The sequence below is a fragment of the Lissotriton vulgaris genome, chromosome 3_1 (assembly GCF_964263255.1).
Source record: "Lissotriton vulgaris chromosome 3_1, aLisVul1.2, whole genome shotgun sequence".
NCBI classification, from domain to species: domain Eukaryota; kingdom Metazoa; phylum Chordata; class Amphibia; order Caudata; family Salamandridae; genus Lissotriton; species Lissotriton vulgaris.
Genome location: NC_141689.1, coordinates 475281242 through 476264569, shown reverse-complemented (window position 1 = coordinate 476264569; position 983328 = coordinate 475281242). Strand labels below are relative to the sequence as shown.

General features: G+C 45.6%; 1 protein-coding gene across 1 annotated transcript; it reads right to left on the bottom strand.

Annotated features, from left to right (window-relative positions):
* Positions 1–8580: 8580 nt before the first annotated feature.
* On the bottom strand, positions 8581–718762 carry ERBIN (erbb2 interacting protein). The gene is made up of 20 exons (XM_086963488.1): positions 718142–718762; positions 557618–557716; positions 446657–446710; positions 353954–354151; positions 318990–319107; positions 267329–267407; positions 261316–261405; positions 184044–184100; positions 140019–140082; positions 132329–132403; positions 98399–98543; positions 90797–90869; positions 59320–59449; positions 54452–54567; positions 44729–44798; positions 44290–44389; positions 33168–33289; positions 26168–26341; positions 8933–9112; positions 8581–8595 (listed from the first exon to the last, which is right to left on the bottom strand). The coding sequence occupies exons 4-20, from the start codon at positions 354140–354142 to the stop codon at positions 8581–8583; spliced, it is 1797 nt and encodes a 598-aa protein (XP_086819614.1). The 5' UTR covers positions 354143–354151; positions 446657–446710; positions 557618–557716; positions 718142–718762.
* Between the last annotated feature and the right edge of the window lie 264566 nt (positions 718763–983328).

The window sequence follows — 983328 nt, the reverse complement described above, 5'->3', positions numbered from 1 at the left end:
CCTTCTCTTCCCTCTATTCCCCATTCTAACATTTTCCCACTCAATCCCTCCCCCGACCCCTCCCCTTAACCATTTTTTTACCTCCCCGCTCTTATGTTTTTCCCCATCCCCTTACCTCCCCATTACCCTCAATTCTCTCTTCTGCCTCTCTTATATATTAACTAGCAGCCCGTCCCGACGTTGTCCGGGTGTTGAAAATGAATGTTATCATTTTTGTGTGAGTCCCTCTGAGTCTTAATGATTGTGCTGCGTGAATGTGCGTTTTCGAGGGGGTCTTTCCGTATGCCTGTGCATTGTCGTTGTATTGATTATCGAAGGTTTGGTTTGAGTGCCTGCCCGTGTATTTAGTTCCTTCGTTGTGTGTGTGTGATGAATTTTTATATTTGTGTGGCGTCAATGTGTGTTAGCGAGTGCTTGTTTCTGTTCCTCTGCGTTGCCCGTCTACTTACTTCCTTCGTTGTGTGTGCGTGCGGATTTTGAATGTTTTTCCGGCGTGACTGTGCATGCGTGATGATGTTGAATATTTGTCCTGCGTGAAAGTGCGTTTGCTTGTGCTGGTTTGAATGGTAGCGTTTTTCCAATTTTTCTTTTGTACATGCCTGGCTCGGTGTAGCCGTGTGACGGAGCCGTTTGGAGTAATTTGCAAAGTGGCCAAAAGAGTTAAAGTTTCACGTCATGGCAGAACGTCAATGTTTAGGAAGCCGCGCTTTTTTTTTTTACTTCCTTGTATTGCAACCCCCTCTGACAACGCGACGCGTCCAATCATGAGAAAGGTATGTTGTCGCGTGATTGCTGTTGGTAGCCGCGCTTCTTTTCATGCTAATCAATATTTTGGGATTGCATATTTTTGTTAGTACTTGGCGATTTACAGGGCCATATGATTAGCATGCATGATTTGGGGCTTGCATATTGTTGTTTGTAAGCGGATATTTACACGTCCCTATGTCGAAAGTTGCGGCGCTTCACTTGTAGTTTGCGGCCATTTACACGCCCATATGATTGACGCCCACGATACGCCCACATGATTGATTGTAGTACGTGGCCATTTACTATAGCATAACGCCCCACAACCACGCCCACTGGAGTGAAGGTGGCGAACTTGGAGCTTGATGAGACGCCACGCCCCGGATCACGCCCACTGGAGTTTAACATGCCCACGACAACGCCCACAATGGACTACTTTACCCCCCTATGTTCTTTGACCTTTCTAATGTATATGGTGGCCAGATGTATAGCCTATGTCCATCTGCTGAAACTACTAGCTGCCCTCCCCCAGAGCACCCACTACTACCACTCAGGTTGGATTTGGGAATCAGACCCATTACAGAGGAGCTAGGACTAAAACCCCTAAAATTCTGGAGGCGTTTGTGGTCTAGCCCAGATCTCGCAAGCTATAGAGAAGAACTACAAGAATTCCTGGAACTACGGAGCATAAAGAGGATTCCTTGGTTGACTTACGTCAAGGGAAGGTGCGAGGAAATGGGATTCCCGGAACTATGACAGACCCTCTTAATTCCTGTACCAAGATCCCAAAAAAGGCACTCGCGAATACCTACTACGCCATGATGCTTAACAGAGCCTCTAATGATACTCGTGAGGGGTCTCTGACAAATTTATTCTTGAAAATAAAAGATACCTATTCCATTGAAAAATACTCTAGATGAGATTTCCCCTGCATTAACCAGGAAACTGTTTTTACAATGGCGTTATGGATGCCTCCCTCTAGCTTCGTTCACAGCATCTTGGTCAGCCTGCTCCACTACATCAATTTGCCCAATGTGTGCACACCCGAAGGAGGACGACATGCATGCGGTCCTTTTCTGCAAGGGCTACGAGCGGAGCAGGAAATATTGGCTTGTTCCGATGCTCAGGAACTTGGGTTTTAGATCTCACCAAACCGCTTATAGAGTCCTAAAATCTGATCTCTCCCCTCCTATCGTTTTTGCACAGTCAAAATTTTTAACTTCACTGTGGTTCACCCGTAGCCGAATGATGAAAAGTCTGGTATAAATGGACATGACCAGCGGCTTTCCACAAATGTCTTATCTACATTTTTACTACCTCTTATAAATTTGGATCACATTATGTTTAATAAGTTTTTAAATGTATGTATTGTTTCTGCATCTTTTATGATCTGTGATCGAAATAAAGATTAATGAAATGAAAAATGAAACTACCCTTTACAATGGTGTATTGGGTGTTGTGATTGGTGCTGTACTTCTTGAGTTTACCCACATCAAAGGTTTCCAGTTCTCTCTTTACAATAGTAGTATAGATTATATTGCACACGTCACTTTAATATTTGGAGATAGATTAGGAACAGACTTTGCTCTATCGATAGGGCCGATGGTGGTTAGGGTAATGTATAAGATGAATTGTGCACCCTTTCAGGGCGTGATTTGGGTCACTGATAAATGAGATGACTTCTCTGTTGGGAGACATGAATTGTCCGAGATTTCCCACATGTGGTTTGATGTAATCGGGGTACTAAGATGTAGAATTGATGGCAATAACAATGGATGAATTTATTGCTTAATAAAGTTGAGGTAATAGCTGGCATGACATTTGTGGGTAAAATGAAAAGACGTACGGAAATACAGAATATAGTACACATGTAATCTCCTTGACCACTCCAAGATGGCCGCAATGTTTCAGATGCAATATTAATAGTATGCAAGTCCGTCCTCACTGTTGGGGTCAGGGTAAAGGATATGATGTGTATATAAGTTTTAAATATTGGTTGTTATGCTGACATAGACAAAGGCCATCATGGCCAAAACGCGTTTGTTAGCTACTGGGCAAGAACAATAAAGCAACTTAAAACAACGAACTCGAGTGTGCGCCACAACTTTGTGTGAAGAGAGGTTCTGGTGAACAATTGTTGCAGTGCACCGCTGCTTTGTGGCAGCACCCACCCGAAAGTCCGGCGGCGGTTCTGGTGAGGACTATTGGAGGAATATATAAATATAAATATAAATATATATATATATATATATTGATTTATATATATATCCAAATGAGTTTGTCGCAGAGTTCCAAGCCTCTTAGCTGCGGCGAGCACATGGCAGGGAAGCCAACCCCTACTAAATTTCATCAATTGGACCATCTTCACAGCGCATCATGCACGACCGATATTTACTGATATAAAACCATTGAAATTCCCACGTTATAGTTAGATGGACTCACTATAACTTGCGCGTGCAATGCACTGCTGATGATGTCACATATTACATCACTCATGACATGGTCAGTGACATCACTCATGACATCACTGATGACACCATCCAGTGAATGTGTGTCTTTCTGAAAAATAAATATATTTTATATATGTATATGTAAAAGTTGATGGAAGAATAAATGTTTAAATAAGTGTCTAAATGGATGGTTTTTAAAAATTGATTGGTTAACTGGCATAATAAGACATCATCAGCAGTGCATTGCACGCGCAAGTTATAGTGAGTCCATCTAACTATAACGTGGGAATTTCAATGGTTTTATATCAGTAAAATTTCCAGCTAACTATAACTGGTGTGAAACCTATGGTTTTTTCAGTGAATTTAATAGGTTTTTTAAATGCTAATTCCTAACTATAACTGGTGTGAAACCTATGGTTTTTTCAGTGAATTTCATAGGTTTTTTAAATGCTAATTCCTTTGTATATCGAGTTTCTAACCTTTTTTTTTTTTTTACAATTTGCTGTTTTTTTTAAAGTATTCATGTTTTTTTATATAATTTTTTTCTTTTGCGCTCTGGGTGCGCGCTCCAGGAAGCTTTCAGCTAAGCTCTCCGGTAAGCTTTTCCGTGAGCTCATCTGAAAGCGCACCCAGAGCGCAACTGTCGTTCGTGAAAAAAAATATGAATGAAAAGTTAATAATAATGCAAAACATTTCGTACCATACAAATAAAATTAGTTTTTTTTAATAAGGAAAATGATTATGCATTTCTGTAAAAGTTTGATGACGTCACTTCGGCGCGCAACGTAAGTGCCCTTTGGAAGCGCCTACGTACGCGGCGCATAAACGCACGCAAAAGCGCCTACGATCGCGCCACGTTTGCGCCCCGGAAGCGCCTACGATCGCGCTGCGTAAACGCACCGGAAGTGCACCGGAGCGCGCAGCGTAAACGCGTCGGGTCATGTGACCCTAAAATAACACTTTTCATTGGTTGCTAACAGTTTTATTTTACAATGAATGAAATCCCCACCCATTTCCTTCACTTCTTCTTTCACTTTTGTGACTGAAAGACCTGCCTTTTTTGCTGTTCCATATTTCTTGATTAATCATGGCTGTCAGACCATCCAGCAGTGAAGATGACTCCAATGATTTCATTGATGAAGAGCCTCCTCAGCCGAAGGTCAAAGAGCATTTCATCTGGAAATTTTTTAAGTTTCCAGCAGACCAGAAGAAGGTGAATGCACCAAAAGTAGAGTGCAGGATCTGCAAACAGGTCCTGTCACGGGGTAACCCCCCAAAAAAATACTCTTTTGGCAACTTCACCATGATTCGCCATGTGGAGAGGAGGCACCCCCAGAATTTTGCCCGGGAAAGTGTCAGGGCTCTGGCACAAGAGGTTCCCAGAGATGGGGCCTCTACATCAACAGGAGGAGCAACTTCTTCTGGGAGAGAACAATCGCAGGAGCAGGTGGCAAACATACAACCTGCATTTAACCATGGGGTCGTCAAATGCAGATACTGCAATCAACTCCTCACCTATGGGGAGCAAAGTGTCCTGCTCATGGTTCGAGCATTGGAGAACCATCGCTGCCCTTCCCACCCCTAATTTTTTTCTTTTCTTTTTGCTCCTGTTGAGCAGTTTCCATTCCCTGTTTTTGTTCCTGTTCAGTTAAAAGAAGAAAACCAAAAGTTCTTTTCAGAACTACCTCCAATTCTCATCAAAGAGCTATATTCTTAAAAAAATGAAGAGTAAGTGAAATATAGTGCATTGATAATTGAAAGGAGAATGAGTAAGAAAGAACAGAAAGGTATGAGAGGTGAAAGGAAGTGAAGTAGGAGGAATGAAAGAAGGTGAGTGTTAGAAAAGAAAGTTATGACACAGTGAATAAACTGGAGGCCTCATTTCTGAAAAGTGACGCATCGCTACGTGAAAACACCGATGCGTCACTTTTCTAGACGCACTCCTTATGACATTCCAGATATGTCATATTTAATATATGACTAATCAATTCGCAAAGAGTTACAGATATGTCAGTATTTCTGACATATCTGTAAACACAAAAGTAACGCATTGCTGGAGTGCGTCACAAAAGTGACGCAACTCCAGTAATGTGTCCTTTCACATGGAAAAAGCACCATGTGAAAGGTTTGCTGTGAAGCAGGCGCAAGATTTTGGCGCAACAGCATCCTAAAAAAGACGCACTGCGTCATTATTACCAAGCTTTTTGCAGGGGAACACCCCCTCTGCATGCATTATACCTGACACTATTTTTAAAAAGTGACGCATCTAGGTACATGGGTCACTTTTTAAAACTCTGCGCCACATTATATCTGCGTCAGGTATAATGTATGCAGAGGGGGCAATCCCTCGCAAAAAGCTTGGTAATAACGACGTACTGAAATCTATGAGATTTCTCTGCGTCACTTTTAGGATGCTGTTGCGTCAAAATCTTGCGCCTGCCTCGCGTCACTTTCATGTTTACAGATATGTGAGAAATACTGACGTATCTGTAACTCCTTGCAACATGATTCGTCATACATTAAATATGACACATCTGGAATGTCATAAGGAGTGCGCACAGAAAAGTGACGCATCACACCAGCAGTGTAATAAAATGTGCCTCGTTGCACTATATTTAAAGGATGCAACAGCATCCTAAAAGTGACGCAGTGAAATCTCAAACATTTCACTGCGTTGCTATTACAAAGCTTTTTGCGGGGAAACACCCCCTCTGCATGCATTATACCTCACGCAGATATAATGTGGCGCTTGATTTTAAAAAGTGACCCATCTACCTAGATACGTCACTTTTTAAATATAACGCAACGAGGCACATTTTTTTACACCACTGGTGCGATGCGTCACTTTTCTGTGCGCACTCCTTATGACATTCCAAGTAACGCATTGCTGGAGTGCGTCACAAAAGTGATGCAACTCCAGTAATGTGTCCTTTCACATGGAAAAAGCACCATGTGAAAGGGCTTGCGTCAGTCTAACACCTGTTGTAAAGCAGGCACAAGATTTTGACGCAACAGCATCCTAAAGGTGACGCAGTGAAATCTCAAAGATTTCACTGCGTCGCTATTACAAAGCTTCTTGCGGGAGAACACCCCCTCTGCATGCATTATACCTGACGCTATTTTTAAAAAGTGACGCATCTAGGTACATGGGTCACTTTTTAAAACTCTGCGCCACATTATATCTGCGTCAGGTATAATGTATGCAAAGGGGGCATTCCCCCGCAAAAAGCTTGGTAATAACGACGTACTGAAATCTATAAGATTTCTCTGCGTCACTTTTAGGATGCTGTTGCGTCAAAATCTTGCGCCTGCCTCGCGTCACTTTCATGTTTACAGATATGTGAGAAATACTGACGTATCTGTAACTCCTTGCAACATGATTTGTCATACATTAAATATGACACATCTGGAATGTCATAAGGAGTGCTCACAGAAAAGTGACGCATCACACCAGCAGTGTAATAAAATGTGCCTCGTTGCACTATATTTAAAGGATGCAACAGCATCCTAAAAGTGACGCAGTGAAATCTCAAACATTTCACTGCGTCGCTATTACAAAGCTTTTTGCGGGGGAACACCCCCTCTGCATGCATTATACCTCACGCAGATATAATGTGGCGCTTGATTTTAAAAAGTGACCCATCTACCTAGATACGTCACTTTTTAAATATAACGCAACGAGGCACATTTTTTTACACCACTGGTGCGATGCGTCACTTTTCTGTGCGCACTCCTTATGACATTCCAAGTAACGCATTGCTGGAGTGCGTCACAAAAGTGATGCAACTCCAGTAATGTGTCCTTTCACATGGAAAAAGCACCATGTGAAAGGGCTTGCGTCAGTCTAACACCTGCTGTAAAGCAGGCACAAGATTTTGACGCAACAGCATCCTAAAAGTGACGCAGTGAAATCTCAAAGATTTCACTGCGTCGCTATTACAAAGCTTCTTGCGGGAGAACACCCCCTCTGCATGCATTATACCTGACGCTATTTTTAAAAAGTGACGCATCTAGGTACATGGGTCACTTTTTAAAACTCTGCGCCACATTATATCTGCGTCAGGTATAATGTATGCAAAGGGGGCATTCCCCCGCAAAAAGCTTGGTAATAACGACGTACTGAAATCTATAAGATTTCTCTGCGTCACTTTTAGGATGCTGTTGCGTCAAAATCTTGCACCTGCCTCGCATCACTTTTATGTTTACAGATATGTCAGAAATACTGATGTATCTGTAACTCCTTGCAACATGATTCGTCATACATTAAATATGACACATCTGGAATGTCATAAGGAGTGCGCACAGAAAAGTGACGCATCACAACAGCAGTGTTAAAAAATGTGCCTCGTTGCACTATATTTAAAAAGTGACGCATCTAGATAGATGCGTCACTTTTTAAATTTTGCATAACAATGCGCATTTTTTTACACCGCTGGTGCGTCACAAAAATTGACGCACAGGAGGCGCAAAACTAGCAGCGCAAGGCCTTCATAAATATGGTCCTGGAATTTCCCCGTGCTTCGCCGGTGCGCGTACCATGCGCTTCCCCCGCGCAAAACGAAAAAAAAAATAAAAAATGTAATGCCCTGCAGGACCCTATTTTAGCCCCTACATCAAACCTAGAGGGTCAGAGGGGGTCTACTCTTCCCCCTTATGGTCATTTGCCCCTTTTTTTTTCAAACCCCTTGTGTCTCGATTTTACCGAGACACAAGATGGCGGCCGCTCCAGACTGTTTAGAATGTTTACAGACACCCAAGAGCCAATCAGCTTCCTGCGCGCAAGTCGCGTGTCGCGCCTGGAGCGCACTCCGGTGCGCGCACCGGTGAGCGCCTATAGATATGAACCTAAATTACTCAAAATCCACTGCAGCACATATCTTGAGACATAGCAAAGGCACATCGGGCTACCAGTCCCTTCAATTTTGCCAAGTTTGCTGGAAATCCATTCAGCCGTTCGGGCTAAAAGTGAAATCGACCGCCCTATGGAAAGTACATGGGGAAAACGCGTTTTGGGACCCCCCTTTTATCTCGGCCCCCGCTTGACGTATCCCCCCCAAACTTTCAAGAAGGACCCGAGCTCGACGAGGCCATTTTCAGGAAATTTTCAGGCAGATTCGTCAACCGGTGCCAAAGTTATTCCAAATAGAATTTTGAGATTTAACATTGAAAAAAATCCTAACTATAACTACCTACTGGCGACCGCCAGTAGGTAATATATATATATATATATATATATATATATATATATATATATATATATATATATATATATATTTCAGCCACTAGGCTTAATCAGAAAATTACTCCATTGCCATTCCCTGGTGTAGGTATACAAGGTTCTTGCATTCAAGAACAGACCTAAGTTCATGTAAAACATTTATCACAATCAGTGTTTCAACATCTGATCAAGAGAGAGAAATAGATACTGGGAATCAGTGGAAAAATATAACTAAATAAATCGCTTTGTTTTACTTCTAATCTGAAAACATGATTATAGGTGTGCACTGTCCAAACCAATTTAGACATTTTGCCTTTCCTCACCGATTTAAAATATAATAACTCTGTGTTAACTAAAAGCAAGAGGCATACATTTAAGCCCTGAAGAACTGGCAAAGCTATTTGTTGGGCTTTCTTCATGAGAGTCAATAACACATTTCCTGCAGTTTTTCAGGATACCAAATACAACTGAACAATAAATAATCTCCTCGGTTCCCCCAGAGCTTGTCCCCATGACATACCTCAAGTGCATCTTCGTGATTGACAACAGTTTTTGTGTTTTCGAAGTTTCTAACAAGGGCAGTCATCTGCAACCCTCCAGCGTTGTTTTCATATTCTGGTTCACTGGGTTTCAGCAAGCAGTTCCCTATTTGCTTTTCTTTCTCTTCAGTAACGTTCTTTACGGGTATATTTTCGGATGTCTACAAAATGACAAAGACATGTGCTCGTTGCATCACTCACTTTTGGTTTGCATAATTCAACCGTGCATACAAGGATTTGTGTGCACTGAGCAGAGCCCATCACTTATACAAAGCAGAGAAAGCATTCACAATTGCAAGTGAATGTAACCAGTACAACATTGTAAGGTATAGTACATCTTATTATCCTTGCCTATCAGCACTCGGAATAGAACCATCTTTAAAAAAAATGCACGAATTAGTTTATACTGGTGAAAAACACCTGAAAACAAGTGAGGCCACTTTTGCTCAGGCCCCCTGCCCTCGCTCAATATGCATATAGTAATGGGCAGGCCCAGCGAGAGAAAGGGAGTGACACCTCTGCCCATTGATAAAGGGGAGGTAATGGACGCCCAATCTACCGCAAGAAAGGCCTCTCAGGTGGCCGCTGGCGGCATCGAACAATGCAGAAACCGCCCAAATCGCCCCCCCAGGCTGCTCAAAAATGCAGTATACAGCTGGAATTCAGATGCCGGCCTCTCGGGCATTGCCCGAGTGCCCCCGTTACCAATCCGAAGCAGACTGCAGAGACATAGCTGGACCACCCACAGGGTATGTATGAGAACTCGGAGGCTGGAGAGGCACACAGAATGAACATGCCGCTGATTAACAACATGCCATGGCAGAAAGACAGCATAGCTGGCAAGGTTTCAGATTGCTGTGTGTGACATTTCCATAATTTCAGAGTAATTATGAGTGATATTTCAACGACAAAGAGTTACACTTTTTCGTGAGCAAAATCAAGCAATGAAGACGAGGGAAACATTAAAATACTAGACATTATATCTGTTTGAGCAACGAGAAATTCTAAAACCTTACAACTGCTGAAAAGCACCAGAAAATGAAGGGCACTAATTTAGGGCCCTTGTAAACTGCTTTTACTGTTAAACAAATGTATATAATCATGATACAGACTGGCAAACAGTGACTGCAATTAATGCAGACGAGCTGTAACTTTACTTATAGTACATGCTGATTGATGACACGCTGGCCTCTTCCAAAACAAAACATAACAAGCATTTACAATGCAATAGGTCTCGCAGCATTAAAGTTTGAGTTATTGGCATTGTGTACGACAATGCGTTGCATAAATTTTTTAGCAAACTTTGAATTGGTGAGAGTGTGTGCAAGAGTATGCTGTTGCTCACAGCGGTTATTATTCACATAGCTCTGATGATGCACCTCACGCACGGGGCTGACGCAGTTATTATTCACACAGCTCTGATGATGCACCTCAGGCACGGCTCACAGCTGTTATTATTCACACAGCTCTGATGATGCACCTCAGCATGGGGCTGACGCAGTTATTATTCACACAGCTCTGATGATGCACCTCAGCCACGGGCTCACAGCTGTTATTATTCACACAGCTCTGATGATGCACCTCAGCATGGGGCTGACGCAGTTATTATTCACACAGCTCTGATGATGCACCTCAGCACGGGGCTGACGCAGTTATTATTCATACAGCTCTGATAATGCACCTCAGCACCGGGCTGCCGGCAGTTATTATTCACACAGCTTTGATGATGCACCTCAGGCAAATAGTGCCTCTAGTACGAACATAAGGTCATTTAAGATCTTGGTTTGTTTGTATAGCCTGCATTGTAAAAATTAAAATTTGAATAGCAATAATCACGAAAGCATGTATTAATATTTTACAATCTGACACTTGTGTAGTCGATGTCGTCGTCAGTGCTTGTGTAGAAAATGTATCAGTCAATGGTCAATACAAAAAGACTGCCTTAATACATCAGGACACAAAAAGAAATATTTGGAAAGAGGAAGACAGTAGTAAAATTCTCAGTCCTATTGCGTCCATAGTAGCTACTTTACCGGACAGTCACTTGAGCCAGGGAACCAAGCTATCACTGCCCCACGCAACCAAGACACTCTCTCTGGATCAGCACTCACCCACAACAGGATCAGCAGGCAGCCCAGTATAAGCCTCTGGAGGCGCAACACTCCCTCCATTGCTACAGCCTCCGCTCCTCAATGTGCTGCGCGGGGCCGACAGGCTGTCTGGGTTAGCTCCTCGAAACTCCACAGCAGGTACGTTTCTGCCATCACTGCAGACCAAAGTGTGCTGTCTGCCGCTTCCGGCAGGAGGCCTAGCATGTGACGTCACCTAAATCCCCGCCTAACCTCCCGCCCTTTCCAATGACCGTTTCAGGCGTCAAAACGAAAGAAGGACTACGTGGACGACCTCTTGTGTCCAATTTCTTATACACAAAAAAACGAAACGGCCATATTAAGAAGACGAGCGGTGCACGTCCCCGAGGCCCTGTTTAATGCCCAGCAATGCTCCTCGCCCTGCCCCCTCCCTCCTCGCCCCTTTACCTCCAGTCGAATATTTTACTCTTGGTCCCTGGGTTTCTCCTGAAGCCACCTCCCTGATGCGCCCCCTCTCTGCTGTGTCACTTGTGGGGTGTACACTAAACTTTAGCATTGTCCGGATATTATTCTCGGCGTACAGCGTGTGGGGCAGGACTTCCGTCTTCAGAAGCACACGCACGCGCCCACGGAGTGCCTGAGAGTGGGGCTCCCATGCCCGAGGGAGAGCTCCGCGGAGGCTGCAGAATTCCAGAATGGCGGTAAGTGGGGCTTAGTTGTAGGGGGGAGGGGGGTGCGCTTGTGTGTGTGTGTAGGTGTGCGGCGGCGGGGGGGCGGGGGTCTCTGTATGTGTCTGTGCGTGCATGTGTTAAGGTGCGCTGGTCTGTGTGTGTCTCTGTGTGTGCGGCGGCTGGGGGTCTCTGTATGTGTGTGTGTGTGTATGTGCGCTCGTGTGTGTGTCTCTGTGTGTGAGCATGCGTGCAGGGGGAGGTGTGGCTGTGTGTGTGGTGGAGCTTTCCAGGAGACAGGAGATGGCCACAGCGTGCGCGTTCGCACAGCCCGCTCCAATCGCCGATTTTCGGATGCGCCTGGCCAGCTCCTTTCTCCTGGAAAGCTGTGTTGCTGACAAAAGGTCTCTGGCGAGACCGTGCTTACGCGCGGTTAATCGCCACGAGACCTAAAAAAGCAATGTAAATAAAGTTATTCAGTCATATAAGGATTATAACCCACAAGTGCATATCATTTCAAATAATGCACAATAGGGTGTGTGCCTTTTATTTTGCAATCCAATATTATTGGAGAATGCTTGCCTGATGTAGTTCGCTAAAGGTGATGGCGTCCATTGTATTATGAAAAAGTATACATGATAATGTGTCCAATTATAAACTGATTCCTGCTAAGTAAATCAGTGTTATTCTCATCTTTGCTGCTCTCTGGCTCTTTCCTGGCCCTTTTCATCTTGCACAGTTTGTCTCTTTCCAGTTGTTAGCGTTGTGCCTACTTCTCCTCGTTTGTCCCATATATTTCAGTGCCTGTTTCTCCCCTTGCCATTGTCTCTTCATCATTCCTGCACAGCACCTGCTTTCCCTTGCTCTATCTTCTCTACCAAGTCTCACCATTTTCACTCAGCTTCACCCTTTCCCCGATTACTCTGCAACTTCATCGTACTCCACTGCCTTATTATACAATGTTCCTATTCCTTTCTTGACTAGTCTCCCCCTCCGCTTCTCTCTGTCTTAGTGTGTTGTCACAACCTCCTGAAAAAATGAGGTAGGGGACATTGTTCCCTCATCCATCCTGTTGTGCTCTGTGACATGAAACTCTCTGCTTTCATGAAACACTGGTCTGAATGCCATAGTATTGAAAAAAGGTGGGATGTCCCCAGAGACCTACGACTCTCTAGCACGATCTTACACACATCCAGTGCGGTCAGACCAGACAGCAGCATGTGTCTCATGTCTAGTGTGGTTTGTCCTTTACTTCAAAGAGAACACATTGCTACCTTCTTTCTACTTTTGGTGCAGTCACAAGCAGGGCCTACTGAGGCTGCAGCTACAACAAAAAATAAAACATCAGAATTTAACGTGCGTGGCACACACTGTAAAAAAGAAGTCACTATTGACCCAATATGCAGGAGCTGCACAGAGGGCCGGCACTGCAGAATTGACAGGACTGTGGGGGGTAAGGCAATGGGAGGCTTTGGGTACAAAAGGCCCATTGGCACGTTCTATTCCGTGGAGAATACCTCACCAGGCCACAAGGCAAATGCACCTGTCTGAACCGCATGGTAATTTTCCTATTTCCGTTCTAACTGGCAACTCCAGCCATTATGAATCCTGCTCTGTATTACAACAGCTATTTCAGAAACGCTGCTTTCTTACGTTTAACGATGTGTCAGTCTAAAAAGTGCCAAAGCTAGGATTGTGCAAACAAAACAGGTGATGGACAGAATGTGGATCAATGTCACACATTCACCCCAGTCCAAGGATCTGGGCCCATATCCATCGTTTGTTTGCACTCCACACCACCCTGGGTTAGACAATGGCGATATGCAAATCAGCTCTGACCCTGTGCCCCATGGGAACAGTCCAGTCCGAACTACAAAAGCCATGTCCTTCCCAGAACGGAATCAAGCATCCGAGGACCGGACCGGTTTCGAGGTAACACCTCTCATCAGCCCGGCTAGCTTGACTCCAGTGGTGTGGAGTGCCTGGGACCCACGTCTGAGCATCCCCAGCGCACTTATGGCGGAATTTGCAAACAAAACAGGTGATGGACAGAATGTGGATCAATGTCACACATTCACCCCAGTCCAAGGATCTGGGCCCATATCCATCGTTTTTTTGCACTCCACACCACCCTGGGTTTGACAATGGCGATATGCAAATCAGCTCTGACCCTGTGCCCCATGGGAACAGTCCAGTCCGAACTACAAAAGCCATGTCCTTCCCAGAACGGAATCAAGCATCCGAGGACCGGACCGGTTTCGAGGTAACACCTCTCATCAGCCTAGGATTGTGGCAGTGTAGTGGCAGCATCTTTTCAGAAGTGAGCAGTAGGCACACAAATACTCTGACACTTTCGGCTCACGAATGTGTAAAAGGCCACCTGAGGCAGACTGCCATGCATATGTTTATAGGTTACACTCAAACGCAAATACATTGTGACTGGCATGGAACTCTTAATTGTTTACATACCTAGGGACCAGGTTGCAGTACTACGGCACTAGGCCACAACTCCAGAGGCAGCCACCCGGGGGTTGGTAGCCTTGTAATAAGTGTTCATTACCAGGCTGGGAGCCCCGGCGGCAGCGCAGCAAAATGCGGTCGGAGCTGCAGCAGAGGCGGGCTCGATTCCCGGCTGCGTGCGCTGGCGTCCAAAGTTTAAACTATGCCACGCCCTCGCTCTCCCACAGCCTATAGGTGTGCAGGATTCACAGTGTTTCTTGGCAGGATGACTCAACATTATTGATTGGGTATAACTTACTCAACTCACAAAGACTTTCAGAGCGATTAAAATATGCTGCAGCTCCGGGGTCAAGTGACCCGGGAATGTTTTACAGTCAGTGTAGCCAGCCCCCAAGCCTGCCGCAAGCAGCGCAGGGACACCTGCTGCCTGCTAAGTAAAGTACTCTGTCAGTGTGTGTTGTAACTAGTGCTGGGCTCGGCTTACTAAGGAGGCGCATGAATGTGTGACAATGCATTTCAGTGCGGTGATGCGGACCACCGCACTGAAATGCGTTAGAGTCACACATGATGTGTGATACTTGGCTGGACTGACACAGCATAATTGGCTTGAGTAGGACACTGTCTTGCATACTATTTTCTGGAAGGTTGTGTGCTTTATTAAAAGGAGACCAGCTGTAGTTCTTTCCTGGTGCAGAATAGATATGATTATGAAGTAAGGGAAGAGTTCTATCCAACCTAACTCGCTCAGTAATTAGCCGCCACATGTATCCTCTCAAGGTTCATGACTTGATAGCCCTGTCACATAATGTAAACAGGGAATCATTGAATGCCACCCCACAAGCTTAAGTCCAGGTAAGGGAGTCTTTTTTTATAGTTTTTCAGTCATATAAATTAAATACCAGTGCACCTGACTAGACACTGGGCCAATCTATCACATTCTAGAAGTTGATTCTTTACGTTAGCTGGCACCCTAATTATTATTAATTATTGCATGTGGGTATTGCCAAGTCCAGGAACTATGTATTGGAAAATTGATAAGCAGTACTTATAACATAACTGTCGAGTACGACCCTAATCGACAAATGCTGGTGACATCGCTTGGCAGGTCTAAATTTTAAATTTTTTCTTTTTAGGTCGAGCTGGTGAAAGCAGCACGAAGCGCTGCTGCCCAGCGAAGCCTCTATTGTTAGCAACTTGCTCTGGAAGTGGGACTGGGGATGGGCACGCGCGCAGAGCTCTCTATGATTTCAGGATGTGTGCGCACACGTACAGCCAGGTGCTGTGCTCATCTCCTGTCCTGATTCCAAGGCAAGTCAGCCTCCTGCAATCAATCACACACGCACACACACACACAGACACACGCACACACACACACGCACGCACGCGAACACATTCACGCACACACACACACGCGCACACACCCACGCGCACACACACACAGACACACACAGACACACACACCCCCACCACCCCACCCCACTCACCTGGCTCTTTCCTCGCTGCGCTGCTACAGGCTCTGTCACTCCGCCGCTTCTCCTGGCACACGCGGGGCTTCCCTCACTCATGGGAGCCCCGCACTTGCATCGGCGGCCTCAGCCGCCACTTCTGCTCCTTCTGATCGTCTCCTGGCACACGCGGGGCTCTCCCTCAGGCATGGGAGCCCCGCGTCACCACTGCTCCTCTAGGCCAGCCACTCCGTGGGAGCAGGCTTCCCGCAGAAGGCGGATATCTCGCCCCACGAGGCGTGATGTTCCCGAACTTCCGGTTTTCGGCCGGCGGCCAAACATTAACTGCTCTTGTTTGTTTTGCTAATAACTTGGGAGCCTTATGAAGAATCCTCTCGAAATATTCAAAACTAGTTTGCACATACACGTATATACACAAATACATTTGAGTGTGCAGACAAGTTAAAAGTATGTTAAACGCTTCTAATATGATGGTGATCTGATGATCACGTTACAAACTCACCTGAAGCTTGCAGCCTCTTGAACTCTACCATAGCACACACGTTGCAACACAGATAAACAAAAATAAAACAGCCTACGAACAAATAAATAAGAATCAAACTTTGGACCGCTGTGTCATGTAATACGTTTTCCGTGGATACTAAAAACCGGTTGTGTGACCAGAAGAAATGCCCTTCGAAAACAATCATATTTTGAATTCAATTAATTTAGTTTTAAATGGGGCAACCACTTTAGTTACTGTTCTCTCGTAATTAAGCTCTCAGTATTTGCCTCAAGCAACATACCACGTACCGGAGAACAAACAGGTCTGTCTGTGGTGCCCGACAAGTAAGAACGGTGATGGATTAAACCCAGATCTTTTGACTGGTTGTGAGTGTTTGATTGATTCAGATGCTCCGTCCATCACCACCCCCTTTTGTACCGCCCGACAAGTAAGACACAGAGGACGGCTCTCGTGGTTAGACTTCCGCTCGGAAGGATGAGGGTGTTTTCATAGGGCAGGTTGACTCATCTGTGCAAAGTGAGTTCATTGTTTTCGTAGCCCGCGCATTAATGGCATATTGCTTTATTGCACGTTGGGCTCGCATTCACCATGACCGAGTTCTTTATCTTCTTGTCGGTCTTAAACCTGGAAAAAAAACACAGTCAGTTCAGTGCCCAAGATTTCAAAAGCAGCACAACACCACCGAGTTCCGGAGTTTCCGAATACCAAGGCTGCCTTTTCTTGATTCCACCAAATGCCTGTTTCTTCCATCATCCGGCACTGCCTGTCTCTTTATCTCTCTTGCAGGTCCGTTTTAATCTCTGCTTTCTCCCTTTGTCAATCTTTTCCTATTTTGTCTTCTTTTTGTTCTGCCTTTCTCCCGCATTGGGTCAGAATCTGATGATGAGAAACAAGTTCTAGTCCTCTCCCCCTAAAAAGAGTGCAGGTGTCAAATATCCTCCACAGATTAAGCACTTGTTCTGTGAATTGTCATAAAGATCATTCAATTATGCAAAGAAATTAATTTTGCATATGAATCTTGACCACATGATTTGGGGAGGTGAGGACAGAACTTAGCGCCTCGGAGGTGTACGGGGTCTGTAATTTAAGACTCGAACCAACTAAACATTTGAAAATTAGAAAAGAGAAAAAGGCAGGAAAAGAATATTTAGATAATTAGGCATGCAACACTAGCTCGAAAATGGCTTTTTTAAATGGTTTGTTGTGTTTTGGGAATAGCAGCTGTAGGTGGCATCTGAGGGGTTATTTTTTCAGATGCAAGTCCCGGTATCTGTAAAAACTCTGCCACTTTCGAAAGTCTTTCAGCGAGTGTGAGCCTTCCAAAATCATCTGCCAGTTGATTGTAGGGCTGTAGTGCGACCGTACTGGACGCTGTTGTGAAATAGCTCATTCAACGTAAGGCTCTGTGGCAACAGAGGAGAGGAGTAGCAAAGGTACCTCGAGACTCACGCAAAACTTGTTAGTTTTACAATTATGGATGGTGATGCAGTTTCTCTTATGCTGGGGCTGTTATTGTAATGGTGTAGAGACAGCGCCATAGCAGCACCTCCTGCTATGTAATTGAAAGGAATATTATTGTTTTTGCCTTCCTTGGCTCATTGATCTACAACAACTAATCGACGTGAGAGAAACTATTAGTATCTTAGGAGTCGTATGTTTCTGGTACAGGCATTACATAGCTGCTGTAAAGACGATGAAGTGTAAGTTTGTTATGGTGCCATAGAAGAGTTGACAGACTACTTCCAGTGCGTTGTGGCATGACACCCGACCCTCTTTTGAATGTTTATGCTATAAACCTACCTCTTGCTCTAAGACAGCAGGAGATGTTCCTCACTAGCCCATGTTTCATGGATTATATCATCAAGCATTGGTGTTTTAAGGGAGCGACAGGAAATTGGTCACATCAACATTTCGAACCATCAATTGATAATCTTAGTGTAGTGGTAAAAACAAGGTTGCTTTTCCTTAGGGGAGGGTAGCAATGAGGCAGAAAACAGAAGGGGAAAGAAGAAGCAAAGTCATAGAATGTAGCAAGTGATGACAACTTATGAGAGGTAGTATTCAGCATTATTTGGCAGACAAAACAACAAATAATTGTATACCTATAACACTTTCCAGCTCCCTAAAAAGCCACTAGTTACTAATTCTAGGTGCTCGTGATCGCTGCTTGCTTAAAATATAAAAAAGTAAAACTGTTTTCTTCTGATTTACTCAACTATAACTGCACCTTCAATGAACCCATAAATGTGAAAAGAGTTTTATGCAGTATTATGACAGCAGTTGCATATTAATGTTGATCAATTTGACCTCCAGCATCTCAATTAATGATTGAAATCACCCTTGGCACACAACCACACACAACCACAGGCACACACACAACCACAACCACACACAATCACAACCACACATACAACCACACACACACAACCACAGCCACACACACAACCACAGGCACACACACAACCACAGGTACACACACACAACCACACACACACACAGCCAACCACATACAAAACCACACACACACACACAGCCAACCACATACAGAACCACACACACACTCAACGACAACCACACACACAACCACAGCCACACGCACAACAACACACACAGCGCCACACACACACAGACACCATCAGTCGTCAGTGCGCGCTTTCATTGGGCACAAACACCACCTGCCGTCAGTGCATGCTTCCACCCAGCACACACACACACGACCATCCGTCAGTGCATGCTTTCACCAGGCTCACACACACCACCACCGCATGCTTTCACCAGGCACACACACACCACCAGCCGACAGTGCAGGCTTCCACCAGGCCCACACACTACCAGCCGGCAGTGCACACTTCCACCAGGCACACACACCACCAGCCATCAGTGCATAATTTCTACAGGCACACACCACCAGCCATCAGTGCACACATCAATTGTTAACGCATCCACAATTAACTATTGTAGCAATTGCAGTATGGCGCACTTTACTTTTAAAACATATTCATCTAAAGCGCAGCAAGCCATCATTGCTACATAAATAAATACACTTTTTTTGGACCTACAATTTATAGACTTTTGTTGCAATTGGTGTTGCAATATTTAGCAATGCCAATAGCTCAAACTTAATTAATGTGAGACCGACTGCATTGCAAATGATTGTTTACATTCTCATTAGAAGTATAGTAAGCTCACATTGCCAAAATTTTCTTTTTCATTTGAGGACACAGTAACAAACCCAAACCTACGGAGGAGCCACAGAGTTTGAACGGGACCAGGCAATGCCTGACCCCCGAGGGAGGGGCTACACATGTGATGCTTACGTCCGCTCCTTGGCCCCGCCCCTGCCACCCACGCCTCGAAACAGGCATCTGCCTGTTCTGCAGACGGCCCTTCTACGGGATTCTGGATGCAGGCGTGTTCGAAAGGCGGCTTCACCTTCCTATTTCCAAGTAAAGCCAGGTAATCAGGCACATCAACAGAGTAGTGCTTATAGGGACACCGGATCCCACAAGTGTGCAAGTAATTACGGCATTTTGGTTACCACTTAGCCAATTTGGGACACTATATAAACCCCGCTAACTCCCAGCTCATTTATCAACGGGGAGGAGAGACGGACACAGATAGGTGCCACAGCGGAGGTGCACCTTGATAGAGTAAGAGTGTGAATGAGATGTATGGTGTGAATGTAGATGCGCTAACAAAAGGAAATAGACTTTGCAAATTCTGTGTTTTTCAACATGACAACTTCAGTTGGTTTTGTCTTTAGCCCTCAGAGTGTGACTAAAGGGGCCTTCCCTCCATTCCTCCTTCCATGGAGCAAATAGGTTAAGAATCTTGGGTACGATGTGAGAGAGGACTTCTCTCATTTTTAACTGTGTGCACATATGACTGACATGCCACGCACTTTTTACCACACGCGTTAAATACCATGGTTTCGAATGAGTTTATTGTAAGTGACCAAGGAAATCTCTCAATTTCCTTCTGTGCTTTTTCTATTTTTCCCACAGGCTGACTTGGAGCCTTTTTCGACGCCTGGAGTGACAAAGGTCACCCCACCGAGTGGTTTTCCCTTATAACATGGTTGGGTAGGAACAGAGCCAGCTTTAGTGGAGAAGTGTGGCTCAGGGGTTAGAGGCGGCAGACCCAGAAGCTGAGATCGGCCCTGGACCAGGGTTCGATTCCCCGCCTCGACGGGGGTTGGGCTCAATAATTCCATGGACTCGATAATTCTCGCTCTGGTGCCTACTCGACTCACGGGTTCACACTCTGCGACTCTGGGCAATAGCTTGCTTAATCTCCACAACGGCCTCTCGCGGCGGGATGCCTGGCTTTCACCTTGTGGATACCCTGCCGGGGTTATCTCACAGGGGAATACCAGGACGGGTTCCCTAAGCAAGCGCATAGATGCCTGGGATGTGGGCGATTTGCGCTATATAAATACATGTACATACATACATAGAACAGGTCCTGAAGAATGCTGTGTACCCTTTTGGGACTCCAGGCAGAAACATGTTGACCCTACACATCACGGTGAGGGGACAATAATTTCCCCAGGTCACCATTCACTTTTTTTAATACCATACAGTTGCCCACCTTATTAAAATTAATTCGACAACTGTAATGGTTTTTAAATCACACTCACTATTTCACGGGCCCCCACTTAGTTTAGAAGTGCATCCCTGTCGTCAGGTGTATGCCTGCCCTCTATCAAACCAAGTTTTTAGAGGGCGAGGACTGCCGATGATCAAGCATGACACCAGATTATGTGTGAGGCCCGTTCTACACTTTTGGTGAGCTGTCAACACTCATGATTTAATTTTGAGCACCACTGGTCACTTTTCTGGGAGCAGCTCCACTTGTGTTTAACACGGTATGTTGAAGCCTGGCTCGCTCCTGGCGCCCCCTGCCTCTAGTTCCCTCCTTCGGTTAACAGCTGAGGTTAGTGTGGTTTATATCCTTATTATTCCTACAACAAGAGTGCCATTAGCGGCTGCCCTTGGACTGTGCACTAGATGAGCACTAAATAGCGGTCTTCATGAGTTGGTTGATCTAGTAGTCTGAGAAACGGTTTCCTTAAGGAAACCTTGGATAGTTTTTCTTTGCTTGAACAACGGCAACAGCCAAGGCTGAGAAACAATGGTAGACTCTGCCATCAACACAAATGAGTAAAACCAGACATCACCTTGTCAGAAAATATGACTTTACCAAGAGCAATCAGTTGGTGAAAATGCCACTTGAAATAAAAATATGATCTAAGAGGCAAGAGACAGAAATTCTGAAGAGGGTACAAGCAAAATAAATAAATAAATAAAGAATACCACTATAAAAAAAGAAATTTAACTTAATGACGACCACACCAAATATTCGCACGCGTCATGAATCGGATAACAGAACAGAAGTGGATATGGAAATGTAGCGCACAGAGACTTTGTCTCCCCGCTCAAGTAAAACAAATATGCAGAATAGCAAGAGAGACCCAACAATGAATGCTCGGAGACTGAACTTACACCAGAACAAACTCCTACAACTATTAAGTTGTCGAATATCCAACAAGAACTAACTAGCTTCAGTCCACATAAGGGCTACTTCATCCTGACACAAGAAACCATCCTTTAAATGACTGTTCATACAAATTCAACAAACAAAAAAGTCTAATGGATGGCAGTCATGCTTGTCAAATCTGCAAGCTTATCATAATGAAGGGAAAGTCCAATTACTTTACCGTGAATATGAATAGGCTAGAATCTTTTCACCTCGAAGAAAGTGACATAATTAAGTTAGACATCTTCCAGTCCATGCCTGCTTTTAATGAGTGCTCCAAACGTTGCAATAGTAATAAACCAATCTTACATGCTCATCCTCTGTATAAAAAAGTAGGAGAGGATCTATAGTTCATGGTACAGTTTGTGATGTCACTTAACAAATCTTTTTGTTAACTGCTTCTAATCAAAAACGTTATTTGTTTTATTGATGCGAATGACTGGCAGCCAGGATAAAAGCTACAAAAAAATGGCTTTCTTTAATTTCAGTCAGTTCAAATGGCTATGTTCACTTACGCAATATATATATTTTTTTAAGGATACTTATAGGTGCTGGAGAATGAAGTTAACAGTGTAAAGTAAAGTTTTTTAACATCTCGACTGCTAGGTCTCCCCCACCCACCTTTCAGTGCTAAGCCCCCTCCCCCCTTTTTTTTTTAGATGTTTGGGGTAGCTCACGCTTAAACCTATATAAAAAAAATTCACAAACATCTTGGGGATTCTAAATGTACTCGGTTTGTACACTCCCTCTGAGAGAATAGCAAAAATAAAGCTACATTTTGGTTTTTGTGGGGAAAAAAGATGTGCAAGAATGTGTATATTTTTTCTCAAAAAAACTGGGTTCATGAGAGGTTTGCTATGATATGATAATTATCGTCCCAGCTTTCAGGTACAAGCAGAGTTTTATAAAAACAAAAAAAAAATTTTAACCACCAATTTTATATTTATCTAAGTAGTAGTCCACTGTTCTTAATGTTTGTGGTTTCAACCAACTTGTTATTTGTGGTCAAAATAGGTGTGAAACCTATGGGTGATGCCGGAAAGCTATACATTTCTGAAAAGTAGATAACATTCTGAATTCATCAAGGGGTCACTTATGAATATTTCTCAAGGTTTTCCCAAAGAAACAAACTTGCGAATTAAAAAATAAGAAGGAATAAGCAATAATTTGTGACAAAGTTTTATCTATAATTTCTCAATGGTGGATTTACAAAAGCAATATACGATTACTTCCAATAAACCATTCCAAATGCAGGGATATACAGGGATTGTAATTTCTCCAAAAACACACAATACCATTAGCCAACAACTGAGCTGCACTTTACAATCAATTTTCATTGTGTACCGACTATACAGCAATTTATATGGTAAAATAAAAATAATGAAAAATGGCTATGAAGGAAACCTATGTATTTCTGAAATGTATACAAGAATTTGAAAGCAGTTGTTTGTACAGCTCTGAAGTTGTGGTTACCCATACTATAATGACTCAGAGGGCATTTTGCAAAATGTCTTCTTTCTTGCACACTGACATATTTGAAAGCCATAAATGCAGAGGAATCCAGTTGGTAATAACAAATATTCTACGTGTGTATGTTCCCATACCTCTCCTGATACTAATGGTACCTCACCTGTGTGAGTAGGCCTAGTGCCTCCAACACAAAGTGTCCCAAAACAAAACCTGGTGACATCACATTTCACCAATGCTAATATTGATGTCATTGTATGCAATGATACATCTATGCATAAAAACGAAACTGAAGCACTGTTGTCGAAATCTCCCGATATTTGATTTGATTTAGGATTTTAAAAGCGCGTAGCTACCCTCGGGCATCCCAGGGCTAACGTAAAAGCTTGACAGTACTCCTGGGGATGGATTATGGGGGGAACAACCAGGTTTTCTGCAGTCTGCGGAATGAGAGAAGATTGTTTTCTTTGCGGATGTTGACGGGGAGGCTGTTCCAAAGCTTGGGAGCGTTATAAGAAAAGCGGCGGCCGCCAGTGCGAGCTTTCCTTACTCTGGGTACGCTCGCCAGAAACAGGGTATCCGACCTGAGCTGTCGGGTTGATTTGTGTGGCTTGATGAGAGGTCTCAGTATTGGTGGACCCTTGCCTTGTAAGATTTTATGGGAGATGCACAAGGCTTTGAAGGAGATGCGTTCTTGGATGTGATATGGGATATGACCTCGCCATCAACTCAGAGTCAGAACTATGTGGTCAGGCAGACCCGCGACCTAGGCCGGAGGCTACTGATTGGCAGATTACAGGTGGGGTAGCACATAACCAGCAGGACAAATACGCGAACAGGAAAAATCCAGATTAGTTCCACAGATAGGCAGCAACACCACAATGTTGGGAGATTGTCCCAAATAAAAAGCACAAGACTGGAGGGGGGGCGTTCCCAAAACACCATAATGTTAATATGCCACATGCAGTCAGGGACACTCAGCCAATCAGGACATAGCACACACAGCAATCACAAGCTCCACAAGCTGGACATCTTGTCCACATGCCGGATATCTGGACACATTACCCACAGACCATCATTGTGTTATGTTATGTTATGTTAATAACATTTATTAGGCGCAACAGCTGCCCCAGCGAAGGGGCGTCCTGGCGCCTGATCATATGCAGCAACATAACAGATCAAAGCTGAACAAGGGGGATATTTAACTGACAGAGGTAAACAGGTGAGTTTTGATGGCCCGTCTAAAAAGGGTCAGGCTGTTAAGGGCGCGAATTTGAACAGGAAGAGAATTCCATAAATCCGCCGCCATCACACGGAAGGAGCGCCCTCCCATCCTGCTAAGCCTGAACCTAGGCTTATTCGCCAGATACTGGGCTTCGGATCTGAGGGATCGCGTAGGGACATACGAAGAAATAAGGCCTGTCAAGGCCGGGGGAGAAGACAGTCGAGACACACCTGCATTTGTCGTCGGCTGGACGTCATTTTTGGCTCCATGACCAGGCCTGCATTCCTCGCCCTAAACAGGGTCTATGAATTGTTTTATGATTCTTCAAGAAATATATAAAAAGTCGCTCAAAACAATTGCACTTCAAGTCAGTACTCAGACCCGTTCCTATAAACAGTACTACCGGCCACAGTGTTTAATAAAACTAGCTATTCCTATTTCAAGGTAAATTCATATTCGAGCAACAACCAGCAAAAATTAACACTTTTTTACAATGTGAGTAACTGTAGAATTTGGACCCTAACTCAGCTGCCACCCAGGGAAACCTACCATACCAAGAAATGAATAAACACTTAACACAAATGTTCTGAGGGAGGGTTCCAAAATCTGCAGAGATCCACAAATTGCCTACCACCCAGTGTTCCCACAAGTCTCCAGATAATTTTTTTTTAAAAAAGGAGTACCCCATTTGTGTGGATGGACCTAGCGTTGCAACAGAAAAGGCCCAAATACACAATGTGGACCAATACATTATTCTCTATAAAAAAATTACCTGATTTGGCAATAAGGTAGCAACTGTATTTAGACCCTAGCTGAATGGCCCCCCTGGGAAACCTACTAAACTAAGACATTTGTGAAAAATAGACTATTGGGAGATATCTAGGTGGTGTGCCTCATGTCGATCCCTCAACATTTTCTTGCCCCCAATGTATGCATTTTCTTTGCATCTCTGTGAAGTAAACTTCCAGAAACTGCAGGAATCCACACAATTCCTAGTGGCCATGACAGGAACAGATAAAACTATTGGCAATGCAAGTCCTACCTGAGGATACCGTTATGATGATAATGGTACCTCCAGATTTGCACATTATATTCAACAGACAGTTGATGCTTTATATATGCACACAAATCTGTAATTAACAGTCGTAAATCACTGTGAGACTCTACATAATTTATAGACTAAGTGAATGCACGGAATAAACAATCAAAGTAAAATAATTGACTTTGCAGTGTTACAAAATTAGAAGTGCATCTTGACTTATTTATTTATTTATTTAATGAACTTGTAAGGCGCAACAGCTACCCAAATAGGGTTTCCCGGCGCCAAAGACACAGCAAAAACATAGAGAGTGGAACGTCATAGGTCATTCAGAATTATTGGTCGAACAACCAGGTTTTTATTTCTTTCCTGAACTTAGAATAGCTCTCTTCTTTGCGTATGTGAATGGGTAAGGTGTTCCACATAGAAGGACCCTGATGACTTATCTTTTTCATTAGTTCATTTCATGAACTGACTGAGTATCTTTTGAGAGCAGACAACCCCAACAAGCAGCGACCTTTTTCTGAACATTGTTTTTTAAAATTTATTTTTTACTTACCAAAAGACATCTGGGGTCCTGGGTCCCTTAAGTTGTCTTATAAATATACTGAAAATAATTGTATAGCTGTGCACTGGGATTCTATGACAGGATAGTGCACCAACACTGTTGTTTGCAAAGAGGCTCAAGAATATGGGATCACTATCACAAAATACCACTGGTTTATCATCTTCAAAAATTAGTAGACACTGATTCTTACCTTCATGCCTGCATCCTTCACTGCAACCTGCTGAACTTCATTTTGTTTTGAATCTTTGGCATGATCTGCAGTCGCTTCCTCATCTTTTAATCTGTGCACAATTGTTTGCACCGTTTTGACCATGTTCTTCAGTTCATCTGGATATGGGGTTGGGTATCGCTTCAGATTTCCCTCCTGCACAAATATAACAGGCATGACATGATTTGGTCAGTGCCAAGCAAATCATATAAGCATTACCAGATAAAAAATGAAAAGTCAATCATAAATAATGCTGATCAATAATTATCCAAACATAAATTAAGGCTGATGGTGGTATGAACTGTAAATCAAGTCAGATTGGAGCCTTTAAATGGGAACTCCAGTCTTAATACTGATTTCCCCAATCACAAATATCTCTTGGTAAAAAAGGTTTATAGTTTTGTCAGGTGATCATACTTGGGAAATAGCCTGGTACCAGCTCAATTACCCTTCCATATAATAAACAGATATTTAAAAAAATATAGAAACATTCAACTTCCAGGCAGAACTGATACTCTGCTAGCATTGTTTTAATCGTGATCCTCTTAGACCTTGCTCGAGTGGCAACCTCACCATCATCTACATGCAAGTAAAGAGAGGAGGTTTGAGAGGGGATGCAGACAGCTTTCATTCAGATCATTTTATCAGTAAAGCTAAGGTCCAAAGTGGGAGACGTCACTTTTCTAATGTCATCCTTAGAACCTTAGGTGTACTGCAACAGCAGCCAGAGATCACTTATCAAACATCAGATAAAGCATCGCTCACCTCCCATTTAATACTACAAGAACAGCAATATTTCTATAGACATGGGTAGGCTGGATTATTTCAACAACCTACCGGTACAGCTCTTAAAATACATTTTCATACCTTTAGATAAAATTAATAACTTGACTGTCACTGGAATCCCACATCCACTAATGGGAGAGAGGCTGAGTGGCTATCGGTTTGCAGTAGAGATAGTCTGAAGGGAAATAAAGCCCATCATAGACTATTTTCTCCGCCCTCGACTAAGATCGTCATTCTGTCTACTTGCTTCTCTTCCATGGAAGGCACTTCTCTTGCATATCAAGAGTTCAAAATCTCTCTGAAGACACATTTGGTACACTGAATTTGAGTTTAATGGACTACATCGTCAGGCGTGTCTACACATATTTAATTGTAAACGTAATTTTCACATGGAATACAAATCTATTGTAGAGTTTTTATATAGATTGAGCAACTCCTCGTTACCCTATTTGTCTGCCCTTCCTCGCCATCCTGTGAAGCAACATCCCCTAACCATGGATGGTTTAGATAAATCCACTGAAAAGCCACTGGTGTGCCTAACTAAGGATACTTACGTACAAGCATTTCTGAGATTAAAAATACACATGCAGGCCTGGAAGAAATGAGTCATACGTTCATAGTTGTATGACATTTCAGAGTAAAGGAGAACATGAGAAACCACTACTTAACTCCTTCGCTGCGGGGGATATTCCCCCGCTGTGCTGGGGGCGAGGGGGGTGCGCACAGCGCTCACATGCTCATGACGAGCTGAGCTCGTCATGAGGCACGGCGCTCCTGTGCTCATGACGGGCTCAGCTCGTCACGGCCACACCCGTTCCTGTGGAACGCTCAGCATAGCAAGGGAATTATCCCCGCATGTGAGCGTTCCACGGCTCATGACGAGCTGAGCTCGTCATGAGCACCGGAGCGCCTTGGCTCATGACGAGCTCAGCTCGTCATGAGCATTCAAGGGGTTCACACCAGAGAAGAAAATTGTTCATAGAAACATAGATATTTCAGGACAGTGTAATGATAGTGTGTGTTAACAGGTAATAGAGGCTAGCTCGTCGGTAGGAGTCTTCTTGCCTCTGGCCAATTTAAAGCCCAAATAGAAGGCTTTTTTGTACTCATAATGTAATATGACACTTCTAAGGACAACCATGTTGGGCCTGGAGGCCAGACACAGCTGTATTCACTTGCTGCTTCCCCGACTCCATCCAAGCGTCCCAACACACAAACGTTACAGTAAGAAACTGGCTAATGGAGATTTAATGTCAATTGGTGGGGGGGAAGGAGTGCAATGGGCGAGCTCATATTTGAAAAAGACCAGTATCACCCTGATAAACTTCCTATAAAAATGTGTCGGTTTGGTAGACAAGATCCTGGCTTCACCTCCGAGCAGTAAAATTAGGGTCACATGTGAATCAGACTTCCTAAAGTTTTTGTTTATCTTAACTCACGATATCTGGCCCTTTTATGTAAAAATATTGTTTTATTTGAAAAACCGAATAAATAACGTTAGCATACTCAATACCCACGTTGATTGTAGTGTATATGTATTATTGGGTGGAAATGCAAAAGTGACTTTTTTTTTTAAGCTAGACAATTGATGATTTTATTTCCTTATATTATCGACCTTGAGATCTAAGGTCAGGCTGCCATCTAAGGGAACCCCCCTACTCTTAACTTTGCAAGTGTGATTTATTGGCCAAATAAATTAATAGTGGGGAAACTAAGTACATTTTTAGAAGCTGGAATTTTGACTCAGACTAGGAGCTATGTTCGGCCTGCCTTCAGGATCAACCAACTTTGACACATCGAGTCTGTAAACTTCAGTGAGTCAAAGACAGCGTTTTCAGCAGTAATAGCAACTGTTATGCCTGGTAGCTATCTGCGTTATCGACCTCTTGCTTACCAGTGCCATCTACACCTCTCCAAGCCTCTTTGCTTCCTGTCTGTGCGCCCAGAGACACATGCACCAAAGATGCAGCGGGGGATATACACTGATGTTTTACGACACACTATTTTCTTTAGAAAACAGGTCCATAGACTATCAAATTTATAGGCGGACATGTAACCTGTGGTGTAAACTGGGTGCTGTCAGCATATGACAGAGACAAATTATTCTTAACTGGCAACATGTGCCAGGGTTTTAATGTAAACATATTGCATGGAAGCCTCCAATAACTGCATAACATAAAACACACAAGACTGCAACCCACCTATACAAAATATGCATCTACTGTCTTTATTGCAACAAGGCAGAACACCTAAACTTATGAAAATCTTAGATTTACTAATTTACCTCTAAACCATTTTTTATTTTTTTGCTGATTTTTTTTCTGTCGTAATTTGCACCTTGTTAGAACTGGCTATTTCTGGTAAGCTAAGGCTGACGCCAAAGCCAGGCAGAAACCACCATTCTAGTTAGGGCAAGGAAGTCACACGCCAAGATAACCCCTGCTCACCCCCTTGGTAGCTTGGCACAAGCAGTAAGGCTAAACTCGGAGGCAATGTGTAAAGCATTTGCGCCAGCACACAACAGCAACAACATCCTAGGCACACCACAAAAGGGACTCCACACAAGGCTATTATAAAAATAACTTTTGTATTGTAAAAACACATCAGATAAAATCACACATATACATTGTGCCAACTGGCACGGGCAATATTCACATGGGATTATTTACAAGACAGGGCCACATGGGCCACTGTCATAATCAGAAATAGTATTTTTAGAACTTAGAATAAGTAAAGCACCAGATAATAGTTATAAAATACATCCAGTAACTACTGGGAACAGGTACCAGGACCTCACTAGGACCACCTGTACTAAAAGAACAACCACCTAAGTTTCATACAGCACCTAGGGGTATAAACAAGAACACATTACCCATGATGCATGAAACATATTCAGAGGAGTAATAAAGAGAAACACATGATGCATAAACCTACACATTCAGAGGTGTTCAGAACAAGGCACATGATGCATCACAAACACATTCAGAGGTGCAGCGCAAGAAGACACATGATGCCTAAAACATTCAGAGGTGCAGGAATAACACATGATGCAAGAAATCACATTCAGAGGTGCAATAACCATACAATTGCGCAAAAACTCACATAAGCCACCACCTGTGGCAGTGTTTAGGCCAACTGGCCTTGTTGGGGCTAGGACGCCCTGAGTCTCAATGTCAGGGTGCGCTGCCATGCAGCGCCAGTCCAAGCACAAGCATAAACGTAGCAGGTGCCCACTACTTGCTGGGCACCTGTGAATATCCCAAGACCTAAACGGTGCAGCTGCCCCACTAATTGCTGGGCAGCTGGGAACCAGAACTGCGGCAGGGCTCTCACTAGCCCTCAGGAGCAAACTGCACCCACTGCTGCCGCCAAACATGCCCACCGTTGGAGCTCTCAGGCTCTGGCACAAAACATGCCCTCAGGGAGCCTCTCGGGGCTCTGGACTGCGTTGGGGCGACCCGCTGCCAACTGGGGCTGCCCTAATTGCACCACCAATCACTGGACCCCACGGGGCTCTCAAAACACGTTGGGGCGACCCACTGCCAACCGGGGCCGCCCTTGAAGCCCTCACGCCTTAGGATCATCAAGCGCTGAAAGCGCGCCTCACCGCCTGGCCCAGGGTCACTCCAGGGCCGACCTGCACCGCTGATAAATTCAGCGCCTATGCGCCAGCGCTCTCTGCTTCCTCCCTGCCCCGAACGGTCCCGGCAGCCCTCCGCCCGCTCTCAGGTCCTCGGGGAGCTGACTCGGCGCTCCAGCGCGGGGACTCAGGCCAGGGGGGCAGAGATCTTTCACGCAGGATCCCTCGGCAGGGTCAGCTCACTCTCTCCTCGCCGAGGTGCACTTCCATCCCGGCTCTCGGCGGCTCCTCCGGAGGTCCCGATGGACCAGCCAATCACGTCGCGGCACTTGCGACGAGCCTCCTTGTTCACCCGGGAGTCAGCCAATGGCAGTGCGGCTCCCGGGTCAGGCCTACGATGACGCTCCGCTCTTCAGCCAATCACGGCACGACAACGGCAATGACGCTGCGCCGCACGGGCCTATCCAGTCGCGGCGTTGGTGAGGGGGCTCGGCTCTCTCAGCCAATGGGAGCGCAGCGGCTCGATCTTCACCGCGGCAGCCTCCGTTTACGAACGGCAACTTCTGGGGGTATTCCTTGCCCCGCGGAGTGGCGGTGATTATGCGGCAGATGACTTTTGAGGGCGCAGGTCACGGACAGACCTCCCTCTTGGCCTCACAATCGCTCTGGAGCAAGATACACGAGGGGAGGCGCCACAGACCTCCGACCCTCGTTGGGAATGTGCCGATGAGCACACCGATCCCTACCCACGCTCCGCAGTTGAGCACCACACGCTCCAGGTTCAAAACAGCACAATCTGCACAGCGTTCTGGCAAAGCTTTAGGAATAAAAGAGGGAGCAGCCTAGCCCCCAGCAGGAAAATCCTCCAGCATCCAGGGAAAAGTCCACCAGGCGTCCAGGGGCTGGGCAGGGCCCAGGGATTCCCCTGAGCCCCAGCAGCAGCATTCCCCTGGCAGATTCAAGTTAGAAACAAGAACATTTTGGAAGGGGGCACAGCCCCTTCTTATACACAGAAAAGTCTTTGAAGTCTTTGTGTAGGCAGTGTGAGAACCAGCTAGAACTGGTTATAGGGAAGTCCTGTCAGTATCAGGGACAGAGGTAAGAGTCGCCCAGCGGGGGGTGGAGCCAGCATTGTGGTTTGGCAGGCACAGCCCTTCACTATCAGATGCCATCTCCTCCCACTTCCCTAGCAGCAGATGCTGCCTTTCATCAATGGGCTGACTCAGTCAACCTCCTGGGCTCTCCAGCCCGTGTCACCCTCAAATCAGACAGTCAATCCACAAGCAGGCCCAGGCACTCCTGACCCAGGCTCACCAGCCAATCACACGCGAGACACAAATTACACAAATATACCAACTTCTAAAAGTGGCACTTCTAGACTAGACACAGTCATGCCGCATATACCATTTCGCAGCATTCAGTCTCACGAGTTCTCTCATACCAAACTCGCCCCTGCACTCCCCACACATCAGGAACTACCATGGGCATACATATTCCCCATTCTTTCCTATGGGAGGGCAGGTCACTCACCACACATACAAAGAGAGCTCAAGCACTTTACACTGTACCACAGTGAAAAAGTGCGCAGAGGCCTAAAATCACCACCACCAGGTTCCAGAAACAGGCTAGGAAAAAGCAAAAAGTCTTGGGATGAACCTGCCTAAAGGGCCGGGTCCAACACACCTTAACATTTTTCTTTCTGCAGAAATGTTTTTTTCTCAGGTGGAGCAATCTGTTGCCCCACAAACATGGGTTTTTATAGTGTCTCACCGACTCCCATTAGTACAGCCATAAGCCAACCCCAAACTCTAAACTTTGTGCAACAGATAATCCACTATACTTGCAAAAATGTGTGTTTGTAATATTCCAGTGATTCTTTGAATCAAGATGCGGTACTAAGCACATAAATGCATTTTAGGGGGCCTTGTCTAAACTTAGAAGTGATGAAAGATTTGTAAATCATTCCCTAGGTGAGCTCTTGCATCATTTAACAGGTGAGGAGAAACTTTACTGGTTTGGGGAAAAAAGCAAGTTTGTTGACTGACGCAAAATAAAGAAACAAATAGAGGTAATTCCCACTATCATTTTAATCCTAAAGTCGCAGCAACGCCACAGCAATTAACAAAAATACCGAAAGTGTCAGGAAAGGAAAACCCATGCATACATCTCATTATTATAGAATTGTATGTCAACAGAAAAAACATGTTAAGTTCTCTGCGAGCAGTCTCGCTCTTGCCTTAAATGGCCAATTGTTATTTTCTCACGACAAAAAAAACCTTGCATGTGTCTCACCATCTTAAGTAGAACGAATGTTTAATGCCAGTCATCTGTCCTCTGCTCTTAGACTGATTGAGAATTTCACATTTTCCAAAAATAGAAAGGTGAACACTTTAGTGTCTTAAATTATGTAGTGCATTATTTTAAAGGATTAGTTTTGGAAGGGGGTAGAGATGGTCCATTTGAGACCACATTCAAGATGTTGCTCCTTTCAGGTGAACTTAACACAAATAGACTTATGCTCATGGTTTGAGCACAGTAGATGTTAGAAAAACTTCCAGTTACAGAACAATTATTTGAGTAATGCAGAGAAAGGAGAATGCAGAGTTGGACACTAACCCTGGGTGGCACTTCTCTCTCATCCTTGTCTTCATCGCACTCAAATGCCACCTGTGCACGCTGCTTCCTCTGCTCTTCCCACAAGGATGGATTGAAACTCTCGTTATCTGAGACAAACAAAACTGAAGAAACAAAAATTGGAAAAAGTGTTAATAGGTACAATGAAAATGACACAAACTACATCTCAATCAATGTCACACATTAAAAATGGGCCATGCACTTGTTTCCTAAGCTCACAAAGTGTTCCTCTGAAAGGAGTCATAGGTAGCATTTGGGATGGCTGTAACATACGACAAGCACAAAGGAACAGCGAGCCAGTCAAACTCCCTTCACCGGCTTCTCTAAACCACAGGAGGAAAACCCCTTTGAGTCTTTTTATGAATGTCACCATTCAGCTTTACAGCCTTTCGTTTACCAGATCTCAATACACAAAACACCATGAAACTATCTTATTACTACGAAGAGATACTTGTATATTAAATTCCGGATGCCTTTCTTCGTCTTCAGATACTGCTCCACCAATGGATATTTACATCCACATAACACAACACCTCCGACAACTCCACTGGCTTCCAATCAACAAGAGAATCACCTTCAAGCTCCTCACTCATGCCTACAAAGCTCTCCACATCACAGGACCAGAATATCTGAACAACCGCCTCGCATTCCACATATCTGCCAGACAACTCCGCTCCGCCCAACTCGCCCATGCCTCCATCCTACGGATCCACAGACGAGAACTGGTGGAAGGTCCTTCTCCTACCCCGCTGCCAAGACTTAGACACCCTGCCCCTCCACCTCAGGCAATCCGCTGCATTGACCCAATTCAGGAAGGACCTCAAGACCTGGCTCTTTGACTGAACCCCACAACCAGATGGATTAACCCCCCTCTCCCCCTCAGCGCCTTGAGACCCTCACGGGTGAGTAGCCACGCTCTACAAACCACTGATTGATTGACCCTTGAGCATATGGGGGAGTACAATGAGAAAACTGATGCCCTTAGTGGTCAGAGTCTGTTAGACATATTCACGTCCTTACATTAGAGGGCACATTGAGGAGCACAGCGTGAGGTGGCAGGGTATGGGTCTCCTGCGTCTCAAGGCCTTAGTGGCTCATTTGGACAGAGAAAAAAGAAGGACACGGTGAAAGAAGAATATAAAAGGGGTAAACTCTTTGCACTTCTGTTTAAAAACTTGCAGCCTCTGTATAGAAGGTAGGGATGGAATGCAGATAATGGGACCCAACTGGTCGGGGAAGACTGAGAGGTCCAGGACCATGGGGGCCACACCCAGAGGATGAATGTTGGTACTGTCACGGGAAGGGGCACTGAGTGAGGTATTTCCCCAAGAAGAGGAACAGAGACCCTAGACTCGATGAGAAGATTCTACTTCACCCTTCACGGGACCTTTGCTGGCACCGCATCAGGCTTCCATGATCTGAAACTCTGTCTCTTTTGGCTCCATTAAAGATGAAGACATGTTTCTTCTCAGCCATCAAGCCTTAAATAATCTTTTTGGCTGTGACCTTCTGTGTAAAATGAGAGCCATACTTTATTGTGATCTTAAAAGAATGTACCCTTTTCTCACAAATGTTAAGGTCCGCATCATTTGCTTCATACCAGCCACCGTCTCACCTGAAGAAGCTGGACTTGATATACCATCCATGCATATGGTCTAATCACCCAAATGAAGTTGGTCGGCTGAAGTCCGCTCACTTTGTCCGTATCACTTATTGTACTGACCGTCCTTTCCATGCAAATGGCAGCACCCTCGTCCATGGACCCCTATTATTGAGTCTTTTCTACTCTTACACTTCCCATGAAAAAGCCCGAACCTTTGCCAGATTGTGACCCACAGTAAGTTTTGTGCAGGACCTTAAAGCAGTAAACAAATTTGTCATCCCAGTGGTCCCCAATCAAGCTACTATTCTTAACACTATCCCTGCAAGTGCCACCCACTTTACCTCGGTGAACCTTTGGTGTGCCTTTTTCTCTATCCCAGTCCACCCTGATTTTTAGTTCTTATTTGCATTCACTTTTGAGTGTCATCAACTTTGTTGGACAAAATTCCCAATGGGGTATTGTGAAAGTCCCATCATCTTTTACGGGTATACTTAAGGAAGATTTGCAAGATCTTGAGCTCTTGGGGGACTCTGTTCTGACACAGTACGTGGATGATATTTTGTTGTCCAGTACCTCTGCTGAAGTCTCCCATTCTGACTCTCTTGTCCTACTCTCTGAGCTTGCTTAGCAGGGCCACAAGGCAACACTCTCCAAGCTTCGGTTCCATGTCAAACCCTGTGCTTTTACCTCTGTGACACCTTATCATGTGCAAGTGGTACTGACCATTCCTAAGCCTACTAACAAGTGCACCAATTTTTGAGTGCTGCTTGATATTGTTGATCTCAAATGTCATGCTCATTGCCAAACCATTGTGTGAGCTGATTTCTGACAGTGCCCCAGACCCACTATGGTGGACACCTTCAGGAGAGGAGGCTTTTACTACCCTTAAGCAAGCATTGGCCACTGCCCCTGTATTAGGTTGCCATGAGTATCAACAAATATTCACAGTGTACTGGCACAAGCATAAAGGAGTGGCCTCACTCTGCCCTTTTCAGACAGAGACCATTGGACTACTAGTCTGCTCTCCGTGTGGACCAAGGCACCCTTGCTGTGCAAGTTGTGATATTATCCTAGGACACTCATTGACTATTGCTGGACCACACGCAGTGGCAACACTGTTCTTCTTTCCAGTACACAGCATCTCTCAGTCCAGCACCTTACGTGCTATGAACAGGCCCGGCTTGGAGACAAAAATCTGACAATAGTTAAGTGCACCAATCTCTCCCCACTGTGGAGGATGGTAAACCTCACCACTGCACCCAAGTTGTGGCCATTTCTACCACTCTGCATCCATACCTTACTAGACACATCCTTGTCTAATGCTGATTACATCCTTTACACTTATGTTTCTGCTTTGTGAGAGGAGATTGGTGCTTTGTGCGTTATCTACACTGTGTGCTCACAATCAGCTGTGATAGATGCTGCTGCCCTCCCACAAGCTTGCAGCACCCAGTTTGCAGAATTGGTTGCCCTCACTAAAGCATGCAAGTTGTCTGCTGTAATTTGTGCCTCTATTTACATGGACTCTCATTATGCTTTTAATGTTTGGTATGCTCTCCCCCATGCAGCTCCACCACTAATTGCTGCCTGCTGAGTCCCTTGAGCTCTCCGTTTGCTGGGTGTTCGAGGCCCTCCTCCACCCACAGGCTCCTGCCTACACCTCATTCTTGGTGGTCCATTGGAAGAGCACTCTGCTGTTCTGCCTCTTTTGGCTTTTTCTGTGCTCTCTTGTCTCTCTCTGTTCTCTTGTTGTCCATGCCGCTGCTCCCCAGCGGCTCCACACCCCTCCAGTATGTCCTTCCCCTCCTGCCTCCTAGCTGACCGCCCTCTCCCCGAACCCCTACTTAATGGTGGTCGCTGCGCTGCAAGAAATGATAGACCACTGTCCTGGTCAGTGTGACTGTTCTCCCCCGTGCAGCTCCACCACTTTCTCTCTCTGCTCTCTTCTTTCTCATTTCTCTCTTCGCTCTCTGTTCTCTACGCGCACCCCGCATTGTCCATGCTGCTGCTTCCCCGGCAGCCCTTTCCCCCCTCCAGTGTGCTCTTCTCGCCTCCCAGGTGACCGTCCTCCCCCCGACCTCTAGTTAATGGCAGTCACTGCACAACCTTCCTAGAGGACCTCGCAAACATAGGACTGAAGCAACTGGTCACTGCCCCTACGCACACAGCGGGACACACACTCGACCTCATATTTTCGGAAGGAGACAGCATCTCCAACAGCAACACCACAGAACTTCTCTGGACAGACCACAACTGCATCCACTTCTCCTTCAGAAATCCCACCGTACACAAGCACCCTCACCGCCTCCACAGTAGAAGCTGGAACAAAGTCCCCAAAGACCAGCTCACCTCCGCCCTCATCAGCACCCCATAATCACAAGTGCAGCGGAAAAAAGCTGAATCAACCAACTCAAATAAGGTGCCTTCCAAGGAACACACAATGTAGCTATTACACAGGGTCTTTCCGTGCAGGAGTGTATCTATGACAAACTGATTGGATGCCATAAAACCTCAAATGAGTTTCTATATTATTCTACAGCAGATCAAAACAAACAAAGTAGCAATCTTTGTAACACCAAAAGGCAGCTTCTCCCGACAGACAGGAGGAAGATTTTGCATTCAATGAGTATATGGGGAGAGGAAGTGATAATGATTCTCAGGACTAAGACTAATGACCATCAGGGGGATGTAGGATTCAATTCTATGAAGTAGCCTTCCAATGGTCAAAATCTCAACGTCATCTGAAACCTTACGATCAAGAGAAAAAAAAATAGGCCCAATAACCAATGAATAATAGTAATGAGGGACAGACAGAAATAAGATGGTATGTTTAGCACTCAAGGCTACAACCACAAATAGATAATGAGCAAACGACATTGGCGCACTCTACTGCCAAGTGGAGCGAATTGAGACAAGAGCACCCAAGAGGTTAAGTAATAGTTTGCAGTCTTGAAATGTCTGCTACAGTTACGCCTGTCAGGCAGCTGAGACACAAACATATCATCACCAAGCAACGGACCTGTCACCAGGAGTACACACTGCAGAATGGGGACATGCAGCAAGAAAAGCAGCCAGAGAAACGGAAGTCGAATAAAGTGGACTGAAAGCAAGGTCTAGTCAAAAAGAAACCAGTGCAACTAAAAACAAAGATGGACGTAAATTGAGAAACTGCGAGATGATTAGAAAGCACGAGTTTGACACTGACCACCGAAGGTGCACTCCTTTAAACCACCTTTCAGCTGTAATTTCTGTGTGTGGCTTCTTGAAAAGGGCTCTAGATTCAGGATGGTGGTAGATACGAGTGACTCAGCATGACAGCGGTTGGGATGGGAGTGACTGGCCCACACAACTCTTCCTCTCAGCTGATGAGTTGCAAAGGTTGGCTCCGACTACCCTCAGTTTGGGCATTGTGTGTCTTAAGGGTTGTACGATTTGAGACCTAGCATTTATAGAGAGTGTTCAATTGCTCTCTTTATTTCTGAAGTCTTATAGGACTGTAACGCTGCCTAACTTTACAGTCCCCTCAGACATTTGTGAGATTCCACTGAGGACTGCACAGACCTCGAGTCACTGTAATGCCTGTGGAAGTGACAGCACATGCCCTTTGATCTGGTGATATCATAGTAAGTGACAAAATGTGAACTTAGAAACCTCTCGGCAAAAATTATCACAGGAAGTGACAGTGGCACGACCTAGGAATTCCGATTGTTCAAAAAACAACCCTGCTGCATGCATGCATCGAAAGAACCCAAAATATATACTTGTTGACTATAAGAAACATAGGAGTAGAAGATCTTGACTCTGTAGAAAAAAAATCGACAAAATGTGTCAGTTGATTAACTATTGCCGCTGACATCTGCTCTGATTTGCAGGACACAAGTTAGAATCCCTGTAAGGCCAAGTCATCCTTCCACCCTTCTGAGTTCGGGACCCTACGTGCCCTTAATTAGGTAATTGTAACACATACAACAAACTGGTGTTCAAAACGACTCTAGTGTGGTCAGAAGTACTATATAAAAACAGGTTATTATATATCCACTGTCTATTGTGCAGGTGCAAAGTTGCGCACTTAATGCACTCCGTAACAGACATAAAGTGCACACTGCACACCTGTAAGTGAAATACTCCAGCTTCCGAACGTCCTTCATACAGTAACCGTGCTCTTAGTTGAGCTCCCTGTATATCTCTTCAGCATCTGGTGAAAGTGTTGCCGCTGACCCTGTCAGATTTGATGAGTAGGTCCCATTTGCTAGTCGATATTGAATCTGACCTTTACCAGCGAGGTCTGGAGATGGTGTATTCATGCTGGTTGAACCTGTATGGTGACCATGTAGCCGGCACCTTGCACAGATAACATAACTCTTTCTTAATTTGACCTATTCACAAACACAACATTTTCTCCATAACGAAGTAGATATTGCAGATTGTCTGACTGGTGGTCCGTGTTGATGTATGACAGTGATTCATTCCATCCATGGACTACAGGGGCAAAAGTAAACCTGAGGTAAATTGTTGGCAAAGCTGAAATACATTACAGTGGGCGTCTCAGATGGCCGCCCTGCCTGCTTATACAACAAATCCACTGTTCCAGCGCCAGCCGGAGCTTTAAGAGCTACTGCGCGACGGTGCATAGGATAGGTGCATGAACTTCAATGGACACACTCCGTGACACCGCGCCATTCGAGTTCACAGGCTGGCATTGGCAGTTGGCATGCACCGAGCACTGATGATGTTACTAAAGCTAAAGCCCGTGCGTGCAAGCAGTCACTACCAGCCCGCGACCACAGCTTTCTCGTTTGCTTTCTCACCCGACGTGGCCAAGCCGGCCCCACTCGTCCAAGTGTAAATTAAAGTAGGCGGCTGTTAGTGCACGTGTGCATTCTCCGTGATGCTACCCGTCCGCCCTCTCCCACCACCCAGCAGCGCACAGGGTTTGTTTTTAAACCAAAGTGGAAGTCAATGAATCTGTCTTATCTAATCAGTTTATAATGTATCTAGTCTAATATGAACCACCACTTTTGTGACAAATAATGGGAGCCAGGGTCGTTGGCAAGGCTCACAACACGCCCAGGGGTTGCAGTTGTGACCCCTGGTGACCACCATTTGAGCAGTGGAGAAGCTGCACAGAGGCCCTGCTCTCGCAGTCACATCACAGCTCACACCGTCCATCACGTACGTGCTTAACTCACTATGATCATGTACTTCACACCAGCTGCTGCTCCTCGGGACTGGAGTAAGTAAGGAGACAACTGGGAGGGAAGGACGAGCATATATTTGCTTGGAAAAAGGCAAGGTGGGAGATTCGAGCGTGTAAAGAGAGAAGGTCGTCTTGGCTTGGGCATACATTTAGCAATTTCATTGTTTTGGCTTTAAGACAATTCGAGGCCAAGGAACAATAGCCCCATAAAAAGCCTATGAATAAAAAAACAAAAAAACATATCCATTAACATATGAAATTAATCAAGTGAAAATATTTAAGTAGCCTGTGTAAGTCGCAGGGAAAGCGCTCTGCTTCGAGGAGCACTATCAGGCCAGTAGGCTATTGACAGCTATTAGAGGGGGTTCATGAGCAGCCGCTAAAGGGGACCAGGAGGCACTTCCCACTGACAAATAATCCTGCTGAATTAAATCACACAAGAAATACACCCTGCCAATACTAGTCTCCGAAGCAATATAGGAAAAGCAGGCATGAAAATCTTGAATGTGAGCAAGTATTCAACTGGAGTCCGTCCATTAACATCTTTAGCAGTGGAGCGATTGCAAGAAGCACTTGTACTGTGAATACTTTTAGCACTAATCACTCCTAAAACCTGCACCATCTCTTGGTTGGAGAGCCCTTTCACAATGCAGCAACTAAGCAAAATTGTGTGAGACTGTCACAAGGCTAACACTTGATGCAATGTTCTCAGAAAGTATCAAGCACTTTACATGTATCTATCAACAGGCAATTAAGCACTACCTAATGCGACCGTAATCAGCTAAGTGCTTGAGGATTTGCAGAGCTAAGACCTAGCTAGTCCATGGACGTAAACAAGAATAGCCTGTTTGCATACATTGTACCAGGCTAAACACCACATGTTCCAGATAATATCTAGATTAACACGACAAGCTTGTTACATTGAATCCATACAGTGCTTTCAATACCATAGTCAACCAAGGAGCCGCATTGAACTGCGTTCTCAGCCAATCTCTGTATTTTACTGAAACCTCTCCTCAGGTGTGTTATGGGCAAGAGTAACCTACAAGCAGCGACCTGTTTCCTCATAAAACATGAGCAAGTGTATGAAGACTAGACTGAAGCACCAAATTCTCAATACATTCTGAACAAACAGCTACTGTTTGTGCACATACACTGTAGCCGGTCAAGCGCCTCCGCTTCCCTGGAGTATACATGGTATATATAGCACTGTGTATCCTTATTACCTTCCCTGGCACATCCTATGAGCTTTTCACAGGCGAGATGCACAGCCCGGATCATGGAGTCTACAGATTGACGAGGGATCTAACAAGCCAGTAGATTTAGGGATTAGGGCTACCGAGTCCTCGAACGCTGGGATACAACAAGCAGTGAGGAGCTGCCCTGCTGAACACTACCCGATTCTTAAAGCTGATGCTATAAGCAGCGAGCAGTTGCCCTACTGAACACTACCCACTTCTCTAACACTACAAAACCACAAGCAGCGAGGGGCTGCCCTGCTGAACGCTACCCAATGCCAGGAAAATAGCTACCCAAAAGCAGGTTGGTCCCCAAATGTTAAATGTATTTAAAAAAATAACCCTCACGCCTTACCATTCCACACAATTCTCAACACATGCATGGTACTTTTAATTGCAGTTCGATATCTTACTTGCATTTATATAATTTATCAATCATTGGTTGTTTTTATCTTTTGAAGGGAAGCAATTAAACAAGAGAGGGAGACAACACAGCTTTTATGACGGGCATCAATAGTCAGAATTCGCAACAACTGAGTGAGATTTACGGATGTGTCCAAATTCCAAGCCTGGAATTGTACGTTTGAGTGAAAATAGGTCGTACTCCCGATAGATTCATAATCCAACTAGTATTATGACATCTTTAAGAGCTTGAGCAAAATTAAACAGCAGTCCGTTTTCAAGCAAATAAATTTAGGATTAATGATTCAGGAACAGCGTTATGGTCCTTACGGCTAATATAAATGAGGGTGGGTCTCAGCACAGAGGCGCGTGCCCAGCAGGGCCTTTCCCTGCTTCCTGCAATTAATGTCTGTCACATATGCGCATAGTCACTCCTCTAACGGCCTCAATGCGCTTCCACCAGTGTATATTTATGGTTTATGACTGATATATAAATACAAATAATATATCAAAATGTAATGAAAAGTTCCTTGCATGTTTTGAATATTGTGTGGCAAGACAAGGCACGAGGGGTATTTTATGAGGTATTATTTAATGCAAACAATGAAGTGACACACACCTATCTCTATAGCAAACTAACATTTCAAAGTTTCTAAGGACTCCAAACTGATAGAGAACTTGTATGTCAAAAGAGGTACATGCCTTCTTAGCAGTGGGTGCAACCTGTTCAGCCTCTGTATACTGGGCACCACCATCTTCGTCGAATGAAAGGGGCCGGGTGAGTGATGCACGTTTGCTTATACGCTGAGCAGCTAACTGCTCATAACTGTGTAAGACTGTGTGACGCAATTTCCAAATCACAGCTGTCCGCAAGCATGACTTGATTATCAGCTCCTAGATATTGAAGTCCCTTTCTATAGGTTTATATTTAAAGTAACAGATGAGATTGCCCCTTTCTTCATTCTTTTTGAATGCAAAGCATTGAAAAACAGTAAAAGATCAGCTGTGTTACACAATAGTATGTATTTCTATGTGGTGCTTCCAGCCACTGATCCGGCCTCGCAGCACCATCAGGTTTAGTACTTCTTTCCTAGCAGTGGCCGCCCCGAAGGGGCCCTTGAGGGCCGACACCATAATGGCAGCCAGAGCCCGACAAGGAACAGAACTGGTTCACGCCGCCAGGAAGTGCTGCGCGGCAATGCATGCACCTAAGTGGGGCCAGGCGGGGGTTTGTATCCCCCAATAAGGGCACCCCCTTCCCTCCCCCCCTTTCCAAGTGCAATGACGAAAAGAGGAAAAGGGGGATATGAGGCGACATCCAGCTGTTGGAGCGGCGCCGAGAATTTTGGTGCCTCGTAATATTGGAGAAGTTTCACTTGAACGTTTCAGGTAGGAGGTGGACCCGACATCAAAACACCGCTAAGTCACTGAATATGGTCTTGGTTGCATAACTGAGAGCCCAAAACCGTGACTCCAGGATCACATTGTGCTGAGCAAGTGGAAAAACCTGGCCCCAGCCCTGGAGCAAAGCGGCAACAGACAGAGGTGGCCAAAGCACTGTGCCCAGAACCGGTACTATGTTCCCCCACTGTCAATAGTGGGACTCCCGCATGGCTCACCCTGGTAACAGTCTACTGACTGAATGACCATTCAAGGTTCAAGTTTAGGTCCTTCTCCGCTGCTGGGCCTGGCTACCCGCCTAACACATTCATTCTAAGTTCTGTTGGTCTGTTTTGCTCACGAAGCAAGAGTAATTCTTTAAACCTGAGGTACTTGGAGTGCGCTGCAGTGTATGATTGTTGCATCTGTTCATTCACTCCTGGTTGTTTTTGCACAGGACTCCGCTGGTGCTCATTCGGACGCCAGACAAGGAAGCCGCGGGGATCTGTTCTGCAGGAGTTAAAGGAGCTACACAGGGCCACAGTAGAGCTAATGCACAACTAAGATAACAGGCACATGGCTGTTTCATCGTAGCATTTCTAAAAGCAAACTGGATCAGTTATGAAAGATGATGTGTTTTTTTTGATTATTCAAGACCGCATGTGATTGAGATTACCAGGGGCAGCATGAAAGTGGTAAATGGTAATAGACCGCGAGAGGAAGAGAAAATGCAAAGAAAATGCTTCGGTACTCAATTTCGCTTTTTTTTTTTAATCATACCAGGTCCGATGACGAGAGGGGAGCTATTAAAAGATTGCAGGAGCTAAAATCAATAAACGAACAGACTCTGCAAGGTCCGCTGGCTGGAGCTTTCATTCTGAAGACTGATATAGCCAGCAGTTCATCTTAAAGTGCCCGATTTCCAGAAAATCTAGAATCAACTACTCCCTAAGAATTATTTCCAGTGACAGGGTCTTACCCCATGAACCAAAGGCATGCAACCACAGAGCTGCCAAACACCAGACGTTTTTGAACCTGAGCAGTCATCCACTACGCTTTGAAGTTTCCCTCTAAAAGACAAACAAAATTCTATTAAAAAAAAGAAAAGATGTCTCACATTCCTGAGACGTCCATTTTGAATAGCCGGGCCTTTGACGTCTAAAACCTATAGAAATTGAGGTTCTGTGACAAAAGCCCATTCTTTAGGGTCTGGCTTGAGCGGCCATCACTTTGGACGGCCAATGCAGGCTTCAGACATTTTGTCCTTAAAGAGATTACTCCTACCGTCCTCTGTCCTCGGTTGCTGGGGGAACATGTAGTTTGTGAGAACCGTTTTCTGTGTCTCCGAGTCCACTTCCTTTTGCAGGGGGATGAGCGGCTTCGACTAAAAAAAAAGGGAAAGCGCATGATTAAACATGTTACATGGGAGAACAGATTCTCAAGAATCTACATGATTCACGAGCGCTACTCAGTGCCTGGGTCTACTCCTGGAACTATAACTAGCTGCTATGGAAGCGTCGATTTCACAGTGCTGTGCCCGATTCACAAGCTGCACCTATTCTACAACACAAACATTTCTACATTTATCGTTACTATATAAATGTCAATTTGCGACTACTTCTAAAATGCAGACATCACAAGCAAGGCGTAGAGTTTAACAGAGAGGAACACTGAACTTGGGCGAAATAACTGAGATTTTACAAAGATACAGAAAAACACCCACCTGATTGTCGGACAACCACATAGCAGTCAGCTGTTGCAGCTTTGTGAAGCTAAAGGGCAAATTCTTCAGCCTGAGAACAACAGAATTGGAGTTTAGAATTTAAAAAAAATGCAATCCACTTAAGTGTTAAGCCTCACGCTGCACTTGCAAACATAAGAACTCATCAGAGTCGAGACTGAAAGAGATGCTTAACAGAGCCACATTTTTAAAACATCAGTTGTTGGACATGAGAATGTTCTCATATCACATCTTTCTGTTGTGATATTAATCTGTTTTAGGGTTTTCTAGGGCGTCGTTGAAACGATTGGTACTAACAAACACGTTACTTTATTCAGTAATGGTCTTTCTGATGAATACTCAATCTAACCCCAGATTAATAACTTTTGGAATATTCCCTAAAAACAAACTGGATCTGATTTTTATTATCTATGCTCCCCGCAAACCAGCAGGTGGCGCCAGATGGCTCTGCCATGACATTACACCGCCCTGAAAGTGACGGAATGGAGCAACATGTAAGCGAACACCTGCAAACTGACGTCTGTTTCCTAATCGTTTTCCTTCTGCACATTAATATTGGTGCACCTGGAATAACCTGCAAGTTACACGGTTAGTCAAAATCTATCCTGGTACCTTACAATTTTTATTTATTTATTTATTTTTGATACTTGTAAAGCGCTGCTTATACCCTCAGGCGTCAAGGCGCTCAAACCATTATTGAAAAAGAGAAGAGTGAAGAACTAAACCGGTTACAGAGAAGAATGAATTAGTGAGAGAAAAGCCAGGTTTTCAAAAGTTTGCGAAACTGGAACAACGTGGTACTTTGTCTGATGTTGAGAGGCAAAGTATTCCAAAGTTTAGGGGCCGCCACCAGAAAGCGACGGTCCCCCCAAGACACTGTTTTGGTGCGTGGAACAAGCAGCTGGTTAAAGGCAGCTGAGCGTAGAGCTCTAGTGGGCTTGTAGATTTGCAGTTTGTCTCGTAGGAAAAATGGTCCTTGGTCATTGAGTGTTTTAAAAACTATACAGAGGGCCTTAAAGTGGACTCTTTTTTGTACAGTCAGCCAGTGGAGATCTTTTATGTTTTTGGCAATGGGTTCGAACTTTGTTTTGCCGGTGATAAGGCGGGCTGCTGCATTTTGTATAGTTTGCAATTTTGTAGTGACTCGGGTTTGCGCGTTGAGAAATAAACCATTACAATAGTCCAAGGATGAGAGGACAAGGGCAGAAACAAGTGTCTTAATCGCAGATTCGGGAAGAAAAGGACGAATTTTGCGAATCATTTTTAGTTTTAGGTGCGCAGTAGATGCTCAGGGGCACTGGAATTATGCCGCAGAGGAGGGTCAAATTATACAACTGAATTGGGTAAATTATGCTGCAAGAAAAGGAAAATTATGCAGCATTATGCAACACATTTTGTGATAGCATTACTTAATTATTTTGTCGTTTTTAAACTTGTTAACTCAGTCTGGGCATTAGATGAACCTCATTAATATCAGTTTAACACTAAAATATAGCAATAAGGTACAGATAGGTGAACAGTTAACCTGTGCAGTGGGCCTTCCCCTGCGCGGCAAAACGTGCAGCTGTGTTTTTAGTAACTTTTGAACCATTTGAGCTAGAACCCACATTTTTTTGCTAAAATCTACAGAATATGTGGCAGATGATGGATTATGTAGCAAATTACGCAAATCTACAACTAGGCAAAAATCGCTGAAGCCTCATAATCGCATAATTCCTGTGGCCCTGATTTTGACATACAGGTGTCCGCTCTCATAATGAGGAGGTGAGAGGGAAGTGAGTAAGAGTGAGAGAGTAAAAGTGAGTGTATTCACCACAAAGAACACTATAGAAGGCAAGAAACGTATTCTCCGGATCGATACTTCCACCTGCAGATGCCTCACTTTTAGAATAGAAGCCACAGAGGTGCCTCCCAAAGGCGGTAGGTCTGAGAAGGGCACTCAGATTAGCAAATCTTGCAGCAACAAGAGAGCAAAATGCCCCTCCCTCTGGTCCTGGCTGCAATGCAGTAGTGTTTCGTGAATATGAGTAACAAAGCCCATGTTAAGAATTGGCACCCGCCCACCCCACCCTGTGAATATCATAACAGAGGCCATGGCGCCGGTGGAATTAGATCCCAGGCCTTTCTGGGGGTTCCTTCTTAGCCAGCTTACAGATGCTGAGGACTTTCCATTATTTTGCACAGCCTTATCTTTGTTGATCCTATTGTACCCCACTAACAGCTGGCCATCTACACAACTACAAACTAGTGGAACTTTTCCTCTGTTGGCAGATTGAACGATTGACATGGAAGGCAGCCTGATCCCATGGCATCAATATGTCTGGAAAGAAAGGGGTGGAGAGAGGATGCATGGAAAGCACTTGTAGTTCACTCACTTAGTGGGCAGAAGTAATGGTGATAAGAAAGACTGTTAATTGTCAGGAGCCGAAGTGACCAACTGTGCATAGTCTCGAATGGTGTGCACATAAGCAGCATAAGTCCCACTGAGTCATGACAAATGGTTTTAAAATGAATATATACGTCAGAAAACGCAGCACAAGGGATGATTTAAGGAGATAGGGTTGATAAGGCAAACATAAAAAGACCAAAGGTGCAGACAAGCAGTCATTAATTGTGCACACTGCAAGGCTTTGTTGGGCCAGAGACAAAATAAACAATACATCAGGAACTCTGCCTGCCGAGTGGCTGGAGGACGTACCCCACACAGACCACAAACTTTTCACAGTGCCCCGCATAGATGGACTTTGTGGGCAGGAGGCTGGCTTTAAGGATCACATAACCACTTTGGGTGGCAAGTCACAATAATTTAGATACCGTCGCTCAATCTCCACGCCTGGATATGTAGGTCGTTGAGAATGGTGTACTTGACCCACCACTGTTACTGAGATACAACCTCCCAAAGGGTTTGCGGATCAGAGGGTAAATGCTCAGGCACTTTTGGTACCAAACTTCCCTATCCCGGTACAGGGCTATAAAGAGGACTTGGGCCTGCTCTGTCCTCGCTTTCCTCTGAACTTGAGGCAGGAGAGAGTGTACAGGAAACCAATGTCTCATCTCAGACAGAATGAGTCTCTCCATTACCTTTTCGAAGGAAATTCCACTATGTATGTAAGCTTAGAGTTCGCAAGTAACATGAGAGAAAGCGGAGGTGTGAATGATTAATACATTGTGATGTAGTGTTCTTTAAAAAGGTGAGTCTTCAACTCTTCCTAAATTGCAGCAGTGTTTGGGTGGTCCTGATGGATACAGGGAGGTTGTTCCAGATCCTAGGTGTATAGATGGAAAAGGCTTTTTGTCTGGTTTAAAAAAAACATTTTTTTACACTTCTTAGCCTGCACTTTAATGGTGTCCTGGCTACGGTGGGGAGCTTGTCTGCAAGATAAGTGGGGGTGGCATTTGTGATGACTTAGTAAATGATGCTGCTGGTTTTGGAGATGGTGTGGGTCGGCAAGGGGAGCCAATGAGGTTCAATCAGTGTGCGGGTTATGTGATCATATTTCTTCAGGCCCTAGATGAGATGTGCCGCAGCATATAGGGAGCCCATGAGGAGCGCTAGTGTGACGTTTGAGAGAACCAGTAGGTCAATATCACTATCCAGACGTAGGAGTAAAAGAGATCGAACAACATTTCTGAAGTAGCTTTCTGGAAGAAACAGTTTGACCTTTTTTAAAAAAGATAGCTGATACAAGGCCATCTTTGTGTTTTTTTCGGCAAAGTGTCCCTTGAGGAAAAGTTTGTGTCCACAGTGAGTCAAAGTGATTTGGCGTTCAGGGAGAGTTGGGGTTTGAAGCGGTCAGGGTTCATGTCAATGGTCCAGGTTTGTACTTTATCATGTGTGCTTTTCTTGGCAAATAATAGGGTTTCTGTCTTGGATGGGCTGAGCTTCAGGTAGGCGCTGGACATCCAGTTTAGGGGAATGTGCAAGCAGTGTTGAATGTTTGAAGCTGAAGAGAATGTCATGTAGAGTTGGGTATCATTCGCATACAGGTGAATCTTGATCCTGTTATCTGTGAGTTGAGTACCAGACGGCTCCATGCAAAGGTTCAAGATGACATAAGATAGCATGGTACACTGGGGTACTCCATATGTGACAGGGCTCTTTTGTGACCTGGAAGTGCCCATCTAAACTAACTGGGGTTGGTTGGAAGGCTAGTTCACAAAAGCTTTGACACTATATTTCACAGTGATGAACAGATCTCGCCAGGGCACTTCCCACTGACAGAAGATTCCCTGTGCCACCTGGTGATTAAGTAGCCACTCAAGTTCTGCTAGCCAATGTCTGTCCAGCTCATACGCCCTGGCATGTAGGTACACCACTAGGTGGTTAACTACTAGACATATCTTCTGCTCCTACAACCACCTCCAGGCACGTTAAGTCTGCTGGCAAAGGATCCTGAAACTTACTCCACCTTGCATGTTGCATTGCCACATGGCAGTCATCTTGTCCATCGAGATCTGTACCAGTCTTCCCATGATGGTCGGTAGAAGGCTTTCTCGCTAAACTGACCACTCAAAGCTCCAAAAGAATGATGTGAAACTGGCTCTACGCTGGGGCCAGTTGCCTCTGCTCTCCACCACGCTAGATGGCCCTGTCACCTTACTAGTGATGTGTAAATCACAACCTTGAAGTCTGGGTGAGGAAGGGACAGTGGCCATTTGCAGGACAGGTTGGTGTTTCTCTGCCACCATAGGGGGTCTTGAGTCGTCTCTTGTGAGATCTGCAAACCACCGGAGAGGAAATCCCAGGGCTGAGCCAACTGAAACCCTAGGCTCGATTGCAGGGTCTGCATGTGGCATCTAGCACACGGGACTAGGAGGATGCATGAGGCCAGGAGCCCCAAAATGCTCAGAACCATCCTCTTTAAAAAGAAGAACTGAGCCCAGAAGGTTGATATACTATGCTGGGTTTCAAGGCCTAAATGCAGAGTTAGAAAGGCCTTAAACTCTACAGTGCCCATGATAGCCCTATCAAATGGAATGCTTGTTGTACGTGTTTGGGATTACAGCTCATAGATGGAAAATCCCAAGGAGATCAAGAACTCACCCATTGTCCGGAGGTGGTCTGTGACTAACTGCGACAAACCCGCCTTGAGTAGCCAGTTGTTGAAGTATGAGAATCCATGTATCCGCTAACTGCAAAGACAAGCCACAACTACCATCACTTTCATAAGCACCAGAGGGGAATTAGAAATGTTTCAACCCCACCATGAACCACAAGTAACGTATATGAGACTGCAGGAATGGTATATGAAATATGAATCCTGCAAGTCTAGGGCGCCGTTTCGTCCCCAGGATCCTGAGCAGAGAGAATCTGAACCAGAGTGACGTCTCAATCCATCCTTGGGATGAGAAATTAGCACAAATCGCACCTTTTATCCTTCTCCAAAACCAGCACCCACTCAATGGCACTTTTGTCCATAGGAAACTGACTTCTTGCATCAAGATAGTGGCATGGTCTGCCAAAATCACTCTAGTGTGGGGAGAAATAAGAGGTGGGAAATCTGATGGAAGGTGGGGAATAGTTTAAAAAATTGCAAGACCCAACGATCTGATGTGACGGCTCTCCAGCTAGGCAGGACACATTGGATCGGCTGATCATGAGCCTCAGAGAGCAAATCAAACTAGCTTGGGAGCCAGTACTACTCCTGGAAGCTCTGATGATGGCTGAACACATCTCAGAAGAAGCAAATAGGGCACTACTAAGTTTCTGGGTTTGGCCTGGCTTGATAACTGCAGCAATCAAGCCAGTATGGATGCACTCCTAGCGGAGTAAAAATGATTACACTCATCAAGAAGGAATAATTTAACCCTCTCCTGTCTTTCCTTCCTCTAGTCTACAATGACACGAGAGGGAAGGGAAGGAGCAAGTTGAATAACTACTTGGCAGAGATAGGACCCCATCCAGAACACCCCCTTTGTGTCGCTCTAATCATGTTAGTCTTTAATGTTAGCTACATGTGGTAAACAGAGGATATTCTATTCCTTGCTGGTTTTTCTGAAAGGGCTCCCATCGCTTAGATCGAACCATGGACATACCTGTATCTATCTCAGTTGCAATCACATGAAGAGTGGAATTTACTACCTAATCAGAGTCAGGTCATTAAAACCATTTTGTCCATTTTTTCAGAATTCAATTCGAGTGCAATGCCCGGGTGTACCCCTGGAGTCCAGATCCACCAGATCTATAGAAACACAACAGTATCACAATTGTCATTCTTGGAGAGTAGTTGGCCTTCTTATAATTTGTCCTTGATATCTTCAGTAACAAAGACCACCATGTTTTAAAGCTTTACTGCCCTATTGACGAGTGTACAGATAGCTATATACAAGCCATAGAAAGGTGTAGCCAGTGTGACTTTCTGAAATTTCAGAGGACACAAAAGTCAAGGAGGCGGCCCTCTGATCTTTGTACAAAGTCTGTGCAATCATCGAGGAAAGTGCCTGGCAGAGCTGTGCACAGAACCTCTGCCACTGAAGGTGTTAACCTGTGAAAGGTAGAGGCGACTACTATAGAATTTCCAGTTCCCATTTTCAAACGTTGTGAGCCGATATATAGCAATCCAACCATCTAATCGAGATATGCCGTGTTCGTCTAAAAAAATCAAGAAAATCGGTATTGTATTTACAGAGAGATGTTTTTAATTTACATCCTCGGTTGTAGATTGGTTACACATACATTTCTCAAAATAGTGCAGGTGTCCTCGATGCCCAAAGGGGGGCAAGGTGAAAGAGGGACAGGGGGGAAGGTAGTGCGGGTATAGACAAGTTGCAAAAGAAATCGTGGGTGGTCATTTATACATTTTAGAAATGATACCACAGAGGCATATTCATATTGCCAAACACATAGTTACTCTCAGCATTCATAATCCTATACCAACAAATTAACACAACCAAAAAATTGGTTTTACGCGTGCATTGAATGATACTTCCTAGTAATCCGTGATTTGTGCTCGGATACCGGCCATAGTTCCAACAGCTCCTAGAGTGGGTCTACTCAACGTTTGAATAGATCTAAGAATATAAAGAGGACATCCAGGGTCGTCCCCTCGGGTTGACGCTCTCCTTGTTCTCCGGAGCCTTCGGGCCCTCCGCACGTTCGTAGAAGGGGCCACGTCTACTCAAGTGGCTTTTAGGTACCCGCCCAAACCCCTCACCACCCTGTCCCCACTGGTCCTGATGAAGACCCCGCAGTAGGGCAAGAATCAGCCTACAACCTTGGGGTCGAAACGTCGACATAATCCTACTGTCGCCTAGTCAATAACAACAGCTCATTTTTTGGTTGTGTTAATTTGTTGGTATAGGATTATGAATGCTGAGAGTAACTATGTGTTTGGCAATATGAATATGCCTCTGTGGTATCATTTCTAAAATGTATAAATGACCACCCACGATTTCTTTTGCAACTTGTCTATACCCGCACTACCTGCACTACCTTCCCCCCTGTCCCTCTTTCACCATGCCCCCCTTTGGGCATCGAGGACACCTGCACTATTTTGAGAAATGTATGTGTAACCAATCTACAACCGAGGATGTAAATTAAAAACATCTCTCTGTAAATACAATACCGATTTTCTTGATTTTTTCAAAAGTAATTTCCTTTGTGTACCAAATTCTGTTCCAACTGGGACCCCTATGTATGTAACATGGGTCCTAATACAGCAAGGCAAATGGGCTCCTCTTCTGCAATGCTGAGCAATAAAAGCATCCAAAATGGAGATGTAAAAACAAAACCATGGCCCCGGTGCCGCTGCTCCTGCTGCACATCACTGATCCCTATGTCCATGGACAGCATTGCAACATCACACATCGGCAAGAAAAGTGGACCTAAATGTCCTTCTTGCTATTGCCCCTGGGAAGGGAAGATATTGTAAGGAAGGCGAACAGTTTGATCGCAGCATTTAGAACCCTACAAAAGAATCTATCTGCACTGTCATATGGGCCACTGTTAAAAATCATAGCTGCCAAACTATTACCATCTTTAACATACGGTGCTGAAGTGCTAAATGGGAAGGATGCTCTTCTTATCAATAATGCTGTGGCAAAAACCTATAACATAGTATTCACCTTACCACGTAACGCCTCACAAGCGCAAATAAGGATGGAATTTGGTATGAACAATCAGTTGTATGCCCGGCAAGGCCAAATATTAAAAGTTTGGAATAGAGTAAAAAATGATCAGGACAATCAATTGTCTATAGCTTTGTGGAGAGAGGTGAAAGATAACCAGAAACTGCAAGCATGGAAATACCTAAACAACGCAAAAGAAGAATTTGGAATATCAGCAATCTGGGAAAACACAATAACGCAGGAAAGCTTCAAAAAAACAATCAATAAGCTGGTTACTCACCTATCGCTGCTAAAAGACAAAGCCCTATTAGTAAAACGCAAGCACTCATGGCCGATCATAAACGGCTACAAAAAAAGACAAGCCCAACCTTATCTTTATACTGCATGGTCAGTGCAAAGTAAGCAAACATTTATAGGAGCACGCTTTGGTCTATGGCCAGGGTTGTGTCATCTTCCGCCCTGGAAGTCAAACGAGGGTCATACATTATGCAGACTTTGTAAGGGGGGAAAAGAAGACATTGTGCACTTGGTATGTCTGTGCCATGCCATCGACTCAGAAAGGAGATTAATCCTTAGGAGGTTGTTCAATGCACGAGAAATAACAACCTGTAGACAAGCAATAATGGCGTGCTTAAGTTCGAACGACCTACCAATGAATGCTGCTTTTGTAAAAATTTTAAATGTGATTGCCAAAGGTCTCAAGGAAAATTTTATCTAGTCATTACTTTTAATGACATTTTCTATTACTTTTAATGACACCTACTATTTGCACGATGTTTTAAATGTGTAATGATGCTGAAAATCTTTTTTCTAAGGTAACATTTTTGTAAGATTTTAATTAATCAAACAAATAAAAACTTACTTACTTACTTATTGCCCCTGTTATGTTATATGATTGCTGCCTATGTTATGGAGCTGCTGTATGCTATGTTGCTACTGTCTTTATTATGTTATTTTATGCTGCTGTCTTTGTTATATAGGTGCTGTTTGGTGTGTTCTGCTATGTAGCGGCCTCTTATTTAGTTGCTTTCTACGTTATGTAGTTGCTGTCTATGTTTTTATGTAAGATGAAGCTTCTATGTCATGCTACATTGCTGCTGTCCCTTTTATGGTGCTGGCTATGTTGCTGCTGTCTGTAATGTTACATAAATGAAAATATGGCTTATTTGTACATATACTGGGTACAATTTAAGGCATTTCGATGATTTACAAAAATATCATCTCCAGGCTCGGCTCTTTGTAGTCTCTGGCTTGCCCTTCTCTAATAAAAAACACATTTAAAAGAAACTTGTCTTGCCCAATCCATTGTTAACCCTTTAAAAACCCACAAAAGCTTTCAAAACTAGAATGTAACCATCACGCGTAATTACGTTAGATGGTTACCTGGAAACACATTAAGAAATATATGCTGGCCGTCCAATCATAACATTTCATATGCTACTGACGCTAATAAAAACGAATATTCTAAAATTGTACTCTGTCGCACATTTACTTAATTCCCTGTCAAATAGAATGCACTGTAAGCAAACAATCTTCATAAAATCTATCAAAACATTAAGCTACACAATTGTTTGCGCGATGAAGGAATATTCTGCCATATAAAACTATCAAAATAAATTGGCGTAAAGTTTCACAAACCTATTGTCACTTAGATTGATGACTTTTAATCTCTGCATGTCGCCCATTTCCTCAGGGAGCACCTCGAGCTTGTTGGAATGCAGAAACAGCACTGTTACATATTTCCAATTTCCGACCTAAAAAAAAGAATTAGATTCTGCTTAAAGAAGATTAAACAGGAAAACAGACTGATCTATTCGGTAATAGTTTGTGCCAGATTCATTAGAGCATAAACGAAAGCACTAGCATTAGAAACGTTTTTGTACACCTTTACTGCTTACATGAGAGAATTCTGTAAGCAATGTTAGGGTACACTGTTAATAATATATGCATTATTTATTTCTGAATAATATAATAAGGATACATTATACCGAAGCATAAATACAAATTTTTGTGAAGTATCATCAATGACCGAAATGCTAATGACAGAAACAGGAATAACAACAATATGAATGAGACCAGAGGCCGTTTGTGAAGCAACGTGTAAAGAACCATACTACTTGGAGATGGTGTTATTACAAGTATCCGAGCAGGTTAGTTACTTATTTGTGCACTGTGAACCCAGAGGAATATACAGTGCCAAGAAATAACCAGGAGCCCAAAGCTAGTCCTAGTCATTTTGCGGCTTGAAGCATGCTATGTGGCGGGAAAGGGGGATGCAGAAGAAAGCAGGTGGGGGTGTTAGCGGGTCTCATTTTATAGTTGAATGAGTGCATTGTTGCTAGGTTGCTTTAATACTTATATGCTCAAACTTTTCTGTTTTGTTTCTTTGATGCTAATTTGTCTAAATGTTTTATACAGTCCATGGTGCTCAGGAACCACTTTCAGTAGTTTTTAAACAAAGCCTTAGAATACGGTAAAACAAATGGAAAGATTTTACTTATTTCTTATACTTGGAGAACTGCATTTCTGCAGTATTTTTCATAACCGTCCATATCAAGCAGTGCCCGCCTTCAGGAACCTACTTAATATCAGCTATGTGTCTTTATGAAAGATGGATGCCACTTCTAAGTTTGAAGACATGTGTAATAAGTGTCCCTCAACATAGTTAACAAGTCTAGTTTAAACAAATGCAACCATCTTGCAAATACTATAGAACTTCCTTATTTAATAATATTAGCAGAACAAAACACCTTTCAGACTGTTGACAATAAGGAGATACATTACTAATACAAATGTAAAAATACAAGTATAGATTACAGCTATTAATATTACATCACTGCAAATTAATATAGGCATAGGAGAAAACATGCACTTGCATGTAGATCACATGTCTTTCTTGAATTATATACCTACCTAGTCTCAACCCTGGATACATCACTTCAATAGCACCTCTCATGAATTCATAGTTAATTCATTGGAGATGCGTTCTGACATTATGAGTCGGTACGTATCGAAAGAAGACTTTTTGGTTCCATTATACACTGGCCTTAATCATAGAACTTAAATTTATGTTGACAAAATTTCCTGTCTTAACAGCAGAAGTAAACTAAGGTCAATAAAAGCAACGTGTATTATTACGCTGAGAAAAAGCTGTTCTGTCATCAAGACTACTCAATAGCAACTCAAACTGGAAGACCCTGTAGCACAATTCCAACCATCTTATAAACATCAAACATTTTCAACAAAGGGCCCATTGACAACAACAATCGCCTCAAGAAGTCAAACTGTCTTTGTGACAGCCTGCTCAAAGACATAAGACGCAAGAAGACTTAATCTTGAATCAACATCTTGTTCATTGGTAATAGAAGCCTGCTGCATCTTGAGGACTGCAAGGATCTATAGTAACTCTAATCTCTAAACCTTCAAGACAGACATGGAGAAAACACCCATGCTTTGATTACTTCTCCGCATTCAGTGACAGCCTCATCTGCAGAAGAGCTGGAATCCGAAGGTTCAACTATTTGTTCTGTGTGTCTTGATAACAGATTATGACTTTTATTGACCTTGCCAAAGGATGCTGCTACAGGATAGCCTTCCATCTTTTTCTACTTCCAAGGCTAGTTAACAGTCGCAGTACCCCATTGAGCTGTGTGCCTACCTTCTCCTTGTGTAAAAACAAAAACAACTCCTTTGTGATGCTCTTTGAAATGCATAATTTGAAATAACTGCTGCTTGCCTTATAGTTGCTTCTTTGTTTCGTGGAGTTGGGAGGGAACATACAGGCCCATTCTCATTCTATCTTGAATATGCGCACTTGATAAAGTAAGTGTAAATTGATTGCAGAAAAAGGAGGGAGGGAACATACAGGCCCATTCTCCTTCTATCGTGAATATGCACACTTGATAAAGTAAGTGTAAATTGATTGCAGAAAAATTACCTTCTGGAGCGAATAAAAATACCAAACTTACATATGTTTTGAAAAGTGATAGACACCATTTGCAGTTCAAGAGACCAGTAGGTAATAATGCAGCAGAGATGATCAAGGTATCTTCCAAAGCTTGTTACACAGGTTTACAATCACAGCAAAATTCCGATAGACTTGAAACAATGTTTGTAGGTGGAAGCGCAGCTTAGAATTTTGGAAGTGAAGCATCTCAAACTCACTAGTAATCGAAGAATTCAACATTAGTTCCCCTCTTCCAACACTGAACGTAACACCCCATAATGCAGGCCAGAGCGTCAGAATACCTACTCAAATAATTTCGAGCGACACAGACCCAGATCACAAAGATTTTATAGAATACTAAAATCCACATTTCCTTCCTACCATCTAAATACAGCTACTTTTATCGGATTTACAAAACATGCCTAGGCATGCACACCTAAATCTATGGTACTTGTAGATAAATGTGTGCATCCAATTATAATCTCAAACTCCCTTAATTATGGTTATTTATAAGGGGGTAATGCAGTTCCCTCCAGGAAAGGATGATAATATTCTTTGTGGATAAACTCCTGCCACCAATCTCTGTGTTAATAAGGATGCATGTGAGTATTCTTCGCGTTCAATTTGGAGACTTGCACCAACTTTTCTTTTATGAAATAGGATTAAGGGTGCCAATAGTGGAAAAATAATCAAAATGTTAGCAAATAGCTGCTTTGTTGTTATTTACTGTATTTCGAATGGACACCCGAAAACTCCCCTAGGAACATCTATTTATCCTTCCTAATTTTAATCAGATTTTCATAAAAGGACTCCGCATTCTTAACTACCCCACAGATCCCTCGAGCGGACTGCACTCCTAAACATCTGGGAATCGCCACTTCTTCTCAGTTTACCCCTAGTTCTTTAAGAGAACCCTGAATCACGTTGAGCCTTGGAATGAGCTCCTATGAGTGATAAACAACTGGTCTCTTTTAGTCACTTTACCACCTACAAGGGCAGGAGACGTGTGTTTGTTATCCATGACACACATTGCGTATAGAAAAGAGTAGACCCAATTGGAGATGCCAACCGGAGGAAAGAGAGGAATCTGAGGAAATCTCGGCTCACCGGATGAGAAGAATTAATACGGGATACAATATGTTTTTATATACAAAAATGTTAATGTTTTGAATGGGAGCTTGCATTACATCTATATTAGTCAGTGCTGAAGGGACTTTTGGATTGAAAATGAGTTAAGGACCTATTTGAATGGTCTTCTTGCATGGCAATCACAGCCGCAAAGAGACTACTCTCAAAGATGGGAACCGGAGACCAGCTACCATATACTGAGGAGGTTTAGCAGAAATGGAATTAATCGCAGTAGTGATCACAAGACTGGCTTATTCTTAACTACATGTAAGCAGAAGAACGTAAGCAGCACAGCTAGCTACACAGGACAGGTAAAGGCTCGTCTTGCATCGCCCCAAGTGACATCAGCTTTACATTTGAAGCAGCACCCTCACAGAGTGAACAGAAGGCAACTACATCAAAGGACACTAAAAGGCCAGCATGACCAGGATCAAACAGTGCAAAAAGGTACCACCAAGCATTATCTAAAACAAGCAAACTAACAAAACAAAGTGGAACAAGACATGATGCCACCGAAAAAACATACAATTCTAATGAAAGTAAAACAAAAAGGAAAGACACATTAGGTGCCGAAAGTGTAAAATGAACCACAACACAGCTTTTAATCCTGGCAGATCACTGAAATTTTGAACAAAGGAAGAGGAGCAGGGGACCATAAAGGTAACACCAGCACAATAAGGAGCAATGTATATAACGCAGGCTCTTTATACTGGAACACTTTAAACAGTGTTCCCCAAACTGTTGGTCCTAAGACGATTTTTGGTTGGTCAGGATTTCCAAGCAATGAATAAAGATGCCTTTAAAATCCGTGTTTATCTGGTCACATTTGCAGTTCTTCGCCGGAAGAGGTTAAATGTCAAGTTGCTACTTATTCTTTTAACACGAAATTGGTGTTTTCTTTCTCTGACTGTGAAGTGAGTGGTGTTTTTAAGGTGATTTGTATGATAATCTCAGGGTGTCGTTTTTTTTTTGCAACACACACAATGTAAATACCAGTAAACGAACTATACACATTTAACAGTTAGAAACCACATTTCCAAACATTATCATTTAAAGTCCATATATTATATAGTTTAATCAGTACAACTGTAGGTCTGTGCAAAGTTAGTGCCCATTTCAATTGAAAATGTGCTTTCTGTACACGACAACGTGCTACCACACAATGCCTTAATTACATAAAACAAATCTCATACCCATTAAGGGTAGATGGGTCACGAGAGTTTGTCTTCGAAAAAGTGGGCCATGGTTCTAAAAAGTTTGGCAATCACGGATTTGAAAATTTTAAAAGATTTCTGGGACTATTGATTGACTAGCTAAGTGACTCCCATAAACTGAGAATGTAACACTGTGGAAATAGATAAAAAGCTTTTAGTTAGGTTCATAACTTATCTAGCACTAATACAATGAAAAGAATAAAACAGAAAGCACATACCTCTGGAGGCAATTGTGTTAAGAAGTTGTGATCCGCAGCAAATGTCCGCAGATTAGCAAGCTGTCCAATCGATGATGGGAAAGCTTCAATCTCATTAAAACTGCAATCCAGTTCTTCTGTCGATATGAGCCTACAAATGAGGAGTTATTGCACATTAAACCTAAAAATACATCCCTATAAATGTACCATATTTCTTTTAACAAAAGTTTTGATTTTAGTGTATTTTCATCGTAACAATTTATTAACCAATTCTAGTTAATTTTTTTTCTAGAGAGTAAACCATGATTGCTCTTGTAAGCCATAAACGGATATTTTCCTTAGGTTACACAACCTGAAACGACTTTGCTTTCTTCTCTTATTTTTTTTATTACTCTATTTGTGGAGCACAACTGTCACCAAACTGGTATCCTGGCGCTGAGGCGAGTGGATAGATACCCCTGCACATTATTCCCTACTGTCAATTTCTTGTGTAATGCTTGTAGATACCCCTGCTGCATGCAAACATCAAGATTAATGGGTCGTGTATTTATTTAGGGAAGAGCCATGTATTTAGATCTTTCTTAAATTGTAACAGAGCTGTTGCTTTTCCAAGAGTTGGCTGGGCCGCTTTGCTTGAGAAGGCCCAGCTCCCTTGGCCTGCCTTCCAAAACTATTGATGCAGACCAAATTTGCCTGGAGCGGAGTTGTCGCCCCGGGGTATACCCCTTTAGTCTTCTTTGTAGGGGTACCAGGCCAGCACTCTTTAGTGCCCTGAACACAGTGCACTTTGCTTTAAACCAAATCGGCTGCTTTAATGGCAGGCAGTGCAGTCCTTTCAAGGCATCAGATGCTGATGATCTGCGAGGTCTGTTTAAGGCGAGGTTTGCTGCAGGCACTTGAACTCTATACAGTCTATTCAAAAGATACCCCAGGGCCCCCAGTAAAAAGGCGTTACAGGAGTCTAACCTACGGAGTATGATGGTACACACGACAAGCAATTTAGCTTGAGTAGACAGCAGCGATAGTACCTTTCTAAGACTTCGTAATAGTGCTAATCATGTGCCTGCTACTTTCAAGGTCTCCAGAGATAACTTGTTGTTGAAGATGACCCCCAAGTTACGAACCATGTCAGATTACAGTAACTCATCACCGGGTGGGATGGATACAAAATTGGAGGGGAGAGTCAAAGGAATGCATGCCAAACAGCACACAAACTCTGTTTTGTCCACAATGAGTTTTAATGAATTTGCATTCATCCAGCTGCCCATTTCCAGCATGCCTCTATGGAACGCCATTACTGCCTCCTCTTGATTGTTATTGAGGGATAAAATCAGTTGGGTGTCATCGGCATAATTAACCGCACTAATGTCATGCTTCTTTATCTAAATGATAATTGGCCTTCATATAGATGTTAAATAATAGGCTGAGTGCAGAGCCCTGTGGTACTCTCTGTCACAGCATTTTGAAAGCAGAGTAGTAGGGGGGCAAAGAGACAGCCTGACACTTGTCCAATAAGTAGGATTCCACCCAGTTTAGTGCTGTGCCTTTCTCACCGATTGAGGATAGCTTGGAAGGCAGAATTTTATGGTCTACCTTGTCAGAGGCGGCCGAGAAGTCAAGCGTGATCAGGATTGTCGACTGCCTGCTGTCTACCCGTATCCGTAGATCGTCCAAAGCTACAAGTAGGGCTGACTCCATACCATGTCCAGGTCGAAAGTGAAATTGGTGATCCACAAGGAGAGACTGGAATTCCAGATATTGAGATGAAACTTCTGCTCACATATCGCTTCAGAATGTTCACTGGTAAAGAAAGGAGTGAATTGGGCCTATAATTACTCAAAACCTCAGGATCAGCTGATTATTTCTTCATAAGTAGGGTGTCAATTGCTTTCTTCCAGGTTTGGGGTACCCTACGGACCTTCAAGGTTTGGTTGCACACCTGCAGCATGGGGAAAGCAAGCTCATCTACAAGCTTTTTCCATATCCTTTGCAGGTAGGAGATCCAGAGGCATAGAAATAATGTCAAATGTATTGAGCCTATAGTCATGACTGTAATCGGAGTCTATGCCCATTAACGTCAGAGTGGCCCTAGTTATTGACAGTTCAATGGAACTCTGATCATCAGTCGCTCTGGGTAGTATCTCTGGATTATCAGAAATGTTCAAAACAGGAGGTGCAGTCTGAACAGATATGCTCATTGTGAGAAGTTGGCCCGATATGCAACGTTCGCTATTCTAGCGACCGCTATGTATCGTTCCAACGACCCTTATGGTGTTTGGTTGTAAGTCAACCTAAAGACCAGCTATCCTAGTAGCGTGGATACGAGCAGTCTAAGGCTAAAGACTCGAGAGGGCGTGTTAAGCCAGCTGTTTACCACACATGTACCCCTTGAACACCCAGTGAAAGGACACCACACAAGTGTTATGAAAATAAACAGGATATTTATTAAGAATCACAACAGCCCTGTACTCTTTATGAGGACAGGGTACTAAGCACAAACCAAATCTCTTTAGCAAATACTTCAAGTGCACAATTAACACAAGTGTCCGGGGACACGGAAAGGTTAAGGTCTCGGGCGGACCCGATAAGGCAAGTCGGAAGCGAGGGACTCGGGACCCTAGAGTAAGGAGGCTATGCAGGCACCGAAATGCCGAGTTACCTAGCCACGAGGGCTGCGGCTGCACAAGTCTTACAGGCGTCGGGGTCTTCGCTGACGAGCCAGGAGCCGGAAGAAAGGAGTTGCTGGCCGGCGACCAGTGCTGAATAGTTCGTAGAGATCCAAGCCTGGATCGGAGATTGATGAAACCTGAAAGCAGAGGGGACCAAGTTCGTACTACTAGCCAGTAGTCAGAGGGTACCAGGATGGCACCGGTTGGCCGTCACCTCGACCAGGTGAGTGGGCGACGCTAGGCTCTGCAGTCTCACGGACCAGGAGGCGTTGTCGGCGACCACGGTGGAGGTGCGAGCTGTCCCACGAAGGATGATGCTGTCGGCGTCGCTGGACCCAGGATGGGGCAACAAGCCTTGGCAGATCTCAGGGCCACGTGGTGGGCCTAAGATGGCGTCTTGAGTGGACCAGGAGGGTCCGGGGTGCTTCTCGCAAAGATGGAAGCAAGGGCCAGTCTGGAGCAACCAGACCAGCAGTGATGATTCTCGGATGTCGTCACAGAAGGGCACAAGCCAGCGGCGAGTGACCAGACAACGTGCTGAGCAGCGAGCAGAAGGGCCCCACGCAGATCGTGGAGATGCTGGGAGACTGCACTTCGGTGCTAGAGCGGCTCAGGGTCGGGGCTTCTCGGACCCCAGAGCACTCACCAGAGAGTTACCTCGATGGTCGTGCTGGTTTTTAAGAGCGTGCAGGTTCTGATGATGACCGGTCCCTCGAGGTCTCGTCGCACCCACAGATCACAGCTGAGCTGATGACGTGGGTAGAGGTCAGAGGTGCCAGGGAAGCCGGTTCTCGTCGAGCTGGGCCGTCGGATCCTTGAGGAAGGACTTGCAGCAAACCGCAGAGTTCTTAGATGGTGCCCGCTGATGCAGGGTGACTACTCCTTAGCCACAAGGGAGAAATCTTGAGAAGAGTCTTGAGTGTCCTTTCGTAGAAAGTAGTTCTTGATTCAAAGATGATCTAATCTGGAAGGGTCCCCGCTCCGGTCTTTATCCTAAAGAAAGGGGTGGGTACATGACTAGGTCCTGCCCTAAGGGTGGGCCCAGGAAGGGGGGTAGTTACGCCCCTCTCCCCTGCCGGACTTTCCCCAGGCCAGGGCTGTCGCCCCTGGAACTGGTTCTAACCGGCAGATGCGTAGTGAGCACCGGGGTGCCACTCCGCAGTCACCTTCTCGCCAAAGCCCTACCTACCCAGAATACACAAACCCTGTCTGGGACGGTGCGAACAGCGCCCTCGACAGGAAACCCTTTGTCCAAGTGCTCCTCGCTGGAAGGACTCCCAGCAGCAGGAGGTCAGACTCGTGTCTGTGGTGGCAGCATCCATTTTGTGGAGCTGAGGCTTCAGTTAACTTTAACCGGGGTTCACAGTTACGTACATGTCGTGTCCCTCTAGAAGGGTGGGATGCTAACCTCATCGCCAGAGTTGGTGAGAGGGCAGCACCCCGATTCGTATGACACCTTACTCGACATGCCTTGATAACGCGACACCGGAGTTACCGATATGGTACGCGTTATCATGGAACAGCTATTGGGTCTTGATTCCGCAAGCTGCAACCGGGCTCGGCTCGGGCCTGAACCTAGCTCACACGAGCCCACGCACTCTGCCTTCAGGATTGTTAAGGCCTGCCATAGGAGTGACTGATAGGAACTCGGGTGTCCATTGTATGGTTAGATATAGAGCTACTATACCTAAAGCGAAGGGTGGTTACACGTCTTCGCCCCAGCTGTCGTGCAGCCAGTTGTGTCAAATTTAGGAGGCCAGCCAGGGGTGGCATAATACCTGCTTCAGCCCCTGGCGGCCCTGGGTACACCTATGCCCTGCGTTACGGGGTCTGATAAGGTGGCCCAGTACCAACTGGTAAATGCACCTAGGGTACATATCGTAATTTAGAAAGAGAACAGCCAGGCTGTGGGTCTGATTAGCAGGCCCACAGCCAGAGAAAGTCGTAAACCAGTGAAACAAAAGCAAAAAATCTGGGTGATCATAGGATTGCAGACCCTACTCTCCTACATGACCCCCCCCCAAACGTCGGAACAATAAGCTAACCTTGACCAGGTGAGTCTTCTTGTTCTAAGTGGAAATATCTGGAGAGCCCATCGGCATTGCCATGATCAGTACCAGGTCTATGTTCCACTGTAAAGTCCATCCCCTGTAGGGAAATGGACCACCTAAGCAGTTTGGGGTTTTCACCCTTCATCTGATTTAGCCACAAGAGGGGCTTATGGTCGGTCTGAATCTTGAAGTGAGTGCCAAACAAGTATGGCCTCAGCTTCTTCAGGGCCCAAACCACAGCAAAGGCCTCCCTCTCAATAGCTGACCAATTCTTCTCTCTAGGGGTCAGCCTTCTGCTTATAAAAGCAATGGGCTGGTCTTGACCATCAAAATTCAGTTGAGAAAGAACAGCTCCCACACCCAACTCAGAAGCATCTGTTTGGACAATGAATGGTTTGGAGTAGTCCGGACTCTTGAGGATAGGCGCCGTGCACATGGCCTGCTTTAGGTCATCGAATGCTTTTTGACAGCTCGCTGTCCACTGAACCTTTTTTGGCATTTTCTTGCTTGTCAGTTCGTTTAATGGTGTCACGATGGAACCATAGTTCCTGACAAATTTCCGGTAGTATCCAGTCAGGCCCAAGAAAGCTCGAACCTGAGTCTGGGTGGTTGGAGGAGCCCAGTCCCTGATTGACTGTATCTTGCTCTCCAGTGGCTGAACCTGACCTCCACCTACAAGGTGGCCCAGGTATACAACCTGTGTCTGCCCTATCTGGCACTTGGTGGCCTTGATAGTGAGACCTGCTGCTTGCAGTGCCTCTAACGTCTTCCGCAGGTGGACCAGGTGATCCTCCCAGGTGGAGCTAAAGACAGCGATATCGTCAAGATACGCCGCACAGAAGTCATCCAGCCCAGTAAGGACTTGATTCGCCAACCGTTGGAAGGTGGCAGGTGCATTTTTCAGACCGAAGGGCATTACCACGAACTGATAATGCCCACCAGGGGTTGAAAATGCGGTTTTAGGCTTGGCGTCCTCAGCTAACCTGATTTGCCAATACCCAGCTGTCAGGTCGAACGTACTTAGGTAGTTGGCCGAAGCCAATCTATCGATAAGCTCGTCTGCCCTTGGTATCGGGTGGGCGTCAGTCTTAGTGACTGCATTGAGACCCCTGTAGTCTACGCAAAACCTCATCTCTCTCTTACCACCCTGGGTGTGAGGTTTCGGCACTAGAACTACGGGACTAGCCCAAGGGCTATCCGAGGGTTCAATGACTCCCAGCTCCAACATTTTCTGCACTTCACTCTTGATGCAGTCTCTAACGTGATCAGGCTGCCTGTAGATTTTACTCTTCACGGGCAGGCTGTCACCAGTGTCAACCTCATGGGTGCACCAATCGGTCTGGCTGGGTGTTAGAGAAAACATATGTCTGAAAGACTGAAGAACCTGTTTACAGTCTCTCTGTTGATGTTCGGAGAGGCTGCCACAAAAGACAACACCATCTACCGATCCATCGTCAGGATTCTGAGTGAGCAGGTCGGGGAGAGGGTCACTCTCCTCCTCCTGTCCCTCATCTAGGGCCATGAGCAAACTCATGTCCTTCCTGTCGACATATGCTTTTAGCCTGTTGACATGAAGCACCCTGTGGGGGCTCCGGGGAGTTCCCAGGTCGACCAAGTAGGTGACCTCTCCTTTTCTCCAGGATGGTGTAGGGCCCGGACCATTTGTCCTTGAGTGCTGCTGGGGCCACTGGCTCCAACACCCACACCTTCTGTCCGGGCTGGTAAACAGTCAAGACAGCCTTTTGGTCATGCCAAGCTTTTTGGAGTTCTTGGCTGGCCTTAAGGTTTTCAGATGCCTTTTCCATGTATTCAGCCATCCGCGAGCGGAGGCCAAGCACATAGTCCACTATGTTGGCTGCAGGCTTTTTGAGAGGTCTCTCCCATCCTTCCTTCACCAAACACAGGGGTCCCCTTACAGGATGCCCGTACAAAAGTTCAAAAGGGCTGTAGCCAACCCCCTTCTGTGGGACTTCTCTGTAGGCGAACAAGAGGCAGGGGATCAGGACGTCCCATCTACGCCGAAGCTTTTCTGGTAGTCCATGAATCATCCCTTTTAGGGTCCTGTTGAATCTCTCAACAAGCCCATTGCATTGTGGGTGATAGGGTGTAGTGAACTTGTAGTTAACACCACATTCCTTCCACATAGCAGTTAAGTAGCTCGACATAAAGTTTGCACCTCTGTCGGAGACGACCTCCTTAGGGAAGCCCACTCTGGAGAATACTCCAACTAGGGCTCTTGCCACAACAGGTGCTGTAGTGGTCCTAAGGGGAATAGCTTCAGGATACCTGGTGGCATGATCCACTACCACCAGTATAAACTTGTGCCCTGATGCTGTAGGTGGTTCCATGGGACCGACGATGTCGATCCCCACCCGTTCAAAGGGCACCCCCACCACAGGCATTGGTATAAGGGGGGCCTTTGTCGTGCCACCTGACTTACCACTGGCTTGGCAAGTGACACAGGAGCGGCAAAACTCCTTGGTATCTTCGTTCATGTGAGGCCAGTGAAAGTGTGAGACAAGCCTGTCCCACGTTTTCGTCTGGCCTAAGTGACCTGCTAAGGGAATCTCGTGGGCCAAGGTAAGTAGGAAACCACGCTGAGACAAGGGTACAACCAGCCTCCTGGTCATGCCAGGCTTGGGGTCTCTTGACTCAGTGTACAGGAGTCCATCTTCCCAGTATACCTTGTGGGTACCTGTGGCGTTCCCAGCAGCCTCAGCAGCAGCCTGCTGTCTGAGGGGTTCAAGAGAAGGGCAGTCTAACTGGTTCTTCCCCAGGTCTTCCCTTGAGGGTCCCCCTGAACCCAAGAATTCAACTTGATCAAGTTCGAATTCCCTAGGCTCAGTTTCCCGCAATTCCTGTAGGTCAGCCTCCTCTGAGACTTGATCCTCGACCTGGGGCAAGGAGGAAGGCGCAGCCTTAACCCTACTGCTCTTTTTCTTGGGAGGTGTCTGGTCCGTTGTTCCAGGATCCAGCACCTGCTCAGTGGGGCACTTCCTGACCTGTGACCTAGTCACAGCGAACACATGTGCTGGCAAACCTAACATTTCCATGTGAGTCCGGTGCTCCACTTCTGACCATTGTGACGACTCCAAATCATTGCCCAACAAACAATCCACTGGGAGGTCTGGACTAACTACAACCTTCTTTTGGCCAGTTACCCCTCCCCAGGAGAAAGCTACAATTGCCATACTGTGATTGGTAGTGACATTGCTTGCATTGGTCACCAGGAATTCTGTACCTGGCATGATCTGTCCAGGGTCCACAAAGTTAGGCGTCACCATGGTGACGCTGGCACAAGTGTCCCTATAGGCCTGAGCCATCTTTCCATTTATGAAAGGCGTCTGTCGGTATTTGCCCAAAGTATTGGGGCTTACGTCAGGGGATACGTCCGCGTCCCCTGTACTGACAAGGACAGCCTGTGTGAGTGTGCCAACTAGGTTGTCACGCCCCTCAGAACCCAGGGTTAACCCTACTAAACCCTTGGGAGGCGCACTACCACTGCTGACTGTACTAGGGGGCACAGGTGCCTTAGGGGCTGCAGTGGCAGGAGTCTGCCCTCCTCCTTTCTTGGTGCACTCACTAAACCAGTGAGATTTACTTTTACAGTACTGGCACCATCTTTTGGATTGGCCTTCTTTCTTCTTTTGGGGAGCCTGACCCCCACCCTCTTTGGGTTGTTGGGGACCTGTCGAAGACTTCTGGTCACTTTGTTCCCCTTTAGAATCTTTACCCTTCTGGTCTGCTTTCTTCTGACCACCTTGATTCTGGCCCTGGTTCTGTTTAACTCTTGTACGAACCCATCTGTCTGCCTTCTTTCCCAATTCTTGGGGAGAGGTCAGATCCGAGTCGACAAGATGCTGATGCAACAACTGGCTCTGACAATTGTTTAAAATTTGTTCTCTCATCATCAAATTATACAATCCTTCGTAATCAGTAACCTTACTGCCCAGCAACCAGCCCTCAAAAGCCTTAGTGGCACAATCGACAAAATCAGACCAATCTTGAGACTGCGTTTTCTGGGTATCCCTGAACAGCACCCTGTACTGCTCAGTGGTTAGGCCGAACCCTTCAACGAGTGTATTTTTCAAGATTTGGTAATTGTTAGCATCCTCCACCCTTGTGGTGAGGAGCTTGTCTCTTCCTTTTCCTTCAAAGGAGAGCCACAAGATAGCTGCCCACTGACTCTGGGGAACACCCTGCACAGTGCAGGCCCTCTCCAAAGCAGTAATCCATTTGTGGATGTCGTCCCCTTGTTTAAAGGGGGGCACTATCTTACCAAGGTGTTTCGTATCGAAACTCTTTTCCCTATTACTAGGTACATTGCTGCCACCAGTGGGGACTGCCCCACTTAACTGTTGCTCTCTAGCAAAGGCAAGCCTCTCTTTGGCCAGGGCAAGTTCTTCCCTTTCAATCCTTAGATTGGCTGCCCTTTCCTTAGCTTCGTACACTCTCCTCTGAGGGGACGTCATCCCTCTCTGAGACGAGTTGTGAGAGCCATTGGTTTGAAGGGATCTGCCAGAGCCTCTTGACAGAGATCTGGCTCGTCCATTCCCAATGTTAAGCTGACCTGATAGTGGCCCCAGGGGTCCCCCAGTACCGCTATCATGTTTGCTTAAGTTGGACCTGCTTAGTCTGACGACTTCTACCTGTCCCTTATCTGCCTCATCCCCAGAGAGATCCTCATCCTCCTCCACATCTTCGTTCTCAGTTGCGAGGTGGATGAGGTCAGGATCGTCCCGGGTTCCCTCGAGGGGAGGCATGTCTCCTTCTGGATTAGAAGAGCTACGAAGTTTCTCAGCTCTTCTGGCATCATAAGTCTCCAAGAGACCAATCAGAAAGGACGTTGTGGGGTTAGACCCCTGCTGAATCTTCCTGGAGTGACACAGTCGTCTTAACTCCTTGAAGCTCAGCACAGTATATCCTGAAGGGATGACCTGTGGAGGGTCAACTGACACAAGGGGAGACCCAGAGTTTCCTCCTTTGTCCGACATACTGTTTCTAGTGTGGTGTAAGTGATGCACCTACCTACACTACGTGTTTACCTACTGTACCCTTGCTAAGAGTTGTAGCCAAGGTGTGCTAAGCCTTGAGGAGCTACAACAGCTGGTTCAGTAGAACTCAGAGTATTCTAAGCTTTAGTTATATGTACTAACAGTACTTGTGCGATCTTTCAACAAGATATTCTTAGGATACGTGTGGTAAAACAACAGCAAGCTCAAATCCCAACCGCTGCTCACCAATGTGAGAAGTTGGCCCGATATGCAACGTTCGCTATTCTAGCGACCGCTATGTATCGTTCCAACGACCCTTATGGTGTTTGGTTGTAAGTCAACCTATAGACCAGCTATCCTAGTAGCGTGGATATGAGCAGTCTAAGGCTAAAGACTCGAGAGGGCGTGTTAAGCCAGCTGTTTACCACACATGTACCCCTTGAACACCCAGTGAAAGGACACCACACAAGTGTTATGAAAATAAACAGGATATTTATTAAGAATCACAACAGCCCTGTACTCTTTATGAGGACAGGGTACTAAGCACAAACCAAATCTCTTTAGCAAATACTTCAAGTGCACAATTAACACAAGTGTCCGGGGACACGGAAAGGTTAAGGTCTCGGGCGGACCCGATAAGGCAAGTCGGAAGCGAGGGACTCGGGACCCTAGAGTAAGGAGGCTATGCAGGCACCGAAATGCCGAGTTACCTAGCCACGAGGGCTGCGGCTGCACAAGTCTTACAGGCGTCGGGGTCTTCGCTGACGAGCCAGGAGCCGGAAGAAAGGAGTTGCTGGCCGGCGACCAGTGCTGAATAGTTCGTAGAGATCCAAGCCTGGATCGGAGATTGATGAAACCTGAAAGCAGAGGGGACCAAGTTCGTACTACTAGCCAGTAGTCAGAGGGTACCAGGATGGCACCGGTTGGCCGTCACCTCGACCAGGTGAGTGGGCGACGCTAGGCTCTGCAGTCTCACGGACCAGGAGGCGTTGTCGGCGACCACGGTGGAGGTGCGAGCTGTCCCACGAAGGATGATGCTGTCGGCGTCGCTGGGCCCAGGATGGGGCAACAAGCCTTGGCAGATCTCAGGGCCACGTGGTGGGCCTAAGATGGCGTCTTGAGTGGACCAGGAGGGTCCGGGGTGCTTCTCGCAAAGATGGAAGCAAGGGCCAGTCTGGAGCAACCAGACCAGCAGTGATGATTCTCGGATGTCGTCACAGAAGGGCACAAGCCAGTGGCGAGTGACCAGACAACGTGCTGAGCAGCGAGCAGAAGGGCCCCACGCAGATCGTGGAGATGCTGGGAGACTGCACTTCGGTGCTAGAGCGGCTCAGGGTCGGGGCTTCTCGGACCCCAGAGCACTCACCAGAGAGTTACCTCGATGGTCGTGCTGGTTTTTAAGAGCGTGCAGGTTCTGATGATGACCGGTCCCTCGAGGTCTCGTCGCACCCACAGATCACAGCTGAGCTGATGACGTGGGTAGAGGTCAGAGGTGCCAGGGAAGCCGGTTCTCGTCGAGCTGGGCCGTCGGATCCTTGAGGAAGGACTTGCAGCAAACCGCAGAGTTCTTAGATGGTGCCCGCTGATGCAGGGTGACTACTCCTTAGCCACAAGGGAGAAATCTTGAGAAGAGTCTTGAGTGTCCTTTCGTAGAAAGTAGTTCTTGATTCAAAGATGATCTAATCTGGAAGGGTCCCCGCTCCGGTCTTTATCCTAAAGAAAGGGGTGGGTACATGACTAGGTCCTGCCCTAAGGGTGGGACCAGGAAGGGGGGTAGTTACGCCCCTCTCCCCTGCCGGACTTTCCCCAGGCCAGGGCTGTCGCCCCTGGAACTGGTTCTAACCGGCAGATGCGTAGTGAGCACCGGGGTGCCACTCCGCAGTCACCTTCTCGCCAAAGCCCTACCTACCCAGAATACACAAACCCTGTCTGGGACGGTGCGAACAGCGCCCTCGACAGGAAACCCTTTGTCCAAGTGCTCCTCGCTGGAAGGACTCCCAGCAGCAGGAGGTCAGACTCGTGTCTGTGGTGGCAGCATCCATTTTGTGGAGCTGAGGCTTCAGTTAACTTTAACCGGGGTTCACAGTTACGTACATGTCGTGTCCCTCTAGAAGGGTGGGATGCTAACCTCATCGCCAGAGTTGGTGAGAGGGCAGCACCCCGATTCGTATGACACCTTACTCGACATGCCTTGATAACGCGACACCGGAGTTACCGATATGGTACGCGTTATCATGGAACAGCTATTGGGTCTTGATTCCGCAAGCTGCAACCGGGCTCGGCTCGGGCCTGAACCTAGCTCACACGAGCCCACGCACTCTGCCTTCAGGATTGTTAAGGCCTGCCATAGGAGTGACTGATAGGAACTCGGGTGTCCATTGTATGGTTAGATATAGAGCTACTATACCTAAAGCGAAGGGTGGTTACACGTCTTCGCCCCAGCTGTCGTGCAGCCAGTTGTGTCAAATTTAGGAGGCCAGCCAGGGGTGGCATAATACCTGCTTCAGCCCCTGGCGGCCCTGGGTACACCTATGCCCTGCGTTACGGGGTCTGATAAGGTGGCCCAGTACCAACTGGTAAATGCACCTAGGGTACATATCGTAATTTAGAAAGAGAACAGCCAGGCTGTGGGTCTGATTAGCAGGCCCACAGCCAGAGAAAGTCGTAAACCAGTGAAACAAAAGCAAAAAATCTGGGTGATCATAGGATTGCAGACCCTACTCTCCTACATGACCCCCCCCCAAACGTCGGAACAATAAGCTAACCTTGACCAGGTGAGTCTTCTTGTTCTAAGTGGAAATATCTGGAGAGCCCATCGGCATTGCCATGATCAGTACCAGGTCTATGTTCCACTGTAAAGTCCATCCCCTGTAGGGAAATGGACCACCTAAGCAGTTTGGGGTTTTCACCCTTCATCTGATTTAGCCACAAGAGGGGCTTATGGTCGGTCTGAATCTTGAAGTGAGTGCCAAACAAGTATGGCCTCAGCTTCTTCAGGGCCCAAACCACAGCAAAGGCCTCCCTCTCAATAGCTGACCAATTCTTCTCTCTAGGGGTCAGCCTTCTGCTTATAAAAGCAATGGGCTGGTCTTGACCATCAAAATTCAGTTGAGAAAGAACAGCTCCCACACCCAACTCAGAAGCATCTGTTTGGACAATGAATGGTTTGGAGTAGTCCGGACTCTTGAGGATAGGCGCCGTGCACATGGCCTGCTTTAGGTCATCGAATGCTTTTTGACAGCTCGCTGTCCACTGAACCTTTTTTGGCATTTTCTTGCTTGTCAGTTCGTTTAATGGTGTCACGATGGAACCATAGTTCCTGACAAATTTCCGGTAGTATCCAGTCAGGCCCAAGAAAGCTCGAACCTGAGTCTGGGTGGTTGGAGGAGCCCAGTCCCTGATTGACTGTATCTTGCTCTCCAGTGGCTGAACCTGACCTCCACCTACAAGGTGGCCCAGGTATACAACCTGTGTCTGCCCTATCTGGCACTTGGTGGCCTTGATAGTGAGACCTGCTGCTTGCAGTGCCTCTAACGTCTTCCGCAGGTGGACCAGGTGATCCTCCCAGGTGGAGCTAAAGACAGCGATATCGTCAAGATACGCCGCACAGAAGTCATCCAGCCCAGTAAGGACTTGATTCACCAACCGTTGGAAGGTGGCAGGTGCATTTTTCAGACCGAAGGGCATTACCACGAACTGATAATGCCCACCAGGGGTTGAAAATGCGGTTTTAGGCTTGGCGTCCTCAGCTAACCTGATTTGCCAATACCCAGCTGTCAGGTCGAACGTACTTAGGTAGTTGGCCGAAGCCAATCTATCGATAAGCTCGTCTGCGCTTGGTATCGGGTGGGCGTCAGTCTTAGTGACTGCATTGAGACCCCTGTAGTCTACGCAAAACCTCATCTCTCTCTTACCACCCTGGGTGTGAGGTTTCGGCACTAGAACTACGGGACTAGCCCAAGGGCTATCCGAGGGTTCAATGACTCCCAGCTCCAACATTTTCTGCACTTCACTCTTGATGCAGTCTCTAACGTGATCAGGCTGCCTGTAGATTTTACTCTTCACGGGCAGGCTGTCACCAGTGTCAACCTCATGGGTGCACCAATCGGTCTGGCTGGGTGTTAGAGAAAACATATGTCTGAAAGACTGAAGAACCTGTTTACAGTCTCTCTGTTGATGTTCGGAGAGGCTGCCACAAAAGACAACACCATCTACCGATCCATCGTCAGGATTCTGAGTGAGCAGGTCGGGGAGAGGGTCACTCTCCTCCTCCTGTCCCTCATCTAGGGCCATGAGCAAACTCATGTCCTTCCTGTCGACATATGCTTTTAGCCTGTTGACATGAAGCACCCTGTGGGGGCTCCGGGGAGTTCCCAGGTCGACCAAGTAGGTGACCTCTCCCTTTTTCTCCAGGATGGTGTAGGGCCCGGACCATTTGTCCTTGAGTGCTGCTGGGGCCACTGGCTCCAACACCCACACCTTCTGTCCGGGCTGGTAAACAGTCAAGACAGCCTTTTGGTCATGCCAAGCTTTTTGGAGTTCTTGGCTGGCCTTAAGGTTTTCAGATGCCTTTTCCATGTATTCAGCCATCCGCGAGCGGAGGCCAAGCACATAGTCCACTATGTTGGCTGCAGGCTTTTTGAGAGGTCTCTCCCATCCTTCCTTCACCAAACACAGGGGTCCCCTTACAGGATGCCCGTACAAAAGTTCAAAAGGGCTGTAGCCAACCCCCTTCTGTGGGACTTCTCTGTAGGCGAACAAGAGGCAGGGGATCAGGACGTCCCATCTACGCCGAAGCTTTTCTGGTAGTCCATGAATCATCCCTTTTAGGGTCCTGTTGAATCTCTCAACAAGCCCATTGCATTGTGGGTGATAGGGTGTAGTGAACTTGTAGTTAACACCACATTCCTTCCACATAGCAGTTAAGTAGCTCGACATAAAGTTTGCACCTCTGTCGGAGACGACCTCCTTAGGGAAGCCCACTCTGGAGAATACTCCAACTAGGGCTCTTGCCACAACAGGTGCTGTAGTGGTCCTAAGGGGAATAGCTTCAGGATACCTGGTGGCATGATCCACTACCACCAGTATAAACTTGTGCCCTGATGCTGTAGGTGGTTCCATGGGACCGACGATGTCGATCCCCACCCGTTCAAAGGGCACCCCCACCACAGGCATTGGTATAAGGGGGGCCTTTGTCGTGCCACCTGACTTACCACTGGCTTGGCAAGTGACACAGGAGCGGCAAAACTCCTTGGTATCTTCGTTCATGTGAGGCCAGTGAAAGTGTGAGACAAGCCTGTCCCACGTTTCCGTCTGGCCTAAGTGACCTGCTAAGGGAATCTCGTGGGCCAAGGTAAGTAGGAAACCACGCTGAGACAAGGGTACAACCAGCCTCCTGGTCATGCCAGGCTTGGGGTCTCTTGACTCAGTGTACAGGAGTCCATCTTCCCAGTATACCTTGTGGGTACCTGTGGCGTTCCCAGCAGCCTCAGCAGCAGCCTGCTGTCTGAGGGGTTCAAGAGAAGGGCAGTCTAACTGGTCCTTCCCCAGGTCTTCCCTTGAGGGTCCCCCTGAACCCAAGAATTCAACTTGATCAAGTTCGAATTCCCTAGGCTCAGTTTCCCGCAATTCCTGTAGGTCAGCCTCCTCTGAGACTTGATCCTCGACCTGGGGCAAGGGGGAAGGCGCAGCCTTAACCCTACTGCTCTTTTTCTTGGGAGGTGTCTGGTCCGTTGTTCCAGGATCCAGCACCTGCTCAGTGGGGCACTTCCTGACCTGTGACCTAGTCACAGCGAACACATGTGCTGGCAAACCTAACATTTCCATGTGAGTCCGGTGCTCCACTTCTGACCATTGTGACGACTCCAAATCATTGCCCAACAAACAATCCACTGGGAGGTCTGGACTAACTACAACCTTCTTTTGGCCAGTTACCCCTCCCCAGGAGAAAGCTACAATTGCCATACTGTGATTGGTAGTGACATTGCTTGCATTGGTCACCAGGAATTCTGTACCTGGCATGATCTGTCCAGGGTCCACAAAGTTATGCGTCACCATGGTGACGCTGGCACAAGTGTCCCTATAGGCCTGAGCCATCTTTCCATTTATGAAAGGCGTCTGTCGGTATTTGCCCAAAGTATTGGGGCTTACGTCAGGGGATACGTCCGCGTCCCCTGTACTGACAAGTGAGTGTGCCAACTAGGTTGTCACGCCCCTCAGAACCCAGGGTTAACCCTACTAAACCCTTGGGAGGCGCACTACCACTGCTGACTGTACTAGGGGGCACAGGTGCCTTAGGGGCTGCAGTGGCAGGAGTCTGCCCTCCTCCTTTCTTGGTGCACTCACTAAACCAGTGAGATTTACTTTTACAGTACTGGCACCATCTTTTGGATTGGCCTTCTTTCTTCTTTTGGGGAGCCTGACCCCCACCCTCTTTGGGTTGTTGGGGACCTGTCGAAGACTTCTGGTCACTTTGTTCCCCTTTAGAATCTTTACCCTTCTGGTCTGCTTTCTTCTGACCACCTTGATTCTGGCCCTGGTTCTGTTTAACTCTTGTACGAACCCATCTGTCTGCCTTCTTTCCCAATTCTTGGGGAGAGGTCAGATCCGAGTCGACAAGATGCTGATGCAACAACTGGCTCTGACAATTGTTTAAAATTTGTTCTCTCATCATCAAATTATACAATCCTTCGTAATCAGTAACCTTACTGCCCAGCAACCAGCCCTCAAAAGCCTTAGTGGCACAATCGACAAAATCAGACCAATCTTGAGACTGCGTTTTCTGGGTATCCCTGAACAGCACCCTGTACTGCTCAGTGGTTAGGCCGAACCCTTCAACGAGTGTATTTTTCAAGATTTGGTAATTGTTAGCATCCTCCACCCTTGTGGTGAGGAGCTTGTCTCTTCCTTTTCCTTCAAAGGAGAGCCACAAGATAGCTGCCCACTGACTCTGGGGAACACCCTGCACAGTGCAGGCCCTCTCCAAAGCAGTAATCCATTTGTGGATGTCGTCCCCTTGTTTAAAGGGGGGCACTATCTTACCAAGGTGTTTCGTATCGAAACTCTTTTCCCTATTACTAGGTACATTGCTGCCACCAGTGGGGACTGCCCCACTTAACTGTTGCTCTCTAGCAAAGGCAAGCCTCTCTTTGGCCAGGGCAAGTTCTTCCCTTTCAATCCTTAGATTGGCTGCCCTTTCCTTAGCTTCGTACACTCTCCTCTGAGGGGACGTCATCCCTCTCTGAGACGAGTTGTGAGAGCCATTGGTTTGAAGGGATCTGCCAGAGCCTCTTGACAGAGATCTGGCTCGTCCATTCCCAATGTTAAGCTGACCTGATAGTGGCCCCAGGGGTCCCCCAGTACCGCTATCATGTTTGCTTAAGTTGGACCTGCTTAGTCTGACGACTTCTACCTGTCCCTTATCTGCCTCATCCCCAGAGAGATCCTCATCCTCATCCTCCTCCACATCTTCGTTCTCAGTTGCGAGGTGGATGAGGGCAGGATCGTCCTGGGTTCCCTCGAGGGGAGGCATGTCTCCTTCTGGATTAGAAGAGCTACGAAGTTTCTCAGCTCTTCTGGCATCATAAGTCTCCAAGAGACCAATCAGAAAGGACGTTGTGGGGTTAGACCCCTGCTGAATCTTCCTGGAGTGACACAGTCGTCTTAACTCCTTGAAGCTCAGCACAGTATATCCTGAAGGGATGACCTGTGGAGGGTCAACTGACACAAGGGGAGACCCAGAGTTTCCTCCTTTGTCCGACATACTGTTTCTAGTGTGGTGTAAGTGATGCACCTACCTACACTACGTGTTTACCTACTGTACCCTTGCTAAGAGTTGTAGCCAAGGTGTGCTAAGCCTTGAGGAGCTACAACAGCTGGTTCAGTAGAACTCAGAGTATTCTAAGCTTTAGTTATATGTACTAACAGTACTTGTGCGATCTTTCAACAAGATATTCTTAGGATACGTGTGGTAAAACAACAGCAAGCTCAAATCCCAACCGCTGCTCACCAATGTGAGAAGTTGGCCCGATATGCAACGTTCGCTATTCTAGCGACCGCTATGTATCGTTCCAACGACCCTTATGGTGTTTGGTTGTAAGTCAACCTATAGACCAGCTATCCTAGTAGCGTGGATACGAGCAGTCTAAGGCTAAAGACTCGAGAGGGCGTGTTAAGCCAGCTGTTTACCACACATGTACCCCTTGAACACCCAGTGAAAGGACACCACACAAGTGTTATGAAAATAAACAGGATATTTATTAAGAATCACAACAGCCCTGTACTCTTTATGAGGACAGGGTACTAAGCACAAACCAAATCTCTTTAGCAAATACTTCAAGTGCACAATTAACACAAGTGTCCGGGGACACGGAAAGGTTAAGGTCTCGGGCGGACCCGATAAGGCAAGTCGGAAGCGAGGGACTCGGGACCCTAGAGTAAGGAGGCTATGCAGGCACCGAAATGCCGAGTTACCTAGCCACGAGGGCTGCGGCTGCACAAGTCTTACAGGCGTCGGGGTCTTCGCTGACGAGCCAGGAGCCGGAAGAAAGGAGTTGCTGGCCGGCGACCAGTGCTGAATAGTTCGTAGAGATCCAAGCCTGGATCGGAGATTGATGAAACCTGAAAGCAGAGGGGACCAAGTTCGTACTACTAGCCAGTAGTCAGAGGGTACCAGGATGGCACCGGTTGGCCGTCACCTCGACCAGGTGAGTGGGCGACGCTAGGCTCTGCAGTCTCACGGACCAGGAGGCGTTGTCGGCGACCACGGTGGAGGTGCGAGCTGTCCCACGAAGGATGATGCTGTCGGCGTCGCTGGGCCCAGGATGGGGCAACAAGCCTTGGCAGATCTCAGGGCCACGTGGTGGGCCTAAGATGGCGTCTTGAGTGGACCAGGAGGGTCCGGGGTGCTTCTCGCAAAGATGGAAGCAAGGGCCAGTCTGGAGCAACCAGACCAGCAGTGATGATTCTCGGATGTCGTCACAGAAGGGCACAAGCCAGCGGCGAGTGACCAGACAACGTGCTGAACAGCGAGCAGAAGGGCCCCACGCAGATCGTGGAGATGCTGGGAGACTGCACTTCGGTGCTAGAGCGGCTCAGGGTCGGGGCTTCTCGGACCCCAGAGCACTCACCAGAGAGTTACCTCGATGGTCGTGCTGGTTTTTAAGAGCGTGCAGGTTCTGATGATGACCGGTCCCTCGAGGTCTCGTCGCACCCACAGATCACAGCTGAGCTGATGACGTGGGTAGAGGTCAGAGGTGCCAGGGAAGCCGGTTCTCGTCGAGCTGGGCCGTCGGATCCTTGAGGAAGGACTTGCAGCAAACCGCAGAGTTCTTAGATGGTGCCCGCTGATGCAGGGTGACTACTCCTTAGCCACAAGGGAGAAATCTTGAGAAGAGTCTTGAGTGTCCTTTCGTAGAAAGTAGTTCTTGATTCAAAGATGATCTAATCTGGAAGGGTCCCCGCTCCGGTCTTTATCCTAAAGAAAGGGGTGGGTACATGACTAGGTCCTGCCCTAAGGGTGGGACCAGGAAGGGGGGTAGTTACGCCCCTCTCCCCTGCCGGACTTTCCTCAGGCCAGGGCTGTCGCCCCTGGAACTGGTTCTAACCGGCAGATGCGTAGTGAGCACCGGGGTGCCACTCCGCAGTCACCTTCTCGCCAAAGCCCTACCTACCCAGAATACACAAACCCTGTCTGGGACGGTGCGAACAGCGCCCTCGACAGGAAACCCTTTGTCCAAGTGCTCCTCGCTGGAAGGACTCCCAGCAGCAGGAGGTCAGACTCGTGTCTGTGGTGGCAGCATCCATTTTGTGGAGCTGAGGCTTCAGTTAACTTTAACCGGGGTTCACAGTTACGTACATGTCGTGTCCCTCTAGAAGGGTGGGATGCTAACCTCATCGCCAGAGTTGGGGAGAGGGCAGCACCCCGATTCGTATGACACCTTACTCGACATGCCTTGATAACGCGACACCGGAGTTACCGATATGGTACGCGTTATCATGGAACAGCTATTGGGTCTTGATTCCGCAAGCTGCAACCGGGCTCGGCTCGGGCCTGAACCTAGCTCACACGAGCCCACGCACTCTGCCTTCAGGATTGTTAAGGCCTGCCATAGGAGTGACTGATAGGAACTCGGGTGTCCATTGTATGGTTAGATATAGAGCTACTATACCTAAAGCGAAGGGTGGTTACACGTCTTCGCCCCAGCTGTCGTGCAGCCAGTTGTGTCAAATTTAGGAGGCCAGCCAGGGGTGGCATAATACCTGCTTCAGCCCCTGGCGGCCCTGGGTACACCTATGCCCTGCGTTACGGGGTCTGATAAGGTGGCCCAGTACCAACTGGTAAATGCACCTAGGGTACATATCGTAATTTAGAAAGAGAACAGCCAGGCTGTGGGTCTGATTAGCAGGCCCACAGCCAGAGAAAGTCGTAAACCAGTGAAACAAAAGCAAAAAATCTGGGTGATCATAGGATTGCAGACCCTACTCTCCTACACTCATGTCCTCAAGAATCATGCTGATTTTTTATTAAAAAAATCAGCCAGATCGTCAAATAGTTCCTGAGAGGCTGTAACTTCTTATTTTAAGCAGTCCGGATCTGTTAATCCCAAAAGAATTTCAAATACTTTTTTTTGCCCCTTTATTGGCTGAAAGGATGCTGTTGGCATATAAATCAGCCTTAGTTGTACTGACCCCTCCTCTTATAGTTACCAAACGCAAGTTTGAGACACATTTTGTTTGCTTCGGAGTCACCAGTACGCCATCTCCTTTGAAGCTGCTTGCATGCCAGTTTAAGCTCTCTTAGTGAGTCATTGTACCAGGGAGCAGATGGTCTGCGGCGCATTTTTACTTGAATGAATGGGATTACTCAATCCCATGCTCATGAGCTGGATGGTTCTCCTCAACTGATTCCTTAGGATCAAAATTGTGGGGGAAGCGGAGGGCGGGTCTTGTATTTGGTTTACTCATTTTGTACCAGTCCCTCCCTTTTCTTAATGCTCCAGAGACTTCTCTCAGAGGACATGGTTGTTTAATAAATATGTGAAAGGATAGGGGGCATTAGTCCAGAGAAGAGGTAGGACATACTTCACGGATATAAGATCGTCAGGGGGTGAATATAAGATCCAGAGTGTGTCCCGTACAAGGGGTTGCTTCATGCATTAACTGATATAAACTCAAGGCTTCACACGACCCCTGCAATTCTTTCAAAGGGGCTGTTGCATCCATATCAGCCCAGAGATGGAAGTCCCCACAAATGAGGAATTTGCATGAGCAATCGCCATATTCGCAGAGAGGAAACAGCAGGCCTGAGGGCCATACCTATAGCGCAGCTGTGGGGCAAAATCCTGCAGACTTTCCGCCAGGCATACACCGATCAAGACAGCACTCAACCACCGTCCACTCCAGCTGGTCCTCCCATGATAGCAACGCCATAGAGGTGGAGGACCTGAGTATATGATGCGACAGGGAGGGGCACTGATATGCTACATCCACGACGCGACTGCTGACTCCTTTTCGCTGCCACCATGAGCTGAAAGGCCCCCCTCCCCAGATACACCGCCTACCGGACCCGCTGAGCCGCCCTCCCTGATTGATAAGCACCGCCCTATGCAGATACACGAGCCCGCCCACACCGCGACGCACAGACACAGCACTCACCTTCACACTACACATGTCTCGATAGCGTATCCCCTTCGCTCTTTCCCTCCCTACCCTCAAGCCCCTTTTCCTTTTCCCCCTTTGACTTACTTGTTCTCCACCGTGGTGGGGAGCCTCACCCCGAGTTTCCTCCCATGTCGCTCTTCCCCTTCCCGTTTGCCCAGTTCTTATACCTGATTCTCCTCCCAAACTACCCCGGTTGGACGGTAAGCAAAGAATTGATATTGGGACGCCATAGTTGCCCCAGTGGACAAACATTGAGACAGACGCGAGATGTCACTGGCAGTGACCATTGGCAAACGTGACAGAGGTCATGGGGGCATCCCACATACTGGATTTACAAAACACACTTGTGGCAAAAACACACAGCGCTGCATGGACGGCCTGAGACACCTGTCTATAGGAGTACCTATATAATGCCACAATCCTGTTATAGTTGGGAATGCAGCCACTGCTACATATCATTGCCAGACACGATAGCGAATTGCATACAGAGGCATAACTATATAATACATGTTGTGAATCAGACAGGATGGGAAAGCCAACCTCATCAACACTAGCGCAACACTCAGTGGATATAATGAGCATGAGCTCATATTGAAAATATGAGGAGTTACTGTAATGCATCTATGATTCCTTACTTCCAGCACCGACATCTAGGGCATGAGACTGTTGCACTATGTACTATGGATGTTGTACATGATTTTTCATGATGCCTGATATGATATTACTTCCAACTGTCTCACTTGAATGGTTGTATTGTGTGATATTCTTATGCTGTGTCCTCAATAAAACATATTCAAACAAAAAAATGAGCAATCGCCATATTGGAGATGGCTTCTATCAAGGGTTGAAGATGAGTATTTGGGAGTCCCGGTGGTCTTTAGCACAGGTTGCCTGACAAGGCATTACCGTTTTCTCCGTTTTTAGAGGAAAACCCAAGAGTTTAGGGTCGCCAAACTCATCAAGTTCAAATCTCGAGAGCTTCCACCTTTCATTGTAAATGACTTCTACTCGTCCCCCCTTTTCGTTAGTGCGCATTTTATGGAAGGCTTTGTACCCAAGAGGGCAAGATGTAGCCAATTCTACCGCTGATTCAGGGGTCAGGCAGGTTACTGTTGTGAACAATGCATCGCAGTCCTCTGATTCCAGAAGTATATTTCCTCCAAATGTTTTACAAGCAATCTAGCATTAAGTAGACAGCAACATAGTAGGTAAGTGGGATTTTCACTGTGGCCACTCAGAAGGTACATGGGCTCTGCTCGGCCTGTAATAGGCAGGTGAGGACCATAATTAGCTTGCCCACACTGCCTACCAATGAGGAGCAGTTGCTATCTCGAGTAGTAGAGCCATGGCTCCTTGTTGGCGCAAATAAAGACTCTCATACCTGGGTTAAAACCGGCAGCATGGCTGGCGCTGTACGCGGACGGGCGCAGACAGGCTTGCCTTTAAATGGGCTTCTCTTTAGAAAATACCTGGTAATTGAATAACTTATAGAAAGCAGTTTTGATTCTTATCCATGGTAGGTTATATGAGGCTACTTTCTTTATGGTTTTTCTTTTTCAGCCATATCCACGCGTCATACTAGTACTTTTTTCTGCATCAATGCAGGAGTGCAGCACTTCCAGTCAATCTTAAATAGTAAAGAGAGTGGTAGTGACACAAATGATGCCACTGCTCCTCCGTTGTGCATGGGGCTAATGCAAGGTCACATTTGAAGACACCAGTAGACAGGCAGTAACAAGGTTTTTGCCTTGAGACCCCAATCTTCAGAAAAAGGCATCATTTACAATTCAGAAACATTCCACTTACTGTCTCCTGCACTTCACCGAGCCTCTGCCCTCGTAGTCTTCACATAGGATCTAAATCATATCCTCGGCTTCTTCAAGAGAGGCAGGACCAGCGCTTGTTTCCAATCATGAAGAACACAGCCTGATTCCAATCAATCAGTCAATCAATCAATCAAGCACGGCATTTATAAAGCGCGTTACTCACCCGGGAGGGTCTCAAGGCACTGGGGGGTGGGGGGGGAGTGATTACTGCTCGAACAGCCAGGTCTTGAGCTGTTTCCTGAAGGAGATGGTCCTGGGTTCGCCGAAGGTGGGTGGGGAGGGAGTTCCAGGTCTTGGCTGCCAGGTATGAGAAGGATCTTCCTCCGGCGGTGGCTCTGCGGATGCGTGGTACGGTGGCGAGGGCGTGGCTGGTTGATCGAAGCTGGCGGGTGGGCGTGTAGAAGGTCATGCGGTCGTTGAGGTGCTTGGGGCCCAGGTCGTGGAGAGCCTTGTGTGCGTGGGTCAGGAGTCTGAACGTGATTCTCTTGCTGACTGGGAGCCAGTGCAGGTCTCTCAGGTGTCCGGTGATGTGGCTGTGTCGGGGGATGTCCAGGATGAGTCGTGCGGAGGCGTTCTGGATGCGCTGGAGTCATTTTTGAAGTTTGGTTGTGGTTCCGGCGTAGAGGGCGTTCCCGTAGTCCAGTCGGCTGGTGACGAGTGCCTGGGTGACGTCTTCCTGGTTTCGGTGGGGATCCATCTGAAGATCTTGCGGAGCATGCGCAAGTGTTGAAGCACGAAGATGAGACGGCGTTGACTTGTCTGGTCATCGACAGGGAGGAGTCCAGGATGAAGCCCAGGTTGCGTGCGTGATCCGTTGGTTTGGGAGCGGTGCCCAGGCCCGGGGGCCACCAGGAGTCATCCCAGGCAGAGGGCGATGATCCCAGGATGAGGACGTCCGTCTTGTCTGAGTTCAGTTTAAGGCGGCTGCTCCTCATCCAGTCGGCGACGTCTTTCATCCCTTCGTGTAGATTGGCTCTGGCGGTGGTGAGGTCGTTGGTGAGGGAGAGGATCAGCTGGGTGTCGTCGGCGTAGGAGATGATGTTGAGGCCATGTTGGCGTACGATGGCTGCGAGGGGGCTCATGTAGACGTTGAAGAGGGTTGGATTGAGTGAAGATCCTTGTGGAACGCAGCAGATGACTTTGGTGGCCTCTGATCTGAAGGGGGGAGGCGGACTCTCTGGGTTTTTCCGGCAAGGAACGAGATGATCCACTCCAGTGCTTTCTCTCGGATTCCGATTTGGCTGAGGCGCTTCACTAGGGTGCGGTGGCAGACTGTGTCGAACGCCGCAGAGAGGTCCAAGAGGATGAGGGCCGCTCTTTCCCCGTTGTCGATCAGGGTTCTGATGTCGTCGGTGGCTGCGATTAGGGCGGTCTCGGCGCCGTGTTTGGCCGAAACCCGGACTGCGAGGGGTCGAGGGATCCATTTATCTCGAGGAAGGCGGCCAGCTGTCTGTTGACGGTCTTCTCGATGACTTTGGCCGGAAAGGGAACGAGCGAGATGGGGCGGTAGTTCTTGAGGTCGGTGGGGTCCGCCGTTGGTTTCTTCAGGAGGGCGGTAAGCTCGGCGTGCTTCCAGCTCTCCGGGAAGGTGGCGGTGTGGAAGGAGGAGTTGATGATGTCCCGGAGATGGGGTGCGATGATGGCGTCGGCTTTGTTGAAGACGTGGTGTGGGCAGGGGTCGTTTGGTGATCCGGAGTGGATGGAGTTCATCGTGCAGGTGGTGTCTTCGGTGTTGATCGGGGTCCAGTTGCGGAGGGTGGTGGTGGCGGGCATTGGTTCGGCGGTAGGGTGCGTGGTCTGTGCGTCGAAGCTGTTGTGTATGTCTGCGATCTTGCTGTGGAAGAACGAGGCGAGTGAGTCGCAGAGGTCTTGCGAGGGAGTGATGTTGTTGTTTCCGGCGCTGGGGTTGGAGAACTCTTTGACGATGCTGAAGAGTTCCTTGCTGTCGTGGGCGTTGTTGTCCAGTCGTTCTTTGAGTGCCGCCTTATTGGTGGCGCGGATCAGCTGGTGGTGTTTGCGGGTGGCGTGCTTGAGGGCGGTCCTGTTGTCTGTGGTCTGGTCAAGCCACCAGGCTTTCTCGAGGGTGCGGCAGTTCTTCTTGGCGTCCGCTGTGTTGGTGGGTGTGTTCTGGCTGAGGGAGGCGGAGAGCTGCTCGGCGGTGATCTTGCTCCAGCTCCGGCGGGGAACCTGTTGCGGGTGGTGGTGGGTCGCAGTTTTCCTGAAGCTGAAGTGGATGCAGCTGTGGTCGGTCCAGTGGAGTCCGGTGGCGTGGCTGAAGGAGATGTGCTTGCTGGATGAGAAGACGGGGTCAAGCGTATGGCTGGCGTAGTGAGTGGGAGTGTTCACCAGTTGCTTGAGTCCGAGGTTGGAGAGGTTGTCCAGCAGGGCGGTGGTGTTTCTGTCGTTGTTGTTTTCCAGGTGGAAATTGAGGTCCCCTAGGAGGATGTAGTCGGCGGAGGGCAGGGCGTGCGGGCTGATGAAGTCTGCGATGTCTTCGCTGAATTGTGTGCGTGGTCCCGGTGGTCTGTAGATGAGGATGCCTCGGAGGGTGGTCTTGGGGTCAGTGCGTATCTGGAAGTGTAGGTGTTCGGCAGCGGTGAAGGTTTCGTCGGCGTTAGTCGAGATGCGGATGGTGTTCTTGTGTACGATGGCGATGCCTCCTCCCTTCTGGTTGACGCGGTCCTTCCGGGTGATCTTGTATCCGTCCGGGATGGCTATGGCGATGTCGGGCGCTGAGGAGGCGTTCATCCAGGTTTCGGTGAGGAAGGCGGCGTCCGGTGCTGTCGCGTCGAGCAGGTCCCAGAGTTCTATGGCGTGCCTGTGGATGGAGCGGGTGTTCGGCAGGATGCACTTCAGGTGCTTGCTGCTGGTGCTCGACTTGGCGGGGTGGTACAGGTCCGGAGGCAGGTGAATTGCCAGGCGAAGGGTCGGTGGGTGCGTCTCGGGGTGGCTCTGTAGGAGGCAGGGTTCCGGCCGGCATGGAGTGCGTTGAGGGTGGCGGTGTCGTAGGTCCGTCGGGTAGTCTTGCATCGGCGGGGGCCAGGGGTCCTGGCGCGGACGGGCGCAGACGGGCTTGCCTATGGCGCGCCTTCTGCGCACAATCGGCGCGCCCACTGCGCGTGACCGCTGCGCGTCCGCTCGGTCGCCATTTAAGGCTAAGTGGGAGGCGGAAGCGGGGAGAACACAGAACACAAGGGGGCGTGGCCGCGTGAACGGCGGCGGGAAGCGGGGAGCGGGGCGGGGAAGGCACAGGGGGAAACGACTAAGTTTAAACAGAAGGCAATAAAAATACAACAATACAACAACAAAATACTATGAAAATACGGCGGAACTGCGGGGGCAACGAACAGCGAGGCAGGCAGCTAGGGTGGCAAGGCAGACAGCACAACGAGGCTGCGAGCAGCAGCGAGGGGCACACACACAGCTGGTGGCCGTGCGGCGCGGGGGTGTCCTGAGAACAGGTCACACAGTGATTAATTGAACAGCTTATAAGTTACTGGATTTAGAATTGAAACTGCCAATTTAGGAATACGGTGGGGACAGGGATCCAAAGGTACCCAGAACCCGCATTAACAAAGAAACAGGCTCAAAGGTGTTTAATACCAGGCCAGGCCATCCCTCACGGACTGACCACGAGGGTCATAGTCGGAAATGCCAACCTTTTCTGACTACCAAAGTGGGAGTAAATGTCCTATACATATATCCTTCTTGTGGATATACTTTGAGAGGTTGTCATACATAGATTGTGAGGTCGGCAAGCGGCCTGCAATACTGAATCTCACAAACACCCGGTCACAGCATTTTATCCAATGTAACACCTGTTGGGTAGAAACATCTTCAACTGCTGAAAGTTAACTAATTCACAAAAGGGGGTGGTGATGAACAGAGTGTCTGAATTGAGCAGACCACTCTTACCCAGTCCAAAGATCAGGGCTTGATCCATCACCGTTATTTATCTCACTGCCCCATCCCAGCTCAGAACCTGGCTATATGCAAATTAGTCTGTCCCTGGCCCAGTGCATCATGGGAACAGGGCAGACTAAACTACCAAGCCAATTCTTTGCCAGAAAGGAGACAAGCTACCGGGGACCGGTTTCTGGCATTTCAGCCGTCTTCGGCCCGGCTTGCTTGAATCCTGATGGAGCAGTGAGAAAGGGACTCATGTCTGAGTATACCCTGCCACACCTATAGTGGCCAAAATCGATTCACAAAAGGGGGTGGTGATGAACAGAGTGTCTGAATTGAGCAGACCACTCTTACCCAGTCCAAAGATCAGGGCTTGATCCATCACCGTTATTTATCTCACTGCCCCATCCCAGCTCAGAACCTGGCTATATGCAAATTAGTCTGTCCCTGGCCCAGTGCATCATGGGAACAGGGCAGACTAAACTACCAAGCCAATTCTTTGCCAGAAAGGAGACAAGCTACCGGGGACCGGTTTCTGGCATTTCAGCCGTCTTCGGCCCGGCTTGCTTGAATCCTGATGGAGCAGTGAGAAAGGGACTCATGTCTGAGTATACCCTGCCACACCTATAGTGGCCAAAATCGATTCACAAAAGGGGGTGGTGATGAAAATAGAAAGTTAACTAATGGCAGCTGTTATTATCTGGCTCAGTCTACCTGGAACATCGGCACAGTACTTTAATGGGGGCATCAGCATTAGTACCTCACTTGATGGTGTAGAAGCTCTCTCAAACTGCAGTAAACAGGGACAAGGGAAATCGGCCACTCAATTTTCAGATCATGAAGTTTCATGCAAATTGGAAAGCTTTCAACCCTATTCTTCTGCTTGTTCCACCCAGAATCCTGAGGCCTCTCAGTTTTCTAAATGGTTAATTTGTATCCTTCTATTGCTGACATGCACAGCACTACCTTTTTGTTATATTTACAGCACTCCAATGGATGCATGTTCCCCCATTGTTCTTACACTTGATCTCACAACCCAGCCTACTTTACTATTCCTCCCCTTTGCAGCCCTCCCAGTTACATCTGTTTTAAAAAATATATATAGATTTGTTTATTAATCTTTTTGGGAGGATCTGGCTGCTGCAATTTGCTGCCAGGGTCCGCTCCTGTTTCCGAATGCACTTCTGTACATATTTAAGTCTTTTTAGGTCTCGCCTAGGCAGCGCTTGCATTGTCTCTTCGAGACATGCTTTATTCAGTATATGAGCATGAAGCTCTGCCCACTTTCAGCCAATCTTTTTAATTGGCTCCAGTCACTGTCCTTTTTAAACTGTGGCTTTTCATTGGCCAATAGGCATAGTAGTCCCTCCGTAGTACCGCCTTTTCTGTTCTTGTAACCTCCATGAGGACACTCCCTGATACATGTGTTGTTACTCAGTATGTTTTAATTACAGCCTTGGAGAAGTATTTTCTTAAATGACTTTCTCCTACCTGCCATTACAGGCAGAACATGCTCTCCTGCAAATGTTTTTTTTTAACCTGTGTGGCATGCGTGCCTTTCTTTATGTCAGCTTGCCCCATTTACTGCAACAAACAAAGTCTTATTTATTTATTTTTTAAGTGCCCCATACCGCATTTTCACTTTAATGGCGGCCGCACCCCTTTCTTTAGACATGGCTCGCCCTATTCACCTTAACTAATAAATGCTTTTTTTTTTTAAGCATCAAATGCCATGCATTCACTTTAATGGTGACCGTGCCCCTTCCTGTAGACGCAGCTCTCAGTATTAACGTTGGAACACAGACAATTCTTTAAGCTTGTCCATTGTTTTTGGCTGCGGCGGCTCGCAGTGTGTGGCGTCATTGGAGTGAGCAAGCCTCGAAGGTTAGACTAAGAGTGGCTAGTTGCTCCAAATAATTAATTGACAGCTGTCTTCCCATAACAAGGGCCATACCCTTCAGTATTAGTCATCAATGCCTGAGTGACTGGAGACAGCCTCGATCACTCTCCTTAACAAGCATTTACAATGTAATAGGTCTCGCATTACTGAAAGTTTGAGTTATTGGCCTAGGTAATAATAATGCAACGCCACTAGCTCAAACTTTCATTAATGCGAGAGCTAGTTTATTGCAAAAAAAAATTCCCTTTCTTTTCTTTTTGTACAAAAAAAATTTCCCTTTCTTTTCTTTTTGTAAAAAGTGCGGGTGCTGCATTGCTTACAGAATAAATAGATAGAAAAAAACATTTGCAAAGTGATAGCTCTCGCCTTACTGAAAGTATGAGCTACTGGCGTTGTATTATTAGTAGCAAGTCCAATAGCTCAAACTTTCAGTAATACGAGTCCTAATGTAAAGGAAATGCTTGTTAATTTAGTGCTCCAAGATGAGCATCCAGCATCTTGGAGAGATAAACAGAAGTGCACATGTACACATTAAAGCTCGTGTCACGAGACAGGTGTGTAATGCAGGTAAGTGAGTACGGAGGTGTAAATCATTGGAAAGGCCAAAAGCTCGGCCATTTAGAAAAAACACCTGGAGGCTTTGCCAAAGCTTGTTTTATTCCCTGAACGTCGAATCTTAAAAAACAGAGACTGTAAAAGGCCTTGTCCACTTTCTGATCTTCTTCTTCGGTAGAATGCACAAAGAGAGGCAGCACAACATCAGCAGGCTTCAGCATTGGCCACCTTCATCTTTCAATTTAATTGCAGCATTAAAAGGTCGAAATGCCTTTAACTATCCAGTTTACAAAAGGGGGTGGTGATGAACAGAGTGTCTGAATTGAGCAGACCACTCTTACCCAGTCCAAAGATCATTTAACTATCCAGGGCCACTGGCAGCCGGCAGAAACTACACAAGTGTTATCACTTCTACTAGCAGCTATTTTTCTTAGGAAGGAGCATCGTAAAAAAAGGGGTAGGCAATATAACTCACATAACAGAGGGCAAATAAATAAAAGCTGCTAAATAGTCTGAAAGTAGGGGGGGAGAAGAGAAAATGACGCCAGTGTAAAAGAGTCATATCATATGACTTGATTATGAGCCAAGTTAGAAAACAGAAGCTAAACTAAGGCACGGAAGCCTGAGAGATGAATGGAAGTCTTGGCCCAACCAGGGCAACACAGGCATACATGCAACACGTCTGTTATCCCCAGAGTTAATCATCTGATGTTTCAAGATGCAAGACTGGGCTTGGTACACTATGCTCCTATCTGTTGTGGTATATGGGCCATCACCAGTGTGTATCCTGCGGGGTCAGTGAGTGGATATAGAATAAGAGGTGGAAGGCAGCATGAGCTCTGGGGAAGAGTCCAGAAGAGCCAGAGAATTTAATGAAGCCACGCTGGAGAGATTCTCAAGCAGGGGATCGCATGGGCAACAACCCCAGGTGAGCAGATTGTAGAGGTTATTGAAGCCACGTGACCTCAGAGGCTACAGCCTGAGAAGGGAGGCTACAGCATCTTAACAGAGGAGAACCACTGCTGTGTGAGTGCTCGCTTCAGAGTGAGCCTGCACCATTCCGATTATGCTAGTAATGTCAGGCTGGGAATGACAGGCCACAAAGTGGCGCGGTGGGTCAGCTGATAAGGAAAGGTAAATATCCGGCCACAAGTACATTCAGCAAAGCAGCAATGAATTGGAAGTACGTTCCAAACTGGATCTTAAAGTCAAGAGGCACAATGCTGTCAGAAGATAGAAACTCGTGCCACCAAAACCTCTGCAGCAGGTGAGATCCTCAGTTTTGTAGGTCTTAGGTCCTGATAAATGGCAATTAGTAGGGCCTCTGGATTCCACCAGCTGGGAAGAAAAGGCACATCCTACACCCACAGAGTAACGAGAAGTCTGCGCAGAGCGCAGTGCAGTGAGAGGATCACGCAAGCAGTGGGAAGGTTTAATTGAAACAGACCCTGACAGGGTGAGGAGAGTTGCTGACGTCAAAAACTGCAAGTAGCACAAACCTTCTTGGCGCTCTTAAAAAAGGGTATGGAATGGTATCTGAGAAGGAGCGTTTGTAGGCACCAAAGCGCAAGGAAGGGCCTGGCATTTTACTGGAGAGATAGTAGTGCAGAATACAAAGCAGGAACAACTATCTATTGAAGAAGCTCAAATATTTCCAATTGTAAGAGCGGTCACCGAGGCTTCATGGAATATCCACCATGCATGTTGGGTGACAGTTTTCCGTACAAAATTAAACCTCTAGGAGTTCAACTAAGGCCTCTGTCTTGACACCAACATTAATGCAGAAAAGGAAAATAGAATAATTTAGCACTCATCTTGTACTTAATAAAACGGCAAAAACAACGCAGTCCATCGATTTATCTCAGAATGAAACATAAGCAATGTCTTCATACAAACACTGTGAATACACAAATACATATGTTTAATGATCACCTACCCTCCTATAGAGTCTGGCAGATAGATGAGCTGGTTTTCATCTATTTTCAGTGTGGTGAGTTTCTTCAGTGAACCTGTTATGATGAAATGCACAATATCTTTGAGAGAAAGACTTTACTTGTGAATCAGCTCTTTTAAATTAAAACCATGTGAACATATTGCATTTACCATCATGAACTCATCAGAGCAGGCCCATAAGTCACACGTCTCTAAACCTGAGGCCTAATGACGATACTTTGCTGAATTATTGCTTTGCAAGGATAGGATGTAGACATTTCGGCCTCTAAGGAATCAATCAGATCACAGCACGATCAAAAACACATGCGGGATTGCAGAGAAGCAACATCTGTCAAGCTGAGGGATGCCAAACCTTCAGGTCAAACACATCATGCACAACCCGAGGACACAGCAGACAAATTAGATGGCTGAGCCCCTGTTACCAATGAGCGCGCACAGATCAGATAAAGAATGGCAAAGACCTTCCATGGCACAGATAAACAAATTAATTTTGCACAACACACTGCCGTTTGGTCAGCATGGATCCATCAGGGCAGTCAGCTGGAGAGCCCCAGTCTGCACTGGCTCCTAAAAAGAAATGTCAAGTCAGAAAAAGCGTCATTAAGACCTCCTTGAGATGCGGCTTCTCTTTGTATGTGATGGCAATTAACTATGGCCTCAGGTGAGGTAGTGCAGGGTTAAGGTTTTGAGAGCACTGATAAGCAGAGATTTGTCTTCCAAGGTTCTTCAAATAAGCGTTTTTTATACACACAGAACATATACATGTTAAAATGGCTTTACTCTTCGAAGAGTGACAGAGATTTTACTTCAATGCAATAGATTAACGCCTTGCTTTATCTACATGCCTTTCTCACGAACAAATGCATGAGAAAATGCTATGGCATAAAGCAAAAATTCAGGGTGTAATATATCACCATTACTACATAATTGAAGGAGGGACGGACATCATGGTCAACGAAAGGCGTTGCCTCTTGTGAGCCATGCCCCTCCCCACTCTGAACGGCGGCTATAAGCAGCATAGCAACCCACAGCTCAAACACCTGCCAGGCAGACTAACTCGAACACCAAATGCAACGCTTATGACCCCATAATATCGAGAACTACAAATATGAGAAAATCTCATCTTCACATTATAACGCATACACCGAGAGATCACACTGGACTGATAGTTGTGTTATTCAAAATGTTAATATTAAGATAGCATGTCATGATACTAATGAACAACAAACAAGAACTTACATCCCCAGCATCAAAACCAAAACTTGCCTCATCATAAAGGGACCAAACAGATTTACCAGGGGTATGTCTAAGGATTCCGGGTCCAGCCCCAAACTTCCTGCTACTGCGATCGCCCCCTCCGTACAACTAGACGCAGGGCCCCAGTATCTCCGCAGATCTTTATCCCAGTTTCTCCGCATTGAAGCTCCGATATCAACGCCTGAGTCCAGCCTCACCTTAAAAACTGACCTCAGAGAAGGCATAATTTTGGCCCTCCTAGTGCTTAAGTTAGCTGAGCACTCAATTAAGGTAAACGTTTCCTTCGATATTTTCCCTGGGGGTCTCTTGGGGTTTCTCACACTTGCCCCTGGTTTGAACAGTTGCTGCTGTGTTCCCCCCACAGGCCACAGGGTTTGTTTCAGAAAATGCAGCCAGGGATTTTGTAGATCTTAACATATTCCTTCTCTCTACAGTCACACTCTCCCATATTTTATTTTTCTGTCCCCAGAAGCTTTTGAGCTCATTTAGGTAAATCCGAGACCCCTCAGTAACGCTCTTACCCTAGCCTTGATCTGAGACAACATGCCTGCTTCCATTTGAACGCCACGGACCTCTCCGTTATTTTCCATTCACGCACCATATTCCAGCAATTCTCTAGATTTTCCAAACTTTCCTTGCTGGAGTGTACCTGTGTGCTCTCTGATCTTCTTGCACCAGCTGAGAACAGGGGACCTCTGTGTTCTTTCCGAGCAGCTTGACAGCGAGCTAGCTCTGACTCTGCCCGTTCCGCATCCGAAAGAGGTGCACTGCGCAACTCGCGTCCTTCTGGGCATCTCTGCAGCTCTAAACCAATGCAGCTCAACAAACTGCATCCGGGGTGCCTTTCAGGGCCAGACGTAATCCAAGTAAGCGGGTCTTGAGAAAAGGGTGGGCACACGCTCTAGATCTCCCTAACCTCCAGAGTAAGGAGCTCCCAATGGGCTAATCTAGCTGGCTCCAATGTTCCCACCTATCGATTTCCCTGCTGAGATCTGTGTGATCCCCGAGATTTGTATCATCCCAGAGTAGGTGAGATCATTGGATCCAGTGAAGAGAGTACAGGAAGAGGTAGACCGAGGGCAGGGGTAATACAGAACATAACAACTGGAAATAGTAGTCCCGATGGATGACAGAAAGTACAGGAAATCTTTCAAGGGAGATCAAGTGTCAGTTCTCTATATATGAGGCAAACCAGAAGGAGATCCAGGAAACTTGTTCGAGTTTGGAGGAGAAAATAGTTAGTCTAGCTCAATGTACTGAGACACTTGAGAGAAGGGTATTGAAGCTCGGTACTGAGGTTAATATGAATACGCAAGAGGTTTCCAGATTAAAGCAGAGAGGTAAAGAGCGTGCGGATAAGTTAGAAAGTTTGGAAAACAATTCAAGATGGATTAATCTCAGAAACTTGAGTGTGACTGAAGGTGCTGAGGGGGATGATGATGCAAACCTTTTTGCTGTGAACCTGTTAAAGGACGCACTTCCCTAGATTGCTTACTCAGTTGATCTCATGAGTGAAATCCAAAGGGTGCATAGAGACCCAAATAAATTGAACCCTCTGTATAAAAAACCTCTTTAAATTTTGGGTAACTTTCTGTCCTACTCTGTGAAAGAAAAAATCCTGAGTTCAGCTCTGGAAGAAAAAAGCCTACAGGCCAGGGGGCTCACCTTTGCAGTTAAGTCTGATATTTCAGGTGCCACAGAGGAAAAGCAATCGGAGCTGGGTGACAGCATGGTGGAGTTGCAGAAAATCGGAGCCTGTAGGTGATGTAGGGGAACAGATGCATAGCTTCTCTGAACCAGAAGAAGAAGGTAATTTCATCACACACGAGGCCAGTGGAAGATAATCAGTTAATAAGATACGGTTTATGAACACCCGGAGGAGCTCAAACAAGCATAGGTAATTCCAAGAGGAAGCTATGGAAGGATTCTAGTGGGTGGGTTTAAGCGAGGTAGGGAGCAAGTGGGATGCAATAAAAAAAATATATATATGTCCTCTAATGGTGATAAATGGACTCCAGGTGGAATCTGCCTCATACTAATAATAAATGGTCAAGCATGGGAGACCGGCCTTCTCAATACTAAGCTGGAATATTAATGGACTGCGGGTGAAAAAGAAGCAACACCTCATCTTGCATTACCTAGGAGAGAATATGTAGCAAGTTATCATGCTGTAAGAGACCTACCTATTGAGACAAGAGCGCATAGATCTTATGTTGAAACAGAGATGGGTGGTGAAAGTGGTAATTCATGGCCTCACATGATGAGGTAGAAGCCATTAGAAGTTATAGAAGTTCAATTTCAGGTGACATTTCATATCACTTTATCTTTGACATAGAACAGTAGATTTTCTGAGCATAGTTTCTGAGAAAAAGCTGAAGACATGCTTCTTTAAGGGGGACTGCAAATGGGCTGCTACACTACCCTTGACTTTGCCCTATGTGTTCATCTTCACCGTGGCCATTCCCACTGTTTAGAGCTCCCCAACTCTCGATCAAAGTCTACAAATACCAACGTATACATATATTTACATATATTTATTACTGCTCAATATACTTGTTTATTGGTATAAATATTATAAGGTCACTTCAGCTGAGAAACCACTGTAGACCTAGGTGTAGAGGAGGGTCCATTGATTGGCCTTTGATATTTAGAAACCAGCTCCTTAACATTTGATGTAGCACAGAGCAGGAGTCTCAAGCTCAGGAAGTCCCTTGAAGACCAGGGCTGCACTTTGGGATCCTACACAGCACCACATGTTCCTACTGACTGGGAAGAGGCCTTGTAAACATTGGAGGCACTTGTGATGGTGGGTGCCACCTGCAGAGTCTCCATAGTACTAGTCACCACTTTAACCGTTCACCCTAACCCCCAGCCCCACGTGGAGTTCACGGAGGTACCTCAATCCCTTGATTGCTCTTTCTCTAGCCTGGTTGAAATCTCTGGCATCAAAAGAGGAGTTTTGTGATGAGAGGCCCCAATGGTGCACAGGTGGACTTTTGTCAGGTTAAGTGGCCTCACTTCCCTTATGCTGTGGTTTCCAATTTCCTAGCTTGTGCCACTTCAGACACACACCTGTTGTGGACCTCCCAAGACCTGCGTCTGGGGACAGACGTCATCTCTCTCGTTATCTGGAGGAGTGATAGACCTGGAGGGCCACTACTGGGCTACTTCCAACAAACCAGACCTTCCCGTTAGCAGTTGTCACTCGCTGTCCTTTGGTGCCATATCATGGAATTTGACAGACTTCACTTCTAAGTGGCTCATGTAGATCTGTTTACACATTATCAAGACTCGTATATCTCCAAAGGAAACCAGTACGCATCCACCATCCGAAACAGTGTTATCCTACCTGTGCAACTACTTAGCAGATGAACAGATTGACATATTAAGCTATCGCTCAAATTTTTAGTTCTGAGCACTCTACCACAAAGGAACAATTTACAGTGAGCTTTTGCGGTCTGTGCAACATTGGTTACATCTGGTCCTTGCCATTCTGTATTTAATCTAACTTTTATTTGGAGCTCAACCCATCTCTGCTCTCAATGTGTGTCCATGAGCAGGACCAATGAAGCCTCCCATTGGGAAACTCAATTTATTCTTTTCAACGTTTGAGTTTTCTTCTTATTCTTCATCATACTAGACTTTGAGTATATTGCTAGGAAGGGATGTTCCGTATTGGAAAAAGGTACTTTCAGCCACCAGAAATATGCTTACAACAACAATAAAAGTCTGGATTTTGCCTCCAATAGTGACCACGCTTCATTAGCACATCAGTATGACCTCTTGCAAGCTGATTATGATCAGGCATAGTAGTGTTTGATTAACATAATGGCTTCCGTAACTGAGGGGTTCAGGAGACTTACTGACAAAGTGTATGATATGGCTTTGCTAATCACGGCTCTCAAGGCCGGAAAACATGTGGGTCAAATGATGGAGCAGTGCAAAAAGAGAAATCGACAACAGGAAAATTGCAAAAGCATCAAGACCACAAAAAAGACGGACAACCTAAAAAATCCTGTGTTAATATAACATTCAAGTCACAGGTCACCCTGTATAAAAAGAAATATGCTTCAACTTCTTTGGGATGCCCTCACTATGGAAATGCTGCAGTTTGCATTTGTGCTCCATTACTGACCGTACTTACTGAGTTTTTACAGGGCCACCCATATGGGGCCCGCAATTCCATACAGTTGGCAAACCACAGAGAAGATACTTCAAATGGTAATCATAAAACAGATATTCTGTACACTAACATCAGATTTTCCTTGTAGTATATTTCGGTCAATTAATCCAGTAGTAACGTTGCACTTTGAACATCTAAGCCAAACTGCACAGCTACACGTCAAGTATGTAATTTGCTCTCCCAGCTACCCATACCTGTCAGGTGGACACTAGAGTAAACTTCTTTGGTGAACCTTGTGTGGTGACTATTGGAAGATTCCCTGATGGATATTCCCAGTGTGGAATCTTGCTAGGTCACGTATAATGTAACGGTGTGTTTGAAAGGTAACAGAGAAGGTGGGGACTATGAAGAGACCAGTTGCGCTGGCATGATGCTGTTAATGCTTTTACCTGTTGTACCTCAGCTAAAGGATCTATTCAGCAAGGAAACATGTCTCTGGTACAATTGCCTATCATGGCCACAGATCATTACACTATCAGGTTTTTATTCCTTTAAAGATTACACAGGTCCAGGGGCGATCTGCAAACCATGCCACCTTCGGATTACCATAGACCGGAATAGTACAGATAAATCCTCACAAGTCAGATTGGTCTACACGCAGCCCTCTTCCCTTTCCTAGAACAGTAGTACAACTATCTTTGCTGCTATCAAAACTGATGCTGTGACATTTTTGTCCAATGTGTCTCAGCCTATTTTTAAACTGACTCCAATTTACAATTTGCTGCTATTACAGACCTCTCATTGTAAAAGGTGGCAATTCTTCACAAAATCGTATTTACAATGTATACCACTGGAGTAGCTTATTTTCTTGACACATGTATTAAAGATGAACGCACAACGACATACATTCCATAAAATTCAAACAATCCCAAGCATGTATGAATATATGGCATACACCTTTTTACACAGCTCAGTCTACAGCAACACTTACTTCTACAATAGATGTACTTTCTATCATGTGAACCTCATAACAGTATGGAAGTTACAGCCATGCTCATAACTATGACTTATCACTTGGAAGCTGCTCCTTGTGTGTATTGTTTATATATTATTTTATTAAGGATTTGTCCAGAACAAACCTCAAAAGTTGAGAAGGAAGAAGAAAAAAACTTAACAGCACAGAGATCAAAGTCAGCTTATGTTACTTGACAGCTGTGCAGTTTTCCTAGCATCCGGTTTTCTTATACCATACAACAAACAATAATACAACAACAAACTATGCACTATCTATGCACTATATTTAATACATTATATAACCTTAAGCTTCCAAGAAAACAAACATTACAGTGCCAAGGACTCCTAACCAGCCATTCTCATAAGCCCAAAAGTGCCAAATCTGACGTCTTATTGCTTACAAAGAATGTCTTTTGTCATGGCGGAGTGCAGAGTGGTAGGTCTCTAGCTGTGAATTACAGTAAATTAGTTTTGTTAGCAATGCCTTGACTCTAAGAAACCAGTCCCGACCCCAAGCGCAAGCTTCCCGGCATTTGGCCAGCTAAAAAGCTATTGAAACAAGTCTCGTAACATACAGAAGGAGGTTTGTGGTGTACCCCAGGAGTGCCAGCATTATGTATGGAGGAATCTCTATTTCAAGCACGTTGAAGACGCAAGCAAAAATATATAACCAGTATTTCATAACTTTGCAGCATGCTCAGGCTCAGTGGAAAAAGTCCACTAAGAGGGCTTGACATCACACACATCTAGAATTCTCTGCAAGACCACAGCTTAGTTGAAGTAAGCGATACAATACACACAATATAAAAATTTAAAGTGAATTAATGGCAGCCTGCTACTAGGTGCTATAGATCTCAGACCACAGAAGAAACGCCATTCTTCAGCTTTAATAGGATGCTGAAGGTCCACCACCCACTTATCCCTAGCTGCCGGGACCATGGTAGGATCATCCTCCTGCACAGAGATGTATCATTTAGAGATGATGTATGTTTTACTTTGTTGGTACGCAGCAAGCAGGAACATGTTTTGCAGCAGACCCCATGCATGATGTGTGTAGACTGTAACAGAGCAGGACATCAAGGTGTATGTTGCTCTACAGTGTATCTGAATGGACAATGCTTTGTAAAAATAACCAGAAAACACTGATGATCAAGACTTGGTTGACAGCGACGAGCCTTCTTGAATACCAACCTATGGACTCAGGCAGCTGCTGCAAGGAGTTACTGGACAGGAGGAGATCCTGGAGACTTTCACATTCCGAAATGCCTTCTTCAATGATTTCAATGTTGTTCTTCGACAGGTCCAAGTAGGTGAGTTGCTTTAAACTGCCAATGAACTACAGACACAAAGAAAGAAAGTGTGGTTACTGTAAAGTGTTAGCCATTCCACAAGAGACTGAAAAAAAGAGACTTCTCTAAAAGCTAACAGTTAAACGAAACTTGTAAAACAGAAAGCTTGTTAGACATTGTTCCTTTATGCAGTGGTTACATGCTGTATCTATCAATGCTTAATTGGAATATAAATCTTGGGGCTCAAAGTTTGACACATTTTGCACACAGACTGGAGTTTGCAGAGTTGCCCAACTTTGATTGCAGAAGATGATTCCCACAAACATATTTTTTGCTGGAGCATTATCTGTATTATTATATATATATTTTTTTATTATTATTATTATTTTATTATTATTTTATTATTATTCTTTTCCCGAGAGAACCGTTCTGCTGGAAGTGTTTATTTCTGAGTTGTAGTTCCTCTGAAAACCACCTTTAAGCACAGCATTTCTTCTGCATTTTTTTTAACTTTGGCAAACTTTGAAAAATTCAAAAAGATTTTGTGAGTTTTTAAGAAAAACTGCTCAAATGAAGAGGACGAGAAACACTCAGTTTTGCAAGCTCATGTTTAAACACTGCTATAGTCTTATGTTCTGTGCACACTAGTGTTACAGTCCTAATGAAATTGCTACATTTAATTTGAATAAAACCTTCACAACAGCAATAACTGTCTAACTGTGTTTGTCCATTACTAGGTTACGATGCCCGCCAGTTGTCCTCATCGGAGTCCTCTTCTCAGAATATGTAGAAGTGCAAGCAGGGCACACGAGCAATGAAAATGCCCCATATGTACTCTGAATTGGGTATTATTGCAGTAGACAACACTGTTCATCGGCGACAGTGCATTGGCAGGAAGATTCAGACAGTAAGATTACATCAGTGTTTGAGCTGTCTTTTTAACTCCTACAAATATGTGGGGTATGGATCCAGATATGGAGGATCATACCAAACAGGGGGGTTAGAATCCATGCAGGAGGAAAGTCTGTTGAAACAATCAGAAAATCCCACTACAAATTGTTTGAGCTGCAGACGTAACATCTACAAACATGAAATAAGTGAAGGAAAAAAGAAGTAAAAAATGTAAACAATCCCTCCCGCATCTGCCCAAGTTACTCATCGCCAGTGAGATCTGTTCTTCGTTCTGCTCAGTCACAGAACTTTCATCTAAGAATAATGGAAGGGGATCAGGAAGATGGATCAAGCCCAGAGGAGAGCTTGGTGTCTGCTCCTGTCCATCTGATCCTGTCGGACGGAGACCCGCGTTTCAGACACAATCAGCGGGAGCATCAGCCGCAGCAGCACAGTCCCTACTGCTGCGCGGCAAGACAATCAGGGTTTCCGAGAACTATCACGAATGAAACGAAGTGTGGAATTAGGGATAAGTGCATCCCGCGTCTGAGAAGGTTTATGCTGACAGAGCGAGGGGAGGCAGGCAGGCAGTCAACTGTATCAACTAACATTCCCGCAGAGCAGAGGCCTTTCGGAAGACCGCTCACAATGTTAAATAAGTGGAGACTACAGTATGAAAGCAAAAAAACACATATGGCGGTATTAGACGTAAATCATCGTGTAATACCAACACATGGTGCCAAGTGTTTATCATGCGTATCGCACACACCTGAAGCTGTGCTGGGTAGCAAAGATGCCTGGGGGTGATAGATCTGGGGTCAGCCATGATCACCTTCAATTGACGGACAATAAAGCCAGCCCTCTTCATCACGTCTACTGATGTGGCATTCACATTTTCCTTCTTCCTACTACAACCTGCAGCAGAAGGCAATGAGCCAGCCCACTTCAGATATTGGCTAATTTCAGTGAGAGTGGCAGCATGCTGGTCCTTGAAAAGGAGTGCATCCACACACAATACCGTTCAGTTCAGGGACAGGGCCTGCCATGGTAATGTGTCATTTTTAAGTCCCAAAATTATTTTTGGCTTGTAGCCAACATTTTTGTTTTATTTGGTAAGGGTCCTTAGGTCCCCCAACAAAGTATTATAAAAACCATGACAAATCGAAACAAGCGTTGAAAAAGCCAAGCTCACTTTGCCAATGCTTGTTTTCTTTTTTTTTTAGATATGGTCGCCAGATTCATGTTTTCTAAACAATCCTAATAAAATAACATAAATATATACCTAGAGGGGCTTTGGGTCCAACGTCCTCCCTCATTAATCTATTCAAATGTCATTCACATTTTGCTTTTGCCCACCACAGGGGGTTTGCACCCACCTCATAGGGCAATGGGCCAACCCAATTCATCCATTGACTGTTTTGCAGGTTGAGCTATATCATTTGCTTGGCCATAAAAGCACAGCTGTACTTCAGATCTATGGCTTTTGTGCCTGAGATGTTTGATCGCTCATTATTTTCATATTTTTGCCAAATTCTTTTTGCATATTGCATCTGTTTCCACAAAAAATAAAAATAAAAAAAATTACACGTTTCCCAACTTAAGACCTATTGGTTTTGCATTGCTTTTATACCAATTTCCAAAATCTAGCTATGCCTGCTTAGTTTTACATTCGATTTTTCTCTTTGGCTTATAATGCTTCCTACAATAACTTTTATTTTCTTACTTGAGGGGCTTGTATCTTCAATTATTAGTCTGTGGCAAAAAAAGTTATAAAAAATGATTACACACATTTCACTGATGGTGCATAAACAATGGGGCAACATTGCAGGAATGCACAATCACAGTTGGGTCAAATATTTGAATATAAAAATAGGATTAAATCAGGTACACAATGGCAACTTCCATTTGCAAGCCGTACAATGTTGTTGTTGTTGTTGTTGTATAGCTTTATTTCGAAATATTTCATTTCATAAAAGCATTACAGTAAAAATCAATGTGAGATAAAAACAGTTATACATCAAAACTGACAAAATTTCAAGAAGGGTGCTAAAAATATACAACCTAGTAGATAACATCCTTTCTAAAAACATTTGTGCAAGTATAAAATTATCAATTTCTGATAGGAATAATGGTGAAGGGACACATACAAAAAGCAACCAGGCCACTGGAATGTATGTTGGCATCCTTACTGGAGGATCTTCCTCCTCGCGGTTCTTATCCTCCAAGCCCACCCCAGAAATTTTGCCAGGCCACAAGCAAACAGTGGGTGAGGGTCTGATCTTAATAGCTGTAAGGCCTCCAAATGTGACCGAGTACCCAGCCTCGCGCAGAGCGGTTTCAACCATCTGCGACGGGGAGCAGCGTAGGCTGGGCATTCGAACAGCAAGTGGGGGATAGACTCAGCCCTAGTTGTACAGAAAGGGCAAGTTTCTACAGTTTGCCATGGTGGTTTCCATTTTGCTGATCTTGTGCCTAAGGGCAGAACCTCGGCCCTAAATTTGAAATACAACGCCCTATCTGATGGATTCAAGATCACATCGAGGTAGGGTTCTCTGAAGGGACGGGATTTGGTAGCCAAAAACTCCTTAGCTGCTCTACACAGATTCGGTTGGGTCACTCTCTCGTTATCCACCCACAACCAGAATATTTTCTTTAGCAGCTGTTTGGGTGGCGAAGATCTACTGGCCCAAGCATCATCCAGGCCTAAGTCACAAAGGAGGCGCTTTACACCAAGGAGCCAACCGATCTTATGCCAGCCCGGGGTTGAAAGAAGTTCGCTTAGTGCATCAGCATAGCTTGATAGTTCAGGGACATTCCATAAGCGGGCCCACAGAAGGAGGGGACGTAGCTTGGCCTGATCAGCTATGGATCGTGTTCCTGTATCGAGTAGAAGGGGTAGAGTGGGAGAGCTATGGGGGAGCCGCATTAGATCTTTGTGGAACTTATTCTCCAGATGGAATAGGGTATCAGGTTTCTGGGTACCCCACAATTCAGCCCCGTATAATGCCGCACTCACAGCCTTTGCTTTGTAAATGTCGAGTATCACCCCGATGGGTTTAAGGGGTGAGGCGCGATGCTCTTTTAGGAGAGCGCCCGTGACCCTCCTATATGTCAAGATGGATTTTTGGTGATGCGCCTTCCAAGACATGGTATCACAAAGTCTGATTCCTAAATAATCGAATTCCCTGACCCTTTCTAAAGGTACTGCGTCTATAGATGGCGGGTAGACTGTCTTCCTGGGGGGATTCAGCACAAGGAACTTGGTTTTGCTGATGTTAATAGCCAAGCCCCTTGTGTCGCAGAAGCCCTGGAACCTCGTTAACAGAGTTTGGAGGCCCTTCGGGGATTTCGAAATCAGCAGGGTGTCGTCTGCGAACAGGAGCGTTGGTATCTTCCTGCCCGCCAGGGAGGGAGCATCTGCTGGTAGTTGGAGAAGGTGCTCTACCACTCCGTTTAGATATAGAGAAAACAGAGTGGGAGCTAGCACACACCCCTGCCGGACGCCCCTGTGAACAGGAATCCGGGATGTTTTTTGGCCCTGCTGACCCCATCTAATTTGGGCAAAGTTGCTTTCGTGGAATTTGATAGTTAAGGCTAACAAATACGCGGGCATGCCCATGCCCTCAAGTACAGTCCACAGTTGGTTGCGTGGAACAAGGTCAAAGGCAGTCCGTAAATCGATGAAAGCGAGATACAGACTGCCCTTGCCCAGTTTGACCACTTTCCAATAAAGCATTAGGAAACGGAATGTCTGCTCAATCGTGCCGGTTCCAGATCTGAAGCCGGCCTGAAAGTCAGACAAAACCTTCATTTCCTCGGCACACTGCAAGATCCTACCCAAAACTACCTTCCCTGCTGCCTTCTGGGTAGAATCAAGCAGACTTATGGGTCGGTAGTTGGCCGGATCGTCCCTGCAGCCCTTTTTGAAAATGGGGACGACTTCCGCACCCCTCCAAGAATCCGGGAAACCGCCACCCACCATTGCCTCATTCAGGAGTTTAGCAATGTATAGGCTCCAAACCTCTACGTTGCTACGAAGCAAGTCACCGGGGACTCCATCTGGGCCTGCCGCCTTGTTGGGGACGATGCACCTGATTGCTAACTCCACCTCCCTAGATGAAAAAGTGGGGCCAGGATGAGAGCTATCAGCTGACACTATATGACTAGTAATCCTACTTGGCCCCAATACCCCCAGGGAGTTAGAGTAGAGTTTGGAAAAGTGGGCCAACCAAACCTCCCCTGTGATATTACATGTAAGCAGGGAGTCAACAGGCCTGTCCCTACCTCTAATCAAAGCCCAGAAAGCCCTTGAGTCCTTTCTAGAGCCAGCCTCCATTAAATCGCTCCAGAAGTTAGTTTCGTGAGTGACCTTTGCCGCAGCTTGAGTCTTCTTGTAGTTTTTCCTAGCTAGTGAAATCAAAGCCGGGTCTTTGGCACTAACCGCCACGATTAGTTCACTTTTTGCTTGGCGGCAAGCGTGGGTGTACCATTGATCTCTACCCCTAGTCTCGTTTCTCCACTTAGACCCCCCCATCCCCACAGGAACCAGAAAAAGATTGCTAAGAGATACAATAGTCTCCACAAATGGCACGAGGATAGGAGAGTCAGAGTCCAGCGTGCCTGCGATACATTTGGCTTCCATCATTATGGACTGAACTTGGGCCATTCTTGTGACATCAGAAGCAACCTTAGCCCACTTCAGTCGCCTCCCGCAGTTAGATGGAACAACTTCGTGGGATGATTTCCAAGTTGGCCGGGATGATACTGTGGCCCCTAGATCCCACGGGAGAGCAAGCGAGAGGATCAAAGGGTTGTGGTCACTATCCGTGGATTGTTGGACAACCATATCAAGGACATATTCCCACAGGTTATAGTTTAGCAGCACGTAGTCGATTCTGGAGGTGTGTCCAATCCTGTTAAATGTGTGTGCACCCCCAGTATCTGACTTGCAACGGCCATTAGTGGCTCTGAGGGCATATTCCAGGCAAAGTGCGTTAATATCAATAGCATTCTGTGTCCATTTCCTGATGGGGTCGAGAGCAAGCAAGGGAATGCCTCTCTTGGCATCGTCCTCCCATGTGTCCAAAATGTCATCACTGGCCAGAGGCTCGAAACAACAATTGAAATCCCCGGCCAGAATAGTGAAGGAGTCAATGTTGCAGCCAGTTAGCTCCTCTTCAACTCCAGTTAAAGACAAAGGGCTCGAGTTCCCTGCCCTGGCCCCCCTTAAGTACAGGTTGAAAAGCTCTAGAGTCTTGCCCCCCGGGCATTGAATGGTGAGTCTCAAAAGATCTGGGGATGGTGAATTTATTTGTTTTACTGTGAGCCCCAGCGATACACTAACCCAGATGAGAAGGCCACCAGAAGGACGACCTTTACTGCCTTTGGACCTGGTGGCCGGCACAGAGTAGGTGGTAAAGCCGACCCTGTGCACGGGCTCCAGGCACCAAGTTTCTTGTAAAAGGCAGATCTCAAAAGGCTCCATAAAGGAAATCCAATCGGGTTTATCAAAATTCCGAGCAAGCCCTGCCACATTCCAGCTTAAGATTTTAAGCTGGGGAACACCTGTCAAGGTCTTACCAGACTGTGGCTCAGAAACTGGAGAGATGACATGGATAACATCGACCCTGGAGGATTGGAGAGAAGCTGTAGGTGACGAGACATCAGGGGCAATCAGATTTAAGGCTAGGGGAGTATTGGGAGGACATACAGCTGAGGAAAGGTGCACCAAATCCTGTGTATAGGGGGCCTGGATTGGGGACTGGGTAGGAGGGGAAGTACTGATCACACCCACGGTGGCCGCCAAGGATGAACTCCCCGTCTCCAATACAAAACCATTGGGATTACTTGGTAGTGTTGTTGCTGGGGGCGTTAGGAGTCAATCGACATCCTCCAGGCTGCCAAACCTATCTGAGGTTACATTTCCAGGCCAACCGCTGTTTGGGTTAGACGGAGTGGGAAGGAATCCCCAACTAGGCTGTTGGGGGACTGTGGGCCAAAAACCCCCCTGCGAACATACAGCATGGGGGGGATAGAAGAATGACAAAGGCCTCGGGGCAATAGAGGAACCCCAATCTTGGTTCCCAGGAGACCAGATGTGTCTGGCCGTATACACGTCATCAAAAGTTACGACTATACAGTCACCGGGGGTCGATTTCCTCGTGGTGCCCACCCATGGAACTCTTCGTGTCGTTAAGACTCTACTCCTCCTACCATTGGGGATAGGTCTATAAGTGTTAAGCCAGTGCATAACTTTATTGCGTAGGGAATGCTGGTCTTCGTATTGGCCGTTCACCAATTCCGGGACACCCGTCAAAACCACCATATAATCATTTGCTTCAGGAGGAAGGTCGATGTAACCTCCTCGAAAGTTGCTCCTGGTATGAGGACCCCTAGCAGAATGAGTAGGGGGTTTATTCCGGGGGGCCTGGACGGGACGGGAACTAGAGCTAGCTGGGTTCTGAACTCTCGGTGTGGCTGGTGTAGTGTTGTTCCGAGGGGCCTGGGCAGGGCGGGAACTAGTGCTAGTTGAGTTCTGGGCTCTCGATGCAGCTAGTGTATTGCCAATATAAGATTGTGTTGCTGGAGCATTTAAGGTGTTAGCCCTGGCCTCGGGGGGCAAGTTTGCAGTAATGAGACTCCTGGTGCGGGGTTTAGGAATAGGGTGGGTAGGACAGGGCAGAGTGGGATTAGGGGGCAAACCAGGTATAGCTGTAGGGGGTGGGGTAGGGACCTGTGTAACCATATTACTATCAATCAAACCCTGGCGTTCAAGGCCTCTCAGGCCAAGAGTGGCCAAGGCGATAATACTTTTCTCCATCTCAAGGAGATTGTTCTCTATACGAGAAAGCCTTAAATCCAGGGGAGATAGGAGATTTTTTAGAGACTCCCAAACCACTCCTATAAATTCCCTCTCCCTCCCTTCTTGATTTGTCCAACCCGTGTCTGATCTCTCAGGTTGTGGAGTGCCTCCAGGATCTAAAGTGACTTGCCCCACGATATTTTCACCACAAAGAACCAATGGAGAGAGGAAGGGCATAGCCGGACTGACATCAGCTATTGTGTTATCACTGGTGAGCAGGTTGGAACCCTGCATTGGCAGTTTTTTTCCGGGGGGAAGTTGGGCTAGGAGAACGTTTTCTCTTATTGGAATTCACCGGAATGTTGTCGAGACCGCCATATGAGGTGGAGGCCAGAGATATATCAAGTGATTGTGGGGAAGAAATGGGGGGAACAAGAGGACTATCCTCAACAGTAAGCGGGCCGTCAGGCGGAGCAGGTAGACCTAGAAGTGGAGAGGGAGTGGGCAGAACAGGCATATCGTGGACATCGACCACCGCTATAGCACCCTCCCGCATGCAAATGCGATTAGGGGAAATAGCAGTAGCTATGTGTCCAAGAGAGGATTTCTTATGGGAGGCAAATTCGAGTGACAGCTTCCTGGCCGCTTCCAGGTCAAGGGACACTCTAGTTTGGAGTTTGTCAATTTCATGGTCTATCGCCTTGGTTGTCCGCGTAATAAAGTCGTCCATAGGCCCGTTGTGGGCCAACCCTCCCTTGGCCGCCCTGTTGCGTGTAACGCGGGTACACATGTGGACTTACTGTGGCTAGCAACCTGGGCAACAAAGATAGGCAAACACAGAATGCGAGGCAAGAGTGTAAGAGAGGGGGCCCAGACCAGACCGCTCAGACCTCGAACGGCCTCAAACGGCCCGCTCTTAGCCCGGTCTTTGCTCCGTGCTGCGTCCCGCGCTGCGGGAGGAGTGGCCCCAGATATAGCAGGGGCTGAGGGCGGTGGGCGGGCCGGCAGGGAGAGCGGACCGGGAGTGGTCAACGGTCACTCAGGGACTCCTGGGATTTGGAGTCCCTGAAACGCTCGCAGCCCTGCAGCCCTCAGATGGTGTTAACCTCCCGCTCCTCCTCACTTGTCCACGAAGCGGCACCCGCGGAGCGGGTGCGGCGAGTTGCTGGCTAAAAGTCCTCCTCGCAGTCAGCAGGCAAAGGTGAGCGCGTCCCAACAGGCGCTGTGCAGAAAGGTTTCCCAAGAGTCAATCCGCTGGTGGGGCTTTAACAAACCCTCAGGTGGGCGGTGGGCGGGCCGGCAGGGAGAGCGGACCGGGAGTGGTCAACGGTCACTCAGGGACTCCTGGGATTTGGAGTCCCTGAAACGCTCGCAGCCCTGCAGCCCTCAGATGGTGTTAACCTCCCGCTCCTCCTCACTTGTCCACGAAGCGGCACCCGCGGAGCGGGTGCGGCGAGTTGCTGGCTAAAAGTCCTCCTCGCAGTCAGCAGGCAAAGGTGAGCGCGTCCCAACAGGCGCTGTGCAGAAAGGTTTCCCGTACAATGTAATACTACCCTTCAGAGAAATCTCTAGATGTCACTAACAGGAGAATGTATACCCAGTTACAGGACACAAAGTTCTGTTCAGTTTACAAGGTACTTCAAGGATGTACCAATGGATACCTCTCCTAGTTTTTACAGTCCTAATTATCTATCAGGAAGTCTACTTGCTATTCACCCAAACAGATACAACTTCAAGACTTCGCACTCTCTACACCCATCAGACTCAGTAAGGAGGCCGAAGGACTGAAGAGATCAAAGGCCCGTATTCTGATCTGCTTTTCACTAACCATAGTTATATGAAAAGAAGCTTCCCTGGGTGCTAGGGGTGTCAGCCAGCACAGATTTATAGAAAAGCTGTGACTAAACCTGGGGTCAAATAAAACAGTGCTTCTAACATGTACGCTATGAGCTGGAATTCAAGTTTTGCTGTATCTACTCACTTCAAATATGATCTAGTAGGGGGTTGCAACGTTTTAGGTGTACTATGAACCTGATCTTAAGGAAAAAGAGGGATAGTGAACACAAAAATCTTAGTATCTCAGGTCTTCATGCTTTTTAAAATGCCCCCGAAACATTCCCTCCTCAACCACAAGGCTAAACATTTGCATGTCTTCTATTCCCAGCAAGGAAAGACTAATATCTTAAGATGACAGCGATGTATATCGGTCAGCTCAACTATTTTCCACCATGTCCATTTCCTATCCTCATCCAGGCAAGGAGTCTTCAGGTAGGAGGGTACGTGGGTGTCCCCTGTAGAGGGTTGTTTGCTCACAAACTGCCCTTTTAGGCACTGGCCTGTCTGTGTTCGTACTGAGCATGCCGAAGGATCACTATGTCCAGTCTGGTCGAAACACAGTTGCAGGAAGCCATCGTGGTGTGTGTATGTGGAGAGGTCAGATGACTGAAGAATGGAAATTTGACTTCTACATATAACCAGAGATATTTATGTAATATTACCGATGAAATATGAATCTGCTAATTATTGCCTGATCGGACCCACCAACTAAATGTCATTATAGATAGGATCTTTGTCAAGAAACAAACACAAAGGTGAGATGAGATTGTAAAACTGCACAACTGAATAGGGAGAACACACTGCCAAACTAATTGATTAAAATGTCACTTTGTTTCTGTTTCGGTCACTACAAACACGGTTTACAGTCACCTACCAATCAATACTATCAAGCTTGTTTGTGTAATTAGTTAAAATAACGCAAATCAAGATTACAACCTCCAGAATGCATTAGGTCAGATAAAGGCCCCATTAAAACTGTGTTCAGGATGATATGAAGCGAGGTGGGCACTTAATTCTGTGCTCTAACAAAAAGGCTATATCTTTAAATGATTCACTATGAGTTTCACGTTTGGCTCACCTGACTTGTCAATTGCTGTAAAGAGGAATGGAAAAGGTGATTTTTTTCATTGCTTCCTGCATCATGTGTGCAATCCTTTTGTCTCAAAGTGGAGCTCCTTCCAGAGCCTATGCGATGTGCCTTCAAAGAGGACTGTCACTTTTAAATATTTCTCTTTTTACTCAGTGATGAGTAAATATTGCTAGGCCATGCCACGTGTGAATTTACACTACTCAAATGTTTGACTTTATTTCAATATTAAAATGAAAGGCTACCCAAATTCTTTTCAATTCAACACAATCACATTTGCAGATAAACAAAACAATTTAATAACTTTAATAAATGACGTATGAGTTTTATGAAAGTGAAAGGTTATTATATCAGGAGATTATCTCAGTGTAAACTGTACTGTAAAAATAAAAGCTGATTACCTTACCAATTAGTAGAAAAGGAAAGATGCTAGCACTATATTTACAAAAGAACGCCATGGGCACAGACCTGTTAAGTTTTGTGCCACCTTGAGTGATACTACAATCTGTGGTTATGTTTTTAAAATCTGCGACTTCTGGGATCAGTATTTCACTGCTAAATAAGGACCGAAAAATGAAATGGGAAATGTAATGACTACATCTACCACAATGCTATGGGGCATTACTAAAGATGGACATCTGTGGAATTTTTTTTGCTGCTTTGTTGGCATGCCACCACAATCTGTGTAAATGTCGTAACTAATGACTCATTTGAATAGTGCCATCTTGTTACTGCACACATCACATCAGTTTGACTTAAATGAAAACAAAAATGCTAAGTACCACTTTCAGAACTTCTGAAAATCATAGCTCAACAGAGCCCTCATTGCAGCACTATCTGCAGTAAATAAAATTAACAGTCATCCGCTGAGAGTAACCTTGCTTTACTCCAACATCCTTCAGTATAAAAATTGAGGCTGTTTTCGAATGGAGGAAACTCATGAGAACTTTCAGAAGGGCCAGCCTATGAAAACGATTCTGACTCGGCTTCTCCACCTATACATTCTGACAGTCACGGTGCTATCTGGCAGCAATGTAATCTCCCAAAAATGAAGAAAGTTAAAAGGGGCTATTGGTCAATACTGCCCACTGATCATTGCCCACCCTGGTGTTCTATTCAACCTTGATACCCTGAATAGTTGAAAAGAGTTTAAAGAACTTCTGCATATGCTTCCTTCCACCAGCACTTTAAATAGGATGCATGTCCTACAAGATATAGAGGGTAATCACACTGCCATAATGGTTTCATCCTCCAACATTCAATGTCATGCATGAGAATTGGGACTTAAAGACTAATCTTGTGCCACAAATTACACTGAAGGGGATTGGGAGGTGTCTTCAAAATTCGGTCTATGAAACATTCTGCTGGTATGAAGCAGCATGCTAACCTTGAAATCACTAAGGAATTTAGCAGTACAATAAAACAACACACAAAGACAGCCTTAAAGAAAGAGCAAAAATAGCCATCAGCTAAATGCAACGGTGGGAAATTACAAATAAAGATTAACAATGAGGTATGTTCTCTGTTGGACTGATTTTATTAACAAACATGTATTGCTTTGCCTTCTTTAATTCAATTAATAACTCAGTAATTAAAAAAGCGTCAAATGTCACACTGGCGACCTACCACAAATTAGAAAAAATGATTAGTTTTTAAAAAAAGCTGAAGGAATTCAACGCTCGCCATCAGATACATTAAAATGTGGTATCTATAGAGAAGTCAATCTTCCTGCAGAAAAAAGCACAGTAACTTTGAAAGAAAACTGGAAAACTAATCGTATAACCGACCTAGTTACTTTAAAGCATACTGAATCCAGTTTGTGTTATGCAACTATGATACCTCCATACATTTTCATTACAAATTACAAGCTTAAAAACACAGAATTGTAGGTGTTCCATGCTGGATATTCAATGCCTAGAACAGCATATCATTCTCCACACTTTACCATGTTCCATTGGTTTCCCAGCAGATATCTTGAAATCAGCCGGTCTACTAGGCCTGTGTATGTATTAACTCAAAGATCTATGCTCAACACTTTTGTCAAGGCTTTTGTAGATTAACTTGTGGCACTAAACCCAGAAAAAAATGTTACTATAGAATAGGCGCACTTAGTTTAGCGAAGGTACAGTCTTTCTCGTACCTGGGCATTTTATTTGATAGGGGCTTAAATTTTAAATCTCTGATTGAGGAGCGATGCAATAAGCTAGTATCCAGCACAGGGGCAATAATTAATTTTGGCCGCAGACTAGGAAGATGGTCGCCAAAGCAAATTATGAACCTATACAACTCAATTTGCTATTCTAATGCTGCGTATGGGGCAGAATTGTGTGGGATCACCAGCGTCGACACGCTGCAGACAGAGGAGAACAAATATTTGAGAAGGCTCCTCAAAGTCCCACAGTGCGTAACCACTTATATTACACATGAAGAACTGGGTGGAGCGTTTATAGAGGACAGGGTGGAGAGTAGGTCCCTGTTAGCATGGCTAAAGATCTGGGTTAACCCAGAGGCCAAGCTGGCTAAGCACATAATTATGGATTTCCTGGGGAGGGATAGGGGAATGAATATCCCATGGCTGAAGTATATAAAGGGAGCTTTGATTTGATTGGAGATTTGTAATGCGCGACTTTGCCCGGAGGCGTCAAGGCGCAGAGGATGGAAAATCGCCAGGTGCAACGAGTGAACATAGGAGAACTAGGATAGGCTTTAACAAAAAGCAGGGTTTTGAGGCCTTTACGGAAGAGGGCGAGGGACTCCTGGTTCTTGAGTTCCAAAGGGAGCTGGTTCCAGAGTTTGGGGGCAAGGGAAAAAACGCCTTACCTCCCCATCTCGCCTTAGCAATTCGGGGGACAGTTAGCAGATTCTTACTGGCCGAGTGCAGGGCCCTACCAGGGGCGTAGGTTGACACCAAGGACCTAATGCCCTCGGCACCAGCACCATGGAGGGCCCGGTGGGTGATGATCAGAGTTTTGAATTTTATCCTGCCATGCACAGGAAGCCAGTGAAGCCTTTTCCTGATCAATGTTCCTGAGGAACGTCTGGGGGCATCGACAGCAAACCTCGCTGCTGTGTTCTGGACAACTTGCAGACGGTGGACCAGTTTATTGCTCACGCCGGGGTATAGGGCATTGCAATAGTCCAGACGTGAGGATAGAAGGGCGAGAGAGACAAGTTTCGGGCGTCCGGGGAGAGATAGTGGGTAAGTTTTCTCAGCACCCTTAGAATCCCACAGCAAGTGGCAACCGTTCTATTTACTTGTTTCATGTCGAAGGCAAGTGAGGTGTCAAAAATGACCCCCAGATTGCGGGCGACAGGGGAAGGCTGAGGGCAAGCTCCCAGTGCCGGTGGCCATCAGTCGGCTGACCAGACCTCTTTGTTTCCTCCGAAGAGAAGGATCTCGGTCTTTTCCCCGTTTAGTTTGAGGAAGTTCGACGTCATCCAACCTGCCACTGCTTCCATACAGTTTTTGAAATTTAGGGCCGTGGACTCGACGGATTGTGACAGGGAGACCATGATCTGTGTGTCGTCGGCGTACGAGAGCTCTTCCAATCCAAAAGACCTGACAAGTCTAGCAAGAGGGGCCACATAAATGTTGAAAAGCGTGGGGCTCAATGAGGAGCCCTAAGGGACCCCACACTGTAAAGGCTTGGCGGTGGAAAGGAAGTCACCCAATTTGACCCTTTGCTCCCGTTGATTGAGGAAGGATGTAAGGAGGCTCAGAGCCAGCCCCTCCACCCCCATCTCACTGAGACGGGAGGCCAGGATGGTCGGGGACAGGGTGTCAAACGCGGCTGTGAGGTCGAGCAGGATCAGAAGAGTAGTCTGACCTCTTTCGACCTTAGCACAGATGTTATTGACCACCACTGTGAGGGCTGACTCTGTGCTATGCGCCTTCCGAAAACCCTGTTGAGAGAAGTCAAGCAGGCAAGTCTTGTCAAGGAAGGCGCTAAGATGGCAGTTCAGATGAGCCTCCAGCATCTTGGCTGGAGCAGGAAGGAGGGATATGGGACGAAAGTTCTTCAAGGTCCCAGGATCCAAGGTGGCCTTTTTCAGGAGGGGCTTGACAATGGCGGTCTTCCAGGGTGCAGGAAAAGTTCCACTGGAGAGGGCCTTGTTCGTAACTTCCAAAAAAGGGGAAAGTAAAGTTTCCCTACAGTTCTACAGGGTTTTTAGCGGGCAAAATGCAATAAGCCACTAACATATTTTGGAAAGGAGCCTTAGTTTATCGCCCTCCGGGGCCCTCTACAGGCTTCTCCCTTGCACTATTGGAACTCCTGGCTCCACACTTTAAAGCCAAAGATGATTTCCTTCTTCTTGGCGATTTCAACGTCCATGCTGATAACCCCTCACTTCCTGAAACAATGTCCCTAGTCTCTGAATTATCTTCCCACGGTCTGACCCTACAAAATCACGAACCCACCCACATAGGTGGACACACTCTGGATCTGGTCTTCACTAATTTTCCTAAGGTACACGGTCCCTCCCCAACTCAAATAATCTGGTCTGATCACCATATTGTGGAATTCTCTATATCCAAGGTGGCCAAGCCTTCCAATAAAAAAACCCTTCCCTTTGTTTGGCGGCGGCAATGGCATAAAGTCACCGCAGAGGAACTGCAAAAGGTATGGAAGCAGCCCACTCTCTCAGAGACATACAGTACAGAGACAGTTTTAACCAAACTTAACACGTCCCTCAAAGAAGCAATTGATCTAATAGCTCCTCAAAAATTACACAAACAATACCCTGTCACCAAACACGAAATATGGTACACCGAGGAGCTTAGAACAGAAAAACAAAATTGTAGGAGGTTGGAAAAGAAGTGGAGAAAGACTCATTCCGAAGAAAATAAGAAAGTACATCATGAGTCGCAAGCCAGATACTACAAAAATATCAGACTTGCTCGGAGGAATAGTCTTTCTCAACGTCTCGCAGAAGCGGGAAATCGTTCCAAGAAATTATTTAAAATCCTTCAGGACTTTGTAAAACCAACAGCATGTAAAAGCCCCGATGATTTCTCCCAACAACTATGCGTCGAAATCTTCCTGTTCATCGAAAATAAAATCAATTTGATTTACGATAACATTTTATCGGCCTCTAACCTAAATAGCAATAATTCACTCTCCCCTTCCACTCTGCCCACATGGAGTAAAACAACACTTACGGCATTCCCAGCAGTCAATGAATCAGATCTTACCTCCCTAATGAATCATATAAAATCTGGATCCCCAGATGATCTCTTATCAGCTAAAATCACTGTCTCTCTGCAAAATTTGCTTAAACCCCATTATCTAACATTGATCAACCATTCTCTCAGGGAAGGATCTGTGCCTAAAGATGGAAAAAAGCAGTGGTGAACCCAATCCGAAAGAATGCAGCAACTCCATGGACTGACCTCTCCAACCTTCGACCCATTTCCCTCCTACCCCTTCTCAGCAAGATGACGAGAGACATGTCAACCCTCATTTATCCAAATACATCGAGGCAGCGGAGGGCCTAGACCTCTCGCAATCTGGTTTTAGGCCCAACCACAGCACAGAGTCTGCCCTCCTTTCAGTGACCGATAACATCAAGATGTCACTGGATGGAGGAAACTCAGTGATTCTAGTGCTGTTGGACTTATCCGCTGCCTTTGACACTGTATCCCATGAGATACGTCTCGGTCGTCTGAAGGAGAGGGGAGTAGAAGGGGTGGCTCTCTCTTGGCTGGAGAGTTTTCTTTCGGATCGCCAACAAGGTGAGTGTGGACTGGGCTGGTTGACCCGAGGCACTAGAGATAGCTCTTTGTGCTGCAGAAACGACTGGGACAGCGGTACGTGGGGTTAAAGAAGGTTTTATTGGAATGCCTCGATTAGTTTTTAGCATCAATGTTCTCCTGGTTCTAAAGGTGAGTCTCTCTTTTGCGAACTGGCTGGGATCCGTCTTGGCGGTTGGTGTTCTTCCGTTTCCTTTCCTGGACGCAGCGCTGCCTTCTAGGTCTGGTCAGGGTCCTGGGGTTAGGCAAGGTCTTGGCTCCGGTGCCCCATGTAAAGATAAGACCAACAGAGAGGGAGCCGTTAGTTCAGCCGTCCGCTGGGGTAAATATGCACCGAAGGGACCAGGTGAAATGTGAGGGAATAGTTGTCACCAGTGAACTTGTAACTCAATCCTAGGTCCGTGCAGTGGGGGAGGGAAGGTACAAGACGGTGAGGGATATACGCGGGGAAAAAGTGAAACAAAAGGGGTGGGAACACGCAGGACACAAACAGGGGCTATTTACACTATCATGCAAGCTTGCTTTCCACCCAAGCCGCCATACGCTGCCGTACCTGGGAAAGCCACGCTCCTCCCCCGGGAGAGTGGCACGGCGGCTCGCAGGGTCGTTGGTCTCCTGGCTCTCCCTCGGACTCTCCTCCGCTTGCTTCTAGGAATTCCTCCGGTTTTCTCTTCTCTCCTCGCTCACCGGTTCTTCGTCTCCGTCTCCGCTCCTCGCCGCCTCTCCTGTGGTGATGTCACACGCCAAGTAATACACTTCCTACTTCATATCCAATCCGGTGACGTGCGTCGAAGGCGGGTCCTCCTCCTCCGAGTACGCCCACTTAAAGGAGCCATGTTCCTCCTCATCAAGTTCGTCATGGTCCGACCCCCATGTCTCAGTCTGCAACGAATGAGGGTGTACTAGGTCATTTCTGGGGGCCCACCACTCGTCACCCCTACGTAGCCTCCCCACCCCGTTACAGTGAGATTGGGCTCCCACCATTCTATCTCAAGGGAGCTCACCAAGGGAGTACCACAGGGCTCCTGCTTAAGCCCCACACTCTTCAACGTGTATGTGGCTCCCTTGGCGGATATTGTAAGATCATACGGGTTCACCCCTGTGTCGTACGCTGACGACACCCAGATTTTGTTCCCTTTTAAAACCTTAACGCCCGCAATAAAAAAATCTTTTGCGGACGGAATGAGGGCAATATCTCACTGGATGGCCAGTAATCGCCTCCAGTGTAACGTAGGCAAGACTGAGGTAATGCTGTTTGGGGAGGCCACAATTCTGTGGTCCCCGGATTGGTGGCCTTTGGACCTAGGACCAACTCCAAGCCCCAAACAGACTGTCAAAAATCTTGGCGTGCGCTTAGACAGAGCACTGCTCTTCAAAGAACACACAAATCAAGTAGTAGGCTCCTGCTTTCAGGTCATAGGTCTGCTACGACGTGTCTTCCCATTCTTATCGGACTCTTACAGGAAGACTCTCGTCCAGGCACTAGTTATAAGCAGGATGGACTACTGCAATGGCCTGATGATCTCTGCAAATGAGGAACAACTGCAGAGATTGCAGGTGATTCAGAACATTGCCGCGAGATTAGTCCTCAACGCCCAACCAAGGTCTGCCCCACTCCCTTTGCTGTCAAAACTCTACTGGCTGCCAATTAGACAGCGTGTAAAATTTAAAATCTGCTGCACAATTCATAGATGTCTGTTTGGCAATGGACCTAAATATCTAAAAGAAATATTCAAACCCTACACTCCCAGTCGTACTCTGCGATCCAGTGGCCAGCAATTACTCCAGGTCCCTAGGATAAAAAAAGCCAGGCAGGGAGGACGTGCCCGGTCTTATAAAAGCCTCATCCTTTGGAACTCTTTGCCTTGTGCTCTCAAAAGCACAGCCAATTTTCAATCTTTCAAGAAGTCCCTGAAAAATGTTTTATTTGTCGCCTGCTAGTTATGTTCCCCCACATTTCTCAGTTTAACTACTAGTTTCTGGCTCCTTTGGTAATGCTCAAGCGCGGAGATATCCTTTCGAGGATTGACATCCAGCGCTATACAAGAATACAAATAATGGGTCAAGTGGAGATCCTGATTTGAGCGTGTCGAGGAGCTTGTCAAGGGCCTCAACCGTAAGCGGGGGGGAAACTGGAGAGGGTTCCACTGGGAGCTGAGGTATGCTCTGGCCTAGGAGGGGGAGCATGAGTGAGATTATAAGTCTGAAGTGCTGTATAGATTTCCACGATTTTTGTGTGAAAAAAAGTGGAAATTTGATCACATAGTTCTTGAGAGGGAACTATGGGATCAGGGTGTTGAACAAGGGATAGAGTGTCTATGACTTTGAACAGGTCTCTAGGGGAGGTTAGGGAGGAGGTTAGTCTGGAGAAGTATGCCTGCTTTTCGGCCAAAACAGCAGCCTTTTAGATCTTGATAAGATTTTTATGTTTGGTCCTCCCGTCAGTATCAAGCTGGGCTCTCCAGAGCCTTTCTTGCCTCCTACACTCCTGCCTCTGGAGTCTAAGGGAGTCCGAGTACCAGGGCGCTGACAGGCGTTTCCTGGCGCAATATTGAGACGTAAGCGGAGCAAGGGCATCCACAGCCCTAGAGATGGTACTCGCAAGCTCGCGGGCAGCAGCATCGATGTCCTGGTTGAAGGGGGGCTTAAAGTTAACAATAAGGGGGCAAAGAGATTTATTTGACAGGCCCCTGTAGCTCCTTCTCAAGAAATATGATCTGTAAGGACCTTTTTCTAATGCCGACCGGTATAACAGGTCGGGATCGGGCCAGGGTAAAGGAGATCGGTAGTGTAGGGGTGGGAGTAGTGTGGGTAGCGTAGTAGTGTTTTAGGGTTTAGGGTTGTGTAAGGGTGGGAGTAGTGTGGGTAGCGTAGTAGTGTTTCAGGGTTTAGGGTAGTGTAAGGGTGGGAGTAGTGTGGGTAGTGTAGTAGTGGTTTAGGATAGTATTAAGGGTGTGAGTAGTGTGGGTAGAGTAGTAGTGTGGCAGTGTTTTTGGGTTGGGGCAGTGTAGGGGTGGGAGTAGTCTGTTGTGTAGGTGTAGGGATAGGGATGTTACTTACCTTGCATACTTTTACCACAAGTATAGCTTTACTACGCATGCCTTTGCGTTGTAATGGCATGCGTGGTAAAAGCATACTCGTGGTAAAAGTATGCGATGCTATGGCATGCGATGTCATTGACATTGCCTACTAATACCCGCGTTGTAATGGCATGCGTGGTATTAGTATGCGATGTAATGACATACATTCGTTTTTCAAATACAAAGCCTCAGCCAGAGAAGTCAGGGAATGGGGCAAACAATCAGTCAAAGCCCATGGTTTAGAGAGGACCTGTGAAGGAATAGAACCTTACCTTGCCTTCATACACAATGCCCAGTATAGATTTTCAATCACACGTTTTAGGCTCAACTTTTTACATCACTTATTAGCCGATCCGGCAGGTTTTACTAATTCAGTTGAGTCAAAGGGTCCCTGCGGCTGCTATCAATGATCTCCGCAGGATACCCTTCATTTTGTATTATGTTCATTTTATTCACTGCCCAGGCGCAGTTTTCTGGTAAGTTTGCTGAAAAAAGACAAATTTAGGCATGCGAAGGAGGCCCTTTATACTTACAAATGGTCCAAGGTCCCTTGACCTTACTTTCTGTGATGAGTTTCTTAAGGTTAGCAGTAAAATTACGAGACACTAGAGGGACCCGTTGAGTAAAATACCCCCATAATTATGACTAATATGTGTATGTGGGGGGGGGGGAGATGGGCCAAATGAATTGCAAGAGTAACAGTTTCTGTACCCTTTATAAACTGCACATCATTGTCATTTTTAATCTGTACTTTTATGGCGTTAACGTAAAATGCCGAATAAAGAATTTTGAATTGAATTGAACTAGGGCACAAAAAAGGAACAAAACATTCTAGAGAAAAATCAAATTTTTGGTTGGTGTTCCAATCTTGGTCTGTACCCGACCCAGAGTTCTAAACACAGTTCATCAACTAAAATAATTAACCTTCACTCACAACCCAGTCTACCACCTCTGATCCTTCCACAGTGCGTTACCATTCACAACTCTCAAAAGGTAAATTAAAGGAGCAAGTGACTGGATTCCTAGGTGCTGGTTGGGTCTTTAGCAACATGGAGGTCAACAATAAATGTAGCACGACTGGAGGGCTGTACACGAGTTGCAGGAACTGCTGGAATTACAGCAGGCACCACACGCTGAACTTACATTTGTCCCACAAGCAATTATATAAAGAGATGCCAGAAATCGAATTTCAGAGAGCAATGTTAACAGGTCAGCTGTACATATATATCAGTAAATGTCCCATAAACAGGATCTGTAACGTCGGCTTTTTCATCACAAAAAAATTGAAAATAACCATGTTAATCAAACCATGCTTACTCTTTCTCAAAGAGATTTATTAAGTCATTCACTAGTAGTGAGCAAAGGAATAAAAGCGTGACTGCTGTTTTAATCAACGGGTGAACAAAACATTCTTGTGTTAAAACTATGGAGAAAAGAAAATAGAGACAAGCTATTTTCGTCTTGTTTTTAAAAATGACAGATTTGACCTTTATTTACTTCAACATGACTATAAACCAGTTCTATTAAAAAGATAGATACTTTTCCACTAATAGAGGAATGCATTACCAACTGTAAGAAAATTACTGAAAAACAGAAGCCATATTAATTTTTCTACAAAGTGCCTATTTTTTGGTTTTACACAAAATGAAATTAACAGCTCTCTGCTCAGTTTTTAAACTTAGTATACTTGTGTGTATAAGTAAATCAATTAACTCTGCAACACTACATAAAATGTGGATTGATTGAGGAGAACATGGCGGCCAGCGGCTAGCAGGTCGCAAGAGGCTCCATTGGGTCAGGACGTTTTCTACCGTTTTTTACAGCATCTAATGGGGCGTTTGGATTTCTGAACGTAGGGTGACCAACTGGAATTGGTGCAAATTCAGGACGGTGAGTGTAAAAATTCAGGACAAAGGGTCAAAATTCAGGACACAAATTCAGGACAGGAGGTCAAAATTCAGGACAACACTTCAGGACAATTGGATAAGTTTTACAGACACATCAGAGGTCGCGCAATTGTATATAAGTAAGCCCAGCCATATCTAGACATATTCAGCCATTTGCAAACCTATCCATCATGTATCCTTACATCTTACATTTCACTCATCCATCCTTTCACTCATGCATCCATTATCCATCCATCCGCCCTTTCACCCTATCCATCTGTACACTCATCCATCCACTCTTCTACCCATCCATCCATTCATTCATCCATCCAGCGATTTACCCTTTCACCCATCCAGCCATCCTTTCACTTACTCATCCATCCACCCAGTCACTGATCCTTCCACCCATCCACCCTTTCAGTCATCCATCAACCTCCCTTTCTCTCACCATCGACTCTTTAACTTAGCAATCCTTCCTTCCATCCATCCATCAATCCACCCACCCTCCTTCCATCCATCCATCCTCCAATCCATCCATCTATCTACTCATCCGCTCATTAATCCATCCATTGACCCTATCACTCATCCATCCTTTCTCTCATCCATTTATCCTTTCACTCCTTCACTGGTCTATTAATCATTTTGTCCATCTACCTTCCCTTTCACTCACTCATTCATCCTTACATCCACCCTTTCACTCATCCGTCCATCCATTCGCCCTTGCACTTATCAATTCATCAATCAATCAATCATTTCACTCATCCATCCACCCACCAACTCATCATCCACCTTTTCACTCATCCATCCTTTCACTCATCCATCCACCCTTTTACCCATCCAGCTACCCTTCCACCCATACATCCAGCTATTTCTGTTTTCTCTCTTCCACCCTTCCACTCACTCATCAATCCATCCATCCCCTCCCATTATCCATCTATTCAATCTTTCATTCATCCATTCCCCCTTTCACTAATTCATCCAGCCATCCTTTCACTTACTCACTCGCCCACCTTTTCATATTAATTTTGAGCTGAGACTTTTTGAGAAGAGGCCCATCAAGAACTTCACCCTCGTTGCAGGAGCCATTCCAGGACTGGGACAGAAGCCACTCAGGGCAGAGACAGGATCCACTACAGGAGGGGACAGGAGCCATCACAGGCGAGGGGGCGGGGCGACAGGAGCCACCACATGGGGGGACAAGAGCCATCACTGGAAGGGGAACAGGATCCACCGGGGTGGACACAGGGGTGGGTATGCAGTATTATAGTATCATCTTGGTCTCTTCCAGGGTGGGGGAGGGCTCCTTACCCCCTCCTGGATAAGACAACGAGAAGACAGGCTCTGTTTCCAAAATGTTAGTTTTGCCCCCCTCACCTCCACTGATGTACAGTATTGAAAGGAGATACTCCAAGAGAACTGATTGTCCTCCATACTTTGTTAATCAGTGTGGGTGCGATTGTGCCATTTCTCTATTTTATTACAATATAGACTGCATGTTTGAAGAATCGAGGTTTGTTTACAATTTAGTGACAGTAATTAAGCTCTGTGAAGTGAACCACGTGCTGCCTCGGTGTAATCAGGGCCAGTTCTAGGATGTTTGGAACCCTGGGCAGAAAGGGAATGTCTCACACAAGTGCTTCCTTGTTCAATGAACGCAGTGCATGAGCTTGGTCAGCTTGGCTTTAAAGTTCAATCTCATGCAGCTTCATACCCTGGTAAGAGGAGGCAGTAGCTACATGGAATTTTTGAATGACCCTTCTAAATCATGGAACACTTTGACTGGATATGCAGCATGCTGAGTCTACTGAACAAGTGGCTTTTCCAACCCATGCTATTGACTACTTCGGTTTTATCTACATCTGCACAATAAAAATGATTGCAGTAAAATGCTTAATTACTTAAACTATAGAGTTTATTGAAATTGAATGAAGCATACCCTTACACATGGCGATTGGGAAGAATGAGCAGGGAAGAGAAGAGTACAGGCCTGGGCAGAGAGGGGGTCCAGTAAATGAACAAACAAGCAGCAAAAAGGCTAGCGCACCATGATGTACTGAGATGATGGGAACAATTAATTTCAGAGCTTTTGCCTCCATGCAAGTGCCATAACCTTCTTTTTAATGAAAGCTGTTATATACTATCTCTAGTGGCCCTGTTGCTTGGCTACTCTTCCTCATGACCTGCTTCTTCCTGGGGACATACGCCATGGGGCAAGTTTAAAATGATTGGCTATCTCGATCTGTGTTCCATTTAATGCCCCCCTCCTAGCCCCTCCCCCTCCACCAAACTTCAAATCTTCTGTCCTTGTGACTCCTGGGAGGCGGGTTCAAAAGAGGAGACCAGAGTGCAGTTTTTGCAAATCCCTCTTACAATGGGGCTCAGTAGGGGGTGCTCATTCCTGCCAGCATGGCTGCTTAGATAATTGTTGCTGTAATTCGTTGATCATCAGAAATCTTGAATATATGAGGAAAACATGCTAGAAATTTGCTGCACAATAAATAACATGGCAACATAACGTAAATTGTAAACTGGTTGTTTGACTTTCAGGTCTGCAGAGTTAAAATCTTCCAGGTCAGACCTCAAACAGGCGAGCATGCTGACCGGTCAGGCATGGGGCTCAGAGGAAGGGCACAAACATGGACTTAAGACATTCTTGAAAAGCACTGCGCTTGGAAAGCAAATTTCGTCCACAGTGCTTCACATTGTTCCACACCCACATCACCGTATGTTTAAAATCCTCCTGGATGATGTGTAAAGGAAGCACAGGCTTTAATATTAAATCACAATGTTACATAGAAGCAAGTCAGTGACCATTGTTGAAGGGAGGCAGATATTTGGTAATAGTACAAGTATGGTCACCTGGTAAAAATAACATTGGCAAAACCAGTATGTCTGGCTTACAATAGTGCCTCTTCATTGATTGTAGAATTTAGTTACTGTGTCACTCATCAAACATACATGGACCTGTGCATTAATTCATCCACTTTTTGACTCATTCTATAATTGAGTCATCCATCTACAATACTCTACCTGCACTCGCACACCATCAACGAAGGGCCACATTAAATTACCAGCCAGACCTCCTTACTTTGCCAATACATATTGACAGACAATGTTTGTAACGGCACAAATCTAGCTATAAAGGCAGCTGAGTGCTGTACAAAATAGTATTTACTAAGTACATCATTATTTCATGAGGAATCTCTTGTCGCAGTCATATTAAAGCAAACTCGACTGCAGCCATCTGGACCACACTAGCACAACTTTGTAAACAGTGATGGTTTTAATTTCTTGCACAGTTTATTCACCAACATTTAACCATTGCAGTGTTGATTGCACTGTCACTTAATCATTAAAAGTCAGAAGTAACATTGCCTTAGCAGAATCTCTACAGAGCATGTTTTGTAAAATGTACTGCTTAAAAACTTGGGGCCACTTCCATTGCATGCCTGACGCACCATGCGGACAGCTTTAAATTGCACGCTCTGTCTAACCAGCAGTGTAATCTACTTAAGAGGGGTAAGAATGATGTATTCCAAGAAATGGTTGTATACAAGACGCATTCAGTGCTGTTTGCATCTGAATAGATGCCCCTGCTCCTGAAGCTGCCGCCCCTCCCTCTGTCACCTTCAGCACCTCTTAACAGCTCATCAAGGGCTGAAGGTGTGAGGGTTGCCATCCCGCTGTGCCTCGCCAATGCTGATGGGTATCTGAGCTTTTGTACTGCCTCCGAGTCTGTTACACTCGACCTCAGCAGCATCGCAGTCAAGAAGGGAGGTGGGGGCCGGTTGTGCGACCAGTTAAAATTACGGACAAATGGCGTCCGTCAAAGAATCCTTCACGGACGACGGACAGACGGCCGAAATTACGGACTGTCCATGAAATTTACGGACGATTGGTCACCCTATCTGAACGTCGCAAAATTGTGGGGAGATATGCTGGTCTAGAGACAAATTGGGTGACATACAACTTGTGAGCTATCTGCGGACCGAGGACCGGAGATCGAGGGCGGGGGAAGGCGAGAGAGAGCGGGATGAGCTTGCCTCGCCTGCCTCGCTTACTCCACTGGTGAGCCCGGGTGTGAGGGAATCGTGTTGCTGGCGCGCACCGGACTGCACTCTGTTGGTTGATCTAGGTTTGGTGGTGCCATTTTTTCCCGTGCGATCGCATCAGATTCCCCTGTTTCCCGTGGAGGAGGTGGCGGGGGACTGGTTTCCCCTTCCTACGTGGTGGCACTGGCAGGCTGGCAGACGCGGGTGAGGAGCAGGGTGAGAGCCATGGTGTTCAAGTAGCCCTATGGTCACAGGCGGCTTTAGGGGTACATCAAGGGCGAAAGGCAGTAGCAAGCCTTTCCTTGCACAGTGGCAGGGGTAGAGGAGGAGGACTCAAACTCCGACAATTCACCAGAGCAGCTACGGGAAGCAGAGGACGAACGGAGCAGCAGGATGATTTGACTGCGAAGCAGTGCTGGCGTCAAACAGTGAGTCTAAACTGTGCACATTTGGGGAACTCGACAGGATTGTTAGAAAAGAGTTCTCTAAGAATAAACGATAGAGAATCAGCAGGCATCAAGACATTACCACAATATGGCCTAAGAAGTACAGGCAGGAATCTGGCAGATCAGTTAAAAACTGTTGATTTGGGTATTTCAGGTTACAAGGCTACTATTAGCAGTGAGGTTTTGAACGATAAGCACCAAATAAAATTAGTAAAAACTAAATCTAAGGGCAAGAGAAAGACGAAAATACCAATACATAATCAAATAACTACAAATGTACACCTTCATTAAAAGATTACTTTAAAGTAGTACCCAGCACACTGATATTAAAGCCCGCAGATCGCCCGTCTACTCGCATGCCTACACACAAAGTGACCGATTCTAGCAGCTCCTGTACTAGCATGCCAATTCAGTTTTCAGAGGATATATTAATCCCCAACAGGTACCAGCCATTACTAGGTATGTCAGCAGAAGAGGGACCAGAAGATCTTCCGATATTAGACAAAAATGGCGAAAAAGGCGATACACTACATTCGACAGAGGATGGGTCCTTTTTAAAGGGAAATCAAAGTCAGGAAAAGGACCAGGAGCGCATTATTATTATTATTATTATTATTATATTTCTTATATAGCGCCAGAATCGACCCCCGAAGGGGTATCTCCGCGCTTGCCTTGGGAACCCGTCCTGGTTTTTCCCTGTGAGATACCCCTACAGGGCATCCCCAAGGTGAAAGCCAGGCATCCCGCCGCGGGGGGGCCGTTGTGGAGATTAAGCAAACTTAATGCCCAGAGTTGCAGAGTGTGAACCCATGATTAGGTCAGGCACCGAAGCGAGAATTATCGAGTCCGTGGACATTTGAGCTCAACACCCTGCCGCGTCGGGAATTGAACCCTGGTCCCGGGTCTGACCTCTGCTTCAGGGTCTGCCTGCTCTAACCAGTGAGCCACACTTCTCCACACTTCGCATTCAACTGCCAACAGAGGTCTTATCGAGCCCATCTTAATCCCAGTCAGCTTTAGATCTTTTACAGACCTTATCGGAGGAAGTGAGACGCAGTTTTCAAGTAGACGAAAAAAATCAAGCAGAAATCCAAGTTTTCAGCGAGAAAATGGAAGGCAAACTGGATGCTTTGACCGCAAGAGCCGCAGCATTAGAGATCACGGTGGCAGAGTTAACAGCAAAAACAGATGAGAACGTAAAGGTTCTTGCTAGATTAAAAGAACGTGAAATCGGCATGCAGGATTAGCTGGAATCTATTGAGAACTCCCAACGGAGAAACAATCTTCGGCTTCTCAAAGTTCCTGAGGGAGTTGAAGGAGGAAATATTAAATACTTTGTAGTCAAACTAATCAAGGAATCAACTAAAATAGACTGTTCAGATCAAGTCCTTGCTGCTGATATACAAAGGGTACACAGGAACCCTTTTAGACTAAGTCCGAACAAAACCAGGCCTAGAAAAATCTTGGTCCACTTCTTGACCTATAACTTAAAAGATGAAATACTGAATAAGGCACTGAAGTCGAATGTATTGAGTGCAGAAGGTTTTTCCTTCCAAATACGTTCTGATGTCTCCTCCATAAAGGCATCTAAACAGTGGGAGCTGGGAAAGTTATTAGATCCATGTAAACAACTAGGTGCAATGGCACAGTTCAAATTCCCAGCCACACTAAAAGTGATGTTTAACAACAAAATGCACGTATTCAGGCGGGTGGAGGAGGCAGAAATGTTCCTGCAGTCTATTTCAGGCCAAGGTAGTGGATTATCGGCTCATTAGTTCAACCAGCTTTTTTCCGCTCTAAAAGTTTCAGGGTATCGATGCGGGGCTAAAGAGAAGAAGATTTGTGAGTTATTATTGATAATACCAGTGAGTAATTAAATCAAGTGTAAAAAAAATAAACATTTTTTTTAAACGTCCTGACCAATGAGAGGGATGCCTCAAAGACCAGGGTAGGGCCATAGAGAGAAGAGTGGGGGTTCTCCAGGGGAGCACAGGGTTGGGAGTAGGCGGGGTGGTTTGGGGGTTGGGGGATGGGCACTGGATGGGGAGCATAAGGGAAAAAAAACAAAAAAAACAAAGTCCAATTCGCCAAATCAAATCTTACAAACAATATTGCCATCCAACTAAAGAGAGATGACAAAGGCCACAGCTGACCAGGTAACAGACTTGAGGATGATGTCATGGAACCTAAATGGGTTAAGGGTAAAGCATAGGAGTGAGAGGATATTTCAATATTTGAAAGATATTCCAGAACAAATTCTTATTCTCCAGGAAACACACCTTACCGATAAAGAAATGAGAAGGATATGCAAAGAAAAAGCTGGATTCATGAAGTAATTTGTACCACACAGCAGATAACAACAAAGAGGGTGGCTATAATTATAAAAAGAAACCCCGCTTTATCAGTGGAAGGGGTCAAAGTTGACAAAATGGGAAGATGGGCTACAGCTAAAATAAGATTCCACACATATAAATTCACAGTAGCAGGATATTACGGCCCTAATCTAGATGATCCAGCCCCCTTATAGGATTTATTTGAGGAGCTACTGTCTTTTGCAGACCCTTTAATACTGGCAGAGGATTTCAACTTGGTCTTGGATCCTGTAGTGGAGAAGTCTTTAAACAGTAGAACATCTCAGAACTGTAAAATGAGATCTCTAGTGAAAAACACGATGAAACATCTTGGATGGACAGATATTTGGAGAGAAAGGATGGGAACTAGGAGGGTTTACACTTTCCATAATAAGAAACATGGGCATAAGTCTTGACTGGACTTCTTTTTACTCAATAAAGAGTTGAGGGATTGGGTGAAAGATACGAAGCACTTAGGGGGAGATTTATGTGATCAAATGGCAGTGATGTTAACCTTGAAACTCCTAAACAAAATCAACAGAAGATGGACCCTAGATCGAGCCACTTTGTTAAAGGAGGAAGATATTGAAAATCTAATATTAGACACAAAGAACTACTTTCTAACTAATATGGAAAGTACCTCCATAGAGACAGTATGGGATGCTTATAAAGCCTTTTTAGGAAGGTGCATAACCTCAATTCAAATCTTTAGACAGAAGAAGTTTATAAAGCAGAAACATAAAGCAGAAGTAGAAAAATTAGAACGTGAAATTCAGAAGTTAGAGAATGAGCCTATTCCCCAGTTAGAGCTCTTGCAATCTCTTAAATTAGATCTCGAAAGGGGTGCTAGATGCTAGGCTGAAAAAGAGGTGGGAGACAAGCAAGTTGGCCCATTTTGAATACGGGGAAAGCTGCGGGAAGCTTCTAGCTTGGAAAACCAAACAGGAACTAGCTAAAGCCAACATAAAAGAAGTGGTTTGTGATAATTCTGGAAATCTATGAGAGCCCCCCAGATATTGAAGAAGCTTTTAGACAGCACTTTAACAAGTCAAGTCAAACAAAGTTTATATAGAAGATCTGAACCCCCAGGGCAAGATGATAGAGGAGTGGTTCGAATATTTTCCTTTAAAAAAAAAATCTTTAACAAGATGTCCAACAATCTTAATAGACCAATAAGTCAAAATGAAATTAAGAAGGCAATAGAGACAGGAAAAAAAGGTAAAGCACCAGGACCGGACTGCTTACCTGCCGAGCTGTACAAATCACTGGGCGAAGTCCTTATCCCAGTAACGAATAAACTATTCTCCCATATTTTTTGAAGGAGGTGGGAGAATGCCCCTCTTGTAGGATGAGGCTACGGTCCCCCTAATCTTAAAACCATCTAAGTCACCCAGGCAATGCGATTCGTATAGACCAATCTCAGTGTTGAATCTTGACTATAAGATCTTTGCCAAGATTTTAGCAGAGACATTGAATGGAGCTATAACAGGTTTATTACATGAAGATCAAAAGGAATTTGTTAGAGGGAGAGGCATTCAAGACCCAACATATAATCCAATAGAGGCCATTGACATAGCAACTTTATACAAAATTCCTATGGCCATTATCACGCTTGACGCTACTAAGGCATTTGACCGTGTCAATTGGTCCTATCTAACTCATGTACTGAACAAATGCAACCTCGGGCAAAACTTTTTCAGAGCAGTTTTTTCGATTTACCATACCCCAACAGCCAGAATACTGATAAACGGCAACCTCTCTCCCCCTATAGCTGTCCAGAGAATGACAAGACAAGGATGCCCTCTTTCACCTTTGCTCTAAATCTTTACATAGAGCCTCTTGCAGAAAGTATCAGAAGACATGAGGGCATACTTTCTTTAAATGTAAAAATTGGGAAAAAAAGTATCGCTACATTCCGACAACAGGATGGTGTATACTTCTGACCTAGCTACGGCTATCCCGAATATATACTGCTTGGCAGAGCAACTTGGTTGTATATCGGGATACGAGATTAATCAGTTTAAAACGGAGTGCATGGCTTGGGATTTGAATGTCCCCTCCCAAATAGGGAAGAGGGAAATAAGGTATTTAGGTATCAGAATTACCCAGGACATTAATGATATTGTGGATACAAACCTGCGAAGAGTCGACAAAGAAATCTCTGACTCTCTAAAAAGTTGATTCAGAAAAGGGGGTGGTGATGAACAGAGTGTCTGAATTGAGCAGACCACTCTTACCCAGTCCAAAGATCAGGGCTTGATCCATCACCGTTATTTATCTCACTGCCCCATTCCAGCTCAGAACCTGGCTATATGCAAATCAGTCTGTCCCTGGCCCATCCCCGGGAGCTTGTTTCCTTCCCAGTGTAAGAATTGGCTTTTGTAGTTTGGTTTGCCCTGTTCCCATCATGCACTGGGACAGGAACAGACTAATTTGCATACTGCGAGGTTCTGAAACTGGGATGGTGCAGTGAGCTAAAAAACGGTGTTGGATCTAGCCCTGATCTCTTGACTGGGTGAGAGCTTTCTGCTTAATTCAGAGACTCTGTCCCTCACCACCCCTTGTTGTAAATATTTTTGTCCACCCTAAGCGTGGAAGGGTATTCTCAGATGTGAGACCCTTGCTCATTGCACCATCAGGATTCAAGCAAACCGGGCCGAAGACGGCTGTAATGCCAGAAACCGGTCCCCGGGAGCTTGTTTCCTTCCCAGTGTAAGAATTGGCTTTTGTAGTTTGGTTTGCCCTGTTCCCATCATGCACTGGGACAGGAACAGACTAATTTGCATACTGCCAGGTTCTGAAACTCGGATGGTGCAGTGAGCAAAAAAACGGTGTTGGATCTAGCCCTGATCTCTTGACTGGGTGAGAGCTTTCTGCTTAATTCAGAGACTCTGTCCCTCACCACCCCTTGTTGTAAATATTTTTGTCCACCCTAAGCGTGGAAGGGTATTCTCAGATGTGAGACCCTTGCTCATTGCACCATCAGGATTCAAGCAAACCGGGCCGAAGACGGCTGTAATGCCAGAAACCGGTCCCCGGGAGCTTGTTTCCTTCCCAGTGTAAGAATTGGCTTTTGTAGTTTGGTTTGCCCTGTTCCCATCATGCACTGGGACAGGAACAGACTAATTTGCATACTGCCAGGTTCTGAAACTGGGATGGTGCAGTGAGCAAAAAAACGGTGTTGGATCTAGCCCTGATCTCTTGACTGGGTGAGAGCTTTCTGCTTAATTCAGAGACTCTGTCCCTCACCACCCCTTGTTGTAAATATTTTTGTCCACCCTAAGCGTGGAAGGGTATTCTCAGATGTGAGACCCTTGCTCATTGCACCATCAGGATTCAAGCAAACCGGGCCGAAGACGGCTGTAATGCCAGAAACCGGTCCCCGGGAGCTTGTTTCCTTCCCAGTGTAAGAATTGGCTTTTGTAGTTTGGTTTGCCCTGTTCCCATCATGCACTGGGACAGGAACAGACTAATTTGCATACTGCCAGGTTCTGAAACTGGGTTTGGTGCAGTGAGCTAAAAAACGGTGTTGGATCTAGCCCTGATCTCTTGACTGGGTGAGAGCTTTCTGCTTAATTCAGAGACTCTGTCCCTCACCACCCCTTGTTGTAAATATCTCTAAAAAGTTGGGCATACTTACCCCTGACACGAATAGGAAGAGTCAACTTTGCAAAAACGATGCTTCTACCAAAACTTTTGTTTCAAAATATACCATTAGCTTTTAAAGATGAAGGTTTGGGGAAACTACAGGCAAAAATAAACTCTTTTATATGGGCTTCCAAAGGAATAAGAATATCGTACAAAAAGCTTCGGAGAAAGAAGAACAAGGGAAGTTTGTGTGCGCCGGATATAATGCTCTATGCATGGGTCTCTTTAATGAGGTCAGGGAAAATGCTTATGTGCGAACCAAATACCTCGGATATACGGAAAATGTATAGGGGAATGCTCCAGGATCTGCAAGAAGGAGACCACACTTTTTTGTATAAATTTGGCAATCCACGCTCCTTCATGAAGGTCCGTTCGAAATCTCTTAAAGATATTGCCAATACCTGGTATAAAATAAGGAAGCTTGTAAAGATCAGCTATTATAGCGTGACGGCTCCTATCTGGGATACACCAGGCTCACCTGAATGGACTAAAGAATCATTAATAACACAGTTAAAATCAGCCGGGATAATTACATGGGCTCAATTAATTCCAGATGGCTGCCTCTCACCATGGGAAGATCTGAGGGAAATCACAGACAATCTATTATCCAAATTTAAATATCTACATTAAAAAAGCTGGTCTAAGGTGATTGGGATAAAGGTTGGAAACAAGAACGAACTGGAGACGGCTTTAAGAAAGAGACAACAAAATAAGAAAGAGTTGGCAAACCTTTACTGGCTCCTGATCGATCTTGCAGATGGTGATTTCACCCTTCCATTGCAGCTATGGGGCAAGTGCTTGCCGGGTACCAGTACAGAAGCAATATGGCAAGTATCTTATGATTTACTGTACTCCAAAGTACAAGCTGACAATTTAGGAAGAAATCATCTCTTTTCTCTTCATAGAATATACTGGTCTCCCTCCAAGCTTTCTAAGTTTGCGAAGGGAGCAATTCCACGTTGTCCAAAATGCCAACAGGAAAGAGCTGATGATGAGCATATGTTCATAAGCTGTCCGATGTTACACCAATTCTGGGGCTCTATTATCAGAGGTATGGAAGTCATATTTGGTTTTGATATCCAGTTGAGAATCTCTTTAGTATTATTTGGTATTTTTTCGACTTATGAGTTATTACTTACAGATAAGAATAAGCTGCATTTTTACCTCATCTTACTTGCTCGGAGAGAAATTTGTAAATGCTGGATAAAGTGTATACCGCTGACATTTGTAGATTGGATAAACCCTATCAAGTATGTAATGAAATTAGATAAGGCTATATGTGAAAAGAAGAGTAAGAAAAAGACAGAGTTTTGGCTACCATGTAAGGTTTGGATGGATAATTTATGAAAGTCAGGGCACATATGTCCAATGATTATGCCTTTACATAAGAGTACTTTACCACTGGGGTCAATTTGAAGAGCCAATCAGAAAGAAGAGCTGAACAGATCAAACACGAGTGGTTCTGTGTAAAGAGCATACATTTAGACCAGAGCTCTCTTGCTGGTGCTAATCAACTGTGGGGCCGTAGAGTAAATCGAAGTGGCTTTGAATAGATCTAATGGCGTATGAGGACTTTAAAAAAAAACCACAAAAAAAAACAACACTACATAAAATGTGTATTTGGAAAACACACATTCACCCCTTGGGGCACCTTTGCACTAAGGAGATGGTTATGGTTACTTAACTTAATGGTACCTGTTTTATTGCACACGGAAAGATGAAAGTCTGAGTGAGCCAGTCAGAAGTCAAACCAGTGACCATGTGGTCAAACACAAATTAATGGAGTGGATGCATTATTCCACTGAGCTGTCAGGCGCAGCTCTGTTTATACACTGATGCACTAGGAGAGGAAGTATTCTGGAAACAGGAAACAGAATGTCATATATTCATGCTCTGTGCACTACTTGGGGATGCACTTGCTATACACAGGACGTTAGAAAGAAGCAATGTTTTAGAAAAAGGTACAACATGCACATAAAAATTGCTTATCAAACTACATACCCCTGGGATGAATGTTAATCTATTGCCGTCAATCCAAAACTCCTTTAATCCACTCAGTTGTTCAAGTACTTCAGGCTGTAAAAACACAGAATGAAATATATATCTTAAAGAAGATAACTATGTTAAAACACATAACAATAGCAACAAACACTTATTTTTGGCAACCTATTTTTCATTTAGACCCATAAAAACCACTTGCTGGAATAGATTTATTCCAAGACTTTAATCACAAAATAAGGATCTGTAGATTTCCAACTGCAGATGAAATTTAGAACTGCAGAAAATTAGCTAGTCAAGTCAATTTTCAGTAAACTAAGTATAGTACGGGGAGAAGAGACATGGCAAGGGCATACAAACTCAATAAAACAGCCACAGACTCATGTCTGTAAAGTCAGCAGAAGCTCCTCCACTTTGGCAGAGGAGCGTCACCCCGACTGCTCCCCTTCCAGCAGCTTTAAACACAAAAAATAAAACCATAAAAAACCAGGATTATTATTGCTTTATTTTATTATTATTGGTTTATTTTTTTCTAGCTGCCATCTCAGGTGGGCACAACCATCATGTGCACTGAAGCTGCCTCCAACCTGAGCTGCGTTGCCGGATTGGAGACAGTAGGCACAGGATCCCAGTATAACAGTGTTCATGCCAATCTTGCCGCTGTCTTCACGCTGTCACCGGCAGCATGAGAGCAGTGTCAGGATTTGGCCAGTGGATCCTGTGCCTGCAAAGAAAAGGAGCCTAGAAGAACGTGATGCGGCGATCCAGTAATGCAGCAGGTAAGTTGTCTTTTTTTTGTGACGTCCGTACTCCCTTGTAATGCTACAGTCATTTATATATATATATTTTGAGATCATGTGTTGACCATTGACCGCATGTTGCTTTAACTACATTTTGTGAGTACAGTTTCATCTTATGTCTGTCTGACCCCGCCTTTCAGCTGCTGCAAATGCAGGCAGCCCGCAAGTTCTTGTGCGCACACAGAAATGTTTTTGTTTTTCACTTCAACAAGCAGGAAAGAGAAGCTGCCGGAACAGACAAGTGTGAGCTGCGTACAAGGCCCAAGAAATGTGCCTCAGCTCTCGTCGAAGCCTAGCCAGCTCCGTTTAGTGACCTCGACGCAGAGAGAGCAGCCAGCACCTACAGTGCAAATAAAGGGAGGTGGAGCTTCTAGAATCCTCTCTCTCTGTTAGTAAAGAGTATAAAGATGGAGACCTCTTGGTGTTTTGTCAGGAACTCTCCTGCTGAGTGGACGCACTGCCCAGGGCTATTGTGCCAGGTTGGAGATCTCCCTGACGGGAAACTGTCAACAGGTTCCCCAGTTGTGCTGGCATAGATGATGCTAAACAAACAGCTGGTGATTTATTCCAAGTTTGAATTACTTATTCTTGTGTACATGCAGTTACCTTTCTAAGCATTTATTCTTGTGTACACGCAGTTATCTTTCTATGCATTTATTCTTTTGTATGCACATTCATTATATATGTATTTGTTTTACATGTGCATTATTGCTATTTGATAAATATGGGAACTTTATGCAATACATATTTCCCTTTACTTGGGGAATGAGTGTTGAGCTCTCTTTATGTTGTACCCTGGAATTCTAAATTGGTGGAGCGTTCGATTATGAAGAGTGTTCGCATTGTATCCTGGTGTTTTGAAGTGTTGCTCAGGTGTACTGAAGAGAAAGCAAGACACTCCCATACCCCTTTACCCGGCCACCTCCACCCCACCCCTCTACCGAGATTCTGGCCGCCATTTTGTACAGTCACACAAATTGTCACGGCTTGAAAATGTGAAACTACCTTTGAAAAAGAAGAGAACTGGGAGAGTTTCCATGGTGGGAAAGACCAGATAAACCCCCCAAATTCCATGTGGGTGGACAGTAGGGGAGGGCAAAGATTAATCTTGAAATTTTGATACCGAAGCTTCCTTAAAATTGCCCATGGTGAGGTTTACACTAATCGTGGCCTTGGCACAACACAGAAATACATTTGGTGTGCAGATATGATAAAGGTTGTGTAGTGTGACTTTATTTTTATATTGTTACATACAACAAAGGCCTCGCTGTATGGTAACAGTCACTGTTCGTACCAAAGTTTAATCTTGAAATTTTGATACCGAAGTTTCCTTAAAATTGCCCATGGTGAGCATAGCTGCCAAGGTTTCCCATTACCTTGTGTGACATTTCCATAATTTCAGTCTTATTATGAGTGACATTTCAACCAGTATGAGTGACACACTTTCTCGCGAGCTAAATAAAGCATTGAAGACAGGGTAAATATATAAATATTGCAAATTAAAACCATTTGCTGAACAAGGAACTCTACTAAAACTTAATGCAGACACAGGGTAGAAAGGCACAGGAAATCGACCAAAACGTAGGAACACATAAATGGGGCATAAAGGTATGGGTGAATTTCCACTGACCATTACAAGTGTCGGGCAGAAAGACGAAAACTGAAACCTAGAGAGATCAAAAACGGGGCGAATATCTTTAAAAATTAATGTATTGTGATAGTGTATTATGTAATTTGTGCTCAGTAAAACTTACCCCATCAATGCATGTTGATGTCACTGCCCTCCTAATCGCACACTGTAGTTTCACTCGTGGTGGCAGCACATTGCTGGCTCAGGGGTCCACATGTGGTGGGTTGATGCCCCCAGCTGAGCTTTCTGCAAACACCAAACACGCCGGTAATTGCCAGGGCTGTGCTGTGCCAGTCACTCCTCTCTGATTATCAGCAAGCACAGATTGATTGTGAAGGAGCATAAAGGATGGGCCAAGCTGCGACGTACGGCGGTAGCGAGTCACAAGTGAAGAGGACTCAAGTGAATTGCATGGCTGCATTCTCACTTGGCTGCACTCTACAATGGCAGGGCGGCCAGGCTGCTGAGGTACCGGGCACCACACCATAGCAGCCGCGGGTAGTGGTGCGCAGCAGAGGAGGAGACTCCTGGTGCTGTGCGCGTGGACGCAATTACGCCACACTTGGGATGGCAGACATGCCTACCTTCGTCAGGCAGCACCTGGTGTGCTCGGTGAAGTGACCCCCACTTTGTGGGGTCAGTGGCAGGTGAACGACGGTCCAGACCGCTTCCGAATAATGGCACCGCTGGGCCTTCCTTAGTCACTCGGCACAACGCGCTGCAAACTACAGCGGCGGACTCCCGCCTGCGACAGCTCAAGCAGGCTATAATTAAAAGTATTGCGCCCACTCGATTGTGTCACTATGGGCTATTGCGAATGGCTGCAGGCCTGCCGAGTTAGTACCACGCATCATCATTGGGCGGCAACTATCATCACTTTCAAAGACTCTTGTGAGCAACAGGTGTTGAGTGAAACACGTAGCCAGCCGAGACCAGAGCGAGCTCAGCCAGCCCCCAAAGTTAGCTTACTGGCAGCAAAGCAGCATGGACGCGCGTTCTCATCGTAAGGCTAGGAGCTTTGCTTATACTGCGGTGTTAATTTCCACCGCTCCGGCGCTTGATGAGGCGGCGCTATAAATGCGTGACCATGCATTTCAGTGCGGTGTTGCGGACCACCACACTGAAATGCGTTGGTCTAACGCCTGATGCGTGAAACTTGGCAGGCCGGTGTGAGGTATACACTCTTCGTGGCCTTGGCACAACACTGAAATACATTTGGTGTGCAGATATGACAAAGGTTGTGTAGTGTGACTTTTTTTTTAATAATGTTACATACAACAAAGGCCTTGCTGTATGGTAACAGTCACTGTTCGTGCATTGTGTGATAGTAATTCTTTCGAGTCAGTCAATTGGTGCAAACTGCTTAAATGTGTGTTTAATTGTCATGTTTTCTGAGACTCGTGTGTACAGGTATCAGGAGGCAAGGCTTCTGGTACCAGGTGTAGCTTAGTGTGGTCCTTGTGCGGAGAAACATTACTTTAAATACTCTTGCTCCGACAGTCTTTTAGACAAGTAAAGGCTGGCAGTTATCATAATGTATGGACACTTTCTGGATTCAGGCTACGGATGGATGGAAGTACCGTGCAGTAGTTTGTGGGCAGTGAGCTACTATTCGCAGAAGACCATAAACTCTTGCTTGTCTAAAGAGTTGATGGCCACCTTGGAAATACAGATATAATGTAAGCAGTGAATTACAATTCCAAGCAGGTCACAAACTCATGTAGTCTAGAGGCGGCAGTCACAGCTTTTCAGGTATAACTTTCCTTGAGGTTCTTAGCGTCCTTCACTAGGCAATTATGGTACAATGTTGCTGCACCCAGACCCTCTCTAAATGCACCTCAGAATGCAGATGCCAAGACCTACTGCTTCCCAAAGGCTATTATCCGGACATACTGGATTACAGAGATGCACCCTACTGTTGAAAACAAACTTCTATTTTGAATGTTAAGACTGGTTTTTGTTCTCTTAGAAGTTCCCGTGAAGAAACAGCAAGGTTTCTTAATAGGTCAGCACCACATATATATTTACAAATGCCATGTAGAAAGCATTAGATTTCCAGCTAAGATTAGAGTACAAGAGGGTGTCAGTGGTATTGATTATTGTGCAGTCCTGCAAAAGTAATATACTGTACTCATCTGCCAAATAAAACGCAACATTATGACAAAGCTTGTGGAAAAACATAGGGAGAGGCACTAGAGAAAATCTGTTTTTGAAATACTGATTTTATGTGTGTTTATGTTTAAGAAATTCTGAGTTTCCTATTGCAGCACAGAGGCTAGGTTGTACAGAGAAATTGCTAGGGTGTATTCAGCAACAATTACAGTTATGTTTAGTGTCCTGAATGACAAGTTGCTTGTTGAGATAATGTCTTAAATCAGTTCTTAGATGGGTATTAAATACTACGCAGTTAGTGATGGCACAGACTATTCCTATGAAGAGGATTTTGTCAGAAGGTTAGGAAATGGCAATTTATGGGCTTTTAAAATCTGGTCTTTTGGGAAATACATGGTTATCAAGTTTGCTCAATCTTCACAAATTTCACTGATTAGGAAAAAGATTCCTAAGGATGGTAAGGCACTGGATGGTTCCAGTTTAACTGTAGGTGTTCTGGAGTTTTCAATGTGTAGGATTTCTCTGGTTTGTTTTAGGACTGACCATGAGAAACTGTATTTTGTATTTTTAAGTTCCCCTTCCTTAAACTCAAAGAGGGAACACATTGCCAGTCAGTCAAGAGGTCTTTATTCGATTCACATCATAAAAGACAAATACATATATATTTAAAAAAAAAACGATTCATTTTGCATATAAGATAATAAATACATTACATTTAAAAGCAAGTTAAAAAAAGTATTACATTTTTAGACATTGATGAACGAGAAGACCCCTTGCTACATAAAAACAGTGCTACTTTAAACAAATAGTCATAAAAACTATACAATAAAAACATCATTTGCCAAGGTTACGGGTTCGGATTGACCAGGCCCAACTCACAAATCTTGCTACACCAATAGCGATGGAGGGGGAAGTATCAGTTTTAAGTATCCTAAACGCTGCAAGAGCAGAGCTGGTGCCTAGTAACCGACAGACTGGTAAAAGCCAAACTTTCCTGGGTAACAAATACATAGGGCAGCAGAAAAAAAGATGTTCAATATTTTCCACTGCTGTTACACAGAAGGGACACTTATTACTACCACCAGTAGACCAAGAGTGCGTAAGCCCCCGCACAGGTAGCGAGCCTACTCGTAGTTGGTGGTACAGTTTGCGATCCTTTGGCTTGGTGATTAAGTCCCAATAGGCTTCATATTTAGGGACATCTTTTACAACCAGAAATTCCAGTGTCATGGTAGGACCATCAGCCATAGCGGATCTCCTCTCAGTGATCCAATGCCAGTAAATATCTTTCAGTGCCTTCTTTGAGGGAAAGGTCGCGCGTGCTGGATCAACCCATAATGCCTCCAAATTTAGATTTTTCAAGAGCCTCCTGAGGTGACTGAACCAGGGTACCCTGTAAGACCCTTTAAGACCCCTCACATCGTCAATGGCCTCAGCGAACAAGGATAATTCCGGTGTAGTCCACAGGCGCAGCCAAAACGCCAGTGGTCTATACCGTACCTCATCCTCTATAGATTTGACACCTAGGTCAAGCTGCAGGGGTAAGCAGGGTGTCGATTGTGGGAGACCAGTTGCCATTCTCAGGAATCTATTCTGAGCCACCCTCAAAGAGGATACATCACTATACCCCCACAGTTCAGCACCGTAGATAGTTGCAGGAATTACCTTGGAACCATACATTTTAACCAACGGTGCCATGGGTTTGGTGAGAGATTTTGCATACTCCTTCAATAAGGCTCCCCCAATTGCCATTCAAGAATTTCGGGAACATCTTTTCATCTCTCTAGATTTAAAGAACCGGCGACGGTAACTAAACGTTTGGAACACATAATCATGGTTTAACCTATTAAAGCAATGTACATATAGATGAAAACACATCCTTGAAGCAGTCCTGAAATAAAGGCAACTGCTATTTCACAAAGAATTGGGAGCAAAATCAACTTCTGTATTTTAAAGATTCTATCAATGCTGTTCAAGTTAAGGTAACTAAACCTCTACCTATGGTATGATCTGGTGCACTCAGCTGAATAACAAAATGGCAGAACGGAGGTGAGAGGGTAGTACTAGCCGTCTCAAGTCACTTCCAGGAAACAGAAGTCAGGTCTTTGCAACCACTTTCACTGGAATTTACAGCTGCATGAAAATTATCTTGCACCCCCACTGGGGACATCTGAAGCTTCAATGATTAACTACATATTTACGCCATGAAGGTAAAAATAAAATGTGGTTCAATAACATGCTATTTGGAAAAGGTGTACTAATAAACTCACTTTCACCCATGAATCACTTGAGCCTAAACATCAAATTCCTTATTTTACTACAGAGCAGCGTGACTTGAGAAAATGCTGGTTATCTCAAACATTACATAGTAGAATCAGTTGACAGAAAAGCGAAATTAGGATAAGACACATAAAGCATGTTAATTGTGATTCCATCTCATTGTCAGATTTAACACTGTGTGCTTTGCATATGATTATATACCTTTGTTTATAACCACTGCACATGAAAAGCAGTGCGCCATTAACCACACATGCAGATCAGCTGAGTATAATATGTAATTCATAACTATTATTGAGGGAAAAGACATCCCGACTCACTCAACGCTTCGCCTTTCACGATTCATGATCCGTTCCCCACACTCAACAACTGTAATACTTAGACTATTACACTCTGTGCATCCGTAGGCACACTAAGCATTAACATGTTAATTGGTAGAAACAAATTAGTAGTATTGAGGAAAACATATGTATAAATTGAAGGTGACATTTTTTACATATTTATCCAATTTAAATGATATTTTCCAGAGTCATCAAGATGAAACACTTAGAATTTTGCTTAGTAGTTGAAGACAGTTTAGACAACAAGCAAACTTTGATTTGAAGCACAGTGAATAAAGAAAACCCAACATCCACTTGTACACAACAATCCCTCTTAAAAAAATATCCATCGAGCTGACCCTTACAAACTTTCCCAGCATTTGTTTCTCAATAGTCAATTGCCGCTTTTCATATTCCACTGACAGATGTCACTGAGAATCACAGATTCAGACCAGAGTTCGATACTATGATGTTGATTAAAAAAAGATTTTAAAAGATTTAAGGATCAAGAGGTTTAAGAAAGCTGCAAATCCGCTCAATTTAGTAAAACTTACCACTTCTGTGAACTCATTACTTCCCAAGTCCAGCCTCTCCAGCTGAGTAAGCCTGTTCATGGTTCTGCAGAGAGAAGATTAGAGGGAGATTAGGTCAAAATCTACACCAACTGCATCTGGGCTTACAGTATTCATACTAAATATTTTTAATTTGTATTAAGCAATCATAAGGTTTGCAAAAATAGACAATTTACGAAAATGGTGCAAGCTACATTTTGTATGTGAATATAATATCTACAAATCAGACGAAGCTGCAGCCGCGTGTGGCTTCCAGTTAAGAATTAATTCTAGGAAGTTACACCACATTACTTTCTCCACTCTCACAGATGTATTCCTCGTTCTAATGAAGTCAAAAAGATGGCATAACAGACAAAGACAAAAGGCTGGTAGTACCCAATCATCTGCAGATATACGATTCAGCAAAAAACATGAAAAAACATACAAAATCAAGAAGGACTACTCTATTACACTGTCACCCATTGCATTAAATTCAAGGCTTATGATCTAGACGTTCATGCACATGGAGCCCCAGATTAAGTGTGACGTATACTTTTCTTCAGTGGTTTTCTATTAGCCCCTCTCAGTAATGGCATTTTTGTGTGGGTAACAAACACAAGAAAGGTCGTTTGCAAGTATAAAAAAACAGAGATGTTACTAAATCCCCAAATATGTGCACAATTATATATTTTACCATCACCTTTTATTTGCTTGGCCTGAAGAACAAAATAATATTTTGGGAATATGCAAACCACGACAGAGTCCATACAAAAAAGTACAACAATTATATATAGATAGTAATTAGGTATATATTAAACCAAAAGTCTGTCGAACTTCTGAGAACACATAAATGCTGCTCTAATTACAGCTCATTCAACAATAGCTTCCATTCCTTAATGCACTAATATGTTGGTCTCTTTATCTGGAAGGTATGTCGGGCTAACCAAGTATTAAGGTACAGCCGGTGAGAAGGAGTCTCTCCTAGAAACATGTAACTTGCCCACCCCTTTACTGTTGTAAAAACGTTGAGTACTCCATGGTCATAGGTTCAAATCCCGGCGGGTCCACTCAGCCTTTCATCCATCGATATCGAGGTCGATAAAATGAGTGCCATTGAGTTGAGTAACAATAAACATCTGTTATTCATCGCCAAGAGAGCTATGAGTGAATGTGCACTTTACAAATACATGTTATGTTATAACAGGAGGATAATAGTGGCATTTGTGATAAAAAAGAACCATATGTCAATAGAGACCGACCCAAATTGTTAGCTATGCTTATCAAAGTTGAGATCCGTGTAAAAAAATGTGAATTGGACACTTGAACAACAGTAAATCCCAAAGAGAAATCTAAAGCCAGCTTATGCTACAGCCATTGGGACAGGTATGACGGGGCAGTGGAGAACAAAATTATGCAGCTGGATTACTAAATTGTACAGCGATGAAAAGCGAATTATGGAACACTAAAAAGCAAGTTATGCATCACATTACATGACATTGTCGATATCGTTTTTTTTGTAACATTTGAGTGCACTGACAAAAAAGGAATTAATGTGCCAAAAACAGACCTATCTTTCTTAATTAGAAAAAACACACTCGGCAGTTCCTATTCAAAAATGTTCTACACCAGCAATTCATTGTGTGTTGTAAGGGAGCACTTCCAAGTCAGTCTTTTAACACTATACATAATAGCCCCTATTGTAAAACTTATAAAATGTTTCTCTGAACCCGCCTGCTTTCATTATTGCAATTTTTAGGGAAGCCCAATTGTTTTTGGAAGCTTGCCGTCAATTTCGTGTTTACCTTGTGTTGACATCATAGGCCCTTTTAAAAATTCTTAACCTTCACAAAAAGCTCGGCAGAGCACTATAGAACCTTTCATATTTAGTGTGTACTTCCCTTACTTGAATGTGCTATAGGGATTGAGATACCAGGCTATAAAAAGAGGTGCAGTGTATTTTTAATTCTTCTCAAATTTGAACGTGTCAAGGAATAGCTTTTAATTCGAAAGCTGGGTCTGTGGTGCAGACCTGGATTTGTGGGAAAGTGAAACTAAACATGTTCATGACAAAGAAAGAATCATTAAGGTGTTTTTTTACTCGCTACAGGCAAAAGCCCACCTCTTCAGCAATTAACAGCTCAAAGAAAACCAGCTAAATGTGCACCCTGTGTACAGAAATTACAGTAATCCTTAATCCTTCGGTGAAGGAAAAATCAATTCTTGTTAAAACATACAGATTAAGCAACAGATGATAGACCCTATGGGAACTCATTCTTATTTACATGAAAATCATGTTTTTCTAGTGCTACAGTCCCACCCAACGGGCTGCAATGCTTTACTCCTAGCATTGTAAGTGATCAGCCGCATATACTATTTTGTTTACATTTCGGGATGGACAGGAGACCCTGTGATGTGGATCAAAGCTCTCTACTGGGTTCTGGCACAGAAAGACTTTCTTCAAGCATGACAGTGCCTTAGATTTGATGCATTTATGAATCACGGTCGCAACCTTGAACAGGACCAACTATGACAAAGGTGGAACATTCTGAAGATCTACGTTTTAAGTTCAGCCTACAATACCATTGTTCGTCTGATGAAGTGTTAAGAAGAAGTGTCGAGAGGGGCACTTGATCTGGATCCGCGCTGAGGGTGTGAAAAAGAAGGAACTGAGATCAGCTTGCTGAGGTGGTGCCTATATAGGCACCGGACGTTATCATTTCCTGCGAGGACGGTGCCAACGACGTGACACGGAGCCGAACTACACCACCTCACGGCATGCAAGGGAAAAGCTCAAAAATGTCTGTATCTAGTCTGATGCCTGGGAATATTCAAGGTAAGGAATCTGTGGCTAGAAGTCTCTATCAGATAGGTGTTTTTGTTGAGAGTTTATTTAAAAAATATTCTACAGTGGTCAGAGTACATCAGCTGGAACAAAGGATTCCTAGGCAGAGAGCAACTCTGATCCAGGGACTCTACACCGAGAGATCAAGCAGTAGCTTCAAACACCCTTCCTTGTGGAAAGCCACGGAAAAGGCAAACAGAATCCTCCAACAGGCTTATCTACAAGCTCGAGGACAAGATAGTTGCTGAGGCGCAGAGATGAAAACAGCAGCTGCGTCCTTACAGAACACTGCTTCTAAGGTTTGGAAAAGTTATGTGGGTATAGTATAAGGTATCAATGAAACTCGAGTAGGTCCCTTTTGGTGGTAAGACCAACTTAATTAGCCAAGCGAGGGGTCTTGTATCAATATAGAGAAATCCTAAATTTCTCCTGTTTTGCTTGTTTGCAAACAACATTGCCACTAGTATTCATATTGAACTAGGACTAGATTTTCCTTTTAATAACGTTTGAAAATACATTTCTAGTTTCCTCTGTTTTTGAGTGTGACCTGTCATTATAAAAGATAATTTGGGTTTCACCAACTATTTCTGTGAATAATTGTTACCTAATATGTACCTAACTCATGCAATGCTCACTGTGTTGCTTAGGGTTGCATTCCACCGGCATCACTTGGGAAGGTATTGTTTAATCAGTGAAAAGAGATATCTCTGACCTTTCCGATTCAGGATTTTCTGACAAAAGCAAAGTGCATTGAATAAGACTCTTTCCATTACTGGTAGTCAGTGGAGCTTAGAGAGAGCTGAACCAGTGCGAGAGTACCTGGGAATGCTCAAAAGCAGCTGTGTAGCCGCATGTTTAACTCTCTGAAGCATTTTCAGTCTACTCTGGAAAACCCCAAGATATAGCACATTGCAGGTAGTAACAATGATGTAGAGTCATGAATACCAATAACAATAAGATTCTTCCACTCTTGCCTATGCAATCCAGACACCGCCATTTGACGGACAGTATACTAATGTGTATCTTTACCCACACAAAAACCAGATCCCAGGACCTACCAGCCCTGTTCTTGCTTCTCTCATTTAAGATTCTTTCCTGGGTGCATTTGAGACACTGGAGTCCTTCTGTTCCACATGTCAATCAAGACTAGGCTTTCCCTTGCGGTAACAATGACCCCTTTTAATAATTAAACATGTGTGCTGTGTCTATTCGACGTATTCGGAATATACATATAGTAACAGTATTCCTCGATACTGAAGAGAATCAAAAATATAAAGCTGTTCTTCAATGATCTACAGATATTTCATGCATATCTTTCACAACATCTCTTCTTATTAATACTCATTTTGCCACTTAAAACATGCATTCTTAGTAACTTTCCTGAATTCTTCCAAAATATTAAACTCAACTCTTAACAAAATTCAGTATCTCGCACATCGTGAAATGAGCTAAAGTTTTCAAGTTCCAGACCATGAAGAATAAAAGCCGGTTTATTACATATCAATGACATTTTTAAAGTTACATTTATTCAGTTCCCCATTTCTCCCCACAGACTTTAAAACCATTTACGCATATGTTCATATGCATAGGCGCCACATACTATATTGCAGCACCATCATACATCACTTTGACTGTAAACGAAGTAGTAGTCAGAGTGAATAGCTACTGCATTAGACATAGGAAAACCAATATAGCTTTAAAACCAGAGTGCTGATTAACATTTTCAATCTTGCTAAGGCCACAAGCATCACAGGAGTATATGAAATGTATCATTTATTAAAGTAAAACCCAGCCTTATTAATGAGCCACGGCAGGCGTGGAGAGTATGTGTTGCATTCCATAAGGGGCCCCAATGGATGCACATGCAGGTTTTCAGAACAGTGTAGTTTTCTCAACAGGTGCCTCTTTTGGAAATTGATTCCTTTGGGGCACATACATCCTATGCAAAATAGAAGTATTTCATCAGACTTGAAAACCACTGCCAACTTTCAATTTTAGGAACATAATTAAGCAATAACAAAACTCTGGTGACAACATACAAGTTTACTTCTACAAGATACTTGCTAAACCACTTCCTTTCAGAGCCTTACGTTTGGACTTAGTTGAACAGATCGGTCTGGTTTTCTTTGATAATCATTTTCTTATGTTCAGCACTTGTATTGCTTAACTCTGTGTACTAAATTCCACTGAGATTTAATTTTCAAGCATATGTGGACATGATTTCTTTTATTAACTGCGCTGTCACTTAATCCGCTCGTTCCCTTTCTTCATAGAACGCTCATCTGGTGGAGTATGCCATACATCTGCAAGACACACATTTACAATTCACTTTCTTAGAGTCCTGGCCTTCCATTTGATAGCACTTAGGCATGGAAATGTTCTCTGAATGCAATTACCCACTTAATTTTTCAAAGCCCCAGCAAGTAGTGTGAGAATAAACAGCAACAGAAACACATAAAGACCTGCTAAGAACATCTAACTGACCTGCCTTTACACCTTGGGCATTAGAACCTCTCACTCCTACATCTCACTTGTAACTACTTCAGTTTTCTCCTTCTCTGTTTACTGCTCTATCCTTCCATTGGTGTTAGATGGCCACCTTTGTCATGGCATTCACCCATAACTTTTGCCTTCACTACCCTGTTTTTGCTGAACCTATTTGGATGGCAATATAACTGGGCGCCTGTGCACTCTCCCTTAAAGATGGTAAAATTGGTGTACACCTAATTGGCACCTTTAATTTACTTATAAGTCCCCAGTATACAGTACTACAAGTACCCAAGGCCTTTAAATTAAATGCTACAAGTGGGATCCAGCACTCATTGTGCCACTCACAATAACATAGCACTGTAAGACATGTCTCAGTTATGCCACTGCAACCTGTAGTGCAGTTTTAAACTGCCATTTTGACCTGGCCTGGCCATTTGCCAGGCCTGAACCTTCCTATTTATTACTTCTAAGTCACCCCTAAGGTGGGGAAGGAGTAGTTTCTGTCCTGTAACTCCAGTTCTGTAGTAGGGGTATCTCTGTTATAGTCATAATCTAGTGAATAGTCCCGCCCATGTGCGTGGACCCCGGCAATCAAAAATAATCTCTTAAGTTGTCAAAATCATGCAGAAACTGCAAAGACACTTAAGAGAGAATTTAAAGACAAATAATGCAGCCTATATCCACAGGCTACACTGTCCAGTACTTCAACTAGAAATTCCACCAAAAATCACCACACACAGCCCAGCCTGCCAGTTTCTACCATAGAGAAACCTGCCTCCCCCAGTCCAAGACTCAGGAATGATAGAGAGGAAGGTAGGGACAGACAAGCCCCATAGGCTGCCATTATGTGGCTTAAATAGGATACTGTGCCTTTAAGAGAACTTTCCAGACTTCTCCCAGTATCCCAGAATGCATAGCAGGTCCAACTTACTTTCAGTTCTTTTTGAAGGCGTATAAAACGCCAGACCTGCAGCATTGTTCACATGAAGAATTCTCCACCGGGGAGGAGGGAGGGCGCTTATGACTATAACAGAGATACCCCTACTACAGAACTGGAGTTACAGGACAGAAACTACTCCTTCTGTAGTAGGGGATCTCTGTGTATAGTCATAATCTAGTGAATAGAATGGCAAGCCCATCCCCACAGCGAAGCGGCGGTGGAGAATAAATACATAATGCCACTATTGTCTCAGTTATGCCACTGCAACCTGTAGTGCAGTTTTAAACTGCCATTTTGACCTGGCCTGGCCATTTGCCAGGCCTGAACCTTCCTATTTATTACTTCTAAGTCACCCCTAAGGTGGGGAAGGAGTAGTTTCTGTCCTGTAACTCCAGTTCTGTAGTAGGGGTATCTCTGTTATAGTCATAATCTAGTGAATAGTCCCGCCCATGTGCGTGGACCCCGGCAATCAAAAATAATCTCTTAAGTTGTCAAAATCATGCAGAAACTGCAAAGACACTTAAGAGAGAATTTAAAGACAAATAATGCAGCCTATATCCACAGGCTACACTGTCCAGTACTTCAACTAGAAATTCCACCAAAAATCACCACACACAGCCCAGCCTGCCAGTTTCTACCATAGAGAAACCTGCCTCCCCCAGTCCAAGACTCAGGAATGATAGAGAGGAAGGTAGGGACAGACAAGCCCCATAGGCTGCCATTATGTGGCTTAAATAGGATACTGTGCCTTTAAGAGAACTTTCCAGACTTCTCCCAGTATCCCAGAATGCATAGCAGGTCCAACTTACTTTCAGTTCTTTTTGAAGGCGTATAAAACGCCAGACCTGCAGCATTGTTCACATGAAGAATTCTCCACCGGGGAGGAGGGAGGGCGCTTATGACTATAACAGAGATACCCCTACTACAGAACTGGAGTTACAGGACAGAAACTACTCCTTCTGTAGTAGGGGATCTCTGTGTATAGTCATAATCTAGTGAATAGAATGGCAAGCCCATCCCCACAGCGAAGCGGCGGTGGAGAATAAATACATAATGCCACTATTGTGCGAACAAATTCCGCAGCGAAGCCTGTCCAACCTGAGCGTCTGCCCTGGCGTCAGTGTCCAGGCAGTAATGCTTAGCAAAGGTATGAACCGACTTCCAAGTGGCTGCCTTGCAGATCTCAGCAATTGGCACGTTACGGAGCAGAGCCGTCGTGGCAGCTTTGCCCCTGGTGGAATGAGCCTTAGGCTTACCTCCTAAGGTCTTATTAGCTTTCTGATAACACAATTGTATGCAGGACACAATCCACCTAGAGATGGACTGCTTAGAGGTCGCAAGACCTGTCCTGACCGATCCATAATTGATAAACAACTGGTCAGACCTACGGATATCTTTGGTTTTATCCAGATAAAATTTCAACACCCTCCTAACATCCAGAGAATGGAGAGACCTCTCCGCTGGGGATGAAGGGTTCTGAAAGAACATAGGTAAAGTTATAGTCTGGTTGACATGAAAGTCAGAAATAACCTTGGGAAGAAATTTAGGGTGAGTACGCATAACAACCTTAGCAGCATGAAATACAGTATAAGGTTCATTACAACACAACGCCTGAATTTCACTCACCCTGCGGGCCGATGTAATGGCCACGAGGAACGCCGCCTTCCAGGACAGGTGCTGCAACGAAGCCTTATGAATCGGTTCAAAAGGTTCCTTCATCAATCTGGACAGCACCACATTCAATTCCCATGAAGGCGAGGGAAGCCTGACAGGAGGGAATACTTTCTTCAATCCTTCCAGAAAATCTTTGATCACAGGGATCTGGAAAAAGGAAGTCTGTGAAGGGCATTTCCTGTAGGCAGTCAATGCAGCCAGATGAACCTTAATGGAATGCACATTAAGGCCAGACTGCGCCAAATGTAAAAGGTAGGGAAGGATGACATCTTCCTTACAGGTCGTAGGATCATGGTTCTTAGACTGGCACCAGATACAAAACCTCTTCCACTTGTAAGCGTATGAAGTCCGAGTGGAAGGTCTCTTGGACTCCTTCAGTATGTCCATGCAATCGTCGGGCAGATTCAGATGGCCATATTGCACTATCTCAGGAGCCATGCCGCCAAACTCAAAGACGAGAGGTTGGGGTGTAACATCCGTCCCCCGAACTTCGTGAGAAGGTCCGGCCTGCACGGCAACCGGATGTGAGGAAGGAGAGACCGGTGAAGTAGGTCCGTGAACCACCACTGCCTGGGCCACTCCGGAGCGATGAGTATCATCCGAGCCCTGGACCGGGCCAGCTTGATGAGCACCGCCGGAATCAGGGGAATGGGAGGAAAAGCGTACAGAAAGCTGTTCGTCCAGTCGATCCATAACGCATTCCCCAGCGTCCCTTGCTGGAAGTACCTGGAGGCGAAGTCTCTGCACTTGCTGTTTTCGGCGGTGGCGAACAAATCTACGTCTGGAGTTCCCCACCTTGCGAAGACTTCTCCTAGTACTTCGTCGTTTATGACCCATTCGTGGTTTTCCTGAAGCAGTCTGCTCAGTGCGTCTGCCTGAACATTCTGCACACCTGGTAGATGGGTGGCCGTTATCGTCAGTCCTCTGGCTAGGAGCCAGTGCCAGATCGCTTGCGCCTCCTGCGACAGAGTGCGCGATCTCGAGCCCCCCTGCTTGTTGAGGTAATACATCGTGGTGGTATTGTCCGTCTGTACAAGCAGAGAGTTGGTCTGGAAGGACGGAAGAAAGGCCTTCAGCGCCAAGTGAACAGCCCTGAGTTCCAGGAAATTGATGTGATACGTGGCCTCCATCGGTGACCACGTGCCTTGAATCTGTAGAGTCCCGGAGTGCGCTCCCCATCCCAGAAGAGACGCATCCGTCACGACAGTCTGCGTGGGAATGTCCTTGTGAAAGGGAACCCCTCTGAGGAGATTCTCCGCCGAACACCACCACTTCAGGGACTGAAGAGCATGCAGCGACAGGCGAATCTTGTCGTCCCAAGATCCATTCCTCTGATCCCACTGATCCTCCAAGCACTCCTGCAACGGTCTCATGTGCAGCCGTGCGTGCGGCGTCAGGAAGATACAAGAGGCCATCGATCCCAGTAGAGAAGACACCGTCCTCACTGTTGTAGATGGAGTCGTCATAAGAGCCTGAGCCTTCCGAAGGAGTGATAATCGTCGCTCTTCCGAAGGAGACACGCTTGCTGACAGCGTATTGATGGAGGCTCCCAAGTACTGTATGCATTGGACCGGAGTCGGGACAGACTTGGCCATGTTGATGTGCAGCCCCAGCTTGTTCAAGAGAACGCACGTCTTCTGGAAGTGCGCTCGCGCTTCCGAGAAGGAGGATGCCTTGATCAGCCAATCGTCCAAGTACGGGTAGACGAACACCTTGTTCTTCCTCAGGTGTGCCGCTACCACCGCCATGCACTTCGAGAATGTCCTTGGCGCAGACTTCAGTCCGAATGGGAGTACTGTGTATTGATAGTGATTGGTGCCGACTTGGAACCGCAGGAACTTCCTGTGTTTGTGTGCAATGGGCACATGGAAGTAAGCATCCTGTAGGTCTATAGCGCAAAGCCAGTCTCCCTGTTGCAACTGAGGGTAGATCTGGTGCAACGACAGCATGCAGAACTTTTCTCTGCGAATCCACTTGTTTGCCTGTCGCAAATCCAGAATGGGCCTGAACTCGTTCCTGTCCTTCTTGCGAACCAGAAAGAACCGGGAGTACAGACCTCTTCCTCTCTGAGACAGAGGTACGTCCTCTATCGCCCTTTTCCTCAACAGGATATCCGCCTCCGCCTGAAGCTCGCGCAGCTGAAACTGCGAGCTGACCGGGGGAATCGCTGGAGGAGGGCTGGTGAACCGAAGACTGTATCCATTGCAAACAATATTCAGCACCCACTTGTCCTGAGTAATTTTTCTCCACTCTGCCAGAAAAAGTTGGATGCTTCCCCCTACCGGAGTGGGTAACGGATCCGGGGGAAGTAAGTTCCTAGGGCCTAGGCCCCGCTTGGCCCTTGGGCGCCGAAGCCGACTGCTGGCCTCCTCTGCCCTTCTGCCGCTTCTGGAACGGCTTACGGAACGGCTGCTGCTGTTGCGAGTGCCCCGAAGCCTGTCCCCGGCCTCGGCCTTGCCCTCCGAACCGCCGTTGGAAAGGGCGGTACTGCTTCTTGGTTTCCTTGGGCTTTTCCAGGCCCACCGCCGTCAGTGTTTCGGCCTCCGCCTTCATGCGGGCCATTTCATCATCTGCGTGCTTCCCGAAGAGGGTCTCCCCGGAAAACGGCAGATTGGCCACCCTCTGCTGCGCGTCCGGTTTCAGGGACGTCAGTCGGAGCCAGGCGTGGCGCCGTTGGTTGATCCCGTGGCAGAACCCGTGAGCAGCCAACAGGGAAGAGTCCGCAGCCGCGCTGATTATCTGGTTGGCCACCAGCATCCCCTCACTCAGGACCTCCATGAAGTCTTCACGCTGCTCCCGAGGTAGATGCTCCGCAAAGCGCTCGAGGGAGTCCCAGAGGGCGCGGTCGTAACGCCCCAACAGAGCCGTGGCACTCGCCGCTTTCATGGATGTCGCGGAAGTCCCACAGATTTTTCGCCCCGCCGAGTCCATCCACCTAGACTCCTTGTCCGGGGGAACCGTGGAGGTCGGGGTGGTGGAGTGCTGCTTGCGGGCCGCCGTGACGATGACGGAGTCAGGCGGAGGCTCCGCTCTCAAGAAGGCCGGATCCGAGTCGGGAGCCCGGTATTTCTTTAGTAGTCTGGACGGGGCCGCTCTCGTCACAGCCGGGGTGAGAAACAGCGCCATAGCCGGTTCTTCCAAGCCCGGCACCAAGGGCAGGAGGGGACGAGACATGTGCCTCTGATGTAGAGTCTCGAAAATGACGGACGTCTTCGGAGTAGGCACTGTCAGTGTAATGCCTAGCTTCGCCGCGCCCCTCAACAGGACGTCTTGAAAGGCAACCAGGTCATCTATCGGGGACACTCTGGTGTCCGGTGACCCCGACAGCGTAGGTGAATAGTCCCTGGTCCCAGACGATCTCGTGCGGGAGCGAGATTCGCGCCTCCTATGGCGGTGTCTCGACCTCGTGGAAGATCTGCGCCTAGAGCGAGAACGAGACCTGCCAGCTCTAGGGCGCTCCTTCGGTTTGCGAGGAGGGGTCTTCCGTGGCTTCTCACGGGGACTCTTTGGATCCTCCCGGGGCTTCGGTTTCGGGGTCCCCTTGGGTGGAACAGGCAGTGACGGCAGTGAAGTGGACCTCGGCGGAGGAACCACCGGCTGCGGGGTGGGCCCATGCGGTGGGACCGGAGGTGGAGCAGGATCCCCCGTAGGAAGTGGTGGCACGGGCGGAGGGTCCTCCTTCGGTACGGGTGGAGGAGCAGGAGTCCCGGGTCGAGATGGAGTGTACACTTCCGAGTACACCGAGCCCGGTGACCCTTTAGGGGACGGGTGCGGAGACCCATCCCCATCCGCAGGCGACCTCTTCCTCTTGCGTCCACTGGAAGTGGCGTGACTCCTGGGGCTAGAGCCCCCTCTGCGTCGTTTGGGAGAGGGAGACCTACTCCTCGACGCTGACCGCTGTCTGCTGGACGCAGAACGACGCTTTTCCGGCGTCGAACGGCGCTTCCTGGACTCCGGCGTCGAACGTCGTCCCCTCGACGTCGACCCTCTCATCCTCGGCGTCGAACGTCGACTCCTCGACGTCGATCCCCTCTTGCGCGACCTCTCACGTCGCCCTCTCGACGTCGGGCGGTCCGCCCTCGGCGTCGATCGTCGTCGTCGTCTTGATGTCCCCGACGTCGAGGAGCCCCTCGACGTCGATCGGCGGTGTCGCCTCGACGACGATCGGCGGTGTCGCCTCGACGACGACCGACGGTGTCGCCTCGACGACGACCGACGGTGTCGCCTCGACGGCGAGCGTCGGTGCCGCTTCGACGGCGAGCGCCGAGGCACGTCCCTGCGCCTTCGGCGTCGGTATGAAGACCTCGACGTCGACGAAGACGATGACGTCGGCGGCGGCTTCGACGTCGGCTTCTCCTTCGCCGTCGAGCCGTCACGCCGTCTCGACCCGGAGAGACGGGGAGCACGCCGTCGTCATCCCTCTCGATGCCGCCGTCGAAGCCTTCGACGTCGACGGAGAATGGGATCGTTGGCTGGACTTCCTGCCCCCGGGGAGCCCCCCAGGGGCCTCAGCAGAGGCAGAGGGATCCCTCCCAGGCTGCCCAGACCCACCTGCAGCACGTTGGCGCCTATCCTCCAGGCCAGCCAGCCTGATCTTCAATCTGTCCCTGAGTGTCCTAGCAGAAAGTTGCTGGCAGATCACACACTCCTCAGGGCCATGATCTTCTGGAAGGCACACGATGCAGACATCATGGGGGTCGCTTTTGGCCTTCTTCCTCTCACATGCTGGGCACTTAACAAAAAGGCCAGGCATTTCGGAGCCCCAAAACGCCTAAAAAACAGCACAAAAGTGAGAAGAGAACACCAAGCAGTAATTACAGCACTTTTAAAAGTCAAAAAGCGCAAAAACGAATTCAATAAACCCTTGAAAAAGGGAGAGCTCAATGCCAGGGTCCTGTAAGCAGGAGCCGGAAAAAAGAACTGAAAGTAAGTTGGACCTGCTATGCATTCTGGGATACTGGGAGAAGTCTGGAAAGTTCTCTTAAAGGCACAGTATCCTATTTAAGCCACATAATGGCAGCCTATGGGGCTTGTCTGTCCCTACCTTCCTCTCTATCATTCCTGAGTCTTGGACTGGGGGAGGCAGGTTTCTCTATGGTAGAAACTGGCAGGCTGGGCTGTGTGTGGTGATTTTTGGTGGAATTTCTAGTTGAAGTACTGGACAGTGTAGCCTGTGGATATAGGCTGCATTATTTGTCTTTAAATTCTCTCTTAAGTGTCTTTGCAGTTTCTGCATGATTTTGACAACTTAAGAGATTATTTTTGATTGCCGGGGTCCACGCACATGGGCGGGACTATTCACTAGATTATGACTATACACAGAGATCCCCTACTACAGAATCAAATCTCATACGGCATGGCACAATGTATTTCAAGCGTAGGACATGTGTGCTTACAGTTTACATGCCCTGACAGTTACAAAGTAGTTTATCACTGTGGCTAAGCTACTGATCCTGTAGACTAATTCTGGGTTATCTTATGACACATAAGTGATAATTTAAAATCATCCCTAATGCCAACATCGACTCTAAAGGTACTATTCTGAACATTTCACTTTTCGGAAGCTGATATTTTTTGCTTAAACCAAATTTTCAGAAGCTGACATTTTTTGCTTAAACCAAATGTGCCTTTCTGCCAGGGTCACATGACTGTATGGCTCTCCTGTGGAGTGATGAGTTTTTCTACCACACAGGGGACGGAGAAAGGGGCATTGGGTGTGGGGAAGGGTGTTCTTATCCTGAGCAGGATGGACTGGGGGGTTTTAATAAGCCCATCCTGAGCTTCAAAGGGTACCGTCAGGGCTAAGCCTACCCCATGTCTGACTTCTGAATCTGCCTGTCCAGTCACTAGCAAATGTGGCTCACATCTGAGCCTGCCTGCCGTTTGTCCGTCCAGACAGTTTGGAGCCAAACCCGGGGGAGGGCAGGGGGGGGGGGGAGGGGCAGAACTGAGAGAGGCACCCTCAGAACCTTTCATCAGAACTGTCCTTGACCTTTGGAAGATTCAGAAGAAGGACTGTTTTGCTGTCTGCAGAAAGAAGACTGGACCTATTCGCCCTTAACCTAGGAAACCAGCATTGATTTCAAAGGTCAGTTGACTGACCTCCTGTTTGAGGGATCTGGAGGCCTTCCCTGCCACCGCCCTTCACCTACTTTACCTGTCTGAGGCCTATTGCTGGCCTCTGCTGGAGTAAGTCCTGACCTCTAAGAGGAGCCTTCCCAGGTCATGAACCCTTGGCTAGTGTTGTAGTTTAGTCCTCCATCCTGCAATCTTTAAGAAATGGACTCCAGGTGAAAATCTAGCGGTTTGGGCTCCTCAAAAACACAAATGACTGCTCCCATCTCCCACCAATGTGAAAATCCAATGGTGACCACCAAGATTAAAGGCAATCAATTGTCACCACTCTTTCTCCAAGCATGAAAGTGTGGGGTGCGCAGGTTCGGGACCCTGCCCTGTTGCTGCAACAGAAGATCCTCTCAAAGGGGAAGCCTGATCGAAGACAAATGCTCATGCCCAAGAGTTCAGGGTACCACACTATCCATGCTCAATCCACAGCCACGAGGATGACTTGGGCTCATTCGCTTCTGATCTTCAGGAGAACCTGGGGCAGGAATGGTATAGGCAGAAAAATGTACAGGAGCCCTAAGTTCTATTCTAAATGGAATGTGTCTCCGAGCAAGAGCTGCTTTGGAAACTACAGGACAAAACTGCTTTTGAGCATTGTCAGTGTTGACATACAGATTAGGCCAAGGTTCTCCTGATTCTCAGAAAAGGCCTTGCACCACATCTTGCTGGATACACCATTTGTGATCCCCGATGCTTCGACAACTGAGCTGGTCTGTCCCGGTGTTATGGGATCCTGCTAGGTGTTGTGCAACCAGGAAGATGTCCTGACATTTCAGCCAAGTCCAGAGGCACAGGGCTTGTTAACACAGTGTCCAAGACCTCACGCTCCCTTGTTTGTTGCAACACCAGATGGCGGTGGTGGTCTGTGAACACCTGGACCGCCTTCCCTTGATGGATGGAAAGAAGGCTTTCAATGCCAAGCAGATGGCTCTTAGCTCCAGAAGGCTTATATGGACATGTCATAAAATGACACCCATTGGAACACAGTGTTGCTCTGTAGGGTGAGCCATTGGCTTCATTGTGCCTGATGATCGGACCTGCCCTCTGGACACCATGTGGCCCTGGGCCCTTGAAACACACTGATGCGGCCCTGCCACTGTAGACTTTACTCACTTTACCCTCTCCTCACAATTGAACTGGACTGCAGAGCTGCTATTGCAGGCGTCTAATCTCCCACGAGGAAGGGATTTATAGCCCCGACCAATGCTTCACCCGCCCTACGTGACACACCCCGAGACCACACCCAGGTTCCTGTAAAGCTGCACTTTTATTGCTCATGTGGCCGGAGGCTGTGAGGTGAAGTGGGAAGCCTGGACTGGTTGTAGAGCTAATGTCCTCTGCAACACACTAGTGCATCACTGCGATCTGTCCAGGCCCTGTCGCTGCTGCCTGATCTTGAGGTCCTACGTGTGGAGGAGACCGCCTGTGTCTGGCAGACACACCTGGCTGCTCATGATTCGGGGCTTGAATTGATCCTCAGACACTGGCAAGCGGGCCCAAATGGAGAAGTGCCTTTCACCCTAGACTGCGCTGGACCCGTCGAGACATGGCCTCAGGGATAGGCCATCTCTGGTCAGGCGCCTCCGCCACTTACACAAAGACGCCTGACAAGGATGCAACAGAACTTGATCCCTCTGTGGCCATGGGCCCCACGGATTGCTCCTCATCCCTGCAAGATAAACTGGATGTGGTATTGGAGTCCGTGGAAAGGACTCGCACTTCACTGGAAAATACCCATGTTTCCTTAGAAAGCAAGATCGACAGCATAGCCACAGACCTCACTTTGTTACACACTGATTACGGTAAACTGGCAGATAAAGTGCGAACTGCAGAGCGAAACATAGTGTAACCTAAAGCGACATCCAAGGAACTAGAATCCTCGGTTAAACTGCTAATGGATTGAATTCACGCTTGAGACAAGGGCGGAGGACGTAGAGGGTCGCTCATGCAGGAACATTCGCATGTTGGGCCTTCCTGAGGGGATTGTGGGACGCAACGCTGTGGAATACTTTGACCGATGGCTGCAGAACTTACTTTGGGCTGAGGCGCTTTTGCAGTTTTTTCAATAGAGCAAGCCCACTGTGTCCCAACTCGGAGACCCCCACCTGGCTCCCATCCCAGGCTGCTGCAGAGTCACCCGCTACACTACTGGGACAGTGATACCATACAGCGATAAAACAGGAAACTTAAAGACATCGTCGTGGAAATTGCTCGAATCATGTTCTTTACAGAGTGGCAGTACAGCATCAAAGGAGCTCCTTTCTGGCCACCAAGCATCGTCACAAAGACCTAGATTTGAAATACTTGCTTCTTTTCCAAGTGAGATTGCATGTCATGGCTGACAGCAAGACACGCTTCTTTGACTCTACTGATGGCACATGGGAATGGCTGGAAACATTCGACTCACTTTGCCATGCTGGGGAAAGGGAGGGTAACCTGCTTCTAGTGCGCCTGTCGGTGGGTGCCGGCAGGACAGCACTCTCCTAGACCCACATCGATCCCAGACCTAGAACAGGTCATACAGTAAAGAAGGCAGGCTCCTTAATCAGTGGTAGGGATAAGGGATGCACGCCAAGATGCAAGTGCTGAAGAACAGACTAGGTAATTCTAGAGTGAAGAAGGGTCCTCCAATATTTGGCCTGCAGATGACGATTCAGTGGCTCCACCAAATGTCAGCCCACAGACGGCTGATTACATTAACTGAACCCCTTCCACTACTGCATGTCAATCTCCCAGGACTTTTGAATATAGCAGATCAAGCACTGCCCTACTCTGTTGCTTTTCCTTGCTGTCACCTGGCTCCTCCACAGCGGAACTGGTAATGTATTGCTAATTCTTGCCTTACGTGCATGTGAAACACAAGGCCACCTTGCTCTACACCCCCATACCGGCTGGAACACACACTTGCATCACCCAGGGTTTATCACCCTTGGCCGCTGCACCTACCACTAGCAAAACACCTCTTGTAGTCTTTGCCATACGTGTTTAAACAGTTTGGGAGGAAAACCTGTAATTCCTCTGCCCCACTAGCATTCAATTGTTGTGCTCACTCTTCCACATCCCCAGTTTGGCTTTGCCTCTGTAATCTATGAAGCCCTACTCTGGCGCTTGTTCCCATGTGTCACCAAAACCACCACCTCCTTAGTATTCTGCACCACGCATGATGGATACCCTCCTCCCATACCTAGACTGCCGTCATGACACACACTATTTTTATTACCTGGAATGTGCAGGGAATGCACGCCCCCTCCTGCCATTATACAGTTTGCGCTTGTCTCAAGCACCACTACACACAAGTGGCTATGCTCCAGGAAACACGCCTAACACTGACAGAAGCAAACAGGCTCCAGCATCGCTGTCGTGGCCAGGTCTAAGCCACCAATTTCTCCTTTTTTGCAAGAGAAGTGTTAAATCGGATCACACCTGGAGTCCCCTTCTCTGCTGAGAAGGTGGTAACAGACACAGAGAACCAATATGTAAGAAATCAAGGGCTGTTCAGATGGTGGACATATAATTTTCTGCAGCATACATGCACCTGATACGGAGCAACCTCTGTTCCTTTGACAGCTGTCAAATGCGCTCTCCCGCTGGGGAGATTCTGGGTGGGGACTTTAACTGTGTGTTGAGCACAGACCTCAACCGATCCTTCCCTTCACTACCTAGTACCCCAGCAACCTCCAACGGTCAGGCCTTGCACGATTGGCCCCAACACTGGAACATGGTGAACATATGGCGCCAGAAAAGCCCTTCCGAATGCATTCCTTCTTTTTCCCACCACCCGCCTACATGTGTCCAATTTGTTGGCACGTCTTCCCTACTGACCTCCGTGACACACACGTACTACCTAGGCTGCACCCAAAGCAGTTAGCTCAAGTGGGATACTGGCCCACCTGCCATCCCCACTTTGCACCTGCAAGTTGCAGCACTTGAAGATCCCCCATTCAGTTATTCACTACACACAGCTTGAGCTAGTCCAACTGTATCAGCCAAGCCAATAGCTTGCTGTATCGATCTGTGTTGGCATGTGTGCACGCCGAGTGGGCTGTATAGTTTATGCAACACAGTCGTTCTATTACAAAGACATGTTCGCGTTGCACTGCCAGGAGACGATGAGAGTCCGCTGGATTCTGCATAGGGTTAGTCTTATGTTGCAGAAGTGTGTGCTCAATGTGGGATGTGTCTTTGTTAAGTTGCTGGTGGATCATCCAAGATCAACCCAGGCAGTGGCCTCTGACTGCTACTTTAAAAGCGTCCCACTCAACCAGTCCAGATTTTGCTGACCCATGGTTAAGCTCAAAGTCTTCAATAGATGTGTGTAGTGAATAACTGAATGGGGGATCTTCAAGTGCTGCAACTTGCAGGTGCCAAGTGGGGACGGCAGGTGGGCCAGTGTCCCACTTGAGCTTAAGGCTTTGGGGGTTATGATCATAGTGGGTACAGCCTAGGTAGTCCGCTGGGGGATGGTCTGCACTCTGTCTCTCTCTATGAAGCGGACTTACTAGTCTACCTTAGGGAATTGGGCTCCATCCAAGAGGCAATTGTCCGGACCCTTGATCGATTCGCATTGCTTTCGGGCCTTAGCGTCAACTGGGCTAAATCTTACTTGTTCCCTTTCACCCGTTGAATGCCAGATCCCCACCTCGTTCTCAACCAAACCAGGTGACCTGGCAACCTTTCACGTTCCGCTATTTGGGCATCAAGGTGTACCATGTGACTGAAGATATATATGATGGGAACATACAATGGGCCACTACCTCCCTAAGAGCACAGATGACTTTTTGGCGGACACTGTCAGTGGCAGGGCGCCTCCTCTACTATTTCGCCAATCACCCCCTATATATGCCTGCCCTCTTCCTGGCTCCCTGGAAAAGGCAATAAGGGAATTCATACGTAACAATTCTCACTATTGGGCAGCACTGTCAAATTTATACCTGCCCACAGACTAGGAACGACTTGCAATGCCTCATTTTGAGCACTATTATCTTGCTTCCCAATTTCAATGGGTAGCCAAATGGATTTCACGTCTCAGTTTGTGCGACACCTTACACATGTTACACCCCTGTACGCGAATGCCAGTACCCATCTCCTTATTGTTGGTGTTGGCATATCGTTGCTACCGCAGAACTTTCTATCAAGCCTGTGCAGTAACAACCTTATGCCCCTGCAACACCCCTTCTTGGTAAGCCCAGAAGGCACACAATCACGTCATAGGCAGAGCAGACCGCCTGGCATGCGACGGGCATCCACCCAATAGGTGACCTGTATCGAGATAAAAGCCTTCTGCCCGACGTTTCTCTAATGGAAGACGATGGCCTCCCACCAGCCCACTTCCTCCTATACAAGCCACTGGTGACAGCCATGGGAAGTAGATGGGGTGACATGGCCCTGGAACACCCGACACACCTCACCCTGCAATACCTGCATGTAATGGGACAGGGCAGACACCAGACCCGCTGGTTCGCAGACTCTACACTCTCAGGCCGGGCGGCAGCTCACGCCTCTCTGGCGCAGGTGGGAGGAAGACCTGGCTTGCCCTTGCAGTGACAAGGAATGGGAGACCCTGTTGAAGAGTGCAGTCAATGGCCCCACAATTCACGGTTCTGACTAATACAATACTACCTGGGAACAAGAGAGGGTTTGGCTTAAGCGCAGTAAGGCTGCGCCAATCTATATATAAAACAAAACAATTGCCAATACTGCTAGCGCAATTTTGTCATAGAATCAATAAGTTGAGTTCATGATTCTCAACTTGAAAGACCACTCTTTCAGTCCTGCAGTGTATCTCAAAAAATAGATTTATTTCTTTTCTACAAACAATTTTTTGGGAGATTTTTTTCGTTTTGTTCTGTCAACATAAGGCGTTCATGGATCTCAATTAGAAACAATTTTATTAGTTCTAGAAAAACACTCAAAAGTGAATCTGAGTCTTTGAAAGAAGTTATAGTAAATGGATAGAATTTGGTGTGGGAAGGGTTATGTAGGTGAAAACAAAGGGGACAAACTACATATATTTCAAACGCTTATTCATCAAGCTAACAAGGCATCTCTCATGCCACATTTATTTATCAAACTAGCAAAACATACACACATACAAAGTGGTGGGGGAACGGAGAAGTGTGTGAAAAAAGTGAAAGTCAGAAAACGTGGAAGGAACTGAATTGGTTATCCTCATTAATTAGGCCCTATCAAATATTTACAACTAAGGTGGGCCTAGGGAACTGAATTTCTCTTTTAAATACCAAATAGTAGTCTAATTTGAAGACAATTAAATAAATCAAAATGCAAAGAATGCAGTCATCAAGTCAATATGCACAAATATGTCAATACAAGTAGGTCATACACAGGTATGTCAATGTAAATAGGTCATAGGTCGACGCGTTTCGAATCCCATTAGTTTGTGGGATTCTCTTCAGGACCAAAACAGATAAAATCTGGAAAACATAAAATGAATAAAAAACAGGCAGGTATCAACAGACAAAAGAGACTCTCAACTTAACATTCAGGACACCATACACTCAAGTAGTACCTGTCGGGATTTCTTCTGAATTTCTTTGGTGAATACTGTGGGCATAAAGTTATACTGTCAGTTACTAAACCTTGGATGTTTGGAACATAAGTACATAATTCTCCATTATACTCACTGGGATCTAGTCGTACGTATTCCTTTGTCTGTGGCTTATAGGGATCAACCTCAGTCGGTTAGGAGAAATTATGTGTTCATTCTTAATGTTTTTGTCCTGGTGGAGGAGGAAACACACGTTTTTTTAGGGGGCGTTGGTTCAGCTCCCTACAGACTTGTAAGATACTCTCAATAGTTTAACATGCGGGCAGTTTTTTATAAGTTTAACTCGAGGATACATGATCGCTCGTGTGATAGCATTATTAATTGCTTCGTGGTGGAAGGGGAGGGAAAACTATCTTGCGTAGCGTTAACAAGCAAGACGCTAAGTTGCTGAGTCACGGCGTGGTTAAGTAAAGCGTCCGAAGACGTATTAAATAATAATGGACACAAATGTTAAAAAATGCGCCACTGGATCAAATTTCACGGTACATCTATGGACACGAAGAGGCATCCGGGTTCTACGAAGGCTCTTACCGTTAGTTAGCTGTGTCTCCCGTCAACTCGTTTGGCAATTGACTTCAGGCGCCGTGAACGTACGTCACCTGTACGGCGCTTAATAGCAAAGATGCAAATGTCCCACAGTGTAATGGGAAATGTAGTCCCAACGGGGATTTAAATATGAGTTTTTCTATGCAACTGAATTTAAAGGTTAACGTGCGTTGTGATGGGATCTGTAGTTTACGGGAATATAAATTGTGTTGTGTCACTACATTACATGATGTCAATTCTCTGGTTGGGAATGATTAGAACGGTATTCGAACTTGTCCATTGGCTTATACAAGGGAGGAGCTCCCGTGCTCCTCATTTCTTAGCAGGGTTGCAAGTGTCGCACAGTGTGTTAGGAGTTGTGGTTTGAACGATGGTTGCACAAAGAACCGCTGGTTACAGAATGATGATCTCTGATTTCAAGCATTTAGTAGGATGTTAGCCCTAGTACAATCACAAGGGAAGGGATCACAGGGTTGTCGGAGTCGGAATGATTAGTACGGTATTAGAACTTGTCCATTGGCTTATACAAGGGAGGAGCTCCCGTGCTTGTCATTTCTTCGCAGGGTTGCAAGTGTCACACAGTGTGGTGGGAGATGTGGTTTGATCGAGGGTTGCACAAAAAAACGCTGATTACAGAATGGTGATCTCTGATTTGAAGCACTAGTACAATCACAAGGGCAAAGATCCCATGATTGTCGGGGTGTACGATGTGTATTGTTGTGTGAGCTGAGACCAATTGTGGCCATTTAAACAGTACAGGTTTTTCAGTGTATCTTATAGGTTATGGAGTTCTGACATTTCATTGAGCCCACTAGTCACAGTATTGAATTTAAGTATGAGCATAGCTTCCCTCTGTCTTAGTTTTGATTCTTGGTCGCCACCTCTTTTGTCCGGATCAATTTTGGAGATAACTGTCCATTTTAAATCGTTGTCATTGTGTCCCTTTTCAATCCAATGTTGTACTAATGGTGCTGTGAGTACCTTCTTTTTCAGTCTTGATTTATGTTGTGTAATCCTTTGTCGTATCTCTTGATTTGTTTTTCCGATGTACAATTTGTCACAAGGGCATATTATCCCATAAACCACATTGCGGGTCTTACAGTTAGTGAAACTGTCATGTTTCCAAAAAATCCCGTTATGTTGGAACAGTGATCCTTCCATTGTTAATGGACAGTTTATGCATGTACCACATTTGTGGTGGCCTTTTATGGGTGGTAAGCCAACATAGTCTCTCAACGTTGGGTTGCTTGCTTTTGGTACTGTGGCTCGTACTATCTGATTGGCAATACTCTTGTCCTTTTTGAAAGCAAAAAGGGGTTCTTTGTTGAATTTAGGGTCTAATTCTTTTAGTAAATGCCAATTTTGATTGATGGTCTTTTTTAGCCAGTTTGATGAGGGACAGTAGGTGGAGACACAGACTATTCTTGGTTGTCTTTCTCGTTCTCTCTTTTTCAGCAGTTCTTCCCGTGGTGTCCACCACGCCCTTTTCTGTGCCTGTTTCAAAGGTTTGGAAGGGTATCCTCTTTGGAGTAGTCTTTCTCTGAGTGAGTTGGTGTGGTCCATGTACTCCTCTTTAAATGTACAATTTCTTCTTATCCGGAGGAATTGACCTACCGGTAGATTTTGTTTAAGGCTTCTCGGATGGTTGCTCGAGAAATGGAGTGCTTTGTTTCTGTCTGATTTTTTTCGATACAAAGTTGTCACCAATTCACCATTTGTACAGTAGACTTCTACATCCAAGAAAGTAAGTCTGGTTTTAGAGAACTGAATACTGAATTGTATGTCCCTTGTCCGGTTATTTAACCACCTGTGGAAATTACCGAGTTCATCTTCATTCTCTGTCCAGGTGAAGAAGATGTCGTCTATAAACTGAACCCAACCTCCTATCCATTGTTTATAGTGGTTGTTGTTGTAAATGAAGGTCTCTTCGTACTGGCTCATAAATAGTACGGCTAGCTCAGGGGCAAAAGGGCAGCCCATCGCAACGCCCTTAATTTGGAAGAAAATATCTTCTTTGAACTTAAAATAATTCCTCGTGAGGGCCATTTTAGCAAGCTGTAGTATGAATTGAGTGGGAATCTTAGTTGGTCGATTTTACATTGACATACCTGTGTATGACCTACTTGTATTGACATATTTGTGCATATTGACTTGATGACTGCATTCTTTGCATTTTGATTTATTTAATTGTCGTAAAATTAGACTACTATTTGGTATTTAAAAGAGAAATTCAGTTCCCTAGGCCCCCCCTAGTTGTAAATATTTGATAGGGCCTAATTATGAGGATAACCAATTCAGTCCCTTCCACGTTTTCTGACTTTCACTTTTTTCACACACTTCTCCGTTCCCCCGCCACTTTGTATGTGTTGATGTTTTGCTAGTTTGATGAATAAATGTGGCATGAGAGATGTCTTGTTAGCTTGATGAATAAGCGTTTGAAATATATGTAGTTTGTCCCCTTTGTTTTCACCTACATAACCCTTTCCACACCAAATTCTATCCATTCACTATAACTTCTTCCAAAGACTCAGATTCACTTTTGAGTGTTTTTCTAGAAATAATAAAATTGTTTCAAATTGAGATCCATGAACGCCTTATGTTGACAGAACAAAACGAAAAAAATCCCCCCAAAAATTGTTTGTAGAAAAGAAATAAATCTATTTTTTGAGATACACTGCAGGACTGAAAGAGTGGTCTCTCAAGTTGAGAATCATGAACTCAACTTATTGATTCTATGACAAAATTGCGCGAGCAGTATTGGCAATTGTTTTGTTTTATAATACAATACTACATCATACATAGGGCACACCTCACACAAGCAAAAATAAACAGCTATTTTCGTAGTACAGATGCTGCCTGCCCCCGCTTTTGCATGGTAAGCGCGGATCTCCTCCATATGCTTTTGAGGTGCCCGTGACCGCAACGCTACTGGCAGGTAGTCACCACTCTACTATCCACCTATACAGGGCTTTTGGAGCTGCATAATTAAGGGTTATGCATACTAGGCCTATATCATCGGACCCAAAAAAATAATGTCAGATCTCGATTCCTTGACCGAGGGCTAATAACGGTCAAGCGCCTCATCGCATGATGATGGAAGGCACAGGAGCCCCCAGCGCGTGTTGCCTGGACACAGTCCCTAATGCCCTGGGCCCAGGCGGAAATCATCACCTTGCACAGGGAAGATATTTTAGAACTACACAACTACCCTACAGCTACCAATTGAGACAATATCTAGACTGACTTACAAGTCGCCAACCAGCCAATCAGACACCTGCATGAACCTGTCACCACAGCAGACACAGGAAACGGCCTACTAATATGGTCAGGTGACCGCTAGATCTACTTGGGGTTTGGGGGGGGTGCACTACCTGTTGCACACAGGGCTCTATGATAACATCTGGTTGCCGAGTCCCTGTCGGCGCATTTGTTGTCTAACGCATGACCTGCGACTACTTGCGGGGAGGGCTATGAAGGTCGGAGGGAAATTGATATTTTGTTAGTTTCTATTGTTGCTCAGTTTATCTGTTCATTGCTGGGCACACGAATGGCCTTACTACTGGGACCTCTTGGTTGTAGCACACCGATTACCTGACACAGCACAATGTAACCGGACATCTTTATACAAGCTATTACCTGCACATCTCCTTGATGTAGCCAACATCTGTTAAGAGAACCTTACAATACACCATGTATCAGAATCTTGTAAATAGGATGCTAATGGTTGCTATGTAAGACTTTCTGTCAGGTGTGTAAACCGCATATATTTGTGGTAAAATTAATAAAACTCGGTAAACTCGGTCACTGCACTTGCAGCACCAATAATACCTTCTGCTCTGGCCACACTATTGGGCCATCACTCCTAGGCCTGAGGCCCGAAGCAGGCTGGTTGCCCTTTTATGTCAAAAACTGGGGAAAAAAAACACATCTCACTCCCTGTTGCTTGGGACATCTTCCTTGTGGAGCAAGGGGCACCTGGGACCCAATGCTAACAAGGAAAGTGGTTCACCAACCCCCATTTTGCTAGTAACATGTCCTTAATTATGGTGCCGCCCCCTTGACTCACCAGAGAGGACATCTGCATGTAAACAGAGTTCTACTTTGGCGAGGTGTATGGGGACTGAGATGTTTCTAATTTTACAAAAACGGTTCCCATATATTTTGTTAAACACACCCATCCCTAAACTGTTAATGAGTACTTGGAGGGTTCTGACAGGCAGGGCTCTCTTAAGTGCTTTAACTGAAGGAGGCACTTGAAATAGCATGATGGCAAACATTACTTTTGAGAGATAAAAGTAAGGATGCCAAGTTTTAAAAAGTGTCCTTTTAATGAACTTAAAAATATATCTGCACTAGGTACAGTCTAGTTAGCTATCACTAATAGGTGATCTTGGAATTAACTTTTTTTTATCATATACGCTAAATGATTGTGTGGCAGCCTATCTTATATTGTGCATAATAGAATACAAAATGACTTCAATAGCAACAGTGCTGTCTGTTACTTGCTGGGACCTCATTGCTCTATAAATGCAAAAGTCACTATTCTGCAGTGCGCCAAGCAGGATTCAATTCTGTGACTGTCTGGTCTCACAAACAGGCATCTGCAGTGATAGCATTAACCAATTGATGTTTCAGAATGTAAAAGAGTGCATTTCCCACCAAACAGTTTGATTCATTTAAGGTGTGTACATCATTTCATATGCAGTTGCAGTGAAGGAGGAAAAAAAATATATTGATTGAATATTTTGTTGCTTTTAGCCATGACCTTGACCCTATCACCACAGGGATCAAGATCACACTTTAGAACAAAACACTTTAAAATGCGTTCTACAGCTGCCTTAATGACCCCTTGACTGATAATTAAAGTAAACAAAGACAAAAAAACATGTTGAGAATGAATACAGAGGAGTTCATGTAAAGTTCTACTTAACTGTGTCAGGGCCATTGCAGAATCATAAAAGGTTAACAGATGTCCTGCATTTTTCTCTGTGAAAGGCGGCAACCCTAACTTCAATCACTTCATGTAAATGAAGACGGCCTGAAAATACTAAAAAATAAAGTTGCTCTTGTTGGGGACTTCATTTACAAGTGCTTCCTGAGGCATTTGTGCCACCCACGGAATGCCGTCACGGCCCCCCACCATTTGAAGACCTCTGTTTTAGAGTATGTCAGTGCTTTCACATCATTGTTGGCGAACTGGATCCACAACGGCGGACTTTCCCACAACGAGCATCAGCTTCTGCGCAAAAGCTCTAGTGTAACAGACGGAGCATAACACACTTCAAAGCACAAGAAAGTGGCAGGTCTGATTCTGGTTTTTGTGTGCAGTGAAACTTGTCGACTGACTGCGAGTGCTTGCAAGACTTACTGCCCGCTAGAAAGGCTTTAGGCCATGTCTGCGATATCCAGCGCCTTTTTAGGTCCCGCTGAGCCAGCGCATGTCCAAACCCGCGAGAAATTTAGTGAGTGGCTTTTGAAAGTGCTTCCAGAGGCCTTTGCTGGCCTCAGGCTTGCATGCCCAGGCACGCCGCCATGTGGGTTATTGTCAAGGCTCATCCCTCCCCCTCCCCCACCCCCACCACAGATCGCATCGCCACTCGCGTGTTTTTTTTTTCCGGTTCAGCACGTGCGCACACAACTCTCTTCCTCATTACTTTTGCTTCACTTTCAGGGCCCCACGGCCAATGCTTGTTGTACTTGAAAGAGCCAATTGGCCTACATCTTTTGTAACCCTACTTTCTTTTCGTGCGGCTCACTTCCTGCCTTCTGGTCCCCGTCCTCTATGCTTTGCTCCCCTGCTCTGTGTCTCGCTGACTCCCTGCTCGTATCCTCTCTCCCACCCCTCCTTATTTCCCCTATGTAGAGGATCTCTTGGTTGGAGCCGAGATACAGCAACACAAAACAAAGCTCACCGGTAACCATCTCCCAAAGGCGTTTCCTTTGCCAAGAATGGCCTTAGACACACTGTGACAGACATCTTAAAATGGTATGAGAATAAAATAATAAAATATATTAAATACCGTTCAAGATGTCCACTGGATACTATTGCCAGTGACAGTGCTTGCACCACAATTGTACAAGCATTGGTAAATCCAGTACTGGCAAGCAGCAGGCGCCATCATTGTTCATGTAATTTAACATGCATTGGCAAAGTGAAATTGATTGGCTTTGACAAGGGTTGTTTTGCATCGATGTCTCTAGGAAATAACTCGCGTTGTGAAGTTCTCTAGAGGAAGATGCAGGGTGAGCAATCTTGGCTGGGGATTGTGCGTAAAGTGTCGCTAGTTTCTGAAAGCATCCCGGGCTTTTTGTTCATAAGGTTTCGGCATTATACACAGGATCTTCAACTGCATCCCTTTCTCCCAAACACAGCCTGGGGATTTCGTGAGAGGTATTAAGTAGTATTTTTTATGTTTAGGTTTCTGCTAGATGCTTGCTTCTGGATTCATTCAAATCAGGTTATGAGTTTTTTATTAGGACCATTCTATTCCGTGGGTTTTCTAAAAGAGTGCTAAAATCATTCTAATGGAAAGTTGGAAGGAAATTAAGGAGTAAAAAAAAATATACCAACGTTTTTCATCTTTATGATGGTATCTTCGAACTTTTGAAAAAGAGGACATTGTCCTTAGTGCCACCAACTTTTAGAATCTTTTTTGGTGCTGAGTTTCAAAGTTCAGCTCAGAAGCTATCGAATGTCAAGGCTGTACAATACCAAGGCGGTCTAGTCTTGAATTCACCCCATGCCTCCTTCATCCACCACCACATGCTCCCTTCCCCTTTATCACACTAGTACTGGCTATTTTTCATCCCCCTTTTCTCCCCGTTTTTTCTTCTCTTATTTCTCCTTTCATATCTTCCTTTCTCTTGCTGTGGGTCAAAGTCTGATTTAAAAAAAATAAGCACCGGTTCAAAAAATGAGTGCTGATGGCCCGACCTGCAACTACCAGCTTAAATGAAACACTGAACAGACTAATGCATAATGCAGTCAACTATCTCATATGAATACATTGTATCCTTGCGAATTACAACTTTCACCCAGCACACCATCTGCATATATATTACGCATACACCCAAACACACATCGAACACATTGGGGAAGGCGACACACTCCAGTTACAGAGAACTGATGGATTTTACAGATAGGTGCTAGACACCTCTTCCAGAAGCGTGGTTAAATGTCTGATTATAAGCCATTTGTCTTCAACCAGAATTGCCACCATGACCTACTGAAGGGTCAGAGCCACCCTCCACAATGGTTGGGGTATTTTGGATATAGAACAATTCCAGTGGGCTCATTCAACCAGGGCCACATTTGCAAACAGGTAAAGAGTGGGTGTAAATAGCCTACTGACTATTGTAACCCACCTGTAATTTTGAGATGCAACCTATGTACTAATAGGTCATACTGCAAAATGTCTATTCGCAGGGGGCTGCAGAACTTGTCTAATGGATATTAATTAAGTCAGCACCTATTTGCAATCCTCGTGAATAGCTCCAAACATAGTGGTGGTGACAAGCAAGAAACACTGTAACACCATCTCTTTATATTCTTTAATAGAAAGTGCAGCTAGTGCAGATAGGGTAGTCAAGCCACTCAACCAGACAAACACAAGGTCTTTCAACTGTTCTTGACTGCAGGGAATAGTGGGAAATGTATATCTTGTTTTTAAGGCCCATACTGGATAGGACTAGGCTTGAGCCGTCGCAGCCCATACTGAGATGGGAAAGCAAGCTGGGAAGCATGCTCAGCGGTAAAGAGCGGAGAGAGTCCTGATACGCGGGCAGAAAGTCTTCAGTGATGCGAGGCTCAAGTACACCGAGTTTAAGTAGTTGAACAGGACTTACATGTCTCCAAGACAACAGAACATGAAATGAGGGAAGGAAGACTTTAACTCTCCCAGATGTGACCATCAGAACCCAGATTTATGTGGCATGTCCTGGGTGTTCCTGGATGTTCAGTCTATGAAGGAGTGATTGGACAGTTATAGTGTGTCCTAAACAGCACATGTTTATACCCCCCAGAGACAGGTCTCCTGAGATTCCATCCAAAACCGAGTCTGTAAACAGGTTTATAGATCTGGCAATGATAGTTGCCAAATGGTGTATAGCTAAGAATTTGAACGGTGAGAGATCAGAACTCGAGAGCAAGTGATTGTATTTTTTGAGCTCCGCACCCAATTCCTCCTTTTTGATAATTTTTAGGTCGAGCCTAGAGCAGCGCATGCGCTGCTTTAGGAATCGGCCACTTGAAATCACTCTGGACTTTGAGCAAGCTCGTGCTCGTAGTAGTGACATTTCATTGGCCTTTGCGTGTGGGCAAAGGCGGCTTTTTGTCCCACCTTTTGTTAGAATGTGGACGCCTACCACCTAGACCTTGCTGTTACATGCAGAGGCGCGCAGTGTGCCACCTGTTTCGGGTCACATTACAAAGCTTCTTTTGCGAAGCGATCACTTTCGTGGCCGCACTTAATTAACTTTACAAGGGTCCTATACCTCACCGTCCCGACGGCGTTACTCAAAGGGACCCGATTTGTCTGGTATAGAAGCTACATGCATGCAGATCTATGAGCCAGCCCCCGACCTACTTGCGTAGTGCGATAGAGGATAAATACAATAAAAATACCTAAGCTATGCCAGCAAAAACGCTGGTGGCAGTACTGCCTTCATAGAACTTTGAAATCCTTCACCAGTCGCTACAAAAGATTAAAAAATGAAAAATGTATTTATACAAGGTGACATGAGTAACCCTGCCCTTCCGTTCGTTCTCACCTCTGTTAGTGAAGCAGTCGCCGTGAAGCAATCAGCCACAGTGACCTACGCGGTCAGCTGACAGCCATGAAACTTGGATTCAACACAGCTGAGCAGGGTAGGGCAAACCCGGGGCATGGCAGTGCAGGCCTGTGTGTCATCCAGTATGAGATAACGGCGTTTCCCCCATCTTCCTACTTCTTCCTGTGATACAGGGAGTTCCCTAGATCTTCATAGCAGCCCAGTAGACAAGAGTATTATTCGACACCTTCAGCTAGTCCCGCTTTCAAATCCAGCAGGAGTAGTGTTTATTCTAGGATATTTAGGTCCACGTTTATGATGAGAAAAGCAAACTACAAGTCCCATATTAAAAAGTGCAGAGGGCTAAATAGGACTGGCTACAGGTCTCACTCTTGAAGCGGGTGGGGGCACTGGCAGCTGTGGTGCTTGCGGGGTGCCTCTAACACACTACATGTGACCCCTTCAGTTTTATCCTTTTCGAAAGAGATTGGTGAAGTTAAGAAAGCTTTGATTAAACCACTGTTAGCCGTAAAGCAGCTCAGTGGGTTGATCAGCTGCTGCAGAGGTCAGTGTATAATTTGTAAATCGGGCGTTCATCCTGCCAAGGTTGCTAAAATCCGTGCCCCTTGAATAAGGTAAGAAACATATTTTATTTAAACTAAAAGAGAAGATGTATTTGTGCTGTGGGCTGTATAAGTGGTCAGGAGTTTAATTTCTGCTGCAACCGGAAGTGTCACAGACACTGAACGAGGTCCATAGTGTTATCCAGAAACCTGTCAGGTGACTCCTGTAAAATGTGCTTCTTCAGTACGACCTGCATTTTTAGACCGGAACGCTGTGCAGCGTGTGACGTCCCACTTTTGAATGGGAAGCGTAAACTGCGAGTGGAGTCTGTCAAGTCTTACTCTGATGACTGTGTGCAGAACTATCAACTTTCCCAGGTGTGTGCGTATCTCATCCAGTCCAGGTATTTGCTTTCCATTATGGAACTTTTATAACTGTTTACCCAATTAAAAATTCAGGGCTACAAGTCCCAGAGAAAAAAACATGCACTGGAAGAGCTACTCAGGCATGGATGGACATAGGAAAACTTGAGAGCTTTGAGTGTGGCATATACATCCATGGGATCTCCATATACATCTCCGGGGAGATGTATAAATAAAACGGAAGAAATATGTGGATAGTTGTCTGATTGAAAGTCCATCCCACTGAATGTTGAACAACGTTATCAGCTCAGGCCGCCAGTTACAGATGAACAACAGTTTGGCAAGGCACCCTTTCATGCAATTCTTCTTTCTCTAATTCAGTACAGTTTTCAGAAATGTCTGGTCTACGTCCAACTGCAGAAATGTGCCCCATCCACTAATCACCAATCACAATTAACAAGTTGTTAAATGTCTGTCTCTACATTTAACTTTGCCACCTTATTGAACACGATTTTGGATCCCCTGCTACAGCATCTCTGGCTCCGATCATAAAGGATTCTGCTTTCTTTGCTCTTTACATCTTCAAGTTGTGCTGTTCTTATCCTCCCTCTTTTCCTACTTTCGTGATATCCAAGTAACTGACGCACTAGTCTTCCTTCCTATTTCTCTCTAAGAGAATCTCTATATTGTATTGTTGTATGTATATACGCTTCATATCCTTGATGAGGATGTGAAGTGCATTTACGGATGGGTAGCAAACTACTCTGTGGAAGTGCTTTAGCTGGAAGAGTATGCCTGTCATGTAGCCTCCTTTGGTATCACGATATGGTCTATAAGGATCACAGCTGTGCTCTTATCATGCTTGTCACTCAATCTACGCATGAATTTGAGAGAAAAGAAATTAAAGGAAGGTATTAAATGTAAGTATATGGTATATATCTTGAGCATTCTACCTAGAAGCAGCATGGTAGAAATGGGCAATATAATTTGACCAGCCATATCCTATCCTCTAATGAAGTCGAAAAAGAGACAGCAGAGGTACAAGACCAACTTTGGTGACCACCACAGCTATAGAGAGTAGCTAAATCTTCATGGTCAGTGGCTCCAAGCCCTCACCTAGGGTAGTCGCTCTCCTACAATGCATAGAAGCCTATGGTCTTCGAACCGGCTTTCCTTTCCACATTTCCAGCTATTCAATGTTGCCCACAGTCAATTATTAAAGAGTCGCTATTCTGCAATTCACCAATATGTTTACTTGGTTTCTATTCTGCTGCATTGCTCAAATTTGCCAATACAACCGACCATGGTTTCTGCTTAAATACTCAGCTAGACCATTTAGGGTTACTCTGTTAGCTTAGCTTCCTCTAGATTAAGTTCTGTACCAAATGCTGTCACTGTTATGTCAGGTTTTCTATACTCTCCTAGAAAAGGTTGTAGGGGTAAAAATATTATCACAGCAGACTAGTTTCTCTTGTATTGCGCTGTTCAGATGGCGTTGTCAAAGTGGTGAGGATAGGGAACTACCCTCTGGACTGAGCTCCAACTTAACAATGAAAACAACGTTTTCTATTTCAAGTTCATAAGGTTTATTCGATTTCTTCTGATTTATAAATCATAAGGCTTTTCCAACGTTATGTGGTTCAATTCACCAACATAATAATCATCTTGTCAAACTGAGTTTAGTGCATTAATCCACTTAATAACAATACCCAATGCATTTCGGGTCGTGTGAGAACCATGACCCTTCGTCAGGGGTCTGAAACAAATGGAAATCAGACAGGACCAAAGTTAGTCACTCGCCAAATAAATCAACTCAAAAACGCTACGAGACAGGAAATAATGCTGCTGACTCTGGAAACGGAAACGGAAAAAACCGTGCCAAAATGAAAGATCCCAAAACACCAAAAGAAAGTAGTCGCTAAACTATTGAGCCAAAGAAATTAGCAAAAAGAGCTTCACCATAGTGTCAAACACCACACAATAGTAAATTATATCTGACTCGATCAAACAGTCAATACGGAGCACTTACGAAAAATACACGCATCCGCGCTTCTGTGGATTCAAAGGTTACTGAGCATACCAGCTACATGGCATCTAATAGGATACACATTACATCATGTGACCGCGACCATAACCAATGGGGTGATGGTTCCCCGGTCACATGACACGAGTATGCGTGCTTCACAACAAATAACGCGAACAATGCATCGGCTAATACGTGCAAATAAACAAACATAAACAAAAGCTAAATGCAAAGTACATGACGAGCTCGGCAGCATGTGCAAAATCAATACAATATAAATACAATATCAGCAAAAGAAACATTTCAATGGGAGCAGGATGTAGCGAAAGTCAATGCTGTGGATAAGGATATTATAGAACCCACGAATGTTCAATACGATCATTTAAACCCACAGGGTGGGTCGAGTTCAATTTTTTGATCCAATAAAATTCAGCTCTAAGTCGTTGCTTTATGGGATCCATGTCAGGACGCTGGTGGAGTACCTCAACCACCATAAACTTTAGTTGAGAAATTTGATGGTTCATCTCTTTCCAGTGACACGCCACTGATGATTTCAGATTATTGAGCCTAATGTTACTTTTGTGCTCAGTGATACGCACTTTTACTTTACGTTCCGTTTGTCCAATATATATCTTCCCACACGGGCATTTGATGAGATATATACAGTTAGCAGTGTCACAAGTACTTGTGTGAAGTAGTTCAATGGGAAAACCTTTGGTGGGATGCATCAATGTTTTGCCACTCATGACATTGTTACAATGGGTACAATTAAAACATTTAGACATACCTTTCCATATTTTCTTCTCCATAGCAGGGGCATTAAGCATTTCTTTAAGATTTTTCGATCTCTGGTATGCAAACGTGATTCGCTCGTTATATAGATCCTTTAGGTCAGGTTCCGATTGTACCAAATGCCAGTGCTTGTTAATCGCTTTTTTGATCTTTCCTGCATCAGATGAGTATTTGAGTACGCATATCGTTTTTTCAGTGCTTTGTTTGGTTTTCAATGCCAATAAATCAATCCTTTTCATTTTGTCTACCTTCATCATGGCTTGTATGAGAATGTCTTCCGGATATCCCCTCTGTTTATATCTCATAGTTTGTAGTGAGATGGACTCTCTTGCTTGATCTTCATTAGAAGTAATTCTTTTAAGTCTAATGTATTGAGATACGGGCAAATGTTTTTTCAAGGCCTCAGGGTGAAAACTTTGGAAAAGGAGACACGAATTCCTATCAGTTGGCTTGTGAAACACTCTCGTGTTAATTTCCTGATTGCATATATTAATTTGTACATCTAGGAACGATATGGTGTCTTTGCTGATCGTATGCGTGAACTTTATCCTTTCGTTCAATCCATTGAGAATCTTGATATTGTCTTCCAATTTTTCTTTCTCACCACACCATATCAAGAAAATGTCATCAATAAACCGCTTGAACAAAATGAGCCCTTCGATCCAACTTTCTTTTTTAAGAATGTTATCCATTTCGAACTTCTGCATAAAGATATTTGCATATGAGGGGGCCCCCCCAAAACCCATTGATGTTCCGTTGATTTGATTGAAGAATTGTCCGTTCCATTCGAAATAACTATGATACAGGGCAAACTGCATCAATTCTAATATCAAGATTCTTTGATATTCTTCCAAGTCACTGTGAAGAAGACTCCATTCGAGTGCCTCAATACCTTCCCTGTGTGGAATGGAGGTATACAGTGCAACCACGTCAATGGTGCACAGCCAATATGTTTTGCCTGGTGATAGAATTACTTTACCCAACATGTTCAAAAAGTCAGTAGTATCCCTGATGTATGTCTCACTCCTTTGCACTAGAGGTTGTAAGAATTTGTCCACAAATTTGCCCACTGGTTCTGAGATAGATCCACAGGTCGAGACAATGGGTCTGAATGGCGGTCTAAGGGGATCCTTATGAATCTTAGGCAACATGTAGAGTTGCGGTCTTCTGGGATATTTTAAATGAAAATAAGCATGGGTCTTTTGACTTATCCATTTCATGGTTAGAGCGTGATCCAAAATTTGATAAAGAACCTTCTGAAACTCTTGTGTAGGATCAGTGGTTAGTGGTAGATATGTTCCTTGATCATTCACATGATTGTTAACACTGGAGGTGTAAAATTCTGTGTCCATTACTATTAGGGCGCCGCCCTTATCTGCCTTTTGAAAGGTTAAATCTTTGTCTTGACTTAGATTTTTAAGAGTGTTCCATTCTTTGGGATTCAAGTTGTTTCTCTGAGGTTTGTTGAAAGGAATCTTTTGAATATCCGACATTACTGAACGCTCAAATGCCTCTAAAGTCTTATGCGTAATGGGGGCACAAAAGGTGCTAGGTGATTTGAATTCATGATCCCATGGGGGGATTTCAGTCGTTTGGCTGATGTCTTTAAAGAAATATCTCAACTTCAGGTTCCTGAAAAACTTGAAAAGAGCAATTTCCGTTTCTCCAGTGTTGGATCTGTAGGTAGGAACGAATGTAGTGCCTTTGTTCAATACTGCCAGCTGCATATTGGTGAGTGGTTTCGCAGAAATGTTAATCACTAAGTTATCTTCTGCACTTGACTCCGTGTTCGCCTGGCGATTTCTTCCTCTGTTTCTTTTTCTCTTAGCCCTTCTGGTTGTGACGAACCTGGTGGCGCATTCGCTGCTGGACTTATATCTAAAAAAGCCGGTTGTTGACCAGTTACTTGACTAGTAGATGGTGTGGCACTTTGTTTGGTGGTCTTTGTAAGTGGTGGTCTGTTTTGTGCGATGTCTGATTCGGATACAATACTTTCTGTTGAAGATGTGGCTGCTGGTTGTTTTTTCTGGGATTGAGTTTATGGCATCATAAAAACCCCTTTTCTGAGCACCAGCTATCTTCATGGTACGCAAAATGGTTCACAAGTGAATATTCAGCGAATGCCTCTACGCTGGCACTCTTTCACTCCATCAACTACTGTAACCAATCCTGACTGATCACTGCAATTGCTCTATTCTGTGTATGCCTCACTTCTCTCCCTTATTGTTCAACGCCTGCTTCCTGAACCCCACATACAAATCTGCAAAGTGCATCTGGCACCAACATAGATACCCATGGTCTCAGAGGCATATCCTAGCGCACTGCAGGCCCCATGATATTCTATATACATCCAGCCAGTTTGAAATGTGCCAGTTCCTGCTCAGTGCCTTCACACTGCTCATGACCCAAATCGGCTGATGGCAAAGAGGTGGTTTGGTCAAAGTTCTGTTAGTCCAGAACCCCTCAATTTTTAACTTACTTTTTCTGTCTCCTGTCTTTGTTACATGGTCAGAGGTTAGCCTGAACACCTGATCTGGAATCAGCCTCTCTGGGCCTTTTAAGGACAACCCGCACTAATAAATAAATATATATATATATATATATATTTGAAAAAACACTTCCACAGTTTAATTTAACTAAGAGTATATATATATATATATATATATTCGATTCAGTTATACAAAATTTGAAAAAACACTTCCACAGTTTAATTTAACTAAGAGTATATATATATATATATATATATATATATATATATATATATATATATATATATATATATATATATATATATATATATATATATATATATATATATATATATACTCTTAGTTAAATTAAACTGTGGAAGTGTTTTTTCAAATTTTGTATAACTGAATCGAACACCAAATTAATTCATAGGAGAAAGGTGGTCACATAGGGCCATACTGAATTAACAGATGGGATCAAATGTAGTCAGGATTTAGAGAGAATTCGATTGATGGCAATGCACAGATTTAAAGAAGGGGATGTGTGGACGAAGTTAAGTAAGGGGGTCTCTGGAACGTATTTAAATTCAGTGAACCTTCAGCATGTGGCAAATACAGGGATCACGTAAATAGTGAAAGACGAGTCGGGCTGTGGTCAATCAGAGTGTGCCAGTAAGAAATATAATTTGTAATAATAATAACAACATTCTAGTGGAGAATGTTTTTCAGAAGGGTGGGTAGCAGCACGGTCAATCAGTAGGGGCTAAAAAATAATTCCACGGGTTAAACAGAGAGTACAAAGAGTTTAGTTTAAGCTGCACAGGGATGAAGCATAGCTGCCAAGACTCCCTGTCTGTCTGGCAACGTGAACGTTAGGGGTTTTATTGTGGCGCTGCACACCGCAGACCGACAGTCAGCAGAGCATCGACTCAACTCGTTGACTCAGATTGAATCCCCCGCCACTTCTGACCCACCTACTCACTTCCTCATCCTCCGGATGTGAGGAGGCACTACGGTCACATCCTATCCTGGGCCCCCAATGGTGTAGCAACCACTGAGGGAAGGCCCCGCGCCGGCGTCTAATTAGTGTCAAAGCCGCGTGGTGCCGCAGGAAATATGCAGTTAGGCAAGCTAGGAGGCCACTGGCCTGGCAGAACATTGTAGCAGTCACTGAGAGCAGACAAACAATTAACTATTATTTACAGAACCCAGCAGCTGCTGGCAGCACGTCTCGGAGAAGCACTGAGAACCGGCGCGCAGGTGCACAGGCGCCGGCGGTGCGCGCTGGCACCCTGCATAGCCAGAGTTTCAGAGTGTGGCATTAATGCGTGACAATGCATTTCAGTGCGTTGATGCAGAACATGTATCAAACAGGAGGGGAGGTGGATCACGTCAAGATCCAAGGGCTCAATTTACCATTCAAGAAAACCTCAGAATGGAAGGTCCAGCCACAGTCAGAGCCCAAAGGGACAATGTCAAGCAAAGACAGACTCGGCTGTTCCTATAGACTAGAAAGTAGGAGAAGGTAAAGATACGGTCAAAAGAAGGGAAAAGGTAGTGCTCAGTGGAGGGCTACCTTGGGTATCCAATATGTTGGTATTAATGGCCTCACACACCCTTGCAAGTGTCATGCTTCATCACTGGCGGTTGCTCCTTGTTGGGCAGGCGGTGCAATGCCCAACGGGCTCACCTCAAAGAGGGGCTCTTTGGCGGAGATCTTTTTACCAACTGCCTAAGGGTGAAGTGCGGGTGAGGGACCAGAAAGGAACGGATAGTGTAAATACGTGGGTTAAAATGTGACACAAGGTACCGGAGATCAATTTATTCTGGTTGTCCCCTGTCACAGGTAAAAGCAGTGGGTAGCCTATAATCGCTGGAAATTAGGATTCCACGTAACGATCCAGGACTACAATACATATCGTGAGGTCAACATGTTTCTCGCCTTTGCACACTGGCTGCGATTCTTCAGGACCTAGTGGTTTACATCTATCTCTAGTAAGACATGACCTAGTTAAGTGTCAGTTTAAAATAGTTGTACTACCTGTATGGGACAGCTCTTGCCTGGGGAGACAAAGGAGATCATTACCATGGTTTAGTGACAACAAACGCCTTATCGTGACCGTGAACACGCAATGCTGTGGTGGGTGCAGTGACATAAAGATAGTGACATACCAGTGATAAATTGGTGACCAGTATGTATTGACTCTATATCACATTGCTACATTACACCGCACTACTAGATTAAAACCAAAGGTAAAGTTTAAAAACAGCAGCAATTAATGAAAGTCTTCTGTCCGAAACCTGTAGTAAGGGTAACGTGTTTACTCACCTAAAAGTCAAAGTGTCTAGGTGTCAACAGTACCCGGTAGGTTTTACTTCAAGGGGAAAGAACCATAGGGGTTTAAGGCTAAAAGGGGGGAACAAGCACAACAGCAATCTGTATGAATCACTTTCATTAATTCTCTTATCACACACTAGCCTATTGGTGTCGGAGGTGTGGGGGAAATTTGTTGGTCAGCTAAGACAGAGTAGCACTATCTGATCGCTGTGTATGGCTTTATATCGAAGCTACATCTTGGATAGTTAATTTCAGTATTAGATCTTAAACATATACAAGATTACGCTTTGCACTACAACTGCTGTACTGTGGTAGGTTACAATATACATCCCCTTCTTGTGCCTGTGTTAGGAGCGGTATGAGCTCTGGTTGACCTTTAGGTGCTGCAATCGTGTCTTGACAGCGCCTGCTAGAGAGGGTGCATTCTATGGCTCCCTCTCTCCACCCATCGTGTGTGGCTGTCTCAGTGCCCCATAGACCACTTGGTAATAATAATAATAGTAACGTTTAAAGCAGACTCGGGCCGATTTTACTCTCTCTTCGTTTGGTGTGTTATTATATCCCGCTCAGATGTACCAACATGCGGGAAGAAACAAGTGATTCGTATGTATTACGAATTGGAGAATACGTGAAGGGGCTCGAGGGATGCCCTTGTTACTCTGCAGCGCGTTAAGAGGTCGGACGCATTGCCATTCTATTGTCAGGCGGGTTGCCGGGCGCGCTCTCACACGCCAGTCTTGGTGTCTCAATGTGCTCGCGGGATGCCCTCGTTACTCTGCAGAGTGTTTAAGAGGTCGGACGCGTTGCCATTCTATTGTCAGGCGGGTTGCCGGGCGCGCTCTCATACGCCGGTCTTGGCGTCTCAACGTCTAACAAGGCGCAGTCATAGCGCGCTTGATTGTAAAGCGCGGTGCTGGCTATTGCATCTCCACAAGCGCGGGGGGGTTTGGCTGCAAGGGGGAATTCACTTGCTTCTTGCTGCCTTGGTCAGCGCGGTCTGCCTACCCATCTCTACCGGGATCCGGATAGTACCGAGTCCTCGGGCAGGAATCTAGTTAAGTGGTTTTTTGGGGGCGTGGTCGGGGTCATGTGGGAACCAGTGTTACCAAGGGGGCCATCTTGGAAGGGACCCATCCTCAATGAAAACAAAGCAGTATCTGGAAGGTGGAGTTATAAATAAATCAATTTAAGAGTTTATTTACATATATGTGTTGTCAATGTTTCATATATTTCAAGCCATACACTACCATGAGGGCAAATCACTACTGGTGTGTTTTTACTAATGTAGTAGTAGTTATTATAGTGCACTCCACGGAATGTCTTCGTTGAGTCCCCGCTTGTCTGAGGATAGCCTGTGTATCCACCTCTGTTCCTTCTGGAATAGGTTCTGTTTGGATTTGTTACTTGGTGTCTCTAAGATGAGCCATCTCTACTGGTTGAATACCCCGAACAACTACCTTACCTTCACCATCACTACCTCTAACTCCAAGATAGCATTCCAGGACCTGACTATCAGACTAGAGGGGGGTAAAATTGATACTACTATGTATCGGAAACCTACGGACCGGAACAGTCTACTCCTGTTCACGAGCCACCACCCTAGAGCTCTGAGGCTGAACGTTCCCTTTGGCCAATTCCTGCGGGTTAGGCGCAATTGTACCCATCTCAAAGATTACAAAAATGAGTCCAAAATCCTATCTCGCAATCTGAGAGAGAGAGGTTACCCAGCTAGGGAGGTCTATAAAGCACAAAAACGAGCACAGAACAACCACAGAGGGGCTCTCTTGGAGAATAATACCCCAACTGCACAAGACAATGATCTTTTGACCTGTGTAACAACTTTCTCCACAGCCTCTACTAAAATCAAGAAAATAATAAAGAGACACTGGCAGATTCTCAACACAGGAGATCTTAACCTTGCAACCCCCAGGTTTGCCTTTAAAAGGTCTAAAAATGTCAAAGACATCTTAGTTCACACCAGGACTAAACAAGTAGAAACCCACAGACAAAACACACTCTGGCAACTTCCACCAGTGAAAGGCCACTACCCCTGTGGTTCTTGTAGTGTATGCCCCTTTACCAGTATCACTAAGTCTATTCAACTAACTGAGACATTCCTGTATGAACTCCGATGCCACACCAATTGCAATACCCCAAATTGCATCTACCTGCTCAGATGCCCTTGTGATCTTCAATACGTGGGCATGACCACCCGCTCATTCAAGATCCGCATCTCGGAACACAGAAGCAATTTCCGTTGCAAGAAAACCAGCACGAAGATGTGTAGGCACTTTGTAGACCTAAACCATACTGCTGACTCACTGAGATGGCTCATCTTAGAGACACCAAGTAACAAATCCAAACAGAACCTATTCCAGAAGGAACAGAGGTGGATACACAGGCTATCCTCAGACAGGCGGGGACTCAACGAAGACATTCCGTGGAGTGCACTATAATAACTACTACTACATTAGTAAAAACACACCAGTAGTGATTTGCCCTCATGGTCGTGTATGGCTTGAAATATATGAAACATTGACAACACATATATGTAAATAAACTCTTAAATTGATTTATTTAAAACTCCACCTTCCAGATACTGCTTTGTTTTCATTGAGGATGGGTCCCTTCCAAGATGGCCCCCTTGGTAACACTGGTTTCCACATGACCTTTAGGGAGAGTCCAACCCGACCACGCCCCCAACAAACCACTTAACTAGATTCCTGCCCGAGGACTCGGTACTATCCGGATCCCGGTAGAGATGGGTAGGCAGACCGGGCTGACCAAGGCAGCAAGAAGTAAGTGAATTCCCCCTTGCAGCTAAACCCCTCGGCGCTTGTGGAGATGCAATAGCCAGCAGCGCGCTTTACAATCAAGCGCGCTATGACTGCGCCTTGTTAGACGTTGAGACGCCAAGACCGGCGTATGAGAGCGCGCCCGGCAATCCGCCTGACAATAGAATGGCAATGCGTCCGACCTCTTAACATGCTGCAGAGTAACGAGGGCATCCCTCGAGCCCCTTCACGTATTCTCCAATTCGTAATACATACGAATCACTTGTTTCTTCCCGCATGTTGGTACATCTGAGCGGGATATATTAACACACCAAACGGGCCAAATGAAGAGAGAGTAAAATCGGCCTGAGTCTGCTTTAAACGTTATTATTATTATTATTACCAAGTGGTCTATGGGGCACTGAGACAGCCACACACGATGGGTGGAGAGAGGGAGCCATAGAATGCACCCTCTCTAGCAGGCGCTGTCAAGACACGATTGCAGCACCTAAAGGTCAACCAGAGCTCATACCGCTCCTAACACAGGCACAAGAAGGGGATGTATATTGTAACCTACCACAGTACAGCAGTTGTAGTGCACAGCGTAATCTTGTATGTGTTTAGGATCTAATACTGAAATTAACTATCCAAGATGTAGCTTCGATATAAAGCCATACACAGCGATCAGATAGTGCTACTCTGTCATAGCTGACCAACAAATTTCCCCCACACCTCCGACACCAATAGGCGACTGTGTGATAAGAGAATTAATGAAAGTGATTCATACAGATTGCTGTTGTGCTTGTTCCCCCCTTTTAGCCTTAAACCCCTATGGTTCTTTCCCCTTGATGTAAAACCTACCGAGTACTGTTGACACCTAGACACTTTGACTTTTAGGTGAGTAAACACGTTACCTTTACTACAGGTTTTGGACAGAAGACTTTCATTAATTGCTGCTGTTTTTAAACTTTACCTTTGATTTTAATCTAGTAGTGCGGTGTAATGTAGCAATGTGATATAAAGTCAATACATACTGGTCACCAATTTATCACTGGTATGTCACTATCTTTATGTCACTGCACCTACCACAGCACTGCGTGTTCACGGTCACGATAAGGCGTTTGTTGTCACTAAACCATGGTAATGATCTCTTTTGTCTCCCTAGGCAAGAGCTGTCCCATACAGGTAGTACAACTATTTTAAACTGACACTTAACTAGGTCATGTCTTACTAGAGATAGATGTAAACCACTAGGTCCTGAAGAATCGCAGCCAGTGTGCAAAGGCGAGAAACATGTTGATCTCACGATATGTATTGTAGTCCTGGATCGTTACGTGGAATCCTAATTTCCAGCGATCATAGGCTACCCACTGCTTTTACCTGTGACAGGGGACCACCAGAATAAATTGATCTCCGGTACCTTGTGTCACATTTTAACCCACGTATTTACACTATCCGTTCCTTTCTGGCCCCTCACCCACACATTACCCTTAGGCAGTTGGTAAAAAGATCTCCGCCAAAGAGCCCCTCTTTGAGGTGAGCCCGTTGGGCATTGCACCGCCCCCCCCCGACGAGGAGCAACCGCCAATGATGAAGCATGACACTCGCATGGGTGTGTGAGGCCATTAATACCAACATATTGGATACCCAGGGTAGCCCTCCACTGAGCACTACCTTTTCCCTTCTTGTGACCGTATCTTTACCCTCTCCTACTTTCTAGTCTATAGGAACAGCCGAGTCTGTCTTTGCTTGACGTTGATGCAGAACACCACACTGAAATGTGTGAGCTTCACACCTGATGCGTGATACTTGGCAGGCATGATGAAGCATTTAAAAAGGAGCGTCACTGTTAAGGACTTGGGAATTTGGGAAATTGATCTGAGCACGAAAAACATCTTGGGTTTGAAAGTAGGAACTCGGAGGAGGAATGGCCGCGATCTAGGAGTCAAAAGGAGTTCTGTAGCCAAAATAAGTTAACCCGATGAACACCATTTGTATGAAATGGAGTGCATGTGCCTCCAGTAAATTATTATGTAAAGACCATATTAAAAATAATTTTTTGTTTTCACTTTTCCTAAAACAATGAAAAGGTATTTATGAACCAATTTCAATTTACATTTGAAGTAGAATAGGTTTACTAGTTCTATGGATTTCAAATACTCAGTTGTGTCACTCAATCATACATCTCTCCCACGTTTCTTTTTACTTTCTGAAATATGAATCACGCCTAATAGCCTTTCATTTCTAACATAAAGAGGATGGATTAATATATGATAACTTCATCAAAGACCTTGAGAAAATGTTATGGAACAATAAGACATATAAGTGTGATCTAGTGAGGACACAAGAAGGGCCTTCCAGTGTAGGGAAAAATAAAACTTATTTTTCCCAGTCTTGCATCTACAACAATACGCATTCTGGAACGTATGTTTGTTTGATGATGTCACATGGGTTTAACGTTGACGGTTCAAAACACCTTTTCTGACCTTCCGATTTGTTAACCCTATGTGCATAATTTTTTAAATAAAATAATTCAGATTTGTTTGATCAGTTTCGATTGACATGGAGAACAGGAAAAATCAAAGGTCCTGTATTCAGAAGGAAAGAGGCAGAAAACGAGGAAGAGATGCAGCCTGACATGTATTACAGACCATGTACATATTTATGCAAGCGTCAAAAAATGTGATTAATACACCACACAAAGTAAAACCAGCGTATACATAATGGAAACACTCGAAGTATAGACCATACTTACTTTGGCAACATTTTTAATTGATTCTCTCTTAGTTCCAATATCTGAAGTTTAATTAACCTGAGGGAAAAGGATAACAATTTACGAGTTAACCAGCTATCACAAAAATGAACAGTTCGATTAATATTACTTTAAAACAAATACAAGTGTATTATCTTTTGAAACTGTAATATTTTTCAAACGTTAGACCAATCTCACGCTTTGCAAATGAACTTTACAATGAGTCTAATATTTTTGGTCACAAATACAGTTTATTGCGGGGAATTTTTAGTGGAAAAATAATTATAATTTAACTGAAGTTCAGCTTTCGAACTCTTGGAAAGCTCTGGAAATGGAGTTTCTTTTAAATCGGATGCAGCTCGAGGACATGACTATGAAAATGAAATGAAAATGAAAATAAATTTATTGAGCGCGATTGCTGCCCGGGGGCGTCCAAGCGCTAAGTTGTGCTGAGGCGGAGAGACCAGGGACGGAGGAATTAAGACACGAAGGATTTAGCGAACAGTAGTGTCTTCAAGTTTTTCCGGAATGAAAGCAGATTTGGATTCGATCGGAGTGAGAGGGGAAGGGCGTTCCAGAGTTTGGCAGTGTTTAGAGAGAACAGCCTGCCACCCGACCTGGCTCTCTTCACTCTGGGGACAACAGCAAGAAAGGCTTCCATCGACCTAAGGTTCCTGTTTGGGTGATAGGGGGTTACAAGGTCGTTGTTAATGGGTGGGCCTGTTTTCCAAAAGGCGTGATGTGCCATGCATAACGCCTTGAATACTACTCTCTGCCTCACTGGCAGCCAGTGGAGACTCTTCAGAGCAGGTCTGGCTGACTGGGATCGTGGAATCTGTAGCAGGGTGCGAGCTGCACAGTTTTGCACGATCTGTAATTTCCGGAGGGTCATTTCAGGAGCCTGACTACTAGTAAAAAATAATTATACTGAAATGTTGTCATTGTGCAATCCCAGTAATAACAGGCTATTACAATGATAGATCGTACTCAAACTATAGCCCTCAAAAGGGGAACGTCGTTTACGACGCAACTTTTAGCACGCAGTGCTATTACAACGCGGTTTTTAAATCGCATTCTATTACAACGCATGACTCTGGGGGGCGCTCAAGGATAGGGAATACTTTTAATTTACTTTCCAACACCTTCCCTAGTGTCAACGGGGACTGGTGTTGGAATAGTAAATTAAAATATTCACTATCCAACACCCCTTTCTGTTATGCGTTGTAAAAGAAAGCGGTATAAAAACCGCGTTGTTACAGCATGCGTGCTAAAAGCATGCGTTGTAACAACATACATCCCCCTCAAAAGGATAACAGGACGAGATGGCCCCGCAAGAGTGAGAACTACAGGTAACAGCAGATGTCTACTGCCAGTGTTTAATTTTGAATTTGCTTTTTCCCATATGTACAAACACAGAACTCAGCATAAATGTTTTTTGCGGCTTTTTATTCCAACTACTTTGGAGTTTTAAGAATAGGCCCAAACATTCGCACACTTACTCGTCCACAGAGTTCTAATAGGAAACGGGTTTCAAATAACAGTGGGGCAATATACAGATCGCTGAACTGCGCCTCTGGACCCTGCAGTTGGATGTGCTGACAGCAACTACTGGACAATAATACTGCTGACCAGAGCCGCTGGAAATTGGAGTGGCTGAGAGCCGCGTTGAGGCATGGCGATGCGGCGAAAAGAATGTTGCTGGTGTGGGGGACACCGGGGGACTCAAGAATATCACCGGACCCTCCTGACGATCTATTACCCTTCCGCACCTCCCGCGCTGACAGTTGTGATGCGGGTCGGAGTCCTGGCACTAGCAAGTGGGAGACTAAGGTGAGGGGCTGAAGTGGCAGTGGATTACTGAGAGGTCTACTGGCCACTATAGCGACTGCATTGCATTGAGTCCCACGACATTGTGCGCTGAGAGAGCGACAGCACTTGCCTCACTATGCAGTGGCAGCTTTGAGGGAAAATCGGAACCAGAGATCAACTGCCACCTGAAAGATTGGGTGTCTGTTGCCTTCTATAGAGAGCTGGGGCCTGCCCGCCATTAACGATCCTGCCTGGGGTGGGTCCCGGCTTAGCAACGGCTGCTACGCTGGCCTGGCATTTTCTTTGGGGGAATACCCAGCTGACCAATGAGATTTCCTCCCCAAGCGCCCCCCCCCCCCGCTGCGGATACGGGACAAAGTCTGAGGGCCCGCTATCTGTGCAGGAGGGAGAGCTGAGCTGATGCTGGAGATGGGGGCCACAAGTCTCTAATGTGCCTTGCGAAAGACCGCGTGACCTGCAACGCTCCTCAGTCTACGATTACACCAGGCCCCTCATTCGACTGCCATCACGAGCTGATCTAGGCCTCCCCACGGACGCACGTGTGTGTGTTTGTGTGTGTGCACCTGTGCGTGTATGAAAGACTATGTTCACATTTGTGTGTGCTTGTGCATGTCTGTGCGTGTGATGGTGTTGACATGTATTTGGGTGTTTTTTTATTAGAGCATGTGATTCTATGTATGCTTGTGTTTGTGCGAGCAGATGTTTGTGTATGTGTGCTTATGTCTGTGCGTGTGATGGTGTGTGCATGTATTTGAGTGTTTTTGTATTAGATCATGGAATTGTATGTTTGCTTCTGTGTGTGGATGTTTCTGTATGTGCGCCCTCAGTGCGCACATTTGTTGTGTGCTTGTGCATGTCTGCGTAAGATGGTGTGTGTGTGCGCATGTATTTGTGTGTACGTCCTTGGGTATTTTTGTTCTGGAGCATGTGATTGTATGTGTGCTTGTGGTTTTTTTGTGATAGTTTATGTATGTGCGTTTGTGCGTGTCTGCGTGTATATGAGAGTGAGCGCATTTGTGTGTGCTTGTGCTTGTCTGTGCGTGTGGATATATTTGGGTGTTTTTGTATTAGAGCACGGGATTTTATGTGTGCTTGTGTTCTTGGATGGTTCTTGCTATGGGCTTGTCTGTGTGCGTCAGTGTGCATATGAGAGTATGTACTCATATTGGTGTGCGCTTGTGCTTGTCTGTGCATGTGATGGTGTGTGCACGCTGGATTTGTTATTTTCTGGTGGCCACTGTCCTGGATATTGACTTTAACTGCATGATGCCTAACATTAGGCTGGCCACCAGTGTACAGGGTGTACAGTACAGTCCTCTGCCTGACCCCAAGATGGCTTCCATAGTGGTCCCCTACATGTTGTTTTACTTCCCTGGGACAACAATTGGACATTGACCAGACCTTTAACCTATCCCCTAACCTGCCTACACATCAGGACTTGGAACCTGTGGAACCTACCACAGACTGTTGAGACCTAGCGATTTGGCTGATGCCCGGTGGAGCTACCATATAGCTAAAGAGAAGATGGGTTGTGGACTTCCCCTCCCTGCAGTCACCTACCCAGCCGGACCTTGGGCAGATTTTCCCCTCATCTCTACGTCCTGTCTTCCTCCTACCCCTTTACCCTATCCCCTTACCCTTCCTGCTCCATTCACCTTGTCCCCTATGTTCTTTATATGCTTTTCCTGATACTTATGTAACTTTTAACTGATGTAATTTGCAACATTATTGACCCTCATGTAAAGCGCTCTGATTCCATCGGGTCTAGCCAGTGCTATATAATAACTCATTAATTACATTTGTTCCCATTTAGTACTCTTTCTCCCTTTGTCTACCTCCCTAGCTCCTTTCCACTCTCCCCTGAATCTCTCACCTTGCCTGCTAGTCTGCCTAGCCCCCTGTCCTTTGTGCCCTTTGACTAAGCACTCCTTCTCTCCTCGTTGGGGAAAGATCCAGTATTTATACTCTGGAGTCTCAGCAAACCCGCTGAGAGAGTCCACTGCGCCAAGGGAGCCACTCAAAGCTGAGGTATGGTATGGCACCCCATGTCAAAGCACTCCCTCTCCCCTTTTTGGGGAAGAATCTAGTATGTAGGACTTGGAGTCTCAGAGACCCCTCGGAGAGAGTCCACTGCGTAAAGGGAGCCTCCACAACAGAGATAGAGAAGTGATACCAGTTCCCCTGGGATCACAGCTTACTGGACTATGGACGTTGCTTTGACTCGTCTACCGGTTTGTGTCCCTATCGCCCTTTCCCTCCTCTTTCCTTGCGATGTCCTTCACCCTCCTCTCCTCTTTCCAGCCTTCATTACCTGTCTACTTCCCCAGCTCCTTCCCCCTCCCCTGAATCTTTTCCCTTGCCTGCTTTTCCCCCTTTGTATTTGTGCTTATTGTTTATCTTGACCTTACAAGTGTATGTAACCTGTAACCATGAACTGATGCTCATGTAAAGCGCTGTGATACTTCCGGGTCTAGCCAGCGCTATATAAAACCCTTACAATAAAAAAATTTAAATAAAAAAATGACACACATAAACTCGACCAACCTATGCAGGATAAATTAAAAGAATAAAAGTGGAAAAAAGAAAGCACGAAACTGACTAAATGTGTCAGGCCTATACTTACACTATAAAACAAAATTAAAAATAGCACTGGGTGATATATTTGCAATGGTATTGTGCAGTATATAATTGTTTCAAAGTTAAACTATGGTCACCATATTTAGAACCAACGTGCTGGCCATCTTAGTGAAGTAAAAGAATGATACACTAAGTAAATATCACAATGGACAACCATATTGGAATGGTATTGTGCACACTGCACAGTTGTTTATTGATCCATGATGGTGAGCATAATGCTTTTAAATGTGGCCACCATCTTCAATGGTAAAATATTGGCACCACAGACCACTCCAAGATGGCCCCCGGTTTACAAGCAGCAGCTGCACAGGAGATGGAGCACTTGAGATATATAAGCGGCAGGCAAGCACCAGGAAGCTGTAGGCTGCTCAAAAAAACAACTACAAAAATAATGTATGAAATGAAAAGGGACCTATGAAAGGGGTCAATGGAAAACTTAAAAGATTAGGCACACTCATTTTCTGACACTAGGCTGGATTATCACAGTCAAAGTCATATAGCTATCCGAAAGAGCTTACTAACACAGCTTTGGAATCAGAGACGTGTGCGAACTCGTAGACAAGCTCTGTTGATGAGCTTTAAGGGAGAAGACATCCAACTAGCATGTAGGCTAGTGCGCTTTATGAAATTAGTCAACACGGCCCTAAACCTAGCGGTTAGTAATTAAATTTGTCTTATTGTGAATGGCTTCTGCTCTTCAAGACTATTTCCCTTTGATAACCAAAGTCACAATTGATCGTGAAAAACCTTTTTCTCTAATGCATAGTACTGTACTACCCGCATGGTTCTTCTTTCACCTTTTTAACTTTTCTAAATGTTTTTTTAAAATTGCTTTTTAAAGGCTTTATTCGTGTACTTTTCTCTTTCTTGTTTTTTATTGCCTAATTGCAAAGATTATTAATCATGCAATAAAGATTATTATTATTACAGTCAAAAATCTTCACCCCACAGTTTTTCATATAGAAGTAACCAAAATCAAAAACACTGCATGCTAAGGTAATCTGTGCGATTTCATGCAACAAAAATACCTTTCTACAGACTTAAAATGGTGTAATAAAAATACACACTTAAAGACCCATTGGAATTAATATTTCAGGCCTACAGCATTTAAACCTGGCAGGTTTATGATCAAAGAATTACAAATATGCACAGAACAATGTCAAAACAATATACAAACTTTCCTACTGGGGCTGATAAAGATTGCTAAATTCCAAATATTCTACCCGAAAGCCAACCCATCGCTTACTACAGTAATCTGTGAGATTCCATATAACCAAGCACTTCCTCAACCTTTCACGCAGTGTAATGCTTCCTTACTTTTAAAAGCTTACTGTCTTTAACATAGCCTTTTCAAAATAAATACATCAGGCCTATTGCCTTTGTCGTAACTTTTCATATTGGAGTGGAGAAGTGTGGCTCAATGGTTAGAGCGGCAGACCCTGATGCAGAGGTCTAGCCCGGGACCAGGGTTCAATTCCCCGCCTCGGCGGGTCTGGGCTCAAAATTCCACGGACCGGATAATTCTCACCTCGGTGCCTATTCCAATCATGGAGTCCCACTCTGCAACTCTGGGCAATAGCTTGCTTAATCTCCACAACGGCTTCCACAACGAAAAGGATGCCTGGCTTCCACCTTGGGGGTGCCCCGCAGTGGACGCCTCACAGGGAAAGCCAGGAGGGGTTCCACAGCGGTATTCGTACAAGCGCCTTGAGACCCTTGCGGGTGAGTAGTGTGCTATACAAATATCAATTTACAATTTATATTAAACAGACGAGATCCATGGCATTGGACATATCGTTTCTCAATAAAGCAATCAGGCCTGCCTCCTTAATCACTGGCTTGTCACCATTACCAATCCAGGTGTACTGTAGTGCACTCAAGCTTTGTCGCAAGTCAAGCATTAGCCATACAATCACAAAATTATAAATCTATACAATATATAGACTGTCTCATAAGAGAGCCTAAAAAGGTTTTTATCACTGTACAAATCTTCTACTAACCCCAGGGTTTGGCACAGGGGCTAACCAGCACGAAAAGCCAGGGTTACTAAGATAATCTGTGAGATTTATTATAATGAAATGTAACGTAGTGTAATAATACGCCTGCCTTGGTGCTGATTGGCTTTAACATATGAATGTAAGTAAATAAATCCGCCCTGCTGTCTTTGTTGTAATTTTTCATAATAAAAAGAACAGACTTATAGCCTTTATCATTGGTTTGTCACCATAATAGCTCAGTTCTGCTATAAAGAGCATATTTTAGCTTTCCAAGAAGGCAAATGTGCAATGGAAGCCCTTGTTTTCAGTGGATGCACACACGTCCAATGAAATGCTTTACTCAAGTCAGTCAACAAGTGGGTGGAGCCAAAGCACCTCATTCAGTAGAGTTATTTGCCTACTGATCACACAAATTTAAGCGGCAGCTGCACTGTCAAGCAAGACCATAAAACATTTTTTGTTTAGTTGCGGCACGTTAAGAATGCAAACTTTACCTTGGAAACCCAAAAGCAAGCATGGCAATGTACAGCACAGACTTGCCTGCCCAGTAGTCGATGTGGCTGGCACCTATTAAAGTCTATCCGGTGAAAGGAGGAAATACGATTTTTAAAACTTAATAAGACACCCAGCTCAGTCCACTCAGCTCCCAAAGCAGACGCTTCTGTGAGCTGTGGCCAGGTCTCCGCTGCCTGTGTTCTGCCGTGTTTGAGGCCAAACGTGTCCATGTCTAAGAGAGAATCTTACTGCCAAATGTCTACAGAATCGACCTCGTTTCCACCATAGTCATACACAGTTTAGAATGCTTTCAGCTAAAGTAAGACAGATGTTTAAAAGTAGAAATTATAATGTGAACTTGAAAAGTCAAGTCTAAGCCTGTTCACTAAATGTAAAAATTTGGAGAGACAATGTGCACTATTTATCCTTAAAATCTACCATGGATTGAGGTGCACAATGGGGTCAGTCATGTCCATCAAACACGATTAAAGTCAACCCAGCCTCTATGATCTCAAGTTCCTCCGAGTCCCTGAATTACACGAGTCGTCGTCCGATTATATTGTTCGCTGAACAAGGTCTGACATACAAATATTGAAAAAAAATCCAACCATTTCAATAAATTAAATTCAGCACAAGAGCCTGATGAGACACATGCTGAAGCAGTGAGAGCTACACTTACACAGGGGTTACACCACTGGTGGCTACAACACAAACGCAGTGAACTGTGAGCCTACCTACACATCAAGTGAAACAGAGCTGGTCAAGAGTTTATGGTGACCCAGGTTCTTATCTGGACTTCATCATGTGCCCGAAACCACGTTATACTTGCTGAATCAGTGTATCCCCCAAAGGCCCAGGGTCCCACTAACAAACATTGGGAGCACCTAGAAAGAGGCTAAACACCGGTATTGAAACCAGCCATACGCAAACACTGTACTACTTTTTATTAAGTGATTCTCCCTGCTTGGTACATGATCTGGAAGCACTACCTCTATCCTGCAGGGCAGAACTGGAGCTGAGAGGCGCCCGGTAAGGGAAACCTGGGCATAGAAAGAACAGAGTAAGAATAAGAAAAACAACTGCTTCCCACGATTAATAGCTGAAATATTTAACAAGGGAAATGGGAAAAAAACAACATATCTATACGTCGTCTTAGCACTGTTTGATTAAAAAAAATTCAAAATTAGTTGTCATTCTTTGGGATATGAAAATCATTTTTAAGAAAAATATTTTAGAGAAAGTTTCACAAAAATTACTAAGACATTTTCAAATAAACATTAAAGAATGGAGAAATGTCATCATAAAGAACATTATCACTCTATTGAGAATTCCTAGCACAAAATCCATTTTCAAATGTATATGATGTAAAAGGTCTTCTTCTCCAGCTCTATCCAGGATACTCAAACCTCACAGTAAGTCCCTACAAAACATGTATTACCCTTCCCAAACATACACAACAGAAACAGACATACATATCACAAAATAGTTATTGTTTATTTCCACAAAGTAATTTATCACATCAACCATGAATCATGATGAATTGGTAAGAACAGCTGTCACAAATGCCGCTAACAATGTGTTATTCGGCTCAAGCTTTCTCCAAAGCTATCATAAATCTCAGCAATGTCTCTCTTAAAATTAGGTGCACAGTTTTATTAACAAAAATACGTTTCTATGAAGGAGAAATAATGATGCACATATACTCAAGATTACAATTGCCAGAAGATGCATCACCTCCACACTGGTTAATACAAACGAAAACGTATTGCCAAAATGTGAATGAAACAGCAGCATGCACGTGATCCATTGCTGGAAGAATTTTAGCACAATAAATCGCAAAATACTTTAAAATCAAGCAAAGAATCGCCACTGATAATAAAATAACAATGTGAAATGAATCCTGCAGCTGAAGCATGCCACAGCCAGCCAGGACTGAGAAGCCTGCCACCCGGCCCTGGGAACCGCACCCATACCTACGGACCACGCACGTAACCTGGGCTTCATCCTGGACTCCTCCCTCTCGATGACCAGACAAGTCAACGCCGTCTCATCTTCATGCTTCAACATCCTACGCATGCTCAAAAAAATCTTCTGTTGGATCCCCACCGAAACAAGAAAGACGGTCACCCACGCACTGGTCACAAGCCGACTGGATTACGGAAACACCCTTTACGCCGGAACCACAGCCAAACTACAGAAAAAACTACAACGCATCCAAAACGCCTCAGCCAGACTCATACTGGACATCCCCCGTCAGGCTCACATTTCCGGTCACCTGAGGGATCGCCACTGGCTCCCCGTCAACAAGAGAATAACGTTCCGGCTCCTCACCCACGCACACAAAGCCCTCTACGACCTAGGGCCCGAATGCCTCAACACGCGAGTGTCCTTCTACACCCCCTCCCGCCAACTACGATGGTCCAATCAAGCCCTCGCCGCAATTCCGCGCATCCATAGATCCACCAAGGGGGGAAGATCCTTCTCCTACGTAGCGGCCAAAACCTGGAATTCTCTTCCCACCCACCTCCGCCTTACACAGAACCACCTCTCCTTCAGAAAGCAACTAAAAACTTGGATATTCGATAAGTAAAGTACCCCCCTCCCTCAAGCGCCTTGAGACCCTCTGGGTGAGTAGTGCGCTATACAAATTTTTGAACTTGAACTATAGTCAAGGTGGTGGCAGGTCTTGTTCCTCTGCTGCTATCACACACAGCACCAGCAGCCCCGCCATTTTCTAGCAACACCTTGGCAGGAGGAGAAGGAAAGGCACTGCATGTTGCGGAAGGCATGCCCGAAGGACTTCCCATCTAGAAGGGGACAGACTGGTCACTAGATACTGATGAGGGGCATTGGAAGACATCCAGTCCTGCCCTGGAGAGCTGCTCCCTTTAGATTCAAAGATACCCACTCCTTCTGGGGTGGCTTTCTCCACCTTCTACACAATGAAGTGTGTTATCTTCCACAATCCAGCAGTTATAGTTCGTGTGGGTTCTCCCCCTCGACAGCTGGCTTTCTGCTGCTTCACTGGGGCAAAGAGGGGGGGCAGCTCCTGGCACAGTCAGATGTCAGAGACAAATTCTCAGATACATCCGTCTCCGCTCTTTCCGGTGCTGTCCTTGCATCAGGCATAGAGCAGTCTCTCTCCCCCAGAGATGTTCCGCATCAAAGTGATCGGGAAAACAACTGGGGCACAGCAGCATGACGTAGACTGTCACACGCGGGGGGCAGTAACTAAATTAACAATTTACAGAAGCGCAATGGAGAAATATGGATCTAATAATGAGTAAGAAGGGGAGGGGCCTGGCTGCCGGGAGGTCTTGGAAGGCAAAGAAACATCTCGCTGAGATGAATGGCAGACGCGTTGCTGCCTGCCTACATGCTGATGCCTTTATTTGCATAATTAGAATCACAGCAGACTTGCTTACAGCAAATAAGCACTGAAGCGTGTCGCCACACCAATGCAAAAACAGACAGCCTCTACTCAGCATCGAACTACTGAACACTAAAGGGATCATTACTGCCAAATAGTACTCGCAGGTCAACTGTACGAAACACCGCTGCAGAGATATATCTCTCTCTCTGCCGTGGGTTAGACTCCATTGATACAGCTGATGGAGAGTGGCGTGTCTCAAACAGAGCTGTCCTGCTCTCCAATGATGTAGCTACCACTGTGGAAGTGCTGCTCATAAGGGTGACAAATAACAGAGATGAAGAATACCTGTATTACACAGTTAACCCACCAGTGGCAGCGGGATGAACTATTTTCTACTTCGTACTGCTGATACACTTTGGCAATTGAGAAAAATAACTTAAATGGTTGCATATTCTTGCACTCACCCCATACTTCTAATTTCACTTATCTAAGGCATACATTTTCTGAGAATTTGTATGAGAAGCATGTTTTTCCCAATATGTTTGAAACACGACGACAGGTACAACAGAGTTCTTTAATGTTTAATCCATAAGGCTTGACTAAAAAGAGATGAAACAATGAAAACAACAAATAATGTACTGTATTTAGGGTATAGTGATTGTTGTTGGTAGCATTTCTAAGGCGCGCAGCTGCCCCAGCCAAGGGGCGTCCCGGCGCCTGATCGGGTACCACAACACAACAGATCGATGCTGGGAAGGAGAAGAGGAATCATACAGCACTAGGGAACAGATAAGTTTTTATGGCACGCCTAAAAGAAGTGAGGTTGTTCAAGGCTCGAATATGGACAGGTAGAGAGTTCCATAGTCCTGCCGCTAGCACTTGAAAGGAGCGGCCTCCCATCCTACTCAGTCTAAACCGAGTACTGACCGCCAGATGGAGAGATTCCGATCTAAGAGACCGCGTAGGAACATAGGAGGTAACAAGCTTAGCAAGGGCAGGGGGAGAAGAGAGCTTCAAGATTTTAAATGTCAGGTAGAGGGCCTTAAATTTAATTCTCTGTCTGACCGGCAGCCAGTGGAGGGAGGTCAAAACTGTAGAGACAGAGCAATGTCTAGGAAGGCCGACGATAGCACGCGCCGCGGCATTCTGCACCCTTTGCAGTCTAGTGGCCTCCGCCTGATTCACTCCAAGCAGCAACGCACTCCCATAGTCCAGCCGAGAGAGAATGGAGGCTTGGACCACCAGTTGCCGAGTAGGGGGGTCGAAGAATTTGAGGACCGGTCTTAGCCCTCGCAGAATACCATAGCAGGTAGCTGCGACCTTCTTCGTGTGGCTGGTGAAGGAGAGTGTAGGATCCAGCCAGACCCCCAAGTTCTTAACTTCGGCAGCTGGGATGGGAGTCACCCCCAGTTCTGGAGGCCACCACTGATCTACCCAAAGCTCCGCCTGCTTTCCTAAAATCAGGACTTCGTTTTTTTGGCATTTAACTGCAAACAGTTAGTTCGCATCCAGTTTGCCACGGCTATGAGTCCTGCACGGAATCTGGGAGCGTTCACCTCGGGATCACCGCTGAGTGTCACCGCCAGCTGCGTGTCGTCGGCATACGATGTCATGGTAAGGCCACATTGTCTGACGACTGCAGCCAGCGGCTTCACATATAGGTTGAACAGAGTGGGGCTCAACGCAGAGCCCTGCGGAACCCCCAGCCCCAGAGGATGGAAAGAGGACTGACCAGGTGGAATAGCCACTTTAAAAAACCGGTCCGAGAGGAAAGAGCGAAACCATTGGAGAGCAATCCCCTCAATTCCCACTTCCTCCAGACGCCGTATCAGAATATCATGAGACACCGTATCAAACGCGGCGCTCAGGTCTAACAAAAGGAGCGCCGCTGTCTGCCCAGCATCTAGCACCGTTCGCAAGTGCTCGGTCATAAAGAGCAGTGCCGTTTCAGTGCTATGTTGTGCACGAAAACCATTCTGGCTCTCGTCTAGAATGTTATTACGAGAGAGATGGGCGGACAAGATGGAATTTACGTGTGCCTCAGTAACCTTAGCGGTCCAGGGCAGGAGGGAGATGGGACGGTAATTTTCTGGTAATAGGGGGTCAAGGTTAGGCTTCTTTAAGATAGGGCTGACCACTGCCTGCTTCCAGGAAGAGGGGACCACACCTGAAGTGAGCGAAAGATTGATCAGATCGAGGATAGGCTCGCGACATAGGGGAGGGAGGAGTCTGAGTAACTCTGGCTTCAGCGGATCTAATGGAGAACCAGATTTAATTTTGAGGCTCAGAGTGTCAAAAGTCTCCTCAGACATTACTGACAGGGAGGACAGGGTTTCATGAACCGTAGCCATCACCCCGGTTTGCTCAGTACCGGGCACAGATGATGTAAATCCTCGGTAGATTGCCTGCACTTTCTCCACGAAAAAGGATGCCAGACTTTCACAGTGAGAGTCCGTGCAGATTTCCGCCGAGATGGCCCGTTTACCCATAAGGTCTTTGAGAACCTTAAAGATTAATTTAGATGGATTGGGGCTATTCTGAAACTCCAAAGCATAGTGTGCGGCCCGGGTTTGACAGATTGCCCTGTGATAAATCTTAAGCTGGGTAAAGTACAAAGATTTCAAAGTGGGATCAAAGGATTTCCTCCACGCCCTCTCAGCTTGCCGGCACGTTCTCTTAAGCTCGGCAAGAGTATCGTTATACCATGGGCTGGGAACTTTAGCATGGCATTTCGACCAGCGCATCGGTTTCAGAGAGTCAAGGGCGGCCAGGACCCAGTTACGAAACTGCTCATATCCTTGTTCCACATTCAGCAGATTGCCCAGGGGATGTACCTCCAAGATCTTAAAAAACTCCTCCAGTTTGAGCTTATGCCAATTTCTTTTAAGGATCAGTCTGTCCACGGGTTTAAATTGTGGGTCATCTATAGGACATGACACTTTAACCAACAGGTGATCAGTCCATCCTACTACCATCGGGTCAGAGACCCTAGCCCGTTCCAGTGTGGTAAAGAAGGGGTCAAGGATATGACCTCCTATGTGGGTAGGGGAGGTAACTAGTTGGTTCATTTGCAAGGCTTCAAGGTCCGCTAGCAAGGTGTTGATAGGTGCTGATGACCTCTGATCAAAATGAATATTGAGGTCACCTACGATGTTAAAATTGGCACATCTTGGAGCTAAAGAGCTGACCACGTCAGCCAGAGCGGCCTTAAAGGCAGTGTCGTTACCTGGCGGGCGGTAGATAAGCATACCACTAAGAGTAAGCTGATGACTGAAGGCTACCTTAAAAGAAGCGCTCTCACACGCTGGTAAATCAAGAGCTTTCCATTCAGCCGGGAAGCAAGATTTTAATACCATAGCTATGCCGCCCCCTCTAGAGGTGCGGTTAAGAGTGAACACTGTGTAGTTGGAAGGGAATGCCAGATTGATTATTGCAGTATCCGCATCCTGCAGCCACGTCTCAGTGAGGAAAATGAGGTCAGGAGAGTCCTTTTCGATCATGTCACGTAAGGACTGATGGTGCTTGACCAACGACCTCACGTTCAGGCTCCATATGCTAAGTACACGCTCAGAGATGTTAGCACGTGTACTTGAGGCATCCCTGTCCCCGGAGCGCACCCCAGAGGGGGTGTCAAGAGACAAACTGCCACAGGCACAGGCATAAGGACCCGACATCGGGTGCCTAGCTGCACATCCAGCAACATTGTGAAAGGCGAACAATACTACTTAAGTTTGACTAGCACACCACAAAAGAAAAACAGAAATACGACAGGTTTTGTCAACGGCTACTATGTACTTTAACGGCTTTTGACTGTAAGACCCTCAGCGCCATTAAGCCCTCGGGCGAACACTGCACATTACACATTTTCATTCATCATTTATTCAACACAACAATGTAACAATAGTCCTGCAAAACACACCATACCCTATACACACCACATATTTCTGGAAAATAGAGAGAGATGGAGGCCCAGCGAGGATAGCACGATGGAGAGATAGCTCTGCCAGGCATTAATACATATTACTGGGTGGTCCAAATAATCACAATAAATGGTTGGGTCTTCTGTAACTCTGAGGAACCTACATTCCGGGTGGAGAGATTGGTAATAGAGCTTGAAGGTCATGTCAGGGATCTTTATAGTATCCCGAGACACGTTGCTCTTCCGGGACCCACCGGCATCATGTTTTCTCATTGGCATACAGCCACAAGGACCATGGGGTGGAAAGATAAAAACACACAAGCTACTCCCCTCTGGGACACAGCTAGCCTGGGTAACCTGGGAAACCTACCAGGGTTTGACAAATGTGACCTCATTGTCTCTCTCGGATGGGACACCCGTGGACACATGGAGACGCCATACCTTTATCCAACTTACAGCAAGACGAGCAACTGACACTAGTCGAAACATATTGTTAACTACAGGTGTGCCACGCATTGTGAGTGGTGTTGCCAAAGAGTGTGGTGCTCCCAGAATCCTCGACCCTGGAAAACAGACTCCTCGAATAACACATGCCTCGCTAAGCCACTTACCTAACATACCAAAAATGCCTTAATAATGCTCCCAACACCCTCACGTGACTGAAAGAGCGGTGGCACCAGGACCTGGGAAGTCTGGCGGATGATGAGTCGGCGGAGGCCCTGACTTCCTCTAGAGGAGTGCCAATATGGACGGGTTTCTGACTAGTCCAATTAAAGATCCTCCAGCGCTCCTACTACTCTCAGACCACACATGGGGAAATGGGTAAAAACCTCTAATGAAAGCTGCCTTCGAGGCTGTGGACACACCGGCACCTTTTACCATACACTATGGACTGTCTGATACGTCAACACTTCTGGGTGGCAGTGGTTCATGCATGGGCGAGGTGTGTGGAGGTTCCCTCATTATCTCGGCAAAGTGGTGTCTCATGAATGCCTGGGAGGGGCGGGCTGGCACCGCATAGGAGCTTACCTTTGGGTTGGCTGTCGCTTGACGGAATGTGGATATATCGTGGGGTGCGGAGCATGTACAGCAACTGGAAGATTGCAAATGAGATATGGAAGTGGTATGCTGGCCAATAAGGTAGTGTATGGAGGGCGAGGATGCCCCCAAAAAATGCAAAAATTTGGGGACGCTGGAATAGCTACAGAAGCAATGTGCGCAATGAGCTCACCTCTATCAACTTGTAAGAATTGCCATCTGTTGTGGTGAAGTCATTGTCTGTTGTTGGGGGAGGGAGGGACCAGACAGGATTGATGCTTCGATTACGACATAGTTGGTAAACTTAATAGTGCACTGTTTGATTCTTACACTCGTTTTTGTTGAAATGCAGATACTTTTTTTATAAAAAACAAAACATACAAGAAAAGAACAATGCAACAAAGGTTCACCTACGCAGAAGTAGTTGTCACAACCAGGTAACTAAGCACATCAATGTTCTGGGTGGAATAAACTATGTAATAAAAAGGTCCCTCTAAATAAAACTTGTTAAGGTCAACTTTGTTTGCTTCGTCCTGTCAATAATGCGCTACCTAAGAAACAAAGCTGTTGCATGACTCTACCACACTGCTTTTAAATAACAACAACATCAGTCATACGCCCTCACATTATTATTCATGCGTGGCTATGCAGGACGGTGAGACACATTAAACCAACCGCCCACGTTTAGGTCTGCCGTCAGGTATTATTACCACTTCTTTAGAATACATAGAGAGCACTTTAGTTCCACCAAGAGGAGTATCACCCTCTCACTCTTGTTCGTTGGTATATCATTCTGCCTCTAAGAAGTATTTCCATTGGAATGCATGGGGGTTATTTTACATCTGAAAAGCACACTGAATCATCACCATGTTTGTTACATTAAACCCTTTATTTACATATCCATTCTATACAAGTATTTTTTTTTAAACCAGCGTTGTCAAAGTGAATTGGATAGGCTTTAATATAATTCAAGCCATTTGTGTATGTAACACATGTAAATAATATTTGTGAATGTCTGGGTGTACATGCTTTGGGACACTGATATAAGACTTACTGGCTTTGCCAATGCTTGATCTGACAGTCATCCATCAATGTCCCTACAGATTTCATTCATTCTGTCTTGCCCGGCGTGCATGTCTTCTGATTAGAACTACCAGGCTATTCAGGCAGTCTGTCTCGATTGTTTTATAATAAGCCAAATTGCACCTTTAAAAAAAAAAACTTCTCATCTAACCCTTTAGCCCTTGCTGGCTTCAAGCCTACTGCTCATCCCCCCTGATTAGGTAATGCGAGTGGAAAATGAGTGGCTCTTGAATCCTTCAAGTCTGCCTCGTGGTGTGGCTTATTAGGCCTGTAGCAGAGTGGCTGCGGCGTCTCTCCGGTGTGCCCCGTGACCGCCTCTGCGGTCTGGATGCCGCGGGGACAAGGTTGCTCTTGAGAATCTCGAGCCGCATTTAATATGGATGCTCCTGGGACATTCATTGATACACGTGCGGCCATCGCGGCCCAGGCCCTTCATTGGTTTACTAAATCACCACTTTTAGGCCTATCTGATCTCAAGGACTGGGACTGCAGGGCCAGGAGTGAGGCACTCTTCATTAGCACCACAGAGAGCCAGGCTGCCACTGCACCTCTCATATCTGCTTGGATATCTCAAGAGCTCGTGAAAATCCCCTCATCACCCCATCCAGGAGTGACTCCATCCGCGAACACAAGACAAGAGGCCGAACTCTATTATAATCTAGTGATAAATGCTGGGCTGAACGTACATGTGACAGAAATAAGACGAAGGCTTTGGCTAGCGAATCCTATCAGCATATCAATCTTGCTCCCCTGTGTATCTTGAGTCAAAAAGATCTAAACACACTCACAGAATCATTTATTGCTACCTACTAATATTGACTGTACCTTGATTTGGTTACTTATCTCTTTACGGACAACTTCATCAATGGTGTTATTTAGGATGCCTTTATCTTTTATGTATTCAGGTTTTTCATGTAAGACATTGAGAATTAGAAGAGATGTAACTATGTATTCTTATAATTTTTTTTATTGTTTTATATTTACCTTGTACAACGAGCTCAAATAGAATATCACATTTGTCTGTACAATACTAAATTGTAATCTAAAACTGAAGCTTCTGTATTAGGTACCATGCATCAATCTAACATTTTCTAGTCCGTCAGTCGTACACCACAATTTAAAATAATAAAAGTAATGCCTCGAATTGTGTACTAAAGGATGGCAGGAACAAAGATGCATGGATCACAAAAACAACTTAGCACTTGAAATTGTGAATGCCACTTATTTTGACTGATGGGGCCTTAATGTCCCGCAATTTCAAGAGTTCACTTGAACTAGTTCTGCTCAAGCATACTCATACAAAGACTTTAACCTACCTCATTATAACTTCTACTTGAGAACTTAATGGTTTGACACTCAACTATGTCCATTTACCAATTATTTCATGTAGTTTAGGAGCCTGGAGGCTATTCTTCGACACACAGTACCTCCATGCCAGATATAAAGTTTAAATGTTATTCTGATTCCTATTACAATAGGGACTTGATTCCCATATTCTGTAGGTGGTCAACCTTTAAAATGGGGCTAGCCAGCAAGATGAAAGCCTCCATGCTAAACTCGTGTGAGGAAGAGTTGAGGCGGTGTGCAAATTTGTATTTGTGAACTGTTATAGCACCCAGGCGCACGCCCCCTTTACAGCTACTGACAGATCCACATAGGCTGACGGTGACCACTGAATGTAAAGCACCAGCCATAAATGGACAGTCACACTTCAGTGTAACTAATTAACAAACCTACATGTGATAGCCTGATCTGTATGTAAAGTGCAAGTCACCTTGCAAACACATAAGAGCATGCTGTATGATCCCAATCGAGTGTAATGCAAGGGGGGAGTCTAGTGCCTGGAGTCTACGAACTTAAAATAACCACAAAGATGAAATTGTACATTAGGCACTATTTGGTAAATAGGCTCTTTTGAATACTATGAGGTTTTTTTGCCACGTGAACATACGTCCTGGGAGTGTAAGACGCCCGTCTCAGTGTGCACATCTCTATAATCCCTTGATCTCAACGTAGCCAGAAGAAACCAAGTCCAATAGGACGCAAACCGCGGTGCTGCGGCTGCGTCTTGCAGATCCTTCTTTGTGAACTAAGTCTGTAGCTCCAAGAATGCATTAGATTCTCTGATAAAAGCCCAGGACTAGCGCACAGGCTTGTGGGTGGCGCGGAATCATCTGGGAACCTGACTTGAGCCTTAAACTACAACCGGATTTAAGATGGTTGGGTAATTGCTTCTGGACTCTGGCGAGTGTGAAATGAATCCCTGGCAGGATGTCCTGACACTACTTCCAACTGCACTTAAATATACAGTAGCTCATAAAACCATTTTCCAGCATGGCTAGTCTCCCAGACACAATGTTTTCGAGTTGGGTTTCCATAACAGAATCTCGCTCTGTAATTTAAACCTATTTCTCAAGTGAACTGATGAGAAATGCATGTGTGATCATTAACATTACAACCAACAACATTTAAAAGAAACTACTAATTTTAATTTGAAGTATAGATTTGTCCATACTGCCACGTTCATTTACCAATTAAAAGTGAGGACTATGACAATCAAAAAATGCAAGATGGAAAAAGAAGTGATATCAGTTCTTTCGGATGGAAGGAGACAAGAATTAAAAGGATCAGACCAATGAAGCAAGTCAGGGGCCCACTGCTGTATAGGAGACGTCTGCCTGAAGGAAATTTTGAGTCGAAAATATATTTTGAATGAGGTAACATAGCACCACCTCAATTTCCTAATTAAATCTGAAAAGTTAATTAGAATAGCACACATACAGGGTCGGACTGGGAAAGGACATAGGCCCATGTGCTAAAAAATACGTAACCCCCCTATCCCACCATTAGTGAGTCAGATTACTAAAAAAGTGGGCTATGTGTGCAGATTTGGGAAGTTCTGAACTTGCAAAGAAGTGTTTTGCAATGTATGGGGACACTGCATGGATTTCAGCTTGCCAAAGAGTGTGGTAATATCTAGGAAATCAACAGTAAAACCCTGCCCACCAGACCATAAAACAGACCCACACACAAACTAAACAAGCACTGGCGTTGCCAATAGGTCTCGCAGTAGGAAAGTTGGAGCAATTGGTTTTGTAATTGACAAAGCCCTTTCTGTTTTTAAAATGAAAACAAAAATAAAAGGCATTGTTATTTGCAATTGTAATAGCTACAACTTTCCTACTGCGAGACCTATTGGCAACGCCAGTGCTTGTTTCCTTTTGAGAGTAGACATGCATTCCAGCATCATGAAAAAGCATCTCTGAAGGTGCCCACACCTTGTGATTACTCTTGAGTGTTAAGAGCTGCATCCGTTCACAACTTTAAGATAACCAATTGGGTACAAATGTTTGGATGCTGTCAGGACGAGAGAAAGAATGGAGTAGACTCCAGCTACCCTTCCTAAGTCTAGTGTTCGTTTGTAAAAAGGCAAACAATTGCTCTGAACACAAAATCCCGCCACCCCATTCCACAAAGCAATTCGATGACAAACACATATTTCACGTTGGAGACAATAGGAAGGAATTTGTAAAATGTTTGAGATCAAAAGGAACCCAAAGGCTTCTTTCATACTAAAGATGCTTAGAAGTAATGCTTGCCAAACTTCAGACAATGTTTTACCATCTGTGTCGCAACACACGAATCTCCAGGTGCACGGTGCAAGCACTACGCAGTCAGAGATGAACAGTTAGGGTTCCACATTTACATGTCCACACCGCACCGTGCCATTATACAGCACTTGAAAATTGGAATTACTCCGTTCCATATATTTCAACTAATGCGCAATAAAAAAAAGATGTTCAAGTGAATACATTTGGCTGACATGGAATACATATGTTTACGATGATCTTTTTGCATCTTATATTGGAGAGAGCATCTTGGGATTGATATACGTATATCATCAACTTGTGTGATTATTTGCTAGCGCTTGTGAAGGATGAAGAGCGAACCAGGGTAGCCCACCGTAAAATAATAATTTGGACGAATTGAATAAAAGAGCGTGCGGGACATAAATACACAACTATTTTTTATCGAGGTGGTTAAAACAAACGACACATTTGGTTGGCAAACTAAGGGACGGGCGGGGTATTTTTTATTGTCACCAAGGAAGCTTTTTTTACAGCTAGCATACGAGTGGTAAAGTATTGGAACGGGAGGGCTTAATCGACAAACAAGGAGACTTATGGGAGTTGTATTGTTTAGCAGAAGCTCAGAGTAGGCGGGTTGGAACATCAGGTGAGAGTAATTGACGATGTTTAAAACACGTTGAATAACACAATGCAGCGATCGCCTGTTTACTGCTGACTAAGGCTGCTGGAGAGGGTCTCTGTGTGATGAAAGTCCAGGTCAAACGTAAAAACAAAGGAAAGACGAGTCAGACAGTAAATGTGTTGCGGTTTCAATTCGGGCAAAGACAACTTACATGAAAATGCAGAGCGGGAAACTGAAAGTACGGCCGGCCTGTGGCCGGCCATGATTCAATTAGGGGGAGGAGAAGCCGGATGGGGGCGGGAGAGCCTGGGGCGGGATTCCGAGTGAGGGAGAGCCTGCAGAGGGTGCAGAGGCTGTCTAGTGGCGGTTCATATTTTAGAAAGGTGACATACTGACATTCACATGTGTATAATGAGATAAACAGTCAGTTGTAGAAGCAGAGACTTGCGGCAACAGTCCCCATTTATGGACGGGGTGGTCCGTGTGACAGGCGAGCCCCACCAGCCCCAACACCTCTATTTGTGGGAATGGTCGAAGAGTGGCTAATGTTTTACTTCTGTATCTGAGAGCCTGGGTTCGGGATTCCGAGTGAGGGAGAGCCTGTTGGGGGGGGCGTGAGAATAAAAGAGCGTTTGGGACATAAATATTTTCAGTAAACTGTTGTAGTCGTTCAACACGACCCAGCACCCTAGGATTACGTTCAAAGTGAAATGACGCGAACAGTCATGGACGTAATAAAAGTTGTAATAACAACAGTTTTTCCTACATTGGGCCATTAGAAGGTACATCGGACTCCTGACTACGTAGCATGTTTTAACCATTTAGGCATTTACCTTGAAAGTGCGCTCGCAGCGCAACAAAGGTGAATCGTTAAGGGGCGTGTGGCGGGCTGTTTGCAAGCTCGAGATAAGCCACGGCAAGCAAGCGAGAATAAAAGCCTATTCCCCAGCATTTCCGAAGGATGCCTGACTCAGCTGGCATAGAATACCTCATTTAGCTGCTGGGATGTGCCTAGATGTCAGAGCAACCCGAGCCGTTTTCAAGTACCGCAAGCAGATAATTATGGCTTTATAAAACAAAGAGGGTGAGTTTATGCCTCCAGGCTGGAAAAAAACAAAAACAAGGATAGGCTATGCGAGAGCGAGGGAGAGAAACGGAAATATTAGGTGTGTTTACGTGAGAGAGAACCAGAGGTCGGGAGATGGGAGACAATTTAAGAAGGGGCGAATAGAATAGGAGTAGGAGAAAGAGGGGCAAAGTGAAACATAACAGGGACGAGGAGAGAATGGCATGGGAGAGAATGAGGAAGCAAGCAACGGAGGCATAAGCATAACGAGGGACAGCGGGAGAGAAAGGTGAAGAATATAAAGTGTTACAAAAAAGTGGAGACAAATTAAAGGGGCAAAGAGAGCGAGATAGAGGAGCGGGAGAATGAGTTAGATAGAGACAGAAGAAACAGAAGAAGATGGCGCTAAAGAAAAGGATTCAGTGAGAAAACGGGGGGGGGGACGAGCAGTACGATACAAACAAAACACGAGAGAAAGATCTAACACGGAGTCAGACAGAATGATCGACAGTTCAACAAAAATATACAACAAGACGGAGGGGAAGGCAGAGAAGGCCAGCTAGCTCAGTGGCAGACAGTTTATCAACCACGGAATGGTGAAAGGCCGGACTTGAAAGCATGTGGTGAAATGGAAGTAAACCAGACGGCAAGGCTGTGATTGCGTGGAGATAGAGGGGAGGTGCTGGTGTGGGAGGGGGGAGGAGTGCTGCTAGGGCAAGGCTGTGATTGCGTGGAGAGAGAGGGGAGGTGCTGGTGTGGGAGGGGGGAGGAGTGCTGCTAGGGCAAGGCTGTGATTGCGTGGAGAGAGAGGGGAGGTGCTGGTGTGGGAGGGGGGAGGAGTGCTGCTAGGGCAAGGCTGTGATTGCGTGGAGAGAGAGGGGAGGTGCTGGTGTGGGAGGGGGGAGGTGCTGGTGTGGGAAAGGGCAAGGCTGTGTTTGCGGGGAGAGAGAGGGGAGGTGCTGGTGTGGGAGAGGGGAGGTGCTGGTGTGGGAGGGGGGAGTTGCTGGTGTGGGAGGAGTGCTGCTAGGGGAGGAGAAGCCCTGGCCGTGAATGCTCGTGCATGTTTGCTCACGTGATTCACGTGAACTGAAAGAAAACCGCGGCTGAAAGCCCTTAGTTTGAAGAGAAAATAGCCGACTTGAATTCTCCCCATTTCCCATTCCTGCGGAATGGTAAAGGCGAGACCTAAAAACGTCCCACACACTGACCTGCCAGACCAGCTTCTCTGGCACCTGCCAGACCAGCTTCTCTGGCACCGCTTGGTTACTCTAGAGGCCAGTCCAACTCTGCACACTTGTAGCCTTGCAGCACTGTGGACTGGCTGGGGTGTGAGTTTCCATCTAATTACAGGTTTCCCACACACCAGCATCTGAATTGTCCTATCACTGTGTTTTTAGGCCAATCTGCTGGTCCAAGGCTGCCCAACATAGGTTCAGGAGCGCCAAATGTAAGCCAGATTGTCAGCATAATCAACAAGAAAGTTACATACAACTAATCGAGTGCAGTCAGTGTACATAGTGGGTATCTTGACCATCTGGCATGGACCTGGTCCTCCTGGACCCAATACCTCACTGTCTATTATTAAGTCTGTATTGAAGGCATTGTGTGATGAGACGGAGCAGCTGTAGGTTTAGTAAGAAGGGAGGAGCTAAAATGTGTTCTGAGTAGCAGAGTATGTCTGTTAAGTGGATCACGTTGTTTCATCAATGCCTTATTGAGAAACAGGCTTCATATTCTGAGATATGCCCATGACACAACACATCCTGTCAGCAAATAATGTTATGTCATGAGTAAATGTATCGAACGTGCATGTGTCGCAGGAGAATGCCCCTTCAGTGTTGTGCGGAGTGGCAACATCGCATTGACCAACGTCGGGGTGGAGAGCAAGGAGGGTAGTGGCGTGTGGATGGGCACAGACAGGCTTGCCTTTGGCGCACCCACTGCGTGTGTCGGTTGCACATTCCTGCTGCGGCTGCCATTAAACGGTGTGCGAGGAGGAGAGCATGGGGTGGTAGGTCGGGCGAGAGGAGGCACAGGTGGTGGGAAGTGGGAGAACAAGAGGGTGGGAAAGAGGTAAGGAGTGCGCAAGAAGGTAGAGATGGAGGGAAGAGCAAGAGAGCTCAAAAGGAGAGGGGAGGAGAAAAACGGCACAAAATGAGGAAAAAGGGAAACTGAGCAAGAAGTGAAAACAAGCATTTGCAATGCAATAGGTCTCGCATTAGGAAAGTTTGAGCTATTGGTATTGTAAATGACAAATTTTTTATTTAGGTTTTGTTTTTGAAAATAGCGAAATTAATAGCTTTGTCATTTACAATGCCAATAGTTATAACTTTTGCAAATGTGACACCTATAGCATTTGTAATGCAAATATGTGTTGTATTTACGTGACTTACATGTATTGATATTACAAATAACAATGGCTTTTAATTTTTTTAAATAATTAATACTTAAATCAAAGTTATTGTAATTTATAATGGCAATAGCTTAAACTTTTGTAAATAACTTTTGTGAAGATTATGTTCAGTGTATTTTATTGTGACGAAAATCCAAGAACAGAAGTGAAATATTAACATCTTTTTTTTTACATTTGTAATAAAGCTTGAAACATTGAGAGAACATATTTGAACCAGTTATTGTTGAATTGTTGCACAGATTGATGCTGTGGTGGCGCTGAGTGATGTTGTGGTAGCGAACCAGTAATGCTGTGGTGTTCAGTAATGCTGTGGTAGGGCATAGTGATGTTGTGGTGCCTCTGAGTAATGCTGTGGTGGTGCTGAGTGATGCTGTGTGCTATACTATGTTTTATTTTGCTATCCTATGTTTTGTTTGGTAATGCTATGTTTTGCTATCCTATGTTTTGACTTGTTATACTATGCTGTGTTTTGTTATGCTATGCTATGTTTTGTTATGCTATGCTATATTTTGCTATGCTATGTTTTGCTATGCTATGTTTTGTTATGCTATGTTTTGTTATGCTATGTTTTGTTATGCTATGCCATGTTTTGTTGTGTTTTATTATGCTATGCCTTGTTTTGCTATGCTATGTTTGTTATGCTATGCTATGTTGTGTTTGGTATGCTATGCTATGTTATGTTTTGCTATGCTATTATATGTTTTGTTTTGCTATGCTATGTTATGCATGCATTGAGCCTATTTCGAGTAGAACCTTTTCAAAAGATTCATAATCTTATATTATTACAATTTTACAAAAGGACAGAAAAGTATGCATTTTTAAAATCAAGTTTAAAACAATTGGTCACAAATTAAAATGCTTAACTATCCGTTTCAATTCATTCGAGCACCATGTGCCCAATGATTAGGAGTCTAGGCAAAACCAGAAGGTGGCATTAAACCCCACCCGAACACTCATGCCTTAGTGAGAGTGCGTGTTCATGCTACAATCTGAGCCTGTAAGTGGTTTTGGTGCATCGTTCCTCATGCAAACGGAAAACATATGTTTCTTGCAAGCCTTCTCTGTGGAGTTCATATAAACATTACTAAATCTGACATGGATTCCTTCCTAGTGGTGTCATCTCGAGCAAACCCGCCTGTTGTATCTGGGAGAGAGCAGCTGATCCCTAAACTGGCCCCAAGAAGCTCTTTCAAAGAATGCAGATTTGCTAAACTCCAGCAAAAAGTAAGTTATTTTTATATTATCTGTGAACTGGATTCCCTATGCTTAAGAGAAGCAAGAAAATGGTTTTCATTTCTGCTTCATTTTAATGAGAGAAGGTGGTATAAATATACTTTACCCATGGATTTTCCACACGGCGTTAGTTTGTTTTGCTCGTAACTAGTTCTTAAGTATCCATTACACGTTGTTTTGATTGTGATACTTGTGTTTTTGTACAAGCCATTCCTATATCTGGCCAGAAAGGTGATTTTGTCTACATGTCAGTAAAGGAAATAACAACACAATACAAACCCAGTTTACTCGCATGCCATAGTAACTAACGCCGGGGGCTAATTCATGAGCAGTGCATCAGGCACTACCTAGCTTCCCCAAACTTGTTTTTAAATCGATGGGAAACTAGGCCTCCTATTTCGGAGGTAAAACCAATGCAGTTAAAACAAATACCAGACTTGTGCTTTCACTGAAAGTCATTTTAATTAAAAAGTTAGATGAAATCAGTTCATTTCCTAAAAACATATAGAAAGGAAAACTAGTCAGATGAACAATCTGTCGCTAATAAACAGTACTGATGTTTAATTAACTTAACCCATCCCTTTATATTTGTGTATCTTTCTAAAATGACCTTTAGAAATACAGTGAAGTCTAATTCTACCCCTGCCCAAAAATGTCATCCTAATTTCTGATCCAAGCCCCCCTAACAAAATCCCACCTTAATTCGAGGCTTGATATAAAAGCTTAACCTACCCAATTGTTAGCCCTTAGCCTTACCTAACCTGAATCACGACCCTACTCAAGACTTTAATCATGACTGTGACAAGGCGGCCACTTTGTTGAGCCACTAACCATATGGTGGACAAGAAAAGGAACCCCTTCGAGCTACCCCATCACAACGTTCTTCTATAGGGCAGAGGACACCTGTACAGCCATAGGCTTCTGTGGGTGGAGCAACGGACAGAAATAGTAGGGAAGCAGGCCAATACCCCAAGGTGGTTGCAGTTTCCTCTGATTTACGGGACAACTACTGCAGAAACTTTGAACAATTTGCATCTCTGTTTCCAATGGAAGTAACACCAAGACCCACATGACTATACAGGGCTGTATAGCAGCCATCAAGGATGGCTCCAGAAACCACTCACTCCCACCACCAAAACATCCTACCCAAGAGATGCTCTCACCTTGATCCTGCAGACTTCTATCACTTTCCATCAGTAAACCACAAAGGCAGAACGGATTTCCTTACAAAGGGGTAGAGTCAAGGTTCGACTGCAAAAGAAGCCCCCTCCCTTTACAGTGTTCCCACGATAACAGGAAGGAGCCATTACAAATTTCCGACCCAGAGGCGTGGGTGAGGAAAAACCTAAGTACCTTCTTCCAAAATCTCCTACACACAACATAGAGTAGATGTGCTGGTGATGGTGTTGGAAGCTTGGCAATCTGAGGGTGAACTCTGCGAATCAAGGAGGCAATCAGGAGACTCTTGTCACTCTGGCTTGCCATGCACACAGACTTGTGGCAAGGGAAGCAGACAATCCTACTTCAGCATCAGAATATGAGTAAGCCAACTGCTGGCATTGAGATGGAGCCATCTCACCGTCTTAGCAGCTGATTTTTACTAAGATTCTGCCTGGATAAAGACTAGTATTCTACATTTTTGTCCATATTTTAAGTGACTGCTAAATTTCGCAGAAAACACTATAAAAATAAATGTATTTCTTCTATTAGTGTCTTTTTGCAATGTAATCCTCCTAAGTATCCTATACTGAGGAAGATAGGTTACACCAGGTTAGATGTATAGACCTCCTTATGAGTTGTCCAGCCTGGTATTGAGGGGCAGTTGGAATAAGGGGGTGTCCCCGGGCAGAAATACTGCCCCCAGCGTTTTGATTGCCCAGAGTTTTCAAGCTCAGAATGACCAGGTCTGCAAACTCTGGACCTGGTAATTCTTGGGCCACGGACACCGTACCTGGTTGCAGTGCAACACGGGCTTCAGGCAGTTTCTGCACCAGGTCTCTACCCATCCTGTTACTGTATACAACAGTGGAAGGGGCTGCTGCAAAAGTTCTCCCCTGACCTGCCCCACACCGTGCCTCCCACCCCCACTGTACCCTCGGCCCTGCCGCCCACATCAGAGCCTAACCAAAGCTGCCCATCTACATTTACCTCCAAGCAGGCACACTAAATAAATGTGGATTTGGGTCCATTAATTTCCCAGGAATGGAGAAAAAACACAAATTAAATTAAGTCTTGACTGTTTGAGTGCTTGGGGGGAAATCTTTTTTGAGATGTCGAGCGTGTTCGCCAGGCATCACCTTAGGAGATTAGTGCTGTTAGATTTGTTCCTATAGCCTCATCGTCAGGCGTGAATACTGGAAAGTCCACGAGTTCATCCTTGGACATTAGTGGACCCTATTGATGAAGTGTTCGGTGCTACTTCAGTGCGACTCCAGGTGGTATTTTAGCTAGTGAGCCACCGGCTGTGAAGATTTTGGCTCCCAGGTATTCACAGGGGGACAGAGTATCCCCAGGGAAAGAACGGATATGGAGAGTGAGTTGCGTTGAATGGCTGCAATCCCACCACAATACCACTGTGATCTATCTTATCATTTTATGCTGAAATTCTGGGGTACTAGAATATCTCGAATGGGGGAATATCAGTAATTTAACCACATTTCGGTCAGGAATATCTTGTTTAGCTTGTGTGATTGGATTGTTCTGCTATGTCTGTGGCATGTTCAGCTGCAGATCTGCCGTAACATGCATTTTAGTGCTGTCTTTGGAGCTGGGAGGGAAGAGTTGCACGATTCAGGATAAGTGGGATCCAAATTATGCTCCTGTATTTCAAGCCAAGAGCTGTCAGGTGTGGTCTTCGTGTGTTAGTATAAGAAATGACCACCATGTGATAAGCCAGCATTTGGTGGGGCTGGCCATGAACCTTTAAAGCACTTGTATTACTACTATAGAGTTGCATTATTGCCTATAAATTCACATTTTTTTCACACAATCATTTTTGTATTATTACTAATTAATCCTTTTTTAGTAAACAAACGTGCATGAAACATTTACATATTCAGTAGTTCAAAAACAGCCGGGGCACAGATTGGCAACCACAACGTTAGTGTCACTGGTGCACCATAATTTAGCACCTCATATGAGCTGCCTGAAATATTTACACAAAAAACAAACTTCCCTTTTCCTCTTATTATAGGTGGAAAAGATAGATATCTTCAGACCCACTTGTCTAGCCAACATATATTATCTTGTAAACACACTTTTATAAGGTCTAATCCTGCCAGGTTACCAAATTCACATAACAAATTGTTCTGTGATGGCCAGCAGCAGCGTGAGGGCAGCAGGAGCGTGAGGGCAAGCGGAGACCGTTCCTGCCGTGGCCGCGGCTTCACTCTGTTCCAAGAGCCCACCCTGGCTGGATTCAGGCCAGAGGACAGGGTAGGGGTGGGGCTGCTGTGCTGCGGGTCAGGGTGGGCTGGATCCTCTGCAGGTAGGGAGGTGTCATGTCCATGCAGGCCTCCAAAGAGGACTGACTCCTGCTGAGGCTGTCCAGTTGCGACGAATGGCCATCCCCAGGGAGACACGGACAGTCGGGTGATCCCAACGCAGCACAGCACCAGCCTGTCTGTCTAGGTGCCGAAGGCCGTAAATTGCCCAAAACTTCCTGCAACTCAGTCTAGTCAATACCCAGAAGATGCAGATGAGGACGTTATTAAAGAAGCCCGTGTTCAAAGCAGACTATTTGAAAACTGCGTTGTCCATGGCAATAAGATTAACTCTCCTCGGCCCACAGCTCTCTGACTACCTCGGGCACCTGCTGCGGAGGCATTGTGCAGCTAAACAGCCCCTGGAGCACGTCGTGCAAAATGGCACACAACCGAAGAGCCATTAATTAAGCGTGATGGTTGATTTAAGTGCAGTAATGCGGGCCATCGGCAGTAAATGCGTTAGTTCAACCCGTGATGCGTGTCACTTTCTATCAGCCTGACACCACTATTTACCCTAGAACGGTAGGTAGCCAGAGCACGCGGGTGATACTCCCCGAAACTGAAGATTAGATTCATTTTTTCATTTGTTTAATTTGATCACTTTTACATTGTGTGCTGTGTTGTGCAGCGCGGCCGAACATTTAATTAATGCTTCATTGGCTGTGTTTAGATTTCCAGAGTTCTGCATTAACATTTCCACTTTTCTCCGGGGCTGAAGGCTGCCTAACACGAATCTTGCACCAATGTTTGTCCCTTTAAATGTACACACCTCGGCTCTGCCCGCTTCTGCTCTTTAATACTGCCTGTCCCTTCCCAGGATCTCTATGCTACTCCCAGCTCCTCTAGTTTGGCAGGCCTTCGCCCGGTGACTACACCGCGTGCCATGATCAGATGCCCCCCTCTCCCTTGTACACCCACTGCTCTCTCACCCAATCACCCTCCAAAGCCAGGAGCAACTAATCTTGTGTGAACGGCGCCCAGAGCGTGAGAATAACTTCATTTTATTCCTGCATCCTTTCACCCCGCAAAAGTGAATATAAAGGGTTGTTTGAAGAAGAGTCGCAGTCATTTATTTTATTTTGCACCTGAATGTTTGTGCCATACTTACCGAGTTCTGTGGTGATGTGCGCAGATTTCTGCACCCTACTGAAGACCATATTTAAAAGCTGCCCCCGAGATCACCGCCGCCGGTCCGGAAGCCTCAGGAACTCTGTGCTCGTCACCGCTGCAGGCCGGAGTCATGCGCAACCAAATTGCTCCCCCTGTAATCACCGCTGGCCCGGGAGCCTAGGAAAATCTAAGCTCGTCGCCGCTGCCGGCCCAAGTCCGTCGATGGCGGGAGGGGCTGCCTCACTCCTCACCCGTACCGCGTCAGCAAGGATTCAGTGTCTCGGGCCTGAGGAACTTTGCACCAGTGACCGGGTCGCAGGTAATGCTTCACTGCTACCAGGTCGCTGCAAGTGGGCGGGTTGCAGGCCGGCCGGTTCCCGTGCGCTTACTTTGTGTTGGGCCATTTTAGAGAGCGACTGGATTGTTGACCTGGGGACCTTATTTCTTGTTCTTGCATGCAGATGTTTTGCTTTCACCAAAAGCACACTTTTGCTCACATCTCAGCTTGCAAGTTAATTTGCTTGAGAAATGAATACAAAATTTGACATCTATTTTATTTTTAATATCCAGTAACCCGATATAAGCCGTTTCCCACAAACTGAGAAAATACATTACAAAACACTTCCAGGCAGCGCTCGACGGATTAGTCCAATGGGTTTCTTATGTCACCCCCTCTCTTTCAGTGCTTTTTCAAAGAAAACACGTAGGCGCGGACACCAGCGCTCATCATTGGAATTACACTATTTATGAAGTGCCAACATGCTTACAGATTACTGATGGCAAACAGCCCAATCTTCTTTTACTAAGAAAGGAGGGAAAATTATATAGCGCAGTGAAGTTATTTATACAGCATTTTACAGAACAAATGATGGGACAGGCATGTAAGATACTTAAATTGCAGATAATGGGGTAACAGCCGGGGTTGCCCACTTTGGAGCTGGGGAACCAGGTTCGAGACGAGGCAGTTACGCTCAATGTCCTGTAATTCGGGGCAAATCACTTAATATCCCAGTGCCTAACAGAAAACAAAGCACTGCGCACAGCGAGTAGAAGCCGATCTTGTGACCACAGATGTGAAATACTACCGTTAACACACTGATGCACTTTTTATCAAGATTTATACAAATATGACTTTTCAGGGGGAGGGAAGCCCATGCGCATATAATTTAGTAGCACTTGTGTAAATACTACTAGTAGGCACTTTGAGCGCCTAGAAACAGATCGGGCGGAGTGTCGAGGGCTCATGGACAACATCGTGTCCTCTACCCCATATCCCACTTACACTGGGTCAACGCGCAGCGCTGTGAAGGGTCTGACCACTGGCGTAATGCAAAGTGATGGGGCAACCTGCAGAAGGTAATAATAACAAGCATTTACAATGCAATAGGTCTCGCAATGACATTGTTTTGAGCTATTGGCATTGAAAATGTTAGTTTTTTTTTCTCTTCGTGAAGCATTGTTCAAGTAATGGCGTTGTAAATGACAATGTCTTTTATCCCCTGTTGACCCCCTCAAAGCTCATCAGCAGTCCAGATAATTATGTATCGCACGTTAAACTAAATTGACATTCTTGTCACCTGAAAGCCAGATACAAAGATCTTAAATAGTCACCTGACCAACAGAATTGCCTTCTCTCAATAGCAAACAGAGTTCAGTTACACAGAAAAAATGCAGACTAAATCCAAGTAAAATTATATAACGTTTCTGTAAGCTGGCCACCCCTATAATTAGTGTGTAGGGAGAATTGACTTTAGGCAACGTCATTGTAAGTTATGCATATTTTCTCATCAGTAAACAAAAATGGTGTTAAATTGTTACAGCGCGTCTATGTTTAATGCGGTATCAACGTACCACAACCAAGCATAATACATTACCACACAGCTCCAGAAGAGCGAACAACGTTAGGCCTACACACTGCTCAAAAGTATAATCAAGATGTAAAGCCTTCTCCCCCACATCACCAATAGAGGCTGTTATTTGTAAACAAAGCAATTAACCAACTACACTCGGTTTAAAAGAACAAGTATTTAGCCCTGCTGTTCCATAACGTTAAGCGCTGCCAAAGCCCGTAGGTTTGGCCTATCACTTATAGTGCCTTGATATTTCCATCCATGCTCTTACATCCATGCCGTTTTTTATATTTGTTTGTCCTAAAATTGAAATTGCCTAACTGTGTCTATTTGCCTTACCAACGAGCATGAATGCTGACTTTGTAAAAAGATAATAATCGTACAATCTGTTCCAAGCTATTATACGATCCACAATGCAGTCAAGCATTTGTAGTTCCGAGTAAAAAATATAGCAGACATTGTAGTATCTATAGCAATAAAGTATTATTTGATGATTCGGCTCTGATGCTTTATCGGGTCACCATGGTAACGTGTACCCCTTTAATGGATAGGAGACTCTACCCAGACATGGATACACATCCCCAGCAATAAAGAAATAAAAAATGCCTTTTATTTATGTTTTACAAAAGAAAAACCCCCAAAAAGAATGTCATTTACAATGCCAATAGCTCAAAATAATATCAGTGTGAGACCCATTGCATTGTAAATGCTTGTTCTCTCTCCTGTGAGTCGTGGTCAGCGAAAAATCAATTTTTATGTTTTTTCCAACAAAACACGACTCGGGAGAACCAATTGCTGTAGCAAATCGGGCAAATATTTCACTTTGGTCTGCATGATAACGGCTAAACATGCCTGGGTGGATTTCTTGCATAGCGTGGGCTCTGCTCCTTCTCAAACGTACACGTGATATATTGTATATATATTTTTTAACACAAATATATTTCAAAGTGACATTTTCCTAACATTTTTCTTGTCACCCTGTTCCCAACACCATGTTACATCAAAGCTTGATTCGAGCCTTCTGCTTTTTAAATGCCACAGCTGCCACGTTGAAAAGTCCACATGTCACGAACTCACGTCTCTACACCAGGACTACGTCTCCCAGAATGCAACGCAAACTGTGGACTAAGAGGTTAGCCAAAGCATATTTATTTTGAAATGCTATGCTGCGTCTGTAATTATGCTTTCTTTCTGTAGAGTAATGTAATGCAGTTTACAAATCGGGCCACCGAACGGTAGGAACTTCATTAAAATGTCTGTTCTCTCTATAGACAACGTCTGTGTTTCATATATATATATATATATATATATATATATATATATATATATATATATATATATATATATATATATATATATATATATATATATATATATATATATATATATATATATACACATACACACACACATACACCATAGCTGCCAAGGTTTCAGACTGTTATGTGTGACATTTTCATAATTTAGGTTTAATTATGAGTGACATTTCAATGACCATGAGTGACACTATCTCCGTCACCACTGACCAGTGTCATCCGATCATCACTGGCGCGGCCCAAACATAGCTGCCAAGGTTTAAGTACACACGAGTAACATTTCTGTGTTTTCAAGTCGGGTATAAGTAATTTTCACAACTCCTGTGCGACACCTTCAGTGATACTTTATAAGGAGCAGTGGTTTAAGAAAATGTATGGTACAAAACTAAAATCTTTTTTTTAGTAAGTGCAGTGTAGTAACTTGATTAAATAAACCACTCACACCTGACGTGATTTGTGAAGTTGCCCTGCGCCCTTTCCTACCATATCATACCTTCCTGTAATATTTTTTAGTAGCATTTAATAAAATTCAGCTGGTAATCTATACCAAATAACAGCTGTCTTATCTCAGTGTCGGCCTGTATATATCCTTCTGTTCTGTAAATTAGAAAGTCATTTTGTTGTAAAAAAAAAAAAATGTTTATTCAAGTTTGGTATTTCAGTTTTGCAATTTGTATGCATTACCTAAATTAATGACAGCAGTTTGTCGATCTCTGAAAAACTTAGCTGCCATCTGACAGTGAGCTCGCTGCAGATTTATATCTGCTCCCTACCAAATTGTTGTTAGTTTTCTCCTGAAAAAGTGTAGTGTAGTTCCTAGTTTCCCACTAGGCCCTGCGCATTGGAATAACATAAACAGTAGTATCGACGTGGAACTGCGGATATTCCAGGCCTCCACTGACTATGCTAAACTTAATTGGGTTGTGTTACCAACTAGCTCAGAGGTCACTGGAAACTTTCTTCTCTGCATAGGAAGTGATCAGCTTCCTTGGCACAGACAAGAAGGGATTCAGTTTTCCAACAACCGTGCAACATGACAACTTTGCTCCTCAGATCAAGAGTCAATCTCTAGGGTCGTGTGAAACAATAGACATGTATTTCACTCAGTCAGTCTAGTGCAGTTTACTTTCACGAGATGTAGAGAATAGAGAGACGGGCGTGTATCAATAAAGGTTAACATTTATTGAACAGTCTTTCTTCTCGTACAAGAGAAATGAATTGCCACAATTGCAATAACTGTTATTATAAAAAGTACGTACAGTAAGATAAGTATTGCGAAATAGAACTGTAAAAGCATTGATATGGTTTCTTAGCCATACAATGGTTTAAAAGTAATAAAACATATATACAGTCATATATACATTAGGCTAACATACTCAACTGGCGCTTCTAACTAAGCCTACCCCAGTGTGCCTGACCTAAGCCTAACACGTGAGAAGGGGGAGTAAGTAAGTAGCTTAAGTTAAGTTGGTTTTGCCAAGGTTTGTTTCAAGAATTCTCGTCTAAGGGTTTAGTCAACACCATACCTCTGAATAGAATGATGGAGGATTGGTATCTCCTTCAGGGGTCTCTCTCGATATCCCAGTCACCCGCGAGGGTAAACCGGAAGCGCCGGGACTGGATTTCTCTGCACGAGAAAGGCAGCGGCTCTCTTCAGCGCGTCGAGGAAGGAGGGGGGACAGCGTCCGCGGGCAGCTGGAATCTGCTGGATGTCTTCACAGAGGACGGCTGTTCAGCTCCTTAAGCGTACTGCACCATAGTTCGCGCTGTAGCGGCGATAATGGTAATCAGCAGCTTCACCACCACAGGATAGCAGGCTGCAGCGACAGAGTGCTAGATTTACCAACACAGGGTCATGCAGGCAGCTGGCATCAGCAACAGGCAACGAACATTGCTTAAGGCAACGTTGGTTATATTTACACCTGACAGGTGCCGGGTTTGACGCAAGTTTGCTGGATATAAGACGTCAATTAAAGATGTCACTAGGAAGTGACAGTTATCAGTTGCTCATTAGAGTTCCATTACTAATCAAAACATAGCAAGCGGGGATTTCCAGGTTTGCTAAGTTTTTATCTTGTTGAAGAACTCGGAGTGTTATCTAGGAATATCAGATAGTGACTGCTGCTCTGTCATTGCACTAATTGGTCGCAAAGGAAGTAGCAGAGAGTCATGCTGGAATGTGGCTCTGTTCGTGTGAGGCCAGAGATGACTTTTCAGAAAATCGCACTTGAACGGTTATGCCAATATAGGGAATAAATGGATTTATAGCCGAATAGGGGCATAAGGTCACAGTATCGATCAGGAACCTAGATAAGCACGCAACACCCACTCCACGTTTTCATGTCCATCAAAATCACTAAAACTAAGCAATTAGATGCATGTGTAACATTGCCCACCCCAAAATACATAAATGCATTCGAAATAGGCGTACTTGTAATACATGGAATTTAGGTACTGTACGTTTTTTAAAGCATAGTAATCATTCAAAAATTATTGCATATGAAATCAATGAACGATTATGCATAGAGAATTACACATGAAGTATCTCTGACAGAAGAAATGCGAGATAAATCATCACATAAAAATGCATTGTAATAACATGTGTGCTAGAGGCTGGTGTTATGTTGTTATGTCTCTAGATGTGTTTAGAAATAGAAGTGTGAAGCTTCTGTTCTCTAAGAATAGTTTTTACGTTAAGCAAAGAATTGTTCGTGCCAAAAAAGGGGTCAATATTAGAAAAATTGTCCAATTCAAAGAAAATAGATTTCCAAAGCTCCTGGCAGTTTTTGTTGATCAAAACTGAAGGCCGAATTCAGAGTTCATGGAACGCTGTGTGTCGGAAAGCTTCTAAAAGTTATTGTTTCTCTGTGGGTGAGAACATCGTATCAGACAGGCTCTCAAAGAATTGGTCTACAAATTCAGGTGATAGTTCAACCAAATTAGATAGCGCTGTAACTTGGCAGGTGTGAGAATGATTGCTGTCATCGAAGGCAGGACCAGCAATGCTCACAGAACGTTGTACCTGGGTGATGTTGCTTTTGTCACTCGCTCCACTGTTACCACTTGGCTGTAGTACAGGAGTCTCCACAAATGCCGTCATCAGGATTGGTAGCCGCTGGGGACAACACAATGCGTGAGCCGTTATTGGACTGAGCAAAGTATCGACGTCCATTGGTACTGCTGATGGAAGTGAAAGACAGATGTCCAACACGCATTCATCGCCGCAAAGCATACACCGTAGCACAGGTAAAATGCAATTTTGCCATATCGGTCTGAATGAAAGGAACCAGGTCATGTTTAGATCTCTCAGCCTGGCCAATCCGAGGACGTCAGTTATCCTGTCCCTGTAGCGCATTGCTAGGATTGTCTCTTCCATTCCCATAGGAGCTATGTCTGAGCCGAGGCTTGCCATAACGAAGCAGGAGGGTCAAAAATAGAATCCCTGCAACGAGTCCCAAAAATAATGGTATGCCGCCAAAAATGGAGTGCACAAAATTAGGAAAGATTCCCAAAATTGCCTGGAAGGGTGTTAGCAGTCCCGTAAAGACTGTCTTAAATATGCCTGGGATGCTTGTTGCACTAGACATGTTAAGGAGTTGGCTGAATATTTCTACGAAATGCACGGGGCAATTTGTTGATAAAAGGTCATGGACTTCAGTAGCCGTCCTTGCGACTAGAAGATCATACGTCTCTTTAGATGACGTTATAGGCATTGTTGTCTGTAAAAGCACAGATTTCATTTTGCTTAATGTATCAATTCGTATAGAATAGAGATTCAGACGAGGCCAGAGGGGAGTCACTATGTCTGGAGGCCCGCTCGGGAACAATGCTTGCATACAGCATTTGACCATGGACGTAACATGTACTAGATAACTTGTCCCTGGCGCGAGGCCACAACACCTGTGATCCGTTCTAAGAATGTAACTCCCGTTCGCGAGTTGCATAAAGAAGGGCTCTATCTGAGTTGCAGGTGTGACTAGCTGGTGGCATGAAAGGTTGTTTGAATTTCCATCACATGCTCCGTGTAAATTAATACCCTGACACAAAAGTATACCGCTTAGTGAATGTTTACAGTTCTCACCACTAAGAAATACATTGTTGTCGCTGTCACTATAGCAAGAATGAGTGTATGGTAATTTCCATTCGGATTTTTCATATCCTTTACCCAATTGTTCATACTGGCCAGCAGGTATGTACTCAGGCACTTTTTAAATCGGAAAGTTGTTATCGGAATTGTGATAATTCCGTGTATTATCCATTCAATGACAGGACTCTCTGACATTGTCAATGGTAATCTCTCGAGTCTTTCGATGCTCAGGATTGTATAGTCTGCTCCTTTCTGTGCCAAACTGATCTGTTTATCAGTAAGGTTAAAACTGGAAAATAATGACGTTGTGTTGATTAAACGCCAAGGCACATAGCCTGAACGAAGGTTTTGCAGCGTCCAGCCTAGTTCTATAATAGAGCGTAATTGAGACTGGCCATGTTGTAACATTAGCAAATCTCTGTCTATCACATCAAAGGCATAGGATACAATATTGTCCAACGAATATATTCTGGAAGACAGAGTCGTTAACCCATTGTCTACCACAGAAAGTGATTTCTCCAAATTAATACGATCAATTTCTCGTATTTTTTCAGCAGTTTCAATTTGCTTTACTTTCCAAGCCTCGTTGTAAGCAGCATAGATACTGGTCGCTATGAAACGCTTTTGACGCTGTTTGCGTGGTCCAAGAATGAAATCGCGCAAATCAGCACCATCTTTTAATAAAGACAAGTGTTGCTTAATTTCAGCCAGTGTGGATGTAGCTAGCCATTCTAGGCAGAGTTTCCCTACACTGTATGTTGTTATAATCCCTGGATGTTGTCTCTGGGAATATCTTGAGTCTAATCTGGTCATTTTTAAACCCTGTGTTTTATTCAGGAATCTATCTTGACAGCTATTTGTGTCTGTAGGCCAGATTAACCACTTTTTCCAATCAGGATGTGTTCTGTTGAAATGTAAAATTTGTGACACGTCTAACTCAATATCTGTGGTTGTATTCTCAGCTATTGGCTTTGGTATAGACGGTGCTCTAAGGTCTTTGATCTTAGCTAGGCCAAGACAAGATGTTTGGTGTATTGTGTCATTTAAAAATAACATTTGTTCTGGTATCATGCAGGTTCTAAATAGTGCTTCTATGCCTTGCACCTGCCAATCTTTTGTACCCCAGATTGTTTTCGTTTCAATATTATTCTTCCAATAATCAAAACCAAATGTCATCATTTTGTCATAAAATGCTTCTGAATATATCAATTTAGAATTTGTCAGCATTGTTTTCATTCCTGTTTTATCTAACAGTTTATAATAAAACGTTTCTGCATCACTGGTGATAAACCCTGAGAAGTATTTGAATTTCTCAAAAAATGCTCTAGAACTGCTTTTAGGTGGTGTAGAACAATGTTCCCATTGATTATACATAAAAACATTTCTAGGCTGTGCAGATTTATGCAAGTAATGATCCCCATAGTGGGTGTAACAGAATAATTGCTCATAACTAGATGAACCTTGTAAATAATCATGATCTATGAATCTAGCTGACATTACTAAATCAGACATCATGTCATTAATACTGTTAAAGTCCCAATCATCAGAGAATGTACTTGGTGTCACAAAGTCACTTAAGGAAACCTTTAGTTGATGAGGATACTTCAGGATTTCGACCGGACCATATATCTCATAGTCTGTTTTCTCCCATACTACCCCACCAGGTATTGGAATTGCTGTGACATTTACTGTTGACAGTTCTCTTTTCTTCACGTGGGATGATCTGTGTGGTTTCAGGACTAGGTTGATGTTCTGACTTGCTGTGTCCATTCAATTGTAATGAACTTTCCTAAAATTAAAACTAAAATTAGGCAGAGTAGGAGTATGAATACCCCTGAAATTATCCAATGCTCAATCAACGGTGAATCCAGATATAATTCTTTGATTTGTTGAAGGAGTCCTGTTCTATTTTCTTTAGAAGACTTTTTTGTTTCTGGCATCACTTCGGGGTCGTTTAAATCTTCAGAGAAGTTGTCGAAGTTGATGAAATAACCAGAGGCAATTCTGTCAATTGATGGGATTGTTCTTTCAATCTGTCTCTCGGTAGCACTTTCTGATGCCACATCATTGTAGACTGGTGTTGTTTCTTGACGAACTGTTTCAATCTGTGTTTCAAGAGGCACGAGTTCCATGGCATTATTGCATAGTCCTTCATTGTGCACTGCAGGCTGATCGAATGTGATGAGTCTTTCAGTTTGAACCTCTTGGATTGTTGCAAGTTTGGGTATTCTGTTGTTTCTTGGGAGTCCACTGGGCCTACTGTTGATTATAGGCCACATGCTTGTGGTTTTACCAGATCGATAGACACGACTCTGTTCTCCTTTTTACCAGCAAGGGGCGGTAGCACAACTGATCTTGTTCCGGTGACTGCTAAGACAGGTACTGCTTTTCTGTAAGAAGGCCCAAATTCCTTCTTAACCGCGATCTTTTCTCTGACTAGATCCCCAATCTTTGGAATCCAGACAGGCCTTGCTGGGGCTGTTGCGGGTGGTGCCTCGTCAGTGGTACTTGGCTGTTGCTTTAACTTTATGTTGCTTAATGATTTTCTTGTTTCATTCAGTTCCTGTAAGACAGCCAAACGATCCTTTACATCAAAGTGCTTTGTTTCTTCTTGTACCACTGACATCTGACTATCGAGGTCCTGAACGCGCATTCTAATTCCGAACAATAGTTCGTATGGGCTGAAACCTTTTAGAGAATTTCTTGGCATGTTGTTAAGACTAGTCTGGACACTTATTAAATGTTTGACCCACCCAGCGCCTGAACCTAATACCTTCGCTGTTATAGATTGCTTTATGTCACGGTTTTTTCTTTCTACCACACTATTCCCTTCGGGATGCGACGGACAAGAATACCGCAACCCAATTCCCATGCTGGCCATGGCCTCCTTATAAGCTCGAGAGCTGAAAGCAGGACCCTGGTCAGAATGGAACGTGGTAATTGCGTATGTGCCGATAAAAGACTCGCAAATCTTTTATAACAGTTCTAGGCGTCAGCCGAGTGCTGGAGGACTCATTTTTAAAAAGTGCTTTTCGTCTTAACTAATTAATAGGACGCAGGTTGGGGTGCAGGCAGCGTTACGCTCTTTCTCACTGGTAGTCGGTAGCAAGGTTCGCTACTGCGATCCCTATTGCAGTTTTCACAGTTGTTTGCATATATTTGGTGTTCTACACTCATTCCCGGCCACCAGTATGCTGATTGTAATTCAGTCAGAGAAACCTTAATTGTATGGTGTCTCAGACCCAAACCCATATGTGCATCTGCTATTAAAAATATTCTCCTGTTCGTGTTTGGAATTACTCTATCCCCCACTCCAGGGATTCGAGCAAAAGGAACGGAGTTTGCATCGATTATGTATGCATAATTGAGTGGATAGTTTACGGGTAGTGCTGCACAGTCGCCTTTTACGGTTGTTTTTACTGCCAGCATGGTTTCCCGTCTATGTATTTATCTGTACGCTTTTTTGTGGCTACGGAAGCCGGTTTAGTTGCTTCCGCGGTGGCTGTATTAGCCAATGAATTCCCTGCAACGTGAACGCCATCACGTTGAAGACTCTGTGCGTGAATCACGTGAGTCTTTTGTAGTTCTTTGTATAAAAGAGCTACCTCGTTCCAGAGCTTTTTATGCTTTATTGTGGCACCTGTGTCATCTTTGTAATTGTTTTCGATCCAACTCTGCAGTTTATTGTTGTAAGAGTTGACGCAAAAATGAGAATCGCACACTATAAGTGTGCGGAATTCGCGTTCTGCATTTTCGAGCGCCATCTTTAAACATCTGATTTCAGTTCTTTGAGCCGAACAGTACTTTACTGATTCAGTTTTTGTTATTTTCGGTTTGATTTTACCGCACAGCCAACAACATTTAATGATCGCACATGCTGCATCGTAGGATTTTCTCTCTACGTTGAAATGCTGTACAGAGCTATCTGTATAGATTATACAGGCATATAGTGGGAGAGGCAGAATTTCGATTGGCAGAGGATATTCTTCTTCATACTCTAAATCATTCAGTTCTTCGTATTGCGGGGCGAAATAGTATTTCACGTCTTCCGCTCCTAGAGAATCTATGCACTGTATCCATTTTGGATCCAGTGACACTGTAGGCAGGTTTACTGGGCTGAATAGCGCTTCGAAGGCGGATTCCGCTGTGAGGATGTTAATCCTTTTGCAGTGTGCTAGTTCTCGTTCATTTGCTAATGCGATTTGCACTGCGTTCACAGTTCTTTCTGTGTGACTGAATGTTTTTTCTGCTTGTGTGTACAAGTGAGTTTTAATTGAAATCGGTACCTTTTCTCCCTCATTAGAGGTTAGGTATGTGAATCCGCATCTTCCTGGGATGACTCGGATTACAAGATCGATCGTGTTGTCACGTGTATCTAATTTTGTTTTTGCTAACATGTCTGTTTGCAGTGATCTCAAAATTTCTGTGTGTTTTTGAGTCCAATTGATTTGTTTAAAATCAGGTTTAATTAGTTCGTAGAGAGGTTTAACCCTCTCTGCGTAATTTAGGATGTAAGTTCTTCCGAAATTCAGAAAACCTAGAATGGATTGTAAATTCTTCAGCGTTTTTGGAGCTTGGAGTACAGCGCACTTCTCTAAGAAGTTGTCCGCTAGGCTTTTCCCTTCACTTGATAATTCGTACCCTAAAAACAGTACTGTCAGATGGGCAATTCGGGACTTTTTAAAGTTGAATTTGTAACCCTCTGCTGCGAACCCAAGTATAATGGTGTTCACTCTCTTCAAGTGAGTATCCAAGTCGTCGTCTGTGAGATAAATATCAGATGACTCATCAAGTTCTTGCGCGCTATACTGATTTCTGCTGCACTGTCCAACATTGTCAATGCCCACTCCCCGTTTTTCAACTGTGTCCTCAGTATTCTCGGCATGGTTGATTACTCTAATACTGGCTACCTTCTTTTTAGGAAATTGAGATTTTTTACTCTGAGCAGGTTCCTTGTCTTTGGACTTGGTGTGCTCTCCTGGGTCTGACCGTCCTCTTCTTTCCGAATTCTGTGGAAAAGATCGAGAGGGACGTGTATCAATACTTTGATATCTATCAGGTTTTTTCAGATTATCCCTATTTCTAAGGTTATATCTTTTCTCAGAGGGCTCCCTCTGGGGAGACTGGCGTTCTCGAGTCGGAGTTCTTTCCCTCCGTCGAGGAGACCTTCCTCTGGTCTGGAAAACTTTTTCCTTGGGAGTGGATTGTTTATTCCCATCCCAGCTCTTTTTTGGAGTGTTTAAATTATTTTTAATAAATAATTTTTCAGGATTTTCGAGCAGTTGGGGCTTAACTGGTTTTCCACCCAAGCTGTCTCTACCTAATTCTTCATAGCATTTTTCTATGATTTTTGCAAGCTCAACAGGATCTTTTATATCTGTTTCCCTCAACTTCTGGCGAATCGCCACAGATGCTGCTTCTCCCTTTATGTTGGCTAATAATATAGCCGTGACCTGCTTGAAGTCTTTTAGTAATTTCATACCTAGATTTAAAGCGGGCTCTGGACCGAATTCATTTTGAATCTGTTTTAGCACTTCTGGTATTACCGCCATAGACGGCACACCGTGTGTTTTTGTGTAAATGGAAGCAAAGACTGTACCCCAAGTGTCACAGTCCTCCACGTGTGGTGCGATTCCCATAGGAAGGCAGATGGTCAAGATTCTGTGTTTCTCAATAGGGGTAGTATCAGGAAATACTGCCTCTATTTGAGTGATTTTCTGTGCTAACCAGAAAGGAATTTGTTCCCGTTTTACGGGTGTTTTACCAAGACATGACTGTATGTTCTGTGGTGTAATTTTATTTGTGTTCCCCTGATGAGGGGTCAGCTGGTGTGAATTAACAGCTGGCTGGACTGTTGCAGTCCGCATTACATATTGGACTAATTGCCTATGTATTTTTATTAATGTGTTTAGCTGTACTAACAGCTCTTCTCTTGACATTCTTGCAATATCAGGATGTGGTGTGTAGCTGGCTAGAACCGGCCACGTGGCTCCTGGTCTACCTAGTGGACCGAGCCTAGTTATGTGATTATTGTGTTTTAGGGCGCCATTAAACCAGAGCAGGTGCTCTTGAAATTTAAGTGGGATTTCAATCTCCTCGAAAGGAGCGTACTCTCCCGGAGGTTCCTCTATTTTGTAATAGTGAAACTCTTGTGTTGCAGCGTTTGCCGCTGGAAAGTTTATCCATGAATAGAATACCTCTGTCTGCCGATACTCGTGAGCCTCTATCACGAAAATTACTGTACCACCTTGAGGTGTCAGTCCGTTTTCTATAAGTTTTAAAGTTATAGATCTTCTTAAGTTGACCGGGATGATAATAGCATCCGGGTCTGCTTGTTCGGGACCTTGCTGAGTCGCATCTACTGCGGCCCCAGAGGTTCCGTTTTCTACTGACATTTTAAAAAATGCAGGTTTGCAGAGTAGGTCTCCAAGGAGACAAAGATTAGGTGCACAATATTTTGGAACACTGTATCCTTCAACGTTGAATAAACCGGAGCTTTACATAGGAATCTCTTCCTACTAAGGTCGGGCGGATTTTAACCTTTCACCCACTCCAGACGTCTATTGGAGTTTTTACGGGAGAAAGGGGTCTGTGTGAAATATGCACGACTGAGTTACTCTAACGTCTTGCGTTAGTTTATCGCCTTACCAAACGTTGGGCGCCATGTAGTGTAGTTCCTAGTTTCCCACTAGGACCTGCGCATTGGAATAACATAAACAGTAGTATCGACGTGGAACTGCGGATATTCCAGGCCTCCACTGACTATGCTAAACTTAATTGGGTTGTGTTACCAACTAGCTCAGAGGTCACTGGAAACTTTCTTCTCTGCATAGGAAGTGATCAGCTTCCTTGGCACAGACAAGAAGGGATTCAGTTTTCCAACAACCGTGCAACATGACAACTTTGCTCCTCAGATCAAGAGTCAATCTCTAGGGTCGTGTGAAACAATAGACATGTATTTCACTCAGTCAGTCTAGTGCAGTTTACTTTCACGAGATGTAGAGAATAGAGAGACGGGCGTGTATCAATAAAGGTTAACATTTATTGAACAGTCTTTCTTCTCGTACAAGAGAAATGAATTGCCACAATTGCAATAACTGTTATTATAAAAAGTACGTACAGTAAGATAAGTATTGCGAAATAGAACTGTAAAAGCATTGATATGGTTTCTTAGCCATACAATGGTTTAAAAGTAATAAAACATATATACAGTCATATATACATTAGGCTAACATACTCAACCGGTGCTTCTAACTAAGCCTACCCCAGTGTGCCTGACCTAAGCCTAACACGTGAAAAGGGGAGTAAGTAAGTAGCTTAAGTTAAGTTGGTTTTGCCAAGGTTTGTTTCAAGAATTCTCGTCTAAGGGTTTAGTCAACACCATACCTCTGAATAGAATGATGGAGGATTGGTATCTCCTTCAGGGGTCTCTCTCGATATCCCAGTCACCCGCGAGGGTAAACCGGAAGCGCCGGGACTGGATTTCTCTGCACGAGAAAGGCAGCGGCTCTTTTCAGCGCGTCGAGGAAGGAGGGGGGACAGCGTCCGCGGGCAGCTGGAATCTGCTGGATGTCTTCACAGAGGACGGCTGTTCAGCTCCTTAAGCGTACTGCACCATAGTTCGCGCTGTAGCGGCGATAATGGTAATCAGCAGCTTCACCACCACAGGATAGCAGGCTGCAGTGACAGAGTGCTAGATTTACCAACACAGGGTCATGCGGGCAGCTGGCATCAGCAACAGGCAACGAACATTGCTTAAGGCAACGTTGGTAATATTTATACCTGACAGGTGCCGGGTTTGACGCAAGTTTGCTGGACATACGACGTCAATTAAAGATGTCACTAGGAAGTGACAGTTATCAGTTGCTCATTAGAGTTCCATTACTAATCAAAACATAGCAAGCGGGGATTTCCAGGTTTGCTAAGTTTTTATCTTGTTGAAGAACTCGGAGTGTTATCTAGGAATATCAGATAGTGACTGCTGCTCTGTCATTGCACTAATTGGTCGCAAAGGAAGTAGCAGAGAGTCATGCTGGAATGTGGCTCTGTTCGTGTGAGGCCAGAGATGACTTTTCAGAAAATCGCACTTGAACGGTTATGCCAATATAGGGAATAAATGGATTTATAGCCGAATAGGGGCATAAGGTCACAGTATCGATCAGGAACCTAGATAAGCACGCAACAAAAGCATATCAAATGCACCACCCTATTTCTCATCCTGTGCCTCTATCAATATATTTAATCTAAATATACTTCCTTCCTTTATGTATCCATATACTTTAAATGTACTTATGGATCTATATATTTATCACTTTCTTTTAATTTAGCATTTCCAATGCACCAGCCTATTTCTCAGCCTATACTTCGCTCAATATATCTTCTAGCCCAACCTTCTGACTCATCTCAAACTTCTTTCTGCTACTCCTTCCAATGCACTACCCTATCTCTCATCCTATACATCTATCAATATATCCTCTACATCCACTCTCTCATTTATCCCAAACCCCATACCTCTACTATGATCGCCAAAATAACCCTTTCTAGACTCTCTCCTGCTCTACCCCTCCTTGCATCATCTGACACCTCTTTTTACTACACCGATCCCCTAAAACAATCCTCTCTAAACTCTCCCCTCTGACTCCTCCCCTCCAATTTCCTTTTTACTCATCCAAAAGCCTCTTCCTACTGCTAGGACCTAAAAAAAAAACCTTCACTCTTTTATCCCTCCACTATCCTTTTCAATCAAAATTAACAGACTAACATGTTCACTTCTCAAATTCCATATTCAACTATACTAATATACTGCCCGAATAACCGAATAACATATCTACTACTCAAATTACTTCATATTTATACTATACTAATTTTCAACACCAATCCTTTATGGGTTCTGGAGTGGCGTGCTACTCGCCAGAGAAGCGTTTCAACACCCATCAGGGGTAAAGTGCTATATGAATGCTAATCTTTCTTCCCCTTTTATCCCTCCACTATCCTTCTCACTCCAAGTAACAGACTAATATCCACCACTGAAATTACCTCATATTTTACCATATTAATTTATTACTAACCCCTTATAGGCTTCCTGAATAGCGTGTGTCGACAAGCGATAAATAAATACAAACCTTTGTCCTCCTCTATCCTTCTGCTATCATTCAAATCCAAATAACTGACTAACCTATCCACCACTTAAAATGTACTTGCATGTTTCACTATGCTAATTCAACACTAACCTTCTATGGGTCCCGGAGTAACGTGCTACCCGTCGAAAAAGCGCTTAGACGCCTCGTCTGGGGTAGTAAGCGCTATATAAATGCAATTACAATACAATACAATACTTAAACGGTTGTGCGGTCTGCAGACCGAAAAAGGCCCGGGATTGGGAGAATAGGCCCCCGTTCCCGAAACCATATGTGATCGGAGGGCAAGAGCTGCAAAGCGTTTTTCGACAACAATCTAAGGTAAGTAATCTGTGGGGGTTTAGGAAGGCATGCCAACACCCTCCATCATCCTCCCCACAACACTGTAAGGGTTGGGTTTGACGGCACAGAAAGTTACGTCTGCTGATGGCGACGATGCACAAAAAAATAAAGATGCCGCCCTGCGTCATACTGTCTATCTGGGGCCAATCTGCGAAGTGTGTGACAGTGGTGATTAACACTCACAAAGAAGGTTGCACATGGCGGAAACAATTGTCTACTTACAGTGGTGGTTTTTAGCCGGAAGCGTGATTGGCACGTCGGTGACTCGCACAGCAAGTGGGCTGCTGGGTGCTCATGCCACGAGTGAGCTACCCTAACCCTTAGACTTCAGTCCAGTCTGCTGCGGTCCCCACGGAGTCATGGCACGCCGGGTAGTCATGCCTCTTCATTAACCCGTCCACTGCACTTATTCCCTCAGTGCCGGCTCAGACATTGTAACTAAAAAAGGAATGCTGGTGCGCCCTTGATTATAATGGCCTACTTCAGAGTGTGGCCAGGCCATCATGTTATGTTATGTTATCCGTTTGTCTATAACGCACAGCTGCCCCAGCAAAGGGGCGTCCCGGCGCTGCAAGGATCGAAAATAGCACACACAGCCGTGAGGTCGTAACAGGCGTCACGAAACCAATACACCACACTGAGGGGAAGAGGAAAGTTTTAATGGATTTCCTGAAGGCGAGCTGGTAGTCCATACCACGAATATGTACAGGCAGCGAATTCCATCATTTGGCGGCCAGACAGCGAAACGAACGCCTTCCTGCCTGGCAAAGTTTGACCTGAGGGACAATCACCAAGTGCTGCCCCAGCGAAGGCAGCTGTCGGGGGGACATGCGGGATCAAAAGGTCTCCCAGAAGGGGCTGGCAGTTTTTAAGATCTTAAAGGATATACATAGTGCTTTAAAATGTGCGAGCAACAGCGCAGCTGCCCCATAATTATTTGCGGCCGATTGGCGCCTTAAGTTCCTGAAGAATAAACTCCCGCTCTCTGCGCCAGCAGAGCCAGGATGTCATGTGACATATCCCCGCAGTCGGGAATAGGCGGGCTGACTCTAATGCTTATACCTTGTAGCAGAGAACCTGGGACTGGCAGGGCATAGCTAGCTAGGAATCACTGCCTCAAGACCACAGAAGCAGCGCTGCATGCTGGCGCAAGCAGAGACCACAGGCTGTGCCACACTCACGTATGCAGCCATCAGTAAACGTACACTGCGGTGATGCGGAGCACTACACTGAAATGCGCTAGAGTCACGCCTGATGCGTGACACTTGGCAGGACTGAGACAGACAGACAGACAGACAGACAGACAGACAGACAGACAGACAGACAGACAGACAGACAGACAGACACACACACACACACACACACACACACACACACACACACAGAGAGAGAGAGAGAGAGAACTGTATACCACTGAGGTTGGTGCCAATCTTTTTTTCATCAGATACATACATAGGAAATGCAGCAGCAGAAATTTAAAGCAGCGCAAATGCAGAACGCCGGTGTTCTTACTGTCTATCTACGAGCCGTTACTAAGCACTCCGCCAGCACCGGGAGTTTTTTTGCACGGGTGGGAACATGTTTACACTCCCACGCTCCAATGCAGTCATCCAGAGAAATTCCATTCTTAAAATACAACTGCCTTCTGGGCTACCAATTAGAATAGGGTTTGGCGAGAAAGAGACAATTATCCACCAGAGCTCGAGAACAGCTATCAAGGGTAAACTCTTTTCATTTTATACGAAAGCATTTAATTACAGATGATGTGCAGAAATATGCAGTCACACCATACACGACCACATTGACAAAAGAATCACTTATGGGTTTCGAATTCAGAGCATGACGTACACGATCACTGAACAATCACTGGCCGCGGGCATTACGCGCCAGAGGAGGGACCGCAGTGGTTGCTGACTAAAGTAGTTAGTGGCGTCACGAAATAAACACTAAACAGAAATAATTATGGCTTTAGCGCTATAAAGGTGTTCCGTTTTCTTGATAATCATCTAATTTGGAGGGAAACGATATTTTAATATAGAATTATTTAAAACAGACACAAAATTATAGGTCGTAAAAGATGAGGCTGAAATAAATTTCAAAGCTCCGTAGGATAGCTAAACAGTGATTTTAAACATTCTGTGAATGAAAAATGTCAATGAATAGTAAACATTTTGTAATTAAGCTACACACTTGCAAGCATTACACGTCTAGATCGTTTGCACCTCATCCCACTGAACTCCTTTTAAATGAAGTGTGCTGTACTGTGCTTTTCATACAAATTGCATACCAAAGGGGGTGATGGACTAGCGTTTGAGCAAATCAAACACTCACCCCAGTCAACTGATCTGGGTTTAATCCATCACCCTTCTTTAGCTCACTCCCCCACCCCAGTTCAGACAAAAGTACAGCTCGTCAAAGTTTGCCATCATAGTACCAGAATTGTGTGGACCAAATAGCTACAGTTCCAGACTTTGACTCTTTAAAGAGGAATTTGGAAAATTATGTGAGTCGTCTGACAATGGCCCAATTTGCAAGCTTTGTGAGACAAATGCCCCATAAACCAAAATGTAGCTCAGAGCATACATTTAGTGTTGGCGCTGTACCTGTAGGAAGCTAGTTGAAAAGATGTGCTGTCATGAGATCTGCTAAGATGAGCAGGCAAATACCTGACCCAGAAGAAGACTAGAACATGACCAGGTATTCTTCGATTGAGCATTTTCATATACATCAAGAGCCAAAATGATGAAGCCCTTGCACTGGGCAAGGGATCGCGCTGCACAGCATTGTAAAGTCTAGCTGCACCACACGGGTACCTCACTGAGATTGGTTATGGAAAAATACATCTAGCACATGTAAATGGGACCACTGAAAGTGGGACAGGGAGCATTGAGGAGACAGGGAAATGCAAACACATCCAAGCATGTAAGGAAAATGGCCACATACAGACGGTCTATTGAGTGCCTTGGATATCCAGTTCCGTAATGAGCCCAAACTTGGTCACCAGGTGATGGCTGTCTCTCGCACCCGCAGCACGGGATCCCACTGACGATTGCCTTCACTTGTGCAACCTAAAAGAATGAGGGCGAAACCAAGATCCTATACTCTGGTGGAGCTGGCTCTTGTCCTGTGCCCTACAACAAGGCCTGCAGCAGGTCAATAGCATTACCTTCTCCATTACCGACCGCTGCCAGAAGTGACTCAGCATGGCTCTGGTCCGAGGGTTGGGCTCGAGCCACACCTCCCAGAAGAGACTAATCCAAGGATTTGAGGCGGGCCCTAGTTCTGATCTCTAAGAAATGGGCTACTGCATTGAGACGCTGATTAGTTATTGAGTGTTGGGTCTGCCACAGAACGTATGGGAAAACACTACTCCGGGGCTTGCAGCTGCACTCCAGGTTGCCATCAGCCACAGTGACCCACAAGTCTATCAACTCTTTTTTCCCCAGTCATTGAGTGGGGGTGGGACTCTGTTGAAGCACAGTGACTACACAGGATACAGGTTTTTCCATGCCTTGCCCTGCCTCTACCTCTCAAGGGTATTTGCCCTGATCCGGCAATCCATGCTCCCTGGCCTGGAGATGGCGGACAACAGGGCCTGCCCCCACCCTACCACCAAAATAGTTCCCTTGGGTTGACTCACAAGCCACATATTCTTTTAATTTAATCTATACCTGTAGATTCACATGTAACAACAATGTTCACTACTTGGAGGAGTGTGGCTCAATGGTTAGAGTTAGCCGGGCTGATGAGAGGTGTTACCTCGAAACCGGTCCGGTCCTCGGATGCTTGATTCCGTTCTGGGAAGGACATGGCTTTTGTAGTTCGGACTGGACTGTTCCCATGGGGCACAGGGTCAGAGCTGATTTGCATATCGCCATTGTCTAACCCAGGGTGGTGTGGAGTGCAAAAAAACGATGGATTTGGGCCCAGATCTTTGGACTGGGGTGAGTGTGTGACATTGATCCACATTCGGTCCATCACCTGTTGTGTTTGCATATTCCGCCCTAAGTGCGCTGGGGATGCCCAGACGTGGGTCCCAGGCACTCCACACCACTGGAGTCAAGCTAGCCGGGCTGATGAGAGGTGTTACCTCGAAACCGGTCCGGTCCTCGGATGCTTGATTCCGTTCTGGGAAGGACATGGCTTTTGTAGTTCGGACTGGACTGTTCCCATGGGGCACAGGGTCAGAGCTGATTTGCATATCGCCATTGTCTAACCCAGGGTGGTGTGGAGTGCAAAAAAACGATGGATTTGGGCCCAGATCTTTGGACTGGGGTGAGTGTGTGACATTGATCCACATTCGGTCCATCACCTGTTGTGTTTGCATATTCCGCCCTAAGTGCGCTGGGGATGCCCAGACGTGGGTCCCAGGCACTCCACACCACTGGAGTCAAGCTAGCCGGGCTGATGAGAGGTGTTACCTCGAAACCGGTCCGGTCCTCGGATGCTTGATTCCGTTCTGGGAAGGACATGGCTTTTGTAGTTCGGACTGGACTGTTCCCATGGGGCACAGGGTCAGAGCTGATTTGCATATCGCCATTGTCTAACCCAGGGTGGTGTGGAGTGCAAAAAAACGATGGATTTGGGCCCAGATCTTTGGACTGGGGTGAGTGTGTGACATTGATCCACATTCGGTCCATCACCTGTTGTGTTTTCAATGGTTAGAGTGGCAGACCCTGATGCTGAGTTCTGGCCAGGGACCAGGGTTCGATTCCCGCCTCGCCGGGGTCTCGGGCTCAATTTCCTCTGACCTGTTAATTCTCGCCTCGGTGCCTATTCTAATCACGGGCTCCACGCTGCAACTCTGGGCAATAGCTTGCTTAGCCTCCACACCGGCCCCAACAGCGCTAAGGATGCCTGGCTTCACCCAGGGGGTGCCCAGGAGTGGACACTTCACAGGAAAAGCCAGGAGGGGTTCCACAGCGGTATGAGTATCAGCGCCAGGAAGCCGAATAGGCGACACCGCAAGGTGACCGCCTGGTGACAGTGCGCTCTATAAGTACCATGACATTTACATTTACTACTTCCCTGTCCTAACAGAAAAAGAGAAACAAACTCCACCCCACCACGTTTTGCCCAAAAGCCATTGATTAAAGACTGCTCAGCTGCCTCCCTGCTCAGCTGCATTATTTTGTGCATACATATACAGAATTGCTAGCAACTATAACTGGCAGGTGTATACGTACTCATTACTGTCAACAACTAAAATTATTATACATCCAGCCTTGTGTATCCTACATATATAGTCCCCTATCTAGCTATCCATCGCAATTTCCATTAACCTTAACCTCCTTGGTAATGCTCCTTCTCTTAAATATGAAAGTCATTGCAATTATATATCCAACAGCCTAGATTTTCTTTCCACCATTAGCAATAGGTTAATCGAAACTCATGCTAAACCTGAACCTTGGTACAATGACTCTTTGTATAAACTAAAATGCACTTTAATATAAGGTGAACATTTGGGCACTCACATTATGACCCTTCCCATCTAAGAATGCTTTAAACAAATATACATTTGCTATTCGTCAAGTTCTCTCAAAATACTACAACTTCAGCAACAAACAGAAAGACACATTCATGATTGTGGATTAGCTCTCTTCTATCCCTCATCTTAACACAGCTGTATACTCTTCTCAGTCCAAGAACAATTAACTCACATCTGTATTTACCTCCAAAACAGACAACAGAAACACAAGTTCCAAGGACACCAGCACTTACAATCTCAAAACATATCCAATGGTATTTAAGTTTGCTGGGAAGCTTTTGACTCACCCGCACAACTTCTGGTCCAGATGTTGTTGACAAATGCATCATTTCACCATACTAATTCACCACTAATCCTTTATGGGTTTCCGGAGTAGCGTGCTTCTCAACAAATAAATCCATTCAACACCCCATCAGGGTTAATAAGCGCTATATAAATACAAACCTTTTTTCCTCTTCCATCATTCTGCTATGCTTCCGAATCCAAATAACTGACTAACATATCCACCACTTAAAATTTACTTGCATGTTTCACTATACTAATTCAACACTATTCCTCTATGGGTCCCGGAGTAGCGTGCTACTCGCCGAAAAAGCGCTTTGACGCCTTATCAGGGGTAGTAAGCGCTATACAAATGCAATTACAATACAATAAACCGCACACGTGGTTCTCCATTCAACTACATCCCTGTTTGTTTCTTGCCCCTCATTAAAGACACACTGCAAACTTCCCTTCTTGATGTGCTTAGTAAGTAACTCACTTAAGTAGTGATGCCTGTCCCCTTCAAAGAAGGCACTTTTATCCCATTTTTAAAGAAAACTATTTTCAGCTCCGCCTAATAATCACTTTATTACCGCTTTCCCGGCTGCAGCAAAACAACTTGAAACCACATCTTTAAGCAATGATGCTCTTTTCCAGAATATTCAAATGCGTTGGGCGCTGGTTTCTGTCCTAAGATGAGCTCTGAAATAGCCTTTCCCTTGCTCGACAATTTGCATTTGGCATCCACTGTGTGCAGTGTAATGACCCTGATTTTACTTGACCTATCAGCGACAATTTGACACTTTTAACAATGCCCCCCTTCTTGAAATAAATACATAAACTTCAGAAAATAAGGATACGTGCTACCACCCTTAACGGATCCTTCACCAACGTTATTGGCTGTCGATTCATGTCAGAACTTCATTCAAAGTTTTGTGCACTGTACACCACAACTTATTTCATGACTCACAAAAATGAATCTCCAAACACCTTATTTCTTATACTCTGTCCATACTTCTCCATTCTGCAAGACTATCACTTCATATTCTTGCCCTATTCTCTATGGATCTCTTCCCTCGTGAGCTTCGAGGAATCATTTCCCATCTTAAGGTCAGACAAAAATAGAAAAGCTACATTTTGACCTGTACATCCTAATTCGCTTGATCTCCACTGTCCCTCTCTTCAGGGATAGTGCGCCCCATAAATTCTTAGGAATTTGCTTTGCGGGCTTTCTGAAGCAGAAGTGCTTCCCTCAGGAGAGTCGGCGCCTGGGGACTGCTACAGAGCACAATGGCATGCCTGGTAAATTGGGAGATGTGGGGCTGCGACTTGAGCTGGGTTCACGTCCATGCTGCTGCCCTTGGATTCTGACCAACAGGCTTCCTGCTCTGCTGCAGTGGATTGTGCTGTGATTAGGTGGCGTCTTGCACCCAGTGCAAGGGTGCCAGAGTGTAGGGGTTTTCACCAGGCTCTGTGCAGTCTGGAGGGAGACCTGCATATGAATCTGAGCCAAAGAGGGCCCAATGGCCTGGTGGGCCAACCCATTTGGTGGACATTTGGGACTCTCTAGAAGGGAGTCTGACTGTTGGCTGTGGCTGGCTCTCAGAGGTGAGGCCTGAGCTGGGGGACACCATGGACGCCTGAATCACTGCTGGGCCTACCCTACTTGTCTTTGTTCCACTTCTGTTGGTACTCAGCCTTGGTTCATGTGGCTGGACTGCTGTCTTGGAAGGGCTACAGATCATGATAAATGGACATCTACAAACTCGGGCCACGAGTGGAATTAGGGGCTCTGAAACGAGCCCCCCCCCCTTTCTGGATGTGATCGGTGTCTGCCTCGTCTGCCACCTAATTGTCTAGGCTTTATCCAGGGCTCCTCCCATGTAGGGCAACATGTTATCTGTACCTTCATCTGCAGGGGACAGGGGAAATTGGGCCTCTGACTGTGCGTGTGTAGCCACTGGATGGTCCCATCAGGGCCTGTATGTCCTTCTACGTGGTTACAGAAGAGTGGCGGGGGAGGAGGGGTAGTGGAGAATAAGTAGAGGATTAAAATGCCACAGGAGTGGCAAGGTGTTCTTTCCTTTTGGGTGGCTATCAGTGCGACAGGAACTAGACAAGTAAACTGGTGACAGTCAGCCAAAATAGTCAAACCTAACGTTTGCCCAAGTGTGCGGTCTCCTCAATGGAGTCGCCTTCACAAGACTTTGATTCCTTGAGTCATGTTGAATTGACCCTGGATAGCCACACTACTAAAATTCAACAATACACTACAAACCACCAAATTGACACCGGAAAGTTAAACTGGCTCGGTTCCCAAAGGTTGGTCTATATTGTGCTGAACATAGGAAACTGGGCGAAAGGATCAATGGTGCTCAGTCCTTTTTGGTATTCATACGTCCTACTATGGTAGAAATGCAAACGCAGGACGAAATCATGGCTTTAATGTTTCGGGCCCAAGACACCAAAGTGCACTCACACTTAGGAATCCTGGAATGCAACAAGGGCCCCAATGTTGAGTTACTCATAAAGGAATGGCCGCCCAAAGTGGTACTGCAGGGCAAAATTCTTAAGTTCTACTTGAAAGAAAGGGCTCATTGAGTCTCAGCTGTCTGCTACCTCCAGGGAGGGCCCTCTAGCTCCATTGTGGCCAGAATATTTAATTTCAGAAAAAGGGCTAGGATTCTGCAACTGACACTTAAAAAGGGACCCTGGAACATGGAAGGGAACACGTTAGCATATGCCCCACTTGTACTAATGAGGTCCAGCTGCAAAGTGCCACGTTTGTGGGGATTAAGAAGCAATTGCGGACTCTGGTACTCAAATACGCTCTCACGTATCCCGCTAAATTGAGAGTGACAGAGAAGGATACAACACATTTCTTTGCATCACTGAATGAGGAATGGGTATGGCTTTAACCAAAAGGTGTCAGAATTCTAGCCGACAAAAGAGGAGAGACAGTGGGCTGGGTATTCCGAAGACCACAGAGAGGTCAACCTCAGAGATCACACAACAGATCAATGGTGAAACAGGCGGCGTGAAATAGGGCACACGTTGTGGTGGAGTTGCCTTCACGAGAAGCATCTCAGCCTTGATTCCATGACTCTGAGATCACCTAGTGCTAACACAAGTGATTTGGACTCCTAACACAACATAGGTCCTGCGCTGCCTCAGAGAACTTCAGCTAACTTTGTCTAAAGTAGACAGCATGTGCTTCTGATTCAGCATCCTTGACCGGTTATTGTGAACTCAGGTGGGGTGGGGGTAACAAAGTGGGGTCTAGAATGGGGCAGTGTGCACATTGAGTGAGTTATGGTGATGGCCTCAGAAGGCTAAACACGGATAAACGTATTGCTACATTTGGTTTACCACATCAGTTGGAGGTAAGGGTGGCAAAGTCAAAGTTGAGTCTTCAGTCTGGATGAGGGAGTTGGGGTTGTTGCTTTTTTCCGTTATGGAAATCTATGGGGTGGTGGTGTGCATTGTAGAATCAGACAGTCGTCGGATGTGTCCTTCACATGGACATAGGGAGGTGTGGAGAGACTGAGCAGGAGCTCTATGCCTTCTGGGACCCTGGTTAAATATAATTACGGCCTATAACTTTCCCACATGGAATGCTCTGGGATGGCTACACTGATGAAGCGACATAGAATATTAGCATATCTAAAGCCTACGAACATACACACGGCATGCCTTCAGGAAATCAACCTCACAGGTCTGAAACCTCACAAGCTAGCTAAGCGGTGGAGAGGGCAGGTTTTAAGCACCACTTATTCAGAATTCGCAAAGGGAAAGTTGGCAAGACTCGCTTTATGGGTTTCATTTGCATCAACCCACCCCACCATTGACCCAAGGGAAAGATTGATGGTTGTGGAAGGATGGCGAGTCACTACTGAATAATAGTACCTTATGTCCCAATGTTAATCTCATACCATTTTTGGCTATGTTGTTTTGGCACTTTTACAAGACTGTCATGGCACCAATTCTGTGGTGGGAGACTTCAATCGCATACATGACACTGCGCTACTCCCAGGAGATGTATGCAACTTCAATCACATACATCTCCTGGGAGAAATGGAAACTGCAAACGGAGTCGCTGAATGATGCCCCGTTTAGAGCACACTAGACACATACATTATGCAATACTTCACTGACAACACAGGGACTGCCTTGAATTGCACAGTGGAGTAAAAGGCGTTCACGGTGGCCTTCTGGGGGCCTCGCACTAAGACTAACTGGGCCTTAAACGTACATTGATCAGGAACCTTCTTGCCACAGAGCAGGAAATTAGAGAGGCCGAAACCCAAACATATTCTCACCCAGAGGTGAGACCACATCATGCCGTGCTTAGGTGGAAATTACTAGATAGCCTGTCCAAAATAGATTATGGAGAGTATGTGGCCAGACAACACTCCAAAGAGGATAGACCAAGTAGGCATCCATCTTTGATTATTAATATGGAGGCACCTAGAACGCTACTAGGGACGATCAGGACCGAAGGCTGTGGGATTACCAATAATCAGCGCGCCACAAACAATGTATTAGCAAACTTTTAAAAAACTCTTTACACTGCATTCCATGGCCCGATCACCTTTGAATTACATTTCGTATGTAAATAAAATTTCACTCCCACGATATATCCATTATGATATCCTACTCTAGAGGTGCTGATCTAGATTGAGGAGGTATGTGCCGCCATTATACAGATGGCACGGGACAAAACCCTGGGCATGGATGGCATGCCTTTAGAGTTTTATGCCACCATCAGCATTTCCTTAGCAGGCTGTCAGTTAATCAGAAGGCAAAACAACATTGTGTCCACCCAGACGCGATTGAGCGTGGCTACATTAGTGGTTTTGCATGCAAAGGGCAGGGAACCAATAGACGTGTGTTTGTACAGGATGCTGACATTAGTGAGCCAGGATTATAAAATTCTGGCCAATAGCTACCACCTGTGAAACAGACATAATCCACTGAGATATCAATTAGAAGACTACCTTGTGATGAACAAATCGGGCAGGGTCCTCCCCATAACTCAACAGTAGCTCCCTTTCTAAACCGCCCTTCCATTGTTGCCAATAACAAATATACCAACTTTGCTAGTGCTATCGCAGCTATTGTACATGTTCTCTGCACTACTAGTGTTACCTAAAAAGTCCTTTACCAAGGAAGCTACGAAAAATTCTATCTGAGTTAATCCAGGGACAAGGACGGAAAAGAATGCTACAGCGAAATGTGCAACTCTCTAAGATTGAAGGTAGCCTGAGGGCTCAATTCAATAATACAGTATCCTGCCAAGGGTTATGGGGATTGTGGTGTGTAGTACAGGAGACACGGACTGGGGGGGTAGGTCACCCCGTGTGGATATGCTTACTCATCATGACATGTGCGGGGAAGGAAAAAATCCCTTTTTTATATATAACCCTGAAACACTCTAGCAGTGTCATGCTTCATCATTGGGTTTACTCTGACGCCTAAAGGTCAGGGGGGGCTCGATCGTATTTCAGAGAGCACTGAGGAATAGAGGGTGACCAGGGGGCTTAACTAGAGATTAAAAATCCCTCACCTTCTCCTGGGTATCCCTTTAATCGTGGAGAAGGTGGGGATAGCTAAAAATAAAGTAAGGGGTAATGTGGACTTTTATGGTCCTATGACCCTATATTTTTTGGTCCGACATGTTTCAGCCCTACTCTAAGGCCTAACAAGTTCTGGGGCTTTCATCGGGGTATCAAATAAATACCACCCTGGCAAATATGTCACGGATGTAACTTGCAGAGTAATGTCATGCACTAATGTAAGGGTAGTGTTAGGCACCCTTTAGTCATACATTTGTCAAGGGTTGCCCCGGCTTCTTGCTTAAACTGCCCTCATTCGCTCCCGGCTTTCAGTAGCCTGAGGGCTCCTACATCGTGTGGTATTACACAGCCGCCTAATTACAGTGGCTAATGCATTGACTGGGTGCAGGCCACTCCCAGGAGAGCTCCAAGTTATCAAATTACTTGGGGGTAGTTCTATTTTTGAGTGCCTGTTGTTCCCAGTACAGTGCTTACTGACCCAGACTTTCTGGCAAAGACCTTCTGGCATAAGTACCCCGAAGAATGCCTCAGCCATATGCTCCTTAGTTTCCTTTGTGGTCTATCTCTGCTTTTAAGGAAATGTGGGTATTACATGATAAACTTCCCTGACCCTGACGCAGTAAAACTGGAACTAGGTAACTTGTACAACCAGGGTGAACTCTGGACATTCCAGGAACTAGTAGATGATTATGGAATTTGTCCAGGAATTTTCCTTGCGCGCATCGCCTTGGCCAGTGGGATGAGACGGCTATGGGGGCCTATGGAACCCAGGACATCTACTCTCATGCAACACATAATGATACACAGGACAGGAAGGTGAACTGCATCGCTCCTGTATGTAGACTTGGGTTTACAACTCTAACACAAATGCACAGTTGTTAGGGACAAAAGGTCCGCCGATCTTGGCATTAATCTGTCAGACAAGTAGGTGGTCACCACCAAGGAACATGTCAATAAGGTTTTCAGAAACCCTAGGCTGAAATTTACAGAGTTACATTTTTTTGCACCAGGCACATCTTATTCCGAACCTTTTCGCAAGCATGTTGCAAGGTGCCTCTTCAGTCTGTCCCAATGATCTGGGCAAGCAGAAGTACACGTCTATCACATGGTATGGGACTATGAGATCCTCACACAGGCATAGTTGGAAGTGGGCAAGGAAACATCTGAAGTGATAAGTAGGTACGTGCTTCTGGAGCCTCGCATGTGCTTGGTGGGCCTAATGTCTAGGGCAAAGACATAATAGGTATGGGTGTCGCTTCATGGACCTGGCACTTATATCATTGAAACAACAGATGTCAATGTCATGGAAGTCACCCATGGCACAGCACGTTAGTTGTTGGATGCGGGGTTGGGGAAGAAGGCAGATGCAATAAGCTTGCAGTGCAGGCAGTTGGGCAGATTGCCGGTGTGATTTTCCTGGGACATGTGTATTATTAAACTGGAAGCGAAATCAGATGACAGCTTTCATAAATGAAGTGGTTTTATATTCAGTCCGTATCTGGCACATTATCTCTTATCAAGAATTACACTGGTCTAACACACACCGTTATCCTGGACGGGACTGACGCCCGGAGCCGGTGCCATACCAATGATGGATTCTCTTTTAATGTGTAGTTAGCTGTTGCGTTTTTCATTATATCTCTTTGCTGTCGTTTTTATTGTGAAATTGGCATGTGGCACGACACGCTGGCCCCCCAATGACTGAAATCCTTCGACTACAGTTGAATGATGAACCGACTAACACTGTTGGAAGTTGCATTTTTTAAATTTAAAGCAGTGTGCAATGAAGATGTACAGATAAAACTTAATAAAGAGATATTAAAATTAAACCGTTTATTCATAGATTACCACACCTGTGTACTTACTAAGAAGCCACTACCTAACTCTCACATTCCAACCAAAACTAGAAATAGGAAATGCAGGCCCAAAAGAAAAGGTTCTAGCCCGAGTACCATAATTCAAATCTCGCCCACCTCGTCACCTATTACAACCACCACCATCTCGTCTTTCAGATCTCATCTCCATAACTTTCGCCTAGCACTCCCTAGAAATTGCAGCCCTAAGAACTGCTATGAGCTCGACCTGTTGTTCTTAAAAAAAACACTGCTCTGTAACACGTCTAACCTGTAATGAGCCTTGTTATCCCCTTAATCAACAGAAACAAAAAGCTAGGAGATAGTGTCGCTATCATTCACAAAGACACAGTCTCCTGTTGGATACTGAAACAAGAACAATTCTCCAAGTATATGTCTTCGGAATTGAAAACGGCAAACTTCAATCACATAAAATGCCACATCATCAACAACCATCCGGACTGTAAGCTTAAATTCATAGGACAATTCATGGAGCTCCTCCAGGAAAACGTGATTAATATCCTGCAACATAAGTTTCCTGGGAGACTTCAACTTTAGTTGGGTTGATCTCTGTCTCAGTATCCTCTCAACTGTCAATCTTCCTGCAAAACAAAGGTCTTCTACAATTGTGCTGCTCTCCCACACACAAAGGGTGCCATGCTCGACCTAGTTAAGGCCAAGGAGGAAGATCTGGAAAAACAACTCCAATTCTGGTGGGTTGGTCTTTACACCTTTCTCCCTCATCATCTCAAAAACAAAAAACTCTGGTCAAGCACAGTAGAACTAAACAGTATATTTTTGAGTACCAAGCCATTAATATACCCATTTTGCTTCAAACAAACCTTCCCAGCTGAACTTGATCTATATACATTCACGGACTACCGCTCTACCATGACTAAGATCAACGACGACCATACATCTGTCCAACTAAGAACACAAACTACAAAAAAAAACTGTTGGCACTCAAGGACCTGAATGAGGAAATATTCCAACTTCAAAGGCTGAGGTGCTCATAAATAATATGTGTAACAGGTCTCTTAAATTAAAGCAACCTTCCTTTGAAAAAGACTCAATTAAAAACCCCCAACACAGCTATTTGAAATTGTGAAAGGCACACAAACCCTCGTACCCAAACACATTGTTAAGATTTATATTTCCTAAACTCCATCCTCATGAATCACCTCGAAGCCCCTAATAGCGTCATACCACCCTTAGAACTAAAGTTATCAATGCCTTCTTTATGTCTGGAGAATTTCTTGAATGCTTGTAAATAAGTCAGGCCACACCACTGCAAAAACATCCGGATGCTGACTCCGAGGACGTTAACTTCTGCCCCATATCCATTCTTGCCAAAGTCCTAGAAAGCGGTTTTGAATCACAGTATGTAATATGACCCTCTGAATTAATTCCAATTTGGTTTCACAGCCAGCTGTAGCACAGGGTCTGCTATCCTTCTAAGTTGCTGATGATACACTCTGCCATCCTGGACGAAGGAGACTTCAGCCTTTTAAATGTGCTGGACCGGTCAGCTGCCTTTGACAAAGTCAATGATTCCTTACTCCTACTTTAAGCACCACTTCGAACTAATAAAAACTTCCACCTCTCTTCCTCCCACTATCATTCTACAAAAAGTCCTGCAAGGTTCTATTCCCCCAACATACTCACTGCTCCACTCTATTTAACAGTGAAGAACAAGTTACTTACCTTTGGTAACACTTTATCTGGTGGAGACCATCTAGTTGTAGATTACTTGCCTTAGAATTTTCCCCAGGCATCAGACTGGATCTGGACATTTTTCCATGAGCAGTACCCCTACACACCTGTAGGCATCGTGCGACGTCATAGTCTTGACGTCACTTCTTTCCAAGCCAGAAGTGTGGAGCCACAAACAGTACCGACCACTGGTGTGTGAAACAAGGGCCCACAAAGGGGAAAGCCCTGAATCTAAAAATCTGTTTGCAAAGCGGGGAGAGTGGATGGGTCGGTAAGGAATCTGCGGCTAGATCGAGTCTCCACCAGATAAGGCGTTATCGAAGGTAAGTTACTTGTCTATCTGAGAAAGTCTTCTAGCCGCAGTTTTCTTACCTCAGAATTAGTGTTTAATTTGAGATTGTGGTTTCTGGTGCTCGGCACGGGCACTTAAATGTGAACACAGACACTTGTGATAGTCTGCCACCAGGTGGCGCAGTCTGGCTTATTTAGAGATGAGCAGAACAACAATTAATTCAATTAAATAAAATTACTATTACTCCCCGCTCCCCCCCCCCCCCAAACCATTCTTATAGTTTTGGGGGCCTGAAATAGTCCGAACTGTCACACTTGTAGGAGAGTGATGGTTAGTAGTTCATGCTTATCAGATTTTGATATAGAGCATGATCCATCAAGCGATGGTCTGTTTCTGCACTGCCTTCTCTTTCTGGGCTTTGACATACCCCACAAACTCCCCACACTCACACCTGGAACTCGTTTGCGTGGTTAAGGTAGAACAATGCTCTTTTTGGGTCCAGCTGGTGGAGTCACTCTTGTTGTTTAGAGGGAGGAGGCGGAGCGTAAAAGGAAGTGGTGGCTGACTGGCCTACATGGAACGGGGTCACCACCTTCAGTAAGAAAGGCCCTCGAGAAGGGCAGCTTGATTGCGCCTTCTACTCGCTAACCCTCCTGGCTGATGTTATTACCACAAGAAAGGCAGTCTTGGTGGTACGTAGTCTGATAGGACAGTTAGGGAGCCAGTCAAAGGGAGTGCACATCAGATACGTATGACCCAGGTTGAGATCCCACAGAAGAATAATGAATGGTGAATGTGGGAACATGTGTTTGAGACCTTTCAAAAACCTATGTGCAATAGGGAATTTAAACAAGGATGGTTGACCTGGCAACCGCAGAAACACTGAGATGGAAGAGAGATAGCATTTTAATGAGCTCAAAACAGGACCTTGCTGTGTCAGGGTGAGAATAAACAAGAAAACTTGTGGAAGAGGAGCAGACAGGGGGTCAACCTGTTTTTCTGCACGCGATGACAAAAACTTGCTCTAACGGCAGGCGTATACTGTCTTGGTGGAGGAGTGCCTGGCTGCCAAAATAAAACTATAGACCTCGGCAGTAAGTCACAGGCTGTCAACTGTCACAGCTCAAACACCCTGGATGAAGGCAGAGCCTTCACAGGTTGGGTGCAGGACCCTTCCCTGCTGATGCAACAGAAGATCCTCCCGAACAGGCAGCGTGATCAGAGGTTCTATGGACTTGCTCAACAACTTCGGATACCAAACTCCCCATGCCCAATCCAGAGCCACAAGAATGACCTGAGCCCAGTTATTCCTGATCTACTTGAAAACTCTGGGCCGGAGTGGCATTGGCAGTAAGGAGTACAGGAGGACTAGCTCCACCCGAGACTAAAAGCACCTCCAAGCGAGAGCCGCCCTGTAAACTTCAGCTCGCAGAACAGCTGACATTGTGCGTTCTCGGTGGTGGCAAACAGATCTAACCAAAGCTCTACCCACTCTTGGAAGAGAACCTGCGCCACCTCCAGTTGGAAATGCTATTTGTGATCAACTAAGCATTAATAGCTGAGTTTGTCTGCTCTGGCGTTCTGAGAGCACGCCACATGTTGAATCACCAGGGAATCCCATGATGTTTCAGTCAAGTACAGAGGCGTAGAGCTTCTTGGCAAAAAGTCCACGACCCCACCCGCCCTTTTGTTCCAGTAACACATGGCGATGGTGTTATCCATAAACACCTGCCCTAGTCTTCCCTTGATGGAGGGTAGAAAGGGTTTCAATGCCAACGGATCGCTCAGAGCACCAACAGGTTAACATGGATTCTTGATTCCGCCGGAGACCAGAGTCCTCTGATTTTCACCTCTCCCAGATGACCGCCCCAGCCCTGGAGCAATGCATCTGTCACTGCTGTTAGATCTGGTGGGGGAAGGGAGAAAAGTCTAGCGCTGACCCAATCCTGGTTCGTCAGCTACCACTGCTCATATTTTGCAGTGTCTTCCAGTGGATGGCATGGGTGATGGGGTAATCACAAAGGAGAGGGAGTAGCCCCTTTGGACAATCTGGGGAACACAGCAGTCAGATGTTATTGACCTCCTGTGGTGCAGGCAATGGCGTATTGTGCGCCCCACTGGATGTCAATGATGGCCGAAGTTCAAACTAAAGGTGCTTGGAGGCTGCAGAGAGGCAGGGTCTGGGGGGATTGTGGGCTGGCCTGACCACTGGCTACCTGACGCACGAGGCCTGTGGGTGGCACGTCCCCAGCCATGCAAGGACTGAGAAGACCCAGAAAGCCAGTCGTCCTCAGCTTGGAGTGGCACCATAAGGCAACCGACAAAGAAACCGCTCTGCCTAGTGAGTCGGTCACAACTAGTCAACACTGGATGGTGAACTTAGCTGTATCCCTCTCATTGGTAATAGCCTGAGAGAATATGTCCTGGGCCTCCTCCGGGACCACAAGCAACACCTGCCAAACCAAGTCCCAAAATGAGTGGGAGTATTGGGACAAAAGGCATGTGGTGTTCACCAACCGCAGTGTCAGGCTGGCGGAAGAGAACATCTTCCCCAAGATATTCAGTCTTTTGGATTCCCTGTCTGGCCAGGGGTGTGAGGGTGGTTTAAAGGAATGCACCAGGATTTACTTTGGAGGGGATGCTTGGACCAGGAAGCTCTCTGTGGTTGAGTGGGATATGAGCAAACCGGGCCAATGGCGGAGGCAATCATCCTTTTCACAGGAGCTCCTCTGCAGGACTTAGACCAGAACTCGAGCAGGACATCAGGGAGGGCTTCATTAAATGGGAGAAGTGGTTCAAAAGTGGTGACTCCTGGTCCTCAGTCACCTAAAGCACCTCAGTCAAGACATTGGCTCTGTCAGCCACAGTGGGACGCTGAAGGTCGAGGACCTCAGCCGCCCTCCTCAGCACCATAGTAAATGAGGTTCCTTTTTCCACAGCAGGAGAAACCAAACCAGTATCTGGCGAGGTACCCAGTCCGTTGCATCTGCCAGATCCTCACACCAAGTGTCCTCTGTGACATCTAGGGACTGGTATTCATCTGGGTACAGAGTCCTAGCCCAAAGGAATAGGGCACAGACTTCGTCCTGGTTGGACGCCGCCGAGTCGGCTCTAGAATCAAAAAGCACAGAATTTAAAACTAATGGAATAAAAATGCTGGTTAAAATATTAAAACACCAAAAAAAAGTACGGCCCAAGGCAATCTAGTGTGGTTTATCAAGATGGAATACAATTAGTCATCTCTTGGACAGTGCAAAAAAATGTTGAGCCTATAAAAAATAAAAATAGACAACTAGCTACAGGTGGTCAAAGAAAGATCATAGAAAAAAAGACTTACCAGTCTAGTCTTTTCTTAGTCTTTATTAAGGAAGACTGTGCCAAGGAGTAGGTGAAATAAGACAAAGAAAAAAACTCAAAGGTAAGAACGGGGATTTCTTTAACCATAGGAAAAAGAGGAAGATTGTGGCACAACACAAGTAATAACAGGGAAATGGGTTACATACAACATTGGGGTTGAAAAATGGTGCAACCTGGAAAAGTGTACTGGGAGGAGTAGCTCCTCAAAAATGAGGAATACGAGTCTGATGAATTCTGATATTGTGGAACTCGTATATGCCTCGGAAAAAGCACTAATAGTAATTTCAAAGGAAAATCTAATTTATTGGACAAAGCATGTATCATGACTCACTTGATTCTTGATCATTTGAGATCGATCACATCTATTTCGTAAGTGTTAATGAAGCTCAGGAATATTGTGCTCGAGTATCAACCTTATTAGAAAGAGAAATGTTAAACCGAGATCATGACTCAAATTAGTTTAACTGTTCTTAATAACTGAAAAGTACATTTACACATTGTACCTTGTGGTTTCTTTTAAAGTGAAGAGCACTATCTTTGATGCAAAGTTGATGACAACATAATTGAAGGTGTAATTAAAGGTAACTAAGATGAAAAGTGTGACATTTGCTCTGATAGTTTTACTCCTAGAATTGGAACAGATCTCATACTTTCACGAGATTCATAAAGAATTTAAGGAGCATAAATGAAAATATGTGCCAGGTTCACACTGAGAAATGCCCAAGTGTACTATTTCTAAATTGGATGGTTCTGGATTAGGAAATGTGTATTTGTGCACTTCAAACGTTTTTCTCCACAGGGAGATCTTTTTTGCTGTGGAAAAATCCACATTCTCAAGCTACCCTGGAAGCACATTTACTTAGTCCCTTGACAGAAGTAAATGTGCAAACACTGCAGTGATAAACTAACTACAGGGGATAGAAATGTGGATGCCCAAAAACGATACGTTTATGTAGTCCTATCTTTACCACCGAGACCACCCACGAATATGCAGAAATCCACCAAACACCCTACATCTGAGATTGCAGAAAATACATCACACTGGTATAATTTCTGTATTCACATATGCACTTGCACACACAAAAACCACTAGTCCTGATTTTCTGAATCAGGTTTGTGAATTTCATATGCAAAATCAATATTTAGTGCAGACAAGCTCAATTTAGGTGAGTAAAATACTTTCGGATTCAGGCCCACTGTTTGTCTTTTCTCAGAAGCATCAAATGATTAATGAACAACTGCATGTTCCTATACTTGAGTCCCCAGGAGAGAAGCTGAGTTAAGGTATGCATACCTGGCCAAAATGCTAGGTTATCGACTGGAGTGGACATTAGTGATACACATGTTCTGTGAAAAAACAGAGGTCAAGTGGGAATTGGCTGCACAGAATTACATCTATGTCAATCTCACCTACCCTAAAATAAAAGCCTATGGAAATCAGGAGAACACTCGCAACTTCAAATCTGAAAGAGTCCCTTGAAACTCACAGTGAACATTTACAAAATTAATTTCAGTGACCGGCAGGCACTCCAACCAATCACATTTTACGGCACCTCAGGCACACTCCAAAATGCTCCCCCCAACAAGTAGCTTGTGAGCTACTGGTAGCTCTCTAGCTATCTGTAAGTAGCTCTCCTGTCTGCAGCCAACCATACGAAATTAGAAAAAAAAACTTGGGTTGAATATACATATACCAAAACTGAGTGTGCACATTAGCGATGAAAATTAGTTTATTTCCAGTACTCATTAACTGATATTTGAAGGAAAACGGCAGAATTTCCAAAATATATGTAAAGCTGATATTTGAGTGATAAATCATGTGTTATGGAGGTGACTTTTTACAAATGTTATCACCTTCGTACCAGAGGCATTGATGCTATGGCTGTTACCCACGTAGAGGCATTTCATATTGACAAAGCCTTTTCCAATAACATTGCTGCTAGCAACCATGCCTGATGCACTGAGGTGATCGCTGGTAGTAAACCTGCAAATGATGGCCACTGATGTAACATGGTCTGATGTGGACAGTGTTACAATACCAGTAACATTGGCAGCACCCGATGAGTTTCATTGAACACAGGTAGCTCGTATTACAGAAAAGGCTGGAGAACCCCTGCTGAGACGGTCAGGCAGAAGGAAGGGCCAGACATAACAGGCATCTGACTGATAACAACACTCTCCAACAGATTACTACAACTTTTCCAGTAGATGCTGAGCCCACTTTAGCCATCAGTAGCAGAGTAGATGAGTTTTCTGTGGGTTGATTGACAGTAGCCTATACGAGTGTGATTCCCTCTAGCTAGGCAGGAACAACCGACCAGAGTAGAACCCTTGCTTTAGGAATATACAAGGAACACTAAAAGAATCCTATAATCTAAAAGGCATAAAAGTGTTCATATACGTCAAGAGACATAATATACAAACCACCTCCACATGGATGACATAACATACTCAACCAAAAGATGAACAAATGTAGCATTCAGTCACCCCTGTTTATAGTGTTCTGTTGAACTAGTCTACCCTAACAAACAATAGTCATCTATTACTTCTAGGTAATTCCTGCTTAGCTCACTTTCAAAGATGCACTCATATATGGCACGGTTAAACGACAACTGCGGTGGGGAGATTAGACCAAAAAGGTCCAACTGATTAAAGAAACGTGGAGCAGAAACCAAATACAGACCACCAAAACCTCCTACCCACGGCAATGGCAGTACCAAGGACAATTCTTGAAATTAAATAATATAAAGATTGGCAACATTGATGCATGTAATTCCGCTACAGTATGGGCAACAGAGAGGGGGCGGGTCGCGATCAGGGGTTCACTTTAATTAGCAAAGAGAAAAGCAATCGACGGAGAGGATCTGGCAAACCGGTTAAGTCACAGAGGTCTTTATGGACGTAGTTAATGGAATCTGAGCACTGGTAATGCACAAAACATGTCTTAAATATGTGTAGAAAAAACTCTGCATTCATACAATTCACCCAGTCAATAAACAGGGCAAAGGCAAAATTCTAATTTTTACCTTAGAATAGCATGACTTGGACATTAGTACTTCGTCAACTACCATTTTTCTGTGATTTTTGGTACTCGGCAGCTCATCATGATGCTGTCAGTGCTCTGATGCCATTCAATATTTTTAATGATAACGGGATGCTGCTAGAGCACTCCTGCAACGTATATGGCTCCTTGACCATACACAATATATTAATGCGTTGAGGTGTTTGTTGCAGAACCAGCAGTATGAATATTTTCACAACACTGTTAGTGACAATGGCAGGCTGCGCAGATAGTGAACTAAGCCGCAATCTGCAACACGATAGTGTGTGTGTCATCATATGAGATAAACCTAAGCTTTAATGCATTATGTATTAGGGGATCACACCTCCTGACCCTGCTTTATGGATTTATTTTGAGTAGATGGTTTACAGTATTACACTGTAAGAAGGATGTAATCTAATAATCCTTGCAACAAACCAATACACTGCTGGTCGCATGAAGTAAAAGAAAAGCAAAGCTGTGTAGAATAAATCACGTGAGAGAAGAGTCTGAATATGGAGAAAGCTAATTAATCACGGATACCATATACAATTAATAATAGAGTAGAATCAGACAATGTGCTTTCTCTATAGTATGCCACCATGAACAACAAACCTGCAGCACTGCATGAAATACTAAGGCTCCACCCATGTGCGGCAAGCTCATAAGCTCCATCTATTGGGGTAAGTTTGTAAATTCCACCTAAGATTGCTACACTATATGGTTGTGGGATGCATTTTTCCAATGAATTAAAAAGCTCAAAATAAGAATATTCAAACTGTGCCAGAGGTGTAGGGAAGGAGGATGTTAAAAATAAGCATCGAGTCTATGGACCAGGAGTTGCAGTCACCCTGGATTTGAATGTATCTAGTACTTACACGCCAGGCGTCTCCTATCCCTAACTTGTGGATAGATTCCAAAACAAGAGAAAAGCTAAGAAGGTCAAGAGAGGAGGAAAAACTGCATGACCGGGCAGGAGCATAAAGCTAGCTGATCCTGTAAGACCGCCAGAGCAAATTGAGAGAGTGCAGTGTGAGGGATGGCTTCCTTAACTGCCCTAAGATTGACTGTTAAGTGAGTGGAAAATGCCATACAATTCTTTTGGCGTTGGCAGAAAGTACTCATACATGCAGCTCCCTGTTGTATTGTGTGGTGAGATATGAGATGCCTGCTCAGGCTGTCTGATGCAGAGCCTATGCGATGAGGAGAACTATGAAAAATTTGGCTATGGAGAAGGCCTGTTACCACCAACATGCTGCCAGGCAGCCACGTTACAGATAATAAGTTCCTCTTAGTTTCCTGATGTAGGAAAGGGCTATAGTGATGTCTGTGTTCACCATCATTACCATGGCACTGAACATAGGGTGGAGTGACCATAGAAGCAGAGCAACTGTGCTACTTCCAGTACAAGTGCATGTGTTGGGACAAACCGGATGTGTCCATCAGGACAGAGAGCAGCAGGTAACCGCAATCTACCCCAACTCTCAAACAGAGGAGCTTCTTATGACAGTGACTTGCTACGGCTCCAGGCGGAAACGAGACTCAACCGAGAGGCTGAGGCACTGGGCTCATCATCTTAGGGTTAGAAGGCGGTAAGTAGACAAGGATGGACTTGTAATGTCTGTCCGGTAGCTGATGCCTATGTTCTGTCAAATGAAGCTGCAGGAAGTGTGCGCTGTTTTAAGTAGGGACACAGCACCGCTGGAACCATTAGGATATCATAAGAAACAATCCAGAAATTGATCCAAAATCTCCTTGATGAAAGTCACATTCTAGGGAACTGGAACTTTCTAACATATGTACAGAAAGAACTCAATTAACTAAACTCATCTGTATAGCGCCAGAGAGGTTTGAGCAATTCACTGAGAACTCAGGGGCCCAACCCTACAAGACGGTCATCTAAAAAGGGCAACAGTCGAACTTTTGCAGCCACAGAAAGGTTCTAACTGCAGTTACTATTTTATCAAATATTTATGGGGATGCACTTAGTGCAAAGGGCAACATGTTTAAGTAGTAGTGCTTGTCCACAACAGTAAACCTGACAAATTATTTCTCAGCCTGCTAAAAGTATGCACTGCTGGTTTACAGAGTACAACAAGTTGTTTCTCTGAACTGCTAACACCTGGGCAATGATCAGTACTTTACTGAGTGTTTAACCTTTTTTACATGTTGTTTAAAGCCGTATTAATGGTATCCTGCTTGAATGAAGTCTATGTTGAAATGGTTTCCAAGTTCTGAATCCTATTCCCTTTGTACGCCTTGCGCTTCCACCTTGTTGCTGAAAAGGACAGAGGCCTTTTTGCTTGCCGTGGTCAATACTATCTACATCCAAACGAAATGCTTTGTGATAGGAGTTTAAAACATTTCTGATGTGCTTTTTATCCTGGATAAATGTTATGGTATTTTTAGCATTTTGATTTTATACTGTGTTGGCTTTAATGTTCTCCACGGAACCAATTGCATACATATTTAGTCTATCCATGTTTCTTTGAAAATGTGTGTTTTGGCTAAGGTTTTATGTGGATCTTTTCGGAGTTCCGTGACAAATAAAATGAACTTGAAACTTAAACTCCTCTAGTTCCAAAAACTGTTTTAGTTGAAGTAAATTCAGTGCAGGAAAATAGTGGGTGTTTTAGCCCTTTCCCATTTTGGAAGGTTTAACAGCCTTTAGGCCTTGGAGAAGGCCTACATCAAATCCCCACTTTTTGCTTTAGCTTTTTGTTAATCAACTGAGGCAGAGATGGCGTTAATGGAAACTTGGAGATGTGTCTAACATAGCTGTTGAGAACCATTACAATAAATTAGGTGTGTTTCAGTGGTGTTTTGGGCCTAATGTAGGTAGTGAATGGAAGGACGAGGCTGGCGTGCCACTGAAAAGTCACTGCAAGTCCCTATCCTCAGATGTGAGTGAAGGAATGTACCTGGATCATTGTACTATTATGTATGGTTTGGCCAGTACTGACTGGATGCAACTTCGTGATTTTACTGTGGCCATTCTCTGTCTTGTATTGCTATAGCACCTCATCTGTTAAAGGGATACATTAAGTTCTTTCATTTGAAGGGCAAGTCAATAATTGTGCTTTCTATATTATGTCTGAAGATATTGCCACTCATCAGCATGTGGCTAGTGTAAAGTTCATGGTTAACTGGTCATTTTGTCAGTAAGTGACTGTTGGGCATCAGCAAGTTTCTGCAACACCCATTCGTCAAAATGCTGACATGAGGGAGAGAAATCAGGGTAGAGTGACAGACCATAGCAAGCCAAAACGGATTATGTATTAGCTTGTCTCTGGTAAGACACCGCCATATTAATATACTATCTTTCCATAGCACTTGAGATATTCAAACTCCTAGTCTCTTTGGAAGTTTTAAAAAGCTTGCCTTTCAGACTCTGCCATCACCACTATTATTTCCCAAGGAGAATTGTGTTATCCCTAGAGACACTGTACTTGTTGTCAAACGACATGGAGACTGCAAGCCTTCAATGAGGTTTCTTAGACAGATCTCAATCCTGCTTAAAGATTTAGGGCTTAATCTACAGTAAACATTTTGATGTGGGACTTGAGGCAGATATCAACGCATACATTATCTCATTCTCCAGCAACAAAGCTGTTATCTCTTGCACTGTATTTCAAGCATTTTTTCCAGACTCATACTTTTGATGGTGCTACATGTTAAAACTAATCTGACCTCTCTTGTATAGTCAGACTTCCATGAGAGAGCAACAATCAATGACAATCCCTAAACTGATGAAGTCCAGGAGAGGTCACTGGTACTAAAGGGGAGCCAAGGAGAATGGAGAGTTGATCCAAGGCACGGTCTTCAATGTCTACCTTCCTGAAAGAGTGGAACCATGGGTGAAAAAGAAGAGCCAGCGGAACGACAAGTTGACCAACAGAATGGTCTTCAATCGCTAAGATTATTTAAGGGAGTGGTAGATTTGTTGTGCAAGAATCCAGGCACATGGGTCAGAGACGTAAGTAACAGCACGCTCGGTCTGGTGTAGATGGCAGGCAAGAGTGGTGCTGCAAGCAGGTGCAACATTCTGTTGCCTTCTGTTCAAAGGATAACTGAAGGATAGTGCGTGTTGCTTGAGACCTGGAAAACACTGACTCCCTTTCACACTTGAACTTAGGCTGCAGATATTTGTTCATCAACCTGGTAGGCTTCTTCTCTTCATCTGCCCCATGGAAGTAGAGGGAGCGGAATTTGATCACAAGGGAGAAGAAGAGTCAAACAGACCTTGTTTTGATTCAGCAGGTCCATGATCACAAGAGAAGGTTGGTACAAATTTCTGATACAACCATTAGGCATCACTGAGGGAGACAAAGTCTTGGTCATGACCAAACATACCAAGGAAGGAAGGAGTGCTTACACTGTTGGTGCATGTAGATCAATCTTTGAGTTTGACAGCTGGCCAGCATTTCCTTGACCAGATGGAGAAGGGGACGCATCCTGATATGTCAACGGCATCTGAGAAGCTGAGGAAGGTATTCTCCTCCTCCTCTGGACCTCAATCTCTGGAGACAGGCACAGCCAGTCATCAGGTACCAAGGAAAATTGGTGGTACAAATCTGTTATTTCACCATTACAGCACATACCAGTAGATAAGTTGCGCAGCCAATGAAGATGTCCTTTACATAGTGTGGCCTTTCAGTAATGTGCTTCATTTGCCTGCTAGTATAAGCTGTGCTCAGTACTTTGAATGTTTTCTGACCACTTGTACATAATTCAGAACTTCTCTTCTTAAAAATAAAGTTGAAGCTCATCTGGGGGTTATTGATGGTCGACGTCTTCTCTAGATACACAAACGTTCCTTCAGAAAGCGCTTAGTCAAATAGCTGCACTCTGAGTAGAGGCGCTAAGTGACTCTACCAAAGACAAGACTGACCGGAGTGATGCCGGTTGCTGTTGCAAACTGCTTATGTACACTGTGTGGAACCAGAGTGAGAAACGCACAGTACTGGCCTCGTTATATCAACGTGTGTTAAACAGGTTGTCGTAGCAGTTTCTGGGTTCTGTCCCATATTGGAAAATGAGTCTCCCCAGATGTAGATTTTAAAGCAGGTATACTTTAGGCAAATAAAAAGATATGTACATTTCTCTAGCCATCACCATCTGAAAGTGTTGGTGACTGGAAATATTTCCTACAGGCTTATCCCACTAAGAATCAAAAGGTGAAACGTGCATTTTAAATTTCTCATATCTTTCCTCACCATCAAACATTTTGAGTAGACAAACCACCAACATGGTATGGTTTTCTGTGCGTTCTCCGTTACAGCTTGTACAGGGTGGTACGACAAAGCCAACTCATAGGGTTGGATGTCAACATTCTCCTTCTACGGTTGTTATGCAATTTCCCGTTAGTACTGACATTTCCAAAATGAATACCTACATTTTCTGTTTGAGTGTTTCCAACTACAAAGGTCTCCTCTTGATTGATCAAGTTATGTAATTTATTGTGCTTTTTTTATTTATTATGGACCAGGCCACTCCCAGGTTGTGCTACTGCTTCCTTGTCAGAGTGCTTACCTTCCGTGGGTGGGACAGTGTCTGGGAAATAGGTAACCACACTAGCTCCTTAAAATTTCCTAAACAGTTAAATACAATTCCCTTGCCCAGAAGACATTTACAAGCGACTTCTCAGACATTATGTGCCTGCTTTCCAAATTTCCTTTCATCTTAGTTACAAGTGCATGCAATTATTGTAATGTGAGACCAAAGTTGTGCCTATCTTGGTTTTTGGCTTTCTCTTGATTTCTATATAGGCAGAGATGGGCCTTGCTAAAGTGTGTTGATATACTAAAAGCTTGGTATGAGGTACATAGAACAAGCGATACTTCCACATGAAGACCTCATTTAGATGGGGATAATTTTCCTACAGTACTACTAAATCTAAGTGAGAAAGGAGAGACAATGTTTGTTGTGAATTTCTCTAATACTAAGGACAAAACAATCACCATGCCCATCTAAAGTCAGAGCTGAGGAAATCGAACTGGACCATAGCAGGTTTGTGCTAACTATGAGCTCAATTACTCTAATTCAGGTGAATGATTCCAGAGGTTTTGAAACATATCTGCTATATTACTACTCATGATGAAAAGGTAGGACTTTGGTCACCCTTCCACCCCAAGTCTCTCCCAAACGGATTACCAAGAGGTTTATTCAGAACTCACAATCTCTGTCCAAGCACACTACAATCTTAAAAATAACGGGGGTGTTATCACGTCTCTTCACAATAAGGTAAATAATGCTAACTTTCTCAGTTATCCGATGGGAACGAGTTAGCAAGGTATTGATTTCCATCACATATTTGGTATAGAATATTCAAACTGCAGGCAATCTGAAAATTACAAGTCACACATGCCTTCTTGACCAAATAGTAATCCGAAGCCTATGGGAAGAGTAATTTTATAATGCCACCAAAATTCCTAGTGACGTGTATGGTAGGTGAAAATATAATCCTTAAAACAAACTGTGCCAGGCATATCACATCCAAAAACATACACCCAATTATGTCCCCGTCCAAATTAAAACAAACTTCTGGAGCCTTGAATGATGAACAGCTGGTCATAATGTATGATGCAATGTCACTTTTAAACAATAATATTCTTAAACATACTGTAATAGCTTAGCATAGGAAAGTTGAGATGTCATACATAGTCAGAAACAAAGCATCACTTACAGATGTAACACTGTCAATAGAGATATTTTACAAGTTAAATCAAACACTGAATACAAATTCAAAATACATTTGGATAGTTGCTGAAAAATGAAGAATTCGTATATTTCAGGGTTCGCCAGTCATTTCTGTAATGAGAGCTACTTTTCAATCAACGAAAATCATTCTGGCCTACTAGTGTTATCAGTGTTGTGTCAGTGACCATACCATACAAGTCTACATTAGTGGCCATCACAGGCAACATTACTAGCAGTGATTCGCTCAGTACATTAGGCAGGGTTGCCAGCAGTAATGTAGAAAAAGCTTTGCCAATTTGAAATGCCTTTCTCATTTTCCCATACCATGCATCCCAAAATAAACTGCAAGCCAACCTCACGCTCATAACTCCAAGCTGATCTATGCCAACAGACTACGCCCTGGTGCACCCGCCACATTGATTATATGCAAAAAACAAATAATCAAAAATGTTTCTGCAAGGCTTTCTCTTTGCCTTCACCCAAGAGAATGCATGATCCGACTCCTGTAGTTGCTCCACTGGCTACCTATAGCTAGAAGGGAAATGCTCAATGCACTCTGCATTGTCCACAGAGATTCGCAAGGAAAAGAACTGCTATACCTAAAAGTTAAATTCAAGAAATATAAAGCAAACAGAACACTGCGCTCCAGGCTGGAACAACTTATCATACCACCTTACCGTAACTGCTAACTCAGTATAAGCTGCCAAGCTCTGGAACTCACTACCAGCTGGCATTAAAAGCATCCAGGAGCATATACACTTCCAAGGACAGTTGGAAACTTGGATATTTTTCAACAGTACCACTTGCATCGAGGCAACAGAGCCCAGAAAACAGTAATAGCCTCAAGTGCAATACTCAGCTTACAACCAACAAAGAGCAAACGTCTCCACAAGCAAACTGCTTTCATTATGAAGGTAACCAAAAAGGGCTGACCTGTGGTTTGTCAAGTCATTATTTATTATGTACTTCCACATGTAACTGTTATGGCCCACAATAGAACTAACACCAAAATACGAAGAGGCCAGTAAACGGTTTTATCTTATACTTATTAAATTCACATGTGCATATCTGCTATGAGGGTTTGTCCATCACCAGCACCTTACATTTAAATAAACTACCAACCTAATAGGCATGGAATAACTGAAGAGCTCTGTCATACATTAGAGGACAATTCTGGAGGACTTTAATATAGTCCATTCACTGCAGGCCCCAAATATCTATACAATCTGACTGCTTCTTTACATCTCACATAGACACTCACATATGGGATGATATTAATATGCCCAACCTACAGATATGTTCACTTCTCTCTCCCTCCCTACAACCATATCACCAAAGGACCAGAACTATTACAAAATCTCAGATTGGACAACCCAATGCAGTAACCAGCCATGCAGATTATACCATATGTAATACCATAAAGGAACCTGCAGAGCTATTCAAAGCTAACCGCATACTGAAAACCATGAATACTGTGCATCTGCCACTTACAATTCAGCATCCAACACACTGCTACGCAATGCGTCCCTTAACATGATAACCTCACATTGGTGGTCATCACACACAACATGGAAACAATATCCTTCCAACCACACACCCTACATGGTGTAGCATACTTCCCAAAGTAGCCAAGCGCTTCAGTGCCCCACATAGAGGTATTAAGCGTTATATAAATGCTGCAAATCAATACATGGACAATACATAACAGTTATAATTGCAATACCCATGGGACCAAGATATTAAGATTAGTAGTAAGTCTACTAACCATCATATGATTTATGACTCAATTATAAGATTTAAATAAATTTTTTAAATGCATCCATTTTTCTCCACCATCAGCGTATGGGGTTTTGAAAAAAATTACATTCTCATCTCAAATACACTCTCAATCTGATATATATATATATATACACCCACATTACCTATATCTCTATATCCATATATATATTCAAGCGACATCTTCTGATTCAGTAGTCTGGGCGGCACACATGAGATACTTACAGGTAGCTGGAGAGCTACTCGTTAGAAACGCCTGGTATAGCTATTACTCAATTGGAAACAATTTTACTGAAAGAGGGACCAGATACCGAAGCTGTTGAATTAGATAAGTAACCCAGCAAGTGGACATACACTATGTTCTATCAATTCTCCTACAGCATGCAAACCACAGACTGCAAACTTGCTGCAGCCTTATGCAATGTTTTAAGTGCATCTCAAGTCCAAGAATCAACACTTAAGAAACGTTGAAGTAAGAAATGCATTTTGCAGAGAAACATGGAATATGGAACTGTATTTCTTACATGTTTATTCCTATTTAACAAATACAAAGATCAAGAGGTCCATCTTTAAAATATTATTTGAATATCAACTTACCTGCCAAAGTTTGCTGGCAAGAATTCAAGAAATGCATCATTCAGGTACAACTGGGTTAAATTTAAAAGTTGAGAGAATCCATCTGGAAGCCTAGATTATGGAAAAAACAAATTACAGTAAGTCTTTTCATTACATGTACATTGCATTAAATGGGACTTACATATTGTGGTATTGAATCATCACAACTCAGCTACCAATCTTATTACACATATACACTGAAAACCTTTCATTTAGAATCCTAATAAATTATTTCAAGCATGGTGAAGGAAATATTATTTTGAAAGTTAGAAGAAAAAGTACATTAAGGAGCTCTACCATGTACTATACTTTGCTGAAGGCATCACAATGTTAGTAAGTTTCAAAAGCAGACACGATAGAAGGAAAAAACTGATTGAATTGAATGCATCCTCATCCCATTTCTCAGACAGCAAGAACATTTGGAGTGTAAAGATAAAATTATTAAGTTTGCAATTTTGTATCAATGGCCTTGGGTTTGCAGCACCATTTTGGCAGCACTTCGATAACTTTTTGACGGAGGAAACCTTCTCAGCAAGCTTGAAGAACCATCTCTTTAGGCTGTTCTTGCGTTTTGACTTCCAAAAGTACATATCTTCACTTCACAGCAGAAACTTGACCAGCTGAGGTCCCCTTAGAAAATCAGGTTCTTCTGGCATGGGCAGTGACTTTTACCAGGCAAGGATTTTGGGTCCAACTGCCAGGTTTCTGAGTACTTCGCCTAGATCAGTGGGAGCCACAACCATTCTGTAAAAGCTTTTGCAACCCCGGAAAGTCACAAAGGAGAAAGCCAAGGAGACTGTTGCTAGCTAAACTCTCTCCCTGGCGGATCCTAAATCCGGATGCTTCTTTTGTATGCTTCTCTCGCTTCGGTATGGACTTCCAAAATGAACGTATCTTATGCGGACTGCATGTATAATGTACATTAATAACTGAAAAAGCCACATTGCGTACTTGCATTTATTGTAGTAAAGTACATGTTTATTAAAAAAGAAACACCTGGGAAATTTTTATAGCTAAACTTAGTTGCGGCTTTCTTCCGTATTATCAAGCGCTTAAAGGTGACCACTCCAAGAGTATCATTAGAGTGGCTTACTAATAAACTCAATGAATTTGCCCAAGGACTTCTCTTGAGCCATTGATAGTAAGTCAGGTCAACACATGTCTATTTGGCCAGTCTGTTCATTTACACATATCAATTAGTAAAATGTTATTTCTCACTGTGTTACTTCCCAAAAAATAATGCACTAAATACTGTAGGAAAGCCTCAGCACCCGACGGTTATTTCAGAAAAAAGATTAACACTAGATGACACACACTTGGATGTCCAGACACAAGAAGCTAAATTGAGTTCTTACTACTTGATCGACGGTCACAGCAGATTCTGCATTCTCTCATTTGACTTTCACTCTAGCGTGACAATGTACATATTTGTTATGGCAGGCCTGAGATCCTGGCAAAAACTCTTATTCCAGCTACACACTACAACAAACAAGGTTGACTGCCTAATGTGACATTCTGTGAGTTCCCCCTCCTGCCACCCACAAACATTAATATATAATGAAGGTAAACAATGGATTTACTCAATATTTTTTCAAACAGTGCCTAAAAAGCAATTTTTCTATGCCAAGCAAATCATGTATGTGCAGATCAGAAAAAGCGTGTGCCCAATACAGAGCACTGGATTCACCGCTGGCAATGGCTCTGTGTCCCTGGAGAACCTGCGTCTATCTGACGCAGCGTGTTCAACTGCAGAACATGGAAATAGTAAATAGTACAGCAGAAGCAATAACATCAGTGGCATGAAATTGTCGATTTACAAGATGTCTGAGAATAGACGTACTTTACAGGTTAGTGTCAAGGAGTGGTGTGGCTCACTGGTTAGAGGCGGCAGACCCGGAAGCAGAGGATGGCCCGGGACCAGGGTTCAATTCCAGACACGGCAGGGTCGTGAACCAGGGTCAGCGGACTTGATAATGCTCGCCTCGGTGCCTACTCTAACCAGGGATCACACTCGGCAACTCTGGGCATTAGCTTGCCTCATCTCCACAACGGCCCCCTACAGACGCTGGGGATGCCTGGTTTCACCTTGGAGATACCCAGGAGGGAACATCTCACAGGGAAAGCCAGGACGGGTTCCCTAGCGGTCTATAGCGCCAGGACGCCTCCGGGTAACAGTGCGCTTTACAAGACACACACACACACAAGTACATGCACAACTACACAATTAAAATGACTAATGAACTATGCTTTTTGGCTCTTGCATAAAAAAAGATGGCTCCAGCTTTATATCACTGGAAGTCCAACTCTGGTGCTTTTAGGATCACTTTCATATTGTGTAATATATAATACCACTAAAATGAAATACTTCTTAATAAAATCGATAATACAACTAGAAGCACAACTTAATAGAAAGAAGACAAAACCAAATGTCCAATTTCTTAAAAACGTTAAAAGCAATGGCGCACAAACTGTGAAGTTGACATTTACTTGAACTGGCCTGGCTTCAGAGCTATCTCAGCTGTATTAACCTGCCACACAGCTTACGGGCGAGCCATTACTGTATGGGGCTCTTCCTTGCAACATGAGGTTTGCCTTTTTTTGCCACAGGATTGGTTTACCTATTAATAATGTTAGCACTGGGACAGAAACATAGCGCCAACCCAACATGGCTCTTTTCTTCTGATTTGGCACAGATTTTCAGATGTGATATGGACTCAGCGCCAGACAAACTTCAATAATTTGAGGCTGCACATACAAAAACAGGTGTCCCAAGGAATGAGCAGGACTTGCTGTCTTTCGGATTTTGTTGTCAATAATCCCTGTAGGCAGCGCTGCAGGGCTTTGAAAACCCACGATGCCTCCGAATCCTGGAGGAAACTGCCATGTGCCCAGATGGCCAACCCGGGAATGGTATTTACCATTATGAAACACCACAACATCTCGGCAACACAACTGATTCCAGCCTTTGATGAAGCAATTGTAGAATCACTGCTGAACTATTCAAAAATGTGAGTGTGTCGGATTATGAAGTTTCAACATAGTCACAATTAAGCAGCTCGCAAGTAATCATATCTGAAAACTTTGCAGGCTTCAATGGCTGTCTGTGGCAAAGGGGGGTGCGGGGGGGCCTAGAAGTGGTTATGTCAGAACTACAAAATACCTGCTGGTCTGCAGAATTCTGGGCGACGTTCTTCCAAGCAGTCGTCATGACGGGTTTTATGTTACCTTTCTCTATTTTAACCCTTTGCCGGCCGGCCAGCCAGCAGCCTGGTACTTCCATGCCCGCACAATAGAAAGGCAGGATAATACGGGGAAACTGAGCACAAAATGGGACACTGTTTTTAGGCCTAAAGAAATGTACAAAGTTGTGCCAAGACTACACATTTCTCTTCAACAAATGTAAAAGTTACACAATTGCTTATATAAGATTATGGCCTGTGAGGTACATACAGTTAATGTACTTTAAAGTCTATCTGGTTGTTTTGCTGGTCTAGAGAAATAGAACACCATGTACATCATGCAAACACCCACCTAGCAAATAAATCTATTTAGTCTTATAACTCTGGCTTTCCCAACTTCATGTTAAAAATAAACATGTCTTCAGGTTACAGGAAGTCTTTTCCCAAAGGTCTGCTGCTTGTCATCTGTTCCAACCACACAATGAGTGCTCAAGTCCAAAGTGGGCTTACCAGGCAGAATGAAGTCAATCAAAAATAAACCACAATATCAGACACATGACCTCACTGTGCAATAAGCTTTCTAAACAAAAATGCCAATCAAATATGTTTTCTTAGTATAAATTATAGCTAACTGTGAAAAGCGAGTAGCGTTTCAGCCTAGAGTGAAATAGATCTCTATCTTTGTACGACACATAGGGCACGTTTAAAATAAAAAAAAAGAGATGAAAAAGAAAATAACAAATGGTGACGTCAATAAGTCAAGTGTTCGAGTGCAACGAATGAGGACATTTGTGTATGTTTTTGTTTGTATGTGCTATTATATTAAAGCCAAACCTCTTTGCAGAGGCTCGTACCTTTCATGGGCCATCACGCTGGCAGGCTTGCGCATGAATCTGAAGAGAAGCGGCTTCTGGCAGAAAGTTCCACCGTCTGCCAATGCGTCATAGGCTTCGGTGCGCATGCCAATGGCGTTCGGGCATTTGCACTGACGTCTGTATTTTAATCACCCCATTTTCCAAATGTACGACAATAGTCACTAATGAGCACTTTACCCAGGGCACGAATCGGGAGTACACGCAGGTACACAGTGTCCACCCACTATTTTCACAGGGTGGTCGCCGTCTCCCCTGCCAGGAAGTTGGGCCCCACAGAAATATGTTGAACTTGTCCCAGTGTAAGACACAGGAACAGGTTCAGCAGCGCCTACACGTTGTCTGCTTTCCCATTCCAGCAGCAGCGTGCAGTCAGAGAGGGGGCTTCTTTTCCACCTCCAGCCAGGCCGAAGTTAAGGGGCCATCCGCCCTCCTTTTGTTGAATATCCTGACTGTAGGCGGCCTAGAACATCACACTTAAATGTAAAAGCACCGGACGGGAAACAAAGGCACACAGCTTGCTATCTCTTCACAGGTACTTAAGAGATGCATGCTTTTGCCTTTGTTCTGTCCCTGTAGATAAATGCAAACACTGTAAGACTGTCAGATGGGGTGGTCTGTCCCAGTATTTACACAAATAATTTAAATAGCATTATTTTATTTCTTTTAAAGTGCTACGTCGTAACGTCATAGCATGCGTCATTATGTCACTTGCTTAGTGTCTGACTTGGTCAGTCCCCCCACTTCTTTTTATAGGACTTGTGCCCAGCGTCGGATTGGTAGCGCGGGCATTCGGGCAATGCCCGAGGGGCCGGTGTCCGAGTTCTGCTGTGGGCTGCTTTTTGAGCAGTCTGGGGGGCTATTTGGGCGCTGTCTCTGTTCTTCTAATACAGTCAGCGGCCCAGTGGGTGTCTGAGTGGCCTTTCTAGAGGCGGATGAGCGCTCATCACCTCTGTTTAGCAGAGGTATCACTCCCTTTGTCTCTCGAGCTGGCCCATTAATGTCTGCACATAGTGAGCGGGGGCAGGGGGCCTGAGTAGAAGTGGCCTCACTTGTTTCACCAGTGTAAACTAACGCGTGCATTTCTTTAACCCCCTCTCCCCCCCATCCCTGAAGTTTTTTATAAGATTACACCAAATCAGTGATAAGAGTGTTTATACAAATGTGGGCCGTTTTTTTTTTTTTTGCGAGCCCGGGCCGATTTTAATTCCCAATCCCTGCTTGTGCCCTGACTTTACCCAATTATCCGAGGACTGTTAGAGCAGTAAATCATCCCCTCTTTAAATAGGTGTTTTTTTCTGTGCCGCTCCTGTGAGTTTCAGTGGAACCATAGAAACACAGGGCACTTCCGGGAAGCATGGACAGACGGTGTGCGTTCGATGGTTATAACACGTGTCTCACTCTTCCCTTTCTTCTCCACTCTGCTTTACAAGCGTCTCAGCAGTTTGCACTCCTACCCCTGTCCAGTCAGCAGGTCCTGTCCTCTAATCACTGTATCCGTGTTCTCAGCCCGACTTCGAGGCTGTAATTTATGACCCTGCATGCACAGCATCTGATAAGTAGACTGGTGACCATGAATAAGAGCCTGTGATTTCTTTCACAGATATGGGTGGCTGCTGAGGAGGTAGGAAGCCAGGCGCTCCTTACTGCTGCCACCGTTGCCTGAGCAGCTGAACTTCACATACAGCACCCTGAGGGATTGAAGGGTGACACAGCGTGTTCTAAAACTACTTAATAACCAACCAACACCAGAGGGAATCTGGGAGGTGACAGTAAATACGACGTCCGATGGGAAAACAATAGAGAAATTTGTATTAAAAAAATAGGGAAATGCTACATTTAGGGAGCGAAACCATTATACTTCAACCACTGACACAAACGTGGAAGTTCAAGAGATAAATCCATTGTTCAAATGTTAAAGATAGGATAAGAAACAAAACTTACTTTGAAATTGGATTTACACTGGCTTCAACAATGGTCAAAACTTTACAGTTTTTGATATTTTCTGGAAACTCCTGAATCCCTGCAAGAAATTAAAGAAAAGAAGGATAATCATTAGTTCAAAACTTTGTTAGGCATATGAAAGGACAAATTACTTAGTTGTATAGTATGTTTTTTACTCAAAATTTGTCTGTAATCCTCATAAAAAGAACATAATCATGTGGACTGTACTGCACAGTTGTGTTGAAGCAACATGTAGTGAAACCGAACACATGTTCCTTGCTTTCAGATCTGTGCTTGCCACATTCTGCGTGTGCCTGAACCATGCCCCTCAACAAAAGCTGACCACTGCGATACTAACCACATCCCTCTGCTCTCATCATGGAACCAGAGCGTTGGAGTAACTTCCCCATTATAACTCCTACCGCTCAAAACAGGTTCATTGGTAGGGCTGGCATCTGTCGTTTTAGTGCCCTTACCACGTCTGATCTATTGTCTTCTTTTAGCACAGTCAACTATATTATCATGTCTAGTTGCCTTAGGGATCTGGGATCTTTGACTTTGTACTGGAATGGTTCATCTCTTTCTTCTTTAACCCCTTGACCGCGGCCGGAATTCTGCGCCTGTGCAGCAGATTCCGATCGCGGGCATGGTCATGACGGCTCCCGGCCGTCATCAGCACACGACCACCATGATGCATGACGGACGGGAGCCGTCATCAACACGCAAGGGGTTAATCTAACTGAAAGAGGCCGGACATTCTGGCCTCTTTTTTTCTTTAGCCTGGTCACTAACCCAGTTCAATGTTGTGGGCTCTCACCAAATCTCATCTGCTGCTGTGGCTACTATCTTTGTATGCACGTCAGTGAAACACAGCCTACAATATATCTGTCATCAGATGTCTCGTTTAAGAACCGTCTAGGGCGGGCTGTGGAGTGGAAGGGGGACAGTTAGCCTAAACTGACCCACAAGAAGGCCAACATCATTCCCCACGGATATATAAACATTGGCCTGAAAAAGGGCTCATGCCCTAAACCGGAAGCTAAAACTCAAAATCTGGGAATCAAAGTTGAGGAAGGACTGATCATGCCTGCTAGGTATCGGAAGTGACTTCAATCTTCTACCTTCATCTGCGTGGTCTTGGAAAGCCTATGCCCTTTGCCAGTAAGGTTTGCAAAAGTTCACCAGAAAAGCTACTAATGCCTCCCTCCTAATTATTCTAATACCTTGTACGTCCGCCGCAAGTCTTCCTGATGTTGTCTTCTAGTATGGAGACAGACTCTTCTCAGTTCAGCCATGCTAACATCTCTTGATAAGACTTCACTGCTTATCGAGAACAGAGATCGCTTTGAAGTATTTACGGTTGCCATTCCACTAATTGAGAACAATTCCTGGCTTTTATCAAGGGCAGGCTTCATCAAAACTAGTCTCAGCCACATCAACAGTAAATTTAGGAAACCCCAGCCCAAAGGCCGAAGCTTTCCCATTATGGCCCCCCAACTACAGAATGTCATTCATTGAGTTATTAGGTTTATTACCACTCTTTCTGATTTCAGACATACTACCAAAATCTAGTTGCTGAAACAGTAATCTGTCTTTTAAAGGGGGCTTTCTGTACACAAAGGTAGAGCAGAACTGTTCGCTCACACCCAGCAACAAGAAAAGGTACAACTGCACTTTATCAAGAATAGCTTCGCATCTCCTTAAGCAGCTATCCACAGAAGTCCCATTCAAGGCTCCTGAAAATCGTTACTGCCCTCAATCTCGGCTTGTCGCAACAACCAGAATCTGTTGAATTCACCACCATCCTCAGCATCACGGATGGCCAGTGCTTCTAAAAGTAATCGCTTTGGCTACTGCTTTCTTTAGCCATTGAGTTAATGGTAAGTGCCCTACTCACTCTTATTTCCTAGCTGGCATGCATAGGTTCGTGCATTTGGCCACTCAATAACAATTGTAAAAGCAATATACCTCCCGATTCAGACGTATATTCCCTGAAACGATGTATGGCGAGTCGCTCAGTGGACTTATGAACCCACTACAGGAATCATTGTTTGACTTCATGGCCACAGGTTAGAATCTCAGCAGATCCATTGAGACCTTCTTCCTTCCAAGGTCGGTAAAATGAGTGCCACTGATTTGGCCAACAATAAACATTTATTATTTCAGCACTAGGAGACCCAAGGGTAAATGTGCACAGCAGGAGGCATGGTTAGATAAAACATGAATAACACTGGTAGCCTCATCTATTCAAATATGAATTAAACTCCCATTGCTTCTTTCGCTCTGGAATACATAGGGATGAGGAGGGTATTACAAAGCAACATTTTCAAAGTCTTAACGTTAAATCATGTACTTTATTTCCATGATGCCTATTTTCTTTGGGCAGGAAATCATGTTAAATCCATTTATATTTTACATGCTAGTATGCATAAATGATGTATCAATTGCAAAAGGTGAGGATGAAAGCTGTGTCACCTTCCCCAGAAATAAAACAGGTAATTAAACAGCAAAGGATACTCTAGACGGAATAATTATGCTGGACAATTTAGGATTATAATTTTCTGGTATTGCCCTACTTGGATGCAGTGCTGATCAAAATACAAAAGGGGCCAATAACGTTGAACAGGATTAATCTACAACATTCAAGCCCCCACGCCAAGTGTATTCTACTGAGTGGAATATGGAAAGGTGTAAGAGGAAGGGCTGTCCACATCTGCCCATTGTCAGAAATGGGGTTTCTGGTTGGCTAGGGTGTATACCTAAGCCAGGCAGAACCCACCACTCTAGTCAGGGTAAGGGAGTAACACATCCAAGATAACCCCTGCACACCCCTTTGGTAGCTTGGCAGAGGAGTCAGGCTTATCCTAGAGGCAAGGTGTAAACCGTTTAAGCAACATACACACCAGTGTCACACCAGGCACACCACAAAAGAGACTCCACACAAGGTTATATAAAAATATCCTTTGTATTACACCTAAAACACATTAAACCACAATTACATAAATCACTGTGCCACTAGGCACTTGTCATGACGTCATATAGATCATAAACCACATCAATCATCACTTTGCCAACTAGGCAATCGTCAAAATAATGAGTAGATCATAAATCCCTTGGCCATAAGGCAATCGTCATAAATACAATTAGTACACTAAAGACACTCCTTTCCGGTTGCACATGTTCTTAAAACATCGGGGCAACATTATGCATAACATCACAGTTATGTTGCATTACATCAGGGTCTCACATTAGGGCATTGAACTGTACATGCCTTTCATAAATCTCATGAATCACCACTCATTACTGCTTCGGAGCCGGTCCAGGAACTACCAGGTAGAGCCATGAACCTGTTGGAGGAAGCTTCTCTGCACTCTTACCACCCTTTCTATGATGGGATACCTGGACCCCCTTAAGAGCAAAATGCTGTGCTGTTAAAGTGAGAGCCCAAAGTATGTCAACTGAGTCCCTGCGAGACCTTGAAGCCCGGCATGCCGTCGCTCCGGTGAGGCGGAACCTTCTGGACTTGCGGGCAATACCCGCTTGTGGCCAACTTCCCTTGGGACGCCTCCGTTGAGCCCTTACTCGGAATGCCACAGCTATGCAAACGCAGCCCTGCGGGCGTGGGAACCCACTTGAAGGATTCGAAAGGGCTTTTAGGTCAGAAGAGCAACTGGGTGCACGGCCTAAGTGAACGCACTATGTGTGAAAAGAGGGCTGTAATTATTAGGTGCAAAAGGGTGAGTGGATAAGCCTACCAAACCACTCAGTGAAGGGTAGACTAGCTGCCCAATAGAAAGCTTACGGGTTTACCCAATGCACTCAAGCAACAGTAACACATATATTATGTAGCAATTCTCAGCTGGGTCGGAAGTATCACCAGCAGTGCGACCTTTTGGTTTAGATACAGCCATTAAAGCCCTGAGGATTCGCATATAGCGATGAAACACGTGTCGGCTGGCTAATCGACATAATAAAGGACTCCTACGGACTACTCTCCCTCTGGAGCATCTGATTGACTTCTGTTGTTTTTGTTGCACTGTACTTTAGAGAGAATTGCTACATAATATATGTGTTACTGTTGCTTGAGTGCATTGGGTAATCTCGTGGGAACCCACTTACCTGTCCGTTCACCAAAAAACCCCAAAAGCACCTGGAGTCTCCGTCTGCTGCGGTACATGGGAACTGCAAGGATTCCTTCTTCTCGTTGGCTCCCCTCTCTCCTTTGTTGCTGTGGGCGTGGAAGGTAGGAGCGGCAGTCCTCGCCGACCCACAGCAGGGTAGCAGCAGAGGCCCTCCTCTCACTCTCTATAGCACATTCCAAGCTGGCCACACCCAGGCTCGACCCTGCGGCCCGGAACCTCTGCCAGGTTTCTGGCTGCTTCCTGGTCGTCTGGAGAGCATCCTCGCTGCTTTTGGGTTCATCACGGCATTCTGCTGGGCGGCAACGAGCCACGGCTTCTCTTGTTCTGTGTCATTGCGGGGCAGAAGCAGTGCTGAACAGAGGGATCTGCTCCGCCCTTGACCCTCCCATGCAGAGGCTCTCCTCCAGCGCTTATCATGCGCTTCAGTTGATGTTCTCCGGCCACAGCCACGGCCACATAGAGAAAGTGCAGGCCTGCAAACACTCGGGTGAGCCAGCACCGGGACTGGAAAATAACTCTCGCACTGCGCTGTATGGCAATTACCAGCGCTCAACATGCGCTTTGCTTAAAATTGTAAGTAGTGAATAACGCAACACTCACCATGCCCTGGACTTGTGACAAGACGCTCACCACATGCTCCAAAGGAGCAACAATGAAAAGCTCAGTATAACTTTTCCTCAAAAAGGGTGAAGAACCGTCCAATACTTGGCCTGCTCTGGCCAAGAGCAGCAACTGCAGGCCGTCCCACCCTACACATCAGGGGCAGCACTCAAGCTCTTGGAGATTCCTCACAAGCAGGATACCACAGCAGGGCAAAAAGAGTCAGTCCTTTTTCTCCACCACAGACAGAAGCAGCAACTGCAGGCCAACCCACACCTCACTCAGAGAATGCAGCGCTCCTCACACAGTCCTTCCGCTCTACTTCTTGGCAGGGTCCTCTTGTTCCTTGAAGTATTCTAACGTCATGAGGTTTTAGGTGTAATACTTATAACCCAAAATGTTCTTTGTGGTAAGGGTCTCTGAACCCAGTCCAAACCAGTCCTGTCCTCCCTGGTGCAGCATGACCAACGGGGGTGGAGACAGCATTGTGCAAAAGGAGACACAGCCTATTCAGGTGCAAGCAAAACTCCTCCCACCACTCTAAATGCAGACCAGCTCTATTCAGCCCTGCAATGAGTCACCCAGGCAATGCAGGGCACATCTCAACCCCCCAGTGACTGTTTAGAGTAAATGCACTTCTCAGCTCCGGTCACTCACACTGACACGCTGAACACACAAACGGCCAGAGGCACACAGAAAGGTAAAGTAAGAAAATGCCCACTCTCTAAAAGCGACATTTTCAAACACAGGATTTGAAAAACTCCTTTATCAAAAGCTGCGTTAATAAATTCTGAGTTTAGAGAGTCCAAACTCCATTTTCCTATCTTGTCCCTATTGCAAATTACACTTGTAAAAATGCTACAGTACAACCCCAATGATAATCCTATGGGACAGATAGCCTTTCAACAGTGAAAAACAAATTACACAGTATTTTACTATCAGGCCAACACACACCAGTACATGTCCTACCTTTCACATACACTACACCCTGACATCGGGGTATCTTGGGCCTTCCATGGGGTGCCTTACATGTAAGGAAAGGAAAGGTTTGGGCCTGGCAAGTGGGTGCACTTGCCAGGGTAACATGGCAGTTCACAACTGTGCACGGAGACACTACAGTGGTAGATTTGAGACACATTTACAGGTCTGCTCATGTGGGTGGTACAACCAGTATTGCAAGCCCACTAGTGGCATTTGATTTACAGGCCATGGCACACAGCGTGCAATTTACTAGGGACTTACCAGTAAGTCAAATATGCCAATCATGGATAACCACAATTTATACAGAGAGCATATGCACTTTAGCACTGATCAGCAGTGGTTAAGTGCCCAAAATTCCACAGCCAACAAAAACAGGGTCAGAAAAATAGGAGGGAAAAGGCAGAGGTGGGTCAGCTACGTGCTTCCCAGTTTTAATTTTGCTAGTCCCTCGGGGGTGCAGTACCAAGAGTGGGTCACCTTTATCAGTGTCTCTTTGCCTGCTACGCTAGCGGAGGAGATCCTGGTTCTTTGCAGGATGGTTACCCATTCTTTAGTCGTAAAGGATCCCTCTAGTTCTGCCTGCCATCTCTTCTGTGCCGGGCATTTTTGAGTGGTATCAAGTCTACTCAGAAAGGAGTATATTTGGGAGAGGAGATGTTTATTATCAGTTTTGGTAATGAGCCATTTTTCGAACTTCATGGGCCATCTGCTGGCCATGGGACGAATATGGGGTTGTGTGACCCAATGGCGTATTACAGTGTAGCAAAAAACACAGTTGATGGACAGAATGCAGAACAATGTCTTACATTCACCCCAGTACAAAGATCTGGGCCTAAATCCATCGTTTTTTTGCACTCCACACCACCCTAGGTCAGACACTGGCTATATGCAAATCAGCCTTGACCCTGTGCCTCATGGGAACAGTCCAGCCCGAACTACCAAGCCATGTCTTTCCTAGACCGGAATCAAGCATCCAAGGACCGGTTTCTGGCTATCAGCCTTCTATCAGCCTTCTACAGCCTGGATAGCTTGACTCCAGTGATGCGGAGAGCCTGGGACTCACGTCTGAGCATACCCAGCCCAATCGGGGTGAAAATTGCAAAAATTGCAAAAAACACAGTTGATGGACAGAATGCAGAACAATGTCTTACATTCACCCCAGTACAAAGATCTGGGCCTAAATCCATCGTTTTTTTGCCCTCCACACCACCCTAGGTCAGACACTGGCTATATGCAAATCAGCCTTGACCCTGTGCCTCGTGTGAACAGTCCAGCCCGAACTACCAAGCCATGTCTTTCCTAGACCGGAATCAAGCATCCAAGGACCGGTTTCTGGCTATCAGCCTTCTTCAGCCTGGATAGCTTGACTCCAGTGATGCGGAGAGCCTGGGACTCACGTCTGAGCATACCCTGCCCACTCGGGGTGAAAATTGCAAAAAACACAGTTGATGGACAGAATGCAGAACAATGTCTTACATTCACCCCAGTACAAAGATCTGGGCCTAAATCCATCGTTTTTTTGCACTCCACACCACCCTAGGTCAGACACTGGCTATATGCAAATCAGCATTGACCCTATGCCTTGTGGGAACAGTTCAGCCCACTCGATGGTTGATTCCGGTCTAGGAAAGACATGGCTTGGTAGTTCGGGCTTGACTGTTCCCATGAGGCACAGGGTCAAGGCTGATTTGCATATAGCCATTGTCTGTCCTAGGGTGTTGTGGAGTGCAAAAAACGATGGATTTAGGCCCAGATCTTTGTACTGGGGTGAATGTAAGACATTGTTCTGCATTCTGTCCATCAACTGTGTTTTTTGCGTATTACAGTGTAGCGCCAGTGTTCCTTCTCTGGGAGTTTGTGGAAGTCGTGTAGGCGAGGAAAGTCCAGGAGGCCTGTGTGGTCAAAAATGTTGCATATTCTTTTGCAGTTGGCCTCCTGCCAGGTTTGGAAGGCCTTACCACTCAGTGCAGGTGGGGGGATGGTGGTGGGGGGTTGTGCTATGTTGCCAATGATGCCAAAGCGCTGGAATGGCTCAGGGTAGCTATGCGCTCAATAAGTACTACTACATTCATTCATTCATGATGGGCATGAGAAGTAAGGTATGGGTGGAGAGCCCCTTCGAGATTTGAACTTTGTCTCAGGCAGCGCCCGCAGCCCTTGTTACTGGGGAAATATAGACTGACGCCATAGGGCACTGTGTCATTTAAAGAGGCAGGAGATCTTCCAAATGTGGAGTCCAGCTTTGGCTCGGTCCAGAAAGCGCCTGCTGCATTCCAATATATAGCACAGTTGGGCAGCTGTGTAGTAGTGGGTGAGATGGGAGGTGCCCAGTCCTTCCTTTCTGATGATGAGGTAGGCAAGTCTACCCAGCCAGTAAAGATCCACCTCTGTTCCACTGTTGTAGGTCAGCACGTGCAATGTTTAGAAGGTCTGTAAGGTTGAGTTCTACTCTCTTCCACAGTGAGGGGCACGCCTTCAGGCCTAAATAAATGATACAGTGTTTTGCCTAGGATGCAGGGAAGAAAGCACTGTTCCAGTGTGAGGCGGTCATGATGTGGCACCGTAAGACTGTGGGCATGTGACTTTGGGATATTGACCATAAAGCCAGAGATCGTCCAAAGACCTCAAGCTTTTGTAGCAGAGTTGGCAGGGACATGAGTGGTTGCATAAATGTTAGTATCACGTCATCTTCATAGAAGGTGATTTTGGGTTCTTGGTGGCCAAGAGTGATGCCTGAGATGCATGTTTCCCTTCGGAGTCTCCCAGCTAATGGCTCCAAATAGAGAGCAGAAAGAAGCGGAGAAAGGGGACTTCCCTGTCTAGTGCCTTTAACTTTGGGGAATGTCGGCGATATGCAGTTGTTCACTGTGTTTGTGGGACTACATTGCACCCAGGTGAGAAATCTAGTTCCAAGACTTGTCTTGGCCAACACCTGCCAACGGTAGGGCCAATTGACTTCATCAAACGCTTTTTTGGTGTCAAACGGAAAGAGGGAGCGTTGGCATGTGAGAGCAAGTCACCTTATCAAGGATGTGCAACAGTCCCTTGGTGTTGTTGCTGAAGCAGCGATAGGGATAAAACCGGTTTGGTCTGGATCAATAAGTCCCTGCATACAGGGATTCATGCGTGACACCCGATGCCTATAAAAAGTTTGATGTCTAGTTTGAGGAGGGATATTGGGCGGTAGGAAGGGCATCTTGTTAATTCTGTCCCGGGTTTGGGGCCAACGGGGATTAGCGCCTCCCTAATGCAATCCGTCAGTACACCTGTCTCCCCCAATGAGTTTTATAAGGGGGCTAGCTGGGTACCGAAATGTGTAGAAATCTGCTGTGAACCCATCTGTCCCAGGCACCTTGCCCGGTTGAATTCGGGCAATAGCAACAAGCACCTTGTCCACCCAGATATTCACCTCTAAGGAATGTGCTTCCGCATTGCGGAAGCATGCTGTGTACGTGGAGGAGAGGTAGGTGTCTGTATCTAATGGATCTATCACTTTCGCAGTATAGAGGTCTGTGTAGAAGTGTTCAAAGCTTGTGATTTGTCATGGTCTGTGCTGGCTACATAGCCTGTTTGGAGGTGTCTCGGCTGTACTTGATGTTTGAGTGCCTGGGCTTGGAGTTTATGTGCCAAGAGTTGCCTCTATTTGTTACCCTCAAATAAAATATGTTTGGTGCAGAGGCGGGCTAGTTCAGCTCGGTCCATGTCCAGAGTTTTAAGCTGTTTACAGGATGGGGGGGGGGGATACTCTGTGGGAGCTGGTCAACTAGTGTGCCTCCTCAATTTCCCTCACTTGATTCCTCAAGGAAGTGCCTAATCCCATTCAGCCTGGCCAAAATGACTATGAAGGTGCCTTGCACCATCGCCTTTAAGGCATCCCACAGTAATGCGACCGGAGTGTTGGGCAGTCATTAACAGATCACTTTGTTCACCTCTGTTACTGTGGATGCGTATGAGAGTAGAGTGTGTTTGAGACGCCATGTCTTTCAAAGGTTGTATTCCCGGGAAGGGGTGCTGTAATCATAATGGAGGTATGCTCGGACAGGGCAGGGACCCCAATGTCAGCGGTGGTGTTAGCTCACGCCAGGCGGGAGGTCTATGCAAGCATAAATCTGGTGCGAGGCCGAGAAGAAAGAGAACTCTATCCTGGTGGTGTTTGGGGGCCCATCACATCTTTTAGGCCCTCCTCCCTCAGCCAGGCCCAACCCTCCTCAATCCAAGTTCCTATCTGACCCAAACTTTGGGTCGATCTATCGAGGCAGGCGTTAGGGACTAAATTGAAGTTTTCCCCTACTATGATGTCTGCATCTGAGGCTGAAGTGACCAAGATGAGGAACTGTAGATGAGAGCATTTTTGTTGTTCGTTAGGCGCGTACATCCTGGCAAGTGTAAAGGTGTATGTTAGGAAGGAGAGTCTCAAAGCTAGCAGGCTACATGTGACTTCCACATGGGTCTGCATCACCCACCCCTGGAATTTACTGGTAAGGAGTATCGCCACAACCGCTTTTTTACTGGAACCAGAGGAAAAATATGGTCTATCAAAAAAGCGTGCGTTCAGCCACCCAGTCTTTCTTTAGGAGGTGTGTTTATTGCAAGAGGCATATGTCACAGCCAAATTCTTTAGGCAGCGACAACAGTGCTTGCTGTTTAAATAAAGTATTTTGATCATAGGGAGTGGAGGCCGGCTGTGGCAGGTGTGGACAGATACCAACCTGGTGTGTGGAGGCAAGTGGCTAGCACTACAGATGCCCCTCAAATATTAAGGGAGACCACCATAGGGGTTAGTCGGGGAAAGACGTAACTAGGGGTGAGTAACTGAGCAGTACCTATCATGTGGCTAGTGGTGTGGGGTAGTGTCTGCAGAAGTGGTGGTGGAAATGACTAGGCCATACTCTGAGTTCCCCCCAACCCATTCGTATGGTATGCAGAGGGGGTTGTGGTCCAGGTTGTGATTCTTCAGTCAAATAATCTGTAGTTTGCTGCACCAGAGAGGGGGGGTCAGACAAGGCAGAACGAATTCTGAGGGCCCATGGAGTATCAGATCAAGGACTCAGTCTGATTGTTGGTCCTGGGTATCATCATGGAGCTGGATGTGGTGAAGAAGTGATGAACGTTCATGGCAGCTTTCAGCGGCCGATGGTTTGTGTGGCCCAGTGCAGCGGTATCTGCCGTCTTGTCTAGTGCCTCACAGGTGCCCATGTGAGCCAGGGCCAGGCACAGCTTGCTGTGAGAGGTCAGGGATGTTATCCATCCCCAGTATGGAGCGTGACTCCTCCATCGTTCTAACTATACTTGCTTTTTTCCTTCTCCCAGACAAAGATTAGATAAAATGAGTGGCCCCAGCGATATTTAAGTCCTGTCTTGGAGGAAGTTCGTGGCAGCTTTATGGGGGTGTCAGTGTGGGAGGGTGGTGAAGACAGATCTTGGTATAGCCAGATAACTGTGCCTTCGAAACAGATAGGACCTCAGTCATGCAACGCTGACACGATGGCCTTCTTTTTTGTGTTTGTGTGTGTTGGGGGGGAGGGGTAGTTTTATATAGCGTGAACTAGACACAAAGGTATCAGAGCGCTTTACATGAGCACCAGTTGCGCTACAGACTGAAACATTCATTTTTGTTAGGCACAGGGAGATAAAGTAATTTGCCCAGAATCACAGGATGTTGAGCAGCCCTGCCAAGACTCGAACCCGGTTCAACTGCTCTAACCATTAGTCCATATCCTCTCCCCTGCAAATATTGGTGAATGCATGTGAGGATGTCCTTGCTGGGTTGAACTGTCTACCCACTCTGTGAGTCCGGCACAATGTCTTTGCCAACCAGGTCTGCTAGTATTTTTCAAAAGAGGGGAGAACATATCCTTCCAGGTCACCAGAATCTGCCGCCATGTTTACGCTTTCAGATACGAATATTTCAGCGGCGGGACTAATTTTCCAGGTCCTCCAGGTCTAGTTGTACAATGATGTTTCGCTTGCGGAGCTCCTGCAGTTTGTGGCTGTGGGACTTGAGTTCCTCCTCCTTGGTTTCACTGCTGCATTCCAAGGAGTCCACCTGCTGGCTGACTTCCACCAGGTCTCTCCTTAAGATCAGTTGCCATCTCCGCTCGTAGTGCTGCGATGTCTTCCCTCAGCCTGCCAAACAGTGCGTCCAAATATGTGCGAATGATGGGGCATCTGATTCTTGGTGATCTGGGGGTCCTGGCTGGGAGTCAGAGGTCCCCTGGTTAGTCAGTGAAGGGTCTTGCGACAGAGCTGCTTTGTTGGCCTGTGATTTCGTCAGCAGGTCTTACAGAGTTTAATCTGTTTTGCCCCTATGGGTTGCCATTGCTGTGGGGAATTTGATGCTTGGAAGTCCAGCCGAAGTTTTAGGAGAGATGATGGAGATTTGCAGTGTGAGCCAGTTAGGCCTGTTGCCCAGGTCTCCCTGTTGCGGGTCGCAGCTGTGTCGTGATACATGAGGGACCGTCCATGGGCATCAGCTGAGGCGGGCACGTCTGCCAGGCAGCCTCTCTTGTGGGGCAGTGGAAAGGGTTCCCCCTGCGTATGCTGTGCACTCGCGAGCGCTGTGCTGTTGCCTCCAGCTCACCTCTGTTCCCCGAATCATCTAAGTGGGTCTTCCAGCTTCAGCTGTTTGCGTCTGCTTGCACGTGTAGCTTGCATTTTCGATGACCCATCCCTGGAGCCTCTGTGGATGAGGGATGTCTCTCTCTACTTAGGCAAGCCCTGCAGGGGCCTCCTTTCCTTATGGGTTGTGGGGCTGCTGTCGATGCTGCAAATGGGGTAGTCCGAAATGGAGATTCCCTCGGCTTCTAGGAACGTGGACGTTCCAGGCCTATGGCAGGATCGTGTTCAGGTCTGGCCTCCCGAATTCTTCTGGGTCCTGCTTCTGCGACGAGGATAGCACCACTTCTGCTGCGCTCTGCCTCGCAGGGAATGCCAGTATTGCCTTGCAGGGCATGCCAGTATTGCCTACCATGCCTCTATATCTGTGGGGCCACGAGCCCTGAGGCCCTGTTCTCCCTCGAATTCGGCAGTGGGGCGTGGCTCTCTGTAGGCGGCAGCCTGCTGATCCTGGTCTGCTCCTGCATTTGCAGCACCCGGAGCCGCTGAACCTCCCAGCCAGGCCAGAGCTGCCTCCCATGAGGGTCACCAATGGATATTTCCCAATCGACCAATTGGGACCGCAGATCTCGTTGAACGGGCAGAGGAGATCCTTGGCGCAGCTCCTATACACCCGCAATCTTGGCTACGCCCGATAGGGTTTTTTATGACCCGAAATTTAGTCAGTAGTTACATTTGGGCAGGAAAATCCCCCTGCATTGCGAAGCTTAAACTGTGTCTACCTTGGAGACGGAGGATGGACACTGCCTTGAATCGAACAGTATGTGGCAGCAGCCGTTTCAGCTTGAAATATGCAATTTTCCCATATTTAAATGGCAAATTGTCATTAGTTTGTTTCGAAAATGTGGGGAGATTAAAGGCTATATGATCTTCTGTCTGTTTCATTCACTAAAATATTACAATTATGATCAGAGTTTTTTAATGGCGGATTAAGTGAAAACTTGGCTTCGAGGCTGCAAAAGCTCCATCCTCAAAGATGATATTTATTCTATCACTCTTTGGAGAAATTCCCACATTCCACAAAATTGTGTCACAATGCCCTGGTGAATGAGAATAGAAGGAAATCAAGTTAATTGGTCAATTATTTTCTAGGAGACAATCGAATCATTCAAGACTTCTATTATTCAAACTTTTGTTGCAACTTTATAAATAGCTACAATGGAGGAGCTTTTGTAAGGCCTTGATATGGGAAAACCATCTAAGATTTATGAAGCCGCTTTTCGTGAAATGCCCAGGAAAGGTTATTATTGGTTGCTCTATTTGTTGATAACTCCTGTTCACTCCAAGGTTCTCAAACCATGGGAGGAAGAAAAATAGGTTGATTTTACTAATAAGGTATAGGGTCAAAATAACTGATTCATTCTATCTCAGTAAACTCCACCCTAGAAGAATACAATTCATGTATCAGCTCTACTACAGTTCATATATCAGCTCTAATACACCCTGGGCCTCCTCCTTAACTTTTCAGATAAATATTCCGATGGATGCGTTAGGTGTTTGGTGGAACTGAAGACTGTGTGCATACACTGACTATAGTCCTGTCCGAATATAGAATATGTCTGAAGATTTATACTTTATCAACTAAGCAAAAACCACCAAAAAGAAATTTCTCTTGTCCCCTGTATGACCTTTTTGGGGTTTTACACAAAATGCAGCAGGCAAATGAAAACACATACCAATGTATTCCAGATGATTTATCATGTGTACTTTAGCACAACTGGCAATATACAGCCGTTCCCTCACTGATAGCATGGTTGCACAATCTCACATTTTTGATCCAATCAGAGGTTACTGAAGAGAAATAAAATTGTATTTTTATTTATTTAGTGTTTTATAGAGCGCGAACCAGACCCATGAGGGTATTAGAGCGCTTTACAGTAGTATCAGGTGGGATACAGAGCTAAGAGTGGGGGAGAGTGGGGGAGAGGGGGTGGGGGGGGGTTAAGGGAGTCCAGGGATAAGGAAACACATAGAACTAGTATATGGTAAAACAAACAGTCATCATATTCGACTACTATAAGGGGTAGGAGCAAAAACGATGCAATAAACTAGAAAAGGAGTCTCATCACCCTGAGAGATTGTTCAAAGTGCAGGCTAGGTAACATATGGGAAGGTAGCCAAGGAGTAGTGCAGTGATGATAGGTAAAGTCTGGTTGAGGGGGTGATTGTAGCGTGAACTTTAGGAGAGGAATTTGCCCATTAGGAAGGATTTGGTCTCCTTTTTGAAGTGGGGTAGAGACGGTATTCTTCTGGCGGGTGGGAGTGAGTTCCATATTCTTGGGGCGGCCCCAGACAAAGCCCGATTGTATGTTCTTTTTTTCTTGAAGTGTGCGGGTTGGAGCAAAAGGGTTTTGGCGGACCGGGAGTTTCTGATTCCTCCGGATAATACAAGTTTTTGTGCGAGAAAAGAACGGGACTTGGAGTAGAGAGCCTTGTAGGTGATGCAAGCCAGTTTGAACTGGATCCTGGCCTCAAGAGGAAGCCAGTTCAGAGCTTTACGGTGGTGTGAGATGTGGTCAAACTTCTTGGAGCCAGTTAGCAGTCTGGCAGCGGCATTGAGGCAGGCTTTCAAGGGTGCTACAGAAATCTTGGGTAGGCCTGCGAGAGTGGAGCAACCATATTCTAGTAGAGATGACTAAGGCCTAAATAGCCGATTTTAGATCAGGAGGGTCGAGGAAAGTTTTCAAGTTTTGTAGGTAGTTCAGGTGAAATCTGGCGGTTTTGGCCATCGCGTTGATATGGCCCGCATGTTCAGGTTGCCGTCTAAAGTAATTCCCAGGGATTTAGCAGAGTCCACAATGGTAGGAGAGCAGTTTAGCACTGTGATAGTCTTGGTCCAAACTTGAATGTTTGTATTGGCGTTGGGTGGAGAGATTAGGAGGAACTCTGTTTTTTTGGCGTTGAGTTTACGCTGGTTGGATGTGAGCCAGTGAACAGTTAGTTTCAAGGCCTCATTCAGGGAATGGATATCCTCTGGAGAAGAGATATTGATGTAGAGCTGTGTGTCGTCGGCATATATGTGGTAGGAGATATTGGTAGTGCGCAGCACCTCTGAGGGTGGTTCGAGGTACAGATTGAAGAGGGTAGGGGATAAGGTTGATCCTTGGGGGACTCCAACTGTGATCGGAGAGGAGGCGGATAGGTTGCTGTTGATCAGGACTCTCTGCGAGCGGTTCTGGAGGAAGGATCGGAACCAAGCCAGAACGGTGCCATCCAGGCCCATCCTAAGTTTGAGGCGATTCAGGAGAATTTCATGGTTAACAGTGTCAAAAGCCAAGGATAGGTCAAGGAGGATATCAAGAGACAGGTTTTGCCTTGGTCAAGGGCTTGAAGGTCGTCATCCACAATGTGGAGGAGTGTGGTTTCCGTGCTGTGCCCAGGTCTGAAACCAGATTGCAAGTCATCTAGAAGGTGGAAGTTGGAGATGTGTCGGCTTAGCTGTTGCTGTACACATTTTTCCAGCACTTAGGCTAGGAGAGGGATGTTAGAGATAGGTCTGTAATTGTCAGGAGAGGCAGGATCTAAAGTGTTTTTTTTTTAGAATAGGGACCACCTGGCCGGCTTTAAGAGAGTCAGGAATTGATCCCTGTAGGAGAGAGGAATAAATAGTCCTTTTTTAGTAAGCACAAAGAAAGTTATTCTTTTTTGACATCTAACAAGGTGAATCCCAATTTAGCCACAAAGATGTGCCCTGAGAAAATCTTCATAACACAGTCACTTTCGAGCTGAAAATAATCTAGCAACACAGTCCACACCAGTACTGGCAGTGAATTATTTGAATATTATGAATGAATGATTCCTTGACAAACTTTCTTGTGTTGACGGTTATATACTGATCTCGATTTGGGAAAATTTGGTTGCCATAATGGTATATGATTCTTGGATTACCTAAGTGCCTGTCATATGTAGCCCAGCTTAAACCATGAGGGAACCAGTGCTTTCGGGACCATCAATTATGATCTCCCTCTCAAGTAAAAAAGCAACTCTGAACATAATAGAGAAACTAAGAGGCAGGCGTGGGGGAAATACCGGTCATCAATAAAATAATTCAATACACACAATAAGTGTATTTATATGATAAGGAGACAGATAATTAAAAATAATTTTTCAATTTTGCTGGGGATGGTTTGAGCCAAAACAAGGAAGCGAACGTTTCTTACTGCTGACAGAAGAGGACACATAAAAAGATCTTTTGTTCACTTGTTGATTTATGAAGCTTGCAACTGATTCTGTAAACTACAAGGTTGTTCTCAGCATTATTTTTCAGGTTAGAGACCACTTATGTCACCGAAGTTGCAATCAATCACTGTCCTTACATCAGTATTTTATCGTACCTGAGATACAGAAAAACATGTACAGTAAGACTGTGAGAGTCGCCAAGGTCTGGCCAGACTGCATTTGTTCATGTAAGATCAGGAAACAAGTGACACTTCATATTGTTCCATTGCTTCTAGAATAGTGTGGAATGTAAAATGTTGGGGGACAATCACTCGTGAGAGGAGAAATCCGAACAAAGGCAAGAGGAGGTGGTTGAAGGTGCCGGTCACTACATTAAAAAATAAAAATAAAAATTTCTAACTTTCCATTTTGGTACTTTTTACTGGCGATGAGGAGAACTCGTGCACAGGGACACGTCTCATCATCTGGCGATTGAACTGGACACACAGAGAGGTGTTGACGATAGCAACAGAAACAGAAGGCTCGTGATGTGAACAAAATCACTGGTGGAAGCCTTGTTGTGCAGAGTTTATATAGCTCTTCTTGACCGCTCCCGTCAGCTGATTTTGGGGTGTGGACGTGTTGATGACCAGTGAGGTGACCCAGTTGCAGACAAAGCATCGACGCAGTGACGAGCTCATAGTTAGAGGAAAATCCTTTAGTGAAGGTCAGTCAACAGCGTGGAACACACAAATATAAAAGTAAAGTTATCAGCCATCTTCTGAACTGTCACACACACCATTATCAAAAGTATTTGCATTTATATATACAGATTTTTAGTATAACGGATAAGTAAACTACAAAGAAAAAATATATTTAAAAAAATGGATGGGCTATCAGACCCACAATCATTTTTTAAGTCACCCAGTCAACTTGTTTTAGAATGGAGAAAATGGAAAAAAGGATTTCTAGCTTATGTTGAAGCAATAGGTGGTGACATTTTCAGGGGTAAAAGTAAGTTAGCCCTTCTTAAACACTGTATGGGTGTGAAGGGTAGAGAGTTATTTAAACAACTTCCAACACCTATTGAGGAGGAAGTGGATACAGATGAATATGAATGGACCATAAGGAAACTGGATATAAAATAAGAAACAATGGAAATCAAAGTAGTAGAGAAATCTAGGATTTTGATGTGAGGACAGGTGCAAGGAGAATCTGTGAATGATTTTGCTGTAGCTTTAAGAAGTTTAGCTGCAGCTTGCCACTGTAAGGCATTCCATTAAGAAAACCTGCAAGATCAGTTTGTTCTTATGATAAACTCAAGAAAAGTTATGTATGCCAGAGTAGCTCACGTTTGAGAAGGCAGTGGAAATTAAATGTGAGTTTATGCCGGAGGACATAATGCTGCTGGAATCTAATACTAAGGGTGGAACAAATATGCAGTTAATTAAAGGAAAACAAGTTGGAATGGACAGTTTGAATAAAGGATTAAAAGTGATGGTGAGGTCAACAAAGATAACATAAGGATCAACACCTGTACTCGATGTGGCATAAAAGGGCATAGAGCCAATGACAAAATGTGTCTAGCGATGGGCCAAACATGTAGGAAATGTAGACAAAGAGGACACTATGCACTAATGTGCAGGGGGTTTACAAATCTAAAACTACTGTGTTGAAGCATGTAAATGCAGTTGGGTTAAATGCACAAATAAAAGGAACAGACAGTAAATCTGATGAGAGTGAAGCATATACTGTCCAAGTGTGTAATGTGAATGGGGACTGGGTTGCCCTGTTGTGTGAAGTGATAGTGAATAGTAAGCATGGGAGGATGATAACAGATTCAGAGGCAAGATATACTTTGGTAGGGGAGGAATTAACACATCTGAACAAGGATAATGTTTTAGTGCTTTAGATGTGCGGTTGATGGCTAGTGGTAGTAAGAAAATGTAAGTTATTGGATGCTTGAGGCCAACATTAATTTTAAAGATCGCAACACTCAATCTAAAATTTGTGGTCAAGATGGTGGATGTTTTCTTGACTGACACTAACAAAGGGAATTAGGAACTGCATTAGATCCCAATCATCCCAATCAAGTATTAAGTGTGGAAACAAATGTGGTGGAGGGCAAACAAGAGCTGTGCAAGTAAAGATATCCTGAGGTAATTAGTGACAGACTTAGTTTATTGAAGGGATTTACACACAAAATAAGGTTGAGTTAAAGTGGTAAAGTGACTCTGCACAAAGCGTGATCAGTGCCATTGTCAGTGAGAGAATTAAGAAAGGAGCTAATCACATTGTGTGATCCGGGAATTTTGGAACCTACTGAGGTGTCTGAGTGGTTGGCACCAATAGTTATAGCTCAGAAGGCTGGTGGAGGATTAAGGATGTGTGTAGATTTGAATTAAAGGTTATGGATTGATCGCCATCCTCTTCACAATATAAATTAAATGCTGGTTCACACTAGAAGGGGCTGAAGTGTTTCAGTCTCAGGATTTGACTTCAACCTATGATCATATAGCTCTTGATGAGAATCCAAACATTTTACCTCACTAGGGACATCAGAAAGGGCATATATATTGTGCTGTATGCCCTATTAGGCTTACCTCAGCTTTGGCTATGTTCCTAAGGGCTAATCACCAGTTGTTGGAGATTGTGATATATTTCCACAATGGCACACTGTTCGGTGGGTGGAATTTGGAGGTACACAATAAGACCTTGAAAACAGTTTTGGACATTCTTGAAGCAAAAGGTTTAACCATTAAAGCAGACACGTGTTACACTTGGATGAATGGAGTTGATTACGAAGGTCATCACTTTGATTGTAATTGCATGAGGTTGAAAGAAAGTCTGGTAAAGGCTAATCAAGAAGCTCCAAGCTCTGAAAATTAAGGAACAACTTTACTCATTTTTAGGAATGCCAGAGTACTATGCAAAATGTATTGCCAACTTTTCCAATAAAACGAACAACATGCATAAGCACTGAATAACAATGTCAACTTCATGTAGTGTGTTATGTGTGAAGATGAATTTGAGAGACTGAAATATGAAGCTTCCACTGATGCAGGTCTATAACCTTTTGATACCAAGTTACCTACAGATGCGAGTAATTATGGTATGAGAGCCATGCTGATACAAATGAATAAGGGCAAAGATGTTGTCACAGCATATGCATCAAGAGCATTAAGGCAAGCTGAATATAATTACTCATTAATCAAGAAAGAAGCACTAGCGTGTTACTGGGGACTTATTAATTTTAGGCAGAATATATGGGGAAGCAAGTTTTCAGTCCAATGGGACTAAAAAGCCCTGAATAAATGTTTTCACAACAAAAAAGAGACAGGTAGTTGTTCAGTATGCTAGAATTTGTTTTTGATGTGGAGTATGTGATACACATCAAAGAATACGATGATGAATTGTTTGTCACGTCATCCTTTGCAAGATAAGAATAATACTGAAGTTGAAGAGGAATGTGTGATTGCTAGTATGGCTGATGTGGCTGGGGTAAGTATTGCACAAGAAACGTGGATGGTGGAAACTGAGGCTGATGATACCCTTAGGAAGGTCTCATAGCATGTAAGAGCAGGGTGACCCCCATAGAAGGAAATTTGGGTTATAAGTTAAAGATGTCAGAATATCAAACAATAGTTGTTTTGGCATGGTGGAGTGCTCAGAAGGAGCAATGTGTTGGGGGCAATAACCAAATGTTTGGGAGGGAGGTGATAAGTGTGGAGCTGTGAAGAGACTTGTGTGGGCATACAGAACAACACCTAACAGTAAGTCAGGAGAAACCCCATATAAGTTGATGAGGGGTAGAGAATTTTTTTCTGAATTCAGAGAGACCTTGGGCCCTATTACACATAGGGCACACTTTCCCTGTTTCTGCCATGCCGCACCTTAAAAAAGGTGCGCCGGGCGCAAACAAGGAAAGTGTGCACTATAACATTGAATGCGGTGCCCCCAGGGCAGCCACGAAATCGTGCCCCCAAGTGAAAAACGGAGCAGCTCTGAAGCAGCAGCTCTGTGTTTCACTGTGCAGGCAGAAACCTGCCTGCATTTTTACGAGGGGAGAGAGAAACCCTAGCAGGCAGGTGCAGTAAGTGACTGCACCCATCTGCAAGGTGATGTCTGGGTTCATAGGACCCCTTCCCCCCTCCAGAGGGCTGTCATCAATGGGCGCATGGACAGTGGGTCACCTTTCAGACGCACGGGCTGCGCCCCCTGACCGCTTCTTTGCCTCTGCGCCCTCACCTATAATACAGCATGGGTGCAGAAGGAAAGGGATTCCCTTATTTGCATGGGGCAAGAGGGCGCACATACCGGAGGCGCCACCGGGGCACTCAACATAATACTGTACTGCCACTGGATGGATGTTGAGGTTGAAGTCTAATATGAGTAATAAATAATCTAAATAAAAGAGTAAGGAGTCTTTTAGATATTGTTTTCAGGAAGATGACCGAGTCGGAGTTAAGTTGGAAGGTGTTGTAAGGAACAGCATGCCACAGTTTTATAACCCCTTGCAAATCAAGTGAGTTTGGTGTTGAATTGTCAGAAGGTAATGTGTGGAACATTAAGAAATTTGTGAAGGTGTCTGAATATTTTTTGATGCCAGAACATGAAAAGAGACTAAGGGAGAGAGATTTGCATTTGGAGGTGAATGCACCTAAGAAATCCACAAGGCAGATTAACAAGCAGCAAATGGGTGTGAAATTGTCAAAGAGAGTTAAATATGTCTACAGTAGGTGAGACGCTATGATTGTATGTAAAAAAAATAATTTATATACATATTTGTTTTTATGCAATTTTTTTCTTTTGGATATGCATATTGTTTTTGTGTAATATTTTACTGTAGGTGGGAATGCAAGAATGCTGGGGGAACATTACTAACGAGAGGAAATAGCGAAGACGAGCGGAGGCGGTTACAGGCACTTACATTAAGAAATAACTAAATAATCTTGTTTTTTTAATTACCATTTTGGCACGTATGGGTTATACTGCAGTAACCAAGAGCTATTTATGTGCAAATCTGCATACGCATTTGTATGCATCTCAGCATGCTTTTTGAAGACAATCCTCCCTCGTTGTATAATATATCCATGAGAGAAACAAACCTGGGTGGATAGATATGTATTGAGGAAATGAATGAACACATACATTTAGAAGCATTTAGTGCCGCAGTAAAAAGAACAAATATGATCCTTAACAATTCATTTTTAGCTTAACTATGAAAGGAAAATTCGTTTTTCCCCAGCCCACATCATTCGAGGCTGCTTTGTTATGTATACTCCTGAAAAATATTTTTTAAAGGCATCCACAAAAACTGGGCTATGATAACACAACTGGAGTTAAGTCTACCATCAAAACAGATCAATTTGTGGTTGTGACAAATGAGAGCATTTAATATAAAGTGACCCAAAATTTAAGCTTGGGTTCCTTACAAAAAAAGGCACTTCAAGTAAGTATTTTTTAATTTTAAGTTTACTAAATGCAGACAAGTTCCTTTCTGAACACAGCAGGACAGCCAAAAGATGCAATCTATAATTGGGATCTGCAACACTGGGTAATTTAAAGCCCATCTAATCCCTTCTTTACCTATCTCACAATTTCCATGTTGCTACCACGCTCATTCAGATGTGTATACTCCTGAAAAATATTTTTTAAAGGCATCCACAAAAACTGGGCTACGATAACACAGCTGGAGTTAAGTCTACCTTCAAAACAGATCAATTTGTGGTTGTAACAAATGAGAGCATTTAAAATAAAGTGACCCAAAATTTAAGCTTGGGCTCCTCGCAAAAAAAGACACTTCAAGTAAGTATTTTTTAATTTTAAGTTTACTAAATGCAGACAAGTTCCTTTCTGAACACAGCAGGAGAGCCAAAAGATGCAATCTATAATTGGGTTCTGCAACACTGGGTAATTTAAAGCCCATCTAATCCCTTCTTTACCTATCTCACAATTTCCATGTTGCTACCACTCTCGTTCAGATGTGCAGCATGGCTGATCTTCCTGTCCCCAAAGCCTTAAACTCTGTGCCCTGTTTCAGTGTCCCCTGCACTTTGAACTTGGCTGTTTAGGTAGGTTACTTTTATTCCCCCCAATAAAAACTGGATGTATCCTCTGGCATTTTAACCATATGTATCTCTCTTTGTGGTTCAACCTGTAAGGAACTGTCTTTAGCAAGGGTCTCCAACCTTTTCTGTACTACAATGTACTTATCCTTTTCTGTAATACAACGTACTTATGCCCCATGAACATCAAACCCAGGCTACTCTCAACTAGCATTCGCGTTGTAATAGTGATCGCATTAAACAGAATTATATTATGGTCACCATGTACAGGAACCAGCAACCATCACCTCAGTACATTAGGCAGGGACGCCACCAGTAATGTCAAAAAACATTATCAAGTCGGAATGTTTCTACATAGGAAACACATGACAGCTGTAGCTGAAATGTCTGTGGCACCAAGGTGATAATATTGGTAATAAGTCTTTCCAATGCAGCATGATTTATCACTCAAATTTCTGATCTAAATATGTTTTGGAAATTCACCCACGTTTCCCCAAATATCAGTTTATGATTTCAGGCTGTCGATAAATTTTAGCTTTGGAGGCATGCTTTGTAATTTTGGCATACATAATATACCTTCAACCAAGCAAAAGCTTTTAATTTAGTAGGCTGGACTGCACGCAGGAGAGCTACTTACAGATAGCAGGCGAGTTACCAGTAGCTCCCGATCTACTCGTTGGAGAAGCGTGTTTTAGACGCTTTCCTGGCTTGTTGGATAAGACTGGTACTTCACATGGATGGGTGCCAATACACTAAGGCTTGGCACCCACTCTGAATAATGTGTAATGGCTTCAAAAACATTGTATTCGGGTGGTAGCCGTCAAGATATTGTCAAGTTAGCTCATTGGTCCTGCAAATCCATCTCTTAGTTCAAATCTACTGAATGTGCAGATGTGAATTATATTGCCAGGACCTTGTACTGCCATAATATTAGCATCTACAGCGTGTATCAAATTGCAGATTTCCCACTGACTAGGTTAGAAAATATAAAAAGACAAAGTAGCTAATTTTATCCCTCCTTTTACCTTGTGCTCTCTTCTCATTCGCTTGACTAATATATATTTTTCTGTGTGGACTTGCAGTCATGTGTTTACCTGGTTCTTCTTTCAGCACCTTCACATCTTTTTCCTGCATCCCTCACAGCAAGCAAGAATGCAGTCACTCAAAATGTGTGTTTCTATTCTTTTACTACTGTACGGCGACATCCCTGTTGGTGATATTTTGGTATTATTTTTATTGCCACTGTGTTGTATCGTGCTATTTTAGATTGCTATTTTAGATTTAGATTGTGGATTTAGGCCCAGATCTCTGTACTGGGTTGAATGTATGACATTATTCTGCATTCTGTCCATCAACTGTGGTTTTTGCATTTGTCACCCCAAGTGGGATGGGTATGCTCAGACGTGAGTCCCATGCACTCCACACCACTGGATTCAAGCAAGCCGGGCTGAAGACGGCTGGAATGCCAGGAACCGGTCCTCAGAAGCTTGTTTCCGGTCCAGGGAAGGCATGGCTTGGCAGTTCGGGCTGGACTGTTCCCATGAGGCAAAGGGTCAGACTGATTTGCATATGGCCATGTCTGAACTGGGGTGGTGTGGAGTGCAAAAAAACGATGGATTTAGGCCCAGATCTCTGTACTGGGGTGAATGTATGACATTGTTCTGCATTCTGTCCATCAACTGTGGTTTTTGCATTTGTCACCCCGAGTGGGATGGGTATGCTCAGACATGAGTCCCATGCACTCCACACCACTGGATTCAAGCAAGCCGGGCTGAAGACGGCTGGAATGCCAGAAACCGGTCCTCGGAAGCTTGTTTCCAGTCCAGGGAGGGCATCGCTTGGCAGTTCGGGCTGGACTGTTCCCATGAGGCACAGGGTCAGACTGATTTGCATATGGCCATGTCTGAACTGGGGTGGTGTGGAGTGCAAAAAAAAGATGGATTTAGGCCCAGATCTCTGTACTGGGTTTAATGTAGGACATTGTTCTGCATTATGTCCATCAACTGTGGTTTTTGCAATTATTTTGTAGCGTGGCACGGAGCGAGGCATAGAATTCACTTTGTGTTCTATTGTGGATTCCAGTTCAGGAGATCAGTTAAGGTTGGTCTCCTGGAGTGGAAGCCGTGCTGCCTGGCTCTTACCTGTTTTGCCTATCAGCTATTAATAAAGTTCTTGGAAGAAACACCTGCGTGGATCCTTCATTACAATTGGCGACAATTTGGATTCAGGCCAACGTGGACAGTGGATCGGAAAAATTGCATTTTTTATAATTATTTATTTCTTCGTCTGGAAACTCGTTTTAGAAGAGGGCATTATTTGAATTACGCTCCACCGTGATTTTACAAAGAAGAGGATATCTTTACCCCCATTGTGATTTCTACCTTGTTTCAAATACTAACTGGACAGGAGATCGTTTCTTGTGAGGGTAAGAGTTCCCTACTTTGTTTAGTAGCCGTTGGGAAGAACAGCCATCTGCCGCATTTTTCGAGCGGCGGCAGAGTTCTTTCTTTGCGCGTTCCTCCTCTCTCAGTGAATTCCTTACTTCTGAGTGGGTTGAGCCTGCGCAATACGTCTCACAGGCAAGTGAGACGACAGACATCACCCAGGGTCACGCTGCGTGACCTTGCGTAGCGGGCATCTTTAAAAAATGTCTCCTTCATTGGGAACTGTACCTGTAGATATTCTGAGCTGTTTATGTCGTCGGGTCAATTTTGGACAACTAAGTTGAGTGATGTTAATGGATTTAAGAGCTGGTAATCCTTGAAACAGTTGAGATAGTCGGGAGACGGCAGTTGGATTTGTTTTTTAGGGACATCTCATTATTTTTTTTTCTTCTCCAACATTTACATCTACTATGCTATGTTTATTATTGCATAGATATTTGGAAAATTAACTTCGTTCTACAAGTTTTGAAGATCGTTCAGGGCATTATCATTCACCTTACTCATCATATTTCAGAAAATATTTGACTTTTGTACCATGTTTCTGAATATTACGAGCATAATATTGTTCTCCCCTAATAACTACATAGCATATATAAATTAAAATACAGTTACTTAGGTTGTGCATGGAACAAGGATATCAAGAAGTGCAAGAAGTTCACGAAGTAGATCAAGTAATGGCACAGCAAAATTTCACCATTAGTCCACCACATCCATTTTGGGCTTCAGGATCATAACCGAGTATGAAGTGGATAGAATGGCAGGACTATTTTGTAAATTACATTAAAGCTGTGAACGAGGCTGGTAAAATGAAACCTCATCAAATGAAAAGACTCTTACTACACTCCCTACGACCATTTGGATTAAAAACTTACACTTGTATGCCTAAGATCACAACTGGTGTACAGGTTAATGTATTTGAAGCAGCCTTAAAAGACATGGACAAATATTTTGCCCCAAAAGTATGCATTGGAGTGGTACGTTACAAGTTTTTCCAAAGGAAACCGAACAAAGTAGAGCTTGTAGACAAGTGGGTGGAGGATCTTAAAAGATTAGCCATTGGCTGTAAATTTGGAGATCTACATGATGACCTTATACGTGATCAATTAGTCATGCATAATAATAATTTAGGGATTGAAGACCGGTTATAGGTTAATGGAGATGCACCATTAGAAGATGTTTTAGCTGTTATGAGGACAAATGAAATGTCTGGAAGATGCGCTACAGTAGTTAAAGAATCTGACAAAGATCCTGAGGGAGTCTTCAAAGTACAAAATATGAACAGAAATCAATTTGAACAGACCACAGGCCGAGGTCAAAGTCAATTTCAACAGACCATGGGCCCTGGTCAAAGTCAATCACAGAGGAACACGTGGAGAGAGAGGAAATCAGAGGAAAGGAGGTGCTACCGTTGTGATAGTAAGGAACATTTGGCATATAGCAAATATTGCCCTGCGGCAAAGAAGAAATGCGGCATTTGTGGGTTAATTGGCCATTTCAGTAAAATGTGCAAAAGGAGAAAAAACGTAGTTAAATACATGTGGGAAGAAGAGAACTGTAATGATGGAGTAATGGAAGATGACAGTACTATGTGGGACTGTGTTAAGAGTTTGCAGGGAAAGTTTGTTTTGAATGTTTCAGATGACTATGTAAAAGAGAAACCTGTGTGTGCTAGATATCTATAGATGGGGTTTCCGTCAAAATGTTTGCAGAATCTGGACCGCCTTATACCGATCATAAGTGAAGACATGTGGAAAGAAAAGTTTATAAAGGAAATTGGGCACCAGTTGTACCCAACAGATGTCAACCCCGTAAGTTTCACTGGTGAAATAATTGACGTTAGGTTTTAGATGGCTGACATTTTTATTCAAAGGCAGGTCAGCAAGAGGTAAGCTGAATGTAGCTAAACTTGATCCATCAGTGCTGGGTTGGATGGACCAAAATAATTTACACATCATTTTAGACCCAAATAGTGAAGTATTGGTGATTGATGAAGCCAGTAAGTTGGAAAATGTTTTGGTCAGTAGATTTCCTACAGTTTTTGGAAAACTCTTAGGGCACTCAAAGTGTTTGAACACACCATTGTACTTAAAAAGGATGCTGAACCCAAAGTCCACAAGGCAAGAGCAATTCCTATGATGATAAGAGAGGAAGTGTTTAAAGAATTTGAAGGTTTAAATGATAAAGGCGTGATTGAGGAGGTGGAGAGTTCGGAGAGGATTTCTCCGGTGGTGACTGCGCGCAAAACCAATAGAAAAATCAATTTGTGCATTGACTTACGTAATTTAAATAATAATATGGTCATGGTTTCATCTCTTAAGGGAGCAACTTGCTTTTCCACCATTGATTTGTCGGCAGCTTACCATCAAGCCATACATGCTCCTGAGTCGAGGAACCTCACTGCTTTCATAACGCCGTTTGGATGTTACCAATTCAGGCGTATGCCTTTCGGTCTGGCCTCGGCCGCCGCAGTATTTCAGCGGTTGATGCATAGGATGTTTGGCAAAATATGAGGTGTATGTTTCTTTCAAGATGACATTTTGGTTTCTGCTAGTTGCAAAAAAGAACATGATCTTATCCTGAATGATGTTTTGGAGGTGTTACAAAGTGTTGGTTTGACTGTGGAATTTAGCTAGTGTAAATTTGCACAAAGGAATGTGTCTTACTTAGGACATATTATAAGTGAAGAAGGTGTGAGACCCAAATCGACTTTAGTTAATACAATTGTGGGTTCACTACCTCCCTCAACTAAAGATGAGGTAAGATCATTTTTGGGCCTGGCCGAGTATTGTGCCAAATTCATTCCTAATTTTGCCAGCAAAGTGTACAATATACTCGCACTTTTGAAGAAGAATGCCAAATTTGAATGGACTGCAGAATGCAAAGGAGAATGTTCTCGAGTCAAACCTGATTTAGAGAAAGTTAGTGCATTGAGTAGTTGTGACCCAAACTCTGAATGTTATTTAACACATGAAGCAAGTGATAACGGTCTTGGTGCAGTTTTATCACAAAAGAGAGTTGATGGTTGCAAAGAAATAATCTTATTTGCCTCCAGATCCTTATCTCCAACTGAGAGCAAATATCCTATTATAGAGAGGGAAGCACTAGCTTGCGCTTGGGCTTCAGAGCATTTTTGTGCTTTTGTTTGGGGCAAACCTGTCACTATTCGCACAGATCATAGACCTTTAGTGAGAATTTTAACTACAGAGGAGAGTGTAGGAGCGTCTGCCAGATTAGCCAGGATTTCAATAAGAATGAAAGAATATGTGTACACGCTCATTTATGTGCCTGGCAAGGAGAATATTGTGGCCGATTGTTTATCAAGGTTGTTAATTCCAAAGGTAGCATGTATGGATGACCCTTGGGGAAATTTTACTATTGCATTGATTCAGGATTCTGGAGTACCAACTATTACCAAGGTGGAATGGATGGATAATCAGTGTAAAGATAAGGATTTACTGGCAGTGTATGAACACATCTGTAAAGGTTGGCCTAGAAACAATAGCATTTCTGAAGAATTGAGACCTTTTTGGGAGGTGAGAATGGAACAGTGGACAAAGATTTAATCACAAGAGGTGACAGAGTAATACCACCTAAAAATTTGAGAAATAAAGTTTTTCAGCTGTGTCATGAAGGTCATTTTGATGTTGTGAGGACCAAATTGGTAGTCAAAGGTATCTTTTGGTGGCCAGGAGTAGATAAGGAAGTTGAAAGATTTGTAAGATAGTGTTCGGTTTGCTGCTCAGCGGATAAATGTTGAAAAACATTTAGGCCTCCTATGAGTGAGGGTTTAATCCCTAGCCTACCCTGGGAAGTGGTGGCTGTGGATATTTTTGGACCAGTTGGTGGATTTAGAGATTGTGGATTAGTTGCCATTAATTTATTTTCTAAATAGCCTGTAGTGGATATTGTGGAAAAAGTTGACACAAACATACTTCTTGAATTTTGGGACAAATTATTTGTAATGGAAGGCTTATCTGGTTTTATTTTAAGTGACCATGGCGTGCAATTTACATCCAGAAATGCTGAAGAGTATTTTGACAGAATTAGTATCAAACACAGGACTACTGCCCTTTACAATCCAAGTGGCAATGGCACTGTGGAACGATTCAACCATGTGTCCGAAGGTGTGATTAAAGCGGCCATGAACAAACAAATGGATTGGAAGTTGGAAATACAGAAAGCTGTTTGGGCATATTAAGTTACTACTTACTGTGCCACTGGTGTATCTTCTTTTGTTGTGATGAGGGGTAGGGAAATGTTGAAGAGTATTTTGACAGAGTTGGTATCAAACACAGGACTACTGCCCTTTACAATCCAAGTGGCAATGGCACTGTGGAACGATTCAACCATGTGTTCGAAGGTGTGATTCAAGCGGCCATGAACAAACAAATGGATTGGAAGTTGGAAATACAGAAAGCTGTTTGGGCATATTAAGTTACTACTTACTGTGCCACTGGTGTATCTTCTTTTTTTATGATGAGGGGTAGGAAACCTAGATGCAAGTTTAGTCCCAGCTGGCTTTTGGAAGGAAAGGTGGAACAATGATCTCCCATCAGTGTCAAAAACAGTTTGGAGTTGGTGCACGATAAGAGTAAAGAGTATTACAATAAAAGGCATGGCACTAAGGTTGTACCAGTTAAAATTGGTGATTGGGTTCACATAAAAAGACCTTCTAAAATTACCAAGGGTGAGAACCAATTTGAAGCTCCTCAAGAGGTGGTAGAGGTCCTTCACAATGCTGTAAAACTGAGAGATGGTAGTGTGTGGAATCTCAAAAGCATTGTTTTTGACTTGGGACATCGCTCAAAAGTGGCGCTTGATATAGCCCTGTGTGCTAAATACTTGTCAGATTTTGAATGGATTGAAGACTACTTTGATCACAGTGCTGTCCAATCTAGGTTGCCTTCTGACGAAATTCATAATAATGAACTTGTCGAGGGTAACCAAGACACTTTTGGTGCTAGGCAAGAAAACTTGAAAGACACTGCTGCTCCAGGGGGAGCATGTTTTGGGAGAAGTGAGAAGGTGCATTCTGGTATGACCGAACCTGTTAGAGGAAGTGGAGACGTTAGTAATGATGGGAAAAGGCGAAGGGTACTTCAGGGTTGGTTGAAGGAATATGGAATGTAACCTTTATTGTTGTTTATTTTCCTTTTCTCTAGGTGCTTCATTTTAATTGAAGAAATATGTAACGTAATTTGTATTGTTGTTTCTTTCCCTAATCTCTAGATGCTTAGTTTTGATTGAATGTTTATGCATTGTTATCTAATTCTATTTTATGTAGTGAAGGGGGGTGGTGTTGTATTGTGCTATTATCTTGTAGCTTGGCACGGAGCGAGGCATAGAATGCACTTTGTGTTCTAGTGCAGATTCCAGTTCAGGAGTAACTGCTGGTGTCCTGGAGTGGAAGCTGTGCTGCCTGGTTCTTACCTGTTTTACCTATCAGCTACTAATAAAGTTCTTGGAAGAAACACCTGCGTGGATCCTTCATTACACACTGGATTAACAACAATTAAATTACAATAAAGGTATATGGATAACCTCTGTTTCTTTAATTAAATTTAAATTTTCGTTCCCAATCAAGGTGAAATTCACATTGTCTGACAACATAAAACCTACCAAGTTGTTTTTCACTGTGGCAAGACTGCCCCTCCTTTTAGAAAAAAACTGGGTTACATTATATCAATTTATGATGCGTAACTTCAGTTTGGGGGCAGCTAGAACCATGATTCAAGGACTCAGTTTAATAGTAATATAAAATCCAATGTAATGGTCAGATCTGATTGTATGGAATATGCTACTTACCAGTATGCATCTGTTCTTGGCATAGAGGGCTGCAGAGTGGTACATTCTGAATAGATCGCCATCTGGTGTTGGGCTCGGATGATTGCACTTGTTTTTCTCTTGGAGTGTCTTTTGTAGCTTTGTGACTCCTCCTTTGGTTGCTAGTGCGCATGGGCATCGGCTCCATCCTTAGATTGTTTTGCCATAGTAGGGTTAGACGGAGTAGTATGATAGAATACAGATAGAAATGCCCATGTAAGTGTATCTAAATAAGATATTGTTGGAACAGACACAGGTTTCCGGGGAGGCTGGGAGGGCACGTACCACTCTGCAGCCCTCTATACCAAGAACAGATGCATACTGGTAAGTAGCATATTCCGTTCGAGGAATATGAGCTGCAGATGGTACATTATGAATAGACTATACAGCAGTTCTCTCCCTAGCGGTGGTCGCCCGTGTCTGTTGCAACAGTCTGAAATAAAGTCTTTAATACAGCTTGTACCACTCTAGCTTGTTGTGTTGTGTGCACATCTACACAATAGTGCTTTGTGAAGGTATGCGGTGTAACCCAGGTACTGCTTTGCATATGTCATCTAGTGGAATGTTTCCCAAGAATGCCATAGATGCTCCTAGTTTACGTGTAGAGTGAGCTCTAGGAGGAACAGTTAATGTCCTCTTTGCTTTTAAGTAGCATATTTGTATACATTTTACAATCCATCTGGCAATGCCTGCTTTAGAGATGGGATTACCCTTATGTGTAGGAGAAAACGCTACAAATAGCTGTTTTGTCTTTCTGAAAGTTTGTGTTCTTTCTATATAATACAATATTGCCCTTATGACATCCAATGTATGTAGGGCCCTTTCCGCTACTGTTTGTTGTTTTGGAAAGAAGACCGGTAGTTCCACTGACTGGTTGATGTGGAATGCTGAAATTACTTTAGGCAAGAATTTTGGGTTTGTTCTAAGAACCACTTTGTTTTGGTGTAACTGCATGAATGGTTCTTGAATTGTAAACGCTTGCAACTCACTTACTCTTCTGAGTGAAGTGATTGCTATGAGGAAGGCCACCTTCCATGTGAGGAATTGTATTTCACACCTATGCATAGGTTCAAAGGGTGGTCCCATTAGTCTGGTAAGTACTATGTTGAGATTCCAGACTGGGGAAGGTGGTAGTCTTGGTGGAATGACTCTTTTGAGTCCTTCCATGAAGGCTTTAATTGCTGGTACTTTAAACAGGGAAAGATGTTGTCTGTTTTGTAGGTACGCCGCTATAGCTGCGAGATGAACTCTGATAGAGGTATATGCTAAGTTACATTGCTGCAAGTGTAGTAAATAGCAAATAATCTGTTTAGTGGATGCGTCCAGAGGGTTGATGTGATTACTGTTACAGTGTACAGCAAACCTTTTCCATTTTGCTGCATAGCATGCTCTGGTGGTAGGACGTCTTGCTTGTTTAATGATTTCCATACATTCTGGAGGTAAATCTAAATATCCAAACTCTATGACCTCAGGAGCCAGATCGCTAGGTTCAATTGTTTGGGATCTGGGTGCATTATTTCTCCATGGTTCTCTGTAAGGTGCATGGGTAATAATCTTAGCTTTGATGTGGCACCTGTGATAGTTGCAGAAGCGTGGTGAACCACGGCTGTCTTGCCCACGTGGGTGCTACTAGTATCATTGTCATTGAGTGCTGTTGCAGTTTCCGAACCACTAATGGAATTAGAGGGAGAGGGGGAAAAGCGTAAGCAAATTTGTTGGACCAATTTATCCATAGTGCATTGCCCTGGGACCGGTGGTGTGGGTACCTGGATGCGAAGTTTGGGCATTTTGCGTTCTGATGATTGGCAAACAGATCTATCTCTGGTTGCCCCCATCTTTGGAAGAATGGCTGCAGTATCTGGTCGTGCAGCTCCCATTCGTGTACTTGTTCTGACTCTCTGCTTAGGATGTCTGCTATCTGATTTTGAACTCCTGGTAGGTGTTCTGCTAACAGATAGATCTTTTGAGGAATGGCCAATCTCCAAATGTCCTGTGCTAGTTTGGATAGTTGGAGAGAGTGTGTCCCCCCCCCCCTGTTTTTGAATGTAATACATTGCAGTCATGTTGTCTGTTCTGATCAGGACTGCCTTGTTGGTTATTTGCATTAGGAAAGCTTTCAATGCTAGAAATACTGCTAGTAGTTCCAAGTAGTTGATGTGCAGTTTCTTTTGCTGCACACTCCATTTCCCCTGCACTGTGTATTTGTCCAAATGCGCTCCCCATCCGGAGAGCGATGCGTCTGCTGTCAGTATCAGTTGTGGAATCGGTTCTAGGAACGACCGTCCCTTGGAAATGTTTGTTGTGTTCCACCACTTCAGAGAGCGATGCGTACGGTCGTCTACCAACACCAGATCTGTAATCTGACCTTGAGCCTGATTCCACTGTGTCGCTAGACACTCCTGTAGTGGACGCATCTGTAGTCTGGCATGTGGTATTAGTAGTATGCAGGAGGACATCATGCCTAACAGCTGCATAAACACTTGTGCTGGTAGTGAGTGTTGTGGTTGAAATCTTTGTATCAATGTGACCATTGTTTGTATCCTGATTGGATTGGGGTATGCTTTGGCTCTTTCTGTGTCTATAGTAGCCCCCAGGTATTGTTGAATCTTGTTTGGTTGTAGGTAGGATTTCTTGTAGTTCACTGTAAACCCTAGGTGGTGCAGTAATTGAATGGTCTTCTGTGTGTTGTGAAGGCATTCTTCTTGTGACTTGGCCTTTATTAACCAATTGTCCAAGTAAGGGAAGACATGTATTTGTTGTCTTCTTAGGTGTGCTGCAACCACTGCTAGGCATTTTGTGAACACTCTTGGTGCCGTTGTGACCCCAAATGGAAGGACCTTGAACTGATAATGCTGTCCTTCCACTACAAACCTTAGGTATTTCCTGTGGGCTTTGTGAATTGGGATGTGAAAGTAAGCGTCTTTTAGATCCAGTGTAGAAAGAAAGTCCCCTTTCTTCAGTAAAGGAAGTACTTGTTGGAGCGTGACCATGTGGAAATGTTCCGAATTTATGTATGCATTGAGAGGTCTGAGGTCTAAGATTGGTCTTAGAGACCCGTCTTTTTTGGGGATTAGGAAGTATAGGGAGTATACTCCTGTCCCTTGTTGATGTTTTGGAACCTTCTCTATGGCATTCTTTTGTAGCAGTGATAGTACTTCTTCTTTTAACAATGTCAGATGGTCTTGACTCATTGGACGCTGTTTGGGGGGGATGTTTGGTAGGGTAGCTGTGAGTTCTAGGCAATAACCATGTTGGATAATTTGTCTCACCCACTTGTCTGATGTGATGTTTTCCCAGACAGGTAGGAACTGTGATAGACGTCCCCCGACCGGTGTTATGTGGTCTGGGGGAGTTGTATTAAGTCACTGTTTTGGGGTTGGGGAGTTGCGGTTGTTATTATTTCCGCGACCTCTACCCTTGTTGTTGTTACCTCTGTAACTGCCTCTTGAATTACCTCTGGGTGATGTTGGTGTAAAAGAGGTAGATTGCTGACTTGTTCCTGTACTTTTTGAGCCCCCTCTATAGGTGGATCTACGAAAGGAACCCCTTTGTGTTGGCTGTTGTAATGCTCCCATTGACTTAGCCGTTTCTGTGTCCTTTTTCATCTTTTCTAAAGTCTCATCTGTGCCTGAGACGAAAAGTGTCTTCTGATCAAAAGGTTGGTTCAATATAGATGTTTGTACTTCTTGTTTGAACCCTGAGACTCTAAGCCATGCATGTCTTCTTATCATGATACTGGTGTTGATGGATCTTGCTGCAGTGTCTGCTGCGTCCAGGGCGCATTTAATGGAAGTGTTAGTTATTATCTCTCCTTCCTGTATAAGCTGATCTGCCCTTTTCTGATGTTCTTTAGGGAGATGTGTGATGAGTTTTTCTAACTCATCATAATGCGCCCCATCATAGCGTGCAAGTAGCGCTTGTGTATTGGCTATGCGCCAGCTGTTTGCCGCTTGTGAGCTACTCTTTTTCCTGATGCATCTATTAATTTTGACTCTTTATCAGGTGGAGGGGCTTCTCCCGTAGATAATGAGTTTGCTCTTTTGCGAGCGTTGGAAACCACAAGCGAGTCCAGAGGTACCTGACCCTTGATAAATATTGGGTTTTTGGAGCTGCCTTATATTTTTTATCAATTCTTGGGTTTAACACCCTAGCCCTCACTGGGTCTTTAAATATGTCTGTTGTGTGACTGAGAAGACCCTTCAGCATAGGTAGAGTACCTGATGTTCTTTGTGCAGTAGGTAGTGTCTCTAATAGGAAATCCTCTACTTGAGGTTCTGTATGTAGGTCTACCTTATGATATTTTGCTGCCCTATTAATGAGCTGTACAAAACCTGTGTTATCATCAGGTGGTGAAGGTTTTGAGGGATATAACTGTGGGTCGTTGTCCTCATCTGAACCTGCGTCATAATGCTCCCATGGGTCTTCCTCATTTGGGATAGATTCATTGTCCCCATGAGGTTCCCCCTCCACTGTGTCACTGTCTACATCTGTGTGAGGTGTAGATGGTCTTGGTGTAGAAGGTAGAGGAATAGTTGGCATAGTGTGAGGAATAGGAGAAGAGGGTGTGACTCTAGGTCGAGGAGAAGTAGGAGGAGTTGTATTTGTCCCCATTGTTCTCTTCTTAGAAGGAAGAGCTTTGTCCTCTAGCTGTTCATTCTTCCTCTTCTTCGTCACCACTTTGCCAGTTTGTGGATCGATAAACAAAATCTTTTGTTTCGGATCTGTTTGTTGCTCCTGTGTCGGTACCGAAGCTTTTGGTTCCGAAAGGTGCCTTTGCTTCCGATCGTCAATGTTCGGTGTCTTCGGCACCGAGGATTTACTCGAGTCCGATTTTTTCGGTGCCGAGTGAGTCTTCGACGTCGAAGCATGTTTCGGTTTCGACATGGAATGTTTTGATCCTGAGCTTTCCCTTGCGTGAAGCTTCGTGTCGAAGTCGATGTCGACCGTTTCTCGGATCCGACATGGTGGGAGGCCGAGAGTTTCGGTTTCAGTTTCGTTGCCGGGCCCAAAGGCGGGGCGTCGGAAACTTTTTTCTGCGGTTTGACCGGGCTCGAAGGCGGGGTCGTTACCGCACGGGTCGGTTTTTTGGTAAGGGGACGTCGTCACTCACGGTTTGTTGAACGTCGAATTCTTCGACCTCCGACTCGTCCCCTTCCGACCCAGACTGTTCTTCATGATCCTCTTCTTCTTCGAGGTTCTGGTCTTCGAACAGCTTCGGGATCGCCTCTGACTGCATTCTGGAAACCTCGTGTCTTCGAGCTGGACGGTTTCTAATCGTCGACTTGGAAGAAAATGCTGCGCAGGCTTCGCAGTCCCTGGATTCGTGTTCAGGCGACAGGCAGAGGTTGCACACCTCGAGTAGGTCCTTGTGTGGGAACTTAGCACCACACGTTGGACATTTCTTAAATGGAGTCCTTTCCATGGACTCCGGGCTTGACCACGTCGAGAAAGGCCTCCTGTTCGTCGACGTAGATCAAAGTTTTTCTTTGATGTTGGAATCGAAACGCGTCGGAATGGAAATGAAATCGCATTCGATAACAATACCGTCGAATTGGAAAGGGAATACGCGCCTAAAAGTCACTTTTTTCCGAAGTCGATCTGGAGCGCTTCAATCCTCATCCGAACCCGATGGCGGAAAAAAACAATCTAAGGATGGAGCCGATGCCCATGCGCACTAGCAACCAAAGGAGGAGTCACCAAGCTACAAAAGACTCTCCAAGAGAAAAACAAGTGCAATCATCCGAACCCAACACCAGATGGCGATCTATTCATAATGTACCATCTGCAGCCTATATGCCTCGAACATTAGTATTTTAGAAATGGTACTTTCAGAAAGTTATTTCTCTACAAATGTGCCTTTCTGCCAGTGTCACCAAACTATTAACCGCTTCACCGCGGCGCACATTCTGCCGCAGTGCGGTGGAACTTGACGACGCGTGTGCAGATCGGAATGCCCCCGGACGTCCGACGCACATGCCCACTGTGACGTCGGACGCATGAAAAAGGGTAATGCCTATGCTGTGTTGTGTATACTGCTACCAGATAGTAGACAAAAGGCTTGGGTTTGGAGGGCCTGTGGGTGCAGGTGGGGATTAGAGTCTAGCCCCTTCCTGAGCTGCCCAGTCACAGGCAGATGTAGCTCACAACTAGGCCTGCCTCTCTTTGTTTTATAGTCCACTTAACTCAAAACCCAGCGGAAGGGCTGAGCGGCCCCAGAACTGGTTGGAGTGATCACAAGGGAAGGTCTGCCCATTAACATTTCCACACCTGAGTGTGCACAGGGGCTTCTGATTGGGGCGAAGAAGGGTTCTGCCATGGTGAATTTCGGTAGAGCAGGGCACTGTGGGAATAGTTTACAGTAAAACACACTGGACCTTCTACATAAAAGGGTACGATGACTCCTGGGAACTTTTACTCCATTAGTTAGCGAGTGGCCAGGAGTTTCCCTCACCCACAGTCTGGCACTGAGCATAAAAATGGCATCCACAGTGTCCATATCAGAACATCCCTGGCTCGTGAAGAATCGGGAAGAGGACTGCTCTGTTGTTTGAAGAACTTTAAGCTAGATTGGATGTCCTTGCCTTGAACCCAGGGCCCCAAAAGAGACTCCCACTGTCAATTGGCTGACCTCCTATTTGAGCTACAGGGATTCTACAAGCTTTCTGAGGCATTTCCTGCAACAGCTCAACGGACCAGTTCCAACTAGACCTGCCCTGGACTCTGCTGGAGTGAATCTTGACCCTCAAGTTCTGTCGCCAGGGTCCTGGACCCTTGGCTGGTGTCAAAATGTACTCCTACTAATGTTTCCTGAAACCTGGGACTTAGAAACTTTGGCACCTTTTTGCTTTAAGACCCGAAGGGGACAACTTGCCAAGCCTATCCGACAAAGGTGCATAGTGGCTGGGCCAAAGATTCAGGTTACTCCCACCATATTCTTCTCCGCTGCAACAAATCCAATCCAGAGGGACTTCACAGAGACAATGTCTGCCCTTGCGGAGCCCTCTTCGACTACAGCTTGCAGCCTTGCTCTGCTGGATAAATCCAAACTTCAAAAATGTGACTGAGTCTTAAGGTTGAAATCTTCACCAGGAGAAGATGCGAAAAGCATAGCTGCCGAGGCTTCAAATTGCTATGTGTGACATTTTTAGAATGTTAGTGTAATTATGAGTGACATTTCAACAACTATGAGTGACACTTTCTCCGGAACAAAATCAAGCAATGAAGACGAGGGAAACGTATAAATATTAGAAATTACACCTATTTGAGCAACAAGAAACTCTAAGAAGATGTTAAAATTGCTGGAAAGCACCAGAAATGGAAGGGCGCACACATAGCTAGGGGGTCACAATTCGGCCGCAGAGTGTAATTTATTTTCAAAAAGACACATTGAGGGGGCGTGGCTAGCGGCCGATGATGGCGGCAGCAACCTAGAGAGGCTCCCGTAGCAAGGCGGTTTCCCGCATCAATCCGCATGCCTATCCGCTTACTGATCAGTCCGAAGAGGGTGTCCTGGGTGCGGTGACCGAACGGCGCCAGCACAGAAAATTTGGGAGCGATCAGACCCCGGCATCGGGACGTAACTTCATCCACGTCCCTCGCGGAAGACAGGCCTGATAACACGAGGCGAGCACCGGTGTCAAGTGAATCCTTGGGCCGGGCGGAAGTCCACCCTCCCCGGCGCAACCACCCGGAAGTAGCCGCTGATGACAATGCTCGACACCACCGGCTGGCAACCCTTCCCGCCGACCACTTCATCCTTCACGCTGTGTATCCGGTGGCGCTACGCAGCGGTGCCCCTTGGCTGCGCTCGACACACGCCGAGGGACCTGTGCGGCACCAGTCGCCATTTTGCATGACCTCGCCGAGGCCGCAACAGCTCAGCGGCCGTCGGCGGCATTCCGCCAGCGTCAGCGACCTCTGGCCCAAACCCAGTCTGGGCCCCCTGCATTCTTCTCCCTCAAGCGGACGGCTACGGGCGTCCGGCCCGCTCCACCATAAACTTTGTCTTGCTGGAAGAGATAAATGGCGGGGAAGGGGCAGCGGCAGGCCGCCGCTCAGGCGAAGCTAGGGAAATATGCCTACGATAACCAGACATCCACCCAACCTGAACAACTCAAATCACTGGGGAAGGGCGCGGACACCGACGGTGCTAAGAAAGCCACGCTGGACGATGTATTGCGAGCACTGGAGCAGGTACAGGCTACGGTGGGCTCGACCGCGGCGGAGGTTACCCTTATTAGAGCCGACCTCCAGAAAATGAACGAAAGGGTGAAGCAGGTGGAGGTGGTGACTAAATCTCTAATAGAAGACGTTTCCGACCTACAAGTGGCAATGGAGAGACTGCAGGCGGACAATAAACTTCTGAAAAGTAAGCTGGATGACCAGGAAGGGCGTTCCAGACGCAACAACGTCCGTATCTTGGGGGTTCCGGAGTCTGAAACAAAGGGTGCCATGGATCTGTATGTTGAGGACCTTATAAAGACTAAACTGGCCCCGAAGGGACTGTCCAACTTTTTTACAGTGGAACGGGCACACCGGGTCCCTGGGGGGACGCCTACCCCGGGGGCCACCCCGCGCCCCATCCTGGCGAGACTCTTTAACTTTAGAGACCGCGATGCAGTCCTCCAGGCAGCCAGGGTGGCACCGCCTATCCAAATCCAAAATTCACGGATCTCTTTCTTCCCAGACTACACGGCGGAAGTCACCCGCAGGAGGAGGACATTCCTAGAGGTTAAAAAATCACTTCGCGACCAAGACCTGCCGTACTCCATGTTGTTTCCGGCCCGGCTGAGAGTGGTGGCCGATAAGAAGGTCTGGTTCTTTGACTCAGCGGAGAACGCCAGGGAATGGCTGGATGGCTGGCGTACTGTGGACCGCACTTCCAACCGCCGACGCAACGGGATGGGAGAGGAGAGCCGGCCGGGCTCGCGTTCTCCGACCAGAGACAGCGTGAATGGATCACCGTCGCAGGACCATTTAGGAGCCGCTGGGGGGGAATGATACTACCACGAGGGACTAAAGCGTGAATCTTGGACTTAACTCCCACTCTGATTGTTCACCAAGTCGTTCATGGACGCTGGCCCGGACGACCAGAGTACTGCAAAGGGACCGCCTGCTTTGGGGGACACTCTCCCCTGACGCGCAAGTACTTTGTTTCTGGCATGGGATAAGCGCTCTGCTAAGTTGGGGTGGCGGGCAGTTCTGAGTCCGTTTGGCAGGGAGGCAGGGAGGGGGAAGTTGGGGGGGGGATTTGTTCGTTTTTACGGGAAGTTCATGCTATCGATCACAAACAGTAAAATGTGCTATGATGTTCATTGAAATAATGCTGGGGAGATGGTTTCTGTCTCTAAAGTTCGATGATGGTGGATGTACGACCTAACGTGATGCGTGCGGAGGAGACGCGAATGGGCGGCTCCTCCCTCAAGCTTCTAGCCTGGAATGTGCGCGGCCTAGGTGATAGAGTGAAGCGAGGCCTTCACTCTATCATAAACTCTATCAAAACGTCATAAACCTGACCTAATACTCCTCCAAGAGACCCATTTAATGGGTAGCGCCACTAAGGCCCTGGACAGACGGGGGTATACAATGCTGACCCACTCAGAATTCTCCACTGGGTCCCGGGGTACGGGGATCCTACTCAAGAAGTCATCCACTTTTATCACCCTCAGCACTAAAACTGATACGCAGGGCTGTTTTTGCGTCAGTGGTTGGTCAATGGGACGGGCGCCCCCTGACTATAGTTTCAGTCTACCTCCCGCCGTCATTGCACTCAGTGATGTTGCCTGCCCTGGGCGAATTCTTACTGTCCCTCCCAGAGGGAGACACCCTACTAGGCAGGGACTTTAATGCCCCTGCTGACCCACAACTCGACAGGTTCCCAGCGACCGCCCTCCCGGGGGGTCCTTCCAGGTTTCAGCGCTTCCTTGAAGCATTGGGGCTGGTAGACGTATGGCGACATGTCCACCCTACACTACGACAGTACACGTTCCACTCCACCGTTCACAATAGTCTGTCCCGCATTGACCACTTCTTGGCGTTAGGGGATGGGTTACAGCGCGTAGAGGAGGTGCTCATACACCCTAGGGGCATCTCAGATCATTCCCCGCTGACTCTCACTATTACCTCACGAACACGAACACGCCACCGCGTCTTCCCTATGCACGCCTCTTATCTTAAGGTCCCAAAGGTCAGGAAGGCCCTGCAGACTGCCACGACACATTACTTCGTGGAAAACGAGCCTACCGCGGCCTCGGCTGAGGTCCTATGGGAGGCTTATAAGACAGTCCTGAGGGGGCAAGCCATCAGCTCTGTAACATCACATAGACGGGAGCAGGCGGCTGACCACACGGCGCTTGAGCTCCGACTGCGCGAAACCACCACTGCCCACGAAGCGGACCCCACTGATGATACATTGCATGCACTCACACTGGTCCAACGCATGTATACAGACCACGCTCGGCACATCACACAAGGCCATATCACAGACACACAAAATCGAGTATATGATGTTGGGGACAAGGCGGGGAAAATGTTGGCCTGGCTCGACAGGAGAGGGGGTAGCGCCAAGGGGATCCAACAGGTAAAAGACGAAGAGGGAAATACTCAGACTGACCCTGATCGAATAGTGGAGGCACTGGCTGCCCACTTTGAGAAAGTCTACACCCCGGAACGGGACGTTACTGCAATTGCAGCCCAAAGCGCACTATATGACTTGAACATTCCGGCACTACTACCGGAGGCTGCAACTGAGCTTGAGGCGCCATTCACCGCTGACGAACTGCGGATCGCCATCGGGGCCCTCCATACGGGCAAGGCGCTGGGGCCAAACGGCATTCCAATCGAATGGTTTCAAGACCGCACTGACGTTCTAGGCCCATACCTGCTCCGAATGTACGAAGAATGCCGTGCTAAGGGGGTGCTCCCACTGGACCAACGAACGGCCACGATCGTGGCTATTCCTAAGCCCGGTAAGCCCCCGGAGGAATGCTCCTCGTACCGCCCTATATCTTTACTTAACGCGGAAAGCAAAATTCTAGCAAAGCTTTTGGCAAATCGGCTCATGCCCCATCTATCTGACCTTATTCACCCGGACCAGTCGGGGTTCATGCCCCACAGGAACACCTCGCTCAATCTCCGACGGGTGCATGGGGTGTTAGCTAAAGCGGATGACATAGGCGAGTCCGCTGTCATTTTGGCCCTTGATGCAAAAATGGCCTTTGACATGGTGGAGTGGGCCTATCTCTTTGAGGTTCTCCAATACATGGGATTCGGTTCCGTTTTCATCTCCTGGATCAAACTGCTATACACCGCACCAGTAGCACATGTGGTGGCGAACGGCCACATTTCGCACTCCTTCCCACTCAGGCGAGGCACCTGACAAGGATGCCCTCTCTCCCCCCTGCTATTTGCGCTATCACTGGAGCCCTTGGCGATCCGCATCAGGACTACCCCCTTGCTTAAAGGGATTAAGTGGGGGGAGGGTTGGGAGGACCGCATATCGCTTTATGCGGATGATATGCTGGTATATCTGACAGATCCCGATCACGGCATACCGGCTCTCTTGCGCATTTGCAATGACCACGGAGAAGTGTCGGGCTACACTATCAATTGGAGCAAATCCGAATTGTATGCCCTGACGGGCAGCCACCCAACGGTTGGTCCACACTGCCCTCTGCGACTGGCCGGTTCCTCATTTAAATATCTCGGTATTCACGTCACGGGTGACCCGGCGGAATACGGAAAACTGAACCTAACACCACCGCTGGACCGCCTCAAGCGAGATGCAAGCTTCTGGGCAGGATTACCGTTGACGATGCTGGGGAAAGCAGCCCTGTTTAAGATGAAGTCCCTGCCCCGCTTTCTATATATTCTGGACAATACCCCTTTTGCTGTGCCCCCAAGGTACTTCAAGAAGGTGGCGGCAGTGGTCTCTGGTCTGTTGTGGGGTAACCGCCCAGCGCGGATAGCTCACGCCAAGCTATGCAAGAGCTGGTACGAGGGTGGCATCGCACTTCCCAACCTCCACCTCTACTATTGGGCGGCCCAGCTCAGACCGATCAATCAATGGTTGCACGCATCGCAATCGGACCCAGCATTCCAGGCTGACAGGGCCCAGCTGGGAGCCAGCACCCTGCTGGCCCCGCTTTATGATAAACGAAAACTCAGGTCGCTAAGGGGGCCCACTAGGCTCACAGTAGCTACCTGGCATGCAGCCACCGCTGCGCTTGGGTGGAAAGGCACAATCACCAAGCTCACGCCACTCTGGGACACACGTGCCTTGGGCAACCTTCGGACCAGTAAGGGGTTCTCCCGCTGGGACGACATTGGCATTTCGACAGTGGGGGACTTGTGGGACCGTGGGGCTATCATTACTTTTGACCGCCTGAGGGAACTCTATGACCTGGGGCCACATGAAACCTACCGATATGTCCAAATCCGTCACGCATTATTGGCGGCTATTCCGGCGGGGTCAACTCTCCCCGAGTCGTCCCCGCTGGAGGATCGCCTCTTGACTGACTACATGGTGGAAAAGGCCACCTCCTTCACTTACCGGAAACTCCTTAACAATTCCCCAGACCCGCTGGTGCCTCTTAAGGAGAAATGGGGGCAAGACGTGGGCGAGATGGATGAACACGAATGGAACGAGGCACTGGCGTCCCCTAAGGAAGCGGGCATATCATCTAGAATGAGACTCATCCAACTCAAAGTTCTGCACAGAACATATTACACCAGAACATTGCTTCACCGCATACAGCGAGCCCCTGACCCCTTCTGCTTGCGGGGTTGCGGGGAGGAGGGCACACTCTTCCACACATTTTGGGACTGCTCAGTTATACAATCCTATTGGCGTCAAGTCATGCGCACTGTGTCACAGGTGTTGGAGGTCTCAGTGCTCCCTGAACCTCGACGCTGCCTTCTCAATGTGTGGGAGCCAACTGACTTGTCCCGGCATGGCCGCCTCTGGGTAACGCTAGGAATGATGGTGGCCAAGAGGGATATCGCGCAGCGCTGGGGGGTGGCGGGCCCACCGACGGCCTCACAATGGTGTGTAAATATGGACAGGGCTATGGTCACAGAACGGGCAGTGTATTTGAACAGGGCGTGCCCGGCCAAGTGGAACAAAGTATGGTCCCCATGGAACACGTACCGGGGCGAGATTTGTGACCCACTTCCTGAAGATGACGCAATGGACTCAGACGAAGAAGACTGAATGGGCTAGGGGGGCTGAGTGCTGCGGGGGGGGTGCACCGGGAGGGTCAGGGAGATGGAGAGGGACGGCTCACACTTTACCTAGCATGAAGGGCAACGGGCTGTTGGCCCTAACTCCGAATTACGCTCACATCTAACTGGCATTAAGTTTATTATATTGATCGTAATGTGACTTCCCGAAGTTTTGAATGTTCTTTCTTTAGGTTTAAAACAGAAAATGAAAACCTCACACACCCAGCATGGAACATTCGCATTTTTCCTTCACAATTTGTTTCTAGATTCTACCTTCCCGTCCTCAAAGAACGCAGGCACAATTGTATAGTTATGATGGGTTTTTTTTTTCTTACTTGACACTTACTTGGCGGCCGGCCCAGTTGGGTTGTAGGCGACAAGCTGTGTAACAACTGTGAAGGTTCAATAAAGGTTTTCACAAAAAAAAAAAAAAAGACACATTGAGCAATTTAATAAGAATCCATTTGCTGATTACAGCACGGCGCCACCCGCTATTATTAACCTGTGGCTGAGAGCAAGTTGCATGGCTAGTCTAAGCACATAACATTACAATACAATGAGGCTTGATTGGGGGGTAGGACAAGCCTCAGGAGAAGAGGCTGACTGAGTTACACATAGCCTACCTATGTAGGCTGCATTATTTAAAAAAGACACTTTCTGAGACACTGACTAGCAGTAATCATTCTAACGCTCAGCGTCTGACCACCCTAGCCGGGGTCCGGTGTGTTGCCTGTGCTATGACCTAAGAGTTCTTGTACCAGTGTGTGTCATGCAGCAGGCTGTAAGACTAGTCTAAAAAACACTTTAAGACATTCCAGCTATTTAGCAGAAACGTGTCTAACCGCCACTAGCCCGGCCCAGTAACCGGCGCTACAGGCCAGAATGGCATCTTTAGAGCACTCCCAGTGAGCTCCTATGCTGGAACCAGCTGTGGTGCCTGCTGCTTTGCTAGAGAACATGCTTGTGTTCTCAAACTGCTTTCTTCTGCCCACTGGATACAACGCCCTCCTAGCTGTCCTGCCTGTAGCTGCCTAGGACTCACACAGTTGGTGAGGCTCTTTGTGAACCTGCCTTGCCACCTTGCACCAACCCCTGGCTAGACTCGTAGACTTGCCTTAGTTGCACTGTAGTGCTGCTCTTCATCTCTCCCACGGAAGCACCAAAATTAAATATGCCTGCTATGATCCCCCAGCCAGACCCCGCTTCGCACCTGACTGGGAATAACCCTTGCAATCATGCACCCCACTCCTGGCTCTGCACCACTGAATGCTGCTGGTGCCTGTCCTGGGAGCACCGGCGCCCGACTGCTGCTGTCCCAAGTTGTTCGGCCTCGTGGAAGCCATAATGAATGCACCGCTTGCTGCAACAGTATTAGAATAAATACATTGCTTGTCTCTCCTAACATTAAATTAATTTGATTTAGTAAGGTAAAGACAAAGTGCTGCACAAGGAGGTGGAGGTACTGCATGAAAATGGTTAGGATTGGGTGGTAGAATTTCTCTAATCACTGGCTCCTGCATAGGATAAAGTTGGCACCTCAACCACCACCTGAGAACACTCCTGTACCTGGGAAGCCTACACCTGAAGAAGAAAGCTCTGCTGGGAGACACCATATAGTGGAATAAGAGGTTTATCAAGTTGGTATGGGTACCCTCCGACAAAATAGAACTCCGTTCCGAGCTACTTGCATAAATCTACGTAAAAGTGTGCTCCAAATACAATCCTACATTGTTGAAGTCAGCTTGTGCAGTTGAAATCGTGACTCACTCTACGCTTTGGCCGGAGTGGTCGCTCCCAGTGCCCCTGGCGCCTCAGTGGTATCGTTAGCAGCGCTCTTGCCGAATTTGCTTCGTGATTTCAGCCTTCAGCTGTGCCTGGCTGCCGCTTTGCTGTGTATGCGCTTTAACGTGATTGTGATTACATTTTATGCTGCATTAGCGCTCTGGCCGAATTTGCTTCGTGATTTTAGCCTTCAGCTGTGCCTGGCTGCCGCTTTGTTCAGTAGGCGCTTTAACCCGATTGTCATTTATTTTATACTGCATTAGCGCGTTCTCCCCAAGCGCTCTGTTGTGCTCCCCCCTCCTCCATTTTGTTTGTTGTTGTCGTGCGCAGCCCGCCCCGCCTCCCAGCTGAGCCGCCCTCGCCCCTCCCCCTTCACTATCCATATATGACAGCAGTTCCCGCGCGCAGCGTTTACGCGCAGCGACCGCGCCCAATCCGCGCCGAAGGTGCGCCAAAGGTAAGCCCGTCTACGCCCGTCCGCGCCTGGACCGCGCCCAGCGCCAGACCCCCTGCCCCTCGCGCTGCCCAACCCTCTCGCATTTCCTACGATGCCGCCACCCTCCTAGCCCTTAACCCCGGTCGCGCCCCCAACTGCGTCCAAGCCGCTCCTGGACACACCCATGGACCTTTCTTCTGCTACTCCTGCAAATTCAGCGGCACCGACAACATCTCCGCTTCGACCACACCTCAGACTCCCGACCCCAACCACCTACAATGCATCCTTCTCAACACCCGCTCGGTCCACAGACACGCCATTGACCTATGGAATCTACTTGACACCATCTCTCCAGACATCGCCTTCCTAACGGAAACATGGATGAACGCTTCCTCCGCCCCAGACATCACCATTGCCATCCCTGAAGACTATAAGATCACGCGCAAAGATCGTACCGGCCACACAGGAGGAGGAATCGCTATCGTCCATAAGAAATCAATCCGCATCTCAACCAGCTCTGACTCCAACCTCACCAACTCCGAACACCTTCACTTCCAGATCCACATCGACCCCAAGACCACACTCAGAGGCACCCTCCTCTACAGACCACCAGGACCCCGCGCAAAATTCAGTGAAGACATCACGGACTTCATCACTCCACACGCGCTCCCCTCCAAAGAATACATCCTTCTGGGAGACCTCAACTTTCACCTTGAAAAGAACAACGACCGCAACACCACCACCCTCTTGGACAACCTCGCCAACCTCGGACTTAAACAACTGGTCACTTCCCCCACCCACATCGCAGGTCACACACTCGACCCCATCTTCACCTCCAGCAATCATGTCTCCTTCAGCCACACTACGGATCTCCTCTGGACTGACCACAGCTGCGTTCACTTCACCTACAACAAGCCCAAACCCACCAACCACCTCCAACCAACTCTACAAAGAAACTGGAACAAAATCACCACCGACCAGATCTCCTCATCGCTCCTTCTAAGCACCCCAGCCCACTCTTCTAACCCAAACCAAGCCGCCGCCAACTTCACCCTATGGTTATCCAACACCGCCGACACCTTAGCACCACTGAAAAAACGTCAAAGCAAACCTGGCAACAAGAAGGCCTCATGGTTCAACGATGATCTTAAGAAGTCCAAGAAACTCTGCCGCACCCTTGAAAAAGCTTGGAAAAAAGACCCAACCACCAGCACCAAGGACGCCTTCAAAAACGCCACCCGCACTCACCACCAACTAATCCGAAAGGCCAAGAAAACAGCATTCAAGGATCGACTTGACAACAACGCCCACAACAGCAAGGAACTTTTCAACATCGTCAAGGAATTTTCCAATCCCTCAGCCAACTCCAACGACATCACCCCCTCTCAAGCCCTCTGCGACTCCCTAGCCTCATTCTTCCACAACAAGATTGCAGACATCCACAACAGCTTCGACAACCAACCCGGAGTCCAACCCACCCAACCATATGCTGAACACTCTCCCCCCGCGAACACCCTTAACAACTGGAACCCAATCTCCACCGAGGACACCATCCGCCTGATGAACTCCATCCACTCAGGATCCCCCACAGACCCATGCCCTCACCACATCTTCAACAAAGCAGACTCCGTCATAGCACCGCACCTCCGAGACGTCATCAACTGCTCCTTCAACTCCGCCACCTTCCCGGAAAACTGGAAACACGCTGAACTCACCGTCCTTCTGAAAAAACCCACAGCGGACCCCACCGAACTCAAAAATTACCGCCCCATTTCGCTCCTTCCATTCCCGGCCAAAGTCATCGAGAAAGCTGTCAACAACCAGCTCGCCGCTTTCCTCGAAGCCAACAATTCCCTCGACTCCTCACAATCTGGATTCCGAGCAAAACACAGCACTGAGACCGCCCTTATCGCAGCAACAGACGACATTCGAACTCTACTGGACAATGGAGACACAGTCGCCCTCATCCTCCTCGACCTCTCTGCAGCATTCGACACAGTCTGCCACAGCACCCTTTTACAACGCCTCAGCAACATCGGAATACAAGGAAAAGCACTTGAATGGATCACCTCGTTCCTCACCGGAAGAACCCAGAGAGTCCGCCTTCCACCATTCAAGTCCGAGGCCACCGAAGTCATCTGTGGCGTACCACAAGGATCCTCACTCAGCCCCACCCTCTTCAACGTATACATGAGCCCCCTCGCGGCCATCGCCCGCCAACACAACCTCAACATCATCTCTTACGCGGATGACACTCAACTAATCCTTTCTCTCACCAAGGACCCCAGCACCGCCAAAACTAACCTACACGAAGGAATGAAAGAAGTCGCTGAATGGATGAAACACAGCCGTCTGAAACTGAACTCAGATAAAACAGAAGTCCTCATCCTAGGTACATCCCCCTCTGCATGGGACGACTCTTGGTGGCCGGAAGCCCTTGGAAAAGCACCCATCCCGACAGACCACGCACGGAACCTAGGCGTTATCCTGGATTCTTCACTCTCAATGAACAGACAAGTCAACGCCGTATGCTCATCCTGCTTCAACATTCTTCGCATGCTCAAAAAAACATTCCGCTGGATCCCCACCGAGACCAGGAAAACAGTCACCCATGCTCTGGTCACGAGCCGACTGGACTACGGAAACACCCTCTACGCAGGTACTACCGCTAAACTCCAGAAGAAACTCCAACGAATCCAAAACGCCTCAGCCAGAATCATATTGGACATCCCACGCAGCGAACACATCTCTGGTCACCTGAAAGACCTCCACTGGCTACCCGTCAATAAGAGAATCACTTTCCGACTGCTAACCCACGCGCACAAATCACTCTACGACATTGGACCAGAATGCCTCAACTCACGACTGTCCTTCTACACCCCCCCCGCCATCTACGTTCTTCCAGCCAAGCCCTCGCCACTGTACCTCGCATCAACAAGACCACCATGGGAGGCAGATCCTTCTCATACCTGGCTGCTAAAACATGGAACTCACTTCCCACTTACCTTCGCCTCACCCAGAACCACCTAGCATTCAGAAAGCAACTTAAAACGTGGATATTTGACAAGTAATCCCCCTCCCCTTCCTAAGCGCCTTGAGACCCTCTGGGTATGTAGTGCGCTATATAAATTCTCTGACTTGACTTGACTTGACATTTAAATTAACTTTATTAAACGCAAAAAGATGCTCAATTTTGTTTGCACCTTTCAGAATCTAAGTGATTTCTCCTAAAAAACCTATAATTGGAAACAAAACAGTGTTCAAGAGGCTGGGAGAAAAAAAACTAGTTTATTTGTGAAGTACAATTTTCTTTGCATCCAACATCATTTATTTGAGATTCCTAAGTGACCAGCAGAGAAAATAAGTGATCAACACTAGGCCTAATCAACACAGCGCGGACAGTGCTCTCCACAGAGGGTGGCGGCTCTAAAACTTGGGAGTTGCTTCCTGCCAAGAGCAGCGGAGGAGAGCGGTGCCAGCAGGCTCGGAGCTCAATGCTCGGCGCGCGCACCGCTCGCCTCAAGGAAACTACCAGAAGGACTTGTGTAAACGTTCCAACGAAGCTTGTTACGATCCTCCATAAGACAAATAAATCACATATATAGTAACGTTTGCTATGAGGGAGCACACTTACTGTAAACGTGCTCCGTGGAGCAGTCCAGTAAAAAGGCCGGCACCCAAATATGGCAATGTTCATGCGCCGGGCCGCGCGTGCGCTCGAGACCCTGCGGCGACCTTGAGTGTCCCCGTGCCTGGCGCACAGAGCATCTTTGGAGGCAAATGTGTCCGCACGTGCCGACCGCAGCTGTGCGGCGCATCTGAAGCGAGGCTACTCAGTTTAGCACCTTCAGGTTTAGACACTTTCCATGCCACAGCCTGTGATGTCAGTGGGTATGTGTTGTTCTTGTCACATGAGTTGGAATCGCTTACATGTAGGCAGGTCATCTTCCAAACTTATTTCCACGCCTGCAAGGCCCTCTCCCTGCACATCCCCGACTCCCTCTTTAAATAGGTTAAGCCCATGGCGTTCGCTTCTTTCGAATTCTGAAGTTATTTAAGTATGTGTATGTTGTCAGACAAAATACCAGCGTAAATAGATTCCAGCAGAAATGGTATGAATAGAGAAACGAGATGGGAAGAGTAAATAATTGACAATCACAAGTCATTAATAAACTCATGTAGCCAAAAAAATTACAATTTCCAATGATACGACTTTTTATATTAAAATGTCTGATGGGGGAAAAATGTTTGATTACCTTGAATTTGCTGTACAATAAATAAAATGACTCGTAGGGTGGGTTCAACATCCACCAGTACAAAGACACAACATAGATATCTATCCTTGGCTGGTCTGCTGCTGAAAATATAAGTGAGGTCATCAGACATGAGGTCAGATCATGGAAACTATCCCTGAGTCTAGGCCTGTCGCTGGCACAGCGCAGGAGGCAAACATAGCAAGTGACACCAACAAAACCTGATCTGGGTGACGTTCAAGGAAGCCAATGGTATTGCAGCACAGAAAACTCCCCTCGACTGAGCAATAACAAAACGAAATCCACTGAAATGGTGTGATGACACTGAACGTCGAGGGATTTGGAGGGAAATGTCATTGGTGTGAGCCAGGGCTCACCCACAGACTAACAGGGCAGCCATTAGGGCAAACAGTTACGATGAAAAAGAGTTTATGGCTTCCACGCCCAACTTTTTTTTTACCATCCCACAAAAGTCAAGTGAAAGTTTGAGTGAAAGAAAAAACAGAAAAGGATGCTGAAATTGAGCCTAATAGTAGGAAATAACTGCTTTCCACTGCCATCAACAATAGGGGCTTTTAGTAAAATATCTCCTGGACATTATCAATCGAGTTCAGCGTGCTTTCTAATCTTTACTGTATTTCCTGCTTCTCCTTTGCAGTAGGTAAAAGTTAAAGGAGCGAAGAAAAGAACAAAGTTTCATTTAACCACTCACAATCCGTGCACAACAGCTGCACCCTGCACACTTCCATTCGGGAAATAGATGAAAGATGCTCTCTCCGACGCCACGGAACCCCTTTTCCTTAGTGTGACGGCGCGCTGCCATGAACACTGCCCACTGCAGGGATAATGCCAGCTATTAGCGGGCGATTATTAGCAATCAGTCATTCACCGTTTCTTGACAGGACGTGCCTCTGCTACTTGTCTCACACAGCCACGCTGGTGCTTCAGAACTGAAGGTCAAGGCTAATGAGGGGCCGGGACTGAGCGCCCATTATTAGCTGAATGAATGAAGATTGCAGGCGCTCTTTGGTGATTCCACTCACAGGCTGCAGAAGAGCACTCCCCAGACACATTGGCGGCCGTGGCAGTAATGGACAGGCTAGGGCCGGACGGTGACCAGCCCGAGGAAGGAACTCACCGTTCTTGCTGATGTCCAGCTCCCGGAGGTTGATGAGGTTGGCGATGGACGCGGGCAGCGCGGTCAGATCGTTGTCCGGCAGGCTCAGCTTATGCAGACACTGGCAGTTAAAGAGTTGCTGTTGAAAAACACAGAACAGGCTGTTAGCACGCGCTTCTCTGCGCTGTCTTTATTCACGCACGCATATGTATTAAAACAGTATTTTTTTAGCACAGCAGACAGGTAGGCGGCAAATGTTCTTCAGGGTCAGTGCATATACTTACAATACGGGAAAGCTTAAAAATACAGTTAATCTTCAGTTTTCATTATACATGTAAACATCTTTAAACTATAACCAGGGTCACTGGGATTATGCGATGGTGCGGCTGTGGCGATTTTCACATAATTATACATTTGCCTCATAATTCATCATCTGCAGCATAATCTGGAGATTTTAACAAAAAACATGTATTTCTACTTCCAACGGTTCAAAAGTTACTAAAATGCAGCGACACCTGCTGATGGTTAGTGGAAGGCCCTTTAGCACAGCTGCAATTGTCACATTTCTGTTGCTTATTGCTACATTTGGGTGTTAAACGGGTAGTAATGAGGTGCATCTAATACACAGTAGTGTTGGTAAGTTAAAAAATGATGAAATGATGTAGTAATACTATTACAAAATGTGCTGCAATATGCCGCACAATTGTCCTTTTCTTGCCGTATGATTTTACTGAACCCTGCTGCATAAATTGGCCCTCACCTGCCGCACAATTCCAGTGTCCCTGACTGTAACAAACAAGTGTAGCTGAGTGGACAAATTACTATATGAATATACATTTTCTTCTGCACATTTAAGGTAACAAACTGTGCTGTTACCACTGTCACATTTCTTTTAAATACATCCTCTACTTTTCTATCATCTTATAAGTGCCTATATTTCTTTTATTTCATCTATTGCACAGCATTTGTATATTTCAATATTTCACCCTTTTAATAATCATTTTATAACAATCAAGCTGTATTAAAACATGTCTTTATCCTTAACGCATAAAGTCCTTGTATAATATTCATAGCCTAACACCCTTGTTTTGGTGTTAATTAATCATAAGAAGTAAATCACCTATAGAAAAACGAAAAGGTAAACGACTCATTTAAAGGAAATATGACAAAATGGCAGCGAAATGGCACGTGTTACCTCTCCAGAACAATAATAATCTATTCTTAAGAACAATTTGTTTATATTATGTTCTAAGCTCATATTCTTGCAAGGTTAATGGGCATCCCTATATACTACTGTAGGAATTTAAACTCCCGGAAATCGACTTATTTGGCGATGGTGAAAATGCATGACACACGGCACTTCACAATGGCCTCTACCACTGATGTGCTAGGCCCTATTCACTTCAACAGGAGATAAAGGCTGTATCTTTATTTGGGAAATTAAAATACCAACATGACAGCAAAACGGGTATAACATTATTAATCAAAGACATAGCAATATTCAGGAGTTTTTGAGAAAACAAATCTGAATCTCAAGTTTCAAGCGACAGAGTATACCACATGTACTTTGGGTCTTGGGTCAAACGCTGGTTGCGGGCAGTAACTGTAAGGTGCAATGCCATTTACCATTAATGAATTGGGGTCCCCGTTGACCTCCAAATACCTCTTTACACGCGTGTGCACTAGAGATGGTGAAGTCAAGCAGTTAGATACTGCTGCCCAATTTACCACAGTAATAGACACACAAAGGCAATGTTCAGTCAAAGAAATACATTTTAAAAGATGCAGATAGGCAAAATGCAGCACAAAAAGTGTTACGAATCTGGAAAAAAAGATGCTCAAGCCTTCTGGAGCTAAAGCACCAACAAAAATACTTTTATAGAAATTATACGCTAGATGTTTTTTTCTATCACATGGCTCCGTGCGATCAAATACATATCAAGGTGTTGAGGGTGCTTTGAGTCTTTTCAGCCGCCTAATGTGCTCTCAGGTTTCCTACGTTTTTTTATTACCAGCCCCAACCAATGAGAACATTAGCAGGCTATAAAAATACACAGTGTCTAAGTTGAATAGGTTATGCATACCCACTGCCCTAGATGCAAAAGGCATGTTCTCTCAATAATATGGTGTCCAGGAAGGATTATGTTACTTACCCTGTAAGCATCTGTTCATGGCATGTAGTGCTGTAGTATCGCATGCTTTGCATACTCCTACATCGAGTGTTGGATCCGTATGTGTGCAAGTTGTTTTCTCCAAAGAAATCTTTCAAGTCACAAGATGAATTGACTCCTCCTCTTGGTGATAATTTGCATAGGCATCGACTCCATTGTCTTCCCGCAGGCAGGTGAGAGTGAAGAGATGTCCATGCGTAGCAATAGGGGTAAAGGAAACTGCAAAACCACAGGTGTCCAGAGAGGAGGGTGGGCACATGTGAATCCACAGCACTACATGCACAAACAGATGTTTACGGGTTAAGAACATAAGTCATTAGAGGTATGTGTAGCTGTAGATATATATGCTTTGCATAGACTATAAAGTAGTACTCCCCAAAGCGGTGGTTAATCTCTGGGTGTTGCAGCTGTTTGAAAGAGTGTACCTAGCACTGCCTGTCCTACATTAGCTTGTTGGTGTGCTAGAACATCCACACAATAATGCTTTGTGAAGGTGTGTGGTGTGGACCATATAGCTGCTTTGCAAAGGTCAGCTAATGGAATATTTTCCAGGAAGGCCATGGAAGTCCCTAGTTTAGAAGTTGAGTGTGCTTTAGGTGGTGTTGGTAAAGTTATGTTGGCTTTAATGTAACAAGTTTGAATGCATTAGACTATCCATCTGGTGGTTCCAGATTTGGATATAGGCTTTCTTTTTTGTGGTGGTGAGAAGGCTATACAAAGGTGCTTTGTTTTTCCTAAAAAGCTTTTGTTCTGTCAATGTAGTACATGATGACCCTTTTGACATCTAATATATGCATAGCCCTTTCTGCAAATGAGTCTGGTTGTGAGAAAAAAAACTGGCAACTCAATTGACTGGCTGAGATGAAAATGTTAGGCGAGCTCTGGGAGGAAATTTGGGTAGGTTTGAAGGACCACCCTATCTCTGTGGAGTTGGAAGAATGGTTCTTCTAAGGTTATTGGCTGGAGCTCACTAACATGTCTAAGTGATGTGATGGCAATAAGAAATGCTAGCTTCCATGACAGAATTTGGAGGGGGCAGTTATGTAAGGGTTTGGATGGAGGACCCATGAGTCTTGTGAGAACAATGTTAAGATTCCTTGAGGGCGCAGGTAGAAGCAGAGGTGGAATCGCCCTTTTAAGCTCTTCCATGAAGGCCTTAATAACAGGTACTTTAAGTAATGAGAGGTGTTGTCTGTTTTGGAGATAGGCAGCTGTTGCTGCAAGGTGTAATCATATGGATGTGAAAGCGAGACCAGAGAACTGTAAAGCAGCAAGTAACAGATTATGTTTTGTATAGTGCCATTGAGAGGATTGATGTGTTTATTGTGGAAGCAACAGCCAAATCTTTTCCACTTGGCTGCGTACCAGGCCCTTGTTGTGGGTTTACATTTTCTTTGAAAATAGACATACATTCTGGTGGAAGATTGAGGCCCTTGTCGTGGGTTTACATTTTCTTTGAAAATAGACATACATTCTGGTGGAAGATTGAGGCCCTTGTTGTGGGTTTACATTTTCTTTGAAAATAGACATACATTCTGGTGGAAGATTGAGGCCCTTGTTGTGGGTTTACATTTTCTTTGAAAATGGGCATACATTCTGGTGGAAAATTGAGGCCCTTGTTGTGGGTTTACATTTTCTTTGAAAATAGACATACATTCTGGTGGAAGATTGAGGCCCTTGTTGTGGGTTTACATTTTCTTTGAAAATAGACATACATTCTGGTGGAAGATTGAGGCCCTTGTTGTGGGTTTACATTTTCTTTGAAAATAGACATACATTCTGGTGGAAGATTGAGGCCCTTGTTGTGGGTTTACATTTTCTTTGAAAATAGACATACATTCTAGTGGAAGATTGAGGCCCTTGTTGTGGGTTTACATTTTCTTTGAAAATAGACATACATTCTGGTGGAAGATTGAGGCCCTTGTTGTGGGTTTACATTTTCTTTGAAAATAGACATACATTCTGGTGGAAGATTGAGGCCCTTGTTGTGGGTTTACATTTTCTTTGAAAATGGGCATACATTCTGGTGGAAAATTGAGGCCCTTGTTGTGGGTTTACATTTTCTTTGAAAATAGACATACATTCTGGTGGAAGATTGAGGCCCTTGTTGTGGGTTTACATTTTCTTTGAAAATAGACATACATTCTGGTGGAAGATTGAGGCCCTTGTTGTGGGTTTACATTTTCTTTGAAAATAGACATACATTCTAGTGGAAGATTGAGATACTGGATTCTATGACCTCAGGAGCCATATCGCAAAGTTTAGTGTTTTGGGAAATGGGTGCCTGATTTCACCATGTTTGTGAGTGAGAAGGTCCAGCCTGTTAGGCAGGTTCTGGTAGGGAACCACTGAGAGTTCTAGTAGCGTTGTGACTATGGCTGGCACGCCCATGTAGGGGCTACTAGTATGAGAGATGTTTGCCTGAGTTTCTGAACCTGAAAGGGAAGGAGAGGGGGAAATGCATAGGCAAATATCCCTGACCAATTCATTCATAGAGCATTGCCCTTGAATAGTGTGTGTGGGAACCTGGAGGCAAAGTATGGGCATTTTGCATTGTCTGTTGTTGGGAATAGATCAATTTGTGTAACTCCCCATTTGTGGAAGTAAGGGAGGAGGACTCCTGTTGTATAGGGATATGATAATCCTAGGTTTGTGTTTAGCATTTCCCATAGATAAGGTTGTATTTGCTGATGTTGAAGGTGAGATTTTGTGGGATTGACAGTGACTCCTAGTTGGTGAAGTAGATCTATGGTAGCTTGCCCGAATTGCTGGCATAGATGATGAGTACAGTCTTTGATGAGCCAGTCGTCCATATAAGGGAAAACATGGATGTTTTGTCTGTGCTGATGTCTGCTACACCGGCTAAACACTTAATGAATACCCGTGGTGCAGTAGTGATTACGAAGGGTAAGACTTTGAATATGTACTGTTCCTGCTATTACACACCTGAGGTATTTGGGATGAGCTGGGTGTATTAGAATATGGAAATATGTGTCTTTTAGATAGAGGGCTGTGAGAAAGTTGCCTTGTTGAAGGAGTGGGATCACATCTTGGGAGTGTGACCATATGAAAGTGCTGACAGGATGTAGTGGCTTTGGGGCCTTAGATCTAGAATACGACGTACACTTTTTTCTTCTGGGGGATTAGGAAGTATAGGGAGTATACTGCTGATCCTTGATGGTAAAGAGGGACAGGTTCTATAGCTCTTTTGAGAAGAAGAGCTTGACCTTTCTCTTTGAGCAGTGTTTGATATTCAGGTGAAAACCTGTGGGTGCGAGGTGGTATGATGGGAGGTGTGGTAATGAGCTCCAGACAATAGCCATGTTGGATAATGTCCAATACCCACTGGTCCGATGTTATTGATTGTTATGAGGGTATAAACTGTTGGAGACGCCCCTGACAGGTGTTTACAGTTGGGGGAGAAGGTGAGGGAAGTCACTGTTTGTTTGCGGGTTTTCCCTCGCATGGGGAAGCACCTTTGCCTCTACCTTCCTTTAATATTGTTGCCCCTATAGGAGCCCCTGTAGTAACCTCTGGGGGAGAAATAATGACTTTGGCCTCATTGGTATGAGGTGGAGGCTGCTTGAGGGGTAGTTTTGGAGCTCCTACAATAGCTGGAGCAGTGAAAGTTGCCTCGAAGTCAAGGTATCTGAATCAATCAATAAATCAGGACTAAATATGTGCGCTAATCAGCCAACAGGTTCAGGCCCAACATCAAGATCCCTCCCTGCTTCAGCTGGGCTTGAGTAAGGTCTCCTCTTGGATGACTAGTAATGCCCTGAAGCTAAACAGCACTAAAACTGAGGTGCTTGTTCTGGGTAATAACCCTGAACTTTGGGGAACTAAACCCTGGCCCTTTGCCGGTCTCTGTCTTCAAAGTCAAAAACCTGAGCTTCATTATTGATAAAAAAAATATCCCTCAAACCTCAGGTGTCCAGGGTCACCGCATCCTTCTTTGCTTAAATGGATCAACAAATCCTCTGGCTAATTCCACCTGCAGCTCAGAGAACAGTTTTGCAGGCTCTGGTGATATCCAGACTGGACTATGGCAATGTGCTGTATCTAGGTGCAGATAAAGCCTTAGTCCACCGATTGCAGGTTATTCAGAATGCAGCTGCGAGTCTCTTTTTCCATCTGCCTAGATGCACCTCTGCATCTCCTCTGCTCCACCAACTTCATTGGCTTAAAGTCAATAAGTGCATTGAGTTTAGGGCCATGTGTTCCATGTTTCAGGTCAAATGTGGCCTTGCTCCTTCCTACATTCACAGATTGGTAACACCTTATGTACCGGCACAACAGTTGAGATCCTCCAGTCTCACTGTTTTCAGTTCCCAGGTTTCATCTTGTCCGTATGAGGGGCAGCTTCTTTACTTCCCTGCTCCCCAAGCTCTGGAATGCTCTCCCTATTGATCTGAGGAATTTTCACTCTGTTAGCTTTCTGTGAGCACTTAAAGACTCTGCTTTTTAGCGACCTGGCCTGACACTCATTCGGCCTGTTGCATAGCACCTGCATTGCCTGGCATCCACTTGTCCAGCGCTGGGAAACCCTGTTGGGTAGCTGCACGTGTTCTAAGACTATAAATAAATAAATCAATAAATAGATTATCCAGGTCCTTGCAGACCCGTAGGCTTATTAGAACAGCCAAGTCTTGAGGGCTATTCGGAATTCTGGAAGTGAAGTGAGGGTCAGAAGGTACGTGGGGAGGGTGTTCCAGGTCTTTGCTGCGATGTAGAAGAAGGAGCGTCCGCCTTAAGGGCTCCAATGGCTTTCACCATTTCATGTTTTTTTTAATTTTTTCTAGGGCCTCATCAATCTGTGGCCCAAGGAGGGGCTCTTTATTGGACCTCTGCTTTAAAGCGTGAAATACGTTGCCAAGCATGGCACAGCAGTAGGATGGTTGAAGTAATTTCTCGTGCCGCTGTGTTGGCTGAATCTAGGGCACCTCTGATAGAAGTGTTGGAGATAAGTTTGCGCTCTGTCAAAAATTCCAGAACCCCTTCTCTGTGCACATCTGGCAGATGTTGGAGGAGCTCCTCCATCTCTTTCCCAGTGAGCATGGTTGTACCTGGCCAGCAAACCCTGAAAGTTGGCGATACCCCAGTGGCTTGCTGATTGGGCAGCCACTCTCTTTCCTGCTGCGTCAATGCAATTGCTCTCCTTGTCGGGAGGGTGCGCATCTCTGCTTGTGAGTTTGCTCTTTTACAAGCACTGATAACCACCAATGAGTCTGGTGGGGCCTTTTGTCTGATAAAAATACAGTCGGAGGTAGAAGGTTTATACATTTTGTTGACCCGTGGTGTATTGATACAGGCCCTGGCAGGGTCTTTGAAGATGTTGGCTGTATGACGCATCATCCCTTTCAGCAAAGGTAGAAACTGGGTAACCCTGGGTATTGTTGACAAGGTTTCAAAGAGCAAATCCTCTTCTAGAGGTACTTGTGTAATTCAATATCATAGAACGCAGCAACCCTGCCTAATAACTCCTGGTATATGGTAGAATCATCCGGCGGCGAGGGGTGTGCTGGGTTTAAATCAGGGCTCGTTTCCCCTGAAGGGTCTATGTCATATGCATTCCAGGGGTCATTTTGTGGATGTGTACCAAGTGTGGTCCCCTATTTCTTGCCCACCTGTGCCACCACCAGGGGATCCCTGAGGTGATATGTCTTAGGGATCCTCAACAGACTGTGGTGGAGATAAGGTTGTGGGGGTGGGGAGAGTGATGGGGGTGGGGAGAGTGATGGGGGTGGGGAGAGTGATGGGGGGTGGGGAGAGTGATGGGGTAGGGAGAGTGTTGAAAGTGTGGAGAATGGGTTCAACTGGAACCTCAACAGTCTTTTTTGGCTTGGAAGCTTTCAGTTTACAGCTGTGTTTGCGTTTCGGTGCCGAAGTTCTGCTTGGAGCCGAACCAGAAGACATGAAAGGTCGACTTGGTACTGGTGAGCGGATAGGTGCTGATGCCCAAAGCTTTGGATTCGGCTAGTGTTTCTTAGCCGAGCCTGAGGGCGGGGTTTCAGAGAGTCGCCCGGTGCCAACCATGGCCATGAGGCAATGAGGTCCGATACCTCTTTTTCTAGAGGTGTTAGGTGTTTTTAATTGTGTTCCACCCTGAGCTGAGGGGCAGGGGGTACAGTACTCACAGCTTCAACCTCAGTTGTGGTTTCTGTGATTTTGAAGTCCTGGACATGCTTTGATGAAGAATTCTTCCTTCTCCACTACAGAAGCCTGTGGGTGTTCTTCCCTGATGTAGTGGTGGCCGAAGAGGTCAGGAGTTTCGTTGGTGGCTTTCCGCTGCATTTTCGAGCCAGCGTGGTCCCAGAGTCTTTTTAGAGCAGAAAGGCCAACATGCCTTGCAATCTGCTTCCCTGTGTTCCGGTGACCAACAGAGGTTACAGACTTGATGGGAGTCGGTCCATGGCTATTTTGCATAGGAGCATGGGCTAAAAACGTGCAGGTGTCTGTTCCACCACCAGGAGGGCCGTTTGCCGAGGACCTAGTGGAGAGTAATTTTGAAGGCCCCAATGGACGAGGCCCTAGAGGGGCCGCAGTAGAAGTGCACCAATCCGGCAGGCGATTGTCCCTCAATGCTCAGCGTGGTAACGCGATCAAAAACAATAAAGGTGCGGGTTACAGTGGATTGGAAATTGAAAAGAGATCCATACAGTCTCGGCCAGGAGAGAAAGCACATACGTTCAAACCTGATGGCGAAAAGAAGAGAGAGGATTGGGAGAGGATGTAGCCTTACAGCTAGAGCAGTCCACCTCGAAGCTGGGGGAACCGGGTTCGAGTCTCGGCATTGACACTCAACATCCTGTGATTCTGGGCAATCACTTAATCTCCCTGTGCCTAACAAAAAAATGAATGTGTCCATCTGTAACGAAACTGGTGCCCATGTAAAGCGCTCTGACACCGGATATTTTCGGGTCTAGTTTGCGCTATATAAAAAAAAAAAACTAAAAAAAAACAATCTAACAATGGAGTTGATGTCCATGAGTATTATTAACAAGTGGCGTCACCTCACAGGGCAACCATAGCTGGTTCAAGGGATTCCCTTTTTGTAAATGGATTGAAAAACTCTTTTGAAAGCTGTATGTAATATCCCTTATCTTTTAGTCCCAAACATCAAACATTTAATATTGGAGCTGCTATGGAAAGATTGCAGGTTTCAAATACAGGAGAAGAGTGGGGGGGGGGGGATCTGGACCCACATTTTATGGAAACCTTGTTTGCGTTCTTAAGAGGCAATGGCTGTGCTAGAGGAAAGATACCCTTCTATTGCTGCATTCCTTTGTATGTTTATGCTTTCCCCTTTTACCACTCGTTGTAGGACTCTCCTTGGTGAAAGATGGCTTCACAAAACACGTACACAGATGAGGGCAAAAAGACTTCCTCCGTTGCAAAGGCTTACTAAATACCAGGAAAGGAGCAAACATCCTATTTGTCAGACGTAGACAACAGGTCCTTCAATTACACTCTGTGCAAGACACAGCGATAGGCTTCAATTACATATTGCGCCGACAAATCTAAGCCTCAATGAGTGATGTTGGGAGCATATGCTGGCCAGCAGGGTGAGTGATTCGACGCGGAGCCCTAAGACATATGGTTATATATGGGTCACACGTTTGAATTCTGAAAAGCATGACTTAGCCTTTCAACATTCGAAGTTGGTAAATTAGGTACCTTTAAAATAGGAGATTAACACCCGTTAATTAGGACCGTAATAAATCGTACAGGGACAGTATGAAATGCATTACATATATTGTTGACTTAAAGGAGAGGTAATTTAAGTTCCATAAAGGAAGATTAAGCAGCATTGATACATTAAGCAAAGAGAGTGACCTTTCAAAATTAGAGTCTCCTTCATAGTTTATGCATGTATATATACTTGCACTCTTTTTGGGTCCTTTTTACTGATAAAAGTTGAGAAAAGAGTTCCCTTTCTTTTCTTTGGCAATACAGTACCTACGGAGTCCAAAACAAGGGAAAGATCTGGAAACCTCTGGAAATATTTTCTGTGAAATCCAAGCCCGGAAAGATCTCAGAACAACAAGGCTGGCATGCTATTTTAAACAATAATCTGGTAGAAGTATTAAGTAACAGTAAAATATCTCCCCTCCTCCAACACTCCACATTACAACCAGAATCCTTAAAACTTCGCCTCAGGCAAGCAGAAACCCAACAGGCAAGGAATGAGGCCTGATCCAGTAACGAAGCAAGTTTAGGAAAACAATGATGTGAACTGTCTCCAGTACTAATGGATCACAACAGTGGTTGCAGTTTGATAGCAGGAGAACTCTAATAATCCACTTGCGGTGGCTACTCTATGTGTCACACAATACTGTCAACAGTGTCAGGAAATAATTTCAAATGCCTCCTCTAGTTGAGATATACCTCTGCATATTTTCATTATGTATGAATTTTTAATTTGATTGATTTCATGTCTTTATAAACTAGCCCTCTTTAGGAAAAAATAATTTCAGACTTACTTGTTGGTAAAATTATTTTTGTTGTAAATAGATTATAGGATGAGAGGAGTATTCTTTTTTTGTATATATTTCTATCCAGAGTGTTATGGACCATAGCTGGGATAATATCTTTCTGGATGATGGTCTTGTGCATGACGAGACAAGCAGAACATAAATAGATTTGATCCTGTAAATTTTGACATAATAACAAGACTGGTAACATCTTGAATTAATAATATTTTGAGACCGCGAGTGAAGCTTAAAACAAATAGTAGTATCCATGCATGTTTATCTAGTGTTGTATGTTTTGGTGTCCTTTATAGATTTCAATCTCTTATGTGATGAACTGGTGTATATTTTGGGTAGAAAGTAATAAATATGATTTGATTTACAATATCTTCCATGTCTCAAATAGTTCATTTTGTCTAGTCTAAATGTAACCATAATATGGGAAAATCTAAATATTCAGTATAGGGATTGAAATAGATAAGATCCAGAAAACTGACAACAAAGATAAATAAATCCCTCAGAATTTTTCTGCTGTTGATATCCTTTGGTTAAGAGGCACTGACCATGCCCAACCAGTTTAACTGCGAGACTCCTGGGGCCACAGTAGTGTTTAGTGTAGCTGCTTATGAGAGGACTCCTACTAGTGGAGATATCTGTGCCAACATGGCCAGAGTTAACAGGCCAATGATGAGCAAATTGTTTGGTGGTGATACTCATGACCAACAGCCTTAAGATGTTTTCCATTCCTTTTTATTTATCAAATTTGCTGGCCCATAAGTTTGAATTGTTGCCCTCTAAATTTAGCTTTGGTAGTAACAAGACCGTTTGTGGTAAGCAGAAATGTCTTTATGGCCGCAGCATGGACACACACTCTAAAGCAAAAAAAGAGATCCGCAGAGGCGGGTTTGGTCAGTGTTTTCCTAATCACTCACACTGCTGCGTGTAAATTTTAACCCTTTGCATGCTGATGACGGAACCGCTCCGTCATCAGCTGCGGGTGCGCCTTTCTGATGACGGAGCGGTTCCGTCATGGCCCAGCCCCGGCGCCTGCGCGGCGCTGATTTCGCGCCTGCGCGGGCGTTCTAAAGAGCGGGGCGGGTCATGACGGAGCCGCTCCGTCACCAGCATAGCTCAACCGCGGCTGGTGACGGAGCGGTTCTGTCACCAGCATGCGGCCGCCGCGCGGCCGCCCCGCCCCTTTAGCGCTGTGGCGGAATAGCCGCCGCAGCGAAGGGGTTAAAAACTGTTATGAATTGAGTGTATTTGACCTTTAATAATTGCTAATAATAGAATGTGTTCTTGAATCTGACATGCACTGAGATATTTTTATTTACGTGTAGTCGACTGCTCTCTCCCTTTTTAATTTGCACAAGGCACTTAATTCATTGCACTGAAAAAGGTTCTTTTAAATTGCGCCGTGAGTTTCAAAAGGGAATTCACTGGGAAGGGAATTAGGGCGTGCTGAGGGTGTGGAACTCAGTAAGAACTGTGAAGTGACTAACAAAGGAGGAGAGGTATCTGGACACAGAGCAGCGCCATTTTGGGACAGGGCGTGTTCTAGTGCTCAAAGCAACCTGAAGGAGGAGTCTTACACCCCTATATCTTTATGGCAGCAGTGCAGACGTGTCCTTTATAGGCAATAGAGAGATCATCAGAGGCGGGTTCGGTCAGTGTTTTCCGACTAGCTCACACTGCAGCTTGTAATTGTTTTTTTATATAAGTTTTTATGAATTGAATGTATTTGACCTTTGTTAATTGCTGCTAATTTTTTGAATCTGACTTTAATTTAAGTGTATTCGACTATCCGCTCCCTTTTTAATTTGTACAAGGCACTTTAATTAATTTTACTGAAAAAGTTACCTTTAAATGGCGCCGCAATTTTTAAAATGTAGTTAATTGTGAAGGAAACTCCGGCGTGCAGAGGGCGGGGAACTCAGTAAGAACTGTGAAGTGACCACGGAAAGAGGGGAGGTATGGGGATATGGAGCGGCACCATTTTGGGGCAGGACGTACTCTAGTGCCCAAAGCAACCTGAAGGAGGAGTCTTCCCCTCTTACATATTTATGCACGCAGCAGCACGCCCAAGGCAAGCCCGCCTGATGGTATTTAGAGCCAGCCACTGTGCCGGTTTGGCAACAGAGGGCTATAAAATACATACTTACATGGCATCTGAACTGAGAGGTGTGAAGGAGGGGAAAATGTGCAGCCCTTTCCCTTTAGACTGTGCAGATCCTATTTCCGGTGCTCAATGTAAACATAGTGTACACCCCCTTACCTTGAAGTTCAAGAGCATGAAAGGCCGTACCAGGAAACTGGTGTGATTCAAGGCCGCCCTGATCCACATACTTCCTACATAAACATGCCTTGCACATATACAACTTGCTGGAGGATGCTTTTTTCATGACTTAAACTCGGATGAGTGAGGGCTCATGTCTAGATTTGTAACTTGCCATTCCCGATAGCGCTGTTTTTGTTCATGCAGGCATGGTGGGAAAAGAAGGGGGAGTCGCCATCATATATAAGAAGGCCTACACTTGCAAGATGTTTAAGCTAGAGGAGATGAAGGGAGCAGAATTCCTCTGCTTTAGCAAATGTCTCAGAGCCAGGCACTCCTTTCCAGGTGTTATGGTATACCGCCCCCCAGGATATGCCGGACATTTCACAGCATCACTGGATCAGGTCTTAGCCCCTAAAAGTACTATTATTATTATTATTATTATATTAAATTTATAGAGCGCGCAGCTACCCGGAGGTTTCCCGTCGCTAAACCAACAAGGGAGGTGTGCCTGCCGAAATAGTTTATTGATTAAATAACCAAGTTTTTAGATCCCTGCGGAACTTTAGGTAATTAGGTTCAATCCGAAGGGGTAGAGGGAGAGAGTTCCACAGGGATGGGGCCAGAAAAGCAAAAGAGCGACCACCCATTCTGGCTCTCCTAATCCTGGGAATCTGGAGTTTGTGTTGTTGGACGAACGAAGAGTGCGGGAGGGAGAGTACAGATGAATCAAAGATCTCAGATATTGAGGGGCCTTGCCAGTATTAATTCTGTGTATAAAACAGAGTGCCTTAAATTTACAGCAACTATCAATGCAAAGCCAATGAAGGCTACGGCGGGAAGGGGAGGTAGAAGACTTGGAGGCTAGTTTAATTAGCAGACGGACTGCCATGTTCTGAACCGTCTGCAATTTACGGATTACCTCTTTGCCCGGCCCCAGAAAAAGAACATTACCATAGTCCAGGCGAGATGTTATTAGCGCCTGGACTACGGTTTTCTGGGTGTCCAAAGGAAGCATCCATGTGATTTTCTTCAACCATTTGAGAATAGTTGTGCAAGTGGAGGAGACTCTAACAACTTGTCATCAAAAATGATGCCCAAGTTGCAAGCTGTTTTAGATGGGTTAGGAGGGGTGCCCATTTGAGCAGGCCAATGAGAGGGTCCCCATAAGGCGATGTTGTTGAGAAACAGAAGAAGTTCTGTTTTCCCTCCGTTCAATTTTAACTTGTTGTCATGCATCCAGGAGGCAATTTTGTTGAGACCATAGCAGAGGGAGGATGTAGTGGAGTGATGGCTGGTGGAGAGTGAAAAGATGATCTGTGTGTCATCTGCATATGAATATATGGAGAGCCCAGCTTGCTCCGCAATAGTAGCCAAGGGTCTGAAATACAAATTGAAGAGAAGGGGGCTCAAGATGGAACCTTGGGGAACACCGTATGCTGAATTGTGGATTTTGGACGCAGAAGTAGCCGAGAAGACTTGAAACGTCCGATAAGACAAAAAGCTGGTAAGCCATCCAAGGGCAGAATGAGTGATGCCAGAAGTCTTGAGGATGTTAACCAGAGTGGGGTGGGAGACCGTATCGAATGCGGCACTTAAATCTAGTAGAATAAGTGCCACGGTCCCCCCTCTGTCCACCAGATGACGAATGGTTTCAGAGACTCCTAAAAGTGTGAATTCTGTAGAAAAACCAGACCGAAAGCCAGATTGTAAATTATGTAAAATATTACGAGATTCAATGTAGCTGGTGAGTTGTTTATTTTCGTGCTTTTCCAGAATCTTAGAATAGACTGGAAGAAGCGAAATTGGACGGAAATTGGCAGGGTTATTCGGATCTGCATTGGCCTTTTTCAGCAACGGTATAACCATTGCGTGTCTGCTTTCGAAGTGGAAGACAAGTATTAACAGCAGACGTAAACCAGTGGTGAATAACGTCCACTTGATCAAGGCTACTAACCTCAGTAAGAGGCATAGAGTTCAACAAAACGGAATTAAATTTGTTGGAATCAAGATTCTTCCAATTGCGGGTCACTCTAGGTTTAGAAGCCGTTGCAAGGGAGTTGAAAGATTGGTCAATCGTAATGGAGAATTCTACAATAAAGTGGTCAAACCACGGGACAGGTAAGGGAGACTTACACATTACTGCTTCTAGATTGGAGAAAATTGGGTCGAGCAAATTACCAGCCTTATGAGTGGGGCCCGAATTATGCAGGGTAATGTTCATGGTTGCTAGATCAGATATCAAATTGGAACTGATAGGGCAGGTTTTATCATTAAAGTGAACATTAAGATCGCCAGCAATTAAAAAGTTAGTCGCATTCAATAGCAGAGGAGCTAAATGCTCTGAAAGAGATGAAGCCCAAGAACTGGCATGGCCAGGGGGGCGGTAAATCAGGGCACCTGTAAGGGTGAAATTGGGGGATAGAAGTATCTTAAACAGCCCAGCCTCACAATTAGGAATAAAAATATCCTCCCACTTACAAGAGAAGGCTCTTTTAAAAATAATAGCTATTCCTCCACCCTACTTACCCCTTCTGTTTCTACCCGTGTAGGTGTAACTATCAGGAAGAGCAGCTGCGATATCTGGACCCGAATGGTCCATCAACCAAGTCTCCATAAGAAATAGGGCGTCAGGTTGGGAGGAGCTCAAAAGATCAAAAACGTCTCTACTGTGTTTTGGGAGAGACCTGCAATTTAAACAGATGAAGTTAAATGTGTGGGAAGGGGGCTCCTGAATAGGTTTTCGTAAGAAGTTGGATGCAGAAATATCTAATGTTGAGGGAAGCAAAGAGAGGGTCAGCGAACAATCAGGGCACGTCAGAAGGGCTTGCTGTGGGCACAGAGGAGTATGATACGAGCATTGGGGTGGCCTAAGGGTCAAGAGTGTATTTTTAGAATAGGTTATCCTTAATGTTGGACACATCGAGACAGAAGAACTGGCCCTTGGCCGCGGACGGGCGCAGACGGGCAGGACTCTGGCAGGACTCTGGCACGACTCTGGCACGACTACGGCGCGCCCGCTACGCGTCGGCCAGCACATCGGTTAAATAGGGAGGTGGCAGTAGGAGGACTAGACCGCACACCCCCGCATCCGCCGGAAGTGAGTAGGGATAGTAAGACGTCCCTCCACACCACGAGCTCGGCTCGAGGAGGAATGGGGAGTGGTAAATACAGATAATCAGGTGACTGTTAGCAAGCAATTTTTAAAATCATGCGGAATTTTTAAAACACACGCAGTGCAGGCGACCTGTTTAATGTGCCCCCCTGCTCTCTCACGGAGAAAATTACAAAAAACAATTTGATGGACAGAATGTAGATCAAAAGTGCAAAAAAACGATGGATTTGGGCCCAGATCTTTGGACTGGGTTGAGTGTGTGACATTGATCCACATTCGGTCCATCACCTGTTGTGTTTGAATATTCCGCCCTAAGTGCGCTGGGGATGCCCAGACGTGGGTCCCAGGCACTCCACACCACTGGAGTCAAGCTAGCCGGGCTGATGAGGTGTTACCTCGAAACCGGTCCGGTCCTCGGATGCTTGATTCCGTTCTGGGAAGGACATGGCTTTTGTAGTTCGGACTGGACTGTTCCCATGGGGCACAGGGTCAGAGCTGATTTGCATATCGCCATTGTCTAACCCAGGGTGGTGTGGAGTGCAAAAAAACGATGGATTTGGGCCCAGATCTTTGGACTGGGTTGAGTGTGTGACATTGATCCACATTCGGTCCATCACCTGTTGTGTTTGCATATTCCCCCCTGCTCTCTCACAGCAGCGTCGCACACACAGGAGCCAGTAATGCACAAATGAACAGTTAAGAAGTAAAGAGATTGCAGTCCGAGCACCTATATCGTGCCCCCCGCAAAGTAAAATTACACAGCGCAGTGCGAGCACATAGATCGTGCCCCCCGCAGTCGAATCATCTAGTATTCAATTTACAAAGATACAGCAATGCACATACCCTCGCTTGTAGCTATGTAAAGTTCACCATATTCGGCAATTTCAATATACAGCTGGATAGGGCAGATGATTCACAGTCCATTCGCTTTTTGGAAACTTTTGCCTGACTTAAAACTATCACGAGCTAATACGGGCCATACGTATAGGGAAGGGCATGCCACCGATGGTATCTTGTTTAACACAACAGTACACTGGGAGAACTCTTGTCCGGTGGCCTGGTCAGACCACTTTCTACAGTTCTTCTGGCCTTTGGGATGCCCATAGGAAATTAGATCACTCCACAGAAACGTGGGAACAGATGCTGGAACAAAGTTTATGTTACGGATCTAAGGAGAATTCTAACAAAGTGCAAACCAGCAATCTTGGACTCGGTAATAGAGGGGGGGGTTGCTATTAGGACCTGACTCACAAAGATGAGCCACTCTGTGGCCCATATGATGGCCCCTAGGAAAGGAGCTTTGGTCAGTTCAGTCCGATAGTTCTCTCAGGAGTTAGTCCTGGAGAGAGCATCAAACAAAACATTGGAAAGGACGTGATGTCGCCACTATCAGGAAAAAGACAAAACCTTCTATAAATTGACCCTCAAGGTTTAGCATAATAATATAAAAAGGACTTTTTGCTTTCTGGCTGAAACAAGTTGTTACACCTGCCTCAATCTGGCTTTAGAGCATGTCACAGCACTGAGACGACGCTACTGGAAGTCTATGAATCCATTAAGACCAGTCTTGATTCAGGACTCGATGTTGCTATAGCACTGTTGGATAAATCAGCAGCATTTGATATGGTGGACCAAACATCTTGCTGCATAGGTTAGACAAACTGGGGGTGACGGGATCAGCCTTAGGCTGGCTGGGCTCTTTTCTGGAGAGACCAGAGCAGAATGTCTGGATGAAGCCTTTTGCCTACGGAGCCAAATCGTTGAGATTCCTCCCAGAGTCCTACTCTTTTTAACATTTATATGACCCCATTGGCATGTCTGATCAAATCCTTTAAGGTAATATCATGCACGGACGATACACAGCTCCTGCTCACTTACGACAGGGATTCAGTGAGCGCAAAAGAAGCATTTGCACTTTGTATGAAGGTACTGCTTGAATGGCTTAGAGCTAACAAATTACAGTGCAACCCAGGCAAACTGAGGTCCTACTGCTTGGATTGAAACCCCTCCCCGGGTGGACAGAAACCTGGCATAACAGCGCCCCAGCTCCTCCAATGGCAGAGACCAGAAATCTGGGACTTATATTTGACTCTCAACTCTACTTCAGTATAAGGTGTCGACAGTAGTGAAATCATGTTTCTGGATCTGTCGCATACCCAGGAAATTCCTCAACTTCCTGCCTCATGATGCACAAGTCACTGTGGTCAGGGTGATGAGTCTTTCTAAGCTGGACGATGGTAACGTTTTGTACCTAGGACTCACAGAATATTTAGTTCAGTGTCTACAGGTGGTCCAGAATATAGCAGTCCGCCTGCTCTATAAACTATCCATGCAAAAACCACAGTTGATGGACAGAATGCAGAACAATGTCATACATTCACCCCATTACAGAGATCTGGGCCTAAATCCATCGTTTTTTTGCACTCCACACCACCCCAGTTCAGACATGGCCATATGCAAATCAGTCTGACCCTGTGCCTCATGGGAACAGTCCAGCCCGAACTGCCAAGCCATGCCTTCCCTGGACCAGAAACAAGCTTCCGAGGACCGGTTTCTGGCATTCCAGCCGTATTCAGCCCGGCTTGCTTGAATCCAGTGGTGTGGAGTGCATGGGACTCACTTCTGTGCATACCCATCCCACTCGGGTTGACAAATGCAAAAACCACAGTTGATGGACAGAATGCAGAACAATGTCATACATTCACCCCAGTACAGAGATCTGGGCCAAATCCATCATTTTTTTGCACTACACACCACCCCAGTTCAGACATGGCCATATGCAAATCAGTCTGACCCTGTGCCTCATGGGAACAGTCCAGCCCGAACTGCCAAGCCATGCCTTCCCTGGACCGGAAACAAGCTTCCGAGGACCGGTTTCTGGCATTCCAGCCGTCTTCAGCCCGGCTTGCTTGAATCCAGTGGTGTGGAGTGCATGGGACTCATGTCTGAGCAGGGAAGGCATGGCTTGGCAGTTCGGGCTGGACTGTTCCCATGAGGCACAGGGTCAGACTGATTTGCATATGGCCATGTCTGAACTGGGGTTGTGTGGAGTGCAAAAAAAACGATGGATTTAGGCCCAGATCTCTGTACTGGGGTGAGTGTATGACATTGTTCCGCATTCGGTCCATCAACTGTGGTTTTTGCAGCTATAGACTATATAAGCATGCTTCAGTATCTCTGCTTCGAAAAAAGCTACATTGGCTATTGGCCCACAAACATATCATGTTCCAAACTTTGACAATGACCCATCAAGCCCTCCACAACAATGGTCCCTCTTATTTGAATGAGAGGATCATGGTCTATAGACCAAGAAGGTCGCTGCACTCCAGTAACGCTGACTAACTTCCAGTCCCCCAGTTTAAAAAAACGAAGAAAAGTGAGGTTCCTCTTTCACAGGCAGCAAGCATGTGGAATCAGATGCTTGTTGATCTAAGACCTATCATGGAGGAAACTAGATTCAAGAAGGAGCGGTGAACCTATTTATTCAAACTATAGAGATCAGTGGACACCGGACAAACTATGCCACTATTCTCCATCTCTGAATGGCAAGTGCCCGGACACTATTTGCGTAGCTGAGCGCTATACAAGATCCATTCATTCGTTCATTCATTCTCATGCCTGTGACAAATGCTTGATTAGGTCACCAAATGGAAAACCCTTGCATAGAACAAAAATTGTAACAGAAAAGCCTTCCCCAAGAATGTATTTCAGCTACACTGGAGCTGAAAAGGCTGCTTCCTTGGTGTAAACATCTGGATGTTAAAAGTTAATGGTGAAATATAACAACAAACCATTACTCAAGCCAAATGTTATAGTAAGTCTATGGCAATAGCAGATAATAGATTCAATAAAACAACTCTTTAAGGAGAACGAGCATGGGCGAAGCCAATAGGACACACCTGACACTGTCGTTAACCGACTTTTTGGCTTCGCAAATGCCTTATGCCTACGTTATGCCACATCGGTAAAAAGATAAAAAAAGAACTTTGCAACAGCACAATGGCATATCGTGCCATATAACGGAAGATTTATTTTTAAACGTAATTTACCATTCCACGATCGCGGGTGCCAAACAATATATGCGTGAAAGTGCTTTAGAGTGAAAGGAGCAGCACAAGACCAAAAAGCAGCTCCAGGGCCCTCCGCCCCAAAATTATTATTTTTGTTCTTATAGCCAAACATTGGTAAGCAGTATGTACTCAAACTCCAGCACACCGCATAGGGTTCTTCAAGCATTTATTGAGCGGGGATGCAGAGTACAAGACCATCAACGGGACAGCAGGGCAGCCAGGTCGCAACTGATCTAGTTCTCAAAACATCACAGAAATTCTTCAGAAGAATCTATATTCCAATGTGTGGAAACACACCTGCAAGACACAACACGCCACCCCAATAACAAAATGAGCAACCTATTTACAACAATAAATACAATAAAGAAGAACAGGTCAAATTGGCAACACTACCAATACAAACATACATCACAATTAATTCTCATCATAATCCTTTCACCACATAGGCCTTCTACAATTCCTCTTTGCACAACTACTTCCTTCACCAGAAAATGCAGCAGGTGAGAATGAATGTTTTCTATTTATATCACACAAGTCTCGAGAATCTGCTTTGATCATGCGTGACATGCTCCACACATCCCCAGTGTCTAAAAACACAACATTCTTCAATACTTCTTTTATTTTTGATGGTCCTGGAAACTTAGACCTCCCCGTCTTCACCAGACCCGGTTTCCTGACGAGTACCACATAAACCACAATCAAATTGCCCATTTTCACACAGTTTTTTCTGTCATGTTTCTTTTCTAGCCGCAATGTCTGCTTCATCCAATGCCCATTTCTCACGTCTCAACACATGACCAGCTCGCAACCATACAGGATTAAGGTTAGAACAAGGAACCCTCCTTTTCAACATATGGAAAAGTGACTTCAAATGCGATGGGCCAACCATATCTTTCCAAAAACCTCCTTGAGTGAAATCCCCATGTTCAGAGCCCTCTGAGCATATGACTTGACAACTCAGTTCATGCGCTCTGAAAAACCATTTGCTTATATGGAAAAAAGAGCTAATCTCTAATGCTCAATCCATAGATCCTTAGAAATTCCTTAATTTCAATCCATGAAACACCCATGAACTTTCTATATGCATACAGGGCCTCCAGAACGTCCTCACAAAGTGTGTAGAATCACATTCCTCCCCCATAGCCCATCATAAATTATATTAAAAATTCTTTCAAGGACTCCTGTATTGCAATTACACATCTTACTATTGAACACACAGCATTTAAAAATCTAATTTATCAACAGACTAAGATCTTGATCCCTATTAACAATAACTTCCGTTCTCCTAGAAACCACAAACAGTCCAGCAAGATATGCGGGCCACTGCAGTTTATCTGTAACCCACATGTACACAGAACTAGTTCATTTCTAATTGCAGTTGTTATCTTCCTGTCTGCATTACATTGGTTCAGGCAATTCTAAATTTCAGTACCATATTTCTAAGCTTAGGACTAGGCTTGGTGTGAAGGGTCAGCGGTATAGTCGCTCGCCCCACTCAGGAAACAGCATAAAAGCGATGACGACCCGGACGCGCTGCAGTTGGTAACTGAGGTGCGCGCTGAGGGAACCGTGATCAATGTAATTTGCACTAATGCTGGTTATTTTAAAAAGCAATTTTAATTGTATAGTCTTTAATTCTACTACCTCTTCACTACATTTCCGCCATAAGTCTTACCTGCCCCCTACTCCCTGGTCCGTCGTGGGTGTTCCCGTTTGTGCGACAGGATATCCGGGTTAAATTCTTAAGATCGGCATGGACGCCATTTTGGGGGTGAAGGGTCAGCGGTATAGTCGCGCTCGCCCCACTCAGGAAACAGCGCAAAAGCAATAATGGCCCAAACGTGCAGCGGACGCGCCATAGGCGCGCCTAAGGCAAGCCCGTCTGCGCCTGTACGCGGCGGGCCAGGGCCAGGGGCCACAGACCCTGCTCCCCGCACCGGCCAGTGGTTACATTATAGTCTGGACGAACTCCGCCGCCTGGATGCCCCAATAAAAGGAGCATGCAAACAACCCATCTCACCCTATAACAGGTCACCTACATGCTCACACTAGTTTTCATCTAAGTAAAAACCTTCTACACCATCTAACTAATCCACAGAAATACAAGATGTTTCTGTTGAATTGTAGATCTCTGCCTAGACACACAGTCGAAATTTCCATTCTTCTCGAATAAGAATTACCGGAGGTGGTATTTCTTACTGAGACTTGGCTTAACCATAGCTCTGATCCCGACCTCGTCCAGGCTCTGCCTAGGGGCTACTCCATCATGAGGCTGGACCGACCCGTAGGGAAGGGGGGAGTGATTGCAATTATTTATAAACACAATCTGACCTGCCGAATGCTGGGCAGTCCTGCTCCAGACTGTGAGAACGTTGCGTTCTTTATTGAGTTTGGCCCTGCCCTAACTTTCTCTGGTATTCTATTATATAGACCCCCGGGGCCCTCATTGGACTTTTGTAAATCGCTCCCAGACCTGGCCGCAAATTTAGCCCGCTCCTCTGATAATTTTTCCACACAGGGGGGCATTTTGATGACCCTCTACAGACCTCGGCGATGAAACTTATTAAAGACCTAGCTGTCTTCCAACTTTCACAAAAAATCAGTAAACCTACCCATGCAAAGGGTCATCCGTTGGACCCCATCTTCTCGAATCTGGATGCTCTTGTAGGGGAAGTTCCTAGACCTGTTCCATGGTCAGACTATTTTCTTATCCCCTCATGGTCACCACCCTATAGAACAACGTGTAAAACCCCCTCATATTCAAGAACAGGGCCCTGGTCCAAACTATCATTGGAACAATGGGCCACAGTTCTGGAAGATACTAAACCAGCTTCCTCACTAGACGCAGTCACGGCCAATGATAATTTCAATAACTGGCTTCAGAAATCCTTGGACGCTCTTGTCTCCGGAAAAAGTATGAAAACTAAGACAAGTAACAACAAAAAACCTTGGTATACATCTGTACTATGAGGCCTAAAGCAGAACTGTAAAAAATGAAGAGTCTGGAGGAAGAGTTTCTCCTTGGACACGAAGAAAAAATATAGAGATAGTATTTACCTCTATAAAGCGGAAATCAGAGCAGCACAGGCAGCCTTTTAGGGAAATAAAATTTTAACCGCTCCTAATTCCACACGTGAGATCTTCTATATTGTTAAAACTCTCTCAAAAGTCCCCCCCACACCCGTTTCTCCCGATACTTCAGGAGCACAGTGTGACAAACTAGCAGAATTCGTTTCAACTAAAATCGAAACCATTTTCTCTTCATTGCCCCCTATGATCAACGATCTCACACTCCCTCCACTCGGTAAAAATCTTCCCAGCTTGGATTCATATTCGGCAATGGAAATGCCAGAATTAGAAAAACTTTTTTACAAAGTAAAATGTGGATCACCCAAAGATACTGCCCCACTAAGGATGCTCAGGTTGCAGGTGTAGTTTTTCCTGTGTTTTTAGATCTAATTAACACTTCTCTGTCCTCAGGGGTGGTCCCCCCGCATGGAAGGAAGCCCTGTTGAAGAAACCTAGCCTAGATCCTTCCACTTTAGGAAACTACCGTCCCATTTCCCTGCTCCCAGGGATAAGTAAAATCACAGAAAAATATTTAAATTCAATACTTTCCTCTTTTTTGGAGACCCACAATCTTCTCCACCACACACAGACAGGTTTCCACCCACTACAGGGTACTGAAACAGCCCTGATCTCAGTAGTGGAAGAATCAAGGAAAACATTTGACTCCGGGGGTACCGCGGTGGTACTGCTTCTTGACCTCAGCGCGGCATTTGATACCATAAACCACCGAATTCTAATTCATAGGCTCAGTAAATTAGGTATCACCGGAACCGCTCTGGCCTGGCTCCAGTCTTTCCTAGACAATAGATCCTTCCAAGAGTTTCAAAATGAAGTGACTTCCAAAACAACACCCCTTAGCTGCGGAGTGCCTCAGGGGTCTTCCCAGAGCCCGACTTTATTTAATGTCTATACCCGCACTCTCGCATAAGCAGTTCTGCCCTTTAGAATACACAGTCATCTATGCGGATGACACGCAGTTGGTGATTGGGCTTAATAGAGAGGAAAGCTTATCTCCCTGTCTGCACGCCTGTTTGTAAGAGATTGCGACCTGGATGAGGAACTCCTTTTTAAAATTAAACGGGGAAAAGAGTGAATCATGATCTTGAGTAATCGCTCTCCACTTGATTTTAAAGAAATATGGCCCACCTCAGTAGGTCCTGCTCCCACTCCTAAGACCCAGCTAAAGAGTCTGGATGTCTGGTTAGATCAAGACCTGTCATTCAAAACCCAGGCACGGAAGACGGCCGCTTCATGCTATGGTGTCCTGCAAATGACTCGGAAAATTCTCCCCATCCTGCCATTCCGAGCCAGAAAAATCATGGTCCAGGTGCTCGTCCTATCCCGGCTGGACTACGTGAATGCGCTTTATCTGGGGGCTCCGGTGGCTACGCTCACCAGGCTGCAAACCATCCAGAATCGGGCCGCCAGACTGTTGCTGAGCACCCCCAAACATCAGTCGGCCAAACCAGCTCTGAAGTCCCTCAATTGGCTCCCTGTTCTAGAATGAATTAAATTCAAATCCTTCTGCATCGCCCATAAATCTGTATTTTAAACAGGCCCTTCCATCCTTCACAATATCATCCAGCCCTATGAGCCTAACAGACGTCTTCGATCTAAAACCATGAACCTGGCTACCATCCATAGGATCAAGAAAGCGAGAAGTGGAGGCAGACAATTCTCGCTTAATGCCGCTAAACTCTGGAACTCCCTCCCTCACCATCTGCGAGCAGAACCCTATCATCTTTTCTTTCGCAGATCCCTAAAAACTTTACTGTTTCCTTAATTCTGACCTGACACTTCTTTTGCTGTTACTGCAAGCGCTGGGATGCCTTCGGGTAGCCATGCACTATATAAATACTACTTAATTTCAATACTGCACTCCATTGTCCGTAACTAGGACTTTAGGAACAGCCCGGATTGCAAATTTGTCTTTTAAGAAATTAACTACTGTGTGGGTGTTCACTACATTCACACACTTGGTCACCATGCATTTGGTCATGTTATCAACTAACAACAACACATCAGCTTTAACAATTGAAAAGGGACCATTAAACCCAACCCCAGCTTCACCCATTACTTATGAGGGACAACCACAGGAGAGAACTGTGCAGTACGGATTACTTTTCTCTGGTCACTCTTCGCGCATTGCCAACAATATTTGACTACTCTCTCTATTCGATTATCTAGATTAGACTGCAAATATAATCTCCAAAGCTTAGATTCCTTCCAAGATGCCCCTCATGACCCACATTTGCAATCTTTTCTCTTGAGTGCTACAGAGAAATCACATGTGCAGCTCTGAATAGATCTCCAACAATCAGACTCAGTTCCTCTCACATCCCAATTACTTCTAAGAGGATCCGGTGTGTCCTTGATACTTGCCCATCCAATTACTAAATACTTAGACACTGTACTCAACTTCTCAAGACAACGTTTTGCATATCTCCAATCGTCCCTGGCAATCACGTTTTTATTCACCTGTGCTATGTGTAGTAGGATCATATGGGCAAACTAGACAGGCAATCAGCCGCAAGATTCTCTCCAACCCCTCACCCCCGGAAAATATTCCACCTGGACATTGTAATCTTTGATTCCTTCAACCCATTTCCAGATTCATAGCAACAAAATGGCATTATCTCTACACACAAACACATCTATACAAGAGGACGATGAGTAGACCTTACCACAAGTGGTAAACTGAAAAGATAAAATCTGAAATGTCGCCATGGCAAAGCCACGGCTAAAGCTTCCACCTCTATGACAGAATAGCATTCCTTTGCTCCCCTTAAGGAGAGCAAAGCAGAAGCTATGACTTTCTCCTAGCCATCAAACATCTGGGATAAAATAGCCTAAAGCCCTTGAGATTAGCATCAGTAGTCAGAATAGTTCTTTTACAGGAGTCGAAATTAATCCTGGTTGGTAATTTACCAATGGATGATTTAAACAAACAGAAAGCCTTCTTGCAATCCTTCGCCCAACTGAAAATTGTGCCCTTGTTACACTAATTTCTTAATGGTTGAACAAAACAGGCAACATTGGCAATTAATTTTGAGCCAAACTCCGCCAATCGTAAAAATGCTCTCACTTGTTCACAGTCATTAGGAATGGGGGCATCGGTTATACTCTTGGCTACTTCCAATTTTGGGCTTATACCTTCAACAGACATAGTGTATCCTAAATAAGTGACAGCAGTAACACCAAATGTGCAACTTTATTTGCTTTCCAAGTTAAACCATATGACTGTTAAACCATATGTTCGTCCTCGAAAGTCAAAAACTTGGGAGTTTTGATTGACAATGAGCTATCTTTCGGACCGCATATCTCATCTCTTACTGGGAAATGTTTCGGCATCCTTCGGATGCTTCGTAAATTCCTCCCTCTAGTCTCCATCCAGCACAGAAAAATCATTGTCCAGGCACTGATTGGCTCTAGGCTTGATTATGCTAATGTTTTGTTCCTGGGACTTCCCAAATATTTGGTCAGGCGTCTGCAAATCGCCCAGAATTCTGCAGCCCAGCCTGACCTGCCTAACTTGCTCAGTGTTGGCCGCTCCCCGAACATCGGTGTCCCTGAACCCTGGTATCGTTACGATTTTAATTGCAATTGCCGCCACCTTTTTGCATATTATTAGTACATAGCGCTAATATCATTTTAATCTGCCTATAGCGCTGGATTTGCTGTAGCGCTGGAATTTGCTGTAGCGCGTGTTTAAATAGGGATTTGACCGCAGCGCTACTGACTTTGTGGGTACTGCCTGACTTTCAACAGCTGCACCTTCGCCCACTTCCCAGATATATTTCAGCTGATTGTGCCGACCTCGGCGTGTTATTGTTTTGGCTAGGAGCCATTTTGTTGTTGTGCCTGCCAGCCCGCCCATCCACCCCGATCACACCTCCCTGCGGCCCCTCCCTCTCACTGAGTGAAGAGTGCTGACCCGCCCGAGCCTCCTCTGTGACCTGCCTGACTTGCTCAGTGTTGGCCGCTCCCCGAACATCGGTGTCCCTGAACCCTGGTATCGTTACGATTTTAATTGCAATTGCCGCCACCTTTTTGCATATTATTAGTACATAGCGCTAATATCATTTTAATCTGCCTATAGCGCTGGAATTTGCTGTAGCGCTGGAATTTGCTGTAGCGCGTGTTTAAATAGGGATTTGACCGCAGCGCTACTGACTTTGTGGGTACTGCCTGACTTTCAACAGCTGCACCTTCGCCCACTTCCCAGATATATTTCAGCTGATTGTGCCGACCTCGGCGTGTTATTGTTTTGGCTAGGAGCCATTTTGTTGTTGTGCCTGCCAGCCCGCCCATCCACCCCGATCACACCTCCCTGCGGCCCCTCCCTCGCTCCGCCCCCCTACACCCCCCTACTTATGTCAGTAGGACCTACGCGCAGCGTTCGAGCGCAGCGATCGCGCCCAACCCGCGCCGAAGGTGCGCCAAAGGTAAGCCCGTCTACGCCCGTCCGCGCCTGGACCGCGCCCAGCGCCAGAGCCCCTGCCCCACGCGCTGCCCAGCCCCCCCGCATTACCTACGATGCCGCCACCCTCCTAGCCCTTAACCCCGGTCGCGTCCCCAACTGCGTCCAAGCCGCTCCTGGACACACCCATGGGCCTTTCTCCTGCTACTCCTGCAAATTCATCGGCACCGACAACGTATCCGCTACGACCACAACACAGACCCCTGACCCCAACCACCTACATTGCATCCTTCTCAACACCCGATCAGTCCACAGACACGCCATTGAACTATGGAATCTACTAGACACCATCTCTCCGGACGTCGCCTTCCTAACAGAAACTTGGATGAACGCCTCTTCCGCCCCAGACATCACCATTGCCATCCCAGAAGATTATAAAATCATACGCAAGGACCGTACCGGCACAGGAGGAGGAATCGCTATCGTCCATAAGAAGTCAATCCGCATCTCAACCAACTCTGACGCCAATCTCACCAACTCAGAACACCTTCACTTCCAGATCCACATCGACCCCAAGACCACACTCAGAGGCACCCTCCTCTATAGACCACCAGGTCCCCGCGCAAAATTCAGCGAAGACATCACGGACTTCATCACTCCACACGCGCTCCCCTCCAAAGACTACATCCTTCTGGGAGACCTTAATTTTCACCTTGAAAAGATCAACGACCGCAACACCACCACCCTCTTGGACAATCTCGCCAACCTCGGACTTAACCAACTGGTCACATCCCCCACCCACATCGCAGGTCACACACTCGACCCCATCTTCACCTCCAGCAACCATGTCTCCTTCAGCCACACCACGGAGCTCCTCTGGACTGACCACAGCTGCGTTCACTTCACCTACAACAAACCAAAACCCACCAACCACCTCCAACCAACTCTGCAAAGAAACTGGAACAAAATCACCACGGACCAGATCTCCGCATCGCTCCTTCTAAACACCCCAGCCCACTCTTCTAACGCAAACGAAGCCGCCGCCAACCTCACCCTATGGTTATCCAACACCGCCGACACCTTAGCACCACTGAAGAAACGTCGAAACAAACCTGCCAACAAAAAGGCCTCATGGTTTAACGATGACCTTAAGAAGTCCAAGAAACTCTGCCGCTCCCTCGAAAAGGCTTGGAAAAAAGACCCAACTACTAACACCAAGGACGCCTTCAAAAACGCCACCCGCAATCACCACCAACTAATCCGAAAGGCCAAGAAAACAGCATTCAAGGATCGACTAGACAACAACGCCCACAACAGCAAGGAACTTTTCAACATCGTCAAGGAATTTGCCAATCCCTCGGCCAACTCCAACGACATCACCCCCTCTCAAGCCCTCTGCGACTCCCTAGCCTCTTTCTTCCACAACAAGATTGCAGACATCCACAACAGCTTCGACAACCATCCCGGAGACCAACCCACCCAACCATCTGCTGAACATTCTCCCCCCGTGAACACCCTTAACGACTGGAACCCAATCTCCACTGAGGACACAATCCGCCTGATGAACTCCATCCACTCAGGATCCCCCACAGACCCATGTCCTCACCACATCTTCAACAAAGCAGACTCCATCATAGCACCGCACCTCCGAGACGTCATCAACAGCTCCCTCAACTCCGCCACCTTCCCGGAAGACTGGAAACACGCCGAACTCACCGCCCTCCTGAAGAAACCCACAGCGGACCCCACCGAACTCAAAAATTACCGCCCCATCTCGCTCCTTCCATTCCCGGCCAAAGTCATCGAGAAAGCTGTCAACAACCAGCTCGCCGCCTTCCTCGAAGCCAACAAATCCCTCGACTCCTCACAATCTGGCTTCCGAGCAAAACACAGCACTGAGACCGCCCTCATCGCAGCAACAGACGACATTCGAACTTTACTGGACAATGGAGACACAGTCGCCCTCATCCTCCTCGACCTCTCGGCAGCATTCGACACAGTCTGCCACAGCACCCTTTTACAACGCCTCAATAACATCGGAATCCAAGGAAAAGCACTTGAATGGATCACCTCATTCCTCACAGGAAGAACTCAGAAAGTCCGCCTCCCACCATTCAAGTCCGAAGCCACCGAAGTCATCTGTGGAGTACCTCAAGGTTCCTCACTCAGCCCCACCCTCTTCAACGTATACATGAGCCCCCTCGCGACCATCGCCCACCAACACAACCTCAACATCATCTCTTACGCGGATGACACTCAACTCATCCTCTCTCTCACCAATGACCCCAGCACCGCCAAAACTAACCTACACGAAGGAATGAAAGAAGTTGCCGAATGGATGAAACAAAGCCGTCTGAAACTGAACTCAGACAAAACAGAAGTCCTCATCCTAGGTACTTCCCCCTCTGCATGGGACGACTCATGGTGGCCGGAAGCCCTCGGAAAGGCACCCACCCCGACAGACCACGCACGAAACTTGGGCATCATCCTGGACTCCTCACTCTCAATGAATAAACAAGTCAGCGCCGTATCCTCTTCCTGCTTCAACATTCTTCGCATGCTGAGAAAAACATTTCGCTGGATCCCCACCGAAACAAGGAAAACGGTCACCCATGCTCTGGTCACGAGCCGACTGGACTACGGAAACACACTCTACGCAGGCACTACCGCGAAACTCCAGAAGAAACTCCAACGAATCCAAAACGCCTCAGCCAGGATCATATTAGACATCCCACGCAACGAACACATCTCCGGTCACCTTAAAGACCTCCACTGGCTACCCGTCAATAAGAGGATCACTTTCCGACTGCTAACCCACGCACACAAATCACTCTACGACATCGGACCAGAATGCCTCAACTCACGACTGTCCTTCTACACCCCGTCCCGCCAACTACGTTCTTCCAGCCTAGCCCTCGCCACTGTACCTCGCATCAACAAGACCACCATGGGAGGCAGATCCTTCTCATACCTGGCCGCTAAAACTTGGAACTCACTCCCCGCTTACCTTCGCCTTACCCAGAACCACCTAGCATTCAGAAAGCAACTTAAAACGTGGATATTTGACAAATAATCCTCTTCTCCCCTCTAAGCGCCTTGGGACCCTCTGGGTATGTAGTGCGCTATATAAATTCTCTGACTTGACTTGACTTGACATCTTTGGTCTTCCAAGAAAAGCCAGAGCCACTGATCTTCTCTCAACACTACACTGGCTTCCTATTGCTAAAAGGATTCTGTTTAAAACTTTGACCACGACTTTCAAGGCCCTACATGGCATAGGCCCCAAATATATTTCTAAACGATTGTCCTGGTATAACCCCCCCAGATCTCTTAGATCTTCGTCCCTATCTAAAATGAGTGTTCCCATTATCAAGCGTGCTAGAGCAGGAGGACGGTCTTTTCGCTACTTAGCTCCTCATGCTTGGAACGACCTCCCAATCTCTTTGAGACAGACCTCTAGCCTTCTGTCCTTCCGAAAGGCCCTTAAGACATGGCTTTTCCCTTAATTTGATGCTGCTTCCTGTGTCCTCACGTCCTCTCAGTGTTATGTTCTCCCTTCTTCGGTTTGGTTTCCTTCGATAAAGCGCCGGGATACTCCGTGGAGTGGCCGTGCGCTATAGAAGTATAAAAATAACATAACATAACATAACATAACATAACTGCATTTTCTTAAGTAGAAATTCCAGAATTCTGTCATGGTCTACCTTTTTCTTTTCAAACACGTGCAGCAGGAGCTAGCCAAACAGCTTTCTCAAAACCCTGTAGGAACTTAAAGGTGTTACAAACTAGGTGAGATACTTATATTCAGCATAAATTGGTACTTGATGATGCGCTGAAGCTAAGGACATGCTATTAAACAACAACTTAGCTCCCTTAAGTGTCACTGGAGTTTCAGAGAAGTTGGGGAGTGGTTGGCAATTAGCCTAAATATGTTGTTGAGGCCTCTAAGGTCCACACACATTCTTGTTCTTTTCCCATCATCCTGTAGCACATGAATTGTCCCTCCATATTATCACCATTCCCCAGTGAAAACGTTCTCCAATTTTTTCCTTCCTAACAACCCACTACCTTCTGTGCCAGATTTCCTTTTCGCCCCTTACCGTGTGAGGAGTTTGACTGTCACAAAATTCCTGAAACCCACATGGACATGTTCCCCATAACTCCCACAATGGCAATTGCTTTCTCAAGCTAGGCGATCCTTAGCTAAGTGTTTTTCCTGCACCTTTTGGTTGTTAGTGCACTTCACTAATTGGCCTCTCACGGGAAAATCAGTAAGTACATCAAATTTACAAGTGTGAACTAGAGTTTTTAAAGAAGCAACAGTTTTACCTTAGGTTCTAAAGAAAAATGTATGTAGTTCAAAAACAACATTTACCTTGCTACTAAAATGTTTTTTAAGCATCAATACTGACAATTGATAAACATCCCTAGGTTCCCCATTTGATGATCCTATGGTCATCAGTTCATCTAAACTTGTATATATGTTCCTTCCCTCCAAACCTAAATTAGGTGACAAAACTTCTAGTTGCAGAACATTTCTCACCACCCATAGCCACTAAACATGAAACAAATAATTTTCCCACTGTTTCCATGATAGTGTAGGTTCACCTTTTTCTGAGAGGAAAACAGATGGTGGAGACATATTTGCTATTTCTATTATGGATTGACAACAGAGATAATAATGTATGAAGAACACAATAGATCAATTGAAGAACAAGTAAAATAGCAAAATTGCCACCAAGTTCAGTTGGTATGAATAATATTAATGGTGGTTGTCGTGACACAATAAGAACTGCAATGAGGAAGAAAAACAAGATAATACTAACAATTTATTATCCAAAAAGGTAGAAATTGGCACAGTACAATGAATATTCAACTGTAGAAGTCAATGCTCCTACCACCGTAAGCCACTGAGAGCAGAAGGTAATCTGCTGAGGAAAAGAAGAAATCCACGAAACAGAAAGGAAACGATTGTCAATAAAAGTTACAGTGAATTATCCTCACTTAGGATGGAGCACAACGGCCTGACAAATCCCACAAGTCCATGATGACATTGACACTCAATGACACAGGATGCCAGGATGTGCCAGGACTGGAGCTTTTTACTGGAACACAATGGAATGACTGGACGCCACCAAATCGCCCCCGCGGCTGCACCATTGGAGAATAAAAAATGAATATAACATTGTTTGCATTACCTGGTAAGCAAGTGCAACCCAAACATTCAGCATAAGACAATCCAAATTGGCAGAAATTCCTACTTCCAAAACTTAAAAGTTAAAAAATCAATCTATGAGCTCTTTAAAACTCATTCCTTGTAATGAAGTGAACCGAGAGAGATATTTTGAACAGCACGCCTTCAATCCTGGTAATTCTAGAAATTCTACTGCAGCACGCTTCAAAGAATATACAGTACATACATTCCAATATGTGGTCACAATCAGTGCAAACATATTTGCAAGCCACAACAAACATGAAGACAGTGAGAGGAGGGGCTGAGGAGCAATGGAGGCCTGGATGGGGGAAAAGTAAATGCCTAAGTAGCAACCATGAAAGGAAGTGAAGGAGCTTGGGGGGGTGGGAGTAGGGTTGAGGAAAATAAAAATTCTGGTGGTGTGGGCGTGGCAATGGATGATAACGGGAGGAAGGGAGAGACACAAAGTGTGAGGAAGGTATTTTAGATGGGGAAGCAGCACAAGAGGAACAGCAAGTAAACACATGCACTGCCATGGAATATTGTAAGAAAAAAAGGTAGCTTGCTGAACGAGACCAGTAGAGGAATACCATTATCCATTCAAAAAGATAGTAAAGAAGCTATACTCCAGGAAATGCACAAACACAAGAAGAGGAAAGAAAGTCACTGAATAAGAAGTAGTTTAGCCTGAAAAGAAAGCCTGAAAAGAAAGCCAGCAAACAGTAAGCATTAGGCTGACCCAAAGCCCACTTTAAATTTCAGTACTGCCCACAGTGAGTCTTCAACAACAATCTGTAGGCAAGAAAAAAGGAGGCCAACATGAATCTCTAAAACGTGAACACAATAATAAAGCAGTTAAGAACTGAAGGAAAACATCACACCTGTTAAAAACCCCAACTCTGGACAATGGAACAACAGTTGTAAAGCTGTACTCAGCAACTTTATTTATACAACGAACTAATGGAAAAAACTTTAAAGAATGGTAAATTCAGAAATCTGTTCACTTGCCTTTATCTTAGCAGTCACACCAGTCACGATTCAAAAAGAGGCGACATGGATGGAATTTATTTGGAATAAAATGTGTGGGGAATGTGTGGGAAAGTGGTCACGAGTATTGGTGCACTCTCTGGTCCTGGAGGACTCAGTTCAGGATCCAAAGTGAATATATTGTCCTGTACGCCAGTGAATGCCATTCACAATAGTGCGAGGATGGCTGCTTCTACGGATTGGCCAGGGAATAGCTGAAAAGATAATGGGTCAGTGCCAAATGGAGGAGAAACCTTTTTTCCCCGGAACCTGTAAATTATGCTGAATGCTGTGTTGTATTATTTGATGGCTATGGCGGATGAAGACAATGCTTTCATCACTGAATGTAGTGTCCAGTTTGTTACAGAATGGAGAGAAAGAACTGACACAAATCACACCTATGGGTAGGCAAGGTGGGGCTCAAGTTCAAAGAACAGCCAATAACAATCTATAGGCTCCTAGGACAGAGGTTGTACTGTGCCAGGAAGAGCGAAAAAGTGAAAAGAGGCTATGTATTGATGCATGCAACAACTCGACAGCTAATGCAAACGTATTAAGTCAAGTTTTTGGAGGAACGGTCTAAAAGAGAAAAAAACAGAAAGAAAAAAATAAGCCAGTAGCAAAAAATTTGAACTGTGAGGTGGACATACCGCAGACCTAGAGGCGGTGGGCTAGTCTTGGAAGGGCCACACCAAGAGGCGACAGGCTACACTTGAGCTATGTGGGCACGCATCATTCTGATGTACATCAGCTCTGCTACTTTTCACCAGTTGGTAATATTCACCCAAGCTAGGAAGAGAATACAGCAGAGTGCTTTCACTTTATCACAGCATGCATTTTTTATGGCTCTGGTGGCAAAGGCTAACTTTCAAACACTTAAGAAAATTGTGAAGTGCTGTAATTTATACAGGAAAACGGAAACTGGATACAAGCCAAGTGGTTGCCAATGGTGCTCACAGTGCATGAACATTTCAATTTGTAAGCTACTGTATCACTTAATTTTTTCATGACTATGTATTGGGGAGATAAATAAAATGGACTTTCTATTGAGTTCATTGAGAAAGGAATATAGACAGATATTACAGGATGACTCTTCTGAAGCTGGCAAAGAATATCTGTAGAGAAAATGATATGGCATAACAAATAAAATGGATCCCAGTTTAGAAACACTTACCTTAGGAAGCTCTTCAATCTGATTAGCATCTAAATAGAGTTCTTCCAAGGTCTTCTCAAAAGTAAAAATCTCCTTGGGCACTTGTTCCAAACTACAGTGAGAATAATCAAGTGTTGTAACCGTCTCTTCTTCCCCTCGCAAGCAGCGACATGGCACCAATCGCACAAACAAGTTTCGTTTTGTTGTCATTTTCAGGCACTACAAGGAAAACAAAAGCATGCATACATTAATATCAATGCTACAGCATGAAGTAGACATGCAGAATGTAAAACGGGTGTGCTACTTGAGGATTAAGGTTTCAGGGCTACCCTCGTGTCTTTATGGTGATGCAGCCATGAAAGAACAGCACGCTGCATCAAGGTCTACCAGATAACCAATTCAAAAGTTCTAGAGGATGGGAAAGGGCCACATGACTTTTTAGAATCTCTTGGAAAAAAATCAGAATATATACTCAAGAAAAAGGTGGCAAGCCTAAAGCAACTTCCATCAAGAACACACTTATTTTTGTAGGGCGTGCAGGTTCATATAGTCAAAATAGGGCCAACTCGTGTGTACTATGAGCAATACACAGAATGTGTCTAAACCTTCTGGTGCAGTAAAGTGGTTAGATCAAAAAATAGCAATAATTTCCGGTAATAATGAAGTTTCCCGCTGGTACGACTCAATTCGATGCAACTTTGAGACTGCATTAAATTCTGCAGCATTCTTGACACTGCACTAGTAGATCAAACAGCGGTCACAAGGCAGTTTTAAAGCATATTTCTGCAAATATATTGGCTGGATATGTTTATATAGCGAGGTACTATTAGGAACTATTGAAATAATGCAATACTTCAAAGGGGCCATAGTCATCAATAGAATGATTGCTTTACAAAAGAAAATGAATTTATATACAAATCAGAGGCTGTCTGCGCAAGGTGCAAACAATGGGGCACAAATGGGTCACTTTCGTCTCCAACAGAGGAAACCGGTTACTCAGAAAAAAAATGAACCTGCCACACAAACAGTGCCCATCTTAACCGATGCGTCGTGGTGGCAGACAGAAAGCACCCATCATGAATTCACAGAATATAGAATTAAAACGAACGTGCCAGCGACACTGACAGAAAAGGGCCTTCCACAAAATATTTGAACCTGAATTATTTTGCCACTATTATGACCATTAAATTCACAATGCCCTACGAACAGGCTCATCAGTTACCTTGAACAGACAATCTCCCGTCATTTAACTTGCTAGAAATGCTACCTTGTAGCCTGCTGGGTACTGAATCCTGGCGCATCAGTTGTATGCACATAATTCTGGCTTCTTAGTTACTGTGCACAGAACGCCAGCTCATCAATTATGCCCTCAGACACGCCAGTTGATACCCACAAAATTCCTGCCAAGGAGTTCCGAGCTAGTGCTCGTTAAACTGTATCTAAACTCGACTCCTACTTCAACTCGACCTGGGAGACGGCCCATCTGGAAGCAACCCGAGATTGTGACAGGGTGACCGCAGGAAAGGGTTGTAAACATGATGTTGCCTACAGATTTGGGGATTGTAAAGACAGGAACAGGACATGCTAAGAAGAGCATATGCCTCACACTTGTGAATATGGCTTTCCCTAACTCGCACCTCTGGAAATGATTCAAGGTGCTTGTTTTTTTACATGAAATTTACCTTTTAGGAAGGAAGATTCTCTTTCCCTGCACTCTATGAGGTCTTTTTGCAGTCGTCTGATATTTGTTAAGGAAAATAATTTCTGCCAATTTACAACAAAGACGAAAAAATGTCTGCTGTGCGCTGACTGTGTGCCATTTTTTCATCACCTGTGGCGATATTCAGCTCCCAGACACTTTTCTGGCATGTATAAGCTATGTGATGGGGAAAGCACGCACATGGGCCATGTGTGTTCATGCAGAGGAAGCACAGGGAAGATGAATGCTCCAGCAAATAGTAAATACAGTCAGTCAGTCAGTCAGTCAAGATACTTTATTCAATTAATAAAAATCAAAAAAAGAAACAAATATAAATTCATCACAGGGAGTAAACAACAGCAGTTCATTGGGTATACAGACAATATATATATAAATTACACATAGATTAAAACACAGTTAAAATATATCTCAATGGGACAATTAAAAACAGCCAATATACAATTAATTCATACACTGGGAGGGAATACTCTGTGACCTACGGCGACCTTTGTTAATACGGACACGCGCTACCAGGTAACTTGCTACATGGAAAGTGACTTGTGCGCTAGATAAAAGTTGCAGAAACAGGAGAGCGGGTCTCACCTGGAGGAAACCCGCCTCCCTTAGAATCGGGAACAAATATTTTTGCCTCATTTCTGCGTAATGGTCACAAAACATCATAAAGTGTAGTGTGTCCTCTATTGAGAAATTGTCACAGTCGCAGGCTTTTCTGGTGAGTCCCAGGTAGGGAAAGAACCAAGCATAAAATGTATTAAATTAAAATGAAATCTAATACCAATGAAACGGTCTCGTTACCAGAAGAAGATAGGGTTCAAGTCCGGGGGCAGTTATCAATCCATAATTCCTTCTTACAAGTGGTTTCTCCATCTCCTTTGCCTCCTGCTCAACAGTAAATAAGTTTAACAGGGCAATTTTATTCTCCCTCACATCTTCTCTTTTTATACAACCGGGAGAATGGAAAAGCTCGGGTCTGCCTAATTTCGTGAACATGGCTTTAATATAGACCAACCATGGGATCTTGTGGGCTTTATCCAGAGCCAGGCAATCCTTGAGAATCAGATGGTTCAAGGAAATTTCCTGGTTAAGCCAGGTTTTGATCCAGCAAATTACAGGGGCGGATTTCAGTAAGTCTGTAACAAATCCCAACCCCAACTCCAAATGAGTTGAAAAGGTCGGGGTTGACTGTTGTACAGAGAGAAGGGATCTAATAAAACACATATTGCAATAGAAGCAGGTAACACATAATTATGTTCTCCTGATACTTCCTTATTAATGTTCTTGACCCCTCTCATCCCAAGGCAGTCGCCTTGACAAAATGAGAAAAAGTTTGAAGGGAGGCACGCAAATTATGACTATATAGACTTCGCTTCCGATGGAACCGGGCATAGATGATGCACCATGTGATATACAGGGAAGCTTCCGCTTGGACATGTTTCTACGTGACATTGTAATCAGATGTATCCCAAAAAGTGGCAGAGAACGGTTTATTGGCTTCTAGTACCGGGTTACTGGAATGTTCGCCCAATCACGCTACATAGCGCAAACATGCACCAGGACACCGAGCACAGGACAATACTGGGCTGTTAATGTTATTTTCTTGCATCTTAGTCAACGTCTTTCTTCCTCTTCTAGTGTTCTACCTTTTTCGGTAGGGTAACCTCTTTACCATCATTTTGCATGGATGACTTACATTTTTCCCACATCCGGGAATTACTTTTTTTCAGCACTCCATGGGACTGCATGTTCTTACTTGGCCTCAACTGTGTATTGCTTCCCCTCACCCTGTCCCCCATGCTCTCCTTGTAAATCCCCACACTCTCCAAGCTCATCTTTGCTTCGACTGCTCCTCGCAGTCCAACACCTTTTTTCCCCTAATACGCCAGCTTCTATGTTGCCTCCCTGCCCGTCCTTCCTCCAATAACCCCACCGGATCCACCGTTGCAGCCCCACCCTCCCCATTGTGTTTTTATACCTTTATTTTTTATGTTTAATGTGATAGCGCATGTAACATGAAGACAATTTCCTTACTGACTGAACCCTGTATAAGATTCTGTAATGTTCAGCCTTGTGAGACCATGGTCTACTGTGTAACCTGTTAGACTACAGACAGACATACACAGCACTACAGAACCAATTGGAGGACGCCACAAAAGGATTTGCTACAATTCTAAACCCACGTGGGAAAGTAAATGCTTGAAACCGGCACTTTCTCTTTTTGTGCCAGGATTAAAGCAATAGGTTTATAGCTTGGAGCTGCTTGCGGAAGAGGTTCATGCGTGAACTTCTGTATGCAAGTGTTGAATGAGGAACATAGGTCGATGTCTCAATGAGATGATGGAGGAGTGTTTTAGCTGGTATTGCAGCCTTTCCCAACTAAAGGTAAGTAGAGGAAAAATAGAAGATCTCTGTATTTATGTAAAAGGTGAGAATTCCAAAAGTGCTAATCTGAATTACAGGATACGGATTTTAATATCGTTTTGCAACAAGTAACTAGCTATTTTTTTAGGTGTTTAATTTCACACTAGATTCAGCTTTATTCTTCACATCAGCAACTATACTAACTACTTTGTATAAAAACCGCAATACGCCAAGGATATAAGCGGTGTGAGGGAAGGGAGATGGTGTGGCTATGGATAAAACGCCTAATAACGCAGGAGGAAGAACCCGAGCCCCCGTTTACCTAAGGCTTGGAAGCAGTCGCTCCTGGTGTAGAAAGCACAGCATCGCAGGACACATTTGGGTTACAAAAATAGCAAATTGCGCAAAACTGGGATGCTATACTTGGAGAACATCAAATCATAACGCAAACTCCTGTAGAGGAAACACATACTGGAGAATAAGCCTGTAACTATGGAGACATATACACACAATCTGCCAAACATGAGTACACTGGGAGAATGAGTGAGGTGGCGGCAACACTTAAGATCTACAAACGAAGCAAAGGTCTAAGGGGACGGGGAGAGGGGGCAAACCTAGGGCAAGTCACCATGATAGTCTCAAACTCAGCACAGTACAATGTTGTAGATTTGTTTCAATTGTTAACTGTTAAGAATCTAGTGTTTGTATTAATCAAGCTGTGGATGATGAAATCTACATTATAAATAAATGAAATGAGAAGCCGTCCTGGGCACCAAACGTGCAAAAGCCCTCAAAGACATTAGCTATGCACAATACGGGTCATCTGTAAATCCTCTTTTTTTCTTTTCTTCATGAAGGAAACATGTGCACAGTTGTAATGGAACAGATGACTGCTAATTATGAGTATTGTTAAGTGAGCTGGAAATGTATGAAAAGAAGATAAAATCAAATAAAGAGATTTAAAAAAATGGTGTGGCTACGTATATTAGGAATACAAAAGACACCTCAGAGTTTCATGACCGTCCAAAGGAACTTCGCCTTTGGCCTCGTTCCTCTACACATGGTCACGAAACTCCTCGATGACTTTCAATATTCTTATAATATACCAGAAGAAGTACCTTATTCCCATATATAATGTTTATAAGAGGCGGTGGTTCAATACATTAAAACTAGATTTAATTTAACTATTGTCCATTTCACCATTTACACATTGTTTAAATTACAAAGGCGTTATGGCACATTTGGATATCATAAGTAAAAAGGAGCAAGCAGAAATGGAGATCACCCTCCTTGCCTACAACCCAAGTGCTTGAACTCCAAGGTGCAGAAACAAAATTACAGTGGGAGCAGGATATGCCTGAAAAATTGGAACATGACAGCACCAGAATTTGTTCGACGGATTCAGATTATTTGTAAAGCAGTTTAAACATAACGTGGAAATGCGGAACATAAGATGGGTTTCTGAAATTAAAAGCACTGATTCCCAATGAATGAAGGATGTCCGTCAGACTATTGTGCGGCAATATTGTCCCACGTAAATATTGTGCCTAAATATTTTTACTAACATTTCACATTTGGGGTGGATTTTTTATTAACTGCATTGATAATAACCTCATGCAGTGATATACACAAGATTGGAAGCTGGTAAATTGCACTCTTTTTACAGCATTGGGCTAGACATCCACATTGGATGCAGACACTCATTAAACACCATCCTTGTGTTCTATCACAGGATTATAAGGTCAACGGATTCATCAAAATTCATGCTTTGCCAGTAATTCACGACTGGGAAAGTTCCACTTCTCGATAATGGCTGCCAATAACCTCACGCTTCGCTTCTGAATTATTCAACTGGCTTCCAGCAGCTTTAATAATTGGCCTTCAGCAAACTAAAGAATGGACAGTTTAAAGAGGCAAATTAGCTGAAGATAGCAGAAAAAACAAAATATGTACGGAAAAGCTTTATTCACCAAAACATAGATGTTCTAAGGAAACCAAATGCAAAGCACTGAACAGATAATCACATCAGTCTCCGGAAGAGCGAACTCATCCTGGCGTAACCAGAAGCATAGATATTTTCTGATGAAAGCAGATCACCTGCCACAAAAGCAGGTTTCAATTCTTCAATTTACATTGAATCAATACTGCAGCCTTTCATCTGGAAAGAACAGCCTTTAATGAAAGGGCCTTGTAATAAAAGATGAGAGCTCCCAAACAAGAAGTAATAGAGCATCACCAAACAAGATCTGTCTTCTGCAGAATAGCTCTGCTATCCAATACAGCACTGTCTGCACAGCCTTGGGAAATGACTATCGCACATTTCGTGAACCCACGGGAGCATTAAAATGATAGTCTTCTGCCTGCATGCACTGTCACGTGAAATATCATGTTTCAGCAACACTGTGCTATCAGTGTGTATCGCTTAAAACATGTATGGCTCAACTTTGAAGAGGAGTTGTGTTTGAGTACCGGTGGTGCTCTAAGGAAACAGCTAAAGGATCTGGACTCCGGAGATCATTCAGGAATCTTCATTGATTAGTGTCTTGTGCGTAGTTCTTGTAAACAAAAATAACACTGCAAAGGGAAAAACTAGAAAAGCACATTTCCAGACCATATGCTAGGTATTCAGGGATCAAAAAGCTCTTATCTGGATATCCCAGCCATTGTGTATGGGTGGAAAGCAAATTTTTATGTCCTTAGTCTCCAAGTGGTCACCTCTCATACGTTTGAAAGCACATGACCATTCTTTTTTTTTGTTTAAGAAATTTTTATTAAGCATTGAAGAGTAATACAAAAAACATGTCATGAAAAAATTAAAAAAAAGTACATATGAATATATTAATAAAAGACATTAATCCATAGGAATTTATATAAGGGAAAGAAGGGTAGAAGAAATAGAGAAAGGAAAGAAGGAAAGAGAGAGAAAGAAGAAAGCAAAAGTGAAGGAAAAGAGTAGAGGAGAGAAAGAGGAGAAAGGGTAGGTAATCAGAGGGATCACAAGGGGTGAGAAGCACGCGGTAAGGGAGAAGGATTAGAGGAGAGATAGGAGGTAAAGGGAAGCCATAATAGATCAGATTTAATTTTCATAGAAATAGAGGTGGAGGAGGCAATAGATATTCTGTGTTCATCACAAATATAATTCCACCATGTGTGGACCGAGAGTTTTGAATTGTCTTTCCAACACGATAAGATAACTTTAAATGCAAGAGCAATAAATAGATCAAACAGTTTAGCAGAAGAAGATGTAACAATATTAATATCCTCAGATAAAGAACCTAAAAAGATACGTAAAAAGGACAATTGGGAGGTAAGAGATAGTATTTTCATACATATAGTCCAAACATCAGTCCAGAATGATAAAACAGATGAACAGTCGTACAATTGGTGTTGAAGAGTACCAGTAACTGTAGAGCAGGACCAACATAAAGGAGAAGAGGTTGGGGAAAATTTATGTATAGAAACTGGGGTAATAACAACTCTATGATATATAAAAAGTAAGGATTGAGTAATGCGTGCAGCAACAGAGACTTTAAAAATCCTGGACCATAAACGATCCCACATTGCAATGTCCAGAGAGACATCAAGGTCAGTCTCCCAGGCAGTCTCTATTTTGGATTTAGAGCGAACAGAAGAATTGGACAGTAAAAGTGAATATACAAGAGCAGCTTTAGGGAGTTGAGTAGAAAAAAGAGGATAAAGTGGAGTGACTGGAGTAAAGAGCACATGACCATTCTATAGGAGCGTCAAATCATGTAAGATAAAATACGGTTGAAGAACACACCTACGGAATGAAAAGGTGGCTTACCTCCTTCATTAATGCACAGAAGATGAAAAATTGAAACCCTTTGCAGTTGCTAATGTCAACAGTCTTTTTCAAAATGAATGGCAAGCCTTTGGAATAAAGAAGACGTGGATATTTGAAGGCCCTAGGGTGATTTTCTTATGGTCTGCAAACAATGCGAGCTGTAGTCATTGCAGCTTTTATCACACTGCTTGCGCTCTAAAGCCGGAAGATTCAGAATCACTATTTCACACAGCCCTTTCTTTAGTATACCAAAGCTCTAGGATAGCCACTAGGCCTATTTGCAACTGTGGCATACGTTTCCACTCCCAGGAGAGCTTAAATGCTTTCTTCAGCAAGATGGAGTATGTGGAGCACGATCCGGCAGGAGCGGAGTTCCAAAGTTTGAAATCATTTGTCAAAAGGCGCTCGAAATGTCTTAAGAAGAAACTATGATCAGTGTCCATCCATGCCTCCAGTGCAAGATAAACACTTGTGCAACTATTTGTAAAGCCTCAAAAATGAGCACAGAGTCCTAACTAGCCAAGCTCAGTGCAGCCCTTCTATATTGAAGCTCACCCTAGTTGCTGTTTGATTTACCAGGCTCGTGGGATACTTTAGGATATTACTTACTGATGTGACAAAACTTCCTAATGCACATCTCAGTGATTTAATTCAATTACTGCGTACGATGAAATGTGTTTCCTTGTTGCAATCTGTCGGCAAGCAAAGGTAAACTTAATTCGGATGAGAAATCCATTGCTCCAACAACGGAGCGTCTTCAGAAAATAGCCTTGATCATTTCCCCATATTGAAAAATAAGAAAGCAACTCAGAGAATTTATGGGAACCAGTATGTGTTTAGAAAAAAGGAATTGATTTCCTTCTGAGCAGTGTTAACTCGCAACTCATTTTTTAATATTTTAGGAATGCACTTTGCAAAAAAAGGTTCATTGCATAATTTATTTTGGGTGTACGAATCTATTAAACATAAAAGCAAAACAAAATACAACATGTAAATACAAATATATATTCATGCAATTGATCAATCATGCCTCAGTTAAAATGAGCCAGAGAATACGATTAATTTTTCTTGCACATTGCTGCATATGTTCAAAGACCATTGCTTTCAGTTTATGGATTCTGGTGCCAAAGTATTTCAGCCCACAAAGGCACTAATTATATATTCATTACCATTTTGGTTTTGCAAGTAATGAAATCCTTTATATACATGTTTTATATTATCATTAGTGATATAATATGATGTTCTGTTCAAAAGGACAAGCCTGGTGACGAAAAGAAATGTATGACTGGTGTAGCAGTCAATTTGCTACTACTCTGCTCTTTAAATTCTGAATTCTTTCACATGTGCTCTGCTGGGGCTCGCTGTATTTTTTGCTAAAGTACTTAATTTAACTCAAACAGTTCCAAGAGCCACAAAAGATGGACTGCATACGCATTGTTTATGAACCAAATGTTGGCAGACGGCACACGCAGTTTGATACTTTTTCACATCACCCAGATGATGTACACTGTACAGACGACAAGTTCTGTTTTCTGTGTCGAGGCAGTCCCTTCGCCACCGATTCCTGTCGGGACGAGAGCAAAGGCCTCGAGAGGCTGAGCAGTTTTCAAGAAAATCATTGTTTGTGAGCCCAGGTATAAATCACAAGGGTGCCCAAAGCAGGTAGCTGCCTGTAACCACACTGGTCCTAGCTGCTGATGAATGGAGGACGATCTGTGACAGGGTGTCTGCTTCTCTTATTTTGCTCGACTTGTCATCTAACCTCTCACCGGCACCCTCAAGGGAAAGGAGGAGGAGCCAGGATCCAACTTGGCTGCTCAGAGCCTCTGTTCCGCTGAAGCCCCGCTTTCATCAACTAAGTGAGGCGCTTAATTCCCCCCTAAACAACTGTTTCAACCATCTCTGTGAGAGAGAGAGAGAGAGTTCCCTTAAGGCACAACTTAGTACAGGTTTAAAATAACGAACCTTATGACGTGACAATTACATACAACAAATGCATAGGGAAAGTTAAAAATTCATTTATTTTGAATACATTACAAAAATAACAGTTAATAGGGATAACTAAACTAGATCCCTAATCTAAAACAAACGTAAAATTGAGACAGTACAGTTAATTGCGACCTGCACAATTACAAGCAGACAGAACAGTTACAACATAAAATTGTTGAATACAGATTTGTATATTCTTGCTCCGATCTGGTAACACCAGTATTGTATCGCTACCACCTCAGCGTATCAATTGTAGTGTTGGAGACTTGAATTATACAATTTTAGTTGCGTCAACGCGTTTCGGTGATGTTTCCTTATTATGACCACCTTTATCAAGACATGTGAATTTTCTGCCAAGCACAGGGGGTGTATACAATCGCCCCTAGGATAATATGGAGGGTCACTTGTAATAATCAAGTTCCGAGTCCTGATTGGAGCATGGGCTTCAATTATCGCCTCATTGAAAATGCTGCTGCTAGTAGAATATTCTGTTCTGAGTGTATACGACTTATGTAGTTCCCACTTAACATAAGGGACCAAAGTTAAATAGTTTTTACTGTCGGCCTTTAAGTGTATCAGTGATTAGGCCACACTTGCCGTGCAAGGATATCCCGATCTCCCAACTTCTTACAGGTAATGTCGCGGGGGATTGTTGATTGAAAGGGATTCACGGTTAGGCTTCTCGGGAATTACCTAATGGGACGGTAAATGACTCTGCTGTCCCTTAGGCTCCCTTCTGTGGCCAAATATAACGAGAGACTACCTCATCAGTGGTAAAGAGTTCTGTTCTCTCTGGGGGTCCGAGTCGTGTGTGACATCGGATGGTCGGGAGTGTCTGACGCTGTGGCCGCCGTTCCAACCGGTCGTAGCAACACAAGGTTTCTGGCGAAAATCTCACCCGGCGTTTTAACCTCAAGATGGCACCTGAGAAGGAACGGACCTGCTTTTTGAATGACTTGAGGCAGATCCTTGCAAACTTTTACCGAATACCTACCCCCTACCCCTCCCCACTCTACTCCTCTTCACTTTCCTGCTACTGACCTCTGCCCTCACCTGTCCTGGCCCTAGTCCCCTACCTGTTTATCTGTGAATTTGACCTCATTTGAGATCTAGCTATTTTGTCTGATGCCCGATGGAGCTACCTGGTTTAGCTATAGAGGAGACAGGTTGGGGATTCCCTCCTTGGATGTCACCTACCCAGTCGGTCTTTAGCCAGACTTCCTTCCATCTCTCCTGTCGTCTCTTCCCGCATCCTCCCTCTATTTAGGTCTCTCCTTCTCTCTTCTCTCAATGTATTGAGATTGAAGTATTTTGTCTGATGCCCGATGGAGCTACCTGGTTTAGCTATAGAGGAGACAGGTTGGGCATTCCCTCCTTGGATGTCACCTACCCAGTCGGTCTTTAGCCAGACTTCCTTCCATCTCTCCTGTCGTCTCTTCCCGCATCCTCCCTCTATTTATGTCTCTCCTTCTCTCTTCTCTCAATGTATTGAGATTGAAGTATTTTGTCTGATGCCCGATGAAGCTACCTGGTTTAGCTATAGGGGAGATGGGCCGTAGACTCCCTCCTTGGTCATCACCTACCCAGTCTGCATTTAGACAGATTTCATTTAGTCTCTCTCTTCCCCTATCCTCCCTTTCTCACCTTCCCTGTCCCCTCCCCTCTACGCTCCATTTATTTTGCCCTCCATGTTCCTTAAATGTTTCCCATTGAGACCAAGCTATTTGGCCAAAGCCCGGTGGAGCTACCTGATAGCTATAGAGGAGATAAGTTTTGGGACTTCCCCCTCGACCGTCACTTACCCAGCCGTACTTTGGGCAGACTTTCCTTCGTCTTTCTGCCGTATCTCCTCCCACCCCTTTGCCCTTTCCCCCTTCCCCTCTACACTTCACTTATCTCGTTTTCTGTGCTCTTGTAATTGTTTGTCTAGCAACTGATGTAATCTTGTAATTTTGTGGAACCTCATGTAAAGCGCTCTGCTACCTCCGGGTCTAGCCAGCGCTACATAAAACTCTTAAAATAAAATAAACGCTGTCCCTCCAGGTCCTCGGAGGGACAGGGTATTTTTCAGGAGAGCCATCCCCATAACATGTTCCTGAAAGCAGTAAAATATAACTAAGATGTTGACAATTAAGCACAGCTTATAAATCTGCGCCTTTCCAGTTATTTCCATTGCAAGTGGGTGAATATTCGGAGCTCAGATTTTGTTATTTCAAACACTTTGGACTTTAAAAATCCAAATAGGGACACAAAAATATGCTCAGGCCCAAGGCCTCATAAATCCTACCAATTACTTTGCGAATTAGATGTACAGATATTACAAAGAATATCAGTTATGTTGAAAACTGCCCTTTAAATCTGTAGAATCCCTGCTGAGTTGGGGCAGCGCTTTTCGACTAATAGACCATCTCCTGGAACAGAGGACAGTGATCAGGGGAACAGGAGTTCTAACCCTGGCCTCGCCACTATCTAATGATGGATTACCACACATTGCCTGGCAACGGTTCTATCGCTAAAGTTGCCTGGCTGTGAGGAACCATAGTTGGCCAACGAGTACAGATGCCAGAGAAGACCACTGTCAAGGTGGCCACGATGATTACTGCCACATTATCTCATTAACCTGCAGGCATCTTTACTAGTGTAGCTATTCTGATGTTTCTAGTCCTCAGATACCTGAATATAGTATACCAAAAACTCGTAGGTTAGGCAATTTGGACCAAAATGCATCATTATAAACACACTTTCTACATGCTAGGCAGATTTTGTTGATTGCAGTATTTGCCAGTTTCCTCTTCGTGCTGTTCTAGGTATCATATGGAAAACTATTACCTTATGTTTGTGGGATATCCCAGTAGAGAGGGCTCTCTGGGAGTGGGCAGCTCGTGTTAACTGATGTGTGTGCATGTATGGTCAGTGTTATCTGCAGGTGTAACTCTTCCCTTCAAAAGGCTGCATAAAGGGGCAATTTCGACCTTAACCACAGCTGTGTGAGTTAATTTGAGTCTATAGTGTACAGTATTCCTAAATTAATAGTCTGTGTACCTATATCCCCACTGAGTAATTGCCTTTATGTTTCTCAATGCCCATTAATCTCATATTCCCATTTCTGTATGCGCCATCCCTTGCCCAAACCGCCTGATTCCCCATGTTCCAGGGGCCGGTCCTCCACTATGGGGGAGGAGTGTTGGCCCACTGGTTTTAAGCAGTGAGGAACAAAAGAGGATACTAACTTAGAGTTATTATCTTTTTATGCTTCGTGGCCTGCTGCTTTGCGGTTGGGCGGGGATGCTCTGCTCTCAGAGCAGGGGAGGAGAGGTTTGCCAATCCTATGTGTGCAATGACTGCTTGGTCGGCCCTCTCAGGCTGCCCAAACCAATCACGCGCACTTTCCCCATTCTTCATGCAGGCTGCATTGAAGTGTTGTGATTAGCTTAGGGAAGGCTGCCTGCTTCCTGTTCCTGTCAGAGTCGGAGGCAGGGAGAGCAGGAGCAGAGACGCGGACCCAGCCTCAAGATAACCTGCGAATCATGCCAGCCGCCACTGCCATGTTCCCATGACCTTATAAACCAATGTGGGTGGTAAAGCTTTGTTCTAGTCACTACAGGCAAAGCAAAAATACCAGGTCAGAACCTATCCTGCTACCGGTGCTTAATGATGATGAGGTTTTCATTTTTAGACCTTGAAATGGTCTATAAGAATCCAAGAATAATAATGTGTATTTGAGTCCCTTTGTAATGCTAAATCTTGAAGAATCAGCCAGAAAAAGTGAAAGGTCCGCCATCACTCTAAATAATTACAGAAAAACTGTAAACATCTTTGCCACATGGGGATGCAGACTGCATTGTCTAGCCACCCGCTCCTCTAATAATATGAAGAGGTTTGACCATTACAGCACATTGGCCCCGACCCCAAAGGAAGTCTACTGTGAAGAGTATCAGTTAAAGTGAGTGGTAACATGCGAATAGCAACACAAAACCTATAAAGAGCATAGGATATTCCTTCAACTCAGTAAGGGACAAAACAGGTTTATTAAATGAACATCTAAATATGTGCATTATATATGAATTTTCCTAGGGTATTGAAGCACCAAGTCCTTGGGCACCTTTTGGTAAATACTGGGAAAACACCTTGGCAAATATTTGATTTACCTGACCACTGTATAATGAAACTAGGCAGTATTATGTATGCCCCATGATTCAGAATAGAAGGGAGAGAAATGTGATCGAAGGGCACTGTCCTTGCAAAGGAAAAGGAGGCAGCTGTGCTTGGGAGCAGTCTGCAAACATATTACGAAAGCAAGGAGGAAATACCACGATTGAAAATCTAAATTTATGAAAAGTACAAGTCTTAAATATCAGATATGTTTTTGGTTCGAAAACAAGTACAATGCACTTCATTAGACTTCGATTCTTTAATTCGTTTTTTTTCTCCAAAATTAGCTCCTGTTCTTTTGAACGTTTTTAAAAAGCAGTTGTTAGGACAGTGTATTTATTTAACAGGATGTGTATTTTGAATTTTAAGAATGCTTTCAACGAGTATACCTCGATTATTTTTTAATGACTGTTCACTTTATGAAATGTTTCAGTAAACATTCTGAAATACGCACTGTCGTTTATTTACTTGTCTAAGGGCATAACTTGTTGGCATATTTGGGGCCTGAAAACAACATTACCACATTCCTTTAGGTCTGTCACTCATAACCTGAGTTTACATAAGTCTTTGGATGGCCGGAAGGGAAAACACCCGCTAGGTAAACTATGGTTCGAACACAAAATGCAATCTACATTTAAGGATTTTTTGCTTTTTTTCTCATCCAGGAAAGTTAACATTATTTAAAGGAATCAATGAAGACAATGCAATAAGAAAAATAGACAATCGCATGCATCTATGATGGGGTAACATGCAATGGGCTCACAAGTGCCAAATTTACTTAAAAGACAACAGTTTCACTGACCAATACAGAGTCTTAAACATTCTTAGAGTTTCAAGTTCCCAGTTCAAAACAATTGTAACCAATAAAACACCAGCAAAGGGTACATTTGTTTTTCAGTAGAAACCAGAAAGCACTGTATTTTACTGCACTGTTACTGCTATGGTGCCCTTTAGTGCCAAATAAGTATAAGTGCAGCCTCTACCATCCAGCATTTTTCTTTGATGGATGCTCCTGTTAAGACCCAAGTGGTCCACAGAAATCCACTTAGTATTCTCTTATGACCATCCAAAGAAGTCCTAGAACATCTTTGACCTACTTCCACTCCTATTTAGGGTCATGGCTTCAGCTCACTGTTCCCTGCACACTGTTGTGTGCTAGCCAGCAGGCCTGCGCCTGACCCACCAGCGGGTCTCTGTCTAGGGAAGGAGGCATCAGCATGATGTCCTCCTTCGGAGACAGCAGGGCTGGGTGCAAGTATCGGGATTGTGGAACCAAGATGACTGGGCATATGGATGCGCCCATAATCAATGACTTCTCACAAAAGTCTGTCCCGAACACTCCTATTGTTAGTTTAACATTGTGATGGTTTGAAAAGCATACTAGGTGAGTCATATCACATCAAAGAAGTAGAAGCACCATATTATAAATATCTTCAGCCGCTATGTACCGGTCCAGAAGGGGTCCATGCACTAGTTTTGCGGCAATAGCAGTGTCTCCAGTGCACAAATTAACTCAGAAAATCTATTGGTTACTGTATGAGAATCAGAAGGTTCCACTCAGAAATGTGAAGAGGCAGCCTTTGCTCGGTTACCTGATATGTGCTGCAGACAACAATATTTGAACAAAATCAGTTGCATGGCCCTGGTCCCGAGCCTGCACACCAAGGCAGAATATGTTCATGATAGCCCAAGATCACCAGGCTCAACTTTTGTTTGGTGCTGAAACTAGACCTGCCACTTGACAAAATCACTTCCAGAAACCACTGGACATTTAATGGACACGCAATGCGCTGTGCTTGTTCCTTACCCCATGATGGAAAATGCACTCAAACAGGTAAAGATGCACAGAAAATAGAAGTAAAGTTTATTTTCTGGAACTCACTCAAGCCCAGCAGGACCACAGTCCCCACACTGGTTTCCAATAAACAAAGGCCCAGATGTATGGAGAAAACGAGTGCTCGGCAGTCCTCACACTAACTTACAAATAAACACAGAGTCAAATAGGCTTAGCCCAACTATATAAAAATAAACTTCATTCACAGTGTGAAATGCAAAGGCAAACAACTCCAGGCATCCAGCAAATCATGAACCTGCTTTATTAACTCAGTTACTTCTTTGCACAGCAGCACAGATGCGGTTAAAAAAACCTCTGTAGACTACAGTATACAGATCAATTTCATAGCAGACTTCATTATGACCATGAGGGGCAGGAACAGGGCAGATTAGGCAGTCAATCCACATTTATTAGCCTATCAGTATCTCGAGACAGATAACAGGGCAGAGTGACACGCTGCCTACCACACCACAATAGCTCAAGTCCAAAGTAGAAAATTCTCAATTATTCTTTGTCACTTGTCGAAAGAATAGAGCAGCAGGAAGGTGCGCTAAATGAAGGGATGGGCATAACTTGCTTAAATTGCAGCAGCATAATTAAACAAAATTACAGCAAAAAATATGGGAGATAACCCAAGTAGCTTAATCCAACATTAAGCGTTATGTTCTCAGTACAAAATGCACCCTTGTGTCCAAAATGAACCCGATAATGCATTTTGTGGTAAGAAAATCACTCTAAATGCAACAGAACATAGACAGCAGCAGCTGCCACACACTCAGTTCACTGTTCTTGTGCTCCCGCGGTAGGATTTTAGTACCAAATTACATGCACAACGTGATTGTGTATTTTTCGCCAATTTCAAGTTGAAAAAGTAAGGAAAAGTGTAAATTGCACCCTCGCCTGTGCACATCCTTGACATGGGGTGAGATCCGCCTGCTGGAAAAGGGAGTTTTAGAACTGGGAAATGAGACAGGCATGGAGGTGAGGGAAATAATGAAAAGTTACTTGTAAAAGCCAAGTTCATGGACAGGCACGGAGGTAGGAGTTAGAGATATGAAAAAAGACATTAAGAATTGACAATAGGAGTGAAGGCGGGGAGGAAGGCTAGAAAATCAAAATTGCTTATAAACACTGGAAAAACACAATTCGTACGATAGTTAATAGAGCAAAAAATAAAACCCTAATCACAGATTTTTCACATTTTTGAAAACACTGCAAAACACAGCTCCATGAGAAAAAGAAACAAATAAAAATTGAAAACAGGAATACCTAAAAACACAACAACGACAAAAACTACAGCAAGGGAATGAAGGGCTGTAATTCTTTCCTGAGAATTATAACTAAACATAATGTTTGGCAATATTACATCCGGGTCGGAGTGTCATATGCACTCAACCTGTGAAAAGCATGCCTTCTTGTAAACGGAGACTTGTGGAAAACAGCAGTATTTTGCTTTTCTAAATGTAAATTGTATTGTGTTGGGCCTTTGTACAGCACATTTTGTCCACTTAAGTGGCACAGAAATTATGTTAAAAACCTGTCCCTACCCCCTCCATCCTGGATGTGCTTTATTAGATTATATAAACAGTGCTGTGGAAGTCTATATGCCCTTAGACAAAGCTGCATGTGTATGCACTGTGCACAATACTTGTTATTAGTATGTTTCATATATTTTTGTCAGATGCATGGTGTTAAGTTTTGTCGGCGTTTGTCATCTTTGGGTTCGAGTCCAGTGAGCGCGCCCTGCTTCCGGGCCCCTTAGTGGCATCGAGTTAGTCTGCCCCCGGAAGTGATTCAGGCTTGTCAAGTGGTGGTATCAGAACATTGTGGCGTCTGCAGCTAGTATTAGCTAGTCATTTGTAACTGGAATATACCAGGCATCAAGGTAACTTCCTAGCTCCACTCATCAGTTTTAGTTTCATGGATTTAGTGCTGCATTAACAGCCAAGAAAACTTACAGGTTTACAGAATCTGGCAAGAGGTGTATGTTGTGCAGATACAAGAACCATGTGAGATAAGAAGATACATAGAGGTGATTAATAGTTGCGGCTCCTTCGTTAAGGCGGAGGAGCGTCGTCCCACTGGCATTTGAGCAGTGCAAAAAAAAGTATAATAAAAACACCTTAAGTTAAGGCGCGAATATAAACGTTACCAGGTGTCAAACACAATTTAGAACTGGAGAAGGAACCCCACCTGAAGTTAAATTGTTCAACAATATTAAACATACACCTTGTGGCAGCTTATTTCCAGCTTGCAAAGGCTACCGTAACACCAGTTTCCAACGACTAGGTAATTGTATGAACCACCTGTGAGAATCCTGCTGCTGATCTGTTTTCCACAGCCGAGGACAGCTAGAGTCCAAATCACAAATGAATGCTTTTCTAGTTCAAATGTGTTTTGTTAGATTTTGCCATCAGTAAACCGAATCTGAATGACCTTTGCTTCAAAAATTCATCACAGGTTAACTTTTGGTTCATAAATATATATTTGCAATGCAATAATTCATCAGCCTATCTCCATAATTGAATTTCACAAGATCTTGTGCTGATCTGTGAAGAATTATAAAATGCTTTCCCAATTTTACATGAATCAATTTCACTATCTATATTAGTCTGGCTGGTTATTTTTTGTGAATCCTCCAATTCTTGCACTTCAAGTGCAGGTGGTTATGCTAACTTCTTCCACGCCTTTTAGTGCACATCAGTGCAAAGTTGTTTCGGATGCAGTAGGGTATCTCTCCGGTCCATATTACTATTCCAACCTATTCTCCTCTGTCTGAAAGCACGGTCAGCATTTAACATATGCCTGCTGTATGCACATAAAAAGAGGGGCGTCTATGAGGTTTGACGTTTTCTCAGCAAATGATAGTTCAAAGAAGCTAATCCCAAGCTCCACATATAAATGAGATTGGTATTTATAGAAGGATACAACAACAAACAGTGTCATTACCAGTGCTTAATATATGGCGGTGTTTGCCAGTGCTCAGCAACAGCACTCATTACTTCATACCAGGACTTATTTCTGAAAGTCCACCACATGGTGGCGCTATCCTTTCTATTTGAGCACATCAGCAACAGTATGTAACAATTCATTATACATGAAAAATATAATAATACCAGTTTACACAGGGAGGCCCGTTCTCGCAGCTTTGTGTGACATGGACTCATCCAAATTGTCAAATATTTGGAGCATGACAGAAAATTGGTATCGTTGGCACTGGCGGTTGGGCTTTTGACAACTCTGACTTGGATAGTGTCGGCGATGCAGGCCACAGAGGCTTTCAATACAATACTTAAGGCCCTGGAACATTTTTTTAAAGATAATAAATTAGGCAATGGTTGGTACTCTTGTTAAATTTGGCTGACTTGTATTATGTTCTTTAGTGTATGTTTTGTATTTAGAAAAACGAACAGCTGTTGCAATTGTGGCTATGTTACTGTGTGTTCAAATGCGTAAAACATATATCTTTGAAAAAAACTAGAAAGATTTCGCAAGACACCATATAACAAGATGAATATCAGGTAAGTGTTATGGTAACATCAATTACATTTGGTGAATGTTATACGTGGCTTAGACAAGAGAAAGATTAAAAACAAGCATAGGTAAAGCCAATTAGTCTGGCATTCGTTGGCTGGCTTTCTGCTTTGTTTGTGCTTATTTTGTTTGTGAGCGACTTTTGTATCCATCCACACACTGTATAAAAACAAGCATAGTGTGAGAGAGAGAGAGAGAGAGAGATGTACATCCATGTATATGCACACATTACAGCAACAGTGCCTGGTACTGAAGGGGGCTACTTATAATGCAGATGTGCATATTATGCAAGAGAAGAATGCCATCACTCAGCGACAGCTAAGCCAATGCCTGAATGGGCTGACCCTCTGCCCTACGATGCATGCGGGGTGGGTGGAAGCAAAATTAGAATGACGCTGCAACAGGCCAGTGGATGAAAAAGGGTGACTGATAGCATCTGTAAGTACGTACAGTGTATATTTTTAGAAAAAACGAAAGGTCTTGACAAATACCAGACCTAAAGTGTATTGGTTATGCTGAGAAGTTTCATCAACAGTTTAAAAATAACTAACTCTAGCTTACGTTGGAGCAGCTGCAAATCTTAAATATAATATAATGGTTGAAATATGCTTTTGTTACTCAGGTTATAGCCTTAAAAGATGGGATGCCTGCTCATCTAATGCATCGAAGGATGGAAACCAGCCCGGCTCCAGGGATTGTTTTGGGGGTGGGCCGAGGGTGCATTTGGGTGGGCCAGTGCGGGCCCAATTTGTCGCTTCTTGTGGAAGCCTACAAGTCCTAGGTTACATCATATCTACTTGCACAGAATCACCATGATACAACAGATCAATTATGTGTGTATACGGAGCATGTGGAACGTTATTTGAAAGTAAGAGCAATGTCAATTCCAGCAGGCCAGGATTCAACAGAAGCACTTCCAGGCCCCATTATACACTTTTCTACTATCCCTCTCCTGCGCACCTTATCTCACAGTTGACCTTGGGCCCTAGCCCCATATCAGCCATCATCCAGGTCCATTTCCATTATGGTCATAAAAAAATGTGTTAAATCACCTTTAAACTCAAAACATTGAATATAGCAGTAAATATAATTAGCACACACTTGAATATGCTCCACAGTTGCACTAATGAACTGACTGCTAATTAAATAAACACAGAAAGGCCATGACAGGGCCGGCTTTAGCGCTAGTGTGAAACTCTTTTTTGGCACCCCACCAATGAATGACTTTCTTCTCCGCAGATACCATTACTACCATCCTCCAACAGTGCCCTTCATTACTCCATAGCCACACGCTCATATGCATTTCATTTGTTGTATAGCGCTCCTCATATCAGTGTAGGGTGTCACAGTACTTTACACCCTGCACACATTATACAGAGATAATGAATCATGCAAGTATGTAAATCAGTCTATAGGGAACGCCACATAAGCCAATGGGGATTACAAGGTATAGGATTCACATGTCATTCTTACTGGTGGGCAGTATATTTTAAGAGGGTTTGGCCTGGGGAAGCACAACTAAGGATTTAAAGCATACCCCAGTGGTTGGCTTTACTGTAAAAATATTTATCGGCCCAAACTCTTTTTAGCAACATTAAAATAATGAAAGACTGGGGAAGTTCTAACTATATAATAATACAAAAAAGTGAAGGTCTAACTATATCATTCATGTTTGTATGCAGCTCATTGACAGTTCAAAGGTCACTGACCTATGTTAGGATTTTAACTTCTGAACTGCAAGTAACACAAGAATATCTGTGACAAAGGCAGTAACCCACTGAGCTATCCACATAAAAAACAGCTTATCTGCATTTCAAAACTACCAGCAGGCAAAGCATTGCTCTCCAGCAGGATCATTATTCACCACTTATCTAGACATTTTTATTGTTGTCTTGCATCCATGGTCATGATAATGATAAAACAATTTAAATTAAGCATACACAAATGATGTGCCTTGCTGGGCTTGTGCGGATTTAAAAAATAAACACAAATAGTAGCACATTCTCTTACCTAATCCATTAGTCAAACTGTGTGACACAGCCTGATCCGATATGCAGCTGCAGGGTTCAGGAAAGGTGAATAGGAACAAACAAACTTATTTTCTCCAGCACTGAACAGAAAAGGAAATATCCACACAGCAGGACAGGACAGTAGGCAAAATCGGATACAAATACATAATTTGTCCCCTTCCCTATGTCTCTGTTATTCCTGCACGACACACCCCACCTTTCGAAAAGGAGTTGGGTGATTGGGGATGGCTTTGAGAAGAGCCCAGGCCAAACCACTCAACTCCCAGAACAGGAAAGAAAACAACGGTAAGAGTAACGTTTTAAATTAAAGTTGCCATTTTTTGTTTGCATATTATTTCAATAAAATAATTTTGAACATAAAAAAAGTTGCCATTTTGTTTTGGTCTTTGTGCCGTCACTGCGAGAGCCAATTCTCATGTTTGGATGGGCCAGGCTCCTGTTTGGGTTGGGCTGGCCCCCCAGTTAGAACCGGGCCTGGATGGAAATGGTAAAATGTAAAATTTTTAGAACTAGAGAATTTGGATTGCTTCACCAAGGAACGATCCAAGTCTAACCACACTGGTTATCATTCTGCAGATTTTTCTGCTACAGTTGTCTATGCCACTCGGTGTTTATATAAAACGAAACTGACGTAACCCAATCGACGTTTTAAACCAATTTGTGTCATGATTTTCAGTTGTGTTTCGAGTGATAATTGAATTTCCGACAGAAATAGAATGGAAACACCTATTTTCACTAGTGGATGCTACGAATGAGCCATATTAAAAATGATCAGATAACCTGTATGCCGCATTAAACTTGGGCACGGGCTATTTACGTACTTCAAGAAGTGGTCACTGCATGGCAGTGCACAGGATCACTGCATCCCGAGAGGTGCTTGTTCGCAGGGGGCTCCTGCTGTCCAGCAGGGGCGGCTCTAGGCTCATGGCGGCCCTGGGCAGGAAGCACAGGTAGGGGGCCCCGGAAGAGGGGGTCCTCTAGGCTTATGGCGGCCCTGGGCAGGGAGCACAGGTAGGGGGCCCCGGAAGAGGGGGTCCGGGCAGGGCGGAGCACGGAGGCCAGTGAAGAGGGGGGGTCAGGGTGTTTGGAAGTGAAACAGAGCCGGAGGCCGCCAAATCCCTGACAGGGGCCGCCACGCAAATATGTATCCATCCTCAGAGGATTATCATATTAAGGATATATATTGGTGTGGTGGCCCCTGGGGTTTGGTGGCCCTGTGCAGGTGCACAGCTTGCACATGCCTAAGGCCGTTCCTGCGTCCAGTGTAAGGCACCAGCAGACCAGACCCACTGTCAAGTACGTAAACAGGCAACACCCAGTGGGTGCCAGTGCACTACGAACACTGTGTAAAGCTAGTGCAATCTCAAAGAGGAGTGCTCTTTAGCAGGATCGGCTGTTCTCTGCCTAGACAAGCGCCCTAAGCTGACAGTGCCAGGGGGTCCTGCCCATGCCTTTGCCCAGCAAGTTATAGTGAACAGCACAGACATTCTGCTCTCCTACCTTCGGTATTTGGTCTTTTCCATTGCCCGGAATAGTGCTCCAGCGAATCTGTGTGCTTGCCTCTGTTCTCTCACAAGTCCACAGATATTCCCTGAAAAGTGTCCGAACGATTGCCATTGACAATACCACATAGGACGCAAGCAGTGCGCTGAGACAGAGGACACACACACGTACAGAACATGAAAAGGCTTCTGAACTCACGGATAGTGAAGTAACATGTCGTGATTACTATAACAACAAGCGCGGCCACGGGCCGCGAAAGTGAAAGCGTAATACAAAACAGATGGCACCCTGCGCGCCCGAAAGCTAAACGAAAACAAACGCGAAGCCTTTAAAATTTGACACTGAACATATGGCTCACTGCGCACCGCTGCTCGTAACTGCATGGTCTAGGCCGTAGGCGTCAACATTTTAAGAAAAAGGCGGGACAAAAAGCCTCCTTTGGTCAATTTCGTGCTTTAATTTTTGAAAGCGACACGAAAAGGCCAATGAAATGTCACTACTTCGAGCACGAGCTTGCTCGAAGTCCAGATTGCTTCCAAGAAGTCGATTCCGCTGCGCTAGGCTCGACCTAAAAAAAATCACATTTGCTAAAACAATTGCCTGGTACTCAAGAATAAACAATGCTCTCATTACTGCAAGCTGTTCTTACTTGACAGTTCATTTATCAATGAAGTAAATAAACAGGCTTTGCTCATTGCATAATGATTCCAAGAACTGTGAAAGTGTATGAATGCATGTTCTGGGATTTGAAAGGGTGAATCCAATTATCAAGTAAGTGTTTTACATGGAGAGGGGAATGGATAATTCAGGATAAAGTTCAGATGGGGATTCTCTTCGACTATGGTTGACTAGATGCAGGGAGTTTATTTTTAATACTAATGGTGGATGTACACATTTAATATATAGGACTACTTACGCATTGCTTTTCAAAAGAAAGGGAAAAGATGTATTTAAAACAGATAATAAAGTGGGGAAAGTTCCACATCCTAAAGCTTTACATTTCTAAGGTCACATTCCTCAATCTTTATTTCTATTGATGACATCCTTGACCAAACATTGGTATAATCAAACCAACAATGTGTGCCCCCCTGAGGAGCTTATTTATGCGAGGGGAGAGAGGAGGTCGCATTGTGCTGCCTGATAAGGGTACAAACAAAGGTATTAGCAGGGCCATCATAACCAGGACTCCTGTGGTGGAGTGCAGCCCAGCGCCAAGAATTTGGGGACATTATTATTGTTCAGAGTTCAACATCACTGTATGGGGAACCACATGAGGACTGTATTTACCATCATGCAGTGGACCTGGGATCCTTAGCGTAAACCACACACACCTGCCTGTGGGAGGAGTCGTTGAGAGACAACTTCTAAGGGAGTGGTCTCTAAAGCTCACGAGAATCTATCAGCCTGTGGGACCGGCTCTGATGACAGCCATTCCGGCCAGATAAGCGTCTTCCAAAGCGTTTCACGGACTGCAGGAAAGCGCTTCACTTATGTTAAATAAATTCTTGTGGTGTACCCGGAGCATGTGTCCTGCTGACTTTCCATTAAGGTCACAATTGATGGTTAATATATATATATATATATATATCTATCTATCTATATATATATATATATAGATAGATAGATATATATATAGATATATGTATTTATAGATAAATATATATATATCCCACGCTTGTTACTTGTGTATTGCCCGGCGCTGCTCCTGAACAGAGGGAGTGTCGTCTTCTGCGTACCACCCAAGCACGATCAAATTTAAATCTTCACGCTTCCTTCATGTGAAATGGATGACGACGCCATGTCTTGAAACAATATTTGATTTATTTGTCAGCTGTATAGGAGGAAGCGTGGTGAGATATATACACACACATATATATATATATATATATATATATATACATACACACACATATTTCTTTTGGGGGGGGGGGGGGGTGGAGACTGCCAAACCCTCCTTTTTTAACTACCCTTACCACCCTATGCCTCTACCCGCTTCAAACCCTAAAACACCCTGACCACTATTTAGTTCTACCAACCAGTAAACCCTAAAAGCCCTTTACCCTTGCCCACCAATAACCTTAAAAATTACCCTTACCACCCAAATGCCAAAACCCACCCCATAACCCTAAAAAATAACCTTACTAATCAATACTCCTATTACTATTACTTTATTTTTTTAAGGGTAATGCGTACAGCACAAAGTGGGTAGGGAGGGTTTTAAGTGTCAGTTTTTGCAGCACTATCATTTAATTGTACTTCCTGTGAACAGTCACTAATCAACTGCGGGTGGATATTTTCTCTTAATTTCCCTTACCGACCCCTAAACCCTAAAAACACCCATAACACCCAATTCCTTTACCCACTCAAACCCTAAAATCACCCTTACCACCCAATACTCCTACCCACCCCTAAATGTTAAAACCACCCTTATCACCCAATGCACTTACCCACCTCTAAACCCTAAAAACACCTGTATCACCCAATGCACTTACCCACCCATAAACCCTAATATCACCCTTACCACCAATTCCCTTACCCACCCCTAAATGTTAAAACCACCCTTATCACCCAATGCACTTACCCACCCATAAACCCTAAAATCACCCTTACCACCAATTCCCTTACCCACCCCAAACCTTAAAAATACTTTTCCCACCAAATACCCTTCCCGCCCCTAAACCCTAAAAATACCCTTACCATACAATATCCCTACCCACTCCTGAACCCTAAAAACACCCTTTCCACCTGATACCCTTACCCACCCATAAACACTAAGAAATACCCTTACCTCCCTAAACCCTTACCCATCACTAAACCTTAAAATACCTCTATCACCATATACCCATAAACCCCTACCCATCCCTAAACCCTAAGACGGCCCTTACCACTCAATACCTCTAAACCCTAAAAACACCCGTACCACACAATTCCTTACCTACCCCTAAACCCTAAAAATATCCTTCCCTCCCTATACCCCTACCCACCCCTAAACCTTAAAATACATTTACTGCCCTATACCCCTACCCAGCCTTAAACTCCTACCCACCCCTATACCTTAAATGTATGTGTATATATATACACATATATGTAAGTGTGTGTGTGTGCGCGTGCATACATATATATATATATATATATATATATACATACACACACACACACAAACATTTATAAGTACCTTAAATAGACTTACAATGAGTGGGTCAAGTATATGGGTAGTACAAATATGTATGTTGATGGCATTGCGTGCTAATTCCTGCATTGTAAATAGTTTCCCCTTTGTTGTCCTGGATGTATTTCAGTACATTTATTCTACCTCTACTTAAGATTACCCATATATAACCCATCAGGTATCATGGTTTATGATTAACTGAGTTGCAGTACGAGCATCTGTCTCAATTGAAGCAGTTACTAAAGCACTAGGTAACAAGTATAGGCTAAGCCACTAGGCCCTTTGGCTTGGTCAATGCTTCTTTTGCTTGTCATAGTGTTTGTAAAACTCTTCAGTTGGGGTAGCTGTGATGCCCTCACTAACAAAACAAAAATAAACATTTGGCTAGAAGCAAAAAAAGGTTTGTTCCCACAAAGCGCACACTGCCATAGTAGTCCCTAGCATTGAAGGGAGTTACTTTGTGTGAGGATGAGCTCCTTGTGAAAGGGTAAAATGCCTCACTCGCAGTCAAGTTAGCCAATGTCTGAAGTGAGCTAACCCACTGTTCCATGCTGTATGCTAGCCCACTGTTCCATGCTGTATGCTAACCCACTGTTCCATGGTATGCTGTAGGGGGAGGAAGATAAATGTGAAAGAGTAAAATGCCTCACTCGCAGTCAAGTTAGCCAATGTCTGAAGTGAGCTAACCCACTGTTCCATGCTGTGTGCTAACCCACTGATCCATGCTGTATGCTGTAGGGGGAGGAAGATAAATGTGAAAGAGTAAAATGCCTCACTCGCAGTCAAGTTAGCCAATGTCTGAAGTGAGCTAACCCACTGTTCCATGCTGTATGCTAACCCACTGTTGCATGCTGTATGCTAACCCACTGTTGCATGCTAACCCACTGTCGCATGCTGTATGCTAACCCACTGTCGCATGCTGTATGCTAACCCACTGATCCATGCTGTATCTAACCCACTGTCCCATGCTGTGTGCTAACCCACTGTCCCATGCTTTATGCTAACCCACTGTCGCATGCTGTATGCTAACCCACTGTTCCATGCTGTGTGCTAACCCACTGTTCCATGGTATGCTGTAGGGGGAGGAAGATAAATGTGAATGGCACTAAAACTGACCAATGGATGAGGAGGACTGACTTAAAGCCCCAATAAGCATTTTATAATATAGCTTTAGTAAAATCAAATGGTCTTTGCTAATGTCAAACCTACAAACAGAGAAAGGACGCTTCATCGACTTGTGATTTTTTTTTATTCTCTCCTCTCCCTTCCAATCTTTCTTTAGCGATACTAACAACGTATGCTACTGGTGGTCAAAATATTGAAACGGTATTTGTATCATAACATAATAAATTAGTGGCAAAAAGAACTAAAAGAAGAAATCGACCTCTTCACCTTCGTTCCTTGTACGAGTGCTGAACCAGCAGGAATGTGGGTGAGTGCCTGGCACTTAGTTATAACACTGATCAGTGGGGCGTCAGCGTTCCCTGCCCGGCAGGCTGCCCCATACCTAAAGAAAGGGCGCTTCCCGTGCATTATGGGAGGTCATCTGGTCAAGAATCAAATGGTGAACATTGACCCTGAACAAAACAAGGCATTCTATCTACCGTCATCAGAAGCGCATTCCGAAATATACCTTTCACGATACTCGCGGCGGGTACACGGTGTGCCACATCGGCGTTCCAAGTGATTAAATAAAAGCGTCCAAACCAGCTCTGTCTATTAGAGTTTATTTATTTAACTTCTGATTGGCCAGCACGGATTCCATAAAACAGATGACGCACGGAGTGGCAACGCTGGTTCCAACTAGAAGCAGGGCACGTGACCACGAGATGGCACTTAACAGGCTGCAGTATGAGAACTATTTATTGTAATAAAAAGAAAACCGTATCCGAGAGTTTAGCCCCACTTAAGCATTTTAAAATAGCCTATACGAGACAAGAGGATTTATTAGTTGCGCGAGGCAGTAAATTCCAACATTTCTAGCACATTTGAAAGATTTTCCCCTCAAATTCCCCTTTACTGCCTTAGTTTGTGTGTAAGCATTACAGTAAATGAAGTTAGATTTTGTTTTCGTGGATTCTATTAACGCTGTATTTGAGTGCCGATTACAAGGATGCCAGCGAGCACGTTTCCTTTCATAAGCATAAACACACGGAGGAAAACAAGTAAGCCATTCATGCATTAGCCCTTTGACTGCACTAGTGACCAAGAGCCAACCTCAACAAAATCTATTTATGTACGTTTCAGTCTCCCTCATAGTATACAGATTTATAAAAGTTCAAAAAAGTTGCTTATCATACTTCTAGTTTACTAAAATGACAAACATTTTCCAGGCGCTTGGATATTATATCAAAAGTCAAACAGAAATGAACATCCAATCTTATCGAGTCTTGTCACAGGATCATACTTTATTAAAATTCTAAACTGTGATATTTAACTTCTATTAAAAAAACACATGCACTGTGTTAGAAATGGGGGTCTCTAGTTGGCAAGGGTTTACACCTTGGTACAAATAGGCACCCTTCTTCCTAGTCCGGATAAGGGAGTAAAAACTCCAAAAATAACCCCTGCTCACCACCTTGTTAGCTTGGCATGAGCAGTCCGGCTTATTTTAGAGGCAGTGTGTAAAGCATTTGCACATAACCAACATTAATACAATGTAAGCACTACGAAAGGACACCACACCAGTTTAGAAAAAGATTCAATATTTTTATATACTTAAAGCAAGACCAAATACAATAAAAATCCACAATACAGTACTTTAAAAATAGTTTGCAAGATGTCTTTAAATTGCAAAAATACGTTGAAAACACAGTTCGTACGAGTCGGTAACTCTGTCTGAGCCTATCGCGATGCAGAAAACAACAGAGTCTCGCACCGTGAACAGACTCGTTTACAGTACCTTTCTTAGGGCGGCTCACACGGAGGTGCAAGTGGGTCATGGCATCCATCGCGGTTACAGTGCAAAGTGGAAGAGGTGCAGGGCGCGGTGTTCTCTTGATGCGATGCAGGCAGCGGCTCAGTGACGATCGTGCAGAAGGCGTCGGTGAGACCAAGGATTGCGGTGCTGGGCAAGAAGGTGCTCGATGCGGTGCTAGCAGGTTGCGATGCAAGCTACAGAGCCGGTTGGCGGGAAAAGGCGCTGGCCGAGCCGGACAGCTGTGCGTGTCACGGGTGTCGAGCCAGCGGCATCCGTGTCGGTAAGACCAGGCCAGCAAAGTGAAACGAAGTGGTGCGGCCTGCAATGTCCTCTTGATGAGTTGCAGGAGCAGTAGCCAGAGGTTGGTGAAGTCTTTACAGTCCCTGAGACTTCTTAACAGGAGGCCAGCTCGGTTTCAGGCCATTAGAGATACTCAGCACAAGTAAAGAAATTTCAGTCCAGTCCTTTCACTGCCCAAGGCAGAAGCAGCAGCTGCAGGCCAACTCAACAAAGCGACAACACAGCAAAGGGGCAGTACTCCTCCTGCCAACTCTTCCATCTCCTCTTCTTGGCAGATTCCTTGATTTCAGCGAGTTCTCTAAAGTCTTTTCTATCCCTGAGACTTCCACAGGAGGCAAGCTCTACTTCAAGCCCTTGGAGAAAACTTTAAAAGTAGGATGATGAAAGCACAGTCCAGTCCTTTCCCTACCAAAGACAGAAGCAACCAATGCAGGCCAACCCCTCAACACGCAGCATAGGGACAGTACTCCTCCTCCAGCTTTGCCGGTCCTTCTGTCTGGCAGGTTCCTTAGTTCATAAGTAATCTAAAGTATAAATATTGGGCCCCAATATTTATACCAGCAAATCCTTTGTCCTCTGAAGGCAGAGGGTCCTGCACCTAGTTCAAGCTAGTTCTGGGTGCATTCTGCCAGTGTGCACCTTCTTCCTTTGTCAGTGTGGGCCAGGGTAATCAGACGCACCACAGGATTCCAGCATTGTGGAAGGCAGACACAGCCCAATTCAGACGCAGGTGTGACTCGTCCCACCCATCTATGTGCAGATAGGTCTATTCAGCCTTGTGCTGACTCACCCTGTCTCCTGGAATCTCCCCTAGCCCCTGTCACTCACAAACCAGACAGACAATACACAAGCTAGCAGAGGCAGGCTGGATGGTTAGGTACCTACTTTGTAAAAGTGGTATTTTCAAACACAGAATGTTAAAACCATCTTCACTAAAATATGTATTTTATCATTCTGAGTTCAGGCATACTAAACTCAAATTTCAACTGTGTTCCCTGGGTCAGTTAGGATTATAGGATGTTATAATCAAACTGCCCACTCTGGCCTATGGGGCAAAGGTTGCCTTGCAATTGTGAAAAACGAAGTAGGCTGTAAGTCACTATCAGGACATGCCACACACACACCAGGGCATGTACTACCTTTCACATACAATACACCCTGCCATTGGGGTACCCTGGGCCTACCTAAGGGGTGACTCACATGTAGAAAAGGGAATGTTTGGGGACTTGCAAGTGTGTGCACTTGCCAAGTCGATATGGCAGCCCCAGGCTGCACACATGCTCTGCAAAGGCAGGCCAGAGTTACACTTTACGGGCTGTTTGTGTGGGTGGCACAATCCAGTGCTGCAGCCCACCCACAGCATTTGATTGATAGGCCCTGGCACTCGCAGTGCACTTTACTAGGGACTGACACATAAATTAAATAAGGCAATCATGGAAACATTAATCCATAACACATTTTACACACCGAGAATATGCACTTTAGCACTGATCAGCAGTCGTTAAGTGCCTAGAGTCCTAAAACCAACACAAACAGGTCAGGGAAAAATAGGAGGAAAAAGCAAAAAGTTTGGGAATAACCCTGCAAAAAGGGGCATTTCCAACACACCATTTTACCGTTATAGTTCAATAAACACAAACCCAAAAAAGCACAAAAATATGACAGTTATGGTATGCAAAGCCCCCAGCACACTATAACGCATATCGCCCGTCATGTTGTGCGACCCACCCATGTACTCTACTGTAGCCTTCATCCAGACTAGAGCCTTGAGTGTTTTACTTATTTTTAATGAAAAATACGTTTTAAATTGCAAATTTCTAAACTTAGTGACAGTTTCTAAATAAAAACTTGGATTGCCTGATCACAATTGTCTGAAAAATCTAGATTTTACAGTGGCAAATTAATTATTTAAATTTTCCCTCCTATATTCCACGCATTGGAGTGCCCCTTAGCACTCCCATCAGACACTAGAATTTGTGCCCTAAAGTAACTAACTTGCGCACCCTGCATGCACAGTTTGTCATCAATGATATCATTTCAAATGTTGCAGTGATGTTATCAATGATGTCATAGAACATTAATCAGTGATGCAATATGTAAAGTCATAAACTGAGCATGCCGACGGCGCTAGTTATAGTTACTTTAGGGCATAAGTTATAGTTACTTGTGATACATATAGCCACTGAATTGCAGTGGATTTGTTAGCTTAAAAAGGTATGTTTTAACGGATATTTTCACCTAAATAGAACGTCCCCTTAACCTTTGGTTTATTCTGACTCGCCATAGTGAGTGAGTGAGTAGATTGTTAGAGGCCTGCTTAGTGTAACAATAACTCGCATTAGCCATGGTTTCTTGCTCATGCTAACATTGCCTACAGGAAGTGCCCAACTTCCTGATATGGAGCCACTTTTGCATCAAGGCATGAAAAGCTACAAAGAAAATGACCATCAGAAGATATTTTGAAGGCCATGCTCTCGAGACCCTCATTTCAAGCGTCTAGCACATATTGTGAGAAATAGACATGTGTCCAGATTCTAGACTTGTGTGTCCTAGGAGATAAACTTGCTCCTTACTTTCTGCTCCACTAATCTTTGCTACGGCAAATTGTGTCCGGTTGAAGCTATGGTTCATACATTTTGAATGGCTCTATGTTAATAAACGCTTTCCTATGCTTATTGGCGTGTGATCGGTTCTTCTTTCACACTTAGAAATGTAATAACATTGGCATTCTAATAAATCCCTTGTGTGCTAACACAACTGCTAGCTGCTGATAAAAGCATTACAAATGTGAAATCATGATGGACAAATGCACATTAACAAACTCTGGGACGGTCGCCGACCTCCTGGCAGGCCTTTGGACTGACAGAGAAATACAAGGGGACAACTACAGGCATAACAATCAATACCGGATGAACTGGTGATTTGAAGGGCACACAACTGTACTGTCTGCTTTTTCCCACTTGATCCTTGAACTGCTGTCAATGAATCCTACTCCAACTGAAATTAGAGATTTGGACGTGGTCATTTGAAATTTAAATTTTGCATACATTTGCAGGATATCGTAGATCAGAAGAAATCACCCAAAAGCAGTCCTTCGATTAATAGCCACTAGGGGCTCTACATAAAAACGATTGGAAGCAAAGAGATTTTCAGTGAGTCGTCAAGTTCTTGATTACAGTTAATGGTTTAATCTGTTCCATTCCCATTAAAGGTAATGTAGAAAGAAATAGCAATACCTTTAACACAAGTGTTAAAAAAAGTGTTAAAGTTCAGGGGCAACACACTATATTTGAGGTCTCGAATATGTTTTGTAGTTACATTTTCGATACACACTACATGTATTACCCCTTATCTCACATTCTTATTGGGAAAAGGTGGTCCGGAGCCCATCATCTAATGACAGACCTCCGGGTTTCTCCTATGTAGTGATGGGTCAAAATAGAGAAGATAGCACATGAAAGCCTTTTGGGTTGGAAAACATGAGAAAGCTGACAATTTTCACAAGCAAACATGTTCAGGAAAATTCTTTCAAAAGATGCCAAGGTCCTGACAACCTCCCATCTCAGAGGTACCAGGAAAAAATAAGTCTCCCATGCATTCTTTCAGATATACACAAATCCAGGAATAAAATGGCCTCTGTCCACTCAGATGTCAAATAATCTCAGGTATATTAGCATCATTCTTGTATCTCCCTGAAAATCAATTTCTCCAGACACAAAGCAACAACTACTTGGTGCAGAAGGGAACTATGTAGTAGCTTCTGGGTTTTACAAGTTAGTATTCTCTGGCAAAACAGCCAAAGTCCAGCATTAAGTGGAAAAATTAAAAGAAAAACCTTACCAGTGTTGAATGTCTTTATTTATGTTCAATAATTTAAAATTATAAAATAGATTTTTTAAAATGTTGATATGATTCGTAAAGTGCATCACAGAGTGCTAAATGCGATTAAAACAAACAGCTTAACAGGCAGATCGGTCCAAGTTGACTTTTCTGCAGTACAAAAAAGCACAAAATACATATAGATTTTTTTAATCCAGCAGGTGAAATTGCTAGTGCATGGGACAGTTTTAGTCACAAGAGCAAGCTGCAGAGCACTGGGGTCTCTAGATAAGGATAGTAGGTACAGCAAATTTGTCTGGGTTCTTTTGGTCTTCCGGGGGAGGCACTGCTAATATCCTCACGGGTAAGTAGCGCGCTTTACAAGTACTTTGATTGATTGAATATCATTAAAAGTCTGAGCCGGGATCGCCGGCCTGCAACAGGGGACGTGCTGAACGGTTGGCAAAGGTAAATGTACCCAGCCTTGCCAGGGCAGCAGGAGTAACGTTACAAAAGCTTACGTCCGACGCCATTCTGCAAGTATGTGTCCTCTGGGCCAAAAAAGGGGAAATAACAAGCGGCATCGGTTGCAGGGGAGCTTCGGACAGCAGCACAACAGGTGTGGCTAGGATTCTTTGCGATAATACACAACCTACATGATCTTGCGTCACACTGCCTTGCCCAAGAGTGGCTGAAGTCCATGATTGGTAGGGCAAGGAGCTGCATGGATAAGATTTTCATGTGGGTAGGAGTCTCTAAAGATTGGTGTAGTAAGGTTGCACTTTCCCAGATGTGTAGGAAGCATCAAGTGCATCTGTGTTCGAGGTGCAACGTTGGCTATTGTTATCCAGTTCTAGCGAGATGATCTTGACCTGCAAATTAACCGTCTTTATCCGAATTGGGTAGGAGATGTTGGAGCAGTGAAGGTTAGTATCTTGTATTTTTAAAGTTCTTTGTTTGCAGCTACAGGTGCTGCTTTAGGTAGTACCTTATGGGAGTTGTCCGGAAACCTCATGATCTTGATGTAATATTTTACTAGTGCTCCTCAGCATTCCAGGTCCTGTCTCAAAAGACCTAGCTCTAGAGTGAACCGCACTCTTCGGGCCAGCCGGGGTAAGTGCAGGATTTTTTTGTAAGCTGAGCTTTGGATGTAACTCAGCAGCTTTACTTGTGCGCCAGGGAAAGCTTTATGACCATAATTTAAAGCTGGGACTCATTTGGCTTTTAGAACTTTTAGCATGAGTTCTGCGGATGAACTTAGTAGGTGGCTGTTAAGGCAGTTTAGGCTGTGGACAACACCTGCACCCTTTGTTTTGAGGTGCTGCAGGTATGGCCCCTTCTGTGAACCAGACGCCTAGATAGTTATAATTTGTAACTGTATTTATTTGTAGCTCTCCAAGCTGCCAGGGAAGATGTTTTTTATGTGGTACTTGAAAAGATGCTAGTTTGTGTCTTCCCATGGTTCACCTGGTGTTTGTTAGGCTTGTTATACCTTTGAAGTGCATCGAGGGCCCTCTGCAGACCTGCTTTTGTACGGTCCATGATCACAATATCGTCCGCGTACTGCAGAATTGGGAGTCTCGATGGTCCTAGTCTAGGTGCAATTAGGCTGTTACCTTCGAGAGCTTTGCCCAGGTCAGCAGTATAAAGATTAAAAAGAAGGGGAGGGGGGGCAGAATGCAACCATGTTTGAGCCCTCTGTAGTTTGGGATTTTGTAGTAGAAGACCTGTTTTTATACGGACCCAGGTCCCCTGATATAAGGATATTATTACTTTTAAGAGCAGTGGTGGTGCACCCCTGGCCGCCAGTTCTCCCCACACCCTGCTGAAAGCGGCGCTGTATTTAATGAAACAGCAAAACAGCGGCTGCTGTTTACTCCGTGATGTGTGGTTGGACAGGTTTGCCATGCAGTAATACTGTTGGTAGTGGAGACGGCTGGCATGAAACCGGATTGAAAGAAAGGGAGGATGTTATTCTCTGTCACCCAAGCCTCGACAGACTCTGCCAGAATTTACGCATTTGCCTTTGCTTCCAAGTCTAATAAGGTGATAGTTGTCAGGGTTTGAACGATATTCCTTTTTATGCATAGGGAAGAGGACGGAACCCCTCCAAGAATCAGGGTTGTGGCAGTTGACTAGGAGAGATTGAAGAGTGGGGTGAGTATACATGCCAAATATTTTTGTGCTGATTTGAATACTACTGCTGGGAGAGTGTTTCTCCCGGGGATGCCGTCGCTCCTCATTTTCTGCATTACTGATAAAGCGCAAGCTTCGGTGACGGTGAAAGACAACTGAGCAGGGGAGTCTGATACTGTGTCAGTCTGATTGAAATCTGAGTAATTCACTTGATCAACCGTGTATGGTTTCTTTGTGTGGCTAATCAACTCCCTTTCAGCAACTCCATTTTCATTTGTCTGAGAGAAGTTGCTTAGGCTATTTATGTATTTTCAGAAGTGAAAATGGTTCCTCTCTTGTAGAAGGGTCAAGGTCTTGAGCCATTCCTCCTCATCTTTCTTATGTTTCTGTTATCAAACAATCTGCCTGTGAGCCGCTTCATGTTCGCTGACCACTTGGGCAGAATATTGTGTCACTCCTGGTTTGTAGGCCACTAGGGCTCCTCGAAGATTGTGCTTGCTAGAGGCTGGTTCCCTGGAAGATATTTGGATGGAAGTTGGCTGAGAGGTGTAATTTTCTAGTAACGAACCCGGATACACCGCCAACAGTGGTACTAAGGTCGGCCAGGAATGCGTTCCAGTCTTCCCAGTAGAGGTCGTGCTTTGTTTGCTACTTCAGCAGCCTGTTTAGATTGTTCAGCTTTCCGCCAGAGTTATCTTTCCATTTAATTATTAGGAGGACTGTATGGCTTCCTTCCCAGGTTGGTTCGCCCAAGGATTGTAACTGAGACCATGCCTTGGAAGTTAATTGCATGCTAATTCGCAGGGGTCTGTGGACGCTTTCCGTCCATTCATCCACCTCAAAGGTAATGTGTTTGGAAATCAGTGAGTCGCTAATGAAAACATAATCAATGGTAGGAAGAAAGATGCGGAGTAGTTCATATGTTTCTTTCAGGCTTTTCACAGAGGCAAGCTTGTAGGTGTTGATGAAGCTCAGAAACGGGGGGCTTGGTCAGTCGTTGGATTGCTTGATGAAAAAGAAAAGCCCAGGCCCCTGATGTTGAAGTCTCCCACTAGGATTGGAATGTTAGTGAGATATTTATTTAGCGAAGCTTTGATTGCAGTGCAGTGATCATTTAAGGCCTGTGTGTTTTTCTTTTCTGTCCTACACTGAAGTCGTAGTTGAAAAGCAGCAATGGAAGGGATTTAAGATTACAGTTGAGGCCTTTAGTAAGCAGCGCTTGAAGTGTGTGTAAGTTAGTGCTTATTGCAGTGACCTCTACTTTTCAGTCGTGTTTTACATATACCGACAGTCCTCGTGAACGCCGGCCAAAGATGTTGCATTTAATTGCATTTAATTGCCGGGGATAGGAATTCGTAGTTTCCTGGGAGCGTAGTTGAGCCTGTGGCCCAGGTCTCCTGTAGATGAAGGGTGCCTGCAGATAGTTAGAAACTAAGCCGTCATCTGATATTTTTTTAATGCCTGCCACATTCCATGAAATTATTCTCATCGGGGGACTGGGGAAGGGGGGGTACTGATTTGTAACTGTAAATTGTGTTAGGTATGCCATTGGGGATGACTTGTTGAGAGCTCAACCAGCCGTTTCCGATCTTCTCTGGCAAGCTGCACCACCCTGTGCTAGTTGATGATATTTTGAGATATTTGGTGTGGAGTTCAGATTGGAAATCTTGAGCACAGTAAGTGGGGGCCTGTCCCTCTCAGTATGGAGTTGGGCCTTTGGTTTGCGGGCAGGGCCTGAAGCACATGCGGGTATCTCTCTGGATGGCTTATCTTAATTTCTACTCCCCAGTCAGCAAGGAGGAGCATTTCCTTGAGCATGGCAGCCTGGGTGTGATTGTTGGCGCATGCCTACTATAGCTGACTCCCCGTGTCTGTTTCTAGTAAGTCTTTGAAACCTGACCCAAGTGAGGTCTTTGGTACATATGTGAGTTAGAGTTAGAACATGTTTGAGTAGTCGTAGAATGTTACCCCGTTTTAAAGTGTCATGTTGGTCTTTTATGTGATAGCGAGGGGTTAGCACTATCGCAGGGATGTCTGTTGTAACATTTAAGTCATTTGGTTCCAGTGTTTGGATGAAGGTTCCAGGTAAAATGCTGAGCAAGTCTGGGATCTGACTTGCTCAGCATTTCATCTGGATTGGGGGCGCACTTAAAGTGAATATAACAGTGGGGGAGTTGGAGTCATTAAGCTGGGCGTTCAAGAGCGAGGGCATGTTAATGGACGCGAGGACTAAAGACTCAATGATATGTGTGTGTGGCTCATTGTTTAGTGCAACTTGGGACCCTCGTCCACCCTTCTTGCACCCGTCGGATCATTTGTCTTATCAGCTGACCTCGGGGAGGTGGGATCTTTCAAGTTCCCAGTGCCCTTCCTGGGAACAAATCTAGGATATGTCAAGTCGGGCTCCCGCTCAGCTAAAAGTTGAAAGGGTTTACAGGTCGCTGACGACAGTGCTAATCTTTTCGATATTACAGCTTTCTTGAGGGGTTTCTTTAATTTCTTCTTCCCTCTCTAGGAGAGTTGTGCAGCTGGCAGGATTAAGGGGAGTGCTGGCTCCTTAGTGTCACCTTGGCCATGGTTATAGGAACGGCTGCTTATGATAAAGACACATTGGGGAGCCTTTGGGCTGTGTTCCCCCTAGTTTTGTTGAGAATTCTCCACTATATTTGTGAGTATGCTGTGCTGGCTCATCCGTAGCTTGCTCACGACAACAGGCTCTGTCCAACCCTGCAAGGCCCCACTGGCCTGGTAGCTGCCCAGTGCAGTTGAAAGCGACCACGCACCAGAAGCTAAACGCCACTCTGCTCAGTGCACTCTCTCACGTCACGTCCTTCCTCACCTTACCAATGAATGGAACATAATTCAAACTTCCTCGTCAACTATAGTTAAACAAGTTCAATCTATTAAGGCACTTTTACTCACACATGTAAACTTCGCCATGCAGGCACTTCAGGCTAAAGTCATCATTGGATAATAACTGCTAAGTCCTGGAAGTTTAAACAAGCAAATGTTACTTCATGCCTCATATATATATATATATATATATATATATATATATATATAATTTTTTAAGAACATATACCTCAACATATGTCACATTCTACTACCAGCCTATATCGGGCTAGCTGTTATGTTATGTTGTAGCTAATTTATATAGCGCACGTACACCAGGTTGGTTTCTTGGTGCTGCTTGGAAAGGTGATGGGTGGTAAGTTTATTCACGTGATTACTCGAATGCCTGTCTAAAGAGCCATGTTTTGTTATGTTTGTGGAAGGTCATGAAGTCTGTGCAGGATCGGATCTCTAGGGGAATAGAGTTCCAGTATCTTGGGCCCAGTGTGGAGAGCCTGGATCCTCTGAATCGTTTGTTTAAAGGAAGGTGTTGTCAGAAGGTGCAAGTGGGCGGATCTAAGATTGCGGGTTGGATTATATCTGTTGATCATGCTGTTAATGAATTTGGGGTTCTGCCATTCAAGGATTTAAAGATGATACATCCCATCTTGAAGGCGCATCTCTGTGATAGAATTATAACAGCAATCAATTCACAACTCACTCTACACAATTCACAACTCTACACATGAACCAATGTTCTACGGAACTAACACCAGTCAGGCTTTCAACGTTGGAGTGGGTCCAAAACTACTGTAATAAAACCACATGCACGACGGAGACACATTGCTTCATCTTACCAGAGATGAAGGGTCTAGTGATAAATGTGAAATTGTGATTTACCTTAAAAATTCTCATTGAAAGTTTTCATTGTAGGATTGCTTTTTTCTTACTGGTCAAAGACAGAAATGCTGATCATGGGCTCAACACACCCCTAGACTGATTCCCACATCTGAACAGAAAATGCACAATTACCGAAAAGAATGTTCCATCACCTAGGCATACTTTGTACTGTTCTTTCATCTTACAGCTAACTAGCAAAATCATTTTAATACTTGCAATTGTAATGTCCAGCAGTGACTACTGTAACACTATCTATACTGTACTTCAAATAAGGACAATTTTCAGAGCTTCAAAAAACCCTCCCTATTAAGATGCCCTGTTTTTATTTTCTTTCAGTGACATTATGACGAGCTCACACATGTGCTGAAGATGTTCCACTGGCTGAGCACAAAAGGAAGTCCACCATGTAAGATGCTCACAAATCTTACATGGTGGACTTGTAAGATCCACCATGTAAGATGGTGGATCTTACATGGTGGATCCACCATGCAAGGATGCACCACGAACTATCATTCCTGGCCTATCAACAGGTCGTTCTCTTGGGGAGGTCGGCTTTCTCGGCCTCTATGCCATACATTCACCCACGTACAAATTACCTAGCAGAAGAGCGTGTCAAATTAAAGACTCAACTCTTTAGAATATCCTTCCTCCCTCCCCTTAACGTTTAAAGGAGAGTTCCTAAAATTTCATAAAGGATTCTTCATCACAGATGTGTCTGAAGAGCTCATAAGACTACAATCCTGCTTGCATGCACCAGGCACAGCGCGCTGCTTGTTCTTCAACATTACACTGACTGGCCGGACACCGAAAATCAGGCAACACAACTTACCTTCTTTGGAAAGAGTTAATACAGGTTGGGTTTCACCATTGATCACATGACTTACCAGCTTAACCTTAATTCAGGACATACAGAAAGTTCAGATAAGCATGTTATGTTATGTTATATGCTGTTTTGTAACGCCACAACTACTACCCGAGTATCCTGGAGCGGTATACCGCTGGGGAACCCGTCCTGGCTTTCCCTGTGGGATGATCCCTACTGGGAGTCCCCAAGGTGGAGCCAGGCATCCCCGGCGTTAATGGGGCCGTTGTGGAGATTAGGCAAGCTAATGCCCAGAGTTGCCGAGTGGGACCCCTGGTTAGAGTAGGCACCGAGGCGAGAATTGTCGAGTCTGCTGACCCTGGTCCACGACCCTGCCGCGTCGGGAATTGAACCCTGGTACCGGGCTGTTCTCTGCTTACGGGTCTGCCGCCTCTAACCAGTGAGCCACACCACTCCACATGCAGCCTGACTACCAGACTCTTATTCCTGCCCTGTGCTCTTGCACAAAGGAGTTTGACCCGGCCCATGAGGGGTCTTTGACACTTCGGATTCACTGTGCCCACCAAATGTCGAGTGTTCCTTTAGTATTTCATTCAGTGAAGTTTCACCCAGGTATGGCCTCCACTGGTACAATTTAGAAACGAATCAAAGTGCCCGTAGATTCATTTATTAGCTTTCAATACACAGCTTTTATGCAAGGATATACACAAGAGCAACGTCAGACCTACAGGACACTGGTCAGAAGTTGCATATCCTAACAGTTCTTCAGGGGCAATGCTATCAGATACTGTGCCTACCCAATGGCAGGCTACCCAGAATAAATGTCAGTTTAGCTTAATTTTGTGAGACCTGAGTCTAATAAAACAGCATATTTTGTTTACTCATCAACAAACAGTTCAACTTGCAACTAATAGCTCTATTTCCATTACGATGAAACTGAAATTGGAAACAAATTGCCTGCTCCTAAGGGTACAACAATGCACCAGAAATCAGCTGTGGTACTACATAGGAACCTCCACCATATAACAGTAACTGCCATACCCAAGCAAAACATACTTTTACAGTTTGTGTTTTTTGTCTTCGTGCCTAATAAATAAACAAAACATTTATGGTACATACTGCGATCAGAGGACTCCTGGGGGCAAATATAACATTTATTTATCCGTGGTATCTCCAATGTTCTATGCATGATGAAATGACGATAGTATCGAGGCTGTTTGCACCTCACTACCATTGGGGAGTTTGGATCATCAGACCAAAAGGAAGCATCCCCGTCGTTTAAAAATAGAATTATTTAAGCCAACGATCAAGGAGTTGTCGATTTGTTAGGGCATCCATATTTTACTTTCATTTAGCAGCAAAAACTGAGCATTAAAGAAACGTTCTTTCCATTAAAAACCCCATTCCCTCTACTGCCTGCGCTGTCAAGGACATGCGAGCGACTTCTGCGGTGAAGCTGTTCCTGCTGATCACATCACTGATCACGAATGGAAGGCAAACATAAGGGAGCATGGGAGGGAGCAAACAGAGATCTACCAGGATTTCAGAGTGTGCACTGCTTCGGTCACTGGCAGGGCCCTGTTTTATGCTCAGCATTCCAGGGCTGCCTTTCATACAGGCTGGAAGAATTTTGATCATTTGGTATTATAGATTAAGCAGTTTACCTATAACAATAGGCAATTCAGTACTATGAAATTAGTGGTGTGACTGAAACAATGGTACTTCAGGACTATATTTAGCAACTAGCAGTAGCTGGTTGACAAACACCATGCACTGCCACTTTCGCTATACCTTGCCCCTTGACCTTACCTCCCCAGCCTCCTCCCAGTCTCCTAATCGATATATATTATATTATATACCAGAATTTGTACACTTCACTTCACTTCTTTCGAGTCCTTGTAAGGCCTCGCTGCGCTCTCAGTGACCAGAGTGACGGTAGTCTGATATCGTGTCTGTTTAACAATATATCTGGTCTGGGTAGTGCTTAGTGAGTGATAGCTCCTACTGGAAAATGCCTGTTTGGCGCTACTTTGTTTGAATTTGCATATAGTCTTTGTTGCATGTGTTTGTGGCTTTCCTTTAGCCTTTTTGATGTTTATGGGGGAAAACTCTAATCATTCCCTAATGTATAGTTTTCACTCTTTTAAACCTTGCACTTGAATTTAGTGAGGGGAAATAAGTGCAAGTAATGATACTGCCTGATTTATCATTATTTTTTGTGCATCTAAATAATATAATAAATGGGGGGGAAAACTGCCACACTCCGAGACCGCCACAAATATGAAGTGAATCACAGCATATAGGGCGAAAGCACAAAACCTTAAAATGAAATTGCAAAGAGCTGTGCACAGTCACCTGAAAAACACAGTTGCTAATATTCTTCTCCCCAGGGGTGCATTTGTACTGTAAGTCTATTTTTACTTCAAACATATTGTCTTGAGGGCTCTTGGTGAGTCACACATTTTAAACTCCTAATTTCATGCTCCAGAGATGAAAGTTGCTAATGTATTGTTCCTGAAGGATCCCAATTATCGGAGAGCTGGCGAAGGCTTTTATTTCTAAGAAAAGAGGTAGCATCTCTTGAACCAGCTTAAAAGTTCACACTGAATATGACAGCAACGTTAATTACAGGCAATTGAGTTACCAAGTATCTGTACAGAGATGTCTGCATTAGCAACGTACTAAATCACCTGTACTCGAGCACAAGAACACAAGCAAAAGAACTTAATCCGCAGGCAGAAATCCCAAACGGTGGCAAAAAGTAAAAGACGACGAGCGATTCAAGACATCTGCTGCCAATGGGCTGTGTACCTATCCAAGTGCCAGCACAACAGGCTCGAACAAGCCAACTACACCTTTCTCACGGGACATACCCACAAATAGATGTTTGTGCATGTATGTGTAATATCTGTAAAATATGCACAACAGTGAACCAAGTGTTCCATGTCTATATTCTTGTGCTTCTTTCCCAGCCCTGAGGAGTCGCAGTGATTTTGTTCCCACGCGACGAAACACGTGTCGGCTGGTTGTGGAACCAATAAACCTACAACGATTTCTGTTACACCTAAATTGAATCCGATTGTCTTACTTACTGGCTCTTTCCACAAACTGTTTTGACTACTGAAAATACTGTCTAATTACTGTATGTGTTGTGTGCAAAGGCATTGCTGTTATCATTTGTTATGTAAGTTAGTCCACTAACTTAGTTTGAGCGGTTAGGGGGGTCTTTTCCGTTCGCCTACTTGCACCACATTGAACCTGAGAACTAGCATACACTAGCGTCCACACTAGGTAGAGCGCCCTTCAATTCTCTGAATTACTAAAAACCCCATGCCTGTTTTTTAAGCCAACTAGAACATCCAAACGCATCGGAGCGAGCCCTCACTCCAAAATCTATTTGTGAAAAGATTTGAATGCTAGAAATCGAAAGTTCAAACTTGGACAACCAATGGAATCTTTCTACTGTCTTGCTTCATTGACAAAGAGAAAGACATTATGGCAGTGCTCTCCTGTTTTAGTTGCAGGTAGCTGGGACATCAGTGGTTTTTAACGCCTGAACAGGCGGGGCTGTCTTTTAGCATTCCTTGACGGTTTATCAATTCCTACAAGTAATGTTTTTTGTTTAAAAGTTGCGTTTGGGGCAAGGCGACATAGTAAGAAGAGATCAACCCAATTAAAATAAGAATTGCTAGATTCATGGTAATGATTTGCCAAGGAAACATTCTTTTACTTCAAGGACACCTATAAAAATTGGACAGTATGATCTACAGAAGGGAAAAAACCTGTCAGACACAGAAAATGGGTTAGTTAGAAAGAGGAAAGGATTATGAGCCCCCACCTCCTCTTCAGGTAAACAACTCAGTTAGCCAATGGGCGGTTCCTTCCTAAGAGTAGTTGAACATAACTATGACGGTGTGCCGCAGGGAGTCACTGCAGGAACAAGCAACGTCCAAATAGGGGCATCCTGCTAAAGAATGGTGTTACAAGTTTTACTCACCTGCTGGGGGTTACATTTGAATTTATTGGATCTTCACCTGAGTGTAAGTCTATAAACTGCATGCGGTGGAAGGGAGGCATGGCCCCAGCTGGAAGGGATGGGCTGCTATGTTGCAGACCACCACAGTAGAACAAGCGTATAAACATAATGTGCCATTAAATTGTTGAGATTCTTTCTTAGAAATTCATAAAACAAAACTATTAGCTGATAGCACATAGTAAGAGATTAGGTTTTAGAGTGGAGCAGCATAATGTTGGCTCCACCCCTACACGTCACGAATATGCAATATAAACATGCACTTACATCTATTTTGTGTGGCCTAACGACATTAATATAAAGTGTTGAGCTTAACCTCATCACTGAAGTGCATTCACTGTAGAATTAGAGAAATCATATATGCTTTGGGTCCCAACTTTTTTTACAGTAGAAAAGATAATGGATTTATGTTGTGTACACTAATGTTTCATATTTGCATTTAAATGTAGTTCTTAGCCACATTTAAAGATGTGTAATCAGTTATTTTACCTTTATGAACTGTAACATGAATCTAATGTACTGAGTTTTATTTGTGTCTGAATGTGCACACGCTTATTAAATGCACACCATTGATTTAATACTTTGAGTTATCCTAATTAAACCTGTATTTCATGCTGCGTGAAATGCGGCTTTCCTTTTCTGCTTGCATGTCTTATCCTTGCAGGCACGATTCACATGGTTTGTTAGTCTGACAATAGACACAACACTGTACTGGTGATAGACAGACTGAGAAGACGACCTTGATAAGGAATACTGAGAGTCCGAGCCTCAACTGAAAGTGTCCATTTAGTAATGTTGCTTAGGCTCATAGGTGACAATGGCGTTTCCATGTCTGGCCTGGGACAAAATGTTGATGTTTCAGCTTACAACAAGAGAACAGAAAGGACAATGGAGCCCCTGGTGTTACCTGAGAGATACTAGTGCAAATAACTGAGTTCACACTGAGGATACACCAATTTCCTTTGGACTTTGAGAGGTTTCGACCTCTATACTTATTCCCGTTGACTCTTGCAGAGTGTGGCTTAGGCTAAAACAAATTTCTTTGACCCAAGAAAATTCTTGACTGAGCTTCTGAAATCCTGACACCTTCCTATACTTTCCCACACTTTCCCCCATTTTCACATTGTTCTGTATTTCTTTGATTTTTGAGATCCTTTAGGAGTTTAAAAACATTCTTCTTAGTGTGGACTTAATCTTAGATGACCTTAGATTTCACTAATATATAGAAGAGGGACTTCCAAACATTTCTTAGAGCACTAAATTCTGTTATTGATCTTCTGAATTGTTGTGACTGAAATTCCTCCTTGCCTCCTATTGGTATACCTAGACGTCTTCAGGAGGTTGGTTTTACAGTTGGTATTCGGTATCCCTACAGCATGGTACTAAGATTTGTTTACCTAAACCTGATAGCTAATATGTAATAAACCTTCTTAACTATAGTCACTGATTCCAGGTCCTTATTGTGTAGGCAAATAGTTTGCAATGTTAATTAAGTGGTTGATAAAATGCTAACTCCCTTTATCTCTCAGTCGGCGAAGAAAAGGTCCATTGGATCACCAATCGTAAGGAATGGTTGGCCCAGTGCTGCATCAGAGTATAGCCCCGCACAATTAAAAAAAAACACCAGACAGGGCCTTGCTGTAGGAGCAGGTTCAGGAAATACAATTAAAGTTAAAAATATGGACCATTCTGTTTAGCCAAGAAGTGATTAGAAATGTCATGGGGTGATTTGTTGTGTTCAGTTATGCAATGTAATTCTTCTTACAGTTGTGTGACAGAGCAAACTGTAGGTGAGCATAACAAAAATATCCATTCAGCCAGGTTTTGTCCATTCCTAAAAACCGACCTCCCCATCACTCATCAATACAGCAAACAATGCCAGTGCCGCAGGGATTGTGCAGACACAACTGTGCCTCTGCAACTGTGATCTAACAAGGCCTAGCTGAGCAGCAATGGTTTGAGGATGTGACAAAATATTATTGATTGTTCATAAGACAGAGTGAGTACAGTGTGGCCAGTTCATAATGTACTGGTTTGCTTGAACAGTCAGACGAAATGGAGATGGCTGGGCCCATTAAAATCTGAATGAATCACAATATTGCTACTGCGGCTTCATTATTATTATTCCGGAAACTGCGATTATGTTTGAGTTTACCACACTACTTCACCCCCATTATAAAAATAGAAATGATTTCAACTAATAAAGCCCTTGTAATCACCCTCCAAAAAAACAACCGACTGCTATGTTGTTACATTCTGAGGCTGCGGATTACATAATGCATGTCTCGTGAGGTATCGCAATAGAAAATGTTTAATGGACTAACATGTTATGCATTAGCTACGCTTAAAATGGCACCTGAAAACCGCTACAGAAATAATTTGCTTTTGCATCTTAAACTGAGATGGGAAAATAACTTGAATAATTACAAATACTGTAAGAAGAAAACAAAAATTACAAACAAGGGGAAGATATGAATGAGCTACGGAAGAAACAGAGAAGTCTTACATTAAAGGAAATGTGGAGTAAGACAACTAAGATGTAGGGAAGATTTAAATGATGATATGATATAAATACTTATTTGTAATTACATTTAAAGCTAAGATTTCTACAGGGCTTTACCAATTAATTCACAGTAAACTGCGCAAAGCCTTTAGTGAAGCATCATACAACTTTAAATCTAAGCAATTTGAAGCAGTGCATAGGTGTGACAGACTTGGGATCTGTGCAATAAATTGAAAAACTCAAGTTCCAGAGTGCGGCGTCTTTTATAATAAAATTGACTTTGGTCTTTGGTTTGGACCCACGCCGGCACCCGCTCCTGAGCGAACCGGCGGGAAACCACATTGTGCAAACATTTTATATATATATATAAATATATATATCAAATACAGTGACGCGGCGGCCTCAGCTGCGGGGAACACACCGCCCAGCCACCATGAAATGGGTCTGCCTGGCTGTGAACTTTCAGCCTGGGTACAGCGCACAAGATCTTTCTAAATTGGCATTTGGAGTCTGGGGCCCACCGGAGGGCTGTGGAAAATAAACAAAAAAGGCAATAATTACATTTAGGCTTTATGATGAACTCCTGTTGAAGAGAAGAATTGTGCAACTACAGCGCCCAGTATGCATCACTGGAGATAGCATACTACCAAAGGGGAAGCGACGCTGTAGCCGGTTTCGTCAATTGCTGCCTAGGAAGAAGCATGCTGCTTTGAAACGCGTCTGGGATTAAATTACCAGCCTTCAAATGCAGATGCAATGAATAAAAGGTTTGATAACCAGTCTTGTGTGGAGTGGCGTTTCTAAGATCAGAGGCACCTTGGATTTGAGATATTGAGAGATATATATATATATATATATATATATATATATATATAATTATTTTTTTTAAAGGAAACCTTCGTATTTTCGAGTATAATACCAAGAAACACTCGCACTCCAGGATCGTGGTCACGAAAATAGTTATATTTGTTTTAACATCAAGGCGTTTCGACTACAAGGTCTTTTTCCAAAGCCGAATTGCACGAACTAAAACCACCATTATATAGTGTTTACTTCAAGTGACATAGAAAACAGTCAATGCACTTCCAGCTGGACCTACAGGAAAGAAAGACAGACTCTTATTTTCCTGCGTTCAACAGGGAATTGTTAAAACAATCAAAATTATTCAAGGCATGTCCACAATTCATTGTAGTTGCCTCAATATGTACACCTCAGAATTTATAAATTGCAATTCAGGATTAATGTCACTGATATTGTCCCATAACAATTTCACTAAAATAATCATTCTCTTTCAAAAATCATTTAAAGTCTGATACTGGAGTCGCCTATTGTGGGCTTGAGGTCAAAGAGGTTCCCACCACTGGTTAGCCTCACCATCCTCAATTTGAATAAACAAATATATATATGTGTGTGTATATATATTGTTAACAAACCCTTGTGGTGAAACGCGTTGGTGATAGTGGTGGTGTAATAAACAACCTTCGAATATATCTCTGGAGTGCGGCACCTGATTTTGCTCATAAATTATTATTGGATTGGGTTCCACCCATCTTGCCTGGATCAGTTGGTCGAGCGTCCTGTCATTGGAAACGAATTGCTGATATATATATATATATATATATATATTTATATATTTACACACACACACTCGGGCAACAGCAGATGTCTATTGCAGAGCACGGGGTGTGACACAAGACCACACAAAGGATAACAACCCTGGTAAGATTAAAAAAAAAACATTTAAATGATAACATGGAAGTTAAAAATGTACACAGCCTAAAAGGGATATAGCGAAAAAATGGGGAGCATCGGAGGTCCCGACCCTGAGGGAGTGGAAATCCGGGTTAGACATGTATATGGGGGAGGAGCAGGTGACGTACAGATCAAGAGGCTGTCCGAGGAAATTCTTTAAGATCTGGCGTCCCTGGATCAGGTACTATGGGCTGAGCTTCAAGACACACAGAGTGAGTAACAAAACGTAGTAGTGCCCCGGGACAAAGGAGGCCCTACTGGGCAGCCATTCATGGGGCAGACGGGAGCAGAAACCATTGTAGCTCCAACGCTGTGTCATTAGGCAATAGTATATCAAGGCCACAGGAAAGTAGTGTTTCCTGTAATCAAATGAGAAATTTGTATTGCTTACTGTTTGTATCTGTATCGAATGCAAAATTGATGTGCTATTCCAAATATGGGAAAATTTCAAAAAATATATATATTTTTTAAAAATGTACACAGCCTAATTTTCTCCTTCTGTGTCATACTCAGCGTGATGTGTTGCTTTTAAACTATGTTGAGTACGATTTGATGTTCATGGTTATGTGCTTATTCCCAACTATCTCTGCGCTTGTTGCACTGTTAAAAAAGAAAAGGATCGTACATTATTCATTAAAAAATAATAAATCTTTAATGAAAATAAAACAATGTAGCTGTGAAGGATTAATTGTGTGAATTTGGTAAGTGGAGAATCGGACGGTATAGGTGTGGGAACCCTTCTTTATCCACCAACTGGTCCTCTTTCTATTTTCACCCCGTACCTATTTAAAAACCTCTGAGCCACCGCACCCGAGACGCACAACGTTTTCTTCAGCGAAGTAAGTACTAACTGCTGCACTCCGTTAGCACGCTCTCGGTAACCCCCTCATATCTTTCGTCCGCTCCCACCGTTCATGCATGTAAAACACTTACCCTATAGCAAGCTATTATCACTGCACTTTTTAACCAGCAATTACCTGTTTTGTTAGCCCTCCGATATTTTCTATAACCATATTCGATACGTTTAGACCACGTTCTTTCCCCCCCGTCACCGCCCGCTTTATACACACGTCGCTATCCTTGCTTGTTCACATTTACTCACATTTAGGCACGAATTTATATATGCACGTTCCCACCCCTATACCGTCCGATTCTCCACTTACCAAATTCACACAATGAATCCTTCACATCTAATCCCCCCTTTTTTATAACTTTTTTTATACGCTTTCTCGTTGCACTTTCCCTTAGACTTATTTCTTCTTCTTTCAGTGCTCCTTGACAAAGGGCAACCTGCCCGAAATGCATCAGAGGTTTTCGCCAAATATATTCATTTTGGATTGAATTGTATACTTTGAAATTTCATTGATATGAGGACAATATCATGAAAGACAAACTAACACTTTAAATTGAAATAAAGAACTAATTTCGAAATATCGGAATCATTGTTTTTGAACCACCCAGGAGTGCCTACCAGGGATGTACCCGCATATTCTATGCGCACACTACTCCTTTTGATTGTCATTTAAGCGTTTGGACGGAAACGCCTCCTAGAAGTGCACCCAACTGATCAAACTTTCGTGAACCCCCATTCACGTTTGCTGTACACCCTCTACCTTTCCTATACATAAGTTGGGACATTAACTTGATCCCATCTTTGCCAATTGGGATGCTTTGGTTGTGGAGTCTCCGCTTCCGGTGCTGTGGTCGGATCACTTTTTTTTTTTTTTTTTAAACAATTTTTATTACACAACATTTTTTCAAAACATTTAGGAGCCCCCCCCCCCACCCTCCACCCACTCAAATACAGGCATGATTGCACGATATTATTGATCATATCGCCTAACATCGACTAACTAAACATGACGAGTAACTATACCCTTAAGACAAGACTATAAACATTTGCATTTAAGTAATGAATAAAAATAAAATAAATAAAAAAAATAAAAAATAAAAAATATATAATTCAAAAAAAAAAAAAAAATGGAGTTAAATTACTATCCAAGACCTTCGATCCATTGTGTAAGTGGGTACCAAATTTCTAAACCCTTCTTTTTCTTTTTGACACCCTTCCTGCTGTATATTGCTTTTTCCAAGCTATAGGCTGAGAGTAATCTGGCCTGCCATTGTTGGAAAGATGGGGGGACATTATCCAGCCAAGAAGAGGCAAGACAGATTCGAAGCACCGCCATGGAGACAAATAGAAGTCCCTTCATGTTATCTGGGTGGTTCGCACTGTCAAACCCCAATATTATTTCCGGTGTTGTAATGACAATTTCTGATTCAAATATTTCAGAGAAAAAGGTGGATATCTCACGTCTGATGGTACATAGTGCCCCGCAAGTAGCAAACATATGTATTAGATCTACTTCAGGCATCATGCATCTCGGACAAAATGTCCCTTTACCTGTACTCCATTTAGCTAGCATATAGGGGGTATGGTATAGAATAAAAAAAGTTTTGTAGAATTGTGCTTGCAGTTTTGAAGACATTAGTATTGATTGGGATAGCTGGAATGCGTTCTGGATGGGTATAATTGAGATTCCGAGTTTATTCTGCCAATTATCTATGTGTTTGTCCATATCATCCGGGAATCCAGTGGTTAACTTGGTGTATATTGCCCCAATTTTTACTTTGCTACAATGAACAATAGATTCTATTAGCTCGTTTTTCTGAAGAGCTACCCTACCCCCCCCCTTTTTCATGATATAGTCCCTGACCTGTAAATATTTGAAGAAGTCCCTATTTTCTAGGCCATATTTGTGTTTTAGAGACTCGAATGAGGCCAGACCAGCTGACTCATAAAGAGAACCGACTTGGATTATACCAAGTCTGGTCCACCGTGTCATACACATGTCAGAAAAGATATCCGGGAGGTTGTTGTTGCCTATAAAAGTAGTATAGTATGAGTACCGGCCTAGCCCTAAATGTTTACGGATGTCATTCCAAGCAGCGTAGATACCCTTTAAAGTTTTGAAGCGTACTTTCTTAAAATGGCAGTCATAAGTCAGTCGCCACAAGTGTGCGCTTGCTTGATTGCCAAGAATAAGTTCCTGGGGGTTGGGAACAGATCTTTCTAAGCGATCGTCCTGATTATTCCTGAGCAGCTGGCTACTATACTTAAGTATTGTCGCCCACCAGTAGGTTTTAAGGTTTGGGAGTGCCAAACCTCCTCGTTCTTTTGGTAGGGTAATAAATCTATTGGATCTTCGTATTTTCCCATAGCTCCATATGAAGCGAGAAAAAATGTTATCGATTTCCTTAAATAAAAGTGGTTCAAAATTCAAGCAAATGGTTCTGAAAAAATATAAAAATCTAGGAAGATATACCATTTTGATTAGATTGCACCTTCCTATGATTGTAAGGTGTAGATTGTGCATTTTTTTTAGGCATTTTTCCGTTTGTTTCATTAGAGGAGCCATGTTAAGTTTAACCAGATTGTTTAAATTAGCGGTAAGGTTGACACCGAGATACATTGCCTTATCCGTTACCCTTTCATCGACAATATTGCTATTGCTGTTGATTAAGATTTGAGTTTTAGTCTGGTTTAATTTATACCCCGAGATTTCGCCAAATTTATTTGCCTCTAGTTCCATTGCCTCTACTGATTTTTTAGGATCAGCTGTAACTATGGCAATGTCATCGGCATATGCTAAAGACTTTGTTTCGCCATTGATAGTCCTTATTGGCATTATTGAAGTATTCATTTCCAATCTGTGGATGAAAGGATCGATGAATATGGCAAATAGGAGAGGTGAACAAGGGCACCCCTGTCTTGTACCTCTTGATACTTTAATTGTGGCTGTGTTTTCTCCATTTATCGAGACCACAGCTTCTGGATTAGAGTACATCTTGCGAATAGCATTGATAAATGTCTCCCCAATCCCACTCCTTGACATAGCGGTCCATAGATATTTCCAGGAGACCCTATCAAAGGCTTTTTCAGCATCTAAAAGGATAAGTGCCATAGGGTCTCCTGTTACGTCCGCTATGTCGAAGAGCGTGATCACCCTTTGAATGTGATCAGTAGTAGATCTACCGGGAACAAATCCATGCTGTCTTACGGAAATAATTTTGTGGATTACCGGGGCCAATCGACTAGCGAGTAATTTAGAATATATTTTTGCGTCGTTATTTATCAAGGTAATGGGGCGGTAAGCCCCTAGTTCCTTTGGATCTTTATTCTTTTTAGGAAAAACTATGATTTTAGCCTGATTCCATGATTCGGGTGCTCGCCCTCCCTTAAATACCTGAATTACCAAATTGGTTAGGGTTTCTTTTAGTTGTTTGTTGAATTTAACGTAGAATTCGACTGGAATTCCGTCTAGGCCCATTGCTTTTCCGGTTGGGAGACTATTTATCGACAGGAGAATTTCGAGCCATTGTGGAGTTTCTGCAAGTTTGTCTTTGTCGGTTTCGGGTAGTAGACAACCTGTACCAAGATCCAAATATGTATCTATTTTGTATTGATTTTTCCCTGTCTCGGTGTACAGATCTTCATAGTATCTATGGAACGCTTCCCTTATCTCTTTAGAATCACAGGTCAGGCCTTTAATTGGGTCTCTAATTTTAGTGATTGTGTTGTCGCTGATCTGTTGTCTTAAGCGGACAGCTAGTTGGTGTCCTACCTGCTCGTTAAGCTCATATATTTTCTCCCTGTTCACGATGGCATTGGTTATTGCTTTTGCGGTGAATGTCTCTGTTATTTGATTTCTTGCTATCGCAACTTTTCTTGCTGCACCTTCTACATTACCATTACCCTGGACAGCTTTCATCAGGTCTTCCTCTTTGCTAGTAAGATTATTATTTAATTCATGTAGTTCTTGTTTTGCTTCCTGGTTGTGTTTGATGGAAAATCTAAGAGTTTCTCCCCTTACACCGGCCTTTAATGTGTCCCAGACCACCTCTAGGGGAGCACTCCCTAGGTTATATTTTAAGAAGTCAGGGATCCATTTTTCCATAAGGTTACAGTATTTTACGTTGGCCAGAAGAGCCCTTTCAAATGTCCAATTGCTGCGGGGTCTACGCAGATCCCCCAAATCCATATTAATAATTAAAGGGTTGTGGTCGGAAAAGACTCTTGGTAATCTGGCTATCGAACAGTGAGAGATAATTACATCAGACACAAGAAAATAATCTAATCTAGCAAATTTGGAATGGGGATGTGAAAAAAAAGTATACCCAGGGTCGGTTGGGTGTTGCATCTCCCAACAGTCAGATATCGCATGGGTGTTACAAAGATCATTGAGTGCTCTAAATGTTTTTGGCTTCCTTCCCTGGTAGCTAAAGTTATGAGTAGATATCCACTTAGGCGGGAGATTTAGATTAATGTCCCCGCAAACAATCAGCGGAACAGGCCAATGTGATAATTCGTTTGATAAAAAGTTCAAAAGATCGGGATCGTCAGAAACACAGCCATACACAGTGCAGATCGTAAATTTGTTCCCCTTATCATAGTTGCATTCCACGATGGCCCATCGGCCAGATGTGTCTGCTGCCCGTCTCGCAAACTGGGCTCCACCACCTTTTGCCATAATAGCTACCCCTTTGGTTTTATTCTGTTGGGTGGTGGCGGTAATAACTCTATATCCTAATGTTTTTAATAAATGAAGCTGAGACCCCTCAACATGGGTTTCTTGTAGACAAACTATATCTGCTCCAATAGATTTCAAACCAATTGCAAACCTTTGTCTTTTATGTGTATCATTTAACCCGCATATATTAATTGTCAAAATTTTCAACTTAACCATTATTACCTAATGAATCTGTCCTGTCTTCTAGTCGATTTTTTCTTTCTTTCATACCTGTATATCCACCCCCCCTACTGCTAGACCCCCCCCCCACAACCCCCCGCCATATCTTGAGGCTACTTCCCTGTATGTCTAACCTGTCCGGCCTTCCCCCCTTCCCTTTCCCCCCCCCCCACCCACCACCACCTTTGAAGATTACCTGGGCCTGTCTGGACCAGGGGTGCGACGTCTGCGCAAGCGGGCTCTGCGAACTAGGCTAGTTTGTTAGTATACGTTTTATGCTTCTTTTTTATAGTTGACCCTTAGCCTAAATTTTCTAATAATTCTTAAGACTTAATTTCCCCAGATCATTCCGCCATTCTGCAAAAAGTCCACGCTTTCCCAATATATACCTTCTACTTGATACACATTGCTATAGTTAATTCATCTTATATATTCCTTTTACTACAAGTCTTTAAGTCTACAAGTCTTTAAATCTGATTTAGATTATTTCCCGGAATTTTGAGAGACTGTCTCTGAGATTTCTCGAAGATAGTCCTCCGCCTGTATTTCGCTGTTGAAGCTTCTTGTTGCACCTTTAAATATAATTTTCAAGCGTGCCGGATTTTGCAAGAATACTTTTGCTCCTACTTTTTCAAAGGGTCCAAATAGCTGACGCATTTTCCATCTTCGCTCCACGGTGGCGTGAGCGAAGTCCGGTCTGACAAAAAATTTGAACCCCTCATGCTCTCTCTGGGTGGTAGGTCTTGCAAGGTCGTAGATTTTTTCACGGAGGAGAAAATTCCCAAAGCAGACCAGCATTGCCCTGGGATATTGATTTTGCTTGTTAGAGTTTTTAGACAGCATTAGAGGAAAACGATGGGCCCGCTGAACTTCCATTTCTATATCCCAGGCTTCCAATTCCGGAAAAGCTGTTTTGAGTATGTTGACCATTGCCCCTCTAGCATCGCTTCCCTCAAAATTCTCCGGAATTCCAAGAAACCTTAGGTTATTCCTTCTGGATCTGTTTTCATGATCTTCCACTTTGGCCATAAGATCCCTTATTATTCCGTCTTGTTCTGTTTCCTTTTTTTGAAGTGTCGCAACATCCGTTTCAAGATTCTCAGTGCGGGTTTCGACCATGACCATTCTTTCAGAGATCTCGGAGCAGATACTGCCCACTTTCTTCACTGCTCCTTGTAGTTTTTCAATGGCCATGCGGTTCTTTTGGCTGTCTTTTTTCACATCCTCATGGAAGTTTTTTATTGAGCTGAGCACCTGGCTCAACGAGGGCTCCGTAGTTTTTTGGTGTCTATCTTTGTTTGCTTGTGTGCTCAGGGTTTGGTGTGGTGTTTCTCCTGATGATTTAGTCCTTGGGCTTCTTCGGGGGGGATTAGGTCTACTTTTGCCATAGTCTGTGTTATTTCCAGGGTCTGTGGTTTCTGCATTCAACACGTTTCGTTCTCTTTTGTATTTTGACCTTTTTTTCCCCCCACTCCTTTTTTTCCTGATGTTGAATTCGCTAGATAATCTTGAATCATTGGAGCCAGAGATCTCCAGAGATACGGCGCCCCTTCGAGTGCTAGGACTTGATTCTCTTGAATTGCTCCGTTGGCTTGAGTCACTAGAGATAGACATTCCTGTTTCATATACCTCGGATTCGGATTCTTCATCCGAGAGAGAGTGATTAGCTGAATGTGCTTCTTTCCCTACTGGAAGATCTTGCGAATTGGGAGCATTAGGAAAAGGGATCAGGTCCTTCGTTTCCTGGTTCACTTTTTTTTTATCAAGTTGCTCCATTTGCACTCCCTGATTTGATGTTACTGCGTCTATCTCTATAGATGCCCTTGCCTCTTGGTGGGTCACTTTTGAATCTGCATTCCAAGTTCCATCGCCAGTACCTATTGTTCCACTTTCCTCCAAGTTGGTTGGAGGTATACATTGAACATCCTTACAGCTTCCATTCCACTCCTCAGTGTTCTTGTTCTGCATTTGGATCTGTATTTTTTCCCCATTATTTGTTACATCACTCTGGCAATCCTTATGCAGAGGGCTGAAAATATTAGATATTCTTGGTTGGGATGACTCAATTATACTGGTATTTTTTGCAGTTGCCTTTAAATTTTTTATAGTCTGTAATCTCTGTGCTTTTTTGGCCATTAATTCCAATTTGGCATCTTCCTCCATTTCGACCCACTTCTCCTTCTTATTGCCAGCCTCTTTCTCCTTTTCTTTCTCTTTCTCTTTCTCCTTTCGTTTGATTTTTTCTCTTTCTTTTTCCAGCTTTTTTTCCATGTGTTTATCTTTAACTTTTCCTTTTTCTTTTTCTTGAACCTCATTTCTTGCCGGGTCTTTTACCAGGTCTTTTGCCAGGTCTTTCTCCTTTGCTCTAATTCCTCTGGTTTCAGGACCTTTATGTCTATTAGTTGTATGTTGGGCAGGTGTATGTTGGGCAGGTGCCAATTCAATTTCTGCATTTTCGCGCTCTTGTTCGGTCAATGTCTCTCCCTGTAGAAGCTCGCCTACCTCAACCCCTTTTTCCTTATTAAAAGCGGCGTTATATGCTGCCCCTGTTTGTGTTTTCTGGCCTTTTTGCTCCTCTTGCAGAGTGAGCCCCTCCCCTCTGTCCTCCTTGCCCTCGCTGTGCTCTCCAGTATTCCTTTCCATATCTGTAGCTTTAGAGGGCTTTAAGGGCATCACAATCCATTTCTGACAGTTTACTGACGTCAGTGCACCCCACCGACTTCCTCCTTGAAATGTTCTCTTGTGCCTGTAATAAAGTTGTTTCAGAGCAGAATTGCGTCTCTTCTGACATTTTGTGCCCTTAAGCTCCTTCGGACAAATTCTCTGCTCTCTCTGTAAGGAACCGGTATTGAGAGGGTAGCATTTCCCTGTTTGAAGTTTTACTTGAGGTTTTGCCGGTTTTGTTGGTATGCCAGATAAAGATATAGACACAGAGCTAGTATTAATTACAATCACAGTCCCAGCAGATAAAAGCAATGAGACAGATGAAACAGCACAAGTTCCAGCTCCAGTCTCACTTGCAGAGAGCGATTGGTGAATGAGCTGCTTTTCCTGCGTTTTAAATCTGCTTCTACTCCTAAGCACCATTGATTTCCCAGCCCTCTTTTCTCCTACAGAGCGTCTCCAGGCAACGGACAACTGGACAACAGGACACGTGGGGCGTGCTCATGCACGCAGCGCGCGTGAGAGTTAAAGTCCGGTATTCTCCCGTCTGCAGATGACCTCTAGATTCGAAGGGAGGCAGGTGGGAGAGAAAGCTCCGGCAGTGAAAGGCAGAAAAGTTACTGAAACTGAAACCTGTTACATTTAAAAGGTATGGAAGAGCAAGGCTTTGATCAGGGCTTTAACAAAACGCGATGGCAGGCCATTGTCAGGAATCAGATGCTTAAAGGCACAAAGGGTTTTTTTTTTTTGGCAGTCGATCGCAGACAAACAATCGACACTATTAAATTGTGATGAAGGGCTCAGTCACTTAAGCAATCCAGCAAGCAATAGTCAATGGCAGATAACACATGCGCACGCTAATATGCCCTTCTGCTATGCAATTCGATACAAAGATGTCAGCTCCAGATGCCAAAACGCCAATTGTCAGAAATGAAAAACTACTTGCAGCTAGGGTCGAGGTTAATCTGGGACTTCCCTGTCGTTTCAAATACTGCCACATATGTGAGATTCGTGACGTTTTTCCTGATGGGGTGCTGCACAACTCAGCTCGGCCCAGCACGGCTCAGCACGGCTCAGCGCCTCCAGGTTCTTTCTTCCCACCTGTGGCTTTTCCCGACGGCTCATAGTGCTGCTGCTGCTGTAATAATAATCACGGTATCACAATAAGTAGCTCCGAAAAATGCTGGGCGTGGGATACAGGATGTATGATGCGGGGGTCCTGATCACTCGGTTAGGTTGCGGAAAAGCATGCACTGAGTAAGAAACAGCCCAGTGTCCCAGAGCATCGCCGCTGCGACCGCTCACGCTGACGCCATCTTTCTTCTGTGGTCGGATCACTTTTTGATACCGTTTAAGATACAGCTACCGGTTCCCAAAGCACAGGAGAAAGTTAAAATTGGTATTAAAAGTAGGAAGTGGGCTAGTTTCTCTCAGGGGGCTTTTAATCAGGCCCTTCAAAGAGATAGACCACCCTCTGGTCTAGACGTGAATCTGGCTTGTGAAGCACTATGGAGGCGTATTACTGACACCCTTGACTGCACGGCACCCTGGTCAGATAGGGTGTCCACAAAAAGACATAAACCAGCTCCCTGGTTTGGTGAAGAACTTAGGACTGCCAAATCAGGGTGTAAGCGTCTAGAGAGACGATGGAGGAAAGATTTCTCCGTCCACTGGAAGAGGAATATAACATTTGTATTAAGCAATACCATTTGCTCATTAGAAAGGCGAAGACAGCCTATTTCAAGGAGAGAATTCAAATAGCTTAAAACTCTACCAAATAATTATTTAAGGTTTTTAAAGAAATTTCCTCCCTGACATGGATCTTAGGAATCCTACAATCGTGTTGCCGAGTATTTTGCAGAGAAGGTAGAAAAGATGTATTCCTCTTTCCGTGACTCTGTTCGTGGAAGCGGGGGAGTGGAGGAGGAACCTGTGGATGCTCCAACACTACAATGTCTCCATGAATTTGTTGTACCCATCCCGGACACTCTTAAACAGATAGCCACTAGCATTAAATCAGGGTCATCTAGGGATCCAGCTACACCCAAGGTGCTCAGAGGGAGCATAGACACACTGGAGCCTTTTATCAGATATCTCATCGAGATGTCTTTTAGCTCAGGAGTGGTCCCTAACAGATGGAAGGAGGCAGTGGTGCTCCCTTTACAAAAGCAGCCCCATATTAGTGCTGAGCAACTTCACAACTTGCGACCCATCTCCCTGCTCCCTTATTTTGCTACGGTAGCAGAGAAGATTGTGAATATACAGCTTACAGCACACATTTGAAAGAACAACCTCCTCCACCCCTCTCAGTCTGGCTTTCGTGCCCTTCACTCCACCGAGTCGGCTCTGTTGTACTCCACCGAGACCATTTGGAATCATGTGGACGACAGACAAACAGCTGCCCTAATTTTATTAGATCTTAGTGTTGCTTTCGACACTGTTGCCCACCATACCCTGTTGCAGGATCTAAAGAGAGGCAATGTCATCGACGGGGCCTTAAAGTGGATGGAATCTTTTCTGTCCGAGCATAGCTTTCAAGTTATGCAAGAGGCTCACTACTCTAGGAACATCAAGTTGACTCAGGGGGTGCCTCAGGGTTCTACCCTGAGCCCGACCTTGTTCAATCTTTATGTTACCCCCCTGGCAAAAATCTCGGATAAATTTGGGATTAATGCCCTGTCTTATGCTGATGACACCCATCTTGTCGTTTCTTTGACTCAAGCTCTGTTTGACGCTGCCTCCAAATTCCTGCCTTCAAGAACTGGCTGAGTGGATGGCAAATGTCTGAAGCTGAATGGTACCAAGAACGAGGTACTGATGATAGGGAAGGCTCTGTCAGTTTGGTCATCGGCCTGGTGGCCCCAGACGCTGGACTCTACCCCTACACCATGCTAACAAGCGAAGAATCTTGGGGTATGGGTGGATATTAAGCTGGCTTTTGATTACCACACTAGGCGGGTGGCAGGCGCCTGTTTCGGTATCCTACGGGGTCTATGGAAGACCCTGGACACCCTTCCCATGGCATCTAGGAATATCACGGTGCATGCCTTGGTGACTTCGCTTGGATTACTGCAATCTCCTGTATTTGGGTGCAATTGATAAGTGCATACAGAGATTGCAGTGTATCCAGAATGCATCTGCGAGACTAGTTCTAATGCTACCGAGGAGAGCTTCTGCTAAAAGAGCGCTGGCCTCCCTGCACAGGCTTCCCATTAGGGAGAGAGTGAAGTTTAAGGCCATGTGTGTGAGTCATCAGACTCTACAGAAGAAGGGGCCTGTGCATTTGCACAACCTTCTCACTCCCTACGTACCAACCAGACTGCTTAGATCAAGTGGGAGAGGAATGGTGCATATCCCCAAGATTATGAGATCGAGGATGGGCAGCCGCTCCTTTCGGTACTTGGCGGCCCAGTTGTAGAACACTCTCCCTCAGAGTCTCCGGTTGGAGGGATCTGAATCCACTTTTCGGGAAGGTCTGAAGACCCAGCTGTTTCCTGTGGTCTAATTTGTTCTGTTACCAGGCTACTCTGGATGCTGCTCTCTTACTTAGGTGCTACCTCAGCACGGGGACACACTGGTTCAGTGTAACCAGGCGCATTACAAATGTAATTATTATTATTATTATTATTATTATTATTATTATTATTATTACTGAGCTGTGAAAAAATGTAGAGTACAGCATGTCCACATTGGCAGGTGAGGGTGTGGAGAAAGAAGGTTCAATCAGAACAGGACTTGAGGGGGAGGTGGTTTTACTTAAGAAACAGGAGTCTGACATTGTAGGTATGCATATTAAGTTTGGGAATACATTTGCATATTAAGACCAGTGGTAATATTTACAGTATTTTATGAATATTCTGAAAACCATGTCTCTCACAATGTAAATCTGCTCACTGTTTTATTCTGAAAGACTGCAAGATTAGGCTAGCAGCCAGTCAATAAATATGGGGAATTCTTATCACTACCGCACCACCCACATGCTAAGGATGTTTTGCCTCACAATTTTATGTAAAATAAAATAAACAAACAAACCTAAATAAGAGAAATGGTTTCCTATTGGGGTGATAAATGAGTTTGCCAAAACAGGAGTGCAATCCTAACAAACATTTGCAATGCAATAGGTCTCGCATTACTGATAGTTTGCAGTATTGGCGTTGCAAATAATAATGCAATGCCAATAGCTCATACTTTCAGTAATGCGAGACCTAGTGCATTGCAAATGCTTGCGTAGTGATCCAGGAACCATTAAGAGAAATGGGGTAACCCGTAAGGTATGGACCTGGGTATATTATGATATAGAACAACAGTGGTCCTGAACTTATTGATTATAGTGATTCACTTAATCAATTGTAATCTCCAACGTTTGTAGTGTAGAACAACACCCACAAGTCTGCTCTACTATACTCAGTTTTTCTTAGTCAGAGTGATAAATATCTCCACCACGGTAAAGAAAATACTTTTAATTCATTCGTTCAGTTTTGGCAATTCATTTTTATACGCAATATAATATTTCAAAAGTAGATAAAAACAGAGTGGTTGCCCAAGAGGAGTGTGCAAAGAAAAAGGGTGGTTGAAGTGTGAAATACGTGAGCAGAAAGGAAATTCACAATGATAGACAAAAAACATTCACATTGTTTAACCAGCAATATCGGACATATGATTTGCCGTATTGGGTCCCTGGCCAAACATCAAGATTCTTTTTTAGATTATTGTATTCAAAACATTAATACATCCAGACATATATGCCTAAAGTTTTTTGCACTATATGAAAAATAGGGTAATTGGTCCAAGGTAAATAGAGATAGAGCCGACGTTTCGACTCGTCTTATGCCCAATCGGTGATTTGAACCTGGGGAGTGCGAGTCTTCATCAGGACTGGAAAAACAGACGGTGGCAACCAAGGGATAATAATAACCCCTTCAATGGAGAACAATGGGGAGGAGTCCTTAGGTACAACTTCCAATCAAGTCTCCTTCGTGTAAGGCTCTCTCCTCACTTATATAGGGAGGGCAATATACTTCATGTCTGTATCAAGACGAAATGATACCTTAGTCAATCTTCACTTATTCGAAATCGTATTGGGGAGCTCCTGCTGGTAATGTCAGGTAGCTTCTCGAAGTTTTCCAAGACGTCTAGATGAACAAGCCTTTATTATGTCGCTTGTACGCATTTAGCTCCTACTCATGGATTCAGGTAGCGAACTGCCGAAGTATCAGCCCGTACGTGTGGCCAAGCCTCGGATTCGAGATCATCACATCTGTGTATCCTTCGAAGAGGTTAGGCTACAATCTACCTAATCCACAGTGGATACTTATCCACTTCCTTCGGGTGAAGGATCCCAAATGATGTAGGGCGGTACAGGATGGGTATCTGATGGGAACACAATTTTTCACCACGAATTACCTTACTTGGATTTCGTGATTGTACCCTGATGTGAATACACGGTTTCTATAGATAGCTTTATCTAGTTCTGACCCATTGCTACTATTTGTTTTTCATAAGTATGTTAGGGATTGTAGCGATGCTAGGTCAATAAATATTCCCTAAAAACAACCCCCCCCCCCCATTGTTAAAACGTATAAAAATGAATTGCCAAAACTGAACTAATGAATTAAAAGTATTTTCTTTACCGTGGTGGAGATTTATCACTCTGTACTAAGAAAAACTGAGTATAGTAGAGCAGACTTGTGGGTGTTGTTCTACACTACAAACGTTGGAGATTACAATTGATTAAGTGAATCACTATAATCAATAGGTTCAGGACCACTGTTGTTCTATATCGTGATCCAGGAACCAGCACTGCATGTCTAGGTGCAGTACCACTAGCTGCTCCTAGAGGTCCCTAGTGAGCAAGGCACCAGCACTGCAGGTCTCTGTGCAGTACCGCAAGCTGTTTCTAGAAGTCCCTAGTGAGCAAGGCACCAGCACTGCAAGTCTAGGTGCAGTACCGCAAACTGCTCCTATAGGTCCCTAGTGAGCAAGGCACCAGCACTGCAAGTCTACAAAGTTGGAGTTATTGGCATTTTAAATGGCAATGATTTTTACCTAGACATATTGCAGGGTACAGTACCATATGTGGCCAAACTGGACCTCTTTTGGACACCCGGTACTGCACCCTGCAGAAAATATGGTAAATCCACCCTACCCATAATGCATTGCATGCAAGACAGTACTACAAGTACATTCAAATCGCTATGTCCATATATACAATTAGTAGCTTTGAAATATTTACAAAAGAATTACTACCTTAATTTCAGATTAGATTGTACTCTGTTTGGAGCTGGTGAAGGGAAATTTATAGATGGTCTCATATAAATGTGAGATGTTCTAGAGAGTGAAGTAACCACTGCCAGCCAAGCTTAGAACCAAGGGTATGTCCTGCCTGAAGCCTTTTAAGAAAATAGTGCCTTGAGGCTGTAATTAAAACGTAGAGAGTAGCAACACATGTAACAGGGAGTGTCCCCATGAGAGGTTACATGAAGAGACAAGGCGGTAGTAAGGAGGGACTACTAAGCCTATTGATCAATGAATAGCCGCCATTTACAAAAGACAGGGACAGGAGCCAATAATAAAGATGGGTGGCAAGTGGCCAGAGCTTTATTCCTATATCCTGAATACAGCATGTCTCGAAGAGACAGCACAAGCACTGCAAGGTGAGACCTAAAAAGTAGGAAAGACTGGGCAACCACATAATAGAATATGACAGCAAGATCATATTTTATGGGATGAGCACATACAAGTGTATGGAATAAAGAGGGTACATTGCAATGACCTTGGTATTCCATCCATAATAGTCTTGAAAAAAAATGTTTTTTTAAATCACCTGGGTACATCTGAACCTTTAAATTATTTAGCGTTTTTACCTCAAGATAACAGTAAAAACAGTAAAATTGGGTCTTAGAAATTAATTAGAATGATTTCTATACACTACCCAGTGCACTAGGAAGCAAAGCAACGTAATCTAACTCAAAACAGGTTTAGTTATGTTTACATACAGTTTTAGTTGACAGGAAGACATTGTGTCCTGAATTCATCACAAAGCACAATAAAAGTACAGAGAGATAGAGGTTGTTTGGGGTCAACATCTATAAGCCACTGATTTTTAGGTGTTTTTAACGTTTTGGGATTGCTAGATTGGGCTGTTTGTCAGAAGTGTAGAATTTCATAGAAGGGTACATTGTCCTATTAGATTTTGGTAATGTGGTGTCAAGTAGACCTATTTTTTCTTCTCCGATGTATTTAATTTACTGACATTTTAATTGCTGGTTTGTGGATTCGTTTTATGAAGTGATCCACTCCTCGCTCCTGCCTTGAGTGGTCGCTCCCCTGTCTGCTTGCTGAAAGGCGGTATCGTACTGTGAAGCTACTTTTTTACGAAGTGTTGCTTATTTATTTAAACAGCGCCAGGATTCTATAGCGTTTCAGTGTTGTTTATTTATTTATTTCAACAGCGCAAGGATTCTATAGCGTTTCAGTGTTTATTTATTTATTTCAACAGCGCCAGGATTCATTAGCGTTTTTCATCGCTTGGTCACTGCTTTACTGGCTGCTTGCTTGCTCGCTCTGATATTTACCTGCGCATTGTGATATTGACCTCGTGTGTTATCCCCCGGCGCCCTGCTCTGCCCTCCCCTCCATTTTGATTTTGTTGTTGTTGTTGTTGTTGTTCCCTTGAGCCCGCCACGCCTCCCAGCTGAGCCGCCCTCGCCCCTCCCCCCTCCACTATCCATATATGACAGTCGCTCCCGCGCGCAGCGTTTACGCGCAGCGACCGCGCCCAACCCGCGCCGAAGGTGCGCCAAAGGTAAGCCCGTCTACGCCCGTCCGCGCCTGGACCGCGCCCAGCGCCAGACCCCCTGCCCCTCGCGCTGCCCAGCCCTCCCGCATTACCTACGATGCCGCCACCCTCCTAGCCCTTAACCCCGGTCGCGCCCCCAACTGCGTCCAAGCCGCTCCTGGACACACCCATGGACCTTTCTCTTGCTATTCCTGCAAATTCGTCGGCACCGACAACATCTCCGCTGCGACCACACCACAGATTCCCGACCCCAACCACCTACAATGCATCTTGCTCAACACCCGCTCGGTCCACAGGCACGCCATTGACCTATGGAATCTACTAGACACCACCTCTCCGGACGTCGCCTTCCTAACAGAAACATGGATGAACGCTTCCTCCGCCCCAGACATCACCATTGCCATCCCTGAAGACTATAAGATCATTCGCAAGGACCGTACCGGCCACACAGGAGGAGGAATCGCTATCGTCCATAAAAAATCAATCCACATCTCAACCAGCTCTGACGCCAATCTCGCCAACTCTGAACACCTTCACTTCCAGATCCACATCGACCCCAAGACCACACTCAGAGGCAGCCTCCTCTACAGACCACCAGGACCCCGCGCAAAATTCAGTGATGACATCACGGACTTCATCACTCCACACGCGCTCCCCTCCAAAGATTACATCCTTCTGGGAGACCTCAACTTTCACCTTGAAAAGAACAACGACTGCAACACCACCACCCTCTTGGACAACCTCGCCAACCTCGGACTTAAACAACTGGTCACTTCCCCCACCCACATAGCAGGTCATACTCTCGACCCTATCTTCACCTCCAGCAACCACGTCTCCTTCAGCCACACCACGGCTCTCCTTTGGACTGACCACAGCTGCGTCCACTTTACCTACAACAAGCCTAAACTCATCAACCACCCCCAACCAACTCTTCAAAGAAACTGGAACAAAATCACCATCGACCAGATCTCCTCATCGCTCCTTCTAAACACCCCAGCCCACTCTTCTAACCCAGACCAAGCCGCCGCCAACTTCACTCTATGGTTATCCAACAGCGCCGACATCCTAGCACCACTGAAAAAACGTCAAAGCAAACCTGGCAACAAGAAGGCCTCATGGTTCAACGATGATCTTAAGAAGTCCAAGAAACTCTGCTGCTCCCTTGAGAAGGCCTGGAAAAAAGACCCAACCACCAGCACCAAGGAAGCCTTCAAAAACGCCACCCGCATACACCACCAACTAATCCGAAAGGCCAAAAAAACAGCATTCAAGGATCGACTAGACAACAACGCCCACAACAGCAAGGAACTTTTCAACATCGTCAAGGAATTTACCAATCCCTCAGCCAACTCCAACGACATCACCTCCTCTCAAGCCCTCTGCGACTCCCTGGCTTTATTCTTCCACAACAAAATTGCAGACATCCACAACAGCTTCGACAACCAACCCGGAGACCAACCCACCCAACCATATGCTGAACATCCTCCCCCCTTGAACACCCTTAACGACTGGAACCCAATCTCCACTGAGGACACCATCCGCCTGATGAACTCCATCCACTCAGGATCCCCCACAGACCCATGTCCTCACCACATCTTCAACAAAGCAAACTCCGTCATAGCACCGCACCTCCGAGACGTCATCAACTGCTCCTTCAACTCCACCACCTTCCCGGAAAGCTGGAAACACGCTGAACTCACCGCCCTTCTGAAAAAACCCACAGCGGACCCCACCGAACTCAAAAATTACCGCCCCATCTCGCTCCTTCCTTTCCCGGCCAAAGTCATCGAGAAAGCTGTCAACAACCAGCTCGCCGCCTTCCTCGAAGCCAACAAATCCCTCGACTCCTCACAGTCTGGCTTCCGAGCTAAACACAGCACTGAGACCGCCCTCATCGCAGCAACAGACGATATTCGAACTCTACTGGACAATGGAGACACAGTCGCCCTCATCCTCCTCGACCTCTCTGCAGCCTTCGACACAGTCTGCCACAGCACCCTCTTACAACGCCTCAGAAACATCGGAATACAAGGAAAAGCACTGGAATGGATCACCTCGTTCCTCACCGGAAGAATACAGAGAGTCCGCCTCCCACCATTCAAGTCCGAGGCCACTGAAGTCATCTGTGGCGTACCACAAGGATCCTCACTCAGTCCCACCCTCTTCAACGTATACATGAGCCCCCTCGCGGCCATCGCCCGCCAACACAACCTCAACATCATCTCTTACGCGGATGACACTCAACTGATCCTTTCTCTCACCAATGACCCCAGCACCGCCAAAACTAACCTACACGAAGGAATGAAAGAAGTCGCCGAATGGATGAAACACAGCCGTCTGAAACTGAACTCAGATAAAACAGAAGTCCTCATCTTAGGTACATCCCCCTCTGCATGGGACGACTCCTGGTGGCCGGAAGCCCTTGGAAAAGCACCCATCCCGACAGACCACGCACGGAACCTAGGCGTTATCCTGGATTCTTCACTTTCAATGAACAGACAAGTCAGCGCCGTCTCCTCATCCTGCTTCAACATCCTTCGCATGCTCAAAAAAACATTCCGCTGGATCCCCACCGAAACCAGAAAAACAGTCACCCATGCTCTGGTCACGAGCCGACTGGACTACGGAAACACCCTCTACGCAGGTACTACCGCTAAACTCCAGAAAAAACTCCAACGAATCCAAAACGCCTCAGCCAGGATCATATTGGACATTCCGCGTAACGAACACATCTCTGGTCACCTAAAAAACCTCCACTGGCTACCCGTCAATAAGAGGATCACGTTCCGACTTCTGACCCACACACACAAGGCACTCTACGAAATCGGACCAGAATGCCTCAACTCACGACTGTCCTTCTACACCCCCCCCCGCCAATTACGATCCTTCAGCCAAGCCCTCGCCACTGTACCTCGCATCAACAAGACCACCATGGGAGGTCGATCCTTCTCATACCTGGCGGCTAAAACATGGAACTCACTTCCCACTTACCTTCGCCTTACCCAGAACCACCTAGCATTCAGAAAGCAACTCAAAACGTGGATATTTGACAAGTAATCCTCCTCCCCTCCCTAAGCGCCTTGAGACCCCCTAGGTATGTAGTGCGCTATATAAATTCTATGACTTGACTTGACATTGTCCCTTATATTATTTAGCTTCCTATAAAGATATATTGCTAACCACTATGCTCTTCTGTCACAATAATATGTTTTGGGATTTAGTGTGTTATTTCATTCACAAAGTAAAGACTTTGTACGCAGTGGGTTTCTTAAAGATGCAACCAAAATACTGACCTTTGTCAAAAGCATTTTTTTTGCTCTCCATACCTTTGACTACTTTTCATAATACTCTTCTTTCAGGGGACCGTTTAACTCTGCTGCTCTGCAAGGACATTTTACTCCCACTTCCACAATGATGTAGCCCAATGATCCTCAAAATGGGATTTCCTTTCCATAACAGCTGGGGCAGTGCACACACATAAATCTTACATTACCAAGCTATTCCCACAACATAAAGTCAGAAGCATTGGCTTTGCCAATGCTAGTTCTAGATGTACTGAGCTAGTGGTTGTGAGGAGTTGGATTATTAATGTCCAAGTCATTTGTTCATTTTTCTTGGGTCACACCTAGGGTGAGCTTGTACGGGCTCTTCGAGACCTGCTGTAGCATAGGCCATGGGCCATGGCCTATGCACTTCGCTTTTTGGCCAGCATGGGGGAGTAAAGTTTTATTCAAACAGTATTGTTAGATTTCAAGTTAGTGAGGCCATTACCTGCTGAAGTCCAAAGTGTGGATTGAGCCGGTCTGTGTCCTAGGAGACTCTGAACAGGAGCAGCAGCTGCCCAGCCCCCACCTCCAGGCCAGCAGACCATTGGCTATTCAGCTACCAGGCAAGTCTAAGCCCTCCTCTTACACCTGCCCAGGCCCCTTAAGGCCTTGCTGGGTGCACCCCAAATCATTCTCCTCCATCTTGTGAGTTGCAGCCTACCTGTGCCCCAGATTGCAGTGAGCAGAGTCGAGGAAGTGGTAAGGAGACAGACTAGTGCGGTCTCTTCCCAAGACAAAATGTTGTTTTAACAAACGATTTTCACTTTCTGTGTTTACTGTCTATGCCTGTGGTTGTTACAGTTAAAAATTGTAGTTTTAGCCTGCCTATAATTGCATATTTTATCACCTGTGTTGTGTTTTAAATTTGTGGTTTTCCCTGCCCATGATTGCCTTCATTTAGTGTGTTGAATTGTGGGATTTGTAGTCCAACCTCTGTAGTTTGTCCCGCTCATTCCTTTGTGACAATTCTGTTTTCCTTCCAAATTTCTCCTTTGCTCTGTGCTAAGACCTGTATGTTAAAACAGTGCACTCCCAGCCACCATTTTGTGTTCACAAGCCAGTGAAAACAGACCCCCTGCCTCCCCTCCCTCTCCCCCCCAGCAACAGAGATTTTTCTACATCAGAGGGTGCTTCTGTGAGCTGTATAAACTGCGTTTTACTAGGGCCTGTGCACTTCGTTTTTTTGCCAGCAGGGGGAGTAAAGTTTTATTCAAACAGTAGTGTTAGATTTCAAGTTAGTGAGGCCCTTACCTGCTGAAGTCCAAAGTGTGGATTGAGCCTGTCTGTCTCCTAGGAGATTCTGAACAGGAGAAGCAGCTTCCAACTCCCTAGCCAGCAAACCTTGTCTGAGGTCGCTGGGACCTTATATGGTCTGCTAGTGGTTGGTACATGTCTACACTGATTGGTGGTTGTATCTGGTGTTTCTATTGGATTAGGGTTAATGTCCTCATTGGTTGGGTATTTGAGGAATCTGATTGGTTTCTGGGTCTGTGATTCAATCATTGTACGGTTGAGGCTAGGATTAGGATTTCTATTGAAGTAGGGACTAGGGCTTCCTATGTTATTAGGAGTAGGGTGGGACTAGGGCTGGGGTTATACCTTTAATTGGAAGTAACTATTAGGGCTTCTGGTGTGATTGGTTGCTGGACTAGGTGTGGGACTTAGAGTAGGGTTAGGCTTTCCATTGGAAGTAGGGACTAGGGCTACCTGTGCCATTGGTTGCATGGACTTGTTTTGGGACTACTGGTAGGGCTAGGTCCTTTATTGAAATGATTAATTTGCTATGTCCCTAATGGCCTCAAACCTCACCAACACTGCTCACAGGCCCCACCATCCCTTGAAGACCACTGCTGTTTGGCCCGATTTTTCTTCCACGTTTTTTGTTTGGTTAATTTAATTGACGTTTACCTCAATCTCCCTGCACGCCCGCCCCAAGATCGCTGCATTCAAGTATTTTTGCTATTTTACATTAGGAAATTTCTGCATTTAATTGTTTCTGTTATTTTAAATTAGTCGCTTTGATTTATGCTGGGGAAAATTACACAAGCAGCTCATTATCACAGAATGTTGACCAGACAGCAGACTCGAACACGGATCACCAGCTCCACAGTCAGCCGCTCTTACCGCTGCACCATATCCTTTTGCTAGCTATGCTGCAGGGTGCTGTACCATGTGTTGCCAAAAGAGGTCTCAAGGGACACCTAGTGATAGCCGATTGTTACTGCTTGTTGTATATTTTATAGTTTCCGCGGACTTCTAAGTTTCCTGCTGGCTGTTTTGGAAATCTGCAGACACCCTGGTTTCAATATGCAACGAAGCCTAGATGTGTGTTGGTTAGAAGTGAGAAAAAGACACATATGTATCAGAAGAGTTACTTATGACTTTTTAGAACTCTAACTGTAGCAGACAAAATGTTTGCACAAGTTGACAGACGCCAAACAGATTCCACGTGACTTGCTTTCCCAATATTCCAGAATTCTAAAAAACATTGCAGCGCGTGCAGTTTGATGTACATTTATTTATCATTATCTTAGGTACTGGTCTGGGAAACATTAATATGATCACTCTCTGTCGTTTCCCAAGATCATTTACCCACTTTTGCACATAAATGTGAAAAAAAATTCCACAAATTTGCATTGCCCCTACGGCAACATTGCCTGACATACGGCTGACATGGCGACTGCCACATCCCCAAAGAGCTCATGGGTTACTGTGAGTGGCCCCTGCCCTGGATGCCCAACTGTCAACCAGATGATAAGACCCCCGAGTTACTCTGCCATGGTTTTATTATTTTTCAGGTTCTTTCTACATGGCCGTTCCTTAGCTAGTGGCTATGCACTGCAAAGAATGGGCAGTAGCACCCGCTCCTATACGACAGGGCCAGGCGGCCTTTTGGAGCACCGAAAGTACTTTTGCGGTATGGCCAGACAGAGGTCTTTTCCGGTGCGCCATGTTTCTTTGGGAAATGCTAGGCAACCTTTTTGGAGGCAGTCATGATTTCTAACCAATGGCAGGGCTTAATGGGAAGTACCGCTGCAAACACCCTCCTTGCACGACTCTTGACTCATCGGACCCCAACCCAGACGATGATGAGGGCTACAAACTGTTGGCCTCTCACATCAAGCAGGAAGCAGACCGCTTGCAGGGAAGGGTGCATGCAGCCAGTAGAGAGCAGCTCCTTTAACTGCCAGGTATAAGCAGGTTAAGTGGCCCTGCGAAGCATACAACTAATTAGAGCACATTATTTTTAGCTGTTGCTGTAGCTGAAGGTTTAATAATACAGTTCTATGCATCTGCAAGGCATACATTTTGGTGGCGAGCATTAAGTTACCTTTTAGCCTACCTAATATGAAGGCAATAAATACCGCTACATTATAAGTGGCATTGTTTATTATAATGCAAATATTTGATTCACATTCTTGGTTTTTCGTGCTCAATTTGGCGAACAGTACTGTTCTCACCTTCACTTTAATCTGATTTCCTGAAATACACCAATCATTGTGCAGACAAAATGTATGCTTCTTCTGTGGCCTATTCTGCCCCTTTTTGACTCGCACATCTACGGAATATTTATCGGAGTGCTCTCAAATATGATTAATACATTGCAGATAAATAACAAAAGTAAAAAACATTGTAATTTTCAACACCATAAACTGTAACTCTTGCAAATGCAAACCGATTGCTTTGCAATGGGTCTCTCATTTAAAGAACCGCAGGCTTGTTTGTTACTAGCTGTCCTGTGGAGTTGTAAAGAGATTACTGTTAGCCACATAAGGTACTGCACTCTTAAAGCAATTATAAAGAGAAAACTTGCAACTGAGCCTACTTTTCCATATGTTTTAATTGAAAGTAAGATTTTTGCTAACATGCGTTTTAAAAATGCACCATTGTCGTTGGTTTAGCAACTCACTTCCAATAGAAGTTTCGCAAATGCAAATTATGGAAAAGTATGCTCAGCTGCAATCTTTTTTTTGCAATTGCATTAAGGGTACAGTACCTTATGTAATAGAAGTCCCTTTGCAACTCTACAGGGACACTTAGTAATAGCCTGTGGTACTGCACCCTTTCCTTGCTTTGTGGATTTTCTTTCATTACTTATGCTACTGCGGAATATGTTTTAACAAAACAAAATCTAACAAACATTAATCAGTTGCAAGGCCAATTGTTTAAATGTTCACTAATGCAAGACCTATTGCATTGCAAATGCTTGTTTTAATTAAAGCATTTACAGACTGGCCAGAACCTTCCCTTTTTCGGTCAGGGAAGATGGCAATATCATCTCAGAGGGAGAAACCTTTTACTTTATCATCAATGGGACAGGCCTGTGATTCACTACACACTTGGGCATTGCACATCCGTCACTAAAGAAACCTCAACCTGGCTCTAACCTCCCATATAACAAAGGCTGGTACCAGCTCGAAGCCTGCTGTCTCCGCTGCTTAAAATAGCATTTTCACTGACTGCTAACCTTTGTTTCAGAAGATGAGATTTTATTTTTGGCTGTTCTTCATGCTGCCTTACCACATATATTAAAAAAGAAGCCGCTAGCGACTCACATTTCTAAAATACGATCTACCTGATCAGGGCAAACACTGGATGTTTAAATCAAGTAATACTTCTGCAATAATGCTAAACGCATATGCACATAATTCAAATTATACCACTATACAGTGAGTCATATATATAAAATAATTCTACCTACATACTTGAGAATATTTCCCAAATTAAGAATATGTGCCATATTTAGAAAATTACTGAATAGAAGTGGTATTAGGAACTAGAATACTAATAAAAACTTGCACAAAAATACATCAGTAATGTAATAGTCAATTTGCACATTATAAAGCATACCCGGGCAAATCACTTTCACTTTCACTTTAATTAGTCTTTATTCGATATATTTCAATCATAAAAGACATTTTACAGACGAAGAAGAAAGAAAAAATTTGTTGTTTCTGTCCCACCCCCTCCCCCCAAGTATACAGGATCCACAATGAGTTGATACAATAAATAGACAAAAGTAAAAAGCATCTTCCTATCTCATCCTATTTACATTTTTACACAGTCTAAAATTTCCTATTTACATCATTACATAATCTTAAAATCCTAAAATATCCATTAAAATACCAAAAAGGATAAAATTTAGAAAGCTAAGTTCATTTATGCCAACCAAAGGGGTAAATAGAAAAGTGACAATTGCTTATGAGGCTTGCATAGTTTATCACAAAAATATACTGATCAGAAGTTCAATTCATCACAAGCAGTACGACAAACAATAACAATCCTGAGTTTATTCCAGACACATTTTGCGTGCCCGAATTATCCACATCCAGTGGAGAAATTTTGCCATAGCTATAACAACAGGCTGGGAGGTATCTGTTCTTAAAATCCTGACAGCCTCGTTTGACGTTTTTAAACCTAACTGGATGCAAATTGGTTTAAGCCATGAACGTCTAGGCATTCTATATTCAGGGCAGGCAAACAACACATGTCCAATGTTTTCATTATGGTCCGGACAGAAGGGGCACCTTGCTGTTTGTACCTTATTCCATTTCACTATTAGGGCATTTAAAGGAAGTGTCCCCACCCTCAGCTGGTGGTACCTCTTCCGATCCCCTGGGACCGTAATCCAATCCCAGTAGGATTCGAGGGCCGGTGAGTGCTTGAGCTCCAAATAATCATATGTAAAAGTACGATCCATATGATTCCTAAAGCACTTAATCTCCACCATGCTCCAATAGAGTTCTCGAAGTATCTTTTTAGGTGGAAATACACTATTTAGGGGATCATCCCACAATTGGGGTAAGCCCAGTGCCCTATATAATAGTTTAACCTCTTTCATCCAGACTATCTTACAGCCAATATCCAGGGTTCTCACCTCTAGGAAACCTTGGGCATACTGAGAGAGTTCTGGGGTTACCCATAACCTTCTCCAGTAGGCCACGATTCTATACCTGGCCATGTCCCTAAAACTATAAAATCCCAAATCATAATTTAAAGGTATCAGTGGGGTTGACATTGGTAAGCCAGTAATGTTGCGGAGAAATTTATTCTGTGCTACCGTCAACTTGGTTAAATTACTGGACCCCCAGAGTTCAGCTCCGTAAAGAACTGCTGCTCCAACCTTAGCATTATAAATTTTTAGGACAGGTCTAATCGGTTTGGTATGAGATGAAAAAAGCTCCTTTGTGAGAACTCCTGCGAGTTGTGCATGTTTTGTATCTAATTCATTTGTGTGCTGTTTCCAATCTAGATTATAAGACAAATTAATACCAAGGTACTTAAAGACCTGGGTCTGTTCAAGCTGCACCCCATCCATAATAACTCTACCTCTGATGTGTTTCCGCTTGTGCATAACCATAAATTTAGTTTTGCTGGTATTAATTACAAGTCCATGGTCAGTGCAAAATGCTTCAAAAACCCTAATGGCCCTTTGAAGTCCCTGCTGGGTCTTCGATATCAGCAGGGTATCGTCCGCAAACATCAACAGGGGGATCAGTTTTCCCGCCAACCTTGGGGCATCCGTGGGCTGATGTTCAAAATAGCTGATCACCCTGTTGATGTATAACGAGAAGAGCGTTGGTGCGAGCACGCAACCTTGGCGAACTCCCCTCTCAATGGGAAACTTCTCAGTGACACTTCCCTGCTGATTCCAGCGTACTTGTGCAAAGTTGTTTTCATGCATTCTAATCAGTAGGGACAGGATTTCTTTTGGGATGCCCTGGTCGTGTAGGATATTCCACAACTTGTGGCGGGGTACTAAATCAAAAGCTGATTTTAAATCAACAAAAGCCGCAAAAAGCATCCCGCCCCCTAATATAACTGTGCGCCAGTACAATAAAACAAATCTAAAAACTTGGTCAATGGTGCTGGTATGGCTGCGGAAACCAGCCTGCAGGGGTGATATGTCGTGATCATCTATCCACCCATGTATTCGCTGTAATAATAACCTTGCCACCACTTTTTGAATACATGCAATCAGGCTGATAGGCCTATAATTGCCTGGATCCGAGCATGCCCCCTTTTTAAAGATGGGGATAATCTCGGCTCCTTTCCAGGTCTCAGGAATGGGCGAGCCCTTTGCAATGGCATTGGCTAACAGCTGAATATAGGTGGCCCATAGGTCCCTGTCGTGCATAAACAAGTCTGCAGGGACAAAATCTAGGCCCGGAGCTCTGGCTTTAGGTATGCTGCTCAAAGTTTTTAGGACATCATCTTTGGAGAAGAGTAAAGGGCTCATTATAGTATCTTCTAAGGCTCGACACTCCTCAACACCTTCATCCTCAGCAGCAAACTGAGTAGCAAAATGGGAAACCCAGGCTTCTGGTAGCACATGATTCGTGGGTTCTCCTCTGTTTGCCCCCCTTCCCCATTTAACAATATTCCAGAAGGGTGTCATGGACCTTTCCCTGCTGGCTTCGAGGAGGTCCCTCCAGTAGCCTTCCTCCCAATCCCTTTTTGCACTAAATTGCACTTTTTTATACATAGCTCGGGCCTCCCTTATTTTGGTTTTGTCTCTAGTTTTTACCGCATCTGACAGGAACCTATAGGCAGTCCTACAGGTCTTACCATACCACTGATCCTCCTTTCTTAAAGGTCTACGTGGCTTCTTCTTAGCTTTCTTTACAAAAAACGATTTTAGCTTGTTAAAAAAATCATCATGGATCCTGCTAATTTCAGCTATCGGGGTATTTTTATCATTTATACCCTGTACTTCTCGAATGGCCTGGGTTGTTAAATCCCTTATAGTTATCATACTTTCCTCATTGGCTGCACAAATTGCCCATCTGATGTGTCTTTGATCGTTAGAGAGGTTTATCTGAACATTTTCCCTTTCTTCCTCATTTATCATCAGATCAAACAGTTTAAAAGTTAGAATCAATGGGTCGTGGTCGCTTTCCACCCTTGACTCAATCCTCATGTCAAGGATATTACTCCAATTCTCTTTATTAGTCAATACATAATCAATGCGACTGTGTGTGTTTCCGTTTGAGAAGGTAGGGGCGCCCTGCTTATCTGATAATGTTCTTCCGTTGGTAGCCCGCAACCCATACTCGACACATAGTACTTTTAACTGTAATGCAGCCTCAGACCATCTTTTAATGGGTAACAATGAAAGCTGTGGGATATCCCAGATAAAATCCTCTTCGATAGTGAGGTCTATATCCTGATTATCAAGTGGTTCGAAACAACAATTAAAATCACCACCAATGATAATATCGGCATTCAAACAGTGTTGTTTTAGTAGGGTATCCAACAGTTCAACCGCCTTAGTGGGTTTACCACCCGGTAGGCCCCTCGAGTAGATGTTAAAAATAAAGAGGTCCCTATTTGTTGGTCGCTGTAATTTGACCAATAATATATCAGAACTATTGGTATCTATTTGTAACACTGAGTAGTCATTAATCTGCTTGATCCATGTTACCAAACCACCTTTTGCCCTTCCCCTTGAGCTCGGGGTAGCTGGAATGAAATAATGTAAATATCCCTGAATTGGATCTGGTTCTAGCTGCCAAGTCTCCTGTAGGAGGATTATATCCTTTAAATCAAGGAAAGTTAGCAGATCCTGTGATATAATCTTATTTTTTAACCCTGCAACATTCCAGGACATTAAAGTGCATTGTGTGTTGGTATTGTCACTAGTAGGTTTAATACTATCGATTTGGCCTTCACACTGTTGTGGGGTAAGATCATATTCGCTTATGTTGTCATCTACATCAGCCAATTCAGAGGACAGATTTTCATTTAGCTCATTTATATAATTATTATCAATATGTTTGGGACATTCAATACACTGGTGAGCATTAATCGTATTACCAGACACATCCAGTATGTTATTTACATTAATCAAAGCATCAGTTACTCCAGTATTTGGCCGAGTGACCATTTCCCTGGCAGCATGAATGCCGGCAGGAATTGGAAAGTTTTCAGATCTATTGCCCAGTCAATCACAGTCATTAAGCCCTGATAAGGCTTCATATCTATTGCCTAGAACCATGCCCCATTCATTAAAGGGGGCCCTTGTGCCTCTGTTATTTCTCACGGTGTTCCACAGAGGACCAGGAGTCCTCGGAAAAGTCACATTCTGTTGCTCTCCGGGCAAATCACACAACCATGTCCAGCTTCAAATCACACTGTATTAAACATTCCATAAAAAGCATGCCACTCAAACTGACCGGGGATGGGATCCGCCCGTAGAAAAACTGAACGCCTTTGAAAGTAAATCATTACTTTGCGATGGTAGCAATGTGTAGCTCACACCATTGACAAAAATAAGAATATAAACACAAACACGTTGAGTGATTAACGCTTTGATTTTGAAAACAACAAAAAAACGAACAAATGTAACAACTGCAAAGTTAGGGTTCTGAAGGACTTTGCTTGCCTTCTATTTCTGTTTTCCATTTCTCTGGAAGGTGAAATTTGTCTGCCTGGAGTAGAGCGTGACTTCACACTGCCACTTTCTCATTTGCAAATATACTTTGTGGGTTTCCTAAAGCAGTGGTTCTTAAACATTTGACTTATGTGAACCCCTACTTAATCATTACAGAATCCCGGGGATCCCCACTGAACCTTTATTTTATCCAGCCCCCCCCCATTGAGTCATTACTGCATGCTAGGAATTTGATGGTTCTTAACTTTAAAAAAATACATAAGAAATACAGAAACATGTTGTCAACAAACAAATACACAAAATGGAATGTTTACTTTAATTTACAAACAAATATAAAACTTTAATTTTAATGTAAAGGTTGGAGGGGATTAAAATTACATTTAGGTCACTCACCATCCATACTATATCCTGTTTGATGCACTTGCAGTATTCCCACAAATCAATCTGAGGATACTAACAATGTTATGCCTCCAATTTCAAATTCAGTCAGGTTTACAGAATGTTTTAAAAGTTTCAATTTTACATTTTGCTTCTTTATTTACACATATTTCATTATTCTGTTATTTGTATTTAATTTTCTAAGAAGTTTTGGACACCCTGAGTATGCTTCCTGGACTCCCCAGGGTCCTCAGACCACAGAGTAAGAACCACTGTCCTAAACTACTACTACAAATGTGATAAGGACTAGTGAGCATTATACTGGCTGAAAATCCATCATTCACTGACATCACATCATACATGGTAATTTCGGCCTGTAATTCACAGGCATTGTAATTCGAATGAATTACACGTTATAAAAGTATTAAGTAGTGAAATCATGGTCTTCTAGTTGCAACAGTGGGGTTCTTGGTATCTCATAACCGTTCACTCCACAAATTATAGGATTCATATTAATTCTGGATTTTGACCACAGTAAGACTAGATTTCTTTCATCTTTAGCATTAAAATACCGAAGGATAACATATAGTATGGTCCAATGCAGGCATCCGGTGACATTTACAAACAATGCATTCTTCACCCAGAACACCTTGGTGACATCTATCTATCCATACATGATAAGTTTAGTTGCTTTGATTACACAAGAAACAGTAAGTTAAATCCATCATGTTTCATAGGGATGTCATACCCATGAAATTTTTCCATGTTTCAGAAAATGACATCACTCCTCCGAAATACATATTTCATTCAGTGGGAAATCTAGTTGCAGAGCGATTTCTTCTCCTCCAGCTAATTAGTCTCTAGGCGTGACAATGCCTGTAAATAAACTCCAAACCACTTTGCAGGCTGCCAGCTGTTTAATCACAATTCTCTTCATGAAATGTAAACAAAAACCTGAACATTACAATTGCAATCAGGGACCGTTGTTAGTTGAATCTTGCAAGCAGCAGGGTAACTATGCTAAATTTGAACATTTTCAATTTTTTATCATCATTATTTAAACTAAAAGTAACTATTCAAATTCTAACAAGGATTCATTAATAGATCCACCTTGCAGCTAATTGCTACAAAAATCTCTCCCACTTACAAAGAAAACCGTGGTTTTTTTCAAATCCCGAAACCCTACCACCTAAATATTTAAGTCTTTTCTCTTCTTTTTATAAGAAGCAAACTAAGTGTATAGTGCAGTATTTCAATATGTTCAATAAATATTTGCCCATTTGAAAAAGGCAACTTTTTCATGCTAACATCAGCAAAATATATATGTAATATAAAAATACTTACTCACAAACCTTAACCTAGAGGGTAAAACCTCAAAGTCACTAAATTAACCTGAGCTCATACAGCCCCCCCCCCGCTGTTACCTATGTCGCAAAGCAGACAGACTTAATTTAGGGCAATGTGTTAAGTATTTATGCAGTACAAAAACAGTAATAAAATCAAAATGAAAAACAATGAAAATCCCAGGCCGAAATTTAAAAATGGAGTACAATTTAATAAACAAAATACCACCAAAATAACAAAAATCCAATTAGGGGAACCACTGATATGATTTTTTTTTATGAAGAAATAACGGCAAGCAGCATAGAGTGCCAATGACAGTCAATGATTGCAGTAAAACAGGACAGAGGCTCAATTTTATGCTGACCGCAATTATGCCCGGGTCGGATACACCAACTATGTTCCTCTTGGTCAAAGAATTTACTTTTTGACTTTAGTCCTTTTAGTCCCAATGCACCACATGAGTACACTTCTAAGGTCCCCCAGGACCTCAGAGAGGCAGGTAGAGACTTATAGGTGCTAGTCAAAGGTCAACAGTAGAGTCCTGTCCAGGTCCAGTGCCATTGGGCAGTTGCAAGAAAGGCCTCTTGTAGATTGTTGTATCTCAGTAACTTGAACAGAAGATCAGCCTTTGCCCTTTGAAGTCCAAGTCTTTGTCCTGGGTACAAGAGGTTAGAGAAGCTCCACTCATTTAGGGTTCTTCTCAGGTCTTAAACAGCAGGTTCAGTCCTCTTCTGGTCTCCCAGAGACCCAGTAGTGTTCTTAAGTGGGCGTCTGAAGATGCCACATTTATGAGCATGAGCTAGCGGGTGGGAATGACTTTTGGACATGTCCTAACCAATGGAGTAAAAGTTCCCAAGGCCAACGCTAAGCACGTTTTGCTTTTTCAAGATGGCAAAAGCCTTCAAATGCACTGAACTTGGGCTTTGAGAGCAAATGTGGGAGTGTACTATGGTAATTCTAGTGTTTTTTTCACATTTAACACTAAACTCCAGTTTGGGTCACCCACTGTACCCCCAATAAGCTCAGAGACAGAGGCCTGGTACAACAAAGCAGGTGTTTCCGGTAACCAGTGGATGCACAAGAATAGTTTGGCACCCTGTTTCACTTCCTTTCAAGTGTGACCCAAAGGGGTTATATTTCAACCCAGCAGACATGTCAAGCAGATTTGATGCTGTAATTAAAACAATTATGCTCACAGTCACCCAAACTACATATTCTGGGAAGTTCAGAGAAGACATCTCTGCCCATCCAGGTCAGTCCATTGGTTACTCCTGGGAGGCATATCACATCTTTTTACGCTTATTCTAATGCTAATTACTGGGTGGCAGTAGAGTGAGTGCAAATGCAAATTTAGCCTCCAGGAACATCAGGAATGGAAAACGTAACATTTGAAATGTTACTTTTCCTTAATATTTATTACAAATCAGATTTCACCATTGAATTGGATTTGAATAATTAATAAAACATAGTTCCTTAATACTTTTTCTAGCAGTCCAATTCCAGAGATACAGTATTAGGATTTTTAATCAGTACTCTGGTTTTCTACATAGGACAGACAGGCCTACCACAGTGACAAATAGCTTTTGGGTGTTAGTCACTGTAAGGACATGTTAACATTAAATTTCTACATGTCCTACTAATTTTAAAAACCATGCACCCTGCCTCATGTAAGACAAGGCCTACATAGAGTGACTTATTAATATTTAAAATTGAGGTTTTGACCTGTCAAAAGGATTTACTTTGACAGATTGATTGTAGGTTTGGCACCGCTACAGTTAGGCTACACTGATAGGCCTGGAGCCATGATTTACAATGTCACTGAATTGAAAGGCAAAAATAGGTTGTTGCAGTCCATTAGTGACATTTAACTTACAGGCACTAGGTACATTTTATACCATACACTAGAGACATATTGGTCAGTTAAATATACCAAATAGGAATATAGAAATGCAATCATGTTTAAAGAGGGAGCACAGGCACTTTACCATTGGTTAGAAGGATTAAAGTGCACAAAGCTTTAACACCAGCAAGAGAAATATAGGGACCAGCAAAAGGCGAAAAATAAAGGGGGACCACAACAACAAGCATTAAAAATGCAATAGGTCTTGCATGTTTTTGAGTTAGAGCTATTGGCGTTGTAAATAGCATCGTCTTTGACTCTTGTGTTATTAAGTGGATGTATGTTTGAGTAGAATTATGTGGGTTGGATTGGAATTGTTAGATGTGAAATTGCGTGGCGTGGAATTGTGTGGTGTTGAGTGTATTTGTGTAGTGTATATATGTCTTAGGTGAGTAATTGAAATATGTATTTAGTAAAAATATGTGATGTAGAGCGCAGTGTTGTAGAGTAAAGTTGTGTAGAGTATAGTGGCATGGAGTGGCGCTGCATATATTGCAATGGAATATAGTGCAGTGGAGTGACACAGGCTGAGGGCAAGTGGAAATTCCTTCTACTACCAGCAGTAATGGAAGCCAGCTGGTAGGTGTTAGAGCTGCATTGAAAGAGGCGCTCCGCAGTAGAAGCAGGGGTGTTTAGGCACACACACACGTGTATGTTCCAACCATGTGCACACTTCTTGGACTGAGGAGTGCGGCAGTCATGATGCTGCAGTTTTGTATCAGCAGACGGGGTAAAAAAAAAAAAAGACCTAAAACACTTAATGGCGATGTTTTCACACCCTTCTATATCATCAGTGTGCCCACCGGCCGGCGCAGGTGTAACCAGACAGGGAATTAGAGCAGGAAGGTGTTGTGGGGGTCGCCGACAGCTAACATCTGTCTGAGGAAGCCCAGGGCCACCTGGTAGTTCTCCTGAAACCATGGCTGTTCACCAGGTCCACCAGTGGGACCCCTTCCTGGTTGGTGCAATAAGGCAGGATAAGGTGAGAAAGGGGCAGTCCTTAGACCCGAGCCAGATTAATGTGCCGCTTGCCAGCAGAACTAGCAAGAAATAGTGAGAATTCTCCTGTGCAATAACAGCTTTAGTGATCTTTGGAGAGTAGGTGTATCCAAGAAAGGAGGAAGCGGGCCGGTGTGTTAACCCTCTGCCAGTTTTATTGGGAAACATAAAAAGTGACCTGCAAGTGGGCCCCGGTGACGCAGGTAAAACTGTCCCTACAACCCTGACTCATAACAGCAAGGACTAATTTAAATAGGGCTTATAGCCACCTGTTCACAGTTTCAGTGCTCTATAGAGAGTTGGCCATGTTCAAATCGTTAGTGCAAAGCCTAATGGTCTCCTTAGGATAATGAATAGACGAGCGTGCACAAAACATCCCGAGGAGGTAATATCTTGATGCAGCCGAAAAGGTGTGGGGGGGGGGGGAAATCAGGAGGGGTGTACAGGAAGATGGAAGTCACACTGTTACAGAACAACCACAGCGCAGACAGAGGGACCACAAATACAATACAAAGAGCAGCTTCACTGGGAAGCCCCAGAGCAGCCATAGACATGGCCGCCAAGTTCTATGGGACCGTGGACTGGGACCCCAGCGGTATTTCATTCGAGGGGCCACTTGTATACAGGAGCAGTGCATGAGCTTAAGGGGCAGGCAGCTGAGAGGCGGAGAGCAGTGTATCAGCCGATTGTGTGTGTGTGAATTGAAGGGCCAGGCAGAAGAGACTGTCGTGTGTGAGCAGATGTGCAGCGTGTAGCAGGGGAGCCTCGAGCACCAGTGGAGGAAAGTCAAAGAATAGCAAAAAACATAAGAGAGGCTGCTGCTGCTAAACTAGGGAGAGACAGGATAAACAAGCACGGCCGAAGCGGACCGTGCTTGTGTGAGAAAATAATTATGTAAATACACAAGCGAGGCCAAAGTGGAGGGCGCTTGTGCGATAAAAAAATTAAGTAAATACACAAGTGCGGCTGAAGCGGAACGCGCTGAAAAGAATATACAAGCACGGCCAAAGCGGACCGCGCTGAAAATGCCACAAAAAGAGTTCTTACCGAGTCATAAAGGAGACCATCTACCTCCGCCAGTAAAAAATCCAGTCCGGGTGGGCGGGGTGAAAAGAGGACAGGACGGTATCCAGAAGGGACTAAAAAGCCTCAGATACAATCAAAAAACCCTGTTTACCATAACCAATGACGCAAAACAATCAAAAAAACAGGCGGAGCCGAAACACCACTTCTGAAAATGTATTGATCACAAGAAGCCCTCGCTGAGCGAGCAGCTTTTCTACTTATCCATACATTTTAGAGTCAACAAAAACCCAAAGATTTAAGATTAGTTATAGTTAGGAAAACTTAATTTATTATTTCTATAGAAAACCAACTTAAACTACACGAACCGTAGAAATTCAAAAGTTATGGTTATAATTTAGTTATAATTTATACCCCTCCCAAAACTTACTATAACTTGCGCACCTCCGTACAGAGTGTAGTCAGCTAGCAAGTCAGACTAAATTAACTATAACTCACACCTTCCACATGCACTGCTGATACCTTTTCATATTACATGCCATCTCAAATAACATTATTTATAAGAAGGCTGTGCATGGTCGAGGGCCGAGTTACAGTCAATTTAGTTTAGTCTGGCTAGAGTTGACAACACTCTGTATGGAGGTGCGAGAGTTAAAATAAGTTTTGGGCGGGGCATAAATTATAACTAAGTTATAACTATACAGTTATAACTGTAACTTTTAAATTTCTAAGGTTTGTGTAGTTTGAATTGGTTTTCTATAGACATAATAAATTAAGTTTCTGAAATACCACTTATCTTAAACCTTTGTTGTTTTTCCCATTTAGTTGGTAAGCTTTTTTATGTTTATGTTTATTTCTAATCATATAATGTTGTTGATTTTGGTATTAATTATTCTGAAAACATTTGGTAATGTGTACTTTTGCAATAGGTGAAAGTTCATTATGAACGTCAGCATTATCCGTGTGATTGTTTTGCTTTCAATAGTGGTTTCTCAATAGCCTCACAGTACCTCCATAAAAAGTATATTTACATCAAACAATTATTTTTGATTTAAAATACAGATTCTGGGTTTTATGCTAGTTTTCTTTTTAAATGTTAAGTGAGATAGCATTTGTAGACTAAATCTGTATAATCTTTTAATTAAGAATTGATCAGCAGATATTTCCTCCCATTCTTTTTTCATATCTGTTTTTTCTGACTTTATAATGTATAATATTCAGCGACTGTTGAGTTATCTGCAACAAATTGTATATCCATGTTAGCATCCCACATATGTAGAATTTAACGGCTGTAGTTACTGATCCGTTGTGATGCTTGTGGTCTTCTAAGATTTACGGGTTTTCTGTGATTTGCCGGTAACCTCATGTCTTCCAGATTAAATTAAATTGTTGACTCTTCCTTTCTGTAGAATTGGTCTAGGGAATGGAAAGCAACATTTTAAGCAATATTTAGATTTTCTCTGATATTTTCTTAAGCAGTATTTACTGCATTTATGTTATTGAAAGCATAGAACTTGCTTGTATAGTTTCTTGTTGTTCTTTCTTTTGGGTTGTCACGTAACAGTCAATAAAATTTAGAACCGAGTCATCAGAGTCGTAGACAAACTTATATGCAGCTTTGATACAGAGAAGCAAACAAATGTGTGGTGAGCCTATTGCTTGATACTCTTTTTACCAAAAGTAATCAAGTACTTCTCCAACTGGATTTTTCTTTTTGTCGGTTAAGTAGTGAAGCATAGTTTGAAATTTGTGATTGAAATCAGCAAACATTGTCATGATCCAAAGAACATATTTCTGAGTGTGTTTTGCAGTTAATGTCAGGAATATCAGCATAAGGTTTGAGAAGAAGTTGATATAAATCTTCCCATCTGTTCTCAGCACAGCTTAAAGTAATAAACTAAGTAGGTAGCCCTAAATTTCTGAGCATAAAATGTAATTCTCTGTGTCTTCGAAACCAATATTCATCTGTCCCTTGTTGACATGCCATGACATTATTTAAGTTGGATTCTAGATTGTCATCTTTTTCATGCACCTTTTCAACAACGTCCTGTGCTGTTTTATGAGTAAAGCCAGTTCCAGTTTACATAACATATGCAAAAGCATAAGAAGTGACAGAAAGTTCACTTCCATATAGAAGAGTTAAAATACAAGGAATATTTTGCCTAAAGGGTGGATCCTCTGAATATGATCTTGTAGCTCGGAACTCACATACTGAAATTTGGACTGGATGATCATCATATTGTCCACCTTTTCCAGTAGGGAATAAATGTAGATAGCATCTTGCTTTTAGTGTTTTTCCTCAGACACTAATAGGCTCTCCTTTAGCTTTCTTCTTCTGATGCATTTCTAAAGCATCACCTATCGTGCCTCTTGATGTGCTGCATAATACGATGTCCATATATTTGTTCAGCTTGTTCTTCACTAATCTGTTCAAATTGTCTTGGTTGATTTGCTTATAGAGAGGATAAGTAAGCTTTAGTTATTTTTTTTTCTTATCTAGTTTTCCATTTGTTTTCATTGTCATGTGACTAGAAATGTGCATTTCAAATGCAATTATAATACTTGTTAAATACCATTGCTGCAGACTAGTTTATTTTATTATCTCATGTTGGATTTGGTAGTATGTGCCACAAACAGTTTGTATTAAAGCAAATAATTGTCCTCCTTTCAAGATTAAATTGTTGGGATGATGTATTTTCCTCATCGCCAATCATTTAACTCTTTATATATTTGTTTGTCTGCCTCTGTGTTCCTTATTCTCGTATGTTAGTGTGTTTGTGCAAGATGGGTAGGGTTTGTTTTCTTGGATTGCTGAAGGAGGTTTGAAATGGAATCAGTTATTCCATTTACTTTCCTCTGTTAGATCTTTCATTATATCCCTCTGTTAGATTGCTACTTATATCCCGTTGGAGCTGCACCAATCAGTCATCACCGCCAGTCACCGTGCGGCTGGAATACTGTAATGCAACTGTACCTTAACATTAACAGTTCTTCCCTGAATAAACTTCAGATTGTACAGAATGTGGCTGCCTGCCTTATTTTAAATATTCCCAAGAGGCTAACATTCAGATACAGGACCCACTCTCTTCACTGGCTTCTGATTAGGAAGCAAATCTCCTTCAAGGCTCTGTGTATGGCCTTTTGGGTTTCGCACAAGAAGTGCCCTAGCCAATTGAATGCACTATTTCACTGGTACACACCTAGAAGTTCTCTCAACTCCTCTCACCGCCAAAAAGTTATGATTCCCAGATTCTAAAAGGAAAGATAAGGAGGGCATTTTGGTTGCCTCCGTCAAGCTGTGGAACACCCTGCCCACCCATATCTCTGAAACAGAAACTTAGGTCTTTTAAAAAACACCTGAAAACTTGGCATTTTTCAATATATTTTCCCTGATATTTTGGATATTCTGTTTGGTTGACAAGTCTGTCTCACAAGAGCGCATTGGTGCCTGCGTGTTTTAGTGAGCTCTGTAAGTTTATTTCATATCATATCATTATTAATTGTGACAATCCCCACTTTACAGTTATCCTCTGAGGTGGAAATGATATGGGACACTTAACTAGAGTTAGCTTGAAAATTAAGATAAAGGAGACATTTTCCATCTTAATCTTTAAAAACTCTCCCCTTTCGGCAAGCATATATGTAAGGTCTCTTGTCTTTTTCCTGATCATTCTCTGATCATTTTTGTAGGCGCCTTGATACCTGCGGGTTACTGTTCTGCGCATTATAAATCTCATTTCAATTCAATTCAATTCAATCTCTATGTTTCCGAACACACATTTTGTATTTTTGAACATTTGTCCGAGACAAAAGTGGAAGTGGTCTACTATAAAAGCAGCAAAGTTTGAAAAGACTCAAAGACATATGAACACAAGACAGTGTCAGCATTTCTTTGTGACCATAAAATGTATACATTCTTCATTTAAATATAAAAAATGTCAATGCATAACTGTATCATCCTGATGGGAGTACAATTTAGAAATCATATTTTAATTTCAAACGTAAAAACTTAAATTGAAAAAAAAGGCTCTTTTAGGAGCTATATTAGCGCTAGTTCTACTTTATCCTATATTATAATTTTTTTTTTAGATTTATATAACTTTCTAGATACTTTCAAGACAGTACACCGGTTGTATATACATATACACACACACACACACACACTCTTGCTTGACCAATTCTATTTGTGAATTAACAGTATGTGTATATGTGAGAGCCTCTGTGAGAGTATATGTGAATGAGTGCATTACACCAAAGCCATAATCAGCATAGTTAGTTCTAGACTGCAATTTCAATACGTAATTTAAAAATTACCTTCTGCCTATTACTCTATAATTTATTTTTGCCAAAGCCCATCAATTTTGAACCTCTTGAGAATCGTGCTTGCACATGAGAAAATAATTGGTGAACACAGTTCAAGTACTTGAGTTTTTAATGTCGTTTTCTATACACTGTATTCTTTAACATGAGCTCCTGCCAAAAGTGAAACAGTTTAATGGTCAGTAGCACATTTCACCAAATGTGCCATGCACCTAGAAACCACCTCGACCAGGGATGGCATTAAAAAATATATCCTCATGGCATAAGGGGACTTTGCCATGGTTAGGCCACATCACTGCAAATAGATGACACCCTTCCCTAAGTTACTGCACTTGTTTCATATGATTGCCCTGTCTCCACCCCAAAAGTTATTAGAGTTCCTCCTGAGGCCAAATAATATTTTTTTATGTTCAGAAAAGAACCCCAGACTAGCAAAAGAAGACTTTATCACCCACCAAAAAAGGAGAGACAGTGTGTGTAACATCTCAAAGTATTGTCTAACTAGCCAATTTATGTTTCTGTTAAAGTGGGGTAGTCTAGAGTAAGATGTGCAAAGTTGCTTCATAGACCAAACCTTTGCAGGTTACCATGGTTGCAAAAGAGACACTAAAGTAGGTGTCTGTACTCCATATTGGTGACCTGATGGTGTGGGATTGTTTCGGTCGAGTGGGACGGTTGACTTCCTTCCCCTCCTCACTTACCACGTTCTATGGAAACTTATACTTAAGCCCAGCCATGAAAGAAGGGTTTGCAGGAGAAGCTAGGCCAGGTTACCAGAGGATAGGCAAGCCGTTCAATGACAAAAGGGTAAAATCGTTTCAACAACTTTCCGACACATAGTATTTTAGATACTACTAGATTAAGCGTTGGGACATGAATTCAAGCATCCACCTTGGGGCTTCTTACTAATACTGCTACATATGAAGCTGAACATAAAATCTTAAACAAAGGGGCTAACATTGAAAAATAGGGAGTAGGAGGATGTCTGTCATAGAACTTAGACATCAGCCAGAAGCACCAAGGATTAGGAGCCCATGACCAAACTAGTATACCACTGGTATGAAATACAAGATAAACTGCAGAGGTGGGACTCGCATTGCCCAACAAATGCTGAAGGCACTGCAGGAATAGAAGCACACTGTTACTTATAATTTAAGATTTCATCAAAATATAGATAATTCTTCTTGGATGTCCTAGACGCAATGGACACTATGCTTAAACGGCAATATGCTGAGTTTCTACATACATTTTACTTGGGATCCCTAATGTGAAAACATTCCTGCTTCCAGAGAGGCACGTGGATGACAATAGCAGCACAGTGAGAGAATCACACATACAAGAAATGGGAGAGTGGTGACTTACAGTGTGGAAAGTATTAGTAATAGAGAAAGTAACTGTGATGTTAGAACAAAGGGGTCTGGTTTTTGCAAAGATTGGGCCATCCATACAGTTTTTTGAGACATTACTACTTTTGTTAATGCCTTACTTTCTCGAGGATCTAGGCCTTGCATGCAGGCCTAGCAGGGCTGGTTTGCCAAGACTACTCAAAAGCATTAAAAAAGCTACATCAAGCCCTAAATGCAATTCCTAGACATCGTCTTCTGGTAGCAGTTTACATGGAAATAAAATAAGGAGATGCGATCTGCTAGGAAAATGGAGCTACAGGAGGAGGTTTGGTCTAAGCTGGAGGATGCTGCCACACCAATAACTGTATCTTATTTTGGAAAAATACCCTTTTTTGAGAAAAACACAGCCCCATATCTTGCCTTGCAAGTATTATTGCATGCATGGGTCGGTCATTTTTCAAGCATTTTTATTCCTCCACCCACATTAGATCCCACAGATAAGGATTTAACACAATCGGGCCCAACTGATACACAGTACAAACCTATTAAGTTCACTTTAGATTCAGTCACACGGGCCACTGAGAATAGTGGTTGAGGGAAAGCTACAGTACCAGCCGGTGTCCTGGTTGACACGTATAAACATTTGCCTGATTATTGGGCACTGACCCTGACACAAGTACTAGATGGGGTAGTAAATGGACATATTCCTACAGCTGAGTAGAGTCATTGGCAATCTCGATTTTTAAAAAGTGCTCCATAGGTGACTTCAAATGCTACCGCCCCATTTACCTCTTATACGTCTCTGCCAAGATTCTGGGTTGAGTACTCTTGGAAAGGTTAGAACATTGGGCTGAGGCAAACCGAGTGCTACAGTGTCTCAATACTGGTTTAGGAGCGGTTTGAGGAAGGTTGAACAATGTGTCAACCTGGACATTCGCATGGCGAAATACACAAAGGCCAAGCCCAGCAATCTACATTTATGTTTTCTTGACTTGTCAAGTGCTTTTGATTTGGTAAATCACACAATGTTGTGGCTGGCCTTGTCCTCTACGGGCACACTAACAGAAAATCTGTTTATTTTCTCAGCTATATAGGAACCTACTAGCAAGGCTGCTCTACGGACCTAATGGGGAAAGTACACCACCATATAATATTCGGAGAGGAGGAGATAGGCAGGGGTATGTGTTGGCATCTTTTCTGTTCTCCCTGTATATATTTGGAGTGGAAAGACTGGGCCAGGGTGGGGCCAGTGACCTGCCACAAGTTGATTGAAGGGCAGTCCCGATCCTCCTTTATGTGAACAATGCTGTCCTACTGTCTAGGACAGCTAACGGCCTGCAATGTTAAATGAACAGCCTCTCTGAATATGAAGAGGTGAGAACTTCAAATAAACCTAAAGAAAATCTATACAATGATCTGTGAAGAGGGTACGTATGAATCATGAAGTCACTACATCAATGGCACGCAAATCACGAGGGTCATTGTTCTCCTATCTGGACATTCTCTTCATTACTAGCGATTCCTGGATTAAACACATAGAAAATAAGAGGCTAAAAATAGTGTGGGCATTTTTAGGTTTGCCTCCAAGTTGTGTTGCACACCAATCAGGGAAACTGTTTCGATCTATAGAGTCAAATTTACATCAGTAGCCTCTTACTGTAGTGGGCTCTGCGATTATGCCAAACATACTACTCTCCAAACTCAAGAGAACATTTTTCTTTGGCGAAGGCTCGCTGTTCTACAATCCAAATATACGCTGGTTGCATGGCTCCCAGAGAAACTTTCCAGCCTACTTTTCATGATGTATTTAAGTACTTAGATTTATGATGTTTAAATTCGTTTTTATTTATTTTTACCCTTATTTGTTCATCGGATTCTGTTATATATATTTAAAGCTGGATTGCTTTTCTCTTGTATGTATTTGTCTTTTATGGACGATTTTGGCCGAATAGAGCTATTTGACTTGACACAGATTTGGCCCCATTCAACACTTACCTTGCTTTGGGCTTTAGGGAGATCACATGTCTCAAATTTCTTAGAGTGCTTAGGATCATCCCCACCGACATTTCACAGATGAGTAGACAGGGATAGAGTTAGATGTGGAGCGAATGAGCTTATAAAAGTACTTAATGGCTAAGAAATGGGAAAGGTCGAATGACTGCAGCTATGGGGTATCTCTGGGTGTCGGTAAGGGGGAGTGCGAGAGAGGTTGGAGTGTTAATTCGGAACGAGGTACAGAACATTGGCAGAAAGCTTTCCTCACTGGCCAATGATTGCAGGTGAGATTCCTGTATCCAGAAAATTGCAATAAAAACATGTAATCCTAAAAAACTGCCCACGTATTTGAAACTAAAACTTTACACAATGTTTGGCTTCGCCTATAATTTAGATGCGTGCAGAGTGTTATAAAGTGTATCTGCAAAATTTGACAAGCATAAAGCCATTATTAATGTGAATTCTGACAATATATGAATTTAGTGACGGGAAATAGTTAGCAAAGCTAGTACAAAGCACAAGTGTTGTTGTTTACGTGCACACATTTTATAATCAAGCTGTCTTTTATGCTTGTATACTTCGTATTTTTTATTGTTGTTCTTTAATGGACTTGAATGTCTCAATAAAGTATTTTAAAACTAAAAACTAAACAAAGCACACTTTTTAGAGCCACTATGAGAAAACGCAGCAATGAAGAATTTGACAGACGTAAATAAAGTCTGAAACTATAATTAATGTTACAATTGAGTGCAGACAACACTTAAAAAGATGAAGTCACCAAAGAACGGAAATGAGTTAGAATAGATAAGGAGGGACAGACTTCTACTGGTGCCACTTCAACACATCATAGGAATCTTTTTTTCTCCAAAAAAATGCAATATCTTCACAGCAAAAGCTCACCAAAGTAGACAGAGTATTTGGCATCATTTGGTGGTGTTTGATTAACTGCATTGCTTTTTCATATAGTCCCAACAAGGTGGCTGCAAACTGCACATGAGGTGCACATGCAATAAAAAAAAATTGTCATTGTACAGGGACAGAACCTGTGCCCAATCCCAAGGACAAGGAAAGTAGACATAGCGCTTATCAACTATTCTCTATGGTGCAATCTAACTAGGAGAACATGGGTCTGGTGCAGCACCCACTCCTCCTTTGTATGGTGAACCTGGAGTGTAGTGGGTTAGGTCGATACTGGATCACCCGATGGTCCACCACTACTGGATATGGCTGAAAGCTGTTCTCTGTGGTTATGCCCTCAAGGTGGACTAGACTAAGACCCTGAGTTCAAACCAGAGGATGCTGGGGAGAGCACAGAGACTTGCGAAAGGCCATGCCCAGTGCTTGACCCCTGCTGGGCCCGGGGGAAGGCTCCGCTCAGTGGGCTATGCCCTCACAGTGCGTGGCTGCATGGCTGCCTAATACTCAAACCCCAATGTACATGGCAGAGTTCGGCATTGATAAATGTCAGCAATACCAAAGGGGATGATGGACGGACTGTTGAACAATGCAAGCACTCATCCCCAGTCAACTGATCTGGGTTTAATCCATCATCTTTCTTTAGCTCACTCCGCCATCCCACTACGCCACTGGAGACACGCTATCCTGGCTGATGACGGCTGATAGCCAGAAACCGGTCCTGGGATGCTTGATTTCGGTCCAGGGAAGACCAGGCTTGGCAGTTCGGGCTGGACTGTTCCCATGAGGCACAGGGTCAAGACTGATTTGCATATGGCCATGCCTGAACTGGGGTGGCATGGTGAGCAAAATAACGAAGCAAAATAACGATGGATTAAACCCAGAGCTGTGACTGGGGGTGAATGTTTTGCCAATGTGCAACATTCCATCCATCACCTTGTGTGTATTGATAAATGTCAGGCCATGTGTGATATCTACAACATAATGTGTAAGATGATGTGCCGGAGCTGTGGTTAGTTTTGGTTGTGCTGTAGCCGTAAGAGGTGAATTTCTGTGGTGTCTTAGATTTAAATTCAAAACCAAGTCATCCTTAAACCGGGGGAGAAGAGACTGTTTGAATCGGTTCCCTTCTGTGTTCTTAAACAATAACCCTCCTTTGATAGAGATTTTTTTCTGTGACTTTATATACTATTTTTGAAATACCTAAAAACTATGTGTGCGCGATCTTCTAATAGGTGTACAGATAATGTTTCCACTTGTATAAACCCCGTCGCTTGGCTGGCGAGGCAGTGGAATCTACCTATCTTTACTGTCTTGCATGAGATCACAGTGGAAAACATTACCAGCATGGGGTTTCCTGTTGCACAAGCCACTGAACACAACAATTTGATACCTGAGGGAAAACGAAAGCAGCAGCTACAGCATGCACGCAGCGCAGACAGTACGTGCTACGAACTCACCAGCGTGTCACGTTTTTCTCCCCGCTGCTTCTCTGAGGTCTCAAAGCCAACATTCTGTGGAGAGAGAAAAATGCAATTTTAGACGGCGCTGGAAGAAGGTGGCTGCGCAACACACAATGGACGTCGGGGGGATGGTAATGAAATCGAAGCCCCATTCAGTGTCTCCGGTTATGGATAACAACACAGAGCGGGTTCTTCGGCATGCCAAAGGAAATCAAATGCTAATCTCTTCTTTCAGCCCTTACTGTATAACCAAACGGAGTGGCTGCATTCCATCACACCTCTCAGGACTGAAATATGGCACAGTGGGGGCATATTCTACTAACCCCATAAAACGTCAGCCCATCGCTTATTTTTCTTACATTATGCAAGGGAATGCTGCAGCCATTTGTTTATCCTGGACCAATGTTTTTACAAAATAAAATACTGCACAATATCACATTACTTTTTCTCACCACACCACATGCCTGGCCTGTATTATTGAGCTCGTCCGTGCACGCGAAAGTAGCCAGCAGCTGCGCTGAAAACACGAGACATTAAAGCAGCACTGCCCAAAAATGAAGTGAAAATTCGATTGCATCTGCGCTAGTGAGGCGAAAACAGGAGCAAGCGCACAAATAAACCTATAGAGAGGAAAACAATGCCTCACTGGCTGTTTTAAATGCGAGTTTTATTTGAGCAGCCATCTTGTGTTTTGGAGTGCACACTGCGGCTTCCACCTTCCTCGCCCTCTGACAACAGGAAATGTCTTGAGTAAAGAATGCGCGAGCTTGCTCCTTAAGACTCTAAGGTCATCAGGCAGAGTTATTCAGTTAGCAATCCCTCGCCCTGTGAAATGTAGCTGCCCAGCAATCTTGGCTCAGCGAGTTATGTGCTCGCATTGGCAACCGTGCTGTCTGCTGCAGTTCACAAGCTCCAGATCTGGCAAGGTGAAAGCCAGGGTTTAGCCTTTTGAGGTCGATACATAGAGTGCGGCTAAAGTTGGTATTAGTAACCTCGGATATTTACACTTACCATAACTGGCATATTAGGATAACTCTCATATTGTCAGGTCAATGTACTATGGAAATACTGGTCCAACATAACTTTCCAGGGAAGTGTAGTAAACTGAATGACAATTGTCAATCTCTACTTCAGAGATTTGTGATCATTCTCCATATTGCAAGTTCAAAGGGCAGGAAGATAGCTCAGGGGCTTACAGCACCAGAGGCTTCAAGACAGCTTGCGGGCTTCATTACCAGGAATACCACAGCGAATCAACCAGATTACCGCAAAAGTGTTTGTGAGTAACAACCAATGGAAAGCTAGGCATGTTGAAGAGAAAAAAAAACACAGTTTAACATCAAAAAGGCTCTGACAGCCACTCCTCTCTTACACCTTTTCTTCACCCCTCCTTAGAAGCTCACTGAAGTCTTCTTACATGCCAAGGGCCGGAGCTGACATCAGCTGCTCACCTCTCAGCATGGAAGAGTAGGGGTCTCCTCATGAACAGAAACAAATATGAATTTGAATTTCTGTGTAGAATTATGAGACACTGAGCTACTCATAAGCTATTGTCGAAGTACCAGTACATCTCCGAGGCAGGGAACAGTAACTTATGGCCGTCTTCCACCTTCCTCTACAACCCCGTCAGAGAAGATACTGGCTAACTACACTGAACAAAGACACTTATTTTACTTTTTACTTGAGAAACAAGAGAACCGAAGTACCGCACAACAGCCATTCTTAAAGTTGGTTGACTATGTATTATATCATTTTGAAAGCTTTAGAGGTAGTAATGAATAACTTTAACTCCCAGATACCTCTGGACACCCTTAGCATGCTTGGTGGCCAGGTAGGGTCAGATCTGCCAATCATAAGTCCCCTTACCGGCAGAACTGCACAAGTCACCATGAGTAATACAAGAACATTGAAGACTTTGCAGGTGCTTGCAAAGACTAAGCTTCAACAGTCAAACAAACATTACAAAGGAAATCTAGTGATAACTGTGTTCAAGTTGAAGTACCATGAATCGAATCAAACCTTGAAATTTGATAATCACTCATAGCAGATACAACAATTAGTACCTATAGAGAAATGAGACTGAGGTAAGGAAAATGCTACTTACCAGTATGCATCTGTTCTTGGCATGTAGAGCTACAGAGTCGTACACTATGCATTAGATCACCACCTGGTGTTGGGCTCGGATGATTGCAGGTTGTTGTCTTCTTAGAGAAGTCTTTGTAGTCACGATATAGGTGACTCCTCCCTTGGACAATACTGCGCATGAGCATCGGCTCCATCCTTAGATTGTTTTTCGCCATGATGGGAAATGATGGAGTTAGTAGAGATACAGTAAGAAAACAAGGATGTCCATGTGTGTGCATCTAAGTAAGATGAGAACTGGAATGGATACAAGTCCGGGGAGGCGGGAGGGCGTGTACGACTCTGCAGCTCTACATGCCAAGAACAGACGCATACTGGTAAGTAGCATTTTCCGTTCGAGGCATATGAGCTGCAGATCGTACACTATGCATCGATTGTGCAGCAGTGTCTCCCCTAGCGGTGGTCGCTTGTATCCATTGCAGTAGTCTGAAATAATGTTCTAAGGACAGCCTGGCCTACTGCAGCTTGCTGCTTGGCTTGCACATCAACACAATAGTGTTTAGTGAAGGTGTGTGGTGTAGACCATGTTGCTGCCTTGTATTTGTCCTCTAATGGTATATTTTCTAAGAAAGCCATAGAGGCTCCTAGCTTGCGAGTGGAGTGGGCTCTTGGAGGAACTGTTAGTGTGCGTTTAGCTTTTTGATAGCATATCTGTATGCACTTAACAATCCACCTGGCAATCCCACCCTTAGAGATAGGATTGCCTTTGTGTGGAGGAGAGAAAGATTCAAACAATTGTTTTGTCTTTCTAAAGGATTTAGTTCTATCTATGTAGTATAGCAGAGCTCTTTTAACATCTAACGTGTGTAAGGCCCTTTCTGTTACAGAGGCTGGGTTTTGGAAAAACACAGGTAACTCTACAGATTGGTTTAGGTGAAAAGGTGTGATAACCTTTGGAAGAAATTTTGGATTAGACCTGAGAACCACTTTATTAGTATGTATTTGAAAGAATGGTTCTTGTATAGTGAATGAATGTATTTCACTTACTCTTCTGAGAGAGGTGATGGCAACAAGGTAAGCAGTTTTCCATGTGAGAAATTGCAGTTCACATTTGTGCAGAGGCTCAAAAGGGGGTCCCATGAGTCTCGTAAGGACAAGATTTAGGTTCCATACTGGGGAAGGTGGCAGCCTGGGAGGGATTATTCTTTTTAATCCTTCCATAAATGCTTTGATTGCAGGTACCCTAAAAAGAGACAGGTGTTGTCTGTTTTGTAAATAGGCTGCAATTGCTGCAAGATGTAGGCGTATGGAAGAGTATGCCAAATTAGACCTTTGTAGATGTAATAGGTAACAAATTATATTTTGGATGGAAGCATCCAGTGGATCAATGTGATTATGTTTGCAATATATTGCAAATCTTTTCCATTTGGCGGCATAACACGCTCTAGTAGTGGATTTCCTAGACTCTTTAATGATATTCATGCAGTCTGGTGGTAGGTTAAGATAACCAAACTCTAAGACTTCAGGAGCCAGATCGCAAAATTCAGTTGGTTCGGGTCTGGGTGTCTGATTTCTCCATGGTTCTGTGTTAACAGCAAGGGTGTGAGCTATAACTTTTGATGTGGAACCAGAGAGAGATCTAGTAGTGTGGTGAACCACGGCTGGCGTGCCCATGTGGGAGCTACTAGGATGAGCTTGAGAGACTGTTGTTTGAGCTTGCGCACCACTAGTGGAATGAGGGTGAGAGGCGGAAAAGCGTACGCAAATCTGCCTGACCAGTTCATCCATATTGCATTGCCCTCTGACCGTGGGTGTGGGAACCTGGCGGCGAAGGTTGGGCATTTTGCATTTTCGTGGGTGGCAAACAGGTCTATGTGTGGGTGCCCCCACTGTTGGAAGTATGGTTGAAGAACTTGTGGATGTAGTTCCCATTCTGTTGTGACTGCCGACTTAACAGATCCGCTATCTGATTGTGAACCCCTGGAAGGTGTTCTGCTAACAGATATATGTCTTGAGGAACGGCCCATCTCCAAATGTTCTGTGCGAGCTGGGACAGTTGCAGAGAGTGTGTCCCCCCTGCTTTTGTATATAGTACATTGCTCTCGTATTGTCCGTCCGGATTAAGACAGCTTTGTTCTGTACTTGAAGTTGAAAAGTTTTGAGCGCTAAGAATATCGCTAGCAACTCTAGATGGTTGATATGCAACAGCTTTTGTTGGTTGTTCCATCGATCTTGAGTAGTGTGGTGTAAGAGATGGGATCCCCATCCTGTGAGGGATGCATCTGTTGTGAGCACTATTTGTGGAAAAGGCTCAAAGAATGGCCGTCCTCTTGTCAAGTTTTTGGTGTCCCACCATTGCAGAGAGCGATGCATACGGCTGTCTTTCAATACCAGGTCTGTGAGCTGACCTTGAGCCTGATTCCGCTGTTGTGCCAGACATTCTTGTAATGGACGCATTTGCAGTCTTGCATGTGGCACTATGAAGATACAAGATGACATCATGCCTATTAATCTCATGAACACTCTTGCTTGGAGAGACTGTTGGAGTTGAAAAGTTGAGACTAAGACTTGAATGCTCTGTATCCTGGCTGGACTGGGATACGCTAGAGCTGTAGATGTGTTTATGGTAGCCCCTAGATACTGATGCACATGCGAAGGCTCTAGGTGCAACTTTGTGTAGTTGATCGTAAACCCCAAGTTGTGCAACAGTTGAATTGTCTGCTGAGTGTGTTGTACACATTGGTGGAATGATTTGGCTTTTATGAGCCAATCGTCCAGGTAAGGGAAGACGTGTATCTGTTGTCTTCTGAGATGTGCTGCTACTACTGCTAAGCACTTTGTGAACACCAGTGGAGCTGTTGTGACACCAAATGGAAGGACTTTGAACTGATAGTGCTGTCCTTGTATTACAAACCGTAAGTACTTCCTGTGAGCAGGATGTATTGTGAAAATAGGCGTCCTTCAGGTCTAGCGTTGAAAAGAAATCGCCTTGTTGCAATAGTGGGAGCACTTGTTGCAGAGTGATCATATGAAAATGATCTGATTGTATGTAATGGTTGAGGTGCCTGAGGTCGAGAATTGGTCTCAGTGCCCCGTCCTTTTTGGGAATTAGAAAATACAGCGAGTAAACACCCATCCCCTGTTCCTCTAATGGGACCAGTTGAATAGCATCTTTTTGTAGAAGTGCTTGGACTTCCTGTTGAAGCAGAGTCAGGTGATCTGTAGACATAGGACGCTGCCTGGGTGGTATGTTTGGGGGGGGTTGCTGTAAGTTCTAGGCAGTAGCCATGTTGGATAATCTGTCTCACCCACCTATCCGTTGTGATGGAGTTCCAGACCGGCAGGAACTGTGGTAATCTGCCCCCCACAGGAGTGGAATGCTGTTGGGGGAGCAGAGGGAAGTCACTGTTTAGTTGTGGAAGAGGAGCGATTGTTGTTGTTACCTCGACCTCTTCCCTTGATATTATTGCCTCTGTAGTCTCCTCTAAAATAGCCTTTGTTAGAGGATGTTTGTGTTTGCGTCTTGAAAGATGTTGTTGTGTCTGCTCCAGTTTGCTTGGAGCCTCTCCATAAAAGGAGCGACGAAAAGAACCTCTAGTCTGTGTGGACAGTAGAGCTCCCATTGACTTTGCCGTGTCCGTGTCTTTTTTTATTTTCTCCAGTGTAGTGTCTACTTCTGGGCCAAATAACTGGTTTTGGTTAAAAGGCTGGTTCAAAATTGTGGTTTGCACCTCTTGTTTGAACCCGGAAATGCGCAGCCATGCATGTCTCCGGAGTATCACGCTAGTATTTACAGCTCTAGCAGCTGTGTCTGCGACATCTAGTGCACATTTTATTGAGGCATTTGAAATTAATTTGCCTTCTTGAATGAGCTCAGTTGCCTGATCTTTATATTGATCTGGAAGGTGTTGTAGTAGTGTCTCCAATTGGTCATAATGAGCCCTGTCATAACGTGAGAGAAGGGCTTGTGTATTCGCACTGCGCCATATATTTGTAGCTTGTGCAGCAATCCTTTCACCTGATGCATCAATAACTTTGGATTCCTTGTCAGGTGGGGGCGTTTCACCAGAAGTCTGAATTAGCTCTTTTTCTTGCATTGGACACCACCAAGGATGTCCCTTAATATAGGTTTGATCAGAGGGTGCAGGCCTATATTTCTTCTCTATTCTTGGATGCAGTACCCTAGCGCGTACAGGATCTTTGAATATTTCTGGAGCGTGCTTAATGACTCCTTTGATCATGGGAATAATTTGAGTAGATCTGTGTGATGGCTCAAAAGTATCTAACAGAAAATCCTCCTCAATTTCATCAGAATGCATTGTAACATTGTGGTAGATAGCAGCTCTGTGTAAGAGGTGATTAAAGCCAATGCTGTCCTCTGGAGGAGAAGGCTTTGATGGGTATAGCTGTGGATCAGGGACATCAGGCACATTATGTGGTGGAAAAGTATAGATATCCTCATGTAAAGGATATGTATTTGGGTCTGCATGTGGATCCTCCCCACCACCTAAGTCATGCTCCTCATCAGTTTGCGGTGAATGTGAGGATGGAGGAGAGGCTACAGGAGAGATTTGAGGTAAAATGTAAGGAGGGATAGGAGAGGAAGGAGATGCAGGAGAGGGAGGGTGCATAGGGGAAGTTTCACAGTCCTTTTTCTTGGCAGGAACCACAGGTGTAGGTGGTGTTTCTGCGGGTCTCTTTTTATGAGGTATAGTCCCTACATGTCCAGTCTTTGGGTTTATGTAGATCCTCTTTTGTTTAGGATCTGGTCTGAACAATTCTTCCTTTTCTTCCTCTAAAACCTTCTTCGGCGTCGATTTTTTCGGTTCCGACAGAGGTTGTTTTTGTCGTTTTGCCTTGGGAGGTGTTACAGCGTCCTGTGGCAAAGTTCTTGGTGCCGAAGGTGTTGCTTTTGGCTTGGCAGGCGTGTCCGAGGGCTTAGGAACCTCGGAATCAGGCTTTGCGGGTGTCGTCACTGGAGCGGGAGTCTTCGAAGTGGAAGCTGATTTTCTATCTTTAGCTTTGGAAGTCGTCGGCTTCTTTCGGTACCACTTTAGTCTGCGGTGCCGAAGGATCTATTGATTTCGGTGCCGAAGGGTCTTTCGCTTTCGGTGCAGAAAGATCTTTCGCTTTTGGCGTCGAAGAATCTTTCGGTTTCGGTGCCGAAGAGTCTTTTGGCTTCGGTGCCGAAGGATCTTTGGGCTTCGGTGCCGATGGAGGTGGTGGAATCGGCACGTGTGGTTTGCTCGGTGCCGAAGCACCTGAAGGCGTAGTTGTCTTCCTCGGAACCGAGCTCGAAGTCTGGGCTTTAAGAGGGAGCACTTGGTCTCGACTGGGCCCCTTGGGCAGAGTGCTGACCTTCGCCTTTGGCTTGGGCAGTGTATGCGGTGCAGAGGCAGAGGTACTCACAGGTTGACGTGATGGAATAGAGTCGTCCGAGTCCTCCGCATCTGAAAGGATCTGGAGATCCGGCGAATCTTCTTCTGGAACGAGCGGAACCTTGTCATCGAAGATATTCTCTGGTGGTGGGGCTGATCTCTTCATCTCGTGTCGACGGGCCCTCCGATCCAGAATGCTTTGATCGGAAGGACGCACAAGCTGTGCAGGTCGACTCGTTGTGATCCGGCGATAGACAGAGGTTGCAAACCTCGTGATGATCGCTATGCAGGAATTTTGCCTGGCATTTCGGGCATTACTTGAACGGAGTTCTTTCCATGTGGTGTAGGCCGCACGGCATAGATAGGCCCAGCGGCCTGCGTCGATGAACCGGAATGGAGGTGACGGCGCCGAAAGTTGTATAGTCAACGTCGATATTGTTTGTAGGAAGTTTTTGCGCCTCAAAGTTGCTGGAAAAGTTTTTCTAGCCGGAGCGGAGAAACTTTCATCCGAATCCAGTGGCGGAAAAAAAACAATCTAAGGATGGAGCCGATGCCATTGCGCAGTATTGTCCAAGGGAGCAGTCACCTATATCGTGACTACAAAGACTTCTCCAAGAAGACAACGACCTGCAATCATCCGAGCCCAACACCAGGTGGCGATCTAATGCATAGTGTACGATCTATAGCTCATATGCCTCGAACATAATATTAAGAACCAAAGTCTAACAGATGTATAAAGTGTCAAACAGCAGAAGCTTGCATATATTCGCTGCTTGTATTTTCCAATGAATGTAAAAATTAATAGTAGATTAAACTTAACTTCATTCCAATTACGACTGTTACAACCAAGAAAATATTTAATGGAGGCTTCTTCATAACAAAAGCACCATCTTCAAAACCAACTGCATCATTTAAAAAGTTGTCAAAATCAGCACCCTCACTTATCTTGCAGACAAGCTCACCATCTCTGGTGGCTCTCGGCACACCCGCAGCCATGACACCACCATATTGCAGACTAAGTAGTGTAAACATTAAAAACAAGATCTCAGGCCTTTCCATCTCTGCACCATGACCCGGAGCAACATCCCTGTGCCCATCAGAACCGCCCCAAATGTTCTTCAATTTAGGAAAGAGTATAATATTCACCTCTTTAAATAACACTAAATCACAATCTATTAACCATCTACTGCCCAGCTTCCTGTTCCATTACTTGTTGATTTATGCTGGTCTTAGACCATGTACAGTGCTTTTGGCTAAGTTCGCGCTATAGAAATACAATATACATACATACAAAGGACCAAAGATAAATCAGTTCTTCATTAACTCTAAAAACTAGTAAACTAACCTCTGGGCAATAAAGACAAACAACAATCTTAAGGCAAAGGGGTTCGATCTTGTAGATCGAATAGGTATATGCTGTCCTGAAATAAGTCAATTTTCAATGCTGTTGTCACTGCAGGTTCCACAGCTGGTGTGTAGAAAGTAGTGTTTGGTCCGGTGAATGTGGTACCTGCCTTTGGATACCAAAATAGCTGACCTCTTTGGTATATCAGGTTTTACTGGCTGTGTTACATGGTCTTTCTGAGGTGTTCCGTTGGATATCAGTATGTGAAATGTCATGGTGAAAGGAGCTGTTGCGGGCAACAGGATAGCCAAACATGGCATATTTGAGCCTTCCTAGATCAGTACTTGGATGAAAGTTTGAATGTTTGTTGCCACATGTGCAGTAGCATTCATTGCTGCTTTTGAAAAGGCTTTTAGGTTTCTCAAAGGCTTACAGACATCTACACCTCACCACACTAAGCAGGGGGGTGGCAGACAGCTGAGAGTTTTACACAAAAAGCCTAATCACAGAAAGTTCAATGATTCAGATGGTAGCATCCACAGAGGCAATGCAGCCTTTATTTAATAAGGGGATACTCTCAAATTAAGGGCATTTCACCAGATGAACGAAATAACTGTTGAAGCAGCGGCCAAAGTTAGTGACGAGCCGGAGCTCTGTAACTATTTAACGGTAGGCATAGTGCTGGTGGCTCTACATTTACTTCAAATATGGGGGATAAATCATTGGAAAAACAATTCAAATTGTCAGCCCAAGATGAACCTACACAACCATTTAAGGCATCAGATTCCATTTATATCATCTAAAGCCAAATGTTGAGGAGTGGGTAGCACCCAAGCCCCTTACATGCTCGAAAGGCTCACAAAGACGTCATGCTCCAGTCAGGTCTTGCCTCAAAACCTAGCCTGACTGGCACCCTGCATTTCAAAGAGTGAGAGTGGAAGGGCTTGGTAGGATGTTGACTGAAACATACTGGTCCTGCATGCCTCCTGTTACCCTCATGCCTCCATCACTCTGTGCAAAAAAACACTATTTTTGAAGACCCCCGAGACTCTTGCTATTTTTTGTTCACATGCGGTGGCATTCTCCTCTCCTCCTGCCCCACTTCATGTGTTTTTCAAATGAATACAAGGCTTAAACAGGAGATATTATAATCACTGAATCACAATGAGAAAGTCTCTTTGGGAAGATGAAGACATAATGCGGGATGTCCTCAAAGCAGCACTGCATTGACATCGAAGGAGAATGCGATGGTTCTGACTGTCACAAAGCAGGCAATGCATTTTTATGATTATATTTTGTTTAAACAGCAGCTGAATCCCATTTCAAGGCCCAGGAATGTATTGGCACCTCTTGCAGGACTTACAGTTGACAGAGTCCTCCAGCTGAAGCCGAGTTGAAAGCAGTCCTTGATGCCCCTGAGACTTCAGAACAGGAGGCAAACCATCAAGTTCTTGAAACTAGGTTCTAGAGATGTAAAAACTCAGTTCCAGTCCTTCCCACCACCAGGCAAGGGGTTGCAGGCAGCAAGGCAGGTATATAAGACCACAAGTACAGCAAATCCAGCAGCAGTGTCATTCCTTTCAGCAGCACTGCAGTCCTTCCTGGCAGTGTCCTCACGTCCAGAGTGTATTTAGTTGATTGTGTCTGAGGCCTTTGAAGTACACAAGGTCCCTGCCCGTCCTGCCCTGGCTTCAGACTCACTACAGGGGGTATGCATCTAGGCACAGTCCTATTCAGGTTCCAGTGTCAATTCCTCCCTCCCACCTAGTCCAGGAAGACCTATCTGCCTGTTGATGGGCCATCAGGATTTGAATGTCACACCGCAGCTCCATTGGTGTGAGTATGTCTAGATGGAATGCACAAAGCCCAGCTGTCACCCACCCCAGACATGTATTCAGAGACACACAGAATGGTTAAAGTAAGAAAATGCAAACTTCCAAAAAATGTCATTTTCAGACTTACAATTTAAAATCCGACTTCACCATGAATTGTAATTATAAATTGTGAGTCCAGAGACACCAAACTCGAAATTGCTATCTTGCCTCAACTGGAAATTACACTTATAAATTAGAACAAGTTAATCCCAATGTTAATCCAAGGCAAGATAGGCCTTGGAATAGTGAAAAACAAATGTAAGGGTTTTTCACTACCTGGACATGTAAAACTTAAAAGTATATGTCCAACATTTTGAATACACTACACCCTGCCCTTGGGGCTGTCTAGGGCCTACCTTAGTGGTGGCATATGTATTAAAAAGGAAGGTTTTGGCCTGGTAACTGGCTTATCCTGCTAGGTGGACATGGCAGTTTAAAACTGCACGCACCGACTCTGCAATGGCAGGCCTGAAACAGGTTTAATGGGCTACTGGAGTGGGTGACACAGTCAGTGCTGCAGGCTCACTAGTAGCATTTAATTTACAGGCCCTGGGCACATACAGTGCACTTTATTTACTAGGGACTTATAAGTAAATTAAATATGCCAATTGTGGATAAGACAATGCTACCAGGTTTTAGGAACAGAGTGCATGCGATTTAGCACTGATCAGCAGTGGTAAAGTGCCCAGAATAATAAAGCCAGCAAAAATTAAGTCAGCAAAACAGGAGGACAGCAAGCAAAAAATACTCAGGGGAAACCACGCCAAGGATGCGAGGTCAAACAGGGTGCCACACGTTTTTAGTTTAGCCCTGATGAATCATTAGCTATAATCATAGAAGATGCCTTGGATGCTCAGTTTTCACAGATGTTAGACCATATTCTCCATCAAATATGGATAGTGTAAACCCTCTGATAAACAGGTCTTGAGTGCTGAGTATATTTAAGAGAGTTCCTAACTAGAGGGGCCTGATATCAGATGACATTTTCCTGGTAAACTTGATGCTAAACAACAAGGGCCTTATCCCAATTAATGTCTGAGATCTGGTTACGCAGAACTCAGATACATTGAGAGCAATAGGTGTTCAGCCATTACCATTCTGGAGGAGTAACAGGCAGCAAGATTGGGAACCAACATGGATCTGGTCTGTAAAAAATAATTAAAGTGTGCAATCTCAATTATGAGCAAAATAAATCCCACCATTCTCTTTCAAATCCCTCCAGAACTCATCAATGAACCTAATAAATCACAGATTTAGGTGTTGGTTAATCAAAGAAAAATAGCAGTGCCCACGAAGGATTCTTTATGGCATTGGGGAGATTCTATAGAAGAAACTGGAGCTGGCTACCAGTGGGTGCTGAATCAATCAATTCATCCTCGCTCCAAACACTGCCAACCAAACCCCAGACCAACTCAGTTGGAATATTGCAGGTATGGTGAAGTACCTGCATACAGAAGAGACTTTAAAAAATGTTACAAAATGTCATGACTAACCAGCTCATGAGGCCCGATGACTTATCAAAAAGATTTGTTAAAGTACACATTAAAGATGTTTTTAGTTTGAAAGTGCAATCAAAGCAGTACAACTAAGTACACTGTTGATAAAATCGTTAAATACAAGTACTGGAGAATATTTTGATAATACGTGTCAGGTCTAAACCTATGAAACTGCTTGTAGATGTGCAAGTACATAAAATCTAGTCGTGGGAGTGAAAGTGCAGCAATAGAATGATAAAAGAAACAACTTGGATCAGAGAGTCAGTGGCCAGGGTAGTGTAGTCATAGTATTGTTCTCAAGGTTTCCGGGAGAATTCCGGAACTCCATTGTCTGTTTTATTAAGTCTCTTTATGACACAAGACAGAAATTTGGCAAAGCGAGTTGTTGGCCTAAGATCAGTGGTGAGCAGAGAGACTCATATGCTGCTCTTCTACGGGTTCTGATTACCCTTACTAGGAAGATTGATTTGAGCCAGCATCTACACTCTATTAGGAGGGCAGGACAAGCATGTTATATGGTTGATGGGTTCCCGGTGGTAGTTGCATAGCCAGTATTCGATTCTGCTGTCCGGGTCCTGCCATCTCGAGGCCATGTCTAGTGCTGGTGGTTCTCCAAGCCGATATCTGATGATCTGCAATTTTACGATATCGGAGAGGCCAGCTGCTGCCAGATAGAGCTGGAAGTGCAGGGTCTAGTAACTGTTCCATAGTCATTGCGAAAGCCTATGACTGCCCTCAAGACTGAAAAGCGGCTTTCAATAAGCACCAGAGGCAGGATCTTCTTGAGAACACTCAGGTGAGCTAAACATGTAGAAATGAGTTGAGTAATTTGAAGGGAGCAGTCTAAAACTAAAACAAAACAAGATCACATACTTTTTACATTGGTATCAGCCATTTGCCCTGTTCTGGGGACACCAGTCACTTGACCAGTTGTAACACAGACTGAGAGGCTATTGCCCGAATTTAGTTCTAAAATGTTGTTATGCATCCAGTCTGTGACTACAGTCATACACAACTTGAACCTAGCCTAGACCAAGGCTGTGGCACTGTCTCGTCTTAGTTTAATTTCAGTGTCGCCAGACTAGGATATCACCTTGACAATGAGTGAGCAAATCAATTTAATGAGAAACGCCACACAGATGTTAAACAGAATGGGATTCAGAGAAGACCTCTGTGGATCTCCAATGGTGACGTGTCGGAGTTGGGAGGTAAAAGGTGGCAGAGATACCACTTGGTAGCTGCCTAGTAGAAGGGACTTAGTCTAACCGTGGACTTTACCGACTATACCCGCCTCATAAAGGCACATAGACAGTTCAGAGTCACATGATGTCCCAAAGGCTGCGGACAGGTCTAAGAGAATAAGGGCAGGAACTCCTGCCTCATCTCTAGTTTTCTGCAATTGCTTTAAGACATAAACAAGAGTGATCTGAATGCTAGTCGAGTTAATTTAATTTGTAATTTTTAAAAAGTGCTGGTCCCGAAGCTTCTTAGTAGCAGGCCACTGCTGCATGACAGAGCCCCTGAATGCAGGTGTGCTAGGCAGAATTCTACCGCCCTCCCTATTTCTTTCACCTCACTACACTTCCTGTCCCTTTATCGTACTCCTTTGTCGGTGGCTGATGGTGAAAATAAATCCCGGCCCCAAAAACGAGGGCCAGTGTCTACCACATGCAACGACTGGTGCAAACAGCGCTCATATTTTCTAACAATTACCACGTCACACTTCTAATTCAATAACATCTTAACTCGGACTCTGCCTGGGTGCTGGCTATATCCCCTGCACCACGAAAGTATCTTCCTCCCCCATTAGCGCTCTTACAGGAATATCAATGAATTGCCTCCTCAGCAGCGCTTGTCCCTATTGTGTTAATGTCATTTTTAGATCAGCCATTGACAAAGACCTTTGTATATACATTACATGTGTAATACATATGCTTATTTAAAGGGGCTTTCGGCACACCCTCTTCATTCATTAGTCTGTTACCCTGCCATTCACATTTTGATTCCGCCCACCGTAGCGCACCGCATCGGGCGTCAGCCCACTTGAGACACTGGCGAACTTCACTCAGACTAAATACGGCCTTTTCACAAGGCGCACATAAGTGCCAAAGACGATTATAGCAATGCGGACTTTTTTCAACATTCACATTTTTTTTTACTCTTAGGGTATTTTATTAGATTCATAAGGGTGTGACAGTTTTTCCAAGAATATTGTTTCCAATAAACCAGGACAAAAGAAAACCAGAGGCTTTGTCAATTTTGGTTACGGCCTATCTTACGTACAGCACTCAACTGTGCAATAAAGTGTTGCCATACTCTAAAAATATCAAATAAATAAACAATGCATTACTGTGGTCATATACGAACTTGTTGCTGCTAGAAAATGTGAGACTGTGCTGTTAATTGTTGTGCGGTCTGCTCTTCAAAGAAGAGGGAACACCGAGCCTTTTTATTCATCGGGGCATCGAAATGTTAAGAAAATATCATGTTCAACCTTTGGGCAACTGCAAGGAAGATTGATTTCCGTTTGATTCTTCCCTATTACCTTCCGATCATAAAAGCATGTCTTTCGATTTTGCCTGGCTTCAATTTTACATTCCTGCTTCACGTTTGTTTACATGGTCCCGGCCTCGCTTCTACCCCGTGTAAACGCCAGCCTTCCTTTCCTGGCAGCCGACTCCTCGCGGATGGCTGCCTTTTCCATGACTACTGATGCCAGATGCCAGCCCGGTGGCACGGAGGGGCACTGGGCCGCTCCTACTGTACGGCTCGGCTGCGCAGTTGTGTGGAAACGATGCATTGTGTGGCCCAAGTCTAGCAGCTGCTCCATTTAACCTGGCGCGTGACCTTTATACGAGATGCTGACCTTTGCCCTTGCACGGACCGAAGAGACCGCGCCCTGGCCGTAAACAAATAGTTCGTACTGGGCCATGCGAGTGACGAAGACCGCGCGCCCTCACTGTACACTACTTCTAGGTAGGGCGTGCCGCGACACGAGGCTGGCTCTCGGACTAATGCTTATAGTTTACGGTCCTAGCCACACTGGACTACTTGAAGTTCTGTACATATAGTCAGACCAGTATTCTGCAGCGTTTACTGCGCGTTCTGCTAAGTCTACCCAGAGCCTCTTCGGTTCCAGGCACCTTCACTTCACTTGCAGCCCGGACTGTCTGACGCTCTCTGGTCACCTAGACTCTAAAAAAACCCCACTGAAAATGAGCAATATTTGAGCGACCGGCACTGCAGACTGATATTCCTCACTACCCTCTGTATGTACGCCATTCCTTATAATCCCCAAACTCCTGCATTATAGAGGAACCTCCAACCCTCTGCTGGTCAGCGCATCTGTAAAGTGGGACTCTATGCAGGCTACCCCGCGAGGCTCTCCACCGGTTCCCAGTCAAAGAAAGGCACCCCTTACAAACTGCATAATGCCACCAGGTAACACATTCGTAAGTTTCCTTCTGCACTTACTATACTGTCCTCAGTGAGCACACCAATGCTCACTGATACCTCAGATAAGTGCGCTGTGTAGTTTGTATCCTGGCTGAAGAGGCCAGGCCATGTGCATGTTGCGCTCTTCACAGTGTAGGTCTGGTATATCTTTTATTCTCATGTCTACATACCTTCTCCCTTTCCCATTGAAGTATTTTGTATACTTTCAATTCTGGCTCAAGCCAGCCCCTGACTCTGGTTCTGTACACTGTAGACCTCTGGAAGGAGCTGCTGAGCCGCCTGATAGCTGGCAGTACTGCGCCCTCAGGAATAAACCTCTACAAATATCCACCTGGACCATTTATTATGGAATGTAACAATGTTGAAGCTGCTCAGGTGCTATAGAAGTGCAAAGGTGTGATACTTGGCTAGAACGCCATGTTTCGGCGCTGTGACTGCTGCTGGTCGGGCAAGTGAGTTGAACCACTTTAACAGGCCAGAGCTCCCTGACCACTTACTTTACCGCTTGTCTTGCTACAGGCCCAGCCGACTCTTCTAGTCACCATTGGCTACTGACCACCACCTGGGACGGCCATAACCCTGGAACACATATGTGCACATGGCATCTCTTGTCATGAACTTCAGAGAATCAGACTTCCTCCTATGGGGTGAGATGAAAGCCTGCAGCACCAGCATGACCCAAAGTTGCTAGGGTTTTCTGCCTACTGGAGTGGTAAGTTTATCCTTTCGAAAACGGAAAAAATAAAGCAAACGTTCCAGAGGAAGGCGGGCTGGAGCACTATGGATTTCTGTTTTTGTTACTTTGTTGAGCCACTGAGTTAACTGGGAGGTTTAATTCTGTTCAATTTTTCTTTCGTAGGACCAGACACAATTAGAAGTGGAACTTTGCAACAAGCAAGACCTGTTTGCAAAAATAGATTGGAGGAACAAAGAAACTCCAGCAATCCCTTTATATTTATATTTCCATCAAACTGCTTTATTTTATTTTTCCTACACAGCGCTTTTATAGGGGAACCTGGTAATTGAACCAATGTTTTAATCTGCAAAGCATGTAGTTAATTATCAGTACCTTTAAATATGCCGCTGAAACCATACCATAACAAGAACGAATTTTCTCCCAGATTTTGTCTATTTAAGACTCTTGCAATTTAAGCATTCAAAAGTAGTTGTGGGGAGTTCAATATAAGACATGACAAAATTATCACATAAAACAGTTACTAATCCTAGCATACAGTAATAGGTGTAGGGATTAACTAAATTGACTGAAGTTGTGCAAGTGTGTCTGTAAGTGCATTTCATCATATGTTCAACAAGTTACTTACCTTCGGTAATGCTCTTTCTGATGGATACTCTAACCCCAGATTCCTCACCTTTACTCCCAGGCGCTGGACTGAATCTGGGAAGCTTTCAGCAGTGCTCCAGTGAACCACCAAGTTGGCACTGTGTTCCTTTACAGCACCCCAGAAATAATCGAACAGAGCTGAATATAAGCACCATTCCCGTTTGCTGAGGTCAGGATCTTATTTGACGCTTTTTGTGCGCTTAGATGCAAAGTATTTACCAATTGTCAATGTGCAGATCTCTCCTTGGGACTTTTTTAGGCGTTAAAAAGATGCTACTTCACAAAACGGGGAGGAAGGAGGGTGACGAGGAATCTGCAGTTAGAGTATCCACCAGAAAGAGCATCACCAACGGTGAGTAACTTGTTTTTCTGATGGATACTTTTAACCACAGACTCCTGGCCTTTAAAATAGAGCACAAACCAATCTTTCTCAAAGGTGTAGGATCTGTGAAGCAGACTCGACTAAGGCCACACTGCAGCCCTCCTTTTACTAGACCTCTCAGCTGTCTTTGACATGGTCTCCCACCGCCCACTAGCTGCCAAACTCCATCACGTCAGCATAAAGAAAACTGCCCTAGACTGGATCCGCTCCTTCCTTGCCGGCTAAACTCAAAGAATAAGACTCCCGCCCTTCCTCTCCCAACCCACAGAGATCAGATGCAGAGTGCCCCAAATATCCTCCCTCAGCCTCACGCTCTTTAACATCTACATGGCCACCCTGGTGAAGTAGTGTGGCTCACTGGTTAGAGGCGGCAGACCCGAGAGCAGAGGACGGCCCGGGACCAGGGTTCGATTCCCGGCGCGGCAGGTTTCTGGACCAGGGTCAGCGGACTCGATAATTCTCTCGCCTCGGTGCCCACTCTGATCAGCGATCACACTCGGCAACTCTGGGCATTAGCTTGCCTCATCTTCACTAACGGCCCCACCAGACCGCCGGGGATGCCTGGTCTCACCCTGGAGATACCCATTAAGGGACCATCTCTCAGGGAAGCCAGGAAGGGTTTCGCAGCGGTCGAAGTGCCTTGGGACCCTACGGGTAAGTAGTGCGCTATATAAATGCCTATACATACATTTACCCTCACAACCATCGTCAGAAAACACAGACTCAGCCTCGTATCCTACCGCGGCGACACCCAGCTCATCCTCTCCCTCCCAAGGAACCTGACATCACTAGGCACATCTTCCAGGAAGGAATGAAGGACGTCACATTCTGGAAGAGCAGCAGCTGCCTGAAGCTCAACTCGGAGAAAACGGAAGTCCTCATCCTTGGATCCACCCCCTCCCCGTGGGACAACACCTGGTGGCCCATGGCAATCCTACCACACCATCATGCTCGACTCCTCCCTCACCATGAACCGACAGATCAAAGATGTATCCTCCAAATGCTTCAACACCAACCGCATACTCCGCAAGACCTTCAAATGATCCCCTCCCAAAGCCAGAAAGACCGTCACCAACACACTCATCACCAGCAGGCTTAATTATGGAAACACCCTCTATGCCGGAATCAATAAATCTCTACTCCACTAATTCCAGATCGTCCAGAATGTTGCAGCCATATTCGTCCTCAGCATCCCACGACAAGACCACATCACCCAGCACCTTCGAGACCTCCACTGGCTCCCCGTTGAAAAAAGAGTGACCTTCAAGTTGCTCACACACGCCTACAAAGCCATTCACAACACCGGACCCCAATACCTCAACAAAAGAATCTCCTTCAACACCCCCAAAAGAAACCTCCGCTCCGCAGACCTAGCCTTAGCCGAAATCATGAAATCCTCCGCATCCACAGAGCTAGAACAGGAGGCAGATCATTCTCCTACATCGCAGCCAATACCTGGAACAAACTCCCCCGCAGCATCAGACGAAGCCCCACACTGCAAGCATTCAGAGGAGCCTCAAGACTTAGCTCTTCAAATGACCGGAGCTGGCTGAAACCCCCTCCCCCAGCACCTTGAGACCCTCACGGGTGCATAGTGCCCTACAAATCTCTGCTTGATTGACTCACACCAAAAAGTCTTGCAGGACCGAACAGGCAAAATGTTCTTCCCATCAGACCCGCTGTCAAGGAAGTAGTACTTCAAGAACGTATGCATCAAAGTTCAGGTCTTGGTCTGGCATATGTCAAGGACAGAAACTCTGCGTGCCTTTGTCTGCGAGAATGGACTTGCAGTCCTTCCAGAAGCTATTTATTGGTTTGGGTGTAGCAGATCTTAATGCTGAGGACTATCCACCATGACAGAATCCTCTTCTGCACAGCCTTCCCTTTCTTCGCCCGTAGAAACTCACAAAACGCTGATCATTCACCCAATTGGTACAATCAATGTAAAAGTTTAACGCTTTTGGGGTCTAGTCGTGGATTCTCCTCTCCTTTACAGAGGAATGCAGGGAGAGTGATGGACTGCCCAAGATATAAATTAGTCTTGCATTTAGGCAAGAAGGCCGCAAAAGTATTCAGCACCAGTATGGGTTGGTGTGTGGTGATTGCACTGACAGTGCTGTAAGCTCACTCACACAACGAGCTGAAGTGAGTGCAGTGAGGAAGAATATCTTTAAGGTCAGAAGACATAACAAGCATTTGTGCATCAGCTCAAAGGGCGTACTCATAAAAAAAAGTTAAGACCAAGATAGGGTTCCACAAATGGTTTGGGAGGAAACATGAGTCAACCCTTTAATAACCTGCATCACAACAGGGGATAAAATAAGGACGGGGGTTCTGGTAAATGTAAAAGAAGGCCAAAAGGACCAACAAAAAAACTTTAATCGAGCCCACAGCAAAGCCTTGCTGGGTCAAAGACAAAACAAACAACAGAACATCGGCCAGTTTAGCTGGCAAGGAGTCTGTCATGTGGACTCCACAGCAGGTTACAAATGTGTCCCACTGCCCGTCATAAATGGAGTTCGTGGAAGAAAGCCTGACGACAAGGATGACATCCACCACTTCAAGTGGCCGATCTAATCCAGTTGACTGCCATCTCTCAATCTCCACACATGGAGGTTTAGATAGCGCAGGCCGGGGTGAAGGACTCTGCCCTTATGCTGTGACCGAAGATATACTGGATGTAGGAGCTTGATTAGAGGGCACAATCAATCAAGAATTTATAAAGTGCAACAAATCACTCATGAGGGTCTCAAGGCGCTGGAGTTGCTAACTGCTTCATGGTGATCTGTTCATTCGTGATAACACCAAGAGGAGTAGAGAAAAGAAAAGGTGATTTACATGCAGTGGCACAAATTGAATTTTTGAAAACTGCCCTCTCTCACACACAAATGTGTGTGACATGCTTCATCATCGGGTCTGCTTACAAACCACCCTGGCGTAGCCACGCACAGGATGGAGCATAGGGAGGGGGAAGACAAACAACATAAAAGTGAAACGCAGTAGTGACAGGGTGTGTTATACCCGGCGACTGGGTACAGTGATAGAAAAGGTGCAGAAAAGAAAGTCCTTAAAAAATGGCTCATGGGTGCCCTCTCAGAACCTTTTATTCCCGGGTCCCAAGGCCAGGATTCGAACAGCCAGGTCTCGAGTCCTTTCCTGAATTGCTGGAGCAATGAGGCGGTCCTGAGGTGCAGGGGAAGGTTGTTCTAAGCTTTGGCTGCCGGATGTGAGAAGGAGCAGCCTCTGCTGCTGCTTCAACAGATCCGGGGGGAGTCTGCGAGGAAGAGAGAAGCAGATCTCAAGTGTCTGGTGAGCTGATGAGGTGGTGACAGGTGATGCATTTGATAATTAATGCTGGTCCTTCGTTTGCAGGGCCTTGTATGCATGGGTTAACGTCTTGAACTGGCATCTCTTCTGGATCGGGAGTAAGTGTAGTTTCTTGAATTGATAAAGAATAGCATCTATGGTGGGTTAGGGAAATTGTCCTTTAAAAGGAATACTCCATTCCTGCTAGGCTACTCTGTTCCTGACATGCCAAATTCTAGAGGCACAAAACCCCCTGGCATAGGACTCATCACCGTACCTTGCCCTGATTGTTGCTGTACCACATGGCAGTAGTGTGGTCATGGGCACTTGAACCAGCCACCCCTTCATAGATGGCAGGAAGGTCTTCTCCTATTGGCTGCAATTATAGCTGATCGATATAGAACCAGGGTGCCGTCGGAGACCTGAGTCCTCTGATCGCTACTTTCCCAGCAGAACTGCCCAAACCAGCAACGACACTTCAGTCACCGCTGTCCAGTCTGAGTGGGGAAGGGAGACGGCCTGCCGCCAGTCTAACTGCGGTCGAGCAGCCACCACTGCAGATCCAGTTTCCTCTGAAATCTGAATGGCATCTGACAGGTTTCTTTGGTGTTGGGTCCATTAGAACTTCAGATTTAATTATAGAGCTCACATATGCCACCTGGTGAAGTAGAAAAAGGACGGTGCAGGAGGCAAAAACACCAAGAAGCTAAAGAGTTGCTCTCTCCAAGCCTCAGGACGGAGTCTGAAACATCAGGATCAGAGCCCGAATGTCCGGGACTCGATGTAACTAAGAGAAGGCCCTGAACTGCACCATATCCAGGACACCTCCAATGAAAGGCAGTCTGCGTGATGGAATCAGATGTGACCAGGTTGTTGATCGTGAACACCAACAATTTTAAAAGGTTCACCCCCGGTAGGAGGTGCCTTACGACTGCTGGGAGGCAGCCTTCAACAGCCAGTGGCTGAAGCAGTCCACATTACTCCTTGGTATTCTGGTACTTGTAGGTCTACTTTTGCAATGGGATAAACAGCACTAAGGATACCCGAATGCATGAAGAAAATATGGACATGGAAACCTCAGCGCTCAGCAACACACCCTTTTTCAACCTTGCAGTTTATGAAACAAGTTTCTCTCTGCATCTAACCTATGGTTCCAACCCGTCACAAAGAGTACACCATGCCAGGATGCCAGAGCACTTTAAGGAGCTGAGGACAAACTTTAACATCAGAAAAAGAAAGACTAGATATACAAATATCATACTGAATAATAAAGACTGGCAGGAAAAACACAGCTACAAATAATACATGCCAGCTTCTTCAATGCAATACCAGGCAGCCAAATCTTGTTGGTTAGACTAACATTCACATCAATTCAGACCCTAAGAGGAGATCGGCGCGTGGTTAGAATCACAAGCAGTTAAGCCCATTACTGCAGTATTGGGCAAACATGTCATTAATGTCTAATGAATTATCTAACTGTGAACCTAGCAGGTGTTTGTTATGTTAAAACAAATTAAACATGAATTAAACAGAGAAAACACAAACATTTTAGATTTGAAAGAACTTCTAAGTACACAAAGGACATCCTTTGATGTGGTTAATAAAGAGTACAAAATAATATTCGACTGTGAAAACCACAAGGATCCTTACTTCAAATGTACCACAAAAACCAACGTCCTTCGTCTTTTGAGAATTGTGCTCTCCACCATCAACATCTGATTCACTAAGTTTTAGTGAAGCAGTAGTTGTGCCTTGACCTTATAGAATCAGAATTAACTGATACATATAGACTGAAATATCTTTGCGAATCAAGGCTTGCATTTCACACAAACTCATACCCTACTCATAATAACAGTGAAACAGTAATCCTAGAGCCAAGGAATTATGAAAATTAGCAATATAATAGTTTTTGTAGTCATTCAGCCCAAAACGTTCCTACAAACTAGAATTGGTTGACTGATGCCAGCTTGGAGAAAGCAGCCTCGGGCCAATATTTACATCAGGATAATCAAAGATGTGTCTAATAATAATTTGGTATCTCACTATCATCCCTTCAGACATGGATACTTTTTCCAAATTACCCTGTTCATCAAGAATGTGTCGTCCTGGGAAAATTACGCAATATCCATCTGTGTGAGTTCCTTTGATTCAGAGCACTTAAAATATTGAATATTGGCATTTGGTGAGAAAAAGGTAAACTGTCCCGCTCCCAATAAGAACGCCATCGGGAGAAAGGACTTCTATAGAGACAAACCTAAAAAATAAGACATTCCACTGATATCCCTTAAAACATCTAGCTGGGAAGGTTGGGCTCTTTACCTGGGCTGATCACTTCAAGCAAGTGCTGTTGCAATTCCTCGCTATCTCCCCAGAGTGAGGGCTTACTGTTCCAGAGACCCTTCTTTGTAAATGAAACCCAAACATTCACTCTCTCGCTCTTTCTCCACTGATGAGAACAACCACTTTACTTCCCCGTTTTTCACTGAGAGGCTCAGCAGTCGATGTCCTCCTTTACTCTTGCCAAGCAGCATCTTTCTATTCTTTCTGGTGCCCAGCGCATCAGACTGTGATCGTGCCTGGGGTGGAAAGATGAAAGGGATGGGTGAGGGACCCAATGAAGGCACACGCTGCCCCAGATTGGTAGGTCATGGAAGTGAAAGCAACAGTGGACAGGTGCCAGAGATCAGTGCTGGAATCAGGATGTGGGGGTAGTGGACAGTTAGAGCTTCTTGAAGTCCACAGTAAGCAGAACCCCTAGCTCTTTAATTATCCATATATACAAATCCTCTGCACACGTTTGGAATTAAAACACAAAGTTGCATAAATATATCACAATGATGCTTGTCTTGTATTTTCCAAAGTCTTTAATTCAAATCTTAAGCCTTCTTAGCCAACACGTGTTTCATCGCTGTTACAAGAGATTAACTTCCCTCCCCCCCCACCCCCACCCGACATTATCAGGGCTGTGGTCAGTTTCTAGCAGTCTCTTATCTCCAGTGATAATTCCAACCCGGATAGAGGTTCCTGTGAGCTCTGATCCTGGTGATGTCATCTAATTAGTTTGGTAAATGAATCGCTTCCAAGTGTATCCAAAAGTGGTCAGGTTTAAAGTCACTGCCCCATCCGGCAATTAAGTAGATCCGATCTCCAGAATGCGGACTCGCACGGCAAACACGCTACATTATGGAGGTTGTGCGATGCCTGAGGGCATCGTACTCAACATGATAGGGCGCACTTTCCCCTGTTTGCAGCTGGCACACCTGCTTAAAGGTAAGCTGTGGCACAAACAGGAAAAGTGCACCCTATCTGTAATAAGGCCCCAGAATGGCACGGTATTCTGCCATGAAAGCAGTCAACAGGCACCTTGAAGCTAAGAAAGCACTTGCAATGTTTGGAATGGTTGTCTTGTTTTTGAGCTGCATGCAACAACGTGCGCCCTGGTTAGAATTCCAAGGAGTAATAAATGGGTTGCGCTCCTTCGTTTTTGGCTTCGCCCTGCAGTTGATGCAACGTGTTGGCCATAAGTAATGGAGATGGAAAAAGAACCTCAGTGGGACTGAAGTCGATGTGTTGGGGCGGAGGACTGATCTGCTGGTGCATTGTGCCACTGCTGATGCTGGAGATGTTCTTCCCTCTGTTCATATGCCTCGGTTTTCTTCCGACATTGACAGCTCACAGACTGTCTCTGGGTAAATAGTCAATGCCTTGGCTCGGACTACAAGCACTTGACAAAGCAGCTGATGGGCATCTCTTGCGAGGACATCACACTCAGAGGTCAATTTCTAATTTTGACACAAAGGGAGCTTCTCATGCAGTTCTTCCTTGTTGCTGAAAATTGACAAGTCTACCAGTGTTCTGAAAGCAGAGCAGAAGCAGAGTTGGGCAGGCGGAATTACTTGTGTGAGGAGAGGAAAAAAGCACCCTTTCTCTGGTGGCTGAAGAACATTCAAACACATTAAGGATGGCAGCTGATGAAATCGGACATGGGTGGGCATAAATACCAGCGCAAACTACACCGAGTTCCTCCAAGGAATTTCATGGGGTGGGGGATGATTACCGAGGTTCCAAGAAAAAACAACAATTATGTGCCCAAAATGTGCCATTTAGAGCACAATTGTCAAATAAGGTACCTAAAGGCCATAGGTTTGTAATTGCCACGCGAATTTTGCTGCGGTGCAGAACGTTCCATTGGGCCTATGGAACCATGACGGAACGGTTCCGTCATAAGCACAGGCCAACTTACGCTCACGACGGAACCGTTCCGTCATGAGCATGGAAGGGGTTAACAAATTTTATTCACAAGTGCTAACTGCAATGCAAGGCAAAACGAAGCAGATATGCAGTAACTTCATGGTGTGTAAAAGTGTCCAACTCTATGGATTCAGAAACCCTTTGTTAACGAGCAATTGTTGCAGCCATGTGAAGGAGAAGTGAGCAAAGACCATGGTGGTAACATGCAAGAAACCTTGTACGTTCTCAGGTCGTACATGAAACCGAGCAATAAGGCTACAAGGCTACAACCTAAGAACAGCGTAAGTCTGGGGTGTATCTTATGAGCCAAGACTAACAATAACATAATTACGTTTCTACATACCACCAAGGGACACACCAGGTTAAAAACGTTAGTAAATCAATAAATCCACTTAATGTCTAAAATGTGGATGCCTATGAGGATAGAGGTTTATTAGATCATGGGGTTGAGAGACCACACGGTGTAATAAACTTGCTGCCTGTAATGGATCCAGCTGTATTTGTTTGAAGAACCTTAGTCCAACCCGGGGTAGTAGCTGTGGCTTTGAGCATTCAGGCGTTATCAAAGGAACAAGTGCAAACCATTAAGTATGAAAACAGTCAAATAAGAAAGAAACAGGACACAATAAAATTCTAACACCAACAAACACATTTGTATTTTCATCTTCAGACACCACAACAAATAAAATCCACCAGAGGCAGGGGTGTTGAATTTATTAAAATATTACTTGTCCATGGGGCAGGTCGCTTCCTAAATCTACTTGTCCTGTAAAAAAATCCACTTGTCCCTTTGGTGCCATGCTGTGTGGCGACAAATTATGGCAGCAATCTCATTATATAAGAGCTCTTATATAGCCTCTCTGATTATACCAGGGATCATACCATAGTAGTGTTTGAATACTAGCAATCCCTTTATGTTGCTACGTTTCCACAGACCTACATACTGGGACTGAAGGTAGTAGTAAACAATAGTTGCAGGGTTTGAATGTCCTTTTGAGTCTCCGCACACCTACTAACTTGCATGTTTTAAGGGTTTTCAACAACGTGTCTCTAATCTTTTCCAATACTGAGAAATGTTGGAAATTTACTCCTGACAATGGCAGACGTAAACCTTCTTCCAGAGTTGGGAAAAAAGTGGTTGGAGGGAAAATAAACTTGCAAACACTCTGGTTTTCGCATGAGCAAATCTACACATGCAAATTAGCTCATGTTAAAATGCAGTTAACAAATATTTTCTAGGAGTACTATTTCTTGCCCTACTGCTGTAAATTCTTGTGAATTCAGGAAAGCCATATAGCTGCCCTTACTGCAAGGACATATACCAAGGGGGCACTTTTGAGACTTTCTTTAATAATTGGGCTCCTAATTTAGTCTGGTGTTAACCATGACATTTTGTGTTTATTAAAATTCTATATCTGTATCGGCTGGCTTCACGGTGAGTGACAGCATTCTGCTCTTTCACAAGGAGCATATCGGCACACAAAGTAGTTTTGTTCAGTGCCAGTAACTATTGTGGCAGTGTGTGCGTTTCTGAAACCAAAAACAATGTTTGCTTTTGCCAATGTTTGTTATAATGGGGAGGGTCTGGCAGCTCTCACATCAATAAGGTTTTACAAAAACCATTCCAAAACAAGTCCTGCATTACCAAAACTAAAAAGAAGACCACCTTTTCAGACCTATTGGCTTTGCCAATGCTTGTTTATTTGTGTATTTCCCAAAATCTCTATTGAAACTGGTTACACTGATTTTCTAATATGAATATTTTGGGGAAATACTAGCATGCATCAACACATGTTACTAAATGATGCTGCAAAGAAATGGTACTCGAAATTTTACAGTAGTTTAGCAAAATAAAATGTTTCCTACTTTCATTTTTTAGGAACATTTTATATTGAAAGCAAAGAATCATTTATCTTGCTCTCAAGCTTCTGCAAATATTTGCATCTAATCAGAGAGCATTCTGGGAGCATTATGCATAGCCTCATATTGCTAAACTTTGAAACCGCGTGTCCACATTTTTATACTGGGACAACTGTCAGTAGTGCAGACAGAACTTACATTTACTGAGAGCGCTCAGCCTAATAACAAAGGCTCTCCATTAATGAACCATAAATACAAATTTGAACAGTATTAACATATGCAAACAAATATTAACTTAACTGCAGTCAGTGCCCTTCCCTGATCCTTAATGTGGTACTGCAAACTGGCAGCCAAAGGGTTTGCGCTGCAGGGGGTTGGGCCGGCTTGTCCCAAGGACAAAATGACATTAAACCTTGCTGCCTTTAACCCCAAATAAAATGTCCTGGGTGCCATAGGAATTCCAAATCCCTGCAGAGGGTTTCAGAGATACATTTTTTAAAGGAACAATAAATCACTGCTATTTGATTTAACTGAATAAATCACTGTAATGGACTGCGCTTGTGGTCAAACTTTGGAAAACGTTTTATAAAGTTGTAAAGTACTGCTGTGGCCAGCTTTGGGCAACTAAGTCTATCAGGCAGTAAGTCACAGGGGCCAAAGAGGCATGGTTAGAGAGTTACCTCACAGTCAAAGTAGTCCCCAGTCCATTTCCAGGTTCTATGGGGGCTCCCCCATGGACTATACCGGAATGGGCCTGGTGCAAGGGATGCAAAAGCCTGAAGGATGCTGATACGTAGATGGGGGTCTTCCTGGGGCTACTCTTCGGTCCACGGTCACTGTGGTAGACTTTGATCACAGGGGTCAATGTCCCTCAGAGTCCAGTTTATTTCCAGCCAAAAACGTATTTCCACTAGCCTACTGGTCTACTGCTACAGCATGACCAGCGGTTCCCTTTAACTGTTCATATCATCCGTCTTGGGTGACCAAACTGCACTTCAATGACTTTACCACCAAACTGCACTTCAATGACTCTACCACCAAACTGCACTTCAATGACTCTACCACCAAACTGCACTTCAATGACTCTACCACCAAACTGCACTTCAATGACTCTACCACCAAACTGCACTTCAATGACTCTACCGTGTCCAGCAGACTTGGATGCAAGTTTTAAGTGTTGGGACTCTGCTTCCCAGGCTGCATGTTGGCGGGGAGCTGTGGTCAGGTGTTCTTTGATACTAACTCACCATGGCAGGCTTCTTCCACTTCTCTGGCCCTGTAACAGGAAGTCAGCCAATGGCTCTTGGAGTCCGCTCTTCTGTGTGAGGCTCGGAGCCGACTTTTTCGAACAAGGCACTGGAGGCATAGGCCTCTCTTTGCTAGGCCAAGGAGCAGTAGGTGCAGTCCAGTCTTGTTGCAGCCTCTCATTGCTGTGCCAAGGGAACCGCAGAGCAGTCCTTCCATCCAATTTTCACTACAGATTTGGTCTGAGTGCCAGGGGTGCCACTTTTATGCCCCATTTGTGCCCTTGGAGCATGTTGCAATTACCCAGTGAAGACTTCCTGTGAAATGTGGCACTTAGGTGGCCCATAATGCATCAATTCTGCCCACTTAGACCCCTACTCTTGGGGTGCGGAGTTCCCTAGCCCACTCCAGAGGCATCGCCACCTGGGGCTACAAGCCATGGAAGACCCGGCTTAGTCATGGCTTTCCCCTCTCTGTCCTTGATGCCAACCTGTCTGCAAGAACAAAAGAGCAGCCCCTCTCCTGTCTGTCCACCAGTTGCTCTGCAAATGTGGCTTCCACTTTTAATCCCACCATTTGGGCTCACACCATTTGGCTTTCCCTTTGAGTTCCCTCCTAGTAATCATGTAAACCTCCCCCCAGGAGGGAAGAATGATATCTCATGGCAAACAGTCACTGGAAAACTTTGGGTAACAGAGTGGCTACTTACTAAAGCTATCCTTTGTGAAAACATTACATTAAATTCAACTTCACTATCAAGTCAGGTTTAATGCAATGATTCTTTTGACACCTCCAAGTATCAAATTTAGTAGAGCTATTCATAAATTAGCACTGCAGATTTGTCAGCGTGTAACTCTGTACTCAACAATGGTGCCACTAGTCTTTCATAGTAAAGGAAACAATGCAGGATTTTTACAATGTACCCTGCCTTTAGGGCTCTTTTGCCTGCCTTGGGGATAACAAATATTAAAAAGAAAAGTTTTGGGCTTTGCCATTACTTAAAATAGCAAAGTTGAGTTAGCATTCGAAAACTGCTCTGCCAGCCAACAAGGGCAGGCTGCAGACTCGCTCTACCTTATCACACCTGTGGTGGCACAAAGTGCTGCAGCCAATGAATGATAACTTAGTTTACAGACTCAAGGTACCCCTGGTACTATATACCAGGGACTTATAAGTAAGTTAACCTATGCCAATTGGGTATAAGCCAATTAACCAGACACTTTTAAGGGTCAGAGCACATGCACTATGGCCTGGTCAGCAGTGCTCAGTGCATCACAGTTGTTACACCAGTACCTAATAGTCGACAAGTGGGGCAAAAAGTAGGTGTGACCCTTCAAAAAGCAATTTCTTTACAATTTTTAAGAAATTAACAAACTACAGTGAAATAACAGCACCTCCGGTTCGCCCAGGTAATCATTGTAAAAGTGACTAGAACCATAGCCAGCGGCACATCACCAACACTTTGATTTGTTGCTGGTGTTTTTATGATCATACAAGATACGTTAAACCATAAACCTTTCTAGCAACTGAAGATGATCAGATTACCTGCGTGCAAAGGTAACCCTAGCTCCTGTGCGGCTCGTTCATTATGTCAGAAGCTAAATGTGGTATGTTTACACCAGGGATTCAGTTGCTGTGCAGAGCCGACCAGACATCTCACAGCATGTGCAGAAAATATACCACAGGGAGAGGATCAGAAGGAGCCCAACAAGACAGTGAGAACATCCTATGTGACCACAGGCGAGCTGACTTCCTGTAAACCACACTTACAAGAAGCAGCAGCGGCTTCTCTTTCAGACTCCCCATATTTATAGCAGTATCTGTAACCTACAGCAAGCAATGGCGAGTTCTCGTCTGCGGTGGTTCATACCTCAGCAGGGACAGCCTTTTGGATCCATGCCCTGCACTTGTTTGGACACATTTTGAAAGCGCCAATTCCATCACAAGATGCTCTCAGCACATCCATGCCAGACTGCCAAGCAGCTTACAGAAAACGAGCAAGATTCTTACACAGATCCAATTTCCACAGGCAGAGAAATAAAATACTTTCATCCAAAAAGAAGACAAAAACATTTTATTTTTGCTAATCCCAGTGGCAGCTCCTCCACTAAGGCAGAGGAGCGTCGCACCACTGCTTCGCAGCTGGGAAGTAAAGGATACATAAAATGATAACTCACGTTATTATAATGTTATGGTTCCTTCTGCGGCAGCTTTGCGTTTAGGACGGGGATACTCCGATGACAGAGGAGCTGGGGAGGAGTAATTTGCCCACTCCTAAGTGCACATGACTGTTTGACCCGCCCACAGTCAGGCACACTTTGCATCTTCTCCATACCGGCTGCATTACAGTCTGCGTGGAGAACATGCCCAAGCACCCACACTCTGGTTGAGCGCTGATCCACGGCCCTCAGACTAATCACAACGCTGCATTGTGATTGGGTATCGGGAGACTGGGAGCTGGGTGCTTCCTGCTGCTGGACCGGATTAAGGTAAAGAAGAGGAAGATGAGAGGCGGCAGCTGACCATCATAAACAAGTGTTTTATTTTTCGTCCCCCCCCCACCACCTCCCTTACTGCTAATTCATGCATATGCTGAACATAAACGAATTCTCAAAAAGAATGTTTTGCAAGAAAATAAGACATCCTTGTTCTAGCAGTAGGGTTGCTGCTTCCCGAGTTGGCATATGTGCTTGCACAATAACTAAACCTCCCCAGAGTCACCACGAGATGCCATTGAAGTCGTTACCTTTCTGCTTGGGGTTTGGATGTAATTAATAAAGAAATGGCGCTGGTAGGTTTTAGCTTTATAGCAGCACGTCCACCAAAGGTCCACAGGGAGACAATTGTCATGGACCTGCCTCCCTTTCTTATCATAGTTGCTGCATATGGTAGAGCGAGTCCTTTTCCCACAGAGGAGTGGGGTGGCCTCTTGGTAGTTAGGCTGGATACATATCTTTTACCCACAGTTTTGTTCAGCATTAGTAACAGAGTCTTCACAACTCCCTCTTGCGTTCAGATGCTGAATATTAAGAGCAGTTCGTTTGTAATCATGTCAGATGTTAGCAGATCATTCTGCAAAACAAGAGTCCCTGTTCAAACAGTGGTAGGCTGGAGTGGCCTGACAAAATAGTGCTAAACGGGGTAGGAGATATATGGATAGTTCTCCCTATACTATTTCACTCATAACAACCTATGTAAGCAAGGCAACGAATGGACATTCACACAGTCTTCCGAAAGTATACTCAAAAGATCAATTTTTGTCGATTACAAAAAATAATGGTAAAATTTATTCCCTCCCAACATGGGTTACATTCTAAAACATAATAAAAACATTAGGATTAAAAACCACCAACGGTGGTGAGACAGTAAATATATAATTGAATCAAAAGTGAACAAAACAGTCGACGCAGCGTTTCGGTGTTTTCTAAGTCTTCACACCTTCTTCAGGACTTTTGCAACATATTGACTCAATATCTATAAGGTTAAAAAAAATACATTTTTACTATGTGATTTGATATTTATAAAAAGCTTACAACCCTGCATTGCCATTACCTTGCTCAAAATAGTACACGACTGATCGTCTTATATGCATGTCTCATCTACAACCCCTACAAAGACATTCCTTCATAGAAAAAAGACACAATCTCTTTGGAACTTGATAACAACATCTCATTGGATTATTATAAATTTTTGCTCTGCAATCTATTTGAATTAAGAAGCTATATTCATTGATAATTCTACATGTGATGATTATTTGGTATTACCTGATTTAATGTAAAAAAGGATTTAAATTTCCTTCCATCTAAATTTGGATTGCTCGTATTGTTGATCTTTTCACAGGCTGTTTGGAAGTAAACATAGAGTCCTACTTAGTGGTTTCACCCTATTATGACATTATCAATGATTATCAAAGAACGTTTTTATTATATATATTGTGGCCAACATTTACCTTCACAAATGTTGGCCACAATATATATATATAATAAAAACGTACTTTGATAATGTCTACCATCGTCTACCAGGACAGGTAGACGATGATTTAACACAACATCATTTGTGACCAGGAAATACAACAGTATTGGTTCTAGTACTGACCTCCTGTGCATTTTTTCTTCATGTAGTCTGGAGGCACCATGTTTATGGTTGGCCTTTAGTTTGCAGTTGTGTGTGCAGCGTTGAGACCACGAGTTTCATGGTCTGCAGGGACATTCTTCCTTTCAACACTGTTACATGGAGTGCCCTTTAAGTGATAGTCAAACTGCTAACATTTTTTTTTTATCGTTTTGGAGATGATTTGTTCATCCACGCACAAACAGCCACATCCAAGCCAATTTTCAACAGTTTGCTTATTATTTGGCACGTGGGAAAGCGTCAAGTGAGGTTTCCCTGGCAAATCAGATTAGGGCAGGCGTGTTTCTATTTTCCGGCCTATTCTTCTCGAAGGAGGAATTATATTTAATATGATTTATATCATAAACCCAGGAAGGCAGTCACTGTTTTCCTGGCGCTCAGTGGCAGGTAACAGAGTTGAGGCAACAACACCTTCCCCGTGATCTTGAACTGCAGGAGTCTGCAGTGCAGCAGACAGTGATGGATTCACAGGCAGCATCTGGCTTTTGCAAAGCCTCAGAGGCTGCTGACACAACAACCCTTTAGCATGCTTAGCAGATGATGCAGCACTTGACACAAAAAGGACCACAAATGGCAATTAGCGATTGTTCCCAACAAAACCAGGAAAATAATCAAACAATTGCAGAGTACACAAGAAGGAAGGAGGAGGCTGGGATCCCAAGACTCAGTGTCACAACGGAAAGCAACTAATGATACCCTGACCATGACAATGTTGCACACAAATATAGCTTGCTCTTTAAGAAATTAATAAAACAAAGCAAAGCATGTATGATAAAAACAATATACCGGGGAGCAACACGCAGTTTGTGGTTTCCTTTTACAGCCTTTTATCCCCCAAGTTTCATGTAAAACACTACTTACGGCATTGGCCTTGTCCAGATTGGATTACGGCAACGCCCTAATGCTGGGATACAAGTCCAACATTTAACTAAACTCCAGCGTCTACAGAACGCAGCAGCAAGGCTGGTGCTGGATATTTCCAGATCAGAGCCAGTCGCCCACAGACGGAGAGCCCTTCACTGGATGCCAATGGAGAAGAGGATTATGTTTATGACAGTCTGCCTGGCCTACCAGGCCCTTCATGGTTCAGGACCACAGTTTTTAAGAACACATCTGAAACGGTACGAGCCAGTCAGAAGCCTGAGATCTGTTCATGCAAAACTTTTACAGGTACCTAAATTCAAGCAGGTCAGGTGGTCGGGGGAGGGGGGGGAGAAATTTCTTGTTGCAGACAGCCAGGACCTAGAACCTTCTCCCAATTACGATAAAAAACAGCCCCTCGCTTTTGTCTTTTAGAAATGCCGTAACAGCTCAGCTTTTTACCTCTTAAGACGGCTCATTACCTCTTCGGCAATCCTTCTTACATAGACCCTAGCACCAAGACGCCTCTGGGCATTCGGGCGCTCTATAAATGTTCAAACATTTATGAAAATAGTATTTAGCATGTTCCAATGACCGTTCACTTTTGAACGGACTCCGAGCTCTATTAAATGCTGTGGAAGAGAGAGAGAAGACAGCAGTCCAGCAGGAGTTATTTAACACTTTGTCTAAGTGACAATATCACTATGAGAAGTGGGCCCATTACCGCCCCTCGGAGTAGGGGGGCGTACAACATCTAAAGACAAAGATACAGTGTTCTGCTTTGGTCAGCTGCGACCTAGAAAGCAGGCACATCCTTGGCAACTGGAAGTCACCCAAGGTACAAGGACGGTACCTCACCTTACTCAAGGGAGCGGACTCTGCGATAAGGCAATTTGGCAATGTAAAGCGTCAGAGCAGTATTAAAGACGACACAGCTTATGGCCTTATTCACCCATGTAAATGTATATAAGCAGGCTTACATCTGCATGTGGACAATATTAAATATTTTGTGAATTGCAAACTCCTACATGGTTACATAAGGAAAACAAGAGCGTTTTTAGATTCCTATCTAATAGACCCTGGCTTCCTGAGCAGGACTAGCTTCAGGAATTAAGCTACTGTGTGGTTCAAACTTTCGATAAAACATGTTGCCCGCAGAGAAAGCCAGTTTCCTCAAACATGGGTGAAACATTTAGCTCCACCTTGCAAACATACACATTCCTGGATCTCTATGAGCATCCAAGTTTATAGCGCAGGTGTGTTCTCCGACAACACTAAATCGATGTAGAGTAAGTAATACAAACATATTTTCCTGACTGATCTAATCTGAGATTGACATTGAAATGGAAATAGAAGGGGGCGTGGTTTGGACGCCGAGAGAGATGGCGGCTTTGTGATTCTCTCTACCCGTGCTGAGGCCGTAAAGCGAACTTGGAACGAGTATCACCTCTCCAGCACCGACACAAACGGAAGAATCGGCAACCGGAATGTGAGAGGAGCAGATAGAGAGCACGTTCGACGATTTCTGTGAAGGGGAAGTCGAGTTTTGGCTGCTTCGAGGATTCCGCTCCTGTGGCTGCCAGGCTGCAGCGAGTGAAGGCAGACGAAGGACCGCGTGATTGCCCAGGATGTCGGCGGACGAAATGTGAGGATCCCGATCGGAGTTAGGACGGACAGCTGAGGGCTCCGGTGGTAAACCGGGTCTTTTGAAAAAAGCGCGAAGGGAACCGTGAGTACTGCACCCGACCTCGGGTAAAACAAGAACTGTACAGAAAGGTGACAGCTGCTCGCGCTCACACAAGATGGCGGCTTAGTGTACTTTAACGGTGACTCGATATTCCCTACCGTAGCACATCGGCTTAGGCGCTGCTGTTACCGGCGCTGCTGTTACCGGCATATATTATGAGGGCAAAGAAGTGAAGGCATTCACCCAGAGGAGTGGTAGCGGCCGGGAAATGTAAATTTTGGCGAGTTTGAATGCATTGGCAATATTACTAAGTTTAGAAGAAAAATGCAGGTTCATGGTTCCAAATCAGAAACGGCATTGCTAGAAAGACTGTGATTACTGCAACTTGTATAATACAAGGACTGTGTGCTGGATAAATGCGATGGAAGCAATATTTGGAGATTTGTGATCTGCAACTGTACCATGTGCTACACCAGGAGGCTAAAAAAGGAATTTCAGTGAATGCTTGGATGTAGGTTTCTGGAGCTTGCGCCTACTACACGCCGCTATGGAGGATAAAGCTATGTCTAGATTAACAAAGTGGCTCTACTGGTGCAAGGCTTTACACGCACGTGGTAGCTCCTAAAATGGCGACGCAGGCTTCCACCCTAATTTGAGAAGCGGGCATTTCATCACGGTGTCCGAACAAGATCAGGAAGCAAACAGATAGGTTGTCTATCGTTCCGGCTCCTAGGTGGTCCTGTATGGTTATTGGGCGCTTACTGGTATCAGGCTAGAAAAAAAGGTCTGGAAGTCCGGCAACTACGAGTACTCCGTAAAGGGCAACTACAACTACAGAAAGAACACTGTCAACGATCAGGCAGTCTACGCCACGAGCAGTCATGGCAGATAACAAAGAACTAGCGAAAAGCTTAAAGAGGCTTAAGTCTGATCTGCCTTCGCCCGGCAAAGGGAGGAAAGACGATCCGGATCCGATAGACATGATACTTAACAGACTAGATGAGACGAGGGATCTGGCGAAAGCGACCAAAGAGGAAGTAGCAGCGATCAGACAAGATAACCGCGACACCAACGCAAAACTGTTAGAGGCAAAATCAAGGATTAGCAAACTCGAGAATATGGAAGTCAAGTCCTGTAACGCCATAAAACGTCTATGCATAGCTGCGGACCAAACGACACGGAAACTCGCTGAGTTGGAAGACAGGATTAGAAGGGGGAATCTACGCATTTTTGGTATTCCAGAAGGTTCGGAGGATCAACATGGGGACTGTGTGGCCTTTCTTGAATCCTGGTTCACCCAAGCTACTAACATGACTTTCCTGCACCCGTTGGAATTTGATAGGGCCCATAGGGTGCAGGGCAGGATAACTAAAAATCAAAAAGGCCCTAGAGCTATTGTTTGTAAGCCACTACGTTACCAGCATGTAGAACAAATTCTCACCTTCATGCGAAAAAGCAATCACATTCTGTGGAAATCTGCTAAGATCTACATTTCGCAGGATTACAGTAAAGAGACGGTGGACGTCAGGAAGGCGTTCTTGGCGCTCCGACCGCTGTATGTATGTATTTGTATGTATTTGAGCTTATATAGCGCACATCTACCCACAAAGGGTTTCCCGGAGCTTGCTTAGGGAACCCGTCCTGGTATTCCCCTGTGAGATAACCCCGGCAGGGTATCCACAAGGTGAAAGCCAGGCATCCCGCTGCGAGGGGCCGTTGTGGAGATTAAGCAAGCTATTGCCCAGAGTCGCAGAGTGTGAACCCGTGAGTCGAGAAGGCACCGGAGCGAGAATTATCGAGTCCGTGGAATTTTTGAGCCCAAGACCCGCCGAGGCGGGGAATTGAACCCTGGTCCAGGGCCGATCTCAGCTTCCGGGTCTGCCGCCTCTAACCCCTGAGCCACACTTCTCCACAGTTGAAGAAAAGGGGCTTCCAATATGGTTTCGTAGGTCCAGCGAAGTATTGTGTGATTATTCAAGGTTCTCCACACATTTTTTCAGATCCCCTGAAATTGAAACGTATGCTAGATGGCCCTGAGGACTTAGATATGGAGACAAACAATCCCGAAAGCCCAACAGACCAGGCCTCGGCCTCAGGTTACAAGTGAAGGATCTTCGTATTTCACACATCTTTCTTACGTGCTCCTCTTCCTCGTTGTGGAAGGGTATTGAATGTACTAGACTCTGCTCAAACTCTCTTACCATTGAATGTCCAGGTCAAGAGTGCAATTGTATTGTTATCGATCTTTTGATTATGGAGAATGTCTCTACTATTGCATACTAGTATAGCGATCTTCGAGTAATGGGATTCTTTCTACAAGTTGATACGTTTAACATGTTTCATCATATAGGCCTACACCAGTTGGTAATGTTGTTGTTTTTGTAACTCGCGCACACCAGCAGGAAGCCATGATTCCTACACTTCTTCTCATGAAGTCTCTGAATCTCGATATATGTGATAGGTTACTATATGCGTGGTTTGCTGTGGTTACCTTAGTTAGCAGCAAATTACGAGTCTGCTGAGATTGTTCATATGTTTCAAAACTTTTATGAATGTGTTCATGCACGGGGAGAATACATTGCACTCTCTCTCCAATCACCATGCCTACTACGTACAGGTGGGGTGGGAAGGGTGGGGGTTTGAGGGGATCTGGGGTCGGGTTGTGTGTTTTATGTTTTTTAGTTTTGTTTCTTCTTCTTCTTGCTTGCATACTCTTTACTGCATTAATGCCTGATGGTGGGGAAGGTCACGGACTCTACTTTCGTTAATATGTCCCTTTTAGACCTCAAGGTGTTGTCTCATTGGCATGCTGCTGTTGGCACCAAGTGACAGATATAATTATCAATATGAAGCTTCAATTGACTGTTCACACATAACACAGTTAATACTCCAATGGGAGTGTGTAATGTGGACAAACTGAAGATATTATCTCTCAACGTTAAAGGTCTGAACCAACCTGTCAAGAGACAAAATTTTTTAGATTATATACGGAGATTGAAAGGTGACATTGTATTATTACAGGAGACAAAGCTTGAGGCAAAGCAGTTCTATCACCTGAGGAATAAGTTTTACAATGAGGTTGTGGGCGCGCTGTGCACAAAAAGAATGGTGTTTTAATACTTGTTGCGAAGAAATCAAAGGTAGAGCTTTTGTCTTCCGAGGCGAGTGATGACGGGAGGTGGGTTACGGCCAAACTAAGTAAGGATAATACAGAGTTTTATGTTACGAACATCTATGCCCCTAACACCAATTACCTCAAATTCTGGGAGGATCTCAATAAGCATATTGAAAATATCCCGGATAATGTTGTTCACATACTGGCTGGGGATTTTAATCTTCCAATGGATGCAACGTTGGATAGAGATTCCCACTGTCCCTTCAAAACAAGTAAATCTCATAAAGCCTTCCTCAATCTATGTCAACGCTTTCACTTAGTGGATGCGTGGAGGCTTCAGAACCCTACAGGGAGGGACTATACTTTTTACTCTGCACCACACAACTCGTATTCCCGGATTGACTACATCCTCATAACACAGAACGGGGTTCCTAGAATAGAATCTACTACCATAGAACCTCGTGTAATGTCTGATCACTCTTGCATCTCCTTATCCATTGCAAATGTCAAATCCTCATCTCGTCAGACGTCTTGGTGCCTGAACGATGAAATCCTAAGTAATGATCAACACCGGTCCACAATACAAGCTTCGATCGCTTCTTATTTACAGATTAACAAAGAGGGGGACACATCTTATCTCATTAGATGGGATGCCGTGAAAAGTACCATACGGGGGGTATGTATCAAAATCAGATCAGCAATGAACAAAAACTATAATGCGAAGTTGGAATCTTTGGAGAGTGAAATTATAGACCTTGAGAGTAAGCATTTGAGGGATAGGGATGATATGTCTCTTTATGCCTTGGCGAATAAAAAATACGAATACAATAAAATAATTAGTGATAGAGCGGGAGTTTGGCTTGACAAAAGACGGAGATTTAGACTTTGTGAGTCTAATAAAACTGGTAAGAGCCTAGCCTCATACTTGAAGTTTAAGGTACAGAAGAATTCTATTAGCGTCATTAAAGATGCATTTGGGACTTCACACTCAGAACCAGACAAGATAACAGAGGTGTTCAGGGTATTCTATGAAGACCTCTATGCAAAGAATAAAAAGGTGGAAGTGGACAGGATTAAGAATTACTTCGATGAGTGTGATCTTCCACAGCTTTCTGCTGAAGACCAGGTTGGTCTCAACGGCCCGATTAGTGCTCTAGAAGTAGAAAATGCAATTAAAAGTCTGAAAACAGGAAAGGCTCCAGGCCCAGATGGCTTTACGGCTAAATTCTACAAAACCTTCCCCTCTCTACTGGTTGAACCCCTGCTAAATCTATTTCAGGAGATAAATAGCTAAGGTGAAGTCAGAGGCACTCTAGCAGAGGCAATAATCGCAGTACTTCCTAAAGAAGGGAAAGATCCGTCGCTCCCGAAAAATTATAGACCTATTTCACTAATTAATATAGACTGTAATATCCTGGCTATGATATTTTCCGCCCGCCTTCAGAAGGTCCTTCCCCAGTTAGTCCACCCATCTCAAGCTGGCTTCCATAAAAATAGGTTGTCCAGTGAAAATACAAGGATTCTGGCACATGTGCTAGAAAAAGCAAAATTCCTAGACACACCTACAGTGGCAATAACGTTGGATGCCGAAAAGGCCTTTGACAAGGTTGACTGGTCCTTCCTTGAAGCAGTCCTTTACAAATTTAACTTAGGGGAAACATTTACATGACTGGTAATGTCCCTGTACTGCTGCCCATCGGCAAGAGTTAGGGCTGGTGGATCTTTCTCCTCTGCCTTTCTGTTTGAAGCAAGGTACGAGGCAGGGATGCCCCCTATCTCCTTCACTGTTTTTACTGGCAATTGAGCCATTCTTATATCATAAGAAATGATCCTAACATCGCAGGCATACCATTTGGGGATTGCACTGTCAAATTAACAGCATATGCGGACAATGTGCTTGTTCTCTCTGAGAGAGCTGAGGAGGCCATACCTGCACTCATGTCGGATATTGAGGATTTTTCCAAGGTTTCGGGCTAAAAGCTCAATAAAGACAAAACGGAGGTCAAACTCCTGAACAATATAGGTAATAAAGGGATTATAGGGGACTCTGGTCTCACATGGCAGCCCAAGTGCTTTAAATACCTGGGGTTGGACTTCGATAAAGATTTGGTCTCCACTCTAAAAATTAATGAAGAATTGACTCTAAAAAAGATATCCTCACTGCTGGAAGGTTGGTCTCCAAAATTCCTTTCTTGGTGGGGTAGAGCGGGGACGCTCAAAATGATGTCGACTCCGTTAGTTAACTATTTGGCCAGCATGCTCCCTATGACGTTCTCGAATAACTTTGTTGCTAGGGTAGATCAGCTGTTTAGTAGCTTCCTGTGGCGGGGTAAGAAAGCCATGATATCTCTAAAGAAGCTTCAATTGGCAAAAGATAAAGGCGGCCTGGGTCTGCCTTCGTTCAGGAACTATCAAACAGCCTTTCTTTGTAAACAAGGTGCTCAATGGTTAACAAAATCCCCAATCTATACACCTATATGGATTAATATTGTGAAATCGCTAGTGGGCCATGCTCCTCTTGAATCCTTGCTCACTATGGACCTGTCGCACTTACCACACTCCAAATATATAATGCTAAATACTAGACGGGCCCTGCTTAGACTTGACCAAACACATAAAACTAAACTGACATTCTCTAAATCATCTTTTATGTCCCTATGGAGAAATCCCTACCTCAAGCATAAGGGCAATGGACTCTTCTGGGAATCATGGTCCAAGAAGGGCATTAATTTAGCGGGAGATCTGTACGAGGATAAAGAGCCGATCCCGTTCTCAATCTTGCAGCAGAAGTTTGATCTTACTCCGATAGATTTTTATAATTTCCTGAAAATCAAAGCGGCACTATCTGTCCGTAACTTCTCACCCTACATACCATGGCTAACAACTCATCTCCCACGTCTTATGTACGCAGGTCACTTCGTTTCTAAGGTATATAAACTATTATTACCATTGCCCAAGAGAGCTCACAGAAATGTGGAAGTGAGATGGGAAGCTGAACCGAATTCCACAGAAATAGATTTTGACTGGGACATGATTCATAAGACTGCACTTGCCCACAAAGTATCACCTATCCTATTCCAGACAAAATATATGCTCATAAATAGGTCGTTTTGGACTCCAGAAAAGCTATTCAAATGTAACTTACGAGACTCACCGACATGCTGGAACTGCCAGTCAGGTTCTGGTGATCTTGCCCACATGCTATTCAACTGTCCCTCGCTAAGAGAGTACTGGGGGAAAATATTTGAATGCATTCATCACGTATTCAGGATAAGACCTGTACAGGACTTTGTGTATGTAATTCTAGGGGCGCTTGAGCCACGACTATCAAGTGATCAAGATCGCCAGCTTTTGGATTTAATGCTAACATTGGCATGTAAGGTGGTTCTGTGCAAATGGAAATGTACAAATGAGATAAACTTCAAAATCTGGCAGGAATGGTTATCATTTCTAAGAGGTGCTAATAATCAGGCACTACAGGCCTCTACGTGGTGTCCATCCAATAGGAAGCTGTGGAAATCATTAGACGCGTCTTCATTTCATTATGAGCCACCTTGATGCATTGTATGTCGATCTTGTTACAGTGACCTGTGGTATTTGAGAGTACGTTTGCGATCCTATGCTAGAGTCCTATCCGCTACATCCACACTGAGTGTTCTGCATGTTTATGTATATCAACGAGACAAGCAAGAGTTGATTTTCTTCTTTTTATTATTTGCCTTTCTGTAATTGTCCATCAATAACTGCATCGTATTACTTTTGGTTTGCTACTTCAATAAAAATGACCTGAAATAAAAAAAAGAAATGGAAATAGAAGATGAACTAAGCTGGAGGAAATCCTTAGCCCAATGATGGACCACACAGAGTTTACGTCAGCAAGAGCTTCCTTCTGAAATTATGCTCACTGAACATCTGAACCATTTCAAACATCAACTAAGATTCACTCCTAAGTCAACAATTTTATTGATGAATTTGTTTTCATTGGGACTTTTTGGTTATATAGTGGACCTATAAATGAGGGCCTGTGGGCCATTGTAAGTAGGGAAAGGATTAAGTGTCATTGTGAATGGGCTATAAAGACATGCAGAGCCTGACGTTCACAAGGCTAGCAAGTAACAAGCATTGGCATAGCCAATAGGTATTGCCTCTGGGACCTTATCAATGTTTTGCCAGAGGTGTTTGGAAGTTTGGTAAGAGGGCGGGGTACCCACGTTGAAACTGACTTGGTGGGAACTGGCAAGGGGGCATGCTCTTTTAACAGGCTCATTTAATAAAACAAAATTCTCTTTTGAATGACTTGCACTCTGCCATCAAAGATATTGCAGGATTTACAGCTGCTGCAAAGTTAATCCGAGAGGAGTGATTTAAAGCCTGTTCTTAGAGCATTTTTACCAAGCTACCAAAAAGCATTGGCTTGCATCATCCGCACTGTCCAGAGAGGGAATTCTTCTCTTCCTCTTTTTCTGAGGAATGGTTATGTCTGAAAGACCTGGATTCTCGCCAAGACTTCAACCTCTTCTTTTTTATGTTTGCTCATTGCCTGTTCTCCAAAGTACTCCCAAGGGAGTTCCAGTTTCGAAAGTAGCAGGAACAACTCCTTCCTCAATCTCAGGGGCTTGCTGGCTGTCTAATGGCCAAATTCCACTAAGTCATTGCTTTCTATCCTCACGATCATGGAAAATTGGTAGCTATACCAAGGTAAGTATAACTTTTGCCACTGTCATACACTGTTGAACAAGACCACAGCTTCAGGTCTCCGAAACTCAACTTCTTGCATTGTGTGCAACCCCTTTAACCCTGAGGCCATTTGCTCATGGGGAGAAACAAAAGGTAAATAAGAGAAAAACATAGATACAAGGCAGAGTCAATCAAACATGCATGAGCATTGGAACCGCTGAGCGTGGGTCCCAGAATTTGGGAACACCCGGTTGAGTGAAAAGGGTTAGGAACTGAATTCGTAGACAGAGCCGACTCAACAGGGGGGGGCTCAACAGGCAGCATTCGATGACAAAGCCCAAGGGCTGTAAGTACATGTTACAGGGTGAGTGATGGGGCTTCCACCTGCTTATTATTGAAACAATCAAGAGATGCTTGCCAACTGCAATGAGAAGGAGTGGGTGATGCCCACATTTCAGTGGCTGGCAACACCTTAAGTTACAATTGTATGTTATCAAAGTGCGGCACAAGACATCATCCAACAGATCCTCAGGGGTCCCATGCACAGACTGAGAATGAAGGTGGCAGGAATCAAATGAGGGGGACGATGGTGAAATGTAATAGGTAGCATTAGTGATCTGAACAGTGCGTCTGGACATGTAAGAGAAGCATTAAAAAGTCAGTGAAATCATTACATTTATTTACAGAACCAACACTAACAAATGTACACAATACCGGCTGGAGCAAATATTTTCTCTCCATCCTCAAGAAAGAAGTGTGTCTTTTGGCAGTTTGATTATCAAGTACGTGGCTGAGAAAAAGTGTAGAACCTACCAGAAAAGTAGCTTGCTTAATAAACAGCTAAAATAATCTGAGAACACTTACATTGAAACTATCCTGATTCAAAATTTAGACAATTGTAGAAAGGTATTCATAGACTGGCCCAAATACGTCATGGGCCTTTTATCTCCTACTCTACAAGAAGTACATGCATGTTAAGAAGAGTGGCCTCTTGTAGTAAACAAGCAGACCTCTTGTGTCTCGTAGGACACGGAGAATCATGCCTGGTCACCTCTGCACATCTGGCTTCACATTTCTATCACCGCAAGATGCAGTGTGGGCAGAGAACCCGAAGTAAGAGCTATAACCAGATCTTCATGGCTAGACAGCACAACGAGCAACATTTAGAAGTGTAAGAAGCTCATCATGCTGGTATGGTACTTAGAGATGGAAACCTTAATTTACAAGGCTGAATTTTAGAGGGCCTCAATTAATCGATTTTGGTTCTAAGATGTTGATGTGCAGAGCCATACGCTCAAAATCCACTGGTTACAAGGAGTCTAGAAGTAACCACCTAATCATACTTAAAGAAACGTTTTGTAGTTTGGTCAAGCAGGTATAAAATAAACTCAGTTGGGAAAATACACGATGCAATTAGCAAATGCATTTAACAGAGGAGTGAACTGAGGCGAACTGGATATTCAAGCCACATCCGTACGTAAGTGACAGTCAATGGAGGTTACAATACTCCAGTATAACGGCTGCAGAGGTTAAGGTGTCCAAGTTAGATGCCTCGGGGATGACGAAGAGATGTATTTAAAGTAGTTGCAAAGTTGGAACTGGAGACTGTATGAGAAACTGGATTATCTTATGTCTGTCAAGGGGGATCTGGTACAGGTTCAGTAAACAAATGCCTACAGATTTGACAATCATTAAGTTTGACAATTATCCTAAAATATTTTAGTTTGAGTCTTTGTTGATGGGACCAATCACACGAATGCAAAAGCTGAAACCTTTTCCAAAAGGAATAACATAGAACCTAAAATTATGCATTCTGGGAGTGGTTATTCAGCTTTTACGTTTGCGGCATGTACATGTCCCTTTAAGGGCAAAGTCCGAATAGAAATTACAAGTATAGAAGCAAAGAGGATGCAATCTAGGAATGATTAGTTCACTTTTAAGTTCAAGACATAGATCAGTCTAACTTGGGGGTAAAATCAGACAATGGCGTGGTGAACAACTCACTTTGAGGACTAGTAAGTTAATTACATGTTTTAATTTCCCAAGCTCTATTTTACTATCTGAATTGACTAAAGTCAGAAGCAAACAAGCTTAGAGATTGCAAAACAGGTTACGTAAATTACTTGTGCAAAGGTTTTCCCAATTCATAAAGATCTATAAGCCTTACGTGGCATTTTTGGAGCATGGCAAATGTCAGAGATGAGGTGTAGACATGTCTGGAGCATTCAAATGAAAAATAGCCACTTCCTGAACCAGGTGTACAACCACTGACTGCTGTACACAACCCACACAGACATGGCTTATCCTGAGAGATAATGAAGAGATTATTTAATGGTAGCTGAAACCTGGGACTCAACACTGTAAAAGAAACCAGATCATCTTATGTCTCTCAACAGTTATCCGTCAGTGGACCTACCTTATCAGGCAAGAAGGTATCACTCAGTGGGCAAGAGACCAGGTTATTTGAACCTTAAAGCAAATGTCTTCCTTATCTTGTGCAAGGCAATTTTGCTGTCTTTTAACGCAATGTGATTGCATAAAGACTGAGATGCATCTGTATTAAACTCTATGGTAAGCTACCAGTCGATTTCAGAGTTCTAATAGGAGGTATAATATTAATCCCCCATTACACGATGTCTCTAAATAAAGGGCAACTAGTCCAAGGGCACATATTTAAAAGAGACAAAGAGGAGGTCACAAGCATCTGCACTAAACACAGAGTATGTTAAAAGCTTCTTAGTAACTTGTGGGCTATGGACACAAAAAAAGGGATACATACAGGAAAGGCAGTAAGGTAATCAAATATGCCATTTAACATGTCGTCAGTGATGTAATATGTGAAGTCATATATCGCTTTTCAACACCCAACCTAAACCCTTGCGCTTTAGTGATTTTTTTTTCGTTTTAGAGTGAGCAAAAATCTTATTGCAATACCAAACTATAATCCTGCTGCTTAGGTGGCCTTTGAATTTTTTTTCCAGGACTCGGTGACTGAGTTCCGAGTCCTGAAATGGCTGCCACAACATATGCTCCATATTGTTGCCAGCCAATCAGGATCCGCCCATTGACTTTGAATTAGCCCAACCAGACCATATCTGGACATCAATGGGTCGGATATCTCTAAACTACCCCAAGCACCTTTTTAAACGCAAATTTCTCATAAACGGCTGAACTGATTTACACAAAATAACGAAAAGCACACTTTTTTGCCAAATTTGGTGTAATTCCATTCAGCCAGTTTTTTTGAATCGGAGAGCGAACTTTCCTTTGGTAAGTAATATGGTAAGAATACAGGAAATTGCACTGCTCAGGGAATTACACCTTTTTTTCTTGGCCTTCGCTTGACAGACAGTTACAGAAATTTTTATGAAGGAGCCGAAGTGGATGAACTCTTTTTTTTTTTAATTGAAAGAAATATATGTCTTTATTTATTTATATTTATTATAAGTTTTGTATAGCGCTAGTTGGACCCAAGGGTATCAGAGCGCTTCACAACAGGTACAACAGTGTGCCTTAGTGGCGAAGGTAGACTCCATATCTGGACAGCTTATAGGCATTGCAAATAACAATCATACAGATCATAAGGTCTACAGGGGGGTTCTATGATCTTCCCCTTCAGTTCAGGTGCATTCAAGGAAGAGGGCTTTGAGTAAAGTCTTGAATTTCGGGAAATACGAGGTCATTCTGATGTGTGGGGGGGGGGGGGGGGGGGGGGGGGCGTTCCAGATCTTGGGTGCATTACCCACAAAGGATTTTCTTGTGAATTTACACCCCTGCTCTTGATACAAATAAGTCCCTAACTGCTTCAAGAGAGGGAATGAGTGGAGAAAAAGCAAGTTCCCATATGAAAAGAAAATTCCTGTCCTGGAACGTAAATTTAAGGAAAAAATAAAAAGGCAAAAATGTAAACAAAGGTTACCAACAGAAATCACTTTGGAAATCGGACACTCTACATCCAAATGCGACTCTTTATCTCTCAATACTGCTCAAAGAAGTGGTAGGACTAGTCCTATCCCTTTTGAGGAATAATGCCTCAAAACTGCAAAAACAAATCGCACAGCCCAACTACAATTGTAAAGATAATTACTTTGAAAACTCATCAATGCAGCAATGTCACAGCAAATCTTTTGCCAGTACATTGTCAAATAGTGCACAGCCATAGTTTACAGAGATGAGGCACAGACCATCCTCAGACGGCGTGTTGCCTTGTCAGTATCAAGGGCGTTACTAAACTGAGAAAAAGAATTCGAAACAAGTCATTTTGTTTTTGAAACGGGATGTTGCTCTGCAGGGAACTAGCATGAAGGAAATGCTAAAAAAAGGTCTGGCAATATTAAACATTTTTACTAGCCAGATCCTATTTTTAACGCTGGTCCAACAAGTCACTGAACTCAAATACTGCAGACCAATTTGTGTGTGGTCAATTTGGGCTTGACGCCTGCTTCTGCTGATGATCAGTATGCGTAAAAATCCCAGACCTCTCTGGGTAGCCAACATGACCAACGCGTTCGATGATCTGGCCATTGACAGTGCACAGCATCCCTCTCATCGCAGGGAGTAAGGATGAATTTGCCGGTGTTAGATGTTCTTGAACCTTCTATTAGCCTGGGGCCCATAACTTTAAACGACATTTGGCTGTGGTAATAATATGCGACTGCATATACTAATAGGTATAGTAAGGTCTTAGAAGACAACAAAAAACAGGCATTTCGGCCCTTTACTGTATGTCCTCTTATTCATAGCTTTCAGACCAGAATGAAGCAAACAAAAGATTTACCGCTCTAACATCTAAAAACGAAGTCACTTTAAGTTACACACTTCAAACTCATGCCTTTATTTGGCCATTATCAAAGCATGGTCATTATAGGTTTTAAACATATCTTTGTCAAACTTCAGTCAGCATGTTTGAATGTCTTTCTCCTACAGCACTTAAATAGTGACAATATGAAAACCACGAGCAGAGATATTAATGTTACCAAATCAAACTAAGGCTCTCTACAACCTTCATGGAAGACAGGATCGTTGCACAGTAGTGTTGGATGTCACTAAGGAGAAGCAGTGGCAGGCTGCTGGGAAGGGCCGGCTTTAGGGCAGTGCGACTGGTGCGGCCATGACTGGAACAGAGTAACCTGATGGTCTCAAAGAAATCTCTACTTTGCAGGACCAAGCATAAGGACCTTAAAAGCTATCACCAGGACACATTTTTTCACAGTTATGGCGTTTTGCGTTAGAACTTGTGCAATCTAAAAACCCTGCTAAGCACAACAATTTTCATACCCAACCACCACTTTTGATATCTGAAAAAAATCATAAATCAATAAGTTGCACTTAGATATCGCTGGGCTGATTCGGAATAGACAAAACAGATAGGTGAACCATGCCATTTGGGGGAAAATCAATCTACCCTGAATCAAGATTATTGAAGGTGATGTGCCCTTCTTACATAAAGTTGATGATTTGGATTAAAACCTGGGTATCTCCATCGATAATAGCCTAACTCTCAATGTGCACATCAAAAATTCGGCTAAAGGAGCCCTCTTCACTCTTCGACATCTAAAGAAAATGAAGACCTTTATCCCTACTGATGACTTTAAATTAGTGGTCCAATCTCTTGTCCTTTCGCGTATTTACTACGGCAACGTCATCATCACCAGAATCCCCAAGGTCCACCCTGCTCCACTCAAATCTGTACTCAGCCTTGCAGCAAGACTCATCACCGACTGCAAGCGCTTCGACCACATCTCCCCTGCCCTCAAAACCCTTAAATGGCTCCCCATTGAAGGCAGGTCCGCCTACAAACCCGCTTGCAATACACAAAATTCCTCCATCAAAATACACCGCCATACCTCACCAACAAAATCTGCAAAGCTGGCAGCACACGACCCATGAGAAGCACCAACGCTCTCCTCCTAGTCCCACCTCTGCAAAAAAGAAATCCACTCCTTTTCCGGCAATGCCCTAAACATCTGAAATGCCATCCCAAAAGGTCTACAATGCAACCCTTCCTACTCCAGTTTAAAAAAAAGACCTAAAAAATGCACCTCCTCAATAAATATTGGGGATCCTAACCACCGCCCTGAACTCTCCCTTTCCCCTTCCACTTCTCTGGTCCCCCGGTCTTTCCTACCGTTCTCGCTCCTCCTCCCTCCCCCTCCCCTTCCACTACACTCTACCGGCTCAGCTTTCCCCCTTACCCCCTTACCCACTTCTCTCATCCTCTCCCTCTCATAGTCCTTCCCACCCCCCTCCCACTGCCCCCCTTATGACCAAATTTCCCCCCTTTGCTTCCCTCCTCCCTGTCTCACGTCTAACCTCCAACCCCCTGCTGCCCTTCAAGCCTTTCCCCTTCCCATACTACCATACGAAATCTGATCTCCCACTTCCTTGTTTTACTTGAGTATATTGCACCCGCTCGTCCTACCTGTGTATTTGATTTATGTAAACTCAAGCGGTTTCTAATTTATTGACATGCTGGTTTTACATGCTGTTGAATGATTGTTTTATCCCGTGACCATCTTCTTGCCATGTAAAGAGCTCTGATACCTCTGGGTCCAGCCAGCGCTATATAAAACCTCTAAAATAAATAAATAAATAAAACAATACTATTAGGAACAGGACACTGGGGGTTGCTTTGCTTTAGTACATTTGACCACACTTTCCAAGAAACTCATCTTCATTTTTAGGTTTTGCCTGCACAGCTTGAGAAATCTATTATTTTTAATATAAACTTAAAAAGGACTTACATCCCGCCTCCTCTTTTTCTTGGCTTCTCATTGGTTCCTGTGCAAGCCTCTTACCTTTCCTCCATTCTACTGGATGTAGCATATGTTCCTGCATTTACCAATGCTTGTTCCTCATCTGCTTCTCTTATCAGTTTCCCATCCACCGAAATAGTGTTAACATTCGCTTTGGTCGAACTATATTTTCATAAAGTTTTGCCTTTTACACTTGCATCATATTTATACCACAATTTATCACCTGGAGAGATTAAGTGATTTGCATAGAATCACAGGATTTAGCGGGCGACGCTGAGACTCGAACCGGGACCCCCAGCTATCGGGTCAGCAGTCCTGGCCACTGCGCCACATCCTATCCACTCCTGTGTTATCTGTCAGGGAGCTCTTTCATTCTCCCAGACGATGATTGATGAAACCAGCTCTTTATTTATGACATAAGCGAACCCTTGCATTAGCTATGCCTGTTTAGCACTGATGTCAGGGTTAGCGATCTACACCTGTCAGTTTGGCCTACCCTCACGTTTATAACTTGGAATGACTGCGTGTCTCCAAATAACCTACACCACTTCAGTTACATTGTACACAAGTGGCTTAGCCACATTCCCCTCACTGAGAAATAAAGTATGTATGATGTTACACGTTCTACAGTTCAAGGCCAGACTGCCATAAATGGTAATAAACTGGACGATGCATTCACCAACTGGAGAATTTTTCTCCGCAGATATCTCTCATTCATATGTGGCATCATTACACACACATATCAAGAAGCTTGCATACTAGAACACACATGTACTGCAGAATCCACACACTATACCACAGCTGCCAGGGTGACGGGGGAATAGTGTGTATCCAAGAAAATGAAATGAACAGCTATTGCTTTTCCTGAGCTGCGGCATTCGTTCTTTTGCAGGCATTTTTGGACATGGCAACCTTTACAAAGATTAGCTGTGGAAACCTAGAAGCCAAATTTGTGTGCCTAACAACAATGGCGCGCAATATACTTCCACAGTTAAAAACAAAACACTGCACTATAACTAGGTCAGTATTAAATAACTTGTGCCGCTGAACATTTCGCTAATAATTAGGTGCATGTTGTAGCATGTTACTACTAATAGTGTGTGTTTCCTTGCCACCATAACAAAGTTTGCATTGACTAGACAGCTTGGTTAGCCTGAGCTTACTTAGAAATTAATTTCTGTCATGTTGGAAAATCGCAGCCCTATAGGAAGTACACAAGACAGATTCACACTATATAGATTATGGAAGTTGTCATGGGTTTTAGGGACTCACCAAATGAACCATTGGGATTGAAGACATGCACTGCGATGACCCTTAAATGGCTCTATAGCGAGAGATTTTACATTATTTGACAACTGTAGTTTTTCACACATTTGTAATTTCATTATGGTATATTTACCTGCTGGTTGTCTTGTGGGAAAGATTATGCAAATATACTAGGTCTGAGTTGGATATGGGCACAAGCCAATGATAAAGATGATAGGCCTGAATATTTCTTATGAAAAGTTATGATAAATGTAGTAGGCATGACTTACTGATTCTGAATGTCATTGTTAAAGTCGATAAGTGTGGATTGTCATCACTGAGTGTTAAAGCCCTCAGATTGGTAACTAGGCAAGGGTTTTAGCGTTGTTTACCCCCTGCTACACTATGGATATAGAAGATTTCAACTATTAGAATCCTGTCATTATATGCTGCAAAATTATAATTTGAAGGATTCATTTGTCTTTGGAAGTGTGATGCACTTTTTTGCCTTTCTATCAACTATCACTTAACCTCCCTTCACTTAAGTGTGAGCACTGGATCTTTCTTAAACAAAAAATGCATAATAATGATAAAAGAATGTAATAATGAATACATTGCTTTACAGTATTGGTTACCTGTCTTTTTCTTCCTTACTTTAGGCAACTATTGTTATTATGTCTCCAATGACATACTCCTCTTTTACTGGGATTGATGCCCTAGCGAACAATTGTTTTTGGTTATACATAGGGGAACCAATCATTGAATATGTAGGCTCAGGGTAGCACTGGTACAAATAGATGAGTTCAGGGCCACTCAGCATTATTTCTGACGGACAACGAAAAAAATGAAATACCATACACTGACCCTTTCTGCTACATACAGGTCCTCCAACAGAAGACCATAGGCCCACGGTATGTGGCATTTATAGCAGCCCTATACAATACTACGAGAGCCCTTTTAAGAATCAATGGAGTACTCTCCCCCTCTTTTGCTATTCAGTGGGGCACGAGACGGGGACGCCCCTTAGCCCCCTTCTTCTTCACTCTAGCAACTGAGCATCTGGCTGGGTGGATAAGTTAGGACGCTCAGTTGAGTGGTTTTATTTGGCTGGATGGATCAGAGAAGAGGGTATCTCTGTATGCAGATGACCTGTGCCTCTACCTGGAACACCCAAAGTGCAAATTACCACGCCTAGCACAAATACATGACAACACGGCGAACTTTCGGGATTGTCTGTCAATTGGGAGAAGTTCACATTTGTAGATCTGGCCAGCAACATACCCTAACATCCATCTAGGGGCCGATATCAGCGGGAAGATGAGGCATTCTCCTACCCGCGCATTCACAGTTCCCAAGATCCTCAAATAGCATAGAACCCCACAGTATGTCCTACTTGAACACACCGAGAGGGACTTAGAGGCTTGGATACAATTGTTACTAAATCTAATGGAAAACATCGCACTTTTTATAAAATGATGGTGCCACCCTGCTTCTTCTATGTACTGTAACACTACCCTTTTGTGATCCCTCTGACGTTCTTCTCAGACCTCAAAAAATGATGTCAAGATTCCTTTGGGTGGGTAGTGAAGAGTCTCATTTGCTAAATATGGGCGGCCTTGGCCTCCCAGATGTCAAATTCTATTATTGGGCTTCACGTACAGTATTAATGGTTGAATCTATATTTGGAGACAGACATTGCATTTAGTTAAGTGCCCTAGAAAAGACAGGGATTCTAGAATGCTATACTGTAAACCACCCACAACTCACTGGGCTAGGATTCAGTTCTATTGCACATCAGCCTCAGACATCACAATAAGAGAAAACACTCACATTCCCTTCGTCCTTATTTCTGGTCCTCTGTAGGGTGATCGAGAGCTCTTCAGTTATGCTTGCACTATTGAAATACACACACATACCCACTATAATTCTGTAAATACAATACGACCTCACGGGTGAGAAAATACATTCTAAAGAACGGGTGCAAGAACAAAGAAGCATGAAGCTCCACTAGGAAAAACACATTTGCAAAATGATTAGGTAAGTGGATGGGGTCTTTTAGTACATGACTGCAGTTGGGACTAACCCACAAGTCACATGTTTTAATATCAGATATATGTCACGTGTAGCATTGTTTTTCTACTGTTGCTATATGTTCTACAAACCAGGCTATCAAGCTGGTGAGGAGCTGAAATAGTGGCTTTAATCACAAGAAGACATGTATCAGATGCACAACAGACACTAAGCTCCATTTTAGGTAGGTGTGGTGATTGCTGCACAGGAACAACCCTCTGAAGGATCAACCATACATGAATAGTATCCAAAAAGATATTCTAGCCACAGGTAGGAAAATAAGAACAATCTTGCATCAAAAGATCATGAAGTCCAAAGAAAAGCTGCATAGGATTGAGAATGAACCTCACGTTACGAAAATACTCTAAGTAAGGAACGTTCAGACAAAATAATACATTAGGAAAATAATCCAAACCTGCAGCATCCTCATATATCACCAGTCCCCATGTGTGGCCAGCGGGTTCCTTGTGTGGTCAGTGAAATCCTTACATTTACAGAAATTTCACCAATCACACTTTAGACATGTTGAACTGTGAGAGAAACAAACTGTGTGAATTCCTTGTCACTTCCCAGCAGTCCATCTTTAACATTAGCTAAGTAAATGCTCACCTTTTTAACAGTGCACTTGGATTCTGGGCCCTGTTTCTAAAATTATGCTGCAGTTGGATTCTGGGCCCTGTTTCTAAAATTAAGGACTATGTGGTTTTCCATTTGCCACTTATAAAGGATGTGATAGGGTTTCAAGCCCTGAAAGCTGCCATGAAGAGTTTTGAAAGATGTATCTGTTAGCCTCTTTTTAAGTAAGTAGTTCTTGTTCCCAAAGGACTAAACTATAACTGAACTACCACCAAGCATTGCTTTTGTAGGCAAAACAGATAACAGGAATCTGGGGTGCACACTTCAGGCAGCCTGAGTGAGGACATTTTCAGTTGGGCATTAAATAATAGAACAGGTACACCCACCCAACTGAGAATTGTTTCTGTTATAATAGTCTAATGTTTGTGAGGTTAATGAGTTTATATGAGGTTTTTGAGGGTGGTTAGTAAGGGAAGAAGAGCGGAGACAGTTTCTCTGGTTTTAATAGCAACTTAATTGGAGATAAATGGAATGCATACACATGGTAAGAATGTATTACTATACTGTTTAAGGACTCAATTCCCCAAACAAGCACTGGCTAAGACAATAGATATCATATTTGCAAAAGCTATTGGCTTTGCGAATGTGATTTAGCCATGTTGTACACCAGCATGGCTGCTGTGGCATGGCTATAAGTTAGTGGCATAGAGAAGAGTGGTGTGGAGTGGAGTGTCAGAGGGAAGTAGAGGCTTGTAGAGTATCTTAAGAGTGGAGTAGGGTGTAGCAGAGTGGAGAGACATAGCGTGGAGGGGCGTAGCGTTTCGTAGAGTAGGTTGGCATAGATTTTCAGAGTGGGGTGGCACAGAGTGGAATGGAGTTGTGTGTCGTTGATTAAAGTGGAGTGAAGTATAGTGGCGTGAAATAGAGTAGAGTGGAGTAAATTGGCACGGAGTTGCATAGAGGAAGTTCTCTAGTGTCAGAGTGGAGTGACAGAGTATCGTAGAGTGGGGGTGCTGAGGGGCATGGCATGGAGTGGCACAGAGTGAAGTAGAGTGTTGCACAGTGAAGTGTCGTGGAGTGGAGTACAGCGGAGGGCCATAGAGTTAAGGAGCGGAGTACACTTGCGTAGAGGAGGTGGAGTAGAGTATGATGCATTTGGCATAGTAGGGTGGTGTGGAGTGGCATAGAGTAGTTTGGCGTAGGGTAGCGTGGCGTAGGGTGAATAACAGTGGATTGTAGTCGAGTGGATAAAAGTGGTTAATAGTGGGGTAGAGTGAATAAGTGTCGTAAAGTGGTGCGGCGAATCGTAGAGTGATGTAGAGTGGAGTAGAGTGGAGTGGTATAAAGTGAAGAGGAGTGTCGTAGAGTGAAGTGGAGTAGGCTGGAGTGTCGTAGAGTGGAGTGTCGCAGGGTGGAGTATGCATGGTGTGGTACTGCACTGCCATTATAGACAACACATTTTCAAGTGAAATCACCAATACATTTGCACTTACATACAGTTTTACTGATAAAACTATACAGCGCACAAATGATAATGTGTGCAAATGGCATCACATAGTGTATTAATTTCTTTTGATTGTATCAAAATATTTGTTTCCAGCACATTTCAGAATGACAAAATAATGTGCTTCATTTGTGGCTTCCTAGTTCTGCATTAGTCAGAAATATTTGATTAGTTAATTTACAGAAATTTACATTTTGCTGTGTGCTAGAAAAAGGATTTCCTTTTATAACCCGATTGTCAGATAAAGCCTCTCACTTTGAAGCCAAAGAAAAATGTAAACACCAAGTTCCCTCAGTAGACGACACCTGGCATATAACCTCTGTCTTTGACTGCACAGGAAATGTGACAAGACCGGTTTACAGAAAGCGAGCGCTTGTGGCAGAATACAGTAATGAGCTTTGCTCCACTGGAAGGATAAAGACATGCTGGGCAGCCTAAAAAGAAAACTAAGCCAGCAAATAGAAAGCAAGCAAATGTGAGTTACAAACCACAAAGCCAATGGTAAGCAAAGGGTGAAATGTGTCAATAGGTCAGCTGTCATTATGTCCCTAAGAAGTCTGTACCACCACACAGCTGCAATGTGTCTGGTAGGCCTCGACCTAAAAAGAGGTGAAAAGTCCTAAACTATCTTGAGGACCTTCATGCCAATTCGGTCAGCATGCAGTGGATACCCTTAAGAAGAAAGATCAGAAGCAAGTGTAATGTAAAGCAGACACCTAATCCAACAAGACTTTTCCTTACCAAGAGAACAGAAAAGGAAACACCCTTCACTTATATTCTAATGTATTGTAGTATTTATAAAACACCTTCACCTCTGCACGACACTGAAGTGCATTATCAGTTAGGCACCATGCTACACAATGGGGGAGCATGTGGTTTGCCGAGTGTTAAATCTGTTGTGATCCTACGTGGGAACCCTTTTAGAATCATGAACGAATACCTGAGAGGTACTCTTACCATGCACTGGGGGCACAAGGTAAGCCTATACTAATCTATTTATACCCACTTTGTTGATATTCTGGTCCTCTGATATTTTGAATATGGAATTATGGCAGGATGATATTGTGAAAAACAACCCTAGAACTGGCATGGTTAGTCATGGGTAGGCAGACCTTTTCTGTAATTTAATGTAATGTAATGCAATGTAATGAAGTTATTTGTAAAGCGCTAACTGCCACTCCGAAAGGAGCATCCTGGCGCTAGTAGGTGAGAGGTGGTTCCCAGAAGGCTAGATGAGGGACATGCATAGTTCATCTGTGGAACTGAATATCCATGTTTTCAGTAGTTTCCTGAATTGCATTTCATTTTTTTGCAGTCTCAAATGGGTTGGCAACTTGTTCCAGGCCTTAGTTCCAAGAACAGCCACTGTTTTTCCTCCTTTAGTTTTACATCTGAATGTGGGTAATTTGAGAAGGTTGGCTGAGGAGGACCTGAGGGTTCTTGATGTTATGAAGGGAGTAAATCTATCCGAAAGGTACTTAGGTCCTAGTTTGAGTGAAGCCCTAAAAGTGATGAAGAGGATTTTAAAAATAATTCTTTTGTGGAGTGGGAGCCACTGAAGGTCTTCCAAAGCTGCAGATGCTGAGGACCTACGAGGCAGCTTAAGAACTCGGCGTGCTGCCGCGTGCTGGACTACTTGGAGTCCACTTGTATGCAAGATCGTCCTTTTAGTAGATAGTGGTAAGAAATCTAAAGTGCTATATTCCTTTCAATGGATACAGTAAAAGTTTAAATAGGACTTACTACGGGCACCTTGAAGCCACCCTAGCAGTGGCATTAGCTTCTTTTGCAAGGCCAGTGAAGTGGTAGCAAATGAATGGCTTTATGTGAGACATGATTCTCCTGCAAAGAGGTGCGAGAGGGTGTGCCCATTTTCATACACTATTTTCATTGTAATGAAGGAGCTTTTTGTTGATTATTTTTTTTAACAAAAGAACACTAAAGAGTAACTTTGGTAACAGACAGCTCAAGCTCTCAATCTTCATCGAGGAGGTCCACCGGATCCCTGTGCAATCCCAATTGAAGTCTCCCCTAGATGAACGAAATATGTTTCTATAGTGCTGCTTCAGGCTTAAAAGTCAATGTTTTCAATCAAATCTTGGCAATGACCCCGTTGAAGGGATTTTGTATGGTAATGTAAAACATTACAAGTAAATAGCATGGGAATAGATATGTGTTTGTGTGGAAGCAAAGAACAGTACACTAATATTGGTGCAGGTTAAAAGGTCAGTGACAGTTGCACTATCAAGCCAGACCTGAACAATTATGTAGGATAATGACTGCCTCCTCCAATCTGTGCTGTTGGCAGAGAAAAACAAGAAATGATCTGTTTATTTAAGACACTTTAATAGCATTCCATGGTTATGTGTGCACACCTGGAAGTTCAAAGGTAGGCAGCTGGATAAATAAAATGATCACACTGTTTGGAGGGAAAGTACTGTTTTGCAGAAGCACACAACTTGCTCCCAATCAAACCATGTGCTCCTGGATCCCAAAACGTGTGTGGAGCAAGGCCCCTCTCTGGTGATGCTCACATAATGGTATGGTGACAATTGCGCTACCAAGCCAGGCGATAAAAAAGATTAGCCTGTTAAATGACGCAGACTTAAATGCAATTTAAATCTGCCAAACTCCACCATTGAATGCCCTAAAAATATGACTTGTCCTCAAGCAGCGAGCATGACTAGAAGCTGAGCCAGTGGAAGTGAGATCTTGGAAATGTGAGCTGTCATATAACGAGACATAATCACAAATGATAGCTGATGGTCCCATTTGAATGTGATAGAACTGGCAGCATGAGTTTTGTCATGCAGTAAAAATACACGAGGTAACAACTCACTGAAAGCCCGATATCATACATAATCCCCATGCATTTTCCAGAGAAACAGAAAGTGCGTCTTATATGTTAAAACATGGCCCCAGTTTAAAAAAATTAAAAATATGCAGGTCAGGTTTATGAGGCAGGGTGGGGGCAATTCTATTGATTGGCAGGCAGAAAGGCTGCATAAAAATGGGTGTTGCCATGATGTGAAGTGCACCGGTCAGGTTGGACAGGCCTCTTACTGTGCCCAGCTTTGACATGGACAATTCAGACCCATTGAACTTGCACTGCCTTAGAATCCCAGGGGAGCTCATTCCCATCCCCCCAGTCTCCTTTGGAGCATTTGGTTCACTGCCCCAACCAATCCTGGCTGTCCTGTGGAGTGGTAGCAAATGAATGGCTTTATGTGAAACATGATTCTCCTGCAAAGAGGTGCGAGAGGGTGTGCCCATTTTCGTACACTATTTTCATTGTAATGAAGGAGCTTTTTGCTGATTATTTTTTAACAAAAGCAGGCTAGAGAGTAACTTTGGGAACAGACAGTTCAAGCATTCAATCTTCGTAGAGGAGGTAACCGGATCCCTGTGCAATCCACACTGAAGTCTACCTAGATAAGGAAATATTTTTCTATAATGCTGTTTCAGGCTTAAAGTGAAATTTTTAAATCAAATCTTAAAAATGACCCCGGTATTACAAAGGTGGCTGCAAAGCTGCCCTCAAAAGTACTTCAATAAATATCTTCAGAATTAATAATATAGCGGATTACTCAACCTTCTATAATGTATTTGCTAAGAAATCGGAGGAGACTCCTACCTAGAGAACTAATGCACTCATTAAAGAGAGGAGAAATTCTGAAATCAAACGGTATTCAGAAGTGGCACACGTTTGTATAATATTTGTGTGAGCATGGCATAAACTGGATGGGCCCTATCATTACATGAACGAAACTGTACCAAAGACACCACAACGGAGAATTGCTCAACCACAAAAAAGGATGAAGACAAGGTATGTATTTCATAAATCTGTAAACAATAACCATTCAAGATTTAGAGGTTTACTTGGTAAGTATTGTGCATTCCCTTTTAGCAGGTGCCAGTCTGTAGAATTCCTTTAATCTTGCATTTTCCACAGAGGTGCACTCGTAAGGGATGAACAGAAATGATACCCCAGCAAGGCCAAAGCTATTTTATCCTTTGGGGTACCACTGGATCTCTTACATGTGGCCACACTGATGATGCTCTCGATGATGTTTCGGTCACAGGGGGGGCTGCCATTAAATGCGCATAGGCAGAAGCTTGATGGCAGGAGTAAAATATGTGTGTACTCCAGTCAGTCAAGAGGCCTCTTCTAACACACCCGATAATTTGAGCTGTTCATACCAGTGAGATCAAAAAAAATAAAGGCAGGTACTGTGTCATTACTAGCAGGAAAAAAACAAAGAAGAAGAAAAAAATGTCAAGGTGGACTGTAGAATGTCAGTCCGATTTGAGGTTTTCAAAGCAATTAAGATAATTTTCCGAAAACAAAATGCTTTTTCACTTCCAATTAGCTCTATGTAAAATCAATAATCTCGAGGAAGGCACGTTGTAAACAGAAGTAAAATTACCTTTCCCATAATAATTTAGTGAACATTGCCATGGGCCGGCTCCATGGGACACAGAGAGTGCTCTAGTGTGGCGACAGGTATTCCCGACCTTCTATGTCGGTTAGGTCCCGCCCGCAGGTTTTCTATACCTTATTACCTGGGTTCTAGAGGGGATCGCAACTTATTAAGTAACCACTTGGAATATTTGTGTTTTTGTCACATAAAACCATTCAACTAATCATTTGTCTGCTAGATGCATGTAGGAAAAATTAATACTTAACATATTTTCCCCCCTTTTGAGGCACACCTGAAAACAGGGGGTTTGAGTAGGTTAGCGTTGGATGATCTGAGGGTGCGGCGTGGCACACCTTGCGGACCTAGGCCGAAGATAGTGAGGGCCTGAGGAAAGTGGATAGGGAGACCAAACAGTATTTGAGTCCAGTTTTTTTTCCACATGAAAACGGGCACAGGAATTTTTCAACCCTGTAGCAAGCCAGGACACATTTAAAGCTTTGAAAGAAAAATCATATCTTTGTACGTAATCATCTATACTAGGAAATGACAACCATCAAGGCACATTATTTACAATACATTTGCTAGACTATTACAAGTTATCTTTTCTGTATTTGTATTTTTGTTTAATTTCAGGATTTTTTTTATTTCGGAGTGGATGTAGGAGATCAGTAATTAACTTCATAGGTTACTTTATTTCAGTATATCTTTTGGGTTTATCACAATAGTAATGCAATGACAGTATCCACGTAGGTCTCTGTAGATGGTACATTCAAGTGGATTGAGGGAGCACTGTTGGGTGGCGGTTTGGGGGTGGAGGAATTGCTACTGGCCTAAGTAATGATTAGGAATAAAAATGAAAGGCGTCTTTTGTATAGATTGGCTGGAAGTGTGTGGACAATACGTGTTTGTGTATGACGACCTAAGAAACTTAAGTTATAGGCAACACAACACATAAGAAAATACCATAAGCAAGTCCAACGCCACTCAGAAATGCCACAAGGCCAGGAACACAGCACACAAGTTAAACTGCAATAGACATTCAACCAACCTAAAAATAAACCAACTGGTAATAAAAGCCTTCTACCTTCTTTATTCCCCAAAACTAGAATCATACAACATATTTAATAATACATCAATGACCATTTATAATTTTGAAAAATGTTCTAACTTCCTAAGAAACAATGGCAACACCAAAGTCCCAAGATGAACCAGACCACCAACAGAAAGAGTCGTACCAAAAAAGTACTGCTGTATTACAGGGCCATACTACTAGCACACATGTGTTATACAAATACTCAAAACACTTGGAAAAGTTGCTGTATATACCAAATGTAACACAATTCACTTGAAGCATGAGTGGTAAACGTGATCAATGTGACGACATACAGCACTCTGTCTAACGATACACAAGCAAAACAAAAGTACAACGCATATTTTAAGTTGGAATAAACAAAGTCTGAACTCAAAATGGTTCAGTAAGTATTGATTCAAAACGATTTAGTAAAGGTCGTTTATAATGCGCATAAACACGATATGTGTGCTCAATTGGTGTGGACGTCGGATACAAAGGATGTATACAAGTGGTGCCAATCCAATTCTAAATAATATTAAACTGCAGCTTAGTAAGGCAAGTTAAAACCGACGGACAGACGAGCACAACATGCTAGGTCTTAAAATCACTGTGTAGACGCCATTGGAAGTGGTGGGTGAAATAGGCGGGCAATTTTACGTCTACCAAAGAGAGGGAAGCCATGATCTGGCCGGGATCCAGACACAAAGTGGGAAAGAGACTCGCTGGTAAAGGTATAAACACAGATAAATAAATAGTAGGCGAAACACTTGGACACAGAGCCCCTTGCCGTCCTCAAAACAAATCATAACAGAATGAAAACAAATAAACATAGGAGTGACCTAAACAATTACAAATTCCACATTCGATCATTTTGGCCCTATCTTCGCAAAAGTGCCCAGTACCTGGAGGCTCTCTGATCGTATCCCGAGAGAAACAGAGACCAGCTATCTCTGAGACGCTGACAGTTCACATCTCCTCTTCTCACTCTGGGAACGACCGGAGAGTCACTCCAGCAAAGGGCAGGAGTGAGTAACTCTTCTTCCTTGGTAGTAAATGGACAACACATTCCCAAACTTGGGGGAGGGAGGGGGGGGGGAGAAAGATTTCTTCAACAGGAGAATTGTTTCCCTGTGGGGAAAAAAATTTGCATTTGCTCATCGAGCAATACAAACAATCCCATAGAAAACAAGGCTGCTCTTGACAAACCTTGTTGCGTAGTCTAGTTGTCTTGCGGTAAATGTCAAAAAGAGGCAACCTCATTACCATGAGGTTATACGTTATGCCGAGTCCGGGGCTTCGAACTCGAGAATCTTCTGGAAGTCTCACGTGTGCCAAGGTCAGAGGCAATGTTGCGAAATTCTTGGAGTTCTAGGCACCGCGCCTTGTGAATGAAACGAGCCTCTTTTAACCGTATAAAAAGCACGAGCTACCTTACGCTGTGCGCGTAGTAGGAGTCGTAAATTGGTAGCAAAAATAAAGCAGTTTTCTGTAAATTAAATACCGGCATACGTGACCTCTAACCTCGCGGGTAGAAGAGAGCATGCGCACTGTGTACACACGTGTGGTCTTGTAGCGCAACTCTGATCATTGTGTGTGTAGGGGTCGAGACGCTGTAGCAGCAACATGGTAAGTGTACTTGATTCCGTGTGCTCTTAATGCAATTTTCTTTAATTTAGTTTTGTGTGCCTGTTCATTTCGGTTCGACGAACAGCGTACCTTTCTCGAGAGCTGCCTATATGTTTTATGTTCATTGTTTCTCTTCTCGAAGGTTTGAAAATGTTACCACCAAAGTCACCTTTCCTACTGTGCTCGGCGAAGAAGTAACCTTTTTATGGCTGATTATCTGTGCCGAATGTTTGGCTTTTTTATTTTAAATATCGTGGTGGATTGTTCCCACCCCCATGATCGCGTCGCACTACATCGCTCCTTTAGACTGCAGTTTATTATTTTTATTTATGCGTTTTTATATAGCGCGGACTTTACCCAAAGGCGTCAGAGCGCTTCACAATAGGAACAGTAAATTACAAGTGAACAACTTTACAAAAGCAGACGTTAAGTTACATGAGGTAAAAGTGACAATTGTGAGCAAACAAAATACATGAGGTAGCAAACAGTGCATTACAGGAGAAAAGAGACAGAGCATGCCGAACTTGGAGCGCCCGTGCTGACGGAAGGCAGAATGTGCACATGCGCGTGTTCATGGGCGCGTACACAGACCCCAATCGCCGCGCGTGCCCCAGTCTGTCTCCCTTGAGAGGCACCACGGCGACAATAGGTTTCGAGAGCGAGACCTAAAAAGATTAGCCTACTGTTAAATGACCCAATTTGAAATGCAGTTTAAATCTGGCAACCTCCACCATTGCACGCCCTAAAAATATGCATGTCCTCAAGCAGCGAGCATGACTAGAAGCTGAGCCAGTGGAAGCGAGTTCTTGGAAATGAGAGCTGTCAGATAATGAGACATAATCACAATATGATAACTGATGGTCCCATTTGAATGTGATAGCACTGGCAGCATGAGTTTTGTAATGCAGTAAAAAAACACGAGGTAACAACTCGCTGAAAGCCCGATATCATATCATACATAATCCCCCATACATTTTCCAGAGAAACAGAAAGCACGTCTTATATGTTATAACATGCCCCCGGTTAAAAAAAAACGAGTCAGATTTCTCTTTCCGTTTGCATACAATCTGAATGAAAGGATGAGCGTGTATCATGTCTCGTTCTACAGAAACACAATCCATGTAGCTAAACAGTTAGGAATAGATGTGCTGCAATCAGCAATTTTACACTATATAAATATCCTATTCATCAACAACGTCCTAATGATGACCACTGGGAGCTTGAGACAATTTATAGCTATTAAAATTAGCACTAGCAAAGCAACTAGGTCTGGTTTTAGTTTACAACCGTATGGCTTTGTCAATGCTTTTTGGTTTTGTAATGATTTTTTCAAAACTTTGTTCTTACGGGAGGTGTCAGGCCATCCTCATCAATTAAAAAAAAAAATTGGCAAAAATATTTTTTGAGTCAAAAAGCACACATTGTCATAGTAGTCCCTGGCAAATACGTGAAATACTTTGTGAGTTGTTGTGGTCTTTTTGAAAGAAAAGAATGAAATTAAGCTACTGGTTGGAGTGGACTGGCCCACTGTCACAAGCTGTATGCTGTAGTGAGAGGACGGTAAATTCGAATAGCACAACAGACCAATGGATGAGGAGGACTGGCTGAAAGCTCATATATATGGATATTTCATATGTTTTTAGTAAAATCAAAATGTCTTAGCTAATAAGAAACAAATGTTTCAGACTAGTAGCTCTATGGCACTCCATGCATAGGCTTTTTAGCTCTGGCTTAACAGCACAGCTCTCTGTAAGTGTGTAGGATTGTTCCCTTTTCGACATGGTCACCCCCCATTTTTTTGCCTGGTATTTGATGTGATTTCAACTGGAAGGGTGCTGGGTTCCTGCTAACCAGGGACCCAGTGCCAGATCGCTTTCCCAAAACCGCAAAATTGTTTCCCTCAAACGGCAACACCTTTGGTATTTTATTTATTTATTTATTTGACATTTGTAAGGTGCAACAAATCATCCCCAGGGGGATCTCTCGGTGCCTGGTGGGACAGGAAACAGCCCACTCGCCCAGCCTGGGCCCCTAGAACAGCCAGGTTTTTAGAGTCTTCTTAAAGTATCTGCTGAAAGACCCTAGTAAATGTACTAAAGAGGGTCCCCTAAGGCCAGCAGCACAAATTTCGTGTCACCCCTAAGGACCTCCACACCGAGCTCATTCAAACTGCCACAGCAGCCTCAATGTCTTGGTTCAATCGAAAGTGAAAATATGACATGGTACACAGCCTGTGTGCCATGCATGCAGACACTGCATGCAGTATAGGTAAGTCGCCCCTACAAGGCCTTACAACCCTAGGGCAGGGAGCCCTATACTACATGTGAGGGTATCACTGCACTAGCAGGTATGCCCCTGTGCTGGTCAGTTCCATTGCTGCCAGTACAAGGGAAGCCATTTTATAGGCATGCTCTGGAAACTGGTAGAAACATGATGGCTTCACTGATAAAAGGGATGTTTGGTATCAAACATATTGTATTAACAAACCTGCGCTGATGCCAGCGACAGATTGAGTAATACATACATACAGAGGGCATCTTCGAGATGTCACCTAAAAACGTACCAGCCACTGGTGTGATGAATGACTGGTTTTAACCAGCCTGCCACCAGAGACAAGTTTCTGAGCCCCAAGGGTGAGGGCTATTGCTCTCCTGGGGCCATAACCCAAGCCTGCTTTAGCAGGGGATACCTTGCTCCCCCGCCCACAGGATGACCTGTGGATAGACATTCCAAGACAGTGGAGCTTCAACAAGGCCCACCGCCTTCAGTATGTTAATCTGGCTTCTTTCACAGGAGAGGAAACCAAAACCGATCCCCTATGACCATGGCACTTTGGCACCTGGACTGGCAGAAAAATGAAGTAGGCAAGTAAGGCATGTCCACCCTCAGGCAAGCACTGCCCCTGAACTGGGCTACCTGAAGTGGATGCGAATGTTCATAAGTGACCATCTTAATGATTGCAAATTTAGGATCTTTGGGACAGAGATATGCCCACTTCTCCCAGGAAGTGGTCATGTAGGGGGCATGGTGACCCATGGAGTAAGTAGCCTAACACCTCTTAAGTCAGTATATAGGGGAACTCTGGCACCAGGAAATCAGATCATGTCACCTAACAAAAGAAGGGCCGAAGAGCTATGAAAGCAAGAACTGCCGAAGAAGCAACCGACTTGGCACCAGCCCTGCCAGCCTGTTCTCCCATTCTCGCCATATGCGCCAAAGGCGTCTCGCCCTGCAAGCTGCTGATCATCCTAAGCCTGTGCGGATTGCTAGCACTTCTCCAGAGACTCAGGAACTCCTGTGGAACAGCGGAACTGTTCCCCTGCATCTTGTAGGTACCAAAGACTGAGCTGTGAGGCTCCAAAACTGCAAAGACACGACACCGGAAAGCACCACTGCACCGAGCAACCTTTAGGTACGCATTTGTTTTTGAGTGATGGATGATGGGGCAATTTACCACATTACAATGTAGAAATGCGTTTTGCCATTTACTTAGGAAATGTGTGCCAATAAAGTTTCCACAAAATGTGCTTTTTTTAAACGTGCAAAAAGAGAAAAATTCTGCTTATTTCTGCAGTACGCTCCCATTTCTGCCGTTCTTCCACTGCTATGTCTCAATATTCCTTTCCCTTCCCTTTAACAAAAAGTAATGCCTTTTTTAAAATGCTGATTTAATGTTCTAACGTAACTGCAGAAATGAACGTCTTTGTGAAATGTGCTGTTTGCTGCAAAATGTATTTCTTTCCTTCCTCACACCATTGGACTTCATTGTATTTTAGAACAGTTACCTCTGCCGCATGCTTATAATGAACAAGTATATTGCTATAGATTCAAATCTAATGATCTAACTAGTATATGATAAATATTAATGTTTCATTTCATAGAGGAGCCTATTGTTACACAATGGGGGACTGAACAGCTAAGGCTTGCAAAGGTTCTCATGAGAACCTTACTAGGATGCATCTTTTTGTAATACACTGTAGCAACGTTCAAATAACATGTAGACACGGACATTTACCGTGGAATCGGGAGAGAAGACGACAGACCATCAGAAGATCCTTTCCAATAGGATAGAGATGATCCAACAGTCAGAGTTTGCAACACATTTTTTGCTTTTCTATATAGTACATGTTCCTAATTAGAGAGGCAATGCATTCTATGCACATCTTCTCCTGCCGCACCCTCTAGCCTGAAATTACTGTGAGCTACTGCTAACAGTGATTTTTCTGTTATTCTGATGCCTTTTTGGAGACTTTCTCCATGCTAATCATAGCTACTGCTGTGATCATTTCCTTCCACCTGTGTTAACGGTTGCTACTGCAGCTGTTAACAAACTCGGCTGAGTTTCCATAACTACTTATGGAGATATCAACCTCTTATAGCTATTAGCCTTGTGCTCCGTATTTTCTCTTGCTCTTTTCTAAAGTAACTCTTAATGGATTCTGGCTAGGTTAAGTTATGTTATTATAGATTAAGATACGGATTAATTCCTTTATGGAACATGCTGTTATTTTATATGCTAATTCTAACTTTTCTTGATATTTCTGAAAACAAACTTATTTGACTAACCTAAAGAAAAAGACAAAAATATGGACTTCTCTCTCAATGAGAAAATAAAACTTTTAAAACTTAACGCAACCTCTCATCCTTGACTGAACATTAATTACTATAAGTTGATGATTTATTAAGCAATGTATTTGGGTTCTGCTCCATTCTAACACTGTGGCAAAGATGTATCTATCTGAAGAAATTGGCGAGAAAATTGAAGATTCTCTTAGTAAGTTTCAAGATGGAGTGATTTATAAACGTTAATGACATTTTCAACGCTGGCAAATGTGTCAACAAAATTGGCATGAAAAGCGCTCGGGGTCTTTTGGTAAACTGCCCATCAATGTCAGGAAAGGTGGGAAGACCTTTGCATACAACTAATGAAAACAAGGCCAAGCCAAAGAGCCGGAGCTTGCAGATGATTTGGGCATTTCCATACTCAAGGTAATTAAAAGGGAGAACCATGGTCTCTGGTTTTATATTTTTCCAAAGTGAGGGGGGCCGTGCGGCCACCCTCCCCAGGCTAATTTCAGCCCCAGGACCCCATCCCCCGGCCTTTTCACGCTGGGTGCCCTGGAGCTCAGCCAGGACACCCAGCCTTCAGTATTGAGGACCCCGGGGTAGCCGTAATGCCACTGCGGTCCCTCCCAGCTTCCCGCACCCAACGGCAGTCGGCATTGCTCCCACACGTAGTGAGCAGCAAAAAATGCTGCTCCCTGCACGTGGAAACAACTTTTTCTTCTGTTTTACTGCCCGCTTAACAGTAGGCAGGAAAACAGATGGAAAGTCTGCTCCCGCCCATGGGAGAGGACTTACAGTTTGCTCTCGCTTGTCAGGAGCCGTCAAAGTTGCAGTAGAGAGAAAGGGAACTGCTATCTCCTGAAGTTTTGCAACTCTGGAGATAGGGGGTGCCAGTCCCCAGGGCCATTAGTGGCTCCAGGAGGGGGGCGGGATGGCCCCCCTCCTTTCTGTTTGCACAGGCATACCCGGAGGGGATGGTAGCCCCCTGGGTCGAATATAGCTCGGGAAGGGAGGGGGGAGGCACGCGGCCCTCTCCTACCCATTTTTTTGCATACATACCCTGAGGAGGTTGCAGTCCCCGAGGCAATTTTAAATACAGGAGGGGGGGTCTGCACGGCCCCCCCTCCTATTTCCGTCTCAAGCCCGAGGGAGGTGGTGGTCCCAAAGGCCCTTTAAGGAATTAGGACCGTGCGGCACCCCCTCCTATTACTGTATAAACCTCCGGGGAGGAGGTGGGCTCAAACTGGGGAGAGGGAGCCGCCTGTTACTCCCCCCCACCCCCCAAGCCATTTTCTATCCGGGGTACTACCACCTCCCCTGACCCTGTTCAGCATTCCATCCAACATTTATTGCTATAGCACTTTTTGCTCTCAGTGGGATGGTGCCCAGACGAGGGTCCCTAGCTCGCTGAGCCACTGGATTTAAGCTATAACAAACAATACCTTTGCCAGTGCTGAGAACCTTATTTTACAGAATTACTGAAGTATATAGTATACACGACAATGACATGAACACTTGCTTTATGAATTGCAACTTTTTAATTTTCTTTTTCTTGTTCACTGTTATTTTAGTTCTGCATCATTCTGATTTTGTGCATGGGAATACAAAACATTCTATGTACATTTATATACACACATGAAATACAAATGAGAAACAGACAATTAGGTATGTACAATACGTCCTGAACTTACATAGAACACATTCTTGGCCATCCATTCATACAAAAACACATATACACTGGTCCCAGTGTCAAAATAAACTTCTTGTTCAACAGATGAAGTGTCCTTTTTACATATTTGACATTTAAATGTAACAATTGAAGGAAAAGTAAAAAGTCTTTCTATGGATTCCCCAGGGATTTTCAGAAAAGTCAGGGAAATGACCCGGGACCTGGTCGGTCGACGCGTTTCGAGCCCTGTGACTGGCAGGGTTCTCCTCAGGACCAAACAATAACTACAAAGAGAAGGAAAACAATCATAACTATAAGGTTCTGAGAGATCGACACCTTGTTCGCAACTTAACCACCATCAGCCTACCTCTAGTATTGGGTCATGACTCCAACCGCTAATACAGGCAATTGTATTCCAAATGCAAAATGTGGGTTGGGGGAAGTGCTGAAACAAAGTGGGAGAACAAACGATAAGTGCACTGCATTTAAACACACACGTTCGTCCTGTTGTGGTTCATACGTGGGTGTGTATGTGTGCGCCTAGCTGAGCTGTGAGCGAAAAATAATCGGGGATAAGTCTCCCGCAAGTCTGCCTCTTTCGTGGAATATCGTGCTGGATCTGTAAAAACAATCGAGATGCAGAGCACGTGTTAGCGCTTGCTGTCTAACGTTGCATTGTCAAGTGTGGGAGAGGGCTCGTGGACCTTGGCGGTCTCCTTCTTACCGTTCGTGACGCTCCGCGTTGGTTCGTACCTTTTAAGAGATCCACCTCCGTTCGCATCGGCAACCCTTAGCCTCGCGGCGAACACCCAAAACGAGTCAGAGAAGTTACTCCGACTGCGCAAAAAGCAAATTAGGACGGATCTCCATGGGCATTTTCTACTTCAACATTTAAGATCTGGTACAATCCCTTCTGGCCTTCAAATCCGCAACATCCCAGTCGTTTTCACGGATGATCCTGAATATAAAAAGGGTTTCAGTGGAATAGAAACGAAGTGCAGCAGAGATTTGATGGTCCTTACCATCGAGACAGCACATAGAATCTCAGTCAAAGAATTGGAAGAAATTACAGCGCTGGAAAAAGAAATCCAAGACAATCAGTAAATAACGGATTCTAAAGGACTGCTGGAAAAGGTAGAGTTTAAGGACTTCACAGTAGCCCAAAAAAACAACAAGTTTGAATTGGATAAGAAAAACTTCTCCCTGCAATCTGTCTATCCGTATCTCAGAAAAGATTTCTATTCAAATAACGAGTCAAGGAGATTCCTGCAGGACAACCAAGGGCGATCACGTCGCAAGTTTGTCACATTCTCAGACACATCCTCTTCAGGAAGTGAATCAAATAATACAAGCAGACCTTATCAGAATAGACAAAGCAACCAACAAGACCAACAACAAAGACAGCAACAAAATCAGATTCCTTTTTTAGGACAGGGCCAACAGAAAGGGCGAGGTCGCACTCGACCAGTACAACCATGGGAAATGAGGAAACGGTCCCGATTTTACAAGAACTAAATCTCCAGCCCATATTCAATTTATCTGACAGAAGTTTGACAAAAGCGGAGACATCGATTTTGACAAAAGGATTAGGCTTCGTGCTGTCCAGGCCCACAGATTATGTTAAAATGAAGTTAGAAGTTTTAGAATTCTGCCGCAAGATCAGGCTGAAAACATTTTTTTCAGATACCATTGAAAACCATCAAACTGAAGTATCAGGTCTAAAGAAAAAATCCACTTTCTGCCCAGCAGGGTCCAAAATTCCAAAAGAAGTCATCACGTTCGAACGTACAATTCTATCCGGAATTTCAGCCTTTGAGAAAAAAAGAAGTTATGTCAAATACAATCTAGCAAAAACAGAAAAGGAGGCACTATTCGCGTTGAAAAATGATAGTTCAGTCGTCATAAAACAAGCCGACAAAGGGGGTGCAATGGTGGTCTGGGACGTTAACAAATACAAAACAGAAGTCCACCGACAACTGAATGATGTTACTTGCTACAGACGCATTTCAAAAAATCCTACGAACGAATTCCAAAACCAACTTTTTCAAATCATCCAAAAAGGTTTCGATCAAGGGTTTGTGGGCACAAAGGAGTTGGCATTTCTGCAGAACAAAAACCCTAGAACCCCGGTGTTCTATGTACTGCCCAAAATCCATAAAGACGAAAACAACCCCCCAGGGCGTCCAATAGTATCCGGATGCGAATCCCTTTTCGAACCAGTAGCCAAGTACATAGACTTCTTTTTGAAACCATTCATTGAAACGGTTCCAGCCCACCTTAAGGACACGACTGCATTTCTCAAATAGATCGAGACGATACAGTTTGAAAAAAAACAACAACTAATGGTGACACTAGACGTCCTCTCACTATATAACCAGATCCCCCAAGATCAAGCTCTGGAGACATTGTCTTTTTTCCTGGATAAACGTGATAGACCGGTCCAAGTACCCACGGAATTTATAGTAGAACTGGCAACTTTGGCTCTACAAAAAAACTTTTTTACTTTTGACTCCGAATACTTCTTACAGATAAAAGGAGTAGCTATGGGGTGTCCATTTGCCCCGGAATTAGCGGTGATGTTTATGGGACTCTATGAACAAAAATTCATCTACAATGACAACCCTTTTAAAGAGCAGATTTCCCACTATATGAGATACATCGATGATGTATTCCTCATTTGGACCGGCAGCCCTGTTACTCTGAATGAATTTGTCAACTGGCTGAATGCACGAAGCAATGACATAAAATTCAGTTGTACATCATCCAACACATCCATCACATTTCTGGATGTAAAAATTGAACCATCTGACGGAGGCCTTGGAACTACCCTCTTTCGAAAAGCGACAGACAGAAATAAGGCATTGCTGTATTCAAGTAACCACCCACGCAGCCTAAGACAAAACCTACCCTTTGGCCAATTCCTCAGGGTGCGTAGGAATTGTTCACGAAAGAGGACTACTTTGAACATGCCAACCAACTCAAGGAAAGGCTTCTCCAGCGAGGATATCCTAACAAACTATTAAAAAATTCATTGAAAAGAGCATGGTGGACGCCGCGTGAATCCCTTCTGCAGAAAAATCCGAAAGTGAAACAGAAACGACTTGTCTGTGTATCGACGTTCTGCCCAGCTACTAACCAATTGAAGAAATGGATTACATCTAACTGGCATCTAGTAAAAGATTTACACGAGGACTTTAAAGCACCACCCTTATTCGCGCACAACAAAGAAAAAAGTGTGGCCAACCACATCGTAAGAGCAGCTTTACCCATCGAGAAAGGCCCTACCATTAGAAGTCTATTCGGTTTTCCACCAACTACAGGACACCACAAATGTGGAACATGTATCTGCTGTGAAGAAACAATAGAGGAATCAGTCTTCTCTTTCAACAACATCAATTGGAAACATGACACTTTTACCAACTGTAAGACAAAGAATGTCGTGTACGCAGTAATATGTCCATGCCCAAGGTTATACATAGGAAGAACAACCCAAGAAGTCAGGCAACGTATTACCCAACATAAATCAAGAATACGCAGAGAAGTTGAAAATGCACCTCTAGTCAATCACTGGGCAGCCATGAAACATGATAAATCCAAGCTGAAGTGGACTGTTATGTCTAAAATTGAAAACGACCCGAGAGGTGGTAACATCGAAGCAAGATTAAATCAAAGAGAAGCAATGTTAATAATGAAATTTGACACAGCGGCAACTGGACTGAATGAGATTTCTGAAATGTATAAACTCAACATGTAAATGTATCAGCCTTTCCGAGTCAGACCTATGGGACTACATCCCCCACAATCCTTCAGCCCGTAGCCACTCCCACAGCCAAGACCAGTTAGTGCCCTCAGTTAGTCCCAACAGACCGAAGGGGTAGGAGTGATTTACACGAACGGCGGTTGAATTCTAGAACCAACGCGGAGCGTCACGAACGGTAAGAAGGAGACCGCCAAGGTCCACGAGCCCTCTCCCACACTTGACAATGAAACGTTAGACAGCAAGCGCTAACACGCGCTCTGCATCTCGATTGTTTTTACAGATCCACCGCGATATTCCACGAAAGAGGCAGACTTGCGGGAGACTTATCCGCGATTATTTTTCGCTCACAGCTCAGGTAGGCGCACACATACACACCCACGTATGAACCACAACAGGACGAACGTGTGTGTTTAAATGCAGTGCACTTATCGTTTGCTCTCCCACTTTGTTTCAGCACTTCCCCCAACCCACATTTTGCATTTGGAATACAATTGCCTGTATTAGCGGTTGGAGACATGACCCAATACTAGAGGTAGGCTGATGGTGGTTAAGTTGCGAACAAGGTGTCGATCTCTCAGAACCTTAGAGTTATGATTGTTTTCCTTCTCTTTGTAGTTATTGTTTGGTCCTGAGGAGAACCCTGCCAGTCACAGGGCTCGAAACGCGTCGACCGACCAGGTCCCGGGTCATTTCCCTGATTTTTCTGAAAATCCCTGGGGAATCCATAGAAAGACTTTTTGCTTTTCCTTCAATTGTTACATTTAAATGTCAAATATGTAAAAAGGACACTTCATCTGTTGAACAAGAAGTTTATTTTGACACTGGGACCAGTGTATATGTGTTTTTGTATGAATGGATGGCCAAGAATGTGTTGTATGTAAGTTGAGGACGTATTGTACATACCTAATTGTCTGTTTCTCATTTGTATTTCATGTGTGTATATAAATGTACATAGAATGTTTTGTATTCCCATGCACAAAATCAGAATGATGCAGAACTAAAATAACAGTGAACAAGAAAAAGAAAATTAAAAAGTTGCAATTCATAAAGCAAGTGTTCATGTCATTGTCGTGTATAGTATATACTTCAGTAATTCTGTAAAATAAGGTTCTCAGCACTGGCAAAGGTATTGCTTGTTATAGTTTATTTTGGCTCAGCCTTGCTGAATTTAGGAGTCAAGACCCTTTTTGTTTCCTAAACTGGATTTAAGCTAGCCTGGCAGATGAGGTGTTACCCCGAAACCGGTCCCAGGTTGCTTGTCTCCAGTCCACAGAGGACCTGGGTTGGAAGTTCGGGCTGGACTGTTCCCATGAGGAACATGGTCAAGGCAGATTTCCATATAGCCGGGTCCAAACTGGGGTGGCGTAATGAGCAAAAGAACGATTAACTCAACCCAAATCTCTTGCTTGGGGTGAATGCTTGATTTATTCAGCATTCCGTCCATCATTTGTTGCTACAACACTTTTAATGAAGTGTGGCAGGTGATCTGTTGCACATCAGCCCCACTACACACTAGTAATACAACCAACTTCAGCACTACACATAAAGCTAAACGTTTTAGGGTCCCATTCGTTGGACACAATGCCTCTTCAAAACGGTCTCTTTCCTGTGAGACGGTTCCACGTTATAACACAATCCTCCAGGAAACCATGGGGTGTATGCATGAGGTAGACTAGCCATTCAGTTCATCAAGCCACCCATCAAAGACGTTCAAATTTGTAAACAATGCTAATTAGACACTGGCCGGGAACCAAAACCAGCCACTCTCACTTCCTTTTCTCTCTCTCTCTCCTTTTCTATTCACCCTTTCTCTGTCTCCCCTTTCAGTGGTGCTGGATCAATTTTCAGAGTTGGGGTCCTGTCATCAGGGCTACATCACTTAAATCATAGGGATTGCGAAAAATTCAAGTGTCACTCAAATAACAAGCCTAGATAATGTATTTAGCAAGAGGGGTAAGGGTGTAGTATGTAGCTGATGGGGCATTATGAAGCACACTGTCGCATATATATCACAACAGCATGGTGTGGTAGAGCACTGTCATTTACAGACAACACAGTTTCGATTGAAATGAGCAGTAAATTTGCAGAGAGACACAGTTTTACTGATAAAATAATGTAGCGCACAAGCAATAATGTGTGTCGACGTGGAGTTTCAGAGAAAAGTAAAATGTTGATTTATTTTACCCTATTATAATCTTTGTTTCCATCACACCTTCGGATTACAAAAAATGTGCTTCATTTGTGTATTCCTAACAGCTCCTGTTACCACAGCAACATTGTCACATAGTTCACTTTTCAAAATCTTGATGCTTTTCAGTGAAAGTAAACATCAACCTCCTTGTTAACAGAATAAGCAGCAATTTGTCAGAAACCATAATCTGACATTTGACCTCTGTCTTTAAAGCACAGCAAATGTGGCAAGATAAAAACTGATTTGTATTCATTGTTCATTCATCTTCCAAACTCTAACAGGGTTATTTTGGGGGGCTGAAGCACACCTACTTCCAGCACCCATGTCCCCTTCTCCCTCTCTCTCGGTTTGCTGGCGCACTCTCTATCTGCCTCTCCATCCATTTCTCTCTCTCTCTCTCTCTCTCTTTTTTAACAGAGTTTTATAAGGCGCGAACTTGACTCGAAGGTATCAGCTATCACGTTACGTGAAGTGGAGAAGTGTGGCTCACTGGTTAGAGCAGGCAGACCCTGAAGCAGAGGTCAGACCCGGGACCAGGGTTCAATTCCCGACGCAGCAGGGTCTTGAGCTCAAATGTCCACGGACTCGATAATTCTCGCTTCGGTGCCTGACCTAATCATGGGTTCACACTCTGCAACTCTGGGCATTAAGCTTGCTTAATCTCCACAACGCCCCCCCCGCGGCGGGATGCCTGGCTTTCACCCTGGGGATGCCCTGTAGGGGCTATCTCACAGGGAAAAAGCCAAGACGGGTTCCCAAGGCAAGCGCTTAGAGACCCCTGGGTGATAAACGCTATATAAATCCAATATACAATACAATACAATATACAATACAAGTGATTTGCCCAGGATCACAGGATGTTGCGCGCCCTTGCCGAGCCTCAAACCCGGAGAGGAGGTCGACCGCCCTAGCCGTTAGGCCATCTTCTCTCCCTTCTTGGAGCCCCCTGTGTCTTCTGCATTTAATGTAGGGGAGTTGGGAAAAGTGACTGAGACACCAGGCGCAGCCACTGCCCTGAAACCCGGCCCAAATGGCTCCAGCGCAACAGGGAAAGCCCAAGGAAGCCCAAGGGCAGACTGGCCACCACTAGAGAGGAATGGTAACAGAAGACTTTAAAAATACCCATTGCACAGAAAGATGGGATATTTACATTTTCCACAATGAAACAACCTGGTAAAGCAAAACACAGTTCCTCATCCCTAAAACTGTAAAAGAACATGGATGAGAGTTCAACCCATCCCAACTGAACTATATCAAAGAAATGAGGCAAAAAGTAAAACATTATGAAGGACGAATGCAAAAGCGGAATTAGAAAAAGTAAAAATAAACTAACTATCAAAACATTTCCTAAAAACGAAGGACTCTACTATCAAATAGATTTTTAGTTCAAGAACCGTCGCACTGCGTAGCAGTGGGCGGAGCCGAAGATTTTATGTTTCTTAGAGGGGGCTGGAACCCGCCCCTCTTCTCCATTGGCTGGCTTCCTAAACTGAGGTAACAACAGAAGGGTTCACCCAATATCGTCACTGGGACCTGGGTATGTATATTGCTGAGAAAGAGGGGTCCCAGTTAACACACACAAAATTGTTTGCAAAACACATAAATTAGTCCAAATATAAAGACAAAAAAGTCAATCTGCTGACATTGTTTTTAATTACAATGAAGCTAAGCCAACTATTAGGGCAACCATTCATGATACAACACTTAAAAATTTAATATAGTGCCCTGGAACAGGAGAGGGGAAATGTGCAGTGAGTGTAGGAGAGGGTAAGTGACATAAAGACAAAGCCACAAGGCCACACAATAATGGATTGACAAATCCACTAACTTAGATATAACCGACCATAGGTTCAAATGTAACACTACAGAGTAACATGCTTCATGAGTATAATTAATAACACAATTGTTGGAATGAAGCTGAAACACAGGAAAAAAGTGGACGTTTCGACCCCTTTATGGAAGCAGGCTTGAATTGATCCCTTGCAATGGGGTCTTCATCAGGACAGGAGACAGGGACACAGACCAATGATGCTCGTTTTCAAGGGCGGAGAAAGAAATATCAATCCCACAGGACAGACTAGATAGAGCCAGGACTTCTGGACCAACCTCTGGTATCAGAAATGAATACAGTACATGGATGGGTAATTAACATTGAAGAAAGCCGTCAATAATGCGCACCATGTTGTAATTCCCAAGTATGATCTCAATTGGTCTGGGACACTAGAGTAGGTGTACTTCCAAAGTGGACCTCCGAATCACATCAATGTGTGAATCGACAAAGGAAAAATCGGGCAACTGTAGGTCTCGGTTGCCAATGGAATGGAGGGGATCACCGAGAATACATCGTGTACACTGCAAAATCTTTATATTCAATCAGGCACCTGATGCGTAGTTAGTTGTTCAGAATACAAGCCACAACAGGGGTCGAAACGTTTCTCTTGCTCAGCAATTCCTAAACGGAGACCAGCCATTGGAGGAGAGGGGCGTCACTCGGTTCAAGCCCTGTCTTTTTCGGATTCGGGGCGTTCTTTTAAGCTTCTTTCTTGCTTTCTTTCTCTCCTCTTCCCATTGGTTGGGAGTTTACCTTCCAGCCAATGGGAAGAGGAGAGAACGAAAACCACGCCCCCGAAACTGAAAAAGTTGATGCTTTCTCTGAGGCATTTCTGCCTCGCCTCGGAGAAACGTGGACGTGTGGAGGCACCTCTCCTGCTTTTTGTGAATGCACACGCAGTTTATCTAGTCCTCATGTTTCACTACTGTTCCTATTGTGAAGCACTCTGACACCTTTGGGTAAAGTCCACGCTATATACAAACGCATCAAATAAATAAAATAAATAGCAACGTCATGTGCACACTTTATTTCACATACTGGTGTTTTTTTTGGGATTTTTTTTGTTTTTTAATTTCTGCAACACATCGATGTCCAATGTTATGCCTTCATCCAATCGATTACAATGGGCCAGCTCCGTCGTCGAATAGTTTTGTGCAACGCATGCTCTGCTTTCCACGTATTGGCTGATAGGGATGTTCTTCACTCCTACCGTGCCACCAGATCCACTCTAGCCATCCTTGAAATCGTTGAGTATTTCTATTGGTTAAGGTTAACGTGACTTAGCTAGCTGGCAGCCAATCCGCTCTTGCCACACTCTGGGTCCGGGTGTGAGTGTTGATACTTCCGGTGTTCTCGGGCCGCTGCTTTCCCTCTTCAGCAGAGTCCAGAGCTGAGGAAGCGGCGGAGCTGCAGTGACAGGACCTGCGGCCCCCTAGCCTGCTGAGTCGTTTACCATGGCCTGCTTCGCCCTTCTACTCCCATCTGCCTTCGCCCTGTTGTTTTTCGGCGTCGCCTCAGCTTCTGACGTGCTCGAGTTCACCGATGACAACTTTGAGTCTAAAACCAAGCAGCTCAGCCTCATCCTGGTGAAATTATACGCTCCCTGGTGAGGAAGAGCAGTGTGTTGTGGTGGTGAAGGGTCGAGATGGGGGTGCGGGGTTAGGAGTGGCACAGTCTGGGTTTTCCCTTCCTAGCAGCTCGTGACAGGTGTAGGCTAGGTGCACTTCAACTGAACCACCACACACGAAATGTTGAAGCAAAGTTCAGTGTCATACACCGGATATTTTGCGACGTAGAGTAATCTGAGAATCCAGGTGAGAGTGAGAAAATAACTTCATCTGGGAGTGAAATGAACAGCCTTTGAAATGCCTGCATTTACGTAAGAGACGGCGGGCGAAAGTGGTTCAATGTGAGAGGCAAAAGCCCAATGATGTAAATTGAGTGGCACCCTTCAGACGAGGATGACGGTGGAGCTCCAGCGAGGGCCTGAAGAGGGCGTGGTGATGGGCAGAGAAACTGCACTTTTATAAGTTTTTTTTATTTTTATATATTGATCCAAGTGTTAATAGTACATGTATGTTGAAAAAAAGTGCATGACAATGTTTGTAAAGTCGCTAACCAGATCTATAACAACTTAAAAAGTACATATGAACGTGAAAGTGTCAGGGATGTGGTGGCCCCGACTAGGAAGCTTGATATAGTCGGTGTGACACATGGAGTGGATTTGGGATGTAACGGGGGCAGTAGTATTAACGCAGAGAACTGCAGGAGCTTGAACTGAATTGGCATTGAAGAGCCCAGAGTGATGGGACCCGCAGAGAGATTTGGGTATTCTGTGGTATTAGAGAGGAGGAACCTTCAATATGGGGCTAAGGCGGGCTTGCAGTAAAAGATACAAAAAAGCGTATCATAAGGGCTAATGCAAGTGCCGCGTGAAATACGAGGATAGGGTGAGCAGCGTGGTTTAAAGGAGAGGAGCATCTAGAGGAAGAGTTCGATATCTTGTCTTGGCCGCCAGGGCCTACGGAAAGATCTCTTGACCATGCTACAAGGCCGCCGCATAATGTAGTCGCAGATAGACTATGCCGAGTGAGGCTCAAGAAGGACATTGCATCCTAAGCCAAAGTGCCCATTAGCCATGCTCTTGGTGTTGGGTTTCGCCTTGGGTGCTTCTTGTATACAGGGGACCGACAAAACTGAATCTGTGACAGTCCATAGAATCATCCGGCGACCTAGCATTATACAAATGTGAGACCCGTAAAGCGACAGGGACCTCCTTGCAATTATGTAATGTCCCCTCTGGTCCTTAGATGAAACGTAGTAGCACGTCTTAAATATAAATTAATCCCAAACTGAAATGTACTATTTAATTGTAAACTATTCTTTTCAGCATAGCATTCCGTTGTGTAACAAATAGAGCACTTAAATTAAAATGCTTTTATGTACTCATGATATCGTTTGAAGGCCTTTTGTTGCAAGTGGACCGAGCCTTATTGCACTTATACAACCATTCGGACCATGCCATTTTCTGTAAACGCCATGTGAATTGTATGTCTGAAATCAGGTTTTGCTCTGGATGACGTTCGGCCGCTGATTAAAACTGACTGGAGTTCACACTTTCCTTGTTTAGCATTTTCTTGGTGTGTTTAATTCCTAGTGTGTGTGTGTGTGTGTGTGTGTGTGTGTGTCTCTGTGTGTGTGTGTCTCTGTGTGTGTGTGGCTATGTGTGTGTGTGTGGCTCTGTGTGTGTGTGTGTGTGGCTCTGTGTGTGGCTCTGTGTGTGTGTGTGGCTCTGTGTGTGTGTGGCTCTATGTGGATAGCTTTTTTTGTAGGTGGCTCTATGTGTGGGTGGCTCCGTCTGTGTGAGGGTGGCTCTGTGTAGGTGGCTCTATGTGAATGACTGTGTGGGTGGCTTTGTGTGTGTGGCTCTGAGTAGGTGTAAATGCAATAGGTCATGCATTTGCGAGCGATTAAGCTATTGGCATTGTAAATGACAATGCCATTTATTTAACGATTAAGCTGTTGGCAATTTAAATGACAATGCCATTTATTTATGATTTTTTTTAAAAAACACACACAAAATTTCATGAGCAATGCCAATAGCTCTACCTTTAATACTGCTGAGACCATTGCATTGTAAATGCTTGTTAACTTTTGTATATATTCGAGACTCCGATGAGAAGATGATCAAGAGAAAAAAATGTTGTAAACGTGATGTTGATTGAATGTCACTTTCAATTCAGTATGCCATTGAGAGTTGAGCGAAAATCAAGATCAGTCTGATTCTCTTTGAAGAAATTAGGACATGAGACATAATGGGGATGCATGTATAAATCAGGAGACTGAAAGGATATTGTACATATAAAAAGTAAATAAATTATGAATTATTTCAGTTTGACTTTGAAGGCTATAGAGCGTAATACACAGATGCCAACTGGAGTGGAAGTTATCAACATTGTTCATAGAAGAAAGGATCAGGAATCATAACATAGATTGATCACTCAATCAATTTTGAACAAAGACACTGTGGAGAGTAAAGCAAGCTCACCTAAGAAATGTTGAAAGAGGACTAAAATTTGGGGGTGGGGAGAATGTGCGTAGTCACGCTATGCAAAGCTCCGCGAAGCGGTAAAATAGCTCAGCGAGCACGCAAAAGTTCCGCGAACACGCGGAACTACTAGATCCGCCCGTTCGCAATGCGTTTTTCCAGTTCGCGAATGCTGTTTGCGTGCTCGGGGGGAAATATCTCACGAACACGCATTTTGAAAGCGTGAACAAGCAAAAAATTCTGCGAAGCCGCGGATCTTGGAATTTTTGGCAATTACGCGTTCTCCGCAGAATGCAACATTAGCCAAATTCCACAAACTTTACGAGCGGAACAGAATTTACCGCCCAGGCCTACTAAAAATGAGAAATTATGTTGTATAAGGACTGGGTTTTTAAAACATGGGCATTTGAACAGATGAGACAATGGCTTACCTGCTACAGAGAATCATTTAAGAACTTCCAGGTCTCAGTTGAGAACTGCATAGAAGGTTTGGGAGTTGGTGGTGCTGAGACTGTAGGACAAAATGTGATGTTTTATTTTAATGTTTTGCTTGTATTCTTTAATTGACCGCGGCGAGATATAGTTTCAGAATGATCACCAATTTGGATTTCGATTGAATGATTACGTGTTTTGAGAGAATTACAAAGGATCAGCTTTATTAAGTAAGATTAAAGGTACGGAATATACTACACTCATTTTCAAAACTGAATAAAGTTAAACTTTTGCAATTTATTAATTGTGTGAAGTCTTTCTTATATCAAGCTAGTGCACTTTTGATCTCATTAAGGAGTAAATATTGTGAACCCTGGGAGGAGCACCCCTGCTAATTAACTAAGATTAAAAAGTAATACGTGAATTAAAAATAAAATAATAAAGAGAGCATTCTATTGGATAAGGTTATGCAATATTTTTATTACTGCAGTCTTGATCCTGTCAAGATGATCCAAACCAAGATGAAGCTCGCCCGAGGATTCTCTGCATCACCCTCCTACTTTGTTCCCTTCCAAGTTTTATAAGCTAATTAAAATCGTTCCCATATTACTTGCATACCACAGTACGCAAGAAATGCATACTGCTCAATTTGCGTTATCCTGTCTGACTGCTGTCATCATTTCCACATGGTAAAGAGCCCCAGCCCAACAAACTCAGACAAATTATACTAAAACGCAGACAGTTAAAAATAAATCCAATTATACCCAAGTTTACTAATGCTCTGCTACATATTCTCACTAGAATACTAAAATATAAAGTGTAATTAAACAATAAGACTATCTTGTTCCAAAAAGATAGTAATTTAAGTAAGCCTCCTGGTAAGACATGTGATGTGCTTAGAGAAAGGAATATTTAACATGCTTTATGATCAGAACTAGTTCGGTTCTCTACACAGTGTAGAAGAATCCTTTAAGTGACATAACCAAACAACATCAGCCTGCAACTGAAACTATTATTACATATAGAATTAATTGCTGCCCATAATGTAGTTAGTTGCTCACTCAGAAAACAGTCTACTTAACTCTCTTCAACCTAGAACACGATTTAATCCTAATGCCTCCCACTTACATACTGACTTTGAAAGAATTCTCTCGGTTGATGCTCGTAGTAATGGATGAAGCAGTGGAATAACTTAATTTCATGCTAAATGATGATTCTTGACATGTTTGGTACAGAATATTCAGATGTTTTTAAGTCATCCACGCAATCTCTGTTTCTCATCATCCACAGAGCTCTTTGGTTAGCAGACATGCTGGTTAGAATTGGCTTCCATAGCCCAGAAGGCTGTTGAAAGTGTCTTAGCAAAGGGGCCTCCAATGAACATGGGAAGCATCTGTCCAAACCCACAATCTTCGAGCTCTTAAAGTAGACCACAGAACCCTACATGTCCTCAAACCTAAACCCTCCAATAACTTACAAGCGTTTGCCTTTTGGCCCTTCCCCCCATACATCTTCACTTTCTAGCCATCAGACCAAATTTGCAGATATGATGCTCATGCATTTCAAAGAATAGCTGATTAACGGGCATAGAGAAGAACAAGCACCATCATGTAATTATCTCTCCCCAGCCTGTAGATTACAAAATATCCCTTGCAAAAAGTCCAAATCAAGATGTCACTTTAATCCCATTTGGTTCAACATACGTAAGATTTCTGAGTTATGTTTCACTTCTCACAAACACTTCTGCACATTCAAATATTCACTCACAGGTGGTCTCTAAACACAGAGTTTGTCTCCGCTCTTCTTTGTTCCATGTTATTCGCTTTTGGTAAACAATGCTTCATCTGCTCTTTCACATCTTAAATTCCACCTCCTCCAATTTAGTCAGATATTCCAAGTCATGAAAGCCCAAATATTATCCTTAACAGATGCATCTGGATGAGACCTCTTTTCACAAACAACTTTACCTTCTACTAACCTCTGTGTTTTGTTATGAATGGAGGGCCTGGGTTTTTTTACGTTTTACTTTGCACTGTCTTGTTTATTCTCTATAAAAGAAATAAAAATTGTTAAACTAAAAAATGTATCCTAAAGTTTTGTTAACTATTTTAGGCAACAATGTCCTTGCTAAGTTGGCACTGCTACCTGAAATAACATTTTGAAAGTAAAATAATAAATATTTGGGGGTTCGCTCTACTAAGTCCTTTCTGAGATCCCACACATCTGTCTGTGAACAACCACTATTTTGTCCTTCACGTGTTTTATATTAAGGCATAACATTAAACATATTGCTCTTCTGGCAGAGTGACCGGACTGGGCACAAGGTATAGGTCAATCACGAACTCCACCTCAGAAACTCTTCAGCTTGTTAGTTGTTCACTGTAAAATCTTCTCTCAAATAGCCTTAATTAAACCAAACAAGTGGATTAAAGACACCGGCACCCATTGCCACTCGCCTACAAAAGTCTCATAGCATTGTTTAAATACAATTGATCAACTTTCTGTGCTGCTTCACATGAAGTACAAGTTCAATTGTTGTTATGTTATGTTAGTTCCACTTTTATAGCGCGCGACTCAGAGCTGCTTAGAGACAAACATGAAACTGAGAAGCCAGACCAACAGAAATTAAAAGAGGTAAACTTTTGGTTGTTTTCCTGAAAGTGCTGTAGATGGAAATTTCACTTAGAGCAATATGTAATCTGTTCAGTATCTTGGAGCCAGATACGAGAAAGCTTTGCCCGCTGTACGACTAAGACGTATTCTAGGTACCTGTAAAAGGGCTAGTGTGCTGGATCTAAGATTTTGACCAGGTACATGTTTAGTAATTTTCTTTTGTAGGTAGCAGGGACCTTTGCCTTTCAAGGCATTGTAGGTATGGCAGCAAATTTTGAAAAAAGATCGCTTCCTCACTGGTAGCCAATGTAACTCTCTCAACAGAGGGCCAGAAGGAGAGCCTGTCGGGCGATTCAGAATCATTCTTGCTGCAGTGTTCTGAATCCCCTGTAGTTTGGCAAGCAGTCTTTCCCCTAACTCGGCCATCAGAGCATTTCCGTAGTCCAATCTGCTAATCACCATGGCTTGAACCAGCGTTCTGAGATAATTAATGGGTAGATAGGGAAGGATCTTACGCAGAAGACGCAGGCTATAATAGCAAGAACTGTTCAACACCAGTGAATGGTTGAATCTGTATGAGGCTTATTTAGATTTTTTGGGGGGCTTTCGATTTTATGAACATAGATAAACTGTGGCATAAACTGGCTCTCAGGAAACTCTAAGAGAGCCTGCTGAATACCATAATCGGTTTCTGTTCAAGTACCACAACACATGTCCGGGTTGGACTAACTGGGAAGTGATCCCCTCGATTTCCAACATCATGAGCGGAAAAAACTGGTAGCCTGCTCGCCCCATCCTTTTCAGCCTGTACATGACATGTAATCAAAATGCCCTTCAACTCCAAACAAAGGCCATTGAAAGATCCTGCTGCAAGAGCAGACTGGAAAATAATATCGAAAAATAAACGATCATTCGATTTGGGCCTTGCAATATAAGGGGGCGCAGGTTAAAATTTCAGCTAGGCCTTAGCTGCTTGGCAAGAATTCACAGCATTATACTATCTCTAGGTAATAATTTCAAATACTGCGCCATGGAATAAAGACATCCATGTACGACTAAGTAAAACAGACGCTGCAGCAAATGAGATTGCTCACGGAACAAGAAGATACAGCAACAGCGCCTCCCAAAGAGTCAACACTGTTCTAGCTGTTATGGAAGTAACATGGTTTATGGTGCACAACTGTGGGGTGTTGACCAGAATTATGCCTGTATCGGCGTGAGCGAGAGGTACTTCTGGAAATTAATAATTTATTTCTGAGGAGTTTTATATTCACTATATTAGTATCGGACCGGTGTATACTCCCACGGCCCGGTGCATTCTCCCGCAGTGAATCCCAGCCTCCTTTTTAGGTTTCGCCTGTCTAAAGCTGCGCAGCAGCCTTTTGCGCAGGCGAAATCTTATTTCTTTACACTGTGTGGCTTTGTTCCGCCTCTCTGTTCCATTGGCTAGCTCCATAAATGGAGGCTAGCCTTTGGAACAGACATCTGTCCGTAATTGCCGGAGCAGATTCGTGGGCGTTCCCAAGAATTTTTCGCTTTTTGCCCACGTCATGCGGCGGTGCTTTTTTTTTTTGTCTCGGCATCCTTCGTCACACCAGCCTAATCGCTCTCCCTGTGAGGACGCAGACCAGACCCGCTCCCTACTCCGAGCAGGGGTGGGCTGCGCGATTTCACTTTCATTGCAGGTAATCAGCATTTTCACTATTTTTTTATCCCGTTCCCGCCCCCCCCCCCCGCTGTCCGTGTGCCCGTTCCCGCCCCCCTCCCGCTGTCCGTGAGCCCATCACCCCTCCCGCTGTCCGTGTGTCCGTCCCCCCCTCCCGCTGTACGTGTGCCCGTCCCCCCTCCCGCTGTCCGTGAGCCCGTCCCCCCTCCCGCTGTCCGTGAGCCCGTCCCCCCTCCCGCTGTCTGTGTCTAGTATAACCTGGTCTCTACTAATGCCCGTTCTCTACTAATGCCCAGACTTTGTTAGTTCCCAGTCTCTGCTAATGCCCGGTCTCTACTAATGGCCAGTCTCTACTAATGCCCAGGCTTTGCTAATGCCTGGTCTCTACTAATACCCAGTCTCTAGTAGGATTAAGTTCCTCTTTAGGTTAGATCTCTAGTTAGGCTCGGTCAAGTCTCTATTAAATTCCAGTCTCAATTAACGCCTAGTCTCTAGTAAGGCCAGGTGTCTTTCACATGCTTTTTTGCCCCTCTACTCTGGCTTGATATTAAATTCCTTCTTTGCCCCCAGTGGATTCCCGCTGGGTTGTGCCTGCTGTTCGGCACTGGTTATGTGTATCGCGTGATAACGTGTGGTGTGGTGTGGCGGGCTCGCAGGGAGTGCCTGATTGCGTCATCCTCCACAAACAGTGATCCGCAGATTACACTGTATGTGGGAGGAAGTAAATACCTGTGATAAAAATAGAGAGGCATTGATTGAAGATAGCGAGCGCCGAGCGCGAGGATTACTGGACGAGTCCGCGGTAACGGGGGTGGCTTGATTCCGCGACACCCACTTTGGAAAGCTTTTGTACTGTGTCACTTTAATGTACAGTACCATTGCAATCTAATGGGGTGACCCAGTGAGCCTCACGACCATTTAGTACAATAAGCCCTGTCTGTAGGCAGAACTTTTATGTTTATTTTACTACTTAAATAAAATATGCGTAAGAGTCATGAATTAAAACTACCACTCCCACAATGCATTAGGCGTGTTGAACTTGGGTCCACGATTGCATCTCCGACCCTCGGTGTCACGTGGCAAAGCTACACCCCTGTCCCTGCCCCCATAGGCCCTGCCTTCAGTTCCCAGGCTTGCCTAGTTCAGTGGATTTTCAATGAGCTCATGCGCCCCACCCAGGTGTTGGTACCAGGCTGCGAAGAATCTGATATGCCCCCGTGTTGGCATGCACCTACTTAACACACACTGGCTCGAAGCATCACAAGATTTTCATGGAAAATGAAAGCAGGGCTCTGGGATGGGATGACTAGAGCTAGACATCAGACTTTAGTTACCTGGCGGGCTGATGACGCTCTTTTTTTAAATTTAATTTTTTTTATTTAATGCGATTTTCTATAGCGCGAACATTATCCGAATGCGTCAGAGCGCTTTACAAAAGAACCAGTTGCGATACATAAGGACTTAAGACCACACGAGTACAGAAGGGAAATAAATACAGCTTTCTAGCAGGAAATCGAGAGTCTGAAATATGTATTTTTAATGTGTTGCCCGTTCATGCGCCGCACTCCTGTCGGCTCAATGGCGGACCGACCGAAAATGGTAAATTGTAGACTTTTTAAAAAGCCTGACACCCTTGAGAGGCTGGCAGAAATGGAACCGGGTCAGTCACTTTTATGACAGACACATGGGTACATTTGGCAACTTTTCAGCAGGCCACTGTCGCCATAAGGTCGGAAGGGCTGGGGCAGAGTCAATCACTGGCTTTTCTGCCGAAAAGAGATTGCCTTTGTGAAGCTCTTGTACAAATTCAAGTCAGGATAAGAGTTTAGAAGTATATTAAATTTATACTTGTTCTTTAATCACTAACAAGCATGGATCATGACCATAACACGAACGTATTAGCTGGCTGGCTGCTTCTGTCTCACAGTAGCACATGTCAGCACTGCCACACCCCACCGCTCCAGAAGGCGTCACACATTGTCAATAACACCATCCTTTCAGTCTCCCTAGACGCGCCAAAGAACCGAATCATAGAATCAGCCTGGAGACCGTTGCCATTGTCATCGCACTTGCACAACACAAAAACACCACCAACAAGCATTGGCAAAGCAACACACTGATTTTTAAAAAATTATTATTGGGCATTTTTAATCAAGAATCCTCTACATATGGGACAGGATACACAGTACTAATAATTTTCATGCAGTGGGTGAACGAACACAACTCAATGTATTGACATGAATTAAAGTTTGGTAGCAGTTCACACTGCTCCTGTGGAGGGTATAGTGGGGTATCAATTAAAAGGAAATAAGGAAATTATAGGACCTTAATCACTTTGTCTTGTAAAGGAGTAGCCAATGTATTCATCATAAACTAGAACAAAAAGTCAATAACATCAAGAACTGCCTGGCTGGCGCTACCCAAATCAGCTAATTGGAACTGTGGAGACATGAGTGGCAGGAGCATGTCACAGCATGGTGGTTGTAAACTAACTGATGCTCCAGGGGGAACAAGAGAGCGGGAAGAACCTCTACGTATTCCCGCCCAGGGGGACGCCGTGCCTTCTTTGGTGTCTGTAAACTGTGTGTGTGTGGGTCTGTGTGTGTGTGGGTCTGTGTGTGTGTGGGTCTGTGTGTGTGTGGGTCTGTGTGTGTGTGGCTCTGTGTTTGTGGCTCTGTGTGTGCGTGGCTCTGTGTGTGCGTGGCTCTGTATTTGTGTGTGGCTCTGTGTTTCTGTGTGGCTCTGTGTTTGTGTGTGGCTCTGTGTTTGTGTGTGGCTCTGTGTTTGTGTGTGGCTCTGTGTTTGTGTGTGGCTCTGTGTTTGTGTGTGGCTCTGTGTTTGTGTGTGGCTCTGTGTTCGTGTGTGGCGGGCTCTGTTGGTGTGTGTGGGTCTGTGTGTGTGTGTGTGTGTGTGTGGGTCTGTGTGTTTTTGTGTGGCTTAAGAGATTAAACTATTGGCATTGTAAATGACAATGCCATTTATTTATCTGTTTTCAAAACCAACACAAATACAAATTTTGTCATTTACAATGCCAATAGTTCAAACTTTTCAAAAGGCGAAACCATTGCATTGTAAATGCTTGTTTGATGGATGCGAAGCACAAGAGTATTAAAACAGAAGAGTTTCCCATAAGATGTTCCAGTCCGTCAGATCAGCAGACTAAAATGTGAATTCTGTTCTTTTTCTTCTACTATCCCTAGATCAGGCTTAACATCATAACTATCCCCAAATAACTATTACCAATGTTTTAAAATATTCATAGAATGCTCTATAGCTCCACCAAGAGGAATATTCTTCTCTCACCTCATGCTATTGGTGGTTTAGTGCATCATTCCACCTGGCGTACTTGCGATGAAATCCGCGAGTGACTATTTTACATCTAGAAAGTACAATGAACCATCACACATTCAATTTTTATCTCAAACATGTGCTTTTTAGATAAGGTATTTTTTGTTTTTACTGCAGCAGGCTTTTTAAATTGTTTTAGTCAGGACACAATGCAAGCCAGATCTATCATGTTTGCCAATGCTTGTTGATTGTATTGTAAGAGCCGGGTCTGGTGGCTCAGTGGACTAATGCGTCCATTGCAGGGGCCTGTGTTCGACCTCATGGTCACAGGTTCAAATCCTGGCAGTTCCACTCAGCCTTTCATCCATCTGCGTGCAATAAAATGAGTACCATTGAGTTGGGTAACAATGAACATCTGTTATTCAGCGCCAAGAGACCTCTGAGTGAGCGTGCGTTTTACAAATACACATGTTATGTTATCCATTTCTAGTGGAGCAAGCAGGCCGTCGAAAAAGCTGATAAGTTCAATAAATCGGCACTGCCATTTGTGTGTGAAAAGAACTAGCGTCTTGTGAACGTTTAAAACTGGAAGTCTGGGTCTTGTATCGTCATTTTTACCAAAAATATGTCCATTAATAGTTACAGAGAACCAATATAAACCGTATAATCATAGTGGAAGCAATTAAGTCCCTCGGATTCACCCCTTACCCAAAGACCCCTCCCCCCACAGCTCTACCTGTGGCTCTCCCAGGGTCACTCACTATTCCTTGTACAGTTAAATATTCTTATCCCAGTCGACTCCCAGCATAGAATATACTATACTCTGGACCGATTGCACACAATGAATGTCGCACGCCTATCGACATCCACTAGATTCCAGTCTCCCATAGGTTCACGACTGCATATGATTAAGGAATACCCTGCTATAGAGTCATACTAACCAGGATATTCCCTAAATCCAACAAATACTGGCCTCAACCTGGGGGCATCAGGTGGACCTTACACCTAAGATGGCCCTGTTGGCGTTTGAGGAGGACATAGTGGATACCTATGCAAGCCGCGCTCCGATTGGTTTTGGCTATTAAATCGCTCAACGGATGTGGCCAGAAGAAGTGGAGAGCTCAGCACTCCTCTCCTCTCCTCCACATTACAAGAATGAAAACCAGGAAATGTACCACTGCTCTTCACCTGAGAAGGCTGTTCATAAGGCCTGGGGAGGGGACAGGGGCTATGGTTGTGAGCCTCTTAGATTTGAATATTCCTCTTGCCTCACTCACCATCTCCATGACGCATGGTGGATGTTATCGCATGCCTTGCGGCAAAGTCAACCCCTCACTTGTTCATGGAGTCTTTGACTGTCACTGTCACTCTCTGATTGTATGCCTAGTTTCATCATTTATGGATGCTCCGTGTATTTCCTGCTTGAATCTCATTGAAGTCATTTGGGCCACTCGTGTATGCCATGCTTTCATTTTGTTTCGTATCTAAAACAATAAAAATGTTTGGAAAAAAAGGTTTTCCACTTAAAACCGCAGAACGAATCCAGTGCTTCAGAGTTATATGCAGCAGTCGTAAATGTAAGATGAGGTAGCTGTTGAGCAAAGCAAACACAAGGAGATGATCAGGCGCGCAACACCCATTGGGCTCCCGGGGCTTCACACTGTGTGTGTCAGCCTAGGGGGAGACAGCTTCGCGGGCTGGCGACCATCTTATTGCAGCCGCACCCGAGTACTTAACAGGTCTTTAAAAGACCATTTAATTGTAAATGAGGCTGTTGTAGTGTGTTCACCCCTTCTTACAGCCACTCTGTCCGTGGTTGGAAGAATTAGCCACCCCCGAAATATTTTCCACCCCCTCGGCCCCCCACCCACCACCCCCCGAAATGTGGCTCTAGTTGCCCCTAGTTGCCCGCCTGGAGATGATGGACAGAGCCGCTGAAACTTTTCAGACACTCACCCCCTGTCACAGATCTGGGTTGAATCCATCATCATTCTTTAGCTCACTTCACCACCTCAGTTCAGACACAGCTACATGCAAATCAGTCTTGACCCTGTGCCTCATGAGAACAGTCCAGCCTGAACTGCCAAGCCAGGTCCTCCCTGAACCGGAAACAAGCATCCTTGGACCGGTTTCAGGGAAGCTCATCACCAAGGCAAGCTTGAATCTAGTGGCAAATTGAGAGCAAGGAACCCACGTCTGGGCATACCCGGAGAACAGACAGACAGTGGTAATGTTAATGAGTTTGAAATCCGATTTTGAGGCCTGGTGCTGGGACGTCTGCTAGTCTGCTCCAGGGTGAGATTGGAGTCCTATCCAACTGCACTGGAGCTGAGACCCCAGCCCTCGGTGCAGACAGGCTGCAGTTCGCATCTCTGGACACTATGACCCAACACCCCTGCAGCCACACAAGAATGGTTTGGCCTGTGCCGCGTGAGCGCACTGCAAGCAGTGCTGGCACAGTCCTATCGCACTCGCAAGCCTGCGTGCTTTGCATACGGCATAGACGGCCAGGCGCACATTAACAGGACCGGGGCCTGTCCCTCTGCCAACTGCATTGTGCAAGGGCAAGCCTCAAGGGTAAACCTCATTTATTACCAGGCATTTCAGATTGGCACGTGTCATTTGTTTAATGCAGATTCCATTTACAGCAGAAGAAAAGTTCGTAACAAAACTCGAGGCATCTGCGCGCTGTGCTGGCTCCGGAACGGGGCCGGGGCTCGGGAGGCTCAACGTGTCCTCAGCAATGTTTGTTTACGCTCAGGCACCAGCCAGGAGCTGCCGGGCAGAGGAGCGCGAGCCGACTGGGCGCGCTTGGGGGAAATCTCTTCTGACACACGATTATAGCTCCATATGTTTGGCCTGACATCGCAGGCTGCTGCACTGACATATTTATAACCCGGCCATTATCACAGTCCAGATCTTTGTCGAGCGGGTTTGAAAGAGGAAGAGATACCCTGCGCGTCAGGTTGTTTTCCCGGCTCTGTGTGTTAAAAGGGAAAGGCTTGTTTAAAGAGAGAGTTCAGAGTCCAAACACAACACCTCAGGCCTACTAAGGAATGCCACGTAATCACACTCTAACCTAACAGTGCACAGGCAATGATGCTGGTCGGAACTAGTGCTTGCTGACCAATCACAGGGCACACCTGGCTAGCGTCCAATTGCACGATTCTGCTGTATGGTCATCAAAAGGCTGCACCTCTTACAAGCTCTTATTTATTTATTTATATTTATTAAATGCGATTTTCTATAGCGTGAACATTACCCGAAGGTGTCATAGCACTTTACAAAAGAACCAGTTGCGATACATAAGGACTTAGGATTACATGAGTTACATAAAAGATACAAACAGGAAAAAAAATTGCAAGTGTACAAGTTGTAAAGTCACACAGGAAGAGATACAAAACTAAAACATTGCAAATGTACAAGTTGTAAAGTCACTCAAAAAAGAGATACAAATGGATAAACTCTAAGAATCACATAGGAATGGTATTGAGTACAAAGGTCTACTACATATACTAGTGGTTAGAGTTATCTCTATATACATATATATATATACAAATAGTAGGTTTTCTCAGGATACCATTTTACCAGCGATTCGGCTTGGACAAGTATATACATCACATATTTACAGAGTAAAAAGAGAAATAAAAAAAATAAAAGAAATTGAAATAAAAAGGGGTAGGGAGCGGTATGTGTGGGAGAAGAGTTGGAGGCGGAGATTGGTGAGAGGAGAGAGGGGGACCTGAGGGGGAGAAAGAGATAAGGCAGTCCAGCGTAAGTGAAATGTCTGAAGGTCAGCACGATTGAATCCAAGGGACCAAAGGAAAGGACAAGAATCAACAAAATGGCGGACCTGGTCGTGGGCATCGATGCAAGCGCAATGCTTATTTGAATGACAAGTGGTCGTGGGAGCTTCTCAAGGGCAAACCACAACACGTAATAAAACTTTGCAATAATTTGCACCCACGCTATGAGCTTAACCTCTTGTGGTTAACATTCGTAGGGAAAATAGTAAAGAATGTATATTAATCTCGCGCCCTTCCTCCGCTGCAATTACGGAGGGTTAGGAGGGGGCACGAGGGGGCAGAGAAGCTGCAGCTGTGGGTCACGACAGACTCTCGAAATGAGAAAATACAGATTCCTTTCAGAAACTATGAAAGTTGAGAGCCTGGCAAGAGAAGATAAGAGCGTGATCGGTTGTTTCTCAATATATGTAAGCAGTAATCGGTTCCCTTTGTCATGACAGTCTCTTCACTTGTTGGATAGCTTTGGTGTAGCACGACCACGCTGATCTTGTTTTGAGCACGCACTTTGAAGAATTGCACATCTGCACATTTTCACCCTTTTCCCTACCGTTCCCCTCCAACCTAAAAACTTGCAAAAATAAAGGTATAACAAAGAAACCCCTCTTGTTGTCTGCTGTGACCATATAAATTATAGATGGATAACCGACAATAAGGGGGATGTTGCATCGAGAGGTAGACACGTCAGAGAGGCACAAAGAGTGAAACTCAGGTTGTCTATGTCGTCAATCATACCCGCAAGGTGAAACATTGTTCTGTTATGAATTTCATGTTCTGCACAGCTCCGCCCCCCAGATCATCTATCCCTGCAGTTCCGTTATTAACTTATAGCCACCTGTAATTTTAGATTATGCCCAGCCCCTCTAGATCATCTGCCCCCGCTTTCAAAATCCATCGAGGGGCAGATGAGTGATGGGAATCCACGCATAGCATGTCCTTAACTGAAACCAAAATATGCCTGCCCACCTGCCACGAACTTCCATCACCCTCTATATTTACCCTTACACGACCCAAACTTAAAACAAGCACTGGCGTTGCCAATAGGTCTTGCAGTAGGAAAGTTGGAGCTATTACAATTGCAAATAGCAATGCCTTTTATTTTTGTTTTCATTTTAAAAACATAAAGTGCTTTGTCATTTACACAACCAATAGCTCCAACTTTCCTACTGCGAGACCTATTGTGCACTGCACAGTGTGTGTTAAAGTGGCACTGCGTGGGTGTGAGTGCCTCTGGGTGAGTGGCGTTGCATGTGTGATTGTTGTTGCGTGGGTGAGTGGCGTTGCGTGGGTGAGTGGCATTGCGTGGGTGAGTGGCATTGCGTGGGTGAGTGGCGTTGCGTGGGTGAGTGGCGTTGCGTGTGTGAGTGGCATTGCATGGGTGAGTGTGGCGTTGCGTGTGTGAGAGTGAGCTTGCGTGGGTAAAAGTGGCACTGCGTGGGTGTGAGTGGCGTTGCGTGGGTGAGAGGTTGCGTGGGTGAGTGGCGTTGCGTGTGTGAGTGGCGTTGCGTGTGTGAGTGGCGTTGCGTGTGCGAGTGGCGTTGCGTGTGCGAGTGGCGTTGCGTGTGCGAGTGGCGTTGCGTGTGCGAGTGGCGTTGCGTGTGCGAGTGGCGTTGCGTGTGCGAGTGGCATTGCGTGTGCGAGTGGCATTGCGTGTGCGTGTGCGAGTGGCGTTGCGTGTGCGAGTGGCGTTGCGTGTGCGAGTGGCGTTGCGTGTGCGAGTGGCGTTGCGTGTGCGAGTGGCGTTGCGTGTGCGAGTGGCGTTGCGTGTGTGAGTGGCGTTGCGTGTGTGAGTGGCGTTGCATGTGTGAGTGGCGTTGCATGTGTGAGTGGCGTTGCATGTGTGAGTGGCGTTGCATGTGTGAGTGGCGTTGCATGTGTGAGTGGCATTGCGTTGAGTGGCGTTGCGTGGATGAGTGGGGTGTGTGGATGAGTTGCGTTGCGTGGATGAGTGGTGTTGCGTGGATGAGTGGCGTTGCGGGAGTGGGTTGCGTTGCTTTGAGTGACTGGCGTTGCATGTGTGAGTGGCGTTGCATGTGTAAATGTAAATGTAAATGTATAGGCATTTATATAGCGCACTACTTACCCGGAGGGTCCCAAGGCGCTTCGACCGCTGCGAAACCCTTCCTGGCTTCCCTGAGAGATGGTCCCTTAATGGGTATCTCCAGGGTGAGACCAGGCATCCCCGGCGGTCTGGTGGGGCCGTTAGTGAAGATGAGGCAAGCTAATGCCTAATGTTGCCGAGTGTGATCGCTGATCAGAGTGGGCACCGAGGCGAGAGAATTATCGAGTCCGCTGACCCTGGTCCAGAAACCTGCCGCGCCGGGAATCGAACCCTGGCCCCGGGCCGTCCTCTGCTCTCGGGTCTGCCGCCTCTAACCAGTGAGTGGCGTTGCATGTGTGAGTGGCGTTGCGTGGATGAGTGGTGTTGCATGTGTGAGTGGCGTTGCATGTGTGAGTGGCGTTGCATGTGTGAGCGGCGTTGCATGTGTGAGTGGTGTTGCATGTGTGAGTGGTGTTGCATGTGTGAGTGGTGTTGCATGAGTGAGTGAGTGGCGTTGCGTGAGTGAGTGAGTGGCGTTGCGTGAGTGAGTGAGTGGCGTTGCGTGAGTGAGTGAGTGGCGTTGCGTGGGTGAGTGAGTGGCGTTGCGTGGGTGAGTGGCGTTGCATGTGTGAGTGGTGTTGCGTGGGTGAGTGGCGTTGCGTGTGTGAGTGGTGTTGCGTGGGTGAGTGGCGTTGCGTGTGTGAGTGGCGTTGCGTGTGTGAGTGGCGTTGCGTGTATGAGTGGCGTTGCGTTGATGAGTGGCGTTGCGTTGATGAGTGGCGTTGCGTTGATGAGTGGCGTTGCGTTGATGAGTGGGGTTGCATGGGTGAGTGGGGTTGCATGGGTGAGTGGCGTTGCATGTGTGAGTGGCGTTGCATGTGTGAGTGGCGTTGCATGTGTGAGTGGCGTTGCATGTGTGAGTGGCGTTGCTAGTAAGCTTGTTGACCTTTCCTTTTTCTCATTTTTGGCTGATGAGTCTGACCTCGGAGTTTAATGTCCCAAGACAAGAAGAAAAGATTGTTGCCTTCTCTCAAGAATCCCTTGATCAAAGCCGACCTGCAGAAGGATTGCCAAACGGGCTGTACAAACGCTTTCAAATGTGTTTTCCTACTGTTCCTCGGTGCTCTCGGCTTGTAAGTCAGCTGTGTTTACTGGCAACGAACACAAGGAAAACAAGTAGCAGTACTCGAGGAACTGCTGAGACCCACATCCCGTCGCCACAAACAATGTGTGATCCTCCCACCTCCAAAATGATCACACGAGTTCAAGTATTGGAAAAAGGCTCTGCAAGTAAAAATAAATGCACGCAGGGAGACAAATTGAAAAAAAAATGAGTTCGAGTATTGGAAAAAGGCTCTGCAAGTAAAAATATATGCACGCACGGAGACAAAGTGAAATAAAGAATGGCAGCCGAAGCAAATACAAACAAGCAGCAATTGGCCACGGCCTGCCTGCGAGGCTCAAAGTGTTAGAAGGCAGGTCTTGGGCAGAGGCAGAGTACTTCCCTTGATCAAAGCCGACCTGCAGAAGGATTGCCAAACGGGCTGTACAAACACTTTCAAATGTGTTTTCCTACTGTTCCTCGTGCTCTCGGATTGTAAGTCAGCTGTGTTTACTGGCAACGAACACAAGGAAAACAAGTAGCAGTACTCGAGGAACTGCTGAGACCCACATCCCGTCGCCACAAACAATGTGTGATCCTCCCACCTCCAAAATGATCACACAAGTTCAAGTATTGGAAAAAGGGTCTGCAAGTAAAAATAAATGCAGGCACGGAGACAAAGTGAAAAAAAATGAGTTCGAGTATTGGAAAAAGGCTCTGCAAGTAAAAATAAATGCACGCACGGAGACAAAGTGAAATAAAGAATGGCAGCCGAAGCAAATACAAACAAGCAGCAATTGGCCACGGCCTGCCTGCGAGGCTCAAAGTGTTAGAAGGCAGGTCTTGGGCAGAGGCAGAGTACTGACTTAGGAATGACTGTGAGGCGCATTGGTGTGAAGCCCATCAAAGGGCTTCTCCTCCCCTAATTAGGTGAGGAGAAGCCGTTTCGGGAAACAAAGTACGGCCGGCCTGCGGCCGGCCATGAATAATTAGGGGAGGAGAAGTCCTTTGATGTGCTGGGCTGGCCCTGAATGCGTGTGCATGTTTAATCACATGGTTCACGTGAACTCCATGAAAACCGCGGGGCTGAAAGCCCTTTGGTTTGACGATGTTTTCGCCACTTGAATTCTCGCTCCGCTCGATGCGCTTGCGCACATCGATAGATCGCGAGACCTAAAAATGACATAATACCCTACCAATCAATACCCCCCTTCTCTAATCCCCTTCCTCCGCCCAGATAAAATAAAAAAAATAACTTGCCGGCCGCCTCCTCTCCTCAGTCCTCTTCCAGGCTTCTGTGCAAGTAGGAAGTACAGAAGCTCCCCATAGCCAATCACATCCTGCAACGTAGCGCTGTGATTGATCTGAGCGCTGAATGGGAGACTGGGCATGTTGTCCACTGAGGCAGTAATACAGCCTGGGTGGAGAACCTGCAAAATGCGCATGACTGTTTGGCTGGCCCAAGACAACCGGCCAAACAGTCATGAGCACTTAGAGAGTGCCACCACTCCTCCCCCTTGTGCTTCCCTGCAAAACTGCCTCAGCACTGAAAAATAAAATAAAAACCTCACGTTATCAGCATTTTATTTTTCCTTTTTTGCAGTGCTGAAAGGCAGTGGAGTGACGCTCTCCACCTTAGCGGAGCAGCCGCCCCTGCTGATTATTCATGCTAATGGAGTCCAAAGCTGCTTCGATTGTAATGTAAATGTAAATGTAAATGTAGGTGTACTTATATAGCGCAACCTGTCACCCAAAGGGCATCCTGGCGCTTGCTTAGGGAACCCGTCCTGGTATTCCCCTGTGAGAGGCCCCGGCAGGGTATCCACAAGGTGAAAGCCAGGCATCCCGCCGCGAGGGGCCGTAGTGGAGATTAAGCAAGCTATTGCCCAGAGTTGCAGAGTGAGACCCCGTGAGTCGAGTAGGCACCGGAGCGAGAATTATCGAGGCCGTGGAATTTTTGAGCCCGAGACCCGCTGAGGCGGGGAATCGAACCCTGGTCCACGGTCGATCCCAGCTTCTGGGTCTGCCGCCTCTAACCACTTGAGCCACACTTCTTGTGCCTGCCAATGAGAGTGAATACTGCGAGCACCAGGATACCCAGCTATTGCATCCACTGCACGAATCTGTGTTTGACCTCATGATCACAGGTTCTAGTCACAAGGGTCCTCTCAGCTATTCATCCTCCACAGGTCGACAGAGATAAAGAACAAATCTTAATTAGAGGACTTCATATGATTGGCAAGCACTCAAGGGAACCCAACTAATATTTTACAACATATGCCAAAACTTTAGAATGACACTCACCCTACAAGTTTACCATCGTCTGGTTAAGGTTAGCAAACTACTGCAATACATGGCTTTTTAGATTTTTTTTCTGTCTATTGGAAAGTGCAACTATAGCAGGTTCGGTACCTGTGTGTTATGAAAACAAGAACACAAACCAATCACATCCAAAGCCAAGGGCTTTAAGGAAAGCTTCAGAAATAACGGTTTATTTGCCTTTGCTAATTAGATCACACCGATGCAATTAGAAATTGGCAATCTATTTTACCGGGCAGAAAATACTTGGCATATTTTTTTAATATCTGAGTTTTCAAACAAATATGGCAGGCATATCTCTATTGCATGGGATACATTCAGTAAGGTATAATGTGTACAAAGCATAGCATATGCGCTGTCATTTATGAGCACGTGAACGTGTGTCTAGAACGTTCTCCAGGTCGTAGGTACCCCGATAGAGTTCTGCTGGTTAAGAATCTTTGCCTGCATAGATCTGACAGGTGAGGCACCGTTCAACAGAGCATAAGGAATAAACAAAACAAAACCGTGTGAAACATTAACCAGGGCCTCTGAGTGGTGGTGGGCCATCATTAATGGTTGACCACCTCAGCAGAGCTCAGGACCGGCAGCCTGAATCATGCATTGTAAATGAATGTCTATGTGGGTAAGTATAATACAGCGGCATTGGGGCAGTGCCCTCTGATGGGTCGATGACAGCCAGAGAGGGCAGTGGAGTTCTGTCTGTGGAGCATATGCTGAGGGTGGGTGCCTCTGCGTGGAGTCTGAAGGGCAGTGAGCAGTGCATCCCAATCATGTGAGAGGAGATGCTTTCTCAAGCCCTTGGTCTCTTCCCATCGAAGGGCGCCCCTCTCCACCTCTTCCCAACGACCATCGATGGATACGATGGAGACACCTGTGGCGGCGCGTCGACCTTCCAATGTCGAGTCACCATGCGTTTCCAGTTTTGAGTCACCATACGTCTCCAGCATCGAGTCGCCATACGTTTCCAGCATCGAGTCGCCACACGTTTCGCGAGCACGGTCTATAAAGCGGGCTACAAGCGGATTCTTTGTTGTCGTGGCTCTCTTTACTGTATACACAGATATATCAGATAGTCGGCATTTTAAATATACTTTCTGCAAAGCAGCTCACCTTTACTACTACAGCCTTATAGCCCACTGTCGAGGGCTATAGCGGTTTATAAAGGCCCTGAACCCAAGTTCTAGGTCTGACCACCCTTCATCCCCCTGAGGATGGAATGTTCCAAATTGAAAAGAGAGCAACAGAAAGCTAAACCTTTGAATGTTAGAGCAGAATGCTTTTATACGCCATTATTAGCCTTAAGCAATTGTCTTCAAAGGAGCTCCCTACATTCCAATGTTCTAATATAGCCTTAGAGCCTGTCGTGGAGGGCTCTACCGGCCATTAAAGGCCTGCTACATTGTGTGTTAAAAACCCAAACCGAAGGAGAGGGCCATTAACAAGGGAGCGGGTCTTTAATGGCCGGTAGAGCCCACTACGGCAGGCTCTAAGGCTATTAGAACATTCCGCGCCTAGAGGGCAAAATGTTATAATTTGTATAAAAATGCTTCAAGGAGCCGGGCTCCGTGAAGCCTTTGTTAAATATTGGAATGTTGATGCTCCGGGCTTCTAACAACCATTAGAAGCCTGGAGCACTCCATTGTGTTTTTTATGGAGCTCTCAACATTCCAATGTTCTAATGAAAGTTATTTCTTCCCAAGAATCAACTATTGCACGGCAGAGTAGCTCTTTATTGGGACAGAAAAAGTATGCTTCACTGATGCAGGGGCTTTGGCTTCTATAAGAATGCAGAAACGGCACCTTGGGAGGAAAATGCTACGCACAGCTGTAAGCAGCTCTTTCGGAATCTCGGTCACAGAACATGTGGAAAAAATGTAATTGTAATTATGGCATTAACTAGTTCTTGCGACCCCAGGGACCAAAGACAGGACTGAACAAAGAGAGATGCATAATTGGTTGCTCTCACGCCTAAAGAGCATTAGCGTGGCACTCATGGATCGATCTGAGACAGCAGACTGACAGCAAGAAAGCGTAACACGAGAACTCTGCTCAACTGCAAAACAGAAGGAGAGAAATTCCTCATGCATAGATGAGGCAGATATGTGTAAAGGCAACTTTTTAAAATTCTAGATATGGAATATATTTGCTATGAAGAGACCCATTCCACAACACTGCTAACAAATATGGATATGTTCCTGCCTCTCAAAAGTACTAGCAAACGGTTTGTGAACACCTGCTGAAATTTCAGGCCATGCTCCAGAACACCCACACTACTGCTCCTGGAAGTATTAATGCAGAAAATCAACCACTCTCATAATTTCCGATTTGGAAAGTCCGAAGTGCAATGCACAAGAGCGAAATTTCAGCACACCTGATTATGTGAATCAGAATTTTGAATTTTCTTTTGCAAATTTCTATTCTTGTTCAATAGGAACTCAACTTTCAAAACCTTTTGCGAATCGAGCTATAACGCGGTTTGACTCATCGACAAAAAAAGACTATTCGACGAGCTCAAAGATTAGTCAATAAAAACTGGCTACAACAGCTGCAATGATATCTTACATGGACCAGGGCTTGAATTCTAGCCGTTAGCTTCAGTGGGCTTTAGTTAAAAAACAAAGTAACACGTCTACGGATACCTGGTCGACATGCCTCCACATCTGCTGCATCACAAACTAATTTTTGTTCCTCATAATAACTTGTTTTTTATATAGCACTTCATAGTGCACTCCTGCCATTTCTACTACTATTCAATTTAATGGTACTCAATTTTGAGGATGGAAGGCTGCATCAGCCCCATTGTCGATCACCTCTCTTTTCAGCGACAAACGCTCAACTTACTGAGCTATCGAGTGTGCCATACAGTGATACAACTTGCTTTAAATAAGATACAAAAGCAAAAGGCAGCAACTAAATCAAACATCAAGAGAGCCATAGGGCAAAGATTAGAGCTTCTGGTGTGTTGTTCATAAAAATATATATGAGAGAGTGAATAAGATGAGAAGGAATGAACTGCTTAAATCTAAAAAGATTACCAAATCTAATAGTGGCAGTTTTAGACTCATCACCACATTTTCTCATAATGCCGGTCAGATTAAGAAAATACTTAAAAAGAACTGGAACATCCTATTATCTGACAACATCATCAAGGCAGACTTACCGCCCAATCCCCTTGTTACCTTTAGAAAGGCAAGATCTCTTAGGGATCACTTAGTTTCTAGTCACTATTCTGCCCCAGAAAGGACCCTCAATATGCCTGTACTTAATGGTTTCTATCCTTGCGGTCGCTGCAAGGCCTGTAAATATAGCAAGCGGACGCTTAGCTATAAGATACCTGGCCTTGCTATTCCCAAAAGAATTAACAACATATATATATATTTCACTCTGCTGCTTGAACGTCCCTCGACCAGCCAACGTTGATGCCGTCGGTAGTAGCAGCCGCTACCTCAATGTTTTGCAGGTACTGGATCCCACCATGTAGAAGGACACAGACGGCACACCAAGAAATCTTGCACAAACCCTTTATTGTGCACTCTTTAACCAAGCCAAAGAGTGCACAATAAAGGGTTTGTGCAAGATTTCTTGGTGTGCCGTCTCTGTGTCCTTCTACATGGTGGGATCCAGTACCTGCAAAAAAAAAAATATATATATATATATATATTTATTTATATATTAACCCCTTGTGTGCTCATGACGAGACCAGGCCGTCATGAGTCACAGTTGAGCTGTGCTCATGGCGGCCTGGTCTTGTCAATGGCGCCGCTCCGCCCACACGCGTTTTACTCCCTGCCTGTGCGGAAAAATTAATGAGTGAGCAGGGTCGTGACGAGACCAGGCCGTCATAAGCACAGCTCCACCGTGACTCATGACGGCCTGGTCTCGTCACGAGCACCGCGCTCACCCCCACCCCACCTCCCGCACCGTGGGGGAATTAGCCCCGCAGGGAAGGTATTGAAGGTGATCAAAAACAAGAAGACTAAATTAAGGGTCCATATGGACTCTTTAAAAATTACTGATGTTTATTGGTCCATTTTATTCATTGTCCGTTTTAATGCAAAATGTGCATTGCCTACTTTCAAAATATCTCATTCACGCGTTTCATCTGTTTTTCCGTCTCTCTATGCGCGGACTCTATCATTTTAAAAAAATGGCTTATTTTTCTCAAGTTTCAAGTTCCAATTGTGTTATGAGCCCTTCCTATTTCTATACTCACATAATCCAGGGGGGGGGAGGGGGGAGGGGGTCCGTCCTTGGCCACGCTGGTGCCAGAGTTCCTAAAAATCCCAGCTCCTACAGCAGGAAGCTCTGTAAAAAGGCTCATAGTTGGGTGTGCTCACGTCAGAGTCACATCCTGCTCAGATCACTAAAGCGTGGAAATGCCTTGAATGCAAAACAAAATTCCTTAGCAAATATTTTCGGCCCCACACACAGTCTCTTTTATCCCACTTAGAAAAAAATGCGAGGTCTTTAGATCACATGCACAGTAGCAAAACGCGTTGTAGGTTTAGTTTTAAGCAGCAGACAACTTGATGCAACACATGGGGCGGGCTCAGGGCCAGATTTCGGGGCTGCATTCGGAAGGGTGGTCCGCACATGCAGAGGAAACTGAAGAGAGGCTTTGGGGCCGGGCCAGCCCACACAACAGAGGCTTCAGACTGGGCCTTCACAAGTTACATGATGAAATGACAACCTGCAAGACAAAGGTGGCTGCCAGGGGCATAAGGCAGACCCTGCGGAGCCTTCAAGGGCCCCTCATCCTTCAAAGCCCCCCCCCCCCCATCCTTCAGCTTCAGGTCAATACATATCTGTGATAGGAGGTAATCTAGGCCCCATCCTCACTTACGGCGGGGACTCCAGCGGTTTTACTAGTCTAGTGCCATTAAGCAACTACTGGACTATAACCTCTTTATAACTGAATAGTGGATACCAGTTATGGACTATGTCGTTTTCTTACAAATGGTAATATATTCTGGTCAGTATAACTATTTTACTTCTAGCTCTGATTGAATGCCATTGCAAGTACTACTAATTACTGCTATTAGCGGGTCTTATTTGTGATAGCAATACTGTCTCAGTTCAGGGCTTTAAGTGGGCCGGTTCTTCTCGGTGCTGAGCACCGGCAGTTTTTCAAAGGGGGCCTCGAAACAGGTCTCTATCGGGTTTTTGTCTTATCAGTGTGTTGTGCCCTGTCACAGGTGGGCCTTTTCTTTGCGGACTGCAGTGACAGCAGGCCATCGATGTGCGCTGCTCACTTCTCACTAGTGTGGGCGCCCTCACACTGCTTACTGCTCATTAGTGGAGAAGTTACGGCACGACCTAATGAGAGGTGAGCAATGTAGGGGAAGGGAAATCCTTTAGAGAGTGGAAGATTTTTCAATATTATATACAAGCCAAAGTTGCCGCTTATTTATCTTATGCAATTAACAATTATTGATAACGCCAATAGTCTTGACTTCTTGTAGGTATGATGTTACTTGTTGTATCATATCTGGTTGTAATGACAGAAACAGCAAAATACAGGGATGCTAAGATTTTTAGCTTATGCATTTTAAGCCACGCCCCTGATTATATTGACCACGCCTCTTTGAGACCCCTCAGTTTTTTCATCCCTCTTAAAGCCCTGTCGCAGTTCACAATACATGTTGCTCTCCTTCTACCAACACACAGATTAATATATTAGTCAAGGTTCGGATGTATTAACATTTAATCTGAGATGCAGCATTTATGGTTTATCGCCCATAAAAGGTTGCGAAGCCCCATAGCAGGCATTCAATCTTTATCATCATAACGGGCCAAAAAAAAGAAATGATTTCGTTACACTTACTACATTATTGTGTTTCAGTTTTAGGGAATCACAGCAGTCCGCCACCAAAGTATGCACTGACAGTTCATGCAATACCAAAATCATATAAATGTTCATTTTATGGAAGCGAATAGAAACTGGGTTTTGTGAGAATCAAAGAGAAATAGTAGCCTTTCAGCTTGGCGCAACAGAGGCTGACGGAAGTTGTAATTATCCCTACAGGGAGAGAAAATAAAATGTAAACAGAAGTTAACACAACCCGGCCAGCGTGGAGAGTTTGGCTTAGTCCTATAAAAGTATGGCATATGCCTGAATATTAAAAGGACTTGAATGGCATTTGCAGCACTGCATTGTTCGACAGCTATGGATGGAAATTTAAAATGGACATGAACTTCTATCCAAATCTTGTGAAAGGTACCACGGTGCCAGATTGTCGCCTGCTTGTTGGAATTTCAGTTTTGAATGTTTAGCACTTTGGTGAAGCTTGATAGCGCAGTTGTAAACAAGACCAACTGTTGCCATCATTCAACATATGCATAGAGAGGGCTTCGGCCTCTTCCAGAAGAGTAATTTGTCTCTCTTCTCACGCTATTGGTTGTTTGTGGGACATTCCACCTCTTGTTCAGTGCTTAAATTGCAATGCGGGAGGAGCTATTTTTCATTTCAAAACTACACTGAACCTTCACACATCACATTTCAAGGCTTAGTGGGCCCTTGGATGCTATTAAGAGGGGAATAGACAGAGGAAGAGAGAGGCAGGGGTTGGTGCTCAGGATGGGGATATAGGGGCGGGGGGTCTGGCTTCTTGGGGGGGTCAGGTGGCAGATGACTGGTCCTCCCCTTCAGTGGCAGTTGCCAATCTGGGTTGGAGTGATGAGGAGGAGGTGGAGCGGGAGAGGGGTACAGTCAATTCTTATAGACCTACAGCGCTTTGTGGGTTCTCCAGTTCTATAAGGCAGTTTCCTTTGAAAGTTTACGGCAGGTTGGTCAAGGTGTGCCTTAGCAGGGGCCATCTGATGCAGCAGGGGCTGAACGTCCACTGCGTAGGCCCCGCCAGTGAGTAGTGCGAGATCTCTGGTTTCCACACGGCCTGAATCGAGGCACCCGTGGACGGAGGTGGGAGATGGTTATGATGTGTCAGGTTCCAGAATGTCTCTGGGGAGGGATGATATCAGCACACTGGGTCTTCTTTTTTCTTTGTTACATGTCATTATAACAGGAAGGAAGACATCAGGCTACTCTTACTAGGTTTTACATGTGATTTAGACTGGGTTACGATGGCCCGAGAGTGCGCCCCTTGGCAGCCAACTTGAAATCAGCCAGTGAACACAGACAAGTAGTGAGAAACAAATTGCCCAAGGAGATTAGTGGGCAGGATGGCGGGCCCCTCTGTTGACTTGCCTATGGAACACCTAATAGCGTCTCCGATTGGGGTCGTTCCCAAAAAAGAACAGGGACACTTTAGGTTGATTCAAAATCTTTCTTAGACAGAAGGACTGTCAGTCAATGATTTCATATCTGTAGAACAAGTTTCGGTGACACTCCTCTGTGGATGTGGGACTAGCTTTAGTGGAAAGAGTGTGCTGTGCGCTTATGGCTAAGAGTGACATTAAGTTGGCTTTCGGTTGATTGCCGGTACACCCTGCTGACTTTCACCTACTGAGCATTCAATTTGAGGGCAGATGGTAGGTGGACAAATCGCTTCCAATGGGTTGCGCCATCTCCTGTGCTCTCTAAGTACTTCAGCTCATTTTTGCAGTGGCTTTTCATATTGTACACAGGGCATGAGCATATAACACATTACCTGGACGACAACATCTTTATGGGGAAACCTGGTTCTGCAGACTGCCAGCGCAAGCTGGTAAGTTTTCCAAGAACTCATGGCTGACCCAGGTGTGCCACTGGCACTGGAGAAGACGGTAGGACCCAGCACGGTCTTGTCTTTTCTGGGTATTGAGATTGACTAAAGGGCTCTGGAAGTCAGATTGCCAGTAAAGAAAAAACAATGCAGAGGCTCCTGGATGCAATGTTCGAAAAAACAAAAGTCACAGTAAAAGAGGTGCAGGTCCTGTAGGGCCACTGGAAGTTTGCGTGCAGAGTGATGAGAGCGGGGAAGACATTTTGTAGGAGGTTGGGCTGGTCACCCTCTGGCTTGCCATTACCACAACTTCGTTTCAGGCTGTCAACAGGTGTCAAAATCCTCCAGATGCAGCAAGCCTTTAATGGGATTCCTGTAGCAGTACTGACAGACAGATTGGGAAGCTCAGATCTTTTCGGATGCGGCATGTGGTTCTGGAATTTACTGGCAAGGACATAAGTGTGCCGAAGACTGGCCGCTGGAATGCAAGGAAGGTGGACGCAGCCTTGTATTCCTAGAATGTTTTTCTTTGGCAGTGGCACTATGGTGTGAGCAGTTGCCCCACAGGAGAGTTCTCTTCAGAGTTGGCATGTCAGAAGTTCAGATGGTTAATAGGTAGTCAGTGCAGGAAACACAGATGTGGAAGATGCTGCAGGTTTTTTTTTAAATGCCAAAACTTGCCAGGCATGTACCAGGTATGGACAATGACATTGACAATTCTTTGTCTCAATCACAGTGGGAGAAGTTCCATGGGCTGGCCAGGCTGGGGGACAGAGTCAAGACCCCAATGCCTCAAGATCTTTGGTCCGTTGGAGAGAGAAGATGCTTTGGCTGGTAGCTGATTCTCTAGCAATCTCTACGAGGACAGTTTATGCCAAGGTCTGGTCTGAGTGGAGGGGGCAGGAGGAGGTCAGAGGCATGGGTAGGATAGAGGATGTAATTTAATTTATAAAGTCCCTCATAGAAAAAGGCCAGTCAAGGGTGACAATTTCTGGCAAATGTCAGTGGGGTCATGCTCCCTCCGCTGGCGAGCTTGGGAGGAACATTTTAGAAGGCTGGTCTAGGAAAGCGGGTTGTGTGACCCAAAAGAAGGCCTTTGGCATTGGATATTTTCAGTGGCGTGCTTAAAATTCTTCCAAAAATTCCAGTGGGGTGGAGACTGTGTTCTCAGCCTGTAGGTCATGAATGTTTTTCAGGTCTCTGAGCTGTTATGGTGCAGAGGGAGCAGGGGACTCCTCTGGGAGGAGGTTGGTCAGTATGAGGAAGGCCTGCGTGTCTGGTTGCACAAACCTAAGATCGAACAAAAGACTGAGGGTAGGTGCATTCTTCTTAGGAAATATTCGGTAGCTAAACTTTGGAAGTTCACTGGGGGCAGCATTTTGTCCTCGGACAGTCATGGGAAAGAGTTTTTCAGCATGAGGGCTGTAAACCACTTACGTACTTTCAACTGTTGGCTATAATGCACTGGCTCTTATTGGCTTGGATGCACGCGGTTTTGGAACCCACTCTTTTAGGATAAGTATGGCTACAAAAATGGGTGGGCGTAATTGGCGTCGGGGGCCATAATGGATCTGAAGAGATGGTTGTCCAATTGCTGTGAGAAGTATGTTGGATGGGCTCGATAAGTAATTGTACATGTTGTCAACTTATGTTTCCATTACAAGTTCTATTTCCGGGCCTCATGCTGCAGGTCTGAATAATTGGATTACGCCCCACTTCTTCTTTAAGTGGGCAGAACATCATGCAAGGTCCAGCAGTCACAGGGCGAATTTCGTTTTAATATTGCTATATTTTCCATCAGTTGGTACAGGAAAGGGGGGATGAGATGGAGGGAGCTTCTTCACGGTTTGAACAGACTTCAAACCGTAAGTGTCCTGATATACTCCTGATACACTTTAGTGAGAATGATTTAGTGCTTTAAAAAGATTTGGCATTGATAAAATCCAAGAAGGAGGACTTGAGGGAGATTCAAAGGTTGTGGGCTGTGAGTTTTAAGTTTGCACCAAAAATGGTTTGGGGTGCGACTGTCAGACAGGGTCATGAGGAAGCTGAACAAAGAAATGTGCTCATTTTGAAGGGGCCTCGGCCTGGGCAGTCGAGCATTCGGATCTTCGTTATGAGGACGTGGAATTCTTTTGAGGAGATGGGGTGCATTTCTCCTTCATGAAATTAAATTAAATAAACGCATAAAGCACAAACAGTTGCCCAAAGCTGTCAACGTGCTGATAGCGGTTAGTCTTAGAAAGAAGGAAAGTCAGAAGAATATATAAGGCCTGAGAACTCCTGTTAAAGAGTAATAAGCCAAGTTTTGAATGTCTTACGAAATGGAAGAATGAGTTGGAGAACTGGAGATGGAATAAGGAAGGTGTGATTGACAAGTAACAACCTAGGCAATTTGACGGTACAGATCACATATAGATCAAAAAAGATGTAGGACCATCATTTTTTCCCGCGCTTGCCGTTCATCGAGACGTGTCTACCCGCCACCGGACATAGGGAGCCTTGCCGATCAGTTTCAGGCAGGGAGATCTTTTAAACTTTATTCTCAACACATCTAAGGACCAACATCCTTTTACACCTGAAACCTGAAAAAGACAAGCATCCTTCTTCTTTTTAGGTTATCAGACCTCTACGAAAAATGCACCAACAATAGACCAGCTATCAATTTGGAATCTATTGACAAAATCCAAAGAAAACTAGATATAGTCTAGGAGAAATACCCAAGAACGAATTTTATCCAATCATAAAAGGGTTCCGGTTGGCGGGATTAACTACCTAATCATCAAAACAATCAGTCTAAATCTATTTGCCATCAAAAGAATTCAAACGAGAGAACGAAAATTTATCTTTAAACAACTCTTTGATAAAATGAACCATTAATATTGTGTGGCTGCTCCAGGAAGAAGGCGCTGGCCGCCGAAACGCGCGTAGAGACCGAATTTTCATGCCACTTACCCCTACATTTTTTAAAAACTGTTTGTGAATTAACAATGTGTAATTGTCAACTATATAATGTGATTTTTTAACTGTCATTCGATGTCATATAAATGACTTTTTATTTATTGTGTTAATTGTTTAATAAAAACTTGTGTTTTAGCCAGCTGTAGTTTACTTCTACATCTTTTTTGATCTATATGTGATCTGTACCGTCAAATTGCCTAGGTTGTTACTTGTCAATCATGCGTATGTCCCTGGCCTAGGAATTGTAAAATTCGTTAATTCAGGGGGTCCTTGTTATATACACACCGATGGAATAAGGAAGGCAATCCCAAAGCTTGGATGTGGCCATTGAAAAAGCTCTACCACCCTATCTCGATTTACGATACTTAGGAACAGTTAAAAGATTTCTGCCTGATGATCACAGCTGTCTGGGGGAGTATATGGTAGGAACATGTTTTTGGGCCATCCAGCTCTGATGCTATGGCGAGCCTTGTGAACAATACAAAAAGCCTTAAAAATAACTTGCTTGTTCACAGGCAGCCAGTGGAGCTATAATCCCCGCTGAGACCGATTAGAATTTGGAAACAACAAGAAAGTGGCCATTCTTAATAAAGTAGCATTTTTGACACAAACCTGATGTCAGTGGTCTGTGCTGCTACCCTCTTCCTCAAGGGAGATTTGGGGGGCAACCGACCAGAGAGACGTCTGTCCCCATGGTTTTTGGTGGAGGTAGAGCAGTCTGACAACTGCTCAGTGTTTGGGCGGTTTTTGGGCAACACAAGTAGCTCATGGGTATATATACTGCCATTTTGAGGTGCCAGCCACCATTTTGTTTTGGTGACACAGTGACTGGCTACTGGTGTTAGCTTTTTGCCCCACCCACCATCCCCTATAATTAGGCTTTTTGGGTTTAGTTGTTTTTGTTTCCTTGCATCATTGGGGTTGGGCCAGCTTTGTTGCATACTGGTGTGCAAAGGGGGCTCATTTTTTAAGGGTGTCATTTTGAAGCAGGTGCATAGGTGGATGGCAGAGAAGTTGCTGTGGTTTACCGAAGTTTATTGTTGTTGTCACTGCAATTCAGGCTGAAAGAAAATGGGGAGTAGGCAAGTTCACTTCTGGACAAGCCAGGAAGTTTAAAGTTCTGAAGGAAGTTTAATGGGTTAAGCGGTTAACAGATGTAGGAAAGAGGGAAGGGATTTAAGAGGTCTCAGTGGCAGCTGACCAACTCTTGAGTAGGTACAACATTGCTGAATTAAGTTGTGGGGGAGGATAAATATTTTAGGGGTGGAGTAGATTAACATAGGTGAGTAAATTTGTATAACGACATTTTAGTTTTAGAAGGCTAAGGTTGTTTTCTTATGTGCACCTGTTTCAATAAAGCAGCCACTTCCACACAAACCTGGTGTCAGTGGTCTGTGCTGCTCCCCTCTTTCCCAAACATATGACATACCCGAGTTTTCTGGTCCAGTCTCATGCTCCGTATGCTTATAATATAATCAGCAATCAGCAAGTCTGTGCCGTGTACTGTTTAGTCTCTAAAAATACATTCGGAATACATTTCTTCCATATGGTTCTTTAAATCTAAACACTAAGAAATGGGTGACGTACTTGCATAATTAAAGCTGTAGCTGGGGTGAAATGCGTTGCCTCGGACAACAGTTGTCCATCATTTAAGCAGGCCACAGACTGTCTGTCAATCACTCCTCTGGTCACGCCCTGGACGTGAAGCACCATTCCTCTGCTGAGCAGGCCTGCGCCCCGGGCGGTTTCGGTCACCCGCCCCTCCTCCCCGTGACTTCACCACTTTCCGAGCTCGCTGTATACTTGGGGACATTTTTCCACTTTCAGAGGCACTGGGAGCAGGACATAAGCTGAGAGTCCGGAAATAAATACCTTGAGTCATCCTTTCCCCGCGGAGCGCTTGCAGCCTGTCTCATTATTACAGCAGCAGCACAATTACTGCTTTCGATCCGGAGCTGGGAGCCGGAGAGTTTGAGGCTGAGGCGAACGCATTCAGCAATTAACTCACTTAAGCGAAACCGTTACGAGAGCAGGAAGTGCACACTGCGGGTGAAGGCGTCACCAGACACGGCGTCTCATGATGTTGCGTCACGCCCAGGTGACTACTTGACCTTTCCTGACAACAGGCATCTCCTTTTCAAAGACACTGCCCTTTTAATCACCGCAGAAACTCTGCCCCGTAGAAGCACATTTTAAAGCAGACACAACCACCAAAAAACAACAGGTGGATGGATATAAGTCTTCATCAAAGTGACAAATCACCACCACCTACATATATCCGTGAATCCCAATTCACAGAAATAACAAGGGTCACCAAGGGTAGAAAGCAGCTTGCAAGTGAATAACAAATCCATAGGTATTCCCTCAAAACAATGGAGTGGGCACGAAATTAAAAGAGGGCTTAAAAAAACATGAATAATGTACAAAAAATGGTCAGTAATAGAACAAAAAAAAAAAAAAACACTGGCACTTTATTTCAGCACATCAGTACATACAAAAAAAATACATTTTATGGCTGGACGGGCAAGTTTTGCTTAAGGAGGGTTCCTAAAATTGCATGGCTATTTTAATCACAGATCTCCTCTAGCCGCTACTGCGCGGTAGAGGTGCCATTAATTATTCCTCTATTTCTTACTAGTCTACACTTGTTTCCAGGTGACCCTTGGCCACAGCCATTACTTGCATTGTCATATGTAATGAGAAATCAAGATAATGCGCAGCTCATTTGGTGCCATGATTTGACTTTACTCAGCGTCAACAATCACTAGGAATTGAGTCTGAAAATATATCCAATATTTTTGTAGCGAACAAACATTGACAGTCTATAGTCATCAGACGCGACAAGTCTCCTCCTAACAAGATTATTCCGAATTATTACAGTGCATTGCCAATATGCAAGCCATTCGCTAAACTTCAGATAAGCACAACTTTTCTTTTTAGTCAAATGCTCGCTAAAAGAAGACACTTTAGTTAACCCCTTCGATGCTGATGACGGCCCCCAGCTGTCATGCATCATGGTGGGCGTGTGCTGATGACGGCTAGGGGCCGTTATGAACCTGCCCACTTCAAAAAACGCCGCACAGGCGCAGAATCGCGGCCGCACCCAAGTGGTTAAAATTTATTTGATCAAATCACACAAAATATGATAATAGAATTGCTATTGTGCAGGAAGCTGCCACATACAATAGATACTGATTTTTACTGACTAGGTCTCAAATATTTTATAAACAGCAATTATTCTACATACCCGGTATCCCAGGCAGTCCCTTTTCCTTATCCAGGTCTCAGCCTGGGATCTCCCGATCACCAGGTTGCGGACTGTACTTGTTAAAAACCATTCACCTCACTAAAATAAAAGATACAGAAAAGCTTTTTAAAACATGTTTTCAACATAGTAATTCCATATTTAAACAAACAGAGAAATGCAAAAGTCTTTTCATATAATCGTGAACTTTAAGACAAAAAAATCTATCTTAGACTAGTTCAACAACTCACCATAGAAAATATATTTTTTTTTAAACAGTATCTGAGTTCACGTCTTTTTCTTTCTACTCTCTCAGACTCGAAAACTGGGGCACGGTGACATCATGCATACCTATTCGTTGTTGATGAAATGTACGGTTCTTAGGCCTTGCATTCTAAAATGTTGAAGTAAACTTTATCTAAGACAGCTTTCTACTGGCCTGGAATGGCTAGGAAAAAGATTTGCTCTTGTGACTGTAAATTTATTTTATTTTGCAATGACAATTTGAGCTTAAACAAAAAATACTCAAATTGAAACATAACCCAATATACCTCGACACATCTTGTTATGAATCACATTTTTTGTTAAAAACTTTATATACTGGAGACAGAGATAGTTCTCCATACAACATGAGTGCCAGGATTTACACATGAGTTGGGTCTTTCACTGCATCAATGTGGATATTTGAGCCATTTCCATTCTTTTTTCAATATGAGGTCTATTCTAACGCTGAATTTATACTAATCCAAGGAGGCGATTTCCACGGTAAGGAAGATAATACATGTGTTCCTAAACTGAGCATCTGATAATGAAGCAGGGTTTTATGATTATTGTAGGGAGTTTATAGATTGAATGGATAATCTATACAAACACAACTGTTGACGTTGCAAACCACTGAGACAAAAATATAAAAGTGAAGTTGGTTAACTGCAAAAAAATAAAAATAATAATATATGTAGTTTTTTAAACTGCAAAAATAATACTAAGACAACTGATGTAGAAGTAGGGTACACATCCAGCCTTTCTGTAATATAAAGAGGCATGGGTTACACTTTGGGAAGGAAATACATTCTGTGAGAAATTCCATCTATCATAATAAAAATGCCATATTTGTTTATTAACTGATTTGATCTGACCTCTGCTTGGGTCTGCAGAACAGGATTCAGCCATGACACACTCTAAACTGGTATAGTTTTACTTTCGATGAAGCTACAGCTATGGCAGTTTGCTAAATTATGGACAGTGTTCAATAGTTAGTACCCTTCTTACCCCACGTTTGACTATAAATGTACTTGCGAGTACAGTTACATAGCTGGATTTCAACAGATTGGTAAAGTATTATTAATTTTCACATACGAGAAGTGTCTGTGTGATTTAGTAAGTCACAAATATCCTGTCAGCAGATTTCTTCCAGGAGTCAAAAATATAATTAAAATCGTAAAAGTCAAGTTTCTTAATGGTGGGTAAAGCGGATTTCTGTTCTTCAACCTCAGTAGTGGGAGTTTACAACTTCACAAACTATAGGAGAAGAACTATTTGACAAGAGATGGTGAAGGGGTCAAGGTGGTTATTAATGGACCTGCCCCTTGAAAAGGCCAGCCAAGCAAAGAATATAAGTTAGACACTACAGAAATCAACAGTGAAAGTTTCTGTCACAGGCAAATCACGAATGATGTGCTTTTGAAGGGAAACTGGAATTTCTCTGGAGATGTTTATTTTATTTCGTAGAGTCCTTTTGCATTTTCAAAATTTTCAGAAGTCGCTAGGTACTGGCATCTTGCACACAGCTGCTCAGAACACTTTCTGTACCTGTGGAAGAACAGAAGAAGGGCTGCACCTGCGGTTTGAAACCTGAAGGGCTGCACCTGCTCTGACTTGTACCCAGGATAAAGAAGTGGACTCCAAGTGTCAGTTCGCTGACATGTGACACTACAGGGACACAACAAGCTGCAAAAGCTTTTTTCCAGGAGTGACCAGCTGAAACTGGAAGTGGACGGGCACCTCGAGTTGCCCTTCCTGGAGTGTATTCTGACCCCCAAGCAACGCCCCAGAGGTTCTGGGAGTGTTCGTAGTGTCCTGAAGGACTTTTGGAATCTCTGGAAAAAATGTATTTAGAAAAACATTTAACTTTTAGACTTCCAGAGGACCAGGGCCTTCACCAAATTTAATTCACCCATAACACAATCTCACAGGGCAAGAAAATCAAGTTGGTCCCCCAATTAGCTTTTTGCCTCTCGAAAAAACCTGTGCAGCAAACCCTAGTGCTAAGCCTATCCAACTTCATGTGACCTTCGTGGAGACAGTTTGCAGCCCTGCCCCGTTAGATGATTCTAAGCTCCAAAAAAGAAATTACATTAGAATGTAGAAATTCTGACCAGGCGAAGGCGCTAAAAGTATTTGGCCGATGGGAGGACTTCCTGGACATGAAATTCGAACTGTTCCCACTCTGAGCTTTTCCCACACCAAATAACAGATACAGGAGGATCTTGTCCAAAGGCTATCCTGCTTCAAAAGGACTTTCTCGGATACAGTTTATAACCTCGCCCCACATTTCAGAGACTAAGGGGGTGATTACATCTTTGGCGGTGCGTGGAGGCACCCCACCGTCCGCACTGCCAAAGTCGACAGCCGGCCACCCGCCAGTTTAGAAGTCTTTTCCTGGTCTGGCGCATGGTCCCTTGGCCAATGGCGTACCAGCATTTAAATGGCTCTCCTGCAAAGTACATAGAGGCCACCCCCCCTACTCAAGACCCAGTCAGGAGCACTCAGCAGTCGTACGTGCACAGTGTTGCAGGGGGCGCCCTGGAGCTCAGGGGCCCCAGCAACGCGTGGGCTGTGTGGGCTATTGTTACCCCACTCCCTTCGGCGTTCCCATGCAGGTGCCTTTGAAAAAGGCACCAGCATGGGACCGCCAAAGCAAGTTCCAACATGGCATGGACTGTTTAGTCCATGCTGTGCAGGAACTGGTCGTGCATTCACACAGGGGTGCACGCCATCTGCCCCTGTGCATGCATCCCAGTGTACATGGGCAACAGGGGGCCCTAAAAGGCCCCAGTTGTTTCCCCGCTGCCAGCCTTTTGTGGGCTCACTACCATGAAAAGCCTGGCAGTAGGGAAACTCAGATATGCTTGCCGGTGCCGCAGCCGCACCGCCAACCATACTGGCTCCAGATTGATCCCGAGAAGATTTCTGAACTGCCTAGAAGTTTCTAAGTGTGAATGCATAATCCTTCCATGGGGCAAACCTCATCCATGTATCTGATCACAAGATCTTGAGATTATTTTTCATTGGTGAGATTTTAATTATGGCTGGTCTCATTTATTATGACCCAGACCACTGGAAGTATGTGGCAGTGGGAGACCAAATTATGTAGCAAGGCTGACTAAATAATGCAGTCTGAAAGAGCGTATGATGCAGCATTTAGGAGCAGTTCTGCATTATTTTCTATTTTGTCATCTTAACACTACGATGCAAAAATGATCCCAACACTACCATAAACCAACACTACCATAAAGATGCATCTCTTTCCACGAGTACCTTGCCCTGCAGCATAGTGCACTGCAAGACATGTATATAATGCGCACGTTTGTTAAGAAAGCACTATAAGATTCCAGACATCAAACCTTAAAAAGAGAAGCAATAGCTTTAAAAATTTCTCTCAGAGTCCCCTTGAAAGAACTTGTTTTCAAAACAGCGATGATCCTGGAACATGAATTTGCATGAATGGTGATGGAAAAGATTTTCATGAAAAAGAAGCAAGCAGGTTACATTAATGTGTCCGTTTTTTTTATGCTACAGGCAAAAGCCACTCCCAAGTTCATCAACCGGGGACAACAATACTGTCTGGGCAGAAGTTTCACCTCATTAGAACAAGTTTGATACCCGAATAGAGCTAGGAGAAAAAGAAAGGTTAACAGTTAACATCGCTAAGTGTCTACTTTACATCTGCTACATTTCATTTTCATCCAGCTTTTTTGTTTGATGAAATGCAGAGGAGGGTGAAATATGTGACAAATGAAGCAAACCTACAAAAAATGCAGAAAAGCTGCTGTTACATAACTGCATTTTGTCCTTGGCCATATTTAGAACGATTAATTCTCATTGGTGTGAGGTTTCTTTTTATATTTTGTTTCATTAAGTTATCTGCGGTTACTAAAATGTAACTAATATTTTCCTTTCTGATTTTTTTATATTTATATTGAATGGCTTCCCGTTGGTACTACAGTTATATTTTGGAACATTATTTTTGATCATTAACTTTTTTTAGATTCATATTGAGATGTATTGTTTTACATTTATTTTTCAGGTTGTATTTTTCGTTATTTTTTGTTTTTCAATTCATTTTGAATGTCTTTTGCAATTATTGTCCCTACTGCTGCTTTTCAATTGCTAGTAACATTTGAAGCTTTACTCGCAGTTAACGTGTGTAATACCTCTCTCATTACATTTTAATCTTTTATTTAAACACCATAAGGGCGTTTGCCGTTACTGTATTGTTGCGAGGCTTGGTTTGAGATGAAAAGGGACCTCAAAGCGACAATATGTAGTTTAATATGGCTGATAGGGCCAAGATAAATGGAGAAACCCAGGGTTGGTCTCACTAAAGTCAGTGGGTCGTTGCCAAACCATCGGGTTTCTAATAGAACTGACCCCAAGAGCATATTGCAGATACTTTTGAGGAGAGTGACTGAACTTAAAAGCTGCGACAAGACTCGGAGTTGGACTGAAAAGGGGAATACCATATACACCAACTGCAGTGTCTGCTGCTAATCCAGGAACAATTACAGACTAACATATAACGGACTTACCTATCCACCACTTAAAATGTACTTGCATGTTTCACTATACTAATTAAACACTAATCCTCTATGGGTCCCAGAGTAGCGTGCTACTCAGCGAAAAAGCGCTTTGGCGTCTCGTCAGGGGTAGTAAGCGCTATATAAATTCAATTACAATACAATACAATACAAATAAAAATCCATGCCACCACATATCTGAATGTATACGGTAAATATACAAGTATATGATGGCTCATACACTATGGGCACTGAGGGCCTTCCGGGCCCAAGAGACCAGCTTCATCAAGGCACTTAAATTCCCGAGGGATGGAATCACTGGACAGACAGAGACTCTGGAAATGTTCCTGTTGCTTCAAGGGCCCTTTGTAAGCAAGGTTTTTTCTTTAGTTGGCTAAGGGATCGGGGCTTCCTACCCTAAAGATGTTCCAAGTTGTAAGATCAATTTTGCATTATTAAACTAAACTTCGAATTTGATTTTGAAGGCCCACAGTGATCCACTTTTACAGTAGGGATTAGATATTCCTTTAGAGCGGTCTTGCTGCCCACCAGTTAGTACACCACACACACACATCCTGTTACTACAAAAGTTGCACTTTGTTTTGTTACATATGCTCTCACTTCCCTCATCCCTACCTACTACTTCCTACAAAGAACCTAACCTCGGAGAGTCAGGATGTGGTCGGAAAGCCCCTGATAGCACTCAGAATCATAAGGAGTCTTTAGGCTGGAGCTTTAAGACACAAAAGCCTGCATCCATTCCAGGCATTATCCGGCACCTTGTATGACAAGAACCCGACCTTTGGGGAACAGCAAAAAGACCGGTCTGATCTACACTACAATTTGAGGTCGGTCAAATTTACATAAACTCCACCTAATCTATTTTTATATAGTTTTAGAAATATTCTATTATATGATTTTAACTTTTACAATTACATCCAGTTGTGCTAAAATTACAGCTATAGGCTGGCATGGGTTAAACTACTGCAGATTTTAAAATATGATGACAATATTGTAGCATGGATTGATGGCATCATCATAATTCTATGCTGAGATCTCTTGCACAAAAAGGAAACTTGTTTTGAAGAAAAAAATTCTTTCATTTAGAAAATATAGCTTCTCAGATTAAAGAGGATTTCTCTCCCTTGGCCTCAGGTTGTTGTTTTTACATATAAGCTCGATGGGCACAGGGCTTGGTTTCAACACCATAAACTGTTAAGTGCGTGCGGCCAGGAGGGGTTTTGGAGAAGAGTTTTCCGCAGAAAAACGTTATGGTCGTAAACGAGCTAAAATTAGATATTATTATTAATTTTTAATAAAGAACATACTTAGGACATGGATATTACTGTACTTAAACAGCAAGGTACGTGTTACATGTCCCACTCAGGATCCCTCAGAGGTGATTTTAAATTTAATTTAAAAAGGAAAGACTGCCATGGTCTTCTTTATCAAAAGAAGTTGGAATGCTTGTGGAGAAGGAGGACTGCTGACTAGAAAAAAAATTCTGTAATGTTTAGCTGCTCTCGCAATGCTATTCAGTTAATCATCCAAGGAGGAATCCAACCCTCAAGATTATTCCTGGCAGGGATACAGGCCATATGGACCCTGACTGCGCAAACATCCTCTCACTTCTTGTAAAGGTCTCTACTCGTGGAGCAGAAAATACTTGAAGAAAGGAGGCTTGACAAAACTTAGGAAACGTTTATAACTATGATGATGACTAGAGTTCAAAAACGATAAGGCACAACAAACATCAGATGAAAATCAAGAACCAAAAAATAGATCTGCTAATCTAAGTCAGAAATCCAACTCATTCTCCGCTCTGCCAACTCCCACAGTGCCACCAGGTGTCACACGATATTGCAACTCTTCCCATGATCCCATGGTCTTCCGGCAAGGGGCCAATATCGCTGGGGGAGCAGAAGGTGAGATGGACACCCTGCACAGAGAAGGTTTCCATCTCATGTTGGGGTTCTGCAGCCTAAAGTCCAAAAATGGTTTTGCTAACTCCCCAGAACATGGGGTGGGGTCAAAAGCCTTTTTTGTTATTTTCAAGAACGAGAAGCTTTTTAGATCATCTAAATCACTCCCCCACTCCAACAGCCTGCCCCTCCCTCTATGGCTGCTTAGGGAGTAACATGGTGAAAGCCCCACTCCCCCAAATCCCTGTCCATTGCACTGTAACTTCACAAGTTCTCTCATTTTTAAATAATTGGCTTAACAGCCAAACCTTTTTACTTTTATGGAATCCTTCACACAATTGTAACCAATTTACAAATGTGCCAGAAACGCTGGATTAGAACACTATGCATAAAATAAACTGGTTACTTTTTCCTCAAGTACTTCACCTCCACTTAACAAAACAAAACAAAAAAATCTGGATTATAAGTAACGCCAGCGTTAAAGGTGCTCGTACTATTATTAGTTTTATCGGGTTCACTCATGGAGCTTCAAAGAGGAGAGGGGATAAGTATGGAAGCTGGTATTATTTTGGCCTTTTTTAGGTCTCGCCTGTCGATGCGCATGCGCATCGAGCAAGGCGAGAGTATTGCGAGTTATCCACACTTTATCTGCACTGCAAGGAATCGTGGCGATTCCTTGCAGTGCCCGTGACTTTTAAGGTCAATGCGCATGCGCATTAAGCTTATGCGCATGCGCATTGACCTTAAAAGTCACGGGCGCGTGCATGTCCCCTCTCCGCCCCCTCCCCCGTTCCGCCCCCTCCCCTGTTCCGCCCCTTCCCCTTCCCGCCGCTCGCCATATGTTCGCTCGTTCCCTCCCACTGGCAGCCTGCGGCCACTGCTGAGAAGCTTGTTTTAACTTACAGATCCGCCTCTCAGTCTTGCTCGCCTTCAACATTCATTCTCTCCCCGCTCCGCCCCCTGCTGCGGCCGTGTCGCACTTCTCCTCCCCCCCCCTCCCCACAGCAATGCCCTCCTCCCGTTGGCTGTTTTGTCCATCTTCTCGCCCCCTTTCCTGTAGTCCGTGTCCCCGTTCCCTTTGTTCCTGCCCCCTCCCGCTGTCTGTTGTCTTGCAGCTTGTGGCGGCGCGGCTGCTCAGGGGTGAGTTTCATTCTTTTTTTTTTACCGTTCCCTTTGTCTCAGCACCCTCCCGCTGTCTGAAATCGAGCCTTACACACGGAGACTCAAACGACGCCCGTCGAACTTTTACCCCGGGCCTGCCTCTCCGAATTGCACGTGAGGCCAAGCTAGGATTGGGCTGAGAAAAGTGCCGTCCCCGTGTGAACCGGCGCTCCTCAAAGCCGCACTGTGCTTGCCTCCGTCCGCCATGGGCCGGCGGGGAAGTGCGAAGCCGCCGCGAGGGCAGGCGACGCTCCACTTGAAAGCCAGGGCCGAGGCCAGCCCGGCTAACAGCACCCCATACATCACGCCTGGGATTTTTTTTTTTAGCCCATTCACAGTCACCCAAGGCGTCTGCGCCATTAATTCTTTCCGAATCAAGCGGTATGGTGGAAGTCTGGCTGCGGCCAGACGCAGAGAACTGAAGCCTCTCTTGTCGCCTGCGTCCTGGAAATATTTTATTTCACGGCTACGGTTGGACCCCCATCAAAACTTGGACGAGGTATGAATTCCTTGGCGTTAAACGAGGTGGAAATATGCACAGCCATTTTGTTTGTGTTGGCCATCATAAAGATGGCCCAAACCTCCCAATGCTCTACCGGGAACACTGTCCAATGCAAGGCGCGTGCTACTGACCAGCCAGAAGCAAGCACGCTTCGGTGTCGCATCCACAGACCAGCCGTCATCCGCACTAAATCACTGGAGGGAAATATATTACCCTGACTGACCCTGCTCTAAATCTAGATCCAGGCAAGTGTATCACCTTGCCATTAAAAGGCAAACATTGCATAAACTTATGAGAACTATAGAGCGGGGTTGAGCTAAAACCTGGAAAGCACAGTTCTCAGAGGGAGTCCAGAAGTTTACTCCACAAAAGAGGTCTGTGAATTCTACTGTGAGAAAGAAAACTCACTACTCGCTTAATTCAAACCAAGCCAAACAGTAATGGTCGCAAATTAAATTCTGCAACCGTTTTCCGGGTACAAAGGACTTTGCACCATGGCGAACTTGCTTTTTTAACCTAAAAACCCATAAAACATACATAAAGTGAGGACAATGGTGGGTATTGAATTTCCGTGCAACATTAAAAGCGAAAACAATTCCATAAGTAGTGAGACATTTTTTATAACTGCCCTTCTTGATGGCTTTGCCTCCTTGCTCTGACCTCCCGCCATGTCGCATTTCTCCTCCCCCTCCCCTCTCTTCCTTCCGTCTTCCTGCCGTGTCGCACCTCTCCCCTCTCCGCCCCCTCCCCTGCCCGCCCCCTCCCCTGCCCGCCGTGTTACGGTGAAAGGCTTGTTTAGTTTGCTGCCCCAGAAGTCGAACAGAGTTTGAGATTGCTCTGGTTGGTAAGCCTCCTTGTTTTCCAATTGCATGCTACCTTCATCATAGGGAGTCGCAAGTTTTTCTTTGGTTGTTCGATTGCTATATTTTTGCAGTCGGTGTTGGTAACTATATTTTGAATGTTTTAGAAATTGTGTAAATATCTACTAATACCGTTTCGCGCAGACGGTTGTCTCTAAAGGAAAGCGCTTGTCATTCTCACGCTCTCTTTTGGTAAAAGTTAACAAAAGAGTGAAAGTGTGCTCACCTTCGTAGAAGTGGTTGCAGTGCCAAAGTTTGAATGGGTTACTTGCATTGCTTTTTCCCCAAACCATTTTGTTGTGGTTTTGCACATTCAGGTGATGCTTTAGCTAGTAAATGTTCGTCTTCTATATATCTCTATGGTATATAACAGCATGGGAATTGACAACGACATATACTTTGTAGAACTAAGAACCCTAAACCATTATCCCGCACCGCCCCCCTCCACGGAATGTCCATGACTCGCTAGTACTTTCAATCACTTTTTGACGTAAATGATGCCTTTTTTATGTCTCCTCTTAAATGTTGGTTTTATGAAACCTTAAAAAGAATTAGGAAGACGTTTTACAGTGAACTTGGTTGTATAGTTAAGTGGTGATATTCCCTTGTCGCCTCCTCGTCGAAAAGGTTAAGAACGGATGTATAAAGTTGGGTTAATTCCTATATTCCCCGCGCATTGGATATGTTATTCACTGTATGCCGCCTATATACCGAAACAGTGTTTCCCTCCCCTCCTCACGTCTTTAGATTTAATAAGTAACGTTTTTTATATCAAGGAATAGGGGTAAAATAAAGCAAACTGTGTTTTTTATCTCGCTCTTGGGGCGAGGGGCCCTGACCCCTCTCTCACGGTCTTGTATGTTTTCCTTTGTTTTTCTTCACATATGGCGCTCAAAGGCCTGTTTACATTTCCAAAGTAGATAGTCTAGGTCCCCTGCAAGGCAGAGACATGCAAATCAGTTTCTCGATCTGCTGCAATAATTACTGGCAATTAAGGGCCTGGTTCTCCCTTCTTTGAGGGCAACTCTGCGACACTACGCCGCCCTCAACCCCTCACTCACTCACCCTCACTCACTCACCCTCACTCACTCACCCTCAACACCTCACCCTCACTCACCCTCACTCACCCTCAACCCCTCACCCTCACTCACCCTCACTCACCCTCAATCCCTCACCCTCACTCACCCTCAATCCCTCACCCTCACTCACCCTCAACCCCTCACCCTCACTCACCCTCAACCCCTCACCCTCACTCACCCTCAACCCCTCACCCACACTCACCCCCACTCACCCTCACCCTCACTCACCCTCCCTCACCCTCCCTCACCCTCCCTCACCCTCCCTCACCCTCACTCACCCTCACTCACCCTCACTCACCCTCACTCACTCACCCTCACTCACTCACCCTCAACACCTCACCCTCACTCACCCTCACTCACCCTCAACCCCTCACCCTCACTCACCCTCAACCCCTCACCCTCACTCACCCTCAACCCCTCACCCTCACTCACCCTCAACCCCTCACTCACCCTCAACCCCTCACCCTCACTCACCCTCAACCCCTCACCCTCACTCACCCTCACTCACCCTCACTCACTCACCCTCACTCACCCTCACTCACCCTCACTCACCCTCACTCACCCTCACCCTCACTCACCCTCACTCACCCTCAACCCCTCACCCTCACTCACCCTCAACCCCTCACCCTCACTCACCCTCAACCCCTCACCCTCACTCACCCTCAACCCCTCACCCTCACTCACCCTCAACCCCTCACCCTCACTCACCCTCACCCTCAACCCCTCAGCCTCACCCTCACCCTCACTCACCCTCAACCCCTCACCCTCACTCACCCTCAACCTCATGCTAAAGATTTACAAAAAAAACCATTAACAATTCTAAAAGCACTAACTCTAATGCTGCGAGACCTATTGCATTTCTAATGCTTGTTTAAAACAATGGGCATTCTGCCACTGAAGGTATGCACAAGTCTGAAAGTGGCAGGTTCCATCTAAGCATGGGTTGCCTTGCATATTCCAGTCATCAATGGAGGAGAAGGCATCTATAGTGCCCTTGGTCAGGGTACCGATGGAAAATCTAAGGTTCAAAAGCGGTGTGTCAGCATCCTGCATAAGTTTGGTACCCCCTGTGTATTCCCTGCCCCTGCCAGACTAAGCCAGAGCGGACCCCAGCTTGAGCTCCCTAGGTGTGTGAAGCGGTGGACATGCAAGCAACAGCAGTGCGCTTTCAGTTTGCGTCTTTCCTGCTACCAGAGACCAGACAAATCCCTCAAGGATCTAGTGGCATCATTAAATTCTAAAGGTGCACTAAAATTTTCCAAGTTAAAGAAAAGCAATATATAAAGGCTTGAAAGAAGGTCTGGCTGAAAGGCTTGCTGTCAATTACCACCATAATTCCATAATCATTAACCTCAATGGCAAGTACACTGCAGAATGCCAAAGAGATCTCACAAGATGCTAACATTTGAGTGGAAAAATAGAAAAACAACCAAATTGTCAAGTAGTTAGAATAGGCTTCACCAATGAGTAGATCGTAAGCTACTGGTAGCTCTCCAGCTCCATTTAAGTAACTCTCCTGGGTGTCACCCAACCTACTAAAGAATACTTTAAAACAAATATTATATGTATATCAAAATTGAAAAATACTTATGTTCAAGTCAAAAATCTGTGTATTATCAGAACTCATAAGCTAAAATTTGCAGAAAATGGCTGAACTTCCAAAATATATTAAACACTGATATTTGAGGGATAAATCGTGCAGTATTGGGAATACATATTATTGATTTTATCACCTTGGTGGCAGCAGCATTGCAGCTACAACATTTATACATTATCTAAGTACAGTCCAAATTGATTAAGCCCTTTTAAAGTTACTGCTGGCAGCCGTGCATAGCCTACTCGGCTTATCACTGTTGGTAATCTTGTCTTAATTTGCCACTAACGTAATCTGCGGTATGTGGTCGTGATTATAACAATAATACTAGAAGCACGGATGGTTTTCATTGAACATAAGTCGCTCTTACTACATACCCAAAGCATTTTAATGACTACACTAGCAAGGTCATCATTTGTCCATAAATCCATTGAGAGATGATGAGCATGTTAGGGGACTGCACCCATAAAAACCCATTACACTCCGTACACTCCAAATACCAGAAGAGAACAGAGATCACACCTATATTTTTCTCATAATCATTTTTCATTGAGCCCGGAGTGAATTTATAATCTAAAGTTTGATAGCCAAATCAGGAAAATACATGACTTCAATAACTATATAGAGGGGGCAGAAATACAGGTCACCTGTAAGTTAAAGGGTGATTGCGCCGTCAGATTGTTATGAATTAAGATCTGGAGAAGACTGAGCAACCAAAAACAGGAACTGCTACTATAAACAGAAAAGCAAAGTTTATCATGAGAGCAGTCTTGCTAGCTTGCCCTTCACACAACAATAAACCTTCAAAGGGAACAGAATATGAAAAATAAATAGGAACATTAAAAGATAAAAGGGGGTATCGATATGCAATGCCAGTAAATTACATGGATGAAAAGAAAATTGAGAATTAGATTAAAAAGCTGATGCTAAAATCACCAACAATAAAGACACAGACTAAATATGCAATAATGCAGGGAATCGGAGAATTGCTAAAAGATGCATCATCACAGACCAAAGAAAACAGTACAAAGGGTGCATGAGTAAACATCAAGCTGGTCATGCTCTAAGGAAAATGATGCACATTTCTCATCACCGAATACATTTACTGTTTAACTTGATTAAGTTTAATTCTGTTGTAATGGTACTTAGAAGTTATTCATTTCCTTGATGGTAAATAAGGAAAAAAACATTGAAGAATTTTTAAACGTCCATGTGCCCAATTATCGTAAAAGATTCCCTGAATTAATAATTCCCCTTAGTCGTTAAGTCTGCCAAAAGTTCTCTTCAAAGGACTCACCAAGATCTCTGGGCACGAAGCTTTGTGAACCTGCCCATGCGCCTCATTTGTAAAGTGGTCATTTTTTTCCTTCTTATTTACACTTTTGCGTTTATTTTATGGATTTGAGGCAAAGTAAAACGTAATGGAGTATTTTAATATGGCCCTTAAAGGTACTGGTTGAATTGAATTTAAATAGATGTAAAACGACGTGAGTATGGAAGTACTTGAAGGAAGAAGGGCAAATATTGGAACAAACAGGATAAGAGAAGGGAGAAGAAAGTGTTGATGTTCCTGGAGAAATGGGAACATGGTAGGTCACCTTGACATTGCAGCATTCCCTGTAATTTAAGTGGTGAAGGGGACGAACATTTGGGAACTGCATCCTAAAACACCTCGAAATGGGCAATTTCGAGGTGTTTTAGGATGCAGTTTCCACATTTTTTTTCATCATACAAAGCTAGAAGATAGGCGTTTCCTCCAAGAAGAAATTCTCAAGGAGGCAAACAGATCGATACTCTGATTACGTTTATACCAGCGGCAATATCCAGACCTTTGGATTCAGGTACGGTCACTTCTGTGTTATTCTGACATGACTGACTCTAAAAGCTGATTTGCGGGACTCGCTGTCCTTCCTGGAGTAGGAAAGCAAACCCATGCAGCCAATCAGAGCGCAACAGCCCCACGCTCTCTGACTCTGAGGGCTGTGCAGCTCAATGACGACTAGGGCGGAGACAAAGAGAGTAGATGGAAAAACAAATAATTAAGGTAGCGAGAACGTGGCAGAACGGTATATCTGCACCAATACTCCTCTTTACCAGCATCTTTGGCCACCGACTCTTATCCTATGCACTTCTGAAGCCTAAAAAGGGCCGCATAACAGCTCTCTTGTAGGGTATCTACAAACGTTTCCATGATGGACAGCGTTTGGACACCGCGCCACCAGGAAACCGCATGCTGGAGCATTCTTTTAATGCTTCGTACCACAGGCAATTGTTCACACGGTGCTAGCCATTAATAGTTGCTGGTTTACTCTGTCCTTGGCTGCATTTATTGGTTTTAAAGTTGTGTTATCGGTATAGCGTTGTGCGCATCTGCCTTTGGTATGTAGCCTGGATGGATTCATGGGAGGGGGTGTCATTCACCGATCTGAAGCATGACCCCTCTTTATCTTCTGCTGGCACTGGGGGCACTCGTTTGCCACTAGTCATTTAGGAATTACCTGTTACTGAAGGGCACTAGAAAAACCGCTCCGATTCCACTTCCAGGGGATACTGGTACAGCAACGGAAGGTATTTTCACTTTATACAACTAAGAACTTACACAGATCCTACTCTTCCAGAACGCTTATGCACCGGTTGGGACAATGCGACACTGACGAGTGTTCCAGGGGATGTGGAGAAGTGGGATCGTTCTTTCATATTATATGGGCCTGTCCCACTATTCAACAATATTGGTGGGAGGTGACACAGGTATGAACGCGGTCATGGGCCTGGATGTCCCACTGGAGGTGCTGTAGCATTTCCTGTATGTGACGGGGGACTTGACATGGCCCAAATACCTTAGGATTTGACTCATGGTGGCTGCGGAAGTTGCAAAAAGGAACATAGCCAAGGCCTGGGGAGCGGGCCGCCGACTGCGGTTAAAGTGTTACAGCAAACAAATGATGGACGGGTAAATCCATTGTCCTTTTACCCAATAAACCACCCAAGTTTGGACCCAGGCATATGCAAATCAGTCTTGACCCTGTGCACCATGGAAACAGTCCTGACCGAACTGCCAGGCCAGGTCCTCCCTTGACCAGAAACAAGCATCCTGGGACCGGTTTCAGGGTATGTCACCCTTCTCCAGCCAGACTACCTTGAATCCAGTGGCACAGTGAGCAAGAGACCCACGTCTGGGCATACCCATACCACTTAGGGCAAAAAGTGTTACAGCAAACAAATTATGGATGGAATGCTGACAGTGCAAACATTCTCCCCTAGTCAAAAGATCTAGGTTAAATCCATCATACTTTTGCCCACTATACCACCCCAGTTTGGACCCAGCCATGTGCAAATCAGTCTCGACCCTGTGCCCCAGGCCAGGTCCTCTCTGGACCGGAAACGAGCACCCTGGGACCGGTTTCAGTGCATGACACCCTTCTACAGCCAGGCTAGCTAGAATCCAGTGGCACAGTGAGCAAGGGAACCCCGAAACCGGTCCTAGGATGCTTGCTTCCGGTCCAGGGAGGACCTGACTTCGCACTTCGGGCTGGACTGTTCCAATGAGGCATAGCGTCAAGACTGATTTGCATATGGCCAGGTCTAAACTGGGGTGACATGGTGAGCAAAAGAATGATGGGTTTAACCCAGATCTCTTGACATGGGGTGAATGTTTTGATTTGTTCTGCATTCCATCCATCAAATGTGTGTCTTTTGTTTTCTCGCCCCAAGTGCGCTATGTTCGCCCAAACGTGGGTCCTGGGCTCACTGTGCCACTGGAAACAAGTTATCCTGGCTGAAGAGAGGTGAAACCCCGAAACTGGTCCTAGGATGCTTGTTTACAGTCCAGGGAGGACCTGGCTTGGTAGTTCGGGCTGGACTGTTCCCATGAGGTACAGCGTCAAGAATGATTTGCATATGGCCAGGTCTAAACTGGGGTGGCATGGTGAGCAAAAGAATGATGGATTTAACCCAGATCTCTTGACTGGGGTGAATGTTTTGATTTGTTCTGCATTCCGTCCATCAATTGTGTGTCTTTTGCTTTCTCACCCTAAGTGCACCAGGTATGCCCAGACATGAGTTCTGGGCTCACTGTGCCACTGGAATCAATCTATCTTGGCTGAAGAGGGGTGAAACCCTGAAACCGGTCCAAGGATGCTGGTTTCCAGTCCAGGGAGGACCTGGCTTGGCAGTTTGGGCTGGACTGTTCCCATGAGGCAGAGCATCAAGAATGATTTGCATATGGCTGGGTCCAAAGTGGGGTGGCAAGGGTACAAAAGAATGATGGATTTAACCCAGATCTCTTGACTGGAGGGTGAATGTTTTGATTTGTTTTGCATTCCGTCTATCAATTTTCTGTCTTTCACTGCGGTTAAAGGACTGGAAAATCGATCTAGACTGGTGCAATAAAGCAGACGAACTAGACTGGTGCAGTAAAGCACACAATCTAGACTGGTACAGCAAAACACACGATCTAGACTGGTGCAGCAAAGCACACGATCTAGACTGGTGCAGCAAAGCACACGATCTAGACTGGTGAAGCAAAGCACACGATCTAGACTGGTGAAGCAAAGCACACGATCTAGACTGGTGCAGCAAAGCACACGATCTAGACTGGTGCATTAAAGCAGACGATCTAGGCTGGCGCAGCAAAGCACACGATCTAGACTGGTGCAGCAAAGCACACGATCTAGACTAATACAGCAAAGCACACGATCTAGACTGGTGCAGCAAAGCACACGATCTAGACTAATACAGCAAAGCAGACGATCTAGACTGGTGCAGCAAAGCACACGATCTAGACTAATACAGCAAAGCAGACGATCTAGACTGGTGCAGCAATACACACATTCTAGACTGGTGCAGTAAAGCAGACAATCTAGACTGGTGCGTAAAGCAGACAATCTAGACTGGTGCGTAAAGCAGACAATCTAGATTGGTGCGTAAAGCAGACAATCTAGACTGGTGCAGCAAAAGCAGACGATCTAGAATGGTGCATTAAAGCAGACAATCTAGACTGGTGCAGTAAAGCACACAATCAAGACTGGTGCAGCAAAGCACACGTAGCCTGGTGCTCTAAAGCAGATGATCTCGACTGATGCAGAAAAGCAGAAAAAGTGGTGTACCAGAGTCAGGGTTGCCTGCATAAGTAGGAAAAGGTTTGGGGTCTGTGGGAGGACTACTAAGGGTACTGAACATATACCCTACAGAGACTGTCAATGTATGAATGCGACAGTAACATCTGTTAGATATGTAATGTAAACAATTCCAACATGTATTGAATGTAGCCCTAACCCTGGCACTGGAATTACTCAAATGTTGGAAATATACTAAGATTTTACATTCATAACTTCTGTTCTAAAGTACATTGCTGGAAATGTCCAAGTAAACTGGGTGTATGCTGTGTGTAATTACACCGAAGCACTTGAAAGTGATCTAGCCTTTCCTGGAATAATGCATTGAATGGGTCGGCAAGAAGCATTTCAAGGGGCTTGGGAGTAAAGAAGGCTAAGATGAAGGCCAATGTGTAGGGTAAGAATAAACAGATTTTGGCTACCCAGACACCTATGCACCCATTAGGGAACACTCATCATATGTGGCCTTGGATTTATAACTTGGGAATATTCTTGCTGTAATATGTGATAATATAGCCGAGAGAAAGCATATTAAATGTGGGCCTCTGTCACAACTGCCTACAATGCCAAATGGCTGGCCCTGAGACCAGAAGTTATATTCTAAAAAAAAACACACCACTCCTCTATTATTGCTCAATTACTAAAGTTAGTTGATTATGCAATAAAAAGTTCCACGATCTGCACGTCCCACTTATTTTGCTCTAGACAAGCTTCCTATCCCTGGTGGTTCTAGGCACACTCGCAGCCATGACACCATCAGACTGCAAACTAGTAATTGTCAAAAAGTTTTTTTTTTAAAAACAACAGCCTATTTCCATCTATAAACTCAATTCTGGCACAACATTCCTAAATCCATCAGGATGACCCCAACGCTACAATTTAGGAAAGAGCTGAAGCCTCATCTCTGTAAAGAACACTACATCACAATACGTTAACCATTCATAACCCCGCCAACTATCCTATCACTGTTGGAACTGGCAGTGTCAGATTGGCTGAAGGGATGCCCTCAGCCAGGCAGAACTACCAATCCAGTCATGGGCAGGTGATAACACTCGGTGCATAACCAATGCTGACCCTTGGGTAGCTTCACACTGAGCAGTTAGGCTCACTACAGAGGCAATGTGTAAAGCAAAGGCACAGCAGACACTCATGATAAATTCACTGATTGTCGCAAAAGAAACTTCACATAGGATGTATGTAAAAACGTTTGTATTCAACACACAAATTCAATCATTAGAACATGAACATCATGTACTTTTGGGCATAAAACACAATCAGCAATATTACTAGCAGCACTAGGCCCACTCGTATGGTTATGATTTCACTAGCATGCACACTATTTACAATTCCTAATCTGAATACCCCCCCCCCCCTCCAATGGAGAGAGAGAGAGAGCACTCTTATGCGATGCACAATATCAATATTATGTACATATACACAACATAAAACACTTTTTAGCAGCACCGCGGGCCGAAGCAAGGTGGGAGAAACCCAATGTCAAAAGGTATTGTGCTTTTGGCACCAATCAACACAAAAGGCGGCACCGTAGGCCAGTGTCGTGAATCACAGGCGGTCCACACACGATCACTCCCACTCACACACTCCGCACAACTAAGTGGTGCGACAGGTTCAGCCAGTTCATACGGCATGCTCTTACATACATACTCAGCACCCTAATGTGGTGCCACTGGCACTGCGCATGTATAGGGTTCACCCTCTGCAGACTCCGTTGCCCAAGCCTCCCTCCACCCCCAAGTTCACTCCTATTGTCCTATACCCCCGGATGGAAGATAACCAGCCGCACCTCCCGGACACTGGGCCGCACACTTCCAGAGTCGCACTTAGTCTAGGTCCTAGGGAAGCAGTTGGGACTATGTAAAATATTTAATTAGGCAGTAGACATAAACAAGGGAGAGGTTAGCAGCCATCTTGGGAAGTTTATCCCTAGCGCCAAAATGTTTTGGAGGGGCCAGGTGTGGAGAGGGCAGTTTGTCCACTGTGATGAGGGTCAACAAGGGAAAACCAATGAATGGGGAGTACCATAGCAGAGCCTCTAAGTAGGAGGAGGTGCCCCTTTAATGGGCCCATGATGAGGCCCCTAGTAGCTAAGTGTCACAACCTCTAACTTCAATCTATGCCATTCGGCCCTCAAATGGCAGCGGTCTGCGGTTCCTGTGGGATGCCATGTTTTATGGCTGTCGATTGGGGAATGCACAGATGTGCTCCCCTCCAACCCCCCCGGCCCCTAGTGTCCACTGGTGCAAGACACCACGGTCCCCCAGACTCTTGGAGGATAAAAATGACCATATTCTATAAGTGGCATTTCTAAGCGAGTTATGCCAAAATCCCCACCTTACCAATGGAAAGGTTTTTGCACTGCAAATCCATTGATGTCAAACATCATGCCGCTGCTCGCCTGCAATCCATCACTGCAGTGTGAAGTATTGTCAACCATATCCCTATATTAACTTAAGGGCAGATCAGGCCTCATAGGTAGTGAAAACACATAAGGTATTTCTCTCTACCTGTGCGCACATGTGCTAATGTGCACCCCGGCATCCGATGGCAGTAGGGACACACAGTGTCCAAGCACCAGTGCTGCCAGTGCGCCTGCCTGAATCTGCAAAACAGACTGGACACATGTTTAAACAATATGTGTGTCTGTGAGCATGCACTAACCTGTTTTAGCTGACAGCATAGGTGCGAGTGTGCACTCAAAGTGGCCTACACTGGCAAGCTGCTCATGAGTTTACCCACAAGAGCCACCACTGCGCAACCACTGGTCTGCAATGACAGATCGCCCATGTTTCAGAACATAAAATCAGCGCCATTACCAAACATGGATAGGAAAGGCGCGTGCACTTTTACACCATAGTTGAGATGGGAAATGCCCAAAGCCCAGAGGCCACATAAAACAGTCAGGAAACCCCAAGAGGAAAAAGCAAAATAAAGTTCCGGCAACCGCTACCTGACGATTCTAAGGTCCAACAATCACTCATTGACTTTATGCTGAACGTTGACCCTCTACAGCACTCCGCCGCCTTTTGGCTAGCTTCGCTGATATAGAAATTCTATTTCTATAAATACATCACAATCTGCAAATGTAGTGAGTGTTACTGTTATGTTGTGTAATTATGTCATGTTGCTTTAACCATGCTCGTTCTACATTCTGCTTAGAGTGTTTCTATGTACTGTATTCCAAGGTAGTCAGTTACTCCTGACTGCTAACCTGTCTGGCTGTGTACCTGCTCTGCTGTATGCATTAAATCTACTTTCCACCTATTTCATGTGTGGTTCATCAATTCAACAATTGGCGACGATCGGGATCATTTTCTCAACCTGTGAACCGCTTTCAAGGTAATTCCGACCTTCCTAATGGTCGAAACCACAAGTGGAGCTGAGACGACGTTACTTCACTGCAACAACGCTAAGAGGACAATTGTTATCCTTGCGCACTACAAGCCTGGTGAGCGACGCCTTATTTTTGGCTAAAACTATAATTTCAATCCTTACTTTGGATATCTTGGATGCGCTGATATATCGCGCTCGAGCGCTTACCGTTGCTTTTCATGACGCGCTTCTAACGCGCGTGTCTTCAAGCTTGGAGGTTCTCGCGTTGCATCTCTGTAACGTCATACGTTCACTCAGAACGTGACGCATCACACGGTGCGTGGCGGCCATTTTGGATTGGGCAGGCCTACTCGTCAAACGAAAAAAAACGGAAGACGTTTTTTTTGATTCTTTTACCGATTTCGACACCCACTAGTCGGATTTCATCGCGGTCACAGGTAATCGCTGCTTTAAGCCTCGAACTGAACGTTTTGCCTAATTTGGAGACATTTTCAGGAATTTCTGCAATTTCTTCACTTTATGGTGGTGAAGAGCGGACAGTGTATAGAAAGATCCTGTTTTCACTGAACAATTCCACCAAACTGTACACCTTACGGATAACCTTCCTTTGCAATCTTCTCTCACATCATTTAACTCATTTTTTTTTTTTTTTGCCTTACTTCACACCAACATGAGTCAACAAACATTTTCTCTAAGTAATCCTCAGGAATTCTGGTGTAAAGGTTCTGAACCAACGCTAAAATGGCTAGAATGGAAGGACTACTTTCTCAATTATATTGACACTGTAGATTCTGATGCGAAAATGTCTGCTGATCAAAAGAAACGTATTCTTTTACACTCATTGGGTCCAAAAGGTCTTAAATGCTATAACCAAATGAACAAGCCTATTGTGGGGGGAGGTGATAGTAATGTATTCACTGTGGCTCTATCCAATTTAGACAAATATTTCTCCCCGAAGGTTTGTATTGGTATCACGCGTTACAAATTTTACCAAAGGAAACAATCTAAAAATGAGTCTGTGGATGACTATGTTGGTGAGTTGAGAAAAATGAGTGATGATTGCGCTTTTGGCGGTTTACTTGAGGACTTAATTCGTGACCAGGTGGTAATGCACGCTAATAATCCTGCAATTCAGGAACGTCTTTGGATGAATGGGGATGCTTGTTTAGAAGATATCCTAGCCTTAGTTCGTAAAGCTGAGTCATCCAGTAGATGTGCAAGTGCTTTAAAATCTGAAAATGTCGGCAAAGATGTTGTGGCTAAAGTTGATACTAGTTCAAAAAGAACCGGTAATTTTAAACAAAAAAGTGAAACATGGGCAAAGCCTAAGCACAGTGTTGAATCTCCCAAATGTTATAGGTGTGGGAGTTTCGAACATTTGGCATTTGCAAAGTCTTGTCCTGCAAAAAAGAGTAAATGCGGTGCGTGTGGACTGTATGGTCACTACACCAAAGCATGTAGAAGGAAGACAAAGACTGTCAAATGTATTCAAGAAGACTTAGTTTCGGATGAGAACACTTCTAGTGATGATGATCAAGCATCTGACTGCGCTGTGGTTTTAAAGAAAAAATTACTCCTCAATATTAGGGATGGTTGTTTACTTGTTGATAACAAACCTGAATGTTGGATACATATTGGGGGTGTGCGCATTAAGGTCTATGCTGACTCTGGTTCGCCTTATACTATCATAAACGAAAATGTATGGCGCAACACTTTCATTGACAAAGTTGGTTCAAAACTGTCTCCTTCGGATATTGACCCTGAAGGTTATGATGGTGGCAAGATTGACATAGTTGGTTTTCGCTGGCTGAAATTTGAGTTCAAGAACCGTAAATCTTATGGCAAGTTATATGTATCAAAAAAGGGTCCATCTGTTTTAGGGTGGAAGGACCAAGGGGATTTACACATCATTCTGGACCCCAACTCTGTGGAGAAAGTTTTGGTTATGGATGAGGGCACCAAAACCGGTGAGGAACTGTTAAAAAGATTCCCTGCAGTTTTTTCAAAGACAATTGGCAAGTTGAAAGACTTCGAACACAAGATAATTTTGAAGGACTCTGCCACTCCTAAGATCCATAAGGTTAGAAGTGTGCCAATTGCTCTGAGAAAAGACGTGGCTACAGAACTTGACAGATTGGTTTCATCCAACATAATTGAACCAATCGAAGCGTCTGCTTGGGTTTCCCCTTTGGTGGTCGTGAAACGATCCAACGGTAAATTAAGACTATGTGTGGATCTTCGCCACTTAAATGATAATATAGTGGTTGACCAATTTCCCCTGCCAAAGATCAATGAAATGTTAGCTTTGCTGGATGGGGCTAAATGGTTCACTACAGTCGACTTATCGTCTGCGTACCATCAGATCCCTTTGTGTAGAGACAGCAGGAAATACACTGCTTTCATAACCCCACAGGGTTGTTACCAATTTAAAAGGATGCCATTCGGTTTGGCTTCGGCCGCAGCTGTTTTTCAGCGTTTAATGCACAGACTGTTTTCCACTGTAAAAAACACCAAGTTTTTTCAGGATGACATCCTCATCTTTGGTAAGGAAAGGGCTGATCATGACAATACCTTAAGTGAAGTTTTGAGCATTCTTAATGACAAAGGGTTAACTGTTGAATACACCAAATGCACCTTTGCCAGTGATCATGTAACTTACTTGGGGCATGTCATTGACTGTAATGGTATTAAACCTAAACCCAATTTAGTTGATGCTATCAGGTGTGCTCCTTCCCCCAAGGGAAAAGATGATGTCAGATCCTTTATTGGCTTAGCTGAATTTTGCTCGAAATACATTCCCAACTTTGCGACCAGAACATATAACATTAGACAGTTGCTAAAGAACAAGACAAAGTTTACTTGGTCAGTAGAATGTGAACAAGATTTTGATGACATCAAAAGCTGCATTGCCAATATTGCTTCCTTAAAGAGTTTCAACCCTGATGCTCATTCTATTATCACCACCGATGCCAGCATTAAAGGTTTGGGTTCTGTTTTGTCCCAAGTTGGTGTGAGTGGTAAGGAGCAAATTGTTGCTTATGCTTCAAGGTCACTTTCTCCCACAGAAGAAAAATACTCAACCATCGAAAAAGAAACTTTAGCATGTGTATGGGCTGTCAATCACTTTAGAGCTTTTGTATGGGGTACCAAGTTTACTTTGCGCTGTGATCACAAGCCACTACTCAGAGTTCTGACCACTGAAGGTACTGTTAACACTTCTGCGAGAGTTGCAAGACTTGCTATCAAACTGCAAGATTTTTGTTACAATGTGGAATTCGTTCCTGGTAAAGAGAATTGTATAGCCGACTTTCTTTCCAGAATGCCTAAGCAACTGGATGAATGTGAGGATGAACTGTGGAACTCCTTTCAGGTAGCCTATGTACAAGACATGGATGGTGCAGGCATTTCGAAGCATAGGTGGGTTGATGAATATGCGAAAGATGAAGAACTGTCTTTAGTTAAATCCCATCTAGCTGGGTCTTGGCCTAGGAAAGTGGACTGTAAACATCCTTTGAAGCCGTTTTGGGATGTTAGATTAGATTTAAGTGTTCAAGATGGCAGCATCTGGTTTGGCGAAAGAGTCATACCTCCCAAGATTTTGCGGACCTCCATCATGGCTTTATGCCATGAGGGGCATTTTGGTATAGTCCGTTCTAAACGTACAGTTAAAGCCTCTTTTTGGTGGCCAGGTATGGATGCTGAAATCGATCAATTTGTTAGGAACTGTAAGTTATGTCAAACTGCTGACAAATCTCTGGTTGTCTGTAAGCCTCCTATGGGCAGCATGACTGCACCTAGTTCTCCTTGGGAACATTTAGCCATTGATATCATGGGTCCAGTTGGCTGTGAGCAAAAATACATTTTGGTTTTGATTGACTTATTTTCCAGGTGGCCTTGTGTAAAGGTTGTGAGCAAAGCTGATACCACTTCTGTTTTAAAGTTTTTAGATACTTCTTTCACGTTGGAGGGCATCCCCTCAGTTTTGCTCAGTGATAATGGTGTCCAATTTACCTCTAATAAAGCTAAAGAGTACTTTGACACACTTGGTATCAAGCACAAGACTACTGCTCTCTACAATCCAAACAGTAATGGCATGGTTGAGCGGTTTAACCGCGTCATCAAAAGTACTATTCAAATGTCTGGTGGGAGTAAGGACTGGGAAACTCAAGTTTTAAAAATGGTCTGGTCCTACAGAACTTCTATTTGCGAGGCCACTGGTTTTCCTCCTTTTGTACTTATGCGTGGCAGGAATCCACGTACCAAGTTTACTCCTGGTTGGTTGTTTAAGTCCTGCGTGGTAGATTGGTCTGAAGATGTCGTTAAGGAAAGAAGCCAAGCTTCTCATCTTAAAAGTAAAATGTTGTATGACTCAAAGCACAAGGTGAAAGATGTTAGCTTGGTTGTTGGTCAATGGGTAAGGGTCAAGAAACCTGGCAAGCCTTCCAAGGAGGAGAGTAGTTTTTCTGAACCTTTGCGAATTGTTGAGGTCTTGAACAATGCTGTTCGCCTTTCTGATGGGCGTGTTTGGAACCTCAAAAGGATTGCCAAATGTCCTCCTCCTCAGGTTGTCCCTCCTTGTCTAGCTTCCCCTCAAGAGTCTTCTGATTTGTTTGACCTAGAGGACTTGTTTTGTCCTAAAGCTTCCAGTGCTTTCCAGACGTCCAACGCTTCCAGTTGTCCTGTCTCTGACATTTCTGGCCAGGTTTCACCTGATTTGGGTGCTTCTACTTCTTCTAATTCTGCTGGTGAAGTTCAGGTTCATGCCTTCAGAAACCCTAGGCGTGAGAAAAAGCCTCCCGTGTGGTTAGCAGATTACATTTCTGAGAATTTTCCATAGATTTAATGCATACAGCAGAGCAGGTACACAGCCAGACAGGTTAGCAGTCAGGAGTAACTGACTACCTTGGAATACAGTACATAGAAACACTCTAAGCAGAATGTAGAACGAGCATGGTTAAAGCAACATGACATAATTACACAACATAACACATCCCCCTTTGAACAATAAAGAAAATGGAGTATAACTAGTGCCCAACACCACCCCCCATCGAACAGAGAAAGAGAAAAAAAAAAAAAAACATTACAATGGAAAATTCTCAGAAATGTAATCTGCTAACCACACGGGAGGCTTTTTCTCACGCCTAGGGTTTCTGAAGGCATGAACCTGAACTTCACCAGCAGAATTAGAAGAAGTAGAAGCACCCAAATCAGGTGAAACCTGGCCAGAAATGTCAGAGACAGGACAACTGGAAGCGTTGGACGTCTGGAAAGCACTGGAAGCTTTAGGACAAAACAAGTCCTCTAGGTCAAACAAATCAGAAGACTCTTGAGGGGAAGCTAGACAAGGAGGGACAACCTGAGGAGGAGGACATTTGGCAATCCTTTTGAGGTTCCAAACACGCCCATCAGAAAGGCGAACAGCATTGTTCAAGACCTCAACAATTCGCAAAGGTTCAGAAAAACTACTCTCCTCCTTGGAAGGCTTGCCAGGTTTCTTGACCCTTACCCATTGACCAACAACCAAGCTAACATCTTTCACCTTGTGCTTTGAGTCATACAACATTTTACTTTTAAGATGAGAAGCTTGGCTTCTTTCCTTAACGACATCGAGTCCCATCTGGGGTGCCATCTCCGAAGTAATCTTCTCACTAATATCGGTTCTTGGCAAGAGATCAACAACATCATGCACCGCTTCTTCATCTGCATCGTCTCCTTCCTCAGCATCTTCACCACCACCGCTGCTGCTGTGCTTGGAAATGCCACGAGTTGGTGCAGGGGGAGTTTGTCCCTTCATCTTCTCAAACTCTGCATCTATCTGTGTTAGAAGGGCAGGCTTCTCGTCTTCAAAGAACATGCGAAGGGGTGGTCCGACGTACAAAAACATTCCTCCAAGCAGAGTGATCGCAGATGTCCTGACTGCAGGATTCGTAGCAGCAAGGGCAGTCTTTACATTTGCAATGAAAGCCTTGACATTCAACCCAGTAAAACCAAACTCCTTGATAGCATTGGCAAGCCAGTTCAGTGTCTCGGATTGGTTCTTGGGATTCTTTTGAAAAAAAAAAACAAACATTACAATGGAAAATTCTCGGAAATGTAATCTGCTAACCACACGGGAGGCTTTTTCTCACGCCTAGGGTTTCTGAAAGCATGAACCTGAACTTCACCAGCAGAATTAGAAGAAGTAGAAGCACCCAAATCAGGTGAAACCTGGCCAGAAATGTCAGAGACAGGACAACTGGAAACGTTGGACGTCTGGAAAGCACTGGAAGCTTTAGGACAAAACAAGTCCTCTAGGTCAAACAAATCAGAAGACTCTAGAGGGGAAGCTAGACAAGGAGGGACAACCTGAGGAGGAGGACATTTGGCAATCCTTTTGAGGTTCCAAACACGCCCATCAGAAAGGCGAACAGCATTGTTCAAGACCTCAACAATTCGCAAAGGTTCAGAAAAACTACTCTCCTCCTTGGAAAGCTTGCCAGGTTTTTTGACCCTTACCCATTGACCAACAACCAAGCTAACATCTTTCACCTTGTGCTTTGAGTCGTACAACATTTTACTTTTAAGATGAGAAGCTTGGCTTCTTTCCTTAACAACATCTTCAGACCAATCTACCACGCAGGACTTAAACAACCAACCAGGAGTAAACTTGGTACGCGGATTCCTGCCACGCATAAGTACAAAAGGAGGAAAACCAGTGGCCTCGCAAATAGAAGTTCTGTAGGACCAGACCATTTTTAAAACTTGAGTTTCCCAGTCCTTACTCCCACCAGACATTTGAATAGTACTTTTGATGACGCGGTTAAACCGCTCAACCATGCCATTACTGTTTGGATTGTAGAGAGAAGTAGTCTTGTGCTTGATACCAAGTGTGTCAAAGTACTCTTTAGCTTTATTAGAGGTAAATTGGACACCATTATCACTGAGTAAAACTGAGGGGATACCCTCCAACGTGAAAGAAGTATCTAAAAACTTTAAAACAGAAGAGGTATCAGCTTTGCTCACAACCTTTACACAAGGCCACCTGGAAAATAAGTCAATCAAGACCAAAATGTATTTTTGCTCACAGCCAACTGGACCCATGATATCAATGGCCAAATGTTCCCAAGGAGAACTAGGTGCAGTCATGCTGCCCATAGGAGGCTTACAGACAACCAGAGATTTGTCAGCAGTTTGACATAACTTACAGTTCCTAACAAATTGATCGATTTCAGCATCCATACCTGGCCACCAAAAAGAGGCTTTAACTGTACGTTTAGAACGGACTATACCAAAATGCCCCTCATGGCATAAAGCCATGATGGAGGGCCGCAAAATCTTGGGAGGTATGACTCTTTCGCCAAACCAGATGCTGCCATCTTGAACACTTAAATCTAATCTAACATCCCAAAACGGCTTCAAAGGATGCTTACAGTCCACTTTCCTAGGCCAAGACCCAGCTAGATGGGATTTAACTAAAGACAGTTCTTCATCTTTCGCATATTCATCAACCCACCTATGCTTCGAAATGCCTGCACCATCCATGTCTTGTACATAGGCTACCTGAAAGGAGTTCCACAGTTCATCCTCACATTCATCCAGTTGCTTAGGCATTCTGGAAAGAAAGTCGGCTATACAATTCTCTTTACCAGGAACGAATTCCACATTGTAACAAAAATCTTGCAGTTTGATAGCAAGTCTTGCAACTCTCGCAGAAGTGTTAACAGTACCTTCAGTGGTCAGAACTCTGAGTAGTGGCTTGTGATCACAGCGCAAAGTAAACTTGGTACCCCATACAAAAGCTCTAAAGTGATTGAGAGCCCATACACATGCTAAAGTTTCTTTTTCGATGGTTGAGTATTTTTCTTCTGTGGGAGAAAGTGACCTTGAAGCATACGCAACAATTTGCTCCTTACCACTCACACCAACTTGGGACAAAACAGAACCCAAACCTTTAATGCTGGCATCGGTGGTGATAATAGAATGAGCATCAGGGTTGAAACTCTTTAAGGAAGCAATGTTGGCAATGCAGCTTTTGATATCATCAAAATCTTGTTCACATTCTACTGACCAAGTAAACTTTGTCTTGTTCTTTAGCAACTGTCTAATGTTATATGTTCTGGTCGCAAAGTTGGGAATGTATTTCGAGCAAAATTCAGCTAAGCCAATAAAGGATCTGACATCATCTTTTCCCTTGGGGGAAGGAGCACACCTGATAGCATCAACTAAATTGGGTTTAGGTTTAATACCATTACAGTCAATGACATGCCCCAAGTAAGTTACATGATCACTGGCAAAGGTGCATTTGGTGTATTCAACAGTTAACCCTTTGTCATTGAGAATGCTCAAAACCCCACTCCTGGTACCAAATTGTTGAATTGATGAACCACACATGAAATAGGTGGAAAGTAGATTTAATGCATACAGCAGAGCAGGTACACAGCCAGACAGGTTAGCAGTCAGGAGTAACTGACTACCTTGGAATACAGTACATAGAAACACTCTAAGCAGAATGTAGAACGAGCATGGTTAAAGCAAAATTCTCAGAAATGTAATCTGCTAACCACACGGGAGGCTTTTTCTCACGCCTAGGGTTTCTGAAGGCATGAACCTGAACTTCACCAGCAGAATTAGAAGAAGTAGAAGCACCCAAATCAGGTGAAACCTGGCCAGAAATGTCAGAGACAGGACAACTGGAAGCGTTGGACGTCTGGAAAGCACTGGAAGCTTTAGGACAAAACAAGTCCTCTAGGTCAAACAAATCAGAAGACTCTTGAGGGGAAGCTAGACAAGGAGGGACAACCTGAGGAGGAGGACATTTGGCAATCCTTTTGAGGTTCCAAACACGCCCATCAGAAAGGCGAACAGCATTGTTCAAGACCTCAACAATTCGCAAAGGTTCAGAAAAACTACTCTCCTCCTTGGAAGGCTTGCCAGGTTTCTTGACCCTTACCCATTGACCAACAACCAAGCTAACATCTTTCACCTTGTGCTTTGAGTCATACAACATTTTACTTTTAAGATGAGAAGCTTGGCTTCTTTCCTTAACGACATCTTCAGACCAATCTACCACGCAGGACTTAAACAACCAACCAGGAGTAAACTTGGTACGTGGATTCCTGCCACGCATAAGTACAAAAGGAGGAAAACCAGTGGCCTCGCAAATAGAAGTTCTGTAGGACCAGACCATTTTTAAAACTTGAGTTTCCCAGTCCTTACTCCCACCAGACATTTGAATAGTACTTTTGATGACGCGGTTAAACCGCTCAACCATGCCATTACTGTTTGGATTGTAGAGAGCAGTAGTCTTGTGCTTGATACCAAGTGTGTCAAAGTACTCTTTAGCTTTATTAGAGGTAAATTGGACACCATTATCACTGAGCAAAACTGAGGGGATGCCCTCCAACGTGAAAGAAGTATCTAAAAACTTTAAAACAGAAGTGGTATCAGCTTTGCTCACAACCTTTACACAAGGCCACCTGGAAAATAAGTCAATCAAAACCAAAATGTATTTTTGCTCACAGCCAACTGGACCCATGATATCAATGGCTAAATGTTCCCAAGGAGAACTAGGTGCAGTCATGCTGCCCATAGGAGGCTTACAGACAACCAGAGATTTGTCAGCAGTTTGACATAACTTACAGTTCCTAACAAATTGATCGATTTCAGCATCCATACCTGGCCACCAAAAAGAGGCTTTAACTGTACGTTTAGAACGGACTATACCAAAATGCCCCTCATGGCATAAAGCCATGATGGAGGTCCGCAAAATCTTGGGAGGTATGACTCTTTCGCCAAACCAGATGCTGCCATCTTGAACACTTAAATCTAATCTAACATCCCAAAACGGCTTCAAAGGATGTTTACAGTCCACTTTCCTAGGCCACTAGTTATACTCCATTTTCTTTATTGTTCAAAGGGGGATGTGTTATGTTGTGTAATTATGTCATGTTGCTTTAACCATGCTCGTTCTACATTCTGCTTAGAGTGTTTCTATGTACTGTATTCCAAGGTGGTCAGTTACTCCTGACTGCTAACCTGTCTGGCTGTGTACCTGCTCTGCTGTATGCATTAAATCTACTTTCCACCTATTTCATGTGTGGTTCATCAATTCAACAATTTGAAATAGGTGGAAAGTAGATTTAATGCATACAGCAGAGCAGGTACACAGCCAGACAGGTTAGCAGTCAGGAGTAACTGACTACCTTGGAATACAGTACATAGAAACACTCTAAGCAGAATGTAGAACGAGCATGGTTAAAGCAACATGACATAATTACACAACATAACACATCCCCCTTTGAACAATAAAGAAAATGGAGTATAACTTGTGCCCAACACCACCCCCCATCAAACAGAAAAAGGAAGAAAAAGGAAAAAAAAAAAAAAAACAAACATTACAATGGAAAATTCTCAGAAATGTAATCTGCTAACCACACGGGAGGCTTTTTCTCACGCCTAGGGTTTCTGAAAGCATGAACCTGAACTTCACCAGCAGAATTAGAAGAAGTAGAAGCACCCAAATCAGGTGAAACCTGGCCAGAAATGTCAGAGACAGGACAACTGGAAACGTTGGACGTCTGGAAAGCACTGGAAGCTTTAGGACAAAACAAGTCCTCTAGGTCAAACAAATCAGAAGACTCTAGAGGGGAAGCTAGACAAGGAGGGACAACCTGAGGAGGAGGACATTTGGCAATCCTTTTGAGGTTCCAAACACGCCCATCAGAAAGGCGAACAGCATTGTTCAAGACCTCAACAATTCGCAAAGGTTCAGAAAAACTACTCTCCTCCTTGGAAAGCTTGCCAGGTTTTTTGACCCTTACCCATTGACCAACAACCAAGCTAACATCTTTCACCTTGTGCTTTGAGTCGTACAACATTTTACTTTTAAGATGAGAAGCTTGGCTTCTTTCCTTAACAACATCTTCAGACCAATCTACCACGCAGGACTTAAACAACCAACCAGGAGTAAACTTGGTACGCGGATTCCTGCCACGCATAAGTACAAAAGGAGGAAAACCAGTGGCCTCGCAAATAGAAGTTCTGTAGGACCAGACCATTTTTAAAACTTGAGTTTCCCAGTCCTTACTCCCACCAGACATTTGAATAGTACTTTTGATGACGCGGTTAAACCGCTCAACCATGCCATTACTGTTTGGATTGTAGAGAGAAGTAGTCTTGTGCTTGATACCAAGTGTGTCAAAGTACTCTTTAGCTTTATTAGAGGTAAATTGGACACCATTATCACTGAGTAAAACTGAGGGGATACCCTCCAACGTGAAAGAAGTATCTAAAAACTTTAAAACAGAAGTGGTATCAGCTTTGCTCACAACCTTTACACAAGGCCACCTGGAAAATAAGTCAATCAAGACCAAAATGTATTTTTGCTCACAGCCAACTGGACCCATGATATCAATGGCCAAATGTTCCCAAGGAGAACTAGGTGCAGTCATGCTGCCCATAGGAGGCTTACAGACAACCAGAGATTTGTCAGCAGTTTGACATAACTTACAGTTCCTAACAAATTGATCGATTTCAGCATCCATACCTGGCCACCAAAAAGAGGCTTTAACTGTACGTTTAGAACGGACTATACCAAAATGCCCCTCATGGCATAAAGCCATGATGGAGGGCCGCAAAATCTTGGGAGGTATGACTCTTTCGCCAAACCAGATGCTGCCATCTTGAACACTTAAATCTAATCTAACATCCCAAAACGGCTTCAAAGGATGCTTACAGTCCACTTTCCTAGGCCAAGACCCAGCTAGATGGGATTTAACTAAAGACAGTTCTTCATCTTTCGCATATTCATCAACCCACCTATGCTTCGAAATGCCTGCACCATCCATGTCTTGTACATAGGCTACCTGAAAGGAGTTCCACAGTTCATCCTCACATTCATCCAGTTGCTTAGGCATTCTGGAAAGAAAGTCGGCTATACAATTCTCTTTACCAGGAACGAATTCCACATTGTAACAAAAATCTTGCAGTTTGATAGCAAGTCTTGCAACTCTCGCAGAAGTGTTAACAGTACCTTCAGTGGTCAGAACTCTGAGTAGTGGCTTGTGATCACAGCGCAAAGTAAACTTGGTACCCCATACAAAAGCTCTAAAGTGATTGACAGCCCATACACATGCTAAAGTTTCTTTTTCGATGGTTGAGTATTTTTCTTCTGTGGGAGAAAGTGACCTTGAAGCATACGCAACAATTTGCTCCTTACCACTCACACCAACTTGGGACAAAACAGAACCCAAACCTTTAATGCTGGCATCGGTGGTGATAATAGAATGAGCATCAGGGTTGAAACTCTTTAAGGAAGCAATGTTGGCAATGCAGCTTTTGATATCATCAAAATCTTGTTCACATTCTACTGACCAAGTAAACTTTGTCTTGTTCTTTAGCAACTGTCTAATGTTATATGTTCTGGTCGCAAAGTTGGGAATGTATTTCGAGCAAAATTCAGCTAAGCCAATAAAGGATCTGACATCATCTTTTCCCTTGGGGGAAGGAGCACACCTGATAGCATCAACTAAATTGGGTTTAGGTTTAATACCATTACAGTCAATGACATGCCCCAAGTAAGTTACATGATCACTGGCAAAGGTGCATTTGGTGTATTCAACAGTTAACCCTTTGTCATTGAGAATGCTCAAAACCTCACTTAAGGTATTGTCATGATCAGCCCTTTCCTTACCAAAGATGAGGATGTCATCCTGAAAAAACTTGGTGTTTTTTACAGTGGAAAACAGTCTGTGCATTAAACGCTGAAAAACAGCTGCGGCCGAAGCCAAACCGAAAGGCATCCTTTTAAATTGGTAACAACCCTGTGGGGTTATGAAAGCAGTGTATTTCCTGCTGTCTCTACACAAAGGGATCTGATGGTACGCAGACGATAAGTCGACTGTAGTGAACCATTTAGCCCCATCCAGCAAAGCTAACATTTCATTGATCTTTGGCAGGGGAAATTGGTCAACCACTATATTATCATTTAAGTGGCGAAGATCCACACATAGTCTTAATTTACCGTTGGATCGTTTCACGACCACCAAAGGGGAAACCCAAGCAGATGCTTCGATTGGTTCAATTATGTTGGATGAAACCAATCTGTCAAGTTCTGTAGCCACGTCTTTTCTTAGAGCAATTGGCACACTTCTAACCTTATGGATCTTAGGAGTGGCAGAGTCCTTCAAAATTATCCTGTGTTCGAAGTCTTTCAACTTGCCAATTGTCTTTGAAAAAACTGCAGGGAATCTTTTTAACAGTTCCTCACCGGTTTTGGTGCCCTCATCCATAACCAAAACTTTCTCCACAGAGTTGGGGTCAAGAATGATGTGTAAATCCCCTTGGTCCTTCCACCCTAAAACAGATGGACCCTTTTTTGATACATATAACTTGCCATAAGATTTACGGTTCTTGAACTCAAATTTCAGCCAGCGAAAACCAACTATGTCAATCTTGCCACCATCATAACCTTCAGGGTCAATATCCGAAGGAGACAGTTTTGAACCAACTTTGTCAATGAAAGTGTTGCGCCATACATTTTCGTTTATGATAGTATAAGGCGAACCAGAGTCAGCATAGACCTTAATGCGCACACCCCCAATATGTATCCAACATTCAGGTTTGTTATCGACAAGTAAACAACCATCCCTAATATTGAGGAGTAATTTTTTCTTTAAAACCACAGCGCAGTCAGATGCTTGGTCATCATCACTAGAAGTGTTCTCATCTGAAACTAAGTCTTCTTGAATACATTTGACAGTCTTTGTCTTCCTTCTACATGCTTTGGTGTAGTGACCATACAGTCCACACGCACCGCATTTACTCTTTTTTGCAGGACAAGACTTTGCAAACGCCAAATGTTCGAAACTCCCACACCTATAACATTTGGGAGATTCAACACTGTGCTTAGGCTTTGCCCATGTTTCGCTTTTTTGTTTAAAATTACCGGTTCTTTTTGAACTAGCATCAACTTTAGCCACAACATCTTTGCCGACATTTTCAGATTTTAAAGCACTTGCACATCTACTGGATGACTCAGCTTTACGAACTAAGGCTAGGATATCTTCTAAACAAGCATCCCCATTCATCCAAAGACGTTCCTGAATTGCAGGATTATTAGCGTGCATTACCACCTGGTCACGAATTTTTGATGGCGTTCTTGAAAACTTTGATGACACGAATAGGCTTCTTAAAGGTAGCAGAAAGAGCCTTATTGTTTTTGCAGGGATTCTTAATAAGTACCCAATCTCCCACTTTAACAGGTGTGACCTTAACAGAATGTCTCTTATCAAACATCCTTTTTCTAGACTCAATTCTAGAAAGTTCACGCAACATCCACTCATCAGAGTCATCACGAGGAGGTGGTTGCAAGTCATTGACCCATGCCGGTACCACAAGGGTATTAGGAGTGCGTGATCTAAAAAGTTCAAAAGGAGTCTTTCCAGTAACGGCATGGGGAGATAACCTGTAAACCTTAACCTTCTTAAAGACATCTGTTCTCCAATCTGTACCAGCAGACTTAGCCATTCTAATAGTCTCTTTAAGGACACGGTTAAATCTCTCAACCATACCATTGGTTTCTGGGTGGTAAAGGGAAGACCTTTTGTGTTTAACTCCTTGCCCTAACAGAAAATTCTCCATCTCTTTAGAGACTAATTGGGGACCATTATCTGTGAGGATGGCGTTAGGGATGCCCTCTCTAGCAAAAAGTTTAGTTAAAAAATCCACTACATGCCTAGTCTCGATACCACGAGTTATGGCAATTTCTGGCCATCTAGAAAAGAAATCAACCAGAACAAGAACATACCACTCACAACCTGCTGAAGTAATAGGCCCCAAAATATCCAAACCCACTTCTTTCCAGGGCGCATCCGGTCTGTCTCTAATCACCATGGGTTGGACTTTAGGTTTTACTACCTTCTCACTAAGAGCACAGTCAATGCAATCCCTAACTTTGCGCTCTACTTCCAAATCCATATTTGGCCACCAATATGAGCTCCTTAAAATCTCCTTAGTCTTAGAGATTCCTAAATGACCGATATGTGCTAAAGACATAAGCTCATCCCGAAGAGCTAAGGGTGGAACCAATCTAGTTCCTCTGAAAAGTAAACCATTTTGTTCAGAAAGCTGATCCTTGACATGCCAAAATTTCTCAAGACCTTCATTACACTTAGGTTTAATCTTCCATCCTGTCATTAGGAGTTTAAGTACCTCAACCAGAGTCGAATCTTCCTGAACCATCTTCAACCACCTCTCTTTATCAACGACAGCCTCTTCTACAACACAAACCATCTCATCATCAACATCACAATCTTCCTCATCCTCAACCTCAGAACAGGGAACAAGGCGAGACAAAGCATCAGCTACTTTGTTTTCTACTCCAGGTAGATACTTTACACTAAAATCATAATCCTGTAAACCAACAACCCATTTTGTGATTCTACCAGACACCGCATCTATACCTTTTTTCTTTAAAATTTCACAAAGCGGCTTGTGATCTGTCCTGACCTCAAAATTGGTTCCCCACAATAAGTTTTTAAGCTTCTTGACTGACCAGTAAACAGCAAGAGCTTCACGCTCAATCACTGAGTATCGAGTTTCAGCTCCCTTCAAACTCCTTGACAAGAAAAGAATGACCCTCTCAATACCTTCAAATTTCTGTACAAGCACCGCACCTAAACCTTTCAGGCTTGCATCAGTAATCAAAATAGATTTCTCAGAAGGATCAAAACTGCTCAATTTCGGAGCAGAAGCTAGCCTCTCCTTGATGACCTCAAACTCACGCTGACATTTCTCCCCCCAAATGAAGTCTACACCCTTCTTCAACAAATACCTCATATTGGTACACAAAGAGGCAAAGTCTTTCACAAATTTGTTATAATACTCAGCAAGTCCCAAAAAACTCATCAACTCTTCCTTGTTCTGCGGGGGAGACATCTTAGAAATTGTAGAGATAAGATTTTCCTTAGGCAAAATACCTCCTTCTGTAATGGTGTGACCTAGATAATCAATGGAAGTTTTTCTAAATTTACACTTCTCAATCTTAACAGTCAAACCTGCATCACACAACCTTCCTAGAACAGCAAATAGCCTAAGATCATGTTGAGGATTATCTATGCCAAACACAAGAATGTCGTCCTGATAGACTCTAACACCATGTAAACCTTTTAAGACTTTCTCTAATGCCCTCTGAAAAACCGATGCGGCTGACACTAAACCAAATGGTAGTCTAACGAACCTAAAAGTGCCATATGGTGTCACAAAAGAGGTTAAGTCTTTCGAATCCTCTTCCAATCTAATCTGATGGTACGCGGACCTTAGATCAATGGTGCTGAAAATTCTAGCACCTTTAAGAAGCATAAGCATGTCCGCAATCTTGGGTAGAGGATAGTGATCAGTAACCACACACTTGTTGAGTTCTCTTAAATCAACACAGAGACGGAGAGAGTTGTCCGATTTCTTGGCTGCGACAATCGGGGCGACCCACTCCGTTCCCTCTACTGTCTCTATAATGCCTCCCTGCTAACCTGTCTGGCTGTGTACCTGCTCTGCTGTATGCATTAAATCTACTTTCCACCTATTTCATGTGTGGTTCATCAATTCAACAGTTACAGATTAAATCTGATAAATCCACAAGTTATAATATATAGAATTATAGATTGGTAACAGTTACAGGGATGTTTTTCATGGAAGGGTTCTGAGTGACATCAAATAGAGCGAAGCTCGAGTTGTCGATGATGTAGCTCAGAACCCAGAGGTGACAAACATCCCCGCAAATCCCTGTTACCCATCTATAATTTTATGTTATGAACGGACCCCAAATCATCTGCCCCTGCTTTTAACTGATACACAAGGGCAGAGGAGTTATGGATGAGCCATATATAACATGGCCTCTGTTATGTATCCCTGTCCAAAAGGTTAAAAAAATACAAACATAACTGCCATCCTTGACCAACCCCTACCACCTTCTCTGCCTTCCTTCTCTCTTCTGCAGCTGTGCTTTCGGTTTTCATTCAAAGCAGACAAGCAGAGCTGTGCTGACAGACCGGTCTGCCTAGCCTGGAAGGCCTTTATGACATAGCAACAGTGGACAACGAGTTTTGTTTTCCACTGTTGCTGCGTCATAGCAGTGGGTTATGCCATTTGGGAACTGGAATAAAGGATAGCGACGCTCTTTGAGAGCCATACAGAACAACAGGAATGTCAAGGCTGCATTGATGCTTTCATCCCTCTTGAAAATGCAAAAATGAAACAGAAGTTGAAAAGATATAATTAAAGTAAAGGAGGGGTTTTACCAATCTTGCCTATAGCCTATGCATTTGGATCAAATACAACACACAGCCAGTGGCATACAACCCCCACCACTCTCCGAACACAAAAACTCCAGTAGACAGAATCCATCTTTCATGCCCTCTAGGAAGAGCGTGAAATCTGAGCACTAAGTGGAAATTTCAGCTATTCACAGAGTACTGCGGCACCAGCGATATAGATGCCCTTCCGTGGGGAAAGCATATGCCGCGGACACCTAGTGACGCAAGCATGCGTCGGGAGGTTGGTTATTCGTGCATGCACACGCGGTCTAGGGCTGTAACAGGAAAGCACTTCTCAAATGACTCTGGTAGCAGGCCAGGGAGGAGGCTAACATATGGCCAATTAGACGGTTTAGTTCATCTGCGCCGTCAGGAATCTGTTGCCAGTTTCTTATCCATGGAAAGCAATTATAGAGCTTCCAACCACAAACATATGGACCTCTTCAAAGCCAAACCATTTTTGGAATACATCAGGTGAACTCTCAATCTGCATTTTCGCACTACATACATGTAGGGTCTTAGGCCCTAGGCCCACATTCAGGACAAATTACCATGCAGACACATGGTTATGGTACTGATAACTGGCCCAGGGCACTTGCGCCCGGCCCCTTTTATTTGCAGGGTCACCTAACCGGTGCCGCCTGTTATCGATGGGTGTGGGGTGTGGGGGGTGGGAGCCAGCCCTCGGGGAGGGGCTGGTTACAAGTCACATTTAGTGGAACACTAGTACGAGTCCTGCAGGACACAAAATAGCTTCCTAACTTTATTCAAAAGAAACAAATATGAGTTCTACCTGTGGGAGAGAAGAAACAACAAAACAAAACACAGCTGAGTCTCTTCAGGCAGTCCGCAGGACAATACAGGATCAGCATATAGGTGCAGCTGGGCACACTCGGATCATGGCAGGCACCCTTGGTCTCTCGGGCACGGGGATTAAGTCTAGGCTTCTCCAAGTCCCCTGTCCGTGGGGTCACAGTCTTTCTCTGTGGTGTATTTTGATTCCGACTGAGCTCATGGTATTAAAGGGATTCCAAAACAGGTCAACCTGGAAAATACATCAGGAGCAGTGGAGAAGTCCACTGCAGACAATTCTGTGAAGGTGCCCTGGCTCCGTGGACATCAAACCCTCAAAGACAGAGGAAAACAGTGCGATGGATGGGAGTCTTCCTGGAGGGCCCTGATGCTACCTGGTGCCTGTTGGTGGAGCCCGTAGGACTGCGCATCTTCTCCCGTCTTGGACCACTCGCAGGTCCTGTCCTTTCGGTAGGACTAGGCATCTTCTCACCGATGTGTCAGCCATTGTGTGGACGGCAGTGGAGGTAGGTTCACTTTGATGGATCTGATCTGTAGCCTTTTCCATACCTTTCTTCTGTTGGACAACTCTGGATTGTCGTGGGGGACAAGGGTCTCCTTTCATTTGTGGTGGTGGCAGCTTGCCACTAGTGAACGTGCGACTCTCCTCATGCTTGTAATGGGTCGGTGTGTGCTTGAGTCTTGAGGTAGTGTGGGGGAGGACTCTCTCTGTACAGTCTTTGGTCCACTGTGGGGCAGTGCTAGGGCAGTTTGGGTGAATAAGATCTCCTTCCTGCATTTGGGTCACATGGGGCCCCTTCCCTGGGATGTCATTGGTGTTTCACTCTGTGGATGGTGGATAAACGCCCTTTCGCCTGCCTTTCTCTAAAAGGGGCAGTGCTGTGCCTCGAGGCTGCCCCAATGCAGAGCTTGGTCCTACCTAGACTTGTGTGCGCTTGGAAGTTTTTTTAAAATTGGTTTTAAAATGTTGTTATATAGCGCAAACTAGACCCAAGACATCGGATATCAGAGCGCTTTACATGAGCACCAGTTTTGTTACAGATGGGACTCGTTCATTTTTTGTTGTTGTTGTTAGGCACGGGGAGATTAAATGATTTGCCCAGAATCGCATAATGTTGAGTGTCGTTGCCGAGACTCGAACCCGGTTCCCCAGCTTCGAGGTTGAACACTCTAGCTGTAAGGCTACATCCTTGGTCACTCTGTGTGACATTCGCAAAGATGGGCCAAAGGTGACCCCTCGGTGCTGTGAGGGCCAGCTGGTACGGCCTCTTCTCGATTGCGATGGCGTCAGACAGCCACTGAGACGCATGGAGCCTACAATGGCAACAAGGGGGTCTGGCATGGGTGTTACATGCCAGTCACCTCGCAATTCGTCCTGGCGGGAAGAGCAGTCAGAACGCAAGGCGCCCCTGCCCTTCAGCGTGTATGACGGCACAAAGGGTTGGGCAGGAATGAGGCCACTCAGAGGGTCAGCCCGACTACTTCTGACGCCATACCCCACAGCTGACCGCTGTACTGACCGGAGAGAGAGCGCGCGCGAGAGAGAGAGAGAGAGCGCGCGCGCGAGAGAGAGAGAGAAAAGATACTGGTCATCTCCCAAAGTACAATGTTTCGGCTGCCGCCCGCCTGCTTAGTGGAGGCATGAACAGGAGGGCAGTGTGATAAGGAGGGGTCTACAGACGAGCGAACGAGCCCAGTACACCCCTCCATGTACTGCAGGAACTGGGACTGTTTATACTTTACCCTTACATTCCCAGCGTAGAGGAGAACACTGCCACCCACAACGTTTAGCGCTGTGAGACTTTCGAGTGATGTGTGCGCTGTACAAATGTCCCTGATTTGATTTGATTTTAGTACAGATGCTTCAACTGACCTTTATCAAGGAAATGGTTTTGTGAAAGGCAATACAAAAGGTGCAACAGATTCGAGTAAACCCTAAAATTTTGCAATGCAGTTCCCTGGCAAGTGGCCCATTACCCAAACATGCAAATAAATATACATCCTGCAGCTACATTTAGATGAAAAGGTGTAGCCTCGAGTGCTTTCCATAGATTTTAGAGGGGACCCATGCAGAAAAATATGACTTTGTGTGCAGAGTTCACAACCCTTAAAATCAATACTTTCCCACTCCAGTTGTAAAAGTGAAGAATATTGCAAGAAAAGAGAAGATGGATGCAACGAGCGAGTTGCGTTAAAAGGCAACGCGTGAGTGGTATTAGACCAGTTAATCATAATCCAATTAAAAAATAAGACAGCTCGAGGCGGTGCTTTTACTGCAGTCTTGTTCGGCACACGGGCGAAAATGAAATGAAAAATGAAAGTAGGAACGCGTGGATCTATCTAGGCCTGCAACAGCGTTCTTGCTTCATTGAAGCTCCGCGAGCTAGAGGTAAATGCAAATGGCTGCGCGAGGCTGATAACGTCGAGGTGTAAATCCAAGGTGGGGATGCTGCACGCGCACCAGGCACGTGCTACTGAAAGGGTGTAAGGCATCTCCTGGTGAACGGACAAGTCTGTTCTTAAGGAAGGGGGGTCGATAGGGAGTTATTCTTTAAGAAAGAATCTTCGGAATGTCTACAAATGTGGTTGGTGCATGTGTTTCTATCTCTGACCAAGACACCGAACATAATTTAGTGTACAAACACTACTTGGAGGTAATAAGGTGACGCAGCACCCAGGGGTCTGTCGGCGCTATAGGTGCGGTCGACAGGTCACCACGAAGACACACTGACAGCGCATCTTTATGTGAGTAACAGAGATGGATGGTGCTGAGGAAGGTCAACTAGAAACGTACGCCCCGTTTGCAAAAATGCACAAACGTAGATATTCCGAGTTTACATCTACGAAGGTGATTCTCCATTTCCGTTTATGAATTCTCACGTTTGCCTACATTTGCACTTGCACTAGCGGAGGAGTTTTTTGTTTACATTTTTTTACAGAACATAAAAAGATTCAACAATAATGCCAACAATTCACAAAAATTTCAAGTTGTCAACCTTGTTTAAGACGATTGTGCCTCAAGTAGACATATAAAGTTTATTTCTAGCATCTTCTATATATAAACAGAGTCTCATGGGAAACTCTTTCAAACTCACTCCCAATATTGAACGGAAAACTAGGCTGACATTGAAAACAGTTCCCACTTCCCGGCAACTCCCTGAAGCAATCACTAATGTACAAGTGCACGAGGATAAATGACACCATCCTCAAATTAACCACAAAACACTGTCCCGAAAGGCAACTGAATAACTGCCGGAGCCCAAACACAAATGTATTTTCTAGTATTATAGCATTTTTATAATTTCTTTAAGTAAAGTCCTCTGTAGCAGCCATTGTGGTTAGAAGGCATTACAAAACACACCCTCTGCCCCCGACCAGCATTACTTATTCCCCTCGAGGAATTATCCTCGGAACCTTTGTTAGAAACTGCAGCAACAGTCCTGGTGGCTCAGACGCCCATTTTATGTGAAGAACAAACGCTTTATTTACACCACAACTGCAGTCAGGCAATATTGTCCCACTGATTAAGAGTTTCTGTTTAGTCCCTTATCCTCTTTGCATAAAGGAAGTCTTGTTTCTGCTGACTCTATCTTGCATGGCTGTCTCCGGGAAGCTGTGATGTATGCTCCCACGTCACTCTCAGCTCTTTCTAATTTGGCCATAGTCCAATCCGCACCATTGTACATTGACAGGGGCAACTAATGATCTCTCCATCACTTGCAAAAAGGGGACTCCTCTGGTATTGCTCAAGGCCCACTACTATAGGTAGGTCCCATAAAGGAATCTTGGTCACACATTTTTCCAAACTGGTATGGTTAAGTTCTCTCACTCTTCACATTCGACTCCTAACCTCCCCCCAAAAGAGTTCTACCTCAATATAACTTCCACCAGAAAGAAACCCCGAAAACTCAAGATTGCCATCCAATACACCAGCAAATTGTTCAACATGGAACTCACTGAATTGGAATGGTAGTGGTGCAAGTCACAGACCGAAGAGATGTGTTACCAGGGAACAGGCCATCACGAAGTCCTCTAGAAAAATAAAAAGGCTATATCTAAACATTGTACTCGAAAGGACAAATTCTCGATTTCAAGCAGAACCCTACTTTTAGAGATCTGACAGGTGAACCAGGGTGCAAATTTTATACCCTACAAATATATTATTAGGGCAAATAACCCTGTAAATGTAGCTTGTTCCTGTTATGATTGATATACCATATAAGCAATTTGCGCACCAACAGTATTTAATCCTAAAACCAGCAATACTTCTATATTGGCCTATTAAAGAACCTCAGGCCTTTCGCAGTCATATAGGTTAAGCATATAGGCTTTGTCAAATCATTCAAAATGCAAAATGTAAGGACTACTCCCTTCTTGGTCACATTTAATAGTTATTTTCATGTTAAAGCCAATAGGCTTACTTTAATAAACAGGACCATGGAGTATCTGCCTGGAAAGACCCAGCAAATATTTCAAGAAGACTCAAAAAGATTACCTTGATATGCATTTTAAGTCTCCCTCTAGAGCTATAAAGCATTTTCTGGTACCATACCCCCTCCAATTGAATTTGCAAGAGTTCACAATGTAAACCTCTTCTTACTGTGTCTGTCAGATAGCTAAAAATGTAAAGCCTCTCCTTAAGGTATTAGTCCTGGAGTTCACAATGTGAAATCCCTTCATATTAAGCATGCCAGATAATTCACCATGTAAAAACACTTTGCTGCATTTGTCAAAGTTGACATTGCTTTACCTATTTCTATATTGTGTCAGTTCACAGAAAAGATTAACTTCCTTTTGTATTTGTCAGAGAGCTAAACAAGGTAAGCCCCTTCCTAAGGCATTTGTCCTGGAGTTCACTCCTATTGTATTTATCAGAGTTAAAAACTCCTTGCTAGTTGCCTTTGCCACAGAGTTCATAATGTAAAACCTCTTGCTAACGTATTCATCAAAGAGTTCAAAATACAAATCCTCATCTAACTGTATTAGAGGAACCAGTTCGGGATGTCACAGGGCAGTCAGTAGTTACTGGGTCTCAAGGTGTCAGTGTGGATCTTTTTCCTTTGGTATCCTGCAGCTTCCATACACCGGGTCTCTCAAACTGGGCTCCAAGTACCCCATTGAGCACATGGATCTTTGAGTAATGAGGCAAATAGTCCAGGGCTGACTCATGGAGGCAATGTGGGTGACAAAATCAAACTCAGCAACACACACAAATAACAATAAATCAATGCCCAGCCAATGCTTCTTTAAAAAAAATGAAAAGTACTACAATGAACACACAAATAAATAATATGTACAAAGTTACTCATATTTTCAAAATCTCAAGTGAAATTGCAAATTTAAACTCCTTTTAAAGCCAATGGTAATTCTTGCAGAATTGGTGCTTGCAAATCACCCTTAAAGAAACATCACAGGGGGGAAACTAACCAGATACACCTAGTCTGTTCCTATTATCAGTGTGCTACCAGGTGGAAATTTGCTACAAAACTAAAAAACAGCAAACCCCTTTATGGGCTTCCTGCAACACTCGTATCTTTTCTCTATCAGCAAGATTAGGCATACATGCTTTGTTAAGTAGACACTTACAATGTGAAATGGAATACATACTGTCTTTGTTACCACATTTGAACATCAGTAAATTAAGTTTATTGGCTTGAACATGGACACAAGCCTGACCAGGTAGACTCCGTCTATAAACACCCATCAACCATTTAAGCCAACCAAAAATACATATTGACAGAAAACAATGGTTCATTCTACACACCAAGTGTTTACAGTAGCAGGACCTAGAGAGGGTCCTCGGTACTTTTACTATTGCAATTTTTAGAGTTAACAATATAAAGTTCCTTCCTAATGAATTTGTTATAGAGCTTGTAAAGCCCCTTCCTATGATATTTGTCATGACATTCACAATTTTAAATCCCTTCATATTAAATGTGTCAGAGGGTTCACAGTGTAAAATGAATTACTAAGGTATTTAGTAAAAAGATCATGTAAAATCCCGAACTACTGTATTTGAGAAATTTGGTTCAGGAGGTCCTAAGGCAGTCGGAAGTTGCTTCGTCCAATTCTGTCAATCAGGGACGTTCACCTCTGGGGTTCCAGGGACTCTATATACCAGACCCTCAAACTGGGGATCAAGTGCTATTTTTAGAACTCCAAAAGGTAACTAGACAGAGCCATCCAAGGCCCACACAGGGAAGGGCTGTGGGCTACAAACTCAGAACACAGCAACCCATAACATAACACTCAATAAATCAATGTCCAGACAGTTATTTTGCCTTAAAAAGAGAAAGTATGTTAATGCATAGACACTTAAATACTATAATCAAAATGGCAAATATTTACAAGATTTCAAGTGGAACTGCAGTATGGAATCTCTCAAATAGGGCACTTGCAGATCACCCATAGTGCACACCACATATCCATTATAAAGATCATTGGGGATAGCTAGCCTTTTAAATGCAGTCAGCTCCCATTATCTGTGAGGTGCCATGTTACAATCTATGCACCAGCAGGCTCTAGTCGTAAAAATCAGCAATGGTCCATTTGGAAAACAGCAGCCTTACACAATCAAAAAGGTTAAGTCTACAAATATTGTCAAGTCGTTCTCTATGTAAAATGGGAGGCCTACTGCCTTTGTCACCACATTTAAAATAAAGCATGCCTGTTGGCTTTCACCTAGCAATACTACGTCACCTCTGCCAAAGAGACCAAACAAACAATTTATGCAGACCCAAAATAAACACAGGCATGAACATTGCCTCTCCTTCTGACGACACCAACCATTTACTGCTGCCAGACCAAAAAGTAGATTTACACTAAACCCCTTCCTATTAAATCCGCCATAGACGTCCAAATGTAGCATCCATTCCTATTGGGTTTATCAAACACTTCAAAATGTACAGCTTCTTCGTATGATGTTTGTCATGGAGTTCATAATGTAAAAGTTATTTCGGTTTCATTTGTCAGTGAGCTCATAATGTATAGCCATGTTCTATAATGTATTGGCAGGCTCTTCAGTGTACAACCCCGTACATTAATAATTGTCAGAGAGTTCACAACATGCAACTCCCTAGTACTGCATTGGTAACAGGGTTACATCATGCAAAGCCAACTTCTTCTGTTTTTGGCATTAACAAGGTCCCTATCCGTTATGAGGACTGGATCAACTTACTACTAAGGCCGATTAACACACTGTTTTTCAATAAAAATGCTTATAGAGAAAAAGATCAACAAATAGGCGGAGCCATGGCTCCTCTCTGAGGGTTTGCCATGACAGACTGGTGTACTGTTCTATTCCAAACAAGCATTGGCAAAGCCAATAGGTCTGGCCTATGCAAGAGCTATTGGCTTTGCCAATGTGTTTTAAGCCTTGTTTTTCACCAGCATAATTGCTGTTCAGCATAAAGGAAAATTGCATAAAGTAGAGTGGCATGGTTCTGAGTGTCAAAGTGTTGTAGAGGGGCATAAAATGGTGTGGAGTGTAATGGAGGGAGTAGAGTATCAGAGTGGAAGGGCATAGAGTGGAGTAAAGTAACGTGGAGTGGCGCAGAGGCCGCTGTGAAGAGTGGAGTAGATTGTAGGAGAGTGGAGTGGCAAAGAGTGGATTAGTGTAGCAGGGTAGAATGGCATACAGTAGAGCATAATAGAGTGGAGTGGTGTACAATGTTGTGGAGTGGCAAAGAGTGGAGTGGCTTAGAGTGGAGCAGTGTTTTGTAGAATAGGGTGGAGTGAAGTGGCATTGAGACGTATAGAGGGAGCTGCGTAGAGCGTCACAGAGTGGAGTAGAGTGTTGTAGAGAGGAGTAGAGTGGCGAAGACTGTTGTAGAGAGGAATGGCACTGAGTGGAGTAGAGTTAAATGAAGTAGGATGTCAGAGTGGAGTATGGCGGACTGTAATATCTTAGAGTGGAGTGTTGTAAAGAGGATTAGAGTGGCCTAGAGTAAAGTGGCATACACTAGAGCCATGTAGCGTAGATTGGCTTTGAGTGCAGTGGCGTAGAATGCATTGGTTTTTAGTAAAGTGATGTAGAGTGCATTGGCGTAGAGTGCAGGGGTTTAGAGTAAAGTGCAATGGCAGAGTAGAGTGGTGAAGAGTAGAGTGGAGTGTTGCAGAGTGGAGTGGCACAGCATAGAATGCAATGGGGAAGAGTAGAGTGGATTTGTAAAGAGTAGACTGGCATATAGTGTAGTGGTATAGAGTGGAGTGATGTAGAGTAGCAAAGAGTGTAGTGGCATAAAGCATTGGTGCATTGTAGTAAAGTGGCACAGAGCTGAGTGGTGCAGAGTAGAGTGAAGTAGCATAGAGTAGATTGTTTCAGAGTAGAGTGGTGCAGTATAGAATACAGTGGTGCATAGTAAAGCAGCATAGAGTGCAGTGGTGCAAAGTAGACCAGAGTGGCATAGAGTGGATTGCCGCAAGGTGCAGAGGCGTGGAGTGATGCAGAGTAGAGTGGCGAGGAGTGGAGTACATTGACAGAGTGCAGTGGCGTGGAGTGGTGCAGGGTAGCGTACAGTGGTGTAGAGTGGCATAGAGTGCAGTGGCATAGTGTGCAGAGGCGCAGAGTAGAGTGGAATGGCATAGAGTGGATTAGCATGAAGTGCTGTGATGCAAAGTAAAAGTGAGTGGGGTATAGTGTTGTAGAGTATAATTACACAGAGTGCAGCAGTGCAGAGCATATTGGCATGGGGGCATTGGCATACAGTGCATTGATACAGAGAGCAGTGGCATAGAGTAGACTGACAGAGTAGAGTGGTGCAGGGTAGAGTGGTGCAGGGTAGAGTAGAAAGCACTGGCGTCGAGAAAAGTGCTGCAGAGTAGACTAGATTGGCGTACAGTGCAGTCGTGCAGATTAGACTGGCGTAGAGTGCACTGGTTTTGAGTAAAGAGTTGCAGAGTGTATTTGCATAGATTGTAGTGGTGTTGGATGCACTGGATCGAGTACAGTAGCATACAGAGTAATGGCGTAGTGTAAGGTAGAGTGTTGTAGAATAAACTGGTTCAGCATAGACTGCATTGAAGTAGAGTAGACTGTTTCAGACTAGAGGGAAGTGGTGTTAAGTGGAGTGGTGCAGGGTAGAGGGGCATAGCGTGCAGTACGCACTGGTGTAGATTAGAGTGGCAGAGTGGAATGGCGTAGAGTGCACTAGTGTCGAGTGAAATAGTACAGAGTAGAGTGGATTTGCGTACAGTGTAGCGCATGGAGCGCAGTGTTGTAGAGGGGAGTGGTGTGGAGTGGCCTAGACTGGAGGGGTGTGGTGTAGCGTGCATTGACGAAGAATGCAGCAGTGTAGAGTAGAGTGGTGTGGAGGGCATTGGCATTAGAGTGGCGTAGTATGGAGTAGCGTAGAGAGGAGTGGCACAGAGTGGAGTGGAGTGGAGCGGAGTAGAGTGGAGTGACGTAAAGAGGAGCATGCATGGTCTGGTAGCGCACTGCCGTTACAGACAAGACATCTTCAATTACAATAACCATTACATTTGAACAGACATTGTTTTATTGATAGAAGTATACACCACACAAACAAGAATGTGTGAAAATGTCCATCTAGTGCAGTGATCTTCAAACCTTTTTATGCCACGTCTCCATGAAATAAATAATCATTGGGGTCCCTTTCCCTTCAAAAAATGTACGATTATTTTATTAAACTCCCAATGTTTAAATTTGTCTAGACTAATTTAAACATTGCAGCTAAGTTCTGCACGGTTTTAAAAATGCAACCAAATACTTGATTGCCAAACATGCTATTCTGGTCCGGCAGGTCTAACTAACGTGTGGAAGTATGCACAATGTGATTATTGGAAATGGGGTGGGGTTTGAAGAACATTTGGAGTCCCTTCCCTTTGGATACCTTTTGTCTGCCAGGATATTTGCATCACAAAAGAAGTTAGTAATTTCCATTTACGTAGCGGTTTACTGCCGCTCATTTTTTCCTTGATGAAAACAAAGCACTGTTATCAGCATAATATTTCTTTGGCAAGAGACAGGCATCCGCCCTGGGATCACTTGAGGCCCCTGTGCGGGGCAGCCCCCCAGTTTGTAAACTTCTGACCTAGTGTAGTGATTTGTTTTGATTGTAATAAACTATTTATTACCATCACTCTTCAGAATTACCAAAGAATGCACGTCAGTTGTGATTTCCTAATTCAGATATAATCTTAAATATCTGCACAGTTCATTTAATTTTTTTGTGTGCTAGTAAAAAATAACATCCTACTGCCTTTCTCCAGCACACTCACAGTAGCCTCCATGATTGTCACATAAATCCTCTCACTTGAAGTCAGAGAAAGAAAGGTATCTGGAAGACAGTACCTGACATTTGACCTCAGTCTTTAAATAAACAGCAAATGTGACAAGATAAGAACAAGATTTAAAGGCCTGTTTATAGAAATCAAAGTACAGGATACAATAAACAGGGTATGGTCTACCGGAGGGACAAGCTCAAGCTGGACAGGCTAAAATAAATAAAGCCAGCAAATAGAAACCAAGCAAATATGAGCTACAAACCACAAAACCAATGGTAATCAATGGGTTGACTGCATTCCCAGGGAAGCTTTCCAAATGCCCTCAAGATGTCTTTAACAAACCAGACAGCTGCACTGTCTGATAGGCTTTGGCCTAAAAAAGAGCGGTAGGACACAGCCAGCGGTAGCCAAGTCCTAGCGCCTTTTTTTATGGCTGGCAAGCAGCCCGTTTAATTTTTGTCTTTTTGCTAGTTTGTCTCTGCCCGTATGTGCATCTGTGTGTAGAATGCCTCTTATTCTGATAACAATCCCACGTTCCCCTTTTCCTTTCAGCTTTTCACGTTTTCCATCTGCACATCTCCCATTGTATTCAGTACGGCTGAAGGCTAGCTAGGCTAGTTACAAGTTTCCTAAAAAAATAAAGGAAACTAGAGCTTGCGATTTCGCAAAGATGATTATTTTCACTAGCCTAGTGCACACTTGAATGCCAATTCATTCTTGAAAAATGTGCATTAGACTATAAAATAATAGGAAAGATAAAAGTTTGCAAAAATGTTTGGTATTAAAATAAACGATACTTTTGGTCTGGCACACATGGTATATACCAGGATTGGTTTGGAGAGATATCTTCTTGTGAATCCTTTCCTGCAGTGCCATTGGCAGGGAGTGTATATTATGAGTCAACCTAGGAATATTTCGCATGCGTTTTCGCCTCTCTCAAAGAAAGAGATCTCGAAACATACTTTTAAAAGTAGTAGCAACTTGAAAGCAAGTGTCGTTAAATATCAACGCTGGCACTAATGTGGGCTGGAAATACTGCTGCTGGTGGTTATTGGGAGCTCTAGTACCAATGGTGATGGGTTTGGGGACTTCTAGGCTCTGGGGTGCTAATGGTGACTGGAGATGGGGGTAATAATGGTGACTCGGGGCACTGGTACTGATGGTGACAAAGCGCTGGAAAGGATGAAGAATGGGAGGCCCAGAGAGTCATGGTGACTGGTGGCACCGGAAATGATGATGACTGGGGGTAGTGCGTGCAGCTGGTGGTGACTTGGAGGAAAAGACACTGATGGTGACTGGGGGCACCGGAAATGATGAGGACTGGAGGCAGTGCAACTGAGGGGGACTGGGAGACCCAGAGTGATGGTGACTGGACGCAGAGCAGCTGATGGTGACTGGGGGGCCCCGGAAATGATGATGACTGGAGGCAGTGCAACTGAGGGGGACTGGGAGATACAGAGAGTAATGGTGACTGGACGCAGAGCAGCTGATGGTGACAGGTGGCACCGGAAATGATGATGACTGGAGGCAGTGCAACTGAGGGGGACTGGGAGACCCAGAGTGATGGTGACTGGACGCAGAGCAGCTGATGGTGACTGGGGGCACCGGAAATGATGATGACTGGAGGCAGTGCAACTGAGGGGGACTGGGAGATACAGAGAGTAATGGTGACTGGACGCAGAGCAGCTGATGGTGACAGGTGGCACCGGAAATGATGATGACTGGAGGCAGTGCAACTGATGGGGACTGGGAGATACAGAGAGTAATGGTGACTGGACGCAGAGCAGCTGATGGTGACTGGGGGCCCCGGAAATGATGAAGACTGGAGGCAGTGCAACTGAGGGGGACTGGGAGACCCAGAGTGATGGTGACTGGACGCAGAGCAGCTGATGGTGACTGGGGGCCCCGGAAATGATGAAGACTGGAGGCAGTGCAACTGAGGGGGACTGGGAGACACAGAGTGATGGTGACTGGACGCAGAGCAGCTGATGGTGACAGGTGTCACCGGAAATGATGATGACTGGAGGCAGTGCAACTGATGGGGACTGGGAGATACAGAGAGTAATGGTGACTGGACGCAGAGCAGCTGATGGTGACAGGTGTCACCGGAAATGATGATGACTGGAGGCAGTGCAACTGATGGGGACTGGGAGATACAGAGAGTAATGGTGACTGGACGCAGAGCAGCTGATGGTGACAGGTGTCACCGGAAATGATGAAGACTGGAGGCAGTGCAACTGAGGGGGACTGGGAGACCCAGAGTGATGGTGACTGGACGCAGAGCAGCTGATGGTGACTGGGGGCCCCGGAAATGATGAAGACTGGAGGCAGTGCAACTGAGGGGGACTGGGAGATACAGAGAGTAATGGTGACTGGACGCAGAGCAGCTGATGGTGACTGGGGGCACCGGAAATGATGATGACTGGAGGCAGTGCAACTGAGGGGGACTGGGAGACCCAGAGAGATGGTGACTGGACGCAGAGCAGCTGATGGTGACAAGTGGCACCGGAAATAATGAAGACTGGAGGCAGTGCAACTGAGGGGGACTGGGAGACCCAGAGTGATGGTGACTGGACGCAGAGCAGCTGATGGTGACTGGGGGCCCCGGAAATGATGAAGACTGGAGGCAGTGCAACTGAGGGGGACTGGGAGACACAGAGTGATGGTGACTGGACGCAGAGCAGCTGATGGTGACAAGTGGCACCGGAAATAATGAAGACTGGAGGCAGTGCAACTGAGGGGGACTGGGAAACCCAGAGTGATGGTGACTGGACGCAGAGCAGCTGATGGTGACTGGGGGCCCCGGAAATGGTGACGACTGGAGGCAGTGCAACTGAGGGGGACTGGGAGACCCAGAGTGATGGTGACTGGACGCAGAGCAGCTGATGGTGACTGGGAGCACCGGAAATGATGATGACTGGAGGCAGTGCAACTGAGGGGGACTAGGAGATACAGAGAGTAATGGTGACTGGACGCAGAGCAGCTGATGGTGACAGGTGGCACCGGAAATGATGATGACTGGAGGCAGTGCAACTGATGGGGACTGGGAGACACAGAGTGATGGTGACTGGACGCAGAGCAGCTGATGGTGACTGGGGGCCCCGGAAATGATGAAGACTGGAGGCAGTGCAACTGAGGGGGACTGGGAGACCCAGAGTGATGGTGACTGGACGCAGAGCAGCTGATGGTGACTGGGGGCACCGGAAATGATGATGACTGGAGCCAGTGCAACTGATGGGGACTGGGAGACACAGAGTGATGGTGACTGGACGCAGAGCAGCTGATGGTGACATGGGGCCCCGGAAATGATGAAGACTGGAGGCAGTGCAACTGAGGGGGACTGGGAGACCCAGAGTGATGGTGACTGGACGCAAAGCAGCTGATGGTGACTGGGGGCACCGGAAATGATGATGACTGGAGGCAGTGCAACTGAGGGGGACTAGGAGATACAGAGAGTAATGGTGACTGGACGCAGAGCAGCTGATGGTGACAGGTGGCACCGGAAATGATGATGACTGGAGGCAGTGCAACTGATGGGGGCTGGGAGACACAGAGTGATGGTGACTGGACGCAGAGCAGCTGATGGTGACTGGGGGCCCCGGAAATTATGAAGACTGGAGGCAGTGCAACTGAGGGGGACTGGGAGACCCAGAGTGATGGTGACTGGACGCAGAGCAGCTGATGGTGACTGGGGGCACCGGAAATGATGATGACTGGAGGCAGTGCAACTGAGGGGGACTAGGAGATACAGAGAGTAATGGTGACTGGACGCAGAGCAGCTGATGGTGACAGGTGGCACCGGAAATGATGATGACTGGAGGCAGTGCAACTGAGGGGGACTGGGAGACCCAGAGTGATGGTGACTGGACGCAGAGCAGCTGATGGTGACTGGGGGGCACCGGAAATGATGAGGACTGGAGGCAGTGCAACTGAGGGGGACTGGGAGAGACAGAGAGTGATGGTGACTGGACGCAGAGCAGCTGATGGTGACTGGGGGCCCCGGTAATGATGACTGGAGGCAGTGCAACTGAGGGGGACTGGGAGACCCAGAGTGATGGTGACTGGACGCAGAGCAGCTGATGGTGACTGGGGGGCCCCGGAAATGGTGACGACTGGAGGCAGTGCAACTGAGGGGGACTGGGAGACCCAGAGAGATGGTGACTGGACGCAGAGCAGCTGATGGTGACTGGGGGCACCGGAAATGATGATGACTGGAGGCAGTGCAACTGATGGGGACTGGGAGACCCAGAGTGATGGTGACTGGACGCAGAGCAGCTGATGGTGACAGGGGGCCCCGGAAATGATGAAGACTGGAGGCAGTGCAACTGAGGGGGACTGGGAGACCCAGAGTGATGGTGACTGGACGCAGAGCAGCTGATGGTGACTGGGGGCACCGGAAATGATGATGACTGGAGGCAGTGCAACTGAGGGGGACTAGGAGATACAGAGAGTAATGGTGACTGGACGCAGAGCAGCTGATGGTGACTGGGGGCCCCGGAAATGGTGACGACTGGAGGCAGTGCAACTGAGGGGGACTGGGAGATACAGAGAGTAATGGTGACTGGACGCAGAGCAGCTGATGGTGACTGGGGGCCCCGGAAATGATGAAGACTGGAGGCAGTGCAACTGAGGGGGACTGGGAGACCCAGAGTGATGGTGACTGGACGCAGAGCAGCTGATGGTGACAAGTGGCACCGGAAATAATGAAGACTGGAGGCAGTGCAACTGAGGGGGACTGGGAGACCCAGAGTGATGGTGACTGGACGCAGAGCAGCTGATGGTGACTGGGGGCCCCGGAAATGATGAAGACTGGAGGCAGTGCAACTGAGGGGGACTGGGAGACACAGAGTGATGGTGACTGGACGCAGAGCAGCTGATGGTGACAAGTGGCACCGGAAATAATGAAGACTGGAGGCAGTGCAACTGAGGGGGACTGGGAAACCCAGAGTGATGGTGACTGGACGCAGAGCAGCTGATGGTGACTGGGGGCCCCGGAAATGGTGACGACTGGAGGCAGTGCAACTGAGGGGGACTGGGAGACCCAGAGTGATGGTGACTGGACGGAGAGCAGCTGATGGTGACAGGTGGCACCGGAAATGATGAAGACTGGAGGCAGTGCAACTGAGGGGGACTGGAAGACCCAGAGAGATGGTGACTGGACGCAGAGCAGCTGATGGTGACAAGTGGCACCGGAAATGATGAAGACTGGATGGAGGCAGTGCAACTGAGGGGGACTGGGAGACCCAGAGTGATGGTGACTGGACGCAGAGCAGCTGATGGTGACTGGGGGGCCCCGGAAATGATGATGACTGGAGGCAGTGCAACTGAGGGGGACTGGGAGACCCAGAGTGATGGTGACTGGACGCAGAGCAGCTGATGGTGACTGGGGGGCCCCGGATATGATGATGACTGGAGGCAGTGCAACTGAGGGGGACTGGGAGACACAGAGTGATGGTGACTGGACGCAGAGCAGCTGATGGTGACTGGGGGCCCCGGAAATGATGATGACTGGAGGCAGTGCAACTGATGGGGACTGGGAAACACAGAGAGTGATGGTGACTGGACGCAGAGCAGCTGATGGTGACTGGGGGCCCCGGAAATGGTGACGACTGGAGGCAGTGCAACTGAGGGGGACTGGGAGATACAGAGAGTAATGGTGACTGGACGCAGAGCAGCTGATGGTGACTGGGGGCCCCGGAAATGGTGACGACTGAAGGCAGTGCAACTGAGGGGGACTGGGAGACCCAGAGTGATGGTGACTGGACGCAGAGCAGCTGATGGTGACAGGTGGCACCGGAAATGATGAAGACTGGAGGCAGTGCAACTGAGGGGGACTGGGAGACCCAGAGAGATGGTGACTGGACGCAGAGCAGCTGATGGTGACAAGTGGCACCGGAAATGATGAAGACTGGAGGCAGTGCAACTGATGGGGACTGGGAGACACAGAGTGATGGTGACTGGACGCAGAGCAGCTGATGGTGACTGGGGGCCCCGGAAATGATGAAGACTGGAGGCAGTGCAACTGAGGGGGACTGGGAGACCCAGAGTGATGGTGACTGGACGCAGAGCAGCTGATGGTGACTGGGGGCACCGGAAATGATGATGACTGGAGGCAGTGCAACTGAGGGGGACTAGGAGATACAGAGAGTAATGGTGACTGGACGCAGAGCAGCTGATGGTGACTGGGGGCCCCGGAAATGGTGACGACTGGAGGCAGTGCAACTGAGGGGGACTGGGAGACCCAGAGAGATGGTGACTGGACGCAGAGCAGCTGATGGTGACAGGTGGCACCGGAAATGATGATGACTGGAGGCAGTGCAACTGATGGGGACTGGGAGACACAGAGTGATGGTGACTGGACGCAGAGCAGCTGATGGTGACTGGGGGCCCCGGAAATGATGAAGACTGGAGGCAGTGCAACTGAGGGGGACTAGGAGACACAGAGAGTGATGGTGACTGGACGCAGAGCAGCTGATGGTGACAGGGGGCCCCGGAAATGATGAAGACTGGAGGCAGTGCAACTGAGGGGGACTAGGAGATACAGAGAGTGATGGTGACTGGACGCAGAGCAGCTGATGGTGACAGGGGGCCCCGGAAATGATGAAGACTGGAGGCAGTGCAACTGAGGGGGACTGGGAGACCCAGAGTGATGGTGACTGGACGCAGAGCAGCTGATGGTGACTGGGGGCACCGGAAATGATGAAGACTGGAGGCAGTGCAACTGAGGGGGACTGGGAGACCCAGAGTGATGGTGACTGGACGCAGAGCAGCTGATGGTGACTGGGAGCACCGGAAATGATGATGACTGGAGGCAGTGCAACTGAGGGGGACTAGGAGATACAGAGAGTAATGGTGACTGGACGCAGAGCAGCTGATGGTGACAGGTGGCACCGGAAATGATGATGACTGGAGGCAGTGCAACTGATGGGGACTGGGAGACACAGAGTGATGGTGACTGGACGCAGAGCAGCTGATGGTGACTGGGGGCCCCGGAAATGATGAAGACTGGAGGCAGTGCAACTGAGGGGGACTGGGAGACCCAGAGTGATGGTGACTGGACGCAGAGCAGCTGATGGTGACTGGGGGCACCGGAAATGATGATGACTGGAGCCAGTGCAACTGATGGGGACTGGGAGACACAGAGTGATGGTGACTGGACGCAGAGCAGCTGATGGTGACATGGGGCCCCGGAAATGATGAAGACTGGAGGCAGTGCAACTGAGGGGGACTGGGAGACCCAGAGTGATGGTGACTGGACGCAAAGCAGCTGATGGTGACTGGGGGCACCGGAAATGATGATGACTGGAGGCAGTGCAACTGAGGGGGACTAGGAGATACAGAGAGTAATGGTGACTGGACGCAGAGCAGCTGATGGTGACAGGTGGCACCGGAAATGATGATGACTGGAGGCAGTGCAACTGAGGGGGACTGGGAGACCCAGAGTGATGGTGACTGGACGCAGAGCAGCTGATGGTGACTGGGGGGCACCGGAAATGATGAGGACTGGAGGCAGTGCAACTGAGGGGGACTGGGAGAGACAGAGAGTGATGGTGACTGGACGCAGAGCAGCTGATGGTGACTGGGGGCCCCGGTAATGATGACTGGAGGCAGTGCAACTGAGGGGGACTGGGAGACCCAGAGTGATGGTGACTGGACGCAGAGCAGCTGATGGTGACTGGGGGGCCCCGGAAATGGTGACGACTGGAGGCAGTGCAACTGAGGGGGACTGGGAGACCCAGAGAGATGGTGACTGGACGCAGAGCAGCTGATGGTGACTGGGGGCACCGGAAATGATGATGACTGGAGGCAGTGCAACTGATGGGGACTGGGAGACCCAGAGTGATGGTGACTGGACGCAGAGCAGCTGATGGTGACAGGGGGCCCCGGAAATGATGAAGACTGGAGGCAGTGCAACTGAGGGGGACTGGGAGACCCAGAGTGATGGTGACTGGACGCAGAGCAGCTGATGGTGACTGGGGGCACCGGAAATGAAGATGACTGGAGGCAGTGCAACTGATGGGGACTGGGAGACACAGAGTGATGGTGACTGGACGCAGAGCAGCTGATGGTGACAAGGGTCACTGGAATTGATGGTGATAGGAGGCAGTGCAACTGATGGGGACTGGGAGAGACAGAGAGTGATGGTGACTGGACGCAGAGCAGCTGATGGTGACTGGGGGCCCCGGAAATGATGATGACTGGAGGCAGTGTGTTGGACCCGTCTGCTTCTGAGAGTCCCCTCACCACTATGATTTATTTTGTTCCCCTGTACCTCCAAAAATTTGTCGCTTTTTATTTTTTTTGTCTACCAGGACTTTTTGTGTGATTGTCTCATGGGGCTAGATGTTCCTTGACACTCAGTTACTCACGAGGTTTCTGGCACCTATGTACAAGGCACCTGGCGAAACCTGTGAGTCTGGAAACTGAGGTTGACAACCTGTGTGTGTGTTCAAACTTAAAATGGTGGACACATAATTCCCTCATGTGAGTGACTCCCATTGGAGCCTACATGAACTCTGGCCTTTTGAGGTTTTGGCGCCCTTTTGCTTGGCGCGCATTCCTGACAGGAATTCCTTTAGTTTCCTCAGGAACACAAAATGGCTGCTCCAGAACCCCAGTATGGTGGCTCTGAAGGACCAGAAAGCACCTCAAAAGTGCCATGTCATGAGCCTACCCAGAGAAGGTTCTAGAACCTTCTGGCTCGTGCTAGCACCCCAGGGCACTGGCTATATAAGGTCCAGTCCCTGGCGGCCATTTTAGTTGTTGTTGATTCCTGATTCCTGATTTGACCTCGACAAGGAAGGAGTTCTAGACTGACACCAGATTGACACCTGCCCTGTTGACCCCTAAGGCAGCTGGTGACAAAGGCAATAGTGCAGCTAAGGTTGCTGGCGTTGGATGTGACTGGCGTTCCAGTCAACAGCGTGGGCGGTGACCTAGCGCCTGTAGCGCCTGCCCAGCGACTGCCTTGAATTCCCCAAAAGACTGCGGCCAAGTTCGAGTGCCTCTCCGCCCCCCCCCCGGTGGCTGAAGCGATTGTGGAAGCGAGTCGCCAGGCGAGCGTGACATCGCCGCGATCGTGATCCCCCCTGAAGTGCCCCCTTCGTGAATAGCGCCTACCGCGAGGAGCTCGGACGTCTCCGAGCCCCATCTGCGAAGAGCGCCTCCTGCGTGGACCGAAGGTGAGGTGGTGCGCCGGGGCGGGGGAAGGCCAGCCTGCATTGGGCGGGACTAGCGAGTCAGCCCCTCCTTGTTGACCCGGGAGCTGAAGCTGTGGGCGGGAACCACCCCGAAGAAGGAAGTCGGAGGGAGGTCTGTGGAGCCCCTGCGAGCCCCGTTGCTGGCTAGAGAAGTACTGTGCTTGACTGCATCGTCCGCTACAGCTGATGTGAGGTGTGCCGTGTGTTCCGCTAAAAGACTGCGGTGTGTGAGAGCTAAACGGCGGCATTACTTTGACTGAACTGTGGAGTTTTTGCGACCTCCCCGGCAGCCCGTTCGTCGTCTTAAGACTCTGAACTGGTGCCGCCAGGGTTCTGAGGGCGAACCAGCCCTGTAGGCGAATATTGACCCCCAGCGCCAAGTATAGGTCCTCTCCCGGTGGCAGCCGAGTGTGAATGAGCTGCTAAATGTATTTCCTTGCTTTCTAGATACACGCGTGTGCATCGAGCGGTTACAAAAGAGTCCCAAAAGTAGTTCTGTATCCCGAGAAGCCTGAAAGCCTGTCGGGCTGTCCAACTAACTGTAAGAGTAATCTCTCCTTTCTCCACACTGGAAAAGTGACTGTATTTAAAAGTGATTAATTGGTGGCAGCGATACCAGTCATTGGTGATAACTAAAGTGATACTTAGTCCAGTCATTATTGTGCTAGACATTGCTGATATTTATTGTGATATTTATTCTGGTCATTGATATTATTTATTCTATTTATTCCAGTCATTGCTAAATTAATATTGATTCTACTGTATTCATATCTGCTATTTATCCAGTGTATTTATTCCTTAGAGTCCAACTATTTATTTATTTATGAGAAACCAGTATTCCATTGAGCAAATGCTTACCAGAAATGTAACTGTGAAACCCTAAGTGAATTTGCTACAAACCCAGAGAACTTTTATATAAATGAATCGTATTTTTCCATAACAGTGGTGTGGTGTCCTTCTTTTTGTGTGGTGTACAGGGGGTTATTATCGGGTCCAAGCTGGCTTAACACTATAGCCTTCACCTGCCTAGCCACTCGAGTCAAGCTACCTTCCCCCTTTATGCTGGGCTTGCCCGCGCAGGTCCAACATAAAATTGGTGGCTCAGCGGTGGGATTGCGAGCCGTGCTTGTTGTGAACCCCATAATAATTCAGTGTGCACCACAGGTACACACCCGGAGTTTTCTCCCAGCGGCCCTCTAATTTAACTTTTTGTTTTTTTCTAAATTCTTGTCTGGTGGTGGGTGGAAGTGACCCTCAGTTGTTCTTATCCTTTCAACCTACTTCGTGGTAGTTGTCCACACTTTTCGCTGACGAGATGGAATTCAATATGTCAGAGTTGGAGACCTATACTGTGGCGCAACTCAAGGATTTCTGTCAGGAAAGGGGTGTGTTCGTCAGGCGAGGGGCCAAAAGAGAGGAGCTCCGTACTAGTCTGCGAGCCTGGGTGGAGGCACACACGGAGGGAACGGTGGAGGAGGAGGAATTTGACAGAGATACTGTTGTTGAGGTAGTGACTGCAGGTCCCCCGGGGGTGGGTGAAATGTCAATCAGCCCCAAGGTAACTTCACGGGAGGGCAGCAGCGTATCCTCTAGAGGGTTGTCTGAAACCGAGTTGGCCGACAGGAGGGAAGAAAGACATCTGAGGTTAGAGTTGGCTAGGTTGGAGCTGGAAGAGAGGAGGATGGAACACGAGTTCAGGCTAAAGGAACTCGACCTCAAGTCCCGTAACAACACTCCGGAGGGTGTCGTGTCTCAGGAAATTGCCAGGGAGCCCAGGCCTCCTTTACCTAAGGACGTGGTCGCCAGCTACACTGCTGGGGACGACATTGCTAAATGGCTGACAGCCTATGAGGTCTCCTTAAGAGCCCATGGGATCCATGAGAAGCATTGGGGTGGTGGATTATACCGGTACATGCCTCCGTCAGGTAGGGATGCCCTATTGGCCCTCGACCGGGAGGAACAGGTAAATTACCCCGCCATGAAGGTGGCGCTCATCAGGAAGTTTGGGTTGACCCCCGAGAAATACCGGCAAAGGTTCAGGGGCAGCCACAAGCTGAGCTCACAAAATTGGGTTGACTTCCTGGATTATGCCAAGAAAGCCCTGGAAGGGTGGGTCCAAGGTAGTGAGGTGGAGAACTATCACGGGTTGTATGACTTGATACTCAAGGAACATCTACTCAAGAAATGTCTTCCCGAGCTGAGGCAACACCTGGTAGACAGCAAACTTACTTGCCCCCGTAAGCTTGCTGAGGAGGCGGACGTCTGGGTAAGTACCAGAGTGTCCACGAGGGGGACGGGAGGAGAAACTCAGAAGTCCGGACAGGGCGCTCCCCAGAGGAAAGAGGGGGGAGATAATAAGAAACAGGAGTTCTCCAAAGGCCCCCAAAATAGCTTTAAGGGGAAAAACACCTTCTCCAACCCTAAGGCTAACCCGCAGAAGAACCCTAATCCTGGCCAGAGTCAGCAGCCAAGGGTTGTCCATTGCTTTGAGTGCGGTGGTATTGGACATTATAAGGGAGACGTGAAATGCCCAAAGAGACCACCCCCTCCCACTGGAGGAAAGGCCCCGGGAGTCGCTAGTGCAGCGCTTGGGGAGGAGATGTCCTTGAGTAAGGGAAGGGAGTGGGCGGGAGTCACCTTAGTGTCCCTGGGTGATCGGGTGATGGTTCCAAAGATCCAGGTGCCCGCGAATACTACCAAGTATGGGCAATGGGTCACCATCAATGGCCATAGGGGGGAGGCTCTGAGAGATACAGGAGCCAGCGTGACTATAGTCAGGAGTCATCTGGTATCCTCAGAGCAGGTGATTCCAGGCGTACTTCATCCGGCCGCGATGGCTGACGGCCGAACGAGCCACTATCCCGTGGCCGAGGTTCCCTTTGAGTGGGGAGGGGTTGCAGGTTCACTTCGAGTTGCCGTAAGCCCCGCCGTGCCAGTCGATTGTTTGCTGGGCAATGACATGGAGCACAATGCTTGGAAGGAGGTGGAATACCGGACTCATTCTGAGATGCTGGGTACACCTGAGTGGGCCTGTGTGAGTACCAGGTCGGCGGCTGCTCAGAAGGAGAAGTCGCGTGGGTTGGAGCCTGGAACAATGGCCCACCCAGCTGCCGAAGAGGGAGCATCTCGAGGACAGGAGGAGCCTGCCTCGGTGTCCGTGCCCCGTGAGACGGATAGGCCACCGGAGGAGGTGGACCCGGAGTCCGCGGAGGAGGACATGGTTCCGTTGGAGGACCTGCCTATCCCCGCCGAGTGGCGAGTGGAAGGGGGACCGTCCAGGGAGGAACTGAGCAAGGGACAGAGGGAATGTCCCACCCTCGAGGGTCTGGATCAACCTGTAGTCTTTCTGTCACGAAGACTGCTTCCCCGGGAACAGAGATGGAGTACCATCGAGCGGGAAGCCTTTGCGGTGGTCTGGGCACTGAAGAAGCTGCGACCATACTTGTTTGGCTCGCACTTCCTGGTTCAGACAGACCACCGACCCCTTCGTTGGCTCATGCAAATGAAGGGGGAAAACCCCAAACTGTTGAGGTGGTCTATCTCCCTACAGGGAATGGACTTTCGGGTGGAACACCGACCTGGAGTTGACCACGCCAATGCCGACGGTCTCTCTAGGTATTTCCGCCTTAGTGTTGAGAACTCCCAAGGGGTTGGGTAGCTCTCCCCACTTTCAGCTGGGGGGGACGCGTGTTGGACCCGTCTGCTTCTGAGAGTCCCCTCACCACTATGATTTATTTTGTTCCCCTGTACCTCCAAAAATTTGTCGCTTTTTATTTTTTTTGTCTACCAGGACTTTTTGTGTGATTGTCTCATGGGGCTAGATGTTCCTTGACACTCAGTTACTCACGAGGTTTCTGGCACCTATGTACAAGGCACCTGGCGAAACCTGTGAGTCTGGAAACTGAGGTTGACAACCTGTGTGTGTGTTCAAACTTAAAATGGTGGACACATAATTCCCTCATGTGAGTGACTCCCATTGGAGCCTACATGAACTCTGGCCTTTTGAGGTTTTGGCGCCCTTTTGCTTGGCGCGCATTCCTGACAGGAATTCCTTTAGTTTCCTCAGGAACACAAAATGGCTGCTCCAGAACCCCAGTATGGTGGCTCTGAAGGACCAGAAAGCACCTCAAAAGTGCCATGTCATGAGCCTACCCAGAGAAGGTTCTAGAACCTTCTGGCTCGTGCTAGCACCCCAGGGCACTGGCTATATAAGGTCCAGTCCCTGGCGGCCATTTTAGTTGTTGTTGATTCCTGATTCCTGATTTGACCTCGACAAGGAAGGAGTTCTAGACTGACACCAGATTGACACCTGCCCTGTTGACCCCTAAGGCAGCTGGTGACAAAGGCAATAGTGCAGCTAAGGTTGCTGGCGTTGGATGTGACTGGCGTTCCAGTCAACAGCGTGGGCGGTGACCTAGCGCCTGTAGCGCCTGCCCAGCGACTGCCTTGAATTCCCCAAAAGACTGCGGCCAAGTTCGAGTGCCTCTCCGCCCCCCCCCCGGTGGCTGAAGCGATTGTGGAAGCGAGTCGCCAGGCGAGCGTGACATCGCCGCGATCGTGATCCCCCCTGAAGTGCCCCCTTCGTGAATAGCGCCTACCGCGAGGAGCTCGGACGTCTCCGAGCCCCATCTGCGAAGAGCGCCTCCTGCGTGGACCGAAGGTGAGGTGGTGCGCCGGGGCGGGGAAGGCCAGCCTGCATTGGGCGGGACTAGCGAGTCAGCCCCTCCTTGTTGACCCGGGAGCTGAAGCTGTGGGCGGGAACCACCCCGAAGAAGGAAGTCGGAGGGAGGTCTGTGGAGCCCCTGCGAGCCCCGTTGCTGGCTAGAGAAGTACTGTGCTTGACTGCATCGTCCGCTACAGCTGATGTGAGGTGTGCCGTGTGTTCCGCTAAAAGACTGCGGTGTGTGAGAGCTAAACGGCGGCATTACTTTGACTGAACTGTGGAGTTTTTGCGACCTCCCCGGCAGCCCGTTCGTCGTCTTAAGACTCTGAACTGGTGCCGCCAGGGTTCTGAGGGCGAACCAGCCCTGTAGGCGAATATTGACCCCCAGCGCCAAGTATAGGTCCTCTCCCGGTGGCAGCCGAGTGTGAATGAGCTGCTAAATGTATTTCCTTGCTTTCTAGATACACGCGTGTGCATCGAGCGGTTACAAAAGAGTCCCAAAAGTAGTTCTGTATCCCGAGAAGCCTGAAAGCCTGTCGGGCTGTCCAACTAACTGTAAGAGTAATCTCTCCTTTCTCCACACTGGAAAAGTGACTGTATTTAAAAGTGATTAATTGGTGGCAGCGATACCAGTCATTGGTGATAACTAAAGTGATACTTAGTCCAGTCATTATTGTGCTAGACATTGCTGATATTTATTGTGATATTTATTCTGGTCATTGATATTATTTATTCTATTTATTCCAGTCATTGCTAAATTAATATTGATTCTACTGTATTCATATCTGCTATTTATCCAGTGTATTTATTCCTTAGAGTCCAACTATTTATTTATTTATGAGAAACCAGTATTCCATTGAGCAAATGCTTACCAGAAATGTAACTGTGAAACCCTAAGTGAATTTGCTACAAACCCAGAGAACTTTTATATAAATGAATCGTATTTTTCCATAACAGTGGTGTGGTGTCCTTCTTTTTGTGTGGTGTACAGGGGGTTATTATCGGGTCCAAGCTGGCTTAACACTATAGCCTTCACCTGCCTAGCCACTCGAGTCAAGCTACCTTCCCCCTTTATGCTGGGCTTGCCCGCGCAGGTCCAACACAGTGCAACTGAGGGGGACTAGGAGATACAGAGAGTAATGGTGACTGGACGCAGAGCAGCTGATGGTGACTGGGGGCCCCGGAAATGGTGACGACTGGAGGCAGTGCAACTGAGGGGGACTGGGAGATACAGAGAGTAATGGTGACTGGACGCAGAGCAGCTGATGGTGACTGGGGGCCCCGGAAATGGTGACGACTGGAGGCAGTGCAACTGAGGGGGACTGGGAGACACAGAGAGTGATGGTGACTGGACGCAGAGCAGCTGATGGTGACTGGGGGCCCCGGAAATGGTGATGACTGGAGGCAGTGCAACTGAGGGGGACTGGGAGACCCAGAGAGATGGTGACTGGACGCAGAGCAGCTGATGGTGACAGGTGGCACCGGAAATGATGATGACTGGAGGCAGTGCAACTGATGGGGACTGGGAGACACAGAGTGATGGTGACTGGACGCAGAGCAGCTGATGGTGACTGGGGGCCCCGGAAATGATGAAGACTGGAGGCAGTGCAACTGAGGGGGACTGGGAGACCCAGAGTGATGGTGACTGGACGCAGAGCAGCTGATGGTGACTGGGGGCACCGGAAATTATGATGACTGGAGGCAGTGCAACTGGGGGGGACTAGGAGACACAGAGTGATGGTGACTAGACGCAGAGCAGCTGATGGTGACAGGGGTCACTGGAATTGATGGTGATAGGAGGCAGTGCTACTGGCTGTGACTGACTGGGAGGCAAATAGAGTGATGGTAACGGAGGACACAGGAAATGAGGACTGGAGGCAACACTACTGATAGTGACTGGGGTCACTGGAATGGATGGTGAATGGGACAGCAGTTCTGATGATGGGTGCGGACCCTAGTACTGACAGAGACCATAGAATAGTGGCTTGTTGTAACAGGGGTCACTTATGAGGATTATGGGGAAGTGATATAGGATGTGACTAGATGCACGGACCATGATGGTGACAGGAAGCAGGGCTACTGAGAGTGACTGTAGGCATTGCTGCTGTGGATGATGAGGGACACTGGCAGTGAGGGGACTATAGGAACCGATGATGATGATGATGTGGCACTAGTGAATGGGGTTGGTATTGGAGCACTATCACTGATGTTGACTAGTGTCCCTGATAGTGATGGCGAGTAGGGGTACAGGTTCTGATAGTGACACCGGTTGCGATGGTGTCTGTGGACCATGACAGTGGTACTAATGGCGACTGAGGCAGACATGTTAATGGCGACTGGAGGTAATGGTTCGGATAGCGACACTGGTCGTCATAGTGACTGAGGACACTGGCATTATTAGTGACTGGGCTCATTGGTACTGATGAACAGCATGGACTGTGGGAAGACGAGGGGCCGTGGCACTGACGGGGACTGGGGGCATTGGTACTGACAAGTGTGGGTACTCATAAAATAATGACACCGGTACGGATCATGAATGGGGACTCATGTCGTGCTCTTGCATTACAGAAAGTTTGACCTATTGGCATTGGAAATAATAATGCAACGCCAGTCGCTCAAACTATCAGTAATGCGAGACCTATTGCATTTATTTTTTCATGGCACTAACCCCAGCATGTGCTGGTTTCTGTGACCTGAAGTTGTGGCATGTGAATGCTGTCAACTACTCACAAATGTTTCTGGCGTTTGTTTTTGTTCTGGCTGGCTGTATCACAGCCAGTAAGAGGCAGAACCTAGGGCTGGCACTCGCAGGCTCAATCCTAAAAATGTGTTTGTCAGCAACTGCCTTCACACTTCTGGCTGGGAATTGATTCTATGCATATGCTCACGACTTCATCTTCTGGTTTAAAAAAATAATCAGTTTTGAATTTGGGGTGGTTAGAAAAATAGATGGGTATTTTCTGGGCAGCCTTATGAACTGACTTAATTTGTATCCATGTCAAACTGGCGATGCTGACGGCAAGTTACATTCACTATACAGTCTAGAACTATTATCAATATAGTTTTGGAACATACGCCTTCTCATTATGCACCGTAAGACCCAACTGCGATTACTCCAGACATATTTTTGAAACGTCTAAAACGGCTTTTCCCACCTAAGGCAGGTCTTCGTACGGCCACTGTTATCATGACTTTAAAAATGTACATGTCTCAGCCTTTTATTTATGTTTACACTTCCTGTCAGTCACTGGTCGGGTACAGAGGAGGTAGAGGACAAGTTGCTTCTATAAAACATGCTGTAAATAAATGTCCTTGGTGAAACCTCCTTACTTTTAAGCAAATGCTGCCAAATTGAGACACTGAAGGTCCCTTCAAGCTGGCATTTGTGCTGCTTTAGCAAAGCCAACACTTCATTGTTATTAAAAATGAGCGGAGGAGGAAATGTTTCCACTTCATGGAAGCAGGGTAAAGAAAGGCAGCGCGCGAGAGGGAGCTGCCAATTCCCAGCTGAGGCCTCGACGACAGACAGACAGCCAAACCAGTTGAAAGACAGACAGGAATGACCCCCAGACACCAGCCGAGGCCACTGGCATGTCAAAACGAGGCCAAGAAACACACGGGCTTATTCTTCAAGTGAAATGTCTTTTCATGCATGAGTTGAAGTGAAGATTCACGACATTTAATGGCCCAAGACATTTTTGGGCAGAGAACTTAGCAAGTAGGCTTCCAAGGTGTGTCCCAGCGAATACAGATGCACATGAAACTTGGGAGCTTACTGTGTGAGGAAGGTAACCATTTCAAGTGTTCAGCTCAAAGCTAGTTCTAAACACTAGACTTGTGAATCCGAAGTCAAGTTTGTCATTTGTATAGCTGATCTCCTAGTAAAAAATCTTTTGAACTTCCATAAACTGACTCGACTTGAAAACTTCCATAAAGTCACTGTAAAAGTATCACCTGCTGCTTTGAGACTGAACTCTAAATGCACATTTTTTTTGCGTACTCTGGGGATTATAGTCTGAACCAAAATGTTTAGGAAACGTGTAGAGATCCCCATTATATACATGCTATCCTTTTAACTGTGTGTAAAGTCTATTAGCCAATCAAAAGAGGGTTACTATGTTCAGTCTGTAGAGTGAGTATTGCCTACACAATGGCACTGCCAGTGGAGGTTGTCGAGCCTTTTCCAGCCTACTGCATCAGCTCAACCACAAAGGCCTCCTTGCATCTCGAAAACATCTCATACCATTACGGCTATAATGAACCACACCATGCGGGAAGTATTACTGGATTGCAATGCGTGTGCTGCAGAATGTTATGCTGCTCGTTTCTTTATACACAGAGATTCATAAGATCTCAATGCATTCTAAGTTGGCTCTAGGAAGATGAGATCAGAAGGCAGGGCCCTGAGGCAGATAGGAAGCGGTTTCAGAGCTTCCGAGCCCCAATGCAGAAGCTACGATCTCCCACTTGAGGTAGGAAAAGTGATCAGGAGGAGGGACCCAAGCCTGGCGGTTTGGAGGATAAAAGTTTGCCTCTGCACATAAGCAGGGCTCGAGTCGGGGTACCACGAGGGTGGACGGCGTCCCCTCACTTATTTTACCAGGAGCGCCATAACTGGAGCAAATGGAGCCACACATTCATTCTTTGGCCTCTCTGGGGCGACATTGGAGCTCATTCAGAATGCTGCTCAGGCGCTGGCTTCTCTGATGCAATCGCATCTAAGGGGTGACCGAGGGGAGGCAATGATTCTGATGGTGCAAGCCACCTTTCGTGACGTCACTTCCTGTCGTGACGTCAGCGTCCCCCCACTTCTTTTTTTAGGACTTGTGCCCTACACATAAGAGATGCACTTGTAAGCAGAGGGAGAATTCTGAACTTCAGGGGAGCTTGAGCAGGCAGCCACTGGAGACTGTTCATCAGGCCACATTCCAGGTCTCTGGGCCTCGCTCCTGGCTGCCAGCCGTGTCCTGCGGTCTCCGAGTCCAGGGTTCAAGGCGCTGGTGAATCATGGGAGGAAGGGCACGACATGTCACTGTGACATCCGGCTATTCTGAAAAGGAGTCCGAAGAGTTTCTCTTTACGTAAGCGAGGCGCCGACCAAGGAGGTAGAGGGGTGAAGATGCGAGAAGGGTATCTGTGTCAGAGGTCTGGACCAAAAGTGCTTGAATGTCAGAGTCAATACGGTGTCGAACACTTGGGCTCAACGTTCACATGGCATGGCGGGAGGAAGTGTACCGTCTCTACAAAGTGGGCCACTCGCAAAAAGCACATACTATTCTCATGCAGCAGGTCTGCACCGTGCATTTGTGCAAAGATAATATTTTACCTTCACGTAGGATCTCAACTCATTTGCAGTTACACTTCCGTATTACGTTACAATATTTGTGCACGCTTGCCTTCTGACCTTTGACATTCTAACACATGCAACGTCTGTGGCACCAAGGGGTCAATGTGCCCTGGAGTCACGCGCCCCAGGTAAAGCAAGGGGTAGCTTTACTGGCTGCTCGTCCCTGCAGCTTGGGTGTGAAGAGCGTTCGCTGCATTGACCTTTTTCATGCACGAAACACGTGCATCTGGCTTTACTAACAGCATTGCCAAGTTTCCACAAAACTAGCATGGATTTACGAAACATAATTACATGTGCGAGGTTAAATGTGTTTGTTCCTTTTATACAAACCTCGTATTATGGCAATTCTGTTTGTGTGAGAGTTTAGTGGGATGGTCGATCTGCTGAATAAATCAAACACATTTGCACGCTTGGCATTCCTTCCGTCTGTCAGCAAATAGAGAACTTTATGACATCGGAATTGTGTGTGAGGCAGTGACAGGGTGGGACAGGAAGTGGTGTAGTAACTGACCAACATCTTACTCAACACCACTTGTGTTTTTCTAACACATTATCCAACACTAGGTTGCATTCTGGCACGTAATAGTTACATCCACAAAAATCACACAATTGTCATTAGAAGAAAGAATGCCTTCAATGCAGAAGACAAGACCTACATACTTCGCCAATCCTTTGCTAGTTCTGGATCTAGTCATCAGCATCATAACACACTTATTGGTTTTGACAATGGTTGTTTTCACCCGTAACCAAGAAAATCAGCAGAAGGGTTTTTCATCAGACTGGACGGACAGAACCTTGAACAGTATCACAAAACACATGTGGAAATATTGATTTGCAGAATACGCTGAGATGGGTCAAGTCTTTGACAGAAGTAAAACATTGCGAATCCAGCAGACGCAAACTGTGCGAAATGTTCTCAAAACTCCTGAATGCAGAGCATATGTTACTCAGGCAAGGGAAGGAAGGCCCAGTGAGGACATCTGAGCCCAATGTGCAGCTTGAAGCACAAAGTGTAAAGACTCCCTCTGAGCGCCGTGGCACTTTGGATGCGTGCAGTGGGAAGACTGTATCGTACAAAGGAAGCACTGGCAGTGTTAACTTTAGACAGGGTCTGCCACAGTTTTGGACTGACCGGTGTCTTAAATAGTGGAAGAGCTGGAGCAGCATTGTTTTACCACCTTGGACAATGGTAAATGTGGCTTTTCTACAGAATTTTTAAGACGTGTTCCTTCAGGCTGAAAATGTATTAGCATTTGTTGACATCTTCAAGTTAAACAAGCGAACACAACATACACAAAGAAAGATAACTGCACAATTACAACATAACAGGCACAACAAAAGTAAAAAAAAGTGAATGCAAACACACTAGGAAGGGCCGTCATATTGCTATAAAGCAGCACAAAAGCACAATAGAACATACCTCATTACCACAACAAAATGCCATACAATAATTATACAAAATAATTCTCATCCCACATCCAACTGCCAGGAATCCACATTCACAACACAGTAGTATAAGGGGTTTGTTTGCACCAAGCAATGCCTAAACTCACCACCATAGATATGAAATAGCACCAGTCAAAAATGTTTTGTGTTCCCGCTGACAGTCTAGAACCAAGCGGTCAATGCTCTTTAACAACTCTGTGCTAAAGGGTGTCCATCTATCCCTTTCAGAAAGGATGAGCCGACCTTGAAGCACGTGTAAGGAGGACTCTGGGTGGGGCACACGCATCCGCACTAGTTTCATTCATCTTACAGCACTTTTCAGAAAACATGAACATTGTTTTTTCGATTGTATTTGATGTCTTCATTTAAGAGACAGTCATTATACAACTATTCTCTTGATTGTACAGTGATCTGTGCTGCATGCAACAGTAACTCTGCTACAGAGTATCTAGACAACTCTCATAGGCCTCTCTGTGCCAGTGGGTGACATCTCAGCCTAGCCACCCAGGAAAGGTAGTGAGGCTTTAAAGGCCCATCTTTCAGTCTCACACCAGTCCCACCCTCCATACTGCTAAGTGATTCCTACAATATCTAGGATCACAGATTCAGACGAACATCTGTGTCCCACCTTCAGAAATGCCCCTTGCCCCTCTTCCAAGTAGTCGTGGTAAAATGTTGGTTTATAATAAAGAATATATATAAATATTAGGCAACATTCTGCACAACAGCAAACCGAGCAAAGTGGCTTTTTTTTTTTTTAAATGATAGCACGAAATAAACAACTTTTGCCTCAAACTTAGAGATATAGTTAATTTTTGAAAAAGTGTGGCAAATTTAACTACTCCATTCCATTTTGCACAAGCTGCAAAAATGATGCAAATCAGATTTTCTCCATACGTAACCCCGGTGAAAACCCTCTGAACATAGCCCTGGCGCCTTCCGAAGTTCTTTGTCAGGCAATCACAGGATGTAAGAACGAAATCTAGTTTAGTGGTTCTCACGTCGTTACAATCTGCTTTTCATGAAACAGATAAATGCTTGAAATCAATAGAATTAATTATATGGCGTCAATCTGCATTTTGTGTAAAAAATAAAAAAAGCCAACAACAAGGATAAGTTGGGAGAGACTTCTAGCACCTTTTTTAAAAATTAGTAAAGCGTGACAGTTCACCACTCGTGGGATCATGTAGGCACGTTAAAAAAACGGCTATTGGGGCTAATGGGGAACAGAATGTTACTAAAAGTTCGGCTGCAGCTTTGCTGGGAGGTTTGCAGCTGGTACCTACACATCAAGGTCTGTTCATGTGCCACCTCCATATGCAGCATCCTTGGAGGCCAGACCTACAGATCACGGCCGCTGCTTGCTTACCATGTAGCGCGCGCCAGACTTATCCGCATGACCCTGCAGTGTAAATTTAGAAGTCCTTGTGCTCGAGCAGTGTGCTGCACACAGAGCCTCATTGTGTTGCTCCTGCCATCCAACAACCGCGCCTTTGTGCTCCCCGCTGCCTTGGGAGGTCATTTATTTTCGAGTCTGCATGGGACTGATAGTTTCTGTTTTCCCAATAATGATCTTCATCATCAGATTAGCCAGAGGAGCACTTGAGAGGCTGCCCGTGATTGCATTCACCTGAGCGCGTTGAATTTATGAAGCCTTTTTGCAAGAAAAGAGGCAAGCGCTGCGATCTTGAATTTTTTTTTGAAACCGAGTAATTGAATCCATCCACCAGCGATATGAGAGATCAGATGAGCACAGGGAGCCGGTGAATGATGTGCGGACAGGGCTTGTTGACATGCTCCGTCTCTGGTGCTCCTGCAAGGAGGGGCTGTGTGGACTCAGATGTGTGTGTACAGTAGTGCATGGGCTCCCAGGTGCCGCTGGCATTGTTTGTGGGTGCACAGCGGTGGAAGGGCATCGGGGGACCTCCTTTGTGTCCTTAGTCACACAAGGCCTTGCTGTGCCCGGCCGGCTTTCAGTGTTATTCTAAAACGCTTATTGTTGTAGCCGCACCGCCCTTACAACCATGGCCAACTCCTACTCATGAGCAGAGCTGTTGAAGTCCACTCTGAGGATACAGCAGCGTGCAAACACACAACCAAGGCGTGGCACTGAAGTGTGTAAGGCAGGAAGCAAAGCATGGGATCAGGCAGACTGAGCGGAGGACGTCCCTCCTGATCAGAGGATGTCCCTCCTGATCATGAAGACTGAGCGGAGGACGCCCCCCCTGATCAGAGGATGTCCCTCCTAATCAGAGGAGGTCCCTCCTGATCAGGAAGACTGAGCGGAGGACGTCCCTTCTGATCAGGAAGACTGAGCGGAGGACGTCCCTCGTGATCTTGAAGATCGAGCGGTGGATTTCCCTCCTGATCATGAAGACGGAGTGGTGGATGTCCCTCCTGATCATGAAGACTGAGCGATGGATGTCCCTCCTGATCATGAAGACCGAGCGGTGGATGTCCCTCTGAGCGCTCCGAGGGCAGCAGGTCAACCCTCTTTAGGTGCTCCAGAGAAAAAACAATAAAGAGAGCCTTTCTGATTAATGCCCGACAGCAGTAATGCCAATGATATAATAAACAGAGAAGTGAAATAATCTATCTACAAAGTATGTTACCAGGCCACACACCAATGTCGCGCGCTCAACTATCTTTTTCCAACCCGGGTGCGACTTCAACCGTTTTTCCTGATTCATTATTTTTTCCAGAATGCTAGAAATGTAAGCTGAAGAATTTTCAGTTGGACTAGAAGCGTTCGGTGACAATTTTGCAGGAAGTTTGCTAATGTTTTTGTGTTTAGATGGAGCCTTCAGTTTCGTTTTTTTTTTTTTTAGCACATGGATTTTTTTCGACCTACCATCATTCTGCGATATGTTTCCTGTTCAAATGTAAGTTTTATTGTCCATCCAAAATATCACTGGCTCTTGTATTCCTCTCACTTTTATAAAACCACCTACCATTTGCGGCGGATCCACCATTCAAGCTCCGGAAGAGCAGGCGTCTGTCTAGTCCTTGACTAAGTCAGTGGCTACGAGGTGTGGATTTCAAGACTTGTGATGCCTCCTGCAGGGTCATGTCTCAGTAAGGTTGCAAGCATCAAGTCTATCCTCTGTGAGTATGCAAATCGGAGCCGTAACCTAAAATCCTACCCTTTCATCTCAACAGCAGGCCATCAGCTTAGTTTGATAGTGCCCTCACCTTCAGTTCTTTCTGTCTCATGGTGTCACTTCTGCCTCAGCAGAAGATTGGCTCTCCACAGCTCCCTCATGGTCGGTGGTGCCCACAGATCTTTCTGCAGCCCTCCGGCTTCGGTTAGAGTTCCCTCGGCCAGTTTCAGAGTAGAGGTCAAACTCAGAATCTTAGATCAAAGTTCTCCATATGCAGTGACTCATTTGCATGTACATTTTTCAGAGAAGACTTTGACACACAATAGTTGAACTTTCGGCCAGACAGACTTCCTTTGACATAACCAGCTCCTGGGTGGTCCGAGGGGCCTTCAGAGAATGAATAAGTGTCAATCTGGGCTTCTTTCACTGGAACAGTCTTGGTAGAAGTGCCCCAGTGTTCAATGGATTTTCTCATGAATACGACACAAGAGTTCACAAAGCTACGGGTGGCTCGCTTTACCTTTCCTGAAGGCAGCGCTCCCGTAAGTAAGGGAAGACATAGGCGAGGGACAGGGATAATTTCACTCTCCAGTGCTCTTTAGCTTCTTCTTAGCATTCAGTTACTTCACGTCCGAATGATTATTTTGTCATATCCTTGCTGGCTCGCTACTGGTTGCCCATCACGTCCGTTAGTGCAAAACACTAGTCATGGCCGCTCTATGGGATGTCATAGACGGATACGCAAGAGCTTCTGCACACAGGAATGTTTTTGTCCTACAGGGGCTCAGAAGCCTCTGATATTACTGTGGTGCATGTAAGACGGAGGTTGCCTCTCCGACACTAGTGGGTGGCACTTTGAATGACAGTGGCATCCCTAAAGAGGGTGCATACTCCCAAGAAAACCAGTTGCAGGAGGGCAGCTTTTTGGGTGGACTTTTGTGGTCCCCTGCAGGTGCAGCAAAGTCTGGTTACCTACGGATTGATCCGGTCAGAGCTGACACTGGAAACAATGCTGTGTGTTCCCTAAAAGACTACCAGCTAGTATCACACGAAGCCACTAGCCATTTCAGTGCGTGCCCTTCACCTCTGAAGTTTTCCATTTCCATTTCTGGATTTGTCACCATGACCATTCCGGATCACACAGATGAGCGGCCCCTCTGGCCTCGACTCATCTCTGGACTCTTCCGCTCACTCCTGGGCTGCTGGGAGAGGCACTGGCCTGCTCAGATCATTTTCTTCTTGGGCTTCCTTGGTTCAGATCCTATACCTTCACACCAGGGGGCCATAGAGGGCTTGACCTCGACTTCGGCTCACGGTTTCTATGAGATTGGTATAAGCATGGTCTCTCCAAATAACAGTTTGTACGAGTGATCCGAGATTTTGACATCTGGCCTTCAATAAAGGCCCCATTTTCTAATCGTAAATGGTCAATAAATAAAGTGTTTTACGGGTATTGATGCAAGCTCAGCTTTAGGACAGGTTTATCCATTTTTCATGGTCATTTGTTGTTTATATATTTTGCTCTGCTGTCAGTTAAAGAGTGTTTGTTGTCTCTTCTACCACCATGCTGCCTTTTACCCATGACAGTGGGAGGAGTAGGTTTAGATACAATACTTTACAGAACAAAAACGTTTGATATGTAAATTGTTTTTTTTTCCTTAATAGAAGTTGTGATTGGCCTTTCCAAAACTGGGTCCTATTACTACCCTCCGAATTTTAAGCCTATAAGGAAACCTCTCCTGCTGTATCAATTTAGGATTTACATTTCTACAAGTGTAGTAATACTTCTGTTGGTTATTATATAAAGAGAGCACCACATCAGAGGGTAATGCTGAGCATGAAACCTTTTCAGCTGCAATAGCACGTCAACAGGGATCATGGTTCAGTAATATTTCCACTAGATGTCCAACGGGGTAAAGAATATATAGGGTAGTCATTATTGTAAAGAGCGGAGGAGGCAGTATAAGTTTAAAGTAGGATTTATTTAAGTTAAATCCAAGGACCCACTGGAGCACAAACCAAAGCGTCTAGATCAGATCAGCTCCAGCCGCTTCTCTGATCTAGAACACAGGTCCACAACAACATTCTCCATTACATAAGTAACATTCCTAATACACATGAAAATTCCAGAAATGACATAAGGAAATTCCAACAGTGACATCAAGGATAAAACAAGAAAGAAAAGAAGGATATTACCACAATTATCCTTATTTTATGCCGTCCACGTTTCTTTAAGTTGGAATCCGTGATCTTAAGGAAACCTTCCTTGCATAGGTAGAGTGCTGTTTTTAGATCATGAATGAAATGTGAAACTGCGTCTCAGGCCAGCAGTCTCAGGAAGGTCTCGGCTTGATTTCAACTTTTATTCCGGTTATTGTCTCCCTGTGTTGCGGTTCTCATATTGTTGTGAGGATATTCTGTTCCTCGCAGCTGTGGGGGCCATGACCATCAAACAGAGTCCACCAGTTCCATTCCCCTGGATTTCTTCCAATCAGAGGTGCACCAGTCCTGGCATGAACTGTGCCGCCTCTCTTAATAGGGAATACAAGGAATCACCTTGAGGGTCAAGACATCAGAAGAAGAGAGGACATCATCACACTGCAGGGGAAGAAAAAAGACAACCTGGATGCAAGCCAGCTCCATGCCCAGACTGTGGAACACTCTCCAGCCCTTTACGATTGGTCCACCACCTCTACAGCTCAACACACGCATCATTTAATCATTCAACAAGGACTACCATCTTCCCAAAGGCAAGTTTTCATTTGGGAGATGGCTTAAAAGAAATCCAAAAACAAGGCACACCTGCTGGCACTAACAATTAATTTTTTCAGATGGGCTTGGGCACTACCACTCATATGTCCTCAATGGGCCTGCCATGTAACCCCACCTGTTTGTTCCATGGATACCAGGGAGATAGCACAGCGCCCCACTCACTGCTCTAGAAAGAGTTTCATTCTAGTCATGTTTATTAATGACAGAAAGAGGGCTTTTTTAGATTACTGCATGCTGTACATCTCTTTGAATACTCACACCCCCCTTTCCAGAATGGATTGCGTTTAGAATCTTCAATATTGTGGGAAAGGAGAGAGAAAGACAGCTATACTGAATGACATGCATTTACCAGACCACATTTACCGCTGAAAAAACGGGTGCGTAGATCTAGAGTCACTCAGGGTGGGAGACTTAAAAGGCGAGGCAATCCGATGCTAGCTGGGACGCAAATCTACAGCAAAAGGTCAGATCAATGCAGCTTTTTCACTAGGAGGGAGCACTCCAGAGGTAAAATGTTATTATGCCACTGACGCTGCACATGCCCCTTACTCTACATAGCAGTGCTGATGAAGAATGGATACAGAATAGGGATGAAAGCCGCCATTTCAACCCCTTTATGTAAGGGGAAGGGGCGCTGTCCAGGACCTAGTTCATTTCATCACTCCACACGCCCTCCCATCCAAAGATTACATCCTTCTGGGAGACCTCAACTTTCACCTTGAAAAGAACAACGACCGCAACTCCACCACCCTTCTGGACAACCTCGCCAACCTCGGACTTAAACAACTGGTCACTTCCCCCACCCACATCGCAGGCCACACTCTCGACCCTATCTTCACCTCCAGCAATCATGTCTCCTTCAGCCACACCACGGCTCTCCTCTGGACTGACCACAGCTGCGTCCACTTTACCTACAACAAGCCCAAACCCAACAACCACCCCCAACCAACTCTGCAAAGAAACTGGAACAAAATCACCATCAACCAGATCTCCTCATCGCTTCTTCTAAACCCCCCAGCCCACTCCTCAAACCCCGACCAAGCCGCCACCAACCTCACCCTATGGTTATCCAACAGCGCCGACATCCTAGCACCACTGAAAAAACGACAAATCAAACTTGGCAGCAAGAAAGCCTCCTGGTTCAACGATGATCTTAAGAAATTCAAGAAACTCTGCCGCTCCCTGGAGAAGGCCTGGAAAAAAGACCCAACCACCAGCACCAAGGAAGCCTTCAAAAACGCCACTCGCACACACCACCAACTGATCCGAAAAGCCAAGAAAACCGCCTTCAAGGACCGACTAGACAGCAACGCCCACAACAGCAAGGAACTTTTCAACATCGTCAAGGAATTCACCAATCCCTCGGCCAACTCCAACGACATCACCCCCTCTCAAGCCCTCTGCGACTCCCTAGCCTCATTCTTCCACAACAAAATCGCAGACATCCACAACAGCTTCGACAACCAACCCGGAGACCAACCCACCCAACCATCTGCTGGACCTTCACCACCCTCGAACATCCTTAATGACTGGAACCCAATCTCCACTGAGGACACTATCCGCCTGATGAACTCCATCCACTCAGGATCCCCAACTGACCCATGCCCTCACCACATCTTCAACAAAGCAGACTCCATCATAGCACCGCACCTCAGAGACGTCATCAACTGCTCCCTCAACTCGGCCACCTTCCCGGAAAGCTGGAAACACGCAGAACTCAGCGCACTTCTGAAAAAACCCACAGCGGACCCCACCGAACTCAAAAACTACCGTCCCATTTCGCTCCTTCCATTCCCGGCCAAAGTCATCGAGAAAGCTGTCAACAACCAGCTCGCCGCCTTCCTCGAAGCCAACAACTCCCTTGACTCCTCACAGTCCGGCTTCCGAGCCAAACACAGCACTGAAACCGCCCTCATCGCAGCAACAGACGACATTCGAAACCTACTGGACAATGGAGACACAGTCGCCCTCATCCTCCTCGACCTCTCCGCAGCCTTCGACACAGTCTGCCATAACACCCTTCTTCAGCGCCTCAGAAACATTGGAATCCAAGGAAAAGCACTGGAATGGATCACCTCGTTCCTCACCGGAAGAACCCAGAGAGTCCGCCTTCCACCATTCAAGTCAGAGGCCACTGAAGTCATCTGCGGCGTTCCACAAGGATCTTCACTCAGCCCCACCCTTTTCAACGTATACATGAGCCCCCTCGCGACCATCGCACGCCAACACAACCTCAACATCATCTCCTACGCGGACGACACTCAACTGATCCTATCACTCACCAATGACCCTCGCACCGCCAAAACTAATCTACACGAAGGAATGAAAGAAGTTGCCGAATGGATGAAACATAGCCGTCTGAAACTGAACTCTGATAAAACAGAAGTCCTTATCTTAGGTACCTCCCCCTCCGCATGGGACGATTCTTGGTGGCCAGAAGCCCTTGGAAAAGCACCCATCCCGACAGACCATGCACGGAACCTGGGCGTCATCCTGGATTCCTCACTTTCAATGTACAAACAAGTCAACGCCGTCTCTTCATCCTGCTTCAACATTCTTCGCATGCTCAAAAAAACATTTCGTTGGATCCCCACCGAAACTAGGAAAACGGTCACCCACGCCCTGGTCACGAGCCGACTGGACTACGGAAACACCCTCTACGCCGGTACTACCACTAAACTCCAGAAAAAACTCCAACGAATTCAAAACGCCTCAGCCAGGCTCATTTTAGACATCCCGCGTAAAGAACATATCTCTGGTCACCTGAAAAACCTCCACTGGCTTCCCGTCAATAAGAGGATCACCTTCCGGCTACTAACCCACTCACACAAAGCACTCTACGAAATCGGACCAGAATGCCTCAACACACGACTGTCCTTCTACTCCCCCTCCCGCCAGCTACGATCATCCAACCAAGCCCTTGCCACTGTACCTCGCATCAACAAAACCACCATGGGAGGCAGATCCTTCTCCTACCTGGCAGCTAAAACCTGGAACTCCCTCCCTACTCACCTTCGCCTTACCCAGAATCACCTAGCATTCAGAAAGCAACTTAAAACGTGGATATTTGACAAGTAATTCCCCTCCCCTCCTCAAGCGCCTTGAGACCCTCTGGGTATGTAGAGCGCTATATAAATTCTTTGACTTGACTAGACTTGACAGAAACAGGAGTTTAATATATTGCTGAACTCGGGTGTTTTTAGATGTTGGACTTGAAGTCCGTAGATGATGGAATAAAACACGTATACAGGGGCACACAGATACATGTCGACAATTTGTGTCTGTGTAATTCTTGTACTACTAATGACGAGTCACGTTTTCTCAGGCAACCTTTGTTACCCCGGTGAATCAACAAGACCAACAGTGACAGGGCAGTTTTACCTCCCACTCTCGGTCAATGCCAGGGGTTTCTGGGGCTTTCCGTGTTCGTCTGTTACATTTCTGGTCCGCTTCCACCCAGTCATTGGCTGCTGTACAATTTGTCAAGTTTGACGTCTACACTGGCGTTCAATACCCAAAACAAATCCTTCCACCTGAGACAGTCACTAAACAATAATCAGACAAGAGGCTGCTAGCAAAGTTGGCTCACGTTCCTTCCATCTAACTCGAACGAAAACCCTCTTCACTTGAAGTATGTCTCAGAGCCTGACAAAACCATGGAATGGAATGATTGGGATTGTGTGGAGTCCCCCAGGCTGGTTGGTGCCTAACACCCTGGCCTCGAGTTCCCTGCTCGAGTATTCTTTCAGCAAGGAGGCCCCCTCCCAGTCCGAGAAGGGGGTTGCAGCGTCTCAGACACCAATTGGGTCCTCTGGGCATCTTCAACGTTTGTACGCTGAGGCGGCTGCAGGGTGAGAGGTGTTCCAGAAAGTGTTCCCTGAGAACCTGCCAATGGCTCTCCCTGCAGGTCATGATGCAGGGATGACTAAGCTGGGCTAGTTAGAGACACCATTCAACATCTTTATTCTTCACCACACGGGATGGTGACGTGTGCTCGTTAGAGCTGTACCTCGCACGGATTACACAAGTGCAGCTCTTTTCCATAAAGGAGGTACCTTAACAACTCCGAGCTGTGCGTCATTACCAACTGCAGCATTTTTCTTTGCTTACGGACCATTTAATTGTTCAGCTTCTCTACAGTCTGTAAATCGCTTTTAAAGGGCCACTCCATGTGCTGTGAGCTTGGAGTCACCGGGGCTGTTTCCAAGGGTTCCAATTAAAACTCTCACTCCTTGTGGTTTTACGCCCGCCCGCAGTTCTCTACACACTCAATTTGTTCAGATGACTGAGATGAAGAGCAATCAATCGAAGCTGAAGTATTCTACACGCACAAAGGCAATGATCCCACACAATAATACATGCAGAATTTGAAGAAGAGGTTTTCACCCCTTTCTACCACCTCAACCCTCTAAATTAACAACACCTACAAACAACAAGCAGCATCGCCCCTCCAACGCTGTCCTTCTGAAAGCACATGCATGCCAGTAATTCCTGAACACCTCCCTGCCCATGCAGGGCCTTCGACAAAGCACCACATCATAGAGGAGCACGTTCTAGAGGAATGTGGAGTGGAGGCATTACCAGAGCTCACAGACATGCATGTGTGTGGTATCTGTACACCGGCAATGCACCAAGACAGCAGCAGTGAGAGCACTTGACGAGAAGGAATACAAAAGAAAAACTTATTAGCCAAGCAAACAAAGGCACAATCTTCAAATGAGGAGGTGTTCTATGCAGGGAGTAATACTGCCCGCTGCCTCCCTGCAGAGCCCGCTTGGACATCTTGAGAGATTCTAGGATATAAAGACCCGATCAATGTCAGCTCAATCTTTACAAGGAATAAGATCATCCTCTCTCCAGTGCCAATGCCTTCCCCAACTCCGCTACCACTGCTGCCAAGAGGCACAAGTATGCTTTAGCACCAAAGTAAGTGGATATAAAACTCCACTAAGTCCCTAGATTGGAGTCGTTGCTCCACGGCCATGTTTTAAAAATGCAATCCTGGAGAATTGAACATAGATTAATTTAGGTAAGGCGTAATCTTAAAGTCTACAGAGAAAGTAGGTTTGGGGCCTGAAAATTGTGTCCGAATTTTTTAGCTGTGGAATATTTTCTATAACGTTCCCAATTCCTATTTTGATTGACAATACGATGATTACGTTGATAATATAAGTCGAAAATGTGCATATTGAATGTTAATCCTGGATTACTGTATACGCTTTTCATACTGCAGGGATTAGATTTTTTACGTCGAGTTATTTGAGCTTAATTCCTGTGGAACTCCCTTACTGATCGAAGACCGTGAACCAGAGTGATGCTCATACATAACCGCACTTTCAGTGCATAGCTGGAAAAATATGGTTGCTGCATAACTATGGATCCTTCAATGATTGCACAGCACAAATCCTTTAACACATGCCCCAACTGGCATCCACGGAAAATTCAGTAACCACTCCTTACTCTGAAGAGGGCCATCAGTCAGCCAGAGGAATGAGAGACTATGTATCTCACCGGCCATCCAGACCCTACTACGTATACACACATATGCACCTTAGACAGTGGAAAGGAGCGGGCCACTAACCAAGCTGGCTATTCAGCAAAGACAGGCGGGAGCCGCATATTATGGAGATGGAAGAGGTTTTGAGATATGCAGGCTGAGGGACCGTGTACAATTGTGAAAATCACTTCATTTCCTCTGATACACTATCATATTGAAGTGATGTAAGCTCATCGTATGCTGTGCTGGCAACCGAAGTGCGGAGCCCTGGAGATTTCAAAAAGCCAATGACTGTCTTTGTGGTGATCAATGCCTGATTTAGTCCCAGTGTTGGGTCAGGCCCCATCCAAGGTCTTGACTAATCCTCCCTCTGACTGAAGTTCATGAGCCATCATCACAGGCGCATAATAGCCCCGTCATGACATTATTTATCCAGAAGAGTGCTAAAGTAAATTTTCTCTGGATAATATTTTGGCACTGCTTGCAAAAACACAATCTTGTATGTAAAATGCCAATGTTTATTCAGCTGACGGCTGTTGATACCGCAGGTGAGATTATACTTCTCTGGTGATTGCTTTTCTCGACATTGAATGGTACTCCTCCACGTATGCAGGAGGGTTATACCCTCCAATTCGTTTTCTCGTAGAGACGATGTGAGCTGAAGGTTTCTAGCTTGCAGTTCTCTAACAAAATTGTACTGTGTGAATCTCGTGACCCACCGTCACCACAGTTAAAACCGCTGCTACTATGAAGACCATCCACTCGAAGGCCCTATCTGACCCTGAGGCCCGACACACCTTCACCAAGAACTTCCTACTGCTCAGCAAAGCACTAACACTCATCTTTAACACCTCCATCAACTACAGCCACATTAAGGACACCTGGAAGCATGCTATCCCTGCATAAGAAACCATCCGCTGACCTAGCAATGCTTTCCAACTACAGACCCACCCCCCTCCGACCAAACCCGGCAAAGGTCTTAGAGAAACCAATCAACCAACACCTCACCGCTCACCTCAGCAACCACCGGATCCTCGCTGCCACAGTATCTGGATTCAGGCCCAATCATAGTAAAAGGAACAGCATTCATCGCCACCACAGTTTACATCTGCATGATCTTTGACAGAAGAGTATGACAGTCTTCATTCTCCTGGACCTCTCTGCAGCATTTGACAAGGTCCCACACCCCGTCCTCATCAGATGCCTGACACAGACTGGCATCCAAGGGCACGCTCCCTGCTAGATCTGGTCCTTCGTAATAGGAGAGATAACAAGCTGTGAGCCCAGCACCTTAATCCTCCAAAACCTGCAAACTCATCTGCGGAATGCCTTAAGGTTCATTGCTCAGTCCCACCCTCTTTAACACATTCCTCTGGCAAATGTCATCTTTGCATACAACACCAAGATCCTCTCCAACACTGACAACACACAAGTCACACTCTCCATCATCGAGATGACTGCAAACACAAGGAACAAGTTCACCATCTGCACGACACGTACTATGTGTGAGTATGTGTTGGAAACATCTCAATTCTGAATCTGTATTACAGGGTAAACATCATCAATAAACAAACCACTGGCATATTTATTCCTAAAAAGCTAGCAAAAATTGTGCAATCAATTCAATGATCATCTATTCTATTCTGAGACTGAAATGTGCGTCGCTGCATTGATGGGTGGGTGGGGGCGGTATGTACAGCCTTCAGAAGAAGAAAAGCCACCCACATCTGCACGACTGAGAACATGTGTCTGCAGTGGGAACAATGAGGCATTGGTGAGCTTCACTGGTGGAGGCCGAAGCGGACAATGCAGATTTGATGAAAGCATTGCTTCAGCAATGCAGCTCCGGACTGGGCAGTCAAACACAGCTTTCAGATGTAAAAAAGATGAACGGAAAATGTCAGGCCCTGTGGGATCTCACTAAAATGGAAATAATGCTACAGTAGCTACTCGGGCAGTGGAATGGAAGGCTGAGCTCCCAAGAGGTTATAAAAATGTGGCTCCGCGAGCGAGATTTCCATTTAAATACGAGTTATTGGCTCTGAGTGATTGCTGGAAACTGGTCTCTCATGTATTCTTGTGCAGCGAGTGAATGTCTGCGTAGAAACACTGACCTGTGGGCGTTAAGGAATCCCGGCTGATGTAGCGTGCTGCGGTCTTCTTCAAAAGGCCAAAACCAGCACTTGCCGTCTATACCAGTGAATAGAGTAAGGTATAGTCTGGTGGCTAAGGGTATAGAGGGTAGTCGGCTCTGCGTGCCACTAGTGCGGATCCTCGTCTCATGCACTCGCACTACCCTCTTAAATAGTCTTCTAGGAATGCTAACATTTTTAAATATAGACTGCATCTCCACACTGCCCACCCCAAAAGCGCTAGAAGCACTTGGCTAGTTCTGCCCCATTAACTTCCAAGCAGAACCATCTGAACCTTCCTACAGCTTATGAGATTTCAAAGCAGTATTGTAATGCAGACAGCAACAAATCCCCTTATAGTGCACTAACTCTCCTGTCGGAAGAAGGGGGGCAGAAGGGCAAGCAAATACACCATCATAAGGAGCAATACCTGTAGAGTAAGTAGAAGGTGCTGCAGGCCAGAGATATACTTGGAACAAACTAAGCTAGCACAAGTGTTCAAATGATGCCCCCTTGAATTGGATCAGCTGGGTCTCCAGTGGGAGGGCGAGCTAAGATTTGGCTTAGAGGAAATGGAGAGAAAGATATTCGCCGACAAAGGAAGGAGAAGAGACACTTGCAGCTCTTCTCAGTAACTGCAACGCAATTTAAATGAACATCTGCAAATCCAACAAGATGACATAAATGCAGTTCTGGATTTTTAATTCCAATTAAAACTCACAGTTTTGGAGTAACAAAATGTCCATCTTTTACCATACTTGACACAATAGGGCAATTAAGGTCTAGCCCCCTACGACTTTACCACCAATTACTTTCGAGAGTATGTGGCCTAAGACTCATTCTTCCCAGCTGCCTGTTTCAAACCAACCTTTATATTCTGGGAACTTATAAGGTGCTTTACTTGCCAAAGCCTCAAAGGTTTCCTCAAGCACAAGCAAGGGTGAATCTAGAACCAAGACCTGGTTCAATAAAAACCTTATCAACGAGGGCCATGTCTAGCGTGGTCTTCAAAGGACAGTGTGTGTTTGGTCTACCAGTTCAGCAGTAGGTTGTCAAGGGGCATAACACCTTTCATCATTTATTTAACATGTTTTATATAGCGCTAGCTGGACTCGGGGGTATCAGAGTGCTTTACATGAGTATACATTGTAATATAGCAACATTTACAATGAGGTAGTATTCAGAAATTAATACAGACGATAGAAAGCAATTTAAATATTACACAATCTAATTAAACTAAACAAGTTGCCAAGGGTTACAGCAAATCATGAGGGATTAGGCTAGAGAGAGAGAGAGAGGGGGAAAGGGTGTAAAATAGGGAGGAAGGGTAAGGAAGGGGAGAGGTAAGTTAAGGTGATTTCAAACAGCTATAAATAGATAAAATTATTTGCATATAATAGGTTTACAATGAGGTGGTATTCAAAACCCCACAAGAAGGTAAAAACAACTCTAGTTTTATACCATCACATTGCATGAGTTGCAAAGGGTTACAGCAAGTCTTGAGAGATTAGCCTTGCGTGGGGGGGGGGGGGGGGGGGGGAGAAGAGGGAGAAAGTGTAAGGGAAAAGAGGGAGGCTGGGGGGAAGGTTTCGGTAATAGCAGGTGTGACGAGGCAGGTCATATAGGAAAGACTGTAGCAAGGAGTTAGTGGGCGAAGGAAGATGAGAGATGGGGAGGAGAGCAATAGGAGGTAGGGGAGGGAAGAGAGCTCAGGGGAGGATTTAAGGACCCCAGTATTTGGTAAGCAGGAGAAGTTTAAGGTCTTTTTTGAAGCTGGCGTAAGAGGGGTTGGAACAAAGATCTTTGGGGAGAGAGTTCCAGAAGTAAGGTGCGTTCCCAGAAAAGGATCGAGATTGTGTGGTATTCTTGTTTAATAGAGGAGAGACAAGAGCGAGGGTGTTGGAGCTTCTCAGTGGTCTAGAGCAGCCGGCTAAGTGAAGTTTATCTGTGAGGTGTTGTGGGGTGCATTGATGCAGGGCTTTGTGTGTAATGCAAGCTGTCTTGTAGGAAGCTCTCCCTTCAATGGGCAGCCACAGAAGGGCTTTAAGGGCAAGGGGGATATGATCAAATCGTTTGAGGTCTCTAATGAGCCTAGCTGCAAGGTTCAGAACCGATTTGATTGGGGCGAGGTGGGCTTTAGGAGTACCAGCGAGGATGGCGTTACCATAGTATGAATGGCTGACCCTTAAAAGTGGTCACCTGAATTTTATAAAGAGCAGTTGAAAGTGTAATCGCTCATTAATAGGAATCCTCATCAGCACTACAAAATTGGTTTTAAGCGGTAGCATAGATCAATGCTCCAATCTGAGTGTTCTAGCTCCTACAGATGCCAAATAATTGTTGAAGCACAGGACCCACGTCTGGGGATAACCTACCCACTTCGGGAGACAAATGCAAAAAGAACAGATGATGGACGGAATGCTGACACATCAAACATTCACCCTCAGTCACAGATATGGGTTAAATCCTTAGTTTTTTTGGCTCCACGTGCCATTTCATTTTGGACCTAGCCATATTCAAATCAGTCTTGACCCTGCTCCCCATGGAAATAGTCTTGCCTCATATATTTTCCGCACTGGTCACATGTAAACAGTATTGTCCACAGGCTTTGATACTTTAGTTTGACCATGGAACCTGCCCTCTTTTTACAGTAGTTACAGTTACTGTACATTTTATTCAAGTTTTGTGCACAGACAGATATCATTACTGTAAACCAACAGTTTTATTTCTATTCCAATTGCATGGATGCTTTTGCTTACTACTAGTATTGACGTCTGGGGCTATGATTGGTATACGTAGGACCTATTGTATGAAACAAAATTAAGTTCCTAGATTTGTATTTATATTTTTATTTCTAACTTCATTGGCAGAAGCTTATTACGATCTCCACCTACCACTTTCTTTGATCCTTCGAACGTCAGACCTGCATATGGCCTTACGAGTAAGGTACTGCCTTTTTATTACTACTATGAATGAAGATGTATACTCATGTTTACCTCACTATTATTATATTACTCATTTTATGTAGGTAGCAACCATACTCAGTTCCCACCTGATCTATCAGACACAGTACATACTACACAGTCTGACTTGACACAGTCCTCAGGTAAGAGACCTCGTGCTCACTTGGAATCAGTGGTCTTCTATAGACTTTAAACATTCTATGTCTTGACTGCCTGTTTTTTTCCCACGATTTCAGCTATACAGCTACCAACTTACAAATCGTCGGTAAAACCAAGGGTTTGATACCTGACAACTTGTTCTGTCTCACCCACATACTTGTAACTTTAACTCCCTCAGTTTTCTTAAACTTATGAAATTGAGATAGTTATTCATGTTGCCTTTTTCTAACTTTTCTGTCCAAGATAATGCTCCTTGATAGGCATTCTTTTCGACAACACGTTTTTCCCATGTTATAGTGAATTTTATTTGTCACTAAATACTTTGGGTAGGTCACTTTTTCTTTTCTGACAAGTTATCTCTTCTTTTCTTTTTTTCTAAACACTGACAATATGCATCTGTATCCAGCCGGCCATTTTACTTCTGGATCTCTTGCAAGAAGGGTATGGAGTCACCCTGAGCTTCAGAACCTGACAAATATTGACTCTCGAATTCGGACCACATGAAAGTAATATCTTGTATGTCCCTGGACCATACATTGTGGAACTACAATGAACTATATAATGATATGGTTTGGTCACTCTTTACGATGATACGTTTTTGCATTGATTTTTTGAGACTGACATCTTAACCAGCAAATTTTCCTGCTTGGCCAAGCAAATTTTCCTGCTTGGCTCATCCTTAAATATATTACCTTACTACAGGTCTACTTTAATTGGAGCCTTTGCATTTACAAACCAACTGCATCTAGTATTGGGTTGGTTTATGTCAATTTCCTACAATCTCTTAACACTTATCACACAACTATGTCTTTCTCTCAGAGGCATGTACTGCGTTTCAGTGTGGAGTTTAGACACATTCCTTGTAGCGTCTTCCTCCCTATTGTCTTTTCTTTATTTTCCCTTATCTTACGTTCCCACATTGATTATTTTTCCATTGTGGATTGGATCTATATTACTCATCACCAACAACATTTGTTCTGTTATAAGTTTCACTGAAGAAATGTCAGCACATCTTTCCAGCAAACTTTCTGTGTTGTTGCACGTATACTTACTTAGTTTGTCTCTTTTTCTTCACATTTTTTTACAGTTGTGTGTTTATATATGATTTCACAGCCTTGAAAAAGTCACATTGTGATGAAACACGTCAGCTATTTATCTAATATTAAAACATACTGAAGATTGGCTGTTCCAATACTGAATGTTCCAGAAGATTACAGAACTTTTTTCTTAAATAAACATATACAATTGAAACATTACTACTAATTTTTAATCTATTGACTTTCTAAATATGTATGGACTTTCATTTGAGGGCTGTGTTCTCCTTTGATGTTTTGTATAGAAGGGACTTTGTCGAGGACATGCTGGCATCCTCCTTCATCTACCTTAAAGTTAAGATTGGGAATTCTAAGCTGAAGACAGTGGCAGACTGGTCTGCTAACACCGCATCTGCAAATCGGCCAGCAGCGCGGTCAGCTTTGAAGGTAAGGCCTCACACAGATCAAACAAATTATCCTGGAGAGGGCTTACAAAGAGCGGCGGGGTGGGTGGGACCAGGGGATTTCCCCATAGGTGTTTCTGATGTCAAACAACTGGAGGCAGTACTCAAGAGGGGGACAATAGACTGCATGGGACAAACTACTCTGTAAAACTGTATTTTTATCTTAACATATCAGTGCCAGCTCCCACTGCAACAGTTCTCCTGACCAGCTTGCCCGCAGTCCACTACTCGTGGTTACCTGGCCACCTTTTGCCCTCTGTCTGTGCTTCATCTGCTCGTTTGTACTGTTTTGCCTTTTCTGCCCTATGTTTTACATTTTTCTGCCCTCTGTTTGGCCTTTCCTGCTCATTTTTTGGTCCTAATTTTGCCTTTTCTGCTCGTTTTTCTACCCTTGGTTTGTCCGAATATATTCTGTTTTTCTTTTTCTGCCCTCTGTTTTGCCATTCCTGCAAATTTTCTGGCCTCTGTTTTGCCTTTGTCAGTAGTTTCTTACCTCTTTCTACCGTTTCCGCAAGACCTGCCCTTTCGACAGAGACCTCGTACCCCAGCGCCCAGATATAGAACATTTGGTTGCGGCCAGCCTCCCTGGCCTCCACTTCCGTAACCTGTTGGTGTGTACCCGGAATACCTGTTTGGATCCCTTTAAAGTTTTGCAGTGAAGCTCCCATTTTGACTGGTGCCATCTGCATGGCTATCACTGCCCCCTGATGGCCTGTCTTTTTAGGTTCCACTGCACTAATTTCGATGTGCCTCTTTGGGCCTACTCCTGCTTTTGTATTGTTTTCTTGCTTTTTCTTATGGTAGTAGAGTATATAGCTTGGATCTCCTGCCAGGGTTTGGCACCTAAAGCAACTACAGTGTCCAGCTCACTTTATATCTTGGTGGGTACCCCTTTTTTTCTTAAACAATATTTTAGAAAAATGTGACTTGTGGGCCTGCATTAAACGACTGCTGTCTGGTTTCTTGTTCCCATCTTTTCCTCATTCTATTCAGGAAACCTTTTATGCTTTCCTCTTGCTTCATGGTCTCCGTCAATAGCCCTCCTACATCTGGGTGGTCATGAAATCCAGATTTGGTGCCTGTGCATATTGAATGCGGCCCGTCATGCCGGGTATCTGTTAGCATGATTGCTGGAATGTGAGCTTGGGTGAACACCGTGCTAGTCTGCTGCCTAATTAGACTGCTTAGCAGACTCTTAATGTCTCCTATCGCTAGATTGAAACCAGCAATGTTTTTCTTGAAGCATGGAATTCCTTTCCCGGCCCAATCGATGTAGTTATTTGCATTCATGTTCTTAAGCGGGGACTAGGTTTGTGTGCAATGTTATATGGAGAGTCACTGCAGCACAGTGTCCCTCACAAACGTTGGAAGGCTGTTTATTTTCTTTATAAGTGCCATGCCAACATGAGAGAACGCCACTAACTACAGAAAAAGTCCTAAACCAGCAGGTCATCAGCCATAAACCAACTGGAGAGCAGCCAACATCTCTCATACAGTTTTTGGTGTGCGAGGTCATCAGCCATAAACCAACTGGAGAGCAGCCAACATCTCTCATACAGGCTAGCTGATTTAGAAGAAACACTATGACTGCTGAATGTGTTTGAGGATGTGTGTCTCTGCAGGGTGTGTGTATGTGTGTTTGTCTACAAGGTTCGCATATCTGCACGGTATTTGTTATCAGCAGAATGTGCATGGTGGACTTGTGCACGTTTGAGTGTGTTTGAGCAGGGCTGTGTTTCTCTGCATTGGGTTGTGTGCGTCAAAGGGGGAAGGTGTATCTGTGTGTGCTTCAAGGTGTGTCTCTGTGCCGGAGTATGTGTCTGCACAGACTTCTCTGTAAATGTTGTGTCTACAAGGGGGTTTGTGTTTCTGTTCCATGTAGTGTGCTCTGTTCCAGGGTGTGTGTGTATCAGTGCCCATCTGTGTGGGTGTCACTGCCAGGGTGTGAATGTCTCTGTAGGTAGGGTCAGTGTGTTTGCCAGGGAACCTGCCTGTATGATGGGTACTGTGTCTAACGGGGAGTGTGTGTTCAGGTGTGTGTGTACAGGTGTGTGTGTGTGTGTGTGTGTGTTCAGGTGTGTGTGTTCAGGTGCGCCTGCCGCATTGTGTGTGCAAGGTTTCATTTGAATCTGCAATAATGTGTATCTCTTTTAGGGGCTCGTGCATCTGTGCAGTGAAGATGTGCGTTTGTTCACTGGACTTGTGTGTCTGAGCCGTGGGCTTGTGTGTGCAGTCCAAGGGATACTGAGTCAGAGACAGTGCACTACTGGTGCTAATGAGAAATTGTCTGTCAGGTGTGGAGAAACCCAATGAGTAAGCTGTGGCGCGACTCTCTTCAAATTGCTTTAGAGCCGAACCCACCCACTCACCAAAGAGGCAAGAGCCATAGAATGGCACATCAATCAAGGACTCCTGGACATCTCTGTAGACCCCAACCAAGTATTGCAGAAGCAGCACACTTGTGCAAATTGTTCGGCTCGAGCAATCGGTCATTTTCAGGCTAGACCGGATAACAAATTCCTCTGCGTCCCAGCCTTCCTCAATAGTTCGGGCTAGGGTTGTCTGGAACAGTCAGTAAGATCTGACCGACAATGTCCCATTGTATATGGGTGTAGCACTTGGAGTATGGCCTCAGCAGTTGTCAAGACAGATTTGGGTAAGAGTCAGACGATTGTAGGTTGTGGCACCTCCTCAGGCACTGGTGATACCGAGGGAACTGTCACAGATTGTGATGCCGGTCCTAAGTTAGTACGGAACTCGAGGTGGGTTTGAGAGGCACAGGTAGCGCTATGGGCAAACCCACCAGCGGGAGTCTGACTGTAGCTCTCTTCGGATCCCTGGGGCCCAAAGGAATGCCAGCGGGAACCTGGAGCCTGTCTAAAAGGTGCAGGCAGCATGGTCTCCTTAAAGTCCTCAACATGCTGTGATGTCGGCAGACTCAAAAACAATCGAGGTATATCTGGACTAGACTCTGAATTGGCTCCTCAGGAGTTCAGGAACAGGAGCAGGAAGTACGCTGCACCCAAGCACCTGACTTCAGGAGTGGGAACGGGATCTTCCTCTCGAATTTGGTCGTGGCACGGAGTCTTATTGCATTTTGCAACTTAGAGCTTCATTTCACAATCCGGTTTGGATTCATCCAGGCACAGTTGTTCCGGGTTCTTGAGCCATATTACGACCCCAAGCACTAGAGGCATACCTGCTTCAGACAGTCTCTACTAGGTTTAAACCTTGTTGTTTTAGGAGGGGACATTTTCCTTGCACACTCATAAAAGTTTATGTGGAAAAAAATATCACAATAGACTAAAGGATTATAACTCCAGGTCCACATCTGAAAGCACGTAAAGAAAGGAACTTCCATCAGCATGCAATGGTGGCACTTATATGTGACCGAGTTAATAAATTCTGTAGTGGCACAAAATCAGTATGGAGCCACATAACACCATCAGCCAGCACGCAGGAGTAACTGCTTTTGCGTTTTTCCGGGATCTCACCTGACGCCGGGGGGATATTCACAAGGTGAGGAATCTGCAGTTAGAAGCATCCACCAGAAGCATTGCTATTTATTTATACATATCATGAAATCAGGCATAAAATCGCTCCATATATAAATAAAGTTGCCCATTCAAGTAGCTCACCTACTGTTTATTTGAGATACTGAGAACAAAACATTGCTTTGTCTTTGAGGGTGCTGTCTACTACAGCAAGCCACAGTGATTTGACCTTCGGAGGCATTTTCTCTGGGTACCAAGGTAGTCAGCCGTTATTGGACAGTCAGTGTGGAAGACGTGGTCATTAAATACTAATTTCAACTACTGCGTTTCACAAATAAGTTAACTTACTTTAAAAACTTAGCTCTCCAAAGGCAGTGTGACTGAGGCAGGGAATACTTATTCTAGTAGGCAACAATACATTTGAACCTAAGATCCAGTACGACAGTCCACACACCATGAATTGCAATGTCCAATTAGAGGTATACCTTTTAAAATAAGAAGGGAATGAAGCCCAACACAAACCATTAAGTTCAAGCACTTTCAGGGTGAAAGATACAACTCAAATGTTATCAAGTTTGGGTGGTACACACTACACTTCAAAGAGTAAGAGGGGATCTATGAACAATACTACACTTTGAGATTTTTCATTGGAGCTGTAATTAAGCTATAAATCTTCTATTATCCAAGTTTCTACACAGTCCTTAGTTCAATTAGAAACAGTTTAAAGATTTGAAGTGGGTGTGAAACAACTGGTTTAAAAGCCAAAGTTCCAGGGTCCAGTTACCAGGGCCACCAAGCTCTGGTAGATGGAGTGTGGAGTGATGTCCACAAAGAGGTTACTGAAGTTGCCCTGTTGAGTCTGACAGATTGCTCTAGTAACTCCAGGTGCAGCTCCGCATGTGCCTTACTGATCCCAGTGCCCAAACATCTCACACCATGCTCCACACTGCCGTGCCCCGGAGCTGCAGCTCCCTTCTTTTATCCAAGCTCTACGGATTTTACCCTGAGATGCAGTCCTGACAGCTAGTTCACCTGAAATCCATGGCCATTTCTGCTTTCTGCCACTATTGTATCCACCTCCATCTGCTCTTCTTGGGGTATGAGTGAGACCGGGGACAGTGGAGGTGTTTCTCCCACTTCAAGTTCAACCACAGTCCTGCCACAGTTCTCCACATCAGAACAATGATGTGTGAGATAGCTTTCGGTCGACAGGAGAAATGACTAATACTGCAAAAGGGGGCTTTTGAGGCAGATGGGAATGCAAGGCTTCTTTGGGAGATTGGGGGCTTACATTTGAACCTGTCTGACTTTTCATGAGTTCTAAGTATAAATTTGAGAGTGACTAGATGCTTATCACCATAAGAAAGACAGCAACTCTGTATTTAAAAAGTTGTAATCTTGGAAAAGTGACATCTAAATTTTCATAATTCTTCATCTTTAAAGAAGTGTTTTTTCAGCATAGAAAGAAAACTGAATCTAACCACAAGTTAACGATGGATGATGCACCGTAACAATAGCTTTGGCTCCTTTGAGAATAGTGCACACAATGCTGCCCAGAGGTTACACCAACCAACAAAGCATAACCTCTGGTGTTCACTATGGAACCTCGCCAGGAAGAGTATCCAATCAGCATGCAGTTATTTACTCCTGCGTAGGGCCCACATTGCCTACAGTATCTGAACAATCGGACATCATCGGCGCTTGAAGCTTCACAGAGTTGAATCTATGCACAACCACCGCAGGTGAGCGGGGAATGCTGTCCTCAGGAGGGCCTGTGGTTTACAAATACATCCCTGAAAGGTCCCTTTTGTCCACTCCAAGCTGAGCCTGAAAACACCAAAGCAAAGCACAACAATGGACTCGCACCAGTGTTTGCAGCACAGCTAGCGACTTACGGCAAATGCACAGTTTGTGGGGTTTCTTTGTATTCACAGCTGGCGTATTAGATTTCAACCATAGACAAGCTTAAAAAAATTCAGGAGCATATGAACAGATTTAGGCAGCACCAACAAAGAGATCCCGGGCGCGATGTACAGCCCGCGGTGAAACTACTTCCAGTCCTACTGTGGAAGCCCACACTGCAGCTGGGATTTGCTATCAGTGAACACAGACATGTCTCCCCGCCTGCATCCAAGCGCCTTCCTGCGAAAAAGAGCTCACGCCCCTCCTGTGTGCACCTTCAGCTCCACTTCAATCTGGAGGTTACTCGTTGTGTTTCCTAATTGGCTCCTACAAACACCAACATAGATTTCAAGGTTCGTATTCTTGGAAAAACAGGATTAGTTAAGGAGCAACGAAAGCACATGACGAGCCCGCCAGCTGTAAAAGAGAAGCACTGTCAGACAGCCCACGAGTGGAACACAAGCCCTGCAGCCTCCAGCATCATGGGTGTGATCGAGGCAGGAAATGTTCCACGCATGTACAGGGTGCACATCCCACTAGAAGGATGGCCTCGGGGCACCCATCGGGTGCTGTACATCCTCACCCTGTTTAAGAGGATGCCATTGTAGACCAGAGTCTGGTGTTATCTGTGACGAGTAGCCCGTAAAAGGCAGTGTGAGGGTATCTGATGCTTGTGGTGGGGGTTTAGGTGCATTATAAAGTTTGCACCTTTCCCGTGGGTTTATGTTTGTGTATAAACTGGAAGTTGTGGGCTGTGCTAGGAGGCCATCTGCTGACTTCCCTGGGCTGTGCTGGGAGTTCCATTTACGCCTGTAGTGCTGTGGGACGGTGGGCGCTGCTGGGTTCAGTGTACACGGATTCCACGCGCTGCCAGACCTTTCAAACTCCTGAGAGGCCCAGTCTGATGCCAGAATGTGGGCAGCCCATCTCTCAAGTACGGGGTTAACTTTCACGGATAAATCTCACTTTATTTTTCACACTAAAGAGCCTTTTCTGTCCAAGAAAAACTTTACATTTACTTCTATCCGAGCTCCTCTGGAATTCGCAGCGGCGCACGGTTTGTTTTGCCTGTGGGGTGGCTGCAGTTGAACAGCAGCTCCAGAACAGATGTCTGCTATTGAATAGAGGTAACTAAATACCTCTTGAACACAAGGTCGTATGCCCAAAGATCATGCTGCAAACGGGCTCCGGATCTGGAAGGTGCAGGCGGGGAAGGTTCCGAGGACAGCACCAGACTAACGCTATCCAGAGCTCCCATCCATCGGAGTACTACGGTGGCCGGCTAGAGTCTAGTTTGGTCACAGGCTAGCGCTCGAAGAAGGCTCCACCGTCCGCAGCGCTGTGTGCGAGCTTGAAGAAAAGAAACGCACGGCAGACCCAGCAGGGAGGCTGTTTTCACCGAGGGGTTTCAGTGACATTAAAGGCACTGAGAGCGAAGCCGCAGCCGTCTCTGATGCCCCCTGTGTCCCGAGGTGGCAAACATCCCCTTGTTGACAGATACAGACCGCCATTTTAAGTCACGCGAATCCCTTACCTGAATATTATCAACACCACGCGTCCATTTTTGTCTAAGGTAAAAAAACGTATGGTCCCATCCCTTTAGATAAATTAATGAAGATTAATTTTAATACTTCTGAATTCCGAAACGTCCAGTTATTAATTGCACATCATTCTGTAATGATGGCTTTTAAATAGTTATTTTGTTTGTTGGTGTTTGAAAATCAGATTTTTGTTTTTCTATCTGAAAGGCATGGTGCCAGCAGGGATCGATTCGGCCCAGGGGCCAGGGATTCAGCTGGCGAAATGGCCGCATGAGGGGGTACGGTGGGCAGGGCTCCAGGCCCCAGTCGATTCTGTGACCTCGTGAATTCCGTTCTATACTTGTGGGACAAGGAGGTGACCGCCACGCTGCAGGGGGTCACCGCAGCTGCAGCAGCTGCTTGAACTCACTGAGCCTTTCTAGGGTAAAGAGGGTGTCTCTGGCGGGTGTTAGGCGTCTTGTGGGTATTCCGATTGAATAATTGCAGTCTATTAGACCTGGCTTGAAACAACTTAATTGGCTGCCTGTTGCACAGCGAATTGCGTTCAAAACGGGATGTATCATTTTTAAAACTTTACAGGACACAGGTCCAAAATTTATTAAAAAAAAACCTTGTTTCCAGATACAACCCCTCATTAAATCTTCGTTCTGCTTATAAAGCTTTATTGGTTGTTCCATCTTTCAAGAAAACACGTCTTGGCGGCTGCTGCTTTGACCACCTGGCAGCCACTTTTTGGAATTAGTTACCATTTTCTTTAAAAATTAGTCCAGATATTCTCACTTTCAGATATTCTTTAAAAACTTGGCTTTTTAATCAGGCTTATTGTTGAGATTTACAATTGTTATGTTTGCTGAGTTTTGCAATGTTGTTTTGTTCTCTGCGATAGCGCCATGAAGCCCTTGGGCGTACGAGCACTTAATAAATAAATTTTAACATAACATAACATAAGGCGCACCCTAGGTATAACCATCACTTGACTGCAGCGTCACAAGGTACAGTTGGCAGTTTGGGGCACAGGAGAGGCCACCAGAGTAACAGACTAAGTAATGTCCTTCTGCACAATACAATAATTTATTGTTAGGAAATTGACTGACTAAAGTTCAGCCACTGTCTAGGATACCTACCCACCTTTTTCCACAGTGCGCTTTGATGCTCCTTCATGCCTTGAAGGAGGACAGACCCATCCTTTCTGATCTGGACCATCCAGCATTACAGCAGGAGCCCCTCAAGGCTGAAACGTATCACACATGCGTCAATGGTTTTTACTTCACCTGCTATAACTATGCAGATGACATGCAGATGCTTCTGAAACTAGAAAACCCTAAGGACATTGGCTCATCATAAATATTCTGATGGCTCTGGGCTGTTGACAAATGGATAACATGGAGCCACCTCAAACGGAATGCCTCAAACCCCGAAATACTCACCCGTGGTGACTGAAAAACCTAGAACCCTCTGTGTGCCTGGCCTGACGATCTAGGAACACCGCCAGATATACATAAAAAGTAAGAAACCTTGGAATTACCATAAATGCCAAGCAGTTAATGAATGCACAAGCCAACAAGGTAGCCAAATCAAGCTTTTTAACAATGGAAATGCAGCACCTAGAATCCCCTCACATGGTTCAAGCTACAAATGCTCTTGTCCTATCAAAACTGAATTACGCTAATAGTCTGCATCACAGCTCACCTGTGCCAACTATGAGATGATCACAGAGCATTCAAAACTCTGCCGCTAGACAACTCCTACATGTAAAGCCACAAGCACACATCTCCCCTGCCTTGAGGTCCCTAAACTGGCTAACAGCTTCCAGAAGATCCACCTTCAAGCTGCTTTGTATCAAACACAAAGCAATACATGGCAAAGTACCAATCTTCATCAGGAAGAAAATAAAAAAATATATACAACAAAGGATCCTACACTCAAAAATGGCTCCGTGGCTCAACGTTCCTATATTACAAGAAGAACAAACATGGGTGGACGTTCTTTCTCTGTTAAAGCAGCCAATCAATGGTATTCACTGCCCACACACATAGGATCCTCTGACAACCATTTTACCTTCAGAAGATTACTCAAGAGCTGGCTCTTCTCCACATGGCAACTATATTCACAACGGTGCACCACAATAGTATAATCAGACATGACCAACTATGCTTCTCACGGTATTGAGATGAAACTGTTATACATGCATCATTGTACATTGAACTATGCCGTGTTATAAACTGATACATTCATAGAAGGAGAAGATGTATATTACACCCCCAAATACATGTGTATAATATAAAAGAATGCCACAATTGTTGCTTTTATGTACATATAGGTGCATATATAGAAGAGTTTATGCCTGCTACTAAAATTTTAAGAAATGGCAGGAAAATTTTTCATACTTCACTACAAGATAAACGTGCCCATCAAACCTTGTATACATTACTACCTCTGTGCACATATGGGTATTTATAGAGGAGCTTTCTCCAGCCAATAGAACCATACTAAGTATCATGTGCATATGTGCATGTAGAAGTTAATTTCTGGGTTGTTTTTTATATAAAAAGGAGGAAAATAATTCCTCTTTTCAAACTTTGTCTCATCCCTCCTTTCTTACTCACCCCTAAGCTTTCCAACTACTATGAACCCTCAATCATCTTTCTCAAACTTTCCCCTCCTTTTTTAGGTTTCGGCTCTAGACTGTCTCAGAGAGACATGCTGTATCTACTTTGTGGGCTTCAGACTGCCCATAAGCTCGCTATTTGCTGTCTCCCATGTCGCTTCATTATTCCTTCTCCCCATTTATCAACAGCATGAATGGGTCATGCCTCTTCCCGTCTATAGCCCTTCCTGAGAGCAGGGACCAAGCACTACTATTCATACACAGCGGCCATTTGAGGAAATATTTTCAGGATCTCCATTCTCCCCATATCTCCCACCTCTCTCTCATGGGCACTATATTCCTGCTTCTTCTTGTTTACACTTCCAACTAAAAACGTTTTAAAGGTTTCACGTTAAATAACCGTCCCAAGACCGACAAAAAACAGCACTCTTCCATTGCAGCACGCAAAGTTATTTTAACATATTTGCTAGCCTATGACCACACCCTACATGCTAATTGGTTGATTCCCGGCAGCAATACCCCTTTCGCCTTCTCTATAGTTGGGCACGCCCATTGCCGTGACCAATTGGCTATGCAAATGCTTGTTTATCCTGGTCACCCAACTAACAGGCACAAACAGCACTACTTACAAAAACAACTTACTACTTGACCTTTCAAATCCATTCCCATCATTCTATCCCTAAACACACAAATCAAGAGTGCAACCCTAACACAACTAATGTAGAAAGAAAAGCAAGGAAAAAAACATTTTTTTTTTTTACTAATCTGCTATTAACTGGTAATGTGAGGTTCTCGAGTAGCGTGCTACTGGCCGCAAAGCGGTTCCACACCTCGTCAGGTGTAGTCGGCGCCATACAAATGCAATTTAAGATTACAAGCAAAGGGCACATGAAAACAAGACGGTGAGGAAGATCCCCAACAGGCCAGGTGGACTTTGGGTGAATCCCTTCTCTATGGCCCGCTGTAGGCCATGAGATCCATGAACACACACATATATAGAAATGTCTCAGGGCACCCTTGAAGAAATGAAGGTGATGGTGGGCAAAACAGAGCACGATGCCCTGGAAAAGGGCCAAAAGGTTATTTTGACTCTCTATGCCAGAATGAGGTCACAAAGGGAGGTTATTGTTGCCTGTAAAGACTACAGAGACCGTGCCATTGCGCCCCTCTGCTTCAGCTGTGCGTGAGGGGGGGAGCATAAGGACATTCCTCATAGAATACTCAGATCAGGTTTCTGGGGGTGTCCTCTTGTCCAAGAGTAAAAATTCGGATATTCTCTTGCTTCAGATTGTGAATGAACCAGATGCTCCTTCAAGGGTTTGTAAAGCGCAGAGGATTCCTACCAGGGACCTGGGATGAGAACACTGCTTGTTGGAACGGTCATTCTGGATCTCTCGATAGGGAGGTGGTGACGAAGGCTGCTGCCAAGACTTGATGCGTGTTTCCCTGATAGTTAGATTGTTATATTTCTAAATTTGCACAAGAAGGAGAAGTAAAGAGGAACTGCAAGTGATCAAGAGGGAAATGCTAGCAATCAATCTAGAGGAAAAACGAAAGATGCATTATCTTGGTCTCTGTTCATCAGTCTTGTGTGCTTAACTGTAAGGAGGATGCATCACCACTGGGCCTCTACCTGGGCCACCACTGGGCCTCTACCTGGGTCACCACTGGGCCTCTACCTGGGTCACCACTGGGCATGTACCTGGGTCACCACTGGGCCTCTACCTGGGTCACCACTGGGCCTCTACCTGGGTCACCACTGGGCCTCTACCTGGGTCACCACTGGGCCTCTACCTGGGTCCCCACTGGGCCTCTACCTGGGTCACCACTGGGCTTCTACCTGGGTCACCAATGGGCCTCTACTTGGGTCCTCACTGGGCCTCTACCTGGGTTCCCACTGGACCTCCACCCTGATCGCCACAGTCTGGGCACCACTAAAACCAGGTGAATCTAGTTGAGCCTGGTGGTGGCTTCTGGTCATCGGGGCTAATTTACCCATGACTCTCCCAAAGCGCACAACTGTTCTGGATGCCAGCAAGGAGATGTAATGACCAGCAGCGGCCCTCAACAGTGGTGACTGCATCCAAGGCCTCTGTATTTGGCAGCCCCACTGCGCTTTGAGCTGCAGTTCTGACTGGAGTCTAAATGCCCTCACTCTTTAAGAAGAAAATGTTCTTATCATAAGGGAACAAGGCTGTTCATTTGTACAAAAGCAAAACTGCTTCTATGTTAGGACCTGTTTATGCAAACAGCTCTGCCACTTACTGGGCTGTTCTATGCTGTATAAACTGCAATTGAATACATATCTTTAAGTTGGCATTCTGAGGCCTCCTATATTTCTGGGAAACAGGATCATGGTTGGAAAACATTTATTTTGGTGAATGTGACATTAAAGCCAAGAATAACAGTATAATTACTGGAGTGGCATCCAGGCAATGAATAACTGAAGTTTAAACGTGCATTATGAAGAGCATTGTAAATGGCTGCAACTGACCCATAGAAAACCAAATGAATACCTGCGAGAATTATATTGGTCACACAGAGGTTACGTGCCACGTCATCGGGAACAAGCTTGAAGCTTATATCTGTGACGTAGATATTACGTCACCATTACTCACAGCTCGTTATGAACAATCAAGCCCCGGATGCTGCCCTCACGGTCCCTCAGGGCCGCCCTCCTTTCTCTCGAGAGGTGGAAATGTACGCACACATGCCGCGGAACCGTAGAAACATATCAATAAACATGTCCGCTTGTTTATTTTTTCTGCGTTCCTGAGGCTGTCGGGGCATACATTTCCATTTGTATAAGGAAGTGGAGCGGCCGCACTGAGCGGAAGCGCGCGCAGCTTCCGCTGCACGGCCCCAGAGGGGCACCGAGCCCTGGACTGAGGGCGGGTGGTGGCCACCAGGGCAAGGCACACAGCAGAAGAACGGAGGGCACAGCCACAGGAAGGTCCCTGCGCCGGTCGGCAACGGTGGCTACGCAGGCAGAGCTCCCAGAGATGTGCTCTAAAGTCTAAGCGCTAATTAAACATTATTGCCTGAAGGTGCATACAACAACTGTAAAAAAAAAACAACAAAAAAACCGCCACTAATTCTACAGAACCGCAGGCAATTGAGCTTAAAGAGGGGGTGGGTAATTAATAGCAGTTCATTTCCTGCAGGTACGGGAAATAAAGCTATTAGACCCAATAAAAAAGATGACCTCAGGGGAGTACAGGAGCTTGTGTAATTGGGAGCAGGTGAATTCAGGATGTCGTGTGGGTAGGAAACCCGCTCTTCTGTTTGAGGTGGTCTCCCTCTCCAAGTGCACTGGGCTTAGAAAACCGCCTCTCCCCCCTACACTGGCACACCCCTTGCATCACTGGCTTAGAATGTTACTGGAGTCCTGCACATGTTATTTATCAGGACTTGAAACTAGCATTTCATCTAATGCACGCTGTTGCCAGACGAACCAATGGTTCTCTTTGCTAAGACATCAATGATTTGGTAGCTGTGGTCAAGCGCCCCCTGGCAGCTTCAAGGTCCAGGCTGTGCTGGTGAAGATGTAGCCCCGTGGTATTTATAGTACAGACCGGCAGGCCTTCCTTGGCCGCCCGCGGAACTTGAAGGTAATGTACCCATGGCCCCCCAGAGAGAGTGATAGAGTGGAGAGAGAGTGAGAGAGTGGAGAGAGAGAAAGTGCAGTAAGATAGAGAGAGTGGAGAGAGACAGACAGTGGAGAGAAAAAGTGGAGAAAAAGTGGAGAAAAAGTGGAGAGAGAGTGGAGAGAGAGTGGAGAGTGGTCTCGAGTCGGGGTACCACACGGGTGGACGGCATCCCCCCACTTATTTTACCGGGTGGACGCCATCACCCCTGCCAAACAGCTGGACTTCACTCTTTGGCCTCTCTGGGACGAGATCGGAGCTCAAGCACACCTTTTGTGATGTCACTTCCTGTTGTGACGTCACTTCCAGTGACAGCATCCCCCCCCCACTTCTTTTTTTAGGACTTGTGCCCTGAGAGAGACAGACAGTGGAGAGAGACAGACAGTGGAGAGTGAGTCGAGTGGAGAAAGAGTAGACAGAGAGACTGACAGAGAGAGAGAGAGACTGACAGAGAGAGAGAGAGACTGACAGAGAGAGAGACAGAGAGAGAGAGTTGCTGTGATGGGATTTGGGTCAAAGTGTGTATGAAGCTATTCAATGCCTCTTAAGATTGCTATTGTCTGCTAATAAAAATGTATTATCAAAATGTGCTCTTTGTAGTTACATCTGCTTTTGAAAGACAGCATTGTCTAATGTTTTGAAACAGGTTTGATTTTTTTTTACTCTAGCCCCGATGCCTATTGACCCAACCCCTACCGGTGTGGACCTCGGCCGCAAACCAAAATGTAATTTTGGCCCCTAACAAAAAGTTTGTGAGTACCCATGAGTAGCTCTTGGTGGTAGTTCGCTTTCTGTAGCTGTGCTAAGTAGAAATGCATTTTTGTTTGGCTTCTGCCAGCATTCAGTAGGCATTGACTGGAAATGTTCATGCCATGTTTTGCTGGCATTTTGTGTTCTGCTGTTTTTTAATATATTGTTTCCGGATACTGTCACATTTTATTCCTGTGGATAATCCAGCTGATTTTTTTTGTTGTTTTCAATATTGAACATATTGTGTTTGTCCTAATTGTCTTTGATGCAGAGATACTAGGGTTGCGGGCTGGGTTTGTTCTCATATAAAAATGAGAAGCTGCATTTTTCATGTTTGAGTTTTTGTTTTTATACAATGCTGGTTGAATATCTATGATGTTTGATCTGGTGCCTGTTTTTCTTCATCATTTTTTATGTATTCGTTTCTTTTCCCTGAAAAATTTGTAATCTGACCATTTTAAGCACAGTTTATTCTTGGTGCCAAGTGGGTTGACATGTGGAAAACATCAGGCAAAGATATGAATTTGGATTGCGAAAACTTAATGAGTCAAACAGTAGGCTTCTTTTAATGCCTTCCAGGTCTTAATTTTTGTATGACCAGTTGCCTATTTAAAGGTGTGAGAAAGTACCTCATTTTAGTTGCGTGTTGCCCAAATTTTTGCCTGTGTGGATTTGCTGGCTTCCAAACACTGTGCACTTTACTACTGCTAAACAGCATTAAAGTGCCTGCACTTCCCATCTAAAACATGAGCTTACATTGGAACTCCCTATATAGCCTATTCAACTTCACTAGAAGTCCCTTGTGGGCAATGTGGGCTACAGTGGGTATTTACAACGCCCACATATGTGACAAAAATATATCTCTGCATGAAGCACCATTGTGCTCCGGCTGGGCTGCAGTTTAAATTCATTGCAGTGACTCATGGCCCGGGAAAATGCCTTTGCCATGTAGGAAAAGCCTATTTTTTACATATTCAAAATAAATTCACCCCTAAAATGGACTTCAAGGCCCACAGGGCAGGGTGCAAACATATAACAGACATTGGCATAGCCAATAGGTCTTGCCTAAAGTAATGTTATTTATGTGTGTGGAGATATATATATATATATATAATGAAAAGTACATTTGTTCTAAGCGCATGGCTACCCAAGGGCATCTCAGCGCTGATAGCAGCAGGCAACAGAACCACCCAAACTAGGGGAAGAGCCATGTTTTTAATAACTTTTGAAAGGCAAGGTGATTGGGTTCCTTGCGCAAGTGAAGAGGAAGGGTGTTCCAGCACTTGGCAGCATTGTATGAGAACAGACGTCCTCCACTTATAGCTTTACGGATCCTAGGAACTACAGCAAGATGTAAATCGTCTGAGCGGAGGCGCCTGTTTGCACAGTAGGGCGGGACAATAGAATGATTAATAGGAGGGCCCTTTCTGGCTAAGGACTTATGTACAATGCACATAGCCTTGAAATGAATTCTCTCCCTAATGGGTAACCAGTGGAGAGTTTTCAGGGCGGATTTTGCTGATTGGCACTTCAGGATATCCAGAAGGATTCTAGCTGCCAAATTTTGAGCTGTCTGGAGGTATGTAAGGGTAGTGCATGGGGCCCCAAGATAAAGGGCATTCCCGTAGTCCAGACGTGATAGAATGAGTGTTTGAACCATAATCTTCCTTGCCTGGAAAGGACTGGGAGTACTTTGCGGAGCACTTTTGAGGCTGCCACATTACGTGCCTTAACTCTGAAAGTCAGATCAGCTGGCAACATTTCCCCAAAGTCATCATCTCAGTTTTCTCTCCATTCAATTTCAGGAAGGAGGCATTCATCCATTTGGCTACCTCTTTCAAGCAAGGAGAGAAGCTAGGAAAGGAATTGTCTGTCTGGTTGAGTCCCACCATAAGTTGTGTGTCAGCTGCATATGTAACTATGTGTACCCCAAAAGGCAGTAAGATCTCAGGTAAAGGATTCAGGTAAATGTTATATAGGTTGGGACTCAAGGAAGATCCCTGAGGCACTCCGCAGCAAAGAGGCATTTTGTTTTGAGGTCACATCAGCTTCGAAAACCTGGAAGAATCTGTTGTCCAGGAAGGACTGCAGCCATGTCAGCGCGACCCCTGTCACCCCCAATCTTGCGAGTCTGTGGGCCAGGATTTGATGGTTGACCATGTTGAAGGAGGCACTGAGATCTAAGAGGATGATGACAGTGGTACCTCTGGCAACTAGGATTTGCCTAGACTCTTCGACAACAGATAATAGGGCCGTTTCAGTTCCTTGAAGTGGTCAGAAGCCAGTCTGTGACGGATGGAGGAGGTTGTGGGTCTCTAAGAAGGCAGACAGCACAGAATGGACGTATTTTCAGCTATTTTACTGATCTATGCGAGAAGTAAGGTGGGGCGATAGTTTCCCAGGGAGTCAGGGTTCGAGATTAGGCTTTTTAAGAGTGCCTTCACCATCGCTTTCTTCCAAGGAGGGGGACCACTCCAGTGGTAAGTGAGGCATTGATCATTTCCAATATAATGGGGAAGATGGCTGTGGCAGCTTGTTTCAGGATGTGAAGAAGTGCTGGGTTTCTGGGCGAACCGCTTTTTACCTTTGAGGAGATGCTTTTGAGCGCCTCGAGATTAATCCGGGGGGGGGGGTTTGCCTCCAGAAGAAAATCCAAACTCTGGGGGCTGGGATCCCATGTTTGGCCATCCATCAATGCAAAAGACGCGTAGATGTCTTGTATTTTATATAAATATATATAATCCTTACTATAGTAAGGAAAGGATGGAGTGATCAGCATTTCAGTCATGGGCTCATTCCACTAAGGCTGTGGAATAAATGCATGACTTAAATGGTTATAGCTCCCGGAGTGCCTTTCTTTCCTTATTATAGCAAGGATTTTGGAGTTGTGTTCAAGTGTGTGAGCGGACACGTTATCAACAAGCATACCGTCATACGCCGGTGGTCAGATATATATATATATATTCCCTCTCTCCTCCATAAAGAAGATCACCAGGGACAGAGCGGGGCGTCAGCAGGTATTTTATTCAGGAACAGTGGCATGACCGGTTTCGGCTCTTGCCTTTCTCAAATGCTGTAGTCCGTAAGCAGTGCAGGCACCCACACAACAAATCATTTAAAGCTCCTCCTTCCAAGTGGTGGTGGGCTCACCTGCAAATCCCTGCTCGCATCAGTATTAGGGACTACCAGTCCCAAAATGCAGTGTCCTCAGTCCAAATGCAGTGTGGTGGGGCTTCACTTAAATAAAACTTGTAGCTGCTTAAGTCCCGAACTTTCTGCCATAACCTCAGAGGCAATATATATGTACGCACACATCACTGCTTGATTTAAAGTGCTGCAGTTGACAATTCTAGTTGTGCAGCATTTGACATTTTTTGAAACCCAAGCAAGCCTCCCCAACGGTGAGTAAGCACCATCAGAACCCCAAAGTAAACATTTACTTTATTTGTTTACAAAAGGGCAAGTACACAGAACAAGAAGAAATCATTAGGTAATAGAAAATACACAATAAAATATCCGATTCAAATGTTTATGTAACAACTCTGACGGCATGGCATCTGTCCAAATATTTCAGTTTGTAGCTGCAGGGCAAAGAACAGGACTCGGTCAAGAATCTTAGGCATCTGAGGAGAAGACAATGATTTCCAGCCCTCGCAGATATAAGCAGGCTACAAATTAGAATGTAGATACTGCTGGTTGGGGTACATCTTGCCTGCTTACGACTGTACAAAAAAACTGAGAAATGTCACACTATTTTGTATCAGAGATGGTCCCTTTCAAGGCAAAACAATGTCGAAGAGGTAGTGTACAAAAAACAGAAGTTGTATACGGAAACTAGAGAAAATATGGCGGCCATGAATTCAGTATTACAATGACCTCTTTTGTAACAGAAGAGGGATCATTGGTACCCAGATGCATCAGACATACTGCTTATTAGTGACATTACGTGTGAAATCATGTATTGATGCTCTGTTGTTAATATGTTGTAATAACATAAAAAGAATTACAGAAAATAACAATATTAAAGAGATATGCTCAAGCTCAAGGCCATGAATACATTGTCAAAGGGTGAATTAGTACTTTTTAAGAGTAGCGACAACGGTCTTAAACAAGAGTTTACATATTTCAGCTAAGTCCAAGTCATATAATTGAGCCAATTTACATATACAAACTAAAAAAATAAAATATATCAGCCCCGCAAAACCCTTGCAGAGAATTTAGGTTTGAATTTCCCCTATCATAGAAAAAATATCTAATTTAAGATAAGACGGGACATCCAAGTTTGCGCTCTATAAAACACTAAAATAAATAGAAAAATCAAACATCACCATTAACTATACAGTTCAATCAAATAAATCATTATTGGGATGTGTTATGGGTTTCTAGGTGTTTAAAGGGCTCTTGTACATTCATAGAAACTGCAGGTTTATCTTATGTTTGTCTCTCCGTTTTACATTTATTTAATGAAATATTTATAGAGGACAAGGTTACCTGAAGGTGTCCAGGAACTGGGGCAGGTGGAGGGTGGACAGGTTGCATTGAATAACCTGCTGTTTGTCAAACAACTACGTTTTTGAAATCGCAACGAAACTGGTACGAGTAGTAAACGAGGTGAATAGTTAGGGGAAGCGCGTTCCAAAGCTTAGTAGCAAGCTGTGAGAAGGATCGCCCACCAACCCAGCCGGCAAGACATGTGGATAGGTTGATGCACAAAGGAATTACAAGACCGGTGTGACATGGACCAGGAGCGTGAGTGACAGCGCATGAGGGGACGAGTATCAGAGGCTTGTGTGATGGCCCTGTAGAAGACAACGATCCAAGATTTGTGTACTCGCACAACCGCAGTCGTTGATTTGACGTTTGTGTGATAAGGCACCACTGGACATGGATCAGAGGTTTGTGCAACAGAGCACCTTTGGACAACAATCGGGAATTGGCAAGGATAGTGCATCACGTCTCCCGAAAGGTTCTCACATCTACACTCTGGATGGTGTAGACTCCGTATTACGGTTTGACGTCATCGGAGGGCCACCACCATGAATCCTGCGCTCATTGCTTTGCATTAAGACAGACCTTTATTAATATCCTGAAAGTGGTTCTGTGATTTGTTTAAATCTTGTTTTTCGGTCTGGTAAACTCGCACTGAGAATTCCCCTAGGGTAGGCAGCTTTATTTACCAGGTAGATTTGCCAGTACACAAATACAGCGATGTGACTCCAAGACAGTTACAAAAACGTCCCTGGGCAATAAAAGGCAAAGATGAAACCCCACTATGGGTTATTAAAAAAAACATTAGCAAAGTCAATAGGTCTGGCATTCACAAAACCAGTTCATGTGCATTACAGGCACATATGCTTTGTCACAGTAAAGCCTCCGCTATTGGATGTGTCAGTGCTGGGAAAGGGTAGCAAAAACAACTGCTTTATGCATAAAATGCATACTGGACAAAGTACTGAACATGACAACAGTGTGATGATGGAGTGTACTTTTCGTATGTACCATGTTTTCCAATGAAGCACTTTGCTGAAGACGGAACGATACACCAAGCAGCCAACAGAATGAGGTGGGTGGGTGCAGCCAAACCCCACTCTAGTCTGGAAACAGTAAGCCTGGTACCTCTGTGCTATCATGCCAGGCCCCAAATGCACACGCAAACTGGTACTGATTAGGGTAATGATCTTATTTGTTTTTGCTTGTGCTCACACATCATGATTTACTTGCTGGAAGGGTCCAAATCTTGCAAGGTCCACTCGCTGATCTTTTCTTGCGTTTTCTCTTCCTCTCTGTCTCTTTCCCTTGTTATTTTGTGCCACTTTTTGCACACCTTACGTAGGACAGCATTATCTATCTGGCTATCTATATATATATACATACACACACACACACACAGACACACACATACTTTGAATGGAGCAGCCAGTCTCTAAGTTGAGGACAGCACAACACAAGAGCATACCTTGCATAGAGCACCATAATTATATGAAAATAAAATGATGTGCTATGTAAGATAGTCTAATGTGTCACCTTTCGAATAAGTTAGGCATATTTTTTTATTTGAGTTTTATATAGCGCTGGCTAGACCCGGAGGTATCAGAGCGCTTTACATGAGGTTCCACATTGTTACAAAGTTACTTCAGTTACAAGTTACATCTGTTGGTAGAAAAAATTAATAAGCATAGAGGGTGAGATGGATAGAGCCTAGAGGGTAAGGGGGGGTAAAAGGGTAGGAGGGAGATACGGCAGAGCGACAAAGGAAAGTCTGCCCAAAGTCCGGCTGGGTAGGTGACGGCCGAGGGGGAAGGGGACTGGGGGGGGGGGGGGTTGGGGGTTTGGGGGAGTCCACGGCCCATCTCCTTTATACAAGGTAGCTCCACCGGGCAACGGTCAAAATGCAAGGTCTCAACGTTCGCAGGCAAGGTCACAGATTCTATGTCCTGATGGGTGAGTCGGATGGGGGATATGCATGTGGTCTGGTCAATGTCCAACTTTTGTCAAAAAGTAGTAGCTCATTATGGTAAAGAACCACTGTGGAGGCCATCTTGGTGTCAGGCAAGAGATACAGCCCCTGATGTTCCCTTCGGCTGCACCTCAGTCTCAGGAGGGCATCTGGATCTACCCCTGGCTCTTCATAGCTGGAATGATTTCAGTGTTTATAGTGTAAGGCATTAGGCCTCTGACGACCACCTTAGGGTCAGGCACATTGTAGTTTAGGGGTTACCCCCCTGAGCTTATTGAAATTAATCCCCTCTTTGAGCAGTTGAGGTTACATAGGCCCCACGTATCTTGTGTGTGTAAAGGTGCCCCTCCAATCACTTATATAACCATTTGTGGGTAAAGGGCTTCTCTCGGGTCACCATTTAGAGGTTAGTGGTGCCGAAGTTTAATTTTAGATAAAGAGAGCCCCCCAAAGTTAAGGCAGTCAAGGCGCCCCCAGTGACCCTCGGTCCCCGCTCAACGCGATGAGCCGCTTCCGCTCTTCACTCACCGGTTCAGGGCACGTTCAGGAGCTTTCAGGGCCTCGGGCGCAGGCCTTCTGACTACGTTGCTGAATGTGCCTGCCACCTCCATCAATCACCCACTGTGTTCCCCGGCACTCTCCACTGTTACTGGAGGGACAAACTGGAGATTCTGTGGCTCACAGGTCTTCCCCTTCGCTCTGAGTCTCCGCTGCCACTTCAGCGTAGTGATGTCAGGTAGAGTACCCTTGCCAGGCTCACCTCCAACGCAGTGTCTTGGCTCCCCGGGGGCTTGCAGTTCTCCGCCACCCTCCTGATGCTGCAGCAGGTCCTCCGCGTCGCCCCGGCAACGGGCCCTCCACCTACGCCCTTTCCGACGCCATCTTGATTCCACGGCGGCCACCAGTCTGGAGTCTGATTCACGGCAATCCTCACCACTGGGGTATATCCCACGCAGCGCCGACAGTTCCGCTGATTCCCTCAATCGTTGAGAATCGAATCACGTGTTTTGGAGGTCGCAAGCACTATGGATGGACTCTCCTCAGGCTGTTTGTGATGCTTTTAAGATGGCAGCCTCACAATGGTCAGTCAGACTTCCAGCTGTCCCGCAGTCAGCATTTCTTCAAAACGGACAATGCGGGCATGTTTTGAAAGGTATGGTGTTCCAATGCAATGGGTCATCTGCCAAGTCGGATGATAGAAGCTTGGGTCTCGACATTTAGTCATGAAGCTCCCAAGCAACACAGAGCTCTACAGAGCTGCAGCCATCTTGCGAGTCCACGCCCACTCCCCTATAGGCGCAGGGACATTAAGTGGTTGGCCCAGAATCACAGGATGTTGATCTGAAGCCAGGAACCGAACCTGGTTCTCCATATTCCAAGGTTGGCAGCTCCAGCCAGTAGGCCACATCTCCTCTTCTACATAAGGCAGCACTAATGGTTTCCTTCAACCCCCCCCCCCACCCCCAAAAAAAATGCCACTAACAAGAATAAAAGTAGCAAAGAGCTTGCTGCTAAGATGTGTTCTCTGTAGGTCACGACTTTGAATTCTAGCAAGACCAACTCCGCCTATTATTCTTCAGATCAATAAATGTTATGTCAATGCTAACAACTACTAACCACACTTAGAAACACATAAGGAGGCATCAAGAGCTATAAATATTCACAATCTATGATTATATTTACCCACAGTGTAATTTGCTAACCCCAAGCTTAGCAATCCTTTACTTCTTGATTTTGAACAAAGCAGCAGCCAATACCAGAAAATATAAATATGTCTAAGCAAATAGTAATATGTAAGACAAACTGGTAGCTACTGGCACAGAAAGATCCCAGCGTTGAATTACTTTTCAGAGAAGCTGCAGCTTTCCCCTGGTAAGCAGCATTCTGCGCATAGCTCTACCCAGAAACACTGAACATTTCCGTCAGCTCTTCCCCAAGGGAGGCTGCCTGGCAAGAAAGCGGATCTGGTCGACTAGCTTCCCCTTGAAGTCTCCATTCTTGTTTTGACAAACAACAATACACCAAGGCTTCGCCGAGGCGCTCTCCGGGGATCAGCCGTCTGAGTGTTGCAAAGGCATCCATCCCATCCCACCAGCCACGAGTGGGAGTCCTCTCGCTTGTGGTTAGGACCACAGACCCCGGGCCTGGCACGCACGTCATCCGTGATCAGCACATCAGTAAAGTCCACCAGTACAGATTCTTCACTATACACATAGGTTTCTCCAAACTTAATATTTCCAACAACTAAACAAATCTCCACTAGTAGCTCACAGATTTCACAATTGCTTGGGACTGCCCCAGTAGCCCTTCCTGATCAGCTCTGCCCTGACCCCAATCAGAGAAACTATTCATCTTTTCTCGGAACAAGCACTTTATTAACAGGAGGTATCATTTAGGCATGGCAAGCGACCTGGCAGTGGGATATACAGGCAACATATACACATGTTAAGACCTGGAGCATTCAGAGTGCAACACAAACAAATGATGGAAGGAATGCTGAATAAATCATACATTCTTCCCCAGTCAAGAGATATGGGTTAAAACCATCGTTCTTTTGCTCACCACGCCACCCCAGTTGAGACTCAGCCATATGCAAATCAGTCTTAACCCTGTTCCTCATGGGAACAGTCCAGCCTGAACTGCCAAGCCAGGTCCTCCTTGGACCGGAAACAAGCATCCTGGGACCGGGTTCAGGGTAACGCCCCTCAACAGCCATGGAGGTTGCCACCTTTGCGAGGTTCCATCATTTGCACACAAAAAGCATTCATCATATCAGTGCCAACACCAGCATAGATCCGTTATACTATGGTGGACACACAGTATGCTTTGATGAAAAGAACTTTACTCTGCTTTTGATCCCGTAGTTCAACCAATTGAGCCAAAAGGATAAACCAGAGAGGAGTCGAAGACTGAGCCAGACAGTGGACAAGCACTTGTCTGCCAGGCAGACCACACACTCATGACACTTTGAACGCATAAAGAAGCCTAACCGTGGAGTGGTACAAGGCTGGTCAGGTTTTGAATTGAAATTCTACTCATAGGCCAATAGTATTTATGCACTCCTCTGGCTGGAGGAAGACCTGGTGGCCGCAGTGAGGCAGTCCAAAGACTCATTGGAGGCAATCACAGTGCGGGTGAGCTGAAGCATCTAACTACATCTAAAATTAAGGTTTTGAGTTACATTACAGACCTATGGACATAAAAATGTTGGCCAGACTGCGAGGAAAAAAAACCCGCCACTCCATAAAGATGAATAATATAACACTACCATCCTTGCTCCAATTTCAAAACCTATTCAGGAGGTGTATCACATATTTATCTTAATTTCCACCCATTTAGAACTATTTTTATTCAATTAGAGACACTTCAAATCATGGTTCATTCCCATTGAGCAGATTGATAAATCTTAGGCTGTCATTTTTCATGTGACTGGAATTTCACTGTGGACATTTTAAAAGTGTAAACACCATGTGTATCCTACTTTGCTGAAAGCTGACCGCAGCAGGTGATATCTCATGGCAGTTCTACATTTGCTCCATCTTAACAAGGAATTTGCACACTCCTTCCTCTACTCATTTTGGTTAAAGACCTATTCTGCTCCTCTCAATCGTTTAGATGGGGCCTCATTACTACAGCAAAATTTTACTAAAAGTATCACTAAGCCCAAACTCCCTGAAGATGTCTTTCCCTCAATGAAAGATCTGAATATCAGTTTCCCCAAATGTAGCCTCTCACTCAGTCCTGTAAGGGTATGTAGTGAAAATCTACTAGAACGTTTAAGTGTACCAAATATATACTTGCTATATTTTATCTGCCTTCCTCATTACAAGTGAGGTCATCAAAACATAACTTGTAGGAAACAAATAGACAATCTTCGACCAAGACTACATCTGCAGTATTATCATGGTTTCCTCGCGATTGTTATTTGTAGCAACAACGTCACGCTCTCTGCTCCAATTTCAATTGCCCTGGCTGTGGTCTGTATGCCTGAATAAATATTCCAATGGCAAAACTTCTGATATTGACATTTCTGGCTGTCAATACACACAATCTTGACCACTCTACACAAGATGATTTCGTATTTGAGAACTCTAGGGAAAAATTCCAATTTGCCAACATAGTCAATGCTCTGACCATTCACTATAACACACTCCCGCTCCGTCCCATTCACTCGAACGACTCCAGCTTCCCCTATTGATTCGAACCACTCCAGCTTCCTCTATTCACACTAACCAATCCAGCTCCCTCCCATTCACTCTAACCAGCCCAGCTCCCTCCCATTTTTCCTAACCAATCCAGCTCCCTCCAATTCATAATAACCAATCCAGCTCCTCCCATTCACCCTAACCCCTCTAGCTTCCCTCCCATTCACTCTAACCACTCCCCCTCCGTCCTATTCACTCTAACCACTCCCCCTCCGTCCTATTCACTCTAACCACTCCAGCTCCCTCCCATTCACTCTAACCACTCCAGCTCCCTCCCATTCACTTTAACCACTCTAGCTTCCCTCCCATTCACTCTAACCACTCCCCCTCCGTCCTATTCACTCTAACCACTCCAGCTCCCTCCCATTCACTCTAACCAATACAGCTCCCTCCCATTCACACTAACCAATCCAGCTCCCTCCCATTCACTCTAACCACTCTAGCTTCCCTCCCATTCACTCTAACCACTCCCCCTCCGTCCCATTCACTCTAACCACTCCAGCTCCCTCCCATTCACTCGAACCACTCCAGTTCCCTCCCATTCACACTAACCAATCCAGCTCCCTCCCATTCATACTAACCAATCTAGCTCCCTCCCATTCCTACTAACCAATCTAGCTCCCTCCCATTCCTACTAACCAATCCAGCTCCCTCCCATTCCTACTAACCAATCCAGCTCCCTCCCATTCACACTAACCAATCCAGCTCCCTCCCATTCACACTAACCAATCCATCTCCCTCCCATTAACACTAACCAATCCAGCTCCCTCCCATTCATACTAACCAATCCAGCTCCCTCCCATTCCTACTAACCAATCCAGCTCCCTCCCATTCACACTAACCAATCCAGCTCCTCCCATTCACCCTAACCACTCATGCTCTTTCCCATTCACACAAACATCATTAGAGCTGCTCTTGATATTGGTACTCTTAGCAAGCAGGTACAAAGCTAATTCTTATAATAAATTTTAAAAAAAAAAGACAATCCATGCTTCACGCCGGTTCCCAAAATCCCAAACAATCAAGTTTCAACTACAAAGAATCTGCTGACAAACTGCAATGGTTACTTTTGCCAGAGCCTACAACAAGACTATGCTACTGACTGAAAAACAATATCACACAAATGGAATCAGTCGCACCTCCAAGAGCTTTCCGTTCACCATTCAGGCAAGTTAAAAAAAATCCTTATAATCATCAGTTTCACAATCAAACCCATGAAGCACTTGTTGACAACATTACCAAGGTCAACACTAAAGTGGAGCTAAACCTTTTCCTCGCAAGGTGAAAGTAGCTTCACCTAATAATTACATTAGCAACAAGGTCCCTCTTTGCTCCTACAGATATGACCTGCAAAAAAGATGTTCTTCGGGCAAACCATCGTACTTCCTGATAAATGCTATGCTTTAAAAAAAAATAACGTATACAAACGCCCTTTATTCTAAACTTGAACCACTTGGAAGAATCAAAATCACCCTGGCGTATGTCTCCGCAGGCCTGGATACAGTAGACCTTCAAATCCTTCCAGACAAGCTTTTCAGTACTGCTTGGATTACAATCCTGACACAGCAAAGGCTAGGTTTGTATCACCCAGATTATCTTGATATTACTATGGTGTACAATAAGAACATCACAATCAAGTAAGACTGCCCCAGTTTGGCCACTAATCATTCAACATTAGCCTTTGCCTCCCAAACCAATTCACCAACAGTTACGTGCTCTTGATTCGAGACCTGGGGGACTCCCAGCCAATGACTTACAGGCCACGTTTTGTAGCAGTCGGGGGCAAGTGAATGAGCTAGAGTTCCAGGAATCGGATCATTTCGTTGAGCATCTGCAGTGCTGGTACAGAAAGTATTCCCATCCGAAGTAGAATCTGAGAGCAAATTCTTCCGCAGGCGACAAGCGATACAATCCTAGTCATTAATTCACCAAAATGCCACAGGTAGCGGAAGTGACATCGCACAACATTTGACCTTTACTTTGACTCACATACACATACTAACACATACTAACTCATTCACACACGCTCAAGCACATAAACACACTCCCACCCACAAGCATGCATACAACATACATCTAACTGCATTTTTTCCTGACCTTAGCTTCCAGATAGGGTCATATTCCAGCTAATGTACCACATTTCCTATTATACTCTTAGTGAATACTATTATTAACTATGTGTATAATTAAAAAAATGACAGAAACCAGGCAAGTGGAGCTCCAACCAGCGTCCATTAGGAAGAGCTACCCCTGTGTTCCAGGCACTGATTTTAACACCTCTGAGGCTAGGGGTCGCAAAATCAGTGCCAAGCGTCGCAAGGGGCAAGCCAGGGTTCGCAGTTGCGACCCCTAAATGACGCCCCTGGATACAATATGATATGCTGGCCCTGTGGGGATAATAAGGATCATTTAGAAAAGGTTGGTGTGCTCAGATTTCTCTATGAACTAGTGAGCTAATACATAGGAGTGGACGATCCAAGTAGAATTAGATTCTTGTTCAGTCCAGTAGTAAGGTCTTCTAGAAGAAGTGTGGACATCTTCCCAACCAATGTGTATGTATCCTGGGAAATTAGTTGAAATTGTTGGAGTATCCACATGTCGATGAACTGGTCACAACCTCCCTGGAATGAGATCCTGGAAAACGAGGTGAAGTAAAACTTGTATTTTTTAGAAGCCGAGGTGAGCTGGAGGCAGGCAGCAAGGATCAGTTGCCAGTCACCAACCATCGTCCTACTCGAATAACAGAATTTTTCCAAGGCAGTGCGTGGCGAGGAGGGCAGAATACAACAGTACTTTTGCACACCTCCCGCTTACCAGGGTACATCTTGGTTTGCTTAGGGTTTCCCCTCTATTTTCTTTACTCCCATCAGATAGAAGGCACCAATAAGATCATCCGACCATGTGCCATGTTCCAGACGTCCAGATCCAACCACCATAATCAGTTAAACCAACAACAAATGCCAATAACGATGAAGTGAAGATTCTAAGGAGCAACAGAACTCAGACAGTTTCCTTGGAAGTGCAGTAAAAGAGACATGAGGAACAGACTGAGGGCCAACATGCCTATGTATGTGTATGCAGCGGTTTTAGTGGAAACACAGGCAGTCAAAAAACTCTGTCAGACACTTGGGGTGGCTTAAATCCAGGCCCAGATTAGTTGGAAGTGACGGAAAACTGCATGTCGAGGGCCCTAAAGTGACCACGAAGTGAAAAGGTGTTAATTAAACACCCACCTGGCCACAACTGGAAGACGGACTGCACTCTTAGAAATAAGTTCTATGGTTGAAATAAAAGAACTTGCTAGCATTGTACCGCACATCAACAATTAAACATAATAAACAAGAAGCAGGTTGAGGCAACAGTTAGTTTTTATTTATGGGAGCTGACCATGCAACCCTCCCTCCTCCAAAACCCACCTTTTGGAATGGCCATCAGACAACCCAAAAGGTCAGTAACACCTAGTTGTAGTTTGCTTGGGTTGCTGGTTCCGAGAGATGCTCTTGCTGAGAAGTGAGCATTATCTAAACTAACAAATGCAAGGTGGTTCACTCGTTTCTCGGCGTATGATAACTTCCTTGTTGCTAGACTCTGGATGGAAACACAGTGCAGGAAAGCAGGCCCATCTCTTCCCTCCCCTTATCCACAAATCAACTATTAGACTCCGAGGCAAACAATTAAAAAGGCATTTTCAGGATAATCTGAACTTCGTTTTAATGCTCGACACACTAGCAAGATAAGGAGACAGCAAATTACCAGGCTGTGCAGATCTGTCAAGCCAGATCCACTGATTAATAAACAAACAGCATTCACACGAAGAACAGCAAGTAAGCAGTCGAAAGCAAGCATACAACAGCACGTCTAGATTTGAGTGAGGATCATAGGGTCAAACAAAAAGGAGGGCTTTCAGGGAAAGCAGCGGAGTTGCAGCTCTGTCATTTCCAGTGGGAGGGCATTCCCTAGAGCGGGATATTGGAAATGAAAGGATTTTGTTCCATTTACATTTGGACTTGGAGTTTAAAATAGTATACATCTGCGCTGTGACCTGCCTGCTGTCTTTAATGCGGTTAGGAGGGATGGCGTTAGTGCATCAATCTCCAACCTAACCTTGCCCAAGCTGTGCTAGTGTGAATTTGAACACTCCACAGCTTTTTTACCAAAAAATATTATAGGTGTTTGATACAGCACAAATCTGGATTCAGACACCAGCACTCTCTAAGCACCATCTAAACAAACATTGGCAAAGGCGGGCGACAAGTCCAGTATACAAGTGAAAATGTAAGCCAGACCTATTGGCCTTGCCAATCCTTGAAAGCAGAAGCCCATTAGACTGAGGCATGAAGGGGCCCTGTGGTGGCATGAATTAGGGGGGCACAGCCCAGTAGGGGGGAAAATTAACCATTGACTGGAAAAAAAAGAACTTTACTTTAGGCACCGCGTGGCAAGCCCCCAAAGGGCTACTGTATTTCTGAGATGCCAGAGACTGTTTCCGCAGCAGACCCCCTGTGGTGCCGGGCACTATAGAAGCCCCAGGGGCAGCACCAATACCCAACACGACCGATCATCGAAGGACAGCACTCGGGACAGCTGTGGAAGTACGACCAGATGGGGCAACACCCTGTGTGGAAAACATCGGCTCCTGTGCTGCCGAGACTAAATTAGAAAGATGCTACATTGAAAACAACAAAGCATCTAGTGTACTATGTACTCATGTCTTGACGGCGCCTCGCTTCACAGCTCAATGCTGACACTCCACACAATAAACAGCACAATCATTAAAGTCTAGGTTTGTAGTGTGAATACACACACACACACACACACACACGGGCCCCCCCGCTCCTCCCCCACAAGAGGGAGAGGTCTCACTGAGAGCTACTTTTTTGTTTTTCTTTTACTTGCCACCAATTTAAATTTTAACAAGCAACCACGATACGCCATGGGCCGATATTAAAACTTGGCAGGCAACGTTGGAAGCTGATGTGTAAAGGTGGCTCAGCCATTCAAGCCAATGGCTGAAGAGGGCTCACCAAAGCAGCTTTCTTTGTATGTTTCGCTTTATGCTTACCAGAAAGCTGCCTAAAGCTCTCTGTATCCAGCTCAAAAATAGGTTTGTTTCAAATATGAGCACCTCAAAGATGACATGCTATACATAACAAGTCATGGGTGTGGGGGATCTGGCTGAAAATGGATTACAGAAGATAACAGAAAAGGACTTCAAAGTCAAACCTAAAACAAGCATTGGAAATGCAATAGGTCTCGCAGTAGTAAAGTTTGAGCTATAGGTGTTATTTATTTTTTTGTTTTTTATTTAGGTGTTGTTTTTTCTAAATAGTTAATTTAATAAATAAATGTGACACCTATAGCATTTGGAATGCAACATGTTTAGTATTTACGTGACTTAGATGGCAGCTATTGTCGTTAGGCCACATCTCTAGAGAGCAGGAGAGTGCAGCAGGGGAGAGAAGCATAGCACTGCAATAGGTGTTGCATTAGGAAAGTTTGAGCTATTGGTATTGTAAAGGGCACTTTTTTATTAATGTGCTTGTTTTTAAAATTGCGAAAATAATTGCTTTGTTATTTACAATGCCAATAGTTTTATGTTTCGCAAATGTGACACCTGTTGTAGCACTGAGTGGTGTGAGGGTGAGTGGTGTGAGGGTGAGTGGTGTGAGGGTGAGTGGTGTGAGGGTGAGTGGTGTGAGGGTGAGTGGTGTGAGGGTGAGTGGTGTGAGGGTGAGTGGTGTGAGGGTGAGGGGTGTGAGGGTGAGGGGTGTGAGGGTGAGGGGTGTGAGGGTGAGGGGTGTGAGGGGTGTGAGGGTGAGGGGGGCGAGGGGGGTGAAGGGGGTGAGGGGGGTGAGGGGGTGAGGGGGGTGAGGGGGTGAGGGGGTGAGGGTGTGTGAGGGGGTGAGGGAGAGTGAGGGTGAGCGGGTGTGAGAGGGTCAGTGAGGGGGTGTGTGATAGCGTGAGTGAGGGGGCGTGTGAGAGGGTGTGTGAGGGGGGATGAGGGGGGTGAGGGGGGTGAGGGGGTGAGGGTGGGGTGTTGAGGGAGTGAGTGTGAGGGTGTGAGGGGTGAGGGTGTGAGGGGTGAGGGTGTGAGGGGTGAGTGTTAGGCGGGTGTGAGTGTTAGGGGGTGTGAGCGTTAGGGGGTGTGAGCGTTAGGGGGTGTGAGGGTGAGTGAGGGCCGCTATCTGATAGAATAGTTTGCCGATTATCACTTGGCCAAAGAACAAAAAGAGGCTGGCCAGCATCATAGTTCTCAATTTAGTAAAACAAAAAATGAAAAAACGGCCGCCATTTTAAATTGGTAAACGGACATCAGAGTCTTGATAAGGAACCAGGAGAAGTGGTGTTTACATAAGCCATGTGTGAAAGTAAAACATGTGAAGAGCATATAAGAAATAGTGAAGATCAAGAGTAGGAGGAGGAGAGTAGGGGAGGCACGGCCTAGCGGCCGTGCAATCAAGAGGTGAGGGGGCGGGAGAGTAGGCAAGGCAGGCGGCTGGGAGTGCTTTGTGTGATATCGGATTGTGTCAAGGTCTCTGCAGATAAAAGTCGGACTATGTACGATTGCCACGATATCTGAAAATTCTGGTGAAATTTCCAGTGTTCAGGCTCACCCTAAGAGAAGACGAAATATGCATGCAAATGTGCAGTGAACTGTTGCGTCATATAATAGCTAACGCTTGCGAGGTACAAGAATCCCAACACGAGAGAAGAATGACATATGCTCTAAATGCACGAGATCAGAAACACGATTATTGAGCCGCTGATTGAGGAGGGGGGGAAGGGGGGAGGGGGGGGGGAGAATCACCATAAGAGAAGACAAAAAAGGCAAAGACAAAAGCAGTGTAAAAATGCGAAACCAAACAACGACTCAGAGGTGCTCAGTGGCAATGCATAATAATTGTCCGTGTCCGGTGACCGACTTAAAACAGAAGTGGGCAAATGCAGCGGTACATGTGAGGTAAACATGCCGCGACATATTACACGTGGTAAGACTGAGGAAAGGCCTCAGATATTTGCAACTGTTGGAGAGTAGTCCCGGTATGGCTGTAGGCTCTGGAAATGTATAGTGAAATAATGGCCCAAAGACTAGTCACAGCAGGATGTCAATGAAAAAAGCACAAGTAATACAGTCAATGTTGTATCCCATTAACGAAACATTTCACTTGAGGCTGTGCGAGAGAATTTTAAAAGACACTTGCCTGGTACGAATTGGCATCAAACAATGTCGAGAGTATGACAGGTAAAAAAATAGAAAAAGAGACGAGATATTGAGACATGGGGGAGTCCGAGGGAGGGAAAGAAAGAAGAAGAAAGGGGAAAACTAGTCCCGCTCGTACCAGGGAGATGTCGTGAAAATTACCTGTGTAAAACTTGTATCGGAAGAGAAATCTGGGGGAGGACGTGAAGAAGCCGGTGTGCAAGAACAGAAACGAGGGAAATGGAAGGCAGAGAAGTGCTCTTACCGTAGTAACGGTGAAAAATCCAAACCGGCGGGGGCGTGGCCAACAGCATGGCGGACTAGACGTGCCTCGCCGGAGCTCCGGCCGAGTTGCCCCAATATCCGACGGAAAAACCCTGAAATACCGAGCGAAAACGCATTTCGCTGGAGACACGACCACTACGGATCCTGGTGAGCAAGTGGCCAGGGTGGCGGTGTGGTCTTTGCCGGTAATTCGGCGAGTCGGGAGGCGACATCGGGGTGAGGACGGCCATGATGGCGGCCGCGAGGTGAGGAGGACGGCGAAAGCGCTGACGCCAGCCCCGGCGGACTGCTGAAGATCCGAACGCCGGACCCATCAGGGGACCCCCACAGTGACCGGAGACGGCGGCGCGCGACTGGGGGACCAGCCCAGCTCAGCGCGAACCGCACGGAGGAACACAATCCCATCCCAAGATGGCGGCCAGCGGGGAACACTGAGCGGCGCCTCGCGAGGGGGCTAGGGATCGAGCCAGCCCGGCAGACGGATCCGGAGACTGCTGAAACCGGCGGAGGTGGCGGCTGCCCCCGGCCCCCCCCCCCCCCCCACTCCACCCCCCCTCGTGGAGGACAGCGGAGGACTGCGCAGCGGCATAGCGGTCAGTGGCAACCGGGCTCTGTGGCTGGAGGGCGGCAGCGAGAGAGCAGGCCTAGAACCGAGGCCCGTCTGGACTCCCCTGGCGGGGGCTGACCCGGACAGCGCGCCTGGCCGGCCAGCGGACAGCGGAGGGGATCGGGAGGGAACGCGGTGATCAGTGCGGTCCCCCTGGCACCCCAGTGACACGAGACATCCGCGGAGCGGCCGACCGGAGCCCCCCACCCCCGTGGAGGCCATGAGGGGGAAAAAGGAGACGACCGCCAGGAACACGAAGCAGGGCCCCATGGACCTTTTCGCTGCCCCGAGGAATGGGACCGATCAGCCGGGCGCCCGTCCAGATATGGCCGTGCTGCTGGAGGCCATTCAAGCGTCCAGGACGGACATCCAGGCATCGAGGTCAGCCCTGGAAACTAAAATTGGAGAGGTCGGGGCGGAGGTAACGCTATTGCGCCAAGACTTTAGGAACCTAAACGAGAGGGTGACGGCCGCGGAGGACAGGCTGAAGGAGGACGGAGAGGCGATTACAACACTCAGGAAAGACATGGCGGAACTCCAGGCGGCACACCGTAACCTCCAATGGAAGGTGGATGATGCGGAAAACAGGTCCAGGCGCAACAACCTCCGCTTTGTGGGCTTTAGAGAAGGAATCGAGGGTAAGGACATGGCTGCCTTCTTGCTAACCTGGCTCAAGTCCACCTTCCCAACGGCGCAGTTTTCCACCTGCTTCATAATTGAGCGGGCACACAGAGCGCTCCTGGCCAAACCCCCGGAGGGTGCGAGACCCCGGCCGGTCATCGCACGCTTTCTGAACTTTGCCGACAGAGACTTAATCCTGCGCGCAGCCAGGGAAATGGGGGAGATCCGACTGGAGAACGCAACGATAATGATTTTCCCGGATTATAGCCAGGAGGTGTCGAAACAACGCCGTTCCTATGACTCAGTCAAGGCTAAGCTGCGTGCCCTACAAATCAGGTACATGCTCCTCTTTCCCGCCAAGCTGAAAGTGATATATAAGGACAGAGCGATCTTCTTCCATCACCCGGAGGACGTGTGGCAGTGGCTTGAGGAGCGCCCCATCCTGAATAGCCGCGAGGCGGCCAGCCGGGAGGCGATGGACATCAGGGCGAGGAGTAGGTCACAATGGGAACTACCGAAATCTCAGAGGCAGAGGACACGGAAAACCCAACCAGCGGACTCGGCGACACCGTATAGGACCCGGGGAGCGACAGGCAAGAGGGCCGGCAGGTCGGAGTCACCCGGCGCGGCGACGGGCGCCCGCCTCAGTGGACCCCGAAAGGGCGCACGCTCGGAGGGCGACGACGTGGAGGAGTCTGAGGGCCCGTCATCCGGCGAGGAGGACATGGAACACTTGAGTGCATCACCACACCCTTTGGCGCAGGAAATCCGCCACTTGGAACAGGACCTCTCAGGCCACGACCTCACCACAGACACACAAGACTCTCACTCATGAACTAAGGGCGGAGTGGCTCGATGGAGATGGCAACTCGGCGCGAATGGAGCACGCAAGTTGGCACAGATCCCCCCTGTATACTCAACTCCATCCAGGGTTTGAGTTAGTTACTGTCTATACTGGGGAGGGATGTGCGGGAGGGCGACTGACCTGCCCCCACTGAAGGTTTGGTCCCCTGTTGGGATGCGGCTGGAAGGGGAGGGAGGTGGGGAGGGGGTGGGGGGGACATGCGGGTGTTGCAGTTACCCCACGTTGGGGTGTTGGGATGTTGGGGTGGGAGGGGTACGACTAAAGCAGCGAGTCCTAGGACAGTCACCCTTATTGCCTTCCGGGCCCTGGGGTCCGACCCAGGATGAACCTCATACAGTGCGATGGCAAGTACATTAGCTGCACAGTACGGTGAGGGCACCGGGATTAAAGTGTTAACCTGGAATGTAAACGGCCTGGGGTCCAAAATTAAGAGGAGCCTGGTTACTGCATACATCAAGCGCGCAGCCCCAGACATCATTCTCCTCCAGGAAACGCATTTGAGGGGAAACCGATGTGCGTTTCTAGCGCGCGGGCAATACATAGTCCTGGCACACGCGGGATACACCATGGGCTCAAGGGGCACGGCAATACTGATTAGGAAAACAAGGCCCTTCACAGTGACACGCACGTGGTTGGACCCGCAGGGCACATTTGCCGCGGTACAGGGGACATGGGAGAGGCGCAGGTACACCTTGATATCAGTCTATGCTCCACCCAAACTACAGACACGAACGATGCAGGAGATCACAGGAGTGTTACTAGACACGGCAGATACAGTACAGATTGTGGGAGGGGACTTTAATGATGTAATGTGCACGGCACGGGATAGATCAGGGAACACTCACACAGCGGGTACGGAAACTGCTCTGGCGCGCAGCATGGCCACGATCGGTCTCACTGATGTCTGGCGGTGGCTCCACCCTGAACAGGAGGCTTACTCGTTCTACTCAGGGGCACACAAAGTCTTCTCCAGACTTGATTATATATTCACCTCTAGGCAGGAACTGTCGGCAGGGGACTTGGCGGACTACAGGGCGAGGGGTATCTCGGACCATTCCCCACTGATTGTACACATAGGACATGGTCGGGGAAGAGGGCAGGCGCATTGGCATATGTCGGCGTGGGACATACAGACACCCGAAATTTTAGGGGGCATTCGTGCGGACATTAGAGTCTTTGTGGCGGAAAACGAGGGATCAGTACAGTCTAGGGTCACGTTGTGGGAAGCCATGAAAACTGTGTTGAGGGACCGCTTTCAATCCAGGGTGGGGGAAGCCAGGAGGAAACGTACTGAAGCCATAGCGAGGGAGGAGGCTAACATTTCGACCCAGGAGGCCGAATACCACAGAACAAAGGAGGAGGTGACTTTTAGAAAACTGCTAGACTCCCAAAGGCTATACAGGGAACTGACCACAGATGAGGCGCGTACACAGGCACTGGCTACCTTACATCGCCTATATGATGTCGGCGACAAGTCGGGAAAGCTCATGGCATGGCTGAGCAGGCGGGAGCAGGCTACCAGGTGGGTGGACTGGGTAGAGGCCCCGGGACAGGCGAGGGCGTCCTCAGACCAGGCGATAGCAGAGGCCTTTGCGGCCCATTTTGAGGACTTCTACAGGGCTAGAGATCTGGGGGATCTTGAGGAGATGCAGACAATGCTGGGTAGTGTGGAGGTGCCGCAGCTGACCCCCGAAGATAGCACGTCTCTGGAGGCGGATCCCACCCTGGACGAGATCGGGGAGGCGATGGCTGCCCTGAAACCAGGGAAAGCCCCGGGGCCTAATGGATTCCCGGCGGAGTTCTTCAAGCGGACGGGGGACCTACTCTCACGTCACCTGAAGTCGTTATATGCGGAGGCGTTTGAATCTGGCGCGCTTCCGCCGGACCTGGCCTTAGCTACCATAATCCCGATTCACAAGGAGGGCAAACCCAGGGGGGAATGCTCCTCCTACCGCCCAATCTCCCTCCTGAACATCGAGACTAAACTCCTTGCCACCATCCTAGCGAGGCGGTTGAGGCATGTCATAACGGACCTAGTGCACCCAGATCAGTCCGGGTTCCTGCCGGACAGGGCCACTAAACTCAACCTGCGGCGCACGCACAACTGGCTCCAGGAAGTCTGCGACAGGAGCGAGCCCCACTGGTTCCTCTCACTGGATGCAGAGAAAGCATTCGATGCGGTTCACTGGCCCTTCCTGCTGGGGACACTTCAACGGTTCGGGTTTGGACCCAAGTTCCAGCGCTGGGTGCGGCTCCTCTACTCGAACCCCAGGGCCAGAGTACGGATTAATGGGCGGGTGTCCAGGGAGTTTGCGATAGAGCGGGGGACCCGCCAGGGGTGCCCGTTGTCCCCACTCCTCTTTACTCTCACAATAGAGATACTCGCAACCCGTATCCGGTCCAATGGCGACGTGACGGGCTTCTGCAGGGGAGACTCAGACACTAATCAGGAGAAGATCTCCTTGTATGCCGATGACGTGCTGTTATACGTCACGAATCCAGCTAGGACGATACCGGCACTATTCAAAGAACTGCGAGACTTTGGGGCGGTGGCCGGGCACACCATCAACTGGCATAAGTCGATCCTCTACGACCCACAGGGTGCGCCGAGGGGAGAGGACCTGCCGGAGATGCTCATCCACACCACGGAAGGATTCCGCTACCTGGGGGTCTTTATCACCCGAGACAGGAGGCGATCCTACGCGGATAATGTTGACAGGGTAGTGGTGGCAGCGAAAGCAGAAATGGACAGGTGGCGAACGCTCCCGCTCACCATTCTAGGCAGGGCCGCCCTGTATAAAATGATACTGCTACCGAAGTTTTTGTACGCTCTCCAAAACGAGTACTATCCCCTGCCGGCCACGACAGTGCAAAGAATCCACTCAGATCTCCGCTCCTTCTTGTGGCTGGGGAAGCAGGCCCGGGTGGCGCTTGCGACCTTGCAGCGACACCAATATAGTGGGGGAATCTCACTGCCTAACCTAGAGGCCTACTATTGGGCGGAACACCTTACCCCGGTCAACGACTGGATTCACGCCCCGGCTGATCACCCCACCTATGCGCTCGAGAGATCGCAATGGGACGATGTAACGGTGTTACACCTCCTGTATGGGGGGAGAGGGGGCCGCCACCTCCTTCCGGCGACTAAGATAACCCTAATGGCGTGGCGCAGGGCAACGGTAAGAATGGGCTGGCATGAACGGCCCACCCGGCAGACACCCCTGTGGTCGTGTAGGTGGCTGACCGAACTGAACAAGCTGCGGGGATTCCAAAGGTGGGATGATATTGGCATTTCAACGATTGGGGACGTCATAGCGAGGGGAGAACTTAAAACCTTCCAGGCGCTGCAGAAAGACTTTGGACTCCAGAGAACCCAGTACTTTAAATACCTTCAGCTGCGGCATGCATGGGGAGCACAGAACATATCCCTCACCGACATACCCCAGTTTGCACCACTCGAGGGCCGCCTACTCCAAGAACAGATTCAGAGGGGGGCGGTGTCCATGACATACAAAACACTGACAAATAACATGCTGGGAGATCTACAGACACTCAGGGGGAGATGGGAGGCAGATGTGGGCACGCTAGAAGATCTAGACTGGGAGCTCATACTCATGCACCCCCGGGAGGTGGCCATAAAATCGAGGCTCCGCCTCATTCAGTTCAAGGTCCTACACCGGGCCTACTTTGACAGGGTGAGGCTCTTTCGGATGGGGAGGGCAGGGGACACCGCCTGCCTGAGATGTCAACACCAGCCGGGCGACTTCTTCCATATCATTTGGGGATGCTCTGTTATACAAGAATTTTGGGGTGAAGTCTTCCATGAACTGACTGAGATACTGGAGGTGGAGATACCTAAGGACCCCAAATTGGCACTGCTGGGCATGTCAACGGAGGTTGACATCACACGATATCTCCTCATTTTCCTGCTGCTGGCCCTGGTGGTGGCAAAAAGAGACATTGCGAAAATGTGGGGGGCGCCTGGGAAGCCCACCATAGAGGAATGGAGAAGGGGCCTGGATATGTATATGGCAGCTGAACGAGTTACCTATAAAGCTAGAGGGTGCCCAAGGAAGTTCCGAAAGATATGGGCTAAGTGGCGACACTACCATGGATTGGAGTAGAGGGGCGTACCTGACCGGGGGGCTGTGGGGGAGTGGGGATGGACCAAAGGGATGGTACCTAAGTCGCAGGTTTTAGCTGAGTCACTGCTCGAGGGCCTGGGCCATGGGATGGCCTACATTCGATTGGGACACGACGCAGGGGGCTTGGTGTGTCACGGATGTCGGGGGGAGGAGGGGGGTGAGGGTGATATGCTGCTTGGGGGGGGGAAGTGGGGGGGGGGGGGAAGGGGGGCCTCGGACCGAGGTCCCCAAGTTGCTCACTTCCCTTGTTGTTGAGGGGGGGGGATGTTCGGGGTGAAAACGAAAAGTAAGTTCGCCAAGATGTATGCCATGTAACGAAACATTTACAAAAGTTGCGTACTCTCGGGAAGAGCGGAATGTTGACGCTCCCCCGAGACAGTTGATGATCCGTGTGAGAGATTTGTCTGATGCAACAATAAAAAGAATTTCAAAAAAAAAAAAAAATCCAAACCGGCTGCGAGGGTAGAAAAGGGCGGCTGGAGGATGAGTATACCGGTTCCAGCATGAGGTCCAGGCTGCGGGAATCTGGAAGACAGGGGTTGGCATGGGTGTCAGAGAACACAGACTGATGTGTACGGCGTTACTGCATGGTGGCCAGGGGTACGTGGCTTACCAGTGATCAAGACACTGAAAGTAGTCCGAGTGGTGTGCAGCTCGAGGTAGCAGATAAGCCGGTGTGCAAGAACAGAAACGAGGGAAATGGAAGGCAGAGAAGTGCTCTTACCGTAGTAACGGTGAAAAATCCAAACCGGCTGCGAGGGTAGAAAAGGGCGGCTGGAGGATGAGTATACCGGTTCCAGCATGAGGTCCAGGCTGCGGGAATCTGGAAGACAGGGGTTGGCATGGGTGTCAGAGCACACAGACTGATGTGTACGGCGTTACTGCATGGCGGCCAGGGGTACGTGGCTTACCAGTGATCAAGACACTGAAAGTAGTCCGAGTGGTGTGCAGCTCGAGGTAGCAGATCCTTCGGTCGGGCAATGCTCGTGGTTAAAAACAAGGCTATTCCTGAGGATGAAGGAAAGGGTTAGCCTTAGTGTTTGAAAAGACGAGTGATGTGACCGTTGCGGCGGTGTTACGCGGAAGGAAGTTAGACGGCGTTAGACGGAAGGAAGAGAGGGGAGGGGGAGGAGAAATGCGACACGGCGGGAAGGGGAGGGGGCGGAGCGGGTAAACAAAGATGGACGTGCACGCGCACGCGCTTTTAAGGTCAAAGCGCATGCGCATAAGCTCAATGCGCATGCGCATTGACCTTAAAAGTCACGGGCACTGCAAGGAATCGCCACGATTCCTTGCAGTGTGGATAAAGAGTGGATAAGTCGCAATACTCTCGCTTGCTCGATGCGCATGCGCATCGACAGGCGAGACCTAAAAATACTCCATCCTCCAGAGGGATGGCTGCTGAGACCGGAATTGCAGAGGAGCCTTACCCCACAATTGGGAATGTCTTATGTGAATTGATTAAACTCTATACAAAGCTTTACTCTGATCCGAAGCTGTAGCTGTAGCTGTAACTGCATATTTAATCGAAGGATGAATAACTAGTGAGGCATGTGGTCTAGAAGTAGACACCGCCGGCACAGGGCGTGGAGTGGGCCGACTTCATATGGAGTCGGTCAGTGCCCAGGGAGGACCCACTGGCAGAAGGTCAATTGAAAGCCCCGCTGGGTCTGTCGGTCTAAGGGCCAGAATAAAGGTGAAGATCTGCAGTCTGTCCTCCTGAAAGACCTCAACCTGCTGCAGAGTCAACAGCGGCCTGGGGAACTCCAAGCACATCAGCTCCAGATACAGCATCCGGTTTGAACAGGAATGCAAAGCTGGGGTGGGGTTTCTAGAACACCTACTGAGAATGGGAGTGTCTGGACATCGAAGAGACTTGTTAATTTTTCCTACATTTTTCTTTTTTGTTTCTTTCCTCAGTTTCGCTTTTGACTTATGTGAAGGAGACCTGCCCAGGAAATAGGTTTGCGATATTAATCAATAACAGCCCTGTTTTTAAGTCGATCCTGGGCAGCGCATGTGCTGCTCTGCAAAGCATGCTGTATTTGAGTATGGACTTGAAGCTCCTCCAGTATTTTTAATTGGCTTGTATCATTGTCCTTTGCAAATGCTGGCTTCTGATTTGTTAATAGGCTTGTAAATCCCTCCTCATTTGTAACCTCCCATGAGGACTGGCCCCTTTACTGCTGTTGTTATCTGGTATGTCTGTAAGCACTATTTTGTTTCATGAGTTTCTCCTACTGCTTCCCTGCAACATTCAGCGCCCCATGCCTGCTTCCACTTTCCAAGCAGCCTGGGACAATGGCGGCCGAATTCTCGCATTTACAAGAGTTTGAGCTACTGGCATTGTAAATGACAATGCAAACACAAGAATGACAATGTCTTTTTTTCTGTGTTAATTATCAACAATAAAAGGCATTGTCATTTACAATGTCAATAGCTTAAACTCTCGCAAATGCAAGACCTATTGCAATGCAAATGCTTGTTTGTATGTGGTGACACAGAGTTTGACTTCATGCTCCCTGACTGGGATGTATTAAGGAGCATTTGTCACAGGACGTGGAATCATGTTTGCATCTGAGGGACTACAGGCAGACTGTGCAGATCAGCGATTTACATCAGCTTCCAGCATGCACAACATGGTTTGAAATCTGCTGTCTTCTGGGGATACATCCCTGCATACTGAAAAATCAATTTGAGCTAAATCGGTTAGACGGGAACTACATAACAAGCATTTACAATGCAATGGTCTCGGCATTATTAAAGGTAGAGCTATTGGCATTGCTCATGACTTTTTTTATTTTTTTATTTTAAAAAACATAAATAAAGCAGCATGGGCTTCTGAGAAATACTTTGTGCCCCGGCACTTAGTGTTTCACAAATTAAGCCATGAATGCACGCTCTGCCACCGTCACACTGGCTGAACGGGGTGGGGCGCCATGGAACCCCCTAGTGAAACTAAGGAGTGAAGTTACTACAGTGAACAGCTGGCCTAACACCCTCTCGTGGATAAACAAAAATAAAATAAATGGCAATAAAAATAAAGAAAGAAACTCTTTAAACTTCCTCGTCAGCAGAGCCCTCCTTGCTGCCCCCCAGCGGGCGCCTGGCAGACCCCCCGACAGCGATTAATGCGGCGTGGGGTTTTCTCGGATGGCTCAGGAGGCTGAGCGGATTATCCTCGGGGCCCAGGGTGGGGGGAGCGGCTCTGATTAAATCAAACATCCCAGCAGAGGGGGGCAGCTGATGCCTGGCCCGGCTGGGAGCAGCCGCTCACCCGCAGCCGGGAGCGTCGAGCGCCTAGAAAACCCACGCATGCTCATTGAGGGCTCAGAGTGTTTGGAACCGTGGAGTGGACATACACGGCCTCCAGTTCATTCATTCAGTGGTGCATACCGTAACCCGAGGTACATAATCAGGGCATTGGGGGTGCAATGGGATGGGGCAAGTGAACAGGGGGGAGGGGGGTGGAGTCCTACTAGGAGTGGCGACAGTAAAAACCTTGTCGCTGTACGTGTGTCCTTGTACCTCTCGCGACTTCCTTGTAGTTCTCTGCGCCTCTGTGAACTATTATTGGTCACACTGCCGCCCTGTGCACACGCCCACCTTGCGTTTCCTTGTAGCACCAGGGGCGTAACGCAGACTCTCCAAGCTTCCGTGTGCCTCCATGTGCTTTCTATCGCACTCTGTTTCCTTGTGGCTCTCCATGCTTCCCTGTGCCTCCTTGTGTCCTTGCAACATGCAATTTTTGTTAAAAAAAAGGGGCATACTCCTCAAAAAACTACATGTCCCAGCATTCCCCTACCAAGATGACATGTATTGAAAGCATACTCCATACCAAAGCATACTCCATACCAAATAACGCACATCCCGATCGTCCCCGTCCAGTTGCCCCTCCGAGGCTCTGAATCCAGCAAAGGTGCGGCGTGAGTCTCTTGGGGCTCTAAATGAACACTGCCCAGGAGGAGCCTCCGTGGCTCGAAATTGCAAATTCCCTGAGCCTCGATAAAATAAAGCAGTCCACCTCCGTGGAAGTCCCGCTCTGGGGACTTGAAGTACGTAGATGCCCTTGGAACCTTCTCAGGGCTCTACAACCGTAATGCCCCCTGGGTGCTGCCACCGGAAGATGGAGTGGCCCTCTACCTTCCGGGGAAGCTCTTGCACTACTGCTAAGCCCCCCAGACGCCCACACTCACCAAGCTGCTGTAGCGGGGGCTCCTCTGCGGCGGCTCCCTTCACTGGCTGTGGGACCTCGTGGTTCTTGTGGCCGGACTCCTCTCTCTGGATGCGGAGTTCACAGGATCACGGAGGCGATGCAGCCTCTCAGTACGCCTCCAGCGTACTCGGCGTCCTCGAGGCCCTTTGGAGACCCGGAGTGCGAGGTGTACTGGGCAGGTGATTGCAAGGCGGCACGTCTCGTAGGGTGTACCAAGGCAAGTGCGGAACTCCTGCCCGATCCTTGACACCATGATACGGGTGTCATATCCAAACTAGGAAAGCAAGAGCAGACTACCGGAGAGCTGCAGGCGGAGGGAGGGGGGGAGCGTGCAGGCGGAGGGAGGGGGGGAGCGGGACTAAGGAGAGCTGCGGGCGGGCGGGCGGAGGGAGGGGGGGAGCGGGACTAAGGAGAGCTGCGGGCGGAGGGAGGGGGGGAGCGGGACTAAGGAGAGCTGCGGGCGGGCGGAGGGAGGGGGGGAGTGGGACTAAGGAGAGCTGCGGGCGGGCGGAGGGAGGGGGGAGTGGGACTAAGGAGAGCTGCGGGCGGAGGGAGGGAGGGGAGCGGGACTACGGAGAGCTGCGGGCGGGCGGAGGGAGGGGGGTGGGAGCGGGACGAAGGAGAGCTACGGGCGGAGGGAGGGCCGGTGGGAGCGGGACAAAGGAGAGCTGCGGAGGGAGGGGGGACGAGCAGAGCAGCTCTGGAAACCACCACCGTCTTTCTCAGAGGCAAAGCAGAAATGCCTCGGAGAAAGCATGGTAATTTTTGCATTCCGGGGCGTGTTTTGCTGTCCTGAGTGACGGACGATGTGACGAGCTAAAGAACAGCAAAATGTACGCCCCCGAATCCGAAAGAGATGGGGCTAAATCGGAGTGGCGGCTCTCTCCTCCAATGGCTGGCTTCCGTTTAGGAAGCCAGCCAATGGAGGAGAGAGGCGGGTTAAACCACACTACAAAGAAACATAAGATCTCCTACCGGAAGCTGGCAAGCCAGCATTTCCGGTCCGAGACCTAAAAAGGTGCAGCAAGAGAGGAACGTGTGTAAGCATATAAGGGGGGCACCTATATGCGGCTCCATGCTGTCATGCCCAAAAGGTAGGATGTAGCAATGTCAGATGCCAATGACACCACCTACTGGTGTGGAGGGGCTACTGCAATAGGTTTCATATCCAGTCTGCTGCATAAGGAGATTTGCGAGGTAAAGAATCTGAGAGTAGAAGTATCAATCAGAGGTAGAGATTTTCCCAAAATGACATAATTGTTATTACATGTTTACATTGGGATTTGGAACCCATGCCTACAAGTATCAAAGTCAGCAATTTGGCCATCAAGATGCACCTTGACATTTGAAACAAGGCAGCCTGAACCACTAGTTCCAACTAGTTAGCTATGCATGTCACTATCAGGCGCGCACTCAGTCGCTGCACAGAATGTACTATATTACCGCCCTAACAGAGGGCTAGATGTAGGTAATTCTCATTTACCGACTCTAGAATACTGAATTTTACTGATTCGGTATTCTAGATTCGGTAAATGAGATGTAGTTAAAAATTCGGTATTTTTTACCAATTCTGTAGGATTCGGTAATTACCGAATCGGTATTTACCGATTCGGTAATTGTCATCGATTCCTATGGGCCTTGAGGCCCATAGGAATCAATATTAATTACCGAATCGGTAAATACCGATTCGGTAAAAATACCGAATTTGCAAGGGGGACAGGGTGTCACTTTAACACCCTGTTGCAAACCTGATTCTGGCTTGTCTGCCTTAGGGCATGTATGTGTGCCACATGGCACAGGTGTACATGCAGATGTGCATGTACACAGGAATTCGTTATTTACCACCAAATAGTATTTGGTGGTAAATAACGAATCAGTAAGGGCCTGTGGCACTGATTACAGTGCCACCTACATGTAGATTTTCCGATTCAGTAAATATACCGATTCGGTATTTTACCGAATTGGTAAATTTACAGATTCGGTAAATATACCGATTTGTTACATTTTCAGGCCCCTACATCTCCATCTGCAAATACCGGTCGGTGACGGCCGAAATCGGCCGTTACCGACCGATATTTGCCGTCCTACATCTGGACCAGAATGATTTCAGTTGTAGGGTGAATTACATTTAGACCACTGGCCCTCATCAAAGCTACCAAACCATGTGAGGGCGCTTGCATGCAGATAAGCAGGAAAGTCATGCAAAGCAGTGAAAGCTAAGTCCCTGACACCCAAGAACATTTATGAATGGTTTTAAATAAATATTAAACCATGGGGTAGAAACAATATAGTCATGTGCTCCCTGTAATGCACTCAAACAAATACAATTAGGACATAAAAGCACCCATTATGAGAGAAAAGAGTGAAGCCACTCCAAGGCATCCCTGGGACACTGGTAACTGCTATTAACTAAGCGGATGGGGGGGTCACGGTTTACCTGTGTGGAGCCCGAGGCCACCATAGAGAATTAACGCGATGACACGATAACATTGTCGCTATGTTAATTATTCACCAGGACCAGCTTCTCCATGTGACTGTGAGGTTCATATGACACGCCACAGATAAGGTTAGCATGAAACTATACTCTTAGCATTACATATGGCCGTGGGAGGGAGAGCTCATAGATACACTTATGACATCTGTGGCTGGACTTGTTAGCATTGAGAGATAATGTTCCATAAAGTAAACTCTGTTTGATGAGATACTGAAAGGTGGGACTCTGTAATGGATGTATTTCTTGAAATAAAGAGTGCAGAGCAACTGTTGACCCGAATAAAGTTTCCCCAAAATCCTCCCTTTAAGTGCACGGGTCCATGCAAGTTCACGCGCAGGCGTCAGTCAGGCTGACAGGGGCAGTCACACCGGAAGCAGAGGGAATGCATACCAAGCCACACATCACACGGAGCCTGCTGCGCACTGGTAGGTACAACAAGGAGTTGTTGTGTCTCCAAGCTCTCATCTTACATCAAAACGAACATTTCTATCATTCCATAACCAGCGCTATGGGTCATGAATGACACACACGCAGAGAGGATGTTAATTAACCCTTTAGTGGTCATGTGGTGGAATTTGCAAAGGAACTTCTGAAATAAACCCAGCACAGAGGGCCCACTCCACCAGAAAAACATGTGGTTTCTGCCTACAATGACCTTACTGCGTTAACGTAACAAAGTTATGCAAGTCAGGGTTCCAGGCGCACACCCCTCGTGCATTCCTCCAGTCTGACTGCAGGGTTAAAAGTGAACCTTGGCCCATTACCTTCTTTAGCATTAAGTGACCCACAATGGTAAATCCCAGATCATCCAACCCCTCTTCCCGCCCCTCCCAAGTGTAACTTCAGCCCATTTTTTCCACCAGTTAAGAGTTCTTGGTACGCAGCCATTTTTCACCCTCTTTACTTTTTTATGACACAGCTCTAGTGTCAAGCTACTTTGCCACTTTATGTAGAATGTAACAAAGTTCTGTTAATACCAACAAGAGAGAAAGGGCATGAGTCGGCACTCCTGTACCCCAATCAATTCATAAACAACAACAGAGGAGTAACTAAGTGAAAAGCTAATTAATCAAAATGTGCTCAAAAGAATTTATATTGTGGTGTCTATTTTAGTATCTCTATACTGTACGTATAAATGTGTGCACAAAACGTCATACACACACCCACATGCACAAGCATGAAGTACTTTATCTCTATCTCCCCTTAATGAACCAAACCCCCTTTGAGGAGGACACCTACCAAGGGAACTAATATCCCAAGTATTTCACAGGAGGGAACGAAACATCTATCTTTTTTATGAAGGACCCTCACTCACCACTAGTTGGTGACATGCTTCATTATTGGGTCCCCGCTAGGGTGGCCGAATACCTAATTTTCTACTATAAGACCACTTTTTAGGAATATGGCTATCAAGTGCTGTCTCTAGCCATTGATTCATTTTAATGTTGTCAGACTGAGGGTCATTGCTGAGCACAGGCCTCCCACTATCAAGCGTGAGCGCCCAGGCATCAGTAGAAAGTTTAGCACAATTCCGGTTCCAAGTTTTTTTTCCCGTTCCCTTAACTGTCCACACTCCTGTGGAGACTAGGCAAAAGGAACCACAAAATTATCAGACCAAGGTAGAGGACAGGGTTTATCAACTGTAAGATCATTAATGTTAGAGAAAAGAGGGTCCAGAAGATGACCCTTCTGATGGGTAGATCCCAGTACTGTTCAACTCAAAATACGAAACAATTGTAAGGATGGAGAAAGATTGCACCTGCGGATTCTTAACTTCACATGTTTAAGTAAGAACTTTCCTGTATCGTATGGCGGCAATGCGCATTTGCACATTTTACCTTTTTCCGCCACAGTGAAAATAATGTACCAGGAACAGAAAAACTTTCCTCCAAAATCCCCTTAAATTATCTGGACGTTTACAATATTTCCACACCTCATTTGCACTGTTATTCCAGCATTTTTGCATCTAAGTGAATAGTCCTTGGGAACATTATGGCTTTCTTTTAATATTAGGTGTTCACCGACGTCCTAGTAATCACTGCCCTGCTCCTCCCCTGGTAGCAATTGTTTAACCCTATACAGATGACAGTGGACAATTCACAATTCTGGCATTTCTCATGATCATAATGCAAAAATCCTCTGAATCAGGGACTGGGAATTCCAACTGCTAATCCAACTTTTTCTGTCTAAATCAATTGGCTATCTAGAAATAAAAGTTACAAAAGATATATGCAGCGACAACAGCAAGCCATCCCTGGTGTCTGTACCGACTGCTCCAATGCAATTCATATCCGGACCATGTATGATCTATATATTTAATCAAAGTGTCTATTGTTTAACACCTAAAATCTGAATGGACTAGACCATAAGGGAGCAAGGCCGGTGACATGCTACCCTAGATAAAAGCAGACTGCGTGCAACCAGCTCTAGTTCAGAAAGCAATTAAAAACACGGTTGTTAAACCAGGCAATCACCTACCTACTTACAGCTCTCAATATGTTCTATTCAATCTAACTTTATGACTCCTCTGTTCCAGCTGTAATCCTTCCATCCATCCTCCAGGCTTCCTAAGCATGCCCAAGCGGCGGACGAGCAACATGTGGTGCGAAATAAATCACCTAAAATGCAACATGATCAAAAATCATCACGAACAACACAATTATAGAACATTCTAACAAGGGCCATGGAACGCACATTGACAGACAACTGAAATCCACCGAAACCGCTCACAAAAAGGAATGTAAAAAGGAATTTTAGGATCACGCCCGCCTACCTTTTGTGAAATCAACAAAAGCGGATTAACTAAGGGATGGAATATTACAACACTACCCAAAAAGGACCAGTCCCCGTCACATTAGCTTTGCAATAAAAAAAATACTAGATATGACGTCCTAACGATTAACTTGCTTTCAATACTACTTTAGACATCGACATAAAAAGCTACTCTTTTTGCAGATAAGTTGATACTGTAAGACAGAAGGAAAAAAATAAGGACCTAGGACTCACACTAGCATCCGTATTAAAGGTGGGAGGTTCAGAGGCTACACCTGTGTGGGATTAGAGGGGTGTTAAAACAGAACTGAAATAAATGCATATTCAGTTGAAGTCAAACCACATTTGAAAAATAGAACCCAAGTCGAGGCTGGACTGCTCCAAGCGTATCAAAACTTCACACAAGTATTCATACAATGGTCTTTAATGAGCCACGTGAGGTTGACTAATTCGCTTTAAACTGGCTCCGCCCTGTTATAATAGAAGTCACACCCCATCATAAGAGGTGGTCCCGCCTTTCAACATGGGGGCACTCAAAAAGCACTGCAGACATTCTTGGTTTAAGTTCTACCTGAGGTTTATGTGGGGATATCATTCGTAGACAAGTAACCCGGAGAAATCCAAATCCCCAACATTTTCAATGAATGACGTTCATCAAGTTGGCAGCACCAGAATAACTGATGCCTTTCATGTCGACATGGTTTCCTCAAGGTGAATTTTCGTTGGATCGCACAGATTCAACAAACCCCGAGCGCCCTGATCAGCCTGCCAAGAGTTACCGATTTTTCCCCACTCTTTCTGCAATTTCTAAAACCGTCTACCTACTCCTGTCATTTTATATCACTTTTTCAGGGGTGGAGTTACATTCCTCCCCCCTCCCCCTCCTTACAGGCTGTGGAAATGATACAATCACACTTGTCCCTCTACTGTCCGAGCATCACCGACAGTCATCTGTGACGGGACCCTTCAGAGACATGTACTTTTACTTCTCATCTCAAAGCACCTCTTTTTCCTACCCTGTCTTTTATTTGTGCTTTTGTTTTATTTTTAAAATACTGCCTACCTTCCTGCTCTTTTCTCTTGTTTCTCCACTCCTTCAACTCCCTTAGGTTTAGCATTTCTCCACGTTCTTCCCTGTTCTCACCTCTGCCACCCGCAACTAGTCCTGCTTTTTATTTAGGGTCGTGCACAAATGGGGAACAAGATTAGCGAGACATTAAAATATCGGTTTGCATTTCTCTATTCACCATGTCCCAGTATTCTATTTGTGCTTTTCCAACAAAATTCCAATTTCTTATTTTAGTAAACAATGCAAGTTCTTGGTGCACTGCGTTTTGATCACTTTTTAGGTGTGTCTTCACAGCGCAGCTGTCGCTATAATAATGTAAGCAACCTAAAATAAAGAGCTTTTCAGGAGTACTACAGAGAAGTGCTTTGGCTCCACCCATATGTTGGTGGGCGCAAGCACATGTTTTGGTTGGTTAGAAGTTGTATTGATTGTTATCACTCTGTTTTAAAGCCTACAGAGCGGTATCTAGTACATAGAATCTTTCAAATTACCATAGTAAGCAAGAGTTTTGGTGTTCGTTACCCCCACCAAAAAAACTGTGGGTATACAGAATTTGCACAGAGACACCCTTGTTAAGACCGCGAAGGTAGGAAAGATAGTATTTTGCTGTGCCAACTACAATATTCCATACATTTGTAACTTCATGACTGTATGCTTGCCTTGTGGAAAAGTTTCCGCTCTGCAGAGTAGGCGTGAGTTGGTTGTGGTGACAAGCCCATTATATCATCTTTAGACCTGATTGGTGCGCAGAGTAAAGTTTTGGTAGTTGTCACAAGTCTTGGCTGTCTTGGTTATGACATAAGCAGTAGACATGGGTTATTTAATGTGAAAAGGATTTGTTAAACCAAATAGGCCTCTGACAGTGGATTATTACACTAACTTACAAGCTTTAGACAGGTATTTAGCTACATGTAATCTAATCGATCGCCATAGTAGGCATGCATTTTGCACTCTGACAAACCCTAGGCGTAGAAGCCTTTCAATATGATGATTCTTGTTAAACCCTATTGAGGGGTCGTACATTGTTTTGCCAACAGTAACTCTGTATTTATTTAATAACTGTATGCATGATGGTTGCTATTCGTAAACCCAAGCTATTGCCATTGCGTGTTTGTAAAGTACACTCCCAAGACTCTGCCTTGGGCCCTTCGTGTTTATGGGCCATTTCGTTATATAACAAATCAGTAAATCTTCAGAAGGAAATGTCATTACTTCATGTTCTCTAAATTGGGTACTCTACTTTTTTTTTATTATGGCAGGTGTAAATATTTCTATAATAAATGCCACGCACGCAATGGTCAGAAAGCTTAGGGCATCTTAAATAATGTAAGGTCTAATGTTCCATTTCGCACTTGATTGCCTACAGATATGATGATAGCTGTGTGAATTAAAGGGAAAACTCACAGTGAATACAGGCCAGAGCCAAGAGGTCTTGAGACAATGAACCTACCCAAGGAGAAGCTCCTGTTCCTCATAGAAAAGGGACCTTTTAAAAACCATGTTAGTAGTTTCTTAACTAAATAATATGTGCACCTAGTTATTCATGTCTAGTCGTAATCAAAACTCATTTGAAAGGTAGCGGATCAGACATGTCTGTACCGGTGATGAGAACTGTCAAGGTCACAATCAGCTTCCCACTGGACCTAAAGAGCAAGTTAAAGCTTTTATTGGTCACCATTCATCCCCACTGAAACCAATCAAAGCTGCTCTGCATGCCGCTAATCACTAACAAAAAAAAGTTTACTGTACTGTGTGGTCTATAGGCAAACCTGAATACCTTGCTTCTAAGCTCAATATGTCCGGTTGTACTTGTGCTACTAGAAACACGTGCCTTTACATGATAGAAAGTGAAAAAAGACATAAGGAACACACGCATGTCAACAGCTTTTCTTAGCATATAGACCTTGCGATTCTGGAGCAACTCCAGACTTGTTATTTCATTAGGGCAATTCAGAAAATGTCTCAACCCCCCTCGACAAAACATCGTAAAATCCAGGATTGCAACACTTCACTTCCACTGTGCTTCTGATCTCTTCTCCATATCTGGGTTATCTTTAGTTTGCATTGTAAAGCCATCTGTCTGTCCTTGTATGGTTACGTACACTGGTGCTATGTTGGGTGCTGCCCAGTAGTGCTACATTTGTGTTTTATAAATATCTTAATAAAATAAAATAACTAAATAAACAATGGCCTAAAAGCTGTTTTCCTTTCGAATGACGTTTTCTATTGGACCACATCATTACTAGGATGTGTTTTTACAGACACAGAAAAGTATTTTTAGTAGACACATCAGAGGTTAAATGCCAAACACAAAAACCCTTCTGGACTCAGGAACAGTGTCGAGGAAGAGATTTGTACTGATCAATTCTGCTCACCAAGTACTCCAAAGAGTCGACCTTAAATTCACCTTAAAAAAACAACAAGCACTGGCAAAGCCCATAGGTCTGGCATTGCCTACCAGCCTTTTGGCTTTGAAATTTTTTTTCCATGTTTTTTGTGAAAACCTTTACTTATGGGAAGCTACAAAACCATCCCTAATATTAAAACAAAAAATCATTTATTATTCATTTATACTACAAACTCTGAAACTGCTTTACCACAGTTATTTTCATTGAGCGATGCATCTATTACAGACTCAAAGAAATAGTCAACTAAACTAACAGAGTCTGGTTGGAGGTCTCCGCTAAGCTGACAACATAGGCTTTCCTTTCAATATCAGGATTACTAAAGCAGGTCAATGGTTTCAAGTTGGATAGAGAAAGAGGTGGTCCAAAAGTTGGCAAACAAAATATAAACTGGCCAGATGGCAGGGTGTTTGTGTTCTTACAACTAACTAGAATATCCTTATGCGCTCAGAAACGCGCAGGTTCATATTTCCTAATATACCCATCTACATCGTGAGCAATACATTTTAAATGTAACCCTTTCATTGCTGCCGCTACCTCCCCAGTGCTGCCGTCGGCCAATGGCTGACACGGCCCCGTCGGCGCACGAAAACGGCTGCACTGCGGCGGAATTACCGCCGCAGTTAACGGGTTAATAGTAAATGCAGGTAATAACAAGCATTTGCTTAATTAGAACGCCAATAGCTCAAACTTTTAGTAATGAGACACTTATTGCATTGCAAATGCATGTTTATCTCTGCTGACCTGCCGAGGGTTGTTCCCTTATTTCCAAATGTCACGGCCTGGTTAATGTATTTCCAATAAGGGCTGTGGCACACATTGAGAATATCAATTATGCATGAATTTGGGTCCTTGAGTGTGTGTGCTGCTTGCCAACGTTACACGAAAATCAAACAAAAAATATAAATAACATGTAATACAGCCAAATAATTCCCATTTACACAATATTACTCTAGTTTAAAATGTCCCTGTGACATCACCTGCAATGTTTAGACAAGCAGCGTGGAGAGGCGCAGAGTGGAGCAGCGCAAAGTGGAGGGGCGTACATTGTCATTACAAACAACACATTTTCAAATGAAATGACTTACGCCAAGGGTGAAAAAAAACTTGGCAACAAATAGCAAGTACTGGCAGAGCTGAACAGCCCCTTCAAAGCCAAACGAGAGAACATTTAAGTAAGTTACTTAAGCTTGAAAGGGCAAACTAGTTAAGTCAGAACAAGAAATAAACCGTCACATTACAGTACATCTACGGTGACTGGCGGAGGGTCACATATCGCACTGTATACGCACATTGCGCCATGTGCAACAAAAAATAAACATAGGCGGATAGGGCTAGGTGGGACCACCCACAGTCACTGCTTCAAATACAACTGCAATAATCCCCACTCAAGACAGAATGTACAACCTACATGCCTTACTCCCTTCCCCACGAGCCACTGTTGACAGCACTGCATAACGACGGAAAGTTGTGCACTGATATACACATAAGTATATATACAGTATGCATTCTTTTGTCACTAAAAACAAGAAAGAGCCGTACCATCAACAGACGTGTGAGCAGCTTCAGACGACAGTAATCAGAACTGGGACGGCGCGGGTCATACCAGAGAAGAGGATGGGGGGGGGGGGTAGATTCCTTTTATAGACTCCCCAAGTACACTCACTCGCCTAACAGTACTGGATGCACACACCAAAGGACATATCATAGCAAGTCGTAGGGGGCGGAATTATAGCTTCACGTTAAGGCCAAGCATTACTTTCTGCAGTTACACTAGTTACACAAAAACCACACCTACGTGTCATCAGGGTGGCCACCTTACTCGCCCTGGATAGCCAGTCAAGAGCCAAGCTTTGAAGGACAACATAATGCATGCTGGGACATGTAGTTAGTTTCCTTCTACATAGCCAACAAGAGAACTCACCTGATCAGCATAAAACAGGAGACAGGATATGCAGTGCTGTGGAGTCAGGTGGTGACCTTCCTTTTGGGAGGTGGATAACTAAGCGATACTTTGGTGATCCACACCTGGACCGCGCACCTTGATTAAATGTTTTCCGTCTGATTATACAACAACAAAAACAACTAATTGTAAGCAAAGCTGGAGAAACTTTGTTATTTCCCACAAAAAAATAGATTGGGTAAACAGACACTAATCTAATCTGACTGCTCCTGTCCACTCTCTTACCTCTTTGCTGCTGGCCCCGCACCGCCACAGCCCAGAGCAGCAGCAGGAGGACGGTCCTTTGGTGGTACATCTCTGGCAGGCAGGGTCCGGCCCTGCAGCAGGCAATGGATGAATGTGCAGCCTGGGTGTCCCAGTGTCCCGGTGACCCTTGGGATTCTCAACTCTCCTGCTCTCTTGCCACCCCGCCCGTTCCCCCAGCTTCTCTAAGAACTAAAGCCTAGCAGCCGAACTGTCCATCAAAGGGGCGGGACGGAAGCATCCATTTGTCAAGGGAGGGGCGGTGCTGAAACTCACATAGCCGCGAACTGTGGCTTTTTTAATGACCTTTTGGGGTTTGTGTTATAAGATGTGCAAGACAGAAATACCGCATTTCAGTCGGCTCATTTGCAATAATCAATTTTTGGTGTGCTTGGATGTGCACGTCTGCCACGGACGAGGACACCTCTCCCCTGTGTGGAGGGGTCCAGTAGCTGTGGCAGTAAAAGATGCCGGCAGGGCCCCGGCAGCACGTGAGGCAGGGGACAGGGAATTCTAAACTTTGGATACGCGTCGCAGAGGTCTCGTGACAGCAAGTAGACACGCACAATGGGTGAGGAAAGTCACGGATAACTACACACACAGAGCAGTCGACGTGTCTCACACAGGTACCAGACGGTCAGCCAGTGCCAGCTTTTTAGTCCCATAACTTTGTTTTCTGGCACTACACATGCAGTTCCAAGCCCCCGCTGTTAGCAGATAACAAGTGACGCGCGATAAAAAAAAAAAGACAGAAACGGCAGCACACTTCACACCCGACAGGACAGCAAGGCAGAGTAACACCCGTGCCCTACCCGAGCTACGAAGCCCCTCAGCCGAGGAGAGAGGTTTCGCTTGCTGGTGAAACAAGCCCGCAAGTATCACAGCTGGGTCTGGGCACGATCATTGCTCCTCCCATGGCCTATTGGTGTCTATTACGCGCTTGGTGCGTGTAATAGACACCAATAGGCCGTGGGAGGACAAATGCGTCTGCCTTTGGCCAATAGCGTACAGTCTTTCATTAACTGACGCACGCGAAGGCCAATGGGGGAGTTCAAAAGGAAATGCACACGCACGAGCCTGTGCGATTCCTAGGTCACCTCACATTCCCTGTTTTTCACCTCCAAAATGTCTTATGCTGCGCGAGCACTGCTGCGCAGTGCAACGCTAGGCGCAAGACCTAAAAACCTTCCAAATCGTTTTTATTAATTTATAAAATAGTTGCCTTTATTACACAGAAGTTAAAATACGTGAAAAATCGGTAATTGTAATACAAATGTTTCAACAAAACAGAACATGCAGCAAAATCAGATTTAAATCCGCTAATGGCATGGGTGGGGGTGAACAGCTCTACGATCACAGGTTCAGGCTGGAACAAGGCTGAAGTGTTGGAGAGCAAAGGCGCTGAAGTCTTTTATCCACTCAATCTAACACAGAAAGCCATGATTGCAAAAAAAATATAGTCTCACTGTATCGCAAGGCTACAAAATATACTTTGTCTAGAATCAGCTACAACGATATTGAGCGGATTATAAACTAGGTTTCCTCATACAAGTCCAGCATGAATTAAAGGTTAATGGCCCTAAAGCACCCTGTTACCGATGACTCGAAGCACAAGATAAAATGATTGTTACAATAATAAACAACAAAAATGTGTTTATATAGAGCTTTGTGTGACGCTTCTGTCACTTCTAAGAGCCGTGAATATAATGTGTTATCAATGGTACTGAATATACCGACCCTGGAAGGAGGAAGGCTGAGTCTGCTGTGACCACATTCGAGCTCACGACCTCCAGAGCACTGTTTTTTGACACACATTTTAAACAGATCCCAATACTCATAGGATCCAAGATTAAGCTCATTTAATACTAGAACCAGGGAGCAAGTACATGTTTTTTCCTACAACGGGCAGAAGGTGCATCAGTAAACCAACGTTTACAGGAGGCAAAACTAGTAGAGCACCAAGCCACCGAACCTGTGTCAAGCGGGCACCGTAGGGCTAAGAGATGCCACCCACTCAGCTCGAGGCAGAACCCCAGGCAAGTAAAGACCGACTGTTCCCATATTGAAGAAGAGACACCTGAAAAGCTGAGAGTTGGACAACCATTACACAGTCTGACGGCCAGCATACAGCGGAAAGCCACCCGCAACCCCTGGTTAAGTGACAGGCTAATTCCGATGCAGCAAGGAAAAGTATCATTGATTCTGTACACAGGATCACTGCAGAAAAACTAAAACGTGGCTTTGAGAATGTAGTGCGAGTGCCACAATCAAAGGTGAGGAGTTGTCTGGCCCCACTCCTCGCACATGTGCAAATGGCTACACAACCGGGTTCATACGGTTACCACTCTGACCAATAAGTTCAATTTCATACAGCTTGAAATTACTGAAAACATTTCAATGACAAGCTGAGAATTTCTAGCAACAGGCCTATCATGTTGCCTGCTTTACTGTGGTCCAGGGAGGGAGTTGGTGCTTGCCCGCCCCCTCTGGGAAGGGAGGTTCAGGCTGCATAGTATGCCCTTCAATCTGTTGACAGCCTTTATCCCGGTGTTGATGAAATCCACCAGAATAGTTCAGCTCTGACTTCAGTCCTGCTAAAGTGGACCCCAGGTTGGGATTCTTTCCACTTGCTGATCGCACTCGATGTCGGATACCTGCGTTTTTTAGGTCGAGCCTGGGCGCTGTATGCGCTACTCTACAAGGCATTTTGAATTGAGCAATGGAATAAAAGCTCTGCCCATTTCCTGCCCATCTTTTCAATTGGCTCCTGTTACAGTCCTTTCAAAATCGTTGCTTTTCATTAGTGAATATGCTTACATGTCCCTCCTTGGTACCGCCTTTGTCTGCATTTGCAACCTCCCATAATAACTACACTTTTTACTTGTGGGTTTACACAGCAGGTGAGCACTCTCTTTAATAGTCTTCCCCAATTTCACCCATGACGTCGCGGCCCGCTTTTACATTGTTATTATTAATGTATTTGTTTTTGTATTTTTTATTTGCAGCACGGTCCGCTTTCACTTTAGTGGCTGTGCTTCTTTATTTTGTTTGCAGCGCGGTCCGCTTTCACTTTAGCGGCCTGCTACCGAAATTTGCTTTCATTTTTTTGGGGGGTGAAAGTGTCCCGTACCACGCTGTTTAATGTTGTCCCCACCCTTTTCTTTAGGACGCTGCTCACTGTAACCTGAATACGGGAGAAGCGTCTAAAGAAAGGGGCGCGACCACCATTAGAGGGGTCTCGCATTTGGAGTGTTTGAGCTATTGGCATTAAAAATAACAATGCCTTTTATATAGGTGTTGCTTTTGAAAACACATAAATGAAAGGCATTGTCATTTACAATGCCAATAGCTTTAACTCTCACAAATGTGAGACTTTTTGCATTCAAAATGCTTGTTCTTAGTTTGCGTTGCTGGACTGGCAGCCCCACCGGCCTAAGCAATGTGACCTATTCCAATGTGGAACAGATAGCGGACCTGTAAACTCAAGCACGGTACAACAAACGAGGAATCCCAGTCCTGGGACATCAGCTGAATGCTGAAGAGGTTTCAGGTATAGATATTTTCTGGTGAGAATATCCTAGGATTAGTAGGGCTTTCACCCTAGGAAGAATGTGATTTTGTCAATAACCAGCTGGATTTCAGATCAGCCAAAATTTTATGCTGGTGATTCAGCTTCTTTTCCTAAGCCAAATTCATATTTTTTTCTTTTCAGAAAGTGCATTTTACACAAGCGGACATTCATTTAATCACCTCCTCTCATCCTCGCCTCTGTGTGCGGTGGGGGGGCCAAGACTTTGACATGATACCACACGTGCTTCAGGGTGAAGCATGTGTGTTCTGGAGTCTACAGATTTCTGAAAACACATCTTAATGAAGGGCATAAAAAATATTTTTCAAATGTCACGGTTTCTCGTTTTTGTTGTGGGAAGCAAGCTGCATTTATATTCAATTTTTTTTAAAAGAGTGAGAGGATAAAAAAAAAGCTGGAAACCACCTAAAGCAGCAAAAACTACTCAAGGTTTAAAAATAATCAATATTTTGACTGTAAAGATTAGTATTGGCGTAACCAGATGAAGAACACCACAGTCACAGCCTGTTAAACATGGGGAAACTTACACTAAACCAGTTCATTCCACTCTCTAGTGATCTTCCAATTTCAGCACAATGGTCATTAGACCAATTTTGGATCTGACCTGCCAGCATCATGTATTAAAAAAATATATAAATGAACATGTATATAGATGGGCTTTGGGTCAGTCATCTGGTCTATTTTACTGGCACCCAAACCTTCATATAGTATGAGACAATGGGCCAGTCCTTATCAGCCATTGGTTCCCTTTCACTGAATGACAGCATTTTCCTCGTCTTGTGTGCGCATCCACGTAAAAAGTGATGCAATTCAGTGCCATGGATAGAAAGCCAATCTCTCCTTTCATTTAGCTTTTTTTATTATTTATTTAGCTTTTTTTGTTTAATTCATTTTTATTTCACAGGCTTCCAAACACATGCACTCTGAGCTGCATCGTCAACATTTAACAATGTTTTTTTTTACTTCTATTAATGCCGACAATTGCTTCAGTCAGCCTATGGAACATTTAATTATTGAGGACAAAGTTAATCATCCAAAAACGAAATCAATCCATTCTACGTTTATATGCCTGAAGCCCTTACCTTCATAGCAATTTAAATTGAGCTTAATACTGGAGTTAATGGAACTCCAAGGACACAGCCAAAGTGCACATCAAACAAACCCATAATCAGGCAACAATACAACCATGCATAGATTCAGTATAGCAAGAGCCACAAATGGAGAACAAATATACAAATCCAACTTTTCAGAGAAAAAAAGGGCCTGTAAAAATTAACATCATACACAGCTTATTGCCAATTACTAGCTAAAGTCAAAAGGCTGAACATTATTTCGATGTGATTTACAATTTGATTCCCACATTCCATTTGTACTATCCATAACCAGACGGTCCAGTAACATTGTTAAGCATTGACTGGCAGTAAACCCCTGACGTTCAGACAGAATCATCTCAGTAAGTAATCATGTTTATTCTGCCCAACTACAAACTAATGCTTTTGTACAGTTGTACTAAAATACATACCAGAGACCATAATATTTCAGGGTAAATGTTTTTTTTTTATCCCCCAGTCCCCAGTCATACCTTTATTACTGTACCTGATGTTTACTAATTATACGCAAGCCATTTCACACAAAGAGAACCACCGTATAGTAGGCATGACCAAAATAAGAATAAGCAGCAACTATCTACACGTGTGATCTGTATGCGCTGTAGAAGCATCAAGTAAGATATTCTTCAAAGTTGGAGCATTTAATAGGCGATACCGTCCTATTTTCAAGAGCCCTGCTATACATATCACTCTGGTCTTTTGTGTAAGGAGGTGATGTTTCACTTTTTGCTCAAATTACCATAGTGAAAAAGCAAACCAGGTGTTATGCAAGATCAAGGATATCCATTTTCTGCAGTGAGGTTGCACACAAGGAGGTTCAGCATATTTATTTTCTGCAGGGAGTTGGTACGGTACAACAGGAAGTTCATCAACAGATCCATCGACAGGGAGCACATTTGACATGGCACTTGCCACAACTACACACATGAATATAGTGTTAAAATCATGCTGGTCTCAATAGTTGAACAGTGTTAGAAAAGTTTGAATCAAATTCTAAAGTTTTTGGCAGACCTGAAGGGAGAACCTGTACTACTGATTCAAAATGGAGGAGCTTGCTTTCTAAAAGTTATCAGCAGCGCTGCTCTTACGGCACTTGTAGTCTTATGCTTTATTCCATCAACAGACTCTGCTATGTACAAGAATTCAACTTGTCAGTTAGGGTGGGTGGAGTGGCACTTCCCTGAATTAGGTGGAGCTGCCTAAAAACTCCATGGAATTCCGCTCTACCCTATGCACACAGACCTCGAGGGTTCCTGACCCCAGACTGCAACCTGCTTTACCGGCTTACCTCTGCCGTGGCGGTGATCTGCAGCGGTTCTTCTCCAGTCCTTCCTGACTCCAGACAGGCTGGGCCGTAACAAATGAAACCGCTACAATGCAGGACCCGCAAGGACTGTGCATGCGAGCGCATGGATAGTGGAGCCCTTAACCCGGTCTCCACTCTCCTTGCGCACGCATGCGCAGTCCTTGCGAGTCCTGCAGGGGTCTCATTATTACACCCAGGAGGAGAAGAAGAATCCTGCTCAGCCGAGGACGAGGACACAGCCCAGGCATGGAGAACGCCACACCGAGAGCCAGGTAAGGAGGACTCAGTGAGGAGCAGGGCTTGGTTGCTTGTGTTAGGGGTGGGGCCGTAGGGGGCAAACTCCACAATGCGTAGGAATCAGAGCATTTATTAAACTTTGTACTCCTAGTGGAGCGCGGAGTTGGCAAAACTCTGCAAACTCCGCTGTGGAAGCAGAGTTCGCCACCCACCGTTACTTGTCATTGATCGTAATCCCCCATGAACGTCAATCCATGGATTACTTTTAATAGTTCCAAAAAAGAAACTTATCATGTGATATCACAAACATGCAATTTTCATGGCGGTAATGCAGCATAAAAGAGAGAATAAGTCTTAAAGCATAACCAACACTGTGGGGAGATTCATCATCCGTGGAGAGACCAGTTTGTTTCTCATTCTTATATGGATATCCAATCCAAAACCTTAAGGTTGGGATTCTGCCGGTGGAAGCTGCAGGCTAATGCTGTCAATGTCCCACCCTCCCAGTTCCAAAATAAACTGTAGGCCTGTCGGACAAAAACAATCTTCAGCACTTCTGCGCTAGCACAGTACATACTTCAGAGTTGATTATTTACACAGTGACAGGCCTTATGAACTTCCGAAGCTTTACGGTGGAGCCACCATTACCAGATGTCTGACTGGACAGAGGCATCGCAGCACTATCACAATTAAAATGATCTATAAGATAATCTTAACTCTGGCTGCGAGGCAGTGTGTATCTACAGGACTCACATACAGTCCGATTGTACTGGGGGGAACTAGGTCCCCTCATGCTGGTGAACGGGTGCAGGGACCCACTTTGGGCTGCTCTCCCCAAAGCTGTGGTGTTCTGTGTGGCACTGGCTGTTTTTCAATTGCTGCCACTAGTTGTGAGTTAGTAGCTACCAATGCAACGCGAATGGCTCCATCCGAGCAGAGGGCTGTATGATGAATTGTGGTCAGTGTCCTAGCACTGTAATATCATGACCCCAGAAAATAATTTTGAGGTGGTAACAGGTTTTTAATCGGACGGACACATAAAGATAGTCTTTGTAAATGTAGGTGATCCACTCACTCCAAGGCCAATGTATTTTCTCTGACCACAAAAAGTGTAACTCAACCGGGGTGATAAGGTCGAACTGAGGGAGTTTGATACTGGATTACGATCCTGGGTCTGAGGTGGTAACAAGCGGCTCCCGGAGGACATAACTGGGGCCCTATCTGGTCGCCACGATTGATAGAAAAATGCAATTAAAAAAAGGTACTAAAAATAAGTGGACTCCAGTCTGATTGTTTTTACTATTAGGGACCTTCTCGAAATTGAATACTACTTTAAAAAAAACTCACACAATAGGTAATGTTGTATTAGAGAATTTATTTTTCTTAACTTTCCAATTCTTAAAAGACTGGCTTTCTAGTTACCACCCTAGATTTGCTTAAGGCCTTTTACTGTAGGTTATTAAAAACAAACATAAAACAGACCTTCAAATTGAATGTATTTTGATATAAAAAGAGGTGCAACCAAACGGGATGTATTTCCCAAATACTGTTTGCTTTAAGCCATCTGTAATGGGAGACAAAAAATTAATACTAGAATAAAGGAAAATTGTAAACATTAACCTACATGTGCATGGTGTCCACGGTATAAAATACCTACCTGAGGAAGGGACCTGTGTGGGGTTCCAAAATCCAGCAGCTAATAATTCATGCACACCTTATAAAAGCACTATTTAGAAATGACATGTAGCCTTGTACACATGAGCCTGCACACTTCAGCGACCTTCCTATGCCCATTTCACCGCCATTGCCTTTGATTTACAGCCGGCGCCTCTGCTTCTGGGGTGATTGCAGCCAGTCATCTGGGTGGAGCTTCCGGCCTGCACTGGCAAACCCCAGAAGCAGGAGCTCCTGTCAGTCATACACTGATAGCCAATCAGCTTTCGAGGTGTGGCTGCACTTCTCACAAGAGTTTCCCACATGCATACACAAGTGAGAGCTCTTGAGTTGTCTGCCCAGCCTGCCGCCTTTCAACGCCCTGGTACATCTGCTCGCGCCGACGACCAGTGCTCGCATATCCTGGCCGGTTACTAGTTTCACCACATAAATGTCCTCTCTGGGCCATAAATAGCTCTCTTTTAAACTGGCACTGCTGGTTCCTGGCAGCAAGGCTGCAGAGGTCAGCGTCTGCCACTTTTTAACATGTTTCTGCACGCGCACCCCGGATTCCAACCTTACAAAAACCGATATTTAGTCTCTTTTGATATTTTCTAACCTCCCAAAATATAGAAACCTATCAAAGTTATTAAAAAGCGATACAATGTAAGCCAGGCAGCGGCACAGACCGCGCTGCCGGGAAAAGACCATCATTTGGACAGTAAAAGCGGTTTACTGCCAAGATGGGGCTCTCTGCAGTTCAAAACCCCGTTTAAGTTAGTTAATTCTTAAAAAATAAAATGCTGCTGAAAGTTCTAGAGCCGAGAATGGGAGAAAAACTGTTCCAAAAGGTGAAAGTCACCGGGGAAACAGGAGGATAAACATGACGTCTAGCTAGGGGCTTCCAGCTCAAGAAGTGACAAAATAAAAATAATTGGCAAATGCATTGCGATAAAGGGTACCAGGGACTTTTTCAGCTCATGGTAAAACTTGTAACAAGACGCTGGGGAATGCTTCTTTTAATTTTTGAGAGTTTTGATTAAAAATGACTCGCTTTCTTGCTAATTTTTTGCTGAATTTTAATTGCAGTATTCGGGTTGTGAATAGAAAACAAATACAGTGTGTAAATGTTAAGGAGATTACACTGCTCAGAAACGAGATTAATAACCCAAATGCAGAGCTTTGAATGGTGTGTCAACATCTAAACGACTGAAATAGAACACTCGGGGCCTAGACACAGACGTTTCTTGACATCCTATGTCCATACCAGGCCAAATGCTACCGCTTCCTATAGATAAGGACACAGACGTTGCTAAAGGGGTTCCATTCACAAAGTAGTTAACAAATTGGAGGAAATCTGACCAGATATTAATCTCCTCGGGAGAGACTCAGACAAGCTTATGTAACAGCAGTCTGCCTGGCGCGTGCAGCCTCTCACTATGAGTGAAGCATCCGTGGCGGTCTCCAGAGGCGCTGTCCCTCCACCCCCTCTGCACAGGTCACACTGGGGACAGCTGGCTGCATTTTCTATTTTTGAGGATGGGTAGTAGCTCCTCCCTGGTGAGCTGCCTACTAACCCCCAGAATGTTTATATTTATGTTGTATTTATTTTATTTATTTCATTATAACGTACAGGCAATAACAGAGGCAGAAGAAAGGACCCAGAGACCATGGACCTTCCCCCATGATGGTCCCTTCTTGGGTGGAATGTTCCCTGTGCAGCGCTCTGCAGCGCCCTAGCTAGGTTTGCACTCTTTAAATCCCAAAAGCATACAAACATCCCTTTATTAGACACAAGTGTTCATGTAGCTCCTGGTTTTTTATTAATTACATGTTTACACCGCGATGAGAACGAGAGCAGGTAATATTCAAGGGAGGTGTAGAATGTAAATAACATTGTCCATCATGCAGTCTCATGCAAGACACACAGCATGGCCCATCTCAGTCACATCCTGGCTTTTGTAAATAGGGTTAACTGAACCCTGAAGTCCAACTAACAAAAGTATAGCAACTCATGGTCGAGACGCCGCTTCGATGAAAATAAAAAGCGTTCTCTAAAGCAGTCAGTTCCATGCTTCTTGGAGCTAGGCTTCACAACAGCAACAACATAAAAGAGCAAAAGAAAATTATGAATATTTTGAACACCTTTTTACGACACTGCAACTTTTAACATACACCTGCAAAACAGAACGAATAATCTTCCCCAAATGTCAACTCACTCTTTTTTGCATCTCGATTCCTCTTCAAAATGTCACAAAACACAGGGTGCCCTTCCCTCAGACCTTAGGCGGACAGTAATAGTGGTAAACCTCAAAGATGGCAAGCCTATTGGACGCTGCGACTCATATCACCTGATATCTTTACTCAACATGAAAGCCAAAATCATGGATAATATACTGGCCTCCAGACTTCTACAGATCATTACACTTTTAATACATAGGGATCAACCGGGCTTCATGCCTGAGAGATCGACCCAATCTAATCTTCTTAGAACACACAACTGGTTGAACGAAATAAAGGGTCGTTCAGATCTACATGTTTTGATGCACCCGATCAGAAAAGGCATTCAGTGCAGTACATTGACCTTTTCTTGATGGTACCCTTCTTAAATTCGGTTTTGGTTCCCACTACAGGAGATGGATCAAGCTATATCAAACCCCATCGGCAATGGTTCACGTTAATGGGGTATTGTCAGCAGAGGGCATCCCTATCGGTAGAAACACTAGGCAGGGATGCCCTCTGTCCCCTTTTCTTTTTTCTCTCACCCTTGAGCCACTAGCCTGCACTGTACGTAACCACCCTAGGATCAGAGGCTTTAAAATTAAGGGAGAATCCAGGATTGAAGAAAATTTCTCGCTTTACGCAGATGATATCCTGCTTCCCTGTCTCGCCCCTAGACCTTCCTACTTTGAGGAAAATGGAGCTGCTCTGGCTACAGCATTAATTGGGATAAGTCAGTCCTTTTCCTCCCAGAGCAGGGGCTGGAGATACCCCCACTCCCACGCCGCTTGAACCCCCCTCGCTACCCATGGTTTCAATTACATGGGTTTATTTATGACACCAGAAATGGAAACCTGCTACGCACATAATTTTTGGAGGGTGGTGCGAACTTGTAGAGAAGACATGGCAAGATGGAGATGGTTGCCCCATACATTGATAAGAAGGGCAGCCTTGTTTAAAATGATTTCCTTGCTCAAACTGCTTTATGTCCTGCAGAATACCTATTATAAGATCCCACCTGAGACCTTCCAGCTGCTCAATAGTGATATGTGAACCCTACTGTGGGATGGTAAACACCCCAGAATTGCCCTGAAATGTTACACCACAATCAATATAATGGCGTACTTGCACTCCCAGACATGCAAGCCTACTATTGAGCAGCGCACCTTATTAATATGAACAACTGGATGTTTGCCCCTTGGATCATTCAACATTGAGGTTGGAGCGTGCTCAGTGAGGCGGTGGATCTTGTCTCCACTATTTATACGGGGGCATCTCCTCCCAGCCACACAAGTGGCACTAATGGCATGGGACAAGGCCAGGAGGGCATAGGGTGGCACGGGAAACTTACTAGAGAAACACCTCTGTGGGTTGGGAGGTGGCTCCCTGAGAAGAAAAAATTACAGGGATGTGAGGCATGGGACCTGATTGGGGTATACATGGTGAGAGACTTTGTTGAGGGGGGTGGGGGATCATGCGGGTTTCCTCACTCCAGCGAGATCATGGAAGGAGTTTTACCCAATTCCTAAAATATGCACAAATACAGCATGCTTGGAGGGCTGAGGGTCTCCCCAGGGAGAGTATTCTGGACTATGCCCCATTGGAAGGAGGGCTCCTGGCGGAGGATTTTGGATAAAAAGTGATTTCTCTAACGTATAAAACTCTCAACAACAATATGCCTGATAATCTACATATCTTAAGGGGAAATAGGATGTGGCAATGCTTAAAAACATTGACTGGGAGGCCGCCCTGATGCACCCACAGCAAGTTGCAATTAAGGCCAGAGTCCGACAAGTTCAATTCACAATTTGACAGAGTATATTATGATAGATGCCATTGCATGCGATGAGGCGGGCGCCGACCCTGTATTGTATAAGATGTAAAAGAGAAGAGGGTACCTTCTTCCATACGGTTTGGGGCTGATCCCTTATTCAGGATTATTGGGGGGGGATATTGTACGGGAACTGGGTCGTATACTCTCAGCTGAACTTTCTTTGGACCCCAAATTCCTTATACTGGGAATTCCGAATTATATTGATTTACCACGTGCCCAGCTGTTGCTTTGTGGGCTTGGCCTTGTAGTTGCCAAAAGGGATATTGCAAGATATTTGGGGGTAAATCAATGCCCGGCTAAACATGAATAGAAAAGGGGTATGGATATGTCTATGATGGCTGAAAAAACCACCCATGCCTCACGGAGATGCCCTAAAAAACAATTGCGGTATTTGCAAATACAACAGTTGATGGACCGAATGTGGATCAATGTCACACATTCAACCCAGTCAAAAGATCTGGGTCCTAATCCATCGTTTTTTTTTTGTTTTGTTTTTTGCACTCCACACCACCCCAGGTTAGACAATGGCGATATGCAAATCAGCTCTGACCCTTTGCCCCATGGGAACAGTCCAGTCCGAACTACAAAAGCCATGTCCTTCCCAGAACGGAATCAAGCATCCGAGGACCGGACCGGTTTCGAGGTAACACCTCTCATCAGCCCGGCTAGCTTGACTCCAGTGGTGTGGAGTGCCTGGGACCCACGTCTGGGCATCCCCAGTACACTTATAGCGGTATTTGCAAAAACAACAGTTGATGGACCGAATGTGGGAAAAAAAAAAAACGATGGATTTGGGCCCAGATCTTTGGACTGGGTTGAATGTGTGACATTGATCCACATTCGGTCCATCACCTGTTTTTTTTGCAATTGCCGCCATAAGTGCGCTGGGGATGCCCAGACGTGGGTCCCAGGCACTCCACACCACTTGGAGTCAAGCTAGCCGGGCTGATGAGAGGTGTTACCTCGAAACCGGTCCGGTCCTCGGATGCTTGATTCCGTTCTGGGAAGGACATGGCTTTTGTAGTTCGGACTGGACTGTTCCCATGGGGCACAGGGTCAGAGCTGATTTGCATATCGCCATTGTCTAACCCAGGGTGGTGTGGAGTGCAAAAAAACGATGGATTTGGGCCCAGATCTTTGGACTGGGTTGAATGTGTGACATTGATCCACATTCGGTCCATCACCTGTTGTTTTTGCAATTGCCGCCATAAGTGCGCTGGGGATGCCCAGACATGGGTCCCAGGCACTCCACACCACTTGAAGTCAAGCTAGCCGGGCTGATGAGAGGTGTTACCTCGAAACCGGTCCGGTCCTCGGATGCTTGATTCCGTTCTGGGAAGGACATGGCTTTTGTAGTTCGGACTGGACTGTTCCCATGGGGCACAGGGTCAGAGCTGATTTGCATATCGCCATTGTCTAACCCAGGGTGGTGTGGAGTGCAAAAAAACGATGGATTTGGGCCCAGATCTTTGGACTGGGTTGAATGTGTGACATTGATCCACATTCAGTCCATCACCTGTTGTTTTTGCAATTGCCGCCATAAGTGCGCTGGGGATGCCCAGACGTGGGTCCCAGGCACTCCACACCACTTGGAGTCAAGCTAGCCGGGCTGATGAGAGGTGTTACCTCGAAACCGGTCCGGTCCTCGGATGCTTGATTCCGTTCTGGGAAGGACATGGCTTTTGTAGTTCGGACTGGACTGTTCCCATGGGGCACAGGGTCAGAGCTGATTTGCATATCGCCATTGTCTAACCCAGGGTGGTGTGGAGTGCAAAAAAACGATGGATTTGGGCCCAGATCTTTGGACTGGGTTGAATGTGTGACATTGATCCACATTCGGTCCATCACCTGTTGTTTTTGCAATTGCCGCCATAAGTGCGCTGGGGATGCCCAGACGTGGGTCCCAGGCACTCCACACCACTTGGAGTCAAGCTAGCCGGGCTGATGAGAGGTGTTACCTCGAAACCGGTCCGGTCCTCGGATGCTTGATTCCGTTCTGGGAAGGACATGGCTTTTGTAGTTCGGACTGGACTGTTCCCATGGGGCACAGGGTCAGAGCTGATTTGCATATCGCCATTGTCTAACCCAGGGTGGTGTGGAGTGCAAAAAAACGATGGATTTGGGCCCAGATCTTTGGACTGGGTTGAATGTGTGACATTGATCCACATTCGGTCCATCACCTGGTGTTTTTTCTAAAAAACAATTGCAGTATCTGGAGCAGATGGCTACACCACTATTCTTAGGAGCGGTTTGAGAAAAGTAGGTGAGAAGGACCAGATACGCCCTGGAATAAAGGAATATATTGTTACAAGCCATTTTGCCACACAAACTGGGGTGCAGAGATTTGTAAACAACTGGATACATTCTGTTTCGTGTCTTGGGAGGGGGTGGGTGGGGACAAATAGTTTATTATTTCTACTCTTTTTTTATCCTATCGAAGGAATAGCTTTCTATGTTGGTTACATAACTTATGCAATATCTCCTTCTGTATTGTTCTCAAATACAAAATAAAAATATATTTAAAAACAAAAAGAAAATGTCACTAAACTATCGGTCTCACACCTTTCTAACCCATATACTCATCTTAACTCTTGGTCCTGATCATTGTAATATCTACACTTCATGCACAGGCGAGGGCTTCATGAGACCCTACCCTTTATCATCCATGGGATGGCAAATGGGTCAAAGACAACTTTGGACTGGGTACAAATTGCATCAGAGAGGCCGAGAACTTCAAAAAAATATTCTTATGCCACTATGCAGTCCTGAGATCTATTCTATGGGGCCAAGTCGTATTTAATTATGGTTATAAGTTTAACCTCTTGGATAGATCGTTGTTGACCAGATTTGGAGTGGGAACCATATGGTGTCTTCTCAGTTTCCCATTGGGCCAATAGGAGTCAAAACCCGACCTTGTTTGTCCGTGACGAATCCTCACCACAGACGTTGCTGCACTTTGTTTTTCTGTACATTTTACCAACCTCACACGCTGGTTTTAATTCCTGTATTGAAGAACTACAGTTTAGAGAAATGCAGATCAGCATTTTGTTTTCTTCTTATGTTAAACAATGTAAAAAAATACTAATCTGTGGGATGCTTTTTAAAACCAGTAGTTAGTTTGCATAAATCAACTTTTATTTAATAAGATATATATTTATTCTACCACTTTTTTGTAACATATGTATTTTTACGCTGATCTCTAATGATTACTTTTAAATACTCAAATAAAGATTGACTTAACTGATTATAAATGTGTTCACACACAGCTGCAAAAAGGTACCTGCAGTTAAGTGAGCCTCTAGACTAGCTCTGCGTGGCACTACAACTGAACCCACAAGAGCATCGAGAGTGCCAGCGCTGTCACCTCACATCAACTTTCGATTAAGGGTGATGGCAACCAATGGCAGTCACGTCTACTGACGAAGGAGAGCGTGAACAACGCGCAGGCGCTTTGGAACCCGCTCCTTTGCTTGCGCCCAGGTAAACAGCTTGCTACCAGAGTCCAGGTGTGTGACGCCAGCCAGGGGAGTTCAAGTGACTTAAGTAGTCAGAATTGACAGTGGGACTTGTAGCAAGTTACTACTTAAAATGTGTGATCAGATTAAGAAAGACAATTAGGATGTAAATCAAGTAAGAGTGTAGCTTTTTTCCCTTGTAATTATATGTACTGCCTTATTTATTTCCCAGGAAACTTATTTTTATCTGTGCTTTTATGTTTTTCAAAAATGAAATACGAATAAAGTAATTTGACTTTGACTTAAGTAGTCAGCAGTGAAAACAAAAGCAATGGCCCATGCGTCGGATCAAACAACTGTTTGATTTACAATTCAGGGCAAAAAAAATACAAACATGCCAGGAGCTTCTCTCTAGCACATCAGCTCGCATTACTGCACTCTGGGGCTGGCCAGCTCAGGGTACACCGCTGGCTGTACAAGACGATTACTCATGCACCTTAAGTGGGTGACCCCTGAATACAAAGAAAAAACAAAAGGGTAACTAATCTGTGCCTCTTCGTGAAATTTGGTTTTACAAATGATTAGTGTTCTCTAACTTGCGTTTACAGTGGGGAAAAAAACACACAAAAATACAGCGTTCATGTTTTCGCACATTTCCAACTTCGGCTCTTGGCAGCCGGCAGATGCTAGAGGGAATTAGTTCAAAGTAACACAAAGGGACCAGTCAACCACACGGAGTCCCTGGCTGCTACCAAGTGCCATACTTTAAATCCAACAAAAGGCCCGAGTAAGACAAAAACTCACCACCCCCTCTATTCTGGCAGCAGGGTGGAACAGACGGACGAACACACATCAGCAGGCCATCGCGATATGACCGACAGAAGATCCGACTTCTACAGCTGAGTAGTGAAACAGTGACAGCCCTCAAGGAATGCGAGATAACACAAATAAATCAACCCTTTAACTATCAGCTCATCCAGGGACAGCAAAAAAACCTTAATTCCACACGAGAGGAACTGGGCTTAAAATTAAACCTACTAAAATAAAAGTCGGTATTCTGGTGATGTATGGAACCAAGATTTCTTGCAACTGGCATGGTCGGGGTGTGCTGTGTGCCCTGTATGTATCAGGCCTGTGCTTCCTACAACAAGCTGCACATGGGAGGAGGGGCTCTGCCATGTGTGACCTCTCAGAGAACTCACGAAGCCAACTTCCTAGGCTATGAGGCTTTCCTCAAGCCTCGCCTGGGGGTGGTGCGTGGCACTAAAGGAAAGAATCGTGCGTTGCGGGCAGAGAGCGCATTTATTTGGCTGAGAAAGTAAACATGAGGAATCATCAGAGCCCGAGGTCACACTCCCTTTGTCCACACGCAACAGCCAGTTACAAGGAAATACAACCGAGTCACGTGACCAGAAACAAGTGTTTACATTTTCAGCTTCCTAGAATCGAGGAAAGCAGTTTAGTTCGCAGGGTTAATCTTACAATGCAGCAGCTTCCAAGCTTCAACACTCAACATATGCACTGCTAAACAAATGAGGTGCCAACACGCCACTTAAATCTGCACTTGTGAAAAGGTGAATGACAGGTGTGGCACGCACAAGCCGTATGCCATAATTTACCATCACTGATTAAAAAACACATCTACACGTTCTCACCGTATTGCATGTATATACATTCAATAGTACACACTAGAATTAAGAAATATAAAATATGTAATGCACTCCACTAATCTCGTACAGGAAAGCTGCAAGCGTACCCGGAGGGGGGGGGGGATAAACGGCAATGCCGTGCTCAGGCAGCCCTGTCGTGGGGCAGAACGCTGCTAGAGGGTGACTCTCCCTGCTGCTGTCTGGAGGTGAGGTGTGCCACACACACACATCCCTGCTGGCAGCAGCGCCGTGTGACGTCACGAGAGCGGGGACACAAGGCCCTGGGACGGTGGCCCCGGTGGGTTCACGAAGCCGCGGGCGCAGCGGAGGGTGCCCACGAGAGAACCGCAGTGGAGACCACCAGTGGGGCTGCAGCTCCAGGCTCGAACTGGAGCCCACCCCAGAAGTACAGACCCCCCAATCCCTTCTCTGCATCATGTTCAAATTCGCCGTGCGCCAGAAGGGTCGGTCTGTGTATAGAGCCTGTATCGACCTCTCTCTCCAGGACTAGTTTAGCGTCTACCCACGGTGAAGTGACCAGTGACCAGTACTGACATCTGCACCGCCTCCAGCGGACCGGGTGTGCGCCTCAACTGAGACGCTGTACAGGGGAGCATCTGCGCTATACAGAGGGGAATCTGGCTATATAAAGGGGCATCTGCGCGCCACGCAGAGGGGGTACCTGCGCTATACAGAGGGGCACCTGTGCTATACAGAGGGGGTATCTGCGCCCTACACAGAGGGGGTATCTGCGTTATACAGAGGGGCACCTGTGCTATACAGAGGGGGTATCTGCGCTATACCGAGGGGGTATCTGCGCTATACCGAGGGGGTATCTGCGCTATACCGAGGGGGTATCTGCGCTATACCGAAAGTATCTGCGAGCTATACAGATGGGGTATCTGCGAGCTATACAGATGGGGTATCTGCGAGCTATAAAGATGGGGTATCTGCGAGCTATAAAGATGGGGTATAGCGTGTTATACAGAGGGGGTATCTGTGAGCTATACAGAGGGGGTATCTGCGAGCTATACCGAGGAACACCTGAGCTATATATACAGAGGGACACCTGAGCTATACAGAGGGGGTATCTGCGCTATACAGAGGGGGTATCTGTAATATACAGAGGGGGTATCTGTGATATACAGAGGGGGCATCTGCGCTATACAGAGGGGGTATCTGCGGCCTTTGCACAGCAGCTGGGACTTCAGGTAAACAAGGAACGACAAAGAAATAACAGCTCATCCAGAGACAGCAGTACCAGGAAAATGCATCAAACTGGCAGTTTTGTGGTCTAATGTCACCCGAGCATCCTCATTTTAACGACACCCTCATGTCCAAAACCTCCTCCAATTTCAACTGACATTGGCTAGTGTTTGATCAAGTAAATCGTTGTACTATTAAATCAGAAAATATGTGTTGAAAAGTTTACTCCGTGTTCAGCATTGTGTGGCTGGGGGTTCGCGTTATACACGCTTTCACTATTTAAAGTTGTACTAGTTCTATGCACTTCTCACCTGCACCAACACCCCGTCTTTTACCCTTTTCCCTCTTTTCCCCTTGAGGATCCTCAAATGTTTCTTCCCCTCTCTGTTTTGCCTTTTCTCCATACCCTCGAATCTCTCCCACCCTCCCTTGGTGTTGTGACTACGTCCCCCCTCCGACCCCACTTAATGGAACTCTGCCTGAGGAAATCTACTATGTATGTATATATATGTATATAGGGATAACTCTAGTCACTAGTATAGGCAGTAGACCTTTGTACCATCTACCATTCCTATGTGACTCTTAGAGTATATCCAGTCATATCCCTTCCCTATGTATATAGAGATAACTCTAATCACTAGTACATGCAGTAGACCTTTGTACTATCTACAATTCCTATGTGACTCAGAGTATATCCATTTGTATCTCCTCGTGTGACTTTACATCTTGTACATTTGCAATGTTTTCTGTTTGTATCCTGTATGTAACTCATGTAATCCTAAATCCTTATGTTTTTCAACTGGTTCTTATGTAAAGCGCTCTGACACCTTCAGGTACAGTTCGCGCTATATAAAATCGCATTAATAAATAAATAAAATAAATAAGACCTACGGGCGAGAGAGGGAACACAAGAGCAAGCTCCTCTCCCCGTGATGGGGAAGTAAACGAAAGAAGCCAATGTTTGCGCCGCACACACTTGCTGCGTCCTTTCTTACACCACAGCGCTACTTTCCAGCTCGGCCTGGTGTGTGAGGACAGTTAGAGCCTGTTGGTGAAAGTGTGACAAGAGGTGCCTCGAAACACAGCGCCCCTGCCCGGGATCCTGTGAACAAAGAAGTTTGTGTACACAGGACTGGAGCCCCTTCAGTGCCAGCGGGGTCCCCTCCGCCTGCGCCCCGAGAGGAGCAACTCCAGGGCAGGGAGGCGGAGCAGTCACCGACAAGAAACCCAGACAAGAAACCCCAGTGCCGGGCGGGTGACATGCAGCCAGCCTTACCTCTGGTTTCCGGCTGCAGTCCCTTCATCTGTTGGGCTTCACTGCCCCAGCAAGTAATCCGTGCCCCTCCCTGCACTGGGGGCCCACCAGGCCGGCTGCCTTACGACACGATCTCAAGTTACTGGGAGGTTTCAGCCCCGTGAATCCAGGCCGGGGAAATCCACTGTATGTGAGCACCAAACAAAACCCGCTTCCCAACAAAGTTGTCATTCAGACGCGCCCACCAGAAAGTTCCGTGTCTCCGCTGAACGCCACTTCCAGGTCCGAGAAACTCCCCCGGAGCAGGCCAGGCGCCACTAACAAGAACCACTCGGAGGAGGGTTCAAAGACATTAAAAATGCAGCGGGGCCGGAAGACGGGGCTCGGCAGCAGCGGCGCTGGGGCAGCGCGGCCCAATGCAAGACCGAGGCCGACGGCGAGCAGCGCCCAGACCGCTAGAGCGCCCTCCTTCCCCAGCGGCTGCGGCGGCGATGCTCCTCCACTGCCGCAGGCCCGGCCCAGCCTCACCGGAGCCCGACCCCGCCCCAGGGAGCTCCGTGCGCCCGTGACCCCGCCGCGCCCAGTGCCCGCCGCCTGCTGCCGCCTGGCTGCGCTCCCTCTCGTCCGGCGGAGGCGGGGACTGGAGGCCTCGGCGGCTGCTGCTTCCTCCTCCTCCTCCTCTGCCCGGGCCCGGCCGCGCTCCCCCGCCTCCCTCTGGACGGGCTCCGGCTCCACACACTTCCGTTCCAGGCCTGAGGCCGGTGGAGGCTCTGCTGCTCACGGACACACAACAAGCAATCACACACGGACCGCTCACACACACCGCAGGCGGCAGCGCGCCCTCTCCAGCGCCGGACTCGCGGGCCCCGCCGGTAGTGCACCAGGAGACAAGTTCCTCAGACAGTGCCTCCCCTCGCACGCAGACACTGCCCCACACACCGTGCCCCCGGTGACGGTCACTGCGTCTGTGTGTCTGCGCTCACACAGTGCTTCGCTGTGCCTCTGATCACCGCTTGTGTCTTCCTTGTGCAGCCAGCGCATCTGTGTCTGGAGTGCACCGCGGTCTACGGTGTGTGTGTGTTCGCAGCCACTGGATCTGCTGACATCACTTACAAGAGTCGGTGCACCGTGGCCAAATAGCTTGAAGCTACATGTGTTACAGAACGAACTGAACCGGAGGGCAGCCCCTTCTTTTACCAGAAGCAGCGCAGCCCCTCGGTTTTTTACTGCCTTGGGCAAAAATGCCCAGGTCCATGCTGTCTCACCTCCCTCTTTCAAGCACACACCGACGCGCACGCCAGCAGCTCAGCTTGTTGCTCGCCACATTATAACATTTGCGCCCTAAACTAAGATCAGTTTAAATAATACACTTTGGAATGTACATGTAGACGTCATCGCTCTCTCGCAGTCACCCACGCCCCTGGGTGTATCCCTCAGGTAGTCTTGTAACACAGCAATTCATGGAGTGCTTGATTTACAAGGGGTTCCCTCTTAATGTTTTCCATCAATTTTAATTCAAAATCCATTTCCGGGATAAAACACACGTGACGTGGTATATGAGCTTTGGAATCATGCTACGTTTTTATTGGTGCTTTGAATCAGACCCTTCACAGTTTTGACATTACACCGAAGCAACACGTACGTACTCTCAATAGTATCACACGTGCAAGTAGAAAGAATATTTAGATGCGGTTTTCTCTTCTGTGCGTCACATATTTGCAGGCAGTCCAGGCCAATCAGCAATGAGCTGACCTAGGCTGACAGGATCCGGAGGTGAAGCCCGGCGCCAGGTATATGTTTAGCCTCTACTGTTGCTTTCTGGCTCGAGCGCTTCTGGACCCCCGCAGTCCTGACAACTGTTGGCCCTTTGCTAAAGTGACTCTACACCAGCCCCACCTTCATAGAGCCCTGTCCCTTTCCTCCCAGGGCCCCGCCGCAAAGACTCCTGAGGCAGCCCCTGTGTGATTGTTCTTGATGTTCTTTGCTTCACCTGGTCCCTTCAGACTGCTATTTAATTCCACGTGCAGGTTGTGTTTGTGCAATGACAAGAGAAGCTGTAATACAGCAAGTCAGCATTACTGTCCGTAAAAGCATAGCTGTAGAGTGGGATTTCAAGATCTACTTAAACCATAGAAAAGATGCTCCATCTGGGTGCAGCAATACAGTGTGAGTGTTGTGGACAGACAGACAGAAGCTATCAGCGAAGACACGCAGGCAGTGTATGGGGCCGTGTGTGCATGTGAGAAGGTACACTACCATTGTGTGATCATCAAAAAAATTACAGAGCCCCTGGTCAAAACCGTAAAAAGGCAGGGAATACAGGGGTATAAAGACCATATTAGCAAACAAGACAACGCCTGCCTAAATAAATAATGTGGCAGAAAATCTCGCCTCAGTATATTGCGCTTAAGTGTCACAATAGATCCAAGTGGTTTCAAAAAATACATACACAAAAATACATAATTCAGTTTGTTTTACAGAAAATATTGTACATCATTTTTATTCTCAATTTGATTTAAAGCTTTTCAAGTACACACACAAATTGAATACATATAATATCCTATAAGGTACACACACAGGAATAACACAAAAGCAGTGCCAGTGACCATAATGAAGTGTATATTTACTATTCTAACTCCACACGCACTTTGACACTGGGCTAGGTCATAAAGCAGAACAAGGCAAATATAACTGCACTTTTAGTTTCTTTACACACTTCCTCAAAATTACATAAGCACATCACGGGGACCGATCCTCCTAATGCACCGTTTCTCACACAGATAGTTTTTGTCAGGTTAGTCAGGGTCCTCACAGTCAGGGTCCTCACAGGGTCCGATCTGCTCCTCAAAGCATGGCGGATAGACCGCCGATTGAGTCTCAAGATATTCGTTAATCTTTGCTGGGGTGAGATACGCTCTGTGTAGGACATAGAAGTTTACTGGCTGGAATCTGGCATCCCTGGTGCTTGTTCATGCCCTTTCCACTAGTTCCCCCCCAAGTTTTGTCTGGGATGTCTTCCCCTAAGTCTGCCTCTCATTTTTGTCTCAGTGCTGTCAAAGGTAACATCGCTTCTTGGGTCATACGCCTGTATAAACATGTAACCGCCTTAAATGTCCCCGCCGCCATCACCACGTATTGGCACCCCATTGACAACTGGGGTTCAAACAGCCCTCCCCCAGTGCTTTCGTACAGCCGCAGTGAGCGCTGAGTGTAGGAGGAAGTCACCCTCGGGTAAGCCATATCTCGCCTGAAGGTCCTGGAATGGAATCATGGTGCCTTCCTCAAATAAGTCCCCTAGTGTTTGAATCCGCAGGTCTCCCCAAGTTTCCAACCCCGACAGGTTCCTCCATGAGGTAATGCCTTGCAAAGCAGCAAAGGGATTTCTGAGGCATATGTGCACTTAATCCTCGCCTGCCTCAAACTCCTATTCCAACACATGCGCGCCGTTCGTACTTCCATAGGCAAAGTGTTAAGTTGCTTGGGGAGCTTTAGCACAATTTGGGACAGCTGTCTCAGTGGCGGGAGATCATCGCGCGGCTCTTCCACCCCCTGAGTCTGCCTGCTATCCATCTGGTGAACCATTGCTACTGCAATCTTGGCCTCATGAGCACTCCCAGAGCTACTCTGCGCCTTCCAGTCCCCCATAAAAAGCCAGAGACCAGTAACTTGAGCTGGGCAAAAAATTTCGCCGGAACTCAGACCGGCAACACCCCAAAGTAAAACAGCAGTCTCATTAACGTAATAATCATTTTAAGAAGAGCTACTCGGCCAATCACCAAAAGTGGGAGAGTTCCCCAAAAGTCGAAGCTGCTCTTCACCCCTCTTATGGGTCTCCCGATGTTACCCTCCAATAGGTCTTCCGGGGTGTGATAAATTTGTGCACCGAGGTACATCAAGCAACGGTCCCCCCATCTCACCCCATCCGTTTATTGCGGGCCCATCTATTCCCTATTGTAGGGAAAAGGGTATACACCTGTTACAACGCAACTTTTACAACTACCTACTATTACAACGCAACTTTTACAACGCATACCATTACAACGCATTGCGCTGGGGGGCGCTCTAGGATAGGGAATAAGTTTAATTTACTATCCAACACCTTCCCTAGTGTCCACGGGGACTGGAGTTGGAATAGTAAATTATACTTACCACTATCCAGCACCTCTAAGCGCTATGCGTTGTAATGGTATGCGTTGTAATGGTAGCGTTGTAATGGTAGGTAGTTGTAATGGTATGCGTTGTAACATGGTACATCCAGGGAAAAGACAGGCCCTGCCATTTCACCTAGCTCTCGGAGCAACTCCTTTGCTCCCGACAATGCTTCTCTCGAGTCTGCCAGGAACATTAATAAATCATAGGCATTAAGTGCGATGTAATGGATTCACCTATCTACGTTTAGGCCTTGATAATGCTGTCCCGTTCTGGCTCGAGCCGCTAGCGGCTCCATGGCCAGGGCAAACAAAAGGGGGGAAAGCTGGCACCCCTCGGCCAACTCTGCAAGCATCCGAAATGAGCCCCCCGGTTCTAACCCTGGCAGTGGAGTCAGTGTACAAAAGAGCCGTCCATTTCACAAATTCTAACCCTATTCCGAATTTACACATCACTCGGAACAGATAGGGCCATTCAAGGCTATCGAATGCCTTTTCAATGTCCACCGAAAAGACAACAGCTTCCTCTTTCTGGTAAGAGTCTGCTTCCAGGACCCGAAGGAGCAGCCGAACATTTATAGCAGTGTTTCTGGTGGGGATAATCCCCACCTGATCGCTGTGGATTAAGGTTGTCCTATGGGGGAGGAGCCGGGTGGCCAATATACGACTTAGAATCTTGTAGTCCAAGTTAAGCATGGAGAGGGGCTGGTAAACCGAGATGTCCCAGGCCAATTTCCCAGGCTTAATAAGTGGGATTATTATTGCTTCCCGCGTTTTGACCGGGAAATGCCCCACTCGCTTCACTTCATTATAGAGCCTTGGCGCTAAAAGCTTGCTGAAAGCTAAGTAGAATTTTGATGGCAGCCCATCCGTTCCTGGTGTTTTATTTCTGGCCATGCTTTTAATAGCCACTTTCACCTTGCCCAGCTCCACTTCATGGCCCAGAAGACTCGCTATGTCCTCCTCCAATACTGGCAATACTGCCTCTCCCAGGAACGCATATAGGGCTTTGCCCTCTGACTCTATCCTACTCCTATATAGGTCCATGTAAAAATCATAAAACAAGTTGTTAATTCCTTGTTTCCCAAAACATACTTCTCCATTTTGTTCCCTTAGTTCGAGAATCACCGATCCTTGTCTAGCCGGATTAGCCAGCCAGGGCATCAAGGCACCAGACTTGTCTCTTTCAGTGTGAGCTCTAGTGATGTATTGTTTGTAATCGAAGCAGCGTAGACTCTCAACTTCTGCTGCTACTGCTTCCCTGGCCGATAAGACCTCCTCTTGCTTGTCCGCCCTTTCAGGTCTTTCCCGCTCTAAGTCTCAGAGTTTTTGATCCACACTTTGTATATCCTGCAATAGCACCTTACGCACCCCCATCGTCTCCGATATGCACCACCCTCGGATGACCGCCATAAACGCATCCCACTCACCTAGCGAGTTTGTTGCTGTTTTAGCATTGTTCTGAAAGTACTGTTCAATAGCATTACCCACCGTCTCGGGTAAGACCTGATCATCCAACAGGTCGGGTTGCAAGTGCCATGTGGGTATTTTGTGCCTTTCCTGTGACCAGCTAATTCCGAGCAATATTGGATTGTGGTCAGAGATTGTTCCGGTGAGGTATTCACTGGTGTGTACTACTTCATGCACGTCCAGGAACACAGGATAGTGTGCAGCCGGACATGTAAGTCGTTTAAAGCTGAGAAAAAGGAGTAATCTCTAGTAGCCGGGTGCTGAGTCCTCCATGTGTCCCCCAACCCCCACCTTTGCTGCCAATGTCGCCTCGCCTCTGCTATCTTGTGTATTGGTGCATCAAGAAGTGGCGGATGTGAGCAATCAAGATCTACATCAGTGATAGAATTAAAATCCCCCCTAATATCACTGAACCTGTCAGTATTGATGCCAATTTCCCAGATAGCTGCGTCAGGTAGGCAGTTTGCTCCGAATTGGGATTGTACAGACTCTCGATCACTATGGCTCTACCATCTAACTGCCCATTCACCACTACATACCTCCCTTCCAGGTCTGTAACCAGGCCCGTACATTGAAACAGCACATCCGCTATCACCCGGATAAATACTCCTGGGCAAATGCTGAATAATTAGTGTAAAATACGTGCCCTCTCCAGCGATGCTGCAGCGCCAACCCTTCCTTTTCCACTATGTGAGTCTCCTGGAGAAGTGCAATTTGAACCCCCCTCCGAATCAAGTATGCATGAATTTTGTGACATCTCAGCATGGAATTCATTCTCTGAATATTCCTGAATATACATTTATTTCCATGGGGGGGAAGCCATTGCATGATATGGTTCTCTTTCCCTGCTAAATTCTCCATTGTGTCATGCCTGGTTCACCCTAACAACCCTTTAACCATGTAAACTCCCCAACTCCCCCTCCCCAGGATAGGCACTCTAAAACTAGTTCCCATATAAACTTAATCTAAACATTTGGAATCCTGAGCGCGGCTCAACCTTCGAAGTCCGGAGCCCCGTCTACCCGCCCCCCTGATATTCAGCCTGGATAGGTAGCCCCAAAATTGTTATCTGCAATTATCCGACCCTGGCAGCTTCCATAGCTCCTCAACCCAGGTTGCTGATTCGCGTGGTGGGTGCCCTCTTCAGGTCCTCATTCCACAGAATCTTCTCAGACAATGTGATTTGCTGTTTGTGGCATAACTACTGGCATTTCCATGTCCAAGTCATCGTTATCACTATGCATAGAGGATCCTTCAGCTCGGCCTCTCTCTGTTCCACTTTTGCTTGATTCAGGACTGCGAACATTTTGACTGTGTTCCACCACAGCTTGCAGCGCTCTGCGTCGCTCTAAGCTGAACTCTCTTGGGGAGGGGGTTCTGGACCCGATTTTATTATTGCTGGTGTCCTGTTGGGAATTTTCCGAAGTTGAGACCTGTCGTTCGCGGGACGGCCTGGTGTCTAACCAGTCCCAGGCCTCTTGCGGCGTGTTGAAAAACTTTGCCCCTTTTGGATCAACCACTCGGAGTCACGCCGGGAAGAGCATGGCATAAGGGAGTTGCAATTAGCAAAGTCTTTTTTTGACAGCCAGGAACGACGCCCTGTTGCGTTGGACTTCCCTAGTAAAGTCCAGGAATATCATTACTTTGCTATTGTCAATCTGTAGGTTTTGATTCTTACGAGCTCGTTGCAGAATGTGTTCTCTATCTCTGAAGTGCAACAGGCACGCTACTATCGGCCGGGAGGCGCCCCCGGTATGGGCAGTCTGGCCGGCACTCTGTGTGCTCTTTCCAGCGTGTAGAAGGATGATAGTCCCTCCGGGGCCACTTCCGCAAGGAGCCAGTCCTCCATAAAAGACACCATGTTCCCTCCTTCCGCCCTCTCCGGCACTCCAACGACCCGTATACTATTTCTGTGTGACATTCCTTCGCTATCATCGTCCCAAACTTCCAGTATTTTAACCTTGGCCTCCAGCTCTGCGAGTGTCGTTTGTAACACAGACACTGTGGCCGGGAGGTCGACCAATATCTTCTCAGAGGCTCCGACTTGTTCCTTTAATTTATGGTGGTCGTCTTTCAACAGGCCCAAATCCGTGCCAATGGCATCTATTTTCCCTTCCAACACTTCCCTGGAGGTCTTAATACCTTGCATTATGTCCACTAGCAGAGGCTTCGAGGAAGTCGGACCCCCTCCCGTCTCATTCAGCTCCTCTTCCTCGTCTGTCTGATTCCCTGTGCCCCCTGCACCCTGGGCAACACTTCCCTTCTTCCTCGATACTTTCCCCATATTTAGATGTGCAATAACTTCTCGTGCGCCCGATAGTCCAGGTCAGGCAGGGGGGCAGTGCTCCAGTGCGGGCACCAACCACGTGCTGTGTACAGTGGTAGTAGTGAGGGATAGCACTGCTCCCCGTGATAGGGTGACCAGCACCCGTGTCCACTTGCCCCAGCGAGGCTTCACTAATCTCCCAGCGAGTGTAGTTCCTCACCCCCTCGTTGCTGGAGCTTGTGGTGCGATTTCCGCTGCGTGAGCAGCAGTTATGGTTGCTGTTGTGCGTGCTGCCTTCTCTGTTCTGTGGTGCAAAGGGTCCACCTGGATCAGGGCTCTAACAAATATGACTGCATGGCCCAGCATAATCCCTTGTCCCGGTATCTGTCACCCGTCTACCCTGCCAACCTGCTCCGGGGCAGCAGTCACTCACCCAGCCTCAGGTCGTTTTTGACCCTCTTTTGCCTCTCCAACCCGATCTCTTCAGGCCCTATGCCCGGCTCCGCCCCCAGCTCTCTCTTCCTTCACTGCGCGTCGGTCTCGGAGCCAAGTGCCAGTCACTAAGCAGGGAGTGATCCCCCGCTGGGTCACCCTTTCCTCTGGCGTGTCTCCAATCAAGTGGCGAAAGCTCCGGTTGCGGGGTTCTTTACCGCCCTCAGGGCCGGCCTTAGGCATGTGCAAAGTGTGCACCTGCACAGGGCCGCCAAACCCCAGGGGCCGCCACAACGAGGATCCGTTCGTGGCACTGGCGGCCCCCTGGCAGGATTTGGCGGCCTCCGGCTCCGACTCACCACGGCTAGCAATGGTTGGCAGCGCCGTTGTTGTTTTACTAATAATACTAGTTTCGTTTCACTTGCCCAGTCAGCCAGCACTTTGGGTCCCAGGGCCGTCAATCTTAGCACTACCAATGACGTGATGGCCCTGGGACAGCCCCCGCGCGCTGTGCGCAGTGCGCAACTGCACCTGCTGCTAAGCGCGTCACGACGGTGGTGGTCACGCGCTCTCGGCGCCAGAGAGTGCGTGCGTCGTCATCATTCTCATTGTGAGAATAAAGAACAATATTATAGTAACCAACGCGCCACCGACGATTATCACAGAGAACACCTCTGTCCAGTCCGGCGGCATCTCGAGACTCGACTCTTCCCCCGTTCCCCGACCCTATTTGGAACGGTGAGACTGAGAGTCTCAGCGAGCGGACATCGGACTGACTTGCACTTGTTATCCCTAAACGGGCTGTGCTGGCGAGGGGTGCGGACCTTCTGTCCCCACCCCTGTGATGGCCCAACCATCTGGACGTGCTGCAGTGGTCTCCTGCCCTTGCAGAGACAGCGCAGGCTGGACAGAACCTGCCTGCGGGAGGCTGGCGCCTGATTCGGAAGATGGGCACTTTACCACACGGGGGAATCGAAAGAAGAGGCATCTGCGTCCACATAACAGGTAAGGCACACAGGCTCTTTGCCATGGGTGACTCCACGCAGTGTTCTTGTTTTGGGGTGATGTGAGTTCCCCAGACTCCTGGCCATTGTAGGGGCACAATCAAGAGGACTTGGGGGACACTGGGGCCTGTAGCGGCTGTGGCGAGGGAAACAATGCACATACCGCCACTATAGACTGCCGCCAGTGAATCATGTAACACCACCGCCAAAGGCATTGTAATCTTGGGCCCAAGCTCTTTTGCGGACATTTCCTACATAGATCATTTGCGAGGACTGCTGTCTGAGGTTGGAGGTCTGCATGCCTAATTACAGCAGAACACCCCCTACGTATTCGCCTGATATACGTTGGCAGTGCAGGCCTGGGCTCTTTGGCGCTTGACCCTGTTTGGCTGTGAATTTCTCTGCTCTGAGATCTTCGAGGCCCTTTGACAGCCTTTGAAGGGCTGTGGTATCAATATCCAGGCCGGACCTCCGTAGCAATACCGAGTACACTGCGGTGCAAATACCAGACTTCTGTTCTGCCCGAGTCTGCTTGCACCCCTCTGGCTACCTTGCTGAGGTGAGGCAATGTGGGACCAAGAGGTTGTAGGGCATCTTTGCTATCTCTTCTGGTGCAGTGGAGGGCTGAGAAGGATCCTAGAGTTCCTAAGGTGTACAGCGAGGCTGTGGTGCCAGTCAAGTGCCCACGACTGCGGTATCACACATCCAGACATTTGGGGTCAGGACAAGCGGCCAGCAATAAATATGGGAAAACTGTAGAGGCACCAAGCTGAAGTTCGAAGACCGTAAGTCTGCCTGTGAAGTTGGGGGGCAGCACTGACCAAATGGGTTCGGAAAACTCCTCCATTATCGGATCGGAACTTGGATCACTGTGGCGGCCCCCTGGCAGGATTTGGCGGCCTCCGGGCAATGGCAGCGACGGCGCGCGTGAGCGCTGTTGTTGTTTACAGTAATAGTCATTGGTTTCACTTGAAGTTGCCCAGGCAGCCAGCCAGCAGTTGGGTCCCAGGGCCGTCAATCTTCTTACCCCTATGACGACGTGACGGCCCAAGGGACAGCCCCCGCGTGCTGTGCGCAGTGCGCAATTTAGCCGCTCAGTGACGCGTCACGGTGCTGTGTGTGGTCACGTCACGCTCTGCCCCGCGGCGCCTCACTGGGAGAGTGCGTCAGTGAGCGGTGCGTCGACTCCGAGCTCGTCACGGTCACATCGTCGTGTGAGATTCATTGAGAGAAGAATTAAATCATAAAGAACAAATAAATTAACCCGTCCTCGTCCTGTCGCCCGATCATCGATAGAGACACTAGAACACCTGTCCGACTAGTCTCTTCCCCGAGAGTCCGACTCCAGTTCGACCGACCCTTCAAATAACGCCGGTGAGAGACTGTGCTCACAAAATATATTTATAATGACTTGTAATAATCGCCTGCCTGTCTTTCCAGTTGAGCTGCCAGCCTAGTAATGAATATGATTTATCATGAGTGTACTGTTAATAACATCTGATGCGCAGCGTAGTCTAGTAGTCAATAGTACTGAATGGTTTGTCTCTGCGCCACATTATGTTCACGAGACACGACACGCGTGTGTAACTATGTGAGGTGCCTGCCTGAATTGCTTTTGAGAAGACTGTTCCTTGTGTCACCTGGTTGGTTCTGTATTAAGATAGAGTCATAGACATTAAAAAGGCCAAACTGCAGTTAGACGTCACATCGGGTGAAAAGGCAGGGTCTTCGTCGGTCGACAGCACAGCAGGACGAGAATGGATTTCAAAAGGTTTGCCAGCCCAGGCCTTGACCTTACACTTCAGCTCTTCTTAACCTTGTGTTTAATCATGAATGCGCCGCAAGGCCTGCTGGGATAGGTGGATTTTTTTGTAAACTCAGACAACCTACTCTTAACTCTGGCTACGAGCATCCAGGGGAAGATCATACCATACCAGGTACGCGTCGCGGGCCGGTATTCATAAAAACGGGCCGCTAAAGATGCTAATTATTCCAAACAGTTCGTTGGCGGCAGGAGCGTGGCCGTGGGCCTAGTTAAGTTTGATGGCGCCCTTCTGCCCTCTGCGCGCGCCGCTTCTCTCGCCTCGGTACAGCCTGCTGAAGGACCCGGCTCAGACTGAGCACTATTTGTTGATTTAAGTTAACTGACAAATATGAGAGTCGCATGTGTCTCCTCTCCATTTTTTGTAAGAACACAAGAGAACAGTGAGGGTCCAATCTGTGGCCTATGGGAGTGTACAGGACTTTAGAGGAGCTCTCTTTCTTCGGTTCAGAAATTTCCTTCCATAAAATTTTTTTGCTGGCTTTGAAGTAGGCTCAAGAGTTTTATTGGTGCAGAAGATTATTATTTCAGGAGATTGCAAAACTGCTTTATTGTAGGGGGAAATCACGGCCATTGATGGCCTATCTCTCTAAAGAAGGGCACTAAAACGTTATTTAGTCTATGATCAAAATAACCACATTTACGGTGCAAACCTATAAATTTGAAGGGAGAATGATGTTTATGCAGCAAAGTGTTTCCCATTCTTAAGGTGAGGCCAATGTGAGGAAAGTTTGCACTGCGTTCATGCTACAACTCTTTCCTGTGGCAGTGAAGCTCCATCTTTTTGGTACTCAAGATAGAATTATTGGCTTCGTCAATGCTTATAGCAAAGACGCTGTGTTTTTTTTAATCAAAGAAACTCGCTTTTAAGGATGCCAGCTCACTAATCCCTAAACAAATTCAAAAAGGCCGATTCGGTAGATACATGTATCAAATGTATACATATTGCTTTGCCTTTAACTTCCCTTCAATTTTTGTGGTTTACTATAATTCATTGCTGCATTCTGCTCCTTTTGCCCATATTTTTATTATATGGACTGCGAAATGTATACTGATTTTCAGCCAGCAGCAAAGCCTGACGTATGGCAAACACTCTGACAGACAGGTAATCAACCTTATCTCATGTTGCCGGAATGTACAGTTTGAAATATAATACCTAATTATAAACCTTGCACATCAAAGAAGTTCAATAATGATGTTCTTTCCATTAGACCTTTCAGTCTTCAGATCACTTACAAATTATCTGGAGCTCCTACTGTTTATTTGTTTTTTACTTTAGACTGTTGCCCGAAGCAACTGGACGTATTATTAGTAAAACACCTTCCTGAGCTCAGCCCCGTCCGGACCCCCTCTTCCGGGGGCCCCCACCTACGCTCCCTGCACAGGGCCACCATGAGCCTAGAGCCGGCCCTGCCGCCCTTCCGGGATAGCTCGCCCGCATTCCTCCAGCCGTCCGCTGGTTTCCCTGTCACAGTCCGCCATGTCCTTCTCTGCAGTCGCTTCTTGGAACCCTCACTGTTGGGCCCATCGGGAGGCTCTTTGCTCCTCAGGTACACTTCAGGGGCCTCATGTTGATGGTCTTCGGTGCAGCGTCTCAGCTCCATCTGGCGCAGCAGTTCTTGGACGCCATCTTGGTTGCGCCGCACTCGGCTCGTCCGCCAGTTCTTTTTCGGTGTCGCCCCCTATTCCAGGGCAGTTCAAGTCTGCCAGGTGCTGTCCTGGAGAGCCAGGGCCCCCGGCTCCCAGTTCGGGGCAAATATCCGTGCCCAGGGTTCAGGATGGGTGTAATTGGAGGATAGGGCCGACAGAGCTCTGCTGCGCATGTCTGTTCACCTCGGCTTCATAGCACGCCCCATAATAATGGTTCATCGTGGGCCTAGTGTTACACAACAAGTTATCTTAAATTGTTTTACATCTCTGACAACAAGCGGATTGTTTCACCCTTGTTATAACTTGTACTCCCATCCTGCTCACGTTCCTCTCCATGTTACCTAACGCATATGCCATGTACATTTTTAGCGCGCAATAGATTTACATCAGGTACGTGGAGGGGGTTAAGAAGGGAGCGCCTGGTATCGAGGGAGAAGAGGAGCGGGTGGTTTCTTTAAAAATTCGTATGTTACTGGGAAAGGTGGAGTGAATCAGGACCTAAACTGGGGTCATTCTAATTTTGTTTTATTTTAGTAATAGGGATGAAGGATTATTTAGATCACTAGGAGATGGGAATACCCGTTGTAAGCTTGCTTTGCATCTGGGTTAAGTTATGAATTCAATCACTAGTATTGAGGGTTAATGGTACAGTTAAGGGGCGCGCACCTGGGTGAGATCATAGAGTGTACAGGGAGTTAACAGTGGTGAAATTAGGGTAGTATTATCGAGGTAAATGTACTTGAAGTTGGATGTAAAACAATGTACCTGACACGCATTTTTTAAACCGTAGATACCCCTGACGAAGGCTAATGGCCGAAATGCATTGGGTATGATGTGTGGACTCTTTGGGAGCAGTACAATTCCTAAACGGCTTACTGATAGGCCTGGATGGGCAATCATTAAGCAAATTATATGCATGAAAATAATGAATTCTGTACCCTTTGACGTGGCAAAAAATGAAAAAACTGTGGAATAAATATGGATGAACTTTGAAAAAAATATATGGTTGAGGTGGATTACTTTGAGATCACTGTGTACAAAAAGCTGTGCAACTCGTTGACCCGCTAACCCTGGGCCACATTCTAGTCACTTATTCAAACAAAGAAGGTAAACCTGGATGGGAGATGGCACAGGGCTGGGTAAATGCTATCTCGAACCCAAGGCCATTCGGCTTGTGTCTACCATACTAAGATGTGGGAACAAGTCTATCTAACAGCAAAGCTATGCAACAATAGATAGTACATGCATTAGTGCACCACAGCTTCAACCTTGGGAAGTACATACCTTTCTGCTGAGGCAAGTATTAGGAGACAGAAGCAAAATCTTAGCTACAGAACAAGATGGCGTTCAGAAATGGTGATTTACGCTATCAAATGCACTTGCAGGCTAGCATCTGTAGGCCGTACTTCACGCAAAAGGAAGGTTAGGCTCACAGAGCATAAAAGTACCATTAGGACAGCGAATACCAAATCCAGTCTTGCGGTACACTGGGTGGAACAAAAACACAATTTTTTTTCTAAATAGATTTTATTAAGTTTTCATAAGATACTCATACTTTTCTCATACATAGTCATACACAATACAGTGACCTTGCAACATTTGTCTGGTATTTGTGCCCATAGCATGACTTCGCCTCGCCTAAACTTGTTTAGTCCGTCAGTCTGTTCCACAAAAGAAGTGAGGCCTTTCCTATAGCAAGAGACATATCCCAGTTGACCTGAGGTACAGTCCTGCAGGGCTGAATCGTGTTGCTCCTTGCTTATGCAAGCACTGTCAGCATCTATGCTTCAGAGCAGAGAACAAAGAACATCGTCCCCACCTCCACTCAACTCCACCCCCATGGGATCCCCCCTCCTGACCCTACCTCCCCCCTCCCCTCAGACATGTCGCTTTCCCTAACAGCGCACTTATTGCCCCTTATGTGTTCCGCACACTCCATTCGAGTCCTATGACAGTAGCCCACATCTCTTCTGAGAGGACGCATCCACCTCCACGATCTCCCCACCCCTTCTCTCACCTCGCTACCTGTTGTTGCGGTCTCATGTAGTAAAGAGGGCGCTCACAGCTGGAGAGATCAGTCATCATCGTCAGTCAGGTTTTTGAGCAGATCTACCATCGTCACCCAGGCTCTCGCCGAGTCCCACAATTTGTCATTGTCAGTCCTCCGAGCCAGTTGGAGCCGGAGTGTCCCATTGCAGTCCGCCTACTTTATAAAGTCTCAGAGCCAGCACGCAACACTGGGGGCCGTGACCGCCTTCCAGTGGCTAGTGATTTGGCTAGAACCAACCTCAAGTCCAGGAACCTACTGGTGGTTTTGTTGCGGGAAGTGTGAGGAAACCAGTGTAACAGGCACACCCCTAGAATATGCTGCAAGTCCCTCTCCGTCACCTCTGTCAATTTGACCAGTACCTCTCCCCAATATCCCTGAAGCAATGGACAATCCCAGAACATGTGCATGAATGCTGCACCTTCCAGTCTGCATCGTGGGCAGGTAGCGTGGGAGCCAAAGAACTCATTAATTTTGTGAGGCGTGAGATACGCCCGATGAAACACATAGAATTGAATACGTTGAAATCTCGCGTTTTGGGAACACTTCCAGGCCCGTTCCATTAGCAATTCCCAGGGTTTATCCTCTATAGGCGTTCCCAGGTTAGTTTCCCACTTAGCACGCAGTTCCTCTAGAGGAGTCCGCAAGCCCTGCGTCAGCCTCCGATATAAACACATCACCGCCTTTATCTTACCTGCGGAGGTGACCACATATTGGCAAGGGAGGAAGACCCGTGGTTCCTCCAACCTTTTTTTCCAGTGCTTGCGCACAGCGGCCGTCACGCCCGCGTGTAAGAGAAATTCCTGAGCAGGTAGTTCGTGCCTCTGCATGAGATCTTGAAATGGTAGAAGTGTACCATCTTCATACAGATCTCTAATGGAGGAGATCCCCAGCTCCTCCCATTCATGTAGCCGCTTCCAGTCCCCTCCGTGGGGGAGCTCCAAGCAGAACCACACCGGAATCTCGGGGGCATACGCCGGGCTCCCTTTATTGCGTCGCAGAGCCCTATACCAGCATTGCCTCAAGACCCAGAGCTCCCTGGACACCTCACTTTCACGCACCGGAAGCTGTAGCAAAATCCGACTCAAGTGGCGAAGCCCTAGGTCCCCGCCTCTCTGGTCTGCCTCCATTCCCAGCTTCCCTGCCAACGGAACCATTGGAACTGGGCCCCGTGGTAGTAAGCCTCGAAATCAGGCGCTGCAAAGCCCCCTTCCCGTCGTGGGCACATCATGGTCGGCAGAGCCACTCTCCGTCTTCCCGTTCCCCACAAGAAGCTCGAAACCATGGAGTTGAGTTGGGCGAAGCACTTTCCAGGTATCCAAATCGGCAGGGTAACAAAATAATTAAAGTAAACTGGGGAGGGTTATCATTTTTAATAATGCCCCACGTCCCGCAACCGACAAAGGCAGAGAAGCCCAGAAGTTAAGGTTACTCTTGGTGGTACGCAGGGCCCGCCCTATGTTACCCTCAAATAAATCAGTTGCCACATGGTAAATTCCACCCCCCAGATACGGTAAATAACTACCCTCCCATCTCACATCGACCCCCTCGGGAGGATCACTACGCTTCCCATGCATCAGAAACAGACAGGTCTTGGCCCAATTGACTTTGAGCCCTGCAACCCGCCCCAAACTTTCCAGCAAAACCTGGGCTCCCCGGAGCTCATCAGTAGCATTGGCGAGAAACATCAACAAATCGTCGGCATATAGGGCAATATAGTGCATCTGACCCATCCCCTCTAGACTCCTATAATGTCCCCCTGTCTGTGCAGGAGCTGCCATCGGCTCCATTCCCAGGGCGAACCGGAGGGGAGACAGCGGGCAGCCCTGTCTCGTCCCCCTGCCCACGTCACAAGCAGCCGAGATTCCACCCCTGTCCGAACCCTGGCCGTCGAGCGAGAGTAGAGAATCTTCGTCCATGCCACAAACCCCTCACCTAAGCTAAAGGCCCTCAGAACTCGGAACAGGTATGGCCACTCTAGACTATCGAAGGCCTTTTCGATATCTATGGATAGTACACATGCCTCATTGTCTCCTGCACCCGCTTCATGTAGTAACTGACAAAGCCTCCGAATATTCATGGCTGTGTTTCGGGTAGGGATGAACCCAGACTGGTCTCCGTGCACCAGAGTTGTCATGTGCACCACCAGGCGACTGGCCAAAATACCACTCAGTATTTTATAATCAATATTTAACATCACCAGGGGTCGATACGCGGTTCGGTCCCACTCCGGTATACCCGGTTAAAGGAGCAGTACGATCATTGCCTCCCTCGTCGAAGCAGGCCGATTGCCCACCTGCTTTGAACGGTTATAAAGAGACACCAGCTGCGGAGCCAGCAGGTCGATGTAAGTGACGTAGAACTCTGAGGGTAGTCCGTCTGTGCCTGGGGCTTTCTTCTTGGGCATACGCTTGAGAGCTCCCCTGACCTCATTCAAGTCTACCGGTCGACCCAGGTGCTCCACCTCTGCAGCCTCGATCTGAGGTAACTCTATATCAAGGAAATCCCCTTCCTCTAGCTCCCTGGGGCCCAATGTGCTACGATAAAGGGTGGAATAGTAATCCAGGAATTGCGTGTTAATGGCCTGCTGCCCATAGTGGATCGTCCCCCCCCTCTTCCCGTATTTCAAGGATAGGCATTCCCCTGTGCGCCGGATTCGCCAGCCAGGCTAGAAGTGCCCCTGACTTATCGCGCTCCTCATGCGCCCGCACCAGGTAGGCCCTGTAGTCGAAACACCTCAACCCCTCCACCTGTGTTGCTAGCTCTTTCTTCGCCTTCAATAGCCCCTCCTGAATGTCCTCCCACCCCGGTCTCTCGCTTTTTTTCTCCCGGAGCCGTTGTTCTGCCTGCTGCACCTCATTCAATAGAGTTCTACGCACTCCCACATCCTCTCCAATGCACCGCCCGCGTATCACCGCTTTGAATGCATCCCACCCATTGTGCAGACCCGAAGAAGTTCCCCCATTGTTCTGGAAGTAGTCCTCTATGGCAGTACCTTTGGTGGTTCGGAAGACCTGATCCTCCAAGACCTCCGGCCGGAGTCGCCAATTAGGAATCACGTTCTAATTCGAACAAAGTTCAGGGTCACCATTATGGGGTTGTGATCAGGAGTCGTCCTAGCCAAACATTCACTCATCGTGATCAGTATATGGACATCAGGGGAACACAACACCGCGTCCAGCCTGACGTTTAACTCATGGACTGTGGAAAAGTAAGAGTAGTCGCACTCCCCGGGTGATGGGCCCTCCAGGAATCTGTAAGCCCCCAGCTCCGCTGCCAGTCGCGCCTGACCTCTGCTAGTCTGCGAGTAGGGGCGTCAGGGAGTGGTGGGTGGGAACGGTCCAGGTCTACATTTGTCACACAATTAAAGTCTCCCCTTAGAAGAACAGGACCTGTCAGCACCCCCGCCAATGTCTGTGAGAGCTGTGTAAAAAAGGTGGACTGTTCAATATTTGGGGCATATATGCTTCCTAGTGTAATGTCCCGTCCACCCAGTCGCCCTGTGACCACCGTAAACCTACCCTCTGGATCAATCACCTGCCTCACACACTGAAATGGAACGCCTGCCCGTACCCAGACTAATGTCCCCCTTGCATAAGCTGAGTAAGAGGTGTGAAAGACTTGTCCTCTCCAGCGGCGTTGTAATGCCACCCCCTCCACCTTCGTCAAGTGAGTTTCCTGGAGTAGTGCGATATGCACTCCCCTGCGTATTAAATAAGCGTGTATTTTGTGTCGCCGACACATGGTATGCATCCCCCGTATGTTCCAAGACATAACTTTAAGGCATATGGAGGATCCCGTGGATCTAACGCATGCACGCGCTTGCCTAAACGCCCTAGCGACATGTCTGACTCTCCCCCATCCCCCCAACTCTCAAACTTTCCCCAACTCCCACACCCCAGGACAGGCACACAAGAACAGGTTCCCATCCAAACCAAACTGTTCATATCCAGAACCAGGAGGTATCTCGTAGCTCACGCACAATGCCCCCAGAACCCCCCCCTGGCTCCCCCCTTCCTTGAGAAAAATCTGCATAGCCAGCTAGGACCCCGGCAGCCTTGGAGCGTCACCCCCTACCGTACTGCCCCACATCAGAGCGGCCCTCAATACCAGTAATTGCACCAACCTTTGCAGCAAACGACCCTCATATCCTCATTGGCCCCATCAACCAAACATCTCATCAGCTGTCTGTGGGTGACATTCGGCAACTCCATGTCGGAGAGTCCTTGGGCGCTTCCAGATCCCGGGCTCTCTGCCCCACTCTTCTCCGCGTCGGTATCAGTACTCGCCGGGCTGACCACCCCTCGGCTGATGGCCGACACCGTTCTCACCGCCCTGTCTCGCTCATTCTGCTGCACCTTCGGGGAAGTGGTCCGTCCCCTCGGCGGAGTAGTCGCCTGTCGTTCTCGAGGGGAAGCCGCCCCCGAGGCACTCACGGCCGCACGTCTGCGACCCTCCAACCAGTCCCACGCCGCCTGCAGGGTAAGAAAGAAGTGGGTCTCCTCGTCTGCCGTCACCCGCAGACGCGCCGGGAACAGATAGCATAAGGGAGACTGAGCTGACGCAGCTTTCTCTTGACAGCCAGAAAGGAGGACCGTTGTCGCTGGACCTCCCTGGTGTAGTCCGGAAATATCAGCACCCTACTGTTCCCTATATGCAGGTTCTGTTGATCCCGAGCTCTCTGCAGAATAAAGTCCCGGTCACGGTAATGCAAGAGTCTCGCCACCATTGGCCGCGGAGGGGCTCCAGGTTTTGGTGGGCGAGCCGGGACCCTATGTGCTCGCTCCAGCGCATAAAATGGGAAGAGGCATTCCAGAGCCACCTCAGACCACAGCCAGTTCTCCAGAAACCGGACCACATCAGCTCCTTCTTCGCGTTCCGGGACCCCTACTATACGGAGATTGTTGTGCCGGGAACGCCCTTCGCTGTCCTCTGCCCGCAGCTCGAGGACGTTGGCTCTGTGAGTTACCTCATTTAAAGAGTGATGCAGAGCTGTCACCTCATCCGGAATGTCCTTAATGGTGGTTTTGTGGGTCATCATTCCCTCCTTGAGCTTCCGGTGATCATCCTTCAGCAGGGTAGGATCTGATCCGATGGCGTCCATCCTTTTCTCAAGCGCTTCCCGGGAGGCCACTATGGCCTGCATTATTATTTCACCCAGGGTAGGGTCCCCAGGCCGTCCCGGTCGCCGTCTCATCTCATCCTCGTCCTCTGTGTGCTGGTCCGATTCGTCCAGGCCTAGTACCTCAAAGCACTTATTTTTTTTCGACACGCGCCCCACTGTAGTGGTCAGGTGCAGTCAAAATGAGCAGGGTCGGGGGAGCCCACAATCACACTCCGCCCCAGCAGGGCACTGCTGTCCCTGGCTGTCCGCTCCGAAGATCTCAGCCCCAATCGCCGCTCCGAGCAGGTGCCGGACCAATGTCGCGCAGCGACACCTCTCAGAGGAGCTGCACAACGCCATCCGGCGTAGGAATTGTTCACGCGGTGCCTCCAGTGTCCCGCTTGCCAGGAGATGGCCCAGCACACTAACCATCTACGTCCGCCACCAGTCCGTCACCAGCACAGTGGCACCACGACCCACTACCAGTGCCACCTCCTATGTCGCAGGTATCCTTCAGGGTTGTCATCTGGGGCCACCGGCCAAGGAGTCCCCCAGCCTGGTGCATCATCCTCGCCCCCATTGCCATAGGCCGCCCGCCAGGCAGCCCACAGAAGCTCACCCGCACTCCACTCTGTCAAGCCTCCTTCTCAGCAGGTAGTCACAGGGGGAGACACACCCACCGCCACAGGGGCCACAAACAGCACCCCCGAGGAGATTTGCCAGTCCAGTCAGCAGTGGGGGCAATACAGTGTCAGGGGGAGACGAGGGCCCAAGGCACACCACACAGCGCCACTCCAGGGGGACCTTCAGTGGGACTCCCGGGCCGCGAAGGAAGCAAATTCATCCCCGTTCAGGCTGCAGCCCCAGATCACGCACTCCGCCCCGGGACACTCCGCCGTCTGCTCCTGGGCACCCCGGCCTGTTAATCAGGCAGCGGGTCTCTCCAAGGCAGTTCTAAGGCCTCAAGGACCCCTACCTGATGATTTGGAGGGCTGGTGGTAGTTAATAATTTCGCGCCGGTCTCCAAATGGCGCCCATTATGTCTCGGGGGCCGCCATGACAAGGTCAGGCAGCCGCATCTTCTCAGCCAGGGCGTCTCCGCCTGCACCCGCCCCAGGGGAAGCCTCCTCACCGCAGTAGCCCGGGGAAAGCAGATGTCAGCCCTCCGTCCCCAGCAGTGGGACCGCCGCTCCCTGAAAGAGTCCTCTGGGCTCGTTCGCTGCCTCCACAGTCAGGCACCGGACCCTCAGCACAGCGCCACCATCTTGTCCGCCGCATCGGCGGCCTGCATCAGAGGAGGGAACAGAGACTCTCCCACCCGCTATCGCCCCTGCCGCCGCCGGTATCCGTGTTTAGAAGGGGCACCAGTCATTCCGCTGTGCGGCGCCGGGCCCGAGTTTGCCAGCCAGGATCAATGTTTTTAGAGAACAGCCGCGGGGGAGCTCCGGAGCCCGCTGCTGCCTACATCGGCGTTCAAGCCAAGCCCCCACTGGAACAAAAACACACGATAACGAAGTTGCTCTACACTATACTTGAGAAAATCACAGTGACACCTCACGCTGATGCTCACAAGCATTTGGCGCAAAGAGAAACAGTGGATACATACTCTCAATACACTCATACCACATGGTCTGAATGATAAGTTAGAAATGGCCTGTTTTTTGTAAACTATTGCTGACAACTTTCGTGTATTTTATAGATGGACTGTTTTATTATTATTTTTGTAAAAAAACAATGTACTTTGGGTGCTTTCAAGCTACACATGTGTTTTGTTTAAATAAATTGATATATCTCTAGGGGTATACTAGCAGAGTCTTCTCTCACATATTTTCACCAACACACATTGCTTATAGCAGTTGGAAAGTGATTTGTCCCTACACTGGCATGAAGCATTTATATATAGGCAAACGTCACATTGGTGTATATGGATTATACTGGTATGGCTATGGGTATGTAAAAGTAGCTCACCATGTTAGTTGTAGCCGAATACGCTCTCATTTTGCATAAGGTTCGAGTGACCTATTAGAAAGATATATTTTTTTTGCACTGACTTTAATTTTCATATTTATTGTTATTTAAACATTTCTATTTAATTTATTGGCACTTTTGAATTGAGGTGTTTAGTTTGGGGATCCAACCTTATCAACATAAATCAAAGCGTTACATGACCGACTCATGAAGTCTGTCCTTTATATCTATTACATGAGGCGCATTCAATCTCAGTGTCATTTCCGGTTTAAAAGTACTACGTTAGAAGCAGTCAGAGTGCAGACGGCAATTATGGCGGAGGCGAGAGATTCAGTAAGTAGGAGTTGCTTCACGAGTGGTCGTCCTGGGGCAGCGGAAGGGTTTTAGGTGTAACTGGCTCGTTTTTGTGTTTGACGTGTGAACCGAGGATGACCTTTTGCTGAAGTTGGCAGAAAAAAGGAAGTAATCTTAGGAGGTAATTCTTGTTTCTCGTAGTATAAAACTGGGACCTATGATATAACTTTGGGTAGTAAAGATGAATTTCATCATTTTTACTTACAGAGTCAATGTAATTGGTGCAGTACCTGGACCTGTGTTAACAACTTAACGCTTTTGCTGGCTGGAATGCAACTAGGAAACCTGGTTACAACAGGCAGTAGGACCGTCATTTCTTTATGTGAGTGTTAGAAATGGGATTTTTGGCAGGCTAGGGCATGTGCCAAAGCAAGGAAGAAACCACCACTCTAGTCAGGATAAGGGAGTTACCCTCCTAAAATAACCCCTGCTCACCCCCTTGGTAGCTTGGCACGAGCAGTCAGGCTTAACTTAGAGGCAGTGTGTAAAGCATTTGCACATAACCAACAGTAATACAGTGTAAGCACTACAAAAGGACACCACACCAGTTTAGAAAAATATCCAATATTTTTATATACTTAAGACAAGACCAAAAACGATAAAAATCCACAATGCAGTACTTCAAAATCTTCACTTATCAAAATAGGCTTTAAAAATAGTTCCTTGATGTCGATAGCTCTGTCCAGGGCGATCACAGCATTGTGAGCAAACAAATCTAAACAGTTCTGGCTGACCGTGGCATCGTGGGCCAGCTACGGTGTCTGGAAGATTCACAAATAATACCTGTTAGAGATGCAGGGCGCTGAGGCCCTTGAAGTCACTCGCGTTGCAGGTCGAGCTCCTTCCTGTTTGGATCAGGAGTGCTGGCATTGGCAGGCATTGGGTGCTGCGGTGCGAAGTGCAGCAGTGCGGTGCCCTCAGATCACGGTGCGAGCAGCGGCTCGGTGCCGACGTCAGGTGGCGTCGTCGGTGAGACCAGGGTAGCGTGCAAGGTGAAGGCGGTGCTTTTCAAGGTGTTGGCAGGTCATGGTGTTGGCAGGTCACAGTGCTAGCAGCGTCATTGCTGAAGCGCTGTCGTCAGCTGAGGACCGGGAGTCGATGGCGCCGGTAGGCCAAGGCTGCCGTGTGGGATGAGGGCGGTGCATCGTGTAACTTTATGAACAATGCCGGCGATTTGGGCATGCAGCGGGGGCATCGGGGAGGCCAAGGCATTGTCGTGAAGCGAGGTGGTGCAGAGTGCGGTGCCACAGGTCGCGGTGCGAGCAGCAGCTCAGTGGAGGCATCAGCAGGTGTCGTCGGTGAGACCAGGGTCGCGGTGTGGCATTGCGGCACTGCAGCAGTGCTCTCTGCGGTGTCCCGGCTTCAGCGTGAAGCGAGGCAGTACGGAGTGCGGTGCGAGCAGTGGCTCGGTGACGGCATCAGCAGTGAGACCAGGGTAGCGGTGCCCTCTGCGGTGTACTCAGGACACAGAGTCGGCAGCGGCGAGATGTCGTTGAGTTGCTTTTCTTCTGTTGCAGCACAAAACACACAGTCCCCAGTGCCGACGGCAGAAGTGCTTGAAGTCTTTGCTGTTCCAGAGACTTCTTGAACAGGGGGCAAGCTCTACCTGAAGCCCTTACAGAAACTCACAAATGTAGATTGCAGAAAGTTCAGTCCAGTCCTTTCACTGCACAGGGTAGAAGTAGCCACTCCAGGCCAACACAGCAAAGCACACATCAAAGTGGTAGTCCCTCCTCACAGTTTCTCCAGCTCTTCTTCTTGGCTGTATTCTTGATCCAAAAGAGTTCTAAAGGTCAGGAGCCTGGGCCTCCGTATTTGTATCCAAAAATCCTTTGATCCTCTAGGCAGAGGGTGTCTGTGCTCAGCCAGGCCATTGAATGAAGAACAATCGCACTCAGTTTTTTACATGAATGGTATAAGCCGTGTATTTAAGGTGAGTAGGTGCTATTTGGTTATTCCTCCTGAGTAAGAGGAAAGTCAATAAATCAAGATAGCGCTATCCCAACTGTGGAAAACGTCCCCCAAATGCACTCAGAAGTATGATTTCAATAACGTTCATTGACAATTTCTTAGGAATCTTTCTTGCAATGTTTTATTTCCATTTTCTTTCTTTTTAGATTGTTCATAATCTTGTTCAAACACAAATCATGTTCATCACAAATGTCAAGCCCTTGCCCAATGCATTTCGGGCCTTGCCCTTCATCAGGGGAAGTTATTTCTGTAAACATAAAGGATATACACAGCATTATGATAAATGGTAAACAACTCATAGTTTTAAACCACTGTTTCAAATTGTTTCTGTTTCAAAAAACTTTATATCCCAAGATGCACCTCGGCGGGAGCGTAGATAGTAACCGTGTAGTTATGGTAAAACAAAATGCCAGAGAAACATGTGAAAGTGAAATGTAGTTCTGGCGGATAAACACAGTGCACGAGTACAGAAGGTTAACCAGTATCATACACCCGACTTCATGTCAGAGACAAAACGGTAACTTACAGTCCTATCGGAAAAATAAAGTGCACTAGTACAGAAGGTTCACCAATTGATAAGGAACCGTGGTGTGCGGGAGTAGCATGCACCTGACTTCATGTCAGAAACAAAACGGTAACTTACATATCCAAAGATAAGGCAGCAATGTACGACAAGAACTTACTCCCGCCCCTACAGAGGCTTAAGCGCGACTCTGCAGCCTGGCAGAAGCTCCCAATCACATTACTGGACCGCGCAGCGTTATTTAAAATGATGGCGCTGCCCCGGTTCCTGTACGCTCGCCAAAATTATCCGGATCTCGTTCCGTCTTGCTATTTTACGGCCATAGAGGCGGCGCAGAGAAACCTATTATGGGCAGGCGCACCACAAATTGCCTTACAAAAGTTATCTCTCGGTTGGTAAGACGGGGGGATAGCCCTGCCCGACATCCGCAGGTACTATTGGGCAGCACACCTTGCTGCGATCAACCAGGGTACCTACTGTGCTGGTAAAGATCTGGGATACGGCATGGATAGGTGGCTCCTACCTGGTGGGAACTACGAAGCAGCGCTCTACTCACGACCGCTCAAACATGACCTCACGGGCCCTACACTCCACTCGGTGCAAATTTGGCACATGCTCCAGCGGAAATTGGGCTGGCACGATGTGCTCACATTCGCTACCCCACTTTGGGTGTCGGAACGCCTCGGCTTCCTGGGTCGCACTCGGGGATTCCGGAGTTGGGACCTCATAGGTATATCTCGGATTGGGGACCTCTGGGACAAAAAAGGTGTTCAATCCTTCCCATCCCTCCGAACGGCGTACGAACTGGCAAACACAGAGTACTTTCGGTATCTTCAAGTCCGTCACTCCTTACAAAAAAACATCCCACGCGGCACTGCGCCCCCACCAGCCTCCCCCCTGGAGGATAGACTGCTGGATGGTTACCTGCCTGAACACGCAATCTCACTCACCTATAAGAAACTTATAAACAATCTCCCCGACTTATTGCAGGGACTCAAGAGAAGGTGAGAGGAGGATGGGTTGCTTATCGACGAAGAGGAGTGGAAATCCACACTGGCCTCCCCTAGGGAGGTCGCTATCTCATCCAGGCTTCGACTCATTCAACTAAAAATTCTTCACTGAGTCTACATCTCCATCACTAGACTTAAGGCTATGGGCAGGAGCGAGGATGACAGATGTAGGAGGGGATGCGGAATGAGTGGCTCCTTCTTCCACATGATATGGGAATGCCCGGTGCTGCAGGCCTATTGGAGGAGAGTGGTGCGGTGTATGCGGGAAGTGTGGGGGGCTGCACTGCGCCCAGAGGCGAAGCAGTGCATTCTGAACATCTGGGAACCAACGGACCTACCATCTAGAGGCAAATTGTGGGTCACTCTGGGCCAAATGGTGGCAAAACGGAACATTGCAAGACTCTGGGGGGCAAATACGGCCCCGCGCCTAGCGGAATGGAAGCATGACATGGACTGGTGCATGCTACAAGAAAGAACTGTGCATCTATCCCGGGGATGCCCACAAAAATGGGGGAAGGTGTGGAACAAATGGAATGAGTATAGAGGTGTCATATGCGAACCCCCCCAGCCTAACCGGTCAGTGCTCGAGGTTGATCTGTAACTGTTAGACTTTGTCAGACCTGTCGCTAGCACATGAATGTATCTGATAATCCCACTGTGCTCTACTGTGCGCCTTGGTAGCTTGCTTACGTGACCACTGTATGTTTTGTTTGTTCAAACTGCAATAAAAAGAATTTAAAAAAAAAACATGACTCGTGAGGTCGGAAGGCTCCCATACGTTAAGTAAACAGCGGCGTGCTTCAAGTGCAATCTGTACACCCCACACCTCACTCATTTTCTCTTGGATCTTAGTCCAATAATTATAGACCTCTGGGCACTCCCACAAAATATGCATAAAGGTACCAGTCATACCACAACCCCTACGACAATCTGCATTTGAAGCGAGCCCCATGCGGCACAACCCAGGGCCAGTGGTGTAGGATCGGTGAAGGATCCTAAGCTGCACCAGCCAAAGTCTCATGGAGATCGCCACTTCCCGGGAGGAGGACACAGCCTCCACCCAATCTTCATCCTCCAAGACCAGACCATCTGCAACCCATTGTTCCCGGACCTTCACCAGGGGGTCTTCTGTGTGGTTGACCAACTTCTTGTAAACCAGGGAGATCGCCCTGGAGGGAAGATATCCATCCAGGATTCGATCCTCCAGCGGAGAAGCCTCCGTAGGCTTCACATCGCGCTGGATGGCCGCCACCAGCGCATGTTTAATTTGCAAATAGCGGTATCGCTCACTCTCATTCAGGTGGTGTCTGGTCTGCAATTCCTCAAAAGTCAATATCCCATTCTTGCCCCATATATCCCGGACCTGCGAGATACCGAAAAGGTCCCAGCGATCGAAAGCCTTCGACTTCCACAGGCTACCCAGAGCTTCCGAGTTCCATAATGGTGTGGCCATTGTTATCTTGCCCTCACATTTAAGAGCACGGTTGGCCTCATGCCACGCCCGCACCGAAGCCGCCGCCGGACCCAAAAGAGGAAACCTGCCTCGCCGAGCATACAAGATCCGGGTGTACTCGCCCCCGGCAACTGGCCACGATCCATGGCGAACCCGGGGTCAGCCGGGGAGCCATAAATCGCATGGTTGATAGGAGCCAGCTGGGAGGCCCAATAATATTTCCTAATACTGGGCAGGCCTATCCTGCCGTCATACCAGGGCAACATCAGTATGGATAGCGTGATCCGCGGTTTCCTGACCCAAAGAAGCTGACGCTGCAAAGATTCTATCTCATTAAAGTAGGAGGGGGGCACGGGATCAAAAAAGTTCTGCAAAACATATAAAAACCGAGGTAGCGCCATCATTTTAAACAGAACCGCCCGACCAAGTAAGGAAAGCGGCAGTTCCTTCCATTTTGCAATATCCCGGCGGAGTCTGGCCAGGGAGGGAACCAAATTAGCCTCGAAACACGTCTTAGGGTCCAGAGAGATGAAAACTTCAAGGTAGCGGAAGCTCACCAGTTCTATTTTAACCGGACAATTCTCCGGCACTCTAGGGGGTTCACCACTCAACACAAAGAGGACCGACTTCTTCCAATTAATGGAGAATGCCGAATATCTCCCATAGATCGCCAAGATATCCATAAAACAATAAGGGACTGCCGGGGGGAGGTCAAATACATAAGGATATCATCCGCATATAGCGAAATTTTGTCCTCCCACTTCGGAGTCCACCGCAACCCTTTGATCGATCTATCCCATCGTACCCAGGCCGCAAGCGGCTCCAAGGCCAGGGCAAACAGAAGTGGCGAGAGGGGGCATCCCTGACGGGTGCCCCTCCCTAGCTGAAAGTCACGGGACTTATGATTATTCACCACAACCCGGGCCAATGGAGCCGAGTACAGGAGACGGATCCACCGTATAAATTCTGGACCAAACCCGAGTTTCTCCAGTACCGCGAAAAGATAAAACCATTCCACTCTGTCGAACGCCATAGTGGCGTACAACGACAGGAGCACCGCAGGCTCATGGATGCGGGCGGAACCCGCCACCACCCCGTGAAGTCTACGAAGATTAAGAGCAGTGTTGCGGCGCGGCATAAAGCCGGATTGATCCGGGTGCACCAGCTCAGATATGACCATCACCAACCGATTCGCTAGGAGCTTGGCCAGAATCTTAGGCTCTGCATCTAAGACAGAAATTGGGCGGTAGGAGGCGCAATCCAAACGAGGCTTGCCTTCTTTATAGATCACAATAATGTTTGCGATACGTTGGTCATAGGGGAGTTCCCCCTTTTCCCGGCTCTCAAGATACATCGCCTTCAGGAACGGAGCCAGGTGGTCCGCATGAAGTTTATTGAGTTAACTCCCCGGATTGCCATCGCGACCTCATCGTTTGTTATATCAGAATCCAAAAACTCCCTGTTCTCGGCCGATAAAACGGACATTGGGATGTCACGGATAACCTCCGCATTCTCTTCCACCGTAAACAACCCCGCTGAAGTGTAGACCTCCTAATAATGACGGGCAAACTCGTCCACTTTGAGCTGTGGGTCAGTCGTGGCCCCCGAGCCCGCAATCTGCAGCTCAGGCACCAGACGCAATCCCCAGTCACCCCTCTCCAACCATGCAATAAGTTTTCCGGCCTTGTCGCCGTGTTCGTAAATCCTGCTTTGGGTGTTAGCGTGTTGCTACCTCGCCCCATCACGCGCCACGAGTTTGTACTCGTCTCGAAGGAGACCAAGGCGGTGAATATCCCCCGGGTCCCCAGTGGTGGAGACTTCTCTTTCCAAGGCAGATAGCTCTGCCTCGATCCTGTCAATTTCCGCCCTGCTCTTCTTCTTCTGCCCCGAGATTAGAGAGAGAGCCTCCCCCCTGATTACAGTTTTGTAGGCCTCCCAGACTGAGCAGTCTGACTCAACCGTCCCTGTGTTCTCACGGAAGTAGCTATCAGTTGCACGCACCAGCTCCTTTTTGGTAACTGGGTCTCTCAACCGCCAGGCGCTAATAGGGGTGACCCTAGCTACATCGCCTGGACCGACTTTCAGTTGCAGCCAGATCGACGAGTGATCAGACACGCCTCTGGCTAAATGACGTACCTCCTCAACAAACATTGTCTGCGACACAGGCATTAACACATAATCGATTCTGGAAAAAGAGTGGTGCACTGCTGACACATGCGTGTACTCCAAGCCACCAGGGTGCCGGAGTCTCCACCCGTCGACCATGCCTGTACCGGAGACAAAATCCGATAACCATTTACGAGAGGGCAGTAACATACGGGGGGTACCTATCCAGCTCCCCATCCATGACAGCATTGAAATCACCCCCTATCACCATGATGCCAAGAGGCAACGACAAAAACACCCTGCTCAGGTCACGAAAGGTGTCTGTCTGCAGTGCGGGGGGGACATACACAGAGAGGAACATTATTGTTCTGCCCTCCCATAGTCCCGCGACACCGACATAGCGGCCTCGGTTATCGGACCAGGTAGCTTGTATAGTGAGCGGAAAGGAATTTTTAACCAGTATCCCCACCCCTCTGGAGCCCGAGGTGAAACCGGCATGAGCCACCAATTTATACCCTCCTCTATGCAGCGCCATACATCTCTTTCCCATAAGATGAGTCTCCTGGAGTAAGACCACATCCGGTGACCAGCGCCTGATCAGCTGCCCCACTGTGGCACGTTTGATCTTGTCTCCCAAACCATTCACGTTCCAACTGAGAACGGACACTCCCAAGCCCCGACTAGCTGAAGCCATACTCATCCCCCGAGAATTCTGAGGCATACTGTGACATCCATTGCAAGCATTGGTCATAAACAAAACACAAATCAACAAACAAAAGGCCCCTCAACCCAACCCCCCAACTCCCCACTCTGCACCCCTGCATGCAACTTTTGCACATCCCCAACTAGCAGTGTGCCTGTCTCCCAGATCTAACTATGTAATCTAAACATAGAAAACCTCCACAATTCCAACCCGCCTACAGGCCCCACCAACTATGCATATACGGAAAACCCCAAAAATATTAACAAAGTCAGTGGGGGAAAAGGGATAGCCCGAACAAACCAGCGCCCCCACCACCGTAGTCAATTGATACGACCAAAAAGGGATCATTGTTCCTCGTTGTCCATCGGGGTGTCCCCCTCCTTGTCCTGTCCCCATACTCGGTCCAGCCAGTCCGCTGCAGCACCAGGATGATCAAAGAACCAAGCTTTGCCGTCGCGTTCTATCCGGAGGCGGGCAGGGAACATAGAGTACTTGATTTCTGAGGCGCGCAACCTTCTCTTAATATCCATGAAATCCTGCCGCTGTTTCTGGACCGCCTGGGTAAAGTCAGGGAAAAAGAGCAAGGATGCATTCTCGTATGCCAGAGGTCCAGAGGATCTTGCGGCCTGCAGAATGGTGTCCCGGTCCCGAAAGTTCAGAATCCGGACAATCATAGGACGAGGAGGAGCCCCGGTCTTCGGTCGTCCGCCGGGGACTCTGTGGGCTCTTTCGACCGTGAAAAAGTTACTGAGGCCCTTAGGTTTTAGATGATTCAGAATGAGATCCTCCACAAACAGATCCGGGGCCTGTCCCTACGATCTCTCCGGTACGCCAAGAATGCGGACGTTGTTGCGCCTCGCACGCCCTTCATATTCGTCCAGCTTTCGGGCAAACTGTGTCCGAGATACCTTGAGTTCTCTCACCTCTCGCTGGAGTTCCGACACATCGTCCGTGAGACTCGATGTTTTGATCTCGAGTGACTTGACCTTCTCCGAGGTTTTAGTCAGGTCAGCTCGGATTAAGCCCACCTCGATAGTCACTGTGTCCAATTTGCAGTCCATCCTACCGAGGGAAGACTGGATCCCCGTGATCGCTGCCATCAGGTCTTTTAGTGTCGGGTCCGCTCCGGATGGGCCACCCTCCTGACCACTCACTGGGGTGCATTTCTCGTCTACCGGGGAGCCCTTGGAGAAGCTATACTTTTCCAGTCTACTGGACTGAACCGGTCTGTTAGACCTCGATGATTTCGGAGGTAGCTTTTCTGGGTCCCCCCTCGCCGCCATTATCAAATTCTCCACTGCTACCAACTCCGCCACTCGAGCTAGGTCAATGCTTCGCAAAGTCTATGAAGCAATCGTGTGTTGCTCCGTACTGGCAGGGGTGCACTGCGCAAGATTGTTTGAGAGGGGAGCCCCGAGGCCCCGCAGATGCGACACGACGTCCGTGGATCGAGTGCCACCGTGCACTTCCGATTCCACTCGCCGGTGTTGTTGAACTCCAGAGCGGGCAGTGCCACTCACGCAGGGTCCCAGTGGGGCTCTCAGTAGGCCCAAAAATTCCAGACGGTGGATTTAGGTCATTAGAGCACCCAAATCGATCGGAATTGCGCCCAGGAATTGTGTCTCAGGCTCCGGTCCCCCACCCAATGGTAAGGACGGGGCTCAGGATAATGTGCCGGATGGCAAGTCAGGATGTGGCGGCCGGCGGAGCCGATGCTCAAGCGGCCATCTTGGTCGTTGGCGCGGCTCCTCCCCCGTCATAACCAGAATTTAAACAGGGAGTGCTCCAAACAGTAAAACGGGCGAATAACCTGTGGATCGATATGCACCATTATAAACTGTTACCACAGTTAGCAAGGCTAAAAAGGGCATGGAGCGTTTAGTCGAATTTAAAAAAGAAAATAACTCACAGGTTCCAACGTGTGTGTGTGAAAGTTGAGGTCTCAATTTGGGCACCTTCTAGACTGAAAAAGCAGAGAAGCGTGAAAAAATGTGTCATGTATCGATATTCTCTCTGCGCAAAACACTCACCACGGACAATTAAAACTGATCCTTACCCCAAGTACGACAACGCGGGCCTCCTGGGGTGTTTTCATTCTAATTCCGTGAGCAAAGGTTAGCTACACTCTAAATCGACAGAAGGTAATGTCAAGTGACCGCGCAAGCGGAATAGAAAAGATACTATGATCGGATGGTTTTCGAGGGGAAAAAAGACCCGAAGAGATTTTGTGTGGACTACCTGGTTAGTAAATCATACCGAGTGAAAGTGCTTAAAACAGGGATACTTAGCACAGTAAAAAACAGCTGCAAAACAGGTCAAAGATACCTATATGCAAAAGGTTATCACATACATTGCAAAAAGTGATTTTACTATCATTGATCCAATCAACTACACTATATTTACAATGTCCTCATTATGTGAAGATTTTACAAAAAACTATTTAAATCTGCTTGATCATTGAGTCCTTTTGGATAAACTGTATTAAAATAATTAATCCAGAATATCTCTCTGCGTAATAGATATTGCGTATTGGTTCTTCCTGGTAGAATCTGATCAAACAGAGGGTCCCCTGCTTTGATCAATAAACTGTCCTTTCTTTCCTGTCTTGAGAAAGACCCGCCGCGACCACCCACAGGGGCGCATTAGGGTCGAAACGTCGACGCATCCATAGGTTCAGAACCACCAGGATCCCCACAGAAACCATAGGATTCCCTGGTTGAGAACAAACCGACTTCTGGCCAAACTTGAACTGTACCTGTATATATGTGTATATAGATTTATTTCCCCACACTGTATATACCATCACATTCATTGAGCACTTTTTCACAAAAAGTCACAAAATTGAACACTTGTATGACGGTCTTACCATGTATTTAAAATCTATCCATGAATGAAGTAATTCGGATATATATAGATACAATCCTGTGTTAATTTATATAATACAGTGCTTTGACCCTATGACTTTGTTTTTTGGTTTTTTGAGCATTTATTTCCCTAAAAACGTAAGTCCTTGTATCAGAGAGCTAACTTGTTTTCATTTGCATCTATGAGCATTGTTCAAATAATTTGTCTTACCCAACAGAACCAATCTTTTGTTTAACTGTCTGTCTGATCTATGTCATCAGTGCTAATCATTCTTTTCAACCGAGGTACATGGGCATCTCTACGATGTAGACGATGGTCCTTATGGTAATTGGGAGGGGCTATATATGCAGGTGGCTGGAGATAAGAAAGGTAACACCTTCCTGACCTCCCTTCAGGAAGCCAGACATAACCGTGGGCTCCACAAAGAAAATAAACGTTAGGTGGCGGGATCAGGGGTGGACTTTTAGTTACCCTCAAACTATAAGTGGGGTTGCACCTGCTTTCCCCCACCTCAACTTCTACAACCCCCGGACACAAAAATGGGCCATGACATCCACCACTGACAAGGGTATCGGCTTATCTTCAGTAACATTATGGGCCTGGCAGGACTTGTAGTATTCAGATGAATTGAACTGTAGAAAATGTTCCCTCTCCACCTGGCATCAATTCCCTTTTATTACCCTCCTGGACGCATGCATGCAGGAGCTCAGGAACAACCTGCCAAATGGCTCCCAGCCTGTGTGAGCACCTGGGGGTACTCTATGCTGGAAAAGCACGTTCTGTGTCAAGGTACGGGAAATAGTACTTTTCCGTTCCAATGTATCAATCTGGTGAAAGGGACGGACCATGCTAAGCAATGTAAACCACCCCTCACAACTACTGACATATGACAAGGGCATGGATAATAAATTCTCACATCTATGAGTTACTGAGGGCAACAATCGACATACCCAGCATTTTGTCGTATTATAAGCAGTGTGCGTCTGATGTAAGGTCTGGATAAACACATTATCTTTATAGGACTTCCTGTGCTCCTTGTGAGGCGCCAGAGTAACCAAGACGTGTTCGGGGGAACAGCCGTAGTACCAATCAAAGTATGCACAGTATATTTCTCCTCAAGAAAGTACGTTACTCCAAGTATCAATATTAAAGACATAAGGATAATTGCTACGAACACAACTTTACTTTTTACAGACCAGGAGGACCAAACAGGCTAATTTCGATCAGGACGCGGAGATGCGAAAGGCTGCTCTTCCTCCTGAATGGGGCGACCAAAGGGATATCTTCTTGTAAAGCAGTGGAACAGACTTACACATGGAGCCAAGCTGGAATAACGCAAGAAATTAAGACCATATATTGTTCATTAGATGTAGGCGCTCTTGAGCACCGGCGATGGAGCTGTTCGTCTAGCTTAGCTCCAGATCCCGCGTTGAAGGGCAAAGCACCTTCTCCTCGGAAACACAGTCCACTTGCCCTGTTTGGTAAATGTCCGAATAACGCACCAATCCCTCTGTCCCTAAGCTATTGTTGGTACCATGGGCAGGGTACCTGTACCCTATTCTTCAGCAATGCAGTCCATCCCTACTAATCTGGCTTTCCCTTTGGTGCAAATTGTGTCTCAACACTCCCGGCACAGCTGGGTCAGAGAACAAGGGGTCAGGCTCAAGAGGACCAAGGGGCAAAGGGTTGGACTCAGGCAAATCAGTGGATTTGGGCTCAACTGGACCTGACTCAATTACAGGTGGTGAACAAACAAAGTTGACGGACCCACTAGCAATAGCGACTCACTCGTATGCCACCCAGTTGTGCTGCGACGCCTGATTACAGCGGAGCCAGTTTTGTGTTTTTGTGAAGGAAGTGGTGCAAATTAAAACTATCTCTGGGAATCCTTACAAAATAAACTTTATTCTAAGTGGCCCAGGATAAGGTTAAAAAAGAAGAAAGGACAACTTTGGAGATAAAATGATCCGGGTTGTCACAGTGATAAGTCTACATGTTTCAGCCTCGTAAAAAAATTGGAGGCTTTCGCCAGGACCAGATGAGGGAAGTGGGATGTGGCAAAAAACAGCTGCTTGTATCCTGACTATCAACACACACGCTAAGGTGTGTTGTGAGATGAGTGGTATCTGTATACTTACAGACCCACTGGTAAAAACCTGTAAGAAAAGACAATGAGACAAAACACAAGTAACATGAAATGCAATCTTGATAACAATATTAATGTGCCACTGTATTTTGCTGTGTCTCAGGTGGGTAGGCACAGGCGTGAGTCGATCAATAGTATCAACCGGATGGTTGACAGTGGATTGGGGCTCTACTGGACTTGACTTAATCACAGGTGGGCCAACAGGCTCCGACTCCTGGATGGCTTTAATTTCAGGTGGCAGCTCCTCATTCAGTACTGCATGACTCTCCTCTTCCCTCGGTGCCCACGTGAGCCGGGCATCCGAGTAGGGAATGAACCCTGGCCCCTGCTCTGTCTCACAGTCCCCAATCCTGTCCGCGACCCATTGATCGTAGGGTAACGGAAGGGGCACCTTCTTGCAATGGGTGCTGTGTATCCAGTTCTTCCGACCGTCAACTTTCACTACTGTCCTGGTGGCCGAAAGGACCAATAGGGATCCCTTGCAGCGTGGCTCCAAGCCACTCCATTGTAGACTAAAACCCAATCTCCGGGCTGCATCTTATGGCCAGGACCCTCTGGATGTTGCTGTAACGTCTCATCGATCTGTTGGTGAATAGAACACAGATTTTTAGTCAAATCATAAAGATAATCTATAAGCAAGTGTTATTCTATTTCAGAGAATCTATGTGGTCGCGGGATGCTCCAGACATTCGCCAGGCATGCAAATACAAACTCGTACAGGTACAATCCTGTTCTAGAGTGAGCTGTGACTCTCGTAGACATTAATGCTAGGGGTAAAGCATCAGGCCACTGCAATCCTGTGGTCTCTTTGGTCTTGGCCATTTTCAGCTTGAGAGTACCATTGTACTTTTCAACCAGGCCTGCTGATTGAGGGTGGTTCACTGCATGGAACTTTTGTCTAATATGCAATTCATTGCACACCAACTGCTACAACACCCTCTGCATGCTTCGCAGACTCTACAAGTGGATCCCCACCGAAACAAGACGGATGGTGACACAGGCCCTCGTCAGCAGTAGACTGGACTACGGCAATGCACTCTACGCAGGCATCCCAACCAAACACCTGCGATGCACGCATCCAAAACGCCTCCGCCATACTAATCCTCAACATCCCTCACCGCAGCCACATCACCCCCCCCCAGCTTAGAGACCTACACTGGCTCCCAGTCAACAAGAGGATCCCCTTTAAGCTGCTCACCCATGCACACAAAGCACTCCACAACACCAGACCAGCCTACCTCAACAGCAGACTCAACTTCTACACCCCCACCTGCCAGCTCCGCTTGCCGCCGTCCCCAGCATCCAACAAACAACCTTCGGCGGCAGATCCTTCTCCTTTCTCGCCGCCAAGACCTGGAACACCCTCCCCACCCACCTATGACAGACCCAAGACCTGTCCACCTTCAGAAGACTACTCAAGACCTGGCTCTTCGCCCAGTAGCAGCACCCCCCCCCCCCTAGCGCCATGAGTCCCTCACGGGTGTGTAGCTCACTTTATAAATACTTGATTGATTGATTGATTGTCACTCCAAATCAAACGGAGTAAACCAAAACGCGGGAAGAACTCTTTCAAGAGTACCTTTGCCGTCGCCATGGCGGTGTTCTCTTTAGTGGGTAAGCCTCAATCCATTTATTGAATGCACAGACAACCACCAACACATACTTCATGTTATTGACTTGTTCCATTTCGATGTAATCCATCTGTAGAACCTCGAAAGGGAAGGAAGGCGGGGCAAAACTGCCAACAGGAGTGGGGTACTCTTTCCAGGATTGTGCATCAGACAGATCATACAATACTTCACCAGGTGAACTGCAACTTTGGGAATGTTGTCATTCCGCCATACGGGATCTAACAGCTTTCAAATCCCCTTTGCACTAATTTGTGCTGGCCCGTGCACCATGGTAACCACAAGGAGAACATTTGCATCCGGTAGCATCCATCTCTGCTTTCTGAATTTGTCCGTCCAACACCCATCCTCATCCAAATTAGCCGTGCTGTCTTACCATATTGCCAACTCCTCAATTGTTGCCTCACTCTGGATCTCTTTTACGTTCTCCAGGGTATCCTTAAACATCCCATTTTCAGGCATCTATCTTGCTGGACCTGCCACAAACATCCTCTTCATCTTAGTCCGTGCTGTTTCCTTTGCTGTCTGATCTGCAAATGCGTTCCTTCTCCCAACATCATCAGTTATTGCCTTATGAGCACTGCACTTCACTATTGCTAGACTGTTAGGGAGTGTCAGGGCTGACAAAAGTCTGTGTATTAGTGGGCCGTTCTGTATCCTCATGCCTTCGGACGTTAGAAACCCCCTCTCCGCCCATAGCCACCCAAATTATGAGCCATGCTGAACGTGTACTGGCTGTCGGTATATATATTGACAGCCAGTCCCTCACTCAACTCACAGGCACGAAGAAGGGCCACTAACTCTGCAGCTTCTACTGATTGGTAGGGAACTCGTGATGTCTCAACTACAGTGCATAAGGTGATAGCTCCCCTTGGGATTCAGATAGGGGAACATCAGTCAGGTCTACCCGTGGTGCAAAAAGGGTCAGCTCGTAGCCAGTCAGACATGCACTGGTAAGGTGCTGCATGTTCGTTAATTCAAAAGTGTGTCCACAGCATGCAGGACCATGACTGTGAGATCAGTATCAAGGACGAGACTTGCTGATTGTCAGTTAGAAATTACCACTGCCGCGACCGCTCTCAGACTGCTCAGGAGGGCTCTGGCAACGTTGTCAAGCAGAGCAGAGAAGTATGCACATGGCCTTTGCTTACCTCCAAAGGCCTGTGTTAAGACAGAAAGTGCGCAACCAACCATTTTGTGTACATACAACACGAACGGCTTCTGGTAGTCTGGGGTGCCAAGTACAGGTGCAGAGCAGAGCGTTATTTTTAGTTGCTTAAAGGCATGCTGGCAATAATGCATCCAGGGCAGGGGTTCATGCACATCTTTAGTGGTTAGGCGTAGTAAAGGCTTCGTCAGTAAAGCAAAGTTGGGGATCCAGTGGCGGCAATATGAGGTGATGCCTATAAATGTTTGCACAATTTGTTGCGTCTTAGAGATAGGCATCTTAGTTATAGCAGCAACGCGCTCATGTGTTAGTCTCCTTCCCTCCTTCGACAGTAGGTGAGCCAAGTCGGTGACCTCTTGTCGACAAAAAAAGAAATGTAGAGATGGACACTTTATGTCCAAGATGAGCCAAGTGTAGTAATAATTTAACTGTTGCATCCTTGCAACCCTTTTCAGTATTTGAGGCTATCAAAAGGTCGTCACATACTGCAATCGGACATTACCTGAGGGAAGGACAAGGGAATCCAATTGGCCTTTTAAAGCTTGGCTATATATACCTTGACTTTCAGTACAGCCCTGAGTAGCTCAACAGAATTTAATACTTCTGTCGGCCAAGGAGAATCCAAACAGATACCTACTATCTGGGTGTCTGGGAATGCTAAAGAAAGCGTTCTTAAGATCAATGACAGAAAAGTATGTGGCAGAAGGAGGAATCGTAGTCAGGAGAGCAGTGATGTCGGGGACAACAGGGAACTGAGGGCTTACAATTTTAATCACCTCAAGCAGATCAATCACAAAATGGTAGACATCAGGGTGATCATCTGGGGAACCCGAGGATGCCCTTTTCAAGATGGGAAGAATAGAGCTATTGAACACATTAGCATTCGTCTCCTCAACAACCCCAGACGCAATCAAGTCCTGTATAATCTGCAGCAGCGCCTGTTCTCCTGCCTTTGGTATATTATACTGGGGAAGATGAGGCAGGACATGTCCTTAACTCTGATGGAAACAGAAGGGATCCGCAATAGCCCTACGTCTGTGTCACCTGTAGCCTGTAATGTTGTCGCGACCTCTATAAATTCAGCGGGAAGAGGCTCCTCTTTTGAGAGACATTGCTTAGAATTCACTACATTGGTCATATAGCTGCCATCCAGTGAACACGAAATAGTCGCATGTAACTTCTTCAACAAGTCCAAACCCGTTAAATTATCTCAACAGTTAGATGTCAATAAGAAAGGCGAATTTACAGTAAAAGGAACAATAGTCCGGGCCAGAGGCTCGGAGATGGGCTCACAAGTGGAATGCCTGAGAAGCCTACCGAAACATTATTTTGGCCAGACAGAGCTGCCCCGTCGACCAGTGAACGAGAAACAGAGCTATTCATTGCGTCTGTGTCCACCAAGAATTTCTTTGCTGAGCCCAGCAGATCAGCAATGACATGGGTCCTCGCTGGTCCATAGGGATCTGAACTGATCCCCCACCCTGTCGCTGGCTGTCTTAGCCATGGGTAAGTCATGTCACTTCGTCCAAGTCATAATCATCATGGTAATACTGTCGCACCCTCGGATCATCAAAGTAGTTCTGCTCAATCCGACCTGGCTGTTCCTCACTTCCACGGCTTCTGCCATATACACCTGCTCCTTGGCCCCTCCCTCTGGACCCCGTCCCCTTGAGGCCTCAACCCTGTGCAACACTTAGACACAGGTACCATTAAAAATAAGTGACCAACTAGATTGGTGAGTGAAGGTTCTTTTAAACAAGAGTGATTCCTTGTGCTGGCTCTTTTTCTTTTCCTTCATTTGGCCTCACTCTTTTGTTGTTTATGGTATTGATTAGGGTGACCAAGAGTGACTCTCCGAGTATCCCTCCCCCTCTTGTTGTTATTACACGAACAAAGAAGGCAAAATAGATGGGAGATGGCACAGGGCTGGGTACATGCTATCTCAGCCCCAAGGCCGGTGTCTACCATTCTACAATGTGGGAACGAGTCTATCTAACAGCAAACATATGCAAAAATAGATAGGTACATTCATTAGTCCAGCAAAGCTTCAACCATGGGAAGTTCATACTGGAGGCGCAGGGGCAGCCTTTCTGATGAGTCAAGTATTAGGAGACAGAAGCTCGATCTTAGCTACAGAACAAGACGGTGTCAATAAAGATGGCGCCAGGAATGCTAACTTAACGCGGAAATAAGTTTGAGCATAAGAAAGGGAGAATTTCGACTCTGCGCATTACGGAAATAACATTTCAAATCTAACACAGACATGTCATTATGGCCTGACGTTCCTCAGTCTAAAACGCATTCGCTGGAATGAACTCCTAATCAGGATCAGACAACTCTCCACACTGCAAGCTTTCAGGAAGAGCCTCTCAATCAATCAAAGATTTGTGAAGTGCACTACTCACCCGCGAGGGTCTCAAGGTGCTGAGGGTGTAGGGGGCTTCGCGTAGCTTCGTCTGATCCAAAGAGCCAGGTCTTGACTCAAGACCTGGCTCTTTGGATCAGACGAAGCTACGCGAAGCCCCCTACACCCTCAGCACCTTGAGACCCTCGCGGGTGAGTAGTGCACTTCACAAATCTTTGATTGATTGAATGATTAATTGATTGATTAGCTAAGTCTCCCCCAAAATGTGCCTTGAAGAACGCAAGGCTGGGCGCTTAATGTATAAAAGTGGGACATGATATGTATTAAAAATAGTATGTCCCTGCATTGACTAGCTACAAAGTACTACTTGCACTGTGGGTTTATCAATCTGCAAAGGCACCCAGGGTTTTTCCTATGGAGAAAGCATGTTGTGATTGTTAAAAAAAAACCAGAACAGGGCACTCTGACATAGTTTACTGGAAAGCAATCAGGAACTGCTGAAACAGTAGGCAAGCTGGGCTGTAGGAATTATTTTGGCATTCCATTATAAGTTATCATTAAACCCTTCAGAACATAACTTGATCTGGTGAAGAAACAAAAAAGGGAAGTTCTCTCTCATCTACCTGGAGACGTTCATGGAGCTTGTCCTGCGTCTCTACATGCATCCAGGGACTGGACGTGCTCGCTAAGGGCAAATGGCTGGCCTCCTGCTAGCCACAGGGACAAAAAAAGCTAAATCAGGGCTCAATCTGCATGGAAGAATGCTGTTCAGCTGGGAGTGAACTGCACTATGCTCCATGTAAATAAATAATGCGGCAGTGCAGCTATGGTGGCCCAATGGTAACCAGCATTATTTTCCAGGAGCTATTTGTAGTTTTAGAGGTGTGCATCCTATGTTAGATATGGACTTTAAGGCAGCAGTTTAGCTCAACAGTAAAAGTGCCTATGGACAAATTCTTTATGTCAGTCAATATATATTTATGCTCCATTGTTATGCTTTGCAGAATTATGAAGACTAAAATGGTATGCCTGCCATTGATAGTCAATAGTCCCCTATGAATACTCTTATTTCAAAATGATTTCAAGCAGGGTTGTCATCCCATATACCTACCACGTCACCAAAGTTATCTCAGTGGACTTTTGTCTCGAGCCTGGTCCTTCGAAACAGGGTCTCAGCACTCCCTGCGGCGGATCCTCCGCTAAGCCAGAGGAGCGTTGCCCGGTGGCAAAGGGAACAATAAAATGATTATAACAAGGTTATCATTTTACTTTTCATCACTATGGGGCTGGGTTAGGGTGGGGCAGGCTTGTGGCTCAGGGAGGAGGAGGGACTGTGCACACTAAGGGTGTATGTCAATATGTTCCCCCCGTCCTGCTCGTCCCAGCTGGCTAAGAACTTGGGGATCAAGATGGATAATGGTCTGACGTTAGGATCTCAGATCCTTGGCCTAACGGGAACATGTTTCGATCTCCTCAAGATTTATTTATTTATTTATTTATAAAGTTTTATATAGCGCGAACTTGATCCCGAAGGATATCAGAGCGCTTTACAATTATAGGGAAAGGTAACTAATCAAAAAATAAGTCAAACATGGGAAGTATAAAAGGCATTGAATCAAATAGTAAACACATAATTCATTTCTTTTTAAAAAAAAACTGAGTTAACAAGGAGTGGGCTATATGATGGAGCATAGTGATATAAGGGGAGTAAGTGAAATAATCATATACAGGAATAATAACCAAAACCACACTAATAATCTATACATGAGTCAATGGGGCGTCTAATAGGCACTGAATCAAGTGATGATCTAATAGATCATTTATACACCTGGCTGAACGAATGGGCAAGACTATGTACCATAATGACTTAAGAGAAGTAAATACAATAATCATTTACATTGGTCATCTATGCTGTTTTATTCCTATTTCTATATATGACTGGCACAGGCACATTTACATTATCAATTGCAGCAGATATATGTAATGCTTTCTGCTTTGTGTAATCAATAGAATTAGCTGGAATTTGTAGCCCCTTATTAATTTTTGTGTATGGTGATACATTATGTTGAATGTATCCAATATTGCAACATTTGTGGGTTACATATCCATTTATACATTCATTTAGTTTTGTTACTACTGCTGCACTTAATGTATTTATTAATGATGGCATTGTTCATTCCCATGAAGGAAGCACAAGATGTATCCCAGGTGTCGAATACCACGGGGGACGACGCGTTAAGACCCTCAATACAAGATTAGGCTGCTGCTGCGGTTATTTTGCTCAAACGTGTTCAAATCCACAATGCAAACATTAATTACCTCATGCAGACAGAATGAAGGAAGATGTAACATTGCACAGGCACAAGAAAAGGCCACAGAAATCAACTCTCCTATGAAAGATTTTTTTTGTGTATATTGTTCATGGCAAGCATTTTTGAACTGGAATGTTAGTGTACAACTGAAGTGAAAAGTTAGGCACGGACACAGGAGGAACGCTTAGCCTGCTGCTGCAGTTGCCTTCCTTCTCATACGCACTCAAATCCATAATGCACAAACAAATTCCAGTGCGCAGAACTGAGAAAGCTGCAACACAGCGCAGGCGGAAAAAAAAGACTGCAGAAAGCTATTCACTTAACCCACATCTTTAATTTCTGTCTATGTACATGGTGCACATTTTGGTTTTGGAATGTAAGTGAATACGGAAGTGAAAAGACGTGGATAGGCCAGGATGCTATTTTTTATATGTAACGTTTCGTGTGCAAAAATATGATTATCAAAAGCTGACACATTTTAAAAAAGTGGGCACCGTGCTGAAAATTGAAGTGTGGCGTCTGTTAGTTTTACGGTGTGCACACAATGCCATTTTATTTTATATGTAGCACATTGCCTGTGACATGTGCCAAAAAGGAGGCTTATGGAAGTTGCACAGGAGCCACAAAGAAAAGGCATATTGCAGATAAGAAGCCCCCCCCGCTGAAAAGGTAGGCACGGTTTTCTAAAGAGCCTCTCATTGAAAACAAAAATAGAATTGCAAACGCTGCTTCTGCATGCCTCCTCCTGAAAACCATTGCCAACGTACAAACAAGATCAATGGCACACATACACATAGCCACTCAATCAAAACATGGTCAACGTCGATTGGAAAGGAAAAAACTAATTAACAAAAGAGTGTTAACAAACTAAAGAGTGCTAAACTATCTAAAACATGCTGAGTAAATGTTTACATGTAACAGGAGTAGAAATATGGGTGGTTCCAAAAGTAGAAAGGGAAGGACTATAACCAAAGTAACAAATGAAATTTTTTTTTTTGCAAAAGACCGTTAAAGCAGCAGATTAAAAACATTAGCTTAATGCTAATATCCTGACTAGAGCATGTCTCGAAGACAGCGCAAGAACTGCCTATGCAAGACCTAAAAAAAAGCACTGTACCTGAACCACCACATGAGTCATGAGTATTAAAAAGGGATGTGGAGAGAACAGCTTGTAGAAAAGTGAACAATGCTTAGAACAAATGGTTAAGATAGAAAAAAGCAAACTGACAAGTGAACTGTGGCTAAAAGGAATAATATTTTTGGTCACAAAGCAAATATTTACCTAGCACTCAAAGCAACAACGGCGCATGTGTGGATGTGCTCCTAAAGAAAAGACAGAAAACATCTCCGAGTGAAGTTAGCTACTGCTGAAGTGGACTGACCTACTGTCTATCTGAATACGGAGGTGGCCAAAGAAAAAGGTCCATGACAATAAATGACAAATGTTTGAAGAGGGCTACAGGAATATTAGTCATAAAGATGCTCCGGAAGTTTCTGCCTCTGCTTTCAGAGGAGCACAGGAAGTTGACAGTGCAGGCCTTGGTTGGCTCAAGACTGGATTATTCTAACGTCCTCTATTTGGGCCTGCCAGAATACCTACTACAACGGCTGCAGGTCGTCCAGAACTCAGCCGCACGGGCCATTTATGGCCTGGATAGGCGAGCCAGAGCTGCTGGCCTTCTGCAGTCGCTCCATTGGCTGCCTATCCGGAAGCGGATAGTTTTCAAGGCCTTGACCTTGGCCTATAAGGCTCTTCATGCTGTGGGAGCAAAGTATCTTCAAAGGAGACTTGCCTTTTACCACCCGGCTCGATCCCTAAGATCTGAATCACTGTTTCTTGCGGTGGTCCCGCGAGTAAAAAGGGCTCGTATTGGAGGCCGTTCCTTCAGGCTGCTAGCGCCACAGTTGTGGAATACTTTGCCTCTGGCATTACGTGGTGCCACTAATCTGCTTACCTTTAGGAAGGGCCTTAAAACTTGGCTTTTTGCCCTTTAGGCTGCCTATCCTGTTTCTCTGTTTCTGCTGATTTGCTTTTATATCATTGTGTTGTGTTACTCTGTTACAGGTTTTTAATAAAAGCGCTGGGACACTCTTTTTGAGTAGCCGTGCGCTATAAAAGACAATATATAACATAACATAACATAACATGGCTGCTTGGCTGGCCAACTTGGACCGGTGAAACCGTCATGCGTACTTTGCATGTTCCCCACCAGGCTGCACTACACAGTCTGGTGGATAACATGCCCAGGCCCCTAGTCCACTTCTGAGCACCGATCCATGGCGCTCAGACCAATCACAAAGCAGCGTTGTGATTGACTATGGGGAGCCAATCACAACACTGCATGGCAGTGTTGGGATTGGCTTATGGTAGCTGTGTGCTACCATAAGCCATGAACCATTTTGTTCCCTTCAGAGTCTTCTGAGTTGGCATGTATATTTCAGCTATTCTCTTTTTTTAAGCAAATCGTATAATAATTTCTCAATTTGAGCATAACCTGGACTTGTTATTGATACGAGAAGTCTGACTGAACCAAAAGCATTGCATTTGTTAAATACTGCGCCACACAGCTTGAGTTAAGTTTGTTGCCAAGGTCGCTGCGGTCACTACAGTTACTGTTGTGATGTTTTTGGAGTTGGTGTAAGACTAGAGGGCCCCTCCCGGAATATTGTTAACCTTAAAGGAGTACAGATCTGCTCAGAGGAGAGGAGGTAACATTTGTTGGAGATGGCCAATTGTTATTGCTTCCCAAAAAGTACAATCTGTGCACTAATAGGTTTTTAGTTTGTTTTCTCTTGTTCTGACTGCGACGGGCAGCACTAGGAGGGTGCCAAGTCACATATGTCAACTACTGGGGACTCTTGGCCTCGAATACGAATGCACCTGCTGTTCTGTAATTCCCTGCTTGCATGTGACACCGGTTCCTGCTGCCTGTTTAGAAGAGCGACACAGAAAGCTTCTTCACAGGATGGATGGATCCAGGAGGATTCTCCAGTAGGTTGGTTGATGTAGGCTCCAGCCTCCCAGTAAATGCCTTGCACTTTTTATTATTTGTGGTGGGTCAGCAGGCTAGCAAAGTAATCCAGCACTGTCGGTGCAGCCTCATGAAGCACACTCTTAGTAGCTCTCATTCCTTAGCAGCACCAATTCCACCATGAGGGACTCAGGAAACTTGCAGCAGGCTCTTTGTTCTCAACCTCCCCATCTCTGACACAGGAGAAATCTGAAGGTGCCATCTGGGGAGCCCAGCAGCTCAACACCTTATCATCGGGTCGGCTGGTGACAAAGTGAGCACCATCTTTGATCTCTTGCTGTGAAGGATCAGGACACTTTGAACAGATCCAACCAATGTCCTCAGGAGCCTTGCTGTGGATAAACAATAGTCGCAGAACATCTGGCCCATACTTGGATCCATGCCACAACACCCATCGCCAGACAAGGAGCCACAGCAGGGCTCCGCACAGCTGGTTCCACCTCCAAGTGTCCTTTTTTAATTGTAATTTCATTTATATAGTGATTACTATCCCAGATGAGGTATCAAAACGCTTTTTTGGTGATTAGCACGCCACTCTGGAACTCAAAAAGGATTAGTGGTGAATTAGTCTAAGGAGATATGAAATTCATTTTAACAGTGGACATGTGAGTTAGTTATTTGGATTGAAAAAGTATAGTGAAGGGATAGAAGAGGGAAGGGTTTGCATTTATATAGCGCTTGCAACACCTGATGAGGTGTTTAAGCGCGTTTCAGCAGGTAGCATGCTACTCCAGAACCCAAACAGGATTAGTAACTAATTAATATAGGAAAATATGAAATTAATGTGTGCGGGGGACATGTTTGTTGGATTGAAAAGGATAGTGGAGGGATAGAAGAGGGAAGGGTCTAGAAAGTGCCTTTTTTCTTGAGCTCATAGCAGTAGGAGGAGGTTTGGTATGAGTAAAGGGAACATGTTGGGGGGAAGAGTCCAAGGGAAGGGTTTACAAAGGCTTGTTTAGGAGATCTGAATAGTAAAAGAGTTATCAGATGATGCAAAGAGGGGTAGAGGAGGGAAGAATGAGCAACTTGTAGGTGCATTATTATAGTGAAATGTTTCTACAATGAAAACCCTTAAATGAAGAAATACACTTTTTTTCTAACCGTATTCATATAAAGATCCACCTTTTTATTCATCCCATAATCCTTCTTGTAGGTCCTGAGGTCATAATACTTCCTCCCTTTAGCAGTGTTTTATATTGTGCAGAAACAAAAGCATTTTACAGTTGCTTCTGCAGAGTCTTGATGTACTCATGTGTGGTAGAAACATTGACCCTGGTTTGGTCATGAGTTCTGACTAACAGGCAATGTGGCAACACCATGCCTCAACTAGTGATTAATTTAAAGGATTATATGTTTGTGCTTGTAGCCAAAATAGTCTAGTAAAAGGATGATGTCCTAATCGCCAGCTGATCGCATGGGAAACAGTGGTTACTCTCCTTAAAGACTTAGCATGTAGAGGATATATTTTTGAAGAGAGCTAGGACCCAGATTTTTTACAGCCTTATTCCAGCTCAGACTTTCAGAAACCAAACAGCGCTTCAAAATTATCTATTATACAAGATTTACATATATATATATATAGGTGAGCAGATTTAGAGTTTCGCTGGTGTTGAGAGTGCTCTAACAGGAGCTGCTTTCCACCTAAACTTGAGAACTACCCAGAGTTTTCTCCTTCTTTTTTGCATATTTTATGCGTCACTCTATGCCTGAAAGGGTTTTGTTTTGACTTGATACTGGGTGCTCCCTTGTGTCTGGACAAAGCTATACCTCTCTGAAGAGCTCTAATTAGAGCGAAACACTGTGTCAGGGGTTGCTTTTACTCATTTCAGGTTGGCTTGAGTTGGTATTTTACCATTTCAAAGCTTTAATGTTGTGCCTGGAGTGATAAATGCCTTTTGTCATTTTACAGTTCGGTAAGGACAGCACTGTACTAGTCCTATGCTTAAAGACTTGGCTGTATAAATGGCAAAAGACTTTGTCATTTTCTATCTCGGCGTGGATAGCACTGTGCTAATCCTATGCTTAAAAACTTTGATAGAAAAACAGACATTTGAGGTGAGCAGATTTAGAGTGTCGCTGGTGTTGAGAGTGCTCTAACAGGAGCTGCTTTACACCTAAATTTGAGAACTACCCAGAGTTCTCTCCTTCTTTTTTGCATTTTAATGCGTCACTCTATGCCTGAAAGGGTTTTGTTTTGATTTATATATATATATAAACACACACATTGGCTTGAAAGACGACCTCTTCACCTCACCACCTCAGCAATCTCACTCATGCATTCCCTGAAACTGTATGATTAAAGTATTCATTTGCCCAGGTGGATAGAATTTTATAAAGGGTTTCTCATACTTCTTAATGCAGTATCTATAGATCTGGACCTCTGCAGTCATTTCCAAATCATCCCTTTCCGATATTGGACGCACGCGTTGCAGTATCACGGTGGGTCACGAATGACATTTGAAACGTCACATTAACAACATCAATGCTCCTGGGCAGTCTAAGACTCCTGGTGGCCAGAAAAATGCAGGCACACAACGTACATTCACTCCGGCCACTCCGTTACCTTTTCCGACCCCTCTGTATTACTGTGGTGAAAATACCACAGATGTAAGTAACATCTCTGGATTACTAAAATACACTTCTTTTATTAAAATGGATGCCCCATTTCTGTGGAGCAACCTAGTCATGTTCTAAACCTGTCTTCAGTGTCGAACTTTCTTTTTTTCTCTCTAGACGGCCTCTTGGAGGCACCTCTTTCTGTTAGGAGACTGCTCAGCAGAACAAATGAGTCCATTAATATTGATGTACATATCTCAATAGGTAGCGCATTCAGATTCACAGCGTAGGGCCTTCAAACACTCAGATGCACATGAGGTTTTTATGAGGCAGAGACCAATACACAGCTGTAGCTAAAGGCCTGGTAGCATTTAGCTATGAATGTTTTTATTTATTTATGTAAAAACAATAAAAACATGTTGAAATAAAAAAAAGTTCAAATAGATTGTAACTTCTCTAGTGAGGAGATTTTTTAATTCTGTATGATTGGGTTACACTATGTTTCATGTTCTTATCAAATAAATTGATTTTTTCTGAACCTTTTTTTTATATTGTTTTATTATACTTATTTCACACTGAAATGCCAGTTAGCCCACCTTCTATCCTTTACTAGGGATTTTTTTGTTTTCTCTACTGCTAGCAATTAAGACTGAGATGGGACATAACAGCTGAATGGGTATAAATCTAAATCGTAACACTAGGCCGCCAACATCACCCCAAGCAATTAAACTATATATATGCCCCCTCCACTTGCATCAGCCGAACTGTACCCATGAAATCCATTGTGAGAAACCTGGAAGTCATTTAGGATGCTGACCTAATCCTCAATTGTCACACCTTTAGTAAAAACCTCTTTCTGCCATCGGAAATTCTTTAAAATCCCCCACCGACATTTTCTCAGAAAACCAAGATCAAGAAAGATAAAACTGCACCAGAGCTAGGACTTTATCATAAGCAGCCAGCTCAGCTTAGTGGCTTAGTTTTATTGAAATGTCATGTTTTACTGTTTATACACATATTCCCTCGTTGCTGTGAATAGCTTTATAGTGTAGAACAGCGACGTGAATTTGGGGAGGGTTAAGCAACACGAGGGAGGAGGCAGGTGGAAACAAAACAAACAGCTGGAGGCAAGACGTACAGAGGTTTGGGGGAAAATAAGAGTGCCTGCAAGGAGCCTGCAGTGGTAAGAGACTGGCCACCGGAAGCAGTGCTTGGTCCAGGCTCCATGGCAGGACGAAGCCCAGAAGGAAGATGGAGGCGAGGAGGAGGAGCTGACCAACAGGAAGCAAGGAAACAAGAGTGATGTGGTAGCCATGTGGCAGCTAGACAATGGTAAGTAAAGTGATGTGGGAGCCAGCCAATGGTAAGTAATAGGCGGCTCTAAGCCCCTGTTAAGATTTGTATTTCTTTTAATACAGAGATTGCGCAAGCACAGAGCAAGTGCCATGTAGGCGAAACCTAAAAGCCTGTGCTTGCTACCCGTGCAACAAAAAAAGATATGTGCTTTGCCATATCTATAAAATGCCAATATGAAACTGCCCCTAAATACCTTCACGAAAAATAACAAAAATACCAAGTACCACTCCCTCCAATCCACATGATAAGCAATTTGCAGTAGTGACATCTTAGCTTTGAAACAACCTGCCTCATACATCTGCAGTGCGCCCTCTCTCATTTAACACTTACCATGAACAGTATTATTCCTATAAAATGTAACATTCTGTTGTTCCCCTCCACAAAACGAAGGCTGGTCTTGCCCCCAGTCTTGTCTCCACCAATACTCCCAAACCTCCCACACTTAGGTTCCTGTGTCAGGATACACTGATTACACTTTCCTGTATAAAATGTTTTTATTGCTATATCTGTAAGTGCTGTACTGTTTGGTCTATCAATATAGTGTACATATTCTCTTTGTATAGCACACATGCCGTTTGTTACTACGTATCAGAGCCTGTCAGTGCAACCTCGCTGCCCATTTCCCTGGCTAGCAGCTCTCTGCAGCCTAGAATCCTTTGCAGTGTGCAGTGTGCAGTGGGCCCCTTGAAAGAACTGCTACTTTCAGAACAGTGTCTGAGATGCGATGATGAACTTGTGTGAAGAATGCAGCATAGTGTTTTCATGACAAAGTAGGAATTGACATTTCCACTCGGCGTTTAAGGTTTACTGCTGACAAAGCCACAAAGGCCATTCTCCTAGCCCATCAATTGGGGATATTTAAAGAATCTTGGCAACTTTATTGCAAGTACATTCATATTTACACAGAAAAGGTCAGAGATGTGAATAACATCTTCTCCTGGCCCCAGATATAAAACAAAGGGGGATATTTACAATGAAATGGTGCTGCGCTACAAGCAATTTAGCTGCACCAAGCTGCATCATTTCACAAAATGCAGGGATGCGCTGTTTAACAAGAATACAGTGCAGCCCTGTGCTCTATTGCATTGGCCCTAGAAAAGCTGCTTAGCGCCAGCGCAGACACCCTTGCACCATGGGTGCCTGCGTTTCAAGGATGATTGACTTGGAGCCGTCTTGTAAATATGGAGCCGGGCACTGCGTCACCGAAGCACTGGAAAAAGTGACGCTCCAGTAGCGCTATGCCCATTTGAATATGCCCCAAAGAGTCTTGCAGCAGCTTATTTTCCTTTGGTAGGGTTCTCTTATAGACAATATCCCATCCCCTTAGGCAGTTTTTCTTCCTGGCCTTTTCTTACTGCTCCTTTCACGATGGCACCACAAGCCCTTAGTATAACGTCTACTAGTAAATGCCCGAAGGAAAGTCTGAGTCACTGTTTGCTGTTAAGTTACAAAAAAAACCTATGGTCCAAATTTAGATCGTCGTCTCAAGTGTCTCTGAAGTATTCACAGTGTTATTTTTATGTTTTTGTGAAGTACATCTGTCAGCTGGGGGGGATAGGGTCAGGAAGCAGTTTACGGGGCAAGCACTATTTCTGCAATCAAGCCAAGTGGGTGCTCACAGATGGAGAAATCACACAGGTCTATCCAATTCCAAACTGCAGATGGCAGAAATATTTCCCTCGTGTCCTTTCATTGCTCTATAATCGTCCACTTCCACTTGCGTTTATCTTAGCTTAAGAAGAGATGATACATCTATCAGGAAATACCGCGCAACAGGCGGACGTAACCAGCCAATATAAAACAGAGATTCCCTTGAACAAGGTCACGTACATAAGCACCATAAGTGGAAACAAGCATTAGAAATGCAATAGGTCTCGCAGCATTAGAGTTAGTGCTTTTAGAATTGTTAATGGGTTTTTTTGTAAATCTTTAGCATGAGGTTGAGGGTGAGTGAGGGTGAGTGAGGGTGAGGGTGAGTGAGGGTGAGTGAGGGTGAGGGTGAGTGAGGGTGGGTGAGTGTGAGTGAGGGTGAGTGGGGGTGAGTGTGAGTGGGGGTGAGTGTGGGTGAGTGTGGGTGAGTGTGGGTGAGGGTGAGGGATTGAGGGTGAGGGGTTGAGGGTGAGTGAGGGTGAGGGGTTGAGGGTGAGTGAGGGTGAGGGGTTGAGGGTGAATGAGGGTGAGGGAGGGTGAGGGGTTGAGGGGTTGAGGGTGAGTGGGGGTGAGTGAGGGTGAGGAGTTGAAGGTGAGTGAGGGTGAAGGTGAGTGAGGGTGAGTGAGGGTGAGTGTGGGTGAGTGTGGGTGAGTGTGGGTGAGTGTGGGCGAGTGAGGGTGAGGGATTGAGGGTGAGGGGTTGAGGGTGAGGGGTTGAGGGTGGGTGAGGGGTTGAGGGTAACGGCACGTGGTCTGACATGTCAGGGGAGTAATCAACTTAGAAGCAGAGTTCAAATAGAACCAATGTCACAAAACTAACGGAATACCTATTTTTACTACGTGTTAGAAATGCCGCATGTCCCTTAGCGAAATGCCACACTGGCCGTGACCCGTATGACTGGCACCTGTCCAGCCTGAACCCATGGAACAGGGGTAGCAGCAGCCAAAAGTGTGCGCCGTCTGTCAAAAGAGTACATGCATATGACAGCCAAAGCCTCCCTCACAGCCGAATATCGCTTTAGAATTCTGTGGGCTGGATCAGGATTGGCTGAGGTGTCAACAATACTCAAATCACAGGCCGTCTTACACATTGGTGGTACCGCCTATTCCTAGACTCCGCCACGCACTTGTAAAGCCTTTCAATCGGTTGATATTCGACCCGGAAGTTCTAAAATTATACATCCGTTAAAACTAAAACAGATCAACACACGACGGAATTGTTAAGCTGAAATCACAGGCGGTCGTGTAAGTTGAGGAGAGGTGGTGGCCCCCTAAGTAAATGCGCAGAAATACAGAGTAAATATACGTGTCTGCCCATGCTAGGTGGGTGGTTGAGTGCTCAATTAGGACGGGTAATGAAAACCCCAGTCGAAGAACATTTGCAGATCAGTGTGACTGAATGTTCTTAGACTGAATGAAATAAGAAGCGAGGAAGGGCAAGATTCAAATGCAGTGACCACTTCGGATGATTCTCATAATTTTAATAAATGACTGTTATATTACAATTTTATTGTCCGCTGACGGTAGTATTGTTATAGTAGCCCGATTGATACAGACACTGGGATCCATTCAGAAGATTTTTTGGGGGGTGGCGTGGGTTGAGGTGCTGTAGTATTGACGTTAATTGGCAGAAATGTGTACGGCGGTCAGCATTAAAAAGAACTGATTCCGCATGGATGATATCTGTCGATTTAAAATTAATGTGCTAGTTTGCCGGCATACAGTTAAAATGGTATTAATTTGGTCTTGTTTGAACTCTCAGCTGAATAGGAGTCGGCGGTGGCGTGCGTTTCAGTTTATTTTACATTATATTGGTAAACATGTGAATGTCGGGGTAAAATATTGTTTACACCTTCTCTCAGGATGTTTCACTTAGTACTGCCTAAACGCACTAATTTGCTTTGAGTTGATTAGCTGTCCGATTGCATGTTTACATTGGTTTTGCGTATTTGCGCAAACACTGTACTAGCTTTAAAACTACTTATTGGTTTTAAGATATACTGTAGACGTAATTATGTATTTGTGGAAAGGTCACTGTACCTGCCGCAGCTAAGCGACATCTTCGCGCGGGGAGGGGTCCGTCTAACATGGATGATGTCTTGTTCCCTCTCCATAGGACTTCTTCTCTACCTCTCCCACTGCAGGGTTGCCGAAACCAGAGACCGGAAGATCGACACCCGGATGCAGTTCAACCTGAACCCGGAAGTCCAGCCCCCGGCTACCTCCCGGAAGGTATAAAAACCAACGAACCTCAACAAAAGGGGTTCCAACCCGCGGACTTGTGGCAGGAGGCAGCAAGGAAGGAACCGGAGCTGAGAGCGAGAGACGAGGAGCCGGAGCTCCAACCGAAAGACGAGGAGGAGGACGCCGACGGCGACGTGTGGTCTGAGGACTGGTGGAGTCCTCAGGAGGTTGCTGGAGAGCGGCCGCAACTCACCAGGGAGTTGCGGCGGGCCACGTGAGTAACCGTCATCCATCTCCGTGTGCCGTTTGTAGATAGTTGTAATTAAGTGTAAATAATATAGCCCTGCACCTACTAGAGCACAAGAGCACTGTATATATATTTATAGATAGGTCCCCACCTTCCTACACCTCGAACACCCTGTTAACCCTTGGTCTTCCCTCCTATTCTTCGGCCTCTTTCACTTCCCCGTCCTACCCGGCCCTCACTTTCCACTTTCTGTGTCCCCACCTCCCGGTGTCGGTGAGAGTTGTACAGACCGAGAGGAGTGCAAGACTAACGGTCCTCTATTATCTTTTCTCTCGCCCCAAACCTCCGAGGCTCACCTACAGAAGTCAAAGACCCACGGCAGTACCGAGAGGGAAACCTCACCCTACCCAGAGGACGTCAGGAGCGGACGGAGCCCTCCCCTTTCCCCACCGACCGGAAGACATCTCTACCTCTGACGTTCCCAGGAAAACTCCATCGATCGCCCTGTGTTCAGAGACTTATAAGCCTTCCATACTTGTATCTACAATAAACCTCGCTAAACATAGCGCACTATATCTGGCCTCCCCGCCTGTTATTCCGGCCCGCCACATCCCACACCCCACAAGTGGTGTCAGAAGTGGGATTTCCCGGAGGCATGGAGGCCGCAGTCAAGAAGCTGGTCGAAAGCCAGGAGCAGCTCGGACAAATGATGGAACGCTTCCTGAAGACCGCCGAGGACGATAGGGGCCAACTCCACGACGTCCTAAAAGGGCAAGGGACTGCACAGGACCAGGCTCTAGGGAAGCTCACGGAGGCGATGGGACAACAGAGGCCTCTGGCTCCATTACCATCGGTCGTCCTCCAGAAATATGTCGCGGGGGAAGACCCCGACTTTTTCTTCACGAATTTCGAAAGACTGGCTCAAGCCGCCAACTGGCCTGAAGACCGCTGGGGTCATTACTTGGGACCGTTGTTGACCGGGGAGCTACAATCGGCCTATCAACAGGCCAATATACAGGGGCAGACGCCCTATGCCGACATAAAGAAATGTATCCTCGAGCGTCTGGGAATAGACGAGGAATCCTATAGGATCCGCCTACGGCAAGTACGAGAGGGGCCCCAAGAAACTCCTCGAGCCCTCTCATATCGCATTCAGGACCTGACGTCCCGGTGGCTGAAAACTACCACGTCAACCAAGGAGGAAATAGTCGCTAAAATCAACCTGGAACAATTCCTCGCCTCCCTCCATCCGAGCACCCAAAAGTGGGTGCGACAACATGCTCACCTGACACTCGAACGAGCAGTCGAGATAGCCAGTGCCTACAGCAAAGCCCAAGAAGTTCAGAAGAGCAAAGAAGAACACCTCCCTCGGAGCTCGCATGGAAGCCACATCCGGCCTCCTCGACCACCCGTTCCCCGAAAAGTAGAACCTACTCCTTTCGTACCCTATCCTATGATGCCTCGACCAAACCCACCTGGACCCCAATGTTACCACTGCAGTGGTTTTGGACACATTGCCCGTCACTGCCCCCAGAAGGAGGAGCCTATGGAAATTGGGGTGACTCGGAACTATGTATGTCTCACCGCGGGAACCTCACCCCCGCCGTTTAGGTGTCCTGTGAAAATCAACAACCAACCCCTGATGGCGCTGGCCGACACTGGATGTAGGCACAGTGTAGTGCGACCTCAAGACATGCAGAAACCCGTCGGCCCTTTCACGGGATCAGTAGCTATCAAGTGCGTACATGGGGACACCAAAAGCTATCCCACAGCCCGAGTCACGGTGCAAACCAGTACTGACCACGGAAGAACCCTGAATGTAGGATTGATCCCTAACTTGCCAGAACAAGCCATTCTGGGTAGTGATTATAGTGGTCTTCCCCTTCTCCTCAAAGACACTACCGACTCCTTGGAAAAATGGTGGAAGGAAGCGCCTTTCTCCCAAAACCACCCCTTTGGTCCCTCCTCCGAGAAACAGACTAAAACCAAAAGCCAAAAGAAAAAGGAAAGAAGGAGGTACACAGAAGCATATCCAGTCCAAGAGGCACTGCATCCCTGGGAAACGGACCGTGAATTTAGAGCGGCACAGCAAGAAGATCCCATCCTGCAAAACGCCTGGGGGCAGGCGCTTGACAACGAGGACCCGTTACATGTAGGTCCCTATTTCTTTCGTTCTAGGGGCCTATTGTATCGAAAAACAGACCCACAGAAACCTTCACAGTTGGTTGTTCCGGTTCCCTTCCGGGACAAGGTGTTATTCCTTGCCCACAGTCATCTCCTGGGGGGCCACTTCGGGGAATAGAAGACAGGACAGGCAATACTCGAAAAATTCTACTGGCCAGGCGTATATAGCCAAATCAAACAATATTGCAAGGAGTGTGCCATCTGTCAGAGGAATAGCCGGTACAGACCCCCAAGAGTACCCCTCCGGCCCCTCCCTCTCATCGACATACCCTTTAGCAGGGTAGGAATGGACCTTATCGGGCCCATGTTGCCCTCCAGGAGCGGTTGCAGGTATGCTTTGGTCGTGGTGGACTATGCCACCCGCTTCCCGGAAGCTGTCGCTCTGAAACATCCCACCACCCAGAACATAGCGAAAGCCCTGGTGTCCATCTTTTCTCGGGTAGGCTTTCCACAAGAAATTTTAACGGACCAAGGAACCCCGTTCGTGTCCGCCTTGATGCGTCAGGTATGCTCCCAGCTAGGTATCAAGCAGCTGAGAACCTCCGCGTACCACCCACAGACGGATGGGCTAGTGGAACGCTACAACGCCACACTGAAAGCTACTCTGAAGAAGCTATTGGAATTGGAAAGCAAGCGGTGGGAAGAGATGTTGCCCCTGGCACTGTTCGCTATTCGGTGCAAAACCCAAAGTAGCACCGGATATTCTCCATATGAACTATTGTATGGAAGACCTCCCAGAACCCTCCTAGATATGGCCCGCGAGGCGTGGGAGGCAGAACCGGATCGAACCCGGCCCCTTCCCGAATACGTGGAAAATCTAAAGACCCACCTCACTCAAGTCCGGGACATTGTACGGCAACACATGGAAAAGGCCCAAACATCCCAAAAACAACAGTACGATAAAGGAGCCAAGAAGAGGGTCTTGGCTGTTGGCGATTTAGTGTTGTTGCTATTGCCCTCCTCTGACCACAAGCTTCTAGGGCAATGGCAGGGTCCATTCCCCGTCCTTCGTCAGGTGACCCCTGTCACCTACGAAATAGAGACCGAGCCTACCAGGGGAGTTAGGCAAATCTACCACATCAATCTCTTAAAAAAGTGGGAGGGGCCCCGACCTGCCTTATCTGGTGAACCAGTGCATACCCCCCTGTCCTTTGAGGGTTGCATAGATCCGGATCTACCCCCGTCCTTGACAGAAGAACTAAAATCCATGTTGTCTCCGGTACAGAATGTCTTCTCCTCCCTGCCAGGACGTACAACCCTAGTGGAACACGCCATCCAAACTGATCCAGGGGTAACTGTACGACAACGACCCTATCGGGTCCCGGAAGCACGCAGAAATATCATAAAGAAAGAAACAGAGCAGATGTTGCAGATGGGCATTATCGAGCCGTCGGTTAGCAGTTGGAACTCACCGATAGTACTAGTCCCCAAACCCGACGGCTCGGTGCGGTTCTGTATAGACTTTCGAGCAGTGAACAAAGTCTCGCGATTTGATTCCTACCCCCTTCCACGGGTTGATGAGATGGTGGAAAGAATAGGAGCCGCAAAATACATCAGCACGCTCGACTTATGCAAGGGGTATTGGCAGATACCCCTGAAAGAGGACGACAAACGAAAGACTGCCTTCTCTACCCCTGAGGGCTTATTTCAGTTCAGAGTAATGCCTTTTGGCCTACATGGCGCCCCCGCCACGTTTCAGAGGGCCATGAACCGGGTCCTACAGCCTCACTCCCTCTATGCGGGGGCTTATTTGGACGATATAGTGATCCACAGCAACACCTGGGACCAACATTTGGGGCACCTCCGGGCGGTGGTGGCCGCTCTGGGCAACAGTGGGTTTACTATAAACCCGGCCAAAACTACCTTGGCCGCCCAAAGCGTCAAATATCTGGGGTATCTTTTGGGGGAGGGTCTCATCCGACCCCAAGACAACAAGATAGAGGCCATCCGTTCCATACCCTTCCCTCAGTCCAAAACCGAACTCCGGGCCTTTCTGGGGCTCCTGGGATATTACAGACGGTTCATACCAAACTTTTCCCAAACAGCTGTCCCCCTAACCGATCTGCTGAAGAAAAGTACCAAGACAGATGAGGCCTTAAGACATCCCTCAGTACCCCTACTGCAGGCCTTTGAATCCTTAAAACAGGCCTTAGTATCTAGACCAGTCCTTGTAAGCCCTGACTATAGCCAACCTTTCATCCTCCAAACAGACGCCTCCGATCAGGGGTTGGGGGCCGTCCTGTCCCAGAGAGACCCCAGTGGGAATGAAAGGCCCATTCTGTATATAAGCAGGAAGCTCTACCCCAGAGAAATGAACTATGCCTGCGTAGAGAAGGAGGCCCTAGCCATAAAGTGGGCAGTGGACAGTCTCCGTTATTATCTAGAGGGGAGGGAATTCGTGCTCTACACAGACCATGCCCCTCTGACGTGGATGGCCCGCAACCGAGGCCATAACGACAGGGTCCTTAGATGGTTCCTTTCCCTTCAGCCCTATAGGTTCACAACCGAACATAGGAAAGGGGCGGAACAGGGGAATGCGGATTACCTCTCTCGCTTCCCCTGTGCTTCCCCCCCTACAAGAAAGACAGCTAGGGAAAGGGGATGTGGAAAGGTCACTGTACCTGCCGCAGCTAAGCGACATCTTCGCGCGGGGAGGGGTCCGTCTAACATGGATGATGTCTTGTTCCCTCTCCATAGGACTTCTTCTCTACCTCTCCCACTGCAGGGTTGCCGAAACCAGAGACCGGAAGATCGACACCCGGATGCAGTTCAACCTGAACCCGGAAGTCCAGCCCCCGGCTACCTCCCGGAAGGTATAAAAACCAACGAACCTCAACAAAAGGGGTTCCAACCCGCGGACTTGTGGCAGGAGGCAGCAAGGAAGGAACCGGAGCTGAGAGCGAGAGATGAGGAGCCGGAGCTCCAACCGAAAGACGAGGAGGAGGACGCCGACGGCGACGTGTGGTCTGAGGACTGGTGGAGTCCTCAGGAGGTTGCTGGAGAGCGGCCGCAACTCACCAGGGAGTTGCGGCGGGCCACGTGAGTAACCGTCATCCATCTCCGTGTGCCGTTTGTAGATAGTTGTAATTAAGTGTAAATAATATAGCCCTGCACCTACTAGAGCACAAGAGCACTGTATATATATTTATAGATAGGTCCCCACCTTCCTACACCTCGAACACCCTGTTAACCCTTGGTCTTCCCTCCTATTCTTCGGCCTCTTTCACTTCCCCGTCCTACCCGGCCCTCACTTTCCACTTTCTGTGTCCCCACCTCCCGGTGTCGGTGAGAGTTGTACAGACCGAGAGGAGTGCAAGACTAACGGTCCTCTATTATCTTTTCTCTCGCCCCAAACCTCCGAGGCTCACCTACAGAAGTCAAAGACCCACGGCAGTACCGAGAGGGAAACCTCACCCTACCCAGAGGACGTCAGGAGCGGACGGAGCCCTCCCCTTTCCCCACCGACCGGAAGACATCTCTACCTCTGACGTTCCCAGGAAAACTCCATCGATCGCCCTGTGTTCAGAGACTTATAAGCCTTCCATACTTGTATCTACAATAAACCTCGCTAAACATAGCGCACTATATCTGGCCTCCCCGCCTGTTATTCCGGCCCGCCACATCCCACACCCCACAGTATTGTAGGATACAATGATTGATTGCACGTTTTCTCAGGATATATTATTCTACGGGCAGGGCAGGGGCGGAGAGGGGAGAGGTGCGACACGGCAGGCAGGCAGGCAGGGGAGGAGAGTAGGAGGAGGAGGGGGGAGGAGAGTAGGGGAGGCACGGCCTAGCGGCAGGCAGGCAGGGGAGGAGAGGAGGAGGGGGGAGGAGAGTAGGGGAGGCACGGCCTAGCGGCCGTGCAATCAAGTAGTGAGGGGGCGGAGCTGGGGGAGGCTGTGAGAGAGAGTAGGCAAGGCTAGCGGCAGGCAGGCAGGGGAGGAGAGGAGGAGGGGGGAGGAGAGTAGGGGAGGCACGGCCTAGCGGCTGTGCAATCAAGTAGTGAGGGGGCGGAGCTGGGGGAGGCTGTGAGAGAGAGTAGGCAAGGCAGGCGGCTGGGGGCATGTGCACGCGCATTTAAGCTCAATGCGCATGCGCATTGAGCTTAAATTTCTCGTGCACTGCAAGGAATCGCCACGATTCCTTGCAGTGTGGATAAAGAGCGGATAAGTGCCAATACTCTCGCCTTGCTCGATGCGCATGCGCATCGACAGGCGAGACCTAAAAACCAAAGGGCTGGTGAAATGGCTCTCTGGTGGGGAGTTGGGCTGCGTGGGCCTGGATACTGCCTAGTTGTATTGCTTAATTTGTTAAAAAGTTAAGAGGCCACTGTAGCTTGCACCACGCATTGCCCCTGCCAGCACTGCCAGTCCCAACACGACTACTTCCCATCACGCTCCTACAAATATAACAATTCAGACTATTCAAGGGCCTCAAAGCTATAAGAAAGGCTTGGGAAGCAGGTTTTGGTCATTCTTAATAAATATTGAATTAATAAACAACTGTTGTTGTGTTCATCTCTAAATTAGACAAACATCACTGCCGCTCGCTCTGAGGAGTCTTTCTGCCAAAACCCTGATCGTGCTACAGGAGTAGCTGTAAACTGTTCCAGCTTGTTTTCTTTGCCGGCGTGAGGAGGTGTCAGCCGCGAGGCCGCAGAGGAGGCGAGAGGTGCGGCCCGGGACTGCGAGGACCAGCCTACAACATCCACAGCTGTGTCCTCTTCCCGGGTGAGCCGTGCCCCCTCCCAGTGCCCGCCCCCACCAAAGCGCTCTTCACTCCTCGCGGCCCCCGCTTCGCGGGAGCCGCTCGCTCAGAGGAGTCTTTCTGCCAAAACCCTGATCGTGCTACAGGAGTAGCTGTAAACTGTTCCAGCTTGTTTTCTTTGCCGGTGTGAGGAGGTGTCAGCCGCGAGGCCGCAGAGGAGGCGAGAGGTGCGGCCCCGGGACTGCGAGGACCAGCCTACAACATCCACAGCTGTGTCCTCTTCCCGGGTGAGCAGCGCCCCCTCCCAGTGCCCGCCCCCACCAAAGCGCTCTTCACTCCTCGCGGCCCCCGCTTCGCGGGGGCCGCTCGCTCAGAGGAGTCTTTCTGCCAAAACCCTGATCGTGGTACAAGAGTAGCTGTAAACTGTTCCAGCTTGTTTTCTTTGCCGGCGTGAGGAGGTGTCAGCCGCGAGGCCGCAGAGGAGGCGAGAGGTGCGGCCCCGGGACTGCGAGGACCAGCCTACAACATCCACAGCTGTGTCCTCTTCCCGGGTGAGCCGCTCCCCCTCCCAGTGCCACGCCCCCTCTCCACCCAAGAGAATAACAGCAAGCCCAGTGATGCGCACCGCGGGACGCGCGCGGGTCGCAGCCCGGGGCGAAGCCCGGGCAAAGGGCGGGCCCTTTGTTGCCCGTTAGTGCCCGGTAGAGACCGGACCGGGCCACCCCTCTTGGCTTCTACTGTCACTATTGGTACCACTCAGTGCATAGGCTTCCATAAATGTCCACTATGCCCGGTAGAACCAGAAGCAAAACTAAAACAGCGATGGCCGTAGCACAAGTCACCGGGCCTATAGACCAATTTATTTCCCGGGTTAATGAGACAATTGACCATAGCATTATTCTATTGGAAAAAAGAGTATCCTTGGACCTTATGAATGCCAAACGCTCGTCCTTGGGCCTTCTAGCAACTGCAAGCTCACCCGTCCAGCAACCTCTAACTAATTGCTCCCTTCCCCTACCTTTGACTGCTGCTGGCACCCACACAGTTCCAAGCGCAGTCGACTTATCAGTAACTCAATCAGATTCTGACCCGTCATTAGTTGATCTAGAGGTCACTCCAGACCTAGAAGCCTGTCAATCATCCGAAAAGTCAGAGTTAACTGCAGATAAACATCCCCAAGAATCAAGGGTAGGAGCCATTCCCGTATTGCCAGTATTAGGGAATACAGGTTCTACTAAGAACGCGCTTAAGATTAAGAAATAGCCTAAAACTAAAATTAGGAACCACAACCTTGTCTCACCTACCCCTAACTCTGCATCAGGCATACCTTGCTGGGTCGAAAATATGGTAATAGATCTAAAATTGGACCTTGAAGCTACGATAGTGGCTCAAATTAAGCCTTTAATGTCCAAAATTGACAGACTGACGTCATTAATCAATTTAAAATGGGCTAATAAGGCAAGTGGGAATGTGCCTACACAGACGCACGGGAAAACAAAAGAAGTGCCTCTGGAAAATACACCTAGTAGCAAGTCTTCGAGAGATCCTTCCACTAAGGCCAAAATCTCATCAGATAACCTAGGAACAGCAACAAAGCATCAAGTGGGGGGTAAATCTGGTGTACCTCCCCCAACCCCTAGTGTTATTGGCCCCACCCCGGAGATGCAAACAACCTCTGGCCCAAAAAAAGTGACCAATCAACTAGCAAAGGGATCTAATGGTTTGGATACTAACTCGACATCAACTTCTTCCTCAAACAAGACTCAGGAATCAAAGACAAGGCCGGCTCGTTTTAAGACAATCAACTTGCCGCCGGAAGTTTCTCCCTTTGTGGTTGTATTGACGGGCGTACCACCACTGAAGGAAGGAAGAAGAGAAACTTTCGTTGAACTGAGAAACAAGTGTGCCCAGTGGCTCCAGTTGCACAAACCTCTACCCATCCATATGAGTGGTGAAATACTTGCTGTTCGTAGAGGAGAGTGGGTGGGCAGGAACACCAAGACCATAGCAGGAGATGTTGTTACTGTTAATTTCAGGGATACAGGGGTAGTGAATTATATATGTAATACACCCAGTAGTGGACCTGCTACTCAAATTAATCCACTTCCCTTGTCTTACTTCTTACCCATGCCCCCAAGACAAAATCCCCCTAGATTCAGTTTCCCAATTAACAGAGGGTATACACATGCTCCACACCATATTACTCATCAGTGGCAGCAACCATGGCAAGGCCCACCTCCTCCATTTGACCCCTTTGTTTCCCAGTTTGCCCACTGGAATAGATTCTGTGCGCTGGATGAGGTAGATTGACTCAATTCTGACGAAGCTTCCTCCATACATTTTGTCATTAATAGGGGCGAGGAGGAGGGTTCTTCAGCCACATCTCACCCCTCATGCCCTAATCTTCCAACAGCGGCGGTTACCAGCCTGACCAAGCCAACACCTTTTGCTCTAGAGAGGGAATGTGTAGATTCCCATAGCCCTAGAGATATTAATGGCACTAGAGGAGAAACCTTCAAGGATAAAATAAAAATCCTCAGTTGGAACCTCGCGGGCATCCACAGGAAATTAGGTCTGCCCGAGTGGAGTGATTTGGTTGAAGCACACAAGATCTGTATGTTTCAGGAGACCTGGAGCACTGAACCACTCCACCGGGTTGGGTTTGTCACCTATTTTGTTCCAGCAGAGAAACCCAGGCATGGGAAGGGGCGCCCTTCGGGGGGCCTCATTATTTGGGTAAGCATCTCCCTTAACTGCCGAATAACCTCTAAGCAGATAAATAACCCAGATATCCTAGGCATCTCTCTGTCTAATCCCCGTAGAGGTTTGACCATAGATCTTTACAACGTCTATGCTAGAGGCACAAAAAATGGGTGCACCTCATCTGTAATATCCGATCTTGAGGTGCAACTTAGGGACTACAAAGAAGCCGATCATATCCTAGTAGCAGGCGATTTCAACTGCACCTATGAGCCACTTCCCCTGGATGGAATTCCTGACCTAGGTGAAGAAGACAGCAGATTGGGTATTCCTTCACTTTCCATCCCTCCGATCAAGCGCTGGACCCGGAGTGCAGTGCAGCTAAATGCACTGACTTTGGAGTTTGGGCTAAGAGCCACTAATGGCCGTACATCTTCTGACCGGATGGGCGCTTCAACGTTCAACAGGGTTGGTCATACCTCGAGGATTGACTATATCCTGTTGGACTTGGGGCTCTGGAGTTCGGTTGAAGATATGATAATCATACCGACTGTGGAGAGCGACCATAATTCGCTTTCCCTAATCATCACGAATCCCTGGTCTAATGGAGCATTGTTAGCACCACCTAAATGTATACATAGGGTCACTGTCTCCTCCTGTGGAAGACGCTTAAAGTGGAACAAAGTTGCCAGCAACGCTGACAAACTTTCTACTATAGAAGAGGTACTTGTAGCCTCACAAGCAGAGATTGACACTATTGATTTAGCCACGGTAGCGGATAGGGCAACACCCATTTTTGAAGCTGCTGTCAAGGCTATAGGGGAAGTTTTTTGGGTAAAGGGTACTACAGGGAAGAATATGTCCCAGAACAAATCTAAGGGGATACATGACTGGTACACCGTAGCATGTAGGAAAGCTAAGACTAGGCTAATTGAGGCCGTTAAGGGCAAGTCCCAACCCCTAATACAGATAGCCAGGAAAGAACACAAGAGAACACTGGGGCTAGCAAAAAAGGAGTGGGAAGAGGCCTATTGGTCTACCCTTAAAGAAGCTAGCTTTAAGAAAGATTCAAAATGCTTTTGGGACACCATAAGAGCTCGAAATAGGCCAGATAGTGACCTGATAACCTGCAACATTCCAAGTCAGGCGTGGGTCAAACACTTTTCAAAGCTCTACACCTGTCAAGATGACCATCTCACTCCTACTGTTTCTTGTGATCCTGATGGGGGGGTGGTGGCTCCACTATTGTTCCCTCCAATTTGGGACATCCAGCCTAATGACTTTGATTTTACAACTAAGGAAGTGGATTACGCAATAAGCACTATCATTCCCCAAAAAGCTGCTGGTCCGGATGGTATCCCTGGCGACCTCTTGAAATCTGATATTATGAAGTGGGGGAAACTGATCCACTCCCTACTTGTTGCCATCTGTAGGGGCGCCCCTATCCCCTCTTCGTGAAAAGGGGCGGAGGTGGTCCCTATTTATAAAAAAGGCCCCAGAGACGACCCATCCAATTATAGGCCCATTAGCCTGTTAGATATCAGCCAAAAAGTAGTCTGCAAGGTCCTGCTGGTCAGAATTTTAAACTGGGTAGAAGAAAATAAAATCCTTTCTGACTACCAGGCGGGTTTTAGAGTGGGTACCGGGACAATTGAACAAGCTTTTAGACTAATGATGGTGTATTGGAAAGTTGTGGTCATAGGCAAGGGCAGTCTTTATCTCGCGTTTATCGATTTAAAGACTGCCTTTGACCTTGTACCTAGGGAGACCCTATGGAGTGTATTGGCTGATATGGGGTTGCCCCACTACTTGTTATCCCTACTTGTTAGGTTACATGAAAATAGTTTTGCCCAGATTAGGTGGGGCCCAGGGGGGGAAAAAACAAATAGTATCCCGGTTGAGAGAGGTGTCCGCCTGGGATGTGTGTTAGCTCCCACCCTCTTTTCCCTTTACATCAATGGGGTGGTTGAGCATCTTCGGAAACATCCTTCAGATGAACCATCCCTGGCTGGCGAACGTATACCAACCCTCCTCTTCGCGGACGATACGCTTTTAATCTCTAAAACCCCCATAGGCCTCCAAAGGCTCCTAGACAACTTTCAATCCTTCTGCACCAAACGAGGCCTGGTAATCAACACAAGCAAAACTAAATATCTTTTGCTGAACCCTCCCAAAAAACAAGTCCGCTCTCCTACCCTGAATGCTGAACTTTTGGAGAGGGTAGAGGTCTTCGACTATCTTGGGATACGCCTTTCACATAAAATGGAATGGACCCCACACTTGGACAAAATGCTGTTAACTCATAAGAGGATCACAGGAGCTCTCTTGAAAGAACAACGCTCCTGCATAATAAGACCAATAGCTACAGTCCTTGAGATCTATTCGGCCAAAGGGGTCAGTTCTGCTCTCTATGGGGCCGAACTTTGGGGGTCATCCATTACTGATGCGTTACCTAGATCAGAGAGGAAATTTTGTAGAGCGATTATGTCTCTCCCGCAGGGTACTCCTACAGTCCCGCTAATGTTGGATTTAGGCTGTCGCCCAATTGATGACCTTGCAAAATTCCGTCCACTCCTGCTATGGGCACGCCTGTGGCGTGTGGAGGAACTCAGCAAATATGCGCAAGGCCTAGCAGAAATCATGTCACTACCAGGGTGGCACAAAATTAAATGGTTGAGAGATATGAAGGTGCTGCTAGTAAATTTGGGCCTGAACGAAGCATGGACAAACAGAACCTCACCCCCGAAGTTAACTCTTAAGAAACTTTATTGGGACTGGATCCTTCTTCAAAGGAATACTAGTACCACCACGGGCAGGCTTACGGAGGACTTCCTGAAGTTCAAAGATCAACCCAAATGGGAAGTGTACCTTGACATTATTGAAAAACCTTTCGATAGGGCTTTGTACTTCAAATTCAGAACAGGAACTCTTCCCCTCTATTCTTTTACTTCACGTTGGAAATCTCGTGCACTAACTACAGAGCTTTGCCCAGCATGCCGAGACAAACCAGAGTCATTGGCACATCTCATGTTCGAGTGCAGATAGTATACAATACCCAGGAGGGTTTGGCTCAAAAACTTATGTCGGCAGTTGGGTACTAGGAGCCACGCGGCTGCAATCAGGATACTAATGTCTGATAGCCGTGCAACCTATGTTTGTGCCCTAGCCAAATTTTTATCATGGGCTTGGTCCATTCGAACTAAAAGGCTAAAATTGACTGTTTAATTCTATTTTAAATTGATTGTTTAAATGAACTGCCTTATGAACTGCTTTGCAAATTTGCAAAAACTAAATGAACTAAAAGGCTAATACTGACTGCTTAATTTCCTTTTAAATTGATTGCCTAATGAACTGTTTTGTAAACTTTTTCTAAATAGGTTAAATCTTTATCGCATGTCCACGTTTGTTTTTAAAATTGTTGCATTGTGATTTCTGTGTTGCTTTTATGATAACTTTTTATCGAAATAAAGCCTTTTTGACTTGACTTGACAAACATCACCATGTGGCAGACTGACATAAGTGTTGACAATAAAGATCCGGTGCCGAGCAACGGAAACCTCCAGCTCAAATTAAGCACTGAAACCCTTGTCTGTGGTCATGCCTAAGGGGTGGCCAGCGCCTAAGAAGGTGCTTCAAAAAATGTTCCTGTAACTAAGAGCCACTCCCTATCCGGATGAGGACAACAAATATAGGTCCGAGTGATGTGCGTCAGTGGCTTCCCTGTGGATGCCTTGACCTGGCCTATGTTTTGTAACTGGATCAATGTGCTGGGCCCACGGGGCTATGCCAAGGATGCGACTGCAGGTCAAGGACCCTCCCCAGCCTTCCATTTGGATGAAGGAAACTTGAAGAGAGCCGGAGCGCGCTTGTGTGGCCGTGCAGACTGCTTCTGGAATATACTGCAGCACCGCCAATGACAGCTGCACCATCTGCAATGTGTACAAATCCAGCTGTCAATGTTCCACCTTGAGAACATTTCATTTATATGATTAAACATCCACTAAACGCAGCAAAGCCGAATTGATTAGGTAAAATAGAATCCTAAACGTATCTGTCATTTAATATTATATCACCCAAAGCTACTCAGGTGGGTCGTTACTGTTAGTAGATAAGGTTTATTGTACCTTTGTTTACTACCGCCATGAAAAAAATATCCAGCTGATTATTGATAGATATGAATTCAGTTCAAACACAGCCTGGCGATTTAGAGAGATTCCACACTGCTTTTGTGTTCGAACATTCCTGGCAGGCTTGTTTTCACACAATAGAATATAATCGGAGAGAAAAGCAGCTTTGAAAGGGCAGGGCAAATTATTTTTAAAGTTCAACCCGGTCACAACAAGAATGCAAAAAATAGAAATTATTTTGTCACGTGTAGGCGCTAATAATGATTGCAGTGTGCATTACTGTAAACGACGCCCACAATAACGTCTTTAATTTGTACAGCTACTTATTGACACAGGCGAGGCACGAATAGTACAATATAACTTTAGGTCATATCGTTCAACATACTTCAGCAGGCAGCAGCAGGGCGTCTTTTCTATTCTCATGGTTCAAAGTTTGCATTTATTCGAGGCTGGAGTCGTTCCCTGCGTCGAGAGTTTTAAATGAAGAAATGTCGGAAACATCCGTGAGTCCGCCCTGCAGTAGGAGGCCGCGCAGCAAAAATAGGCGATGAAGGCTTGGAGAAAAGCTACATTTTCAATCTCTCTCTCCAGCATTCTCTCCCACACACACATTTCCAGTCTATTCATATCTCACACACCCCTTAGCTATGCGCCCGCGCTCATGTGTTCTGCTTCCCATGTTCAGCGTGAAAAGGCTGAGAGGTTATCGCTCTAGAAAATTCCTGCTAATAGTTGTATTGCGATAGCGACTTTCCCTGCTGCCATTTCACAGCTTCATCCCTTTCACAGGCCAATCTTCTCAGTATCACACGCCACAGAAACACAAATATTGACCCGCCAGGAGGCCGCACCACCACTTCTTAGATATAGAAAACCCACTATGAAGCTTTGCCATAAAATTGAAGCATAAAACGGAAGGCTGAGGTCACCGTGATTAACGCTGCGTCAGCAGTCTCGAACTACAAAATGGTGGCTCGTTCTGGACCTCAGGGATAATTACTGAGGCCATGACGAGGCACGTGGCATGACGTTGTTGAGGGCGTCGTCAGCATTGTAAATAAAGTTGGTATTGGACTATTGCATGTTATGTTATGTGAGAGACTTGTTTTTGCCATACCGCTGGCTCCACTGAGGCACTGGAATTACCGTATCATTGTGGTATAGAGAATTATGTCATGGACTGGCACCTGATTTCTGGTTGGTTGACCTGTAACATACCAGTGTGAATGCGCTTAACATATGGCTTTTGTGTGTGTGTGTGGTGTTATGTGTAGCCGGAGGTCTTTGCATTTCAGGTATTTGCCGTTTGGGAATGTTGGTATGTGCACTACTCCTCTCAGAGTATGTATATGAGGTAATAAGAGTATGATTTCTTGTTTGGGTCCATAATACCTTGAACAAGATAACCTGTGGGGTGTAGGGTGTTTATCATTGCGCATGCTGTTGTGAGGTCTTTGATGCTCCACTATAGGAATATTTGTGCCGTTGCTGGCTGGTTACGTACGTGAAAAAGGAGAGGTACCCCTTAACTGAAGTCAAGGGAAATGGGGTTCACCAACCAATATAAAACAGAGATTCCCTTGAACAAGGTCATGTACATAAGCACCATAAGTGGAAAAAAGCAATAACTAGAACAAGTAAATCTAGAGTAAAAAACTGACAACATTTATTGTATACAGTAAAATTAAAAAAGCAGAAAACATAGTAAGCTGCTTGACATAGGTTAAAATAATTATAATAATAAAATAACAATCCCACATTCAATATTGACCAGCAATATTGCTAAGAACAGACAGAAAAATAGTAAGACATACAATTGCCAGCGAGGAATTACAATGTTTTCTGGAGTGGCTGAACCTTGTCGACCCAAATCTAAAATTTACAGGACACCAAAGCAATTCCAGGGTTGAATTTCTGGATATAGTGATTAAGGATGAAGAAGGCACTCTAAAAGTTGAACTGTTCACCAAGCCAACTGACAATAACACACTCCTCCATTATTCCAGCACCAAAAATGATCTCGATAGGATAGTCTTTGTGACTCAATTCTCTCAGGCTAGCAATCAGATTAATAATATCATTAATAGAAATTGGCGCATTCTCAATTTTAATAGCGATAACCAACTTAACAAACCCCTGTTCTCCTTCCGACGAAACAAAACTCTTCGTAATTGCCTAGTACACACCTATAAATTACCTGGAGAAAAAAAGACATTGTTGATGGAAATTCAGCGATGGTAGAAAATTAAAAGAATCCAGTCAGGCTGCAGTGAGGGCCACATAACCCTACGTTAAGGTGACATACTCTTTAAAATACGGTGGCCCCCCTCCGGCTATATCCTCACCAATGTTCCCTCTAATTTTTTTCCTCTGTGTGCGGCAGTGGAGGGTCTCTGTGCGCTGCAACCATGGCTATGTGCGCCAGGAACCGAACCTCGCTTGTCTGCGGCGCCAAATGCCACTCATTTTTGGTGCTCTCCTGCCCTCTGTCCCATTCCTTTTTGGTGCCCTCCTGCCCTCTGTCCCACTCGTTTTTGGTGCCCTTCTGCCCTCTGTCCCACTCGTTTTTTTGCCCTAATGCCCTCTGTTCCACTCGTTTTTTGTGCCCTTCTGCCCTCTGTCCCATCGTTTTTGTGCCCTTCTGCCCTTTGCCCCACTCGTTGTTAGTGCCCTTCTGACCTCTGTCCCACTCGTTTTTGGTGCCCTTCTGCCCTCTGTCCCACTCGTCGTTGTGCCTTTATGCCCTCTTGCCCTCTGTCCTATCGTTTTTGGTGCCCTTCTGCCCTCTGCCCCACTTGTTAGGTCTCGCCTGTCGATGCGCATGCGCATCGAGCAAGCGAGACTATGGTGGCTTATCCACTCTTTATCCGACTTGCAAGGAATCGTGGCGATTCCTTGCAGTGCACAAGAAATTTAAGCTCAATGCGCATGCGCATTGAGCTTAAAAGCGCGTGCACATGCCTCCAGCCGCCTGCCTTGCCAAAGCGCGTGCACATGCCTCCAGCCGCCTGCCTTGCCTACTCTCCCAGCTGGTGCCGCTCCACCCCCTGCGGCATCAAAGGCTTTCACGGCCGGCCATGCTTTCAGTTTCACGACCGGCCGGCCGTGTGAAGTACATTTCAAAGCCCGCTCTCCCTGCTCCGCCCCCTGCTCCGGCCGAGACGCATTTCTCCTCCCTCCTCCCCCCTCCTGGGTCAGGTTACCCTGCTTTCTCTTTCGCTTTTTTTTCACCCGGTGACATTGTTGCCTTTAGCCCTTCCCTCACCTCCTCAAGCCGTTCAAGTTGTAAATTCCATGCTCCCCTCTCGCTGTCCATGTTGTCCACCTTCTGACTCCTGGGCAGCGTGATAAGGAAGGCAACATGATGGCGCACACTCCCTGCTGCTTTACCCTGAAGTCGACGGAAAGATATCGGGGCGCTTTACATGAGCGCCCAATTACATTACACAAGATCACACACATTCATGTTTCTCTCTCTCTCCTCCCACTCGTTGCCTCTTACTCTCTCTCTCACACATGCACACTCTTTTCCCCTCTCTCTCGTCCCTCACTTTATGCCTCTCTCCCTCCTTCTCGTTTTGTCTCTCTAAATCTCTCCTCTGTTCTCTCTCTCATCTACTTCTTCTCTGTTCACCTCTCTCCTTGCCGTCTCCTTTGTCTCACACTCTAATATCCTTCACGATAAAGTCTCCTATGCCAGATGCACTTCTCTTTCCCCTTCAGACTGCAAGGGCTCTTTCCCAACACCCCACCCCCACACCTTTACCCCCCACCCTCACCTGTCTTAACTCACTCTCTATTTGATCTTCTTCCTCACACTCGTGTTCAGGAGTCTCGCCTTCTCTACACCGCGGAGCTTTCTGTGTCAGTCCAGCCGCTTCTTTCTGTCTTCATTTACTGTCTCCTGCACAAAACTGCTTTCCTCTCATTGGCATTGCTTTTCTGCTCTTTTCAACCTTGGTGGTGCTAATAACTAAGATGGTTGGGGAGAGGGGGTGCGTGAGGAGCACGGCATGCATTTTTTCCCCTTTGAGAGCAAAACCTCTGTGCTGACACTGTGTATGCAACGCATGTTATTTCTAAAGACATTATCAGCCGTAAGCTAACGAATGCCAGCGTAAAGTAAACGCCTCCCTTGTGTGTTCTGTTCACAGTAATCTCTGTTGTATTGATGTAAATATTTAAATAATGGAGTGGGAAGGAAGTCCTAGCCCTACCCCCCAACCACCCCTCCCCCCGCCCCACCCCCGAAGAGCATTTCTAGACTCAGCCCGCCTAACACTAATGCGCCTTTAATTAATCCAACTCAGTTGTAAATTATATAAAATCTACTTCAAATCCTGCCCAAATCGCACTATTTGCATATTTATTGCCTAATGGGGGTAGAAACTCTAGTTATAGTGAGTGAATGGTAAAAAAAAATGCATGATTGACCTAATACTGGCGGGCATTTTACTCTCAATAGGTAGGATATTTTACATTATACACCACTACCTGTAAACAAATGTGACAGAAAGGTAAAATAAAGTCACGTTCCAATTAGGAAAAACATTAGCTGTGTGCAGCCAAAAATCAGTGTTGGCAGGACCTAGGTCACATACTTAAATCTTAGGCTGAACATGTCATCAAGACTCTGTTTTCCCAGTTATGGGCTTTTTTTTACCAGTACTAACGTTCAGATGTATTAGTGCAACCGGCTTACTACCCAAGAGTGGAAAAAGTGTTCGGGTGACAAGGAGTCACAAAGGAGCTACTCTGCTATAAAACTCACCCACCCTCACCCTCACTCACCCTCAACCCCTCACTCACCCTCACTCACCCTCAACACCTCACAATGACTCACACTCACCCTCACACTCCCTCACCCTCACACACCGTCACACACCCTCTGCATAACAACACCTCTCACACCCTCACTCACCCTCACACACACTCACACTCACGCAACGTCACACACCTGAAGCCTCACACCCCCTCTCACTCACCCTCACACCCCCTAACCCGCACACCGCCTAACGCTCACACCCCCTAACGCTCACACCCCCTAACGCTCACACCCCCTAACGCTCACACCCCCTAACGCTCACCCCCTCACTCTCACCCCTCACCCTCACCCCCTCACCCTCACCCCCTCACCCTCCACCCTCACTCACCCTCAACCCCTCACCCTCACACCCTCAACCCTTCGCCCTCAACCTCTCACTCACCCTCACTCACCCTCAACACCTCAGCCTCACCCTCAATCACCCTCAACCCCTCACACACCCTCACTCACCCTCACCCTCACTCACCCTCACTCACCCTCACCCACACTCACCCTCACCCTCACACTCACCCTCACCCACACTCACCCTCCCTCAACCCCTCACCCTCACTCACCCTCAACCCCTCACCCTCACCCTCAAACCTTCACCCTCAACCCCTCACTCACCCTCACTCTCACTCACCCTCACTCAGCCTCAACTACTCTCACTCACCCTCAACCCCTCACCCTAACTCACCCTCACCCTCACTCACCCTCAACACCTCACTCACCCTCACTCACCCTCAACACCTCAACCTCAACCCCTCACCCTCACTCACCCTCACCCTCACTCACCCTCAACACCTCACTCACCCTCACTCACCCTCAACACCTCAACCTCAACCCCTCACCCTCCCTCACCCTCACCCTCACTCACCCTCACCCTCACTCTCACTCACCCTCAACCCCTCACCCTCACTCACCCTCACCCTCACTCACCCTAAACCCCTCACCCTCACTCACCCTCAACCCCTCACCCTCACTCACCCTCACCCTCACTCACCCTCAACCCCTCACCCTCACACAGTGCAATAGGTCTCAGACCATTTCAGTTAGAGCTTTAAGAAATGTTTATGGCTTTTTTTTATTTGGAATTCTTTAGCATTGGCTACAGGAAACAAAAATGCTAAACATTTACAAAAAAACCCATAAACAATTCTAAAAGCACTAACTCTAATGGTGCGAGACCTATTGCATTTCCAATGCTTGTTTTTGGTGCCTTTCTGCTCCCTGCTCCCTGGTGTCCGTCCCTCCTCCCTGGTGTCCGTCCCTGCTCCACTGTGTCTTTCCCTGCTCCCTGGTGTCCGTCCCTGCTCCACTGTGTCTTTCCCTGCTCCCTGGTGTCTGTTCCTGCTCCCTGATTTCTGTCCCCGCCCTGGTGTCTGTCCCTGCTCCCTGGTGTCCGTCCCTTGTGTCCGTCCCTGCTCCCTGGTGTCTGTCCTTGCTCCCTGATGTCTGTCCTTGCTCCCTGATGTCTGTCCCTGCTCCCCGGTGTCTGTCCCTGCTCCCTGGTGTCTGTCCCTGCTCCCTGATGTCTGTCCCTGCTCCCTGATGTCTGTCCCTGCGCCACGGTGTCTGTCCCTGCTCCACGGTGTCTGTCCCTGCTCCCTGGTGTCTGTCCCTGCTCCCTGGTGTCCGTTCCTCCTCCCTGGTGTCCGTCCCTGCTCCACTGTGTCTGTCCCTGCTCCCCAGTGTCTGTCCCTGCTCGCTGGTCTCCGTCCCTGGTGTCAGTTCCTACTCCCTGGTGTCCGTCCCTGCTCCACTGTGTCTGTCCCTGCTCCATGGTGTCTGTCCCTGCTCCACGGTTTCCGTCCCTGCTCCCTGGTGTCTGTCCCTGCTCCCTGGTGTCTGTCCCTGCTCCCCGGTATCTGTCCCTGCTCCCGGGTGTCTGCCCCTGCTCCCTGGTGTCTGTCCCTGCTCCCTGGTGTCTGTTCCTGCTCCCTGATGTCTGTCCCCGCCCTGGTGTCTGTCCCTGCTCCCTGGTGTCTGTCCCTGCTCCCTGGTGTCTGTCCCTGCTCCCTGGTGTCTGTCCCTGCTCCCTGGTGTGTGTCCCTGCTCCCTGATGTCTGTCCCTGCTCCCTGATGTCTGTCCCTGCTCCCTGATGTCTGTCCCTGCTCCCTGGTGTCTGTCCCTGCTCCCTGGTGTCTGTCCCTGCTCCCCGGTGTCTGTCCATGCTCCCTGGTGTCTGTTCCTGCCCCCTTTCTGTCCCTGCTCCCCGGTGTCCGTCCCTGGTGTCAGTCCCTACTCCCTGGTGTCAGTCCCTACTCCCTGGTGTCTGTCCCTGCTCCCTGATGTCTGTCCCTGCTCCCTGGTGTCTGTCCCTGCTCCCTGGTGTCTGTCCCTGCTCCCCGGTGTCTGTCCATGCTCCCTGGTGTCTGTTCCTGCCCCCTTTCTGTCCCTGCTCCCCGGTGTCCGTCCCTGGTGTCAGTCCCTACTCCCTGGTGTCAGTCCCTACTCCCTGGTGTCTGTCCCTGCTCCCTGGTGTCTGTGTCTGCTCCCTGGTGTCTGTTCCTGCTCCCTGATGTCTGTCCCTGCTCCCCGGTTTCCGTCCCTGGTGTTTGACTCTACTCCCTGGTGTCTGTCCCTACTCCCCGGTGGCTGTCCCTGCTCCCTGGTGTCTGTCCCTGCTCCCCGGTGTCTGTCCCTGCTCCCTGGTGTCTGTTCCTGCTCCATTGATATCTGTCTCTGCTCCCCGGTGTCCGTCCCTGGTGTCTGTCCCTACTCCCTGGTGTCTGTCCCTGCTCCCTGGTGTCTGTCCCTGCTCCCTGGTGTCTGTCCCTGCTCCCTGGTGTCTGTCCCTGCTCCACGGTGTCTGTCCCTGCTCCCTGGTGTCTGTCCCTGGTTTTAGTTCGGTTGTTAACCGAGGCCTTTCCATTTTTACTAAAATTATATATATATATATATATACTATTTTTATAAGGACTTTCAACCTGCTCTCTTCACAATGGCCTGTTATGTTTGTCATTCGCATTTTATTACGCACACTATCGTATAAATCATGGATCAATGTGGGTCAGCACGTTTTACCATTTCAAAAATAGTTTTGAAGGCCTAGGTGTTTCTCCAGCAATAACTTTTTGAAAAATCTTGTTATTTTTTTCTGTCCGTGTGAGCTACATTCAGTCGTCTGTGTTATGTCTATACTAATGGTCTTGATGATCGTTCGTCTCTCCCTTACAGGACAGGAGAGCTGGAGGAAGGCAACGCAACACAAAGGATCACAAACAGCCCCTCAGTAGTGCACAATGACGATTCTTACAGGGCACAGCTGCGGGGCTGATTGTAGGTCCTTTGAATTAGTATTCGTGTTAATTGCTGCGCACCGGGGGGTGGGCTACAATTAACATGAATACTAAAGGTTCACAATCAGCCCCGCAGCTGTGCGGTGTAAGAAAAGGAATGCAGAGGAATGCAGAGTGTCAAACACAGCGTGTGCTAAAGCACACGCTGTGTTTGAGACTGCTTTTTTTCTCAATCTCCCGCAACGAGGAAATGGCACTTTTTTGCGCCGCTCGCATTTTAAAAGTGGCGGCGCGAACGGTGTTGCTGGAGTGCGCGCTAAATTCAGCAACCTGCGCGCTTAGGGTGACTTCTCTGCGCGCGCGCTCACCCGCGCAGCTTGTTGGGAACAGTGATCCTCACTATTGAGTTCCTGCAATTTACAGAAAGGAATTTCGCACTCGATGCATTAGACCAGAGTCTCTATCCTTTGAGATACAACGATCAGACAACCTCCAATTAATACGAGAGGGATAATTATTTTTCGCAGAATTGTTTGTCCTAATGAAGGTGATATCGCAATACACCGAAACGCTGCGTCGACAACTTTGACAACTGTGAATTTTGTGAACTTCTACTGTTTTTAATATGTATCGGCATTTTTTAAACAAAGACAGAAGTTAAATTCTAATATATGGCACTTTACTGATGTTACACAACATCAATTTTATTGATTTGTAATAAACTGTTCATTTTTTAATACAACATACTATGTTTTTTAAATCTTTTTGTATTTTCGTGTTTTCACTACATGTTTAATATTGTTTAATATTGTATACTCTTCTACGGAGTCGGCATTTTGAGTTATGAGGGCAATACACTAAAGGGCTTTTCAAGAGTTGTACTTTTGGGACCCGCTAAGTTCTTCACTCCTATTCTCCTTGTCCCTAATCGGATTATTAAGGAGACCTCCCTTTTTCTTATTTTCTGGTTTACACTGTAACACAGACCTCCAGGAAGGTATGTGGCAAAGAGAAACCACTATTTATTCAAGGCTTCACAAAGTATTAATACTCATTAAAGTGCAGCTCGTTCTGTTACTTAGAAAACACTCAGCAAACCCTTCTTTAATCCCACTTTCTGTTGGTGCACCCCCTTCTTGGGTGTGCCTAGTACAGACCAGACCGGGGTCTCTCTCTAGCGTGACTATTAATCCTTTGAGGTAGTCAAGGTGCTAGGGAGACTGTAACAATGAAGCACAGCAGCTCTATGTGTCATGGCAGGTAGGGCCAGGCCCGCCTCTGAAGCAGGGACCTCCCCAGACGGGTTGGAGTCATATGTAACACATGTGATGCACCCTGGAACTCTGTGCCCTATCTCAAAAGGCACCTTCAGGGTCACATTAACTGTGGCTCACCTTTTAAGTAACACACTGATAGGGTGTCCCAAAAACCCCCCATAGGCCAGGGCCTGTATCAGTAATATGGGCACTCCCAAATGTACACATGGCCATCATTCATACAGGCGGTGACTTGCCTCCACTCAAGAATGTTGAACGAGGGACTAGAGCCGCTCAATGCGCTGAAGGAGAAGTGGGAGGAAAGCATAGGTAAACCCAAACCAGACACGGGTTGGGGCCACATTTTGAAACGGACATGGAAGGGTAGCAGGAACGCCCGTTTCCAACAGGTGCATTTCTTCGTACTGCATAGAGCCTATCTGACCCCAGGAAAACTTCGACTGCACTTTCAGGTACAAGACGCAGCGTGTCCGAGATGCCTGGCACTCGAGGTTGAGCTGGATCATTTGCTGTGGGGCTGCCCGAAATTGGGGACATATTGGCCTGAGGTGGACGAGCTTCTGAATGCAGTTACTGATAGGGAGGTGGAGTTCGACATGGCGGCGTACCTACTGCTTTGGTTACCTCACACGGCGAAGACAAAAATTACGAGCAAATTTATTGATCTGGGACTCATGCTAGCCCAAAGAGAGATTACTTGGCGCTGGAAATCCAAGGAGGGCCCATCAGTTAGGAGATGGACGAATTAGTTATTTAAATGGTCCAGATGTGAGAGCGTGATCCGAATGCGACAGGCTACCAGAACTGGTAATGAGAAGAGCTTGGAAATGGCAAGGGCTTGGGAGATGATTGTGCAGGCTTTGAGCGACTACCTGACAGGGGACGAGGAGGAGGGACATCCGGAGAATGAGGTTCCATGAGGCTTGGAAGATTGAATGCATGACCTTGATTGGTGGCGAGCTCTTCTGTCAGAACCCACAATTACAACCCACATCAGCAGCAGTTGGGGGGAGGCAGGGTTGAAGGGGCGTTATTAAGGTACCGCGGTAGTAACAAGAGGGGTGCCTGCGATAGGGACCTATGGCTGGTAATTACAGGTGAGGGGTACTGGACAGCATACATGGGTTCATGTTGTGTGGATGATGCTAAGCACTAACAGATGGCCGACATAGGAGTGCCCTAGCATAGACCCGAGGTTGCGGGCAAGGATGGCTCTGACGTCGCCCACACGGGGAGGCTGAATGTATCTGGCGGGGACTGAGGGGAGGGGGGAGTTTGGTGGGTATAAAAAGCAGATACTAAATTACGTTGTTGACCAGATGTCCCTCTGAGGTGCACATGGTGACCTTTTGTTGGAACCTGTTGGTACGCTGCCCGACCCCCGGGTTGTGGGCTGAATGGCTGTGTGCAACTTTATTAACGCAAAGTGCCTTGAAATGTTATGGGTATAACGGTTGACTTACCTCGATGTTTTGTTTATAACTCTGCAATAAAAACATATAAAAAAAAATGGCCATCATTCATACAAATGAAGAACTTTCCTTGCAAATGCTTACCATGGGGGGGTGAGGGGGGCACTCCTGTAATACAGACATGTCTTGGGAACGAGAAAGCAGGCACAGACGCCTGTTCTCCTGGAGCCCTTGCATAAGCATCCCACAAAAGTCTTCCACTTAACCTGCCCCGCTGTGACTCCACTTCCCTTTATGATGCTTCAACCTGATCATTCCTCCAGGCATTGGTTATTACACCAGGGGCAGCTCTAAGCTCATGGGCTCATGGTGACCCTGGGCAGGGAGCGTAGGTAGGGGGCCCTGGAAGAGCCCCCCGGACGGGAGGGTCAGGGTGATTGGAAGTGGAACAGAGCCGGAGGTTGCCAAATCCCTGCCAGGGGCCGCCACGCAAATATGTATCCATCCTCAGAGGATTATTATATTAAGGATACATATTGGCGTGGTGGGCCCTGGGGTTTGGCGGCCCCTTGCAGGTGCACAGCTTGCACATGCCTAAGGCCACCCCTGATTACACATACGAGGAAATCACGTGATTCATACAAATGCAGATAACATAACATAATATACACCATTCAATTCTGTTACTGAATAGAGTCCTCTTCCTTTCTTCCCGGCGGGTGTTTGGTTTCATCTGATCAATGTTGATTTGGACACTTGAAGGAAAGCATCACAGCATTCCTTCTGCTTCGTTCGGAATCAGTTAGCTGCTAATTTACTTGTAAGATAAGCATTTGATTGTTAAACAGGGATTGCAATTTGGGGGCAGATTTATGATATTTTGGTGCAGGGCAGTGCTGCAAGCCACTTTACAGCGCTGCCCTGCATCAAAGGTAAAGGGCATGAATGCGCAGTGTCTGTGGCATACAGCGCATTCCTGTTCTTTCCTTCTGCGCTGGCGCAGTCTCAGCAGCCTTGCACCAATGTCGGCACCATGGTGCAAGGGTGTCTGCGTTGCAGGCAGGATTGTTTTTGTGCAGGAAGTGGCACCTTTCTGCACAATAGCAATCCTAGGAGGCATTTTCATCACTCTATGTGTGCTTCAGAATGCAGAACACATAGAAAGAGGAAAAAACGAGGAGAAATAGTGTTATTTATCCTCGTTGCGCCTCCCCTGGAGAGGCGTGAAGTTTCGGCCATCCCCAGGTTTACAAGGTCTTGTAAATCTGGGGTGCATCAAAATCCATGGGTGTTCGTGGGAGCAATGCTCATGGCATGCTTCCCTGGTGCAGAGTAAGGCAACGCAGCAATTTGCGCTGCCTTGCTTTATTCCATATTTATGAGGCCATTCAAAGCCACGCAAAGTTGCTTTGTGTGGCTTCATAAATATGATTTAGTGGTTTGCGCCACCACTGCATCACAAAAAGTGACACAATGGCAGCGCAAGGGCCTCGTAAATAGGTAGCGGCGGCTCCTCCTTAATGGCGGAGGAGCATCGCCCACTGGCTCAGAGCCAGCAGCTGAAAAATAAAACAATATGTTATTATCAATTTATTTTTCCATTGCAGGCTGAGCAAGCATGTGTAGGGTGCGCAGGGCTGGGGTTACAGGGAGGAGTGGTTGTGCACGTCTAAGTGCTCATGTCGGCCAGCTAAACTGACATGCACAGTTAGGTTTCTCTAACCCGGCTGTATTCTACAGCCGGGTGGAGAAACGGCACAGACTCCCTATGCCTGAGAGGATCGTCAAGTATCCAGCTCTGGCTGATCCCGGTGCTGCTATCAAAGTATGAGAGCAGCATCTGGATTGGTTGGGTAGTCTGTCCCAGGGACTGTTGGGAGCAGCAGGCGAGGACGAGCACCTAAGCGCAAGGTGGCCGCAGGATCAGGTAAGTTAAAACTATTTATTTTATTCAAACCCCCCCCTCCCTCTGCGCTGCCCTGTTGCCCCACCCACTGGATATAGGCAGCAGCCACAACTGTGAATAGGGGCCCTATTTTCTAACATATTTCCTTCGTAAGGATTTTGGGAATACTAGAGGAACTGGACCAGCCACAAATATTTTCCTTGTTTTTTTCAGGAATTTCTTCCCTTTGTCTGCAACGTATTTTGGGGTGCTGTGGAATATGGATAGCCACATATATCTTCCACAATTGATCTTGTTCTAAAGCATTGTGATTGCCATGTTGCTGAAGGCTGCTACAGCAGGAGCTGTGCAGAGGCAGTGGGCGTGGCTAACCCACCCCACCTGTGTAACTCTGCCATGAGCTAGCCGAGCTAGCATATGCAGGCTGACAGCGCCATGGCATTTCAGGACCTGTAAGACTGCTAGCAAGCCGTATGCAATGCTAGGGGGAGAAGATAGCCCAAAGGCAGGGTCTGAGGAAAAGACAAGTATTATTGCAGAGACTACAGGAGGCAAGTGACCCACACAGGGGAAGATTAGACCAGAGCATTGTTTTTTAAAGTGATTACTCTTTCCTAAATGAAAGGAGATTTGAGTTCATTCTGATGGAATCAGGGACGGTGTTCCAAGGTCTGGGCCCCAGGCAGGAATGGCTTGAGAGATACTGGATTTAGAATCCAAGAAGAGGGTCAATTCAGTGGACCAGTTGGCACCCATCCTCTGCCACAGCTGCACAGTGGCCTATAAAACTGACAGATTAGTGGCACATATATTTTTTTCTGCACTTCTTAATTTGTGCACTTTGTGGCGTCTGCACTCTCCCATTATTTATATTTTTTTATTATGAATTATAACGTTCCCCTTTCCCAAAACGTGTTAACATTTTCTTTACTTAAAATTATGATTACATATTTTTACAAAGTAGAATAGGAGGGATACTGGTTTGGATATTACTTATTTATCCAGATTCCTTCTCTATTTTTCTTTCTTGTCCTTTTATAGGAACCAAGACTTGTGGAGGAGAATTAGAAGTGCTCTTTGTATTTTTAAACTCTGCCAATGTTCCTTCACGAGGACCACATATGCATTGGATGGCAAGTGCATCTGGAGCGGGCAGCACATGCGATGCCTTCTTCTCTCATTCGTATCTGTTTTCCCCAACACGTTTGACACCTGTAATAAACTTCGATGTAGCTCCTAACATTTGAGGTATAGTTGAGATATAACTAACAATGTGTTTCAGACTACAATCCTCACACCCCTCTTCCTTCAGCAGGTCTTATCCATGCACATTTGACAACTAGGATCCTCATTGGACCAGGTTATGTACACATTGTGATGGTGTGGGGGCGAATCGATAGTTGTTTGCTCTGAGTGCTGCAGTTTCTCATAAATTATTTGATTTTTACTACCGATTGGCAACACGTTATCTCGTGCTAGCCATCATGAAGGCTGCTCCCTAGAGTATCTTGTGGAGTAAGTACTGTGTTGTCAGTTTGAGTGTGATGTTAGTTTAGTTGTTCCCCTTTAGCTAGGCATTTTTTGTGTGCAAGGAGTTTGGTGTGTGGCATCCTGTTGGGCCCGCCAACTTGTTTAAATGATAAGCCATGACGTGTCAAAAAGAATGTTTTGGACTAGGGATGTGTGGTATAAAAACCTACAGGTGTGTTTTACTTTGTATAGACCAATTTACCTTCAAGTTCAAGTTCAAGTTTAGCATTTGTATAGCGCACTACTCACCCAGAGGGTCTCAAGGCGCTTGAGGGAAGGAGGTATATTATTTGTCGAAGATCCAAGTTTTAAGTTGTTTTCTGAAGAGGTGGTTCTGTGTGAGGCGGAGATGGGTGGGGAGAGAGTTCCAGGATTTGGCCGCTAAGTAGGAGAAGGATCTTCCCCCCATGGTGGATTTATGGATGCGTGGAATTGCGGCGATGGCTTGATTGGACGATCGTAGTTGGCGGGTGGGGGTGTAAAAGGATAGGCGCGTGTTGAGGCATTCGGGTCCTAAGTCGTAGAGGGCTTTGTGTGCGTGGGTGAGGAGACGAAACGTTATTCTCTTATTGACGGGTAGCCAGTGGAGGTCTTTCAGGTGACCGGAAATGTGAGCTTGGCGGGGGATGTCTAGTATGAGTCCGGCTGAGGCGTTTTGGATGCGTTGGAGTTTTTTCTGTAGTTTGGCTGTGGTTCCGGTGTAAAGGGTGTTTCCGTAGTCCAATCGGTTTGTGACTAGTGCATGGGTGACCGTCTTTCTTGTTCCGATGGGGATCCAACGGAAGTTTTTTTTGAGCATACCTAGGATGTTGAAGCATGATGATGAGACGGCGTTGACTTGTCTGGTCATCGAGAGGGAGGAGTCCAGGATGAAGCCCAGGTTACGTGCGTGGTCCTTAGGTATGGGTGCGTTTCCCAGGGCCGGTGGCCACCATGAGTCGTCCCAGGCGGAGGGGGATGAACCTAAGATGAGGACTTCCGTTTTGTCCGAGTTCAGTTTTAAACGTCTGTTCTTCATCCACTCGGCTACTTCTTTCATCCCTTCGTGTAGGTTGGTTTTGGCGGTGTTTGGGTCTTTGGTGAGGGAGAATATCAGCTGGGTGTCGTCTGCGTAGGAGATGATGTTGAGGTTGTGTTGGCGCGTGATGGATGCGAGGGGGCTCATGTATACGTTGAAGAGGGTGGGACTGAGTGATGATCCTTGTGGTACGCCGCAGATGACTTCGGTGGCCTCTGATCTAAAAGGTGGGAGGCGGACTCTCTGGGTTCCTCCGGCAAGGAACGAGATGATCCAGTCCAATGCTTTTCCTTGTATTCCAATGTTGCTGAGGCGTTGTATAAGGGTGCTGTGACAGACTGTATCGAAGGCTGCGGAAAGGTCGAGTAGGATGAGGGCAGCTGTTTCTCCGTTGTCCAGTAGTGTTCGAATGTCGTCTGTTGCTGCGATGAGGGCGGTCTCGGTGCTGTGTTTGGCTCTGAAGCCGGACTGTGAAGGGTCGAGGGAATTGTTGGATTCGAGGAAGGCGGCGATCTGACTGTTGACGGCTTTCTCAATGACTTTGGCAGGGAATGGGAGGAGCAAGATGGGGCGGTAGTTCTTAAGTTCAGTGGGGTCTGCTGTGGGTTTCTTCAGAAGGGCGCTGAGTTCGGCATGTTTCCAGCTCTCCGGGAAGGTAGCGGAGTTGAGGGAGCAGTTGATGATGTCTCGGAGATGGGGTGCGATAATGGAGTCTGCTTTGTTGAAAATGTGATGGGGACATGGGACGGTTGGCGATCCTGAATGGATGGAGTTCATCAGGTGGATGGTGTCTTCAGTGGTGATTGTGTTCCAGGCGCAAAGGTTGCCGGAGGGGGGTTTTGGTTCGGAGGTGGGTGGGGTGGACTGGTCTCCGGACTATTTTTCAAAGCTGTTATGTATGTCAGCGATTTTGTTGTGGAAGAATGAGGCTAGGGAGTCGCAGAGGTCTTGGGATGGAGTGATGTCGTTGGTGCCGGCGGTGGGGTTGGTAAATTCTTTGACGATGTTGAATAGTACCTTGCTGTTGTGGGCGTTGTTGTCGAGTCGATCCTTGAATGCTGATTTCTTGGTGGATCGGATCAGCTGGTGGTGTTTGCGGGTGGCGTTCTTGAAGGTGGCCAGATTGTCAGTGGTTGGGTTTTTTCTCCAGGCTTTCTCGAGGGTGCGACAGAGCTTCTTGGATTTCTTTAGGTCATCGTTGAACCAGGGGGCTTTTTTGCTACCTTGCTTGATTTGATGTTTTTTCAAGGGTGCTAGTTCATCAGCGCTGTGGGTGATCCATTGTGTGAGGTTAGTGGCTGCAAGGTTTGGGTCCGATGATTTTGGAGGAGGGTTTTGGTGAAGCGATGTGAAGTGTTGGTCGGTGGTAATTTTGTTCCAGTTTCTGCGTGGAATTGGTTGTGGGTGGTTGTGGGCCGTAGTCTTATTGTAGTTGAAGTGAACGCAGCTGTGGTCTGTCCAATGGAGAGCTGTGGTGTGATTGAAGGAGATGTGCTTGCTGGAGGTGAAGATTGGGTCGAGCGTGTGTCCGGCATAGTGGGTGGGGGTGTTAACAAGTTGTTTGCGTCCGAGATTAGCGAGGTTGTCAAGAAGGGTGGTGGTGTTGCTGTTGTTGTTCTTTTCCAGGTGGAAGTTGAGGTCTCCCAGTAGAATGTAGTCCTCGGAGGGCAGGACTACATGTGGACTGATGAAGTCAGTGATGTCTTCGCTGAATTGTGTGCGGGATCCTGGTGGCCTGTAGATGAGGGTGCCTCTGAGTGTGGTCTTGGGGTCGGTGTGGATCTGGAAGTGAAGGTGTTCGGCGGCTGCGAGATTACCGTCTGAACAGGTCGTGATGCGGATGGTGTTCTTATGGACGATGGCGATGCCTCCTCCTGTTTGGTTGATGCGGTCCTTTCGGATGATCTTGTAGTCGTCCGGGATGGCTATGGCGATGTCAGGTGCTGATGAGGCGTTCATCCAGGTTTCTGTAAGAAAGGCGACGTCCGGCGATGTGGTGTCGAGTAGGTTCCAAAGTTCAATGGCGTGTCTGTGGACCGAGCGGGTGTTGAGCAGGATGCACTTCAGGTGGTTAGTGTCGGAGCTCTGTTTGGAGTCTGTGGATTTGGTGTGGGTCTTGATGCAGTCGAACTTGCAGGAGTGGCAGGTGAAGGGTCCATGGGTGTGTCCTGGGGCGGCTTGGTAGCAGTTTGGTGGGCGGCTGGGGTTAAGGGCTGAGAGGGTTGCAGCGTTGTATGTTATGCGGGTGGAGTGGATTTCGCGGGGGCCAGGGGGTATGGCGCTGGGCGCGGTCCAGGCGCGGACGGGCATAGACGGGCTTACCTTTGGCGCACCTTCGGCGCGCATAGGGCTCGTCCGCTGCGCGTGAACGCTGCCCGCAAAAGCATCTGTCATAAGTGGATAGTGTGGGGTGCGGAGCGAGGGAGGGTCAGCTGGGAGGCGGGAGCGGGGTGGAGAGGCGGGCTGGGAGGCAACTAAACAACAACAAAATGGCAGCAAACCAAAGTCGAAGCAGGACGAGATTGGGGCACAGATAAGGATATTGCACAGATGTGGGCACCGGCACAGGCACAATCAGGCACAATTACAATTAACAAGCAATGCGAGCTTACACAAAAAGCGCTACGAGGTCACACAGGTGCGATGTGGGCTATGCACTGAAAGCGCTATAAATATCACTCAGGCAAATTACAAGCAGCCACAATTAATGCGAGCAGAGAACAGATGCTGATAATGCGATACGATTTCAATTGGTAATGGCAGCAGAGATCAACAAAGCGCTACGATACCAGAATTTGAGGAGGGAGCGTGGGGAGCGACTGCTTCTGATCGAGTCAGGACGGTCACAGTGTAGGTGCGGAGGGGTCAGCCTCTAACTTCTACTGGGTGGGAGGGTCGTATGAGTATATTAAAGGGTTTGTCCATTGACTAATGTCACAGTACATCTCAAAACTCAAGCAGACATCAAACAGAGCATCATTCTAGAATGCCTATTGTTGATTGTTAGCAGTGCTGGAGTGGGGAATGAGAACTGTATTTTTTCCTCAACATTGGATTGCCCCTTTAAGTCATGGTGTGGAGTGCCAAGTGTCCCACAGAATGCAGCTGCACCAGCTACGTCTTGACCTGGAAATTGAGGCAAGAACATCATGCTCCTGTATCCTTCAGTGCTCCCTGCCACAGGTTCCTGCACTATATCTCACCCACACCTCTGAGATGCTGGGATACTGTCCCTACTCCATGCTCCCGTGGCACTCCCTACCTTCCTGCGTATTGTGACTTGAAATGCAGTGTGTCTGAGGCTTGGAATATGGACTTCTTTCATGTTCCAAGTTCCAGCTTTTGTGTCGGCATTCCAGGGATGCTAGTTGGTGTCTGACTGGCTGAGGGACAGCTGTGCGCGGTTGTAGAAGGAGCATCTTTAATAAATTGGAAGTTACTCACCTCTTCCAGTGTCCACTGTTTGAGTGGGAGGAGGGTACACGACTGTGTAATCCCACCATGCCCCCCCCTTTGGCTGCTGCAGGACTCCCTGGAAGCTACGGGGGTGCTCCCTCCCCGAAGACCCCTGCAGTACCCAATCACTCTGGGACGTTACAGCAGTGCCTCCTTCCTGGCATCATCAGGTCTCCCTTAGACGCAACCGCTGGACATCTCCACATCTCCACATCTCTCACAAGCCCCTCCCACTCTCACACCTGATACATTATAAATAGGAATTGAATGTTGGTCCCAGTTCTCAGATAGAATGAATTTTAAATAAGCAAACATTTTTATTTACATATATTACTTTTGGGCGCTTAAATATTAATGCGATATTAATGTATCTTACTGTGCAACAGCATCGCTTCGTGACAAGACAGGCAAGCAGCTGAAAAGTTAGTTGCCCTAGCATAAGACTTGTCAATCAGTATTTCATTCTTTTAGCCAAAAGCGTGATACATTTTGGGACTTTTAGTTTCACTTTTTATCATTGGAAGTATAGGCTATTGGCTAAAAGGCCAGAAATGGCTGAAAGTAACAAACATGATAGTTGGTTCACTGTATAAATGCTTCCACAGTCAGCATGCAGCTACTGAATGCATTGAAGTCGTTGGAAAAGTTTAAGTGAGCAAACTGGTACTACTAGTTTTGTGCCTAAATGCAAAAGTACAGTGAAATGCATTCTGTGTTTTTTCTTTACACGTGATGCAGTAGACTGTCCAGTCAAATCATGGATTGGAGGACCAGCACTGGGCCAGAATGAAGTGTGCTGGAATTAGTCCAGCAGTTTCTGTGGTATGTGATACCTCGAACTGCCTTCCCAACCCCCTCCAACCTCCCACACCCACCTCCCTCCCTCTGCTGCTGTAAACTGATGCAGATCCACCTCTCCCATCGGCGACCCATTGGAGGCTTATGAAGTCTTACCAGTAGTGAACGATTGGTCCTTGTGAGGTCTTACCAGTAGTGTACGATTGGTCCTTGTGAGGTCTTACCAGTAGTGAACGCTTGGTCCTTGTGAGGTCTTACCGGTAGTGTACGTTTGGTCCTTGTGAGGTTTTACCAGTAGTGAACGCTTGGCCCATATGAGGTCTTACCAGTAGTGAATGCTTGGTGCTTGTGAGGTCTTACCAGTAGTGTACGCTTGGTGCTTGTGAGGTCTCACCAGTAGAGAACGCTTTGTCCTTGTGAGGTCTTACCAGTAGTGAACACTTGGTCCTTGTGAGGTCTTACCAGTAGTGTACACTTGGTCCTTGTGAGGTCTTACCAGTCGTGAATGCTTTGTCTTAGGAGGTCTTATCAGTAGTGAACTCTTGGCCCTTATGAGGTTCTACCAGTAGTGAATGCTTGTTCCTTGTGAGGTCTTACCAGTAGTGTACGCTTGGTGCTTGTAAGGTCTCACCAGTGGTGAACGCTTTGTCCTTGTGAGGTCTTACCAGTAGTGAACGCTTGGTCCTTGTGAGGTCTTAACAGTAGTGTACGCTTGGTCCTTGTGAGGTCTTACCAGTAGTGTACGCTTGGTCCTTGTGAGGTCTCACCAGTAGTGAACGCTTGGCCCTTATGAGGTCTTACCAGTAGTGTACGCTTGGTCCTTGTGAGGTCTTACCAGTAGTGTACGCTTGGTCCTAGTGAGGTCTCACCAGTAGTGAACGCTTGGCCCTTATGAGGTCTTACCAGTAGTGAATGCTTGGTCCTTCTGAGGTCTTACCAGTAGTGTACGCTTGGTCCTTGTGAGGTCTTACCAGTAGTGTACGATTGGTCCTTGTGAAGTCTTACCAGTAGTGAACGCTTGGTCCTTGTGAGGTCTTACCAGTAGTGTACGTTTGGTCCTTGTGAGGTTTCACCAGTAGTGAACGCTTGGCCCTTATGAGGTCTTACCAGTAGTGAATGCTTGTTCCTTGTGAGGTCTTACCAGTAGTGTACGCTTGGTGCTTGTGAGGTCTCACCAGTAGTGAACGCTTTGTCCTTGTGAGGTCTTACCAGTAGTGAACGTGTTGTAAATGAAGAGAAGACTCCACGAGCAGGTAAGTGAAGTAAGAGCTTTAATGCAGCACAGGTATAGGTAGGTCAGCCCCTCGTCCAACCAGAGCTCCAACTGCCAACAGGGCGAAGGAGAACTCCAGAACCAAGAACACAGAGAGAGATCTAGAGTGCTGGCCCAAGAAAGAGGCAAAACACTGTACAACATATCTCCCCCCTTTGCAAGGAAAGAAAACACAGGAAAAGGAAAGGAAACGTTAATGTACATAGTCATTCAGGTACATGGGTGGGCGACGGGAGCGAAGGCTCCTCAACCTGACATCAACCGAAGAAGAGGAAGGAGAAACAGGAGCACGAGGGACAGAAGCAGGAACAAGAGAGACAGGAGCAGAATCAACCAAAGAACCACTATGATGTGTACATAAAGATGTGGAGGCATCTCCACCACCCACCTCCCCCCGTCCAGTTGGCAAGGGGATGGGAGAAGAAGGACCGCCAGAGGACAGCAAATAACCATTACAACCATCAACCCCAGTAGCAAACAGGTCATCAGAAGAAGAATCTTTACGCTTTTGGTAGAGTGCTACCCTCCGATAATTCCAACTTTCGCCATTGGCTAGGACAATGAAATGTGGAAAAACCTTCTTGACTCTGTAGGGACCCCTAAACTTGCTAAGACCTTTAGCAAGCCTCCCCGGCTTAACCTTGACGAGGTCACCCACAGAGATGGGCAAGAGGGTACAGTTATGAATTAAAGGCACCTCACCACCAGAGCCCTTCAACCAAGCAGGGGTCAATTTAGTTACTGGTGTGCGTCCACGCATTAGTTCAAAAGGAGACTTTTCACCACTCTTATGTGGTGTGGAGCGGTAAGCCTAGACCAGTTCCTGGACACGTTCATCTGAAAAGCAACCGGTCTCTACAAACATCTGAATCACCCCCTTTACAAGGCGATTCACTCTTTCACAAAGGCCATTACCCTGTGGGTTGTAAAGACTAGTCTTCTGATGCCTGATGCCACATTCATTTACAAAAGAAGTCATTTTCGAGGACGTGAGTTGAGTCCCATTATCTGAAATGAGGACAGAAGGATAACCCTCGTTAATAAAAATACCCTTCAAAAACTTAATGGTGGTGTCAGTATTGATCTCTTTTACAAATTGTACACAAAGCCATTTAGAAAAACAATCGATTAAGACAATTGCAAAACGGTGATCAGTAGGTAATTCACTCAAGGGGCCTATGAAGTCTATGCAGACACTATGCCAGGGAGCATTCTCAAATACTATCTTATGTGTAGACTGAGAGCCCAAAACTTTCAGACGCTTCTCGCCTTCTTTGCAGAAACTACACTTCAATACACAATCAACTGCATCATTATCAATAGAGGGCCACCAAAAGTTCTGTTTGACACGACGTTGAGTGAGACTTTGACCCAAGTGTCCCTCATGGGCTAAGTCAAGAATCCTCCTTCTTAAATGGCTAGGAGGAACAAAGCGATCACCTCGCATCAAAACATCTTTCCCCTCTAAAGAAAGCTCATCCAAGATCTTCAGGAAGGGTCTGACTAAAGGACTAACTGTACTTTCTCTTCTTGTTCCTTTAGAAACAAGATTGATAACGGCCTTCAAAGTCAGATCTTCCTCCATGCCTTTGGACCACTCATCACGAGAGAATGAACCACCTCCCACCAACAAAACATCCTCCATCACAGCAACAGCAAGGTCATCAGACGTGATCTCAGAACCACCACAAGTGGAAGGAATGGGAAGCCTAGACAAACAATCTGCCTGGATATTCTTCCACCCATGAACAAATTCAATCTCACACTGATAGTCCTGTAAGCGAGAGGCCAATCTCGCCAATCTTGGAGAACCCTTTCCAGCCCCACCAGGAGCTAGGACATTTAAAAGGGGTTTGTGGTCTGTACGCAAAACAAACTTGTAACCCCACAAGTAAGTTCGAAAGTAACTTGTGCCCCAGACTGCAGCAAGAGCTTCGCGCTCTATAACGGAGTAGTTAGACTCTGAGGTAGATAGAGGCCTAGACGCGAATGCTATGGTTTTTTCAACACTTCCATGTTTCTGTAAGAGAACTGCACCAAGGCCAATGGCACTGGCGTCAACCATTAGAATGGAGGACCGAGCAGTGTCAAAAGGGGTGAGAACATTTGCAGATTTAAGTTCCCCTTTGATCAACTTAAAACAGGATTCATGCTCAGTAGTCCAACAAAACTTGACACCTTTTTTTAGCAAGGATCTCAGGGAAGCAGTCTTAGACGAAAAATCCCTTACAAATTTCGAGTAAAACTCGATCAAGCCCATGAAGGACCGAAGTTGATCCTTGTCAACAGGGGAAGGTGCTAGCTCAATGGCCTCAAGTACATTTTTCTTTCGTTTAATGCCTTCTTCAGACAAACAAAAACCTAAATACTCTATTTCCTTCAACAGAAAGGCACACTTCTCTTTTCTCAACGTTAAACCAGCCTCATCCACTCTAAGTAACACATCTTGTAAAATTGTATTGTGTTCTTGTAAAGAATCACCATATATCAAGATATCGTCTTGAAAGTACAGCACCTTGTCAAGACCCTTAAAAACCTCAGAGACAAGTCTCTGGAATACGCTAGCGGCTGAGACTAGCCCAAAGGGTAGCCTAGTGAATTGGAATGTTCCCTCGCTGGTGATAAAAGCAGTCAAGTGCTTGGAGCTGTCATCTAGGCAAATTTGATGGTACGCATGTTTAAGGTCCAACTTACTGAAGAACCTTGCCCCTTTAAGAGTCAATACCAATTCACCAATGTTCGGTAGAGGGAACACATCAGCTACAACACACTTATTTAGGGAAACGAAGATCTACACAGAATCTAATCTTGTTATCCGGTTTCTGCGAGATCACTACAGGCGAAACCCAAGGAGATGCTTCAATGGGTTCAATAATTCCCCCTTGGAGCATTTCCTCAAGGGTAGCCTTAACCTCATTCCGTAAAGCAAAGGGCACCCTCCTCACTTTGTGTTGAACGGGTGAACTGCCCTCCTTGAGAATTATGCGATGTGAGTAGCCTATAAGTTCACCCAACTGGTCCCTAAAAACATTTTTATATTTGGCCAATATGTCCTCCAAGGATGAGGTCTCAACAATAGAAATTGGATTATCAGATCTAGGATCAACCACAATGTGCAGATCATACTGATGGTGACGACCTAAGATTGCCGGTCCATCCGTTGATATATATATTTTACCATAAGCTGATCTGCCTTTGAAGTCAATTTTAGCTTCAAAGAAACCTAGCATGTCAATTTTCTCACCTTGGTAGCCAGACGGGAAGATGTCACACGTCTTCAGTGCTCTTTCGCCCCACACACTCTTCATTAATGAAGTGGGAATTATGGTCCATTTGGAACCCGTGTCAACCATGAGAGAAATAATTTTCCCATCAATAACAAAGTCATCCTTAAATGGATTACCTCTCTGGTTCTTACACGAGCATACAGTGTCAGTTAGGACCAAAATTTTGTTAACATCACGTCTCAAATCATCACACTCATTAATAACTGTTACTCTTGAATTATTCTTATTTCTACACATTTTTGCGAAGTGTCCCGCCTTACCACAACGTAGACACTCTTTGTTATTTGCAAAACAAAATTTCCCATCAGAAGAATGAGAAAAACTACCACACCTAGAACACATCTTTTGACTATTCTTACTATAAGATGATTGTTGCACATTCTTTTTCTGAAGGACATAGCCTTTTTTCCTAACAATTGCAATGGCTGTGGCTTCATCGTCACTGTTATCACTAAGAGTACTCTTATTGGAGACTTCTGCCACTTTAGCCTCTAGGCCACTTTTCTGTAATTCCCCCATACACTTTTCACTTTCTTCCACGACTTTAGCTAGTTCTATGGCATCCTTCAACGTTGGATTCTTCGCCGCCCACAAACGTTCTTGGACTTTTCTATTGTTGGCTTGGACAACTAGCTGGTCTCTAATTGGCCAAAGTTACATTTAATCGATAATTCGCGCAGTCTTGCTACAAACTCATCAATGCTTTCGTCAGCCAATTGCTTATTTTTATAAAATTCATATCTTTGAAGGATAAGATTTTCTTCTTTCCCAAATCGAGTTTCTAATCTTGTTACTGCCTCTTTAAACTCATCTAAGTCAGCTTGTGACCCTGCAGGTAGTACTTGTGGTAAATATCTAAAAAGGCACTGTCCTTCTTTACCCAAAGTGGTCATTAATAGCGCTTTTTTGCGTTTAGGTGAATAGTCCTCTCCATCTAGAGCTTCAATATAATTGTAGAACATGACTATCCAGTCTTCCCATGCTATTGGTGGATTGCCTGGCTCTGACAAGAATTGAGGAGGAAGGGCAACGTTAATCGATTGAGCCATGAGCTGGGAATAGTCTCTTATTGACCACAAACAGGGTAAAGAATAGAATAAAGTACACCAGACAGTAAAGAAATAACAAGTTATATGATATGTGCTTACTCCTCTAAGTAGAGAAGATCCGTTGGGAAGAAGCGATGCTTTGCACTTCACGCCGAGCGTTTCCTTGGAGACTGTCAACAAAGGAGAAAAATACCTCTAAAATGGCCGATTACGTCGTGCGTGTGATTGGCCACACGTCAGACGTTCTAGTCACAGCGAGAGTCTACGCGCATGGAAAATGCGCTCCAGGGACGCTGCACGCGTTGCTACGCGCTTCAGTGACGCTACTCGCGTTGGAGCGGGATTGGTGACGCTGCCGCAAGCGTTGTTGATGACGCTGCCGCCTGCGTTGTTATGCGGCTGCGCGCTCGCGTTACCAAGCAACTCACCAGGATTCTTGGACGTTGATGCAAATGACGTCAATCACCGCTTCGGAAATCCAGTGATGAAGGAAACGCCACAACAGTCTATTTTTGGATAAAATAGTCACCGCTAACACGAAAAACGATGTTTGCGTCCTCGCTGTGTGCCACACGGGGTTCTTGAGGGGTGAAGATCTACCGCACTGTATAACCTTCTTGGGCTGCAGCAACAAACGAAGAAGCAGTGGTCGGACACTTCGCCAGTCCAAGTCGCCAAATGTTGTAAATGAAGAGAAGACTCCACGAGCAGGTAAGTGAAGTAAGAGCTTTAATGCAGCACAGGTATAGGTAGGTCAGCCCCTCGTCCAACCAGAGCACCAACTGCCAACAGGGCGAAGGAGAACTCCAGAACCAAGAACACAGAGAGAGATCTAGAGTGCTGGCCCAAGAAAGAGGCAAAGCACTGTACAACAGAACGCTTGGTCCTTGTGAGGTCTCACCAGCAGTGAACGCTTTGTCCTTATGAGGTCTTACCAGTAGTGTACACTTGGTCCTTGTGAGGTCTTACCAGTCGTGAATGCTTTGTCTTAGGAGGTCTTATCAATAGTGAACTCTTGGCCCTTATGAGGTTCTACCAGTACTGAATGCTTGTTCCTTGTGAGGTCTTACCAGTAGTGTACGCTTGGTGCTTGTAAGGTCTCACCAGTGGTGAACGCTTTGTCCTTGTGAGGTCTTTCCAGTAGTGAACGCTTGGTCCTTGTGAGGTCTCGCCAGCAGTGAACGCTTTGTCCTTGTGAGGTCTTACCAGTAGTGAAGTGTTGGTCTTTGGGAGGTCTTACCAGTAGTGAAGTCTTGGTCCTTGTGAGGTCTTGCCAGTAGTGAACGCTTGGTCCTTGTGAGGTCTTACCAGTAGTGTACGCTTGGTCCTTGTGAGGTCTCACCAGTAGTGAACGCTTGGCCCTTATGAGGTCTTACCAGTAGTGAATGCTTGGTCCTTGTGAGGTCTTACCAGTAGTGTACGCTTGGTGCTTGTGAGGTCTCACCAGTAGTGAACGCTTTGTCCTTGTGAGGTCTTACCATTAGTGAATGCTTGGTCCTTGTGAGGTCTTACTAGTAGTGTACGTTTGGTCCTTGTGAGGTTTCACCAGTAGTGAACGCTTGGCCCTTATGAGGTCTTACCAGTAGTGAAAGCTTGGTGCTTGTGAGGTCTTACCAGTCGTGTACGCTGGGTGCTTGTGAGGTCTCACCAGTAGTGAACGCTTTGTCCTTGTGAGGTCTTACCAGTAGTGAACGCTTGGTCCTTGTGAGGTCTTACCAGTAGTGTAGGCTAGGTCCTTGTGAGGTCTTACCAGTAGTGAATACTTTGTTTTAGGAGGTCTTATCAGTAGTAAACTCTTGGCCCTTATGAGGTCTTACCAGTAGTGAATGCTTGTTCCTTGTGAGATCTTACCAGTAGTGTACGCTTGGTGCTTGTGAGGTCTCACCAGTAGTAAACGCTTTGTTCGTGTGAGGTCTTACCAGTAGTGAACGCTTGGCCCTTGTGAGGTCTTACCAGTAGTGTACGCTTGGTGCTTGTGAGGTCTCACCAGTAGTGAACGCTTTGTCCTTGTGAGGTATTACCAGTAGTGAAGTCTTGGTCCATGTGAGGTCTTACCAGTAGTGTAAGCTTGGTGCTTGTGAGGTCTTACCAGTAGTGAATGCTTTGTCTTAGGAGATCTTATCAGTAGTGAACTCTTGGCCCTTATGAAGTCTTACCAGCAGTGAACAATTGGTCCTTGTGAGGTCTTACCAGTAGTGTACGATTGGTCCTTGTGAGGTCTTACCAGTAGTGAACGCCTGGTCCTTGTGAGGTCTTACCAGTAGTGAATGCCTGTAGTGAGATGCAGTTCAATGAAAGAACCAAATGGGATGGAAACATTGTGGCACGCCTGTTCCTCCTGCTGCATGGTGGAGTGTCATCGCTGGGGACATCAAGGTGCTCAGCACTGATTGACAAACATCATCAGCACTGGAGGCTCTCTGCGCAGCCGCAGACCAGGGATGGCGGGGTCTGCTTACTGCTCAGCCGCTGGTGCTCCACTGATGAGAGCCCCGTCCTGTCCCCTTGAATGCAGGCACAACACAACTCCTTTGTCACCGCCCACCACAAGACTACCATGTGTGGCCGCAGCGCCATCCACCACAAGCAGAATGGAATGGTGCACACACAAGAGGCAATCCACAAATCCAGGCGCCGCGCTGAGCTGCAGCTTCAGATCCAGTTGGGATCTCAGGGAGTTCCCACAGGCTGGAGCTTCCTTGGGGACTATGAATCACACTGACCACCATGACCACCACCCGGCTTCACTGTGCGCGCAAAGCAACAAGGACAGCTTTTGATGAGTTGTGCCATGACAAATCACAAAGATTGTACTGGTGCGGGGAATACTCAAAATTCTGTGACCTGACACAGGACACGTGATAGGTTGTGTGCTTGGTGGTAACACACCAACCTGGCAGTGTCCCGCCCCAGCAGCGTCATGAGCATTGGCTCATAAGGACAGTCCGCACATTCAAAGTAGGCAGAAGAAAAGAATCAAACAAGAATGTCAAGTGGGGAGAATGAAGTGAGAGGAACGTAAGAAGCAGGAAGATGGAAAAGGAAAGAGATAAAGAATGGAATCGAAAGATAACCGGAAATGGGATTTTACAAGTCACTGGATGTTCGACCACAAAGTTATTTTTTGTACTTATTGTATTTATTACAAAATATTTAGATGCAATCTCCTACCCATCTCGTGTGCTTCTTTCTGTTGCATTAATCGTCACTACGTAAAAGTTGCACTTTCTTATTTCGTATTCCCTGCGGAAGTCGTAGCGCTCGCTGTGGTTCGGACGCTTCTCTTCGCAGGCCTGAAGGGGGCTTGCTCTTTCCTGGTGAATAAACCGGCTGGCGAGAGAGAGCTCATAAGTCACCTTGTTGATGCGCTATTCCCAAAGACGCCATAAAAATATCATCCGGGGCTTCCGAGCGGCTGCTACTCTCTCATCCAGTGAGAAACCATTTAACAACTCGACTCGTCTCCTGCAGCCATTTGCCAGTCGGCTCAGCAGCTGTGAAAGACTGAGGCGATGATGGGCTTCGTGTGTGAGGTCACACGCGCGGTCTGCTTCCCTTCAGTAGACACAGATGTTGTGGTAATTACCGTCCCTGGACAGGCATTTCATTTCCAAGCGACACTCATTTCATTTCAGTGAATGGTTTTGGAGAGTGTGCAGTGCAACGCTTTTAGCTTCCTTGACATTCTCAGATACTTCAAGGTCTCATCCAGAGGTACTCGTATATTTCGAATGGGTATTGCTCCATAACACGAGATTCACTGTATTGCCTTTCCTTTTATATGGCAAACTTAGTTGATCTTAGTTCTTGAATCCGGAGGAACTCGCTACTCTCGCTCCTTGGAGCTTCTTCATTAGGGACACAAAGGCCGAAGTAGCCATCTTTCCTTTGACCCACAGGGGCGTAGCCTGGCCAGTAAGGTCGGGGGCTGTAAGCTTCATATTTCTCAACAATCACGCTGGTTTATGGATATCATTCTAAAATACATTATGAGAAGAAGGACACGAGGGGGGCTTAAGAGGCAGTGGAAAGGGAGATGAGTGTGGATTGTTAGGGGTACTTAAAACCCTATTGATTTCCAACTAACCAAGTTTTAAGGCAGACACAAGAGTGTGTATGTATATTTTTAGGTCTCGCCTATTATTTCCCACAGGGATAAATCTGTGAGATATATAGTAAGAGGTTCAAAAAGTCTACCAAACTGCAGATCGCGTACAGTTCATGTGAGCTATGCACATGGACAGAGCCAGCCACAAGACACACCATCATTTGACTGTGCCTCGGCATCAGACTTCAAAGGCTGCCGCTCCCCTGCCCACGCGTGCACATTGCACACCATTTGTCTGAGCCATGACATCAGACTTCAAAGGAATGCGCTCCCGCTCCCCTGCCCCCCCCCACCACAACAATCCCGAGAGCTTGTGGTTTTTTTACATCCATTTTACGGGGAAGCAGTGTTTTGTTCGGCGTTCTCTGCACCTTTCTCGTTTTTTTTTATGACTAAAGTGAAAGCCTACCTTGCTTGTTTACAGTACCCTTGCTTCTCAAATGCTATTGCCGTGTTGCCATCTCTCTAGGGACACTCAGCTTGAAAACACTTCACTTGCTAGATGCAATGCTGCATCCGCTATGCTTTGCCTCTAGACACGTTGATCCCTCGCAGACTGTGCGGACTCTGCCTCTCCTTATTCTGAAACTGACCAACGCAGTCACCACGCAGTCTCTTCTCTCTGTCTTATGATGTCTGCCCTGCCACCATTTACTTCGGACCCTCACTCTCCTCGCCCTCACACACCCTCACACCCTCACACACCCTCACACACCCTCACCCACCCTCACACACCCTCACGCCCTCACACTCACACCCTCACACCATCTCCCCCCTCACCCTCACAACCCTCTCACCCTCACTCACACCCCCCACACCCCCTCACCCTCACACCCTGTCACTCTCACCCCCCATCACCCTCACACCCCCTCACCTCACCCTCACAACCCTCACCCTCACACACCCTCACACACCCCCTCACCCTCACACCACCTCACCCTCATACCCCCACACCCTCACCCCCTCAAACCACCACACCCCCACACTCCTTCACTCTCACACCCTTACACCCTCATACACCCTCACTCTCACACCCCCTCACCCTCACAACCCCTCACCCTCACACCCCCTCACCCCCACCCTCACACCCCCTCACACACCTTCACCCTCACACACCCTCACCCTCACTCACCCTCACACACCCTCGCACCCTCACACACCTTCTCACCCTCACACCCCCACACTCTCACCCTCACACACCCTCACTCACCCTCTCACCCTCACACACCCTCTCACCCTCACACCCTCACCCTCACACCCCCTCACAACCCCACACCCTAACCCTCACAACACCACACCCTCCCCTCACACACCCTCACACCCCCTTACCCTCACACCCCCACACCCTTGCACCCCTCACCCCCTCACCCTCACACCCCCTCACCCTCACACCCCTCACCCTCACACCCTCAAACACCCTCACACCCCCTCACCCTCACAACCCCTCACCCTCACACCCCTCACAATCACACCCCCTCACCCTCACACCCCCTGACCCAGCCTCACCCTCACACACCCTCACACCCCATCACCCTCACACCCCCTCACCCTCACACCCTCACCCTCACAACCCCTCACCGTCACCCTCACACACCCTCATACCCCCTCACACACCCTCACTCACCCTCACACCCACTCACCCTCTCACTCACCCCACACCCCCTCACCCTCATACCCCCTCACCCTCACACCCCCTCACCCCCTCACCCTCACACACCCTTACCCCCTCTCACCCTCACACCCCCTCACTCAACCTCACACCCTCACCCTCACACCCCCTCACCCTCACCCTCACACCGCCTTACCCTCACACCCCCACCCTCACACCCCCACCCTCACACACCCTCACTCACACCCTCACCCTCACACACCCTCACCCTCACACACCCTCACCCTCACAACCCCTCACCCTTACACCCCCTCACCCCCACTCACCCTCACACACACTCACACACCCTCACCAGCATAGCATAACAAAACATAGCATAGTATAACAAAACAAAGCATAGGATAGCAAAACAAAACATAGCCTAACTAAACAAACCACAGCATAGCAAATTACAACAAAGCATAGCATAGCATAACAAAACACAACAAAACGTACCATAGCATAACAAAACATAGCATAACAAAACAAACATAGCATAACATAACAAAACATAGCATAGTATAACAAAACATAGCATAGCATAACAAAACACAACAAAACATAGCAGAACAAAACGTAGCATATCATAACAAAACATAGCATAACATAACAAAACAAAGCATAGCATAACAAAACATATCATAACAAAACATAGCAAAACACAACAAAACATAGCATAGCATAACAAAACACAGCATACATAACAAAACATAGCATAGCATAACAAAACAAAGCTTAGCATAGCATAACAAAACATAGCATAACAAAACATAGCATAGCATAACAAAACACAACAAAACAAAGCATAGGATAGCAAAACTAAACATAGCATAACATAACAAAGCATAGGATAGCAAAACAAAACATAGCATAGCATAACAAAACATTGCATAACATAACAAAACATAGCCTAACAAAACACAACAACACATAGCATAACAAAACATAGCAAAACACAACAAAACATAGCATAGCTTAACACACACAACAAAACATTGCATAGCAAAACAAAACATATAATAGCATAGCAAAATATAGCATACCAAACACAACAAAACATAGCATAACAAAACATAGCATAGCAAAACAAAGCATAGCATAATAAAACACAACAAAACATAGCATAACATAACAAAACATAGCATAGCATAACAAAGCATAGCATAGCAAAACATAGCATAGCATAACAAAACATAGCATAGCATAACAAAACATAGCATACCATAGCATAACAATTCAAAGCATAGGATAGCAAAACATAACATAGCATAACAAAACAAAACATAGGATAACAAAACAAAACATAGCATAGCATCAGCATCACTCCGCACCACCACAGCATCACTCTTGGGCACCACAACATCACTATGCGCTACCACAGCATCACTGAACGCCACAGCATCACTCGTTCGCCATCACAACATCACTCAGCGCCACCACAGCATCAATCTGTGCAACCATTCAACAACACCTGGTTCAAATATGTTCTCTCAATGTTTCGAGCGTTATTACAAATGTAACAAAAAGATGTTAATATTTCACTTCTGTTCTTGGATTTTCGTCACCATAAAATACACTGAAAATAATCTTCACCAAGGTTATTTACAAAACTTTAAGCTATTGCCATTATAAATTACAATAACTTTTACTTAAGTATTAATTATTGAAAAAAAATTAAAAGCCATTGTTATTTGTAATATCAGTACATGTAAGTCACGTAAATACAACACATATTACATTACAAATGCTATAGGTGTCACATTTGCGAAAGTTATGACTATTGGCATTGTAAATGACAAAGCTATTAATTTCGCTATTTTCAAAAACAAAACATAAATACAAAATTTGTCATTTAAAATACCAATAGCTCAAACTTTCCTAATGCGAGACCTATTGCATTGCAAATGCTTGTTGTCAGTGTGAGCATGTACAAATCCAGGGTGGAATCCGGAAAATACCTCATCATACCCAACTGAAAGCACCTCTACTAACTATTTACTATAGAATATATTTTTAGCTTGGGTGTAACACCCCATCCCCCTACAAACTTAGACCCCTGCTGATCCATTGCCTGCATGCCATCTCCCTCATTGTTTGTTCTGCTTGTATAGGATGTGAAAAGGGGAAGAGAAAGCACTTCCTAGCTTTGTTGTTGTTTGTGGGAGAGGCCAGAAGGCAGGCCACCAGGGACGGCCGGTGCAGGTAAGAGCGGTGGGGTGGTACGGTGGAGTGGTGAGGCGGGTGGGGGGAGGAGTTGACAGACGAGGGGGAAAAAACCCCACTTACCTTGCGCTCACCACATCGCTGACTCGACGATGCTGCGTGCGCAAAGTAAGTGGCATTCTTTTTTTAACAATTTTATTTTCCCTAGTCGTCTGTCAACTGCTCCCCCCACACTGTCCCACCCTGCGCCAATGCTCTTACCTGTACCAGCCATCACTGCAGTCCACACAAGGCCGCAGTAGGTTTCGCAACGTTTGCTGCTTCTGAGAATAAAGCTCTCTGGGACGTAGCTTGGTTAATAAGATTAGGGGGGTGTGAGCTTCATTTATTCCAACAACCATGCTAGCATAGCATGTTAAAATACATTATAAGAGAAGAAGTGCAGAAGGGGAGTTTAGGAGGTATGGAAACAGAACAAAGTGCATATTGTAAGAGGTACTTAAAGCACAATATTTTGTAAAATAACCAACATACTTTAATACCCCAAAAACATGGACGAGAGACAGTGTGTGAGCTATGCCCCTTAAAGGTCTGTCAGAGCTTTCTGTAGCTGGCACGACGGGGGTTCAAGCTGTGACACCCAACTTGTCATAGTTAGACAAAGGGAAAAGTTAAATACATATTTACGTTTTTGAGAGTACTTATGAAGATGGATTGTTAATATGTCAGTTTAATTAGGAATATTGTTAGGTATAGGTTTAGTAGTGGTGGTAGAGTGTGTCACCTGAAGGGAGCAGGCCATGCAGCACACATTCAATTAACAAATACGTTTATTCATTTCCATGTATAGAATCATTAAAAATATTCTTGTAAAAGACTTGTAGAGCTCAGCACTGTCCAAGTCATTGACAGGCTGACAATAAATGGAAACCAAACGCATGAAAATAAAGAAGAGAGCTTTAAGGGGGTTGATCTGGGCCTGATTCATAACAGTAACCTCACATTTTCGTGCAAGTTTACGATTGTCTGGTATTCACAAAGGGATTTGCTAGTAGTATCTTTACAAGTGCGGAGTCTCTAGACATAAAAACATAGGACTGTCCACTCTTTTTATGTGCGGTGACTCAGCACTCGTAAAGATACTACTCAGAAATTCCGATGTGAATACCAAACAATTGTAAACTTACACAAAAGTGTAATTTGACCTTTGTGAATTAGGCCCCCAGTTATAAAGTGTTAGAAACATAAGCTACTTGTGGACAGCAATTTGAAATAAAGGATAGAGAACGAGCATGATACATGTCAAGACTTGGTAATAAACAAGCGACTTGCTGCCACCAAATGGCACCAGTGATATGAGTTTCTCTGGAAGAATCCCCTAACACAAGCAGGCGGCTCTGAGGTGATGGTGAGCAATGTGTAACAGCAGAGGCGTGGTGGCAAGGTAAGCTACTTATGTCAAACCTTGTCCCTTCTCTTCCCCTGTCTTCTAGTACGGCCTTTGTTTTTTGTCAGGCACAAAATCTCTGTTAATGTTTTTTTTTTTTAATATGTATATAAGTGCTAATGCAACCTTAGTGGAGCATTGATTATGACTGCGTATGAGAGTTGACATATCTGTTGGAGTCGCTGAATGTGGATAAACATTGTTCTGTGATTTTCAAAGGGAAATTTTGTTTATAACTATTGAGTTCATAGGTGCTCTCTCCCTTTGGAATTTGAAGAGCCCCTCTCCTTGGTTTCAAGGATCCAGTTGGATGCTAGATCCAGCAACTACTCTTGAGCTTGATCCGGGACCTGGGCCAGTCCCAACAATTTGTCATGCCTGTGTCAGTAGTTGGTGCAAACACTAAGACACGTGAGCTGCACTAGCACACTTTCATTGTGCTAAGTTTTGCCTGCCATCAGACCATCAGCGACTTTTGTCCGAGTTGTGTCCTGCCTGGTAGTGATTGGAGCTGGTGCTGAGGACATCAGAAGCCATACACATAGACCTCAGGGGAACTGAGATACACTCACATATCAGTTAACAATTTGAATTGCCAAGATAGTGGCAAGCGAGATCTGACAGGTATCTTTTTACGTGTTCACTAGCTATGTCTTTAGGTCTCTGCATGCTATGTAAGAATGTCAGGAATATATGCCTGGCTGTAATTACAGTCATAATAACCATTTCTACAAAACACAGTCCATATGGAATTTTATGGCCCTAATTAAAAAACGTTTAGTACTACATGATCCATCAATCTGTGATCAGAGACTGCAAGCATAACTATCCAACAAATTCATTAACCACCACAGTTAACTAGATCTATATCTTAGGTGCCTTATCTCAAATTTTTCATTGGATGGGTCCTTCTGTGCTCAGGACCCATCAAGAACAGTCCCGACTACGTTCTTTTTTCTGACCTCTCTACCTCACAATTTAACACTCATTTTCCGTAAAACATTTTAATTCCTGTGGGTGGTTGTGTAGGCAGGGCCCAATGCACTGCTTTACCAGGGGGCCTATAATGCTGTAAAGACTGCCCTGGCTGCATGTTGCCCCTTGTGTCAGAATAAATATATAAAGAGCCCTATGTATTGTGTTTTCAGGGTCAATATTCCACCTGCAACAGCTACGATGTGTTTATTTAAGTGCTTGCTCCATTTAGATCCCATAATTACTGTATCAGGCCTATTCCAACAATCCAAGGACAAAAATGTCTTGAAAACACTCCAAGAGAGACAGGGCACACCTGTCTCTTGTCACTTCTAAGCTGAAAGGAGCCGGATAAATCCCCATTGACTCCAACCCTTGCCTGTTGTATCTACTATAAGAGGCTAGGAGAGGGGGCTAAATGCCAGGCCCTCAAACTTTTTAAACAACAGTGCCCAAACAACGAAGTCCAATTTCGTTTCGGCATCTAGAGACATAGGGCTAGATGTAATAGCAAATTTTGTTGCTCCAAACCCTGCGATTCAGTTTGCAGTAACATGTTACCGAATTGCTATCATAAGAAATCGCTATTTGGAAGGGGAGTGTTTAGGTCGTCCCTTCCAAGCAGCAATTTCTTATGGAATGTATTAATATTTTGCAACCAAAATTATGGTGCCAAACAATAATATTTTATGGGCAGATGAAAAGGAGGCGGTAACCTGTTTTTAAATGGGAAGGGGCCCCCAGGGCACTTTTTACACTTTGTGAATTTTCCCTAAAACATTTTTTAGGAGTAGGCTGTGTCCGTAGGACCACTGCCGACTCCTAAAAAATAGTTTTACTAACTTCTCTCTTTATCCTGTTGTGTGCTAATGACGAGCTCAGCTCGTCATGAGGCACAGTTGAGCTGCACTCATGACGAGCTGAGCTCGTCACGGCCGTTGGAACGTTCGCACGCGGGGATAATTTCCCCGCTGTGCTGAACGTTCGAAAAACGGGTGTGGCAGTGACGAGCTCAGCTCCTCATGAGTGCAGCTCCACTGTGCCTCATGATGAGCTGAGCTCGTCAACAGCACGGCGGCGCCGCGCGCGGACCCCTCCCCCCGCACAGGAGGTGAAAAACCCCACAGGGAAGGGGTTAAGGAAAATGGGCTGCATTTAATAAAAAAAATTGCTTTATTTAAAAATATTCACAGGCATGGTGGTCTGCAGACTGCAGCAGGCTACCATTCCTGTGATGGCATCGAATCTTAGTGGGTCGCAATTTGCAACTTATCTCATATTAATGAGGTAGGCTGAATTGTGACCCACTATGATTTGGAATTTGTATTCCAACCTATTAGTACATACGTTGGTACTCAAAATATAGTTGGATTTGCTAAATGTCAGTGTGCAAATTGGGTCCACTTTTTGCAAATCCAACATACGACTGGCCCATAATTCCTGACTGTTCAGAAAAAGTAGTGGTCAGCACAAGACAATTATGGCGGTGTCTTAAAGGTAACCTCGTAGATCCATGTGGCATGATTTCACCCTGCTCAGTGTGTATATGTCCAGTGAGGCAGGACCTTTCCAAGTACCTTGTTCTCAATATTGTGCAATGCTATGTTGCAATAGGAACTACAATCAGCTTTAGATTTATCGACCTTATGGATCAGGATTATAGTAGCTATTTGGAAAAAGGGAACCCCTATATAATATTGTTGCACTTGCTATACATAGGGAAGAAACAGAGTTAGGAAAGGTCTATAGCCAAGTGACAAGAATGGTTAAACAATTTAATTTATAATATTCTGGAAATGAAAACCTAAAGTAAGTGGTATATTGAGTCCAACTGTATACAGAAACCAATAAGCATAAATTATTTCTGATATAACTTTATTGTTTCTATGTATATATAAGTATTGTTAAACTTTTATTTTCTTTGTTTTCTTCTGTTTTATATTGTTTTTTTTGGGTGATTATTTTTTTGGTTATATAATATTGAATTAAAATTACATAAGAGAAAATACAAAATCAATAGACAAGAAACGTATATAGAATGATGAAGGCAAAGCGGTAGACACCACTACGCGCGTTTCGGCTCTTGAGCCTTCTTCAGGTGACCGTCTATTGTTCTATAAGTAATAAAAAGATATATAAATAAGATTGCAAAAACAAAAACAAACATACTATATACAATGGACTGAAAACACATATACAGATTATTTACATTTCTCACAATTCATTGATGATAGCCAACATACTATATACAGTGGACTGGAGACAGACATACATATTATTTACATTTCTAGCAAATCATTAAGGGCAGCAAAATTGGATCTTCATATTAGTGGATTTTAATTTCATCTACATATGTATTTCATCAAGTTTTTATGGATTTGCAGGGACATAACAAATTTTATATACATTGAACGTTTATACATTACATTATTGGCATTTTTATAGACATCAGATCATGTTGTTAGCCAGCCTTTACCTCTTAATCATCATTGATCTATTTTAGTTAGCCTCAAATGATAGACATTCTTTAGTTATATATTCGTAGTTTGCTTTCAAGAGCCATAGCGGTTTTGACATGTCAAGTACATAAATTATTTCCTGGAAATGGTACATATATTCTTCGATTATCACGGGACTTTAAAAAGTAAGCCACTTACATGGTGCGGAGTATACTTATATTAATATAGGGTAAAGACCTATAACTTGATTGGAGATGAACAGAGCGGTTGTGACTATAGATATATCATATGGCATATGTAGGGTGTAATTTAATGTAATATAGATAAAGACCATTCGTAAAAAGAACATGTAATTAAAACGAGTGATAACATTAAGATGAACGGTTTTCCCAGTAGATACTCTAAGTAAGGAGAACATAGATGATGTAAACTGACAGAAATGTACTTACAGGATTTTAAAGAGTCAGAGACTCAAAAATGGGTGTGGCGTGGAATGGGTAGGTCAGTCGGTAAAAACAGCTTCTCAAAATCTAGAGGTATAATATGATTGACGACGACAGTGAGAATAATCATAATAAGTATCAAATGACAATTGAGATAACTTAAAACATAATAGGTCTTATGAAAATAAATTTGAACTATACAGATAGTAAGCTGCATAGTGAATCACCAGGTTTTTTCAAATAACCATCTAAACTACATGCTCTATAGAGAACCTCATGGGTACAGACTTAGCACAGACTGATAGGTAGTGTTATCAGAAATAGATCATTTCATCCAATGATGTTGTTATACAGGAATAGAACCAAACAGCAATGGAAATAGAGAACATTATAAAGTTACCTCAAGATGTGAAAGGATATAATTCTATAGATTATCGTGTGATATTAAGATCCCAAAAGGATAATGGGAATAGTTCTAATTGAGATCGATGCTTATATTGAAATCTGTTGAACCAAACAGGGAAAGAGAATATAATAAAATATCAAGAAACAGATATATTTCACATGTGTAGACAAATCTACTTTCAAATAAATCCATTCTCAGTGTATAATTACCTCCACAAGGATGATTTACCTTGAACAGAAGGCAAGGTGATGAAAAAAATGGAACATAAATTGAGTATTTTATCTAGAGATAGAAAACAGGGGGGGTAAAGAAAAGAGAAAAGAGGGTTTAGTATTAATTTTTAAGTATATTGCATCCATAGTGGGAATAGGTTATGCTGTATATTGTTACCTCCACATGTAGATTAAGTGTCCGGAAGTGAAAAATAGTAGTATCAGATTGTCAGAACGGATAATAGTTGTCCATCTGGGAATAAATGGTGGAAAGAAATGTGTAATTAACACATTTGTAAGAAATATGAAAACTTTCAATTCGACTTGATCAATAATTAGGATTTACCTAAACGTGGAGTGGAAATGGTGTCCCAGGAGCAGAGAACTATATGGATGAGGATCTGGTCATAATGTTGTCTGTAAATAACATGTATATAGTAGGTGAGATATGTCATAACACTATACTCTGTTTAGCATAGTAGATAAAACCGAAAAGGATTCACTGACTAGCAAGGAGTGGGTATTTTTGCATATCGTTGAAATACGAGATAGTCATAGTTGATAAACAGATATTTTAGATTTGCACACTTAAAAAGGATAGACGAGTGTGTTACATTAATCATGTGCATACATGAACCATCCATGAAATCGTAACAACCAAAAATGATGTCTATAGTTGTTAAATGTAGCCCTGCCATAAAGTCTAGTAATTGACTTGGGTAAATATAAATAGAGAAACGAACGAAAAAAACACATATGAAAATAGAAACGGCTCCTGGAGTATTATTATCATGTGCACTCACCCGTAGGTTTTGTTAAAGATGTTTATGCTCCTGGTATAGGAGAGCTCACAACGAGAACCGACCGCCAACAAACACACCGGTATGCTGGATGTAAGCAAACGTCTCATAGGATACAACCGCTTTATAGGTGGTCGGTGATTGATTGAATTTCAGGTCATGAGATAGAAGAAGGACTAATCCGTGCCGAGTGACAACATGAAGCGATAGGGGTGATAGAAATAGAAGAGGGGTTGAGCAATTACGATAACCGAAAGAGAAGAGAGATTGGGAGACGGTTAGGAAATGATTTCTGAAGTGGGGAAAGATTAAAAGATGAAATTAACAAACAAGAGCTGTATTCTTGGGTTAAGATAAATAAAACCGAAACATTTTACTGCAAATCATTTGAATGGTAATATTGGAAAGGAGATGTGATAAAACGTGTACCTAGTTATTATTTCAAAAGTTAGTAAGTAAAGCGACTCGATTCGATTGACTGAGAAGATTATGTACTAAAGATAAGAAAGTTCTAAGAGAAATAGGGTAAGAGGGGTATATAAGTTCTAAATGATAAACACAAACGTATGGTTTATGATAGAGATCAAGAAAGGACATATGATAGGCATCCTGATGTGAGGATAAGTTTGGTTCAATGCTGTAACCTAATAAAATGGTAGGGTAGTCTTTTCTTTCTGATATTATGAAATTATAAAAATAAACAAGGTATACGTAAGGTAGTATCAATGAGCAATAGATAAATGATGACAGAAAATAAATAAATAAAGCCAAAGAAGGTTGATTAAGGTAAAAAATGGTTATGTGAAAAAGTAGTCCTTACTTCTGTGAATCAGAACGGATTCTTTAACGTCTGACTTGTCAAAAAGAGTGTATGATGTTAATAATATATGTAATAATATATGCGCATTGGGATAAGGAAATGGTAATGAAGTGACGTACAAAGTTGATTTAAAATATCGTATGCAGGAAAATAGTTCCTCCTCATATGTTCAAGTGGTTTAATTTCCATAAGCCCTGTTATGTGTATTTCAATGAATATATTCATATGCGTACATAAGAGGGTAACACTTAAATCAAATTTAATGTATATATCCTTATTGTGCCTTTCAGGATGTATATTAGATGATAGCTTGGTCCCAAGGGATCTCAGAATTTAGTACATTTCTTACGGTGTCAAACATGAAAATGTAATATACTTCTCGTTTCTTTCTAATTTTATCACAGCAGAGCCCTGCTGTTGGTACAATTTTCTCCAGTATATACCAACGTATATCATCTGGTGAGTGTTGTTTTTCCAGATAATGACATACCAGTGGTGCAGCCATTTTTTGTGTGCGGATTGCCGATCTATGTTCTGTTAATCTGGTATTTATAGATCGCGAAGTCTCACCCACATATGCTTTTTCGCATGGACATAAAAGTATATAAACCAGATTTTTACTTTTACAGTTTGTCATTCCTTTGTTTCGAATGGTAATTCCATTATGGCTGAATGATTCATTTTCTATAGCCAATGGACATGATTTACATGTTCCACATTTAAAATTACCATGAATATGCTGTGAATCTCTAATGCTCGATTGGATAGATGGTTTTATTTTTGGCATACGTGACCTCACTATTAGGTCTTTCAGATTTTTATTTTTTCGATAGGCAAACATAGGTTTTTGTAATGTCTCAGTAGATGGTTTATTGATGATTAATAGATGCCAATGTGAGCAGACAATCTGTCTAATTCTATCTTTGAGAATGGAGTGTCTGGTTACAAATACCAAAGGATTATAGTAGCAACTGGGAGGTGCCACTCAGCCAATGCTCATTTGAAGATAACCAGTATATGTCTGTCGTGTGGCTGGAGAATGTCTTAAATAGCTAATCCAGAAACCCATTTGGTCCAGGTGTCTGTCTGATCTGGAGCTGTGTGATGGCTGTTACAATTTCTTTCTCAGTCATCTCCTGCTCCAGCATTATTCAGTACTCCCAGTCCCAATAGAGTAAGGTCACCAACATATTCTCTGTCCTTGATTTGCTTCTCAGGCATGTGTCTTAGAAGGCTTGATTTTCCTCTCAGGCATATGTCTTAGAAGGCTTGATTTGCTTCTCAGGCATGTGTCTTAGAAGGCTTCTAAGTAATTACCATAGCATCATCACCTGATATTATAATATCCTTTTTTGTCTTTTTGTTTTTATATAGCATTAACTCGACCCGAAGGTGTCAGAGTGCTTTACATGAGCACCAGTTGCGTTACACAAGGGCACATTTATTTTTGTTAGGCACAGGGTGATTAAGTGATTTGCCCAGAATCACAGGATGTTGAGCGTCCCTGCTGAGACTCGAACCCAGTTCCTCAGCCAGCTTCGAGGTCGACCGCTCTAGCCATCAGGCCACATCCTCTCTAAACTCCGTACCTCTGATTAGAACCCTTTCCCTTGTTGAACCAGTTCAGTAACTTGCCCACCTTATTCTTCACTTTTTAGAATCTCTTCTGTGAGCTTTGCTTTAGCCTTATTATTGACCACTGAGAACCGAATCCTTTGCCTCGCCATTGAATGATTTTTCCACACTTTTGGCTTCCAACCTTTTATTCTAACAGGTTCTGCTCTTTCTAAAAACTCTCCCTCTAGTGAAGTGAAGACCTCTTCAAGGGATTTGGAGGTCTGGAACCTTGCCTTCCTATTTCCTGAAAACGTAGACTTGGCTTGACCTCTCAATAATGTCTTATGTGCCTCCCAGGGGAGCACCTTGGACTCCATTGTACCCAAGTTCTCTCCAGAGAATCTTTTCATGACCTGAGCCAATCAACTTACAGTCTCTGGATTTTGTAGCTCCTGAGTACCCAACTTCCATCCCACCATTCTTTGACCTGTTTTCACCACAATATCCATCACAACGGGGTGTAGTTAAAAAACTCGCTTAGCAAAATATTCAACATCTCTGAAAGAATGAGCATTCTATCTTGAAGGACAACACTAGAAGCAGCATTGTGCAGCCCCTCCATAAGAAGGCTTCCAGATATCTACCACGGCTACCACAGACCTGAAACTACTGAGTTTCGATTGTCATTCCAGACCTGCATCCAAAGTTGACAGTACCTCAAATATCATTAATGAGAGGTTGAAATCACCACTCATGCAACATTTACAATGGGTATTTTCATCAGTCAGGGCCTTATCTTTGCCAGGCAGTTTGCTGAATCCTAAACTGTACCTCTCTGCTGCTATTTCGCAAGCAGCTTAAAACTTGGTTCTTTTAATCTTTCATTTAGACATTTCTACCTATGCTTAGTGCCAGGAAACCTGTTGGGTAGCTATGCACTCCATAAGTGGAAATAATAATAATATTAAACTGTAATAACTGCTAAAACTTCACCATTCCACTTCCTAAAGACAACTGCAACATTACCAATAATATATCCAGTATCCAACCTTGTCTGATATAAAACTGGAGAGATCCCTTAAAATTTGTCAAGACTGTCTCCTTGATGTACTAGGACCTTTGGCTAAAATCATAGATGATGCTGAGGATAGCTATTTCAATGGCTCTCCATTAAACACAATATAATCCGTGGATGGAGTCAAAGGGCCTTAGTTTTATTAGGTAACGCCAATGCCAGTCTCAACTCAGAAAGAAGAAGGGTTGTCCTTACTAAAATAAGCCCAAAATTGAGTGACCTAGCTGACAAGGAACCCTCACTCAACCCCAAGGGTTTGCTTTTTGGTGAAGACCTAATTAAAACATTAGGTAAATACGTATCCACCTTCACAGCGCTAGATAAAGCCCACCAAAATATTAAACGGGTCTTCAATTCCAACAACCTTTTTGGCAGGGCCGGAAGAAGGAGCCAATCTTCCGGTACTTCAATCACAGGCCCTATTCGAGGTCCAGGGGTTACGGCGGAAGAGGCTATCAATCCTCCAATCAACCCCAATTCTTCCCTCCAAGAGGAAGAGGATTCCGCTCAGAGCAAGAGGAGCAACTAACGACACCAACTCTCAGAGTGAGTACTGCAATTCCTTATACCCCCCTTTTCTTCCCCAAAAGTGGGAGGCAGACTAAAAATCTTTATTCAGAACTGGAAACTAATTACTCAAGATCCTTGGGTTCTAAATACTGTAAACGGATTTACTATAGATTTTATAGACACTCCTATCCAAAATTCACTTCCTAGAGAAATTCTGCTTACCTTAGCTCAAGAAAAGATTATAGAGGAAGGGATCTCCTCAATGCTTCAGAAGGGCGCAATCGTAAAAGTCCCTATGGACCTACTGAGATTTTTAAGTACACTCTTCCTTGTACAGAAAAAAGACAAGGGTTGGAGACCTGTCATAAATCTGAGGGAACTCAACAAATACCTAGTTTACAAACACTTCAAGATAGAGGGCATCCTTCTTCTCAGGGACCTATTGTTAGAAGGGGACTGGTTGGTCGAATTAGATCTGAAAGATGCTTACTTTACCATTCCTATAGCCAAGGAACATCAACCCTTCCTTCAGTTTATTTGGAAAAACCGTCTGTTTCAATTCCAAGCTTTTCCCTTCGGCCTGTCATCAGCCCCTTGGTGTTTCACCAAGATAATGAGGTCAGTCGCCTCATCTCTAAGAGAAAGGGGAAACCGTATGATTATATACTTAGACGATATCCTTATCATGTCTCAGGACTACTCTCAAATCCTTCAGGATCTCAAGACTGTAGTAGACCTTTTGGAGAATCTGGGATTTATCGTAAACAAGGAGAAGTCAATACTATCTCCCTCAAGGTCCATGGAATTCCTGGGTTTCACTGTAGACACCACGAATTGCCTTTTCTTCTTCCACCAAACAAGATTTCCAAAATCAAGAAAGAGCTAAGACATGTCCTGAAACATCAAAACCTATCCCTAAGGGAATTAGCCAGACTCCTGGGTCTTCTCTCTTCTTCTATGCAAGCTATCTTTCCGGGCCCCCTAAATTATCGAGCCCTTCAATGGATAAAAGCGAATGCCCTGAGATCAGGCCTCTGGTACGGAGATCGTGTTTCTTTAAACCAGGAGGCCATTTTGGAACTGACCTGGTGGTTATAAAACATGGACGCATGGAACGGCAGAGCGATCTTTGGTTCAGGTCCAGATTTTGTTTTAGAATCAGATGCGAGCCTTCACGGCTGGGGTGCCTGTCTCCTAGATCAGAACACTGGGGTAGTTTGGTCTCAAGAAGAATCTTTGCACCATATAAATTTCCAAGACTCACCGCAGGTCTTTATGCACTAATGAGTTTCAAACACTCTCTTCATTGCAGATCTGTCATTCTAAAAATGGACAACATGTCGGCCGTTGCTTACATAAATCGCCTAGGAGGTACCAAATCAGTAGACCTCTCGAACCTGGCCAAAAAACTCTGGATGTTCTGTCTAGAACACAAGATTTCCCTAAGGGCGGAATACCTTCCGTGGAAATCCAACCTTGGTGCAGATTGGAACTCGAGGTTCCTCTTGGATCACAACGACTGGAAACTCAACGTATCTGTTTTCAATTCCCTCAACAGTTTTTGGGGTCCTTGTCTAATAGACTTTTTTGCGAGCAGACTGACATTGCCCTTAGGAGATTACGGGTATCTCCCTCCAGAGGATTTATCAGCCACTTTGTAATAAATTTGCTAACATGATCATGGGAGACCCATTCTGAGCTCTAGGGATGTTTAATGTTAAGGGGAGAGAACATCTCCTCGCCTAGAGGATCCAAGATGTTATCTTTCGAAGAGGAAGGGATATTATCTTCAAAGGGATGGAAATCAAAATCCTGGTTGTCTTCATCCCGGTCAAGGATGTATTCATCAGGGAATTCAGATGTATTATCATCACGATCGCTGTCATCATGAATGAATTAGAGATCGTCATCTTGAGCACTTGGATAGTTTGTGCCGCAGGGAACACCTTTAAATGTTGTGCCGCTGAGGACACCTTTAAATGTTGTACCGCTAAGGACACCTGAAGCGTCTGAGGAGCTCGGGCCTCCCATGAAGATTGAGGTACTATGACCTGTTTTAGTGCTCTTAGGGGTATAGTCAATGTTATTTGTCTTTTTAGTTTTTGTACCCCTTATTCCAACTACTTCGTCATCGTTTATAGGGTTATGTTGAGATTCTGCAGTATCATCCCCTTCAGAGGGAAATGATCTCTTTGACGTCATAACCCTGGACAGTGTTGAAAACATGCAAGATCTAATTTCCCTGTGAATCATGCTATTAATTGCCTCATCCTCTATGTTGGGTAGGGTATTGCCTTCATACGAGTCTATATCAGACATTATGAGAAATATAACAGATATATAAGGCGAGGTGAGGTAAGTAAAGAATATAGACACTTTAAATAATATAATATATATGTATATATATTTTTTGATATATTCCCCTTTTTTTTATAGGTTAAGGGTAGGATTTTTAGGAGCTCAAGGGGAGAGGAGATGGGAAAAGGAGCAAAAATTTAAGAAAATAAGGGCTAAATTTGAGTAAAATGGGGCCAATATAATTAATGAAAGATAAGCTGCAAGATTAGCGGCCAAGAAATTCATTAAATCCGATTGCACTGAGAAACGGTTGTCACAGTGAGTGAAAAGAACAGCTTGTTGTCTCTAAACTGCTCGATGTCTCGAGCTTAAACAGCTGATAGTACAGAAAACGGCAGTGTCAGCCCGAGAATGGAGGAAAGACCCTTAGCAACAACACAACGCTGTGCATGTGTTGCTGTGGGTCCTTCCTTTAATTTGCGGAGGGTAAGTTTAGTTTGGGAAGGGGAAGCCTCCCTTAGATGGGCCCGGTGAATTGGAGAGGAACAGAGCTTGAAATACGGGCGGTGTGATCTCCATTTCGACTCAGTTGAAACAAAGTCGAAGAGTAGCGTTTCAACAAGAAAGGAGACCTCCTTGAAGATTATTGGTCTCGTTAGGCATGAGACGCGGTAAGAGCCGAGCTGATGACGGGGTTCGTGAGTTGATAGGAGTGCGGACCGGTTGCGCGAGGGTAGCGCAAGTGTAATTTGAGGAAACACAAATCATGAAATACTATTTAAACGGGTTAGAATAAATGCACAATTTAGGACAGACAGGAAAAGGAATAACGGGAGCCAATCTTCATAAATTGGAGGTTGGATGACCGAGTGAAGGAGGGAGGAGGGGGGGAGGGGGGAACAAATCCCAATAAGTATTTTAAGGCATAATAATGCAGTAAATAGTCTAAGGCATGATGAATGACTTGTAAATGAGAAGTCAAAAAGGCATTAATAAAAGGATAATTTTAACAAGGCAATAAACAATAATAATCAGTAAGAGGAGTAAAAATAAGGAACTTATCTTCTTGGAGCCGTATTCAAAAGAGGCTGATTGCTTGGCGCTCACGCCTTTTATATGTCTTCTAATGTTCTAATGTGGAACTTTTTCTTTATGATGTATGCGGCTGCTTGAGTCTGCATTAAAAGTTATATGCGTAATGTTAGCCTCCGTGTCTTTAATGAAATCCAGATTCTCTAGTCATGGTATTAGCCATTAGGTTGGTGTTGTGCATAAGGACCAAATCCCGCTTATGTCTAAGTAGCATTTGAAAAAGCACTCCTACCTTAACCTAATTATCCAGCCTGTTTTCTTTCCAAGTGAGGAATTTTACCTTACCACAACAAAGGGCCACTGAGCAAATGTAAGTTGAGAATACAGAGGTGGAAGCTCAGCACCATTCACTGAATCACAGGAAAAGGCAACAGACGTATACCAACAACATGAGACCGACAACTACCCCATATACCACCCTCCACCACCCATTTCTGTACATTAGGTCTGAAGCAAGCCTTCAGCCATATGCACAAAGTACCTGTCACCGCATCATAATTCTGTTCAGCGAGGAACTGTCCTGACTTAGTAAGGAAACACAGTCCCAGCAAAACTGGACAAATGGGTACTGTGTCCCTTCTCAGAGAAGATAATTGATATGTCCCCCATACAATACCTGTTTGTACACATGGTATCGGCAGAGGATGGCATGATTATAAGTACCCCAGTGTCCCCACAAAGTCAAAAGATGTAAAGTCACCAGTGAATTTTAAGTTCACATACTCAGCGCCAACCTTTCAGAGTACATCATTTAAGTGCAAGGTGCTTCTACATTCACTAGATCGGTCTTTGATGTTTACAGGCTTTCTTCGGGTTGAGAATCTTAATTTTTCAGGATTTTCCACTGGCGCGCAGCCTTATGTTTAGTTGCTGCTATTAGCACCTTCATGGTTTATAGACACTTTTAACATTCAAATTCTTCACCTTGTCTGGAAGACCCCGAGGAGGCTGCCATGCTCTTGATGTTACTCTTTTCCAAAGTAAAGCTTACACAGTTCTTCATTGTCTTCAGCCTTGGGCCCTCTACCCCTTTAGCCAATCTCTTGCATCCTTGGGTATCTGAGAAGTCCAGAACTTGCCCTCAGTATTGACCCTCAGCTGTGCAGACGAAAGCATCACACATATTACTTCCATTTCTTTGTATCTCCGCTTGACACCGTCAAACTCTTTTCATTGTCTCTGCACTACTTGCATGAAATCAGAAAATAGTAAGACATTGGAATTCTCATAAAGGGTCAAGGACTTCCTTGTTGCGTCCTGCAATATGGGGATTGATCTCTGTAATTTAGGAATCTTGTGATAATCGCTCTCGAATGGGCTTCCGGGATACGGGGAGTGGATATCAGGGTTGTATAGGCTCTCTCTACAGAAAGGAAGGCTGTTAGCCCCTTGAGTTTAATGACCACTCTTCTGTAAAAAGTTCTAACAAGCATTGGCATAGCAATAGGTCTCGCCTTTGGGACCTTATAAGTGTTTAGCCATGCAACTCTAGATGTTGTTGCACCAAGGATATTGTGCTGGATAACGAAACACTTATAAGGGCCCACAGGCGAGACCTATTTGCTATGCCAATGCTTGTTTATTGTTTTCATGTTTTACTATTTTTTAATATAATTTTATTTTGAAAAATGTCTTGCTCATTAAAAATTATTTCTATGTTAAATGTATTAATTTGTCATATTTGTTTGTATATGCTTTTTAATAGCATTTGTTTAATTGCTGTTAATATTATTTATGTATTTTTGAATTGTTAAAATATTGGTTTACATTTTAAATATATATATCTGTATATAGTTAAGTCAGCAGAGGGATAAAAAGTAGAGTTGTGGCTCAGAGAGCGGGCAGGGGAGATCTATGTATTTATTGAAGAAAGATAAAAAACCATCATGAACGCCAGTAAGAAAAGGAGAGAAGGAATCCCTGTAAATTGATCAGGTCACTTATAAGATGGAGGATTGGGACAAGCGCTCTGCAGTAGGCTTGTTTGCTGGACCAATAGACGGTGACAATTAATCCAGTGCAACAAAACATAGGGGGGAGGTAGAAGTAGAGGTAGAGGCTAGGTTTATCCTCCTTGCAGATACGTTTATCACAAAAAAGGAAAGATTCAAAGAAAACCTGCCGGGGAACTGGTGTGTGGGATACAGCGAAATTCCACTGTGATCGTTCAGTAGGAAAAAACCCTTTGTCCTAGAGACCCTTAACCCACCAGGGTTGTCCCTTGGTGGTATGCTTCATCATTGGTGTGCATCCCAATCCTCTATGGATTGAGGCGTGCTATAACTAAATGGTTACACAGGAGCACTTATTGATGTTGTAAATTATAAGGATAGTGAGGTGGGAGGGAGTGAAAAATAAAGTAAAAAATACCTGACTAGTAGGACAATTTCCTTCATTCTCGCCCCAGCCAGTAAGGTTAAAATCAGCGGTTGTGATTGAAGGCATGGACTGTAATGAGTCTATTCTCTTCAAAAAGGGAAACATCCTTTACAACGCATCTTTTACAACGCACTACCATTACGACACAACTTTTACAACGCAAGTCATTACAACGAATTGCGCTGGAGGGCGCTCTAGGATAGGGAATAGTTTAATTACTATCCAACACCTTCCCTACTATCCCCGGGGACTGGAGTTGGAATAGTAAATTAAACTATTCACTATCCAGCACCCCCCAATGCAAGTCGTTGTAACGACTTGCATTGTAAAAGTTGTGTCGTAATGGCATGCGTTGTAAAAGCATGCGTTGTAATTACATACATCCCTTCAGAAATGAAAAGTCAACATGTTCCAAGCCATCCTCCTATTGGCTCTTCTTCAGGACCTATAGGGAATCTAATCCCAATGGTACCACTTCTCATGATCCTCTAATGAGGAAACACTGGGTAGCATGCCATGCGCATGCACCGAATATACATACTGTTACAATTGAGTCGTTGCATATCTGTAATGAGAAGAAAAATACAATTTAAAAACATCGGCTCATCAGCCTTGGCTGACAACCCCAATTACTGTCAAAGGACATAAATATGCAACACCATATAGTGCCGGTGCTCAGTCAAACTAAAAACCAGTGTTCATTTCTTACGTGAAAAATCGTAGTTTACCTTCCGTGGATGTGAAAATGTTTCCACCGTGATAGGGAGGCATTGTGAAACAAAACAAGACAAGACAACACATAAACATAAAATATCAGATTAAAAACATTTTGGACGGCATGCTATTGTGTCATGGTCTTTGCCAGGGAGGAGGGGCATGTAGTCAAACCCTATTTTGCGGAGAAGAATGGGACACAGGATCGTCAAGATACCCGTGTGGAAATGAGGTAGAGTATTGTACCTCCACTTGCGGCCATCGCGAGGTATGCCCCGTAATGCACTCCTTGTTACTTACTTAGTTTAGGCCATCCTCAGCTTACTTGCCAACTCCATTCCCTGGAGAATGCATCTTAGCGATGTGTGTCTCCGATCTATACAACACGTGAAACCACCCTTGTGTTGTATTCGCCAGGATTAGATGAATGAATGTAGCATGAATGGTGAATGAGATCAAATAGGAAAGAGTGGATAGAGATTGAAGTGAGTGAGTTAGAGTGTGTGTAGTGTGGCCGTTACTGGGCAGGATAGAATCTTCCTTACTATGTTACTTGCTTATCTATGTCTATTTTATTGATCTATTTATACATGTGATACCTAAAAACTCTATATTTATATCATTGTTATTCTTAAAAATAAAAAAACATATATATTCTCAAATATGAATTGTTTTGTTTATTCTTGATTTGACCAGGTGATTGTTATGTGTTGTGTCAACCCCTAGGTTAATCACCCCTTTACATATATTTGTTGGACCCCTTTGTTAGGGCCTGTATATCCCAAGGCAGCGTTTTCGTCTTTTCTATTTGCATTGGTTTTCCCCCTACTACCTGCCCACATCCTAAAGATACCCTTGGGGAACCCCCTTCTGTGTCTACTCTATCCGGTTCCTGATTTAAACTGATACAAAGCGGTGCTGGTGCGTATGAGCGCGCACGTGGAGGAACACTAGACAGCTAGCTGTTATTCAAAATGGCGGCTCATCGTGGGTGCCCGACCAGGCCATATTGGAATGACTAATTCGCATTGATTACTGATGGAAAATAAAAGTGTAGCCGTGAGAATATGCGTACAAAGAATTCATGTTTTTTGAAAAATACTAGAAAGATCTTAATTTAGGCTCTAAATGTCACATCCTATGTTATTTGCCTATGTGAAAAAAAACACGTAGCGGTCTAATCACAGGGGTCTTTTACCCCTCCAGGTCCTACTCCTCACAGTGAACGTGATAAGGATAGGAAAACTATTGTGATCATTGGAGTCACATATTAGCTCTGACATTCTTTCCAACAACAATTCTTTTTAGAGCCTTTTCACGGACATCAGTGACCCACAAGATATTACCATCTCTGTTTTCTCTCCCTAACTGAGGTAAAACAGATATCACTACTTTGGTCTTTAAAATTTGACATTTAGGGCCTAAATCAAGATCTTTCTAGTATTTAAAAAACACATCAATTCTTTGTATGCGTATTCTTATAGCTACACTTTTGTGCATCCACTCTGAAGCCCTATTCAACCCCAGCCCCCACCACATATTTCACAGAGCAGCGACCTCCATCGCCTCCTCCATGATGGTGAAGAGTTCTTTGCTGTGGTTTGTGCTGGCTTCGATGAGGTCAGCCAAGGCGTTCTTCTTGGTGTCTTTTAGGAGGCAATGGTACTGGTTGAGGGCACTTCTGTAGGTGGTGTGATCTTCTATTTTTTCGCTGATACGCCACTTTCTTTTGATTTGTTTGTAGTTGCATTTGGTGGAGTGCAGTTCCTCAGTGAACCATCACCCCTGAACTCCAGCACACCATCAACTACCCAATCGAGGCCGCCACTTTCACTGACGACTGGAAATACGTTGAGATCAACCCCCTGCTGAAAAAGCCAACCTACCTAAAAACTTCCGACCCATCTCCTTGCTTCCCTTCCCAGCAAAGGTTGCAGAGAAGGCCATCAATGCCCAACTCTCTGAATTCCTCAAAGTCAACTGCCACATCACGCATCCTGGATACCTCCCAATCTAGCTTCAGAAGCAATCAGAGCACCAAGACCGCACTCCTCTCCTCCACTGACGACATCTATGCCTTCCTCAACCGGTCAACAGCAGCTCTGATCCTGCTGGACCTCTTAGCCTCCTTCGATACAGTCTCACACCGCACCCTAATCACAAGACTCCACGACGCTGGCATCCACTGCAAGGCCTTGGATTGGATTCACTCCTTCCTCCACCGGCCGAAGTCAATAAATCAGACTACCCCTGTTATACTCTGAACCTACACAGATCAGCTGCAGAGTTCCCACGGGCTCCTCTCTGAGACCCACCCTCTTCAACATCTACATGGTTCCCCTTTCCGCCATCGTAAGAAACCACTGACTTAACATTGTCTCCTACACTGATGACACCCAGCTGATCCTATCCCTCACCAACGACCCCTCGGCCACCAGAGTCAACTTCCACAGCGGGATGAAGGCTGTTGCCTCCTGAATGAAGGACATCTGCCTCAAACTCACCTTGGACAAGACTGAAGTACTCATTCTGGGACCCACTCCCTCTGCCTGGGATTACTCCTGGTGGCCTGCCGCACTGGGAATCCCACCCACCCCCACAGGCCCCGCACGCAACCTCTGCATCATACTGGACTCCTCACTCACAATGAACCACCAGATCAATGCCATATCCTCCTCATGCTCCACACACTACTCTTGCTTCGAAAGACTTTCATATGGATCCCCACTGAAGCAAGAAAGACAGTCACCCATGCACTCAACACCATCATGGTTGACTACGGCAACGCACTCTTCGCCGGCATCATCCAGAAACTTCTCTGGAAATTACAAAACATTCAAAACACCGCAGCCAGACTGCTTCTCAACACCCCCGCTGCAGCCACATCACTGAACATTTTTGTGAACTTCACTGGCTCCCAGTAGACAAAAGAATCACCTTCAAGCTCCTCATTCACGCCTGAAAAGCCCTCCACTATACTGGACCAGCATACCTGAACCACCACCTTGCATTTCAAATTCCTGCCAGACACCTCTGTTCCACCCAGCTAGCCCTTGCCTCTGTCGCTCGGATCCACAAGACAAGAACCGGCGGAATATCCTTTTCCTCGCTCATTACCAAGAACTAAAACACCCTGCCCTCCACGTCAGGCACTCCCAGTTGCTGATCCAATTTAGGAAAAATCTCAAGACCTGGCTCTTCGACTGAATCCAGACGGATCAGAAGCCCCCCTTTCCCTCTAAGCACCGTGAGACCCTCACGACAGAGTAGCTGTGCTATACAAAACCCTGATTGATTGATTAACTCAGTCACTGGATGTGAAGATGGGGTCCAGCAAGTGTCCTGCAATGTGGGTGGGGTCGGTGACAACCTGCTTGAGACCGAAGTTGCCAATGCTTTCCAGGAGGTCGATGGAGTTGGTGTCGCTGGGGTCGTTGAGGTGGAAGTCGAGGTCTTCTAGTAAGATGTAGTGTTTGGAGTCGATTGTGAGAGGGGAGATGATTTCTGGGCTGGTGTTGCAGAAGCTGGGGCAGGGTCCCGGTGGTCTGTAGACAAGGGTGCTTCGGATGGTGTTTTTCCTGTCTGTGTGGAATTGGAAATTGAGGTTTTCCATTACCTGTGATGAGTCGTCAGGGATGTTGTGTAGTCGATGGTGTCGCTCTAGATGATGGCGATTCTTCCTCTTTGCTTGTTGATTTGACCCCAAAGCATTATCTTGTAGCCTTCAGGGACGGTGGGGTTATGTCTGGTCCGAATGCGGAGTGAAGCCAGTTTTCTGTGAAGAAGATGATGTCAGGAATGAGGGAGGAGATCATGTCCCATATCTCCACGGAGTGTTTCCTAAGTGAACGTGTATTGAGTAAGATGCACTGGAGTGTCGTTGTGGGGGTCTCAGTCGGTTTAGCGGGTGTATTGCATTAGTGGTGTTGCTGGTGCCTTCGGTTGCCTCCGTTCTTAAGGTGAAGTAGCAGTGTAGGCAGGAGAATGGTCCTTTGGGGGGCCATTGAAATGTGCAGCAACAGAGATTGATAGTGTATCCGGGGTTCAGAGGCTCAGATCTGCAGTGGTGAAATTTCGTGGGGTGGAAGGGCCAGGAGTCCTGGCACTGGGCGCAGTTGAGGCGCGGATGGGTTTTCCTTTAGCAAATCTTTGGCACGCCGGTGGTGCAGCTTCACACCTGCCTCCATAAGTAAAACTCGGATGTGGGAGAGGCTGGCAGGGAGGCGGGAGTGTGGCAGTGGGGAGCTGGAAAAAAAGGCAGAAAAATTGGCGTCCAGCAAAAACAAAGTACAGTAAGTGACCAATGGAATGCTAACAATGTGGAGTGGGCAACATTTTATTACATTAGAATTAAGGCAAAAACAAGGCAAACATTTTATTAAATTTGAATTAAGGCAGAAACAAGGCAAAACCATCCAAAACTTAACGGATAACAAAAACCCAAGGTGACTTGTTGCAGGCAGGCAAGGTCCAAGCATCGAGATTGAACTTGGGGCAGTGCGGTGCAATCGCTTTTTCTTAGGGAGAAAGGGCAGTTATAAGTGGGGGAGCAGTGATCGAGGCAACAGAGGTCACAGTCGGTTCTGGATCTGGAGGCTGTTTTTCTTCAGTCTATAAATTTGCCTCACACTTAAATATATCAGGAATGTCCTGGTCCGTATGTTAAAATGGCTTTTATTAAGTTGATCATTTCAATGTTTGATTAAGGTCACTGGCTGAATGCATGCTTTGGCAAACCTTAAAAAGGATTCTTATTATTTGGTTTTAAGTATCACTGAGGCAAGTACAGCTCAGGTTGCTTTATTCTGCCTTTGATCCCTGGTGTCGAATTATTTTCCAAGAAAAACAGTAGCTTTTTTGCCCGAAGACTGAATTCACCATTAAATGGGAAAACACATCCACAATTTGAAATCGAGGAGTATGTATTTATTCATGCACAAACTCCCTAATACAGTACAATTCTATGGCTGCAGAACATGCCATTGAATATGTGAGTTATTAAACTTGGCATTTTTAGAACTCCCCTGTTACAGCGGATGTGCTGTATGCGCTCTCGCTTGCGAGAGATATTGTAAACACCAAGGTGCATGCAGTCCTCCCATTGCTTAACATTGTTGGCTTCACTGTCAGTCTTATTTGCTGCCTTCTAATTGGCCAGCATGCGTTGGCTTTACTTCCTCTTCTTTGAGCTGGAGCATGGACCAACAACTGATTGCTTCTGCTTGATTGTTGTCCTTTCACTAATCACGCTGTGATTGAGGCACTACTTTTATTTTTTCTTCTTCACTGACATCCTGTTTGAACTTTTATAGCTATGTTTTACCTTGGCACACCCACTTCAAATAAGCCCCTTTCTCCTATGAATTGGATGTCTATTATGACAACAGATGCTATCTGCTTTTAGTAGAACAATAGATGTTATCTGTTTCCAAATGTATTTCACTAAGACATGGACATGGGTGTAATTGCTTTTATTGTGATAGGAATTTTTGACAAATGTCATTTTCTTTTCTTTTTCACGCATTGGGAGATTAACTGATTAGCTCAGAATAACAGGGGTGTTGTGTCAAGACCTAACAAGCATTGGCAAGCCAATAGATCTTGCCTTTTGGCCTATTGGCACTGTCATTGCCTTTTGTTCATGGTGTACAGTTTGGGCATTCCTGAATTTGGCAATGATGTATATCATGTTGTATGGCAGTGTGGCTGCTGTGCAAAATAGAAGAGTATGATGCATTCACCACTAATGCACCTTTAAAAAAAAGCATATTAGCCCTGGCTGTCATAGTACTTTATTAAATTAGTTTTAGCCACACTGCAAAGCATCTGTACTGCTGTACAGCATGGCTACAAAACTTCCCCAAAGCCAATAGCACTCATAGGGGAGACCTATTGGCGTTGCCAATACTTGTTTACCATTGTATGAGTTTATTTTAGAAAAAAATGAACTGATTCATGAACCATTAGTTGCAGCAATGAATTGGCTGCTGCAGTGGTGGCCAGCAGGGAACGTGGGTGGCGTGGCAGGGGGATGGGATGGGGAAGAACAATAAAAAAACTAATTTTAAAAAAGGACTTACCTTCTACGGTCTCCGTCTCTCCTCCGCATTGGTCACTTTCCATGCTGCCTTCCCCTCAGCTTCGGCGGAAGCAGGAATCAGACAGGCTCCCTCCCCTAAGCCAACCATTGCAGTGTTGTGATTGGTCTGAGCGCTGTGGTTCAGCACTCTATCAGGGAATGCGAGCCTGGGCATGTTCCTCACCAGGCTGTGTATTGCAGCCTGGTGGGGAACAAGAAAGTGCGCAAAATACCTGCAACTAGTCCTGGATCTTTTGTAACAGGCTTTTAACCCGTTTACCGCAGCGGATATTCCACCGCAGTGCGGGCGTTCAACACAGTGGGCGGGACTGCGTTGGCCGTTGGTCGTGCGCAGCACCCGGAAGGTAGTGCTCGCCGACGCAAGCACGAAATGGTTTAAAATCTGTGTGAGGTTTATGCTTGAAATTTCAAAATAAAACAAGATGTTTATAGAGATTCAAAGTAATGAATTCAGTGTTCAGTTTTGAGATACCTTAAGATAAATGTTTGCTTTGCCTTCAGTATTTTGAAATGTTTTTTATTTTTATTTTTATTTGTTAACGATGCTTTACAGACAAGAATTGGCAAAGTCAATAGCTTGGTACTCACATTATAAATGCAAGCCCTATTGTATTTGCCAGTGTTTATTGTTCTCTTTGTCTCTGGCACAAGGGAATGGAGCACGATGGGCGAAAACCCTGTTTGCAGAATTTGGTACTCTTGCTTCTGAAGAAGCTCTATGAATAAGCAAAAGTTCAGAGGTTGCCAGGATGCAGTTTTGTGTTGCAAGTTATCTCAGCCAAGCCAGACTTGTTAAAAAAAGGCTTTGCCCTAACATGAATTTGGGAATGATACAATTGACCAATAATTGTAAGTACACATGTAGCAAAGGTTTTTATTTACACTTGCTGTATATACAGCAATCAATTTATATGAAAAGTATTATGTTTAGGTACTCTAGATAATTTATTTGATCATATTTATGTACTTGTGGTTCAGGAAATCCCTTTCCGAAATAAAGGTTGTTTCATGATTATGATGATGTTGAACATGTAAACGGCTTTTGACATCAGCTATGAAGAATGTACCACTAGAAGATAGGGATCTCTTCATGGAGCGATGGAACGGTCGGGGGACCCAACCCACTTGGATGGTATTTTTAAGTCAACCAACACCAAAAATCAAAATACACCAAACTCCTAGGTTCTGTCCAAAGTCAAAGCTTGCAATGACATCCGAGCACAATTATTGGCAGCAAAGAGGGCCTTAGCCTGTACACCTCACAGCAACGTCATGTGTGAGTGAGTCTCCGAAGAAAGAGAAACATTAATGATCAGAATGGCTAATACAAGTCACTGAATGTACATAGATTCAGGCACGTACATGCTCCCAACCATGTCACGATATGCACTACTACAACATAGACATAATGTGAAACACCTCCATTAAACATATGCAAGGCAGCTTGCAATGGGAAGGAAACAGCCACAGAACACCAACAGATCAGGATGGTGGTTTGCATAACATTTGACTTATCACAAATAATAAAGGAGCGGCAGCGCCATAATCTCTCTGCAGATGAGTGCTTGACAATCAGTCTAGTCTGTCCATGCAATACAGGTCACAGCTTTTTGCTTATTCATAAAAAGGAACACATAAGAACAGAAAACCCTGCCACATCGACCACCAACACAGAGAGGTAAAGGCACCCATAAAGAGAGCCGCAAGAGCATTCACTGACAGCAGGTACCAAGCACCTAGTGCAGGAAAGGCTTGGCCACTGAAGTAGTAAACTGAAAGGTGTGCTGCCACAATGCCAGTTATGACGCGCAAACGTACAGCAAAGCCAAAAGGTCCCTAAAAAAGAAGAGAACAAATAAGGAATCCACATAGTGGTACTGAGGAGGTAAGAGAATGTTGGACCCACAAAATGCAGTATTGGTTTCCATTTTGTTTATGGTTTAAATCTTTTATTGGTTTTCACACACAATAGAAAACAAGACCCTCAGCTCCCATGGCAGCATGTAAAGGAGACAACTAGTGCGCGATGGTTAACTTTACCACAGGTAATAAGCATGGAGCGGGTCGACAGAATCAACAAAAGAAAAACATGATAGAAGTGTCCCCAACTAACCCCCCACGCTGAACCCCACCCATCCTGCCCATCCCCCGTCCACCGAAAAACAAAAATTGGGTAGGGAAGGGAAGTGGGAAAAGACAACACCCTGATCAGTAGCGTCGTTTACGACTCTTTGTAGAGCCTATTATTTGGAAACAGCGTGTCAGAGAGATGGAGTAGTCAGAGATATCTGGGGCATGTCAACTCTCAAAACTCAGACACCAGGAGAGTCGGAAAGGGCCGCCACAGTGAAGGGAACTCCGACCCCCTCTCAGCCAGTGTGAGTGTGAGTTTCTCCATGCCCAATACTGTCCATAGCCGTTGAAGCCAGCCAGAGAACGTGGGGAGTTGGGTGGTGCGCCAGTGGATCAGGATGTTCTGCAAGGCCGCTCCTAGGGCAATCGCTATCAAACGTCCCCTTCGGGATTTGAGTGGATATGTTAATGGGTTAGGTAGACCTAAGAGTATGTATGAGGGGAAGCGAGGGAGTTGAGTTTCCAAATGAAGGTCTATTTCGTCAAGGACCTGTGACCAGTATGTCTGTATGCAAGCGCAGTTCCAGAGGACGTGTTTCAGTGTACCCTTTTCCCCACACTCCTTCCAGCATAGGTCGCTGCGCCATGAGTCAAAGCGGTGTATGCGCTCCGGCGTGTAGTACCAATAAGTAACAATTTTGGTCAAGGTCTCCGTGAGGCCCATATGATACGCCGAGTGCGGTGCCCTGTGGTAGATGCCCTCCCATTACTTGTGGCTGAGAGATCTTCCCAGATCTCTCTCCCATCTAGTCCCTCTCCCATCTAGCGCGGCCTGCATTATAGGTGTGGGCAGTGGGGCCTAGTAGCATCTTATACAGGTCCGAGATGATTCTCTTGTCAGAGGAGCGAGTGATCACCCACTTTTCATAGGGAAACAGTAACCATTGTGCCTGCGGCTTAATGTGGGGATGTAGCGCCCAATGCCGCACCTGGAGATATGAGAGGCGTTCCGTTTCGGGGAGGCCGTAGTGCTCCCTAATCAGTGGGAAGGGGGTGATGCCCTCCAGATCAAAGAGGTGTCCCAGGGACCTGCAGGTAGAGGAACGCCAGGCTTGAAAACTCGGGCCTCTGTGCCAGGCTGAAATTCCGGGTTGTCCCACAATGGCGTGAGGGGTGATGGGAAAGTGGTCAGTTGTGCATGGGTATTGGTGCGATCCCAGGATTCTAAAATGCTGCTCGTGATGTGTGATGCATAGAGGTTGGCTGGGCGGTGACGTTTGTGAAGAAAGGGAACCCCTTGTCGGGGCCTGCCCGCTACCGCCTGGTCCTAAAAAAGCCAGTGCTTTTCTGATTCCAGCCTCTGCCATTCTACAAGATATCTAAGCTGAGCAGCATGAAAATATGATTGAAGGTCGGGGTCCCCCCTCCGGTGGAAGAATTGCGACCTGATGGCGGAATCGGGGCTTGCGACTGTGCCATATGAAGCGCAACAAGTCCGCTTGTGTCTGTTGGATCCAGCCCAAAGGGGGTCGGAGGGGAAGTGTCTGAAACAGGTACAATATTTGGGGGAGTATGGTCATTTTAGTAGCCACTATCCTACCCAGCCAGGATATAGTGCAGTGTTTCCACCTGCTCAATTCCTTTCTAACGCGGCCGCGAAGGTTGGCGTAGTTGATATCGGAGGTAGCTTGGATGGTGGGAGCGAGCTGAATGCCTAGATACGGGATCGCCTCAGTCGACCACTGCATCTGATGTTCCTCTTGGAGGTGGGTGAGAGTGTGCAAAGAGAGGGAGAGACTGAGAGCCAGGGATTTATCAATGTTAATTTTGAAGCCCGACCCCAGAGCAAAGTTGTGTAGCTCAATGAAGAGGGCTCGCATGGAGTTGATCGGATCTGTTAAGGACAGCAGGGTATCATCAGCATAGAGATTAATAGTGTGGGTATCACCCCCAAATTTAATCCCAGTTATTAGAGGGTGGCGGCGGACTCTGAGCGCTAGGGGCTCCATATAGAGTGCGAAGAGGAGGGGCTACAAGGGGCAACCCTGTCTAGTGCCCATCCCTATGGAGAACCGGGAAGATTTATGGCTGTTGACGCGGACTGTCGCCGTTGGTGATCTATAGCAATTCAGAATGCGGGTGCGAAGCTTCTCACCGAAGCCAGGAGCCATCAATACCATCTCTAGATAAGACCAGTGGACCCTATCGAAGGCCTTCTCCGCATCAATGGCCAAGAGCATATACTCCCCCTGGGTGCGGGATGCTTTCTCAATTAAATGTAATATGCGCTTAGTGTTGTCACTGGTCTGCCTTTGTGGGATGAACCCGGCCTGATCAGGCTCAATCAACTGTGCCATATAGGGCGCCAGTCGGGTCGCTAGGATGCCTGTGTAGAGCTTGATATTTATGTTGAGCAGTGAGATAGGTCTATATGCACTGCAAGCTGTCCTATCCTTTCCAGGTTTTGGTATGATGACCACTGCTGCCTCCAACATCTCTCCCGGAATCGCTCCGGTGTGTTCGAAAGTGTTGTACAATCGGATCAGGGTGGGGGCCAGTTGGTTGCAAAAGGTCTTGTAAAAGGCAGCCGTGTAGCCGTCCGGGCCAGGTGATTTACCCACTTTGAGGCGGGAGATCGCCGAGATGACTTCCTCCATTTGTATGGCTCTAACGAGATAGTCTGCCTGAGCTGGGGAGAACGAAGGCATGCCTGCAGCAGCTAGGTATTCTGCGCTGCATTGGAGGTCAAGAGAGTCTCCGGCATAAAGGTCAGCATAGAAGTCCCGAAAGACTTCAGCTATGGTCGCATCATCTGTCACCGGCTCGCCCCTGTGGTATGTATGGTCTGGACCCCCTGTTGCTGTCTGGCCTCCCGGAGCTTATTGGTGAGAAGGCGGACGCATCTATCCCCCATGTAGTAAGAGTGTTGCAGCCTGAGGGCAGCGTACTCTGCCTTATCCTGGTCTAGGGCAGCATGTTGCTTCCTTTCTATGCAGAGTTGACACCAGGCTCTAGGAGCCCCTATCCTCTGATGGAGCTGCTCAAGTTCCGAGACTCTCTGGGTGAGGTCCGCTCTCATGCGTTTCCTGTCACGATTGTGGGCTGAAGAAATCGCTATGAATTCCCCCCGGAGGACTGCCTTTAAGGCTGTCCATTGCGTAGCTATGGAGGTATCGGGGTTGGCGTTGAGGGAATTAAAGGCCGCAATGGCTTTCTGGATCTGAGCAATCACTGGTGGAAGCTGTAGGAGTGTATCATGCAGGCGCCAGTGTCTGAGAGGTCGTGGTGAGTTTGGGATGTGAAAGCTGGTCAATACTGGGGAGTGATCTAAGAGAGAAGCCATCAGAATATCTATACTGGTGCATGAGCTTGGAAAGCGGGGGAGCTGAGGAGATAGTCCAGGCGCAAGTAGGTTTTGTGTGCCCCGAGTAAAAGGTGTAGCTGCGTGAGTGGGGGTAAAAGTGACGCCAGAGGTCGGACAGCCCCAGCTCCTGGAGCAGCGCTCGCCCTGAAGGCGGGAGGACCCCGGTGTTGGACCCGGCCCTTTAGGCAGGTTCACCCCAAGACTTTTTGCTTTTTCCTAGCCTGTTTCTGGAACCTGGTGGTGGTGATTTTAGGCCTCTGCGCACTTTTTCTCTGTGGTACAGTGTAAAGTGCTTGAGCTCTCTGTGTATGTGTGGTGAGTGACCTGCCCTCCCATAGGAATGAATGGGGAATATGTATGCCCATGGTAGTTCCTGATGTGTGGGGAGTGCAGGGTCGAGTTTGATATGTACGAACTCGTGAGATTGAATGCTGTGTAATGATATATGCGGCATGACTGTGTCTAGTCTAGAAGTGCCACTTTTAGAAGTTGGCATATTTGTGTAATTTGTGTCTGGCGTGTGATTGGCTGGTGAGCCTGGTCCAGGAGTGCATGGGCCTGCTTGTGGATTGACTGTCTGGTTTGAGGGTGACAGGGGCTTGGGAGCCCCAGGAGGTTGTCTGAGTCAGCCCGTGGATGAAAGGCTGCATCTGCTGCCAGGGAAGTGGGAGGAGATGGCACCTGGGAGTGACTAGGGCTCTGCCTGCCTGACCACAATGCTGGCTCCACCTCCCGCTGGGCGACTGTCACCTCTGTCCCTGACACTGAAGAGAGTTCCCTAAAACCAGTTCTAGCTGGTTCTCACACTGCCTGCACAAAGACTTCAAAGACTTTTCTCTGTATAAGAAGGGGCTGTGTCCCCTTCCAATTTGTTCTTGTTATTGGACTGGAATCTGCCAGGGGCGTGCTGCTGCTTGGGCCCAGGGGAATCCCTGGGTCCTGCCCAGCCCCTGGATGCCGGGAGGACTCCTGGGGGACCCCTTCTGCCTTGCCTGGACTGATGGGGGGGACTTTGCTTTGCCCCCTGGGAATCTCTGGGACCTTTGCAGCATGGAGAAGCTGCATTTTCCTGCAGAGAGCGCTGGAATTGTATTTCTAGCACCTGGAAGCGCTGTGCTTCCCCCTGAGCGCCTGGGAGCGCTCTGCCTATTTTCTAGCACTTTGGAGCGCTTTATTGCCCCCAAGCACTTGAGAGCGCTTTATTTGTGCTTACAGCGCTAGGAGGGCTGTACTTTGCCCCAAGCACTTACTAGCGCTTTTATTTTTATATTTATTATCGAGGGTGCCCACCCATCATGTTGTGCCTCGTGGAATCACCGCCGCCGGCCCGGAGACCTTGAAGGAGGCGCTGCGCCCGCCTCCCCACCGAGGGCCGCGCTGCCATTGGCGGCACTCGAAAACCGGAAGTCAGGCAGGCCCGGCCGGGACGAAGGCGGGGCCTGCCATGAAGAGGAAGTGCGGCCGGGAGAAGAGGCGAAGAGTGGTGATGGCCGCCCGGGGCCCCCGTGATCTGGAGGGAGCCCCGGGAAGAGAGGAGGAAGCGTCGCCTGCTGCTGGGGCTCCCGTGTGCTGAGGGAGCCCCGGGGAGCGAGAGAAGACCGGCGCACCGACCCGGTGAGTGCAGAGAAGGGGAGGGGGCTTCGGGGCACATTGCCGGTGCCCGCCCCTCCCCTCCGGTGTGCAGAGCCTGTGGAGGCTGTTTCCGAGTCCCGAGCGGGGACTCCAATGTGCCGGCATTCTTGGTGGTAAAGAGCCCAGCGAGGCTCGAGGGCCATTTTGTGTTTAGAGCCACAGAGGCTCTAGGGGGCATATTTCATTTACGAGCCCAGCGAGGCTCGAGGTCCATTTTGTCTTTAGAGCCACGGAGGCTCTAGGGGGCATATATGATTTCAGAGCCCAGAGAGGCTCAAAGGCCCATTGATCTCGAGCCCAGAGAGGCTCAAGGGGGCACAGTTGTTTTAAGAGCCTGTGTGGCTCCAACGTTGGGCACGTGTTATGCCAGAGCCTGTGTGGCTCCAACGTGTGGGGAGTGTTTCCAGAGCCTGTGTGGCTCCAGCAGTGGACGCAGTTTGCGCCTAAGGGCCAGTGAGGACCCTGTCACAGTTTGGACTCTCAGCTGCCCAGCAATTAGTGGGCAGCTGCACCGTTTAATTTTTGTGATTGTCCTCAGGTGCCCAGCAAGTAGTGGGCACCTGCTACGTTTAGGTTTTTGTGACTGGCGCTGCATGGCAGCGCCCCCTGACATTCTGGACACAGGGCTCTTTTAGTCCCTTTATTAGATGGGGGCTGGTATGTGACTTCTGCGCAATGTGATTTCTATGTTTTTAATAGTAATTGCCTACTGTGTGTTTTTGCGCTATTGAGTTGTGTTGGAGCACCTCTGAATGTTTTGATGCATCATGTACCTTTCTTTCCCTGCGCTGCACCTCTGAATGTTTTAGGCATCATGTGTCTTCTTGCGCTGCACCTCTGAATGTATTTTATTGCATCATGTGCTTTGTTCTGAATACTGCTGAATGTGTAGGTTTATGCATCATGTGTTTCCCTTGTCTTACTCCTCTGAATGTTTTTAGGCATCATGTGTTTTTCCTTTACTTCTCCTCTGAATGTGTTTCATGCATCATGGGTAATGTGTTCTTGTGTATACCCCTAAATGTATTTTATTCTTAGGTGGTGGTGTTTTGCCTAGTATAGTTATACTAGAGAGGTTATGTGTCCATGCGTGATCTAGGCCTAGGGTTATTAGTATTGCGTAGTGTGTACCTACCTTTATCAGTAGTTACTGGTTGTGATTTATAACTGTTATCTTGTGCTACACTTATTCTATTCTAAAAGTGTTGATTCTGACAGTGGCCCATGTGGCCCTGTCCTGTACATAATCCCTTGTGAATATTGCCCGTGCCAGTTGGCACCATGTATTTTGTGTGATACTATCGGATGTGTTTTTACAATACAAAAGTTATTTTATAATAACCTTATGTGGAGTTCCTTTTGTGGTGTGCCTAGTATGTTGTTGCTGTTGTGCGCTGGGGCAAATGCTTTACACATTGCCTCCGAGTTTAGCCTTACTGCTCGTGCCAAGCTACCAGGGGGTGAGCAGGGGTTCTCTTGGCGTGTGACTCCCTTGCCCTGACTAGAATAGTGGTTTCTGCCTAGCTTTGGCGTCAGCCTTAGCCAGCCAGAAATAGCCAGTTCTAACACCCAGCCTGTGTCGTTCTCTGGCATGAGCGGTCTAAATCGTTGTCAAACACAACATTGAGGTCCCCCGAGCAGCAGGTGTCTGTCTGAAGCAGTTGCAGCCTCCCAGAAGGCCTTGTGAAGGAACTTCATCTGCCCTTCGTTGGGAGCATATATGGACCCTACAACAAAAGTCGACTCACCTAGTGAGAACTGGTATGTTAGCAGGCGACCCTTGATCTCCGCTTGCTTCTGTAGGACCCTCCCCGGAAAAGATCAGGAAACCAGGATGGCCACCCCAGCTGACTTTGTGGTGTTGGAGGAAAACAGTTGTATGGGGAATGCCCTAGAGTGTTCAAGGTAGTGTAGTATGGCCGTGCGTTTGATCGGATTGTTCAAGCCACGCACATTAAGGGTAAGAATTTTAAGGGCATTGTGATTCATCAGATACCCGGGACCAAGACAGAACGCTGTGCTCATCGCTGGCTGTGGCAAACAGCAGATACCTATACACGTACAAAAAAGTGTGGAGTGACCAGTGGGTCAAAATATGACAGTGTGTGTGGGGTACCCTGGGGAGGTGGACGAGCAAACTCAAGCCCATCAAAAGAAATCCTCATGGAAAATCCCAACGACAATAGTGTCCTAAGCAAAAACTGAAAAGTCATAGATGTAGAAAACCCCCCAAACACTGATGACAAAATAAAAAACGCAATAAGGGACAAAAAACCCAGTCTTTGTGAAAGAACCTAGTTCAGAAAGGAGTGTCCGCCCTCCCGGAAGAGCCGGGGGGGTCGTCAAAGTGGGATCCGTGGTGTGACCAAGGGGGAAGAGCCGGGTCCCCCCCGCTGCCCACCCATTGACAGAGAGTCTTCATCAGGGACGAATTGCTGTCACGCCTTTATTCAGCAGTAGGGCTTGGGTCCGCCAGTGCATTTGTAGCCGAGGCGAGTGCCTCCTGCTGGCCTCTTTCTATTTCCTGCTTTCCCGGTTTTCGGAATCGCCAGCGTCGTTTAGGGCGCTGCCAGGGACAAAAAACCCAGTCTTTGTGAAAGAACCAAGTTCAGGAAGGAGTGTCCGCCCTCCCGGAAGAGCCGGGGGGTCGTCAAAGTGTAGTATGGCCGTGCATTTGATCGGATTGTTCAAGCTACGCACATTAAGGGTAAGAATTTTAAGGGCATTGTGATTCATCAGAAACCCGGGACCAAGACAGAACGCTGTGCTCGTCGCTGGCCGTGGCAAGCAGCAGATACCTATACACGTACAAAAAAGTGCGGAGTGACCAGTGGGTCAAAATATGACAGTGTGTGTGGGGTACCCTGGGGAGGTGGACGAGCAAACTCAAGCCCATCAAAAGAAATCCTCATGGAAAATCCCAACGACAATACTGTCCTAAGCAAAAACTGAAAAGTCATAGATGTAGGAAAACCCCCAAACACTGATGACAAAATAAAAAACGCAATAAGGGACAAAAAACCCAGTCTTTGTGAAAGAACCAAGTTCAGGAAGGAGTGTCCGCCCTCCCGGAAGAGCCGGGGGGTCGTCAAAGTGGGATCTGTGGTGTGACCAAAGGGGAAGAGCCGGGTCCCCCCCGCTGCCCACCCATTGACAGAGAGTCTTCATCAGGGACGAATTGCTGTCACGCCTTTATTCAGCAGTAGGGCTTGGGTCCACCAGTGCATTTGTAGCCGAGGCGAGTGCCTCCTGCTGGCCTCTTTCTATTTCCTACTTTCCCGGTTTTCGGAATCGCCGGCGTCGTTTAGGGCGCTGCCACTCAGAGGGGGACGTCTCTGGCTCCGACACCGCGCCCTGTTGGTCGTCTTCCTCATTTGGTACCGCTAGGCCCAATAGTTGGCATGTGTCAATGAAGGGGTGCATCTGATGCAGTTTGCCATTGAAGCGGAAAATGAGTCTGAACGGGTGTCCCCAAGAATAAGTGATGTTCTGTTGTCTGAGATGCTCCGTAACTGGGCGAAACTGACGCCGGCGCTGTAAGGTGATCAGAGCCAGGTCCTGATAGAGCACTGGGCAGTGCCCTTGGTAGGAGATGGGGTGAAGGGACCGTACCTTGGAGAGGATTGCTTCTTTGGTTTTAAAGTCTTGCAAACAGACATGGATATCAGCCGGTGGGACCCGAGGAGGACCGACTCTGAAGCAAATACATCTTTGGTGTCATCCGAAGCCTTCACCCCACGAATCCTGATGTTACGGTCTTATCACGGCCTCCACCCAGGTGCTAGCCTTTGCTCCCCTGTGTCCGCTGCTCCCCGAGTGGTCTCCAGCCGCTACACCGGGCCAGTCCCAGTTCAACAGGTCTGCCGAGTCTCCCCGCTCCTGTCTAGGACCGCCTCAGCATGAGCGCCTCTGGGCCCAAATTGCGTAAGGTTCGTGATGCGTAGTGCTAGGCCACAGTGCCTTGCAGTGGGTCACCACAGTAGAGAGAATTGCGGCGCTTCAGGTGGAAGGACTGAGTCGCTGCTTCACTAGTGTAGGGATTGTGCTGCCGGCGAATGGACGGTTTGTCCCTGCCTGCGCTGGGAAGGGAAGCGCCCACCGCCCAGACGACCGATTCTGCCGCTGTCCCTCACAGGCGCCATGGGCCTAGGAGCGTTTGCAGGGCCCAGGCCTGACATAGCTATGTCCATCCAGCGGTAGACTCTTAGATACCGCAGCTCGGCCTGCCTCTACCCAGGGCTGTCCGCATGCTCGAAAATCAAGGGCGGGGTTCTTGACAGGCCTTGCGGTATGGGGAAAGATGGCGGCAGTCCTGCAGGTAGGCCGTCAGCTATTGGAGCCACAGTGCTCCCCTTCGGCCTCTTCTCCCCGTGGACGCTAGCCCGCTCGCCTCCCTCTCCAGCCCAAACAGGATGTGCGCCCCCCGTGCTCATTGAGTGCTGCAGTCCGCTATGAGTCAGGTACAACCGTGTCGGGACTCCCGTCCCTCCGATCTCCGGCTCTCTCCACCGTGCGCCTCCCCAGGCAGGGGGCCAGTCGTGGCTATCTCCGTGGGGGTGTATGGCAGCCAAGCAGTGATAGGGCGCCGCTGGGGCTGAACCGCTTCTGCCAGCGCGGGGGAGGGAAGGCCTCACCTCGGTCACCGCTGGTCGTGTAGGATTGGCGCTCAGCCCCAGGCCACTCGGCGGGGTTCCGTCTCGGTGCCACCAGTGAAATCCACTGCTGTCTGGGGCTCCAGCTCCATAGCGTCTCGGGGGAAGCAGCGCGGGACACCAGGGAGGTTGGGGAGACCCACGTGTCTTCCGGGTCGGTCCAGCAGAGGCCTGTGCTCTGGATACTAGCCTCGATGGCTGCCAATGCGAGCCGCCCCTCCTTCAAGGCCTCCGGCGCTGCGCGCCAACGTGGGCCGGGCGTCTGCCTCCCGGTCCTGCCCAGCCGCCGGCACCCGGCAACCTCTGTCACCCACCACCGGCACTAGAGCTACCGATGCCGTGAGGGGGTCTTCCGGGACCGTAATCTGCTGTCCCGACTCACTTAGGGGCTGTTTGAAGCTATTATCGGTGGGCGGCGAGAAGGAGCTCCAGAGAACGCGTCCTACCTCGCCGCCATCTTGGCCCCCTACATATTCTTCCATTTTGTTTAAAGCAAATTCACAAGTCCCAAGCCTTATACAATGTAAAAAGGATATAGCGCTTGCCTTCACATGATGAGATTGGAGGTAAAAGAGAGGAAAACCGGTGCTGACTGGCACCCTTGATGCCCTAGACAGATCACAAGAAACCGGTATTAAAGGGAGGGCCTGGGAGCAGTGCACAGTGCCTATGGGCACAGCATGGATGGAAGAGCGGCAGGCCATGTGTACCAGAGCAAGGACTCCAATGGACCAATGGAGTGTCAGGCCCCAGGCTATTGGTTTACATGGCTTACATCATCCTGATCATCACAAACAATGAAACCACATTGGTTTCTAAATGTGAACAATAAAGGACTTCAGAAGCAGAATCTCTCCAAATAAAAAAACATAAAGCAAAAAAAACAAAAAAAAACAAAGGAAGGACCTTTTCTAGATACATTGCAGCAACCAACCACCAGGGCAGAGTCTCCCTCATGGGAAACATGAGGTAGGTAAAGGCCCAGGTATTTATGTCCTCAGTGCAAGTGGAGGGGCTAAAGATGTTGGTTACATTTACACGGGCCATGTGATTGCTTGGGCCAATAAATGACTCTCCTGCACAATGCCAAGACTGTGACAAGGACGAGGCAAAGGGCCAGTGGGGAGCTGTTGCACAAAGCCAGGGAGGTGAAAGAGCAGCTGGATGGGAACCCCCCTTTACACAGACCCGGGGGGGGGGGGGGGGGGGGGAGATTGGCTGATGTTTGTTGTGCTGTGAGGATGACATCATTCTGCTGCCACTTGACTGGTCTTGAACTGATGCAAAAGCGAGAAATTAAACTAACCAGGTGTACAAGGCCAATAACTAATATTAGAAACAAATAACTGGCATGGCTCAGGTCACAGCGAACACACCTGACTACTTTATGGAGATTGTCTGGTGCTTGCTTGGCCAGAATCAGGCTCACATACACTGGGTTCTGCTAAAGAGAGCGACTGCATCTTTTATCAGGTTTACCTTGAGACAGCTTTGGCACAATGTCAGGTGATTAAATTCCTTCCTTTGCCTGACTCACAAGTTGGCACTCATCCAGGCTCTGAGGGATCAAGAAATAACGTGCCAAAAATGGGATGGGCTCCTGCTAACAATGAAGGTTCTGGCACTTCAAACTGTGTATTACGAGAACAACTCAACACTCACACAAATTGCTTTTCCCAATGAATATTATCACTGGCCGGGGAAGATAGAAGTCAACAACATTTGTCCCGACCTGTGATAATATTTCTTGGGAAAAGCAATTTGTCTTCGATATTAGTCAATAAAATATTAAGTAGATACGTTTCATCATTCTGCGCTGTAAGTAATACAGTGAGTTCCTACTTTAAATATAAATGCCATCCTGCCTCATGCACTAAGCAGGAATTTAAAAACCTAAAACGTCAGACACAGTTCCTATAAATACAGTCACTCTCATCTCCCCACAAGGTTCTAGCAAGCCAGCAATCTAGGCGAGGTATGAATGACAATGCTTGTGGTTTCTAATTTAACCAGTAAGTACAACCCTTTTATTTTCAGGTTGCTACTATCAATATTTGATCTTTCTTTTTTCAATACACAGAAAAAATTAAGGGGCATATTATCAAGAAAGGTCGATACATTATCGCCACTTTTATCGGCAGGAAACTGCCGCTAAAGCGTCAATAATGGGCTTGATAATATGCCCTTGTGAATTCCCATAGAAGACCAGGTTCTGGTGTTAACCTGGGCTTCTATGGGAATTCACAAGGGCATATTATCAAGCCCATTATCAACGCTTTAGCGGCAGTTTCCTGCCGATAAAAGCAGCGATAATGTTATGCTCTTTCATGATAATATGGCCCTTGGATATTTCAATGTGCCAAGGTACTCTTGGGGCAACAAAATCCAGAACCTGCTCAACAAACCTGATGTTAGCCTTAATTCCAGAATTATTATGCTCTAAGCGGCCCTAGGATGTTTGTTTCTGGTCCAGGGAGGCTGGACAGGACCTGGCTGTGCTGTGTTACCATGAGGCACAGGCTCAAGACTAATTTGCATATGGCCAGGTCTAAACTGGGGTGGCTTGGTGAGCAAAAGAATGATGGGTTTAACCCAGATCTCTTGACTGAGGTGAATGCTTTGATTTGTTCTGATTCTGTCCATCATTTGTGTGTCTTTTGCTTTCTCGCCCTAAGTGCGCCAGGTATGCTCAGACGTGGGTCCTGGGCTCACTGTGCCACTAAAATCAAGCAATCCTTGCTGAAGAGGGGTGAATCCCTGAAACCGGTCCTATGATGCTTATTTCAGGTCCAGGGAGGACCTGGCTTGGCAGTTTGGGCTGGACTGTTCCCATGAGGCAAAGGCCAATACTGATTTGCATATGGCCAGCTTTCAACTGGGGTGGCATGGTGAGCAAAAGAATGATGGATTTATCCCAGATCTCTTGACTGGGATGAATGTTTTGATTTTTTTCTGCATTCTGTCTATCAATTGTGTGTCTTTTGCTCTCTTGCCCTAAGTGCACCAGGTATGCCCAGGTGTGGTCCCTGGGCTCACTGTGCCACTGGAATCAAGCAATTCTGGCTGAAGAGGGGCGAAAACCCAAAACCGGTCCTAGGATGCTTATTTCAGGTCCAGGGAGGACCTGGCTTGGCAGTTTGGGCCGGACTGTTCCCATGAGGCAAAGCCTAATACTGATTTGCATATGGCCAGGTTTCAACTGGGGTGGCATTGTGAGCAAAAGAATGATGGATTTAACCCAGATCTCTTGACTGGAGTGAATGTTTTAATTTGTTCTGCATTCTGTCCATCAATTGTGTGTCTTCTGCTTTCTCGCCCTAAGTGCACCAGGTATGTCCAGGCATGGGCCCTGGGCTCACTGTGCCACTGGAATCAAGCAATCCTGGCTGAAGAGGGGTGAAACCCCGAAACCGGTCCTAGGTATCTTGTTTCCGGTCCAGGAAGGACCTGGCTTGGCAGTTCGGGCTGGACTGTTCCCATGAGGCACAGGGTCAAGACTGATTTGCATATGGCCAGGTTTCAACTGGGGTGGCATGGTGAGCAAAAGAATGATGGATTTAACCCAGATCTCTTGACTGGGGTGAATGTTTTGATTTGTTCTGCATTCTGTCCATAAATTGCTAAGCAGAGTGGCAGCCTTTCTGTTAAATCATAAACTAGGCTTTGCAGCAGCTGGCATACTCAAAATCTATGCCAGCTTTATTATATGTGAGCTCATGATGAATCCAAGCTAATGGTTAGACACTGCAACGCTGACCATACAATCCCAGGTCAGTATTATCTGTAGCGCCGGGCCCATCTTGTCATCTGTACCAATTCAAGATGAATGATTTTAATCATAGTTTGTTTTCTCATTCCTAATTTTCTCATCATTATTGATTTTTTTAAATAATAATTTGCGTCATTTGCCTCAGATACTGTTTGTGATTCCTTAATGGGGTCGCAAATTAATATTCAGGAGGCAGGTACAATTTGCGACCTTATTAGGAATGGCTAGCACTCCCAGGGATGGTGGCCTGCTGAGATCAGCAGACCACCGTTTCTGTGACTGCTTTTTAAATAAGTAGTTTTTTTTTTAAATGCAGCTGTTTTCTTTGAAAGAAAACGATATGCATTTAAAAAAAGAAAAATGAAACGTTTCTGTTTAATTTTTTAATAATAATAATAATAATAATAATAGTAATATAATACCCAGCATTTGTAAAGCGCACAGCTACCTCAGGCGAGGTTTCCTGGTGCTACGGGCTGTCGCCCAGAGTCCATGGTGCTGGGCTAACCTGCCACCGGCACCGGGTATCGCACTGTGAGCCCCCGTGTTCCGAAGTCAGCCGCCCTGCCGCTGCACCACACCTCTTCCTTCTTTAAGCGTAGGCAATGGTCCATGGGACCACTGCCTGCTCTTAAAAAATATTTTCAGTGGCAGTCACACAGAAGAGGTCCCTTATGGACCCCTTCCCTGTTATGAGTGGCTTACCACCCATTTGAAATGGATGGTAAACTGCGTGTGTTTTGCAGCCCCAATTGCAGTTGCAAAACAATGGTACATACTATTGAGTAGGGATGCCCTTGGCACGCTCCTTCCTAATAGAAAGTCGCAAACCCTATTTTGCGAGTCGTTAATAGGTTACCGACTCGCAAAATAGGGTTTATACATAGGCAGACCGATTTCCCATTTGCGACTGCAAAAAACGGTTGTACATTCGGGCCCAAATCCCTATCAAGGAATCGGTATGATTCGCGAATAGCGAATGTCGCACCAAGGCCCTGGATGATTACCTCACAACTAGGAAGTACAGCGGAAACGTGCATTATTACATACAGGGCTGGAAAGCAGAGAGCAAGGCACCGTTCTTTCACTCTAACTACATCTTTGTTTTTAGAAGCCATCTATTACCAAAAACTTAACAAGCATTTGTAATGCAATAGGTCTCGCATTTACGAGAGTTTCAGCTTTTGGCACTTACCATGGCAATAGCTAAAAATCTCCTAAATGCGAGACCTATTTCACTTCAAAGAAGCAGCCGCCATTGTCTGGGGCTGCTTGAAAGTTAAAGCGCGCTTGGTGAGTATAGGACGTCGTGCCTGCAGTAGGAGAAACCCATTAAAGAAAAGAGTGCTTACAGACTAAATAAGACATACTGTGTCGCAACAGTAGTAAATGGGCCAGTCGCCATGGGAAGTTACAAAGGCAGACAAGGCAGTACCAAGAAGGGACTAACAACCCTAATAACAACTCACAAGCCAGCGTTTACAAAAAGACAATGACACAAGCCAATGACAAATATGGGCGGAGAGTGGCAATACTGTATGCCTCGCAGCAGCGCATGCGCTGCCCAGGCTCAACCTAAAAACTGGTGAGATTGAAGCTAACAATGATGATGGAGGCATATAAAGGAAGCACACATTTTCTGACACTGAGGTAAAAGTACTAAAAATAATGAAAAGTGTATACTAGGCTGTGCCTGATAACGCGGCCCTGATGGCGGCAATCACCCAATCCAGAGACATGTTGGATGCCAAAATTGGTATGGTGGATGCGGATGTTATGCTGCTACGTCAAGACCTACGGAACACAGTGAACCGCATCACGGAGGCCGAGACTCGCATCTCGGGAGTGGAGGATGATGTTTCGGTCCTCAAGCAGAAGGTGGCGTACATGGAAGGCATCCAGAAGGGTCACAACCTGCGCTTTGTTGGATTACCAGAGGGGTGTGAGAATGGCAAAATGGAGCGCTTCCTCACTCAATGGCTGGAAAGCTGGCTCCCTCCCGATGCGCTGTCCAGGTGCTTTGTCGTGGAGCGGGCGACCAGTGATTGCGAGGTTGCTGAATTACCTTGACCGAGACACTGTGTTGAAGCAGGCACGCATCAAAGAACCCTTGCTATATAACAACCATTGTATCCGGGTTTTCCCAGACTATACCAGACTTGTGCAGCAGCAGCGCCAATCATTTATGGTGGCGAAGGCCAGATTGAGGGAACTTAAGCTCCCATATGCCTTGCTATTTCCGGCTCGCCTGCGCGTTGTATTTCAATCCCACACCTATTTCTTTAACTCCCTTTAGGAGGTTTCCCAGTGGACCGATGAGACTGTGCTGGTGCGGGTACATACGCCGGCTGGGCTGCAATCCGATTCAACCCTGAGTGAGGGGCCGTTGAAGAATCCCCGTGGACATCGCCGGAGGGGGCACAGAAAATCGCGGTCCCAGAGGTGTTACCTGTCCTGCAGGGCCTCCTCCCAGGGAGATCCGGCTCCCCAACATCAGCCCGTGGATCTTTGATTCTTGTGCATTGAATGGTGCTGATATGCTTATCCAAATGGACTGTGTGATTGATTAAGCTATGTTATGTTGATGGAGCTCTTAGGAGGGCTGAACCCCCACCTGTTTGGTGTGTGTGGGGTGTGTGCCTGGGGGTCATGGACTGTGAGTTGGGGATCCATTGGTGGGTGCAGCCTGTGCCTCCCCGTTGGGGTATGGTGTTGACCCCGCCGCGGCAGGTACTTCAGTGTTTTTGAGGTATGGGTTGGGGGGTTTGTTGTGGGAATGGGGTTTTGTTAGGGGTATGGGTTGCGCTTTTACACTGGGCACACCACTATACGCATGCACACTGCCGGGTCCTCCTGTCCATAATGCACCATGCTTGATGCCTGATGGCTAGTGGGGCAGTAGATGTTCGGGTGTCCGCGGGCACCCTCCGTGTAGTGAGCTGGAACGTGCGTGGGGTCTTAGACAAGATCAAGCACGGGGCTGTCCTGCTTCAGGCCAAGAGAGCCTCCGACTGCAGGAGACCCATTTGATGGGTTCCAAGGTCCTTTGCCTGCAGCGCTATGGCTTCCAGCAGGTCTTTCATGCTGGGTTTACGCAGGGTTCTAGGGGGGTGGCGGTCTTAATCCACCGCAGGGTCCAGTATGTACATTCACAGCAATGGTTGGATCCGCAGGGACGTTACATATTTCTTCGGGGCATGATTGGGGAGGATCCCATTGTATTGGGTTGTGTGACCCTTTACAGTGGTCCTTAGTTGAGCGGCTTCTCTCTGTGTGGGCAGATATGTCAGACGTGGCGGCAGATATGTCAGACGTGGCCTCAGTAGTGGGTGGAGATTGGAATGATGTTATGGATATGGGTAGAGACAGAAGTATGACGGGAGGGGGCCCGAACAGCACCCATCCCACGAAATTGCACTCCCTGGTTACTGGCTTGGATTGGGTGGACACCTGATGACACATACATGGCGACAAGAGGGAGTTTACCTACCTCTCGGCGGTACATAAATCATTTCTAGGCTAGACTATGTTTTTGTCCCATACTGGATGAGGCCCGTCAAATCTGGCTGGCGATCCCTAGCAGATTCTGCCAATGGGTCGACAAGTCGAGCAAAATGCTACATCGGCTCTGCCAGGGCGTTTTTCATCCACAGGCTCTTCCAGGGGTGCTTGATGAGAGCGGGGCGCCGCTAACAGACCCCAGGGCCATAGCGGAGAGCTTCACCGCCTATTACACTGATCTATATGCTCAGCGGGAGTGTCTACCTGAGTCGACGGTGGACAAGTTTATTGCGGATCTCCCGCCCAAAGCGGTGTTGGATGATACACGCCAACAGCTTGAGCTCCCCAAGGCCCTGGGAGAACTCAAAACTGGGAAGGCCCCTGGACCCAATGGGTTTCCCGCTGAGTTCCATCATCGGTACAATCTACAGCTGGCGTCTTACTATCAGGCAGCGGTGGAGGAGGCCAGGGAGACCGGTCGGCTCCCCCCGGACTGGTGACATGCAGAGGTGGTGGTGTTTTATAAGCTGGGTCGGCCTCCGGAGAAAAATGCCTCTTACCAACCCATTTCTCTTCTCAATGTGGAGGCAAAAGTTTTAGCCAAGGCTCTAGCCAACTGCCTTCTGCTGCATATCTCCGCTTTGGTCCACCCAGACCAGGCCGGGTTCATGCCCCAGAGGGCGACGCGGCACAGCATACAGTGGGCCCATGTAGCTCTGGCAGCGGTCCGACAGACAGGGGTCCAAGGGGCGCTCCTACTGGCAGACATAGACAGGATTTTCGACTCCCTGAGCTGGGTCTACCTGTTCGACCTTCTTCGTCGGCTTAATCTTGGCCCCCGGTTTTTGTCATATGTGAGGCTACTATACACTGACTTTACAGCGTCGGTCCATGTGGCGGGAGCGTTATCACCTAGCTTCGCAATCCATCGTGGCACTAGGCAGGGGTGCCCCCTGTCACCTTATTTATTTGCCCTGGCTATGGAGCCGCTTGCGGCCAGGGTGGGCATTGATGCACAGCTGGAGGGAGGGGTTTGAGTGGGCTTCTGGTCTCTCAGATAGGATTGCATTATATGCGGACGACGTCCTTTTCTTTTTAACGGCATTGAATAGGTCGGGCCGTGACTCCTGGAGATCATGCGAATATTTCGGGAGGCGTCCGGGCTATACATGAACCCTCGTAAGTCTACGCTATGGGTACTGGGGGCTCAGGATGGAGTGGATACATGGACGTCTACACTACAGGTGGCGGAGGGAGGCCTCAAATATCTGGGCGTTTTCCTCTCTGACGTGCCAGCAGTGACATCGGAGCGGAATGTGGTGCCAGTTTGGGAGCGCGTACAGTCGGATATCAAAACCTGAACCCGTATGCCACTAACGATCTATGGTAGGTCGGCAATATTCAAAATGGTCACACTCCCCAGCCTGCTGTACCAATTGCAGAATCACCCGTACCCGATCGCGCCCAGATGGTTTCGGCTGGTAAATTTGACAATGGGGCAGTTTCTCTGTGGGGGAAGAGCGGTTCGTTTTGTATTGCATATGTGCTTTCTCTCCACTTACTGTGGAGGCGTGGCGACCTCAGATATCCTTTCATATTAGCAGGCCTCGCACCTGTTGGTTCTCAACGAGTGGTGGTATGGCGACAGGGGTTACCCGGCCTATGCTGTGGAACAGTACATGATGGGGCAGTCCACTCTCCATACGATACGTTATTCAGCTGCATTGCATGGTACAATGCTGCCGGCGAAAAAAGTAGTCTTTCAAATTTGGCGGCAATCTCTGTAGTGCATGGGGTGGTGGAACACACTTACAGAAGAAACCCCCCTGTGGCATAATGGGCATCTGCCTGACTTGACGGCCCTACAGGGATTTCGGAGTTGGGACGCCATTGGCGTCTCCACCCTGGGCGATGTTGTGCGCAATGGCTCCCTCAAATCGGTTCGCGATCTGCTAGTGGAATTTAGCATGCCCCAATCGCAATTCTTCTTGTACCTCCAGCTCAGACACGCACTTACCCCTAGTCTGGAGGGCCTTGAATCTATTCCCGAGTTTAGCCCGCTGGAAGCGAAGGTTTTTTATGGGTGACCTGGAGACCAAAAAGATATTGTGAATATATCAGACCCTGGTCACTCACAGTGCGTCCCAACTGGAGAAATTATGGGGGGCGTGGTAAGAGGATGTGGGGGTCTTGGAGGAAGAAGACTGGAGGGAGGCCTTAGCCGGACCTCGGGTGCAGCCATAGCAATGCGTCTCCGCCTCATCCAATCTAAATATCTTCACTGGGTTTATTTTACTTGGGCACAATTGTGGCGGGCGGGGCTGATTGCTTCCCCGGAATGCCTCCGGTGCAGTAGTACGGAAGACACATTTCTGCATACTGTCTGGCAATGCTTGTCGCTGGACCTTTTTTGGAGAGGCATATTCGGCCGCCTCTCTGAAGTCCTGGGGTGGTCGCTTCCACGTACACCACTATTTGCCCTATTGCATGTGATGGAAGGGATCGGGGGCAATATCTATAAACTGCATTTGTTACAGTTGGGCCTCACATTTGCTAAGATTTGGAAGGATGTGTGGGCACCCTCGGTGGCCGCCTGGAAAAACGGCTTGGACTTCTGCATGGGGTGGAGCGATCAATCTTTGTGGCTCGGGGGTGCCCGCGTAAGCATTACAAAATTTGGAAGCGGGGGGCTGACTCTAGGGGCTTGTGGCTGGAGCCTCCGGCTGAAACAGACGATATCTCAGTGGAATGAGGGTAGGAATGAGGTGGTTGGGACTTGCGCAGGGGGGGGGTAGTCTGGGGTGTGTGTGTGCTCAGGTGGGTGGGTCTCGTGGTGGTTGCGCAACTCTGGGGTGGGGGGAGGGGGGAACAGTTGGGGTACCTGGGGCTGTTATCCTAAATAATGCTCATTGTCGAATGTGCTGGTTGCCATGTTTTCTCAAAAAAGTCAATTGCTGTCATAAAACTGTGTAATGTGATACTGCAGTGGACTCTGGAGTGCAGAGTCATGCGCCTATTGTGCAAATTGACGAATAAAGTTTGTTTTAAAAATGTAAAGTGTATACTAATCAAGAGTTAAACCTAGTTGTCTCAGGGAAAATCGCATACAATGTAACCATTTCTGTTCCATGTACACACGAGGTTCAAGAAAAATTATATGGTGTAGAATTATGAGAGTTTTGCCAAATATATTCAGTTGCATATGTTTCTTTTTGCTTAAATTTGATTAGTTTAAGGGTGTGTGACCCATGTTCAACTGTAGTAAATGTATGACAGCCATTGTTCTCAACCATATAAAAGAGTGTGTTATCTCGATGTAACAGGAGAACTTTTCCCACTTACCTTAGGAGGTGAATCCATGCCAGATTGCTATCCCATTTTGTATACTCTGTATTTTGATGATTTAAGATGTGCCAAGTTCTTTATTGATTCTGTTTTTTAACTGAACTTTGCACCCTAATTTATTGATGAATCAATTTTGACTAGGCTAAATTCATTCTTGTATGATTACATTTCCAAAATAAACTTGTACGGTTAAGACTTCCCTTTCTGTCATTTTTGTAGCACCAAATGGGTTTTTTGCTTTTGTCAATTGAAAGTGGCATTTAAAATTCTCTAAATGAGACAGGTCCAGTGGGGAGCACCAACATCCGTATTGGGATTATACCATTCCTTCTCCATTAGGGGCGCATATTGCAAGAGCCATAGCCCTGCGCCGTCATATCTGGTAGCAGAGAATGGCTCCGACTGGACCTGTCTGGTACCATTTGGACATGTATAGATAAATTGGCTTTAGAGACCGTGAACTGCACTTTTGTGGTTCAGACAGTCTTGCCCTGAGATTTAAATTATTCTTGACCCAGTCTACACCCTGATTCCTTATTAGCGTATGGAGATGTGGCACCTGTTTTGGGGTTCCTAAAGTCGTCTTTGTATCAATACGGAAAACTGTTGCGTGCATACGATTGAGAAAAAAGGTAATTCAAAGCGATGCATGCTGGGACTTGTAGTTAGAGTGGGTGTCTGTGGTGACCGCTAAGTAATACTTAGATGGTGGTGGGGAGGCCCCACACACACACCCACACACACATGCACACTTACGTACACCCATGCATTCACATGCAGATGCACCCATTCACAATACTCACTCAAAAATACACATGTATTCATACATACATGCATGCACCAAACAGTCAATAAAAACACAACACTTACTTGCTGCAGCTCTTAGGGAGGGATGCCTCTGTTTTGATTGCGCCTATCAGATAATAATCTTCCACACAGTAGCCCAACACCCGGCGCAGTCAAAACACTTTCACACAGCACCTTTAGAAAAGGGTTTTATTTTACAAAACGCAAGGACTCTCTCTCTCTTTTGAATAAGGCTTGGGGTTTATTTTACACAATGCTCTCAAAAGCTTTCCCAGATGTCAAATGCAAAGGATTCAAATATACAAAGAGATATACGTATGTTTATATGCATGCCTTAATAACACATTTGGTAAATATAATGCATGAATAATACTGATGAACTGCAAATAATATGAGATTAGACTCAAGCAGATATACTGGACGTCCTGTAAGAGACCAGAGACCTATATATACAGCAAATGAGTACTTTGGAGGTGCACCTTGACACTCCTGCATCACAAAGTAAACACACTCACTCACACATCACAAAGACAACACATCAAATGATCACAGCCACTGGCTCACATCACAATGGCAATAATCAAAACTCGATACATCACCTGGTGCAAAAACACTGCATCTCAGACTGGGGAAGTAAACAGCCGTGATTGAGAGCTTTAGCAACCAGGGTCCAAGCTTGGAGATAGACGCGTCCGTCCTCGCTCGGATTCCAAACTCCTGGTTTCCAGGTCCACAACCCTCAGCTTTAAACACACTAGAAGATTTGACCTCTCCCTGGGCCAGAGGAATCTTACCAGAACTGGCCAAATTCCAAACAAGCATTCCCACGGCAGGAAGGACCTATCATGTCCTCTTCTTCAAATCTCGCATGTTCCATCCTCTATTTTGACAAAGCTTACAAAAGCCTTTCAGAGTAAATAAACAATCCCTCACGAAAACAGAAAGGTCTTGAACGTAAATAACCCAAGCACCTTGCAAGCATTGCAGTGCACACTGAAAATCTGAAGCAAGGTAAAGTCAGAAAACTAGATGACATGAGGCCATGTCAAAGCCAATAGTAAGCACTTCCTAATTCTCATGCCCCAAACTACTTGCAAGCCCTGACGTGCATGCAGAAAAGCTGAAGCAAGGCAGAAAGAAAACACGATGACATGAGGCTATGTCAAAGCCAATAGTAACCCCTTCATAATTCTCATACAACACCGAGCACCTGTGTGCATCACTGCACACAACACTGCACTTTGAAACCAAAGAGTACATTCCACACCTCTCTCCCTTTCATGCTTTCAAATACACATCCCATACGCTCTTGTTAAGACTGTCTTGCTCTGTGACAGCTCCCACTGAAAGACAGCAAGATTACAAGAAAGAAGAGAAGCAAGGCATATGCAGGACCTTCATACATCCAGACTAAGATGAAATAACACACTAATGTCAGTTAAAATAATGGTAGTGAAAGGTCATCACAGGGTCTCAAACCACAAGAGTGCCTCTAGCACAACAGCCTCGGAGGTGATAGACACTCAGCACATGGCACTTCAGGGCTTAAAACTGAAACAACTAGGTACAAGGATATCATTGACGCTCTGCCTCATCACAAAGGGGTGGGCCTTGAGGACCCTTATCGAGCTGAGGATATCACGTTCTCAGTAGCTGTGACATCCTCAGCCCAACAAAGTTTAGCTCAGGCAGCCAGAAGCCCGTGCATTTCATGCATATCTAGCTCCTGGCTGCCTGACCTGAAAATAAAGAGTGTCTGTCAGCCTTACCTTTGCTCAGCATGACAGCCACTCGTTATGTCCAAAAGGTGCAGAGCATGGCCATTCTGCCCTTAAGGACGGTTAGCTGCTGGTGGGACTTTGAATTTACCTATTATGTGTCTTTTATTTGTGGGTTAGTCGGGACTGTGTGTTGTGACTATTATTGTTACTTTGCATCCTTTCCCTTAGTTGCCTGTTCCCTGCTTTTCAGCCAGTATGAATGTGATGTGTGTGGAATGTTGGAATGTTTGATGAGGTAGGGCAATGCTGGAGTGCCTGGTGTGGCTGACAGAGAGACATTTGGAGCATGTGGACTCAACAGCAAGGATGCTGCTCCTGGTGGGGCTGAACTTATTATCTTACTTTCTTACCATCTTGATTATCCTGTAACTAAGCTTAATAAGCCATCGTGTTATAACCTACTATATGACTACCTCTGGACTTCTTTTGGACTTCTTTTGGATTGCAACAATGGCGACAATTTGGCGAAAGAACCTTAAGAAGATGATGAAGAAACTTATGCAAAGAAACCTGACGCTAGAAGGAAAAGGAACGCCCTGGTTAGCCCCATCAATGTCCCTTACCATCTGAACTGGATGCAATCTGGGGCGTTTGACCTTCTTTACAACATCAGCCAGCAAGCTCAGTGTGTAGCAGAAGCAGTGCGCTGCCCATCATATATGGACATACTCCTGAGCGGTGAATCGTTGGAACATTTAACTTGTTTACAGCCTGCTGTCCGTGACCAAGAACTGTTAAGCACTGAATGTTCATGTGCAATGTGCTGCTGGTGAAATTCATCCAAGGAGCTACTAGTCCTGTGAGTGCTTTTTAATATTGTTTCATACTTTTATGAAGCTCAGCAGCGAGTAATTGAGAGAGCATTTTTAAACAGTCACACATGACTGAAGGCAGCAGGAGTTTGGAAGCACGAGCCTTTTGGGTTATTGTCTGCCTACCTGGGCACGAGTATGCAGCATTCAAATCCACTCCTGGATTCCACCTGTGAGGTCAGCTTCTGGCACTGCTGGAGGAGTGCGCTGTCTCCATCAAGCTCAATGATGAATAACGTCTTGGAAGCTACAGGATAATGTAACTACTTCCATTGCCATTAAAATTACGTGACAAGGCGCACTGGCAGCCAGTTTAGCAAATTTGGATCAGTTGTGTGTAAACCTGTGGTGAGCACGATGTTGCGGTCACATTGTCCCCTCATGGGTCCTCCCCGTCCCAGTTCTTACTACGTGAGGCAGTCCTGCCTCCAACCAGCCAATCACAACGCCAGTATTTCCATACTACATAAGCCCCGCCCACCTACCGCTATGCCTGTTTTTTTTCTGCTCCGACGGCAGTCGGAACGCTGGTGCTCCCGGTTCCGGTCCCTGGATCCAGTTTCCTTTGGTGGCGGTTCCGTGAGTTTTTCTTGTGTGTTTTACATTAAGTGCTGTTTATTTCTTGAATGCACGGCATGGCCGCTCCGGTTTTCCGGTCGGCCGAGCTCCTGTTCTGGGGTCGGGTACGCTCCCGGGTCATGTGCTGGGCTGGGGCGGGGAGTTTTGGTGGTGTCCTGGCCTCGGGTCGTTCCGGTGCTGCTGCACTATCGCAGCGTCCGGCCCCCGCAGCCATTCTCTTTTGACCTGTGGCTGTGGTTGGAGACTTCAGGGCTGCCCTCTTTTTATTTCATTCACCTGCCTCACCTTTGCGTGATTGGATGATTGGGGGCAGTATTTATTGGAGGTTGCTCAGCACTTTCTTTGTTGTGGTGATTTCCTGTTTGGTTGCTTCTGGGTTTTTTCACCATGAGTGAAGGGGCTTCTTCTCCTGTACCATCTAAGGCTGTTTCCAAACAGCATAATGTTCAGGATCTGCAGGAGGACGACGTCTTGCAGATTTCTAGGGCTGATTTGCAGGACTTAATTAATTCTGCGGTCCAGTCTGTGCTGCTGGAGCCTACGGCTAAGCGGGCTAAGGATGATGAGGAAGACATGGACAATTCCCCTAAGGGAAAGTACGTCCAGGGCAAAGTTTTTTCTGACATGCTGGTCCATATTCGAGAGGTGCTTGGGTTTGACCCTAAATCCCTGACTGAGGAGGGGTTTTACACACAGTATAGTTCTTCTGTGGTGGATGACCTCCCCTTCCATTATGTCCTGAAGGATATCCTCACGAAAGAGTGGCTTGAGGTGGATAAGCAGGGTATTCCGCGATTCCTGGGGAAGCGGTATTGCCTGGCGGACTTTGATTCCCAGTTTCCTATGATTCTGAAGGTTAATTCTCTTTTTTCATCTATGGCTTCCTCCTCTTCCTCTTTATCTTCGGAGGAGGCTTCCCTGTCTGATCTGGTGGAGCGTAAGGTGGAATCTGCTCTCAAACGTTCTTATGCCGCTTCTCACTTTGGGGTGCGTGCTAGCACTTATGCGGCCTATGCGTCACAGGTCCTGCTCAAGGATTTTGAGAAGCTGTTTGACTGTCGTCAGGATCATGGGGACCCTACTTCTGTGTTGGCTCAAATGGAGGTTTTGGCGCAATTCCTGTCGGATGTCACTTTTGATTCCTTGTGGGCTTTCTCCTCTGCAGCTTGGGCGGCGGTGGCTGGGAGGAGGTCTTTGTGGACAAAGCCATGGCGTCTTGAAGCTACTCAGAAGACTTTGGTCAATAAACTGCCTTTTGAGGGTCCCCGCCTCTTTGGGGATGCCTTGAATACGATGGTGCAGTGCTCTGCGGAGGAGAAGAGGTTGTTGAAGCCTTTTCAGCCTGCTCCTAAGAAAAGGTATTTTTTCCAGAAGCAGGGATTTCAAGGGGTTTTGTCCTCTCAGCCCTTTCGTGGTCGTGTCCGTGGTCGTAGGCCACGTTCCATTATAAATCTGGCCTCAGCAGCAACAGCAGCAGCAGCCTCCCTCTGGTGCTGGACAAAAGTGACTATGCCACTGTGGGGGCTCGTCTCCGTTTGTTTCTGGACCGTTGGTCAGCTCTGATCTACGATCAATGGGTTTTGGATGTCATCAGGTGGGGTTACCAGATTTCCTTCCGGGGCCCTCCCCCTCTGGATTGTTTTCTGGTTACCCCGTTGTCAAGAGACCCCGTGCGGCAGTCTGCCATGTTGTCCGGTGTCGCCATGTTGTTCCGGAAAGGGGCAGTGGTGACGGTTACAGTGGAAGAAGTGGCCCTGGGGTTCTATTCCCGTCTGTTTCCGGTTCCAAAGCCCGATGGTTCCTTCCGCCCCATATTGAATCTCCATTCTCTGAACAAATTGGTACGGTTGGATCATTTTCGGATGGTCACATTGCAGTCCGTCATTCCCCTCATCCAGGAGGGAGATTTTTTGGCTTCCCTGGACTTAGAGGATGCCTATTTTCACAATCCAGTCCATCCGGCCAGTCTGCGGTTCCTGAGGTTTGTGGTCCAGGGGATGCATTTCCAGTTTCGGGTTCTGCCGTTCGGCCTCTCCACTGCTCCCAAGACTTTTACCAAGGTATTGGCTCCTGCTGTGGGGGTTTTGCAACATCAGGGTTTCTCCGTGTTTCCCTATATTGAGGATTGTTTGGTCTCTGCTTCCTCTTTCCCTCAGGCTCTTCTTGCAGTGGAGGCTATGTTGTCCCTGTTCCAGGAGCTGGGGTTCAAGGTGAATTTGGCCAAGTCTCATCTGGATCCTGTTCAGAGACTTCAATTAATCGGGGGTCTGTTCAATACCTCTCTGGGGGCGGTGTTTCTCCCTCCTGTTCGGATCCTTTTCCTACAGACTCTGTTGCGGGATCTGTTGTGTCGTCCCTCTGCCCCAGCTCGTGTTTGGTTGTGGGTCCAGGGGTTGATGGCTGCGACCACTGCTGTGGTTCCTTGGGCTCGCCTCCATCTCAAGCCCTTAGTGACTCATCTGTTGGCTCAGTGGGACCCCTCCCGGGCAGATTATGAGACTCTGGTTCCTCTCTCTCCTGCTCTGATTCAGGACTTTGAATGGTGGCTTTGCACTCCCAATCTAGAGAAGGGGGTGCGGTTTTGTCTTTCTCCTCCCCTTTTTTTGATGACGGATGCCAGTCTCTGGGGTTGGGGGGCCCACTTTGGGGTCCTTGGAAGCCAAGGGTCGGTGGTCTCAGGGGGACAGCGCCCGTTCCTCGAACTGGCGGGAGTTGGTGGCTTTGTGGGAGGCGGTGCAGTTCTTTCAGGTTTCTCTCCTTGGGGCGAATCTGTTGGTTCGTACCGACAACCAGGTGGCTCGTTGTTACATGAACGGTCAGGGGGGGACCAGGTGTGCATCTCTCAACATGTTGGCCTCCATGATTTGTGCTTGGGCGGCTTTGAGGGCGGTGTACATTCCGGAATGGTTGAATTTTCATGCGAATGCTTTGAGCCGCGACCTTCCATCTTCTGTTCTGTACCATCTCTCTCTTCCTCTGTTCCTGTCCCTTTGCCTTTGGTTCGGGACTCCTTGGATCGATCTTTTTGCATCCCCTCACAACTCTCTCCTACCCTGGTTTTGTTCAAAGGTGCTGTCTCCTCAGGCTTGGGCGGTGGATGCTCTTTTGATTCCCTTGCATTCGGGCCTTCTGTATGCATTCCCTCCCATTCCCCTCCTCCCGAGGGTGCTGCAGAAGATTCGGGGGGAGAAAGTTTTGGTCCTGTTGATTGCTCCTTTCTGGCCTTGCCGCATTTGGTTTCCTCTCCTGTTGCGGCTGGCGGAGGGTTGGTTTGTCCTGCTTCCTTTGTGTCCGTCTCCTCTTCAGTTTCCGCTCCTGTCTCTGCCTTGTCTTTGTTGTTTGCAGCTGACGGCTTGGCTCTTGAGCGGTTGTAACGTCCTGATCGTCTCAGGATCGTTAACAGGCACGATAATGAGGACGCAACCACTTGTGTACGGTTTAGTTATTTTAATGAAGGCAAAAATAATACAATAAGTAAATGAATGTTATAGTTACTGGAATCCTCCATTCTATCCACGTTACCAACCCACAGCACGGATGGTCCTAACCGTCCTCTGCAAATACGCCGGTCCCGGCGTATGCCAACAGAGGGCAGATAAGCAATGGCCAAAAATGCCAATCAGTATGCTGTGAGGGGTACAAAGAGTGATGGGGAGAACAGAGGAGACAGGGAAACACCCAGCCGGGGTCTCTACCTGAAGGGAGCAGCCGCTCGACCTCTTCCTAGACTGTAACGCGGAAAACACCTCCTGGTGTGCGTTACAGCTGGTAGTCCCTGTATCTCGGGTCGGGCTGGGAGCTACGGCTCCTACCAGCACACGGACCAAGACGCCTAGACTCAGCCGAGTCAAGGCGAAGCTCAATGGTTGTCCGGTAGAGCTTCCGGGTCAGGAACAGGTTAAGCTTGGCAAGACACGGCCCAGGGAGTAACGACTCGACCTACCTCCGTTCTTGCCTGACGGGAGTACCTCTTCGGAACGCTGCTCTTCACGAAGCAGGTATGTCGGTGGAAACACAATATCCGACAGTGTTCTTCCTCTGGGTTCCTCCTTTTATAGGGCGTGTTTCCTGGAGTTATGTAATGGCTCTCCCGTTTACATAACATCTTACTCGCTAAGCATCCTGGGATTCGTAGTCCGTATTTTCCTGGTGCCGGTTTACTCCTTCCCGACGGGAATTCTTGACAGTACATCCTCCCTCTCTCAGAGGCTCCCCACGTGGCCAGCACTGGAAGGAAACCTACGGTGAAACAACGAGACCAAGCGCGGGGCATGGACTCCTTCAGCCGGCTCCCATGATTGCTCCTCCGGGCCATAGCCTTTCCAAGCCACCAGGTACCACAGCTTGCCCCTACGCCATTTGGACGCTAGTATGCCCGATACTTCATACTCCACCTCCGATTCCACACATATCGGCCTAGGTGTCTCAGACTGTTTGGAGGTTGCTGGTTTAATCAATGATACGTGAAAGACAGGGTGTATCCGCAATGACTGGGGCAAGCACACCTTCACATTCACTGGACCGATACACTTGGAAATCCGATAGGGGCCCATGAACTTGGGATGGAACACACTGTTCTTTCGAAATCGCATGTTCCTTGTGGATATCCAGACGAAGTCTCCAGTACGGTACAGTGGCCCAGGCCTTCTTTTCCTGTCAGCCGTTGCCTTGTACCTTTTCTTGGCCTCTGTCAGGACAGCCTTTGAGCGCATCAATGCATCCTTAATGCGTGCTACCCTGTCCGCCGTGGCGGGAATCCTGTTTTCTTTGAGAGGATGGAGAAATGGCAAGAACCTGGGATGCTGGCCATAGTTGCTATAGAACGGTGATGACTGGGTGGAGCTGTGAGTGGCATTGTTGTATGCTATCTCCGCTACCCATAGCAAGTCCACCCATTCCTCCTTACCCTGGTCCACAAAACATCGCAGATACTGCTTGAGCGTTTGATTCAGGCGCTCGGTTTGTCCATCCGTTTGAGGGTGGTAGCTGGTGGACAGGGCGGTTTTGACGTGCAGCGCTGTGCACCATGTTTTCCAGAACTGCGCCGTGAATTGCGATCCCCGGTCTTACACTATCACCCCTGGCAATCCATGTAGTCGTACCACATTCTTCAGGAGGAGTGACGCCAATTCGCCTGCTGTAGGGACTCTTTTGCAGGGGATGAAGTGTCCCACCTTCCTCAGATAGTCCACAACCACCAGGATCGCTGTCATCCCTTGGTCTACCGGTAGCCCCACCACGAAGTCCAGTGATATGTTATCCCATGGCCTATCCGGGGTCGGAAGTGGACGGAGGAGCCCCTTGGTTCGGCCGTGGTCGGTCTTCATGGTAGCACAAGTAGGACACGCCTGTCCCCACCTCCTGACATCCACTCTCATTGTGGGCCACCAGAAATGCCGTCCCATGCTAGCCATTGTTTTTTCGAAGCCCAAATGGCCTGCACATGGAGAGTCATGGCACCAGACGAATGCTTGTTTCCTTAATCTAGGCGTGGGTATCAGCAGGCACCTGCCTTTCAGGGGTATCCCATCCTTCACCTGCCATTCTTTGTGACTGAGGAGCCACCTTTGCCATGCGAATGACCGGATCCCTCTCTGGATTCCCCTCAGGAATGTATCCGGCTGGATAACTCCCAATACCATCTGAGGGGGAATGATGGAATGTTCGGAAACAGGCATCGGCTCTTTAACAGCAGATTGGCGCGACAGGGCGTCTGCCTTCCGGTTTTCAGTCCCAGGCCGATACGTGATGTGGAAGTTGAACCTTGCAAAGAATATCATCCACCTCAACTGCCTGGGAGAAAGGTGTCTTGCGGCTGTCATGAACTGCAGGTTCCGATGGTCCGTATACACCGAAACCACATGCCTTGCACCCATCAACCAATGCCTCCATTCGGTGAAGGCGTCCTTAATAGCGAGAAGCTCTTTCTCCGCTATGTGGTAGTTGCGTTCGGCGTCGTTGAGTTTACGTGACATGTACGCAACTGGATGAAGCACCCCTGTGTCCTGATTCCGTTGGGACAGGATGGGCACCAGCGCCACATCCGACGCGTCTGCCTCCACCATGTAGGGGAGATCCGGATCAGGGTGAGCCAACACCGGTGCCCTACCAAAGGCGTTTTTCAGGGCCTCAAAGGCTGCGTTCGCTTCTGGGGACCAGATGAACTCCTTGGACTTCCTCAGCAGCTGCGTGATCGGGGCCACTAACCCTGAAAAGCCATCTATAAATCGCCTGTAAAAGTTGGCGAAGCCAATGAAACTTTGGACGTCTTTTACTCCTTGAGGCACCGGCCACTCTTTCACCGCCTTGATTTTGCGTTCTGCCATCTCCTGTCCGTCCGGACTCAGCATTACCCCGAGGAATTCCACAGATGTGACGTGGAAATCACACTTACTGAGTTTGCAAAACAGCATATTCTCCCTCAGCTTTTGGAGTACTGTAGAGACGTGGTGAATGTGCTCCTCCTCATTGGATGAATAGATGAGGATGTCGTCGATATAGACGACCACGTATATATCCAATACCTCTCGAAATACCACATTCAGAAAGTACTGAAAGGCTGCAGGGGCGTTGCACAGGCCGAACGGCATGACGAGGTACTCGAAAAGGCCGAACCTGGTCTTAAAGGCGGTCTTCCACTCGTCCCCATCTCTCATGCGCACGAGATGGTATGCCCCCTTTAGATTCAACTTAGTGTAGATACGAGCTTTCTTGACCTGCTCCAAAAGAACACTGATGAGTGGCAAAGGGTACCGGTTCTTGATGGTGATTGCGTTTAACGCCCTAAAGTCCACACAGGCTCTCAGCTCTCCGTTGGTCTTTGGGATGAAGAAGAGTGGCGAGGCGGCCGGGGACTTGGATGGACGGATGAATCCTAGCTTGAGGAGTTTATCTAGGTACCCCCTGAGATGCACGTTTTCTGGTTCCGTCAGGGCATACAGCCTGCCACTGGGAACGCTTGCTCCGGGCACCAGGTCGATCTGGCAGTCAAACAGTCTATGCGACGGGAGTACCTCGGCCTTGACTTCATCAAAGACGTCCTCGAAGCTGTGATAGTGCAGAGGGAGTGCCACATCTTTCTCAGCCGCTGTAGCCACCATCTGTCTCCCGTTCTCTTCTACGTCAGGGGATTCGGGTCGCATTCCACAATGCAGGGTGCAATATGGTGACGTCATTTCTATGCGATGCGTTGGCCAATCCACAGAGGGGTTGTGCTTCTGTAGCCACGGCAATCCCAATATAACACCATATTGGGGGGCTCTGATGATGTTAAAGTCAATTTGTTCCAAATGGTTCCTTCCATATCTCACCGGAATGACCCCCGTGTGTTGCCCAATGGGCCCTGTCACCAATCGCCTTCCGTCTACAGCATAGACGTCTTCGGGTACGTCCTTGGGAAGAAGCACTAGCCCTAGCCGGCATGCCTCGTTGTAGTCCATAAACATGCCTGTGGCCCCTGAATCCACCATGGCCACAACGGGTATCCACTGGTCGTGCACTCCCACGTGCACCGTGAGAAATAGATGTCGCTGTCCTTTCGTGACAGAGTTGGATAGTGAAGGGATGGATGCATGACTCCGAGATGCCCCTTCATTGATCTGGGAGTCCTCTAGTTTTCCGCCGGTACATCCACCACGGCTGTTACCGACCGGTTGGTCCGATAACGTGAGGTCTTCGGTTTGGCAGGGCATTCACGTACGTAGTGGCCTTTTTTGCCACAATATAGGCACAATCCTTGTTTACGGCGTGACTCTTTCTCCGTGGCTGAGAGACTGGCTCGTATCGCGCTAATGTCCATGGGTTCTCCCTTGGATGCGAAGGAGGGTTCGGGGCTTCCCACTGTCACATATGATGGAAAGGCTCTTCCCTTTCTCCCATGATCCCCTTTTCTTTCATTTAGCCTATGTTCCAACCGTAATACCAGGTTGATAAGTCCTTCGCATGTCTTGGGTTGGGGGTCAATATGAGCCACGGCGTCTTTGAGCTCATCGCACAGCCCTTGATGAAAGAGCGCCGTTTGTTTAGCAACAGGCCACTTGGTTTCCGCAACCAACCTACGGAATGCGTTGAGATACTGTACCAGGTCGTTGGATCCCTGTCTCAACTCGAGCATTTCACGGTCCACCATGTACTAGTCTGCCCTTCGGTCGAATACCTTCAGGAATTCTTCGCGGAAAGCACCCCAGTCACATAAGATGGGGTCGTCTCTGCTCACCAGAGGCACGGCCCACTGTGCCGCATTTCCAGCCAAATAGGAAATAAGGAAAGCCACCCGGGCCTGACTCGTTGAGAACGCCTTGGGTTTGCACGACAGATGTAGTGCCACTTGTGTGAGGAATACCTGTACCGTGTTGGGGTCCCCACTGTATCTCTCTGGTGTTGCCAAGGGTATGGCAACCGGCATCTCCACGACTACCGCAGGGTTTTGGTTCGTGAGGGAGGCGCTGGGTGTGAGCGGGTCCAACTGTATAGCATCCAATCTGGCCTTTACATCGGCAGTCTCTTGCCTGGAGGCTGCCAATTCAACTTGCACGGCAGCTAAAGCAGCCAGCACGTCATCAAGTGTTGCCATGTCTGTTTATCGACCAGGAGACAGTTAATGTTATAAGGTCGGATATTTTGTAACGTCCTGATCGTCTCAGGATCGGTAACAGACACGATAATGAGGACGCAACCACTTGTGTACGGTTTAGTTATTTTAATGAAGGCAAAAATAATACAATAAGTAAACGAATGTTATAGTTACTGGAATCCTCCAGTCTATCCACGTTACCAACCCACAGCACGGATGGTCCTAACCGTCCTCTGCAAATACGCCGGTCCCGGCGTATTCCAACAGAGGGCAGATAAGCAATGGCCGAAAATGCCAATCGGTATGCTGTGAGGGGTACGAAGAGTGATGGGGAGAACAGAGGAGACAGGGAAACACCTACCTGAAGGGAGCAGCCGCTCGACCTCTTCCTCGTACTGCACCGGGACGCGGAGTCACCACCGGGTGCTGCGTCACCGATGCCCAAATCAGAGTATGGTAAAGGGATCGAGAGCAGCCGCTCGATCGATCCTGTGGACTTCCTAGACTGTAACGCGGAAAACACCTCCTGGTGTGCGTTACAGCTGGTAGTCCCTGTATCTCGGGTCGGGCTGGGAGCTACGGCTCCTACCAGCACACGGACCAAGACGCCTAGACTCAGCCGAGTCAAGGCAAAGCTCAATGGTTGTCCGGTAGAGCTTCCGGGTCAGGAACAGATTAAGCTTGGCAAGACACGGCCCAGGGAGTAACGACTCGACCTACCTCCGTTCTTGCCTGACGGGAGTACCTCTTCGGAACGCTGCTCTTCACGAAGCAGGTATGTCGGTGGAAACACAATATCCAACAGTGTTCTTCCTCTGGGTTCCTCCTTTTATAGGGCGTGTTTCCTGGAGTTATGTAACGGCTCTCCCGTTTACATAACATCTTACTCGCTAAGCATCCTGGGATTCATAGTCCGTATTTTCCTGGTGCCGGTTTACTCCTTCCCGACGGGAATTCTTGACAGCGGTTGACGTTGGAGCCTTTGGGTTGTTCATCGGTTGTGGCTCATGACATCCAGTTGTCTTGCCGCCCTTCGACCCTTAAGTGCTATGGTCGTCATTGGGGTTCTTTTGTTTCTTGGTGTTCTTCTCATGGGGTGGATCCTGTACTGGGGGTTCCTACTTTTGTGTTTTAGTTTCTCTGAGATGGTTTTTTGAAAGGCCTTTCCCCTTCCACGTTGTCTGCTCAGTGGGCAGCGGTTCATGCTTGTCGGGGTCCTGGGGCCTCCTTAGAGGGTGTTGCCCCTTTGGTTAGTCGGCTTCTTCAGAGCTTTCGGCTTCGTCGGCTGGTTTCTCCTGTTCTCATTCCTTCTTGGGATTTGCCTACTGTTTTGCAGGTCTGCAGTTGCCCCCTTTTGAGCCTTTGATGGAGGCGGATTTGTTGTGGCTGTCCGCTAAGGTGGCTTTCCTGTTGGCTATTACCTCCGCTCGCAGGTTGGGTGAGTTGGGTGCCTTGCTCATTTTGTTTCCCTATTTGCAGTTCCTCCTGGATCGGGTCGTTTTGCGGCTTGATCCGGCTTTCCTGCCTAGGGTTTCTTCGAGTTTTCATTTGCAGCAGGAGGTGATTCTTCCTGATTTGCCTGCTGAGAGGGATTCCCTGTTCCCCCTTCTTTGGATGTTCGCAGGGCTCTCCAAATTCACCCCTCAGACTTTTACAAGCATAACTCTTCCCTGATGCCCTAAGTCACGTGTATTCCTCAGCTTCAAGCAACTTAAAGTGCCCTACAGACCCCACAGACATTCCTTTCAAAATAAGGATTCAAGAAGGGGGCCAATCTGGCTGCAGGCCCTGAAACCCATTTAAAAACTGAGCTTGAGGAGATTGTAAAGGAAAACTTCGATTGGATATTCTGAGACAACATAGTGAAAGTGAATTAGTATATAAGAGCAAGGAAGTTGCAAGGGTAGCACGTGAAGCGTATGCAAGAAGAGTTGGTGGGTGAGTGTGGACCTGATTCCTCACAAAGAAATTACAAATGAGTTTCAGAATGATATTGAGAGACTATGACTTGAAGGCAAACAAGTTGCGAGGATTTAGAAAGCGTGTTAAGGAATTGGTGGATTGTATCAGAGAATGGGGAGATTTGGAGAAATTCAAAGAGCAATGATCAAAGAAGAAAAGGTCAAATGTAAGAAATTAAAAAATGCCTACAGTTGGCATTAGGAGTGAGAACACTGATGAGGCAAAAGTATGGGAACACCCTGTGAGAGATGGACAGGGAGGAGCATACAAGCATGTCCTGTGGGCCTGAGCAGGCTGCTTCCTAGGTTTGGCATGCCGGTTTATCTTGAATGAGATAAAGGCAGTCGTTTCAAGAATATGGTGATCCAAATATTTTGTATAACATTGGGTATTGAACAGTGATTCCACTGCCGACGTTTGAGTCATGAGTCGTAGAGAGAGTAAAAGGGCTGATCAAGGTGAAACCAGCAAAATCCTATTGTTGGTACTCATGAGCATTCAAAGTGCCTTGCCTGAGAACGGAATGCTCCACCCCTCTCCCCCCCCCCCCCCCCCCCCCCCACACGAGACATTGATGGGGCTGCAGCTAGCTGATGTGGTGCATTCCATCTCTCACCATATCGACTTGGCGACACAAGCTGTGAGGTCTGACCTGTGTCTTGACCTGAACCCGACGAACTGAGTTCTTGGAGGAGCTCTGAAGAGGGCCTCATCAAGTCATCCTTGTGACCAACACTGCAGTGAAATGTGCAGGCCTTCCAAATTGGATTCATGCCTCGCATACAAAGAGAGTGACACAAACATAAGAGGTGGAGATAACATTCACTGATTCTATGAGGCCCGCTCCATTCTAAGTTTCTAAGGCGTCAGAAGGAAGAAGGAGGAAACTAAGCCTGACATTAAAGTCCGCAGCACCATTCACCCGAACCACAGCCAGAACAGAACCAAAGTGAAATAACAGGGTTCCCCTAGCAAACTAAAAAATCAAGACAGAGACATTGCATATGCTGAGGCACTGGCGAATCCTGGAGAACTGAGACAGATCAAGCAGTTACAAGTGTACAGCCAGTTGAAAAGGATGCTGGAAAAGCAGCAGGAGTAAACTTCAATTCTGAGGGTGAAACTGTGCTACATGAATTGGAAGTGACAAGTACCTCAAAGGAAAGAGTGCATCACAAATTCAAATGGCCAAGGAATGATAGCAAGAGAAGGAGAGAGGGGAGGAGACTAGAGGAACAAAAGCACGAAGAGCAAGGAACACTTAGTGACAGTGACTTGGGTCAACCTGAGATGAAGACACCAAGGAGACTGGGGGGCCAATTTAGTTTTTGGCAGAGAGGGAACTCTTTTGCAATGTGACAGAATTCCCTCCTCACCAAGACAGCCAACCCAATTTATATGTAGCTGGACCATTGTTTTGAATATGGCAGATCGAAACTTCTCTGGCTGCCCAACTATTACAGATTGGCTTTATCTAGAATTGGTGGACACACAGTCATTTTTTACTCTCCGTCACCGCCAGACTAACCCTGGCTGTAAGGGACAGTAAAAAATAAGAAAATGTCCCACTCTCCATGGGAGGTAACTCCCATGGGCAGGAGGGCATTATTTTTTTATTTTCAATTATAAATTCCTACTTCTAGGCTTTCTTTTTAAAAATAACACTAAAACAGTTTGGTGCAAGGCTCCCTCATATTGACAGAGCCATGCACCAAACTGCAAACAGCATTGATAGGAACCATTGCGACGACAGTTCCTGCCATTGCTTTAGAAATGACCGCCAGTTTAGCGGTCATTTCCAAATTCTGTGGGCAGCATCTCCGCCAGGACAACGGAGTAATTTACTTTGTCTTCCTGGCGGAGAAACGAGCCACCAACTGAGATATAAATAGGCCACTGAGAAAACTGAAACAAAGGTTTTTAGGTCCTGATTGGACTTTCCTTGTGAGGAGTGACGCTGACTTAAGTGAGTTTCAAACTGATGTTGACGCGCCTCCATGAAAACAAAGACTATAGTTGAGGTGACAAGAAATGCAAGAAACATGTGGAACCTCACTGACGAGAATCCTTTTTCAGATAACTTACCTTAGGCCCAAAATTAGAGGACAATAGCGCCCAAGTCTATGTTAGTGATGTTGCATGTCAGAAAATAAATGCAGGAAGAAAAACTGATGTGACCAAGAGTTACATATGAAAGTAGATAAGCCTCACCTCACCATAGTAGAGTGAACCAAACAATAGTAATTTACGAAGAAAAATTTGTTGGGAGAATTTCACACAATCCAAACTCTGGGAGTGACTTTGGATATAATATGTACTATCAAATGCTTCCTCGATATACAAGGCTTAGGGATGTTGACAATTGTTTTGTTTGCTCTCATCTTCCTTCGTCTGCAGTTGAAGATTCTATATACCATCATCTTCCCTTGTGTGCCTTCTCATGCAACATGTTCTTAAATCTGTTCTATCAGCAAGATGCAATTAAGCTTTTTCTTATTCTGATTGTAAATTGTCCTTTGAGAACATACCTTTTACATTCCTGTACATATGGATGGCAAACCCTACTTGTCAATTTTTGAAAATGTAAAATGGGTGAGTAAAACAGAGTATATGATGAAATACTTCTTGCCTCTTGCACATTCGAATCTCACTAAACCAAATGCACATGAGCTTGCATTCAAAACTACCATTTTATAATAATGGGGTGGCAACCAGTTTAATGGGGAATGTTATGGTCCACAGCTCAATTATCCCATAATCCCCTGCTACAACCGTTATAGTGGATTGGAAACAGTCGACTGACTCTTAAATCAGTCACTCAGGCAAATTGGAAAGAGGGAGGTGGTAGCTGCCCAAGGGGATAGAATTGAAATTGATAGGGATGACACAGCCAGTTTGGGAATTATTAGTCCTAGCCTAGGAAAAAAGGAACTTAGTACTCCAGCTATAATCAAGGAATTACCAGTAGCTCATACCTCCATTAACATTCTGTCCTGGAATATAGCTGGCCTAAAAAAAATCCTTCTAACCCTGATTGGAACGACTTTATTAATACATTCCACATATGTATGTTCCAAGAAACCTGGTGCCTGACCCCGCAATATAAAAATGGGTACTCCACCTATTTTATTCCAGCTGTTACGGTGGGCAAAGGTCGCCCCTCAGGTGGCCTGCATATTTGGGTCAAGGTTGACCTGAACTGTGTTGCTATCACCCACAAAGCCCATTCCAACGACATTTTGCATATATCCCTAAAAAACCCTTCTGGGGTTATCATTTTCGAACTCTTTTGTGTCTATGCAAGAGGCTTGCAGGGTGGCTTAATCTCGCCCACAATAGAGCTGCTAGATGTGTGGTTATCAGATCTTCCAACTAGGTCTAAAGTTCTAGTGGGGGGGATTTCAATTGCACATTTGAACCCCTGGACGATGAAGAGGCATTAGGTTGTAGTTCAGAGGACTGGAGGCAGACTATACCCCCCTTAGCTCTTGCTCCTATTAAAAAATGGACAGCCAGAGCCATCTAGTTGAATGCTCTGGTCCTAGAACATAATTTACGGGCTCTTATCGGGCGGACTGTCTCAGATCGTGACGGGCAATGACTTATAATAGGATAGGTTGCCCGTCTCGAATTGATTATATCTTCCTGGACATTCCATCTTGGGCAAGTCTAGTTGACATGGAGGTTAGGAAATCATCGGACAGTGATCACAACCCATTATGTATGGAAATCATCTGGGTAAATAGGATTACTAAGAGTGGAGGTATAGAGATGATTACTAAAGAGGTCTATCCTTCCAATTGTAATCGGAAGCTAAAATGGAATGTGATTAGCTGTGATGAGGGGAAATTCAATAGTATCAAAGAGTTAGTTTTAGCTGAAACTTGTAGCCTTGCAGCCATTGCTTTAGCAGCACCTAATTCTCCCGTATCAAATTTGCCAGTCTTGTACAAGAACCTAACGGACAAAATAGGAGAGTGCTTCCTTAAGAGGTCACAGGGGATCTCCACGTCAAATCAAAAACCCCTGAAAGGTAACCCCTGGTATACGGCAAATTGTAGAGGAAAGAGGAAGGCCATTACGTTAGCTATAAAAACCAAGGACCCCATAGCAGTGAGATTAGCTCGAAAGGAGTATCACAGAAGCATAACCTCAGCCAAGAAGGATTGGGAGGAGGAGCATTGGCAGCAGCTCAAGGCTGCAGCCTGTGGGAAAAACTCTATTTAGTTTTGGAAATTGATTAATGCCCTTGATAGAAGGGGGGCAGAGCCGATTTTAAATCACATAAATGAACACCAATGGTATTCCCATTTTTTAAAATTGTACTGTGAGGATAGTGTCCAAGGTCAATTAATATCACCAGCTATGGAAATTCAGACTGAGCCTGGTATGGAGATAGGAAGCAAGGAAGAGCCATTCTCCCCGAGGGAAGTCCAAGATGCTATTTTAAAAATATTACCAGGGAATGCGGCCGGCCCAGATGGCCTGCCGGGGGATCTATTACTGCATGACCCCAAAATATGGGCAGATCTTATAGCCTGTTTAATGAACCAAATCCAGCACGGCCACCCTGTCCCAGAATCCTGGAATGGCGCTGAGGTTATCACTATATACAAGAAAGGTGATAGAGAGGACCCTGCCAACTACAGACCAATACGTTTAATCAATACCATTCAAAAGGTAGTTGGCAGGGTCATTATTAATCGAATAGAGACATGGCTAATTGATGATAGCATTTTGACTCACCTCCAGGCGGGGTTTAGGCGTAATGTTGGTGCAATGGATCAGGTATTTCGGTTTTGTGCAGTCTATTGGAAGTCAGTATCCATCATTAAGGGTAGCCTGTACTTGGCTTTCATAGACTTGAAAACAGCATTTGATGTTATCCCACGTGCCAAACTCTGGGAGGTCCTATTGGACATGGGTTTCCCTAGTTATTTGTTGCAATTTGTCATCAAGCTCCACGAAGATAATTATGCTAAAATTCGGTGGGGGAGCCAGGGCCAATTGACAGGGAGGGTACCAGTAAATAGCAGGGAAGTGTGATGGCTTCGACATTGTTCTCCCTCTTTATAAATGGGGTGGTGGACCATTTGCGGGAGGACCCTTCGGATGCCCCTGTCCTTGCCGGGGAGAAAACCCCCACACTCCTCCTTGCGGATGATACCCTCCTGATGTCCAAGACCCCCAAGGGTCTCCAAAAATTGATCGACCGCTTCAGCGTTTTTTGTAAAGCCCGTGGGTTAACGGTTAACACCACGAAAACGAAGCTGATGGTATTATCTGCTAAAAGAAATTTTAGGAAAGTCCATCTCTGCTTGAATGGGACCTCCCTAGAGGTGGTGGACGAACTTGACTACCTTGGGGTGAGGCTCTGTAATAACATGAGATGGGACTCGCATATATCAAAAATGGTCCTAAATCTTAAAAGGGTCTCTGGAGCCATATTAAAGAACCAGCGTCTCTCTATCAGTAGACCAGTAGCCCCTGCCCTGGTAGTTTTCGAGGGGAAAGCTTTAGCCTCGGCAGTTTATGGCTCTGAACTATGGGGTGCCGAGAATACCAAGGCATTAGCAACCGCAGAGAACAAGTTTATGAGAGACTTAGTCTCGCTTCCTCCCTCGACCCCTCTGAAACCACTATTCCTAGACATGGGTAAAAGATCAATTTCAGAAATAGTTCAACTTCGCCCTTTGCTATTCTGGGTGCGCCTAAGAAGGACGCCTGAACTAGCACAATATGCTCTAGTGTTGGACGAGTTAATTATTTTAAATGTATCCAACAAAGTAAAGTGGCTTAATAATCTAAAGAAGCTGGCGGAGTCTATAGGTTTGGCTGAGTCTTGGGCCTCACAGTCCCCTACCACTAAACAAATTGTTAAAAAATTATACGGGGATTGGGTAGAGGCCAAGGACCTCAACAACACAAGCTGGGGACCTTTGACGAACAACTTTCTTGAACATAAACCTACCAGGAAGTTAGAACCATTTCTGGACGTCATACAGACTCCTCGAGACATAACATTGTTCCTGAAACTAAAATATGATACCCTCCCCCTCCAAAAATGTATGGAAGGGTGGAAGATCAGGAGGGTGCAAGATTTAAACTGCCCAGGTTGTTCATGTCCGCAAGAATCCCTTGGCCATTTTTTGTTTGCATGTAATGCCTACAAGCAGGTTAGAGCAAAATGGTTGAAACCAGTGTGTAGGGAGCTGGGAGTTAGGGATTATAGATCAGCTCTGCGCATTATCTTAACCAACACTACCTCTATGTACATTGTTTGTGGGGTCGCTAAGTATTTGGCTAGCGCTTGGTTTATTCAGTCAAGGCTGCTATCCAATGTCTGACAAGATCCACTCTAAGAATGTATTTTTAATTCTGTGTAGACCCCCCTTCTATTTCTCTTTTAAATTGTTTGCACTGTTGATTTTAAACGAAACTGTAGTAATGCTTGGTAAATAGTCCTATGTATTTTTTTATGTCTGTACTTTTATGATATATTTTTATCGAATAAAGTATTACAACAATAATGGGGTAACCCAAACAGTCATAGCCGGACCTGGGCACAATACAGGAATGAAACAGCGGTCCGTGACCATAAATTGTAATGAATTCAATTCAAATCTAAAAATGATGGTATACACCTGTTACAACGCATTTGTTACAATGCACTACTGTTACAACGCGACTTTTACAACGCATACCATTACAACGCATTGCGCTGGGGGGCGCTCTAGGATAGGGAATAAGTATAATTTACTATCCAACACCTTCCCTAGGGTCCACGGGGACTGGAGTTAGAATAGTAAATTATACTTACCACTATCCAGCACCTCAAAGCGCTATGCGTTGTAATGGTATGCGTTGTAATGGTCGCGTTGTAACAGTAGGTAGTTGTAATAGTATGCGTTGTAACATGGTACATCCAAAAATGATGTGCTATGTAAGATAACTACATCACTGATGCTTGCTAACTACAAAAAGCCAAACATTAAATAGATCTATTCAAATGCATGTAATAATGACTTAATATGCATGCATATGATAACAACACACAAGGAAAATGCACCACAATGTAAGATAAATTTATAATAGTAATATTTATTAAATCAAAGGTTATTTTTATAAAACTCTTAGGTTGCGCGGGAGAGAAGGAAAAGGGAAAATAGGAAGGTGGTGGTGGGTAGGGAGAAGTGTAAATCATAGAATTAGAGGTAAAGACATTCAGATATTTAGTATTCGCTGGTACCTGAAACCAGACTCTGAAAACCTATCCCGGTTAGTACTTTTATTTACACGTAATCTGTAAATTATAGTATGCCATCAATACATCTTGTCACGATACAACCGGTGGGAAATGTGGGTACAGGTTTGTTTCCGGGGGGGGGGGGGGGCAGCGTCGACCTTTCGACTCGGCTGATGCGAGGAGGGAGCTTTTTGGCCTCAGCTGCAAGTCTTCATCAGGACAGAAGGTGGCAACCTAGTCCTGGTGCCAAGCCTGGCTACTCAGGTATATCAGGTGTATAATTCCAATACTGGTTCCAGGGCTCAATGTCGCCAAGTAAATCACAGTTCAAATGGTAGGGTAGGGCAGGGCATCCGTTCCCTTCAATTACATGTGATGGCCCATCTCCTAGTCAGAGGGGCCTCTCAGCATTCAGATCTGCTCCATGCGTTCACTCGGCCTTCTGATTTATTAAATATTACTGTTGTAAATTTATCTTACATTGTGGTGCATTTTCCTTGTGTGTTGTTATCATATACATGCATATTAAGTCATTATTACATGCATTTGAATAGATCTATTTAATGTTTGGCTTTTTGTAGTTAGCAAACATCAGTGCTGTAGTTATCTTACATAGCACATCATTTTTAGATTTGAATTGAATTCATTACAATTTATGGTCGCGGACAACTGTTTCATCCCCCTTTCATTCAAAACTAACCATGCTGAGAGAGGCTTTATAGATGAACTTAAGGAGAGGGAGTGAAAGAACCTAATAGGAAGGAAAAGAAAAGGGTTGAGCAAAAGACTTACATCCAAATTTAAATTTGGATCCGGAAAAGGGAGGAAGCTTATGCATTGTTAGAGAATAACAAAGTAAATGATACAGTACAGAAAGTGGGTTAGAGTGACTGCGACCATAACTACTTAGTGAAGAAACTCAGCACTGACAGAACATGAAGCAAGTATTAGGGGAACTTAAGGGCACGTCTACTTGTTTCTAAGTGCTGCATAGCTGTGTAGGAAGTTGCTATGCAGCCTTAGTCTTTCCAAGATTATATCATACCGACAGCTTAGAAGCAAGAAATTACAACTTTCTTAGGAGGTGCAGACTCAGCTTCGGACAGATTTTGGGTGCTATATTTCGAGTATTAGTGTCTCCGTTAGGAGTAGCTTTGAACAATGTAAAGAATTGAAACTACTCCTCCTTAGTAGACAGACTTGCTACAAATATTGCAGCCACGCTAACCATTATTAACAAATAATTGCTTGCTCTGAGATCCTTGATAGTGCAATGTAGACTTACATAAGACATGCTTCTCGCGAAACAAAGAAGGGTTTGCAGGGTGTTATGCTCAAGAGAGTGCTGTGCGTATATCCCTAGAATAGATAGCCAGATCAATAACTTTGTTATGAACATTACAAACATTATGCATGAATTAAAAGAGCTTGAGAAATCTGGGGTTTGGGAAGGAATAATTTCTCTTGCTAGTTCCCCTGGGAAAGGCTTTTCAAATATAGGTGAGTGGTTTGTGAGTATAGGTGGAGAAATCCTTAAACTGATCTTGACTTCTATACTAATAATACTAATTGAAGCAGCATTGTATTTTCAGTTCCTTAGGGAATGTAGATTTATTTCATCAAAGGGTTGGAAAAATGATGGGAAAAAGAAGCTGACAGCAGCATGCGGAAGAAAGAGAAAGAGGACTGACCTCGAACTAGAGGAGTTGCAAAGCTGTGTGTACAATGAGATGAAAGAGCTGGAAAAGTACAGACAGAAGAGTTCAAAACTGATGACAACAGTCTTGTGAAGTATATAGAGAGCAGATTTGTGTTGATTCGAGTGCATCACCTAAGGAGGGAGGGGATATATCTTTTTTTCTGAAATGTAATGCCTTGCATTAAATGAAAACTCTAACCCTAGGTAACTTAGAGAATTTAGGCTTCAGACTCCTTTTTTGACTGTGACATTTCATCATTCCACATGAACAGACTTGAATTTTCATGTCGCCCTAGAATTAAAAAATACATTGAATGTTGTTAGAAATGGGGGTCTCTAGTTGGCAGAGGTAGGAACCTTTGTCCAAGTAGGGACCCTTGTTTCTAGTCAGGGTAAGGGTGATACACACTTTAGATAACTCCTGCTCACCCCCTTGGTAGCTTGGCACGACCAGGCTTATCCCAAAGCCAATGTGTAAAGTATTTGTACTCAAAACACACAGCAACACAGGGAAAACACCACAAATGGACACCACGCCAGTTTAGAAAAATACAGTATCTTTATCTAAACCAAACAAGACCAAAACGACAAAACTCCAGCATCCATATATCAAAATAGCACTTAAAAACAGTTACTTGCAGATCCGCGCTATATAAAACTTTCTAAATAAATAAATAAATAAATAAATATAGCACTTGTAGAAACAAATAGCTCCACCTTGGGCTATTACAACATCTTGACAGGCTTAAATCCAAAGTACTGCGCCAACCGCGAGGTGTGCGGGGGCGGGTACAGAGTCATATGGACCCCCAAACAATAGTCTTGGAAAACGGAGTCTATGGGTGATGCACAGCCTCGTGGAGGTGAGGCGAGGCGTTGCTGCTGAGGTTGAGGCTGGTTCCCATGTTGCCTAGGGGGACCCGTATCGTTGTGTCTGTGAGGAAGCAACTAGTTAAGTTCAGGACAGGGGTAGTCGGTGGCATTGGTGATGCGAGGTTGGATCGGTGTGGCGATGCCAAGTTGAAGAGTTCATGAAGTCACCCTCATCGGTTATTGGCGCCGTGATACTGGAAAGCTGGCGCTGGAGGTGACGGCGTCAGTGCGACCGCTGGCGTCTGGAAGGCCAATTACTGCAGGCATCGACAGGTGTCGGAGGGTGTCGGAGTTGCAGTGCAGGTGGGGTGTGAGTCTTGCACTTCACCAGGAGCGCCCCCAGCCTCGGTGCAGGTCACAGCGTCACTGGCGGTGTCACTGATGGCGTTGGAGTTGTTTTTCTTGCTTTGCCGCACCAACCACACAATTGTCAGGGCCCAGGAACTGGAATTGGCACCCTTTTGAATACAGGAGTCCTCACAGGAGTCCATGTGCTGATCAGTAGATTGCAGGTGAAGTCTTTGTGTCCCTTAGACTTCAGAACAGGAGGCCAGCACACACAAGCCCTTTGAGATTTTTCTTCAAGCAAGGTCACAGCGAAGATCTAGTTTTCGTCCATTCCTTGGCAGAATCAGCAATTGCAGGCCAACCCAGCAAAGCACACAGAAAAGGGGAAGTACTTCTCCCCACAGCTCTCCAGACCTTCGCCTTGGCAAAGGTTCTCCTTGAGTCCAGAATTGATCTAATTCTTTGGGGTTAAGGTCCACTACTTTTACCCCATTTTGTCTTTGTTCTGTTTGTGGCAAGTGAATCTGAGCCCAGTCCAAACCAGTCTGTCCTCTCTAGTACAGAATCACTACAGGAGGTGAAGGCAGCATTGTGCAGAGGAGACACCGCCAATTCAGGTGTAACTGAAACTCCTCCTACCACTCTAAATGCAGCTAAGGTTTATTCAGCTCAGCTCAGTCACCAAGGAAAGGCGGGACACACCTCAACCCGCCCCTGTGGCTGTAAATGCACATCCCCAGCACCTATCCCTCCAAAACTAGACAGGCAATACACAAAATAATAGAAGAGGCACACAGAATGGTTAAACAGGAAAATCCCTACTTTCTAAAAGTGGCATTTTCAAACACATAATTTAAAGACCATCTCCCTAAAAAGATGTGATTTCTGAGTTCGGAGAGCCTAAACTCCATTTCCCTATCTTGTCCTTATGGAAAGTTTTACTTGTAAGATGTTACAAAGTAACTCCCATGTTAGCTTTGGGGACAGATAGCCTTTCAATAGTGAAAAACTAAATTGGCAGTATTTCACCATCAGGACATATAAAACACACCAGCATATGTCCTACCTTTTCCATACAATGGCCCCTGTCCACGGCCTTCCTGAGGGGTGCCTTACATGTAAAAAAATGGAAGGTTGGGCCTGGTAAGTGGGTGCACTTGCCAGGTCGACATGGCTGTTTAAAACTGGATGTGCTGACACAGCAGTGGCAGGTCTGAGATACATTTACAGGCTACTTGTGTGGGTGGCACAATCAGTGCTGCAGACCCACTAGTAGCATTTGATTTACAGGCCCTGGCACACTCAGTGCACTTTACTAAGAATGTACCAGTAAATCAAATATGCCAATCATGGATAACCAATCATAATCATAGTTGACACAGAGAGCATATGCACTTTAGCATTGATTAAAAGTGGTAAAGTGCCCTGAGTCCTAAAGCCAACAAAACAGGTCAGGAAAAATAGGAGGAAGAAGCATAAAGTTTGGGGATAACCCTGCATAAAAGGGCCATTTCCAACACATGTGTTCCATCGGGTAGGCCAGTGACCTTCACAGCTATTCTGAATAAAAGTAAAGTAATGCATGGCTAAAGTTAGTTGTCCTAGGGAAAATCATATACGGTGTAACCATTTCTTTTCCATGTACAGGTGGGGGTCATGAGAAATCCTATGTTATATAATTATGAGAGTTTTACCAAATGTACTCAGTTGCAAATGTTTCTCTTTGCATAGTTTTGATTGGCTTAAGGCTGTTTGAGCCATGCACAACTGTAGAAAATATATGAAATCCATTATTCAGAAGCTTATAAGAGTGTGTTGCCACGATAAAACAGGAGACCTTTCTCCACTTACCTTAGGAGGTGAATCCTTGCCAGATTGCTCTCCCATTTTCCATACTCTGTATGTTGATGATTTGAGCTTTATTAAGTTCTTTATTGATTTTGTACTTTTACTAAACTTTACATCCTGATTTATAAAAATACTCGATTTCGGCTATGCTAAATTGATTCCTGTATGACTACATTTTTTAAATAAAACCTTTAAAGTAAAGACTTCTTTGTTATTTTTTGTAGGACCAAATGAGTTCTACGCATTCGTCAGTTGAAATTGGCATTTAAAATGCTCTAATTGAGACAGGTCCAGTCTGCATCAGGATTACACCACTTTTGGTCCATCAGGAGGGCAGAGGGCAAGAACTGTGGCCTTGTGCCACCAATGCCTCTCCCTGTATCTGTCACCCATCTCTCCCTTAACTATGTATGTTGCTGTTTTAGGCTATTCTGTAGTATTTTGTAGAGGTGTATCACTACCTTCTTCCCTGTCCCCTGTGTGAGCTTATAAGATGTCAATTTGTATGTGAGGTCCTTCGTGTTTCCTTTTTTACACATTTTCTGTATCTCGGCCACCATTTTCCCATACATCATGAATTGACAGTTTTGTGAGGCTGATTCATTTGCTAACTGTCGAAAAGGTTTGAGAGTGTCCCTCTCCAATAGATGTGTTGTCATTTTATCCAAACAGTATTCCATCTGTGAATACCATGTTTCAACCCTGCCATTTCTAGTCCCAAGAGGTCCTGACTTGATCATTCAGGGAACAACTGTCAACAGTATTTAGTAACTCTTATCAGGCTCTGGAGTTTGCTCTTTCGAGTCACTTTCTGCAGTATTAGTACAACCACTCTGTAGATATCATAGTGTGGTGTCAGGTACTGGCCTCTGCTAGGTGTCTCTCTGCTACCCATCTGGCCATACATTGCTGTTGGGCCACCATGTAATAATGTTCAATGTTTGGCACTCCTAGTCCACCCTGGTCATTGGGGAGCTGTAATGTGTGCAGTGTAGCTCTCCAGCATCCCCCTTCCACATTACATCTGTGGAGATAGAGTGCAGTTCTTTAAAGAAGGAAGGGGCCACTGGCAAAGATATGTATACAGCAGGCATGGCAGTATCACTATCTTGGTAAAAGATATTTTGCCCTTGATCAAGAGCAGTAAAGTTTTAAAAAAACATTTACTGATCCTTTTATCGCTCTAATGGCTCTACCCAGGCCTCTCTCTATATCTCAGATATATCAATACATCATCTGTGTGTAGTGAGATCATATAGTTCACATTGTGTAAACGCATAACTGAACCTTCATTCGGTCTTTGCATTATGGCTGCCAGCGCCAGCGACTGGATTGCTATATATATATAGATAAACGGCGACAGGGGACATCCTTGTCTCGTGCTCCTTGAGGGCCAGCATGATTTAGAAATCCGGGTCCTTGTTTACTTAAACCGCTGGTGTTCAGAATAGCAGGGTGTCTATCTCATTATGGATTCACCAAGGACTGTTTGTTTTGATTCTGGAAATATATTTCCAATTCTTGCTATGAAAGGCGTTCCCTAAGTCTACAGCTACTTTTGTTGAATTTGGGTAGGACATTGGTACTGATTCAAGGACATGAATAGTCGTTTGATACTTGGGGATGTTTTGTGACCTGGGACAAACCTGTTTTGATCCGGGTGTAGAAGCATGTCTAATATTGCCAGTTTCCTTACTGATTATTGTATAATAAACAATGACATAGGGTGCTGGGAGGCTATGTCTACTGGGTCTTTACTGGGTAGGAGCATTGTCCCTCTTAGTGCTTCCCTAGTTAATGCTGTAGCTGTAGCATTCATTTCTCAAGTGCATCTGTATACAATTGTAATAATTGGGGAGTAAGAATGTCTGTGTAGGCTGCATAGAACTCCCCTGGCAGTCTGTCAGCTCTAGGGACTTTACTTCTGGTGAGCTCATATGTTGCCTTCCTAATATCTTGCATCATCATATCATCAGGGGAAGTTCTAAAGCTTCTGTTTGTTTGGGTGTAAGTGCGGGCAGGCCTGCTTCGGCGATATAGTTCAAGATCATTGCGTCTGGATCAAACTTCTCTAATGAGCAGCTCCTGAGCTACTAGGTGTACTCCTCCAAATAGCTGTACGTAGCTCTTCTGTACAGCACAGCCTACTGAATTAGAAGCTTTTGCTTGGTTGAATGAATATGTGTAAATCAAAATGAAAAGTGTGTATTCAAGACACAAACGTTTGTATTTTAAGAACTCATCATCTGTTGTTTGAAGAAAAATGGTTGAATTTCCAATTGAATTTCCAGTTGGATTTCCACGTCAATCATTCCAACCATTGAGTTGGGTAACCATAAAAATATGTTATTTCAATGTGAAGATTCTCTTCATAGTGAGCATTCACATTACCCACAGAAATATTATATTATATATAAAGCTGATATTTGAGTAATAAATTATGCAGCATTGGAGAGACTTATTATGACCTTGATTCCAGGGACATTGCAGATATGGCTGTTAAGTATTACCCATATAGAGGTTTTCCAAATTGATAAAGCCTTTTTTTATTTTTACTTTAGTGCTGGCAACCTTGCCTGATGTACTGAGGTGATCACTCCTGATAATTTTGCATGGGGTAAACGCTAAAGTAATCTTGACTGCTTTGGTCACTATTACAACACTATTATATTAGTAACTCGGGATGATTTTCATTTAACATAAGTACTTCTTATTACAGAAAGGATTGGAGACCCCTGGAGCCTATGAGCTATTTCCATATAAGCTATTGTAGTGGTTTGAAAAGACTGAATTGCTTTCCAATTTCAGTGAACTATTTCTGGTCTGATCAGCCAAGTTAGCATTTTCATTGCCATATGCCTCTTGAAGTGTTTGATGGCAATATTTGTTTTATAATCTATGCAGCAATGTTATTCCAGGAGGACCGAATAGCGTTCCTTTATCACTAAACTTTCTTCCCTGAGTGTTGAGTCTGCAACCAATTCATGTTCAAGTTCTGGTAATCCTCTCTTTTCTGGTGTGGTCATCTTTCATAAGAGTTCCTTTCTGAACCAGTATATGGGCTTATTAAAGTGATCTGTAATTATCATCTTGGGCATCTCCAAGTCGAAAATCATCCCATTTCAAGGAAGTGTCACTATTTTCTGTGACATAGTTATGAATTTCCAGTCTGATTGTTACACGGATCATGAAGTATTCTAAAGCAGAATGCTCGCTCTACACCTATCTCTGTCACAAATTAATAATAATGGATTATGGACTGTGACCATGTAACATAGGCATTCATTTTGTGCTACTCTTGTGTGCAAATGTGGCTAACAAAACATTATGTGTAATTGCTTGTGTAGATTGTGGGCATGGGAAGCTTTAGTCGCTAAGTATCTACCATTTCCATGTTGTCTATCCGCCTGGCACTAGTGAAGTTCTTATCGCTAGAGAATGAGGTAGCAGTGGAGCTGCCTATCTAGGTTCACATCACATACACTATTGAATCCCTTCCCACGAAATTTGCCACCTGCAGGGAGTTACCCAATATCTGCCAGTAGTGCATAAAACTGTTTTTTTCATATTGGGATACACTGTTCACCAACAATAAGTCTTCCCTATTTATCTGCCTGTGAACTATGTGTTTTGTGCTGGTTATTTGATTTCTGAGCTCACCCAAATCAATGCTTCTTTGGGAAATTCAGACACCTCTCCCTTTCGATAATCTTTGCAATCTAATATTTTCCCCTTGGCTGAAGTGCGTCTCCTGTGAAAGATCTATTTGTGTGAAATGTCTCTTCAATCATTGTGTATTTTGTATTGTCTGGATGGAATGTTCATACCTCGAACATTCCATGTTATTATCTTTTTTTTATAAGCAAATTTTATTGATTTAAAAAAAATAAAGGAAGAACAACTCAGCCAGAGCATGGAATCACAGATATAAATACAGTCACTTCATCGTTATACTCTCCAATCAAGATCCCTTTAAAAACCCTAGTAAAAATGGGAATCCAGTCAATCAGGGCCTTAGACCGCCCCCAACCACTTCCCCCACACTCTACGGAATTTCTTGGCATGCCCCTTTGCTGTGTACATGGCTTTCTCTTGGGTCGCACACCAGTCCACCCTTCTTCGCCATTTCTCCAGGGCGGGAGGATTAGGGCTTATCCAGGCCGCCGCAATGTCCTGCTTGGCCACCATCATAGCTGTGTTGTAAAACAACTTGTCAGACCTGGACCCATCCAGCCCATTGGTGATTCCCAACGAGTGTCGCGGATCATGGGGAACCTCCCAGCCTAACACTTCCATTAATTCTCCCTCAATGGACCCCGAAGTCGGCTGGGACATGCTAGCATCGCGTGCAGGACGCCTCTGGGCGCACCTCCGATCGGTGCAGGTGCAGGGGGGGAGATGCGCTGCGTGTAGGTAGTATAACTGAATTAACTTGAGCTTGGCCAAGACAGTATCTATTCTGGGGGCCATAAGGGCATCGCGCCAGTCCACATCATCAAGAGGGCCCACCCGTTCCACTCATTGATCCCTCAACTTGTCTAGCGATGTGGGGGTGTTGTTGACTAGAGTACAGTAAATTTGTGAGACCCCACCCAAGTCGCCTATCAGCTTCTGAGCCTCAGAGGGGCTGTATACAGGGAGCCTTGTGTCGCCTGTAATGTGTGTGTGGAGGGCATGTCTCAACTGCAGATATTTGTAGTGTTGAGAGGAGTGTAAGGAGTAACGGGTTTGGAGCTCCTGGAAGGATAGCATCCGGCCTCTTTCCCACACGTTCCCTAATTGGGAGATACCAATAAGGTCCCAGGATTTAAAACCCTGCAGCCCGCTGACTTCCCGAAGCCAGGCCCCCTGCCAAAGGGGGGTGCACTGGGTCAGCTTCCCCAACCACCCCGTGTGTCAGAGCTAGGCCCGCCATGCCAAGAGCACTGAGTGCGTCACCTCAGGAAGTCGGGTCGGAATGGGTTCCCCATATACCATGGCTTGGACGTCCTTATCCCCATTTCACTCAGCTCAAGCGCGTAGGCCGGGTCTGACAAGTCCCCATTGAACCAATCGTATATCACTAGTAGGCGTACCGCTAGGAAATACAGATATAGATAGGTGTGTCACTCCCATGCCCCATCAAAGGAGGAAATCCGAGAGACAGCCAAAGCCACCCGGGCCCTTCCACCACTCCATAGGAACTTCGTGATTAGACTGTCCAGCTCTTTGAACCAGACCTTGGAATAACAGAAGGGGGTGTTCTGGGGGACGTAGAGAAACCTGAGGAGGATCATCATTTTAAACAAGACAACCCTCCCCAGGGGGTTCAGAGGCAGCACCATCCATTTAAGGAGGTCCTCCTTAACCAAGGGGGCCACTTTAAGGGACCAGCCCAGTTCAGGAAGAAGGGTGATCCAGATCCCCAGATATTTAAAGGACAGCCTCTGGAGCGGTATGGTGGACTGCCACTCAAAGCACTCCCTAGAGAGATGCAGGGGACTAGCACGGACTTTCCAGGGTTAAGCCGCAGGCCTGTGGCACGCTCGAAATCATGCAAGATTCGGAGGCACTGTGGCCCGAAGGAGGCGGGTCGGACAAGAAGAGAAGCACATCATCCCCATACAGCGCGATCTTGTCCGTGTCCATATGGGGCCATTCCCATCCACGGATGCGATCTTCAGCCCGCACCAGGGACACCAAGGGCTCCATCGCCAGGGGGAATAACAAGGGAGCAAAGAGGACAACCCTGCCTAGTGCCCCTGCCGATGGGAAAGGCCTCTGACAGCACCCTGTTGATTAGGACTCGTGCTCTCGGGCGGGCGTAGAGGACTCGAACCAGAGAACGAAAGTGAGGCCCGAACCCCATCTCGGCCAATACCCCCAGCAGATACTCTCAGTCCACAGAATCAAAGGCTTTCTCAAAGTCTATGGACAGGAGATTCAAGTATGAATGAATGAATGAAGGGGGACTCTTACCGCGCAACTTAGCCCAAGGGCATCAAGGCGCCAAGGCAGGTCAAAAATTAGATGCAACCGGCTGAAGCGGACTATTGCCGATAGGCTTCCGAAAAAAGCCAGGTTTTTAAAGCCTTGCGGAAGAGAGCAAGCGACGGTTGCCCTAGGAGTTTGGTGGGGAGAGAGTTCCATAACCTGGGTGCAACCGAGGAAAAAGTTCTGCCTCCCCATTTCACTCTCACGAACCTTGTCACTTCAAGATGATCTTTGTTGGAAGAACGAAGAGATCAACTAGGTAAGTAAGGTTGAACCAGAGACCTGATCCCCTCAGGGCCTAAACCAGGGAAGGCCCGATGGGCAAGACAGAGAATCTTATGTGAGATCCTGGACTGAATAGGGATCCAATGTAGATTTCTCCTAGCTGACGTGGCCGAGGCAAGTCTGGGGAGGTTGAGAACCATCTTCGCCGCCGCATTCTGGACCATTTGCAAACAGTGGATAAGGCTCTTGTTAATGCCCACATAAAGGGCATTGCAATAGTCCAGCCTTGAGGAGACTAATGCCACGGTGGCCTGTTTCCGGGCATCGGGGGGAAGCAAATGGGCCATCCTTCTGAGGATCCTAATGATGCTACAGCAGGTTGAAACAGTCCTACTGACCTGACGGTCAAAGGAGAGTGAAGTGTCCATTAGCACCCCTAGGTTCTTGGCAAACTGACGGGGAGGCGGAGAGTCCCAAAGTGAAGGCGGCCACCAGTCATTTGACCAGATTTTCTGGCAGCCTCCAAAGATAAGCACCTCCGTTTTCTCCCCTTTCAATTTCAGGAAGTTCTGTATCATCCATCGAGACACAGCCTCCATGCAATTCCTGAAATTCCTGGCAGAGTCCTTCACGGGCTGAGTGAGAGAGACCATAATTTGGGTGTCGTCAGCATAGGACAGCACCTCCAGCCCAAAAGATCTAACTACCCTGGCAAGTGGGGCCACATATATGTTAAACAGGGTAGGGCTAAAGGAAGAGCCCTGAGGAACCCCACAGTGCACAGGCTTGGGGCAGATAGAAACTGGCCCAGCTTGACTCTCTGTTCCCTTTCATTAAGAAAGGAGTCCAGAAGGCTCAGTGCGGGACCTCCAACCCCTATCTCCCTAAGACGGGCTACCAGAATAGATGGAGATAGAGAATCAAAGGCCGCCGTCAGGTCTAACAGGACAAGGAGAGTGGTATGGCCCTTATCGACCTGTAAATGTAATGTAAATGTGGCGTATTTGTATAGCGCGAACAGTGACCCGGAGGCATCCCGGCGCTTGTACTCCTACCACAAGGGAACCCCTCCTGGCTTTTCCTTGTGGGGTGTCCACTCCTGGGCATCCCATGGTGAAACCAGGCATCCCTTGTGTATCAGGGGGCCTTTGTGGAGACTAAGCAAGCTATTGCCCAGAGTTGCAGCGTGGGACCCATGCTTAGAATCGGCACTGAGGCGAGAATATCCGGTCAGAGGAATTTAAGCCCGAAACCCGCCGAGGCGGGAATCGAACCCTGGTCCCTGGCCAGCGTTCTGCATCAAGGTCTGCCGCTGGGATTTCGGGATAACCACAATGGTGGCGATGTCCGTCTCCGACGGAAACGATCCCTGGTCTACAGCTTCTTTAAATAAGTTTGCTAGGTGAGGGTCCAAGCTGCCCCTATAGGCCGCATAATATTCCTGCGGTAAGCCGTCCAGGCCCCGGGGTCTTGCCCGATGGGGCCAGGTTGATTGCTTCCTTAATCTCTTTCTAGGTCCTTCTGGGCCGTCTGATCCAATGTGGGAAGGCGCACTCCGCCCCGTTCAAGGAGAGCAGCGACGGTCAGCCTGGGGGTCTGATCTGTGTACAATTGTCTATAGTATGCAGCAAAAGTATTCGCCATTGCCGTAGGAGCACGGTGCACCACTCCAGCTGTGTCAACCACCTCCGGAATGATGCGGTTCGCCCTGGGGTACGTGGCCAGCCTGTGCAGTATCGTCCCATTCTTGTCTCCCCAGCCGTAAACTCTGGCCACCGAGGACCACCAGAGGAGCTTGGCCGCATCCAAGGATAATTGCCTGATGTCGCCCCGAATAAGGGCCCGTTGTCGAGCTTGGGAGGCGTCTTCTGATACGGAGAGAAGCTGCTCCAATCGAAGCGCCTGTGCTTCCTTGGTCGAATTACCTGCAGCTGTGCTTGCCTCTGGATTTTAAGTTGCCGCTTTGCAAAGCCCTAACGGTTGCCTTCCCCGCCTCCCACAGGGTACCCGGGGATGCCACCGACCCTTCATTGGTGTTGAAGTATCGGTTGAGTTCCTTCCCAACCTCTTTCTTAAAATCCTTATTCTGGAGGAACAAGGCATTCATCCTCCATGTTTGGCGGGCCGCCTAGGGGGGGGGGGAGCCCCTGAACTAAGAAGTATAGGGGAGTGGTCAGAAATGCCCCATGGGAGGATACGGACCCCCACTATCTGAGAACAGTCAAGCTCGGGGACAAAGATCGCGTCTATGCGGGCTTGGGTGTGGTGGGCTGCGTTAAAAAGTCACCCGCAATGACCATATTGCCTGAAGACATGTCGTGTAGCAAGGAAGCTGTGCGTGTCAGGGTGGTCGCAAGCAAGGAGGGAGGGGCATATAAAGACATGAAAGTGAGGGATGTACCGGACAACGACCCACAAACCACCATAAACGAGCCGTAGGGGTCATGCACCACCTGAGAAAGAACAAAGGGCAGGGAATGCCTTCGGAGGATTTCCACCCCACGTGAGCCCAGGGAGAAGCCAGAGTGCCAAACCCTGTCATAGCCATATCGAGCCAGGAAGGGGCAACAGTTACCCAATAAGTGCATTTCTTGGAGCTGGAGGATGTCTATGTGGAGACGCTGCGCATACCTTAAAACCGATATACGCTTGTGGTGGTCGAGTAGACCGTTGACATTCCACGCCAACATGTGGAGGGATCCCGTGGGGGAGGTATTATCTGTCATGGTAGAGTGCACTTGGTCTAGACGGAGCGTGTGGCCGTGAGTGTACAGTTGCGCCCAAGCGCCAAGGGTATTGCATTTGAGTATGTATCACAGGAACACACCCGCCCCACCCACCGGTGCTGTGCATTAGTCAATGTAGGCTGAAACAAAAAACAATACATAATAGAACAACATTACGGACAAAACCATCCCGAACCCACCCCTCGCCCCCACCACCTACCCTACACTTCAGGAACAGAAGCATCTGTCGTCCCCTACAATCAACAATAACACCCAGTATACGGGGCGAACAACCAAACTAAAACGCCTGGGAACAGGAAAGCGTGTAGGACCCCTCCTCATGAGCAGATGCTTAATGATAACGATCAACGGGAAGGTTAGAAACAGATCAGGAACTACATGCCGTCTCCGGCCGCGGAGGTAAGCCCGACGGGCAGAGGGCGGCTCCAGCAGGGTCCCTCAGCAGCTTATGGCTACAGGAGAGGTCTGTGTCCGGAAGGTCAATCTCAGAGGGCCGGGGTGCTTCAACTTCGTCGTCCTGCCGGCCAGAAGATCTTCAGCGCCTCCCAGCCAATGCCACCTCCTCAACCTGGGTGGACTGTTGTGTGTGACCTGGCGGGGAGTCCGAGCGAGCCCGCCTCCGATCACGGCACCTACGGGAGAGGTTGCGGGGAGGCTGAGGAGCGGAGGGAGTGGACCGGTGTAGCCCGCCCCTCCCCTCTCCCCCCTCCTTGACACGGTCTTCGACCCTCAGAGGACGCTCCTCCGTATTCCAAGTCCATGCCTCTGTCGGGTTGTTAAAGAACAGAGCCTTGTTTTCAAAAATCACCCTCAGGCGAGCCGGGAAGAGGAGCCGATACTGACCTCGTGGGTGTAATCCGGGAAGATCATAATGGTGCTGTTCTCATGTAAGAGCCGCTGTTGCTTGCGGGCTTCAGCTAGGATGACGTCATGGTCTTTGAAGTTAAGGACCTGCATTATAATCGGACGAGATGGAGCGCCCGGCAGTGGTTCGGGGGCCAGGGATCGATGGGCCCGCTCAATTGCGAACCACGAGGACAGGACTCCCTCCGGGACCACCGCTCCAGGAAATCCACCTCACGACCCTGCCTCGCTCGCTCTGAAAAGCCCACCAGGCAGAGGTTGTTGCACCTGGACCTATTTTCTGCGACCTCCGCCTGGCGGTGCAACTCCTGAGTATGCCCCTTAAGTTGCTGCACGTCGTCCTCCACGAGGAGATCCTAGATTCAGTCTCTTTAATCCGGGTATTTGCATTACGGAGGTCCTGCCTAATTAGCGTCATGTCCACTCTTACTTCGGCTTTTTTGCCCTCCACCGAGGTCTGGGATGTGTGGATGGCTTGGAGGATTGTGGCCAGTTCGGCAGACGGAGGCCCTTCCTGTCCCGTCACCCCCCAGCAGTCCCTCCCTCTGGGGTGGTGCAGCGGTCTATTTTGGTCTGGGTGGCAGGAACCTTCACGGTCCTGTCCGTTCTGCACATGATCCGACCTAAGGGAGGATCAGGCTCCCAGTGATTCTCTGGCCGGGCCCCACTCCGGACCTCGCTTAGTGTGTGCCTGACAAGTAGAAGGTCCGAGGATGTTGTGACAGATGACACCTGGCGCGCACCCATGCCCAGTGCCGGGTCAGCCCGGTCGGACCACCTCAGCCACAGAACGTAGATAGAGCGCCAGGATTGTGGGAAAGGGGGAGAGACGGGGTATCCGAAGGAGGCCACACTGATTAGGGCCCCCTGCCACCCGCCTGCCGCCCGACCGACGGCCGAGTCTTCCACCCCAACCCTGACGCCTCTGCGCCCCACTCCTTACCTCCACTTCCGGGCACTGGAGCTCTTCGTGGGTTTTCCACCGACCGCCGGCGAGGCACTGCAGTGGCCACCCCCTCTCCAAGTCCAACAGGGCAGATGGGGATCAGGGAGGCCTCTTCGCGTGTCCACTACAGGTTCAGTACGCCCAAGGATGAGACACGGGCCCCGGGTCCGCAGTCCCAGCCGACCTCCCAGAGGTACCGTTGAGAGCTCCTCCCGAAACAGGCCCCAGCCTCTCTGCTGGGCCCACCACCAGCAGGGCCCACAATACGGTAGGATTCCCAGAGTCCCCAATAATGCCAGGACCCCGGAGCAGAAGGGCGCTAGCACCGTCGGCAGGCTGGGCTCACATGACTCCTCACACAGCAACTGCCCGGGGGCAAACAGCAGAGGCGGCACCTCCCTGCGAGCAGCCGAGCCACGGGGCCCCAGGAAAGAACAAGGGCCAGAGGCAATCCCTCCGGGGAGCCAAGGTACAGGTCTCTGAAAAGCCAGTGGGGTCACAAGGAATGAGGAATGGGCAGTGGAGTTCCCTCTGTGCAATCCGCCGCCTGAGTAGCACAGTCCAGGTCCTCAGCAAGCAGGGCGCTCTTGCGCAAGATAGTGCTCTCCCTGGGCGTAGGGCGAGCACCGTACAGAAAGTGAGGGAAACGCCGCCCTCAGCAGCCGCCGAAGTGCGGGCCTCAGGGACTGCTGCTGACCGCAGCACGAGCACGTCCCAACACTAATGAAGGGGGGCGAGGCCCCCGCCACCCCTCCGCTGCAGGGCCTCACCGCACTCCAATGCGGGTCGTCACGCCGCACTCACCGGGGAGGGGGAAATGTGGTGTGCCAAGGTCCCGTCCGCTGCCACCAGACTCAGCCGCCACGGGGCCGCCCGCTGTCCGAGCTGACAGCCAATCCCGGGGTCCCGCCTTGCAGGCTCGGGTCCTCTCAAAAAGGATGTATGTCGTTACAATGCATACTTTTACAACGCATACCTTTACAACGCATTTTTTACACCGCAACATCCATTACAACGCATTCCATTTCAACACATGCCATTACAACGAAATCTTTGAAACTACCTTTACAACGCATTCCACTACAACGCATACTACATTTACAACGCATACCATTACAACGCTTATCATTACATTGCATATATGGTAAGTATTGGATAGTGTAGGGGTATAAAATTACTATTCTAACTCCAGGGGGTGCAACAGTAGGGTAAGTGTTAGATAGTGTAGGGGTTAAAATTACTATTCTAGCTCCAGGGGGTGCAACAGTAGGGTAAGAATTGGATAGTGTAGGGGTACAAATTACTATTCTAAGTCCAGGGGGTGCAACAGTAGGGTATGTGTTGGATAGTGTAGGTATGCGTTGTAATGGTATGCGTTGTAATGACTGCATTGTAAAGGTATGCATTGTAGTGACATGCGTTGTAGTGACATGCGTTGTAATGGTTGCGTTGTAATGGCATGCGTTGTAATGGATGTTGCGGTGTAAAAGTTTTGTTGTAAAGGTAGTGCGTTGTAAAAGTTGCGTTGTAAGTGTTGTTTCCCTCTCATCTAGTCCCAACTAGGGGAGGTGGGGGGTCGCGCCGGGAAGAGGGCGCCGGCCGAGCCGCACCTTCAGAGTCCCGCCGCGGCCTCGACCGCTCAACACCCTGGTCTCTCTTTCCTTGCAGAGGCGGCCCCGATGTCCGCCGCCCAGAAGATCCGTCGCACCAGTGGGCAGCCGCTCAGAGCCCAGGGACACAACAGGCGTGGGCCGCCGTTTTGTGCGAGGCTCCGCAGGAGATCGGCCGCAGGACGGCCATACAGGGCAATCGGCGCCGAGAAAGACTTGGAAACGTTGTGGAAGGCTGCCTGGTGATGTTAGTTGCAGCGCTGAAGGTAAGGAAGTCCCCGATGTCGACGGCTCATGGCATGGATGATGGAGGTGTCCAGAGCACTACTGAAGTGCGACCGCCATCTTGACGTGCCAAGCCATGCCCTCCATGTTATTCTCTTAATGTGCGTTGTGGCAGTATGGGCAACCCTGTAAAATTGCTCCATCTGATTTTCACAGTACTTCTTGAAATGGTACATGGCAAATAGTACAGCTCCTACGGACAGTCCCCAAGTCACCTAAAAAAAAAATCAAAAATAACTCCCCCACCACCCGGAAGACAGTGAGACACCTGTCTACCTTCCAAAACAAAACTTTTACTTATTCCTAAAGTGACTTTTATCTTCTCAGAAGAAACATGGTTTCACAGTGGGGTGGTGGCTCATACTTCTGCATCAGAGCTTCCCACTAATTAGAGGTAATTACAGTGATGGGGAAGTCGTCATGGAATTGTCAGAGGGCCATACATTCCCTCTTAATGTCAGGTTGTAGTGGAACATACAAATGTATATGTGTCTACCCTAAGGACACATATAGTGTTTCATATTATTTCATGGACAAATTTTACTTTTATTTTGGGTAAATCAATATCGCTTCCGAAAAGCTGATCCAGGGTGGTGTCCCCTTTAGTGGGGTCCTGGTTGGAATCAGTGCCTCCTTGTGGCGATCTTCTATTTGATGAGTTCTTTACTACTGCAATGGACTGTTTTCTTCCTTTCGTGTCTCTTCTCTTGTAGGTTACCAAATGTGTTGAGGTCTCAGATTCTTACATTGTTTTATTTTGCCTGTTTTCAGTTTCTTGAGTGGCAGGGATCCCCAAATGGGGGATCTGCTCTGTCCCTTGCCTCTTTGGATTGTTAAGAAAAGTGTCATATTCTATCTGCCAATATCTTTATTTTGCTTGGAAGATTAACTTACATCTTATGTTCATTTGTCTTAGTTTACACTTGATAGTCATGAAGGAGGCTCAGTGTAGCCTGACAAGAGCTTCACATTGCTATTGCCCTCTTCAATGTGCCCTGCCTTTCTAACAGGATTCTTTGATCACAGCATGACATTGCTGTTGCTAAATTTCAGTCAAATCAGTTTTAGAGATGCTTTCTGGAAGGTCCACAATCCGTAAATAGTTTTTTCTGGATCTGCCTTCTGTGTCCTCATTTCTGTAATCAAGAAATCTGACCTATTCGGGGGCATGGCTGAGCCAGCGACCAAGTTGGCCGCCTGACTTTGCAGCTTCGGAGCCGTCACCAAATGACTGCTCCATTACGCTGCAGGAAGCTGTTTAAAGCTGCCATGCTGCACCGATCTGTGTGGTATAAATATCGGGCAACCAGACAAGATATTTGCAGCCACTTAACATGCCCAAGACTCCCCTGCATCTCCTATCGTGCTCCTGGGCCTGATGTGGCCCTCGGAAGCCCTGAGACATCAGGGGCCCAGTGAGCAGGCACCGTGCCGGGAGCTTCCACCAGCGACAGAGATTCGCTACTATGCCGGAGTCACATCGAAGAACTTGGGAGATGAGTGGGTGCCCTCTGCAATGGACAAAGAGCACCTAACGCGATCTTACGTGCATGCTGGTCGAGGTGAGTGTTGCTGGATGCCCGATGCGGCCATTCCTCCTTGCAAACACTGCGGCGCTGCATCCGGCTGTAGGGTTGGGTCGCCCCTCACATTTTGATAACTACTGGCTGCCTTTGCTCGCGACTACACACAGCTAATATTCCCCAACTCCCTGCTGCAGGTGCTTGACGAGAGACTCTGCATTTCCTCCCAAGTGGGCCTAACACGATCTACAGTGCATTGCATGCTGTTCTATTTGCATACTCAGTGTGAGACTCGTGAATTACTGTGCGCCGCCCACTGCCTAACTTAAGATATTGGTTACTGACATGGTGACTGTTGCAGTGAGAGGCTCCTGGACGCCGCGCTGTAATTTATTCCCATGGTGGTTTGAGTGGCGCAATGGGGCGTTCCGACCCCAAGCAACATCAGCTGAATTTTGAAGCTGGGAAGACCCCCAGACGAGATAACACAGAGGGCGCCACTGAATCGGAATCATCCCCACTAGAAGGCGCAGCTGCAATTATGGCTGAATTACGGGCAGGTTTCCAGGCCATCGAGACCCGCCTAGACGCGGTCACTACACGACTTGACGACATGCACGGGAGCATGGAGGTGCAGGATACCCGTATTGCGAATGCTGAGAACCGAATTTCCGACTTGAAAGACGCACAACCATCATACAGAGACACCCCAAAAGGATGGAGAGCGTCCTCAAACAACTTGCCGCAAAAACAGAAGATTTGGAAGTGCGCTTGTGCAGAAATAATATCCGTATCGCAGGCATTGCTGAATCCACAACACTCTTGCAATTTGCGTAGTTATCAGACCCTTGGCGTGCAAAACATCAAACAGCTTGAAATTAATCCATTTACTCCACCTCCCACGGTTCCTGGTTGCGGATTGATCATTGGTATCTCACACCGTAGCTTCTGTTGGAGGTCCAGACGATCGATTATCTGCCCCACACTATGCCTGATCATGCTCCCGTGCTCCTCATGTTCGACTTCCCTACAATCCCCAAACATCGGCCATTATGGAGGTTTCCCGCTTCAGCACTGCTCAATTCTGTTTTCCATACGGAGGTGGGTGACGCCATTAGGAAATACTTCCTGCTAAATGAGGGGTCAGTGTCCTCGCAGGCTGTATTGTGGGACGGCTTCAAGGTGTATAGACGGGGGTTTGTCTTTCGAAACATGCTGGCTTGCTCCGATCCATTCGAGGAGACTTGGAGAAAGTGGAAAGGGCACTTAAAGATATTGACATTTCTGCACAAACTGTTCCTTCATCTGTGTCGTTACACGACCGGGCTGCGCTGCTGTCCGAATGTATGTACCTAGGCGCCCGAGAGGTTAAATACTTAGGCAAGTATGGAATGGCCCACGTATATGGTGAAGGTGAGAGGCCAGGTAGGACTCTCGCACGACTACTTCGACCTCAGTACCAATTGGCTTACATCACCACCTTGACGTTGACGCTGGAGCTACATTGACAAGAGGGTCTGATATCACGGCTGTATTTTTGGCTTATTATATTAATTTATATACATCACGTAATCCCCCTTCTGGCCTATTCCTGACCGATTATTTACAAGAAATAGCCATTATCTGGTTAGAGGGCGGACAGCGTGAATTCCTGGATTCACCTATTGACACAGATGAAATCAAACAGGCGATAAAGGGTCTAGCCAGTAGTTGTGCTCCAGGCTCCGATGGCCTACAGGGGGAGTTTTACAAAGCCTACCAGCATGAGCCAGCTCCCCACCTCTTGAAGGTATATAACGAGGCCCTACAAGATGGATCTCTCTCCTACTATGCGGGAGGCAATAGTCACGCTTGTGCTTAAATTCGGTAAATCAGCTAGTCTCTGCACCTCTTAAAAGCCTCTATTATTACTTAATCATGACTATAAAACCCTGGCCAAAATACTGGCTACCCACCTTTCTTCGCTTGTTAACACTATATTGTGCCCATTCAAAGAGGGGTTTATCCCGGGCAGGCCCACTGCATTCAATCTGGGTGATATTTTTTCAGTTATGAATCAAATAGAGCTCACATTGCCAGCAGCTGCTGTTCTCCTCGACGCCAAAAAGGCCTTCGATTCACTCGGTGTATTACAGAAACTTGGTATTCCAATTGGCTTTTTAAATTTGATATGCCTTCTATATTCTGGTCCAACTGCTCGCTTAAAATTAAATGAGCTGATGCCCCGCACACATAGGGCCCTAAATTACCCAAATAGTAGACGCGCAGGCCGCACCTAAATTTGACACCCCATTCATTATAGGTTGCTTCTCGGACTATTATGCACATTTATAATCCGCTGGATCAAACACTCCACAACTGAGATTAATCAATATGTGGTAGACATTGCTTTTACATGGTTATCCCATGAACAATGTGAATATTTTTGTCATCCCATTACTGAGGATGAGATAAAAGAAGCAATAAATTCCCTACCAAATAATTAAGTCCCTGGTATGGGGAATTTTATAAAGGATATAAAGACTTATTAATCCCACACCTCGCTGCAATGTACGAAGAGGCATTTGAAGAAGGCATGTTGCCCGCATCATTACGAGAGGCACTGTTGATTACTCTTCCTAAACCAGACAAAGATCCCGTAAAATGCGAATCATACCATCCACTATCGTTAATAAATATAGACGCCAAAATACTGGCAAAAATCATTGCACTGAGGCTACAATCCTTAATGCGGAACCTGGTACTGCCTGATAAAGCCGGTTTTATACCGACAAGGTCCGCAATGCAAAACCTGAGACCATATTTGCCATGTTTCACCAGTTGAACCCCGAGTTGCCGGCAGCTGCAGCCTTATTGGATGCAGCAAAGGCTTTTGACTCCATGGAATGGCCATATATGTTTGCCGTGCTGAGGAGGATGGTGTTTCCCTAGCCGTTCTTGCACTGGATAGCGCTATTATACGAAGAGCTGTGTGCACGACTAAGAGTGAATGGCACCACATCTGAACCTATTAATATATACCGGGGGTCGAGGCCACTTTTATTTACACTGGCACTGGAACCACTAGCATGTAAGATAAGGCAAAAGCATGCAGACACCACACTGCAGTTCCATCTCCGACCGGTCAGTATATTGTTGTATGCTGATGACATGGTCCTTTATACAAGATACCCAGATGCTAATTTAAATAAACTTATCAGGGAATATATCAAACTCGAACACCATTCAGGACTCTGTATAAACTGGAATACTGGAATAAATATGTGGTGATACTGCTCACCCCAGCTACAACAAAACCAACACTAGACTACCCACTGCAATAGCGGGAGGAACCAGTGAAGTATTTGGGCATCTGGATACACCGCGATCCGGAGTTTGTGCACCGAGAAAACTATGGCAGAGCTGCGTCCAAGCTAGAAGAACAAATAGATAGGTGGATCAAGCTACTGTTGTCAGTAGCTGAGAGGATCGCAATACAGAAAAGGGTGGTACTGCTTAGATTTCTTTATTTATTCATGAATATACTGATATGGATTACACATTCACTGTTTGCTAAACTGCGCACTGCCATGCTCAAGCTAACGTGGGCTAGTAGGCAGTCAAGAGTAGGGTGGAAGGAACTGACCAGACCGTACATTCATGGGGGCTTCGGAGCACCAGATTTGCAGCTATACTAGTATTGCGCACAGGCACAACACGCCCACTACTGGTTACACCCACATGGTCACATACCGCACATAGTAGTAGAACCCAAGCGCTTACATCCGACCCCTCTGGTTACCTTCATATCCGAACCAAGACAGAGTACCCCGAGAGCTGAAATACACCCAGTTAATTGTACCTCAAGAGCGTGGCATATGTTGGCGACACGTGCACGTAAACTCCCAACATACGCACCGGCGCTGCCCATGCACCACCATCCATGAATAACAGTGATGCAGGAACGAAAGATGACAAATTTGTTGGGGGAGATAGGCCTCTGTAACATGGGTGACGTATCCCACACGGTCAATTTTTATCATAAACTGACGTATCCCTTAGAGCACACCGCACACCTTTAAAGATTTTCGCGTACTTACGCCTGCGGATGGCAGTGAAGGACCTCTACCCCTCATTCCCAGACGAACCACCGACACACAATGTGCTTCAAATCCTATTAACAGCACCGACACGCCACCGTTTAGTTACACATCTATACAAGGCGGCTTAATTCAAGCAATTCAGAGAACAAGATAAACCTCTAAAGAGATTGGAGGAGACACTTGGCAGCACCATTGTTAAAAAGGACTAGGAGTACAGTTGCTCACAGATGCAAATGCTCACACCCAATTGCAATCTGCGCATTATACTTTTCAAATTTCTACACCAGATGATAGATGTCACAGATGCAGCGCGTCTAGTGCAGACTTTTTACACATGGCATGGGCATGCCCTAGGCTCCAACCATATTGGCAAGAAGTGACTAAGACACTTACTCTCATGCTGGCAGAACAGGTACCCAATGAGCCTCTAGTGTGTCTACTGGGCATTTACAGGATCCGACTAGCTCGCAGACGTAAATTGCTGGCGGTGGCATTACTACTGGCCAAGAGACATATAGCCATGCGCTGGGGGTGCATGACACACACCACAGTGTAAAGACTGAGTTACAGACATGACATACTGCAAGGAGACACTGGAAACATATGCAGAGGAACTATCACAAGCCTCCTGGCCCAGGGACTGTTGGGACCCATTTGTGCAATATCTCAGATCCACACAAACAGATGATTGAACATACACTAGAATGTGAAAATGTAATTCACAATGTATGAGCTACTATACTCAACTATGCTGTGGAAGATAGGGCTGAAGAGGCTGAGTGCAGCAGAATGTAAACATTGGGGCCTAGGTCTGCTAAAGATGTATCAAGGCAAAATATTAAGATGTAGTTGTGAACAAATGAATACTCAAAGATGTAAGAATACTGTTTAAACATGTCACTAGGGTTTTTTAATGCATGGACGTTGCACATACTTGTATTTACAATGTAGAACTCTGTATTGTATTCTTTAACTGACCAGAATAAATAAATAAAAAAATGTGACAGATTAAAAAAATAAAGTAATAGTAATTAAACGGGGTGATAACATTCACTTTTCCTCTTTCACGTGGTACCAGGCAAAGGTCCCCTCTTTCCCCGCTATTATTCATTGTAGCCATGGACCCCTTAGCACGTCATATACCAGAGAGAAATCTTCATCGGGGGTTACAGTTTCATGCGGGTCCTCTTGCCACCTCTTTTTATGCTGATGACGTTATGCTGTTTGTGCATAACCATGCCACAAATTTACCTTCTGTATTACACGAGGTCGACCGGTTCGAAATATATTCTGGATTGGTCATTAACTGGACAAAGTCAGAGGTCTTTCCTCTGACACCTGAAAACTACTCCAGAAGATTGTGAATCCCCTCTGCAATGGTGTATCGACTCCCTTAAATATCTTGGCATCGTCCTGCACTGCAATGCATCCGAGGTGATCCGTCTCAACTATGCCCCCGCCATAGATCAGCTCTCGTCCCAAGTGGACAAGTGGATTACCCGTCCCCTCTCCATGGCTGGCAGAATTGCCATAATGAAAATGGTTGTCCTTCCGTGATTTTTATATCGAAGTTTTAAATATTCCCATTGCCCTTACCACAACATGTTTCGATACTCTTCGGTCCCTATTCATCCGGCTTCTTAGGGCCGGTAAACAGCCCAGTATAGGCTGGAACACTCTACTCATGCCGTACGAACGGGGGGATTTGATGTTCGGGATTTTTATTTATATTATCTTCTTGCTCAGGTCCATTTCACATATTATTGGTACAATCCGGATGCCAGACTTCAGCATCTTAAGCCTCAACGCTCACAGTTACATCCTAACCCACTTTCAGCCATACTACCACAGAGCTTTAGACAGCTGGGAGGTATTTTAGTGTTCCAGAAATACTAGGCGCACTACCTGGGTGGCCGCAAGGTAATAATTTCAAAAAGTGGTCAGTGTAGGCAATGAGGCGAGCGGTAATTCCTCACAACCGCTCCAAGATGGACCAGAACGATCCACACAATTACAAAAAACAACAATGCCCCTGCGCTACACACATTAAGTTATTTCCTAATAGTACTGATATCAGTTTAGTATAGAAAAGTGGTGGAAGTTGTTAAGCAAATCTAAACTTTAGGTCAAGCTTCGAGAATGATTATACATAAGTGAAGATATATGAGTTGAGAAACAATCTGTTCTTGGTGTAGTCACTACTGTTTATTGTTCCATTTCACAAGCCAACACGTGTTTCATCGCAGGGAACAAACTGCGAATCTTCAGGGCTGAATAGAAACATAAAATATACATTTGCGAACATGTTCTATTCATGAACATATTAAGAAAGTGACTTGATCGTGTCAACCAGGGTGATAACAAGCATGCCAATGAGTGACTCTGTGTCAGTGTGACTGGAGATCACTAACTTGGTGACATCTGGCCGGAAAAAAAGGTAGAGTGACAAGGTGAAAGAAGTGTTGTGTGTTTCAAAAGACGATATCCCAAGTGACTAGTACGTGGTATTCCAAACAACTGAAAAAATGGCAGTTATCATTTCACTCATTTAAGCGTCCGACATTGTACACATCACTTTAGTAGATAATTGACTCTTTTCTACCGGTATAGTCTGAGCATTGGTGCACTAATTTAAAGAACTATTTGTCTCATTCTCATTATAGATGATCATTATAATGGGTAGATATTATACCTGGAATGCAAAACTTCTAGGATTAGATGCAATCCATCCGGATGTCTAATCCTCCTGCGTTCATAACCACAATGTTTCCTCCCTTGTCTGCCTCACAAATAATAATGGTAGGATTCTGGGTGAGTATAGTAAGGGCGTGACGCTCTCCTTTTGTTAGATTGTCTTTGAATGTGAAAGTTTCATTTAATTTTTTAGTATTGATTTTGTTCAGGTCTTCTAGAACACGCCTGTGGAAGTTGTCAATACTGTTGCCACCTGGTAATGTTGGTGTCCATGTAGACTTGCCTTTGAGACCGCTTGCAACCCCAAAGTCTGTATCTATATTGAGTTCTTCTAGAAGTTGCCCCATTTCCATAGGGCTATCTTCCCGTTCAGTGATTGACAACAGTAAATGAATTGCTTGTATATCTTTTATTGTGTGTACATCATTGTCCAAAACATCAGGAATATTTCTCACATTTTTTCTACTAGGTGTTTTTCCTGCAAAATACTTTTTTAATTTCAAATTGCGGACAAACTTAAAGAGATCTATTTTGGTTTGGCAGATGTCACCTATAGAGTATGGATTGAAACTAAGGCCTTTTGAGAGTAGATTGGTCATATCCGGAGTTAGTGGGAAAGAGGATAGGTTGATTACTTGAACCTCTTTGCTCCCATTTTCTATTTCCTTGTTGTTCCTGATCTTAGTTTTTTGCGATAGTCTTCGTTGACCACCCCTGCTCCCTCTGTGGGTTTTTGACTTTGTACACCTCTTTGGGATTGCACCCTGTTCCCCTTGTGAATGCGTTACATTTCCACTAAAAAAGGAGTACTATTGGCATCTAAGGTATCCCCCATTTCTAGTTCTGGTTCACTTGTACCCGCAGTATTAAGGGAAGTGTTACTGGATGAAATGGAGCTGGGGGCAGATGTATTGCTTCCGGATTTCTTGGGGTTATTAGACTGAATCATTGCATCGTATTTGCGATCATAAGTGAAAACTCTACCATTGCGGTAGTCCCCATCGTCTCTCTTTATTTGTCTGGCTTTTCTATTTTTAATTTCTTCCTGGTGTTTGAACAGGACCTCGTCTAAGATGGTGTAATTTTTCACCGTAGGTTCTGGCAGATTAAGGTCTTTTATTTCTTGTTCTAGGATCGCAATTTCCCCCAGTAATTTAATGGATTTGCGATCTGCACTTTCTATTACAATGTCCATAAGAACAAAGGAATTGTTGTTGACAGAATCTTCCCATTTTTTCAAGAGATGTACATCAAGATCGTCGTAGGTTGGAAAGATTTGAGAGCGCAAGCCTCTGGGTATTTGTTTTAAGCGCATGTATTGCTTTAAAGTGGTAGCATCGGCTTCGTGCCTGGCAGGCAAACAGTGGACAACACAAAGAGGGTGACTCATATTCTTGAGAAGGCTTCCAGGATCCCCGGGGAAAGGATGCTCCTCTCCATAGACGCGGAGAAGGCTTTCGATAGGGTGCATTGGCCCTACCTAGAGAAGGTCTTGGGCAAGTTCGGGATAGGCGAGAAGTTCCGTCATCTGATTTTCAACTGCTACCGGTCCCCGTCCGCGGTGGTCCGAGTGAACGGCGGTAGCTCCCGGCCCTTTGCCATAGAACGGGGTACGCGACAGGGGTGCCCACTGTCTCCTTTGCTCTTTGCCCTTTACATGGAGCCGTTTGCTCAAAGGGTTCGGCAGAACCCCGACATCGTTGGTATCAAGATGGGCGAATTTCATCATGCGATTAGCCTGTACGCAGATGACGTCATTCTGACGCTCGATGACCCGCGGAGGTCGCTGCCGGCTTGCATTGCAGAATTGGACCTCTTTGCCGAGGTGGCGGGCTTTAAAGTGAACCTCGGGAAATCAGCCACCCTCGACATTTCGCTCGCTAATGCCACCAGAGCGGAACTACAGAGGCTTTACCCTCTGAGCTGGTCCAAGGACCGGATTCCGTATTTAGGGATCCTGTTGGCGCCCTCCCTCCCGGCGATGGTCACGGCCAATTATGCGGCTTTGAGCACGAAAATCAGAGGAACTAGGTCGGTGGGATAAGGGCACGTTGTCGTTGCTAGGTAGGGTGGCCGCTGTGAAGATGACCCTCCTGCCTCAGGTGCTATACCTGTTTAGGGCGTTGCCGCTCCAACCCCTCACAGGGTGGCTTGCGGAGACCCAAGCGGCCATTGCACGGTTCGTGTGGCAGGGCCGTAGACCGCGGATCAAGAGGAGCATCGCGACGCTGGCGCCCGAATCTGGGGGGCTGGGGATACCGGACTTACAGAAATATTTCCAGGCCGCCCAACTCCGCTATCTGGTGGAATGGAGCCGGTGGGAATCAGACAAACACTGGCTGTTCCAGGATCAAGCGGTGGCGGGCAGGACATTACAGGAGGTCCCATTCTTGAAGCGGGCTCATCGACCCCCTAACCTTTACGCATCTTTTGTGACGCGTGTCCCGCTTCGGGCGTGGGACTCAGTGGCTGTCAGGAATGAGCTCACTACTTTTCCCTCTCCCTTTACGCCGCTCATTGGCAACCCGGACTTCGGTCCCGGCACGGAGCACGGTGCTTACGATCACTGGCGGGCGGCCCGCTGCTGCACTTTGTATCATCTATACGGGCCCGAGGGGGTCGTCCCCTTCCAGGATTTGCAGCGGGACTACGGCCTCCCAGAGGCGGAGCGTATGAGATATATGCAGGCGCGCCACTGGGCATTGCAACCCCAAGTGCGCGATACGGCAGATCGGGAGATCACAGTGTACGAGCGTTGGTTAATCACCCGCACTTCGGACGCTAAACTGATCTCAGATTTGTATAAAATGTTGCAGCCCCCCCCCCTTTCATATTCACAATCCCGGTCGGGAGCGATGGGAACGGGAGCTCGGACGAGTGTTGAGTCACAAGGAGTGGGACCATATCTCCTACCGCTCACGCCACTCGGCCTATCACACGGGGCTCACGGAGACCTTCACCAAAATCTCGACCTACTGGTACCGCACTCCGGAGAAGTTACATGAGATGGATAGGGCAATTCCTGGGACATGCTGGCGCAACTGTGGCAATAATGGCACGCTATTACACATACTGTGGGAATGCCCCCTATTGGCTTCTTACTGGGAGGAGGTCCTGGGTGAGGTGGACAAATGTTTTGAGATAGAGCTGCCGAGGTTCCCTGCCTATGTCTTACTGGGTTTACCGAATGGGTTGATGTATCCCCTCAGGTCTCGGAGGGGCAGACAGATTGCGATTGCTCTGGGGTCAGCGTTGCAAAACATTCTCATACACTGGCGCTCCACCACACTCCCCACTGTTGTCGGCTGGCTGCACAGATTGTGGCATGTCCTTGGCATGGAAAAGATGTCCTTAGTGGCCCTGGGGGATACTGATGCTTTTGAGGAACTATGGGCGCCCTTCCATAGCCTGTTGTGTTCTGAGTTTCGGGAGATCACCTGTCCTAGATACCTTAGGTTGTTACGGCTGACGCCACCACCGGATCCGCCTGTCTGATTGGTTGGGGTTGGCATTGCATAGCGGGGATTACTGGGGGGTCGCTATGACGGGAGAGCAGAAGGTTATGGCACAGTACAGGGGGTGGGTTGGGGTGTGGTAGTTTTGGGGGTTTTGATGGTTAAGTAGGTTTTTGGAGCGGGGAAGATTCCCCTCCCCTCCCCTTTCCCCCCCCCGCCTTCTTTCCCCCCCCCCTCTTCCCCCTTTTTCTTCCTCTCCCCTCCCCCTATTCCTCCCTCCATCCCCCCTACCCCCCCCCCGTTATTTGTTTATGACCACAGGCGCACAAGCTGTGTTTCTGAGTCGAATGGTGCCTATTGAAGAGATGTAACTGCTTTGCTGTGTCTACTGTATTGTACGCATTGAATGTGCGGCTCCTGTGGTTTATCTTTTTCTTGCCCTGTTGTTTCCTATTTTACCCTGCTTCAATAAAATACTTTAAACCTAAAGTGGTAGCATCCCACCATCGTGAGTTCTCTTGCTTTTTGAGTCTTTCAAGTTTTTTTAATTTAATAATCCAGAGCATTTTTGAGTACACCCAGCATATCCTATCAATCCATCTCCCTTGTCTTACTCTTTTCTCTCATTCCCCAATTCCCTTTGTAGACACCTAACAGAGTCTACACACTGACCGGCCCTCTTCCCCAAGCTCACTTGTCACAAACAACGGAGGATTAGACATCCGGATGGATTGCATCTAATCCTAGAAGTTTTGCATTCCAGGTATAATATCTACCCATTATAATGATCATCTATAATGAGAATGAGACAAATAGTTCTTTAAATTAGTGCACCAATGCTCAGACTATACCGGTAGAAAAGAGTCAATTATCTACTAAAGTGATGTGTACAATGTCGGACGCTTAAATGAGTGAAATGATAACTGCCATTTTTTCCGTTGTTTGGAATACCACGTACTAGTCACTTGGGATATCGTCTTTTGAAACACACAACACTTCTTTCACCTTGTCACTCTACCTTTCTTTCCGGCCAGTGTTTTTAATCTATAGGTCTATCCAACCCAATATTGTTTATCTCACATATGTCACCAAGTTAGTGATCTCCAGTCACACTGACACAGAGTCACTCATTGGCATGCTTGTTATCACCCTGGTTGACACGATCAAGTCACTTTCTTAATATGTTCATGAATAGAACATGTTCGCAAATGTATATTTTATGTTTCTATTCAGCCCTGAAGATTCGCAGTTTGTTCCCTGCGATGAAACACGTGTTGGCTTGTGAAATGGAACAATAAACAGTAGTGACTACACCAAGAACAGATTGTTTTTCAACTCATATATCTTCACTTATGTATAATCATTCTCAAAGCTTGACCTAAAGTTTAGATTTGCTTAACAACTTCCACCACTTTTCTATACTAAACTGATATCAGTACTATCAGGAAATAACTTAATGTGTGTAGCGCAGGAGCATTGTTGTTTTTTACCACAGAGCTTGCCCCGCTGCCCTTTGGAAATTCAGACGTTACCCATGACGTGTTGGGCATGGACTAAAATATGGAAATATCTAGAAGAAGATTTTTTACATTTGGCAAATATACCATTGGCAGACAATCCATGGCTGCCCGCCACAACTGAGGCCCTCACCAAAAGCACTTTACTGAACCATGTACTCTGGGCGGTGGGCGATCTGTTCAAGGAATCTCGTCCGTGTACACCACAGAACTTCTTTCGACCAGAGAGGCTCCGTATATGGACAGATTCCTTCTACATAGGGTGTGCGGATCTTTGATCGGGGCAATCGCGGATGCTGCGTCGGAACCAGCAGACTTTCCTCCTCTCACGCGGGTTATTACTTCACCAGATGGAACCCATTTGGTTTCACGCCTGTACCATCTTTCGTTATTTCTGCACCCCGTGGCTGGCCTCAAGGCACGGGCGCCCTGGGAGCGAGACCTGACATATGGCATTATTGTTGTGCACAAACACGCTACATTTCGAATAATTATTGCCACAAATTGTTACATTTTAAGACTATACACTGTGCCTACATAACTCCGAAATTACTGACCAAGATAGATCCCAATACCCCGTGTGTGTTCCCAATACCCCGTGTGTGTGTGCGCGATGCTCGGCTTCGGACCCTGATTTCTCACACCAGGCATGGCACTGCACACCACTTCAGACATACTGGAGAGAGATTTTACACCATTTATCTCTTATGGTAGAACAAACTATAGAACCTGCACCGCTGATGGCATTGCTTGAATATGTTCACCCTTTCAAGAAGAATGACATTTCAAGATTCATGGCAATAGCTCTGCTCATTGCAAAATGACACATCTCTTTACATTGGGGCAGAACGCACACACCGACTATTAGGGCCTGGATACCAGACATGATACATGCGACGCTATGAATGATGTATATGCTTCCCTGCTCCCACTATCTTCACGCCCAAGCGAAATTCGGCATCCCTTGACAAATTACTTACTGACACACCCCATGGACGGAGACTAAGGTGCATTAGTGGGTATGACTGGCTGGAATGTGGGATATGTAAACAATAACATGCACCGATTTGCTAGGGGGTCCACAGGCAGCAGTTTTAAAAGCACTGCAAAGTTCCTTATATAATTAGCAGTTTCGAGCAACAATAAAAGTGTCAATATAGCACCAGTGATTAATATACCTGCTGGAGAGAGGTGAGAGTTTTGTCCAGTGGCAGCTTTGACTTCTATAATGTAGCACAGAGGGTTAATATGCCTACTGCAAAGAACGTGTACCATGCCTTTTAAAAAACAGTATTTTATGTACGTAGGCCAGTGGGTTACTGCTTTTGTCACAGAGATAATTTTGTTACTGTGCAGTTCATAAGTGACAATCGAAATCTAGCACAGTGATCTATAAACTGTCCTCAAAGAGCTGCTTGCAAAACGGATGGTACAAGTTAGTGACATATGTTTTTTCCTAGTCTTTCATTATCCTGATGCTGCCAAAAAGGTTTATTTGGGTGGAAATACATTTTTATTGTTGAAGTCAATACTAACCACTTTGTTATTTTCTGAAACCGGAGTTTTTGCTTCTCCAGACCGAGCACTCTTTAAAAATGCCTACCAGTATTAATGACAAGTGAATCCTACACATTGTAGTCCCCTTTGCCTTATGTAACATTTTCTATAAACTGATTTACAAGTATGATTAATATGTGTGTGATATAAAGTGCTCTGACATCCCACATGAGAGATGCTATAAAACAAATGAAATACATGTGACAGAGGCGCTATGGAGAGGTGAGAGGCACTGTTGGAGGATGATAATAAGGGTGTCATTGAAGAACCCCAACAAAGATTGTTATATCCTGGTGCATAGTGAGGTCATCATTTACTTTTCTTTAAAAGCTAAGGCAATTCGATATATAATGATAAATATGTTGTAGAATGCACCATTGTTTTCTAAATTTTCTTGCGGGAGAGCCTCCCAAAGCCCTCTTTGTAGTGGTCAGGCTCATTCACTGCACTTGGTGTGCACTTTATGGGGACTGGTCTGAAAACATTTGCCAGGGCTGCTTTGGGTTTCCAGTCTGGCCCTGGCAGGAGCAGGAGCCTCGTACTGCGAAATAAAACCAATCATTTAAAAGTTAGTCACGGAGATGCAGCGCCAACCTTCCCATTAAAAGTTTTCGTTATTTGCAAATTCTTTCAATATAAAATACTGAAATCCTTAGTAATTTGAGTATTTATTTTGTGTGCACATGTGTTTATTTTTCTTGAATTACTGTTTTAATGTTTGGAATTTAAATCATACAAATTGCTTGGGGGTCCCCGGCTTCCAGTGGTGACTCAATGGGAGTCCTCAGGAGTTAAAAGTTTGGGAACCACTGCTCTAGCTGATGGAACTGGACCAATCAGGTTTCATTCTCATATAAACAGGGGGAATAATACCAAGGTAAATCGTCTATATAATAGATAACATGCTTAGAAGAGGAAAATAAGCAGTTCTGCTAGCATTTAATGCCAAGAAGGCATTCTATCAAATAGACTGGGGATTTTTACACTGGGCTTTTAAAACAATTCGGCCCAGGGCAGAAATCAAGGAAATGGATTCTAGTAGAATATAGAAAGACAGAAGCTTTTGTCAGAGTCAAGTGATGCTTGTGTTCCACATTTAGGATGGAATGTGGGGAGGTGAACCACAGCTGTCCTCACTCAACGCTCTTATATGCACTCACAATGGAACTCTCCACTGAGATAATATACAGAAATGACATCCCAGAGAGTGTGTGGATAGCTTGTGGCACCTCTAAACTGACAATGTACGCAGATGATGTGCAGGCCTACATCACCAATCCTTGTTGAGTGCTCCAGCCACAACTGAAGAAGCTGCAATGCTTCGATGCAGTATCAGGATTCAAGTTGAGGTTCAAAAATCCCAATTGCTCAGTATAACTCTTCTGCCACAAAAAATGAACAAATAGCGTCAAAGATTCATGTTACTTTGAAAGATCTCTTCTTGGGCCCATTTAAAGATAAAATCCATAAAGAATATGGAGACAATGACAAACTCTAACTATTCCTTTCTGCTAAAAGAAGTTCAAAAGTAACTGAAGGCCTGGAATATTGGTGTGCTATCATGGCTGGAGAAAACTGCTGCAGCAAAAATTATGACACTGCCTAAGCTTCTGTTCCTCTTTCAAGCACTACCCGTAACACTCTGATAGCAAAATTCAGAAAAGTATTGGTGATTTTGTAGGAGGGGGAACGTTTAAGAGTAGCTAAGCGTCTAAAATTCAGTCCAACTGAGGAAGGGGCCCTAGGGGTCTAAGCTGTATAAAAGTTATACCATTAGCCAACCCACCTTACATACATGATTGAATGCGGAAGACAGGAACCTAAGAAGCTATAGGGTTTTGTAGGCCAAACCATTGCAGATACTTTGGCTACTTAGGGACCACAGTAGCGGGGCTAGATTCCCCCCTAGTCACTAGGGTGATACTTTCAGTGTGGGATTCAGTGGCACGTCAACTCGGTCTCGCTACATTCCTGTCACCCATTAGCCCTGTCATTAGAAATCCTGATATCTCTCCAGCAATAGACTGAGCATTATTCAGGAACCGGAGCAACAGATAGTCTGCAACAGTGGACAACTCCTCTGTGGACACAGGCGTCAAAGTGTTTAATGACATAATATTGCCTCTCGAAGACGGTGAGTTACAGGTATTTCCAAATCTGATGCTCGGTCTTCCAGCTGGCGATTAAACTGTATGCCTCAAGATGTGTAACACATTTTAAGCAGTGGCTTTTGATGAAGGAGTAAGACAAAAAAGTTGTGTCTGAGCTGTATAAACTCTTATTAGAGATTTCCATCGTTGGAGGTCCAACACTGAGGGGTGATGGGAGTCAGAACTGAGTTGAACTCTGGGAGCACAGAGGTGAGGGAAGCAATGTTTACGAAAATGCTTTATTGGTGCTACACCCCAGCAAGAATAAACCAATGGGATAGTCGCAGGAGGAGCGATGTTCGGCGGATTAGCGAGAAAGGGGAACATTGGTCCACCTATTATGGCACTACATAGATACTGGGAGAAAGTTCTTAGAGCCATGTACTAAAAGCGTCACACCGCTGTTCCCAACAATCAAAGGTTTTATTTTCACCAAATAGAGGGAAACAAATAGCTGTAGCCTCTGTGCAGCCAAAGAAGGGATCACTGCTCCCTGTTGTGAATTGAGACCCCGGATATTGAAGAATTGTATCAATTATGTTATCTCTTGTCTATGGAAAATATAACAATGTACATTCCAGCAGAAGGTGGAAGGCTTCTAAGAACTGTGGGCACCTATCTGTCCTCCTTATCCTCCAAATTTAGAGAGCTGTCCAGTCCTGGATACCTAAGGGTGCTACTTATTGACCGGGATGATTAGACACAGTGGTGGTCAATTTACTTTTTTTAAAATACTTTATTTAGACCATGGGTACTCACAAACTTTCTCTCGGGGGCAAAATTTACAGTGTGGTTTGTGCACCGGTGGGGGCGGGGTCAGTGGGGGAGGGGGCGGGGCTCAAGCAACAAAAAAAACTGGTACCATGAGGTTGATCACTGGTCCCTGCAGCAGACGCCTTCGTCCACTGAGCCACCAGACCCGACATACACACATCTCTCTCTCTCGTTCTTTCTCGGTCTCTCTCTCTCTCTCTCTCTCTGTCTCGCTCTGTCTCCCTCCCTCTCTCTTGCCCTCTTCCTCCCTCTCTCTACCTCTCTCTCCCTCTGTCTCTCTGTCTCCGTCTGTCTCACTCACTCTGACTGTCTCACTCCCTCTCACTCCCGCTCTTCCTCTGTCTCACTCACTCTGACTGTCTCACTCCCTCTGTCTCACTCACTCTGACTGTCTCACTCTCTCTCTGTCTCCGTCTCTCTGTTTCCCTCTCCCTGTTACCCTCTCCCTCTCTCTGTTACCCTCTCCCTCTCTGTTTCCCTCTCCTCACTCTATTTCCCTCTCCCTCTCTCTCCTTCCCTCTCCCTCCTTCCCTCTGCCTCCCTCTGTCTCCTTCCCTCTCCCTCCTTCCCTCTGTCTCCCTCTCTCTCCTTCCCCCTACCTCACTCTGAGGTCTCTCTCCCTCACTCTGTCTCCCTACCTCGCTCTGTCTCCCTCCCTTGCTCTGTCTCCCTCCCTCGCTCTGTCTCCCTCCCTCGCTCTGCCTCCCTCCCTTGCTCTCCCTCTGTCTGCCTCTGCCTCCCTCCCTCGCTCACCCTCTGTCTGCCTCTGCCTCCCTCCCTCGCTCTCCCTCTGTCTGCCTCTGTCTCCCTCCCTTACTCTCCCTTGCTCTCCCTTACTCTCCCTCTGTCTCACTCCCTCGCTCTCCCTCTGTCTGCCTCAGTCTCCCTCCCTCGGCCTAGGTCTCCCTCCCTCGCTCTCCCTCTGTCTGCCTCTCCCTCGCTCTCCCTCGCTCTCCTTCGCTCTCCCTCTGTCTGGCTCTCCCTCGCTCTCCCTTTGTCTCCCTCCCTCGCTCTCCCTCTGTCTGCCTCTGTCTCCCTCCCTCGCTCTCCATCACACTCCCGCGCTCTCCCTCGCTCTCCCTCTGTCTGCCTCTCCCTCGCTATCCCTCTGTCTGCCTCTCCCTCGCTCTAACTCTGTCTGCCTCTGTCTCCCTCCCTCGGCCTCTGTCTCCCTCCCTCGCTCTCCCTTGCTCTCCCTCTGTCTGCTTCTCCCTCGCTCTCCCTCTGTCTGGCTCTCCCTCGCTCTCCCTCAGGGAGGGAGATGTTTGTCTGTCCTAAGCCCCCCAACACTCACTCCAGTGTATGTCAGGGGAAAGGAGATGTGTATCTGTCCTAAGCCCCAGCCCAATGGTTTGGTGCCCAACCCGTCAAACCTTAACTGAGACCCTTAATTAAAACTCATTAGCCCCATCTAGACTAAGGATCAAACTCAAATTCCTCTCCATATATAGATATTATAATATATCATATATTTGCTTTTGTCTTCCCTTAAAAACGTGTGCCATGTCTTGGAACACTTTTTCCCTTTTTAAATAGTGTTTCATTTTCCATTTTCTTCCAGATACAAACAGAATGGCAAACCCTTCTATGCCAACCTAATAACATGACGCAACTGACTCCGCCCCGCCTCATTTGATTTCCAGATAGGACCTAAACTGAGAAAATAGTCCTTGCATGTCTATAACAAAAACAGTGCGGCTGAGTTGTCATTTATCAGTAAAAACCGAGAAGGTGTTAAAGGTGAGACGATAGATATAATGTTGCTGCATACATCTGCCTTTCTGCACTTTTAAAATGCAGTGACCAGCCTAGTAGTCTTTCTTCATCATTTAGCTGCACAAGTGTGGCTGACGCTGGCCCAGCCCCGTCGGCCTTACAGGGTCTCACTCGTCCAAAGCCCTCATTCCCTTAAAGATGCAAGGCTGACCTGTGACTGGTTCTACCCTAGCTCCCCCTGACTTTCAAATGGCGCCATTTGGTAGGTTGGCAGACGGGGATGAATTGTACCTCTTTAAGACCAGGTAGCCATCCATCCTCCCCCTGGTGCCCGTTTGCTCAAAAATACCAAATATAGATGTTTTTAGATTCAGAAGCCAAACTATAGTTGGTATAGCTAGCATCAATCTCAACTAGATTTCCCCTTGTTTAAAGCACAAAGCCTACCAGATTCATACACACCTATGTCTTCAAATCCTGCCTGTGTGTGCCTGGGCTGAGACAGCTTCCGGGCACACACACACACACAGCCGCACCCGAGCAATTAACAGGTCTTTAAAAGACCATTCCCATATTAATGAGGCTTTGTTCACCTCGTAGGCCCCTGCAGCTCCACGGAATCGCCCGGCCCCGGCCCCCACAGAGCAGCAGTCTCTTGACTCGCGCTGCCGTAGGGGTGTTTGCTGACACTATTAAAAAATATATATTTATTAAAACACGGATACGATGTTTGGACGGTCCGCGGGCCGCCAGGGAAGGCTTGCCGGGCCGCCACCGGCCCGCGGGCGTACTATGAGTACCCCTGATTAAGACAATAAAGTCTATCAAAGTGCCTAAAATTACAAATAACCTCAACATGATGGTTGCTTTCACAATTTTTCAAAGGTCTCCATAATTTAACAAATAATTCATAATTTCAGTACTTACTAGTAAAAATGTTTAAAATACATATCAATGTAAAGAGGATAAAAATACCTTTGGTTAAAAAGTGAAGCAATGCTATCAAAGCATTGGAAATTAATTGTATTAAAAAGTGCAAATATTCAGAAAACCTCCACTTCCTCGTTTAAGATTCAGAGTTTATTTTTAATTGCTTCTCCATGCATCCTACAAATTTTACCAGCTTTGTGATCGTTCACGGCTGCTCATTGTTGAATAAAAAATTAATGGTAGATGGTAATGTGCGTGTCCCCTCCTTGATCCATAGGAGCCTGAGGAATCTTCCGAACTCAACCAGTAGTATGGGACATATACAGAATAAATGAGTTATTGGCTCATGAGAAAGGTTACACAGCAGACAAATTGTTAAATCTGATTTGTCTGCCCATGGTGGAGACAGATCTATTGATGCAAAAGTTCCCATCCAAATCTGCAGAAATTTCCTATGATAGGTGTAGATAGGTGTAGAAAGGTTCATTAATATATGTTTGAGGGCCTTTTCTATCATAGCTATCAAGGACCAAGAGTGTTTTCTTTTAGCAAATACTCTTTGATCCGATTTCCATGATATCGTTTTTTACAAGTATGTTCAGGAGTGTTTTGAATGTAAATGGGGTAATTTTAAGTGTCATAGTTCCCTTGATTGAGTCTGAACCCGGGCTACATCTAGGGCTTGTGACCAGATGCTTGAATGTTTCGTGTCGTCAAAGCTCTCAACTTCAATCCTTGCACAGCAGATCTTGTACTGTCATATAGTTACTTCTTTTCTATATACTGTGTTAAGTTAGCATGAGCTTATTAAATGTTTAACCACTTGGATGCTAATGACAAGGGTAACTTGTCATGCACTGCCCATTCATTTCAATGGAAATCTCATTATTTTGGCCTAATGACCCTTAGCATCCAAGTGGTTAAACGGCATTTTACCTTTCTGCCTCATTTTGCACACGACACGTAATTGTTGATTTAGCTTTCAACCCAGAAGAGCTTCGTGATTTACTTGAGAAATAATATGTTATTGCTTTGATATCTGTTTTGCTCGGTACACTGTCTGCACAGTGAGTGCTGAAGGCTGAAAGGATAACTAAACACGATGTTGTGAGGTCTGATCTTAGCATGTCCATAGACATAACGCACATGCTGCTGCCAAAATCTGGCTCTAGGCGGGCTTTATATTGTTGTGCTGCACACACACGAGACACACTTGATGGTGCTTTGCATGCAGAGAGCTGGTGGAAGATGATGTGATCCTCTGCCACTGAGATTTTGAGGTATGGGCCAGCCCTGCTAAAACCCAAATGAGACCTTCATAGATATAAAATACAATGCTAAATAGGGAGGGTGTGAATTAGGTTATTGCTGTCACCATTCGCCTTTTATGGACTAGTAACTATGCTGATAACTTTGTTGCTTATAATATGTTTGCTAGTATTGTACAAGATACTGGGTTTCAGAACCTTGCATTAGTAAATAAATATTTCAAACATGCACGTGTCCTCTTTTACTCCACGTTCTGGTTTTTAATGATTATATAACGAAAGAGTGTTCATGTGTTCCACAATACCTGAGGTAATCTAAGTTCATGTTCTGGTCTGTCTAAGCATTGGGAGTTTGTTATGACCAATGAGACACTGTAGCTAGCTCGGTAAGGGGATTTTGGGTACTGAGGTGAGTTTTGGGCCATCCTAATTCACCGAGGTTCCAGGTCTCTATGCACAGTTCTGTAGGAGAACGGAATTCCCGCTACATGGCGCCCATACGTTGTTGGCCTTATATCATGACACTCGAGTAGTATATCATTCAAACCTTAACCCCTTCACTGTTGTTTCCGGAAAACTGTGGTGTCAGAAAAAACAACCTATTTTTGTAATAGGTCTTTTCAAGCTTGATTCTTTCTAAAACAGTTTCCTTGAATTACTACCCAGTTGTGCTACAAAGTTTACTTTGTTTTTCATATTTCTTGTGCCGTCATGGCTGCGGTAGACATTCCGCAGCATAGTCTCATTGTGTGCAAGATCATTTGCAAATGTACAATGTGCCTTTGGAAGGCTTGGCTGTGATCATAGTGGTGAGTGCGGAACATGCTTATCCTTAAGAACTGTTTTACTCGTGGGTGACATTTCCGGCAGTGGGCGCTAATTCTGGTGTGTTCCACACGTACACTCCCACAGCTGTGTCTAATGAGTATACTCCGTACAGGGCACAGGAAGTTCCTATTGATGTGTGGCAGCATGGAGTTTGGTTTGGTGGCGCCCTACCCCTTTCTTTAACAGCTCCGAGGTTAGGTCCTTTGTCCATTCCAGGCGCTAGTTGGCCTGTTTTGGCTGGATTTACTCCTCATCCTCTACACGGCAATTGTAACATGGCTGAACTCCGACGACTACATGTGGTCGCGATTGCCGTGATTAGAGCCTTAGTGCATTACATGGGCCATAATCTTCCGGGTGGAGCCCCGGGGGGAGCGGCGCTTCCAGCCGGACATGGCAGTTTAAAAATCAGTCCTGTCATGGTGAATGTGGTCATGGGCAAGAAGCCCCAGGATAAGGATGATTTTCCTTTCTGGCTTGCCGAGAAGTTTGACCAGCTGGAAGCTGTATTTCCTAATACGACTCCGGGTGAAAAACACCGGATTCTTACGCTAAGTTTGCCGAAAGATTTGGCCCCTGAGCTCGTTGACTGTGAGTCCAGGGGAAAGACTTTTGTAGCGGTCTATGAGCGGTGCTATGGCACCTCGTCTATGTCCGTGCTGTCTTTGGTCCTTAAACGTGTTCAAGATGATCACGGACCGGAGTCTGCGGTTGAATTGGGCATGCGCCTGTGTGGCACCTTTGATGTGGTTTGCGATCTGATCCTTGCGAATGTCAAGGGAAATGCAGTGAACTTTCAGGTGGCTAACGCGTTAGCGGCGCTTCCCGATGCCGAGAAACCCCGACAGTTAGCGAAGATCATTGTGGCGGCTTATAAAACCGTGGGTCGCAATGCCAAGGGACTCAAGCCTTTTTCTGTTATAAAGAAAAAGCAGCCCCAGGGACAGGCTTCGGAAACTGACGTTCAGCCCAAGTCCAAAAAACAAAATTGGCCTAAAAAACAGAAACAGGGTAAGCAACAGCAACAACAACAGACCCAGAGTTCTCGTCCTGCGTCTCCGTTGCCTGCGCAGTCGGAACATACTTATGACTTGCGCGATTGCGCGACGATTAAAACACCTGATCGTTTTCAGGCTTCTGACCAACGCTCTCCTCGTTCCTTTTAGGACTCATCGGCCCCGACAACCGGTGGTGGAGGGGGCGGCAGGGGGCGGGGTGGCCAGCAAGGACGTGACCAGCCCCGCCCGAGGAATGGTGCAGAAAAGCAGGAGGGCTCAACGCCTAAGTGACTGCAGTTTGCCAAGAAGAAAGTCGCAGACTTAACAGCGCATCGATATGCCCCAGATAGTGAGAACGCGGCTTCGGAATCTGACGTGGGCTCTGACCTTGCTGGACAGCGCGGCGGAGATTACCATAGTGAGAGAGGCCCTCCGTCCACTACTGAAGGTGAAAGCGACTGATACTTATGTTGTCATTGAAACAGCTGATACTAAAGTTGCTCCCCCTGATAGACTTTTTGAAATTGTCCTGTTAATCGAGGGGGACATACAGCGAACCATTAAAGGGGTATTTTGGGAAAATCTTTCGTCTACATATGACATTTTGCTTTCGGAGGCTGACTGGCCCCCACCTTTTGTGCTCGCAGCTCCGCGAGGGGAGGAGGTGATCCTCCCCAGTTTCGCGAACACAGTCTTGAAAGAGGATGCGCTACACTTTGCAGAAGAGTGGGCTCTGGCTCTAGCACCGGCTGTGTATTGCAATCAATGTGGTTGGGATAAATTGTCCCCATCCCATACGGCGAGAAGCAAAGGCTTCCGTCGCGGCTATCCTTGAACAATTGGAATATCAAGGTGTGATTGAAACCTGTGTGTCACCAATGAATAACCCTCTTTTTACTGTGAACAAGCCAGACGGTTCATATCGTTTGGTATTGGATTACCGGCATTTAAACTCGCATTGCCGTAACTGTGCAGTACAGAATACCCACGGCTCTGCTCTTGTAAATAGTCTTGTGTGTAAGCGGTTTAAAACCACGCTTGACATTTCCAACGGTTTTTATGCCCATCGATTGGATGCTCTAAGTTCCCAATGGACATCCCTTACTTGCGGCGGTGTGCAAAAACAATATCGGCGTTTGCCTATGGGCTATAAGAATAGCCCTGGGATTTTCACTGCCTGCATTGTCTCCCTCTTGGAGGGAATCGACCCAGATGCTTGTTCGTATGTGGATGACATATAACTCACAGACGACGAACTTTGGGAGCATCTGTGTCGCGTCAACGGGATTATTTGTGCCTTTGCCGCCTTAGGTTACAAATTCAACTTTGCAAAATCGCACATTGCAGAGTACACAGTGTTGTTTCTGGGCTACGAGCTCAACAATGAGGGAAAGGGATTGGCTCCTCACTTCCTGGAGAAATGCGCAAAATTGCGCGCTCCAACAACACTGAAAAAATTACAATCTCTACTGGGCTTCTTGAATTTCGGGAGGACATACATTCCGGAATATGCCCAGCGTATCAAGCCATTGTATGCTTTGATACAACCATCTTTTTCCAAATCATGCTGGCTGCCTGAGCATTCGGCTATTCTGCAGTCTTTGCAAGCTGATCTGCTCGCTTCTAAATTCTTACTGACTCGTGATAACCAGACCAACCTGGTGATAAGAATTATCCCTGGGACGGTGGGTTTCACATATCTAACTTTTAATGAAGGAGACACAGTACCTATTGCTTACAAGTCACACTTGTACACTTCGGCTGAATTGCGTTTTTCCACTGTGGAGAAAGTTTTGACGGCTGTGCAGATGGCTATTCTTAAGGAACGTGCCCTGTCACAGGGAAAGCGCATGTTGGTTGTTACCCCGTGTCCTGCCTTGGAGGCAGTCACAAAAGCCAGTGTACCTAATTCTAAAGCTTTGCACCCTCGGTGGATTCAATGGGCTGCATCCTTTACATCCCAGGATGTCATGTTTATTTTTGACACCTCATTACGGTCGCAGGAGTACTTGCAGTATGAATTCGTTCATCCGGCTCCTTTAGAAATGCGACCCCTGGAGGATTTCCATTGCATCATTTACACTGATGGTTCGGCGCAGGTTGCGCATGGCTCTAAACATGCCTACGTTTCCGCATGCGCCATTGTGGTCCGTGCCATGGTGAACAACGAGTTTAAGTCCAGTGTCGTGCACACGCAGACACTAGGGGACTGCACTGCACAATTAGCAGAGCTTCGTGCTCTGATGCTTGCAATGGAGTTCGCGGATCCTTGTGTGACAACTTTAATTGTGAGTGATTCTTACTACTGTGTCCAGTCTTACAATGAGAACTTGATCTATTGGATTCAGAATGATTTTCGTGATTCCAAGGGTAGCACAATAAAACATAAAATGATCTGAGTCCGAGTGGCTGAGCTTAAAGAGCGGTTGCCACTTGTGTTTGTGATTCATACTCTCGGCCATCAGCGCGTAGGGGTCCACGCTGTCGGTAACTCGCTTGCTGATGAAGCGGCGAAATCAGCAGTATCGAAATACTTAGTTGCAGCAGTTACACGGTCCAAAAGTAAAATCGATGATGACATCTTGGCGGCGGTTGCTGCCACTGAGAAGGGAGGTAAATATCCTGCGGGGTTCCCTTCGAAGTACACATACCACTTAAGTCCCGATAAGGTTCCTTATGTGAAAATTCCTGATGTTGGCAAACATTTGATTCCCAACTCGGATCGCAGGGCTACTTTGATTACAGCGGCTCATGAAGGTGTGGCGTCTGCGCATGCGGGCGTCTCAGCCACTGTAAATCAGCTTCAACAGAGGTTCTGGTGGCGGGGACTGTACAAACAGACGCGTGATTATGTCCTTCAATGTGACATTTGCCAGCAGATCAAGCCTTCGACTGCTGCGCGTCCGCCTCAGACACAGTTGTACATATCTAATAAACCACTGGGTTGCGTTTATTTAAATCACTGCGGTCCTTTTTCTTCTGATACTGCGTATAAATACGTCTTAGTAGCAGTTGATTCATGCACACGCTTTGTAAGGATATGGCCACATCGCAGCGCTGATTCACGGACTGTCATAAGAGATTTGCGTGTCTTTGTAGGGATTTTTGCCTGTGGTACCTTCCATTCGGATCAGGGTCCGGCTTTTGCCTCTAAGGCGTATAAGGATGCTATGATTTCGTTGGGGGTCCAAGTCAAGTTTTCGTCTCCATACAGACCTGAGGGTAATAGTGTAGTGGAGCGGATGAACCGTGACTTAAAGCAATCTTTGACAGCTCGAGTTATAGGCACTGGCAGAAACTGGTTAGCCCACCTTAATGGCATGCAGCGTGCTCTAAACAATCTCCCTAGAAGGTCTCTGGGTGGGCGGACCCCGTACGAAATGCTCTTTGGTATCAAGATGTATGTCCCTGACCTCGATGGTCTAGACTGCGTGGCTCAAACCACGGCCTTTGACGTGGATGAACATTTCAATGTTTTACAGGATCTACAAAAGACCAGAGACAGTCTAGCAAAGGAACATTTGCCCTCCTCATCGGATGATGCGTTGCAGATCCCGGTAGTTGGCTGGCTACCCAAAGTTGGAGAACTGGTTCGAGAGAAGATCGATAACAAGAAAGAATTTGGTCCTTCCTATCGAGCACTGGTTCGCGTTCTTGGAGTGAAGGGCACAAGAACAGTCATTTTACCACCACTTCCAGGTCGTAAGGAAAACAGGTTTATCTCAATTGACAATGTCAAATTACACAGGGTGGCCGATTCTTCATAGTATGACACCGGCAGTCTCCTGTCCTTCGGTCGTGAGAAATTCTGTGTTGGCCACAATTTCAAATTCTGAGCCAGAAGAGGCCCTCAAGATGCCTGCCATTTCCAATTCTTTATTGAATACTTTTCACGTTAATAACATTGATGACATAGACTATGCCTATCCTGCTGATTTGTCGATGCCTGCTATACAGACACGTTTGACCACAGAATCCCGATTCTCATTTGACTCTGTTTCAATAAATTCGAAGAAGCCCTCACGTCTTGCAACATATGCCAATTTCTATAAAAAACATTTTTTGGTCCCTCCATGGACATATATTTGGCTGGTGCTTTTTTCAGTTTATCTTTTTATGTCAATTGGATTTGTGTTTTATTTTTTCCGTCTGGTCGATGGACATTATGTCGAGGAGAGAACATGCATTCAGCATCTTAATGGAACTTTGGCCCCCCTTTCCTCGTCCCATTCTGCACACAGACTAAAGAGAGACTTGAATTTTGTAAACATCACTGCTTGGCCGGTTCTTGATGGGATTGTGTGGGATGCAGTTACATTTCAAATCCATGGCCCAACTGAAGTGGTTAATGTCCCTAATGTACTCAGTGAACATGGGGGATGTGGTGAAACAAAACATTAGTTCTGATGATTGGAATGTTCAGGCCGTAGAGTCATTATTTTCTGATTTGAAATATTATGCTGCCTTTGATGCTGAAGATTTGTATTTAGAATCTGCTAATTATGGAGATTTGTTTTGCTTTCAACATTTTGGCATTCATTTCTTGCATAAAACAAGTTCCAGGAGGGGTACTGTAAATTACACACAGTGGGAACATTGCCCGGCACCGTTACAAGGCAGCTCCAGTACGTTTTTGAAAAAGTACACTTATTTTACCGACTTTAATCAATCAAGTCCTGAGTCCTTTTACTTTAAGATGACACAAAAGCCCATGTCCAAAGTTAGACTTACCGATACTAAATTGTTGTATTCGAAGTCCTTTCTGGACAGATTAGCTGTAGATGGCTATGAGCTACGGAAGGAAACTATTGACCTTAAATCGGTTTGGGGTTTTAAAAATTGGCAGGTACAAGGCACTGAGGCTTTGCACCGTGCATGTCTCATCCCAAATCATATGTTGTTTTTAAATTCTACCATTTTCCAGACAACATGCTTTGGATTGGCTACTTCAAAAAAATTAAATACCCCTTCTTTTCCTGATTTAGAAGACTATTCGGGTTGGGATAATTATACCCAGTATTCCATTCGAGAATTGCAAATGTTAATGCACAATTCATCCTTCAATATATCCAGTTTGGATCCGAGAGGTTAGCTGATGTGGCACAGGAGCTCTGATACTTGCCAACGTCGCTTTTTGGGTTTATCTGAGGGTTTTACACAAGTCAGGCCTGATCCACGTTTTGATGTTGACCATACTGTCACCACTTACTCAGTTGGCAAATTATGTCAGAATTGGCTACAACATTCTACATTAGCTGCTGTTAAATTACATCTTTCCAAACTGACTGATGATGTAGATTTAAATGATTTCATAAAGGGCCCGGCTAATGGTAGATCTAAAAGGTGGATTTATGCGATTTACAATGAAGTCTGGAAAAATTCACAAGTTGAGGCTGCTAAGCACCTAAGGGCAATAGATCAAGCTAATTTGGAAAAAGTGCTTGCAGTTGTGGATAACAGTATTAACATGCTTTCTTCCCGCATTTATACATTGAATAATATTGTATCTTTTTTTTTTTTTTTTTTTTTTTAAACCTTTATTCGAAAAAAGTGCACACAGCTATTCAGCCTGACATCCCGGAGGCAAGGTAGCATAACAGATCAGGAGAACAATAGTGCAAGAATCAATGCAGCAGCACAGTGAAAGTTGATTTTACTTTTATATAAAGGAACACAGAGAAAAGAAGAAGAAAAAGGAGCGCCGGATAGGGCGCAAAGAGATAGGCAATGGAGTACAAGAAACCAGTGAGGCGTTGTTGGGGGGCAGGGGGGGGAACATAGGGAACACAAGTATGAAAACAGGATAAAAGGTCAGGAGCGAGGAGGGGAGGGAGGAAAACACAGGATAATATTCACAGCGTATTGCAGTTGGTGTCGCAGGCTACGGCGACAGATGTTCCTCCAGCAAGACAGGTTCCGGGGGTATGCAAATGTCTCCCCTGTACGCATTCCAGGCCCCCCAAATATTGTATCTTTTGTTGTTGACATCGTACATGATGAAGTGCCTGTTTTGTACCATGGTCAAAATCAATTGCGTTCTATTATGCAGTTTGCTTGGACCCTGCAGACGCTTAAGGCTGGTCGTGTACCTTGGAGTTACATGAACGTAACCTCTCTGTTTGCCCCTTTTAATTTAACTGACAAACAGCGCATGCTTTCAATGTGTGATGCTTCATTTTCCATGTTACACATTGAGAGGTTGGAGTCTTTACCGTTTTCTGTTGCTGAAGCTACTGCTGCTACATGGCTTATCCACGGATTAATCACATTGCCATTTGCCTTGTACAAGTTTACTAATTGTATGCGTTACATAGATATAGGGAGATATGAACCCTTAGGGAACTCATTCCTCCACGAGAAGTGGTCTCTTCCATTCACTTATAGATGCCTGAAAGACGGGAAAGAGGTATACCATAATGGGGAAGAATGCACAGAGTCCCCTGACCATTCATTGATATGCAGACACATCCAATTACATGGTTCTTGTAATCAGGACCGGCCTAATTTAGCATGTTTTTTAAAAGGGACCCCGGTTCCTGTAATAGTTCCCACATTCACATTACTGGCGAATGGTAGTTATTTGCTGTTGAACAACGAGGAGTGTTGTGGTTTAATTAAAGGGGTCGCTTATGTGGTAACTGTATCGGAAAGTGTAGTCTGTTGCAAAAACGTTCTGTATCCCCCTACACATGGGAGTTCAGCTGTTTCCATCTGGCCGCGCATCCCAACCTTGAAAGCAGAGTTCAATGGTATGTCTAGAATAAGAGCCCTTTTGTCTCAAAAAGAAGTGGCCCTGAGTTCGGCCCGTGAAACATTCGTCCTTCACATAGCTAATACGCGCACAGAGGTGCAGGCCCTTTTGAACACTGATTTACCGTTACATTTCAGTGAGCTGGTTCACCAAATCTTTAACGCCTCCTCCACTTCTGGCCTAGCTCATTTTTTTAAATTGGTTAGCAGTGGTCTCTTGACTTCATTCGAGAAGATATTTGTAATCATCCCTAGCTTTTTCCATTCTATATTTTCGAAACTGTTTGGCGGCTTCTCGGTTTTGCTGGCATTAGCTGCAGGCGTTTTGATTATATTTCGTTTTGTTAAACATGGATGCCCGTCCTGCGCTGGAAGTCGCAGAGCCCCTCCTACTGCTGTTTCGCAACCGGATGCTTGATTACTATGGCACCCTGACGCTTACGACTTTAAGCACGGCTTTCGGATTATCGTTTCGATTTTCCTACTTCACATGTGTCCAGCCTGTCTTTCATTGCCTGAGCTGCGATTTCGAATGGGCCCTTGATTTGTGTCTCTGCTTGACGGTGTCTCCTGACGTCGATTTTAATAATCTGATGAGCCCCGTAGTTGCTCACAAGTTGGTTTGTTCTGGCGAAAGGATTATGGCCTTGGCAGCGATGCATGGAGTAATGGGTCGTTGGAACATAATCACAGCGGCGCATGAGTTCTTGGCACATAGCGTTCTGGAAAACCCACCGAGTTGTCCTCTGATGCTGCTAGAGGACCCAATGCTGGAGGAACACGTATGTTCTTTTCCACTGATTCATTGGATGACTGAACTGTTTTCGGATGATGACAGTGATTTCATTTTAGAAGCTGTTGCTGCATATTTTGCATATACGGTCCTGCCCTGAGATGCCTCGGAATCTTTTTATTTAGGCACGTACCAGTTTATATTTTTTGATGGTGCCTTTAGCTTATACTGAGTTTTTTTTTCTCGCCCCAGGCCTCTTGACTTTATACGCCCCAGGACTATTGACATTTTCTTTTATGATTTTGAACCACTTATTTGGCCACTATAGGCCGTCATATATGACTTTTAAGATTAGCTTTGCTCATTATTATTGAACTTTGCTTTCATGTTATGCCCCTGTTCTGGTGTTACATTTCCTTGATTTTGTCCGTGCTCGGATCATTGGGGGGGTGTCATATAGTTACTTATTTTCTATATACTGTGTTAAGTTAGCATGAGCTTATTAAATGTTTAAACGCCATTTTACCTTTCTGCCTCATTTTGCACATGACACATAATTGTTGATTTAGCTTTCAACCCAGAAGAGCTTCGTGATTTACTTGAGAAATAATATGTTATTGCTCTGATATCTGTTTTGCTCGGTACACTGTCTGCACAGTGAGTGCTGAAGGCTGAAAGGATAACTAAACACGATGTTGTTGTGAGGTCTGATCTTAGCACGTCCATAGACATAACACACATGCTGCTGCCAAAATCTGGCTCTAGGCGGGATTTATATTGTTGTGCTGCACACACACGGGACACACTTGATGGTGCTTCGCATGCAGAGAGCTGGTGGAAGATGATGTGATCCTCTGCCATTGAGATTTTGAGGTATGGGCCCGCCCTGATAAAACCCAAATGAGACCTTCATAGATATAAAATACTATGCTAAATAGGGAGGGTGTGAATTAGGGATTGTTAATTCCTATTCATTACAGCATCTTAGTATGCTGTCACCATTCGCCTTTTATGGACTAGTAACTATGCTGATAACTTTGTTGCTTATAATATGTTTGCTAGTATTGTACAAGATACTGCGTTTGAGAACCTTGCATTAGTAAATAAATATTTCAAACATGCATGTGTCCTCTTTTACTCCACGTTCTGGTTTGTAATGATTATATAACGAAAGAGTGTTCATGTGTTCCACGATACCTGAGGTAATCTAAGTTCATGTTCTGGTCTGTCTAAGCATTGGGAGTTTGTTATGACCAATGAGACACTGTAGCTAGCTCGGTAAGGGGATTTTGGGTACTGAGGTGAGTTTTGGGCCGTCCTAATTCACCGAGGTTCCAGGTCTCTATGCACAGTTCTGTAGGAGAACGGAATTCCCACTACAGTACAGTGCAGGCATTTTATTATGCTGGCCATTTATACAAGCATTTGATCCTGTAGTGTGAATTCCAGCCTAATTTCTGCTGGCGAGGTGTTACCTGGCACTTGAAATAAAGACCTGAACACTGCGCTCTATGCCTTGTTCAAAAAGGACCCCCATTTTCCTGGATAAGTCTCTGAGCCATATGACAATGTTGCCACTAGTTTAGCAGAGACAATTGTCAGAAGTGCCTCGAAAGAGAATTTATTTGTGCCCTTGGATGTTGTCCGAAAAGCAACTTGGAGGGAGGCTAATTTTGGTTTTAACGACTTTAAGTGTAGTAAATGACCTCCTTTGTTATCCAGCCAGTAGCCTATTTATATTGATTCATGATCGTCAGGTTATTGTTGTCAAGGTGCCAATGGTGTTGTTTACTCTTTTTCCGACCAAAAACAACAATGTTTGTTTTTTCATAGTTAATCTGCATATCATTTGCCTTACCGGGCGTAACTAGGGCATGCAACAATCTTTGTCCGCATACAGCAGAGAAGAGATGTGTTGATTTTCCAGCTTGGGAGAATCACTTTTAATTCAATTTAATGCAGGAACCAAATCACACATATAAAGATTGAAAAGGGTTGCTGCTAAAACGCACCCGTTTGACAACTTGTTCCATGTTAATTTTATCTGAGATTGCCATATGACCTCCTAGTTTTACTCTCACCTATGTATTGGTATAGAGCAGTATGATGCATTGCAATAAAAGTTCTGGAATTTTCCAAGCAGTAAGTTTGGTCAACAGTAGGTAACGTTTGACGTGGTTAAAAAGCTTTACTGTAATCAGAACAGCAGCAAAACAGCTGCTCCTTTTTCGGGATTTGTTGGTTGGCAAGCATCCTATGGCCACCAGATTGTCTATGGTGCCCTCTTGTTGTCTAAACCCAGTTTGATTGAGGCAGAGCAGGTTGTTTGAAATGGCCCAGTCTTGTAAGTCCTCGAGTAATAGTGTGGCAAAATATTTTGCCATAATATCCTTTAATGCAATATGCCTATAACTGTTTGGAGTAGAGATAGTGCCTTTTTAGGTCTCGCCTAGGTAGCGCGCATGCGCTGCACTAGGAGGGCCTTTAGCCATTGGTCTGCTCCTTTTCAAGCACACTCGTACTTGTGCTGGCATCCACCTTGCGGGAGCGAGCAGCGGTGCGTGTGGTAATTAAAAACATATAGCTCTCGCCCCGCCGCTGCTCGCTCCCACAAGGAGGATGCCAGCACAAACATGAGTGCATTTCCCTGCTCTTTCATGGCCGCAGTGCTGCACCACGCTCCCTCCTGCTTGTTCATTATTTTCGTGTGCCGCCAAGAACTTCTTTCGAGAGTCCACTTTTCATTTCATTATTTTTTTTGATTTGCTGCCAAGCAGTTCCAGCGCAGCATACCGTTCTTTCAATGCTCTTGCAATGCCCGTTTCACGAGTGCTGCTCTCTTTCTTTTCAGTACGAGGCTCTTTTTCAAAACAACCTCGCCTTCTTTTGTTTTTCTTATTGCTTGTTTTGAACTCGCTTTCCCTTCTTAAACTTTTTGAATTAAACAATTCACGAGCTGTTTGAATTTGTGTGCTCTTTTTTTTTCACTTTGCTTGTTTTTTTTTCCAACGGCAATACTTGTTAATTAGCGTTAGCGCGTTCGCTTGGAATCACTTTGAACTCCGCCCAAGGCTTGCGGTTGTGTGCACACCACTCGCGGGACGCTGCAGCTGCATTCTTTTTACCGCATGTGCACCACTAGCGGGAAGCCACCCCCCCCTAACCCTGTAACCAGACCCATGGCTGCCTCTTCTCCAGCTGCCCAAACCAGTGCCCCTATGCCCCCCTCACACCTCTCTATGGATATGTCTGCCTTCATGAGCCCCCCTGTGTCATACCCGGAGAAAGACCCCTCCTCCTCCTCAGTCCGTGCTATTCTGAGGAGTCCAAACACTTTGCCCAGGATCACAGGACATCGCTCCACACCGCATTCGAACGCCACTCCCAGTACCCCGAGTCGACCTCTCCATCCCAAAGGCCCGTCGCCTCCCCCTGGGAGCCCCCCACTTTCTGCAATTTCCTGCCTCAACAACACTGCGATCCTGATCCCCTCTGCAATCCGCAGTCCCCCAGCAGCCCGAGAAACATTCTCCCCTTACAAGTGCCACCACTGCACTGAACCCTCCCGCACCTCCCCTGCCGTACGAACTTTCACACCATCCACCCATGCAAACCTGCACCCAAACCCAATCCTCCTCCCCCGCTGTCCTCGTGCAGTAAATTACCCTGTAGTTCGTCCCCTCCCTCCCCAGCTGGGCACATGTCCATGGGCAGAGCCCGGCAAAAACATCCATCCTCTTGTGAATAGCGCCGAAAATGCTGCTCTGCGATTTCCCAGCACCGCACATAACTGACCCGCATTGATAACGCCCTCCCCACCACACTCTAAAAACCACCTGATCGTACCTACTCGCGCAACCACCTCCCCCTCACATAACATCCTGTTGAGTTCCCATGCAAACCATACTATCTGCAATGTAGATCGCAGGAACCACCGGCTTCAGAAGGGTAAAAAGCTTAGGCATGAAGATCGGGCTTTGAACCGCCATCCAATGACACAAGCTGCTCCCCGAACCCTCTCACCATACAAGTTGGAGCCAAAACAGCAATCACTTCTTGGGCAGAGGATCGACACCCTTCCCCCTCACCCCACCATAGACACAGTCCCACAACATCAAACAGTCTTCCAGCGACATACTCGAAAACACCATGGTGCAAATTGGGACACCTTGCACCACACAAAAGGGGTCATTTGGGCTCGCTCACTATGCCTGCCTCTTCGCACAACCTGTGCCCGCTCTCCATACAGGCTCCGTTTCGAAGCCCGCCCATTAATACTCCACAATATCAGGCAATGTTTTGATTCATTCTGGCACAGCCCTCTCCCCACCAAACACAACCACCCCCATTTAACGTGTCTGCACAAATAGGTCGAGCCTAGCGGAGGCAACAAACATACTTCTCTGCGCTCTTCCGATGTATGTGGCGCTATATTATTTGAGACTCGCAGTGTGTGGGCATGCCAGTGGGGAATAATGTACTGCATTGCTAAACACTTATAAGATCCCAAAGGCAAGACATATTGGCTATGCCAATGCTTGTTTGTATATGAGGTGGAGAATCAAGCCTTGCCAGGATGAGGGCACTGTATGCTGCACTATACATCTCTTAAATACATTTTGCAATGTTTTAGACCAGAAATCGATGTCCTGTTTATAAATTGACACCGGAATATCATTCGGGGCTGGCACTCCGTCACCTTTATTTTTACGAATTAACATTGCAATTCTGCCCACATCAATGGTTATTGCGTATTGTAGACTTTTGGAGGCGGTCGATAATGACATAGTTTGTGTCAATTTATATTTGGTTAAGCCTGACGCTTTGATGATGTAATGCAAGAAGCTTTATATAGCGAGGTCATATGCATTATTCATTTTTCAGCTGTAACATTATTCCCATTTGTGGCACTCTTCGATGATTCACTGTTCAATCCATTTACAATCATCCAAAAACGTTTTACATTTCTATACCTACATGCCATAAACAATTCAGATTGGACCCGTTCCTCACGATGCATTTGGCTTGCTAGATCTGTTTTTTGTACTCTAAACGTAGTGCTTTAACCTCACTAGTTAATTTTGGGTTTGCTTGACTTTTAAGTGTAGGGCACTTCTTGTTAAGTGACCTGTTTAACATCCTTAACTTCTTTGTGTACCAGGGGGTTTAGAGGTCGTGAGCTTTAAGCAGCTGGTGACTGACTTGTTGCTCACAATGCAGGCAATTAATGATTGCACTAGCTTTTCCCAATCACTAATAGCCTCTAGTGATAACTACCCCATACCAGCTGTAACAGTTCTCCAGCCATCATACTTTGTCGAAGCTTCCGCACGCCTGTGGTAGTCATAATGCTCACATTTGACATAAGGTAAAGGCCATCTCAAGGAAAAACATTCAGATGGAGGGTTCTCTCCTCTCCAGGTAGACCAGCTATCTGGCAAGTGAGTGAAGAGGGATTAGGTAAGGGGGGGGGTGTAGTGGGTTGCTACTACTGGTTGACAACAGAGGATGGGATGTGCTGTAACTTATCAGCAGCTGAATGCTGAATGTGACTCCAACGCTTTCTAGATCTTAAAAATCAATAAAAAATATATAAACTATAAAATTGTCCTGTAATTTGGATTACTAGTGAGGTTGCCTGTTCGTAGGACATGCTCTACTCCTACGCTGTTAGCACACCGAGGATTATTTCGGTAAATGATGATCGCTACAAAGGTGCATTTTCTTTCCTTTGATGCTGTGCCATTTTGTGAGCATTAGACAAGCGGCCCTTGTGAGAGTAATAAATGTGCATCCATGGAGGCGTTTTAGTGTTTGAGAAGGCCTGGGTGATATTGGCCTGAGGGTTTTCTTCGTCAGTTGATTCTGCCTGTGGAAATCTATGTGGAAATAACTTTATTGACCCGAGAATGGAAGCCGAAGAGTTGGAACCAGGCAGTCATACTTCACCGATGGTCGACCCCGTCACCACGCGCCTGCGCTGGTCCATAAAGCTTTGTCAGGGAGTTGTTGTGTCTTTCTCGTTCATGACTTAGGTGTGACTTACTCGTGAATCTCCAGCAGTAAGACACATTTACTCACAAAAACCTTGGCAATCGCACCCTTTCCTGTTTACTAAAATGGTGTATTGCAGCAACTTATTTGCACAAATATCCTCTAATTTATTGAATAAAGGCGTTACTTGTGAAAATGATGCAACAGTTACTAGAAGATCACCGACGGCTTATTTTCCTCTGTAAACGGTGAGGCGTAGAGCCACGTTTCAATTAAATTGCATTAGAGGGCCTCGTTTTAAGAACGCAGGTATGGCCAAGCTCCAAACGCAGCTGAGCGCGGCCGCCCAATCTGCTGATGGGACGGACTTGACCGAAGGAAGATGGCGCCTCCCCGTCCAGGCCCTGGCTGCCTTCCAGCCGCGGTTAACCCCTGAGGAGCTGTTCGACGCGCACCTCTAAATCACAGCAGCGCACCCACGGTAAAGACGAGAAGGCTGCGGTCTCGGAGGGAGCACCGCCAGACAGGCCGCTCCTGATAAATAGGCAATATATTAAAGTGCTGCACGCGGTGGACTGGGTGCATCCTTCCCCTCCAGCCGCCCCATCTGCTGCAATATGACAGGAAGGAGAGGTTATGTCTGCTGCTGGCAAAAGTCACTTGAAGATCAAGCGCCGCTGCCTTGGTGAGTCTTAAAGTCGCCGGCTTTGATTTTAAAACGTCTCTACTGATTAGACTAACTGCATTCATGAAAAACAAGCATTTGCAATGCAATAGGCCTCGCATTCACTCGAATTTGAGCTATTGGCAGTGTAAATGACAATACCTTTTATTTATGTTTTGAGTTTTAAAACATAAATAAATGATATTGTCATTTACAATACTAATAGCTTAAACTCTCGCAAATGCGAGACCTATTGCATTGCAATAAATAGACTTCTCCACCGCTTGTTAGATTGTAAATATCCGAGGAAGAGATCGGTCTGCGACGTCTTCAAACTAGTGATAAATAGTGCAATGAAGAAGATGTGTAAGTGTTGTAAATTACACAGACACAAAGTGTGAAGTGAGAGTTACATATGATCCAAGCTATAAACACTAACAAAGCTCTCCAACACATTTTGCTCTGTAATTACACAGTTGCGGCTCGGGAGGAAGTGCCAGGGGGAGAGCGGTGGGGGCGGGGGTTTATTTCCTACCCTCTCCTTGATTTGAGTGTGCAGTGTGGCATTGCGTAATGTCATTGCTATCTTTGGCCTAATAAAAAACACTCCAGGTTTAGTAGGTCCCTGGCTTCACCTCCTGGTGCAGGGCGGGCTGGGCTTTATGGCAGGCAGGGAGAGTTGGTCTCTGCTGGAGCTCCGGTCTCGTACAGTGCCCCTGCAATTACTAGTGAGCGAGAGGCGCTGAAGTGGTGGTGGAATGTTATGGGTGGTGGTGGTGGTATTGGGGTGCTGGTGGCACTGGTGGTATTGGTGGAGATGGTGGTATTGGTGTTGGCTGGATTGGTATTTGTTAGTGGTGGTATTGGTACTGGTACTTTTTTTTTGCCAAGTATTTTTATGAGCATTTTCTTAAGTGAAACACGTTACATGAATGTACATGTGAATAAGCATTGTTATATGTGCTTCCGATCTGCGGAACCATAGTCACAACGTCAATTTGAAAGTTTTCTAATACATAGTTTAATTGTTGATATACACAATGTCACCCAACCTTACATGTCTGTTCACATGAGGATATATCTCCATCCCTTTTATTGCCAGTATGGTAACCACTGGTTATGGTATTGTACTACTAACTGTTGGGGTCTAACTGGGGCAGGGTTCTTATATTGCGGGGTATATGAATCAGACAGGGTTTCGAGGCTACTGCGTATCCTTCTCATGCTTATGGGTGATGTCATCGGGTTGGGAACCTGCCCAGCCATCGCCGTCTATCTGGTGATCTAGTATGTGGGTGATTACGTCGTCGTGCCCTTCTATGCCCTTGTAGTTGTGTGGGAACTATTGTGTGTGTTGCCAATCTAGGTCTGTTGTTGCAAGCTTATCGGGCTTTGTGGCGGGGTATCCGAATTGCCTAGTGTTGTTTGCTGTTTGACTTGATGTAAAAATAGGGTCCACTCCATGGATATGGGGTGCTTACGTATCCCTTTTGCCTCCTCCTCCCGAAGCGCTTCCTCTTCCGCTGCTGCCCATTTGTTAGTAAAGAACAACAGGAGTATAACCCATACACAGGATTGAGATCTGGGTAAGTATACTTTTTTAAACAACAATGTCTCAACCGGATTCAATAAAAAAGGCAGGTGCACAGGTATGTACATGACATTACAAGGTAGCAAAGAAAAGAGATGAGATGAGGCCCTTGTCACCTTGCGTCCCTCTCTTTGTTTCCACTTGTCACTTGCACTGTCACTCTTTGTTTCACGAGCACTACGTGCACAAAGGGTATTCACCTGTTACAACGCATTTTTTACAATGCACTACCATTACAACGCAGGCATTACAACGCATACCATTACAACGCATGGCGCTGGGGGGCGCTCTAGGATAAGAGGTAAGTTTAATCTACTATCCAACACCTTCCCTAGGGTCCACGGGGACTGGAGTTAGAATAGTAAATTATACTTACCACTATCCAGCACCCCAAAGCGCTATGCGTTGTAGTGGTATGCGTTGTGAATACCGCGTTGTAATGGTATGCGGAGTAAAAGTATGCGTTGTAACGTCATACATCCGCACAAAGTTCCCTTGGGTTGCCTTCGCATTTCATGCCCACAGTGCTGGTATAACTGTCCTGTATGAACTGTGAATTTTTTAATATATGATGCCATGAGCACTTTTGAAAAAATACCGGGAGTCTCTCCTTTCTTTGTTACCTTGTTATGTCGTGTATGTACCTGTGTACCTGCCTTTTTCATTGAATCTGGTTGAGACATTATTGTTTAAAACCCCATTTGTTCACAGCACCCACCCAGGCTGCTCTCGGGGGTCCCCCAGGAGCTCGCCAGTGCATAGCTATGTCTCTTTTTGCAATTAGTGTGGCTAGCGAGGCAAAGCCAATTGTAACTTTGTGCTGTTTCCGTTTCCGGAAGATACCACATGTGCAAACCTTCCATGTGTCCATGTTAGGCAGACCCGTGAGTTCCCGAAGTTTCTTGTGGATAGTGTGCCAATAAGGAACTATTGTAGGGCAGGCCCAGAACATATAGGGATAAAGTCTGCATCTAGTATTTGACACCTGGGGCAAAGAAACTGAGTAAATGGATAAAATCGCTGGAGTTGCCCTGGCGTTTGATACGCCCTGTGGAAAATGTAAAACTATGTTTTTAAAGCGCGGGTTTTGGGAAACCTTTTTGGGATATTTGTTCGCCTGTACCCTTTCCTGGTGCCCAATCTCGTCCTCTCACTTTTCCTGCAGCGCATTCAATGGTTTATAGAGAAGCTCCCATATGGCTTTATAGAGCCAAGTGGCCAGGTGTCAACCTGCCCCCATGTGCATGATTGCGTAAAGGACCGGGTGTGTTATTGGTTATACCTCTGTAAGATCATGTATTGAGCAGTAGCTTTCTATGATTTGTCTATGGAGTAGAAATTGGCCGGGAGGAAGATCATAGCCTTCCACCAGCTGGTGGAACGGTCGGAGTTGTCTGTCCTCAAAGAAGGATTCGATCTCGGTGAGGGAGTGTTCTGTCCGTATGCGGAGCATGTTAGACGTGTAGTACTCCTCTCGTCTGGGCAAGCCTACCAACGACAGTAGGGGAGAATACAGAGGCACCCCCACAGACATTCTTTGTATCCTCTGCATTCATTTGCGAGCCACCGACACCTGTATCGGGCGCGTGCGTCGCGGTTTAGTGCCAGGCAGCAGCAAGCAGCAGAGTTCTGGTGTGGTCGTGGGGCCTGTCACTGCGTGAGTCTCCCCCATGTATCTGCCGTCCGTTCAATAGGACAGCCACTGCAGTTGCGCCGCCAGAAAGTATGACTCGAAGGAGGGTGTGCCCAGTCCTCCCTGAGTGGTAGGCAGTTGCAACTAGGCCAGTGCTATCCTATGTCTGCCTGGTCCCCAGATTAATGAACTAAGTAACAAGTCTAAGGCCTTGAAAAAAGCTCGGGTGGGATGACTGGTAAGTTTGTAAAGTGATACAAGAGACGTGGGCCTGTGATAATTTTTGCTAGGGCTATACATCCTATTGGGGTTAAAGGAAGGGTCTTCCAGAATCCTACTGCTGACCTGATCCTGGTCATTACTTTACGTTGATTGCCGTCAAACAGGTCAGATGGAGAGTGATATAGGTGAATCCCGAGGTATCGGAGGGCGCTCACGTTCCATGTTATGCTCTGTTACCCTCGCTTAACATCCTGAGGGGGAAGGTCTGGGTGCAGCAGGTAGACCGTGGATTTATCCCAGTTCACTCGGAGCCCGGATGCTTCCGCAAACTCTTCTAGTGTTGTCTAAATGGACGTCAGATCCGCGGTGATGTCATGCACAAATATTAAAAGATCATCCGCGTACATGGAGACACTATGGGGCAGATGTAGGTGTCCAAATACCTTTCGGAAACGGCCGAAAATACAGATTTTCGTCCGTTTCCGACCGGTATTTGGACATTGGTATGTAGGGGATAGAAAAACTTACAGATTCGGTAATTTTACCGAATCGGGAATTTTACTGAATCGGTAAAATTACAGAATCGGTAAAAATACAGAATCTGTAATTTGCTATGTAGGTAGCACTGTTGACAGTGCTACGGGCCTTCAGAATTCGGTATGTTACCACCCAATACAATTGGGTGGTAAAATACCGAATTCAGGTGTACATGCACATCTGTGCATGTACACCTGTGCCATGTGACACACAGACATGCCACATGGCACACAAGCCTGTACTTGGGGTGCTAGAGGGTGTCAAAGTGACACCCCCTGCACCCTTGCAGGATTCGGTATTTACCGATTCGGTAAATACCGAATCGGTATTGCCCATTGATTCCTAGGGGCTTCAAGTCCCATAGGAATCAATGGGCAATACCGATTCGGTAATTACCGAATCGGTAAATAACGAATCCTACCGATTCGGTAAAAATTACCGAATTTTTACCTACATCTTATTTACTGATTCATAAATACCGAATCGGTAAAATTCGGTATTTATGAATCGGTAAATAAGATTGACCTACATCTGGCCCTAAGTCTGGTGCCCGCTATGGGGTTGCCCCACTCCTCCCCCTCCTTGTGTAACCGTACTGCAAGGGGTTCTACAGCTAAAGGCGAACAGTAGGGGTGAGAGTGAGCAGCCTTGTCTCATGCCTCTCTCCACTTGAAACACGATGATATTTATCGTCCCATGCGTACAGGCGAAGTAAGCTTAGTGTATAAAAGACGTGTATATGCTAAAAGTGTCGAGCCTGTCCCTGTTCGGTGCAGGACCATGAATAAGTATGGCCATATAAGAGTATCAAAGGCCTTCTCGAGATATAAAATGAGACAGGCCGCTCTGAGGAATGTGGCAAGGTGTCAACCTGGATACTTTTACATGGCCATACTTATTCATGGTCCTGCACCGAACAGGAATAGGAATGTGGTCCTTGCCTGATCCTGCACATGGAATAATCGGCGCAGATTTTGGGAAGTGTTCCTCCCCGGGACGAATCCGCATTGGTTGGGATGGACCAGTGGTCATAGGATTTGCGTGTAGCGGTCCGCTAATGTCTTCCCCAGTATCTTACAGTCGGCGGAGAGCAATGTGATGGGACGATATGAGGCCATCTTTTGTGGGTCCTGGTTTGGTTTCAGGAATGTAACTAAGACTGACTCCCTAAGGGATCCAGGGAGCTCAATCTTCTCCAACTCGTCTGCAAACATCTCCACGAGGCGGGGGACCAGCTGGGGAGAGAAGGTCGCGTAATACTCCAGGGGGAAACCATCTAGCCCTGGTGCTTTATTACGGACCTGAGCATGGATTGCTTGGGTAATGTCTGTAGATTTGATCTCCGTGTCCAGTGCAGTTTTCTCTTCCGCGTCTATTTGTGTCAATGTCAATGGGTCGAGAAAGTAGTTAACTGCTCCCAGCCTAGCCCGTACTGGTTTTCTATATAGTTTAGCATAGTACTGTTGGAATGTCTGAAGTATCTCTACCTGGGAGCGTACTAAAATACCGGTGGGATCAAGGATTTCCGTAATGGGTTTGATTTCAGTATCCTGTCAGGCTAGCCATGCTAATAGTGCCTGTTTATCCCTCTCCTTGTGCACCCTGATTGCGTATGCCCTGAAGTTGTACTTGTGTAGGTCTGAGGCGGCTGCTGCATGGGCTGTTTTTGCTTCTGCTACCTGAGCTATGGTCGCTCTGCTCACGTCATCCTTTTTTGTTAGGGTCGCTAGTGTCTGTTCAGCTTTTGCCATTGCGCATTCCAGTGTCCTCTTTACCCCTGCTATTTGTTTTATGCATTCTCCCTGGGCTCCTACCTTGAATGCATCCCATTTGATTAATTTGGATGTCGCTGTTCCCACATTTGTAGAGAAATACTCTTGTATGCTGTGTCCCTGGTCGTGTTTAAAAGCCTGGTCCGTTAGGCAGTTCCGTGGCAACCTCCAGGTGGGCACTGGCGTGTGGGGAGGTCTCCAGTGCAGTCTTAATACATGGGCGTTGGGGTCGGATAGGACCCGGCCTAGGTAATCTACATACTGAATCTTGGGGATTTACAATGTTGTGCATAGGAATCTATCTAGTCTTACCCGTAGATAGTGTGGGACGGAGTGAAAGGAGTATAGTCTGTCCTGCGGGTAGCGGTCTCTCCAATGTTTTACCCATGTTTGATAACGTTCCGTCTGCTTGTAAGCGGGTGAGAGTGTGTGGGAGCGATCTAGTGTAAGATTCAGTACTCAGTTATAGTCGCCCCACAATATTCATGGTATAGATGCAAATTGGGCTATAACTCCTGTCAGGTGGTCCCAAAAACGGTCTTGTTTGGTGTTTGGGGCATATATGCTGCCCAACAGCACTGGCTGCCCATAAAGGAGGCCCTCTAAAAGTGTGTATCTCTCCTCTTTGTTCACCACTCTTCGGAGTTCCTGGACTGGGGTCCCTGGTCTGATCCAAATCAATGCTCCTCGCGCATTGGTGTTGGTAGTGATACTGGTGGAGGTATTGGTGGTGTTGACGATGGTGGTATTGGTGGTGGTGGTATTGGCGGTGGTGGTGGTATTGGTAGCAGTATTGATGGTGGTGGTGTTGGTGGTATTGGTGGATGTGATGGTATTGATGGTGGCATTGGTGGTGGTGGTATTGGTGGTGGAGGTATTGGTGGTGGTATTGATGGTACTGGAGGTGGTGGTATTGGTGGTGGTAGTATTGGTGGTGGTGGTATTGGTATTGGTGGTGGTGGAAGTGGTATTGGTGGGGGTGGCATCGTTGGTGGTATTAGTTGTGGTGGTGCTGGTATTGGTTGTGGTGGTATTGATGGTGGTGGTGGTATTGGTGGTGGTGGAGGTGGCAGTATTGTTGGTGGTGGTATTGGTGGTGGTATTAGTATGGGTGGTGGTGGAGAAGGTGGTATTTTTGGTGGTGGTGGTATTGGTGGTGGTTGTGGTATTGGTGGTGGTGCTATTGGTATTGGTGGTATTGGTTGTGGTATTGGTGGTGGTAGTGATATTGGTGGTAGTATTGGCGATGTTAGTATTGGTGGTGGTGGTGGTGGTATTGGTGGTGGGGATATTGGTGATGGTAGTGGTATTGGTGGAGGTATTGGTGGTGTTGACGGTGGTGGTATTGGTGGTGGTGGTATTGGCGGTGATGGTGGTATTGGTAGTAGTATTGATGGTGGTGGTATTGGTGGTGTTGGTGGAGGTGATGGTTTCGATGGTGGCATTATTGGTGGTGGTATTGGTGGTGGAGGTATTGGTGGTGTTATTGGTTGTGGTGGTGGAGGTGGTGGTATTGTTGGTGGTGGTATTGGTGGTGGTGGTGGAGGAGGTGGTATTGGTGGTGGTGGCATTGTTGGTGGTGATATTAGTGGTGGTGGTGGTATTGGTGGTGGTGGTATTGGAGGTGGTGGTATTGGTGGTGGAGGTATTGGTGGTGGTATTGATGGTGGTATTAGTGGTGGTGTTGGTATGGGTGGTGGTGGTGGAGAAGGTGGTATTGGTGGTGGTGGCATTGGTGGTGGTGGTGGTGGTGGTATTGGTGGTGGTGATATTGGTGGTGTTATTGGTGGTGGTTGTGGTATTGGTGGTGGTGGTGGTATTGGTGGTGGTGTTGTTAATAAAAAAGGCTTTTGAAAACAACCCATAAGGTGGCTTTAGTACAGATGACATATAACACAGATATGCTGTTGTCAGCTTCAGCCAATTAGCACAGGATTATGTGCTACCTGTAATTCACATGACTTAATTCACAAATTATTTCTAAATCCATTTTACTTGGGGGAGTGGTTGAAACAGATACGTGAAAATGGCGGGTTAAAGTGATGGAAAGCAGGCGCCCATGTTATGGGGGCGGCCGTGCTGCTTAAAAAAGCACAAGCGGTTTCAGCTGAAGCAGCGCATGTCCGCTTTGCGGCCTGCGGTAAGAGAAACTCAATAAAGTAAATAGTGCTTAGAGATTAAATAACAGGTCACAAAGAAAATAAAAGGGGCAGTCGCAATGGTAGGGTACAAATGAAGACAAGGTGCATAGTAAGGAGGGACTAACAAGCCATTAACCAATACAAAGGCAGCATTTACGAAAGGCAATGACACAAGCCAATGACAAATATGGGAGGAGAGTGGGCGCAGCTCCTCTCCCATACTCTACTAGAGCAGTCTCGCAGAGCAAGCAGTGCATGTGCGCTGCCGCTAGGCTCAACCCAAAAACACCACTGTGTGCAACAAAAAAATCTAAACACATTTTTCTTGAATTTCAGCTTGTTTGCAAGTTGAAACTTTTTTCACTGAACAGTCGATCACATTGCATTAAAATGAACATCATCAGGATTTTTTTGTAGCTTTATTGCGATGGAAAAAAATGATGCATTTTATATACAATGTGCTCCTAAAAATATACGAAGATTTGTCTACATCAAACTTTTAGTTCTCGTCTTATAATTTCGAAAACTGTTAGGCTATGTTATAGCATTGTTATATTGCACACGTTCTGCCATCGGGTTGGTTTTGTAAGGTCTTTCTTCTGCAGTCTAGTGACTCTTCCAGGGCTCCAGGGTGGGCGTTGCATTGCAGGGATGTCACTCATTACGTGCAGGTAGTGATTAGGTGATGTGAGTATCGAGTTATGTCCTATTCGTAGTTAAGTGTCTCTGTGTCTTCTTCCTTGAGCAGTGAGTGTATGTTTTTGGTCTTTAATTGTTACGGATCCAATGCTTTGTCGATTGCTTATCCATTTTGAAAGACATGCCCATTGCCATGTGCATAGATATGTGTGTTTCTTGGTGGTTGGTACTTTTGGGAGCAATGTAGAGAAAGTGTATTATTGGTATCAGCAAGTTACAAACCTGGTCTCGAGAAACAGCTGAGTGTTGTAAAAGTATAAGCAAAGCAGCATAATCACAGAAGGCCCACGAATCCAGACAGTGGCAAGAGCAAGAGCAGCCAAAGCAGCATAATCACAGAAGGCCCACTAATCCAGACAGCGGCAAGTGCAAGAGCAGCCCAAATACAACCTGTTGAAGGTGAAGTGACTCTGAATACTGCTTTACATTTAGGCCAAATGAGTGAAATAATAATTGGAAAAGCAATCAAAGGTATATATAGAAGCAGGATCAATTATGTTTTTAAATTTTTTTTTTAAATGGCCACAACAGATATTGTCACTGAATAAAGCAAAAATATATAATCAACATTTGAAATTGTAAACGTTTGCTTTAAATAAAGTTGGCTTAAACTGCCAACTCCTTGTAAACCCCGAAGACTACCCATACAGAGAAATATAATTTAAATATAGACTTTGATACCCATATATACAAAATAAAACAGAAAATATAATTGTAGAAATATTCAATAATATTTATTATAGGAACTGAATTATTTCAGGTTGTTTCAAATTTATGGTGCTTGTCAGAACCACGGTCAGGGAACCACGGACAAGCAGGAGTTACTAGGCCCAACCATGGGAGTTGAGGCCTTTTACTCCTGATGTCCTGGGGCCTGACCTGCTATGGATCCTAAGAAACTGGGCCATGTACCCCTTCAGCACTTGACTCTCAGTGGTAGCGTGGATCAAGCAGTCCACGGCTTCTCGGGGGGCGAGGTAGACAGGGGTGAACACAGGCTCACAATTCAAAATAAGTTCAATAGCAGCTGGAAATTATTGTCCAGTCAAATACTTTGTTTTATGAAAAAAATGTATATTGATATACAAAAATAATGTGAAATACAGCATACACAAAGAATATACACAGCCCCCTGAGGTCAAGGCGCTGGTGTTTAATGGCAATCCTCAGAGTCCCACTTCCCTCTCACTAGCAGTAGAGGTTATTCCCCTTTCACGTAAGGCAACATTCTGTTTAGGCCCCACTAGCAGTAGTGTCTCAGGAGTCCCAATCCAACTTGCTATAAAAGTATAAATTGTTCCAGTTCCAAAACACTATCTAGCATAGAAGTTCCCCAGGGCCTTCCAGCCAGGAGCTCAGTCTTGTCTGCACCAGCAGGGATTGTCTGACTGAAGTCTCAGAGAGCCTCTCTCTTGCTGGCACCGCAGTTGGGTGAGTATCACTGGGTGTCCTCAGCGTGCCTCCGATGCAATGGTAAGATTTTGTTGCTCTTCCTGACAAAGTAGGGAATTGTTGGCACTTCCTGGTTCTGAACCTTATTCCGGGCCTAGGCCCACATGGGTAACCATGACGGCCTAACAGCACGACAATAGTGAGGGAAGTGCCCCAGCATGGGTACCCGCCAATGACTTCACCACACATGGAGCTTAGTATTACACATCTTTATTCTTCTGTGTGTAGCTGCAAACTCAACATTCTAAACCAACCTTTCATTACATTCCGCTCTTACACTTACGTCACAGACCTGTGGAGTTCAGTAGGAACCAAAAAGGTTTGTTCATAAAAACTCACAAGATACTAAATCTTCACCTCTGTTAAATTAAACTTACAATTTTTTCTTTATATATCAGCATATAAATATTAATTAGTCTTTTTGGAGCTTTAATCATATGACCTGATCTGGCTACTGGAAGCTGGGAGCTGTTGCCTTCAGCAACATTGGTTTTTCAGACTCAGTCTTTCGTTCACCACTTCCATCAGAAGACCGATGGGTTAAATGCCTAAAGTTAGAAGTGTTTTTGGTTACAGACTTCACAGGACACTGTGCAGTCACCATATGTCCCTTGGTGGATACTACACAGAAGTGTTCAACATCATAGGTTGCATCAGACTTCCTTCATTGCATCTGCTGGACAATCATGAGATCTCCTTGGAACAGGAGGTTCTTTGCCCGTAGCCTCTTGTCTGCATAGGCTTTTATTTTCCTCTTGTTAACCAAGTCCTTTATGTGAGTGGTACTTTCACTGCTCTCTTGTTGGTTGGTCCATCCAGTAAGGTAATGTGATTGTCATTGATCTCCTGAACATCAAAGTCACAGGACTTTCGCCGTTGATCGAATGCGGTGTCGGTTATGAAGTGGGCAAAATAAATCAATGGCTAATTTCTCCCACGCATGTTTAGGGAGTTCTGACATAATCATCTTATGTTGAGTCACTTTTGTGGAAAAGGCAGTTGCATAAATGACAAGCCTTGAGCTCCTTTTTGAATCACTTTTGAAGACACGATCTCGAAGAGCTCTCTTTTTGGCAACTATACCATGATATCCCTCAAATCATACTCTGTCACTGATGCTCCAGAATTAGGATTCACGGCCCTTGTAGTATGAACCCTTCCTGAGTTATGGACAGTTCGTCTTTAACGTTCATGTATTTTTGATATTCACCATCATTTGTGAGGGGTCAAGTGTGTTGGTTCCATGACTGATGTGTAATTATCTCTTTGAATCAATGAAATGCATTTGTAAAGCACGGCAATACTCCAAAGTGTGTCCCGGTTCTGGAATGTATGGTTGCCTAAAATCTAGTGCTGATCGTCCTATCAAGCTTGTTGAAAGCCGGGTTTTTTGTTTTTTTCCTGTAGAGAACTCAGAAATGGAACGAAGTTCCAGGGGGAGATTGTTCCAGGCCCATCGAGACAAGGTAAGAGAAGGTTCTGCCTCCGGTTCTGGCCTGGTGGATTTAAGTAATTTTGGCTAAATGGCCATGAGTAGATCATAAATTCCTGGGAGGGGCACAAATCCACCTCCTTAGGTACACTGTTCTTTTCTCATGAAGGGCTTTATGAACCAGGACCAGCATTTTAAAAAGAATCCTCTGTTTGATGGGGAACCAGTGGAGCACTTTCAAATGCAGGGGTCATGTGGGTTCTAGGACCAAGGTTGAGAATCGTTCTAGCCGCTGCAGTCTGCACCACTTGGAGTCTACTAAGGAAATTTTAAGGAAGACATTTCCATAATCCAGGCTGGATGCCTTCAGAGCTTAGATAACCATTTTCTTGGTTTCGACAGATAGGAGAGGTAAGAATTTTTTCAGGGATATTTCAATTTCAGCATGTCACTATCATGACTTGTGGCAGTGATGATCTGGGCTAATGATGTGACAGCTGGTGTATTTGTATTGAGAATGAAATTGATATAGGCCTCCGCCATCTTGGATAGAGTACCACCTTGATCTTATAAAGGCACTCTGGAAAAGTGGTCAGCAAGATTCTGATTATTTCCTAGACTATGCACAATGGTATAATTGTACTCTTGCAACAGTAATCCCCACCTTTCAATGCAAGGAAGCATCTTGGCTTTTGGATTGCCAAACATAGTCAGTAAAGTTTGATAATCAGTTACCACTGTAAAAGGTTTTCCATACAGGAACACATGGAAGTATTAACAAACCCATACCACAGCCAAACTTTCTTTTTCAGGTTGTGAATAAGCATGTTCTGTCTGGGGCAAACATCTAATGGCATTTGCCACAAAATGCCTTTGTGCATTTGGATGTCCATTGTGCTGTGCAAAGATAGCGCCTAACCCAACAGGGCTAGCATCAACAAAAACAACCTCTGTATGAAGCTTTGGATTGAAGTAGGCCATATCAGTAGCACTTTCACTGGCTTGTGTTATTTTCATAACATTTTTCTCGCATTCTTGCGATCACTCAAATTAAACATTTTTCTTAGTCGACTCTTGTAATGGGCACTTACAGTACCAAGGTCTGTCATGTATGGCGAGCAATAAATGGCCAGAAACAAATGTGGCCTAGACACATCTTGTGAAGGATCAGCATTTGATAGTGCTTGTACTTTTGCAGGCCAAAGAATTTCAACTTCTTCTTGTGGAACATTTGTCTGCATTTAATGTCAAACCAGCATTTGTAAGTAAACAACATACTTGTGTGAGAGCTTTATCGTTCTCCTTCTGTGTTGCTCTGTAACCCAATATGCCATTGCTATAATTGAATGCAGTTCGAGAGAGACAGGCAGTACCTGGGGGCTTTGTGTTTGTTTGAGGAATAAATGCCCAAAGAGTTCTGTGTATCTTCGATTGCCTTTTATTGAGAGCATCATGATTTCAAGTCTGATGTAAAAGACACTACAGCAGACACGTGGTCGTAATGACAGCAGAAATGTTTTGTTGAATCCCTTAGTGTGATGTGTACTACAAAAACGAGACTGAACATTGTTTCTCTGATTCCTTGCCTTGAGAAAGCCCTTGCTGTGCCAGCCACTTTGACCGAACACTTGTCGGCTGTATTTTCGTTCACATCAGATTTTCAATCCTGATGCGCTCAATAAAAAATAATCATAAATACAGAGAACTCGTTGGGCATTCATTTCTCACAAAAACACAACCACCCCCCTCCCCCAGGTACTGCCTGTCTTGCTCAAACTACTTCTACAAATTTCTGGTGGCATTTAAAGTTGTTGCCACTTGACAGGCAGTTCTTCCTCTGCAACACTGAATGAGGGGTCCTGTCCAGGTCACGTAACCCCTTAAGCTTTACCCCCTGCTCTTTGCTAAACAATACACCTATAATTGAATGCATTCACAATAGGCTATATAGTACTTTAGATGGCATCTTGGAAAATGTCCGCAACCAATGATCGTTCAAAACTGAGTCTCATGTAACAAAACAGACCAACATGTGTAGAAAACGTCATAATGTACCTGCAGTCTTTTTTGAGTTCCAACTGATGATAACCTTTATTTATATCAAGGTGAGAGAACATCTTTGCACCATGTAACTGTGTTATCATGTTAGCAATATGTGGACCTGGATGTCATTCTCTTTCAATTGCCTTGTTTGCCTAATGTATGACATCTTTGCACCATTTAACTGTGTTATCACGTTAGCAATATGTGGACCTGAATGTCATTCTCTTTCAATTGCCTTGTTTGCCTAATGTATGTCAATGCATATGCATAAAAATCCTTTACTGTCTATTTTGGGCACCACCACTATGGGAGAAACCCATGGCGTCTGACCAGTAGAACATTCAATAATGTCAAGCTTTCGTAATGATTCAAGTTCTTTTCCAACAGCTTCTTGTCAGTGGAAAGCAATTTGTCTATGTCTCTGAGCAACAGGACGGACATCTTCATTAATATGCAATTTCACTTTCACTGTCTTAAGCTTTCCTAACCTATGAAACAATAAAGGGAATTAACTTACTATTTTGTGATGAATACTAATTTTGTAATTAACGGAAATCAGTCCCATATTAGCAGCTGTGCTGAAGCCGAGTAGACAAGCACTTGACTCTGTACATTGGAGCACATGGATGGATACTTGCACCTTTGTTTTCTTGTCTTTCATTGTTGCAACAAACAAACCTTGACTTTTTGTTGGAGTCGATGCAACCCATGTGCACACTTTTGTTTTCGAGGATGTGAGTCGCGGCAATGAGATAGATAAATTATTATATTTCTCTTCAGTCACTATGTGTATTGAGTTATTTATAAAGTATATCGAACATCCCTTTATTTTCAATGTAATATTTGGACAATGTTTATATGACTTTGGTGCTTTAGCATGACTTGTTTATGACTGACTTTTTTTCCACACGCGGCCTGTCCAACATTCACCCGTTTCTCTGTGGTAAACATCAACATGGCCAACCATATGCTTCACTTATATTTTTTAACATGCGTCGAATGTTGCTTCTAGAAGGTTCTGGTGACCATTTTGTTTTTGCGACATGACGCACTTACTTTTTCCTTCGATTTGAAAACTGTCACAAAATGGTACACAGCCTTTACATATCCGTCCAAAAGTGGGACATTTACCTATATGTATGTTCTTTTTAATTATAGAAATCACTTTGTGCCCTTCTGTCTTTTGCTTTGACTTACTTTTTACGCTCATGACTGATTCATTCGCAGCATATCCGGCCTCCATGTCATCAACTTGTCTTTCAGCATGCTCTTCAGCTCTGGCTGCCATCAATACTGGTGCCAGACTAAGAGTTTCTCTCAGCATTTGTCATCTGAATGACTCTGACAAGCATCCATCTATAACGCTAAGACGCATAGCTTCTTCATCATTGAATTAATTGAACTTACAGTGTTTGATGAGTATATTGAGTCTCTCTGCAAATTCATCAATGGTTTCACCTACTTTTTAGTGTTCTTGACTGAAAATGTATTGTTTGTAATTATCGTTTGGCACTGGAGTGAACTTGAGATTCAACATTTCTTAAATGTGATTTTTTTCATCTGTCTGCAGCATTCTCTTTATGACTTCTTTCTCATCATCCCCAGCAAGCTTTTTGGGATATTTGATAATCTTTTTGTTATCAGGCTGTTCAAGTGCATCAATGAAATCTTCACTATTCCGAAAGGCAAGCTTGACTCTTTATTGTTCGAAGAGCTGTGAAGTTGTTCTGAGCCCCAATTGACAGTTTTGATGGCTGGCCATTCCGGTATGGACGGCTCTGTAAGCACAACCCGTTGCACTCCTCCTTGAGCCACTTCATTGCTTGCTGTGGTATGATTACTCTCTTTAAAGAATTGGAATGTCAATTTGTTTTTTCTTCCACCTGGTTGAATCTGCCTTCAGCATTAAACACCATTTAATGTACAATTCTATTTTGCGTGGCAGCGCAGTACCTTCCTGTATAGCCCGGCCACCCGGTTCTCGACCAATGACTTGTAGATTATTTGCACTGTTTTCGTAATCTTCATTTGCTTCACTGCGTATGGAGCTGCTCATTGAGACTCCACATGATTAAGCTTTGATTCTGTACTTCGATGGTGCCACACATGGCAAGCATGAGTAGTCTGCCTGGACCACAGCAAACTCTCTGGGAGAGCAAAGTCGTTCTTCTGGTTACCTATCCCTTATCTCCCCACCAGTTGTAGTGTCCATCCCAGCCTCGGTACCTGCCAATACTATGCCACACACAGAACTTAGTATTACAAGTCTTTATTCTTCTGCGTGTAACTCCGAACTCAACATTCTAAAACAAGCTTAATTGCATTCTGCTCCAACACTTATGTCACAGCTCTACAGAGTCCTCTAGGAACCAAAAGGGTTCCGTCATGAAACCCACAAGACACTACAGATGACATTCACCAGGTTTCCTTCAGTGGTCCACAATCTTCATAGTGGCCGCATCTGACATATGGGATGCTGATACACAACACACATGGACAATAGCCTGTTTGACACAGCAAGGTTCGTGGTTCACTTTAAGTCGGCCCTCCTCTGGTACATAGGGTGTCACCTTCTTAAACCTGCACCCAGGCAATGGCCCGATAGGTGCAGCAGCCATCTCCTCACACCTCACTACAGGGATCCATTTGCCAAGATACCCCACTGGACCTGACTCCCTCCAGCTCTCCTCAGAAGGCATACTAATCTTGGCAAGCAGACAGACACTGGTGCTCTAGGATCAAGTGGTAGGTGGTTTTGGATATCTCTTGGTGATATCCTCTCTATGCGTGGCCTGTGCAGGTAAGAGTGGTAGGGTGGGGTGGGGTGGGGAGTCGACAGACAAATAGGTAAACGTAAATAAAAAATGAAAACTACTTACTGACTCCCAACCCACCCCACCCCAACCCATCCCCGCCCCACCGCTTTTAACTGCACGGGCTGTGTCTGGTCCCCTCACTTAGCTGGGAGACTGGCAGGCCTTTGCCTCCAGCCCTACTTGCAGGCAGAAGTCTAGCAGAACTTTCCCTCCATGCACAGCCTGTCTGGCTGATTGACATTCAGCAATTTTGGGGGCCTTGAGCTCCCCTTCTTATTGTCCATTTCCAGACACCAAATCTGATTTAGGGTCTGAATCTTGGAAGTTTGTGTTGGTGGACTGCTTCCTTTTGAACTGCCCTCTCCTCTCCTCTGCCCTGCCCTTCCTCCAGAAAGCAGTCTGCCACTGCAGGAGCGACTGCAAATCTGATAGCCCCACACACTGACCAAGGGAATGACTATAGGTTCACATTTGGATGTCAGCCACAGTTATATGTGTATCAAAAGTTTACTGTAGGGCCTCAGTCCTACCGTAATGGATTCTCTTATCAAGCCCATTCTCCTTCATGAAATGTGCCCAAACCCCTTTCCAGTGACTCTCTCAGAATCAAAGAGTACCATTTGAAATGTGCTGGAGAACCTGGTTGTCCTTTCTCTAATGTGTGCCCCACCCAGATCACAATTATGCAGCAATCCACAAATCTGTCTGGGGGTATTCCTCTACCTCCTCATTCTCCTTCAGTCAACCCATGGGCTTTCAAAATTGAACCATGAATCTTCCATGTATTGTACCATTCACAAGCACACATACAAACAGCATATGAATACAAAATACAGGCACTGCACAGCACAACATACTAACTGAATGTAGGCCAAGGGGAAGTTAAGCACACAGCAGTGCAACTTTATATTAGTGAGCCTGTAGGCAGCCGCGGCACGTGCAGGCAAGAGCGGGTTGGAGGGGGGGGGGGGGTTCGACAGACAACCACGAGGGAAAATTAAATAAATAATTAATTTTCCCTCGTCGTCGTCTGTCGAAATGCACTCCAGCCCCACCGCTCTTACCTGCACGGACCGCGGCTGCTTGAAGGCCTCACTCCAGTGGCATAGGTAAAAAGGTCTGTTCACTTCTGCTGATCACTACACAGTACTCTGCCACCACCGAGCTCTTGCTATTCATGCTATTAAACTCCTGGCAAAGGTAGTAGCCTTTCACAACTGTGAGTGTAGCTCTTTGGGCAATCCTCCTGGTTCAAAAAGATCATAACCAGTGAGGCAGACCTTTGTCATGGTGCACATGCATGATCTGTATTTGCCGATGACAACAAAAATCAGCACTGGGGATCCATACATTGATCCCTAGTGCTGAGGGCAGGGGGCCACACGTCCATTACCGTGCAAGGGACTTTTCCATCCCAACAGACGCCCCAGCTAGATCAAAACACCCTACCCCGAACCAACTCCGAACCTTGAGAGTTTTGGTGGTCAGTTCAGTTAAGCCAGCAGGAAATTCCATCAGCATTTCCGTGGCTCGAGCTAGCTCTGTGCTCCATGACAAAATCTAACCCTTGCAAAGAAATACCCCATCTCATCAACATGGAATCCTCTCCCTTCATAGCCATCAACCATTTCAATGGATTTAATAATTTGCACCACAAACTTAGTGTCAAACAAATAATAGTGGAACTTACTCAAGGCCCACACTATGACAAAGCATTTTTCTCAATAGCTGCCCAGTTTTGTTGTCTGAGTAGTAATCTCCTGGACACTCTCTGCCTTTGTCATCCAGTTGAGCCAACACTGCTCCAATTCCCTTGTCAGGGGTATTCGTCTGTGCAATGAAAGTCTGACTATAGTCAGGTTCTTTCAATACGGGTGCAGTGCATAGTGTCTTCTTCAGTTCCTCAAATGCTTTCTGAGACTTCTCGGTCCATATCACTTTGCCTGGGATGCTTCTTGTAGGTCAAAACAGTCAATGGGGGTTACTTCCCGAGTTTCTGACAAAGTTCCTTTAATTCCTGATGAGCCCTAAAAAGGCCCTCACCTCCGTCTGGGTAGTAGCCACCTCCCACTCCATCAAGGCTGAACTGCAGGATCCAATGGCTGAATCTTTCCATTCGCCACCTCATGTCCAAGATAGACTACGGAGGACTGCCCCACCTGACACTTGTTCGTCTTGATTTTTTTAAACAAACATATTGTATTAACAGTTTTACATAAGTCATAAAAAAACAGACTAACCAGGGTTATACAGTTGAAGTCCATGGTTTTGAATCTGAAGCGTCCTCCAACCATCCATGCAATACTGGGGTGGTGAACATATGCTCAGCAAGGAAGGTAGCAGTTGACTTAACCCACAATGCAGGGAAAATAGTAGGGAAAGTAGGGGGGATGGTCAGTTAGGCGTGCCTCTGGAGCATAACCGTGGAAGGAGTGGGATGCAATGCTTTGCACTGGATCACAAGATGTGGGTGCTTAGATCAGCGATGATCTGGGGGAGGGGCCATATTCTGTAGAGGGTGTGTAAGAAGGGGCCATGCCAGACAGGAAGGGGGTAGGTAAAAGTAAGCACACCAATTTGGCTTCGGTAGTGAAGGTCGACCTAGTTTCTTTCACTATAGCGTACCAGTAGAGGCAATGGGGTGCCTACAGCAACCTCTGGACTCCTCCCTATGCAGGGCCTTACTCTCTGCCTCAGTCTGCTTCAAGAGGGCAGTGTCCGAGGGAGCAACAGATGGTGGGGTTGTGGCTTTCCAGCAGGAGGTAAGTGTGTGTTTTGCTAGGAGGAGGGCCAAGTTGGCGAAATAAGATGCAACCTTGTTAGTTTTGGAGAGCTTGTATAGACCAAGTGCTATCATTACTATACCCAGTCTAGGGGAAAAGATTTAGCTGTAAGGGACGAGACAAAGGCGACACCCTTGGCCCAATACGACATCAGAGTGGGACATGACCAAAACATGTTGTAAGTCTGCCAAAGAGGCATCGCAACAGGGGCAGACAGAATTAGCAGAGGGGACGAATTTGTTAATTGCCAAACGGAGAGAGGTATGCTCTGTAAAGGATGTAATATTGGATCAATTTAAACTTAGCTTTGCGAGAGACAACTTGGGAAAAGGCAACGCCTGAGCCCATTCTAAATTTTGGAAAACCCTACAGTCGTCCTTCGCCAGCTTCTCAAGTGAGTTGAAGGTGCAAGTAGAATGAGACAAGAGGTCTTTATAAAACTAAGTGACATGCTTGTGCCCACCCCCCATAGTGTAGGTGGGCTGGACCAGGGATTGTTTCTCAGGCTCAGTGTCTGCAATGGACCAAATGCAACAGAGGGTTATTGCCCTCTGTGTAATGCAAAATGGTTGATGAGGTCCTCCAACATAAGGAGGCGGATGTCCTCAAATAGGCCACCCAGGGTATCAATATTGCAGCAGTGCTAGTGCAACAAGCCATCCCAGCAAAGAGTGCCACCAGTACGGTGCATAGCCCAAGACTTGGTAGCCCTAATAGCAGATTTACCTCCTGTATCATATCAAACACCTGTCCTAGGTGTCTCAGGTGATCCTGTCAAAAATTGCTGAAAACTGAAATGTCATCCATGTAGGCCACACATAACTCCTCCAACCCTGCCAGAACATAGCTCACCAGGTACTGGAAAGTGGCAAGGGCATTCTCCAACTCAAAGGGTATCACCTTGAACTTATATAGCCCCTCCGGCACAGACAATGCAGTGTTCTCCTTGACATCTGGTACCAAAGCCATCTGCCAGTATGCACTGGTCAGAGCCAAGGTTCTCAAGTACTTTACAGTCCCTAAATGATCTACAAACTCATCGGCTCTTGTGATTAGATGGGCATTGGAGTTAATGACATCACTGAGGGCTCAGTAGTCTACACAGAACTGCAAGTCAGTGGACTAGCACCACAGGACTAGACCATGGGCTGTGAGATCTCTCAATCAACCCCCGGTCCAACATTTTGGCAACTTCCACCTTAATGCAACCCTGAACCCGGTCAGGCATTTGTACATTCTGTCCACTGGCAGACTGTTTCCTGTGTACATGTCATGTACACAGACAGGTGTAACCCCTTGAGCCAGCAGCAATGGGTTGGCAGACCTTCCCAACACCTCTCTACACTCTCTCTGCAGCTCAGGTGTTAATGTTAACTCAGGTGCTAGCTGAACCCCTTCCACAGTGTTATCCTTCATGTCAGTATGTAGTAAGTCAGGAAGCGGCTCACTGTCTTCATCTATTTTCTCTACCATAGCCATGACATTCACTGTGCAATCTCACAGGAGGTTAGGCCTGTTCACATGAAATATCCTCTTGAGTTACCTTGTTGCACATGTGTCCACCAAGTAGTTAACTTCAGAAACCTTCTGTACTACCTTGCATGGCCCACACCATATGTCCACCAAAGGCCTTGGACAAATGGGATTTAGCCACAACAACTGATACCCAGTGAGCATAGGTTTCTGGTCCTACCACGCCAACATCATCGTTTGGCTGGCCTGAAGGTATTCCTTTGCTTGAGCCAAGTATTGTGCCATCAACTTACAGAGGCCGATCATATATTCCACCACATCCCTCTGGGTAGACTGAAGTTCCTTCTCACCATTCTTTGACTAAAGTGAGTGAACCTGCACCGGATGTCTATACAGAAGCTCAAAGGGACTGAAAACCTACCCCCTTCTGCAGAATCTCTTTATATGCAAATAAAAGACATGGAAAGAGAGAGCCCACGTCTGCCTGATGTTCTCTAGCAGAGTTCCTATTATGCTCTCCAGTATCTTGTTAAACCATTCAACCAAACCATTGGTTTGTAGGTGGTAAACCGTGGAGAGGTGGTATGTATAACAAGAACAGTGGTCCCTTCCAAGACTAATTAATTAATAAGACTTTAGAATTACATAGAAATCTACGTATATGATCACCAAATCGAGAATAAATCATTTATTCAGTCAATTCTATGTCTTATTATTAATCAGTCTTGGAAGGGACTATTGATCTTGTTATACATATGTACACCCTATGTCCCTCTGACTTCCAGGGTTCCTTGTCTCTTTAGAAAGTGGAAAGGTGGTATGTCACCCCAACTTGCTTCTACATCTCTTTCATATAAGAGGAGATTAAATTGTTTCCCCTGTCAGGAATTACTGTTCTTGATAACCTGACCCTAGAAAAGATCCCCAGAAGAGCTCTTGCTACCATGCATCTGGTCATGTTCCTCAGAGATACAGCTTCCGGGTGCCGTGATGGCATGATCCACCATACTCAAGATATACTTGTTGCCTGACTGTGAGGGGGTGTTTCAAAGGGGCTAATTAGGTCTATTCCCACCTTGCTCAAATGGAACACTTACAACTAGTAGAGATACTAACAGTGCCTTTGTCTTCTCTCCTGTCTTTTACAGGTTCAACAGAATCTCTCAGTGTCTCTGTGCATCCCTGGCAATTATAACAGAGATCCAACCTATCCTGTGTTTTTAGGTCTCGCCTACGCAGGGCGCATGCAGTGCTTCCGAGGAGACCTTTAGCCATCGGTCCCCTTTTTAAGCCACAACAGTGCACGCGTTCCATTGCCTTCAATGGCAACACGTGCACGTGTGGCTATTCCCTTGCAGGCTCGAGCGCTGACACCATATGTTTGTAATTAAATTGCAAACATATGGTGTCAGCGCTCGTTCCCGTAAGGGAAGCAGGCTCAGGCCCCCTCCTCCTCTCTCCCTCCCCGCTGCTGCGAGCACGGGGCGCAGCACGCTTGTTTTTTTATGTCAGTCCCCCCGGGGCACAATCAGGCATCCACTTCTGTCTTTTTGCTGCGATCAGCTGTAATGACAGAAGTGGATGCCTGCTTGTGCCCCGGGGGAACTGCCGGACAGCTGAGAATCTGTAAATCTCACCCGCATTATTCAGAAACTGATGCATTCTTCTCGAGATCGCCATGCGAGTCCTGGGAAGGAAAATTCGAGACTGACCTTAAACCACAGAGAGAAAAATCCCTGCTCATCAGGGACATTTGTGTTTTTATTTTCAGGAAGAACCCCCTGCTTTGGGCTTAATTGCTAAAAAGTAACTCTCACAGACACTCTCACAGACTCTCACAATCTCACAGACACTCTCACAGACACTCTCTCCAGCCTTGGGCTTTTCATGGCCAGTGACAACATGAAATTCCTGTGCACTCTTCTGTGCCTTGCAGAAATCTTTCCTAGTAGTCTCTCCAGCAGCTAGCAAACCCTGCAGCCCTGGAAGCAAACCAGACTCAAGCACCCAGTCTGCTTCAGGAGCCTCATCCTCCTCTCCTTTGAAAGCAGAACCGATGACCTATATTGCCACTGCTTTCCCAGAGACTGACCTATCCTGTAAACTACCTTGTCATGGTCCCTGCAAATCAGGAATGATCCCATTCGCGCTCTGAGACTGATGTGCATCCTGTGCCCGAGTTATCCCACCTGACATGGTGCAAGCCATAAAGACTTCTGGCCCTTGCACCAAACCAGGGGAAATAAAATAATCCACGAGACATCCAGCACCTTGCTTTTCCCATATCCCAACATCTACCATGGCCACCTTGCCATTGAGCTCAATCTCAACCCGGGCAAGTGGGTGCTCCATGACCTCTCCACTGGCTACCATACCTGTATCCTTGGTACCATGGAGCATCTCTTCAGGCGAAAGGTGCTTCCTCTCAACCATAATGTGGAAAGCTCCAATATTCCTCAGGGCAGGCACTTTTCTCCTATTGATACTACCTTCCTGCACATACCCCATTGTGTTAGGATGAATGTGCTCCAGAGCTTCTATGTGCCTCTCCTAGATCTCCTTACCTACTAGGTTGAGCACAACCTTTCCTTCTTGGTCCCTTTACTTACGTGTAATATGCTTGCTATCATAGGTGCTCTTGGGTCAGGGTCTTTCACCTGACAATCTCTCTTGAAGTGTCCCACCTGGCTGCACTTGTAGAAGTCACCCCTTTGAACTTGGAAGAACGTCCCTGTGCGCCCATCTTATGATGCTCCTTCCAAGACACACCATTACGATTCCCATTTCACTTTTGTCCTCCGTGAGTCCCACAGGATTATCCTGACCCTTACCTTCCAGTTTGGAACCAGCTTATGGAGAGTTCTCCTCCCCCTTTGGCTTAGAACCATGTTGTTCTAGCCTATTGTGAACTCTATTAGGTAACTACTTGTCAGCCAACACTGCAATCCTCTCTAGATCCCTCCTGTCAAATCAGACATGTATTGCCTAAATGGGGTAGAGCACTCCTTGAGTTGGTCTGTCCCCATCAACTGGTTAAGGGACTCATAGTCCTTGGCCTTCATCCCTCCCACCTACACATTCCAGTGCTGCAGTATACCATGATTCCAAGCCTCAAACGGAACACCATCCGCCCTCTTGCAGTCCCAGGATCTCTGAAGGTATCGAGCTAGCTTCAGCCCAAACCACCTAATCAGAGCTTCCTTCATTCACTCATAGACCAATTAGTCTGCCACTAGCATCCTTGCAATGGCATGTGCCACATTAAGATGGCTACCTAAGGCACCTCATTCAATGCCTTACAGATGAGCTCAAAGCTCACAAACCATTTCAAGATGTTCTGACCTCCCACACATATGTACAAGATCTCTTGGAATCATTGCCACAACCTGGCCTCAACTCAATATAGAGCCACTTATCCAGATTGGGGTGCTACTTCTCTCACACTACACTCCTCTCTCTTGAGAGCTAACATTTCCCTCTCCAGCGTACCCTCCTTTTCCTTTTATTTCTCCTTCCACGCTCTCTGTTTTTCATCTCTTTCTCTCTGTTTCTCTTCCATCTCTCGTGATTTCTATGTTCGGGCCATTCCTCTTGTCTTTCTTGCCTACTCTTTCCTTGTACCTGGTGAGCTAGTCTCAACTTGTCCCTCTTGAACTCTCTGGCCGCCGCCTCTTCCTCGGTATTAGCCCTTTGGAGAGCCAACTGTAAGCTCAGTGTCTCTGCTAGACTCAGCCCACCCAGTGGATTTACTCCTGGAATTGGTGACAGTGATTCCATATAAATTCAAGGGGGTGTACATAACTGGGGCATTCTAGAAACTAAACGTGATGAGTGTCTTGATGAAACTGTGGAAAAAGCATTCGGAGACACACTCTGCGTTTGACTGGATTAGGCCTGTCATACCTTAGTAAAACAAATGCAGAAATTCCCACACTTTTCTTTATGGAAATGTTTCCTTGAATAGTTCTTAATTCAAAGAACTTCTCACTTAACTAGTAAGAAAACTGATCCATTTTCTAAGAGCAATAGACAGAAAAAAGACTGAGAATCCTTAAAGAGCACAAATTCGACAGCTTTTTGCCACATAACAACTATTCAGCCAGTATATGTACATTGGCATCCTCTATTGGTGGAATCTAACCACAAAGATGTCTGCATCTATCCAGAAATGAAACACACCTGACTGCATTCCCTGAACACTGATTTCAAGCTGAAGTAAATTATGTAACTTATGATGAAATATTACTCATAATCGGTTATCATGGGCAGCAACAGCTGTGATGAATCCAGAATCCGTTCAAGAACATATTGCACAAACCTGCATTTTTTAAAGCACATGATGAGTGCTGTTTGTCATCGGAAGGACTTTTTTTGTTAGGAAGAGCCTCATTGCCACTCTGGACACTCCTTAACACTCTGAAGCTTGCTTCATGGCCAGGCAGCTCTTGAACAGTCACAGCTGGATGAGGCCAAAAAGGCCTTGAGTAGGATTTACCAGTGGGGAAATAAATCCAGCAAAATCCTTCATTGGTTGTGCTCCAATGCTATTTGGCGAGATCCCGTAGCACTGATTACACATGAGGAAGGGCAGTAGATAAAAGGAGATCTAAGGCTCTAGCAGACAGGTTACAGGGCCAGCTTGCAGTCCTTCTTGCAGATTTCAAGAAGGCCTTTGAGTCTGTGGGCTGGGACTACATCTTCCTCCTGCTGCATAAAATTTTTTACCCCAAGTTTTGCAAACTTGTGCAATTGTTATACATGGATCCAACGGCACGGGTCAGGATGGGGACGGGGAATCTCTGAAAGTTTTACGGTGCAGCTGGGTACCAGGCAGCATTGCCCCTGCCCCCTGTGCTTTTTGCAATAGGGATAAAGCTCCTGTTTGCTTGAATTACAGTAGATGCCCAGGTGAGAGGCTGTGAATGGGCACCAGAAGTGATAGATGATGTTGTACTATACGCCAATGATGATCTGGTGGTGAAGCCCAAGGGTACTGCAGAGCTTTGGTGGATTCTTGGGGTTACAGATCAATAAAACAAAATCATCTGGTTTCCCGATAAATTACGCTTCCTGGGATTTTATGGTGGGCATCACGGGCCTGATGTACAAAGATTCCTTATAAGAAATCAAAAATTGCTTCAAATAACGATTTGGAATTTGTGATTTCTTATGAATCTACTAAAATGGATTTGGTAGAAGTGGATGCAAATTACACATTGACTTCTACCGAATGCATTGGTAGTTTGTGAATCAAACTATAAATAGGTTGGTTTGACAAAATACTGATTCATAGTGACCTACCTCATAATTTTGCATAAGGTAGGTGGCAAATTGAGACCCAATACCATTGCTTAAAGCCGCAGGTATGGTGGTCTGCTGCGGTCAGCAGACCACCCACCATGTGTGTGATTGCTCTTAAATAAAGCAAATATATTTTTTCTAAATGCAAACCGTTGTGCTAAAAGGAAACTAGGTTGCCTTAAAGAGAAAATGTATATTTAGCAATTTTTTTTAAAAGCAGGTAGTTCTGCCTGTTCCTAAAAAATCTTTTTATCATAAAAAGGAATGGGTCCCTCAGGATCCCTTCCTGTTTGCAAATATTTGTGGATACAATATAAAATTGTTTGTGACTGGATTTTGGTCACAAAACATTAATACATAAGTTAAGCAATCAATATTTGTAAGGGACGCTCTTTACATGCCCCTTCCAAATACCAATACTTTATTTAGCCTGAAACCCACATTGAGATTCAGTAACATGTTACCGAATCTCAACTTGGATTTATTAAAAAAAATACATTTTATGGGCGCAAATGGTCAAATTTGACCTTTGGAACCACAAGAACTCCAGGTGGTCACAGAAGGGTTCAATTACTTTAGAGTGTGTGTAACGTTGAACACATAGGGCCCGATGTAGGTAAACGCGATTTTCCGATTTCAAAATACCGAGGCGGGCCGAATCGGTATTCTGAAATCGGAAAACGAGATGTAGGAAAAAAATACCGAATGAATACCGATTCGGTCGGCATCGGTAATGAGATTCGGTACGTTCCGATTCAGCTCGGTCCGAATCGGAAATTACCGAATCGGCCAACAACGAATCGGAAATCACCGAATCGGCTACCACCGAATCGGATATTCCCGATTCGGCGAATACCGATTCGGTAAAAGCCGAATCGGTAAAATCCGATTCGGCAATCATAGACCCATGGCGAAAAAGCCCATAGGATGCATTGAATGAACCGATTCGGCTTTTACCGAATCGGATAATACCGATTCGGATTTTACCGATTCGGATATTACCGAATCGGTAAAAGCCGATTCGGCAATAGGCGATTCAGCCAATGAGGTGGCTCCCCCTACCCCACCCAAACAGGGAGTGGCAACCCTGGCAGGTGCAGCTAATTAAGAAGTTACTAGAAGTTTCTGGAAAGCCTGCCTGAGCCCAACACACAGAGTTAGCAGTAGTGGGAGAAGGAGGTTGCAAACTCAACAGGAGAAAATGGCAGATCAGGCAGGAAGCCAGAAGTCCTCCCAAAAGAGGAAGCCCAAGTTCACCACCACCGAACTTCAGGTGCTGGTTGAGGAGGTGGTGAGGGTGCACCGCCAGCTGTTTGGCAAGCTGTCCCTCAACGTGCCAGACAGCACCAAGAGGAGAATGTGGGCCGACATCGCCCAGAAGGTCAATGCTGCTGGTGTCACCCCCAGGTCCATTGAGGAACTGAAGAAAAGGTTTTACGACCTCCGCAGCCTCACGAAGAGGAAGCTGGCTGACATCCAAAGGCAGGCTGGACACACCGGAGGAGGCAAGAACCCGGCGCCACCCCTCACCGAGCTGGAGGAAATTGTCTCCAGCACCATCGAGAGGGAGAGCATCGTAGGAATCGGGACCCTGGACAGCTCTGCGAGAGCCACAGCTACAGGTAAGAAGCATGCGCATCATGACACACCCTACCAGACACCTCCCCATTAGACACAATGCATAGGCAAACACCAGCACTGTACTGTCACCAACATACAAGAGACAAGCATCATGGTACATGTAGTCAGCAGAAGTTAGCCAAATATGTCAGTGCAGAATCACAAGACAGGAAACAGTGTGACACGGTGTAAGGAGATGCAAGGACATGTGGAATGCCATAATTGTACTGACTGTAATACATCGGCACTCAGTTTACAAATGCTTCTTTGTACCTAGGGGCACCATCAGGCGGCACAACTGTGACAGCTGAGGGAGCAGCAACGTACAACACTGCAGTCGCAGGGCCGAGCACCTCCCCGGCTGGCCAGGAGGAGGAGGAGGATGAGGAAGGAGACACCCCAGGGCTAGGAATGGAGGGAGACCTGGTGATTGATTTCCAAGCAGTGCACTCCCCAGTACTGTCCAGCACACCCCCCTTGCTATTCTCACCAGAAAACTCCCCTACAAGGCAGACCATTCCGCCTCCAGCAGCTCCTGCCACAATCGTGGCCTTGCCACCTGTCCAACCAGTCCTGGGAGCAGGGGCTCAGGGACCGGCCAGCACCACACCCCCACCAGTGGCACCCCAGCCCACTCAGCAGGCCGGAAGCAGCAGTGCCCGACGCCGTGCCACCACCACCACCACTGCTGCACCAGCACGGGAGGGCAGTGTGTTCCTGGGCCTGGAGGGACAGATGGTCAAAATCCAGCGCCAACAGGCCAGATCCACCATGGCCTGCCAACGCCAGCTCCTGCAGCACAACATGCAGATGGGGGAGTTGGTGAAGGGTTTCCAGGCTGTTGTGGACAGCAACAAGGAGGTGGCAGCAGGGTTAGGCATCACCCACTCATCTGCCCGACAGGAGGAGCATGAGGTTGCGCGCAGGAGGGATGCCCGGGTGCTCAACCGGGCCATGGCCCGCCTTGCAGCGGCGACCGCACAACTGTGCCATCGCAGCTCCAATCAAGAGTCTGTGCTCAGTCAGCATACGGCTGAGCTGACTAGGGGGATGGCCAGGATCACTACGGCCATGGAGGCCATGTTAATATCAAACGCCGCCTCCAATCCTGCCCTGGACCTGGGTGATGCTGGAGACAGCAGCAGCCGCAGCAGCCCAGCCAGCGCTGCATCAGAGCCACGGAGGAGCACCAGGCGATCCGCTGATGCTGCTGGGCATTCGGAGGGGGCCGAGGGACACCCCAGTGGGTCTGGAAAGCGGGCCAAAAAATAGCCTGGCAAGGGGGGATGAGCAAACCAGAACACTGGACTTTATTTGAGTTTACAATCTCCATTTTTTGATGCACATCAGTGCTGTAACTGTGGTGCATCACTATTAAAAATTTATTTTTTGCAAGCAACATTTAGCTGTCTTTGCATCTGTACTCAGTCAGAAATAGTTCTCAGTGATCTCCTCACGTCTGTATCTGCCATCACTTGGCGTACACACCCCAGCTGGCTGTGTCAGTGGCACAGCTTCGTCGTCGTCATAGTCCTCGTAGTCAGACAACTCCACCTCAGTGCCCTTCTTGACCGCAAGGTTGTGTAACATTGCACATACAGCTATGATCTTGCAGCAGGTGATGGGGGTATACTGCCTTGCACCTCCACTCTTGTGCAGGCATCTGAATCTACTTTTCCAGATGCCAAAGGTCCGTTCAACAACATTCCTGGTGCGTATGTGGGCCCGGTTATACCTCCTTTGGCTGGGTGTGGAGGGGTTGAGGTAGGGGGTGAGTATGAATGAGCGGAGGGCATATGCACTGTCGCCTGGAAGAGAAAGGGGTCACATTAGACACATGCATACATGTATTACACCTACCTACTATGTGTTATGGGGGTCTGATGATGTGGCTCACCTAGGAGGTATCCTTCTCCAAATTCGCCAGCCATCAGCCGTGCATATATGCCGCTCTGTTGGAATATATAGGAGTCATGGGTACTTCCTGGAAATTTTGCTACCAGGTCTGTGATGGTGCACTTGGCATTGCAGATCACCTGCACGTTGATGGTGTGTGTAGATTTCCGATTGCGGTATATGTATTCGGTGTCCGCTGGTGGGCAAATCGGAATATGCGTGCCATCTATGCAACCGATGATTTGGGGAAATTGTGCCATCTGGTAGAAGTCAGCTTTGGTTTGTAGCAGTTCTGCGTGGGTTGCAGGGAATGAGATGTATTGGTCCATCCTGTCTATCATGGCATCAAGGAATATGTGGAAGAACCTTGACAGGCTGCTCTGGCTCACCCCTCCTGCTGCTGCTACTCCACTTTGATAGCTGCCAGACGCTACCAGGTGTAGGCTGCATAGCACCTGGACGTGCGCAGGGATGGCGTGTGCCCTTGGGGTGTGGTGGTCCAAGTATGGCTTAAGGTCCCTGATGAGCTCAAGTATGGTGTCAGAGTCCAGCCTGTATCTCTGTAGGATCTCAGCCTCAGTGAGCATGAACAGGGTTATCCTCTGTCTGTAGACCTGTTCATTTCTTAGCCATTCCCTCTGTCCTTCCTGCTGTAGCCGTAGCCGCCTCGCAATGACATAGAAAGCTGCCATCCTGCAAGTTGCAATGCATTTTGGGACTGTTTATATGGGTTGGAGTTGGTTACCACCTGATTGCAATCCATGGTAAATACCGAGTGAATTCTACCGATTTTGAGCCGATTTCGGTGTTTCTGTGCCTCCCTACATCTCCCCAACTGTCGGAATCGGGGAATTTCCCGATCGGAGAATCATACGAATCGGCATGTTTTCCGATTCGGCTCATGTCCGAATCGGTATTTTTTCCGATTCGGTACATGGACCGAATCGGTGATTTTCCGAATCGGTGTCACTAACGAATCGGTAGTAGGACCGAATCGGTGATTTTCCGATTCGGTGTCACTAACGATTCGGTAGTAGGACCGAATCGGTGATTTTCCGATTCGTTGTCACTAACGAATCGGTAGTAGGACCGAATCGGTGATTTTCCGATTCGGTGTCACTAACGAATCGGTACATGGACCGATTCGGTCTTTGTCACCGATTCGGTGTTTTTCCGATTCGTTGCATATCCGATTTTCGGTATGTACGTATCGGATTCTTTCCCATTCGGTACTCATTCCGAATCGGTTTTCTATCCGATTCGTTCTGTTTTTGGTTCCCTACATCTCGATGGCTGTTTACCGATCGGTAAGGGCCAAAAATCGGTATTTTCGGCCGATACCGATCGGTAAAGCCCTACCTACATCGGGCCCTTAGTGAGCTTGGGACAAAAGCATCCAACCAAAAATCGATAGGTCGAATGAAGACATTAAATATTGGACAGCCATCCAGTTACCACTATTAGGAGAATCACCAATATTTAAGATTGTTGCTTTATCACATTTGTTCTTGCAATTGCAGATGTTCCTATAAAGAATTACATACACAAAGATAAAGTTTATCCTCATGGGCTTTCTGTGGAACCATAATATGCCCCTATTGTCCTCCAGAAATGTTTCAAGTCCATTTGAGGGTGTAGCGACCTCTTACATCTCATCCTATTTCAGGGCAGTGCACTTAGAAACCCTTAATGAATGGTGGTGCAATACGTAGGGCGGCCACACCTATGTTTCAGAGAAATGGGCCCTGCAAGGGCCTCAAGTGCTGCACCTCTTCTACAGCTTCCCATCCCACCCGCTACCAAGGTGATGTAATTAAGGCTGTTGGTTGGAAGCGTGGAATTCCCAAAGAATTGCACGTTGGGCTAGTGGCAGAGCTGCAGGGGTTCCAACAAAGGGACACATTTGGGATCTCTAAATTGGAAGACATCATGACTGATACATCCATTAAGTCATTACCAATCTTTCAGGAGGCTTTTGCTTTACATCGTAGCCAATTCTATATATATCTGCAGCTCTGGTATAGCTTTAAGCCTTGAGGAAGTCCTGGACTGTGGCCCACTAGAGGCCAAGATCCTATTAGAGGAGTTGAAAGTGCCCAACATTTTGCAGAACTACAAGTCACTAGTGATTAACGCCCCAGAATCCTTTTTCTATCTCCGCTAGGCATGGGAGAGGAATCTAGGGACAGGAGGGATCATTATGATGGTGGGAGGATCGCCACCGCCCAGCCGGAGGTGGTGATCCACCCGCCATCACAACATGATTTACCCCCTGCCACATTAGTATGGCGGCAGACAGACTTTCTGTCTGCCGCTTTTCTGCTGGTCAGCAATTGTTACGATTGCCGGCCGGGTGGACCTGGGGCATAACATGGTGGCGGTGCCTTCCAGGCACCACCAACCATATTATGCTGACGGGCGGACAAGGCCTTTCCTTGGCGGCGATGCCGCCATGGAAAATCTGGCGGGAATTGCTTTGGGGGCCCGTCGCTGGCCCCCGGTGGGGGTTGGGGGTGGAGGGCTGCAGTTGGGGGGTACTTATGCACATACCTCTCTATCTAAGATGCAGGGAGCACAATGGAGATTTTTGTCTTTACGGTCTGGGACTTTGCGGTGGTTATCATGAGGGTGTCCTTTCCACCCTAGAGAAAGTGATGAGTTGGTGGAGTCATTGGGACCCTAAAATGTTCCTGCTGCATACTACCATTGATTTAGGCAGCAGTCTATGTAAATTAGCTTTTCTGTGGACTGGGCTTTTGCTCACCAAATGAGACATTGCACAACATTGGATGGATCCAAATGCCACCTAAAACAGGACTTGATCACTGCATGGGGCTGGAGAGGCCTGTCTTTTTGGCAAGGGGATGCGCTTGAAGCACCAAAACATCTGGAGGGATTGGGTTGTGTATGCGCTCTATTAAGGAAGAGTAATAGCCATTATCCATCAACTAGTTTTAAAATGCCCTTTGGAAACAGCTAAAATAGAAAATTGTGAAGCGGCCTTTTTTACTTTTAAAATGCCTAACGATTTTAGGATGAATGGATTTTTGATCTATCAACCCCCAGGACCAGTCACTAATTTTACTTCTAGTCTTGTGGAAAAAGTGATGCAGCCAGCACTACGCTATAACAATTAAACGATTCTGGGTGATTTAAATTTACATCTTGATGACCACATGAAGAGCAAAGCATAACCCTTATTGCAGAAACTAGCTGTCTTGCAGCTAGAACTCAAATCCATGCATCCGACACATCAATTGGGTCATTTATTAGACCCTATTTTTTCAAACTGTCGAGAGCTGGTGGCTGAAGCCTCAATGTCAGTCCCATGGTCCGATCACTATCTTGTGGCCTTTTCTAATCCACTAGTTAAACATCAGTGTAAACCTAGATTAAGCAACTCTAACCCACATAGAAACTGGACTAGTTTTAATGCGGAGAGCTTTACTCGTGCGCTACAGCAGAACCAACCCCAATTGGGAATAGACATCAATGTTGCCAATCTAGTAGTAGATAAGTGGATTACAGAGACATTGAATGTAGTTTCCCCATGGACCACTAACACCCCTAAAAGATGGACTAAATCAGCACCATGGTTTAATGAAGAGCTAAGGACTGTGAAAGAAATCTTGCAAGCACTTAGGGAGCCAATGGAGGAAAGATTTCTATAATGATAATAAGAATGCTTATAAGTTGGCACAAAAAAAATCCCACTCTCTTATAAAAAAAATGTGCGCAGCTTATTATAATGTCAGAATACAGCAGGTGGATAATTCTTCAAGAGAACTATTTGCCATCCTCAAAGACCTTTCCTCTTCAAAGAGAACTATGGTGCCTGCCAGTGGTTCCCTAGAGCTGTGCAATCAGATTGCCGACTTCTTCGCCATGACGGTATCTAAAATATAAGATTCCTTTCCAGATGAGGCTCGTAATGGTAACGCTTCTCAATTTGAGAGAGCCCTTATACTGGAGACCAACCAACTCTCAGAGTTCTTACCCCCCTCGCTGGAAGATCTGAGAGGTGTGGCCCTAAGTCTTAAATCTGGCTCACCAATGGATACAGCTGCACCCAAAATCATTAGAGAAAGATTCGACACAATATTACCCTATGTACAGCAACTTTTGGAGCTATCCTTCCATTGTGGGTTCAGAGTAAGTGGAAGCAAGCAATTGTCCTCCCTCTGAAGAAAAAAAAACATTGGCAGATCTGTGATTGCTGGATAATCTGCATCCCATCTCACTCCAGCCTTACTTCTGCAAAATAGAAGAGAAGACGGTGAACAAGCAATTGTTTGCACACATTAACAAGCATAACCTATTCCACCCAACACAATCAGGCTTTAGAGCCATGTACTCTACGGAGTCTGCGTTACATCTTGCCACAAAGACACTACGAAGACGGGCAGATGATGGTCAGACTGTAGCTTTGGTCCTGTTGGACCTCAGTGCAGCCTTTGACACAGTATCCCATAAACTGCTTTTGCAGAGTCTCTGGTCAGGTAGGCTGGGCGGAGCTGCTCTTAAGTGGATGACTTCCTCCTTCAGGATCGAAGTTTTCAGGTTGTACAGTGCCCACAAATTTCTAAAAGCTTGCCACTCTCATAAGGGGTCCCACAGCGCTCAATTTTGATCCCAACTGTTTTTAATCTTTACATTCAACCCCTGGGGGAGGTTGTGGAAAAACACAAGATCACCATTGTGTTTTATGAGGAGTACATGCAGCTTGTTGTTACTTTATCTCAGAACTCAGAGCATGCTGCAACCCAATTCTCTTCCAGCCTGAAGGACATTGCTTCCTGGATGTCAAACAACTGCCTGAAGCTGAACAGCAGTAAAACAGATGTCATGGATTTAGGGATACTCCCTTCCATTTGGAGCTCAGCATGGTGGCCACAATTGCGGGGTCTCACACCCACTCCTAAAGAGGAAGTTAACAATCTGGGAATTTGGCTTGTCCCCAAACTCTCCTTCGAAACCCATACTGGGAAGGTCGTTTGAAATGTTTTGGGATTCTCAAAATGCTAAAAAATCCTCTGGACATTCTTCCAATCTCAGCCAGTAAAACCTTGGTCCACACTCTTGTTACCGCCCAGCTGGACTATGGAAATGTCCTTTACGTCAGAGCAACAAAAAAAAACCTACAGAGGCTGCACCATATTCAGAATGCGGCAGCCCACTTAGGGCCCGATGTAGGTAAACGCGATTTTCCGATTTCAAAATACCGAGGCGGGCCGAATCGGTATTCTGAAATCGGAAAACGAGATGTAGGAAAAAAATACCGAATGAATACCGAATCGGTCGGCATCGGTAATGAGAATCGGTACGTTCCGATTCTGCTCGGTCCGAATCGGAAAGTACCGAATCGGCCAACAACGAATCCGAAATCACCGATTCGTCTACCACCGATTCGGATATTCCCGAATCGGCGAATACCGATTCGGTAAAAGCCGAATCGGTAACATCCGATTCGGCAATCATAGACCCATGGCGAAAAAGCCCATAGGAATGCATTGAAAGAACCGATTCGGCTTTTACCGAATCGGATAATACCGAATCGGATTTCACCGATTCGGATATTACCGAATCGGTAAAAGCCGATTCGGCAATAGGCGATTCAGCCAATGAGGTGGCTCCCCCTCCCCCACCCAAACAGGGAGTGGCAACCCTGGCAGGTGCAGCTAATTAAGAAGTTTCTAGAAGTATCTGGAAAGCCTGCCTGAGCCCAACACACACAGTTAGCAGCAGTTGGAGAAGGAGGTTGCAAACTGAACAGGAGAAAATGGCAGATCAGTCTGGAAGCCAGAAGTCCTCCCAGAAGAGGAAGCCCAAGTTCACCACCACCGAACTTCAGGTGCTGGTTGAGGAGGTGGTGAGGGTGCACCGCCAGCTGTTTGGCAAGCTGTCCCTCAACGTGCCAGACAGCACCAAGAGGAGAATCTGGGCCGACATCGCCCAGAAGGTGAATGCTGCGGGTGTCACCCCCAGGTCCATCGAGGAACTGAAAAAAAGGTTTTATGACATCCGCAGCCTCACGAAGAGGAAGCTGGCTGACATTCAAAGGCAGGCTGGACACACCGGAGGAGGCCAGAACCCGGCGCCACCCCTCACCGATCTGGAGGAAATTGTCTCCAGCACCATCGAGAGGGAGAGCATCGTAGGAATCGGGACCCTGGACAGCTCTGCGAGAGCCACAGCTACAGGTAAGAAGCATGCGCATCATGACACACCCTACCAGACACCTCCCCATTAGACACAATGCATAGACAAACACCAGCACTGTACTGTCACCAACATACAAGAGACAAGCATCATGGTACATGTAGTCAGCAGAAGTTAGCCAAATATGTCAGTGCAGAATCACAAGACAGGAAACAGGGTGACACGGTGTAAGGAGATGCAAGGACATGTGGAATGCCATAATTGTACTGACTGTAATACATCGGCACTCAGTTTACAAATGCTTCTTTGTACCTAGGGGCCCCATCAGGCGGAACTACTGTGACAGCAGAGGGAGCTGCAACGTCCAACACTGCAGTCGCAGGGCCGAGCACCAGCCAGGCTGGCCAGGAGGAGGAGGAGGATGAGGAAGGAGACACCCCAGGGCTAGGAATGGAGGGTGACCTGGTCATTGACTTCCAAGCAGTGCACTCCCCAGTACTGCCCAGCTCACCCCCCTTGCAATTCTCACCAGACAACTCCCCTACAAGGCAGACCATTCCGCCTACACCAGCTCCTGCCACAATCGTGGCCTTGCCACCTGTCCAACCAGTCCTGGGAGCAGGGGCTCAGGGACCGGCCAGCACCACACCCCCACCAGTGGCACCCCAGCCCACTCTGCAGGCCGGAAGCAGCAGTGCCCGACGCCGTGCCACCACCACCACTGCTGCACCAGCACGGGAGGGCAGTGTGTTCCTGGGCCTGGAGGGACAGATGGTTAAAATCCAGCGCCAACAGGCCAGATCCACCATGGCCTGCCAACGCCAGCTCCTGCAGCACAACATGCAGATGGGGGAGTTGGTGAAGGGTTTCCAGGCTGTTGTGGACAGCAACAAGGAGGTGGCAGCAGGGTTAGGCAGGCTGACCACTGCCATCACCCACTCATCCGCCAGACAGGAGGAGCATGAGGTTGCGCGCAGGAGGGATGCCCGGGTGCTCAACCGGGCCATGGCCCGCCTTGCAGCGGCGACCGCACAACTGTGCCATCGCAGCTCTAATCAAGAATCTGTGCTCAGTCAGCATACGGCTGAGCTGACTAGGGGGATGGCCAGGATCACCACGGCCATGGAGGCCATGTTAATATCAAACGCCGCCTCCAATCCTGCCCTGGACCTGGGTGATGCTGGAGACAGCAGCAGCCGCAGCAGCCCGGCCAGCGCTGCATCTGAGCCACGGAGGAGCACCAGGCGATCCGCTGATGCTGCTGGGCATTCGGAGGGGGCCGAGGGACACCCCAGTGGGTCTGGCAAGCGGGCCAAAAAATAGCCTGGCAAGGGGGGATGAGCAAACCAGAACCCTGGACTTTATTTGAGTTTACAATCTCCATTTTTTGATGCACATCAGTGCGGTAACTGTGGTGCATCACTATTAAAATTTATTTTTTTCAAAGCAACATTTAGCTGTCTTTGCATCTGTACTCAGTCAGAAATAGTTCTCAGTGATCTCCTCACGTCTGTATCTGCCATCACTTGGCGTACACACCCCAGCTGGCTGTGTCAGTGGCACAGCTTCGTCGTCGTCATAGTCCTCGTAGTCAGACAACTCCACCTCAGTGCCCTTCTTGACCGCAAGGTTGTGTAACATTGCACATACAGCTATGATCTTGCAGCAGGTGATGGGGGTATACTGCCTTGCACCTCCACTCTTGTGCAGGCATCTGAATCTACTTTTCCAGATGCCAAAGGTCCGTTCAACAACATTCCTTGTGCGTATGTGGGCCCGGTTATACCTCCTTTGGCTGGGTGTGGAGGGGTTGAGGTAGGGGGTGAGTATGAATGAGCGGAGGGCATATGCACTGTCGCCTGGAAGAGAAAGGGGTCACATTAGACACATGCATACATGTATTCCACCTACCTACTATGTGTTATGGGGGTCTGAAGATGTGTCTCACCTAGGAGGTATCCTTCTCCAAATTCGCCTGCCATCAGCCGTGCATATATGCCGCTCTGTTGGAATATATAGGAGTCATGGGTACTCCCGGGAAATTTTGCTACCAGGTCTGTGATGGTGCACTTGGCATTGCAGATCACCTGCACGTTGATGGTGTGTGTAGATTTCCGATTGCGGTATATGTATTCGGTGTCCGCTGGTGGGCAAATCGGAATGTGTGTGCCATCTATGCAACCGATGATTTGGGGAAATTGTGCCATCTGGTAGAAGTCAGCTTTAGTTTGTAGCAGTTCTGCGTGGGTTGCAGGGAAAGAGATGTATTGGTCCATCCTGTCTATCATGGCGTCAAGGAATATGTGGAAGAACCTTGACAGGCTGCTCTGGCTCACCCCTCCTGCTGCTGCTACTCCACTTTGATAGCTGCCAGACGCTACCAGGTGTAGGCTGCATAGCACCTGGACGTGCGCAGGGATGGCGTGTGCCCTTGGGGTGTGGTAGTCCAAGTATGGCTTAAGGTCCCTGATGAGCTCAAGTATGGTGTCAGAGTCCAGCCTGTATCTCTGTAGGATCTCAGCCTCAGTGAGCATGAACAGGGTTATCCTCTGTCTGTAGACCTGTTCATTTCTTAGCCATTCCCTCTGTCCTTCCTGCTGCAGCCGTAGCCGCCTCGCAATGACATAGAAAGCTGCCATCCTGCAAGTTGCAATGCATTTTGGGACTGTTTATATGGGTTGGAGTTGGTTACCACCTGATTGCAATCCATGGTAAATACCGAGTGAATTCTACCGATTTCGAGCCGATTTCGGTGTTTCTGTGCCTCCCTACATCTCCCCAACTGTCGGAATCGGGGAATTTCCCGATCGGAGATTCATACGAATCGGCATGTTTTCCGATTCGGCTCATGTCCGATTCGGTATTTGTACCGATTCGGTACATGGACCGAATCGGTGATTTTCCGATTCGGTGTCACTTACGATTCGGTAATGGGACCGAATCGGTGATTTTCCGAATCGGTGTCACTAACGAATCGGTAATGGGACCGAATCGGTGATTTTCCGATTCGGTGTCACTAACGAATCGGGAATTGGACCGAATCGGTGATTTTCCGATTCGGTGTCACTAACGATTCGGTACATGGACCGAATCGGTATTTGCATCCGAATCGGTGTTTTTCCGATTCGTTCCATATCCGATTTTCGGTATGTACGTATCGGATTCTTTCCCATTCGGTACTCATTCCGATTCGGTTTACTGTCCGATTATTTCTGTTTTGGGTTCCCTACATCTGGATGGCTGTTTACCGATCGGTAAGGGCCAAAAATCGGTATTTTCGGCCGTTACCGATCGGTAACGCCCTACCTACATCGGGCCCTTAGTTCTTAATTTACTGAAGATAGCCTCCTCGGCGAAAGCCCTTAATGCCCTGCACTGGCTGCCTGTTAATAAAATAATTATTTTTAAAGCCTTGTGCTTTTGACACATGATTTTGCAGGGCAAGGGATCCAGTTACCTACATGATCTTCTCACCCCTTATAATCCGTCACATCACTTGAGATCAACGGGGACTCACCTGCTCAAAGTTCCTAAAATTCAAGGCGCAAGAATAGTTGCGCACTGGAACACATTACCTCCTACACTTCGAGCTGAGCTATCTGAAAACACCTTCCGAAAAGTTTTGAAAACTTGGCTCCTCCATCTGTGTATTTCTGGATTCTCAGCCACCCCTACTGCATTGTTTTTCTTTAGTTTCGCTTACCGGTCTTTATTGTAGTATATCTTACAAGAACTGCATTGAAGCCCTGTGCTTGTAAGACTTGGTCCGTAGATGTTGAAATGCATACCTACACAGCCTAAAAAGGCATAATTTGCATACTGTAATGAGATGGAGATGGAGTGCAATGTGGTTGTTATGTTAATATATATGGGTGGGAGAGGTGCTAGAAATTGTTTGTTACCAAAATCATTCGTGGCTGGCACCACTAGAGAGTGTGGAGGTGGCCAAATGGGTGGGTGACAAGAAAATAAATCAAAAGGAACTTACAAGAATGAATGTCCTTGTCGCTCCGGTCCGGTCTTCTTCTCGGCTCTGCCTCGAGCGCCCCTCAACAATTCTCCTAACCAATCCTGGCACTGCTCTCATGCTGCGGCAGGAAAGGGTACTCCCCGCTTCCGAGAACACTGGAGCCCTGCACTTGCTCTAACCCAGCTGTTTTAAGACAGCTGTGTTAGAGTTTACAAAGTGTGCATGTGTGGCTGGCGGTCGGAGGACGGCCGGCCAAAGGCACATGCGCACTTTGGAAAGTGTCCAAGTAAGTCCACCCTCCTCCCTTCTGCCGTCACTGTTCACGCCCTGCCCCGTCCTGATTCTTGGTTCTGGACAGTGGATTGAAAAATAAAAAGGTAATACATTAAGTTTATGACCATTTTATTTTTCATCTCTGGGGCTTTTTTCTGCATTTTGGTGAGTGGGGCGATGCTCCTCCGCTCAAATGGAGGAGCACCCCTAACCAAAACCTAATACAAATTTGTTGTAGTATGATAGTACTTAAAAGAGCCTTGCCCCAGGTTTGTAGAACTACATAGATGGTCTATAGATTTTCTCAATGTCTTGGATTAATTCAATGCTGTTGGCGACATCCAGTCTTCCACATTTCCCTCCTCTGTGCATAATGGTACCAAAATATTATGGTTTAAACATTGTGTGATAAAATATTGTGTCCTAAATATTGAATACAAAAATAACATCACATTGTAGAAAATAATAAAAAACCTAGACCCAGTGGAGCAATATTTTTGTAAATTATATTTTTGTTAGAAAGTATTCTGACATACAACCCTATGTACATCTCCCTTGGTATTGATTCTGGGCAACACACTGCTGCTAACAGATATGATATTGGAATTTGATGTGGAGAATGTCCTGGATTTCCAGTTTTACAAGGCCATTTTCAATAATTAGAGTCTTGGTGGAGAGTATGGTTCTCCTAATTGCTAGTTAACTGGCCTCTTATTTCATTCATTTTTTTAGTGGATGATTCATTCACAATTCCATTGACGGATGTGACGCATGCAATCTCGGTGTGGGAGTAATTCTAGAGGCCGGTAGTACTGTCATGACCTGTAGTTCTTAAGACCTTCGGAGAGCGGCACCACTATGTTTTGACGACAATATATCTGGTGGCCATATTGCCTACTTTATGAAGCTGATGGATTGGTGCAGTCCTTGCAATTTTGGTGCCCCACTTCTGATGATTCTTGCAATGCACTTAGCATGGACAACCTTTATTATCTTGATTCAAGTTCTGGCACAATGGGGACAAAGTCCTTCACAAAATGGCATTTATTCCACACGCTACACAACACAAGTCTGATTCATGAATGCTGTTAACCTGTGCCTGATCATGAACCCTTCCGGTTCACTAGGAGTTACTGAGCTTTAAAAGAAGGCCTGAGCCTGATGCGAAATAGAAACCAAGATTTTCCACTTTGGCCAAACGAGATGTCAAACAATTTGGAGATGTAAGTGAAGCTAGCACTGAGTGTCCCTCGGTTCCAAACTGTCTGATTTCTATTTTGTTACTGTTTAATTGTAAGTAGTTGTTACTTATTCAGCCCTTAACTGTAAGCAATAGTGTATGTGACTCTGTCATGGGTCCACTTGATAGAAATATTGGTATCATTGGCATAGGATTGAAAGCAGACCTATCTGTCTTGAAATGTTATACAAATGACTTACATTATAAACTGTGGGGGGAAAGAGGGGAGTCTGTGGTACTCCACAATCGGGATGAATGTCTTGAAAAAGGAGTGGGCTAACAATATCTTTTGCAAATGATTATGCAGGGGGGCAGCAGAACACTTGTGGGGGACTTACCCAGCGCCAGCGCCCAGCTCCTAACTGCCGCCGCAAGTCCATCCCAGCGGCCGCAGTGTGAGGGGAGCACAGAGGACTTGGACTCCAATCCCCAGACGCCCTAGCGGCGCAACGCGACGCCACACACGAATCCCGCGCCGGAAGGCGCTAGATAAGCAGACCAGCCCCGGTGGAGCGGGGGGGGGGCAGCAGAACACTTGTGGGGAACTTACCCAATGCCAGCGCCCAGCTCCTAACTGCCGCCGCAAGTCCATCCCAGCGGCCGCAGTGTGAGGGGAGCACAGTGGACTTGGACTCCAATCCCCAGACGCCCTAGCGGCGCAACGCGACGCCACACACGGATCCCGCGCCAGGAGGCGCTAGATAAGCAGACCAGCCCCCGCGTCGCGGGATCGCGCGGGGGTCGGCCGCGGGCCCTCAGAGGCACAAGGAGGACGGGACGCGGCCACTCCCCCTGACCCCATCACACTGCCAAGGTAATAACTTTATGACCTTCCTGACATTTTGGCAAGGGATCACAAACTGAACTTTAGTTGAAAACTCTTTAATACCCTCAGATTTTCTTGAGACCTTGTTATAGCCTTGTGATAGCCTAACACTTGCACACCCCATGATGACACACAAGGGGGTGACCAATAAATCTATCAGCCATAGAGGCTTGCACTCAGGGTCACAAGTTCTATGCTGGCCATCTCCGCCCACCGGAGTACTAATTATATTTTTCTTACATGATTACTCTTCAGCAGTACTATGACTTTCAACTTACATCAGAGAACTAAGATGTTGTTTGTACGCTAGTCTCAAAATATCGCCTCTTTTTAACTCGCCATAAATGTCTCCATTGTTGAATGTTTCCTCACAACTTCTTAAATTGAGCTAAGATTTTGATAACACAATGTATGTTTGACCACCATTATTAACATTAACTTGTTAATGTGCCATAAGTTACCCCTTCCTTTTTTCATCCTTTCAGGTGACCCTAATGAACCATAGTGGGTAAGACTATTATGTTGAGACGACCCATTTACGTCACAAATAGTGATAGTATTTTTTACATTCTGTTTGTTTGTTTATATGTCCTGACGAATGCTCCTAGACCCACGGGCCAAGGGAGCAGAAACATGTTGACGTTTTTTTGTTTAATGAAATATGCTAAGGATTCCTAATTATCCTCAGAGCATACCCACAAAACCTTTTAAACTAGTTGTCCA

What these genes read in the sequence shown, in the direction of transcription:
- ERBIN (XM_086963488.1), bottom strand. Translation starts at nt 354,142, where the DNA reads ATGACAACAAAACGAAACTTGTTTGTGCGATTGGTGCCATGTCGCTGC. An exon ending in GCTGGACATCAGCAAGAACG is followed by an intron (nt 267,408 to 318,989) that starts GTGAGTTCCTTC and finishes AATTTCTTGCAG; the next exon opens with GGATTCAGGAGTTTCCAGAA. An exon ending in GATTAACATTCATCCCAGGG is followed by an intron (nt 98,544 to 132,328) that starts GTATGTAGTTTG and finishes TTGTGTCTGTAG; the next exon opens with TTCATTGGCAGTTTAAAGCA.